This window comes from Giraffa tippelskirchi, chromosome X, assembly GCF_054371585.1.
Source record: "Giraffa tippelskirchi isolate mGirTip1 chromosome X, T2T-mGirTip1v1.2.pri, whole genome shotgun sequence".
Taxonomy (NCBI): Eukaryota; Metazoa; Chordata; class Mammalia; order Artiodactyla; family Giraffidae; genus Giraffa; species Giraffa tippelskirchi.
This window is the reverse complement of record NC_137289.1, coordinates 27,428,273-28,574,935: the sequence shown is the minus strand read 5'-3', so window position 1 is coordinate 28,574,935 and position 1,146,663 is coordinate 27,428,273. Positions and strand designations below refer to the sequence as shown.

General features: G+C 38.6%; 3 protein-coding genes, 3 non-coding genes and 2 pseudogenes across 8 annotated transcripts; 4 read left to right on the top strand and 4 right to left on the bottom strand.

Annotated features, from left to right (window-relative positions):
• Positions 1–195,792: 195,792 nt before the first annotated feature.
• SH2D1A (SH2 domain containing 1A) lies at positions 195,793–218,480 on the top strand. 2 transcript variants are annotated; one of them, XM_081563745.1, is made up of 4 exons: positions 195,793–196,094; positions 209,795–209,858; positions 214,533–214,668; positions 216,003–218,480. In XM_081563745.1, the coding sequence occupies exons 1-4, from the start codon at positions 195,958–195,960 to the stop codon at positions 216,041–216,043; spliced, it is 378 nt and encodes a 125-aa protein (XP_081419871.1). In that variant the 5' UTR covers positions 195,793–195,957; the 3' UTR covers positions 216,044–218,480. The 2 variants fall into 2 exon arrangements, with proteins under 2 accessions (XP_081419871.1, XP_081419870.1); XM_081563744.1 differs by having other exon boundaries at positions 214,533–214,677.
• A 6,245-nt stretch (positions 218,481–224,725) lies between these two features.
• TENM1 (teneurin transmembrane protein 1) lies at positions 224,726–1,020,611 on the bottom strand. Of its 2 annotated transcripts, XM_081563742.1 has the most exons (33): positions 1,020,554–1,020,611; positions 858,589–858,898; positions 788,156–788,416; positions 786,239–786,295; positions 640,565–640,805; positions 611,879–612,117; positions 553,729–553,881; positions 515,548–515,747; positions 514,198–514,408; positions 509,217–509,318; positions 507,402–507,596; positions 503,569–503,769; positions 427,372–427,557; positions 425,753–425,776; positions 423,736–423,882; positions 407,844–408,060; positions 385,043–385,162; positions 373,413–373,674; positions 370,197–370,464; positions 354,609–354,752; positions 345,496–345,745; positions 336,387–336,407; positions 330,392–330,624; positions 296,425–296,579; positions 267,904–268,270; positions 265,862–266,372; positions 253,377–253,549; positions 252,039–252,274; positions 237,487–237,783; positions 230,862–231,249; positions 228,774–229,994; positions 228,042–228,184; positions 224,726–226,069 (listed from the first exon to the last, which is right to left on the bottom strand). In XM_081563742.1, exons 2-33 carry the CDS (start codon positions 858,803–858,805, stop codon positions 225,311–225,313), a joined length of 8,199 nt encoding a protein of 2,732 aa, XP_081419868.1. In that variant the 5' UTR covers positions 858,806–858,898; positions 1,020,554–1,020,611; the 3' UTR covers positions 224,726–225,310. The 2 variants fall into 2 exon arrangements, with proteins under 2 accessions (XP_081419868.1, XP_081419869.1); XM_081563743.1 differs by lacking the exons at positions 425,753–425,776; positions 786,239–786,295; positions 1,020,554–1,020,611 and having other exon boundaries at positions 858,589–858,868.
• Positions 391,431–391,503, bottom strand: TRNAR-CCU (transfer RNA arginine (anticodon CCU)). The gene has a single exon. It is a non-coding gene; the product is annotated as a tRNA-Arg (tRNA).
• Positions 414,086–414,158, bottom strand: TRNAG-CCC (transfer RNA glycine (anticodon CCC)). Its single transcript has one exon. It is a non-coding gene; the product is annotated as a tRNA-Gly (tRNA).
• On the top strand, positions 700,426–700,832 carry LOC145535331 (large ribosomal subunit protein eL32 pseudogene; annotated as a pseudogene).
• Positions 858,589–1,121,727, bottom strand: LOC145535589 (uncharacterized). The gene is made up of 7 exons (XM_081564020.1): positions 1,121,378–1,121,727; positions 1,120,748–1,120,981; positions 1,119,129–1,119,245; positions 1,103,178–1,103,244; positions 1,020,558–1,020,611; positions 975,906–975,935; positions 858,589–858,868 (listed from the first exon to the last, which is right to left on the bottom strand). The coding sequence occupies exons 1-7, from the start codon at positions 1,121,725–1,121,727 to the stop codon at positions 858,854–858,856; spliced, it is 867 nt and encodes a 288-aa protein (XP_081420146.1). The 3' UTR covers positions 858,589–858,853.
• Positions 1,010,000–1,010,071, top strand: TRNAF-GAA (transfer RNA phenylalanine (anticodon GAA)). Its single transcript has one exon. It is a non-coding gene; the product is annotated as a tRNA-Phe (tRNA).
• Positions 1,031,398–1,033,859, top strand: LOC145536462 (DNA repair nuclease/redox regulator APEX1 pseudogene; annotated as a pseudogene).
• Positions 1,121,728–1,146,663: the final 24,936 nt, after the last annotated feature.

Below are 1,146,663 nucleotides of genomic sequence, written 5' to 3'. Positions count from 1 at the left end.
CTCTGTCCATGGGATTCTCCAGGCAAGAATATTGGAGTGGGTTGCCATGCCCTCCTCCAGGGAATCTTCCCAACCCAGGGATCGATCACAGGTCTCCCGCATTGCAGGCGGATTCTTGACTGAGCCACCAGGGAAGCCCATCCATATTGTGTGTATCAACAGAGCTTATTTGTTCAATATTAATGGACATCTGGGTTGTTTCCACTTTTTGACTGTTACGAATAAAGCTGCTACTTGAGTTCAATTTTAAAAGCTGAAAGGTGAAATGGGGGCAGAGTGACCAAGGCCAAGAATTCCAGGCAAAGGGGACAGCATAAATGACCGTTATGGACAACTTTGTACGTCACCTATACTTCAGATTTTTAAAAATGACCATCATGGATATAAGAACTATTTAGTAACCACTTAGGGGTGGGTAGGGCAAACTGGAAGGTAGTTGGCTACCCGCTACCTCACATCAGCTTTAAAAAAAAAGAAAGGGTATTCACAGCTGTACCTTTAGTCACTTTAGTGTGTTAAATGCAATGCTCTCAGAATTGGCAAATATCCAAGATAATAGTAGGGTGCCTTTAAATGAGTTGTAATAAATTGATTTGTATACTAATATGCATGTTAGACACATTAAGCCTTACTCTACCATTGAGAAAAATAGTATATTTCCTACAGCTTCAGTTGTGTAGTTGTATTAAATTCCCAAGAAGTAGTTTCTGTAGTAGAAGTCAGTTTGGGCTGATAGTGCAAACGTAAAATGAAGTCAGCTATGTTTACTCACTTTATTTTACCTCTTCCGTCTCAAGTTCAGGATAGGTGGGAGGAGTTTAGTGAATCTTTGGCAAGTTAGCTTTTGAATAATTTTGTAGTACTTATAGCAAAATTATAACCAATTTTGAAGAAGTAGCAGCCAATATTTGTTGGATGTTTACTGTGTGCCAAACTATTCAAAGCGTTTCACTGGTAGTTGATTCTTGTGGAAAATTTCTAGTTTATATCCACATTTTACAGATAAGGAAATGATGCACAGGTTAGATCAACTTGCCTAGGGGCATATAACTCAAAAGTGATGGAGTTTAGATTGTGACTCATCATTTGACTCCACAGTGCATGTTAATTACCTCTCTTCATTGTTGTGCTACTAAATGTACCACCTACTTGCCTCTGTATTTGTATCCACTGCATTTCCTCTTGTTACAGTGGATAAGCTGAACTTGTATCTAAGACATTGGATTTTCCTCTCTCCCCTGCATTATCAGTTTTCTGCTCAACTCGATCATTCCTAACAACATGTAAACATCTCCCATCTTCAAAACTAGGTAAAACACATTCCCTTGATTAAACATCTACCTTTAGCTACTGTCCTATTTGTCTCCTTTGGCTGCCTAGTCTTCTCCCATTCTCTCTCTCCCTTGCTTCTCCTGCCCTCACCCCTCAATACGTTTTTCTACTATTTATTTAATTTATTTGGCTGTGCAGGGTCTTAGTTGCGGCACACAGGATGTTTAGTTGCAACATGTGGAATCTGGTTCCCTGACCAGGAATGGAACCTGGGCCCCCTGCATGGGGAGTGTGGAGTCTTAGCTATTGGACCACCAGGGAAGTCCCCTCCTATTTGCTTGAAAGCTCTCCAATCAGGCCTTCATCCCTTCCACTCCAATAAAACTCTTCCCTGTCCTAGTGACCTTCATTTGCCAAGTTTCTTTACCAATATCCTATCTAACCTATCTACAGAGCTTAATTTCCTCCAAATCAGTTTCTCGCTCTGTGCCCCAGCCTAACTCATTGATGGCAGGTTGAGAATTGTGCCCTTTTGGTGGAGTTCTGGGGAGACTTCAGCAGTCCATCTCTCAGGAAACCAACAGAAGGGTGTTCTCACGTGGCTTTCCCAAAGCCTATGCAATAGTAATTGACTTGTAACTGTTATATGAAGTTCCCAACCTCCAGAGCCATCACGGTCTGGCTTATGCCACATGGAAACTTCCTGTGGTTTCCTGGCTTTCCTTGTTAGTAAAGCAGTCAACTTCATCATCTTGTCCTTTGCAAACAGCTTTGGTAGTGAGTTGGGAGAAGTTTGGATGGGTTATTAAGATTAAGCTTGGAGCAGAATGTGGCACTCAATTTCACGCCTGCCAAAACCTGTTTGGGTCAGATTCATCTTCTGATTGTAAATCTCTTAGGACCAGTGTCCTTTGTACCAAGTTTTAGTATAAGTGTAGACATATTTAACAGGCCCTTCCATAGCAGTTAATGGTTTATCTGGCATTTCTTAGTTTAGCGCCTTTAAAAGCCTTTACTTAAGAATTGTCTGCTTTGAGAGCTGCAGTGGCCTCTATGTTAACTTCAGAAGGCTAAGCTGTTGTAAGAGACTCAACAGAAATTCAGTGATTTGATACATAAATTTTCTCCTGCTGGTAGCAATTCAGGACAGCTTTTCCAAATTGGCAGGTACTTTTTCTCTATAAGGTTGTTGAAAGACATAGGCTAATGGCAGGCTACTCTACCATCTTTAATACATGGCTTCCAAGGTTGTTTGGTCATCGCCATTGTAGCCCACAGGAGGCGGGGAAAGACCATGGTTGAGTGCATGTGAGAGATTTTCAAGGGCCAGGCCTGAAAATCACACACATCGCTTCTGTTCACATTTCATTGGAGAGAACTTAGTTATATGGCCACACCTAACTTGCAAGGGGGCTGGAAAATGTAGCTTGGCCATGTGTCCGGGAAGAAGGGAGGAATGGATTTTGCATCCATGTTTATCCCTGTTGCCATTTTTAGGACACACTTGCCCTGTCCCCCGAAGAAACAATCCAAAGTCCTATCCAGTTACTAACTCAAAATGATGCATTATGCTCAGTCTTCTCCATCAGATGGACACCTTTAATACCCAGTATACAATAGTGCAGTATGGACAGAATAACCATAATGACCCACATTCAGAAAAGGATGGCAGTGGAGAAAGTCCTTTGGTCAGATTCTCCCTCTGCTCTCTGGGTGGAATTTCCTTATCCTTTGTCTTTCTTATCCTCCTTCTGGAAGTTTTGCCTTGTTCTTTATCTTCCATGGCCACCTCTGAATTGGGCAGTGCTAAATAGTTGATTTTGTTTGGCAGCATCCCACTTTAATGTACCTGGTCTGTATTAGTTGGTGTAGAATATGCCGCTGTTAAGATCCAACGACGGCTCACATACAGTGGCTTATGTAAGAGGCTTTTTTTCTGCTCTTCTATAGTCCAGGGTAGCTGTTCTAGGTCAGGATGTCACTCCTATGTGTTTATCCAGGCTGACAGAAGTTCTGTCATTAATCTATAGATCTTGTTCAAATTTTTCTTACTGTCCAACTAATACTCATTATATCAAGAGAACAAAAATATCTGGTCCAAAACTAATTCATGATGATGTAGTGAAGTTAATTGTCATGTCTCTTTAGTCTCTTGTAATCCAGAAACATCCCTAGTCTTTGTCTTTTATGACATGGACATCTTTGAAGAGTACAGGTCAGCTATTTTATGGAATGTTCTCCATTTGCCCTTGTCTAATATTTTCTCATGATTAGGTTCAGGCAATGCATTTGGGGCAGGAATGTGTGTGTGCGTGTGTGTGTGTGTGTGTGCGCACGTGTGCGCGCACGCGTGCGTGCACCGACATGCTTAGTCACTCAGTAGTGTCCGACTCTTTGCAATCCCACGTGGGCTGTAGCCTGCCAGACTCCTTTGTTCATGGGATTCTCCAGGCAAGAATACTGGAGTGGGCAACCATTTCCTTCTCCGGGGATCTTCCCTACCCAGAGATCGAACCCAGGTCTCTTACACTGCAGGCAGATTCTTTCCCATCTGAGCCACTAGGGAAGCCCTTGGCCAGGAATACTACAGAAGTAGTGTTGTGTCCCTAGTGCATTGTATCATGCTGTTGATTTCTCCCACTATTGGTAATTTTAACTTTATTTGGTTGAAGTGATGCTGGGTTTCTCCACTATGAAGTTACTATTTTTGCTTTGTAATTAATAAGTATTTTGTGGGGAGGTACTTCCAGCCTATGTGAGTATCCTGAAACTCATCAGTTTTTTCTTGCCTGAATCAATATTAGTATTTATATCAGTATGAACTCAGGAATATTTGTTGTAACCTATGGTCATAAGTCATTAATATGGTTATTTTGTTGACCAAATTGTCACAGATTTGTCCACTGACCGTCCTTTCAAACTGGCTCCTGTGCCTTTTGATATGTTCCCTTCATTCTTTGATCATTTCATTACTTTTTGGTACCATATGATATTCCAGGCTCATTTTGTACAGATCATGTCCAGCCTTGGGGTTAGCCATTTCTCCAAGAAGGCCCAGTTCCTTTTATTGAAGAATGGTATTCATTTTAAAATTTATTTTTGGCCACACTGAGTCTTCATTGCTGCACACGGGCTTTCTCTAGTTGTGGTGAGAGGGGGCTACTCTTCATTATGGGTGGACTTGTTGCAGTGGCTTCCCTTGTTGCAGCTCACAGTCTTAGTTGCCCCACAGCATGTGGAATCTTCCCTGACCAGGGATTGAACCCGTGTCCCTTGCATCAGCAGACAGATTCTTAAACACTGGACCACCAGGGAAGTCCAAAGAATGATATTTGGAAACCAGGATATGGGATCTACTTGTATTAATACTGGATGGTGATTGCTTCTAGAGGTCTTCTTGGAGAGCAGGGCTGCGAAATATATGTGTGTATACACATACATTTGCATAACTTCTGTATCTGTATGTACATTCTATGCCATTCTCCTCCCTTGCCATTGCCACCATAATGTGATTATGTTAGACATTTGACATAACAGTTACATTCATTTGCTTCTGTTTATATTGTATTTGTGGGCTTCCTGGTGGCGCAGTGGTAAAGAATCCACCTGCTAATGCAGGAGCTGCAGAAGCTGCGGGTTCTATCCCTGGGTCAGGAAGATTCCCCTGGAGGAGGAAATGGCAACCCACTCCAGTGTTCTTGCCTGGAAAATCCCATGGAGAGAGGAGCCTGGCAGGCTACAGCCCATAGGGTTACAAAGAGTCGGACACAACTGAGCAGCTGAGCTTGCATATTGCACTTGGGGGGCATTCTCAATCCTTACCAATTTTATTTATTTTTGAACATGTGAAGCATTATTAATATGATTCCAAAAGCCAAAAATGTATAGAAATGTATACTTAGAGAAGTTTCACTCCCACCCCTGATTCCTTCTGTTCTATTCACATTCACCATTTTTTCCATCCTGTTTCCACTCACCTCATGTAGGTAAGCAGTCTTTTTAAGTTTCTGGCTTATATTTCCTATGTTACCTTTTGTAACATAAGCAGATATTTTATGGGTATTTTCCTTTCTTCCTTATACTTTTGTACTCTTTTTCATTTAATTTTTCCTAGAAATCACTCCATACCATTCTTTCTTGCAGTTACATAATACTCCATTGTGTGGATATATTATTGTTTAACTACTCTGCTATGTATGGGCATTCAGGTTGTTTTCATTGTTTTGCATTCATAAAGAAAAATGGAACAATGAATAACTGCATGTATATGTATTTTTGTATTGTTGAAAGTGTATCTTCAAAGTAAATTCCTAGGACTGGAAACACTGGTTCAAGGGGTAAATGCCTGTGTATTTTTTGATAGTTGTTGCCAAATTCCCTCTCCATGAGGGTTGTACCAATTTGCATTCCCACCAGCACATAGTACTGAATGTGTGAAAGTGAGTGCCTATTTCTCCACAACCTCACCAACAGACTGTGTTCCCTTACTTTTAAATTTTTGCCAATCTGATAGCTGAGAAATAGTATCTCAGTGTAGTTTCAATTTGGATTTCTATTATTAAGTGAGGAAGTGACTTAGCAGCACAGCAGAACATTTTATTCTTTGAGGGCCATTTTTAATTTATTTTTGGTTGCACTGAGTCTTCATTGCTACAAGTAGGCTTTCTCTATTTGTGGCAAGTGGAGACTACTCTCTAGTTGCGGTGCGCAGGCTTCTCATTGTGGTGGCTTTTCTTGTTGCAGAGCACGGGCTCTAGGTACTTGAGCTTCAGTAGTTGTGGCTCACGGGCTCAGTAGTTGCTGTGTGCAGCACTAGGGAACATGGGCTTCAGTAGTTGTGGCCCTTAGGCTTAGTAGTTGCCGCTCGCAGGCCCTAGAGCATGGGTTTTGTTACTTCACAGCAGTGGAATCTTCCCAGACCAATGATTGAACCCATGTCCCCTGCACTGGGGACCCCAGGGAAGTCCTGCTTATTTTTTAAATCAAGTTTTTGGTGTTTTCTTCCCTATTTAAAAGAGTTCTTTAGATAGTAGAGATACTTGCCCTTTATAAGTGATGTTGTTGCAAATAGTTTCCTCTAGTTTGTCATCATCTTTGACTTTGCTTATGTGATATTTTATGTGGTCAAATGTATCAATCTTTTATTGCACCTGGATTTGGAGTCATTGTTAGAAAACTCTTCCCTACACTCAGGACATACAGGCATTCACCAAAATTTTCTTCTAGTACTTAACATAGTTTAATGTATTTCTTCAGATCGCCAATCCATGTGAAATTTATTCTTGTGTGTTATGTGACGTATGAATCTGATTTTACCTTTTTTCCAAATAGCTTTTCTGCATTGTTTATTAAAAGTTCAGTTTTGCCCCCTACTGATTTTTGATGTCACCTTTATCATACATTAAATTTCTCTATGTACTTGATTTATATTTCTGAACTTCTAATTCACTGGTCTATTGTCTATTCAGGTGAGCAGTACCACACTATTTTTTGTATAAAGGCTTTGTGGTGTGCTTTAATACCCTGTATGTAATTTCCTTTTCAGTATTTTTCTAGCTGTTAGTGCATGTTTGTTTTTCCATATAGATAGTATCAACTTGTCTACCTCCATTTAAAAATTTTTTTAGGATTTTATTGGGTTAGATTTAAAAATTAATATGAGGAGAACTGACTTCTTCATGATGCTAAGATGTTCCATTCAAGAACAGGGGGATCTTTTCATTTGTTCAAGTCTACTTTGTGTCTTTTAGGAGTGTTTTAAAGTTTTCCTCACATAGATTTTGTACATTTCTTGTTAAGTTTATTTCTATGTATTTTATCTTCATTATTGTGACTTGAATGGGGTTTTCCTCTACAGTTATCTCCCCTATTATTGCTTGTGTATATGAAGGCTATTGATTTCTGTATCTTAATTTTATATTCCGCTATATTACTGCATAAAATGGTGTTGGAACAACTGGTTAACCATATGAAAAAAAATTAACCTCAACCCTTATCTCACACTATGCACAAAATCAATCTGAGATGGATTATAGATCTAAAACTTCTAAAACAAAACAGAGGGGAATATCTTTGTTATTTGGTCATAGGCAAAGGTTTCTTAGGACATAGGTAACAATATTTACCCCCAAATATCGATAAAATACACTGCATCAAAATTTAAAACTTGTGCTAATGAAATAACACCATTAAGAAAATATATAGATAAGCCATAGAGTGGGAGAAAATACAAAACATATCTGAAAAAGGACTTGTATCTAGGATATATATTTAAAAATCTCGTGACCATTCAAACAAAATAAATACCCAATAAAAATGGGCAAACATTTGAACACACACTTTACAATGAAAGATAGATGAATGAGAAATAAACCCATGCAAAACATGTTCTATATAGTGTTAGTCATGAAGAAAATGTAAATTAGACTGAGATACCGCTACACACCCACCAGAATGGTCAAAATCAAAATGACTGATTACATAAAACATTGGCAAAGATGTGGAGAAAGTGAAACTGCTATTTTGTTTTGGAAAAAGTCTGGCAGTTTCTTAGGAAACTGAACATACACATACGTACCCTATGATCCAGCAATTTTGCTCTTAGGTGTTCACTCAAGAGAAGTGAAAGCATATATCTATAAAAAGACTTGTACAAGAATGTTCACAGTGGCTTAGTTATTATAACCCCAAAGTGGAAATAGCCCCAGTTCCATCAACAGGAAACTGGATAAGTAAACTGAGATATATTTATATGATAAATGTGACTCAGCAATAAAAAAGAAATGGTGGTGTGCAGAGGCCAGGATTGACTGGACAGTGATACAGGCTCACTGTATGTGGTGAGAGATAAGCTTTGTCCTATGTGACTCAAACCCTTAGACTTAAGATTTGTGCACTATACATAAAATGTAAATGTGTTATTTACATTTTGCCTAATCACAAAACCATAAACATTTAACTCTAGTTAATATTTTTACTGAAGTGTTTAGGTGTGAAATGAACTGTCTTATTTCAAAATGTATCAAAAATAAGATTAATTAATGGAGGAGGTGGATTAGATGGGTAGATATGTGTAGTTAAAATGTCAGTTGTAGTCTTCAGGTGGTGGGTATATGAGTGTTCACTGCATAAGTCTTTCAACTTCTGTGTTTGAACATCTCCATGGAAAAATGTTGAACAGGAAGGAATGAGGAGAGAGGGGTGGGGGAAAGGAAAGGGAGAGGAAAGAAAGAAACACTTATCCTTAGCTTTCAGCTAGAACTGTGTGGTCCGTGGAAAGAAGGCTAACAATCTCTTCCTAGTACTCAGTAAGAGACTAGGTTGTTCACCAATTGTACATGGTTTTGGAAGATCACATAATTTACCATTGTTTTAAAAAATATGTACAATTTTACAGAAACAGACTCATAGGCTTAGAGAACGAATGTACAGTTGCCAGGTGGGAAGGGTGGGGAGAAGGGATAGTTAGGGAGTTTGAGATTGACAGGTACACACTGCTATATTTAAAATGGATAACCAACAAGGACCTACTGTGTAGCACATGGAACTCTGCAGAATGTTATGTGGCAGCCTGGATGGAAGGGGAGCTTGGGGGAGAATGGATACATGTATATGTATGGCTGAGTCCCTTTGCCATCCACCTGAAACAATCACAACATTGTTAATCACTATATTCCAATATAAAATAAAATTTTAAAAATATGTACAGTTTTAATTTAAAAGTTTAAGTAACAAAGGGAACAAGAACACCACTGATGGCTTATTCACTTCCTATATGGCAGAACTCCTTGAACCTAAATCAATGCAATCTGTTTAAATAAAACTTTGCCTTGTTAAATAATTGGTAGTGGGGCTGCATTCAGATAGCTATTTAATTTTTGTGACTTATAGAGTGGCAGAGCTGGAAAGAACCTCAGAAATTTCTAATCCAACTCACCTCTTCTACAAAGAAGAAAGCATGCCCAGGGAATAACAAAGCAGGTTAAGGGCAAACCCACGTTTTCCAGATGAATGCATGTGCATGCTCAGTCGTGTCCAACTCTTAGCGACCTTATGGACTGTAGCCCACCAGGCTCCTCTGTCCATGGGATTTCCCAGGCAAGAATACTGGAGCGTGTTGCCATTTCCTTCTCCAGGGGATCTTCCCCACCTAGGGATCAAACCCGCCTCTCCTGCATCAGCAGGAGGATTTTTTACCCCTGCATCACTTGGGAATCCCTTTCCCCCCCCAACTACTTGTCTTGTTTTTCTCACTCCCAGGAATTTTCAAGCATTTTAGAACTATCCTGTAAAATGAAATTTTACATGGAACCCCTATATACAAATGGGTTAGAATAACAAATGAGTTCCATAGGTAGTTTAAATCTGTTTGATAGAAAATATAACTGAAGAACCTCTAGTGTTTCTAGGATCCCATTTTAGAAAACGTAGATAACATGATTTTTTATTTATGTCTTCAGTTCGGTTCAGTTCAGTCACTCAGTCATGTCTGACTATTTGCGACCCCATGAATTGCAGCACGCCAGGCCTCCCTGTCCATCACCAGCTCCCAGAGTTTACCCAAACCCATGTCCATCGAGTCAGTGATGCCATCCAACCATCTCATCCTCTGTTGTCCCCTTCTCCTCCTGCCCCCAATCCTTCCCAGCGTTAGGGTCTTTTCCAATGAGTCAACTCTTTGCATGAGGTGGCCAAAGTATTGGAGTTTCAGCTTCAACATTAGTCCTTCCAATGAACACCCAGGACTGATCTCCTTTAGGATGGACTGGTTGTATCTTCTTGCAGTCCAAGGGACTCTCAAGAGTCTTCTCCAACACCACAGTTCAAAAGCATCAGTTCTTCGGTGCTCAGCTTTCTTCACCGTCCAACTCTCACATCCGTACATGACCGCTGGAAAAACCATAGCCTTGACTAGACGGACCTTTGTTGGCAAAGTAATGTCTCTGCTTTTAAATATGCTATCTAGGTTGGTCATAACCTTCCTTCCAAGGAGTAAGTGTCTTTTAATTTCATGGCTGCAGTCACCATCAGCAGTGATTTTGGAGCCCAAAAAAGTAAAGTCTGCCACTGTTTGCACTGTTTCCCCATCTATTTCCCATGAAGAGATGGGACCAGATACCATGATCTTAGTTTTCTGAATATTGAGCTTTAAGCCAACTTTTTCATTCTCCTCTTTCACTTTCATCAAGAGGCTCTTTAGTTCTTCTTCTCTTTCTGCCATAAGGGTGGTGTCATCTGCATATCTGAGGTTATTGATATTTCTCCCAGCAATCTTGATTCCAGCTTGTGTTTCTTCCAGCCCAGTGTTTCTCATGATGTACTCTGCATATAAGTTAAATCAGCAGGGTGACAATATACAGCCTTGACATACTCCTTTTCCTATTTGGAACCAGTCTGTTGTTTCATGACCAGTTCTAACTGCTGCTTCCTGACTTAGTAACTTACAATTTTACATCTCTGCCTTGAAGGCAGTTATTAAAATTTAAAAGACTATGTGTATGGTCCTCTTGTCCAACTGACTTCTAGTTTGCTTTCTCTCAATAATCAAGGCCCTGTTTCTGTTCAGTCATGACTTGTAGAGGAGGCTAAATGGCCATTAATGTTTATACCCTATGTTGTTCAAACAAGTATAATATAACAATATAAAAATAAGCAAGTAACCAGGACAAAAGATAATTAAAAGTAAAAATCAAGATCCTGTATACCTGCTAGAAGTGGGCCATAAATTTGTTTCTGAGCTTTCTAAAAGTGAACACCAAAAGTGAAAAGATTGCTACAGGATTCACAGTGTCTCTAAGAATCTAAGTTTTTCAGATTAAGCCTAACTCATGCATTCTTACTGATAAAATCCTGGGCAATAAATTTACTTACTGTCAAAAATCTCACATTTCTAGTATATTTCTTATGACATCCCTCAGTGTATGCTATTAGTGTAACACTAAAAGTTGTTTCAGGAAAATCCCTGATGTCCAGTGGTTCTGACTCTGGTGCTTACACTTCTGGGGGTCTGGGTTCAATCCCTGGTCAGGGAAATAAGATCCCATAAGCCACGTGGCAGAGCTAAAAAAAAAAATGTAGTTCCACAGCAGCATTATTCACAATAGCCAGAAAGTGGAAACAAGCCAAATAGCAACCAACTGATGAATGAATGAATAAAATGAGGTATGGCCACAAACGGAATATTATTCATCCATAAAAAAGGAATGAAGTAATGATACATGTTACAACATGGATGAATCTTGAAAATATTATGCTTAGTGAAAGACTCTAGTCAAAAAAAGGCCATATATTGGATGATTCCATTTATGAACTGTTTAGAAAAGACAAATCTATAAGAGAAAAGGGCTTCCCTGAGGCTCAGATGGTAAGAACCCACCTGCCAATGCAGGAGACGTAAGAGACACGGGTTTGATCCCTGGGTCGGGAAGATCCCCTGGAGAAGGAAATTGGAACCCACTCCAGTATTCTTGTCTGGGAAATCTCATGCACAGAAGAGCCTGGTGGGCTATAGTCCATAGGGGTTGCAAATAGCTGGACACAACTGAACAGCTAACACTTTCACATAAGAGAAAAGAGATAAATGGTTTGCAGTGGATAATGATGGTAGTTGGTGAGGGAAAAGAGGGTATGACAGCTAATGAGTATGGGGATTTTGGCGGGGAGGGATGATGAAAATGTTCCAAAGAATAACTGGTGATGGTTACACAACTCTCTGAATATACTAAAAAAAACATTGAATTGTACACTTTAAATGGAATTTTATGATATGTAAATTATATCTCAAGTTTTTAAAAAGCAGTTATGTTGGGGACAATTTTGTCCAGGGATACAGTTTTATTGTACTCAGGGATACACTTTTATCCAGCGATAAATTTTAGAACAGAGAAGTGGATGGACTTCACAGCCTTCAGGTAATCCTCCATAAAATTTGATTTCTCTCAGTAGAGTTTTTGATAAGTTCAGCAACTGTGGGTTTGAGGGTATGCTGTCTGACAAACCCTTAGAGGACAACTATTCTGTGTTTGCTAAAGTACAGAGCCATGTGTTTTAAAAGTCAATCTGAGTAGAAGATGAGCCAAACAAGAACCCATCCTGGAGTAGAAAGCCAAGGCCCTTCAATGTGAAGGCAGGCCAAGGGAATATACATGTCAGAGCCAATATAACCCTCGAGAAGTAAGTTGGAATTTGCTTTAGCACACAGATGAATCAAACTCCCAAATTCTAAACTAGAGAGCAACACTATAGCAATTTTAGACTGGAAAAAATTTAAAACAGTAACCAAATCTGTCATGAAAAAGAACAGCAAGAAAGATTTGGATTTGGACAATGCTACTTCCTGATGGGCCAGCCACCCAAGAGGAACTAGTTGTAAAAGGTATGCCCAGGTAACCAAATGAATTGACTTACTGAATAAGATTGTTAGTCCTATATAGCTGACTCACATTGTTGTACAGCAGAAACTAACAACACTGTAAAGCAACTATGCATGTGTACGTGCTAAGTGACTTCAGTCGTGTCCAATTCTTTGTGACCCTATGGAATGTAGCCCACAAGTCTCCTCTGTACATGGGATTCTTCAGGCAAGAATACTGGAGTGGGTAGCCATGCCCTCCTGCAGGAGATCTTCCTGACCCAGGGATGGAACCTACGTCTCTTATGTCTCCTGCATTGGCAGGCCAGTTCTTGACCACTACAGCCACCTGGAAAGCAACTATACGCCAATTAGAAACAAATTATTAGTGCTGAGCTTGATAAATGTTGGGGAATGTCTACCCAAAATGGTGACTGATTTTCTAAGGGTTGGTTTGAAGCCTTCTGTTATTGTCACTCCTAGTTTTTGACAATAAAACTTCTGCATGTGGGAAAGGATAAAACATCTATCTTCTTTTTTCAAAGTGATATTAAGTATGAAGTTACACCTAAACTGAGGAGGAACTAGAACACACGCCCATTGGATGAATCAGAAAATTGATAGCGGATTAAGTGAAATACTCCTGGTGACTCTGAGGTTCTTGTTTACTTGGTGACTAGAGGTGCACCAAATATACATTTAGGCAAAATGCTAAATGGCCACATCTTAAAGTCAATATTTTCCTGAAGCTAGGGCCAAAGATAAATAACACTATCATGTTAATGGCAAAAACATCTGGAATAGAAGAGTAAATTCAAAACATTATTGAAAAATGATTTTAAATATTTGTTTACAAATGAGGTTTTCACATTATAAAATTTTGACTTTATGATGCAGGAACACTAATTTCTCAGCACTGTCAGTTCTGTGCACTGCTTGAAGAAAATATTTTCAGAATAGTTTTTGATAGACTTTATTTTTTAGAGCAGTTTCAGGTTCACAGCAAAACTAAGTGGAAGATACAGAGATTTTTTAATATCCCTCCTGCCTTCTTGCATGGATAGCCTCCCCCATTATCCACACTCTGCACCCACAGTGGTACATTTGTTAAAAATCAGTCAACCTATATGGATACACGATTATCGTCCAAAGTCCATAGTTTACATTAGAGTTCGCTCTTGGTCTTATACATTCCATGGGTTTGGACAAATGTATAATGACACATATCCATCATTAGACTATCAAAGAATATTTTCACTGTCCTAAAAATTCTCTGAGCTCCTCATTCATTCCTCCTTATTCATTCTATTCATCCCTCACTCCCACTCCCAACCCCAGGCAACCAGTGATCTTTTTACTGTCTCCATAGTTTTGCCTTTTCCAGAATGTCATATAGTTGGAATCCTACAACACATAGCCTTTTCAGATTGACTTCTTTCACTTACTAATATGCATTTTAAGATTCTCCCATGTCTTCTTATGACTTGATAGCTTATTTCTTTTTATCACTAAGTAATATTCCATTGTCTAAATGTACCAGTTTATCTATTCACCTGCTACAAGACATTGTGGTTGCTTCCAAGTTTTGGAAATTATGAATAAAACTTCTATAAACATCTGTGTGCAGGTCTTTATGTGGACCTAGGTTTTCAGCTTCTTTTGGTAAATACCAAGGAGCATGACTGCTGAATTATATGTATTTTTAGTTTTTAAAGGAACCGCTAAACTGTCTCCCAAAGTGGCTATACCATTTTGCATTCCCACCAGCAATGATTGAGAATGCCTGTTGCTCAACATTCTTGCCAGCGACTGGTGTTGTCTGTGTTGTGGATTTTGGCCATTCTAGTTGATGTGTACTGGTATCTCATTATTATTTTAATCTACATTTCTCTGATGACATATGATGTGTAACATCTTTTCATATGCTTATTTTCCATCTGTATATCTTCTTTGGTGAGGTGACTATTAAGGTCTTTGGCCCATTTTTTTTAAATCAGGCTTTTTGTTTTCTTACAGTTTCATTTTAAGACTTCTTTATGTTGGATAACAATCCTTTATCAAATATGTGTTTTGCAAATATTTTTCCCAGTCTGTGAATCAACTATTCATTCTCTTGACAGTGTCCTTTGCAGAGCAGCAAAGTATTCATTTCAATGAAGTCCAACTTACTAATCCTTCCTTTTATGAATTGGGTCTTTGGTGTTTTATCTGAAGAGTCACTATCAAATCCAAGATCATCTAGATTTTCTCCTATGTTATATTCTAGGAGTTTTATAGTTTTACATTCTACATTTAGATCTGTGATTCATTTTGAGCTAGTTTCTTGAAGAGTGTAAGGTCTCTGTCTAGATTCTTTCTTTGCATGTGGATGTCCAGTTGTTTCAGCACTATTTATTGAAGAGACTATTTTTGCTCCACTGATTTCCCTTTACTCCTTTATCAAAGATCAGCTGACTATTTTATGTGGATCTATTCCTGGGGTCTCTATTCTGTTCCACTGATCCATTTGTCTATTCTTTCACCAATACCACACTGTCCTGATTATAGTAAGTCTTGAAGTTGGGTGCTGTTAGTTCTCCAACATTTTTTTCTCCTTCAATAGTGTTGACTATTCTGGGTTTGTTTCCTTTCCATAAACTTTAGAATCAATTTGTTGATATCCACAAAATAACTTGCTGGGGTTTTAATTGGTTACATTGAATCTGTAGATCAAGTTGTGAAGAACTGACGACAATATTGAGTCTTCCTATACATTAACATGGAATATCTTTCCATTTATTTAGTTATTTGATTTCTATCATCAGAGTTTTGTAGATTTCCTCATATAGATCTTGTGCATATTTTGTTAGACTTTTAAGTAAGTTTTACGTTTCTGGTGTGGTAATGTAAATGACATTGCATTTACCATTTCAAATTCCACTTATTCATTTCTGGTATATAGGAAAGCAATTGACTTCTTTTCTATACTAACCTTGTATCCAGCAACCTTGCTATAATTGCTTATTAATTCTAGAAGGTTTTTTTTTTTTTTTTTGGTCTATACATTCAGATTTTCTACACAGACAATCATGTCATCTGGAACAAAGACAATTTTATTTCTTCCTTTCTACTCTATATACCTATTATTTCCTTTCCTTGTCTTACTGCATTTGCTAGGACTTATGATGTTAAAAAACAGAGGCAAGGGAGACATCTTGCCTTGTTCCAGTTCTTAGTGGGAAAGCTCTAAGCTGCTCACTATTAAGTGTGTTATTAGCTATAGGTTTTTTGTAGATGTTCTTTCTACAAAAGTTGAAGAAAGTTTCCCTCTGTTGTTGTTAGTTTACTGAGATTTTTTATCATGCATGGATGTTGTTGTTCAGTCACTCAGTCATGTCCGACTCTTTGTGACCCCATGGACTGCAGCTTCTCTGTGCCAAGCTTCTCTGTCCTTCACCATCTTCCAGAGCTTGCTCAAAGTAATGTCCATTGAGTCGGTGATGCCATCCAACCATCTCATCCTCTGTCGTCCCCTTCTCCTGCCTTCAATCTTTCCCAGCATCAGAGTCTTTTCCAATGAGTCAGCTCTTCACGTCAGGTGGCCAAAGTACTGGAGCTTCAGCTTCAGCATCAGTCCTTCCAATGAATATTCAGGATTGATTTCTTTTAGAATTGACTGGTTTGATCTCCTTGCAGTCCAAGGGATTCTCAAGAGTCTTCTCTAACACCACAGTTCAAAAGCATCAATTCTTCAACACTCATCCTTCTTTATGGTCCATCTGGATTTTGTCAAATACTTTTTCTTCATCTATTGATATGATCACGTGATTTTTCTTCTTTAGCCTGTTGATATGATGCGTTAAATAACTGATTTTTGAATGTTGAACCAGTTTTGCATACCTGGGATAAATCCCTCTTGGCTGTGGTGTATAATTTATTTTATACATTGTTGGATTTGATTTGCTAAATTTTTGTTGAGGATTTTTGCATCTATGCTCATGAGAGCTACTGGTCTATACTTTTCTTTTAATATCTTTGTCTGGTTTCGGTATTAGGGTAATGCTCCTAATGCTGGTAATGCTGGGACTTCCCTGGTGGCTCAGATGGTAAAAGCATCTGCCTATAATGCGGGAGACCTGGGTTCGATCCCTGGATCGGGAAGATCCCCTGGAGTGTAGGAAATGGCAACGAACTCCAGTACTCTTTCCTTGAAAATCCCCTGGGCGGAGGAGCCTGGTAGGCTACAGTCCATGGGGTCCTAAAGAGTTGGACACAGTTGAGCAACTTCACTTTCACTTTCTTTTCTTTGGTCTTACAGAATGAATTAGGAAGTATTTCCTCTGTTTCTATCTTCTGAAAGAGATTGCAGAGAATTGGTATTAAATATTTGGTAGAATTCATCTGGGCCTAGTAAATAACAGAAAGGTTATTAATTATTGGTTCAATTTCATTAACAGATATAGGCCTATTCAGATTGTCTATTTCTTCTTAATGTAAGTTTTTGTAGATTGTATCTTTCACGAAATTGGTCCACTTCATCTAGGTTATCACATTTGTCAGCATACAGTTGTTGGTAGTATGCCTTTCTTTATTACCCTTTTAATGGCTATCAGATCTATGGTCCCTTCTTTTATTCCAGATATTAATAATTTGTATCCTCTCTCTTTTTTTCTTAATTACCCTGGCTAGAGGCTTATCACTTTCATTGATCTTTTCAAGGAACCAGCTTTTGGTTTCAGTAATTTTCTTTATTGATTTCCTGTTTTCAATCTCATTGATTGCTGCTCTAATTCTTATTTTTTTCTCTTCTGTTAACTTTGGGTTTAATTTGCTTTTATTTTTCTAGTATGCTAAAGTGGAAGCTTAGATTATTGATTTTACCTCTTTCTTTTCTAATATATGCATTCAATACTGTAATTTAATACTGTAGTCCAAGCACTGCTTTTACTGCATCTTACAAACTTTGATAAGTTAAATTTTCTTTTTAATTAAGTTCAAAATATCTTCAAATTTCTATTGAAATTTCTTCTTTGACCCATGTGTTATTTGGAAATGGGTTGTATTTTGGAATTTTCTATTTACCTTTTTTTGTTGTTGTTATTGATTTTTACCTTAATTCCATTGTAGTCTGAAAGCATACATTGTATGATTTCTATTCTTTTAATATTAAGGTGTGGTTTTTGGCCCAGAATGTGGTCTATCTTGGTGAATGTTCCATGTGAGAGCTTGAGAATAATGTGTGTTCTGCTATTGTTTGATGAAGTAGTCTGTAGATGTCCATTACATCTAGCTGATTGATGATGTTCTTGAATCTAGCTTTGTTCTTACTGATTTTTTGCCTGCTGGATCTATGTCTGATATAAGGGTGTTGACGGCTCCAATTATGATAATGGGTTCATCTCTTTCTCTGTGCAATTTTATCTGTTTTTGCCTCACTGGTTTGATGCTCCATTGTTGAGAACATACACATTAAAGATTGTTATATCTTTTTGGAAAACTGAACCCTTTATCATTATGTAATGCCCCTCTTTATCCCTGATAACCTTCCTTGGTCTAATATCTGCTCTGTCTGAAATTAATATAGCTACTTCTACTTTCTTTTGATTAGTGTTAGCAAGGTATATCTTTCTCTTTCCATTTACTTTTTAAAAAATTTATTTATTTATTTTAATTGGAGCCTAATTACTTTACAATATTCCATTTACTTTTAATTAATATGTGTCTTCATATTTAAGGTGGGCTTCTTGTAGACAATGTATAGTGCTGGGTCTTGTTTTTTAATCTACTCTGACAATCTCTGTCTTTTAATTGTTGCATTTAGACTCAATATTCAAAGTGATTATTGATATAGTCAGATTGCGTGTGTGCTAAGTCGCTTCAGTTGTGTCTGACTCTGTGCGATCCTATGGACTGTAGCCTGCTAGGCTCTTCTGTCCAGGCAAGAAAACTGGACTGGGTTGTCATGCCCTTCTCCAGGGGATCTTCCCAACCCAGGGATCAAACTCAGGTCTCCTGCATTGCAGGCAGATTCTTTACCATCCGAGCCACTATAGTTAGATTACTAGCCACCATATTTGTCATTGCTTTTTATTTGTTGTCATTGTTCTTTATTTCTATTTTTGTCTTCTAATTTTTTTGGCCTTTTGTGGTTTTCTTTGAACATTTTATATAATTCCATTTTCTCTCCTTTCTTAGCTTATCAGTTATGCTTTTTTTAACTTTTAAAATTTATGTATTTATTTATTTTTGGCTGTGCTGGATCTTTGTTGCTTCATGGGCTTTCTCTAGTGGCGGTGTGCAGGCTTCTCACTGCAGTGGCTTCTTTTGTTGTGGAGCACAGGCTCTAGGGCACACAGGCTTCAATAGTTGGGATGCATGGGCTCAGTAGTTGTGGCACACAGGCTTAGTTGCTCCATGGCATGTGGGATCTTCCCAGACCAGGGAGAGATTGACCCCAAGTCTGCTGCATTAGCAGGTGGATTCTTTACCACTAAGCCACCAGGGAAGCCCCAGTTATACTTTTTTTTTTAAACTTTTTTCAGTAGTTTCCCTAGAGTTTGCAATATACGTTTATGATGAATCCAAGTCCACTTCACTTTAAAATAAGATTATACTGCTTCATAGGTAGTACAAATATCTTATAATAACAAAGCAATACTAATACACTCCTCCTGTCTTCCATATTATTGGTGTCATTTATCTCACTTATACATAAACATATATGTATCTCATTTTATTGCTCCTTGCTTCATTACACTTCATAGATATTGTATGTTTTACAAATTGAAGATTTGTGGCAACTCTTCACTGAGCAAGTCTATGGCACCATTTTCCCAATATCGTTTGTTTGTTTTATGTCTCTGTGTCACATTTTGGTAATTTTCACAATATTTCAAGTGTTTTCCATTATTATTATACTTGTTAAAATGATCTGTGATCAGCGATCTTTGATGTAACTACTATGAGCTCCTAATGACTCAGATGATGATTAGCATTTTTTAGTAATGAAATATTTTTAAAGTATGTATACTGTTTTTCTAAGACATGATGCTGTTATACACTTAACAGTGCAGTATAGTGTAAACATAACTTTTTATTTTTTTAATATTTATTTGGCTTCACCAGGTCTTCTTACTTGTGGCATGCAGGATCTTTAGCTGTGGCATGTGAACTCTTAGTTGTGGCAAGTGGGATGTAGTTCCCTAACCAGAGATTGAACCCAGGCCCCCTGCATTGAGAGTGTAGAGTCTTAGCTACTGGACCACTAGGGAAGTCCCAAGCTTTTATTTTTTAACCTAAATTTTATATGCACTGGGAAAACACAAAATTTGTATGACTAGCTTTATTGCAATATCTGCTTTATTGTGGTAGTCCAGAATTGAACCCATAGTATGTCTGAGTTGTGCCTGTATACACACACACACACACATACACACATGCAGGCATAATAGTTGAATATAGTGTTGCTATTATTAAGAATAATAAAAATTAAAGTTTTAATTTTCCCTTCAATTATTCCTTTTCTGGTGTTCTTTCTTTATATTGATCTGAGTTTTTAACCTATATAATTTTCCTTTTCTTTAAAGAACTTCTTTTAACATTTCTTGCAAGGCAGGTATACTGGCAATAAATTCCCTCAATTTTTGTTTGTTTGATAAAGCTCAATTTCTCTCTCTCTTTTTTTTTTTTTTTTTGGTTGCACCATGTGGCATGTGAAATCTTAGTTCTCTGACCAGGGACTGAACCCATGGCCCTTGCAGCAGAAGCATGGAGTCTTTAACACTGGACAACCAGGGAAGCCCCTCTTTCACCTTTGAAAGATTACTTTTGTAGAGTACAGAATTCTAGATTGGTGGTTTATTTTTTTTTTCCACTCAACACTTTATTCACTCTCTTCTTGCTTGCAAGGTTTCTGAGAAGTTGGGTGTAAATCTTATCTTTACTTCTCTATAGGTATTTTTTCCCATTAATTTCTTTCAAGAGTTTTTTTCCTTTAATTTTGTGTGATTTGCAAATAATATGCTTAGGTATAGTTTTTTGAACATTTATCCTGTCTGATATTTTCAAGATTCCTGGGTCTGTGATCTTGTGTCTAATACAGATTCACGTCAAGTATAATCACTCACCTAGAGCCAGCTAGTATAATTATTGTTTCAGATATTTCTTTTGTTCCTTTCTTTCTTCTCCTTCTGGTATTCCCATTATGCAAATATTACATCTTTTGTAGTTGTTCCACAGTTCTTGGATATTGAAGAGGTTTGATCTTTTTTCTGTTTGCTTTTCAGTTTTGGAGATTTCTATTGAGATATCCTCAAGCTCAGAGATTCTTTTCTCAGCCAAGTCTAGTCTACTAAGAAGCCTATCAAAAGCATTCTTCATTTTTGTTAGTGTTTTTGATCTCTAGCATTTTTTTTTGGTTCTTTCTTTGTTTACATTCCCCATCTGTTCTTGCATACTGTCTACTTTATCCATTAGAGCCCTTAGTATATTAATCATAGTTGTTTTAAATTACTGGTCTGATAATTCCTACTTCCCTGCCATATCTGAGTTTAATTATGATTCTTGCTCTATCTTTTCAAGCTGTGTTTGCTCTTTAGTGTCTTGTAATTTTTTTCTTGATAGGCAGGTGTGAGGTACTGAGTAAGAGGAACTGCTGTAAATAGGCCTTTAGTGGTGTGGTGATAGGGTGTGGGGGAAGAGGAAGCATTCTATAGTCCTGTATTAGATCTGTGAAAGAAGAATGCTGCCTGCCATATCAGTAAACAGAAGATGCTACCAAGCCATCAGCCACTGCAGCCACCCCCAACTGTGTACCCTGAGAGGATTCAGGATGGAGAAAAGCAAGACACTAGCCCTTAAGGTACACATCAAAGGAATGATATCAGTGAGCCCAGACTCTTGCATTTCCCCATACTTAGAAAAGCACTAAATTCATTAACTTGAGATGTTTGGTTTTCTTTATTTTAAAAAAAAAAATATTTATTTATTTTATTTTTGGTTGCACTGGGTCTTCATTGCTGCACACAGGCTTTCTCTAGTTGCAGCGAGCGAGGGTTACTCTTCATTGTGGTGCATGGGCTTCTCACTATAGTGGCTTCTCTTATTGCAGAGCACAGGCTCTAGGGCATTCAGACTTTAGTAGTTGTAGCATGGGCATCAGTAGTTGTGACTCATGGGCTCAGTAGCTGTGGTGCACCAGCTTAGCTGCTCCACGGCATGTGGAACCTTCCCAGACCAGGGATCTAACCCGTGCCCCCTTCATTGGCAGGTGGACTCTATTTTTTTTTTAATCTAATAAAGTTTAATATTTGATATATTTCTTCTTACATACAGTCAATCTTCCATTTGATAATTCAAAAAGATGTTTTATGTTGACATTTAAGCAGTGAATTTGCTTCCCAGTTCCTCAGGAACCAGGCTTGTACTCAGGCTTAATACATTCAACATAGTACAGAGTACGTTGTGTATTTTTGGTGTGTCTCCATAAGATTCACCAAGTCGAACATATGTCTTTATTCTCAGTACATTTTCCATTCTTATGCAGTTGATCATCTGCTAATACAATAAGAAATCTAGTTTTGGTACATTTTCCATTCTTATGCTGTTGATCATCTGCTAATACAATAAGAAATCTAGTTTTGATTCTAATTGTAAATCACAAATGCTGTTTTTTGACTTTTTTTCTTTAATTTATACTTCTGCTCAGCCATTTCTGATGCAAAGCTTGGAATAGTTTATCTTAAGGGTCTTTTTTGTCTTTTTCCCCCCCTATATTTAATCTTGCACCTGATCAGTTTAATGCATTATCAGTAATGGTTATAATGCATAAGACAAAAGGTATTCCATGCTAGAAATAGCATGCTTGTATATTGAGACAATAAGGTCTCTCACTGTTTCCATTGTTTCCCCATCTATTTGCCATGGGGTGATGGGACTCAGTTCAGTTCAGTTCAGTCGCTCAGTTGTGTCCGACTCTTTGCGAACCCATGAATTGCAGCATGCCAGGCCTCCCTGTCCATCACCAACTCCCGGAGTCCACCCAAACCCATGTCCATCGAGTCAGTGATGCCATCCAACCATCTCATCCTCTGTCGTCCCCTTCTCCTCCCGCCCCCAATCCTACCCAGCATTAGGGTCTTTTCCAATGAGTCAACTCTTTGCATGAGGTGGCCAAAGTATTGGAGTTTCAGCTTCAACATTAGTCCTTCCAATGAACACCCAGGATTGATCTCCTTTAGGATGGATTGATTGGATCTCCTTGCAGTCCAAGGGACTCTCAAGAGTCTTCTCCAACACCACAGTTCAAAAGCATCAATTCTGCGGTGCTCAGCTTTCTTCATCATCCAACTCTCACAACCATACATGACCACTGGATAAACCATAGCCTTGACTAGACGGACCTTTGTTGGCAAAGTAATGTCTCTGCTTTTAAATATGCTATCTACGTTGGCCATAACCTTCCTTCCAAGGAGTAAGCGTCTTTTAATTTCATGGCTGCAATCACCATCAGCGGTGATTTTGGAGCCCCCCAAAATAAAGTCTGACACTGTTTCCACTGTTTTCCCATGAAGTGATGGGACCAGATGCCATGATCTTAGTTTTCTGAATATTGAGCTTTAAGCCAACTTTTTCACTCTCCTCTTTCACATTCATCAAGAGGCTCTTTAGTTCTTCTTCTCTTTCTGCCATAAGGGTGGTGTCATCTGCATATCTGAGGTTATTGATATTGCTCCCAGCAATCTTGATTCCAGCTTGTGTTTCTTCCAGCCCAGCATTTCTCATGATGTACTCTGCATAGAAGTTAAATAAGCAGGGTGACAATATACAGCCTTGACATACTCCTTTCCCGATTTGGAACCAGTCTGTTGTTCCATGTCCAGTTCTAACTGTTGCTTCCTGACCTGCATACAGGTTTCTCAAGAGACAGGTCAGATGGTCTGGTATTCCCATCTCTTTCAGAATTTTCCACAGTTTATTGTGATCCACACAGTCAAAGGCTTTGGCATAGTCAATAAAGCAGAAATAGATGTTTTTCTGGAACTCTCTTGCTTTTTCGATGATCCAGCAGATGTTGGCAATTCGATCTCTGGTTCCTCTGCCTTTTCTAAAACCAGCTTGAACATCTGGAAGTTCACGGTTCACATATTGCTGCAGCCTGGCTTGGAGACTTTTGAGCATTACTTTACTAGCATGTGAGATGAGTGCAATTGTGCGGTAGTTTGAGCATTCTATGGCATTGCCTTTCTTTGGGATTGGAATGAAAACTGACCTTTTCCAGTCCTGTGGCCACTGCTGAGTTTTCCAAATTTGCTGGCATATCGAGTGCAGCACTTTCACAGCATCATCTTTCAGGATTTGAAATAGCTCAACTGGGATTCCATCACCTCCACTAGCTTTGTTCATAGTGATGCTTTCTAAGGCCCACTTGACTTCACATTCCAGGATGTCTGGCTCTAGGTGAGTGATCACACCATCGTGATTATCTGGGTCATGAAAATCTTTTTTGTACAGTTCTTCTGTGTATTCTTGCCACCTCTTCTTAATATCTTCTGCTTCTGTTAGGTCCATACCATGATGGGACTGGATGCCATTATCTTCATTTTTTGAATGCTGAGTTTTAGGCCAGCTTTTTCACTCTCTTCTTTCACTTTCATCAAGAGGCTCTTTAGTTCTTCTTCTCTTTCTGCCATAAGGTGGTGTCATCTGCATATCTGAGATTATTGATATTTCTCCCGGCAATCTTGATTCCAGCTTGTGCTTCAATCAGCCCAGCATTTAGCATGATGTACTCTGTGTATAAGTTAAATAAGCAGGGTGACAATATACAGCTTTGACATACTCCTTTCCTAATTTGGAACCAGTCTGTTGTTCTATGTCCAGTTCTAGCCGTTGCTTCTTGACTAGCATGTGGACTCTTATCCAATGTATCATCAAGGAAGTCCTGTCTAGTTTTCTTTAATTAACAGTAATCTTTTGATGTTCCAACTACCAGGTTTTTGTTGCAAAACTCCTATTTATCCTGGCTCCTCCCTTACCTCTTCAGAGCAGTCCCTCAGAGCTATCTGAGAGGCTGTCTTCCAGGTTTTAAGTCCTCAGAAATTTCTTCAAATAACACATGATTCTCAACTTCTACGTTGTACTTTTTTTTTTTTAGTTGACAGATCTCAGACTCTAAGCAAGCCTGTCCCTGTGGACTGTGAACTTCACAATTCCTTCTCAGTTTTTTCCTACCCCCTCGGTGGGACAAGATGGCTTGAGTGGACTGGAGTTGGGTATTTCCTTTTTCTCAGGTGGAAGGCTAGAGTTGGCTGTATTTGAATATTTTCTTTCCCCAAGTCAGTTAGGCTCTGATAAAACCCCAGCAATTTAGGCTTTGGTTAAATAGTTTTTCCTGAGGGCAGAGCTTGTTAAGAACAGAATACTCCAGTGTATTTCCTTTTCCCCTCCCCTTGCTGGAAGCAGGAGGGGATTGTTCTCTGACATTCACTGTAAGAATGTGATAGAGATTCAGTCTCACAAAAAGTCTGGGGGACTCCTGATGGCTGGGTCTCCCTGCAGTTTTAAACTCTCAAATGTCCACACTGAACCTTCAGTCATTGGTTAGTTACAGTTCAGGTTTCCCTGCCCAGCACTAGTTCTCTGCCCCGCTGGGCCCAGACTAAATTGCCAACCCAAAGAATTGTGAACCAAATAAATGATGTTTATATTATTAAGCCAGTAAGTTTGGGGGCAGTTTTTTTTCCTAACACAGAAATAGAAAACTGATTCTGTAAATAAGTAAAACAAAAGCATAAATCCATTGTACTATCTAATTTTTAAAAATTCCAAGTGTTTTCTGCATGTCCAAGTGTATGATGCAATTTTTAAAATAGCACATCTAATAGTATCACTAATCATTTTGTGCACAGTAGAATATAATTCAGAAAAAAAATGTTTTCCACTAATTTAATTTAGATCATGAACTCCTTGTCGCAAAATTCAGACTTAAATTGAAGAAAGTAGGGAAAACCACTAGACCATTCAGGTATGACCTAAATCAATTCCCTTACAATTATACAGTGGAAGTGAGAAATAGATTTAAGGGACTAGATCTGATAGACAGAGTGCCTGATGAACTATGGACGAAGGTTCATGACATTGTACAGAAGTCAGGGATCAAGACCATCCACAAGAAAAAGAAATGCGAAAAAGCAAAATGGCTGTCTGAGGAGGCCTTACAAATAGCTGTGAAAAGAAGAGAAGCAAAAAGCAAAGGAGCGAAGGAAACATATACCCATTTGAATGCAAAGTTCCAAAGAATAGCAAGGAGAGATAAGAAAGCCTTCCTCAGTTATCAGTGCAAAGAAATAGAGGAAAATAATAGAATGAGAAAGACTAGAGATCTCTTCAAGATGATTAGAGATACGAAAGGAATATTTCATGCAAAGATGGGCACAATAAAGGACAGAAATGGTATGGACCTAACAGAAGCAGAAGATACTAAGAAGAGGTGGCAAGAATACACAGAAGAATTGTACAAAAAAGATCTTCACAACCCAGATAATCACGATGGGGTAATCACTCACCTAGAGCCAGACATCCTGGAATGTGAAGTCATGTGGGCCTTAGGAAGCATCACTACGAACAAAGTTAGTGGAAGTGTTGAAATTCCAGTTGAGCTATTTCAAATCCTAATAGATGATGCTGTGAAAGTGCTGCACTCAATATGTCAGCATATTTGGAAAACTCAGCAGTGGCCACAGGACTGGAAAAGGTTAGTTTTCATTCCAATCCCAAAGAAGGGCAATGCCATAGAATGCTCAAACTACCGCACAACTGCACTCATCTCACACGCTAGTAAAGTAATGCTCAAAAGTCTCCAAGCCAGGCTTCAGCAATATATGAACCGTGAACTTCCAGATGTTCAAACTCGTTTTAGAAAAGGCAGAGGAACCAGAGATCAAATTGCCAACATCTGCTGGATCATCAAAAAAGCAAAAGAGTTCCAGAAAAACATCTATTTCTGCTTTATTGACTATGCCAAAGCCTTTGACTGTGTGGATCACAATAAACTGTGGAAAATTCTGAAAGAGATGGGAATACCAGACCGTCTGACCTGTCTCTTGAGAAACCTGTATGCAGGTCAGGAAGCAACAGTTAGAACTGGACATGGAACAACAGACTGGTTCCAAATCGGGAAAGGAGTATGTCAAGGCTGTATATTGTCACCCTGCTTATTTAACTTCTATGCAGAGTACATCATGAGAGATGCTGGGCTGGATGAAGCACAAGCTGGAATCAAGATTGCTGGGAGCAATATCAATAACCTCAGATATGCAGATGACACCACCCTTATGGCAGAAAGAGAAGAAGAACTAAAGAGCCTCTTGATGAAAGTGAAAGAGGAGAGTGAAAAAGTTGGCTTAAAGCTCAACATTCAGAAAACTAAGATCATGGCATCCGGTCCCTTCACTTCATGGCATATGGATGGGGAAACAGTGGAAACAGTGGCTGACTTTATTTTTTTGGGCTCCAATATCACTGCAAATGGTGATTGCAGCCATGAAATTAAAAGACGCATACTCCTTGGAAGGAAAGTTATGACCAACCTAGACAGCATATTAAAAAGCAGAGACATTACTTTGGCAACAACGGTCCATCTAGTCAAGGCTATGTTTTTTTCAGTAGTCATGTATGGATGTGAGAATTGGACTATAAAGAAAGCTGAACTGCTGAAGAATTGATGCTTTTGAACTGTGGTGTTGGAGAAGACTCTTGAGAGTCCCTTAGACTGCAAGGAGATCCAACAAGTCCATCCTAAGGGAGATCAGTCCTGAGTGTTCATTGGAAGGACTGATGTTGAAGCTGAAACTCCAATACTTTGGCCACCTGATGCGAAGAACTGACTCATTGGGAAAGACCCTGATGCTGGGAAAGATTGAGGGCAGGAGGAGAAGGGGATGACAGAGGATGAGATGGTTGGATGGCATCACTGACTCAATGGACATGAGTTTTGGCTTGCTCCGGGAGTTGGTGATGGACAGGGAGGCCTGGCATGTTGTGTTCCATGGGGTCGCAAAGAGTGGGACATGACTGAGTGACTGAGCTGAACTGAATTTAATTTCTAGCAAGAACTTTCTACCTGGGATTTATAGCTTAGACAATCTTCAAAATCCTTCCATTTCAACTACTGCAAATGGTTGCCTGTCAAATGCATCATTTCAACAAGTTTTGTTTAGATTTTTGAACTCCATAGACCTAAAACTGTGAGGAAGTAGTTTAAAACATTCCTGTAAAGTCTACTGTTTTGACATTTGCCTAGTGAAAATCAAACAGTCTTTGGCTATCTCACTTATCTCTATTCCCAGCTTCTCTTTATAGTCATTACATTCTCTGTTACTGCATTTGGATAAAACATAATTTATCATGGATGTTGTGCATGATTTTGAAAATTTTCTTCCTTATAAAATTTTGAAATAGAAAAGTTTACATTTAGCTTTTTAAAAAATATTTTATTTATTTTTGGCTGCCGCTGGGTCTTCATAGCCATGTGTGGGCTTTCTGTAGTTGTGGTGAGTGGGGGCTACTCTCTAGTGGCAGAGCATGGGCTTCTCATTGGGGTAGCTTCTCTTGGGCTTCCCAGGCGGCACTAGTGGTAAAGAACCTGCCTGCCAATGCAGGAGACTTAAGAGAAGCAGGTTCGATCCCTCAGTTGGGAAGATCCCTGGAGCAGGGTATGGCAACCCACTCCAGTATTCTTTCCTGGAGAATCCCATGGACAGAGGAGCCTGGTGGGCTACAGTCCATGGGGTTGCAAAGAGTTGTATATGACTGAAGCAACTTAGCACAGCACACTCTTGTTTGCAGAGCATGGGCTCTAGAGTGCGGGCTCAGTAGTTATGGTGCACAGGCTTAGTTGGTCCGTGTCTTATCAAATCTTCCTGGATCATGGATCAAGCCCATGTCCCCCACATTAGCAGGTGGATTCTTAACCACTGGAGCCCCAGGGAAGTTTGACATTTAGCTTAAAACACTCATTATAATTAAAAAATTACAAGTCAAATATAGTCCTTTGAGGTTTTTTGCTTACTGTTATGAATGCTGATACAAAAAACAACTCAACAAAGTTTGGAATATGGTATCTAAGTTTTTGTCTTATATTTAATTTAAAAATTATTGGCTCAAAGAATTTAACTATGCTCTTAAATGGATTTGGTCACTTCATGTTTTCTTAATAATTGTGTTGACTTCTTATATTTCCCTATTTAACTGTAAGTTCCTAATAATTATCTTTACACATAAAATAAAAGTTTTCATAGTCATCAATAAGTATCATGGCATTTTACTCCTGCCATGATAAATATGCATTTATACTTCAAATGGGGCTTCCCTTGTGGCTCAGCTGGTAAAGAATCCGCCTGCAATGCGGGAAACTTGGGTTCGATCCCTGGCTTGGGAAGATCCCCTGGAGAAGGGAAAGGCTACCCACTCCAGTATTCTGGCCTGAAGAATTCCGTGGACTGTATAGTCCATGGGGTCGCAAAGAGTCGGACACGACTGAGCAACTTTCACTTTCATTTTTCATTTCAAATGACCAAGAGATTTCAACATATAAAACACATAGGGAAATTTTTCACTCCCAACTGATATCTAGAATGCTTACCTATATTTGAAAATAAATGTTCAGATATTAAAAATAAATTCAGGTGACATTCTTTGTTCATTTTTCTGACATTTGGAGACTGATTATAAATGGTTCCATTCTGCATGTGCTCCAGTATAGCACCAGTGACATTGAGGTAAACACTTGGCCTTTAACAGAGTGAGGCCATAGCTGAGAGATTTTGGCCAAATACTTCAGTACATCCCTACAAGTGGCATTCAGTTATTTCCGTGTTTCAGAACTTTCCTGGATTATGTGATTTGGAAAAGTTCTGGGATGCTTTTTATGCATAGCTATACACAGAGGAACATCATAAAATCCTGCTTCATTCAGCTCCACTTCCACATAGCATCATGTGTTTTCACTAACACCTCATACCTACTCCCAAGAAACACAAATCTCTTCCATTTGTGAGCTGAGTCCTTTTAAGATTAACAGGGGGACAGTAAGCAGGGAGTGCACCTGTAGTGGGGAAAGAGTTATATTAGAAAAGATGAATGAACTTGACTAGGAGAGAATATGAGAAGAACCAGAGAGGACTCTGGTTTTCTTTAGAAGGCTGCAGAGGTAGGGCATCCTTTGAGTTATGAAATGATTGTTGGAGGCTACTCATTGTTTCTAAATTCCCCATTGGTATGGGTGTGAAAATTATTAGGTTTTAAGGAAAACACTGTTTGATGGAAGAAGCCACATTAAATGTTAGAGAAAGTTCCTGAAGCAGGATCTCAGGAGCAGGAAGAAGGAAAAAAAAAACAACAATGAAATGATGATATTCTCTGAAATCAGCAAACATTCTTACTATGTAGACTTGCCAGTTTGATGTCTTTCTGGTTTTGTAAAAAGCAAGAATCATTGTTAGTTACTCAGTTGTATCTGACTCTTTGTGACCCATGAACTGTAGCCCACCAGGCTCCTCTGCCCATGGAATTCTCCAGGCCAAGAATATGGAGTGGGTTGCCATTTCCTTCTCCCAGCCCAGGGATTGAACTGGGGTCTCCCACATTGCAGGCAGGCTCTTTAACGTCAGAGTTACCAGGGAAGCCCATAATAAAGGGTGTCCTGAATAAAAGATGGGTTTCCCTCAAGTTCCTGGATGTCTATGGTGGATTAAAAGGAAGGCCTGCTGAATGCAGTGCTGTATCTTGGATTGGATCCTGGAACAGAAAAAGGATATTAGTGGAAAAAACTGGTGAAATCTAAGTCTGGAGTTTAGTTAATAGTAATGTACCAATGTCGTTTTCTTGGTTTTGATGAATACACCATGGTCATACAAAATGTTAATCTTGGCAGAATGAGTGGCACTAAGTTGCTTCAGTTGTATCTGACTCTTTGCGACCCCATGGACTGCAGCCCACCAGGCTCCTCTGTCCATGGGAATCTCCAGGCAAGAATGCTGGAGTGAGTTGCCATTTCCACCTCCAGGGGATCTTCCCCACTCAGGGATCGAACCCACGGCTCCTGCGGCTCCAGTACTGCAGGCAGATTCTTTACTGCTGGGCCACCGGGGAAGCCCCTAAACTTACTAAAAACATGTAAAAATAACTAAAGCTGGGGGTAAAAAAAAAAAAAAAAAGAAGGATTCAATTTGGAAGAAGGATGCTGGGTTTTGGTGGAGAACTGTTGCCTTAGGGGCAAGACAAACATAACAGAGAAGGTCAAATTAGAAAGATGAAAGGACTGCTCCAGATATGAACTAGAAACCACAATTAAGGGAAAGAAGTAGGCAGACTCGCATCAGGGTACTTAGTATAAATTTTACAGAAAATACAGAAAATATCTCAATAGGAATATGTTTATTACAATGAAATAGTAATGGTTGGCCTAATACAAACCCATTCTCTAACACAGGTTATCCTTTAGTCATTAGCCAATGTCCAATTCACACGAACTGATATTTGCCACCTTTGGTGAGAGTTATAGATAGAGGTCTTCCCTTCTTCCCTGTAAATGCTAGCTGCAGTTAATCCCTAGATTTGAGTGAGATGTTCAATTTTTTCTTAGCATGTTGTTTCCTAGTGTCAAATTCTTTTTAAAAAAAATATTTATTCATTTATTTATCTGGCTGTACCATGCCTTAGTTGTGCCACACAGGATCTTTAGTTGCAGCATGTGGGACCTAATACTCTGACCAGGGATCGAACCCAGGCCCCCTGCATTGGGAGCACAGAATCTTAGCCACTGGACCACCAGAGAAGTCCCTGTACTGTCAAATTATGCATTTAAAAAATTAAACAGATTCAAACATGATTATAAATTACATCCACTTAAAAAAAAAAACACCACATAATACAAGAAGCATGCTTTTTCATGTCCCCCGAGTCTGTAAATGATGACTAGATCTTAGATCACAGCTTCTTGGATTTCTGAATGGTTACTATGCATGTAACAAGTCACAAGCCATCCCACTGCCTCTCCAGCTCTCTAATGCTGGGTGTGTACATTGTGCCAGCCAACCAGTTTAGTTGCCTCACTCCCTTTTGGTAGACTTGGATACTGGGAGGTGAATTGGGTAAGATTTTGGTTTTACATAGTAAATAGTGTCTTAAGCCAGCTTAAGCCAAAAACCTATAAATTTTCATTTACAAAAAGGAACTGGTGGAGGCCTCATGGTATCTACAGGCAAGAATGTAGCTGGATTTCAGGCAGAAACTAGAACCAGGAACCAGAAAGCCAGCAAAGAACCCAAGAAGCATATTCTCTTTTGGCCTCTCACCTTTGCTTCTGTCTCTTTGCAGAATGACTTTCTTGGCTCCTCTGTCTACACAGTGACTGGCTGGCTGATTCTAGGCCCCATGAAGAATTCCCCAAAGAGAAAATCTGATTGGCTAACTCTGGCAGACACAACCCCTAGTCTAATAAAAAACCATGGAGACAGAGTCACATAGTGTAAACATGGCTTCCTATCCATATAAAGTAGAAGAACAGTACTGAGAGAAGCAAGCACTGTAAGCTGTGCAGACACCTCAGGGGTTATCTACCATAGGAAATGGCGAGAACCATAATACAGAGCAGAAAGAGGAGATTTAATTGCTGTGTGAAACACACAAACCGGGTGATATTGAACATTCTTTCAGAGTTAAGCATCAAGTGTTGCTTTAGTTCCTAAAAGAACATTGAACATTTCCTCTGCATAGGTTTGACTAAGTACCATGGGCAGAAAAGAAGTACTAGATATGGGCTTACCCCTCACTTAAGTTACAGAGATGTGTCTATGAGAAAAAAACCCAATACTACAAGGGAGTTTGACATTAAGTATCACGTAGTACAGATATTAAGTTCTAATGGAGTTTATGTCTAGAATTAAAACTTTTTGCTTATCTTTCTATTCAAGGTGCATTTTGTTAGTGGGGCAAATGCATACTGGCACTAGTTTTATCTCATGTAGTATGAAGACTGTAGGGGCTATGGAAAGGCATATAGTTACAAGTCCAACTGCTGTGTCTCAACAAGGAAGTTGTGAAGAAACGTGTGCAACAGAGATTTAATTAAGCCCAGTGCCTCCAAGTCCTGCCCCACCATAGATGGACCAAAAGAATCTCATCTCCCCTGGTCTTTTTATGAACATTGCCCCACAAATTCCTTTTGTAAAAGCATATGCTATCTGGAGTACCCTATTTGAGTACAACTGCTCTTTGAAATACTGTATGATCAATCATTAATACCTTAGCATAGATTGGTTTATCTTATCCTAAGACTGGATGAGAAACTTGGTAAACTTGGATGAGAAATCAGAAAAGATCTTGAGTACAGAGTATGGGCAATAGCCCCCTTTGGAGATCTATGGAGGTGAATGATGAGGTATAGCATAAGATGGTGAGAAGCTCCTGGAAGTTACCTCACTTAGTTCAGGTCGTTGCCACGAGTTCTGAAGGCTCAGTTCCCAGAAAACTTCAGCAAAAATCTTAATGGCAAAAATTAAATCCTCTGTTTTCTTTTTCCTAATTTTTATTTTATATGATCCTCTGTTTTCTTTTCAAAGTCCAATAAAAGCTTATACTCATACCAACTTTCCTCATTCTTGTGGCATCCTGTAAATAAATCTTCAGTTGACTGAAGGATCAAGATTAGGGAATATACTGAGGAAAAGACATTGTAACTGCATCAGAAGAGCCAGTCATCTGTGTGGCCTTTTCCTCCTACCCCAAAGTAGCTCTCTGGCTGGTCTGATGCCAGGAAATTTCTTATTAGACTCATTCCTTTGGAGTATTATTTACCAAGCCTGGCCAAGATGGTGTTCAATAGTATTTGTTGTAAGATATGGTGGCTAAGATGGTGAAGAATCTGCCTGCCAGTGGGGGAGACCCACGTTTGATCCCTGGGTCACAAAGATCCCCTGGAGAAGGGAATGGCAACCCACTCCAGTATTCTTGCCTGGAGAATTCCATGGGCAGAGGAGCCTAGTGAGCTACAGTCCATAGGGTCACGAAGAATTGGACACAATTGAGCAACTAACACTTTCACTTTTTTTTTCATGGTGATGACATCAAGGATTAGCACGAATGCCTCTCAGTTTAGTGAAATCAGATTACCCATATAAAAGATGTTGTGTGGGAGAAGGCTGGTAAAATATAAATTATGATTCTATTTATTCTGTGACATGTAAACATAGGACATTTTATTTTATTTTATTTTTTTTTTTATAAATTTATTTATTTTAGTTGGGGGCCAATCACTTCACAACATTGCAATAGTTTTTGCCATACATTGACATGAATCAGCCATGGGTTTACATGTGTTCCCCCTAGGACATTTTAAAAGACCAAGATAGACAGTAAAAACAGACTATGAGCACCATGTCAGAGAGAGGCTTACCATTACCACATCACGTTTCTTCCCTTCTCACCAGTGACATCCTAGCCACCTGCCGATTGATGTGTGCTGATAACACCAGTGGTGGAGGCTGAACAGCTCTGCCAAAGTGAAATATACAAAGCTACTGCTCGTCCCTCCTCAGTTGTTCCAAACAAATCATCAGAGCGTGGAAATAACTCAGTGGCTAGATTTCCTGCATTGACTTGGTTCAAAGCAATTTATCCAGATAAACTTTCCTATTTCCTCCATCATTCTTGGAAAAATACCACCAGAAAAGGTCATGAAAAGCAAATATACTAGGTTTTCAGGAAGTCTCTATATATTCCACTTCTAAGAAATATGTTTAAGAGAAACAAAATGAATTGTGGAGTTTTTCACTGCTGGTTTTGACACAAATCAACCCTGTCTTCGTCACCTAGTAATAACCCTCTTTTGTTTTTATAAAATTAGATAATGGTTGGATATGGTAGAATGTATACTGATAAGTCAAGAGGAAATTTTGTGTGTGTGTGTGTGTGTTATTTATTTATTTTATTTTATTTTTTTTGTTTTGTTTTGCCATACATTGACATGAATCCCCCATGGGTGTACATGATTTCCCCTTCCAGAACCCCCCTTCCACCTTCCTCCCCATCCCATCCCTCCAGGTCATCCCGGTGCACCAGCCCTGAGCACCCTGTATCATGCATTGAACCTGGACTGGCGATTTGTTTCACATATGATAATTTACATGCTTAAAGTGAAATATTGAGATGAAAAATTTACGTGGAGAACAACTTGATAGAATTCAAGTCATTTTATAATACATTTGACTCCAAGAACTGTGTGTCTAAAGCAGATTAAAATGACTGGTCCCTGGAGAGAGGGGATTTGAATGCATAAGCACATTTCTATGTCAGCCATATTTTTGGTAAAATTTTGAGAAGACTTTAAAGCTCACATTTGCTATTAAAATTTTTACTTTTTTAGAAATGTATTGATAATTCATGCAAATAAATGTCTCTTGGGGCCCTAATGAGCATTATTTTATGAGAGAAACTGTCTCTAGTTTCAAAATTATACCATAAAGTGCCTATCAGTATAAGAAATCAGCTCAAAATATTTTTTTGGCTGCACCACATGGCGAGGGGGGTCTTAGGTGCCCAACCAGAGATTGAACCCGTGTCCCCTGCATTGAAAGCACAGAGTCTTAACCGCTGAACTGCCAGGGAAGTACCCTAATTATTTTTTAATATCTGCCCAATCAAAGCAGCACCATATCTAACTAAATTCCATTATGACAATTTCAATACCCTACTATTACAGTATTGATACCCTGCTGCTTTTAGCAATGAATTCAGAAAAATATATACGGAAATAGAATCCTATTACCCTCCACTGGGGGCTTCTGCAGTGGCTCAGCGGTAAAGAATCCGACTGCAATGCAGGAGACAGAGGAGACACAGGTTCAATCCCTGGGTCAGGATAATCTCCTGGAGGAGGGCATAGCACCCCACTCCAATATTCTTGCCTGGAGAATCCCATGAATGGAGGAGCCTGGTGGGCTACAGTCCATAGGGTCGCAAAGAGTCAGACATGACTGAGGCAACTGAGCACGCTCGCACGCACCTCCACTGACATTGTCTGATATGGTTCTGCTGCTTTAAGGAGACTACTCATTTTCTCCTTCCCCCTTTCCCTCTTTTGTCCCATCCTCACCCCTGTCCAGTTCAGTAAAGTGTACTAGATCAATGGGATGGGGTGGGAAGGAGTGATATATTGGTTGGAATAAACTTTTTTCTGAAAAATTGCTGAATGCAAACCACCTCAGGGCAGTGTAAAAACACCGATAACAATGGAAACACGCATGATTTGAATTAACTCTTTCATTCAACAAACATTAGTTGAACATCTGTGTGCTCATTGTTTTAGGCACTGAAAATACAAAAATGAATAAGATAGTCCTGAGTCAAAGAGTTCACTCTTTAAGAGACAAGCATCATGAAATGGAAGGACTGACAGACAATTTATATGTATGACTGGGTGGAAAACGATTGACTAGGACTTTTCCAGGTGGACAAAGAAGAGAAGAGCTTCCAGGCAGAATGAATAGCAAGTACAAGACAAGAAGATGTGAAATGACAAGATGTTTGGGGAACTTATAGGCAAATGGTGATGGGAGGAGAGGATGAAAAGTGGCCAGAGATGATGTTGGAAAGGAATAAGAGTTAGATCACAAAAGGGCTTTGTATACCACTGATCACTAGAGAGGTGTTTTCTCTTGTTGGTCAAGGATGGTACACATAGCTTGGATGAAATATCCCTGAACCGTGTATTTCTTTGCTTGGTCTTAGAGATACCATTATATCAGAAAGGAATATTCAGAGTGGTGAGCAGAAATAACTGGAAAAATAGAACTTCATTTAAAATTCATAAATTAGAATAAAATGTTCAAAACGAGATCCAAATGTCTTTGGAAATTAATTATATGGTACAAGTAGCATTTCAAATCAATATAGAAAGAATGGACTCTTCAGGAAATGATGTTGGAACAATTAGTTAACCTTTGGTGTGAGGAAGCTGAACCCTACTTCGTTCCTTATACTGAATAAATTCCAGATAGAGCAAATATTTAAAATTAAAATGAAAATATTAGAAGAAAATATAAGTAAACATGTTGATAATCTTGAGATGGGGAAGATATTGTAAAGTAGTATCCTAAACTCAGAAACAACAAAAAGATTGAGAAATGTGGCTACATAAAAATGTATAGCTTCCTAATAGCCCATGAAAACTAAAATAAAAACAATGATCTGTGGAAGATATTTGTAACATTTACGATAAAGGGAAATTTCACTTAATATATAAAGAGCTCTTTTAAATCCAATAAGAAAAAGCCCAACACAAGAATTAGAAAATGGCCAATGGATGTTGATAATCTAATTAGATTCTCTATAATCACATAACTTTGTCATGTATTATAAATGTTAAAAACTCAGCTAAAAATCCTCTAATACTTTACTTGTTTAATCTTTGTTTTTCTGGACAAAGATCAACTCTTCTCAATATGTATACCTGAGTCTCTGTTCAGACAAATATTTTACCTTCTTTATTTTGACTGCCCTTGTTTTCAGAATGTATACTTGAACCACTTTTCAACTGTACATTAACCTTTTGAAATATGTCTACATATGAGCACAATGGCCTCCCTTTCCTATGAATCTCAAAAGAACACCTGAAAAGATATGAGGATAGATCTTTGTACTCACTTGAAAAGAAATGTAGAACTGATGTGCTAAGATCTGAGAGTGTGTCAGTTGCTGAATTCTGGCTGGTTTCACTCAATCCCTCTCATTTCTTTTTGCCTGCTAATCCATGACAAAAGGCATACTGCAAAATTTCCAAGATGGTGGTTTTATTTCCACAACTTATATGAAAGAATAATTTGTTAAAACAACCCCAAATGACCAATAGACATATAAAAATGCTCAACCTCACTAGTAATCAGATAAAAATTAGTACAACACTGAGATCACTTAGATGGACATCATCTTAGATTGATAAAAATTGAGAAGATTGATAATCATATTGACTTGCCAGTAGAAAAACAGGGCCTTTGTGGTTGGATCTTTCTAACTTGACAGTTTCCTGAACTTAGAATCTGAAAGTGAGCAGTTCCCTTCCCATGCCTTCCATCCCAGAAGGCTCTGTGCCCTTTTCTCAGCTCTGCATGCCTGAGGGGCAGGTGTTGTAAGGACATAAAAGATCCTGTCATCCCTTTACCCAGAGTAGTAACCATCTCCACATCTCTCCTCTGAGAGAGAGGTACTCTTCAAGAGATTCTGCCTGAATGAATGTGATCCAACAGAATTTTCTCTATCTCCCCTACGGGGAAGAAGATGGCAGTTTTTTATTTAAGAAAATAGTGATTTTTTCAAGTTACTCTTTTCACCAGGCACCCTACTACAAAAAAAGAGCTTCCTGCCAGTTTTAGTGTGCAATAGTTCTGCAGAGACTGAGCAGCTCTTGGTACCCTGACTGAACCAAGTTTCTAGACCTCCAGAAGTGAGGATCAGATACTAGACTATTGTGAACCCACCTAGGCAACTGCCTCTATGAGAAAACAGCAAAACTCTTTTTATCCGTTCCTTTAGGAAATATTTATTACATGCTGACCACATGCTAGGCTCTGTTGCAAGCATTGGGAAATACTGCAGTGAGCAGTAGCAGTTGTGGTGCATGGCTTAGTTGCTCTGTGGCATATGGAATCTTCCCGGACCTGGAATCGAACCCATGTTTTTGGTGTACACCAAAAACCTAACACAACATTGTAAATTAACTATACTTCAATAAAAAAAAAAAAAAAAAAGAGTAAAGGTGTCTTCCTCCAAAAGAGGATATGGATTTGTTTCTGTTAGGCACTGGGGATACCAGCAATACAGCACTGTTTTAAGTCTAGTTAAAAGACTGAAGTTCTCTGAATGACCCAGAGAGTCAGACTTGGGCTTTAGCCCCATGTAAGGACTGTCCCAATTCAGGTTCAACATTTTCCTGAGGGTGTAGCACTTTGGGGTCCAAGCTTGCTGTGGGGAGAGTCTCCTGTCTGTGAGAACTCTGGGCTTTAACTTCTGACCTGCTGCCACTTGTTCTGTGAGTTTCCAAAGTGAAAATTTGAAACTTTTGAAACTGTCAAAAAACCCCAGAAAAAAAGTTCCTTTTGTTCTATTCAACTCTCTGGTGAATATTTTCCCTTCACTGTTGGCCTGGTAATTCACCATGATCTTATTGTGTCTTTTATGCTTTTAAGGTGGTCATTTTTATATTTTATGCAGGGTTTTCAGTAGGAAGATTCTTCAAATAATCTAGCTCTCAATGACCAGAATTAGGAAGCTAGCATTTAATTTCATCCCATTTTATTTTTAATCTCTTCTGCAAGATGAAAGCCATTCCTGTCTGTTCTTTCAGGCTCAATTTATCATCTGTTGTACATGATCACTCAAACACGTATTTTGACAAGAATAAGCAGTAGTTATAAGGCAAAGGACAGTCCCCCAGGCAAAAGCAAACAATCTACAGAAACATAAGGTAACTCTAGTCCAACTACACCCAACAAGTTTTGGAACAATTCATATTACCAAATGGGCTTCCCAGGTGGCGCAATGGTAAAGAATCCACCTGCCAGTGCAGGAGACTGAGGAGACTGAGTTTGATCCCTGGGTTGGGAAGGGCCCCTGGAGGAGGGCATGGCAACCACTCCAGTATTCTTTCCTGGATAATCCCATGGATAGGGGAGGCTGGAAAGCTATAGTCCATGAGGTCATGAAGAGTTGGACATGACTGAGCAACTGAGCACACATATTACCAAACAGAAATCAGTTCATCAGTCTAAAAACATCTTCATTCAAGTTGCTTCATTGTTTCCTTCAAGAATAAAGCATCATTATTTACTTTGCATGTATGGGACTGAACGGGTCCAAACATACAAAGTAAGGGTTCCCCCCAACCTCTCCCCAAAAAGGAGCAATGTGAACTAAAGATGAATTCATATTTCCGCTTCCTGAGCTCTGTGCTTGTGCTTGTATTTTGTAAATAGCAACCTTCTCAACTTTTAGCCACCAATATTTCCCAAAATTCCTAGGCCTCACAATTCATTCTAGGTACCTTGTTAACTTTCCATCATAAGAGGCAGATTCCAACTGACTCTCTCCTTCATCTTCCATGTTCCCTTGGATAGTTTAAGTAGAACAAAAGTTGATAACCTACAATGATGCCTCTCATAAAAGCTGCCTATTGCTGCATAGGTCTTGCCAACACATTTGCTTATAAAAAACAGGCACCTCTGTGGCAATATTCCAATGATGCTTTTTCCATTCTACCAGTACATGCCAGAAATGCAATCGTTTTGGTCCATTGCCCTTAGTACAATAGAGTTGATTGTTTAGCTTTACATTTTTTGGTCTTGTGTTTTGGCTGACTAAGAAGCCCAAGCTGAGGTATTTTAACATATCGAAGAGATGCTGAATAGGAAGAATAATGAATAAGGAAGAATATGAGTAAAGAAGAGCATGGTACTTGAAGGGGCTCTCTATTGGTTTTTAAATTAGAAAATTAGTGATCACTGTCCAGCAAGTTTTCACTTATTATTTGATATAAATACAGGATGTTTCAAAAAAGCATCTTAAAATATCAAGTTTTAGAACAATTTGTTTTAACATGAGGAAGTTTGTTTAGTGGGTATAGATGGGAAATGGAGGGAGAGTGTCTGTGTGTGATAGATAATCTATCAGGAAAAAAAGATGCAGGGAGGAGAGAAGGGTGTTAGCTGTTTCTTAGGCAGAGGAGAAGAATGGACAATTTAGTTAAAGCTAGCCACCTGCCTCCTCCTGTCCCTCCAAGTTTGTAGGGACAATTAGTTGAGGATATTCTAGGTTATGATATGGTAAATAACTCCCAATGTTACTGCCTTAATTCAACAGAGATGTATTTGTCCCTCATGTCCAAGGTAGGTCTGAGGGACTTCCTAGCACAATTGTACCTCTGTGTAACTATTCCATCCAGACTGATGGTGACTTTGCCATCCGATAATTGTACCCTCTTAAACATCTGGTTGTTTTAAACTTAGCTGATGTAACATGAGAAGAGAGAGAGTTTAAGGATCTTGCGTAAGCAATTAAATACTCTCTTCCAGAAGTGATACATATCACTTCAGCCTGCAAACCACTGGCCAAACTTGTCACGTGGCCCTGACCAAGTTCATGATGGATGAATAAGTGTAATTTGCTATGTGCCTGGAAGGCGAGGAGAGTCAGACATCATTGAGTGTGGAAAGTCTGTACTACAGAGGTGCATGGCAGAGACTCTTTCTCTGTCTTGTAAGTTATTGTGTCATAAAACTTAGGTGGAAATATATGATTCTTAGCCACAGAACACAAGCCTGTCAGATGCATGGCTGTGGCACATGGTGGAGAAGAAGGAGCCATTTGTCTTTAGAAAAATTCACTCCATAATTCAAAAAGATATATCTACCCCAATGTTCACTGCAGTACTATTTACAATAGCCAGGACATGGAAGCAACCTAAATGTCCATCAACAGAGGAATGGATAAAGAGGTGGTACCTATATACAATGGAATATTACCCAGCCATAAAAAGGAATGAAATTGGGTCATTTGTAAAGACATAGATGGATCTGAAGACTGTCATACAGAGTGAAGTAAGTCCGAAAGAGAAAAATAAATATCATATATTAACGCGTATATGTGGCATCTAGAAACATGGTACAGATGAACCTATTTGCAAATCAGAAATAGAGACACAGACATAGAGAACAAATGTATGGAAACCAAGGGAGGAAGATGGGGTGGAATGAATTGGGAAATTTGGATTAACGTATATATCCTACTGTGTATAAAATAAATAACTAATGAGAACCTACTGTATAGCACAGGGAACTTTATTCAATGCTCCGTGGTGACCTAAATGGGAAGGAAATCCCAAAAAAGAGGGGATATATGTACACACGGGCTTCCGTGATGGCTCAGTGGGTAAAGAATCTGCCTGCAATGAAGGAGACATGGGAGACGCAGGTTCGATCCCTGGGTTGGGAAGATCCCCTGGAGAAGTAAATGGCAACCCACTCCAGTATTCTTGCCTGGGAAATCCCATGGACAGAGGAGCCTGGCAGGCTATAGTCCATGGGATCTCAAAGAGTCGGACACGACTAAGTTCATAATTTGCTGTATAGCAGAAACTAACACAACATTGTAAAGAAACTATACTATGAAAAATTAAAACAAACAAACAAAAACCTCATTCCCATTCCTACTGCCATTAGGATAAAGTCCAAGCTCTAATTCCAGGGCCTGCAAGGCTCTCCACTACCTTATTAAAACAAAGGAAAGCTCCAAGCCCAAAATGGTGTCACTGTACTGAAGGCCCATGATACCAAACCTAGATTTAATACCTAACATATTGCAGTTTTGACCTTCAGCAGAAATGTAATCTTCATCACCCAGTCTGGAATTTTCTGGTCAGCACTGATAAGGTCATCTGCCATGTGGGTTGTCTCCATCCCCCAGAGAAAAGACAGTGTACTTGTCTTCCTCACCAAGATGTGAGCTCTATAAGGGCAGAGACCACGTCTGTCTTGTCCAATGTCCAGCACATGACTTAGCAATTAATGGGTGTTCATAAATGTTTGTGAATGAATTACTAAGTAAAGGGATGAATGAACCTCAGACATTTTGTATCTTCTGATATCAGGATTCTCCTTGTACCTCGGCACCCCCTAAAATTGCTATTGTTTCCCAGGAAGGAACTTCCACTGGTTTTCTTGTTTAATTTGACCCATACATGCAGCACCATCTTCCAGATACATGCAGGACAAAGCAGTCAAGTTCACTGGGTGGAGGATGAGGCAACAGAGTGGTGGCGGTGCTTGTGTTCCCAGTGGGTTAGTAGTGTTGCCCATGTAGTTGAAGGCTATGTTTTTTCATACTTGTAATGAAAGTCTTTCAGACAGTTTCAACACCATGTAGTATATATTATCATAAGGTTATGTGCAGGAATCACTTTCTAGTATAGTTATTCACTTATACTACCTCCAGCATTTCCTCTTCATTTTTGGGTCCTCAGTATCATGGCCATTGCCTCTCACCTCATAGAGATTTTTAAAAAGAGAACTGTAATTGACCTATGACACCATGTTAGTTCCAGGTGCACAACATAACGACTTGTGGAATTTTTCTTAATACCACATCTGTCTCAAGTGGAATGCCAATTCCATGAGGACTGGTGCCAAGTTTTCTGCTATTTTTGGAGGCCTCCAACTTTGCTGGCCCAGTGCTTAACACTAGATGAGCAGCATCCCCAAGGGCTGATTGAAAGTTTGTGCACAGGGAGATCGAATGCTTCATTCAGCTCGCCTTGCCAGAAGTAGCAAAACTTGGCCGTGCCTTGGCTGCTGATGATTTTGAGGCTCGTTGGCAAAAATCGTCGGACCTGAAGCATGCTCTTTGCCCTTGTTTTATAGCAGTGTGGGTGGACACACACACACATCCTTGAGTACAGGCATGGCTGTATGCAAATATTCAGTTACAGTTATAACAACTTTGCTGTGGGAATAAAGTTTCTTCCCAGGTCTTTGTTATTCATTTTAATGTGTAAACGTGTCAACCTAGTGAATCTCCTTGGAAAATCCCACCAGCCACTTCTGAAAAGAAAAGGGGGCACTTTACATCTGGAGGAAGAGATTCCTCTTGTCGCGGTTTTGTGGGGTTCTTACTCTGTATAATTAATGTCACAATTTTGATTTTACTGTGCCTTTAAGTCTTCTCGAGTGTAACTAACCACAAACTCTTTAAAACTCACCCCAGAGAACCTATGGTTTCATTTATGTTATGTGCTAGAAACACTGAGATAGGCGATGTACAGTAAGAATTCAAAGGCTTGTGATAAGAGTTAACCTAAATTTCAACAAAAGGGTGGCAGAATTCTTTAGTAAATGATCTCTAAATAAACATTTAACTGTGTTAAAAGAGATCAAAGTTTTAAGGAGATTCTAAGCTGAATCCTTTTGTAAATTAGAGAATTTATGCACTGTGAATAACTAACCCAGACTTGATCTGGTTTAATAATTAACATTTTTCATACTGGATTTTTCTAAGGTCAGATACAATAATCCTGAGAAATTACTTACTCACATCATTCTTTGTAAGCTCTAACTACCCATTCTTTAACATGTACCTTGTAAACCAATGCTGTAGACATTAGTGCTATTAACCAAATTTTTCTGGTTCTCTGTGGCACATGGTAGGATTTTACTTCTTGGCCTCTTTGGGGTTAGGTAGGGCCATGTGAGTTGTGAGTAGTTACTATCTACTGAATGTTTGTGTCACCTCAAAATTCATATATTGAGGCTTTAATCCCCAGTGTGATGGTATTAGATGGCAGGGCCTTTGGGAGGTCATTAGGTCATGAGAGCAGAGCTCTTATGAATGGGATTAGTGCCCTTATAAGAGGAGACATGAAAAAATAAAATTAAGGGCAAAGTAAGGAATGACAAAAAAGAAGAAGAAAAGAAGAGGCACAAGAGAGATGCTCTCGGGACTTCCCTGGTGGTCCAGGTTAAGACTCCATGCTTCCACTGCAGGGGGCTTCCATCCCTGGTCTGGGAACTAACATCCCACATGCCACACATGGGGCTTTCCAGGTGGTGCTAGTGGTAAAGAATCCACCTGCCAATGCAGGAGACACAGGAGACCCAGGTTCCATCCCTGAGTCAGGAAGATCCCCTGGAGGAGAAAATGGCAACCCACTCCAGTGTTCCTGCCTGGAGAATCCCATAAACAGAGGAGCCTGGCAGGCTACAGTCCATGGGGTCACAAAGAGTCAGATGACTGAGCAACTAAACAACAACAACACCAATGTTGCACATGCGAGTGTGGCCTGAAAAAAAAAAGAGAATGAGAGATACTTTCTCTCCGTCCCATGTAAGGACACAGAGAGAAGGAGGCCATCTGCAAGCCAAGAAGAGAATTCTCATCAGGAACTAAATTAGGTGGCACCTTGATCTTGGACTTCCCAGCCTCTAGAACTGTGAAAAATACATTTCTGTTAAGCTACCCAGTCAATGGTATTGTGTTAGAGCTGCCCAAGCTGACTAAGACAGTGATAATGATATGTCACTTCTAGACCAGAGCACTTAGTTACTTATGGTAGGACTCTGGAGCTTTCTCTTTCCATCACACTGGGTCCATGAGCGATAATCATGAGCAGAGAGCCCTGCCAACTCATGACAGACATGAAACAAGAGTGAGAAATGAGTATTTGTTATTTTAAGCCACTGAGATTTGAGGGTTATTACCCCAGTAGATCTAGGTTATCTAGCTGACAGCAGGAGGTAGAAAAGTAAACATTCCAAGAGAAGCAGCAATGAGAAATAGAGGTAGTGAGCAATAGACAGCTAAAGGTATCTGTGTCCCTTCGGCTAGTCATCACTAAGGCCAACTCCATCCCTGTCATTTATGCATTTTTGGTTCTTGAGTCAATGAAGGTACTCCCCCATCCCCATTGCTTATTTGGCTCAGGCTAGTTTAAGTTGAACTTCTACCACTTACAACTAAATCAGTCCTGATTAACAAAGCGGTTTAAGCAACTCTCTTTATTCTCTTCTATTAAAAAAAAAATATTTATTTGGCTGTACCAGGTCTCAGATGCAGCATGTGGGATCAAGTTCCCTGACCAGAGATCAAACCCAGGTCCCCTGCATTGGGAGCACAGAATCTTAGCTGCTGGACCACCAAGGAAGTCCTTATTTATTTATTTGGCTGTGCCAGGTCTTAGTTGTGGCACGTGAGATCTTTTTTTTTTTTTTTTTTTTTTTTTTTAGTTGCAGCATGTTAACTGTTAGTTGCAACATGAAGGATCTAGTTCCCTGACCAGGGATCAAACCGTGGCCTTGGGAGTGCAGAGTCTTAGCCACTGGACCACCATAGAAGTCCCTCTTTTTCTTATCTTAACATGACTTAATCTCAGTGTTTCCCAACTCTTGTACATCATGACACAGATGGAAAGTGATAGCATTTGTATGGCACCTGGGAGTAAACTGGAAGGAATTTGTGGGTGTCTATATGGGACTCATTGACAACATTCATTAGTTTTTTATATCATATAATTATGATAAGAAAAATAAATAGAAAATATTCAAGAAGACATTAAATATTCATATCAAACTTACCAGTTGAATGTTTTCAAAAATGTTTCATAAAATCTTGAGGTTGCTTCCTTCAATGTAACATTTTACATCTGCTATTGTGCTTGAAAGGATTACACATGATTCCTTATCAAGATTTTAGTGATGACTCTTGGAATTCTTCCAGGTCACCATTGACAAGCAACTTTGTTCCCATGAGTAGGTGATAAAGACAGGTTGTGTTGTACAGTCATCCCCAAATTTACAACAGTTGAAAATATATTTAGAGTCTAACAGCTTTTCATTTTGTCTCATTGATAAATACTATGATGAAATATCTTGCAATGACACAAATGAATTTCAATACCAATCGAACCTTTTCATGTCAAGCACAGTATTTTGAAATCATGATGAGGTGACAATTTGCAGGACACACATGTGGTCATATGTGGCTAACTTCTGTGCAACTGAAAAGGGTGTATCAGATGTTAAGTATGTGACATGTGAAGATACAGAGTTGAGTCTGGTACCTGGCACTGTGCCCCCAGCAGTTCTCCCCCTCACTCTCTCCCATAACCTCCTTCAAATCCCCGTCCTGGTGGTGGACCACCTCCTTGGGTGCACTCAGCAGGAAGCAGGGGAGCAGTAGGACCGGAAGTACCCTGACTGCTGGCTGCCCATGAAGACTGTAGGGCAAAATTCCAGATTCTGTTCTACAGGCTCTGTCTTCTGAAGAAAAAAACAAAACAAAACAAAACAAAAAAACCCTATCTAGTCTGCTAGCCACTGGTGGTGATTGGCCTGGGGGCTCTGGCTCCCCCAAGTCCTGTTTGATTGCCCCAAATCCTAAGATCAAAAATTCTTGCCCACTTCTCATCCACTGGCAGCGCCCAGTATATCAAGGCCCATTGGTTGGGAAGCTCTCCTTTATCTTTCACTAGGACTAGCAAGAGGGTGTGAGGAAGTCTCACCATTTTAGGCCTTCTGAAGAGGGGGATCCCCTTGCATTGTCACTCTCTCTCAACCTCTCTCTCTCTCAAGCCCCCCCAGTATTTGTTCTGAAGTCCCTCCAGTATTCTAAACCTCTTTCTTGGGAAACTAAACTCATCTCCTCAAGAGAAAGAGTTGCAGAGAGTTGAGGTTTCTTCATCTGCGTGCAGATGGAGGCTTGCTCCTACTTCGACCTGACAGGCTCTGAGACTGAGGCCTACGGGTGGCGTGACCTGCCCACAGCTGAACATAACACTTCTTCTGTTACGCCCTCTGATACCCAGAGAAGCTTCTGTGCCAGCTCAGGAATAGGCGTGGACCACTGGACTCCTAGCAATGCCATGTTGTGGCAACAGTGACAACAGCTGAAGAAAACATTTCCTACGTGGACTGAGCAGGCTTCCAGCTTTCTTTCCTCAAAGCAACAGAAGCCAGAGCTGCCCTTTTGAAATGAGTATGTACCCTGGAGATTTGTCGAACTCTTATGAGAGGGCGCACCCTAGAGAAGGCAGAGGTGTGCTCTAAGGATAGGTAAAATGAGGGACTAGGGAGAATTTCATGAGAGAAGTCATAGGAATTGAATTGTTTAACTTCAAGCTAGATAAGCGGTCTATGCTTTTTCACACTTTTTAAATTTGTTCTTTTCCAAAACGTAATTGCCTTAAGTTATTATTGGCTTCTAGCACAACTGGCCTTAAGAGAGATGTGATGACATATTAAAGGAGTGGAACAAAATGAGCTGCCCTCTCCGTTCATCTTGCCTGTTGTGGACGTCAAATCTCATTGCAGACCTCATTTTATTCAAGATGCTAATCCCTGCTCTGTCAGCTTCTTTAATCCTGGGTGCCCTTGGACAAGTAGAACAAAACGTTTGAGTTCTTTTCCTATTTGCTCGTCTGCTCAGAGGGACAGGATTTAGTCTGCCAGTTGACCACTTGATGTACTGAGGAGTTCCCTGTCCTGTGCTGTGGTCTGCCTGGGGAAATGAGAAGAAAAGAGCCAAGTACAAAGGAATGTTGGGACCAGAGTCAAGGTCCTGGGAGTTGACTTTTCTTCTCCTTGGAATTATAAATAGGAGACTGGATATTTATATCCAATAAATATAAATTTATATTTATAAATTTATAAACTTACCCAGGTTAACAGCCAGGTTACCAGGTTAACAGCCAAGACAGCGTCCACTCTCAGCTGGGCTGGTATCCAGTTCGCCAACTGCACTCTTCATTTTTGGTTGACCCTCATGCTCCCCTAAGCAAGCTAAGCTTTTCCCACCATAGTGTTTCACACCCCACTGACTTCTTTGTCTTCCCCACTATCCTAGAAGCTCAGTGAGGCTGGGCTTCTGTCTGCCTTGTTCTCCACCGTACTTCCCACACCTGGCGTGGGCTCTGCCTGGCAGAGAGTCAGCATCCAATATATATTTATTGCATGAATAGAACCAAACTCTATTTGGCTTGGTGACCTAAGCAGATTTATTCCTTTGTCTAAGCCCTATCTGTAATATGAGGGTTGTGGGGTAGATACCCTCCAAGGTCCTTTCAAGTTCTGACATTTTAGAGTCTGCTTTCCTCAAACCTCCATCTGATCCCAGTCACATTTCTCACTGATGACTTCACCTTCCACGTTGATAATTCCCAAATTGTCCAAAGTGAGATCCTGCAATATATCATGTTTCAAAATTAGTTTGCATAGGCTGTCTCCTCCCCCTTTTTACCTCTTATTTCAAAGAAGAAAGCTTTCTCCTTCCAGCCAAAGTTCACTCCTTCATCCGTACTCTCTACCGGTCCCTGCTGTTCTCCTCTGGGTTCTTCCTTTCATCTGTTCATTCAGTGAACATTTGTTGAGTTATCTTCTACGGGCCAGATGCCATGCTAGACACTGAGGATAGAACTGTAAGTGTCTAAGTCCTACCTTCAAAGTCTTTATACTCTTCCTCTATCACATCTCTGCAGATGCTCTCAATCTTGATCTTCAGGTTAGATGCTTTTCCAAAGCTTCTAGTTACCACCCCCCACCCCCAGGCATGTCCATATGGATGTCCCATCAGTCCCTCATATCGTCAGTGACATATCCTAAGTTAAACTCTTCTCCCCCAGGCTGTTTTCACTTATTATTGACATTCCTGTGTTAATGATTCTATCATTATTTGCATCATGCAGATTTGAGGCCCCAGAGTTATAGTTGCCTTTCTTCTTTTTACTACGTGTGATAGGTGAATAATTGCTTCTTGTATGATGCATGCTAAGTTGCTTCAATAGTATCCGACTCTTTGCAATCCCATGAACTATAGCCCAACAGGCTCCTCTATCCATGGAATTCTCCAGACAAGAATACTGGAGTGGGTTGCCATTCACTTCTCCAGGGGATCTTCCCGAGCCAGGGCTTGAACCCACATCTCTTATATCTCCTGCATTGGCAGGTGGATTCTTTACCACTGCACTACCTGGGAAGCCTTAGCCACCTCCCAATACCTGTGAATGTTACCTTGTAAAGCAAAGGGATTTTCGGATGTGATTAACAATCTTGATGGGACTTCCCTGGTTATCCAGTGGCTAAGACTCTGAGCTCCCAATGCAGGGAGCCCAGGTTCCATCCCTGGTCAGGGAACTAGATCCCACATGCCACAGCTAAAACCTGCTGCAGCCAACTAATTAATTAATTAATTTTAAAAAATCGTGGAATGGGAAAATAATCCGGAGTGAGGGGGAGCAGCCTGATATAATCATAAGTATCCTTAAAAGAGAGAGGCTGAGGGAAATTGGAGACAAAAGAGAAGGCCATGTGACTGTGGAGGCAGAGAGTGGAGTGACACAGTCACCAGGCAAGGAATGCTAACAGCCACCAGAAGCTGAAAGAGGCAGGACACAGATTCTCTCTGGGAAAATTCAGAAAGAACCAGCCCTGTCTAAGCCTTGATTTTAGACCCATAAGACTCCTTTTGGACTTCTGGCCTCCAGAACTGTAAGAGAATAAATTTCGGTTGTTTGCAGCCACTGCATTAGTGGTGGTTTGTGACAGCAGTAATACTATCAACATCAGAGGTGAACAGAACTGACGAGGGTTTTGGTCTGTCCTCGCAGGCTCCAGCATGTGCTGATGGATTTCAGCATGTCCTCACTCTTCCGCATTTTACATCCATCTTCCCTTGCCAACTGGCTGCCCTGTGAACTTCAAGCTGGGATATCCGATGCAAAGACAACAGCCTTATAGACATCCAGAGGTTGCTTAACCAGCTGTCGCAATTACATACTGTCACATCTCTGTAGCAAGCCCGTATAAAAAGGGAAGTGAAAGTCGCTCAGTCGTGTCCGACTCTTTGCGACCCCATGGACTATACTGTCCATGGAATGCTCTAGGTCAGAATACTGGAGTGGGTAGCCTTTCCCTTCTCTAGGGGATCTTCCTGACCCAGGGATAGAACCGGGATCTCCTGCATTGCAGGCAGGTTTTTTACCAACTGAGCTATCAGAGAAGCCCAGCAAACCCATGTAGCCTACATATATATAGAATAGAATATATGTGTATGTATAGTGGCTCCTAGTGGCTAAGGCCGCTCCTGGTGGCTCTGTTTCTTTAACCATGACTGATGCGCTCCCCCTGCTGGGACCGTTTACTAGGGGACCATCCACTCACTGAGCTACAGGCTCAGCTCTGTCCCAGGCTCTTGGACCCTCCCTGACCATGGGCCAGCACTATGACACTCTTCCTCAGGTTATTTCGCATTGCCGGGCCAGCCCTGACCTCAAGTCCCACTTCTGATAACTGGGCAGCTCCTTCTTCTTGTGACCCAGTCTCCTTCAAGCTCCAGTTCTGATCACTGGGGCCTGAGTGAGGTACCCTTTTGCTCTCACCACGTTCCCAGTGCAGCCCACATATGAGGGACTAGGAGGAGAGAAACCAGAGGAGCTTCTGATTGGGGACTCATGAACCACATTTGCAGAGTGGGTCATTGACTTGCACAACTCCCATTTCCTTTGGCACTTACGTGTCTCCACTTGAGTAAGATTCCTAGAAGAGGGTGTTGAATTGGTCTACCTTGGGTCACATGCCCATCGCTGTGTTTAAGGAGGTGGGGGCCAGTGATGGAAAGTAAAACATCATCCTAAAAAGTGCCTGGGACGCAGATGCTGGGTGGACAGAAGTCAGCTATTCATCACATGTCTGCCAGCTTAGTTTATCCCCGGACCTTCTGCTCCACCCAGAAGTTCAACTATACTCCAATAAAAAATTAATTAAAAAATATCAATTTTTACACTGTCAGTTTAAGAAACAAAATAAGAAAGGTATAGTAAAGGATATTCTGAATAGTATTTAGTTGTAAACAAACCTTTGTGGGATAGGGGAGTGGCTGGAACAATAAGGATGTGCTTACTGTATACTTAACTTAATGATGGAAGAAATAGATCAATAGCAAAAGTTTTGAGGAAAGTCCTTAATCTGAGGTAGAATGCCTTTCTGTGAATCTTGATGACTGAGGGTAGTTGTACACAAAGACTCTTAAAAAGAGAGAGGAGAATCCCTTGATAAATAGAGGTAAAGCAGGTTTGATGGTTTCTAACATTTGAATGAATAAACATATTATTTTTATGAGTGGTACATTGTTGAAGGCCAAAATGGTGATAGAGACTTATGAGATAAAATCTGAAAGCTTATTTCCCTGAGAATTTATTTTAATCCTCAAACCTTTCATAGTGTTCTTCTCAGGTTTTAGGGAAATAACATAGAGTGTGTGCATGCTCAGTCATTTCAGTCATGTCCGACTCTTTGTGACCCCATGGACTGTAGCCCATCAGGCTCCTCTGTCCACGGAATTCTGCAGGCAAGAATACTGGAGTGGTTTGCCTGCTCTCCTCCAGGGTATCTTCCTGACCCAGGGATAAAAACCAGGGTCTCCTGTATTGGCAGACAGGTTCGTTACCACTAGCACCACCTGGGAAGCACAGAATAACACTTTGGGGCAAAGGTGCAGCCTAGGATCCCAGCACTGGAGGCCAAGATGGAGAAGATCTCCACAGCCACCATGACCTTGCCCTTGGTGCTGTGGTAGACGGGGAGAAAAGTGACCCAGACACTGCAGAACACCAACGTGCTGAAGGTCGGGAACTTGGCTTCATTGAAGGTGTCAGGCAGGTTCATGGCCAGGAAAGCCAAGGAGAAGGTCCCCAGAGCTATGGAGCCCAGGTATCCCAGGACACAGTAGAAGGCAATGATTGAGCCCTTGTTGCACAAAATGAGGAGCTCCTTGTGCTTAGAATGAGTGTCCATCTCAAGGAAAGGGAGAGAGGTTTCCAGCAGACTCCACAGATAATCACCTGGATCAGGGAGCACAAGGGAATGACATAGTTAGCAGCTCCTGTTATCAGCAATCATCTCATGGTTGTTCCTGGTTTCCTGGTCTTGAATGTCAGGATCACAGTCAGGGTTTTGGCCAAAACAGTGGCAACAGTCACAGTGAGTGAAGGGAAGTGAAAGTTGCTCAGTCGCGTCTGACTCTTTGTGACCCCATGGACTATACAGTCCATGGAATTCTCTAGGCCAGAATACTGGAGTGGGTAGCCTTTCCCTTCTCCAGGGGATCTTCCCAAGCCAGGGATCGAACCCAGGTCTCCCACATTGCAAGTGGATTCTGTACTAGCTGAGCCACAAGGGAAGCCCAAGAATACTGGAGTGGGTAGCCTATCCCTTCTCCAGTGGATCTTCCCAACCCAGGAATTGAACCAGGGTCTCCTCATTGCAGGCGGATTCTTTACCAACTGAGCTATCAGGGAAGCTCCAAATGTGATCTGTTGGAGGATGCAGATGGCTGTGTTGGGATGACCAATGAAGAGTAAGGAGCAGAGGAAGCACAGGAGGAGGAAGATAAACAGGACATAGCTGAAAGCCTGGATATTGGCCTTGACGATGGGGGTGTCTCAGTGCTTCACAAAGCCCCACAAAACCATACCTGTGATGACACAGAAGCACAGAGTCATGCCGGCCAGTGACATCCCCAGAAAATCATTGAAGGCCAGGAAAGTCATAACTTTGGGGAGGCAGTGACTTTTCTCCCTGTTTGGATGCTCTTGAGCTGGGCACTGGACACACTGTTTTGTATCTGGGGAGAAAGCACACTCAGCATTTCATTTTCACAATGTCTTCATTTTTACCACATTTTAATATGTGGAAAACATAAATATTTTCATCACTGTGCACGTGTGCATTGTGCATATCGATCCCCTCTGACATAATATTCAGATGCACCAAACTACAAAGTGTTCATGAGGATGTTAAAATTGGGACCTTTCTATGTCTTGCTAGGCATGTAGAATGGTGCAATAAAGTAAAATAAAATGGTGCAGCTGTGGTGAGAAACAGTCTAGGAGTCTTCAAATAATTAAAAATAGAATTACTTTATGAGTGAGCAATCCCCACCTAGGTGTATACCCCCCCCATAATTGAAGGCAGTGACTTGAATAATATCTTACTAGCATTACTTACAATAATCAAGAAATGGAAACAATCCAAATATCCATTGACAAATAAGTGGATAAACAAAATGTTGTACATGATTATGCAACATTATTATGCCTTTAAAAGAAATGAAATTATCTGACACATGTTGTAATGTGTGTTAATCTTGAAAGTGTTACGCTATGTGAAACAAGCCGGACTCCAAAAACACATTCTGTATGATTTTACTTATATGATATCCTTAGAATGATGGATTTTACTTATATGATGTCCTTAGACAAAGAAAGTTGAATGATGTTTCCAAAGGACTTGGGGGAGGAGTAACTGGGAGTAACTGTTTAATGGTAACAGAGATGAAATTAGTTATGAGGAATCCAGCAGATGGAGAGTGGAGAAGTTTGCACAACAATGGAAATGTAGTTGATGTCTCTGAATTATAGTGTTAAGAATTGTTAAAATGGTAAATTGTTTTATTATGTATATTTTTACCCTAATAAAAATGGAAAGATCAAAAGAATGAAGAAAAGCATGAATTAAGAAACTGGTGCCTAGTGGAGGGAAGAAATCCATCCCTCCACGAAAACAATGAAGAAACCCATGTCTATGGGATTTCCCAGGCAAGAATACTGGAGTGGGTTGCCATTCCCTTCTCCAGAGGATCTTCCCAATCCAGGGATTGAAGCCGGGTCTCCCGCATGGCAGGCAGATTCTTTATCATCTGAACCACCAAAGAACCCCACATAACAGAGATATGTGGGATTTACATTTACCCTTGTACCACTCCCTACCCCCAAACTTGGCAGTGACCTTGAAGACAAGAATGCATATACCTGCTACAAGCACCTAGTATTGGAAGAAGTAGAACAGACGTTATTCTCAAAGAATTGTGATTAATATTTTGACCTATCTGGTATCTCCCTGGAGGTTATCTCAAAAGGCTTGCCTTAATTTTACCCAATTTGCAACTTTCCTAGGGCTTAGATGGCTACACAGGGGAAGTTTGTTGAAAATATTTAAAGGCAAGTGTTTTTAGCAGCTACTCCCTGGACTAAGGGATAACCGTAGTGACGAACAACAGAAAACTGAAGCGCTTATGAGGAGAGGCTGGGAAATGAGATGCCGTGGGGGAAAAGAGCTTTGAAAAGCTTCTACGTATTCCTGGGAATCTAGAAGGCCACATGTACGCCCAAGGCTGTGCAGATGCTCAGGAAAGATCTGAGAAGGCTGTAAGCTCTCGCCTATGGCTCACCCTGAGGCTCTGGAAACAGGGCAGGAAGGTCAGACAGAGCTGTAAATTGCCTGATTGCGAATTGATGGCCCAGCACGACACACACAGAGCCCCTCGGCAAAGACTAGGAGATTGTTGTAGTTCCTGGCATTTAAGGAATTCTGTTAAATCACTAGCTGATTGCTAAGAGTATGGAAGAAGGAATTCCTTGGCCACACTAGGCAACGAATACAGATCTTACAAAATTATTTCAGAAAAGTCACTAAAGAAAGAAACAACAACTCTTATCAAACTCTTCCAAAGTATAGAGCAGTAGAGAACACTTCCTAACTCCTTCTATGAAGCCAGTATTACTTTGATATCAAAGCCAAAGAGCCCACTGAAAAGAATACAGACTAACATCCCTCATGAATATAGATGTAAAAATCATCAATAAATTACTAGCAAACTGAATCCTGCAGCATGTTAAAAGGATTATACTCCATGACCAAGAAGAATTTATCCAAGGTATGCAAGAATGGTTTCAACATGTGAAAACTAAACACAGTAATATGCCATATTAGAGAGTGTTAATATTCTCTAATTAATATTCTCATATTAAAAGAATGAAGGATAAAATCCCACCAACTCATCTAAATTGATACAGTAAAAGCATTTGACAAAAATCTAATACTTTTTCAAGAGAAAAACAGAAAACTAGGACTAAAAAGGACCCTTCTCAATATGCTAAAGGACATCAATGAACAACCTTACAGCAACATCATACTCAATGGTGAAAGACTGAGAACTTGCCCCCTGAGATCAGGAAGAAGACAAGGATGTCTCTGTCTCTGCTGCTATTCAACATTGTACTGGAAGTTCTAGCCAGGGAAATTAGGCAAGAAGAAATTTCATCCAAGTTGGAAAGAAAGAAGTAAAAGTATCTTTAGTTGTAGATGACATGATCTTATATATGGTAACCCTGAAGAATCTACAAAACAACCATTAGCACTAATAAATTTCAGAAGATCTGCAGTGTACAAAATCAAAATATAAAAATCAGTTTTATTTCTGTATACTATCAATGAATAATCTGAAAATTAAATTAAGAAAATAATTCCACCTATAATAACATCAAAAAGAATAAAATACTTAGGAATACATTTAACCAAGGAGGTTCAAGGTATACTGAAAACTAAAAACGTTGCTGAAAGAAATTAAAGATGACCTAATGGAAAGACTCTTTTGTTGACTATGATGGCTACTCCATTTCTTCTAAGGGATTCTTGCCCATAGTAGTAGATATAAAGGTCATCTGAGTTAAATTCACCCATTCCAGTCCATTTTAGTTCGCTGATTTCCTAAAATGTTGATGTTCACTCTTGCCATCTCCTGTTTGACCACTTCCAATTTGCCTTGATTCATGGACCTAACATTCCAGGTTCCTATGCAATATTGCTCTTTACAGCATCGGACCTTGCTTCTATCACCAGTCACATCCACAACTGGGTGTTGTCTTTGCTTTGGCTCCGTCTCTTCATTCTTTCTGGAGTTATTTCTCCACTGATTTCCAGTAGCATACTGGGCACCTACCAACCTGGAGAGTTCATCTTTCAGTATCCTATCTTTTTGCCTTTTCATACTGTTCATGGTGTTCTCAAGGCAAGAATACTGAAGTGGTTTGCCGTTCCCTTCTCCAGTGGACCACATTTTGTCAGAACTCTCCACCATGACCCGTCCATCTTGGGTGGCCCTACATGGCATGGCTTAGTTTCACTGAGTTAGACAAGGCTGTGGTCCATGTGATTAGTTTGGTTAGTTTTCTTTGTTTGTGGTTTCAGTCTGTCTGCCCTCTGATGCCCTCTCTCAGCACCAACCATCTTACTGGGGTTTCTCTTACCTTGTATGTGGGGTTTCTCTTCATGGCTGCTCCAGCAAAGCGCAGCCACTGCTCCTTACCTTGGACGTGGAGTATCTCCTCTTGGCCGTTCACTGCTCCAGGTATGGACCTAACAAAAGCAGAAGACATTAAGATGAGCTGTCAAGAATACACAGAAGAACTGTACAAAAAAGATCTTCATGAGCCAGATAATCACGATGGTGTGATCACTCACCAAGAGCCAGACATCCTGGAATGTGAAGTCAAGTGGGCCTTAGAAAGCATCACTACGAACAAAGCTAGTGGAGGTGATGGAATTCCAGTTGAGCTATTTCAAATCCTGAAAGATGATGCTGTGAAAGTGCTGCACTCAATATGCCAGCAAATTTGGAAAACTCAGCAGTGGTCATAGGACAGGAAAAGGTCAGTTTTCATTCCAATCCCAAAGAAGGGCAATGCCATAGAATGCTCAAACTACTGCACAATTGCACTCATCTCACACGCTAGTAAAGTAATGCTCAAAAGTCTCCAAGCCAGGCTTCAGCAATATGTGAACCATGAACTTCCAGATGTTCAAGCTGGTTTTAGAAGAGGCAGAGCAACCAGAGATCAAATTTCCAACATCCGCTGCATCATTGAAAAAGCAAGAGAGTTTCAGAAAAACATCTAGTTCTGCTTTATTGACTATGCTAAAGCCTTTCACTGTGTGGATCACAATAAACTGTGAAAAATTCTGAAAGAGATGGGAATATCACACCACCTGACCTACCTTTTGAGAAATCTATATGCAGGTCAGGAAGCAACAGTTAGAACTGGACATGGAACAACAGACTGGTTCCAAATCGGGAAAGGGGTATGTCAAGGCTGTATATTGTCACCCTGCTTATTTAACTTAGATGCAGAATACATCATGAGAAATGCTGGGCTGGAAGAAACACAAGCTTGAATCAAGATTGCTGGGAGAAATATCAATAACCTCAGATACACAGATGACAGCACCCTTATGGCAGAAAGTGAAGAAGAACTAAAGAACTTCTTGATGAAAATGAGAGAGGAGAGTTAAAAAGTTGGCTTAAAACTCAGCATTCAGAAAACTAAGATCATGGCATCTCGTCCCATCACTTCATGGCAGATAGATGGGGAAACAGTGGAAACAGTGGCTGACTTTATTTTTGGGGGCTCCAAAATCATTGTAGATGGTGACTGCAGCCATGAAATTAAAAGATGCTTACTCCTTGAAAGGAAAGTTATGACTAACCTAGACAGCATATTAAAAAGCAGAGACATTGCTTTGCCAACAAAGGTCTGTCTAGTTAAAGCTATGGTTTTTCCAGTAGTCATGTATGGATATGAGATTTGAAGTATAAAGAAAGCTGAGTGTCGAAGAATTGATGCTTTTGAACTGTGGTGTTGAAGAAGTCTCTTGAGAGTCCCTTGGACTGCAAGGAGATCCAACCAGTCCATCCTAAGAGAGATCAGTCCTGAGTGTTCATTGGAAGGACTGATGTTGAAACTGAAACTCCAATACTTTGGCCACCTGATGCAAAGAGTGGACTCATTTGAAAAGACCCTAATGCTGGGGAAGATTGAAGGCAGGAGGAGAAGGGGATGACAGAGGATGAAATGGTTGGATGGCATCACTGACTCAATGGACACGAATTTGGGTGGGCTCCGAGAGTTGGTGATGGACAGGGAGGCCTGGCGTGCTGCGGTCCATGGGGTCGCAAAGAGTCGGACATGACTGAGCAACTGAACTGAGTGGAAAGATATCCTGCGTTTGTGCATTTGAAGATTTAGTATTGTTAGGATGGCAATACTACCTGAAGTGATCTACAGATTGAGTGCATTCTCTATCAAAATCCCAATGACTTTTTTTGCAATAGTAAAAAATTTAAAACAAAAATTTATATGGAATTAAAAAGGACCCCTAATAGCCAAAAAAATCTTGATAAAGAGGAACAATTTTGGAGGTCTTATACTTTCCCATTTCAAAACTTACTACAAAGCTACAGTAATTTTAACAAAGTGGTACTGGCATAAGTATATACATAGAGACCAAAGGAATAGATGTGAGAATCCAGAAACAAACCCATACATTATGGTCAACTGTTTTTGACAAGTGTGCCAAAGCTGTTCAGTGAGGAATGGTCTTCAATAAATGGTGCTGGGACAAATTGGATACCCCTGCACAAAAGAATGAAGCTGGACCCCTACCTTAAAAACAAATGTAAAAACTAACTCAAAATGGATCAAAAGACCTAACTGTAAGAGCTGTAAAACTTAGGTAGAAAGAAACACAAGTGTAAATCTTTGTAACTTTGGATTAGGCAATGGTTATTTGAATATGATACTAAGAGCACAAGCAACAAAAGAAAAAACAGATAAGTTAGATTTCATAAATATTAAAAGCTTTTATGCTTCAATGGATACTACCAAGAAAGTAGAAAGACAACCCATAGAATGAGAAAATATTTGTATTTTCATACATGTAGCTGATGAGCATGCAGGATATATAAAAACTCTTACAACTCAACAACAAAAAGGAAAACGATCTAATTAATATGTGCAAAAAAATAGACATTTTCCAAAGAATATATGCAAACAGCCAATAAGCACATGAACAGATGCTTGATATCATTAGTTTTTAGAAAAATGAAAATCAAAGCCACAATGGGATACTACTTTATACCCACTAGGATAGCTATATAAAAACAAACAACTCGAGAAAGTAACAAGCTGTAGCAAGGATGTGGATAAATGGGGACGTTCATACCTTATTGTTGGGAATAGAAAATGGTCCAGCTGCTGTTGAAAACAGTTTTGCAGTTCCTCAGTAAATTAAACATAGAATTACCAAATGAGCCAGCAATTCCACAGCAAGGTATATATTTGAGAGACTTAGAAATACATATTCATACAAAAACTTGTGTTTTGGGACAACCCAAATGTCCATCAACTTATGAATGGTTAAAAAATGTGGCATATCCATATGATGGAACATTATTCAGCCATAAAAATAATGTATGTACTGATACATGATACAATGCAGATGAACCTTAAAAACATTATGCTAAGTTAAAGTAGCCAGACACAAGAGGCCATACATTATATGATTTAATTTTCATGAAATGTCCATAATAAGTAAATCCATACATTTGTGTAGATTGTAGATTTATGTAGAATGTAGATTAATGATTGCCAGGGTCTTGGGGTAGAGAGGAAAGAGTTCCTTATTGGGATGGTGAAATATTCTGGAATTTAGATAGTGGTGATGGTTAGACAACATTGTGACTGTATTAAAGACTCTCTAATGAAAAGAATTGCCTATTTACCTCTTTTGGTGATATTTCTATTGTATAGTCAGTATTTTATTAATTTGTGGAAATTCTTTATATCTGGTGGATATTAATCCCTTTTTTATATGCTTCAAATATTCTCTCTCAAAAGAGTCTGTTGATTGTCCATTTGTTTGTGTTATTTTTTGCTGCACAAAATTTGAAAATTTTTACATGGTATGATCTGTTAATATTTTTCATTGTGGCTTCTGAATTTTAACATATTTTCTATCTCAAGAATATTAAAATGCTTTCAAAATTTCTCTCAAATCTTGTTGAGCTGTTTTTTTAAAGTGTATATTTTAAAAAGCATATAAACTTTTTATATGTGTAGCATAAAATGGGAGTTTAGCTTTATTTTTTTCCAAATTGTCACGCGAGTGTATGCTCCTTGGTTCTTGTCACGTCACAACAAAGATTTGGAGTGACGGACATTAGAGCCCTCAGCGGGTCACGGCTCTCAGGTCTTGGACAGACCATGTTATAGCTCTTAGACAAACCAGTGTTACAGCTCTATTTTATTTAGATAATACCAGGAAAATCCATCCTTGAAGCATGAGGGCCTGCCGACCGTCGACCCAAAAACACGAAGAGAAGAATGCCCCAGCGTGCGGGAGAGAAAATGGGAGAGAAAAAGGGAGAGAAAAAGCGAGAGAGCGCTTTGGCTCCGCTTTTTATATGTTTTTTCCTCCCCCTGAGCTTGCCCTATGCAAATTGGGCTTAGCCAGGAGTGCTGTTCTACCTGAAGTTCTCACTTGGCCCTCGGACCTTCCTTTGACCTTCCTTTGTTCCATTTTTGTGGGCTTTTCCCTTCCTCTCTTTTAGCCACCGCCATTTTGGACTCCTGTTTCCTATTCTAACTACCTAACAAAATGGTCCTACAGAATTCATTGAATAATTCATGCTTTCGTCACTGATTTGAAACGTTGCCTGTACATATTGAAAGGTTGTTGCTGGACCACGAAAAGACGGCCTGGATTCTTGACCTCTGGAGGAGAAGAATTCAATCCGGGGCCAGAGATGAGGCTGGATCACTCAGAGCTTTTGTGTGATAAAGTTTTGTTCAAGTATAAAGGAGATAGAGAAAGCTTCTGACATAGGCACCAGAAGGGGACAGAAAGAGTGCCCCCCTGCTAGTCTTCAGCGGGATGTTATATAGTCACCAGCAGTCTGTTAATGAAAGAAAGGAATGTCTTAAACTCAGAATGGCACCAGGCCCCTCATCCATAAGATGTATTTGGGGATAATCTGGGCACCAGACATCCAGGGTCATAGAACAATTGACTTGAATTTTGCAGAAAGGCAGATCATGCAAATAGTTTCGTTTACATAGATTAGGGGAACAATGTCGGAGTATAACATACTGGTTTGTCAAGCAGGTTCTGAGCCATTAGGTGGAACCAACTTGAAGACAGAGTTTGGGGTAAATGCATAGTACATTAACATAACTTAAGACAAACATTTCCATAAGAAAAATGCATTGGTTAACTCAAGGTTTGAGAATAGTTAACTTCAGGTGAAACCAGGTGTCATGGCAACACAGTATTTTAAGAGAAACCTCTTTTAAATTTGTATAGAGAAAGGAAAAAATATCGCTTGTTTGTTTCCTCCTGCCTCTTAAGAGAGAGATTAAATGTCTGACACTTGCAGCCTATTTCCTCCGTTTGGAGACCCCTGGCCTTCCTGCCTGTTGCCCTCTCAATATTTTGATAAGAACATTGAAAATGTAGTAGTCTTTCACACTTAGCTCTTTCAGAGATTCCTGTCTACCAACCGATGGTCAGTGTGGCCTATTCTATTTGAATATAGACATGTAAAATAATTATATTTATACCTATGCAGTTATTTTAACTATTTTTCCCACAAGGCACTTTTGTATTTCTTAAATTATTTCATTGTCTCAACAATTTTTATGGTGGGTGTATTTGTCTGTTAGGGCTGCCAAACCAGAATGCCATAGACTTGGTGGCTTAGACAACAAAGGTTTGTTTTATCATAGCTATGGAGACTGGAAATCTAAGATCAAGGTGGCAACAGGGCTGGTGTGTGACGTGGGCTCTCCCTTTGGGTTGCAGATGGCTGCCTTCTTCCCCTGTGCTCACACAGCATTTACTTGGTATGTGCCTGGGGGAGAGAGAAAGAGAGAACTCTGGTGTCTCTTCTTATAAGGACACTAATCCTATCAGATCAAGGTCCTATCTTTATGACTTTATTTAACTTCAATTACTTCCTTAGAGGCCATTATTTCCAATTACAGCCACCCTGAAGGTTAGGGTTTCAATACAAGAATTTGAGGGACACAAGCATTCAATCCATGATATTCCCTTCCTGGTCCCCCTCAAATTCACGTCCTTCTAACACTTAAAATCTATTCATTCCACCTCAACTGCCCCCAAAATCTTAACTCATTCCAGCATCAACTCTAAATTCCAAAGTATCATCTAAATAACATTTAAATCAGATATGGGCGAGGCTCAGGTATAAGTCATCCTGAGGCAAAATTCCTTTCCAGCTATGAACCTGTGAAACCGGACAGGTTATGTGCTTCCAAAATACAGTGGAACAGGCACAGGACAGACATTTCCTTTCCAAGAGGAAGAAATAGGAAAGAAGCAAGGGCTGACTGGTCCCAAGTGAGTCTGAAAGCTAGCAAGGCAAACTCCATTAGACCTTGAGGTTTGAAAATAAGTCTTTTTGACTTGATGTCCTGCCATCCTGACCAACTGGAGTCTGCCATGTTGTCCCCATGGCCCTAGCCAGCTCTCTCAGCCCTCAAGCTCCGCTGGGTGGTGTTCCGGTCCAGGATGTGGCAACCTGGTCTGTTGAAACTTTAGAGTTGGGCCCACTCTCAAAAACTGAGGAGGAATTAACTTTGTCCTCTGGATCTGTAATGGGAATGGTGGCGCTGATGGTCTCTGAATCACCTTCAGAATCATTTTTGTGTTTTGTGGAAGGATAGCATATATTCACAGCCAGATAGCTGTATGGTCCCATTCTATAGAACCCAAGAATTTCCATAACCTTCCTTCTTTGGTAGCCTCAATCCCACTTCAGTGGGACCTGGTAGCATTTCTTTTCTTTCCTTTTTTTTTTTTTTTTTGGCCACACCATATGCCATGTGGGATCTTATAGGACCTTTGTTCCCCAACTGGGGATCAAACTCATGCCCTCTGCATTGGAAGGTGGAGTCTTAACCACTGGACCACCAGGGAGGTCCCCAGAACTGGCAGTATTTCTGCTTGTTTGATCCCAACACGTCCTTATTGAGTGATAGTCGAGCCACACTCTACATGTTCTCCTCAGAACACACTTTTTCATTTTTTGCAATACGTTCAGGGTGAGAGTTTTTCAAATCTTTAAGTTCTGATTCCATTTTTCTTAACAGCTTCTTCAATTTCTCTCTCCTCTCACCTTTTACTATAAGCAGTTAGGAGGACCTAGGCTACATCTCCAACATTTTGCTTAGAAATGTCATCAGTTAAACAGCCGAGTTCATTGTTCCTAAGGTCTATCTTACATAAAACACTAGAATGCAGTTCAGCCAATTTCTTTGTCACTCTATAACAGGCATCACCTTTCCTCTAGTTTCCAATAATCTGTTTTTCATTTTCCTTCTGAGACCTCAACACAATGAACTTTAATAATATTTCTACTAACATTCTGTTCATGAATATTTATATAGTCTCTAAGTAGATAGAGGCTTTCTTTCCAGCTCTCCTCTTTGTTTTCTGAGCTGTCCCCAGAATTGCCTTTTACATTGACATTTTTACAATCTGTCCCTTTAAAGCAAGTTAGGCCTTTTCTAGCCTGTGCCTCAAAATGCCTCCAGTCACTATCTAGTTCCAGAGCCACTTCCATATTGTAGGTAGTTGTTATAGAGGCACTATACTTCTCGGTACCAAACTCCGTATTAGTCTGCATTCTCCAGAGAGACAGAGACAAATTTCCCTCCCTCATGTGGGTGGGCCTCACCCAATCAGTTGTAGGCCCAAATAGAACAAAAAGGCTGACCTTTCTGTGAGCAAGGTGGAACTCCTCTGGCCTGCACCTTCAAGCTGGGGCATCTGTTTTTTTTTACTGCCTTTGGAGTCAAACTGAAACACTGGTTCTTCCTGTGTTTTAAGCCTGCTGACTTTCAGGTTGTAACTACACCTTCAGGTGTCCTAGGTCTCCAGCTGACCAACTGCAGGTCGTAGGACTTCCCAGCCTCCATTAATTGTGTGAGCCAGTTCCTTATAATCAACCTCTCTCTCATTTGATCTCTCTCTCTCTCTTCCTCCCCTTTCTGAGTGCATGCACACTCAGACAGACAAATACACACACATACATACCACATGTCTTATTGGTTTCTCTCTCAAACCCTGCCTAATGTAGTGGATGAAGCAAGTATTGGGTTGGCCAAAATGTTTGTTCAGGTTTTTCAGTGAGCTGTTACAGAAAAACCTGAATGAACATTTCGGCCAACCTAATATTATTAACCCCATTTTGCTTTTGAGAAAGTTGAAGCCCAAGAGTGGTTAAGTCTTACTAAATAAAGATCATTGGATGAGATACAAATTATGACTAGGTCTTTCAGATCACAGCCTCTTGTGTACCCTGTACCTCTACTGAGAATGCACATGATGAAGGCCATTGTTACCTGCCTACATTTTATACTCTATCAACTTTTCTGAAGCAATGAAAACTCCTCTCAGTTCCTGGCACTATATTGATACTGGATAGCAAAAGCCCCCCTCATTTTAACATCCCTTTGAAAGTAATTTCCCTGTTTCTGGGGTCTATGACATCCTCTATGGAGAGTCAGACCCCTCCATGGGAGAGTATTGCCCTCTAGGGCAATACTTAAAAATATTATTATGGGACTTCTCTGGTGGTACAGTGGATAAGACTCTACCTGCCAATGCAGGGGACACGGGTTCAATCCCTGTCTGGGAAGATCCCATATGCCGCACGGCAGCTAAGCCCATATGCCACAACGGCTGAGTCTATGCTCACTGAGTCTGTGAGCCATAACTACTGAGCCCATGAGCTGCAACTGCTGAAGCACAAGCACCTACAGCCTGTGCTCTGCACCGAGAGAAGCCACTGCAATGAGAAGCCCATGCATGGCAACAAAGAGTAGCGCCTGCTCACCACAGCTAGATGGAGTCTGTATGCAGCAACAAAGACCCAGCACAACAAAAAAAATAATAAATTTGAAAAAATATTACTTGGTAATTTTTCTTACTAAGAACTTACTATTAAAGTATTTTCTTCCTAAGTATTTTCTTGTGTGTGTGTGTGTGTGTGTGTGTGTGTGTGTGTGTGTGTGCGCATGTGTGCACTCAGTTGCTCAGTCGAGTCTGACTCTTGGTGACTCTATGGTAGCCTGCAAGGCTCCTTTTCCATGGAATTTCCCAGGCAAAAATACTGGAGTGGGTTGCCATTTCCTTCTCCAGGGGATCTTCCCCACCCAGGGATTGAACCCGTGTCTTTTGCATCTCTTGCATTGGCCGATGGATTCTTCACCACTGGGCCACCTGAGAAGCCTAGGTACCTTCTTACTTGGCCCTTAGGAAAATACTTTATTCCTTTCTCCTTCCTTTCCTGCATCCATTCTACCTATTTTGGGCCAGAGAACCTCAACTACTTTTTGGGAAATTCTATTTATATGTACTGGATAAAGTCTGGCAGGAATATTAAAGATATCTTGTCTTCTCCTAACTCAGGAGCAGTGAGGTGGACCCAAGCTGGGTCTTCCATTCGGATTTGATTAGTGAGTAGTGATAGAGACTAAACAAAATGGTAAGCAGATCTTGCTTGATGCCTTCTGAAGTTGTCTGGTTTCTGCCTTGGTTTGTGGAGACCTGGGTTCACCAGCCTTTTCTTAAACCTGCTTGTGCCCCTATATCCTTCAATTAAATCTCCTCTTTCCCCCCTGAGTTTACCAGAGTTGGATTTTTTTATTCACAACCAAAAAACCCCAACTTATATAGTCAAGGTGATTCATTCACTCATTCAGCAGATACTCATTAAGTATTTACTATTTGTCAAGCACTGTGCCAGTCACGGGAGTGGGGGGGCAGGCAGGGCTTTCCAAGCGCTTAATAGGCTGATGATCTCTTTTTGTCAGTAAGAGAGAAAACTGGGGGTTAACTCTATAAGCCTTCACTATAAGTGTCATGAAAGAAAGAGACACTAGGAAACTCCCAGTGAAGCACTGGGAATTAATAACTATCATTAAATAAAGTTTAATAGAAACAACAAAAACATGAATGTTGGGATTGTAATACTTTTCTGTAATTGAAATATTTAATTCAGAGTCTATGCTTTTTAACTATTACATATATGCTTTTTAACTATTACTATGTAACAATTTTGAACTTTGTAATGCATTTTTTTAAAGGTCATATGTATGGTTGTATTCTGGTGCAGTTTGAATGGATCTCTGTTGCTAACCACTTACATAGTGTTGCCTATATGAGAAGCAGCTCCATTGCAAAACAACGTCGATTATTTGAAGCATCTGTGCTTGTGATTTATTAATAGCCATGAGGGGAAAGATACTCACTTGGTATTTCAGGCATCTAAAAGATGAAGGGGTAGTTTAAGAGAACAAGTGGTTTGGGGGACTTTAATACTGATTCCTCTCTACTGCACCCCATGGAAATAGAGAGTTTAAGCTCTGATATTATTTTAAAAATCTTGGAATTCTAGATGCTGCTTCATTAATAAAGATTTTAGCAACTTTGGGGGCTTAGCAATTGGCTCCAACATGACCTTTTCATTGGAACATTCAGGCTCTCCTTTCAGATTCCAGACATAGAACTGATGTAGATTCCTTGGTATAATTGATTTGGAGCTCAAATTTAAGAGCGCTATTTTCTCTAGCAGAAGCATCTGAATTCACATCTCACATATCTCCTGATCTGCAGCCAAGTGTCTCTTTGAACTGGACTTTGATTTCAACTGCCTGTGAAAGAACGTGATTCTCCTGATCGTCCACCAAGCATTCTTCTCATTGCACTTTCATGTGCCCTTGAAAGAACCTTTCTTTCCAAGTGGCTCTCACATGGGTATGCCTTTCAAATTGGGTTTCCATCTCTCTTAAAATTCTCATTTAAAAATGCTCTTGGTGATGTGAAACTAATAGTATTCCAAATCTTTGGTGTGAATTTTTGGCATTTAATTTCTTTGTGTTCAGAGAAAAAAAAAAACAAAATTAAGTTTGAAAAATTAGTGCAATTTTGGAATGTCCTCTGCATCCATGACATTTTAGAATAATTCAAAAGTTGTCCATCTCTTAACTCATACAAATCTTTCAAATGATGGGCCACACAACACCCTAAGAAAGGAAAAAATAACTCCAGGTCTCCAAAGTTAGTTTTGTCAATACAATGTGTTCTAAATTATATCAACTCAAACATAACTTCCAAATTTGGTGAAAATCTGTGTACCTGTTTCCACACCACAAAAAACCAGACAAAAGTGGATGTTAATTACATATAGATAAGACATAGGTAATCTGTCCAATCAGTGATGACCCTGGCCCTTTCTTCCTCGACTCCTGCTACTCATTAGTACCTCCACCAGGGGGCAAGCAGTAAACAAGAAAGGAAAGGAGAGGCCCGGCTGTGAGACCCTGGAGAATCAAAGAAGAACTCAAAATACCTAAACTTTTCCATTTGTGCACTCTTTCCCCATGGTCCTGGTGGGTCTAGCTTATTTGAATGAAGTCTTATTTCAGATAGGGGCACTGGGTCCAAATCATTGGTCAGTCACTTCAGGCAGTCAAGAACTATTGAGTGTCTGCTGTATGCACTGTTCTAGGCACTGGTGATACAAGACAGACAAAAACATTAACTTCTGGAACTAACATTCTAGTATTATATTTTCATAATCTCTATGAGCCTCAGTTTCCTAATCTATACCATGGGGGCAATAATACTACAGTTTCTGTGGGTATGTAAATGAGGTACTTACACATCTGATGAAGTTTCTGGATTTATTATAATTTACAGTTTGTACACAGTTTTACAGTGTTTATAAAACTCTGTGTTCTACTTTACATTTTCATGAATGTTTTCCTATGAGTATTTCTTTTCTACTCAGTATTTTAAGAGTTATGTAACATTTCATTGTGTCAATTTATCATAATACTTTAACATGACTGTTCTAGTGTACATTTGGTTCATAGTAGGTTCTCAGAAAATATTTATGAAAGAATACATGAATATCACAGGTTTATATTATTTGCATCTTTTCATTATTACAAATAATACTCTTTATTTTTTGTATAATCTTTCTGGGAAAAGTTCTAAAAGTCAGGTTATCGTATCAAAATGTATGACATACGGCATGAATATTTTCATGATTCTCAATATACATTACCATCATGCTGCCATGAAGACTACTAATTTACAATTCATGACAACCACATTGTGGTTTAATTTGTATTCTTTAATTATTCATATTATCTAATTTCTTTCATATAGTTATGTACTGTTGCCAAAAAGTTTATTCGGGTTTTCTGTGCCCGCTTATGGAAAAACTTGAAAGACATTTTTGGCCAACCCAACTCTATCCTTGGTGTAGAACTTTTGTGTTTGAGGGGCAGGACACTTCGGAGGGACACTCTGCATATAGGATGCTGATTGAGGAGGTTGTTGTTGTTTAGTTGCTAAGTTGTGTCCCCATGGACTGTTGAGCCTCAAAACTACCCCCTAAGCCCTCAAGGCAGCAGGAGCAGAGAATGAGGTGACAGAGGAAGAGCCATGTAAAAAAAAATCGGAGGGACATTGAAGAGATACATGTTTGCCAAAGACTACCAGATGACAGATAAAGACTGTTACCACAAAGGAGTACCTCTTTGTTGCATCACAGCAGGGGTGGGGCTGTTTTGAGCAATGAGCACCTGCAACATTGGAAGTGAAGTCTGCAAACCTTGGTGTCTCAGTTGGACCTGAGAGAGCTGATGCAGCACTGGGCATGGAAATGTTGATGAATTAGTATGAATTGGGGCCTGGTTAGCAACATGATTTGCATACCTGTGGTTTGGGGTTAGGCATACCATATCTTTACCTCTTTGCCCTGAAGAACAGAATTGGTTGAAATTAAGCAATGAGCCTTTGATCTAAAATGGTTTGGTAAAATAAGCAATTGCGTGGTTTTAAAAAATAATGTATTTTGAAATGTTTTCAAACCTACAGAAAAGTTACAAGTGCGGTACAAAGGACTTCCAGATCCCTTTCATCTAGTTTCCTAATGTTAACATTTCACTGTATTTGTGCTCCCTTGCTCTCTTTCTCCCTCTCCCATCCCCAAACTGACCCAATAATGTTTCTTTTTCCCTTCTGGTCCAGGATTCCCTCCAGGAACATGTGTTGTGTTGAGCAGTCATATTGTTCAGGCTTCTCCATTTCGAAATAGCTCCATAGTCTTTTCCTATCTTTCATGTCCTTAGAAGTTTTAGAAACTTCTGGTTTTACATGTTGAACGATGACCCACATGTTTCCTTAGGACTAGACGCAGGCCATGTTTTCTTGGCACAGAACTGATGCTGTGCCCTTCTCAGTGCATCATGTCATAGGGCACACAATGCCAACCTGTTGTGTCACTGGTACCTTTAACCTTCATCACCTGGTCATGTTGGTGCCTGCAGGTTTCTCCACCGTAAAGACACTATTTTTTCTCTTGGTCACTAGTATTTTGTGTGAAGATATTCCTAGATTATGCCAACATCCTATTCCCCATCGATTTTCCACCAGACACCCTTAGCCTCCTGAATCAACCCCTACTTGTCATGGTGGCCAAATAATTTTCTTTTTCTTTTTAAAAATTTATTTATTTTTAATTGAAGGATAATTTCTTACAGTATTGTATTGGTTTCTGTCACACATCAAAATGAATTAGTCACAGGCATACATATGTCCCCTCCCTCTTGAACCTCCCTCCCACCTCCCACCCCAGTGATTTTTCTGTTTCCATCAATCTTTCTACATTTATTAGTTGGCATTCTACAATAAAGAAGAAAAGGGATTCTCCCCTGTTCCAGCTATCTATTGCTGTGTATCAAAAATATCCTCAAGCTTAGTAGCTTAAAACAATAATCATTGATCTAGTTCATGAATCTGCATCTGGGCAAGGTGATGTATCAGTGCAGTCAACTGGGTCTGGAGGATCCACTTTCAAGATGCCTCACTCACGTGGCTGACAAGTTGGTACTGACTTTTGGCCACGACCTCAGCTGGTCAGCCTGAACCACTACACAAAGCCTTTCTCTGTGGCTGCTTGTAGCATTGTGACTGAGATTCAACGGCAAGCATCCCAAGAGAGTAAGGTGAAAGTGCATGGCTTTTTTTCTGCTATAACCTCAGAAGTCACAGGGCTTCACTTTCATTGTACTCTCTCAGTTAAAGAAGTTACAAGTATCCACCCAGGTTCGAGGGAAGGGGACATAACATTTACCTCTCAGTGGGAAAATTGTTAATATCACATTGTAAGAACAGCAGGTAGGATACAATATATTGTGGTGGCATCTTTGTAAAATACAGTCTGTCCCATTCCCATTTATCCATTCATTTGTTTATATCAATATGGAAACATGGATTCCAATGTTATATAATCACTTATATTATTGATTATAATCCATTCAGTCAGTTCATCTCAGTCATGTCTGACTCTTTGTGACCCTATGGACTGCAACATGCCTGGCTATCCTGTCCAATTCCTGGAGCTTGTTCAAACTCATGTCCGTCGAGTCAGTGATGCCACCTAACCATCTCATCCTCTGTCATCCCCTTCTCCTCCTTCTTTCAATCTTTTCCAGCATCAGGATCTTTTCCAATGAGTCAGTTCTTCACATCAGGTGGCCAAAGGATTGGAGTTTCAGCTTATAATCCATTACTATCATATTTATTTTGATGCTCAAATTGTCCCAGATTTGACTACTGGGAGCCCCTTCCAAGGTGGTAGCTGTATTCTTCTGACATGTTTCCATTATTTTTTGAGCATTTTCTTTGGTGGAGGATGGTATATCATAAACCATGGTCTGGTACATGGTGTGCTCATTGCTAATGGGCTGCCATTGCCTTTAGGCCATTTTATAGACAGAGCTAGTCTGTAAGAGGGCCTAGAATACATACACACACACACGTACACATAAATACATCTATAACTATTTCTCCATCTGAGTATAGACGTTAAAAAAATGGGCTCATATCAAAACCTCTTGCTCCTTTCCATGATTTTGCTCTCTTCTCCAACAGTAAGAAACCTGGTGTTTATTATCTTCAATATATAGTTGTGTAGTGTTAGTTGCTCAGCTGTGTCTGACTTTTTGTGACCCCATGGACTGTAGCCCGCCAGGCTCCTCTGTCCATGGGATTCTGCAGGTCAGAATATTGGAGTGGATTGCCATTCCCTACTCCTGGGGATCTTCCCAGCCCAGGGATTGAACCCAGGTCTCCTGCATTGCAGGCAAATTCTTTACCTTCTGAGCTACAAGGAAGTCCTTCAATAAAATCCTCACTTATTTGCTCAGTTAATATAACCAGTCTCCCAGCCACACTAGCTTTCTCCTCCACCTGTCACCCCTGCACCCTGTCACCAGCATTCTGCATGCTCAGATATCAGCAGGCATATTGCCAATGAGTTTCCATGTGGCATCCTACACTGCTTCAGTAAGCCATATCTCTGAGCACCAACAGGCTCACCTCTAGTGTATTTCCGTGCAGCTCTGTCTTCTCACCCTTACCATCTGAGGTCCTTGGGTGCCACTGGGCACAATACTGACATTCCTTCATAGCACCTCTTGTCTCCCACTTGAGTTCTATGTCCTCAGGTACCAGCAGGCATACCAATGATATATCTCCACATAGCAGCTCTCTTCACTGCCACTGATCCCTCCAACCTTGGAAGGGAAGATGGAAAGGGAAAGTAAGCAACTGTATTTTAACCTGATTGAAACTGGCCAATATGAGGTCCAGAGTCCTCTGTCTTTGAATAGCCACGCTAGCTCCTTTTTAATCATTTAAAAATGCAAGCTTGATCTTGTTGTTCCCTTAAAACCTTTGGATGATTTTCTGGCCCTAAGGCTAAAATCCAAAAATGCTAATATGACCTACAAGACCCAATGTAATTGACAACCTGCCTACTTTTCCAGTATAATCTCTGTTTTGTTTCTCTGTGTTCAGTCAGTTTCCCAGAGCGGAATTTTCCAATCTCCAGCTTGGAGTGTGTAAACCTTGGCTGTCAGTATTTTGGGAACTGAGCCAAGGAAAGGGACTGGAGGTATCAATGATCAGAAGGCAGACTTCAACTTAATCCCCATTTTCGGAATGGCATCTCAGTGGGCCCCCAACTATGCTTGGTTTAAGTGTCTCATCCTTTCCACAGATGGAGGAAGAGATCTGGGAACTATCTGGTCGTTATAAACATGTTTAATCAATCATCCTGATACCAACTCCATACTTCCACTTTCAGAGATACCTGATACATTTAATTCCTGAGCCTTTTGGGGTTTGCCATATAAACAGCTGCCTTAGGTTTCAGCTTTCTCTAGTCTGCTTAATCAGTTACTACTCATTTATCCATTTTCTAGTTTCCACATTTTGTTTGAGGTAGGTAGGAGGTGTGTTGTCTTGTCTGTTGTAGCTTCTCTTCCTATTTCCTTTGTCCTCATGGTGTTTGGGCTTTTAATTCCTTTACTGTCTTTTTTTTGGGGGGGGGGTCTCAGGAAGGAGGTTAATTGCGTGTATTCAATTTGCCAAATTTAACTGGAAGTGGAGTTGTCTTAAATAGTAAACACCCTGGTTCCTTTTAAAGCACATTCCATGAACAAAAATCGGATTTCACAGAATCATGAAATATAATTAGAAACACTTATTAAGTCCAGTGGTTCTTCTTTTTTTTTTTTCAATAGATTTGATTTTTGAGAGTAGTTTTAGGTTTACAACAAAATTGAGAGGAAGATACAAAATTTTCCCATATACTCCCTAGCCCCAGATAAGCATAGCCTCCCCTGTTATCAACATCCCCCACCAGAGGGGTATATTTGTTACAGTTGATGAATGTATGTTGACACATCATCACCCAGAGTCCAGAGTTGACCTTAGGGTTCACTGTTGGTGTTGTACATTCTGTGAGTTTGGTCAAATGTATGATGACATATAGGGTTCCCAGGTAGCACTAGTGGTAAAGAACCCACCTCCCAATGCAGGAGACATAAGAGATGCAGGTTCTATCCCTGGGTCAGTAAGATCCCCTGGAGGAGGGCACAGCAACCCACGCCAGTATTCTTGCCTGGAGAATCCCATGGACAGAGGAGCCTGGCGGGCTACAGTCCACAGCGTTGCAAACAGTTGGACATGACTGAAGCTACTTATCACGTATGCATGCATGGTGACATATATCCATTATTATAATGTCAGAGTATTTTCACTACCTTAAAAGTCCTCTGTGCTCTGCTTGTTCATCTGTCTCCACCCCTACCTCTGAAGATTTTACCATCTCCATAGTTTTACCTTTTCCAGAATGTCACATAGTTGGAATCATAAGTATGTAGCATTTTCAATTGACTTCTTTCACTCAGTAATATGTATTTAAGTTTCCTCCATGTCTCTTCATGGCTAGACAGCTCATTTATTTTTAGTGTTGAGCAATATTCCATTGTCTGGATGTACCACTCCATGTCTTTTTACCACCAGGTATCTCTTTTATTATCTATTCACCTTCCCTCACCAAATCCTCATATTCGAAAAGAGTTAAGACTTCCAAAACTCAGTTTGAGAAACTTTGGTCTAGTCATGTTATAGATGAGGAGACTGAGGCCCAGAGAGGAGAGATGATTCATCAAAATCTCAAAACGACTGATGGGGTTTAGGGCAGGTCACCCCAAGATGTGTCACTTTGGCATGCAGACTATTTTGAGCTGAAAACAGTCAAGAACTTTTGACCTCCCCTCTAACCCCCTAAAATAATTTTTATCGAGGACCTGTTCTAGGAAGGGAGATATCATCATAGATAACTAGAGAATACATGGCAACCAGCTCCAGTATTCTTGCCTGGAAAATTCCATGGACAGAGGAGCCTGGTGGGCTACAGTCCATGGGATTGCAAAGAGTTGGACACGACTGAGTGACTGAGCACAGCACAACACTGTATGAACTAGGTGTGGTGGACAGGGAGGAGCCTAGCAAAATCTGTTAAAATTCTGTGTCCCATTGTTTCTGTACGGCCCAGCAGATATTCGTGTACAAACACGTGCTCTTTTTCATCTTCCTGTGAATTGCCTTCCTTCCCTTTGAAGTCCCAGACCCTTACCCTGTCTCCTTAGTCCAAGATGACATACACTCTTTTACCTGATTGTCATATGAACCTCATAGTCCTATGAAGCCCCCATATGCACAAAACTAAATTTTATTTTCTCCTGTTAATCTGTCTTATGTCATTTAAATTATTCAACTGGCCAAAAGAACCAAGAGGGGCAAGGGGAAACGTTCCCCTCTCCAACAGTTTTGGTGTAGTCGGCAGGGTCAACTTTGCTGGCTGGACACTACTTTCTCGAGGCTGCTGCAGCTGAGAGATCCTGGGACATCTGACAAAAGGTAAGACCTCAGATCATGTCAGTCTCCTGGATCTCTGTCTGTGGGCTCCGGTGGAAGCAAAAGTGGTGAGTCTTTTCTCTCTCTAAATTTAGATTAGCAGAAAATATTTGTTGAACTAGGGTCTTGGGCATAACAACTCTGGTAAATTTGGTAGTGAGAACTCTTGATTTTTATTCATCTATTTCCTGCCAAAGATGATTACTCTTTTTGTTTCTGTCTGCTGTGTTGTTTGTCATAAAGAGGAAATACCATAGGGGAAGAATGCAGGCATAGGCCGTATGGTCCTGCTGCGTGAACCGGCCTCACAGACTGCTGGGTTTATGATTCTCACCAGACCGGTAACTATTTAGACAAACTTGGCTGTGAGTCCCCTATGTAAAGACCAGACGAGGTTTTTTTCCTTGCATCTTGTTTTATGTCTTAAGAGCTTGGCTTTGTGACCAGTGAGACTAGACTCTTTGGCCTCCCCCATCTGGAGGGTACACCTACTGTGGTGCACCTTGGTGGCCAGTTGAATAGACTGGGGTTCTGAGACATGAAGTCACAAGCAGCTCTCTCTCTTCTAGCCATGCCCGTTCTCAGAGGTGTTTGTCAAAGAGGATCCTAGTTCCTAAGGGGCCTTCATTGCTTTGTTAGCTCTAGAAAAATCCCGTTCCAGCAGTGCCTGCTCAGTGTCACAGATCAGTGGGTTTGTACCTGGAGGCATCTCATGTTCCTATGAGACTTGAGACACTGTGTGTGCTACATCATCCTTACAGCCTGTGCAACAAAGGTCTTTACTTTCTTAGACTATCTTTGGGAGTACACTTTCTGGATATTATGAAGGTTGCATCTTTCTCTCTTGTGAAATGACTTTTGCATCCTTGTTTAAGCCATAAAAAGGCTTATTGATTTGAGTGGCTAACAAAATTGGCTACATTTTAAAAAGTTAAAGAATTTTGGTAGAGCTCTCATCCTAAACAATTGTCTTATTGGTATAATGGCTAGCCTTAGAGACTCTTGTAACAAGATGAAAGAACAAGAAATTAGAACAAAAAACAAAACTCCACAGTCATTGTAAATTCCCTCTTCTTAAAATCCAAAGAGTTAAGCACACCACCTTCCAGCCCACTTGTTTATTTTATGTCTAAGAACTATGATCCCAGAAGTTGTAGATGTCTAACAACAGTAACAACAACAACAAGAAGAAGCCAAACTCTCACTAAATTTGTTTTATATCCTGGGAACTTGACTTGGCAACTATCAGGTTAGGTGATCCACAATATGGCTGGACAAAAATGTGGGTTATATCCCATGTGCAGCTAAGAAAATGTGGGCTAAACTCCATTTGTGGCTAGTGTTTTACCAAACTACTGTCAGCCCTCAGGGAAATTACAACTTAAAATACTAATGGCCCTTAAGAGGAAGGCTCAAATTAGCTAAGATAATCTTTAAAGTGCATTTAAGGGAATTCCCTGGTGGTCCAGTTGTTAGGACTCCACACTTTCCCTGTCAAGGGCCTGGGTTTGATCCCTGGTCAGGGAACTAGGATCCCACAAGCCATGCAGCATGGCCAAAAAAATAAATAAAAATAAGAAAAAACAATATGAAAAAGGATGTACATATATGTATAACTGAATCACTTTGCTGTACAGCAGAAATTAACACAACATTGCAAGTCAACTGTACTTCAATTTTAAAAAATGCTTCATCTTCAAGGAGATTCATGAAAAGGACTTTTGACATATGCAGGTTTCTCATAAGTTTAAGATCATAAAACTTAAATGGGTAAACATTTCCAAAATTAACGAAAATAAATTGGATTCAAGCAGAACAAGTATTAATCACAAGAGACTGAATGAGCTGAGATGGATAATTATAATTTTTTATGACTTTTTGTTAGAAACATTATCGTTTTTTAAAAAATGTTTTGTTTTTCCAGATTTAAGGAAAATTTTTATCATTCTTAAGCTGTCAACAATTTGGTAAGCTATACCTTTGTCAATAAAGATGAGACATTTACTTTTTCTCCATACCTGATCCCTCCAGAATTTTGAAACTTGTAGTAAGTATTCATATTTTCATAGCAATATAGTTACTTGGATAATTTTAATAAGAATCTATTCTCCTTGTCACAGGACACAATTAGAAATGTGTTAATTAGAAATGTTATATCACCAAGGCTTTGACTGGAAAGTCATAATTGAGAGAGACATGCATAGACTCAGATACGAGCAGACAGCTTTAAGGAACAAAAATTGACTTTATGGTGCCAATAAAGCCCCCTGGAAAAATAGTATGGTACCTTGATTATAGGGTTTTCAGCAGCCTTACCAGGTGAGAAAGGAAGGTCACTTCCTTGCAGGTACAGGAACCTCAGAATATTTGGGGAATCTTGAGAAGAGAGGATTTCAGCCAAATCTATAGGTATTTCAGGCAAGTCTGATAGCAAGTTTCTGGCTGGGCTTCCTGGCCTCAAGGGGCATTTAAAGGTCAACCTGAGACTCCTTATAAAAAGTCCCAGCAAAGAAGATTTAAAACAGCCTATATGGTCAATCACTATTCTTGCCATACTTATGTGAATAATCAGGGCAAGGTGATTGAAACTAGACTTATTTTGCAAAGAAATTAGTCTTAATTTGGCTAACTTTGGTAAAAAATGGGAGTAATTTTAGAGAGAAAAATTGTTTCAGCAATAAATCTTTTTGGATATTAGATTCTAGTGCTGTTCACTTTTTTTTTTTGGTATGGCAAATTTATCTCTTTTTTAAGGTTTTGTTTTCTACCTGTAAACTGAACTGGATCCTTAAACTCTTCTAGTTTCCTCCAGTACTTCATTACAATTCTCCAATGTTTCCAACTTTTTTCCCTCCAATTTTCCTGACCAAGAATCATTAAGAACTTAAATTGCTCTTTGTCTAAAGCTATTTAAACTAAACTTGGACATCTTGATATAAACATCAGAGAAATCACCACAACAGTTCATGTATAGGCAGTCTTCATGCTTGTAGCTCTGTGGGCCACTCAGAAAGATCACCAGAGACATTCAAACAACTGCAAACCAGAGACATCCAGCCGATTGTCACTGAAACTGAGCAGGACCTTGTGGGGCTCCTGGACAGGAAGCCTTTCTGTCCCCCTCCAGCCTCCATGACCTTCCCTGAGTTCCAAAGAGCAGATTCAAACAGTTGCTAATCAGGGAAGAGGGGGGATGCAAAGACAAGGTGGAGACAGCAAGGAAACAATACTGCAGCTTCGGAGTAGGTTCCACCTCAAGGGATACACAAAATGTCTTTACGCCCTTTATAGAATTAAATCTTCCCTCATAGCTCACTCAGTAAAGAATCTGCCTGCAATGCAGGAGACTGGGGTTCGATCCCTGGGTCAGGAAGATCGCCCTGGAGAAGGAAATGGCAACCCTCTCCAGTATTCTTGCCTGGAGAATCCCATGGACAGAGGAGCCTGCCAGGTTACAGTCCGTGGGATTGCAAGAGTCAGACATGACTTAGCGACTAAACCACCACCACCACAGAATTAAAACCCAGCAAACGAAAAATGTCAGAAAAGACCACCTGAGGCCAAACTAAAGGAACCAGAGAAGCTCATCAAGAAGATTACCTGAGACAAGATTAAACAATGCAGGCCCTGCACACACCCTAATTTTATCAGCAGCCCCAGCCTTTAGCCGTTGCCATAAAACTCCTCACCACTGTGTCCCTCTTTGTCTGGAAAAGCAATAGCGCTATTCTTTTCTACTTCACCCAAAACTCGGTGTCTGAGATTTGATTCAGCACTGGTGCAGAGAGGCTGAGCTTACAGCATCATCACTGCCTGCCCTCACTCCATTTGAAAATGCTTTGATAATAAAAATCTTCTCAACTGGCTGCCTTCAGAACTCAGAAGGAGATTATGGTCTGCTCCAATCATTAACCATTGTTTTTCTTTTGTTTCCATAGAAATGCCTCTTAAACACCTGATTGCTTGCACTAGAGGCCTAACTTTGAGGGCCCATCTGCATCACTGCTTCCTGAGATGAATTGAACTGAACTGACCTATTGTTAGGATTAGGAGACTGGTTCAATGAGATGGAACAGTTTATCAACTCAACTTCTGGACTGTAAAACTTCAAGGGAAGTCTCTGAGGAGGAAATTGATGGGTTGAGGGCAGGCTGCCCCAAGATGTGTCACCTTGGTATGCAGATTATTTTGAGATGAAAACTATCAAGCCCCAAGAGACTCACGAAGAACTTTTAAAATTAATTAAATTGAATTAATTTTATTTTTGGCTGTACCGGGTTTTTGTTGCTGTACTTGGGTTTTCTCTAGTTGTGGCAAGCAGGGGCTACTCTCTAGTTGTGGTGCACAGGCTTCTCATTGCAGTGGCTTCTCTTGTTGCAAAGCACGAGCTCTAGGATGTGTGGGCTCCAGAGCATGGGCTCAGTAGTTGTGGTGCATGGGTTTGTGGGATCTTCCCAGACTAGGAATTGAACTTGTGTCCCCTGCATTGGCAGGTGGACTCTTAAGCACTGGACCACCAGGGAAGCCCAGAAAGAACTTTCGACCTCCCCTAACTGCCTAAAAGAATTTACACAGAGGACCTGTTCTAGGAAGGGTGCATGCATGCTAAGTCACTTCAGTCGTTTCCTATTCTTTGAGACCCTATGGACTGTAGCCTGCCAGGCTCCTCTGTCCATGGGATTTTCCAGGCAAGAATACTGGAGTGGAGTGCCATGCCCTCCTCCAGGGGATCTTCCTGACCTAGGGACTGAACCCCCATCTCTTATGTCTCCTGCATTGGCAGGCAGGTTTTTTACCACGAGCCCCACATGGGAAGTCCTAGGAAGGGAGATATCACCATAGATAACTACAACATAATATGAACTCGGTGTGGTGGACAGGGAGGAACCTAGCAAAGTTTGTTTGTTAAAATTGTCCTCTGTGTCCTATTGTTTCTGTATGGCCCAGGAGATATTTGTGTACAAACATTTGCTCTTTTTCATCTTCCTGTGAATTGCTTTCCTTCCCTTTGATGTCCCAGACCCTATCCTCTTCTCCTTAGTCCAGGATGACATATACCTATTTTACCTGACTGTCCTATGAGTCTCATAGTCCTATGGAGCCCCCATATGCACAAAATTAAATTGGATTTTCTCCTCCTGTTAATTTTTGTGTCATTTTAATTATTTGACCAACTAAAAGAACCAAGAGCGGAAGAGGGAAATTTCCCCCTCCCTGACACTAGGGAGGGGCCAATTTAGGATGTGAACCCAGGTCTCCTGTGTTTGGCTCTAGTGCTCCTTTTTGATCTGCAAAATAAGATTCATTTATGGTCCCCCAAACTGATAAGAAACACAAGCTGGAATCAAGATTGCCGGGAGAAATATCAATAACCTCAGATATGCACATGACACCACCCTTATGGCAGAAAGTGAAGAAGAACTAAAGAGCCTCTTGATGAAAGTGAAAGAGGAGAGTGAAAAAGTTGGCTTAAAGCTCAACATTCAGAAAACTAAGATCATGGCATCTGGTCCCATCACTTCATGGGAAATAGATGGGGAAACAGTGCAAACAGTGGCAGACTTTATTTTTTTGGGCTCCAAAATCACTGCTGATGGTGATTGCAGCCATGAAATTAAAAGACGCTTACTCCTTGGAAGGAAGGTTATGACCAACCTAGATAGCATATTTAAAAGCAGAGACATTACTTTGCCAACAAAGGCCCATCTAGTCAAGGCTATAGTTTTTCCAGTAGTCATGTATGGATGTGAGAATTGGACAGTGAAGAAAGCTGAGCGCCGAAGAATTGATGCTTTTGAACTGTGGTGTTGGAGAAGACTCTTGAGAGTCCCTTGGACTGCAAGGAGATCCAACCAGTCCGTCCTAAAGGAGATCAGTCCTAGGTGTTCATTGGAAGGACTGATGTTGAAGCTGAAACTCCAACACTTTGGCCACCTCATGCGAAGAGTTGACTCATTGGAAAAGACCCTGATGCTGGGAAGGATTGAGGGAAGGAGGAGAAGGGGACGACAGAGGATGAGATGGCTGGATGGCATCACCGACTCGATGGACATGGGTTTGTGTAAACTCCGGGAGTTGGTGATGGACAGGGACGCCTGGCATGCTGCGATTCATGGGGTCGCAAAGAGTCGTACACGACTGAACGACTGAACTGAACTGAACTGAAACTGATTAGTAGGTTTCCCTGGTGGGTGGCTCAGCTGTAAAGAATCCGCCTGCCAATGCAGAAGCGGGCATGATCCCTGGCTTGAGAAGATCCCCTGGAGAAGGAAATGGCAACCCACTCCAGTATTCTTGCCTGGAGAACCCATTGGACAGAGGAGCCTGGCGGGCTATAGTCCATGGGGTTGCAAAAAGAGCTGGACACAGCTGAGCGACTAAACAACAACAAACTGATAGGCAGGTGAAGGAAATCTTTCCTTCTGACTGCACACAGTGGTTTTTCTCAGCAATATCATTCGGGGACGTTGAAACATTACTTTTTCTGGTGCCAAGTAGGAAAACGCCCCCCCCGCCCCCGAAATCTGAGCGCCGCACCCACCACTCGCCACCCCCCCCGCCGCCCCCCGCCACCGCAATCTGAGGGCCACAGAGGGGTAAACACACTGGGAGTCACTGGAGCTTTCACAGAGTCCCGGGGGAGGGGGGTGGAACTGTTCGTTTGAAATGTAATAAAGGTTCCTCTCCACCAAACGTGGAGAAAAGCAAGGCTGCGACCACTTTAGAGTCAGCGCGGGAGGTCTTGTCGATCCTAGCCTACCAACCAATCAGCAGGGATAGATTCGACTCCTACTGCGAGCTCTTGGATGCTAGAAGTTACCAAGGATACGTAGGCTCTGCCCCGAAGGGATGTAAGTTCACACTGCGGAGACAAAACGTCTATCCTCTCACGCTCTCTGAAGGCGCGGCCTTTGTCTTCCCCCCTTCTTAAGGGCCTCAGTGCACCTGGCCTCCTTCTGGATACATGTTCGTTATCTATGGTTCGATTAAAGCTTCTTTGTTGCACGATTTCCTCTCCCTGAAGGGGAAACAGTGACTGCTGAGTTGACGGCAACCCTGTAGCCCCATTCTGCTGAGTACAGTGACTACATACATTTTGCCTGGAAACTCAACTGGCTTCTGCAGAATTCTTTCTCACTGCGAAAGCTTAAACTTTCGCTGTTCTCCTGACTCTTTTGAAAACCTCTGCTACAAATGAGGCTAACAGTAAAACCCCTACTGTTTGTACAGGCTTTATCCTCTACCGGGATCTCAGTTAATCTTCTATCTTATCTTTTTCCTCGGCGCTTCGTACACAAGTATTATTGATTCCCTCCAGAGGCAGCCATGTGTGGTGCAAGAAATCGCGTTCAAACTGGAGTTTTAGCACCTACCTCTTCAGCTAATTATCTGCCAATGTTACTAGGCAAGTTGCCTCCCCTCCCTGGGCCTCAATTTACCTACAGACCGAAGGAGGAAAGGGTTTCGATTCCATAGACTCTTGAGGCCCCTTCCAGTTTCTAATTTGAGTGCAGTGCATTGTGCGGTTTTTGCTGTGGGCGTGGTTGTTCCAAACCAAAGGGCAGGGACAGGATGCAGTCTGATGATCAGGGACAGAGGAGGAGTGGCTGAGCAGCTTTGCACACTTGTGGGTGCCTCACTCCCTAACCTTCGATTTCCCAGACTGTTCATGATCCCCGGGCACTGCCTGTCCGCCCCCTGCCATACACACCACCGCCATTCACGGCTTCTTTCCCAGTCTCTGCTTTGAAGCCAGAGGAAGATTTGCAGAGGTTTCGAATCTTCTCATTTCTTGCCCTCTTGACATCTGAGGTCTGAAAAGATCTTGCGTTGCCTGCCTAAGCAGGCTTCCGGAGGCTACAGCCTTCTGTCTTCAGGGGCCGGGGGCTGGGGGCCTGAGGGTGCCCGGAGCCGGCGCAGGCAGTCTTTGTTTGGGTACTGACTCAAAGGAGCTGGAGCCACAATGCACAGGAAAAAAGATGAGCTCATGACGGCTAAATGAAAAGATTCTTATCTTGGAAACAGCGGTTTCTTATGCAAAACAGGGGGCGGCAAAGTGATTGTGCCCCACGTACACATTCAACAACAAGGATTTCAAATGGAGAAGCTGTTTTGCATACATACGGGGAGCGGCGGTGGACGAGGTTGTTCATTAATTAAAAAGGGGGGGCGGGTGCTGAAAAACCCACGCTCGCACTTGCTGCTGAACCGAAATAATTCATTTGCCTTCCTCTCAGTCCCAGTTGATCAGCTGGGAGACAAATGTTGTTTTTTCAACAGTAGCCACCTCTGGGGAAGGGAGGGGCGACAGAGGAGCAGGGAGGGCGGGAGAAGGTATGCGGTGGGGGGAGAGGAGGGGTGTCACAGATAACTACAGGAGCAGTGATCTCTCAAACACTTCCAGTTGGCCTTCAAATGTATTGTACTGAGGTGGGTGGTTTTTTGGTTGCTTCCCCAACCCCACCTCAGGAGATTTACCTTCCTAGTTCTGTTTGATTTCATACCAAAGAAGTCTGAGCACTTCGGCAATGTTGGGGTGGAGAGGAAAGAAGAGATGCGAAGAAGGTGCGGGAGGGAGAGGCTAGGAACCCTAACCCTAACTACAGTCCCTCTATTTCCCCCCAACTCTGACATGTGGCCCCCTGCGAGGACGGATTTGTGTTGTGGCTGTCCTGGAAATTCCAGAATGTAGGTCGCCCACTGAATGGGTATTGTCACAAGTGGGGAGCAGGGTTAAGTGTGGTTGCAGGCAGGAGGCACCAACCCCTCCCACATAACTTTCCTACCAGCCAGACTGCCCTCCTTCTACCCCACAGCATCTTTTGATTTAGGAATGAGATTGGTTACCATTTACCAAACTCTTTCATATACATTACTTTCTATGTTATCTCCCATCACTGTGTTACACCTGGGTGCGAGGCACTTTCACTTCTGTTGCTTATTTGAGCTTCTCACCTACCCCGGGGAGATAATTGGATATTATTGCTTTTCTTCGGAGAAGGCAATGGCAACCCACTCCAGTACTCTTGCCTGGAAAATCCCATGCACGGAGGAGCCTGGTAGGCTGCAGTCCATGGGGTCTCAAAGTGTCGGACACCACTGAGCGATTCACTTTCACTTTTCACTTTCATGCATTGGAGAAGGAACTGGCAACCTACTCCAGTGTTCTTGCCTGGAGAACCCCAGGGACGGCAGAGCCTGGTGAGCTGCCATCTATGGGATCGCACAGAGTCGGACATGACTGACATGACTTAGCAGCAGCAGCAGCATTGCTTGTCTTAGAAATGAGCAAACTGTGGCTCAGAGACATTAAATAGGTTACCCAGATCACAGAAGTTGGAAATAGAAAAGCTAGAATTTGAACCCATATCAGTCTGATGTCAAAACCTGTGCCCTAAACTACTGTGCATTGGTGACTGTTTTCCCTTTCCGCCATTCTTCCCTAAATAGTTAATCAACTATTAATCAACTGTTAATCAAAAGGCAAACCTCCCAAGGCTGGCATTCTGACAAACAGGGCAAGTATGAAAGTCCTTCCTGAATGTGAGACATTCCTTCCCAAACACACATGCCTTCAGGATGGAAGACAAGCTTGGTAGGCCCTTTCTCTATCATAGGCTCATAATACGATTCCTGTTTTTTAAGTTAGGTTTATCAAGGTATCATTTGTTTTCTTTTTTTTTAGCCACATCACGTGGCATGCAGAATCTTAGTTCCTTGACCAGGCATCCAACATGTATCCCCTGCAGTGGAAGTGTGGAGTCCTAATCACTGGAATGCCAGAGAAGTCCCTATTGAGCTATAATTTTCATACCATAAAGTTCTCTTTTTTAAAGTACTGTTCAATGAGTTTTGACAAATGTCTTTACCAACACCAACACTATGAAGATATAGATTTTCATCATCCACCAAGAGTTGTCTGAGCTCGTTTGCAGTCAATCCCTTGCCCCATACCCAACCTTTGGCAACAATTGATCTATTTCTGTAGTTTTCCCTTTTCCAGAATGTTGTATAAATAGAATCATATAGTATATATGCTTTTGAGTTAGACTTCTTTCATTTGGCATAATGCTTTTGAGATTCATCCGTGCTTTAGTTCATTCCTTTTAATTGTCAAGTAATATTCCACAGTATGCCTCTCCATTTATTTAAGTCTTCTTTAATGTATTTCATCATTATTTTATAGTTTTCAGCATACAGAGCTTACACATATTTTGTTAGATTTATCCTTGAGTATTTTTGTTATGCTATTATAAATTGTGCTGCTTGTTAAATTTCAATTTCCAGTTGATATACACCTGAGTTTTGTATACTGATCTTGTGTCCTATGACTTTGCTAAACTCACATGTTTGTTCTAGTAGTTTGGGTGCACCCTTTGGGATTCTGTACGTACATGATCATGATGTCTGTAAATAAAAACAGCTTTATTTCTTCCTTTTCGATCATTGTGTCTTTTATTTCTTTTCCCTTGCTTAATTGCCCTGGCTAGAACCTCTAGTACAACGTTGAATGGAAGTGGCAAGAGTAGACATTCTTGTCTTGTTTCTAATCTTGGAGGGAATGCTTTCGGTCTTTTACCATTTAGTGTAATACTACATGGGCTTCTCTGATGACTCAGATGGTAAAGAATCTGCTTGCAAAGCAGAAGACCCACATGTGGGGTTTTTGTAGATTCCTTTTATCAGGTTGGGATATTCCCGTCTATTCCTGGTTTCCTTAAAGTTTCTATCATGAATGGATCTGCATTTTGTCAAATGCCTTTTCTGCATGAATTCAGATGTCCATGCAGTTTTTATTTTTATTTTTGTTCTCTTGATATGGTAAATTACTCTGATTTTCAAATATTCAACCAGTCTTGTATTTCTGGAACAAACCTTGCTTGGTCATGGGATATTATCCTTTTTATGTATTGCTGAATTCAATTTGCTGATAATTTGTTGAGCAGTTCTTGGTCCGTGTTCACAAAAGATACTGGTCTCTAGTTTTCTTATAATGCCTTTGTTTGGTTTGGTATTTGTCTGGATTGGGTTTTGAATTGGAGTTATTTTTCGAGTGGAGGGGCTGAATTTAGAGCTGATCTGAGGCAACAGTGTTGTAAGAAGGCCAAGTTTCTCAGAGGCACTCAGTTTGCCTTCCTTTACTCTGCGGAGCCACACTACTGACCTTTCTTCCCACAACTGCTTCTCAGAGCACTGGAATTTTCTGTCTCCCTTCTCTGCTCCATTTCCAAACCAACAACAGGGTGCAGAGATTGATAGAGACCTGCTCCCTGTATGTAATAGTTACCTACTCAGATACATCAAACTTCAGGGGGCCCAAGATACCCGTAGTCATCCCTCTGTTTATGCTTCGGGTCAGTCTGTATGAGCTCCGGGGGTGCCTACACACATGGTCACCAGGGTACAAGGAATGTTGAGGGGAGCTTGCCTCCAGCTTGTGAATGGGAGCGCTTTTCAAATCATCACTTGTCCTTAGCAAAGGTTTGAGAGTTCTCTGTAGTATCCTGAGTATTTAACAAGTGTTCTGATGCTGAGGAATGATTACAGCTGTACATAAAATAGAAAGATTAGAGTCTCAGTTGCCTGCTTAATATGTAAATGTATCCAGTTATGTGTGAGTGCTTTTAATGAAGTAACTTGCACTTGTGTTCCTTACATGGAGAGTGATTGATGAAAAAAACACCCTATAACCCCATCAGAAATTAGCAGCCAGCAGGCCCTTTGTTGCACTTGCCTGGGGCTGGGAGGCAGCAGGGCTGGCTTTTAGCCATGGCTTTACAGTTAATTTCCACTTTTCTGGGCAATAGGAAGTAGACTTCCTTATCCCCAACTGAGCTCAGAGAATTAATGATGGATTGTGAAAGAACCTCACTTACTTACTGACTTTGGATTGGTTCTCATTCCAACACACAGAAGTGGATAAGGAAATAGCAGCTACCAGGTGCTGCGCTAAGCACTTTGCTTACATTATTCCCTTCAGTCATCACACAGATCTTGGAAGAGAGAACTTAATATACCCCTACTTTACAGATGGAGAAACTGAGGTTCAGGGAGGGTAAGTCCTTCACCTAACCTCACCCTGGTAAGTTAACAGGTTGGGACTCGAATGCAGATTTCCATGGCTACAACTCACTGTCTCCCATTACTGAGGATGGTGACACCTGTCTGAATTCTCTCACATACCTGTAAGGGGATGAGCTTGGAAGGACAAGGAGCATTCTGTGATCTGTGATGAGGAGCTAGTTGCAGACGGTGACTATGGTTGAGTACTTCCTTCTACACCCTACCACACACACACACTGCTCCCAGCCCTTCAGGAGAAGGACCATGATTTGAATTGCATCTCTTCTGAAGTCTGGCATAAGAAGCATGAATGAATTCTACCTGCTATTTCTGTAGCGGAGAAGGGCCTTTTTCTCTCTCTACAGAGGCCTCTCAGAGGCTATGGGAATGTCACTCTGTGTCTCTAATTGGCAAAACAAATTATATACAGCACTTATGATGCGCTAGCCACTTCTTTAATCACTTTATACATATTAATTCCTCTAATCCTCACAACAGTCCTGTGAGAATCCTTATTATTCCCATTTCGCAGATGAATAAACTGAGGCACAGAGATGTTAAAAACTTGCTAAAGTTTCGTAGCTAATAAGAGGCAGATCTGGATTTGAACCCAGAGTTTGGTAACTCTAGACCAATGCTGGTCCATGGTAGCCACTAGCCACATGTAGCTATTTAAGTTGAAATTTAAATGAATTAAAAATTTTTAATTCATTTAATTATTAAAAAAATAAAACTAAAAATTCAGTTTTTCAGTCATACCAACCACATTTCAAGTGCTTAACAGCCACATGTGGCCAGTGGCTACCACTATAGGATAGTGTATTTATAACACATTTCCATCATTACAGTGGGTTACATTGTGTAGCACTCAGCTAGATGCTGTGGTTTTAAATGGCTAAAAGGCATTTAAATGGTAGGGGCCTCTCAAAGAACTATATGAGTACAGCTCCCTGTGTTCCTAGCATGGTCTCCACTTAATTTTCCAATTTTCTGTCCCATTCTCTCTCTCTCTCTTTTTTTTTTTTAGCTTGATTGGTGAAAGGAGAGCATTTTCAGCCCTTTTAAAAGCTCTGACCTAAGCCTCATCTGCTAATTCACCCTGCTGCCCCCTCCACCACCCCAACCAATCTCATTTGACCTCAGACCCCTACTGATGCCTTGATGTTTGAAAAGTCACAAACTTCAGGACTTTGTGTGAAAGCCTGCAGACCCCTCTGGAAGCCTCAAGTCGTGGCAGGGAAAGGAAAGATGCCGAGAGGGTGTTGGTTGTTAAGCCCCTTGCTACTTCTGTCTCTAGACCTTGGCCCTTATCAAATAAGTCCCATGTGCTGCCTATAGGAAGAGAAGAAACAAAAGAGCTTCCAAACAAGAGTCACAGAATACAAGGCTGCAGCAGCTCTCCTCTGCTACACTGATTTATAGGCAATACCACAAAATTCCTCATGACTGGGGCCAGCCGCCGAGTGATGGACAGTGATAACCAAGGGAGATTTTTGTGAGTTTTCAGAGGCCTAACAAAGTAGGATCCTCCTTATTAGCAGTTGGCTATCTATAGGGCAATGGACAAAACTCTATGTCCTTCCACCCATAAAATAAATCTCCCTCTGGACCTTGCAGGAAGTCTGTGATGCTTCCTCCCCTTCAAAGTGAGAGTGTGGGGACTTCCCTGGTGGTCCGGTGGTTAAGACTCTATACTCCCGATGCAGGGTACCCGGGTTCGATCCCTGGTCAGGGAACTGGATCCTGCATGCTGCGACTAAGACCCAGTGCAGCCAAACAAACAAACAAGAAAAGTGAAAGTGTGATGTTTTCTTGTTGGCCAACATGCCAAGTCGATGTCAATGGGGCAGGGTGTTGTCCATTCTCTCCCCCCACCCCAGGGCCCTGAGTCAAGGGTGGAGATGTTTCAATGAGTCAGGAGTAGTTTGCTGAAAAGTTGCAAATATGCCAGACACACTCCAGTTACTTCTCTCTTTAGCCTGGGGTCCTGTCTGCCGGTTCAAATTCAGTTGGAAAGAAGGCTTGCAAAGGCTTTCTGTGGCACAATGCCTTTCATAAATGGATATTTCTCAGGGCATGCCAGCACCAGGACTTCAAGAATGATAATGACCAGTTTTCAAAAAGAATAGGGGTGTACGGAATGGTTATTTGTGAGTAAGTCTTGGCTTCTATGATTCATACAGCAGGTGCTTTGCTGTCATGTCAACAGGAGGTGAGGGAGGGTGGTGGCCAAAGCAATTTATCCCACCAAGTACCCAGCGCCTAGGGAGGAGGGGACTAGGAGAGCCTGTGTCTGAGTCAGTGCTGTCCCCTCTCTTTGTCCCCGTTGCCCTCATGTGTGTTGTTACAAACCTTGCAAGGCAAAAATCAACAAGTGTTGTCGAGGATGTGGAGAAAAGGGAACCATCCTGCATTGTTGCTTGGAATGTAAATTGGTACAGCTGCTATGGAGAGTAGCATGGAGGTTCCTCAGAAAACTAAAAATAGAATTACCACACAATCCAGCAATTCCACTCCTGGGCATTTATCTGAAGAACACAAAAACACTAATTAAAAAAGATATATGCACCCCTATGTTCATCTCAGCATAATTTATAATAGCCAAGATATGGAAACAACCTAAGTGCTCATTGGCAGATGAATGAATAAAGAAAATGTGAGATACACACACACACACACACACACACACACACACACACACACACACACACAGTGGAATATTACTCAACCATAAAAAGAATGAAATCTTGCCATTTCCAACAACATGAATGGACCTACAGGGTATTATGTTAAGTGAAATAAGTCAGACAGAGAAAGACAAATACTGTATGATTTCACGTGTATGTGGAACATAAAAAAATCAAACAAGAAAAACAAAGGCATAGCTACAGAGAACAGAATAGTGGTTACAAGACAGGGGAAGGGTGAGGGGGAGGGCAAAATGGGTAAAGGGGATCAACTGCAGGGTGACAGAAACTAAATTTTTGGTGGTGAGCATCCTGTAGGGCATACAGAAGTAGAAAGATAATGTTGTATACATGAAACTTATATAATGTTACTTCAATAAAAAATAAATCTAAAAAAAAAACCTTTTCAAAATGCCTGGAAGGCCCATCTGAATAGTCATAACAAGCTCTCATGCTCAACTGACCTGCTGAAGTTGATAGAGCATTTTTGAGCCCTTGGTCTGTCTTTATTTTTAGGTGGCACTAGTGGTAAAGAAACTGCCTGCCAATGCAGGAGATGTAAGAGACCCTAGTTTGATCCCTGGGTTGGGAAAACTCCCTGGACAAGGGCATGGCATGGCTGTCTAGGAAGTAGGGAGAAGAAGAGTATCATCTCCATTTTTTTTGTTCTTTGTTCTTTTTCCACGATTCATGGCTTGTGAGATCTTAGTTCCCCGATCAGGGCTCAAACCTGGGCTCTCTGCAGTGGAAGCATAGAGTCTTAACCACTGGACTGCCAGGGAAGTCCCCATCCCCATTTTAATGGTGAGGAGATGGAGACTGAGAAAGGCCTCAAGGTTTCTTTGCAAGGTGGTGTTTGAGTGGTGCCTGATTGCAATCCCAGATATCAGGCTATCTTTCCACTTCTTAAAGTTTCTAGTAGCCCATTCTGCTGTCTTCCTTGCTTTTGGGAGAAGGGAGAGAAGTTTGGTTGCTAGGAAGGGAGGCACCACAGCTGGCATGATATGTTGTCATGGAGTTGCAGTGGTTATAGGTGTTGACAGCATTAGTAGCTTCTGTGGGTTATCTTATGCCTCACTTAATTTTTTTTTCTTTAGCTTCTCCTTTCTAGCCCAGTCCCTCTCTTTCCCCTGGAGTTAGAAAGTCCCTACAGTAACACCCCCCCAACCCCCCCGCCAAACTGGCCAAGGTCCAGCGAGGACAGCATAGACACAGAAATCAGGGAATATTCTGCAGTGCCTTGTCTTCTAATATAGTTTAAAAAATTACTTACTATTTTCTTTCTTCTTTGTTTTTAAATTATTCCTTCCTTCATTCTTTCATCTATTTTTTTTTTTTAAAAAACCCTGGTGTTTTTTACAAACCCTTTTTACAAACCCTTATTGAAAGGGCTGACTTTCAATAGATCACAGTGAGGGAGCTGCCCTGCTACATATGAAATCCTGACCCAGAAATAGGTAGTCTACGAATGGTTTAGCACCAGGTTTTTCATGCAGTGCAGTGCATGATGGGCCAGGGGGTGGCCATCTATCCCGCTGCACCCCGTGTCCCAGGACAAAGTGCACTGCTTTGTCTTCTAACTTCCTGAGCGAGGTGTCCGGCATGCCTTGCTGATTGCTGATGCTTATGGGGATTAAACCATCCTTTCTGGACCATGGGGTGCCAGAAGTGGAGGGTTAACGAATTTGAGCTTTATCTTGTAGGCAGAAGTTAGCCATGAAATGGTGAGTGTGCTGGGAGTTAGAAGGAAACCCTGGGGTAAAGTTGTGCCCTGGGATGATGTTGTAGAAAGAAAGGTAGGAAGTAGGAGCAGCTTTGCAGCGTGAAAAACATGAAGGCATTACCTCAGAGGTGTGATCCAAGGGAGACTGTGCCAATTCATCACAATAGCTGGCTCCCCACCTTCCAGCAAATGGTTATGAAGAGCTGGTCAGAGTTCTCAAGTGTGCTATACTTATCTGTTTACTTGTCTGCCTTCCCTACTTTTCTATGAATTTTGAGAGCAAAGGGGCCTAGTTTTATTCCCCAGTTTCATAGTGTATGGCAAGAGCTGGAGTAAATGCTTGTTTGAATGACGGGAATTTCATAACTTGGCTCACAGATACAGCAAACAAATGCCCACCAAGGACTGCCAATCCTTAGCAGAGTCTTTCCTGATTATATATTAGGCACCTGGGTGGAGCCACTGGGGTCCCATTTAATGGACTGAAGCAGGCCTTGACTAGCTAGAGAATATTTGGGTATGTGGAGTCCTGGTGCCTGGCAGAGGTAGTTTTTTCCCTTAAGGACCTATTAGCAGTTATTCTGAGGCTTGTTAAAATGGTAAAGAAGACTTTCTTCAAGACTATTGCAACAGGGGAGAGAGACTGAACTCAATTCTTAATATAACAAGGATAAGTGGGTACTTAGAGCCAATGAGCAGGGTGAGGGGGTAAGTAGATGCAAAATTACTAGGAGAAATTTGATTAGATGTTGCTGTGGTCTGAATGTTTGTGTCTCCTACATTCATATGTTGAAACCCTAATCCACATTGTAATGGTATCTGGAGGTGGGGCCTTTGGGAGGTGATTAGGTTTAGATGAGGTCATGAGGATGAGGCCCTCATGATGGGATTAGTGTTCTTATAAGAAGAGGAAGAGAGGCCAGAGCACCTTCCACCACTCTCCCACATACAGTGAGAAGAATGTCTGTAAGCCAGGAAGAGGGTTTTCATCAGAATCTGAATCTGTCAACCTCTTGATCTTGGACTTTCCAGCCTCCAAAACTGTAAGAAATAAATGTTTAATCTACCCAGTTGGTAGTAGCTTGTTACAGCAGCCCTGGCTGACAAAGACAAAATATTTAAAGTGAAAGTCGCTCAGTCGTGTTGACTCTTTGGGACCCCATGGACCAATATCCGCCAGGCTCCTCTGTCTACGGGATTTCCCAGGCAAGAATACTGGAGTTGGGTAGCCATTTCCTTCTCCAGGGATCTTCCTGACCCAGAGATTGAATCTGAGTCTCCTGCATTGCAGGCAGATTCTTTACAGTCTGAGCCACCAGGGAAGCTAAGACAGACTAAAGGTGAGGGAATTCTTGCTAAACTGGATTAATAACAGGATTATTATTAAGGGAAGCCAAAGTCACAGAAATCAAAGATGAGGGATAAAGAACTTGATTAGATATCAGGGTGATCATATATTTCAGGTGAGGGGGATATTCCCCTTACCTGACTTAGTAGGATTCTCTGCAGGCCAAGGACAGGGCTGAAAAGGAGGCCTAGTTGAAAATAGGGCTTAGAGGAGCCTGACTAAATTTTGGTCAAGGAGGGAGTCTCTTTCAGGCCTAGTCTGCTGGGGCATAGTTTTGTTCATTATGTCTGGCATCTGCCACACCACTGTGACCTTCATTTGCCCAGGCAAATTTTGCACAGACAGGCATACTTGGTGAAACCTAAGCTGAAGCCAATGGTAGTTGGGTGGAGCTGTCCATTAGAATCACCCAGGGAGCAGCTTTAACCATACCTGTGCTGGGCCGCCTACCTACTAAATCTGAATTGATGTGGAGATGAGGCGGCTATTTAAGAAGGTTTTGTGGTGACTCTCATTATTAGTCAGGTTGGGGACCCAGGGGTTTACACTATGGATTGACCAAGAGAGTGATAGAAAGGGAATGGGAACTGACGGGTGGAAAAGGGGAGGAGGCATGGAGAAGATGGGTGTTGGAGGAGACCCGACGTCTACTTTGTTCTCTTTCCGCATAGACATGGGTTCTCTCCACATTTGCAGGGTACCAGAACTTGTGTATTCAGCTAAATAGCAAAGTAAGTGAATAAATAGTGTTTGTAAGGTCTGCCGCTTTTGCTTCTCAGGTCTTGTTTTTTTTTTTTAACCTCTTCAGAGCCTCTGTTCCCTCTCTGACATCTGTGACCCTCACCTTCTCTCTACTCTCTTCTTTCATTTTTTTGGAGGATAATTGCTTTACAATGTTGTGTTAGTTTCTGCTGTACAACAGCGTGAATCAGCCCTGTGTATAGATATATCCCCACCCTCTTGAGTCTCCCTGCTTCCCACTCCGCTTCTTTCTGAAAGAGGCTGCTGTTTAAGGTGTGTGCTTTTGATGAGGCAAATCGGCAATTTTTTAGAAGGGAACTGATCCAAAAGTTAAAGAACTGCATGTACTGAAGTAGGAAAGTCACACCAGTGGCAAGGTTTTCTGTGTGTGTGTGTGTGTGTGTGTGTGTGTGTGTGTGTGTGTGTGTGTGTGTGTGTGTGTGTGTGTGTGTGTGTGTTCGTTCGTGTGTGCAGAGTTAGAGGGGAAAGATTCTCTAGGACCCCAACCACTGACACAGAGGTAGCTGCTTTCTTTGCCTGTCCCTCACATCGGGACAGACACTTTGTGCCCTAGATTCCTAGGACATTTTGGGAGCTATCAGGCACACGTCTACCTTTTACCTAAAAGAACAGAAAAATGAAAGGTTTAAAGCTAAATCCTGATTCTCAGGTAAGATGCAACCCTTACTGAAATAGCACTATTAAGCGAGGTCAGGACATTATTTCTGGCAGCTTCTGAAAGCCACAGCCTGTTAGAAAAAATTCTTCTTCCTGACGGTTGAATACCGCTTGCTCTAGCTCGGCTCTTCTCTAGAGCGCACGCGCTCTCTTTCTCTGTTTCCTTGGGCCTTCTTTTAAAATGCTAATTAAATTTGTTTGATCTCTGCTGTCCCACCCCCCACCCCCAGCTAATTTTGGAGATCAGGAAAGGAAGCTTGATATCTATAAAAGATGTGCCTGTCTTTCCACCTGAGCTACCTTTGTATTTCATTCCGTTTTACTACAGGAAATTGTGCTGGGGCCCTAAACACTAACATACATAACACTGATTGTATTCTGCATAACAAATTGGATTAGGATAATTACCACACAGATGTTAAAAAACGCTGAATGCAAATCAATGCAATTAGTCATGACTTAATATACTATAATTCACACATTGGAATGTCTTATTGTGATTATACTATTTTAGAACAAAATGCTTTAACAAAAAAAAAAGAGGAAGAATTCTTTTACTCTGGTGCTGCACGTGCTCTGAACGAGAAATTGTTTTATGCTAATTTGGAATTTCACTACTCAGAATTCTTATTAACTAATCAGATCCTTCAATTTCTCTTGCCCCCTTTTATACAGAGAAAGCTGCTTCTTTAGCAAGACAATTTCATGCGCAATTCAACTTGAATGCCACCATTATGAACAAAGGAATTTGCACACGGATGCTTTTGAAGAACATGGCTTTACAAAAGCAAGAATTAGGTGGTGGGGGGCAGGGCCCCCCTACTGATAGCTGGGACCCTGAAACAGAACAGACAAAAAGTAAGCAGTTGGAATGAATCAAGTTAGCCAGCAAAAAGGCGGACCTGTCACAAGGGCAGTAGGCTCACAGCTGCCACAGAGGGTTCTGCAGCTTGTGCCTAGCTAAGGGGACCATGGGGGCTGGAGTCCAGTCCAGGATCCATGCACCAAGCTGCACAGCCAGGTGACCCAAGGAAAGTATTCCTTTTTCTAATTCACACAAAGCTGCCTTATGGATACAAGGCAGGAGTCTGGTCAAAGAGGCGGGGGTGGGGGGAGTACAATTCTCATTGCCAGAAACTACAGAAGCTGAGATCTCTGGAGTCTGAACTGAACTTGAATATAATATCTAATTTTTCTGGTTTATCCTACAGTGCCCCCCCCCCCCGCCGCCCATTTAAAATTCCCCAGGATCTAAGTTTTACACTCTGGAGTGCTTGCTCTTTGTAATTGCTACCTGATTCATGTCAAATTTTTGCACATCCCCCTAAACTGGGGGACCCTTGAGGGTGTGTGTAGAGGGAATCATTTTCCCTCTCTTCTTCTGGGTTCTTGGCTGAGAACCACCCCCTCCCCATAATAAAAACAGATTAACAGGAGAAAAACAAGTTTAATAACATGTGTGCCTCTTGTATACATGGGAGAGACCAGGAAAACTGAATTACTCCTTGAAATGGCCCAAGTCACCACCTTAAATACCATCTCCAGCCAAAGACAAAAGATGGTGCGGGCAGGTGGCCAGTTATGGGAGTATATCAGAAAAAGCACAGAAACAAGGGCAGGCATGGTTGTTATTCAGATTTAGGTCTTTGTCTTCTCCCTTGTGGCTCAGCAGGTAACAAATCCGCCTGGAATGAGGGAGACCTGGGTTAGATCCCTGGGTTGGGAAGATCCCCTGGAGAAGGGAAAGGCAACCCACTCTAGTATTCTGGCCTAGAGAATTCCATGGACTATACAGTCCGTGGGGTTGAAGAGTCGGACACGACTGAGCGACTTTCACTTCACTTCTCCATTGATAAGAGTTTCTAGAGATTTTGTCATCCTTTCCTTCCCCTCCTTTCCTTCCAGGTACAGAGAGGGAGCTGCTGCTGCTGCTACTAAGTCGCTTCAGTCGTGTCTGACTCTTAGCGACCCCATGGACTGCAGCCTACCAGGCCCCTCCGTCCATGGGATTTTCCAGGCAAGAGTACCAGATTGGGTTGCCATTGCTATCTCCAACAGAGAGGGAGACGTCTTTACAAATGGAGATTTCCCATATAAATGTAAACAGCTCTTACAATTGGTACCTTCTGCTCAGTTGGGGCTTCACTAGTGCTTCAGACAGTAAAGAATCTGCCTGCAATGCCAGAGATCTGGGTTTGATCCCTGGATGGGGAAGATCCCCAGGAGAAGGAAATGGCAATCCACTCCAGTATTCTTTCCTAGAAAATTCCATGGACAGAGGAGCCTGGTGGGCTACAGTCCATGGAGTTGCAAAGAGTTGGACACAGCTGAACTACTAATACTTTTCTGCTCAGTTCCCAGAGCTTTCTCAGTGTCTGCTGTTTAATAATCAGCCTAAAATAATCCTTGTGCCAAAAGGGCATATTTTAGGGTGGCAAATTTTGCTCTTCTTCAAGGGCTAGGCTTGTGCCATCATCCTGTCTGAAGTCTCCCCACCTAGAGTTACCAAATTTAGCAAATAAAAACATACAATGCTCAGTTAATTTGAATTCCAGATATACAACAAATGCTTTTATAAACACATAATAAACATATCCCATGCAATATTTTGGACATATTTACACTAAAATTAGTGTTCTTTACCTGATATTCAGCTTTAACTTGGTGTTCTGGGTTTTATCTGGCAATGCCACCCTAGTACAGAGCTTGTGGATGAAAATAGATCTAGGCTAGTCACTATCACATTTGAGTGTGCCCAGAATCACCTGGAGGTGATTAAGACACAGACTTCTGGTTCCCGCCCCTGGAGTTTCTGATTCAGCAAGTCTGGAGAGGTGCCCCCCAATTAGAATTTCTAACAAATTCCCAAGTGACTGGGTACTGCTGATCTGGGACCTTCATTTCAGGAACCACTGCTCTAACACAACCACAGTAAGTACATCCAATGGGGATAAAGTTCTTGTTGCCAAATTTATAATAAGGAAGCAGAAAGCTTTGCAGATTGCTTGCAGCAAGGGTTGGAGGCTTCCTGGCAGTGCTCCTTCAAGGAGAATGTAGTCCCCATGCTTCTCTCAGCTACCTCCATGCATAATCCCTCTGGACTATGTTAGGTTGATGATAATTTTGTGATTTGGATTTGTTGCTTCCAGTCTTGTTTGTACCTATGTTGACTTTAAAAATCTGTCCCTCCATCCCTTCCTCTTGGTGCCAGTGTTTCTCCATTCTCGAAACCAGGGATGCAAAGACGTTGATTCACTTTTAGGCTTTCTTCCTTTCTTTGGAGCAAGTCACCAGAATGGCCCTTTAGTTACAAAAATAGAGATGACTACATGCCCATCATCATAGGATACTGATACATGTTAGAATGGAATGGGGGAGATTTGTATAAGGAGTAGCAGGACTTCTAGTTGATACTGAGATCCTGACCCTTTCTATTTGAGACCCAGAGTTGTTGTAACATAGTCAGGATGCACGAGGGTGGCCTTGGCCCATTCTAGGGGTTGGTAAAGGGCAACAAAGCCCCAGAGACAAAAAGCACCATGAGGATAGAAGGAGACAGACAGATCCAGGTGGCTGGCCTCTGCACTGGGGGGGCCCATGGGACTAGGGGGGTTGGGAGACATTTCTGACAAGTCCTTGAAGACAGTGATACCAAAATGTGCCTCAGTGAAGCCCCTCCTGGGGACAAGGTTAAGCCACAAGCAAAGATCCATGTGTATGAAAGAGCTGGAGAGCCACAGCCTACTTTATCCAGAAACATAGGTCTGGGTCAACCACATCCCATCATCCTTATGGGACATAACTGGCCTAGCAGTCAAGATCGTATACAGTCATCCCTCCATATCTGAGGGGGATTGATTCCGGGACTCCCATGGATACAAAAATCTCAGATGCTCAAATCCCTTATATAAAATGATGTAGTATTTGCATATATCCTATGCACATCCTCCCCTATATTTTAAATCATCTCTTGATTACTTACGATACCTAATACAATGTAAATGCTATGTAAATGGTAGTAAATACAATGTAAATGCTATGTAAATAATTGTTGAAGCATAGCAAATATAAGTTTTAGTGTTTGGTACTTTCTGGAGTTTTTTTTTCAAATATTTTCAATACATGGTTGGTTGAATGTGCATATGTGAAACTCGCTGATACAGAGGGCCAACTGTTGTGGTTTCTGGGAGGGTGTCTGATACCTTGTGTTCTAAGGGACCCCAAGATAAAACCTGACTTTCCCGTCAGCATGGGCATAGAAAAACTCAGTCATAAAAATTTGGACATTGAAGGAAATGTTAAAATTTGTATTTTGAGTTGGTGAAGCAGCAGGTACTTCTTAGGCATATAATATATATGTTGTCTCCTCTTTCCTTTGCTCTCATGGAAGACACTGTTACTTGATCACCGCCCTCTTTCCCATTGAGCCTGGGCATGCCTTTTGTATCCTTCTGTCATTAGTCAGGGCATTCTTGGTTGCAAGTGACAGACAAATTTAAATCCTTATCTAGCACTTAGTATGTGTCAAGCAGGGTTCTAAAGGCTTTATAAATTTTCAAATGCACAGACTCTTATATGAACCATAGAAGGTAGAGTTATTATTCCAATTTTATAGATTAAGCAAAAAGGGGATTTCCTTTTTTTTTTTTTTTTTTTTAGTATGGATTCAGGAGTGTCTCACAAAACCCAAGTGAATGTAAGTGAACTTCAGAGATGTACTAGGACTATGGGATAAATACCATCTGGAGTCTTTCTACCACTTGTTTCTGTACTTCTTTGTGCTGTGCTCATTTTTCCCTCTTACATTAGATCAGCTTTCTCTTTCTAGTCCATATGGAGGAAAATATGGTGGCTAATACCACCCAAGTTTTACATGTTTTGGATCTGACCATCCAGAGAGAGAAACTATCTCTCAGTTCACAAACGTCCTTGAAGGGAATTGATTAGCTCAATCTGATTAGGTGTCCAGCCAAGGATCCAGTCTCCTGGGGGTAAATTTTGCTAAGCAAATGTAACTCATACAAGAGGGATTTACAAAACCATAGAGAAAGAGTTGCAAGTCCTATTGTAGGAAGAGGTAGTTCCTACTGATACCATGTAAACAGAGGAAGGGAATGGAAAAGTCATTGAAATGAATATTGGGAAGACAACAGCTGTCCACAAAACCTTAACTCACCATTCCGTCTGTCTTCTACCAAGTGATCAGAAGTGATACATGGTATTCTTTGTCATCTCTGCTCTGACCTCCTCCCTCTGGTACAGGTAATGCATATGGTAGCCTCATTTATACTCATTGCATTGATCTAAAGGGAGGATCCTCATGTCTGTCCCAAGTTGCCCCTGCTCTCTGCCCCTGTGGCCCTTTTCTGTCCATGTCCAATATTGCTTGATATCACCCTGCAAGTTAACTCAGTTGAGTGAATGCACTTCCAGTGAGCTTTTCTTAGACATGGTGACAGAACTGTTATGGAAAAAGAAATTACCCCAGATAGCGATATGGCAATTAGAGGAGTGTGGCAGGGTGGATGTGTCAAGAATGTTGGCCTGTCTGGAAATTTAGGCAGGACCTCATAGGGTATTTGTTAGGCCCAGAAGCTGAATTTTGTCAAAGATACTTAGAGGTTAGTAATCTCCTGGGGATGGCTTCATGTTAACCAAATCTAAATCACAAGCAATAGAGATCCAAAGCCAGAATTCCAACTTATTCATTTTCAGGGGTACAGATAACTGTTAATTAGATTGGAGTTGGCATGTCAGCCTGTCAGGCCAGATTTGAAAGGGAAGCTTAATGATAGGCGAAGGTTCTTTGGGGTGCACAGAATGAGAAGTAGGGGAATTCCTTGAATTATCTCGATAGCATCTGCCATCCACCTGTGCTAGCCCCACCCTAGGAATAGATCAGAGAACAAAAACTAAATACTCATATTCGTTTATGAGAATGAGTTTTCCTGGACCGTTGAGCAACAATTGAGAGTTTCTGGTTCTTTGACTCACCACCTTCTAGATCTCCACGCTAACTTCTTCTTTGGTTAACACATTTATCTTCAGCTTCAGTCAAATTATGCAGTAGTCACCTCAAACATGCGTTCTGAGAAAGGAACCTAGTTCTGCAGGATGATAACTGATGGTTGCAGCTCAAAATTTTTACCAAGTCAACATGCATTAAACTTAAATAGGTTTCTTTTCCATAGAATTTCTCAGAGTCTTTAGTTAAATGATGTGCACTGTGGATTTCCGAAAGAAGGCTGGAGGCCACAAATTTATTTGACCACTTAGTTGTATTTTTCCAAAGAAATCAGGACGGCAAGTATATCGGTTTCCTACTGTTGCTGGAGCAAGTCAGCATAAACTTAGGGGCTTGAAATGACATCAACCTATTATCTGACAGTTCTATAGTTCAGAAGTCCTGAAATCAAGGTGTCATCAGGGCTGTCTTCCTTCGGGAGACTCAAGGGGGAGAATCTGCTTGCTTTTCCAGCTTCTAGAGGCCATCCACATTCCTTCTCCATCTTCAAAGCCATAGCACACCATCTTCAAATCCCTTCCTTTCCCCCTCTCTACTCTGTCATCACATCTTCTGATTCTGATACTCCTGCATCACTCTTATAAGGACTCTTATGATTCAGGGTAATCTTCTCAAGCTATTTAACTGAATCGCACTTGCAAAATACTTTTTGCCATGTGACTTAGCATGTTCATAAGTTTTGGGGATTAGATATCTTTGCTGGGTGGTAGGGTCATTGTTTTACCTACCACAGGAACAAAGGAAACTGGACTATGGTATTAAACATGGTAATATTAGTATAATCATCATCTTTGAAGACTGTGCCAAGGTCACACTGCATTAGATTTGGGGAGTTCCTGGCATTTCTCAGATGACTGTTTAGAGGTTAGAATAGGCTCCTATAGATCCCACAGAATTCTCAAAGGATACTTCCTACCTTGCGCTTCCCTAGTGGCTCAGCGGTAAATAATCTGCCTGCAGTGCAGGAGATGCGGATTTGATCCCTGGGTCGGGAAGATCCCCTGGAGAAGGAAATGGCAACCCACTCCAGTGTTCTTGCCTGGAGAATCCCATGGACAGAGGAGCTTGGTGGGCTACAGTCCATGGGGTTGCAAAGGGTCAGACATGACTTAGCAACTAAACAACAACTTCCTACCTATAAGATCTAATGCTCTCTTGTTGTGGGGCAGTGGCAAAAGCTCCTGGATGGAAAAAGAGAAAGGGCTTGTGCACTGCAGAAAGGGACTTTCCCCAAGACTCCTTCCCAGAAACATGCTGTTCTCAGAGACCAAAGTTATGCAGAGGAATTCCATGGCAATGGGTTAAGGTTACTTGTTTAATCGAAAGTACAGATAACCTATTATTTGAAATGGAAATAAGGGCTCCAGAGTGTCTTATATGAGAGTGTTACCATGCTGGGAAACCCCCTGTTGACTTGTGAGCAAGAAAGTAAGGCTGTGAGCAGGTGACCTTTTCATGCCACCCGGACAGGTGCTGTTCTGTGTTTGCAGAAATTGACACCCAAAGTTCTTCACTTTCCTGAAGAGAAAAGTTGATCTTTTTTTTCTTCCTCTAAAGATATTTTAACACTTAATGATGGTGATAATTCTTGACTTTGGTCTAGTTTCTGTTGGGTGTGGGGTCCCCAGTGCTGATGATGTCACCAGAAACCAAACTGAAGATGAAGTTATTGAGATTCTGTTAAACACTACTTTGACTCCTTAAGCACTTGATTATGCCAAAGATTCCATTGCAGAGGACGAGTAACAGATTGTTGAGAAATAATTCCATGTGAGCCTTTGGGTCTGCTTGGGAAAATACATACCAGAAGTCTCTAGGCATTTCTTTCTCCCCAAATCTCAATAACCCTTTCTTCACTCCCATGTTTTTCTTCTTGTGCACACAGACTACCACTAACTTATTAGATTTTGAAAATATTTTGGCTCCACTGACCAAGCCCTGTGCTAGTTTTCCTTTTATCCCTTTCACCACATGTCTAGTACTTCTAGTTCTCTCCTTTCTTCATTCAAACTGTGAATTCTCCTGAAGACAGAGTCATTGGCACTCTCCTATTTATGAGCTCTTTCATCTACCCATCAAACATTTTAAAAGTATTTATTTATTTATGTTTGGAGTTTTAAATTGTACTCTGGGGCTACAGAAATGTATTAGATACAATTCTTGTTTTCTGAGAATTCAAACTCAGGAAAGAGACAGACAGGAAGTCAGTGAACACAATATAGTGTTACATTTACTACGAAATATATATGAAATCTTTTAATGGAAATCCGTGGCAGAGGCATCTATATATGTGTTTCCAAGTGGGATGCTTTCAGCTGCAAGTAACAGAAAACTCAAGATGACGTAAACCGTAAGGACAAATGTTATTTCTTATAAAAAGATATCTAAAGGTAGAGAGGTCCCAGAATTGTTCTATTCACTAGTTCAAGGACCTCATTAAGAACCTAGGAATTTTCCATCTTTTCTTCTGCTATCTTTAGTATATCCCTTTCAGAACTGTAAGATGGTTGTAGCAGTTCCACATATTACATGTAGAAATGATGATGTTCATCTAAAAAAAGGTGTTTCCTGTAGTGTGTTTAATTTAATGAATAAGAAAACCCTGTCTTTCATGCTGCCACCTAACTTCTCCTTGGGACCCATCAGCTACAATTACCTAAGTCAGTTACTGACAAAGGGAATGAAACTACCATGATTGGTTTAGATGAGTGGGTCTCCACTTTGGCAGCACATAAGAATCACCTTGTAGGGCTTTTTAGAAGCCCATGCCCCAGCACAACTTAGAGCAATTAAATCAGAATCCCTGACTGTAGGACCTGGGCATCAATGGTTTTAAAGTTCCCCAGATGACTCCCCTCTGCAACCAAGGTTGAGAACCATTCACCTAGACAACTCCCTCTGATTTTTTTTCCTCTGCAGCAGAGGCGTGCCTAGCTTCCCTTAAAAATGCAAGTGTCTGCTCTAGGACAAAACTGGGATTCTGTAAGGAAGGAAAAAATGAAGAATAGCTTTGTCATAGGCAAATCACAATATCTTCCACATTAACTAATCAACATTCGTGATTTCAACTAGCACTTCTATGTGGAGACTGACACTTCTGGCTCTGACCTCATCTGAGCTCTTGACCTACCTCTTCAACTGTCTCCTGGCATTTCTACTTGGACTTTTGTCTGCACCTCACTCTCAATTTGTTCCAAACCAAGTGTTCCAGCCTGCTTTCCATCCTGATGACATTATTTCTATAATACCATGTGGTACCAGCTTTCTCAGAGTACAACAGGCTTAAATTCTTGGAATCTTTCCTTATCCATCCCTTTACCCCTATTTTTAAAGCCATCCTGTTTTTTTTTCCCCCCTGAAACATTTTAATTCTACTCCATCATGTCATCTTATATCCTGGTTCAGGCTGTCCTACAGTGCTGCATGCTTCCATTCTGTAACAGCTACCTAGCTGGTTTCCTGATTCCAGTCTTTCATTCTTTCTGGTCATTCTGTATATTTCTATAGCTTCATATGCCTAAGACACTGTCTTCATCATGTGATTCTGCACAAAGACTTTGGATGGTTAAATTCTGATCTGTTTTAAAGGTCCTTCAAATTCCAAGCCCTCCACATCTTTCAAGGCCCCTGATTCAAGCCCTAGCTCCTCCAGGAAGCATCTTCTTTTTATTCCAATCTTCCTGCATTCAGACAGCTCTTGTTGAACTCCTGACTCTGCTACTTACTACCTATGTTTCCTGGGCAATTTGCACAAACTTGGTTACAGTTTCCTCATCTGTACAGTGGGACTAACACTAGTTTCTACCTCATAGGGTTATTAGAAAGATTAAATGAGTTCTTTTTCTCCCTCTCTCTTTTCTGACCTCTCATGTTGCCTACTGTTTACTACATAACTTTGACTTTTATTTATCTAATGCCCTCTGCTGCTGCTGCTAAGTCACGTCAGTCGTGTCGGACTCTGTGTGACCCCATAGACGGCAGCTCACCAGGCTCCGCCGTCCCTAGGATTTTCCAGGCAAGAATACTGGAGTGGGTTGCCATTGCCTTCTCCAATGCATGAAAGTGAAAAGTGAAAGTGAAGTCGCTCACTCGTGTCGGACTCTTCGTGACCCCATGTACTGCAGCCTACCAGGCTCCTCCGTCCATGGGATTTTCCAGTCAAGAGTACTGGAGTGAGTTGCCATTGCCTTCTCCATAATGCCCTCTACCCTGGCCTCATTGTTTCATGAATATAAGTATCTTTTCTCCCCAACTTGATACTAACTCTTTTAAGGGGAGGCACTGTACTTGCCACTTCTCTCTGATGCCCTCTGAATTCTCTTATTGTACACTGAGCCAATACAGAAGGTATTCCACATGTGCTTGCCAATTTTCTAAGTATTGTTAGTCGCTCAGTCGTGTCTGACTCTTTGCAGCTCCATGGACTGTAGCCTGCCAGGCTCCTCTTTCCATGGAATTCTCCAGGCAAGAATACTGGAGTGGGTAGCCATCTCCTTCTCCAGGGGATCTTCCTGACCCAGGGATCAAACCTGGGTCTCCTGCATTGCAGGCAGAGTCTTTACCACTGAGCCACCAGGGAAGCCCAGAAGTATTAAGTAGCACAAACTAAAAGTACTATAGAAGCTGGGAAGAAAGAACTGTCTGCAGCTTAAGGGGATGGAACTTTCATGCAGAGTTACTTCCTTTTTGCTACCTTCCTTCTGGTCAGTAGCTTTTATGCTTGCTTCCCACCACTGTTTCAATGCCAGGATCTTATTTGGATGGAAGAATCTCCTTCCCAGTTTGTATTGTTTCCACCCTTGGGTCAAGATGGAGGCCTGAATTACTGTGGCACTGAGCCTGCATTCAGCGGCCAGTTCATCACATCAGTAAAGACCAATGGCTTTGGCTTCCGGTAGGGTGCGGTATTTGTATAGTGGTGGTGGTATGGTTTTTTCCTTTGAATCTCTATTTGGTGGCTGCCTCTGAGTGTTACCAAAGTTGTTGCAAGATGATATTGCAAATGGAGATTAAGAAAATGTGACTCGGAATTTCCTGGTGGTCCAGTGATTAGGACTCCATGTTCTCACTGTGGAGGGCCTGGGTTCAAGTTCTGGTTGGTGAGATCCCACAAGCTTTATGGTGTGGCCCCCCCAAAAAAGTGTGACTCTTTGGAGAAAAATGTGTCATGTGTTTTGTTCTGTGGCTTTACACTGTTTGGTTTCTTTTGTTTAGTTGTTTGCTTGTTTATCTCGATTGTGATATTCTCTTATTTTTAGATGGAACCCATTTGACTCTCAATCTATGAAATTGGAAGTTGAGTTGCAAAAAGCTTGGGAAGAGAATTAGAAGATCTGAGTCTGTGTCTACCTTTAGCCAAGAACTTCCTCTTTCATTGTGCCTCAGTTTCCTCATCAGTAAAACAAGAATAATGCCTGCTTTACCTATCTCACACTGATGTGGAGAGAATAAGATGGTTAGCATGTGTGAGCATGCTTAGGAATATGAAAAGCCTTAACAAATTTAGGATGTACTATTTTAAATGGAGTTTAAACACATTCTGGCTTCAGGGGCACATTCTTGAACCACTGGGAGTTGGTAAATTTGCTTGTGTGATTAAGCATAAGATTTATATTATTGTCTAAAGGTATTTGATGGCTTTTAAAACCTTCTCCTTACAGTGTTTATGGTTCTGCATGTGTGGTGGTGGTGGTGGGCTTCTGAAACCTGTACTCCATATGATTTTACTTGGTCAGACACGTGCAATTTATTTAGAAATTCTCTTTTTTGCATTATAATAAATCATACTCCTCCCTTGCCACTACTTTTGCAGGTTTAAATGTCACAACTGAATTCATTTTGAAGTATAATAACAACATTTAGCATTATTTGGACACTTACCATGTATTATAAACTGGCCTTAGTCAATTTAATTGTATCTGTGTTTATTTGTTTGGAGATAATGATAGCTGGCAAACAAGTCTGAGTCTGAGATGGGTGAGGGTCTTACTTTTCACAATCTCCCTATGAGGTTATAATAGAAGCAAATCTTGGATGAAATTTTGTCATACACATTAACATTCATTAAATGAATATTCATTCATAGCAGTGACAAAATATTTCATGCAACTTGTTCTGTAAGCTTGATAATGTCCCAGCAATTAATGTCCCTGTCATTTAAAAGACTTTGACCACAACATGACTAAGAAAGGTCACAGGAAGAAGATACAACCACATTTCAGAAGCTAGATTTAAAAAAATTATTCCTTTTGTTAAGGTAAAATTCACACAACAAAAAATTAACCATTAATCATTGTAAAGTGTACAATTTGATGACATGGTGCATCCATAATATTGTGTAAGCATCACCACTAGTTCCAGAACATTTCATCATCCTCAAAGAAAATCTCATATACATTAAGAAGTCATTCCCCACTCACCTTCTCCCTCTTCCCTTCCTAGCCCCGGGAAGTCACCAATCTATGTACTGTCTATATGAATATACCTATTTTGGGGATTTCATATAAATGGAATCATGCAATATGTGGCCTCTTGTGTCTGGCTTCTTTCTTTAGCATAATATTTGCAAGGTTCATCCATATTGTAGCATAAGTCAGTACTTCATTCCATTTTATAGCTGAGTAATATTCTTCTATTATGTATATAATCCACATTTTAAAAATTAGTTAATTAATTTTTATTGAAGTATAGTTGATTTACCATGTTGTGGTACTTTCAGTTGTATAGCAAAGGAATTCAGTTGTACATATACATACATTCTCTTTTTATATTCTTTTCTATTTATGGTTTGTCATAGGATGCTGAATATAGTTCCCTGTGTATATTCCACAGTTTTTAATCTATTGATTTGGCCATTTGAGTTGTTTCTACATTTTAGCTATTGTGATTGGTGCTACTAACATTCATGTGCAAGCATTTGATTGAGTATCTGTTTTTAATTCTTTGAGCTGTATTCATAGGAGTGGAACTGCTGGATCATATGGTAATTTTACGTTTAACTTCTTGAGAAATTGCCAAACTGCTCTCTACTGCACTGCAACATTTTGCATTCCCACCAGCAATGTATATGGGTTCCTGTTTCTCCACATCCTCACCAACTCTTGTTATTTTCTGTTTTTGTTTGTTTGTTTTGTTTTAATTATAACTATCCTAGTGGGCATGAAGTGGCATCTCATTGTGGTTTTAATTTGCATTCCTCTATGATTAATGATGTTGAACATCTCCTCATGTATTTGTTAGTCATTTGTATATCTTCCTTGGAGAAAAGTCTGTTCAGATCCTTTGCCCATTTTTTTCATTGGGTTTTTCTCATTTGGTTGTTGGGTTAGATATTTCCTGTTCTTTAATTCTTCCATTACTACCATCTTTTATGGTTAGCTGATTTGTTTCTAGAGTACAATTTTGATTCCCTTCTCGTCTTTTTTCCCCTATATATTTTATTTTTTTTTTTAATTATTTATTTATTATTTAACTGCACTGAGTCTTAGATGAGGTAACGATCTCTGAGTTGCAGCATGCAAACCCTTAGTTGCAGCATGTGGGATCCAGTTCCCTGACCAGGGAATGAATACCCTGTATATTTTAAAGTTTTTTCCTTAGAGGTTACCCTAGAGATTACAATTAATATGTTATTTTTATGCTAATAAAATTTGAATTAATACTAATTTAGTATTAATAAAATCAATAGTATACAGAAACTGTTCCTTTACATCTGTGCCCCTGTATTGTGTTGTTATTTTCACAAATTACATTTTTAAATATTGTGTGCCCATTAATGTGGCTTTGTAATTATTATTTTATACATTTATCTTTTAAATCAATGGGAACAAAAAAGAATGATAAAAGGAGTTAGAAATCATATCTGCAATATCACCAGCTTTTCTACTTACCTATGTATCTTCCTTTACTAGTGATCTTTATTTCATTATGTATTTTTGGATTATTATCTAATGCTCTTTTGTTTTATTCTGTAGGATTTACCTTAATATTTCTTATATGGCAGGTTTACTGGTGATGAACTTCCTCAGCTTTTGTTTATCCAGGACTGCCTTAATTTTTCCTTCATTTCTGAAGGATAGTTTTGCTAGATGTAGGAATATTGGTGTACATTATTTTTCTTTCAGAACTTGAAGTATGTCATCCTACTTCCTCCATGGGTTCTGAAGAGACATTGACTGCTAATCTTTTGAGGCTCTCTCATATGTGATGGGCTGCTTCTCTCTTGCTTCTCTCAAGATTCTCTCTTTGTCTTCTGACAATTTGACTATTTTGGTTCTTGCTGTGAAGCTCCTTGAATTTATCATGGCTGGATTTAGTTAAGCTTGCATGTGCACATTCACGGTTTTCATCCAATTTGGGAAGTTTTTGGCTATATCTCCAACATTCTTTGCACTTCTTTCTGTCTTTACTTTCCTTCTGGGAATCTGTTTATGCATATGTTGATATATACTAGATGGTATCCCACAGGTCTCTTAGGCTCTATTGATTTTTCTTTATTCTTTTCTCTTTCTGCTTCTCTGACAATAATCTCAACTGACCTGGCTTTAAGTTTGCTATTTCTTTCTTCCACTTCCTCAATCAACTGCTAAATCCTCTAGTGAATTTTTCATTTGTTTCTATTTGGTTTTTTATGATTTCTATCTCTTCATTGATATTCTCTATTTGTTGAACATTCTTCGACTGGTTTGCTTTAGTTCTTTGTCCATGGTTTCCTTAAGTCTTTGGACATATTTGACAATTCACTGAAAGTCTTTGTCTATTAAGTCCAATACCTAGGCTTCCTAAGGAATGGTTTCATTTTTTCCCCTGTTGATGGGATATAGTTTCCTGTATCTTTGCATCCCTTAAAATTTTTTTGTTGTTGTTGAAAACTGGGCATTTTGAATATTATAATGTGGCAATTCTGGAAACCAGATTTTCTACCCTGCCGAGAATTTGTTGCTGTTGCCTTTTGTGGGTTTTTCTAAACTACTTTTGTAAAATCTGTATTCTTTGTTATTTGTGGCCCTGAAGCCTCTGTTGTTAGTCTAGTGGTCAGCTGATCTTTTGACAGAGTTACCTTAACTGCTCACAGCGAACAAAAGATAAAAGGAAGGAAAGATAATGAAGAAAGAAAAAGAACTACTGTCCTAGTATTTGGAGATTGGTTTTGTGTTGGGGTACTCCTTTAATGCTTAGCCAAGCTGTTTACAACTCTAAGTTGTTACTTCTTACTTGTATAGAGCTTGAAGGCTAGCCAGATGTTAAAATTCAGGGTCTTCTCTGGCCTTTTGTGAATATGCATCCCACATAGGGCATGTCTGTGCATTCGATTTCTTGGTATTTATGGGAGCTTGTTAAAGCCTTTATTCTCACATGCAGCTCCTTTCCCAGCTTCTTCCTTTCAAGACTTCTTGGTCTATTTCTTGTTTCAGGTGTTGTTCCTTTCCCCAAACTGCTTCAGCTAATACCCGTGCCTTTTTGAATGCTTTTGCCCAGTAAAAACTGCCCCAGCACTGGCAACTCAGAGTTGGGCAAAACAAAGTGTATGGGTTCTGATTTTTCGAGAAATGCCGTAGAGGTCAAGACCCAAGTTTTTGAGAAAAAGCTCCATATTGCTCCCTCTGGCACTAGCAGTCTGCCTCAGAGATGCAGCCTGTGGTTTGCACAGCTGCCAGTCTGATATGTGTGTGTGTGTGTGTGTGTGTGGAGGGGGGGTGGGGGGTGGGTGGGTGATTTAAAATAACTCTGTACTCTATCACCACAAAGCAGCCTCTTCTTTCTTCAAATCTCTCTTTGGTTATTGTCAGTTTTCGATTTTGTATTCAAGAATTCTTCAAAGGTTGACTTTGGCAGTTTTTGCTAGGTCATTAGTTGCTTTTAGGGACGATTCCTGTAGTCTTTACCCTGCTATATTCAGTGACATTCCTCCCAGAAGCAGGATTTTTGTGCCTTATGGTAGCCATTAGACAATCAAGAAAAAAAAAAAAAAATCAGTGGCTGCAATAAGATTCTTTAGATATTAATGTTCAACTATTTCACTAATGGGACAGAGAGGTTATAAGATTTACTAGATTCTTTTCTTTTTGGTAGATATTTTATTTGTTTTGGGTGCTATCTATGGAGAAGGCAATAGCAACTCACTCCAGTACTCTTGCCTGGAAAATCCCATGGACAGAGGAGCCTGGTAGGGTGCAGTCCATGGGGTCGCGAAGAGTCAGACAAGACTTAACGGCTTCACTTTCACTTTTCTGCATTGGAGAGGGACATGGCAACCCACTCCAGTGTTCTTGCTTGGAGAATCCCAGGGACAGGGGAGCCTGGTGGACTGCGGGGTTGCACAGAGTTGGACACGACTGAACCGACTTAGCAGCAGCAGCAGCAGGGTGCTATCTAAATTGATTTGTTTTCTTAATTTCTTTTCCAAATTGTTCACTGCTAGCATGCATGCTAAGTCGCTCAGTCGTGTCTGAATCTGAATCTGTGCCACCCCATGGACTGTAACCTGCCTGTCAGGCTCCTCTGTCCATGGGATCTCCAAGCAAGAATACTGGAATGGGTTGCTATGTCCTCCTCCAGGGGATCTTCCCAACCTAGGGATCAAACCAGTGTCTCTCACATCTCCTGCATTGGCAGGCAAGTTTTTTACCACTAGCCCCACCAGGGAAGGCCATGCAGAATTCACTTGTTGACTTGGAGTTTTCTTGTGTGCAGTTACTGGGGATTTTTCTATATATGGGAGCACGCCATCCACAAAGACAATAGACAGGAGAGGTTCCCTGTTTGGGTCGCCACCATCCCTGAGTCTTGGTTTAGCTTGCACAGCCTAGGGCAGGGAAATCGAAATCCGCAGAAGCCCTTCTTTGCAAGCCAAGCTCCAATCTGCAGGAACTTGGCGACCCCTCGAGGACCCTGCAGGGCCGGCGCACTGCCTAGGAGTTGCCTGAACGTGACGCCAGAAAGGGGTGGATTCTGATCAACCCAGCCAGATGCCCCAGCTACACAGAAGAGAAGGCTGTTCTTGGAGCAGCAGGCACAATTCTTACGATGGCGGGACCCTGAGCCTCAGCGAAGGTGCAGCTGGAGGGTATGCTGACTCCAAGTCTTGGGGTTTTCCAGCGGAGGCTGGACCGCCTCGAGTCCCTGGTGAGGTGTGCTCTGTGCCACCTCGCCTGTCTGCGCTGTGGGCAGTCAGGGGGCAAGCCACCAGGTCCAAAAGGTAGAATCACACGGTGTTGCCAGCGGTGATCAGGTGTGGGAAGCCCATTCTCTGTTAGGATTCGAATTCAGACCTAAGCAGCCAGACTCCCACTGCTCTACCAGTCTCACCACGACCACTGTGGTCCCCTTGGGACCTGTGGAGCTGTGGGCCAGTTGACGTTAGCATTTGAGGAAAGCAGATGGCTGGAGATAGACCAATTTCTCTCTTTCTTGCTGGCTCTTCCTCATACTCCACCCTGCCATCCTCCTCCTCTTCAGCTTTCCTCCTTCACCCCTCTTAGACCTGACATCTGTGTCCGGCAGGCTGAGGCCACTGTACCATCTTGAGTGGGGAGCTCAGAGCCGATCCAGGTGGTGTCCTCTTGGCCTTTCTAAAACTTTCATCTGGTTCTAAATCAGCTGCTAGAAGAAAGGTTTTGAAGAACAGCTGGTCTGTAAAAATTTAGGTTCCTCTAGGACTAAAAACTTACAGGGGACATAAGAATTCTTGGTCTACCCACCACCCTGGCCCCTGTGGTGGAATGCATCCTCCATCGAGCATTTACTGGGTGCAAAATGGGTACTAGGCCCTGCTCCAGGTGAGGGGGTGGCTGCATGGTGTCAGTTGAACTTATACCCTGTTCATGAAAAGGTGGTAGTGTCTCTAAGATATATATATGTGTGTGTGTGTGTGTAATATATATATATATATATATATATTGCTAGTTAGAACCTATTTTTATATTTATCATTCAAGTTAATAGGCATCAATGAAACCAACTTTTGCCATTTCTTATGCTAATTAGCAAAGTGTAGGTTCTGTGTCTGAGATACAGCTAACAGAAACACTTATGGTCAACACCTCTGGATAGTGGCCCTTTCTGGTATTACTCTGGTTCCCTTCCCCTGTCTATATCCGGATGAGGGCAGATGGCTGACCCTAGATGTAAAGCCAAAACCCACTGTCACAATATATAAAAACACACTGTGTAGGCTGAAGTGTTAAAAAGTTCATGGCAGACACTGTACCACATATTCTGTTTAATACTCACAACAGTCCCGTGACTGTAGAAGTAGAATTGCCATCTCTGTGTTATAGATGAGGAAACTGAAATTTAGGGAGATTCAGTTATTTGTTTAGGGATCCCCAGATAATAAGTGGTAGAACTCGGATTTTAACCTAGCTCTTTGGGGCACCACATATCTTAAGTATTATTTTATGGCCAAAAGCATCTATTTTATGTTTTTTTTTGGGGGGGCTCATGTGAAGAATGCTTTTAAAAACTTGTGAATACCAAATGTTCTTAATGGTTGGACACTAGCCCCTGGGTAGAATGTGGTTGCCTGGCTTCATTACCTGCCTTTGATCCTCTTAGATGCTTGCCACTTAGCAAATCTCAAGTATAAAAAAATGATTATGGGAAATGGCAGCAGTGGTGTCTGTCTGGGAGGACCTAGTGATGGCTTTAGTGCTTGTATGGTCCTGGGATGGACGAGGAATTGAACTTGAGCCTAATATTCTTCCCCTCCCCCCCACCCCCCCACCCCCCCACCCCCCTGCCACTAGAGTACTGCAGTGCCTGCTGAGAATCTTAGTTCCTCTAGCCTGTCACAGGTTCCTAGGAGCATATACAAGATAAGATGCACTTATGTTTGATAGACATGGAGAAGGACAGTCTTTTAGGACAGACTGTTAGTGGTTGTTGACTGGAAATCTTTAGGAACATGAATTCAGTTTTGCCCTTGAAGTATCAGACAGGTATGTGTTATCACCATGGTTTTCAGGACAGAAAACCACTGACTGTGGAGAGCATATACAGCTTTCTAGTAACATCTTCAAGTTAGCCCCAGCAGAGTTAACTTTAAGAAATGGTGGAAGACGCGGTCCTCTACAGGATGAAATGTGACGAAACAGTTGGCAATGCATTACTGCCCCCAATGTTGTTGCCAGTCATCCCACCATGTCTTAATTTGCACTTAGCAAAATGCCAAGAAGAGGACCCCCCAAAAAAAAGTTACTTCTTTCCCTTTTCATCAATTTTTGGAGGGCAGACAACAGGATGGGGACTGTCGAACTTACACTGGGGGAAATGAAGATGTCAGGAGTTTTCCAGATGGCTTGAAATGAATGCAGGTGTGCCTGGAACTCTGCCATTGCGCCTCATCCTGAAATGGTAGTCAGTAAATGCACTTTTGGTGAACAATTCCAATTTTAAATGTGCCAGTGGAATATGCTAGCTAAAGAAACCCAGCTCTGAATCTGTTTGTTCAGCAAATAAGTGTCCTTGTTTCTGAAATTTGAATTTTTATTTGGGTTCTTTAGATTCTTAAAGTGGTTCCAGAATTATTACCACAAAAGACAGTTAAAATAAGTAGAAAAGCTTACTTAGATGGTGTAAGTTGTAGGGGACCCAGGAGAGAAGAGGAAAGATTTATACTGATAGGCCATGGGGTGTGTGTGTCTGTCTGGCAAGGAGAAGTAACTAACATGTTTATTATGTGTGAGGCACCATGCTGAGTGTTTTTCATGTATTATTTCACTTAATTCTCATGTCATCTCTAAGGTAGATACTATTAGTCTCCTTTTGCTACTTAGTCACAGCCCAGTAGAGGTTTGATTCTAGGTAGCAAGAGACCCAAACTCAGATCCAATTGTATGAGCTTAGGTGAGTCACTTCTCTCTGGGCTTCAGTTCCCTCATCTGTAAAATGAAAGATTATCTTTTAAGTACTTTATGCTGTGACAGTATATGATTTTGTGCCTGCACTTCACCTAGGTGTTGTTTCCTAAGGAGATAAAGGGCAGAAGTGGAAAAAATGACTGAATTGCAACTAGGAATGTTTCAAAATGTAGTCTTACTGTACAACTGAGCTAGTGTCAGACACGGTAGGTTACCATGGACAATATATTTGTTTAGGTTTTTGTGTTGTTATTAGTGGCGGTTTTTCATTATGTTGAAATGAGTTCTCAGCTCTATTAAAATGCTTTGTTATCACCATCAGCTTTTGTTTTAAGAGAGATCAACAGATCAACACTCAGAACATTTATAACGTTTTTCTTGACTAAAGTCTGATTCTTTTAGTGTTTCTTGTTACCCCAAAGTGCTGTCCTCATTGATTGTTATGACATATATTTACTCATTTGGCCACACATATTAATTATTATTATTATTATTTCTGGTTGCCCTGGGTCTTCGTTGCTGTGCACAGGCTTTCTCTAGTTGCAGCAAGCGGGGGCTACTTTTTGTTGTGGTGTGTGGACTTCTCATTGCAGTGGCTTCTCTTGTTGCAGAGCACAGGCTTCAGTAGTTGTAGCAGGCGGGCTCAGTCATTGTGGTGTACGGGCTTAGTTGCTTCATGGCATATGGGATCTTCCTGTAACAGGGATCAAACCTGTGTCCCCTGCATTGACAAGTGGAATCCTATTCATTGTACCGCCATGGAAGTCCCCAGCCACATATATTAACTGAACAACTGCTCTGTGCAAAATATTTTTCTAGGTATTGAAGATATATCAATGAACAAAAAAAATACACCTGTCTGCCCTCATGGAGCTTACTAGCAGTAAGCTCTATTGCAGAAAATAAAGCAGAATAGGGGGTTTAGATCCCCTGGAAAAGGAAATGGCAATTCACTCCAGTATTCTTGCCTGGAGAATCCCTTGGACAGAGAAGCCTGGTGGCTACAGTCCATAGGGTTGCAGAGAGATGGACCTGGCTGAAGTGACTTAGTGCACATGTGCAGGGGTTTGAAGTTTTGACTACAGTTTCTTACTACCTCTCTGGGAAAATCAGTGCTGGTTCTCATCAGGGTTTAGGTAACAGGAAATTCTGTACCTAGGCAATTAAGTGTGGACTTTGGAGTCAGATAAACCTTGAATTTACAACTCTGCTGCCAGCTTTATGATCCTGGGCAAATAGTTTTACTTCATTGAGCCTTGGATCACTCAGTGTTGAATTAGAGAAGCAGAACCGTTAAGAGTGATATAAAGCAAAGGATTTATGATGAGGATTTGAACTTATACAACAGTGGGAGCAGAATAATCAGTTCACATGAGGCTGTTACTTCTACATCTGTGTTGGAACTGAAGTCAGCAAGACGAATAGGAAAGATGAATGTGAAGTGTGTGTTAGTTGCTTAGTCGTGTCCGACTCTTTGCAACCCCATAGACTGTAGCCCACCAGGCCCCTCTGTCCATGGGATTCTCCAGGCAAGAACACTGGAGTGGGTTGCCACTTCCTTCTCCAAAAGGAGCTATAGAAAGGAAGAAAGGGAAGTCGCTCAGTCATGCCCGACTCTTTGCGACCCCATGGACTGTAGCCTACCAGGCTCCTCCATCCATGGATTTTTCCAGGCAGGAGTACTGGAGTGGATTGCCATTTCCTTCTCCAGAATGTGAAGTAGAGGACAGCAACGTCATACTAGACCTTATGAGGAACAGCTGGAACCCATGAAACAAACTGGAATCCACATCAATTTCTCATAGCCTTTAAGTGTCCAGATTGAAAGATGGGGTTGTCCTGCAGGAGAAGATGGTTGCTGCATTATGGAACTGAATTCACACCTGGCCCCTGAGTCAGAGGAGCTGAAAGAGGAAGCTTAGCTATTGCTGGGGGCTCAGACACTGTCCCATTCCAAACACAAGAGCCAGGAGAGAAGGGACAGTATGCTTAGGTAGCCATAGCACCTGGCGCCCTGCCCCCACCATCTGGGCATAATAAAATGATGACTGCCACTTCACTTCCACCTTTCAAATTTCACGCAAAATATCTCTCATGGCCCTGGCTAAATCCAAATTATTTGAAATAGGGAAGGAAATTCTAGAGACTCTAGTTCCAGCTTAGCTAGATGGACAGCATACAAATCCATAAACTTATGTCTTAATAGGGGTAATAATACCTAACTCAGGATTCTTGTAAAGAATACATGAGATAAAAGCCGTGTAAAAGTATTTTGTGCCTAGAAGGTCATCAATTTACTTCCTTTTTCCTACCCTTTGGATAAGGGATAGCATGATTTCAGGCACCAGGGCCTGTGGAGAGGGTTTTATTGTTTTGGGGGTTTTCAGATTACAAGCTGGCTGTTATGTCTGTATTTGAGGTTGGCCCTGCTTGAGGACGTGAAACAGAAACTGAATGACCTAGAGCACTGAAGATATATCCAGCCTACATACATATACACGTGCATGAAGATAGATTGGAAAGGATCACATAAGTTGGTGGAAAGACAAAATTGAATTCATTAAGTCACAGTCTAGAAATGTTAGAGCTGGTAGAAAATTAAGAGGTCGACTAGTCCAACCCTGAATTTTCAAAGATAGGGAAACTGAGGCTTAGAGAGGCGTAGCTGATTTGCTAAAGACATAGCTTGTTTGGGACTTCCCTGGTGGGTCAGATGGTAAAGAATCCACCTGCAGTGCAGGAGGTGCAAGAGACGCGGGTTTGATCCCTAGGTCAGGAAGATCCCCTGGAGAAGAGAATGGTAACCCACTCCAGTATTCTTGCCTGGAGAATTCCACGGGCAGAGGAGCCTGGTGGGCTACAGTCCATGGGGTTGCAAAGAGTCAGACATGACTGAGCGACTATCACTTTCACTTTCACGCTGTAACTTGTTTGACCCAGGAACGTTTTTTGCAGGACTTTTTTTTTTTTTTTTAGAATCCTGCAGAGACAGTTAAATACATTATAAGGGTGTAGTTGAAGACTCCATCCACTCTTATTCAGTGTCCTCTATATGACCACCACGTGAGAAATTCTAGAACTAAGTGCCAGGAAAATCTTTGTTTATCCTGAGGAACTGGTATGCTTTTATTCCTTGTGGACAATACAAATCTGGTAAATGATCATGTGAAAAGATGATCATTTTGCTTTGGCTGCCAGGATGTTCTGAGCCAAACTGGAAGTTCCAACTTTATTAACCATGTAGGATTCTATGGCTCAATATCCATGTCCTACTCTGCCTTCTGACTTTGTTGCTTTTTTTCTCTCCTGATCTTGATTTTTAGTTAATATAATTTTTACATGTAAAAGTGTTATATGTATAAGTATGTATCAATTGCCTCAGATCCTCTGTGGTATGAGGAAGGACATTAACATATAAACAGAAGAATCCTATATTATTTTACCTCTGTGGAACAGTGAAAAAGCATTGGATTTAAAATGGCATCTAGTCTAAGCTTTGTCATTTTATCTACTTATTTATTTGGCTGTGTTGGGTCTTAGTTGCAGCACGTGAGATCTTCATTGCATCCTGTGGGATCTTTTGTTGCAGTGCACAACTCTCTAGTTGTGGTACAAGGGTTCAGTTGTTCTGTGGCATGTAGGTTCTCAGTTCCCTGACCAGGGATCGAACCCAAGTCCCCGGCATTGAAAGGTGGATTCTTAATCACTGGACCACTAAGGAAGTCCCTAAGCTCTATCACTTTAATAGACTTCTTAGAACCTCACTTTCCTTTGATTAGTTTGAATAGTGTAAACTCTGGCATGATTCAGATGATTATGAATGAGGAGAGTAGCTGAAGCCTATGTGATGATTTTCCCTGCTTTATAAAAGGTGCACATGCTTTGAAAGAAACATTGTACTCAATTCTGGATAGGAACAAGGATTAGAGTAAGTTTTAAAATTAGTGGGAGAACAGTACTTAAAGTAAAATGTATTCACTTATTTGATTTAAAATCCTTTTAATTTTTAAAATGAGCACACAGTAAAATTGACTTTGAGGGGAAGCACACAGTTCCATGAATTTTAGTACATGTATAGATTCATGTAAACCATCTCCCCTGAAACCTTCCTTGTGCTGTAGTTTGATACTCACACTCTCCTCCCGCTCATATGCCTTGATTTTATTTTCAAATGTTCTACCCAGTATTTTTTTTAATTTTTTTTTTCTACCCAGTATTTTAAGAGAATACATTAAGAAGATGAATTTGATTCAACCATTCATTTACTCGAGAGTTCTTTCCGGATGCCCTCCACCATGGCGAGTTCTGCAGGCTCTGTAAGAAGTATCACATGCAGACCAGGGCTTCAATGATGTTACATTGTGGTTGGCAAGATCTGCTTAACACACTGGAAGTAATTAGAGGGCCATATAAGACACTGTTACAAGCAAGTGCAAAACTGGCATCGATCAGCACATGGGGAAACATCTGTTTAGGCTGGATGAAAGGCTTCTGCAACTGAATGACATACTACTTGTATGTATCTTTCTGTATGAGGACAAGTTGGAATGTATTTAGAAATGTAAAGAGTTAAGTTTTGCCTCTGAAAGTGATATAATAGTCTAAACAGATGAGAGGGAATCACATGCTTATGAGAATATTTACAAAAGTCTTCAGACTCTACAGTCAAGGAAGTCTACCTCAGTACAAAAAATTATTGTTTTACATTTATAAGACGTGGAGAGACATATGACTGCCAAATGGCTTTTCTCTGTGTCCAGAAAAATTTAACAAAGCTGACATCCAGATATCTATTGCAGAAGTCTGACTAGAATTTTCCGTTATGAATACAGTGCATGCAAATTCTGAACATATGGCTTCCATCAGTGATCTATGAGGAGGTGATGGAATGTAGGTTGGGAAGACAAGAGGAAGGCCAAGTCTCTGACTCTGAAGTGAGAGGCAGCTGGACACCATATGTGCATGTTTGGACTTGGGGCTTTATGTCGAGGGAGTAGGCAGCCACCCAAGTCTTGTGATTTGTAGGGTGTGGGGAATGGGTCTTCCTTTGCCAAATTCTTCCCTTACAGGCAAACCCTAAGGCCCAAACTTTCCATTATAGAAAAAAACAAAATATTGTTTCTTCTGGAGCCCCCTCTTAAAAATATAGGGAACTGGATGGGGAGGGGCACCAATACATTAAGGTGGAAACAGTTACCAGAAACTTGCTGGAGAGGTTGATTCAATTAGCCTCGCAGAACCAGAGGGAAGAATAGGACCCATGGGATAGGGTAGGAGTGTGTGTATATATCTGTATCTGTGTGCACGTGTGTGCATGCTGGGTGTCAGTGTGTTTGCAAAAGCTGACCCCATACAGATTAGAATGGTAGTATTTAATGCACTTGAACTTGGTTCATTGACCATATGTTTGGTGTCTGCAGTGATTTACTCTCTATCAGGTTGATTGCAGAGACTTGCTAAGAATTGATCAAGAAGATGGCCCACTGAAGCATCCCCAGGCTGAACATCTCAAAGGGCTTTCTTAAAAACTTCTCTGCTGGCCCCCACAGAAATTGGGGGCCAGGTTAGGAGTGTGAAGCCCATGACGTGAATGGAGAGATTAGCCGTTACAGAAGTTGTCACTTCTCTACAAATAACCTGATACTTTAGATTAGAAGCAGAACTCTCTGGTGTGTGTGATTAGAGCCAGAAGCCCCACCCTTTCTAAGCAAATGAAGTGATATGGAAAGCAAAGCTTTCTGATTGTGTCTTCTATACCCTGCAGCCTGGCATCCTGAAAACTGATCTTACTTCTTAAAAACAAAATTGCCTCTTGAGTCTTCACTCCTAGCTATTTTTAGTAACCAGTCCAACCTCACTAACCTGGGAAAACAAAAACCCGCTTTGCTTTTGAAAGCAAAGGAAAATGTACTCTAAGAAGCTAGGAAGATGGGCAAGATCTCAATAAAGGTTGGACTTGACTGTTTCAAATGTACAAGTAAAATCAGTCTGGAGTCTTGTCTAATCCTCAGAATATAGAAGGTGCATTGGACCTACAAAGAGGGAGCTTTATGGAACTTAAACTCTAAGGTCAAAAGGAGCGCCATGTTCAGTGACATCTCTTTGACTTAAAATGGTTAATTTGACATTCATAATCCCATCTCACTTTAATTCTACAACTGAGCCTTTTTGTAATCAGAAAGAAATGTACTTCAGATTGGTTTGGGGTACAGAGAAATCAACAAAACCCCGTGTGGGTGTGGTGTTGGCTTTTCTGAGTTCAATGTTGGATGGAAAATTCAGATTACATCTCAGTTTGAGTCATCTGAAAAAATTGGATTTGCTCATTTGCAGGTGGAAAATGTAATGTGCCCATTAATTTCTTCAGATGATGACCTTTAAAGGTGAAAGTGATAATGGTGCTGGGAAGCTGCCTGGGGATCATGATCTCTATGGTGCTGGAGCAGAGAGCTACTGTTGCAGTCATGTGAACTGGTTTGTCAAAGGCAGAAGCCAGGGTTCCGGTATGGTTTCCCAGTAGATTGATAATGGAAATTTCCAATTACAGCTGGTGGGCATGTGATATATAAAAGATTCATAAATACAATTCTTGGGACCTGAGACCTACTTTCTGCCAGACGAATGGGTATTTGTAACTTTGGGGTGGTATCTAGGGTTGGGGCCCCACTGATTTTCTCAGCAGCCTGCTCCATTTTGAGGGAAGTCAAGAAACTTTCTTTTCAACCATGTCCCTCTTACTTGAATTTCTCCCATTTCTCTTTGATCAATGTTTCATTTATACTGAGAATAGCTTCTCAGCATTGTCCTCGTCCAACCCCTTCATGGACTATTGGAGCATACTCCTAAAGTCTTCTCTAGGCTAAATAACTTTCTGTAGTGACAATATAGGCTTTTCTCAATTCACTCCGGAAGTAATGAATCTTTAGGTATCTTGCTTTTATAATAGCAATGATAATAATAATAGCTAATAATTATCATTTATTAAAAAGCTAACATTTATTGAGTGCTAATTGCCAGGTAGTGTGCTAAGGATTTTACATATATTAGTTCATTTTATCTTCCTGATAATCTGGTAGGGGTAGAAATTATTATTTTGCTGTTTTAAAGATCAGGAAACTGAGGCCGAGGGTTAATTTGCCCAGGTTCACACTCTCAGTTTAGCCCATATCTCTCTGTGAGGCTCTATAGCTTCTCTAATTATTAAGAGTACTCTGGTTTTCTTGTATGTTTATTTTTAAAATATATATATTTGTGTGTATATGTATTATATATATATATGTATGTATGCAAATTTGCTAAATGAGTGCCATGCTACTTTGTGCCATGCTGAGGTATTAATACTTTTTAAAGGAAAGACTCGCTGACCTTCATTTGTACTGAAATTATTCCCTTAGGAATATTCCATTTCTTTTTTCCATTAATAAGCTGCCTTGAAGAACAAATTAGTTCTATGAAGGATGCTACATTAAGCTTCAAAGTGCTAAATCCAAAGGAATTTTAATATTTTCACCTTTATTCTATCCACATATGTCATAGTTGATAAAATTTTACAGTAGCTCCTACTCCATGCCTTGCCTCCCAGTCCCAGGGAAAGTCATGTATTAACTAAGAGGAACCATTGCATATCCCCAGTGAATGGACCACAGGCCACTTTGCAATGCTTTTTAGTCTGGTAGGAAGAATAAACTTAAGCATACATTGTAGGTGAAAATGTCCCATGCTACATGTGGCTTTTGTGCACTAAGTATATTTCCAGGTTTCTCCTGGGCCTTGGAGGACTGAGGAATACAAATAGCAAAGTGGAGATTTTCAGGGGGGTTAATAGTGTCTGGAAAGTCAGGGATCCAGGATAAGGCATTTGGGTTAGGACTGAAGGCAAGGGCCCAGGGAGGATTAGAGGAGTTCCTAATGTGGAATTCATCAGCTTTGTATTGGAATTGAGCTGCTGGTCTCAGATTGGCCCTGCTGTGTGCCATGTTAGGCTGGGGGCAGAGGGAAGAGCAGCAACATTTGAATCCTAAGCTTGTCTCTGCCATTTTGTAGGTGTACAACCTTGAGCAAGTAAAGTCTTCCCTCGGGGCCTCAGTTTCCTCACTTATAAAGTGGGTATAAGACTATATATACCTCATTGTTGAGATGATTAAGCAAGTTAATAAATAGACTGCTTTGCATCTATAGACAGCATTAGAAATGTTAGTAATTATGAATAATTATGTTTTGGGTGTGTTGTAGTCTATATGAGGGCTTCCCAGGTGGTGCTAGAGGTAAATAACCCGTTTGCAAATGCAGGAGATGTAACAGACGTGGGCTCAATCCCTGGGTTGGGAAGATCCCCTGGAGGAGGGCATGGCAACCCACTCCAGTATTCTTGCCTGGAGAATCTCATGGACGGAGGAGCCTGGCGGGCTATAGCCCATGGGGTCGCAAAAAGTTGGACACGACTGAAGCGACTTAGCATGCATTCTTTATGAAATTTTTTCTTTTTAAAAAAAAAAAATATTTATTTTTGGCTGTGCGGGCTTTCTCTAGTTGCAGTGAAAGTAAAAGTGAAACTCATTCAGTCGTGTCCGACTCTTTGCGACCCCATGGACTATACAGTCCATGGAATTCTCCAGGCCAGAAAACTGGAGTGGGTAGCCTTTCCCTTCTCCAGAGGATCTTCCCAAACCAGGGATCAAACCCAGGTCTCCCACATTGCAGGTGGATGCTTTACCAACTGAGCTACAAGGGAAGCCCCCTAGTTGCAGTGAGCGGGGGCTATTCTCTAGTTGCGGTGCTCAGGCTTCTTGTTGTGGTGGCTTCTCTTGTTGCACAGCACAGGCTCTAGGGCATGTGGGCTTCAGTAGTTGTGGCATGTGGGCTCTAGAGAGCAGGCTCAATAGTTGTGGCACACGGGCTTAGTTGCTCTACGACATGTGGGATCTTCCCAGACCAAGGATTGAACATGTGTCCTGCATTGGCAGGCGGATTCTTTACCACTGAGCCATCAGGGAAGCCTTGGGAATTTATTAGCTTTTCTTTCTCAGAAATGTTTATTACTTTCCCAAGAATGTTTCACAGTATGGAATTGAAAATATGTTTTAACAGCTGATAGCAGCATGTTTAGCCACTGATGCTATTTTGTCTTGGCTACTCCTTCAGCCCACTTGTGAGCAGACCTAGGATGGCCTTCCCCTGGTTAAGGACATTGTGTGAGTTTCTCAGCTCTCTTAACTACTCTCCCTACCACCCACTTACTCACTTGGTTTCCAAGTTTATGGCTTGCACTTAATCAGTAACCTAGGCCTGTGGTCTCCAAAGTGGAAGATGTATGGAGCCCCCAGGGGGTATGCATGATGATCTATCTGAAGATGGGGAAAACATTAAAATTTATATTGCCTTTTTAACCTCAAAAAGAAAGAGGTTGAGCCAGACTAAAGTTTCATCTTTGGGTTGACATTGCCCTCCTCACTTGGATCTCTGGGTTAGACATGTCACATGCTTCCATCAGCACCATGAATTGTGCTTCATGAAGGAGTGTTTCACAGTTCAAAGTGGTTCTCAGCAGTGGCCTCACTTGTTTTTGCTTTCAGTCTATTGTAACACACTGTGGTCCACCTGTTCAGGGAGAAGGTTATGGTTCATATAATCCTAAATAATAGAATCTTTTGAATACTTTGTAGGGAGAACGACCATGGAAATCTTTTGTACCACCCAGAGGGTTCATGAGTTATCATGAGAAACAGATTTTAAAAGTTGTTGAACTTTGAGATTTTATATTCTTTTCTTTTAAGCAAAAACGAGTATTCCAAATTTGCTGACTTTTACTTGCTAAGTAGTTGGCAACAGTTTGATACCCAGAAGATATTATTTAAAAAGAAGACTTAATCTATCCCCTCAAGGTGAATTTTAATGAGTGAAAAGTAACTGCTTTTTTTAAAAAAAGTGTATTTTAAAAATGGATACTAGAAAATGTTTCTTTTATGTGGTTCTGTTCCTTTTGTCACCTAAGAAAAATCTCTGGTATCTGCATAATTTTTAAAACTCAAAAAAATATTTCTATCTTCTTTAAAACTTCTCCAAATGAAGAATTTTAGTAAAATTTGACCCTATTTATTCAAAACACTAAGGTATCCCATTTGATAATTAGTATGTAGGCACAACTGATGAACATGAGGAAATATAGAAATTTGCTAGGCAACTCACAAAAACCGTTGAATAATTGGAGTATGAAATTTTAAAAAATGCTATTGTGATGATACATTAAGCACAGACAATGATGTACTTTTTCTGTTTGGATCTACGTATCTTTGTGTTCTCTCTTTTTAACCAAGATATCCAGTAAAACCTAGTATTGAGATAATCTAAATTTAGAAGTAGTCCTTCAAATGGATATATTATAAGATTTTAAAGATTAAGAAATTGTGTTGTCATACTGCTCTCATTTAATAAATTTAGCTGAATAATACTTTTAAGGGAGATCAAAATTATTTTTGTGCCATTAATAAAAAGTCTGTTTTTATTGTGGTGTATTTGATTTGCAATGTTATATTGGTTTTAGGTATACAACATAGTGATTCAAAATTTTTATAGATTATATTCTAGTTAAGGTTTTTATAAAATATTGGCTACATTCCCTGTGCTATACAGTATATCCATGTAGGTTATTTATTTTATACACAGTAGTTTGTACCTCTTAATCCCCTGCCCCTATCTTGCCCCTCCCTCCTAAAGTTTTATTTTATTTTATTTTTAAAATATTTATTTATTTATTTGGCTGTACCGGGTCTCCCTGTGGCATGCGAACTCCTAGCTGCAGCATGTGAGATTCAGTCCCTAACCAGGGATTGAACCTGGGCCTCTGGCGCTGGGAGCACAGAGTCTTAGCCACTGGACTACCAAGGAAGTTCCTAAAGTTTCATTTTAAATATGACTGATTTTATCTTTTCTCATCTTTTTAAAATTCATATTTTTGTGTACGTTTATATCATGACGTATGCAATACTTGAGTAGAGTTGTATGTATATATAATAGTTGTAGTATGTATATGTAATTTGGAGATAAATTTATATTTACTTTTTTGGGGACTATGTACCTTTTTAAACTTGATTGTGTTAAAAATTGGGAGGCTGCTGAACTAGACTACCCACTTGCCCCAGATATTTGATAGTGAATATAACTGAATTGTCTAGGTCTATCAAGAGCCTGGTTGAAATAACTGATGTTAGGTAAGAGGTATGTTACCCACTCTCACCTCCTCTACTCCTATAGATATTATGTGTTGTCTGTTGGCTCAAGGTAGACCACTGAAAGGCTACATATCTAGGAGGTCTGCTGCTGCTGCTAAGTCACTTCAGTCATGTCCAACTCTGTGCGACCCCATAGACGGCAGCCCACTAGGCTCCTCTCTCCCTGGGATTCTCCAGGCAAGAATACTGGAATGGGTTGCCATTTCCTTCTCCAATGTGTGCATGCATGCTAAGTCACTTCAGTCGTGTCCGACTCTGTGCGACTCTATGGAAAGCAGCCCACCAGGCTCCTCCATCCACAGGATTCTCTAGGCAAGAATACTAGAGTGGGTTGCCATTCCCTTCTCCAATCTAGGAGATCTAAAGATGGGTTAAGATGAAAGAGTAGAAGCTGAAAGGTATTAGAAAATGAATGTGGCTCAGAAACCAGAGAGGGTTTTCTCGGTAGCTCAGCAGTAAAGAATCTGCCTGCAATGCTGGAGATGTGGATTCGATCCCTGGGTCAGGGAGATCCCCTGAAGGAGGGCATGGCAACCCACTCCAGTATTCTTGCTGGGAGAATCCCATGGACAGAGGAGCCTGGCCAGCTACAGTCCATAGGCTTGCAAAGAGTCAGACACAACTCAGCAACTGAATACACACACACACACAACCAAAGAGGGAGAAATGTACCAAGGTAATGGCACCCCACTCCAGTATTCTTGCCTGGGAAACCCCATGGACGGAGGAGCCTGGTAGGCTACAGCCCATGGGGTCGTGAAGAGTCAGACACGACTGAGCGACTTCACTTTCACTTTTCACTTTCATGCGTTGGAGAAGGAAATGGCAACCTACTCCAGTATTCTTGCCTGGAGAATCCCAGGGACGGGGAAGCCTGGTGGGCTGCTGTCTATGGGGTCGCACAGAGTCGGACATGACTGAGGCGACTTAGCAGCAGCAGCAGCAGCATGGTGAAATTGAAATCTTCTGACACTCTCCATCTCCGGCTTGACCCGCCTTTAATTCTTAGAAAGGTCATCCCAAGATAATATTCTATAGCACTTATCATTCTCTGTATGAACCTGCCTCCAGTTCACACAAAACATGCAAGATCATAAAGAGGAGTGAGAAGTGCTGAGTGCTATTATCTGGTATTGTTCCTTAATTGTTTTATGCATGTAAGCCCTGGATAATGGAGTAGTAGTTAAAAGCAAGAACATCAGACAGGCCTTAATTTGAATCTTGATTCCATGGTTTGCTTGCCGACTCTGTGACTTAGGGCAAATAATTTAACCAATCTTTTGGCTAATTTTTTTTTTTTTAATCTTAGTTCCTTCATCCACCAAATGAAGATACAGTTGTCTCTTGTTATCCGTGGGGGATTGGTGCCAGGACCCCTGTGGATACGAAAATGTGCAGATGTTCAAATCCTTTGTATAAAATGGCATAGGCACATTCTCCCCTGTACTTTATTTATTTATTTTTTAATAAATTTATTTATTTTAGTTGGGGGCTAATTACTTTACAATATTGTAGTGGTTTTTTTTTTAATAAATTTATTTATTTTAGTTGGGGGCTAATTACTTTACAATATTGTAATAGTTTCTGCCATACATTGACATGAATCAGCCATGGGTTTACATGTGTTCCCCTTCCTGGACCCCCCACCCACCTCCCTCCCCATCCCATCCCTCTGGGTCATCCCATTGCCCCGGCCCTGAGCCTTTGTCTCATGCATCGAACATGGAATGGTGTTCTGTTTCACATATGATAATATACATGTTTCAATGCTATTCTCCCAGAACGTCCCATTCTCACCTTCTCCCTCAGAGTCCATAAGTCTGTTCTATGCGTCTGTGTCTCTTATTCTGTCTCGCATATAGGGTTATCATTACCATCCTTCAAATTCCATATATATGCATTAGTATACTGTATTGTTGTTTTTCTTTCTGGCTTACTTCACTCTGTATAATGGGCTCCAGTTTCATCCATCTCAGTAGAACCGATTCAAATGTATTTTTTTAATGGCTGAGTAATATTCCATTGTGTATATGTACCAAAGCTTCCTTATCCATTCGTCTGCTGATGGACATCTAGGTTGCTTCCATGTCCTGGCTATTGTAAACAGTGCTGCGATGAACATTGGGGTACATGCGTCTCTTTCAATTCTGGTTTCTTCGGTGTGTATGCCCAGCAGTGGGATTGCTGGATCATATGGCAGTTCTATTCCCAGTTTTTTAAGGAATCTCCACACTGTTCTCCATAGTGGCTGTACTAGTTTGCATTCCCACCAACAGTGTAAGAGGGTTCCCTTTTCTTCTCCCCTGTACTTTAAATCAGCTCTAGATTGCTTCTAATACCTAATACAATGTAAATGCTATGTAAATAGTTGTAAATGTAAATAGTTGTAAATACAATTTAAATGCTATGTAAATAGTTGCTGATGCATAGCAAATTCAAGTTTGGCTTTTTGGAGCTTTCTGGAACTTTTTTCCTGTGAATATTTTTGATCCGTAGTTGGTTGAATCTGTAGATATGAAAGCCGCAGATTCAGAGGGCTGACTGTACTAAACCTGCCTTACATGGTGGTTGAGAGGATTAAATTCATGTAAATTCATGGAAAGCATTTAGTAACGAACCTTGCACAGAGCAGGTACTCAAGAGCAACAGCATTATTCTCCAGGTTGTTACCTCCTGATGGTTGTTGGGACCATGTAGATGCTCAATGCTTCTTTCCTATGCCCACAGTGCCTAACACAGAGATCAGTGTATACTAGGTGCTCAGTTAGTACTTGTGGAACTGAACAGAATTAGTGGGAAAGCTGTATCAGCAACAAGGTTGATTAGAAATCTAGTGCAAGCTGAGGTTAGACACTTTCGATCAATTTGCCTCCTTCCACCTGCTAAAATAACTTCTTTTGGAACAGCATTCTGAAGCTTTCTAATCTCGGATCTTGATGCAGCATCCCTTTTCATAGATTTATACAAGTTTCATTCCTCTATGGAAAAAACCAAAATCTTCCCATTTTCATCAGTGGTATTACTTTCTATTTGTAAAGTTTGAAATACTTGGGTCTTTCCTCTCCTTCAACCTAATAGGCCAGTGCTAGCAATATCATGATGCTTCTCTCTGCATAAACACCATTCAAAAATGACTCTTCCCTGTTTGCCAGTGAAGCCCAAACTCCTGAATCTGGCACTGAAGGCCTGACATTTAACTTGGCCCCATCTGACTTACTCAAATCTATTTCCTACCATGCCTTGTGCTCCAGCCAGATGGGTCTTACCATTAGGCTCTAATTGAGCAGAGCCCCAATTCTTATCTTTTCCTTTTGCCACATTAAGATATCCCATTCCCAAATGTGACACTCTCTGGCTGCTAAATACCCACTGAGTTCTTCTACAATGCTCATTAGTATACCGTTCAGAGTTTTAGCTATCTAAGTGTTGTATGTTGTATATTTGTTTCCCACAAATGAGATTTGACCCCCCGCCCCCGAAGGCAGGAGAGTTATCTATCACCTACAGGGCCATGTATTCTGCAGAGCACGCAGTAAGTGATTAAGATGAAAGAACCACAAAAGTGCTTTGTAAACCTAAATACATGGTATTATAAAAATTCATTTACACATATAATAATGGTTTACTGAACACCTGCTCTGCTGGATAACTAGCCTAGATCTAAGGACCATGTAAGTATTGCTTAGGGACTCTTAAAGATTCCTGGGGACGGAAATTTGGTTAAAGAATAGATTTTCTATAGTGAGGTGGGATAATGCTCAGATTTGGTCATTAAAAGGTTACGTGATGTCACAGGTCAGTGAAATCAGACATAATTAGGTTGTAAATGTACTAACCCAGTTAAAAAAGAATGCCTCCATCAGAAGGGATTTGTTAGTATCTGTTACTCACTATTAAATCTTAGTGCCTAGAACATGGAGTCTGACACACAGAAGGCTCTTAATGAACATTGTTGAATGACTAAAGGTGATACTTCCGAGAGATTAAATTTACCCTGCGTTTACTGACAAAATAAAACCTCTTGGGATCATAAGCCTGAAGGTTAGACAATGGTAAGTTCATTAAGTTGCTATTGCCCCGAAAGATACCCGGACACGTTGCTGAAAAGCCCCCAAATGGTCCTTTCCTATTAAAATTTTTTTTAAAAATTATTTTTTAATTTTTTGGCTGCCCTGCATCTTTGTTGCTGAGTGCCAAGATCTTTGTTGTGGTTCATGGACTTAGTTGTAGCACGCAGGCTTAGTTGACCCTGTGGCATGTGACATCTAGTCCCCCAACCAGGGATCGAACTCATGTGCCCTGCATTGGAAGGCAGATTTTTAACCACTGGGCCACCGCGGAAGTCCCATCCTTTTCTATTTGAAACTTCCTTAAAAGTACCTTTTGGCAACCATAACACCTTTTCCTCTCACCTGCAAGCTAAAGTAACTTGATGTATTTTTCATACTTAATTAAAACACTGGATCTTAGTTCATCTTCTTTTCCATATCTGGCCTACATTCACTGTGTTACATTTTGTAAGTACCACCCTGAAACAACCTACATTAGTCAGTCTGTATCTCTTACTTGTGGTATTTGACACTCAAATTTTCAGTTGGCCACCTTCTTCACTTTTAGCAACCTCATAGTAAACCACACCAAAATATGAGAAAACAGTTGATCATTCTGTCACCTCAGAAGGCAGGTAATTTGGGAGTAATTTTAAAATACATGTAAAAACTTGAGCCCAAGATGAGCTTGAGGACAAATTACTTTTGCTGTTCTTGCTACTCAGTCACGGGAGGGAAAGTTCCCCAAAGGGTTTGAGAATCATTTTCATTCCACTGCTCAGAGCCAAATCTGAATTCAAAAAAACACTGCTGCATAGTTTCCCCAAGGAACAAGACAGGGAGAGAGAATCTGAAAGATCACAGTGGGTTTTAGGTGAGAACTTCCAGAACTTCTTTGAAAATAAAGGCTACATGTGATAAAAATACTATTTTCCAGCCATTGCCTCTGTGTTTTCTCTCTCATATTAAACAGCAACAGAGGCCAAATACCATTTGCTTCTCTGTTCTTTCTTGACCTATTTTTGGTATTATTTCCTTCACTTCAGCCTTTAGTTGCTGTCCTTTAGTGGAAAGAGTGTGAAAGCCAGCATGGGGTGAGGATTGACATCTTGCGGGTGAGAGGTTACATCAGTCTTGTTCCTGTGACTAACTCTGGGACCAAGCATTGAGGCCTTCATTCTGCTTGGATTGCTCTTCCCTTGGCTCTTGGCATCTTGAACTCCTAGTTCTTCACTCCTCAGGTTATATGTATGTTACTTCTTCAAAGAGACCAGACCATGACCAGCCCATCTAATGGAGCTGGCCTCTCCCTAGCCTATTCACTCTCTGTATCATATTCCTCTAACTTCTTTCAAAGCAATTTGTCACAATCTAAAATAATCTAGTTTATAACTTGTTTTTCCCCTCTTTCCTGCCCACTAGACTATAAGCTCTATGCAGACAGGGACCATGTCTGTCGTGTTGAGCTGTTGTATATAACCAATGCTTAGCATGGTGCCTGGTGCATTCTAGGTGATCAGGAGCTATTTTTTGTTCAGTGACCTCTATCCACATTTGCTGATTCATGTGGGAACAAATGATATAATCAAGAAACTGAACTGACTTGTTACTGATTTTGAAGTCAGATGTGAAACTTGAACAGCTTGGGAGTTACAGGTAGCATTTGTCTTTCCTAGGGTGAAAGGTGTGACCTTGGCAGAGAACAGAAGATATAGAAAATGAACAGTTGACCACATTCATAATGTTGAGCAGGATCTAATTTTCTGGACTGTGCCTCATGGCAGAACAATGTGTTTCTGGTTAAGGAGGAAATGTGTCTTTTGAAGACAGAAAAAAAAAATCTTTGTTTCAGAGACTCACAAATCTTAACAGTGTAGCGTTGTCAGATTTAACAAAATCAAACAAACAAGAAACCTAGGATGGCTAGTTAAATTTGAATTTCAGATAAACAATGATTACATTTTAAATATAAGTATGTGCCATGCAATATTTGGTGTCCTATATTTTATGTGGAAACCCTTAAGAGTGATTTCATCCAGTTCTCATTACTCTATTGTATTCACAAGAAGATTATAAGAACTTTATTAGATGCCTTGCTGACCTTTGGATATAATGTTCCTGTGGCAACATTTCCCCAAACACGTTCCACAAAATCATAGGGTCTCACAAGATGTGAATATACCTTAATAAATGGTCAAATAAGTTTGCAGAATAAACTACCTTCTTTCTTAGAGAGTCACAGTGCATATTAGGATATTAAAGGTGCTGAGAAGTCCTACAGGAAAAACATGCATGGCACACACACCCCATTCAGTAAATCTGCTTCCGTTTTAAGGTTCCAGGCTCTCTCCATGAGAGTCTCACCCTTATGTCATGTGACCAGCTTTACTGAGAGTTCTGGCTCTGCCACTGGGCCAGGTTTTATACTTGCTGACTTGATCTTTCCTTATGGGTACAAAGAACACCGAAACCTGAGACCTGGGCCCTGAAGAAAAAATTTTAGTCTGGCTTAGGTTCTCACTGCTATCCTCAGTTGTGTGAGCAAGCCAAGACTGTTCTGGAGCCTTCTGAGGTTGTGTGGTCCTGCCTGTGTATGTGCCCAGCTTAGATGAAGCCCTGGAATGGGAATCATTCACTGCTGTAGACATATTTTGTTGTCATGGTTTTTAAAATAGAGTATAACAGTCTTTGTGTGGAAAAAACTGGTTTATCATTGGAATTAATTTATGCATAATTTTCTAGGTAAAGTCAAGAATGCATCTTCTTCAAAGGTAAACTTAATGACATTTGTTTTATAAATACCATCATTCCTCACTGTCAGTCCTCTGTAAATGCTCTAGCCTCTGACATTCAATAGAGCAATAAAGAAATCAAACATGCCTACCTAACCTTTATGAAAATATTTAAAATTATGATTTAATTTTTAATCTCCCATGGCAGCAGTAAAACAAATGATATAAATCTCAACAAGACCAACTGCCTGCCTTGCAATAACACTTCGGGTATGGCCTAGACAGTCAAGATTTTCTCTTAATCATAAACCGATGCGGCATGGGCTAGGAAAAGGGGGTTGGTAGATGTTAACATTGTGCATTTCCTGAGGGCCTTATATATAATTGTCTTTCACAGTGGGTGGAGAGCAGAGAGGCGGTTTTGACATGTCCTGTGTAAACAGTTTGGGTTTTCAAATAATGTCTTGTTCTTTCTTGCCACTGAACTTCTCTTTCTTGCCATTAAATAAACAAATACCAAAAAAACTCAAAACATGCAAAACAACCACCACAACAAGAAGAAGGCAAGAAAAAGCATGGCTTTTCTGTCTAAAAGAAATGAAAGAATCACTCAGTCTAAAACGATGGGATTTAAAGTTTATAGAGTCCATTATGAAATCTCTTACACAAGTGACTAAGGCCTGGGAATGGGTAAACTGAGGGATGCCAAATGAAAGAAGTTGGTTTATTGTGTTGAAATAATACTAATACAACATATTGTAGATGTAGTAACTAGTTTCTCAATGTTTCCACAATTTAAAAAGCTAGAATCAAAAACCTCAGACCCTTAAGAAGCTTCTTTATTAGCTTTACAACATCTTATGTATAGTATCAATAGATATTACATAAATGAATGGTTATATGAAGTTCAGGTTGTGAATACTTTGAGGCAGGCCAGAGTCGGGCTCATACACAAGTGCTCAGTACAAGTATGTTGCCTACGAATGTCTTATATATAACTGCAGTTTCAAGACAGTCAAAGTGATCAGATCTATGAACAGTTGTCTATCCTACTAAATCTCTCTGGAACCTCTGGCAATGCTGCTGATCTCTTAGATTAAGTTGACAGGATTTCTCATCCTTGGCATTGTTGATATTCTGGGTCAGATAATTCTCTATTTTGGGTCCTGTCCTTTGAATTGTAGAATGTTTAACATTTCTGGCCACTACCCACTGGATGCTACTAGCGCACCCCTAGTTGTGGCAACCAGGATTAACTGCAGATGCTATCAGATGTCCTCATGGGGCTAAGGGGGTGGTTTGAAATTGCCCCCACCTGAAAACTACTGGGTTAGAAGATGGTAAAGTTTCAGGTTTCCATAAGTTGACTCTAGTTCCCTACAGATCACATGCTTCTGCTGTACTCACTTTGACAGACAGGATCCAAAGACTTTCATGATTGCAAGAGGAGGAGGCTCAAGATGAGAGGCCAGCCCAAAAGTCTACGAAATGGATAAATGGATAAACAAAATGTGATACATCTGTACGATGAAATAGTATTCATCCTTATGAAGAATGAAGTACTGATACCTGCTACACTATGGATGAATCTTTTTTTTGTAATTTATTTTTTTATTGAAGGATAATTGCTTTACAACACTGTGGATGAATCTTGAAAACATGATGCTAAGTGAAAGAAGCCAGACACAAAGTCACATACTGTGTGATTCCATTTATATAAAATATCCAGAATAGACAGGTCCCTAGAGACAGAAAGCAGCTTGGTGGTTGCCAGAGGCTGGGGGAGGGGAGATGGGGAAAACTGCCTAATGGGTACAGGGTTTCTTTCTGGACTCAGGGAAATGTTTTAGAACTACATAAAGAAGGTAGCTGACAACACTGTGAATATACTATATGTCACTGAATTGTTCACTTCGAAATGGCAAATTTTATATTATATGAATTTCAATTCGGTAAGTTAAAAGGAAAAGAAAAAAGTCAAACAGACCCAACAGAGGCCCCACCAAGGGAGAAGGGAGCAGGCTGGGGGAAGTAGAACTGCCCAGGTTTCAAAACTGTTTCATAGAGAATGAGAAAGTGGTTGCCAGGGGCTGTGAGGTGGGGAAATTGGCAGAGATTGGTAAAAGAGTATAAACTTTCAGTCATAAGATGAATAAGGTCTGAGGATCTAATGTAAAACGTGGTGCCTATAGTTGACAACATTGTATAGTATAATTGAAATTTGCTAAAAGAGTAGAACTTTATATATGTGTGTGTATATATATCACACATAGATAGTGATGGATGTTTAACTAGATGGGAGGAATCCTTTCACAATATACATGTATATCAAGCCATCAAGATGTGCACTTTAAATATCTTACAATTGTATTTGTCAATTACACTTCAATAAAGCTGAAAAAATAAAATACAATCTTGATAACTTTTCTCTTTCATGATACATTTCTTAAAGGGAACTATGAGAATGTGTGGGTGTAGAGGGACAGGAAGAAATATGCCTATGAAGAGAAAAACACTGGTTGGAGGGACTTTGAAATGAAATGTATTTTGAGTGATCTCTAATTCCATGCTGGGAGTCTAGGTGGCTCTTTCAGCTCTTTCTGGAGAAAAAAAAGCTTTGGAGAACATCCTCTCCATTAGTATTAGACCAAGTTATTTTATATAAATAAGAAAAGGAAAGGCAAATTGGGGCTTTATGCTTTGGGCATGCTATTATATTTTTCTCTTTCAGATGCCATCTGTCTTCCCAGCAGATTCAGGAATTAGAGGGAGAGGTGAGGTAGAACTTTACTTACACAGAATCACAAACATGTATATTTGATACACTGCTGCTTCTCAGACTCCCTTTTTCTTTGTTTTTCCCAGTAGTATTAAAAGGTATTGACTTCATATCAGATCTAGAAAAAGTTGGAGGGAGGGGTGCACTGACTAGAAAAAAAAAATCACCTGATGAAAATATAATTCCTTCTATGTAAGGAGATCCAGAGTTGAATACAGATAAATATCATTTACTGTTTGATTTAAACATTCAATTTCACTGATAAATTGTGTGAGCTTTGTTATTCTAGTGATGGACGTCTATTAGGAATAAAGACCTAGTGACTGGTTTTGCCTTTCTTAAATTCTTAGAAGGAGGTCTCAAATATTTCTGGCACATTTCCTAGAACAAAGCACTGGCTCCTTTTGAGAGGAAGGTTGGTTCTTTGGGCTGATCATCTGGGACACTCCACCTTGCTGCAGACTGCCTGCCCTGCTCTAGAGACTTCACCTGGCTGTAAAATGTAGCCACCAGAGATGGACCCTCTTGCATCTCTCACTAGACCAGAGATCAAGAAATTAGGCCCTAGGCAAGGAACCTCGCACCCAAGCAAACAGTAAGCATTGTGAGGGCATAGTAGAAGCCTAAGCAAAGTTCTGACAGGGTTTCTTGTCCCTGAGAGAAGATAAGCCCCCTCTGTTTCCAGCACCTTTGTGGTGTCAGAGGCTTTAACAGTTGACAGAGAGGCAGGGCCTAGAAGGGAGAGGGCCAGACCTTCCAACTCTTCTCCAGTTCCAGGAAAATAAATAAGAATGATTGATTTTTCAGGAAGGGAGCCATGTGCAAAAGAGGGCTCCTGGACCCCAGAAGAAGGCACGGGGAGGTGAGAGGAAGCAGATGTTTGAATAATAGCAAAGGGACCCAGGAGGCCGTTATGCTGTGTCAATGATGTAATGCTCGGTTGAAATGACTTCTAACTAGAGATGTGTGAGCTGTCCCTTGCCCTGGGAGTAAAGACTGTTCCCATGCAGGTGCACGTTCCTAAGTCCCAGACATTAAGTCACAAATAAACTTGTGCGTGCTCCAACCTGTGCATATCATTTTGGCCCAGTTTGGGTCTTAATGCCTGAATGATGATTACTCTGGGGATAGAGATGAAAAAAGCATTGCAATGTGATTCAGGAAGAGCCAGCGAACCCGGGCCAGAGAGTTTTCTAGCTTTTCCAGTCTTAGGCTTTCTTACCCTGCTTTTCTTGAACTGAAGCTCCTTTTAGATAAAAAGACTCAGAACTTTTCTTATCTGTGGATTTCTCCTAGAAATCCCGCGACGGTACACAAATTAACCCCAAGGGCTGGACTACACTCTGTTCTGCCCCAACTAGTATATGACCAGAACTGGCATATGCCATGAAAGAAAAAGAGAAACGACCAAGTACAAAACCTATCATTTCCGTTCTCTTGCCCATCTCTGTAGACTCATACTACTCTGCCCCCACTTATTATGCTCTTATCTCCCTGGCTTTTTATCCATTTCTAGAAAACTCTAGGCCTTCTCTCATTAGCAGGATTTGCTACTAGCTTTTTTCTCTGCTTAGAAAGCTCTTCCCTTAGATCCTTGATGGCTGGCTCCTACTCATTCTTCAGTTTGCAGGGCCTAGCCAGTGCCTAGTACATACTTGGCACCAAGGAAACAATGATTGGAAGCAGATTGTAGTGGGGTGACTGTGTTTCTTTTGGCCTAATGATAGGAAGGGGCTGCAGAGAGTGGGTGGAGGGGCCAGGATTGGGGGTGTGAATGAAGACAAAAATGGGGATGTGAGGCAGTTTGTAGCTAGAAGGAAAAAATGGAAAGTAGAGTGAGCAGGGGAAGGGCAGTGGGTGATCCTTGGGTTTAACCTGTTATCCGAGGGCACAGCTCTAGTACTGGGAGTTCACTGATAGGTGCCACTGTAACCTGAACCAAGGAGGAAAACTCGTGATCAGATTCACTCACTGACATAATCTAAGTACAGAATCCAACTGCAATGCAGGAGACCTGGGTTTGATCCCTGGGTTGGGAAGATCCCCTGGAGAAGGGAAAGGCTACCCACTCCAGTATTCTGACCTGGAGAATTCCATGGACTATACAGTCCATGGGGTTGCAAAGAGTCGGACATGACTGAGCAACTTTCACTTCACTTCACTTCACTTCAAGAAAGCCAAACAGCAGCCCCTGGGATTGCTAGGGAGAATTTCATTTACATTTTTAATTAAGGGCCTGATTATTGAATTATCAGCTCTTCTTGGCTGATCTCCATCTTTGAGAGATCTTTTTCCAAAATCCTTCCCAGTCATGGCTTGGAATAAGTGTCCTTCCTCTGTATACTCACAGTACTCTGTGCTTCTTTCCATCAAGACGTTGATGTCAGTGTATGGTGCTTGGCAGGTATGAGTCTATCTTCCCCATCTGGCTATGAGCTTGGTGAGGGGAGGGTCCACATCACTAGTAGGTGTCTGGCAAGTGTTATGGATTTGTTGTTGGAGAAATGAATGAAACATTTTCTGACCTTCAATATAGTTGCCCCTATAGTGTGTGTGTGTGTGTGTGTGTGTGTGTGTGTGTGAATATGTGCACTCACTCAACTATACTCACCCACTTGCTCAATTATTCATACAACAAACTTGTTTTTCTTTTTTAAGCAATGACTCTATCAAGACTTCTGCTAGGCACTGGGGCTACAGAGGCAGATATGGAGGAGACAGATAAGCTAACAACTTATCACAGTGCAGTGTGGTGAGCGCTAAGAGATGGAACATAAAAGGTACTCTGGGGGCACAGACAGGGGACTAAAAAGCATTCCAGGCGGATGAAATGGCATGTGCAAAGGCCTAGAGGAAAGATAGTGTGAAACAATTGAAAAAAAAACTGTTTGGCTGGAGTAGACAGTAAGTCTATTGTTTCTAGATCTGCCACCAGCCAGAACTTGTGGCCTTGGAAACTATATCTTTTGGGTGTGTGAAACAAGTCCTCTGACCACTAGGCCCACAGACCACGTCCTCAAAGGTCTCACAGAGATGAAATGCACTTGCCTTTCACCCCATCCAAAACACCAAAACAAAACAACTTACCATAAAGAAAGTAAAAAGATAAGTATTAGTTTCCAGAGTATATCAAGAACTATAAATCAAGAACAAAAAGGCAAGCAACCCAATAGAAAAATAGGCAAACGAAAGGGAATTCAGGAGTAGAAAACACAAATGGCCCATAAATACGAGAAAAAAATGCTCAACCTCACTAGTGATCAAGGAAATGAAAATTAAACACAATGAGATGTCATTGTATACCCATCAGACTGACAAAAATTGAAAGTACTTATTATGGCTGAAATGTGGAGCAAAGAGAATTTGCATTTACTCCTGTTGAGTAAGAGCATAAATTGGTTGAGAGAAGAATTTGACAATATATAGTAAACTTGACGTGTGCCTCAGTGATAAAGATTCCACCTGCCAATACAGGAGATGCAAGAGACACGGGTTTGATCCCTGGGTTGGGAAAATCCCCTGGAGTAGGAAATGGCAACCCACTCCAGTATTCTTGCCTAGGAAATCCCATGGACAGAAGAGCCTGGGAAATACCATGGACAGAGGAGCAGGCTACAGTCCATAGGGTCACAAAGAGTTGGACACACATGTAAACTTGACACTGTGCACATAACCCAGCAATCAATTATACTTTTGGGCAAATATCTAGATAATTCATGTACACGTGGACAAAGACCATTCATTTTAGCATTGTTTCTAATGATAAAAAATTGGAAACAACCTAGATGTCCAGATGTCCATTAATAGAAATATGGATAGATAAAATAAGGCATATTCATATATAGACTAAATAGAAGAAGAAAGGAATGATCTAGATCCATTTGCAACAAAACGTTGTATGAGAAAAGCAAGTTGTGGTATATATACCTTTAAAAACATACCAAAAGTATACTCTGTTGTTTATGGATGTATGTAGATGTATTTAAAATAGAGAAGATGTTCTGGAATAACATACATCAAATTTATGATGGCCATTGCCTCTGAGGAGGGGGATAGATAAGAGGATTGGGAGTGGGAATCCAAGACAAGCTGAATTTACCTGTAAAAGCTTTCTTTCTTTTATATATAAGCAGTAGTATGCTGATAAATGTTTAACAACTGGCTCTCCAGGAATAAAAAAAACATGATTTATAGTGTTTGTAGATTTCTGTGGTATAATACTCCCACCAAAGATTTAGCAATCAGCTCTCAAAATTCCCCCAAATTTAACAAATAGCTCTTGAGAATACGTTATGAACTGGCTGCGGTGCAACATTCTGTGTGTGTGTGTGAAAACTTGAACCATTGATGACAATATTAACAATCCTCAGTTTCGTACAATGGAAATATATGTATTTTTATGTTCTCCTCTGAAGTTTTAAGTACATTTTAAATTTCTTAAAAAAAAGACAATCCTTTAAGAATCTGAGTAGAAATACATGACAGTTTAAATTATAACTGGAAGTAGAATGAAGCAGGGCTTTGTCCTAGATGCCCTTCTCAACATCTTCCATTTAAATAACTTGATAATTGAATATACTGAATAAACACATAGTAAGTCAAGCATCTTCTTCTCTCTGGTGACATAGTTTTATGAACCAGAAGGAGCATTCAGATATAGCAAACTTTAGAATCAAATTTATAAAAGAACCTTGTAAGAACCCCTCTCCTCCCAGCAAACTGAGTAGAATGGTATAAATAATTCCCAAGTATCTCTTACAGGGCCTTTCACTTTGTTGACATGCTGTCAGAATATGTCTCATTCCATAGATGCACCATAAAAACAGTTGATAGATTATTTGGACAATATATTTTTTAATGAGCTTCAAAATCTTAGAGAAGTGATGATATACTATCCTACTATATATATATGCTATGATGGTTTTCTGTTACCACAACTGAAAGAGGCTCAACTATTAGTGTGGAAGGAACAGAGCAGTTAAACGTAATAAATAACAGTGCCTTGGTTCCCCATTTGCCTGCTATTTAGTGAGTGCCTGGAATGAATCTAGTTCCTATGGCTTTAAAGCAGTTGTGAGTTAATCAGGCGTGCACTCCACTGAAGCATATACAATGAGGAAGCTATTCTTTCCTCATTAATTGAATCTTGCCTTTGATTTCTGGAGATCAAAATGGGAAACCAGGGATCCAGAAAGAAATGCCTCAGAATGCCTGCTTTCTCCCTCTTTTATCAACCATTTATAAAATAATCCATTTTAGAAATTATATTCAGGAATTAATTCTATAAGTTATATGATATCTACATTACCAAATAGATTTATACTTATAAAATTAATATTTCACAAATTCTGCTCATAATATTACAAATCAAATTTATTAAAAAATCAAATTAATTTAGAAAATAATTTAGGAATAAATGTGGATTTATAAAATATATTTTATCAATAATTTATTTGTAGATTTATAATATATATATGAATTTTCTATATTTTCTAAATAAATTTGTAATTTACAAATAACATTGGAATAAAATAAATATTAATAAAGGACATTTGTGCTTTAGAATTATATATAAAGAGAATTATTACTTGCTATAACTGCATGTAATAAAAAGTCCTGTAACATTAAATATTGTGTAAAATCAAACACTGGAAGTAAAATACACTCATGGAGGCACCACACATAGGTTGTATGTTCTTGACCATTTTTAGCTTATACATGTGTTTTAGACAGATGATCCTTCAATAGATCCAGGTTCATTACAAGCAAAGATTTATTCACATTCCTGATCGACTGGGAGTTCAGTCCTTGCTTAGCACATGTCATTGAAGAAGTTGAATTTTCTCATCTGTAATGCAGCTTCCTAATCTTCAAATCAGATAAGGCAGTGGGAATTGTTTCTAATACATTATTTTGGACTGTACCGCTTATTTTCCATGTGATTTTTTAAATTAAAAATACTTTATTTCTTGGAAAGACATACCATGCTCTTGGGTTGAAAGAATTTATATTGTTAAAATGGCCATACTACCCAAAGAAATCTACAGAGTTAATGAGATCCCTGTCAAATTACCCATGACATTTTTCACAGAGCTAGAATAAATAATCATAAAATTAATAAACATTAAAGACCCAGAATTGTAAAGCAATCCTGAGGAAAAAAAACAAAGCAGGAGGCATAACTTTCCCAGATGTCAGACAATACTACAAAGCTACAGAAATCACCACAGCATGGTATTGACAAAAAAACCCAAAACCAAAAACCAGACATATGGATCAATGGAACAGAATAGAGAGTCCAGAAATAAACCCATACATCTACAATCTTTGACAAAGGAGGCAAGAATATACAATGGAGAAAGAAGTCTTTTCAGCAAATGGTTTTGGGAAAACTATTAATACATCTAAAATCAATGAAGCTAGAATACCCCCTCACACTGTACACAAAAATAAACGTGAAATTGTTTAAAGACTAAACATAAGACAGGATACTATAAAACTCCTAGAAAAGAACACAGGCTAAACATTTTCTGATATAAATTATAACAATGCTTTTTTAGGTCAGTTTCCCAAGGCAATAGAAATAAAAGCAAAAATAAACACATGGGACCTAATCAAATGTACAAGCTTTTGCACAGCAAGGAAACCATAAACAAAGTGAAAAGACAACCTATGGATTGGGAGAAAATATTTGCAAATGATGTGACTGACAAGGGCTTACTTCTAAAAATATATAAGCAGCTCACACAACTCAATAACAACAACAACAAAAAACCCACACCAAATAACCTGGGAATCCCTGGTGGTCCAGTGGTTAGGGGCCCAGGTTTGAGTCCTGGTTGGGGAGCTAAGATCCTACAAGGTGCAAAGCATAGCAACAAAACAAAACACAAAACAGTCGAAAATGGACAGAAGACCTAAATAGACATTTCTCCAGAGAAGACATACAGATGGTCAAAAGGCATATGAAAAGATGCTCATTAACACTAATTATTAGAAAATGCAAATCAAAACTCCAATGTGGTATCACCTCACATTAGTCAGAATGGCCATCATTTAAGTCTACAAGTAATAAATGCTGGTGAGGGTGTGGAGTAAAGAGAACCCTCCTATAGTATTGGTGGGAATGTAAATTGGTGCAGCCCACCATGGAAAACAGTATGGAGGTTCCCTAAAAAACTAAAAATAGAACTACCATATGATCCAGCAGTTCCACTCCTGGGTATTTCTCCCTGAGAAGACTCTAATTCAAAAACATTCATGTATCCCGATGTACATAGCAGCAGTATTTAAAATAGCCAAGACATGGAAGCAAAGTAAATATCCATTGAGAGATCAATAGATAGAAAAGGTGTGGTATATACATATAATGGAATATTACTCAGCCACAAAAAAGAATGAAATTATGCTATTTGCAGCAATATGTATGGACCTAGGTGGCTGCCGTGCCGTCTATGGGGTCGCACAGAGTCGGACGCGACTGAAGCGACTTAGCAGCAGCAGCAGCAGAGAATATAGTAGTAAGTTAAGTCAGATAGATTAAAAATATCTTATGATATCACTTGTATGTGGAATCTAAAATATGATACAAATGAACTTATTTACAAAACAGAAACAGCCTCATAGACATAGAAAACAAGCTTATGGTTACCAAAGGGGAGAGAGGGGATGGAGGGATAAATTAGAAGTCTGGGATTAACAGATACAAACTACTATATATAAAATAGATAAACAATAAGGTCCTACTGTATAGCAGAGGGAAGTGCATTTAATATCTTATAATAACCTATAATGGAAAAGACCTGCTTATTTAACTTATATGCACAGTACATCATGAGAAATGCTGGGCTGGATGAAACACAAGTTGGAATCAAGATTGCCGGGAGAAATACCAATAACCTCAGATATGCAGATGACACCACCCTTATGGCAGAAAGCGAAGAAGAACTAAAGAGCCTCTTGATGAAAGTGAAAGAGGAGAGTGAAAAAGTTGGCTTAAAGCTCAACATTCAGAAAACTAACATCATGGCATCTGGTCCCATCACTTCAAGGGAAATAGATGGGGAAACAGTGAAAACAGTGGCTGACTTTATTTTTTGGGGCTCCAAAATCACTGCTGATGGTGATTGCGGCCATGAAATTAAAAGATGCTTACTCCTTGGAAGGAAAGTTATGATCAACCTAGACAGCATATTAAAAAGCAGAGACATTACTTTGCCACCAAAGGTCTGTCTAGTCAAGGCTATGGTTTTTCCAGTGGTCATGTATGGATGTGAGAGTTGGACTATAAAGAAAGCTGAGTGTCGAAGAATTGATGCTTTTGAGCTGTGGTGTTGGAGAAGACTCTTGAAAGCCCCTTGGACTGTAAGGAGATCCAACAAGTCCATCCTAAAGCAGATCAGTCTTGGGTGTTCATTGGAAGGACTGATGTTGAAGCTGAAACTCCAATACTTTGGCCACCTGATGCGAAGAGTTGACTCACTGGAAAAGACCCTGATGCTGGGAAAGATTGAGGCAGGAGGAGAAGGGGATGACAGAGGATGAGATGGTTGGATGGCATCACCGACTCAATGGACATGGGTTTGGGTAGACTTCGGGAGTTGGTGATGGACAAGGAGGCCTGGTGTGCTGCAGTCCATGGGGTCGCAAAGAGTCAGACACAACTAAGCAACTGAACTAAACTGAACTGAATGGAAAAGAATATATGTATATATATATATATATATATATACACACAACTGAATCATTTTGCTGTATACCTGAAACTAACATAATGTTGTACATCAACTACACTTAAATAAATATTAAAAAAATTATTCTTAAAGCTTTATTTATTTTTACCTTGTGGAATCTTAGTTCTCCAACCAGGAATTGAACCCAGGCCCTGGCAGTGAAAGCACCAGGTCCTAACCACTGGACCACCAGGGAATTCCCTAAAGTTTTTTTTTTTTTTTAAATGAACTCTTAAATACATTTGGAATTCATTTTGCTATAAAGGTTGAAGAAATGTTCTCACTTTGTTTTTCTAATAGTTAAATAATTTTTCCTTTATCAACTTGATTGAAATTGCCTTACAGCCATAACTTAGTTAGGAATTGACATCATTATGATTATCAGCCTTATGTTTATTATCTAGGCCTTTTGTATGTCTCTCCATTTATTCAGCTCTTTTTCTTTTTATCTTTCAATTTATTCATGTAGTTTTCTTCAAAGAGATCTTGCTTGCATACTTCTAAGTGAGATTATTTCTAGTTATTTCATATAGTATAAGGTGAATGGAATTTCTTCCTCCCCTTATATTTTCTCATTGGTTTTTGCTGTTAAATGAGAAGGGTACCGATATTGTGTATTTATTTGGTATACTGCCACTTATTCTGTTAGATTTTCAGTTGATTGATTCTCTTGGCATTTCTAGGAAGACAACATATAATTTGGAAAAATTATAATTGTGTATCTTATTTAATAACTATGTTTCTAAATCATTTTCATGCTTTACTAATTGCAATTTTAGAAAATGTACATAATGCTGATTGTAGGGGGAATTCTTGTTTTGTCCCTGATTTTAAAGAAAATGCTTCTAGTGTTCTATCCTTAAGATTTTTGACATTTGGATTAAGAAACATTTTTATCTTAACAAAGAACATCCTTTACTTATAAGTTTATCAAGAGACTTTTTTCCATCTGTTTTTTAAAACTGAATTTAATCAAATGTACTATTGCCATTTGTGTTTATAAACACAATATTTTCTTCCTTTGTTCCACTGACTTGATGAATAGTATGGTTAGGTTTCATTGTATTCATTGTATCCTTGAAATAAACCATATTTAGCAACATATTATTCTTTTTACATGCTATTGGATTCATTCTGCTGGCACTTTATATGGAATTTTTGCATGTATACTCATAGCTAATATTGATCTTATGTTTGTGTGTGCGCGCGCACACTATCAGTGTGGAATAAGAATTATGATTACTTTGAAAAGTAAATTGGAAGATTTCCATCTTTATCCTTGTTTTTCTATTCTGTAGAGTAATGACAATGCTTAGCTTAGTATTTGGAGAAGGCAATGGCAACCCACTCCAGTACTCTTGCCTGGAAAATTCCATGGATGGAGGAGCCTGGTGGGCTGCAGTCCATGGGGTCGCTAAGAGTCAGACACGACTGAGCGACTTCACTTTCACTTTTCATTTTTCATGCACTGGAGAAGGAAATGGCAACCTGCTCCAGTGTTCTTGCCTGGAGAATCCCAGGGATGGCGGAGCCTGGTGGGCTGCCGTCTATGGGGTCTCACAGAGTCGGACACGACTGAAGCAACTTAGCAGCAGCAGTAGCAGCAGCAGCAGCAGCAGCAGCTGTCCTTTTGATTTCTTCTTTTTCTTTTCTTGTTAACCTTTTATTTTGCATTTCTGTTTTATCCCACCTTCAAAGTGACTGTTACCTGGTATCATTTCATTCAACTATTCAACTGTGAGCTCTAAGAGGGTGGGGACAGGGTCTATATTTGCTCTGCATTTTATCCCCAGCTTCTTAAAGCAGAGATATAAGAAGATGGATGTGGAAATGATGTATTCTATAACCCAAGAAACTTCGGTGATGGGACATTAGGATTGGTTATTTATGTTCTATCATCCTTCTATCACTTGCTTCTCCTATTTATTAACCATCTCTTTACCCCTTAACCACTTGTAATCTTGCCTCCATTCCCAGTATCTACTGAAACCGCTAATGACCTTTATAATTGGCCAGATGACCTTTTCTCAGTTCTCATTTCCAGTTGCTCTCTCTGTAAAACTTCACAATTGATACCTTTAAGTTCTCTCTTCTCTAGGCTTCTGGCAATGTACACTTTCTTTTCTTGCTCTTTCATCTCTAGCCTCTCTAGTCTAATGACAGATAATAGAGATTGAATGCAATTGGTCTGCTATAACATAATGTTCAGTGGCGGGAGCTGTGGAGAATGGATAGTACATGCTTTGTATAACAGGGCACACGTATCAGCAAAATATGGTCATGTAAAAATGTGGGCACAATATTGTAAGATCTCAAGATTTTTCAGGAAAAACTGGACTTTTTGTTTTTTAAAAAAACAAAACCAAAAATCTTTAAAGTCAATTTCCAAATGTTAGCTACTAATTCAATTTAAAAAATGGAATCCAAACAAAATACATCTGTGGGCTGCCAGTTTGTGATCTCTGGGCTAGAGAGCTTTCAAACTCATAATTAAGATGCTATTTTTCTATAGGGATTCTAAACAATGAGCTTTTTTGAGGTACAATTTGCATAAAATACAATGCATACAGTTTAAATATATAGGTCAATGAAGTGGTTTTGTTGTTATTTTTAACAAATGTATACAGTTGTTTAACCACTATCCCAAATCAAGATGAATAACATCTCCCTGAAACTTTATAGTAAATCCTTCTTGATCCACAGCTGCTGTTCCAATTGATATTACCGTAATTTAGTTTTGCCTGTTGTAGAACTTGATTTAAATGGAATCAAAGAGTATATACTCTTCTGACTGGCTTCTTTCACTCAGAATAATATTTCTGAAATTCATTCATGTTCTTGAGCTTATCAGTAGTCTATTTTTTTAAGCTGACATGTAGTATTTCATTTATAAATACGCTGCAATTTATCTAGTTTACTGTTAATGGATATTTTGGGGTTGTTTCCTATAGGAATCTTAAGTAAAAGCAGGGTTAAAAAATATGGCTATAAATGTTTAGTTATAACCTAGGCATCACAGAACAAATCCAGCTTTTGACTACAGTTAGCTTTTGTTCAAAAGTTAAGTTGCCTTTCTATTCCACTCACTTCTGTATTCTTTAGCTTGGATTTCTCCCATATCGTCATCACCTTTATCATTCATCATACACTGTTACCATAAACAATCCACCAGAGTACATGGCAAACAGAAAAATACCTTTGCATTTGATGTACTTGCTCTTGATGGCTGTGCTCACTATCTAGTTTTAACCTTTGAAGGTCTATATAATGCAAATCATATAGCCTAATTGTTTTTAGAAATCTTAGTAGAAGAAATGCCTTTTTGGCATTCCTGGATATCTGGGCTAGAAACCTTGTTTGATGCATAAACAAAAGGACCCTGAGTGAATTTATTACTGCTCTTATGTTAGCTTGGAGAAGGAAATGACAACCCACTCCAGTATTCTTGCCTGGAGGATCCCATGGACAGAGGAGCCTAGTGGGCTACAGTCCATGGGGTCACAAAGAGTTGGACATGACTGAGTGACTAACACTTTTATGTTAGCTAGCCTTGAATAATTAGCCATGAAATCTTTGTAAATCTAAAGCTCAAGATGAAATCGCAAATATACAAAATATCAGGGTATTTGATGTATACATTCATGAATTCACCATTCATTCAATGAACATTTAATTTTGTTTTGATTTAAAAAAATTAACAAAGTAAATTAAATGACTCAAAAGATTAAAAATAGAACTACCATATAATACAGCAGTTCCACTCCTGGGTATTTATTTAAATAAAATGAAAACACTAGTTTTAAAAGAGATACATGTACTCTGGTGTTCATAGTAGCATTATTTATAACAGCCAAGGTATAGAAGCAACCTAAGTGTCCATCAATAGACAAATGGAGAACAAAGTTATTAAAAAAGATATATGTATACTCCAGTATTCTTGTCTGGAAAATCCCATGGACAGAAGAGCCTGGCGGGCTACAGTTCACGGGGTCGCAAGGGTCAGACATGACTTAGCGACTAAACCACTACCACCACCACACACATAACACAAAACAGAATATTACTCAGCCATAAAAAATGAAATCTTGCAATTTGGAGCAACATGATGGACCTAGAGAAGTAAAATAAGTCAGACAAAGAAAGACAAATACTGCATGATATCACTTATATGTGGAACCTAAAAAACAAAATGAAGAGAACAGACATAACTAAACAGAAAGAGGGTCATAGATATAGAGAACAAGCAGGTGGTTTCCAGAGGGGAGGAGACCGGGCATGAGAGAAATAGGTGAGGGAGATTAAGAAGTACAAACTTCCAGTTACAAAATAGATGTCACAGGTATGAAATGTGTGGAGAATATAGTAAAAAATTATATAATATCTCTGTACGGTGACAGATGGCAACTAAATTTTTCACAGTGATCATTTTGAAAGATGTGATTGAAGCATTTCTTGTACCCTTCCTGGGTCCCATTTTCCTCTATCCTTCCCTCCCCAGTGATGAGTACTATCCTGAACTTCATAGTTAACATTTCCATGCACAGTATATATGTACTGTTGCTGTTCAATACAACAATGCTGTGTTGTTGTTGTTTAGTTGCTAAGTTGTGTCCGACTACTTGCGACCCCATGGACTGCAGCACGCCAGGCTTCCCTGTCCTTCACTCTCTCCCAGAGTTTGCTCAAACTCATGCCCACTGAGTTGATGACGCCATCCAACCATCTCATCCTCTCTTGCCCACTTCTCCTCCTGCCTTCAACCTTTCCCAGCATCAGTGTCTTTTCCAATGAGTCACTTCTTCGCATCAGGTGGCCAAAGTATTGGAGCTTCAGCTTCAGCATCAGTCTTTCCAATGAATATTAAGGGTTGATTTCCTTTAGGATTGACTGATTTGATGTCCTTGCTGTCCAAGGAGCTCTCAAGAGTCTTCTCCAGCACCACAATTAGAAAGCATCAATTCTTCAGCACTCAGCCTTCTTTATGGTTCAACTCTCACAGGCATACATGACTATTCGAAAATCATAGCTTTGATAATATGGACCATTGTTGGCAAAGTGATGTCTCTGCTTTTTAACACATGGTCTAGGTTTGTCATAGCTTTTCTTCCAAGGAGCAAATGTCTTTTAATTTTGTGGCTGCAGTTACTGTCTGCAGTGATTTTGGAGACCAAGAAAATAAAATCTGTCATTGTTTCCACTTTTTCCCCATCTATTTGCCATGAAGTGATGCGACCAGATGCCATGACCTTAGTTTTCTGAATGTTGAGTTTTAAGCCAGGTTTTTCAATGTATACATATCCATAAATGATATTTAGTGTTATTTTTCTTTTTTAAAACTACATAAGTGGCATCATTGTGTATTTATTATCTTGCAACTTGCTTTTTGCTCAGTCATGTTTGTAAAATTTTCCATGTTGATATATGTAGCTCTAGTTCACTCATGTTGACTTCTCTATAGTATTCAATTCAATGAATACATCACAATTTATTCATCCATTCTCCTGCTGGTAATCATTTAGGTGGCTCCTAAGTTTGTTGTTGTAAGAAATACAGCAATGAACATTCTTATACTAGTTTCCTTATGTTCATATATAAGAGATTCTCTAAAGTTTTTACCTAGAAGTGGAATTGCTAGGTTGTAGGCTGTACTCCTTTCCCCTCTTCTTCATCAAATGCTTTAGTAGCTTATTAACAATTATTTAACTTCAGCGTCTCTGAGACTTTTAAAGAGTGCCTTGGATTAGAGTTTTTTTAAGAATATGTCAATATAACAGAGATACAAAATACCCTGGCCAAACAACAAAAAGAAGTATATTTCTCTCATGTAGTAGTCTAGAGGTCAGTTCAGATAGGTGGCTCTGTTCCATGAGCTGTTCCAGAACCTCAGGCTCCTCTGTCATAATGCTCTGACATTCCTAGGCCAGGGAGTCCAAACTATAGTCCTAGGCCAAATCCTGTCCACCACTTGTTTTTTGTTTGTTTTTAGGGCCACAAACTATGAGTGGCTTTTATATTTTTTAATGATTGGGAAAAAAAGACTTGTGACACGTGAAAATTAGATGAAGTTAAAATTTCGGTGTCCATAAATAAGTTTTTATTGGAACACAGCCACATCCATTTGTTTCCATATTGTCCAAGGCTGCTTTTGAGCTACAGTGACAGAGCTGAGTAATTGGGACAGAAGCTACATTGCCCACAAAGACTAAAATATTTATTTTCTGCTCTTTCATAAGAAAGAGTTTGCTGTTCCTTACCCTATGGTGCTGTCCATGTCTACATGTTTCAAACTGGATAATGACCATGACTTCTTCACTTTAGCCAAGGAATGCGGGGTGGAGGATAAGCCAGTTTCCTTTTCAAAGTATATAGTCCACTGATATCTCATTGGCCAGAACTTAGTTATCTTTTTGCTCTAATTTCTTCAACTTTATTTCTGACCTTTATTTTCATTCTAATTATTTTTTTTTAATTTCTGTTATGCAGTTTTAAATTTCTATCAGCCTTTCTTTCTGGTGTCCAAATTTCCCCTTTTTATAGAGCCTTGTTTTGTATTGTGAATACAATCTCCTTTCTTTTTTTAAAATATTTTTTAATATTTATTTTTGTTTATTTATTTATTTGGCTGCCCCCAGTCTTAGTTGCAGCCTGTGGATCTTTTATTGCAGCATCCAGGATCTAGTTCCCAGACCAGGGATCGAATCCGGGCCCCCCGCATTGGGAGCCCACAGTCTTAGTCACTGGACCACCAGGGAAATCCTACAATCTCCTTTTTTTTTTGCTGTGCTAAGTTTTTTTTTTTTATTATTAATTAATTAATTTTTTGTTGAAGGGTAATCGCTTATGAAATTTTGCTATTTTCTGTCAATGCTATCTCCTTTCTTATCTATATTAAAATATTACTAATATTTTTAAAAGCTTCCTTCAAATAATCTCTTTCCTCCAAATTGCGTTTTGAAAATTGTTTTATCACAAATCAAAAGATGCAGAAAATAAAGGAAACAAACCTATAGCTCAATAAACTACTGTACAGCGAACATTCTTGTAACTATCACCCAGATCAGGTAATAGAACTTTGCCGGCTACTCCAGGAGCCCTTCCATAGCCCAATCCTAGTCACAAACACCTCATTTCTGTCCTGAGAAACCACTCTGCTGACTTTGAGAGTAATTGCTTTTTTTGTGCTTAAAAATTATTTTATCATTAAAATATGCACATTTTGATACATCTTTTCAGTGTGTTTAATCTCTAGGTTCACCATTTATCCCTCTCTTTTCTTTACAATTTAACTCTTAATGAACTCAGAGAATAAAATCTGTAGTTTTCCATAGTTGGATTTTTGCTGATTTTACACTCATGGTGGAATCCAACATGTTTCTCTGTTCTCTGTGTTTTCTGGCACATTGGCAGCTGAATGCAGAGACTGGATCAAACATAGTGTCTGGCCATCTCTCTTTTTGTGATGTTAGCAGCTATTGATGCCTAATGCTTATATCTACTAAGACATGGAGGTTGCAAAATAGTGACATTTTGTTATAGTTTCTTTTTCATTCATTAGCTAGAATAGCTTTATGAAGAGCAATTGCCCTCATCGCCTATGGGGTTAACCAGTGGTATACTTCCTACACATTTATTAGACGGGTTTCAATCCTCTGTAATTTTTATCAGCTTGGCTAAGCTGGAACTACATTTTTCAGAATGTCCCTCCTTTTATGGTACCAGGTTAGAGTTGGCCTAAAGAGAAATTTGAGATTTGGAAGGGAGACATGAAGCAGCTATTTCACTCTCTGAAGGCTGTTGTTATATGCAGGGAGAGCCAGATGCAGAGGTGCCTGCCAGTTCCAGCTTGTCCTTGCTTTCCCCTGACATAGAGTCCTGTTCTGCTTCCCAACTGCTGGCGTGCTGACTAAGGGCTATCCCAGGCTAGGGCTGTGAGTTGCCAGGTAAATCAGGACACCAGTTAAATTGAATTCAGAAAAACAATGGATAATTTTTTAGAATAGGTATTGTGTTTTTTTTTTTTTAGAATATGTGTTGTTTACAAACACACTGTACTGTGCTTAGTTGCTTAGTCATGTCTGATTCTTTGCAAGCCCATGGACTGGGGCTCACCAGGCTCCTCTGTCCATGGGGATTCTCCAGGCAAGGATACTGGAGCGGGTTGCCATGCCCTCCTCCAGGGGGTCTTCCCAACCCAGGGATCGAACCCAGTCTCCTGCATTGCAGGTGGATTTTTTACTGTCTGAGCTACCAGGGAAGCCCGTGAATACTGGAGTGGGTAGCCTATCTCTTCTCCAGAGGATCTTCCCGACCCAGGAATCAAACCAGAGTTTCCTACATTGCAGACAGATGCTTTACTAGCTGAGCTACCAGGAAAGCACACATACACTACATATATATATACTTTTAAAATACAAAATGTATTTCTATGTAAAATATGTTTAAAAGATGTATATAATATAACCATATATGCATATGTTTTATACAAAACATGTATATGTTTTATACACATATTTAAAATATACATATGTATATACGTAGGTGTCTTTGTACCATAGACTTCTCCATCATCAATCCTGTGAGTTCCACTCTGACAGCAGGACGTGTCTGGATGTTTTGTTTCTTTCTCCTGATCTTCCGACTCTCTTTCTGATCCTTCCTCTCCCAGCCTCTTTCACAATTATGTAAAGTTATAGTCTTATAACAAATCTCTTATTCCATAATACACATAATGACTCTGCTTTCTTGACTAAATCCTTTCTGCAAATACAGCTAAGTTCTCATGCCTTGTCCATAGGCCAACTCTAAAATTAGAAAACCAAGTAAAAAATTAGATATGTTCATATAATTGTTATTCAATACTAAGTCATGTAATGTTGGGCTAAGAAATGCCAAGCTAATCAGTGTGCTAAAAGCATATCACGTTCTCTATGGATCCTAGAATCAAGGTGAAATGAATTTTCTGTATGTGTGTATTTTATAGTATTTTCTTCCAATTCACTAGTTGAATAAAACCTATACTAATTTAGTTTGCTTGATGTTTAGAATATGGCTTCTTGTACATTTAAATATTTTTTCTGGTGTTTTATATTTATTTTATTTTCTTCCTTCCCTCCTTCCCTCCTTTCTTCCCTCCGTCTTTCTTTCCTTCCTTCCTCCTCCCCTTCCTTCCTCCCAATTATTGGCAATATTAATTTAAAAACAATTTTAAAAAACATTTTATGGGAATTCCCTAGTAGTCCAGTGGATAGGACACTATGCTCACTGACAAGGGCCTGAGTTCAATCCTTGGTCAGGGAACTAAGAGCCCACAAGCTGTAGTGGAAAAAAATAAATAAATAACTTTTAGTTAAAATATAGCACATATAGCAAAAAGTAAAATGATCATAAATTTATCACAAATTTATCATAAATCTATCACAAAGTTAACATGCCCACCAGCTCAAAAAATAGAACATTACTGACATCCCAAATATTTCTATAATATATTGTCTCCATTACCACTCCTCATCTTCCTGAAAAATAATCTCTGTCCTGACTTTTAGAATTAATATTATTTTGCTTGTAGCTACAGTAACCAAAATCTCATGGACAGAGGAGCCTGGTGGGCTGCAGTCCATGGGGTCACAAAGAGTCGGGTATGACTGAGCAACTAACACTCACTTACTTACAGTAACCAAAACAGTACAGTAATGGTACTGGGAACACTGGACAGCTACATGTAAAAGAACGAAATTAGAACATTTTCTAACACCATAAACAGAAATAAGCTCAAAATGAATTAAAGACTTAAATGTAAGAGTGGAAACCATAAAACTCCTGGAAGAAAAAGCAGGCAAAACACTCTTTGACATAAACTGTAGCAACATGGTTTTGGATCTGTCTCCTAAAGCAAAGGAAACAAAAGCAAAAATAAACATATGGGACCTAATTAAACTTAAGAGCTTTTGCACAGTAAAGGAAACCATCTACAAAATGAAAATGCAACCTACTGAATGGGAGAAAATATTTACAAATTATATTACTGATTAAATTTAATACCTAAAATATATAATCAGCTCCTACAACTCAACATCAAAAAAAAAAAACTTGATTAAAAAAATGGGCAAAAGACCTGAACAGACATTTTCCAAAGAAGACATACAAATGGTCAAGAGACATGTGAAAAGATACTCAACATTGCTAATCATCAGAGAAATGAAAATCAAAACCACAAAGAGATATCACCTCACATGTGTCAGAATGACTATCACCAAAAAGACTACAGATGACCAATGTTGGTTAGGATGTGGAGAAAAGTGAACCCTTGTATGCTGCTGGTGGGAATGTAAATTGATACAGGCCCTGTGGAAAACAATAGGGAGGCTCCTCAAAAAAACTAGAAATAGGACTAACATACATATGATCCACCAATTCCACTTCTGGGCATATATCTAAAGAAAACTAAAACAATAATTCAAAAGGATACATGCACCCCAATGTTCATAACAACTTTATTTATAACAGCCAAGATATGGAAGCAGCCTGTGTCCCATCAGTAGATGAATGGATGAAAGAGATGTGGTGTGCATATATATATGTGTGTATATATATGCACATACACACATGTATATATATGCATGTACACATATATATGTATATATATACACACATACATATATGTATGTATATATATACACACACATACACACCCATAGCACACATACACACACAATGAAAATACTAAGTCATAAAAAAGAATGAAATTTTGCCATTTGCAACAATACAGATGAACTTGGAGGGTATGAGGCTTAATGAAGTAAGTCAGAGAAAGAGAAGCACTGTATGATATCATTTATATGTGGAATCTAAAAAATAATACAAATGAATGTATACACAAGACAGGGAGTGGATGTATACACAAAACATATTGATAGATATAGGAACAAACTAGTGTTTACCAGTGGGAAGGAGCAATATAGGGATAGAGGATTAAGAGATACAAGCTATTATGTACAAAATAAATAAGATTTAAGGACATACTGTATAGCACAGGGAATATAGCCAATAATTCACAATAACTATAAGGGGAGTATAACCTTTAAAAATTGTAATCACTATGTTGTACACCTGAATCTTATACAACAATATAAATCAACTATGCCTCAATTAAAAAAAAATAAATAAATAAAATGATTAGTTCAGTTAAAACAAACCCCAGGTAAAGAACTTAGATGTAAAGGAAACCAGAATATTGTCTTGATCTACAGACACTTTGGGGCTTCCCAGGTAACTCAGATGGTAAAGAATCTGCCTGCAATGCAGGAGACCTGGGTTTGATCCCTGGGTTGGGAAGATCCCCTGGAGAAGGAGATTGCAACCCACTCCAGTATTCTTACCTGGAGAATTTCATGGACAGAGAAGCCTGGCAGGCTACAGTGCATGGGGTCGCAAACAGTTGGACGTGACTGAGCAACTAACACATCAGTTAAAACAGAAAAAAAACAAAACAAAACAAAACTGCTCACAAAACCCTCAACCACCAGCATTTTTTTAAAAAAATTAATGCTCGTATATTTGAAAAATTCTAAATGACTATATTCAAACTGAAAAAAAAACTATTTTGCTTGTTTTGGGACTTTATATAAGTGAAATCATACGGAATGTATTCTTTTATGTTTGGCTTATATTTGTGAGATTCATCAAACGATTATGAATAGCTGTCATTTGTTCATTTTCATTTCTATGTGGTATCCATGGTAATGTTAGTTTTGTTCAGTTGGTTGAATTGCCCATTCTTTTTTTTTTTAAATTGTGGTAGGAATACACGTGACATAAAATTTACCATTTGAAAAAGATACTTAGTACTTTTCAATGCTGTGCAACTATCACCCCATCTAGTCCTAGGACATTTTTTCACCACACAAAAAAAACCTCATACCACTGAGCAGTCATCACCCATTCCCTCCTTTCCCAAGCCTCAGGGGAACACTAATCTCTTTTCTGTCTCTATGGGTTTGCCTATTCTAGATATTTCATATAAATGGAATTATATAATATGTAGTCTTATGTATCTGGCTTCTTTCTCTTAGGATTTGATTCCAAAGTTCATCCATGTTGTAGAATGTATCAGGACTTTATTATTATTTATGGTTGAATAAAATCCCATTGTATGGTTATTCCACATCTTGTTTATCCATTCATCAGTTGATGGACATTTGGGTTGTTTCTGATTTTTGGCTTCTATGAATAGTGCTGCTATGAAGGTTTGTTTTAAGTTTCTGTGTGAACATATGTTTTCAGTTACCTAGGGTATATTTCTAGGAGGGAATTCCTGGGTCATATAGTAATTCTATGTTTAACACTATTGAGGAATCACCATAACTATTTCTCACAGTTCAGTTCAGTTCATTTCAGTCGCTCAGTCGTGTCCGACTTTTCGCTACCCCATGAACCGCAGCAAGCCAGGCCTCCCTGTCCATCACCAAATCCCGGAGTCCACCCAAACCTAAGTCCATCGAGTCGATGATGCCATCCAACCATCTCATCCTCTGTCGTCCCCTTCTCCTCCTGCCCTCAGTCTTTCCCAGCATCAGGGTCTTTTCCAATGAGTGAGCTCTTCGCATCAGATGGCCAAAGTATTGGAGTTTCAGCTTCAACATCAGTCCTTCCAATGAACACCCAGGACTGATCTCCTTTAGGATGGACTGGTTGGATCTCCTTGCAGTCCAAGGGACTTTCAAGAGTCTTGTACAACACCACAGTTCAAAAGCATCAATTCTTCGGCACTCAGCTTGCTTTATAGTCCAACTTGCACATCCATACATGACCACTCGAAAAACCATAGCCTTGACTAGATGGACCTTTGTTGGCAAAGTAATGTCTCTGCTTTTTAATATGCTGTCTAGGTTGGTCATAACTTTCCTTCCAAGGAGTAAGCATCTTTTAATTTCATGGATGCAATCACCATCTGCAGTGATTTTGGAGCCCATAAAAATAAAGTCAGCCACTGCTTCCACTGTTTCCCCATCTATTTGCCATGAAGTGATGGGACCGGATGCCATGATGTTAGTTTTCTGAACTTTGAGCTTTAAGCCAACTTTTTCACTCTCCTCTTTCACTTTCATCAAGAGGCTCTTTAGTTCTTCTTCACTTTCTGCCTAAGGGTGGTGTCATCTGCATATCTGAGGTTATTGATATTTCTCCCGGCAATCTTGACTTCAGCTTGTGCTTCCTCCAGCCCAGCGTTTCTCGTGATGTACTCTGCATAGAAGTCAAATAAGCAGGGTGACAATATACAGCCTTGACGGACTCCTTTTCCTATTTGGAACCAGTCTGTTGTTCCACGTCCAGTTCTAACTGTTGCTTCCTGACCTGCATACAGGTTTCTCAAGAGGCAGGTCAGGTGGTCTCGTATGCCCATCTCTTTCAGAATTTTCCACAGTTTATTGTGATCCACACAGTCAAAGGCTTTGGCATAGTCAATAAAGCAGAAATAGATGTTTTTCTGGAACTCTCTTGCTTTTTCGATGATCCAGTGGATGTTGGCAATTTGATCTCTGGTTCCTCTGCCTTTTCTAAAACCAGCTTGAACATCTGGAAGTTCATGGTTCATGTATTGCTGAAGCCTGGCTTGGAGAATTTTGAGCATTACTTTACTAGCATGTGAGATGAGTGCAATTATGCGGTAGTTTGAGCATTCTTTGGCATTGCCTTTCTTTGGGATTGGAATGAAAACCGACCTTTTCCAGTCCTGTGGCCACTGCTGAGTTTTCCAAATTTGCTGGCATATTGAGTGCAGCACTTTCACAGTGTCATCTTTCAGGATTTGAAATAGCTCAACTGGAATTCCATCACCTCCACCAGCTTTGTTCATAGTGATGCTTCCTAAGGCCCACTTGACTTCACATTCCACGATGTCTGGCTCTAGGTGAGTGATCACACCGTCATGATTATCTGGGTCGTGAAGATCTTTTTTGTACAGTTCTTCTGGGTATTCTTGCCACCTCTTCTTAATATCTTCTGCTTCTGTTAGGTCCATACCATTTCTGTCCATTATTGAGCCCATCTTTGCATGAAATGTTCCCTTGGTATCTCTAATTTTCTTGAAGAGATCTCTAGTCCTTCCCATTCTATTGTTTTCCTCTATTTCTTTCCATTGATCGCTGAGGAAGGCTTTCTTATCTCTCCTTGCTATTCGTTGGAACTCTGCATTGAAATGGGTATATCTTTCCTTTTCTCCTTTGCTTTTCACTTCCCTTCTTTTCTCAGCTATTTGTAAGGCCTTCTCAGACAGCCATTTTGCTTTTTTGCATTTCTTTTTCTTGGGGATGGTCTTGATTCCTTTCTCCTGTACAATGTCACAAACCTCCATCCATAGTTCATCAGGCATTCTGTCTATCAGATCTAGTCCTTTAAATCTATTTCTCACTTCCACTTTATAGTCATAAGGGATTTGATTTAGGTCATACCTGAATGATCTCGTGGTTTTCCCTACTTTCTTCAATTTCAGTCTGAATTTGGCAATAAGTAGTTCATGATCTGAGCCACAGTCTGCTCCCGGTCTTGTTTTTGCTGACTGTATAGGGCTTCTCCATCTTTGGCTGCAAAGAATATAATCAATCTGATTTCAGTGTTGACCATCTGGTGATGTCCATGTGTAGAGTCTTCTCTTGTGTTGTTGGAAGTGGGTCTTTGCTATGACCAGTGCTATGACACTGTGGCTGTACCATTTTCATTCTTACCAGGAATGTATGAGGGTGCTAATTTCTCTACATCCTCATTGTGTGCTTAGTTTCTCAGTCATGTCCTACTCTTTTCAACCCCATGAAGTGTAGTCCACCAGGCTTCTCTGTCTATGGGGATTCTCCAGACAAGAATACTGGAATGGGTTGTATCCTCATTAGCATTTGTCATTTTCTCTTTTTTGATTGCAGCCATCCTAGTGGGTGTGAGGTGGTATCTCATGGTTTGATGTGCATTTCCTTAATGACTACTGATGTTGAGCATCTTTTTCTATATGGTTGGTAGTAATTTCCCTACTTGCACTTCTGATTTTAGTAATTTCCATCTTCTATTTTCTTAGTCTATTTAAGGGTTTAACAGTTTTGTTGATCTTTTTTTCAAAGTTCACAAAACTAACTTTTAATTTCATTGATTTACTGCACTGTTTTTATATTATCCATTTCATTTATATCTGCTATAAACTTAATTTCCTTCCTTCTGCTAGCTTTTAGTTTTCTCTCTTTTTTTTTCTTATTAGGTTATTAATTTGCGATTTTCCTTCTTTTTTTATTGTAGGTGTTTACATATATAAATTTCCCTCTGAGCACTGCTGTCACTATATCTTATAAGTTGTTATGTTGTTTAATTATTTTCATTCATCATATTTTCTAATTTTTCTTCTGATTTCTTTTCTGATCCATTGGGTATTTGAGAGTATTCACATATGTGTACATTCTCTCAATTTCCTTCTGTTATAGATTTCCAGATACACTTCATTATGGTCAGAGAAGATACCTTGTATGATTTAAAATTTTTTAAATATATTGAGACTTATTTTGTGGCCTGGAAGTGAAAGTATTTGTCGCTCAGTCATGTCCGACTCTTTGCAACCCCATGGACTGTAGCCTGCCAGGCTCTTCTGTCTATGGAATTCTCCAGGCAAGAATACTGGAGTGGGTTACCAAGCCCTTCTCCAGGGGATCTTCTCAACCCAGGTATCGAACCCAGATCTCCTGCATTTCAGGCAGATTCTTAACCATTTGAGCTACCTGGGAAGCCCATTTTGTGGCCTACCATATGGCTTATCTGGGAGAACATTCCATGTGCACTAGAGAAGAATATACATTCTGTTCTTTTTGCATGAAATATTCTGTATACATTTGTTAGGTCTAGTTATTTTATCCTCATTTCCTTATTGATCTCTTGTCTATTCATGGTTAAAAGTACTAAAGATTTCAACTATTATTGAAGTACTATTTCTCACTTCATTCCTGCCAATTTTTGCTTTATATATTTTGGAGCTCTGATGTTTGATATGATATATTTACAATTGCTATATCTTTTACATGGGTTGACTCTTTTACCAACATATAAAGTCTTTTGTTATCTTTTATAAAAATTTTTGACTTAGAGACTATTTTGTCTGATATTTGTAGCCAACCCAGTTCTCTTTTGATTCCTGTTTGCATGGAATATTTTTTTTTCCATCCTTTCACTTACAAATTGCATCTCTGGATCTTAAGTAGGTAAGTCTCTTATACACTGTATGTAGTTTGGTCATGTGTTTCTATCCATTCTGCCAATCTCTGTTTTTTAATTACAGACTTAACTTTTTTTTTGCATTTAATGTAATTATTGATAAGGAAGGACTTCTGCCATTTTGCTCTTTGTTTTCTATATGTCATATATTTTTTTTCCTCCTCAATTCCTCTATTACTGCTTTCTTTTATGTTTCATTAATTTTTTTCAGTGTATCATTTTAATTCCTTTCTCATTTATTTTTCCTATGTTTTTAGTTATTTTCTTAGTGGTTATCCTGAGGATTATAATTGACAAGCTAAATGCATAACAAAAGAAGTTGAATTAATACTAACTTATCTTCAACAGTATGCAAAAATTGCATATAAAACTCTGATCATTTATATAGCTCTGTCCTTTCCCTTTATGTTGATATTGTCACAAATTACATCTACATTGCAAGCACATTAACATAGATTTATAATTATTGTTTTATGCATTTGCCTTTTAAATCATATAGGAAAAAAAGAGTTACAAGTGCAAAATACTGGATTTTATATTTACCTCTGTATGTAAAAAACATTTACTGATGTTTTTTATTTCTTTGTAGGGCTTTTACTGTCTATCTAGTGTGCTTTAATTTCTACCCACAAGACTCCTTTTAGTATTTCCTGTAGAGCAGATATAATAGCAAGGAACTCCTTTAGGTTTTCTTTCTTTCTTTCTTCTTCATTGTTGAAGGATAGTTTCATCAAATATATAGAGTTCCTGGTTGACAAGTTTTTCTCTTTCAGCACTTTAAATATTTTATAGTACTGTCTTCTGGCCTCCTTGGTTTCTAAAGAGAAATTGGCTGTTGATCTAATAAAAATCCTTTATATATAATGAGTCACTTCTCTCTTTCTTATTTTAAGATTCTCTATCTTTCAACAATTTGATTATAGTATGTTTTGGTGTGAGTCTCTGAATTTATCCTATTTAGTGTTTGTTGACCTTCATGGATATTTAGATCCATATATTTCATCCAGTTTTGGAATTTGACAGTCATTATTTCTTCAAATATTCTTTCTGCTCATTTCTCCCTCTTTCTTTCTGGGACTTCCATTATGCCTATGTTGGCATGCTTGGTGGTAGTCTATGTATTCCTTAAGATCTGTTCATTTATTTTGATTCTTCTTTTTCTGCTCCTTAGATGAAATCATTTCAACTGATCAATCTTCGAGTTCTCACAATTGTTTTTTTCCCTGCTGCAATCTGTTGATCTGTTTTAGTGAATTTTTTTAGTTATTATATTCCAGAATTTCTATGTTCTTTTTAAAATAATTTATTTTGCTTTATTGGATATTCTGTATTTAACACTGTATTCTTTTAGTTTCCTTTAGTTCTTGGTCCATGATTTTCCTTTGCTCTTTGAGCATATTTAAGACACTTGATTTATTTTATTTTATTAAAAAATTTTTTTATTGACGTATAGTTGCTTTACAATGTTGTGTTAGTTTCTACTGTACAGCAAAGTGAATCAGCTATATGTATACATATATCCCTTCTTTTTTGAATTTCTTTCCCATTTAGGTCACCACAGGGCACTGAATCGAGTCCCCTGTGCTATACAGTAGGTTATCATTAGTTATCTATTTTATACATAGTAGTGTATATAAGTCAGTCCCAATCTCCCAGTTTATCCCACACCCTCCTCCCTTGACATCCATATATCTGCTCTCTACATCTGTGTCTCTATTTCTGCTTTGCAAATAAGTTCATCTGTAATTTTTCTAGATTCTACATGTAAGTGATATATGTGAATGGACATGGATGAACCTAGATACCGTCATACAGAGCGAAGTAAGTCAGAAAGGGGGAAAAAACACAAATATGTAAGACACTTGGTTTAAAGTCATTGTTTAGTAAGCCCAATGTCTGGGCTTTCTCAGGGACAATTTCTATTGATTTCATCTTTTACTGGGAATGGGTCAGACTCTCATTTCTTTGCATGTCTTGAAACTTTTTGTTGAAAACTGAACATTTTGACTATTGATTTGGTACATCCGGAGGTTAGATTCTCTCCCTTCTCATGGCCTTTTCTTGCTGCTTGCTTTGAATTATAGTTGTTTGTTTAGTGACTTTTCAGAACTATTTTTGTATGAGCTCTATTCTTTGTTTGGTTTGGGCAATAACGTCTACGATCTACGAGCTTGCTGGTAAGCTAGTGTGTTGACAGTTTTCTTAAGTCCTTGTGGCCAGGGAAGGAAAAAAAAAATCTGCTGCTGTTCTTGATACATTAGTTTTGTCTTGCACTCCTTGAAACATAAGCCACATTGTTTACAACTCTGCCTCAGCTTTCACTTCATGCTTATGTAGAGCCTGAAGGTCAGCCATAAATGAAACTTACAGTCCTCTCTGGCCTTCTCTGTGAAGGCATTCAGCCCTGTGAGCTTTCAAAATCCATTATATCCACACATAGCTCTTTTCGTAACCTCTTCCTTCCCATGTGTTTTGGTCTGTCTATTACTTGTCCCCATTGCAGACCCTTGCCATAATCTTCAGTAGCCAATATCTGTGCTTTAAATTGTTTTTGGTAAATGCTACCTAAGAATCTGTCCCAGTCCTGAGAATACTCTGAATTGTGTGAAACAAAGGAAAATCTTTGTGCCTATTCTTCAAAGGGCTGCCAGATAGGTAGAAATGGACAACCACAAGTGTTTGAGAATAAGTTGTGTTGCCTCCTCTGGTACTCCAGGGGTATTGGCTACCATCTTTGGAGCCACTACCAATCTGGAGATTGGGGGATGATGGAGAAGCAATTTAAAATGATACATCTCTTTCTTTTACCATGTAGCAACCACTTCTTTTTTCACCAAGCCTTCCATGAATGTTTTAAGTTTTTGAGTAGAATCCAGAGTTCTGCAAAAGTTGTTTCTGACAGTTTTTTTTTTTAACAAGCTAATTAGTTGCTTTTGTGAAGGGATGGAGTAGTGAAGTTCCCCACTTGGCAATTTTAGGTTATGCCACTACCCTGTCCATTTGTTTTTAAAGAAAAATTACTAGGTAGTCAATGTGGGTTTCTGTCCTTGCTGTTTTGGAAATCAAGTCTGTTTCCCAGGTAAAGCAGGTCTATCTTCCAGGTAGCTCTCTTCTCTAATGGATGACTGGGAATTTTGACAGGGAAGACTTTATGAGGTAAGGCAGGCTTGGCGAGCTTTATCTCAGGGTCAGTAAGCTGGGAATTGATTATCTGGCTATTAGCTCTCTAAATGCCCAGTGAAGAGGTCATTTATCTGGGAAGCTGATATTCAAACTAGAAGTCTTAACTTTCTCCATGGCATTCAATATTTTTTAGCTAAAAGCCCTCTAGTTTTTGTTTGCTTTGTTTTTAATTTTGTTTTTTGCTTGTTGGCAAATGCCAGTAACTGGTACTCTGGGCAAAGAATTTGGGGAGGATTTTGGTGGTGGAGACTGATGCAGCTGTTCTGTTTTACAAATCTTCAATTAATTCCCCAGTTCAAATCCTCACTTCTCATTCCTGCTTCCTCTGTACTTGCTGACTCAGAGCCCAGAGTATCTCCAGGGTTCTGACAGGCAGGCTGGCTCCCATCTCCTCTGTAGCTTCCTCATAATATATTCCAGACTGTGGTTTCATCCATCTGTTTCACCTGCCAACTTGCTCATATCCACTTTCCTACTCTCAGAAATTTGTTGGAATCTTTTGTTGGCAGTCCTCTAACCTTCATCTCATTTTTTCCTGTTAGAGGTTTATTCCTTTATGTACTGCTGTACTTTTATTTTAGTGGACTATAAGAGGGACTGTGAACAATGCATGTACCTAGTCCAATATCTTGAACTGGATGCAACAAACAATTTTGAGCACCTTCCCTGTTCCATGTACTATGCTAGATTCTGGGGGTATAAAAATGAGTTAAACTTATTTCCTGGTGTCAAGGAGCTCACAGTATAGTAATGAATGCAATCTTATGCAAAAAATATTGTGATGAAACTTTCTTGGTTTGGTTTTATATGAGAATCCAAAGCCTAAAACAAAGAGATCACATATTTAAAAAAATGTGACACACTATCTTTATGGAATTTGCTAATGGATGACTTCCAAAACATGATCTGTGGCCCCTTAGCCAGAGGATTGATTGAAAGAAAAGTAATAGAGAGGATGATTTTTTTGAACAGTTTTAAGAATGCCTTGGAGTCTTTCCTGTTCCTGGGGGAGTGGAGGAGGTACTCGAGGCTCACTTAAGAGGAATGAGGCTACAAGAGAAACAATCCAATGGCTTGACATGGGTTCTCTGGAGACTGACATTTTGCAGGGACCAGCAACTGATTTACATCTGAAAACAAAATCTTAAGGTTAGAGAGGCTATGACTAAATCAGCCTGTGACAACAGACGAAAGGGCAACACTTGCAGAGAGCTGTATTTCCACCAACATATGGGCAAAGCTGTCTGTTTCCCAGGGGCCAGAAATAGTCCCCATAGTAGGAATTTACAGTTGGGTCATATTATAAGAGATGTCCCCTAAGAAGAACACTCAGAGGTATGAAGTAACCCCAATAGAGGAATGGACTGATAAAAACCATGGACAAAGGAGTTGAAAGAGGCTATTGCCAAATGCAAGTCTGTGTGCCCAACACACAGTGAGGCCAAACAAACCAAGACATTGGAGTTTAGAGCACAGAAAAGTTTATTGCAGGGCCGAGCAAGGAGAATAGGTGGGTCCTGCTCAAAAGATCTCCTCCCTGATGGTTTGGGGGTAATAGTTTTTATAGGCAAAATTTAGGGTGAAGGCTACAGGATGATTGACTTTTTCTGGTTGGTTGGTGGTAACTTTTTCTAGTTGGTTAGTTAGTTGGTGGAGTTTCAGGAATCCTGTGCTCAGCCTGAAGGTACCATCCTCCACCTGGATAGGTACTTTAGTTCCTGAAGAAGAACTCATATATATATATATATATATATATAGTTCTTAGTTCCCAGACCAGGGCCAGGGCCATGAAAGCATGAGTCCTAACCACTGGACTGCCAGGGAACTCCCTCAAAGATATTGTTGAATATAGTCCTTGAGGAGGAACTAGGACTCTGCTTTATCGCTGTACTATTGTTTCTTGAGTGCTCCTCCTTCCTTCCTTCACTAACAACTGAATTTTCCCTTTAGTACTCTGAGAGGGAGCCTGAAATCTTTTTCCTGCAAACAAGAAGCAAGACATGGAGAGGCTTTTGTACCCAGGAGGGTCCCACAGGGTCCTGCTCTGTTTCAAGGCCAGCCAGAGGAGGTATTGCCCAGGTCAAGGAAACTGCAGGTGAGAGATTTCCAGTGACAAGGGAGTTCCAAGGAAACCTCTGGAGAAAGTATCAGCTTTGGACATCTGTGACACTCTCCAATGCCAGGTTAAAATTGAACCAGTGAAGAAAAGCTTGTTTTGGCCACTCTTTCTAGTCCTTCCCTGTGCTTCAACCTTGGAGGCACTGGTCTGAGGCAGTACAGTAATTGGGGGAGAAGGGATGAAAGAGGAGATGGATGAGGGAGGAAACCAACCACACTCCCTCCCCTCCCCCCACTGCAAATTTCCTGGCTGAGTTAGACCCGAGCTGGGGGAGGGAAGAAGGTTGGAAATAGGTGACAGATTGAAGCTGTGATATATTAGACTGGACTAGAATTTTTAATGCCTAAAAAACAAAACTATTTTTTAATATCTGAGAGTGACTGAAAAAGGTATGAGCTCTGTCTGAAATTTCATGCAGGGGTGGGGAAAAATGATTCCACAGAGCTTGTGGTGTGAAGCAGTGGTGTGAAAGAATTATATTGCTTTCTGCTTACACCCTACTGTGTCTAGCTCATTCAATAAACTAGTTTATATAAGTGCCACACTATATGTATAGTCAAGGTTCAGTGAGTGGTAGCACATAGGAGGAAGCAATAAACTCTTCCCAGGGAGGCCAGGGAAGCCTGACACCTTCTCTCAGAGGAGTTGGTGCTTGAGCTGGATTTTAAAGAATAAGAAGAAATTTCTGGGTGAGGATGGGGTGGGAGCACATTCCAGGAAAAGGGAATGGTATATACAAAAGTAGGAGGTATCTAGAGGCAACTGCATGTGTTATAGTGATTTTGAATTATGACAGTCTAAAGTGCAGTTGGGTAGGGGAAGGAGATGGGCTAACATGTGTAAACCTGCTTATGAAATGCCTTTTTTTTCTGAAAGTGATAGAGGGCCAGAAGGGCCAAGTATTTTAAGTAGGGTGGTGAAACGATCATATTTGCATTTTAAATGATCACTTGTGTCACAGTGTGGTAGGTAGATTGGTGGGGATTGTGGATACCCGGAAGCAATGCCAGGTTAAAACCGACCCAGTCAAGGAGATCTCTTGATTATCTAGAAATATGCTAATAATAGACCCATTTATTTTTAAAAACGTTTCATCTAAAAATAGTAGGGTTCCCTGCTTGAGTCCTGGCTGGGATTTGGATTTGTCTGGGCTTGTGCAATGAACTGCAGGGTTGGGCAGCTATGTCTTTTAGCATGAGGCCCTAGGGGTGCTCTTTAAAGAGAACTCATTCTAAGGCAGTGATTCTTAACCTGGGCTTCAAGAATAGAACTCATGGGGTCTGTGAACATGGAAGGGAAAGCAATTAACATCTTTGAAATTTAGCATTTCCTTTCAATTATGAACATAGGCAACAGACCACAATGGTAGTAACAGTATCTGTGACTCTGTCATGGAAACAAATCATAGATATTTTTACACCACACTGCAGTTTTTTTCAGATGTCTCAAAATATTATTTACTCATGCACTACTTCGAATTATTGTGGTAATAGCCTTGCTGCTAGATCATTTCTTTAACATGCTAATAAAAAGCATACATATTACCATATAAACTTTGTGGTGAAAGTTGTTTGATAACTATCTTTCAACATAATTGGTTTCCTTTGTCATCTGATGTATTTTATTTTATGCATTTAAGAACATTATTCTAAGAAAGAGTCCACAGAGTTCACCAGCCTGCCAAAGGGTTTCATGGCACACAAAGAAAGGGTCAAGAACTCCTATTTAAGGAAAAAAGAATCACTTACATTTGTCTCCCTGTCCATTGAAATGTGAGAGTGAGTACTGTCGGGGAGGAAAAATTATTTCCCCTCTACCCTCTACAGTCTCAGCTGAGACTCCTTCCTGAAATGAAACACAGATTAAAGGAGAAAAATAAACAGAAATTTAGCAGCATATATTTCTCTTGCATACATGGGAGAGACCCAGGAAAACTAAGTAATTTTGAAATGGCCCAAAGGTCAATACCTTAAATACTATCTCCAGCTAAAGACAAAAGAAGATGGTGGGAGAGGGGCAGTTTTGGGAGGTAACCGGGAAAAGCACAATAAACAAGGGTAAAGCTGTTATGCAATTTTAAGTCATTGCCTTCTCCATTGATAAGTTTCTAGAGATTTAGTCAGCCTCCCCTCCTTTTCTTGGGGGAGAGACAGAGAAAAAGAGAGAGGCGAGTGCCTTACAAATGGATAGTTCCCTGTTGTTCAGTTGCTAAGTCGTGTCTGACTCTGCCATCTCATAAACAGCAGCATGCCAGTCTTCCCTGTCCATCACTATCTCCCAGAGTTTGCTCAAACTCATGTCCGTTGAGTTGGTGATGCCATCCAACCATCTCATCCTCTGGCGCCCCCTTCTCCTCTCGCCTTCCATCTTTCCCAGCATCAGGGTCTTTTCCAATGAGTCAGCTCTTCTCAGCAGGTGGCCAAAGTATTGGAGTTTCAGCTTCAACATCAGTCCTACCAATGAACTAGAGGGGGACAGTCATGCTTGCCTGATGTCATAATGCCCAGTGAAGAGAGTGGGCAGGGAAGGTGGAAGCAGAAGAAATGGCAGAAACCACGTGGCAGTTGATGAGACAGTAGTTAGAGTTGTTTGTGCTCACAGGTGATATCCACTCCCCAGGAAAACTAAGAAACACTCTAGAACAGGGGTCCCAGGGTCTAGTCTCCAGGGTCTAGTGCCTGATGATCTGGGGTGTAGCTGATGTAATAATAATAGAAATAAAGTGCACAGTAAATGTGCTTGAATCATCTCGAAACCATCATCCCCCATCCCCACCCCAGGTCCGTGGACAAATTGTCTTCCACAAAATCAGTTCCTGGTGCCAAAAAGGTTGGGAACCACTGCTCCAGAGGACCCTTAATTGAAGAAGTTGGGGTTTGGGGAACATTGAATGGAAGACACAGTAAAATTTGATGATTACACTTAGTTCTGTAGTATCCACAGGCTAGAGAGGCCTGAAGAAATTTGTATTCTAAAGCCATTTGTTGTGAGAGTGACAGCCATCATGTTGGCTTTTATTGTTACTTTTTTATATAAAAGATAAAAACCAAGTGAGTTCTCCTTTTTGTGTTCAATATTCCATTAGCTGAACATCCTCCACATGTGTTTACAGAAATGTTTTATGACCTGACTGTAACCTCAGAGGCTGAGAGCACATTTCCCCCAGCAGTTGCTTTAGAGCTCACTCGGGTAATCAGCTCCCAGCTTCCAGAACAAATCTTAGTTTTCTTGAACAGCAGTACCATCAGTCATTCATTGATGTATATTTGAATGGAAAAAATGCCAGGTGTTTCAGCTTCATCCCCTTAAGGTTTACAATTAAGCTGTCAGTAGTCTGCTGTTGGTCTTAAAAGGTTTGTTTGGTTGGTTTGGTTGGTTTGCTTTACGTACAGAAAAGGAATTCTCTAATCCTTTGGGTGATGTGTTACTGGAAATGCTGCTACCCTGTGACAAAAATAATGCTGGGTTTACCATTAGTGGTGTTCGTTGAGATTTATCAATTGTATTAAATAAATTGAGGTTCCTGCATTACAAGGGCAGGGTATTCTCTTTTTCTGCAGGGTATTAATTAAAACTAAGCCATGGTAGTAAATAAAACCATGTCTGACAAGTGCTTAGAACACAGCTTATTGTACAGAATGAGTCTTTGAAAAATGTTAGCTATCACCGTCATGATCACCATCACTATCACCATCATCACTCCACTCAAGAAGCATGAATTTGAATTCTACTCTCTAGACTGCTGTCCTTCTGTGTAGAGTAGTGGTTCCCAACCTTTTTGGCACCAGGGCCTGATTCCGTGGAAGACAATTTTTCTATAGATTGGGGTGGGGGATGGTTTTGGGATGATTCAAGCACATTACATTTATTGTGTACTTTGTTTCTATTATTATTACATCAACTTCACTTCAGATCATCAGGTGTTAGGTCCTGGAGATTGGGAACCCCTAGTATAGCATATGTGTACGTGAGCAGCAAGGAAGTGGAAGGAAGGAATTAGCGACAAAGAGAGTCTTCTCACTTAGATATATGTTTATTTGCATGCTTATATTCAATGGAAAAGGAGATAAATGAAGGTTCACTGGTAACAGTTTACTTTGTTTAGGAGACAATTTCCCTAAACTTTTTCTGTGGAAAATTATTCCTGCATGATTTCCGAGGAGAAAAGAGGTGCCTTGTCAAATAAGTTTGTGAAGCACTACATGTTAATACTTCAGTTTTCCCTCAGTCCCCACGTTGGCTAATCGTAATATCCTTTAGCACATTAAGAGAGATAAATCCTTCAGGAAAACAACCTATTTAATTTTTTAAACTTAGTTTGACAAAGTTCCTTGGCCACATAACTCCTTTTTTGGGTAACACTTATTAATATCTCCAGGCACTACTATTCTGTATGTAGTGGGTATCCTATCCAAGATACAATCAGTCTTCTGTATCCACAAGTTCTGAATTCGTGGATCCAACCAACTGCTGATCAAAAATATTAGAAAAAAATTCTAGAAAATTCCAAAAAGCAAAACTTGAATTTGCCATGCCAGCAACTATTTACATTGTATGTACAACTATTTACATTACATTGAGAATGTATTAGGTACTACAGGTAATCCAGAGATGATTTGAAGTATATGAGAGGAAGTATGTAGGTTATGTGCAAATACTATGCCATTTATATAAGGGACTTTTGCATTCACAGATTCTGGTATCGGGAACCAATCCCCTGAGGATATCAAGGACTGACTGTATATTTTCTCCTCTTTAGAGAAAGAAGATGCTAGTTACTCTCCATATAGGCAGCTAGAAGGGCAGGTCTTTGAGAGGCCATCTCATATATGCAGATGTTCACCAGGCAGATGTACAGCAGTCTGGGGCAAGGGTGGGTCAGCCACCATGAGAAGTCCAGGGAGGGAAGAGAATTATACGTCCAGCCCCTCTGTCCTGAGATTTGGCGTTAGGAGGATCTATCAAGGTAGAGAGAATGGTTGTTTTCAAGGCCTAATGCCAGGGAAGGATAATAGGACCCATGAAATAAAATTACCAGCAATTTAAAAAGAGGCTGGTCTGGTTGGCTGGCTCTGACACCAAGTAAAGAGGAGTGCAGGCAGTGGCGGCAGAACTGACAATATAATTTGTGGCACCTAGTGCAAAATGAAAAGGCAGGCCCCTAGTTCCAAAAGTAGTATGAATTTCAAGACAGCAAGAGCAAAGCATTAAACCAAGGGCAAGGCCCTTCTGCAAAAGGCGCTGTGTGACTGCATGGATTGTACACCCATGAAGCCAGCCCTGGATGATGGGCTTGGTTTTCTGAGGCTGTGCATGAGAGAACTGTTCTTGCCCTGGCTCTCTCAGAGCTGCCTTACTACCTGAGGAAGGAAAGTGAAAGTGTTAGTCACTTAGTTGTGTCCGACTCTTTGTGACCCCATGGATTGTAGCTCACCAGGCTCTTCTGTCTATGGAATTCTCCAGGCAAGAATACTGGAGTGGGTAGCCATTCCCTTCTCCAGGGGATCTTCCTGACCCAGGGATTGAACCCAGGTCTCCTGTATTGCAGGCAGATTCTTTAGCTGGATTGTCCGAGAAGTTATCATACGTATATCTGCTGGTTGGTGCTGGCTGTCAGGTGGGCCCCACTCTCCACATGGATATTTAATCCTCAAAGATGTTAGACTGGGCTGCTTTACATGGAGATGTCAGGGCATCAAAAAGGCAACAACAAATTGCCGAGAAGTTTTACTGTGTCACCTTCTTTTAGTCAAAGCAAGACACATGGCCATCTCAGATTCCAGGAGTAGAGAAATAAACTCTACTTCCTGAGGACAGGAGCAGCAAAAAAGCTTGTGGCCATTTTTTCATCACATTACAATTTGTTAATTTTGCCTGTTCTTAAACTTTATATAAATGGAGTCATAGTGACAGTATTCTTGTTTCTGGCTTCTTTTGTTTAACATTATGTATGTGAAATCCAGCCATATTTTTCTGTGTGGCAGTAGACTGTTCTTTTCTATTGCTGCTGCCCATATTCCACTATACGGATATACCACAATTTATTTATTCATTCTACTATTGATGAACATTTGACTTGTTTCTAGTTTGTGGCCATTACAGAAAAAGTTATTATTGATATTCTTTTGCATGTCTTTCAAAGGGTGTATGTACTCAACTATCTTGGGTATATATCCAGGAATAGAATTACTGGGTCAGAGAGTAGGCCAGGATTGAGCTTTAGAAAATATTGCCAAATAGTTTTCTGAAGTGACTGCATTAATTTACACACCCATAAACAATGTATGAGAGTTTTGGTTACTCCATATCCTTGTAAATACTTGGTACTGTCAGCTGTTTAAATTTCAGCCATTCTAACAGGTATTTAGTGGTATCTCATTGTTTTGATTTGTATCTTCTTGATGACTAATGATGCTGAGCATATTTTCATGTGTTTAATGGTCATTTGGCTATCCTTTTCATGAAGTGCTTGTTTAGTATTTTTGTGATGTGCCATTTAAAAAATTGGGTTGTTTGTCTTTTTCTTGTTTTGTAGAAGTTCTTTAGTATGCCATGAGTTTGTTATTGTATACATGTATTACAAATGGCTTGTCCTTTCCTTTTCTTAATGGTCTCTTTTGATAGGCAGAAGTTCTCAATTTTAACAAAGTCCAAATAATCAGTATTTTCTTTTATGATGAAAATTTTTTCTGTTCTATTGTGAAATATTTACCCACCCCATTGAATCTTGAATGAGTTTTATAGCTTTAACTATTACATTTAGGTCTTTGATCCATTTTAAGTTTAGTTTTGTAGACACTATGAGATAGGGGTCCAAATTTATTCGTTGACATGTGTTTAGCTTTTCCAGCACCATTTGCTGAAAAGAACATTCTTTCCCCCATTGAATTGTCTTGGCATTATTAATGACAGCTTCTCAAAAGCACTGAAAACTGAAAACACAGTAAGGAATACCATGTCAAAAATGAAGGAAAAATGGTAAAGAACATGGAAACTCAACAATATAACAGACAATACAAAATTTAAGGTAAAAACCATTATTAGAGATGAAAAGAGAATCTTCATACAAATAAATGGTTCAATTCATCAAAAGATAAAAATGTAAAATGTTTATGTTCCTAATAACATAGCCTCAAAATATAAAGGCAAAGCATTGAGAATACCATAAGGAGAATTAAACAAATCACAATTATGGTGGTAGATTTCAACATACTTCTTTCAATGGATGATAGTACAGTTCAGTTCAGTTCAGTCGCTCAGTCGTGTCCAACTCTTTGCAACCCCATGAGCCACAGCACGCCAGGCCTCCCTGTCCATCACCAACTCCTAGAGTTTACCCAAACTCATGTCCATTGAGTCGGTGATGCCATCTAACCATCTCATCCTCTGTCGTCCCCTTCTCCTCCTGCCTTCAATCTTTCCCAACATCAGGGTCTTTTCAAATGAGTCAGCTCTTCGCATCAGGTGGCCAAAATATTGGAGTTTCAGCTTCAACATCAGTCTTTCCAATGAACACCCAGGACTGATCTTTAGGATGGACTGGTTGGATCTCTTTGCAGTCCAAGGGACTCTCAAGAGTCTTCTCCAACACCACAGTTCAAAAGCATCAATTCTTCTGCGCTCAGCTTTCTTTATAGTCCAACTCTCACATCCATATATGACTACCGGAAAAAGATGATAGTGCAAACAGAAAAAAAATCCTCTCTCTCCTTCTCTCTCTGTGTATATATACATACATACATATATATAATTTGAATACAATGAATAAATGTGTTTTTAATAAAATTATAATTTTAGAATCACTTTATAGAAAAGTTACAAAGATAGTACAGAGTTCCCATACCCTCTTCACCAAACTTCTCCTAATGTGAACATCTTTATTTTTTGCTTGTGCTATGCTGCTTGTGGGATCTTAGTTCCCTGACCAGGGATGGAACGCACACCCCCTGCAGTGGGAGCATGGAGTCTTAACCGCTGGACCTTCAGCAAATTCCCTCATGTGAACATCTTAAGTGACCACAGTACATTTATAAAAATTGAGAAATTAACATTGGTAGATTTATTGTTAATTAAAGTGCACACTTTATTCAGATTTCACCAATTTTTCCACTAATGTTCTTTTTCTTTTCTAGTATCCAATCCAAGATACCACATTGCATTAGTTATCACGTCTCTTTAGTCTCCACCAGTATGTCACAATTTGTCAGTCTTTGTCTTTTAAGACCTTGGCTAAATTTGCATGATCAAGTATTTTGTAGAATGTCTATCAATCTGGGATCGTTTGATGTGATATTTTCTCATGATTGAAATTTTTGTCATGATTTCTCTTGGGTTATGGGTTTTTGGAAAGGACAGCATAGAAGTAAAGTACCCATTTCTTTGCATCAAATGGAGGTATGTGACTTCAATATCACTTATTACTGATGATATTAACTCTGATCACTTGGTTAAGGTGGTGTCTTCCAGATTTTTCCACTGTGAAGTTACTGTTTTCCCTTTCTCATAGTCTATTCTTTGGAATTGAGCCATTAAATCCAGCCTACCCTCAAGGAATGGGGTGTTAAGCTCCCCCTCCTTTTGGGTAGGATATCTACATAATTTATTTCAAACACTTTTGTGTGGGAGTTTTGTCCCTTCTCCCCCATTTATATATTTATTCAATCTATTTATACCTGTAGAGACTCATGGATATTTACTTTTTACTCTGTATAATCCAATATTATTGTTATCTGTTTTATTTCTCAAATTGTACAATGGACAAATTTGAGCTAAGGAAAAGACATTGAACGCTTTATCAATACCTGCAGAATATAATTTTTTCACATACATGTGGAACACTTATCAAATATGATTATGAACTGGGCTGTAATAATATGCCTAGCATTTCAAATAATTAAAATCAGAGACTATGCCAACTTTGATGCAATTAAACTAGATATGAATTTCAAAAATATATCTAGAAAATCCTCATATTTGAGGATTTCAAAAATAGATTTTGAAATAACACTTGGATCAAGTAAGATATTGAAAATTAAGAGATATTTTAAATTTCACAATGAATATATTACATATAAAAATTTGTAGGAGGCAATTAAAGTAGTACCTGGAGGGAAAATTACAGCCTTAAATGTATATATTAAAAAGAAGAAAGGTTGAAATTTAAAGAGCTAAGCTCATAGTTAAAAAAATTAGTTCAAAGATTTCAGAAGGATGAAAACAATAAAGACGATGTGAAAGACAAAATCACTGGACATTTAAGGAGATAATTTTACACAAGCTGTTGCAATCAGGTGACTATTCCTTAAGAATGTCTCATAGAGGTATATGTATGGAGAAAATTCCATTTCTAGGCATATACTCACATGTATATCCCAGTAGACATGTACAATGTTGTTGTTTGCAGCTGTTGCTAATGGTGAAAAAAATGGAAAGTGCGCATTCATAGAGTGAACTATTAAACAGCAGGTAAAAAATTTTATTTTTGGCCATGACACACAGCTTGCAGGATCTTAGTTCCCCAACCAGGAATGGAACTCATGCCCCCTGCAATGAAAGTACAAAGTCCTAACCTCTGGACTGCCAAGGAATTCCCAAACAGCAGTTAGAATGAATGAACTAATCTTCCTTCATAGCTCAGTCAGTAAAGAATCTGCTTGCAGTGCAGGAGACCTGGGTTCGTTTCCTGGGTCGAGAAGATCCCCTGGAGAAGGAAATGGCAACCCACTCCAGTATTCTTGCTTGGAAAATCCCAAGGACAGAGGAGCCGGGCAGGCTACAGTCCATGGGACCACAAGAGTCAGACACGACTTAGTGACTAAACCATCACCAATTTACAGTTATCAACATGTGAAGATTTAGAAAACATCATATAAAGTGAAAAATGTGAGTCTGAAAAAAGCTGATGCCATTTACCACAGAGGTAATACTATATATTGTTTATAGATAAACATACATTTATAAAAGCATACACAGGAAGATATACACCAACCTTGGGTTACTTTTGGAGAAAGAAGGAGAGAGGCAGACAGGGAGAAAATATGATGGAGGAGAACTTTAGCTGTATCACTAACATTAAATTTCTTTAAAGAAAAAGATTGAAAGTAAGTATGCTGTCTTCACCAAAGTGTTATGATCCACCACTTCCTAGCTCTGTGATCTTGGGCAGATTAATCTTTATGAACCCCAGTTTCCTGTCTATAAAAGGGCATAATAATTGTACCTGTAATTCATAAAGTTGTTTTGAGGATTAAATGAGATAATATATACAGTGTTTTGTTTTTTTTTTTGTATGGTCACCACGTGAAAGTGAAGTAAAGTGAAAGTGAAAGTTGCTCAGTCATGTCCGACTCTTTGCGACCCCATGGACTATATAGTCCATGGAATTCTCCAGGCCAGAATACTGGAGTGGGTAGCCTTTCCCTTGTCCAGGGGATCTTTCCAACCCAGGGATCGAACCCAGGTCGTCTGCACTGCAGGTGATTCTTTACCAGCTGAGCCACAAGGGAAGCCCAAGAATACTGGAGTGGGTAGCCTATCCCTTCTCCAGTGGAGCTTCCTGACCCAGGAATCGAACTGGGTCTCCAGCATTGTAGGTGAATTCTTTACCAATTGAGCTATGAGGGAAGCCCTAGTCACCATGTGAGCACTCCCTAAATCATAGCTGTTATTATTACCAGCAAGAAAGGGTCCAAAGCATTTACTCAGCTGTGGGTCAGTAAGGGCATATGGGAAAAAGTGCATTCCAGAGGGAGATGAGTGGTACTTCAGAGCCGAAACTCCTCTGGTGAGGGTACAGTGCTGAGCGTGCCCTTGGGCAGAGGGAGCAGGGCTGGAATGTTGCCTTCTCATTGCGCTGCTCCATTGGGTACAGCATCTGTTTCCTCTGAAGTGGCTATGTGGGTGGTGGGGAATGAGTGCCCTTATCTGGTACAAGGTTTTAATCCCAAATTTCCATAGAAAGAGGTGGCGCCTCTAGAGATGTCTGCTGTCCTCCTATCCATTGACTTGTGAAGAGCAGGACAGAGTGGAGTGTGGAACTCAGACACTGGCAGAGTTGGTGAAGAAGTCATCATCTTCTCTTCTCAGCCCTGAGGCAAGTCTGGAAGAATAATTGATTTCTTCTGCCAATGGCTTAATGTCCTTTTCAGGTTAGGGAAATCTGGATAGAGTCCTGTCAGTGCTGCCTGTTGCCCATTCCTTTCTAATAGCAAAATGGAGTCCACTGAGCAAGGCTCCAACAGGTTATGGAAAAAAAATCACATGGTACCTTCAGTTCAGCTCAGTTCAGTTGCTCAGTCGTGTCCGACTCTTTGTGACCCCATGGACTGCAGCACTCCAGGCTTTCCTGTCCTTCATTATCTCTCGAAGTTTGCTCAAACTCATGTCCTTTGAGTCGGTGATGCCATCCAACCATGTCATCCTCTGTTACCCTCTTCTCTTGCTACCCTCAATCTTTTCCAGCATCAGGGTCTTTTCCAATGAGTCAACTCTTCGCAACAGATGGACAAAGTACTGGAGTTTCAGCTTCAGCATCAGTCCTTTCAATGAATATTCAGGACTGATTTCCTTTAGGATGGACTGATTGGATCTCCTCGCTGTCCAAGGGACCCTCAAGAGTCTTCTCCAACACCACAGTTCAAAAGCATCAATTCTTTGGTGCTCAGCCTTCTTTATAGTCCAACTCTCACATCCATACATGACTACTGGAAAAACCATAGCTTTAACTGGATGAACCTTTGTTGGCAAAGTGATATCTCTGCTCTTTAATATGCTGTCTAGGTTGGTCATAACTTTTCTCCCAAGGAGCAAGCATCTTTTAATTTCGTGGTTGCAGTCATCATCTGCAGTGATTTTGGAGCCCCTCAAAATAGTCTGTCACTGTTTCCACTGTTTCCCCATCTATTTGCCATGAAGTGAAGGGACGAGATGCCATGATCTTAGTTTTCTGAAAGTTGAGTTTTAAGCCAACTTTTTCACTCTCCTCTTTCACTTTCATCAAGTCTCTTTAGTTCTTCTTTGCTTTCTGCCATAAGGGTGGTGTCATCTGTGTATCTGAGGTTATTGATATTTCTCCTGGCAATCTTGATTCCAGCTTGTGATTCATCCAGTCCAGCATTTGGATCTGTTCTTGGTGTTAAAACTAAGTTTTAAGCCTGGAACTCATGGCTAGAGCCAACCCACCACCCATTTGCCCTGTGGAAAGTACTGGAAAATTGCATTCTGTGGCGTTAAAAAAAAAGGCTGTGAGGTAGTGTGGGGTTAGGCTTGTTGGTACTACCCTTACCAGATAAAAATATTATAGAAGTTGACTTCACCTCTTTCTGTTTATTTATTCATCAGCTTTAGTCTATCAACCTTTAGGTATCTAGTACCCTCAAAAGTCTCCTCCTTGCCATTAGATCAAAACCAGAGCAATAGTCATTTTACACTCTAGTATAATGAGTTTATATTAATAACATAAGTGTATTTTACAGATGGCACAACTGGTAAGCTATTTCTAAGAACTGTTAGGGCAAAAAAGGCCTGTCAGTTTCCTTCAGTTCTAGTCCAGTGATTTTTCTCAAAGGCTGTGCCCCCAGTTTTTCTGTCCCAGTCAGTCTATGCATGTCCTGAGATAATTACTGATCACAGATCTGCCATTAGTTGGTTCCTCCCCTTCTGCTTCAGTCCCCTACCTTCTGTCCCAACCTTAAAACTCTCAGATCCTTGGGGACTGAGAATTCATTCCTCTTTGTTTCATGCTGTGGCTCTGGGTTGATGGCTCATCTGTACGCACCCTTCCCTCTCAGTGTGATGATCCAAGCATGACTTGCCAGTCAGTTAGTCAGCTGGAGCTTAATGTCCAAGAGTTCCTGCTTCCTTAAGTTCTCCAGACCACCTTGGAATGTGAGCAGATGTAAGAAGTTGTGTATATGAGTTGTTTGTGGTGAGAATGGGGGTAGGAAGACATAAAATTGTGAGTGGCTTCAGCGAACATGTTCAACAGTGATGTAACTTACAGATGCTGCTACTGCTGCTAAGTCGCAATAGTCGTGTCTGACTTTGTGCGACCCCATAGATGGCAGCCTACCAGGCTCCGCTGTCCCTGGGATTCTCCAGGCAACAACACTGGAGTGGGTTGCCATTTCCTTCTCCAATGCATGAAAGTGAAAAGTGAAAGTGAAGTTGCTCAGTCGTGTCCGACTCTTTGTGACCCATGGACTGCAGCCCATCAGGCTCCTCTGTCCATTGGATTCTCCAGGCAAGAGTACTGGGGTGGGTTGCCATTGCCTTCTCCGATACTTGAGAATTAAACATGGAGAAAGGAAATACAAAAGTCCAGTTTGTCTATATAAAATGAATTTACAGAATCTGCTTACTCTTTGTAGCTAGTTTTACCTTATGAACAGTAATAACTATGCAAGTTGTCAATATGAGTCAGATGAAATTGATTGTAAGCTATATTTACTTATGATGTGACACTGTATTCAGCTATGCTCACACTCGTGTTGATTATCTACAATGATTTTCCACCCATATATTCTGCTCCCATGGGGAAAAGAATTCATGGAACGGGGCTCTAGTATTTCTGAGATTAACTGCCCAAGTGCCGCCTCTCTTTTCTTTCGGCATCTTCTGGACAGCCATATCACAGAGGTCACTGTGGGTTGCAAAGTAGAAGAAAATAAGGCATATGTAATAAAAGGTGTAAATTTTCCTAAAGCAGTATAAAATTGTTCCTCAGTACTCAGCATATATAGCTTATATTTACTGTATATGCTTTTCTCTATTCTATTTACCACCTTTGATTCCTAGGAGATTAAATCTGCACAAGCGTAGATACATACTAATATGATGAACTTTAAAATGTTATTTTCCTTCCTTTATCATCAATGATTATCATTTAAAGTTGTTATGAAGGCTTTGTGACAGAGGTTACACTAAAATTGAAAGTGTATGAACTTACTGAAAATCATGTAAAAATTAGCTATGTTTTTAATGTGGTTTCTCAGATTGATTAATTTATGCAATTGAATTGTTCTACTCTCTTGTAAACATATATTCACACTTTGCAAACTTGCACACCTGCAAAGTAAAGTGTGGTGGTATTTGTGATGTTATCATTGTTTCATCAAGAATGATAACTCGGTCAGGTTACTTTTAAAATCTCACTTTATAGGCCATTATCTATCACTTTCCTGTTCCAATACAGTGGTAATTGATTCCATAAAGGTCTTAAAGGTCAAATGTATCTTATATTTAATAATAATTTTAAAGTAACTTGGCATTTATAAAGTGTTATTGCATTCATTTAGAAATAGTTTGAAACTGTTATAAAGTTTGACATTGTATGAAAGCACTTCCCCACAAGATAGATGCATCAGTTTGGCGCTGGTGAATTTTTTTCTTTAGGGATGTGTATGTCTTTTTTTGCGGGGGTGAGGATGGGAGGGGGGATCACACTGTGGAGTCCTAACCACTGGACTGCCAGAGAATTCCCCAAATTACTTTTTTAAAAAATTGAAACCATGACAGGGACATCCTCTTATAGGTTTCAGTTTGAATTTTAAACAGGATTATAGAAATCATGGAATAGTTTGCTTTTCCCTCTTTCTTCCCCACATCTTCCATTATTCTGTTGTTCCTTCTCCTTGGCATTTACAAGCACTGTTAAGTAACTAGAACTATATTAGGCGCTAGGGATCCAGAAATGAAGGGATACAGTCTCTGCTCCAGAGAGACTCATTGGTGAAAAAGAAGACTAAAAAACTCATTACAGTATGGGTTGTAGAGTGGTCTTCCTGGAGGAGGTGATAGCTGAGCTGGAAGGATGAGTGAGGGATGACAAGGAGATGAAATTAATCTTACTTGGATTATTAATGGTTTGGGGCTATGATAGCTTTCTTTATACCAAAAATGACAGAGTAGAGAACCCTGGGGCTCCGTCCCTCCATTAAAGCAACTAATGAGTTGGCAAAAAACTGTCAGAATCAACTTTTACAGAACTCTGGAATCTAGTTGAAAACTTACAATAACCAGGGGGAAACTTAATGAAGAAAGACGCTGCTGCATTGCAACGAGAGAGTTCTCTGGTGTTTTAAATTGTCTACCAGCCCTTCCCCACATACCAGATGGGAGGCAGTCATGAGGAGAGCAGCCTGTACTCTTGGTGCAGGTTGTTGGGCACCTCAGGGAGCAATTATAGACCTTATTCTAAAAGAAGTATGGTTGTTTATTTTATTTTTTTCAATCTCTCTAGTGGCTCCTGGAAGGATTGGTACACAAGCGCTTGCCTTTGTTTTGCCCACTTCAGAGCATTCCCAGATCTGGGGTGGCTTCCCAAGTGGCATTTGCCAAAAGCACTTAAAAGCAAAAGTATTGGCCAGAGCAGCTTGGGTCAAGGGATAATCGTCAAGACAAACAAGAGACAGAGCAAAAAGCCTTCATAAGAAAGAATTTGGGAAAGGGGATCAATGGGGAATGAGAGTTTTTAAAATCTCTTGCTTAGGTCAGGGAGTTGAGAAGGCCATGCATATGCCCAAGACTGGAAACATGTTTAGAGAAGGCCTAATCCTCACAAAAGATCCTAATTTTCACCTCTGGCTGACCTTCAGGCTCTGCACAAGCAAGAAGTAAAGATGAGGGCAGGGTTGTAAATGGCTTAGCTAAGCATTGAAGCCATGTCCCCAAATAATCTTCCAAGAGTGGGGAAGAGTTTTAAAAATTCTTTAAAAAATATTATTGGGCTTTAGGTGTTTAGAGATACTCTTTCAATATACTAGCTGACCACTAAACTAATGGAACAGAGGTTTCAGTGGCCACATATGATAAAGAATAGAAATTTTATAAAAATCATTTAGAAAAGCAGCTAAAATGACAATAACTCAAAACAACTAGCAACAACAGACAAAACAAACAAAAAATTGAGTTAATTTTTGTACATTACCAGATATGCAGTCTCAGATATTCAGATAACACCACCCTTATGGGAGAAAGTGAAGAAGAACTAAAGAGCCTCTTGATGAAAGGGAAAGAGGAGAGTGAAAAAGTTGGCTTAAAACTCAACATTCAGAAAACTAAGATCATGGCATCTGGTCCCTTCACTTCATGGCAAATAGATGGGGAAACAGTGGAAACAGTGACAGACTATTTTGGTGGGCTCCAAAATCACTGCAGATGATGACTGAAACCATGAAATTAAAAGATGCTTGCTCCTTGGAAGAAAAGTTATGACTAACCTAGACAGTGTGTTAAAAAGCAAAGACATCACTTTACCAACAAAGGTCCATCTAGTCAAAGCTATAGTTTTTCCAGTAGTCATGTATGGATGTGAGCGTTGGACTATAAAGAAGGCTGAGTGCCAAAGAATTGATGCTTTTGAACTGTGGTGTTGGAGAAGACTCTTGAGGGTCCCTTGGACAGCAAGGAGATCCAACCAGTCCATCCTAAAGGAAATCAGTCCTGAATATTCATTGGAAGGACTGATGCTGAAACTCCAATACTTTAGCCACCCGATGAGAAGAACTGACTTATTTGAAAAGACTCTGATGCTTAGAAAGATTGAGGTCAGGAGGAGAAGGGGGCAACAGAGGATGAGACGGTTGGACGGCATCATCGACTCAGTAGACATGAGTCTGAGTAAACTCCGGGAGTTGGTGATGGACGGGGGGGCATGGTGTGCTGCAGTCCATGGGGTCGCAAAGAGTCAGACACGACTAAGCAGCTGAACTGAACTGAATAGTCTGCCTTCATTTTTCTACATGTGGATATCTAGTTACCTCCAAACCATTTGTTGAAAACATGATTCCTTTCCCACTGATTGGTCTTGGTGCCCTTAAAAATCAATTGACCACAGATGATAAATTTATTTCTGGGCTCTCTATCCCATTGAACTGCAGGTCTATCTTTATGCCAGTATCACTCTGTGTTGATACCATAATCTTGTAAGTTTTGAAATCAGGGAGCATGACTCCTACAACTTTATTCTCCTTTTTAAAGATTGTTTTGGTTATTAGAGTCCCTTGAACTTCAATGATTATTTTAGGATCAGCTTTTACATTTTTGCAAAAATAAAGGCTATAGGCACTGAATTGAATTTGCAGATCACTTTGGAGAGTATTGCCATCTTAACAATACAACACCTTCCACTTCATGAACATGAGATGTCTTTCCATTTATTTAGGTGTTCTTCACATTCAGCAATGCTTCATGATTTTCAGTGTATAAGTCTCGTACTTTTTTGATTAAATTTATTTCTAAGTATTTTATTCTTTTGACACTACTGAAAGTGAAATTATTTTCGTAATTTTCTGGAAATGGAATTGTTCTTTGCTAGTGTATAGAGATACCACTGATTTTTGCATGTTGATCCTGTACCTTGTCACTGTGCTGAATTTATTAGTTTTAGTAACTTTCTTGTGGATTCTTTGGGGATTTATGTATATAGGATTATGTCCTCTATAAAGAGAAACAATTTTAGTTATTCCTTTCTAATCTGGATAACTTTTCTTTTTCTTGTCTAATGGCTCGAGTTGAAAGTTCTAGGACAATGTTGAATAGCAATGATACATGTGGTGTTCTTATCCATTCCTGATCTTAGCAGGGAAGCTTTGAGTCTTTCACCATTTAGTATAATGTTAGCTGTGGGTTTTTCATAAATGCCCTTTATCAGGTTGAGAACATTCCTTTCTAATTTGTTTTTTCAGTGTTTTTTGTTCCCTCATGAAAGTGTGTTGCTGTTTTTTAAAAAAATTTTTTTGGTATTTATTAGATGATCATGTGGATTTTTTTCTCCTTCATTCTAGTAATATGATGTATTACAGCCATTGATTTTCATTTTTGAGCCATCCTTGTTTTCCTGAGGTAAATACCATTTAGTCATGTTTTATAATTCTTTTAATGTGCTGCTAGATTCCATTTGCTAATATTTGGTTGAGAAGTTTTACATCTATATTTATAAAAGGTATTGGTCTATAGTTTTCTATTCTTGTGATGTCTTTGTCTGGCTTTGATAACAACATTACCAGTCTCATTAATGAGTTAGAAAGTGTTCCCTCCTCTTGTTTAGAAGAGCCTGAGAAAGATTTCTGTTAATTCCTCTTTAAATATTTGGTAGAATTCACCAGGGAAGCTGTTTGGTCCTGGACTTTGCTGTGTTGGAAGGTTTTTGGTTATTTTTTCAATCTATATTTTTTACAGGTCTGTTCAGATTTTCTATTTCTTTTTGAATGTGTTTTGGTAGCTTGTATATTTCTAGGAATATGTCCATTTCATCTAACTCATTGGCATATGATTCTTCATAGTAGTCTTTTATAATCCTTTTTATTTCTGTAAGGTTGGTGGTAAATGTCCCACATTTATTCCAGATTTTAGTAATTGGAATCTTTCTTTTTTTTTTACCCTGGAACAATCTATTTAAGTTTGTCGATTTTGTTGATCCTTCCAAAGAACCATTTATTGTTTCATTTATTTTTTCTATTTTTTCTCTTCTCTGTTTTGTTTATCATCACTCTAATTTTTATTTCTGTTCTTCTGCTTGCTTTGAGTTTAGCTTCTCAATTTTATAATTCCTTAAGGTGGGCTAGTTAGGTTATGAATTTGATGTTTCTTTTTTCAAATGTAGGACTTAGTAGGTATAAAACACCCATGGTGGATTCATGTCAATGTATGGCAAAACAAATACAATATTGCAAAGTTAAAAAATAGAAAGTAAAGTAATTTAAAAAAAAGAAAAAACATTTCCCTCTGAGCACTGCTTTCACTGAATTTCATTAATATTTATATCATAATTTTGATTTCACATTTTCTGTAAAGTAAATGAGTACTTTCTTATCAAAAAAGTACGGGTTCTTAGGAAATTGGTTTTTCTTTGGAGTGTTTCCATTCTTAATTACCTTCCTGAAATCAGTGAGTCTGTCCTGAGTCTGGGCCTCCACTTCCAACTGCCCTGCACTTTCCTGCATTTATAGCAGGACTTGCACCATGGAAAATTCATCACTTTACACCATGGGCACTTCCAATTCACTGAACTGCAACCTGAGGCAGACTTCTTCTTGTGGTATGATTCTGAGGCTTTTTTCCCTTTTGGTTTCTCGGTCTTCTGCCACTGAGGCTGTTGTTTCTTTGGGTTTTCTCTCCCATCATGGCTCTAGCTATCCCCAAGGGGGACCATCTCCTGTGACCTCTCCTGACCTTCTTCCTGGTTAAGACTTCTGATATCCCCTAAGGGGACTGTACCCTGCAGGCTCTGAGGGCCTTCTCCCTGGCTGTAGCTCTTCTCGTTGTCCGGGGGTGCCATCTTCTCTTGAAAGTCCACTGCAACCAATGGGCCAGGTAGATAAATTCCCGGAGAAGGTATCTGAAATGGGACTACTGCAGCTTCTGCTTCTGCTGGTTGTACAGGTGGCAAGAATGGTGATCCCATGGGGAATGGTGCATGGTATGGAAATGGATACAGCATCGGCATTGACATAGGGGGTTGCATGGCCTGGGACCAGGGACTCGGTGGTCCCAGCACATAAACAGCAGCTGCCGGGGCAGGCATCTGTGTCGGCATATTGGCAGCTGCCTCAAAATAAGGCCTGCCATGCACCCCCATGGCTACCTGCTGCTCCGCACTCATGGGCCATGCTATTGCCCCAAATTGCTCGGCTTGAGGCCCAGGCCCCATCTCTTGGGCCAATGGGGGTACCTGGAGCAACTGCCCATGAAGCACATCACACTCCTTCAGCACCTGCTGCAGTGAGGCCCAGGTGAAGCACAACCGTGCAACCATCTCCTCCCGCTCCTCACGCAGGCGCTGCAGCTCGGAGGCCAGGGCCCAGGAAGCCTCCTCTCGCTCCTCTACCTGCCCCTGCAGCCACCAGATCTGACACTCCTGCCGCTCCTGCTCCCTCATGCCCACATGCACGCTCAAGGCCAGGGTGGAGCCCAGGGGCTGGGAAGTCAGATCAGCCTTCAGTCTGAACAAGAGGTGTCCTCGAGTTCTCCCAGGAGATTCCAGCTCACCAGGCTCAGCATTTGTCAGAGGTTTTCTGCTTCTAACTAGTAATAAAGAGTGTTCACTTACCTGCTGTGTCTTCTGTGTTGTGTGTACCGAGGGGCAGGTTTGGTCAGAAGCGGCGGTTTAAATCTACCTCTTCCCTCCATCCCACTGAGGTGACTGGAGAATTCAATCCCATTCACTATTGAAGGGCCCCTTCTCTTCCTGCAAGTTACTCAAGAATTGGGAGGAGGGACTTCTGTGGGGTCTTCAGTCCATTGTGATTGTCCCTGCTCCCCTCACCTTCCAAGTCCTTGAAGGTGGGTTTCTCTGCTACTCCTGGGCCCATGGGGCATGAGAGAGGAGAGGTGAGGTGAGGTGAGGAGGGGTCTTCTGCCTAGGCTGGGAGCCCTAGTGCCTCGTGTCCAGCCTCCCCACCTCCACCAAGAAGCCATTTCCCTGAGGCCCTGTCTCCCAGAAGTGCCTTGAGTAGAAATTCCTGCCCCGCAGGGCACTGTCCCCTCCCTCCTATGCACAATCCCATCAAGGTGCTCAGGTTTCTGGAGAAGAGCCAGGCTTAGCCAGTCGGCTAACGTGGCAAAGGCCCCCAGAGGCAAAAGGGATCGAGTCTGGCTCCCTGCTTGGTGTAGAGACACATGGGGCAGAGAACAGACATGAAGCTGCCCCACCAGCGCCCTTGCTCCCAGGGTCCTGATTACTGGGAGGCCTTGGTTATTCGGGAGGGCGCTGGGGAGGAAGGGGACCATCGGGGACATCAACACAAAGCTAAGCTTTCTGGGTTGGAGCCCTGGTTTTGTGATAAACTTGTGTATGCTGGTAACTCCCTGGAATTCTGGGAAGAGGAGATTTTGGAATTTTCTAGCATAATCCATTTTGATGTACCAGCAGATCATTTTAGATCTCACTACATTTGTTGCATTTATGGTTTCAAATGGACTCTTGCTATTCACTGGTATACCTTTAGGTCTGCATGAAAGCACTCACCCTGTGCATAGCTTTTATGTAGTTAATATAACTGTCTTTCAGGGCTGAATTTTCCCAAAACAACCAGAATAATTGAGGCTGTCAAATCATCTACTTTCTTCTTGGTTGGGTACACACAGGAAAAGGCAGGAGGTTTTTGAGGCAAGAACCTGGGCTTTGGAATTAGAGAGACCTGAGTTCAGATACTTGCTCTGCTATTCACTAGCTTTGTGAACTTAAACAAGTTACTGAACTTCTCTGAGTCCCAGTGAGTGGCTGTTCCTTTTCCCTGCCCTTACGATACTGCCCTGGGTGCTGTAGTAATGAATATATGGGATTATTAATGATCTTAACAGTTACCATTGAGTGCTTACTATGTGCTAGGCACTCTAAGCACATTACCCTTTTGGTGACTGTACTATTAGTTCTTCCAAGTGAATATTATTATCCCCATTTTACAGATACTGAATTTTGGGAATTGGTGAAGCCTGGCTTCAAAATGATATTTTACTGATTCTAACATCTGCGCTCTCGCCATTGTAACACATTGCCTTAACTTTTTACCCTTATTAAGTAATATATTTGTAAGTTAACATGGATTATCAATGCCAAGCCCAATGAAATGACTAATGGAGACATTTTGAGGCATAGTGGCAATCTGGTGGTCAGGAGCTGCTCTTTTAGAATCTCTCAGGCTTTGGGATATATGACCATCTAGGCTGCCAGTAAGTAGGACCACTAATTATTTCAGGACTGCAAGAAAAAAAAAAGAGGGGCAGTAATTTAGGCTGTGGGAATGACTTGTATTTGATTCAACAGACTGGCCTTATGAAAAGGTCATTACGCCTAGTTCAATATTAAGATACGGACTTCCCTGGTGGTCCAAGGTTAAGACTCCGAGCTTTCACTGTATGGGGTATGGGTTTGATCCCTGGTTGGGGAACTAAGACCCCACATGCCATGTGGTGTGGCCAACAAAAAAAATACTATTAAGATAGAGCCTATCTTGCTTATCTAAAGTGAAAGTGAAAGTCGCTCAGTCATGTCTGACTCTTTGCGACCCCATGAACTGTATAGTCCATGAAATTCTTCAGGCCAGAATACTGGAGTGGGTAGCCTTTCCCTTCTCCAGGGGATCTTCCCCACCCAAGGATCGAACCCAGGTCTCCCACATTGCAGGTGGATTCTTTACCAGCTGAGCCACCAGGGAAGCCCAAGAATACTGGAGTGGGTAGCCTGTCTCTTCTCTAGGGGATCTTCCCGACACAGGAATCGAACCAGGGTCTCCTGCGTTGCAGGCGGATTCTTTACCAACTGAGCTATCAGGGAAGCCAACAGCTTATCTAAAGTTGGTCTGAATTACTCAGTTTTTGTTTTAAGTGGGTGAGGTGCCAGCTTTAACTGTCCAATAAGTTATGTCTATGTACTTTTTAGTGAGTAAGTAGGGGGAAAGGAGACTTCAAATCTCCAGACAATGTTGCAAACCGGGTAATGGAATCAATGTTTTTAAAATTGTGGTACCAAATCTATGATGGAATGGGAGAGAAAGACATAATTTCCTTATCGCAAGCTTTGTAAAGTCTCAACACCAAAGGGTAGCAGACTTTTATTATGTGGTGCAGGCATTGTGTGCAGCACTTCTGAGTGGTTACATCACTTCTAGCATGTGACAGAGTGAGGGCGCTGAGCTTCACATAAACTTTAGCATACTGAACCACCCTGGCCTGTGACCTTCTGAGGTTGCTGTAGAACAGATTTTCTCATTGACTATGTTTGTCCTTCAGTACTTCAGACAAGTGTTCAAGACCATGATGAAACAGGTATAGGAAGTGCTGCTGCACTGGTAGCAATATCCCCAGGGGATCTATTTGGTAAACCCTGTTTGGTTTGCTGCTGGAAGCACTCTAGCCAATGGACCTCAGAATCCCCCCAGTAGGTCAGATCCTGGCCCATCTAGCCCAGCTTCTCTGGGGCTTAAAACAATTATAGAAAAGCATCATAGCCTCCCTAGGGTCAAGTTTATTACTATTTTTAAAAATTTAGCTGCATTTGGTCTTGTTGCAGTTCACGGGCTTTCTGTTAGTTACACCATGTGGGGACTTCTCTAGTGGCTCATGGGCTTAGTTGCCCCACAGCATGTGGGATCTTAGTTCCCTGACCAGAGATTGAACCTGAGACCCTCCATTGGAAGGTGGATTCTTAACCACTGGACCATCAGGGAAGTCCCTTACATCAATTTTTAGATAATAAGAAATGCCAACAGGAGTCTCTAGCTCTTTACCACTTTATAGATAAAGCAAACAGCATTCATGGAAAGAAGGCTACCTACGCACCGAGCACGGTGTTAGATTCTGTAGAGGCAATCGTTATCACCCTCAGCGGTCTGTTCTGTTCAAAGAAATAAAACAAATATACACCAAACACCAGTTATCAGCCTTTTTTTTTCAGTTGTTGGAACATATTTTCTGGCCTGTAGATGTTGGTTTTCAAAGGATTCTGTGTACCACCAAACAGCGTTATTTAACAAATAATTATTTTCTCAGTTAAAATTAAGCAAATCTGTATAAAGTTTCCTCACACAAGGTTGATATAATTCCAACTAACAGCAGTTACTTGCCATTTAAATTTAAGATTTCTGAGAGGATTCAATGAGTATTATTATTATTATGACATGCAGCCTAATCACAGGCAAATGGACCATTTACTAGGCTCTTTGTAATACCGACAATACCCCAAAATCCATCATTACTTAAACTTCATCTATGAACTTTGGGAGCACAAGTTAGGAGAAAGTTGTATAGGAAGCTGGCAGTTTTAATACATGTTAAATATAAGTGAGTGCTAAAAGATTTTAGAGCAGTCTAAGTTCAGTATGGACCATTTTAGTTTGCAAAGCTTCCACGATAGTCAGATAGTTTCACATTATGCCCTCATTTGACTAAACAGATGCTAGAAAAGTTGACTTTGTTTTACTTCAAAATAATATGCAATATTACAGTTTCACTTGTGACATTCTGCAGCTTTCTGTTTTTATGTTTATACCTACTATTTCATGTTTTATTCTTCATTCTGCACTACATTACAAAAATAATTGCACACAAGGCAGAAACTTGTGATTACTTTTTTGGTAGGCAGCATTAAACCATACTCCAGTGTTTAGAAAATGATGACAAACAGCTCTCCGAGGGTTTTGTCTGTAAGTAAAAGTTTTAGGATATTTAATCTCATTAAAAAATTTTTCTGTTTGATGTATACTTACTTTGATCACTTCAATAAGCCATATTGGTTCCAGGAAAGAAAAGAATGAGCAAATATTGAAAATTTCATGCCTTTACCACTACAATCCCTGATATTGTCTAGACAGTTTTGAAACTTCAGAACACATATGACCTGCTTTGTAAAAGACTCATACTATTGGACTCCCTGCTGATCGATGTTTCTAACATTTTTTCATGAAATATTTATTACTGAGAAGGAAAAGAAAAATAATGCCAATATTGCATCTGTAACTACAAAATGCATTTAGAAATCCACCATTAGCTATTTTGCTTGCTGGGATATATTTCACTTGTATTTACTGAGCTGCTTAGGGAAACATTTATATAGTCCATTTTATTGCCAAATTTTGGTGTTTGTAGTGTATAGATCAAAGTGGTCATCTATGTTTTTCAAAGCATCAGAGATTTTGTAAAAAATGCTCAGGCCAAAAAAAAATGTATGGACAAAATAGTCTCTGTGGGGACTTGCCTGTCCCCACTTGTAGTCCAGTGGTTGAGAATCCACTTTCCAATGCAGCAGACGTGGGTTCCATTCCTGAGCAGGGAACTAAGATCCCACATGTTGTGGGGCAACTAAGCCTGTGCACTGCAACTAGAGAGGCCCACACACTACAACTACTGAGTCCGTGCACTCTACAGCGCTTGCTCCACAATTAGAGAAAGCCCTAGGGCCACAACAAAGAGCCAGCACAGCCAAAAAAAAAATTAATTAATTAAAGACAAACGTTTTTTTCAATAGTAGTCTTTTGGACTTTAATCTTTTAGTTTAAGTTTAATCTTTTAGTTTAAGTTGTGGAACTTCATTTTTGAGCTTCCAAGAAAGAGAATAGATTTTTATAAGGAAAGCTGGAGCCTCCCCTACAAAGAAGTACTATTTTTTTTTTTTGTATTTATATCATATTCTGAGTGCCCCCACGGAGGATGAAGGGAAGTAGAAAGAAGATTCAGTCACGGTCCAGAGACAATGGATTTGATGAGAACATCAGAGAACTCCATGATGATTTATATGTCTGTCAGGTGCTGAGTTGTGGGATGTGAAGAATTGTTTCCAAAAACCCAAATGAGGCAGACCACAGGACTGTCGTTGGTAAACAATGAATGTGAAAGAAACCAATGTCAGAAATGATATACTCCTTGAGACAAATAAGAAGCTGCACTTTGCAGAGGGTTCTTTCGACAAAAGGAAAGAGGAAGGGGAAAGCAAGGGAGCTAACTACGTGCAAATGCCGTGTTAGGATCTGGGTGTGTAAAGAGGAATACGACATGATTCTTGTTTTCTAGGAGTGCAAAGACAAGTGGGAAAAAGAAACTTTGAATGTCTCTTAGTTTCCAGACAGATCATGTATGTCATTTCACTTTATCGTCACAGGGAAAGATAAGTAAAAACTGGCTAGGCATGGCCTTCATTTGATCTAGAAAAAGACTTGGGCAATAAGACTTTACCAGTATATCCAGGTCTGTTCAGTGTACAAGATGCCTGGACTACTTAAAAAACAAACGACTCAGGGATCTATTACTTTGCATGGATCAGCTGGTTATCCAGATTCCAGACCTTGAAGCCTGGGCGAATAGACCTTGACTCTGTAGGAACCTTCCATGGCCTACTGACCAACGAGGCTCAGGATAGAACAGTGTATCTGACCTCATAAGACATATATAGATAGACATAGACATGCTACAAGTCAGGGCATGGGACCATTTGACAGTTGAGAAGTGTGAGAAGAATATTCTAGAAATCAAAATTACAGTTGCTAAATAGGAAACTGAAGCCTGACCAATCTGGTGCAGTGAGCTCAGAATTAATTTTGGGAGGCAGAGGAGGATATGGGGAGATGTACAGGTTCTGAAGTCAGCAACCTGTGTTCAAATCCAGGGCCTGACACTGACCAGTTGTGAAACCTTGAGCAGGCTACCCAGGTCTCTGAGTTTTGGCTTCCTCATTGGTAAAATAGGGATAATAATGGTATTTGCTTCAGAGGGTTGTTGGTATAAATAAATGAGATAATTTATGCAAAGTGCTTAGCAGGAGTGCCTGGAATGTAGTATTTGGTTAACAAATATTTAAAACCTCAGAAGCAGGCAGAGTTTCAGCTGGAATTAGGGAGTATCTTCTGAGTCATGAAGGAGGTAAGCTTTGGACAAATAAAAGGAACTACATGTAGCAGACAGCAAGATAAAGACTTGGCTGTCTCAAGCAGGTTGGGCAGATTTAGAATATAAACCGAGTTAGATGTCCCACTAGTGTGCCCCTAGAGCCCTAGCCCTCCCTCTATGACAGCTCTTATTGAGTGAAAATTTTAATTGTTTACTTGTCTGTCTTCACTGGACTACGAGCTACGTGAGTTCAGGTTTATGTTTTTCCTCTCTCTGACCTAAGTACCTACCGCAGTGACTGTCACACAGTGCTCATGCTCAGTTTCCCAGTCGTGTCCGACTCTTTGTGAACCCATGGACTGTAGCCCGCCAGGTTCCTCTGTCCATGGAATTCTCAAGGCAAGAATACTGGAGCGGGTTGCCGTTTCCTCCTCCAGGGGATCTTCCTGACCCAGGGATCGAACTCGAATCACCTGTGTCTCCTGCCTTGGTAGGTGGATTCTTTACCACTGGGAAGCCCCCATCATACAGCATGACCTGGGAAGCCCCCATCATACAGTAGATGCTCATAAATGTTGGTTGAAAGAATAAACATTTTTTAGAGGCTTAAATGAGCACACACAACACTGTTTCTGAATCTTGACTTACAAAAGGGTATTAGGAAAATTAACCTCATAGATAAACCAACATATTATCATAAGAAGGTGCTCTTTTTTTAAAAAACACTTTTATCTTTTTCTTGCCTCACTTTTGTAAAGGAAGTGAATTTCAGTAAGAGAGAATGTGTAAACTCACCACAGGTGACAATATTATAACACTGTCACAGGAGAATTCACACCTATAGATGAGCTAGTTGAAGAGCAAAGTTAGTTTTGAAAGGTTAGAGAAAAAGATTTTGAAATGTCAGATCCACTCTATAAAACTAACCACCCTTGCCATCATCCTTTTAATCTAACTAGGTTTGAGAATAGCCTAGGGCATTTGAAATGAAGACAATTAACACCTCAGACAGGGAATCCACACACAAAATACTATTACCTCTCAGAGACCTCAGGAGGTGGCACGTTTAGATAAGAAGATACTTTTGACCTTGGCTGACAGTTTGTCAATGCTGTTATATTTGATTTAAAGGGCATTTATATTCTAAAAGGCTGTAGTTTGCTTAAACTGTGAAGTTCTTTTCCTTTTCCTCATGATTTTTATTTTTTAGTTTATTTAAAAACAACAAGAATGAAAATGTTTTCTCTGTTGAGTGAGACCTGAGGAAACAACTCTTGCTTCTTGCACTTAAATGAGTTCAGCCCATCCCTCCTCTGGCTCTCTCTAAAGAATGCTTGGCTTTTGTTTAAAGCCCAGAATGTTAAAGTTGGAAGTAGCCTTAGGGGTCATCTGGTTCAACACCATGTAACAGATGGAGAAAATGAGGCTCAGAGAGAGGAAGTGATTTAGTAGCAAAATATGGAGTGTAATCAGACTCTCATAATTGCTGGACTAGTCCTTCCAATTCATCTTCCTATTTTAAAAGTGCCCCCCCAAAAAAAAGGTGGACCAGAGGCATGTAGGATCAAATTTGTGTGTGTGTGTGTGTGTGTGTGTATTTTTTCCTCTTATTTTCTTGAGAGCACTAATTTCACTCTCTCAACAAATATACTTAGCATCTAATATGTTCCAGACACTGAAGATACAGTGGTGACCAAGGCACACAGAATCCTGCCATCATAGACCCTATGTTCTAGTGCAGGAGACAGACAATGAACAATCAGATAATTCTGCTTCTAAGGGGATTATATTTGTATCAGAGGGCCCGGTCTTCCTTCATCTTTCTCTACTGGTGCCCTGAAAGTTCTCTTGCTTCCCCCTTGTATTTTTCACCCTTTCTTCTCTTGTGGGTCTGGTGAGAGAGAAGGGAGCCATTACAATTCCTCTTTCTTTACACTTCAAGCTCAGTGTGAAATTTTGAATTTGCTAAAATCAGGTTTAGTACCGATGTAGCACTAGAGTAAAGATGTCAGTATTTTTCATCAACACTGCAGTAGTGGGCTGGCTCGGCTGTCAGCTTGCTTGTGAGATGACAATGAGGGACTGGATGTGAGAGCTGTACTATTACCTTATAATTTATATGTTCCTTTTTAATACAGTTTTAGTTACGCTGAACCCCATCGTACCTGGCTGCTTTGACAGGTGTGCTATTTTAGCAACACAGGACAAAACAGAGAACGAAAAGAAGAATGCACGCTACACTTTTGCTGTCACCTCGAGGTTGCTAGGTTCCTAAATTTGCAGATGATCTGTTCAGGGTTGTTCAGAGACAAAAAAGCTTAGGTTTTGTTTTTGCCTATGTGACATTGCATGTTCTCACAGTTCACCTCGTAGGTAGGCTGCTGTCCATAGGGAGTGAATGAGGGGATCCCTTCCCTATCTTCTGCTTTCATCTTTGAAATTCCACCATTGTGATGGATTTGTCCACTCAAAATGTAAAGAGTTCAGGGCGGACTAACTTCTCAAATCCTTAACACTGGTGTATGCATTCACTTATCAGATCAATTTCTTCCCTGACCCAAAGCATGAAAAGGGTGACAGATGGAGTCGCCCATAGCAAGTGAAGTAGGAAGATAATGAGACAATCTTGGTTTGGTTCCCCAGAGCCATCCCCCAGTCTGCTGTTTTATTTTATTCTTTCTATTCTTGGTGTGGCAAGTGAGTGTAGGAGGCTTATGTTTACAGTTTATCTACCAAAGTTGATAGATTCTAAGGCTGAGCATGCATCAATCAAGGAGAGTTACTATGAGCTGCCATTTAAATGGTAGAGGGTTGTTTTCAACCCTAGTGGATGGCAAATATCTGGCTTTTGGCTTATGGCAGCTCTGCGACATCTGATCCATCGGTAGGACTAGTGAGGATTTAAAAATTGTTCTCCCCAGTGTGGAGATTCCTTAAAAAACTGGGAATAGAACTGCCATATGACCCAGCAATCCCACTGCTGGGCATATACACCGAGGAAACCAGAATTGAAAGAGACGCGTGTACCCCAATGTTCATAGCAGCACTGTTTACAATAGCCAGGACATGGAAGCAACCTAGATGTCCATCAGCAGACGAATGGATAAGGAAGCTGTGGTACATATACACAATGGAATATTACTCAGCCATTAAAAAAAATACATTTGAATCGGTTCTACTGAGATGGATGAAACTGGAGCCCATTATACAGAGTGAAGTAAGCCAGAAAGAAAAACACCAATACAGTATACTAATGCATATATATGGAATTTGAAAGATGGTAACGATAACCCTATATGCGAGATAGAATAAGAGACACAGATGCATGGAACAATTTTATGGACTCTGAGGGAGAAGGTGAGGGTGGGACGTTCTGGGAGAGTAGCATTGAAACATGTATATTATCATATGTGAAACAGAACACCATTCCATGTTCGATGCATGTGACAAGGGCTCAGGGCCGGGGCAATGGGATGATCCAGAAGGATGGGATGGGGAGGGAGGTGGGTGGGGGGTCCAGGAAGGGGAACACATGTAAACCCATGGCTGATTCATGTCAATGTATGGCAAAAACTATTACAATAGTGTAAAGTAATTAGCCCCCAACTAAAATAAATAAATTTATAAAAAAAATAAATAAATAAAAATAAATAAATAAAAATTGTTCTCCCTATTGGGGTCCCAGATGGGCCAGGCTCTCAAGGAACTAGGTGTGACATTGCTGAAGAGACACAACAGACAACATAATTTCAGCTACTTAAATTTCAATTTTAAAAAGTATTTTACAGGGACTTCCCTGGTGGTCCAGTGGTTTAAGATTTCACCTTCCGATGTAGGGGGTGTGGGTTTGATGAAGATCCCCTGGAGGAGGGCATGGCAACCCCCTCCAGTGTTCTTGCCTGGAGAATCCCATGGACAGAGGAGCCTGGTGGGCTACAGTCCACAGGGTTGCAAAGAATTGGACACAACTGAGGCGACTTAGCACACATGCACGGGGAGCTAAGATCCCAGATGCCTTGCAGCCAAAAAACCAAAGCATAAAACAGAAGCAATATTATAAAAAAATTCCATAAAGACTAAAAATGGTCTACATCAAAAACAATCTAAAAAGAAACAGAAGAGTATTTTACACACTCAAAAGAAAAAATGTAGAAGAGTGTTCAGCTTCAAACATTAAACAAGGTCTTGTTCTAGTGAAAAATGAGGAAGTTTGGGGGAAATGTTACTTAACAGCACATCTTGAAATACAAGAGAGAAGGAAATAAAGGCTGAAAGGTTTTAAAAAATTTGATAGCTTAGCATCAATTGAACAAAAACCATATTCTCTATTAACTACAGACGATAAAAGATACAACACAATTATCAACCCTCACAATGTGACTTAAAACAAGTTTGATGTCCCAAATGCTAAAAGGTAGGCCCTGCGTGTCAAAAGGCACAGACAAGTCCACATAAAGACAAAGCACCAATGAAATGATTTATTCTCTCATCTAAGGCCCATCAAATAGATAACATCTGAAACATCTTTGGACACAGACTAATTTCTGTACCTCAACCAGCACTTAGGGATCTTGGACAAGAAGGCTGGAAATGTTTGATTTGTTCAGGATCAAGATTGCTGGAGATGACTAGGAGGAGTCAAAGAGGAAGGGGAGGGCTTGGGGTGGGGAGGCAGTGGATCCCAAGTCCGCTGTTCACTTCCTGCCTCTGATTCCCTAGGAGCCTCCTGCCTGTGCTCAGTGGGGATCACCCACTGACAGTACTGATGACTTCTGTGTTTTGGTCTCAGAGCTTTTGGGCCTTTCATTCTCTGTCAGTATGTTTGTGCCCTACATGAAGATCAACACAGCTTGCCTGTCTCATTAACCCCTTTGGGGACTATTTAAGCTAAGTCAGGGTGGCCTTCCTGGGAAAACTGCAAGGACAGAAACATTACCAGGCATTCATGTCTGCGTGCATTGGGAGCACAGGCTGCATCCTGCAAGGACCTTCTTCCAATGATCCTCCCCACTCTGTCCATCCATCCACCCCAACCCTGTGTGGCAGAGGGCGGAGCAGAGAGGGGAGGGGGGAATCGAACCCTAGGGTAGTAGCCAAGCTGCTATACTGCTGAGCTGGTTTTCACTGAAGTGCGAGGAGGCTGTGAGGCAGGTAGACAACATCCTGTTGTTGGGGCGCTCCTTTCTCTTTTTTGAACATCTGGCTGAACAGGGAGGCAGGTGGCTGAGTTGTGTTTGGTTGCGGTGGCAGCAGCAACAGCAGCCTTTCCCTGCTACTGTCCCCCGGCCATGGACGCGGTGGCTGTGTATCACGGCAAGATCAGCCGGGAGACGGGGGAGAAGCTCCTGCTCGCCACGGGCCTGGACGGCAGCTATCTGCTGAGGGACAGCGAGAGTGTCCCGGGCGTGTACTGTCTGTGTGTGCTGTGAGTACATGATGGGGACCTGGAGCCCCCACCGCCCGCCTCGCGGCTCATATCCCTCACTGGGAATGTCTCGCCTGGGCTTCCTGCTCTTCAGAGGGTCCTCTCCAGCGCTTTTGGGGGCAGCTGTAGGAATGCTCTTTGCAGTGGAGGAAACGGAGCCTAGAATTTACCTTTGCTGCCAAAAGGACTCAGGCTCCTGGCTTCAGGTTGGACCTCTGGTAGAGGCCAGCAAGGTGGAGGCCTGGGATGAGGGAATGGCCAGATTTAGGGCCACCAGCTCCTCAGAGGAGAGGCCTCTCTCTCCAACCCTCTGGCAATGGCTTTGGAGGTATCTTCCCAAAGGAAGATTTCAAATTCAAGGAGAGGAAGAAGACTAAGAAACAGAATCCTTTAAGACAGCAATACCAGTTAGGTTAGGATGCTGGAGAGAGGGACATTTCTGAATAAAACCACCTCTCTGGATTTGCTTAATTAGCTTTCTTTACAGGAGTTGGAGGGGGATGGGGTGGGGTTTCAGAAATAGGGCCTTTCCGTGATAAACGCTAGGAGAGACAATAGTCGTAAAGGGCATGGAGGGAAAACACCCTGATATGATTCAGCTTTGCCCTTTACTTAAGCATTTCTTGGTCTAAAGCCCCATTTTGAATCGGATGCGCCTTCATCTTTGCTCCAGGGCTCCAGGGTCAGGCAGAGCTGAGACCCAATCTTGTGCTAGTCTGATGCTGGCTTTGGGAAGTTAACCTCGCAGTCCCTCAGTTTTCTTGTCCAAAAAATGTATACAATATTACTACCTACCTCATAGGACTGAGCATTAAATGCTGTAATGCACGTAGAAAATTTAGCACTGGACCTGATGCATACTAAGTATTCAGTAAAAGTAAGCTGTTGTTGTTGTTGTTATTATTTTTTTCACTCTCTTTCAGTACTTTTTATTATAATATATTATATATAATATATATATATAATGTGTATATATATATATATAATGTGTATATATATATATATTTCAGTCAATATCTTTAAGTACTCACGGGGCATTTCTGAGGAAGTCCCTAGCTCAATCACTCTTTGTTAGCAGGTAAAAGCACTCATGAAAACAGCAGCCCTGTACAGTAGCTTCTACACAGAAACAAAATGAGGGAAAATGCTTGGTTGTAATTTTGATGTCTGATGATACATGGCAAGATTTTGAAGTTCCTTCTGGGTCATTGATGAGAGAGTGTATTGAGCCTGGTGTTAGAGGATTTTCCTTGTTTATTGTGTTTTTTTAAATGGGCAAGGCATATTTGTGGCAACTCTCAGGCCATGCTAAATACGTTTGTTATAAAAGCTTCAAGGGAAATATGTGCAAGCTATTGAATCTCTTGGGCTCAAATTTTAGGTTTTCCTTATATTATTGTTTTTCCAAAGTGAAAACTGGGGTAGGTCAGTGAAAGCCAATTCGTATTCCTAGGCTCTTTTCTTATCAATAGAAGGTGGAGGAGTGAGTGGACTGGTGAAAGGAGCTTCTTTAGGAAAGCTCACCAAAGCAGGTAATGGGACACTCAACCTAGAGGTAAAAATTAAGGTACAAAGAGCCTGGGAAGGGAAGGAAGAGCCGGGGACAGTGTGTGGCAGGATGTTCCTAAGACTTCAGACACACTGGCCTCTTTGTTGTTTCTCGAGCTCGCCAAGCTACTCCCTGCTTAAGATCTTCACATTTAACTGTTCCTTCTCCCTCTTACCTCAGAGAGGACTTCCTTGACTAGCCTCTAAAATAAGTACCTTCTCCCTGTCCCAGTTATAATCCGTCACTTTATTTTTCTTCTGGGAGCTTTCAGCTGTCTGACATTTGCTTGTCTACTTTTGTCTTGCTGGGCTCTCCTGCTAGAATATAATCTTTCTGAGGACAGAGACACTATCTCCCACACCAGGAACAGCCTGGCGTGCAACAGGTATCATGAGGCATGCAATAGGCGCTCAATAAATGTTTTTGAATTAATGAATGAACTGTCAAGGCAAATTCTTTATTGCAGTAGGCTTTTGGGCTGATATCAGGAGGCCAGGCTGTGGCCTCTGGGACGTCACTCAACTTCTCTAGGTCTTGGTTTCCATATTTGTAAAACAAAAATAGTAATGTGTGCCCTGTCTTCTGCAGAAGATTATAGTTGGTAAAAGATGCAAGAGAGAAGTATAATCTTAGCCTATTACTCATATAGGCCAGGACCACGTAAGGAATTAACTTAGGCAGATAGGAAATTCTTAGATTAAGTTTTTTGCCCAAAGTGAATCTTGCCTAAATGCAGTTTTCATGACTCTAAGTTCTCCGTGCAGACCTTTTTATGAAGTAGCAGAAAATAGTCGGCAAATTGGGAGTCCCCGTAACATATCTTTCAGTGGGCACACTGGGGCCTCCAAGTCCCAGAGGGTGATGGCCAGACTGCTGCAGAGGGAAGATATAACGATACTTTGCCTTTTATCTCAATTTCTCAGCTTTTTTTTTGAGCCAAGGATCTCTTCTGATAAACATAAACATTTCATTTCCTCTTTTTTAGTACTACGTTGTAGTAACAAAATCAAATTTTATTTTGAAATAAACCATGTACTCATTTTAACCCAAAACATGTATAGTTATGATATACAGTAGAATAATCTACAGTCAATGGTGTCATATATAAATGAACAACAAAGTATAGCTAACAAGCATGCATTGACTGTAGTGTTCACTCAAAATAGTTTCTCATTCTGTCTTTTGTTTATTTTCACTGTCCAAGAAGGTTTGGTTGAGCTTTGGTTTCTGTATTTTTATTGCAGAAGTAACACATTGCATATGCCTTTCGAGCTGTGGTCAGGTGGCTTAGTTGCTGAGTTGTGTCCAACTCTTTGTGGCCACCCTCTGTAGCCCGCCAGGCTCCTCTGTCCATAGAATTTTCCAGGCAAGAATACTGGAGTGGGTAGCCATTCCCTTCTCCAGGGGATCTTCCCGACCTAGGGATCGAACCCTGGTCTTCTGCACTACAGGTGGATTCTTTACTGTCAGAGCCACCAGGGAAGCTGAGCTGTACTTTATACTATACTTTCTCACTAGGTTTGCTCCTTTCCCAAGTTCTGAACCCCTGATCATGGCCTTTTCCTCTGTTCATTTTGGAAAGCTGAATGTCAAAAAGTATTAAAGAGATCTTCCATTGATAGGATTGCTCATCTTCATTTAAAGCAAGAAGTTTTTCTTCCAATTATTTTCAATAAATAAATCCAGATAAGGGTATAATAAGTCTATTAAAAATAATTCCTAAACACCTATTCACATTATAGAAAATTTTTAAGATGTAAATAATAGAAACGAAAGAAAATCATCTATAGTTTTATAACTTAAAGACAATTATTGTTGAAAATTAAGTGGTTTTTCTTCTATATTTTAATAAAACAAATTGCCTTATAAACGCATGTGCTCTTCTACTACTGTATTCTGCTGCATTTTCCACTTACCTTGAAAAAGGCATGTTTGTGTATATGTTCTTAGAAGTGATTTTAAAACATTATTTTTAATAGCTTCATGGTAGTCCAACTAACCCAACTACATTTTCCTTAACCAGTCATCTATTTTTAGACATATGAATCATTCCATTCTGTTTTTGCTGTTATGAAGTTTGTCATGATGCATATTTCAATCCCTAAAGGTTTCCTTTATTTATGCCTACTTCCTTATAACAAATTTATAAATGTGTTATAAATTTATAAACAAATTTATAAATTTATAACAAATTTCAAAATGTGTTATTTTTAAATCAGAAAACATGAATAGTTTAAGATTCTTGATGTATACATGACCACCAAATATTTTTTCCCAAGTGTTTATTCCAGTTTATATATATGCTTACTAGTACTGCATGAAAGTGTCTGTCTCACTGCATGCTCCCTAGAAATGAGTATTCTTGTTTAAAAAATTCTTGAAATATGATGTCTCATTCTTTGTTTAGCATTTTTTTAACTAGTGATCAAGTATGTATATGGTTGGTAAACTGTTGTATTTCCTTGCTCATGAATTGACTCTTTGGTGTGTACTTTGCCTATTTAACCATTTGGATCTTACTATTTTTCTGAATACAATATGAATTTTTATATACTAATCCTTGATCTGATGTATCTTTTCTCAGTTTGGTATTTGCCATCACTTTTCTTTGACATACAAAAAATTAACATTTTTAATAAAGTCCATCATTCATGTTCCTTGTGTTTGATTTCTCCCTTTGCTTCCCAATGTAGAAAGTTCTTTGACTTGCAGAGATATCCTATAACTTCACTTCAATTTTTGCTTTATATGATTTGGTTAGTTTATGTTTAACTCTTTAATTCCATTTGGAGTTTTATTCTGATGTGGAGAAGGGATCTAATTGATTTTGTTTCAAAATAGTTAATGATTTATAAATAGAACTTCCATTCCTGATTGACTTATTAACCTAGTTTATCATATGTAAAATTCTTACATATAACAGTTACTGTTTTGCAGTTATCTATTTGGATCAATTGGTTTATTCTTGTAATACTAGCTCTGTAGTATGATAATATTTGAATATATTAAAACAGTATTTGCTATTCTTACCTATTGGTTCTTCAAGATGAAATCTAGAATAATGTTGTTAAATTAAAAAAAAATCCCGTTGGGGTTATGTTAAACTCATTCATAAGTTAAAGAGGGATTGTCATCTTTAAAGAATTTAGTTTTTCCACCCAAAAACCTGATCTGTCTCTCCACTTATTTTTTCATTTGCATTCATCAATAGAGTTTTATAGTTTTCTTCACATTGGTCTTGCATATTTTTGTTAGGTTTATTTCTAGTTACTGTGAGTATGCATGTATGTGTCTATTTTTTTATTTCTATCATAAATGGAAAATTTTCCCACCATATTTTCTTTTGCAAGAGAAAATCTACTGACTTTATGTATTTTTTTGTATTTATCTAGTATACTAAATGTTCTTATCCATGCAAATAGTTTAAATTCAATTTAATTTTATTCTTTTTGGTTTTCAAGGTATATCAAGTTTCTTTTCACTAAGGTACATGTGAGCCCTCGCATTTCTTTCTTTTTCACCCTCAATGTAGACAACCATTGGGAAAGTCCTAAATGCCCAGTGGGATAGTTTGGTGATGGTGATAAGAGAAAAACCAATTTAAAATATTTAAAATAATTAGTTTGAATAAATAGTTTATTTCCGTACATCTGTCTGTACATATCTGAATTTGCTACTTTTATCTGATGAAAAATTGGGAAGAAGAAAGGCTATTATTTTCTTTAGCCTCAGGATCACATAATGAAGTCATTTGACATATGTGTCTTTAGATAAAAGGATAATTATCTTTTTGTCCTTTAAGATTTAAAGGATGACTAGCAATAAAGTGCCTATCAAACAACTGAACTGGAGAAATGGGGGAAGTAACAGTGACAAAAGAAAACTCCAGCTTATCAGTTGTATTTAAGGGGAACAGAAGAATGACAAATTATAAAACTTAATGAGTTAGTTTTTGAATACAATTGGCTATGTGTGTTGGTGTCACATTTATCTTCAAGATAATTTAGGCCCCTAGAATTATTTTGGATTATCTGAGTATAATCCATCAACGGCAGAGCAAGCCTGAAGTTCAGTCTAGGATTAAATTTGCAATACACAAACCACCCAAAGGACAGTTCACAAGCCAATAAATCAAGTGCTGACTCTGGTTGATAATGTAAAATTAAGGTGTAAGATTAGTCTAAAGATGTCATTAGCTTAAAGCAAAAGGGAAGCCTATGTTGACTCTTTGGGGCTCTCCTCATCTGGTCTCTAGCTTTAGCCCCTTCCTTTGCTCTTTCTTTCCAGTCATAAGGCCAAGCAGACTCCTTCCCTTTTTGAGAAACGTGCTTTTTTAAAGATTTTTTTTTTTTGATGTGGACCATTTTAAAAGTCTTTATTGAATCTGTTACAATATGGCTTCTGTTTTATGTTTTGTTTTTTTGGCCATGAGGCATGTGGAATCTTAGCTCCTCTACCAGGCATTGAACTCTCACCCCCTGCATTGGAAGGAGAAGTCTTAACCACTGGACCGCCAGGCAAGTTCTGGCTTTAGGATTCACCTAAAGATGTTTGTTCAGTCCCTCTGATGTAAGAGAGAGACAGCATAGAAAAATGGTTAAGAACCCATATCTTACAGCCAAACCCTCTGGGTGTACGTCCCAACTGTGGCCCTTACCTGGCTATTTTACCTCGAGCAAGTTACTTCAATTATCCATGGCTCAGGCTTCTTATCTGGGGAAAGGGGAATGGTGATAATAATACTAGTCACCTCATGGAGTTGTTATGAGAATTCTTGCATGAGTTAACATTTACAGAGTTAATATGTAGTAGGTGTTCATTAATATAAATAAAAAAATCTATAAATAAATTGCGAGACAAAGTTAGACCATTGTATGAGTACATAAATAAAACGTTCTGTGGCACTTCAAGGGGAGAAGAGATTATATTCATTGTCATGACTCATCGAAGTTGGTTTTACAGAGTTTTACCATCAAACTTGAAGCTGAATGACTTTTGATGGTTCTGAAAATTCAAATTCACTCTGAAAGAAAGAAGATTGGGGCATAGGAAACTGGAAAACCTCTTGAATCAGAGAACACTCTCAGTAATGATGGCTTTGTATAGGATACCATTCCTCTGGGTATAAAAGCTCTGAAATAGTTGTTTAAAAATCAGTCACATTATAATTGTGTCTTGAATTGTGCGCATAACATTTGTTTGTGTAGACATAGACAGCCTGGGCACTAGCTTGCTTTATTTGTGGTGTCATGAAGTCAGGTGTAGCTAAACCTTTTCTTTTGTGTAGCCCTTGAAGTGGTATAAAGAAGGAATTGATGTGGTTTCGTCAATTTTAAAGCAAGATCTGTCCCCAATGCTGACCCTTTGAGAGAATAAGAAATAAGTCAGGTTGCTTTCTTCTTGTCTGTTTCTAACCAGAACACTTTTTTAAGAATTGGGGACAGCTTTTGAAAAGATAAAGGCACATTTTAATATTAGAATCAACACACGCTTTGTAGTCATTGAAATGCAAAATATTTGTTTTTTTTTAAGAAATTAATTTTTCAAGAAAATTAGTTAATGGCAACAACAACAACAAAATTGCTTTCTACTAATTATTAATTTTCTAAATTTTTTTTCTCATGATAAATTTAAAATTCCAGGCTTATCAACAAGTGTGACTAACAGTTTGATGGAGGAAGGAAGTTAAAATTACAGCATATTCGGGACTTCCCTGGCTGTCCAGTGGTTAAGACTCTATGCTCCCAATGCAGGGGGCACAGGTTTGATCCCTGGTTGGGTAACTAAGATCCCACATGTATAACAGCTTGCCCCCCCAAAAAAAGATTACACTACTACATTGTTGGTTTGTCTATACTAATGGGAAGTCAGAGGAAAAATAATCCTAAAGGGATGTCAGTCAGTTCAGTTCAGTCACTCAGTCATGTCCGACTCTTCGCAACACCAGGCCTCCCTGTCCATCACCAACTCCCGGAGCCTGCTCAAACTCATGTCCAAAGAGTCGGTGATGCCATCCAGCCATCTCATTCTCTGTCGTCCCCTTCTCCTCCTGCCTTCAGTCTTTCCCAGCATCAGGGTCTTTTCCAATGAGTTAGTTCTTTGCATCAGGTGGCCAAAGTATTGGAGTTTCAGTTTTTTAAAATGAACAATATTTTTCTAATTTGTGATTTGTTTAGGTTAGATTTTTAAAGCTTCAAATTGTAATTTCACTTCTGTTTATTTAGAAAAATGTTATTAGTCAGTTGTATAACATTAGAAGGAAAATTAAGAGAATTCCCTGGTGGTCCACTAGCTAAGACTCCCATTGCAGGGAGTACAGGTTTGATCCCTGGTCAGGGAACTAAGATCCTGAATGCCATGGCATGGCCAAAAAAGAAAAAAAGGAAAATTAATATGTAAAGATGTTTTTATGTTAATTTAAATTTATGTTTATATACATACAGGGATAGTTTTGAACAGTAATCAGAGTGGCACCTCTGTCTCCTTTGTCCACTTTTTTCACATACCATCATTTTATATTGATGTGGTCCATGTGCTTAAAATTTTTTGAAAAATATAGCTCTCTAATATCTTTGAACTTTGGTGTAGTTTTGAACCATTCTTTCTGTTGCCATTTCTTTATTTTGAGTTACATTCCTTAGGTTAATTCCATTTTTTCACTATTAAAATAGAACTCCTATGAAAATCTTGGTCAAATTGCTTTTTCCATTTTATTCCTTAGAGTGGATGAAGATAAAGAAAGTCATTAGGTCAAAAATACACAGTTTTATAGCTCTTGTTATAACTTGCCAATTTATTCCCTAAAACAGTGATTTTTCCGTGGATGGGGAGAGAGCCTGTGTGGTTTGAAAAAAAGATAATCCATATTTTAGTTTACTTTTATATTAGAAGATTACTATTTCTTAATACAAGCTACAGAAAACAAAACTGTGAAATTTTATTGGGGAAGAAAGAGTAAAAAGTTCAAAACCACTGTTCTATGAAGACTGAAACCCTTGAACAAACTTCAGCTTATTTTGAAATAAAATTTCATTCTGAAAACATAGACTGAGTGACTATGGGGGTGGCAGCACAGATGTGCCCAGAGTGAGTGAAAGAAGCCAATGAGGTGTGAGCGTTCTCCCTGCATTTTTAATCAATCTTTCTGTAACTTTAATGTGCCTACAAATCATCTGGAAATCTTGTTAAACTGCAGATTCTGACTCAGCAATTCCGGAGTGGGCCCGGGATTCTGCATTTCTAGCAAGGTACCCAGGTGATGCTCTGCTGTTACCCTGGCAATATAATTGGAACCGCACTGTTTTAAATCTCTTCCATCAGTGATATATGAGAGTATATCCACGAGAGTTGGCTACAGGAGATCTTTGGTCCATTACTCCAGCAACTTGGAAGTGGAAGAGATGAAATGCTGGCTTGTTTGACGGGGGAGACAATTTTGCTCATTCAGAAATCGAAGGAGCTGGGGCGTAGGAGACTGTTAAAGTTGGGAGGGTTGATCACAGGAGTTTTATGTGCCACTAACATCAGGTTGTTCAAGACTGAAGAGGTAAGGACTTTTGAAGTGGTAGTCAGGTTCCTGCTTCTTAACTGAAAGTGCGATAAGATCAGATTCGTTAGGAAACCATTTTCAAAACAGACTCATTTATTTTGACTAAATGAGGCTGAATGATAGTAGAGAGATAGATTCATTGTATCTTTTAGAAAACCATTGTTTGAGAAAGTAGAAAACCAGTTGCCTATGATTTTGCTTGCATCGTTGCTGAGATTTTAAATAATTTCCAGAACACCTTTAATGATACTGAATTATTGCCATTAATCGCTTTCCATAGGGAAAATGGAACTAAATAAAGGCCTATGCTATTTCCCTGCTCCTACCTCCATTTTCCTTTTTTCTTTCTTTTTTTGGTGGCATACAAGGTCTTAGTTCCCCCACCAGGGATTGAATCCAGGCCCCTGCAGTGAAAACATTAAGTCCTAGTCATTGGACTGCCAGGGAATTCCCTGCTGTGTAACTTTAAGAAAACCACTTAAAGCTTTATGTTTGGAGTTCTCATAGTGAAAAAATGGAAATCGAAGTGCTTGCCTTGTTCCCTGTAGAGTACTTACTGAAATCAGTGGATTTTGAGGTACATTTCAATTGATTAAAAAAGCAAAAGGCTTTACAATGTAATATTTTATATTTATTTAGCATATTATATGTGCTAAATAGTATATTATATGCATATATCAAGCTATTTTATATATGACATAAATATTCTGGCAAATCTTTATAACAAAAATGAAACATTTCCTATAATCACAGCAGCAAATTAAATTGACCCTTTTTTGGATTTCACAAATTGAATGAACCTGACTAAAGTGTTTTAGACCTAATTTTTTTTTATCCCTTAGGTAATAGTACTCTTGGATATTGATTAAAAATACAGTTATTTAATCCACGTATTTAAAGACTTTTAATTCTATAAGGGATTAATGGTAAGTGAGGTCAATTACTCAAGGGTGACCCTGTTTGAGATACTTTAGATTCTTTTAGATTTAAACACATTTATTTTTACCAGAGTTTAACATGTATTCTAATCAAAGATATATTTTGACCCAAACTTGTGCCAAAGAATAGCAATCAGAAAATGTCTGAAATAAAACTGTGAATATTCAGATTTATAATTTGAAATGATTCAGCATAAAGTTTACTGTACTTTTCTAGGAAGCAAAGGTTTGTGAGGCAAACTAAATAGCAGTACCATATATACTGGGGCTTCCTTGATAGCTCAGATGATAAAGAATCCACCTGCAATGTGGAAGGCCCAGGTTTGATCCCTGAGTTGGGAGGATCCCTTGGAGCAGGGAATGGCTACCCACTGCAGTATTCTTGCCTGGAGAATCCTATGGACAGAGGGGCCTGGCGGGCTACAGTTCATGGGTCGCAAAGAGTCAGACATGACTGAGTGACTAAGCATGCATGCACACACCATATATGCTAAAATATAATAAATAATCTATATCCATTACAGGGTGGGAATCAAAAGCCAGGACTCTAGAGTCAAAGAGGTCTGATTTAAAGCCCACCTTTGGTGCTTGATTTGTAGTGTGGCTTTGGTTACTTAACTTTTCAAAGTTTCAGTTTCCTCATCTATAAAATCAATTTCACAATATAAAGCTCATAGGATTACTGTGGGGCCTAAAAAGAGATAATGCATGTGCTGTGGGCTGAATTGTGTCCTTGTCAAACTCCTATGTTGAAGTTCTAAGTCCCAGTGTGGATGTACTTGGAGATAGGGCCTTTAGGAGGCAATTTAGGTTAAATGAGATCATAAGGGAGGGGCTCTAATCCAATAGCATCTTGGCCTTATAAGAAGAGAGACAGCACCCTCTCTCAATGAATGCACACAAAAAACAGGTCATGTGAAAGCACAGCAAGAAGGTGGTTGTCCAACAGGCCAGAAAAAAGGCCCTGGAATGAAACCTATGTTGCTGGCACCTTGATCTTGTACTTCCAGCCTCCAAAACTATGAGAAAGTAAATTTCTTTTGTTTAAGCCACCCAGTCTATGGCATTTTGTTATGACAGCCCAAGCAGACTAGTACAGATCTTGGTACTGAGAAGTCTAGTGGTGTTGTAACGAATACCTAAAAATGTGGAAGTGGCTTTGGAGCTGGATAATGGGTAGAGACTAGAGAAGTTTGGAGATGCATGCTAGAAAAAACCTACATTGCTGTGAACACAGTGGTAGAATGATGGATGTTAAAGGTCATTCTGATGAGGTCTCAGGTGAAAATGAGAAATGTGTTGTTAGAAGCTAAAGGAAAAGCCAGCCTGATTATAAATGGCAAAGATCTTGGCTGAACTGTGTTCTAATATTTTGTGGAAGGTAGAACCTGAAAATTGGATATTTAGCTGGAGAGATCTCTAAGCAAGGGGTTGAAAGAATACCATGGTTCCTCATGACTACTTATGATAAAATGCAAAAGGAGAAAGACGAAGCAAAGAAGGAGTTATTAAGCAAAAAGAAATTGAAAGATTTGGAAAATTCTCAGCCCACTCATATGACAAAAAATGAGGAAGCGTGGTCTGGAGAGAACACCAATTGCTTTTTAAGTAGATTACCCACGGTGTTAACTAGTGTTAACTAGTCATCTCAGCAGAAGCTGGGAATAGAATTTGGACCAAAGCATCAGCGACACTGTCAGTTTGGACCAAAGGGAACATGATAGGGTGGCAGAGCAATTTGGCTGCAAAAATGCTTTATCTTTCAAGAAAATGGAAAGATGATCCTGAAAGCATTTCAGAGATCACCAGGGCTGCCACTCCCACCACAGCACCAGAGTGCATAAGCCTAGGAGGGCAAGATCACTTTCACCTAAATTTCAAAGGCAGGATCAGTACCCAACAGAGCCAGGTGGGCAGGGCTGCCGCTGCAGAGCCACGGGGGTGACAGTGCCACCCAGTGGGGCTGGAGGGTAGAGCATCAATTCAAAAAGGATTAGTCTCAGGCATTAAGATCTAATGGAATTTACTTTATGAAATTTTGCACATTTGGGGGACCTATCACCCCTTTTCTCCTGATATCTCCTTTTTAGAATGAGAATAGCTGTCCTATGCTTGCCTTGCTGTATTTTGGAAGCATGTGACTTGTCTGGTTTCACAGGTTCACAGCTGGAGAAGAATTTTGACTTAGGAGCAGTCATACCTCATTAGATGATACTTAGATGAGACTTTGGGCTTTATTTAGACTATAGAGTTTACACTGGAATGTATTGAAGACTTTTGAGGCTGTTGGGATGGAATGAATGAATTTTACATGAGAGAAGGTGTGAATCTGGGGGTGCCAGTGTTGGAATACTATGAACTGACTTATGTCCCCCTCCCCTCAAATTCATATGTTGAAGCTTAACCCCCAAAATGGCTATGTTTGAAGATAGGCCTTTAGGATGTAATTAAGGTTAAATGAGGATTTTAGGGTGAGGCCCCAACCCAATAGGATTGGTGGCCTTTTAAGAAGAGAGATCTCTCTCTACACACACACACACACACACACACACACACACACACACACACAAGGAAAACGTCATGTGAGCACATAGCAAGAAGATGGCTGCCTACAAGGCAAGATAAGAAGCCTCAGAATAAAACCTATGTAGCTGGCACCTTGATCTTGGATTTCCAGCCTCCAGGACTGTGCAAAAATAAATTTCTTTTGTTTAAGCTACACAGACTATGGTATTTTGCTATATCTGTCTGAGCAAACTAATACAGCATATAAAACTCTTGGCATGTAGTAGAAATCAACTATACAGTTATACAATATGCATACATACTGAATAATTGGGGAAAATATTTACCCCATTTAAAAGGACAAGCTGATTTCAAGTACTTTGGCAGGACTCTTTTTTAATTCAAATTATTATTAGTACTATAGTATAAAGTTACATAATAATAGCAACATCATAGGGATATAGCACATTTATTATATCTATAATTAATATTATTACTATTAACTTAGGTAGGCCTCATGGTACCTTAGCCCAGTGAAATGTTTTCACCTTAAGGCTCTATATGTACTTAAAAAGTAGTATAACTAGACTGTGTTGAATCTATGTAATAATTTGTCATCGTGTGCGTGCTCCATCATGTCTGACTCTTTGCGACCCCAGGGACTGCAGCCCACCAGGCTCCTCTGTCCATGGAATTTTCCAGGCAAGAATATTGGAGTGGGTTGCCATTTCCTACTTCAAGGGATCTTCCTGACCCAGGGATCGAACCCACATCTCTTGCGTCTCCTGCATTGCGAGGTGGATTCTTTACCGACTGTGACACCTAGGATGGCTTAATAATTTGTAATTTTTACCAATTACAATAGGTCTCTAGTTTCTTTCTGTCCCAGCAGTGTCTCAACTTGACAAATCCTTAGGAGTATGAGTGCCCTCATTTAAAAAAAAAAGTAAAGATAAAGAAGGCTTACTGGAAACTGTGACTAGCTAGATATAATGTGTGAGCAAGTTAGATTTCCCAGGCTTTTATTTCTATGAATGACGTGGTGCCATATACATGTGTCCCAGTATGTGTATATTTATATGTAATAGTTAAAGCTCAAATTTAGAACACCCATTGTTCTTTTGGAATTTTTCAGTAATGAAAGTTTATTCTTTCACAGGTATCAAGGTTACATTTATACATACCGAGTGTCCCAGACAGAAACAGGTTCTTGGAGTGCTGAGGTATAGCTCTTTTATTTATTTTTGCTTCTGGGGATATCGGGGAGCTGTTTGACTTTTACATTGCTTTCATATGCTTTCATAGCATATCATTGCTTTCAGAGCTTTTTCATTGCTTTCAGAGCTGTCAAATCCTACATTCCCCAAATATTCCTCCAATTCAAATCACTAATGCTCTAATCCAAAATTGTTTATGGATCTTTGAGAAAAAATTTGGTCCCAGTTCTGTTCAGCCACCACTGTATGGAGTGTCTGACTTTGGAGGAAAGATAACAAATCTAAAGGATTGTGTTAAAGTTTTAGTACCTAAGTGAAATTTTAGAAAGTATATCAAAAATATATAAAAGAATCAAATCTACAATTATTTATTAAATAATACTAACACAAGTGGTTCTGTGGGGGATCAAACAACATGACTCCTGTTTTTTAAGAGCTTATAAGACCCTTGAGGTGATACCAAATGAATTCAACAGCAATGTGAGAGCTTGGCATTTGCTGTCAGGTGGATCTGGGTTGCACGTCTTGTCCACCCTCACCCCCTTTCTGAGAGGTCTCTGACCTTGGGTAGGTTACTTAAGTTTTCTTTGAATGAGTTTCTTCATCTGTAAAATAAGGCTAAAAATAGTCGCTTACTCATAGTATTCATTTTGAAGATTAAATTAGATAATGTGTGTAAGGAAAGCTCTTAGCCACAGGGCTAACTAGCAAAGCCCTCAATAATGGGAATTCACCCAAGTTGCTGAACAGTGTGATTATATACAGTTAAGTGTTACACGTTATCTATCATAAAAGTATGAAGAATAGAGGATTTTCCAAGTATTAGGATAATCAAGGCTGCTCTACTTTGGTGACAGGACTCCCCGCTGAGCCATATGGAAGGACAAGGACAGGTTGGAAGGAGAGAGAGGGAATATTATAGTAGCTTTCGAGCTATGCTCTGCAAAATCCTAAGGTCCTTCCATCTGGGTACCTTGGAGTTGCCCAAGGGGTTATAGGAGGAGAGGAGGATGTGCGAGTATGCTTTGGGTCCCCAATTTGTCTTTAATCTGAGCAGCTCTTTATTTTGCTTAGCAAGTGGGGCTCTGAGAAAGATTTCATTAGAAAAATGGATTCTGATGGCTTTGAAAGCTTTGAAAGTCACTGTGCCATTGCAAGAAATGCCTATAGAGTTGGATCTCTTTCTACCTATCAGGGTAATATACTACCCTGATAGAGGTCTCTGCAATGGAAACTTCTGACTTCAAATGATTTCTGACTCTTATATAAAAACAGTCTGTCTTTATAATGAAAGCACTTTATCATGAGTTGTTTGAAAACGTAAATGCTAATATCAACCTCTATTAACAGCACATTCTATTCATTTAAGAAACTCTAAAGACTAGACTTACAAAAATTAAAACAGCTCTAACCTTTAAAGATGCATCAGTAAACTAGAAAGCACAAATTGCACACTACAAATGTTTTGAACTGCTGAGATAAATTAGGGCAAGTTTTCAAACACGTTGTTGCTTTATATCAGAATAATTAATGCCATGATACTAATTAGAGGAAAAGCAGTACTATCTCTAATCAAAACTGTTTATACCTGTTTATTTTAAAAAATTCTCTGCATCACTGCAGAGATGATTGAATAGGAAATGAAATTTCATTTATTATGAGGAATAGTAGCATTTGATACATACATACATATGTGTATATAATTTGACCAGAAATGGCCCTTCTCCCTAGAGAAGTAGCCTTCCACTTCTGAAGAATATTCTGTATGAAAAGGATCTTAAATTGGTAGGGTTTAGCTAACCTTTTGTTTTAATTCGTTTTCTTCCATTTCAAGTATAACATCACACGTGGAGTGTTACATGTTTGTGATCACGTTAGGGAAGAAAAGGCTTATTGAACACAAATGCTCTCTCATTCTCTTGTCTGGTCTGACCCATTTATCTAATAACATTGTAATTATCTGCACCAAGAGAGCAGAAGACTGGCATGTTTTCTCCAAAGGGAAAACAGTTTAAAAAAAACCTCTAGATTTATTTCTGAAATGCATTGCATTTTTTCCTATCTACTAAATTTGCCTTCTTAGTTACGTTTTTCTTAAGGTAAATATTAAACTAGTGTGTATTCTCAGAGCTCATATCACCTGACTGGAAGAAATTTCTCTGGAGCATATTGAAGAAAAGCTGTGATCCAAAACATGTTTCCATGGATAACTAAGAGATGACAGTATGGGAAATGTGCAAATTTGAACAATAGCTGAGTTCAGTGACAGGATGGGAGATGTCAGTGATACAATTCTTGTGGTAAATGTATTTTCAAAATTGGGTAAATAACAGATATTCATATTGCTTTTTGGAACAATGCTTTAGTTTGCTACCCTGCAGGGAAAATCTTGACAGTAGCACTTCATCTTCTGTGCAAAGATTGTGCTAGAAATTGAGGTATGTCTGCGATATGTTTCAAAGAGTGGAGTAAAATAGAACCCTGGATCCACTCAATTATGAAAGACAAATATGATGTGAATTTCTCATTTTAGATAGAATTTTAGGTTTTATCGTTGCCCAGTGTATTGATTTATCTCATGTGACTCAGGCTAAAATTTAGCAAGATTGTTAATTCAGAGAATTCTACAGACAGTCACCCATCGTTTATTAATATGTACATTGTGGTACATTATAAGAAATGTACTAACACCCCTCCGCTGACTTTAGTGCTTTTGGGCTTTTCTGGATGTTTGATCATCAGTAGATCAGTAGACATTAAATAATTTCACTTCTTGACCTAAGCAAAGCATTATAAATTCGGTCACTTATTTGCCGATGCAACATCACATGCCAAATTTCAATTGCTTTTTTACATCCCGTGCTATTATTCCTCTCTGTTAGCGTGGATAATCAAGTGTTAACTACATATAATCCCCATAAAAAAGATGCTTCTGTTGATAAATGGTTTTACAAGCCACAAGAACAGGTGAAAAAATGTGTGGTTTGAAATCTTTCCATACTGGGGGAGTTATAGTTTCTCTTCTGGTCTGTGACTCTAACCTCACTAGAACCTGCTTGGTCTAGTCCTAATCTGAGAGGAAAGGCACTGGGTCCTGGGATCTAGGGCCAGTTCTGCCTCTGGTTATCTGTGTGACTTGGGCAAGCTTAATTATCTCTTTGTATTTTCATTTTCTTATCTGTCAAATGGGAGTAACCAAATCATTCGAGAACAGCCAGTCTGTCAAATAGTGGGGGCAAGAGATGGGAAAGGGCTTTGAAAATGAAAAAGTACTCTAAGGAACATACAAGAAGGTTATTTTGTGCCTACAGCCTGCCTTTGCCATTTGGAGATTCTATCCTGGAGCCAAGGAACTCTAGGACTTCTGTGTGAGTCCAAGGAACTTTGGACTCCTGTAAGAATGGCCATGTTCTTTTGGATGAGGGTTCAGTAGAATTCTGGAAAGGTGTTTTGACTATAAGGGTGGAGTTGAGGGAGAGAGTATTCTATGTCTACTCAGTAGCTGTGTGGGCCTCTGAGTGGACACTTATTTAAAACTATTAATAAAAAGAACTTGTCCAGTGTTTTCAATGAAAAACTATTTACCTCGATGTAGGAAATGACCAAGAGTTACAGTGGATAGTGTGTTATCTTCAGCATTTAGTCTAGTTGACAGAAGTCTGCCAGCCTTCCTGTTTTCTCATTAAACGCTAACAAATGAACAGCTCCCACCTCAAAAATTTTCCAGATGGAAGAGCTGAAAAACAGCTTTCTAAAAAAAGCTGGTCATTGTTCAATCACTTATAGCAATACTATTTTATTTTATGTAAAATGACAGTTTTGAGCTGATGCCTAAAGCTTGACTCATAAGCTTTTGCAAGAAATTGTTGTTGATTTCAAGTAGTGTCTTTACAAGAGAATTGATGTCAGGAAAGGAGTACATTTTAATAGTCACCTGCAAATAATGATCCCTTCAAATCCAACCAGATAAATAAATAAAGGTGACCTCAGAGAGTCTTTCATTTTCATGTCATAGAGAAAATCTTGTCAAGTGAAGTGTTGATGGAGAGAACAATTTCGGGGAGGATAGGGAAGTTTCCCAAGCAGGAAAAAATTGAATGTGAAGGATGAGGCAGGGCAGATTGTGGAGTCAGAGTATGAGGACTAACTAGCCCTGCATTTAAAATGCAATTTTAAATTTCCTGTGTAGCATTTTACATTGTGGAATGATGACAGGGAAAATGGGTGTTTGTTTTGTTTGCTTTTTAAATTTTTAAATTTTTCTTGGTTCTTTAGGCTTTTTATTAATGACCTGTAGGATCTGTGTTTTTTTCCCCCTTAACTTCATCCTCTCCGTTGGTGAATTCATTGTGGGTAATGGCCTGTATACCCTTGGAGGTTTGGGATGTATGAAGGGTAGCAGGTGGGAAGGGCAGGGTGATGAGCAGGAGCTTGTACAAACTAATACCACCCTCGGGAGAACTGAAATGACAGCTCATTAGCTCCTCTTGCAGGGCAATTCAGCCAACCAAAGTGAGCTCTTCTAGACTAGAATGTTGTTTTTCCTGCTTCCTTCTGTTTTCAAATATTTGAATAAGTTACACAAATGTTACCTCTCTCAGCATCCCTTACACATTTTGTAGGCCCTTTTCATATAATTATGAGGTGGATGAATAATCTGCTTGGCCTTTTATTTTCCAGACAGCACCTGGGGTACATAAAAGATTTTTCCGGAAAATAAAAAATCTCATTTCAGCATTTCAGAAGCCAGATCAAGGTATTGTAATACCTTTGCAGTATCCAGTTGAGAAGAAGCCCTCAGCTAGAAGTACACAAGGTGCTACAGGTATGGTTTATGTCCTTCTTTGATAGGCTTTGGAAGCTCAGGGCTATGAGTAGACCCTAATCATAAACATATAGTTTTGTAAGAAAAATACAAACAAGGGGCTCAAACCAGTCCATCCTAAAGGAAATCAACCCTGAATATTCATTGGAAGGACTGATGCTGAAGCTCCAGTATTTTGTCCACCTGTTGCGAAGAGTTGACTCATTGGAAAAGACCCTGATGCTGGGAAAGGTTGAGGGCAGCAAGAGAAGAGGGTAACAGAGGATGACGTGGTTGGATGGCATCACTGACTCAAAGGACATGAGTTTGAGCAAACTTCGAGAGATAATGAAGGACAGGAAAGCCTGGAGTGCTGCAGTCCATGGGGTCACAAAGAGTCGGACACGACTGAGCAACAACAAAGAAAAATGCAACAAGAAAGTAGATGGAGCCGACAGCCCAACTGAGGGGAGGCTGTTCCTATGCTATTGGATTTTCACATGCGATACTATAAACTTTTAATAAAACTCTGCAGAAATATAAAAAATACTATAAGCCCACAACATTTTCATCTCTCTTTTCCCGTCTTGTTTTCCCAAGCCTGTTTTGTGGCTCCATAAGTACCATTTCACTTCACAAATTCAGACACAAATCATTTGAAATACAGGACAATTCCGAGAACATCTGGGCTTGTTCTTTACCTTTGCTTAGCAGACAGTGTTCTCCCTTCAGGGATGGAAAGGCTAATGTTAGGTTGGCCCACGTGATCCTGATTTCTGGATTTGTGACGCTTGAATTAATAAAATTTTATTATAGCAAAGAAAAGGAAGTTAGTCGACTTTATTATTCCTCTAGTGCAAATTGTTAAATCTCTTGAGCAAAGCCGTTTTCATGGATATGTCAAGATAATGACCGAATACTAGCCAATGTCCTCAGCTGTCAGATATGTGATAGCTGACATCTAGTGAAAGGGGTTAATCATTTGTCTGAAGTAAGAGGATACGTGTTGATTGAAACAATAAATATTTATGATAAAATGAAATGAGTTGTTATTTCTGTTTTTGACAGGACCCAAGCTCAGGCATAAACTGACAATTAGACTCAAGTGGTGAATTAAATTGAGTAGTTAGCTTTTTGAAAAGAAATGTAAATAGAACTCCAATTTACAAATTGGCTCAGTATTCTATTCTCTGTAACAGTTTTAATACTAGTTGCTTGAGCTAGATCATGGGATTTTATCTTTGTGAACTTTATGCAGTGGGAAATTTTATAAGTTTGAGTTAACTTGTAATTTTAATAGCTTGTAAATTTATCTTTCCTTGATTTTTGTTATTGTTTTCCTTTAGGAAGAAGAGACGATCCTGATGTCTTCCTGAAAGCACCATGAAGAAAAGGAAAACACACCTTTGTACTTTATTTTCAATAATTTAAATATATGCTGTCTTATATATAATGATAATACAGTTCAGTGAGCTACAAATGTATTTCTAAAACCATCATAGCCCTGTAATGGAAGCATCTAGCATGATGTTAAAGCTGAAATGGACTTTTCAGATAATGAGGAGCTTTGAAATGAGGACTGGGGAAAAATAATTCCACAGATTATTTTCAGTTATTATATTTACAAATGGGGAACGATTTAAAAAAAATGATACTTTATAAAAGATTAATGTCATTTCTTGCCAAATATAAATAAAAATAATCCTCGGTTTTTCTCAAAAGCACCATTTTTAGTGAAATATTATTTGATAGCCACTGATTTGAAAATGTCTTGCTTGATTATATGGCAGGAAGCTGGTTCGTGTCCTTCATGTTTGTCACGTGTGGTTCTATATTAGGTATTATGCTCTCCACTAGCTATGATGTTGTAGGCTCTTCGGGGATTTTTGAAGCTGTGCCCCGTGTGTTGAAAACAAGTGCTAGATAAACAGTGAAGAATTTCTCTTTAATTCTGAAAGCAACCTTCTTGCCTAGTCTTACCTAGTGTTCTGATGTTGGACAGTAAAAACCACAGACCAGTCTGGAGTTTAAAAATCTTGTAATTTAAAATATGCTGTAAACGTTTATTATATTTGATGCTATAGGATTAGAAATTATATTACAAATCCGATGAAGTGGGCTTTACTTTTTAAAATTTATTTCTACTGCAGTAGTTGCCACTCCATGTAAAACCTCATTTTGAAAGGGAGCTTTAGCAGTTGCAGCTCATTGGCCGTGGCTCCTGAGCAGCTGAGTTACAAGCCGTCTCCTATGAGGTGGCCAGACAAGACCATCAGAAGCTTACAGGTTACATTAATTTTTAACAATTCCAAGTGATTGCAACCTAAGTGAGAGCCAACATTTTACACAGTGATGGATACTGGTATTTTCTTCTCACATTTATATTTTCACGACTCTTGCAATTCGATTATATGTCAAGTTGCTTCAGGGCTCAGAGAATTCATTCACTCAGCAAACACACTAGGTACCAGCATAGAGAAGTGAGAACACCTGTCCTCCATGGTCAGCCAGCCCCTTGCCTAGTTGGACAAGAAAATAGTCAATAAAAGACAATAAAGAAAGTAACAATAAAACACAATAAAGTAACAATAAAAGTTGATAAGTGTGTGGTAAGTGAGGGTCCCAATGTGTAGGTGGATCTGTCTTTTTTCTAAATGTTCTACTCCATTTATAGTTATTATAAAATATTGGATATTCCCTGTGTTTTACGATATATCCTTGTAGCGTATTTTATACAGAATAGTTTGCACCTCGGTTCCCTACGCCTATGTTTCCCCTCCCCCCTCCCTCTTGTCATTGGTAATGACTAGTTTGTTCTCTATATCTGTGTTTGCTTTATTTTTAAATTCACTAATTTGTTGTATTTTTTAGATTCTACGTTTGTGATCCCATATAGTATTTGTCTTTCTCTGACTTGTCGCACTTAGCAGAATACCCTTTAAGTCTACCCATGTTGTTGCAAATAGCAACATTTCCTTCTCTTATATGCCTGAGTAGTATTCCATTGTATATATACTACATCTTCTTTATCCATTAGTCTGTTGATGGACAGGTTGCTTCCATAGCTTGGCAATTATAAATAATGCTGCTCTGAACATTGGGGTGCACACATCCCTCGAATTAGTGTTTTTGTTTTTATTTGGATATATACCCCAAAGTGGAATTGCTGGATCATATGGTAGCTCTATTTTTAGTTTTTTTTGAGACACCTCCATATTGTTTTTTTACAGGGACTCCACCAATTTGCATTCTCACCAACAGTGTATGAGGGTTCCCTAGGTAGAGATGTCTTTAAAGGCAGAATGCATTAATCCAAATATTTCAGCCTATAGTCCACAGGAAAAAGCTAAGTTTCTGTGTAAATTAGTGACTTGGAATTCTGGGTTCTTCATGTGAGGTGGTGAGCTTGGTTAATAATTAGTGACCTGCCGAGACACAAAGCTACTCTCTCTGTTGGCAAGATCTGATTTCTGAGCATTTAACCTGGATTCTATGGGATTGCAAAGGTGGAATATGGCCACAATGATGTATTTGTATGCCAGTTACCATTTCTAGAAGTAAAAGCATCACTTTAACTTGTAAAGGAATTCAGAAAGCTGACTTTCAATATAAAATGCGTATGTTTAAGTACTTTTTAAATATTTGTAGCTTGGGTTTAAATTTTAACAGGTGTAATTAATTTTTACCCTAACTTGTTCATTCTGGAATAATCCTAAAAGTATGAATTGTTTGCATGTTCCTTTACCAGAGTCTTTTTTGAAAAAAACTTTTTTTGACTCACTCATCTATGGTTTATCATATTTTAATAAAGTATTTGAAAGCTTTATTTTCCTAATTTGTCTTAAAATATTCCTTTCAAAAATATTCAAAGATAGGTGCTATTGATATACTAAATAAAGCATTGATGAAGGTCATCTTACTTCTCTTATTGGACTAATTCACTGAAGAAGGTAAGTGCTTTTCTGATTTTGCTACTGTCAAATTTTCCAGTTGATGCGCCTACCCACTGTCTTCTTTTGCTGACCTTTTATTCATCGTTTTTTTTTTTTCACTTTTTCTTTCCTGGCATGAGCATCCTTGCTATTTCCCAGTATATAATAGCTTGCACCTTTACAGAAAGGTCATATCCTTGCCATATCTAAAATATTGCCATGCTAACATATACCTATAAGATGCTGAGTAAAGGCAGAAAAATGCACATATATTTCTACATGTACACCTTTCTTCAGGGAACAAAAAGTGTGTCAGCAAGCCCATGAGGAACATGACAGCTTATCAAATTCTTGTTCATTTCCTCTGAAATTTGTTCTTAAGGTCAGTAGAAAGACAAGCTTAGATAATTGTCCATTTGGCTGTTGCAGGCAGGGAACCTTTGTGGTAGTACATAGGCAGAATATGCCTACAGGGGATATTAACTCTGATTAACTCTTCTGGTATAAATTGAGGGCTGGATTTAAGATATTATTTGTGGTAGAATGGATAGAGGATTTAAAATGTGAGAACCAGCTTTAAAATCTGTTAAGAATGTTTAGATGTCAGCTTATGTTTTATTTGATTCACTTTATTGAGTTCAGAATCCAAAGTCTATTAATAATAAAACTCAGATTTTCCCTTGAGCATTTCAAGGTTACAAGATGCCTAGCCTTCCTGTTAGTGGGCTATAAATTCAACTTTGTTGCCTATGTTTGCCCTTGCAGTAAATGGGGCACCATAATTTTGCAGTTTGTAGCTCAGGGTGAAGTTAAACTGCCCAATTTGGAGACTTTCATAATTTGGGCTCATTGGCCCAACTTATAGTAAAAGGCTGGAATTTCATCATTAGGTCATTTGCATTTTAAATGAATATTTTTATGTGGAAAGAATATAACAAAGCTGATCGACTGGAGAGAGCCCATCAAAGTAACAAACGAGACTTGAATTTGCTTTTCGGCTTTGTCACTGATTATGCCAGTGATGTACAGTAAATCAGTCTGTTGCTAGTATTGCATTTGCCAAATAGGAACAATTAAGTCTTGCTCACCTTATAGGACTATTGAGATACTAGACTTATATAAATTCACAATAGTAATATTACTAAATGTTTAAATAGCATTGATATTCAAAGATCTCTGAAAGTGAGGGTGACTAGAGAAGAAACATGGAGAAATCCCTTATTTCCTTTATAATTCTCTCAATGTATGAGCTCTTCTTTGTTTTTGAACTGAGGGTGAGATGCGTAGGTTGAAAAAACAATCTCCATGTGATACTAATATATCCCAGCTACACTCCCCACCCCCATTGCTTTTTTGTTGATTGGTTGGATTGAAATAATCAGGATTGTCTTCTGCTCTGTGAATCTTTTCAAGGTATCTCTATATGTTGGTGAATAAAAAAGCACAGGGCATTTGAGAGTGGTGTAAATTCCAGAATTTCAAGCAAAGTGCAATAACAGCCTGTTTGGATTATAGGTACTCCATTAATACCAAGATGAATTTTGGAAAATCTGTTGGCCAGCTTTCCCAGTGTCACTCATAAATGTCTTTTTGTGAAAAATAAGTGCCAAAGGGCCATTGTAACTGCCCAGGACTTTGGGCCTCAGAAGAGTTGTTATTTTTTAGTCTCTCCTGATTGCCTCCCCTGGCCCATCCAATTCTTTGCCAGTGCATTGGGTTGCCTTGCTCTCTTAGCTCCCTCCCACCCCTGTTTTTCAATCCTTAATTTTCTTTCTATTGCCAAGAAAGGCATCAACAGGAGGGAGAATCTTTGTAAGTCCTAGCCTAGAGGCTTTTAAGCTTGAAACAGCTACTCTTTTTTTTATTAAATGGTCATTGGTGTCAGCGATCCTATATGTATGAAAAATACAAGTGAAAAGATGTCCTCTTACGATTAGTGCCTTTTTGATTTCTACACCTATATTTTTGTGGTTTTATTGTTCTGTGTTAGGGAGCCACTTTTCAAATCTCAGGTGACCAGACTGACTTGAGAATGCAGTTTGGCGCATGAATAAAATGAGACACAGTGTTCATTTGTCATTTTATTTTTTAAAAATGAAATATTCAAAGTACTTTTTTGTTTCAAATATCAACACATAATGTTTAACTTTAAATATTTACAGCATGTTGTTGTGATGCTCTGTAGAAAAATGCATGCTTCTGACCTGAAAGCCAGAGCAAAATGCAAAAGACCATTTAACTGCAGCCAGAGAACATGAACCTGTACAGTATCCAGTCACTTTTCAGCACAGGAGTGAGAGCAGGAATACAAAACTGGAACCTATTTTTTCCTAGCAACATGGCTCAGGCCATTATAACACAATTTCCAGTATGATTAGAACCTCTAACTGTTGTTGTATAGAAACTGAAAATCTTGGCATACACTGTAAACATCGTTACTTCTCATGAGAAGGTAAGCAGCTAAAAAGAATATTTTTCTGACATAAAGGCTATACTTCTCTTTTTCACCTTCTCTCTTACTGATGCTTTTGCCAGAAGAATAGTAAAGATTTAGACATTGTCATGAATCATACAAGTGAAATATTTTTTAAGAACACAATCTGATATACTAACATTTATTTAAGAGGTTAAAGTCCACCACTAAATCTAAGGAAAGATTTTTTTAACTGCCAAACACATTTCCTTTGACAAATAATGTAGGATGACAACTGCCAAGACAAAATCCACAGCAAGTTTAACTCTAACTATTTTCAGTTACTGTTTAGGAAGTAATTTCTTCTTACACACAATAGTATATTTGGTCCTTAATAGCTTTCACATGAAGGACATACTGAAACAGTCACTATTTTGTGGTTGAATTATTTTTTGTTGTTTGTTGTTTTCTGTTTTTTTTTTTTGTTTTGTTTTGCTTTTTTGTTTTTTTTGTTTTGTGATTTTTTTTTGCAGAATAAAGAACCTTACAGAAGGCTGTGGAAGAGCAGTCTGAGATCTGAAGTACTACTCAGGTCAGCTATGTGTATGTGAGTTCCTCTAAGAACACAAGAATGTTGCATCTAATCTGTAGCCTTCTGTTTTTCCACAAGCTATAATACATTTCAGTCTCTCCAAAAGTCCCTTTCCACACTTGATTACTGTACTTTTGCTTCCATTACCACCGAACTCCATTACAATTGCCCTTACAGGAACATATCTTTATAAATGCAAAAACTGTCCTGACTCTCTTAGGTGATATTACAGTGGGGCCTGGTCTGGTTAAAATTTTTTTTTTTTCAAAAAAATGAAAGAGAAGAAAAAAGTAGTAGAAACGACATGATAGGATGCTTGAAACTGTGTCAATAGTAATGAAACAAAATCTTATGAAAATCAGAATTTAACTGTATACCTCTCTACGTAGCATGTGAATTCCAAATTATACATTGTTAAGTTGTCATATATTTGGCTATGTTGTATATATTATATTATATATATATAGTCTATATATTATAGATCTTCTAGATAAATTGACAGTAAAGGACACACTTATTTTATACATTATTTTGTTGGGTTAAAAATTAAACCCAATAAAGCCTATTTATATGGTGAGTGTTTTACTAAAAATTAATATGAATTGGGCTTTATTTCCCTTTCCTTCAGGAGTCATGCTTCTAATCAGTAATGATTAGAATGACAACTAAAAATAAATATATTTAAATGTCTGTTAAACTATGAACTTTTCAGCTCTTTTGGATCTCTAGACTGTAGTGCAAGAGTCAAAACAAAACAAAACAAACCAAACAAGTAAAATGGGCCTAACTAGGAAGAGAAACAATCCCGGAGTTTTCCCTGCCTCCAGCCCAGAATAGTCTTCACAGGAGAGCCCAACTGCTGCGCTCTCACTCAAGCTGACTTGAATGCTGTGTGGCTGTGTAGTAGTGTCAGCTGCATGTCTTCTGGGTATGAGAAATTCATGTATTTCTCTTTAAAATGCTTTTACTTTCATCAGGAAATGCAAACGAATTGTTCTTTCATCAAACTTCAGAGCTACAAGTCAATAAAGGCATTCTTTGTATTCAGATGAACAGGAAGTGATATATTCAACATCTCCACGTTCTTATTAAGAAATGCCAAATGTTTCTCTTAGATTTACTACTCATCAGTGTGCTAACCTTTTGAGTTTTTTCCTCTTTCCTCTAAAAAAACTTTGGAAGTGGTAAAGAGAACAGTAATAGTTCAAGGCAGTATTAGAACCCCAGCTGTAAGTGATAAAAAGTGCATTTCCTGAATATAATACAAATATAACTTTAAGAAACCAAAGGCACAAACTAAATAAATGTGTATTACAAACTAGAAATGCACAGTTCAAGGTAATTACTATTAAGTAAAAGCTTTAAATACTTGTTTCTAATGGATATTTAAAGCAGTTTGAAAATGATATATCATCAGTGAATTGCAAAAAAGTATAATCGCTTAAAATATAAGCAAAATAGACTCTAATATTGACATCTTGGATTAGTGATAAAATACATCATCACATTTATGAATGCACTCTCTATATACAGTTCATAAATCATTTTTCCATTGATTTAAAAGAACATCAGAGGTTCTAGGAACTTAAGGTCTATTTTTAGGCTGGTGTGGAGGTATTCAAATTTTCAACAAGTTTGTGAGTAATTTTAGAATCCTGTCCTGATAAATACTATACCATTAACACAGGCCTGATTCAGGGGAAAAAAACCCTGATAATATGGTTGTAGTCTGGATTAGTAATCTCTTGAGCTGGTGTACTTCCAATTAAAAAGAGAGAAGAGTTCATCATGAATTCTCTCTCTCTCTCTCTCTCTCAGAATACGTGTGTAAGAATGTAGTAATCCCAACCTGAAGGTTTTGAAGATGAAATGTTTGGATACACCCTCCCCTGCTGTCTGTGGGTCCTTGCCTTTCTCTCACTCTACTTTGTGTAGTTAGGAGTCAGACTCTTTAAAAACCTTAATGTGAGCCTGGATTCTGACTTTACATATTCTCCAATAAGACTGTCATCACAAAGCAAAGCACTGACCCCACACTGCATTTAGGTAGTGGCTGGCAAGAATCCAAACTGCGACATTCCATCATAAATTCTCCTTCAGACACAGCAAATGTCCAGACTTGGTGATGAAAAGTGCTGAAACTGGCTCAGGGGAATTCTCCACAGGCCACATCGTGCTGTCCTGTATTTTCATTTGTGGTAACTTACAATTGCACAGCGGCTTACAAACTCTTTGTCACTGGGCACAAATCTCCCAGTTCACCAAGGGGCTTCTTGGATGACAGGATTCATACAGATTGAGAAACTGCAGCTGATATTAACACTAATCCTGATCTTTTTTTCTAAATTTTAAATGATCGCAGAACAAAATAACCCTTCCTGGAAAATAGCTATTTTCCTAGGTAGGAGAGATGATTAAATAAAAAATAAATGGGCAAAGACAGAGAACTAAAATAACTATCCATATAAATTATCTTAGTAAAAAATAGTCTGCCTCTCTATAATTAGTTGAAATATGTTAGGTTGGAAAGGGCTCAATTAAATTTCCTGACTATGGCTGGGAGATGTTCAATACAGAATTGTACATTTGAAAGATAAATCTAAGTGGGGTGAAACAATGTGGCAGAAACTTCCATGATGTTTAGTTTGGTCTTCCCATTGGTACTTTCCTTTCACCTTAGTATTATGTCTATTTTTTTTTAAGGTTTTGGCTCTTATGAATTTCTGCAGTAGTAGTAATGAGTGTAATGTATCGACATCACAGGCATGTATGCCTGTGAAACCTTTTTTTTTTTTGTATCAGAATCACACTTTGTAGTAAATTACCTTTCATGTGCACAAAACCATTGGATTAGTGTATAAATACTGAATCACAAATGTGAAACTATGACCAAAACACACCCTATATATAAATGAGAAATTCCTACCCAGGTTAATAAAAGCTATGTTTACATGACACCAATACAGCTGGACAATTGAGTACAAAATGTAGTCAAAACAGGTTGGGTGGGAGGAGTTTCATTGGCCAGCTGCCTTGGTATCATGTATACACGAGCAGATAGTGGCAATTGGGTTTGGTGACCACACCCACAGGGAAGCGTGGTAGACGGAACCCAGCCACCACATGCCAAAACACAGCACAACAACATGGCATTTATTTCAACAAGCAAGGAGGAATCATCAGGGAGGAAGGGTAAATGAGTCCTGATTCTAGGAGATGGTGGCCGAGGACATTTTACACTTCTTTCGAAGTCTCTTGTAACAGATCTGGAACACTTGAAAGAGCTGGTAGTCTTTCGAAACACACAGCTCAGATCCTATTACACCACCTTTCAAATAGCCTGCAAGTTCTGCCAACAGCTGAGTATGTAACCTTGTGTCACAACAGAGAACCTCGGGTTCTTGCTTTATATTTGAACATCTGCATGGCTCAACAAATTGAAAGTGGTGCTTGCTGAAAACTTTTTTTTTAGTTGTTTGAGTTCTATTTGTGTTATTTTGAATACTGCCACACAAGAACTAAAAATCTGTCATTTCTTAAAGAGTTTAAACAAACAATATTAAAATACCATCTTCTGTCACATTGAAAGGCAGTTGGATATGTTTTTCCTCCATATTTACATATACAGAGTTCTGATCTAGAAAACTGATACAATAAACCATTGTATGTTTTAAAAACAGGCAGTCTTTGGTGACGCAAAGGCAGAGATTTTTTTTGTTACCTCCTGCCTATTTCGCTCTGTCTCATAAAGTGAATATTATTGGCACTGTCAGAAAGTTCTAAATACTGCTCGACAGACAAAACAAAATACCCATCATAACCTTGCACTCTCCCGGTACTCAGCAGCTGCTGTTTCTCCCCCTCTGTCCACGCCCGGATCCCCTCTTCTCCTTCTTGCAGCCTTCTTTGTTCCTTAGTCCAGGCCTGGGCCACGGCGCGCTGTCTGGCGATCTCCAACACGTGGTTCTTCTCCTCTTCGACAGTCGTCCCATACCGGATGTTGAAGCACAGAGCCCCATGCTGGAGCTGGATATCTGCAAACCGTCTAGTCCTCCCATTCAACACGGAAGTCATCTGGGACACGGTGACATTGACACCGTTCTCCAGAATGCGTCTCCCCCCAGTGTTACCAATGAGCACCAGGTCTTCCTCCAGAGACCCGAGCTTAATGAAGTAGTGTGTGTCCCTCCCCTCTATGGTAAAATGTAGGTTTTCCAGGTAATGAGCATTGTTGAGAATGGCAGCCAGCCGCCTGCTATCTTCATTGGCTACTCCTATAATATCGGCTGTTACAATGCCATCCTTGATGGCGAATTTTATACCTTTGCCGAAAACAGAAGGGACAGCGGCAAACCTTGGTTGCTTCCCTCCTTCAAGGCACCGTCCATCACCATATCGGGGAGTCATAGGAAGTTGATCCAAGGAAATGAAATTCCTGAGCTGTTTCTGGAGCTCACATTGAATACCCAGGATGGTCTAGGAAAGAAGAAAGGCACAGAGCAAGTGTAGCACAGGATTAGACACCTGTCATATGCTTGGTGATCGTAGAAAGCAAAGGTTTGCCAGGTTGCTTCCTCCTGTCCTTAATTTGCTGGTTTGTGATTTAAAAACAAGCCAAATTTGAAATCTCTTCACCCGAGTTTTGGAAAGGAAAAGACTAACAGGTGATTTGATTACCTGGCATATATTTCTTGATATCTTGGTGAGTTAAGGGTTAAACATAAGCAAATATGTTCAAATTTGATATCATAGAATCTGAGAGCTAGAAGGCACTTAAGTGGTTCTGTGTGCGTGCTGAGTCGTTTCAGTCATGTCTGACCCTTTGTGACCCTATGGACCGTAGCCTGTAGCTCCCCTGTCCATGGGATTCTTCAGGCAAGGATACTGGAGTGGGTTGCCATGCCCTCCTCCAGGGGATTTTCCCAACCTAGGGATCAAACCCATGTCTCTACATCTCCTGCATTGGCAGGTGGGTTCTTTACCACAGGTGCCACCTGGGAAGCTCCCCCCCCAAAAAGACACTTTATTTTTTCCAATTCAACAGACACTGACTAGCTGTTTATTATTGAATGTAGAGTAATACATTAGCCACAGTGAGGTATAAAGAGAGGGTATAAGGCATCATTCTTACTTTTAAGTAGCTCATGATCTTATAAATAACAAGGGCAAATCAGCAAGTTCATAGGTCTTTTTATGTGGATTAAAAAAAAACACTTTTGGGACTTTCCCGATGGTCCAGTCCTTAACAATCCACCTGCCAATGCAGGGGACACAGGTTTGATCCCTGGTCTCATGCGCTCTAGTGTCTGTGCTCCACAGCAAGAGAAGACACTGCAATGAGAAGCCTGTGTAACTCAAATGAAGAGTAGCCTCTGCTCGCTTCAACTAGAGAAAGACTTTGAGCAACAACAAAGACCCAGAGTGGCCAAAAATAAACATAAATGACTTAAAAAACTCTTTTTACTATGGCAGATTTCAAACATATTAAGAAATAAACAAGAGAATAATGAACCTCCAGGTATCCATTTAAAAGCATCAGAAATTTCCAAAATTTTGCTAAACTTTTTGCAGGACTTTTATTTACAAAAAGCATTTACATGTTATATGTATTTACAAAAAGGGATAAGCCTCTAGTACCTACTTAGAATTGCATTTCACTTATAATTTTTTATACTTGAATTTCAAGCCCTCCCACCCAAATTTCAGTTTTATTTTGTTAAAGCCATATGTATATTTGCAGACACAGATATTCCTCTTTCTTTCATCTGAAAGGAAAAGTTCCTTCTTGCTTTCACTTTGTATCTCATTAAGTGATGGAATTTCCTGCTGAACTTTGAATGTCTTGGTATTCCTATTTTTCCAGAGAGTTTCTAATATTTATGATTTTGCTTCACTGCTCTTACATACTTTTTCTTTATTAGAATAATTTTTTTTGACTGCACTGTGCAGCCTGCGGGATCCTAGTTCTCTGACCAGGAAATGAACCTGTGCCTCCTGAAATGCAAGCTCTGAGTCTTAACCACTGGATCACCAGGTAAGTCCCATTTATCAGAATAATTTGTTATTCCCATGCTTCTAATGCACTATGCTCTGATTTATTTTTCAGTTGGAGATCTGATGTTTTATGTCTCTTAGAGAACAATTTTCTCTATATAGAATCCATAACTACCCATTTTAGAATCGTGAAAGTTCAGTTCCACTTTCCTCTTGTCAGTCTACTGCAGCAGTCATCAAGTCACACGTTAGTCTTGTCTTTTCCCAAAGCTCCAATTCACTGATCCTTTCCTCAGGGAAGCTTCTTTCCTACCTCCTCATTAATCACGGACATTTAAGTGGATAGTCAAGAAGACTCAGACAGAAGTAAGCACATATATGTTAATACTATTTCATGGTGTTGGATGTCCTTCTGTTTTTTCAGCTAAGTAGGGATGGTAAAACATTTACTAACCTTTCCAGGATCCCACTCTTGAGTTTTTGTCTGAAGCTGTAGAAGCTCATAAGTTAATTCCAAATTTTCTAATTCTGGTTTGGGAAATCCAGGTAGTACATTGTGTAATTGGAAACCAAATAGCTCCAACCAACTTCCAATATCTGTGAGATGCAAAATTTAAAAGAAAAAAAAAAACATTTTAAAGCCCATACTTTACAACTTTTGTGGAAAGCTTGAAAGATACCTCTCCTGCCTTTGGTATGTTTAGCCAATGGTAAGTTAGGGATAAGCTCCCCTTTATGTAACTCACTCGAAAACATCTGATCCTTTTTCTGGGGAAACCTTTTGATTCATGGATAATCATAGAGATTGGCTCAGTTTACTGTGTGGAAATTCTTAGTGTGGTAGGGGTATTAATGCCACACAGACTCTGGTATTAGATTTATTTGATGCAACAGAATCCTGATTTTTCTTCTGTGAAATTATTTGTAGAAGCTTTTAAGAGTGAAAACTTTGAACAGAAAGCTTAAAAGGAAAGAAGAAAATGTACTAGGATGCAAAAGTATCATGTTTTACGCCAACGTGTACAGTTCTGCTCACTCTAGAAGACCAAGGAAGAGATTGCACAATAACTTGTGGGCTAGCTGGCAGGAAGAGGAAGCATCCTTACAAAGGCATTGAGATTATGTGATAAACACCATGGAGCGTTTTCTCTTTACTCTAGCGTACAGCATTATGCCATTTAAATACCTGTGGTATACTTGGCAACATCTTGAATTTTGCCAACAGGGTAGTTATTTTCAAAGGAGTAGAGGTTGAATGGTTTAGGAAGGAGGTTCAACTGTTTCCATATGTGATGATTAGGCGTCGTCCATCGACCAGCGACAACATCATAATCCCTTTGCCCCAGGTGCACTAGTTTAGTAAGGAAATCATAGAGTCCTCCATGAAAACCAATGATGACCTGAAAGTCAGGATAAGTGTCATGATAGATATCTCCATAAGGCGTGTACAGTATCTCTTTGATCACCTGACCCCGACTGCTGAACACGGCTAGTGGGGTGCCTGTATTATCACAGGCTACGTAATATTCTTCACCACTGCTTAGCTCCATGGCAATAAGGTGACCTTGGAGATCATAATACAGGGATGTAATCTCTGAGCTGGTGTGGTTGTACAAATGAGTAACTCTTATGGGGTTGGCAAGGTCTGCATAAAAGAACTGGAGGTGCTGTCCAGGGCTGGACTTACTGGCCACACGTCGCCCAAGCCCATCATAGTAATACTGCACAGTCCAGCCAGAAGCCTTATTGTAGGCTTTCTGCAGCAGACCATTAGAATTATATTCAAATACGTCATTTCCCCTCTGTCTCAGAAAGCCATCTTCATCCATCTTGTACTGAATTTCTCCAAGTCTGGTGATGCGATCTCGGAGGTCATATCGGAGAGGAGTAAGACGAGCACTATTCCCATGGCTTAAGAGGTTGATGTTCCCATTAAGATCATAACTATAACGCCACTGGGTTTTATCGTTTACAGAAACAGTTTGAAGTTGCCCATCAGCATCATATTCATAGAAGTATCTTGTTATATTGGCATCTACTCCTACTCTGATATCACATATTACCATTCGGCCCATATTATCGTATTGAATAGTCATCCAGTAGGCAATTGCCTTTAGGATTTCATACTGGACTTCAATGACTTGTCCATTGGCGCTGAAGATCTTGGTGTGCTTCATCACGGTAGTAGTTATGACTTGATTTAAATCGTAATTAATTACACTGAATTTTCCAAACTGCTCTGTTCGACCAGAGACATCAACGTATCGGTACAGATCTATGGGCAAAGGGGTTTCATTGATCACAGCTTGCATGCTGGTGACACGGAAGTTGTTGTAGCTGTAGTCAAAGCGAGCATTCACAAGGCCTTCTTCACTGAATCTGAAAATCTGGCGCCCAATAAGAGGTCCTGAAGGGGTCAAAATAAAAATCATGAGAACAATGTGAGAGGCTCAATATTGAACAATCAGAAAGTTCTAGTGTTCTTTTCTTTAGTGCTGATGTTTTCACATTCAAAATGAAATATTAGAGATTGATGTTTGATATCTAATGCCCGGACATCTCATCTCCTAGATACATATTCTCATCATTGTGGTTACCAAATATGAAAAACATTTAAAATACTGCATATTATAGTTACAGAATAATTTAATTATAAGAACTTCAGAAGTAATAACCCATTCTCAACTACCCAACCAGCAGTTGAAGTGATGAAACTGATATTATAAACGTGCTCTTTTTATAATTACTGACAAAAATACTTTCAGTTCATTTAACCTGTGCTACAAGGTCAGAAGTTCAGGTTTTGACCAAATCCAGTATTCAAGTAACGGATTTTGGTATTTTATAAACCCACAGGATGAAACACAATAAAAAATGGTGACTTTTGAAGACATATTGCCATCAACTGAGGCTTATAGAGGTTGCACAAGGCTTGAACTAGTTTCAGTGAGACTCATATCTTTGGGACTTTTGAGTGAGACTTTGCATCTTTGGGACGATTTAGTGTTGAGTAGGGATGGGTACCCAGTTAGACTAGGTACTTAGAGTTCAACTTTCTTGAGGGCTGAGAGAAAGAGAAATGCACTGTATTTTTAAGGAATTGGCTTTCACACCATCTATCATATATTTTTCATTTTCAATGGAAGATAATTTGATGACTCAAATTTGGTTGAATTGCATGTCTGTAAGTTAATGCTTCTATCTCAGACTGTGGCCAGCAAAAATTTCCTAAGACCGATGTGCTTGTATACATCACCACCCTTTCACCACAAACCTGTTTGCCTGTATCTGATTGTGCAAATGAAGCCATCGTGCATCAGATGTATTGTCTTAATCACTCCAGAAGACTCTTCATATGTTAATGTGACCTGGGTGGTATCATAGAGAATCTCGGACAGCCTTGCTTGCTTGGTGTACTTGTACAAAACTCTGCGCCCTGTCCCCAGATGCAGGGTTTGCAGTAGTCGGCCATCTCGACTGTAGTCTTGGATAAAAGAAGTGCTACTGTCTGGTGGGGTGTAGATGTTCCGGTAGTAGCCCACCGAAAGCATGGTTTGTAAGCTGTGGCGCACCATACTAGGCATGGTGACTGAGAGCAGACAATCCGATTGGTCGTATTCAAAGATATAACGCCGCTGGCTATGTAAGAGAAGCATCACAGACTGAAACGAGACAAAGGCACGACAGCATAATAGTACCACTAAAGTTGACGAGATTAAAGAAAATACCCATTCATCCTTTCAGTACAAAGTTATCGAGCACTTACTGTGTGCCGGGCACTGTGGTGGACCCTAGTGTATACAGTAGTGGCAATAATGTGTCTGTCCTCATGGAATTTACAGATTAATGGAGGAGAAATACAAATAATCAAACAACTACAATATAGTGTGAAATGTGTTATGACAGAGGAAATTCAAGGGTGCTTATGGGAGGTGGAGGAAGAGCAGCAACCTAGACTTCAGAGGTCAAGAAAGGCATCCTGGAGACTGTGACATTTGCATTTGGGACCTAAAGGGTGACTAGGGCGTGGCCAGATGAAGACAGGGAGGTGGGTGGGCTGGATGGGAAGAGTACTCCTGACACAGAGCAGAACATTATGAGTGGCTAGATAAGAAAGAGAACGTGGTCTTTTCAAAGAACGTGGGGGCTTTTGGTGTGGCCAGATCATGGGTATGTTGGAAGGGATGAGTAAATGGCAAGCGATGAGGCTAGTCAGGTAGGCTGGGTTTAGATCACACTGAGCTTTCTAAGCCATGCTAAGGAGTTTGGACTTTTACCTGTTGACAACAAGGGAACCACTGAAAGCAGATGGAAGGAGAGGACACTTGTGCCACTGGAAAAAACAATCCAGTTGGTATTTCAGAAAGGTTACTATTGCTTCAATGTGGAGATGAATTGGAGGGAGGGACACGGAGGGCAGGGCATGCTGTATATTAAGTATTAGCCACCAAAAATTACTTATTGAGTTCATGTAGCAGATGTCTTTCTGAAAAGTTGTATATAAAATATTATCATTACAGTAATCCCCCCTTATCGGCAGTTTTGCTTTCTGAGTTACCCACAGTCAACTGCTGTCTGAAAATATTCAATGGAAAATTCCAGAAATAAACAGTTCCTAAGCTTTAAAATGCATGCTGTTCTGAGTAGTATGATGAAATCTCATGCTGTCCTTCCCAGGACGTGAATCATCTCTTTGTTCAGTGTATCCATGCTATATATGCTACCCGCCCGATAGTACAGGAAATAACATAGTATATATAGGCTTCTGTACTAGTCCCACTTTCAGGCATCCATGGAGGGGTCTTGGAATGTATCCCCTGTGGGAGAGGAGGGACTACTGCATAGCTTTACAATTCATGTTTTAAATGATGTTAGGGAAACATGACATTAAAAGTGGAGAATTCTCTGGTTATGCACGCCCTCTCCTCCAAACTGATCTGTATTTCAGAAGGTTATTTGTTGAGGTATAATGCCGTGCATGTAACAGGTGTTTCATTGACATTGTTTTATCTTACTTTAATTTTAAATATAGTCATAAAAGGAACACTGAAGGAGAACTCAAACCCTATTTTTAATTGAAAAGCATTTAAATCTCATCTTTTAATAAAAATTGCTCACCCCTGGAAATTGTGATGTATCTCCCCAAGGGAGCTTTTACCCTTCCTTTCTAGAGAATTGGCTTATCAAGCAAAAAGATTTAGTTGAGCTTTATTTTCTGAAGTTTCTGTTATGAAAACAATAAGTACCATTTTATCTTCTAAATATAAATTATGTAAATATTTATGAATTACAGAAGCATATATAATGCACATTTAAATCTTCTAAATATGAAATTACATTCTAATATTGAACGTGCTTCTTGAAACTGCATGTCCTCCCTGCGCTTCTGAGAATTGATTTCAAATCACATGTCAATACTGTGAAGTCAAAGTCAGCACTTGTTTGCTCATTGGCTTATCCTTTCTTGCTCTTCCACCAGGTACTCTGCCTTGGGGTACAGAGCCGTGTGTGGAAACCCTGTCACCTCATCACCTGTGGATAGCCTGCAACTCCGGAAACCCTGCTGAACAGAAGGCAGGAGACTTGGAACTCCTGCCTGGGCACGAGGACATGAAGGGACCACCCCGTCCTTGACCAAGGCAGAACTCAACAGATCCTGGGGTGAAACTGGTGGGCAATGCTTCTGCATTACCTCTCTGCTGAAATCCAGATTTCTCAGCTCCTTTCCACTCTCTTCTGTCAATTTGCCATGAACAAATGACATCTGTCACCTGTGAGGCGGGCCAGAGACAGTCACCATATGGCTAGCACACATTATCCAGTACCAGCCTGCCTTTTCCAGTTGCTGCACCAGCCTTGCCAAACATTTATAGCACATCACCACTGCATTCTCTCCCTGCTCTCATCTTCTGTGCTGTAGTAAACCATGGCCTGACCTGGTTCCTAGGTGGTGCTGATGCTGTGCTGACCAAGAATGTGGGTGACATGATTAGAAATCTCGTGAATGTAACCGTTGTGTTGCCAGAATAGCATTAAGCTCTCGCTAGGCTACTTTGTCATTTTGGATGGACATTATTATCAGTTTGTTTGAAAACAATACTTCTAAGTCCATCCAACGCCCCCAGTGCAGCTATAGAATAAAAGGTCATTTCTTATTAGGCCAAACACTAGAGTGGGAGACTTGGTATTTTCCAAAAAGTTGATTGTGAGAACCTAAATGATTGTGAGATCATTGTAAAGAAGAAAACTAAAACCATGGCTGCATATTCATTTGAACAGGAGTAGAAATGAGAGATGGGCTTCCCAGGTGGCTCAAACAGTAAAGAATCTGCCTGCAATGTGGGAGACCTGGGTTTGATTCCCTGGGTCGGGAAGATCCCCTGGAGAAGGGCATGGCAACCCACTCCAGTATTCTTGCCTGGAGAATTCCATGGACAAAGGAGCCTGGCGGGCTACAGTCCATGGGGTCGCAAAGGGTCGGACACGACTGAGTGACCAACACTTTCAGAAACGAGAGATGGCCGAAATTTGAAAAAGTAAGGCATCTGAATGACCACCAGATGGCAGTGTGGGGCCACCTGGAAGCACAAGCCAAAGGCTTCATTCTCTCCCTCTAGGCAGCCTTTGAAAATTTCAGGCCCAAAGAGGCAATTTTGTGTAAATGTATCAGACTAAAGCCTCTTATTAAATGATTATAAAATATATTTAAATGCATTTAAAAATGAAGTTGTTAAGAATGTTTTTAGGAAACGGAAAGATTTACATTTCCTGTAATACAAAATTTTAGCCCCACAAGTCTTCAAAATATAATTAACTCAGGGAAGGCTCATGAATCAAGACAGAGAATTAATGACCACAGAGAGAAAATTTAAGAAACAATAATTGATTTTTTTAATAGAGAAGAGATAATTTAAGCAACCACAGCTATTACCCAAATAATTATTTTTCTCCTAATGGCTACAAACCATTGTGCATGAAAATGATAACCATAATTTTTACTTACTCTAGAGGAAGTCAAATAATTTTTACAAAATTTCTGCACACTGAGGTAAAATATCTGCTGTTTGCTTTTTTCAATATATCATGGTATAGGGATGCCAAGCAAATGTATAAAGGTCCAACAAGAAGTATTTAGAGGTATAAAAAGAGGTTTATATTTTTAAAGTTGGAGAACTGTTACTTCAAAATATAGTTCTAGAGCCAATCTCTTAGTCTTGCTCTGCCCCAGACATAGTGAAAGAATGTTCTAGCAAAGGCCACAATAAAGAGAGGACTTGAAAAGAGCACAGGAGGCACAGAAATTCATCACCTCCCTGGAAGATTACATGTAAATTGGATTTTGGTAAATTGAATATTCTTTCCCTTTTCTTTCTAGAATCACAATTTCAAAGATACTTTAATTTCCTTCCTTCCTCCTGTTCTTTCCTGTTTTAATTCACCTTCAAGTAGCAGTAGGTGCTAGCACTAAGTTCTCCAACTTAATAAATACTAGAATAATATTAGAATGCACAATTTAAATGGAAAGAAACTAGCTTTTATTGAATGACTAGATGTGCCAGGTGCTTTATATTAAGTTATTTCATTTAATTGCTGCTTCTATTCAGTGAATTAATTATTATCACTGGTAATAATGTTAATAAAATCAATCTCGTGATAAATGATTTTTGGAAAGTAAAGAACCATTCCATAATTATGGATTTTGTAGGCTCTGAGTTTTGCATAATAGCATCGCTTAAGTCAGGGGCTACCTGGTAATTAGAGAACAAATTAAATGTAAGATTAAGAAAGGGAGAAAAGCCAACTAAAAGGCACAAGTGATTTGGCTTGTCTCACTGGTCAATAAATGAGTTTTGGGGAGTCGCTGGGGCTATTCTCCATACATTACTCTGTGTCAGTAAGGTCTTATTTTTGTCCACTTCAGACACTGACAGTCTCAGGGAGTTTCTTTGTTTTGTTTTTAAAGAATTATTGTCAGGTAAGTTACTGCAGCCAAAAGAATTTATGTGAAAAAAAGAAGAATGAATTCATGTGAAATTTGCTTCACATGATTCTTTGCTGAAATAACTGTGATGAAGCAATCGGTTAATTCAGAAAAGGGGAACAATAAAATTCTTCATTAATGTCAGAGGAGAGGCTAAATAACTATATGCAGGACTGAAGTTTAAGTTTCAACAAGCTTTTCTGTCACTGTATAGACAGTTTAAAGGGAAAGTTTTATGAGACCTAGAAGCAATTGTCTATAGGCAGTTAGCTCAGCAGCCAGACTATGGCACTAATGAGGTTAAGGCTCTGAGTTCAAACCTATAAATATTCCTGTGGGATCTTAGTTCCCCAACCAGGGATTGAACCCAGGTCCTTGGCAGTGAAAGTGTGGTATCCTAACCACCAGACTGCAAGGGAAGTCCCTCAAAGCTGTACATACTCCTAAGGCATGTCAGCTCCTTCACTAGTCACATGTAGACCTATGGGAGGATCAGAGCAAACAAATCCTCATTCTTGAAAAAACTAATCAGCCTATATTCTGCTAGTCATCAGTGGCACTTTTTTCTTTTTTTTCATATAAGGTCATCATTACACGCCTTGCCTCTGTGAACATACAACAAATATTTGGATTCAGTTAATTTTGCAACAAGTTTAGCACTTTGTGGACATTAGTTGTATGATTTTGCCAATCATTCTTGTTACCAAAATTCAAAAGAGAAAACATCCACTCTAAAAGATTCAGATGTGCCCAGTGTAGAGTGCGGATTAGAGATTTCATCGATTTCTTCAGCAGAAAAGGACAGCGGGTACAGACAGCAAAGGACTCAGTCCTTTACCCTGGCTCCCAAGTGGAGTTCTGCTTTATCTCCTAGACATTTCTAATTTGGCAAATTTCCCAGTGACTGACTCTGGGAAATAGTACAATAGTTTTATAATAACATACAACCCCTGGAACACTTAAAAAAAAACTTTCAGGGGTATATCAAAAAGGCTTAGCATTATTTGGTGCAAATAGTGAAATTTCACCACGTGAGTTATGAGCACCCATGACTTTTCTAAGAGCTTCTAGGGGTTAATCCATACTGACTCTCCTTGAAACCTCAGGGGAAAAAGTTTTTCAGTTTTCCCAGAAATTAATTCAGGACTAATGAACTGAGTTGAAAGGATAGATTTAGGGGAAAAGAGATAGCATCTTAGGATGTCAGAAATTGAGATGGCAGACAGAGATCAATTTCTCTTATTGTCTTCTGCTACTGGTCTGGCTAGAAACCATTTTGCTGTGGGAGGCTGATGTTTGACAAATGGATCCAGGGGGCAGGATTAAAATCCTTGCCCATTCCCAGCAGACAGAGGCCACGCGCTCCTATTAAAGATGCTACTGGAGACTCATTGTGTACAAAGGACTATTAACAACAAGGGAGCCCCACTCCCTCAGACCGATTTCTTGGGAAAATATGCCCTCCAGTGTATACCATTAAACCATCACTGACTATCCTAACAAAATTAGAATTCCTTATCCTCTGTGTAAGAGCCTCTTTTCCAGAGCTGAGATACATTAACACGCAATTTTATAATTTTCTACCTATTTTACTTCGTTGTGAGCTTTCATAGTAGTAAAGATACATTTTCAGGAGCATGAACAAATATGCTCAAATGAGGAGAAAGCTAAGCCATTATCCTGATTTCAGTTTGAAAGAGTACCTGGCAGAGCGTGAGGCTGGGGAAAGTTTTTGGCTGAAAAACAGCTTATCCTTGTAAGTATAATTTGTGGTGGTTGCTGTTGCTACTTTTATGGAGCAGAACAGCCAGAATACAGACTTCACTCCCACAGGTCCTCAGCAAGGCGGGTAATCAGTGCCGCTTTCAATGTTCTCATTCAGAAACTCAGAACTAGTTTATTTTCCCTACACACTTACCTTTTCTAAGTAGGTATAGCTCCAAATTTTCCCATCAGCCCAAGTTCTCGAAATTATTTTTCCACTCTGGTCATATTCCATTTTTTCATTCCATGTCCCTCTTTGAATAAATGTCACCAATCCCGAAGGTGAATATGTGATGTTCACTTCATTATATCTGCTTACAGGAGACCACAGAACAGGTCGTCCAGTCTGGTCATAAAGAATTCGAAGGGTGAATTTCCGATGGTCATCATAGATCTTGCCTGTGCGAGTCATATGATCAAAATCGATGGAGAGCAGGTTTCTGTTATGGGCCTACAAAAAAGAGATAGGAAGTACATTTGAAGCACTGCCTTAGTTACCCTCATCAAGGGCATTCACAATCCCAAAGCTTTTTCTGTTTCTCCAGCAATGGGGTCTCTCTTGCCTTTGAATCTGCATGGCTTCTCCTTGGATGACAACTTGTCTATTCTCCCGGGAGACTCTACAACCTTGGAAGGCTGGGGCCATGTCTTAACTACTGGGATGTGCTAGATTCTCAGCATATGGTTGTTGACTGTTTTTTCCCAACTCAAGTCTCAACTGTGCTGATACAGTTTTCAGTGATTATGTAATCTTACTTTATGTAAGTCAGACGCCTACAGACGAATGGGACTTCCTTCCCTGCTTTTACCAAAGAAGTGGCTAGAACATAGAATGGTGAATTATTTACATAAAGAGCAATCAGAAAAAAGGAATGTAGAGAGCCCCCTCTAATTTATACAGAGATTCCCTTCTCTGGCTTCCTCGTTCCTCTGGGCATGCAGTTCTATTATAACACTTTGCATCTATCACAGGGGAACACAGAGCAACTCAGACTGTCTCCTAGACATGGAAGCCCACTCAGTAGTGTTTGCATGGAGGCCAGCAGGTAACTGGGAGGTGTTGGTAGGCCCCTCAGTACTTGCAAGGGTGGTATCATTCAATGAGGTTGTGCAGCTTTAAGTCATTGCCTCCTCCATTGGCCTAAAATAATCTTTATGCCAAAGAGGCATGTTTTGGGATGGCAAATTCATCTCTCCTACAAATAAACAAGGAGAAACTTTGAGAAATGTAAACAACAGTGACCCGGGAGTCAGGAGACTGAATTAGCTGCATGTCTATGCACCAGTCATTTTTTCTACTTCGGCCTTAGTTTTCTTATCTGTGAAACGGGAGTAATGTTTATCACTCAACATCACACACCTGTGCTAAGAATTAAATGAGATTACATATACAGGTACCTGGTGATGTATAAAAATAATATTAGTAATTGTTAATTTTATTACTTTAAAAAATATTTATTTTCTGCCGCACCACAGGGTATGTGGGATCTTGGTTCCTCACCCAGGGATCAAATGTGCACTCCCTGCAGTGGAAGCGTGAAGTCTTAACTTTCCTAACCACCAGGGAAGTCTCAGTAATTGTTATTTTTAGATATGATTACTCTTCTCATCTCAGTTAGGCTTCTAAATGGGCCCATGTGTCAGATTCCAAGGTGACTGTAGGAACTGTCAACATGATCCAGGACAGAGTGTTAAATATCTGGTTAATGAGGTAGGGGAAAAAAATCAACATTAGGGTTTGACTACATTCATCATAGTCGAACTAAACCAATTCACTAGCTATTCAACTAAACTTTATGATAATTCATTTAAAATTTTTGTGGTCAAGGATTCCTTTAATTATCTGAAAGCTATACACTGTTTCCCCAGAAAAATACATATGAACACATCAATGAACATTTTAAACAAAATCTCAAGTGGGCTCTGAAATCCAAGTATGAAACTTTTAGGGGTCTTGAGTCCAATTTCAAAATCCTGGCTCAGAAAGAGGTTTTTAAAGAATGTTTGCTAATTTTTTTTTTCTATTTAAAAAACTGAGATAAAACTGACATAAAACATTATATTAGTTTTAGGTGTATGGTATGATTTAGTATTTGTATATATTTCAAAATAATCACCATGATAAATCTAGTTGACATCCATCACCACATGTAGTTACAATTTTTTTTCCAGAGATGAGGACTTTTAAGATCTATTCTTCTAGCAACTGTCAAATATACAACACAGTATTATTAACTATAGTCACCATGCTGTACATTACACGCTCAAATCTTTTAACTGGAACTTTGTACCCTTTGACCTCCTTCACCCATTTCACCTACCCTTCACTTCCTGTCCCTGGCCACCACCAATCTGTTCTCTCTCTATATCTATTAGCTCTTTTTTTGCGGGGGGCGGGGGGCGGGGATTCAACATCTAAATGAAATGTAGAATTTTTATCTTAGTGGCCTGGATGAGTGCAAAGTCAACATTCTCATTTCAGACTCTGGTCTTCCTTTGCTCCTTTTATGCACTTTGCTTTTTAAAATAACCTCTTTAAGTACCTCCCTCCAATTATAAAAGTGGTATTTTTTCATTGAAGAAAAACTGGAAAGTATAGAAATATACAAAGAAAGTAATTATCTGTAATCCTACCCTCCAGTGTGAATCACTGCTAATAATTTCCAGCATTTCATACCCACTTTTTAAAAATATAATCTTACACTTAAAAAATACAACAAGAATTGTTTTATATCCTACTTTTCAGCTAATGTTTTATCTCCATCATTCCTCATATTATTAGATATTCTGAATATGTGGATTTTAATGGTTTACATCAACATGATAAACATTTATTTATCCTTTCTCCTATTGCTGGAAATTAGCTTTTGTTGTCCATTTTTCTTTCAATGTTCACGATTTGTTGAGCATTTTTGTAAATAATTATTTTCTTAATACAAAACCCTATAAGCAAAATTACTAGGTCAAATGATAACATACTATTCCCACCTGAATGCAGAGTTTCAAAGAATAGCAAGGAGAGATAAAAAAAGCCTTCCTCAATGATCAATGCAAAGAAATAGAGGAAAACAACAGGATGGGAAAGACTAGAAATCTCTTCAAGAAAATTAGAGATACCAAGGGAACATTTCATGCAAAGATGGGCTCGATAAAGGACAGAAATGGTATGGACCTAACAGAAGCAGAAGATATTAAGAAGAGGTGGCAAGAATACACAGAAGAACTGTACAAAAAAGACTTCACGACCCAGATAATCACGATGGTGTGATCACTCATCTAGAGCCAGACATCCTGGAATGTGAAGTCAAGTGGGCCTTAGAAAGCATCACCGTGAACAAAGCTAGTGGAGGTGATGGAATTCCAGTTGAGCTATTTCAAATCCTCAAAGATGATGCTGTGAAAGTGCTGCACTCAATATGCCAGCAAATTTGGAAAACTCAGCAGTGGCCACAGGACTGGAAAAGGTCAGTTTTCATTCCAATCCCAAAGAAAGGCAATGCCAAAGAATGCTCAAACTACCGCACAACTGCACTCATCTCACATGCTAGTAAAGTAATGCTCAAAATTCTCCAAGCCAGGCTTCAGCAATACGTGAACTGTGAACTTCCAGATGTTCAAGCTGGATTTAGAAAAGGCAGAGGAACCAGAGATCAAATTGCCAACATCTGCTGGATCATCGAAAAAGCAAGAGAGTTTCAGAAAAAAACATCTATTTCTGCTTTATTGACTATGCCAAAGCCTTTGACTGTGTGGATCACAATAAACTGGGGAAAATTCTGAAAGAGATGGGAATACCAGACCATCTGACCTGTCTCTTGAGAAACCTGTATGCAGGTCAGGAAGCAACAGTTAGAACTGGACATGGAACAACAGACTGGTTCCAAATAGGAAAAGGAGTGTGTCAAGGCTGTATATTGTCACCCTGCTTATTTGACTTCTATGCAGAGTACATCATGAGAAACGCTGGGCTGGAAGAAACACAAGCTGGAATCAAGATTGCTGGGAGAAATATCAATAACCTCAGACATGCAGATGACACCACCTTTATGGCAGAAAGCGAAGAAGAACTAAAGAGCCTCTTGATGAAAGTGAAAGAGAGAGTGAAAAAGTTGGCTTAAAGCTCAACATTCAGAAAACTAACATCATGGCATCCGGTCCCATCACTTCATGGCAAATAGATGGGGAAACAGTGGAAACAGTGTCAGACTTTATTTTGGGGGGCTCCAAAATCACTGCAGATGGTGATTGCAGCCATGAAATTAAAAGATGCTCGCTCCTTGGAAGGAAGGTTATGACCAACCTAGATAGAATATTTAAAAGCAGAGACATTACTTTGCCAACAAAGGTCCGTCTAGTCAAGGCTATGGTTTTTCCAGTAGTCATGTATGGGTGTGAGAGTTGGATGGTGAAGAAAGCTGAGCGCCGAAGAATTGATGCTTTTGAACTGTGGTGTTGGAGAAGACTCTTGAGAGTCCCTCGGACTGCAAGGAGATCCAACCAGTCCATCTTAAAGGAGATCAGTCTTGGGTATTCATTGGTAGGGCTGATGTTGAAGCTGAAACTCCAATACTTTGGTCACCTCATGCGAAGAGTTGACTCATTGGGAAAGACCCTAATGCTGGGAAGGATTGGGGGCAGGAGGAGAAGGGGATGACAGAGGATGAGATGGTTGGATGGCATCACCGACTCGATGGACATGGGTTTGGGTAGACTCTGGGAGTTGGTGATGGACAGGGAGGCCTGGAGTGCTGCGATTCATGGGGTCACAAAGAGTCGGACACGACTGAGCGATTGAACTGAACTGATGCAACTTGAGATATTACTTTATAGTGCACAAATGTTTACAAATGTATGCTATTATTAACTAGCAGCGGAGGAGTTCATATCTGCATCGTAACCAGCACTGAGTATTGTCATTGTTAGTAAGCTTTTCCCAATATGAAAGTGGGGAAAATGGTATGTTCAGTTCAGTTCAGTTGCTCAGTTGTGTCTGACTGTTTGCGACTCCATGAACAGCAGCATGCCAGGCCTCCCTGTCCATCACCAACTCCCGGAGTTTACTCAAACTCACGTCCATTGAGTTGGTGGTGCCATCCAGCCATCTCATCCTCTGTCATCCCCTTCTCCTCCTGCCCCCAATCCTTCCCAGCATTAGGGTCTTTTCCAGTGAGTCAACTCTTCGCATGAGGTGGCCAAAGTATTGGAGTTTCAGCTTCAACATCAGCCCTACCAATGAACACCCAGGACTGATCTCCTTTAGGATGGACTGGTTGGATCTCCTTGCAGTCCGAGGGACTCTCAAGAGTCTTCTCCAACACCACAGTTCAAAAGCATCAATTCTTCGGCGCTCAGCTTTCTTCACCATCCAACTCTCACATCCATACATGACTACTGGAAAAACCATAGCCTTGACTAGACGGACCTTTGTCGACAAAGTAATGTCTCTGCTTTTTAATATGCTGTCTAGGTTGGTCATAACTTTCCTTCCAAGGAGTAAGTGTCTTTTAATTTCATGGCTGCAATCACCATCTGCAGTGATTTTGGAGCCCAGAAAAATAAAGTCAGCCACTGTTTCCACTGTTTCCCCATCTATTTGCCATGAAGTGATGGGACCGGATGCCATGATGTTAGTTTTCTGAATGTTGAGCTTTAAGCCAACTTTTTCACTCTCCTCTTTCACTTTGTTACTGTGGTTTAAATTTGCATGTATTTGGTTAGTAATGAGATTGAACCTTTTAAAATGGCTATTGGCCACACCTATGTATTCTATGAATTGTCTGCTATTTTCAATGTTTTTTGGTTTCAGTTTCTTCATCAGCCAGCTGGGGCTAATGATATTTGCCCTCCATTTTGAGCTTCTGCAGAAAAAAAAAAAAAGGACAGCAAGTGTTCCATGCCATGAATTCCAGAAGACTAGCGATTAGATGCTCCAATTATTTGGGAGGAAGTCTTGTTAGCTGCAGTGGTAGGTTTCATTCATGGAATAGAGCCACAGATTGGGAAGCATGACTCTTTAACCACCTGTAGCCAATGTGTCCAGTGTTGTAGCATAAATACACACTAACCTGCTGTTATAACCTAAAAGGTGATAGAGAAGTGCATATTTCCTGTCTTTTGATACACAGGGCTTGGAAACCTACACAAAACCAGGTGTTCTTTCTTCAACTACCTTTCCTGTGGTTTTATAGCCACATATCTCTAACTGTAACACTATTCATTTACAACAGCTGTAAAATATCCATGTACTCCCAGAGATGGTTGTAACTGTTACAATTTATGTTATAATGGTAGTTAAAGAGGCAAAGTAACAAGTGATTTCCAGTTCAACTAAATTTGTGGTTTTATTTGTCTGATAGATTAAGTTTACTACTCAAGAACACATTTCTTAATAAAGTCATTACAGAAACACAAGCAAGGCACCACTGTTAAAAATCCACTACAAAGTGAGCAGAGGAAAAGTCTGCCTAATGTTCTTTCTCTGCTTGTCAAGACTTGTGCTACCATGCTTCTGTTTCTGGATAATGGACTCTGATATTCAGATGTTGCTGAAACACTAGTTTCAAAGTCAGGTTTGGAAGGTAATGTAAAATTTGGCTCAGAGCTGCAAGGGGATGAAAGAATTGAAGATGCCGCAGCCCTCCATCTGGCTAGTCTCCTGTGGAACTTGTGAGAAGACTGCGGGAAAGAATGGTTTTTTTAGGTAAGCTCCTTGACCCTCCTTCTTGACTGCTTATGTGACTCCAGCCTCTATGGCAGGAAGCAGAACTAGGCTGACTGCCTCTGACTGCTGGGGTCATGAGCAAGGTTGGAAAAGCAACGTGTTCATACAAGCTACTGTTTGCCTGAAAGACAGTAATAGCCCTTGACCCAAGTGTGGGCCATCAATCCTTATTGCAGCTCTTCCTCCAAACAATCTATAGCAATCCCTGACCTGGAAAAGAGAGGGGCAAAGCAAAGGTTGACGTTTGAGAATAGCCCCAAGTTAAAAAGGGTGCCTTTGGACAAGCTACACATTGAACGAGAGAGTTGAGTTTGGCAACTGATGAGTTGTCCATTGGGGTAAGGAAGCTGGACTTGGTAAAATTTTTCATAAGAAAGGATGTATTTGTAGTTTAATTTATTCTTTGGTTTTCCTTAGGCTTTTTTTTCAGCTTTGCTGAAGAGAAGTAAGGAGAAAGGCTTGCTTTTTGTTCACACTTGGACCAGAGAGGAAAGAGTATGCCCTGGGGAGCCATGGGTTGTGTTGCCAGCAGGAATCAGTGTACCTGTAAAGCGTGGGCGCAGGCTGAAGAGCCAAAGAAAGGTGTCCTCTGCCTCCCCCCAGAGTCTTTCCTTGCTCTTTCTGAGGAGTTTGTGTTTTAATTGCTTAAGAGACAGTCCTTTCAACCCCCTTCAAATTGAGACTCATTCAATTAGTAGTCTAAAGATTATATTAGGTTGATCTATAAGGCAACTGCTGATATTTGAGTGTTTTTTGGTCTACAAAAAGGGCAGCTTGCTATGGTTTAACCCAACACACACACACACCAACAGGAAAGTATTTAATCAAGAGCAAATTAATTTAGTGCAAAACTGTTCAAGTTAAATGGTATGGCAGAAATCAGGTGAGAGGAATGAATAAGGTTTTGAAGAAGAACTGGTATGCCCATAATTTTGCACATACACACACAGTGCTAAACTCTAAGTTACAATCAGAGCGGTTGATTTTCTTTCACAAGAAAGGAGGAGAAGGCTGAATTTTCAAGGATGCTGTCTAGCATTTCAACTCACAATGCAACTGAGGTACCTGTTAGATTTTTGCTGAAGAAGTTTGAAGGTGAATAAGTGAGATGGGCCAAATATACACCTTGTGGTTTGGAAGACATACTGCATTTAAGTTCCATGAAGCTGTGAGAATGGATGCAGGAGTCAGAGCTGCTTTTAAGTTGGGACATGCTTCTCTATTCTCACTGGTTTAAAGGTAATTAGTACTTGATTTTTAGATATTGATCAATACAATTCTACAGATTTTATTTTTGACTGATATTCCTATGCTGACAATCAAAAATCACTTAGGCTTACTTTTATTTCAGAGTGGCCTACAAAGGAACAGGGCATGTAGGCAGCATTAACATCAGCCTCCACTACTCCACTGGGAATTTTTTTTAACCTGTATTTTTCTTTTTTCCTCCCAAGATACTCTCTTTACCTGGGCAGCCAACAGAATCTTAGTGCCAGAAGAAATCTTACAACATGGCCTATTGAGCTGGACTGCCTAGCTTCAAATCCTGTGTCACCCTTTACTAGCTGTGTGACCTCTATGTGCCTCAGTTTCTTTATCTGTAAAGTGAGAATGCTAATAAGAGAACACACCTGATAAGATATTATGAGTAGTAAATAAGTTACTATATGGCAATATACATATAAGATTTCAATGAATGTTAGCTGTTATAATTATGATTAGTGGTAACAATACTACTAATAATAGAGATTGTATAGACCATATCTCTCATTCTATAGATGGGAAAAGTGGTGCAAAATTATGGGCATACCGGTTCTTTAAAACCTTATTCATTCCTCTCACCTGATTTCTGCCATACCATTTAGCCTGGACACTTTTTGCACTAAATTAATTTGCTCTTGTTTAAATACTTTCCTGTTGGTGAATTCATCTGGGTGACCATACAATACGCATTTAAAAATTTTAGTATCAATTAACTAATACTTATATACAAACGAAATAGTGTGAAATAAGACTTTCTGTCTAGTTATCTTAGCAGAGTTGTCCCAGGATTAACAAACATAGCTGTTTCTATGATTTTAAGGCCCCAAGGATCCCCCTGACCCCCAAAACCAACACTGCTCAGTAGCCTTGATGCCTGAAATCTCCAGGTGACTCCTATGGGTAAATACACTGTTACTTGGGACGGAGAACCACAGATATATTTTGAAAACAGACAAATCTATCTGTAAGCAGGGTTCTTACCTAAATTTTCACAAAATGAATCCCTCCAGCAAACCTGGGGAGAAGGAAGTCAAAACAGCATGAAGCAAACATGTTTTCTGAGAAAGGAGGGAGATGCTGGAGGGAACGGGCCTCCCACGTTCCCCATCATTTGTCAGCCTAGGACCTTGTGTTTCACCCAGGCTTGTTCTGCCTTTCAGAGCTCAGCTCACGTATGGCTAGTCACATGTTGCATTTTAAAACCACTCTACCCTGTTCTTAGTTATCTTTGAATGGAGAGAAAAACAATCAATTGTGAGGGTTTTTAGATGAGTCTTCGCTTCATTTTGCTTGTAAACACATCATCATCTTACTTGATTTGATGACTTCAGTTTGAAGTGCTAAGCTTCTTGGATTTTTTTTGTTTCTTTTTAATACAGGATGCTGCAGTTTTGGAGTTTTGCTGTCACCTCACATCTCAGTCTCAGAAATCTTATAAAGAGCTCTGAGGTCCAGTGCTGGGATAAGTCTCATCTAAACCGCATTACGATTCATGGACACAGCAAGGTGCAATCTGGATGTATTTTCTAAACTAGTTTGCTTTCGGTGAATGTAGAATTTCTTGATGGTCCAGGGAAAGGTATTTATGGGGACAGATGAATGCAGCAGATGAGAATATACATAGACTGGAGGGGAAAGTACATTGCAAGCAAGATGATTCAAACGCAACTCAGGTTCGGTGAGGGGCAAGAGGAAATAGATTTTTTAAATAAGTGAAATTTTAGGATGTTAATGTGATTTATTTCACTTAATGGAGCTGGTGCCAAATCAGGATCTCATGTTCCCCAGCAGTTTGTCTCCTCACCTTGAAGAGGACCCTGAGTGTGTGTGAAAAAAAAAAATCACCGATCACTGGAGAAAAGTGACTCTTGTTGCTTTATCTTCAAGGGAAGTCTATCATTTTCTGATTTTTTTCCTTTCAACTAGAAGGTCTGGGCTGGATCCACACTGGCCTTTGGGGAACATATTCATCCCATTAAATTGGCTATACCTAATCTGGGGAAACTGAGACAGTGATATAGGCAAGAGTGCCTAATGATGGGGAGAGTAGGTAAGGACTGTTGAGTTAAACAGCCTCCTTCCTCTCGCCTCCTTCACACTTTTCCTGCCCACCCACAATTGCCAGTACATTAGAGTCGATTATTTGTCTCTTTTTGTCAGCATTGAAATGAGGAGTCAGGCCCTGCCAAGATGGCTCCACTGAGTGGGGCAATGATTTATAGATTAATTATTTTAAGGAACAAGGCAGTATAACATGATGGAGTGGAAAGAGTGCTGAACTAGGCGAAGACTTGCATTTTAGTGCTGGCTCTGATCCGTAATAGCTGTTTGACTTTGGGCAAATCACTTAACCTCTCTGGGCCTTAGTCTCCTTATCTGTAAATTGGGAATAACCAATCATTGATGGTTGTGGTGATCAAACAAAACCCTGACTATGAAAGCATTTTGTTAATTGTAGGAAATGGCAACACACTCCAGTACTCTTGCCTGGAAAATTCCATGGGCTACAATCCATGGGGTTGAAAAGAGTTGGACGTGACTGAGTGACTTCACTTCACTTTAAACATATGTAAAGGATCGTTACTAGTGTTAGAATTTTCTAAGGATGTGTACAGTAACACCACCTAGCCACTCTCCAGCCTCAGAACCTCAGGAAGAACCCTTGAAGTCACAGATGAAAGGGCCCTGAATTTGTTGCCGTTATAAGCCATTCCACAAATCTGCTCAACTCTACCATTGGATGGGAAACTGGTCAATTATAAATAGTGTTAACTAAATAACACTTCAGAAATGGCAAGGATCTAACAGAAGCAGAAGAGATTAGGAAGAGGTGGCAATAATACACAGAAGAACTTACAAAAAAGGTCTTAATGACCCAGTTAACCACGATGGTATGATCATTCACCTAGAGCCAGACATCCTAGAGTGTGAAGTCAAGTGGGCCTTAGGAAGCGTTACTACAAACAAAGCTAGTGGAGGTGGTGGAATTCGAGCTGAGCTATTTAAAATCTTAAAAGATGATGCTGTTAAAGTACTGCACTCAACATGCCAGCAAATTTGGAAAACTCAGCAGTGGCCACAAGACTGGAAAAGGTCAGATTTCATTCTAATCCCAAAGAAGGGCAATGCCAAAGAATGTTCAAACTACCTCACAATTGCACTCATTTCACATGCTAGCAGGGCTTCCCAGGTGGTGCTAGTGGTAATGCCAATGCAGGAGACGTAAGGGATGCGTGTTTGATCCCTGGATTGGGAAGATCCCCTGGAGTAGTGCATGGTTACCCACTCCAGTTTTCTTGCCTGGAGAATCCCATGGACAGAAGAGCTTGGCGGGCTACAGTCCATAAGGTTGCAAAGAGTCAGACATGACTGAAACATTCATGCATGCACTCACATGCCAGCAAGGTAATGATCAAAATCCTTCAAGGTAGGCTTCAACAGCACGTGAACTGGAGTTTCCAGATGTACAAGCTGGGTTTAGAAAAGGCAGAGGAACCAAAGATCAAATTGCCAACATTCACTGGATCATAGAGAAAGCAAGGGAATTCCAGAAAAGCATCTACTTCTGCTTCATCGACTATGAGAAAGCCTTTGACTGTGTGGATTACAACAAACTGTGGAAAACTTTTAAAGAGATGGGAGTACCAGACCACCTTACCTGTCTACTGAGAAACCTGTATACGGTCAAGGAACAACAGTTAGAACCGGACATGAACAGCGGACTGGTTCAAACTTGGGAAAGGCTGTATATTGTCGCCCTGTTTACTTAACTTACATGCAGAGTACATAATATGAAACGTCAGATGAATCACAAGCTGAAATCAAGATTTTCAGGAGAAATATCAACAAGCTCAGATATGTAGATGATACCACAACAATGGCAGAAAGCAAAGAGGAATTAAAAAGCTTCTTGATGAGGATGAAAGAGGAGAGTGAAAAAGCTAGTTTAAAACTCAGCATTCAAAAAATAGGATCATGGCATCCAATCCCCTCACTTCACGACAAATAGATGGGGAAAAAAAGGAAACAGTGGCAGATTTTATTTTCTTGGGCTCCAAAATCACTGTGAATGGTGATTGCAGCCATGAAAGTAAAAGACACTTGCTCGGTGGAAGAAATGCTATGATAAACTTAGACAGCATATGAAAAAGCAGAGACATCACCTTACCAACAAAGGTCCATATAGTCAAAGCTATGGTTTTTCTAGTAGTCATGTACAGATTTGAGTTGTACCATAAAGAAGGCTGAGCACAAAAGAATTGATGCTTTTAAATTGTGGTGCTGGAGAAGACTCGTGAGAGCCCCCTGGACAGCAAGGAAGGAGATCAAACCAGTCAGTCCTAAAGGAGATCAACCCTGAATATTCATTGGAAGGACTGACGCTGAAACTGAAGCTCCAATACTTTGGCTACCTGATGTGAAGAGCTGACTCACTGGAAAAGACCCTGATGATGGGAAGATTGAGGGCAGGAGGAGAAGAGGGTGACAGAGGATGAGATGGTTGGATAGCAGCATCAACTCAATGGACATGAGTTTGAGCAAGCTCTGGGAGATAGTGAAGGACAGGGAAACCTGGCATGCTTCAATCCATGGAGTGGCAGAGAGATGGACACGACTTAGTGACTGAACAACAACAACAAATAACACTTCGCTCTACTCACATGGAAGAGTGCCCATATATTTTATGCCCACCAACCTCAGTATTAAGAACAATTTGGAATATGAGGTGAAAATTACACTTTACACTCTCTCTCCATTATCTGTGCATATGGAGGGGAGAAAATAGGATGGGTCATCATAGAAAGTGGAAACTAATAAAATCACGTGGTATAGAATGTGTTCTCCTAAAAAGTGGAAAATCCCAAAGTCACATAGTATATGATATGACTCATAAAGTTTTATTCAGACTCTAAGCTGTGGAGGCACCAAAATACCATTTTTTGGATGTAATTTTCCTAGGGTGAGTCCATGAGGTTTATAAACCATGTGTACATAATTCTGACTTTTCTCTAGTATGACATCTTCATTTCACAGGTGAAGAAAATAAAGGCATTTCTTAAGCCAGTTGTAAGACTCCCCCATTTAGGGTTCTACACAGGAGATCCCATTTCTAGAAGAACTCTGATAGGAAACCCTTACTGCCCACACATAGAGAGGTTTGGACTATTTGGGCTGGTTTCACCTCTCATTTCAGTGGCATTTCTGGTAAATATTCTGGCCAATAGAATCAAAGCATACAAACTGACTTGTGCATGTAGACAACTTCAGTGGCTGTTACAAAAACAACCACAAAAGTATCTCTGGGTCACCAACAGAAATGAATGGATAGTCAGCACTGATGTAGATCATCAAGCCATGGGACTGGTCTGACTGCTTGTCGCTGGAATTGGGTGGTTGTTTGGTGTTGCCCTGTCACAGCCTAGAGGTTACTGCATTTTTACTGTGAGTGAAGAAATGCAAGTGTTCCAAGTATCCCAGGCGAGACACAGGTGCTCAAAGCAGGCCTGACCTCAATAATGAGTAACTGCCTCAGGTTGGCAGTTGCCCTTGGGCTCATATTGAATGTTACTATATTTAGAAAGCTATCATGTCATCCTAACATTGCTTCATGTTCAAGAAGGGACAGGTAGAAAGAGTGCGGTGGTGCTTGTGGGTTTCACGTGCAGCAGAAAGGCAATCCTGAACGAGAGATCCCTGGTTAACTGCGGTGAACTGTGCTTGGTAAAAACTTGAAAACTCCCAAATCTTGCATTTCTCCTAGGCATCTCTCTTTTGGGCTTCCCAGGTGATGCTAGTGGTGAAGAACCTGTCTGCCAATGCAGGAGATGGAAGAGACCCGGGTTCAGTCCCGGGTTGGGAAGATCCCCTGGAGGAGGGCATGGCAAGCCACTCCAGTATTCTTGCCTGGAGAATCCCATGGACAGAGGAGCCCGGCAAGCTACAGTCCATGAGGTCACAAAGGGTTGGACACAACTGAAGCACACATGCACGCTCTCTCTGAGTGCCATTAGGCCAACAGGAGCACTAGTCCTTGACCCCTCTGGCCCTTAATATGTATATTCAAGGCAATGATATCATTCACTGATTTCTCCCTTAATTTCCTTTGTCCAAATGTTGCCTGATGTAGCATATCCTTCTGTGTGTACCTGCCTGGCCTTTTCAAACAAAGTATCTACCACCACATGGGGCTTCCCTTGTGGCTCAGCTGGTAAAGAATCCGCATGCAATGCAGGAGACCTGGGTTCGATCCCTGGGTTGGGAAGATCCCCTGGAGAAGGGAAAGGCTACCCACTCCAGTATTCTAGCCTGGAGAATTCGATGGACTATATAGTCCACTGGGCCGTAAAGAGTCGGACATGACTGAGTGACTTTCACTTTCACTTTTTATCATGAAGCAGGGGTCTTGAGGCATCTCCAGGCCATGTGAGGGATTCCAGAGGGCCTCCTGACTACATGTATTTCTAGATCTAGACATTCTCGGTGCCTGAAATTGCTACTGTCAGAGCACTTTAGCTGGCTAATGACAAAGAAAGCTCTTATTAGAATGTTCATTTAAGGATACTGAACCATTATCAGCCATTAGCACCCTCTCTTGAATTACTATATTATATAAGTTAGTCACCTAGAACAGCTTTGGAGAAATGGGACTTCTGATTAGGGAGGTGCTGCGGTTTTCAAAAATACAACACCAGTTGTCTAGGTGCTGTCAGGTCGAGACTTACCCTCAGTCTCCTTTCAAAAGCTGAAATGTTGCCTTTGTTTTGCTCCTTGCGCTGCCGCCACTCGATGAGGTTAGCGTTGTGCTCCCCGGGCAGAGAGATGTTGCATTTGCCCAGGGTGGGGTTGACTGCCCCGGCCAGGATGTGGGGCTCTGAACTGAGGCTGATCTCCATCCCGCTGGCAAAAGTGACACGCAGGGAGCCGTCTGGACTCACCCGATAGGTGCTCTGGGTATTTTCTGCAGAGAGAGGAGCGAAGGAGGAAATGGGGGAAGAAGAGGGAAGCACAGAAGCAGAGGAGAGACAAGCTGAGCTTCAGGAGGCAAGTTGGGGAAAGGATGAGCAGGTGGGGCGCCGTGGACCTCACTGCCCTCTGGGCTAGACAACCATTCTGACAGGCCCAAGTGCTCTCTGTCCGTTTGGGTCTTGTTAGTTTCACAGCTGTGCTGTCTTGTCTGTTGGATAAAAGACTCCTGTGTAATACTGCAGGCTGTTTCTGTTTTTCAAAACGTTCTCATTTTTAAAGGATTTCCTCGCAAACTCCCTCTCTGACTTGGTGGATTGGCCTTCTCCGTTTGATATGCTGGGAGCTAGAATGAGTGGAGTATGCAGTGTAACTCGGTACCCTCAGTGCCAGGGGACACCAGCACAGTGGCTGGTCTCCAGGAAAGGATACACTGACAAAGGTTGCCGCCAATCCTTTTAGAGTGGATCTGATGTTGGACAGTTCTGTGTTCGGCCTCACAGTCTAACAACAGAATGGGTCCTTAATGACTGGGCAGAGAGAAAATGATTTCTCTGTGTCCATTTCTCTCAGGTTCTAAGACATTCTTTCCAAATCCACCTTCCTTTTTTCCTTCCTTCCTGTTTACTTCCCTCTTGCTCTCTCCCTCTCTCTCCTTCCTTCCCTCTCTTCTTTCCTTCTTTTTTTTCCTCCATTCTCTCTTACATTTCTCTTATATTCCAGATTGGTGTGCATCCTCACTCCTCCTTTTTATTCACCCATGTCATCACTGCTCTAGAATGCTAATCTCAGATGGGACACAGACTTTGTGCCTTTAGTATACCCCAATCAGAGCTTAAAGAGCTTTACAAACAGCTGGGTGTTGGGAAATGGCTTGATGGAAGAGTATATTTGGCAGGAATTAAACCTCCTAACTCCCACAGGGATGTGACCCAATGTTGCTATAGGAACTTTATGAAAGATGTGACTTGGGATTCAGCCTTCACAGCTGGAATATGGGGACAAGAAGACTTCTATTCATTAACAGTGTGTGGAGGTTTGATGGCAGAAGTAAGAGAGATGCTATTAGAGGTGAGCAAAGTTGGAAATATTCTTACCTTGTTTTAAAATATATATGGTACTTGTGGCTGTCAGATTAGTTGACATGAGGACGTTTTCGCGGTTGGAAGTATCTAGCTCCACTTTTGTCAGCTTCTCCAGGTCACTGTGGAAGCTGCTGACATCTCCAGTGGGAAACGTTGCATTGGTCAGATGCCCCTCGGGGTCATACCTGCGGAATGTAACCAAACCCAACTTTGAAGCCTCTTGGCAGTGATAACGGGCCTTTGCAAAATAAAACTCACTTGGCAGCTAATACAGTTTAACTTTGAGTGATAACAAGTATTATTAACCTTGTTCAATAAGAAGAAAAAGGTCAGAGAGATGATTAATCAAACGAAGGTATTTTTTGCAGCTTCTGAATTCTTGATGACTTCCTTGAGCTGTGCTGTTTTACAGAAAAAATATATCTGATAATGAATCACCAGGGTGGAAAACTGATTTATGAATCATGTCCTGCTGTGTGCAATGTTGCAGGGAGCCCTCCATTTGCAATTTCAGTCGATCCCATTAGATGTGATGGATGACAAAAACCAGCAGAGGGTGCTGTTGGCAAAGAAAAAGGCGGCACAAATGTTCTCCGCTTCCCCCCACCCCCCTAAAACAGGCAGAGAAGGCCAATAAACTGATTTTGCATTGTGATAGGAAAATTATATTTGCTGCTGTTTAAGTTGCCAAATTTGAAATGAATGAATCATTATTCCAACAAAATGAACAAGCACAGAAGATAATGGAAACATGCTCATTAAAACATTCTGGAACCCCCTGATCTCAGTGTCACTTAATTTTTTTCTCTTTTTATAGTATAGTACATAATGTGTTGCAATTTGCCTATATGAGTAAGAGCTCCCCCCCAAATAATTACCTGGGATAATAGGCAATAACCTATATCTAGAAATAGAGTCTGGTGAGTTGATTTTTTTTTTTTTTAAAAAATCAGAACTATTGGCAATCTGACTGGCCTCCAAATGGAGAGAGCTTCCCTGAAGGCTTTTGATGTGGAACTGTTCTTTTATTGCCAATAGAACGAAGAAAAATAAACCCTTCATTAAAAGTAAAGACATGCACTTGGAAGCCCATTACTGTTTTCTTTTCAAGTTGCAAATTAAAAAATATTTAAGTACTTTTATTTGCTTTTAAAATGTTAAACAATTATATTCTTTTTACCTAAAGTGAGCAGGATAGAGCCTGGACACAGTGGTGGAGCCTGGCCCTACTGCCTGTTGTTGTTCAATCACTTCAGTTGTGTCCGATTCTTTGTGACCCCATGGACCGTAGCCCACCAGGCTCCCTCTGTCCATGGGGATTATCCAGGCAGGAATACTGGAGTGGGTTGCCATTTCCTTCTCCAGGGGATCTTCCCAACCCAAAGACTGAACACATGTCTCCTGTACTGCAGATGGATTCTTTACCACTGAGCCATCAGAGAAGCCCCCTGACCCCCCAAACGATGCTACATTTTAAAGAATTCAGTCTGGAGAGTTGCTGAAATTTTAAAACTTAGACCAGTCTTTGGTAGACTTGGAAAAGGGGCTAGACATTATTTTACAGGACGAAACTGGACTTGAAGCTATACACAATGGCATGTCAAGTTTGTTTCTGTGTGTACACGAGCATGCTCACAGGCACACTCCATCAGTTAAAAAACAATCAGGCACGCAAATAAAAATAATCAAATAGGTCATTTGACATCACAGATATGGCAAGCCTCAGTTATTTAATTGGATGCACCCTTTGTTTAAATGGATTTCAGTCAAAATGGCTATTGGCATGTTGCTGCTATGCTGCTAAGGCCTTATTACCAAAGAAAGGCCGAAGGGTGCTGTTTGTGCCTGGGGTTAATGGCAAGCTCCTCCCTGCTGCTCAGCCTGTTTGCCCATGGCCTGCTCTGGGGCTCCGGGGCTGTGAGAAGACCCTTGATGAGAACAGGGCATGGAAGGGCCCGAGTGCCTAACACAGCCTGACTTTGTCTGCCTGGTCTTTCTTCCAGGGGAGGAAAGCAGTATCGAGCTTTGATTCTCACAAGTTACCAATCTGCTTTGGCCTGTAGGGAGGAGTCTCCGGGCAGCAGACAGAAGGAAGCTGCTGCAGGCCCCCTCCCGAGGGAGACTGTGGCCCCACAGCCTGGATTACGCAGGCAGTTGCTCTCTGTTTCACATCCTTCACCAGCCACCCTGCCACATCAGTTTACCTTTCCTGATTTCTAAAGGGTTTCCTTAGCACTTGGCAAGGTCACTCCTCATTATACCCCCAGGAGATCTGACCTAAGATGCAGTTTCCTCCTCTCTCAGTTACACAGCCTCTTGTTTTAAAGTAAGATTTCCTCTAAAGGTGACAGCAGTGGTGGTGCCCACTTCTCAGGGCTAGATGACAAGATCAGATGCCAACTGAGCCGTCCACAAGCAGAGTACAAGGGCCAAAAATCTGAACGAATGTTAGCACTGGCCTGTGGTGTAATTCCCTGGATAGACGTAGCTGGAAGGCTGCCCTCTGGTCCTTTTCTGGTGAGGGAGGTAATGGGGTGGGGATAAGGTAGGCTTTCTCACAGTCCTGCCCAGGCGCTAGAGAGCTAAAAAGTTATATTGTCTGATTTCCTTTTTGTGGCTGGATAAGTCTCTTTATTTGAAAATGTACAGTTGACTTTATCATAAACAAAGTACCTTGAGGGTGTTTTGCTGAGTGAAGTAAGTCAGACAGTAAATACTGTATGATCTCAGTTATATGTGGACTCTAAAAAAAAAAAAAAAAAAAACAAAACAAACTCAAAAAACCTGAACACACCAAGCTCGTAGGAAAAGAGATCAGATTTGTGGTTTTCAGAGTTGGGGGTGGGTGAAGGAATAGTATAGAGGTGGTCAAAAGGTAGAAACTTCCAGTTATAAATAAGTACTGGGGGGACTTCCCTGGTGATCCAATGGTTACAAATCCACCTTGCAGTACAGGGGATGTGGGTTCTATCCCAGGTTAGGGAACTAAGATCCCACATGCTACAGGGCAGCTAAGTCTGTGCACTACAACTACTGAGCCCGTGCGCTCTAGAGCCATTGAGCTGCAACTAGAGAGAAGTCCACACACTACAGCTAAGACCTAACCCAGTCAAATTAATTAAATAAATATTTTTTAAAAAAGTACTGGAGATGCCATGTACAACAAAATGATAGTGAACACTGCTGTGTGGTATGTATTAAGCTTGCTAAGAAACTAAATCCTAAAAGTTCTCATCATAAAGAAAACAATATTTTTCTTGTTTTTTTTTTTTGGTGTTTATGTGGGATGATGGATGTTCACTAAACATACTGTTGTCATCACTTTGTGATATATAGAAGTCAAGTCACTAGGCTGTATGCCTTAAACTTACATAGTGCTGTATGTCGATTATATCTCAATAAAACTGAAGGGGAAAAAGCCAAAAAAAACCCCAAAGCACTCTACCCCCAACACACTCACCCACCCCTATTCTTCTAGTCACGTCAAAGCAATGGGATTGGTGGTATCTGCAGAGTGGCACCTCTCCTGGGCTCAGCCATGCACATGGCCTTCCATCAAAAACAACAGGCCCATGTCTCTTCTGTGGGGTCATTTCCAAAGGAAGAGCAACAGGTAGATTCCACAACTTTGGAAAGATTGCTCTGAAGTGGATAAGCAATAAAGGAAATCTTTGATTTCCTATGGCTTGCTTGAGGTTCCCCCCCCCATCACAGGGGACTGCTTTTTTCCCAACTGAATGTCAAAGAAACAAGTTTAATCAAAATCTCTTATGCTGTGGGTTTCCCTTTGGTACCTGCATCCTTTGGTGCAGAGAGCACAAGCCCAATATGCTGCAACTGATCCCCTCAGGCCATAACAGGGTACTAACTTTCTCCTTTGCGCCTCCACTCATCCTCTGCACCCTGGGCTGTGAGTAGCATCCACTTAACCAGGCCCACAAATTCTGGTTTGGTGAATTGTGTGATTGGGCATTGACTGTTGCCTTCACGGTTATCAGGAGTGAGTTTGCCATCACCCTATCCCCTTCTGTCTTGATTTTACAGAGTTCCACTGTGTGTGTGCACACATACGTGTTCCCGCAGAGCAAAGGAAACATGCAGAAAGGAAATTCAGGATTCATTCTTGTCCTTGAGGACCATATCATTTACAGTAGGGGAGATGATATTTACACATTATTAAAATATATTTTGTCTGATATTTTCTCATAAGGGCTAGCCTGCCCTTTCCCTTGAGGACAGTCTAAGTCACAGATAAACCATGCTGAGTAAAAACCAGAAGCTCCCCCATCTTTGCTTTTAAGAAAACACTGAATATTATAGAGGAAAAATTCATTAATCATTTTATAAAAGGAAATAGATCCTCTTTACCCTCTCAGAAACCTGAGCAACCTGATAAGCATTCTTTAGGAAATACTAGATTCCCCTTTCCTTGCCAACAACTTCATTTGGCTTCCTATGATTCAGCCCAGGTCCATCATGCCCTTCTATCTTCACTTGTCCTTCATTCAATAAATATCATCAGTCTTGGGCTGGGTCCTGGGGATACTGTGCTGAATGAACTTCGAAGTCTAGTAGAGTAGATAAGATAGGCACACAAATTGCTCTGATGCCAGAATACTGCCATATACTTCTGTAAACAAGGAGCTGCCAGAGTCATTTCCCTCCGGGCTGAGCACAAGGAAAGGAGGAGAAGGAAGTGGTATTCGAATCCTGGAAGGTAGCGGGAGATCAATCCCTTGATAGGTAGAGACAGAGGAGGGGAGGAAGGCATTGCGAAGGCACGCACTCTGGTGGTTGGGAAGACCACTGAGGGAAGCAGGATGCGGGAGCGCGAGGGTCCTCTCGGAGGGGCATGGGAGATGAGGCTGGAGAGGCTTGCTGGAAGCAGAGCTTGGGGAAACTGGGGTGCCAGCCTCTGGAGGAAAGCATGCAGTCGATGGGCAATGGAGAGGCATAGGAAGCTCTCAGGGGGAGAACAGGATGACTCCTTACGTGCTGTGGTGGCAGTGAATCTTGGAACGGGAGCTATGGAGCAGGGAAACCTGTTGGGAGGCTTACCACCCCAGTTTGTGTAAGAGAAGATGGTGGCCCCTTGCCTTTATGAAATGCATGGTGATAGCCCTCCTAGGTGGTAAACTCTCGCCTCTTTAGAGAGAGGGCACAGGGCCTCATTCACCTCTGTATTTTCAGTGTGTGGCCCAGAGCAGGCTCTCACTGCTTACATTTGTTGAATGTGGGAAGCAGGATCTGCCTGTGCAGATGGGAACAACGGGGTGGAGATGAGAGTGAGTGTGGTGAGAGGACAGACAGCCATCCCTGGGGATGTGGAGGCTCAGTTTACACAGACATCCCGTGTGGTGCAACTCATCCTCCCAGCCAGGCTCGGAAAGTTTGTTCTGCAACTCTCTTCCTTTGCTTCAGCCCCTGTCCCTTTGCTAGTTCTTTCTCCCCAGCATGACCCTCCACAGCTCTCACTGCCCATTCCCAAGACTTCTTAAGGGCATAAAGCCCAAGGGGAGGGGAATGAGCAAAAGTGTTCAGTCTGTCTGTGGAATCCTGAAGGAACTGTTGGCAATGCTACATTCTTTCTGTTTAAAATGAAACCCTCCACCTGCCCAGAGGCAGGGGGCCGGGCCACGTGGCACCTTTGTTCTCTCCCTACTCGGAGATTCTGGAAAACAGTTCGATGTGCTCAGACTGACTGTTCACTTACATAACCATGGGAATCACATCCTCTCCCTAGGCAAATATCTCACCCACAGACGCGGTGGGTTTACCTTGCTCCCTTCCTCCTCCTGCCCCCGTTCCATGAATCTTATCAGGTAGGAGGAAGAACCTTCCCTTTGCCATCTTCCATAAGACTGAGCAGTTGTAAACAGCCTAGAAGGCACCTAGAGCCATCATGAGGGCATTTCCAAGCTGTCAGCAAATAGCGGGTTTGGTGGGTGGGGGTGGGGAATGTGCGAACCAAGTCCTGAGATGGAGAGAATACAGAAAACCAGGGATCAAGAGATCACGGAAATGCATAGTCCCCTTGGAGCGGAGGGCTCCCACAAAGGTCAGGGGCCCGAGGAGCTGTCAGCTCAGTCTGCACCGGCAGCAGTGACAAAACTGACACTTTGGCCTCAGTCTGGGACCTCTGCAGATGAGTGTAGTAGAAGCCTTTGCCAGGGAAAGTCTTGTGAAACAAGGAGGCTGCCCTACTGTGGAGATGCTGGGTCCCTCCCTCGGACCTCCGCTGGGGCAGGGTCATCGCAATCATGAGTCCATGAGCCCCTGGGACCACAAGCCCTGCCTCGTTTCTATTCCTGCCTTGACAATCACTTCCCTGCTAGCTATTTCTCTGTGGTCAGCTTTCCCCTGACACTCAGGACCCTTAGGGGCGGTGGAGCATCAAGTACTAATACATGGGGTGTGCAATTTTTGATCCTGGTCCAAGTCAAATGGAATTAGGAAAAGCAATGAACTATTTAAACAACATAACACTACACAGGACAAGCCTACCCACTACCACGGCACAAGATCCATTTTCAAATCCCATTTGGACTGTCCGTGCTGTTCAGGGTCACTCATGCCATTCTTCCTCAGTGTCACTGCAGATCATCGAAAGTTGAATGGTTGGCTGGCTTCGCTGCTTCTCTGTGGCAGTCATTCATCCTGCCAACTTTTGCTTCTGTTTCTCTTTTTCTGTTTGTCATCTCAGAAAAGAAATTTGCTGTTCACCTTGGCAAAGGATTTGTCCCCTTTCGGCCACAGAAGGCAGCCTGTCTTTCATCTCAGAGCATCGTTCCCCCAGACCACCTTCTCCCAACCCCAGGATGGCTCTAATCCTGACCAGAGGAGGTGGTCCGATTCTGTGTCCCCCGGCTTCAGAAGAACAAGGGAAAACTCAAGTCAGTGCTCAGGACTGGCTAAAGTGCTGGAGGAAAAAAGTGAAAGAAGTCGGGGCTTGTACAGGGTAGACTGTGAGAAGAATGAGTTCCATTTGAAGGCTGGAAAATTGCTCATTCTGATACATGCAGGCAAGAAGGGATGGGAGCAGTGTTCCATTGGGAACAGAATACACTGATTCAGGATGAAGAGGAACCTTCCACAGATGCTACCTGGTCAAGAGGGTTTCGGCACAATGCTGGCTGGAATTTAGAAGGTGGGAGAAGGAAGAAATGGATATTCAGCCTCCCTTTCTCTTTCCTGGAGCTCTCCTATTCCTCTTGTCCTGCTCCTGCAGCACAATCTTCTAGCTCCCCAGACTTCCAATGGTCACTCTTGTTATTCCAAGTCCTCTTTGTTTTTCTGGAAGGCAGTGGCATGGTAGTGGAAAGAGCATTGGGCTAGAAGCTCAAAGACTGACTCTAGACCTGGCCAACTAGCAAAGGGAATGGCCAAGTTATTCCTCTACTCTGGGCTTCCATTTCTTTATTTGTCAAATGACCTCTAATGTCTCTTTGTGGCCATAAAAATCCCATGATAACCCCATGTGAATGCCCATGTTTCTCATTTCTTAATGCCTCAAGCTTACCCAACAACAGTGACATTAGATGTTACTTTTTTACTCACTGCCGGCCGAGTCCTGGTGATAGGCCTGAGCTCCACTCACTGTTAAGCATCCTGCTTGCCTGCATCACCATGCCACCATGGACCCACATACTAGCAGACTACAATTGTCTTCTCTGTCCCACATCATCAATTTCCCCCTCTGCACTGGAACATTTTTATCAGCATACAAATAAGCCGATATTTCTCTCCTTCTCTTTACTCCATTCCCCTCTGCTCCAATTTCTCTGCTCCTCATTATAGCAATATCCTCAGAAGAGTTCTTTACTCATGGTCTCCAAACTTTCTCCTCCAAGTTGCTCACATTACTATTATTATTGAAATATAATCAACATATTATAAAAGTCATCATTTAAAAGTATGCAATAGGGCTTCCCTGGTGGCTTAGTGGTCAAGAATCCGCCTGCCGCTGCAGGAGACACGGGTGCAATCCCTGGTCCGGAAAGATTCCACATGCCACAGAGCAACTAGGACAGTGTGCCACAACTATTGAGCCTGTGCTCTAGAGCCTGGGAGCTGCAACTCCTGAGCCTGAGAGTCTAGAGTCCATGCTCTGCAACAAGAGAAGCCACCACAAGGAGAAGCCCGTGCACTACAACTGCAGAGTAAGTAGCCTCCACTCATTGCAACTAGAGAAAAGCCCACACACAGCAAAGAAAACCTGGCACAGGCAAAAAGAAATGAATACTTTTTAAAGTACACAGTATGCAATTCAGTGGCTTTCAGCACATTGACAATGTGTGTAACCATCCTCACCATTTCTAGAACATTTTCATCACCCTCAAAATAAACCCGGTACTCAAAAGCAGTCACTCCCCATTCACTCCTCTCCCTAGTTCTTGGCAACTGCTCACCTACTTTGTATGACTTTGCCTTTTGTGGACATCTCATATAAACAGAATTATATAATATTTGTCCTTTTGTGTCTGGCTTCTTTCAGTTAGCATAATGTCTTTGAGGTTCATCCACATTGTAGCATGTACCAAAACTTCATTCCTTTTCATGGATGAATAAAACCCCATGGTATGGATGTACCACATTTTGTTTGGCTATTCGTGACTTGATGGACATGGTACTTTACACTTCTTGACTATTCTGAATAACACTGCTATGAAGACATGTGTGTCCATTTCCTCTTAAACCTGCTCTGCTAAACCTTTCGTCCCCCACTGCCCATAGCACCTGCTCTTGTCAAGGTAAACAATGATCTTCACGGTGCTGGGTGGAGTGGTCAACTCTTAGCACTTATCTTACTTGACTTATCAGGAGTATTTGACACAGCTGATCACTTCTTCCTTGAGTCACTTGTTTGTCCTTTCCAGGACATCCCACTCTCCTGGTCTTCTTCCTACTTCACTAGACTTTCTCAGTCTCTTTTTTTGCTGGTTCCTCTTCATATACTCAACTCTAAATGTTGGCGGGCTCCAGGTTCCATTATCAGATCTCTTTCCTTCCTTGACTACACTCACTTTGCCATGAAGATGTCGTGGCTCTAAATACAATCTAAACACCAGTGGATACCAAATTTGGATCTCCAAATTTCAAATCTCCAGCCTCTCTCCTCCATTTCAGACTCGTATATCCACTTGCCAACTTGCTATATTCCCTTGGATGACTAAACTGATTGTAGCCGACCCTGAACTCCCACCCACTATCATGTACTCCTTTCCTGGTCTTCCCCATCCTGGTAAATGGAAAGTTCAACACCCATTTTCTGTGGCCAAACACTTTGGAGTTATTTCTGATCCTTTTTTTCTCCCACACCCCACATGTCATCTGTCTATCTTGATAGCTCTACTGTCAAAATATATTTCAATTATTACCACTTACTGCCCTTACTCCCTGGTCTAAGTCACCATATTGCCTGGATTATCGAAGTATCATCCTCCCTCCACTACATTCCTTTGCTTCCACCACACCGTCTGTTTTCTGTGCAGAGCAACTCTTTAAACATGTAAGGCTGATTATGTCACTCATTTCCTCGAAGCTCTCCAATGGTTCCACTTTTTACTCAAAGTCTTTACAAAGGCCTTCAAAGCCCTATGCAAAGTGGCCCCGACCACTTTGTTGATCTCCTCTCCCAACTATGCTTGCTCACTCCACTCACAGTGGCTGCCTTACTTGAACACGTCGGGTTTGCTCCTGCTGCAGGGTATTTGCCCATGCTGTTCACCCTGCTGGGAAGGTTTTCCCCCTTCTTCCACCCATACACCCATATACTCACCCATTCACCTCCTACAGGCATTTACTCAGATGTCACCTTCTTAATGAGTCCTTCCCTGATCACCCAGGAGCTTCCCTGGTAGCTCAGAAGGTAAAGAACCTGCATGCAACGCAGGAGACCCAGGTTTGGTCCCTGGATCAGGAAGATCCCCTGGAGGAGGGCGTGGCAACCCACTCCAGTATTCTTGCCTGGAGAATTCCATGGACAGAGGAGCCTGGCTGGCTACAGTCCATAGGATTACAAAGAGTCGGACACGACTGAGTGACTAACACTTTCACTTTTTCCTCCACTTTTAAACATCTGGTGCTATAAATAGTTCGGAGAAGGCAATGGCAACCCACTCCAGTACTCTTGCCTGGAAAATCTCATGGACAGAGGAGCATGGTAGGCTGCAGTTCATGGGGTCCTGAAGAGTCGGACATGACTAAAGTGACTTAGCAGTAGCAGCAGCAGCAGCAGCTATAAATAGTTAAAAGTTGATATGTAAAATATTTTACTGTTTTGTATTAAGAACATCTGACTGTAGCCCACCAGGCTCCTCTGTCCATGGGATCGCAAAGAATCAGACACGACTGAACTACTAACAGTTTCACTTTTTCTGACCACCCAACCCAAAATAAAACCCCCTTCTGCCCCCACATCTTGATTCCCCCTTACCCTGCTTTATTTCCTTCACAGAACTTACCATCATCTGAAGTTCTGTATAATGTAAGCACTATGACGGTAGGGATTGGTATCTGTCTTGCTCATGGCTCTATCCCCAGCACCAGGTATATACCAGGTGCTCAGCAAATATTTGTTGCATGAAGAAGTGAACAGTTAAACTGATTACTTTGTGTTTTTTTTTCTAGTTTTACTGAGGTATAATTGACAAATAAAACCGCATACAGTTCAAACATACAAAGTGATGATTTGATAAATAAGTGAAGGGTTGAACTGGTTATTTTGAAAACTAGTTAATAATTCTGCCATTTCTGGTTGCTTAACTGAATTTAACCAGTAGCTTTCAAGATACTTGTTTGTTTAATTTCAGCTGCAATGTGATCTTGTGTGACTTTTTAAAAAAGATTCCTCATTAGAACTTTTACCTTTCTTAAGGGTAGTATATTTTAGAATGTGGCCTCTTGAGTTAGACAGCTGGAGTTTGAATCCTGAACATCTGTGTGAATAAGAACAAGTTCACCATTCTGGGTCTCAGTTTATTCATCCATAAAATAGGCATCACAGGAGCATGGATCCCACATTGTTATTATGGGGATCAAAGAAAATACTTTATGTAATCACCTAGCTTAGGAGCTGGCACATAGTAATGCCTCAGTGAACAGTAGCTTTAATTACTCTTATTAAGATGTAAGAGAAATTTTTCAAGAAATAGAGGAACACCTGCAACAGAAACAAGTGAATATATTTTTCTAAATGAAACTAAAATAGCTGTCCAGCTCTTTTGTACAAGTGGCATTTCTTTGGGATATGATCCAAAATTTGAAGACCAATTGTTTTGTCCCTTTCCTCTGGAGGCTTTCATGGGACTGGACCAATTCTTTCCACATTTCTATATCCTTCCCAGGTGGCGCTAGTGGTGAAGAACCCACCTGCCAATGCAGGAGACATAAGAGACCCAGGTTCAATCCCTGGGTTGGGAAGATCCCCTGGAGGAGGGCGTGGCAACCCACTCCAGTATTCTTGCTTGGAGAATCCCCATGGACAGAGGAGCCACTTAGCATGCACACACACATGTCCTCATGGAAGAGTACACATGAATTCCTCATACTGAATATCTTCGCTTCTCACATTCCTCAACTTGAATGCCATTTCAGGCTCTGGGTTCAGCTCTACTGATTCTTTTCACTCGGTAAATTGGTTAAAACTTCAGCAATTCCCTTCGTGGGGACGACGCTTGCTGACTGTTCACAAACTAGCTTTCTAAACAGGTTGACATGCAAACAAGGTTGCCCCGCCTTAACAGTCAAGGACAATGGTCTCTATTTCCCTCAGGACACCTCTTAGTAGCCTGCCCTCAGACACACCTTGTGTAAATTCCCCATTAAACAAAGTTATCACAGACCTGGTCCATGAATACCCAAATGTGCTGGAGTCTGCCTTATGTGGGGAAACTGGGGGAGTGCAAGTCTGTACTGGAGTTTTGACTCCACTTTTCCCAGAAGCAGTCTCTCCAGTTTGAGCATTTGTCCCACATCACTTCATACAAGCTTTCATGGCCCACTGTTCCTAGCTCCCACAGCAATTTTACACTGAGTTGGGCTGGACTGGGCTGGGCACGCATTCATTCATTCATTCATTCATTAAACCCCACAGGGATCAATAAATACCAGTTAAACCACACTGTTTCTTTGCTACTTTAGAACTACTTTCTAGTTTTGTTATTTAAATGAAAATTTCTCTTGTTTTCCTAGCAATGCTGTAAATTTTTCTGAGTACATGGACTTCCACCTCATTCCTGTCTCCTGCAGTGCCACACTTGATTCTTCATTCAGCCTATGTTTTTATTATTATGCTCTGCAAAAGTGCTCTGGAGAAATGGGTTTGAACCCTAGGAGTTGGGTTAAAATTTTCTCCTTGACTTTTTATTTTTTTTCTTTATTGTGGTTGTTAGGAGAAAATAGCATGCAACACTCAGCAATTACTAAGTCATTTTCCCACTGTAATACAATTTCAAATACAAACTTAAAAGAGCCCACGTTGAGAATTAGAAACTTACTCATAAACGGTTGTCCATCCATTTTCGTTACTTTTGGTAGCCAGGAGCCCTGTGTTCCCTGGATAGGTCATCAAGGCCAGATTGTAGCCTTGAGCTGACACTCTTTTCAGGACTCCGTTGCTGCTTATGGTCAGCCAGTACACCTGCCCACCGGGCACCACAAGCCAAAGGGGCATTCCGCTTGCGTCTCGGCGAATATGCACGGAGTTGCCATTGCTGCTGGTAATCGCACCCAAGTCGCCTTCAGCGTTGTAGGTGAAATTATACACATAGTCTCTCGTTATCAAGTTCAAGGTGTGCAGGTGGGTTCCGTTGACGGTGAACTGATAGAGTTCCTGATCAGCAGGTGAGGCAATCTCATACAGACTCATGTCATTTAAGTGGGCTTGGTTCCTGCTAATGGTACGAATTCGAACATTCCCAAGGTCTGCCACGTAGAGAGTACCATCAGGTGCCACTGCTAAGGAGGAAGGGGCTTTCATCTTGGCATCTTTGGCATAGCCACCATCGCCTGTGGAAGAAAGACCCTGATTTTAATAGCTGTTGTCACAGCATTTTAGCAACATACCAAATACAAAAAAATGGCTATATATCAAGAATCATTTTATACAACATTGTAAAGCAATTTTCCTCCAATTAAAAATTAAACTTAAAAAAAGAAAAAAAAAGAGAATCTACCCCCCCACCCAAGAATCATTTTAAAGGGAACAATCAGTGAACCAACATTCTCCATGTACCCCAATTGGATATTTGAAGTCCATTATTCACAATTTTTGAGTCAGCACCACTGAAGATGAACAGAAGATGCAATGATCTCAGTGAACACCAATTTTGTGAAATCTTCAATCCTGCTGTTCCGTATCTATTGTATTGTTGGATACAAAAACAGCAAATAATAACAGCCACCCCAAATCTGACTAGAAATCCATGAGACTTATGCCTGTCCATGTTTGCAGGATCTATGTCAGGGCTTTCCATTTCTTCTCTGCCCAGAGAACCTATCTTCTGTTAATTCTCATTGTCACGTTGTCAAAGTACACTAAGTCTGTAAGTGCAACAATGACTCAGAACATCAAATTTGATAACCAGAATAAATATTCCAGTTTTGCCTTGAAAGAAAGATACCAATTAGCAAGATAACTATAAAACTAATTGTCCAGGAAAACACTGGAAATATCGATTAAAAGTCCTATCGACCAAGTTGCTCACTCCTGGTTCCTCTGTCCCAAGGAAAGATAAAGGTTAAAAGAACCATTTGGGCCTGGATGACCGGTTTAATAGGGCTGCATGTAGCACGGAGGGATTTTCACATTCCAGCAATAAATGCATCTATCGACATTTACAGGACTGTTTACTATCTGAAATATCCACTCTGTGTTTTGGTGCAAAGGCTCTTTCTGCTCCTCACCTCCTTATCAATTGGAAGTAAAAGGCACTATTGGTTATGAAAAAATTTTGGATTAAAAAAAAAAACAATGTAAGTAGAAGACTGATGTCTTGAGAACCCTCCATTGTGAGATTTAATTTTGTCCATGGACACTCAAAGCAGTCTGCTCATAGTCCCTTTGGGTTTCAAGTAGCTCACATTATTAAAATGGAAACCAGTCACTTAGTAGAAGTAATTTTTCCTTACCCAAATCAGTAAGTATAGGTTTTACCTAGCTATCCTTTCTCTAAAGTACAAAAAATATGGAGATCTCACATTTGGATAGTGGTCCTAACTTCCTGAGCACCAAAACTTTTATTATACTAGTTTATCTTCAAAAGAGTGAGACACGCGATCACTGAGACATGCGGTCACTCTACTTAGCAGGTGGAATGAGTCATGACGAGGTTTTATGGCTTTCCTAGGGTCACTCAGTGACTCAATTGCAGAGCCAGGACCAGATACTAAGCTGTCTGACCACTAATCCATTGCTTTCTCCACTGCCTCATACCAATGTTTACAAGGACCACTTTTGTTCTTTTTCTGACTTTTCTGATGCCCGTTTTTCTTTTGAAAACAGACAAGGGGAGCTGGTGAATTGCTAAAAAGGTCATACCTGAAAAACAGTCACAGTTGGGATCAATTTTGCAGTCACAGTCAGTGGGGGCCCCAGCTATGATGGAGATCTCCCCATTGGTGGTAACTTGCTGAATGCGGTTTACTTTCCTCTCATCTGTTTCAGCTATGAAGAGCAGCCCGCTGTGGGAGACGCTGATGGCCCTTGCCGACTCTAGAGTGGAGTGAATTGCTACCTTGCTGACCAAGAAATGATCGATGCCTGGCACCTGGCAGTGAATGGGACGCCCTGCAATGATCCGCACTCGCCGGTTCTCAGAAATTTGCAGCACAATGTTGTTATCCAAGACATACAATGAATTGTCCATAGGATTGACTGCAAGGTCTGTTGGCCACTCTAATCGCACCTGCAAAAAGAACAGAACACACACCATTATCTTTCTGGGACAGTTTTATCTTGAAAGAAAAATTAGCTTATTAGTCTCCCACCCCCCGCAACAGCACCATCTCTCGAATTCCAGCAATGTTGGTGTTATCTGGCAAAGTTGGGAAGGACAGTTGATTAAATGTTCTGGTAAACACATTTGCCATTTATGGATTTCCAACATACTGTGAATTATTTTGCCCCTATAATTCCAGAAAGACCCTTTTCAGAGCATAGTCTCCTTACTACATCTCAAATTCATCTACTTCTCCCCATCCCCACTGTTGCCAAGCTAATTCAGGCCACTGTCATCCCTCACCTGGGCCACTGCAGGAGCCTGAGACACATCAAGGAGTTAGAAGCAAAAGGACTGGGGTGTGTGTGTGTGTGTGTGTGTGTGTGTGTGTGTGTGTGTGTATGAGTGTGTGGGGTGGTCTGGTGTGCTGGGCACTGGAGTTAGAAGCAAAAGGACTGGTGTGAGTGTGTGTGTGTGTGTGTGAGTGTGTGTGTGAGTGTGTGTGTGTGTGTGTGAGTGTGTGTGTGTGTGAGTGTGTGTGTGAGTGTGTGTGTGTGAGTGTGTGTGTGTGAGTGTGTGTGTGTGTGGGGGTCTGGTGTGCTGGGCACTGGGGACACACAGGCAAGCAAACACAGATCTACCCTAGTTCCTTTTTCGACACAGGAGGCAGCCCAGTGCCTACCCTGACATTTCCCCACCAGCTGTTGTTCACCACTGGGCACTTCTCAGAGAACGGCGTCATGTTATGTGCACTCTCAACTCCACCACTCACTTATTCCGTACTTTATTTCTCTTGTCTTATGGCTAGACCAAGGCAGAAGAGTGGGCCCCATTCCTGGCCAAGATAGTAACAGTGATGTAGCTGCTCTTCTTTCTGCCTTGAGTGAAAGCCCAAGGAAAGCTTTGTTTTTCTCATTGAATCTGAAAATCTGAAAACAAGATACGGGCTGCCATCGCATTCTGAGGCCCACTGTTTCCCAGTTGGAAGAGGCCTTCCACTCAGTAATGAAGTGGACAAAGGCCAGTCTGAGATAAATCTCCCTCTAATTCTGTCTCTTAATGGAGGGCAACTGGTGACATTGTAAAGAAGACAACCTCCCCTCTTGCACCACCTGGGGCTCTCTGCCCCCTGTGTCTGAGTGTCTCCCCTAGACACCCAGAAGCCTCAACCTGTCCTCCTGTCTCTATGTGCCCTCAGTCTCGACATGGGCTGGCCTTCTCTGGTCAGTGCCATATGCCTCTGGGCAGCTAGGAATTTGAATGCTAATGGAGTATAAAGCTGAGCTTGTGCTATGCATGTTCTACAGAGCCTTTCAGACTGAGGCCATTGGATAAACATTAAACACCAGCCTTAACAGCTCCCAGAGCAGTTTGCTGTGATGTGTTCCTCTGCACGTCCGTCTGAGGCCCTTGCATGTCAATGTCCTGTCAACTAAGGGGGAGAACAGGAAGATGGTGCATTTCCGCCACAGGCCCCCACTCTGGACCTTCATATACACCATTCGGCTGGTACAGAAGCTGTTTGTGTGCGCTGGGCCTATGGAGCACAGTCCCCCAGGAAATAAGCTGGGGCTGGCTGAGGAAGAGGAAATGAATTTATTTCAGTCCAACACTCCTATTTGGATCAAGTCTGAAGTCAATGACCCAGAAAAAACAAAGCTGGCAGAAATGACGTTCTAATTATCCCCACTCTGAGAGCTGAGGCCAGGGCAGAGGCCGGGGACAGCACACACCTGGCAGGAGTCAGAGAAGGACACGTTTTGGGCTCTGTTCTCTGCTGTCAAGGCCGCCTCTGAGATAAAGGCTTGTAGTTGGAAGATGAGCTGTTAAATTCTCCAACTCGCCCCATCTGATTTAAGTCAACACTATTGGTGTCATGTTTATTAGGTTTAATATTGCCTCAAAAATACACCAGCTACTCTGTCTGTTTGTTTTCTGTTCCGTCAAATAAGTCTCCCTCTGGCAGTTTCCTGTGACTAAAGTGGCGTTTGTGCTTCTGAGACACTTTCTGTACCAGCTACACAGAATCCCTTTAATTCCTATTTGATTTGGCTGGGCAGCTCATCTCTGAAATCTCCTCAGATGAAAGATGTGTGGCTATTTAGTAGTCTGGGGCCTGTGTTTTCAGAAACTGAAACTTTTCACCTCTCTTAGGTTGTTAGTCCCTTTTATATCTTTCTCATGTTAAATACTCCCATTTCCAGGCAATTTTTCAAGCAACTGGTGGTTTGTACCAAGGCATTTCCACAACATACAACCTAACGTAGAGGATGGAGTCTTTGCACTGACTCCAGCAGTCAGAATTAGCATCTGTTAGTTGCAGAGAGACCCCAGAATTACACACTACTGAGGTGGGGCTAAGGTTCACCCCTGAGGGCTGTTGGCATTTGTCCAAGTGGACAGAAAGAAACATTTCTTTGGGGGTGTTAGCAGCAGAAAGAGCTGAAAGGACAGTTGTGAGGTTCTGGGATCTTTGCATTGTGACCCGGCCTGCAGGCAAACCATTTGGCCTAATTTGTGGTCATTGCCTCACCTTGTAAAAATACATTAATTTGTTTGAAATGTCAAAATGTATTTAAGCTAAACTAGCAGTAAAGGTCACTGGTGTAGCCGCCAGCTGGTGGAATATGCCCATCTCCCAACAACCTTCCCTGAGAAATAACCCTGAGCAGAAAGGAGCCCTTGGTCTGGATGTCAAGCCTTGACAGCACCATGTCTTCCTCTGCTAACTGAAAATTTGCCTTGAAGGCACTTGGCTCTCAGGTCAGTCAGTCCCATGGTTGGCTTAAAAAGCAAGCTAAGTTTGACCCAAGTGGTAGTTTATAAAGCAGCAGGCTCTTATAGGAGAAAATCCATGTGTAACAGCAATATCTGAATATGAGCCTGCGATTAGACCAAACTAGAAAATTCCTCAGTTATGAACTTCATCCCACACTGTAGACACAGACCATAATTAGTTAACTGGGGCTCTCCTTAACAGTTTCAAGGCCGGTTCTTTCCCATATTAGTGTGTGTGCTCAGTTGCTCAGTCGTGTCTGACTTTTTGTGACCCTATGGTCTGTAGCCCACCAGGCTCCTCTATCCATGGGATTTCCCAGGCAAGAATACTGGAGTGGGTTGTCATGCCCTCCTCTAGGAGGTCTTCCCGACCCAGGAATCAAACCCACTTCTCCTGCACTGCAGGCAGATTCTTTACTGCTGAGCCACTGTGGTAATACGCTGAAGCATATTAGTGTGTAATACTGGGCAAATGAGGTATCTCCTATGAGTCTCTGGTTTCTTCATCTGCCACAAGGAAAAGAAGCTAATGATAGTCTACCTTCCTTTTAGAGACATTGTGTGGATTGATTGAGATGGGGATGTAAGGTACTCAGCCCAGGGTCTGGACAAAGTAAGGGATAGGAAATGGTGTTAACATGAAAAGTGGTTTCAAAGTCACAAACCTTTAGGGATCTAGTCCAGTTACCATACAATATAGTTCCCTTTCAGCTCTGCTTCCCAGACTTCACTTGTGCACATCACAACTTCATGAATTCTGCCTTAGCCGTCCACTACTTGCACTACTATTGACTTAATATTTTTCTTTAAATTGACCTACTTTTTAAATATAAATAGGTGCTGTCCCTTCCTTTGAATTGGTCCTAATCAATAACATCTATAAAATTACAGGCCCACTCATCTGAGCCTTTAATAAAAGTAACTACTGTTTATTGAGTGCTTCCTACGTGTCAGGCTCTTTACATGGATTATTACTTTATATGCTTAGAGTAATCACTTGAGAAAGAAACTATCAATATCCCCATTTTCAGATGTCGGCTCTTAGCCTTTCTGCTGTCTGATTTCTCACCTAGAAGAGTGGACATGCTTCTTCATGTTCTTCTCACCAAGTCTGGCCTTCCCTTTACTCTAAAGGTTGATTTCAACCTTTTTTTTTTTTTGCTGAGAAGGTCAAGGCTCACTAGCAATTGAGTGATTTGTCTTCTTTCTCATTTGCTTTCTTTCAGTTCAAGGCTTTGTGGGTGCCTGCTCTGTGTCAAGCACTATTATAAAGGTAAATAAAAAAGGTCCCTGCCCTTGATTAGTTCACAGGTCAGGTGACGGAAGGTAGATACAGAAACAGGTCATGCCAATATAACGTGGTTAACTGCCACAAAAACACATGCCTAGGGTGACATGCGAACACATAGGAGGAAGTTTGGGGCAATACTGCTATTAATAGAAGAGAATGTAAACTTAGTCTTAAAGGATGGGACCTCCCTGATGGTCCAGTGGCTAAGACTCTGAGCTCCCAAGGCAGGGGGCCTGGGTTTGATCCCTGGTTAGGGAACTAGATCCCTCGTGCTAAAGATACCACATGCTGCAATAAAGATTGAAGATCCCGTGTGCCACAACTAAGATCTGGTTCAGCCAAATAAACATTTTATAAACATCTTGAAGGAAGCAAAGGTACTGAGAAAAAGCATGAAACCATATGGGAGTGGGGTGTTCGCCACAGCCTGGGATTGCTGGAACATAAAATAGGGTATGTAGTGGTGGCAAATGAAGTTCACATGTTTCCAAGGACTAATTTTAAGTCTTTCCACTCGGGCACTATTGTCTTTTGTGGCCAGATAATTCTTTGTTGTGGGGGCTGCCCTGTACTGTATAAGACATTTAGCAGCGTCTCTGGTCTTTATTCACTAAATGCAACTAGCACCTTCCCCTGACTTGTGATAACCAAAATGTCTCCAGATATTAACCAATGTCCCCCGAGGGGAAAACTGTACCTTGTTGAGAACCACTGCAGTAAGCATGAAGGACTGTGTATGCTAAGGACTTTAGACTTGAACTGTAGGTGTTGAGGTATCAGTGACTGTCTTTTAAATCGAGGGTTCACATGGTCAGACTAGGGCTTTAGAGAGATCACTTAGGCTGCAGTTCAGGGGGCAGGCTGGAGGGAGACCAGACTGATGAACGAGAACCAATTTGGAGGCCAGATTGTCATCAGTACACTCACACGTTAACGTAGTCATCCATCTACCTAACCCCCTCACAAATATCTGAGTGCTGGTTCAGGCACAGTCCGTGTCCTCATGGTGCTTAGAGTTGGCTTTACTGTATCTCATATTTTTTTGGATTTACAAAGCCTTTTGAGAATCTAATTGAAGCTATATACTCTCTCCCTAGAAAAAGGCTCAGACGTGGTAGAAGGAAGCGGTTAGGAGCTCAGGTTTTGGAGTTAAGATTTCTTGGGTTCAAAATTCTCTCTGTTATTTGCTACCTCTGTGACTCTGGAACAAATCAGGTAACCTGTCTGAGCCTCAGTTTTGTCATCTAGAAATTGGGGATAGTAATAGCTTCTCAAAAACTTATTATAGAAATTATACCAAAAAATCTACATAAAGCACTAAGCACACTGCCTGATACACAGAAAGAGCTCTGTAAAGGCTACTTTTTATTATGGAACATGCCTGTATTTCTTCACATTCCTGTTAAGACTATCACAATGTTGTCTTCCTTGGCTATCTCATGAAGTTTCTCTCTTTGTCTTTTTTTTGGCTTCACCATGGGGCATGTGGGATATCTTAGTTCCCTGACCAGGGATCAAATCTGCACCCCCTGCACTGAAAGCATGGAGTTTTAACTACTGGACGGTCAGGGAAGTCTCTCTCATAAACTCTTAGGTGCAGTCACTTCGTCATGCTCTTTCAAGGTTTCCCTTGCTTTTCTGTCACCAGCCATTTCCTCCTTGTTCATTTATTCCATTGCTTGGGAATCCTTTTAAGCCCTGCATCCTCCAAGAAACATTTGGCTTATATTGGGATATATTATTTCACATATATTTGTCAGCCAGTTTCATGGCTAATATTTTAGCTTATTACTTGAATCCCCACTGTTATTTGTAACAGTACTCTTGGCACAGTTCCAAGTGTAGAACATGCTACTTATATATTTTCCTTTCTTTTGCCCCAAATAGCTCTCTATCCCATTTTAGGCATTATGCTAGGCACTATGGAGAAGGTGATGGCACCCCACTCCAGTACTCTTGCCTGGAAAATCCCATGGATGGAGGAGCCTGGTAGGCTGCAGTCCATGGGGTCACACACAGTCGGAGACAACTGAGCGACTTCACTTTCACTTTTCCCTTTCATGCATTGGAGAAGGAAACGGCAACCCACTCCAGTGTTCTTGCCTGGAGAATACCAGGAACAGGGGAGTCTGGTGGGCTGCCATCTATGGGGTCGCACAGAGTCGGACACGACTGAAGTGACTTAGCAGCAGCAGCAGCACCAGCTAGGCACTAGGGAGCCAGTTCTAACCAAAACAGACTAGGCCCTGCCGTCATGAAGTTGACAATCTTTGGCTGACTTCATTTCCTTCATTCTCCAATAGGTATAGGATGTTAGTGACATAGAGCAGTAGACTACTTCTGTTCCATTCCATTATTTTATGAAATTAACTTTCATGGAAGAGCCTAAGAAACATATCATGACTGTTATTATATTTTGCCATTGCTACCGAGTGCTAATAACTTCTTTTCCCCAAGTTCAACTGTGCTGAAGAAACCAGCTGTTTCCCAAATGGCCCTGTCCCGCTATCCTAAACAGAACACTTCTCATCTCCCTCCTTTCGTACATTTCCAGCCTTACGGCTCATTTAAAAAATGACTGTTTGCTTCTGATCTCTGAGGCCTCTTCAGCAGGAATTTCCAGGAAGTGTATGATTATCGTTTCTGTAGTACGCCTGGAGAAGATGCAGTGATGGGACGTGATGCTCTCTGCCGGGTGTGTTGCCAGCTCCATGTTAGATTTCCCCATGCTTCTAAAAGCTGACAACTCCAGATTGTTAGCATCACTTTTTGTCAGTTTTCAAGTGGCCTTCTCATTTCTTGACACTGATACTGTCTGAGCTTCTTCAAATTTATAAAAGAGGGAAAAAACTGTCTGGAGAAAGTTTGGCTTTCTGCAATTAGAAGGCACGATGACACCTTTGAGAGTGATGGCCCTTATTGATCTTGCTTTTAAAAAGTGGAAATTATTAGAAGATGAAATACACCAAGTCTACATGGACCTGTCAACTGGCAAATTATTTTCCATTATCTCAGATTCACATTCTTGTGTTTCTCTGAATAACGGCTGGAGAGTTTGAGGAACCACTCAACCTTTGGTCAGATGTCTCAGCATGGTCTGTGTCCATGGCTGCCCAATCAGAAAAACTGACACTTAAGTCATGTTACTCATGGCAGGTGCATAGCCAGGATTAATCTAATCAAGAGTTACAGCTGGACTGATCTTTAGAATCACTTTGCTGCAGAACCTATAGATTAAATCACATCTACCCCAATGTTTCAAGAACATTTTGGAAGTTGAGGAAACAAAGCAAAGCAAAACAAACAAAAAAAATCCCAAAGCAGACCTGGTATATTTCATATTGTAATGATTTCCACTTTTTATTTATTAATTATTTTTAAATTTACTTATTTGACTGTGCCAGGTCTTAGCTGAAGCACATGAGATCTTTGATCTTAGTTGTGGCATGTGGGATCTAGTTCCCTGATCAGGGATGGAACCTGGACCCCCTGCATTGGGAGAGCTGTGTCTTAAACACTGAACCACCAGGGAAGTCCCAATTTCCACTTTTTAACAGGAAGATCAACAGGAGCCATCATTCTGAAACATAGCATGTGCTTTCCAACTCTCCAAACCAAACTTTCTCTAGATGGCTTTTATAAATTTGAAGAAGCTTAGACAGTATCAGGGTCAAAACAAAGTGTTGAATTTGTGGTTACTAAGATGCTATGGCAGAGACTACCAGTTCTAGGGCTACCCTATCATTATTTCACTCTTTCCTCCTTAGTGCGCATGTGCATGCTAAGTCTCTTTAGTCATGTCCGACTCTTTGCGACCCTATGGACTGTAGCCCACCAGGCTCCTCTGTCCATGGGATTCTCCAGGCAAGAATACTGGAGTGGGTTGCCATTCTCCTCCTCCAGGGGATCTTCCCCACCCAGGGATCGAATCTGAGTCTCCTGCGGCTCCTGCATTGATGGTGGATTCTTTACTGCTGAGCCACCAGGAAGCCCTTCCTCCTTAGTAGTATATCTCTAATCTTAAAATTTGGGCACACTGCTGTCTAGAATAGAAGACATCCTAGCCTTATTTGCAATTACCTGTAGCCATGTGATTAAGTTCAAGGCAATAAAATGTAAGACAAGGTGTGAAAGTAGCCACACTTTTAAGTTGATGCTGCTTAAAGAGAGCTGACCCAACCCAAATGAGCCCCTTTTGCCTTTTCTTCCAGCATGCAATATGGATATAAGTGGTGGTAATTTTAGCAGATGTCTTAGACCATGAGGTGGCCATGAAAATGAAAGGCATGCACCAGGATGGCAGGGCAGAATTATAGGAGCCTGGGTCCCAGATGACCTCATGGAACTACCACTCAGTCCTGGACTGTACATCAAGTCTGGCTGCTATATTGCTTATGTCACTGTTGTGTGTGTGTGTGTGTGGCGAGGCGGGGTGGTGCAATATTCTGTTCTTCTCAGCTGAATCCAATCACAACCAAGAAAATGTTCTGTTAGGCTTTGTTTGTGACTGGCGCTACTGACTATACCAATATGGTCAAACCGGTCTAGCAAATTTCTAGGTTTACATCTCTGTGATAGATCACCAGTGTTTGCAAAATTAAATTAAATTGACATAAATTAATGCCCGAAAGTGGCTGACACCGGTGCCAAAGTCCACTAGCGCAGACCTTTGTTATGAGGGTGACGAACTTAGTGATTAACCTCAAGCCTTCCTGAGTACCTAGAGCTCCATCTTTGGGTACTTCAAGCTGTTCCTCCAGTTTTGTGACTCATTCAGATCCAATGCTTCTCCATTATACCATAAATACTTGTTTGCCTTCCTTTGTCTTCTATTAAGGCTGTGAGTCGTCAAGTGCAGGAATGAGGGCTCATTTATATTTGCATTTCCAGTATCTGGTATTTCAGTTGGCAAATGCTTATTGAAGGAAAACATTAGTGCCTCATTGACTGTAACATTTTCAGTCCATGAAAGCATTTTAGAAATTGTAAAACACAAATAAGCTCAAGAAAAACCAATTTTCATCAACATGTTTGAGTCAGTGAATCTGGGTTTCCAGAGACCCACTGAGGTTAATGGGAATGGCAGTATTCCCTCAATCTTAAATTTTAAGTTTTCTGAAATGAGGTTGTGTCTTATAATTAACATGCACTAACAAGCATGTAAATTATCATATGTGAAACGAATCACCAGTCCAGGTTCGATGCATGATACAGGGTGCTCGGGGCTGGTGCACCGGGATGACCCAGAGGGGTGGGATGGGGAGGGAGGTGGGAGGGTGGTTCTGGAAGGGGAAATCATGTACACCCATGGTGGAAACATGTCAATGTATGGCAAAACAAATACAATATTGTAAAGTTAAAAAATAGATAAATAAACTAATTAAAAAAAACAAAACAAAACAAAAATTAACACATACATTTAATGGAGTATCTCTCCTCACTACCTAAAGTTATCAAATTGATGCCATGTCTTAGAATACATGGTGTCTTAGAATTGAGGAAATACAGTATTTCTATTTTAGTCCACAGACTTTGAGGATCCCTGAGAGTCTTCCAAGGAGGTCTGTGAGGTCAAAACTATTCTTAATACTATTTGCCTTTTGTACTTTCTTATGAATATACAGTGGAGTTTTCTGGAAGATGCCTGAGGCTACTATAGCTTTATGTTTAAAAAATTCACACTTTTAATTTCTAATAAGGTAAATATTAATAGATAAAACCCACACAGAGAAAATCTCCTTGAAGTCTTCAACAATTTTTAGAAGGGTCAAGGGGTCCTGACACCAAAGAGCTTGAGAATAGGAAACAGTGAATGAAACCACTTTGTTATATAAGAGTTTCATTCACACTTATTAAGAAAAAAGTACATATCCCTTCCAAGATGGTTCCTGTGGCCATGAGCTCAGTCCAAAAGCACACTGACAGAGTGGCTGAAAAATCTGTCCTTCCTCTAGAGACCCAAGGCCTGATGGGTGCTATAAAAGTTTGTTCTTAGAGGCTCCCTCAGAGCAATCAGCACGTACACACTCTGTATGAGTCTGCTGTGTAATTGCCACTACCTCATCTTAATAACAGGCATAATTGCTCTGAGTTCCCGTCACCCTTTCTTGCATCTTCTCTCTGAAGCCTCAATTTTAGAAATGGCACTTGTGAATACACAAAATGTTTAACCACTTCCAGTTTTCAATTTACAGTCAAAGTCATCTATCAGCAGGAGATGAAGGCCCAGTGTGAAAACTACAGAATGTCCTTCAGACTCCACAGCTAATTTGTTTGTAAATTTGATTGTTATTGTAACAAGAACATATTGTGCATGATGCTACTTGCCAATTTACTATTTGTATCTCTCTGTTTCTTGGGTTTTATCATTAGAGTCAAAGAACTTAACCCGTTTGGCACTTCTGTGAGTGGGGAGAGGAACTTGAAAGCTTTACTGTTTTTTGTGTGTGAGTTTCTATTTCAATTCAATTTTATGTGTATTTCTTTTGTTGTTGTTGTTATCAAAAATAACTTTTTGGGATACGGACTACTTTTAAAGGCTTTATTGAATCTATCACAATATGGCTTCTGTTTTATGCTTTGGTTTTTTGATTGTGAGGCATGTGGGATCTTAGCTCCTCCACCAGGGATCGAACTGACACTGGAAGTCAGTTCACATTGGAAGGCAAAGTCTTAACCACTGGATTGTCAGGGAATTCCCTACATGTATCTTAAATTCCCTGGTGGCTCAGATGGTAAAGAATCTGCCTGCAGTGCAGGAGACCTGGGTTCAATCTCTGGGTTGGGAAGATTCCCTGGAGAAGGGAATGGCTATCCACTCCAGTATTCTTGCCTGGGAAATCCCATGGATAGAGGAGCCTGGCGGGCTACAGTCCATGGGGTTACAAAGAGTTGGACATGACTGAGCGACTAATGCTTTCACTTTTTCATCTTAAATTCCCACTATATATTCAGCACTGTGGGAGACACACATATTGAAGGGGAGACAACCAGAGAACAGTCCAAGGTAACATGAAATCCCCAGTGAGACCAGGTGATGAGACCATGCATTCTGAGAGAATTTAGAGTAAGGAGAAGACCACTGTGGGTCTTCATACAGTGGCGGTAGGGCTTGCATCCTCCTGAGAGCCAAGGCTTTGCCTGCCTGCAGGAGCCAGGGACTTTGAAGAAGCCCCTGGAATCATTCTGTAGCATTTCTTCCTGTTGAGCACTTGCAGAAACGTGTCTGTTGCAGGTTGTTAATATTATAGTATTGGCTCGACAGGATAGACCAAGCTTCCAATTCCCTTTGGCACCTAAAGCAATTTACAGGCCAGAAGTATGACTGCATGGCTTTTATGAAATGGCCTGATTTCATTGATCAGCCACTCGGAGATTATGTTTTCATTTCTGTAGCTACTGCTAACCCTGCTTTCTGGTATAATATTTCAGGAAGGAACTATTAAAAACTTTCACCATGGTGATGTTTAGAAGTGGGCAGGGTTCTAAAGGGGAAGAGAAATATCACAAGTCATGATTGCTCTACTCAAAAGTTCATTTCAAGTTAGACTAGAATTCCACAGATTGTGTCTCATCTTAACTCGGTAATGTTTCCAAATGATAAGGACACTAATAAGAACAGATGGCCTAATGAACATTTAGAGGGAAGATTTAACTGGTCTCATTTTCATTAGGCCTCTAGTGCACTTCCGGGTTTTGCCCACCACTTCCCTGTGTGTAATACAAAACAGCACGTCCTCAACAGATGGCCCAGCTCAGGCTCATGCTTCCAGAACTCTGGAGACTGGCCACCTGACCGCTTACCATGTGTACAGAATCATTTAAGGAAGCAGACAGGCTACAGACTTGAGCTTGAACAAAAGCAAAAAATAGTGATGACCCGAGCTTCAACAAGAGGGGAGTCAGTCACTCTCGCAAACACATTCAGCAGCTCTGATTGAGGTCTCCCCATAACGGCTTCTTATGGATTCACAGCAATGATGAAATCCTCTGTGGCAAACAGTCCACTCTAATTAATGTTTCCTCCAAACCGTAAGCACATCTGAGTGACTACGGCAGGAACAACGACATGGAAATCTAACACCTCATTGCACAGTGTGCTAGTTAGTGAGCTATCAGCTTGCAGCTCCAGACTCACCCCTTTAAAGGCACTGCTCTGTGATACTGGGGTTGGGACTCTGCAACCTACATTTCTTTTTTTTTTTTCCCCAGCTGGCTTTTTGATAGATCCTGCCAATGTGGGAGCTAAAGGGATTCTGGGAGGCTAGAGGAGGGAGAAGGGACTCCTTCCTTCCTGCTTGTTTTCTGTTCCTGTCAGTGTTGCTGTAGCTGTAGCCCTTCCTCCTGAGTGGCAGTAACTGGCTGCACTTTCCAGCTCCTCTCCATACTCACATCAGCCTCGTCACACTCCCTCAGAGGGATCCGAAGCAGTGGCATCCTCTTCTCAGAGGAGTAGGTACCACTTCAATGGATCAAATCCTCCCCCTCTCTCAGTATTCTTGCCTGGAGAATCCCATGGAGAGAGGATCCTGGTGGGCCACAATCCGTGGGGTCGCAAAGAGTCAGACATGACTGAAACGACTTAGCACGCACACAAGTAGCACTCTTGGTTCTGACAATTTCAACTCCTTCCTCTGTTTCCCCAGCCCTAGAGGTGGTGGCTGCTTCCTGCAGGTATTCTCTCTCTTGTTTTGCAACCCCCTAATGCCTGTGCAGCCCATTCCCTCTATTCAATTTCTTTCTGTTAAAATGACTAATGTGCTGTCTGTTTTTCTGACTGGATCTTTAGTGATACTCACAGCATCGACCCATATACAAGGACAGAGGAAGAGCAATACCCACTGCAGGACACTGGTCATAGAAAACTAGTAAAAGTGAACCAGAATCAGCAAAGACTCTGGTACTGAGAGAATTTATTAGTCACTAGCATCCTTGTTTTATCGATTGGCCTGTGAAACTGCCATGTTCAGAAAATATCTGCATAAAATAAACCCACTGTGTGTGGACTTTAATGAAGTTGGTTGTGACTGACTCTAACCAGGGCTTCTCTGACTCTCTGGAACTGCCATGTTGATGCCCTTGTTGTTGAAAAGCTTCTCACTCTTGTGATTTTTGAGGGTGATTTCATAGTGGATCATTCTATTCTCCCATACGTCTTTTGAAGACACAGTTCTGTACTGAATGGTTCATAAAGTGGGCCCATGACAATATTTCCTGTGTGTTTAGAATTTACTTATAAATAATAATAATACACTGGGCATTTACTACTAAATATCTTGTATATTCTCTCTTGCTGTATCCTTGTCAGAAATTGGGATTGTTCCTTCAGAATCCTTTCCCCCTTGATTTGGAATGGGAATGTATTCTGAGGTGGACCAAATGAACACCTAGTTGGCTTATGCATCTCAAGAAAAACATCTCTCAGCAGGTGCGGCCTCTTTGTAAGTGTATTATACCAGTCATCCCCAGTCATTTTGGCGTCAGGGACTGGTTTCATGGAAAACAATTTTTCCATGGACTGCAGGGAGGGGGATGGTTTCTGGATGATTCAAGCACATTACATTTATTGTGCATTTATTTCTATTATTATTGCATCAGCTCCACCTCAGATCATCAGGCATTAGATCTCGGATGTTGGGGACCCTTGTTTTATAACTTCACGTGTTCACTTTTGCAAATATACTAACTTTTGCATGAAAGGATAATACTCCTGATGAAAGCCAATAGAACTTTCTCTTTGAATTGAGCTTCCATTTAATAAAGATGGGTTGGCACCGATTCAGGCACTTTCCCCTCCCACAGTTAATAGAGAATAAGTCTACTTTTAAAGATAAAGTCTGAAAGATAGGCCAATAAGCTCACATTGGGATTCACCCCAAGGTTTTGGCCATATAAGCCCTAGATGCTCACCACTGAATTTGCCAACCAAATATTTCCGCATCTTAGAGAGTTTCAGGTTTATTTCAGGTCATGGCGCCTGCCAGGCAAAATGTGTGTAAGACTGAGTGGTTCAAAAGTAGTTTGCAAGCTTTGCATCTTGTGACTCTCCCTGAATTTTGAAGATGCTTTCCCTCTGGTGCTTAATAGTTTTAATAAGAGCTAACATGCCATTGTCCTTTGTGTGGAAAGAGGACACTGCTGAGGGAGTTTTATTTATGGGATAAATTATGTTTTCGATATAGCATTGAGCATGGTACTTGACTTTTATTTTAAGGGCTCTGACAACTCTGGCTATTTGCTCGTGTGCAGACATTTCAGCAGAATTTGGATGTGCTGGAGTTGAAGATGTTGGCCTGCTATTCTCCACTTCTTATGTAAACAACCACGTGTTCACTTTGGAGGGAGCAATAATACAAATATCTTGGTAATAGCTTATTCTACCCTGATTGTGATTTTACCTAAGAGATGTAAAGTGCAGTTAAAAAATAGAGTTTGAATGAATTTGGAGAAGGGAAATGATTGATATTTAAAGGAACTCTGTGGAGAATTTTACTGTAAATCTTCTCTCAGTTTATAATTTTGTTAAATTTGGGTTTTTACACATTCAAATTTTTCAAACTGATTGACATGCTTTGGAACCTGAATATCTTGATAAAAAAGAAAAAGACAAAGCAACTCACAGACTAAGCTTGCTTCAAAAATCCTAGGATACTGCTGTCTTTCTTATTATGAATATATTAGCCTTATAACTTCTTTCCTTTTGATTTTCCACTTACCTGGGGACCTTTCTTTTGTCTTGGGAGAGTCATATCCTTCGTGTTGACCTAGATAAACTATGTCTTCCTACTTATGTACTTTCACATTACATTTTTTGTGTGAAATTGACCCACGTAGAATGACCATCCACTGAATGAGCTGCTCTTTACCTCCTGATTTCAAAGTTGGAAGATGATCTAAAATCTCTACATCTCAAATTCACAGATGTATGAAACTCATACCACATCCCAACCTTAGCTCCACAGTCAGTGAGACCCTCCTTGAAAGTAGAAAGAAAATGAAGGATTTGGAGCAGCATTCAATGACTAGCGTAAACATGCTTTAAGTGATCTGGATAGTAATTTTCATATCAGCATTAGGCAGATAAAACATTCTGTGAAGGTAACAGCAGATTAAGAGCCATCTCTGGAGCATATGCTTGCTACAGGCCATCAAACTCATCTAGAGGTATTTGCATGGCTCTCTGAGAAGGTACACCTATGTACAAAGGACAGAAGGGAAGATTACACAATTTCTATAGCAGTTCCAAACTTCTTGGCCCTTTGAAAAAAATCTTGGTTCCGTAGATTATCTGTTCAATTTTCTATTCTGTGAATGGAAGGTCAAATACTACAACTAGTGCTGCTGCTGTTTCTCCTCCTGCTAATTCATTGAGCACTTATGAGTCACGTACTTTGCTAAGTGATTTATTTTTTTTGGCTGTGTTCTGAGGCATGTGGGATAGATAGATAGTTTCCTGACCAGGGATCAAACCCACATCCCCTGCATTGGAAGGCAGAGTTGTAATCACTGGACTGCTTGGGAAGTCCTGCTAAGTAAGTGATCTTTTTACAATATATTATCTCATTTAGTCCTCACAATTTTCTTATAGAGAAAAACATTATTATTTCCCCCAGAGGGACACATCCCGCAAGTGATGGAGCTGGGACTCAAATCCACGTGGTCTGTGTTCCCACACAGTCTACTTTACTGACTTTTAATATGAACTTTTATTATGAAGGAGAGTCTACCCTTGAGGCCTGATTTTGTCTCTTGCACCCTCTATTAAAGGATTAGAGAAAAGTTTGGCTATCTTTCTGCAGTTTCAGAAGGGGTTTTCCTGCATTGGACAGAGCAAGGAGAGTAGCTTTGGACTGAGTGAGCAATAAATAACATTATCCAGGAATGCATTTAAATTAGCGACTGAAAACCACAGATACTACAAAATCAGAAGAATGACCTTGCAGACTTATTTTGTTCTTGTGTCCTTCCATTTTAACAAATGCATGATGAATCAACAGAAAATATTTCCTGAAGATGCCAATTAACACCTTACATCTTCCCTTATATTTGTAAAGCAGTTCATACTTTCCAAGTGCTTTTATATTAAAAAAAAAAAAGTGATGACACTTAATCAACAATTGGGTCATTTATTGAATTAGCCTTCATAAGGAGGAATAATTAGCTGGCTTTAAATTCTACTGTCTGTTTTCCAAGTGTAGTGCTGAATCTGAAATGACAGAATCTGAAATGACAGCAACCTCTCTGGGGTCAAGAAGTAGACAAAGACAATTTAATTTTTTTAAATATATTGCCATATTTCAGAGGACAACAGAATAAATGATTCAAAAATAGATGTTCTCTTCCTCAAATATAGAGATGGCAACTAAAAGCATTCTTTATTTTGCACTATTATGTAATTTTCAGCCATAAACGCTAATGGATCATTCCTTTACAGGTGAGTAATATGAAGAGCCTCTAGGGACTCCTACAGTCAACTTTTTTTTTTTTTTAAATGGTTCTTGGTGCTGTTTGATTCTGTCAAATCAGAATCTGAACAACATTAACATTAACTGCCATCTCATGCTCTGTGATAGCATAATTTGATTGCTGTGTAGATGGAGGGTTGTGAAACCTTTCCACTCACCTAACTGATGGTGTAAAGGAAAACATAAAACCCAAGGTTACATGTAATGCCAGATGACCTCTCTGTTCACTTCTGATCAAAACCAACATTTTACAGTTGCAAGTGCCTTTCCAAAAACAAAGTTCTTTCATATTTGTTTTCTTGTTTAACTATCCCAATAGCCTTAGGAGACAAGACAGGGTTTTATCTCACTTCCTAATGTTGAGGAAGCTCAGACACAGAGACCTCAAGTAACTTGCTTGAGGTTGCACTGCTAATAAATGGCAGAATCCGGACTCACACCTGGGACTGTCTATGTTCTTTCTACTAGACGCACTCCCGTAGTCAAAGGGAAGTCGGTGATTAGGAAATTGTCCAGAGAACTTTGGTAAAATATCCCCTAGTACTCTTGAAGAAGTGAATAACTGTTCCAAGGTTATAAATGTGTTTTTTAAAAATAATTTCCCATATTTATTTTTGGCTGTGCCGGTCTCTGTCATTGCCTGCGGGCCACTCTCTTGTTGTGGTGTGAAGGTTTCTTATCGGGGTGGCTTCTCCTGTTGTGGAGCACAGGCTCTATGGCGCGAGGGCTTCAGTAGTCGAGGCACATGGGCACAGTAGTTGTGGCTCCTGGGCTCTAGAGCACACGCTCAGGAGTTGTGGCTCACAGGCTTAGCTGTTCCTCAGCCTGTGGGATCTTCCCAGATCAGGGATCAAACCTGTGTCTCCTGCACTGGTAGGTGGTCTCTTTACCACTGAGCCACCAAGGAATCCTTTATAAATGTGTCTGACAAGAAGCTTGCTCATTTTTATTCAATAGTCATCACTTTCTAAATACTTTCACATTTAAGGTTATTGAGATATTGAGCTCTTTGAGAACAGTGTGGCTAAGTTAGCAGTGCCTTCCTGCCATGATTGGTCTAGACTGGGCTCCCTATTTACCTTAGAGGATAGCACTACCCCCTTCCCCCCATTTCTACATTCATAGTATGAGCCTTTGGATCCATGGGAGGGACTGGCTATGACTGATATGGATTGACAGGCTGCATGTGGCTCAAGTGAATAGAGCAGAACATTGCTGATTTAGGATGTTTACATCTGGACTGCTGCAACAGCCAATGGCTGATCAGTAAGAGTGCTGCACTTCTTATGCTGTCCAGGCAGGAGAATAGGGAAAGAAAGTGAGAAAATCCATAGGAGGTTTGGTTGGTATGAGTTTATCATTATTATTATAACATCCCCTGCACATAACATTAAATTTACTATCTTAATCATGCTTAAACACAGTTCAGTTGTGTTAGAAATATTTATATTGTTGTGCAACAGATCTCTAGAGCTTTTGCAATAAGGACACTCTAAACATTAATTTCCTCTCCTCATTCCCCTTGGTATCCACATTGCTACTTTCTGTTCCTATGATTTTTTTTTTTACTACTTTAGATATTTCATATGAGTGGACTTACACAGTATTTGTCTTTTTGTGATTGGCTTATTTCATTTTGCATGTCCTCAAGGTTCATCCATATTGTAGGATGTGACAAGGTTTCCTCCTTTTTAAAGGCTATATAATATTCCCCTGGATGTATGCACCAGATTTTCATTATCCTGATATGAGTTTTAATGCCACCCAATCCATTAGTTGGTGGCCACTATAGAAGTGGTTGATTCAGGAACTTCCCTGGCGGCCCAGTGGTTAACACTCCCTGCTGCCACTGCAGGGGACACATGTTTGATCCCTGGTCAGGGAACTAAGATTCCACATGTCACATGGTGTGGCCACAAAGAAAAAGTGGCTGATTTAGTTTTTAAACTAACCCTAACCAAATATGATGAAGTAAATCGTTGGCACAAGGGCTAGCAAATAGTGGTTTCATTTTATTGGTTTGGCCAAAAAGTTCATTTGGGTAAGGTGTGCTGGAAGAACCTGACTGAACTTTTTGGCCAACTACACCCTGGGCCTTGTTAATCTGCCCTTTAAGCCATTCTCTATTCCCTAAACTTCTCTTATCTATTTGGTCACCTCTCTTTTATTCCCACCCAGCTGTCCCTGCTGCCCACTGGTCTTGCTGGCTCTGGATAGAGGTGCTTATATATGTTTCAGATAACTTGCTTACATCTTCCCTGTGTTGCCATTTATCTGATGCGCTACTCCTTCCTTTTACTACATATCCCCAGTCTGAATTCTCTGCAGCATCGCCACAGACTTTTTCTTGGCTCTGAGTATAAGATAGGCTCCATAGTCATTGAAGCATTGGGAGGGTGTGTTGGGGGTGGAGGTGGTGAGATTTTCATCTCTGGTGGCAAGAACTTTTAAAATAAACTTTCTTTTTTCCCCTCCCCTGGGAAATCCCTTTATTCAAGGAAACTTATTATAATTCAGATTTTTCTTGATTCCCTATGGAGCTTCACAAAATTCAGAAGTCTGTCCCTGCAGGGAATTTCACTTATAATGGCCTTCATTCCAAAGATCTAATTCTGTTCTCTTTCAGTGTGCATATGGAGAGTGATGGAAGTGCACAAAGAAAGCCAAGTAACCCCTGAAGAACTTGAGTTTCAATATCATCTGTATCATTCAGGGTGATGGAGGATATTCTGTAGACATGAAAGGGTTGGCAGGGGACTGAAGAACAGACAATGAGAGATATTAGGCAAGAGTTTAAAAAGGGGAAAAGAAGGTGCCTTTTCTGTACTAAAACTACTGTTTCTTTTCTTTGTTCTCCCTGGATTGCTGTAACTTTTCATGCCTCTATGTTATTATATGTAGTTTTTCAAAACAACAGAAAATGCTGAATCCACTTGTATAAAATTGAATTGATATGTAGATTTTGAAGAGGAGGCTTTATGGTTCCCCTTCTATCCAGCTGTGGTTAGTTTATCTGAAACTTGCAAAAAAAAATTGAAAGAAAAATAGAAAATAGCTTTTTTCAGGTATATAGAGAGCTGAAGACTACCAGGGAGGCAAAGTTCTGAGGCTTGGAGCAAGTGGTATAATGCCGATGGATGAGAGAGAGGTAAGTTTTGCTTTCTTTGTTAAAGAGAACGGCCACAAAGAACACTGATTCTAAGTTCCTAAAGTCCAAGATGGGTGCAGGGATTGTAGAAAGGCATCAAATTCTTTCAATTCTTTAAATTGAGTTCAAGTTTTTCTGGACAGAGTTACCTCTTAGAACTTGCAAATGAGTTTTTAGAACAAGTTTTTATGATTACTGAGTAATACTGGGCAGTAGAAGGTGTGCTGGAAGACTACAGACACATAGGTCTGACTTCAAGAAGAATCCAAAGATGGGCTCCACAAACTGCAAGGAGGGGACCTGATGTTGCTTTAGGAAAGTGTTATTAAACAGTTTTTTCTTAGTTCTTAGATGAGGAAGTGGTGTTTTTGGATACTATGACTCAAAACAAATTATGTCAAGGAATTCTAATTTTTTTTCTTTCTCTCTCTTTTCTTTATAAAGTTGCTTTTTTTAAAAAAAAAATTCATTTTTGGCTGTGCTGGGTCTTTGTTGCTGCATGCAGGCTTTCCCTAGTTATACTCCAGTTGTGGTGCTCGGGCTTCTCATTGTGGTGGCTTCTCCTATTGTGGAGCTTGGGCTCTAGAGCACATGAGCTCAGTAGTTGTGGCTCATGGGCTTAGTTGCCCTGCAGCACGTGGAATCTTTCTGGGCCAGGAATTGAACCTGTGTCCGCTGCACTGGCAGGTGGATTCTCAACCACTGGATGACCAGGGAAGTCCTCTTATTTCCTTTTAAACAGAGTTACCAACTTGGTAAGCTTTCTCATGACACCTTTGTGGACAAGTTAGGGGAAATATGGGTGAGGGTAGTGGCTTTCAAGCTTGTTTTGACTATGATCTCAGTAAGAATTGTATTTTACACTATTGTTCAGGATATACAATTGAAATAAGTTTTATGAAACAATACTTACTTACACTTACCACACATGATGCACTCTGAATTTTTTTGTTATATTTCATTTTTCTTGAGAATTAGTCATAGGCCATCATATTGATTTCCTGATCCACTATGAATCATACCCTATAGGTATGATAGTTCAAACAGATGGATTCACAATCTAAGAGATAACTAGCCAAGTGGTGCCACAATTTCCTTGGTCTATCTATCCATAAATTTTATCATGGATGAAGACATAGAAAGCATTCAAATCTATAGATGACACAAGGCTAGGAAGGGTAGTGAAGATATTGGATGGTAGCAGAAAACAAAGATGGGGACTGAATCTAATGAGCTGGAATTGAGTACAGACTAACATAAGATCCTGTAAAAGTAAGAAAGTATTATTTCATGAAATTTTTATTTCAATTTATATCCTGAACAATAGTGTAAAATATAATTATTATGAGGGTTACAGTCAAAACAAGCAAATAACCAAGTTTGTAAGTACAGAGTGAGGAGATGGGGATGAGAGACATGTGAATTTTTCGTCCTCTATAATCATGTGTCTGCATGCATGCTCAGTCATGCCCAACTCTTTGCAACCCCAAGGACTGTAGCCCACCCACAAGGCTCCTCTGTCCATGGAATTTCCAGGCAAGAATACTGAAGTGGGTTGCCATTTCCTTCTCCAGGGTACTTTTCCAACTCAGGGATCAAACCCACGTCTCCTAAGTCTTCTGCACTGGCAGGTAGATTCTTTACCATTGTGCCATCTGGGAAGTCCCTCTATAATCACAATGTATGTCAAAAGTGACCAAAAATCCAACACAGCTTTGACTGTGGTTTCTTAACCTGTGCTCTTTATTTCCCTAACATTTTTCAAAAGTGCCTTGGGGGTCGCCATACAAAGTCCCACTGTGTGGGAGTGAGTTTGAATAGAGAAGGTTCTAGGATACTACTTCTTGTTTGAATCTGCTGTTAGCATCAGCTTTATAAATGGGGACTTCTTTAGTTTGAAGTAAATGTTCTTTGGCAAAAGTCCTTTTGAAAACCCCCAGGCAAAATGAACAGAAACAGAGAATAGAGAAAATGGGTTGTGATAGTCACCATTTTACCTCGGAGTGAGTCAGAGCACATCTGGATTATTTTATTCATTTCTGTAAGCCTCACTTTCAAAGAGATATAGATAAATGAGAACACATTCAGAGAAGACTGAGGAGAATGGTGAAGGAAACTCAATACCGTGGCAAGTGAGGTGTCGTTCATGAACCAGGGATGTGACTTAGGAAGTCTGAGAGAGTTGTTCACATGCATTGAGAAGGTTGTCAGGTGGAAAAAGTGGTTTGATATAGTAGTTTGGTGAAAAGAATGTGAACTTTGGAATCAGGTCAACCAGGTTAAAATTTTAACTCTGCCACTGATTGGTTGTGTGACCTTGACTAAGTTTCTCAACTCCTCTGAACCTTGCTTTTCATGTTGATTAAAAATAGAGGAACATAATATTTCTCGTGAAAAATTGCCATGAGGATTAAAGAAGATAATATATATGAAAGCACTCAGCATAGCGCTTGGTTCAAAAATATATTTATTTCCTAGAAGACAGATTAAATTCATACCACAAGGCCTAAAGAGTTGCAGTAAAGGCCAGATGGTGAAAATTAAAGGAAGTTAATGTTAAAGGGATCCCAGAAGAGGTTTCCATCAGTCAGAGACATTCAAAGATGGAATGCTCTGCTGGAGAAAGGGAGTGAGTTTCCTATCTCAAGAGGCATTTGAGGAGAGGCTGGCTTAATACTCTATTAATAATCTCACAATAATCTCACTATTACTGAATGGTGAGAATATTCTGGAGGGAATGACTGGGGAGAGGAGGAAAATTCCCGGTAGATTAGCTCCATAGATTGAATGTGTGGGGTCAAGTTTGGTTCCCCCAAAGAACCAGATACTGTTCTTCTTTCATAACCATGAATGATGCCTCCTTCCACTTGTTAGGCCCATTGGACAAGTAAGTGCTTTGGGGAACCACTTTGTAGTATGAAGATGACCCAACAAGCATATACAGAGGACTGGTTACATACTGGATACTCAGACAAACACCTCAAAGTGTGCACATTAGGACAGTAGGTCAACAGGATTATCTGCCTACAAGAGGCCTACATTGCCTGTGTATCTCCTCTTGGGCTGGTTTGGGGGAGAGCATTAGGCTGGATCCAAGGAGCAAATCAACTCTCAAATTTGCTGTCGCACCAAGAGACTTGGTCTAACTCCCAATTCTGTTCTAGTCAGACACGAGATGGAAGTGAGTTACCAGAGCTAGATGATTCAGCAGCAGCAATGGAAATAAAGAGCCCAATCTCTTCATAATCAACTCATCTCCCTGAAGTGAAAGGCCTGGTTGTTTATAGCAGTGCTTACAATGGGCAGTTATGCCTCAGAGTTTATATCGAGAGTTCAGTTTCACATTTCAGTAAATCAAAAAAAGGATATTGATTTTGAACAAATGGCTGATTTTATTGTCAAAGCAAATTTCATTTCTTGAGATGATTAGATTTTATTAAACTATTGCCTAAAGTGCCACTAAATAAATAGCATCTTCCTCAACCAAGTGACATTTGTCACCCACTAAATACAATGATATCTGGTCATCTCCAGTTGTCACTAAAAATGTAGAAGTGGGGAAACTGCACATGGGAGTCAGAAAGCTTGTGTTCAGATCTTGGCTGTATCACTTAATAACCCTGTGCTCATACACAATATGTCATCCTTCTGACTACCAGTTTTCTTCTCTGTAGATAGGGGATAATTACGCCTACCTCCTAAGGCTGGTGTGGAGGCAAAATGGAACAGTGTGAATAAGATGCTTAGCATAGTTCCTGGCACATAGTAAGTTCTCAATAAGTGGTAGCAGGTATTATTAGAATTACTAGAGAGAGGACATTCATCATCTTCTGAGGATTGATTCTTTCCAGGGGCTCAGGTTTGTCTCAGAAAAGTACAGAAGACCAATGCATCACCTCTTAGATTCCAGAGGTACTCTGCTAGCATGAATGGGACTTCCCTCGTTGGGGAACTTTTTCTTTTTTGCAGGATCTTAGTTCACCAACCAGGGATTGAAACTGGGCTCCGGGCAGTGAAAGCATGGATCTTAACCACTGGACCACCAGGGTTAAGTCCCAGGACCTTTTGGTTTTGAAATATAGGGAAAGTAACAAGGAACTTTGGCATTTGGGTTATATTTCTGTAGAGAAACATTCAAGATGTTGTAAAGGATCTTAAGAAAACAGCTGATTCATCTTCCTGAATCCAGAGAGGTCTGTATTCCAAGTGTTCATAGATGATTGCTATCCAACATTTGCCTTAAAAGTTTCAAAAGGTGGTGATTCTATAAACTCTTTCGATAATGTATGATGCTGCCACATAGTCTTAGAATCAGTAAGCTCTTCATGAGGTCTGATTCAAATCTTCATGCTGCAGTCAGGCCTCTCTTTTCTCTTCTGGCTGTGCCTGTCAGCAGAATCTGTGTACTCTCATTTAGACATCTGTCTCCACCCTCACCCATCAATATATTTTGATTTACTGAAATATAAAACTGAGCACCGTGTAAGCTCAGCTGGATCACTGTAAGTACTACTATAAACAACTGGGGCTTTCCTCTTGGAAGGTGTTATGAAGCTCCCTACTCAGCTTTCTTCCCTCTAGCTCAACACAGCCCATGCACTTAAGTAAAGTCACACTAAACCTAAGCCTCCGATCTGCCACCACTGTCAAAACAGACAGGGGAGACTCTGGCCACAAAGGATAAGCTGTGCCACATGCTGGCTTCCTCCTGGTCGACACTCTGACCCAGGGGATTTTCTTCAGTGTCTTCCAGCTTTTGTCTACTTGTACCGCACCTGGGTTCTTACTCGCACACACCTGGGAGCTGATTTGTTTCGATGCCAAATCCTCTTCCCAGCTCAACATCTCAAAAGAGTGATCTATTTTCACTTTCTTCATTTCCTCACCTCCCACTCTAACACTGCCATCCAACTCCAATTAATTAGCACTCTACCAAAGGCACTCTTATCAGAGTCACGAATGCTGTCAAACCAAATGGCTTCTTAAAAAAACAAAAACAAAAACAAAACCTACCTCATTTTAGTGACCTATAAGCAGAATTCGATATTAATCGTTCCCCTCTTTTTGAAAAGCTCACTGCCCTGGGTTTTTTTTTTTTTTTTTTTTTGACCACACACATTCCTTGTTTTCCTCCTACTTGTCAGGTCTCTTTATCTGTTTCCTTTTTGTGGGTTCCTATTCCTTAACCTTTTCTTGAATATTGATACGGCTGGAATTTGGTCTGAAGCCTTCTCTCTCTCTCTCTCTCTTTTTTTATCCTTACATCCCTTCCCTGGAAGATCTCACTCAGTCCTCTATTTGCTATTACTATGTGATTAAGCTGATAATCCTGCCAGGTGGCACTAGTGGTAAAGAACCCACCTGCCAATGCAGGAGACATAAGAGACACGGGTTCGATCCCTGGTCTTGGACGATCCCCTGGAAGAGGAAATGGCAACCCACTCCAGTATTCTTGCCTGGAGAATCCCATGAACAGAGTAGCCTGGCGGGCTGTGGTCCATGGGGTCGCAAAGAGTCGGACACGAGTCAAGTGACTTAGCGTGCACACACACACACACGAGTGTGTGTGTATACATATATATATATATATATATATAAAGTAAGGCTTTACTGTATAGCAAAGGGAACTCTACTCAATACCCAGTAATGACTTATAATGGGAAAAGAATTTTAAAGAGTGGACATATGTATATGTATAACTGATTCATTCTGCTGTACACCTGAAATTAGCACAACATTGTAAATCAACTATATTCCAATAAAAGTTAAAAAAAGAATTTTCATGTTTAAGACTATCTTAAAAATACATTTTCTTGCTTAATGCTCTCATTGGCTCCCCATTGTCCACTGGATAAAACTGGAACATGATCATGCTTATACGGTCATTTACCACATTATCCCCACTTACCCTCCAGCTTCATCTCTCATTACTCCTTCAAACTTTTTGCGTCATAGTGTCTCTTTGGTATTGGTATGTATGTTAACTGTGCCTGCTGAGCACTTACCATGCTTGTCTAAAGAACATACAGTCTATTGTGGGAAACTAGTTGGATACATAGCTTGGCAACAGAGAGCAGATTATACAGTAAATGTAGTGATGTTAAATTTCAGGAAGGGAATGAGATCCTTGACCTGACAAAGGAGTGAGGATTAGGACTGTTAGGGAAGGGTCTCATGAAGAGGTAAGGTGTAAGGTAAGGAAAGGGGATTTGGACCAGCAGTGGAAATTCCAGATGGAAGGACTGGGACCCTGAAAAGCAGGCCCCTAATAAAAATGGAAGGTTATACTGTGGACACTTAAGGAAAATCAGTCTGGCCTCACTGTCTTGTGCCAGCTTAAGATGAAAGATGCTAGTTACTCTTGAGTGTGTTTGAAGGACACAACAGAAAGTGATGGACAGCAGTGGAGACAGCAGCTAAATAATTTGGACATGAAGCCTGATTTCTTTTTTTTTGACCACCATGCAGCATGCAGGATCTTAGTTTCCTGAGCAGGGATCAAACCCGTGTCCCCTGCATTGGAAACACGAAGTCATAACCACTAGACCACCAGGGAAGTCCCATGAAGCCTGATTTCTCTCCTAGGCTGTCCTGTTGGTTTCTAGCACCTATCGCCTCCTATCTCACTCAACTCTCTATTTCCCACCCCCCCCCAAATAAAAAACCCGACTGTTTTTCTCATGCTGAGGTTGTGTAAGAAAAAGGAAGTGGGGGGTGGGGGGCTCCTGTCAGGGAAATCGAGACTTGGGATGAAATGCCATAGAGAAACTGTAAGTCTGTCTCCTGGTTACCAGGTTTCTGTTCAGTGGGCTACACTCTTCACCCCAATCTGAAAAGGGTGAAGTAGCTTTTACGGTGGCAATTATGGCTGTGAACTGTTATGTGAAAAAGAACCCTTCTTGTGGTGATGACGATACTGTGCTTGTTTTATGTAGACAAAGAACTCTCTTTTCAGCATAACTTTTCCACACAGAAACAGATAAACTGTTTACAGCTGACTGATTACAATACTAAGTGTTCTAAGTTGAAAATATCCCACAAGTGAATCATATACGTGCACCTTCTCTCTTTCATTCCCTTCCTCCATATAAACACATCCACACCCTTCCTCAGGCCATAAATACTGCTCCTTTTGCTTGCCTCCTGCAGGATTTTGCATCATGGAAAGTTAGGCTGCTCCAGGATAGCCTGATCCACTTGTATCTCTCTTAAAGATAGATCATTCCTTTTGTCACGTTTCCAGGCCTTTCAATTCTTATTTTATTTTTTGTAGTTGACTCTGACTATTTTCTGAGTTACTGGGGTGAGGCAGGGGTACCCTAACTACGGAGACTATGGCTGGTTGCCTACCAAACAGTAGTCCTTCATTCCTTGCTAAGAGAACCCTGATTTGGGTTCTAGAATTAGGTAGCAATATGTTCAGGGAGGTTGCCCCAGTTCCAGAGGGTCTGAATTCATTTTGGAGATCCTGTTTCCCCTCTGCCAGTGATTTAATTCTGGTCAATGTGACACAATGTGATCTGCTGGCATCTTTGCCTACTTCTGCTCATCTCATGCTGTGACTTAATGAAACCTTCTTGTTGAATTCATTTTGCCTGATCACATATAGTCAAAACCATCCTCTCTGATACACCAATTCTAAAACTCTCAACTTCTATTTTAACATTTGAGAAGATAAGTAATCTACTTCATCAGAGTCATAGATTCATAGAAGTTAGTTTGAAAATTCCTTTGATGACTGTCTAGTCTATTTCCCTTATTTAATACACCAACCTCTTGCATCTACAAACTAAGACAGTCATTCACAAGGTGCAGGGGCTGTGCTATATGCTCTGTAATCTCCACCTGTCTAACCCTGATTTTCTAGAATTCTTGTAAAATCAGAATTCTGGACTCAGATGGGAACTACACTGAATTTCCCTTTTATTCTCATTGACAAAATAGCTTTCCTAAATAAATGTAAAATAGATCTCAGAGGGAATGTTGCTTTTCCTTAAAAAATGCCCTAGAAATAGCTATTTACGTACACATGAGTAACAAGTCATGCTCATATATTCATTAAAAAAGATTTCTAAAGACTTTAGTAGTCAGTGCTTTTCCAAATGGGAATTACTGTATTATTCAAAAAGAATAAAATTAGATATCTTGGAAAATAATTCAATAAGTGAAATTGGTCTTACCCTCTTATTGATGCAAACTTGGACTTTAATTTTCACGCCAACATTCCACCTAGCATTATTTCTATCCTCGTTTGCCCTTTTCTCTCAAATGGAGTTTTTCAGAGGAGGAAAAAAGTCACTTACATCAAGAGAAACTTCTGTTATCTGGTGTTATAACGTATACGCCAGGCTTCCTTTCTACCTAATTTCTATATGAGAAAATTGTTATCCATTTCCATGATGCCAAATGGTGATAGCGCTTGAAAACCAGTGGTGCCTACCTGAGTGATGTCCATTCCTGAGTCACAGCTCAGTGGCTGCGTGGAAGTCAGACCGTTTGAGCCGATGACAGTCGTGATCACAGCATTCTCATCAATTCTCCGAATCATGGTCCCATCCACAAAGTAAATGAATCCGTGCCTATCAACTGTGATGCCTGTTGGGGAAGAGCAAATGTGCATTAGTAGTCCAGAGGGCCACATTTGCACCAAGATCAGTATTTTCAAAGAAGCCATCGAAATGAAAAGGCATTTTAAAGACATATGGATTCAATTTTGCTAAGCACAGACAGGACAGTAATGGGAGAGGTTTGTGTGGACACACATTCACTTCTTTGTGTATTGAGAAGAAAGGACAAAGTGTAACACGTGGAGATCAAGCCAGGTCTCATCATTTCATTGTCCAGTTTTACATTACCACTCACTCTCCTGATACTTGTTCGGCCCCACAAACAGAAAAAAGAAATTCCTCTTTAAGACAGATGGGAAAAGACAGGGGAAGCAGTGTAGGTTACATTGCTTTCAGAGTGCAGATGCATAGGCCACTGCTTATTTTCATAGTTGCATTAGAAATAACTGACTTGGAAAGCACTAAAATTATTTTCATCAATTCACACTCAGTTAACGGAGTCTGTAATAATTCTGATAAACTGGGCTCAGTTTTTTTTTTTTTTCTGTATTATCTGTTAAGAGGGGGCTGGAGAGCAAAATTATGGTGTCACAAAAGGAATGGTTAAGCTTCTAGAAAACATAAAAGTCAATAAAATTCTCACAGTAGTTTTACACACTGTGTTAATTAAAGTGTGGTTTCTTGGAAACTACATAAAGGCAGTTAGAAGGCTTGGGTTCTAATACTGAATGCTTCACTTACAACTGTTGTGTGACTGAGTCATTCATCTTGAAAAATTTCAGCTTCCTCTTTGGTAAAATATGGAGAAGGTTATCTGCCTGTGAGATTGTGATTTATATAATAAGGAAATTTTGGTCTCTGTTCCCTTTTCTAGCACAGAGCTCCTAAAACTCTTGGACTTTCCCATAGTGAGAGAGAGAAATGTGACTAGTCTCTGAGGACTCAGGTCTCTTTGCTTCCATAGACGACAGTTCTCCAGAAAGTGTTCACAGTACTGATGGTTGCCACTGGGTTACTCTTATCTGAGCATGTTACTGGAGACCTATCGGAGGGGCTATACTATGAGTCAAGGAAGAAAGCTCAGTGGAAGACTTTGAAGGTCACCTCCTGACCTAGGGGCTGGAGATTGAATTCACATGCCAAAGGTCAATGATTTAATCAACTATGATTATGAAGCCTCCATAAAAAGCCAAACAGCATAGCTTAAAAATAGCTGTGCAAAGAAGAGAAGCCAAAAGCAAAGGAGAAAAGGAAAGATATACCCATTTGAATGCAGAGTTCCAAAGAATAGCAAGGAGAGATAAGAAAGCCTTCCTCAGTGATCAGTGCAAAGAAATAGAGGAAACAATAGAATGGGAAAGACTAGAGATCTCTTCAAGAAAATTAGAGATACCAAGGGAACATTTCATGCAAAGATGGGCTCAATAAAGGACTGAAATGGTATGGACCTAACAGAAGCAGAAGATATTAAGAAGAGGTGGCAAGAATACCCAGAAGAACTGTACAAAAAAGATCTTCACGACCCAGAAAATCACGATGGTGCGATCACTCACCTAGAGTCAGACATCCTGGAATGTGAAGTCAAGTGGGCCTTAGGAAGCATCACTATGAACAAAGCTAGTAGAGGTGATGGAATTCCAGTTGAGCTATTTCAAATCCTAAAAGATGATGCTGTGAAAGTGCTGCACTCAATATGCCAGCAAATTTGGAAAACTCAGCAGTGGCCACAGGACCAGAAAAGGTCAGTTTTCATTCCAATCCCAAAGAAAGGCAATGCCAAAGAATGCTCAAACTACTGCACAATTGCACTCATCTCACACGCTAGTAAAGTAGTCCTCAAAATTCTCCAAGCCAGGCTTCAGCAATAGGTGAACCGTGAACTTCCAGATGTTCAAGCTGGTTTTAGAAAAGGCAGAGGATCCAGAGATCAAATTGCCAACATCCTCTGAATCATCAAAAAAGCAAGAGAGTTCCAGAAAAAAAAAAACATCTATTTCTGCTTTATTGATGATTCCAAAGCCTTTGACTGTGTGGATCACAATAAACTGTGGAAAATTCTGAAAGAGATGGGTATACCAGACCACCTGACCTGCCTCTTGAGAAATCTGTATGCAGGTCAGGAACAACAGTTAGAACTGGACATGGAACAACAGACGGGTTCCAAATTGGGAAAGGAGTATGTCAAGGCTGTATATTGTCACCCTGCTTATTTAACTTCTATGCAGAGTACATCATGAGAAACGCTGGGATGGATGAAGCACAAGCTGGAATCAAGATTGCCGGGAGAAATATCAATAACCTCCGATATGCAGATGACACCACCCTTATGGCAGAAAGTGAAGAAGAACTAAAGAGCCTCTTGATGAAAGTGAAAGAGGAGAGTGAAAAAGTTGGCTTAAAGCTCAACATTGAGAAAACTAAAATCATGGCATCTGGTCCCATCACTTCAGGGCAAATAGATGGTGAAACAGTGGAAACAGTGGCAGACTTTATTTTTTTGGGCTCCAAAATCACTGCAGATGGTGGCTGCAGCAATGAAATAAAAAGATGCTTACTCCTTCGAAAGTTCTGACCAACCTAGACATCATATTAAAAAGCAGAGACATTACTTTGCCAACAAAGGTCCATCTAGTCAAGGCTATGGTTTTCCCAGTAGTCATGTATGGATGTGAGAGTTGGACGGTGAAGAAAGCTGAGCGCCGAAGAATTGATGCTTTTGAACTGTGGTGTTGGAGAAGACTCTTGAGAGTCCCTTGGACTGCAAGGAGATCCAACCAGTCCATCCTAAAGGAGATCAATCCTGGGTGTTCATTGGAAGGACTGATGTTGAAGCTGAAGCTCCAATACTTTGGCCACCTGATGTGAAGAGCTGACTCATTTGAAAAGCCCCTGATGCTGGGAAAGACTGAGGGGAGGAGGAGAAGGGGACCACAGAGGATAAGATGGTTGGATGGCATCACCGACTCAATGGACATGAGTTTGAGTAAACTCCGGGAGTTGGTGATGGACAGGGAAGCCTGGCATGCTGCAGTCCATGGGGTCACAAAGAGTCGGACAAGACTGAGTGACTGAACTGAACTGAACTGATTACGAAGCCTCCATAAAAAGCCAAAAGTACATGGTTTGGAGAGTTTCCAGGTGGGTGAACATGGAGATTTGGGGAGAACGGCACACCTAGAGAGGGCATGGAAACCTCCTCACTCTTTCCCCATACCTTGCCTTATGCATCTCTGGTTGTTCCTGAGTTATATCTTTTTATAATGAACCAGTGATCTAACAAATAAAATGTTTCTCTGAGTTTTGTGACCTGCTCTAGCAAATTAATGGAACCCAGGAAGGGAGGTGTTGGACCCTCCTATCCATAGCAATTCTTTCAGAAACACAGGTGACAACCTGGACTTGTGACTGGCCTCTGAAGTGGTGGTGGTGGGGATGCAGCCTTGCAGGACCGACACCTTAACCTGTGCGATCTGATGCTATTTACCGGTAGACTTTGTCAGAATTGAGTGAAACTGTTGTACACCCAACTGGTGTAGAATTGCTTGGTGGTGGTGGCGGTTCTCGCCATGCTGGAAATTGGTCTCAAAACACCTTTTACTGCCTTCCTTGGCTAAAATGATCAGCTGTCCTGGATTGCCTGGGACTGAGGCAGGGTTCGGGCTTCCCAGGTGGTGTTAGTGGTAAAGAACTCACCTGCCAATGCAGGAGAAATAAGAGATGCCAGCTCGATCCCTGGGTTGGGAAGATGCCCTGGAGGAAGGCATGGCAACGCACTTCAGTATTCTTTCCTGGAGAATACCCATGGACAAAAAAGACTGGCAGGCTACAGTCCACGGTATGGCAAAGAGTTGCACATGACTGAAGCGACTGAGCAGGCATGCACGCACGAGGCAGGGTTCAGTTTTAAAAGTGGGACAATCCTGGACAAACTGGCATGAGTTGGTTATTCTACACCTAGGCTGTTATAAGTATCTAATAAAGTAATGCATTTAAAGAGAGTCAGACACTGATAAAGAACATATTGTTCAACTCCTGTTTCCCTTGCTACTTTGAAAATAACCACATGATACTACTTTAAAACTAGTCTACAATTTAGTCTTTTTCTCTTTTCCTATCTCTCCTTTATTCAGACCCTGTGAAATTCAGACTGTATGTTAAAGTTAGGAAGATCTGGGATAACAAGCATATCCCCTCAGTGCTCATGCATGCGGATGCACACACACACACACACACACACACACACACACACACACACTCACACTCACAATAACTTTCCTGGCAAAGAGTGAACTCATCTAAAGACAGTTTATAAACCCAGCTTAATAAACTGCTTTTAGATGAGCTAATTCTTTGGCAGGAGGTTAATATTAAGGCTTGACTTTATGATGTACTTTGATTAATCCTGATGTTCCTCATGAAGTATTAATCCTTAAGATCTATAAAAGTTACAGATTCATTTTAACTTTCCCTGAATACCTCTAAAGTCATCTATGTTTTGGTGAGTCCACCAAGGAAACCAGCACATCCAGACAAGGGGAATTCCATGTCAATAAGTCCTTTTATTATTTTTAGAGGCATAAAGACCTTGACAGACCATAGTTCCCTTTATGGGCTTCCCTGAGGGCTCAGATGGTAAAGAATCTGCCTGCAATGCAGGAGACCCGGGTTCCATCCCTGGGTCGGGAAGATCCCCTGGAGAAGGGAATGGCTACCCACTCCAGTATTCTTGCCCGGAGAATTCCATGGACAGAGGAGCCTGGTGGGCTACAGTCTATGGGGTCACAAAGAGTTGGACACAACTGGGTGACTAACATTTTCACTTTCAACAAAGACCTTTAAGGAGGTTTTTTTTGTTTTTTTTTTTTAAACAAAACACTTTTAAGACTGGGGCAGGTCAAAGGATGATGGTACATGAACATTTCTTTCATCTTCAGAATATTTGGACTGAAGATGAACCAAGGAGTATCTTTGCTTTTTATTTTTGTGTTTTGTCAAAATCAATTTCTTGAATGCTTGCTCTGGTGTGTGGCAGGACTATGATTTGGGATCACCTTCTATGGCTTCTGTATTCAATATCACTGAATGTGAACTTGGAAATTTGGCTGTCATAAAAGGATGGACTGAAAGATCAAGAATCAAGTCTGGAGAGAGAAAGGCTAAGAGTAGATACGCTTGAAGTATACGAAATCACATCAAACACTGCAAGTTCTATGAGAATCAAAGGACAAAGAACCCATGTACATGTACAGTAAGACTAGTGTTGCTCTAACTGGGAGGTGAGAAACTTGGAGAATCAAATCCCTGAAAATTGAAACAGATTCCCAAAAGGTATAGAGAAATAAATGTATTCCTTCAGAAACTAGCAATACAGGAACATATGGCTTTATGCTGACATCAGGGAGGACTGTTCTGTTTCTTGACTACTATACTCTTCATCCCCATCAGAGGGTGGAGTTTGTCCTGCTCCAGGGAGGATAATCTTGGAGTTACATTGTTTTCCCACTTTTAATTTTTGTGAACTTCTAAACACTGAACTGCGCTCTCTCTGTGCATCTCAGCTGAACTCCACAGATGAGGCTTATTAAATACTCACTGTTGGCCACCGGGGCTTATTTGGCTGACAGTTTGTAGGATATTCTCCTTTCATATATTTGTGTAGCAATTTCTTTTATCACTGTCCAAATTCCAAAATACTCCTTTTTTGGAGATTCTTTAATTAAATTTAATTGGGTTATACTGACATTTGGAGTTGAAAAAGAAATAGTAGAAAGGGTTTTGAGGGACTGTGTGATAGTTTTTTTTAATGCATCTAGGCATATTTTATATGTGCATATTTTCATTTCCTCTCATTTTCCTATACCAACCAACCCCCACACACAAATTCCCCAAACAATTAGTTTTACAAACTCCTCACTGGCGAAGTTTAAGGGGTTTTTAATTTTCACTGAGGTTAAAAACCAAATGAAATCACAGGGAAGAAAAAAGAGAATTATTTCTGCCATTACTTGGCGGGAGGGCGGGGGGAGGGGTCATCTCACATAATGAGTATTCTTATAGCCCAGGGATGCTGATGATGCACTATGATCTACTACTGTTTGTTAGACTGAGTGGGAGGAGGTGGCTCATGCCCAGTATATTTTAAGTTTTATTCTTTGGAGATGGGGATATGAGTGATTTCAGATCACATAAAGCCATCTGGGGCCAGCAAGATCTTGCAGATTCAATATGACTTTCAGATTTTGATATAGTTATACCCAGCTTTCCAAAATTTGTTACCCAGTGTTGCGGGCATAATTTGTTCCAAGGGTCATGTCCCTTGTTGTGCTTACTTGACAGGGTTTTCATTAGCACTTAAAACACAATGGAAGGCACAGTCTTTGAATGAGAAAGGATTTAAACAGGCACTGAGAAAATCGCTTCCCGGGTTTAAAATGTTAACCAGCGTTCATTTTTAGAGCAAGCAAAAAACGTAGAGATCTGTGCTATTACCACAAGGGTAGGCAGTGATGTGGGGTGGGTGGGGGTGGAGGTGGGAAGAACAACGCAAGACAGCTGAGTCCCCACCCCACCCCATCCCCACCAAGGAAAGCACTGCACTCAGGCGCCCAGACAGCATGTTTAGCTTGGAGCACATTTTTACATTTGTAAGAAAATAAATAAATCCTTGTAAATTAGTGCATATAATGAAAGCACTGACAGACCATAACCTGGAAGTGTGAATGGTGCTGTCTCCATTCATCAGCATTAAGCCCTAACCAGCTCTTTCTATGGAGGAAACTGCTCATAAATAAAGTGCATCTTGTAAAAAAAAAATTATTCGCAGTGTCTTATGAAAAGTAGGGGACATTATATCTGAACTGCAGGCTCTTTTCTCTGTGAAGCATAGCTCTATATGAAACAGCTGCAAATTAACGGGCGAAAGTATTTGACTTCTTCTCTTGTCTTATTATCCTCCAATGAATAAATACTATAATTCTTAAGAAGGCAATTGCCTAAAGCTGGGGCAGCCTGGATAGTTACTAATAAATTTATCACCTGTTGGGGAACAGGCTGCTGCTGATCGATACTGAAGCAGTAGGGGCAGCCTGATGTGGTATCACTAGGAGTCCAGATGTGGAGGTTAATAGCCTGGAAATAGTAGCTAAAATCCCAAATTAGATAACCGCGAATATCAGAGTTTTTGGCTGTGCAGGATGCCAATTTCAAATGTTGGCAGAAGGCATCTCTGTATTTAATTTATAAAATTACAGCTGTTGAGGCCACCTACATTTTTATTATTTCTGTATTAAAAATGAACCTTCTTGTGGGATATAAGCTTTGGAAAGTAGTCATAAAACTCTCCATCTACAGCCCTAGCAACCAGAAAACTGAAATACTGCTTTTTTTTTCCTGCCACAATCTGCTCTTTAATTTTATGAGACAGAGGTAAATGATCAAAATAAACTTTCAGCGAATGTCTTAAGTGCAAATATGGCATCAGCTAAATCTCCAATACTGAGAGGACCGAATTGTGTAGCTGACATTAACCAGTAGGTCGTAAAGTGCCCTTTAAATCAAAGAGAGATTAAAATATTTTGCTTTGTTTATGTGCATTTCAATTCTCTGAAAATTGGCATCATATGTGCGGTCTATAAGGCAATTCTCCACTAAGCAGAAAAGTCCATTTCCCAATTGATCTAACAACTGTCCACTTATAATTACCTACTGGGATCAGAAAGGGCCAAGTTACTTCTGCACAATAAGCCTATTAAGTTATCTTGCTAGGTAGACGCTAAATGGAGCTTCTAGAACTTGGAGAGATTACACATATCTGGATGTTACTAGGGTTGGAAGGAAGCAGAGCTTAATGACCAGCTGAGATGATTTCACTGTGTGGTTAACAATGAGAATGGGAGTTCCTCAAGAAGAGATTCTAATAAACTTACTGTAACATTACATGACTAGAGAACAGTGTGAGGTATTTAATCACATGACTGTTTAATAAAAAAAAGTTACAGTGTATTCTAAACAGTAAAGGTCAATTTCCAAGGAATTTAAATGCAAATTAAAAATGATAAGCATTCAGACTGATATGTCCTTTCTTTCAAGACTCAGAAGGCACTCAGAGACATCATAAGATAAGTGGGCTAGTTGACCAAGAATTGTGATTGAGGGAAAGACAGGTAAGGTCATTTGTCTTCTCTTTTGTGCCTTCTGATCCTCTCAAAGCTTGCGCCTTCAGAGCAAGGCAGAGTGAATGAAGAGCTCTCCCACCTCCACCACCACTATTTTCCTAAAAGTTTACTGAGAAAGCTGTTTTTCTCCTCATTTATTAATTTATTCAGGATTTATTTTGCACCTATTACATGTCAGGGCTTCCCTGATAGCTCAGTTGGTAAAGAAACTGCCTGCAATGCAGGAGACCCCGATTCGATTCCTGGGTCAGGAAGATCCACTGGAGAAGGGATAGTCTACCCACTCCAGTATTCTTGGGCTTCCCTTGTGGCTCAGCTGGTAAAGAATTTGCCAGCAATGTGGGAGACCTCCGCTCTGTCCCTGGGTTGGGAAGATCCCCTGGAGAAGGGAAAGGCTACCCACTCCAGTATTCTGGCCTGGAGAATTCCATGGACTGTATAGTCCATGGGGTTGCAAAGAGTCAGACACGACTACTGAGCAACTTTCACTTACTTATTATGTGTCGGGAAATAGACGTTCAGAGGTCAAATGACTAAGTCCAGGTTGCCTCCCTAGAAAATGCTAGATTTAGTCCTTGTTTGTCTGACTTCAATGTCCATTCTTTTCATCACTATCCCAAGAAGCCTAAATGGGGCTATCAATCACTTTACCCCAGGAGCAGTGTACAGACTTGTTTCAGAGGATCAAAGAACTCCATGAAATTATCTGCAAAATGTTTTGTGTATGAGTATCATCATGAGAAGATGGTCCATTGCTTTTGTTAGATTGTCAGAGTGAACCATGACCCTTCTTTCAAATGGTAAGAATTCTGTTATTCCTGTAGATGTCTTGGACCTCTTTAGGATTATTCTTCAAAGATATTCTGTGGCTTCATTCCTGTAGAGCTGGTGAGTTTCATGAAATTAGAGTTTCCGTGTGATGGGGACTTTGGTAACTTGACTACTATTTATGATCTACTAAATAAAAAGGAGACCTCAAAAACAAGGGTCACAAACTCATATATCATCAGGGAACAGGTGGGTGACATAAGTTGGTAAGTTAGGTTAGGTGTTAGATTATACAGGTTCTAGAGAAACAAAGGTTAACTAAAGACAGCATGTCCTACCTAAACGCACTCAGTATTTATTTATTTTTAAATAAAGACACAGTGTGGGCCAAATGAATCATATCTTTGAACTGGATTTATTCCCTGAGTTGCCAATTTATGCTGCTTGCTAGAGGACAATCAGGAGGAATATATCGTCAGTGAAGAGGCTGTGAGCAGACAAGATCCATGAGCTTAGAATAAATCTAGTAACCAGTACAGCACAGCCATGAAAAGTTATGTACTGAAACAGAGATTTCCCATTTACCCCCAGCCTCCTCTCTCCAACCCCCAAACCTCTCCCACTATCAAGGTCCTGCACCAGACTGGTAAGTCTGTTACAATTAATGAACCCACGTCCACAAATCATTATCACCTAAAAACCACAGCTTACATTAGGGCTCACTCTCGCTGTTGGACATAGTCTGAGTTTGGACAAAAGTATAATAGCATGTTTCCACTATTAGAGTATCAGACAGATTAGTTTCAGGGTATAAGGATTCTGCTTAATTTTTCTGTGAACCTGAAACTGCTCTAAAAAAGTGAATTCTATTTTTAAAAAGTTATGTCTTAGTTTATAAGTGCTGAGAAGCAAAGATAATCAAATCTAGTTACGACTGTCATCATGGGAAAATGATGAGTGGATGGCTAGTGATATAATACTTTCTAAGAATGAATCTTCTTTCGTTCCCACCAAGATCAAAGCTCAGAATTTGTGCCAAGTTCATCAAATTTAGTCAAATCAAACCAGATAATTGTCCAATCTGAATTTGACTTTCTCTTGCTCTGCCACCCTTGTTGTCTTCATCCTTCCTTCAGAAAACTCCCTCTTTAGTATGGCAGAGACAGTGCTATGTATTTGGGTCATGCTATTTATTTTACTGAGAATAGAACTAGATTAACATTTCCCAGCCTCCTCTGCAGTTAGGTGTAAGAAGAAAGAATATATGTTACTTCTAGACCTGGCCCCCTGTGGTTTTTAGGTGATAAAAGCTTCAGTTGAGCTCCTCTATAGAGCACCCCTCCTCCTAGGCTGGTTGGCTGGATACAGAGTGCCCAGTGGAGGACTCCGAGCCTAAGGGATTGATGAGCTTCTGGATGGGAGGAGCCTGGTTCCAGAGTCACTGCTAGGAGCAGGGATTTCTCCAGTCCCAGAGGAAACCTTTATTGGACTGCGATGTGAGCAAGAAATAAACTACTATGTTGTTAAGCTATTGAGATTTTTTTTGTGTGTGGAATCTATAGTTGTTTGCTTGGCCTCACTATTACATTCACCAACCACCAACTCAAACCCTGTTCATCTTGCAAGGTTTTTATGAGATGTTTCTCTTCCAGGAAGCCTTCTCTGCAAACTCCACTTCTTTCTGGTCTCTGTTTTCTAACCTATGGAAGCTTTTTTTTTTTTTTTTTTTTAATGTGAATTCTCCAATCACACTCTGTGTAGGCAATAAGCTCCTTGAGGGCGAGAACTATATTTTATGCTTTAGTTTTATATCTCAACAAATCCAGTAGACCTGGGCACAAATGTTCAATAAATATTGCTGAATTATAGACTTAATTGTCACACATTGATAATGAAGCACATCTATTTTGAACCAAATAAAACATGCCATGACATCAATAAGGACCATGGATCAAATCAATGGCAGATGTGGGACTTCTCTGGTGGTCTAGTGGCTAAGACTCCACATTCCCAATGCAGTGGGTCCAGGTTCAATCCCTGGTCAGGGAACTAGATCCCATGTGCTGCAACTCAGAGTTTGCATGCCACAACTAAGACCTGGCACAGCCAAATACATAAATATATATTTTTTAATTAATTAATTAATTTTAATTGGAAGCTAATTACTTTACAATATCGTGGTGGGTTTTGCCATACATTGACATGAGTCAGCCACGGGTGCGCATGTGTTCCCCATCCTGAACCCCCTCCCACCTCCCTCCCCATCCCATCCCTCTGGGTTGTCCCAGTGCACCGGCTTTGAGTGCCCTGCTTCATGCATCGAACTTGGAATGGTGATCTATTTCACATATGGTAATATACATGTTTCAATGCTATTCTCTCAAGTCATCCCACCCTCGCCATCTCCCACAGAGTCCAAAAGTCTGTTCTTTACATCTGTGTCTTTTTGCTGTCTTGCATATAGGATTGTCATCACCACCTTTCTAAATTCCATATATATGCGTTAATATACTGTATTGGTATTTTTCTTTCTGACTTACTTCACTCTGTATAATAGGCTCCAGTTTCATTCACCTCATTAGAACTGACTCAAATGCACTCTTTTTTAATAGCTGAATAATATTCCACTGTGTATATGTACTACAACTTATCCATTCATCTGCCAATGGACATCTAGACTGCTTCCATGTCGTGGCTATTATAAACAGTGCTGCAATGAACATTGGGATACACGTGTCTCTTTCAATTCTGGTTTCCTCGGTGTGTATGCCCAGCAGGGGGATTGCTGGGTTGTATGGCAGTTCTACTTCCAGTTTTTTAAGGACTCTCCACCCTGTTCTCCATAGTGGCTGTACTAGTTTGCATTCCTACCAACAGTGTAAGAGGGTTCCCTTTTCTTCACACCATCTCCAGCATCAAATAAATAAATATTAAAAAAAATAACTGAAAATGAATTTGATCCATGTAGACAGCTACACTGAATAGCTCAGGTTCCCTGCAAAGCCACTCTACTATATCAACGCAACTTTGGGTTATGATCTTATGATCTCTGCCAACTTTAATCTTAGGAGTTCTAAGGAAACAGCAGTATCTCAAGATTTCACCTTAATTTGCTTCACTCTGGACCACATAAGGGAAAGCAGAGAGAACACTGGCTGCAGGGTCACATCAGGGGATCTGGGCTTCAGGCTGACCTGTGACAGATTAGTTGTAGGACTTGTCTTGACTTCCCAACCCACAGCCTACCCACTACCCATTCACACGGTTAAATGGTGTGAAGCTCACAAGAGCCAATGAAATGAGAGCCCTTTGAAGAGGCTTCCCTGGTGGCTCAGCTGGTAAAGAATCTGCCTGCAAGGCAGGAGACCTGGGTTCGATCCCTGGGTTGGGAAGATCCCCTGGAGAAGGGAATGGCTACCCATTTCAGTACTCTTGTCTGGATAATCCCCTGGACAGAGGAGCCTAGCGGGCTATAGTCCATAGGGTGGCAAAGAGTTGAATATGACTCAGCGACTAAAACTGAAGAGGATGAAGTATTATGGTGGTGCTAAGTGGTGTCCTAATTGCTCAGTTGTTGCTCTAATTCTTTCTGAAAGTGACTTTTCTCAGCCTTAGAACCATAAACAAAGATTTCCACATGGCTCTGCTTCAACATTTTAGGCTCTTCAAGGTCAGACAGACATAGAAGCTTTAAGTCCACAAAGCATTCTATAAACTTTGCCGGGGCAGAAGGCCCTATGTTAGATTCACCACAGAGAGAAGGCAGTGGCTGAAAATAATTTTGTTAGCTGAGGGGAAATACGGCATTACTGAACTATCGGTGTTAAAGCCTTCAAACTTTTACAAGATGGCTAAAGCTTTCATCCAGAGGATCAAATAAATGAAGCCCCAAGCTGTGCAACTGGCTCAGGGAGACCCTGTGCTGGGGGCGGTGCTGGTGTCTCAACATTGCACAGTGACGTCAGACACTAAGGATGGTGTGAGTTATTTTTTCCTTGCTTTATAGAGGTGTGTGTGTGTGTGTGTGTGTGTGAGCGACTGGTTAAGTAGATGGTTCTAGTTCAAGTTGAAATGCGTACTTCATGTTTTATTTTTGTGCTAGACTTCTTGCTCAAAAATACCTGCAAGTTGAGATTTCGGGGGAATCAGTTCATATGGGATAAATGAGGCTGATGGGACACGAGCTGAATATTTTATATCTCCTGCTTAAAAAATTCTTCAAATATCAAGCAAGTATATCTGGGACACTTCTCAGATACAATTTGAGGAAATGCCTCGGTCATCCTAAGGAAACAAACCACCCCACAAGAACTTTATGTGAACAATTAGCCAGAGGAGGAAAGTTCACTTATTGTCCATGGACCAGCAAAAAACTAATTGCAGTTGTTGCACTCTGGGGGAAAATGAGTCTCTTTCAAGATACGTAAACGACCAAGAGGTTCTGATAAAAAAAGCAAAGTAAGTAGAATATCTTGGCCTGAATACTCAATTAAAGGAGGATATGAGGAATTAAGCCTGCCAGTGCTTACTATTCACAAAAGTGGGCTAACTCAAGAAGAATGAAAATTTCTGTAGGATAATTATTTGCATGGAGTACCTATTCAAAGACAACATGGAAGGCCCATTTAAAATTCTTCCAACACCCGTATATCTTGACTAATGAAGCTAACACTAGAAGAGGAGTTCACGAAGTCAGAAGTGGTAGACAATCATTCGTCAAAGGTAAGGCAGGATGATGAACACTCTGTAAATACAATTTTCAAACCTTTGAAATGAAGTTTAAAGAGATACTCAGGAGGACCATTTAGTTAGACTCCACAAAAAATACACGATTAGAACATCAACAAACACAAATATGATAGGTGAGTAAAAGAAGAAAATGAAGCAAAGCAGTAGTCTGATGAGACAACTTTTGGACTTGTTTCTTTTCCACGCTCTGACCTACAAGTTTGACAATCTGTGGGCAGAAGAAGGTTACATTGAAATGGATTGAAAAAATCGGGATTCGTTGTTCAAAGGGGGCTGGTGACATCTCTGGCCTTGTTTTGATTGAGATTTGGGTTTCCAAGGCCATTTCCGCACCTTTTTCCCTCCAAGTTCAATCACCCAGCCATGTTCAGGAGAGCTGTGAGAGGAGGAAGAATGAGTCTGGGGGTAGAAGCTAGGAGCTCCTGTTGTGAGACTGCCTCTGACTTTCAGACATTTACATAATCTCCCAGTTTCTGGGGTTTTGTTTTTGTTTAATGGTGAGGAGAAAAGCCAACCTGCACATGTCAGTGGATTACTGTAAAGACCAAATAAAATAACATCAGAACAGAATAGTCTGTGAAATCTTTTTGAAAGGTTACCACAAGTGCTGTTAATACTTCTGTTTTGATTAACTGTGAGTTTTCTGGCATCTTGCTGTGGTTTATCTGTTACATGATGACCTCCTTCAGCACTTAGAAGGCAGGAACCCTCTGTGTAGTTCTCTCAGCGTCTCCTCCATGCTGGTGGTGACCATAAGTCTTACAGGGTCCTGTGCTACTTTTCCAGTCAGACTGGTCTATTCTGAAATACATTTTTCACTTTCCCATCACCACATATTTGCCTGCACTATTCCTGTGCCTGGAAATACCCTTTCCTTCTCCTTAGTATCCAGATCCTGTGTATGTGTGTGTGTGTGTGTGTGTGTGTGTGTGTGTGTGTGTCCTGTCTGACTTTTTGCGACCCTATGGACTGTAGCCCACCAGGCTGTTCTGTCCATGGGATTTCCCAGGCAAGAATACTGGAGTGGATTGCCATTTCCTACTCCAGGGGATCTTCCCAACCCAGGGTTTGAACCTGCATCTCTTTGCATCTCTTGCATTGGCAGGCAGGTTCTTTACCACTTGAGCCACTGGGGAAGCCAGTGGCTTCCCTACTCATCTTTTAAGAAACTGCCAAGTCTAGCCTCAATAATCACAATATGTAAGACTTGCAAATACCTTGACAGAGATACTTCCTTGTCAATGATGTCAATTTCATTGGTCTTGTCTGATGGTGGAAATCTGAGTCTCTCAGAAGAGGTGTTATTCCACCGATACGAGTGAGTATGAATGAGGATCACAACAGGTATATGCCATCAGGTTGCAAATCTCAAGTTTAGCCTGTAACTAAGAATGTGAAGCTTTTTCACTACACTTAAGAATGCGTTTTACATACTGAGATAGGGCCATTTTAACAAATCCATTTCAAGATCACCCCAACCTTTGTAGGAAGAGCTGAGTCATTCATTTCCCATTTATGGTGCCTCTTTGTTCTCCACAGCCCTACCCTTACTTCTTTGCCTTGTGTATTGATGTCATTCATTTTTAAATTTACCTAACCTATCAGGAAGACAGGTTAGAATCCATTTCCAGTTTTTCTTTACCCATGTGTCCTGTCCTTTTTCAGATTCCTTTCCTTTCTTACAGATCTTCCCCCTTCTGCTCATTTTCCTCTCCCCTTTTCTCCAAATCCCACCCAGCTCTCTGTTCTCTGAGCCACTCCAGTGCTTACAGTTTGCATCACACAACCTAAAGTTGATTACTGTCTCCTTGAGTGATTCCTCTCTTGTCTCCCCAACCAGATCATATTTCACTCACAGGCAGGGATCAAGCCTTTTTACTCCACTTATAATTTTCAAATTTCCCAATGCAGACCAGATTGTCTGCTGTTGAAAAGCTTAACAAAACAGTCAAGGTCAGTGAACATGGTTCTTTTCCTGATAAGATATACCAGGAGCATGACATGGGTCTGACAGAGTCGCTAAAACCAGTGGGAGTCTTATAAATAGTATAGTGGGTCACTGACACTAGTGTCTCATTGATACTCGTTAGGTGAAAGAATATGCCTGCCAATGCAGGAGATGCAAGAGAGGCCAGTTCAATCCCTGGGTTGGGAATTATTCCCTGGAGTATGAAATGGCAACCCACTGCCTGGAGAATTCCATGGGCAGAGGAGCCTGGCAGGCTACAGTCCATGGAGTTGCACAGAGTCAGACATGACTAAGTAACTGAGCACCCACACACACACAAATGTGTTGAAAATATTAAGATGATGGTACCTCTGGACACCTGCTTGATGGCCAGATCTTTGTTGTAACAAGAGATGGTTGCCATATTTGATGAAAGCGTTTAGCATAGTTCCTGTGTGTTTATAGAATAATAAATGACTAAGGTCTGTATTAAAAGAGAACGATTTGAGCAATTAGGAAAAAAAAATTCATAACAGTCAGTGAGTCTAATAAAGAAGGTAAAATAAAAGGAAACAAAGGCATTTACAAATACTTCCAGACAACATTTCACAACTGCAAACGTTTCTTAATTCCACTGTTCAAAATATAGCTAGCATTTCCTAGAACTAAGAAGATATCAATTTTGGGCCAATTCAGAAGGCAGTGGTTTTGGTAATGTGTTAATTGACTAATTTAAAAAAAATTCAAATAAATTATTTGAATAAAGTCATACTGTTAAAACTAGACCAGATATATTTGGGAAATAAAATAGTGCCCAGTATTACTAAACAACAACAACAACCTAACAAACAAAAAACAAAAGTGAACAACCCCACCCCCTGACAACATAAAAATTTTGAGGGTGCTAGATGTTGATCTCTGGTTTCTCAAAAATTTAAGCCTAACAGGCTAAAATAAGAAGATTTAAAAGTAGCCCTTATTCAGACCTCTCTCCCTAGAAACGCTGCCAGTTTTCCCACTCTGGGAAAGGTGGGAGGCACTTTTGAGGTCCTAAGGTAGGAAACAAGACCAGGAGCAGACTGTGGCTCAGATCATGAAATGCTTATTGCCAAATTCAGACTTAAATTGAAGAAAGTAGGGAAAACCACTAGACCATTCAGGTATGACCTAGATCAAATCCCTTATGAGTATACAGTGGAAGTGACAAATAGATTTAAGGGACTAGACCTGATAGACAGAGTGCCTGATGAACTATGGACAGAGGTTCGTGACATTGTACAGGAGACAGGGGTCAAGAAAATCCCCATGGAAAAGAAATGCAAAAAAGCAAAATGGCTGTCTGAGGAGGCCTTACAGATAGCTGGGAAGAGAAGAGAAGCGAAAAGCAAAGGAGAAAAGGAAAGATATTCTCATCTGAATGCAGAGTTCCAAAGAATAGCAAGGAGAGATAAGAAAGCCTTCCTCAGCGATCAGTGCAAAGAAATAGAGGAAAACAACAGATTGGGAAAGACTAGAGACCTCTTCAAGAAAATTAGAGATACCAAAGGAACATTTCATGCAAAGATAGGCTCGATAAAGGACAGAAATGGTATGGACCTAACAGAAGCAGAAGATATTAAGAAGAGGTGGCAAGAATACACAGAAGAACTGTACAAAAAAGATCTTCACGACCCAGATAATCACGATGGTGTGATCACTCACCTAGAGCCAGACATCCTGGAATGTGAAGTCAAGTGGGCCTTAGAAAGTATCACTATGAACAAAGCTAGTGGAGGTGATGGAATTCCAGTTGAGCTATTTCAAATCCTCAAAGGTGATGCTGTGAAAGTGCTGCACTCGATATGCCAGCAAATTTGGAAAACTCAGCAGTGGCCACAGGACTGGAAAAGGTCAGTTTTTGTTCCAATCCCAAAGAAAGGCAATGCCAAAGAGTGCTCAAACTACCGCACAATTGCACTCATCTCACATGCTAGCAAAGTAATGCTCAAAATTCTCCAAGCCAGGCTTCAGCAATACGTGAACTGTGAACTTCCAGATGTTCAAGCTGGTTTTAGAAAAGGCAGAGGAACCAGAGATCAAATTGCCAATATCTGCTGGATCATCGAAAAAGCAAGAGAGTTCCAGAAAAACATCTATTTCTGCTTTATTGACTATGCCAAAGCCTTTGACTGTGTGGATCACAATAAACTGGGGAAAACTCTGAAAGAGATGGGAATACCAGACCATCTGACCTGTCTCTTGAGAAACCTGTATGCAGGTCAGGAAGCAACAGTTAGAACTGGACATGGAACAACAGACTGGTTCCAAATAGGAAAAGGAGTACGTCAAGGCTGTATATTGTCACCCTGCTTATTTAACTTATATGCAGAGTACATCATGAGAAACGCTGGGCTGGAAGAAACACAAGCTGGAATCAAGATTGCCGGGAGAAATATCAATAACCTCAGATATGCGGATGACACCACCCTTATGGCAGAAAGTGAAGAAGAACTAAAGAGCCTCTTGATGAAGGTGAAGGAGGAGAGTGAAAAAGTTGGCTTAAAGCTCAACATTCAGAAAACTAAGATCATGGCATCTGGTCCCATCACTCCATGGGAAATAGATGGGGAAACAGTGGAAACAGTGTCAGACTTTACTTTTTTGGGCTCCAGAATCACTGCTGATGGTGACTGCAGCCATGAAATTAAAAGATGCTTACTCCTTGGAAGGAAGGTTATGGCCAACCTAGATAGCATGTTTAAAAGCAGAGACATTACTTTGCCAACAAAAGTATGTCTAGTCAAGGCTATGGTTTTTCCAGTGGTCATGTATGGATGTGAGAGTTGGACGGTGAAGAAAGCTGAGCGCCGCAGAATTGATGCTTTTGAACTGTGGTGTTGGAGAAGACTCTTGAGAGTCCCTTGGACTGCAAGGAGATCCAATCAATCCATCCTAAAAGAGATCAATCCTGGGTGTTCATTGGAAGGTCTGATGTTGAAGCTGAAGCTCCAATACTTTGGCCACCTCATGCGAAGGGTTAACTCATTGGAAAAGACCGTAATGCTGGGAAGGATTGGGGGCGGGAGGAGAAGGGGACGACAGAGGATGAGATGGTTGGATGGCATCACCGACTCGATGAACATGGGTTTGGGTAGACTCCAGGAGTTGGTGATGGACAGAGAGGCCTGGCGTGCTGCAATTCATGGGGTCGCAGAGAGTCGGACACGACTGAGCGACTTAACTGAACTGAACTGAAGGTAGGGCTGGGACAGTTGCCTGCCTACAGTTCTGGTTTTACTTAGTTCAAGAGTACACAGAAAAGATTATAGAAACCAAAGTAGGCAGTCTTGGTAGAAGACATTCTGATGGCTCTTTGACTTGGAGGGTTGGGGGGGAAGAAGTGGGGGGAGCAGATCTGTCAATCCATTACCATGGCTTTAATTCCCTTGGGTTAGAGATGCCTTCCAGAATGAGGAATGATTTCTGCCCACTAAGGGAAATTACTGCTGTGATCAGCTTTCTTTCCTGAGTAAACACTGGTAAAATGGGGCACCCACTCACCTTCCTTTCCCTAAAAACCTATTACACAGTCTAACAAGCCTTTTGAAAAACCAAATGGAATAGCTAGCAAATGAAACTGGAAGAAACACAGAGCAAATAACACTGGGGTTTTCTAGCTAGGCTTTGATATTTGGGGCTTGTGGAAAACCTCACATTTGAGTTATTAAGCCTTTGATTCCTCAGAGGGAAACTTTAAATGGGCCAGGACTCACTCCCAAGGAAACAGTGACTTTCTTTGGTCAACAATAAAGCTGACTCATTACATCAAAGGGTCTTTAATATTGAGGAAGTTCAGTGTCAGCTATTTAGGGAACTCCACCTATGGACACACACTAGATGTGCTGATGAGCTCTGTAGCTAATGGAAGAGCCTCAAATGCAATCAGTTCAGAAAATAAGGAGTTAATAGTGGCCACTACAGGGGTCCCGAAAGACTCTACTTCAGGGCCAAAGCTGGTGCATATTCTGATATGTTGGTTCCTGTGCCTTAGAGGTTGTTAAATATTTTGAACACTGTCTCTATGAGTGAAAGCCTTATTTAAATCAAACAAACAAACACTTTTTAAAATGGAATTTTCAGGTATAAATTTGAAAGTTGTTTTCTAAGCCCGACCTCTGTCTTAACATTGTTTTAATTTATGGAAGATTTCAAATGGAAGACAACTCAGAAAATCATTACAAACTGCCATGAACCTACCACCTCAATTTAAGAGGTGTTAACATTTGCTTCCTGTATCTCTTAAAAAAAGAGAAAATGTTGTGAAAACGGCCAAAACCCATGTCTTTATCTCTGTTCCCTTTTCCCTTCCCTCCCTGGAGGTAAGTACTAGTCTGCAGTTAGTGTGGGTCATTCCCTTGCATGTTTTCATACATTCTCTACATATGTATATGTCAAAAATAATATATAGTGTTGTTTGTTTCTATGCTTCAAAAATTTATGTAGGAGATGGATGGTGGTGATGGTTGCACAACAAGCTGAATCTACTTAATGCCTCAAAATTGTAAATTAAAAATGGTCAAAATGGGAGAATTCCCTGCTCCAGTGGTTAGGACTCCACATTTTTACTCACTGGGCTGGTGTTCAGTCCCTTGTTGGAGAACTGTGATCCTGAAAACCACACAGTGCTCCCCACAAAAAAAACTTAAAATGGTAAATTTTTGTTTTGTATATTAACCACAAAAATATGCTAATGATATCATATCATATATATTCTTTTGCAATTTTTTTCTTTCATTCATGAAACCTTATGTTTTGTGACTATTAATGCTTTTACATGGGCATCTAGTTAATTTATTTTTACTGTTGTATATATTCCATCATTTGACTAAACCTGATCGATGGATTATTAGGTTGTTCCTCCTTTTAGTACTGTGAAAGTGAAGTGTCACACAGTGGTGTCTGATTCTTGCAACCCATGGACTGTAGCCCACCAGGCTCCTCCGTCCATGGGATTTCCCAGGCAAGAATACTAGAGTAGGTAGCCATTTCCCTTTTCCAGGGGATCTTCCTGACCCAGGGATTGAACCTGTGTCTCTTGCATTGCAGGCAGATTCTTTACTGTCTGAGCCACCAGGGAAGGTTGTTCCCATTTTTTATACTGTACTGTCAGCTTAGCATGTCTCCTTATGCACATGTGTACTTGTGATTTCCTATACACTTTTCCTCACCAAGCTCCCTTCAGCACCTCTCTCTAAATATTTTAAAAACATAGCTGCAAGTTTTCCCTTTAGTTGGACAGTGTATTTTGCAGGCAAAGAGAATTAAAGTAGGACTGTGTATATCCAATCAATGAAGTTTGACAGAAAAGTTGAATACAGCAAAGCAATTTTGAGAACAAAATGTTTACTACTAGTCTTGAAGACAATCCAGTTATATTAGCTTAAAAAATTATTCTTTTCTTCCTTCTCATCCTCATACTTTATTTAGTACTTAATCTGTGCCAGGTACTGGTTTAACCTATATTGTGTCATTTTATCTGCTATAATCATATAAGGAAGGTAGGAGCACTGTCTCTACTCCAATGGATGAGAAAGTAGTGGCTCAGAGAGGTTAGTAATAAATTTGAGCTCAGTCTTACCTGCCTGATCCCAAAGTCTCTGGTTTTAACTACTCCAAACATGTCTTAAGTTTTCCAGATTTCACAGGGCCCAAATGGGATATACAAAGAATATGATTTAAGGGTCATTTAAAGGCTTTCCCACTTGTCTTAAAAATACCTTTTCTACAGGAAGATTTCTAGAAGGACACAGAATTTAGAGAACTTAAGGACATATATTGCTAAATCTGACCAAATAAAATTAGAAAACTTCTACAAGACAAGAAATGACAAACTTGGAAAATATTTACAACACGTAGGAGAGACAAAGGGAAGTTTTTCTTAATTTACAAAAGAAAAAGATCAAAAGCTCAGTAGAAAAACTGGCAGAGGATATGAAAGTGAGTTTACTGAAAAAGAAATACAAATGGTCACAACAGATACGAAATGACATTCAGCCTCATTTATAATTAAAGAAATTAAAATTTAAGCTACAAGCTACCATTTTCTACCAATCAGGTGGGCATATATTAAAAGGTTTAATAATACTTAGTGTGGCTGAGGGTATAGCAAAATGGGCATCTTTGTACACTACTGGTGTTCAATCTTTTGAGAGGGCAATTTGGTAATATCTACTACTGTTGAAAATTAATCTGGTGTAGATACTCACAAAAGTGCCCCAAAACACGTGAATGAGGTTGTTCAATGCAGTGCTATAGTGATAAAGGATTTAAAAAAACAACATGTCCATCAAGAAGCAAATTACTTAATAAATGGTATGTCCATATATTGTAATATAATATGTAATATCTCTTAAAAACAGAGGTAGGTGTGTATGCTTCAAAAATGCTTCAAAGAGCTTAAAAAATATAATCAAACAAAAGAAGCAGGGTGAAAATTAATGCATATATGATTCCTTTTATGTAAGGGAAAAATACATATGAAGATCTCAAAGGAATCTCAAGAAACTATGGACACTTTAAAGAGAGGAACTGGGGTGTGTATGTTTGTAGTGAAGAAACCTAGAATTTGCAGAACTTTTCTATTGAGTTCGGACTTTCAAACCCCAGACATATATTACTTTTATATTTTTATATTTCAATATCAATGGGGCTTATCTGGATGGTGAGATTATAGGCTGTTTTAATTTGTATTCTTTATATTTCTGTTTCTTAAAAAATAATAAATATTATATATATATATATATATATATATATATATATATATATATATATATATATATATATATTTTTTTTTTTTTTTTACTATGGGCCTGCCAGGATGGCCTTCAAAGTCTTCCACTGAGCCTTTTTCCTTGACTCATAGTATAGCCCCTCTGGTTAAGAGCAACCCAGTGACTACCATCAGTACTATGAAACGCTTTCTGGAGAGCTGTCACTTAACGGAAGCAAAGAGACCTGAATCTTCAGAGACTAGTCATAGGATAGGACAATGTGTGCGTGTTTTAAAATAATATGTTTTGTCTTTTGTTGAATTACAAAAATAATAAATGCTCAGAAAGTTCAAGAGAACAAAAATCAAATCACTCAAAATTCCTTATGCAGCAATTCTTATTGCTAACATTTAGATTAACTTCCTCTCAATCTTTTTTGTCTGTATATATAAACCAACCCTGAACCCTTATAGATGCAGCAGTATACAGTGCATAGTTTTGTAGCCTGACCTTTCCACTGAGTATTATTTTGTGAGTATTTTCCTTATACCTGAAGGTTTGGGGGCTGTGGGAATGGCCTGTCCTGGTGCTGACAGTAAGGAAAGTGCAGTTCTGGTAGGAATATTGAAAATAATAATAAAATTGATGACTAACAGATCTGTGTTTACTATCACCAGTCACTGGAAATTGTAAACAATGTCAGGATAAAATATTCCTCCCACGGAGTCGTATGCCTTTAACATACACCACTGTATGCCTAACCCTGCTCTGACTAAGGGTGAGAGAGGGGAAAGCCTGGATTTCTACCTTGGGAGGGGGCTCAGAGTTAGCCGAGGGAGTCCCTGAAAAAGGAAACGAAGAGGAGACATTTCAAACAGCCTCTCTTTTACAAATTTCCTGCTTAGATTCAGTTTGCTTGAGAAACTGCTTGACTTAAAAAAAAAAAAAAAACACTTAGCAGTTGTCTTTCTTATGTGTGTATAACTGAAGTCATTAGTACCTCCAAAATGCTGGTCGAAATGCCCTCTGTGATGCCGTATGTAATGTCTGGTCTGAAGTGGCCAAAATGCAATTAATTGATCAATTATAAAATAAAAGTGGGTTTCCTGGCTCCATTTCCAGCTGTGTTTTAGCCCCTGATGTTGTTAAAATAATGGATTTCCAAAGATATCTGGGCTTTTGCATGTTGTTTGAGTTTTACACTCTACACCTGCTAATTCATCCAGTATGGCTGGAGGATCAATGAAGCTAAAGACATCTTCTGATGACTCCTCTGCTGTGGAGTGAATATTCTCGGTTCCCTGGGAAGTCAATGCACGGTAGATTTCAGATTCCTTCAAGAATCAGCAAAGCATGCTAGGCTCACCAGGAAATGACTTCCTCATTTCTTTGATTTTATAGTCAGCACCGTGCATTTGGTAAACTTGAAATTACTGGGCTATCTTGTATTGATGATGGAGCAATATGGGGCCATGATCAAAGCTTTAGCTCTAATATAGTTTCATGTTTTAGAAACTTAAAAACAAACATTTTGCATTGAAAGAAATTTCCTAATTAACTTCTGAAGAATTTGTACATTTAAACATCTTACCCTGCTGGAGAAGACTGATAAAGCAAACGTACTACCTTCTGTTGAAGAGAAACTGTATTTAGAAGGAACTTGCTATTCTCATAAAACTTTTAATAGGAAGAAGTGAATCAAATTCCTTAATTACCATTTTACGGTTGGTAAAAGGGCAAATTACATGCCATCCATTTCTAAACTTCTAAATGTCTCTGGTGCTTTTAATTAAAGCTGCCATCTAGAAACTACTAAAGCAATTTTATGCAATTAGTTATTTATAGGTTACCATAATACACCACTCAAAATATGATTTAACTGATTTGCAGTCTGTTAGTGTGTGATCTGTGTCATTTTTGTTTGATGGGGGGGTCTTTATATCAGCTAAGGTGATCCTTAAGTGGACAGATAAGAAAGATGTGACACTGAGGAGCTGTGATAAGGAAAGTTTGGGGGCTAGTGATCTCAAGTAAAAAGAGGAAGAATCATAATTCTATACAGTCTGTCTTGCTATGTAGGGGTGGCAGCGTCACTGGAGACAATACTGCAGAGAAGTATATAATCGTTATCGTCCCATCTCTCCCCACTTTGCTGCTGTTCTGCTAGATACCTAGCACTGCCCTTCCTTGTGCCACCTGGAGCGGCTGCCACCTCGGCTGGTCCCCCTCTGATGATCTCATCTATTCCAACCCACCCATCCTGTGCTCCACGTCCTCAATGCCCCCATAACGTGTTTTAATGAGGGATTAATCTGTTGCTCTCCTAGGGAGTACCTGCACTCAACACTGAAGTTCACCTCTGAAGAAAACCATTATGGAATGAATTTAATGGTGAAAGGGTAGGCTGCTAAAGGGCATGATTTTGGTTACGTGGGTCTTGAGGGGGGGCTCCTTAAAATATAACATGTAGAAAGAACCAGCAATAGAAGTACTGCATCTCAAGGTTGGGAGGGATCAGCCAGTCATATCCCCGAATCCCACTCTACCTTGAGTCCTGCTTTTGTTATGGCACCTTTCTACCCTAGAAATGATCAAGTCTCAGACTGACTTACAAGGACAATTTGGAACTTGCCTCCTTTTGAAGTAACTTATTCCATATTTGGGTCATTATTATAAGCAGCCTTATTATTAGCAACAAAACAGCAAACCTGATCAGAATGGCAGGTAATATTTAACATGTACACACTACATGCTGGGCACTGTGCTTTACAACACACTTCACGCAATGTAGGAGGCCCTGGTTCGATTCCTGGGTCGGTAAGATCCCCTGGAGAAGGGATAGGCTACCCACTCCAGTATTCTTGGGCTTCTCTGGAGGCTCAGATGGTAAAGAATCTGCCTGCAATGTGGGAGACCTGGGTTCAGTCCCTGGGTTGGAAAGATCCCCTGGAGAAGGGAAAGGTTACCCACTCCAGTATTCTGGCCTGGAGGGTTCCATGGACTGTATAGTCCATAGGGTCGAAAAGAGTCAGACATGACTGAGTGACTTTCACTTTCTTTCACATGCATTACCGAACACTCCCATGTCGGCATGATTACTCATATTCTAACTTCATAGATGAGGAAGTTGAAACTCAGGGAAGTCTGGTGACTTACCCAAGACCACACATTTAATGAGTGGTGGATCTGGGATCTGTGTGCAGTGATTTGACTCCAGAACCTGGGAACTTATCTCTCATGGTATTTGTCCTCTAAAATATTATCTGTTTGCTAGAATGTTATACATGAAAATGAAAATAAATGCAGAAGGAAAGTCATTTAATAATGCGCTTGTAAAACTATTACAATATTGTAAAGTAATTAGCCCCCAACTAAAATAAATAAATTTATTAAAAAAAAAACACAATAAAAAAAAATAAAGTGGAGGTGAGCATTTAAAAAAAAAAAAAATGAAGCTCGCAAATGGCTCATGAACTCACAACGCAGGACGACATTTCATCAGTCATCAGGGAAACGGAAATTAACACCTCACAGTGGTGCCTCTACATCCCCTCAGGATGGCTAAAAGGGAAGGCTGACAATAATGTGTGTTAAAGACATATATATGTGTAATATTACATGTATCATAATTCTATATTATAGATCACATGACACAGTAAAAATATTACTTATAAAAAAAATAATGCGCTTGTAGCTTTATAAAACTTGAATGAACTTAACACAAGTTCCATGTATTAATCATGAATGTGACCTGGACCAATTAGCCAAGGCTAGATATAAGTGCCTTTCTTTTGTCTGACTTCTCTACCAACAGGTTATGATTTTAGGATTGTGATAGAAAAGGCAGAAAGGTTCTCAAGTTCCAGCTGCTGATGTAATATAAGCTCTAAATCTTTTGACCATTCATAAGCAGATGCATTAGACCCACTGTGCAAATAATCAGTTAAACTCTGGGACTTCCCTGGTGATGTAGTGGTGAAAACTCTGTGCTCTCAATTCAGGGGCCCTGGGTTTGATCTCTGGTCAGGGAACTAGATCCCACATGCTTCAGTGAAGACCTGGCATGCCACAGCTAAGACCCATCAGCGCCAAAACATAAATAAACATTAAAAAATGTTAACCTCTCATTCTGGTTGCATCATAGGTACTAAGTCATCAGGTGTAGCTACCATAAACTGAAGTAACAACAACACAGTTTAGGAAAGAAATATCCAGGAGTGGAAACAACACAGGATCACTAAGCAATAAAGAACAAATATTTTACCTGAATTTTAAGGCTTTGTCAAACATTTTTTCAAGATGCCTCTGTTTCTAGGACAAGGATGTGGGAGGAAAGTTCTTACAGGAAATGCCTTGAAGCTGAGGCAGGAATTTGGTCATGTGTGGTAGAAAGTTGATCTTACCCAGAAAGCTGACTTTACTAGGTAGTGTTTCCAAACCATTCCTACATACCTCCAGGTCTGATTGTACTTGGTCATTTTTAGCAGAATAGACCCACTTCTCTAGAACACTGAGGCCATCAGAATGGAGTACTGGTCAATTTTCTAGCCCTTCTATCTACAAACTTCCACATCCCTACACCAACATACTATCTTAGGGGGGTCTCTTCAACCTCCCCTCTGATTCCAGGCCTACTCCAGTTTCCTCCCAATCTGGTTTCATCATTTACTCTCTGCCTCCTATATCTTACCACTGACCTGTAATCATTGCATGTCTTCCATAGAAAATGCTTCCCCTGAGTGCCTTGTCCTCTCACTAGTTATCCCTCTATCTTTTGCACCCAAGCTTCTCTTCAAAAGAGTGATCTTCATTAGTCACATTTACTTCCTCACCTCTCACTGGCTCATCAAATGCCTGAAATATGGCTTCCACCTCTACCACCATTCAAATCACCAATGAGCTCCTCACTGCCTAATCCAATGGCTACAAATGTGTGACACCCGATATTGTTTTTCACCCCTTTTTCAAACAAACTATTTCTTTGGCTTCCTGGATACCAAGCTCTCTCTGTTCACTTCCTCTTCTTGTGAAGATTTCTTCTCTATTTCATAAGCTCCTCTTCCATTGCCTACTGTATACATATTGGTATTCCCAATGGTTTCTTTACCTCAGCTGTGCTCCAGCACATCTACCCTGTCACCAAAATAATCTGTCCAAAATGAATCCATCAAGAAAAATGGTACCGATGAACCTATTTGCAGGGCAGGAATAGAGACACGGACGTAGTGAATGGACCTGTGGATGTAGTGGGGGAAGGAAAGGGTGGGATGAATTGAGAGAGTAGCATTGACATATATACATTACCATGTGCAAAATACATAGCTAGCAGGAAGTTGCTATATAACACAGGGAGCTCAGCCTGGTGTTCTGTGATGACCTAGAGGGGTGGGATGGAGGGGGAAGTGGGGGGGGAGTTCAAGAGTGAGGGGACATATGTATACTTATGCCTGATTCACGTTGATGTATGGCAGAAACCAACACAACATTGTAAAGCAATTATCCTCCAATTAAAAATAAAAAAAAGTAAACAAATGCATCCATCAGATGATCAAGTCATTTCCCTGCTTCAAACCTTTTGCCTACAGGACAAAATGCAAACTTCTTTTTCTTGCCTTGCTCCTATCACCCTCAAATATGTTTACTTTAACAATTCTGAATTATTTATAGTTGTCCAAATATACCATTCATTTTACTCATGCTGCAGCTTGCCTGTAATTTTGATGAGGGTTGGCCTTAGTGTCAACACACACAGTTATGTCACCATAATGGATCATGTACTAAAGGAATTTAGGAAAAGTCTTACTGCACCCCATTGCATAGTAGAACCAAGAGAACATTCTCACATGTGTTTGTGCACTATGCTCTCTCCCACATAGATACCAGTTATATCAGCAAGATACTAGAGACATCACTGATGAGAGTTTTATCATCTTTCCACTAACCCTAAAATTAGCCCTTCAAAACAGCATGTAAATAACAGGGGGCATCAGTAGAACTTTAGGATGCACCTTGGATAGATCTGGGTAGGGACAAAAACAGATTATTTTTGTCTAGACTTTATCATACCCAGCTTTCTTAATTGCCAATAAAGTTAAAGGAACTCCTGTATGATCAGTGTCATGAATAACCTAAAAACACTTTCTGAAGCCATCAAGATTTAAGGGCCATTTCCCTTCTTGGGAACAGCTCCGGGGCTGTTAGCATGTGTGTGGATATTGCCTAATCCTTGTTGAGTTCTGAGGTCAATATGTTTAAAGATGCACAAGAAAATACAGATATACTCCTTGGTGAGGTCCAAGAAAACCATATTAAGTCATTGATTAATTTCATCCTGTCCAGTCACTCCTTCACCCTCTGTCTCTACTTTTAAAAAAAATAAATGTATTCAGCTTGTCACAAATTTTATTTTATATCTCCACGTAGTACCATTTCACATTTTGTTTAAGTACTTAGTCATCTATTACATGACTCATTAGTTTGAGTTCTCTGTAGAATTAAAGAAAGTTGCAGTAAAAATAATAAATGGAACCTAAGTTTCAACTACATCATCCATGCATGTTTTAAAAGCATCTTTCAAAGTCAATCCAAACTCATATACAATGCCAGGGATTAGCACACCATCAACCTATTTGCTAAACTTTTTTCCTTGCCCCATTACATTGAAGTATTGATGAGTAAAATGGCAAGTGTTTCTCTTTATTGGGATTCAAATCAAAGTGCAGAAAACTGGATTAGATAAAGACTTCTTCCTAGGAAAAGCACCCAGGGGCTATCTGACATAAAACTCCATCTATTAAGAAAAAGTTGGTGAAGTTTCTAACTGCAGAATCTTCCAAAGAGATGTGACAAAGTTTCTTGGAGATTTATTTGAACAATTCTATTGACAGATGATGCAAATGCTAAGGAGTGCACTATCGGTATACTACTGGGTCAGTAAAATCTGAGAAATAGTTTTAATAGGAAAAGGAAAGTAGACTAAAAGTCATTCATCTTCCAAATAAAAATATTTTGTTTTCATTGAATATATGTCATTACATTGAAAAGCATTTCCCACTATTTCCTACCCTCCCAGAGAAACCAACAGAGATCATGGATTTTAGCAGTGTGGTATAGTGGAGGCATCAGCTCCCCCACCCCACCACCCCATCCCTGCGCCTCATGGGTTTTGAGTCAGGCAGACCTGGTTTGAATTCCAGTGTTATCTGTAAACCACCTGACCCTAGGTAAATTCCCAAAGAGTCGGATACAACTGAAGCAACTTAACACACACAAATTTCTTAAGGTATCTGTGCCTCTATCCTCTCATCTATACAATGGGAATAATACTATTCATTTTATGAATTGTGAACATTAGAGATATCATGTGTAAAATATCTAACACAGTGTACAGCACACAGCAGACACTCAGTAAGTTATAGTTGTGGTTATTTTAATACATTAGAGCTGGGAAGGCGAGCATCCCAAGCCCTTCGGTTTACACAACTGAACAATCTCAGGACTCAGTGTGTATATGCCTAGCCCAGTGTAACAAAACTAGTCAGTGGCATCATTAAGTCAATTTCAGGGTTCAGGGAAGTACAGTGACTTACACAGGGTCATTCCAAGAATCATTACAATGAGGGGACGTGAAAACCTAGGCTCCCTAACCCTGTGTTCATCACAGTTTGCTTCCATTTCTCATAACAACAACAACAACAAAAAGCCCCCAACTCTAAAAAAAAAAACAACAAAAACAACACAAAACCCGAAAACCATGGCTTCTGACCTTTCGCCTTTTGCTGACTGGTTTTAATCCCATTGGATGATCTATTCCAATGTTAGGACAAATGATCTCAAAAGAAAATTTTATTTCATCCTATATTTAGAATAGATTCAGCAAATAAATTAGCTGTCTTGCAGATTAACATTTATTTGACTTACCTTACATAATTAAGGATATGTTGGAGAGCCTGCCTGTAATTGCAATATGTTGCTTGTTAAAGTCTTAAAGGGAGCTCTCTTTCCTAACCTAGAAATGATACTCCCTAGATGTACATTTCCATTTTCTACTGATCTACAGCTTTTCTTTATTAGCTTCTAGGTGGAGAGAAAAATCAAACCTCTCCTTAAAGAAATCCATTAAACATTTGCTGTCTTCTAAGGGGGAAGGACAAAGGAGCTGATGTGCTTAGTAGCTGTAAAGCCAAAAAACAAACAAATTGGGCTTTTTTGAGAGAGAAAGAACCTGCAGGAGAACCTCAAAGACATAATTAGCAATTAGCAATACTCTCCTCTCAATTTGCACACAGTGCCTTAATGACTTCTTGCATGATTTTTCCTTCTATGGAAGTCGATGAAATTGCCCTGCAGCATTCCATATAATGAGACTCTCACTTCTGACTCACTGCCAAGGGTAAGTGCTATCTAGATTCAGCGTGGAGATAGGTGCCCTAACTAGGCACTGAAGTGTTCTGACCAGCATTTTCAGAGCAACTGACGCCTGGACATAGGTTTTGCCATCAGAGTGATTTTGAAGATCACTAACAGGGTCCTCAACTACTGTGAACATGATGGAAGGAGATGTGATGGACATTTAGTGTGAGCCACTTGTACCCCTCCTTTAAACATCCTCCTTCACTCACTGGATTAGAGCAGATGTTGCCAACAGCAGCTTCAGTACATTATGTGAAAGCTGTGTTGGATGGATTAGACATTCAGCTGTCTGAAACCGGGGCCAGCTGTTCTTAGGGTCCGTTACTGCTTTGGGATAAATAAAGTGTACCAGATTATTGTAAAGGCCACACTTGAATAGAAGGTTGAGTAAATCGAGGCAAAGGAAAACGTGCTACTAGTTATGACTAGGAGAAAAACTTAAATATTAACTTTAATAGACACATAAATTTTGGCACTCTCATTACTGATGCTTTCAGAGTTCATGTAAATCCTGCTCATCAGGACTCTATTATTGCTGCTTTTTGAGCAAAAAGAAAAAAAAAAGCTGCAGGAACCAATTATTTGCTTTATTTGGAAAAGCCGATATTCATTCTCTATGTGGCAGGTTGAATGTGGTAGGTGAGATGAGTGGTTTTCATACTAGCAGCAACTCAGGAGGATGTCAATTTCAGGCACAATACAAGCTTGATTCCTCCCTATTTCTTATGCAGAAATCCTTAAAATACCTGCAAGAGTTTTAAACCTGTACATAAAGTGGGACTCCAACCTGATGTCTTTCCCTGAAAGATGAGCTAATTATAGTCGCACCTGAGTTAAGCATAAATTCATCAAACGTTTATTGCAGACCTACTATATGTAAGAAACAAGCACAGGCACAAGAGAAAAGAAACATTCCCAAACACTTTATCATAATTCTTATGGGTGGGGGCGCTTATGTTCCCTTAGGGAGAAAACATCATTTCTTTTCAGTGCTACTGAAATTCCTTTTAGGAATACTTGGGTATGGATAAGAGTTACCTAATTCATCAATCACACAAGAAACCTGTGTAGTAGATTTCACACTGTGAAAGATTTTGCTGGGGAGGTGGGGAAGAGTCAAAAGAAATATAGTTTCTCATCTCAAGCCTCCCATTCATGAAAGAATTGGAAAGCAAAAGAAGGCAAAATAAAATCAGGTGCTAATTGGGTAGTGTAGACATTGTTAAAGAAATTCAGATTTAATGGGCTAGGTTAGCCAGAGGGGCTTTATGAAAGACACGGGCCTTGAATATGGCCTTGAAGAAAGGGAAGCCTTTAAACTCTGATTGTAGTTGAAATTTAATCCCCATATGGCAAATGTCAAATAGCTAAAGAGTAACCTCTTAATATTTGAAACAGTAACTGACCATCTAATGAATTAAACACATTGACTTCACTATATTTTTTGGCATGGAAAGGTGTTCATAATACATTAAGTATGAAAAGCAGATTACAGAACAGCATTCTATGATTCTATTATTAGAGAATAAGATACACAATATGCACAGAAAAAAAGTCTAGAAGGATAGACACTAAAATGTTGACAGTGGTTTTGTAGATGTGGTAGGATTATGGGTGACCTTAGTTAAAAACATTTTTTTTTGTTCTCTATTTTCTGATTTTTCTGCAACAATTGTATATCATTTGTGTAATAGTTAAAAAAAAAACCCACATTGGGTTCTTAAAACTCACTGCAATGAATACTTCATAAAAGCATCTTGGAAAAGGAAGAGAGAATGATTATATAATTAAGGATATAGGGTGGATTATATATGGTGACAGAGTTAAAAGCTGACTATCCTTCAGCTTAGTGGCCTAAGATGAGAATATGATCCAAGTCTATAAAATCATGAAGCTGACTGGGAGAACATAGATTTATTTAAAAATCTCAGGCAACAGAATTGAGGGTTGGCCCTTGAATATTAGGAAGTTAAATTTAGGACAAATAAAAGTAAGTCTGAGCTCTCATAGAAGGCAAAAGAAAAAAAAAAGGAATTTGTTATACTAGGATACTAGGGGTGGGGCTTCCCAGGTGAGGCTAGTAGTAAAGAATCTGCCTACCAATGCAGGAGACGTAAGAGACGTGGGTTCGATCCCTGGATTGGGAAGATCCCCTGGAGGAGGGCGTGGCAACCCACTCCAGTATTCTTGCCTGGAGAATCTCATGGACAGAGGGGCCTGGCAAGCTGCAGTCCATAGTGTTGCAAAGAGTTGGACACGACTGAAGCAACTTAGCATGCACACATGTGTACTACGGGTGATATAAATTTAAAATGTAAGTATATAGCTTCAAGGATGATTTCCCCAATGGCTCAGGTGGTAAAGAATCTGTCTGCTATGCAGCAGACCTGAGTTCAGCTCCTGGATTGGGAAGATTCCCTGGAGAAGGGAATGGCAATCCACTCCACTATTCTTGCCTGGAGAATTCCATGAACAGAGGAATTAAGACACGACTGAGTGACTAACCCTTTCACTTTCACTTCAAGATTGATTTAGATAAATTAATGGAAGAAAGGTTCATTAAAGTTGGTGATTGTTAAGCAAAAGGCAGGAGTATTTCAAGTCTATGAGATACTCAATATATTTGAAAGTGGCAGAAGGTGGCACAGACTTGACCCCTAACCAGTGCAGGCTACAGTGCTAAAGCCATCCTCCTGGAGGCCCTTTGCTGGGCCAGGAGTTAACCCTTTAGTTGTTGGAGTGTTGGAAGATTCCAAGAAGGAGATCATGGGCTGGGGTGTCCAGGAGGCAGAGGGTTCTGGGCAATAACTATTTATCAACCAGAAAAGAGGCATTCCAATATGTTTCTAATAGTTATGACTACTCCAATGCATATTGGCTAAAAATTAGTCCTGGGTGTGCCTATCTTCCCATACAGACTTCAGAGATGATGTCTGTCAGAGGTACAGTATATTGGGATGGATGGACCACACTGGGACAACAGTCTTAGGGATCTGTGAAGTCAAATGAAACCTTTAGATGACCAAGGAATTTTTCTTACCTCGAGGGCTGTTCAGTGAAGCTTCTGAGGCTCTTCCGCCATCTCCACAGTGGCTCTGGTCAAAGGGCAGGCACTGATCACCGGTTCCTGCCACCACTTCAAAATTCTTGGACAAATCTTTTGTTTCCACAAGAGATTTCAGCTTGTAGACTTTTCGGGTATTGGTGTCTGATAGATAAAGTGATTCAGACATTGGGTCCATAGCCAGATAGTATTTGTGAGCAGGGCTTGTGCTAAGAGAAGAGAAAAAGAAAGTTATTCAAAGTAACTTGTTCAGCCTACATTCCCTGGGCTCTGCCTTTTGTCACAAGTGGAAAATTCTCTTCAGAGGTGAAAGTATTAATGTATCTTCCTTCTTATGTACTGAGGAGATGGACACCTCTGTTTTTCTAGTAATGGGTCTGGGATTAAAAAATTCAATGTATACTGCTAACCTGTAATGATCTTGATATTCCAGTATCATCCGTTTGGGGGTAGAGAAAGACTCAGAGGAGAGAAAATCCCAGGAGATCTCTTTTCTCATACATACCTTTTCTACCCCCCACCCAGTTCTCCAATTACCTACTAGATTACTGCCTGGATATCTCAGTCACCCAAAACAGAAACTCCTCAGACAGTCACCTCAAAATCCAAAACAGAAGTTAGTTATTCTCTTCCTGAATTCCCCATCTTTCACAAACCTATTTCTTGTCTTCTGGGCTTCCTACCTCACTTGGGGTCACTACTGTCCTCCTGTGGTCCTGTTGGAAATTGAAAGGCATCCATAAAATGTGATGAGTGTGGCTTAGGTAGGGCTGTGCTGCAGATATATTGTGCCTAACTTCTCCTTTCCAAGCTTCCTTGTTTTTTACTTTTTTTGTTTGTTTTTTAGCTGACTACCATATTTCTCAAATTCATATTTTCTTTCAGGACATAATACAAGTGATTGCATTTGACCTTTCTTTTGATTGTAATCACAATCATCCATACCTCCTAAAGGTGACAAGTTACCTTGACTGGATTTTGGTAATCCTGAAATTCTTCAATTATATATTTACATGGGATCTTGCGTTATTTTTATCTGCATACATGGCTGAGCTCATTCATGAGTTTTGATCCTCCTAATTTCATTTTTCCCATCGCTGCAGGAGTTTTGGTTTGGGGGACATTTTGCTTGAACTTAAGGGTCACGTACTACTGACATCATCTAAGCTCCAAACCTTGAGGTCTAACCCTTACTCTCCCCCTTTCTCTTCACATGTAATTGTGCCTGCAAACGAATTTGCAGAACTTTTCTTCTATCCTTCCTGCCATCACATTAGTTTTAACCTTCATCATCTCTGGCCTGCAATATTTTCATAGCCCTGCCCATAGGAGGTGTTTTTGAAATCTTAAATCCATTTTTCCTCATCTTGCCTCCAGAGTTAATCTGATCATTTGCTTCCCATCTTTCAAAACTCTACAGACTTTTAAATATTCCTTGGTATGGGGCATATTCCTTTCTTTACTAAGTAATTAATTCTTGTATGCCTTTTAAGGTTTTATACAGGCATTATCTTCTGAAGAAAGCGTTCCCTAAATCTCTAGGCTCCGTTATTTGCCAGTGCTTACCTCTATTCTGGGTGATCACATGTCATATTAACTTTTAAAAAAAATGTATTTTTATCCCCTAATAAACCATGAGAGGTTGGACAAGAGCTGCTGCTGCTGCTGCTGCTAAGTCGCTTCAGTCGTGTCCGACTCTGTGCGACCCCATAGATGGCAGCCCACCAGGCTCCGCCATCCCTGGGATTCTCCAGGCAAGAACACTGGAGTGGGTTGCCATTTCCTTCTCCAATGCATGAAAGGGAAAAGTGAAAGTGAAGTCGCTCAGTCGTGTCCGACTCTTAGCGACCCCATGGACTGTAGCCTACCAGGCTCCGCCGTCCACGGGATTTTCCAGGCAAGAGTACTGGAGTGGGGTGCCATTGCCTTCTCCTTGGACAAGAGCTACCCTGTCTTATTTCTAGTGTGCTCACTGCACAGCACTCTGCCTCACACCTGGTAGCCTAAACCGGAAACCGGAAGCCATTCTTTACTACTCCTTCTTTCCGCCATCCCCCATATCCAGTAAAACAACATTAAAAAAAAATTCTACCTCCTAAACTCTTCTCCAATCTGCCCACTTGTCTTTATCTCCACCGTCCGCAGTCCAAGGTTCTGCCATCTCTCACCTGCATTCCTTCCTTGGTACTATTTCTATGTTTGTATTTGTTTGTGGAGTCATTAAAAAGTATTTACTAAGTGTAAACTATGTGCCAAGGAACTGTGCTATGGTCGGGAGACCTACTTGTGTGCACAGCAAAGTCCTTTTCTTCATGAAACTTGAGTCTAGTGGGGGAGTCAGATCAGTAAATAGGCTATGACTTGTAAATAGGAGTGTTACAACAGAAGTAGAAAGGAGAGAAATGAGCAGATAGGAGGAACACATGACCTAGCAGCATCGATCACATTGTATTAGCATTATTTTTTAAAATTATTAACTGAAGTTCATATTTTATTCAGATTTCCTTAGTTTTTACTTAATATCCTTTTTCTGTTTCAGGATTCCATCTATACCAAATTATATTTAGCCTTCCAGTCTCCTTAGGCTCCGAAGGGCTGTGACATTGTCCCAGAGTTTCCTGGTTTTTGATGACCTTAACAGTTTTAAGGAGTACTGGTCAGGTATTTTGTAGGATGATCCTACTGGAATGTGTCTGATTTTTTTCTCATAGTTAGACAGGGAAGGAAGACCACAGGGGTAAAGTGCCATCCTCATCAAATCAAATCAAGGGTACATAATATCAACATGGCTTATCACTGTTGATGTTGACCTTAATCACCTGACTGAGGTAGTGTTTGTCAAGTTTGTCCTCTGTAAGTTAACTCTTTCTGTCTTATTTTTCCACACTGTATTCTTTGGAGGGAAGTCACTCTGCCAAGACAACACTTAAAGAGTAGGGGCTTAAACTGCACCTCCTTGAGGGTCCAGTATCTATATAAATTATTTGGAGTTCTTCTGCATGACAACTTTATGTTTTCTTCTCCATTTATTTATGAACTCAACCATTTTTTCATATCACTATGGACTCATGGATATTTGCTTTATATTTTGCATTAAATCCAATACTACTTTATTTTGTTGCTCAAATTGTTGCAGCTTTAGCCACTGGGGAGCTCTTTTTGTTGGCTTGTGTGCCCCTCATCAACCCCCTTCAATGTGGGTGTGCTTTGTTTTTTGAGCATGTCCTTACTTTCTGGAACTACATGATGCTCCAGGCTCATCTTGTATGATACCTGCCCTGGCACTAGAATGAATCATTTCTCCAAGTATCCCTAGTCCTTTTATTGAAAAAATGGTATTAGAAACTGAGATCTGAATACTGGGTGTAAGCTCTATATTTTTCCCTCCACATATCTCTCTCTCCAACTACTCTGTGAACTCTTTGCAGGCAGGAACCTTACCTTTCTACCTCAGTGCCAACAGAGGGTCTGGTAGGGCTGATATTCAGTAAGTGCTGAACTAAACTGTAGGACATGAATCTAACTAAGACATAGAAGAGTTCAGGCCTTAGCTACTTAGCCAAGCAAAATGGAGGGGAGAGGGTCATTAGACTAATTAAGATGTTCTTAAAGACTGGCATGTTCCTGATTGTATTTGTAATTGCCATTTGCCCTCTAAGCATATTTATGTTAATGATAGTAAGGCTAGCAAATACTGACTTGAGATCCAGTTTATAGTTTCAATTGGAAAAAAATCAAATCCAAACGGAATACTTGATTTTTTTCTACTTACCTTCATCAAATAAGAGAATCCGGTAGATTCCAGGGACATCTTCAACCCTGGAATTACCATGCCAGCTGCTGTAAATAAACTGTGAAGGGCCCGACAGATTCCAGTATTGCTTTGGCAGTCATATGAGACAAAGCATCTCTGTAGCAAAGACTGCTTAAATATGGGTTTGAGTAAAAGTTTTCACATATTTAGTTGTACTTTTTGCCTTCATAAAATTTTTCCAGCGCCCTTAGATCTTTCTAGAATAAAGAAGGGGTCACACCCCTCCCCAAAACAATCTTCAATACTTTGGTAGCCAGCTTGTGGAAGTTTCAACTGAACCAGATTAATCATGTTTTGTTTAGGAAAAGTCCATAGGCTATTTTTCCAAGAGAAATGTTATTCGCACAAAAACACTTTGCAATGCATTACATTCATTTATTATTGAATATCCTCAAAGTGCCTGTGAGGGAACTTGGAATTATCATTCTTCTCAAATCTCAACTGAGGAAACCCAGGCACATAGAAAGCTCACCCAGGGTCACTAACAAGTCTGTGCTTGGACCAATATTAGATTAGATTGCATGTGACTGAGTGTGCAAAATAAATACCTTCAGAATACTCTTGTTCTGAAAGTGCCAAAAAAAAATTCAGTGCTACAGTCTTCTTCTATGTCACTTTGCGAGGCTGTTCTCAAACTGTGCACTGGCCTTTAGAAAATGGAACAGCCCAACGCACCAAATTCAAATCTGATTGCTATTTTCTTGACAGCCAACAGTCAGGAAGGTCTCCTATATTGAGATGTAATTTCTTGCCATTTCATGCCATTTCTCAAGTGCACTTCAGCTCTTTTGAGATTGGTTTCTTTCTACTTTGTGAAAACATGCCAAACCTGAGAAAGAAAAACCACTGGAATACATTCCAATTTGTTCTAATCCCTTGTGTCTAAATACATATTGCAATTTGAGATAAGTGAAGATTTTTCTTATAACTTTAGTGTTAGACTTATTGTTATCTTCTGGTTAGTTTTCCATGCAAGCAATGCCTGCATGGAAACTTAGCAAAGATCACTTAGCAAATATCACTTCATTCATGCCAGTTAAAACCACATAGACCGTTAAATGTGCAGTTGATGCTCATAATTAATACTGTGCAACATTTTACCAGCAAGCAATTTGATAACCAACTTAATTTGCTTAAGGAATCAGTTATGCCAAAGTAGCAAGGCTGATTTTGTGCACTGGCATTTGGGAAGTGCCTCTTCCAAATGGAATCCAAATGATAAACCCCATTACTGCCATTTTGATGACAATTGGCATTCGAAAGTGAACAAATTCAATTTTCTCCTTTGCAATTTCAGGTAATTTAGGACAGTTTTGAAAAGTGTAATGTGTTAAAAAGTTGAATAGAAATACTTATTATGACTAATTTCAGAGTTATATGCCCTTGTCAGTAAATGGTCAGTTTAAAGTTTATTATTATCATCTTTTTGTTTTTTTGATGGGGTAAAATAGAAACCATGAGGTTGCATAAGAGGAACATGGAGAAATCTTATTCAAGAAGGTCATCATGGGCATTCTCTTAATACACTTGTCAACTAAGTTCCTGGAAGTAGGAAGACTGCTGCGCCATCTCTTTCTCTACTTGCAACTTGAAAGTGAAAGTGAAGTGCAAGTGTTAGTCGCTCAGTTGTGTCTGACTCTTTGCGACTCCATGGACTGTAGCCTGCAGGACTCCTCTATCCATGGGACACTCCAGGCAATAATACTGGAGTCGGTTGCCATGCCCTCCTCCAGGGCGTCTTCCTGATCCGGGGATCAAACCCCCATCTCTTGTCTCCTGCATTGGCAAGAGGATTCTTTACGATCTGAGCCACCAGGGGAGTCTACAACATCAAACCTATTTGAACTTACAGACTCATCTATGATATCACCTAAGAAAACACCATGAGACTGGAGGCTTTGCTTTCCCGGGAAGTACTGAACTGCCAACTTTCTCTTATCGTGTTTTCTTTTTGGTACATTCTGATCCTCCAGCAAATTCCACTTAGTGGAGCTCTCCTTTTGGAAAACACTTACCTGAGTTATAACTCCCAAGTTCACATTCACATTATTCTTTTAACCTTATTTAAGAAGTAAAGTTTCCCTATTAGCATATTATTAGGAGGTGATGTCTTAGGCAGGAAGGGTCATTAGGCACCCATCCATGTGATTTGCTTACCTATGTCTGGTATCTCTGTTTCTAGGGTGCACAAGGTATCCACGAATAGCAAGTAAAAGCAAACAGAGAGTCATCAGTATCATCCAGCAAGCCAAGCTGAACCAGACACACCTATTCCTAACCCAGCTTGTGGTCAGTAGAGGGACTCCATAGGGATCACTCAGTCAGATGGGTAAGCCCAAGGGGACCCAATCCCTCCCGGCTGCTTATCCTAAGATGGCGCCAAGATGACTGAACGTCCAGCTTGGTGCCTGGGCAAAAGCTCTAAGGTAGTTTTTTTTCAAAAAGTTCTCTCTGGACTGTTTTCATTGGAAGCAGCTGAGCTCTTGCCACATGTGCAGTTTCCTGGGGGCTCTCCCCAGTCATGCCAAATCAGAATCTGGAAGTGGGAGTGGGGCCCAAGAATTCCATTTTCAACAAACTCAGTTGGTGATTCTGAGGCAGAATAAGGTTTAAGAACCCCTGGGCTAGGTTTTGAAGACGTACCCACTGCAAAGGGTCTGACCATGCAAGTCTCTAACTCGAAAGCCACTTTATCAAAATGTACAACAGACATCCCCAACCCAAGCTTAAGCCACTTATATGACTGTAGAGGTGAGATAGGGACATCTTTTGTGCACATTAGCACAAGTATTTAGCAATATTAAACAATTTAACAAATTGAAAGTATAAAACTTTTTTCTTCAACCATAATAGAATGTACCTGGCGTCAAGACTGCTGCATCAAGATAATTTCAATAAAACATCTTTTATATCAAACTACGAGGGCCTTGTATTGGCCAGCTACTCATGCTCTGAGGGAGCAACCGGGGTGGGCAAAACAGAACTGTTATGTCAGAAGCAGCAGAACCCTTCGGGGGTCCCTGATCTGTAAGCAGCTTGGCACAGGGCACTGCCTAGGGTATCTTCCTCTGGGATGGGGTATGGGTCTTCTTGTCCAGGGAGCACAGTCTGTGTATAGGCCTGACCTTGGGTCAAATCTGCCCAGAATTAAAAGGCTATAATCATCTGTGAAATATAGTCATTGCAATTTGAAAATCCTTTTAAACCTGGCCCTTAGGTCATTTTGAAAAACATGAAGATAACAAATCTTTTTATCTAAACTAGAAAATGTTCTTATTCATTGGAACATCAGGAAAGAAGAAAAGATACAAAATGATTTCCTTTGAAGCCATCTGCAACTACTGATTTAACTCTTGTTGAAGAGAATCCTTTTGGGATTTGACTAGGTAGACTATGGTGACAATCCACTGACTTTTCTGTTTTATGTGTTAGTCACTCCAGTCATGTCCAACTCTTTGTGATCCCGTGGACTGTAGCCTATGAGGCTCCTCTATCCATGGAATTCTCCAGGCAAGAATACTGGAGTGAGTTGCCATGCCCTCCTCCAGAGGATCTTCCCTACCCAGGGAGCGAACCTGGCTCTCCTGGATTGTAGGCAGACTCTTTACCAACTGAGCCACCAGGGAATCCCTTTCTATTTCATGAGGCCACCTCTAAAGCGTGGGTATCCCCAGGGTTGACACAAAAGATCAAAAGGTAAGGGTGGGGTGATGTGATTAGAAATCTGGCCTCAGGTGTTTGAACCTCTTTCAGTTTGTCTCTAGACACTTGCTTATTTTTGTGGTCTCTGAATTATAGGGTGAAAGTGCTTAAGGCTGGCTCTAATCACTGTTACATGGTTGATCTTCTTGAAGGAAGTTGAGTTGTGAACATACTAAAAGGATCTCATTAAAGCATCACAGACTCTCATGGCACAGAACCATGTGTGTGGCTCCAAAAGATTTCGAAATTCTTAGGTGACGGCAAGGAGTAGGGAGAGGGGGTGGTTTGACTTTCTTGTGGCCGCTTCTGATCATGCCAATAATGTCACCGTGAGTTTGGGAAGATGTCCCATATTATGCAGAGCAGCTTCTCTCATTAACATCTCAGAGGCAGGAAGCGAAAATGAGGGAATTTATTTCCAGTGTGTGACCTTGTTCTGTCTCAGAATTACTTTTAGTTAAAGATTTAGGATTGAGCCACCACCAAAGTTGGTTTGCTGTCTAGCTGGCAATGGACTGCACGCTGAGGTGTCAGTGTGTGAGCACCTCACAGGCACCTGGGCCCATCAGCGGGCATCACCACCTTGGCAACTGACTGTCTTGAAGCTTGCCGTGAGTCTGGAGGAGAAAGGCATGGAAGGGCAAATCTTTTCAGAGCAAGAAATGCTCCTGATGGTAGGATCTTTAAGTCGATCTTTGATTTTGTTCAGGACCTGCAAGATTAAAAGGGCTGTCTATTCTTTTTTAATTAAAAACTTTTTACTGAGATATAATTCACATACCACAAAATTTCACCCTTTGAAAAAGTGCAATTCAGCAGTTTCCAGTAGACTCACAGAGTTGTACAACCACGGCCATCGTCCGATTCTAGAACATTTGCATCATCTTATGAAGAAACCCCGTACCCATTAGCAGTCAGTTCCCATTTTCCCCATTTCTCCAGCCCCAGGCAACCATTCATCTGCTTTCTGTCTCTATGAATTTGTTTACTCTTGAGATTTCATGTAAATGGAATTAGATAATGCGTGGCATTTTGTGCCTGGCTTCTTTCATTTAGCATCATGTATGACCCATTCTTTGTACATTTTGGTAAGGATGAATGACCCATTCTTCAGTACATTTCATGGATGGAGAAAAAGGGGAAAGCCAACTTTGGAGTTGCTGGCTCGTGACCAGACATCACGAGAGTTTGCCTGGTCTTCTCTGTGCTGGTTGCAGCACTTTGCTTGTTCTTCATGCTGTTCTTAGCTTCTTCCCTTATCCTGAGTCAGAAAATATCTGATATCAAAGAATGGACTTCCCTGTGTGTTCACCTTCTTATGGGAGTATTCCTTTGAAGACTGAGTTCCCACTCCTGCCACTTCTTAGAGCTTCCAACTTCAGGAAACCCTCAGTTAAGACTATCCTTCTCATTCTCTGTCCCTTGGCCTTATCACAACTTTTCTGTGTTGTGTTTAGGGCCCTGCTTTCAGCTAGCCATTCGCTTGAAAATCAATCTGACAAACGAATCCATGCTCGGTGATTAATGATGATTTTAGCTTGATGGATTTTTCTAACACAGATTCTCATGTTGGGAACTCTTGGAGAGCCAATCTCTCAACTCAGAGGAACACATTTCTTAGGGTGGAAATTTGGGCCCCTTGGAAGGTCAGCAAAGATGTTTTGGGGGTGAGGTAAATGGAGCTTTTGGGTGACAATGCTAATACATGAGACTAAACTGGAAAGGTAACCACCTATTTCATCGATATGTAGTCTGTTTCTCTGTTTGAAACTCCAGTGCTGCTGATGAGAGGAAGGTTCTTGGTCATTTTTTCAGATATTTTCAGAGCCCTTAAAGTCTATGTTCCATTTGTTCCTTCAGCAGAGCTCTCTACAACTTCTACTGTCCCTCATCATGCTAACTGCTCCTAAATGGGTGCTATTCCAGTTCTACCCAATCTCCAGTCAAAGACAGGAGTTGAGTCCTAAGAACAATGTAGGAAATATTAACCAGTCACTGTGAAAGAAACAGTAAAATCTCAAGAGAAAATTTTCATATCACATTGACATATGTCAAGTCCAAATTACACAAGGCACCAAGAAGCATTTGGTAGGCTCTTTTTTTTTCCTTTTTTTCATTTTTAAGGGAAGGATAAAATAAATATTTGAAGAATCAAGGCATCTTGAACAATAACAGCATGAGGTTTTTACAAAGAATAAATCATTTTCAGTTATGCTTAATAGACTTGTGAAATTAGAAGATGAGAGGGGAGCAAGAGGATGCTCATATTTAAATTCTTACAAAGCACTTCATATGGTGTCTCCTGTTTTTATTTATATAATTACCCATGTGAGTTTTAGAAAACTGAAAAATGACTCAGAGGTCGTAATCAAAGGAAGATGAAACAGTCATAATTGATGAGAAACAGTTGATGGACTTGGGGATGCTGAGAATGAAGAAGAGAAAGCTCGGGTACCTGTGATAATCTATCTTAACACTTGTGTAAGCTTCTCAGGTACATGAGGGAAGTGGCTTCTGTGCTTTAGAGGTAAACATTTGCCACACTGAGTGGATGTTTCATGAAGGCAGATTTTTGCTCAATATAAGGAAGAATTTTCAACAGAGAATTCCAAAGATGCAGTGGGTTGTTGGGTGAGTAAGTTTTCTGTTATTGAGAGGGATAAACAAAGTAAAGATGATCAACCGTCAGGGATGCAGTGCACACTATGTTTTACCAGACCCCTCTATGGACTCTTCTATCGCTAAGCTCATAAATCTGTGATATCACTTTTTGGTTACTGAAATATGTGTGTGTGTATGTGTGTTTAAAATTTTAACACAAGAAGTAAAGCACTGCTGCTGCTGCTGCTGCTGCTAAGTCGCTTCAGTCGTGTCCAACTCTGTGCGACCCCATAGACGGCAGCCCACCAGGCTCCCCCGTCCCTGGGATTTTCCAGGCAAGAGCACTGGAGTGGGTTACCATTTCCTTCTCCAATGCACGAAAGTGAAAAGTGAAAGTGAAGTTGCTCAGTCGTGTCCGACTCTTCGCGACCCCATGGACTGCAGCCTACCAGGCACCTCCGTCCATGGGATTTTCCAGGCAAGAGTACTGGAGTGGGGGAAGTAAAGCACTAGGGATATCTAATCCTAAGCTATCTCATAAATCTATCTTAAAAAAAAAAAAACAAAACTTCACAGAATGTATTTTTGAGACTCCCTCAGGTTTAATTGCATGATCTTCTAAGCTTCCCTTCTTTATTATTGTATCTTAATTTCCCGCTGGAAGGAAGCACTAAGATGTATATGTGCAGATGAAATCTGCAGTAAACAGGCAAAGGGATACTATATGCTTAAATAACAAGAAATAATCTTGTTGATCTTGGCATGTTGCTAATAATAATGACACAACTGACTTTTTTGGTACCCTCCCCATTCAGCCAATGGGAGACCAGCTAGAGGAAATAAATGATCATCCACCAATGAAAATGAAATTATTTTTGAGGTCAGATGAAAGAAACTCAATTGGGGACAGTTTGGATCAGTGGAGCTGAGAAGAAAAATCTATAGTCTTCCAGTCTTTGAAATGTCAAGGGCCATCTAGAATTGTTCAATGTGGCCCAAAATGGAACAAGAAGATGAAAGAGAAGGAAATACAGAAGGGCACCCAGTAGGAGCAAGCTTTATGTCCTCTCAAGATGTCATCAAACACGGGGCAGATAACTACACATTTGTGGATCTTAAAACAGGTTAAACTGTATAAGACATGTAAGAGGATACTCAAATACTAAATTGACAATTTTATAGATATAAAAGTAGAAAACAGAGTAGTTAAGTTATATAATGAATAACCTGACAGACAGTGAAGATCTAGAATGGTCTCTATCTTTTTCTGTAATAACTTATTGACAGTATTGCTCTTCCACTCAGTTTTAAATGCAACCAATTAACATAATGACTATATATAGTCTGTGTTTCCAAGGAAACAGATGACTCAACCAAATAAAATGACTAATATGCGCTGGGGGGGGCAATTAAATTAACTGATTCTAACATCAACCAAAAACTGGTACATAATGAACTCTCTCTATATATAAAATAGAATTCAATGAGCATTATGGTTATTAAGTTAGCAAAGCCACCTTGTGTCAACTTATTTCTCCCAAGAAAGTTTAAACTTGGAAAAGTTATAAAGCAAATATATAAATTCACCAATCATATGTGAAAGATGCAAAGTGTACAGAATAGACTACTGATCAGGATACTTTCTTTTTAAGTGAATCTATTAAGAACTATACTAGTTTCTGATTAAACATGACAGATAATGTTTGCTGTAATAGACTGGGTTGATGGTTTTGCTGCTGCTGCTGCTGCTGCTAAGTCGCTTCAGTCGTGTCCGACTCTGTGCGACCCCATAGACAGCAGCCCACCAGGCTCCGCCGTCCCTGGGATTCTCCAGGCAAGAACACTGGAGTGGGTTGCCATTTCCTTCTTCAATGCATGAAAGTGAAAGGTGAAAGTGAAGTTGCTCAGTTGTTTCCAACTCTTTGCAACCCCATGGACTGCAGCCTACCAGGCTCCTCCATCCATGGGATTTTCCAAGCAAGAGTACTGGAGTGGGGTGCCATTGCCTTCTCCAGGGTTGATGGTTTTGACTATCATCAAATAGGGAGTTACCTGTTAATTACATCTAAATGATCATATCTATATATTTATATTCCATCAGGTTATTTCTCCGATGGCCAATCACAAGAGTGTTGGGAGTAGAGAAGGAAGAATATTTTTTTATCCTTGAAAGAAATGCAGGGAATCTTAACCATGAGTCTATGAAAGGGCTTCATCCACAAGGATAGGTTGCTAGGGTGGGAGGTGGGGGGTGGAGATATGGGAAGAGAACGAAAAATATGTAATGGCTGAGTTTTGTGTGAATGTGTTTAGTTCTTGGGGAGAAGGCCCATAACATTCAATAGATTCTCAAAAAGGTCTGAGAACTTAAAGAAAAATATTAAGAAGAACTGCTGTATAGGATGTCAGCTCAGAAGAGCCAGCTAGGCAGACTCACGCTTAGTGAAAGCCTGGGTGTGTGAGCTCATGGTGTGTGCTCGCCTGTGCCTTTGAAGAGCTGTGGCAGTGAGAGAAAACAGTGTTGTGTCTGACCCACCAGGGAAGTCAAGAAGGAGTAGGGATTGGAAACTACTTCACCCTGTCCAAAACAAATTTTTCCTTTTACTGAGAAAATCACTTTGCAATTAAGGTCTAAGTTATTCTATTTTATTCTTTAAATGACTTTGCGTTGAAGGTCATAAGGTACTTTGGAATAAAATGCAAATTTGTGAACTGTTAAGGACCCTTGAGCAAGAGAGAATCTTCTCAATGAATGACAATTGCTCCACCTTAGGTAAATTTGTATTTAAATGACAAGGGAAAGGAGTCCATTTAGTTGGGTTTTCTTTATAGTAATATTTTTTGTTTTTATAGATAATCCTACGGGTTTTTTCCTCTGAGAAGGCAGCTATTTATAGGAGCTAGCTACATAGGTTTTATAGGGTTGGCTATATGGGGTCAGCCAGACAAGGTCTCTATGCAAGAGCCAATATCTGCACGCCTGGAAACATTCAGATGGTGAATGAATTGTTCAGTGCTCCACCTATGTTTGGCATCATGTAGACAGAGCATCCCTAGGATTTTGAAGACAATGTAGAATGTTGTATAAAACATTTCCAAATCCAGGCTACAACCATCATGGCCTTCTTCATTGATTTTCCAGCAAGTAGGTGCCCAAAGGGATACACTGCTTGTAATGACAAATCCCAGTGAGGTATGACATCCCAAGGTACATGAACATTTGATAAGGGCAGGGTGCTATGAGTTAGTACCTCTTTAGACTCTGTAGATGTGCTTTATCTTTATAAAATCTTAATTTTACAACCTATTTTTTTTTTATCAGTCAAGGGATTTAACAGCTTCCTTCTCTATGACAGTGTTTGCAATTATAATTAAGAAACGTATTAAAACTGGAGTGAATTAATGTGAAAAATGGATGGGGGTTTGGGACTAGAAGAGTTCTCTAACTAGGTATGAAAGACTCAGTCTGAGAAAAGGGAGGTAGATTCCAAAGGAAAGCATGAGAATTTGAAAACTTTCGAGGAATGTCCTTATGTATTCAAATTTCCATGTTTATGTTATTGTAAGTGTTAAACGAAAATGACCCAAGACTTTTCACGTGATTTGACTGGTCCTGACTGTGCTCCATGCATACACGTTGCTCCATCATTGTCTCTATTCTCCCAGTCACTGTTCTTGGTCACTACTTTTCAGGTCAATGAGGTGATGCCTGAGGCAAAAACTGTTTTATGGAAGAGTTTATAGGGTGGCATCAAAGTTTTCTGGAACATAGGGAAATTTTTAGCCTCATGTCCTGAAGGCATGTGTCAGGGATAAAACTGTCACAACCAATTAGGAGAAGGCTCTATTAGTTTACCCAGGGGAGGGGAAACAGATCTGTCTATCCCTCTTGAGATGGGAGACGATGTCTTCCTTTTCTAGGACTCCAGGGGACATATATTTGTGCCTTATATCCTTAGAAACCTGAATATTCATTGGAAGGACTGATGCTGAAGCTGAAGTTCCAATACGTTGGCCACCTGATGTGAAGAGCCGACTCATTTGAAAAGACCCTGGTGCTGGGAAAGATTGAAGGCAGGAGGAGAAGGGGATGACAGAGGATGAGATGGTTGGATGGTATCACTGACTCAATGGACATGAGTTTAAGCAAACTCCGGGAGATGGTGAAGGACAGGAAAGGCTGCCATGCTGCAGTCTATGGGGTCGCAAAGAGTCAGACACAACTGAGCAACTGAACAACAACAATAATCCTTAGAAAGGGAGAAATAAAGATGATTAAGCCAAAATCTCTAGCTGTTATTTCTGTGTAACTCCAAAATATGAACGACAGTGCCAAAAGGTATGGATTCCTTTCAAATGGTGTCAAAATACTTTGTCTTTTCAAGAAAATTCCTAAAACAGAGTGAGAAAGTCTAAAGATGGATGCTTTAATCATTTATTCCAACAGATCAGAGCTTTTAAGGATGAAAAAAACTAATCCTTCTTCAACTGTTGCATAAACACAGACAGCCATTTTCCTTTTGATGAATGGACCACTTCAAAAGACTGGCCCTGGAGAACTTAGAAAATGTAGTTTTTGGCTCTGACAACACCTCTACCTGCTAGAATCAATACTATGTATTTTTGATCAGTCTTTGTCGTGGTCAGAGCAGGGGTTGAGTGACTTACCTGAGGACTCGACAGTATGGAGCTCCACATCAGTGTCAGGAATGCACTCAGGGAAGGCCACACATATGGGCATGTCAACACTTCCTGGTTCTCCAAAGCAGTGCTCAAAGGTTTCTTCAAGTGGGAGTAGGCATAGTGACCTATGTCTTTGACCCTATTCCTGCATCTCAGCTCAGTACTACAATATGGCAACTGCATTTTCTGTTCCTTCGTGCAATGCCTCATCTGGTCCTGTTATCTCATTCTTGCTTTTACCCTATCCGCTAAGCAAACACAGAGATTAGAGGAGACTTACCTTAATTCCAAAATACTAACGGAGTTTCCCGAGGGAAATATTCGCCTTACAAAATTGAAGTCACCAACATACACACTACCATCAGGGCCAGAAGCTAAGGCAACGGGAGCAAAGAGTTTGTTGTTGTGGGCAGGGCCATTGCAGTTGGTGCAGGCTACGCTCCGTTGGTGTCCATTACCCATTATGGTTGCTATGACTGGAGGCTGCTGGGAAATGAACATATTTTCTCCATTCCCTTTATGTATGATTCCTAGATCCAAGGGGGAAAAAAACAAGAATTAAAAAATGACCACACCATATTCTCAGCAATAATTTAAGTTCTCTCTCATTGTTCAAAGCAGGAAGGAGTGATGGCTTCCTATAAAAGAACCTGAGAGTGAAGCACATCACCCCAGGTTTTATTTAACTGCACAGCTACAACAAATGGCAGCATAACACTTTGCCTCAGTTTGTCCGTCTATGAAATGGGGTAATATACCCAGTCCCTTTAATGTTGATTCTAAATGCCTCAATAAAGTGTTTAATGACTAACTTTTAATGATTTCCTGTTCCCTTTGGGCTCTGTGAATCATCCGTGGCTACTTTCTCATCTCTGACTGACTTTCTTCTGATGCCTGGTGCACATCTGTTTGACTTCAAACCACCTGCTCTATGCAACTATGAAAAGGGAGGATCAGTCAATTTTAATATTAACCCTAGCAAAACACAGTCAGAAAGGTATTCTACTTTGGTAAAAAGAAATCATACTACCAGAATGCACTTCAAAGATATGTGAGAAAAGAACTTGAATGTTCCACTCTTTTGGACCATATCTCACTATCATCAGAGCAGGAAATAAGAGATACTGACTTATGAAAATGCTAGAAACTACTCTGCAGTCATTTTCTCTGGGAAATCTCATCCATTCTCATGACTTAACTCCCATCTCTCTATGTTGAAACTTTTCTCCTGTCCAGAGTTCTCACCCGACATGCAATTTCCTACTACATCTCTTTACTTGGATGTCCCACTGGTATCCCAGCTCAACAAGTTGAAGACTGAACTCAATAGGCAAAACACTCTCTGACATAAATCACAGCAAGATCCTCTAGGACCCACCTCCTGGAGTAATGGAAATAAAAGCAAAAATAAACAAATGGGACCTAATTAAACTTAAAAGCTTTTGCACAATGAAGGAAACTATAAGCAAGGCGAAAAGACAGCCTTCAGAGTGGGAGAAAATAATAGCAAATGAAGCAACTGACAAAGAATTAATCTCAGAAATATACAAACAGCTCAAGCAGCTCAATACCAGAAAAATAAACGACCCTATCAAAAAACTGAGCCAAAGAACTAAACAGACATTTCTCCAAAGAAGACATACAGATGGCTAACAAACACATGAAAAAATGCTCAACATCACTCATTATCAGAGAAATGCATATCAAAACTACAATGAGGTACCATTTCACACCAGTCAGAATGGCTGCTATCAAAAAGTCTACAAACAATAAATGCTGGAGAGGGTGTGGAGAAAAAGGCACCCTCTTACACTGTTGGTAGGAATGCAGGCTAGTACAGCCACTATGGAGAACAGTGTGGAGATTCCTTAAAACACTGGAAATAGAACTGCCATACGACCCAGCAATCCCACTGCTGGGCATACACACTGAGGAAACCAGAATTGAAAGAGACATGTGTACCCCAATGTTCATCACAGCACTGTTTACGATAGCTAGGACATACAAGCAACCTAGATGCTCATCAGCAGAGGAATGTATAAGAAAGCTGTGGTACATATACACAATGGAATATTACTCAGCTATTAAGAAGAACGCATTTGAATCAGTTCCAATGAGGTGGATGAAACTGGAGCTTATTATACAGAATGAAGTAAGTCAGAAGGAAGAACACCAATACAGTATATTAATGCACATATATATGGAATTTAGAAAGATGGTAATGATGATCCTATATGCAAGATAGCAAAAGAGACACAGATATAAAGAACAGACTTTTGGACTCTGTGGGAGAAGGCGAGGGTGCGATGATTTGAGAGAACAGCATTGAAACATGTATATTACCATATGTGAAATAGATCACCAGTCCAAGTTCAATGCATGAAACAGCCTGTGCACTGGGACAACCCAGAGGGATGGGATGGGGAGGGAGGTGGGAGGGGGGTTTGGAATGGGGGACACATGTACACCTGTGGCTGATTCATGTCAATGTATTGGCAAAAAACCACCAAAATATTGTAAAGTAACTAGCCTCCAATTAAATAAATTAATTAAAAAAAAAAGAAGAGAAAGAAAAAAAGACTGAACTCATTGTTTTTCTGTACCATCCCCTGCCCCAAACCATGCTCTTTCTCCTATATTCTCTACTGATCTTCTAAGTGGTATCACCAGGCATGTATTTACTCAAGTTGGGAATGTGGGCACCATTGTGGCTCTTCTTTTCCTCATTCTTTAACCCTAATTAATTACTAAACCCCCACTATCTCCTCAAATATATTGAACCAGTTCCATGGTCTCTGTTCTTACTACTACTGCTTCAGTTCAGTTTTTCTTAACTTCTTAGTTTCTTGGTTTCTGTGTATACCTATCTCCAAACTATTGTCCATATTTCTGCCTTAAAGATTATTTCATGTTGATATATGGCAAAAACCAACACAATATTGTAAAGCAATTATCCTCCAATTAAAAATAAATAAATACTATTTCAATATGTGGATTAAAACCTTTCAATAGTTCCATATCCTCTATGGCAGCAGTGTCCAACCTTTTTGGAACCAGGGACCGGTTTTGCGGAAGACAATTTTTCCATGGATGGGGGTGAGAGTTGGGGGTGGTTTGGGGATGATTCAAGCACATTACATTTATTGAGTTTGGTGAGCAGGAGGCAGAGCTCAGACGTAATGCGAGAGATGCGAAGCTTCACTCCATACAGGTGAAGTTTTATTCGCTTGCCTGCTGCTCACCTCCTGCCGTGTGGCTCAGTTCCTAACAGGCCATACACTGGTACTGATCTGTGGCCCAGGGGTTGGGGATCCCTGCTTTATGGGATAAGGGGCTCATTTCTTATCTTTAAGGCATACAAAGTCCTTCATGATTTGGCTCTTGTCTCATTCTTCAGTCTCCCCTCTCATTACCCTCCATTTTTATCCTGAGTTTCAGCTACAGCAAACTATGTACAAGTATTTTCACATGCTTCTGTTCTTCTCTGCTTTTGTGCTTTGCTGGTCTCTCCATCCTGAATGCACTCCTCATTTTGTTTGCTTGGGAAACTCTTATCTATCCTCCAAAGCTCAGCCCAGTTCTTCTTGGATGCTCTGTCCAGGCAGAATTCATTGTTGAGTGTGCACAGTTTCTTTTCCATAGCTCTGCTATGACACTTGCCACATGTAAGATACAGTTTTCATGACTTCTCTATCTTCCCCATCACAACATGAACTCCTTCCTCTGTCTTACTCTTTTCTGCATTTCAGTGCCAATCCCTGTGGCCAAGTCATTAGAAGTGCTCAGTAAATGTTGGAAACAGGCTTTGAGTCTCTTGTAGTTTCCTTGTCCAAAACCCAATGATTTTGAGAACCTGCTGAGCCTGGGCAGAAAACCCAAGGAACAAGTACTGCTGTGCTAAATAGCTCGTCTGCCCAGAATGAGCCAGGGCAGGTAAAAAAAAAATCCATGTGGGGAGAAGACATGCCAGTGTGTCAGGCTGTAGCAACTGACAGCAAATGAATGAATGCAGCTATCCCGTCCAGTCTTAATATTTCTCCTATGACTCCTGCTATCTATCTCCTTGGACTGCCTGTTATTCTCCCTAAACATTTCCTGAAACGTCTCCCTTGGTTTTCTTCCAACTTTGGGTCCCACAGTCCTACGATAGAAACCATTGATCACTCTGAAATAGGAATGTCACTGGCAAAAATTAAGAGGGTAAAACATGCACAAAGCCATGGCGCCAAATATGAACCTGGAAATAGAAATGCCATACTTATATAGGCTTCGGATTTCATATCTCAAGTAATTTGGCTTTCTCTCCCAAGGTGATTTCTGGCTATTTTTTTCTCAACATATCTGCAGCAGCAGCTATGAGCTTATGCCCCAACAAATTGCTCTTTTATTGGAGAACCATGAGATAGATATCTTGAGGCTCACTACTTTCTTATTAATTTTATTAATAACTTTATTAGGCAGTGAATAAATTTCTCAAGATTTAGAATAGTTAATTAAGTTAGATTAATAGGATGGAATTTCATTTCTCCCAAAACACTTAATTGCAGTGTGATCAATATCACAATTTAAATGAATTGGGAGAAAGTGAATGAGAACTGGCATGATAGTTGCACAACATCATTGAAAAGAACTCTCCTGATGATTGCTCACTGAATATCCTACCAATGAGACTATGATATGTTCTTCAATAAATGAGGAAACCAACTGTTTAGCATGTCAGTATTTCAGCAATGCACCACAGGGTATATCATTCAAAAATATTTCCAATTATTGGCTTGGAAATACCAGATTTGCTATTAACATCTATTTTCACAGATAGATCTCCATTTTTTTTATATCAATATAATGATATAGTTAACAATTACCTTCAAAATGACATGTTATTACCAGGCTCCTGGCAATTTAAAAACTAAAGATGGCTATTCTCAACCATTCTTCTAAGCCTGCAATTCTAAAACTCCTCTTTTCTATTAGAAAGCCCAGTACTCCATCAAAGAAGAAGAATGATTAAAGGAAATAAAGCATAAGGCAATGTACTTTCTGATTACATCTCAACAATTGATGTCTTGCTTTCATGCAAGGTACTAAAGTGCCTGTGTACTGAAATTACCATTCCTGTTTAAAGCTGAAGCAATCAAAACAAAAATGGGTAAACCCCTTTTGTATTGCCCTGGAAAAAATAGATCATTTTGAAGGGTGTTTTTGTTGTTTCAAGAATCTGTTTAACCTTCCATTACATAGAACCGGGGCATACCATCTAGCAACAATGATTTAACACCAATTCTTCTGCAAAAGGTTGCTTTGAAAATATTTTGTTTATGTTCCTGGAAATCTTGATCAATTACTGCTGCCTCCTTTCCAGTTTATTCTGCCACACAGGCTCATTTTGAAAACAGAATCAAATGATCCAGAGACTACACACATTATTTATAGGAAGGCCAACTTCCTGCTAAGGATTGGGTGTCTTGTTTACAATTAACAAAGAAACCCCACTGGCTGGGGGCCTATGGCATATTTTCTCCCCCAAGTTTTCCTTTTCTCTGCCAAAAAGTCAAGTCTGTTGTATAATAATTTAAGCATACTTCTAAACACACGACTCCTATCCTCCTGTTACCTTGCTCAGAACTTCTTTTGAAGCTTATAAATTAGTTTGAAATAAAATTCCCCTTGGAAGCCAGTGGGTGGTGCTTTATACTGATTTCAAAGAAGAAACCATTTTTCAGGCTTATGAACAACAAGGGACACAATAAATATTTCTCTTAGGACTTGAGAGGATATAAACACAAACTGGGAGACATGCCAATGTGATCAATGGAAATTTACTTCCCCTCCCAGTAAAACCATTTGCCAAAAAACTACTGGCCTATCTTAGAGGTTAAGTTAAAGGAAATTCTTGATCTATTTCAGACAGATGACAACACCCAGTTAGAACCCTGGATAGTTTTTTCTACTAATTTTAAATATTCAGCTGGCATAATTTTAAAGAACTGATTTATCTTAAAAGAAATAAATAAGTACTCTCTGCAATCACTAAGAAGATGTATTTTGAAGGAATAATATTGAAAAACATAAGTTCCCAGTTGGTTTCCTTTGTTAATCTCAGTGAAAGTAAGAACCATCTCGATATATCAGACATAATATTTGGAAACAATGCTCCACAACCAGTGGCTAATTGTCAGGTAAACACAATTGCTGCAACTGAAATGACAAATGGTCTGAAAACACTGCCTGCTAGAAACTACCTGCTGCATAATGATTTTGGAGGCAAAGAAAAACTGCAGAATTGAATGGCAACAGACATCCAATTTAATTACAGGTGTCTTTTTAACCAGTGAGAAGAAATTGGGGGAAGATAGATTCTTGTTTCCAATCTGCTATCTGTCTCAGATCAAAAAAGCAGGGTGCCTAAAGAGTTAGGCTCTGGCCTTAATCAGTCAGAAAAGACTGTCTGACTTGACCGGGGAGAGTGCGTTGCTTTCTAATTGGTCCTCTCAAAGCTGCTCCTTCATACTCATCATTCCTGCTTCTAAAACTGCCTTTGTGGGTAGGATTTAGACTCCCAAAATGTCCCAAGAGAGGTGCTGGTGTCCAAGGGCAGGCTGAAAGGCAGTGGCAGTGCCGGCAGTGGTTTCCTGGCAGGCATGACCTGTCCTATGTGTGTGTAGGCACACAATACAGTGTGCCTACAAATGAGTTGATAAAGATAATATCAGCTCACCCTTTTCAGCATCAGGGACTGGTTTCATGGAAGACAATTTTTCCAAGGACTAGGGGAGAGGGAGAGGGAATGGTTTCTGGATAATTCAAGCACATTACATTTATTGTGCAACTTTATTTCTATTATTATGACATCAGCTCCACCTCAGATCATCAGGCATTAGATCCTGGAGGTTGGGGAGCCCTGGATAAAATGAACAAATCTTCCTTTAAATAAGTCTGTCTTAAGTAAGGTTTCTTTCTCAGGATAAAATTCTCAGAAACAGACAGAAAGTAGATTTAATGGGGCTGGGGTGAGTATCAGGGATCTTTTTGAGTGATAAAAATATTTTAAAACTCTGTGGTGGTGATGGTTGCAGAACTCCACACTTTACTAAAAATTATTGAAGTGTACACTTAAAATGGGTGAATTTTATGGTGTATAAATTATACTTCAATAAAGCTGTGAAAAAGATTCTCAGAAGTAACTTGATACCTATTACCTAAACATGAATTCCTGGAGGATTAGAGGTGGAAAGAACACATTTGTGGAAATCTGGGGGTGGGCCCCAAAGCCAACTTTCTGAATGGCTTCCATCTGTTCTGAATTTTTCAGCCTGGGTGAAGCAAATGGTAAGAGAATATAGGACTGGGAGCACACAGCTGGGGACTGGCTCGATTGAGGTCATTCCCACTTTGTGTTTAATGTCAATGACAGGGATTTGAAAGAGACAATCCATACCAGCCAATAAAAGTGAGTGGAAAAGAAATGGCTGCTTAAAATGTCAAACTCTTTCAAATCAAAACAAAAAACCTAATAATTTAATAACTGGCATCTGCCCTTTCATTTTTATACTTTTGAAACTGTGATTCTCCTTTTGACAACAGAAGAAGGGTTGACATTTTATATCTGTGCCTGAATCTTTGCTCTTAAAGAAACAGTTGGAAGGGGAATTCTGAGTCTTCCTTGAAAGTGGGGAAGGAAATGTAATGGGAGGCATATGGCAGTGGACTCCTTCACCTTCTGGGGTCCTACACTGGAACTCTGGTAAGTGGTCTCAGGCTATGGCTGAAGTTTAGGTGATCAAAATATCCCAGCCTGTGGGGCTGGTCGGCTTGGCTGATTCAACTGCAGTGCACACAAATAAGACCAGAGGTGTGGTTATAAAATGGATCACTTAGCTTTGGTCAGTTCATGGCCTTACAAGAGAACTCTGCCTTAGCCAGCTGTTTCACAAAGGTCAGATGGATACAAGGGTATAGTTGTCTCAGTACGTCCACATCCCTAGTCCTGGAGCAATAACCCCAAGACAACATCCTACTAAAGGCTGCTCAGAATCTGCCTCTTTAGATGAAAAGGAATATGATTTCACAATGAAAACTTACCAGCAGATGTTCAAATGATGCTGGGTGGAAACACCAATGATAGGTTTCCCAGCAAAAGGAGGTAAAGGAACTTGGATGAAGCCTTTATAACCAGGGGAGCAAAATCAGTTTGTCTGAGAGAAGCATGGGCTAAGGGCCACCTGTGGTCTCTTCTGATTTAACATCGAAATTACAAACTAGGTGACAGTGACAGCAGGACAAGTGGTCCAAAGAAGGCAGAGACTGAAGATGAGCATATATGGATTTTCACTGCTTGACCTGCTTTTCCTAAGCCCAGGACTCAGGAGGCTTAAAACTAAGTGAAGTCCAGAGCTGTACTCTTTCCCCAGATTCTCTCTTCTTCCCCGTGTTCCTCCTACCTCTTTTTCACTACTATCCATTGCTATCCCTTTACTCTATACCTTGCTTCTTACTGCATATACTGACATTTATATGGATTAAAAAAACTGGTGTAGAGAGAGTACATGGCTCTGGCCACTTACTGTGAGCCCTGGGGGAAAGTCATGTGACTCAGCCTTGGATTCTTGACCTTTTAAATGAGGTTAAGGCCACACTGCAGGGTTGTGTTTAAAATGGGACAGAGTTCACTAAAGCCCGTTGAAAACTGTATGACACATATGATTCATTAATTCTAACATGCTTCCCATTTTAACATCTCTGGAGTAAGCATGTATCTTGCAAACAATGTGTGTCATTGTTTAACTGGCAGTATTTTCCATAAAATAATGGTATACTTATAATCGTGGGCTTTCCTTGTAGCTCAGTCAGTAAAGAGTCTGTCTGCAATGCAGGAGACCCAGGTTTGATTCCTGGGTTGGGAAGATCCCCTGGAAAAGGAAATGGCAACCCACTCCAGTATTCTTGCCTGGAGAATCCCATGGATAGAGGAGCCTGGCGGGCTACAGTCTATGGGGTTGCAAGAGTCAGACATGACTGAGCGACTAAGCACACACATATTTATAATCAATGATGTCTTAGATCACATGAAATACGGCAATTATTATTCCAATTGTTAAAAGTTGGCTACAAGGTTGGATAAACTGGTTAATCATCTGGGCTAGAGTAGTAATGATAGATGATCCTGAAAACCCAGTTTCATTTAACTTTGTGAAGAGGTCTCACTTGACTAGCACTAATTTGAAATCAGATGATTGCATTTGAAAAGAAATATAATGTGGTCATCTCTAGGTGGTAGAGTTATAAATAATTTTTTCCTTGTACTTTTCCAAATTTTCTGCAGTAAATATTACATATATCTATGTATATAGTGTTAGGAAAACAGTATTAATAAATATTTTAAAATGTGCTTACCACTTTGAGGATTCAAAATATGATGCTTATTCAATGACCAGCCTCCTAGGTTAGAAGCATCCATCTCGAAACCTTGTAAGATAACTGTCCTTTTCTCCCAGAGAATAAAGTCTGGGCACATTTCGTATTCATATCCCACAGACACTGCAAACAAAGAGTTAATAATGCTTTAGAACGTTTAAAAAGACTTGCTTCTTTTTTGGCACTAGTTGGTAATTCTCTGGATACCACATTCGCTATTGAATTCTGATTTGGGTTGAAATTTGACCACAAATAAAAGAAAATGGCCAGCTATTCCAGTATTCTTGCCTGGGGAAATCCCATGGACAGAGGAGCCTGGCGGGCTACAGTCCATGGGGTCACAAAGAGTCAAACAAACACCACTTAGTGACTAAACAACAACAACAACTACCTTTTACCTTTTGGAAGCACCAGGCATCCAAAAATGACCAGTCAGTTCATATTGGATACATACATGAATGAGTGACTCACAGAGGCTGTCATTAGGTATGTTTTGGACATCGAGCTTCAGTATGGGCTTTTGGGTAAAAGGCTGTGTTGTAAAACTGAAGAAATAAGCCCTCTGAAGTCTTAAGCTGTGATGATACCATTTCTTTCTTTACCTTTGTAGGAGAAGTGCAGGGAAAGTTGTTTTCTGATCTCTCTGGAGTGCAAAATACACTTAGGAAGTGGGCATTGGAGTACTGGGTCACTTATACAACACCTGACTACACATGAGACTAATAAAAATCAATTTGCCCATTTATATTTTCTCCTATGTTAACTGGCCTTTAGTTTGCTGAGAAGTCTGAGTTTGCTTAGAGTGTTATAAGCCATGCAAGTGTAAATTCCACTTTGTGCACTTTGCGATGTTAGATTTTGGTTTCTAACCAACAGGACATCACCCAACATTTGGCTTCAACCCTTCTGAAGCACAGATATTGTACATTAAGCTGGGAACCCCAGTATGCCGCTAAAATGAGAAGTGCAGAATGGCCCAGCTTGGGTGTCTTTGCTCTACTGAAACACGTAGAACTCAAGTAGACCAAGACCCAACCATCTTCTCAGTTGGCAAACCTGCTTACCTGTTGGAACCCCAGAGTTCTGATTTTTGAGTTTAAAATACTTTGTGTCCTCACAATGTTCTAAGCCTGAGACTTATCAGCTCATTACACTGCATACTTCGAAGCTCCTTTCCCCCTTTCTGGCAGCTTAAAATATCCCTAGCTGGTTGTCTGCCATTGCTTTTGAGTACCTGACTCTACCTGACTCTTCAGATGCCCCTGGAGAACTCACTTGTTGTTTGGTCATCTGGTTATAAAAACTGGTAATGAAAATATGTACTAAAACAATGCCAGCACAATAGGTCCTAGGTGGAAAAATTCAAGCAGAAGAGTTTTGGATTTTGACTTTTAGGTGAAAAGAGGCAATTTTAGTCCAACTGATCTACGTGTGCATGTGTATGTGCGCAAGGGCTTCCTAGGTGGCTCAGTGGTAAAGAATCTGCCTGACAATGCAGGAGACGTGGCTTCGATATATGGGCCAGGAAGATACCCTGGAGAAGGAAATGGCAATCCACTCCAGTATTCTTGCTTGGAAAATCCCATGGACAGAGGAGTTGGTGGTCACAAAAGAGTTGGATATGACTGAGCAACAGCAGGCAAGCATATGTGTGTGTGTGAGCACAAGCACAGATAAGCCAACTCCTTATGATCGTGAATACACACTCGCTAACTTTGGGGGTCATGTGTGGCCATTGTAAACCACAGACTGACTTCTCTTTGTCTCTGCTCCATCGAAGCTTTAACAGGGATCAGGACCATCTTCATGGGTGTGTGAGCTGTGCAGTCACACAGGGGCCACTGCTTAGAAGGGCCCCACCCTTGGCTTAATGCTCTGCTGTCACTGTCTTGAAATCCTTAATCTATATTAAACAAGAGGCTGTGTATTTTTCTTTAACACTGGGCCCTGCAAATTATGTAGCTTGTCCTGATGGGGATGCCCCTCTACTCTGCCATCAGCTGGTGAGGACTCTTGGAATGCAAACTCATTTCAGTATTAGCCCTAACCAAGCTCTATTAGCAAGAGAGATCAATGGGGAGCAGGAAAGACTAATGACAAAAGGGAAATGATTTCTAAGAGGAAATTAGTTTGGGATCATCTGTGTCAATGGTGTTCTCTATGAAGATGGATAGAAACAGAATTTCAGAGATGCAAAGGATCTCACAGGTAATCTAGTTCAGGTTACACATGTGGCACAAATCATTGCTGTCTACAGTCTCCTTAATATCTTATCATGGCCCCAGTACTTTGCTAAAACAACTCTAGTGGAAAGAGTTGATTTTAGGCATAAGAGTCAGAAAACACTTCAGTTCTTGGGTCTGTGATTAACAAGCTGTATGTCGCAGGCATATGATTCTCCATCTCTGTTCTTCATCAGTAACAAAGGACAGGGGGAGAGGATGGACTAGAATTGGTGGTTCTTAGACCCTTTTGAATCAGGGAACCTATTGTTATGAATGTGATAAAAGTTATGGATCTTTCTCCTAGAAAAATGCATATGCACACAAAATTTTGTATACAATTCTAGGGGGTTCACTGACCTCCTGAAATCTAAATAAAGATATCAGATCAAAGACTGCTGTACTAGACAATTCTTTTTCTTTTTTTTGGCCGCGCCACGTGTCATGTGGGATCTTAATTCCTCGACCAGGGATTGAACTCGCAGCTGCTGCAGTGGGAGTGTGGAGTCTCAACTATTGGACCACCAAGGAAGTCCCTATTCTAGACAGTTCTTAAAGTCCCCCTTTAGCATTTCATTCTATGATTCTAAAGTGCATTCTTTCAAGATTGTATTTCATCAGTTCAAGTTGGGGAATAAAACCCCTAAGTCAAACAGAGTCCTGTATCTCACATTGGAAAAATCAGGCCATGTTGGTATGAAGAATAACATGGTTTCTGCTTCTCTTGAAAACACTGAAAAGTCTTGATTAATAAATAATCATAATAATAATTATAAGCTCCGGGTCATCATCTCCTTCCCTACCATTGTCAGGATCTGCCTTTTGTATATTTTAACCCCTGTGTGGGCCCCTAAAATCTTTTCTCCGGAAGGTGATTGTGCAAGTTTTGCAAATAAGTAGTGTACCCTGGTGACCTCTGATGGTGGAGCCTGATTTTCCCATCTCCGTAACAGTTAAAGATCCTCCCAACTCTGTGGCAGGAAATGCTTCTATTAAGTATCCTCAGCACAATGGTAATGAGACATCCTCTTCACCTCCTCCTATCTGAATTGCTCTCTAGCCCACAACAAAAAAGTGCACTGGCTGCACACCCCACAATTATATTACTTTTCTCCCTCGCCATAGCAAATAGCAACAAGGCAGACACTTAATAAGATCCTTCTAATTTTTATTAGATTTACTTTCTCCCGAGAAAGCTCTATGAGCTAATAAAAGCTATAATTTATACTGAAGACTTGTCCAAAATTCCAACTGACTGTAATGAGAATGGCTGTGTGTCGGGATATTTTTGTATGTGGCTCCTTGCTCAGAGTAACAAGGCAAGGTTTCTTTCTGACAGCAGCCCACTTGAACAGAATCCTGGAACTTGCAATCCGTGTATGAGAAGGCAGACGAATCACCCCATGGAGTTGAGGTGCTTGCTAAATGCACAAGGAACTGGCAAATGCAGTAGCAACCAATCATAGACTTCCTCTCATGAAAGCAGACTGTAATGCACTGAACTCCTTTTCTTTTTCATATAATGAAATATAGGGGAAAAAAGGGCTACTCTGGGCTGGCACCAAAAATGCTGAGCCCTGACACTACACTCTGCCTGGTACTCTGACAGCTGAGTCTTAGTTAAATAAGCAGACTGGACCCACTACCATCTCCCCGGCGGCCTGGTGCTTATCACATCTGATCATCAACACAGCTGGGTGGAGGCCACGAATTCAGCCTCTGGCATTCTGGACTGGGGGTCAGGAGGAATAGTGTATAATAGGAAGGAAAGAATAATTATCCATCAACATTTCAGAGGACCTCTAGAGGATAGACTAGTCTGGCTGTGAGTGGAGATACGTGGGGATGGAGGGTGGACTATACTTCCCTGGGGCTGGTATAGTGGTCCCATGCTGGAGTGGACTTATTGGGAAGGCAGTTGAGAAAGAGCTATTCATATGGCTGAATATTTTCTCTGAACCAAGTGACCACCTCTTTTGTGATACCTTTAATTCCGTCTGGATTTCTGTCTTCCTGTATTCTCTCCCTCACCTTGACACAGAGAGATAAATTTGGGGGATTTATATAAATGGGATATAAAATGGGATATAAAATGGGATTTTCCTCCACCAAGAGTCACTGACTGTCAAGACAGGACTTGCTACTTTCGTAGAGGACTCTGTCCTCTGGTCATAGGATTTGCAGCTCTGACTTCACTGTTAGTCATCTTTCAAATATTACAGTGGCTTCTAAAGAAGACTTTATTCTACTGGTTTATAAAGAAAGACTGCAGCTTGCTCCCCCAAAGCCATTTGACATTAGAAAAATAGTCACTGAATCTCATTCTACTTATCAGAGTAGCAGCATTAGTATAATGTGGGGACTACAAGAAGGTGGAGGGCCACAGTGCCCCTGACACCCAGTTTAGTGACGGTGACCTTCACCTATAAGGGCTGGGATGGGAGATTGACATTAAATAGCCAAGGTAAAGATGCCATGCAATGAAGCTGATGTGCAAAATATGACAAGATTAAGCAGATGATTTTCAACAGCTTCGGCTAAGGCTTCAGAATTCATAATGGTTGCATTTATGAGGGCAATATATAATTAAAAGTAGTCTGATGGTGTGAGAAATTTATGTTTCCTTCATGAACTCAAGGAATATATAAAAATAATGTCATCACATTTAAAAGGTAACTAACAATGAGATCAAAACCTTCTTATCTGAAAGAAATCATTGAATAGAAACAGAAATATATCCCATTTTTTTTAAAACAGTAGATTCATGTAAAACCACAACAATAACAGATAAGAGACCTAACAAACCAAGTGAAGGCCACAGCCACAAGAGACAAAGACTATACAGATAAAATGCTATCTATTGAGATTGGGTACCTGCTCCCAGCATGACTTCTACTTTTTCCTATCCTCTAGTGATTTCTCATAGGATAGGATGACCCCAGAGGCTCCCTGATTTGACACACTGCCCAGTGGCCTGAAATGCTTTGTTTATCTATTATTCCTGGCTTACTAAGAGTGTCAGAATCAGGTGATGAATTTTTACCAAGTGCCTTTTCAGTACTTATGGAGATATTCACATAGTTTTCTCTCTTAATCTATTGAAGTGATAAATTAGAGCAATATATTTCCTAACGTTGAACCATCTTTGAGGTCCTAAAACACACTCTACAGTACTTGGTTATGATGTACTATCTTTTTAATGAGTCATTGGATTTGATTTGGTAATATTTTACTTAGGCTATATCTTACCAGTTTAAACATGCTAGTGCTAAAAGTGACATAGTAGTTGAACGAAGAGAAAGAACAGGTAGAAAAGGTAAAAAGAATCCAGGAGTGAGGCAGCCACACAACACTTAGGCCAAGAGGTCATGTACACTGACACCTTATCTTATGAATTTTTTTTCTGACTGCCTTTTCCAAGCCTAGCTGCATAAAAGTGAACCTGGAACCTGGATGACCTGTGTGCCACAGGAGGCAATGCGATGTAGTAGCTCACAGGCACATTTTCGAGTGCCTTTGTAGACCTGGGCACTGCCCTCCTCTCCCTTGGTGGGCCCACCATTCCATTATATAGGTCAGGGTAAGGGCCTCACCTTAGCCTCTGTGCTTATGCATTTGTTTGTTCAGTCATTCAACAAATATGCAATATTTGATGGGTACCTCCTGACGTCAGGGCTTCCCTAGTGGCTCAGAGGGTAAAGAATCTGCCTATAATGTGGGACACCCGGGCTCAAACCCTGGGTGGGGAAGATCCACTGAAGAAGAGAATGGCAACCCACTCCAGTATTCTTGCATGGGGAAATCCCGTGGACAGAGGAGTCTGGTGCACTACAGTCCAGGGGGTCGCAAAAGAGTCGGATACAACTGAGCGACTAACACTTTCGCTTTCCTGTCGTCAGGCTCTGGGGATGTGAGAATGAACAAGACAAAACAAGATAACACACCCCCCAGCAGGGCTCACATTGCTTACAATCCAGTGAGAGGAACAAATATGAAATAAGATAACACACACACACACACACACACACACACACAATTTGTGATAACTTATATGGAAGTGCAGGGTACTATGAGCCAGTGCAACAAAAGTTTAAGTTGGAATGGGAAGGCAAGGGAAAGCCTCTTCATATAGAAGGGCTTTATCTCATGAAGTACAAGGAAGAACATTCTAGGCAGAGAGTGGCATATGGGCAAGACAGTGAGGCTTTGTATCTCTGCAAGACTGAAAGAAGGTCGGGGTAGCTGTGGTCTGGCTAGTGCATCAAAACCAAATGAAGAGCAACCCTTCCCCTTCCCCACTACCCACCCCTTGCCCAGGACAAGAGAAAAAAAAAGATTCCTATCTTCTAGCAGTATTTAGGCATTTTTCTTTGGGAGGGGGTTTAGCAAATAAATTCTCCTTGAAAATGGACTGGGTATTCTAAAGGGGCTGGTTATTTAATGAGTCAGCAGACCTACACAGAGCAGCTCCATGTGCCAGGCAGGTGATTTGCTAAGTGCTGCAGATACAGTGATCATTCATCATGTCAGAGAGCCCATACCCTGAAGGGTTACCTACCTTTTGGAACTTTCATTCGTGGCCTCCTTAAAATAATATCATCTCACATTTGCGTAACACTGAACAGTTAAACACATTTTTGTGTATATGACCTAATTTGAAGACTCACAAAAACTCACGAGGAAGATATATTTACTCCAATTTGTTAGATGAGACAATAGACCCAGAGAGGTGAAGTGACTAGTCCAAGGTCATCTGACTAAGTAGCAGATGGCAGAGCCAGAGCTCAAACCCAGTTACTCACTTAGCATGTGCTTTTACCTCTACACCGGATCATGCTATGCGATTAAGGGAAAGACCCATGATTCAGAAGTCCTTTAAATAGATAAGCTTTTATTTGCCCTGAATTTAAGATATAAGGATTAGAAACTAGGGATAACCTTGAAGTAGAAGTACCATATATCCTGGTTGGCCAAAAACAGTGTCCAGTTATGCTATTCTTAACAGCATCCCTTTTTACTCTCAAGAATATCTTGGATTGAATGATAAATTATATATATATGGTCACCTAATCTTAAAGAGATAGGGTTGTAATGCCCTGAGATGGGCTGGAAGACAGGACTGGGAGGCCAGAATAGTCATGAATGCTGACTTAAAAAAATAAATCATATGGTTTGGCAAGTCATTTTCACTTCTCTATCTCTTGACTATATTACTTTACCAATGGCTTTCAAATTCTTATACTTGAAAGTCATTTAATTGTGACTCAGCACACACATGGAAAGATACATCCACATATGGACAGGTATAAGTGAAACAAAGTTTTCTGAAACAGTACTTTCTTAATAGTTTTACACTGATGTTTTCTACTCTATTCTATTCACTTATGTTCTATTCCATTCCATTCCATTTTATTCCACTAAAAATTACTGGCTGACTCATCAAACGGATTTTATAATCTTCTACTGAGTGTGACTAGCAGTTTGAAATGGACACAGACCACGTGCTTACTGGAGTATCAATTAATACTTACTAGGGTCACTTAAAGACCCTAGTAGGCCTATCTCACATTTTATCAGAAATATTAAAATGTATACAACCCACAACTCATATCCAACATTAAACACATTTCACATTTAAATGTGAAAATTGACTTGGAGTTGACAAGCTGACATAATGCTCCATTTAGCAGACATTTATTTAAACAATTTATTAATGTTGATTTTCTGGTTTTCTTTGCACATTTTGGTACCAATAAATTTATTTTTCAGGTTGCAAAGATTTTTGTAGGTCCTTGAAAAACTCATATCATTGGTGCTGCGACTGAAAAGCTGAATGGATAAAACAGCCCTGCTCTCAATTAATGATTACAAATTCATAAGTGGAGAGAAATGATGAAAGATTATTATCTCTGCTAGCTTCCTTGACAGAAAGCCACTGGGGCGTTGAACTGCGTAAGGTGGGTTGATCCCTTTAGTGAAGACAGGCAGCAGTGAAAGGCATATAGAACTCAGGACTGTGAGACCCAAGTTTGAATCCCTGCTTGGGAAAGGTCTTTTGGCAAGTCACTTGCTCTTTCTGAACCTCGCTTTTCTGCTCTGTAAAATGAAGATCACATTCATCGTGCCATGCCTACCAGGCAGGAATGTTCTAAGGATTAAAATGAGAAAATGTATGTGAAAGTACTTTGCAAATTGTAAAGCACTACCCATTTATTATTAAAATATTCAGTGGATGCTATTTTTGTGGCTGCCCAGCCTGCTTAGGCTTTACTGAAGGGAAATTTATGAACACTAAAGCATCGTTCTCAGGGATGTTTTGTGTGCACAAAGCAACCGTAGCTTAGCACCTATTACCATTAATGCTCCCTTGTTTCTTCTAACACAATTTAGACAGACTCCTTTGTGTCATGAACTTTTAGGAAGTCTAGTTCTTCCTGAAACACCACTCTTTCTTGCCAAACTACTGTACTAAATAATTACGCAATTGTTGTTGCCAATAACCTTGAAGAAAAGTAGAATTGTTTATAGCAGTGCTACTAAAGGTGGATGGCTGATTTCCTGAACTTCCAGGGCTCCTAACCACTGCAATTTAATTTAATTAAAATGAAGACCAGGCAGAATGCATTATTATATATTGATAATGTATGCAGACACAGGCAGACAGAGGGAATTATTTTGACAAAATTTATATAATGGATGCAGATCAGAGCCCCTGAACAAGCCAGTTTGTCACATTAAATAAGCCATCTCTAGAATTTTAATAGCACTGTGAACTTAAAAATAATGATTTTTTTTTAACACTGTTTTGCAAGGAGCAGAGTTGGGAAAGAAATTAAATAATATACAATGATTTTCAGACATCATACCTTTTTAGAGCCAGAGAATAAAGTACTAATGGAGAAGGCAATGGCAACCCACTCCAGTACTCTTGCCTGGAAAATCGCATGGATGGAGGAGCCTGGTAGGCTGCAGTCCATGGGGTCGCTAAGCGTCGGACACGACTGAGTGACTTCATTTTCCTTTTCACTTTTATGCATTGGAGAAGGAAATGGCGACTCACTCCAGTGTTCTTGCCTGGAGAATCCCAGGGATGGGGGAACCTGGTGGGCTGCCGTCTATGGGGTCGCACAGAGTCGGACACGACTGAAGCGACTTACCAGCAGCAGCAGCAGCAGCAGCAGCATAAAGTACTAAGGCAAAATTATTTCAAATGCTCACATGGAGTTTGTAGAAGGGGAGTCTTGTCTGTGTATCAGACAACAAAATCTTTAAGCTGGATGAACTAGTGACTGTGGTTTTTGTACTGCAACCCTGGGGGTGATTTTCCTCTTCTTCCACTTGATCAATATTGTGCTTGGATTAATCAATCTTATCAGCTGCCATTGATACTTCTCCAAGGAATTAGTTCACACAGCCTCCGTTGGTAATTTATTCATTCTGGTATTATCCCTCTCGTTGTAAAATCTGTTTCATTATAAAAACTGGCGGGATACCTTAGGATCTCAGGTTCTCCTTTTCTCCTTTTGCCTGTCTCTGAACAATCTATTCTTCTTTTGTGACACTCAAGCCCTTAGAAATCACATCAATTTCCCACAGCTGAACCGTATGGGAAAGAGTCCTACATTTCACACTTAGTGGGCATTTCAACTTAGGTATTCACCATCATTTCAGACTCAGCTTGTTTACATCTGACCTCTTTCTCCATCACCCAGAAACGGGGGTGGAGGGGGACAGGTTCACATTTAACAGGCACGGGAAAGAAGAGCAGGAGACCTTTCAAGCCATAGTTTAAATCAAAATCCTAGCTGAAACTGGGACTGTAAGAATAGTGGTCAAGGTTTGTTTCCTAGTGCTGTTGTAAGATATCCTGACAAACTGAAAGGCTTCAAACAGGACAGATTTATCATCTTACAGATAAGGAGGTCAGAAGTCTGAAAAGGGTCTCATTGAGCTAAATTCAAGGGCTCAGTGGGATGAATTCCTTCTGAAGTCTCTAGGGGAGAATCTATTTCCTTGCCTTTTCCAGCTTCTAGAGGCCATCTACATTCCTTGGTCCTTGGCTCCCTTCTTTCATCCTCCAAGCCAGCAAGACTGCATCTTGCTGTGCGTTCCTTCTATAGTTATATTTCCCTCTAACTCTGACCTCCCCTTCTGCCTCCTTCTTCCACTTTTAAGGACCTCTGTGATAACAATGGATCCACCTGGACAATCCAGGATAGTTATTCCATCTCAAGGTCAGCTGCTTGGCAACTCTAATGCCATCTGTAACCTTAGTTATCTTTTGCCATGTAACATAATTTATTTACATCTTTGGGAGGTGATGGCTATTATTCCACCTACCAAAAGGCTCTGCTAAGACTTCTGAAATTGAAGCAAATCTGAGAAGTGTCATATATAGCACCATTATTAATATCTAGTGCAAAATTTACTGTTTCTTCTCACATCAATTAAGTGATGATACGATATGGCCAGGAATACAGCTAAGTGTTTTATTCTTTGCTTAGATTCAATTGTATCTATTAAGGTATGGACACAATGGTAACATACCTGATCCCTTTGCTCTATCCATTTATCACCTGAACTATTTATTGTCTGTTATATTCTTAAGGTGTTCACAATCCATATTCAGAGAAGTTGATTCTCCAGCTTCATTCTACCACTTGTCTTAATGCTTTGCTACTGGCAAGAAAATTCCCTTAGTCTCCGTGGAGATGGAAATGGAGACGAGGTAGTAAATGAAATCCTTTTAACCATGATTAAGTTATCAGGAACATTTCCTACAAGGTAAACGATCCATATTCCATCTTAGGTACCACACTTAAAATTATTTTGGCTGTTTCCCTTGGGATCCTTGCCAATTTTCTTTCTCTACTCTAAAAAAAATATGTCCCTTAAGTGCACATAAAACACCAAGAGGAACATTTTTCCCTCTCCCTCGGATATTTCTGAGTGGGTCAATTGTCTCTTGCTTTTATTACTGTTATTAGCTTTTAAAAGCAACCAACAATATATATTTCAGCATTTTAATTAAGGCCATTTTTGTAGTCAGAATGCTGGAGCAAGTTTTGACCAGGAACATAATTGTAGAAATAGGAAGTAAATCAACATCCATAGGCAAACAATAGGCATGACTCCTTCAGCATTGGTGTGTATACTAGAACACTGTTGCTTCTCTTTGTGCTTTAGTTGTTTATTCAATGCTCAGTTGTGTCCAACTCTGCGACCCCATGAACTGTAGCCTGCCAGGCCCCTCTGTCCATGGGATTTCCCAGACAAGAATACTGGAGTGGGTAGTCATTCCCTTCTCCAAGGTATCTTCCTGACCCAGGGATTGAACCTGGGTCTTCTGCATTGCAGGCGGATTCTTTATAGTCTGACCCACCAGGGAAGCCCCATCCATGGATATATGAGAAACTAAGTCATTAAGAGTGCTTAACTATAACAAGGAGGATAATTTTAGAATCTTCAACACTGGGAGTATTTAAAAGGAAGGGATATAACACATTTTTATGCATAAAGTGAGGTTGATAAAACAGTGCAGTCACTGTGGAAAACAATCTGATGGTTCTTCAACAAGTCAAACAGAATTACCATATGACCTAACAATTCTACTCCTAGGTATATTCCCCAAAGAATTGAAAACAGGTATTCACACCAATATTTGTATAAAAATGTTAATAGCAGCATTATTCACAATAGTCAAAAGGTGGAAGCAACTCACATGTCAACCAGTTGATGAATGGAAAAACAAAATGTGGTATATCCATGCAATGGAATATTATTCAGTCATAAAAAGGAACGAAGGACTGACACCTGTTATGACATGGATGAACTTGGAAACATGTCAACTGAAAGAAGCCAGATATAAAAGACCACATATCGTATTACTATGTTTGCTTGAAATATACAGAATAGGTAAATCCATAGAGACAGAAAGGAGACTGGTGGTTGCCAGGGTCTGGAGGGGAGGGAGGAGTGAAGAGTGACTGCTAATGTGTTAGGGCTACTTTGTGGTGTGATGTTGAAAATGTTCTGGAATTAGATGTTAGTGATGGTTGTGTAACCTTGTGATAATACTAAAACCCACTGAATTGCACACTTTAAATGAGTAAACTTTATGGTATGTGAATTATATTTTGATAAAGCTGTTACTTTTTTAAAAAGTCAGGCTGAGCTGCATTTATGTGAACCCTAGCAAGGAATTTCTGTTAGATACTGTCTTGTTCAGCTCTTCATCAGAGTACTGGATAAACTGCTGTGTTACAATTTAAGAAAAAAGTAAAACAAAACAAAAACCCTCAGATCTAACAACCTGGCAAGGGTTTTGTGAAAAGTCATAAAGAATTGGAAAACAAAGCCCTATGGAGAAAAATTAGAGGAATTTAAGATTATTCTAGTGAAGCAAAGGGGCTTCCCAGGTGGCACTAGTGGTAAAGAATCTGTCTGCCAATGTGCGAGCCCTGGGTTCAGTCCCGGGGTCGGAAAGATCCCCTGGAGGAGGGCATGGCAGCCCACTCCAGTATTCTCACCTGGAGAATCTCATGGACAAGGAGCCTGGTGGGCTACAGTCCATAGGGTCACAAAGAGTCAGACAGGACTGAAGTGACTTAGCATGCATGCAGGAGGTGAATAAAAGGCTTTAGGATCATATGCTGGAGAGGGAAATATGAGGCTTTGAGTATGAGGCATCAGCCAGGGTCCCAGCTGCAGTCAGATATCACACTCAGAAGTGTTCAAAGAGTTGAATGAAGGGACTATTTACAGAGGCGTGAGCAGGATGAAGGGAATTAACAAGGATCATGACCTACCCAGGGACCGGCAACATTGGTAAGCTTTCTGGGCTTGCAGAGAGGGGTTAAGGGAGGGAGTGATCCGGAGAGAGCTTGGGGATTTGGAGGAGGGGCTACTCAACAGGAGCTGCCATCTTCCAGTGCAGTCACTGCCAGCAGTGCAGTGAAGCAAGGAGAAGGATAAATACCCTGACCACCTTCCTCCTTCCACTTTGCTGGCTCCTGATGGTGCCATCCACTGACCAAATCAAAAGGGAAGCCAGAGAGTAAAGGAATCCAGGCAACATGATCCATATAGAAGGCAGTCTTTCAAAGCACAGAGAAAGACAGAGAAGAGACTGTGCGTGTGTGTGTGTGTGTGTCAGGGAAGGCAAAAGGAGAATAATTAACACAGTGTGTGCATGTAAAGTTGTTTCAGTTGTCTGACTCTTTGTGACTCCATGGACTGTAGCCCACCAGGCTCCTCTGGCCACGGTCCCAGGAAAGAATACTGGAGTGGGTTGCCATGCCCACCTCCAGGGGATCTTCCTGACCCAGGGATCAAACTCGTGTTTCTTACATCTCCTGCAACGGCAGGCAGGTTCTTTACTACAAGTGCCACCTGGGAAGCCCAATTAACACAGCACCTATCTATTAAACCCATAACAACCCCCTTATTAGAGAAGCTTAGGCAACAGACACCTGCATAGGTGCCATGCTTTATACCTTGTGATTCCAATATGCTGACCATAGCAAAACTGACAAAACCATACCAGCAACCAGCACTCACTCACCTCATTTAATCCTCACATCTTAATAACTTGGGAGTAACATTCTCTTTATAATATCCATTTAATATACAGAGAAACTGCATTTGGAGATTAATTTACCCAATGTTGCATAGCTAGTAAGTAGAGGAGGATGATTTGAATCCAGGGAGGGAGTCTGGCTCCAGAATTTCCTTCACCACTACATTCACTGGCTTAGAGACTGAGCGGGACTCCATAGGCAGGCCAATGACCTCGCTGGTAGTTAGCCTAATAGTAGAGACTGGCTGATGAAATCTGAAATTCTAAGAGGGATCTGAATGGAAAATACAGAGCAAGAAAGCAGATCATGGAGTTGGCAAGAGCGCAGAGCAAAAGAGGGTAGTTAGTACCATAGGAAAAGTGATGAACTCTGTCATCAGCATGGCTGGGTCACCATGGTGGGAAGCAGTGGACTCTTGCTGCAGGGAGACAAGAGCTGTTGCTCACTTGATAGAGCAGATGCTGACCTTCTAGGACTGCAGTGTATCCAGAGCAAGCCTGCAGTTTGATGAAGTTTGCCTTTGAGGCTTCTGATGCCTTTTCTGGTTCTTTCTTTACTTTCCCCTATGTCTTTACAATAATTCTCCACTAACTGAGGAAATCGGAAGAATTCCATGGTCCCTGCTTTCTAAAAAAGCCCAACAGAGATGAGTTAATTATTTAAATATGTGAGGATCTCTTGGGCAAAGAAGATTCACCAGTCTTCCCCCCCCCCCCCGTTCCCTCTGGAAAGAAAGAGGAAATTGACACACGGTAGTCTAAGAAATATAGGTCACTTATATGGGACTCTTACCATGACAGACACTTCCAAGGGAGAATATGAAAACATCTCCTCTGGACTTTAAAAATAGTCTTCTCATCTGTCAAAAGGGGGTTACCATGAGGCACAAGAATCAATGGATCCCAACTGCGGTTCCCAAGACCTGCCAGGTCTCTTAGGAAGTTTTCACTGTCTTTTACAGACTGAGAGAAACAGACATTGGTGTCTGTCTGCCTATCTGTCTGTCTCTCTGAGTATCATTTCTTAAGACAGACTATTCCTTTTTTTATGTTAAGGAAATTATCCCTTCTTTATGAAATTATGGTAGTGGTAGGCAATAGTAGATGGCAGGGTTTTTGTTTTTCCCTTTTAAAAATATTCCTACTTGGCAAAATAAAAGGTTGACAAATCCGAATCTCATTTTTAAAAAATGCCGTGTGTCTGAAGGCATTAAATATCTGAAAACCACAGATCCAAAGGACTGCTTAAGGTCTCTGCAATCTGTAAGATGCTAGGTTTTAAAGTCAAAAGGACTAGGAAGGCAGGATGATTTTTTATTTAACCAACCACAGTAACAAGTTAATAGAGTCTAACCATCCTAGACATAAAACACAGTAAACGGAGAATCCTCTAAGTTAAAATTTTGTATTTTCTAAGTGGAAATGGTAGTCTAAATGTCAAATACAGAAACATGACCCAAAGAACGCCCCCTCAAAGGTCATAGTTAGAAGGCAATATTCAGCTTTGGAGACAGTTACAAGTCAGATATTGTATGATTCCATTGGTATGCAGCCATCATGAAAGGAGAACTAAAATCATTTTGAAGCAAAAATGTGTCAAAAGGAAACTCTCAACAGGCCCAAAGGGAGTGTTTAAATGAAAAAGTGCCTTAGATCCTTCAAACAGAAGAAAACCCATAATTATTCTAAATACAAATTAACAGGCAGATAGTACTTTCTGTTTTGTGAACACAACACTGCTATTTACATAGAATGATTTCAACATACCCAAAGCCTCTGCCAGGCCCCAAACCTTCTGTCCATAGATGTCGGTCTTGTTCCAAGCAAATGTGTAGACAAGATTAACTGCAGCAGGAAACCACTTCTGTGTGAGTCGCCCTTCCACAGCTACTGTGAGGTGTACTTTTATCATCCCCACAGGAATGGTTGAATGTGTTAGAAGGATCCGTAATAGGGTTTTGTATCCAGGGGTGCGGCTGCTTAGGTAACTCAGCCTCACAAAACTGGAAGGAATGAGGATCTCCTCCTGTACAACCTGAAAGAAAGAAAGGCAAATTGGCCCTTATCAGTGGTCACAGGGAGACAAGGACACTGTACGCTTTTGTCCTAGAAGCATGCCAAAGGATTAAACGGATTATGGATATCAAGGCATTTATTCTAGAATCTTTGTGAGGCTACATGAACACAGGTTTTACATTTTGCACCAAATCTGCATGAGGACAAGACATCCAGCCTATCCTGAGGACTGTTCTCCTTTTTTTCCCCTGCCAGGAAAGACTAGGAAAATAACCATTTGGTTTTCCAACAGTGTTTCAAAAATTTCTTGGTAGGAGCTGGGACATCACCCTGTGAATGTCAAGGATTTCAGTGGCATGGGTTCCATCTATTCAGACACAAAAGCTTGTTTGGTGTGTGAAGTCATCTATCACAAACCATTATTGGAGCCCATATTCAGGTTAGGCTCTCTACAAGGAAGGACTCTGGAAGTAGGCCCAGCAAGTGATATTTATGACAGAGACTATGGTGTCCCTAGAACTAATCTTTCCTGATGCTATCAAACTTGTCTTCTTTGGAGCTCTGCAATGACCCTGAGGGCCAACTTTTTAATCTAATTTTGCTTACACATTTCTCTGTGTCTTGGGCATACCAAGAACTGGGAACAAGCTTTTCCAAGCTGGCACCTGTGACTGAGAAGCAAATAACTCTCATTAACTCCTCTGCAAATCTTTCACAAACATGGGTCCCAGAGTGAAAATAACACTTGGCTTCTTTCATTAATTACTATTATTTATTGTTTATTAGCACAGATGGCGTTAAACAACCAAAAGTGTTCACTGAAACTGCATCTCGCATTCTGTGACTTTCAACTTTCCAAATACAGCTGAACAAAGGGCCCATCCTATTTAACACGTTGAAGGGGACATGGGCTTCCAGGTGGCACTAGTGGTGGAGAACCCAGCTGCAGGTGTAGGAGATGTAGGAGACACAGGTTCGATCCCTGGGTTGGGAAGATCCCCTGGAGAAAGAAATGGCAACCTGCTCTAGTATTCTTGCCTGGAGAACTCGATGGACAGTGGAGCCTGGCAGGCTACAGTCCATGGGGTTCCACAGTTGGACACGACTGAAGCTACTTAGCACACATGCATGGATAGTGTGGATATTTTTGTGCCCTTATTCATTTTTAGCTCGGACCTTGTACCTGCTTCCTTTCTCAGACTGGTGCAGAGTAGAAATGATTGTTAAACATATTCTATCTCATATTGTTGGGGATTTCTGATCATTCCTTTCTTTCTCAGGGCACAAATCCCTTTTGTCTACTCTTTGTCCAATTTTTCTTCTTATACATTAGGTATTTGATACCAAAGCTGTCCACTGGCTCTGTCTTCTTAGATGGTGGCAGAAGCACAACAGGATAGCATGCCACTCACCACCTTGGTATTTCATTTCCATAAGGAATCATGCAATCCTAGAGCAGCTGGAAAACTTTTCTTTTGAGGAAGACCCATGCTTCCTAATGACATCGTGAAAGGACTGGTGTACAAGTCTAATGTACTCATTAAATACTATATAGTTTTTTTCTTCCTTTCCACAGGAAAACAATGGAAAAGACAGGAGTGCCAACCCTTTAGACTCTTCCGTGTAGAACATTATTTTTTTGTCAGCCTTTCCCGAGGGCTTTGCTAACAGCTATTGGGGATGTTGTAAGGGAATAAAAACCAATTCAATCTTTGACTGTCCATTTACCTCTTCTTGAGTATACTTGAATTCTGGATCTGATTTATGAGTTCATTTTGGTGGACATTAAACTATCATTATAATATTAACATTAAACTATCATTAAAATGTTTCTGTAATATAGTGAGAAAATTGTACTGTGTTTGTTTGAATGACTTAGAATTGAAATGAAAATACTGAATGCTCAATAAAGAAAAACTCTTAGGAGTCCTAAAATATGAGGCTTCAAAAATATGTCCTCTCTGACTATAAAGCTTGAACACGTAAAAAGCAAAGTTTCAGACAAAATGTATAGACTTGACAACTACCTTTACTAAAACATAGCAAAACAAGAGGAGCTGTCATGACTTCTAAGAACAATGACAACACACATAAACTAGACAGTGGAAGAAAACTAGATTTCTTAAGGAGTTTAATTTCAGAACCATAAATGGTCCCACCTCACTGATTATACTGTTATCACTATGGAGCCAGTGAGCTTTGTTCTTTCGAGCACAGAGTTCATCAGGTCAAGGTTTGGGTTCTAATCCTCATGATAGCTAGTTCATTTTGCTTTGTTCCATGGCCAGAGATGGAGCATTATAGCCCTGGCCAATCACCTTGCAAATGTGTGCCAGAGAGATTACATTTGAAAGCTTCTCTTGAAAAATGAAGGGCAGCACATTACAGGGCTGGCAGGAGTACCAGGAAAAGGAAGCTAGTCATTATCGACTGTTGACCACCCCATGGATACAGCAAGTCCCTTACATACAAATGAGTTCTATTCCGAGAGTGTATTCATAAGTCCAATTTGTTCCTAAGTCCAGCAAAGTTAGTGTAGGTACTCAACTAATGCAATCAACTACATAGTACTGTAATGTAATAGGTTTATATTTTTCACACAAATAATACATAAAAACACAAAAAATAAAACATTTTATGGGAGGTTCAAGAGGGAGGGGACATATGTATACCTATGGCTGATTCATGTTGATGTATGGCAGAAACCAACACAACATTGTAAAGCAATGATCCTCCAATTAAAAATAAATTTAAAAAATAAAGTTTAAAAGTTAAAAAAGTTTTAAATCTTATAGCATACTGCACAAAAGCACAACAACTTGTAAAGGATGTGACAATATATGCCAGACATGTGAACTAACTTACGTGAACATATGTTCGTCTCTTTGAAAGGTTGCAAGTTGAAGATTCGTATGTTGGAGACTTACTGTACTATGACTTTTGTAATTTCAAGGTCCATATACCCACCTGCAGCTCAGGAACAATAGTTCCCCTCTCTGGACAGGATCCTCCAAATGATGTGAGCGGTGAGGGAAGCACAATAGGGTTTGGGCTGATAAAGTTGGAGATATCGCAGGATGGTGGGTCTGACATAACTCTCTGCATGGTCACTTTCTCCACCACAATGAACTGGTTCCAAGGCAACCAGAGTGTCCTCTTCTCAGGTAGAAAAGGTGACCGATCAAAGATTAAGACAACAGAGATACCGCCGATGGCTACGAGGTCAAAGCTGAGAAGGAAAAGCAGAAAGTTTCAACTAAAATAAAATTAAAGTTTAAAAAAATAGGCAGTTTGAGTGCCCTTTCTTTCTTTGGGGCTGCAAGTATATCCAATCTGTCTTCTCTATTTTATTCTTTCTATTCCATCTAACTACATATTCATTCTATGGAGACTTCGTTTCACTATCCAGTAGATTTCCGAGAAAAAATTCCATATCACCTGTTGCTATTCACCCAGGATTTGTAAACCAATTTTAATGCTGTCTTAAACAAAATCACTGCATGTATTTCCACAGAGTCAAATCAAACATCCTTGTTCCTCCCTGTGCTGGAGAGAATGGAAAGATGACCACTGAACATTCATCAACATCTTAATATGCTGCATTATTCTTTCTCAAAATTCCTGTTATGTAACTCAATAAAAGCAAGGAGCCAAAAAGTTAAATACCTTGTTTGCGGTCACAAACATAGTGTCAGAAACCTGATGGTGTCTTTCAGATGGCATTTGAAGAAAGACACCAGCTGAGGAAATTTGTTCAGTGAAATTGGCTTGAACAAGACCATCTGGCTGAACCTTCCACATCTGGCTACCTCCTGGCTTGATTCTACTTGAACTCTAGATATAGGATTTCTGGTTTTCTCTAGAATGCCTCTTCATTTCCTGTTGTAAGAAAGTCTGTAATGGACCCTGTCCATCTCCACTGACAACTCCTTCCATATTACTTGACAAAACGAGACTACCTCTTCTGTAAGTCCACCTCTTAATGTGGTCTCTGAAATGACTCTTGAGTTGGAGAATAAAAGACTCAGATTTCAGTTCGTTATGTACTAGATGGCTCTACCTTCCTGTTCTCTTATGTATAATGATGTCTTTGAGATAATGTATTTATCATTATATCATTATATCTTTAAAAGGTACCCTCATCTTCTCCTGCAAGAACACCTAAATTGCAAGTAGCTGCTGAACAAACTGTTGACCGGAGGATGTTGGAACCCACCAAAAAAAGATACTCCATGTCCAAGGACAAAGGAGAAGCTGCAATGAGACAGAAGGAAGGTGCGATCACATTAAAATCAAATCCCATGCCTGCCAGGTGGGCGACCCATAAACTGGAGAACGATAATACCAAAGAAGTTCTCCCACTGTTGTGAAGGTTCTGGGCCCCACATCAGACTTCCCAACCTGTGGATTTGGCAAAGGGACTGGGAATCCCCTGGGAATCTGACTTTGAAGGACAGTGGGATTTGCTTATAAGACTTCCACAGGACTGGGGAAACAGAGACTCTTGGAGGGCACAAACAAACCCTGTGCACAGCAAGACCCAGGAAAAAGAGCAGTGATCCCACAGGAGACTGAACCAGACCTGCCTGTGAGTGTTTGGGGGTCTCCTGCAGAGGCATGGGCCAGCAGTAGCCTGATGCAGGGACAGGGGCACTGGCAGCAGCAGTCCTGGGAGGCACGTGTTGGCACAAGTCCTTTTGGAGGTCACCTCAGGCCAAACAACTAATAAGGAGGGTGCACAGCTCTACCCAGTAGCAGAAAATTGGATTAAAGGTTTACTGACCATGGCCCTGCCCACCAGAGCAAGACCCAGTTTTCCCCACAGCCACAGCCAGTCCTTCCCATCACAAAGCTTGTGCAAGCCTCTTATCCTCATCCATCAGAGGGCAGACAGAAGAAGCAAGAACTACAGTCCCATGGCCTCCAGAACGAAAACCACAATCACAGAAAGCTAATCAAAATGATCACATGAGTCAGAGCCTTGTGTAGCTCAATGAAGCTATAAGCCATGCCATGCAGGGCCACTCAAGGCAGACAGGTCATGGTGGAGAGTTCTGACAAAATGTGGTCCACTGGAAAAGGGAATGGTGAATCACTCTAGCATTCTTGCCTCAAGACACCCATAAACAGTATGAAAAGGCAAGAAGATATGACACCAGGAGATGAGTCCACCAGATCAGTAGATGTCTAATATGCTAGTGGGGAAGAGCAGAGAAATAGCTCCAGAAAGAACAAAGAGGCAGGGCCAAAATGGAAACGATGCTCGGTTGTGGATGTGTCTGGTGGTGAAAGTAAAGTATGATGTTGTAAAGAACAATACTGCATAGGAATCAAGGTAAATTGGATGTGGTCAAGCAGGCGATGTGAACATCGACATTTTAGGAATCAGTGAACTAAAATGGGCAGGAATGGGTGAATTTATTTCAGATGATCATTATATATACTACTGTGGGCAAGAAGCTATTAGAAGAAATGGAGTAGCCATCATAGTCAACAAAAGAGTCTGAAATGCAGTACTTGGATGCAGTCTCAAAAATGACAGAATGAACTTGGTTCATTTCCAAGGCAAACCATTCAATACACAGTAATCCAAGTCTATGTAGCAACCACTAATGTTGAAGAAGCTAAAGTTGAATGGTTCTGTGAAGACCTACAAGACATCCTAGAGCTAACACCAAAAAAATATGTCTTTTTCATCACAGAGGATTAGAATGCAAAACCCGAAAGTCAAGACATACTGAGAGTAATAGGCAGATTTGCCCTTGCAGTACAAAATGAAGCAGGGCAAAGGCTAACAGAGTTTTGCCAAGAGAATGCACTGGTCATAGCAAACACCCCCTTCCAGCAACACAAGAGAAAACTCTACACATGGGCATCACCAGATGGTCAATACTGAAATCAGATTAATCATATTTTTTGCAGCTGAAGATGGAGGTCTACACAGTCAGAAAAAACAAGTCCTGGAGCTGATTGTGGCTGAGATCATCAGCTCCTTATTGCAAAATTCTGGCTTAAATTGAACAAAGTAGGGAAAACCACTAGACCATTCGGGTATGACCTAAATCAAATCCCTTATGATAATTCAGTGGAGGTGATAAATAGATTCAAGGGATTAGATCTGGTAGACAGAGTGCCTGAAGAACCATGGACAGAGGTTCATAACACTGTATAGGAGGCAGTAACCAAAACCACTTCAAAGAAAAAGAAATGCAAAAAGGTAAAATGGTTGTCTGAGGAGGTCTTACAAATAGCTGAGAAAAGAAGTGAAAGGCAAAGGAGAAAGGGAAAGATATACCCAACTGAATGCAGAGTTCCAAAGTATAGCAAGGAGAGAATAAGAAAACCTTCTTAAGTGAACAATGAAAGAAATAGAGGAAAACAATAGAAATGGGAAAAACTAGAAATTGCTTCAAGAAAATTGGAGATATCAAGGGAATATTTCATCCAAGGATGGGCACAATAAAGGACAGAAATGGTATGGACCTAATAGAAGCAGAAGAGACTAAGAAGAAGTGGCAAGAATACACAGAAGAACTATATAAAAAAGAACTTAATGACCCGCATAACCACCATGGTGTGATCACTCACCTAGAGCCAGACATCCTGGAGTGTGAAGTCAAGTGGGCCTTAGGAAGCATTACTATGAACAAGGCTAGTGGAGGTGATGGAATTCCAGTTGAACTATTTCAAATCCTAAAAGATGATGCTGTGAAAGTGCTGCACTCAATATGCCAGCAAATTTGGAAACCACAGCAGTGGCCACGGGACTGGAAAAGGTCAGTTTTCGTTCCAATCCCAAAGAAGGGCAGTGCCAAAAAACATACAAACTATCACACAATTTTGCTCATTTCACATGCTAGCAAGGTAATGCTCAAAATCCTTCAAGCTATGCTTTAGCAGTATACGAACTGAGAACTTTCAGATGTACAGGCTGGATTTAGAAAAGGCAGAGGAAGAAGAGATCAAATTGCCAACATTCACTGGATCATAGAGAAAGCAAAGAAATTCCAGAAAAACATCTACTTCTGCTTCATTGACTACATTAAGCCTTTGACTGTGTGGATCATAACAAACTGTGGAAAATTCTTAGGTGGGAATACCAGACCACCTGACCAATCTCCTGAGAAACCTGTATATAGGTCAAGAAGCAACAGTTAGAACTGGAAATGGAACAATGGACTGGTTCAAAATTGGGAAAGGAGTACATCAAGGCTGTATATTGTTACTTTGCTTATTAATCTTCTATGTAGAGTACATCATATGAAATGCTGAGTTGGATGAATCACAAGCTGGAATCAAAACTGCCAAGAGAAATACCAACAACCTCAGATATGCAGATGATACCACTCTAATGGTAGAAAGTGAAGAGAAACTAAAGAGCCTCTTGAAGAGGGTTAAAGAGGAGAGTGAAAAAGCTGGCTTAAAACTCAACATTTCAAAAACTATGATCATAGCATCTGGTCCCATCACTTCATGGCAAATGGGGAAGAAATGGAAACAGTGGAAGATTTTCTTTTCTTGGAGCTCCAAAATCACTGCAGATGGTGACTGCAGCCATGAAATTAAAAGATGCTTGCTCCTTGGAAGAAAAGCTATGACAAACCTAGACTGTGTTAAAAAGCAGCAACATAACTTTGCTGACAAAGGTCCTTATAGTCAAAGCTGTGGTCTTTCCAGTAGTCAGGTACAGATGTGAGAGTTGAACCATAAAGAAGGCTGAGCACCAAAGAACTGATGCTTTCAAAACTGTAGTGCCGGAGCAGACTCTTGAGAGTCCCTTGGACAGCAAGATCAAACCAGTCAATTCTAAAGGAAATCAACCCTGAACATTCATTGGAAGGAATGATGCTGAAACTGAAGTTCCAATACTATGGCCACCTGATGCAAACAGCAAACTCATTGGAAAAGATCCTGATGCTTGGAAAGGTGGAGGGCAGGAGAAGGGGGCAACAGAGGATGAGATGGTTGGATGCCATCACTGACTCCATGGACATGAGTTTAAGCAAACTCCGGGAGATAGTGAAAGACAGGTAAGCCTGGCATGCTGCAGTCCATTGGGTTGCAAAGAGTAGGACATAATTTATGGAGTGAACAACAACAACATATTTTAAGAGTGAATAAAGGGCAATGGGATTCTCCTTAATATTCAAAGCAACTTACATCCACAGGAGAGAGATGTAAGCAATTCTTTGTGTTTAAAAAAAAAAAACTTTCTTAAAATACTTTTCAATGGTAAAATGCCCTGATAGGGAATCAGACTTAATTATGCATATCTCACCACTCCCTTCATATGACATTTATTGTATTTATTATAGTATTACCAATTGTGTCCTGTTGCAGAAGTCTTTCAGATAAAGATAAGTGGACAGTAAAAAAGGATAGCTAATACTGTATTTTTTATTGTTGCTTTTTCAGTCAAGTTGCTGTAATATTAAGGCAGTTTCCAAAAAGAGGATTTGAAGAACTGCATTAGCTATAGAAAATAATCTAGGTTTGAACTAAAAAAAGAAAACCCCAAACGGCTTATGGTTTAAGACAGAGAGGCTGAATTCATGATAATACAGGAGCAGTTTAAGGCAAGCATAGTGGGGGAAAATCCTACATTACTTGGCAAGAGACCTTTTCTCTGGTTCACATTCTACATTGATTTAAGTGTGTCCTTGGGCAAGTTTATTTGCTTCACCTAAACCTGAGCTCTTGACTCCTTAAAATTGAACTGCTGATTTATTTGAAAACAAAAACAAATGCAAACACAAAAACAAAATAAGCTATCAAAACAAGAACATATATACCTGAGAATTATTCTCTACTTCTAGAAAGACGAAGTAGAGAGGGCAGGCTTCTTATTTTGTAGAAAGAATGTGGTTTTGGCTTCATATACACCTGGCGTTGTATCCTGGCTCTGCCATGTTAACTTCTTGTCTTTGGGCTAATTATTTAACCTTCATGAGCTTCAGTTTCCTCCTGAGTAAAATGGGGTTAATATGGTCTATCACTCAGCTACTACTGCAAGTGAGCAAATGAGATAAAGACTTAAGGGCCAAGCATATAGTAGGGACTTAACAAATATTAATTTTCTTCTCAAATCAGATCCATTGCCCTATTAAATTTACAGATGTCTTCTCTTGTAGTTCAAATGAACTCGAGGCCAGTTTTTTTTTTTTTTATTGTCTTTATAAGCAGATACTGATTTTTAAGCTTTCCTGGTAACTGCTCCTAGGTGCCCTGTGTTGGGTTAGTTTGATGTGTTGATTTGGTTGGGCTCTAGTACCCAGTTATTTAATCAGACACTAATCTAGGTGTTGCTGTGAAGGTATATTGTAGATGTGGTTAATATCTATAATAAGCTGACTTTAAGCAGAGAGGATTACCCTTGATAATGTGGAAGGGCCTCATCCAATTAGTTGAAAGAGCAAAACTGAAGTTTCTCTGAGGAAGAAGGAATTCTGCCTCAAGACTATAGAGGTAGCATCTACTCCTTGCCAAGAGATTCTAGTTTGCTAGTGTATCCTATGAAGAAGAAAATGGCAACCCACTCCAGTATTCTTGCCTGGAGAATCCCAGGGATGGTGGAGCCTGGTGGGCTGCCGTCTATGGGGTGGCACAGAGTCGGACACGACTGAAGCGACTTAGCAGCAGCAGCAGCAGCAGCATGCATGTTTATGTACATGTGTATATGCACACACACAGAGGTTCTGTTTCTCCTCTTCCCACCTAGATATCACATATAATAATCACTGTCTATAGCTAACAATCCATCTACACTATTGCAAGACCCAATAGAATGCTCTGTGAATAATTAATTCCTTTGGGGTTCCCCCATCACAAATGGTCTCCATTGGCATGGGTCATTAAGAACAAGTTATAAAGTCACGTGAGAGTGAGCATAAAACACTAAAGGGAAAGGACATATTTGTTTGGATACTGTTGTCAATCTACAATAAGATTAGTCCTATCCACAGGTAGAAGACTATTGTAGCCTATGCAAAATGCTTATGTCTGCCTTACGGTATCCAAAAATGAACAAATTCTTATCTTGAGGGGAATCAGAGGAAACCCTTTCTTTATCTTCCAAAGTCTTCCAAATAAAGTTCTCAAGACCTTTAATGCTCCCAAGAATCTTACAAGAATGTCACCTCTTCACCTATTTTGTTTATCACTGGCTGAACTATTTATATGAGCACCTGTTATGTATCTAAGTTGAGTGTGGCAAATCACAGAAGATAAGAGCCAGATTCCTTGGGTTCAACTTTTGGCTCTGTCCTTATTAGCTGTGTTAATTTGGATAAGTTTCCTACTCTGACAAATGGGGAGGATGATAATAATGATTCCTGTCTCATAAAGCTGTTGTGAAGATGAAATAGAATAACATGTATGACAAAGAATACAGTAGATACTGGTACATATTCATCTTTCCTTTAGAATTGCTGCTTTTTTCTTTTCTGCTACTCTGGCCTTTCCTAATCAGCATAGGAGATCTCTTCTTACTTTTAGAGACACCCAACTTCCACTCCTATCCTTCCTTCTGCTTCACTTTGTTCCTGTGACCTGGACTTTTCCTGATTTCCTAGGGAAAGTTGTCAATTAACTTGTGCAAATGGATGATCAGTTCAGTTCAGTTCAGTCGCTCAGTCGTGTCCGACTCTTTGCGACCCCATGAATTGCAGCACACCAGGCCTCTCTGTCCATCACCAACTCCCAGAGTCTACCCAAACCCATGTCCATCGAGTCGGTGATGCCATCCAACCATCTCATCCTCTGTCGTCCCCTTCTCCTCCCGCCCCCAATCCTACCCAGCATCAGGGTCTTTTCCAATGAGTCAACCCTTTGCATGAGGTGGCCAAAGTATTGGAGTTTCAGCTTCAACATCAGACCTTCCAATGAACACCCAGGATTGATCTCTTTTAGGATGGATTGATTGGATCTCCTTGCAGTCCAAGGGACGCTCAAGAGTCTTCTCCAACACCACAGTTCAAAAGCATCAATTCTTCGGCGCTCAGCTTTCTTTACCGTCCAACTCTCACATCCATACATGACCACTGGAAAAACCATAGCCTTGACTAGACATACTTTTGTTGGCAAACTAATGTCTCTGCTTTTAAATATGCTATCTAGGTTGGCCATAACCTTCCTTCCAAGGAGTAAGCATCTTTTAATTTCATGGCTGCAATCACCATCTGCAGTGATTTTGGAGCCCCCCAAAATAAAGTCTGACACTGTTTCCACTGTTTCCCCATCTATTTCCCATGAAGTGATGGGACCAGATGCCATGATCTTAGTTTTCTGAATGTTGAGCTTTAAGCCAACTTTTTCACTCTCCTCTTTCACTTTCATCAAGAGGCTCTTTAGTTCTTCTTCACTTTCTGTCATAAGGGTGGTGTCATCCGCATATCTGACGTTATTGATATTTCTCCCGGCAATCTTGATTCCAGCTTGTGTTTCTTCCAGCCCAGCGTTTCTCATGATGTACTCTGCATATAAGTTAAATAAGCAGGGTGACAATATACAGCCTTGACGTACTCCTTTTCCTATTTGGAACCAGTCTGTTGTTCCATGTCCAGTTCTAACTGTTGCTTCCTGACCTGCATACAGGTTTCTCAAGAGACAGGTCAGATGGTCTGGTATTCCCATCTCTTTCAGGATTTTCCACAGTTTGTTGTGATCCACACAGTCAAAGGCTTTGGCATAGTCAATAAAGCAGAAATAGATGTTTTTCTGGAACTCTCTTGCTTTTTCGATGATCCAGTGGATATTGGCAATTTGATCTCTGGTTCCTCTGCCTTTTCTAAAACCAGCTTGAACATCTGGAAGTTCACGGTTCACGTATTGCTGAAGCCTGGCTTGGAGAATTTTGAGCATTACTTTACTAGCATGTGAAATGAGTGCAATTGTGCGGTAGTTTGAGTGTTCTTTGGCATTGCCTTTCTTTGGATGCAACGCGGATGATAATGGATGATATCATCCATCCATAATGGATGATAATGCGGGTAATTAGTTCTACAGTCCCCATAACACATCTGCATGTAACAGGGACTTTGAAAGAGTCAGTATGTTAACCCAAAGCAGTTATACCATTGGTGGGAACAACAGGCACAGTGGCAGACAGGTGAGATTGACATTTGGAGGCAGAAAGCCGGAACTTTACAGCACCCTGCATATCACACTCTGTCTACTACCTAACTAAATGCTAACCTAAACTTTTATATAATCCTTTTGCCCTCAGGTATACAGATGGTTCCTGAGTTACAAGGGTTTGACTTTTTCAACTTGACAATGGTGCAAAAGCAATACGCATTCAGCACAAACCATACTTTGATCTTTTCCTGGGCTGGTGATATGGGATAGAAACTCTCTCGTGATGCTGGGCAGTGCTGTGAGCTGCAGCTCTATTGGTCACATGATTATGAGGGTAAATAACAATTTGCTTACAACTCTTCTGTACCCACACAACCAGTCTGTTTTTCACTTTCAGTGCTGTATTCAATCAATTACATGAAATATTCAACACTTTATTCTAACAGGCTTCGTGTTACATAAATATTGCCCAACTGTAAGCTAATCAAAATGTTCTGAGCATATTTAAGGAAGGCTGGGCTAAGCTGTGATGTTCAGTAAGTTAGGTGTATTAAATGCATTTTCAACTTAAAATACTTTCAACTTATGATGGGTTTATTGGGATGTAAGCCCATCACAAATTGAGGAAGAGCTATAGTTTCCCTATGATATTCTACTTTTGAAATGCATATAACTCAATCTGAGGTAGCAACCAGCAGAGACACCTAAGTGGAAACTCTCATCACTCTGTCACTTTATGTCCAAGAGATGACAGTGGGAGAGTCTGGTTGGCATTTGGGGCACATATTTTGAGTGTTTACACCCTTAGTGGAGCCTGAGGGAAGAGTTACTGCCAGAGGGGACTCTGACTAGAATCTGCCATCTATATAAACCTAGTTCTCACAGTGAGCTTGGAGGAGGAGGGTCTTGGCATTTTACTTAAGACTAAAACCATAAAAATAACAACACAAATGGTCCCTCCCTTTCTGTAAACTGGAAACAAATTTATAGTCTTTTTAGACATCACATTTCTTTTAGGTTCTTTTCTGAATATCAAATAATTCACTGAAACCTTTATATACTAGCTAAAAAACTGAGGGCCCATCATTTCTCCATGGGAAGCCAAATGTCCCTGAAGGCATATTCTATTTAAAGAAATAATCTCCATTTCTAAATTTCTGGCACATAGTTGAAATGCTGGCAAGGGGGAAACCAGCTTTGTGTACCAGCTACTGGTGCATGAACTACCAAAATTCCATCATTCAATCTAACTGAGAGAAAAGTCCATTTGAAGTAGAGCGCTCTGATTATAGAATATTTGAAAGGAAATATAGTTTTATATTACATATATATGTGTGTGTGTGTGTATATATATATATATATATTCAGATTAGCTGCTCCCAGAGTAGTTCTGCGGAGCTTGTTATAATGAATAGGCTCATTAATAATTAGCAATATAATTTACATCCAAATAATTCATATAATTTACTAAAGTCTTAAAAACAATTTTTCTTAAGTAGGTTAAAACTCTTCCTTACTATTTCTCTAACTATTTCTATAAGCCTTTTCTCGAGAGGCAGTTGAAAAAATAAATTCAGCATAGCCGACGTTGAACCATTAACAATTCTGAAGTGGTTAGGACTAAAAATAAGGTTTGATTTTAGGTTCTTGAAATGAGATAGTCTCTCACACTGTGACAAAGCTTCAAGGCAACAGGTCTCTTTATGTGAGTACTGAAGCAACTTGTTATGAGTAGGGCATTTTAAGGGTAGCCACCTGGAGACTTGGGTACCTCAAAACCATCATTACAGTGTTTCTGAGAATCATAAATAGGTACCTTTAAGCTGGGCACATGGGCCTATTGACAAATATTCTGAATAAACGTCTACCTAAATGATGGCAACAAAAATGTTTTTGTGAGCAAATCCTTTTCCAGGAGGAGAAGATTTAACTAGTGGTCTTGCTTCCCAGGTCTCAGAGAATCTGGGGAAGCCCTTAGAGAGCAGCTTGCTGATTGGTGCTTAAGGTTAATCACTATGGTTACATGGACACCAAGGGGAATTGATTAAGCTGCCTGTGCTCCATTGATCCAGTACAGCCACTAGTAAATTAGACAGGACACATTTTTTTTTTAAATGTCTTAATGTGGTTGAATTGTATACCTTTGGCAGAAACCTTTTGGACAGCTTTATCTCAGAACTATATTGAGACTATTGTGGAAGGACAGCCTACGTGTACAATACTTTATTATCTGCATCATCTCACTGGATTTTGAAGCTGGATTTATAAATGGAATTAGATTAAGGCTAGAAAACTTTCCAAATGGCTAGGGTTTCAAGAAGACTTGAGAGTAATGGTGCAGGTTTAGAAGAGAAATTTGGTTTGATTTAGATGGGGAATAGAGGAAATAACACCAATGACTTTTTAGATACAGCTTGAAGGAAGATAGGCTTATGAAGCCTGCATCATTTGAGCGCTGGCTTGACTCATGGCTAGAAGTCAGTATTGGGCCCTCACAATGATCAGAAACAACATTGACCTACCTTCCATCTTGCCGGCTGATGGTAAACCCATAATCACCGTGGTGCAAGAAACTAACATTCACCCCTACTAGAGGGGTTCCATCTACAGCCACCACTTGGCCTCGAATCACGCAAGCACGCCTGCAACACAAGATGAAAGACAAATATAAAAGCATGCTGAAACTAGATTCTAGAAGCCAAGTTGGAGAAACTACAGAAAACACAGTTAAGCATAACAAAGAAAACAATAATTTCACCAATGGCTAGTCACTTTTAATAACATTTTGGTGAGGGTGTGCATATCTTTTTTACCAATATAAATTTGGATTATACTTGGCATAGTTCTGAATCCTGATATTTTAATATTGCTAGTGTATTATTAGGGCTTCTCGGGTAGCTCAGCTGGTAAAGAATCTGCCTTTACCAGGAGATCCGCCTTTACAATGCAGGAGACCCCAGTTCAATTCCTGGGTCAGGAAGATCCTCTGGAGAAACGATAGGCAACCCACTCCAATATTCTTGGGCTTCCCTGGTGGTTCAAATGGTAAAGAATCACCTGCAATGCGGGAGACCTGGGCTTGATCTCTGGGTTGGGAAAATCTCCTGGAGGAGGGCATGGCAATCCATTCCATTATTCTTGCCTGGAGAATCCCCATGGATAGAGGAGCCTGGTGGGCTACAGTCCATAGAGTCGCAATGAGTTGGACACAACTCAGCGACTAAACACAGCACACAGTATATTATTAACGTTGTCCAAAATAATTAGAAATTGCTTAATATATCATTTTGTTATTATATAATATAGCCCTAAAACAGTATTTCTTGTTTAATACAGTCCCTGTTTTAGGATATTTAATTGTTTCTTATTTTTTCTATATTGGATTTCTTATTATTTCCTTGGCAGGTAGTCCTAGTTGTGGAAAGATACTTTTCTCTTATTAAAATTAATAAAAACTAAAATTAGTTAATATCTAAATACACTGTAGATATGATTAAACTCCCTGATGACCACCCCCCTCCTGTTTTTCCTAGTCTTTTCCCCAGAGGCAATCATCAGTAACATTGTGTTGAGTGCATTTTCTGTGTATTTATATACATAGGTGTGAACATTTTTTTAGGCCCTAAATACATATTGCCAAATTGTTTTTATTGGAAAAATAATTTTAACAAAGCAGACTTAGTTGGATGAATTTTAACAGTTAAAGTTGGCAAAAGAGACATGGTTCCTGGTGATATATGGACCCTGTTTCTCTGACCTGAGTGAAATGAAATATTTCAGATTTTCCCTTTAAACAAATGAGTTTCATCCTTGCCAAAGAGGGGGACTCCATTAGACTAGCCCTTAATAGTGCTGGCCCCCAGGGACCCAGTCCACTAAAACAAGCAGACTTTCAGGTCTAGCCTGGCCAATAAGTTGTAACAAAGTTTAGGAGCTTGGCGGTTAAGAGGAGGGCTCATGGACAACCCACAAGTATGGAGTATTCACTTCTCTGTCATTACCAGGGCAGTGGGGAGGAAGGGGTCTCTAGAATGTGTGTTTTATAGCTGGAGCTAGCAGGGTTGAAGAAGGTTGGGCAAGAGCAACGATTTTTCCTAGGGCATCAATGTAATTTTTTTTTCCACAAAGTGAAATTCAGGGTATCCAGGCAAGCTCAATCTTGGATTAAAAGGGGTCATGTTATTTGGGCAAACATGACTTTTCCAAAGTAATCATAGTAATTCTACTCTGGCATTATACATTCTTTGCATCAGCAAGTCAAGGCAATGCATCTAAAAGCTCTCGGCCACAAAAGCTCATTCAAGAGAGAGAGAGAAAAAAATACTCTGAGAAAGCAAAAACCAGTTACCAGCCAAAGCTTGTGTTATATGTTAGAGCCAATATACATCACTACTAAAATATTGCAATCAGAGGAACTAGGATAGAAGTTATACTAATAGGATGTTTCCTGCATCATCTAAAGCCTTCCCCCAACGCAAACTGTAAGCCACTAAATATTGCACAAAGCTAAGCTGGGCTTCCCAGGTGGCTCAGTGGTAAAAAATCTGCCTGCTAATGCAGGAGATGAAGGTTTGATGCCTGGGTCATGAAGACCCCCTGGAGGAGAGCATGGCAACCCACTCCAGTATTCTTGCCTGGGAAATCCCATGGACAGAGGAGCCTGGTGGGCTACAATCTATGGGGTTGCACCGGAGTCGGACACGACTGAGCAACTAAACAACAACAACAAAGTTAAGCTAGTATAACTGATGCTATTAGTGCTTTTATTGAGCTCTTCAGGCCAACATTCCTAGTTCCAACGTGAAACAGTGGCTTTCCTCTTTCCAGTGAGCTGCCCATCTTATGAACTCTATAAATAATGATTCTGAATGGCATGCAAATGGCACATTGGCACTTGCTTTGCCTTATCTGATTCCTCTAGTTCCTTTTTGGGGAGATTTTGAAATTTTGGGATCTTGAAATCCCATTTTTTTTTCCTGATAGAGAAGACATTTGAAAGTCACTGAATTCTGGATTTTGAATTAATTCTGACAGATCTGGTCCCTGGTTTTAAATCCAATGCAACAAGAAATGAAAAGAGAGGGATGTCTTTAGTTTTATACAGTAACCCTTTGAAAATCTTTACAAACCAAAATTTGACAAACTAGGTATAGATTAAGTAGAAACCAGCTGAGAAAATCTCCTGCAAACTACATACGGATTGGAGCCAGAGGGGCTGAGAATACAGGTATGTTTGTGAGGCCACCTCCATTTGAAAATCAGTACAGCATTGCCTCCTGAGCCTACGTGCTGATGGCTTTTTGGAGAGTGTGATGGGGGTATTTATGAACTTGCCAAGGATTTACCAGTTAGCAAGGTGGGCTTTTCAGCAATGATGCCTTCCTAGGTGGTTGCTGATTCCCTATAGGCAAGACAATTCTACACTCGCTTATTTTATTTGTTCACATTAATTTACATAGTGTGTCTTCCCACAGCTGTACTAGGCTCAATTATTTTTGTTTTTATTTTGTCAAGTCTAGTTGACATTATTTGCCCGTATTTTATGACAGACACAGGCCTGTCTCTTCTCTTTGCTGTTCTTTTATTTTCTATACAGCTTATATTTATGAAGCATCCAGGCTGGTGAGTGAAAGTCTCATAAAAGTTATCATTATCCTGTGCATTTCTCTTGTATTCCTCTCTTCCTTCATTCTATATCTCATTCTGAGTAGACTTGTCTTTTTACTCCTCTGCTCTTTAATATTCCTCATATTTTATGAAGCACACAGATTTGTGTGATAATGACTCATCAAAGTCATCATATTCCAGACATTTGTCTACCTGTTCTTCTTCTCATTCATTTCACTCTTCATCATTCATAAATAATGTGCAGACTTGCTTTCAACTCCCCTAATTTTTTTATTCCTCATATTTTATGACCCACACGAACTTACAGCATATGATAAAGCCCCATAAAACTTATTATTCCACATTTATCAGCACTGAACTCTCTTTGTAATGTATTAGACTTTAAACGTTCTAAGATTCCCTGTATCTTGCTGCATTTGCTCCCATTATTTACACACTCCATGTCATCCGTTTTTCACAAGAATAACTCTTAGCTCTTTTTATTCCTGGATTACTAGTATTTACTATAATCTTTGACCAAATCAGTCATCCTGCGTCAGTATAAATTGTCTAAATTTCAGGACAGTATTAAAGCGTTCTTTTTTAATTGGCAGTAATTTGGACTGGCACTGCAGGCAGAAACCTAGGAAAAAACCTTCTCAGGCAAACTCTCCATTTCAAAATGAATGCTTTCGAGTCTGCTCACTTTCCCAGGTTACTGCAGCTCCAGATGGCCCTTAGGGAACCTCCAGATATATTCTTGGCAAATATGGTGTGTTGTGCCACTTCGCACAGCTCAACTGCCATTTTGTGCGCTCCCAGCTTATAAACTCAATTTTCTTCATAATTGTGGATGGTAGCCTTGTATCTGCTTTATTTTTCCTGATTTACACAGCCACCAAAACGTAGTTTCTCTCTCATGTGTGTAATCTGTTTGTGTATGCTTCTCATATCCAAGGCGGCCTGAATAATTCATCTTTTTCCTAGATTAGATCCTCGCTGAAGCAGCGAGGTGGCTGTGCCTGGGGTCTGACTTTGGTAACCCCAGAATCCTACTTTCCATGTTTTCTGTCCTGTGCATTGTGCTGCTTCCAGGTTTCCTCTCCAGTTTCTTCAAAAAGTGAAAGTGCAACTGTTAGTCGCTCAGTTAAGTCTGACTCTTTGTGACCCCATGGACTGTAGCCTGCCACGCTCCTTTGTTCACGGGATCCTGCAAGCAAGAATACTAGAGTGGTTGCCATTTCCTCCTTGAGGGGATCTTCCCCACCCAGGGATCGAATCTCTGTCTCCTGCATTGGAGGCAGATTCTTTACTGTCTGAGCCACCAGGGAAACCCCCAGCTTCTTCAAATCACCCTTTAAATGAGGCAGTCATCCTTGGCCTGTCCTTGGTCTGTTCTAAGGAAACATTTTGAACTCTTAAATTTTTGCCACATGAAAACAACCCTCAATGTGAGTCCTAATCCTTCAAGGACCTTTTTCTGAAACTTTTTCAATTAAATAATACTCAGAACTCTTCTGAACCTTTGAAATGAGACACCAGAAATTACTGTCTGAACTGTCATGAAGCTGTCACTGCACATGTGTATAGCATGTATGTGCCCAGTGTGACTGTCTTTTGTGTTTTGTGTGTGTGTGTGTGTGTGTGTGTGTGTGTGTGTGTGTGTGTGTAGAGGTGGGTGTTGCATGCTTTCCATCTTTCCCTGGGGCTCTTGTTCTTTGATTCAGACTTGAAGGAAGACTCTGCTTCCTTCAACCTTTAAAAACAAGGACCTCTCCCTGCTGTCATGGGTTACAGCAAGATAACTTGAACTTGGATGAACATGTCCAAAGTGACTTTAAAAACATGTATGGGGAAGATCACCCCCCAACAAGTGTCTCTTTTCTTGCTCTCTGGAGGATACAGACTGCTGCCAAGCTGTCTACCTCCTGTCACTACGCTAAAGCAGCAACCTCAAAGGAAGTGCTTCTTCCTTCAACTAAATGCTGAATCCTCTAGATGTTGGGAGTTTGGTCTGAAGAACAGGGCATCTTGGGAAATGTAAGTAAGTATATCGAGAGCCTTATTGAACTAACAAGCTGCTTGTTAGACAGTTCTGATGCAAAAGGTCTAATTCATTCTGTATTTGCTATTTTTGTGGCATAGTCAAATTATCCCTAGCCTTCAGTAAACTCTGGGTTCCATTTTCCTTTTCCCTTATTTGTTGCCTTTTGTCTTCGATGTCAAATTTCCAATATTCATTTAACACCTCAGGCGAAAACATTAACCTCAAGCACAGAAGTTGGTTTGAAAAACAACGCTGAAAACTAAATTGCTGAAAGAAGATGTAATTTACAGCATTGTATTTCTGATTAAAATCTTTCATAAGGAAAATGAGGCTGAAGGGCTCGGGAAGTTAGAGCTATTTGCTTTTGTTGCCAACAGGAGCATAAGCAACCTTTGAAGGGTAACGGTCCAAGTCAAGGACCTGGCCAGTGGGGAGTCTGGCAGCAGGTGGGCAGGTGAGGTTGTTTTTTCCACAGGAACAGATGAAATCCTTTCCACAGCTGACAGCTCTGGTCAAGAGACAGCATTGAGAAGGGCTGGGCTGGGAGAGGCCACGTGGATCCTCTGCTCACTGGCATTGGAATCCTGCCTTGTAAATTCCTCTATGAGTTGTCAGTTGGCTCAAGTCTCCAAGGGACAGAAACCTGCTGCCTGTGAGGTGTGGTTTAATGGTTCTCCTGACATCTTCTCCACGGGCTTATTATATCGTAAGGTTCCACAGCTGTAGATTGTGTCATTTGGGCTAAATGCTGCTTCTAGGGGGCCCTCCAAGAACACAAATACCTCTGAGCGGTCGGGACAAATGGCTAATGATGCCCTCATATCCATGGCGGCACACAATGAATAAAGGATTTTATATTTGGGCTTCTCTGAAAGCTCAGTTGGTAAAGAATCTGCCTGCAATGCAGGAGACCCCTGTTTGATTCCTGGGTCAGGAAGATCCACTGGAGAAGGGATAGGCTACCCACTCCAGTATTCTTGGGCTTCCCTTGTGGCTCAGCTGGTAAAGAATCCGCCTGCAATGTGGGAGACCTGGGTTTGATCCCTGGGTTGGGGAGATCCCATGGAGAAGGGAAAGGCTACCCACTCCAGTATTCTTGCCTGGAGAATTCCATGGACTGTATAGTCCATGAGGTTGCAAAGAGTCGGACACAACTGTGTGACCTTCATATATATATATATAATTTTTATTTATTTGGCTGTGCCAGGTCTTAGTTGTGGCATAAGAGATCTTTAGTTGTGATATGTGGGATCTAGTTCTCTGCCCAGGGATTGAACCCGGGACCCCTGCATTAGGAGTGCAGAGTCTTAGCCACTGGACCACCAGGGAAGTCCCAAGGATCTTCTTGTAAAAGTATAATCTTGGGACCATGGTATCAGTCCTCAGTCCTTTTGGTAATCTTTCTCTGGTACACATCAGTGACTCTCAAACCTAATTGTGCTCCAGAATCCTCTGGAAAGCTTGTTAAAACACAGACTGCTGGGCCTCACCTCCAGAATTTCTGATTCACAGATCTGGAGTCGGGCCTGAGAATTGGCATTTCTTACAAGTTCCCAAAGAAATACAAGTTCCTAAAGAAAGCTGAGTGCCGAAGAATTAATGCTTTTGAACTGTGGTGTTGGAGAAGACTCTTGAGAGTCCCTTGGACAGCAAGGAGATCAAACCAGTCAATCCTAAAGGAAATCAACCCTGAACAATCATTGGAAGGAATGATGTTGAAGCTGAAGCTCCAATACTTTGGCCATGTGATGTGAAGAATGGACTCATTGGAAAAGACCTAGATGTTGGGAAAGATTGAAGGCAGGAGGAAAAGGGGACGACAGAGGATGAGATGGTTGGATGGCATCACCGACTCAGTGGACATGAGTTTGAGCAAGCTTTGGGAGTTGGTGATGGACAGGGAAGCCTTGCGTGCTGCTGTCCTTGGGGCTGCAAAGAGTCAGACATGACTGAGCAATTGAACTGGACTGAACAAGTTCCTAAGTGATGTTGATGCTGCTAGTCTAAAGCCAGAACTTAGGGAAAGCAAAAACAGTATATACTCAGCCAATTAAGGTGTATGAACTCCTGAGGAAGGAGTCAGGAAGTGTAAATCATAACTGCTGCTGCTAAGTCACTTCAGTCGTGTCTGACTCTGTGTGACCCCACAGATGGCAGCCCACCAGGCTCCTCCATCCCTGGGATTCTCCAGGCAAGAATACTGGAGTGAGTTGCCATTTCCTTCTCCAGTAAACCATAGAAAGGCAGACAAATCACCAACTGTTTCACAATCTCACCATTATGAAATCTGTGTGGCATGAATTTTAATACTTCCATACAAACCTCTGAAATTGGGTTTGCAAATCTGGAGTTTGGGGAGTCATATTGAAACTGTCATGATGAAGGGGTGGTTGGACTATAAACTGAACTGTAGGGTCCCTTCAAGCTCAGAGATTATGAAATGGAAAAATATTTCTTAACTGGATTTATCTGTTCCACATAAATGTCAGTTTCTTCCCCAGGCCTATTATTCTCATTGGGCTTCCCTGGTAGCTCAGTTGGTAAAAGAATCTGCCTGCAATGTGGGAGACCTGGGTTCGATCCCTGGGTTGGGAAGATCCCCTGGAGAAGGGAAAGGCTACCCACTCCAGCATTCTGGCTTAGGAATCCCATGGACTACATGGACTATAGTCCATGGGGTCGCAAAGAGTTGGACACGACTGAGCGACTTTCAATTTCATTTTTCTCATTAGTGCCAAATCCGTGCTATTGCACGTGTCATAGCCTATCTTGGATAGGAGTTATAGGTCTGTCTTTCTTATTAGATAGTCACTGCAAGGCAAGGACAGTGTGATTTTCTTCTGTGTCCCTCCTAGTGCCTTGTGTACATAGCATGTACTGAAGAAAGCTCCACTGAATTTCAGCTCAAATATCTTTATGTGAAGTTGCAAAATATTTCCAACCTATCCCACAGCACTACTTCAAGTGTTTCAGAGACTACTTTGAGGTTCCTTTGTGACAGATAGATGTCTCACAGTTCATTTATTAGAAGCCAGCATTCTCAATTGTGAATTATGACTTCATCGTGAGAGTTTTGTTTGATAATTGACTACTTCAGGGAATTAAATAGCACCTCTGTGATTGGGAAGGATGAATGAATAGTCCTCCTCAAATACTTAATTTATGAACACTAACTCCATTTTTCCTTTATCTACAACCATGTAATTACAATTTGGTATTTCATAACTCACATACATTTGAAGGTTCTAATATTCGGGTATCTGGGGGTTTCCACATATCACATACTGGTTTTTTGATATAAGTTATCTAAGCTGGTACAGCACCATGCAAACATTTAATGTTACAGCATAAACCTGTTTTCATGTTCTGAAAATGTGAATGCAGTGAATGTTCATAGGCAAACCCAGTAAAATCTCATTAGTTTTTACTTAAATAGAGCTGGCTGATTTAATCCTACTCACTTGGTCACTAGCCCAAATAAATAATACCTACCGACTGGGTAACATTAAAAGCAGCTAGGTAGGAGCATTACCCATCAACATTCTAGGACTTTGGGAAAGGTGGTGCTATTGAAAATGCAGATAGTTTTCTAAGCAGAATTATTTTCCTCATGGCCAGTGATGTTTCAAGTAAAACAAAATGGGGGCACTCCCCCTGAGGTAGGGTGGATATTTTCCCATCTGCCCTGGTAATTGCTTGTCAAAAGTAGGCTTGCTTTGGATGCCTGAGATCCCGAAAGTAATGGGAAAAAGATCAAGTGGTTTGAAGCAATAAGGAAACTGACGACACAGTCACATTTTTCAGGACTGTGAAAGTACCGGTTTGCCTCATTTAGACACATGATTATTTTTGTCCAGAATTTGAATCCTGAAATATGTGTCCTGGAAGCCCTTGCAACCCTTGAATAATCTCAAGTTTTATTTTATTTTTTTGGTTGGTTTGTTTTTGGCCTGTTTTATACATTACTCAAATGGTTTTATCTTTGTAATCAGCCTGATGGGGTTTTATTAACCTCATTAACCTTTCCTGTCACTTCTCTGTGAATCTGCCCTTCAAATAATGGATAGTCATTAAATACAGGGCAAGTCTGTTTTGTTGGCTATAGCTTGGCCATGGATTACTCTTCCCTCCAGGAGGAAAAAGTGTGGCCTAACTTTGTCCACCCCAGTGCTAGCTCTGGCTTATTAATAATCATCGATGTGACTTTTCCTAAGAAATGAATTACTCTTGGCCTCGTTTGTTCCTTATGGAAAGTGAGACTAATAGTTCTTCCCTGCCTTATTCCTAATCAGCTCATGAAGATACTGGAACTATAAAATAACCCAGTAAAGTGATTGCCTTTTGAACTGGGCCTTTCAAATTATATTATGTACCCTGATATATATATATATACATATACATATATATATGTATACATATATATATGTATATGTATATATATAAATGCATATTATATATACAAATACAATATGAATATATGTATTTATATAAATAAGACATTCATTAAGCACTTACTATGAGTCCGGTACTATGCCAGGCACTTTCCTTATTTTATTTCACTTACCATCAATATAACCCTGGGTAGGCACAACTAATAGCCTGTTTTAAAAAATGAAGAAATGGATTCAGAGAGGTCAAAAAATGTTGTTTAAGATAATACAGCTATTAAGTGGCAGAACTGGTAGAGGTCTTTTGACCTGGACTCTCAAGGGCCTAAGCTGTAGCATTTTTAAGAGAAGATGTAAATGATGTGGCTACAAAGGAAAAGAAAGTGCTCACCCACAAAGATGGTGCTATCCATAGGATATCACTACTTTGTAGGCCTTTACCAACTGCTGAGCACTTTCCACGTGCAGGGTGTATAATGGATGTGCCACACAGTGTCATTTGCTCTTTCTCCATAAACTATCATTTACTCTGCCCTCTCTAGGCACAAGTTTAGATGACAGAACCAGCTAAAGTCACTTCACGCAGATCATATGGCCGAGAAGTAGGTATTAAGGACTTGAGCCTTTCAATCTTAATTTCGCAGTCAGATAAAATATTAGAAAACATCTATTCACACTGAGATAAGCTGTAGACAGCTACTGTGCATTACTAATGACTGTTATGAAGTACCTCAGAACATCTGAGTTTCAAAATATCACAAGTAACCAATTGAACAGCTTTTTGAAGATTTGTGCTTGGATTTCTTTGCTCAACAACTTGCAAAGAAGTGAAAGTCGCACATTCTTTCTTTTTTGGTACCTTTAGGTGTTGACTGCTGATTTCAAGAGCTAGTCAGCACTATAAATCTTGGAGCCTTCAGCACTTTGTAATTTTTTAAATGTGTGTTGAACATGTGTTTCCTGAACTTTAGCATTAGATAAAATAGTTCACTGAACAATCAGGAGTTCCCATCTTCACAGGTGTAACACCTTTCACATAAACGAGATCAAAGTGCTTTATTAGCAAGTAGCAACAATCTAACTTCTCACTTGGGACAACAACTGCACAAGTGATAAGCAAAGGAGGTTGCTCAGGAAAAGTAATGTGGGAAGACAGAATCACAAGGGATCATGGCAGAGCCAAACGACTCTTGGGTTCCTTTTCCAAACGTGGGCAGGTTATGTGCAGTGCCTCCCTTTAGAAAGAAAGGTGAACACAGACGTTGGCAGGTGCTAATGCTTTAGAAAGAGATTTCCTCAGTCCTTAGTTTATTCAATTTATTCAGCAACTGTTGCATTGTGTGTACCTGGTATAATGTCTTTCATATTCTTAAGATTAAGAATATACAAAGATTTGCCATAGGTAAATAGACTTGGAGGTCCTTAACTACTAGATTCATGAAAAAGTTAAACACAAAACATATGGATTCAAATTTGTTCCTCAGCAAAATTATGAAAGATTATGTCACAGACCTTCTGGGGAAATGCCTGTACATAGACTGTGAATGCTAATTCAATGAATGCTTTTTAAATTTTAATTAATTATTTTTTTTGGCTGTTCTGGGTCTCTGTTACTGCACCCAGGCTTTCTCTAGTTGCAGTGAGTGGAGTGGGAGCTACTAGTTGAGGTGCACGGGCTTCTCACTGCAGTGGCTTCTCTCGTTGCAGAGCACGGGCTTTAGGGTACACAGGTTTCAGTAGTTGTAGTGCATGGGATTAGTTGCTTCTAAGCATGTGGGATCTTCCCAGAGCAGGGATCAAACTCACGTCCCCTGCACTGGCAAGGCAGATTCTTTACCATTGGACCACCAAGTGAAACTGAAAGTGTTAGTCACTCAGTCGTGTCAAACTCTTTGTGACCCCATGGAATGTAGCCCGCCAGGCTCCTCTGTCCATGGGATTCTCTAGGCCAGAATACTGGAGTGGGTTGTCAGTTGCCTTCTCTGGGGGATCTTCCCAGGGATCAAACCTGGGTGTCCTGTATTACAGGCAAATTCTTTACCATCTGAGTCACCAGGGAAGCCCACCAAGGAAGTCCTCAATGAATGCTTTAATATTGCAATAACATTGCATTTCTTATAAATATTCTAAAATATAAGGTTTTCTTATCTCTTCTTTTTCATAATTCCAAATCAGGACGCAGTTTCTATATATTTGATTTCTTTTAGGGTCAAACACTAATGGATGAAGGTCTGCTATTTTTTTTTTTCTTTTCATAACTAAATGGTCGATGGCTGTTGCTGCTTTCTCTTTCTGGAGGCTATTCAGTTTGTCTGAAGTAGTCAGCTTTTCTCAATGTACTCCTAGAGGACAGGCACCCCATCTACTTATCAGGAAAACCTGGTACAGTAACCAGTGTGTAGTAATTCCTTGAGAAAGGTTTGTTCTACCTTTCTGTTTCACACAAGGCCACAGGATCCTGATTCAGTGGGCCCCTACAAGTGACAGCCAGGCTCTGGATTGTGCGATAGGCTACTGCATAAGGGTCCAGGTGGCAGGAAATGTTCACGTTACAATCAACTAACATATAGATGAATGCTATGAGGTCTCAGCGCTAGTGTCATCTCCCCAGAGAGGATTTCCCAGACCACTCTGTCTAAAATGGTCACTCTTTGTTCCTAACCTTTCTTTACCTCACTTGAGAGTACCTATTCCTACCCGACATTTACCTTTTTCATTATTGTCAGTTTTCCTCACTGGACTGTATGTGCTGTGCTTAGTCGTTCAGTAGTGACTCTTTGCAACCCCATGGACTGCAGCCTGCCAGGCTCCTGTCCATGGAATTTTCCAGATAAGAATACTGGAGTGGGTTGCCATGCCCTCCTCCAGGGGATCTTCCCGACCCAGGGATTGAACCAGGGTCTTCCGCATTATAGGCGGATTCTTTACCGTATGAGCCACCAGGGAAGCCAATTTGTCTGCTGTAGTCCAGAGCCTAGGACAGTGCCAATACACGAACCAAGTAAACACTGTCATTTTCATCAATCTCAAGATGAAATGATTAATCTTCCCCAAATGTGGATTATCTTGAAAGAAACTGTAGGATCTATCATTACAAATGATGCTGAAGTGTGGTTAATGGGGACATTTTTTTCACTGTGGTGAATGGGAGTTTTTTGGAGTGATCGTTTTTTCCCCTTGAATTCATCTAACACAAACATTTCAAATTGTATTAAAAATTATTTATAGCTGTGGATGTCAAAGGATGAAATGTCTTGCAAATAGTTAAGCTGCTCACTGTACAAATAAGCTTTGAATTTTTTCTTGCAAGTCACCAATAGAGTCCTGTGAGTGTCCATTTTAGCAGCTCCTCATGCTCACCTGAGTCAATTAGTTACATCTCTGAATGACTGCTGAAAACTTCCAGGTCAGTCTCCCTTCTGTAATTGTTTAATGACTTTGTCTCATTTGGTAGAATATGTCTTCTCTTATATTCATTTAGGTTACCTGTCTACTCCAGCAAAGCAGCAGAATTTGGGACTCTGAGTTGATGAACCCCAAGCTACTTGATGTTCCATAATCCACAGAATTTATTGAAATTTATAATTAATTTAATTTTTTATGTATCTACATGAAATTTTGACTGCTTCCCCCACTGGAATGTAAAGGGAATTCTGTGAATAAGGGGACCCTGTCTCTTTTGTTTACCCCCATCTCCACAGTTCCTGGCACAGAGTGGGTGACTCAAGAAATATCTGTTGTGAGCTGAAAAAGAAATAAAAGGAATACAGATAGGAAAAGAAGAAGTAAAACTCTCACTGTTTGCACATGACATGATCCTCTACATAGAAAACCCTAAAGATTCTACCAGAAAATTACTAGAGCTAATCAATGAATATAGTAAAGTTGCAGGATATAAAATTAACACACAGAAATCCTTTGCATTCCTATACACCAATAATGAGAAAACAGAAAGAGAAATTAAGGAAACAATACCATTCACCATTGCAACAAAAAGAATAAAATACTTAGGAATATATCTACCTAAAGAAACAAAAGACTTATATATAGAAAACTATAAAACACTGATGAAAGAAATCAAAGAGGACACAAACAAATGGAGAAATATACCGTGTTCATGGATTGGAAGAATTAATATAGTGAAAATGAGTATACTACCCAAAGCAGTCTATAGATTCAATGCAATCCCTATCAAGCTACCAACGGTATTTTTCACAGAACTAGAACAAATCATTTCACAATTTGCATGGAAATATAAGAAACCTCGAATAGCCAAAGCAATCTTGAGAAAGAAGAATGGAACTGGAGGAATCAACCTGCCTGACTTCAGGCTCTACTCCAAAGCCACAGTCATCAAGACAGTATGGTACTGGCACAAAGAATGAAATATAGATCAATGGAACAAAATAGAAAGCCCAGAGATAAATCCATGCACCTATGGACACCTTATCTTCGACAAAGGAGGCAAGAATATACAATGGAGAAAAGACAATCTCTTTAACAAGTGGTGCTGGGAAAACTGGTCAACCACTTGTAAAAGAATGAAATTAGAACACTTTCTAACACCATACACAAAAATAAACTCAAAATGGATTAAAGATCTAAACGTAAGACCAGAAACTATAAAAGAGGAAAACATAGGCAAAACACTCTCTGACATAAACCACAGCAGGTTCCTCCATGACTCACCTCCCAGAATACTGGAAATAAAAGCAAAAATAAACAAATGGGACCTAATTAAAATTAAAAGCTTTTGCACAACAAAGGAAACTATAAGCAAGGTGAAAAGACAGCCTTCGGAATGGGAGAAAATAATAGCAAACGAAGCAACAGACAAAGAATTAATCTCAAAAATATACAAGCAACTCCTGCAGTTGAATTCCAGAAAAATAAACGACCCAATCAAAAAATGGGCCAAAGAACTAAACAGACATTTCTCCAAAGAAGACATACAGATGGCTAACAAACACTTGAAAAGATGCTCAACATCACTCATTATTAGAGAAATGCAAATCAAAACCACAATGAGGTACCATTTCACACCAGTCAGAATGCCTGCTATCCAAAAGTCTACAAGTAATAAATGCTGGAGAGGATGTGGAGAAAAGGGAACCCTCTTACACTGTTGGTAGGAATGCAAACTAGTACAGCCACTATGGAGAACAGTGTGGAGATTCCTTAAAAAACTGGGAACAGAACTGCCATATGACCCAGCAATCCCACTGCTGGGCATACACATCGAGGAAACCAGAATTGAAAGAGACGCGTGTACCCCAACGTTCATCGCAGTACTGTTTACAATAGCCAGGACATGGAAGCAACCTAGATGTCCATCAGCAGACGAATGGATAAGGAAGCCATGGTACATATACACAATGGAATATTACTCAGCCATTAAAAAGAATACATTTGAATCAGTTCTATTGAGATGGATGAAACTGGAGCCTATTATACAGAGTGAAGTAAGCCAGAAAGAAAAACACCAATACAGAATACTAATGCATATATACGGAATTTGAAAGATGGTAACGATAACCCTATATGCAAGACAGAATAAGAGACACAGATGCATAGAACAGTCTTATGGACTCTGAGGGAGAAGGTGAGGGTGGGACGTTCTGGGAGAATAGCATTGAAACATGTATATTATCATATGTGAAACAGAACACCATTCCAGGTTCAATGCATGAGACAAATGCTCAGGGCTGGGGCAATGGGATGACCCAGAGGGATGGGATGGGGAGGGAGGTGGGAGGGGGGTTCAGGATGGGGAACACATGTAAACCCACGGCTGATTCATGTCAATGTATGGCAAAAACCACTAAAATATTGTAAAGTAATTAGCCCCCAACTAAAATAAATAAATTTATTAAAAAAAAAAAAGAAATATCTGTTGAATAAAGGAGTGAATACATATCCTCATCATTTTGTAAAAATGAGTTGATAGCATGATATTAGACTACATTAGGGAGAGCAGAGGACTTTGGTAAATCTTATAGAGAAATTTAAAATCCTTAGTAATTCTGGAAATATTAATGTATCAGTAAAATGTACATTTCAAAAACAGTAATTTGTATCTGTCAGGTATGGTTATTCTTAAGTCTTAGTCTAATCTAAGATCAGCAACTTCTGCAGCAGTGATCATCTTCCTACAGCCTTTCCCTTAACCTCAGTCTTGATTTAATAACTCATTTTGCCATTCACAGGATTTCACATGGTATATGTTCCCAAATCAACTAAGTGCAGAAAAGCATATTTTATTAAATAAGTTATGATAAGTAATTATGGCTGTTACCTGGTATCATGAATAATCAGGTGTGTGCATCAAGATTTCATTATTGAGAGGAGTATCATAAACGAAGGGAAGGACTTGGGTAAATAAAGAGTTTGCCAAGAAGGCCATGCTCAAGGCATTTGCAGTACCTCAGTTTGTTTTGGGAGCTTGTCTTGGGTTTTCTCATGAGCTGGAACACCAAAGTGAGCCAGCTCACAGCCGTCTTCCTACTGACTCCCTGATACTGCTCATTATTTTCTAATTTTTTCTTGGTTCTAAGTTTTGATTATCAAGTCCACTGAAGGCAGAGAGCATTATTGATGCTTACACAAAGTTATAAACGATGTCAATTATGGACAGGCTCTGCCAGTGGTGGAATATCTCGTAAGTTAAAAAAAAAAAAAAACAAGAGTAATTACTTTGTTACTGTTATATAATCACTTCATCTTTTATGAATTTGTTCCTGTGCTATTTGGAGATCAGTAACCTTAACTTTAGGCTGCTCCGACATTTGGGAATTAACTTATTTGAGGTCCTAATATCATCTGTGTGTTCTAGGCAACCAAAATGAGTTTTTCATGAGTAGATATGAGAAGAGCACTTCAATATCACTGCATCTATGTTAGTCACTCATCCACTCATTTTTTTAAACCTCTTTTCTGCCAAATCCTGTGTTAGAATCTGGGGATATGGTGGTATGGTAGATTAAAGATAGCCATACATTATTTGATACTTCTCTTAGCAAGAGGTAGGATTTATGACCCTCCCTTTGAATCTGAACAATCTCTGGGACTACTTTAATACATAGTATATAACACAAGTGACACTGGTATGATTTTGGACTCAGGTCTTAAGAGACTGGCACCTTCTAGTTCCTGTCTCTTGGAATACTCCAACTTGGAGTTCTGAGCTCAGACAAACTCAAACCTGGCTTCCATGCCCATAGGAAGCCTGAATGGAGAGTATTTAAGCAGGAAGAGGGATTCCTGGAGGCTATCCAGCTCTTCTAGCTCCCAGCTGAGTTAGATTAACTGAAAGCCTAAATAAATATCATGGGGAAAAGACAAGTCATCCTGGCCACACCCTGTCAGAATTTCTTATCCTTCCATCCTTTCCTTTTTTCCCCTGCCTTATTTTCTAACCCACAGAATCAAGAAATCTAACCATAATCAATTATTTTAATCCACTATATTTTGGAGGAATTTGCTATACAGTGATAGATATCAAAACAAGAGAACAAATCAGACTTGATCCTTGTCCTCACAGAAATCAGATTTAGCAGTGAGGATGGTTCAGAGCTTCTATACTGCACATCCCAGGGTGGCATGAGAATTTGAAATATAGCAACTTCACAGAAAGTTAGAACTAGAAGAAACCTATCACCCTGTTCAACCTCTTCATTTTGTAGCCTGTTAACACCACTGTCATGGGCTTTGTTTTTGTTTAGTCGCTCAGTCGTGTCTGACCCTTTGTGACCCCATGGACTGTAGGCCACTAGGTTCTTCTGTCCATGGGATTCTCCAGGCAAGAACAGTGGAGTGGGTTGCCACTTCCTTCTCCGGGGGAGTTTCCTGACCCAGGGATTGAACCCATGTCTCCTGCATTGCAGACAGATTCTTTACCCCCGAGCCACCAGAGAAGCCCTCGTGTGCTTAGTGCTTTTCAACTAGGCTAAGGATTCCAGTAGAAGCAGGTGCATGAGACACACCCAGCAGCAGCGCTGCAAATTTTAAGATCTTTAAATTATTCTTAAAACTTACTCTAGGTGACAAACATAATAGTAAAATGGCTCTTAACATCCACATCTTTCTCACAGAAAGTGGACATTTTGTTTCCACTATGGTGGGACCTGGGAGTCTATTAGCCTAAGGTGTGAGGCAGAGTGTCTATCAACTTACTCAAGAGGTGCACACAGGCCCCTTAGTGAACTATTGGTGGTAATATCCTTCCATTAATCTGATTTCTAGTTCATGCTCAGTCACTTTTTTTCCTCTTAGTTAAGATAGGATTTTTACAGACTCTCAGGGAAACAGATCAGAAAGAAAAACAAAACAAAACACTTGAGGTCTTTCCACGGAAAGCTAGAGAAGCTGTGTAGTCCAGATGTTACAAACTCAAATGCCAGCAGGGTCAGGCAGGACATTAAAAGTGCGGGAGTTGAGCCAGGAGCAAGGGAGCCAGTGACTGGTGAGATAGAGAGGCATGTCATCGTCATTCCAGAGGGGTGGCTGGCCCTCAACTCCGGAACACCTATACCAGAGATGTCAAATTTTGTCAATTTTCTAGAGAATGAAGACATTCCAATTTTTATGTTAGATCTCTTAGTTTCTAAATGTTGGGCCAAACAAAATACAGCTGTGGGCTGATAATAAGTAAGGCCTGATGTAGACACTAGACGTGGATTGATGTGCGGATCAGCCTCTTGTGGCTACAAAACAGACAAATGAGTTTGGCCAGACCTTGCTGTCAGCGGTTGCACTAACCCCGGTAGGATTTTGTTTTTTAAATGCACTTCTCCATTAGTGATGGTGAGTGAAATGTCTGGCTTTGCAAATTACTGCTGTCGTTTAGTTTAATGTACTCTTGTTTTTACATATTTATAAAAACCTTTTACATTATTAATAGTGATTAAATGCTTAGACACTGAAGATCAATAATGCTTCTGTTCACCTATTTACATTATTAAAAAGTAATAAGTCATACAGGGTGCACAGAATATGTGGTTTACTTTGTAGTCATGCTTGGAGTCGGTTGAAAAAAAAAAGAAAGAAACTCAGGCTACAGGGTAAAATGTATTTAAGGAAAAAACGGTAACTGACAGGCTTGCTGGGAGACTCTACTGTGGGCAAATGGCATGTTGCCAGTGACATCACATCATCAGGGGCACACGAGGTCCACATTCCACGTGCTCTCACATATCAGTGCAGAGAACTCACAACAAGAAAGCTAGTCTCACTTGGATGCACAAGGATGAACAGCTATTTAACCTTTATGCGTCCTTGCAACAGTTAGTCACCTATATGCCACCATCTTTAACTCACAGGCCTCCGATAGTGGCAACACTCAGCAGCAAGTCCTCCGTGTGGCTCACAGTTTGCCAGTAGGCAAATGAGCGCCTTGCAATGATTTTTTTCATCTGCCTCCCCAGCTATCACTCAATTATGTGGCAAAAACCTAAGAGCATATTGGATTCCCTGATTACAGTACCTGTGTTCTAGATCTGTCTGAGGAGAGCAACCCCACAGTCAGATATATATAAAGATCAAAAGTCTTTAGCCCAGCTCTCTAAGGAGCCAAAGTGGCTCAACATAGTGGTTTAGAAGTCTGGCTCTCAGTATGAACCTGTTTGTGTTCAGATCCTGGCTCTGACACTCACTGATTGTGACCTTGGGCAAGCAACTTGACATCTCAGTTATTGTTTTCTTACCCGAAAAGTGGGGATCACAATGGTACCTACCATATCAGGTTTTTGTAAGGATCAAATAACACATGTAAAAGCTTAGTATGAGATTTGACACAAAGAAGTGCTTAATAACAATTTACATGTAGCAAAAGGCCCATTTTACCAGTTGTTCTACCAAGAAGTTCATTACCACTGGCTTGAACTTTGTAAATAATATCATCAAAACATCATTGAAATGTGTTCAAATGAGGTGGATTTTACAATATTGCCTTGTTTCCAGATGTCATTCAACCAGATGTCATTCATCCTGTATAAATTAGATCTCAGTCACTTGGCTTATTTAAAACCAAGTTGAAAGGGGGCAGCAGTGGTGTAACAGAAAGATTACAAGAGTTACTACATAGGAATAAAACTACCATGTGACCCACTACTGGGCATATATCATGAGAAAATCATAACTGAAAAAGACACATGTATCCTAATGTTCACTGCAGCACTATTTACAATAGTCAGGACATGGAAGCAACCTAGATGTCCACTGACAGATGAATGGATAAAGAAGATGTGGTACATTTATACAATGGAATACTACTCAGCCATCAAAGGAGTGAATTTGAGTCACTTCTAGTGAGGTGGATGAACCTAGAGCCTGTTATACAGAGTGAAGTAAGTCAGAAAGAGAAAAACAAATACTATATATTAGTGCATATATTTGGGATCTAGAAAACTGATACTGATGAACATATTTGCAGAGCAGGAATGGACACACAGATGTAGAGAATGGACTTGTGGACACAAGGGGAAGGAGAATGTGGGATGAACTGAGGGAGTAGCATTGACATATATACACTACCGTGTGTAAAATGGATAGCTAGTGGGAAGCCTCTATAAAATACAGGGAGCTCAGCCCGGTGCTCCGTGATAACCTAAAGGGGTGGGATAGGGGGTGGGTAGGAGAGAAGCTCAAGAGGGAGGTGATATACATATATATACTTACAGCTGATTTGTGTTGTTGTATGGCAGAAACCAACACAACATTGTAAAGGAATTATCCTCTAATTTAAAAAAAAAGAGTTGCTACAAAACAAGGCTACTGGCTGTGTGATGTTGGACAATTATTTAATCTCTCTGAACCTCAGTTTCCTCATATATAAAATGCACCAAGACAATACCTACTTCACAGGGATACTGTGAGGATACGATAAAATAATATTTGTTTGAAAGCTGCACAAACTAAAAAGTACAATAGAGATGTAAGAGCTTATAACTATTATTACTTATACTCTACATGATCAGAGTTGGATTTATTTTATCCAGAGATACTCTGAATAACACTGTATTATGTATTGATTTTTTAGAGGAAATATAGTTAGATTGCTTGTCCTCAACTATTTCCTTTTTCTGACAGATTAGAGATGTGTGTCAGAGCTGAGACCACTGGGTGAAGGAGACTGTAGTTCTGAATTCAAATGGGACTTTCAGAGCTACTTGATAACTTGGAGCCTTTTACAAAAGAATAAGGAAAACTCAATCAAGCCAGGAGGAGGAGAAGGGCATTAAGCATCACAAGTAATAGGTTTGTTCACTCTGGCAAACACTGCTGAAGCATGAAGCTGAACCACAGGGGCTGGAATTTCTCTTCACTTTTCTAAGTTTATTGCTCAAACACCCTCCTCTGGGTCACAATAACTTGGCTCCTGTCTCTCTCAGGTCCTGACTTTCTCCCTTTACTTGAGTTCAGTGAGTCATTTAAATATGTATCTCCATGTCATGGAAGTTGTTATTTCATTTATCTTGTTTTCTTCATTTCAACTGTATTTCCTTAAGCATGAAGAAGGTTTTTTGTTTCCTTTGTTCCTCTGGAGTGCAATAAATAAGTCTCTACTATCTAAATAAATACTTTGACTGCAGTCATTTGAAATTATCCCAGACTTGTTATTGAACTGGGGGAGATACTTCAAAATGGGGATGACTGAGTCTCTTGGAAGAAGGCAAACTTTGACTAGATCCTCTGGTAGAGAAGGTCTTTCTTGTAGTGCATCAGCATTTGAGTTTGGGGTTCTGTCTAAAGATTTAAAGGGTTAGAACTGCACATAATAAACATAATGAGAAGCAACTAAGCCTGTGCACCACAACTCTCCAAGTCCAAATGCTCCAGGGCCTGTGAGCCACAACTACTGAGCCCACGCTCCACAACTACCGAAACCTATGCACCCAGAGCCTGTGTCCCACAACAAAAGAAACCACTGCAACGAGAAGTCTGTGGACTACAACAGAGAGCAGCCCCTGCTCGCCGCAGCTAGAGAAAGCTGGTGCACAGCAACAAAGACCCAGTGCAGCCAAATAAATAAATAAATAAATAAAAATAAAAAAATAACAGAACAAAAAATAACAGATCAAGAAGAAAGAAAAATAAACATAATGAGAAATTTTTAAGTTTCAATAACAGTCCTGGTATACACTTTGGGAGAAGGATGTTGACTGTTTTAAATTTCCATGCACGTGTTTTTTACCCCTTTTCTACTGTGTACAGGGGTCAAGACTGAATTGCAATTTTCTTAGATTGTCTCTCAGATCAATATAAACTCTTGAGTGAGCTTTTCTCAGGGACTGATAATACCCACCAGAATGCGACTGTGTGGGTGGGATGTAGACAAGTCCTCCCGGACAAATACTTTCCATGTTTTTTTTTTTTTTTTTTAACTTTCTGTTTGTAATAGTCTAGAAGCTACTGAAATATCAGAAACAGAATGAAGGGAAGACTCTATATTCCATGCTTGGGGGGATATTTCTTTTTTATCCTTTGGTCTTTATTGCATCTGAATTGAACTTGCAGCTGCCACAGCCATCTTTCTATCAACCTGAGAATGAAGTTTCTGCTGAAGGTGGTAGACTAGAGAAATGGAAAGGACCTGGGGCCTTGATGATGTTACTGAAGTCTTAGCTCAGCCAACCCCCAAACCCCACAACTGCTGGACTTTCTATTTTGAGAGATAAATATCCTTACTGTCTAACAACAATATTTAAACATGTTTAATTGTGGCATGAGAAAAAGAGGACATTTTTAAGCAATCAGAAATATTGACTTCAGTGACTTACTTATATCTAGTGCTAATGACTAAAATGTATCATTGCTGAAGATGAAGCAGAGAAGGACAATGAGCAAATTCATGTTATTACATTTCAAATAAGTAAGTTAATTTTTAAAAAATTTTTCATCTAATGGGTTGAATTTTGTTCTTAGATCTTTAGTGACAATTCACACATTTGAGCTTCCCTAGAAGACAGATTTTCGCAAGTCTTGCATTTCACTTTAGAACATCAAATGCACCCAATTCTCTCATATGGAAACATTTTACACCCATAGAATGAAACTTAAAATTTAGTTTCTGAAATTCAAAAATTTTTCAAGGGATGAATCCCAAAGCTAAACAATAAATTTGTAAATTATACTTCTGTTTTTGTCATTAAAAGCCTTGTTTATACTTCACCACGAATAATATACATCATGTGAGTTTTGTGTGTGTGTGTGTGTGTGTTTCTTTCACAGTTAAAGAAAAACATGACCACTGTTCATTAAGGAATAAAATAAATACATATATACCTGCTGTCAAATGAGATCTCTGAAGGAATGACATGAGTACTGTCCTTGCCAATAAGGAATTTGATTCGATCATAGAAGAGTCTTGAAGTGTGCTGAGAGAAGAGAGATTGGCTTTGCTGAATGAGGTCAAGAGGATCTGGTGAGCCCTGGCAGAGAGGACTGACATAACAGTTGCTTTGTTGACAACAATCCGGGTCCACACAATCAGTCAAACCATCTGAAAAAGAAATTTTTGAAATTTAGCTTCAGAAGAAACAACATAATTTAAAATACGCACAAATGGAGAAAAAGCTAGAATATAGCCAAAGGTAACTGTCCATGTTTTGAGTTTAGAATCTATGAAATTCACATATTTCTCATGATTTATCTATCACTCTCTCTGAGTTTACATGACACATCAGTGAAATTCAAACTATTTTGTTCATAAATCTTTCCTTCCTGAATCTTCCTGCAGTACTACATTGGTTAGCATTTGAAGAGAGTATTCTATTAGTTACCACTTTTTAAAAAATCAATTTTTATTGGAGTATGCTTGCTTTACAATGTTGTCTTAGTTTCTACTGTCCATCAACAGGAATAGACAAAGGAGATGTGGTGTATATATACACAATGGAATATTACCAATAAAAAAGAATGAAATTGGGTCATTTGTAGAGACATGGATGGACTTAAAGAGTGTCACACAGAGTGAAGAAAGTCAGAAAGAGAAAAATAAATGTCCTATACTAATGCATATATGTAGAATCTAGAAAAATGGTATAGATGATCCTATTTGCAGGGCAGGAACAGAGATACAGATGAAGGGAAAAACATACATGGATATCAAAGTGGAAGAGGGGTGGAAGGTTTTGGGAGATTGATACATATACACTACTGATATGATGTATAAAATAGATAGGGCTTCCCTGGTGGCTCAGATGGTAAAGAATACGCCTGCAATGCGGGAGACCTTGGTTCAATCCCTGGGTTGGGAAGATCCCCTGCAGAAGGGAACTGGCTACCCACTCCAGTATTCATTGACAGACTGTATTTTCGTGGGCTCCAAAATCTCTGCAGATGATGACTGCAGCCATGAAATTAAAAGATGCTTGCTCCTAGGAAGAAAAGCTATGACCAACCTAGACAGCATATTAAAAAGCAGAGACATTAGTTTGCTGACAAATGTCTGTCTAGTCCAAGCTACGTTTTTTCCAGTAGTCATGTATGGATGCGGAGAAGGCAATGGCACCCCACTCCAGTACTCTTGCCTGGAAAATCCCATGGACGGAGGAGCCTGGTAGGCTGCAGTCCATGGGGTCGCAAAGAGTTGGACATGACTAAGCGACTTCACTTTCACTTTTCACTTTCATGCATTGGAGAAGGAAATGGCAACCCACTCCAGTGTTCTTGCCTGGAGAATCCCAAGAATGTGGGAGCCTGGTGGGCTGCCGTCTATGGGGTCTCACAGAGTCAGACACAACTGAATTGACTTGGCAGCAGCAGCAGCAGCAGCAGCAGCATGTATGGATGTGCCAGTTGGACCATAAAGAAAGCTGAGCACCGAAGAATTGATGCTTTTGAACTGTGGTGCTGGAGAAGACTCTTGAGACTCCCTTGGACTGCAAGGAGATCCAACCAGTCAATCCTAAAAGAAATCAGTCCTGAATATTCATTGGAAGGATTGATGTTGAAGCTGAAGCTCTAATACTTTGGCCACCTGATGCGAAGAATGGACTCATTGGAAAAGACCCTGATGCTGGGAAAGATTGAAGGCAGGAGGAAAAGGGGATGACAGAGGATGAGATGGTTGGATGGCATCACCGACTCAATGGACATGAGTTTGAGCAAGCTCCAGGAGTTGGTGATGGACAGGGAAGCCTGGCATGCTGCAGTCCATGGGGTAGCAAAGAGTCAGACATGACTGAGTGACTGAACTGAACTGATAAATTGATATCACTCTTTTGAAGTTTCCTTCTTCCTCAGCAAGACCATTCCTCCAGGAAAATAACTATTTCTTATATTTTTTTGAATTTATCACATCATGTACATTTCTGAACACACAATTAACAAAGGCTTACCGACATGAATTTGTTTGTACTTTAAAAAATTCTCCTAACATACTTGTCTAGTCCTAACTCTCACAATAGAAGCTGGTATTCTTATGGTGACAAAATGTCTAAAGCAGGGCAGTGATTTTCACTTCTGAAAATTACCTGTAGAGTTTGAATCAATTACTGGAGAGTTATTAAACTTGTATATTCTTCAGTCCCACCTGTTAAAGCAGAATTTCCTCAGAGTCTAGGATTATGCCATACTTAATCTGGGTGATTCTGAAGCATACTAAATTTTCAGAACCACTTTTTTTGAGAATCTGTAGAAGTGACTAGAACTTAATTGTCCCGAATGGCATTATTTGAGGCATATACTAAGTAACTTCCTGTATATAGTGATAAGTAGCTCTCTTTCATTCCTAGGCCTTCACCATTTATTCCAGACTCCAGAATCTAGCCAGGGTTGTTCCAATAAATAAATCACATAAAAGCTTCATTCTCTGGTAGAGGAATGATGTGGTACACAGGGGTTCCAGGAGGAAGGGAGACTTGAGAATGCAGTCATCCCTTGGTATCTGAGGGTGATTGGCCCCAGGACACCCATGGATACCCAAATCCACTCAAAAGTGAAAGTGTGAGTCCGCTCAGTTGTGTCCGACTCTGTGACCCCATGGACTCTAGCCTGCTAGGCTCCTCTGTCTGCAGGATTCTCTAGGCAAGGATACTGGAGTAGCTTGCCACTCTCTTCTCCAGGGGATCTTCCTGACCCAGGGATCGGACCTAGTCTCTTGCATTGCAGGCAGACTCTTCACCATCTGAGCCACGAGGGGACTCACTCCTTTATATAAAATGGTATAGTATTTGCACATAACCTATGCATATCCTCCTGTATACTTTATCATCTCTAGATTACTTATAATGCCTTTGTTGTTTAGTCTAACAGCCTGTCTAACTCTTTGTGACCTTGTGGACTGTAGCCTGCCAGGCTTCTCTGTCCATGGGATTTCCCAGGCAAGAATACTGGAGTGGGTTGCCATGCCCTCCTCTAGGGGATCTTCCCACCCAGGGATCGAACTGCATTGGCAGAAGGATTCTTTACTACTGACCAGGGAACTAATACAATGTAAATACCATGTACACAGTTATAAGTATAATATAAATGCTATGTAAATAGTTATGAGGGGTGTGCCAAATTAAAGTTTTGCCCTTAGGAACTTTCTGGAATTCTTTGTTTTTTTCCAAATATTTTTGATCTGTGGTTGGTTGGATCCACAGATGTGGAATGTGAGGATACAAAGGGCTGACTGTAGGTACACAGCACTGTGTTAGGTGCCTGGGAAGTAAAAAGCTAAAACCAACTCTTCCTGTTTTTAGGAGCTCAGAGCTTAGTAGGAGGAATAGGCACACAAAACAACTGACTGTTACACTTGTTAAACCTGCAATAGGTGTTACAAGAGAGTTAACTGCAAAGAGAAGGGGCTGGAGTGATTAACTGAGCATATAGACACTTCATTCCACACCCAATATGGAAAAAAAAATTAAAGCCCTTCCAAGGTCCTTAAAGCTGACAAGAAGCTCTAGTGTCGATGCTTAACAAGGGTAAATATAAAGATGCTCAACTTCTTGCTTGCCGTGGAATAGGGATGTGCAGATGAATCACGGCTCCTTAGGCTGATGATGAAAGTCACTGGCACGGGTTTCATGTGGCTCTTTTGCTAGCTCTCAGGTGCTTACAAGACTGCTCCTGTTGAGCTGGAGGGGGATGCACCACAGCTGGAGGCAATGGAAGCCAGGAACACCAAGGGAGTAGGCGTTTGGAACAGTAGCCCCAGGGCACCCAGGAAATATTTTTCCCCACATGAGGTCCTTTTAAATTCCCTGTACCATAGACACTACTTTGATTTAAAATGCACTTTGCTGCTTTCTGGTCTCTGCTGTTAGTTCAGTGTATTTTTGCCCCCGATTTTTGCTTTTCTGTATACATGTTTCTTTTTCACTGATGAATAATTTTTAAGTGTGGATTAGTTTCACTAAGAGGTTCCCTTCTCGTCCCCTTTCTCCCCTCATTCAGCAAATTTTATGAACAGATTTTCTCTAGATTGAAGATGCTGCAACCACCTCTCCCTCCAGGACACTGCTCATACATAGCCTCCTCTTAGCACCTTCCCTCTTTACTCTGCTAATGAAACATCCGGATGTGCTGAAAAGCTGGCAAAAATATCAGTCTGATGAAAACAGTTTTCTGATGTCTGGAATTGGTGCATAAAATACTAAACAATGAAAAACTGCTTTTTCAGATGGGCAGTCACCTTTATCTTTCAATTGGCAGCAAATGCAGTAGTCATAAGATTGGGCTTTCACAGGTTTCAATCTGTCAACCACACGATTCTAACTTATTTTTGAAAAGAAATGGATTTTAAATAAATAGTAATGCCCAAATGATCTTCAAAACTGGAGTCTAAAACCAAACACAGAGCCAATTGAAAATTGGGACTCACATTCTCATAGAATTATGTGCTATATAAATTCCAAGCTAATGTTTCATATGCCATAATTGTCTATTATATGGGGTTACCCTCTAAGATCTCTGTTTTCTGAGAGAATAGTACAACTTCTCTTGAATCTAGAAAGGCTACAGGCAAGCCAACCAATAATGGTATGCAACCCCTGAATTATAATTCATAGGTAAGCCCAGTACATGGGCAAAGATCTACTTACCAATTATCACATTGGATAATACTCCATACAGTATGTCTAGACTGTTACAAAGAAGTGTAAATGACAGTCACACTGCTTGTGTGTGGGTTGCTTTTTTTCTTCCTTTGGCTATTAATGGATCTTTTATCTTTCTGAACTGGAAGCTGTGGCACCCTCCTGACAGCCAGGCTCAAGGTGTCAGATATGGACACATGAAATGTTAACTTATTTTACTTTTGGGGCCTATTCCCTTTAAAGGAATAAAAATAAAAGCTAGCAAAAAAAAAAAAATGAAGTTAAATTGTCTTAAAGGACTAAACACAGCATTCACTGATCCTAGCTTTGCCAGCCAGGTAAGGGCCATTCTAGCTGGCTCAGTTGGTGATTGTGAAGATCAAGGACATTGATTTCTTTGGAACATTTCTTCACTATTTAACTTTTACCTATTAGATGCATGCCCTTGGTTGAAAGCCGGATTGAAAAAGGGAATATGAATGATATAGGGAAAACCCATATTTTCCTAGTCCTTAAAATGAATTTACAAATATATATCCTCTTAGGGACAGCATCTATATTATTGCTTTGATGAAAAGGGACAGCTAGTTCAGGGTAGGCTATCCAAAAGGATTTGGCAACATATATAGATTAGTTAGGGGCTTCCCAGGTGGCACTAGTGGTAAAGAACCTGCCTGCCAGTGCAGGAGACACTAGAGATGGGGATTCAATCCCTGGGTGGGGAAGGGCCCCTGGAGGAGGGCATGGCAACCCACTCTAGTATTCTTGCCTGGAGAATCCCATGGACAGAGGAGCCTAGTGGGCTACAGTCCATAGGGTTGCAAAGAGTTGGACATGGCTGAAGTGACTTAGTATGCACTCATACATGCACGCATGCATAGATTAGTTAATGGCCTTCCAGGTGGCTCAGTGGTAAAGAATCTGCCTACAATGCAGGAAATGTGGGTTAGACCCCTGGCTCAGGAAGATCCCTTGGAGAAGGAAATGGCAACCCATTCCAGTATTCTTCCCTGGGAAATCCCATGGACAGAGGAACCTGGAGGGTTGCAGTCCACAGGGTCACAAAGAATCAGACACAACTTAGTGACTAAACAGCAGCAGCAACAGCATAGTTTAGTTAATACGTGTCAGGTATGGCCCTAGGTACTCCCATGTATATTATTTTAACTAAATCCCTGTGACAACCCTGTTTGGTAGACATTCTCATCTCCATTTCACAAATAAATGAGGGGAAGTCGAAATGTGGTTGGAAGAAATTTGGGAGTCATATTAATACCCAGTGTTCTGACTACAAATAACATGCCTGACATCATCATCCAAGCAGTATTACTAGTACTACTGACCTAGGTGCAAGACCTCCAAGTGCCTGATTAATGTAATATTTAGCTATTTTAAAAATATTTATTTACCTGACAGTGCCAGGCCCTGGTTGTGGTACGTGGGATCTCCAGTCTTCATTGAGACATGCAGGATCTTTTAGTTATGGCCTGTGGGATCTAGTTCCCTGACCAGGGATCGAACCCAGGCCCCCTGCATTGGGAGCACAGAGTCATAGCCACTAGACCACCAGGGAAGTCCCTTAATGTAGTATTTAGAACACATGAAGTGGTTAAGGTGAAAGAATCAGACAACTTTGGTCTAACCTTGACTTTGCCATTTACAAATCAGTGCAACTCCTGGATCCTGTTTCCTCATGTGTTAGATGGGATGAGTAGAGAGTTGTTGTGAGGATCATCACATGCTATCACGATCATATCGGCACAGTGCTTAGGGTTTAGTAGCTAGCACTCTCAATAAATGTTACTTAGCTATTGTCATCAACCAAATTCTAGACTGTACAGACAACAAAGAGTCCAGGGACAGAGTCCTAAGGGTAGATGTCAATGGTCTGCAGTGGCAGCTTAAAATGTTCAGACTCACTTCTTTTCAAGTTGCCTTATCACTGACCAGAGGGCAATTAACTTCTCTGTAACATATTCAGTTCATTAGAACTTGTTCATTTTGTGAACTCTGCTTCGTTAGGTTGTCAGATAGGTAGGAATCTATGTGGCTCTAAATGGACACTAATGCTACAGTAAATCTTTATTCATTGAATTTCACAAGTTCAGAATTTGTTATCATTTGGACAGGGGCTGGACTGAAGCTTAACCTTTTCAGTGTGTATAGAATAGAGGATCTGCCAAGCAAATTAACAATGAAAAGGAAATTGAAGGGCTGATCATTCCAATGATTCAGTTGAACAGAATCTTTGCAGACATTTAGGAACCTACAAACAATGGACTCATTTCGAATCATTCATAAATATTTACTAAAGCAAGCCCTCTACTAGGCAATCCTGGTAGCTTCATTGTTGCTTTTATAAGCATCAAAGGTAATATGATTGTATTTCCTTTGGAAATAGTCTATAATTCATCTTTTTTCATTTACTCAGGCTGACTTTTACCCTAGTATTTTGCTGCATTAGTAAAAAGAAAGTGGGAGAGGTTCAAGGGCATTTGCATTGTAACTGCCTAAATCATTGTTATTGCTATAACCTATACATTTACTTTTTCTGCATCAGGGAAGTAAACTGTTTATATTCCACTAATGTTCATGTCCTCCCCACCTGCCATCAATGGCTTTCACATTGCTCAGAATAAAAGCCAAAGTTAAAAAATAGAAAATAAACTAATTAAAAAAAAAAAGCCAGTGTCCTGACAAAGACCTACTTTCTCACAGTCTGGTTCTCTACCATCTCTCTCTTACCTCTCTTACCTTACCTCCCTCCCATTACCATATCCCACAACTCCATTCATCACTATTTCTATGCCTGGAAACTTCTCTCCAATGTCAATATGGCCCACTCCTTACTTCATTTAATTCTTTACTCAAATGCCACCTTCTCAGTGAGGCTTCCCCTGACCACAATATTTAAAAGTCCACTTCTGTTGCACATTCCTATCTTGTTTTAACCTGCTTAAAAATTTCTCCATAACACTTACCAGCTTCTATCATACTGTTTAAAAAAATTGGGGGTTTATTGTCTGCCTCTCATAACTATAATATAAGATCTATGAAACAAGGATTTAGTCTTCTTTATTCATTGCTATTTCCTCAATGACTAGAACAGTGCCTGAGTTCAAGTAAGCATTCAATAAATATTTGTGGGATGAATAAATGGATGTCCTAAAAGTCCTATTTATAGGACACTTATAAATGTACCTAGACATTAATAATGTTCAATTAATGCATCAAAATATGTAAGTTACAGATGGATTCTTCATTGACACCACACCTTTATTACCCACTTTATATTGAAAGTGAAAAAAGGTGGAAGTGTTAGTTGCCCATCATGTCCGACTCTTTGCAACCCCATGGACTATAGCCCTCCAGGCTTCTCTGTCCATGGAATTCTCCAGGCAAGAATTTTGGAGTGAGTAGCCATTCTCTTCTCCAGGTGATCTTCCCAACTCAGGGATTGAACCCAAGTCTCCTGCACTGCAGGCAGATTCTTTGCCATCTGAGCCACCAGGAAAGCCCTACTTCAAACATTCTCATTCATTCTCACCACAAGCAGGAAGATGTCAATTATTATTAGCCTTAGTTGATAGATGATGTGACAAACCCAGTTATAGAATGGTTAACTGAGTTATAGAGTTTAGATGTTCCAACTTCCACTTATATCTGGATTCACTTGGCAGTTTAGGTTCTCATAACTAAGATGATCTTCTGATAAATGAATTCCTTGGAAATGAGGGGGGGTATGGTCAGAAGAAAAAATAAGGAATATGCTTCCAATGCCAAGCCTCTTTTCTCAGCCAAAGCTTAAAAGTAAATGGAGGGGCCCTTAAACAGAGCAAATGTTATCAATTCACTGCTCCTTCTAGTTCATTTACCTATTTGTTAAACACTGCAGCATGCTGGTGACATTCAAAACATGAGGCTTATTGATCCATGAACTTATATGTGTTCATAATTCACCCATGGTGCTGATTTCTAGATCTAGAAACACTACATCATTAAACTGGCTTGCAAATAGCTATTGTCCTTAATGAATGGTGACTTGTTATGAAGAATGAATCCTGGAAGATCATTCTCTTTTAGGCAATTAACTTATTGATTTTACCAATGAATATGAATATAGCCCACTGGAAGAGTTTATATAAGAAAAACTTGGACAAACAGGTGACAAATACTTAAAAGATAAGAGGGAAAAAGGCTGTTTTGATTAAACACTCTTATTATGCATCTTTTTAACCTCTGTGACAATATTTCCACAGTATAAAAAATCACCTTCCTTCCTTTATAACTTGAGTGAATAAAATGTAATCTTTGATAGCTGATAATCTTTAAAAATTTACAATGTTCAGTATAATCTGGCCAGTGCCTACCTTTATATTCTCACCTCCTACCAATCTCTCCCTGACTCACTGTATTCCAGCCACAATAACTTATCTTTCATTTTCTAGAAGCATCTAGTACAGTTTCACCTCAGGGCATTTGTATGTGCTGTTTCCTTGGCCTGGAACATTCTTCCCCTGACTCATGTCAGGCCTCCCTTGCCACATAGACCTGGTTAGGTTCTGCTATACACGTTTATAGCACTCTAAAAATTTTATGGCACTCTTCACAATTGTAAATATATACTTATTTGTGTGGTTTCTTGTTTAATACATAAACCATAAACTCATGAAGGCAGAAAGTCGTTTGTGTTTTTCTCCTTAGTGTCAAGCACAATATTTGGCACAAGGCAGTGATGAATGAATGGAAAATTGGGTACCCAATTTGAAATGTTGGGCTGAAAAGTAAATATTTGAATTAAACATTTGGATCAGCACTATCCAATAGAACTTTCGCCATTGATAGGAATGCTCTAGAAATGCCCTAACACAGTAGTCACTAGCATCATGTGACTACTGAGCAATTGAGATGTGGCTAGTGCAGCTGAGAAATGAGATTTTTAAGGTTATTTCAATTATATTTAAACAGTCACATGTGGCTAGTGGCTACCATATCAGACAATGCAGGTTGTGAGATCTCCAAATAGATGTTGAATAATCTATAAACTCAGCCAAAGAATACAAAGAAGTTTGAAATTTTTACGAAGTCCAATTTATCATTCTTTTCCTGTTGTGGTTTCTTTCCTAGCTTTTATGTTTAAGAAGTCATTTCCAATCTTGAGATCTATCACCTATACTTTCTTCTAATTGTGTTTGAGTTTTCTTTTACTTTCAACTCATTAATCAGCTGGAGTATTTGTCTATATTTCATTCTTTTGGAATATTGCATAAATTGAAAATCTAAGTTTTTTTTCTTAATAGTTGTTTCAGCACCACTTATTTCATAATGCTTCTTTTCCCCACTGACTTCTGATGCTGGTTTTATCATATAGTAAATGCTTGTACTGGGGTGTGTTCCTGAGGTTTTATTTGGTTGTACTGGTCTGTCTACTCTTACATTAGTACCACTTTATTTTAATTATCATAGTTTAAAATTATTCTTTAACATACGATAGTTCTAGCTTGTTCTCACTATTCTTTGTTTTAGCTATTTTGATTCAGTTAATACAATGGATAAACTTCTTTTCTCATGTCAATTCATATGAGCCTGTGATATATGGTGATTACATTTTCCAAATCCTAAATCAGGACACTAGCTTTATTAACAGCAGTGCTTCCTAAGGCCCACCCGACTTCACACTCCAGAATGTCTGGCTCTACATGACTGACCACACGATTGTAGTGATCCAGTTCATTAAGATCTTTTTTGTACAGTTCTTCAGTGTATTCTTTCCATCTCTTCTTGATTTCTTCAGCATTTACTAGGTCTCTACCGTTTCCGTCCTTTATTGTGCCCACCTTTGGGCAAAATATTCCCTTGATATCTTCAATTTCCCTGAGGAGATCTCTAGTCTTTCCACTTCTGTTGTTTTCCTCTAGTTTTATGCACTCTTCATTGAAGAAGGCATCTTGCCTCTCCTTGCTATTCTTTGGAACTCTGTCTTCAGTTGGATGTACCTTTCCCCTTCTCCCTTGTTTTTTGCTTCTCTTCTTTCCTCATCTATTTGTAAAGCCTCCTCGGGTAACCACTTTGCCTTTTTACTTTTCTTTTTCTTTGGGATAGTGTTGTTCACTGCCTCCTGTACAATATTATGGCCCTCCATCCATAGTTCTTCAGGCACACATAGTTCTTCAGATGGAATTCTGGTAGAGGTATTCAAAACCCTAAAGGATGATGCCATCAAGGTGTTAACACTCAATAGGTCAGCAAATCTGGAAGACCCAGCAGTGGCCATAGGACTGGAAAAGGTCATTCCTCATCCCAATTCCCAAGAAGGGTAAGTACTAAAGGATGGTCAAACCATCGAACAATTGCACTCATCTCCCATGCTAGTAGAGGAGGGCCTGGCAACCCACTCCAGTACTCTTGCCTGGAGAACTCCCATGGACGGAGGAGCCTGGCTGGCTACAGTCCATGGGGTCGCAAAGAGTTGGACATGACTGAGCGACTAAGCACCCATGCTAGTAAGGTCATGCTTAAAATCTTGCATGCTAGGCTTCAGCACTATGCAAACCGACAACTTCCAGATGCCCAAGCTGAGTTTAGAAAAGACAGAAGAGCCAGAGATCAAATTGGCAACATTCGCAGGATCATAGAGAAAGCTAGGGAATTCTAGAAAAACATCTACCTCTGTTTCATCAACTATGCTAAAGCCTTTGACTGTATGGATCATAACAAATTGTGGAAAGCTCTTAAAGAGATGAGAATACCAGACCATCTTACCTGTCTCCTGAGAAACCTATATGCTGGTCAGGAAGCAGCAATTAGAACCCCATATGGGACAACTGATTGGTTCAAGATTGAGAAAGGAGTACGACAGTGCTGTCTGCGGTCACCCTGTTTGTTTAACCTGTATGCTGAATACATCATGAGAATTTCCGGGCTGGGTAAATTAAAAGTTGGAATTAAGATATGTGGGAGAAACATCAACAACCTCAGATATTCAGATGATACCAGTCTAATGGCAGAAAGTGAAGAAGAACTAAAGAGCCCCTTGATGAGGGTGAAAGAGGGGAGTGAAAGAGCCAGCTTAAAACTAAATATTAAAAAAACTAAGATCATAGCATCTGGCCCCATTACTTCACAGCAAATAGAAGGGGAAAAGGTGAAAGCAGTGACAGATTTCCTCTTCTTGGGCTCCAAAATCACTGCGGATGGTTACTACAGCCATGAAATAAGGAGATGATTGCTTTTTGGCAGGAAAGTTATGACAAACCTAGACAGTGTGTTGAAAAGCAGGACATTACTCTGTCGACAAAGGTCTGTACAGTCAAGCGGTCATATACAGTTGTGAGGGCTTGACCATAAAGAAGGCAGAACACCAAAGAATTGATGCCTTTGAACTGTGGTGCTGGAGAAGACTCCTGAAAGTCCCTTGGACTGCAAGGAGGTCAAACCAGTCAATCTTAAGGGAAATCAATTCTGAATATTCATTGGAAGGACTGATGCTGAAGGTGAAGTATTTTGGTCCCCTGATGTGAACAGCTGACTCATTTTAAAAGTCCCTGATGCTGGGAAAGATTGAGGGTAGGAGGAGAAGAGGGCATCAGAGAATGAGATGGCTGGATGGCATCACTGATGCAATGGACATGAACTTGGGCAAATTTTGGGAGATGGGGAAGGACAAGAAGGCCTGGCATGCATGGGGTTGCAAAGAGTTGGACATGACTGGGTGACTGAACAACAACAAAGCAAGACACATGATTAACACATGAAAATGTGGTTACCATAAAGTTAAGTCTTCTCTTCCAAGCACAAGATTGTGCACATGCTGTGTGCTTGTTGACTAAAGGGATACATGGGGTTAAGACATTTGATACAGTTGTGATTTCTGTGGTAAGTAGTTCATATATATACAATGCAAAAGAGAGTTTTCTTTTTTTTGGCATATTAAAAAAATCCAAGTGTTTTTGGTTCTGTTTTTACTGTTCAAGGAGTTCTAAGGTAGCTCCGAGACCTGTGACACCCACATATTCAATGCAGCCCAGTTAGTTACTAAGAGTCACAATGCACTGAATCAGAGTGTAACTAAAGTCAAAGCTGCAGGAAGTAGCAGTAATACTAATGAGTATTCAAAGCTGATTGCAATGCAAAAAAAAGAATCCTGCCATTCTTTAAGTATCAGCAATGATATGGAGTAATGAGATAGCAGCTACTTGAAACAACTGCTTGAAAGTTACTGTAAATTTTTTTTTGGATAGGGAAGATTTCTTACGAATTAACATTAAACAAAATAAGGACCATATTTTTCTCCCCAAAAGGTTCAACTGGTACTTTCTGATTTAATTAAAACTCACACACCTACATGTACAAACAAGTATGCAAATATTAATCATAAGGCATATCCAACCATTCTGGATGGCTGGAAATGAACCCTGCCATTTCATTCTGGATAGTTGGAAAACTGAGACCAACAAATGAAGGGCATTTAATGTATTCTTAGGGGTGCTACTTAAACAGCATAAAAACACATTTATTGTCCAAAATTTTAGTCATGGGACTTTCAGAGGCTATTTAATTCAGCTATTTAATCTATCTTTCCATCTCAAGGAAGAACTGAATATTTATTTGTCATCAGTATCATCTTAATCCTACCAAGGAGCCTCCCCCTCCAACTCCCTAAAGAAACAATCATAAAAATATACTAAAGTCACATTGGGTCTTTCATTTTTGATTCTCACATAGATGCACATTTTTAAAGGAATGTTCATAGGTCAAAACATATTCAGCAACATCTTCTATACCTTTTGTATCTCTGTATATCACAGATATTGAAATTTGATAATCCATTATTTCATCACTATTTAATTGATCCACTCATTAAACATTTTTGACTCTCCTGAGGTAAACTTGAGGCCACAAAAAATGCTTGATAATTAAACATTCAATTATTTTTTAAAAATAAAGCTGTATATTATTAAGGGAGGAAACTTACTGTGGCTCAACACCAAGTCAGAAATTTTACTTGCATAGATTGTTAAAGTATTTTCTGAGTATATCATTTGAATCAATATATCAATTGAGAAATTTCTATTACTACACCTTCAATCCTTTTTGTAAATAAGCAGACCACCTAGGTTTACACCCTGGCTCTATCATTTACCTTCTATATGATCTTGAGCATTTTATTTAACTTCTTGGTGCCTCAGTTTCCTAATTTGTACAGTAGAGTTAATAGTAGTTTCTACCTCATGGAGATTAGGTGAAATGATTCACATAAAGGACTTAGCACAGTGCCTTGTACATTGTAAACACAATACAAGTGAGCTGATATTATTAGTAATTATATTTGGCACCAAACTATGGATTCTGGGACTTCCCTGGTGGTCCAGTGGTTAAGACTGCATTTCCAATGCAGCAGGTGTGGGTTTGATCCATGGTTGGGGAACTAGGATCCCATATGCTGTGTGGCGTGGCCAAAAACAAACATAAAAAAATAGAGACTCTGGGTTATACTGAATATGTAACAAGAAAACAATATAGACAGGATATAATTAAGTGCTGGATTGTATAGTGCATATGATAAACACCATGGTAGACTAGGGTGGTGGATGTCAGGCATCATGGGAGATACAGCTTGAGTTGGAACTTAAATGATGGACTGAGAATGATGTGTGTAGAGGTTGAGTCTTGAAAAAGAAGATTAGTCTTGGTGAACCATAAAAGGCAAGTTAATAGTTGATCAGTGTACCATTTAATTGAAAATCTCACTCTCACCTCCCAAACAAAAATTTTAATTTAGATAGGAAGGAACAGTCTCTTCAGAAAATGGTCTGTTATCCTTGGTGTGTGTGTGTGTGTAAATGTGTGTTGACAGAGTGGTGATTGGTGTAGTTTATCATCTCTCAAGTAGTTCACATGAATTATCTTGTTTAATACTTATAACAACTCTATTAGACAGTTATTATTATCAGCTCCATTTTGAAGATAAGGAAATTGAAGCACAGAGATGGCAAGAAACTATTCCCAAACCCAACAGCTAGAAGTACATAGCAGAGCTCATATTTGAATCCAGAAATTCTGACTTCAAAGCCCTGTGCTCTTAATGAGAAAGTTGCTTCTACTTAAAATTCATAAGGTCTTATAACTTTTCAAGGCAAACTGTTGGCTAGAACAATAAAAGAGGACCCTTTTATGCTCAATTTTGTGTTTAAATGATGATCGCAACCTTATTGTTTGAAGCCCTACGTGCTCAAATGACAAGGTGTGTAATTGTCTAGGCACAAGGAGAAACCTTGAGGAGTCCAACTTAATAACCTACTTCATTTTAAGTTAATATACAGAAATTAGAAATAATTTTTTTCTGTCAATTTCATGTTTTCTTGATTCGAAAGTAAGAGGAAAGTGAGGATTTATTGTTTTAGGCTCATTCAGAAGTGATCTGGGTTGTTTTGTACAATGTATTAGATGACTTTGTTTGCTAGACTAAAATAGAAGCAGTTACCCTGAGGCCTCAGAGCCACATATGGCTTTTTAAAACATGTGCAGCTCTTGAATTAAATATAAAATTTCTACTGTGATTATCTTGCTTCTTGATGCCGTGTCCTTTGAAAGATATGAAGTGCTACTAAAAGGTAAAGACACAAGAGGGAGCCCTAAATAACTAAGAACAAAGAAAACTACCTCATAGTGTATATAGTGCGAGCTACACCAGCATCTGACAGTTTAGACATTGGCACATGTACTTTATATAGCATAATAAATGCCATAGATATGGGAGGTAGCATGGTTGTAACAATTAAGAAAAGAGAAAGTGAAGTCATATAGCCCTGAATTGGAACCTTGGTTCTGTCACTTTTGAGCTGTGTGATCTTGGAAAAGTCACTTACCATTTTCACTCCAAGCATTAGTCTTTCCATTTAATAATAGGCAAAATATTACGTATACCTTATAATGTTATTGTGAACATGAAATGACATATAATACATACAAAGAGTTTGGAGTATTGCCTGGTTACAGTAAATATTCAATGAATTGAGATTCAAAACATAGTATGATCTTATATTGTTTAAACCAAGGATTCCTAACTTCCCCTTTTGGCCAGATTGGTCATCACTGTGCTAGAGGCTGGGATAGTCCTTTCTTATATGAACATTTAATAAATGACTCACCTCCATCATTGTCCAAGTTATCTCCACAAAGCATTTCCATGACAACATTGCAGCCTGTCCCACTCCAACCCACCTGACACACACAGTGCCAACCATTTTGATCCAGGGTACATCGCCCATTTCCAAAGCAGAGCCCCGGGCAGCCATCTGAAAAGACAGCAGTGAGTAACAAATTCAGAGACACCAGAATGAGATTGGCCAACGATGATGTATCTGCCCATAGGGAAAAATCGAATCATCTGGTGAGATGTTGAGATGAGGTGTTAAATAAATGGAAGAGGGGCTTGCTTGCTTATACCACCTTCCCAGGGAACTTGTTATCCCTTACTCTGCTGTGCTTTTCCTTAGAGAGCCAATTAAACATTATTAATGCTAACCCCAATTCCCAACCTCTGATTCAGATAGGATAAAAACTATGATGGGGACAAGAAATGAGTTTTGTTTCTTTTCAAAAAAGGTATCTCCTCATTTCAGTCAAAACTGGATGGATGATATTGTATCCAGTTATGCAAAAAAGGTGGGAAAAGACAGCCATCTCTAGGAAGAAACACTTCTCCTAACTACTGCCACTTTGTGCTGATTTTTCCCTAGTGATATGTTGCTTCAGGACTTAGGTATGTTGGCATACAATTCAGATCATACCATTATTGCCCATATGGTGCCTTAGAAATATGCTGCACTTGCTTTACATCATTCCAGCTTTTCTCATCAAGATTATTATTGATCTGAGAGCTAAGGATTGATGTTTTTTTTTTTTTTTTTTTACTTATCTGGTATTTCTCTCATAAGCTAGCATAATAGTATACCTGTTGTCAGTGCTCAACAAATGTTTCTGGAATTAATGTTTGCGAAATTTAGACTTTCAGAATTCTAGGGATAACTGAATGAATATAGTTAAGAGGAAATCATTATGCTTAAATGACTTCTATCCATTGGTAACCCTAACCACAAACACCGATGACGCTCTCTATTTAGACATTTAGTTTCTCAGGGATGACCTACTCTCTGTACCAATGGTTCAGAGGTAAGCTATCCCCAAGGGCAACTCTGCATGTCCCAAGTGCTCACTGGGCAGATGAACAGAGAGAGAAATAAAAGCATATTGCTTCTGGAAATTTCCCCAGTAGCAATACAGGATAAGATCTAGATTTTACAAGATCTAGATAGTCCAATGAATGCTCTTTTCATTTTCTGTGTTTGAAAGAAAATTCCAGAAGTATAAAAAGCAAAAGGATGCTGTTTTTAATCTGTAGAGGCAACCCAGTGTTTCTTGCAAATGGTTTTTCTAGCAACTATCAACAACAGAGGAAGAAAAAAACATGACAGATGGCTGTTAAAAAATATGAAAAGATTATATATATATATATGTTCATCACAAAATAGTATAGGGTGAACATGTATAAGATCAAGAAAGAACTTTATCTAGTTCCAGTCTTAGGCACATACAAAGGATAAAGAGAAACTAGGAATAATTTGAATGGGACATTTTCAACCTTCTGAGGCTGAGGTAATGAAAGGCACCAGCATATCTGACAGAAAAACTCTTGTAGTCTCTATCTAATGCAGATCCCTGGGGGGATGGATGATGAGGTACTAACAGAGGAATAATTCTGCCCTTGTAAGGATACTGTACATGGACATAAAGCTATATTGTTTTGTTAAATAAAAAGTTCAGCTGTCTACCTAAACCTAGTTTATTTAATAATTACTTCTCTGTCAATATAAACAGACACACACACATACAACTCAACATAAAGACAAAGAAAAATAATTCTTAAAACTGCTTAGTGGTCTATTAAACTCTATGGCAAAAAAAAAACACGCTGATATTGGGAAAGCAAATTATTTTTAAGTCTATTATAGCATGAACCTGGCAATATTACACTTAAGATTGCCAAAATTAAAAACAATAACACCACCACCACCACCACCAAAACCCACCGACAATTCCTTTCCCACATGCATATTCTCTGTTTAAAATAATTTTCTCTTATAAAACTAGAGAGAACAAGCTTACCTCGGACAGCATCTAAGTAGTGAGCTAAAAGGGGGGAAAAGAGTGATGGAATGAATTTCTGGGAGACCAAAGCTATACAACAAGTACTAATGGTTTACCATCTGTTGCCTGGGAGGAGAAGAGAAAACTGTGAACACTGAAATGCCTGCAGCTCAAAAGTTGGTACACTGGCCTGTGTAGTTTGTGAATAATATTTTCTTTGGGAAATATATTAATGGCTTTTCTGCAAGGAGCTCTATTAGGCTTCCTAAAAATGTGTCACATTTCATTAAAAGTATAAGAACTGCTTTTTTATATTTCAGTAGTAACTTTCATGAAAGAGCACTAGCTTGAACTTCTTATCACTAATATCTTTAGAAGGGGGGTTCTGGAGTAATCACTTTGGTAATCATCACAAAATTTGAATCCTCCTATGTGAAGGCAATAAACTTACTCTAGTGCAGGAATGTAATTACTTAAGCTGCATCTGAATCTCACCCCTCACCACCTTTTTAATGAATTTTAAATATTTTCCACAGTCATAGAACAAGACTTACTGTACTTTTAGTAGAGTCATAATGCAGTTTATTAAAATTATATGTTATATATATTATACATTACTTTGGAAGGTTCCAACCATTATAACAAAATACTTTCACCTAGAAATGAAAGCTGTAGTATAGTCTAGCGGGGAAAAAGAGCTCACCCATGCTTGCCTTTGCACTGTATGAATTTTCTGTGTGTTCATAGAATGACCCTGGAACATCGTGTGACCCGCTTTCCTTAGCTGAACAATGGGAATCGTACTTGTCCCTCTCTATACACGGGAAACCTTTGTGGCAGATACATGTATGCATCAAGGGCTATATATTTTTTTTTTGAAAAATTAAGTATTTTATAATTGAAACATTAATTAGTGTTTTTTTATGGTGTGAAGACCACATGATACATTAACTATGACATAGACTTTTTTATACCCACAGACTGTTCTCCCAGGCAGTATCCTAAAAATTTGTGAAATTGGTGATGAGGGATGAGACAGCATGGATGCTTTGTTACAAAGTATCTATACTACCCAATAAACAATTCAACACAGATGATCTTTTGATGGTAGGTCAGGAGTAGGCCTTACGCATTAAAGACAGCCCTTAATGATTTTGATGGTAGGTCAGGAGTAGGCCTTACGCATTAAAGACAGCCCTTAATGATATTGAATGGCCACTGATAAAGAAGTCTCATTTAATGAAATGGGACTTAGAGGCAATCTAAGTACTTTCAACCAAAACAATTCATACTTTTCAAAAGGAAAAATGGCCAGTGAATACTACCTTTACAACAAAAGCACTTCTCATTAACTAATGACACTATTCTAATGTATCATCTTTCATATGAGTAACTCAAAACTTTTGAAAGCGGAAAATACAAAGAATACCAAAGTAATGAAAAAGAAAATGGCACAGAAGTAAATAAAATATTATCCTCAAAATAGGAAACCTCCTAGTTAAGGAAACTTTCAAACTTATGGCCAACCCTCCTACTTCTCTCCTCCCATCTCGAAGTCTACAAAAACCCTGGCGACTGATTTGTTAGACTGCTTTACTTTTTCAGTTAATCCAATTTACTTTGTTTAAAGTACTTACCAATTGTGCAGTGGTCGCCTTCCCATCCAGGGCTGCACTCACATTTTCCATCTTTGCATTGGCCATGCTCAGCACAGTGAGAATGACAGGAGCGTTCTTCACACGTTGGTCCAACCCAACCTTCTTCACACTGGCAAATTCCCCTTGAACAGACTCCATGGCTACCACACTCCATGGTACACAGCTCTGTGGGGAATTTAAAGAAGATATATTTACACATTTTATTACAACCAAAGTCTACTCTTTCAAAAACACATTACAATGACCAAAATTTCAGTCTATACCTATATTCATGATGTCACAAAGACTTCTAGCATGTGAGTGAATGTACAAAGAATTCTATTAAAAGAGGTAATTATGTCTTTATGTATAAAATAAACTCTAAATCATTTGAGTAAATCATATTGCTTTTGAGGAGTCCAAAAAATGAAAATAGCATTCAAGGCTCAGAAATTAAGTCAGTGGCAAACAAATGTCAAGTGGTTTTCACTCAAAATTCATTAGGGCCACAGAAATCTTGTTGCAGAGATTTTTGTGATGCTATAAGAAATCACTGGGGAAAACAGACATAACTTCATTCGGGAAGACAGGTTTTACAATCAGAAACTTTCTAATGCAATTCATAATACACAAGAGGTAAAGCTGCCAATGATGGTAATCAACTGGTTTACCTGATCATACTAACAATATTTGCATTTATTTTAAGTATTTAGAATGACCCTTGATTGATTATTATACGTCTTCTTATCTCAAAATGTTATCAAATATTTAGCCAGTGTAATCAATATATATTACCAGCTCTGTCCAGTTTCTCTCTTCTGTCTCCTTGACTTATTTTTTGAGGCACACTGAATATTAATAAAATCATGACAGTAGAAAGCCTAAATAAAAGTTTGGTTAGGCTGTTTGTTGATGAAACTCCCTTGCTGGAGGGGCAGAAGGGAGATAAAAGCCTATCAAAGGAATGCAATAGGTTTGGGGTGATTGAAACAGAGAATATTCTGGAATCCAAGTGAGTTTTATTACTATCTGGATTCATATATTCACTAATTCACTCACAAGTATTCTTTGAGGGCCAAGGTATCATAGAAAGAGTAATGGGCTTGGAAAAAGAATTCTTCTGCATAAAATCTGTGTACAGTTAGACAAACAGTAACATGTTTTCTTAATCTCTGCTCATGTAACTACACAATGGAAGTAACAATATTTATACATGACAGGGCCATTGGGCAGTTTGAGATATATCTTGGAGGTAGAACAAATATGAATTCCTTAAGAGTGGATACAGGAAATGAAGGAAAAGGAAAACATACAAGTCTTGGCATAAACAAAGGGGTGGATAATGCTGCCACTAACAAAATGGGAAATGATGAAAGATCAAACAAGTTAACTTTGAGTTGACATAGAGATAGCCAAATAAAGATATCAATTAAGCAGTAAGATATATGAATTTGATAGGACCAAGCAAGAGATGTGAAACTGGCAGCCATTAGCAAACAGGTGGTATTTAGCATCTAGACTTGAGACATCGTGATATCCTCTAAGGAATGAGTCCTGAGGAGTTCCATTATTTAAAGATAAAATAGAAAAAGAGGAACCATCAAAGCAGACTGGGAAGGAGAGGATAGTGAGTGATAGGAGGAAATTCAGCAGATTGTGGTGTGGTAGTGGTGATTTAGTCACTAAGCCATATCCAGTTCTTGCAACTCCATGGACTGTAGCCCACCAGGTTTCTCTGTCCATGGGATTTCCCAGGCAAGAATACTGGAGTGGGTTGCCAGTTCCTTCTTCCGTAGATCTTCCCAACCCAGAGATTGAACTTACATCCCCTGCACTGCAGGTGGGTTCTTTACTGCTGAGCCACCAGGGAAGCAGCTAAAGGCAAAAGAGGATACTTTTTAAAGAAAAAGGGGGTAGTTATGATGGGGATAGAGTAAGGGGATAAAGTAGGTAATTAAGTAGTTAACCTCACTAGGGGATTGTAAGTAAAGAAAAAAGTATGGGAGACCCTATTAATTTAACTCCATAAAGTTAGTGATCACTCAAGAAAGTAGGTTTGCTAAACCACAAAACCAACCAGGCTTGTTTAACAATAAAACTATACAACAGAAGCAAGAGACATTCCCCCAAACAAAAAAACAATGGTGGCATGAGACCCACATCCTGCCTAGTGAGTTCAGTAAGTTAATGATTTCTAGGACATGCTCCTCTGCACTCACTAAAAACAAAAATATAAGGAAAAGGTGACATTTACTAAAATCTGAGATGATTTACCATTTTTAGCATATGTTACCACCTTTGTGCTCATTTCCATAGCACCATGATAGTCCTGGCTTGACTAGGTTGGGGCAAGAATACTCCCTCACCAAACGTGGAGGAGAAACTGATGATGGAAGTGTGATGTCTATTCAAGAATGAGGAAGAAGGTGGTCTTCCCCCTCCATTTTCCTTTTGACTATAAAACTGTGGCCTACTAAGTTTTCAGGGCAAGGCATCCTCTTGCTCACCTACTTGTAAGCCTCACAAAGGTCCTAGACTAATAAATTACTCCTTAGATATCACTTTGTCTCTCACTGAATTCTTTCTGAGCTGAGACATAAAGAACTGGAGCTCCTTGGAGTGCCCAAAGTGCCACCTAGAGGTTTCAGTTACATGTAAAATATTGCTGAGAGGTCAGTGGGCAGAGAAGTACCCATTAGATTTACCAATATGGAAATTGTTGGCAACTTTAGGAAGAGCTGTATTGATAAAGTAGCAGTTGTAAAGCCAGATTGGAAGAGTGAATAGAAAACTGTGTGTGGGATCACCAGATTGTGAGAAAATTCCAGGACCGAGAAAATACCAAAAAAGGGGGACTTATCCTAAAAAATGGTAGCTCAAGTAGGTTAATCTTGGATTAGCGCCAACATTGTATATCTTGATTCTGAATCTCTGATTGATAATCTGAATTTTAAAATTTAGTTCTTGTAGTGAACTTGATTTTGTAATTATATTCCCCTTAATGGCTTCCCTCAAGACACTAAAAGCTGAAATGAAAGGGCCTTTCTAAGATTAGGGAGCTAAATAGGTCAAAGGCAATCAAGCCAGAGCTGACTGAAGCAATTAGAGGCAAACATTTTGCAAACACTGCTTTATACAACTATAAATTTTAGACACAGAGGAATATCATTTTCTGATAATTTCCTGAAAAGTAGTAGGACTGGATGAATAGCATCGGCAAAATGGCAGACTAGGCTATCCTTAAACCACCTCAACATAAACCTTTAGAAATGTTGAATATAACATAATAATTTTAAAAAATGCCTGTCTTATCTCATGAAAAAGAAAAATTTTCAAATGCCAGATGCAAAGAAGATGCTAACATACAAACATGTAAGCATGTAAGTCAACCCTCTGGCAGCGTAGAGGTGTTATTATATCCAGTAATGACTAGGGCCTTGGTTATCTGTATCCACAAAGGGAAAAGAAATGAGGTCTTTGGCCCATTTAAGATAGGGAGTTGGAGCAGAAACTTCTGCAGAAAGCAAGGACACCCCTTGAAAAACTGCAACCTCAATGAGGTGGGGATTAATAAACTATCCACTAGCCTAGAGAGAGGGCAAGGAAGCATTGACTATATAATAATAATAATTATAAAACTGGGGGATTAGAAAACAATAGTGAAATAAAATATTACCTTATCATATTAGGTGCAACGGAATCCCCTGTGTGCAATATTTCTAAAGCTTTGTATTCTCCAGGAGTTAGGTAAGAGATACTTTGTCAAGTATACATATAAAAATGGAAAAGTGAAGCTCTGTTTCTAGTGATTGTGACCTAAGTAATTTTTACTATTCTCTTCTGATAAGAACTAGAAAATCTAGACAAAACATATTTTAAATTTTGTTGAATATTACTAGAATTCACAAAAGAGTAAAGAGTTACTGGGCCAACTTCTAGGATAAAATGATGACCCAGAGAGGTGTCTGACATTTATAGATGTTTCTCTTCTAGAAATGTCTGTCAGTTCTGGTGGATGCAGCTGGAAGGCTCAAAGGTTGAGCAGAGCTTTTGTCAATCTTATGGGTACAGAAAAAATACTTGTCTAGATAATGGCTAAAAAATTTCCATTACTGAAGCCAAATACATCAAGCCAAATATTGAAGCAAAAGTGAAGGAACAAAAGAGAGAAAAAGACAGATTCACAATTATAGTCAGAGACTTTTATGATTCCCTTTCTCATTAACTGACAGAACAAGCAGATAACTCAGAAATAATATGTAATATTTGAGAATATGACTAACAAATTTGATATAGTTGATAACACAGAATACTGCATTAAATAACTACAACATACACAGAAATTTCAAGTACACAGAGAGCATTTAAAATGTTGACCATAGGCTGGGTTGTAAAGCAAGTCAATGTATTTCTAAGTACTGAAATTATGTATAACATGTTTTCTCCCTACTATGGAATTAAACTTGAAATCAGTAACAAAAGATAATTATAAAATCCACATAATTTAGAAATTAAGAAATAGTCTTCTGAATGAACTATAGAACAGATAAGAAATCATCATGGAAATAAGGAAATATTGTGAAATGAATGAAAATGTCCTCAGTGAAGGACAGAGGAATCTGGCGTGCTGCAGTCCATGGGGTCACAAAGAATCGGAAATGATTTAGCAACTGAACAACAATAACAAATATGTAAAAATTTGTGTAATATAACTCAGTCCATATGTATAGGAAAATTTATAAGATAGAAAGGAGAGCCAGCTGGAAAACAATGACCCAAGCATCCAATTCAAAGAAATTAGATAAAGAAGAGCAAAGGAAAGTCCAAGAGGGTATAAGGAAGAAGATAATAATTTTAAGAGCTAATATTAATTAAATAGGAATAAATAAGTGATAGAATCAACAAAGCCAATATGTGATGATTTGCATAAACTAATAAAATTGATAAACTCCTGGTGGGGCTCACGAAGAAAATACAGAAGGCTGAAATAACTAATATTGGGAATGAAAAAGATGACATTGTTGCAGATTCTTCACACAGAAAACATCATAAGAAGATAGCACAAACAACTTTTTGTCAATACATTTAAAACTGTCAGTGGAATGGACAAATTACCAGAAAAATCAAGCTTACAAAAATGCACACAAGGAAAAAAAAGGAAACTTAGTATTTTCTATAAAAACCTTAATAAACAATGAAAAATATCCCCCCCCACAAAAATTACAGTCTCAGGTAACTTCATTTGTAAATATACCAAAATTTTAAGGAAGAAAAATTACCAATCTTGAATAAACTTTTCCAAAGAAGAGGAAAAAAGAAAACACTTCATAGTGTGTTTATGAGGTCAACATAACCTTGATGTAAAATTCTTACAATGATATTATAAGAAAAAATACAGGCTAATCTCAGTCATAAATATGGATGTAAAAACTCTAAACAAAACATTAACACAGCAAAACTAGTATTACATAACAGGAAATCATATAATTACCCATTTGTATTTATTCTAGAAAAGCAATATTGTTTTAAACTTTGAAAATCAATAATTGTAATTCATCATATATAGAGAGTAAAAGATGAAACTCATATGATCATCTTCACAGATACATAATGAGTATTTGATAAAACACTAAACATTAGTTCATGATAAAAACAGCAAACTAAGACTAAAAGCAACTTTAACTAATAAGGATAAGCTACAAAAACCCCACAGCAAAAACATTATTTAATTATGAGATGTTGAAATCTTTTCTTCTATTATTGACACTGAGCAAAGATGCCTGTGATCATCACTTCTATATAGCATAATTCTTGAGGTGCAATAATGTAAGAAAAGGAAAAAAGAGTATAAAAATAGAAAAGGAACAAACAAAATAATTATTATTCAAGGATAGTATGATTGTGCATATACAAACTACAGAAAGAATCCATATAGATAAATTATTCGAATTAATATGCTTAATAATAATTTTAACACAATATTTGTAAGACCTATATTGGAAAATTATTAAAATTTGTAAGAGAAACTAGAGGAAAAAATGGATAAATGGAAAGCTATAACATGTTTATGAACTTAAAAACTCAAAACTAAAGATGCCAATTTCCCCCAAATTCACCTGCAGATTCAATACACTCCCAATCAACATCTCACAAGTTGTATGTATGTGTTTGTACGTTTATGTGTATAGTGATCAGTCAAAGAAAGGAGCAGAATAAGGTGAAAAGATGTACTCTAGCTGATAGGAAAACATTATAAAGTTACGTTAATTTAGACAGTGAGCATTGGTACAATGGCAAATAGACCAATCAGAGTAAATAGAGTCCTAAAACAGATCCATACATATAAGGATACTTGATTTATGGTAAAGGTAGTATTGTAGGCAAATGAGAAATGACTACTGTTTTAAATGGTTCTGGGAAACTGAATATCCTTTAAGAAAAAATTCATCTCTACCGAATTCTATATACAAAATCAATTCCAGATAAAATGTACTAAAAATAAATTGACAAAGCTTCTAGAACACAACATTAAAAAACAATTTCATGATCTTTAGGGTAGAAATATTTTTTAAAAACTGTACACAAAATGCTAACAATAAAGATAAAAGATAAAATTGGACTATATCAAAATTAAGAACTTCTTTTAATCAAAAGATAGAGTAAAAACATGCTGTCAGTGGTAGAATATATTCACAGTAGTTACCAGGTGTTTCCTATCTGGATAATTCACTGAGTTGTACACCTAGGACTCTTGTTCTCTTCTGTATGTGTCAGTTCAGTTCAGTTCAGTCACTCAGTCATGTCTGACTCTTTGCGACCCCATGAATCGCAGCACACCAGGCCTCCCTGTCCATCACCAACTCCCTGAGTCCACCCAAACCCATGTCCATTGAGTCGGTGATGCCATCCAGCCATCTCATCCTCTGTTGCCCCCTTCTCCTCCTGCCCTCAATCTTTCCCAGCATCAGAGTCTTTCTGTATGTGTATTATGTTTTAATGAAATGTTAAGAAGTTAAAGATAATATGCAAAAGAACATAAACAGAATATATAATTTCCTAACGAGAAATAAGAGGAATAAGAATGAAGATAACATAGGTAATCAGAGAAAAGGCAGAAAAAGGGTAAAAGTCAATGAAAAAATAAATGATGTAAATTGAAGACACAGAAGAAGATTATAGGATATAAATCCAAACATGTCAGTAATCTTAGGATATAAAAACAAATAGAACTTGCAGTTTAAAAGAGTTAGACTCTGGAACTGAGTGAAACAGAAAATCTAGTCTTGTTCTTTCTGTTAATAAGAGGTATGCTGAAACATACTAATACAGAAAAGTTATCAGTAAGAGAAAAAAGCATTGAACTTCCAGATGTTCAAGCTGGTTTTAGAAAAGGCAGAGGAACCAGAGATCAAATTGCCAACATCTGCTGGATCATCGAAAAAGCAAGAGAGTTCCAGAAAAACATCTATTTCTGCTTTATTGACTATGCCAAAGCCTTTGACTGTGTGGATCACAATAAACTGGGGAAAATTCTGAAAGAGATGGGAATACCAGACCATCTGACCTGTCTCTTGAGAAACCTGTATGCAGGTCAGGAAGCAACAGTTAGAACTGGACATGGAACAACAGACTGGTTCCAAATAGGAAAAGGAGTACGTCAAGGCTGTATATTGTCACCCTGCTTATTTAACTTATATGCAGAGTACATCATGAGAAACGCTGGGCTGGAAGAAACACAAGCTGGAATCAAGATTGCCGGGAGAAATATCAATAACCTCAGATATGCAGATGACACCACCCTTATGGCAGAAAGTGAAGAAGAACTAAAGAGCCTCTTGATGAAGGTGAAGGAGGAGAGTGAAAAAGTTGGCTTAAAGCTCAACGTTTAGAAAACTAAGATCATGGCATCTGGTCCCATCACTCCATGGGAAATAGATGGGGAAACAGTGGAAACAGTGTCAGACTTGACTTTTTTGGGCTCCAGAATCACTGCTGATGGTGACTGCAGCCATGAAATTAAAAGACGCTTACTCCTTGGAAGGAAGGTTATGGCCAACCTAGATAGCATGTTTAAAAGCAGAGACATTACTTTGCCAACAAAAGTCCGTCTAGTCAAGGCTATGGTTTTTCCAGTGGTCATGTATGGATGTGAGAGTTGGACGGTGAAGAAAGCTGAGCGCCGCAGAATTGATGCTTTTGAACTGTGGTGTTGGAGAAGACTCTTGAGAGTCCCTTGGACTGCAAGGAGATCCAATCAATCCATCCTAAAAGAGATCAATCCTGGGTGTTCATTGGAAGGTCTGATGTTGAAGCTGAAGCTCCAATACTTTGGCCACCTCATGCGAAGGGTTGACTCATTGGAAAAGACCCTAATGCTGGGTAGGATTGGGGGCGGGAGGAGAAGGGGACGACAGAGGATGAGATGGTTGGATGGCATCACCGACTCGATGAACATGGGCTTGGGTAGACTCCGGGAGTTGGTGATGGACAGAGAGGCCTGGCGTGCTGCAATTCATGGGGTCGCAGAGAGTCGGACACGACTGAGCGACTGAACTGAACTGAACTGAACTGAGAAAAGTACCAAGAAAATTGCGGTAGCTACAATATTATCAGATGAAATAGATTTCAAAGTGTAAGATCATTATGGATAGAGTTATTATATAATGATAAAAGGATGAATTCACCAGGAATAGGTAACAATTGTGATCCTGTAAGAAAATATAGCTTCAAGATATATAAAGCAAACCTTGACATACTTGTAACAAGACAAATTGAAAATTTCACCATCAGGAATAAAAAGATAAAACATTAATGAGGATGTAGAAAAGTTGAATAGTACAATTAACAACTTTAATATAATGAACATGTGTAGAACCCCAAAGCTATGACTACAAATACACATTCTTTTCAAGAACATACAGAATACCCAGAAAACAGACAATTATTAGTTTACAAAGGAAAGCTCAACAAATGGCAAATATTCTACACCATACAGATCATGCTGCTTCAGCAAAATGCACTAAAATTAGAAATCAATGAACAAAAAGCAAAAGCAAAAATGCAGAAAAGTGTTCCTTAAAAATATACTTTAAAATAATTCATGAATCACATAAAAATTATATTGGAAATTAGGAACTGGGTAACAATGAAAATACTATTTATAAAAATTTGTGGGATGCAGCTTAGACAGTAACTTAGAGGAAATTTATATCTTTTCATACATTTAGTAGAAAAGAACAATTGAAAATTAATGAACAAAGCATCCAACTCAAGTAGTAAGAAAAAAAATTACATATAAGTAGAAAGGAGGAAACAATAATAGTAAGAGCTAAAAGTTAATGAGGGGAGAAACAAAGAAACAATAGAGAAGATGAACAAAACCAAAATTTGTGTCTTGGACATGAATAATAAAGTAGAGAAAGCTTTGACAAAATAGAATAAGAAAAAAAGAAAGGAAATGATACAAATAATTATTAAAGTTTAAAATATAAAAGTAAATGAGAAAGTACTATAAACAATTTTATGACAGTAAGTTTGAAATCTTAGATGAAGTAGATGATTTTTCAAGAAAAAAATGGATTTGAGAAGAAAGAGAAAGCCTGGATAGATCTTAAAGACACTGAAAATGGCCCAGATGATTTTACAGGTGTATTTAGCCAAAGAGATGGGCATACCAGACCACCTGACCTGCCTTTTGAGAAGCCTGTATGTAGGTCAGGAAGCAACAGTTAGAACAGGACATGGAACAACAGACTGGTTCCAAATAGGAAAAGGAGTATGTCAAGGCTGTATATTGTCACCCTGCTTATTTAACTTCTATGCAGAGCACATGATGAGAAGCGCTTGGCTGGAGGAAGCACAAGCTGGAATCCAGATTGCCAGGAGAAATATCAATAACCTCAGATATGCAGATGACACCACCCTTATGGCAGAAAGTGAAGAACTAAAGAGCCTCTTGATGAAAGTGAAAGAGGAGAGTGAAAAAGTTGGCTTAAAGCTCAACATTCAGAAAACTAAGATCATGGCATCCGGTCCCATCACTTCATGGCAAATAGATGGGGAAACAGTGGAAACAGTGGCTGACTTTATTTTCTGGGCTCCAAAATCACTGCAGATGGTGATTGCTGCTATGAAATTAAAAGACGCTTACTCCTTGGAAGGAAAGTTATGACCAACCTAGACAGCATATTAAAAAGCAGAGACATTACTTTGTCAACAAAGGTCCGTCTAGTCAAGGCTATGGTTTTTCCAGTGGTCATGTATGGATGTGAGAGTTGGACTATAAAGAAAGCTGAGTGCCGAAGAATTGATGTTTTTGAACTGTGGTGTTGGAGAAGACTCTTGAGAGTCCCTTGGACTGCAAGGAGATCCAACCAGTCCATCCTAAAGGAGATCAGCCCTGGGTGTTCATTGGAAGGACTGATGCTGAAGCTAAAACTCCAATACTTTGGCCACCTGATGCAAAGAACTGACTCATTTGAAAAGACCCTGATGCTGGGAAAGATTGAGGGTATGAGGAGAGGGGGACGACAGAGGATGAGATGGTTCGATGGCCTCACTGACTCAATGGATATGGGTTTGGGTGGACTCCGGGAGTTGGTGATGGACAGGGAGGCCTGGCATGCTGCAGTTCATGGAGTCGCAAAGAGTTGGACACGACTGAGCGACTGAACTGAACTGAACTGAACTTAGCCAAATTTCTAAGAGACAGGTAATCTCTATTTTAAGTCACACCAGAGAACATGAAAAGAGAGAAGACTTCCTGAACTATTGTATGAGACTACTATAATCTAGTTCCAAAATAAGTTGAGAAAAGAAGGAAGGACTTTTTTGTAGCCTAATCTTACTTATAAACATGGATGCAAATATCTTTAATAAAATATCTGGAAAGCAAACCAGATACACACAAATATAAGAAATTACAACAAAGTAAGCATGAATGCTAGGATGGTTTAACTTTTGAAAACCTATTAATATAATTCATTATTGAATTAATCCATTTCACTTTAATCTCATTTCATAATGGATTAAAGAAAAACTATCATTTTATATACAGAAATAGTATTATATAATATTATATATTTATAATATAGTTCCTATTTATGATGTAATCTCTTAGTACAATAGGACTAGATGGGAATTTACCGAATATGATAAAGGTGATTTATCAAAACCCTAAAATAAGCACCAAACTTAGTAATAAAATAACATAGTTCCCTTAAAGTCAGAAGTACCACAATTAACTACTGCTTCTAATTCAGTATGGTACTGGATAACTTAGCTAGAACAATAAAGCAACCAAAATATAAAATGTTTAATGCCTGTAGTAAAGTGTTGGTCACTCAGTTGTGCCCAGCTCTTTGTGATCCCTTGGACTGCAGCCCACCAGGCTTCTCTGTTCATGGGATTTTCCAGGCAAGGATATTGGAGTGGGTTGCCATTTCCTTCTCCAATGCCTGTAGAGGAAGATACAAAACTGAATATACAGGTAAACTATGAAAACAGGAAGAGAGGATAGCAAAGTTACTGTAAACAAGATCAACAGAAAAAATCAGCAGCATGGCTATATATCCAGGCTCCTCCGTTCGTGGGATTTTCCAGGCAAGAATACTGGAGTGGGTTGCCATTTCCTTCTCCCTGGCTATATATCAGGCACAGCCAACTATAAATAGAATGTACAATTTTTTAAAAAAGATCCCATTTATAATAATAACATATCTTTCAAAAAAAGGTTCAATGTCCTTTCATGCAAGAATTTAAAACCTTTTGAATTGAAGAACACATACAAAGACTCAATCAATGGAGAGATATACTATGCTCATGGCTCACAAACCTCAATATCATTAAGATGTTAATTTTCCTCTACTAGCTCTGTAAATTCAATGTAATTACAGTCAATATCCCAATAACCTTTTTCATAGAGCTTGAAAACCTGACCTTAAAATCCATATGAAACAGAAAAGACTAAGAACATTTCAAAGTATATTCATTGATATGTGCATGTGTGTGTGTGTGTCCAACCTAAAAGTACATCAATAGGAAAATGGATATATAAATTTTGGTGTGTTCACACGATGCAAAAAAAAAATACAGAAGTTGAACACAGTAGAGGTACAAAATTGATAAACCTTAAAAACGTACTGATAATGGAAGGAAGCAAGTTATACATATGAAATTTAAATATATGCAGACCAAGATATTTTTATGGATATATATTTATTTGCAAAGCACTTCCAGATGTTCAAGCTGGATTTAGAAAAGGCAGAGGAACCAGAAATCAAATTGCCAACATCTGTTGTATCCTAGCAAAAGAAGAGAATTCCAGAAAAACATCTACTTCTGCTTTATTGACTACGCCAAAGTCTTTGACTGTGTGGATCACAACAAACTGTGGAAAATTCTGAAAGAGATGGGAATACCAGACCACCTGACCTGCCTCTTGAGAAATGTGTGTGCAGGTCAGGAAGCAACAGTTAGAACTGGATATGGAACAATGAACTGGTTCCAAATTGGGAAAGGAGTACGTCAAGGCTATATATTGTCACCCTGCTTATTTAACTTATATGCAGAGTACATTATGCAAAATGCCAGGCTGGATGAAGCACAAGCTGGAAACAAGACTGCCGGGAGAAATATCAGTAACCTCAGATATGCAGATAACACCACCCTTATGGCAGAAAGCAAACAGGAACTAAAGAGCCTCTTGATGAAAGTGAAAGAGGAGAGTAAAAAAGCTGGCTTAAAACACAACATTCAGAAAACTAAGATCATGGCATCTGGTCCCATCACTTCATGGCAAATAGATGGGGAAACAATGGAAACAGTGACAGACTTTATTTTCTTGGGCTCCAAAATCACTGCAGATGGTGACTTCAGCCATGAAATTAAAAGATGCCTGTTCCTTGGAAGAAAAGCTATGACCAACCTAGACAGCATATTAAAAAGCAGAGACATCACTATGCCAAGAAAGGTCCATCTAGTCAAAGCTATGGTTTTTCCAGTAGTCATGTATAGATGTGAGATTTGGACCATAAAGAAAGCTGAGCACTGAAGAATTGATGTGTTTGAACTCTGGTGTTGGAGAAGACTCTTGAGAGTCCCTTGGACTGCAAGGAGATCCAACCAATCATCCTAAAGCAGATCGGTCCTGAATATTCACTGGAAGGACTGATGCTGAAGCTGAAACTCCATTACTTTGGCCACCTTATGTGAAGAACTGACTCATTTGGAAAGACCCTGATGCTGGGAAAGATTGAAGGCGGGAGGAGAAGAGGATGACAGAGGATGAGATGGTTGGATGGCATTATCGACTCAATGGACATGAGTTTGAGTAAACTCTGGGAGTTGGCGATGGGCAGGGAGGCCTGGCATACTGCAGTCCATGGGGTCACAAAGAGTTGGACACAACTGTGTGACTGAACTGAACAGAACTGAAAATGTTATCAAGAATAAAAAAAAAAAAAAAAAGAAATGACTGTCTTTTGGTAGCACTCTGTTGAATAAATAAGTGGTTTTTCTTGTTGTCGTTTAGGCACTCTGTCATGTCTGACTCTTTTGCAACCCCATGGATTGCAGCCCACCAGACTCCTCTGTCTGTGGGATTTCCCAGGCAAGAATACTGGCATGGGCTGCCATTTCCTTCTCCAGGAAATCTTTCCAATGCAGGGATCGAATCTGTGTTTCCTGCATTGGCAGGTAGGTTCTTTACCACTGAGCCACCAGGGAAGTCCACATAAATAAGTGGAAATGTGAGTTAACCTCAGCACTTTATCCCTCTCTCCAGAGACATAAGCACAACTCTTAATCTGATTGACAGTTTCAGCCCCACAAGGATCCAGGTGAGAAGCAATATTTGCCTGATGAAGGAAATCCTCTAAGAAATAAATCACTACACATGGAGAAGCAGGGTTTCAACATGAAGCATTCCTCACTTTGAACTGCATCCACACTCTTGCAATTGCATCCATTTCCAAATGGAGTTTCTGGACTGATTCTAAGATGTTGTCAATCCCAATCTTTTATGATCAGCAGTGCTGTAGGTGTGGGGGAAGGACTAACAGAAAACAGATGCTGGTGATTGTATAATTTATAAACATGATAGAAATGATATTTGTTCTAATATATTTGTCTTATGAATAGTTCTGCGTGCAATATTTTCTATCTGGTTGAAAATACATTGACATTACAGACTACAAAATACGACAAAAGAATGCTAAAACATAAACAGTCTTCTGTGCCAATGTATTGGAAAAGAACATGAAAAATATAGGCAGACACTTTAAAGTTCTATTGAGACATTTCATTTTTAATAAGTTTCTTTATGCATGTCAACAATGAACAACACTTGTATAAATTGAACTAGGATACAGCTGGAACACCTCTTTGTTGCATGCTGACAAAGAACTATTTGATTAAACAGTAAATCCTTCACAGCCTACCTCAGAACCATTTCTCTCAGATTTACTTTGTAGACAAAAATTCTCAGTAAATTCTGTTATTCTTGGCACTTTGGCTGTGCCCAATGTTAAACAATAATAATATTGGATACCCTGAAATATTAAGTCTGGGTATCAGTTGCATGTGTGCCATGTAGCTTCAGTCATGTCCAACTCTTTGCAACTCCATGGACTGAAGCCTGCCAGGCTTCTCTGTCCATGGGCTTCTCCAGGCAAGAATACTAGAGTGGGTTGCCATTTCTTCCTCCAGGGGGTCTTCCCCACCAGGGATTGAACCCACCTCTCTTTTGTCTCCTGCACTGGCCAGCAGATTCTTTACCACTAGCACCACCTCGGAAGCCCTGGGTATCAGGTTCTAAAATATACATGTAAGTAATATTTTCAATAATATCATATGGCATTCTAAACAAGCAACAGACACCTTTTATGTAAAAATTCATGAAAAATAAGAAAGTATTACATGTCCACTTGTTCAGCATCCAGTAGAGTCAGTTAAAGATCAAAGGAAAGCAGACTGGGAGCATAAGGAAAATGAAGAATTCAGGATGAAAGAACCTGAATAGATAGAGACCTTCTCTTTGATAGACTATAATACAAATTTTATTGGGGAAACTATGAAGATTTTCTCATTGTTTTTTTGTGATTAAATATTGGAAATAAGAGTAAGGGAAAGAGTAAGTCGATTTGATAAGTGTGAGCATTGCCCAAGTCAAGCAGGTTAAGAACTAGAAAAGTTATTAGAGTGTATACCTGGCTCTTCACTAAAATCAAGCAATGAATCAACCAAAAATAGTAGCATCACTGACTCAACGGACATGACTTTGAGCAAACTCCAGAAGATAATGGAGGACAGGGAAGTCTGGCGCACTGTAGTCCATGTAGCTGCAAAGAGTCGGGCACGACTTAGAGACTAAACAACAAGAATAAAGGGTGTACTTGGTATTGTTTTTCAGCTCCTTGAATTTTTCAGTAGATATTCTACTTGAGAGTGGAATAACTGTTAACTTTGTAGCACACATGCTTAGGACACATGCAGGTATACACATACACATACATATACACATACACTTTGAGTCCTTGTTTCTCTGAAAAGCAGTTGGGAAAATATTAGTTGATAACATATCTATTAGTTGATAACATATTTACTGCACAGAGCTAAATTCGATACCACCTCCATGCGATCTTTATAGTACTTTGCTATGACAAAGATTTGGTTTTAATAAAAGTTGGAGAGGGTGTGGAAAAAAGGGAACCCTCATGCACTGTTGGTGGGAAAGCAAACTGATACAGCCACTATGGAGAACAGTATAGAGATTCCTTTGAAAACTAGGAATAAAACTGCCATATGACCCAGCATATACCCCTGGGAAACCATAATTGAAAAAGACACATGTACCCAATGTTCACTGCAGCACTATGTACAAGGGCTAGGCGTGGAAGCAACCTAGATATCCATTGATAGATGAATGGATAAAGAAGTTGTGCCATACATACACATGGAATACTGCACAGCTATAAAAAGGAACACATTTGTGTCAGTTCTAATAAACTGGATGAAGCTAGAGCCTATTATACAGAGTGAAATAAGTCAGAAAGAGAAAGACAAATATTGTATACTGATGCATATATATGGAATCTAGAAAGATGGTCCTGATGATTCTATTTGCAGGACAGCAAAGGAGATGCAGACATAAAGAACAGACTTTTGGTCAGAGCTCAGGAGGGAGAGGGTGGGATGACTTGAGAGAGATTGAAACATATACAGTACCATATGTAAAATAGATAGCCAATGGGAATTTGCTGTATGATGCAGGGAACCCAAAGCCGGCGCTCTGTGATTACCTAGAGGGGTGGGAGGGAGGTTTAAGAGGAAGGGGACATGTGTATGATGTGGCTGCTTCATGTTGATGTATGGTAGAAACCATCACAATATTGTAAGTAATTATCCTACAATTAAAAATAAAATTAAATTCAAAGAAGATTTGGTTTTACTGTGGGCTATATATCACATTTCTGTGTTTGAGGTGTAGCAGTATATCTCTCATTTTTACACAGAAAACCTATGACATAAGCATAACACTTGTCTTTTAGCCCCAGCATCACAATGGGCTTCAATATATTTTAGTAACTTAACACTATCTTACATTTGAACAACAATTTGATTGAAGAGACCACAAAATGATACAACATGTCAGCTAGCTCTTTCTGTACACAGAAGCAGCAGTAACAACAGCAGCAACGACAACAGACTCCAACCTATAAAACTTTTGAGATGAGTCTCAAATTCTTGGATAAGAACTAAATGTGAAAGAATCTAATGTTGAAGATCAAGAGTGGAATTGACTTTCAGCTTAATGCTTCCTGGATTAAGCATGTGGCTTATCATGTGGCTTTGGATTTCCTTTATAAACTGGTGAAAAGTTCTTTGGCAAATCTGAAAAACCCGACAAGACAGAAAAGTCATGCCTGGCTTACAATTTTTGAATTCAATAAAATACTCAACTGGCTTTTTTTTCAATATCTATAATATTTCCTTTGGGATAAATCCTGTTTGCTTTTCAGCCAAATGAAATATTCTCCCATAACTCGAGATTGTATATTGCTTAGCTCAGTGATCAGCAGCTGGAAACACTGAGGTTGAGGTGAATCTCTCCTCATTCTTGGCTACAGATGCAAAACTGTCTCAGTCCTTTGATTACAAACCCAACACACTTGTCTATCCAATAATATCCTCAGTTAGCAAAGAATGCTGAAATCTAGACACTTGTCACACAAATGCTTTTCACTTAACCCAACAAGGTAAAACCATCACCCTTAAGAAGAAAATATTAATGCTGGAAACTCCCAACATATGATTCATGATTTGTAGCAGGCTCTGTGCTCTGAACTGATTGTTCAGCTATGGAAAAGTTTGTATTGGTCTATCCACAGCTCTGTGCTTAGATTCTCTTATCATCATTTCCACCTATTTTCAGTCTGTGATCTCCTAAAAGGGCAAGCCAAAGACATCACAATATCAAAAGTATCAAGGTATCAAACTTATGTTCTTGGCCTCAATAAAACAGTGCTCTCATTTATTAAACTATAAACAGCTACTACTGGAGCAATTATTATTACATCCTGGCTCAGAGTGGCTACTTGAGACATTTATTTGTAAGTTAGAAAGCTGCTCTTTATGTATGCGTGCTAAGTTGCTTCAGTTGTGTCTGACTCTTTGCAACCTGATGGACCATAGCCCGCCAGGCTCTTCTGTCCATAGGATTTCCCAGGCAAGAATACTGGAGTGGGTTGCCATGTCCTCCTCCAGGGGATTGTCCTAACCCAGGGATCAAACCCTCATCTCTTATGTCTCCTGCAGTGGGAGGCAGGTTCTTTACCACTAGTGCCACGTGGGAAGCCCTGTTCCCTATATATAAAGCTTAGCATTCTTTTTGGCATGATTGGACATACTGTTAAAATTGTGCTAAGGAGAACTTTCTCTTCCTTCTGACATTACACCTCTTCTTCCTTCTTGAAAAAATGTTGACATTACCTCTCTTCTCCCCCAAATGAATTTCATTAATCCCCTTGATGGACACCTAAAACTCTTGCTTGGGGTTTTTCTGAGGCAATAAGCCTCCCAAGTGAGCACGGAAAGATCTATGTCCCCTGAAGCTCTATTGACGATGCACTGAGAGATCTTCAGACACATCCAAGCCTTCAAACATATCTGATAGCATACTTCAGTGGTAAAGCCAAAGCTGTTGGCTGAAAGGATATTTCATGCAGATGGGAAAATTTACTCAGAATGAACGAGAGCTTAAACAGTCTTTTTTACCCCATTCAACACTGTTGCCAAGGGCTCTTGGGATTTAGAAAATGAAGTCTAATTGGAGTTCACAAAAGAGACACTGCTAGCGGTCGTCAGGCAATCTCTGGATACACTCTCCCTGCATCCTTAATGCGGAAGGTGTGTTCAAGGTATTACAGAGGCACTGCTTTCTGTCAAAAACCTGGGGAAGCGCTGCATACATATTTACAAAGGTGCCATCATTGCCCAGCAGACCATGCACCTATGGTTTATTTTTACCCCTGTAAATAAATATGACAAGGAGAGACAAAATGTAAAGAATCCAGAGTCAACAAAATCTTCTGCACGACGAAGACAAAGGCATATAAATGTCCTTATATATCATTTGAATGCATAACTTAGTGCCATTTAATACATTTAGTCTTTATAATTTTACTCTATGGAAATCACTAAAGTGGTTAAAAGGCTGTCTGGTTATTAGTGTCATCTGAATTCTAAGAGACGTATTTTATGTTTCCTTAAAGCTGCCATATTCACTGTTCTAAGAATTAATAATGGAATTATCATATAAAGAATTTGAGTTCGTATCTATCCTTGTCCCATAATATCAGCATTCCAGAGAGGTTGTACTGTACTGTGGGAAAGCTACGGGTAGGGAGTATATTAACCTGGCTATATTTACACAAAGTTAAAGTCCTTGACTTACTTTCAATTCCACAGATATCATGCTACATATTTCTACCTGACTAGTCCATCATCACCTTAAACTCAAAATATTTCTAACCTACCTTTTAATTTCTACTCATAACAGTTTTTTCACCCTGATTTCATTATTTTTGTTAATATCATGATAATGTTCCTGGTTTCTAAAACTAGGAACCTTGGCATCATGTTTTCATATTCTTCTCCCCTTCTGCTCATACCTAGTCATGTCTTTCAATTCTTTTGTTTTCTTTTCCACTTGTAGTTCACTCTCTGAGAGCCAGCATAGCATAGTAGTTAACAGTCGGGACTCTGAAGCCTGAATTCGTGGGCTGAAATACTAGCTCAGCTATAGATTAACTATGTGACCGTGGGCAAGTCACTTAATCTTTCTGTGCTTTCGTTTCCCACCTATAATAAGGGTTGTTGTAAGGATCAGATGAGTAAATATTATGTAAAGTGCTTATAGTAGGGCTGGGTGGACAATAAATGCTGTGTGTTAGCTATTATGATGATCTCTGCAAATCAGGGCCTCCATCATCTTTTTCATTTTGAGTCTTACAAAAACCTCTTTATTGGTTTCTCAAATGCTCTGTTCTCTCTTTAAACATGCCACAACCAACTATAAGCTAGAATAATAGGGTGTTAGGACCTGGGAGAGCTAGAAAATTCATCAAGTTCAACCTCTTACTTTGATATCCAAACCTCCTACCTTTCCGATATTTTCCCTGAAGTTCAGCTACTGCTTTGTAAAACCAGTCAATTCCAATTCTACTTTTTTGAAGATGATCTTTTTATTTTTTTAAAAGACATTTTAAAAAATGTGGACCGTTTAAAAAGGCTTTATTGAATTTGTTACAGTATTGCTTCTGTTATATGTTTTGATTTTTTTGGCCCGGAGGCAAGTGGGATCTTAGCTCCCTGACCAGGGATCAAACTCACAGTCCCTGCATTGGAAGGTGAAGTTTTAACCACTGGACCACCAAGGAAGTTCCCTAAATTCTACTTTTATGCAGCCAAATTAGAAGGTAATTTGTTGATTGAGCTGATATTGGTTATTCTCTTCCTTTCACCAATTGGTTTTATTTCTGTCCCTTTGATCTACTAAAAATTGACATAGTCTCTCTTCCACTGGTCAGCCTCTTGGATAATTGAAAATAGCTATTTGATCTCAAAGCTTTTCTTCTAACCATTCTTGAGTTTAGGTGTTCCTCATTATTGCATGGTTTGTCTACACTTAACATTTGGGTTTCTCTTCGGATGAGGCACAACTCTCGTCATACATTATGTGTAAAAAATATTTCACAGTTTCCCAAAGCACAAAGGATTGTCCAACATCCTTAGCCTAGAAATTGAAACTCTTCCCAACCAAACCATAATCATTACCTTTCTGACTTTAGCATTTGTCATTCTCCTTTTTGCATCCTTGGCTACAGATGAATTTGACTACCAGCCTTGATCTCGAATCATCTTCCTTTTCATGCATCTAGAGCTACATCATGTTTTCTCTTCCTTCAGTGCTCTTCCCACAACCTATCTCCATCTGGTCAAATGATCTTTGAGCTTGAGTGATACTGTCTGAAGGTAATAGTCCATGGTTCATGATGCTTCAAGGCAAGGATGATATCACCCTCTCTGTACTCACACAGTGCTTTGTTTACACATCTATTATGGCTGCTCCTAGAGGCTTCCCTGATAGCTCAGTTGGTAAAGAATCTGCTTGCAATGCAGGAGACCCTGGTTTGATTCCTGGGTCGGGAAGATCTGCTGGAGAAGGGATAGGCTACCCACTCCAGTATTCTTGGGCTTACCTTGTGGCTCAGCTGGTAAAGAATCCGCTTGCAATGTGGGAGACCTGGGTTCGATCCCTTGGTTAGGAAGATGCCCTGGAGAAGGGAAAAGCTACCCACTCCAGTATTCTGGCCTGGAGAATTCCATGGGGTTGCAGAGTTGGACACGACTGAGTGACTGAGTGACTTTTCACTTCACTATGGCTGTTACTGCATAGAATCTGTTACTGTCGTTTTGTATACATATTCTCCTTACTATATTATAAGGTGATGAAAGCAGTAGCTGAGTCTCAATCTTTCTTCTCTCTCTTACATTTCCTAACATATGATACTCACTCAATAAATACATGTGGAATTATTTCATTAATTTATTTAGTAAACATATATTGAGCACCCTATGTAGCTCAGGGTATAACAAGACCTTAAGATATGTTTTTTTATTATTATTATTATTTATTAATTTTTTATTATTTATAAATTTTAAAAGGCACAAATTGGTATATGCCAAGGGCCAAGGAAATGAGACAGAAAAAAAAAATGATACAATAGCTCAGACCAAGAAGCAATTATGAGAAATGAAACAAATTCAGTAAGATATGTTTTATACATCAATTATTGATAAATATAAAAGTGTCTGACTGCAGTTCTCAGTCTGGGTGACTAGAAAAAGGTTGGCACCATTGAGAGAAACCAGGGCGTCTAGAAAGGGCAGTGACTGACTGGGATGAGCATTGTGTTTGGTTTTAGACGTTTTGAATTTAAAACTCTGGCACAAGATGCAGAATGGTAGACACTTACAGAGCTGGCATTTTGAAAGTTCTGTGCTAAGTGTTGTTGTGGATACAAAAAGAAGGCAGGCAGTCCTGGGCGTATATCTGGAAAAGACGAAAACTCTAATTCTAAAACATACGTGCACCCCAATGTTCATGTTGTTGTTCAGTCACTCAGTCATGTCCAACTCTTTGTAATCCCATGGACTGCAGCATGCCAGGCTTCCCTGTCCTTCACTATCTCCCAGAGTTTGCTCAGACTCATGTCCATTGAATTGGTGATGCCATCCAGCCATCTCATCCTCTGTCCACCCCTTCTCCTCCTGCCTTCAATTTTTCCAAGCATCAGGGTCTTTTCCAATGAGTCATCTCTTCACATCAGGTGGCCAAAGTACATTCATAGCAGCACTATTTACAACAGCCAAGACATGGAAAACAACCTAAATGTCCATTGACACATGAATGGTTCATAGCAGCACTATTTACAACAGCCAAGACATGGAAAACAACCTAAATGTCCATTGACACATGAATGGACAAATAAGGTGTGGTGTACACACACACACACACACACACACACACACACACACACACACACACACACACACACACACACACCCCTAGTTGTAAAGAACCTGCCTGCCAATGCAGAAGCTGCAAGAGACATAGGTTCAATCCCTGGGTCAGGAAGATTCCCTGGAGAAGAGAATGGCAACCCATTCCAGTATTTTGCCTAGAGAATGACACGGACAGAGGAGTCTGACAGGCTACAGTCCATACGAGTGCAAAGAGTTGGACATGACTGAAGCGACTTAGCATGCACACAGCACACACATACACAATGGAATACTACTCAGCCATTAAAAGAATGAAATAATGCCATTTGCAGCAGCAACATGAATGGGCTCAGAAATTATCATGCTAAGTCAGGCAAAGATAAATATCATGTGACATCACCTATATGTGGACTCTAAAAAAATGATATGAATGAACTTATTTACAAAACAGAAATAGACTCACTGACACAGAAAACAAACTTAAGGTTACGAAAGGGGAATGGGGAGGGGAGGGATAAGTTAAGAGTTTGGGATCAAGAGATACACATTCCTATATATAAAACAGATAAACAACAAGGATGTACTGTATGGTACAGGGTACTATATTCAATATGTTTAAATAACCTATACTGGTAATGAATCCGAAAATGAATATATGTATATGTATAACTGAATCACTTTGCTGTACACCTGAAACTAACACAACAATGTAAATCAACTCTACTTCAATTAAAAGAAATTTTTTTTAAGCGGCAGGAAAGGGAACTGTTAATTCTTACACACTTGGCTAAGATTAACAATAAGTCAAAGTAATGAGAGAAAACCAGTGGCTATGAGCCACTAAATTTCTCTGCTAGATACTCAACAGTAAACACCGGAATCTCTATTTTCATTATTATCTTCATTTAGTGGGGACTTCATTCTACAGAATCATTGGTTTGAAAGGACTAGAATGTGAGGATAGTTAAGTTTTGCCTATACTTCAAAAGTGTTCTCACAAGTTACAACCTCCTTTGCAAGTCACTTGCAAACCAGCAATAAACACACTAGATAACCGCCCCTGCTCTTTTGGAGGAGGAAAATTTTGAATTAATTTGAGGTTTGGTTTCCAGTTTTTAAGAACACCAAAAGCAAGCCAAAATCAAAGGAGAGTGGTAGCTTCAAGTCACTCTTGTCATCTACCTCCTGGGGAAAACCATGTTTTGATCTACCTCTGAGTGAACCACCCCCAGAAACCAAAGTGTCTTTAAATTGAAACAATATGAAATATAAATGACCAGCAAATAAGTTACAATTATGTGAGATATTCTTTTATCAAGGTAGAAAGTATCAGCTAACTTCAAAATTATAGAATGTATTTGCAAATAAAAAACAAATATTTTGATCACTTGCAAGATAAGTCAAAATAACCCTTTAATCTTTTTCATTTCAGCATGTAAGGCCAGGCTGAGATTTACTTGGTTGGCTCTTATAAAAGGAAGTGGAAGTCAAAACTCTTATTTAGGTTCTAATATATTCAACTACATTTCATATTTTCTTTAACAAGTCTAAATATTAAAACAGCTTTTAAATATGAGCACATAAAATAAACAAATCATCTTTATTATGAAAGCACTCTGATTTTACTTTCCTGCATATTTAAATGATGACCCTTTTAAAGTTATCCAAACCCTGTAACTGTCAAATTCTTAACTTTCCACTTTTTAATAAAAATGATTTCCATAAAGATTAGAAATTAATCTAACCTGACTCTCAAATCTAATATATTTTAGTGCTGGAAGCTGTAAAAATTCACCTATCTAGTTTTAATAAAGAAAGTTTTTTCAATTTAAATATACATTGCATTTAATAAGCTTGCATGATAATTTCAACAATGTTCATGGGTTCTTTAAATTACCTTCCTGCTGTGTCCAGGATAAAATCCAATTTCATTTTTGAGCAACAGAGTTAAGAAAAGGTTTCTAAATCACAAAGTGATTTCTGAATGACAAAAGTGAAATGATTAGAAGCCAGCCAATCAGACTGGATCTTATCCCTGATTTAAAAGAGAAAAATAGTTTGCCTATATTTATGTGAACCTAAAATATGTGACTATTGGATCTATCTAAATGTTTGACTAAAATCTTTTACCCAAATATTTGTCATTGTGAAGATGAGCACTCCTTCCTTTTTACTTCCTTTTAACTTTCCACCCATTTATCCATCTCATAAATATTTGTTAAATGTGCATCATGGGTTAAGCATTGTGTTAAATGGTGGAAATACAACAAAGATAGATATGTACTCTGCCTTCATGAGCATAAAATTTACTGCATAAATATCCAAAGAACTGTGTAGCCACACGTGATAAGTACTATGGAGGGACAAGACAAAGTGCAATGTCTATAACAGGGTGTCCTAATTTAATTTGAGGATGCCAGAATTTTGACCTCATTCAGGTATCGGTATTTAAGTTGAAATCTATAAGCTGCATGGGTATAAGCATGTGGTGATGGGGTAGATAAAACAGATAATGTGTGTTCGAAGCAAAATAAGAGAGAGGAGTAGAACAGCATGAGATAAGACTGGAGAAAAGATAGTGGTTAGAGAATTCAGGGCCTTGTAAGCTTTGCTAAAATTTTTGGACTTTATTGTAGCAGCAGTGGAAAAGTATTGAAAGGTAGTAAGAGAGTGACAAAAATCAGATTTGTATTAAGAAAGGTTTCTTTGAATACAATATAGAGAATGGGGTGGCAGGAAGAAGAGTAGATTCAAGGAGATCATGTGGGTGACTATTATATGAGTCCAGGTGACAGACAATTGTCACTAGGGTGAGGGTAGATTCGATGGAGACAGAGAGAAAAAGATGTATTCAAAATATTTTTAGGAGGTAGAGGCAACAAGGCTTGGAGTGATTAGATAAAACAGTGGTAAAGGATATGGAGGTAGCATGAATGATATCTAGATTTGGCATGGGCAATGGTGTGGGTTGTTATGTTATTTTTTTAAAATTAATTTATTTTAATTGGAGGCTAATTACTTTACAATATTGTAGTGGTTTTTGCCATACATTGACATGAATGAGCCATGGGTGTACATGTGTTCCCCATCCTGAGCCACCCTCCCACCTCCCTCCCCATCCATCCCTCAGGGTCATCCCAGTGCACCAGCCCTGAGCACCCTGTCTCGTGCGTCGAACCTGGACTGGCGATCTGATTCACATATGATAATATACATGTATCAATGCTATTTTCTCAAATCATCCCACCCTTGCCTTCTCCCACAGAGTCCAAAAGACTGTTCTATACATGTGTGTCTCTTTTGCTGTCTCACATATAGGGTCATTGTTACGATCTTTCTAAACTCCATATATGTGCGTTAGTATACTCTATTGGTGTTTTTCTTTCTGACTTACTTCACTCTGTATAATAGGCTCCAGTTTCATCCACTTCATTAGAACTGATTCAAATGTATTCTTTTTAATGGCTGAGTAAAATTCCATTGTGTATATGTATGACAGCTTTCTTATCCATTCGTCTGCCGATGGACATCTAGGTTGCTTCCATGTCCTGGCTATTATAAACAGTGCCGTGATGAACACTGGTGTACACGTGTCTCTTTCAATTCTGGTTTCCTCGGTGTGTATGCCCAGCAGTGGGATTGCTGGGTCATATGGCAGTTCTATTCCCAGTTTTTTAAGGAATCTCCACACTGTTCTCCATAGTGGCTGTACTAGTTTGCATTCCCACCAACAGTGTAAGAGGATTCCCTTTTCTCCGCACCCTCTCCAGCATTTATTGTTTGTAGACTTTTTGATAGCAGCCATTCTGACTGGCATGAGATGATACCTCATTGTGGTTTTGATTTGCATTTCTCTGATAACGAGTGACACTGAGCATCTTTTCATGTGTTTGTTAGCCATCTGTATGTCTTCTTTGGAGAAGTGTCTGTTTAGTTTTTTGGCCCATTTTTTAATTGGGTCTTTATTTTTCCGGAATTGAGCTGCAGGAGCTGCTTGTATATTTTTGAGATTCATTCTTTGTCAGTTGCTTCGTTTGCTATTATTTTCTACCATTCTGAAGGCTGCCTTTTCACCTTGCTTATAGTTTCCTTCGTTGTGCAAAAGCTTTTAATTTTAATTAGGTCCCATTTGTTTATTTTTGCTTTTATTTCCAATATTCTGGGAGGTGGGTCATGGAGGATCCTGCTGTGATTTATGTCGGAGAGTGTTTTGCCTATGTTTTCCTCTGGAGTTTTATAGTTTCTGGTCTTACGTTTAGATCTTTAATCCACTTAGAGTCTATTTTTGTGTATGGTGTTAGAAAGTGTTCTAGTTTCATTCTTTTACAAGTGGTTGACCAGTTTTCCCAGCACCACTTGTTAAAGAGATTGTCTTTTCTCCATTGTATATTCTCGCCACCTTTGTCGAAGATAAGGTGTCCATATGTGTGTGGGTTTATCTCTGGGCTTTCTATTTTGTTCCATTGATCGATATTTCTGTCTTTGTCCCAGTACAGTACCAAACTGTCTTGATAACTGTAGCTTTGTAGTATAACCTGAAGTCAGCAGGTTGATTCCTCCAGTTCCATTCTTCTTTCTCAAGATTGCTTTGGCTATTCAAGGTTTTTTGTATTTCCATACAAATTGTGAAATTATTTGTTCTAATTCTCTGAAAAATACCGTTGGTAGCTTGATAGGGATTGCATTGAATCTATAGATTGCTTTGGGAAGTATACTCATTTTCACTATGTTGAGTCTTCTGGTCCAAGAACATGGTATATTTCTCCATCTATTTGTGTCATCTTTGATTTCTTTCATCAGTGTTTTATACTTTTCTATATATAGGTCTTTTGTTTCTTTAGGTAGATTTATTCCTAAGTATTTTATTCTTTTCGTTGCAATGGTGAATGGAATTCTTTCCTTAATTTCTCTTTCTGTTTTCTCATTGTTAGTGTATAGAAATGCAAGGGATTTCTGTGTGTTAATTTTATCCTGCAACTTTACTATATTCATTGATTAGCTCTACTAATTTTTTGGTAGAGTCTTTAGGGTTTTCTATGTAGAGGATCATGTCATCTGCAAACAGTGAAAGTTTTACTTCTTTTCCAATCTGGATTCCTTTTATTTCTTTTTCTTCTCTGATTGCTGTGGCTAAAACTTCCAAAACTATGTTGAATAGTAGTGGTGAGAGAGGGCACCCTTGTCTTGTTCTTGACTTTAGAGGAAATGCTTTCAATTTTTCACCATTGAGGATAATGTTTGCTGTGGGTTTGTCATATATAGCTTTTATTATGGTGAGGTGTGTTCCTTCTATTCCTGTTTTCTGGAGGGTTTTTTTTTTTATCATAAATGGATGTTGAATTTTGTCAAAGGCTTTCTCTTCATCTATTGAGATAATCATATGGTTTTTATCTTTTAATTTGTTAATGTGGTGTGTTACATTGAATGATTTGCGGATATTGAAGGGTCCTTGCATCCCTGGGATAAAGCCCACTTGGTCATGATGTATGATTTTTTTTAACATGTTGTTGGACTATGTTTGCTAGGATTTTGTTAAGGATTTTTGCATCTATGTTCATCAGTGATATTGGCCTGTAGTTTTCTTTTTTTGTGGCATCTTTTTCTGGTTTTGGGATTAGGGTGATGGTGGCCTCAGAATGAGTTTGGAAGTTTACTTTCCTCTGTAATTTTCTGGAAGAGTTTGAGTAGGATAGGTGTTAGCTCTTCTCTAAATTTTTGGTAGAATTCATCTTGAAGCCATCTGGTCCTGGGCTTTTGTTTGTCAGAAGATTTCTGATTACAGTTTCGATTTCTGTGCTTGTGATGGGCCTGTTAAGATCTTCTATTTCTTCCTGGTTCAGTTTTGGAAAGTTATACTTTTCTAAGAATTTGTCCATTTCTTCCAAGTTGTCCATTTTATTGGCATATAGTTGCTGATAGTAGTCTCTTATGATCCTTTGTATTTCTGTGTTGTCTGTTGTGATTTCTCCATTTTTACATCTAATTTTGTTGATTTGATTTTTCTCCCTTTGTTTCTTGATGAGTCTGGCTAATGGTTTGTCTATTTATCTTCTCAAAGAACCAGCTTTTGGCTTTGTTGAATTTTGCTATGATCTCTTTTGCATTTATTTCTGCCCTAATTATTATGATTTCTTTCCTTCTACTATCTCTGGGGTTCTTCATTTCTTCCTTTTCTAGTTGCTTTAGGTGTTGAGTTAGGTTATTTATTTGACTTTTTTCTTGTTTCTTGAGGTAAGCTTGTTTTGCTATGAACCTTCCTCTTAGCACTGCTTTTACTGAGTCCCATAGGTTTTGGGTTGTTGTGTTTTCATTGTCATTCATTTCTATGCATATTTTGATTTCTTTTTTGATTTCTTCTGTGATTGGTTGGTTATTCAGAAGCGTGTTGCTTAGCCTCCATATGTTGGAATTTTTAATAGTTTTTTTTCCTGTAGTTGACATCTAATCTTACTGCATTGTGGTCAGAAAAGATGCTTGGAATGATTTCAATTTTTTTGAATTGACCAAGGCTAGATTTATGGCCCAGTATGTGATCTATCCTGTAGAATGTTCCCTGTGCACTTGAGAAAAAGGTGAAATTCATTGTTTTGGGGTGAAATGTCTTATAGATATCAATTAGTTCTAACTGGTTCATTGTATCATTTAAGGTTTGTGTTTCCTTGCTAATTTTCTGTTTAGTTGATCTATCCATAGCTCTGTGAGTGGGGTATTGAAGTCTCCCACTATTATTGTGTTACTGTTAATTTCCCCTTTCATACTTGTTAGCATTTGCCTTATATATTGTGTTGCTCCTATGTTGGGTGCATATATATTTATAATTGTTATATCTTCTTCTTGGATTGATCCTTTGATCATTACGTAGTATCCTTCTTTGTCTCTTTTCACAGCCTTGTTTTCAAAGTCTATTTTACCTGATATGAGTATTGCTACTCCTGCTTTCTTTTGGTCTCCATTTGTGTGAAATATCTTTTTCCAGCCCTTCACTTTCAGTCTGTATGTGTCCCTTGTTTTGAGGTGGGTCTCTTGTAGACGGCATATATAGGGGTCTTGTTTCTGTACCCATTCAGCCAGTCTTTGTCTTTTGGTTGGGGCTTTCAATCCATTTACATTTAAGGTAATTATTGATAAGTATGATCCTGTTGCCATTTACTTTGTTGTTTTGAGTTCGAGTTTATACACCTTTTCTGTGTTTCCTGTCTAGAGAAGATCCTTTAGCATTTGTTGAAGAGCTGGTTTGGTGGTGCTGAATTCTCTGAGCTTTTGCTTGTCTGTAAAGCTTTTGATTTCTCCTTCATATTTGAATGATATCCTTGCTGGATACAGTAATCTGGGTTGTAGGTTTTTCTGTTTCATCACTTTAAGTATGTCTTGCCATTCCCTTCTGGCCTGAAGAGTTTCTATGGAAAGATCAGCTGTTATCCTTATGGGAATCCCCTTCTGTGTTATTTGTTGTTTTTCCCTTGCTGCTTTTAATATTTGTTCTTTGTGTTTGATCTTTGTTAATTTGATTAATATGTGATTTGGGGTGTTTCGCCTTGGGTTTATCCTGTTTGGGACTCTCTGGGTTTCTTGGACTTGGGTGGCTATTTCCTTCCCCATTTTAGGGAAGTTTTCAACTATTATCTCCTCAAGTATTTTCTCATGGCCTTTCTTTTTGTCTTCTTCTTCTGGGACTCCTATGATTTGAATGTTGGGGCATTTGACATTGTCCTGGAGGTCTCTGAGGTTGTCCTCATTTCTTTTCTTTTTTTTTTCCTCTCTGCTTCATTTATTTCAACCATTCTGTCTTCCACCTCACTTATCCTATTTTCTGCCTCAGTTATTCTACTGTTGGTTCCCTCCAGAGTGTTTTTGATCTCATTTATTGCATTATTCATTATTGATTGACTCTTTTTTATATCTTCTAGGTCCTTGTTAAACATTTCTTGCATATTCTCAATCCTTGTCTCCAGACTATTTATCTGTAACTCCATTTTATTTTCAAGATTTTGGATCATTTTTACTATCATTATTCTGAATTCTTTTTCAGGTAGACTCCCTATCTCCTCCTCTTTTGTTTGGTTTGGTGGGCATTTATCTTGCTCCTTTACCTGCTGAGTATTTCTCTGCTTTATCATCTTGTTTAAGTTGCTGTGTTTGGGGTGATCTTTCTGTATTCTGGCAGTTTGTGGTTCCTCCTTATTGTGGAGGTTCCTCCCTGTGGGTGGGATTGGACGAGTGGCTTGTCAAGATTTCCTGGTTAGGGAAGCTTGCATCAGTGTTCTGGTGGGTGGAGCTGGATTTCTTCTCTCTGGAGTGCAATGAAGTGTCCAGTAGTGAGTTTTGAGATGTTTATGGGTTTGGTGTGGCTTTGGGCAGCCTGTATATTGAAGCTCAGGGCTACGTTCCTGTGTTGCTGAGAGAATTTGCATGCTATGTCTTGCTCTGGAACTTGTTGGATCTTGGTTGGAGCTTGGTTTCAGTGTAGGTATGGAGGCTTTTGGATAAGCTCTTATCAATTAATATTCCCTGGAGTCAGGACTTCTCTTGTGTTCTCAGGTTTTGGATTTAAGCCTCCTGCCTCTGGTTTTCAGTCTTATTCTTAGAGTAGCCTCAGGACTTCTCCATCCGTACAGCACCGATGATGAAACATCTAGGTTAATGGAGAAAAGATCCTCCACAGGGAGGGATATCTGGAAAGGTTCGCTTAGTTACATGGAGAAGAGAAGAGGGAGGAGGGAGATAAAGGTGACCAGGAGGAGAAGAGGGGGGGTCAAAAGGAGAGACAGATCTAGCCAGTAATCATTCCCTAAGTGTTCTCCACAGCCTGGAATACCCAAAGAGATTCACAGAGTTGGGTAGAGAAAAGAAGGGGGAGAGAGGAGATAGAGGTGGCCTAGGGGAGAAAAAGGAGAGCCAAAAGAGGGAGAGGGCATTCAAGCCAGTAATCACACTCCTAAGTAAAAATGGGTACTGAAGATTGGATTCTTAAAGGTACAGAATTGATAACAAATACTGAAAAGCAAATATTAAAAATCTAGAGTAGAGGTTAAACTCTCAAAAATACAATATTAAAAAATCAAAACAAAATCACAAAAATTATAAAAAAATATATGAAATTTGCTTTAAAAATAGGGTTTTCTTTTTTTTCAAGGTAATAGTAGGTTATAAAAATGAAAATTAAATGAGTAATAAAGGACTTAAAAATGAAAAAAATTAAAAGATTTAAAAAAATTAAAAAAATGATAATAGTAAAAATATATCTAGGAATTTCTCTGGAGCTGTTGCGGGCAGTGTGGGGTGAGTTCAGTTTCAGATAGTTCCTTGTTCCAGCTTATACTTCTCAAGGTCTATAGGCCCCTTCCAGTGTAGTCGGTGCTAACTACAGGGTTTTAATCTGTTGTCCTGTCACTTCCTCTGTTTATTTTGGCTTCTTCTGTTTGCTGATCTCTTCAGTGTCTAATTTCTGCCCTGACACAATGGGGCAAAAGTGATCACTTATTTAGGCTCACTTGTTCTGTTGTGCTTTGGGGAGGGAGGAACACTGCAAACAAATATCACTGGCATGTGTGGGGAGTGCTCGCAGTGTCTTGGCCACACTGGGTTTGCCCCTGCTCACGACATGTGTGCTTTCCCAGTCTACACTGCTCAGGCTCCAGGTTGCTCTGCAGGGGAACTGTCTAAAGCGGGCCCTGGGTTGCTGTGCCCTTCCCAGGTCCAAGCAGCTCAGGCAACCAGGTGCTTGGCGAGCGCTCTCTCCCCAGGTGCAGAGTGTCTTGTCACCTCCCCGGACCCAGCCGCTCGGTTTCCTGGGTGTACAGCAGGGGCGCCGTCTCAGGTATGCTCTGTGTCTCCTCTGGGGAGTTGATGTCTGGCTGCAACCCTCCTGGGGGTGTCAAACATCCAGGATCCCTGGAAGACTTGGTTAGCAACTGGAGCCTGCTCGCAGTTTGGTAGAGGATGCTGTTTCTGGGGCCAAGTTTGCCCCTTGCCTGCCGGCTCTGGCTGCTGCCCCCCTACCTCCCTGCCTCTGGCGGGGGATGGGCTGGTCTGCAGCCAGCTTGCTCTCCTCTGGTATTCGCTCAGGCCTTTGTTCTGTGAGTGGGCCTGGCAGTGCCTTAGGTTAGAGCTTTTCATGAGAAAGTTCTCTCCCTCTCTCTCTTTTTTTTTCTCTCTCTCCGGCTATCCCACAGTTTGGGTTGCTATCTCACGTTAGCTCCCTCAAATTGTCCTCAGGGCATTCAGGCCCAGTCCCTACCCTAAGCAATGCACCCCATGCCTCCCTGTTCAGCCCCCACTTTCTGGTGCTGGATGCGAGTGTCTGGGCTACTTCTCCACTGGGAGTTGCCGTTAAGCATGTAATCTGTGGGTTTTACTTATTTATTTATTTTTCCTCCTGGTTATGTTGCCCTCTGAGATTCCAAAACTCCCCACAGACTCACCGGTGAGAGGGTTGAGAGGGTTTCCTGGTATTTGGAAACTTCTCCTCTTTTACGGCTCCCTCCCCAGGACAGGACTCCATCCCTAACTCTTTTGTCTCTCTTTTTATCTTTCATATTTTGCCCTACCTCCTTTCGAAGACAACAGGCTGCCTTTCTGGGTGCCTAGTGTCCTCTGCCAGCGTTCAGAAGTTGTTTTGTGGAATTTGCTCAGAGTTCAAACGATCTTTTGATGAATTTGTGGGGGAGAAAGTGGTCTCCCTGTCCTATTTCTTCGCCATCTTAGGACAGTCCCCCTAGTTATGTTATTTTTTTATCAATATAGGGAATAGTGGAGGAAGAGCAAGTATTTTGGGGAAGATCACGAGTTCAGTGTTAGACACGTTGACCTGAGGTGCCAGTGAGGAATCCAAGTAAAAAAGTCAAGTAAACAGATGGATCTATGTGTTTGGAATTAATAGAGGTTAGGACTAGAGGTTAAATTTGTGAGTCACAAGTAGAAACAGTAATTGAAGCCAAGGGAGTGAATGTAGACCAAGATGAGAAATGAATAGAGCCTAAGACTGAGAAACTTTAACATTTAAAAGTCAAGTAGAAGAGGAAGACTCAACAAAGAAGAGTGAGAGGAATCAGCCACAGATGTAAGAAGAAAATCAGAAAAACCTATTGAGCTGGCCAAAAGTTCATTTGGGTTTTTCCATATGATGTTATGGAAAATTTTGAACGGACTTTTTGGCCAACCCAATAGTATTACAGAAACCAATGGAAGAGTTTTCCATAAATACGGAGCTGTGCCAAATGCTACTAAAAGTCAAACATGATGAAGATTTAAAAGTGTCCATTGTATTTAGTAAAATGATGGTCACTTGTAACTTAAGTGACAGCTGTTTTGGTAGAGTGATGGGGTGGGGTAGAAGCCCGAGTCAAATTGTTGATGAATGACAAATATTAAGTACCTATATTATATATTAAGATATGTTAAGAGTACATATATTAGGGATAAAAGAATTAAAGCTAAGCTCTGTCAGAGAAGAGAGGTACAAAGATGAAAAAGGAGAAAACTAGAATAAATCCTGTGTTGCTGGATTGGAATTGAGCTATTAATGGAAATTTGTAGTTTTCTTTTGATAAAGAACTATAGATAAAAATAAGTATATTATTATTGTAAACATATGTGTATATTCCCTAGTCCTATACACTGCAAGAATCTAGGAATAGTAACATCCTAATAGCAATGAACAATCCTTGTGCCTAGAACTTGACTTCTAAATGCCATTACACCAAAAAGAACCAAGCTCCCTGGAGAAATTCTGATTCCAGGGTTAGAACAGGGAAAGGACAAAATGAGACTGGGACATCGCGCTGTGCCAGAAAGTAATGAAAGGCTCAAAGAATGATGAGGATATGTCCAAAGGACACAAAAGCTAGCCAGCTTGAAGCGGTTATCATTGGCTGAAACAAAACAATTTGAGTATCAAAATAAACACAAATACCAACAAATATACTCCATTGACTTAAAGGTGAAGCCATGAGTTCAAACAGATATACATAAATGACTGTATAAATAGAAAGTTTGATGAATAATGGAAGATTTACATAGCTTTAAAGCACCTCCCAACAAAATGCTTATTAATTACAAGTGGAAAGAGGGAGACTACAGTGGAGAAGTCTTGCAGATATCATCTTAATTAAGTATTCAAAGTTAACTTCACGGGTAGTGGGACAAATCAATGACAGACACCACCTGATGGTATACCATGAGAAGAACAATGCTCATTTTGTGATATTCTTGCCAAAGATGCATAACCCAAATCTCATTATGAGGAAATATCAGAAAAACCTAACATTGAGAATCATTCTATAAAATAACTGGTACAATCTTCACAAATGTTAGTTATGAAAGTCAAGGAAAGAATGAAGCACTTTCCAAGAAGAAGGAAAATAAAGAGATATGACAACTAAAATGCAACGCTTGATTTTGAACCAGATCCTTTTGCTATAAGAAACATTACTGGGACAAATGTCAAGACATGAATGGGGTCTAAGAATTAGATGACAGTGATGTCTGAATGCTAATTTCATTATTTTGATAACTTTATTGTGGTTATGTAGAAAAGTATCCTGATTTTAGGAAATACACAATAAAGGAATTGAGGGAAATGGGTTGACAACCTAATCATTCATGTTCTAGGGGGAAATTCTTTACTTAAAATTTTCTGTAGTCTTGTGCCTTTCAAAATGAAAACAAAAGTATGAATGAAAGGAAGTGGGGAAGTGAAGTTGAATCACGAAAAGGAGGAAATAGATGTTTGGCTAGCCAGCAGAGAATGTGGGATGCCGACTAAAATTTTTTTTTCAAATGAAAGAGACAAGATCATGTTTAAAAGCTTTTGAAAAAGATTTAGTAGAAACTTTGGGGTTAAACTCGCATATGTGAGAAAATGGAAAAGGGGCAGGGTTTTGAGTACAGGTGGAAGGACTGACCTTCGACAGGAGGAAGAAAGAGGGCATGGGAATAGACACAATCTTATTTAAGATTTGACGGCAGGAAATTGAGAGAGTTCTCATATGATGGTTATTTTCTCTATGAAGCAGGAGGCAAGGTCATCCACTGAGAAAGAATGGACAATGGGGAAGTTGAAAATTTGATAAAAGTATTGCTGAGCTATGTTATTGTTGAGGAGGCAGGTGAGATTGGCAATCATGAATTTTTCCTGGTACCAACTTACCCAAATGGTACCAATCTAGACAACGTATTAAAAAGCAGAGACATCACTTTGCTGACAAAGGTCCATATAACCAAAGCTATGGCTTTTCCAGTAGATATGTACGGATGTGAGAGTTGGATCATAAAAAATGTTGAGTGCTGAAGAAGTGATGTTTTCAAATTGTGTGCTGGAGAAGACTCTTGAGAGCCCCTTGGACAGCAAGGAGATCAAACCAGTCAATCTTAAAGGAAATCAACCCCGAATATTCATTGGAAAGACTGATGCTGGAGCTGAAGCTACAATATTTCGGCTACCTGATGTGAAGAATTGACTCATTGGAAAAGACCCTGTTGCTGGGAAAGATTGAGGCCAGGAAGAGAAGGGAATGACAGAGGATGAGATGGTTGGATGGCATCACTGACTCAACAGATATGAGTTTGAGCAAACAAACTCTGGAAAATAGTGAAGAATGGGGAAACCTGGCATGCTGCAGTCCATGGGGTTGCAAAGAGTCGGACATGACTAACTGACTGAACAACAACAACCCAAATCGTGATTTTTCTCCAACAGAGTTTGGCTGTGGGGTACAGACAGAGACAAGGCTAACAGATGACATAATTGTTCAGGTTTTGCCAGGAAGTCACAATGGAACAGGGGACATTAGGGTATTTGCAGGAGGGGTTGAAAAGATAAACCATTTGCATTGGAATCAGGGGGAAATAAGTTTTTGTGCTTTCTCCTTTAAATGAACCATTTACATAGAAATTCTGTAACCTTTTACTGATGGGAAAAAAACCCACTGAAAGTATAATTTAGTAAACTTCTGAGGTGCCAGAATAAATGCAAAGTTGAATATGCTCCAAGCTGAAAATTTTACTCTTCTCAATAAATTATAATAACGTTCTCTAGTTTGCTTATCATTTGAAATCACTAATCAGAACTTTAAAGCAGTAGCACATAATTATAGACTTTAGGTTGAGAAGATCCTATCTGTTCAGGGTCATTAGAAATGGGTTAAATATATTGATTCTAGAGTCAAAGGACAGCTAGCCCTTTGCAGCTAGTGCCTGAGATCTCAAAAATCAAGATATGATCCTGTTACAATTCAGACACCTCCATGTTCATATGAGCAGCTCCACTGTTATCAGTTTTATTCACTGGGGCAGTAAAGAAGATTCAATTGGAAGTTTCTGTTGCAAAAATGGAGTTCAAAAGCCACTGACTATTCTAGTGAAAAGAATCCTTAACAACAGTGTGTCAATTTTCTCACAAATTTTAATTATAAGGCCAACATTATTTCCCTTACTAGATTTTTAGGTGAATGTACTAACAAAGCATTGTTAAAAATAAATAATAATAAGATTATTGAGAATTTGCAAGGAGAAAAATGTCTTGAATCTGAGGTGCTACTCAGGGTAAGGAAGATTTGGGGGAGGATGGCAGGTGGGTGTCCTATGCAGAATGAGGGTGCTATGTGTAGAGGAGAGGAACAAGGACAGAAGAGCCATACAGGGGAAGGCAAGAGCCTAGGAAGAGGTTATAGGCCACTGAAGAAAAACCTTGCTATTTTCACAATTTTGATGAGATTATGTCTTTGAAAAAATGGTATAACTCTTCTATAGATTGTGTCCCCATACCCCACCTTCAGTTCATACATTGAAGTCCTAATTCTTAGTGTGATGGTATTTGGAGGTGAGACCTTTGGGAGATAATTAGGTCACGAGAATGGAGCCATCATGAAAGGGACTAGTGTCCTTAGGAAAGAGGCCATAGAGAGCTAGGTCATCCCTGCTGCCATGTGAAGAAGAGGCAAGAAGGAATCAGGTATGAACCAGAAAGCAGACCCCCATCAGAAACTGAATCTGCCAGTGCCTTGATTTTGGACTTCTCAGCCTCCAGAAATTTAAGAAATAAGTTTCTGTTGTTTGTACGTTACCCAGTCTGTTGCATTTCATTATAGCAGCCTCAATGGACAAGTCCTCTCCCTGCAGGTATCACTCCAAGAGCTGATGAAGGCAAAGGCAATGAGACTTCAGATGTTTTACCTCATGTGGTGAGTAGAATATGATGTCCTTATTGTAAACCCTAGAACCTGGGAATTAGACCTTATTTTGAAAAAGGGTTTTTGCAGATGTAATTAAGTTAAAGATTTGGAGATAATATCATTCTGGATTAACCTGGTGGCCCTAAATCCAATGATAAGTGTCCATATAAGAGACAGAAAGGGAGAAGAGAAGAGAAGGCCATGTGAAGACAGCAGCATAGCCTCAAGTTAGGTGAAAGCCAAAGAATGCTGACAGATACCAGAAGCTGGAAGAAGCAAGGTTTTTCCTCTAGAGCCTCCAGAGGAAGTGCTTACTTGTTGATACTTGAATTTCAGACTTTTAACCTTCAGAACTGTGAGAGAATACATTTCTATCATTAAACAACCAGTGGTTCTATTGCAGCTATCAAGACCACATATTCTCAACCTGTAGATCTCTAGGCACTAAGTAAGAATAATGATAGCAGTACCCATTGCTAGTATTGGGAATTTTAGATACTAGACACTGTACTAAATGATTTAAATGAATTCTTTTCCTTAGTTTTCACTCTATGATAGAGGCACTGTTATTAACCTTACTCTACAGATGAAGGGATCAAGACATAGCAATTTGTTTAAGGTCATATAACTATCAGGCATTAGAGCAGGGATTTGAACCCATACAGTCTGACTCTAGAGCCCATACTTTTAACCCCTACACTGGACTGCTTTCAAGAGTAGTTTAGATGCCCTGTGGCAGCTGGTAGATGCTTATATTCTGATTGGCTGGACAAGAAAGGGAATTTTATTTTTAAGTACAATCTAAATTCAGACAGTCATTGCTATATAATTAGTACAAGTGTACATCACAATGAAATGGAAGCTTTACAAGACTTCTTGTCACTGGAGCCCATAATACAGAGTGAAGTAAGCCAGAAAGAAAAACACCAATACAGTATACTAATGCATATATATGGAATTTGAAAAATGGTAACGATAACCCTATGTGTGAGACAGAATAAGAGACACAGATGCATTGAACAGTCTTATGGACTCTGAGGGAGAAGGTGAGGGTGGGACGTTCTGGGAAAATAGCACTGAAACATGTATATTATCATATGTGAAACATAACACCATTCCATGTTCGATGCATGAGACAAATGCTCGGGGCTGGGGCAATGGGATGACCCGGAGGGATGGGATGGGGAGGGAGGTGGGAGGGGGGTCCAGGATGGGGAGCACGTGTGGACCCATGGCTGATTCATGTCAATGTATGGCAAAAACTACTACAATATTGTAAAGTAAAAAAAAAAAAAAAAGACTTCTTGTCACTTTGTTCAAGTGACCAGAGTTGACAAAAGCAAAAAAGTGGTGACTCTTGCAGTGCCATACTTACTACAGCCAATAATAAGTTGGGATGTTATTCTACTAATAGTGTCCAATTTTTCTTTTTCATTTAAGCTATTTGCTCTATAATATATGCAAATGACACTTAATAGAATCATTACATTACCACAGTAACATTTTCACCCTTTAATTTGACTATATTCCTCTTTCATTCTCACACCTTTGCACCAACTTCTGTTGTAAATTTACTTAATCTACATAAATTATTCAGCATAATGGAAAAAAGACATAGTAATATGGTGCCATCTCAAAATCAACAGTTTCTCCTCAAAAATGAAGGGGCCTCTGCTCTGCCTTGACATTTGGATTGCTCAGCTGTCATAGGAAATTCTTCTACTTAGACACCTTCTATTCCCTTGGCATATTCTCTTGATTATATTTTTATTTCGGAAGCTAACAATGACATAAGAGAGTACTAATGTGGAGTAGGCCCAGTCCTATATTTTTAATATCTCTCTATGTACGAGATGTCTTCAAATGTTGGCTTCCTCAAACAGAATCACATTGCTTCCCCCCCTAAATTTTATTCTGTCAAGGGATTGAATTCTTTACTTTTCTGAATTAAAATGCCCCAAATGATTCTTAAGGTGCTGGGATAGAAAATCATCTTTAGGTACAAAGTCTCTGATGTGCGAGGTAGAATCAAGAGACCCAGCTGGGCGTCCCAGGTCTAATTATCAACCCCGTGAACTTAGACATGGAATTTAGTCTTTCTGAGTTTCTGTCTTCATTTGCAAAAGGAGTATGCTTATGCTAGCACCTACTAATTTATAGGAATATAAAAAATAAGGTGTAAATATGTAAAGACACTTTGAAAGCTTAAACAATAAACCAAAATAATCTTACTATACAGGAAGAGTATGAGCTTTAATGATGGACAGACAGATTTGAATCCTGGATCTGCCATCTTCTAGGTGTGTGGACTTGCAGAAATTGATCTTAGTTTCCTAATCTGGCAAATGAGATAAAAATAGCTGCTTAAAAGTGATGTTTTCCACAGGTGATGTGTATGAAAGTATTTAGCACACTGACTGTCACATATCATTTCCTTCCTATCTCTCCCCTTTATGCCCTTTCTATTTCTGAAGAACACCTCTAGACCCAGGACAAATATGATAACCCATTTAGGATCAATGTTACATTCCCCTACATGAAGCTCATTAAAAAAGCCCTGAGCGTGTGAAGAGAGATACCGGTCCTCTGTATAACTTGAGAGATAGCAGAACTCTCAAGGCCTTCTGGAGACTTTATTAACAACTTAAATTGCTTTCTTTGATACCCTAGTTGGCCATCTCAAATAAAAAATAAAAACTCTAGCCTGTGAGAAAAAAAAAAAAAGCCCTGAGGACAGAGCTCCAGGAAGTACTGTGAAGTCAAAGTGTCAGGCTCCGAATTTTCTTGGAAAAATCAATTGGAGTCTAACCAAAAAAAAAAAAAAAGGCTGCATTTTGGAAAATTGGCCTTTAATATCTAGAGTATAAGTTTTCAAAGTGTTCTCTAAATTCGATACCATTTTCACCACAGTAGATGGGGTTTTCTTTCAGTACAGATAATAAAAGGAGTGAATTTTACTACTTTTGACTAGGTGACTTCATGTGCATAAGAAGAGTTTTGTCCTTTCTTAGGTCCAACAGAAAGTTTTACTTTAAAAATCACACATAGAAACTTCTTTTCTCCTCTCTCCCTCCAGGTGTGACCTATGGGACCATCTGCTATATATGGAGTCAAGGGGTAAGAGAATTGTTGGTAAGCTTTGGGAGAAAATTCCATTTTCTAATCTTTGGTATCTTTTTCCAATATCGAAAGCACAGCTACCTAACATTTATGAATACAGTACTGGTTTTGCTTTGCTAATTTTGTCTTCGGTAATGTTTGCTTTTCTCAGTGTTGTCTGTATTTTTCAGCCTCTGAGGACTGATGTCACTTGTCCAGTAACCTAACAGTGATTTTAAACTCCATTTTCTGATAATGAAACATTATTAATCCTTGGGGTGTTTACTGTAATACAATGCATTGGATAATATGGAACATGATCTACTATTCCACTGGAATGCCAATGTCATGCATCATTAATAAATGCACAGTTCCTATTAAGTGAGAGGCTCTTAATTAGCATACATACTTGTGTCATCTTATATCAAACCAAGCAGACTTTTTCTCATCTTGTGTTACTTTTGCTGACTTGAAAAGCTGAATTCTTATTGTGGCAGTGTGTATTAACATCCAGAATTTATAAACCACTCCAAACTATTTTCAGTATGGAAATGACAACTTGATTTTCTTCAAGCTTTCTTAAATGGAGCAATGTGATGTTTTTCTTTTTAAAAATAATTTCTATGGCACCTTTGCAACAAGACCATATGCTGTCACCCTAAACTTAGTTTGGATTATTGAGTTTAACTAAGTATGGTCTCCAGACCACCTGCTGAAGATCCAGCTAAATATGTAAATTCTTGGTCCCTATTCCAGATCTACTGAGTCAAATGTGGGGGCAGGGCAGGGGAACTTGCCTTTTAATGATATCCTAGATAATTTTCATGCATTCTAATATTTTAGAACCACTGGTTCAGTGTGAAGAGAGCAAGCACTCTTCAATCTGTCTTTTCTTTCCTTAAGAACCTTTACCCTCTTCATCTGAATCCCTTCTCAGTAAACTCACGCTGCCTTACTGGCTATTAAGAGATGTGTAAGTGTTCCACTGAGAATACAAGATTGGACATAAGAAGGTTCTAGCCCTCACTTTGCCTCTGATTATTCATGAGACAATTGGACAGGTTTTAATATTAAAAAAAATTAATATTAATTTTTGGCTGTGCTGGGTTTTTGGTGCTGTGTGGGCTTTTCTCTAGCTGCAGAGACTGGGGGCTACCCTCCTGTTGCAGAGCATGGGCTTCTCATTGCGGTGGCTTGGGCACAGGCTCTAGGGCATGCGGGCTTCAATAGTTGTGGTGCGTGAGCTCAGTAGTTGTGGTTCCCAGGCTCTAGAGCACAGGCTTAGTAGTTGTGCACATGGTCTTAGTTGCTCTGTGGCATGTGGGATCTTCCTGGACCAGCGATGGAACCCATGTATTCTGCATTGTCAGGCAGAGTCTTTACCACTGAGCCACCAGGGAAGCCCCAAGTGTCAATATTTCTGAGCTTTGGTTTCACCAACTGCAAAATGGTGGAAGGTAGGGAAGGAAGGAGAGGAAGCAAGATTATTAGATGAGTTAATGACAAAGATTTTGTGTGGATCAAACATTCCTGGATTTTATAAATGTTCCAGCTGCTAGAGGGAGAATAGCAGAGGGAAAAGGTAGCCAGGAGGATAAGCTGACAAAGTCAGTAGGCTTGCAGGAGTGGAAGGAGCGTGAGTCTTGGAATCAGGCTATGGTTTAGGCCATAGCTCTAATATACTATTTGAGTCATCTTGAGCAAATTACATTATTTTCTGGGCTTCAACTTGCTTGTTCATTAACACGAGGACACTATACCTTACAGAGCTCATCATGATGAAAAGAGTTAGAGCAGTATTTGTAACAGTACCTGGCAACAGGTTCTCAATATGTAACAGATGTGATAAAGAAGAGAAGGAAGGGAAAGAGGAGGTGAAGGACAAAGGAAACAAGGAGAAAGGAGAGGAAGGGAGTGAGATAAGATCACGGTCATTTTCATGATCTGGTAGATTCATTTGATAACAAACATTGGTTGGGAACTTATGATGTGCCAAGTACTTCTCCAGGCATTGGAGATACAGCAAAGACCAAAACAAATAGTTTCTACTTTGTGGAGCTTATGACCTGAAATGTATATACATACATTTCAGTGGAGGGGGCATGGGTATGGAAGAAAATAAATAAACGAATATAGAATATTTCAGGGGGCAATAACTGCTGTGATAAAACTTAAAGCAGGGTAAGGAGATAGAGTGGCAGGGGGTGAGGAGCTGCCATTTTACAGAGGAAGCTTTCTCTAATAATGTATCAATTATTAATAATGTTTTCACTGAACAGATACTTGAAGTGAGAAAGCCTTGAAGCCATTTTGGGGGAAAGGCAGAAAGAATAGCAAACAGAAAGGCCCAGAGTGTTGAGGAATAACAAGAACAGAGTCCAAACTGTGTAGGTAGAGAAGAGTGAATGAGGGGGTGAGGGGGCAGCAGGAGATGGTGGCAGAGAGGTCATGGGAGCAGGAGAGAACAGATTGTGTAGAACCTTGTAAATCGTGGTAAGGAAGTCAGCTTTTACTCTGAAATGGGAAGACAATGGAAGGTTCTGAGCAGAAAAGTGACACGATGTGATTTACAAAGGATTGTTGTGTTAAGAACAGACTCTAGAGGAAGCAGATAGAGGCTACTGCAATAATCCAGGTAAGAGATGAGGGTGGCCTGGGACCAGGACAGTAGCTGCGTAGGTGGTGAGAAGTAGTCAGATTCTGGATATATTTTGAGGATGGAGCCAGTAGGATGTGCTGATAAGGTGGATGTGGATATGAGAGAGAATGATGACTTCACAAGTTTTGGTGTGAGCAACTGAAAGACTTGAAATTGCATTTTCTGAGATGGGGAAGACTATGGGAGTAGCAGGTATGAGAAAGAGTATATATGTGAATCAGTTGATATCTAAGAGGAGTCAGTCATCTAACACTGAGTGAGCACTTCCTATGTGAGGAACCCAGGCACAAGAGCTCTGGGATTTTATAGTAAAGTGCTTCTTGTTAGTTTTATAAGGGAACTAGGGAATGCTGTCTTTAGCTTTAGCCCAATGCTTATAAAATTATTTTGGGAATAAGCTGCAGTCTTCCTCATGCAAGGGAAGTCCACATTCAGAGTTAATATACCTCACTTTTCAGCTTTCCAAAGCCATATTCATTATCTCTGAACTTCAGCTTTAACCAAATCAAATGAAAACTAGTACAAGTTGAGGGGCTGCAACTTTGCTATTTGCTTACTCACAGTGATGCCTTACCATCGCTCCAGTAACTGCCTTAATTGCTTTCTGGAAATAATCCTACCCCATCTGGTGGGATGTTTCTGAAGCATTAAGTGCTCCAAGAAAAAGAGCTTCTATGCTTTACAGTAAGCGCGCTGCTGTCAGGAGCCTTGCTGACTGTTTTGTACTTCGGTTTGTGCAGCTTCCCAAAGAACTGAATGGAACGCTATTGTGTCATTTAAATCTAAAGAAGGCATTTGCACGCCGATGATGTTATCTCAAGTCCTAATTTGTGCAAACATTGATCTGCTTTGAGCAGAAAAGAGATCTCCACTCAGACAGCAAAGACTGAGCTCAGATTAATAGTCAGGGGAAAGGACTGAAGCACCAGGAAGGATAAACTTATTTTTTTTTTTTCATCTTAGGATGCTTTATCAGATTTTCTTTGCAGGTTTATTTCTGCTCCAATGAAGAATATTCTTTTTGAGCTAAATCCAATTTGTATATAAAAAATACACACTCATATTGATTTCACTCTGGTTTAAAATGGTATTTTTGCAGTGCAAAAAAAATCTAATCAATACCATCTTATGAGTTGGACTGGTAATGGTAAACATACTAACAGATATTTCATTTCATGGGGCCAAAGCTCTGGAAATTGATACTACTGAAAAGGATTACTCATTCACCATCGGGTATAACTTTGTTTACCCAACCATGATATAGGTGTAAAGCAGAAATACAATTATGCTGTGGCCAACACACAAGAGGTTTCTGTATAGTAGAACTTGCCTTCCCCAGTCCCCCCTAGGACCCATAGATCGTACAAGTTGGCAGATCAAATAAGGATATGGTGGGAAATCGTTTACAATAAAAGGGGAAAAAAAGCTTAATCTGATAGGGTGGAAAATTAGACTGACATAGTTGTTGAAGAAATAAGAGTCTCCCAAGCCAAGATCAACTTTTTAAAAATTAAGCTTTCAAAGGAGATAGCTTTGCAGATCCTTGAACCAGTGCTGTTCTTTCTTCTCTCACATGTATCTCAAACCTTCGGTTTTGAGCAAGACAGGTAACAAGTGAAATTGTAAGACAACTGTTGCCAGGGGTTTCAATTGCAGCCAGTAATTCTTTTAACATGCTTAATCAAAAGTGTGGCAATACCAAAGGAACTGTGTTTCATCATTTCTAGTGGACCTGGAGTGGGGAAATGAAATTCATCAAAAGTTGTAACTCAGACTTGCCTCCGTCTCATGCTCATGTAACCCTTGGTTGCCCTCACTGGGAGTTAAGTGTAGTGGAAACCTAGAGTGCAGAAGCACACAAAGAGTTGAGACTGGGAGAAATAATTCAGCCGGGGTACAGGAAAAAGCAACAATGTGCCTAAGGACTATGACCCTTGAATACATAAGATTGATGCTCAAAGCCAAGTAAGCATGAAAGTAAGGAAAATGTATGGCTATGGTTATAAATATACAGTCACCATAGGAAGTGGATATTAAAAATTCAGGTATAAATTTTATCCTAGAATCACCCAAGGGCAGTCTAGGCAATAAAGATAATACTGGTAAGTACTAGGTTGTGCTTACTGTGGGTGACCAGAAGATAATAATCAATATTTCCTATAATCAATTTGTGAGTGGGAACTTGCTCACAATAGCTCACGATGCTTTCAATTCTCTATCCCAAGTTAACACAGGCACATAATCTCCCCATTAGAGAAGAGATGGATATCTCTTTTTGTCTTGATAATTGAAATAAAGATGCCCAGAATAATTTTTTTTGAAAATCCTACAGCAGTTTCATTGTATTGCTTTAGACCCCTTCAGAAAGCTGACAATGTATAAGCTCAAAATATCACCTGATGCTGCCTATAGCGGGCAAAAATAGGAGCTAGTAATTCAGAAATGAATAGGGGGAGAGATTGTCTTTCCCCTATGTATACCTTCCACGACATACAAATTTACACAGTTCAGGAAGTAGGTATTTGCTCTTTACCTTTGAACATATGAAGTCACTGCAAGAGAAATGTGAAACTGAAATATCCAAATTTCAGTGTCCTTGGAATCCATTTTGTAGTAATTTTGTCATAATACAGAAAAGCCATGAATTCTATCTTTGTCTTTTGGTCTTTTACAAGCTTTGTAAAGTTTTGTTGTTCAGTCACCCAGTCATGTCCAACTGTTTGCGACCCCATGGACTGCAGCATGCCAGGCTTCTCTATCCCTCATCATCTCCCAAAGTTCGCCCAAGTTCATGTCCATTGCATTGGTGATGTCATCCAGCCATTTCATCCTCTGAAACCCTCTTCTCCTTCTGCCCTCAATCTTTCCCAACATCAGGGACTTTTCCAGTGAGTTGTCTGTTTGCATCAGATGACTAAAATACTGGAGCTTCAGCTTCAGTATCAGCCCTTCCGGTGAATATTCGGGTTGATTTCCCTTAAGATTGTCTGGCTTGATCTTGCTGCCCAAGGGACTTTCAGGAGTTTTCTCAGCACCACAGTTTAAAGGCATCAATTTTTTGGCACTCTGCCTTCTTTATGGTCCAGCTCTCCCAACTGTATGTGATCACTGGGAAAACCATAGCGTTGACAATACAAACTTTTGTCGACAAGAGTGATGTCTCTGCTTTTCAACACTGTCTAGGTTTTTCATAGCTTTTCTGCCACCAAGAAGCAAGCATCTTCTGATTTCATGGCTACAGTCACCATCCACAGTGATTTTAGAGCCCAAGAAGAGGCATCTGTCAATACTTCCACCTTTTTCCCTTCTATTTGCCATGAAGTAATGGGGCCAGATGCCATGATCTTGGTTTTATTAATATTTAGTTTTATTCTTTTTTTTTATAAATTTATTTTAGTTGGGAGCTAATTACTTTACAATATTGTAGTGGTTTTTGCCATACATTGAAATGAATCAGCCATGGGTTTACACGTGTTCCCCATCCTGAACCCCCCTCCCACCTCCCTCCCCATCCCATCCCTCTGAGTCATCCCATTGCCCCAGCCCTGAGCATTTGTCTCATGCATCGAACCTGGAATGGTGTTCTGTTTCACATATGATAATATTTAGTTTTAAACCAGCTCTTTCACTCTCCTGCTTCACCCTGACTGATTAAGAGGCTCTTTAGTACCTCTTCTCTTACTGCCATTAGAGTAGTATCATCTGCATATCTGAGGTTGTTGATGTTTCTCCCATATATCTTGATCCCAGCTTGTAACTCATCCAGCCCGGCATTTCTCATGATGTGCTCAGCATATAGGTTAAACAAACAGGGTGACCACAGATAGCTCTGTTGTACTCCTTTCTCAATCTTGAACCAATCAGTTGTTCCATACAGGGTTCTAACTGTTGCTTCTTGACCCGCATACAGGTTTCTCAGGAGACAGGTAAGATGGTCTGGTATTCCCATCTCTTTAAGAGCTTTCCACAGTTTATTATGATCCACAAAGTCAAAGGCTTTAGCACCGTTGATGAAACAGAAGTAGATATTTTTCTGGAATTCCCTAGCTTTCTCTATGATCCAGCAAATGTTGGCAATTTGATCTCTGGTTCCTCTTACTTTTCTAAACCCAGCTTGGACATCTGGAAGTTCTTGGTTTGCATAATGCTGAAGCCTAGCATGAAAGATTTTAAGCATGACCTTACTAGCATGGGAGATGAGTGCAACTGTCTGATGGTTAGCACATTCTTTAGTACTACCCTTCTTGAGAATTGGGATGAGGATTGACCTTTTCCAGTCCTGGGCCGCTGCTGGGTCTTCCAGATTTGCTGACATATTGAATGCAACACCTTGAAGGCATCATCCTTTAGTTTGAATAGTTCTACTGGAATTCCATTGTATCCACTAGCTTTATTAACAGCAGTGCTTCCTAAGGCCCAGTTGACTTCACACTTCAGAATGTCTGGCTCTGAGTGGCTGACCACACCATCAGAGTAATTTGGTTCATTAAGATATTTTTTATTCAGTTCTTTCGTGTATTCCTTCCATCCTTTCTTGAGCTCTTCAGCATCTACTAGGTCTCTACAATTTCTGTCCTTAATTGTGCCTATCTTTGGGTGAAATGTTCCCTTGATATTTCTAATTTTCCCGAAGAGATCTCTAGTCTTTCCCCTTCTGTTGTTTTCTTCAAATTTTATGTGCTGTTAATTGAAGAAGCCCTTCTTGTCTCTCCTTGCTCTTCTTGGAACTCTGCATTTAGTTGGATATACCTTTCCCTTCCTCCCTTGCTTTTCACTTCTCTTCATTCTTTGTAAAGTTTATTGCCTTCTAAATTCTTTGATCATGACATGCCTTACATTTCTTTCTAGTAAGTGTGTGTAGTCAAATCTCAATAGGAAGTATTATTTCTTGGTGGATCCTCAGTAAAATAAGTGAGCCAGATTTAGGTATACTAGTGGCTTGGAAAAGGGATGATGCCTCTTTTTGTTGTTGCTTTTTAGTTACTAAGTCATATCCAACTCTTTCACAATCCTTTGGACTGTAGCACCTCAGGTTCCTCTGTCCATGGGATTTCCCAGGGAAGAGTACTGGAGTCGATTGTCATTCCTCCTCCAAGGGACCTTCCTGACCCAGGGAAAAAACCCACATCTCCTGCATTGGTAGGCAGATTCTTTACCACTGAGCCACCAGGGAAGCCTGATACCTCCTTTACATAAGATAGTTCCACCAGGGGAAGTACGGTGGAACTCCCACTAGGCACTTGGAACTTGGGAGAAAACATTTGGAATTTGGTCTTTTGTCCTTCCCCTTTGAGACATTTCCATTTGCAAACATTTATATTGGCTTAGAGTTTATAAAATAAGTAAATAATTACTATTTTATATCTAATATAAACATTTTATCTCCTAAATATTATATGAAGCATGCAGCTTACTTATTTCTGCTTCTTTAAATAAGAGGAAATTGAAGCTCAAAGAAATGAGTGACTTGACTGAAGTCACAGCATTGGTCAGGAGCAGAGCTGAAACTAGACCTAGTTCTCCTGATATCAGCTCTTTCCATTATAACAGTAGCTCTGAAGGGACACTTGTACTAGTCAGTATAGGTTAGATTGGGTAACAAATGAGCCCTCAGCTCTCAGTGGCTTGAAACAACAGAAGCTTATTTCTCATTCAAGTAACAAGTCCAGTGTAATTCAGGAGGCAATGCTCTGTTCACCAAATAGAACACTGCCATCATGATATGAGGCTTTTCTTTCAGGGTCTTCCAAGACAGGATAAAAGAACTTGGAGAATTATGTAGTGGTTCTTAAATGCTTCCCCTTAGAAATGTTACACCTAACATATGCTCACATGTCATAGGCCAAATCAAGTCATGTGGTCACACCTAATTACAAAGGGGCCCTCTGCCTCATAGGAGAAAACTGGAATCTTGGTGAACACTAATATATCTACCACAACAACTTTTGTTCAAATGAAATCTTACTTAGACCCCCTGTTTATATAAAACAGATACAAAATGGTGAAGACACTCAAGCCTATTTAATATCCCCTTGCTTCTTTGGAAGACATTAAGATATCTTTAAGGAACCTCAGGATTTAGTGAACACAATTCAGAATCTCTGCTCCAATACACATACAAAGCAAACATATAGAATAAGTATCTTCATATTACAGATAGTGTTAGCTGCTCATTCATGACTGACTCTTTGCAACCCAATCGACTGTAGCTCGTCAGGCTCCTCTCTCCATGGAATTCACCAGGCAAGAATCCTGGAGTGGGTAGCCATTCCCTTCTCCAGGGGATCTTCCTGACCCAGGGACTGAACTTGGGTCTCTCACATTGCAGACAGATTCTTTCCCGTCTGAGGCAGCAGGGAAACCCAGATTACAGACAAGAAGAGCAATAATCTCTTTCAGGGTCATGAGATAAAATAGAAGCTAGAATGGGAGTAAATCACAGAATGATCCATTCTTTGTCTCTTGTTTTAGTCACTAGGCTTTGGTTCTCCCATGGTGATGCAGAAAATCCTCAAGAGTATTGTGACTTTTCATGTCACAATGTATTAGGTGCACATAATGTTGCCCATAATGAATGCTGAGTCTCAAGTACACAGCATGGTTTAGAAACTAATTTCTAAAGGGGGTGTACATTTGTAGATTCATCTGAACTGCACAGCTGCCTCTTACCACTAAGCAACTTGCCTTGTATGCAAGAGTAAATGTTTTAATAAAATATTCCTGAAAGTTTTTATCCTTGCTGAATTTTAAAATATGATTTGTTCAGAAAACACAAATTCTTTTATTGGATTATGGCTGGAAGAAAAGTGATCGTTTTAAATATGAGAAAGGTCATTCAGTGTCACCTGCTTTTACGAGGAACAGTTTCAATCAAGACAAAAAAATATTCAGAGTATGTATATTTCAGGAGCACTTGTTTAGGCATAGAATAAAAATGGTTACAACAGTAATGTCAAGACATGTGTATGTGTGTGTATATGTGTGTGTTGGGAGGCATATCAAAACCACCTGGAGGGGAGCTTTTCCAAACTGTACCCACTCTACCACATCCATTCTGATAACTATTCCTAATTAAGAATCTATACTGCAAGAAGTTATCTTTACTGAGAGAAGGAGCCTGTCATAGCCTTCAGATAGATCACATAGAATAAAAAGGTTGAAATCTAGTAGGTTGAAACAATATTATATACTGCAAACATATGTGACAATGTTTTTCCTAGGATTTAAACTCAGAATTCTCCTCCCAGCAGTGTCATCCATCCATCCCAACTGTGGTGATAAAAAGGATGCCAATAGCAAATCCCTAAGGGAGAAGAGATTTCTTATTGTGCTATGCATTTGAAATGACAACTGATTACATAACTATATACAGAATAAAGATATTTTTGTTCAAGGCCTATATTTTCCAAGCTGGGGAGGTATAGGGAAGAGGAGGAGTTATTAATTTGAATTTCTCCCTTTCTGCTTCTAACTCTCATCTGTCTATCTATCTATTTATCTAAAGCAATTCTCATATCAATTTTGTGTTCACATATGAATGCAAAGAGTTTTCACAGATAATACATATGCAGTTGATCATACAAGAGATTAGCAAATCAATTTACTAGTTCCTCAATCCATTTTTTTTTCCCCAGAGCAGGAAAGAAAAGAAAATCTACATTCTATTCTATTGACTAGATGTTACCTTTCTTTCCTTTCTACATTCTGTAAAGCTGAGTCAAGGCCCTAGCTCAAAATTCCCTTTTGGTGTTGAGTGAGATGTACTATTTGGAGCAAGTCTGCTACAGAAAGATGCTGCCTGCTAAGATAGTCAACAACTGACATTTGTATAGAACTTTACCCATTACCAAGCACTTTCTGATCTATTATCATAATGTCTCAAGTCATGTACATCACCTTAAACTTTCCCAGGCCTGAGGCATTATGAGGAAGAAATAGAAATGACCAGGGCAAGGAATGAAGTTGAAAAAATCAAGGAAAGGGCCACCTTCTGATACCAGTGTATGTGACTTTAATGTACATGTACACTAAACTCATTATGAAAATAAAACAAAGGAAGAACACAGTAGTATCCTAGTTTTAACAAACCATTGAAAAAAACTAAGTGTCCTTGAAAATTCAGACAGAACCCAGGCACAGAATAATATAGGTCAGGCCGTCATAAAGTATTTTCATTCTTCATATTATTTTTGTAACCTTTAAATCTGCCCATCTCATCCTCTATTTCATTTCACTGCCTGATAACATCTCACCTGAATCACAAGACCCTTATCTCCTATCTATTTTCTATAGCACTAGATGGTTAGGCCTTAACAATACTAAAAACTCCAAGACACTATTATCACCTTTACATCTGGGCAATGAAAGTCTCCTTTGAGCCCATTTTGAATGGCCCCACGTGGTCTTCTTACAGTCACACTCTTTCCTTGGGGCAAGATGTCCACTGGGCCAGTGGTATAGGCCTACCTGGAGTTTGCATCTCCAACCCCCACGAGACCAGCTTTCAGGGAGCCTGGAATTCCCTGTCCATAGGGCTTGAGCCTACTTCCAGGCTATGTAGGACTCTGCCTCATAGAAAATATGTTGCTAACATATGCACCACAAGGCTTGAGCAAGCAATGGCCAAAGGACAGGTGTTCTCTAGGGGTGAGAGGGCATGGTATATGGATAGGGCTTGGCTGGTGTATCTAGGAACATCCATATGAAGCCCTTCATGGACAGTCAGCACAGGGAGGAGAAGGGGGTCTGGAAACAGGCAGGTCTCCATTTGAATCCTTGCTCAAGGCTCCACAAATGTTGGCACAAATTTTAGGGGTGGCCTTGTTTGTCCCTACTATACTTGCAAAGAATGCAGCCCTCACATAAGATTCTCTTTTTTTTCCTCATTATTTTTTTTATTTTTTATTTAATAAATTTATTTATTTTAGTTGGGGGCTAATTACTTTACAATATTGTAAGATTCTCTTTTGACAGACCAATGTGTAGACTCTCAAGGCAATCTAGAAAATTAGCCACAGTATAGATCTTGCACCTAAGAAGTTAATAAATCTGCCTCCCAAGAAGCTCCATGCTATGCTTACTGGTCCATGAAAATAATCTCCAATTCTTCTTCTTCTAGGTCATGCATATAAAAGACTACTCTGAAATGAGGTGGCTGACCATGGGATGACATACAGGAGGGAAGGAGCCAGGGTTTATTCAAGCCAGAAGGGAGGTTACCCAGATAGAATTTTAGATGTACTGAACAGTAACTAGAAGGCAGAACCAAGACAGAAACTAGGAGGAACTGAACATGCCTCCAACTGGAGGGAATTTGGTTGAATGTGTAAATATAGAAGGAATTTAAATGAATGAAGTTTGAAGAGAAAGAAAAAAAAAGAATTAAGTTATGAGATGGTCAAAGCCAAATGGTTTTTGATCTAAGTCTATAAAATCTGGGCACAGAGTGAGTAATTTCTTTTGTGTGTGTTCTGGTTTGCTTAGTGCACTGGGGCAAGTGCCCCTATCTGGGAAGTTATGATAAAGGTATTTCCAAGAGCAAAATAGGGTCTCTTTGCTAAGAACAGTTCTGAGATTTAATATAAGGCCAGTAACTTTAAACTATGTGATTTTATGACTAGAAGACTTCTTCTCTATAGCATTCTTAATTCCTGTTTCTTCCACAAAAGGAACAAAGCAATGTGTATTGAAGATAATACAAAGATTTACATTTATTTTTAAAAAACTGTGTGGGTGGCACTGGGTATAACAGAACAATCAAAACAGTTGAATAAATGTTGGTTGAAATAGCATTTCACGCGAAGATCAGAGGTGTTTCTGCATGAAAGTGTCTTGGCTTCAAGGCCTGAATGGAAAGGCTGTTGAAATTCAAACACATTTATTGATACTCAAGCATGACCTCAGTTATTAAACAACCTGTACACAGGGTGAACTGGACTTGCTCGAGAAACTTAGTATCTACTTGAGGCACTTACTTCATGAACTGGGTGAATTTGAGTGAATCACATATCTATATTCTCAAGGCCTTTGTTTCCTCATCTGTCTAATAGTAATAATATTTCCTTATAGTGTTGGTATATCAAATGTAATAATGATTGGGAAAGAGCTTTGAAAAGTGCAATGCCACGCAAAGGTAAGGGAGCACATTTTTAAAAAGCCAAAACCTCTTACAAAAACGAACAACTTCTAGGAAATAAGGTGTAAAAAATGATAGTTCATAAAACCTGTTTTCTCTTAGTTTCTCTTTTTGTTTTGGTTTTTGGTAGTGTCATATATAGTACTATCACAGCTACTTAATGATTTTTAATACAGATTAACTTCTATGAATTCTAGATAATTCTGTAGAGAAAAGATTTATTGAGCACTTACTGGAGCGATGTCATCAGCATTTTTACATATTATGTCATTCAGTCTTCAAATAAGTTGACGTCATTATGGTCTTTTAGGGATGAGGACATAAATATTCCTTGTCATCGTTAGTTGCCAACACTCAGATCTGAATCAGCCATTGGTGGATCAAAAAATTAAACCATTTCAATGGAAATTACTTAGAGCAGGGGTCTCCAACCTTGTTGGCACCAGGGACCAGTTTCATGGAAGACAGTTTTTCCACAGATAGGGCAGCAGGGGAGGGAATGGTTTTGGAATGATTCAAGGATTATTCAAGCACATTACATTTATTATACACTGCTGATCTGACAGGAGGTACAACTCAGGAGATCATGTGAGCAATGGGGAGTGGCTATAACTACAGATAGCCCAGGGGTTGGAGACCCCTGACTAGTGTGTTCTTCTTTAAGCTTGTCACCATGATTAGGAAAGAACAAAAAACTGTCCTTGTTGCGACTTGCCAGATTTTGGACATGTCTCAGTGTCAGCATGGCACCATCAGCTCAGTTATTTTGTTGGGCATCTTACTGGTTGAATTGACCACATATCTGTTCTGTTCGATTGCACAGCAATTGGCTATTAATATGGCCGAAAGACCCAAATTAACCACAGAACAGTCAACTTTGGTTTGTGTTTAGACTTATATGAAGAAAATGCTGAGCATCTGCTTTTTTGGATCCAGAAAAGACTGAACAAATGTTAATTGCCTTAAATTAAAATATATGATATACTAATTATCCTTGTTGTTTAGTAGCTAAGTCGTGTCTGAGTCTTTGTGACTCCAAGGACTGTAGCCCGCCAGGCTCCTCTGTCCATGGGATTTCCCAGGCAAAAATACTGGAGTGGATTGCCATTTCCTCCTCCAGGGGGTCTTCCCAACCCAGGGATTGAACCTGTGACTCCTGTGTTGGCAGGCAGCTCTTTACCACTGACTACCGGGAAAGTACAAAATACTAATCAGCTGTGAGCAAAAATGGAGGCAGTGTTCTCAATGTGTTGTCCTTCTGTCATCCACATGGCGATCATCTGGGAAGCTTGTTAAACATGCTGATACCTGATCCCCATCCCAGGCTTACTGTAATAGAATGTGTTTGTGTGTGTGTGTGTATGTGTGTGTGGCAGCGGGGGTAGGGGGGCGCTGTTACAAATATCTCTAAGTTCAATAAGCAAGCACCATGGTTACGTCTGAGGTACATTCAATTGAGCTTTAAGACACATATTCAACAAGCGAATGAGTCCTTATTCTTGGTGATGGTGCTATGGTAGAAATAGAATGCATGATCACCTGGCTGCTAAGTTGTTTCAGTCATGTCCGACTCTGTGCGACCCCATAGACGGCAGCCCACCAGGCTCCCCCGTCCCTGGGATTCTCCAGGCAAGAGTACTGGAGTGGGTTGCCATTTCCTTCTCCAGTGCACAAAAGTGAAAAGTGAAAGTGAAGTCGCTCAGTCGTGTCTGACTCTTAGTGACTCCACGGATTGCAGCCTACCAGGCTCCTCCATCCATGGGATTTTCCAGGCAAGAGTACTGGAGTGGGTTGCCATTGTGATCACCTGGAGGTGGTACCAAATGGTACCAGACCACCTGGAGCGTGAGTTCTATGAAGGGAGGGGATGAGTTTGGATTTTTTTCATCATGTAAGCACAGTGCCTGGCACAGAGGGAGTATTTGCTAAATATCTATAGATGAGCCAGTAAAAGAACTTACATAGGCATTTAGAGAAAACAAACAAAAACCTATCTTCCTGAGATATTTCTGTCTGAAGAAGGGAGACTCTATCTTATTGAGCTTCTTCCCCACTTTTGGCCATGGTGCTAAGAAAAAAAAAGCATCTAACAGGGAAAGTGGTCTTTAGAAGAATCCTGAGACTCCTCAGTATATGAAGTTCGGTCATTAGGATGTTTGTATAATTTTTAGACTTCTTTTGGATCATGCCAAAGTTTTGAGCATCATTACTACATATGCTGTTAATTAGATTTCCTTCTTTTATGCAAAAATGAAGGTGCTTAGTATCTTGCTATATGTCCTAAGAGGTGTCACTGAACAGGTGTCATTAAATAGGAATGACAAGGGTAACTTGAGACAAAAGGATACTAAGGGATTTCTAATCATTCCTCCCTAATTTTCACAGCTGACTAGATTGAACAGTGCCAAGTATGAGGAAAATGATAAATGTGTAATAAAGGTAGGCTTTCCGGAGAAGGTTTATTTTTGAGGTAACTGGAGCTGAAGCAGAGGGGAATTGAGAATTGACTAGATATAACGTAAAGAGGAAAGGGGGCAGGGAAGAGGCAATATTTCTGACCCTCCTGCCAGTAATATCAAGCAGCAAATGATCAAGTAAAGGTTGGCAGGCTAGCTTCTGTGTTGTAGGTTGCCTCATTGTAACTCTAATACCTTTGACATATCCTATCTCTCAAATCAATGAATGACTGCATTAGGCCTTCTGGTTAAACTTGGATTGGTTCCAAAAACCTAGGGGTTTCCATCTTGCTGCCCTATGATTTTTACTTTAAATTCCTTGGGGACTTGAATTAAGCTTTTCTTCCTGTTATGATGATGATTTTTTTTCCCAGAAACTAGTTCACCAGTTAGTTTCCCCCTGAGATCATTTAGAGTCTCTGAGAAATACTGAGATTCCTGGACAATGAGACCTTACTTATAAATTCACCAGAAGAGGCAAGAGGCTGTTGATAAAATGAAAGTGAGGGTTATACATTAAGGGAAAATGATACCTGGCTTCCATTCACAAACATCCTTAAGAACTTCCCCTATCATTTCCTGTGTCATCACAGAAAAGTAAAATCTTTAAGTAAACATATAGAAACTAAAGCCAGGGATGGGTGGGGGATGAAGAGAGGAAGGGACAGTTAGGGAGTTTGGGATGGACAGGTACACACTGCTATATTTAAATGGATAACCATCACAGAGCTACTGTACAGCACAGGGGACTCTGCTCAATATTATGTGGCAGCCTGGATGGGAAGGGAGTTTGGGGGAGAATGGATACATGTATATGTATGGCTGAGTCCCTTTGCTGTTCGACTGAAACTATCACAGCATTGTTAATCAGCTATATTCCAATACAAAGTAAAAAGTTTAAAAAATATAGAACCCAAGAACCATGAAATATCGTATATTTAAAGCAGAAGCATTCAAACTCCTTTATGCTGTAGTATCTAAAAACTCCTTTGTACTCCTACTCTGGGGAATTTTATGCCACCTATCATTTTCCCACTTGTTCAGAGAGATGCGGTGAGATTTTCATTCTGCTTGGGTTGGGATGAAACTTTTTAGAATATGTTGGTTTACCCATCCTCTCCTTGCTGATTTATCATATTCCAAACTCTTCTGTATACTCGGCTGCTTTCTAGACTTTCTACCCCGTCCCATCCTATGATGTGTCTCTTCAGCATCAGTATCAACTTCTTTTGTTTATTTATAATTTATAACACATTTTGACACCTGGTAGGGCATTACTCAGTAGTTTTATACTTTTATTCACAGTGCTGCACCTTTTGTATTATTTAATCTTAAGAATTTTTATTTTTGCTTTTGTAAGCATGATTCTTTCCATTATATTTCATCCTTCCCTGAAAACCCTGCTGCCACCATCCTTGTTAGCTTTAGCTTAGTTTTCCTAGTCTTTTACCTTGTCAAATGCCACAACCATTTATTTTAGACATTTGCCTCCATTTCTATATTGTATACCTGTTTCCTACTTTTTGTTTGTCTTTAATTACATGCTATTACAAGTAATTAAAAATGCATTTTCACTGTAAGACTTTTGACTACAGATAAAACAATAATACATCTTGAGCCACCAGTCATAGTTACTTCTCAAGAGGGTAATCACCAATGACTCTGATAAAAATTCTCTCTGGACATCTTTCTATATATGAAATTAAGATTTGTGCATAGAGATATATGACTAAGTAGTATTTCATCCTAAACGGTATAATGTTGTAATTCTAATACCTCTGACATACCCTACCTCTCAAATCAATGAATATTTTTTTTAGGACTGGGAAATATTTCTAAGACTATTGTCCATTTAGAACAACTCATTCTTTTGGTCTGTAGCATTCCCAGGTGGCGCTAGTGGTAAAGAACCTGCCTGCCATCGCAGGAGACTTAAGAGATGTGGGTTCGATCCCTGGGTCAGGAAGATCCCCTGGAGGAGGAAATGGCAACCCACTGCAGTATTCTCACCAGGAAAATCCCATGGACAGAGGAGCCTGGTGGGCTATAGTCCATGGGGTTGCAAAGAGTTGGACATGGCTGAAGTGACTTAGCACATACCCTAGTCTGGATGTTCTATAGTTTAATCTCTACAAATGGACATTTAGATAGTTTCTACACTTTCTTCTATTATAAACAATGCCCCTTTGTGCATACATGCCAGCATTTCACTAGGATATTTCTTAGAAATGGAATTACTGGGATAATGGCTATGTATATTTTAAATTTTAATAGATACTGACAAAAGACTGTACCATTTAATAACCTACAAGGAGAGTGAAAGAACACTTGTTTCTAGATACCCTTGAACAATATGTCAATGCGAGGAATGAAAAAAGAAGTCTCTTTTTGATTTGTATTTCCCTGATTACTAGTGAACTGAGCACCTTCTCCAGATGCTTTCCTAAAGACAACCATGATGGATTTGAACAGATTTCAGAATGGTTCATAGTAAAGGGTATAATGTTCAGAGGCCAGAGTTACACCATGTGCTCTGAGGGCACAAAACAAACGCTGTAATCCAAGGACTTTAAGTAATTTCAAGAGTATAATCAGTTAAGCCTTCTGCCTTCAGGAGGTTGCCCAGATTGTTCCTGAATCTTCATAGGCAGGTGAACAAATTGCTGTTCAAATCACCTAAAAAGGAAATGCCATGATTTGCCATCATAAGCAATTCTGATTTTTAAATGATTTCCTCCCCTCAGGACATTTTCCCATATGGCCAAACTTGATTTCTTTTGCTGTATTTTACTTATATCTTTTTACTCTTTATTTTTATGGGATTGGGAACACCTGGTCACTATACCCTATCTGAAAGCTTTTCAAGTACTTGAAGACTATACTAAGTCTCTTATGAAATCTCTTTTCTCTGAATGAATAAGGGCCTTACTGTGTCCTCAAGGATCTTTTTGTTCAGGGTTCTAAATTATGTTGTTCTCTATATTCCTAAATCCTGTGAGTCCCTAATACAGAAAAGAGTAAAGAAGAAAAAGAGAGCCACAATCTAGCGAAAAATGCTGTTAATATTTTGGCTTCTTTCCTTCTATTCTGTACATAATGTACTTTATTGACATGTGGGATACAATTTTTAGTTTACTTCTGGACTTCCTGTATCTTCAGAACATTCTAATATAAGTTAAAAACTCTTAGTAGGCACTGTAATTACAAGGTGATATTCCAAAATGCACCCTAGTTTATCTAACCATTCTGATGCTGTGGCACATTTCAGTTGTGGCTGATTTCTATTTTGAATAACAGGTATACTGTTTGGATTACCATTCTGTTTGTATGTCCCATTCCTACAGCACATAGGATCCAGCACACAGTAGGTGCATAATATAAGCCTGCTGCCTTACACAGAGCCTGAGTAAGTTCTCACCAAGGCTGAAATCATTCTTCTTATCTTATGGAGATAATTACTATAGATGATCAAAGTCACAAGCAAAGCACAAAATATCACCAGTGTGTCCCTGAAGAATAAATAACAAGAGGAATTACCTAGAAGGAGGGTGAAGATTGTATCTCATCACTCCACTTGACAGGAGTTGCTAGAGACCCAAAAAGATAGGAAAATAAGAATAGAATAGAACAAAACTATAGGCACCTGTATTGACAGAGACTGGGTTTAATCCATATAATACGGAAATCCAGATAAAGTTGAATATTTCTTAAATCCTTCTTAGGCAGGGGTGTGCTGTGTGTGCTAAGTTGCTCCAGTTGTGTCCAACTCTTTGTGATCCCATGGACTGTAGCCCGCCAGGCTCCTCTGTCCATGGGATTCTCCAGACAAGAATACTAGAGTGGGTTACCATGCCCTCCTCCAGGAGATCTTCCCAACCCAGGGATTGAACCTGTGTCTCTTACGTCTCCTGCACTGGCAGGTGGGTTCTTTATCACTAGTGCCACCTGAGAAGCCCCTTAGGCAGGGGTAGCTGAAGATACATGTTTTCAGCATGGAGATATTTCAAATTATTAAGCATTTGGCCCCGAGAGTAAAAATGGAGAAACTCTTTGGGCAAGCTAGCTTACAGCTGAGAATGGCCTGAATAAGCAAAAAATCCAGACAGGTGAGTATGCCTTAAGTTTATGTGTATTGTGACTCAGACTATTTAAAAACATACCTGCTATTTAATTTTAGCTTGTTACCTTTTGAGTTATGTGTGGTAGGTTGGTTTTATTCCCATTTTTAAAGGCATAAGCCAATAGCAATTAAGTAGCTACATGTCTCAGAAATGATTTTTAGATCACTTTTATTTTCAGTATACTGCTGGGATCAAAAGTCTGCTTCCCGGATAATTAGCACTCTCTTTTCTTCCAAATCTAGTTCTATTGAAAATACTAGGTTGAACCATATGAACATGTCACATTTATAGGTCAAATATCAGCAATTTCATACAGTTCAATCTAATATTAGGAGTGGGAAAAGAGGAGATGAGTAACTTGACCATTTTCTCCAGGCTAGTGTCACCAGCTACCTTTGCAAAAGGATCACAGGGTCAAGAAATCAGAAGGAAGCTCTTACACTGATATGTAATATAAGCAAAAGGATGTCCCAGCAGAAATGGAAACAAAGCAGCAAACCCTGGGCACAGTTAAGTTTTCAAGAATATTTTAAGTAGGCATATGTTTTCTTTTCATTGACTATCTGTGCACTTGCCAAATCAGGATGATTGACACCCTTAATTTGCAATTTCCTAAATTTCAAGAGGTTTTTTTTTTTTATTTTTGATTGCAATATAATGGTTTACCTAATTATTTTTTTCAAGTTGCAGTTTTTGATGTTTAATTTCAAAATCAATTTAAGATGTCTCGAGCTCCATTAATACACTGTGATATTGCTTCACTCATTTTCTTGTGAGGCACTTACTTAAAAAAATGCATTATTCTAGTGATTTTAAATTACTCTACAGTGCACATACCAATTTATGACTATTACAAAATTTTACATTTTTTCCCCAAAGCACTTCAGTTTTAAAGATGCTCTGTATTTGCAGGTAGAATGAGAGAGAGTTAACTTTTAAAAGGACATAATACAATTTACAGCCTTTAAAATTCTTTACCCTTTCTCATGTAGAACGCAACCTAAGTAAATAAATTCTGAAGCGTTCAATGGGCACATAAAAGAAGCATTAGGCTGAGGATATTATAAAATAGTTTTCTTTTCATTCAAACTAATGACAATATTCTTTATAAATGGACAATACATTGTGTGCATGTGAACAGAGTGAGTGAATGTGTGCAAGTGGGCATAGGTGTGTATAACTGGGCCAGCATGTGTGTTTGAGTGCATGCAGGAGTGTTCTATGGTGTAGTTCAGTATATCTGTGACTGTGCAGTGTGTTAAAGAGTATGTGCATGGATACAAGTGTGTTTAAGAATGTGTGCATGAGTGTTAAAGTGTATGCATGTTTGTACATTTGTGTAGCTGGAGCATGTTTGAGTGCATGTGATGTTCTTGTTTAAATATGTGCTGAGAGATAAAATGCTATGTGCACTTTTATTGAGGTGGTCATTAGAGTGTGCTCCAGCCTCAGCATAGAATGGGGGAGATGTCCCCCAACTGTATCTATACCACATCTATAAGATATTTGAATAAACATGCACACAACTTATACCTTGCTTGAAATCTGCAGGGGAAAAAATAGCGATATTTAAATTTTGCCCCAAGATTTTGCACCTGGTTATATCAGTGTAATAGATGTAAATCAGCTGCCAAAGTTGGGAAATCTTCCTTCCCTGTTGCTTAAAAAAATTTTTTTGATTACTTTATTCTCTCAGGATTCCTTATTCACAGTGACACATGTCACTTTCACAGCGATTGAGAATACTTTGAGATTGATATTTAAAAGATTGTAATTAACATCCGTTTCCACTTCAGATCACCCTGAAAGATGCAGAGGGCGTCAGACACATTTCTGGGATCAGATAGATGCCCATTCATGGATAATTTCCCTTTTGTTGGTTACAGCATGCTGCTCTAGAAGGTAGAAGCCAAGGTCCTAGGGGCCAAAGCTACCATGTCATGAGTGCCAGGTGCAGTGCTAGAATCTCTGCAGACATTACCACATTTCATCTTCATGGCAACCTTGCAAGGTAGTGTTAATTCCATGTTTGAGATGAAGTGTTGTTGCTCAGAGAGGTTAAATGAGTTGTTTAAGGTCATGTGGCTAATTAGGGGTGAGGCTGGCATCACACTCAGTCTGTCTGACTCTAAATTGTGTTCTTTGTACTACACTATGCTGAACCTTTATGATTGAATCTGAAAGTATGACCTTTACAGAATTTATATCTTCTCTCCCTGGGCCTGGGGTTTATTTGATTGCCTGCTACTCTTTGGCCCTCAGCTGCCTTCTCTAATGATGCCTAAAAATTTGATTGATATCAAGTTCATATGTACCTTAGAGGCAATGAATAAATTCATGGACCATACTTCCAATGATGTTAAACCTCAGTATGTGGTTATTTCAAAGTATACTGGCTCGATTAAACTTGTTTTAGAAACTTTACTGACTAACCATTATGTGCCAGGGATATTATACCCATTTTATAGATACAGACATTGAGGATTCAAGAGGTTAGGTAATTTGCTGAAGGCTAGATAAGTAGAACCTGCTGACTCTACAGTCCTGTTGACAGTCCTAGTAAGCCACTGGCTCTAATCAAGCCTCATTTTCTTCATTTATAAAATGGGAATAACAGTATTCTCACTGCAGGACTGTTACAAGGATGAAAGGATATATATATATATACACACACATATATGCATGTATATACATATACTGTATATAATGTATATATGTACATATATATAATACATATATATATACTGTTACAAGGATGAAAGGATATATATATATACACACACACACATATATATATATATGCATGTATATACATATACTGTATATACTGTATATATCTACATATATATAATACATATATATACTGTTAAAAGGATGAAAGGATATATATATATATATGTATATATATATATATATGTATATATATACACACATACATACTATACTGAACATAATAGTTAATACAGGATAACAATTATCTGAGTCATTACAGTTAATGATGAGTATGGACTTTGGCAATAAATAGACCTAGCTTCAAAGGTTCTGCCTTCAGCTAGCTACGTGATCTAAGGCAACTGCTGAATTTCTCTAGGCTTTCATTTCTTTCTCTATAAAATGATGATAATGTTCTACAGCATCGTTTCCCAAAGTGGTTCTAAAGAACACTTCTATCTCTGTAGGATATAAAGAAGCATTAAGCATTTACTGATCAAAGTTTTGTGGGAAGCTCTGGTAGACAGCTTTCCTTATTGCGGGGAATTTTTAGAATCTATAACATGAGAATATGTTTGGTGAATTTTCAAGCGGAAGCTAACCCATAGATTTCTCCTTTTAGTTTTTCACCATAGAATGTTTTTTGTTTGTCTGTAACATCTTGCAGGAAAGAGTTGTATAGAAAATACTTTAGAAATACTGACTTGTCATGATGATTAAGTGGATAATATTTGTAAAGCATGTATATAGTGAGAGTTTAATAAATATATTATTATTATTATTACTACCATAATCATCATTATAGTCATTAGTGAGCCCCACCATGGTACAGATAACCCAGGCCAGAAAAGTTATGTCTAATACACTTCTAGAAGTAAGGGTCTGGCAACTTTGCAGACAGAAGTTTTTTGTCTACCAGATTAGGGTGAACTGATCCAGTGTTGGTAGACACTTCAGCAGACAATATACTACATAATAATTACACTGGGCATATCTATCCATATAAAATAGAATTCTCCGAGTCACCAAAGTGTTCTTTGAGAACCAGAATTTTTCTGGTACACCCCAGGTCGGCATTCCAAAACTCTGCTGTTGCACTGTCTTTTTTGATTGGTTTTAACATGTTCATGAGACCTTGTATTTAACACAAGTATCTTCCCATACATGAGAGTTTTGCCTCTTTCCCTGTAAAAAACGATAACAACTATAAAACTTGGCAGAAATACAGTGAGCTGATATTGAATGTCTGACATATATACTGGACTGTCTTCCTTTCCATCCAGATTCAGTTCCCTGACAATCTGGAAATGATTTGCCTTTACCCTTGCATATCTCCTGTTTTCAATGTGCACATAGTTTCCTGAGATAGCTGGCCCTTTTCAAATCATCTTTAAACTTTTATCCATTCTATACTCCTTATGGTAGAATTAATCATATTTTCGGAGTTGAATTCTAGGATGGTGGTAGATACTATTGCTTTCTACCAGAAGTCTTCAGGGACTGTGTGGGTTGCTTCCCCATGAACCAATCTTTTAGAGAGAGAGATATTTTTAGAGGGGGATGTATTAACCCAAAAGGAAATTTCTTCACGCATAAAAAATGTATTTATGTACCTAACCCACTGGTACTGAAGAGGAGGTTGTGGGATAAATCCACAAGAAACTTTATCTGTATCTAGCCTAGAGGCCAACATTATAGATTTTGTTTGCTACGTAGGATTATTGACTAAGATTAGCTCCTCCTTTTTCACTATTTTGCTTAAATGGATATTATGACAAAGGCAGAAATGAATAATTTTGTCACTATTTTAACCCCTGATATAGTGTTCTGAAGCTTTTTTGCATTTATGTTTGGACTAACAATGTCTGGAGGCTGAGAGGTTTGAGATGGACTGAGAGCTTTCATGTTCTATTGGTAATCCATTGATTCCCAAGGACCATTTCAATCCTTCCCTCACGGTCCTCAAGTGAAGGACATCTTCCATTATGAATGAGCTGATGATAATTAAAATGGACACATTCTCTGTCTCTAAGTGTCCTAATATCTGGCTTGCCAAGAATCGTGGATAGAGAAAAACAAACAATTCTGGCCAGGTTAATGTGGTGACCTTCATAAATAAAAAGAGGCCGTTGGATTTTTATCAAAGTCAAGTTGTGTTTATGAAAAGCTTGTTGCTAAGTTAAAAAGTCAGATTTAATATGACCTTGTGGAAAGATCTGAATCTGATTGTTTCACCTTGTAAAGAGGCCAGGCTCTGTGGTATACACAGAGGTTTACACAAGGTATAAACTTGGAGAGCGAGGTCATGGCAGCTCAGATGACAACTGACAACTTGGTGATCCAAGCCACCTCTGTCTATGTTTTAGTAATTCCTCCTTAGAGAGCACACATGATTTTTTAAACAATCAAGCTAAATAAAGCATCTGCGGAAGATTTCATGGCTGAAGAACCACCCTAGAGACACTCTGAATGACAAGCTCTAATCTGTGCCAGTTTGCTTATTATCTGTAGGTTTTCCGGCTGGACTCGAGTGTTCTAATTCATTTTATGACATAAAAACTTATCCAACAAAGTTATAAACCTATTGCTTTATTAGACATTTTATTTAAAGCATATGTTGGTTTCCTTCTTGAGAGGTGGAAAGTCTGGGCCTTTGAGGCCTGTGTACTATACACAAATAGTTTATGACTAGGCATTTAATTATGCTACTACTATCCCACATTTGTATACTTTATCATATTTTGCAGAAATCTGAGTATAATGATTTGATGCTTCTCCTGTCTTAGGAAATATATGCATTCATTTATACTTCTTTCTTATGCTTTTATTGTCATAAACCAGAACTGAATTGATGGTTACCCTTGGTGTCTTAATATTGCCAAAAATGACTTTTGGTCAATTATACTAAAGCCCAAATAATCATTTTTGGTAAACCTTTTCCACATATATCTGACTTTGTCAACAATCCTATACTACAAGGTTCTTATTCAAGTTACCTTGGTATCTGAATATATTCAGTTTAATTTGGAAAATACATTTAGTTATATTTTCCAGGCTAAACTTAATACTGCCATATGCCGCAGCAGTGCTGTCCAATAAAATAGAAAGTGAGCCTCAAATGCAAGCCACAGATGCAACCTTAAATTTTCTAGTAGCCACATTAAAACTGCAGGTGAAATTAATGTTAATAAATATGTAGTATCTAACCCAGTATGTCCAAAGTATTATCATTTCAATATGTAATCAAAATGATAACTAATAAGAAGATACTTTAATTAATTTTCCATACAAAATCTTGAAGATGATCTGTAGGGAAAGTGTCTCACTGGTCTCAGTACAAAGAAAGCTTTATTTTCATTGAGCTATGGGCTTGGCTTTATGTTGAAGACATGGTGAGTCACACAACTGATCATGCTGCCCTGTTGTGCTAGTTGGAAGGTTGAATGCTACAGTGAAATTTGATGTTATTTAGCTGTTCACATGGCTTCCTTAAACCAAGACTATATTTCTTGGCTTCGCTTGCATCTAGGTGTGGTCACATGACTTAGTTACTGGTCAGTGAGACATAAATGAATGTTTCCAGCAGTACCATAAATGAAGTCTCCTTAAAAGAGAGCCAACAGACCCTTTCCCCCTCCACTCTTTCATCTTGTCGGGAATGAAGATGTGGTGACTACAGCATTGGCTGCCATTGTGTACAATGAGGATAAAAATCCCATCTTAGGGATACTACAGGTGTGAGCCAGAAGAATCTTTTTTGAGTCATCATCTAAGCCTTGGTCTGCCTACCTCCAGATTTCTTTTGTGCGAAAGTAAGGTCACAGTTATATCTTGTTTAAGCTACTCCTTTATTTGCCTCCCCTGAGGGAGGTATTTCCTGTAACTAAACCTGATCTTAGCAGACAGACCAGGAATATAAATTTTCCTTGAATGTGATTTTATGATGAAGAGCAGGGCTTAAAGGGAGTGAAAAGATAGAATAAATACTTTTCACCTAACTTTTCAGTGAAACATCTGTTCTACAAACAAAAAAATAACACCACTCAGGTGGGGATAAAAAAAAATGTAATGACTTTGGAATAGAAAGAATTTTCATACTCCTTTAAATTAATTCAGCTTTACCATGTCTGAAAATGAATTCTGTGAGACAGCTACTAATTTATCTTCTACTTACAAAAGATTTGTCTTTTAAACGTGTCTTTACAATGAGAATTGAAATATAATGACAATAATGGCTACCATTTATTATTATAATCTAATGTCTAGTATGGGAGAAGCACTATGTTAGGTGTTTCACATATATTATCTCATTTAACTCTTACAACTACCTTAACAAAGTAGGAATTATTTCCCCATTTTATAGGAGAGGCTCTGAGAAACCAAGTAACTTATTCAAGGTCACATAGTAACTTAGAGGAAGAGCTGGGATTTTAGTTCATTTCTGTCTGACTTTTCTATGCTGAAACTCTGACAATTTTCATAACACTGTTTTCCCTCTCCCCATCACTGGCTCAGATCACTTTCATCAACCTACTTCTCCCCTTAATCATAACATTGTGATAGTCAAGGAAGAGATAGACTCTGGGATCCTGCCCTGTGTATATGTTCACTGCTAATTTTTCCTAGAGATTCAGTGGAAGTGATGACAATGGAAAGGTAACATCTCTTGAATTTGAACAAGGCTCTCTTAATGGTATATTAGACAAAAGGTCTAAATCAGAAATTGAGACTTGTCTCTCATATTAACTATGTACCTAATCAGCTGCATGACCCTACGCAAATCATTCAACCTTTCTGGGCCTCAGTTTTCTTCTATACAAGGAAGGACAAAACTAGGTGATCTCTAAGATCTAATCTAGTGTGAATATTCTATGATTATGTCAAAAGTCAGTCAAAGAAGAAATAAACAAAGACAGCTGGAAATGAAAGGAGGCAGTATTATTTAGAATGCTTTAACTTTCATTGTTTGACATGCACACTTCAATTTTAAAAATGAATGGACCTACCAGAAAAGTGTGGCAAGCTGTCTCTGATTGTTTAAATTGTTTACTCTTGATTCCACTGTTAATTTTCGCTCCTATGGCTTCAGAAATATCTAATTTATTTATATAAATTTAAAGAAAAATTTATTCATTTTATTTTTGGCTGCATTGGGTCTTTGTTGCTGCACACGGGCTTTCTCTAGTTGTGGCGAGTGAGGGGGCTACTCTCTCTAATTTTGGTGCTTGGGCTTACTCTTGTTGCAGAGCACTGGGCTCTAGAGCATGCAGGCTTCAGTAGTTGTGACTCACAGCACGAGCTCAGTAGTTGTGGTAATCAGGCTTAGTTGCTGTGTGACATGTGGAATCTTCCCTGACCAGGGATTGAATCCAGGTCCCCTGAAATGGCGGGTGGATTCTAATCCACTGTATCACCAGGAAAGTCCCAGAAACATCTTTTGAACAATACTTCTCAGAACACTCTTTTAAAGCTCACTAGCTGAACCATTTTTCTAGCTGGAATAAACTCTTCTAGGTTTGTTGAACTCTAATGTGTTTACACATAACCCAGTAGAAAACAAGTTCTTGATTTAATTGCAACTTAAATATTTTTCTCCACTTAAAGTGAAAATGTTAATCATTAAAAATAAATTGAAATGTGAATTTAGCTGAAAAACACATTTTAAAAATGTATAAACTGAGATCCATAGTGGCTGATTAGTCCAAGATTACATGGAGAGTTAGGGCTGTGCCGGGACACCAGAGGCATCAGCTAATCTGGGTAACCTAGAGTTTTGGTGAGGGTCCAGAGTGGGAAACAGATTGTTAGCTGAACCTTGGGCCTGTACAGGATCAGGGGTCCATATTCAAACCAATCTAGAAGCAAATGTGCCTTGCAAAAATAGATTAGAAGAAAATGATCTGTCTCAGGCTTGGGTCTGACGATGTTAAATAACAAGCCTCCTATGAGACTTCATGGCAACTAGCTGAGTTTCATGTGGGTTTGGAGCCTGAATTTGTACTAAATGTATGGTCCCAAAACTTTAACTTGAGATTTTTAATATAAACTTTAAATTGGTACAAATGGTCATCATGTTGTATACTTGAAACTAATAAATATTGTAAATCAACTACACTACAGTAAAAAATAAAGTTTATCCTGGTCTGTAGTGCAGACAACTTCCTATGAGAAACAAACATAAATCTTCCCCAGACTTAGAATTTCAACATATTTTAACTAACTACAAAAAATTAACAGAAGCAAGAAAGCAAGCCAATCATATGCAAGAGTTGACAGAAACAAGAAACCATAGATCCAGACCCACAAAGCCTTAACATGATCTATTTATCAGATATAGCATATAAAATAACTATCTTTAATATGCATAAAGAAAATAGTAGATAAAGACAGGATTAAGGAGCAAGAAACTGCCAAGAATTAATGAGAGATATTTGAAAAACAAACTAATTTTAGAAATGAAATCACTGAAATGTAAAATTTAATGGAAGGGTTAAACATCATAATAAACACAGCTGAAGAGAGAGTTCATGAACCAGAAGACAAATTTGAAGAAATTGCCAATAAAATAACAGAGAAACAAAGAAATGGAAAATTGGAAAAAGCATAAAAGACATAGAGGCCAGAGAGGGAGAGCCTAATGGAAATTCCAAAAGGAGGTAGCAGAGAAAGTGTGAAAATCAAAATTCAGTGAGATAGTGACTAAATATTTTCTATGATTTATGGAAGACATGGGTTCTTACATTCAAGAGGCTCAGCAAGTCACAAGCAGGATAAAAACAAGATTAATCCACACTGATTTTTAGGATAAGACATTGGGTTGCGAATTCTATTGCCAACCTCAACGCTGAAGCACACACAATAAAGTAACTTTCCCCGTGTCTCACAGCAGATTAGTTCCTTCAGCTATAAAATGAGGAAACATTATTAACCCTGCTTACACCTTAACGATGTTATGAGAATAAGAGAAATCTATTTGCTAGGTTACTGGGAATGTGGAAGTATAAGTCAAGTTCTTACCAGGTGAAAATGTATGGTCCTTCTTTAATGAAGGACAAATCTCTGTCCTTCCTATGCCTCTTCTTCTTTCCAGTGACTCAGAAGAATGAAAGTGAGAGTCGCTCAGTCGTGTCCGACTCTTTACAATCCCATGGACTATACAATCCATGGAATTCTCCAGGCCAGAATACTGGAGTGGGTAGCCTTTCCCTTCTCCAGGGGATCTTCTCAACCCAGAGATCGAACCCAGGTCTCCCACATTGCAGGTGGATTCTTTACCAGTTGAGCCACAAGGGAAGCCCAAGAATACTGGAGTGGGTAGCCTATCCCTTTCCAATGACTCAGAAGAATACATGTAAAGCAAATCTCTGGAAAGGTTCTAGAGGTAGTTTGTATTATCAAAGCTCAATATGCAATCCACACTCTAATAATGACCCCAGATTATGGACATAATAATGAATGGGGGGACTTCGCTCATGGTTCAGTGGTTAAGAATCCCCTTATCCAACACTGGGGATGTGGGTTTGATCCCTGGTGGGGGAACTGAGATTCCACATGCTGTGGGGGTAGCTGGGTCCACACTCCACAACTACTGAGCCCAGCACACCTTAACTAGAGAGTCTGTGCACTGCACCAAAAGATCCCAAGTACCAACCCATGCAGCCAAAAATAAAAGTAAGTACATGACTGAAAAACAAGCCTTTATTAAAAAAAGAATAATGAAGAAAATGGCTATGTCAGTATTTGGAGAAAAAATTAAAACCAATGCATAAATGCAGGATGTTTTTATTACAAGAATGAAAGTATCTTTCAGTTTATGGGGGGGGGATGTATGGAGTGCTCTTTAATATCTTTAATCATTTGATTTTGCACAGGAATGGAACAACATATTCTGATCCTTCTCCATCTCTTGGCCACTGATTTTGCACAACTGAATTCTGGCTTCCTTCGAAGTCTCTCTCAACTATCTCTACTAGAGACCCTTTCTACTTTCCTGCCCTCCGCTCAGGCCCACCCCCACCCCCCATGTCAGAGAAGCAGGCAGCTGGTCAGACTGTGGAGGGGAGCACCCAGGTGGCCACCTTTGCTGCAGGACTCACCTATAGGGCCAAACACATCTTTTAGATCACACCCTTTTCTGGGCCTATTTCATTTCATGCAGATGAACATGAATTGAGAAAAATGCCAAACAGAAAATGAACTTGGAATTCAGAAAAAGTTTGGGTGAATGAGAGGAATGCATTTAATGGTGCAGTACAAAATTTTCCTGGTTTCTTTTGATGCTCCTATTGGTCTGTCCAAATGCACTCCTTATTATTAACTGTACTTGAGCCATGTAAATAAGTGTGCCTCCTCACACTCAGGCTTACTTAATTACATTTTCTTACCTCACAGTTGCCACCCTAAATATATGTCCCTGGTTTGAAAAACAATTTTAAAGCTTTAATGTCCTGAAATAGTCAGTGGAGTTAGCTCAGATTTACAGAGAGGGAGCTGCAAATTTACCTCATTGTTCAAACTTGTCAAATTGTCAAAAGTTTCACTGGATTTTTGCATTGCAGTCTGCTAATGATGGCAGAAAAGGTATGGTTTTTATCGCCTCAGAACAAAATGTAAAAGATGTATTTTGAAAACATTTGATATTTGATGTGCTTTAAATCACTTCACTATATATAATCTTATGGTTATTAAATGGACTCTCTTTGATAAAGATAAGGTATTTTTGAATCTGAGAATTTGGGGGGGGGTTGATTTCTATTTTCACTCAAGATGAAAAAACTTAGGGGATGTCAAACCATCTCTGAGTAGGATGTGTTGCTAGGAAATCATGATAATAGTATAATTTTTTTTCCATTTCATATCTGCCTCCCAAAAATGTTTTTGTGGATTCTTACACTCTTAATCTGACTTGAATTCTATTAAGGATGCTTTTGGGGTTGTACTTCTAGTGCCACCAATGAACTGCACTGACAGATTCTGCAAATCTACAGTTAATGTTTTTACCTCACTGTGGTGTTAACGGTGTAGCCACTATGTTTCAAGCAGGGGTTTATTTTATTAAATCAATCAAATCAGAGTCACCTTAAGGTTTATCCTTTATTTCTTCCAGAATAGAAAAAAATGACTTTAAAATAAACTTGATCAGAGGTTGTCATACTTTGAATGCAAGTTAAAAATAATTAAGCCTACATAGGAATTAGTCATAAGCCTTTGTGTCCCTGTATGCTCAAAAGCAGTATAAAACTTCCCATCATGTTTTAGTGACTGATTGTCTATATTTGAGCTTTTCAGTCCACGAAATTTGTTCATTATAATATATTAACAGTGTTTGATAACTAGCAGAGATTTTTCTTTTGCGAACTTAACTACACTCCTAAGAAATTCAGGTGTGTGTCCCAAGCTGAACAGACAAGATTACCTGCAATGCTAGGTTCCTAATCTGGGTACACTGATTATCTCTTTTCTATCGAAGATACTTAATTTCAGTTACTTTATATATGAGTGGATTTTTCTCTTCAGTGGCATGATGAATGACTATATAGTTGTGCCCGTAGCATGTATATTCTGTTTTGAACAAAGCTTCTTTATCAAATGGCATGTACAACCCTGCTGTTACTGTAATATCTATAGGAAAAATACAGTGTACACTAATCATTTCAAATGGCCTACTCAATACCTGGAAATTGCAGGAAAGTGATGCATTATATGTGATAGATATATAGAATCAGATGAAAACCTTTTGATTACTGGCACTTTCAATAAAGGGGAAAACAAATAATGTTCTAAAAGCATATGCTACTTGTATAATCAAGGAAAGTTTTTCTAGCAATTATAATTATATGAGCCTTTTACAACTTCCTTCTCTAATTATCTGTTTTATTAGTAGATGCATATCACCATCCATTAGGGAACACTTAAAAACATAACAAGACATTGTTATATTCACACATGTTTATGTGTGTGTGTACATGTGTATCTCTACAAATAGAGGTAGATTCTCAAACAAAATGGTCTATATGTCAAAGTGTGGATTTCATTATAGCGTAAACAAAGCTATTTGCAATTAATATTTTCTCACCATAAACAATATGGAGAGTTTATGAACTGTATCCACAGACCATTGATAATCAGTGTCAACAGCTCAATATACAGGCTAAAGAACCATAGATCTCAGTGTTGAAAAGGGCTTCAAGAGCCACTTGGCTAATCTTCTACCATTTCAAAAACGAGGCAGCTGAGACTCAAAACAGTTAAATGAGTTACTCAAAATCACTGTGCTGTGAATACACACACAAGCATATACGAGCACAAGCACACACACAGCGTCATCTCTCCAATGGACAAAATGGCCACATGTCATAGGATAGCCTGAAAACAAATATCCTTATAACAAAGCTTTATGGAATCTTCACCCAGAACTACAGATGATTCCTGTTATATAGCAACTGTGTACACACACACACACACACACACACACACACACAGCTTCCCAGGTGGCTTAGTGGTAAAGAATCTGCCTGCCAATGCAGAAAATGCAGGAGACTCAGGGGTTCAATCCCTGAGTTGGGAAGATTCCCCTGGAGGAGGGCATGGCAACCCACTCCAGTATTCTTGCCTGAAAAATTCCATGGACAAAGAAGGCTGGCAGGCTGTGGTCCATAGTTCAGAAATACTTCAGGACCTAATGTTCCATCTCTCTAGCTGATTAATCCAGTTCTAAGATCCAGGATAATGAGAGGGGATCATGGTAGAAAGGACAGAAACTGTCTTCTCTTTGTGAATGCTTATCTTCTATAAATTTCAGTCTGTTATCTGACAGTAACAATAGATAGAGTGGCTCACAGGAAGTTTCATCAAGAAGAAAGGAGTACAAAGCTCTAAACTCTGCTTTTATGCTCCCCCTCAGAGACTATGAGACCAGGAGAAGCCAGATTTTATGAAAGAAATGTAGTAGATGTGTTTTACAATGCCGATCTTTGAAGCTGGGGCCAGTATCTTCAGTATAGGGCTAAATGTATTACTGAGATTTCATGGCAAGGAGTTCTATTTTAAGGGAGCATGATTTGACCTGCAGTATATCCAAATCTAAACTATGTTATAACAAGCTTCTGTTGTATTTCTCTTGAGGTGTTTTTTAAAGACTAATGAGTTAACCTTTGTGAAGTACCATGAGACCTCCAGGTGAAAGAATCCTATATCAAGTACCCATTCAGTGCTGCTAACAATACTCAGTGTACCTAGAAAACAGACTGAAAATAATCAGTAAACCATTCACTGAAGTCCCCTTGGTATCAGAGCAACACAGTTAACATGCTAACAACTAAGCTTCATGCACTTAGAGGAAGAGAATGATCAATTGCAAAGAGCATATCCACCTTTGAAATGACATGATCCATTATAAGAATCAGATGTTAAATTGCTTCCTGTACTGAGCATACTCAATTAAAAGTCTGCACAGTGAGATCATCTCGATGGTTAAATATGCTCTCTGGGAACAACCTTTATGGAGCTTAAAAATCACAGAAGGACTATTCCTAGCATGACACTGGAGATTTGGAAGGCATTTCCTTTTCCTATTTTTCAAGTTGGTAGTTTTATTAGGAAGTCTTTTGCCTGAGAGACTGCAGAGTTTGGGGGTCATTCCTATTCACCCTTTTGCTTCTCTGACCAAGAGGTGCTTCTAGTGTTCTTTTTCTATAGCATCCAGAATGGATGGATGTGGCTTTAGTCCACATTCTAATTTGAAAGTGAAAGTGGAAATTGCTCAGTCGTGTCCGACTCTGCAACTCCATGGACTATACAGTCTATGGAATTTTCCAGTCCAGGATACTGGAGTGGGTAGCCTTTCCTTTCTCCAGGGGATCTTCCCAACCCAGGGATCGAACCCAGATCTCCCACATTGCAGGTGAATTCTTTACCAGCTGAGCCACAAGGGAAGCCCAAGAATACTGGAGTGGGGATAGCCTATCCCTTCTCCAGTGCATCTTCCCAGCCCAGGAATCGAACTGGGGTCTCCTGCGTTGCAGGCGGATTCTTTACCAACTGAGCTATCAGGGAAGCCCCCATTCTAATTTAGTCTACATTGAATCCACCTTATATCTAGACAAGAATGCACTTGATATTTGATGCCCTTCATCTCCTCGAATGTTTCCTTTTCCATAAACTAATCTATTCACCTGAGTCCCTGCTCCTTGTCTAACTCTTCCTTTGGTGGGGGTGAGGGTGGAGGCTGAAAAGAAATGCTAGATGTGGAATGAAATCAACAGCCCTGCAAACAACTTTCAGGTTTGCAATTAGCCAGCTCTATGACCTTGGAAAAATAATTTAACCTCGCTAGCTCTCACTTTTCTCATGTTTTAAAGACTTGTATAGCTCTTATTCATTGTTGACTCTCTGTCTCCTCTAGCCAGACTGCAAATTCCGGTAGTGCAGGAATCATGTATTCCTCACTGATGTATCCCGAGAGTTAGCACATGGCCCACAGTAAGTGTTCAAGGAAAATCTGTTTATAGAATATTTTAGGGGGACATAGAATATTTTAGGGGGACTTCTCTGGTGGTCCAGTGGATAAGACTCCATGTTCCCAATGCAGGGGGCTCGAGTGCGATTCCTGGTCAGGGAACTAGATTTCACGGGCTGCAACTAAGACTTGTTATCAGTTACCCAGTCTCCCAATGTAGAAATCATAGTGATAATTCCTGCCTCTAGCAGTACTTACATAGTAACCATGTCCTGTTTCCTAACCTAGACCTAAAACACAATCTGTTATAAACCACGCAGTAGCTTCTTACTGTGTCAAGAAGAAATGCAAGTTCCTTAGCATGGCGTGTAAACAAAACTCCCTGTGTTCTCATCCCTGCCCATCTTTCCAATTATATCTCCTGGATTCCTAGGTGCAGCCACACCCAATGACTAGCAAGTCGCCAAATGGAATATTTGGATTCACATTTCTTAGTTTAAATTATTCCTTCTGCCTGGAATGTTCTTGGCTTTCAAATCCACCTGATAAACATAATCATCTTTTTAGTGTTCATTCAAGTGTTAAGATGTTTCCAAAGTCAGAAAAGGGAACCCTCCTACACTGTTTGGGGGAATGTAAATTGGCACAGCCATTATGGAAAACATTATGAAGATTCCTTAAAAAACTAAAAATACAGTTGCCATATGATCCAGCAATCCTACTCCTAGGCATATATCCAGAGAAAACTCTAACTTGCCATATGATCCAGCAATCCTACTCCTAGGCATATATCCAGAGAAAACTCTAACTTGAAAAGATAAATGAACCCCAATGTTCATTGCAGCACTGTTTACAACAGTCAAGACATGGAGGCAACCTAGATGTTCATCGACAGAAGAATGGATAAAGAAGATGTAGTACATATATACAATGGAATGCTATTCAGCCATAAAAGAGAATAAAATGATGCCATTTGCAGCAACATGGATGGACCTAGGGATTGTCATCCTAAGTGAAGTTGACATAGATTTGAAATAATCTATAGAGAACTGATCATAACAGACTTCAGAATGGATGGAATAACTACAGGAGAGTGCAAAATGAAGACAGAGGTTCAACTACAGAACTATGACAATGAAAAATGCGATGAAAAGCCCGGTGGTGTGTTGTATATGAAAACTCAGTAAAATACAAGCCTAGGAAACATGTGGAAGCCCTCTATGAAGGCATACAGATCTGACGTTAAGAAATACTACCTTAAGGTAAAGACTAGTAAGAACTCAGGAGTGAGGGAAGGGGGTGAAGAATTAGACTCTGACGTACCTGTTGAGCAGTCAGCCCCTGTCCACTTGGGATCGCAGCTGCATGTGCCAGCATCCAGAAGAAAAGTCCCGTGTCCTGAGCACTGCTCCTGACATATTGGAAGTGGAGTTTCACAGTTGACTCCTCCCCAACCAGTAGAACAGTGACATTCTCCTTTTACACAGATGCCATGGCCGGAACACATGGGGTCTAAGCAGTCCTCTGAAGGCCAGAAAAAAAAGGCAGGGGTGGGGGGGGGGAGGTTGAAAGTGAACAGGTGTGGCCAGGACACTGAGATACATTGATTTTCCAATATTACATCATTTATGCTATTTTCATTAGGCAATAAAATGACTCACGTAAATGCTGTGCTTGAACCAGAATATTATCAACACTTAAAAACACAGTAGTCTACCATAAATGTTGCAATCTAAATGTAGAAGAAGGAAACCACAGATACGTTCTATGAAATTATGAGCAGTGTGTGGCACTCCCACACAAGTGGGTGGGTGGACCAGAATGAGCCTTCAGTAGGGATTCCTCAGCTTTGCAAAAAAAAAAAAAAATCAAGAATTTTTGGTAAGTCATTCCCTGTCTTCTGAAATTAGAATCATAGCTCCCAGAAATGGCTTTTATTTGATGTGTCTAGAGGAGTTTTTATATATATTTAAGTTTGGATTATTTAAGGTATTGGCTGAGGTGACTGCTGTTTCATGGAATCATATAACTAATTTCTTATAATCTCTCATTTATTCCTAAGAAGCACTGAAAATGCAACATTTTAAACACAATTTAAAAATTCTCTGCCTTGTGGATTCTCCTTCTACCAGGACACTGTGACATAGCTTTCAATGCTTTAGAATATCACAGACTCAATTATATTTGACTCTGATTCTGTGAAGTCTGGAAATTTTTGGACGCATTCTAACAAATACTCTAAACTATTTCACAAGTAGATTTCTATGCTTGCCTTGGGGAAAATTATTTTGTGCTTTCAACTGAGTGACCACCCCACAGGTAATGGGAAAGTTGATGTCCAAATTTCTGATCTTTCCGTACAAATAAGATGAGACCAAAATAACCTAACCATTATGAGGATGTACGCTTTGAATTACTTTTCTAGCAATGGAAACAGACTGATACGATCTGCCATCATTTGCAAGACTGGCCGAGTTTTAGTGTGCAGCATGTGCCATGGAATGGGCTTCCCAGGTGGCTCAGTGATAAAGTATCTGCCTGCAATGCAGGAGATGTGGGTTCCATCCCTGGGTCAGAGAAGATCCCCTGGAGGAGAAAATGGCAACCCTCTCCAGTATTCTTGCCTGGAAAATCCCACGGACAGAGGAGCCTCAAGGGCTACAGTCCATAAGGTTGCAAAGAGTTGGACACAACTTAGTGACTAAACAGCAACAACAAATGTGCCATGGAATAGAGTTAAGTCTAACTAAGCATTTTATAATTAGTGTTATTGCCATTATAATTAGCCCATGATCTCAGGGTCATTAGCACAATGCTTTAATACCTGAGCTAATCAACAAATAAACACCAGAAGGTACATCTAATTTGATCTATTCATTATTTGGAGGGAGAGGAAAAGTCTGTGTGTGTGCGCGTGCATGCTCAGTCACTTCAGTCATGTCTGACTGTTAGTGACCCTATGGACTGTAGGCCACCAGGCTCTTCTGTCCATAGGGATTCTCCAGACAAGAATATTGGAGTGGGTTGCCACGCCCTCCTCCAGGGGATCTTCCCAACCCAGGGAGATCAAACCCAAGTCTCTTATGTCTCCTGCATTGGCAGGTGGGTTCTTTAGTGTACAATATTATTTCAGAAGGAGGTAATTTTGTTGCATCAAAATATAACAATTTTAATAAATAAAATAGTATTTAACTTAATATAGGTTTATTATTTTTTTTTAGAAGACCACCTTCAATGACTAGGTAAGTTATACTTAAGTCAGAGGCATAAAGTCATTTGGCTGCAGGGACCAGGTGGGTTGCATACATGAATGAGATGGGCTGGATATAAGAAAGCAGAGTGTGCTGGGAATAAGTGTCCAGTTTAAAGGAAGCTGCTGCTGCTCTGTGTGTGTCTGTGTGTTGGTTGCTGAGTCGTATCTGACTCTTTGCTACCCCATGGACTGTATAGCCTGCCTGGCTCATCTGTCCATGGGATTCTCTAGGCAAGAATACTGGAGTGGGTTGCCATTTCCTCCTCCACAGGGGATCTTCCTGATCAAGCGATTGAACCCAGGTCTCCTGCATTGCAGGTGGATTCTTTATTGCCTGAGCTACTAGGGAAGCCCAAGTGGCTGTTAATTGGCTCCAATCATTGTTACCATGTAGGAATGTTGGCTCAGGGTCACCAGATATTTTTGTTGCTCAAGAGAGGCCAGAAATAGAGATTTTTATGCGATACTTCTCTCTCTTAAATTTTGCAAAATACATCACATTAAACAACAATGAAAACACCACCACCACCACTTAGTGAAACAAACAAAACCCACCCCTATGCCCATTCAGCCTGTGAGTTCCTGTTTGTGAAATCTGACTTAAAACATTTTTATTAAAAAAATTGTATTTGGAAAGTTTCTACCTTTAAATGTGGTACTCCTTGCTATCTTGGTCATTCTATAAATTTTCTTTGTGGCCTAGAAGGCAAATTGTAGCTAAGTCCTTTTTCAACTATTTACAAAATTTAAATTAGAACAGTCTAACTTAAGTTTAATGTTTTTCAGGGCAGATTATAGATGATGTAATAGACACCATTTTTTTGGGGTGAAAATATGTGTGCATCTGTATAGCATCTGAATGTATAGCTTAAATATCGTCATTGCTGATGGATCCCAATAAAAATAGCTTCTAAAAGTAAGTCAGGAACTTTACTGCCTTGTCAAGGCCCAATGACATTCATATTGGAACAGATACAATCTTCACACCAAAATTTTACTATGGCTAATGGAAGGTGGAAAGCTAAACTCTTGTTTGCTCATGGAGCAGAATGAGATTAAACCCTTTAAAATGCTGTGTAATAGTCTTAATGAGCCATCTTTAAAAAGCAATTATAGTGCATTTTCAGCAATCTATTTCCTGAACAACAGTTGTGATGAGACCATCTCCCATGGTAATGGTTTAATATTATTTCTGAAATCAGTCTTATTTGAGGAATGTGGCATGAAAAAGGTCTGATTACCAGCAAACTTATTTTCCAATGTGTCTTCTTTAAATGATAAAACTACTGCTGTTTTGAAGTATGTTTTGTAAATGATAAAATTATTGCACATGTATGTGTAAATGCTCCTTTGGGGTGAATTTTAATATAAAGGCACTGTCTTGAAACTCATTAGTGGTAAGTCTACTTCCTTAGGCAGGGAGGTCAAGTTTAAGCATGAGGTATATAAAAATAAATAATATAAAGCAATAATAATAATGGTAATTACAAATCACTCCCAAAGAAAACATTTATGAAATGGTTTCAAATGTGCACAATAATATTATTTTTATTATGTGCTTTAGAGAAAGATGTAGCCTAGTGCACTCTGTAATAATGAAAGCATATAAATTAACACCTAAAATCATCATGATGGAAATTTTCATCATAAAACAGTGTTAAAATGAGGGGGGCATATGACATTTTCCACTACTGCTCTGTAAGGGTCAGAGGTATGGCCTCATGTTATTATTAGAGGCTGTCAGAAGAGACATGAACTCCCATTGCTCCATGTACTAAGTAGACATGTGGCGCATTTATGGTTTGCAAAGAACACTTATTCCTCTACTGGAAACACAGAATGACACCTTGGACCATTCAGTAAGAGAAAAGCCTGAAGCAATAGATTAACACAGGGCTCTGACCTTCCTCGCATATTTCTCCTTTGTATCCTGGCACACAGATGCAAACTCCCATGATGCAGGTGCCATGGCCAAAGCATGTTGGATCAATGCATTGCTCTTCTGGAACGTCGCACTCTGGCCCCTTCCAGCCATTTCGGCAGACACAGTGTCCTTTTTCATATTCTCCATTCCCACCACACAGCACAGGGCACGAATCTGAAGGTTGGCAAATGAACTTGTAATGTTCTCATAATGCTTGTAAAATCTCCAAAGAGCAATTCCCTATCGATTCTTATATAATATTTCTGGCAAAAAAATTGTACTATTTCTGACTTAGCCTTTATTAAATCGGCACGTGTTCATGATTACAAACAGAATTTTCCTCTTATGGGATTGGGGGAAAGATAAATTATAAAAACACCCTGAGTGAAGAAATTATTTCAAGCACTTGCTTTTGATACTCTTAAACAGCTATCATCATCACCATCATCATTATTATAAGTTAGGATTTTTCTCTCTTTTGGTGTTTCTTCCTCAAGCAGATAAAATTCATAAAACTAGGAGGGAGGTATTCCTATTATAGAGTGCTATCTTTCAAAAGTTGGGCATTTAGAGATTGGTACTGGACAGATGTCTGTGCCTATTCCAGCTGTGCAGACCTTCATTGGAACATTCACTCTGATCTGTCATTCTTTGTCTTATTAAAAAAATATGGAACTCCCTGAGGGCAGGGCCTATATCTCGTCTTATTCATTTTTTTCCATACCAGCCATAACCTCTGCTTCTACCCCCCACCTCCTGAAGATCTATCAGAGAACTGGGAATCTAGTAAGTGCTATTGAATTCTCTGCTGAATAGAATTTAATCTAAAGAAACTGAGTGGCTGAGAAACCTGAGATGAAAGCATTAGCAGACTGAGAACTTTAAGAACACATTGTGAACAAGCAGAAAGCATCTCTAAAGTATTGATAATAACTGTAAGCCTATGGGGAAAACCCAGCATGATTTACCCTCAGCTTTTCAAGAATTAAACTATGGGCAAGGCTGGTTTAGTAAAGTTTGAAACTTTAACTTCTGCCTTCCCAGTCTTTCCTTTATAAGCTACTTAGCCAGCTGGTGACTGTCCACCTCTTCCAGTTTACCCTGGTTTGTATAAATGGTTACCCAAAGTTCCTCCATTATAAATGAGTTTATGAAGGGAATAGAAGTACTGAGTTGGCCAAAAGGTTTTCTTGGGCTTTTCCATAAGATGCTATGGAAAAACCTGAATGAACTTTCTGACCAATCCAATATCATGGAGTGGTTGGTTTCAGAGGATCCAGGTATCTCAGTGGTTAGATAACCTTAGTTAAATGATTTGACTTCTCTGATGTTATTTCTTTGCCCATTAAACTGGGATAATAGATCTATATCATAGGATTATTATACGATATATGAATTAAAAGTACCACCATGTGTTTAGAATGGTGCCTGGCAGAGCAAGTGCTCAACTTTCAGTGAAGTGAAGTGAAGTGAAGTGAAGTGAAGTCGCTCAGTTGTGTCCGACTCTTTGCGACCCCATGGACTGTAGCCTACCAGGCTCCTCCGTCCGTGGGATTCTCCAGGCAAGAATACTGGAGTGGGTTGCCATTTCCTTCTCCAGGGGATCTTCCCGACCCAGGGATTGAACCCAGGTCTCCCGCATTGGAGGCAGACACTTTAACTAGTAGAGACCATCAAGGGTGTTGCTACTGCTACTATCACTCCTATCCCTCCTCCTCTTCCTATTGTTACTGATTTTAAGTTCTCAAGTGACATCAAGTTCCCTAATCAATCAGTATAACAGGGCAACCTTACCCCTAGCACAGTCAGGTCCAAGGAATCCTGGGAAGCAGTGACAATGGCCAGAGATACATTCTCCATTTCCATTGCAATTTGTCGAACAGTCATCCATTATTTCTATTAATAGAGAGAAAAAGAAGAAAAAAAAAGAGCAAACCTATAGGCTGTAGAGTCTTTATTTTTTTCTAAATTGCAAAAACGCTGGGTCTATAACAGTCTTTGCCCTCTGCTGTCTACAAAACACTTACTATCTAAAGTCAGATGCCAAAGATTTCTGTAAGAGGTCACAGTACCAAATTATTTAAAGCACCCTGGATTTGCTGAATTGGCTATTCAAGAGTGGGACTAAAAACCAACCTCACCTCTAAAGTGCATCAAGGGTCTAGATGAGCTGTATTCTTAAAAGACATTCATGATAAAGCTAAAAATGTACTAGGATTATAGGTCATTTCTCAAAAGCAAAAAAGGCTTTAAAATATAACCCAGAAGATGAAGTCTATTGCTTATGTTTCAAATTTAGGTGGTAGCAAAGAAAAATGTCTTCTCTAGCACCTTAACATGTTTAATCTACTATCTTGACAGATTAAATATGATAATCAGTATTTCATTTTCACTAATAAGTGACAATGGAAAGCTTTTAAAGTAAGTGTTCATATTAAACTCACCACCATGAAAAGCATTAGAACCTAAGTATTTTGTTGAGAAATGCTTTCTTGACTGTAAACGTTTATCAGTTCTTTGCCACTAATTTCCCTTCAATCCATTCTTAGAGAAGAATAGGTTTCAGGGGGAATTGAGATGGCTTTGAAGGTGCCCGTACCTAGTTCTGGTGACATCGTATCTTCAATACAACAGAACTTTGACCAATCTTGTGCTAAGTAAGTTGATTGGAGAGGTATACAGTTTTATAAAAGTTAGTCTCTGACAATGATACTGAAAACTGTTTTTAGTTTAAAATTTTATTTGAGTGTAACAGCATCAAATTCCAAGTCCACGACCTATTATGATATGTATGCTTTACTCCTGCAGTTTAAAAAAACCCCACCTTTTCATGACTTTTTTCCATACGTTTTCTATAACTTAGCACTCCTGGATTCTGACTTTTATGTTCTGGCCCATCACACTCATACTTCTCATAGATACCAATTTTTTCTTTTCAATCCAAATCATCTACTTCATCTAGTTTCACTTGGATAAGCTATTTCCAATCAGAAGGAAATATTCTAGTAAGCAGTCTTGGTGTGTTTCACTGAACTCTGAGAATTTATAATGAGAGTTGAGAAATAGCATTTCTTCAGTCGTGGCCTTTTGACCACCTACATCAGGAGGATCACCTGAAGTAGTTAAAATGCAGATACCTGAGCTTCACACCAGATTCAGTGAATCTATCTCTGAGGATATTAGTCATGCTCAGTTGTTCAGTGGTGTCCAATTCTGCAGCCCCAATAACTGTAGCCTGCCAGGCTCCTTTGCTCACGAAATTTTCCAGGCAAGAACATTGGAGTGGGTTGCCATTTTCTACTCCAGGGGATCTTCCTGACCCAGGGCTCGAACCTGCATCTCTTGTGTCTCCTGCATTGGCAGGAGGATTCTTTACCTCTAGCACCACTTGGGAAGCCCCCATCTCTGAGGATGCAGCCCAGTAATCTACATTCTACCAAATACCTCAAGTGACCCTGCAGGTGAAGACTGAATTAAAGCATTGAGAACCAGTGCTTCAAAGAGCAAAGTTCCATGGTTAGAGGAATTCTAATCTAGACTTGGAATTCTGCCTTGGGCAGAAGAAAAGCAAGAGGAAAAACGTGTCATCTAGTCTATTTAGGGGATCCTTAGGTAGCTGAGAATGAATCCAGTGGCCGTGTGGATGGCTATCCTATCCTCGGAGGAGAGCATTCTTCTGGCATCCATATGAACACATCAGATTCTTTTTTGCGAGTTTACGATGATCTGTTCTCTGATCCCTGTGCTAGAAAACTGAACTGGATAAGAACTGACACATGGCATTTACTGAAAACTGGGCTGGCAGGAATGTAACATTTGACAATGAGCTAACCACTTTTTAACTCATTAAAACATTAGTTATTTTCAGAAAATCATTCCTTTATTTAAAAGATCATTACAAAAAGGCACAAAGAGTCTTATTTCTTTTCATTCGGAGATGGAACAATTATTATCTCTTTTCTTGTTTTGCTTTCTTGTACCAAAAAAACTGGCCATTCTTAAATCTACATTTGGATTTTCCTTGTCCTGCATGGTTAATAGGAGGCTATAGAGGAAAATTTCAAAGGTAAATATACTTGAATTTAATTTCATACCAGGTCCTATTGACAACTTCATGGGAGCAGCCTTGTGGGAATGTAGCTGCTGGAGAGAAAAAATGTTTAATAAAATTTGCTATCAAAATAAATAAAAATTCCTCTGTCTTATTGATTTATCTAAGAATTGTCCTGAGGCCCGTAATGCTGCACAGAGCTTAACACCTGTAATGCAAATGAGAAGAGAAGGCAATGGAGGAGGTTTTGGAAGCTGCCACCTCCACTGGGTATCAAAGAGACATTGGGATAGCCTAGGGACTCCAGAAGAGGATGGCTACAGCAGAAACACATAAATAACTAGTGATGAAAAAGAGTGTGCTTTTCTATTTATAATGGCCTCCAGGAAGTTTGTCTTCTATCTTTTAAATCTTACTCCGGAATCACTTCCTAGACACCAGTTCATTAGAGTTGAGAATTATTTTAAAGTTCTATGCTTAAAACCCTGTTCTTATGTTAGAGCCTTTGGATCTGTATCTGTGCTGATGATGGGTTTTGCTTCTGGCAGGTTTTCTCATGGGAGAAACTAAACCTAATGAATAATCCTATGGAATGAGCATGTTCTAAAGAGCAGGAGTTTGGAATCAGAGATATTGAGTGTCTCCAATATCAGTTTTGCCACTTGCTGGCTGTGAGACTTCTTTACTCATCCCAAGTCTTTGATTTCTTATTTGTAATATAAGTACCACTATACCTATGCTAGGTTTGTGATGAGAATCAAACAAGATAACTGAATGTAGAGTGCTTGGGGCAGAATGGCACTCCATTAACGGTATATATTATCATGTTATTGAGCTGGTTGGTGAAGACTTTGGCTTATTCATAACTTTGTCTATAAAACTAGAAAATAACATATAATAATACAGGCTAGTTGCTCGCCTATATTAGTCACTCAGTAAATGGTTATTATGCTTTTTTGATCCCTATGAGCAGACCAAATACAGTTAAGATCAATCCAACTGATTATAATATTACCACATAATAGACACAGGAACAAATATATTATCCTCTTTTAACAATTACAAAAACATAAAAATAATGGGGAGAACTTAGAGTAAATAACTTATACACCTTTGACATTTTGGCAAATTTACTTGAATTCTCTTTAAGTGAAATTGTAGGAGAAATAAGAAACAGACTTGCATAAGGAAGAAGCAAATATGTTGTTGCATATGAAACTAAGAGCTTAATCTCTGGATAATAGGAAATTATATCTCAAAGGTTAGGTTCTTTGGGAAAGGAATTAAGGGACATAAAAAAAACTCCAAGCGTGTTTCTGGATCTATTGATTTTTGAAAAGTTAATAGCTTGGTTAGTGTTTTAACTTGCACTTAGGGGTAAGGATAACAGGAAGAGAGAAAATCCTCTTCACAAATGTTTTAAGTCTTCTAATTGCTCTGATTTCTTAGGAGAAACTCAACCTCTCATATCTGATTAGTTTGCATTATCAAAACTGAGTCTTGGTGGACAAATATCATGAAAGATGCAACTATTGAATTTGCCCCCACTGAATCTTTGAGAGGCAAAACAGTGTCATGACTTAAAAATATATATATTTCTAATTTAACAAACACTTTGTCTTTTGAAGACGTAAGATCAGTGGAGCTTTTCTCTAAGGGGAAAAATCATTGGTGCATTTTTATTGCCTTTCTGATTACTTTAGAGGCAAGTTTTTGATAATCTGTGGCTGGAATACCATTTTCTACTGACAAAAGGTCTTCAGCATCAAGTAAAAATAGAATATAATTGTTATAAAGAGCAGATGGTATATCTATTAACAATCAACATGATTTCCTAAACATATGGTAGAACAGGTTAACTAAAGGATAAAGTGGTGAGAGTTGTAGAGAAAACTGACAGCTGTAAAATACTTTCCCTTCTTTTAAAAGACGTGTTTCAGGAAAATTCACACAGTAAAATACTGTGTCTATGAGTTGTATACTCTTCGGGATCTAAATTTGCTAAAGAGCTCAGCTGTATTCATACAATGAGTTATGGCGAATGAATTCACCTCCCAAAATGACAAGAGTGAGCTGTCTCTGATTAACTAGGGTGAAAATGAGTAAGAGTGTGTATAGACATTGTACTGAAAAGAACATTCTTTAATAGGCTCTGAGCGCAGTGAACGAGTAATTGTGATGATTTTTAAACTAAACAGTTCTAAAGAAAGAACTCTGAATGATCCACGTTATTATCTTTAAGATTCTTCTCTATGCTTAGGTTGTATTTTACAATCTTAATGTTTCCAGAATCAGTTGTTCTAAAGAAGAACTGGATTGATGCTAGTTTTTCCATTTCAAAAAGGTATATATTTGCTTTTGCTTTTTTAATAGAACTTGAATTAACAGGGCTTCTCTTGCTTATTTCCCTTCTTCATGAAGTTTTTCATCTATGTAGTCTTGGTAATACTGTTATCCAGGGTATTATTCCTGCTGAAAACATAAAAAGGAGCATGGCAGGTATCCTAAAATAGTTGCAAATAATGGAGCATTTTAAAAATCTTAATCTGCATTTAAACAACATTACTGACAACAGCAATATAAACCTGTCTCATTGTGACGTATCCTGAGTAATGACTTTAAGACAGAATGAGCAAAAAGCTTCAATAACATCTGTATCGCTTTCATCACTGTGTCTTTCTGGAGATACACTGTCGATTCAAAATCATAGCCCAGGCAGCTTACCAATCGCTGTAGTTAACACAAATACTTGTTCCATCTTTTTTCCATCATTGTAAAATGCCAGATACCAAGGCCCTTGATCCATATATTCTATGAAACCTGTTTCCTGCAGTGAGGTTAAGATTAGGTTCCGAGGAGAATGCTGGGTATCATCAGAGCTCTTGGAGTCCTGTTTGACCAGTTGTTTTCCATCCATTAGCTTTACAAAATCAAACTGGAACAAATGCAAACATAGATATGAGCCACAACTTTTACCTCTAGACTGATAAACATCTCTCACATTAATTATGATACTTCACACTTCTTTGCTCTGGAGGTGGGCAGAGTGGGAAAACAGGTAATTCATTCTTAATTACATCTAAACCCCAAAGCATATTATTAATTCTGAAAACAAAATAACCCCCCACAATATTTATAAATGTTACCAACCTTTCAGTTTTAGAGTATTAAAAATAAGTGTTTAAAAATAATAAAGCAAGATATAGAAGAATTATTTGGTATTATGCAAGAGAATCTTGATATTTTACAAAAAGTATCTGATAGAAGATACTTGAAAATAGACATTCCCCTTGAAATGTTACCATGATCGTCATTACAAATTAAAAAGAGTTTTCTAGTTTTTAAAACTAATAAATGAATAGTCAAAATATTCAACATAATGTACTACTTTTGTGGTAACACAATGAAATATTCAAAGACCTTGTCCTCTTTTATCCCTAATCAGCAGACAAGAACATAACACATGTATCCCAAGCCCCAGATGGTTACAATTCCTTATGCTACTTCTTAGATGGAGCAGGGCCTCAAATGGGTTCGTGTAGGAAGAGATAAGGGAAAGAAATTAAGGGAAATGAAGTGGCAAAAGTTTCTAGAAGGGTCTTGTAAGCCATAGAGCTTTTACCTATTTAAGTTTTTCTTAATAATAAGGAACATGTTTTACCTACAAGACAAAACATGCCTTTTTGACTCATTTCCCTCTTGATTTGCATTCCTTTATTGGGACAACAGGTCAGGAATGTATGGGACCAGTGGAGGTGTGGGCACCAAGACTAAAAAAGAGGAGGGGGCTGGGAAGGCTCATGACCATTTTGTTCCAGGAAGCAGAACTTCAGTTGCAAGAATATTTTCTTAAACTTCCTTTTTTTGAGTCTGTTTTGCTAAATTCTAGTTGTTATTGCTCAATAGCATCTTTTTTTTTTTCATTCACTTGACTGTGATTATTCTGGATATTTGCTCATTACAAAATTGTCTGCCATCACCTTTGACTCCCACATATTTTGCAAGTCACAAGCCCTGAACTATTCATCCCACCACTCTCTGAAAGGGTCAAGAAATATCTACAATATCAAATACCTGAGTGTGTGTAGGTGGAATGTTTCTTCTGCCATAAATTCCCAGCAGTGAGTCCTTGGCTAAAGAAATATTGAATTTCAGATATATAGGATGGTGGATAGTAATCTGGAAACGCCAGAATAAGCCAGGTGGAATGGTCTGCATGACCTGTGCACCAATGTCAACTTCTCCAGTGTCTATTGCCCGTCCCTTCTGAAACACTGATTTTAAAAATAAAGAAAATTATTCATAATATTAGTCAGTTGATAAAACAATGGTTTTTAGATTTTCAAGAACATATATATCAAATCAGACTTACTTATCTCTTCCTTCCTCTTCACTCCACACATTTTGTAAAACCTTACCCAAATTAACTATCTCCAAGTAGTCTTTCCCAACCAACCAATGTATCAGTCTCTCCTTCCTCTTAAGTACTATTGCACTTATTTCCATCATTTGAGTCATTTTAACCATTATTTACTGAACTTTGTCTTGGTAGCTGTAGGAAATACCTACAGCTGTATAGGAGATACAGCTATAAGTGAAAGTTACTCAGTCATGTCTAACTCTTTGCGACCCCATTGACTATACAGTCCATGGAACTCTGCAGGCCAGAATACTGGAGTGGGTAGCTGTTCCCTTCTCCAGGGGATCTTCTCAATCCTGGAATTGAATCGGGGTCTCCTGCATTGCAGGCAGATTCTTTACCAGCTGAGCTACCAGGGAAACCCAGGAGATATCTCCTTTATCATGGGCTTCCCTGGTGGCTCAGATGATAAAGGAGATACAAAGATGAGTAAAATAAAGTTCTTGCTCTCAAGGAACTTTTAATATAAGAGAGAAAAACAGGGCAAATATGCAAATAGTCACATTGTAAAGGAAAATACTTGCATTGGGTATACAAAGTAAGGAAAGGTATTTGATCAGAGGATACTCATCATTCCTGGCTGTCTGAACCCCCTTTATATTCTTTCATTTTCTTCTTAGCACTTATCACCACTTAATATAACATGTGTTTTACTTATTTCTTGTTTATCACCTGTTTTCACCTGATAGAATATAAGGTCCATGAGGCTGTGGCTGTTTTGTTTATTGCTTTATCCCCAGTAATCACAAGAATGTAGTTCTGTGATCAGTACATATTTATTCAATGAATAAACAAATGAGTGAATCAGAAAAGCATATTTATGGGAAGTGGTACTCAAAATGAGCCTTAAAGGATGGAAAGGATTTCAACAGAGCTGTGGGGAAGAATTTTCCATGTGAAAGGAACAGCTTGAACCAAAACAAAGACAGAATCTATAAAGCTAAGGTGCAGGGTATGTGTATGTAGATAGAAGCAGTTGGAAGTAGGGTTAGAGGGAAAGGATGGAAGGCGAAGTGTATCTGATAAGGCATTAATATCCAAAACATATAAAGACCTTGTACAACTCAATAACAAAAATGCAAATAATCCAATTTTTAAAAATGGACAAAGGACTTGAATATATATATATATTTTCCAAAGAAGACATATTAATGACCAATAGTTATATGAAAGATGTTTAACATCACTAATCACTGGGGAAATGCAAATCAAAATCACAATGAGATATTACCTCATTCCTGTTAGGCTGGATATTATCAAAAAGACAAGAGATAAATGTTGGTGAGGATGTAGAGAAAAGAAAACCCTTGTGCACTGTTGGTGGGAATGAAAGTGAAAGTCGCTTAGTCATGTCCGACTATTTGTGACCCCATGGACTATACAGTCCATGGAATTCTCCAGGCCAGAATACTGGAGTAGGTAGCCTTTCCCTTATCCAGGGGATCTTCCCAACCCAGATTTCGAACCCAGGTCTCCCTCATTGCAGGCGGATTCTTTGCCAGCTGAGCCACAAGGGAAGCCAAAAATAGAACTAACATATGATACAGCATTGCTATTCATGGGTATATATCCAAAGGAATTGAAATCAGGAGCCCACATTCTTTGCAGCATTATTCAAAATAGCCAAGATATGGAAACAACTTGAATGTCCTTCAGTGGATAAATGGATAAAGAAGATGAATCTGAACGGCTTAGTGAAATAAGGCAGACAGACAAAAGTTGATTTCATACAAACAAGAATAGAATGGTGGTTGCCAGGGTGGGAGGGAGGAGAAAATGGGGTGATATAGTTCAAAGGATACAAATTTTCACTTATAAAATGTTTTGAGGCTCTAATGTACAACCTAGTGAATATAGTTAATGATATGGTAATATATACTTGAAAACTGCTATGAGTAAATATTAAGCATTTTCAACCACACACACACACACACACACACACACACACACACACACACACACAAGAGCTGACTGTGTTAATGATGTGAGGTGATAAATGTTTTCATTATCTTGATCTTGGTAACCATTCTACAATATATATGTATATCAAGTCATCATATATATAGAAAATTATAAAACACTGATGAAAGAAATCAAAGAGGACACAAATAGATGGAGAAATATACTGTGTTCATGGATTGGAAGAATCGATATAGTAAAATGAGTAAAATCAATACAGTAAAATATAGTAAAAATGAGTATACTACCCAAAGCAATCTATAGAGTCAATGCAATCACTATCAAGCTACCAACGGTATTTTTCACAGAACTAGAACAAATCATCTCACAATTTGTATGTAAATACAAAAAACCTCGAATAGCCAAAGCAATCTTGAGTAAGAAGAATGGAACTGGAGGAATCAACCTGCCTGACTTCAGGCTCTACTACAAAGCTACAGTCATCAAGACAGTATGGTACTGGCACAAGGACAGAAATATAGATCAATGGAACAAAATAGAAAGCTCAGAGATAAATCCACGCACCTATGGACACCTTATCTTCGACAAAGGAGGCAAGAATATACAATGGAGAAAAGACAATCTCTTTAACAAGTGTTGCTGGGAAAACTGGTCAACCACTTGTAAAAGAATGAAACTAGAACACTTCCTAACACCATACACAAAAATAAACTCTAAATGGATTAAAGATCTAAATGTAAGACCAGAAACTATAAAACTCCAAGAGGAAAACATAGGCAAAACACTCTCCGACATAAATCACAGTAGGATCCTCTATGACCCACATCCCAGAATATTGGAAATAAAAGCAAAAATAAACAAATGGGACCTAATTAAAATTAAAAGCTTTTGCACAACGAAGGAAACTATAAGCAAGGTGAAAAGACAGCCTTCAGAATGGGAGAAAATAATAGCAAATGAAGCAACAGACAAACAATTAATCTCAAAAATATACAAGCAACTCCTGCAGCTCAATGCCAGAAAAATAAACGACCCAATCAAAAAATGGGTCAAAGAACTAAACAGACATTTCTCCAAAGAAGACATACAGATGGCTAACAAACACATGAAAAGATGCTCAACATCACTCATTATTAGTGAAATGCAAATTAAAACCACAATGAGGTACCATTTCACGCCAGTCAGAATGGCTGCTATCCAAAAGTCTACAAGCAATAAATGCTGGAGAGGGTGTGGAGAAAAGGGAACCCTCTTACACTGTTGGTGGGAATGCAAACTAGTACAGCCACTATGGAGAACAGTGTGGAGATACCGTAAAACACTGGAAATAGAATGGCCATATGACCCAGCAATCCCACTGCTGGGCATACACACCGAAGAAACCAGAATTGAAAGAGACACATGTACCCCAATGTTCATCGCAGCACTGTTTATAATAGCCAGACATGGAAGCAACCTAGATGCCCATTATCAGATGAATGGATAAGGAAGCTGTGGTACATATACACAATGGAATATTACTCAGCCATTAAAAAGAATACATTTGAATCAGTTCTATTGAGATGGATGAAACTGGAGCCCATTATACAGAGTGAAGTAAGCCAGAAAGAAAAACACCAATACAGTATACTAATGCATATATATTGAATTTGAAAGATGGTAACTACAACCCTATATGCAAGACAGAATAAGAGACACAGATGCATAGAACAGTCTTATTGGCTCTGTGGGATAAGGTGAGAGTGGGACGATCTGAGAGAATAGCAATGAAAAATGTATATTATCATATGTGAAACAGAACGCCATTCCAGGTTCGATGCATGAGACAAATGCTCAGGGCTGGGGCAATGGGATGACCTAGAGGGATGGGATGGGGAGGGAGGTAGGAGGGGAGTTCAGGATGGGGAACAAATGTAAACCCATGGCTGAGTCATGTCAATGTATGGCAAAAACCACTACAATATTGTAAAGTAATTAGCCCCCAACTAAAATAAACAAATTAATTTAAAAAAATCAATAAAATACCTATCACTTAAAAAAAAGTCATCATGATGTATACTTTAAATATATATGATCATATTTATCAATTATGCCACAATTAGGTTAAAAAATCACATATTATCTGGGCAGTGTAAAGCTGGATTATCCTAAGGAATGGTACAAATATCAATTAAATTCAGATTACTATAAATTCAAAAATCTTATTGTAATTTTAAGCATAAATACTAAAATATAAATTTATTTTTTGAACTAGCATAGAGAAAATAGTACTGAGATAAATATAATTTATTCTAAATGAAGACAAGAAAGGGAAGACAGACTAGATGGGTCAATTAGAAAGCATGAGGAAGATGGAAGATAAATTTCATATATCTATATCTTTACCATCTGAGCCACCAGGGAAGCCTCATATATCTATGTGTGTGTGTGTGTGTGTGTGTGCGTGTGTGTGTGTTTGTTAGTTGCTCAATCGTGTCTGACTCTTTGCGACCCCATGGACTGTAGCTCACCAGGCTCCTCTGTCCATGGGATTCTCCAGGCAAGAAAACTGGAATGGGCTGTCATTTCCTTCTCCCATATATCTATATCTATCATTACAAATAAGGAGTCATGAACTAGACATTTGTGTTAAACAGTAAGAACCACCAATCTGAATGAAGAAGAAAAATCTAATTATATTTCTTATAAAAAATATATCTAAACTATAAATATTATTATTTATAATAATTATATATAACAATAAAACAAATTACATATTATTGTATATACAAATTATAATATATATTATATAAACAAATTATTATATAATAATTACTATAATAATTATTTATTATTTATAACAATGCCAAAGAATGCTCAAACTATCGCACAACTGCACCCATCTCATATGCCAGCAAAGTAATTTTCAAAATTCTCCAAGCCAAGCTTCAACAATACATGAACTGTGAACCTCCAGATGTTCAAGCTGGATTTAGAAGAGGCAGAAGATCCAGGGATCAAATTACCAACATCCGTTGGAACATAGAAAAAGCAAGAGCGTTCCAGAAAAACACCTACTTCTGCTTTATTGACTATGCCAAAGCCTTTGACTGTGTGGATCACAACAAACTGGAAAATTCTTAAAGAGATGGGAATACCAGACCACCTGACCTGCCTCTTGAGAAACCTGTACGCAGGTTGAGAAGCAGCAGTTAGAAGTGGACATGGAACAACAGACTGGTTCCAAATAGGAAAAGGAGTACGTCAAGGCTGTATATTGTCACCCTGCTTATTTAACTTATATGCAGGGTACATCATGAGAAATGCTGGGCTGGAGGAATCACAAGCTGGAATCAAGATTGCCGGGAGAAATATCAATAACCTCAGATATGCAGATGACACCATCCTTATGGCAGAAAGTGAAGAAGAACTAAAGAGCCTCTTAATGAAAGTGAAAGAGGAGAGTGAAAAAGTTGGCTTAAAACTCAACATTCAGAAAACTAAGATCATGGCATCTGGTCCCATCACTTCATGGCAAAGAGATGGGGGAAACAGTGGAAACAATGACAGACTTTATTTTGGGGGGCTCCAAAATCACTACAGATGGTGACTGCAGCCATGAAATTAAAAGATGCTTGCTGCTTGGAAGGAAAGTTATGACCAACCTAGACAGCATATTAAAAAGCAGGGACATAACTTTGCCAAGAAAGGTCCATCTAGTCAAAGCTATGGTTTTTCCAGTAGTCATGTATGGATGTGAGAGTTGGACTATAAAGAAAACTGAGTGCCAAAGAATTGATGCTTTTCAACTGTGGTCCAAGAGTCCCTTGGACAGCAAGGAGATCAAACCAGTCCATCTTAGAGGAAATCAGTCCTGAATATTCATTGGAAGGACTTATGTTGAAACTGAAACTCCAATACTTTGGCCACCTGATGCGAAGAACTGACTCATTTGAAAAGACCCTTATGCTGGGAAAGATTGAAGACAGGAGAAGGGGACAACAGAGGATGAGATGGTTGGATGGCATCACAGACTCAATGGACATGCTGCTGCTTCTCCTGCTAAGTTGCTTCAGTCGTGAGTTTGAGTAAACTCCGGGAGTTGGTGATGGACAGGGAGGCCTGGCGTGCTGCAGTCCGTGGGGTTGCAAAGAGTCGGACACGACTGACTGACTGAACTGAACTTGAACTGTACTGATAACAATAAAACAAACTATTTCCCCAGGAAGAAAAGACGCTTTTACTGTGGTGGCCCAGGTTCAATCCCTGGTTGGAGAACTTAGATCTTATGAGTTCCCAAGTAATGCTCATGTTTCTTGGTCCTCAGCCCACACACTGAGAAGCAAGGTTCTAAGAACCCTGTGAACCTAGATGTGAGGGATGTAGGAGGAGGGAGTCAAAACTCTAAGTTTGAGTGACTTAATAGCAAAAACATGAAACCTATAAACAGCTGGTTAGTGTGAGAGAATGTTAGTGTATCAGGTCTTTATTATTTGTTGTCATATTTTCTAATTATTTCTGATGTGCTGGCTTAATATAAGTTTCTCTGGGATTCTTTGTTATGTGGTGGTGGGAACAGAAGCAGAGTGGTAAGAATTGAGTTGGCCTTGGTTTTGAGCAAGGAGGATTACATCTCAGGAGCGCAAGCTCAATTTGGCCTCATTTCACACTGCTTTTATATTTTTCAGCCATCAACTCCTTTTCCACACCAAACACAGTTTAAAAACACACATGGTCTCTGTCCTTTGTGTTCACCAGCTATAAAATTAACAGCCCATTAAGAAACACACCTGCAGTGGCTTTATTCAGAGGCCAATGCCTTGCAGCTTTTAACTCCCTAAAATACCTCCATTATTGCTTTTTGTGTTAAGGCCAAGAGTAATAACTATTTTAAGAATGTTCACCGGTTAACTGTTAATAATAGATTTCAAATGCAATTTTGAACATAATTATGTATTACAGGACACATAATTTTGTGAAATTAACATTTATAATAAAATACGCCCTTTGAAATCATAAATGACCAACTGAGGACCTTATTTTTCAGTGGAAGTTATTTTTTCCACGTGAGACAGAAGTTTGGTCCATAAAGGGTTGATTATACACTTAACTCTCGAGGTCCTGGAGCAGACAGATCTCTTCAATGAGCAGTACTTAATAGACTGTGTTTATGTGGACACTTCTATTCTCAACTTAATGTTCAGTTTATCCAACTGCTAGCCTCATTAGGGGCCTTTATCACTTGTTAAAATGCATCATTTGGTCATGCAAACAATATTATAAATGTAAGACAATTTAAAACATTTTAGGTTCAGCAAATAGTATTTTAAAGGTGCTGAAAATGGTCTCCAATGAATGCAGATGTTGTCATTTTTAAAAACTCAGGACAAAACTGGCTGATGGACATTAATCTTTTTTTTTTTGACATTAACCTTCATATATGAGCCTTACCGAATGCTACACTATCTCTCTCTTCTGCATTTTATAGCATCATATATTGCATAAGGCCACTTTAATGTTATTCATTAAATCAAAAGAAACTTGTGAAGTTGTGTTGTTGGAGTTTCCTGGTTTTTAGAATTACTAAATGTACAAAGCATATATACACGTCATCTATAAAATGATTTTAAAAGAAGATGGTCTTACCCTTTGAGAACTGGTATCACAGTTAAGAGAAGGTAGTTAAAGAGATAGGGTAACATGAATGAACATGTGGACTATAATTTAAATAAAAATAGCAAAGCAAGTTTTTTTTTTTTTTTTTGCAGTGATTTGGTATTAGAAAAATTCTCACAGCTTGCAGATACAAAATTTCTCAGCCCCTAACCTTTTAGAGCTTAGCACATCAGAAAGGAAGGTATCTCCTTGTTAGCAATTTACTTCACTAAATAGACTGTTCCATTTTCACTTCTCTCAAAACTAGTTATGGATTACAATATAGTGATTATTGGTTGATTTATTATTTCATTAGTTTTCTTAATGTAGTTCAAAGGGGGAAACCAAAGAGAAGGAAATTACATGCAGAAAAACAATATGTAATGTGATTTCATGATGAAATTCTGTATCAATATAGGTAAGTGGAATACTTTTGGACAAACTTAACATTGACTCTGATTCTTCATTTGCAAATCGTCAGTGCAGAGTTAAAATATAGCACTAGGATACAGATTTTGTAATATTCATGTTTTAATTGTCCCTTAATCACTTATTTTACTGAAGTATATCAGAAGGCCCAAGAAGATCATATTCTCCAACAACAAATGCTTCCTGCACAAATCGAAGAAGAAAGGCAGAGAGCCACGGATTATATCAAACTGTGAAGTACTGTAGTTATCACAGTCTCACCAATATCCACCAATTTAGTTTGAGTTAAACACTCTCTTTATAGGTTGCAACACAGGCATCAACTGCTGAGTAGGAATAAAACAATGGCAGACAGGCCAGGTTGAAGGATGGCAAACTGGTGGTGCAAAGGAAAAGGTCAATCTACCTGTACGATAAAAACAGATGGTGGAGCTGGTGACAGACATCATGTGTAGTGGTTCTATTGACTAAACCAAAGTTTCACTGAGACACATACCTGAATACTAAAAATGTGATTATAATAGTGTTCTTCTTATAAGATAGGTTGTTCCTTGGAAGAAAAACTATGACAAACCTAGACAGCATATTAAAAAGCAGAGATACTACTTTGTCAGCAAAGGTCCATCTAGTCAAAGCTATAGTTTCTCCAGTTCAGTTCAGTTCAGTTCAGTTGCTCAGTCATGTCTGACTCTTTGCAGCCCCATGAACCACAGCATGCCAGGCCTCCCTGTCCATCACCAACTCCCGGAGTCTACCCAAACCCATGTCCATTGAGTCGGTGATGCCATCCAACCATCTCATTCTCTGTTGTCCCCTTCTCCTCCTGCCCTCAATCTTTCCCAGATCAGGGTCTTTTCAAATGAGCCACCTCTTCACATCAGGTGGCCAAAGTATTGGCGTTTTAGCTTCAACATCAGTCCTTCAAAAGAACATTCAGGACTAATTCCTTTAAGATGGACTGGTTGGATCTCCTTGCAGTCCAAGGGACTCTCAAGAGTCTTCTCCAACACCACAGTTCAAAAGCATCAACTCTTTGGTACTCAGCTTTCTTTATAGTCCAACTCTCACATGCATACATGACCATTGGAAAAACCATAGCCTTGACGAGATGGACCTTTGTTGACAAAGTAATGTCTCTGCTTTTCAATATGCTGTCTAGGTTGGTCATAACTTTCCTTCCAAGGAGTAAGCACCTTTTAATTTCATAGCAGCAATCACCATCTGCAGTGATTTTGGAGCCCAGAAAAATAAACTCAGTCACTGTTTCCCCATCTATTTGCCATGAAGTGATGGGACCAGATGCCATGATCTTAGTTTTCTGAATGTTGAGCTTTAAGCCACCTTTTTCACTCTCCTCTTTCACTTTCATCAAGAGGCTCTTTAGTTTTTCTTCACTTTCTGCCATAAGGCTGGTGTCATCCGCATATCTGAGGTTATCGGTATTTCTCTCAGCAATCTTGATTCCAGCTTGTGCTTCCTCCAGTCCAGCATTTCTCATGATGCACTCTGCATATAAGTTAAATAAGCAGGGTGACAATATACAGCCTTGATGTACTCCTTTTCCTATTTGGAACTAGCCTGTTCTTCCATGTCCAGTTCTAACTGTTGCTTCCGGACCTGCATACAGGTTTCTCAAGAGGCAGGTCAGGTGGTCTGGTATTCCCATCTCTTTCAGAATTTTCCACAGTTTATTGTGATCCACATAATAGGACTAGGCTTTGGCATTGGTAATAAAGCAGAAGTAGGTGTTTTTCTGGGACTCTCTTGCTTTTTTGATTATTCAGTGGATGTTGGCAATTTCATCTCTGGATCCTCTGCCTTTTCTAAAACCAGCTTGAATATCTGGAAGTTCATGGTTCACATATTGCTGAAGCCTGGCATGGAGAATTTTGAGCATTACTTTACTAGCGTGTGAGATGAGTGCAATTGTGCACTAGTTTGAGCATTCTTTGGCATTGTGGGATTGGAATGAAAACTGATCTTTTCCAGTCCTGTGGCCACTGCTGAGTTTTCCAAATTTGCTGATATATTGAGTGCAGCACTTTCACAGCATCATCTTTTAGGATTTGAAATAGCTCAGCTGGAATTCCATCTCCTCCACTAGCTTTGTTCGTAGTGATGTTTCCTAAGGCCCACTTGACTTCACATTCCAGGATGTCTGGCTCTAGGTGAGTAATCACACCATTGTGATTATCTGGGTCATGAAGATCTTTTCTGTACAGTTCTTCTGTGTATTCTTGCCACCTTTTCTTAACATCTTCTGCTTCTGTTAGGTCCATACTATTTCTGTCCTTTATTTGCCCATCTTTGCATAAAATGTTCTCTTGGTATCTCTAATTTTCTTGAAGAGATCTCTATTCTTTCCCATTCTGTTGTTTTCCTCTATTTCTTTGCATTAATTGCTGAGGAAGGCTTTCTTATCTTTCCTTCCTATTCTTTGGAACTCTGCATTCAAATGGGTATATCTTTCCTTTTATCCTTTGCTTTTTGCTTCTCTTCTTTTCACAGCTATTTGTAAAGCCTCCTCAGACAGCCTTTTTGCTTTTATGCATTTCTTTTTCTTGGGGATGGTCTTGCTTCCTGTCTCCTGCACAGTGTCACGAACCTCCACTCATAGTTCATCAGGCACTTTGTCTATAAGATGTAGTCACTTAAATCTATTTCTCACTTCCACTGTATAGTCATAAGGGATTTGATTTAGATCATACCTGAATGGTCTAATGGTTTTCCCCACTTTCTTCAATTTCAGTCTGAATTTGGCAATAAGGTGTTCATGATCTGAGCCACAGTCAGCTCCCAGTCTTGTTTTTGCTGACTGTATAGAGCTTCTCCATCTTTGGCTGCAAAGAATATAATCAGTCTGATTTTGGTGTTGACCATCTGACGATGTCCATGTGTAGAGTCTTCTCTAATGTTGTTGGAAGAGGGTATTTGCTATGACCAGTGCATTTTCTTGGGAGAACTCTAGTTTTTCCAGTAGTCATATATAGATGTGAGAGTTGGACGATAAAGAAAGCTGAGTGCTGAAGAATTGATGCTTTTGAACTGTGGTGTTGGAGAAGACTCTTGAGAGTCCCTGGACAGGAATGTGTTCAAACCAGTCAATCCTAAAGGAAATGTGTCCTGAATATTCATTGGGAGGAGTGATGCTGAACCTCCAAAACTTTGGCCACCTGATGTGAAGATCTGACTCTTTGGAAAAGACCCTGATGCTGAGAAAGATGGAAACAGGAGGAGAAGAGGACGACAGAGCTCTAGATGGTTGGATGGTATCACTGACTTGATGGACATGAGTTTGAGCAAGCTCCAGGAGTTGGTGATGGACAGGGAAGCCTGGCGTGCTGCAGTCCATGGGGTCACAAAGAGTCAGACACGACTGAGACTGAACTGAACTGAACTGAAAAAACTATATTCTGGACATATAAATGTGTTTATTTTTTCTACTTAATATACCTAGACTGCATTCAATGATTCTGTGCAAAACTCAGTGGGACATTCCTAGAAGACATTGATATATGGTTATTTATAAGATTTCACTACCGGGTCCTTGTGTAAAAATGACTAGGTTAAAGGATGTGGCTGGGCCCAAAACAGCAATCTTACAGTCTTTTAAAGACATTTGCAATTCCATAAAAAGTACCTAAGCTAAACAATACCACTTTAATGGAAGGGAATATTGTCCAATGATATAAAAAAGAAATAAGCCTCAAGGTCCTGGTTCCCCTTCATTTCATCCTATAGCATGCTCCAAACCATTAAGAGACACAATCAAATGACTTTGGTACAATCTTTCACCTGAATTAGTCCTAGTGTGTGTCTCATGATTTAAGTACCATCTTCTCTGTGTTCTTTCAAATATAATAATTGTTTCACAGTGTTGTGAAATTTAGAATATCTGTGCTTCGAGCAAAATGGGCTTATTCCCAGTGATCAAAAGGTGTTCAGAGATGAAAAGGAAACAGTGAAAAACCTATCCTGTCCATCTATGTGGCTTTGTATAATTTTCCTTATACGAACCATTCAAGAAAAACACATATTCAACTCTCACTTTCCAGATAGTGTATTACACATGCATTTCATATTGTTACACCCAGCAGTAGGCAAGAGAAAGAAAAAGAAGAATGAACTTTGAATGTAGTAGGCGCTTGGTAATTGCTATTTCAATAAATTAATAAAATAAAATAGTAATCTTGATAATTTATTTAGTACTGTTGATCATTTACTTTGACATTTCAGTACAAGGTTTGGTGGGAGGAAGAACTGAAATCATCTACACACATAGATATTTGGGAATTAACTGTGACTAAAATATGCTCAGAAATGAAATATCTCTGTTTTACTGACACTGATAATACATAGCTGATTGTGTAGAAAAGTCCATTAACTAATCTTGAATGCAGGTTCAGTTGCTCAGTCATGTCCAACTCTTTGCGACCCCATGGACTGTAGCCCACCTGGCTCCTCTGTCCATGGGATTTTCCAGGAAAGAATATTGGAGTGTGTTGCCATTTCCTCCTCCAGGGGATCTTCCTGACACAGGAATTGAATCCTTCTCTCTGTGTCTCTTGCCTTGGCAGGTGGATTCTTTACCACTGAGCCACAGGGGAAGCCTATTCTTACACTTGAGAAATACACTACTGTTTAAGTGTTAACAGTTATGCCCATACACTGACAGACTTCAGATTCCAGGATAGTAGCTTATTGACTATTGCATACATCTTCTCAGACAGCAATAAAATGGCATTATTAAAATTGTACCATTAAATAAAGGATGAATTTTGAATTGGATTTAGACTCTATGATCTATTTTTGAACATATATCAGTATTATTCATAACATCCAAAAAAGGTGAAAATCCATAAAGATTCATCAACTAATGAATCGATAAACAAATATGTTATATTCATACAATGAAATATTATTCAGCCATAAAAAGGAGCTAAGTATTGGTATATGCTACAACATGGACAACTTTGAAAACCTTATGTTAAGTGAAAGAAGCCAGAAAGAAAAGTCTACACATTTTGACTGCATTTATATGAAATTTACAAACAGGCAAATCTATAGAGACAGAAAGTACATTAGTGGTAGCCAGGGGCTGGGGGGAGCTGGGAATAGGAAGTGACTGCCAGTGCCTATGAAGTATATTTTTGGCATGATGAAAATATTTTAGAATTAAATTGTAGTGAAGGCTACCCAACTCTAAATATACTAAGAATCGCTGAGCTGTAGACAATAAATCAGTGAATTACATAGTATGTAAATAACAGTTGGCCCTCCATATCCATTGTTTCCATATCTGTGGAGTCAACTAATGGTAGATTAAAAATATTCAGAAAAAAAAGTCCCAGGAAGTTCGACAAAGCAAAACTTGAATTTGCTGCACACAATTTTACAACTATTTACACAGCATTTACATTGTATTAAGTATTATAAGTTATCTAGAGATGATTTAAGGTATATGGGAGGACTGCATATACAAATTCTAAACCTTTATAAGAGACTTGAGCATCCACAGATTTTGGTATCTGTGAGGGTCCTAGAACCAATCCTCATGGATACCAAGAGACAACTGTATATGGATGTACATATTCCTGTCACTTTTTAAAAGTTCTAATCATGCAACTGTATATCTCAACAAAGCTGTTACAAAAAAAAAATATGTTTGGAAGGTTTAAATTGCCACGCATAACCTACATATACATTCACACAAACTACCATACAGTGTCATAAGAATTTTGATGTGTTTCCAGGTGGTATTAGAAGGTCACTTGCTATCTAGAGGCTGAACTGTCTCCTGGCCAGTACTTTTAGGACATGTAATTGGTAGTTCACAGCAGGGAAGCCTATTTTGTATATTTTGTACAGTGTTATATGTTTGTTACATGTAGGTTACTCTGATCACATCCTTCTGGACTTTGGAAAGCTGGCAGCAGGGTAGGTCATAGGTCATTTTCTCTAGCTTCCCCTTTTGTGGGCTTCCCTTGTGGCTCAGCTGGTAAAGAATCAACCTGCAATATGGGAAACCTGGGTTTGATCCCTGGGTTGGGAAGATCCCCTGGCAGCGAGCATGGCAACCCACTCCAGTATTCTTGCCTGGAGAATCCCATGGACAGAGGAGCCTGGCGGGCTACAGTCCATGGGGTTGCAAAGAGTCTGAGCACATATACCTGAACACATATATCTTGTGCCAGGTTTTGGGAAAGAGAAGTGGCCAGCATAGGCACTAGTTCTCATGGGTTGTCATATTGCTACATATTTTGAAACATTTTAGGAAACCAGAAAAAACATACCAAATTAAAACTTTTCTTCACAAATAAAATACATTACAGAGCATAGTAATAGTAATAACAATAATCATAACAGATGATAACATTTATTGAACATACTGTGCTCCCTTTTTGAACCGCTATCTCTTATTTCCATAGTATCAAAATGTCTTTCTCATACTCAGTGTGCAATACAATTGGTGTCAGTTTATCTCTGAGGCTTCTCCCTCCCCTTCTCTTGTCCCAAGAGACTTTGGTCCCTTTACCATCTCCTTTCTTCCTAGCGTCCTCAATGTCTCCCTCTATATTGGTGTCTTATTCAAACAACCACACGTCTCTCTTTAATAAAAAGAAAGGAATAAAATGACCCAACTGCCCCTTCATCTAGTTATCAAACTATTTATCTCCTTCATTTCCTTGCCAAACTGTCTCCATCTGCTGCCTCTATTGCTTCATTATCCATTTAGCACATAGGCTATTACCATCTGCATTTCCCCCTTACCACTCTATTATTCCAGTCTCCTAAACAGGCACTCTTTAAAGTCATCTAGGATTGATTTTTCTCGTTTCTCAAGGCTCAGCTCAAGTTACTTCTATAATAACAATCATCTTTTCATCTTCTTTCTTTTAGGCCTCTTAGTCACCTAACCATTTTATTTCTATTTCTGTACAACAGTTGGTTGGATGTTATTTTGCACTGTGTATATATGCGTGTTTCTTACAGCTCTCCTATTTAATAGGAATTTTTTCAAGGGCAAAAGCTATGTCTTCTGCTTCATTTGTTAACTTTTCACAGTACTTAAACCACAGTTAAAATAGTATCTTGACTCAAAACAGCATTAAAAATCAGGAGCTTCTATTCTATGTTCCCAAATACTAAGATTTCATTTTTTTCCCCTTGATATTATTTGAATGGAGGGTTTGAGGTGGTCAAGAATCTTGTACAATTCAAATTTTCACATGTATTCTTCCCTCTCACTGAACCCCTGGCAATGGCAAGATGGTATCTGTGTACAGTTCTGGTGAAGACACCTTTGGTAGAATATAAAATGGAAATATGAAAAGGCAACTAAAATGACTAAGGGAGCATAGGAGCTATAAGTAGAGTAAAAAGTAAAACCAAAGGCTCTTAGCATTAAAAAGGCAAAGACTAAGAAAAGATTGGTGATTATTATCTATAGGACTGCCAAAGTTATGCAAAGCAAAACATGCAAACCTGTGTATTAGATCCTGGAACTCTAGCACTTTATTTTCAAAGGGAAATTTTACACACTAAAGTTGCCTTTGACTTCATAAAAAAGCTAGTAAATGTTTGAACTTTCTCCAAAAATAATACAAGCTGAAAGATATAACTGGGCACTCCGTAGGATTAAATATACATGTGGCTGATAAATTTCTACAATGGATTATTTCTTCCAAAAAATATAAGATATTATTAACACATTATGGGAAGATTCTCTAGCCTTTCAAGGACTAGTTCAGGAGGATAAATATGTCATTCTATAGCATACCACTTAGTGCCTCTGTACTGGGCCAGAGGGACCAAAAGGCAGACACATTTTACATGGCATCCCAGGTAAGTTTTTTATAAAAAGTCTTTAAAAAAGGAAGATGATTAAAAATAAAGGAAGAGGATTAAAATGAAACAAGAATAAATCATAAAACATATATGGCCAAGAACATTTAGCATGAATTTTTTATACTGTAAATAAGTTTACCTGTGAGTATACTGAACTCTTTCCATAAATTTATTTGAGAAGTCAGGTCTCCAGTATGCTCTAGAAAAGCTTTTGTTAAAACTGAAGTATATTGATAAAGTGATTTAATATAGTTGAAAACAAGCTGCAGCATTCTAGCTGAGCCTCCTGAAACCCTGTGTTAGAGAAACATCTATATGGCATTATAGGAAACATTTACTGTAATTGCCATCAATCTTTAAAAATAATAATGTTATGCTCCCAACATTGTTGTCTTTGTTAGTGCATGACTACTATTTTATTCATGTGGTTTGTTGTGCTTATATGAATTATTCCCAATTCCACAACAATGTCCTAGGCTTTCATATCCTTTAAGTAAAAGATACTGAAACTATGGGTTGACTCAAAGGGCAGCTGAGTGCATTTTAATATCTACATGTCCTATGAAAGAATATTGAAGAACCACAGAATTATAATGCAGGATTATGTTCCATATGAATGCACAATGATTACCTGGGTGGAGTTGGAGCAGTTTTTTACTTTGGTACAAAATGAATCTTTACTGACTGTGTCTATGAAATAAATATAGTGAAACTGTAAGTAAATTTAGAATTCAACCTGTTGTTCAGGGTCCAGAATTGTTATTGCATAAATGGCCACCAAATGTAACTATGCTATAGGTCAAAAGAGGACAAAACAAAGCCAAAACAAAAACAACACACACACACACACACACACACACACACACACACACACACACACACACCCCTCTTCAGCTAAGTCTACAAGGAAAGGAGGTCAGAAAGGTGCATGTTGTGTTGCTGTTTAACTTTCAATTCCCAAGGGTACTTGTTTGAGTGCAAGTGCATGTGTACTGCTTTGAGGAGGAGGGACTGTTTGGAGAACCTAGAACTTTGTTTTGAAATAAAAGATTTGCAAAATACTCTTAGGGACAGGAGGGAGATCCAGACGGCAGAGTAAGAGGATGTGGATGTCACATCCCTCTAGGAACATATCAAAAATACATGTACAAGACTTTCCTGGTGTTCCCATGGCTAAGATTCCGCACTCCCAATGCACAGCATCTGGGTTTGATCCCTGGTCAGGGAACTAGGTCCCAAGTGCTGCAACTAAGATCCCACACGTTGTAACGAAGACTGAAGATTCCCTGTGGCACAACTAAGAACTGGCACAGCCAAAATAAATAAATAATTATTTTAAAAAGTACATCTACGTGTGGAACAACCCTCATTGAAAACTAAATGCAGAGGCGGGGCTAAGATGGCGGAGGAATAGGACGGGGAGACCACTCTCTCCTCCACAATTTATCGAAAGAACATCTGAACGCTGACCAAACTTCACAAAACTACTTCTGAAGGCTGGCTGAGGACGTCAGGCTTTCACAAAAACTGCGCATTATCTTCAAAAGAGGTAGGAGAAATTATAAAAGATAAAAAGAGAGACAAAAGAGTTAGGGACGGAGACCCGTCCCGGGGAGGGAGTCGTAAAAGAGGAGGAATTTCCAAGCACCAGGAAACCCTCTCACCAGTGGGTGTGGGGGAGGATTTTTTTTTCTCGGAGGGCAACGTAACTGGGAGGGAAAAAATAAATAAAATCCACAGATTACGTACCTAAAGCAACTCCCAGCAAAGAACCCCAGACGCTCGCATCATCCGCCACCAGCAAGTGGGGGCTGAACGGAGAGGAGCGGGCGGCATTGCCTAGGGTAAGGACCGGGCCCGAGTGCCCCGAGGGCAATCTGAGGGAACTAACGTGAGATAGTAACCTAAACTGTGGGACAGCGAGAGAGAGAGAACTATCCCGCGAAAAGCCCAACTCTAAGGCACTGCCGGCCCGCTCACAGAACAAAGGACTGAGCGATACCAGAGGAGAGCTAGCCGGCTGCGGACCGCCCCATCCCCCGCCGGACACAGCGGGCAGGCGGGGCCCGCCAGAGCCGGAAAGGGGCAAACTCGGCTCCAGAGAGGGCACCCCCTACCAAACTGCAAACAGGCTCCCAGTTTCTAAGCAAAGACTGCCTGAGATCCCGGAGGGTCGACAGCCGCCGGGAGGGTCGCAGCCAGAGACCAGCTCCCCAGAACCGACACAAAGCACACCGGAGCCGGGCGCGCGCGTAAACCGAGGCGGGGACCAGGGAGGTGATAAGCCGCACCGCCCCAACAGGGGACAGCGCCCTCGCCAAACTCCTGGCCGCCTGGGCAGCTCTGACCGGGAACGGCACAAGCCGCGGGCGAAACCGAGTCTGCGCCTTTGTGGAGTAACCGGGAGCCTGAACCTGAGCGGCTTAGACCTGGGAAGTGCACGCAGCTCAGGGCCCGCTCCCCGGCCGAGTAACCTGAAGCCTGAGCAGGGTAGACGGGGAAAGCACACACGCCGTGAGCGGGGGCGAACCCAGTGCGGCCGAGACACTGCGAGCTTACCACACACACGCCAGAATTGCAGTGTTCCTTCCTCCCCACAGCACGACTGAACAAGCGAACCTAAAGAGATCACCTCCACCGCTTTGTTGCAGGGCGGAAATTAGATACTGAAGAGATCTCCAAACAGAAGCCAAATAAACAGAGGGAAGCGCTTTGGAAGGGACAGGCCAACAGATTAAGATCCCTGTAGTTAATACCGACTGCATTAAAAAGGACCTATAGATCTTGAAAAGTATAAGCAGGAATAAGGATCTATCTAAAACTGAGCAGCTCCCACACTGCTCACAACAGCTCCAGAGAAAGTCCGGGATATATATATTTTTTACTATTATTATTATTTTTTTTTTTAATTTTTTTTTTTAATTAAAAAAATTTTTTTTTTCTCTTCTTTCCTTTTTCTTCAAGTCCTCTATTACACCTTTAACTTTCATTTTCATAACCCACTATTAACTTGCAAAAAAAAAAAAACCCTATTTTTGAAGCAAACTACATACATATATCTTATACCTTTTGTGTTTTCTTTTTTTTTAATGTTTTTTTCCTGTTCTACATTTTTTTACTGTTTCTTTTTTTACTGTTTTACTGTTTTTTTTCTTTTTACACTGTTTCCTTTTTTCTTTTTTTTTTTTTTTTAGATTGTAAGTTTTATAAGAGTCTAACCTCTACTCTAGATTTTTAATCTTTGTTTTACATATTTGATATCAACTTTGTACATTTAAGAACCCAATCTTTAGGACCCATTTTTACTCAGGAGTGTGATCACTGGCCTGATCACTCTCTCCCCCTATTGATGCTCTTTCTTCTCCCCCAGGGAACCTCTATCTCCCACCCTCCTCCTTCTCTTCTCAACCCAATTCTGTGAATCTCTGAGGGTGTTCTGGGTACCGGAGAACACTTCAGGAACAGGATACTGCCCAGATCTCTCTCTCCCCTCTTAATTCCTCGCTTTCTACTCATGCTCACCTCTGTTACCTTCCTCCCCCCTCTCTATGTATCTCTGTGAATCACTCTGAGGGTTCCAAACTGTGGAAAGCACAGAGGGAAGTGCTTACTGGCTAGATTGCTCTCTCCACATTTGAATTCCCCTCTTCCCCTCCTGGTCACCTCAACCCACCCCCCCCACCTCATCTCTCCATGTAACTCAGTGAACCTTTCTGGGTATCCCTCACTGTGGAGAATCTTTTCACCATTAACCTAAAAGTTTTATTATTGAGGCTGTATGGAAGGAGAAGTCTTGAGGCTACTGCAAGAATAAGACTGAAAACCAGGGGAAACATTAATTAATAAGAGACCATCCAATAGCCTCCATAAATTCACTGAAACCAAGCTCCACCCAAGAGACAATAAGTTCCAGAGCAAGACATACCACGCAAATTCTCCAGCAACGCAGGAACATAGACCTGAGCATCAATATACAGGCTGCCCAGAGGCACACCAAATCCATAGACATCTCAAAAATTAATACTGGTCACTCCAGTACACTCTAGAGAGCAGAAATCCAGCTCCACCCACCAGAACACCGACACAAGCTCCCCCAACCAGGAAACCTTGACAAGCCACCTGTCCAACCCCAACCGCAGTGAGAAACCTCCACAACAAAGAGGAACTTCATACTACCAGAATACAGAAGGGCCACGCCTAACACAGCAATCTAAACAAGATGAAAAGGCAGAGAAATACTCAGCAAGTAAAGGAAAATGAGAAATGCCCACAAAGCCAAACAAAAGAGGAGGAGATAGGGAATCTATCTGAAAAAGAATTTAGAATAAGGATAATAAAAATGATCCAAAATCTTGAAAGCAAAATGGAGTTACAGATAAATAGCCTGGAGACAAAGATTGAGAAGATGCAAGAAATGTTTATCAAGGACTTAGAAGAAATAAAAAGGAATCAATATAGAATGAATAATGAAATAAAGGAGATAAAAGACACTCTGGAGGGAACCAACAGTAGAATAACGGAGGCAGAAGATAGGATAAGTGAGGTAGAAGATAGAATGATGGAAATAAACGAAGCAGAGAGGAAAAAAGAAAAAAGAATCAAAAGAAATGAGGAAAACCTCCGGGACCTCTGGGACAATATGAAACGCCCCAACATTCGAATCATAGGAGTCCCAGAAGAAGAAGATAAAAGGAAAGGCCATGAAAAAATACTCGAGGAGATAATAGTTGAGAATTTCCCTAAATTGAGGAAAGAAATAGTCACAGAAGTCCAAGAAACCCAGAGAGTTCCAAACAGGATAAACCCAAGGCGAAACACCCCAAGACACATATTAATCAAATTAACAAAGATCAAACACAAAGAACAAATATTAAAAGCAGCAAGGGAAAAACAACAAATAACACACAAGGGGATCCCCATAAGGATAACAGCTGATCTTTCAATAGAAACCCTTCAGGCTAGAAGGGAATGGCAGGACATACTTAAAGTAATGAAAGAGAATAATCTACAACCCAGATTACTGTACCCAGCAAGGATCTCATTCAGATATGAAGGAGAATTCAAAAGCTTTACAGACAAGCAAGAGCTGAGGGAATTCAGCACCACCAAACCAGCTCTCCAGCAAATGCTAAAGGATCTTCTCTAAACAGGAAACACAGAAAGGATGTTTCAACATGAACTCAAAACAACAAAGTAAATGGCAACGGGATCATACTTATCAATAATTACCTTAAATGTAAATGGGTTGAATGCCCCAACCAAAAGACAAAGGGTTGCTGAATGGATACAAAAACAAGACCCCTATATATGCTGTCTACAAGAGACCCACCTCAAAACTAGGGACACACACAGGCTGAAAGTGAAAGGATGGAAAAACATATTCCATGCAAACGGAGACCAAAAGAAAGCAGGAGTCGCAATACTCATTTCAGATAAAATAGACTTTAAAATAAAGGATGTGAAAAGGGACAAAGAAGGACACTACATAAAGATCAAAGGATCAATTCAAGAAGAAGACGTAACAATCATAAATATATATGCACCCAACATAGGAGCACCACAATATATAAGGCAAATACTAACAAGTATGAAAGGGGAAATTAACAATAACACAATAATAGTGGGAGACTTTAATACTCCACTCACGCATATGGATAGATCAACTAAACAGAAAATTAACAAGGAAACACAAACTTTAAATGATACAATAGACAAATTAGATTTAATTGATATTTACAGGAGTTTCCACCCCAAAACAATCAATTTTACCTTTTTCTCAAGTGCACATGGAACTTTCTCCAGGATAGATCACATCCTGGGCCATAAATCTAGCCTTGGTAAATTCAAAAAAATTGAAATCATCCCAGCCATCTTCTCTGACCACAATGCAGTAAGATTAGACCTCAATTACAGGAAAAAAACTATTAAAAGTTCCAACATATGGAGGCTAAACAACACGCTTCTGAATAACCAACAAATCACAGAAGAAATCAAAAAAGAAATAAAATTATGCATAGAAACGAATGAAAATGAAAACACAACAACCCCAAACCTATGGGACACTGTAAAAGCAATACTAAGGGGAAGGTTCATAGCAATACAGGCGTCCCTCAAGAAACAAGAAAAAAAATCAAATAAATCAACTAACTCTACACCTAAAGCAACTAGAGAAGGAAGAAATGAAAAACCCCAGGGTCAGTAGAAGGAAAGAAATCTTAAAAATTAGGGCAGAAATAAATGCAAAAGAAACAAAAGAGACCATAGCAAAAATAAACAAAACTAAAAGCTGGTTTTTCGAGAAGATAAACAAAATTGATAAGCCATTAGCCAGACTCATCAAGAAACAAAGGGAGAAGAATCAGATCAACAAAATTAGAAATGAAAATGGAGAGATCACAACAGACTCCACAGAAATACAAAGGATCATAAGAGACTACTACCAACAGCTATATGCCAATAAAATGGACAACTTGGAAGAAATGGACAAATTCTTAGAAAAGTATAACTTTCCAAAACTGAACCAGGAAGAAATAGAAGATCTTAACAGACCCATCACAAGCACGGAAATCGAAACTGTAATCAGAAATCTTCCAGCAAACAAAAGCCCAGGACCAGACGGCTTCACAGCGGAATTCTACCAAAAATTTAGAGAAGAGCTAACACCTATCCTACTCAAACTCTTCCAGAAAATTGCAGAAGATGGTAAACTTCCAAACTCATTCTATGAGGCCACCATCACCCTAATTCCAAAACCAGACAAAGATGTCACAAAAAAGGAAAACTACAGGCCAATATCACTGATGAACATAGATGCAAAAATCCTTAATAAAATTCTAGCAAACAGAATCCAACATCATATTAAAAAGATCATACATCATGACCAAGTGGGCTTTATCCCAGGAATGCAAGGTTTTTTTAACATCCGCAAATCAATCAATGTAATACACCACATTAACAAATTGAAAGAAAAAAACCATATGGTTATCTCAATAGATGCAGAAAAAGCCTTTGACAAAATTCAGCATCTATTTATGATTAAAACCCTCCAGAAAGCAGGAATAGAAGGAACATATCTCAACATAATAAAAGCTATATATGACAAACCCACAGCAAACATTATCCTCAATGGTGAAAAATTGAAAGCATTTCCCCTAAAGTCAGGAACAAGGCAAGGATGCCCATTTTCACCACTACTATTCAACATAGTTTTGGAAGTTTTGGCCACAGCAATCAGAGCTGAAAAAGAAATAAAAGGAATACAGATAGGAAAAGAAGAAGTAAAACTCTCACTGTTTGCAGATGACATGATCCTCTACATAGAAAACCCTAAAGACTCTACTAGAAAATTACTAGAGTTGATCAATGAATATAGTAAAGTTGCAGGATATAAAATTAACACACAGAAATCCCTTGCATTCCTATACTCCAATAATGAGAAAACAGAAAGAGAAATTAAGGAAACAATACCATTCACCATTGCATCAAAAAGAATAAAATACTTAGGAATATATCTACCTAAAGAAACAAAAGACTTATATATAGAAAACTATAAAACACTGATGAAAGAAATCAAAGAGGACACAAGCAGATGGAGAAATATACCGTGTTCATGGATTGGAAGAATTAATATAGTGAAAATGAGTATTCTACCCAAAGCAATCTACAGATTCAATGCAATCCCTATCAAGCTACCAATGGTATTTTTCACAGAACTAGAACAAATCATCTCACAATTTGTATGGAAATATAAGAAACCTCGAATAGCCAAAGCAATCTTGAGGAAGAAGAATGGAACTGGAGGAATCAACCTGCCTGACTTCAGGCTCTACTACAAAGCCACAGTCATCAAGACAGTATGGTATTGGCACAAAGATAGAAATATAGATCAATGGAACAAAATAGAAAGCCCAGAGATAAACCCACGCACATATGGACACCTTATCTTCGACAAAGGAGGCAAGAATATACAATGGAGAAAAGACAATCTCTTTAACAAGTGGTGCTGGGAAAACTGGTCAACCACTTGTAAAAGAATGAAACTAGAACACTTCCTAACACCGTACACAAAAATAAACTCAAAATGGATTAAAGATCTAAACGTAAGACCAGAAACAATAAAACTCCTAGAGGAAAACATAGGCAAAACACTCTCCGACATAAATCACAGCAGGATCCTCCATGACCCACCTCCCAGAATATTGGAAATAAAAGCAAAAATAAACAAATGGGACCTAATTAAAATTAAAAGCTTTTGCACAACAAAGGAAACTATAAACAAGGTGAAAAGACAGCCTTCAGAATGGGAGAAAATAATAGCAAATGAAGCAACAGACAAACAATTAATCTCAAAAATATACAAGCAACTTCTGCAGCTGAATTCCCGAAAAATAAACGACCCAATCAAAAAATGGGCCAAAGAACTAAGCAGACATTTCTCCAAAGAAGACATACAGATGGCTAACAAACACATGAAAAGATGCTCAACATCACTCATTATTAGAGAAATGCAAATCAAAACCTCAATGAGGTATCATTTCACACCAGTCAGAATGGCTGCTATCCAAAAGTCTACAAGCAATAAATGCTGGAGAGGGTGTGGAGAAAAGGGAACCCTCTTACACTGTTGGTGGGAATGCAAACTAGTACAGCCACTATGGAGAACAGTGTGGAGATTCCTTAAAAAACTGGGAATAGAACTGCCATATGACCCAGCAATCCCACTGCTGGGCATATACACCGAGGAAACCAGAATTGAAAGAGACGCGTGTACCCCAATGTTCATCGCAGCACTGTTTACAATAGCCAGGACATGGAAGCAACCTAGATGTCCATCAGCAGACGAATGGATAAGGAAGCTGTGGTACATATACACAATGGAATATTACTCAGCCATTAAAAAAAATACATTTGAATCGGTTCTACTGAGATGGATGAAACTGGAGCCCATTATACAGAGTGAAGTAAGCCAGAAAGAAAAACACCAATACAGTATACTAATGCATATATATGGAATTTGAAAGATGGTAACGATAACCCTATATGCGAGACAGAATAAGAGACACAGACGCATGGAACAATTTTATGGACTCTGAGGGAGAAGGTGAGGGTGGGACGTTCTGGGAGAATGGCATTGAGACATGTGTATTGTCATATGTGAAACAGAGCACCATTCCATGTTCGATGCATGTGACAAGGGCTCAGGGCCGGGGCAATGGGATGATCCAGAAGGATGGGATGGGGAGGGAGGTGGGTGGGGGGTCCGGGAAGGGGAACACATGTAAACCCATGGCTGATTCATGTCAATGTATGGCAAAAACTATTACAATATTGTAAAGTAATTAGCCCCCAACTAAAATAAATAAATTTATTAAAAAAAAAAAAAAAAAAGAAAACTAAATGCAAACTGGCAGAAGGACTCCTATACAACCAAGGCTGTAGAAAGATACCCACATAATGGGTAGGACAGAGAGAAAAGTCTCTGGTTGGGACCTGTGTTCCTGCGAGTAGACTTGGAGGAAAAGGGAAACCACATGGGCAGATACCGGCCCTGGGGACGGAGCAGCATGAGCCACAGACTGGACAGCCCAGTCTGTGAGTACTGTGCGAAGAAGACAAGCCCCCTTTAGCTGTCTGGAGGACCGCTGAATCATATAGAAAGTCTGGTGAAGCCTGGACTCTGCTTGTAAGAAGGCTGGCCTCACTGACTTGCCCTCAGGCAGGGCAGAAAGACATCTGCCCTAGCAGATGCTGGGTTTCCTGAGACCACCTTGCCATGCACCACAGCCTGAGCTGAGTGAACACTCTGGCCCCACGCACTCCAGTCCACAGCATGGCACTGGATCTGGGGCACAGAGGATTGAGAGAAAAGATTAGATCATGGGGTACGGAACTGACCCAATGTAGTGGGGCAGAGCCCCAATGGAATGGTGGTAGCTGTGGTTGACACTTCCTCAAGCAGCACCTCAGAAGCAGCCCAGATCTCTGAGGGCAGCTGCTCTACCACAATTGACTGCTTGATACATGCAGAGAGTCCAAGCGGGTCCTACCAGACCTGCAGAGCAGTTCCACAAGGGGGCAGGGGTGGTGGAGGTAGTGGGCACTGATCAACTATGAGTGATGAAGGGGGCTCACACCTGAGGCTGCATCTGAGTAGAGCTGCAGACCCCTATAGGCAGCGCATGAGACCTGTTTGCATTTGGGCCCCACTTATTACACCACTCCCCTCCTCTGAGGCAAATGTCCCAGTGTGGGGTGAGGAAAAATCACACACTTAAAAGGAAACACAGCCAGTTTGAGCCCCACCCTTGGGGTTTCTGCTCCAGCAACTTGGTATCAGACCCTGCTCCTGACAGAGCACTGATAACCACTGAGCAGAGAGGAAGCCCCACCTCACACCCTGACCAGCTCTAGCTCCTCCATTTCCAGCCCCACACCCTACCAAGGCGATCACTGCCAGCACACCCTGAGGAAAAATTCTGATCTGCATCCACATCAAATCCAGTTGTCCCATCCAAGGCACTGGGCACAATCAGTCTGTATAGAGACACTCCCATCTCTTTCAAGACCATAATAGGTAACTGCTACATAGGGTTGCACAGAGTCCAACACGACTGAAGCGACTGAGCATGCACACACAGATGGAGAAAGTTGAGCAAAATTAAAACGCAGAGGAGCTACTTACAATGGAAAGAACAAGAGGAAAACCCCGAAAAAATGAATACTGAAACACAAATAAACAAATAATCAGATAATAATTTATCAGATAAAGAATTCAAAACATTGGTATAAAAATGTTAACTAAATTATGGAAAAGAATTGATCTAAACAATGAACACTTTAACAAGGAAGTAGCCCAATCAGAAATGAATAATTCAAAAGCTGAAACAAAAAGACCCACTAGAGGGAATGAAGAGCAGACTGAGTGATACAGAGAACACATAGTGATCTGGAAGATAGAATAATACCAACCACCAAATCAGAACAGCAGAAAGAAGAATAAATTTTAAAAAAGGAAAACAACTTAAGAGATCTCTAAGATAACATTAAGCTTTCCAACATTTGCACTATTCAGACTCAAAAAACAGAAAATAGACAGAAGGGTATCAAAAATGTATTTGAGGAAATTATGACTAAAAAAGTCCCAAACTTGAAGAAGGAAAGAGATATCCAGGTACAGGAAGCACAGATGATCCCAAGCAAGATAATCCCAAACAGACTCATATCAAGAAATTTCATAATTAAAATGGCAGAAGTTAAAGATAAAAAGAGAATTCTAAAGCAGAAGAGAAAAAACAGAGTCATATACAAGAGAATCACCATAATGCTATCAGTGGATCTCTCCATAGAAACTGTGCAGGCCAGATGGAGTAGCATAATATATTCAAAATCCTAAAAGGGAAGAACCTGCAACCTAGGATACTTTACCCAGCAAGACTGTTATTTAGAATCAATGGAAAACAAGTAATAAAATAGCAATAAGTACATACCTATCAAAATTACTTTAAACATCAATGGACTAAATGCTCCAATCAAAAGACAGGATGGCTGATTAGATCAAAAAAAAAAAATAAACAAGACCCTTCTGTATGCCAACAAATTGGGCAACCTATAAGAAATAGACACATTTCTTAAAAGATACAATCTGCCAAGACCGAATCAAGAAGAAACAGACAATGTGACCAGAGTGACCACTGTAGTAAAAATGAAGGTGTAATTACAAAACTCCCAGCAAACAAAAGTCCAGGACCAGACGGCTTCATGGGGGAATTCTATAAAACATATAAAGAAGAACTAATACCTATTCTTCAACTATCCTAAAAACTTGAAGAGGATGGAACATCCCCAAATTCATTCGAGGCCACTATTACCCTGATACCAAAATCAGACAAAGGCACAACAAAAAAAGAAAACTATAGGCCAATGTATTCGATGAAATATACATGCAAAATTCCTCAACAAAATATTAGCAAACCGAATCCAACAATACACAGAAAGAATGAGATACCATGACAAAGCTGGAATTATTCCAAGGATACAAGGATGCTTCAGAATTCACAAATCAATCAATGTGATACACAACATAAACAAAAGGAGGAATGGAAATCACATGATCATCTCAATAGACATAGAAAAAGCATCTGACAAAAATTTAACATCCATTAGTGATGCAAACTCTCATTAAAGTGGGTAGAGGGAACATAGCTCAACATAATAAAGACAATTTATGACAAACACACGGCTAACATCATACTCAGTGGTGAAAAAGAAAGCTTTTCCTCTAAATTCAGGAACAAGACAAGGATGGCCACTTCTATTTAACATAGTATTGGAATTTCAAGTCACAGCAATCAGACAATGAAAAGAAATAAAAGACATCCAAATTGGAAAGGAAGAATTAAAACTGTCACTCTTTAAAGATGACATGATATTTCATACAGAAAACCCTAAAGTCTTCATCCCCAAACTATTAGAACTAACAAATGAACTCCACAAAGTTGCAGGATACAAGACTAACGTACAGAAATCGGTTGCTTTTCAATACATTAATAACTAACTATCAGGCAGAGAAAGAATAAAATATCTAAGAAAAACTTAATCAAGGAGGTGAAAGACCTCTACTCTGAAAACTATAAAACGTTGATGAAGGAAACTGAAGATGATACAAAGAAATGGAAAGATATCCCATGCTCTTCCATTGGAAGAATTAGTATTGTTAAAATGGCCATACTATCCAAGCAGTATACAGATTTAATGCAATTCCTATTAAAATACCCATGACGATCTTAAAGATCAGATCCGAAATAAATGCAAAAGAAACAAAAGAGACCATAGCAAAAATCAACAAAGCTAAAAGCTAGTTTTTTGAGAAGATAAATAAAATTGACAAACCATTAGCCAGACTCATCAAGAAACAAAGGGAGAAGAACCAAATCAACAAAATTAGAAATGAAAATGGAGAGATCACAACAGACAATACAGAAATACAAAGGATCATAAGAGACTACTATCAGCAGCTATATGCCAATAAAATGGACAACTTGGAAGAAATGGACAAATTCTTAGAAAAGTATAACTTTCCAAAACTGAACCAGGAAGAAATAGAAGATCTTAACAGACCCATCACAAGCACGGAAATCGAAACTGTAATCAGAAATCTTCGAGCAAACAAAAGCCCAGGACCAGATGCCTTCACAGCTGAATTCTACCAAAAATTTAGAGAAGAGCTAACACCTATCCTACTCAAACTCTTCCAGAAAATTGCAGAAGAAGGTAAACTTCCAAACTCAATCTATGAGGCCTGCTGCTGCTGCTGCTAAGTTGCGTCAGTTGTGGCCGACTCTGTGAGACCCCATAGATGGAAGCCCACCAGGCTCCTCCGTCCCTGGGATTCTCCAGGCAAGAACACTGGAGTGGGTTGCCGTTTCCTTCTCCAATGCGTGAAAGTGAAAAGTGAAAGTGAAGTTGCTCAGCCGTGTCTGACTCTCAGCGACCCCATGGACTGTAGCCTACCAGGCTCCACCATCCATGGGATTTTCCAGGCAAGAGTACTGGAGTGGGGTGCCATTGCCTTCTCCCTCTATGAGGCCACCATCACCCTAATCCAAAAACCAGACAAAGATGCCACAAAAAAAAAGAAAACTACAGGCCAATATCACTGATGAACATACATGCAAAAATCCTTAACAAAATTCTAGCAAACAGAATCCAACAACATATTAAAAAGATAATACATCATGACCAAGTGGGCTTTATCCCAGAAATGCAAGGATTCTTTAATATTCGCAAATCAATCAATGCAATACACCACATTAACAAATTAAAAGATAAAAACCATATGATTATCTCAATAGATGCAGAGAAAGCCTTTGACAAAATTTAACATCCATTTATGATAAAAACTCTCCAGAAAGCGTGAATAGAAGGAACATACCTCAACATAATAAAAGCTATATATGACAAACCCACGGCAAACATTATCCTCAATGGTGAAAAATTGAAAGCATTTCCCCTAATGTCAGGAACAAGGCAAGGGTGCTCACTCTCACCACTACTATTCAACATAGTTTTGGAAGTTTTGGCCACAGCAATCAGAACAGAAAAAGAAATAAAAGAAATCCAGATAGGAAAAGAAGAAGTAAAACTCTCACTGTTTGCAGATGACATGATCCTCTACATAGAAAACCCTAAAGACTCCACCAGAAAATTAGTAGACCTAATCAATGAATATAGTAAAGTTGCAGGATAAAATTAACACACAGAAACCCCCTGCATTCCTATACACTAACAATGAGAAAACAAAAAGAGAAATTAAGGAAACAATACCATTTACCATTGCAATGAAAAGAATAAAATATTTAGGAATATATCTACCTAAAGAAACAAAAGACTTATATATAGAAAACTATAAAACACTGATGAAAGAAATCAAAGAGGACACAAATAGATGGAGAAATATACCGTTTTCATGTATTGGAAGAATCAATATAGTGAAAATGAGTATACTACCCAAAGCAATCTATAGAGTCAATGCAATCCCTATCAAGCTACCAATGATATTCTTCACAGAACTAGAACAAATAATTTCAGAATTTGCATGGAAATATAAAAAACCTTGAATAGCCAAAGCAATCTTGAGAAAGAAGAATGGAACTGGAGGAATCAACCTGCCTGACTTCAGGCTCTACTACAAAGCCACAGTCATCAAGACAGTATGGTCCTGGCACAAGGACAGAAATATAGATCAATGGAACAAAATAGAAAGCCCAGAGATAAATCCACGCACCTGTGGACACCTTATCTTCGACAAAGGAGGCAAGAATATACAATGGAGAAAAGACAATCTCTTTAACAAGTGGTGCTGGGAAAATTGGTCAACCACTTGTAAAAGAATGAAACTAGAACACTTTCTAACACCATACACAGAAGTAAGCTCAAAATGGATTAAAGATCTAAATGTAAGACCAGAAACTATAAAATTCCTAGAGGAAAACATAGGCAAAACACTCTCTGACATAAACCACAGCAGGATCCTCTATGACCCACCTCCCAGAATATTGGAAATAAAAGCAAAAATAAACAAATGGGACCTAATTAAACTTAAAAGCTTCTGCACAACAAAGGAAATAAGCAAGGTGAAAAGACAACCTTCAGGATGGGAGAAAATAATAGCAAACAAAGCAACGGACAAAGAATTAATCTCAAAAATATACAAGCAACTCCTGCAGCTGAATTCCAGAAAAACAAACAACCCAATCAAAAAATGGGTCAAAGAACTAAACAGATATTTCTCCAAAGAAGACATGCAGATGGCTAACAAACACATGAAAAGATGCTCAGCGTCACTCATTATTAGAGAAATGCAAATCAAAACTACAATGAGGTACCATTTCATGCCTGTCAGAATGGCTGCTATCCAAAAGTCTACAAGCAATAAATGCTGGAGAGGGTGTGGAGAAAAGGGAACCCTCTTACACTGTTGGTGGGAATGCAAACTAGTACAGCCACTATGGAGAACAGTGTGGAGATTCCTTAAAAAACTGGGAATAGAACTGCCATACGACCCAGCAATCCCACTGCTGGGCATACACACCGAGGAAACCAGAATTGAAAGAGACTCGTGTACCCCAATGTTTGTCGCAGCACTGTTTACAATAGCCAGACACGGAAGCAACCTAGATGTCCATCAGCAGACAAATGGATAAGGAAGCTGTGGTACATATACACAATGGAATATTACTCAGCCATTAAAAAGAATACATTTGAATCAGTTCTAATGAGGTGGATGAAACTGGAGCCTCTGTATAATTACAGAGTGAAGTAAGCCAGAAAGAAAAACACCAATACAGTATACTAACACATATATACGGTATTTAGTTAATTGGTAAAGATAACCCTGTATGTGAGACATCAAAAGAGACACAGATAAATAGAACAGTATTATGGACTCTATGGGAGAGGGTGAGGGCGGGATGATATGGGAGAATGGCATTGAAGCATGTAAATTATCATATGTGAAACAAATCGCAAGTTCAGGTTCGATGCATGATACAGGGTGCTCGGGGCTGGTGCACTGGGATGACTCAGAGGGATGGGATGGGAAGGGAGGTGGGAGGGGGGTTCTGGGAGGGGAAAACATGTAAACCCATGGTGGATTCATGTCACATGGCACCCCACTCCAGTACTCTTGCCTGGAAAATCCCATGGATGGAGGAGCCTGATAGGCTGCAGTCCATGGGGTCGCTAAGAGTCGGACACGACTGAGCGACTTCACTTTCACTTTTCACTTTCATGCATTGAAGAAGGAAATGGCAACCCACTCCAGTGTTCTTGCCTGGAGAATCCCATGGACAGAGGAGCCTGGCGGGCTACAGTCCATGGGGTTGCAAAGAGCTCGACACGACTGAGCGACTGAGCACACAAGCACTCATTCTCTCTACCAGGAAGAGAAGGGAAATTCTAAATCTTTAGAAGCTCTGATCAGAGAAGGAAATGACTTAAATTTGCATAAACCATACTATTTACTGTGCTTTTCCTAATACCCTCCCTTGACTGACTCCCCTCACATCTTTTGTCTTCACATGACTTAGGTCATTTCAGAGAGTTGCTCAGTTTTCCTGGGTATCTCTCATGAATACAGGAGGAATACATGTTATTGAACTTGTTTGTTTTTCTCCTGTTTATCTTTCTTTTATTACAAAGGGGTCTCATCCAAGAACCTAGAAGGGTAGAGGGAAAATTATTTTTCCTCCCCTGCAAAGCCAACTCCCTTTTTTTTTTCCAGAGGAGAAATTGGAGCCTAGGGAGTTGAAGCTACAGTCACAGTTTAGTCTTGGCTAAAGCATCTTCAAGACAGGCTATAAATTGTGTCATATTAATCAGCTATACATTGTTTACATGGGTGTACAGTCAGCAGATGTTGACTAGAAAATATCTTAGTTCTTTTTCTTCAACTTTGCAGAGGTAGGTTTTGTAGGATGAACATAAAGGAAATGTCATTTCTCCCCAAGGCCAGCCTTTTGCAAAAATTGTAAAGGAGATAAAGGCTGTCTTTACTGTCCTTTGGACTTCCTGGTGGCTCAGCTGGTAAAGAATCCACTTGCAATGCAGGAGACCTGGGTTCAATCCCTGGGTTGGGAAGATCCCTGGAGAAGGGAACAGCTACCCACTCTAGTATTCTGGCTTGGAGAATTCCATGGACTGTACAGTCCATGGGGTTGCAAAGAATCGGACATGACTGAGCGACTTTCACTTACTGTCCTTTAGGTTTTGGTCTCTCCATCCACCCTTCTCATTCCTGGTGCTCTATTTGGGCATCCATCCCACAGGAATTCAGTCCTCTCATCTACTCAATAAACTTTCTCCACATTCAAATTGCTACTGACAATGCTAGCTTTTACCTCAGCCTTATACTCCTGAAGTACAGAGCTGGTTAAGAGATTCCCCCAAGCTTTTGCTTTCAGACATCCTTCCACCCTTTTATGCTTTAGGAAGTGGCTTACCACAAAACAAATAAACAGAAATAACCAAGTTGAAAACCTCTTTGCCTATGACTTATTAGATTAAAGCTCTCTGTCCTTTCTTTCTTAGGACTCCCACAGAATTGTATATGACTCCCTTGTTTACACAGATCTTTCCCTTCTGGCTGGAACCTGCTGAAAGACCAGACATAGATTCTCCAATTTCTCATTCTCTCTCATAAATAATTAGCTTAGATTAGAACTATTTGTTTCCCTTCAACTAGATAAACACAGAAAATATTTCCTGTTCATCTGAGTGATGGAGATTTCCCCTGAGTACAAAACAATTCCGACTGTAAATCATGTATTCATCCTATAAGTCTTGGGCAAAACCACCTGGCCCACACACTTTGATCTTTGAATCTGGGGTGCTCTCTCTATTGCCATGGCCTGAATAAAATAGCTTTTGTTGCTGGCTCAGTTTTTATCTTTGATACCCCCTTATAAAACCTCTTTAGCAATTTATATGTTTAGTTTGTGTTACATTATTACAATAACAGATGAAAAAACAAGAGGTAGAACCAGGTGTCCTTGGTTCTAGTCTCAGTTCTCTCTATGTGTTCTTGACCCTTCTGGACCTCAGTTTCTTCATCTTTAAATAAAGATGCTGGATTTGATAATCTTTAAGATTTTAAAATTCTGTATCTGTTGATAAATTACACTGCAGTTATTTTTAGTTCAGTTTATGGACATTACATGACTCAGGTCTGGGAACAAGTCTTTAATTTGTTTATATCCCCTTCTTTGTTTAAACCCGTTGTTACATAATATTTATGAACTAAAGAGAGTGAGTTATGACTAGTTTTTTAGCTTCTAAGGTAATAGGGCCTGTTTTAGTACAATACTTTCAATACTACATTACTGAACAATGGATAACTGATTTTTCTGGTAGATTCTAACATGTGGTTGTAACTTATGTCTTCTTTTTGAAATTAAATTTAAATCATTCAAATAAATTTCAAAAAGAAAATTCTAGCACACTAAATGTCTATAATCAAATATTCTTTTTTTCTTCTGTTTTGAAACTAAGCAGTAAGAAAATTCTTTCATCTCCTAATGAGAAGCAGATACACATAGCTACTGTTAATGGGGGACCAATTCCAGTAGAATTTGATTATTTTTAAAATGCCATTCTACTTATCCATGCCTTTGATGATGAAGATGATGATAATTTAAAAATAATAGATGCTAAATTGGTAAGTAAAGAGAGATCAAACTTTAAAGAGAGAAAACATCTAAACTCTAGGGAGGACATCATCTGAAATGAAAAAGTTGATGTCAGTTTGGAAGCAGGATCTATGGTAGCTAGTAGGATGCCAATAAACTTAAGGTAATTTTCCAATCATTTGACTCTATAATAATTATTTTTCTAAATTAAACAATATGCTTAACATTGTGCTATATGCTTTTCATCCATTGTCTCACTTACTCCTTAAAACCACTATATGAAACAGTTACTATTATTATCACCCTTATGTTGCAGATGAGGACACTGGTTCAGCAAGGCATGCGTGCGTCCTAAGTGCTTCAGTCATGTCTGACTCTTTGCAACCCTATGGACTGTAGCCCGCCAGGCTCCTCTGTCCATGAGCTTCTCCAGGCAACAATGCTGGAGTGGGTTGCCATGCTCTTCTCCAGGGGATCTTCCCGACCCAGGTACTGAACCTGAGTCTCTTATGTCTCCTGCGTTGGCAGGCAGGTTCTTTATCACTAGTGACACATGGGAAACCCTGGTTCAGCAAGACGGTGTTGCTTAATTGTCTGAGGTTAGAGAGCCAGTAAATGACAAAATCAGTTAGTATTCAAAGCCAAATCTGATTCCAGAGTCCAGGCTCTTAACTACAATGCTATATTGTCCAATCCTCTAGGAGAGTAAAGAAAACAATATAAAAAGAATGATCTGGTTTTCAAGTTTATATTAAGACATGTTTTTAGAACTGTATTTATGGGCTTGTGTGATGTCTAGAAAATTGTAAAAGGATACACTGACCATTTGAAAATATCCTTACAGTATATTACATCTTCTGCAAGGACTGGTTTAGTACACATATGACATTATAAAAGAGGCACTATGTTTTTACTTGGTAAGTAATATGCAGTAAAGACCTAATAGAGCAGGACTATGATGTGCAGTTCTTGTTAAGGTTTTGTTTAGACTTCCATAAAAAGTCGGTTTAAGATAATAACTTGGGATATATGGTATCAACCTTTAATGATTTTTCTTAATAAAGTATTAAATTGAAATTGCTTTGGCCTGTTTCTTGTTGTAACTGAGAATAAACTTAAAAACATTTTTCATTTATGAAACTTGTCACAATACATTAAAATAGAGGTATACAGAGTTTGTCCATAGGGTTGCAAAGAGTTGGACACGCATACAGAATTTATCTACAATCTAGCATGAATAGACACTGAGGTTCTGCTTTCAGTGTGTGAAATGTTTTTTTGTGATTTTTATTTACATTTCATGTGTGAATTTCAGTAGAATGCAAAAGTTAAGAAAACTGGTGGTCTTTGCAATAAGACCACCAGTTTCTAGCTCTGTTATCTTGGGAAAATTGCTTAAACTCTCTGTGCTTAAAATTTCTCATTTGGAAAATGGGGACCACAGTGTTACTTTCATGATGTAATACATGTTAAGTGAAAGTGAAAGTCACTCAGTCATGTCTGACTCTTTGTGACCCCATGGACTATACAGTCCATGGAATTCTCCAGGCCAGAATATTGGAGTGGGTAGCTATTCCTTTCTCTAGGAGATCTTCCCAACCCCGGGATCGAACCCAGCTCTCCTGCATTGCAGGCGGATTCTTTACCAGTGGAGCCACAAGGGAAGCCCAAGAATACTGGAGTGGGTAGCCTATCCCTTCTCCAGCGGATCTTCCCGACCCACGGAATCGAACCAGGGTCTTCTGCATTGTAGATAGATTCTTTACCAACTGAGCTATCAGGGAAGACCTACATATTAAGTGTCTGGAGTAAATTTTGGCACATGGTAATTTTAATACAATTTAGTCATCATCATCATGATGAAACTATTGTTTTTGGAAAGGACTATAGAAACCTGAATTAGAATAAAAAAAATGAATATGCTTTGATGACAGCTATGCGATAACCTGTTATTTTTCACCAAACAGATAATTCATGATTTTCATTGTGCCTGGCAAAACCTAGGTATATGATGCCAAATGGTGGCTCTTGTATTTTCAGATATAAAGGAATGAAATAAATAGTAGGAGAGAAGGTAAGGGAGAAAATCTCCAAGCCCAAGTGTATTCAGACCCTTTCCTCTGCCATCTGTGACCCCTGTACTACCCTCAACCTCTCTCAGCAGCAACAATGAAATTGCTGGGAAAGGTCAGCTCAGGCTAGAAACAGTAATTCTAAGGAAGGACATAAAGCAAACTGCATTGTGAATTGAAAACTAGAATAAACCATAATGTTTTCCTGAACCCTAACCATTAGCATTTTACTGAAGCATAGACCAAAGCAAAGTTCCTTTTTCAAAAGCAAAGAAAAATAAAACAAAACAAGACCCCAAAATAACTCCATGAAAGGAACAAAAAACATAAGCGTATTAATCAGAATAACTATAAAAATCTGTTTTCAACTAGTGAACCAAAACTGATTTTCCACCCCTGTAAAATTATAAGCTTCTTAAGGATAGGGTTTGAGTCATTCATTTATTCATTTGTTTATATTTGGCCTAAAAATATTTTTAGGATAGTAGTGGTTAATACATTTTGTTTGCAACTTTTACTTTTGGAACTGATGTACTGATATTTTACATGGCTCTTCTATACTGTATCCTATATCAAGAGAAATCAAGAGAAATCACAATACAAATTTTCAATACTTGAATTTTAAGACTAAGATAATTTAGTGTGAAATAAGATGTTCAGACTGCTGGTACTGTGATATTTATTGTAAATAAGTCAGGTAGTTCAAGCTTAGGTTGGTTAAATTTAACAATTCAATGCTCAAAGTGCTTTTTTCTTTTCCCTAACTAGGAAGAATTTATGTTTCCCAATGAGGAAACAATTCATATTCCCCCACGTTGACATAAACATTCACCCTTGTATCACACATAGAAGGCATTTTCTTATTATAAACAGAAGAAATTTCCATATATCCTTTGTAAAATGTTATATACAAATGCTCAGCTTGGACAGAGAACTTAATCAAAATCCCACATTGCTTCAGGGTAGCTATATGTAAAATGCAATTTCCATTGTATTGAAACTTCCATTCTGTAAATATTTATCTATTTTGAAAATTGCCAACATATTTGAAAAGTTTAATTGGTTTATACTCAAAGCAATAGAGAATCTCTTTTCACAAGACATTTACATGTATTTATTCTGTCCACGTACAGTATTTCTTTTGAGTGATCATGAAATTTAATGTGAAATGAAACCATCCCAGATTTGGCGCTAATGACCACAATAGAAGAAAAGTAATCAGTAATCAATCAATCATTTTGATCTGTACCTTTTTTCTCTGATTTATCGGAAACTTTTCCTCCAATTGGAGAGTAAGTAGTATCCATGGATTCGGTCCCTCTGTTCCCCTTGCTAACTCCATTTTCATAGAGCTGTCCTTCAGCGGGTTGCAACTGCCAAGTCAGGCCGAACAAATGTACTGCTGCAAGAAAACAAGCCATAGAAGATTAATTAAATAACTGATGATATTATAAATAATACAAGATTAAGTGGTTATTAAATCATGTTGCAGAAGACTATGTAATGGCATGGGAAATATTTATGATGCATCAAATGAAAAACATCAGGCTACTGAACAGTATGAATAGCATGATCTATATATCGTGTGTGTGTGTGTGTGTGTACATATGTTGCTGTCTGGAGAAAGGGTTGAGAGGATATACTGCAACATATTAACAGCATGGGGGGATTATGGAGGAGTTTAATTTTCATCTTTATGATTTCTGTATTGTCTATATTTTTTTACATTGAACATGTATGATGTTTGCCATCTTGGGGGAAAAAAGAAATTTTTGTTTTAAAGGAACAATAGAGTAAAATTGACTTGGTTGATCAGGGATGGTTTTATGAAGGAAGTAGGATTTGAGATAGACTTTGAAGGCTATGTGGGGCAGGTGTGAGGAATGGGTGGGGTGAGGGGGCAGGCTGAACAAAATATGACTTTGTAAAGCACAGGATGTATTTGAGGCAAAGGAAGTTTCTGGGGTTGATTGAAGTTTAACTATGTATAGAAGTTAGTAGAAATTAAGGCCAGAACAGTAGATAAGGGTCATATTGTAGAGGACATTGAATGCCACCCTTAGCTATTTGGATTCAATTTACTGGGCAACTGGGAGGCACTGCCATTTTCTGAATAGATGAGTAATAGGATCAGTTTTCTTTAGGAAGATTAATTTGATAGCAATGAGGAGGACTGATGATTTCTAGGCAAATAAATGATATCATCAGAGCACCCTTTGTAGAAAGATAAATCCAGTAGTAATGTGGAGAAGGATGGATAGGAGGCCTAAAGTTCTGGCAAGAACACAAATTGGCATGGCATTGTAATAATGCAGGTGAAAAATGATGAGTGCCTTATTTAGGGTGGTGGTTGTGCGAATGAAAAGAAGGTGATTCTTTCAGGAGAAATTGCATAAACATCATCTCAGGATTCGGCAACAAGCTCTGTGTATGAGTAGGTGGCTGTGTGCTTGCACTAATGTGCACGTGTGTAGGTGTGCTGGGGATGGGCATAGGAAAGAGTGACGGAAACCAAAATGATTAAGGTTTTGAGCCTGATAACTGAAAGCATGGTGGAATCATTAACAGAGTTAGGGATTTCACACTTAGCTCAGTACTAGCTACAAATAGTTGGTACCAGATATGTGTTTATTAAAAGCTTACTAGGTGGTCTGGAGAAGGGAGAAGTGATGGGAGGAATATGTGTGCATGCATGCTAAGTCGTTTCAGTCATGTCCGACTCCTTGCAACCCTATGGACCGCAGTCCGCCAGGTTCCTCTGTCCATGGGATTCTCAAGGCAAGAATACTGGAGTGGGTTGTCATGCCCTCCTCCAGGGGGTCTTACTGACCCAGGGATCAAACCCACATCTCTTATGTCTCCTGCATAGGCAGGCAGGTTCCTTACTACTAGTTCAACCTGGGAAACCCCAGGAGGAATATAATGAATTCACATTTGGAGATGCCAGGTTCCAGGGATTGAAGGGTTATCTAGAAAGTCATGTCAGACACAAGGGTTTGAAATTCTGGAGAAACATAAAGGCTAGGAAAAGACTGAAGAATCAAATATGCACATAAGCAATAGTTGAAGTAAGAGTGATTGAGATTACTGAGTGAAGAGAATGTTAAGAGAAAATAGTGCCTAGGACAGAAGGTGGGGTAATCCTTTGTTTTCTCACTGCAATTTTCAACATCAACCAAGGGGAAAAAAAGTTTATCTGTTCATAAGCCATCTCATATTTTCCTTTTTGTTCCTAGGCAGACTGATAGGGGCCAATTTATATATCTAACACAAATATATAGCATATGAATTAGCAACCAAGGATAGGAAAGCTAGCCAGATAGCCTATTTAAAAATCATCCACTTTGAGTTGAGCCAAAGAGATTTCTAACACCTACCTTCTAATTTATCCTTAAAACTTTTAAGCATTTAATTGGTTTCTACCCTTTTATTTGGATTAAGGCCAGTACTGTCTGATGAATTTCTCTTGCAATTATTGGAAACAACTGAAACTCAGATGATACTGGTTCTGAGTAAGGTATAGTATGGCATGCTAATAGAGCTCTATTAGGACATCCCTGAGATTTCCTTGCTCAAAGTACAGTTGGTTTAACATACTCCCTCCAGTTAAAGGTATTTATCAGCTTTATAGAAAATTCAGTCTACTCAGTCCCCAAATAATTTGAATATGATGGATATTAGAAGTTACATTGAAAATGTGTTTGACTTTCTTGGTTCAGATATTTTTTTGAAATTAGATGGGCCATAAAGAACAAAAGGCATAATAGTTCTCAGTTTGAAGATCAAGGGCTATTTTATATACTTTATTTAAGGTAAGCTGGTTTCTTGAGGGGGGCTTCCCTGGTGGCTCAGCTGGTAAAGGATCCGCCTGCAATGCAGGAGAGCTGGGTTTGATCCCTGGGTTGGGAAGATCCCCTGGAGAAGGGAAAGGCTACCCACCCCAGTATTCTGGCCTGGAGAATCCCATGGACTGTATAGTCTATGGGGTCGCCAAGAGTCAGACACGAGGGCACTTAATGAGAGAGAAAATACGTGTGCTGAGAATCATTTCAAAATAATAAAATAAGGTTTAATTTTTCATCATAAATGAAATGGACTGCTTCTAGTCAATCAAGACAGATAAAGAGGTATGCACAATTAGTCAAATACCCTTTGAGGGTGGTAAAACTTTATAATTTTTTTTTAATATAGTTGTATCTTTTCTAGGTAACAAGTTGTTTGTAATGTACACTTGCATGAATACCTAATGAAAGTTACTTGCTACAGACTATGGGTACCATGGCAAGGCTACGGGTCTTTTCTCTCCTCCAAACTGAACTTCCACATACTGAGATGTGAAAAGAAATCAAAGAGAGCATTTATGTGCAGGGTAGATTGGGGTAACTAAGCAACTCTAGTGTTTGAGTTCTGTTAGAAATAGTATTTTTTTTAACACTAAGACCAATGTATAAAACTATACTGAACTTCAGGATATACCAACACACCATGGGAAAGATATGGCGGTGCTTCTATTATGGGGATGTTTTTATTGATTCATTCAACAAGTATTTTCAAAGCATATGCTAGGTACACAGGTAATGTTAGGAATACAGGAAAAGGTAATAAACAGCCATGACTGCAAAGGTATTGGCTGACAAATATGGATGTTGGATATAAACAACCAACATAGCCTGTTGAACATATTGGTTGCATATCAGCCTTGGATACCCAATGAAGAAGATACATAGTCCTTAGCTTCTAGTGGATCACCATCCAGATCTATGTTACATATTTATAGCCACACTTTAAGCAAGTCCCCAAAACCCAATTAGAAACATTATGAGCCCACTGGTTAGAAGTAAGGGTACAACTGGTAATGAACAAACAGGGCAGTGTTAAGTTATATTCACATACTGATTCAACAAGTACTTCTTGAATGCCTAGTTTGTGCCAGGCACTGTTTTTCTATTTATAGCAGTGAATAAAAAAAACCAAAAGCTCTACCCTCCCATAACTCATGTGAGTAAAATAATACCCATCAGTAACAAGTGCTATAAAGGGAAAAAAAATTAGGGAAAACTTCTTGGAGTATGTAATATTTGAACCAAGATTTGAATGAAGTGAACCCATATGAATATCTAGTTAAAAAAACCTCCAAAGAAGAAGGAAAAGGAATTACAGAAAGCCCTGAAGTCTTATATGAACTATGTGAAGAACACTAAGGAGTTCAGTGTGACCAGAGCTCAGTCAGGAAAGAGAAGAATGGTAGGAAAACTGAAAAACAGGATTGGAACCATAATCCTGTTATCTCTGTGCTCTAATCAACTTCGCAGACTGATCACCAATAAACTACAAGTGAATGTTATTGTTTAGTTGCCAAGTCATGTCCAACTCTTCGTGACCCTATGGACTGCAGCACGGCAGGCTTCCCTGTCCATCACTATCTCCCGGGGTTTGCTCAAACTCACATCCATTGAACTGGTGATTTCATCCAACCATCTCATCCTCTGTCACCCTCCTCTCTTTCCCTCAATCTTTCCCAGCATCAGGGTCTTTTCCAATGAGTCGGCTGCTCTCATTACGTGGCCAGAGTATTGGAGTATTCAGTATTCAGCGTTGCTTTCTTTTAAGATTGACTTGTTTGATCTCCTTGCTGTCCAAGGGACTCTCAAGAGTCTTCTCCAGCACCACAGTTCAAAAGCATCAATTCTTCAGCGCTCGCCTTCTTTATGGTCCAGATCTCACAACTGCATGTGACTACTGGAAAGAACATAGCCTTGACTATACAGACCTTTGTCAGCAAAGTGATGTCTTTGCTTTTTAAACACATTATCTAGTTTGTCATAACATTCCTTCCAAGAAGCAATTGTCTTCTAATTTCACGGCTGCAGTCACCATCTGCTGTTCTGCTGTGAGTTTAGAGCCCAAGAAGAGGAAATCTGTCACTGCTTCCACCTTTTCCCCTTCTATTTACCATGAAGTGATGGGGCCATATGCCATGACCTTAGTTTTTTTTCTGTTTAATATTTAGTTTTAAGCCGGCTTTTTCACTCTCCTCCTTCACCCTCATCAAAAGGCTCTTTAGTCTCTCTTCACTTTCTGTCATTAGAGTGGTATAGAAAGTAACAAAACTAAATCGCACAATGCTAGAACATTTACCTACAAATGAGCACTACTGGTTACAGTAGATCTAATACAATGACTCCTGACCTCAAAGTCAAAATTCTTTTTTCCTAAAGACATATATAAAATATATAAAAATATATAAACTCAATGAGTAGAGTTGGACACTACTGAGATCTCTCAAGAAGTACCATTCCAATATTTGCACTACCCTGAAATTCAACGTCCGGACAGAATGTGTCTGCCTATTCAGATATTCTAGGAGTAATGTCTTCAGTTGATTAAGAATGGCAGTCCCTAATGCTCTACTCACAAATGTTCCTTAGTGCTGAGTCCTGTAGATTTTATAATTCTTATCCTTCTTGTTTTATCCAATTGCAAAAAGCTATGCTCTGAAATTATAAATTTATTACAAAGTTAAGGTAACAAATGGAGTAGCTCGCTGTCCCCAACTGTCAAACTCAATCAAGCATCTTGGCTCTCAAGGCAGGCTGACTTCATAAGAAGCACTTTTTGCATATTTCTATAGGCTGAAACCTCCAAGTCTCTCTGCAGTTATGTCTCTGCACTCTGTGTTAGGATGTTGGCCTTTGTTTCTCTTAATTAAGACTGATGGTGTCTAGTAATGTTTATAATAGATAATACTTCCCCATTCCAATCCCCTTCAATAGGCAAATATACACTTACAAGGGAGAGACTGCAGAAATGCTTCAGAAGTAGATATAGGAAATGCATGCTGAATGACCTAGGTCTGTACTATCTAATATGGCAGCCACAACGTGGCAACACGTGTCTACCAAGCATTTGAAATGTGATTAGTCAAAGACTTAATATAAAGGAGATAATGTAAATTATCCAATTAATAATTTTTATATTGATTACATGTTGAAATGTTAATATTTCAGATATATATTTGATTACATCAAAATTTATTTAAATTAAGTCCACCAGTTCCTTATCACATTTTTTAATGTGGCAATTATAAAATTTAAAACTCTATATGTGGTTTGGGTTGTATTTCTGTTGGACAGTGTTGATCTTGACCATCTAGAGCATTTCACAAAGTCGTATGGTCTTTCTCTTTCCGAACCGTGTGGCAGAACTTACCATGCTATATTGAAGATACCTACTTATATGAATGCCTCATAATTTTAAGCACTGAAAGGACAGGTACCTTTCAGTACCTGAAGGACAGGTGTCTTCTTCATCTTTTTGTCCCTGGTACCTAACTTGGCACCTGGGAGTCAAGAAGTACTCTTGTTTATACACTGCTGATAGGTCCATAAAGTGGTAAATTGCTTTTGGAAAGCAATTTTGTGATTGCTATTGATTGTCTATCAAAATTTATACTGGGAATGTTCCTTGACCAAGGAATTCTACTTCTAGGAATCTTCCCTGAAGAAGTAATCACATACAGGCCTACATTTCTTAACTGCATTTTGCTTTATTGTGCTTCACAGATATTATGATTTTTAAGAATTGAAAGTTTGTGGCTACCCTGTGTCCAGCAAGTATATTAACACCATTTTTCCAACAGCATTTGCTCACTTTGTGTCTCTGTGTCACATTTTTGTAATTCTCACAATATTTCAAACTTTTTCATTATTATTATCAATATATTTGTTGTGGTGATCTGTGATCAGTGATCTTTGATGTTACTACCTTAACTGCTTTGGAATGCCACGAACCATGCCCATATAAGATAGCAAACTTAATTGACAAATGTTGCATGTGTTCTGACTGCTCTACTGGCCATTCCCCCATCTCTCTTGCTCTCCTCCAGCCTTCCTATTCTGAGATACAGCAATGTTGAAACTGGACCAGTTAACCCTACAATGGCCTCTGGGTGTTCAAGTGAAAGGAAGAGTCACACTTTAAATCAAAAGCTAGAAATGATGAAGGTTAGCAAGGAAGGCCAGAGAAGGCAATGGCACCCCACTCCAGTACTCTTGCCTGGAAAATCCCATGGACGGAGGAGCCTGGTAGGCTGCAGTCCATGGGGTCGCGAAGAGTCAGACACGACTGAGCGACTTCACTTTCACTTTTCCCTGTCATGCATTGGAGAAGGAAATGGCAACCCATTCCAGTGTTCTTGCCTGGAGAATCCCAGTGACGGCGGAGCCTGGTGGGCTGCTGTCTATGGGGTCGCACAGAGTCAGACACGACTGAAGCGACTTAGCAGCAGCAGCAGCAGCAAGGAAGGCATGTGGAAAGCTGAGACAGGCCTCTTATGCCAGTTAAAAAAGTTGTGAATGCAAAGGAAAAGTTCTTGAAGGAAATCAAAAGTGCTACTCCAGTGTATACATGAATGATAAGAAAGAAGAACTGCCTTATTGTTGATTTGGAGAAAGTTTTTAGTGGTCTGGAGGATCAAGCCAGCCACAATGTTCCCTTAAACCAAAGTCGCATTCAGAAAAAGGACTCCCCTTTTATTCTGTGATGGCTGAGAGAGGTGAGGAAGCTGCAGAAAAAAAGTTTGAAGCCAGCAGACGTTGGTTCACGAAGTTTAAGGAAAGAAGTCATCTCTACCACATGAAAGTGCAAGGTGAAGCAGCAAGTGCTGATGTACAAGCTGCAGCAAGTTATCCAGAAGAACTTAGTTAAGATAATTATTGAGCTGCCTACATATTAAACAACAGACTTTCGAAGTAGATGAAGTGGTTTTCTATCAGAAGAAGGTCAATGCCTGGTTTCAAAGCTTCAAAGGACAGGCTGACTCTCTTGTTAGGGATTAATGCAGCTGATGACTTTCAGTTGAAGCCAGTGCTTATTTACCACTCTGCAAATCCTATGGCACTTAAGAATTATGCTAAATTCACCCAGGCTATGCTCTGTAAATGGAACAACAAAACCTGGATGACAGCACGTCTGTTTATGACATGTTTTCTTGAATACCTTAAGCCCACTGTTGAGACCTACTGCTCAAAAAAAAAAAGATTCAAATTATTACTGCTCACTGACAATGCATGTGGTCACCCAAGAGCTCTGATGGAGATGTGCAATGAGATTAATGTTGTTTGCGTGCCTCCTAATACAACATCCATTCTGCAACCCATGGATCAAGGAGTCATTTCAGCTTTCAAGTCTCATTACTTAAGAAATACACTTCATAAAGCTACAGCTGCGATAGAGGTTCCTCTGATGAATCTGGGCAAATTAAATTAAAAACCTTCTGAAAAGGATTCTAGATACCGTTAAGAACATTTGTGGTTCATGGGAGGAGGTCAAAATATCAACATAAACAGGAGTTTGAAAAAAGTTGATTCCAACCCTCCTGGGTGACTTTGAAGGGTTCAGGACTTCAGTGGAGGAAGCAACTGCAGAAATATAAAGGTAGAAATATAAAGATAACTAAAATCAGAAGTGGAGCCTGAAGATGTGAGTGAATTGCTGCAATTTTAAGATAATACTTTAAAAGAAGAGGAATTGCTTCTTATGGATGAGCAATGAAAGTGGTTTCTTGAGATGGAGTCTACTCCTGGGGAAGATGCTGTAAAGACTGTTGAAATGACAACAAAGAACTTAGAATATTACATAAACTTAGTTGATAAGGCAGGGAAAGGTTTTGAGAGGACTGACTCCAATTTTGAAAGGAGTTCTACTGTGGGTAAAATCCTATCAAACAGCATTGCATGGTGCAGAGAAATCATTTGTGAAAGGAAGAGTCACTCTCTGAAGCAAACTTCATTGTTGACTTATTTTCAGAAATTTCCATAGCCATCCCTACCCCTAGTTGCCACCACCCTGATCAATCAGTAGCTGTCAACATGGAGGCAAGACCATCCCTCAGTCAAAAAGTTCATGACTTGCTGAATGCTCAGATGATGGTTCTAGCAATGAAGTAGTTCTCAATTAAGGTATGTACATTGTTTCTTTTAGACATAATGCTATTGTATAATTAATATAAAACATTATGTTATCGACATAACTTTTATATGCACTGAGAAGCCAAAAAAATCACGTGAATTTTTACTTAAAATATTCACTCTTTTGAAGTGGTCTGGAACCAAACACACAATGTCTTTGAATGTGCCTATTCCCAACTCCAATCCAATCTAGCCATCCTGTTCACCTGATGGGGGAGGAAAAAAAACAACAACTCAGAAATCAGTGTGAAGTTCACAGTCCAGAGGAAAAGCTCACTAAAGGTTGAGACCTAATTATAGGATCACAGAATGCTTCCCCTCCCCAATGCTCACCACAACATCAGTTCAGTTCAGTTGCTCAGTCATGTCCAACTCTTTGCAACCCCATGGACTGCAGCACGCCAGGCCTCCTTTTCCATCACCAAGTCCCAGAGTTTACTCAAACTCATGTCCATTTAGTCAGTGATGCCATCCAACCATCTCATCCTCTGTCGTTCCCTTCTCCTGCCTTCAATCTTTCCCAGCATCAGGGTCTTTTAAAATGAATCAGCTCTTCACATCAGGTGGCCAAAGTACTGGAGTTTCAGCTTCAACATCAGTCCTTCCAATGAACACCCAGGACTGATCTCCTTTAGGATGGACTGGTTGGATCTCCTTGCAGCCCAAGGGACTCTCAAGAGTCTTCTCCAACACCACAGTTCAAAAGCATCAGTTCTTCGGCACTCAGCTTTCTTTATAGTCCAACTCTCACATCCATACATGACTACTGGAAAAACTATAGCCTTGACTAGATGGGCCTTGTTCGGCAAAGTAATGTCTCTGCTTTTTAATATGCTATTTAGGTTGGTCATAACTTTCCTTCCAAGGAGTAAGTGTCTTTTAATTTCATGGCTGCAATCACCATCTGCAGTGATTTTGGAGCCCCGCAAAATAAAGTGTGTCACTGTTTCCACTGTTTCCCTCCTCATCTATTTGCCATGAAGTGATGGGACCGGATGTCATCATCTTAGTTTTCTGAATGTTGAGTTTTAAGCCAACTTTTTCACTTTCCTCTTTCACTTTCATCAAGAGGCTCTTTAGTTCTTCTTCACTTTCTGCCATAAGGGTGGTGTCATCTGCATATCTGAGGTTATTGGTATTTCTCCTGGCAATCTTGAGTCCAGCTTGTGCTTCATCCAGCCCAGCATTTCTCATGATGTACTCTGCATCTAAGTTAAATAAGGAGGGTGACAATATACAGCATTGACGTACTCCTTTTCCTATTTGGAACCAGTCTGTTCTTCCATGTCCAGTTCTAACTGTTGCTTCCTGACTTGCATACAGATTTTTCAAGAGGCAGGTCAGGTGGTCTGGTATTCCCATCTGTTTCAGAATTTTCCACAGTTTATTGTGATCCACACAATATGACTAGGCTTTGGCATAGTCAATAAAGCAGAAGTAGGTGTTTTTCTGGAACTCTCTTGCTTTTTCGATGATCCAGCAGATGTTGGCAATTTGATCTCTGGTCCCTCTGCCGTTTCTAAAACCAGCTTCAGCATCTGGAGGTTCACAGTTCATGTATTATTGAAGCCTGGCTTGGAGAATTTTGAGCATCACCTTACTAGCATGTGAGATGAGTGCAATTGTGCGGTAGTTTGAGCATTCTTTGGCATTGCCTTTCTTTGGGATTCGAATGAAAACCGACCTTTTCCAGTCCTGTGGCCACTGCTGAGTTTTCCAAAGTTGCTGGCATATTGAGTGCAGCACTTTCACAGCATCATCTTTTAGAATTTGAAATAGCTCAACTTCAATTCCATCACCTCCACTAGCTTTGTTCATAGTGTTGCTTCCTAAGGCCCACTTGACTTCACATTCCAGGATGTCTGGCTCTAGGTGAGTGATCACACCACCGTGATTATCTGGGTCGTGACGATCTTTTTTGTATGGTTCTTCTGTGTATTCTTGCCACCTCTTCTTAATATCTTCTGCTTCTGTAGGTCCATACCATTTCTGTCCTTTATTGAGCCCATCTTTGCATGAAATGTTCCCTTGGTATCTCTAATTTTCTTGAAGAGATCTCTAGTCTTTCCTATTCTATTGTTTTCCTCTATTTCTTTGCACTGATCACTGAGGAAGGCTTTCTTATCTCTCCTTGCTATTCTTTGGAACTCTGTATTCAAATGGGTATATCTTTCCTTTTCTCCTTTGCTTTTCGCTTCTCTTCTTTTCACAGCTATTTGTTAGGCCTCCTCAGACAGACATTTTGCTTTTTTTGCATTTCTTTTTCTTGGGGATGGTCTTGATCTCTGTCTCCTGTACAATGTCATGAACCTCTATCTGTATTTCTTCAGGCACTCTGTCTATCAGATGTAGTCCCTTAAATCTATTTCTCACTTCCACTGCATAATCATAAGGGATTTGATTTAGGTCATACCTAAATGGTCTAGTGGTTTTCCCTACTTTCTTCTATTAAAGTCTGAATCTGGCCATAAGGAGTTCATGATCTGAGCCACAGTTCGCTCCTGGTCTTGTTTTTGCTGACTTTACAGAGCTTCTCCACCTTTGACTGCAAAGAATATAATCAATCTGATTTCAGTGTTGACCATCTGGTGATGTCCATGTGTAGAGTATTCTCTTGTGTTGTTGGAAGGGGGTGTTTGCTATGATCAGTGCGTTCTCTTGGCAAAACTCTATTAGCCTTTACCCTGCTTCATTCTGTACTCCAAGGCCAAATTTGCCTGTTACTCCAGGTGTTTCTTGACTTCCTGCTTTTGCATTCCAGTCCCCTATAATGAAAGGGACATCTTTTTTGGGTGTTAGTTCTAAAAGGTGTTATAGGTCTTCATAGAACCGTTCAGCTTCAGCTTCTTCAGCATTACTGGTGGGGGTATAGACCAGCACATCACTAAAGGCCTATTTATAACAGTTCTTTTTATCCAGTCAAATCAAACCAATTAAATCTCATCAAAAATGTAATCTCATCAAATCCATGCTTAATAGTCTATGTCTGACTTCAGTCATGTCTAACTCTTTATGACCCCATGGACTATAGCCTGCCAGGCTCCTCTGTCCATGGGATTCTCCAGGCAAGAATACTGGAGTGGGTTGCCATGCCCTTCTCTAGGGGATGTTTCTGACCCAGGAATTAAACCCGTGTCTTTTATGTCTCCTGCATTGGCAGGCTGATTCTTTACTACTAGCACCACCTGGGAAGCATGCCTGTATGTGCCTATAGGGGCATGTACAAGGAAATTCACAGTAGTATTGTTAATATAATGACTTTGTTAGTATGGTTAAAAAATCTACCAACATATCCATCTATGAAAGACTGATATGCCCATAATATGAAATCCTATGTAAGAAAGAAAAAGACTGATACTAAGAAACTATGTGGTATACTAGATAGGATCCTAGAACAAAAACAACAAATAGTGGAAAACTGAAGAAATCCAAAATAAGGGGAAAACACGTACACCTATGGTGGATTCATGTCAATGTATGGCAAAACAAATACAATATTGTAAAGTTAAAAAATAGAAAATAAACTAATTTAAAAAAATAGCATCATACTAATGCTAATTTCTTAAATTTAACAACGGCACTATGGTATTGCAAGATGCTAATATTGGCAGAAAAAGTGATAGGTTTACAGAATTCTGTGCTGTATTTGTAACTTTTCTGTAAGTCTCAATTTGTTTCAAAATAAGATGCCCCCCCCCACGCCCACAAAAAAGAGAGACAGAAAAAGGACTGATTCAGTGGTGTGTTTTCTAATGGTTTACAAGAGCCAACAGTGTACATCCCTTCCCAATTCCTCCTTCAATGACTTCAGACCGGTATTACGTGTATTAACACTGCCGGAATCAGCAAATGTTGCAAATCAAGTATATTTTTTTTAACCCAGAGAGCTGGTTGTTAAACATTTACCAGCACACCACTAGATGACCTATATGAACTGACATGGAAAGAGCTCTAGGATTTATATAAAAAATAATGTAGAACAAGGCACATCCAACAAATTATGTAAATAATGATGTAAATAAAATAATTACGTAAATAAAAGAAAAGGTATCTCTCTATATGTATATGTAACTACGTAGAAAGAGAACTGGAAGGATTAATACCAAATTATTGATCTTTAGAGTGCGGAGCTGGGGGAAGTCAACATTTTCATAGTATTGTTAGAATCTTTTACAATGATACTGTATTCACATACTGTTACACAATAAAAAATAGGTGTTCAACAAACCTTTTTTAAGCTGAATGGATAGATGCATTGTTTTATTCCATCTCTTTTATTTTTGCTTTCTGTCTAAAGTAGAGCTTTTCACAACATTTAAAAGCATCAGAACAATTCGGCAATTAAATATGAATAACCCCAAATGCATCAAAAGATAAAATAGAACTCTTTTGATTGAAAGGAACTGGGAGTACAAAAGCCTTGTCCAAAAGCATAGTTTGAAATGTACTGGCCTAAAAAATTAGCCTCAAAATAAGTGAATCAGGAAAATTTGGATGCTGGTAAGAATTCTTTTTAGGCAATTAAATTTACTGGCATATCTTCACAATGCCAGGGTCAGAAGATATGAAAACTTCCATGTTTTTCTGTATCTCTTGGTGTTTTGTGTCCACTCTCTTACTCTTACAGGGCTTCCCCAGTGGCTCAGTGGTAAAGAATCCACCTGCAATGCAAAAGACCCAGGTTCGATCCCTGGGTCTGGATGATCCCCTGGAGAAGGGCATGGCAACCACTCCAGTATTCTTGCCTGGAGGATACTGGACAGAGGAGCCTGGCGGGCTACAGTCCATGGGGTTGCAAAGAGACATGACTGAGCAACGAGCACAACACACACTCTTAGAGATAATATTCCAATCCACTTAATAACAAGGGAAATAGAGCTTTGGTAATGAATACACAGGTAAACCTTTAAATTGCAAGATTTGCAAGGCAAATAAAAGTCTGCTTTCAAGAAATTCATCTTGTATCTCAAACTGCACACATATTCAGCTAAGCAAGCTATAATTTTTTATTGCAAGAATTTTTTGGTGTTACCTTCAAATTTGGCCAAATAAATTTATTTAGAAAATTTGAAATATATCTTATAGATAAAAATCCTGCCCATTATAAATGCTGTCATGTTTCAAATCATGCCAAGACAAAAGCATGTGATATTTTTCAATATAATTTGTTTTTCCTTTTTTGTCAAAAAAAAATTTCCCCACTAGTTCCCTTATATATCTTGCTTCATGTTCTTTCAGGCTAAGGACTGCTACTGCTTTTGTACTTTACTTCCAAAGCTTGTCAAAGCTACAGATCTACTTGTATGTTAAACAGTTTCCTTCCTGAAAAATATACCTGGTACATTACCCAGATGGTGACCCCTGATGACTTCAGGCTTTCAAGTTAACTCCTGTGAGAAGCAATCTCACCAGACTGATACTTCAGTGGACATCATGTGAAGCGAGAAGCTTCTACAAGAGGGAACATCACTGCAAAAATAAATGCTACTTGAATTAAATGCAGTGACTGCTAACATTACAGAAACCAGGTTATCTTTCCATCATAAAATAAATCCCATTTTCATTACATTAAACATCAAATTGGTATATGAGTGAACTACAGCCCTTTGATAAATTACCTTCAGATTTTGGTTTTTATCCTGGTAATAACCAAGATTACATGCAGGATTGAAAACCATTAGTTTTCAGAGAAGCATTTTTCAAGAACTAAATAAAGGAAGTAATACATGTTTATTTATGGTGCCTTACTTTTGCTTCAGCAGTTTCATTCAAATTTTCTCTTTTTTTTCCTGGGGTTATACATATACATTTTCTACTAAAAATATTATCTGTGCTTGCACGACATCATAAACATAAATAAAACATACTTAAATGTTCCTTTTCAAAGCAGTTTGAATGGAGTCAGTCTGGCTGTGAGATTCCTTTCAAGCATTTTTAAAAGCCTGAAAAGCTGTCATGTTGGGTATGGGTAGAATTTCCTTTGAAAGAAGGACCTCACTAATTTAAAAAAAAAAAAAGCAAGAACAGCATTTTATAATCTGAACAGTTTTACATAACACATTTTGCTGGCATGCCATGGTGAAACAGTAAAATTAAATGCCAATTAAAGGAAAGATTGAGACAGTACAACAGAGGTAATAAGGACACCTTTCTTGTTGTGCCACATGTTTGAATCCCTACATTTCCTCTCCTAAGTGAAATGAAATATTTTCTATTGCCGCATACTTTTTTTTTTTGCCTTAGTACGGTCCTAGTTTTACCCAATATTGAGGCTAGAAAAGATTCTATCAAGGTAATAAATCATTTTAATATCCCAGTTCTATATTATATTACCTTAAAACTTTCATTTATTATGTATTTTATATTTTCCATTCCAAGGCTGCAGCAATATTTATAAGTAACATGTCTATTTGGGTACCTTATCACAGGTTTAATATATGATCTCCATTTGCAGTTGCATAACGGGCCCATCTGTGTATTCCTTATCAGACAGACACAATTATATAGTGTTTTCATCTCAAGTCACAGCAACAATAAGTGCTCTCAATAACTCAAAACTTATTTACTTTTGTATTATTATTTGCTTTGTGGAGTCAGGAGAAATAGGCAGCATAATGATGGGACTCCCCCCCCCAAAAAAAAACCCCTATCTTAATGAATAATGCAGCAAAAATATCAATTTAGCCATGAGTCAGCACTTTTGATTCTTCCTTAAAATTTTCTTTTTCTTTCTCATTTTACTTTGTTTTCTGCTCAATGAATTTTCCCTTTTGCTATGGTCCAAATCACTATCTATTACTTCATCATTATTGATGGTGGAAGTCACTTAGATTCCTAAACAGTCTGTCATTCTCTTTCCTGGTTGAATGCTTATTGGTAATAATAGGCATGTACTTCTAAAAAAATCCAAATAAAACTTGTGACTATGGACAGTGAGACACAGACCTACACAGAAGCTCTCTCCTCCTCTTACCCATTTGCTGTGTATGTATTTAAATTTAAAAAATGGGAATGTATTCATTGATTTATGACCTCAACCCCTGAAGCCGGTGCTTTGAAACTTACTTTTCTGATCTGGCATCATATTGTCACAGCCATAGATATATGGCATATGTTCTTCTGCAAACTTGAGATTTGCTGAATCTTGAGATTTCTGCCTTGTAAGATTTGATCAGAGGGGACGGCAGAATGACTTGGTAGGGATTATAGTGTGAAATGAAAGTCGCTCCTCTCTGCGATCCCATGGACTGTAGCCCACCCACCAGTCTCCTCTGTCCATAGAATTCTCCAGGCCAGAATACTGGAGTGGGTATCTGTTCCCTTCTCCAGGGGATCTTCCCAACCCAGGGGTTGAACCCAGGTCTCCTGCATGGCAGGCAGATTCTTTACTGTCTGAGCCACCAGGGAAGCCCTGGTGGAGATTATAATGACCCAGTTTGTTCTGAGTTTTCTGAGGTGGCATCATGACAGTGTTCTTCTGGAACAGTCATCAGTGTTTGGGCTTAACTCATGATCAGAGTCTTCAAGCCTTTCCTCCTTTCATGCAATAACTATTTGTCGTCCAACTACTATGTATTAGACTCTGTCCTAGGTGTTGAAGATACAACAGTAACTGCTTGGTTGCAAAAATTCTTGCCCTCCTGGAACTTATACTCCATCTAAACAGAGGAAGTTGTCATGTGTCTGGAGTGGAGGTGTCTTGTTTCAAATCACAACTCTGCTACAGTTAGTATCAGAGTGACCTTGGGCAAGTTACTCAACTGTTGTGTCTCAGTATCCTCACTATAAAATGTGCATAATAATAGCACCTGCCCCATAGGGTTCTTGTGAGGAACTTGTGAGTCAGTACATGTAAAGTATCTAGAAAAATGCTAGGTAAATTCTCCATAAATGCTAACCATTATTACTAGGTCTGGTTAATTGGTCCCTTAAGTTAGCCTTTCCAAAACTACCTTGGAAGAGGAGAAAAGCAGAAGGTCATTTACCCATTGCATTCTTTGCTTGCCTGTCCTAAAAAAGGTTTATGTATTTGCATTTGTGGGGGGAGAGCAGTGTAGAGGTTTTGAGTAGCACTACTTAAGTAGAGCTTAAGTCTCCCAGAGAACTGTAGCTGCCATCTTTACCTGCTGTATGCCCGAATTAAACACAAACCTTACCTGACTTCCTAATTCCAAATCCTTGACTTCAGAACAGACGTTCATTTCTCTCCTCACCCCCATAAACATCCTGCAAACCCGCTCATTTCCTCTTCTTCATCATATTTTTTTTTTCAAGATGCCAAAGGGAGTTTTAAAAAAATTAATTAATTATTTATTTTTTGCTGCACTGGGTCTTTATTGCTGTGCATGGGCTTTCTCTAGTTGTGGTGTGCGGGCTTCTCATCGTGGTGGCTTCTCTTGTTGTTGAGCACAGACTCTAGGTGCACGAGCTTCAGTAGTTGTGGTATGCAGGCTTAGGTGCTCCACAGCATGCAGAATCTACCCAGATCAGGGATGTAATCCAAATCCCCTGCATTGGCAAGTGGACTTATATCACTGCACCACCAGGGAAGTCCTCTCCATCATATTGGTCATTGCAATTTGGAAGCTGCAGATTTTGGGTTCAAAAGGTTTCTGGAAATCAGAGCATCCTTAAAATTTGTCATCATTTCTTTACTAAGAAATGTAGAGTATACTTTCTACAAAGGTTAGCAGAAAGTGGTTAGAGTCTCATTTTATGAAACATAACTGATAATTCTCACATAGCCGTATAGTATGCAATGGGTTCCAAGAAAATTTTCAGCTGAGTTACTTTCAGCACAAGTATGCATTTCTGGGTGATGGATTCAAGTCTAGCAAATTGATCTGTGCAGGTAAGGGAATCTTATGTATGTAACATAATAAAATCATGATATGTCAGAGCTCAAAAGACCACAGATTAATAGTTTATAAAAGAGGGAGGGAGTAACTTTACAGTAAAGAAACCCAGAAATACTATGTCAGCCAAGGTTAACATCATCAGTGATAACATGTACATTAATAGCATATATCCTTGATATGATGTGATGATGGTAACTCTTTAGCCTTCCCCCCTCCAAACCCTTAGAAAGTGAAGTGAAAGTGTTAGATGCTCAGTCATGACCGACTCTTTGCGACCCCATGGACTGTAGCCCCCCAGGATCCTCTGTCCATGGGATTCTCCAGGCAAGAATACTGGAGTGGGTTGCCATTTCCTTCTCCAGGGGATTTTTTCCGACCCAGGGATCGAACCTGAATCTCCCACATTGCAGGCAGATTCTTTACCATCTGAGCCACCAGAGAAACCCATTACCCCAAGTCTAAACATGAGAACAACACTGGAGAAATTCAAATTGAGGGACATTCTGTAAAAAAATCTGATCACTGCTACTCAAAACGGTCAAGGTCATCTAAGAAACTGTCACAGAGTATAGGAGACTAGGGAGACATGTCACATAATGTAATATCCTATCCTGGATGGGATCCTGGAACAGAAAAATGACATTGGGGAAAAACTGGTAAAATCTGAATCAAGTGTCAAGTTCAGTTAACAGTAATATTCAATGTTGGTTTTTTAGCTGTGACAAGTGTACCATGGTGACATAAGATGTCAATAATAAGAGAAACCAAAGGAGAAGTGTATGGGAATTCTCTGTACTATCTTTGCAACTGTTCTGTAAATCTCTACTTGTTCTAAAATGAAAAGCTTATTTTGGAAAAAAACAAAAACAAGCAAAAACATATATGAAAGACCAGAGACCAACCATTTGGTTCAATCTCATTTTACAGAAGAGGAAACTGAAAGCTAGAGAGGATGTGCTTTGCCCTAGGACACACAGAAAACCAGCTTCTCTCTTATTCGGGACCAAGGGAGGATATGATCCATTTCTGCTAGTCATTGACATTTTGTACTGAAGTCATTTGGCTGGAATATTGGGCTAATGAGGCCAATGTTATAGGTTAAAGTTTTATGCCAACCAGTTGCTTCTGCATAGAGGAAAACTCTGCTCTTTGCCCACAGAATGATTACTCCCAACTAATTTCGTCCATCAATCTCAGGTAAGTGCCTAGGGGAGAACTGAAAGCTCACTAACCTACTATCCTTTCAAAATACACGGACATGCATAGAATATTTTTATATGGACACTTTGATTATTTTATTGGATTACTGGGTTACATACAGGTGAAGTATACACCATATATTTTCTATTGGTTTTACAATCTCTCTTCTTTTTTATCTCAACATTCTTAGTATTTTTGTTAAAACTAATCACTTTGCTGTCCAAGGCCTTGTTTTCTATTTTTGAAAGAGTCAAGTTTTGTTTTAAAGAAAACGTAGGCTGTGGGAAGTTTACTCAAATTCACATAATTACTGAAAATGAGTCTAAATTTCTTTCTTTTTTCTTTTTTTTTTTTTTTTACTATTACCTGAAATGTCTTGCCAGAATATCAGGAGATGTGGGAAAAGAATATGGCAGCCTCTCAGTTTTCATTTTTTCCCTATGACTTAAAATTATAATTTTGATTCTTTTTAAGTCAATGTTAAAATATGCAGTTTATGTCAAAATATTTATGATATAAAACTTCTTATAAAACAATAAATATAAGTTGGCCCTCTAGTAGAAACATGGGCAAAAGATATCAACAGGCAATTCGTAAAAGAAGAAATGCAAGTTAGCAGTGACATTTTAAAATGCTCAACAACAGTGGTAATTATAAAATGCAAGCTAAAACTCTGAAATATCATTTTGCCTATAAAAATGGCTTTTAAAACAGTAAATGATGATATCGAAAGTTTTCAAGGGTTCAGAGAAATGAGCACTCTCCTGTACTGCTGGTAGGAGTATAAATTGTTGCAAAACATTTGGGCAAATTGGCAAAATGTACCCAAAGTGTTGGAGATGGTTTTGAACATTTTGATCCAGTAATTCCATTTTTAGAAATTTATACTAAGAAAATGATCTGAATAAATTTTAAAACAACTATATTCAACATGATGCTGTATGTAACAGCAAGATAAAGAAAAGTATTTGAATATCCAGCAAATAGGGATTGATTATATTAGTGACTGTATACAATAGAGGATGATGCTGCAGTTAAAAATAATGTTGTAGGGTTTCCCTGGTGGCCCAGTGGTTAAGAGCCTGGCTTCCAATGCAAGGAACACTGGTTCAGTTCCTGGTCTGGAAAGATCTCATATGTCAAGGAGCAACTAAGCCTGTGCGTCACAACTACTGAAGCCTGTGAGCCCTAGAGCCTGTGCTGTGCAACAAGAGATGCCACTGTAATGAGAAGCCTACATACTGCAATTGGAGAGCAACCCCTGCTTGCCTCAATTAGAGAAAGCCTGCCTACAACAACAAAGACCCAGTACAGAACCCCTCTCCCCAAAATTAAAAAGAAAAAAATAGTGTTGTAGGAAAATGTTACAAAATAAAAACATGATGTTCACAAAGCAGGTTATAAAACAGTATTCATTATATGAGTTCATTTTTAGAGGCCACTTACTGTTAATAAATGAGGGCATCACAGGCTATTTTTGAAATGTCAGACAGATCTGAAGAGTGATGGCCCTTCCTCTAACTAGCTGTGTGGTTCAGAGCAAGCTGCTTAACCTCCCTGGGTGTCAGTTTTCACATATAAACTAGAAATAATAATATCTAATTTGAAAGATACTACGAGTATGCATAAAGGAAACTACACAAGTTACAATTCAGATCTGTTTCTAGAAATTAAGTGCCTTTTAAAAAAAGTATTACAATAGACTCACAGATTCTTTTTTGTTGATGTTGTTCAATGCATAACCCATTACCATCATTAGATGCTCAAATTTAGGCAGTGGGAGCTCCTCCAAATTGGTTTCTGTGTCATTTTGACATGTCTCAACTCTTCCTTGCTTTCTATTTTCTAGCAAAAGATATTCCAGGCTTACTTTGCACAGACTTTTTCTGACAGACTTAGAATCAGCCATTTCTCCAAGGAGCTCTCAGTAGGAAATGTATTTAGAAACCAAAGTCTATGTATAAGATATACTCATGACTACTGAGGTGTCATTAAGTCCTTTCAGGGGACACATGGAACAAAACTTGTATATTTTCAAGGGCTTCTCAGTGGTGCATATTTTTAAAAGCAAGAGTTTGTATTACTATCCCTAATTCTAACCCAGTACCACAGAGTTCTTCCTCTCCCTCATCCCATATTTTTATCTCCTTTTTCTGAGTAAACCATGTTCTCAATAATATCAATATATTTACTCATTTGCTTATTGTACAAGAGTCACAAAATAAGTATTAGAATTACGACACCAATACCACTGCCAGAACTAATGCTACCAAGTTCAAAGTTTGTGTTTTTTGGCCCATAGAATATAACCTCCTGGGGTGTCAAGAGTTATGTATTAAAAATAGTGAATCTTCCTCCCATCTCCTCCCCATCCCACCCCTCTAGGTTGATACAGAGTCACTGCTTGAGTTTCCTGAGCCATACAGCAAATTCCCATTGGCTATCTATTTAACATATAGCAATGTAAGTTTTCATGTTACTCTTTCCATATATCTCACCCTCTCCTTTTCTCCCAATGTCCATAAGTCTATTCTCTGTCTGATTCTCCAGGTTTGACAGAAAACAGCAAAATCCTGTAAAGCTATTATCCTCCAATAAAAAATAAATTAATTAAAAAAACTGTGAATCTTCCCAATACATAAAGAACTCTAAAAAATTGAGACAAAGCTGACAAAGAAAAAGTAGAAAAATGGATAGAAGATATGAACCTACAGTTCACAAACAAGAGATCACTAAACATACGCAGAGATATTCAACTTCACTTATAATAGGAGAAATACAGTATAATAAGAGAAATACCCTTTCTCACCTATCTGATTGACAAAGATTCAAAAACTTGTGACACACTGATGGGAAGTCCATCAGGACATGGCACTGTCACACACTGCTGGTGGGGGTAGAGAATGCTACAACCCCTGTGAAAGAGGTTTATGCAAAGTAACCACTTATCATGGTTTTAAACTTTCCTGTTTCAGCAGATATTTCCTGTTCTTTCTTTTTTTTTGCTTTAATTTTTTTTCTTTTTATTTTTATTGGAGGCTAATTACTTTACAATATTGTGGTGGTTTTGTCATACATTCACATGAATCAGCCATGGGTGTACATGTGTTCCCCACACAGACCCTCCCTACCACCTCCCTCCCCATCCCATCTATCAGAGTCATCCCGTGCACCAGCCCTGAGCACCCTGCCTCATGCATCGAACCTGGACTGGTGATCTATTTCACATATGTTAATATACATGTTTCAATGCTGTTCTCTCAAATCATCCCACCCTCGCCTTCTTGCACAGAGTCCAGCAGTCTGTTCTTTACATCTGTGGCTCTTTTGCTGTCTCTCATATAGGGTCATCATTACCATCTTTCTAAATTCCATATGTATGCTTTAATATACTGTATGGGTGTTTTTCTTTTTGACTTACTTTGTGCTTTATAATAGGCTCCAGTTTCATCCACCTCATTAGAACTGATTCAAATGCATTCTTTTTAATAGCTGAGTAATATTCCATTGTGTATATGTGCCACTGCTTCCTTATCCATTCGTCTGCTGATGGACATCTAGGTTGCTTCCATGTCCTGGCTATTGTAAACACTGCTGCGATGAACATTGGGGTACATGTGTCTCTTTCAATTCTGGTTTCCTCGGTGTGTATGCCCAGCAGTGGGATTGCTGGGTCATATGGCAGTTCTATTTCCAGTTTTTTAAGCAATCTCCACACTGTTCTCCATAGTGGCTGTACTAGCTTGCATTCCTACCAACAGTGTAAGAGGGTTCCTTTTTCTCCGCACCCTCTCTATTTTTTGTAGATTTTTTGATAGCAGCCATTCTGACCAGTGTGAGATGGTACCTCATTGTGGTTTTGATTTGCATTTCTCTTATAATGAGTGATGTTGAGCATCTTTTCATGTGTTTGTTAGCCATTTGTATGTCTTCTTTGGAGAAATGTCTGTTTAGTTCTTTGGTCCATTTTTTGATAGGGTCGTTTATTTTTCTGGAATTCAGCTGCAGGAGCTGCTTGTATATTTTTGAGATTAATTCTTTGTCCGTTGCTTCATTTGCTATTATTTTCTCCCATTCTGAAGGTTGTCTTTTCACCTTGCTTATAGTTTCCTTTGTTGTGCAAAAGCTTTTAAGTTTAATTAGGTCCCATTTTTTTAATTTTTGCTTTTATTTCCATTACTCTGGGAGGTGGTCATAGAGGATCCTGTTGTGATTTATTTCAGAGTGTTTTGCCTATGTTTTCCTCTTGGAGTTTTATGGTTTCTGGTCTTACGTTTAGATCTTTAATCCATTTTGAGTTTATTTTTGTGTATGGTGTTAGAAAGTGTTCTAGTTTCATTCTTTTACAAGTGGTTGACCAGTTTTCCCAGCACCATTTGTTAAAGAGATTGTCTTTTCTCCATTGTATATTCTTGCCTCCTTTGTCAAAGATAAGGTGTCCACAGGTGTGTGGATTTATCTCTGGGCTTTCTATTTTGTTCCACTGATCTATGTTTCTGTTTTTGTGCCAGTACCATACTGTCTTGATGACTGCAGCTTTGTAGTATAGCCTGAAGTCAGGCAGGTTGATTCCTCCAGTTCCATTCTTCTTTCTCAAGATTCTTTGGCTACTCAAGGTTTTTTGTAATTCCATAAAAATTGTGAAATTATCTGTTCTAATTCTCTGAATGAACATAGATGCAAAAATCCTTAACAAAATTCTAGCAAACAGAATCCAACAACATATTAAAAAGATCACACATCATGACCAAGTGGGCTTTATCCCAGGGATGCAAGGATTCTTCAATATTCGCAAATCAATCAATGTGATATACCACATTAACAAACTGAAAAATAAAAACCATATGATTATCTTAATAAATGCAGAGAAAGCCTTTGACAAAATTCAACATCCATATGATAGAAACCCTCCAGAAAGCAGGCATAGAAGGAACATACCTCAACATAATAAAAGCCATATATGATAAACCCACAGCAAACATTATCCTCAATGGTGAAAAATTGAAAGCATTTCCCCTAAAGTCAGGAACAAGGCAAGGGTGCCCACTCTCACCACTACTATTCAACATAGTTTTGGAGGTTTTGGCCACAGCAATCAGAGCAGAAAAAGAAATAAAAGGAATCCAGATTGGAAAATAAGAAGTAAAACTCTCACTGTTTGCAGATGACATGATCCTCTACATAGAAAACCCTAAAGACTCTACCAAAAAATTACTAGAGCTAATTAATTAATATAGTAAAGTTGCAGGATATAAAATTAACACACAGAAATTCCTTGCATTCCTATACACTAACAATGAGAAAACAGAAAGAGTAATTGAGGAAACAATTCCATTCACCATTGCAATGAAAAGATGAAAATACTTAGGGATATATCTACCTAAAGAAACAGAAGACCTATATATAGAAAACTATGAAACACTGATGAAGGAAATCAAAGAGGACACAAATAGATGGAGAAATATACCATGTTCATGAATCGGAAGAATCAATATTGTGAAAATGAGTATATTACCCAAAGCAATCTATAGATTCAATACAATCCCTATCAAGCTACCAATGGTATTTTTCAGAGAATTAGAACAAATAATTTCACAGTTTGTATGCAATTACAAAAAGCCTGTCATTTCTTGTGTTGCATACATTTCCTCCTTTCCTCTTGATTTAACACAGATTGTGGTCTCCTTGTTTGTTGATTTTTAACATCACTTTACTTTTCTTTTTCTGTTTTCTACCCCATTAATTGGGGCTTCCCTAATAGCTCAGTTGGTAAAGAATCTGCCTGCAATGCAGGGAACCTTGGTTCGATTCCTGGGTCGGGAATATCCACTGGAGAAGGGATAGGCTACCCACTCCTGTATCCTTGGGCTTCCCTTCTGGCTCAGCTGGTAAAGAATCCACCTGTAATGTGGGAGATCTGGGTTTGATCCCTGGGTTGGGAAGATCCCTGGAGAAAGGAAAGGCTACCCACTCCAGTATTCTGGCCTGGAGAATTCCATGGAGTGTAAAGTCCATGGGTTCGCAAAGAGTTGGGTGTGACTTTCACTTTCACTCCATTAATTTCTGCTTTATTTTTATTATTTCCTTTCTTATGCTTTTTTCTAACTTATTTGATGGCTTTTTAAGCTTTATTTTTTATTCTTTTATTTTTACAAATACATTTTTTTCCATTTATAAATGGTTTAATTGGATCCCATACATTTTGACATGTGGGTGTTCATTATCATTATTTCTTCAAATTTTTATAATTTTAAAGTTTTATTTCCCCTGTCACCTGAGACTTAAGATGTTTACAATTCACAGGCGGAAGGACTTTTCTGTTTTTAATTTTTTTTTTCTTCCTAAATTTTAGTTTCATTTCACCATGATCTAGGAATGATGTTTGTGTAATTTCTACTTTATCAAAATCCTGTTTGAAATCAGTGTTTTCATCTACATCAAACTCCTCTTTGAGGTTCCTGTTATGACCTAATATATGTTCAAATTCTGTGAAGGTTCTGTGAGTTCTTGAGAAGGTATATTTTCTATTATCAAAGTATTAAATTCAATATATAGCCATAGATCTGTCTTACAGATTTGATTTTTTAGGTCTTACATGTACTTAATAAATGTCTATCCATGTGACCTGTCTTGAATTGAATGGTGGGTTAAGATATTCTATTACTAGTTTATTTCTTATATCTCATACAGTTTCTGCTTTGTAAAGGTAGTTCATAGATGGTCATAGTTCTTTTTTTTTTAGAATATCCTCTTTATTGGGTTTAATGGTTTTTGACCTGAATTCTACTTTGTCTGATATGATGATTATAAGATTTGTTTTCTTACTGCTTCTTCCATTTGCCTGATAAACCTTTTGTTTATTCTTTAACTGTTAGCCATTTCTGACTCCTTTTATTTCAGATGTGTCTTCTGAATAGCATAGAATTAGGTTTTGCTTTGTGAACTCTTTTGAAAATCTTTTCCTTTTACTAATAGATGATTAAGCCCATTTACATTTATTGATGTGACAGATATGTTTAGTCAACATATTATTTTGTTACATTTACAGTATTATGTTAACTTTATTTCTTTATGTAGCTTGTCTCTTTGGTTTTTTAAAAATTTCTTTTGATAAACTGGAAGATTGGGATTGACATATACACACTACTATATATAAAATTGATAACTAATAAGGACCTATTGTATAGCACAGGGAACTCTATTCAATACTCTGTAATGGTCTATATGGGAAAAGAATCTAAAAAAGAGTGGATATATGCATAACAGATTCAGTTTGCTGTGTAACTGAAACTAACACAACACTGTAAATCAACTATACTCCAATAAATTTTTAAAAAATTTCTTTGGATATTTAAGAAGGTTTGTATTGTTGTTCTGTTAAATACCTTTATTCTACTACTTTTTATAAAGATCTTGGTCCCCTTTCTGCTTGCTTAGCTTTCTATTATTTGGTTTGTCAGCTTTAAATTATACTCTTTGACTCTCTATGTGACAATCAATGAGCTTTTTTTACTTTTTTCTTTTCATCTCCCAAGTTTTAGCTGCATAGTAACTACTTTATCAACTTTATAAAAATATATAACACTTTACTACAGTTTTTCCATCCATGTCCCCACCTTTGTTTTAACCTTAAATCTACAATTAAGCATACTGTCATTCACCAACAGCCCTTTGGCCAAAATTTCCTTCATTAACTCTTAGTTGGATTAAGTTTGTTCTCTAAATCATAAGTCAAAAAACTACAATGCTTGACCAAATCGGGCCTGTTGTCTGTTTTTGTATGGTCTAAGAGTTAAGAATAGTTTACTTTTTTTTTTAAGTTTTCTTTTTCATTAAAAAAAGGTTTTCTTTAAATTTATTTTGGCCCCACAGCACTGCTTGTGGGATCTTAGTTCTGCAACCAGGGATTGAAGCTGGGCCCTTAGATGTGAGAGTGCAGAGAGCTCTAAAACCAGACCACCAAGTAATTCCAGCTTTTACATTTTTTAATGGTTGGGGAAAGATCAAAAGAATAACAATATTTTAGGACACTTGAAAATTTTATGAAATTCAAATTCTAGTGTCCATAAATAAAATTTTATTGGAACATAGCCACACTGAGGCATTCACATATTGTCTATGGCTACTTTTGGAGTAGGAAATGGCAACCAACTCCAGTATTCTCACCTGGAGAATCCCATGCACAGAAGAACCTGGCGGGCTACAGTCCATGGGGTCACAAAGAGTCGGACAGGACTGAGGGACTTAGCATGCACACATGCATGGCTACTTTTGGTTATAAGTTTGGTTAATAGTTGTGATAGAGACTGTATGGCCTGCAAGGTTTGAAATATTTACTACTATCTATTCCTTTACAGAAAAAGTTTGCTGACACCAAGTCTAGAAGGACTTGTGAGTATGGTATTCCCTGAGTTCTTGCATGTTTAAAACTGTTTTTCTATTCCTTTAATAATTGAAAGGTGACTTTTTAAAAAATAAAAGCCTTGACTCACACTTCTTTTCTTGTGTTATCTAAAAATGTTGCTTTATTCTTACCTTGTTTTTTCTGTTGTCAAGATGTCTGATGTCAACCTGATTTTCATTCCTTTGTAACTGACTTCTTCCATTCCAAAGCTCAGGGGATTATTTTTCTTTTATCATTAAAGTCTACTGTTTTTTGCTATAATATGGCCTGAAGTTGGCTGTTTTGAATCCGTTTTCTAACGTACTTTTGCTTTTTTCCCTTCAATATTTGCAGTCAGGTCTTTTATTCCTGGAAAGTTTTCTTTGATTATAGTTTTAAATATTAGTTAAATTTCACAGTTTAGTTTTTCTTTTTCAGGAACAACAAATATGTGTGGTCTGGATTTCTTTGGCTATCGTCTATAGCAATTATTTTCTCTGATACCTTCTATTTATTTCAACTTCACCAACATCACTATTCTAGTGTCTTTCATCATTGGAACTCATAGTTTCAACTTTTCTCTCTCAGTAATTATTCAGTGTAGAATTCATTTTCAATATGGTTAAATTTCAATTTTTCTTAAACTTATTTCCTGAGTTCCATAAACTCTCATTTTGCAAGTTCTTTTTGTGCATTTCTGTTCTTGAGTTTTAAAATTTATCCTTTGTGGGTTTTTTTCATATCTTCAAATGGTTAAGGATGTTTCATTGAGATGTTTTATTGCCGCTTTCTTGTGCTCTAGGGGTGGTTGTTCAGAGTTTTTTCATCAGCTGAAATGATTGAGTCTTATTTTCTGTTTTCTTATTATACTCAAAACTTTGTGTGGATGTTGTCTGCCTTTTTATGTTCATTCTGAAATATTTTATTTTCTTGGATCAGCAAGAAGATTTGTATGCAGATAGGAGTCAAGCATTTGGGTGACTTACCAGGTTACTAGGTTTCTTGGTTCTCATTAATAAGCAGTTTTAAAACTCAATGATGCCTTTTGGATAGGGGGTTTGGTATATCTCCTAATTTCTTTTCTTTTCAATTTATTTATTTTTTAATTGAAGGATAATTGCTTTACAGAATTTTGTTGTTTTCTGTCAAACCTCAACGTGAATCAAGTATATCTCCTAATTTCTTGATTCACATTTATTTCTGCAGGATCTTGAAATTCTAACCTCTTGCTTCCTTCTTCCTTTTCACCATCAAGCCCCCGAGAGACATTCTTTACAAGTCAATGCCCATATACCTTCAGAAGCTGTGCCTTTCCAAGGCAGCCAATGCTAGCTCTGTGTGCTTTAAGGTGTGTTCTTTTAAATATTCAGTAGCCAGTGTTCTCAAATGCTATGGATGAGATCTATTCTCAGTAGCTTTCTACCAAGGGAGTTTTATTTGATGACTTTTGCCATCGCTAGGCCACAGCTCTCATATCTTCTTTTCTACTTAGTCTTCATTTGAGTCTTGGCTCTAGCATGGGCTACAGAGCTAGTTCTGCTTCGTTTGAGTGCTTTTTCTCTCCTTATGTGTAATTTGAAGTGTGTAGAATTCTGTCTCTTGGTTATGCTACTGAAGTGGGTTATGTGTGATTTTATTTGCTCTCCTTGTTGATCTGAATTTCTTTCTGGAGGATGGTGTGGAGAGGTTTGAATTTAACGGGCCAGTGTTATTCTATGGGAACTGAGAACTCACTATTAATATCTATTTTTACAGTTATATAATACATATGCAGAAACATTTACTTGAATGTTGTGTACCCAGATCTACAGGACATTCCTTTGAAATGAGTCTCTAATAATGAAGATGTGTTATAAATTTACCTGTCACTGTTTTTATGTTCAGTTATATGCATCTATGAGATAGTTGGACGTGGTTAGGGTTACCATTAGTAACCCTGAACAGGGCCAGATTTACTAATAGGGTGATTATGTTACATTTTTCTTCCCCTTATATAGTTCCTCATCCTAAACTTCTAATGATAGGAAATTCATAATGAGTTTTTCATTTCTTTGGCTGAAAGTAGTGATGGCAAATATATTTCAGGTTCTAAGTAAATTCAAACTGCATAATTTAGACTCAGCAGGAAAGAATGCTTGTTGCTTTGATTCCTTATATTTTGCATGAATCTGGGACAGGGAAGCGATGACATTAATGTCAGAGATTTGCCACTCTTGGTGTATGTCTCTGTCTTCTGTTAAAATGCAAATAATCTGAAGGAGACATACAGAAATACGTTTTCTTTGTCACAGTAATTTTTACTCCAGTGTGAACTATTTTATTACATGAATTGCAAGTGTAAATGCTAACCCAGAAGGAAGGCAGGTAGTATCAAAGAGTGAAGAGGGAAGTGTGGCTACTCTGATGGACTGGAGAGTTCATGATCCTTTTCGGAGCTGCCTCTACTTAGCTTCAGTCAATGGTGTTTATATTATTTTTGCAAAACCAAAGACCAGAATAGTGCCTAGCATATAGGTACTCAACAAATGTGTGTACAAATACATGAATGCATGTATGGGAATGTCAGATTTTTCTATTTTTAAGAGAGGCTAAAAATTTTGTGTAAACTAGAGATTTTATGTAACATCTCTAGATTTAAGTTTTTAAATTAGTTGACAGCATTTAACAAATTCTATGTGTGCCAAGCAAAACCTGTCTAATTTATTAGACTCACTTATGAGTTCAGGTTTTGCTAGGGCATAGAAGGCAGGGCTAGGTTTCTGATTTGGGGGATGGGACAAAAAGGAGGATTGAGACTGTGGACTTTAGTAATGAAACAGAAAACAGCTAAAAGGTTGAAACAGTAACTGAGAGCATGACTTTGGCCTCATTAGCAGGAATGCTGATTTGATAGTCAGTAAGTAATCTAAATATTTTTCTTTCCTACCTACTCAAATCACAAAAGACACGCACCATAATTTCTGATAAAAATAGAACTATATTCATCAGTTTGCTGTATATGCTAATAACTCATTCTGTTTATTTTGGGCTGAAAGACATATTCATCACTGGACTCCATAAACTCATTTTATTAAATGTGTATTTATATATTTGATCCTGATTGCCCATTGAATCTCTTATTTTTAAAATTTAACTTTCCTTCTTGCTCTTTTGATGGATTCTTATCTCTACATTTGATATTTCACTGATTCAAAAGACTAGATTAGTGCCTGTCAGCAAGGAGACTTATGCCAGCTAGTCCAAGGGCAAGATTTGGTTAGGGAAACCAAACTAAGAACATACAGCAGACAGGAACAGAAACCAAAGATACTAATCGTTTGTTTGGGTTTTGTTCAATATTGGAACAGGCTGTGTTTTAGGTATGACAAAGAAAGATCTATTTGTACCATCTGGCTTTCAAATGCTCCCACAGCCTTCCATGTTGGTAAATCTTAACTAGCGCTGTATCTGCAAAGTCCGATATGATAATCCTTGAACATGTGCTATTATAGCCTGGAGTAGCACGGAGCATGTGCAATGATTTACCACATTTTCCCGCTGGCAGAAAAATTTTCGTCTTCTCATAACCAAGTAGTTCAACTAGTTTCAAAAGCCATCTGACCTTTCAAATACTACTCATGGACCGACTGAGGCAAGCTTTACCACCAAGCTCAATGATACACACACACACACACACACACACACACACACACACACACACACACACACACACACACACACACATATATAAAACATTGGCCCTCAGTGGGGTGGCAGGGAAACCACTGAAGTATTTGATAACTTCAGAGGGTTTGGATTCATCAGGATTCTGTTTGGAGGTAGCACAAGGTCTTTTAAACAAAAACTGTTCCATTTCAAAAACTTCCACTTTCTTTCATAGCACAGTATATGCTTTCCTAATTTCCTTTTTTAAAAAATTAATTAAAAAAAATTCTTGGTCGCACCTTGTAGCACGTGGGATCTTAGTTCCCCAGTCAGGGATTGAGTTCACGCCTCCTGCACTGGAAGTGCAGAGTCTTAACCACTGGACAACCAGGGAAGTCCTACTGTTCTTAATTTCTTGACAGTGGGCATCTCTCTCTCTCTCTCTTAAGCACTGTGTGCCTAGTAATAGCTTGTTTGCTTGTGATGAGTAAAATCCAAAAGCTAATAAGTACTCTCTCTATTTGATACTATTTTCATCTAACTCCATAATTTTGCTAATTAATTCTGCAAAGTATTTGGACATATTAAATACAGAAAAGACACTATGTACTGTTGTTATTTGTCATATTTAACATCTATGTTTAATTAAAATAAAGTTTAAGATCAAAGGGAATCTAAGTTCTTCCTTCAGGGAACAAAAGACAAAACTGAATTAAGGCTGAAACAAGGTTATCTACAACATAAAAAAATGGGGCTAGTTGACTTGGTGAAACCTATGAATATCAAAAAGCAAAATCTGCCTCTTCTATACCAGGTGGTAGAACAGCACAGATTGCTTGCTATCAAAATCACATTTGTATTCATTTTCAGCCACAGCCACAACTAGTTTTTCTGAGAACTCACAACCACCTCTGATGTTCTATGTACATATGCTAGCCTTCAGTTACATGATCATTTGATCTGGACATGAAGCTCATTTCATATAAAAGAAATGAAGTGGAGTCGAGTTTGTTTGTTTGTTTTTTACAGAGCACTATATCATAAGTCTTTTCTTCTAGTTAAAAATTTCCTGTTGCCAATTCAACCTGATAATGAGACATTTGTGAGACCCTTCCTTAGAAACTCTCAGGGTAAGCAATTACTCTAGATGTTAACTACAATTTGTTATATCAGATCTACATTAATTAGATTGGCAAAGCTATAATGAGGTTTTAATCAGAAGAAAATTGCAGTGGGTCATTTTAGACCCTCTTAATTTGTTCATTATCATCTCATAGAGATCAACAGCGTCCCCAAGAAGGGAGCTCTTGAGGAGCCATATTGTGATCTGAAATTCTACATGGGTCTTGTCTCTACTGGAGGATCCAATGTAATGTGGTGCTCTTGTTTAAATAGTATCCACACTTTGGTGAGCTTGTGAGTCTACCCAGGGAGGACAACATGGTGAGATTAGACCTAACCAAAAATTTAGCCTTCCCTGAGCAAATGATTCATCTGGAAGGAGATCCTCATATATGTTCCTTAACTAGGTCTAAAATATACAGGAGAGCAACATTTTTATGTGCCAAGTCTTAAATTTAAAATTCTGATATACTAGCCTCTGACCATCTCATTTTTCTAAATTTTTTATTAAAAAAAATTTTTTTGAAGGATAATTGCTTTAAAGAATTTTGTTGTTTTCTGTCAAACCTCAACATGAATCAGCCATAGGTATATATATATATATATATATATATATATATATATATATATATATATATATATCCCTTCCCTTTTGAACTTCCCTCCCATTCCCTCACCATCCCAACCCTCTAGGTTGATACAGAGCCCCTGCTTGAGTTTCCTGAGCCATACAGCAAATTCCCATTGGCTATCTATTTTCCATATGGTAATGTAAGTTTCCATGTTACTCTTTCCATACATCTCACCCTCTCCTCCCCTCTCCCCATGTCTATAAGTCTATTCTCTATGTCTGTTTCTCCACTGCTGCCCTGTAAATAAATTCTTCAGAACCATTTTTCTAGATTCTGTATATGTGTATTAGAATATGATATTTATCTTTCTCTGTCTGACTCACTTCACTCTGTATAATAGGTTTTAGGTTCATCCACCTCATCAGAACTGACTCAAATGCATTCCTTTTTATGACTGAGTAATATTCTATTGTGTTTATGTACCACAACTTTATCCATTCATCTGTCGATGGACATCTAGATTGCTTCCATGTTCTAGCTATTGTAAATAGTGCTGCAATGAACAGTGGGACACATGACTGTCTCATTTTAACTATTCACTTTTCTCATAGTCATAAATACCCTACAATATCATTGATAGCTCTAGACACTCGGACCCATCTTTTGCTTAGAATGCCATTACTTTCTTCTTCCTATTTTCCGTTCCTATTAAGTTTGATCCTTTGGTTGATCACTTAAAAAACTGCATCAGTTGCAACTATAATTTCCTTATCCCTTTTGTCTTCTTGCTGTACTTGCCCTGCAAGCCTCCATTTTGGTGTAACTTAGTCCTGTCTGCCAATTCTAAAAGTTCCATATTGCCATTAGGGTGATTTTTCTCAATGTAAATCTGAGCAAATAATTTTCTTCTCATAATGAAAAACCATAAAAAAAAAAACTTCCCAGTTGCTCTTGGGATAAATTAGAAGCTCCTTACCATGACTTAAAATGCTCTTCATGGTCTACTCCTGCTTACTATCATTTCATTATTTTCAGTTCCTGCCACCCTCCTACATCCTCCATTTGTGCTGCCTCGGGTTTTCCAATGTATTTGTATTTAATAAAATATATTATGCTATTCCACCTCTCTGTAAAGGGAATATTGCTAAGCTTTAAATGAATGTGTCTCCACCACGTAAGATGCCATCTCTCAGTTTTAACTGATAAATCAGATATTCTGTTGGTGACCCTGGCCCTCCCCATTATGGTTGATCTATATGAAAATTCAGTCACATCTCTGAAGTTTAAAATGGGTTAACCTGCCATCTGTTTCAGAATCATTGCTCTAATTTAGTTTATTCTTATTCGCTTCAGAGTACATATAGCTTAACAACTTATGCAATATGGGTCTAAAAATATTCATATAACATATCTATACATATTATATATATAATTTAGATGAACAGAAACTAAGTTAAACAGGAGCGAAATTTCCTTTATGCAAAATAATTCAAATTATTTACTTTGAAAGAGATTTTTTTCCCCTGAATTTGCAAGATTGATTCCCATGGTTCTAAAATTTCTTAAGCATGTAAAGCTCCAAAATTACTAACATGTTGTCCAATCTTCTTTTACTATGCCTTCCAGTGGATCTTTATCTATTCTACAAAGTCCCATTTTAATTTCCCCACCTAGGTTTAGACAGTGGTGGATGGGAAGTACTTAGTAGGGTGACTAGTTCTCCTTGAGACAAAAAAATAATCACTTGATGCAAGACATATGTTTAGTATCCATTACTCATTCACACAAGAAATTATCTCTTTACTCTGTCATAAATCCACACCATGCTACAGTTACCAAAAAAAAAAAAAAAGTGTAGCATTTGCCTTCCATTAAAGTGCCTTTATCTTCAGTGAGAGGTGCTAATTATGATTCTGAAATTACGTGGCACTGGTTCTTCCTGTCATTTTAGTATGTTTAACTCAAATTTATACTTTTATTTATGACAGGTAAAAGTGCCACTTAACATAGTGGAGATAAAACTTATGGGACATATTACACCAAAAAGGCGATGTCAGATGAAATTATAAATCTTTTTTTAAAGAGGAGTTCTGATAAATGAATGGATGGCAGATTTATAATTAGACTGAAGTTATACCACCACTTTCTAGATCCCTGCTTAGCGAGATTGCTAGAAAGTTGGTAGATTCACGGTTGGGAGGCAAAGTCAATGATAACGCCGAAACTGCCATCATTATCATCAATAGGTTCACAAGAGTGAGCTGAAAGTAGTAATAAGTATTAAACATGACACCAAAAGGGTTGATAATGGTCTATAAGATAAGGTAAAATGCTTTTTAGCATTTTATGCTAAGTCATTTCTTGAATGCTACAATGCATTTAAAAGAAAATGTGTTTCAACCTAGGTATGGCCTCCAGATAGAAATGCAAAACCATTTGAAGGGTCAAAATACCAAGGAAAAGGGAAATTAGTAAAATAAAGGCAAAGTTACAGATATTTTAGACCAAGCAGAAGGAAACAATGAATCTATTAGAGGATTCTTGTGAAACAGACATTTCAGCTCTGAAAAAAACTCTTTTAGATGACTTTGGGATGAACGGAAACAAAAGTAGGTTATGTTAGGATAAACTGTATGCTCATTATGCTTTCCTCAGCTCAAATTCCGCCTGCAATGCAGGAAATGTTGGTTCGATTCTGGGTTGGTAAGTTCCCCTGGAGAAGGGATACGCTACCCACTTCAGTATTCTTGGGCTTCCCTGGTGGCTCAGACAGTAAAGAATCCGCCTGCAATGTGGGAGACCTAGGTTTGATCCTTCGGTAGGGAAGATATCCACTCCAGTATTCTTGTCTGGGGAATCCCTGTGGACAGAGAAGCCTGCAGGCTACAGTCCATGGGGTTGCAAAGAGTCGGACAGGACTGACTATGCACAGATCAAATTAATAATCCTAATAATGATCCTGTTCCACCAACAAGAGTTTTTATTTTTCCACTAACTTTTTTCAATAGAAAGAACTGAAAAAGAGTTGTTTTTCCCTAACAATCTAGATAGACAATGCCCTTTCCCACAGAGTTTACTAAGTATAGATAAATATGCTCACCAAAAAGCAGCTCTTTCACTTACTAGTACCTTTATTATTGACTCTGTGCCTCAGTTTCCTCACCTATAAAATGGTATGTTGCTAACACCTTCCTGGTAGTTTTTTTTTTTTTTTAATTAAATGAAGCAGAGCATGTTAAACACCCAGGACATTGCTTAGTAAGTCTAAGAATGTTAATTCAATCTTATGTTACTTAAGTATGCTACTTAGATCTTCTGTTATTTAAGAATGTTACTTAGATTTACTACTCAATGTCCTGTGTGTTTTACACACTCTGTTTCATTTAATTAAAAAGAAAATCTACGGGGAAGGTGTTATCAACATTGCCATTTTATAGATGAGGAAACTGAAGCTAGAGGAATTAATGAAGTTACTAGTTAGTGAAAGAGATGCTTTCTGGAGAGCATATTGATCTACATTTAGTAAACATTTTGGGAAAGGGTATTATCTATCTAGATTACTGGGGAAAAAATATTCATTTTCAATTCTCTGTATTAAAAAAAATCATGTTACTTAGATCTAAGAAATGTCCTGGGTGTTTTATATACTCTCCTTCATTTAATTAAAAAAAATCAATGAGAAGTTGTCAATATTCCCATTTTATAGATAGGAAACTGATGCTAGAGATATTAATGAAGTTAGTAGTAAGTGAAGGAGATTCATTTTTGTGAGCCTATTCATATATACTTAGTAAACTTTGTGGAAAGGGGAATATCTATCTAGATTGATGGAGAAAAATCCTCAATTTAAATTCTATCTATCAAAAAAACCCCAAATTTAAATATGTTACTTAGTTCTACTAAGCAATGTACTAGGTATATTACATACTCCGCTTCATTTAATTGAAAAAAATAATCTATGAGTAAGGTGTTATCAACTTTCCCATTTTATAGATGAGGAAACAAAGGCTAGAGTCACTAACGAAGTTATTAATAAGAGAAAGAGATGCTTTATGGTGAGTGTATTTTTCGAAAGTTTGAAAACTTTGAGGGACAGGGCAATGACTAGATTGTGGGCAAAATTAAACTTGATTTCAATTCTATTAAAAAATGGAAATACAGTACTTAGATCTACTAAGCAATGTCCTGGGTGTTTTACATGAGCTGCTTAATTTAATTAAAAAAATCTTCAAGAAATGTGTTATCAACTTACCCATTTTATAGATGAGCAAACTGAGGCATAAGGCATTAATTAAGTTACTAATAAGTGAAAGAGATGCTTTTTGGTGAGCATATTCATGTATACTTACTGAACTAGGTGGGGAGGGCATTTTCTACCTAGATTGATGGGGAATAAAACTCGATTTCAATACTATCTATTAAAAATAAAACAAAAGAAAGTATGTTACTTAGATATAGTAAGCAATGTCCTGGGTGTTTTACATGCTCTGCTTCATGTAACTGAAAATATATATATATGTGTGTGTGTATATCTATATACACAATATATATCTATATATTAATGCCTCTATGATTCAGTTTCCTCATTAGAACAAATTATTGAAAATGAATTTTTTCCTCAATAATCTAAATAGGTAATACCCTTCCCCCAGAGTTTACTAAATATAGATAAATACACTCACTAGAAAGCATCTCTTTACTAACAAGTAACTTCATTAATGACTGTGTGCCTGTTTCCTTATCTATAAAATGGGATTCTTGATAACACTTTCCTTGTACATTTTCTTTTTAATTAAATGAAGCAGATCCTGTAAAACACCCAGGACGTTGCTTAGTAGAACTAAGTTACATACTTCATTTTTTTTTTAGAGAAAATTGAAATAGAGATTTATTATGCTGACCATCTAGATAGTCAGTACCCATTCCCACAAGTAAGGTGTTATCAACATTTCCATTTTATAGCTGAGGAAACTGAGGCTAGAGGTATTAATGAAGTTACTAGTAAGTGAAAGAGATGCATTTTGGTGAGCGTATTTATCTATAAAGGTAAACGTTGTGAAAAGTGCCTTGTAACAAATTGTTGGGGAAATAACTTGACTTCAATTCTCACTGTTAAAAAAACCCACAAAATTAAGTATGTTACTTATATCTAAGCAATAGCCTGGTTGTTTTTCATTCGCTCCTTCATTTAATTAGAAAAAAATCAATGAGGAAGGTGTTATCAACATTCCCATTTTATAGATGAGTAAACTGAGGCACAGAGTCATTAATGAAGTTATTAGTTAGTGGGAGAGATGCTTTTTGTGAGCATATTTGTCTATAACTAGTAAACTTTGTGGGAAAGGGCATTATGGATCTAGATTGTTGAGGAAATATACTCGATTTCAATTCTATATTTAAAAAAACCCCAAATTTAATATGTACTTAGATCTACTAAGCAATGTTCTGTGTTTTTTACAAGCTCTGCTTCATTTAATTAAACAAAACATGATGAGGAAGGTGTTACCAACATTCCCATTTTATAGATGAAGAAACTGAGGCAGAGGCATTAATGAATTTGCCAAAGTGAATGAGATGTTTTTTGATGAGCGTATTTATCTGTACTTGGTAAACTTTGTGGGAAAGAGAATTCTCTATCCAGATTTTTGGGGGAAACAACTCGTTTCCAATTTTGTGTATTAAAAAATAATTAAGTATGTTACTTGGATCTAAGCAATGTCCTGGGTATTTTACATACTATCCTTCATTTGTTTAAAGAAAAATTAACGAGGAATGTGTTATTAACATTCCCATTTTATAGATGAGGAAACTGAGGCACTGAGGCATTAATGAAGTTACTTCACTTCACTTCACTTTCACTTTCTATTATCTGTACTTAGCAGAATTTCTGGGTAAGGGTATGGTCTATCTAGATTGTGGAGGAAAAAACTTGATTTCAACCCTCTCTTCTAAAAAAAAAAAATAGAATGTTACTTAGACCTAAGCAATGTCCTGGGTGTATTACATACTCTGCTTCATTCAATTGAAAAAAAAATCTACAAATAAGGTGTTATCAATATTCTCATTTTATAGATGAGGAATCTGAGGCTAGAGGCATTAGTAAAGTTACTATTAAGTGAAAGAGATTCTTTTTAGTGAGTGTATTTATCGACGCTTAGGAGAAGGCAATGGCAACCCACTCCAGTACTCTTGCCTGGAAAATCCCATGGACGGAGGGGCCTGGTAGGCTACAGTCCATGGGGTCGCTGAGAGTTGGACACGACTGAGCGACTTCACTTTCACTTTTCCCTTTCATGCACTGGAGAAGGAAATGGCAACCCACTCCAGTGTCTGCCTGGAGAATCCCAGGGATGGGGGAGCCTAGTGGGCTGCCGTCTACGGGGTCACACAGAGTCGGACACGACTGAAGCGACTTAGCAGCAGCAGCAGCAGTAAAATTTGTGGGAGTGGGCATTGACTATCTAGATGATGAACAAAAGAAATTTCAATTACAATTCTCTTTATTACAAAACAATTAAGTATGTTACTTATTTCTACTAAGCAATGTCCTGGGTGTTTTACATGCTCTGCTTCACTTAATTAAAAAGAAATAGTACGAGGAAGGTGTTATCAAGAATCCCATTTTATAGATGAGGAAATTGAGGCACAGAATCTTTAATGAAGTTACTAGTTAGTGAAAGAGATGCTTTCTGGTGAGCATATTCATCTATGTTTGGTAAACTTTGTGGGTAAGGGTGTTATCTATCTAGATTACTGGGGAAAAAAGTTTTCAATTCTGTGTATTGTAAAAAAAAAAAAAAATAAGTATGTTACTTAGGTTGTGGCTCAGCTGGTAAAGAATCCGCCTGCAATGTGGTAGACCTGGGTTCTACCCTTGGGTTGGGGAGACCCGCTGGAGAAGGAAAGGCTACCCACTCCAGTATTCTGGCCTGGAGAATTCCATGGACTATATAGTCCATGGGGTTGCAAAGAGCGACTTTCACTTTCATTTTCAAGAAATGTCCTGGGTGTTTTATATACTCTCCTTCATTTAATTAAAAAAAAATCAACTAAAACTGTTATCAACATTCCCATTTTATAGATGAGGAAAGTGAGGCTAGAGGCATTAATGAAGTTACTAGTAAGTGGAAGAGATGCTTTTTGGTGAGTGTATTTATCAACATTTTGTAAAATTTGTGGGGATGGGCATTGACAATCTAGATGTTGAGAAAATAAATCTTGATTTCACTTCTCTCTATTTAAAAAAATAAAATTAACCATGTTACTTAGTTCTACTAAGCAATGTCTTGGGTGTTTAACAAGCTCTGCTTCATTCAATAAAAGGTGCTCTGCTTCATTTAATAAAAGGATTACCTACGAGGAAGGCGTTATAAAGAATCCATTTTATAGATGAGAAAACTGAAGCACAGAGTCATTAATGAAGTTGCTGTTTAGTGAAAGAGATGCTTTCTGGTGAGTGTATTTATCTATACTTAGCAAATCTTGTGGGAAAGGGCATTATGTATCTAGATTATTAGGGGAAAAACTCATTTTCAATTCGATGTATTAAAAAAATATTAACTATGTCACTTAGATCTAAGCAATGTCTTGGGTATTTTATATGCTCTGCTTCATTTAATTAAAAATAAATCAATGAGGAAGGTGCCATAAACATTCTCATTTTATAGGTGAGGAAACTGAGGCACAGAGGTATTAATGAAGTTACTAGAATGTGAAGAGATGCTTTTTGGTGAGCCTATTTATCTATACTAATGAAACTTTGTGAGAAAGGGAATTGTCTATCCAGATTGTTGGGGGGAAAAACTTGCTTTCAATTCTATCTATTAAAAAAAAAAGCAAAATTAAGTATGTTACTTAGATCTACTAAGCAATGTGCTGGGTGTTTTACATGCTCAGCTTCATTAAATTAGAAAGAAAATCTGCAAGGAGGTGTTATCAACATTCCCATTTTATAGATGGGGAAACTGAGGCATGGAGATGTTAATGTTATTTACAAGCAACTGAAAGAAATGTTTTTTGGTGAGCATATTTATCTACACTTAGTAAAATTTGTGAGAAAACTTGTCTATCTAGATTTTTGAGGAAAAAAACTCAATTTCAATTCTATTAAAAAAAACAATACTAAGTATTTCACTCAGATCAAGTAAGCACTGTGTTGTGTGTTTTACATGTTCTGTTTTATTTAATTAAAAATAAATCTACGAGAAATGTGTTATCAACATTACCATTTTGTAGATGAGGTAATTGAGGCATAGAGGCATTAAGTTACAAATATGTCAAAGAGATGCTTTTTGGTGAGCGTATTCATGTATACTTAGTAAACTTTGTGGGAAAGAGTGTTATGTATCTAGATTGATTAGGAATGAAACTCAATTTCATCTATTAACAAAAATAAAATAAAGTATGTTACTTAGATCTACTAAGCAATGTCCTGGGTGTTTTACATGCTCTGCTTCAATTAATTGAAAAAAAAATCTTTGAGAAAGGTGTTATCAACATTCCCATTTTATAGCTGAGGAAACTGAGGTTAGAGACATTAAAATAGTTACTAGTAAGGGAAAGACATGCTTTCAGGTGAGCATTTTTATCTACAGTAAATTTCGTGAGAAAGGGCATTGAATATCTAGATTGTGAGCAAAATAAACCTCGCTTTCGATTCTCTCTATTAAAAAAAATAAGTATGTTAGTTCAATCTACTAAGTAATGTCCTCTGTGTTTTACATGGTTTGCTTAACTTAATTAAAATGAAAATCTGCCAGGAAGATGTTATCAAGATTCCCATTTAGAGATGAGGAAACTACAAGACCTTCTAGAACTAATACCCAAAAAAGATGTCCTTTTCATTATAGGGGACTGGAATGCAAAAGTAGGAAGTCAAGAAACACCTGGAGTAACAAGCAAATTTGGCCTTGGAGTACAGAATGAAGCAGGGCAAAGGCTAATAGAATTTTGCCAAGAGAACACACTGGTCATAGCAAACACCTTCTTCCAACAACACAAGAGAAGACTCTATACATGGACATCACCAGATGGTCAATACTGTAATCAGATTGATTATATTCTTTGCAGCCAAAGATGAAGACGCTCTATACAGTCAGCAAAAACAAGACCGGGAACTGACTGTGGCACAGACCATGAATTCCTTATTGCCAAATTCAGACTTAAATTGAAGAAAGCAGGGAAAACCACTAGACCATTCAGGTATGACCTAAATCAAATCCCTTATGATTATACAGTGGAAGTGACAAATAGATTCAAGGGATTAGATCTGAGAGACAGAGTGCTTGAAGAACTATGGTTGGAGGTTCCTGACATTGTACAGGAGGCAGGGATAAAGACCATCCCCAAGAAAAAGAACTGCAAAAAGGCAAAATGGTTGTCTGAGGAGGCCTGAATCGAAGAGAAGTGAAAGGCAAAGGAGAAAAGGAAAGATAAACCCATTTGAATGCAGAGTTCCAAAGAAGAGCAAAGAGAGATAAGAAAGCCTTCCTCAGCGATCAATGCAAAGAAAGAGAGGAAAACAATAGAATGGGAAAGACTAGAGATCTCTTCAAGAAAATTACAGATACCAAGAGAACATTTCATGCAAAGATGGGCACAATAAAGGACAGAAATGGTATGGACCTAACAGAAGCAGAAGATATTAAGAAGAGGTGGCAAGAATACACAGAAGAACTATACAAAAAAAGATCTTCATGACCCTGATAATCATGATGGTGTGATCATCAACCTAGAGCCAGACATCCGGGAATGTGAAGTCAAGAGGGTCTTAGGAAGCATCACTATGAACAAAGCTAGTGCGGGTGATGGAATTCCAGCTGAGCTATTTTAAATCCTAAAAGATGATGCTGTGAAAGTGCTGCAAACAATATGCCAGCAAATTTGGAAAACTCAGCAGTGGCCACAGGACCAGAAAAGGTCAGTTTTCATTCTAATCCCAAAGAAAGGCAATGCCAATGAATGCTCAAACTACCACACAATTGCACTCATCTCACACGCTATTAAAGTAATTCTCCAAGCCAGGCTTCAATAATACATGAACCGTGAACTTCCAGATGCTGAAGCTGGTTTTAGAAAAGGCAGAGGATCCAGAGATCAAATTGCCAACATCAGCTGGATCATCGAAAAAGCAAGCGAGTTCCAGAAAAACAGCTACTTCTGCTTTATTGACAATGCCAAAGCCTTTGACTGTGTGACCACAACAAACTCTGGAAAATTCTGAATGAGATGGGAATACCAGACCACCTGACCTAACTCTTGAGAAACCTGTATGCAGGTCAGGGAGCAACAGTTAGAACTGGACATGGAACAACAGACTGGTTCCAAATTGGGAAAGGAGTATGTCAAGGCTGTATATTGTCACCCTGCTTATTTAACTTATATGCAGAGTACATCATGAGAAATGCTGGGCTGGAGGAAGCACGAGCTGGAATCAAGATTGCCGTGAGAAATACCAATAACCTCAGATATGCAGATGACACCACCCTTATGGCAGAAAGTGCAGAAATAATGAGCCTCTTGATGAAAGTGAAAGAGAGTGAAAAAGTTGGCTTAAAGCTCAACATTCAGAAAACTAAGATCATGGCATCTGGTCCCATCACTTCATGGCAAATAGATGGGGAAACAATGGAAACAATAACACACTTTATTTTTGGGGCTCCAAAATCACTGTAGATGGTGACTGCAGCCATGAAATTAAAAGACACTTGCTCTTGGAAGAAAAGTTATGACCAACCTAGACAGCATATTAAAAAGCAGAGACATTACTTTGCCAACAAATGCCCATCTAGTCAAAGCTATGGTTTTTCCAGTACTCATGCATGGACATGAGAGTTGGAATATAAAGAAAGCTGAGTGTCAAAGAATTGATGCTTTTGAACTGTGGAGTTGGATAAGACTCTTGAGAGTCCCTCGGACTGCAAGGAGATCCAACCAGTCCAACCTAAAGGAAATGAGTCCTGAATATTCATTGGAAGGACTGATGTTGAAGCTGAAACTCCAATACTTCAGCCACCTGATGCGAAGAACTGACTCATTGGAAAAGACCCTGATGCTGGGAAAGACTGAAGGCAGGAGGAGAAGGGGGCGACAGAGGTTGAGATGGTTGGATGGCATCACCGACTCAATGGACATGGGTTTGGGTGGACTCTGGGCGTTGGTCATGGGCAGGGAGGCCTGGCGTGCTGCAATTCATGTGGTCGCAAAGAGTTGGACATGACTGAGTGACTGAACTGAAGTGAATCTGAGGCACAGAGTCATTAATTAAGTTCATAGTAAGTGAAAGAGATGTGTTTTGGTGAACACATTTATCTATACAGGTAAATGTTGTGGGAAAGGGCATTGTATATCTAGATTGTTGGGAAAAAAATACTTCAATTCTATTAAAAAAAACAAAATAATTATGTTACTTAGTTCTTCTAAGCAATGTCCTGTCTGTTTTACATGCTCTGCTTCTTTTAATTTAAAAGAAAAATTAATTTAGTTAAAAAGATTTGCATTTTATAGGTGAGAAAACTGAGGGTGGAATCATTAACGAAGTTACTAGTTAGTGAAAGAGATGCTTTTTGGTTGAGCATAGTTATCTATAATTAGTAAACTTTGAGGGAAAGGGCATTGTGGATGTAGATTGTTGTGGCAAAATAATTAATTTCAATTCTATTCAAAAAAACCCCAAAATTATGTATGTTATTTCGTTCTACTAAACAATGTCCTGGGTGTTTTACATGCACTGCTATTTTAATTCATTAACAGTAGCAAAAGTACCATGCCAATGTAAGATATATGCAATGGAATAAACAAGGTAGAGGATAAATGGGAAGTCTGTGCACTACCTAAAATAATTCTGTAAATCTAAAATTATTTCAAAATTAACTATTTTAAAAAATACAAAAATAAATAACTTAGTTCTAATAGGCAATGTCCTGGGTATTTTAAATGTTCTGCTTCATTAAATTAAAAAGAAAATCTACTTGGAAGGTGTTATCAAGGATCCCATTTTATAGATGGGAAAACTGAGGCACAGTGTCATTAATGAAGTTACTAGCAAGTGAAAGAGATGGTTTCTGGTGAGTGTATTTATCTATACTAGGAAACTGTGGGAAAGGACATTATCTATCTAGATTATTAGGGAAACAAACTCATTTTCAATTCTGTGCATTGGAAAAAAAAAACAAAATTAAGTATGTTATTTAGATCTAAGAAATGTCCTGGGTGTTTTATATGCTCTCCTTCGTTTATATATATATATATATATATATATATAAATCAATGAGGGATGGGATGGGGAGGGAAGTGGGAGGGGAGTCCAGGAAGGGGAACACATGTAAACCCATGGCTGATTCATGTCAATGTATGGCAAAAACTACTACAATATTGTAAAGTAATTAGCCCCCAACTAAAATAAATAAATTTATTTAAAAAAAAATCAATGAGAAGGTGTTATCAACATTCCCATTTTATAGATGAGGATACTGAGGCACAGAGGGATTACTGAAGTTACTAATAAGTGAAAGAGATGTGTTACGGTGAGGGTATTTATTGACACTTAGTAATATTTGTGGGAATGGACCTTGACAATCTAGATGGTAAGCAAAATTCAATTTCAATTCTCTCTATTTGAAAAAAAGGAAAATTATGTTACTTAATTCTACTAAGCAATGTCCTTGGTGTTTTACATTCTTTGCTTAATTGAATTAAAATGAAAATCTACCAGGAAGGTATTATCAATATTCCCATTTTATAGATGAGGAAACTGAGGCACAGAGGCGTTACTGAAGTTACTAATAAGTGAAAGAGATGTGTTTTGGTGAGGGTATTTATCTATACAAGTAACCATTGTGGGAAAGGGCATCGACTAGTATGTTACTTAGTTCTACTAAGCAATGTCCTGGGTGTTTTACATGCTCTGCTATATTGATTCATTAAGAGTGGCAAAAAGTACCATGCTAGTGTAAGATGTAAGTAACCGAAAGAGCAGGGTACAGTGTAAATGGGACGTCTCTGCACTACCTAAAATAATTCTGTAATTCTAAAATTATTACAAAATTAACTATTTTAAAATATTAAAATGAATAATTTTATCTCAATAAAAAGAAAAAGAAAATCTATGAAGAAGGTGTCATCAATATTCCCATTTTATAGATGAGGAAACTGAGTCACAGGGACATTAATGAAGTTACTAGTTAGTGAAAGAGATGCTTTTGGTGAGCGTATTCATATATACTTAGTAAACATTGTGGGAAAGGGCATTGTCTATCTATGTTGTTGGGGAAGAAAACTCGATTTTAATTCTATCTATTAAAAAAAACATCAAAATTAAGTATGTTACTTAGATCTAGTGAGCATTGTCCTGGGTGTTTTACATGCTCTACTTCATTTAATTAAACAAAAAATGACGATGAAGGTCTTATCAATATTCCCATTTTATAGATGAGGAAACTGAGACATAGAGGCATTAAGTTACCAATAAATGAAAGAGATGCTTTTTGGTGAGCATATTAATTATACTTAGTAAACTTTGTGGGCATTCTCTATCTAGATTGATGGGGAATAAAACTCGATTTCAATTGTGTAAATTAAAAAAAAAAAACAAAATAAAATATCTTACTTAGACCTACTAAGCAATGTCCTGGGTGTTTTACATTCTCTGCTTCAATTAATTGAAAAAAAATCTACGAGTAAGGTGTTATCGATATTCCCATTTTATAGCTGAGAAAACTGAGGCTAAAGGCATTAATGAAGTTACTAGTATGGGAAAGATGATTTCTGCTGAGTGTATTTATCGACACAATAAAATTTGTGGGAAAGGGCATGACAATGTAGCTGGTGAGCAAAATAAAGTGGATGAATAAAAATAAAATAAGTGAAAGAGATTTTTTTTGTGAGCCTATTTATCTGTAATTAGTAAACTTTGTGGGAAGGGCATTGTCTATCTAGATTGATGGGGAATAAAACTCGATTTCAATTCTACCTATTAAAAAAAAAAGAATGTTACTTAGATCTATTAAGCAATGTCCTGGGGGTTTTACATGCTGTGCTTCATTTAACTGAAAAAAAAAAAAAATCTACGGGTAAGGTGTTATCAACATTCCCATTTTATAGATGAGGAAACTGAGGCTAGAGGCATTAATGAAGTTACTAGTATGTGAAAGAGATGTGTCTTGGTGAGATAATTTATCTATACAGGTAAAAGTTCTCAGAAAGGGAATTGTCTATCTAGATTGTTGGGGGAAAAAAATCTACTTCAAATCTCCCTATTAAAGAAAACCAAAATTAAGTATGTTACTTAGTTTCTACAACGCAGTGTCCTAGGTGTTTTTCATGCTCTGCTTCATTTAATTAAAAAGAAAATGTATGAGGAAGGTGTTATCAAGATTCCCATTTTATACATGAGGAAACTGAGGTGCAGAGTCATTAATAAAGTTACTTTTTAGTGAAAGAAATGCTTTTTGATGAGCCTATTTCTCTATAATTAGTAAACTTTCTGGGAAAGGGCATTGTGGATCTACAGTGTTGGGGAAAAATACTTGATTTGAATTTTATATTAAAAATAAATCAATATTAAGTATGTTATGAGACCTACTAAGCAATGTCCTATGTGTTTTACATGGTCTACTTCATTGAATTAAACAAACAATGATGGAGAAAGTGTTACCAACATTCCATTTTATAGATGAGGAAACTGAGGCATAGAGGCATTAATTAAGTTAGTATAAGTTAAAGAGATGCTTTTTGGTGAGCGTATTTATCGACACAATAAAATTATCAGGAGAGGTCACTGACTATCTAGATTGTGAATAAAATCTCGATTTCAATTCTATTAAAAAAACAAAATTAAGTATGTTAGTTAGATCTAGGAAGCAATGGTCTTGGAGTTTTACATGCTTTGCATAATTTAATTAAAGAGAAAATCAACGAGGAAGGCTTCAGTAGCATTCCCATTTTATAGATGTGGAAACTGAGGCACTGAGGCATTAATGAAGTTACTGGTAAGAGAAAGAGATATTTTTTGGTGAGCCTATTTATCTGTACTTAGTAAACATTGTGGGTAAGGGCATTGTTTATCTAGATTTTTGTGGAAAACACTGGATTTCAACTCTCTCTTCTCAAAAAAAAAAAAAAAAAAAACACCAAATTTTATTATGTTACTTTGATCTACTAAGCAACATCCTGGGTGTTTTACATGCTCTGCTTCATTCAATTAAAAAAAAATCTAGGAGGAAGGTGTTATCAACATTCCCATTTTATACATGAGGAAAGTGAGGCACAGAGGTATTAATCAATGTATTAGTAAGTGAAAGAGGTGCTTTTTGCTGAGCGTATTCACTATACTTAGTAAACTTTGTGGGAAAGGACATTGTCTATCTAGATTGTTGGGGGAAAAAACTCGATTTCAAGTCTATTAAAAAAAGCAGATTAAGCATTTCACTTAGATCTAGTAAACAATGTCCTGGGTGTTTACAGGCTCTACTTCATTTAATTAAACAAAAATCTACGAGGAATATGTTATCAATATTCCCATTTTATAGATGAAAAAACTGAGGCTAGAGGCATTAATGAAGTTACTAGTAAGTGAAAGAGATGTTTTTGGTGAGCATATTCATGTATACTTAGTAAACTATATAGGAAAGGGCATTGTCTACCTAGATTGATGGGGAAAAAACCTTGATTTCAATTCTACCTATAAAATAAAAAACAAAATTAAGTATATTACTTATATCTACTTAGCAATGTTCTGGGTGTTTACATGCTCTGCTTCATTTAATTGAAAATAAACTCTACAAGCAAGATGTTTTCAGCATTCCCATTTTACAGATGAGGAAACTGAGGCTAGAGGCATTAATGAATTACTAGTAAGTGAAACAGATGCTTTTTGGTGAGCGTTTATCTATACATAGCAAACTTTGTGGGAAAGGACATTCTCTATCTAGATTGTTGGGGAAAAATACTCGATTTCAATTCTATATTTAAAAAGGTTAAAAATAACTATGTTACTAGATCTACTAAGAAATGTCCTGTGGGTTTTACATGCACTACTTCATTTAATTAAAAATATTTACCAGGAAGGTGTTATCAACATTCTCATTTTATAGATGAGGAATCTGAGACACAGAGGCATTAATTAAGTTGCTCTTTAGTGAAAAAGATGCTTTCTGGTGAGTGTATTTATCTATACTTAGTAAACTTTGTTGGAAAGGGCATTGTCTATCTAGATTGGGGAAAAAAACTCAATTTCAATTCTATTTAAAAAAGGACAAACTTAAGTACATTACTTAGATCTGCTAAGCAATGAATTGGGTGTTTTACAATCTCTGCTTCATTTAATTAAAAAGAAAATCTATGAGGAAGGTCTTATCAACATTCCCATTTTACAGATGAGGAAACTGAGTCAACCAAGAGCCATTAATGAAGTTACTATTAACTGAAAGAGATGCTTTTTGGTGAGCATATTTATTAATAGTAAAATTTGTGGGAATGAGCACTATCTAAATTGTGAGCAAAAGAAATCTCGATTTGAATTCTCTCCTTAAAAAAAAAAACACACAAAATTAAGTATGTTATTTAGCTCTACAAAGCAATATCCTGGGTGTTTTACATGGTTTGCTTAATTAAATTAAAAAGAAAATCTACACGGAAGTTATCAAGATTCCCATTTTATAGATGAGGAAGCTGAGTGATGGAGGCAGTAATGAAGCTACCAAAGTGAATGAGATGCTTTTTTGGGGAGCATACTTATCCACAGTAAACTTTGTGAGAAAGGGCACTGTCTATGAAGATTCTTGGGGAAAAAAAACTTGACTTAAATTCTATTAAAAAAATTAAGTACGTGACATAAATGGAGCAAGCAATGTCCTGGGTGTTTTGCATGCTCTATTTCATTTAATTAAAAAAATCTATGATGAAGGTGTTATCAACATTCCCAATTTTATAGATGAGGCATAGAGGCATTAATGAAGATACTAGTAAGTGAAAGAGATGCTTTTAGGTGAGCATATACATGTGTACTTAGAAAACTCTGTGGGAAAGGGCACTGGCTATCTAGATTGATGGGGAAAAAGTTGATTTCAATTCAACTTATTAAAAAATTTAAATATGATCTACTAAGAAATGTCCCAGGTGTTTTACATGCTCTGCTTCATTTAATTAAAAAAAAAAAAAAAACTACAAGTAAGGTGTTATCAACATTCCCGTTTGATAGATGAGGAAACTGAGGCTAGAGGCATTAATATGTTATTAATGAGTAAAAGGCTTCCCTGATAGATCAGTTGGCAAAGAATCCACCTGCAGTGCGGGCAGACCTGGGTTTGATCCCTGGGTTGATTCTTAAGCATTTGCTGCATTCCAGCTAACATTCTTAAATTGATTATAAAAAGCAAGAGAACACTCCCAGTAATCAAAAAGGGACTTACACAAGAGTGACCGAAAAAATACAGTTTCTTATCTTCTTCTTTCTCCCCCTAATCCAAGCTTTTTGCTATTGATATAAAATATTTATCAGATTTAACAACTGAACAACAGCAACAACAATAATACTTATCACATTTAGTAATAAGGCTCCTAATGTTGATTTTCCTATTTCTGATAATATGATATTTTTTTAAATTAGTTTATTTATCTATTTTTAAACTTTACAATATTGTATTTGTTTTGCCATACATTGACATGAATCCACCATGGGTGTACATGTTTTCCCCTTCCAGAACCCCCCTTCCACCTCCCTCCCCATCCCATCCCTCCGGGTCATCCCGGTGCACCAGCCCTGAGCACCCTGTATCATGCATTGAAATTGGACTGGCGATTCGTTTCACATATGATAATTTACATGCTTCAATGCCATTCTCCTACATCATCCCGCCCTCGCCCTCTCCCATGGAGTCCATAATACTGTTCTATTTATCTGTGTCTCTTTTGCTGTCTCGCATACAGGGTTATCTTTACCGATTAACTAAATACCATATATATGTGTTAGTATACTGTATTGGTGTTTTTCTTTCTGGCTTACTTCACTCTGTATAATGGGCTCCAGTTTCACCCACCTCATTAGAACTGATTCAAATGTATTCTTTTTAATGGCTGAGTAATATTCCATTGTGTATATGTACCACAGCTTCCTTATCCATTCATCTGCTGATGGGCATCTAGGCTGCTTCCATGTCCTGGCTATTACAAACAGTGCTGCGATGAACATTGGGGTACACATGAATGCAAACTAGTACAGCCACTATGGAGAACAGTGTGGAGATTCCTCAAAAAACTGGAAATAGAACTGCCATATGACTCAGCAATCCCCCTGCTGGGCATACACACTGAGGAAACCAGAATTGAAAGAGATCCTTTTTGGTGAGTGTTTTTATCAACACTTAGTAAAATCCGTGGGAAAGTTCATTTACTACCCAGATTGTTAGCAAAATAAATCCCGATTTCAACTCTCTCTATTAAAGAAAAACAAAATTAAGTACTTTAACTTAGATCTACGAAGCAATGTCCTAGGAGTTTTAAATGCTTTGCCTAATTTCATTAAGAAGAAAATCAACAAGGAAGGTGTTATCAACATTCACATTTTATAGATGAGGAAACTGAGGCACTGAGGCATAAATGTAGTTAATAGTAAGTGAAAGAGATGCATTTTGGTGAACATATTTACCAATAAAGGTAAACATTGTGGGAAAGGGCATCTATCTAGATTGTTGGGCAAACAAAAAAATTGGCTTCAATTCTATTAAAGAAAAAACAAAATTAAGTATGTTACTTAGTTCTACTAAGCAAAGTCCTTAGTGTTTTACATTCTGTGCTTCATTTAATTTAAAAGAAAATCTATGAGAAAGCTGTTTTCAAGATTCCCATATTATATATGAGGAAACTGAGGTACAGAGTCATTAATGATGTCACTAGATACTGAGATGCTTTTTGGTGAGCATTTATCTATACTTAGTAAACTTTGTGGGAAAGGGCATAGTCTATCTAGATTTTGGGGGAAAAATAAGCTCGATTTCAATTATCTCTATTTGAAAAAATAACATAATTAAGTATGTTACTTCGATCTACTAAGCAACGTCCTGGGTGTTTTACATACTCTGCTTCATTTAATTAAAAGGAAAATCTGTGAGGAAAGTGTTATCAACATTCCCATTTTATAGATGAGGAAACTGAGGCACAGTGGCATTAATGAATTACTAGTAAATGAAAGAGATGCTTTTTGGTGAGCATGTTTATCTACACTCGGTAAACTATTAGGATAAGGGCGTTGTCTATTTAGATTTTTGAGGAAAAAATACTCAATTTCAATTCTATTAAAAAAAAACAAAATTAAGTATGTAACTTAGATCTATTAAGCAATGTCCTGGGTATTTTACTTGTTCTGCTTCATTTAATTAAAAAGAAAACCTACGAGGAAGGTGTTATCAACATTCCCATTTTATAGATGAGGAAACTGAGGCACAGAGGCATTAATAAAGTTACTAGTAAGTAAAAGAGATGCATTTTGGTGAGAATATTTATGTATACTTGCAAACATTGTGGGAAAGGCATTGTCTACCTAGATTGTTGGGGGGAAAAACTGTAATTCCTTTCTCTTTATTTAAAAAAATATAAAATTAAGTATCTTACTTAGATCTACCAAGAATTGTCCTGGATTTTTTCATGTTCTGCTTCATTTAATTAAAAAGAAATTCTACAAGGAAGTTGTTATCAACATTCCCATTTATTAGATGAGGAAACTGAGGCAAAGAGGCATTAATGACATTACTAACAAGTTTATGAGATTCTCTTTGGTGAGCATATTTATCTATACTTAGTAAACTTTGTGGGAAAGGGCATTGTCCATCTAGCTTGTTGGGGCAACAAAACTCAATTTCAATTATATTTTAAGAAAAAAACAATATCATGTATGTTACTTAGATCTATTAAGCAATGTCTTGGGTGTGTTACATGCTCTGTCTCATTTAATTAAAAAGCAAATCTATGAGGAAGTTGTTATCAACATTCCATTTTACAGATGAGGAAATTGAGGCACAGAGGCATTAATGAAGTTACTAGTAATTGAAAGAGATCATTTATGGTGAGCATATTTATCTATACCTAGTAAAACTTGTGGCCAAGGGCATTGTCTAGCTAGATAATTGGGGAAAAAACTCCATTTCAGTTCTCTCTATTAAGAAAAAACAACTAAGTTTCTGAATTTTCCAAAATCAAAATTTGTCTTACTCCATTTTTTCCCTATATTTTAAAGTATTTGCACTTTTTGTTTTTGTCATACAGGCAAAATAAGCACACTCACTCTATAGCTTTCAGCATGTTATTCCTCCACCATAATTGTAGCCCTAGAAAGGTGGGTAATTTGGACTAGCATAAAGGAGGCAGAAGAAAGCCCTGAACTCACTGTTACTCAATTTTTGTGCAGAGAGTAAGTGAAGTAGGCACTCTGCCCTCTTGAATAGTTCCATTCTTAAACTTTTGATCACAGAATTGGGTTCAGTGTTCTCTCTCTCCTAATTCTGTATTAATAACCATTTTGGTCAACTTTCTACATGTGGGCAATGTAGTATGTCATGGCAAAGAGATTTATGGACTTAACTTATTTCATCTATAGAGTTTGGATATTACCTGCATCCCGTGAAGGTGGGAAGAATTACTACTAATTTCATGGCAAAAGAAAGCAACAATAGTATCACTAACTAATCATATTTAGTTTGAGAGCCAGAAATCTCTATTCCCCAACTCATTCAATGCAACAGCTTGTTTGACCCCAAGCACAATGTATTCTTGTGAGTTTCTATTGCCTCTTACATACAAACTGCTGACTGTGGAGAAACTTGATCAAAACATCAAATATTACCAGAGAAGCCGAGTTTGTGCCCTTCACAACCATTGATGAAGTACCGTAACCTCGCCTCCTCTTGATGCCTTGCATATGGTCATCTGTCTTCCTGACTACTACTTCATAAAGCTTATTTGTAAATTCAAGCAAATGTGCTTCTGACTGGCACTGATACATCACTGATGCCAAAATATCAGAGAGGATGAAGCATAAGGACCTTTTTTTGGATTCAGATGGAAAATATTACAGATTTATGGGTAAGTGATGACAATAGCCATTCCATAATATCTTCATATAATCAGTATGTTCCCATGCCTCCCTTCACTGAATTTTATGACCTCAAAACTTATTCAAAGAAATTATTTTTGCTGACCCAAAAGGTATAGTGGGGAGAAGTAGGGATGGGGCTGGTTGCCTGAACCCAGCTCTGACTTTTCACTTGCTGGATTTCCACTGCTTTCCAATGACTACTTACAGAGCCATAATGCACAGAATGACTATTGATGTCCCATTGGTATTGATGTGATTTCCCCTAGTGGATTGGGGGCAGCACAGCCTACAGCCATTAGTATCTAAAGGTTATGCATAATGGATAATAGAGGAAAATGAAATGGCAGAAAGGAATCTGCACGGGAAACAGAAGCAGTAAATAGTTTCAGTGAAAGATCTTAGTTGGGTTACACAGCAACTACAAGGGGGACTGAAAAAAAAAAAGCCCGTAACTTACAGACTCAGCGAGAGCTGAGAGTGAAATGGTTTACTATTTTGAAATATAATACTTTTTTATTTCAACCACAGAAAGCCATTTAAAAATCATCTTGTGTGTTACAGTTGTTATCTGACATCTTTCACTTGAATGCCTATTTATGAATTCCTACTCTACCCTCCCGAGGTGGTCTATGATACAGCACAGATGGAGTGGAGGAAGAGATTTTAACCTATTTATCCAAAGTCCCATAATGTCCAGTTCATGACAGAAGTCAGAACAAAGTCACAGTGTTTGCCATTAATATCTCCTCATCTTGAACTCACTCAACCTACTGTGCCGTGCTATGCTGTGCTCAGTCGCTCAGTCATGTCCCACTCTGCAACCCCATGGACTGTAGCCCGCCAGGCTCCTCTATCTATGGGGATTCTCCAGGCAAGAATACTGGAGTGGGTTGCCATGCCCTCCTCCAGAGGATCTTTCCAACCCAGGGAATCAAACCCAGGTCTCCTGCATTGCGGGTGGATTCTTTACCATCTGAGCCACCAGAGAAGCCCTCAACCTACTGTACTAGCATTTAACCTGGTATTTCCGTCTTTTCAAAGTCTCATGGTAAATCATTTCAATAGATACTCTCACCAATCCACACATCTTAGTGGAAGTAACCATTGCAATGGATGGCCTGGTAAATCTAATTTAATTTGTGATTTAATAAGAAAAAAAACGGCGGATTTACTTAGTAGTGAAAGTGAAAGTTGCTCACTTGTGTCCAACTCTTTGTGACTCCATGGACTATAGCCTGCCAGGCTCCTCTGTCCATGGAATTCTTCAGGCAAGAATACTGGAACTGGTTGCCATTCCCTTCTCTAGGGGGTCTTCCTGATCCAGGGACTGAACCTGGGTCTCCTGCATTGCAGGCTGATTCTTCACTGTCTGAGCCACCAGGGAAGCCCAAGAAGTAAATGAGCTGCAAAGTTTATTGCAGTGCTAGGAGAGCAGCAAGGCCTGGCACTCAAAAGCTTGTCCTCTGGAGTCAGTCTGCTATGGCTTAAAGCTCAGGATACCCCCTTCTTAGTGACGTGACCTCTTAATTTCAGTGTGACCTATATGTGATCTCTTACATTGGCTATGCCTCAGTTGTCTCATTTATAAAATAGGTTTAATCTGATAACTATCCTTAATGACTGTTGTGAGGATGCAATGAGCTAATACAAGTAGAGTGCTTAGTGTAATTCTTTTTTTTTCAGTAAACTTTTATGGACAGGGTTGCTATGTGCCAGGCAGTGTTTGTGGAGATGGGATACAGCCATGAATAAAACAGCTAACTCTGAGAAACAGTGAATGTTAACAGTGAGTAGTAAGTATAAAGATAATAATGGTAACAACAGCAATAATAATATTTAACATTTATGATATACTTATATGGCTCAGCTGGTAAAGAGTCTGCCTGCAATGCAGGAGACCTGGTTTTGATCCCTGGGTTGAGAAGATCCCCTGGAGAAGGGAAAGGCTACCCCCTCCAGTATTCTGGTCTGGAGAATTCCATGGACTGTACGGTCCGTGGGGTTGCAGAGTCAGACACGACTGAGCAATTTTCACTTCACTATATGTTTTATGTACTCTTCCAAGTTCTTTAGATATATTAACTCATTTAATTCAATGACAACCTTATGTTACAGGTAGTGTTTTAGGACAATTTTACAGACGAGAAAATTGAGGCCTTAAAAGGGTAAATAATTTGCCAAAGATAATGTGCGTTAATAGTGGCAGAGGTCTGAAAATCCTTGTTCATGACCGTTGTACTATATTGCTTTGTTGTCATATTAACTATATTAATATATGCTACTGTTTACCCTATTAAAAAGGCAGTCTTTGAAATAACTGAAACATTTTATTTTCACATCTGAAATGAATATATAATCTAATTAAACAAGGCTCAGAATGTATAATACAATTTTTATATAAGTGGCCATGTAAAAAATTTAAATAGAAACATAGGTTTGGACAGAGTATAAATCTATTAATAAAGAACTTGGATTTGTTTATTCTGGATGTAAAGTCTTATGTCTAAAATATCATCTCTTTGTACAGTAAAAGCTAATAGAAGATAACCTATAAGATAAAAATTGGTCTCATAATTGAACAAGGACATTTTAAAGGGCCTCTAATGTATTTAAACTTTTCAAATTACTCCTTGATTTGAATGATACCATATTAAAATCCTGTTTATATTACAGTACTTTCTCATCTCAGACCTTCATTCCTTCAGCATCATTCCTTATTAAACGTTATTACAATCTAAATAAATGTTCATGCTGAGTTGTCCTAAATTGTCTGAGATAAAGGACGTATTTGTGATCTTATATGTTAATATTATCCACATTTAATAGAAGCATTGTTCAATATACTCAGATTGTACAATGAAAATAGAAAAGAGATAATCATGAACATCAATATAGCCTGTGATCTTATATTGGTGACATTATCAGTGATTCCCCTACAAAACATATCTGCTTACTTACTTACTATCCTTTGTTCTATGACTCATAAAAACTCGTCATGAGAACTTTCTTATTGCTCACATTTTTAATAAATCAGACTCAACAAAACTTACTTTTTTATAATTTCTAAATTCTTTTTAATCTATCTCTCAGAACCATATTCAGTGTATCTTTGTGGATAATTCCCCTTCAATTAGGAAATCAGGCTAAACTTGAAAAGAAGATATGAGTGACATACTTAGAAAGAATTATTTTTCTACCATGATATGTTAGTCTTCTAGGAATACTGCTTCCACAAAATACATATTTCTTAAGTTAATTTACATTTTAGACCACAAAACCACTCAAACAAGGAAATTAATGTTTAGTTCAGTTCAGTCGCTCAGTCGTGTTCGACTCTTTGTGACCCCATGAACCACAGCATGCCAGGCCTCCCTGTCCATCACCGACTCCCGGAATTTACCCAAACCCATGTCCATCGAGTCTGTGATGCCATCCAGCCATCTCATCCTCTGTCGTCCCCTTCTCCTCCTGCCCCCAATCCTACCCAGCATCAGGGTCTTTTCCAATGAGTCAACTCTTTGCATGAGGTGGCCAAAGTATTGGAGTTTCAGCTTCAACATCAGTCCTTCCAATGAACACTCAGGACTGATCTCCTTTAGGATGGACTGGTTGGATCTTCTTGCAGTCAGTCAAATTAAAATGCCATCCAGAAAAATCAATATGACTTGCTATTGAGAAAGGGTGACTTAGAGGCTTCCCAGGTGGCTCAGTGATAAAGAATATGCCTGCAATGCAGGAGACACGGGTTCGATCCCTAATTTGGGAAGACCCCCTGGAGAAGAAAATGGCAACCCACTCTAGTATTCTTGCCTGGGGAAATCCCAGGGACAGAGAAGCCTGGCAGGCTACAGTCTATGGAGTTGCAAAGAGTCAGACATGACTTAGTCACTGAGCACACGTGCGTGCACACACACACACACACACACAAAGGGTGACTTTAATCAAGATGCCTCAAGAACAATCATATTTTTCTTAAAAGTAGAAAGTGTGCCTCACTACTATTTTCTCCTTTATCGTTGCAAACATAGTAACCACACAATTTTACCGCCATTTACCGAGTGAATAAGAAGATATTTTTTTAGTCCCAGTGTAAAATTCCACATTCTTGGAAAGAAATTATGCCCTAGATTTTCCAATAGCTTCCAAATAACTACTACTTTAATGAAATTGCTACCTGAAAATTCAGTAGCAGTATTATTTTTTAACTATAATTTAAGAAGCTACTATAGATTGGTACTTATAACTTCTAATGAGAAAACCATAACAGTCTTCTAATTGAAGGGAAAATGGTTAACTACAGTAATTGCAATCAATAAGACTGTGTTAGTAGTATAAATATTTCTTCTCAAAGAGTAGTTCTTACTCTCCTCAGCAGTATTTAAGTTTAGGAATTACCAAAAAAAAAAAAAACCTAATTAGAAATCTATTTGTTATTTTTAATACAAAGCCTTAGTTCAAATTTGTAGGTCACAGGGTAGAAAAAGAAACCCCTCACTCCCAACTCCAGCACAAGCAAAACCAGATTTTGATGAAGAAGAAAAGTGAAGCATGGAAAAAAGGGCTTACCGATCACATAGGCTAGTAACAAGGCCAGAGTCACTGTGATTGCAGTGGCACTCAAGGCTGTGCACTTCCAATTGCAGCACCTGTAGGGTTTGTTGAAGGTAAAGGCAGGTCTGGAAAAGGTGCTTCGAGGAAGTGGCCTGGGAGGAGGCGAGTACACAGTATTGGATGTCAGTGGGTAGTTCTGACTGGCTGCACTAAAGATGGCCGAGGAACCAGATCCGTGCTTGAATAGGAAATGCCTGCAAAAAAGAAACAAAAATTTGGGCTATCAAAACCAAAGCCACAAGCTACAGAAACATAAACTCCATTAAACAATCATGCTACAATAAAGCAAAAGGGAACTAGGAAGAACTCAACAAAATTTTCATATACCTAACACTTAACTCCAAAGTGCCCATGATGGTCTTCTTTTTTGTCTTCCTATTTTAGATTTTTAAGAGGAAGAAAGAGGTCTTCTGTTCCTGAATTTTTGTCTAATGAGGTTCTCAATCTCTGAGCATTACCCTTCCACATTTGGTGGCATTCACTATACTGCTCCCTTTCATTGAATATAATACCCAAGAACAGGAGGAGAAGTATCATCAGGCATTTTGATAATATGAATGGCCCAGAGGCCAGTATTTTATTTAGAGACTAGCTTTCACAGACACATTTTCACCTAATATTTTATTATAAAAATTGCCAAACATACAGCCAAAGCAAAGAATTTTTATAACAAACATATATCTACTCCAGAGAATATCAAATGAAGAAATTCAGTAAATCTGGACTAGGTCCTAAGCAAGTATATTTTAATAAAACATCCTAGGTAAGGTTAACGTGTATCTCCAGTTGAGCAGCACTGGTCTTAAAAATACTAGGTTTAAATTTTAAAAGACAATTATCAAATAAACATTTTTAAAAATAAAAAAACAAAACCATATATATACTTGTGAACTAGATTCTATACTTAACATATGATTATATTCACTTTATCACATTTTTATCCATCTCACCATTCCTGTCTTAATCCATCTTTTTTTTAAAACATCTCATTTTTTATTTCATTTTTAAGCATTTCAAAGTAAGCTGCATACATCAGTACACTTCTCTTCACATATTTTAACTTTTACATTATCTAGAGTTCAAAAAGTTCTTACAGATTTTTAATGTAAAATTTATACACAATGAGTTCGAGTTTTTTAGATTCCACATATGAGTGATATCCTACGGTATTTCTTTCTCTGATTTATCTCACAGCATAAGATCCTTGAGGTCCATACATGAACTGGTAAAAACAAAGAGCAGAGTATTGGTTACCAGGGGCTGATAAGTGGGGATAGGGGGATGATTAAGGCTACAAACTTGCAACTAGCAGAGAAATAAGTCTTGGAGATCTAATGCACAGTACTGTTATAGACAATAATAATGTAAAAAAAAAAATCAAAGATGCTAAGGCAGTAGATCTTAATTATTCCCAATACAAAAAGTAAGAATAATTATGTGATAGAGATGTTAGCTAATACTACAAATGACAATGGTATTGAAATATAAAAATGTATCAATTCAATATGGTGTACACAAACTTATACACCATTATAAATAAATATATTTCAATTTGAAAACTATATACAATGAAATGCACAAATTTGCAGTGTACCTTTGCTGCAACCTAACAAATGCAATCACCTGTGCAACCAAAAGCCCTGTGAAGATACAGAACATTCCTGTCACCCCAGGGAGTGCCCTCCTGTCTTTCTAAGTAAATATCTCTAATCCCCAGAGGCAACTGCTATTTTGCATTTTTTCCCTACCCTGCATTAGTTTTACCTGTCCCAGAACTTCATACTGCTGTCATGTTTGATTTACTAGAGGATGTTTATTGACAGCTCATGACTATTTTAATATGGATATTTCATAAACAGTAGTGATACATTCAAGTGGAAGGAGTTGGCATGAAAATGATTTCATGTAATACTTTACCCTTATCAAGTGCTAAGTACCATGCATTGTGTTAAACACTCATTATCTCAGTTAATATTCACTCATATGGAATAGGCCATATTATTATCTTCATGGTGTATTTAAAGAAATGGAGGCCTAATGAGGTTAAGTAACTTGCTTAAATCTACCTAGTAAAAGAATAACAAAGCCACTATAGGATCCCTGGCCATTCCAGTTCCAAAGTCCTCAATCTACTCTACTGTTCAGCCTAGGGCAGTAAAACACAGTGCTAAATAGAAAACATTCTGTTGCCACATGTTAACGTAATACATCACGAGACCCTTCCACTGAACAAAGAGACAACATCACCTTGTACATGTCACATATGCTCATCATTAGGAATATTTTAAGGCTGATTTCTAGCTGCCATTTTTAAAGAATGAAAGCATGTACATTTAAATGAAAAAATAACTGTCCACATGTCAGTTAATGAAACTGTCCACATTAGAGTTTTGCTTTAGTTTGTGAGGATAAATGGTATTTAAAGGGCAAGATTGCTGAGGGGAGTGGAGATTCACAAGACTTTCTGGAAGATAATTGGCTTTCTGTAACAAAAGTCTTAAAAGATGCATATACTTTGTCCAAAAATTATGCCTATAGGAATCTATCCTTAGGATATGATGTGTATGACAGTGTATATTGCAGTGTTATTTATAACAGCACAAGATAAACACTCAGATGTTCATTAATATTATTTTATAAATACAGAGTAGAATACTATACAACCATTATGAATTGCACTGTAAAAGAATATTCACTAGAAAAAGTGTTTACAGATCATCAAGTAAAATCATGTAGGTTTCAAAACAATGTGGGCAATACAATTTTTAAAATAAAAGATATGCTCATGGAAAAATAATTATTTGTGTTACCTTTGGATAGTAGGGTTATTTCTTTAAAGTTTTCTGCCTTGAGCTTATATTTTTTCTTGTAACTAGTATGAAAAGATTGGGAGTGGGATGGGTGGAAAAAATGCAGTGACTAACATCAACCACATACATAGTTGGTTCTATTTATGTGCATGATTTATTGAGTGCCTAGAAAAGTCAGGCACCAAATTAGGTACTTTATATGCAATATTTTGATCCTAATATGTCTGTGGGGTTGATATTATTATTGTAATCTTACAGACAATGAAAGAGAGACCAAAAGAGGTTTAATAGGAGAAAAATGGTATGATAATAGCAAAATGGTATGATAATAAGGGTCTTATCATAATAATAAGAGGTAACATTCATTAAGCGCTTATTTGTGACAGACATTATTCTAATTAATTCATAAAGTATTACATAATTTAAGCTTCACAACAACCCCATTACAGTAAGCATTTACATTTACAGATGAGAAAACCAACACAGAGAAAGGTTAAGTAATTTGTCCACAGTCCAACACCTAGTAACTGGTAAAGCTGACTTTCAAGCCCAAGCAGTCTGGCTCTAGAGCCATTGATCTTAACTACAACTTTATAGCACACCACACCAGGGTTCCGCAGTTAGTGGACATGAGAAAATTTGAACCCAGGCCTTGTACAGCACAGAAGAAGCATGCTTTGTGTTCATTTGGGCATGTGGATGATATTGAATTGAGCCACAGTTTTACCCTGTTGCTTTTGGTACCTGAGGGAAAAACATGAGAATGATGGCTATAGAATCAGTTAGAAAGGATCTCAGAAATCATCTAGCAGCTCAACATGCTCATTCTGCAGATATAAAGGGAGGCCCAGAGAATTAAAGTGGATTACTTAAAAGAAACATCAGAAGCTAATGGCATGAATGTACTTAGAATTGGGGACTTGTAAAATAGTATATTTCCATTGCCCTGTGCTACCTGCCAACCAGTTTTCACGGAATTACTACAGAGTTCTAATCTGGGTTAACTGACCCAAGCGAACCAAACACAGTCTGTTCAAACAGTACTACATAATACATATCTATTTTCTTCTATATGTCACATGTTCTCACAGTAAGTTTTTTTTTTTTTGATGCTTTTTTTTTTTCTTTTCTTTTTTTTTTTTTCTCTTTTTTTTTTTTTTTTTAATAAATTTATTTATTTTAGTTGGGGGCTAATTACTTTACAATATTGTAATAGTTTTTGCCATACATTGACAAGAATCAGCCATGGGTTTACATGTGTTCCCCTTCCCGGACCCCCCACCCACCTCCCTCCCCCTCTCATCCTTCTGGATCATCCCATTGCCCCGGCCCTGAGCCCTTGTCACATGCATCGAACATGGAATGGTGCTCTGTTTCACATATGACAATACACATGTCTCAATGCCATTCTCCCAGAACGTCCCACCCTCACCTTCTCCCTCAGAGTCCATAAAATTGTTCCATGCATCTGTGTCTCTTATTCTGTCTCGCATATAGGGTTATCGTTACCATCTTTCAGATTCCATATATATGCATTAGTATACTGTATTGTTGTTTTTCTTTCTGGCTTACTTCACTCTGTATAATGGGCTCCAGTTTCATCCATCTCAGTAGAACCGGTTCAAATGTATTTTTTTTAATGGCTGAGTAATATTCCATTGTGTATATGTACCACAGCTTCCTTATCCATTCATCTGCTGATGGACATCTAGGTTGCTTCCATGTCCTGGCTATTGTAAACAGTGCTGCGATGAACATTGGGGTACACGCGTCTCTTTCAATTCTGGTTTCCTCGGTGTATATGCCCAGCAGTGGGATTGCTGGGTCATATGGCAGTTCTATTCCCAGTTTTTTAAGGAATCTCCACACTCTTCTCCATAGTGGCTGTACTAGTTTGCATTCCCACCAACAGTGTAAGAGGGTTCCCTTTTACACCCTCTCCAGCATTTATTGCTTGTAGACTTTTGGATAGCAGCCATTCTGACTGGTGTGAAATGATACCTCATTGTGGTTTTGATTTGCATTTCTCTAATAATGAGTGATGTTGAGCATCTTTTCATGTGTTTGTTAGCCATCTGTATGTCTTCTTTGGAGAAATGTCTGTTTAGTTCTTTGGCCCATTTTTTGATTGGGTCGTTTATTTTTCGGGAATTCAGCTGCAGAAGTTGCTTGTATATTTTTGAGATTAATTGTTTGTCTGTTGCTTCATTTGCTATTATTTTCTCCCATTCTGAAGGCTGTCTTTTCACCTTGTTTATAGTTTCCTTTGTTGTGCAAAAGCTTTTAATTTTAATTAGGTCCACAGTAAGTTTTAAAGACCATCTTAACTATTTTGAATGAATGGGGGACCATTAGAGAGAAGTTAGTGTTCAGTCATCAGGACTGTAAAGGAATTATTGCTGCTTTTAAAAGCACTGAATGTATCCCTAGAATGGAAAAACAGTAAGTAGCAGAAATAAGATTAAATACATTTTATTGAAAAAGTGACTCATAGCATTAGGTTTCTTTCATTTGATTGTACGTCCTCATTAGTCCCTGAAATAATCACCTTCATGTCATAAGGAGGGAGATTTCTTCTTTAATGTCTTATCTTTCCCAGCCTTTGTTTTCTGTGACTGTCTAATATACTAGTGAGGAGAAGTATAGCACTTTATAAACAGCAGAGTGGAGAAGCCTCCCCGTCTCCCTATCACAACTTAGTGGTTACTCTGGAGGTGATAAAACGTCACTTGCATATAACTGATCATATACAGCAACACTGTAATAGGCTCCTATGGAATAGAAGAGAAATCTTGCAGTATGGGACTTTTTTATTCAATGTTTGGAGATAAAATCTTCGATCCTCTGCATATATATGAAGAACAATTGAATTTTTGAGACAACGTAAGTGGCCTCATATGTTGGATATTGATTTGGTTTGGTATATCATTAAGAGGTAGAAGAAAGACAAAGAAAGACAGAGAATTGTTGGCTATTATGATGGCAATTACAAGCAATAATCAATATTCCCGAGCACTGTAATTTCATCTTGATATATACCAAAGGATTTCCAAATGCAGTTTCATAAGTAAAATATTACAGCATAATGAATAAATTCAACAGTTGCAGCAGAGCAACATTTAAACTAATTCATATTTGAGTGGAATCCAAATCACAGTCCTTGGTGAGGGTAGATAATAAAATGAGTTCTGGTACTAAGGTTCCTGTTTTCTTATTAACAAGCTGAGATTAAGAGTCTCTGCTGAAAGTGAGCTATACTTTGATGTGCATCATGAAAAACAGCAATGCAAATGCTATGTGTTGTCAAAGGCTTTGCAGTCCATTGTTGGAAAGCAAAACTACTGCCTAAATGTGTTTTCATAGTCCCTGAAAAAAGTAGGAGCATAAAGACAAATGCACAGTGTTAGACTTCAGCTATGTGCTCATAAAATCAGATCATCTGTCTAAGCACATTGCTTTTCCCAGGGGACCTGAGGATATACTAAAATGTTGCTATCAATTTCATACAGTTGGGTTTTTTCCACATAGGAAATGATAAAAATGCAGTTCAAGAGTTTATGTGTAAGTAGTACTCTCCTTTGCATCTGTTTTAATATTCAACTTCAAATTTAAAAAGGAAAAGCAAGATATTGCCAAAAGGAAATGGGCATATAAGGAAATTGAAAAAAAAAAATCTTTAAGACTGATGAGACTCAGTGGTGGTAAATGGGAATATAATAAATGTTCCTGTAAAGATTTTAAAGGGGGAAAATGTACTATCTCTTTTTAAACCCTACATACAACATAATTCTGAGGGTATCTGTTAGCACTAAATGATGTGATTTAATACGGCACTTGAAATTCTATAGGAAATAGACAGAAATCTACAGCTTTTTAACAACAGATGCATAAATAACCAGTGAATTTCTTCTTTTACATCTTGTAAACATACTTATGAGATGAGTTTCCAAACCTGCATTCACTTAGCTACAAGCATTAGACTCATTTTTTTACCCAGAAGAAGGAATTTAACTTACTTACTTCCAGTTAAAAGCTGAGGTTTATTTTTAAAAAAATTATAAAGAGGAAGACTGCAATGAAAAGGTCTTGAGTCAAGTTATTAGGGCCAAATCACATTCATATATGGTAGTGGAATTTAGATATTTACTCTTTTTAAAAATTATAAAATGCATTTTTTATTGTGATACAAAAATGCAAAATACAAAATTTACTACCCTATACCATTTTAGAGTGTATAGTTCAGTAGTATTAAGTATATTCCGATTATAGTGAAACAGATCTCCAAAACTACTTCATCTTGCGCATGTGAAACTCTAAACCCATTAAACAACTCCTCTTTCCCCAATCTCCTCAGCCTCTGGTAACCAACATTTTAATTTTTTCCTCAAATTTGACTATTTTATATACCTCATGTAAGTAGAATCATAAAATATTTGTCTTTTTGTGACTAGTGTATTTCACTTAACATGATGTTCTTAAGCTTCAACCATGTGGCTGGATCTCCTTCCTTTACAAGGCTGATTGCTGCTGCTGCTGCTGCTAAGTCCCTTCAGTCGTGTCCGACTCTGTGTGACCCCAGAGACAGCCTACTGAGCTCCTCCGTCCCTGGAATTCTCCAGGCAAGAACACTGGAGTGGGCTGCCATTTCCTTCTCCAATACATTTAAGTGAAAAGTGAAAGTGAAGTCGCTCAGTCGAGTCTGACTCTTCGCGACCCCATGGACTGAAGCCTAAGGCTCCTCCGTCCATGGGATTTTCCAGGCAAGAGTACTGGAGTGGGATGCCATTGCCTTCTCCTCAAGGCTGATTAATTGCATGTATATACCACTATTTGTTTGGCCATTCATCCGCTGATGAACACTTGGGTTGTTTCCACCTCTTGGTTACTGTGAATAATGCTGCTATGAACATGGGTATGCAAATATCTCTGAGATCCTGCTTTCTGTTCTTTTGAATATATATCCCAAGTTGAGATTGTTGGATCATATGCCAGCTCTATTTTTGTTTTTACAAGAAATCTCCATACTGTTCTCCATAGTAGTTGTATCATTTTATATTCCCACCAACAGTGCAGAGTTCCATTTCTCCACATCCTTGCTAACACTTGTTATTTCTTATCTTTTTGATGACAGCCATCCTAATGGGTATGAGGTGACACTTCATCATGGTATTGATTTGTATTTCTTTGATGATTGGTGATGTTGAGCATCTTTTCATGTGCTTGTTGGCTGTTTTTCATATCCTACTTGGAGAAATGTCTGTTCACAGGTATTTATTCTTATGCCTCCAAAAACATGAGAAAATAAAAGAAAATGTCATGCTGGGCCAGCCCCATTTTCTTCTCTGACAAGAATGTTTCATGTTGTTTTGTGGCAAAGTGTGATTACTGGCAAGATATCGACCTCAACATCTCTAGTTTTTACATAATAGCTTATTCTTGATACTTCTTTTTAGGATAAATAGATCCAAACTCTGTTTGAGCCTAAACGGTATTATTAGCTTGGACAACCTCTTAGGGTAACAATTTTTTTTATTAACAGCTATATAAAAGTGGATTTCAATTTATTTGTTCTAGGGTCCTTTCTTTCAAATTTTAGGCCACCCTGTCCATATGCCCCATTCAAACCCTATATGCAAGTGTTCATAAAGAAGTCTATAGTCTCTCCACGTTGTTCACAGTTTTTAAGAGTTTTTTTTTTCTTAAATAGTGTCAGGGTATCTATGGATTGGGGTTTCCTGGTGGTTCAGCGGTAAAGAATCCACCTACAATGCAGGAATCACAGGAAAGGCAGGTTCAATCTCTAGGTCAGGAAGATCCCCTGGAGGTGGGCATGGCAACCCACTCCAGTATTCTTGCCTGGAGAACCCCATGGACAGAGGAGCCTGGCAGGCTACAGTCCATAGGGTCACAAAGAGTAGGACACGACTGAAGTGACTTAGCACGCATCCACGCATCTATTGGGTTGGCCACAAAGTTTGTTTGCATTTTAACAAACATTTTGGCCAACCCAATATCTAAACATTAATTTTTCTAAATTTAAGCCTCAGTTGTATAATCTACGTTTTTTTAAATTTGAGATGACTGGTTTATTATTTTACTTATTTATTTATTTATTGGTCTTCATTGTGGTGCACAGAGAAGGCAATGGCACCCCACTCCAGTACGCTTGCCTGGAAAATCCCATGGAAGGAGGAGCCTGGTGGGCTACAGTCCATGGGGTCGGTAAGAGTCAGTCGGACACGACTGAGCTACTTCACTTTCACTTATCACTTTCATGCATTGGAGAAGGAAATGGCAACCCACTTCAGTGTTCTTGTGTGGAGAATCCCAGGGATGGGGGATCCTGGTGGGCTGCCGTCTATGGGGTCGCAGAGAGTCAGACACGACTGAAGCGACTTAGCAGCAGCAGCAGCATTGTGGTGCAAGAGCTTCTGATTGCAATGGCTTCTCTTACTGTAGAGCATGGACTCCAGGCCCATGGGCTTCAGTAGTTGCAGAACACAAGCTCAACAGTTGTGGCACATGGGCTTAGTTGCCCCATGGCATGTGGAATCCTCCTGGACCAGGAATTGAACTGTGTCCCCTGTATTGGCAAGGTGGATTCTTATCTACTGTACCACCAGGGAAGTCCTATAATCTATTCTTAAATGGTAATACGCTATGATCTAGATCAGTATTCTTGTGATTTTCCAAGTGAGGTAGCTAGTAGCTAATGGGAAGAGACCTTTAGAAATCTTTTTTTTGTGTGTGGCTATTATTTCCTTTTGCCTCTTAATCAGAAGTAACATCTGCTCTACCTCTTCAATTGCCTATGGACTGTATATTCGCTAAGGGCAGAGACTAAGTCTTAATTTTTACATTCCTGTCTCATACTTCAAAGGTACTCAATGAATAAATATTGATTTGAAAGATATTTTTGCTTCTTCTAAAAGGCTCCTGATTCCCTGTACAGAATGAATGAGGCTTGGGGACTCTAAAATAACTTTCACTTGTGAGAAAATAATCTCTTGCATTTCTGAATGTAAAAGGACAATTATCATTCACAACAATTATTTCTAAATATTTGTATTTTTATTAACAAGTCTTTCCTTACTCAAATGTCTCAAGCTGAGATGAGATGTGACTCAACTATTTCTTTGACTTGTTTGTTTCTTTTAGATTGTGAAAATAAAATGAAAGCTTATCACTGGAAAAACTATGACTTTGATTATACGGACCTTTGTCAGCAAAGTGATGTCTCTGATTTTTAATACACTATCTAGGTTTGTCATATCTTTCCTTCCAAAGAGCAAGTGTCTTTTAATTTCATGGCTGCAGTCACTGTCCACAGTGATTTTTGACTCCAAGAAAATAAAGTCTGTCGCTGTTTCCACTTTTCCCCATCTATATTATCCACATGTCATAGTTGAGGAAGCTGAGTTTCAGCTGCTAAGTTTAAGTAAATTTCCAAAGTCATGCAACTGGTAAATGATAGAATTGGGAATCTACTTCAGTTTTTTTTTTTATTATTACTGGAATGCAATCTACATGAGAATAGAAACGTCTGTTTGTCTTTTTTACTGCTGTGTCCTCAGCATATAGAATCATGCCTAGCAAACAAGTGGTGCTCAACAAATACATTTCTTTTTTGGCCACATGCGGGATCTTAGTTCTCTGACCAGGGATCCAACCCGGGCACCTGGGGCAGTGGAGGCATGGAGGCCTAACCACTGGACTACCAGGGAATTACCTCAATAATTACTTTTAAATCTATGCATGAACAATGAAGCCCATCTACTTAACCACTGTGCGCATCCTAACTCATGACATCCCTGATGCCATTCCTAATGCTAATCATTAAGGTAACAAAATCTTCCTAATCACATGATCATGTGGCATTTCTCTTTTCAAAATGAATATATATGAGCTTATTATTCCACTGAATGTGTTTTTATAGAAATATTTATTTTGACTCTTTTAATTACAGAATTGACATAATAATATTAGGATGATACATACTTATGAAAGTGAACTAATAGTCATGTCTCCCTGTTTAGAATACATCAGAATATTTTTAATTCAACAGTGTATCAGACTTCTGTATATAAATGAAACATGTCTATAAAAGGACATCTAGAGATATGCTAGAGTTAGTAGGGCTGACATACATGTATATATATGTGTACATATATATACACACACACACACACATATATATACACACACACACACATATATATATATGTACACACACACACACACACATATATATATATATAATGGTAGAGAAAGAAAATACTACATATTCTCTGATGTTTGACCAAGATGTTTTAGTAGTCTCCAAAATAAATGAAAATAAACAATTATGCTCCACTTTATAATAACGCCCTTTCAAGTCATCCTCTCATTCTCTTCCTCTAAGTTAAATTCATGCTCTGTAGATGTAATTTTAATTTAAAAATTGATATTAAGAAACCCTACATCCCTTGAAGGGTAAATATGAAATTAGAATTTTCTATTAATGTAAATGTTCCTGTATTAAAAGGCTATAGCCAACATAAAAAAATTATTTACTTAGATTAGTAAGCTTACCATTTTTTATTCTCTTTATCTTTAAAGGTAATTTAGGTTCCAAGATGTGGCGGCTGTAATCCTTTCAAATCAGAAGTAATTTGGAAAGCTATTGATAGGCAAGACTTTCAATCCTCTTATGATTTTATACACCTTCTCTATGAAGGCATAACAAAATATCATCCCATAGTTTTCAAGACTTTGTTTCCCACCAGGGACCATTTAAAATGGGAACAAAAACATGGGAACTAGGTAAAATTTATGAGCACACATTTAAAATTAAACCAGACATCAAATTTACTAGGAGTTAAGAGAAATTCATTCATTTTGTAAAGAAATTCAATTACATTTCCCTTTGCAAATGCTGAAAGTCCATTCCCAATTTTACTCACCAGAGCAACTTGCTGATTTTATAGAATTGGTCTTCACTGGTTAGTTGGCTTACTTATTTATTTTTATTTTTAGGGGAGTAGGTAGTAGGCAGAGTATTATATACCTTAATTACTTTTTTATTCATCTTCATTTTCCTCAGATATGTATTATACTCTTTTATTTTATGAGCCAGTTGACATGGTATACTTTTCTGTATCATTTCTTTTTATTGAATTGTAATCTGTATTAGCAAGAACATTTTATTTTAAAGAAAAAGTGTTTCAAACTAAATACAAAGGAGTATAATAAGGACAAAGCTTAAGAGTTTACCACTAAGCTCTTCAGGTTAAAAATCTAGATGATCATTCTAATGGAGAAGGCAATGGCACCCCACTCCAGTACTCTTGCCTGGAAAATCCCATGGATGGAGGAGCCTGGTAGGCTGCAGTCCATGGGGTCGCTAGGAGTCAGACACAACTGAGTGACTTCCCTTTCACTTTTCACTTTCATGCATTGGAGAAGGAAATGGCAACCCACTCCAGTGTTCTTGCCTGGAGAATCCCAGGGACGGGGGAGCCTGGTGGGCTGTCGTCTATGGGGTCGCACAGAGTTGGACATGACTGAAGCGACTTAGCAGCAGCAGCAGCAGCAGCAGCAGCAGCAGCAGCAGCAGATCATTCTAATGCAACTTTTAAAGGATGTTGATCAACAGTTGCTTTCGTTAGCTTTCATTTCTCTGAAAGTCTTACTCATACATATATAATAAAGGAAGAATGTTTTTTATAATGCCATAAGATAACAAAAGGAATGCTACTCAAATCAGTACTCTAGCCTCTCCAGCATAATGTTTCTCTAAGGGACAAACTGGCAAAGGGCACAGCTGTCCTCTGAAATATTAGCCTCAAAAGCCTGAGGCAGAAACTCTCTTCTCCTGATCAACGTCCATGTTCCCCTGTTCTCTTGGGCGCACAGACTACATTTCCCAGTCACAGTTTCCATTAGATGTGGTCATGTGACTGAGTTCTAGATAATGAAATGTGAAGGGTGCCAAAAAGTGGTGTTTGACACTTCCAGTCTTCAGCTGGAAAACTTCTAACCCATGATTCTCAATCTCCTTCATCCACTGACTAAAAGAGAGAAGATTCAAATATGTAAGGATTCAAGTCCATTCATTCCATGGAATGTTATGAAGTCATAAAAAATATTAAGAATTTTTAACCACATAAGCATATTAGATATGCTGACCTTTGTCTTTCTGCACAGCCCTGGCCAGAGCATCTCTGTCCATGACCTTCCCAAACCCACTCCCCTCTGCTCGCAGTCACAGTTCATTGGACCAGAATTGGACATCCAATCTCAGAGACAATCATATGCTCTCTTCCTCATGCATCTTTCTCTGTGTGTGTGTGTGTGTGTGTGTTGACTTCTCTCTCAGAAATTTAGACCTAGAAACCTGTCAGCTAGGAAAGCCAAGATGCAAGTTCATTTTGAGTCAGAGCTGGAATTGCAGCATAATAATAGGGAAACAGATACAAAAACATCGCATCAAGAATGAAATCTGAGAATAGAGCATGCATACAGGGAGAAACTGAGACCCCAGAAAAAAAAAAACAGAACAAGGAGAAGAGCTCCATCTCTCATTAGGCCTTGTTGCACTCACTGTCCTTTCCCTATCCTGTATAATTTTTTTAAAAACTCCTTTTTTTTTTTTTACTAGATTTGGTTTTTTAAAGCAGTTCTGTTCACGTTAACCAGATAATTTCTAAGGCAATAAGTGATTTTCCATGTTGGGAAACAAAACCCAGAATTCATGTATACATACATACATATATATACATATATATATATATATATATATATATATATATATATATATATATATATATATACAGCACAATCAGAACTATGTGCTTTCCCCCACCACACACACAAAGCAACAATTCCAACTTCAAATCCCTATTGTGCAGAGATCTAGCGCCAAAGAAAATGCAAGGAAATCTTAATAGTTACTATCTTTGGGTTTAGAGAATTTGTAGATATACTTTTGTTTCTGATTTCCTGTGTTTTTTCCTGTTTTTGAAATGAAGGTCTATTACTTCTATTACTTGTATAAGATCCTTCATGATTTGGCCTCTGCAGGCCCCTTTGCCTCACCACTGCTACTGTCTCCCATGATCCCTAAGGTCTGGCCCTCCTATGTCATATACAGTTTCCCAAATGTGCCTTTTTTTTTTCAGGCTCCTGTGCCCTTATGTAAGTCTTTTAGAAAGAACAATATCAGAAGAGCTAAGAAATGCCCAAGAATAGTGTAGATACAAAGAAAGGAAAGACAGAATAGAGAGTGAATATAGGAAGAATGAAGAGTGCAGGGGAATAGAAAGGAATAGAATAAGGAAGGAAATTTTATAGAAAAGTAGATGATGGGTGGCTATCTATGCAAAAGTATGAGATCATTTGTTAGTTGTTTCGGGGGTCACTCTGGCCTCCATTGCTATAGGCTGTCTAGCTATTAGTCAGCATTGATAACACTAAGTAGATTTAGTTTAGCGGTTGTTTTAGTCCATTTGGGCTACTATAACAAATACCACAGACTGGGTGGCTTATAGACAACAGAAATATGTTTCTCACAGTTGTAGAAGCTGGACATCCACGATCAGGGTACCAGCATGGTAGGATTCCAGTGAATGCTCTCTTCTGGGTTGCAGACTGCCAACTTCTTACTATGTCCTCACATGGCAGAAAGGGGTAGGGAGCAATTTGAGTTCTCTTTTATAAGAGCACTAATCCCATTAATAAATACCTTCACCCCTTGGGCATTATATTTTACATGTGAATTTGGGGGCGATATAAACATTCAATCTATAACAGTGGTTTCCAACCCCAATTATGTTATTGACTGGAGAATTATGTAAATTAAACCCTCTAATGAAGGCTTAAGAAGAAAGGAATAGGAAAGGGGAAGGTGGGAGGGGAAAAAAGAAATCGCAAGAGTTTGAAGAGGGGTGGGTAAAGGGAGCAGGTAAGGAAACAATGGATTTTGTCTCACCGTTAATCAAAAAGAGTGCTTCTCAGCTGGGGACAAAAGGGCCCACAGTGGACATTTGGTAATGTCTGGGGACATTTTTGGTTGTCACGACTGAGGAGAGGGCACTCCTGGCATCTGGAGAGGGGGATAGGGGTCAGGGTTGCTCCTATACAGCCTCTAATGCACAGGACAGCCCCCACAGTAATGAATCATCCAGGCTGAAATATCAACAGGGCCAAGGTTGAGAAATCTTGGTCAAAAACTATTTGTCCAATTGGAACATGCAGTTTTGAAGTATTCAGTGTCCCTATGGGAGGGAATCTGTCATTCTTTAAAGACTTGCAGAGAAAGATTTTCCTGCCAGGCACTCATGATCTTATCTTCCTCCCCAAGCTCACAACTGTTCCTCCCTTGAGACTGTTTGCACCTAGGATTGTTCTAGTATCCAAACAAATATCTTGAACTGTAGGGCCAGAGAACATACAGGACTCACTCAAAATTACCTCCAACATTTACCCTGTTGACCAAACAAGAAAATCTTTATAAAAGCTGGAGAATAGAAAGCATTTTCCACTTTCCATTTGTAAAATTGCTTTTCAAATTGTACTCTTCATGAACCTGTCATGAGGCATAAATCCAAAACCTGAACTACTGATTAAAACATGCACAATATATAATAATCACAGCAACTGAAACATTATCTCCCCTCAGGTTATACCGCCTAAGAAACAGTCAAACTCAGCTTTGTGCCATGCTCTAAACTCAGTGATTATATTCCCATTTGAGCATAAGAGACTTTCTGGAAACAAGGTCTTCCTTCCACAGAAATACTCTCTCCTTTGTTCCCTGCTGAGTGGATTAAAGAATGCAAACGAGAAACTCATTGGTTCACTTTAATTATTCAGGGACAACACAGAAAGATAAACAAGGTGAAACCAACTTCAAGAGTATAATGATTTCATGTACTTCTTCGACCTCTAAATATACATCTCCATTTGGCAAATATATTATTAAACCTGAGCCTATTTTCTCTGCATCGTTGTCAATACTCAGAAAAAAAATCATCATGAATTTATAGGATGTGATACAGAAGTGCTGGTTGGAACTTAAACCCAAAACAGATTTGTGTTTTTACCTTTGAACAAAAAACTCAAAATGAAGTTATATTTATTTCACAATTAGAAAATGACAATATGAAAGAAAATACTGCAATTACTGCAGCTTTACAACATGACCCAAGGCAAGATAAATTTCTGCATAGGTGTTGCATGTTGAATCTGTCTCTAGCAAGGAATATGTTCGTAAATTCATTTATTCAATCAACTTTTACTGAACACCTATTGTGTATCAGACAAAACAGAAACATATACCAGTCTTGCACTGGCCTAAGAACGCCTTCTTGACTATACTTGCCTGCCATTACTGCTACCCTCTGCCACACAGAGATATATAGTGTTTTCCTCATTTCCTCTTGGCTAATGGAAATTCTGGAAGGAATCATGATTTTTCAACTTAAATTTATCTGACTTTTGGGGGGACTTCATCTACAATGCAATTAATAAGAATCTAACTAACTGGAAATCTTAATAGAATAGCATTCTTTCAGTAAAGGAGCAAATGACAAGAAGGCAAACCATAGAACAACAGAGTTAATAAAGGCAGAAACAACTTCAAATATCATTTAACTTTCTTCTCTCAACTGATTGTTGAGTAAAATGAGGTTGGGAGAAGAAAGAGACATTAACAAGGTCATACATCCATTTCGTTGCAGAACTGGACTTGGACTCATGATTTCTAACTCTAAATTCAGTGCTTTTTCAACTACTCACAAGAGGCCATCCAAAATTTTCAAAGTATATCCAGAGACATTTGGCTCTGTCTACAATATCTTTTACATCTAGAGTACTACACAATAAAAAAATTATGTTCACAATGACAACCCTCACTTACTGTAAGATTTTCAATTATAAGAGATTAAATTATGATCATTTGGATTAAAATGGAATGTAGATTCACATTTAAGAATAATTTTGAATAAGACTGGTAATTTTTCAAAAGTTCTATTTAACCTTAAGCTAACTACCAAATCCAATTAACCAGAACCCTCAGTTTTCTGGGTTTTTAGACTCCTTAAGATTTTAATATAATAGAATAAAACCAAGATTATGTCTCCAGGCAGGGAAATTTAACTGAACTATAAATATTCACCAAAAGACAAAAAGAGACGAGTTGGGGTTCTTTATATTCCAGAGACAAATTGCTATTGTACGAAGAGTATTGGATTGGTTGCATGGAGACTTGCATTCTCACTCTAAATCTTATAATAAACTGCCATAAGGAAATATTAGTAAAATTTCCCAAGATCCAGTTTCATTATCTTTAAACTAGACACTATTTCTATTGTACAGTTCCCAGGGTTGTTTAGAGTTTAAAATGAGATAATGAGTGAAAGGACTTTGGACAATAGAAAATAAAACATAATTATATATACACATATGCCTATATGTGCACACACATATGCACATATATACAATATGTTATCTAAAATCTGAGTCTTTTGAATATTACAAATAAGGAAAAGTATTTAGTTATAAGCATATCTAATAAAAAGCAACCAGCCATGCTGTTATAAAAGTATCTAAGTTAATGACACTATTCAGTATGGTAAGTGACAAATTTGAAAGATCTGACTTCATAGACCAAAACCAACCCAATTATTTAGTTGAAAGGTTGAATGGTGGGGAAATAGCAGATTGCAAAGATTTTATTTGTAAAAAAACAACAATACAGTATACTAATGCATATATATGGAATCTGAAAGATGGTAACGATAACCCTATATGCGGGACAGAATGAGAGACACAGATGCATGGAACAATTTTATGGACTCTGAGGGAGAAGGTGAGGGTGGGACGTTCTGGGAGAATGGCATTGAGACATGTGTATTGTCATATGTGAAACAGAGCACCATTCCATGTTCGATGCATGTGACAAGGGCTCGGGGCCGGGGCAGTGGGATGATCCAGAGGGATGGGAGGGGGAGGGAGGTGGGTGGGGGGTTCGGGAAGGGGAACACATGTAAACCCATGGCTGATTCTTGTCAATGTATGGCAAAAACTATTACAATATTGTAAAGTAATTAGCCCCCAAGTAAAATAAATAAATTTATAAAAAAAAAAAATAAAAAAATAAAGTTACTGAAAAAAATTAAAAAAAAAAAAAAAAAAAGAAAAGCAATTTACTTAGGAGGCGTATATAATTCCACAAAAGGAATGAATCAATCATATCTGTGTTTTTATATTGTACTTGATATTTTGCTAGTTCAGTAGGAAATAGTCATAAGTTAGCATTTATGTTATCAGCAAAGCCCTGTGCATACATGTCACTACTGAATATCTTCATCAACAACAGGGGACTGCTTAGTGTTTTGTGTGTGCCAGATGGAGACTAGAAGTTTGAATTATAATCTTGGAATGGCCAATAATATCTGCTTGCCCTTGGAAATATGACTTATATTCAAGAGTCAACTTTAAATAAGTGTGGTATTGATATAATACCTGCTTCCAGTATGAGATTAGCAAAGACAAACTTCTCAGACCTAAAGGATGAATTGTTCCACAAAGGCAGTGTCATTCTCAGTTGTATGAGACTTGGTAACCCAGGAAGTCTGTACCATTGTAGGAACATGGAATTTTCTTCAGCATTACGTGAGCATCTCTGCAAGTTTCCATATTCTTTACCATTAAGGAAACTTAATCTCTAGCTTGATCTGTAGGTTTCTTTCTGTCAGTCACATCACCATCCTGGTGACTATTGTGTACCTCCTTATTAAATGTAGTTCCTTCCATTTTCTTTTTCCTCCTTCCAATTTATATGAATGCTTTGCCCAGATTCAGCTTCTTCTCAATCTACTATTCCATTTCAAAACAGTACTCTACCTTCTATTTCTCTTTTCTTACCTCTTCCCAGTTCTTAAAACCTATTGCAGTCTTGCTTCAATCTTATCACTGTACTGAAATTAGCTGCTTAAAAATCAAGAAGCCTGTAATGGAGAGAATCAATGGTGTTTTCTCATCCACATCCTATTTAATTCCTCTGAGACACTTGGAAATCATGATCACTATCTCCTTGAAATTTTCTTCTCTCCGTTCTGTTCCATTCTATGATTACTCCTCAAACACCAGTGCTGGCTTTCTCTCCTTCATGGACTCTTAAAATGTGTTTCCATGGGTTTGGTTTACTGTCTTCTTATCCTAAACTCTCCTATAGGTTTTATAGTATTTCCTCCATCATTCATGGAAATTCACTTATTATTAATACACTGACTGATGAAATTCTTAATTATCCATGTCTATCATGAACTGGCTTCATTACATACTAGCTGGTGACCTTGTGATACATTGTTCAACTTCTATAAGAAGTGAAGTCGCTCAGTCGTGTCCGACTCTTTGCGACCCCATGGACTGTAGCCTATCAGCCTCCTCTCTCCATGGGATTCTCCAGGCAAGAATACTGGAGTGGGTTGCCATTTCTTTCTCCACAACTTCTATAAACCTCAGTTTTAAAAACCTTAAGTTGGAATAAATGTGATGATGGCTTGGCACAATAATTGGCATGTAGTATAAGCATTCAGTAAATGGTAGGAGAAAAACACTTTCCATTTTTCTTCCTTTTCTGGAACACAGATCCATATTTGCAACTACTTATTAGATACTGGACATCTCAAACTGGATGTCCTACATACACGTTTCCAAAATAAAACTCACTGTTGGCTTCTACAAACTACTGTTTCTGATTTCAGAAACCTACTCCATCTGGAGTTTCTTGCTCAGTGTCTCTATCAGTCTGTCCAAATACCCTACAAAAATTTTGCTGAACTATATAAACCAAGAACGAAGGAGTCAAAGTGAAAAAAAGGCACAGTCCTTTACTCGAGATGCAACAGGGAATAAAGACAAGTAAATAAAGTATCTCCAGTGCAAATGTACAATGGAGTAAGATCTCCATAGACAAACAAACAGGGTGCTATGAGACCATAGATAAGGGGAAATTCTATGAAAGTTGTTGTGGGGAAGTGAAGGCAGGTAAAAGAAGACTTTTAAGAGGTATTTTGGTCCCCTGTCCCCCGTCCTCCATATTACATCTAGTCAGGCCACAATTTCTACAATAGTATTAGTTTCAATATAATTAACATTTTAGGGTAAAGGCTGTCTCCCCCACTAGAATGTCAGCTCCATGAATACAGAGATTTTGTCTGAATTTTTCTTTGATGTAGCCCCAGCAACTAGAATAGTGGATGGTACATGGTGGACACTCAATAAATATTTGTCAAAATTTCTTAAAACTTATCTATGCTAGAATTAATTCATAATGTTTACAATGAACTGTTTTTCATTTAAAATATTCACATTGTACACAGTCTTATACCCTCAGATATCACACACAAAAATTAACTGAATGGCAAAGCAGGTGTTATTGTTTATTTGCTTATTTGTTTGCCAAAGGGGACAATTCTTTTTGAGCTTTCCTCTTCTTTAAATGGAATACTCAGTACTACATTTTCACCCTTCTTGCTGAGACATTTCAAAGACCTCAGGACTTAACCTGATCTTATCTTTTGCTTTTAAAGCTACAAACTTTTTGTCTTGTGGACTTAATAAAGAAGCAGCTGGATTTTCCCAAAGGGAGATGTTTAGTAGAATGTTTTGATACACACACACACACACACACACACACACACACACACACACACACACACACACACACACACACACACACACACACACCCCTCTCTGTAGAAAATAAGGAGAACAATTGACAGGAAAAGAATTTTTTGCTACTTCAAATATATTTCATAATTTTAGTAAAATATAAGGGACAAGTGTCTATTAACTCGACACAGCAATGAAAATAATTACTATGATTAACTGGATAAGTAACTTTGTAATCAATGAGTTGTTAAGAACTAGCTCCTTTCTGGGTCAAAACCAGATATTTCTGTTTTAAATATATAACCCAGGATAGGGAAGTATATATGAATGATGAGGGAGGGCAGAAGGGTTAGTATAGAGATGCCTCTAAAATGTATTTTTTGCTTGCTATAGTTATATATTTCCCCAACCAATTCATTATGCCAAAATTCCCTAAAAAATTCTGTTTATATTCACATTTGGATTACTAAACAAATCTTCTCCATTTTAAAACCAGGTTTCATCTCACCTATGGTGAAATTTACTTTATAAAATGAAAGACATTATGTTTTCCTGTGGTTTTAATTTTGAATTCAAACCATAAATAGTCAATTTAAAAGCATTTTTAAAAATAATACCACCACCAAAGAGACTAGAGACTGTATCACAATAATCTCCAAAATACTGCTCTTCACTGCCCAAGCACAATAGACTACTATAGATATATTTTTATTCTCAATATGTAAAATATTTTTTAACGGCTACAGAATTCTCCTTCATGTAAATTTAGCATCTTCCACATCCTTCATTTGGTGTAGGCTGAAAAGCTTGGTTGACTCCTGTTCATCTGTAATAAACAGGATTTATAGGTCACAGATTAGTTCCACGAAGTCTTTTCCTGCCTTAAAAAGAATCTTTAAATCTGTGGCTGAAGATAGATTTTGCTAACCCCAGTGCTGTTAAAGGATTAAAGCACGCAATATTGTTGGATCTAAGCACTGAATATGTACATTCTGAGCTATTTTTTTTTCTCTAGTCATTATTAAAGGAAAAAAAAAGGTCTCTGAATCTATTTTTCCAGAGCAAATGTCCTAAGGGGGGAAAAAACCTACTTCTAAATTTTAGGTAGATTTTAGTAGTATTATAAAATAAAGAAAGTTAACTACCACTAGAAACCTTATATTTATGGGTTAATATTTAAAGAGTGCTATCCCATAGATATTTAAATCACGGCCATCACCACTAATGAATATTTCTTCCAAATGATTCTTATTTGCCCAAGATAGACACTAGCTCTGTAAGTCTGCTAACAAGCATTGGTCATGTAGATCTCTTTTCTCTTTCTGTTCCTTGTCAACATTTCCTCCACCAATGGCACTGGCTCTTCTTTTGTAAAAATAACCCGTTGGCTCCCCTGAGTTGTCACACTGGCCTAAAGCCAGCAAGGGCAGTTAGCCACATAACAAGCTACAGCCATCTGTCAGAATACACTAAAAGTCAATGAGGCTAGTTGGTATCCATTCTTCTGGCTAAGCCTGACTCCTCCACACAATTCTGATTTGTCATTGTGAGTTGGAGTGGTTATGTTAATATCAAATCCAAGTTCTCCCTAGTATTGAATATCATGGCAAAATCTTTCATCAAGATTCATTTTGGTGACTAGTTTAGGGAGTCTACAATAAGCCACTTGGCCAGATGGGGGAAATAGATGTTCCAACACGACTCCAAAATTGTTCTAAGAGCAAATGTAGTAAACACAAGTGATTTCAGCTCCACAGCAATCAGCTAGACATATCATTTAACTAAAGGCCAATATCTGACAAGTTTTCAACCTCCACTGTTGACAACTCCACCTCCCAGAAGGTAGAGAAAATGATAAGGAGACTTGCTTCTCTCACTGACTTAAAAAGAGAAATTGGTGAACTGAAGGTGACAGAAACTTTTAGAGAAAGCAACCATTTTAGCTGAAAGTCCCTAAGTACTCTATAAAGCAAGATCCTAGACTTTAGGAAAGTGGTTTTCTACACCGAAGTAGGGATGATTACGTGCCCGGAGACAGTGAAAAAAAGGAGGTGAATAAAGAGTCAGCTGGGAGATGTGCTGGCTATTGAAACCAGGGTGCCTCTACTGGGTGCTCTCCACCCTGTATTTCTAAAGAACATGTACGGAAAAGAAGGCACGAAAATCAAGGATCAATGAATATAAGAGGGTGTGGTAAAAAAAAAATGCCAAAAAGAACCATCCCTGAAATGACCCTAAAGGTTGAAAAAACCTGCTAAAGATAACAGAACAGTTTATAATAAATATGTTTAGAACAAGAAGAGCAAGGATAGGATAGATATGCAACTCATGGAATGGTACTGAATGAATGATCTTATCTTTTTTTGTGAAAAAGAATGATTCTAACCTAAAATGGGGGCTTCCCTCATAGCTCAGCTTGTAAAGAATCCTCCTGCAATGCAAGAGATCCCAGTTTGATTCCTGAGTTGGGAAGATCTGCTGGAGAAGGGATAGGCTACCCCCACTTCAGTGTTCTTGAGCCTCTCTGGTGGCTCAGCTGGTAAAGAATCCACCTACAATGCGGAAGACCTGGGTTCGATCCCTGGGTTGGGAAGATCCCCTGGAGAAGGGAAAGGCTACCCACTCCAGTATTCTGGCCTGGAGAATTCCATGAAGTGTATAGTTCATGGGGTCGCAAAGAGTTGGACATGACTGAATAACTTTCACTTTCACTTAACCTAAAAGGGTAATCAATATCATAGCCATAAATTGAAGCCTAATATAGGCAAGGTGCCCATAAGAAGGCACTCAACTGTTCTAAATGAATTGAAATTACATTCCAGAGTGGTGAGAGGTCTTATGGATTAGATGGCCTAGTCATAGTTGTTAAAATTTGGGGATTGTGATATGGGGACATGTGTCAGAAGACTGAAGACCCTAATATGAGCTTTGGTTTTGAAAAGGGACACAAAGCACATGGGCTCCTTGGGTTAGACAAGGGGCATGATGCTGATTGAGTGCAAAATCCTAAAACAGGCTATTAAACGGAGGATTTGTAAGCACTTAGAAAAAAGTAGTAACCATCAGAAGGCAGCATAAATTCTTTAGGAACAAGTCATGTTAGACAAACCTCATTTCATTTCTATTTTTGATTATGATTATTGGCTTGGCAGATCAGTAAAAATGTAAGCACTCTGTATCTGGATATCAGCAAGGCGTTTGACCAGGTCTTTCGTGGTATGTCTGTGAACAAGACAGAGAAATGTAGAATGCTGCCTGATGGATAAATGTCAACCTGAAGGGAGGTTTCCAGTGGCGTGCCACTGAGCTCTGACCTTCATCTTCTCCTATGTAACATTTTTATGAATGACTTACATAGTCATATTGAGTGAAGTAAGTCAGACAGAGAAGGCAAAATATCGTATGACATCCTTTATCTGTGAAATTTTAGAAGAAATGAAACAAATGAACTTACAAAACAGAGAGAGACTCACAGACTTAGAGAACAAAGTTATGGTTGCCAGAGGGGAAGGATGGAGGGAAGGGATAATAAGGGAGTTTGGGATGGACATGTACACACTGCTATATTTGAAATGGATAACCAACAAAGACCTACTGTCTAGCACATGGAACTCCGCTCAATGTTATGTGGCAGCCTGGATGGGATGGGAGTTTGGGGGAGAATGGATACAGGTATATGTATGGCTGGGTCCCTTCACTGTTCACCTGAAACTATCACAACATTGTTAATTGGCTATGGGTACATGCTAAGTCACTTCAGTTGTGTCTGACTCTATGTGACCCCATGGACTGTAGCCCGCCAGGCTCCTCTGTCCATGGGATTTTCCAGGCAAGAGTACTGGAGTGGGTTGCCATGCCCTCCTCCAGGGCATCTTTGCAACAGAGGGATGGAATCAACCCACGTCTCCGGCACTGGCAGTCTGATTCTTTACAACTAGCGCCACCTGGGAAGCCCTTATACAAAATAAAAAGTTTTTTAAAAAAGAGCAAGGCATATCTAACAAACCTACAAATGACACCGTAATGAGTGCTGCTGCTGCTGCTGCTAAGTCGCTTCAGTCGTGTCCGACTCTGTGCGACCCCATAGACGGCAGCCCACCAGGCTCCCCCGTCCCTGGGATTCTCCAGGCAAGAACACTGGAGTGGGTTGCCATTTCCTTCTCCAATGCATGAAAGTGAAAAGTAAAAGTGAAGTTGCTCAGTCGTGTCCTACTCTTCGTGACTCCATGGACTGCAGCCTACCAGGCTCCTCTGTCCATGGGATTTTCCAGGCAAGAGTACCAGAATGGGTTGACCGCTGTACAGTGCAAATACTTTCTATGGCAGAATTAGAATTCAGCTACATCTCCACGGGTTAACAAGATGAAATCCAATTAGGCTAAACCGAAGCTCTAAACCTATTTTCCACCTACATCCTTTCCATCCCAAACACACAATTTAAAAAACCTACCAACCATGTAATAATTATAAAATAAATGAAATGTGGCTTAGCCTTAGAACTCGTTTAAAGGTTTTGAGTTGAGTTAAATAGTGTTTTTGGTGTGTATCAGTAGTGTTATGTGTTCACCAAAAATGCTGATATTGGAGTAAACAACATTAAGAGAAATATTGGGTTGGCCAAAAAGTTCATTTGGGTTTTTACATAAGATGTTATGGAACCCAATATTTACTTAGAACAGGGGAGACAACTGATTATTGGTCATAATGCAAATTCCTGAATGAGTCAATCAAGTTGATTGTCCACTGAGAGTTCCATTTACCATACATCGGATCTGCTCCCAGCCTGTGCTCAGTGACATCCATAGGTGTCCAGGCTATTGCTTTTTTAATCACATGATCTTCCTCTCCCCTTAGCCTCAGCTGACTGAAAGAATAACTGACAGGGCTTGCCAAGAAACATAAACACCACCTGGTACAAAAGGGATGAATTGGGCCAATCAAATGCACTCTTTTTGGTTTTTCTAAATATATTTTTAAAAGTATTTATGTATTTGGCTGTGCCAGGTCTTAGCTGGGACACACGGTCTTAGCTGAGATCTTTGATCTCAGTGGCAGCATATTGGAATCTAGCTCCTCGACAAGGGATGGAACCCCAGGCCCCTTGCATTGAGAGCCTGGAGTCTTAGCCACTGGATCACCAGGAAAGCCCCTCTCTTAGGTTTTTAAACCTAGGGCTACCAGGAGAATTAGGCAGGTAGCAATGGCACAGGCACTGAAGGGAGAAAGTGCAAGGTGCTGGGAAGTACACTTGGAGTCACATGGTGCAATGAAAACCTGACTTTGCTATGAGAAAGTAGAAACTATGTGGTAGACCAAAGAAATACTGAGCTGACAATAAGCTATTGGACAAAGAAAAAGACAAAGACTGGCAACATTGCAGAGAATTGCTGAGTCATATTAGTGCCAGAGATCTATAGGCCTTACCCTTCCTTGTGTGTTGACCAGTATTTCCTGGCAATAGTCTTAAAAAGATATTCTCAATTATTTGAGGCAGTTTGAATAACTACTGCTCCTTTCAATCAAAGAGCCTAATAATCCACACGTGCATTCAGCCTTGGCTGTGACACTTCAAGAGCAGACTGGACAGACTGAAGTGTGCTCTAAGGGAAGAGACCAGGATGGAGGATTTGAAATCAGTTAATGTGAGGAGCAGGTGGAAGAACAGGGGAAACATTTACCTCTAAGTAGAGAAGATTCTGGAGAAGACAATGGCAACCCACTCCAGTACTCTTGCCTGGAAAATCCCATGGACAGAGGAGCCTGGTAGGCTGCAGTCCATGGGGTCGCAAAGAGTCGGACATGACTGAGCGACTTCACTTTTACTTTTCACTTTCATGCATTGGAGAAGGAAATGGCAACCCACTTCAGTGTTCTTGCCTGGAAAATCCCAGGGATGGTGGAGCCTGGTGGGCTGCTGTCTGTGGGGTCGCACAGAGTCGGACACGACTAAAGTGACTTAGCAGCAGCAGAGAAGATTCAGGATCAGTGAAGGGCTGTTGGATGTGAGAGGGTTTTTATTTACTTTGTGAGATCTCAGAACTAGGTCTGGAAGCAATGGGTAGAGTTAAGAGGTGGGAGATTTGGGTTCATTAAGAATCTTCCAGTAGTTGTCTGACGTGAAATGGAATGCCTGAGGAATGAGCTGATGTCTTATTCTGGAGATACTTAGGGAGAGGCAGGTAACCACATAATAGGGATGGCAATATTACCTTTGAATTCTATAATGCTTAACAATGCACATTCTGTTACACTGGCTTGATCTTCCTAACAATCTGTTGAGATGGGCATTTTTATATTCATGTTTACAGATGTGGAAGCTGAGGCTCAGAGAGCTGTCATACAGCTCTTAATTAAGTACCAGGGCACTCGCAGAGTTACCTTCCATTGACTGCATGTGAAATGAACATTATAAAGGACATATTTGGAAAATCCTAGCTGATCAAGCTGATAGGGTTTCTAGGTTTTTAAAAATTCATCTTTGTGATGCTTGAATATATTTTCAAATGCACAAAAAGGTACTCTCTCTGCTCAGTCTCACATGAAAACTTATGTTCTTCTCTGCGTCTTATGAAACTGAGACCAATTAATACATTCCTTGCATAGATACAGAAGGTCCGTGGGTGCAGTTTGTACAAACATGCCTAGATGTACATTTCAAACAAGAATAGTTTTCTCTCTCCATTTGCCTGAGCCCATTCCCCAGCATCCTTCCAGATTTCCTGTTATTTGGCTTCTTAGATGAAAGAAGTGTGTTTGCTTATCAAGACTGCTAGTTAACCAAATGGGCCCACTGCTTTCTTAGCTATCACTAAGCCCTGCAAAGGAATTAAAAGAGTGAGTAAATCACCACCATCGTTAGTGAAAACTCCTTGAAGATAAACATTGTTCTCTGCCTTTCTCACTTAATCCACTTCCTCCCTTTGAATTAAAAAAAGAAAAAGAAATGCTACATTACACAAACTCTCTCACTAGTACCCATAGGCGCTGACTGCTATATTATCTCTTGGAAGAGATCAGTAATATTACTTTTTGAAGCTATTTAATCTAGTTAGTGATGGATGACATAGAGTTTCCTGGATGTGGGCCATAGTGTTTTCAGGTTGTTGTTGGTGACATATTTCTGATGCTCTGGCTGGCATTTAAGTTAATATGCTGCTAAGGAGAAATAATAGTTTTAAAATGTGAGTTTATTAGTCCTCCCCTTTCCATTCCAATTCTCAGATTATTGGGATAGAAGTTGATCAGAGTTGACACCAGACATTGCTTATCAAGTAACACCTTATATCCAGTGTTTACATGCAAGTGTGTTTAGAAAAAGCTTTGGTGGTAGACCTAAAGAAGACGTAAAGAAAAAGGGAAGTCCTTGAATTTAACAGACAACAGAATACTATGCCTTATTAGGCAATATTTTTCTACAACAATAGAAAGTTGTAATTTTTGGCTTAAGATAGAGTATCTAGGAATAATGAATAATTTCTCAGTTAATCATATCGAGTGCTGAAATCTATTATGATCAAGGCATCTAGAACTCTGGAGAAGTAGAACTTTAATCACCTGACAAGGATTTGAGGAGGAATCTGGAAACCTAAATATATCAAGCAACAGAAGCATAGAGGCAAATTTTTGATCAAAAGATCAAACTCCACCCTAATGGCAGAATCAAGTTTTGAAAATTACACATGGACTTCTGATGGAGCAAATCCATTTTCAAAATGTTTGATGGCAACTTACTTTGTCAAAAAGATCTTAAATGAAATGTAAACTATTGCTGTTCCTCCAATTTTGCTTGGATTTCCCTGTAATATTGCAGGATCTTAAAACAAGGGACAACCAACCGCCTTTTACCTTGAGGATACAATGACAATTCAGGTAATTGCTTGGTTTCATGTGCTTTTGTGGGTGTCTGCCCATGGAGTGTTTATGCATCTATGGTTTCCTCTTCACAGGGCATCTGCTTTGTTTGGTCTGTGTCTATGGGTGTGCCTGGATCTAGATGGGTGTGCCCGTGTGTGTCTCCAGGCTTGTGGAGGGGGCCTGCCTTTTTGCCCAAGCATCTGGGTGTGTATCTATGAATTTGTGCATCTCTGCAGCTGTCTACGATGTGTTTCTGCCCTCAGTAGAATCATCCTGTGCCAATGTTTAAGTTTAGTGGGATCAATCATAGCTCAAGTACCTGGTCTCCAATGGTATGTTGCTATTCAAGACCCAGCTGTTATGCAGATGAACCGAATCCTGGGTGCTGGTTGGGGGAGCTGGAGCGGCTGGGCTGGGCTGGCTGCGGGTAGTCATTGATCTCCTCTGAAGAGAGTCAGCCGCTGGGGGTGGCTTCCTGGCACAGGTGCAGGCATGCGGAGGTGGTGGCGGTGGCGGCAGGGGTCTGAAGGTGAACTGGTTGTGTGGGCTGCTCTGCATGTCTAAAGAGGAGAGAAGAAAAACACAAAATAGAGACTGACTCTCTCACTGGGCAGTCAGGAGAACACAGCAGGTCAGACTTCTGAGGATTTCCGAAAAACATAACCCGTGGGATGGGGTGGGGGTAGGGGGGTAGAGTTGGAAGTTCAGTCTAATAAAAATGTCACTTAACTTACAAAAACACATGCAGTGAGCTTCTGAAATGTAAGACATTCACAGTCGCATTTACATGTAAATTCTTCAGGGCTATAGCAGCTCTAAAGCAAACGAGGCAGCCTCACAATTTGTCAGAGTTTCTGCTACTGAACAAATAAATCATCAACGAGACACTGAGTTACAGAACAGAAGTGAGCTGATTTCCATCACTTGCAGAAGTCTCACTTTGGAAAATACCAGTGAAAGGCACAAATTTGTTGCAAGGAAAATCACTCGACACTTAAATGTATAAGGCCACCTTCTGGCTTACCTCAGGAAAGGATGCTAGCCTGCCTGCATGGGAGCAAAACCAAACTTCAGAAAAACAGCTCACAAGTGTGTAACTCAACTGCGGGAGAGTAATCTCTTGGCCAGCTCCCCTTCTCCCCAACTCAGTACTTCTTATAAAAGGGAGGCTAGAAGGAGCTTGTTCAGGTTGTTAGACATATTTCCACGGCCGTGCAGAACACAGTCCATACCTCTCCCCTCTTTGCCACACCTTTCTAGAAGCTCTGCGATATTAGCTGCAGCTGAGACAGCAAGGAAACTGTTTTTTTGTTTTTTGTTTTTTTTTTATGCCTGTTTGCAGAGGGGGCATCCTGGGACAGAGGTCCTCAGACTTTCCTTATTGTTATTGTTTGGAATTTTTCTGCCATTTTCTTGGCAGGCAGACATATAGACAGTAAGTTAGAATTTGGCCCATGTGAAATACCCCAATTAAACCCCTTTGAAAAGAAATCACTATTGTAGTTGATAGCCACATCTCTTTCACGGGAGAAACATAATAGATGTCAAGCGATTTCTTGTTAACACCAGCATGTTGCCGATAAACTTTGTAGACAGCATGGCTTTGTCCCACCTCCCAAATGACTGAGACTTGAAAAGCAGAAAAATGCCAGAGGCTTTCCATGTCTAGCAAAGGGCCCAGCTGGTTTGTGCTGAGACTCACTTTGCAGTGGTTGATCAGAGGGGGAAAAAAATCACTTTCTTCAATCCTTCCACCTCAGACTTGAACTGTGAAGACATTGGCATCATTTTCATACTTTAAAATGATACTAGTGCCTCAAGAGCATGACAGATTTTCTGCAGTGTTTTCTACTACAGGTGGCTCTCCCTTTAAATAAACTTGGTATATGAAAAACGGAATTGTATAAAAGATAGGGAGTGGTGATCATTTTATATGAAGAATTCTTTTAGAAAGTCAGCTACCCTTGTGTATTTAAAACGAACTAAAACGCTTCATGAATCTTCTAAATCACCCCCATTACTCTAGACCCAGTCCAAATCCCATATCCACTAAAAAAAATCATCAAAAGTACTTAACATCTCATTAATTTTTTTAAACCTCTGGACTCAACCTCATGACCATAACAAGAAGCCTGCTTTCCATCTTTGGGGCTCAATGAAGGATCGAATGCTGGGACCCAAAACACCTGGGGATCCTCTAATTTTGTAGATGAGAAAACTGATGCCCAGAGAATTGTTTGTCCAGGGACACTTGGCAAGTTAGTGGCATGGCTAAGATTAGAACCCACATCACCTCACTCTGGCCAAAGCTCCATTCACTCTCCTGCAGCTCTCTAATACAAGTTCTCTTCACTTTCTTAAGATGTAGAGACATCAATTCCTCCACATTTTCTGGATTCTTCACTTATGATATACCACCTGCACTGCAGTTATTTGTATCTATGTCAGCTCCCTTCTTTTGGGTTTCCCAGGTGGCACTAGTGGTAAAGAATGCAGGATACATAAGAGATGCAAGTTCCATCTCTGGGTTGGTAAGATCCCGTGAAGGAGGGCATGGCGTCCCACTCCAGCATTCCATGCCTGCAGAACCCCATGGACAGAGGAAGCCTGGCAGGCCACAGTCCATAGGGTCGCTAAGAGTTGAACACTACTGAAACGACTTAGCACTCACTGCTCCTGAGGATATCTCCTTTGTGTACACAGGAAGGCAGCATGGTGTAATGAAGTGCAGCACAGTATAGTGGAAAGGGCACTGAATTTAGGGGTTTGAGTTCTTCTACCACTTGAAGAACTAATGTATGCCAGCAAATTTGGAAATCTCAGCAGTGGCCACAGGACTGGAAACGGTCAGTTTTCATTCCAATCCTAAAGAAAGGCAATGCCAAAGAATGCTCAAACTACCATACAATTGCACTCATCTCACATGCTAGTAAAGTAATGCTCAAAATTCTCCAAGCCAGGCTTCAGTAATACATGAACCGTGAAAATACAGATGTTCAAGCTGGTTTTAGAAAAGGCAGAGGAACCAGAGATCAAATTGCCAACATCCGCTGGATCATCGAAAAAGCAAGAGAGTTCCAGAAAAACATCTATTTCTGCTTTATTGACTATGCCAAAGCCTTTGACTGTGTGGATCACAATAAACTGGGGAAAATTCTGAAAGAGATGGGAATACCAGACCATCTGACCTGTCTCTTGAGAAACCTGTATGCAGGTCAGGAGGCAACAGTTAGAACTGGACATGGAACAACAGACTGGTTCTAAATAGGAAAAGGAGTACGTCAAGGCTGTATATTGTCACCCTGCTTATTTAACTTATATGCAGTGTACATCATGAGAAACACTGGGCTGGAAGAAACACAAGCTGGAATCAAGATTGCTGGGAGAAATATCAATAACCTCAGATATGCGGATGACACCACCCTTATGGCAGAAAGTGAAGAAGAACTAAAGAGCCTCTTGATGAAAGTGAAAGAGGACAGTGAAAAAGTTGGCTTAAAGCTCAACGTTCAGAAAACTAAGATCATGGCATCTGGTCCCATCACTTCATGGGAAATAGATGGGGAAACAGTGTCAGACGTGATTTTTTTGGGCTCCAAAATCACTGCTGATGGTGATTGCAGCCATGAAATTAAAAGACGCTTACTCCTTGGAAGGAAGGTTATGGCCAACATAGATAGCATATTGAAAAGCAGAGACATTACTTTGCCAACAAAAGTCCATCTAGTCAAAGCTATGGTTTTTCCAGTGGTCATGTTTGGATGTGAGAGTTGGACGGTGAAGAAAGCTGTGCGCCGAAGAATTGATGCTTTTGAACTGTGGTGTTGGAGAAGACTCTTGAGAGTCCCTCGGACTGCAAGGAGATCCAACCAGTCCATCCTAAAGGAGATCAGTCCTGGGTGTTCATTGGAAGGACTGATGTTGAAGCTGAAACTCCAATACTTTGGGCACCTCATGCAAAGAGTTGACTCATTGGAAAAGACCCTAATGCTGGGTAGGATTGGTGGCAGGAGGAGAAGGGGACAACAGAGGATGAGATGGTTGGATGGCATCACCAACTCGATGGACATGGGTTTGGGTAGACTCCGGGAGTTGGTGATGGACAGAGAGGCCTGGCGTGCTGCAATTCATGGGGTCGCAAAAAATCAGACACGACTGAGCGACTGAACTGAACTGAACCACTTGGGAACTTTACCCCCTCATTTGTCAAATGCAGATAATTACAGTTAATTCGTGTAACATGTGCTTGGACATAGTATGTCAGTGATTGTTTATTGAATGTAACAGGAGTATAAAACTTTAAGATTGGAGAATTCCTTTGTGTTCCACTCATTAGGACTCTGCCCTTTCACTGTTAAACACCTGGGTTCAATCCCTGGTTGAGGAACTAAGATTTTGCAAACCATGTACCATGTGCATCCTCCCTCCCCCCCAAAACAAACAAACAAACAAACAAACAAAAAAACCCAAGATGAGCTGGAATTGACCATAGGAATCATCTAGCTCAGCCCTCCTTCATTGCCTCTTCATTCTACAGCCAAGGAACCCAAGTCTCAGAGGTGAAGTGATTTGTTCAGTCATTCAACTTGTATGAATTTGCTTGCCTATGTCTGTTGATTCCTAGCCTAGAAATCTTTCCATTATACTATTCTAGAAAATAAATGAGTCTCTTCTCTAACTTCAGCACTTAATATTTTTATCATAAATTTGGCCTCTGAGTTTGCAATGTTATAGTAGTCTCTTAATACTCCATGTTTTTGTCCTATCTCCCCAAATAGGCCACATGTTTCTTAGAGCAAATCACCTTCTACCTTTCTTGAAAGCCATGGTAACTTTGAGCACAGTGAATATAGAGTAAGATCCCTGAAAACCTTTTTTGATAGAAGAGTGTTTCATTGGTCTGTGGGACCTACAGAACCACCCCGAATGTGCCCTTGGCTCTTTCATTCTGATGTAGCCACTGGATATCTACTTAGCTCACAGAACAGGAGGCTTCCTCCTTGGAAGTCTCAGTGAAATCTCTCCCCAAACCATGGGGAAGGACAATGATACCCGAAAGAGGGAGCTTAAAATCACGCCCTCCAGGATGTGAAAAGAGCAGTAGTGACACACTCTACAGATTTGTCATCTAAATACATGAACTTAATGATGCAATGAAGAGAAGCCAAAGGTGGGAGTCCACAGTTAGAAGAAGAAAAGGAATCAATTTTGGGTCATGTGTTCAGAACACCTTCCAAGCAACACGTGTGACATCTGCTAGTCTAATGAGTCGATGTTTCTGTCAATACAGTTGGTCAAAAGAAAGAAAGTTTCTATTCAGTACAATTGTTTGAAAGAAAGGATCGCTCATTATCATCTGGATTTACTGTGTGCTGGATTTCCCCCAAATCTTTCTGATCCGTTTTTAATCATGAAAAATGATAAAAAAAAATATTCTACTTCACTGAAAAGTACAATCCTGCTATTATTATAACATATTCTATCTTTTCTTCCTCAGGTAGAACTCCTTTGTATAGTCGTTTTGATTATATATGCTTATATGTATTGAAAACATATATTTTGACTATATATACATATGTTCTTATTTATATATATTTTATTGTGTACTGTTGTTCCTACATTTTGAATATGCTGACGTTTCCCTAGTTGTTCATACCATCTTTAAAGTATTTCAAGATATTGGACCGAGTAGAATATATCTGGACCTTAAGCCCTTATGAAATACTAATCATCTCAGCTTCATTCTTTTTTTCACCTCAGGAAAAAGATGGGGAATACACTCATTCCCTCCCAAATGAAGTAATTTAATCCTTGGGCTCCATGAAATGGGATTTCTCAACATTAAACACTAATAAAAAATACATTAGGGTTCAGTGTCAGGAGCTCTAGAACACCAATTCCAAGGGGCTAAGAGTCACATGCACTCATTTCGAAATGTATCTGGCAACCATACGTTTCTGGGCCTGAAAGAGAGATGCAAGGGAGAGGGGGGAGTAGTGATTATGCAAATGTGGTTATCCAGACATACAAAGCTTTCTGAGAGTAAATTAAGTTTTCAGATAGAAAGGTCTAATTCACATAATATTCTTGGATAGGAGCCAGTTTCAAGTTTCAGGTCCTAAAATAACTTGGAAAGAAAATATCTCGGGGGCGGGTGGGGGTAGGGGTGGGATTCCTCCAAACTCTATATCCAAGGCATTTTAGGCACAGCAGAGCTATTAACGGAAGTATAAGCCCTCAGAAACAACGCTGTCTGTTGCCAAAAGGTAAGTGGGAGAAGAAAGTTGTCATGCATAGACTTTTCCCCCCTTCTTTTACTGCAAATAAACCTTCTTCTGGATCATGTGTTAGAGAAACTTTGCACCAGAAATTAGAAGATATCTGCCCAGAAACACCATGCAAGGATTGCTCAAGATATCCATCAGGGTGTTTTACCCCTTTCATTTCATTAACACATACAGTCCATTCAGCTATAAGGTGATGACTGCATTTTGAAAATTCACTGCACTATGACAGAATCATGCATGGGTAAGGGTCTTATGGGAAAAATGGCGTTTGGGCACAATACCTGAAGTGTGCTTGTGAACGTGGGTGTCAGAAGGATTGCAACTTATGAGTTATTGTGAAGTGGTGGAAGGAGGGCTATCTGAATCAGACAGGAAGTTGTAACACCAGATGTGGGTGGGCAAGGCTTCTAACACACATGGTGAACTAAGATAGCTGGTAGATGTTTCAGATGTAAGCACGTGCATGTTTTGTATATTCTTCCATGGCTCTATCTGCTGTATGCTGTCTCCTGCATGCACCTAGTATTTTTAACAGATGGAATTGCACATGTGCAAATGTGAAATTTCTCTTACGTTCAAATTGTTCTCAAATGTACTAATAACATGGGGACAAATCAATGTTTTCAAAACAAGCATTGTAGCAGAACTGACTATACAGATAAAATAGCTTTCAGTAGATGTTAAAAATATTGTTATTAATATGGTACAGTCAAATAGATTTTTTTCTCTTGAACAATTTCACCAAAGTAGACACAAGGCTTGTTTTGCAAAGTCCATGTATTTAATTAATTGATCAGTTTTCTATAATGACACTATGACAATACAGCCCCAAATATGTTTTGTCCCAAACTTACTATACAGTATATGTTGCAAAGCAGGGCACATATATTCCTAGAACTCAAGGGAAAGGTCACAGGAGGTCAGAGAACATGTCTATACTTCCTCATTTTAGTCTGTTTCATTACCCCTTTGGCTAAAGCGGGGATAGCATCATGATGCTTTGGCTCCAATTCTGGAATCCAAAAAAATGTCTGAAAATGGGAGTGTTTTTTTCTAACTCATTTGGTGGGAAAACCTAACAAGAACTGATATGATGATATTTACAGTCTCTCTGCATTTCATTTAGTGAATTCTCCTACTTTTATCTGCAGAAATACTGATGTGTTTTATTAAGTGGTGCTGGCCCAAATCCCAATTCAGGGGTTGCACAATAGACAGTATATCTTTATGCTATTGCTTTTATAAAATCTTAAAAATTCTAAATTGTGAAATAAGTGGACCCCAAAGATTTTAGATAAAGGATTGAGTCTGTATTATTATTTAACCACCTCTCTGAACTCTTATGAGGCAAAATTAATTAATGCTTCTGAAGGCCTTAGTAATCTACATGAGCTAAGAACATAAGGGCACCAAGGGTTATTGCCATAACTACTTATGTCAAGTCTCTTGAGGCCAATTATAAGGCTTTGGTTTCTGGGATTGGTTTTCTGAGCTGTTCTCTGTCCTAGGAAGGAGGGGGAATAAAAATAAACAGATTTAAAAGAAAGAAGAGAGGTTTATTAGTAATATTAACTATTCCTACTAATTCTGCCTGCCAGTGCAGAGATGTAAGAGACACAGGTTCAATCCCTGGGTTTGGAAGATCCCCTGAAGAAGGGCATGGCAATCCATTCCAGTACTCTTGCCTGGAGAATCCCATGGACATAGGAGCCTTGCAGGCTATAGTACATAGGATTGCACAGAGTTGGTCATGACTGAAGCAACTTAGCACACTAATTCTAAATGGATATGACTACTTTATAGTACTTGTCACAAGGAGCCTTCACAACCATTGAGGAGGTAGTTATACATTTGCATGTTATGGCTAATATCCATTAACTTGATAGTGTTCAGTGATCATCAAATTAGTCTTAAGTGTATCTGGCTGTAGACATTTCTGTTCTTAACCTTATAATTATTATTATAGGCTCAAAGAATATGGAGGGAATAAAATTGGTTTTTTGAAGAAAATGGAATAAAAAGGTGTATCTTATCAATCTTCTAACTCAAACAATACTGCTTTAACATTGATATACTAACAGTATTTAATAAAAGCAGATTCATTAGTTAAATAAACCATTAGATTGAGAACAGAAATAAAGTCTATTACATAGCTAATGTTTAATAGATGTGTGTGTGTGTCTATATGGGCATGTGAGGGCTTCCCAGGTGGTGCTAGTGGTAAAGAACTTGCCCGCCAATGCAGGAGACATAAGAGATGTGAGTTCAATCCTTGGGTCAGGAAGATCCCCTGGAGGAGGGCATGGCAACCCACTCCAATATTCTTGCCCAGAAAATCCCATGGGCAGAGGACCTGGCAGGCTATGGTCCATGGGTCACAAAGAGTTGGACATGACTGAGCAACTGAGCACACACATGGGCATGTGAATGAATGAGACATAGAGAACAACAGAAAGAGGCAGAAGGAGAGAGAAACAGAGAGGAGAATTCACAATGACAGCAGATAACTGTGGGAGAAGAGTCACAGAGGCCTGAGGAAGGCTAACAGTAATAAATTATAATATCATCAAGTTGACATGGTTTCAATCTGGTGCTGGATTACCACCCACTGCATGGCTCCTGAGCCCTGCAATGCTATGTATAAGATTGTAAAGTCCATCCCTTTGAGGACTTTAAATGGTCCTCTCAGTAAACCAGCAAGTAAGAGAGTATGCTCCATTAATTTTTGTCAGTTAGATTGATCTTTGTTACAATCACTAGAAATAAAGGTGAACACTGAAGCACCTACAATCCTTTGACATGTCTGTGCTGAAACTCATATTTACACTTCAGTCTCTCCATAAACTGATGCTTATTTTTAAAGGGTGTGCTGGTCTACCTCCAGAAAATCTAGGTCTCATTAACTTCCTTTCCTGCTCTCCAATGAGTTGTACAAGTGTCAAATATACACAAGGCAGCCCTCCAATTCATTTCTCTCTGTCTCTATTATTGGGGGAATCCAACTGTGCCATGCACTGTATTGGCTTTACATAGTGCAAATAGCCAATCTCGGGCATAAAGGTCAATATTCCTACCAACAGTACCTGGTTTGTTAAGTCAATCAACTCTCTGACAAAGATTAAAGCAAACTAGGACTTTACAACCAAGAAGAAAATAGAAAGAAAGAGAATACTGTGGCTAATGTTATTTTGGTTAAATTACTCATGTAAATGTATAAACTAATTTTCTTGGTTGTGAAAATACAAGGAGGATACATCTTTGCTTATATTTTCAAAGTAGCTTGGCGATGTTAAAAATAATGAAAGAAAAATGAAGCCAATACATTTATTACCTATTTATTTTTCTATGCAGAATGGTAAAGAGCTCTAATTTGTGGCAAAATTTGGAATTTTAAATGTCGAATTCTAAATATTAATATATGGTATAACAATTCAAATTAAAATTAGTGGTTGGCCAAAGCCTTTTTCACTATGGTCTTGAAGGAAACTTTGTTATCCATTATGTACCATGAAACATGAAATAGATAATTGCCCTGTTTTATCTTATGCTGACAGTGATGCTGTGGCTTCCATTATTAGGCAGTGAAGTATATCAAAAAGAAAATATAAAAAGTAATGATCCTTAAAAGTTCACATTTACTTTATACTCAAACTAAAGTCCTATGTAGGTATTTCAATTATTTTCAGTCCCCAAGTTCATTATTTATTTGCAAGTAGGTAATGAAGGGTTATGAATTAATTGACAGTGAATCCTTTAATAAATTAGCTAATAACAGATATTCTGGAATTTTACAAAGTTTTCATTTTCAGAGCTTCATTTTTTTATTAGACTATTAGAAATGGTCACCCTATATTTGTTCAAAAAGCCATGGATAAAAATCTTTCTAATGTTATTTATGAAAATGGAATTCTGAATGTTTAAAGCACAAATCAAGAAAACATTATGACTGTGTCTAAAGCTCTAAGAAAAATATTTTTCAAACCACCATATGTTAAATAATGAGGGCAAACTATATTGAGTAGTAAAAAACAAAGAGAAAAATTCCTAGAGGATAAAAAGAAAACATGGAGAACTAGGGAAGACTGGGGAAGGTTTTAGTACCTCCACCTCAAACTTTTCGACAAAAAGAATGAAGAAATTTTTACATATTATTAAAAATTAATACCTCTAGGAGACAGTGAAGGACAGGGAAGCCTGGTGTGCTGCAGTCCATGGGGTTGCAAAGAGTTGGACATGACTCAGCAACTGAACAACAACAATATTACATTAACCATTATATAACCATCATTGTCTGGCTATTTGGTGAGAAACCTCCTCCATACCCTGTAGGTACTCTCCTAAGAATAAGAGAAACCCAAGGATACCAAGTGAAGTGGTGGAAAGGGATTCCAACATCTATACTTGGAGATTGAAAACATACGTAGCGTCCACCAGGGACAGTGGGAAGAGACAGCACTGTTATGGCAGTATTCACAAGACCCAGATGATTCTCCCTTGTTTTCATCTTTGCTCTAACTCAGCAGTTCTCAGCTAGAGGATTCAAACAAACCAATGTTTTGCTATCACTTGTTACTACAACAGAGGATTAAAGTTCACAGACAATTTATTTTAAAAATGGTAGATGAAAAGGTGATACCTCTAACAGTGCCACTCTCAGTTACCTTTGGATGTGCTTTCCTGGATAGGAGTAAAAGGGATGGGGCCATAGCTAGTGTTAGGAATTGGGTGCAACTCTGATCCCATAAACAATTTTCATATTCACATGCTTGTTAAATGATTCTATGCATACCATGGAGATGAAGAAAATTTGGTTATTCACACCCACAAAAAAGAAAATAAGGGGAGAAATTGGGGGAAAATCTTCACATCCTCACAGGAGTGTCTGACACATGTACATGTTATTCAGATATGCTGCAGTCAAAAAAAAAAAAAAAAAGAATTGTGATCTTGATGGAGGATGGCAGAACAGCAGTGTCTTCCATCAACCTTTCTGCCTGATATCTTTTGGGTTACTGAAGGAATCTCCCAAAAGGTATGAGCTAGGAAGAGATAGTTCTGTGAGGAAGGAGAGACTAACTTTTATTTCTCTCTTGTATTCAAGTGATGCATCTACTTGTCATATATCAAGAGCTGGGTCTGAATCATCTTTATAGCTCCCACACACTTAGCTCATAATTTTATTCAATACAACTTTATAATTTTGTTTGCAAATTTAATTAATTTGAACAAATTTAAATTTTTTAATTCAATTAAATTTATTTTTTAAAAACCAATTATAGCCACTCTGGTGGGAGAGTGTTTGATGATGACGAATACCTTATTTGATTGAATTCTTCACATTCCTACCAGCTGTTTTGGCATTGTATGCCAAAGTTTCTGCCTGAAGTGTTCTGAAATATTCATTGATTAACTCACTCATTATGACAAATTTTCATTTTCTTGTTTTTCAACATGTTATTTTACTGAGATGTTAAATAGAGTTATTTTTTGGAGAGGTGCCGACATGAAGACCTATTACTAAGCCTGCCTTATAAACTTTGCTTATGCTAAGTTATGCATACTTAACTCATTTTATTTTTTCCTTCAAACTCTGATTCATTCCCTCAATTACATTACTGCTTATCTCTCTGGACTCTCTCCAATTTAACTAGGGCTTTATGGTTCCCCAAATAAAATGCAACATTCTAGATGAACATCACCCAGAATACAAAAAAGTTATCTGAAAAATTCTTTTGTAATGATGTCTTTTCACATGCATCCTCAAATTACATATAGAGTGCACTTGAGACTTCATTAACTAGAAGATGGCTAATGAAGTCATGAGAAGGCAGCTCAATTAGGAAATATAGTGATATATTGACACAGATGTGTCTACTAGTGGATCAAGCAAAACGTCCATCAAAATAAGCAAATCAGTGGAATCTACTAATATAATGTTAGAGTCGAATGAATACCCAGTGAATTCAGACAGCTTTCTCCCAACTCTCACCCACTGAGATTTAATGTATAGGTGCCTTAGGAAAACTAAAAAATTAACTTGTCTCAAGAGGAAGAGTGTCAGTGTGCATAAACAGAAGGAAAAATGAGAACATGTGTTGAGGAAACTATGAATATTTGAAACTGCAGTAACAAAGAAATATAAATGGTAATCTGAGAAATTAAGAAAATATTTCCTAGGTAGTGATTGATCAGTGTTTCCATAAAGAAATATCTTAATTAACTTAATTCTTAGTTAAGGTCATTTAAATAAATTTCTTCAAATGATACACAGGGAAAACATTTATGTATGATAGATGAGATGCTGAGAGGGACAAAGGATTAAAGACACATTGCTTATGTGAAGCAGTTCTCAAAGAAACCTCTTGTTAGTGTTTGCAATCAGTGAATGGGTACACAAAAGCTCCTTCCTGTGTATTAATACAGAGGGTACGGGGGTCTGTACCAGACCAAACTGCAGAGTGTGATCTGGGTTCATGGCAGGGTGTGATGACAACCTGGATTTGATTCAAGTTTGCTTTGCATTTGGTTTACTCCCCAACTGCAAATAACCACTACAAAAGATATTAAATAAAATTCGATCACAAGGCATGTGTACATGGTTCCATTTGCCTCCCTTGTACTTCATGAAAGCAAGTCTTGATTTGGTGGTTGTGGCCTGCCGTCTATGGGGTCGCACAGAGTTGGACACGACTAAAGCGACTTAGCAGCAGCAGCAGCAGCCTGCCCAGAGTGAGATGTCTAACGGAGGAAAGAACGCAGTATTACAGGATTGTTGTCTTTTGTACTCCCCTATGCATTAGCATTTGGAAACAGCTTATGTAAAGCATAATCCTCCTACTCAGGAAGTCATATCACGCAGGGTGAATGTCCAGCCAGCTCCCTGATCTTCAAATTCTTGCCATGGCAGCACTAGGGAAATCTCCCCTTGTCTCTCTGCATGGTACAAGTCCTAGGTGATTCCCATTTATTCCCCCTTAGGGGGTTTCCATGGGCAAATCTGGCCACAGGATACCACGGGGACTTCTAGTAGTAATCATAAAACGTAAGTTGTAGGTCAGGGTACAGAAATGAAAGGTCAAGTGTGAACCACTATTGAAATGTATTTTTTTAAAGTAGGGTTTATATCTTACTAATATGTTATTACTGCTTATGATGTTCAAAATAAATGATAGAGACGCCAAATCAGAGAAGGAATTAACCCTAATTAGCTATGGAATACCTTTCATTCAGAAGCAGAAGACAAAGGGGAGGGTGTGTCTTGGTTTCATTTGTTTATTTTCAGAAACAAGGATAGAGTACTTGCTCTATTACTTGTCTAGTTATTTAGAGAACTGAATCTGCACATAACTTGTTTAAATTTATAAGTACATCCTGACATTTCCAACGACACAGTGGCTAAGTTACAACATTAGGATCAGATCAATCTGAGTTTAAATCATAGCTCTGCTGTTTACTCACAGTTTGATGCTGAACAATCAAACCATTTCAGCCTCTATTTCTTTATCTGTAAAATAGGGATCTTAATGAAAATCTCTTACTGTTTTTGTGAAAACTAAATGAGGTCACAGGTATAAAACACTTAGAGTACCTGGTACATAATAACCACTAAATAATATTATTAAACAAATGATCAATTATCGAATCCAACAAAGTCTATAAAATTCAAGCACCAGCTAGTAAGTAACCTAAGAAAAAATCTGATTCTAAACTTTTTGATTATTTAAAACTTCTCCATTATAGTGAAAAAACATTTTAGAATCTTCACAGGTTTCTTATTTTCTTCCCAACAGTTCTGAGAAGCTATTATTGAAATCACGAGTCAATACGAGAATAGTTGACTCCTATCCTTTCCTCTTCCTCCAAGCCACACCAAACGCTCTCTATTGATTAGCTTTCTTATTATGCTCTCAGTCCTTTCTTACTTCAGATAACAAACTCTATTTCTAAATGATTTGGGAAACACACGCTTTCTAAAGTACCTATGGCAATAGTACCTCGGGACTTTAACATTAGAGCAAAGGATGTGAAGAAAAACCATTTTCATGAATACCACATTAGTGCTTTGTATTTAGGAAGCACCTTTCATCTGCATCTCTCAAAGTCCTTCACAAATATTATCTGATGCTTTATTCACTGGGCCACGCTGCAAAGAAAATTGCCTTTCAGCAAAGTCCCTCAAAGTACATAAAACCTCATGAGGGAAGGAACTGTAGATAGTTGGTTAAAGTATCAGGAATATTCAGAGACATTTAAAAATAGTATATATGAAAATATCAACAAAGTGCGACTGCTTCTTAGAAATATGAGGTCCCCATAGGTATAGCTTTCAGAGTAAATACATACACAGGAACTTTGTTGTATGGGCACTAAGACCAACATTCACGTTATAAGTTAATGATATTTGATCAATTTTGTAACCTAATTTGGCATAGATGACTTACTTTATATACACATATACATTTATTAAAGCATTGCATCTTAATGATTTGTATGTGCTAAGTCGCTTTGGTCATGTCTGACTCTTTGTGACCCCATGGACCGTAGCCTGCCAGGCCCCTCTGTCCGTGGGGATTCTCCAGGCAAGAATACTGGAGCGGGTTGCCATGCCCTCCTCCAGGGGATCTTCCTGACCCAGGGATCAAACCCGTGCATCCTGTGGCTCCTGCATTGCAGGCAGATTCTTTACCACTGAGCCACTGGAGAAGCCCCAATATTAATGATATTAATGATAGTCCCTAGTATATATAAAAAGCATGGATGTCAGACCAGGATTGTATACCAAGTACTTAGCACAGTGACTGGTTCTCAGTTAATGTTAGTTACCAAAATAATTATTGTAAATATTACCACTATGAATTTAGATTAGGAAAATTATTTTCTTTGACAGAATTCAGTGAAAGCCTACCTGTATTCACATTAGTTGCTGTTGTTCCTAAGGTATATACCTATGAACTAAGAGGGAAAGAAAAACTCACCCCTTTTCTCAAGATGGGGAGAAGCATGACTGCTTGCACATTGAGACCTTCTACAGGCTCCTGACTGTAATCATTTATCAGTGTCTGGTTGTCACAGACTATGGCTGTGGTGTGTGTGCGTGCTCAGTTGCTCAGTAGTGTTTGATTCTTTGTCACCCTATGGACTGTAGCCCGCCAGGCTCCTCTGTCCATGGTGATTCTCCAGGCAAGAATACTGAGTGTCTTGCCATGCTCTCATCCAGGGGATCTTCCCAACCCAGGGATGGAACTCAGATCTCCTGCACTGGAGGCAGGTTCTTTACCATCTGAGCCACCAGGGAAGACCCTATGGTTGTGGATATGCCATGAAAACATGTGGATAATTTGGGGATGGGTTTGAGGGACGGGAGACTGTATCACGTGAGGGACTTTATATAATCCAAAGGAAATAACTTAGAGAATTTTAATCAATTGTATTGATGCCACGAAAACACATTAATGCATACACATTCACTGTGGAGTTGTCCTCAGCTTCATATACTGCTTCTTAGGGTTATTATTTTTAGTCCTAGATACTCAATTATTGTTCCTTATTATTCACACCTAATGCATTGTAAAATTCAATTATTTGAAAAAAATTGTTGTTAAGAATGTGGGATTATGAAAGTCTTCAGAGGAGATGAAAAATTTCAACTTATTTGAAGAAAATACATCGCTTTAAAGTCATATATTGTTCCCACTTTAGAGATGGCTAATATGAGGCTTATTGAAGTAAAGAACCTGGTCCAAGGCCTTGATTCTATAGCATTGAACTAACTTTATTAGCTGCCACTCAGCCATCTCTCCTGGGATTCCAAGCAAGTCACTCCAATGGTACTTCTATCACACTTGCCATTCATACACATTGCAACCAATGAAGATAAAATGCTGTGACTGAATTAGGTATGTTAACAACTCATTCTATGTAATAGGTTACTTTATTTGTAAACTCAGTTCAGTATGCTTGTGCACAAATCATTATGTGCTTCCTTTTACTCGTCAGGAGCAAATAGCCTCAATTCACAAGTATCTATATAATTTATGTGATCCCTATCAGCAGTCTTTAGCTTATATCATTTTATCCCATGTGGATCCTGAAAATATCAGAAGAGATTGTTTAATGGGCTTGTTTTAAAAAGACAACTGACCAATTTATTTATGGTGTTTTTCTTTCTGTACATTACAACTTAATCATATTTATTAATGAAATATTATGGCACTAAAATAAATTCTTCTTACACCTGGTACTCATGATGACCATCTTTCTACTTGTGGAGAGTACAAAATTAGTTTTCAAATACATGCTATTACAATAAAATGGATTCCCTTCAATTACAAATCACAGGTAGAGGTTTTCCTTTATTAAGTATGAGTTAAAGTTATGATGGATAATCATGAGGGTGTCTTCAGTTAGGGTAGTTCAAGTAGCAGTTCTAGAAATAGTATGACTACGTGCCACTCAGTAAAATAGCTCTAACGCTTGGCTATATTATACAAATCTATAGTGTAATGCTTAATGGATATGACAAAATCTAAAGTCTAAAAATGTTAGGGATATTAGAGCTGCCTTTTGCTTTTTAAAAAGTAATTAAATATTATTTTATATTTTAAGGATTTTAGTAACTTGTTATGCATCAGTTACTGTATTGTTTATAATACAACCATTCTAATGTAATTTGTGTTGCAGTTTCATTTGAAAGAGCTGGAAATGTCAAAAAAAAAAAAAAAAGAAACCAAAACACAACATTCTCTAATACTATATACAAAAACAAACTCAAAATGGATTACAGACCTAAATGTAAGACCGGAAACCATAAAACTCCTAGAGGAAAACTTAGGCAGAACACTCTTTCACATAAATCGCAGCAATATTGTTTCAGATCTGTCTTCTAAAGCAAAGGAAATAAAAGCAAAAATAAACAAATGGGACCTAATTAAACTTAAAAGCTTTTGCACAGCAAAGGAAGTCATCAACAAAACAGCCTACTGATTCAGACAATATACTGAATGGGGAAAAAAAAATGAGCACATGATATGATCAATAAGGTGTTAATATCCAACATATACAAACATCTCATACAACTCAACATCAAAAAAACAAACAACCTGATTTAAAAATGGACAGAAGAAATGAACAGACATTTTTCCAAAGAGGAAATGTAGGTGTCCAACAGGCATATGAAAACAACCTAAACTTTGCTAATCATCAGGCAAATGCAAATCAAAACCACAAAGACGTATCACCTTATGCCTGCCATAATGTCTATCATCAAAAAGAAAACAAATAGCCAACAGTGGTGAGGATGTAGAGAAAAAGGGAGCCCTTGTACACTGTTAGTGAGAATGTAAATTCATGCAGCCACTGTGGGAAAGTTTGGAGGTTTCTCAAAAAACTAAAAATAGAACTAGCACTGACTCAGCAACTTCACTACTGGGTATATATTCAGTTCAGTTCAGTAGCTCAGTCGTGTCCGACTCTTTGCGACCCCATGAATTGCAGCACGCCAGGCCTCCCTGTCCATTACCAACTCTCGGATTCTAGCCAAACCCGTGTCCATCGAGTCGGTGATGCCATCCAGCCATCTCATCCTCTGTCGTCCCCTTCCTCCTCCTGCCCTCAATCCTTCCTAGCATCAGTCTTTTCCAATGAGTCAACTCTTCGCATGAGGTGGCCAAAGTATTGGAGTTTCAGCCTCAACATCAGTCCTTCCAATGAACACCCAGGACTGATCTCCTTTAGGATGGACTGGTTGGATCTTCTTGCAGTCCAAGGGACTCTCAAGAGTCTTCTCCAACACCACAGTTCAAAAGCATCAATTCTTCGGCGCTCAGCTTTCTTCACTGTCCAACTCTCACATCCATACATGACCACTGGAAAAACCATAGCCTTGACTAGACGGACCTTTGTTGGCAAAGTAATATCTCTACTTTTAAATATGCTATCTATGTTGGTCATAACCTTCCTTCCAAGGAGTAGCATCTTTTAATTTCATGGTTGCAATCACCATTTGCAGTGATTTTGGAGCCCAAAAAAATAAAGTCTGACACTGTTTCCACTGTTTCCCCATCTATTTGCCATGAAGTGATGGGACTGGATGCCATGATCTTAGTTTTCTGAATGTTGAGCTTTAAGCCAACTTTTTCACCCTTCTCTTTCACTTTCATCAAGAGGCTCTTTAGTTCTTCTTCACTTTCTGCCATAAGGGTGGTGTCATCTGCATATCTGAGGTTATTGATATTTCTCCCGGCAATCTGGATTCCAGCTTGTGTTTCTTCCAGCCCAGCGTTTCTCATGATATACTCTGCATGTAAGTTAAATCAGCAGGGTGACAATATACAGCCTTGACGTACTCCTTTTCCTATTTGGAACCAGTCTGTTGTTCCATGTCCAGTTCTAACTGTTGCTTCCTGATCTGCATACAGGTTTCTCAAGAGACAGGTCAGATATAGAAAAGAATAAAAACCACTAATCCAAAATGATGCATGCACCCCAATGTTCATAATAGCATTATTTACAATTACCAAAATATGGAAGTAACCTAAGTGTTCATCAACAGATGAATGGATAAAGAAGATGTGTATACACACACACACACACACACACACACACACACACACACACACACAATGGAATACTACTTAGCCATTAAAAAGGAGATTTTTGTTATTTGCAGCAACATGGATGGACTTGGAGAGTATTATGCTAAGTGCAGTAAGTCACACAGAGAAAGACAGATACTGTATGATATCACTTATTCGTGAAATCTCAAAAATACAACAAGCTAGTGGATAAAACAAAAAAGAAACAGACTCACACATACAAAGAAGAAACTAGTGGTTACCAGTTAAGAGATGTAAGAGGGGAGGGGCGATATAGGGATAGGGGATTAAGAGGTACACACTATTAGTTATAAAATAAGCTAGAAGGATATATTGTACAATATGGGGAATATAGCCAATTTTTTATTATAATCATAAATGAAGTATGACCTTTACAAATTGCGAATCCCTATATTATATACCTATAACTTATGTGATATTGTACAGCAACCATACTTCAATTTTTAAAAAAGTAAAGAACAAGCAAAACAAAAACCAAACCCATAATGCCCTAAACATATGTTTGTTTATCCATGAATCCATTGAGTAGACGTATCAGAACAACATACTTATTCTAAAAATGAAATGATTTTTCATTCTGTGAAACAAAGAAAACAACCCTCAGAAAGAAAAAGCAACCTTGGAAATGGGAGAAAATATTTTCAAGTCATATATCTGATTAGGAGTTAATATACAGAATATGCAAAGAACTCCTAAGATTCAACAACAACAAAAAATAATCTTATTTTAAAATAGGCAAAGGAGTTGAAAAGACACTTATCCAAAGGATATATACAAATGTCCAAAAAGCATACAAAAAGATGTTCATGCTCACTAATCATCATGAAAATGTAAATCAAAACCACAATGAGATATTGCCTCATACTCATTAGGATGGTGGTGGTTCAGTCGCTAAGCCATGTCCAACTCTTGCAACACCATGGACTGTATGTATCCCAGCAGGCTCTTCTGTTCATGGGATTTCCCAGGTAAGAATACTGGAGTGGGTTGCCATTTCCTTCTCCAGGGGATCCTCCTGACCCAGAGATTGAACTTGGCTCTCCTGCACTGCAGGCAGATTCTTTACTGATTGAGCTTGTTAGGATGGCTACTATCAAAAAACAGAAAATCATTAGTGTTGGTGAATATATGGAGAAATTAGAAATTTGTGAACTTATTTTGGAATGTAAAATGTTGATGTACGGAGGTTCTTCAAAAAATTAAAAATAGAATTACCATATGATCTGGCAACCCCATTTCTGGGTGAGCCACATCCAAAATAATTAAAAATAGGATCTTGAAGAGTATTTGCACACCCATGTTTACTGAAGCATTAGTCACAATAGCCAAAATATGGTAGCAATGTCAATGTCCACTGATGGATGAATTGAAAAGGAAAATGTGGTATATACATAGGATAGAATACTATTAAGCCTCCATTAAGAAGAAAATCATGTTGTATGCTACCACAGGAAGGAACCTTGAGGATATTATACATGAAATAAGCCTGTACGATTCTATTTATATGCGATATCTAAAGTAGTCAAACTATTAGAAAATGAATGGTGACTTCCAAGAGTGGAGGGCAGCTGGGGAGATGTTCAAAGGGTACAGAGTTTCAATTTTGCAAGATGAAAAAGAGACCCATTGCAAAACCATGTGCATATAGTTAACACAGTCCCACTGTACACTTAAAATGATTAGGATGATGAATTTATATGTTCTTTTACCCCAATAAGAAAAGTCACGCCATTCCTTCATTAACTGAATCGTTATGTTAGTCATATAGTGACAGTGTGATAATGTGAGTTGGTGATATCACAGTGGCCAAATCCAAGCATTCAGGACAAGGTAGACAAATTGTAATAGATAATGACACAGTCAGCATATAGATCTTGCTGGTGATACAAGAACTGTGGGGTTCTTGGTCATTTATGCTTTAATGGGCAAGAATAGTTTTAATGCACTGAATTGTGTAAATATGCACAGCCTATTCCTTAATTTATACTATGGAAAGAGAAAACAAGTGATCCTATTGGAAAATCTGGGCAAAATATTTACATAAATAAAATGATAAATAGCCAACTCTCTTCATCAGATCAGACTGACATAACAGAATGCCATAGACTGGATGGCTTAAACAACAAAACTTTATTTTCTCACAGTCCTGGAGGATAGAAGTCCCAATCATGGTCAGTTTAGGGCCTTACTTATAGATGGCCATCTTCTCACTGTATCTTCACATGGCAAGAGAGGGAGAGAGAAGCCTCTCTGATATCTTTACTTATAAGGGCAATGACTGCATCATGAGGGCCCCACACCCTCATGACCTCATCTAAAACTAATTATCTCCCAAAGGCTCCATCTCCGACTATATCACACTGGGGGTTAGGGCTACACACATGAATTTTGAAGGGATGCAATTCATTCCATAGCAACGAATTGCTATGCTCCTTGTCCCCGCAAATTCATGTTCTCACATGCAAAATATTTCATTCCATTCAAACAGCCCCAAAGTCTTAACACATTTCAGCATCAAGTCTAAAATCTAAATTTTTAGTTAAATATCATCTAAATCAGATTTGGGTGAGACTAGAAGTATCATTCATCCAGAGGCAAGAAGTAAAGAAAGAAAAGAGAAAGGAGTGCTAGCTCTCTGGTGGCTCTTGAGTAAGAGCACTAATCCTATAATCGGGCTTCTCTGGTGGCTCAGATGGTAAAGAATCCTCCTGGAATGCAGGAGACCCAAGTTCAATCCCTGAGTGAGGAAGATCCCCTGGAGGAGGAAATGGCAACCCATCCAGTATCCTTGCCTGGAGAATCCCACAGAGGAGCCTGAAGGGCTAAAGTGCATGGGGTCACAAAGAGTCAGACACGACTGAGCAACTAACACAAACACAGACACACAAAATGCCATCATTAGGGCCCTGCCCTCATGACCTCCTCTAAACCTAATTGTCTCCCAAAGGTCCCATCACCAAATACCATCACATTAGGGGTTAAGGCATCAATATAGGAATATGGGAGGGAGGTTGAGACACAATTCAACTCCTGGTGCCAACATATTCTTTAATTGATCTAGATAATACTACATACATACTAAATAAACACTTTCTTATTTATTTTCCACCATATCTTACATTCCGTATTATGTTTCATAGTTTGTAAAAAAGTTGATTTAAAAGTTATTTCTCATTATACTTTACCATCCCACAATGCATGGCATAATTTATGAGCTAACATCCATTTAAAAATTGTTATGCTTATTTGGAATTAGGATATATAAGCACTGATATAATTAATGTAGAACAGATCAGGTCTCAGACATTCTGAATAAATGGTTTTCTACTGTATTTAATTACTCTCAGTTCTCTGACACTTGGAGAGGTGCAAATATCATTCCATTTATATATCATTCCCATTCAAAAACATGGTAAATTATTATGATTAACAGTTGCTGGTGCAATACATAAATATATTTAAATATAAGATGAGGAAAATGAGGCACAGAAAATGTATGTTATTTGCCCAAGATCACACGGTCAACCAAGGCTGGCATTTCTGATGAAGATCGCTTGAATCCATATCATAACCAGTTTCCACCTTTATACCAAATGATCAGCATCCTATGTCTTTCCAAAAACACACTATAGGCTGAACTAAGGAAGAGCAAAACATGTGCACTCTTTACTGACAAACCTCACTCCAGAGTTTAGGGACATGGATCTTTCATTCAACCCTTTCACCCTTCCCCTAACACAGACCTGAAAATCACCACAGGAAACAATGGATGGTCATCAGAAAAGGTAATACAGCTGACACAGAGGGAGGGGAAGCACGTACATATGAACATAACTGACTTAACGAGCAGGGAAGAGCAAAGAAGGATACAGTTAAAAAGAGATAGGGAAGGGAAATGTCCTGAGAGAAAGGGATCACTTTGTTGGTGGGTTAGTGAATGACATGTGGGACTGGCAAGATGGCAGAAGCAAATAATGAGATAAGAGATGAGACAAAAAATTATACACATGCTAATGCTGATTTAATATTTTCCTACCCCAAACCAGTTATTTAATTCTCTAAAGAAGCATTTATAGACTTCTTTATATACTTCTTTTTTTATTAAATTAGTTTATTTTCTATTTTTTTAATTTTACAATATTGTATTTGTTTTGCCATACATTGACATGAATCCACCATGGGTGTACATGTTTTATATACTTATTAAGGTTTGTGCATGCGTGCTTGGTCACTTTAGTCGTGTTCAACTCTTTATGACGCCATGGAGCCCACCAGGCTCCTCTGTCCATGGGATTTTCCAGGCAGGAATACTGGAATGGGTTGCCATGCCCTTCTCCAGGGGATCTTCCCAATCCAGGGACTGAACCTTCATCTCCTGCATCTCAGGCAGATTCTTTACCTTCTGAGCCATTGGGCAATCCCCTATTAAGGGTTAGGCATGATTTATACATAAGATACAAAGGCGAAGGTGAATGTCACAGCTCAAAAGCTCAAAGTGTGATAGGTTGGGGACTGGAGGATGGGGGACAGATGTATATACAATTACGAGACCCTAGTTTCTCAAGTGCCATGCCCATTCATTTTAGAAATATTTTCTTATTGTAAATAATTTTCCATGAATCTATTATAAGGTTTTACACTAAACTCACAGTATCTTGTTTTAATACCTTATAAATATTATTAATCCCAGGTACTAGAAAAAGTTCGAGAAAACCAAATTACATGTCAAACGTTCAGATTGTATAAGAAAGCTTATTTCTATTACTATCATGCAAACAGACACGCACATAAACACCCATCTTCAAAAGTTTAGAGTCAATTTGAAAAAAAATGGTGAGACACGAGGTTCTTTGTCTCTTTAGGAGCCTGTCTGCTAGTCTCAGTAGAGCTGCCACTACTAAAGGCCACATCATTAATATATATATATTCATTCCACAGATATTCTAAGTTTCATGTGAGGACATGTCTCTCTTTCTTTCCAGAGCCATTTATATGTGTGCTTTACAAGATGATCCATGGTATGGTAGTCGCTGAATTAGGTAACAGGCATAGAGATATCTCTTGGGATTGAAATTAACTTGGAATAGGTGTGGATGTGGATGTGGTCTTCTCTTTCTGGGGAGCGTTTGCAAGAAGTAAGAATATATCTGTCTATCCTGGAACAGACTGGGGCTTTGTTGAAGCCTATTGTAATCAGGTCACCTTGGATCAGTTAGCCTCTATTTCCTGGAGAATTAGTAAGAAAAATAAAAGACTTGCTAAATATCTCAACTATTTAACATATAACTGTTATTTTCAGGGTTTGGTTAAGCTTTGAACCAACACTTATTAAGGAAATTATATTTTAAGTCCTTATTCATCTTACTTTATCAAAGGCCATCAAATTTTATTTTATCAGTGATTCACTGTTTGCTCTTCTGTCTTCTATTAAGAAAGACTGAGATCTTCAAAGACCATCTTTTCCAATGATGAATAAGTTGGAGACTCTGGAGAGGAGAGCATGGCTAAGTACAAATGGGACCTGATTACAATCAGATGAGTATGAGGGTAGGCAGCAATTGATTGCTGGCCTTGACAGCTCAGTTGATAAAGAATCCACCTGCAGTGTAGGAGACCTGGGTTTGATTCCTGGGTTGGGAAGATCCTCTGGAGAAGGGACAGCTACCCACTCCACTATTCTTGGGCTTCCCTGGTGGCTCAGCTGGTAAAGAATCCGCTTGCAATGCGGGAGACCAGGGTTCGATCCCTGAGTTGGGAAGATCCCCTGGAGAAGGGAAAGGCTACCCACTCCAGTATTCTGGCCTGGAGAATGTCATGGACTATAGTTCAGTCAGTCAGTCAGTTCAGGTGCCCAGTAGTGTCTGACTCTTTGCGAGTCATGAACCACAGCACGCCAGGCCTCCCTGTCTATCACCAACTCCTGGAGTCCACCCAAACCCACGTCCATTGAGTCGGTGATGCCATCCAACCATCTCATCCTCTGTCGTCCCCTTCTCCTCCTGCCCTCAATCTTTCCCAGCATCAGGGTCTTTTCAAATGAGTCAGCTCTTCGCATCAGGTGGCCAAAGCACTGGAGTTTCAGCTTCAACATCAGTCCTTCCAAAGAATATTCAGGACTGATTTCCTTTAGGATGGACTGGTTGGATCTCCTTGCAGTCCAAGGGACTCGCAAGAGTCTTCTTCAACACCACAGTTCAAAAGCATCAATTCTTCGGCGCTCAGCTTTCTTTATAGTCCAATTCTCACATTCATACATGACCACTAGAAAAACCATAGCCTTGGCTAGACGGACCTTTGTTGGCAAAGTAATGCCTCTGCTTTTCAATATGCTGTCTAGGTTGGTCATAAGTTTTCTTCCAAGGAGTAAGCGTCTTTTAATTTCATGGCTGCAATCATCATCTGCAGTGATTTTGGAGCCCAGAAAAATAAAGTCAGCCACTGTTTCCACTGTTTCTCAATCTATTTGCCATGAAGTGATGGGACCGGATGCTATGACCTTAGTTTTCTGAATGTTGAGCTTTAAGCCAACTTCTTCACTCTCCTCTTTCACTTTCATCAAGAGGCTCTTTAGTTCTTCTTCACTTTCTGCCATAAGGGTGGTGTCATCTGCATATCTGAGGTTATTGATATTTCTCCTGGCAATCTTGATTCCAGCTTGTGTTTCTTCCAGGCCAGCATTTCTCATGATGTGCTCTGCATATAAGTTAAATCAGCAGGGTGACAATATACAGCATTGTCGTACTGCTTTTCCTATTTGGAACCAGTCTGTTGTTCCATGTCCAGTTCTAACTGTTGCTTCCTGACCTGCACACGGGTTTCTCAAGAGGTAGGTCAGGTGGTATGGTATTTCCATCTCTTTCAGAATTTTCCACAGTTTATTGTGATCCACACAAAGTCTTTGGCATAGTCAATAAAGCAGAAGTAGATGTTTTTCTTGAACTTTCTTGCTTTTTCGATGATCCCGCAGATATTGGCAATTTGATCTCTGGTTCCTCTGCCTTTTCTAAAACCAGCTTTAACATCTGGAAGCTCATGGTTCACGTATTGCTGAAGTCTGGCTTGGAGAATGTTAAGCATTACTTTACTAGTGTGTGAGATGAGTGCAATTGTGTGGTAGTTTGAGCATTCTTTGGCATTGCCTTTCTTTGGGATTGGAATGAAAACTGACCTTTTCCAGTCCTGTGGCCACTGCTGAGTTTTCCAAATTTTCTGGCATATTGAGTGCAGCACTTTCACAGCATCATCTTCCAGGATTTGAAATAGCTCAACTGGAATTCCATCACCTCCACTAGCTTTGTTCGTAGTGATGCTTCCAAAGGCCCACTTGACTTCACATTCCAGGATGTCTGGCTCTAGGTGAGTGATCATATAATCGTGATTATCTGGTTCCTGAAGACCTTTTTTGTACAGTTCTGCTGTGTATTCTTGCCACCTTTTCTTAATATCTTCTGCTTCTGTTAGGTCCATACCATTTCTGTCTTTTTGGAGCCCATCTTTGCATGAAATATTCCCTTGGTATCTCTAATTTTCTTGAAGAGATCTCTAGTCTTTCCCATTCTACTGTTTTCCTCTATTTCTTTGAGTTGATTGCTGAGGAAGGCTTTCTTATCTCTCCTTGCTATTCTTCAGTATTCTTGCCTTGAGAACCCCATGAACAGTATGAAAAGTCAAAAGGATAGGACACTAAAAGATGAACTCCCCAGGTTGGTAGGTGCCCAATATGCTACTGGAGATCAGTGGAGAAATAACTCCAGAAAGAATGAAGGGATGGAGCCAAAGCTAAAACACACCCAGTTGTGGATGTGACTGGTGATAGAAGCAAGGTCCGATGCTGTAAAGAGCAATATTGCGTGGGAACCTGGAATGTTAGGTCCATGAATCCAGGCAAATTGGAAGTGGTCAAACAGGAGATCATAAGAGTGAACATTGACATTCTAGGAATCAGCGAACTAAGATGGACTGGAATGGGTGAATTTAACTCAGATGACCATTATATCTACTACTGTGGGCAGGAATCCCTTAGAAGAAATGGAGTAGCCATCATGGTCAACAAAAGAGTCCGAAATGCAGTACTTGGATGCAATCTCAAAAACGACAGAATGATCTCTGTTTGTTTCCAAGGCAAACCATTCAATATCACAGTAATCCAAGCCTATGCCCCGACCAGTAATGCTGAAGAAGTTGAATTTGAACAGTTCTATGAAACCTACAAGACCTTCTAGAACTAACACCCAAAAAAGATGTCCTTTTTATTATAGGGGACTAGAATGCAAAAGTAGGAAGTGAAGAAACACCTGGAGTAACAGGCAAATTTGGCCTTGGAGTACAGAATGAAGCAGGCAAAGGCTAATAGAGTTCTGCCAAGAGAACGCACTGGTCATAGCAAACAGCCTCTTCCAACAACAAAGAGAAGACTCTACACATGGACATCACCAGATGGTCAACACTGAAATCAGATTGGTTATATTCTTTGCAGCTGAAAATGGAGAAGCTCTATACAGTCTGCAAAAACAAGACTGGGGGCTGTCTGTGGCTCAGATCATGAACTCCTTATTGACAAATTCAGACTGAAACTGAAGAAAGTGGAGAAAACCACTAGACCATTCAGGTATGACCTAAATCAAATTCCTTATGACTATACAGTGGAAGTGAGAAATAGATTTAAGGGACTAGATCTGATAGACAGAATGCCTGATGAACTATGGATGGAGGTTCGTGACATTGTACAGGAGACAGGAATCAAGACCATCCTCAAGAAGAAAGAACTATAGTCCATGGGGTCACAAAGAATTGGACAGGACTGAGCGACTTTCACTTTCACTTTTTCAAACCCAGGACTAGATATTTCCACCTGAGAACCAATTAGGTGTCTCTGTGCTGCTGAAGGATAGAAAGTGGGTAAGGGATCTGAAAAAAAGTAAGGCGACAAGAAAGCTAATAAGGTATTTGGGTGGTAGTATCTGTATACAGTGGTTAGGGATTATGCAAACACTTGGTGAAAACTGTTTACAATAACTGCCACTGGTACTATTATGTCTGTCTCTGTGCTTGTCTTGTCCCTTAACTAAATGGTATATTTTAAAGACAGAGAATTTCTTATTTTATCAATCCACACACCGCCTAGTACAAGGTCTCACTAGATAAGCTTGTCAGCGGAGTGACAAATGTGTCCTTTTCTGCAAAATAAACAGAAGAGGCCAGTAGAAGACATTTTTTGAAGTATGCTTTGTGCAGACTGGTTTTTAAATTGTAAAACTAATTATATATAAATAATCATTTTATACAATGTAAAATTTGGGGGGCTTTCCAGGTGGCACAGTGATGAACAATATGCCTGACAACGTAGGAGACTCAAGAGATGTGGGTTCAATCCCTGGGTTGGGAAGATTCCCTGCAGAAGGGAATGTCAGCTCCTCACTCCAATATTCTCTCCTAGAAAATTCCATGGACAGAGGAGCCTGGTGGGCTACAGTCCATGGGGTTACAAAGAGTCAGACATGACTGAGCACACATGAGCTATAATTATAACTTAATGTGTATATAGAGAATGATCACATTACAATTCAATTCAAAATTAAAAATATTTGGAGGGGATATATGTATACTTATGGCCAATTCACATTGCTGTAGGCCAGAAACAAACACAACATTGTAAAGCAATTATCCTCCAATTAAAAATAAATTAAAAAAAACATATTTGGAAGGTTAAAAGTGCATCATTTTGCTGCAGTCGACCTTTCCGTACTTTCCGTTCTCCAACCAAATTGCAATGTTTGTCATTTAACAGTTAGTGCTTTCCACTTCTGAACCTTTATTTTCATATTTGACTTTCCATGTTGTGTCCTTTCCTCCAATATTCCATCTACATCCTACTCCTCCGAGGCCCATTACCAATGTTATTTCTTTCATTAAGCATGCCTTGAAATCTAAATAAAGAAGCACTGTTTTTCTCTTCTGACCTCCAGCTCTGTATCCCTCTTATGCTCTCAGCACCTCCTAAGACATGTGAAGCTAGGTGGCGGCGGGAAGAGAAGCAGATGGTCACAGAAGAAAGCAGACCCGAGGCCAATCACTGCGTCATACAACTAGCAGAAGCCTAGGTGAAGAGTCACAAATATGTCCTGCTGAGGTTGCTAGAATTCGATTCATTTTCAATCTTTGGATATGTACACTGACAATAAATGTTTATCACCTGAGCTGCTCTGAGCAAGTCTATGTTTCAAGCAACCAAAACAGCCTAATATTGTGCCTTGTGTTTACAAACTGCTTTTACCTGCCCTCATAGGCCATAAATTCTTCAAAAGACAGTGACCACACGTTTTTTTCTCATGACTCCATTAGCAGCACCTATAGTGTGGCACACAGTCAGTGCTCAATAAATGCTTGTTGGAGGGATGTAGAAAACTGCACAACTGCTCATCAAATAATACTGAATTTCAGGTCACTGTTAGCAAGGCAAGAACTGAACACAGGTAGTTCATAATATTTTACTAAACACCGCTTTTTCAAATGAATGGCTTGCCTGTCTCTCTCTTCAATGTTATAGATTTCTTCCTATTAGAGTTCTGTGAATGTGTTTATGACATATCTTTGCCAAAGGCTAACTTTAGCAGCAGCACCATGTATCATAAAAGATGTGTCATATAAGCAAATTATATAATATGAAGCCATGCATTCCTCCCATTATTTTAACAAGTATCTTTGTTTAAAGGGTGGTGATCTGTATCAGGTTCTCTTCTGAAATGCCAGAAAATGTAAACTGTATTGAACTAATATCACTGTTGTCTCTTATTCAGAATGGGAAACACTTTGTCAATCTTATTTTCATATATATCTGGTTTGACTAGATAACATCAAGGAAATTATTTTTCAACAATGAATTTGAAGGGTTAAAAGGTTCACCAAAGTCACATGAAATATATAACAATGAAGTATAGTCTCATTTCATAGATATCACCTCCTTATACCTACATAGTGTTTTATGGTTGGCAAAGCACTTTGAAATATATTATCTTATTTGTTCCTTAAAACAGGAGTCTGTGAGATAGACATGGAAGGTATCATCCTCACTTTGTACATTAAAACGGAGAGGCTAACTAACTTTGCCAAGGTCACAGAGGTAGGAAATAGTGAAGAGAACTAGGAAAAGAACTAAAGTCTTTCAACTTTTAACCCAGTATTCTTTTGACTTCAGATCCAGTTTTCTTGCAACTAGTCTGTCTATGACAGTGTTTTTCAAACTTCAGTTGTGAGACTGACTTTGACCAGCATTTAAAGAATGAAATAGAACAGAATACATCATAGAGCATTAGCTTCATGATTTCATTTTTTACTGAAAGTAAGAATTTGTTTAGTGAAGGAAGGAAGATTTTCCTGAAACGTTTGTCTATTATAATAGAAAAGATATTATCATGAGAAATTTTGAGAAAAATAAATTGAAAATCATCAATCTACATACTGCATTGCCCATTAAATCATTAAGTTGCTCAAAAGTAATTTATGATGCCAAAAGTCTCCATGTTATTGGTTTTAACATTAAAATAATTATGGATAATAAAAATGTATTTTCTGGCAATTCTTCAGTTAGGTATTAATTATATGGGGTAATTTCATTGACCTCTTTTAGGAGTTCTACTTGAATATTATATTTAAAATGTGAGGGTTTTATATAGACATGATTGTGGTTTTATTGAAGCTTTTATGGGAAAAATGTTAATCATACTTTATTAAGAAATCATCTTAGCAAATCTTTACCTGACTAAACATATTCAGGGTAATGCAGGATACATTGAGTATAGATAACACTGGGGAATTCAGATATTTGATTCTTATCAAAATAAAAATATCTGGTATCTCTGGAATTACATATGCCTGAAAGCACACTCAGTCGCTCAATCATGTTCCATGCTTTGTGGCCCCATGGACTGTAGCCTGCCAGGCTCCCCTGCCCATGGGGATTCTCCAGGCAAGGATACTGGAGTGGGTAGCCATGCTCTCCTCCAGGGGATCTTCCTGATCCAGGGATTGAACCTGCATCTCCTGCACTGCAGGTGGGTTCTTTTACTGCTGAGCCACTGTGGAACACGAACATGAACATTGCTCAGTTGTGTCTGACTCTTTGCAACCTCATGGGCTATACTGTCCTTGGAATTCTCCAGGCCAAAATACTAGAGTGACCGGGGAAGCCTTGTTAATTATAACAATGAATAATCAAAATGAATGAGTCACAGTTGTTTTCTTAGTTACGAATTAATACAATGACTCTTCATTGCCTATAAGCCATAGCGCGAAATCCTTAGTAGAGCGTGTAAGTGCTGGGAGCTCTATCTCCTACTCCACCACTTCACACAGTGAAGTGTCCATGTCTCCACAATTTCGTTCATGCTTCCTTTGCTTTGAAGTCATTGTCTCTCACCTTTCTTAATGAAGCTGGGTCTTAAAGGATGAATGCAAGTATTTTTGGCAACGTTACCTCTTCCATGGTGCCTTCACCCATTCCCTTTTGTGTTGTTCTCACATAATCTATTAAAGTCATTTATCAGAGATCTCACATTATTATAATTATTTCCTTCTGTGAGTTTCTTTAGCTAGGCAATGAGTTACTTGAAGGTGAAGTCTATGTCCTACACCTTGACACTTTGTTGAATTCTTGGTGCCCGTAACAATGCCTAGGACATAACAGACACTTGATTCTTTGCTAAATATGTGAGAGATATTATTTAGTTTTAATGGACATTGGCAAATACAAAACACAAAGCATCTGACATGAGATAGTAAGAATTTTAATCTATCATCTATTATCTATCTATTCTTTTTTACACTGAAAACTTCATTGTTCTCTTTTAAATGTCTGAATGTTAAAATATTTATTTAGGGGCAGAAAATTATATTCATATATATTATTCTGTGGTCCATACAGTGGCAAAAGAGCTGGCTGATTTGGTCTATTCAAGCCAACATTTAATCAAATTGCTGACATCATTTAATCTGATTATGTATAAGATACAGGCCAAGGCATTTTCATCTTCCCACAGACTGAGATGGTGGTTGAGATATAGCCTACATATTAGAATTCTCCCTCCATCTTTTAGTCACCATTACATTGAGAAAAAAGTTAAAAGATAAACAATTTTTTATGGATAGTTGGGTCATTTAGTATTTTGTGAGATGGTACCATTAAAGTTTCATTTATATTCCCATAGGATTTTCTCCTCACTGTTTCAGCTAATAGAGTTTGAAGTCCCAATGTGTCTATCACTCCTTTGAGGGATTTTTTACAAAAAAAAATTGTTGCTCTGAAAACACAGCACTAACTTCCTCAAAGAATAAAACAGAGAAACCACAGCTGGAGAAGTGTGAATGCCAATTTACCCTTCATAGCACGTAAAATTACACTTCATGATTGTAGAGGAAGGCAATATTTAATTGACAGATATTCTAATACATAAATGTATTAGGGCACCATCTGTTTGATGCCTCTACTGTGTAGATATATGCTACAAAATGTTTTCAAAAAATATATGGTAAGTTAAGAATCTCTAACTCACATATGAATCTGAGAGATGATGTTTTTTATTTTCCTGATTTGAATTCTTCACACATTTCTCCCTTGTATTACAGCTGATTGTTTACATATTTAACCTTCAACTCAATAGAAATCTTAGGACGGTATCCACATCTTACTCAGCTCCAGATTCCCAGCATGGTCAACACTGTGTTGACACATAATAAGTGTTCAGCAAATGCTTATTGAAAAAATAAATGAATATATTATTAAAGCCCTGATGTTTTAAACATTTCCCCTAGGAGCCATTTGATGTTTTCTCCTGTGTTATAATGCCACAAAGATAAAATCCTCACAATGTCTTTCTTGGCTTTATTGAAAAACATGGCAGTAATAACAGAGGGAGAAACTGAATGACTCATAACACACAAAACAATCTTTCATAACAATCTAAGACTTTGGCCTCCATGTGTGAAACAACTGAATGAGAGGTGAAAAATCCAGTAAAATATTTGGATTTGTATCTTCAGCTAAAAATCAAACTGCTGTATAGGAGGAAACATCTAGGTGACTAAACCATTCACATATGCAGTATTGACCCAGAGCCTGAAAAGTCTAAATGTTGGCTACTGCTTTCGGGGTACTTGTGGAAATTAAACTGGCTTCCCTGCCTTTTCATCAGAACTTCAGTGTAACTGAGGATTCATTATTTTTTTGTATTTTGAGATGTAAATATGTTAGCAGGTCATATTGTGTATTTTTTCAGAGCTTTGTTTTCCAGGTTAATAACATGCTTTTTAAATAATAGAAATCATACCTATCTAATATTAAATAAAAGGATTACTATAACAAATATAAGGAAGTATTCAGCGAAATATACTTTATCATGTGATTCTAACCAACAAAATATTTGTAATGAGTGCACATCTATGAAAAGAATCCTCAAGATGCTGTAATTATTATTCATTTTCTAGAATTGTTTCACCATGAAGCTTTATGCTTCTATGGGGACTTTAATGTTTATGTTTTGTGACGGCTGCATTGACTATTAAAAAGCAATTTGGCTGACATTTTAGGTCTTTTGTTGCCAGTTTTAATTGGATTGTTCATCAAGCATCAACTCCCCCGTTAACTGCAAAAATTTCAGGCCATCGTCAGTTTACAGTAATGACTGCTTAATGATTTTATCCCGTCGGTATGCAAGCTTCGTATGGATATATGCATGATTAGTTTCATATCAAGACCTGTAATTAAATAATTGAAGCTTAAACAGAATGGATATCAAACACGAACACATATTTAATAAAGACTCAGAAGCTTATCAAAATACTGATTAGCAATTAAAGTCAATGTTTTGAGTTCATCTGTGTTAGCACACTTAGAGTATCTTAAAAAATATTTGTATCTTACCCAAAGTTAAAAGCAATTCTCTTTAATAGAGCAGTAAATTTGGGTTTTCAAAAAGTAATTTATATACAGGCATCTATCTGCCAGAGAAAGAAAACTCACCTTAACTGTTCCTTTTTCTGGAGAAAAATTAGCCAAAACAGAATGCCCTAGAGCAGCAATAAATATTCTTATCAATCACACACAATTCCAATCCTTAAGAAGTTGACTTATATATACTCATATTATGCCATCACCTATTTGCATTTCATAGAGTGTTGGAGCTGAAGTGAATCTTGGAAACCACCTCTTCTAAGTTCCTGATTTTATAATATTTAAGTCCAGATGAGTGAAGTGAGTTGCTCAAGGTCATATAGCTAATTAGTGGCAGAGTCAGGGAAAAAAAATCTAGGTCCAACATGTAAACTTGTGTATTCCTGGAGAATCAACAGGTACAAAGAATTTCATGTATTGATACTGGCAAATTCCTTTTCTCCTTATTCCATTAAAGTAACATATTTCAAGACTAAAAACAAACCAACAAACCCAAACCTGTATACAGAGATATACACTGAGAAGTTTCACTTTCTCTTGTTTCCCAATCAACCCCATTCTTCCTCCAACCCCTGCAAGTAACCATTTTTACTAGTTTCTCATTCATCTCCCCAGTATTTTTTCATGCCACTGTACAATGTACAAATATACATTACTATTTTCTCCCTTTCTGTATGTAAATATAGTACACCCAATATACATATTTACATCTTGCTTTATTCACTGAAGTATCCATCTTGAGATCATTCCATATCAGTACACAGAAATTGTCCTCGTTATTTTTTTCTTCTTTTAAGCTGCATAGTATTCCCTTACATAGTTTATTCAATGTGTTGGCAAATTACTAATAACTAATTGAAAATGTTTTAGATGCTAAAAGTTATTTCACTGTATCTATAAAAAATACTTATCTGCATAATGGAAAATGTATTTATAGAAAAAATATATATCAAGATAAAAGCTAAACTCAGGGCAGAGTGCACAGCACTGAAGAAAAACTAGAAAAGCCATTACTTCCCCTTTGATTTAAAGTCCTAGTCTTGAAGCTCACTGCATAATTGAGGGGTTTTCCTAAGGTTTACTGATATGGATAAGTGAAAACATATGTTACAACGAAAATGTTTGCAATGTAGCACATAGAAATTTTTACTTTTATGTTATGTCCAGTAAGCATAGCATTTCAAAATCCTTCTGTCATTAGTGCAATAGATAGTACTTGCCTTCTGCACTTCTGCACATGGTAACTCACAAATACCTTGCATTTTAAAATAGTTTCACTTCACATTGGAATGGAAGGTCTGCCTACACTGCTATAGTATAGTGAAAGACATTAGGGAGACAGACCAATTAAGGTAGAAGCAGAATTCTTATTAAATGACAGCACCCAGATTTCCATTTCATGAAACATGTACTCCTGCCACATGCCAAATTCCCATTAACTTCAAGAAGGAATTATGCACAGAAGAAATATGTCAGCTGAAGAGTGCAGGACAAATTAGTCCAGAGCAATCCTTAAATGTCAGTTTAAAATGCAGTGAATGCTTTAAATTATGTGTAGTCATGTTGTTTGGATTGAACATTATCCACTCCCCACCCCCGTCTCTGACCACATCTTCAAAATGAATGGGACAAAAGATGGCTTGAAAGAGAGAAGAGACTGAACAGCTCGATGTATAAATGTAAGTAAAAACAGAATCCAAAGATGTGAGTCATGAAAATGTAACGATTCCTTAAGAAAACAGCTTAAGAAAAAGAAACTGTAGTTTCCCTCAGTTTATAAAATATTTCTATCTAAGAAAATAGGCAGAAATATTTTCCACCTCTATTAATTCAGCCTAATTCAGAGAGTCAAGTTTCATTGTTAAATTCAAATCATATTTAAAATGTTTAAGTATGTGGTATTTACTTTCACATGTACTGCAAGAATGTTGCTACTGTGTGTGCATATGTGCTAAGTCGCTTCAGTTGTTTCTGACTCTGTGTGACCCCACGGACTGCAGCCCGCCAGGCTCCTCTGTCCATGGAATTCTCCAGGCAAGGATACTGGAGTGGGTTGCTGTTTCCTTCTCCAGGGGATCTTCCCGACCCAGGGATTGAACTGGAGTCTCATGCATTGCAGACAGACTCTTTACTGACTGAGCCACCAGGGAAGATTACTATGATGAACAGGATGTCAAAAAAGCTGTTTCTTTCCAAGAAGTAATATATTTTTTTCCCTATGAATACTGACTGAAAAGCATTCTAAACTGTATCTCTGTTTATGGACAAATTTAGTAGGCTTAAAGTTTAACAAAATTTTATTAGCAAACATTAAACACAACCTTTCCCAATATGTCTCAAGTATTTCATAACAGGAAAACAAAGGACAAAATAAGTGGGAGATAGCAACTGAGCATAAGACACCTATCAGGACATGCTGGAAATTAGATGGGCTGGACACATATATTCCATTTCTTTGAGTAAGCTTTCTTATTTGCTTTCAGTAAGATACTGCTAATTAAAAATACTTAGTTCCTCTCCATGGAAGAGACAGACAGAAGAGAAGGATCCAAGCAAGCAAAACTGTAACATTCATCCTCCCCAGCTTCACCATCACCTTTACTTCTTTGTTTTTCATACCTTGGTTTTCTACTGGAAATTTTGTTCGAAGAAAGGGTTCTGCAAATAAAGCCTGAGCACCACTTCTCCTAAGCGTGTCCCTGTCTTCCTGATGCTGAGCTCCTGTATTCCAGAACTGACTTTTTGCTTCTCCCTCAGATTGTGACTGTCACAATAGCTCCCTCTGTAGGATGGCTCCATATCAGTACTGGCGTTTGTTTGATGTCATTTAGTGGTAGCCCCTTATAATCCACCTACAATGTAGGAGATGCAAGAGGTGAAGGTCCCCTCCCTGGGTTGGGAAGATCCCCTGGAGAAGGAAATGGTGACCTACTCCAGTAGTCTTGTCTGGGAAATGCCATGGACAGAGGAGCCTGGAGGGCTACAGTCCATGGGGTTGCAAAGAGTCAGACACGACTGAGCGCCTAAACCACCACCACAATGTTTATATCTGGGTAGATTAAGGTTTACAACAGGGAGGTTAAAATGTTCTATTTACTTTCTAATACATTTTTTGAAATGTGGTGTAGAATATTCTTCACTATATTTATGAATTTGCTTACACAATCATATAATTTAACAGTAAAATATTGAAATATTAAATTAGAGCTTAATATTTACCTGAAATAACTTAATATTGTATATGTCAGCAGAACTTTTCTGTGAAGGACCAGATCATAAATATTTTGGGCTTTGCAGGTCTTACGGTCTCTGTGCAAAGCAACTCATACATAATGAATGGACATGGCTGAGATCCATTTAAACTTCATTTACAAAATCAGGCAGTACGCCAGATTTGGCCCACTGGCTATAGTTTGCTGACCCCTGTTAAACTGGTTCGGTTTTCAATACTCAGTGAATCCATGTCACAAAGGAGTTTGCTCCCAGGATTATTCAATTGTTCTCTTAAACTGCAAACTACTTTTGTTCCAACAAGTGGAACTTTCATGAAAATTTGCTTTTAAGGACTGAAAGAAAGGTTGCCTTGGTTTTTCAATATTCTAAAGGTACTTCAGCTTACAAGTCAAGGGGATGCATTTATATTTCCAATATATTTTAAGTCATAAACAAAGTAAAAGAAGGAGTTTCATTTGTCAATGTGAGTAAATTATATTCAGCTCAATCACCTCCAGAAAGATTATTACAAATATTACATTTAAATTCATAGATAGTACCTAATCTGCTTATAATTTTGTTGACAGCTGCATTTCTGCTCTTCTATCTACCTACAGAGAAGCCCTTGAAATTCAAGAATCTATGTAGCTGTAAGACAATCTATGTAGCTGTAGCTTTATTTGAATGCAATTCCTAAAGATTTTGTAAAAATTTTAAAGTGAAAATTCTACTTTTAATTAGCTGCCATTGAAACTTACCCAAACAGTTCATCTTCATTAAAAAATGTGGATATTGGCAGGGTCACTGTATAACGGTCTGGAAACCGTATGTTACACACGAGTGCATCACCCCAGGGAGTAACAATCCACACTGGGGACACTACAGATCATTGAGTATACTGAAAATCTACAGATTTATTAAAAGTTTTCCGGAAAATGACTGTAGAGAGTGTTATTCTAACAACCCATATTTTACTAGTCATTTTCTAATGGATTGTAATGAAGTATCTTGAGGAAGGGCTATTGCTTATATTCACATTAAAAATAAAAACAAAAGAACATTTGGTTCAGCAGTAGCCTTATATTACTGAGGAAATTAGTCCCTTCCTCTAATAATTGTGGCACAGGTTGTAGCGAATCTCCTTGGTGAGACTACAAGAAAGAAAACTATGAAAAGTTTATATTTCTCTCTTCAAAGGATATCCATTTCCATTTGTTTCTTTTTGAAAAGCAAAGTGCACAATTTTGTTGTAGGTCCCCACTGCAGTGATTTTATCACACCAATCATAGAATAAATATTTTACACAGGGATCTACCAGAAACTATACAGTGTTTTCCTGATCATCTTGCTATTGTTCCTGCATGCGTGCATGCTCAGTCGCTCAGCTGTGTCTGACTCTTAGCAACTACGTGGACTGTAGACCATCGGGCTCTTGTGTCCCTGGGATTTCCCAGGCAAGAATATTGGAGTGGGTTGCCCATTTCCTCCTCCAGAGAATCTTCCCAACCCAGGGATTGAACCTGCATCTCTCGAGTCTCCTGCATTGGCAGGCAGATTCTTTAACACTGTGCCACCTGGGAAAGCTATTGTTCTTAATGCTATGTTTTAAGTTTCCCCAGCCCTTTTAATGTGTGCCACTGAAGGAATGGTTTTCTAATTGTGTTTCAGGAACATGTCTGAGGGACTCGGATGGGAGTTAGAGCTTTGAAGGCTTCACTTTCACTCTTATGGTATATACTGGGGTTGTATATGCTGGCATTGCACATAGTATCCTGCTGCGAAGGAGGGAAAGTTTTAAAAATGTTATATGCAGAGGACAGTTCCAAACACACTTTCCTCCTCCCCCGGAAAGAATGTACTTAATTGAAAGATGCAGACAACAACATTGGTGGCAATAGAAGTTTGCAATCTTGAAACATGTCAAACTTGGTCATTTCCACAACATAATCTCTAAGTCTCAAAAAACCCTGCAAGAGGGTAGCTGTTACTTACAAACTGCTATATAGAAAGGATGTTCTGTCCCCTCAAAATTCATATGTTGAGACCTAACCCCCAATGTGATGGTATTAGCAGGTAGGGTCTTTGAAGGGTGCTTAGGTCATAAGTGGAGCCATCATGAGTGGGATTAATGCCCTTAAAAAGAGAACCCACACAGCCCCTGGTCTCCTCCACTATGAGAGGACACAATACAAAGACGGCCATCTATGAATTAGGAAATGGGTTCTCACCAGACACTGGTCCTGCTGCTTTCTTGATCTTGGACTTCCCAGCCTCTGAAACTGTGAGAAATAAATTTCTGTTGTTTATAAGCCACCCAGTCCATGGAATTCTGATATAGCAGCCCAAATGAACATGGATGAAGAAACCAAGGCTCAGAAAGGCTACCTCGTTTGTTAAATGGCAATTCTGGGAACTGAACTTGAGTCTGTCTGACATCAAATATTCACCTTATTCTATTTTTATTAATGTAAGTTATTTAATAGTAGGAAAACACCAGTGAAGCTTTAGGCATGCTTCATTTTAAAACAGTATCAATTCTGCCCATGTAGAGTAGGAAATGAGCTCATGGAAAATTAAACTATAAGGTCTAAGTTACGATAGATATTTATTTTATGCATAAACACACAGATGAGGATAGATACCAAAATTCCAATGAAATAAAATTACATTTCCAAACTCTTTGCCCAAGTGCTCATTTCTTAACTTATTATCCTATTCTGAAGTATTTCAGGTTAAAATTATTGTCCTTCAAGGAGCAAAGTATACTTACATACTTCAAACAGTAAATTTCATTCAGAAAATATGGTTGTTAGCTTTTAAGAAATATAGTTCTGCTACTGTAAGAGAAACTCAAACCATTGGTGATTCACATCATACAAAAATGTATTTGTTGCCTCAATCTGATTTTGAATTCAAGATGGTATTTGGTGATACTATTATTTCAGTTAGGCATCTCCCTTTGAACAGAAATTGGGACCCAGTTGGCTTATATCAGTGATGGTTTGCAACTGTGATTTAAAGCAACCACATATACCTGCAAATGACTTTGTAGCCTTAGGGGAATGCAAAGTGAGGTCACCAGTAGGGACAAGCAGCGCCTTCAACTACTGATGGAAAATCATTATTTTACCACCTCTGTTAATTACTTTCTTTCATGTCTGAAGTTGGAGAAGAGTAAACTAAACATTCTAGCAAGGACTATGGAAATGCATACAGGGATAGAATGCAGCATTTCTGAGCATCTGTGAAGGGCTAAGGACTATGGTAGGCAAGGGGGTACAGATATTAACACAACCCAGTCCTCACCCTCCAGTAACACTACACCTTGTGTCTACTTATTTTTCCTTCTTTGCCTCTGAACTGAAAAGACATTTCTTCTCTCATCTTTTATCTTTGGTTTTGTGTGTTCACCCGAACTCTTATTTCAAGACAAACTCAAGGATTTCCTCCTTTACAAACACTTTCCTGAACACTCCTTCCTTTGTGCCCTGACAGGACCATTCTATCCTAGCACGTGTTACACTTTATTGTACAAGTTGATTTACCTATATGTTAAACCTATTGAACATATTACTTATTTCAGATAGTCCTGCAAGAGCAAGAATTGTGTTTTATTTGTCTCATTAATCAGCTAATATTTAATTCAATAAAAATATTAATTGAACACTTTATGAGCCAGACACTATGGTTACCAAGCACACCATACATTTAATACATGCTTGTTAAATGAAGGAATAAAATCTAAACCCCAAACTTGGTTCAGATGATCCCAAGCACCCCAGATCATAACTCTCCCTTGCATATCTCTAGCACTTTGGATTCAGTTTGCTATGAATTCATTTATGTTACAGATACACATAAAAGTCTCAAATTCTTTTGTTGGTATATTCTCCCTCCCCAGATAAATGAAAAACTCCTTGAGGGAAAGGGCTCTATCAAATATTTCTAGTCTATTTGCCTACTTCTGTGTGTGTGTGTGTGTATGTGTATGTGCACACTCAGTTGCTTCAGTTGTGTCTGACTCTTGTAACCCCATGGGCTATAATCTGCCAGGCTACTCTGTCCATGGGAATTTCTAGGCAAGAATACTGGAATGAGTTGCCAGGCTTTCCTCCAGGGGATCTTCCTGACCCAGGGATGGAACTCGCGTCTCCTGCATTGTGGGCAGATTCTTTACCATTGAGCCACTGGGGAAATCCCCTATGTGTCTATACTTCTTAGTAAAGGGCACTGATCAATTAAGCACTCAATAGTTATGAGTCAAAGAAAGCAACCTTTTACTTTTGGATGGGCATTATTGACATGAAATAGGGAATTCACCGTTCATCTAGTTGATCATGTCACCAACCTTCCCACCCCCCAAATCTCAGTCACCTAATCCTGCCTCTGCAATCTATCCCTGTTTTACCCCTGCAGCAAATGCCTTAGGCATTGCCTGAGGGGCCTCGTTATGTCTCCTCTGAACTATTACAACAGCCTGCCTTTAGTATCTGCCCCCTCCCCAATCCAGCAGTAACAATGCCAGGAGAATACACTTCCTAAAAACTGAATCTGACTGTGCAAGACATAGACTACCTGGCTATTCACCATCTTTTCCGGCTTCTAAAGAACACAGTCAGATCACATTTTTCAGCCTTTCTTAAAGATAGGTCTAGATATATGACCCTGGAGGAGGAAATAGCAACCCACTCCAGTATTCTTGCCTGGACAATTCCATGGCCAGAGGAGCCTGGCGGGCTACAGTCCATGAGATCGCAGAGTCGGACACGACCGAACGACTAACATACACCGATATATGACCGAGTCTAGAAAACAAGTGTTGAGTACCGTTTCCAGGTCTGATCCGTAAGAAACTCCTATTCATGATCTTATTTGCTCCTCTCCCTTCCTCTAGTTTAATGTAGACAAACATGGTAACTTTTCAAGCCACATGGAGAAGAATGTGGAGCCACAGAGTGGAAAGAGCCTGGGACCTGAGTCAAACCTGGGAAAACTGCCTACAAATGAGGAATTATCAGGTTGCATTTAGATGAACAAGAAATAAATTACTAATTTTGAGCCATTGTGCAGTTTTAGATTAGCTTCTAACAGAAGCTGGTATTATCCTAACTAACACACCATACTGTTCTTCTGGTCAAAATCTTTCACCCATTGGCAATCATACTCTCTGCAAAATCCTTAGAATGACATGTACTAGGTCCTTCATGGGGGCTTCCCTGCTGGCTCAGTGGTAAAGAGTCTTCCTGCAATGCAGGAGACCCAGCTTCGATCCCTGTGTTGGGAAGACCCCCTGGTAAAGGGAATGGCAGCCCACTTCAGTATTCTTGCCTGGAAAATCCCATGGACAGAGGAGCCTGGTGGGCTGCAGTCCATGGGGTCACAAAGAGTCAGACACCACTGAGCAACAAACATTTTCACTTTTTTCAGGCCCTTCATAATCTAAATGTGAATCACTCTATCAGTCACATTCTATTTTAATTCCTTAACTCTTACCCTCCCATGGTCATATACCATCCTTTCTGTTAAACCACAATGAATTACAATTCTTCTGTGTATTCTTGCCACCTCTTCTTAGTATCTTCTGCTTCTGTTAGGTCCATACCATTTCTGTCCTTTATTGAGCCCATCTTTGCATAAAATGTTCCCTTGGTATCTCTAATTTTCTTGAAGAGATCTCTAGTCTTTCCTATTCTATTGTTTTCCTCTATTTCTTTGCACTGATCACTGAGGAAGGCTTTCTTATCTCTCCTTGCTATTCTTTGGAACTCTGCATTCAAATAGGTATATCTTTCCTTTTTTCCTTTGCTTTTCACTTCCCTTCTTTTCACAGCTATTTGTAAGGCCTCCTCAGACAGCCATTTTGCTTTTTTGCATTTCTTTTTCTTGGGGATTGTCTTGATTCCTGTCTCCTGTACAATGTCATGAAGCTCTGTCCATAGTTTATCAGGCACTCTGTCTATCAGATCTAGTCCCTTAAATCTATTTCTCACTTCCACTGTATAGTCAAAAGGGATTTGATCTAGGTCATACCTGAATGGTCTAGTGGTTTTCTCCACTTTCTTCAATTTCAGACTGAATTTGGCAATATGGAGTTCATGATCTGAGCCATAGTCAGCTCCCGGTCTTGTCTTTGCTGACTCTATAGAGCTTCTCCATCTTTGGTGGCAAAGAAATAAAATCAATCTGATTTCGGTGTCGACCATCTGGTGATGTCCATGTGTAGAGTCTTCTCTTGTGTTGTTGGAAGAGGGTGTTTGCTATGACCAGTGTGTTCTGTTGGCAGAACTCTATTAGCCTTTGCCCTGCTTCATTCTGTACTCCAAGGCCAAATTTGCCTGTTACTCCAGGTGTTTCTTCACTTCCTACTTTTGCATTTCAGTCCCCTATAATGAAAAGGACATCTTTTTTGGGTGTTGGTTCTAGAAGGTCTTGTAGGTCTTCATAGAACTGTCCAACTTCAGCTTCTTCAGCGTTACTGGTCAGAGCATAGACTTGGATTGCCGTGATATTGAATGGTTTGCCTTGGAAACAAACAGAGATCATTCTGATGTTTTTGAGACTGCATCCAACTACTGCATTTCGGACTCTTTTGTTGACTATCATGGCTACTCCATTTCTTCTAAGGAATCCCTGCCCACATTAGTAGATATAATGGTCATCTAAGTTAAATTCACCCATTGCAGTCCATCTTAGTTCGCTGATTCCTATAATGTCAATGTTCACTCTTGTCATCTTCTGTTTGACCACTTCCAATTTGCCTTGATTCATGCACCTAACATTCCAGGTTCCTATGCAATATTGCTCTTTACAGCATCAAACCTTGCTTCTATCACCAGTCCCATCCACAACTGTGAAGTCAAGCAGGCCTTATGAAGCATCACTATGAACAAAGCTAGTGGAGGTGATGGAATTCCAGTTGAACTATTTCAAATCCTGAAAGATGATGCTGTGAAAGTGCTGCACTGAATATGCCAGCAAATTTGGAAAACTCAGCAGTGGCCACAGGACTGGAAAAGGTCAGTTTTCATTCCAATCCCAAAGAAAGGCAATGCCAAAGAATGCTCAAACTACTGCACAATTGCACTCATCTCACACGCTAGTAAAGTAATGCTGAAAATTCTTCAAGCCAGGCTTCAGCAATACGTGAACCGTGAACTTCCAGATGTTCAAGTTGGTTTTAGAAAAGGCAGAGGAACCAGAGATCAAATTGCCAACATCAGATGAATTATAGAAAAAGAGAGTTCCAGAAAAACATGTATTTCTGCTTTATTGACTATGCCAAAGCCTCTGACTGTGTGGATCACAATAAACTGTGGAAAATTCATAAAGAGATGGGAATACCAGAACACCTGACCTGCCTCTTGAGACATCTGTATGCAGGTCAGGAAGCAACAGTTAGAAGTGGACACAGAACAACAGACTGGTTCCAAATAGGAAAAGGAGTATGTCAAGGCTGTATATTGTCACCCTGCTTATTTAACTTATATGCAGAGTACATCATGAGAAACGCTGGGCTGGAAGAAACACAAGCTGGAATCAAGATTGCCGGGAGAAATATCAATAACCTCAGATATGCAGATGACACCACCCTTATGGCAGAAAGTGAAGAAGAACTAAAGAGCCTCTTGATGAAAGTGAAAGAGGAGAGTCAAAAAGGTGACTTAAAGCTCAACATTCAGAAAACTAAGATCATAGTATCCGGTCCCATCACTTCATGGCAAATAGATAGGGAAACTGGGAACAGTGCCTGACTTTATTTTTGGGGGCTCCAAAATCACTGCTGATGGTGATTGCAGCCATGAAATTAAAAGACACTTACTCCTTGAAAGGAAAGTTATGACCAACCTAGACAGCATATTACAAAGCAGAGGCATTACTTTGCCAACAAAGGTCCGTCTAGTCAAAGTCACGTATGGATGTGAGAGTAGGAGTATAAAGAAAGCTGAGCACCGAAGAATTGATGCTTTTGAATTGTGGTGTTGGAGAAGACTCTTGAGAGTCCCTCGGACTGCAAGGAGATCCAACCAGTCCATCCTAAAGGAGACCAGTCCTGGGTGTTCATTGGAAGGATTGATGTTGAAGCTGAAACTCCAATACTTGGGCCACCTGATGTGAAGAGCTGACTCATTTGAAAAGACCCTGATGCTGGGAAAGATTGAGGGCAGGGGAAGGGGACGACAGAGGATGAGATGGTTGGATGGCATCACTGACTCAATGGACACGGGTTTGGGTGGACTCCGGGAGTTGGTGGTGGACAGTGAGGCCTGGCGTGCTGCAGTTCATGGTGTCGCAAAGAGTTGGACATGACGGAGTGACTGAACTGAACTGAACTGAACAATGAATTACTTGGCACTCTCCGAAGGTAAAAGTACATTCATGCCAACATCCATGCTGTTCCTTCACTTTAGAATCCATTCTCTTTCTTCTATCTAATAGTTGAAATTCTTTTTATTATTCATGATCCAGTTTATATGTCATCACGTCTAAGACATCTTTCTCTGTTCCTCTTTTTCCTAATCAATTGCCTTCCCATTTGCACTCCCATAACACATTAAACAATTCTGTAGCATTAGCATTAACTTTATCTCTAAATTGAAATACATTTTGGCTGTTCATATGTCTGTTTTCAAAACTAGATTGCTATCACCTTGAAGACACAATTGAAACTCATTGATTTGTATAAACCCCAGCAATCAGCACATGCTCTTATATACAATAGTCACTGAAGAAACAGAGGTAGAATTGGTTTTACTAGATTTATTTAGCAAATTAAACTTTTCAAAGTATCTTATAAGAGTCCTGCATTGCAGGCAGATTCTTTACCATCTGAGCCACCAGGGAAGCCCAAAGAGAACCTTATAGCTGAGTAAACTTCTACTTTACCTTGCCCTCCTGCAGATAATATTCACTGGACAAAGTTCAATAAAAAAACAAACAAACAAACAAACCAATGACCTTAGGCACTTAAGAGTAAACAAAAGCAAGCAGATTCTGGTGGGGAATGAAAACTTGGAAGAAGAGAAGGTGTAAGTAAGTTTCCATTTAAAAATTTTTTTCTTAATTGAGTGTAGGGAATGGTCAGAGCTGTATGAAGTGGTAAAAACCTTGACACATAACTCTCAGTATGAGTTAAAGGACCAGGAGACAGAGTTCAGGCAATGGCAGTCACTGAAAAGTAAAGAAAGAACTTCCAAAAGGAGACAAATATATAGAGAGGCTGTAATCCACATTCTTCATATAAACTTTGCCCCAATCTCTGGCTGATGCTGGAACCACGCATGTGTAGGGCAGACTCTAGCTGAGAATAAAGGAACTGAACTGAGATTTGAGTTGCAACCCAAGAAGCAGAGTTTGTTGATTGAGTTAAAAAAAATGAATTGCTTATTAGAGATAAAATGGATGAGAAAATCAAAATTCTTTAAGGGAACATAACAGAAACCAAAGTCCCCACAATATAACAATCACAATGTCCAAGATACAGTCCAATATTAATAATATGATAAAATAGGAAAAAGTGACCCGTTCTCAAAAGAAAAGATGACTTTATAGAAACTCACTCCAAGATAATCCAGATGTTGGAATTAGTAGACAGGGATTTCAAAGTAGCTATTGTAACTATGGTCATGAATATGAAGGAAGATATGCTTATTATAAATGGAAAGAAAGGAAATCTCAGCAGAGAAACAGAAAATATTTTAAAAGACTAATGGAAATTCTAATGTGAAAATTACAATCATTGAAATAAAAAGTGAGGATGTGCAAGTAAAGAACATGACTCACTCTCATTAGTCCCTTCATAGGTTAACAGTTAGTTTGGGGTTATTTGCTTAGTTCATCTTACCTTTTGTTTGAAAACTGCCCAGCACCCACAGAGAAAGGGTTCCTGTGACACTTAGTGATTCTTCTAATATTCTGAGGACATTATCAGAGAAAAAATTCATCATTGTCCCCCTTACCCATGTTGTCTAGTTAAAGAGGTTCCCTGATTCAAGAACCTAAGCATCTGGCATTAAACTAGGTCTATCCCATATCAATCTCAGAGAGGCAATAGTAAGTCCTGCCTCAATATTGGCATATTGAGAGTTTGATCTTCTAAACTAATTCCTTTTTTCTCTCATATCCATCATTGTCAAGTGAGGCAGAGCAGAACACAGCACCCCAAAATGTAATACTTTCACCTGTGTATTGTTTTGAGATAAAGGCAATTAAAATCAGCAGACTTGGGAAAAGCCTTTTACCTCCCCCTTAACTGTCTAGAGGCTGCCCTGGTGCCTGTGGTAAAGAATCCGTCTGACAATGTAGGAGATGCAGGTTCTATCCCTTGGTCACGAAGATCCCCTGGAGAAGGAAACGGCAACCCACTCCAGTATCCTTGCCTGGAGAATTCCATGGACAGAGGAGCCTGGCAGGCTTGGGGTCGCAAAGAGTCGGACACGACTTAGGGGCCAAACAACTACAAAACAACTAATTGCCTAAGAGAATTGATATAGGAGACCTGGTCTGGAAAAAGAACTATCACCAGAGAGAACATTTTACATCACAAGACTTATTTGTATGTCAAAGCAAAGATTTGTCTGCCAAACATTTGCTCTTCTCATCTTCCTGTGAACTGTTTTCCTTCCCTCTGATGTCCTAGATCTTTACCCCTTCTCCATAGCTCAAGATGGTATCTGAGTATTTTAATGGGCTCCTCTATATATGAAATTTGTTTTTCTCCTGGTAATCTATCTTGGGTCAATATAATTATTAGACCAGCCAAAAACCTAGAAGGGAAGAAGGAAAATTTTTTCTACCCCTACATAAGAAGCCTTCAGGTTATCATTTTATTTCCCATGTAGCTTCCCAAAGGAAATTAATGCTTGCATGACTGACAAGAATATTTTAACCTACTTAATAGCTATATTTCATGTTTTAAAAAGATCAATGAACCTACCGGTTTTATACACCAGTATCTTATGAATTTGGTTAAGGAAAGGCAGACTCCTGCCGGTCAAATATCTCTAGATGGTGTAAAAAAACTAAACTAGACTTCAGGTACCAGATTGTGGTAAACTATATCTCATAGTGGTACCAGATAGTGAGCAAACTCTGGGAGACAGTGAAGGACAGGGAAGCCTGGCGTACTGCAGTCCAGTAGGGTTGCAAAGAGTCAGACACAACTGAGTAACTGATCAACAACAACAAGCGGTACAGGATAGCACCTCCCCACGAGGCCCAGATCTGCAATCCAGTCTTTCTATATAATGACTCAATCTTGTCATTATCTGGAAAAAAAAATCCAAGTATGTTAAAGTTCATATTATTCACAGATATTGTATCTTGCTCAACTATGTCTACTCTAGTCCAGGAATATTTGGAACATCTTATAGGGGCTTCATACTAAATATACATTTATCTCAAGTAGAAACTATATATAGCTGATGTATTATATTATTAGTGTAATAGACCAATGTTACTCTTGAATATAAACAAAAATATACATATATTTAAATGTGATAGGGCATTTCCAGGTAAAGCTGGAAAATGTACATTGCAAGAATGTTTACTATAAAGCATAACCTATATTCATTATGTTATTATCTTATTTAGAGGCAGGGAAAGAAAACTGCTCTATATTCTCTAACTTAACACTGAATTTTTGAAGTCAGAAACAGCTGATGTTTATACAGGAAGACAAATTAATAAAAAGGTATTTACTTTTGCCAATGAGTTTTCAGACATATCTCTTCTGCATGCAACATATATGCTCTGGTGAGTGTATATACATAATCAGTGTTCTGTTAAATTATATTTTAACCGCATGATTGAAAATGAACTTGTAATAAATCGTACTGCAAAATAAAGTATTTTTTTGTACAGATGACTCCCCCTAAAACCTACACACATAAATTTAGGTTTATGGTATGCAGGAGGACTATGTGGTCAACTTCAAAGTATTTAGCGGACCATCAGTCAACATTCAAATTATTTACTCAAACACTCAGGAAATTCTTAAGTGAACACTACCCACAAATTGAACATTCTGGAAATCAACTGTATCCAAATGAAAGAGCTTAAAGTAAATATATAAATAAATGTTACAAAACAGAAATGAAAAACTGGTGGAAGCCTGGTGCGGAAGCCTGGTACTCTGATAGCTGACTTTTAATATGAAATGCAATATTACCATGGTTAAACAACTTGCTAGTTTTTCATCTGAGCCACTATTTGTATGGAAAAAGCAAGTTATTATACAATGCTTGCCCTCCTCTTCTTATCCATAATAATGCAAAAATCAAGTCAGAAAGACAAAGCAAAGGAATGAACATGGTGTAACAACAACTCAAAGCAAATATGGATGGAGAAACGATTTTCTATTCTTAAAAACTAATGTAACTCACTATGAAAATGTGACACAAAATTCTCAGGTTGAAAGAGGTTAATAGTTCTATAGAGGCTTCCCTCGTGGCTCAACAGTAAAGAACCCACCTGCCAATGCAGGAGACATGAGTGCAATCCCTGGGTCTGGAAAATCCCCTGTAGGAGGACATGGCAACCCACTCCAGTATTCTTGCCTGGAGAATCGCATGGACAGAGGAGCCTGGCGGGTTACAGTCCATGGGGTCGCAAAAGAGTCAGACCACGACTTAGCAACTAAACAACAATAGTTCTGTAATTATGGAAATTATATACTTTCTTCTTAGTGTTCATTGAAAACATTAGTAATTTCATTTAATACCCTACTCTATCATTTAAACAAACATGTTATTTCTCACCCAACACAACTTTCATTTTAAAATGTTACACAGTATTTTGTTACAGTGCTAATTGTTAACACTTCTATACAAAAGCAGATGCATATTAGTTGCAACCTCAGAAATATCTGAGGTCATCAGCTAATGGTATTGATCAGGCATCAAAGTTAATACTCTGTAAAACTGTCTGGGAAGTATAATCTTAGTAACAATTAATGTCTCTCTACAAACATTTTGTGTATACTTTCACAATATGGAATTAATTCACTTAAAGGATTTTACAAACTCTGGGAAAATGTATCCTCTTGTAAATCCTGATGTTATTGACTATAAGCAGATTTGAGATCAGATTGTTTGTTTGGGGCTTCTTTCCAATTTCTTTTAATCCTTTGACTTCAGGCCCTGCCTTTAGTAATCCTCTTGATATAGCCGGATATTCATAGTTCAGTACCAGGATCGGCCTCTATCAAAATGGTATTGGAGGCTCAGTAGTTCCCAATAGGCTCCCTCTTTTCCCTGGAGATCATATTCAAATAACAGCATCCAACTACACTAGAGAAGTTTAAACCAGGTATAAGTTATCCTTTTGTAAGAGATATTTACATTTATGTGGAAAATCTCTGCTTGTAAGGGTATCTCCCACTCTGGATCAGGGAGGAAGGATGACTGTAAATTTCTAGAAATTCTTTTATCAGTGGTGAAGGTCATGATTTAAATCTGTATAACAGCCTTACCCTGGATTACTGTGCTTTTCCTGGTGACCTGTCATAACTGCCACCCTCCTCGTCCCCATCAACATCTTCTAGTCTTTAGTTGGAGAAGGTATTTATTTAAGCTGATAGTTTGGGACATTTGGGGGGGAGTTACTCAGTTTTCTTGGATATCTCCCAAGGTATTCATATTATTTCCCTGATGCTGGGAAAGATTGAAGGCAGGAGAAGAAGGGGACGACAGAGGATGAGATGGTTGGATGGCATCACCGACTCAGTGGACATGAGTTTGAGCAGGCTCTGGGAGTTGGTGATAGACAGGGAAGCCTGGTGTGCTGCAGTCCATGGGATTGCAAAGAGTTGGACACAGCTGAGTGACTGATGCATATTATTGAACTTCTGTTCATTTTTCTCCTGTTAATCTGTCTTGTTTTATGGGTGGTCTCAGCCAAGAAACTAGAAGGGTAGTAGGAAAATTATTTTTCCTTCCCCACAAGTTTTTTAATATGATTTTACAAATTTCCAATCAAAACAACTTTAAACCTCCTCCCAGTCCCCTAAAGATGTATTAAATGATTTACACAAATCCAGAAAACAATGAAATAAGAACCCGGAATCTAAACATACATGCACTTGAATAGGAACATGTAGTGCAAATTTGGCTAAGGCTTTCATTTGGAAAGTCTGTGGTTGTACTTTGTCATACCTTCTCATATTCTACTTTTCCTAACACTTGATGACAACTGCAGGATGTTTTACACTTTATAAAATGCTTTCATCAGATCATTGGATAGTCACTCAGAGAAAGTCAGGGACTACAAAATGCCACTTCATAAACCATTTCCAAATACAATGTCATTTTCTCCAAAAGCTGTGAGGAATACTACTTTTCCAGGAACTTTAATTGAGAACATACCTGAAAAAAGAATAGTTAATGGAAAAGAGGAACATTAAAGACTATCACTGTTAGTGGCCCCCAATTAAATATAATTTAACTTGATTAAAGACAAGTTTATTTTCTCTTCTATGCAGCAACTGCTGCTGCTGCTAAGTCGCTTTAGTCATGTCCGACTCTGTGCAACCCCATAGACGGCAGCCCACCAGGCTCCCCCGTCCCTGGGATTCTCCAGGCAAGAACACTGGAGTGGGTTGCCATTTCCTTCTCCAGTGCATGAACGGGAAAAGTGAAAGTGAAGTCGCTCAGTCATGTCCTACTCTTAGCGACCCCATGGACTGTAGCCTACCAGGCTCCTCCGTCCATGGGATTTTCCAGGAAAGAGTACTGGAGTGGGGTGCCAAAAGAACAACTCAAAAGCAAAACTATAGGAATAGCATTTGGTTTTGGCTGAAAGAGTTTTATAATTTTATTCTTCAACTATGTATTACTATTATTGTTGTTGTTGTTCAGTTGCTAAGTTGTGTTCAACTCTTTGTGACCCCATAGACTGCAGCATGCTAGGCTTCCCTGTCCTTCACTATCTCCCAGAGTTTGTTCAAACTCATGTTCATTGAGTCAATGATGCCATATGTATTAATATTATTTATCTCATTTTTATTTATACATATAATAATTACAACCAAAGATCAAACAGTAGGTGATGCTAGTAACAGAGACAAACAAGAAATAAATGAATGAACCAGCATCTTACCTAGGCTTCTACTGTGATGAATACTAATATGTTAATATTCAAGTTTCCAAATTAAAATGCTAAATTAGCCTTGGCCCTTGTTGTGAAATATAGGCAAGCAGAAAAGTTCAAATACATTATCACGTATTAATTACCAGTAATGACTTGTATGAAGGTAATTTGTGTTATTTAAAGTAAGTTAACAGATACAGAAAGAATCTTAATTAATGAATTTGCCAATTATCTGTCCAGCTATAAGTATGAGTTTGTGCTTTGTTTTTAGTCCTATCCACATCTGCTTTTGAATTCTACTTAGAATAATTTCTGAAGCTACAAAGGTTGGCTACATGACCAGTCCTATACTTCGTGGCCATCATTTCTTTATCTATTCACTCGATGCTTTGTCAGAGAATGAAAATATCAAAGCAAATCACAGTCTATGTATACAAAATATTTCATTAGGAAACAAATTCCTAAGAAACTAACTTCATAAGGTACCTAAACAATACCACACATAAAAGAGAAATAATTGAAGTGAGCCATTGTATGATGAGACTTAATTTTCTCCCATTCTCTTAATATGCATGGAACAACAACAACAAAAAAGGCTTTTTTTCCATTACCTCATCTTAAGTAGTTTTTCAAATGAAACCCATACTCACACTCATGTTGTCATTGATAATGGATCTTGTGTCAAAGAAAAAGAGCATAAAGGACCCGATAATAAGGGTAATTATCAAACATCAAAAATGTAGATCAAAGTGGATTTCCTGACTCTTCTATATGCAGTCACTTCACAGCATTTTACTATTCATGTCATGTGGCCCTGACAGGATATATTAATTTTCTCTATTATGAGAGCAATGGGATTGGCACACTTCAGTTAGAAGCTAGCAATAAGTAGAGTCATTATTTCTCTATCTTATTTTAGTGTTGTGTGTGTGTGTGTGTGTGTGTGTGTGTGTGTGTACTGTGTTTTTAAAATATATCCCCCAGGCCCCTAGACACACCACATTGTGTCTCCAGAGGTGATAGTGAGCCTTCAGGGGAATGTTAACCTCCCTATGAAGGATAGATCCAGGCAAGGATTTTATTTCTTTCAGATAGTACAGTATTTCCTCTCTCTGGTAAATACTTGACATATCTTTGGGAGGACTCAATTGTCTCAAGAGGGAAACTGAGAGTATTTCTAGAAACTTGCCAGGCTGAATCATTTCAATAACTCAAGTAATCTGATTTTCCACCTCCCTAAATCCCATATTCCCTTCTTTCCTCAACACTTTTCCTTATACATTTTTTTCTTTGAGAAAATTTGCATTTTATTTTCCTATTCAATGCTGAATAAAAAATTGTGTGTTAAGTATTCTGTAAGTAGATTTCCAGAGTCTTGATAACCTGCAACCTTCCAGTAACTGTAGTTCACTTTGTTTTATAGATTTTGTCTATTACTTGGTCAGGGCATTAAAAAAAAAACACGTTGGCGACAGAGGAATTACCTCTAAACTGACCTTCCACTGAAGTATTAATGAAGATGACCAAGAGAGGAAAAATTTCCCACAATTTTTACAAAGATTCATCTATAGGTTCAAAGAGACAGACCTTCTCAGTAATAAAACTTTTTAGAGTCATACGTCTGTGCCATTTCTCAGCCACAGGATATGAACAAATATTGTTTCATATTTTCTATAAAAATTGGGAACATATTTGTTAAAAGAGAAATTATTTGCAAAAGAAAAAGGGCAAGACCATATGCACAGGGACAGATGGGAAGAAGGAATAAGGGGGAAAAATATTTCTTTGAGTTTTAAAAACCATTTAAAAAACACAAAGCACTTTCAACTTAGTAAATTGAAAATAAGTTCAGTTCAGTCGCTCAGTCGTGTCCGTCTCTTTGCGACCCCATGAATCTCAGCACGCCAGGCTTCCCTGTCCATCACCAACTCCCAGAGTTTACCCAAACTCATGTGCATTGAGTCGATGATGCCATCCAACCATCTCAACCTCTGTCGTCCCCTTCTCCTCCTGCCCCCAATCCTTCCCAGCATTAGGGTCTTTCCCAATGAGTCAACTCTTGGCATGAGGTGGCCAAAGTATTGGAGTTTCAGCTTCAACATCAGTCCTTCCAATGAACACCCAGGACTGATCTCCTTAAGGATGGACTGGTTGGATCTCCTTGCAGTCCGAGGGACTCTCAAGAGTCTTCTCCAACACCACAGTTCAAAAGCATCAGTTCTTCGGCGCTCAGCTTTCTTCACCATCCAACTCTCACATCCATACATGACCGTTGGAAAAACCATGGCCTTGACTAGACGGAGCTTAGTTGGCAAAGTAATATCTCTGCTTTTAAATATGCTGTCTAGGTTGGTCCGGAGAAGGCAATGGCACCCCACTCCAGTACTCTTGCCTGGAAAATCCCATGGACGGAGGAGCCTGGTAGGCTAGAGTCCATGGGGTCGCTAAGAGTCAGACACGACTGAGCGACTTCACTTTCACTTTTCCCTTTCATGCACGGGAGAAAGAAATGGCAACCCACTCCAGTATTCTTGCCTGGAGAATCTTAGGGTCGGCAGAGCCTGGTGAGCTGCCGTCTATGGGGTCGCACAGAGTCGGACACGACTGAAGCGACTTAGCATAGCATTAGCATAGGTTGGTCATAATCTTCCTTCCAAGGAGTAACTGTCTTTTAATTTCATGGCTGCACTCACCATCAGCAGTGATTTTGGAGCCCAAAAAAATAAAGTCTGACACTGTTTCCCCATCTATTTCCCATGAAGTGATGGGACCAGATGCCATGATCTTAGTTTTCTGAACGTTGAGCTTTAAGCCAACTTTTTCACTCTCCTCTTTCACTTTCATCAAGAGGCTCTTTAGTTCTTCTTCACTTTCTGCCATAAGGGTGGTGTCATCTGCATATCTGAGGTTATTGATATTTCTCCCGGCAATCTTGATTCCAGCTTGTGTTTTTTCCAGCCCAGCGTTTCTCATGATGTACTCTGCATAGAAGTTAAATAAGCAGAGTGACAATATACAGCCTTGACATACTCCTTTTCCTATTTGGAGCCAGTCTGTTGTTCCATGTCCAGTTCTAACTGTTGCTTTCTGACCTGCATACAGGTTTCTCAAGAAACAGGTCGGATGGTCTGGTATTCCCATCTCTTTCAGAATTTTCCAGTTTATCGTGATCCACACAGTCAAAGGCTTTGGCATCATCAATAAAGCAGAAATAGATGTTTTTCTGGAACTCTCTTGCTTTTTCGATGAACCAGCGGATGTTGGCAATTTGATCTCTGGTTCCTCTGCCTTTTCTAAAACCAGCTTGAACATGTGGAAGTTCACGGTTCATGTATTGCTGAAGCCTGGCTTGGAGAATTTTGAGCATTACTTTACTAGCGTGTGAGATGAGTGCAATTGTGCAGTAGTTTGAACATTCTTTGGCATTGTCTTTCTTTGGGATTGGAATGAAAACTGACCTTTTCTGGTCCTGTGGCCACTGCTGAGTTTTCCAGATTCGCTGGCATATTGAGTGCAGCACTTTCACAGCATCATCTTTCAGGATTTGAAATAGTTCAACTGGAATTCCATCACCTCCACTAGCTTTGTTCGTAGTGATGCTTTCTAAGGCCCATTTGACTTCACATTCCAGGATGTCTGGCTCTAGGTGAGTGATCACACCTTCGTGATTATATGGGTCATGAAGATCTTTTTTGTACAGTTCTTCTGTGTATTCTTGCCACCTCTTCTTAATATCTTCTGCTTCTGTTAGGTCCATACCATTTCTGTCCTTTATTGAGCCCATCTTCGCATGAAATATTCCCTTGGTATCTCTAATTTTCTTGAAGAGATCTCTAGTCTTTCCCATTCTGTTGTTTTCCTCTATTTCTTTGCACTGATTGCTGAGGAAGGCTTTCTTATCTCTCCTTGCTATTCTTTGGAACTCTGCATTCAGATGGAAATATCTTTCCTTTTCTCCTTTGCTTTTTGCTTCTCTTATTTTCCCAGCTATTTAAGGCCTCCTCAGACAGCCATTTTGGTTTTTTGCATTTCTTTTCCATGGGGATGGTCTTAATCCCTGTCTCCTGCACAATGTCACGAACCTCTGTCCATAGGTCATCAGGCACTCTGTCTATCAGATCTAGTCCCTTAAATCTATTTGTCACTTCCACTGTATAATCATAAAGGATTTGATTTAGGTCATACCTGAATGGTCTAGTGGTTTTCCCTACTTTCTTCAATTTATGTCTGAATTTGGCAATAACGAGTTCATGATCTGAGCCACAGTCTGCTCCCAGTCTTCTTTTTGCTGATTGTATAGAGCTTCTCCATCTTTGGCTGCAAAGAATATAATCAGTCTGATTTTGGTATTGACCATCTGGTGATGTCCATGTGTAGAGTCTTCTCTTGTGTTGTTGGAAGAGGGTGTTTGCTATGACCAGTGTGTTCTCTTGGAAAAACCCTATTAGCCTTTGCCCTGCTTCATTCTGTACTCCAAGGCCAAATTTGCCTGTTATACCAGGTGTTTCCTGACTTCCTACTTTTGCATTCCAGTCCATTATAATGAAAAGGACATCTTTTTTGGGTGTTGGTTCTAGAAGGTCTTGTAGGTCTTCATAGAACCGTTCAACTTCAGCTTCTTAAGCGTAGACTACAATACAGTTTCAATGAGTTTTAAGTATTCTGAGGTTAAAACAGGCAGTTTTTAACACATAACTTCAAACTCAACAAAACATCATTTTTGTTGCATTTTAAAGATCTCAGGGGACTTCCCTAGTGGTCCAGTGATTAAGATTCCACTCACACTTCCAATGTAGAGGGCATGGGTTGTGTCCCTGGTGTGGAAACTAGGATCCCAGGTGCCATGCAGTATGGACAAACAATCAAAAAACAAAACAAACAAACAAACAAACAAAAAAACAAACCTGCATCAAGCTTTTCATTACACTTGGGCATTTCTTAAATGTTGGTTTGAAAATAGACTAGGTTCTAAACATGGGTTTAACTATATATGGCTAATCTAACTTAAAACTATCCCATTAAGTCAACAAATATTATAATATATAGATTAGCCAATTAGAAAACTTCATTTTTCTCTACAGGGTAAAATGGCTTGGAATCTGGCACAGTTGTTGAAGTTGTTCACCACAATACTAGTTAGATACAAGTTTCTGGAATTAAATGTGCCAGGCAAGAAAGTAATTTTATCATCTTCTTCCCAGTGGGAGGAAATATGGGTAAAGAGTTTGAGATGGCAGACTTCATCAATAAATTATGGTCAGTACAACAGTATTGGAGAATTGGGTGGTGGTTTCTATCACGACCAGTGAATACTGCTCTTGTCACTGTTTTTAAAGGGCAAAGAGCTAAGAGCTATCAGAAGAAAACAAAAATAAAATAAAGTAAAATAAAAGTCACAATATATGTAGACCAGGAAGCAGACACCATCATGCTGCAGAACCATCATCACAATTATTTTCCATGCCATAAAATCTGTGATGCTTATGGAATAAAAAACAATGAATATTAAGATGTCAGTGGCACTCATGTTGAAAGACTGACTTATTAGAGAGATAAAAGGTCATTTATAATCACATTTTATATTACATGTAAACTTATATGGATAGTGTAGTGTTAAGATCAGAGGTTCTGGAAACTGACTATGAAGGTTTAAATCCTAGCTCACCACTTAATACCTCTGTTAATTTAGGCATTACTAAACCTCTCTGGACCAGTTTCTTCATCTGTAAAAGTGGCCAAATAATAACCCATAGATTTCTGGAAAGAATTAAATGAGTTAGTTCATGTACTTAGAACTGCCTGGCATAGGGTAAGTGCTCACTAAATTTTGCAATCTTATTAATAAAGAGAAATTTGGAATAATTTACATATAAACATTTAGAAGCTAGGTATTATTGCTGTTGTTCAGTCACTAAGACTGCAGAATGCCAGGCTTCCCTGTCCTTTACTATCTCCCAGAGTTTGCTCAAACTCATGTCTATTGAGTCAGTGATGCCATCCAACCATCTCATCCTCTGTCACCCCCTTCTCCTCCTACCCTCAATCTTTCCCAACATCAGGGTCTTTTCCAGTGAGTTGGCTCTTCTTATCAGGTGGCCAAAATATTGGAGCTTTAGCTTCATCAGTCCTTCCAATGAACATTCAGGGTTGATTTCCTTTAGGATTGACTGGTTTGATCTCCTTGCTGTCCAAGGGACTCTCAAGAGTCTTCTTTAGCACCACAGTTCAGTTCGAAAGCATCCATTCTTTGGCACTCACCCTTCTTTATGGTCCAACTCTCACATCCATACATGGCTATTGGAAAAACTATAGTTTTGACTAGATTGACCTTTGTTGGCAAAGTAATGGCTCTGCTTTTTAATATGCTATCTAGGTTGGTTCTATGCAAAGTTGTGAAACGACTCAAAGTTTCATTTAGAGCACTTTCTTTCCTCTTTCTTTAAAACCCCCTTTTCTTTACAGCTTCATCTTTTCCTCCCAAGTGGCCCTTCACCCTCTGGCTATGAAATCTCACCCAAATATACATCCTTAAATAAAACTATAATTGAGTCCCTTTTAAAAAACTCCTATGTATCCCAACAAAACTCATTCATCCTGTGGCACATTGTCTCAAGTCAGTGCCATGAGACTGCAGTTGGAATGATGAACTACCATGGAGGTGGTGCTTATATTTTGATAAGAGCCTTCAATGCCTGAATCCAAAGGGATGGGTATTCAGAGATTATCATCAAGACATAATGACTCTAAATGAGGCTGTTTGCTGACTCCTCTCAGTTAGTTGAAGGATAACTCAAGAGCTCCTGGAGCCTAAGTTTGGGTATCCAGCTAAAATTCAAGACATAATTTTGGTATCTCATAAATATGCATTTAACGTCTCTAAAATATAACTCTGGTTGGTTTTATTTTATTTTTTGACCACACTGTGCAGCATGCAGAATCTTAGTTCCCTAACCACAGATTGAACCCATGCCCCCTGCAGTGGTAGCTTGGAGTCTTAACCACTAGATTGCCAGGGAAGTCCCCCTAAAATATAACTATTGAGTCTCTTAATCTCACCACACTCTTTTTCTCTTCTTACCTAGGTGACACCACAAGGTACCCAGTTGCTCAAACAAGAAAATGGAGTTATCGGAGATTTCATTTTTTTCCCATACCTCCGACACCCACTTCATCACCGAATTCTATTGACTTCCTTCAGAAATACATCTTGAACCTATCTACTTTCTGTTTCCTATTCCAAGCTACTATCATCTCTTACCTGAATAACTGCAATAATCTCCTTCCTAGTCCCCCACTTTCGATCTTACCCCTTTCAATCTATTTTTTTTTTTACAATAAACAGCCCTAGATACTCCCTTCCCTTGCTTAAATCCCTTCAAAGGCTTTCTACTGCAGTTAGGAAGACGTTTAAACTCATCATCCTAGTCTCCAAAGCCTTGTGACTTGACCTGTATTTAGCTTTCAGTTTCCTGTTGAGCTGTTCTCCACCTAATCCACTACATTTTTGGCACACTGGTCTTCTAGGAGCCCCTAGATGGAGTCAGCTCTTCCCACCACAAGTCCTATGCCTATGCTTGAAAGATTCTCCTTACCCTACCATTTCCTCGTCACATCTTGTCTATTTCCTTCATAATACTTATATCTTTAATTTTTTTTTTCCGTGTTTTTTGGATGTATCCCTCTTTTTCCCACTAGAATACAAGCTCCATAAGCAGCATTATTCAATGTTGCACATCTAGGGTCTGGCTATAGTTGGTGCTCAGCAAATACATGAATAAAATAGTACATTTCAAAAATCATTTAATGAATGGTTGGGAAGGAACATCTTTTTTTTAATCCCCTCTAACACAGAAAGATGTACATAGCTTCTCATTGACACCATGTATAAGACCAACCCATCATCTAAAAATAGTTACCTCAATACAACACCCACTTGTCATTTTGATCATATAAAAGCTAACTATCCTTCAGAAGGAGCTAATACTTTAAACCTGATAGTGCTGCCTATGGAGGTGGCGGCCATCTCCTACTTGGCATCATGGCTGCCCTCAGACCCCCTGTGAAGCCCATGATTGTCAAAAAGAGGACCAAGAAGTTCATCCAGCACCAGTCAGAATGATATGTCAAAATTAAGTGGAAATGGCAGAAACCAGAGGCACTGAGAACAGGGTGCACAGCAGATTCAAAGGCCAAATCTGGATGTCCAACATCAGTTACAGAAGTAACAATGAAACAAAGCACATGCTGCCCAGTGGCTTCTGGAATTTTCTGGTTCACAATGTCAAGGAGCTTGAAGTCCTGCTGATGTACAACAAATCTTACTGTGCTGAGATTGCTCACAAAGTCCCCTCCAAGAACTGCAAAACTCTTGTGGACAGAGCAGCCCACTTGGGCATCAGAATTATCAATACCAATGCCAGGTTGTGCAGGGAAGAAAAGGAATAGACAGCTTGTGTGCACATTTTGTTTGTGTTAATAAAACCATAAAGCTTGGCAAAAAATAAAAGTAAACATGACAGTCAGTAAAGTGTAATATTGCCTGCTTTTCAGTGTCATACAATGTATTCCAGTTAATAGCTATACTATTTGCAAAATGTCTTTTGTTTTAAACCTCCTATTTGAAATAGTAGGTTCAGTAGTTCCTTTCACAATCAAAACAATGAAATGTCACTTTAACATAACATGGTAGTTTCTGAGTACTTAATATGTAATGAGATGCTAAAATCTTGGAAGAAAATTGAGTTTAAAATAAAAGGCATGAGATGGCTCTGGACTCAAAGTTATTTGGGGGATTTATTTTCTAAAGTTGGCCTCAAAAAGCAACAAAAATAAATTAGAATTGTAACCTGATTATGGCACTTTCTTTTTAAAGATTAATAAGGGTTACTTGGTTCAATTTTATTCTAATAATATTCTAATGATGTCATTGAAAAGTCACTCTCATCTACTCTCAAGGACTGAGATAGTCTCTTAATCAAAGTCACTTTATTAGCTTTAGTTTTGATCCACGCCATGACATTAAAAAATAATTCTTTTTCTTCTTTAAAGAAATTTGTAGAAAATTCAAACTAGAGACAACAATAGACTATCACCTCCAGATTTACTATTTAAGCCTAAGGAGAATCTTATTTGTGTTATCTTCTGGTACCGTAATTGCTCTCTGTGAGAAAGAAGTCATTTCTTACGAGGAACTCATATCCCTAACTCCTTTAAGTGCTTCTGGTATCAGATTAAATATTAATTTGAAGTACATCTGTGCTTATTCAGTTCAGCAGGTCCTGCTTATGAACGGTGATATAACACATTTTCATTTTGCAGCACATAGCAATATGCACTACACTGCCTTTCCACAAGGGATCACTATTTTGGAACAGACAACAGATCTCAATGACCTTCGCATTATACTTTATGTACTTTTCCATCCAAGTCAATTTATAAAATCAGGTCTTCCCAACCTTAAAGCATAAGATAATCTTTCTGTTTTCTTCTTTCTAAGACAAGTACCTTGAATACCACTGTCTTGGGACCAGCATCAAACATTAGTCAAGAATGTTGTGCTCTGTTGGGAAGAGCTCACTGTTATACTAAATACAGAAGATACACTTTGTCAAACAGAATAAAATTTCTGCTTGAAACTTTATGAAATGTAATGCATAAAGCTCTATATTCTGGAGTACTAAATACAATCTCAGTTATTTAAACCACAACTGTAAGATTTATATTAATGCTTACGGGACCTTGACATTCATTGTTATAAATGGACTTTTTATGAAGAAAAATACAGTTTCCCTGGGATGTGAAAGACAATCCTACATCATTAATTTTACTTTGGTATTTAAAACAGCCATTTAAACTACAATGAATATTTCTAGATTTCTACTAGCTTGTCTTCCATGAAAATGTGATAAGAATAAGGGGCATCAGTCTAACTGGAACCATTTTATCTAGGAATTGAAAGAAAGAGTCACTTCCCATTCCCTGGCCACCTTAGCATGTCCCCCACTTCCATTCTTACTCCTATTCCTAAATAAAGTAGAATTTGTATTTCACCTCCACAAGTAGACCATAAACTCCTTGTGTATTCAAGTTGTATCTTACTCAGTTTTCTTACTCAGTTTCAGCCTATAAAGTTCCTTGTATATGGTAATGACTCAAATATTTGTTGAACTGAAATTTAGTCCTAATGTGACTAAACTGGATGTGTCTGGCTATCTGTCCTCAGTCACATGAATAGATTAATAAGAGCAATCTCCAGATGATTATTTTCTGACTGGTTTTCCATCTCATATAGTTTTTTTTTTTGGGGGGGGCTTCCCAAAACAATTTATAAGAACGTTTTTCTCTCCAACTTTTTTTCATTCACTAGGTATTCCTAGAGATTTATCAATCCAGGTATAAAATTACCTTGATAAGGCATAGGGCTTAAAATACCACAATTTAAGAACTTACTTTCAAGGGCACCTTATTTACTTGATTGCAGTTTTCAGAAAGGGTTGTATGACTTATTTTTCCCTGGGAATATAATTAAAGTCTTAACACTATAACAGCTAGCTAGATGATAATAGCATTTGATGTAGGATGGGCTTATTTATTAATAGTTGTTCTCATTAAAGGGATACAGTTACCTGCAAAAAGTCCCACTGTTTAAGTCCTACTGTGTTAGCCCCAAGTGGTCTTATATCTATAAAAACAAATTATTGAGGACTCCCCTGGTGGTCCAGTGGTTAAGAATCCACCTGTCAGTGCAGGGGACATGGATTCTATCCTGGGTCTGGGTAGATTCCACATGTGGCCAGGCAACTAAGCCCCCATTTGCCACAATACTGAAGCCCGTCAGACTAGAGCCCATAACAAGAGAAGCCACAGTAACGAGAAGCCCAAGCACCACAATGAAGAGTAGCCACCACTCGCTGCAATTAGAAAAAGTCACCACACAAAAACAAAGGCCCAGTGCAGACAAAAAATAAAACAAAAACAAAAAACAAATTATTGGACCTAAGGGTGGGGTGCAGCAGAAAGATGTGCTTATTGCCATGTTATATCTATTGACATCACAAGTCATCTACAAGTAATAGAGTTTGCTCAAGTATCAGTAGCAGCTAAGGATGTTGAATACCTCAAGCACATAAAGAGTATTTTTCTAAAGACCAGATTGAGGCAAAAATAGATGAAAAGTTTTGACTCTACCTTATACCAAATTAAACCCAGTGTATGCTAGTGAAAGAAATCTTCAACTTCATCTCTTCTCATTAGCTTTTTCTCTTTGGTGATCAGGTATTTCAATAACACAGAAAAGTACTGACAGTAATATAACAAACATCCATAAATCCACCATGGGAAATTAACAAATGTTACCTTTTCATCATATTTGCTTCACATCTCCTATTAAAGAATTAAAACATTACAGTTACTCTTGAAGTCCCATTCTTACCTCAGCTAAATTCTATCCTGATCCCTTGTTCCCCAGAGGCAACCACTATCTTGAAGTGGATATTCATTCTTTTTGTCAGTTCTTTGACAACATCAAATTCTTTCCTGCTTTAAGGCCTTCCTAAGCACTGTTCTCTCTTGCTAATATACTCTTCTTCACTCTTTTCACTACAATATCACCAGCTCACATTTTGGATTTCAGCTAAAATATCACTTATTCACATGTGGTTTCCTAATTCTATCCAAACTGTGTCTAAAATGTTGCTTATTCACATATAGTTTCCTAACTCTACCCAAATTGTGTCTATCCCACTCCATCATGTTTTCAAATGGCACTCTCTTGTTTCACATGAGTGCCAATAGTGATATTGATGTGTTTGTGTGTTTATTTGTATGTTTACTCTGTATTTATTTGTGGAGACCAACTAGACTATAAAGTCTATGGAGCACAGACCATTTCTGTCTTGTTTATCACTGAATGCCTAGCATTTAATGCAATTCCTCATACACGGTAGGAACTGAATAAATATTTTTGAAGGAAAACCCACTGTAACCTGACAATCAATTGTAAACTAGAATAAAATCACACTATTTGGCTATGGTCAGTAACCAGCCAATGTAATTTTTACTTTCCATTCTAATCACATACATGACATTCTGCAAAGGAATAGCAACTTGATGCTCTGTGTAAATAAAAGTACAAATTATATATTTTATGCTTTCTATGAACCTATGCACTAAGATGCATGTATTTTTAAAAATTTGATAGGTGCTACAACTGTTCTGATCAACTTTAATGTTTTAAAAAATATTAATTGGCAGTAATTGCACTATTTACATGTTAATGAACAACACCTGGCCCCAGCTGGGTATAAAGACGCTGACAATGTTTTTCTCTCACCTCCCTGGCAAGGAACTGAGCATATGCAATTTTAAACAGACCTACTTGCCAGAAATAACACATTCATAATTGGTAGGACAATACAAAATTAGTTCACACATTTCACTGTTCTCAAACAAACACATAATATTTTTCATGTTTAGAAGCTTTATGATTCAAAGAGGACCTTATTTCCTACACTTGGTGATTATTCACAGTCATTAAATTATTCCTGTCAATGAATGTGCCAGAAACTGGCTAAATGGAGGCCCAAGTGGCCTCCTGTAATAAGGGCCCAGTTCCTGGCTTAATCCCTTGAAAAAAACTGAGTTTCCTTTGAAGTCATTCAAAATCTATAATTAAATATGTTAATTCACTGGTCCCTCTATCCTATGATATTTTAAATCATTACGGTTTTTGTTCCATCTCCCTCTATAATCCTAAAACCAATTAAGAGGTATTGAAAAAATATTTTGAATAACAAAGATTTTTGTGAGTCATGAAATGGTTCTTGATAAATTTGTGTATCCAGTCATCTGTAAACCAATAGACATTAGCAGGGACAACAGGATGAAAAAAGAAGTACAAGGTCTTCAAATTATATATGTTCCTAGAGTTGTATCTTACCAATAGAAGAAAGTTTGATACTTCTAGCCTATTTTCACATATAGACAAACTAACCACCAAAATACTGAATGCCTCATAACCTCACGTGCTTTGGGGAAGGGGGTAGTGGATGCACAAGGAGAAAAGTTTCACTTCAAGATGTTTATAATTTAGGAACACCTCTGGCAATCTAATGGTTAGGACTTGGCCTTTCAATGCAGGGGGTACATGTTTGATCCCTGGTTGGGGAGCTAAGATCCCACATGCCTTGCAGCCAGAAAGTCAAAACACAAAACAGAAGCAATATTGTAACAAATTCAATAAAGACTTTAAAAATGGTCCACATCAAAAAATACTTAAAAAAAGGACATTTATAATCTAGTTAGGGAGAAAAAATTACAAATAACATCATCATAAAATAGCCTTGGTTTATGTGACATAGGGAATATTTGCAGTTAAGAGGAAAGAGAGCTTAGTTCAGACAAGTGTGTATTCAGTAAAGTCTTCGAGGAAAACTAAGTGGAGTGAGACGGGAGAGAAAAAAAAATAGTGTCTTCTGTGTGCCAGGAAATATTCTAACTGCTTTATCTCATTAACTTGCTCAAGGTCACACAGTTATTCAGAGCTACTAAGATCTGGGACAAGAATCCAGATACATCATTATATGCATTTCTCACTCAGCTACATGCTAGCCTTTAAGGATGGAGAAAACAGATAAGGTGAGAAGAACAACATGAGTAATAGGAAGAATGATTTTGAAGTGTGCTGTGCTGAGGATAATACTGCAAGAGCAAATATGTTCAGGAGTCATAGGAAAATAATCTCAGATACAAAGGGAAGTAACTGATGATATTTGATATTTCTAATCTTGAAAGTCTCAAAGAAGAATTTGGATGTAATAAGGTAGAGATTCAAATCAAATGAGTTACATGGTAAAATGGAGCATATTTGTTTTTCAGAAGCTGATAGGATAATAAGAGGTAAGAGAGGAACACAGTCAGTATTATATAGAGAGTGGAACTGTAGTGTAATGACAATAAAAAAAAAAAGGCAATTTCATTAAATAAGCCAGAATATATACTCCTCAATGGAGCTGCATCTCCAGCCCTTAGAACAGTGCCTGTATAATAAGTGCTCAATAAAATCATGTAGCTTATCATACAGAGTGAATAAAGGAATGAATGGTTGCAGGAGATATTTGTGACATCATGGACATAAACTAGACAGATTTAACTTGACACTAAGAAAATGCTTTGGAACACAAATGAAATTATTTGTGCTAATAATTAACAAACATTTAAATCATTTGTTATCAGTTATCAAATAGATTTGGTATATTAATAATAAGAAAGCACTTAATGTGACATTATCAATGACTTTTTAAAATATTAATGTTTGGCCAGAATGAAAAGACACAGATGATCTCAATCAGTGCTAAATATTAAGGTCTATTTTACATTCCTATAGACACATATAGCTTCCCAGGTAGCTCAGTGGTAAAGAATCTGCCTGCAGTGCAAGAGACCTAGGTTCGATCCCTGGGTTGGGATGATCCCCTGGAAAAGGGAATGACAATCCACTTCTGTATTCTTGCCTGCAGAATCTCATGGACAGAGGAGCCTGGCAGGCTACAGTCCATAGGGTTGAAAAGAGTTGGATGCAAATGAACACGCATGCTTAGATACATACAGCTACCTAACAAATGTCATGACTTGATCATTAAGATTAATGATAGCATCAGAATCAAAAAATCTGATAATTTTTTATAAACTATCTTAGATAAAGGCTTCCAATTTGTTTCCACAAATCAGAAACAAGGATCAGAACAAGAAAATTACACTGAAAGATTTTCTTGTTTCTTTTTATTCTGCTTTTACTTCTATGTGAATATACTACATTAACAAGAAAAAATATTTTTACACACTTTATATGACACACTTTTCCAAGCATACAATGAATGCTTACACAGAATCATTTTTAGAATTAAAAATCCAGAATAGAAATTTTGAAATAAAGGATAAAAGTAGTTTTGATTAAAATAAAACATAACACTAGAACCTTCCCAACTGCATCAAAAATGAGCCAGCCAATTTTGAAACTTTCTTGATTAGTAAGATTAGTAAGATTTCTTGATTAGTAAGCATAGCCTGTTTTTCCCAGTATAGGTATTTAAACCACATAGAACATTTTTTAAAAAACTATTATGCACAGACACACATACACACATGCACCCTATTAAAAACACAAAAGAAAACAAAATAGAGTATTTGTAAATCAAACCCCGAATAAATGACAGGTCTCCTGACTTCCCTGGTGGCACAGATGGTAAAAGCATCTGCCTACAATGTAGAAGACCTGGGTTTGATCCCTGGGTTGGGAAGATAGCCTGGAGAAGGAAATGGCAACCCACTCCAGAACTCTTGCCTGGAAAATCCCATGGACAGAGGAGCCTGGTAGGCTACAGTCCATGGGTTGCAGAGTCGGACACAACTGAGCAACTTCACTTTCACTTTTTCCTTAATATACAAAGAGTACCCTCAAAATCTATAATAAAAGATGTACAATCCAAGGTGATAAATAATATGGTTTATAGACAATAAAATATCAGTGACCTTGGAACATATGAAAAATTCCCCCCTCATAAATCATAAGTAAAATGCAAAATGAAAATACAGTATTATTGCATTTTGAGTCTATCAGATTGGCAGAATTCAATAAGTTTGATAACATCCTATGTTTGCAAGTGCTTGGGGCACTCTCATGCATTGGTGATACAACTGAACTCATCTAACTTCTACTGATGACAATTTGACAATATTTGACAAATATTGTCAATATTTATCAAAATTAAAAATGCACAGATATTTCAGAACAGAAATTTTACTTCTATTACTTTTTATGTATAAAATGACATGCATAAAAATACAGTATGCTTTTATAATAGTAAATGAGTGAAATTAACTGAAATTAACTGAAAGCAGTGTTGGTAAACACATTATAGTACCTTTGTGCAACTGGAAACTTGTCACCTGTTTAAAATAAGGATCTTTAAGACACTGTTAAATGGCCAAACACAAGGTGCAGACAGCAAGTGTCCTATCTGGTCAAAATAGAGAATGTATCTGCATATGTGATTATGTGTTTACATATTATCTCTGGAGAAATACCTAGTATCTAGGAGTGGTTGATTTCAGAGAAACTGGGTTGGGGGGGGAATGGGAGATAGCTATCTTTACTGGATAACCTCTGCATATAGGCTGAACTATAAGAAATTGCTAATAGTGAACTGTTTTTGATATACAAAATCAGAAATTTGATATTGTTCAAAAATAACATTATAATATCTACTACATCCATGTGCTACCTCTTATTAAAAAGGAATTTTTTTCTTTTTTATTGAAGTATAGTTGATTTAGAATATTATATTATTTTCAGGTGTACAACCTAGTGATTCAAAATTTTTATAGATTACAGTCCATTTAAAACTATTATAAAATGTTTACTATATTCCCTGTGCTATACAATATGTCCTGGTAGCTTATTTATTTTATACATGGTAGTTTCTACATCCTATCATGTCCCTCCCCTCTTCCTTCTCCCCACTGCTAACCACTAGTTTGTTCTCTATATCTGTGAGTCTGTTTCTGTTTTGTTATATTCATTCATTAGTTTTATCTTTTAGATTCTACATGTAAGTGTTAACATAGAGTATTTGTCTTTCTCTGACTTATTTTACTAAGGATAATAACCTCTAGTTCCACCCATTTCACTGTAAATGGTATTGTTCTTCTTTTATTGCTGAGAAAAACTCCATTTATATATATTTATATATATATATATGCATATATATATATATATACACATACATATCACATCTTCTTTATCCATTCATCTATTGATGAACACTTTAGGTTGCTTCCATATCTTGGACTCTTATAAAAAAAATACTAGCGTGAACATTGATGTATATGTATGTTTTCAAATTAGTGTTTTTATTTTCTTTGGCTATAGACCCAGAAGTAGAATTGCTGGATCATATGGTAGTTCTATTAGTTTTTTTGAGAAACCTCCATACTGTTTTCCACAGTGGCTGCACCAATCTACATTCCCACCAATGGTGTTCAAGAGTTCCCTTCTTCATAGCCTCGCCAAAATTTTTTATTTGTGGTTTTTTTAATGATAGTCATTCTGATATGTGTGAGGTGATATTTCTTTGTGGTTTTGATTTGCATTTCCCTGATGATTAGTGCTGTTTGACCATCTTTTCATGTGCCTGTTGGTCATCTGTATGTCTTCTTTGGAAAAAATGTCTATTCAGATCTTCTGTTGATTTTTTAATCTGGGTGTTTGTTTTTTAATATTCAGTTGTATGGGCTGTTATTTTGGGTATTAATCTCTTATCAGTGATATTATTGCATATATTCTATCCCATTCAGTAGACTGTCTTTTCATTTTGTTAAAGGTTTCATTTGTTGTGCAAAAGCCTTTAAGTTTAATTATGTCCCCTTTGTTTATTTTTGCTTTCATTTCCTTTGCCTGAGGAGACAGATTCAAAAAATATCCCTGATTTATGTTAAAGACTATCTATATATGTTTTCCTCAAGAGGGTTTTACGTTTTTCAGTCTTACATTTAGGTCTTTAATTCATTTTTAATTTGTTTTTTATATGGCATGAGAAAATGTTCTAATCTCTTTCTTTTACATGGGGCTGTCCAGTTTTCCCAGCACCACTTATTGAAGAGACTGTTTTTTCCCCATTGTGTATTCTTGCCTCCTCTATTATGGATCAACTGATCCTAAGTGCTTGGATTTATTTTGGGGCTCTCTATTCTGTTCTACTGTTCTGTGTCTCTTTTTGTGACACACCACAGTGTTTTGATTACTATAGTTTTGTAGTATAGTCTCTCATCAGTGAGTTTGGTACGTAACTTTGTTCTTTTTTCTCAAGATTCCTTTGGCCAAAAAGAAAATGTCTTAATAAAAGCTGCGATACTTGCCAAAGCTCTTTTTTTTTAAATTTCTTAATCCACTCCAGTATTCTTTTCTAGAAAATCCCAGGGGCAAAGGAGTTTATTTCTTACCAGAATTATAATAGTGCCATCAAATTAGCTTAGGACATGGTCATTTGTGCAGATGGCTAGGAAATGGAATGGCCAAGGGGGAAATGGCACAGTTTTCCTTTGGGAAGTAGTGTACGGCAGAGGTTAAATATTCCATATGTGTAATCAAACTACCTAGGTTTGAATCTTGGCTGTATGATTTTGGGAAAGTTAAGTAGTCTTTCTGTACCCCAGCTTCATCTGTAAAATGGAAATAGTAATAATGCCTAACTCAGCAGGGTGTTGTTGGATAAAAAAAGACCTAATATCTAAAGTGCTTGGAACAATGCCTGAAACAGTGCTCCAAAATATTAGCTACTATTATCATCACCATCGCCACGATTATCATTGTTATTATTATTATTAACATGGCTTATTCACTTCTCTGCAGCTTCAAGCTCACTTTCATCCATTTGTTCTCTCCCCCTTTTCCTTCCGAAAGCCCACAACAATTGTGCTTGTTTTGAGTCTCTTTGCCCTCAGACTCTGTATTCATGGTTCCCTTCCTCTGCTCCTTATCCCTGCTCCACATTCCTAAGTTTCCATGTCAGCTGACTCTTCCCTTATCCCTTCACCCAAGAGGCAGTGGTGGTTTCCACCACCACTTATTGTAGTGTCCTAAATGTCCCACATTCCACATTTTTCTTCAATTCCTCCATGGTTTGTGTAACCAAGCTCCAATGTTATCTCTCTGTTTTCATTTCTATTTCTGTCTTCTTAATTAGACCTTGACTAATATAGTAGGGTGAACACAAAGAGCTGTGATAAAGGATGGAGGGTAGGCAGGATATGACTGGTATTGGTGGCCAGGAATGATTCCAGCTCATGAACAATTTTATTTAACTGAATCCTATGGATATGAATGAGCTGACACTGAAAGTAATGTCCAATGTTAGTATTGTGGTATGTGCATGAGTGCTCAGTCACTTCAGTTGTGTCTGACTCTGCAACCAGTATTATGGCAGAAGAAAGAAGAAGGTATTAGTCGCTCAGTTGTATCTGATGCTATGTGAGCCTACGGACTATATAGCCTGCCAGGCTCCTTTGTCCATGGGATTTCCCAGGCAATAATACTGGAGTAGGTTGCCATTTCCTTCTCCAGGGGATCTTCCTGACCCAGGGATTGAACCTGGGTCTCCCTCATTGCAGGCAGACTCTTTACCATCTGAGCCACCAGAGAAGCCTGGTAGTATTGTGGAAACCAAGTTTTAACAGGATTTAACATTTTCACTAAATCAAACAAAGAAGTTATTTCTGTCTTGATGGCACATATCTAATGTTTCCATCAGCAAGTGCAAGAAACTATTAAAACTCTAGGCCTGGCCAGTACTGAAAGGCAATACAAGCATCAGTAGTAATGCATAATCAATTGAATGTATTTATGACTGTTTCCTCGTTATTTCCTATTGAGTTCAAGAGGCTATGCATGACTGTAAACGGCTGGCAGGCTACTACATCAATACCCAAGGTCTGTCAGAGTCAACTCAGGGTTTTAGAAATGATTATTTATACAATTGAAAGAGCCCATGTGCATAAAAAAAAAAAGTTTACTTTCTACTTATGCTCCACCAAATCATACACTGTAGTGCAACTGCAAATAAATGTGTAAAACAAAAAAAATTCACTTACAGTGGTTTACACTGTTTATAAAGACAATTTTCAATTGTCATGGCATGAAACAACACATTAAGGAAACTTTCCTAAAACCAAGATACAATTGATTTACTCTGTTAAATCCAGGGATTTTTATTCCAACAACAATTTCATTATACAATAAATTATAATGTTCTAATTGGGACTTTGCAAAATACCAGACGATATTAAATTTTAAATCACCATTGTCCTCTGAAATAGCTGCCAGGAAAATTATGGGCAGAAGCTAAATAGATTCTATTATTTTCTTTAAAATGCCATCAGTATGTACATAGCATTTTATACTTGAGAGATAATTTTCAATAATAAAAATTTCTGTTAATTAAAAAATAAGTTTAGATGAATAAAGCAAATTTTATCTAAACACTATATTCAAGGAAATAAAATTGATTTAAGACATTGTGAATTGTTTGATGAAACAGAATCATTCAATGAAACAATCTGAAAAGATCTGGCAAATAGTTATTTGAACATTAGATAGAAAAGAAGCACTTGTTTGAAAAAAAAGCATGTAAAATAGATAAGAGAAGGATCCCTCTATGCAAAAAAAGATAGTATTTGTTTCAAATTTGAAGCAATTTGAAAGGAAATTAGTTTTACTTAGGGGTTTAATGCATTTGAAAAAAAGTAAAAAGTATTTTAAAATCTTGTAAAACTGTGTTAATGAAAATGCATTGGGTATGAAGTTTGAAAATAAACAGAAAATGTTTGCTTCTTTCTAAATATCTTGGAAATTACTCTATCTGTGAATATATCAAGAGATGATTACAAAGATTAAAAATCACACAACTGTCATAAAGACAAAATCAATCACTTGGCATAAAATGGTAGTTACATCAGCATCCTGGAAAGAAAGGAGATGATAAAATAGCTGTTGATGAGATACAACAAAATAACCTTTTTTTGGTTTAATTTGCAAAAAGATCCATAAGAATTATAGCTCATTAAAACACAAACACTTAATATACACAGGTATGTATATATGTGTGCATGTGTGTGTACATTTGTGTATGTGTACATGCAACATGTTTAAAATATATACAAGAGTCCAACATAAGCTAAAGAAATATTTCTAAGCACTTGTTTTTGAAAATATAGAAGAATGAGTCACAATTTGCATATCAGTTATTTCTATGTAAATGAGTGCTTATAAAGTGTTTGAAAACACTTCGGTTTCCCTCAAGTATTTTATGCTCTGCCACCTTAAGTCTGAATTTGCTTATCACCTTACACAGAGCAATGGAATGTACCCTAGCCACTGAATTCATAATCATGAATAATTAACAGCTTCAGAATTAATACATTTTACTATACAGAATTTATCAAATAGACCACTTGCTGTAAAACTTTAAAAATTACCTTAGTTATTTTGGATTAGTATTTTCTCATTGTCATTTGTTAAAAAAGGAACAAAGTATTTTTCTAATTAATTTTTTATACATCCTATCAAAGATTTGCCAACATTCAAGGAATAATCTCTTGCCTATGAGTCATACTTCATGTGTTTCTAAAGCGAGTTATATATTTTAAGTTGCCTTTCAGAGTGTATGAGATCCTCACAGTAACAGCAATGATGTGAAAGATTTCCATATACTACTCACTCAATCTTCACAACAAACCTGAGACTAAGTGGGATTCTACCCGTTTCATATAAGGGTAAACTGAGATTCTGAGATGTTAAGAAAATTGCCTAAACTACACAATCATTAAATGATAGAACTTAGATTCTAGTGTAATGTTTCATACTCCAAAACCTGTGCTTTCTTCACTGTGCACTACTGGCTCTCCATGAAATATGTATGGGTAAATGAGAGAACTGGCAGAAGAAAACACGATTATATTAAAACTTTAACAACATAACCTTGTCCACACCCATAAGAAGGAAAAAAATAGAAAAAACAACTTCTAGAGAGTGTTATGAGATTATTTATGCATTTAATCTAATGTATTACACCTTCTCCATTTTTGATTCTGTGTGAAACAACTGATGCTTAAAGTTTCTCCTGGGACCCTGAGAAAAGCTTCAATCAGCTAATCAAAATTCAAGAGTGTCCTCTGGATTCTCTTTACTGAGGCAGGAAAGTTGCTGATATTTTTTAAAATTTGCAATTAAAAGGGTTAAAATAAAGAAAGAATTGAAGTGTGATGCTCTGTTAACCATAAAATTCATTCAATTAATAGACTTCATTTCCTGAACATTTAAATAGAGTAAAAACTTTATTTAACTTGTCTTTCACATAGGTTTATATGGTGAGTAAATGGGATAATGCCTAGAACACTGGCAGGCCCACCAGTTACTAAAGTTTTTAGTTGTTGCTGTTGTTCATTTGTTCACACAACAAAAATTTTCCAAGTGTTTTCTATGTTGTTTTGCCAAAGCAAAAACAACACCCAGTTGTGGATGTGACTGGTGATGGAAGCAAGGTCCAATGCTGCAAAGAGCAATATTGCATACGAACCTGGAATGTTAGGTCCATGAATCAAGGCAAATTGGAAGTGGTCAAACAGAAGATGGCAAGAGTGAACATCCACATTTTAGGAATCAGCAAATTAAAATGGACTGAAACGGGTGAATTTAACTCAGATGACCATTATATCTACTACTGTGGGCAGGAATACCTCAGAAGAAATGGAGTAGCCATCATAGTCAACAAAAGAGTCCGAAATGCAGTACTTGGATGCAATCTCAAAATTGACAGAATGATCTCTGTTCGTTTCCAAAGCAAACCATTCAATATCATGGTAATCCAATTCTATGCCCTGACCAGTAATGCTGAAGAAGCTGAAGTTGAATGGTTCTATGAAGACCTACAAGACCTTTTAGAGCTAACACCCACAAAATATGTCCTTTTCATTATAGGGGACTGGAATGCAAAAGTAGGAAGTGAAGAAACACCTGGAGTAACAGGCAAATTTGGCCTTGGAGTACAGAATGAAGCAGGCCAAAGGCTAATAGAGTTCTGTCGGGAGGATGCACCGGCCATAGCAAACACCCTCTTCCAACAACACAAGAGAAGACTCTACACATGGACATCACCAGATGGTCAATACCGAAATCAGACTGATTATATTCTTTGCCGCCAAAGATGGAGAAGCTCTATACAGTCAGCAAAAACAAGACTGAGAGCTGTCTGTGGCTCAGATCATGAACTTCTTATTGCCAAATTCAGACTTAAATTGAAGAAAGTGGAGAAAACCTCTAGACCATTCAGGGATGACCTAAATCAAATTCCTTACAATTGTACAGTGGAAGTGACAATAGATTCAAGGGATTAGATCTGATAGACAGAGTGCCTGAAGAACTAAGGAATGATGTTCCTGACATTGTACAGGAGGCAGAGATCAAGACAACCCCCAAGAAAAATAAATGCAAAAAAGTAAAATGTCTGTCTGAGGAGGCCTTGTAAATAGCTGTGAAAAGAAGAGAAGGGAAAAGCAAAGGAGAAAAGAAAAGATATTCCCATCTGAATGCAGAGTTTCAAAGAATAGCAAGGAAAGATAAGAAAGCCTTCCTCAGTGATCAGTGCAAAGAAATAGAGGAAAACAATAGAATGGGAAAGACTAGAGATCTCTTCAAGAAAATTAGAGATACTAAGGGAAATTTTCATGCAAAGATGGGCTCAATAAAGGACAGAAATGGTATGGACCTAACAGAAGCAGAAGATATTAAGAAGAGGTGGCAAGAATACACAGAAGAACTGTACAAAAAAGATCTTCACGACCCAGATAATCACGAAGGTGTGATCACTCACCTAGAGCCAGACATCCTGGAATGTGAAGTCAAGTGGGTCTTAGGAAACATCACTATGAACAAAGCGGGTGGAGGTGATGGAATTCCAGTTGAGCTATTTCAAATCCTAGAAGATGATGCTGTGAAAGTGCTTCACTCAATATGCCAGCAAATTTGGAAAACTCAGCAGTGGCCACAGGACTAGTAAAGGTAAGCTTTTACTCCAATCCCTGAGAAAAGCAATGCCAAAGAATGCTCAAACTACTGCACAACTGCACTCATCTCACAACCTACTTAAGTAATGCTCTAAATTCTCCAAGCCAGGCTTCAACTATACATGTACCCTGAAATTCCAGATGTTCAAGCTGGTTTTAGAAAAGGCAGCGGAACCAGAGATCAAATTGCCAACATCAGCTGGATCATTGAAAAAGCAAGAAAGTTCAAGAAAAACATCTATTTCTGCTTTATTGACTATGCCAAAGCCTTAACTGTGGTGATCACAATAAACTGGAAAATTCTGAAAGTGATGAGAATATTAGACCACCTGACCTGCCTCTTGAGAAATCTGTATGCGGGTCAGGAAGCAATAGTTAGAACTGCACATGGAACAACAGACTGGTTCCAAACAGGAAAAGGAGTACGTCAAGGCTGTATATTGTCACCCTGCTTATTTAACTTATTTGCAGAGCACATCATGAGAAATGCTGGACTGGATGAAGCACAAGCTGGAATCAAGATTGCAAGGAGAAATATCAATAACCTCAGATATGCAGATGAGTCCACCGTTATGGCAGAAAGTGAAGAAGAACTAAAGAGCCTCTTGATGAAAGTGAAAGAGGAGAGTGAAAAAGTTGGCTTAAAGCTCAACATTCAGAAAACTAAGATCATGGCATCTGGTCCCGTCACTTCATGGGAAATAGATGGGGAAACAGTGGAAACAGTGGCTGACTTATTTTGGGGGGCTCCAAAATCAATGCAGATGGTGACTGCAGCCATGAAATTAAAAGATGCTTTCTCTGTGAAAGGAAAGTTATGACCAACCTAGACAGCATATTAAAAAGAAGAGACATTACTTTGTCAACAAAGGTTCATCTAGTCAAGGCTATGGTTTTTTCAGTGGTCATGTATGGATGTGAGAGTTGGACAGTGAAGAAAGCTGAGCGCCGAAGAATTGATGCTTTTGAACTGTGGTGTTGGAGAAGACTCTTGAGAGTCCCTTGGACTGAAAGGAGATCCAACCAGTCCATCCTAAAGGAGATCAGTCCTGAATATTCATCAGGAAGACTGATGCTGAAATTGAAACTCCAATACTTTGGCCACGTGATGCAAAGAGCTGACTCATTAGAAAAGACCCTGATGCTGGGAAAGATTGTTGGTGGGAGGAGAAGGGGACTCCAGAGGATGAGATGGTTGGATGGCATCACCGACTCAATGGACATGAGCTTGAGTAAACTCTGGGAGTTGGTGATGGACAGGGAGGCCTGGCGTGCTGCAGTCCATGGGGTCACAAAGAGTCAGACACAATTGAGTGACTGAACTGAACTGAATGTTCCAAGAAAAATTCTAGGTAGTGGAGACAGAGTGGCAAATAAAGTTCCTACCCTTGTAAAATTTACCTTTTGGTAATGTAATTGTGATATTATAATGTGGTTGATGCTATTTCTTATTTTCTTTTTTACTGTGTTCATCATTATCATTTCTCAATCAACCAACAGCCAAAGATACACTATCTCTGAATTTCATACCATCATTACATAGTCTTCTCACAAGGGGCACCTTTTATAAGACAGGATTAAGCTCATAATGGACTTCCCTGGTGGCTCAGATGGTAAATAATCAGCCTGCAATGCAGGAGACCCAGGTTCAGTCCCTGGGTCAGGAAGATCTCCTGGAGAATGGAATGGCAACCCACTCCAGTATTCTTGCCTGGAGAATTCCATGGACAGAGGAACCTGGTGGGCTATGGCTCATGGGCTTGCAAAGAGTCAGACATGACTGAGTGACTAACACTTATTACTTATTATTAAGCCCATAATATCTTCTAGATTTCTTGTAGGGAAGCTGTCTCTCTGAATCTCTTAAGCACCTGAAAGGACATTGAACTGAGATTTCCTTGAGTTTAGGGCACATGTTGAACAAACTGTTTTACATGCTGAATTGCTAATAAATGTCTAAATAATATATGTGCATATGGCAGGATCTGGTTTGAGATTTGCTTTTACTTTAACCTGATAATGAGGTTTTGGAGAAAGTAACCCTGAATCATCTCAGGACTCCTCCAGAGGCTACCATTATTTAGTTAAAAAAAAAACACAACTCAGTGTTCCACATGCTTAGGTCCATCAACAGCAGAAAGTTGTCAGGTTGTGTAAGAATACTTGAGACATTAAAGAAGAACTAAACAATTTTCCAAAGAGCAAATACTAATCTCACAGCAAGGTTATTGCAAGATTATACACCTCAGGCCAATTTTGGAGAAAATAAGATAATGATGACATGATTTGGGGAAGATAAAAATTTAATATAATCCAAAAAGTTTAAAATAATCCAACCACAAATTTCAGTGTCACCTGGTCTTAATCAGGGCTATGGGTTATTCTTAACGGCAATATCAAGAAGGACTTGAATGAAATAATTTGAGAAATGTATCTGAATTTGAAAACTTCCAGGTGGTCCAAACAATCTGAAATTTAAAAATATTTTCTTATGAATCAAGTCACTTAAAATTAAAAAAAATAGGACAGCAAATAATAAGGTACAAGAAACTGGTAAATTTTTATAGCTCCTTAAAAATTTCAAAGTGATATACCGTTTACTTGATTCTTATGATATTCAACTCCATGACATGGCCATCCCTATTGACTATATGAGAAAACTTGTATAGATAGGTTTAGTGACTTGGCTAAAGGCTTGACATGTCATTGATGTCACTGGCAGAGTGTAGACCTGAATTCAGAATTGATACTAGATCGTAGGCTCTCAGTGGTTTGACACCTAGAGTCTTAAGCTCTAATTCTTTCTTTATTACAGAGTGTTATACCTAAAACTTTTCCAATACTAAGTCTTTTTCAGGAAACAGGCAAGAGAACATAATGCCTGAGAGGAGAAGAAAATGTTTCTGGCCTACATAATTGTAAGAAACTTCTTCCCCCTCTTTAATTACTACTAACCTCAACTCTCTCTCATGCACAAGCACCATGAAATTCTCAAGCTTCAAGGCTTTAAATTAATGTGAATGATTCTGGGCCATATGAATTTAAAATATGCCCGTCCGATTCCTTTTTCATATGCCCGTCCGATTCCTTTCTCATATGTCGGTCAATGTATTTTTGTCCTAGTGTTTCTGTCCTGATTTCACTTTCTGACATGCAGCCCATCATTTTCATTTCAATTCTTCCCTGTATCCGATAACTCATTTCTCTTTCTGCTTGGCTTTTACTTATTCTTTTCAGTAAGTTGTACATTATTTTTATGTCTTATCTTATTCTGATTACATACATTACAGTTTATTATCTTACCTAAAGTCAGAGAACCTGCCCTCCATGTTCAGTGTTGAACAGACACAGATCTTCAATTTTTATTCTTTCCATTTGGGTTCTCTTTAATTTGTCTGATGAGTAGAGATTCAGATGTGAAAATGGCATCCAATTTATATCTTCCAGGGGTTTCAGAGAGAACAAGAGTGATCTCACTTTTTGCCCAATAACAATCACGAAGTCCTTGCATTAGAAGGGTTCTTGAAGGTCACTGAAAGCGATCACTCGAAATATCTTAGATAATACTTCTCCAATAACTCTTATTACTGGGAATATGAACTTCTCACACTTGCTTTCCTTCAGTGTTCTGTATTCTCTCATGATCAGTAGGTAGTTTCCATTAAGTACATAGCTACATAAGTCAAATAACCACATAATTTCTATGGGATCATAGTCAACTTAATGTGACTCCCTCACATTGCACGTGGGGAAACAAAGGTCTAGAGAGAAGCAGAAACTTTCTCAGGGCCACATACTCAGGTGGTGAATATCCTGAAAGCCACATCGCCTGCCTTATAGCCCAGTTCTTTTCTTCCGATATGACCTGTACTTATATTGCCTTGTCTTTTTGAGTAAGTGTATGTTGTCTTCTGTTTAATGAAAGCAAAGATTAACCAAAGGCTGAGTTTACTCTTCCTCCTTTGTATAACCCTCTACAACATCTAGAATAATATCTGGGGCACAGCAGTTAATTTATCAAATTTCATAAATATGCTCTTATTTCCTTCTAATTTTCAAATTTCTCAACACATTAAGATAAAACAGACTTACTGGAGACCTACTAAAGACTTCCCTTATTTGTCATTTATCAATATCTTGTACTTATGATTTAGTTGCCTGTCTAATGCCAAGACTGAATTAGCACAGCAATTAAAATTCCATAAGAGAAGTGATCACTACAGACAGGTGGCTTCTTGTCCTTCCATTTCTGAGTTACAAATAAATCATTATGTCAACAGGATACAGAATGAAAAGTTGCTTAAAAATAGACATTTTTGCGTGGCACTCAATTGGTATGATTCCCAGGCTTGGATAAGATGATGTGCTATTGCTTATCTAAGATGACCATGAAAAATTAGAACAACTAGAAAAGTACATATTGTGAGAGCTATAAACATCCCATGACATTTATTATTATCCATTTAATTTACTATAAAATATTTCAAAAAATAGAACTATTATTTGAAACTTCAAAATGAACTGCTAAAGCTTTCTTTTTACTGTAAGAATTTAGTATAAAATAAAACATTTCAACCCATCTTCCCTTGCCACTCTATTGTGAAATAAATTAAACAAAAGAGCAGAGCATTCAGTGCAGGTGGATGCACTGGTTTTGTAATTCACTCTTTTATAACCCACTGCACTTCACAGCCTGATCATTAGGAGCAAAGATATGAGATTTAAGCAGTTAAGGAAGTTTACTCAGTGATAGCTTGAGGTAGGCATGGGAATGTTGTAGACCTTATTCCATAGAAATAGTGACAAGAATATCTTGGACTTGAGCCACTTACATAATAGAAAATTCACTGCATAGTGAGATGGACTAGCCATCTCAGACTCCTATGGTCCATTTATGGCCTGGTAGTAATAGTGTAATGTGCAATAAGAATCATAGCTGTGGCGGGGACTACTAGCTCTACCCACCAAAATCCATTTTCTCTTTCTTCCTTCAAGATCATGGCATCTGGTCCCATCACTTCATGGCAAATAGAAGGGGGAAAGGTGGAAGCAGTGACAGATTTCCTCTTCTTGGGCTCTAAAATCACTGTGGATGATGAGTGCAGCCAAAAAATTAGAAGATGATTGCTTCTTGGCAGGAAAGCTATGACAAACCTAGACAGTGTATTAAAAAGCAAAGACATCACTTTGCCAACAAAGGTCTGTATAGCCAAAGCTATGGTCTTTCCAGTAGTCATATACGGATATGAGAGTTGGACCATAAAGAAGGTTGAGTGCCAAAGAAATGATACTTTCAAACTATGGTGTTAGAGAAGACTCTTGAGAGTACCTTGGACAGCAAGGAGATCAAACCAGTCAATCCTAAAGGAAATCAACCCTGAATACTCATTGGAAGGACTGATGCTGAAGCTGAAGCCCAATACTTTGGCCACCTGATGCAAAGAGCTGATTCACTGGAAAAGACCCTGATACTGGGAAAAATTGAAGGCAGGAGAAAAGGATGACAGAGGATGAGATGGTTGGATAGCATCCCCAATTCAATGAAGATGAACTTGGGAAAACTCCAGGACATGGTGAGGGGCAGGGAGGCCTGGCGTGCTTCAGCCTATGGGGTCGCAAAGAGTCAGACATGACTTAGTGACTGAACAACAGTTATAGAAATGACATGACTATGCAGCCAGAGACCACATTTCCCAGCTTCATTTCAGCCAGGTGACCATGTGCTTACCAATGGAAGCATTAACACATTTCAAGTGTACGCCTCCATTCTTACCTGATGGCCTTAAGATGTGGTAGGAGCAGTTTCAACTATCTGGATGACAACAGTGGTCCTAGGGATGATAGAATAACATGAAGAGTTGAATCTGGGTCTTGGCATGACGGTGTGCAGCAGAGGTGTCTGCTCACCCACCTTGGACTGTCACGTGAGAATGCAATAATTTTCTCTGTTGGGTCATTTTGTTACAGCAACTAAGCTTTTACAAATATACCAGAAGAAAATATACATATCGCAAACTAAAGTGCTTATTATTACATGTGTTCATTGCATTCATCTACTTGTGCCAAAATGCTCCCCATACTTTGGGTCATAAGTGAAATGCAACTTCACAAATCTTTTCCCTATTTACCTCCAAGTTTCCACTGGCTTTCCTCATAGCTCAGCTGGTAAAGAATCTGCCCACAATGCAGGAGACCCCGGATCGATTCCTGGGTCAGGAAGATCTCCTGGAGAAAGGATAGGCTACCCACACCAGTATTCTTGGGCTTCTCTTGTGGCTCAGCTGGTAAAGAATCCACCTGTAATGCAGGAGACCTGGGTTTGATCCCTGGGTTGGGAAGATCCCCTGGAGAAGGGAAAGGCTACCAACTCCAGTATTCTGGCCTGGAGAATTCCATGGACTATACAGTCCATGGGGTTGCAAAGAGTTGGACATGACTGAGAGACTTTCACTCACTTCCACCAGCTGAACATAACCTTGTTTGTTCCTTTCTAGTGGGATATCTCATTTTCTATCCTCATAAAGTAAGTTCTGTTTATGTATGTCTTATCTCATCTACCAGAACAAACTCCATGAGAGCGAGTTCATGTCTTATTCTCCTGTATAACTTCTGCAGTGCTAGTACTGTGCTTTTCTCGAGAATTGCTTATTGTCTGAATGAAGGACTGAAACATTTGTGCTTCATGCTGTCTGTCTATAATCCACTGTTGTAGCTGAATAAGCCTGAAGCAAGAACACATTTGTCAAGGGCAACAGAAGCAGAAAAGAATCTAGGTCCCAAAATCGATAATGAGTTGATCTCAAAACAAATTTTACCTATGACCTTGCTATCTTATATCTTATGCCGCTTTCTGTTTCCAGCATTTCATAGCACCAAAGAAGATAAAGGATGGGTGGTAATTACCTCAAAGAGTTTACCTTCACTTATGACCAAGCCCTAACTGGATTGGGGCAAAGCACTCCTTCATGACAACTTTTGTTCATTTACAAAAACTCAGTAGAGTTAGGAACTGAATAGGCCAAGACCCATTTGAGTTGAAAACCTACACTGTTATATCAAGCTGTTTTTTTTCACTTGTCTTCATGTGCCACCATCATTTTTATGACAGAGACTCATGTGTTATATTTGGTACTAAGGAGCAATAGGTAGTAGTAAAATTAGATATTGACCTGAAATTTTCAAAGAAATTATTCAGAAACAAATAAATATGCTTACCAATTTGCACATGAGATCTTGGGCTGAGATTTTTTTTTCCCTACTATTCTAAATCAATAGAAAATAAAAAATTTTGAGCAGTCTTACAAACTTATTTTCTTCTTTGTACTTTGAAATATCATTATTCAGTAACATTTCTTAATTCTTTGTGCCAGGCAAAGGGGAAAATTAAAAGACAAATTGTAAACCACTAAATATTAATAATAGTTTTTTATCTGTGAATCCAAAAGTTTAGTATGGGAATAAATTAATATTATCCTTTTCTTCCTTTCTCTGAAAATTATATTCTAAATTTACAAAAGTAATGTAGGTTTCATGTACTCACTACCCAGCAGAGATGACCACCGTAAACAACTTTGTGGACATTTTTTCTGGTTGATTTAAAGCATATATAATTATGTTTTCCAAGAAATCATGATCATTACATAGACAATGTTTTCTAATTAGCTTTTTTCCCACTTAACACATCATGAAAAATGTCTCATGTCATTAGTCTTCTAAAACATTATGGTTAATGCTGCATAATGGTCTGCTGTACAGATATACCATAATTTATTTAACTAGACCTCCAGTCTAGGACTTCCCTCCTGTTTCTATGTCTTCTTATTTCTTCACATTTATTTCATTTATACCTAATTGCACAAAATATGGGGTAAAAAATTTAGCAATTATTTAGTGAGATGTTTTATGAGGAGTTTGCTTCTGTCAAAATTTTGCCCACATGCCAAGGAGTAACTTAAGCCCACAAGCCACAGCTACTGAGGCCTGTGCACCTAGAGCCTGTGCTCTGCAACAAGAGAAGCTGCCACAGTGAGAAGCCTGACAATGAAGAGCAGCCCCTGTGGGCCACAACTAGAGAAAGCCCACAGGCAGGAATGAAGAACCACCACAACAAAAACAAAATGTATAAATAAATCTTTTTGAAAAAAAATGTAAATGAGGCAATAGGACTTCCCTGGAACTGCAGTGGTTAAGACTCTGGGCTTCCAAGGCAGGGGCTCTGGGTTCGATCCCTGGTTGGGGAACCTAAGATCCTGCATGCCGTGTGCCCAAAAAATAAAATTTTTTTTAAAAAGGTAAACGAGGCAAATGTCCTGGACTATGGCCCTCTGTGCCTGCCAGTAACTCTTTTTCTTAACTAGTATATCCACTTTAGACATTTTTTTTTTCATGAACTTCATGGAGGACCCCAAGAGAAACACATTAAGCAGGATTAGTAGCCACCTGATGGTAGGAAGAACTAAACAGATAAGTATAAGAGGGAGTAGCACATACATGCCCTTGACATAGGCAGTCTGCAATGAAATGTGTGTGTACTTAATTCCCAATCATCTTATAATTTTCACCTCCAGTCTTAGAATTACTATTATTTCCATTTTACAGATTAGAAAATCAGTTTCCAAGTATTTAAACCAAGATCACATAGCTGGTAAAGGGTGGCATCAGAATTTGAAACTTTGAATCTGTCTGGCTCTATACCACTGCCAAGTTCTTCTTATCATGTCCAAATAAAACAATAGCAGGATGTAACTTTGAAAATTACAAACACAATCCATTTACTGTGCAGTATTGCTAATATGCATTATTGCTTCTTACCTTCCATACTTTAAAGCCAGAATAATGTTATTGTTAAAGGATAGCATTTTTTTCCAATTAGAGAATTTCTAGAAACGAACTAATTTCACATTCCAAACTTTTCCTTACCAAAAATAAAATTGCAGAAAGCACAAAGGACAGAGATTTTTCTCCCATTACACACATATTACTTCCACTAAAATAAAAAAAATGAAATGGGAAGGGGAGGAATACAGGAAAGTGAGGAAATTATTATTATTATTACTGCATGCAGCTAATTTCTTAACTTTCTACTCATACTTCCAGGTCTTGCTGAATGAAAACATCACATATTCAGGCTTTGCCACAAAATCACATCAAATCAAAGCAAAACACTTCATGATGGGAAAGACTATGCTTAACATTTCTTTTTTTTTCTTTCAAGGTCTTCCCAGAAAAGTGATAATAGAAGATTTCTAAAATACAGCTCTACTATAGGCTTATTTTGAATTGAATGATATTCTAACAAGTAGAAAACATCAAGTTTCTCTTTCACACGAGTCAACTTTCTTTATCCCCTTTTAGGTGGACAACTGGGCAGAAAATATCAATCCCCCAAAATCCAAACAATTCAAGATGACTACTTCTGCACGTTTTTACTCTTAAGTCTATGGGTTGTGATATTAATAATTGAAAAGAAAAAAACAATCAAGCATTCATTATGCAAGCATTTTTCCTTTTGAACTTTCCTAATCCCCATTTAACCAGTTTTTGTTTTGCATTTAACTGATACAAAATATGTGTGCATGATATAATTTTTATATCATTTCAAATATGCAGCAATACTTAATAGGCAATTTTTACTATAAACAAACTGCCACCTCTTGCAGAAGAGCCTGTGGTACAGGATCTGGCTTTCAGGTCTGTCAACAAGCTTGTATTAGTTTAAAAACCAATCAAAGGCAAAAATGGTTATTAAAACACAAACCACCCTGTACCAACAAAATTAACAAAGGTTAAAAAGATATTAAAGCCCAGTGCTAGGGAAAGTCAGTAACGAGACAAGTCTTCTCACACACTATTGTTTGTAATATAAATTTGTTCTGTATTTCTGAAAATTAATTTGAAGCCAGAATAACAGAAATCTTAAAAATGTTCATTCTGTTTGACGTATTATTTTATTGCTGGAAGCTCTCCTATGGAGATAATCTGAAATGTAGGCAATGATTCATGCAAAAACAAAGCAGTCAGTGTAGAATTATTCAGAACATTGAAAAATTGGAGGCACCCTAAATATCCAGCATCAGGGGAATATGGAAGTGAATTATAGAATATGATGGAGCCATTAAAATGATTTCTAAAAAGTTGTTTACTGGTATTATAACTTGCATGTGACTAGTGTTAAACAAAAGACAAGATATTATATAAGTAATAGGATACACGTTAAATAAAAAATGAAAAACCTGTAAGACAATAGCCAGAATGTTGACAGTTGTTCCTTCAGGGTTGTGGGAAAACAGTTTGCCCCCTTCCACTTTTAATATTTTCTGTATTTTTGAAATTCACTGCTCTGTGCTTTCTAAATTTTCTAGTGATCATCTATTTCCTCAAAAATCAGAAGAGAAGAAAGATTTTTTAAGTAATCTGACATCAAAACGTTGAACTGTGTTTTATTGACAAGACCAGTATTTGGGAAGGTCACACTTCCGTACACTGAAACATCCCTTGGTTGTTTCTTACATTAATGATGTTTCAAATAGTGAAATTGTGTCACTTCTCTCCAAATTGCAGATTCTTTACAAGAGCAAAGCAAGGCAAGAAGAGCGAATTTGCTAAAAAAAAAAAAAAAAAAAAAATTTAGGTGGGTTTTCTGATTTTTACCAAGCCCACCTGAATGACTTTCACTTTTCTAGTTGAGTGGTTTGCAGGGAGTCATTATGGTAGTATAAATACTGCCCATACTGCCCAAGCTGCCCCGTGCAACAAAGGGGCCTCTCACACTAAGCCTGGGAGGGAATGAAAATGCGATTATGTTGCAGTGAAGTGGATCTGAGGAATTCTTGTGTAAAAATTTTGCATGGGAGCCCCCGATAAAACTTAGATCTTTGGCTCAGATCCAAAGTCTGTGACCTTCCCAACAGCCAAGGTTTACATTATTATATTTTTATATGAAGGAAACTCTGACTATGGGATTTACACCAAAGTCAATAAAACTATCTCCTGCTTCTGAAAAAAAGTGTCAATCAGATAAGCAGCATGTGTGTGCCCTTATTATCCCCAGAAGACCCTGGTTATAATGCCAAGTCAGAGGCTATTATACAGCTTCATTGCATTTTTTTTTTAAAAAAGTGCAATTTAAAATATTTTTGGCCTGATTTAGCTAGTCACAGATTTTCCCCTTTAGGAAAAGTTAATATAGTGAACATAGACTTAAAGGAATAGGCAAAAATAGGTAAATTATTATTCACCCACTCAATCCTTCTCTGTATATGTATATATTTCAGAAGAAGGTGATCCTTAAAACAGAAGGGGTCCAGTGCTAGTCAGATGATATAAAGAAAGCAGGAAACTAAAAACTTAAGATAAAACATTAGGAGTCATGGTCAGTTTCAGAGCAATCAGAATGGAAGGTGACAGATCTCAGAAATTTGAAAGTAAATCAAATCAGTTTAAAAACAGGCTTTGATTAACAACCATTGACACACATTTTCCAATGATATTTTCATTTCAAACAGTGAGTTATCTTACTCTTGGGTTATTTTTCTGGAATACTATGGTCCTTCTGCTCTGATATTAAAATCTAAGTATCTAATAGTGGCTAAAGGATACATTAGAATATCATTCTTTTGAAATACATTGCTCATAATTCTCAGATTTGTTACAGTCAAGCATGGAATATGAGCGGTGCCTGCTATGTGCTGTACTCTTAGTATACTCACTATTGAATTGTTTTAGCCACGACTAAATAAGACATAAATTTAATTTCTGGCAAGCATTTGCAATTTATGAGTCAAGGACTGTCTCAGAAGAGAATTTGATGTACTTTCCACCTGCCCTTTTATCAACATTAAACAAACAGTATGTTTTACTACAACTCACTTCTGACATTTATCAGTTGCTTTTATTTGTTTTTCTGCCAACCTCAGCCTTGTCAGTGGGACTTCAGCGTGACAGCAACAGCAGCCATGCCAATTAGACCCTTTTCCAATAAACTGTTCTTTTTAGCACGGTACATATTTGATTAGACAAAAGAAATGTAAAGAATGATTATCATACATGGTGAAGAATAAATCCATTCTACATGTACACATTTGATTAGACAAATGTACACAGTTGATTGGGCTTCTGAGGTGATGCTAGTGGTAAAGAATCGACTTGCCAATGCAGGAGACACAAGAGACACAGGTTCGATCTCTGGGTTGGGAAGATCCCTTGGAGAAGGGAATGGCAATCCACTCCAATAAAATTTTGCCAACAAAGTATTCTCACCAATAAAATTCCATGAGCAGAGGAGCCTGGCAGGCTACAGTCCATGGAGTTGCAAAAAGTTGGACACAACTGAGCGACTGAGCACACATACACACACAGCACACACATTTAATTAGAGAAAAGAAATGTAAAGAATGGTTATCATAGAGGGCAAGGAACTAACCCATTCTACATGTACCCATCCCTCTTCTTATTGAACCAAAAGAGACTCCCAACTAACAGGAATAAAGAAAGGAAAAAGAAACTGGAATGTAAGTTCTTTGATGACATGAAACACATGATATTTATATGTTGTTTGGAAACACTATTGATGATTAGAGTATATTCCCAGGGCTTGAATTAATAACCAGTAATAGAACTCCATTTTTCCATGAATTATTAGGAAAGTAGTAGATGGGAAATTTTTGTCCTGAAGATTCTACCCACACTCTTCCCACACACATATGTACAAATCCTCTGAAAAAATGACTTCAAGAAAGTCTCCCCTCTTTTATTTAGCAAGGCACTATGCAGCTTGTCATCCTGGGCTAACAGCCAGAAGAAGATTATGGCAAAAATAATCACCTTTGCAACATTAAGGAAAACATGAAACTGGCACTTTGATTCAGGGGCTTATTTCTTTCCTTCTAAATATGATGCCACGTTTTTGTATTTTATTTGGGAAGTGGTTTTCTGCAAGATGTATCTGAAAAACAAGAGCTGTTTTCTTTTCAACAAATAGCTAGAAGTGCTGAGAGATTTCCTGTTAAAACTGTGTTAGGCATTCCACTACTTAAAAGGGAATTTAGGGTTGATGAAAGATGCCAGTTTGACAGCCATGGAAAATGAAGGAAGCATTCTTTATTCCCAGGGCACAGTATCTCAAAACAAAGAATCATCTCTTATGGTTAAGAGGGTCATACCTTATTGTTTAATATTCATTGAGAGTACACACGTGCTAGATGATGGAAAGATACACAGGAGACACCCTCTGTGTCCTCTAAGACATTATAGTCTTCAAACCAGCATCTTTCGAGTCTCACGGGCATTGTATATAAGACCTGTGGCCTCTGCTTTTAAAAGGTCCAAGGCAACAGAAGCTAGTGGGTGAGAGATTCAAAAGGGAGGGTGGACGTTGCTCAGTTTGGACATCTTTACTATTTCCGGTAGGTGTTCACACTGGGTAATGAAAAGATGGGACTTTCTGGGCTCATAGTTGGGTGGCAGCTGGCACATAGTTTATTAGTTTTGATGTGTGAGTAATATTCACCACAAACTACCTCTACCTAACTTCCCCATAAAACAAAAACAAAACTAAAGCATTTCTTCTTAAATACTTATTCCTCATGTTTCTTCAAATGACACATAAAACTTGGAAAAAATCATTTGGCCCCAGTACCTCAAACACAGTTAAGTATCCATGGCACCAGGTATCTCAAGCTAGGTGGTAAGTGGTCCAGACTTAGCATCAACTGAGAATGAGCATGCGAAATATAACAACTCCCGGAGGAGTCTATTTGCATTAATGAATTAGCTAGGTTAAGTAGGGAGGGAGTCTTTGAGTATACTTGTTGAATGGAAATTTGTAGTGAGAGATATCTGGGGTTTTGAGATGGACAACTGAGGTTGGCCTGACATAACACACTTTCTCTGCCTGGCTCCAGGAGACTATATGTTAGTAAGGGCTGCTGACAAAAACTGAAGGATCAGCTGCCATGAAGGATTGAGAATAAGTAAGTATAGCTGCTTCAGGGACCAGGTGACCAAAATGGACATAAAATAGGGGAGAGACAGTCTGCTCATTTCTGTATGGAATATAGTACAATTCTGGCAACAGAGCAAGGACTAAGAAGTAGTGGTAGAGTTTGGTCCATTGAATGGGTGGGTAGTATTGGGAGTCCTGAAGGGGACACAGTCTATGTAAAGAGTGCAGCATTAGTTGTGTCAAAGGCAATAGAAAGGCCAGAGCAGAAAACCATGAAATGATTGGCCTTGAGCATGAGGGGTACTGGGTGATTCCAGAAATAATTAGAGAGACAAAGGTAGCGAGAAGCTGTGGACCTGCAAATTGCAGGGAAAACCTGTGAGTGTTAATTGTGAAATCTGAGTACTGATGTTCATGTGACCTCATTTGTTCCCAAAGAGATGAGAACCTATGGTCTTTGGATAATGAAAAAAATTGAAGGCATTTTCTAAACAGGCTCTTGAGCTTATCCACAACCAATCCCACCTCTTATACACACAAGACTGGCTACTAAGTTATGATACTGAACTTCACAACCCTCTCAAGAGGCCTAAAGAACATCACATCCAGTCAAAATACGCTAGAATTCTATACTGGTTTTGTTTGTGTTTCAGCTTTCCAGGTCGCGCTAGTGGTAAAGAATCCACCTGCCAATGCAGGAGATGCGGGTTTGATCTCTGGGTCAGGAAGGTCCCCTGGACAAGGATATGGTTACCAACTCCAATGTTCTTGCCTGGGAAATCCTATGGACAGAGGAGCCTGGCAGGCTACAGTCCGTGGGGTTGCAGAGTCGGACACAACTGAGCAACTGAACAAACATGTTCCCAGTTTTCAGCTGTTCTCGTCTAGAGCTCCGGGAGTAAAATAGCCTGTGAGCATTTAGCAAGGGGCAAATTCATAGTTGTCTTCCTCTTAGTGAAGGATAATTTTTGAAAATCTGTATGTCCCTCTTCCCAGTATAACATTTTCATAACTTCATTCTCTGTCCCCCGAGTGCTCTGTCTCTGGAGATGGTTTCTTTAGTTTTCATAATCCCTTGCAGTCACCTCTCTTCCCTTACATTTCTTCTTAGGGCCTGAACTGAGTTTCCTAATCTCTCACTCAAAAGTTCTGAACAAAAACCTAGAGCATCTGGAAGTTCCAACTGGTTTAAGGCAGCTCATTGTACTAGTATCCCACAGGCTGTGCTGAATATTGAAGTGTATATGTGGGTGATGAGAAGTGGTACTCAGTGACTCTTGCAAATTTGGAAGCTGCTTCTTTCTCATTATCATATTTTATTCATCAGCGACCAGAAGGCTGAGACTTTAACGAACTTTCTACCAACAAAAATGTGTTCTATAAGGAACTTCACTTCTGTTTATTCAACAGTCCAGAGAAAAAGCAAGTTTGTGGTCTATTGAGGCATGACGAAGAAGAACTCTGGAATGTCCTTTAAAACAGAGTAGCATTTCAAGGATTCTAAACCTTGAAATACTTTAATATAGGATCTGTTTTAAAATGATGTTTTAAAACAATGACACCCCAAATTCCCATTCTGAGAACTAATAATGCAACATGTTAGCATCAAGCTTCAAATGGAGTGGTATTTATTGCCTAATGAAAATTGTACCCTCTGTGAAGTCACTTAAGCATTGCATAGGGGAAGAAAAGGAAAACAGTAAAATAGGTCAAGCTACGGCAGCAGTCAATAACTTTCCAACCTCCCCAAATATATGTTTGTCTCAGAGAAATATTTCACTGACTAGCACTTTGTCACACAGCTCACTTCTCATTACCATTTCAAATGCACTTTCTGTGCTCTGAGGTACCTCTCTGCTGCCCTAGGGTTTTGCCAAGACACTAAAAAGTTTAGTTGCCATGCATAATATACAACACAAGTTACTAGAATGAATTTTTAACAGTGTTTTGCTTTATCACATTCCAGAGCCCCTGGAGATCCTTGGGGAGAGGAGGACTTCTTTACTTACTTATCTCTCCCCCTTCCTTTTTTATTTTTTTAATGCAACCCTTGCTATTGCCCTGGGCATATAGCCATAATAAAAAAAAAAAACTTAAACAAAATTAGAACAAATGAAAACATATGCATCTTAAGGCAATTGTCAAAACACTAATAAATGCCTAGATGAAGAATCTAGCACAGGCAAATTGAGAGGAATAAATATTATTAATGGAGTTAAAATTATACCTGAATAGAACAGTGCTGTATAATGTTCAGAACAGTGTCTGGTCCTTAGCCAGCAAAACATTCTAGTTAGTGTGATGAGAGAGTAAGAGCCTGGCTTGGGAGTCAGATTGCCACTGCCTGTGTTTGAACACAGGCTCTGCCGTTTACTAGCTGTATGTCCTTGGACAAACTACTAAAGTTCTCTGGCTTTGGTACCCTCTTTGGTAAAATGGGAATCATAAGAGGATCTATCTCATGTAAGGATTAGAGGAGTTCATACACACAAAACACTTAAAATGGTGTTTGGCAGGTAGTAAGCATGCAATAAACACGTTAGGTGTTATTATTGGCACCATTAAATGTAACAGGAAAAAAGGTTTTGGTGACATGCCTTTTGGCCATCAAAGCACATCTTTTATGGAAATAGCAAGAAATAAAAGTAGCTGAAAGAAAATTCAATAGAAATAGTACATCTTGTACTGATAGGTGGAATTTACCAATAACTGAAAGCTAAAATTTAGGTACGTATTATAGGTGAAATTGGTATAGAGGAAGATGAACTTCTAAACATAAGCTGAATTGGCTCAAGAGATTTTTACCAACCCTTTCAATGCTAGATCTATGAGTGGTTAGAAAATGATCCCTCTAAGTCTGGAGAAGTATTTCATGGAAACTCACCACCTTAGTTTCCTAAAAGGCTCTGCCCAGGAGATAATGAGTTGGGTGAACCACAGGTAGCCTTTGTGCACAGATGCTTATGTGCTTAGTGGGTTCTTGGAGTTATAAGTTTGGCAAATGAACTAGATGGATTCCACAGTTCATTCTCACTTTAGAATTCTATGATTCTATGACACACACTATTTCTCCTATTTTTATTAAATTACTTGTACACTTAAAACTGTCCATTAGCTTTCTGTTAAACCTACAAAGAATAAGTCATGACCTTGATGTCCCATCTGTCTCACTTACCTTTTCTTTTTATCCCCAATTCTCTACCACATAGTCCCTAGCCACTGTTCCCATTTTTAAGTCATATCCCCAAATATAAGTGTTCAAATAGGATTGTGTACTTTTTCTCTCCTTATTGACAAATGACCATTTATACCACTCTTCAACTTCTCAGGGACTTTGCTTGCCATTGACAATTTCACCTGAAGAGAAAATTTGGGAGTCATTGTAGATTATGCTCTTGGTTTTATTCTCTATATACAACTGGTTACCAAGTTCTATAGATCATGCCATCCAAACAGTAAAATAATATTAACTATTAATTGAAAACTCACACCAGGCACCATGCCACATCACTGCAGGCTCAAAGAAGTCAATAACTTTCCCAAAGCCACAGAGATAGTAAATGATAATTGCTGGAATTAAGAGTTGTTTCTGATGGGCTCCAAAGCCTAAACTCACACCATGCTGCCTGTTCCATCACCTTATTTCATCTTCCACAGTGTTAATCCAAACCTTTATTTCTCATTTGGATCAATGGAAAAATCTCTTAATTGACTTCCTTGTATCCAGATTTAACCATCCCTCACTCAGTCTTTATTTCATTCTGCTGCTGGACTTAGCTTTCTGAAATGCAAATGCAATCACGTCACTTGCATGCTCCCCACTGACTTTAGAATAAAGTCCAAATTCCACAGATGACAGAGAAGGAAGGACCTTGGTAAGGTAGTACTTGACCATCTCTCATCTCAACTCCCCCACAGGTACCTTTTGTTTTGGGTAAATGAAGCTGGCCTTAGTTTCTCCAATAATCTCATGCTCCCATGCCTCTGGGTTTTTGCACTTGTGATTCCCAAGGCCTGAAAAGGTCAACTCCATTTCATGACCTAGTCCCTTGTCTATTCCTGAAGTCTCCTCAGCACGTAACAGGTGTTCAGTAAATATCTTGGGGCTAAAACAATAATAAAGGCTATTTTGTTTTCAAAATTAAGGGATAGAGATGAACATGAGTAAATACAGTAATCTGATTTGCTAAAATGCTATGAAAAGTACATTTGGGGCTTATGCTTCGAGAAATTGTTTTCCCAGCCATGACCTCTCATCTGTAAAATGTTGCCCAGTGAGCAGATCATAATTATGAAATATAATGTTTGGATATTAGGCAGTAGAATCCTTGCTATGTTCATTAAATATACATTAGTTGATATTTATAAATGTTTTATATATATTACAAAATGTTAAAATACATTTCTGCTCTATGAATGAATTCATTACAACATTCGACTCTAGTTTTTATTAACATCTTACTCTAAGTGTTAATATTTCCCATCCTATTGGGAGCAATAGGACACATTCCCCATATTAGCTTCTAAGAGGTCACTGATTTGTTTTCAGTTTGCTGGTCACTAGGACTTGGCACAGAGAGTTACCTTCATAAATGATTCAAGGTAATGAGAAATATTAAAATTAAAGAAATAACAGCAAAAATGGGGCTCTAGAAGTGAAAAACGATCATTGGACTATCACTCCTCAGGGGAAGCATCCCACTTAGCCATTCATTAAAAGTTGCTTCAAGGACATAGGGAAAAGGCACAGCTGTTGCATGCACAATAGGGAAGCTTTTGGAGGGGGTGAAATTGAGTTTAAAATATATAGCGTGGGCTCTGGAAATGCTCATGATGATTTTACCAATAAAACGATTTTCCATGGACACAGGTGGCTTAGTGATATTGGTTTAAGGGATAAGCAGGTGAACATTTTAAATTACAATTTTGTGTCACACCAGTAAAGCATGTTCAATATAACTTGATTTTAAGAACTGTTGTCTAAAATATATCACTTCCTAGGCCCATATCAGTCCTTTGTACAGAATAAGTATGTATATATACAAATGCTAAATACGTTTGTGATTATGCAGGAAAATATGCCCTTCCCCCTGATCAAAGTACCGCTTATCTTTTGTCTCCAAACCCTTTACAACCCTCTTTCATTATTAGTGTCTGAGTCTCTCCCTCAGCTCCCTGACAACCCTTACTTCAAAAACTTTGTATCTTCCTCTTTCTCTTCCTAAAATTTCCCCTCTTTCTTCTAGCCTTCACTAGAGTATACATCATCAGTCTGATCATTACCCTTTATCTCTACATAAGCATATAAAACTTTTATCCTTTTAAGGAGGGAGATATTTTCCTTGAAATTTTTTACTTCTTGTATATCCAAGCTCTAGAAAATATATAAAGATGAAAAATGTAGTACAACCACTTAAATATGCCACACCACCATCTTATTTACCTGTTGAACTGCTTCTCTCATAAAAGTAGACAGTTTCCTGATATTTGGGCTTAGTGTATACCTCCGTGGTGTCTCACATCCTACAATCAGACTTAAAACGCTTAAGAAACCAGTCTCCATGTAATCTCTTGATTTGCTATTACTTAATTTTTGCTTTCTCCCCTACTGCTCTGGCTTTCTAAGTTTGGATCTTTGTCACTCTCAAAGTCTTTGTTTGGATCCTTGCTCTCTATCTGGATTTGGACTCTTACTCTACTCTCCCAGTTTGTTCATCCCATGGCTTGTGATGTTAACCAGGTTATGTTCCTGGGCTACTCATCTACCTCAACCTGGTATAATCTAGATTGTAGTTTGACCCTTAGGTTTTTTTTATTCTATCATGTCCTGATCACTTGGTTCACCAACACATACTTTCAGTAAAACAGAGTTGAAAAAAAAACTTACTTCTTTCCCTTGAAGGCAATTATGACTAAAGAGGTGAATATGGCTCCATAGGCATAGGAAAAAAAGGCAGAAATGTTCCATGCTTGGTGAAAACCAGCGAAGTATAAAATGGGTTATGTTCAAACCATATAAATGCTGCCTCTAAACATATTATATTACCATCCATCAATAACCTTAAACAATCAAATCTGAGTGAATGTGACATGGCCTCTTTCATATCTAAAATGTCTACTGGGCTTAATAGATAAAAAAAGAGATTTACTGAAACTCACAAGGATGATGACAATGGAAAAATATTTTAAAAATAGCATTATTTTAATTATAGGTTAGATAGGGGAAAAGGATATAGAAAGAGTTTTACAACACTGCAGAGAAGGATGTTAACTGCTGCATAGTTAGCTGTAAAAAACCAAAATGCATTGCCAAACATTCTGTATTTCACAAATGTGTATTGGAAAAGTATGCTCCTTAATGTTATGCACAAACAGAAAATACATTGCTCACACTTAAAGAAAATGAAATCAAACAGGATAAAATATGAGCAGAGAGATTTCAGATATGTCCCCCAGGCATACCAGCTCGTCAAACTTGTGAAGAAGAGCAGTTCTCTAGCTAGACAGACAGATTCTTCCTTCAACTGGGCAGATGGGCCTGGTAAATGCATAAGCAATTAGTTTTTGTGCTGAAGCAGAAAGAACAAGAGAAAAAGAAATAAATATGCCTCACACCAGTACAATCCAAAATTAATCTTATTTTTCTCTGTAATCACAGAATTGCAGTAATCATTTTAGAATTTGAGCTGGATTTTTTTAAAAAAGAAGTTTAGAAGTTATATGGAAGACAGGGAGATGAAAACAACTGTATTTACACAAAGCATCTGACTGTCTCTTAGTAAGGTATGAACCTAAGGTTTCTGTAGCTTGTTTTATATCTGAAAATCAAAATAAAAGAAAAAGATTGGAAAAGGTTAGAAAACCATAAACAAACTGAAAAGACAAGCCATAGAGAGGAAATATTTTCAATGTATATGGCTGACAAAGGATCAGTATTCAGAATACATAAAGAATTTCTACAAATCAATTAGAAAATCATTAACTACTCAAAAGAATAAATAGGAAAAGACAGAATGAGACAATTTACAGAGGAGGAAACTTCAATGGTAACCGGTTAACTCTGGGAAGAAAAGGAGGGGGCAGAGCTTTACACAGGTCTTTAACATTTTGTTTCTTTGCAAAGAAAGGACACTGCGGAACAAATGTGTCAAGATGTTAATATAGGCTTAATATTTGTTGTAGGCACACAAATTTTATATTTTATGCACTTTTTTGATATGTTTAAAAGGTTTCATACGGAATAATAAAGTCAGTGTTTGTGTTTAGAAAAGACTAGAGACAGAAAAAGGAGTGCCTCTGCACAAAAGAGCAACAGAGAGTTGCTGATTGAACAGAAGTGACATCATCATCTCTGTTCATCCAATGAAAATGTTTATGAGCTAATCATCAAAGCGTACCATATTCAGAACAGGGAAATTAATGAAACATCTTCACAACATTTTTTTCTAAATGAAGTGTATCAGTGGTGGTTTAAGGCATGCACCAAAAAAAAAAAAGTCCTTTTAAATCATCTGGTCCCTGTCCTTCAGATGTAGTCAGCCTCAATCTATTCTGTCAAGTGATTGGACCTTATCTCTGTGGCACATCATAAGTGAAGGAGGTCCTGCTGTTTTTAGTTCTGCTTATAGTAAATCCTTGATGGCTTCCCAGCTTAGTGACAGGAGTGGATAGAGTACAGGACTAGAGCCTTGAGAATTCAGTCTCTGGCAATGACTTTTTAAAAGTTGGACATGTGGCTTGACCTCTCCAGACCTCTGTTCTTCCATCTTTCAAATGAAGATAATAATATCGACCACCAGACAGCACTTTTAAAATAGACTTCTTTTCTTGGATATTCATCTTTAGATAAACACACTATTCTACACAACAACCTCATGATAACGATGCCATTGGAACACAAGGTCTAGGATTCCCTTAAAACCACCTTGATGAGTTCTTCTGGTACCCCTCCCTCAACTAAACTGTCTTGGGAAGGCCTAGAGATTGATCTACTGCACATTGATTATTATATGATTATAAAGTATTTATTAAATTTCCAGATTAACCATCACTGAGCTATGAGTATGAGCCATTCATTTTGCAATGAGACTTAGTAATAAACATAGCAGAAACATGGGAAAAAATTCAGGCATTTATTTTTCTTGCAGAATGACCACTAAGGTATCTTTATGTGTACAAATTATGTTAGATGGTAAATTTTAGAAACAGCTTAGGACTAACCTCTTGAATGCACATTTGTAGTTAAAGATGAAAAAGATAAAGGAGAGGGGTTTTGATATAGCTTAAAATCATACAAATCTCCCAAAGCATATAGCACATCTCTGAAATGCCTTATATTCCAAAAAATTGATCTATTCTCCTTAGGTTAATCAGATCATGTACCCGACTGCCTATTTGATCACCTCAAGTGAAAAGAGCTAAAAATACCTGGAGGTGGGTGTACTTAGCTCCAGATAAACACACACACAAATGCACATATCATTTTATTTAAGCATTAATATGCTATAGCAAAGTTAACATGTCATTTTACTTTTACATTTCAGTTCAATTTCTCTAACAAAAAAGGAATGAAGTTAGAATTTGATTTGCTCTGCTTATTTCATAGTGATTTACACATTTTTGTTGATCAAAATAGGGACATAGTCACCATGGATAAGATGTTTCTATGCTTAAAATTCTAGAGTTTATACTCAAGGGCTCAGAAAAGTAAAACCTTTCCATGTAATTAGATGGTTTACTTTTGGTAAAACAACATGTAACAAAAAATAGTCAAAAAATAGTTAGCTGTTTCTGAACATTACCCTCACTTGGGTGGGGAAAACATTTTTCTTCCTGCCTTTCTACATCAATGGAAAGCACACACTTAGATAAACACTTTTTTTGTTTTTTGTTTTTCCCTTTTGGCTAAAGAAAGAAAGGGGAAAACAGGAGAGAAACCAGATAAGCAATAGAATTTAAGCTAACACTAAACTCAGCTACAATATTTAGGGAGCTTGTATTCTGTAAATGAAAGCAAGTACTCCTGGACCCCTGCAAAGGCAAAAAGACTTCCTTGGTACACAACATGTGTTCCCCACTATTAGGAAAGAGTGGACAAAACTCAGCCCAGAGGCTTTTGCATCATTCCCAATAACTAGGGCTTCTCAAAAGCTCTGCATGCAGAGAATAGGTTGTGACCCATCCTGGCTAGCAGGTGAGTTGTCTGGCTGCTTCTTTCTGTGAATGATTAAGAAAAAAGGGAATGAATTTGGAGAGAGTTTGATAGACACAGAATCAACATGCCACCTGTTGGTCCTTTTACCTGTGGTAAAGGCCTACCATGTCTTTATCACCTCAGATGCTCTCAAACCACACTACCCGCTTACTGAATGGGAAGATATGTGATGCCAGCATCGCCTTGATGGAAACAAGAGTCCCTGCCAGGGCTTATATAAACTCCTGAATATCTATAAACAAAACCTCCAGGAGATGTTGAATAACTTTGTCTCTCATGCATAGTCACTCTAGGTTGCCTTCTCTGTGGTCTGTTAATTTAAATTTTTTATTGGAGTATAGTTGCTTTCCAATGTTGTGTTAGTTGCAGGTGTACAGCCAAGTGAATCTGTTTTATATATATATATATATATATATATATATATATGTACACACACACATATATATATACATATATACATACATATACACATATATATACATATACACAGATACATACATATATACATACATACACACATATATATACATATATATATATATATATCCCTGGAGAAGGGAATGGCAACCATCCAAGTATTTTTGCCTGGAAAACTCCATGGACAGAGGAGCCTGGCGAGCTACAGTCCATGGGATCGCAAAGAGTGGAACATGACTGAGCGACTAACACTTACTTACTTACTCATATACATATATATGTATAACTCTTTTTTAGATTCTTTTCCTATATAGACCACTGCAGAGTACTGAGTCGAGTTCCCTGTGCTATACAATAGGTCCTTATTAGTTATCTATTTTATATACAGCAGTGCGTTTATCTCTGTGATCTGTTTTTCAATAGCTAGCTCTATTTGCCATTGAGCAGTTGGCCTCTAGAAAGTCAATGTGGTTTCCTAGAAATATTTCAAAGTTTGCAGCATTGAATCTCTTACTTGAAGCGTGATCAGAACTGGGTGTAGATAAAATCATGACACAGGTGTTTACTTTCCCTTCAAGTTTCCTATGTCTCTTCTGTTATTTCTTCATCACACCTTGGGATTTCCTTGTTCTAAGTCTACTGCCTAGAAATCCATACTACCATGACCAAATGCCTTGTGTACTCTCTGATGCAAAGTATGCACTTAACAATTATTTGTTACATAAATAAATGAATCAGTGAAAAACCCAAGCCTGACAGAAGTTCTCAGAGATGTGGGAAATGACTAGAAAAATGAGATGAACTCATGGGTTTGAAATAATGAAGGTTGATATGCAAACACATCTATTCTTTACTCACAAGCAGCAGATTCCTTTGCTGATACGCTGTTTATGAAAAGGAAACTAAGTTGGAAGTGGAATGACAACTACACTCTGTCTTAGTCAGCTTGGGTGCCATAACAAAATACCATAGATGTGGTGACTTAAACATCAGGAATTTATTTTCTCACAGTTCTGGAGGTTGGAATTCTGAGATATGGCTGTCAGCATGGTTGGATTCTGGTGAGGGCTTGCACATGGCCACTTTCTTGCTGTGTCCTCACATGACAGAGAGAGGGACAGCAAACTTTCTATGTCTTGTTTTAGAAGAGCAATAATGCCATCATGAGGGTCCCACCCTTGTGACCTCATCTAAACCTAATTACCTAGCCTACCAAAGGCTCCATCTCTATATATTATCACATTGAAAGTTAGGGCTTAAACCTTTCAGTTTTCAGAGACACATTTCAGACCATAGCATACTGGTTTTGTTTTTAGGCTACCTGTCAAGGATTTCTAGTCTGAAGGTCAGAATACAGTTGGAATGCATTCTTGGAAAAAAAAAAAACTGCATAGAATTCCTTGACACCATTACTGTCAGCCATTCTACATAAGTTCCTTTGTGTCAACTGATGCCACTGCCTACATAGTCCCACCTCTTCTTTCAAACTCCAGATCCTCTCATTAAGCATGAACATATCTGTATTAATGGAAGCCTCAAATGCTGTAATTCATTTTGCTTTATCAGAGCTCAAATGTAAGCAGTAACAAGAAGTAATCATGTACTAAGGATTCCAACTGGCACACTAGCCACATTAAATTAGATAGTTAATAGTGTTTCTATTACCTGTAATAAACAAATAAAACCTGTTCTCACTAAGCATTGTTTCACTCCCAAAATGAGATACTATTTTTGTTTTTGTGTTTTAAATTCAAGCTGCACTCTCTTCCACTTTTATAGACCTATGCCATTAACTCCTAGAGCTGCTTTATCCAGTATTCTCTTCATCTGGAGCCCCTAGTTCTTCATGGCTATTTGCCACTTCATTCAGAGGCTAGGAGTGCATCAGCCATGGCTCATTCTTGCTGCCTCTCCCCTCTTTCTATCCCCATCACAACCTCCCCCATTTTGGAGATCTGATCCTCACCTCACCACTGCTCCTCAGTCATTTGCCAGCTAATTTGAACAATGTTCGAAGCTGAGTGGAAGCTAATCAACTTAATTTTCATATAATTTATAAAACATCACGGCAGCTCATTGGGAGGAAATTCAGATATCATTGGCAGTTATCTTTCAACAGTTTTCTTAAAACTTTAATTAAATATATATTTTAGTAAAATTTTATGTAATTATTTGGCTATGCCAGGTCTTAGTTGCAGCGTGCAAGATCTTTAATTGTGGCATGTGGGATCGAGGTCCCTGACTAGGTATCAAACCCAGGCCCCCTGCCTTGGGAGCACGGGGTCTTAGCCACTGGACCACCAGGGAAGTCCCCCAAACGGCTTTTTTAAGGGGGGGGGTCCAACCTTGATTCCATTTCTTCTTTATAAATCCATCGAAGTCATGATGCAGATCTCCGCTGGGCTCTCCTACCTCCCAAGCAGCACCGCCTGGTACCTGTAGATCCGTTCACTGAGATGCCTGCTTTTCTTACTGTTCCAGTTTGTGTTTTTGTTTCACTTCCTAGAAGGTTTTATGTTTTACATTCCTTTCCTCTGGGGATGGCAGAGGAATGCAATGAACAGATGCATTCAATGATTCATTTCCATGAGCACCCAGAGCGGAATCAAGAACTTCATCAATTGCCCCGCCTCCTTGTTCAGTTCACAATGGAACCACATTAGGCCTCCCCTTCCTCTCTAGGTGCACAGTTGATGTAACAGACTGACCTCTGTCTAGTGTAGTGCTCTGTGGAATCTTAGCATAGGCAAATCTTTATTGCTGCATCTAGGGTTTACGGCAATGGATCTTCTAGCCAAGTACAAAGGAATTTTCAAAGGCATACAACTATAGAAATGTTATTATTTTTAGCACACAAACCGTTGTAAAGGTGTATTCCAGATTATTGTTTCCAATGTATCTAACTACTCAGTTCAAGAATCTTATGCCAGGCAGACAGACACATCCTGACCTAAGTTATCCTCGCGTTCTTATAAATGCATGGGCTACAGTCTATAGATCAACGTTGGATTTTCAAGAGAAAGTTCCTCTTCTACACCATTCCCTTTGGTGCTCCCAACAGTGATTTCTCAGCCTTGATGGCTGTGTGGTTGAATGGGGTGGTAGTGGTGGAGGGGGAGGGGTGATCATTTGGTACTATGTTTTGAGTGCTTCCTGTAAAAGACTATCTACGCTCTGATAGCTATTAATAATGATAGCTAAGGCTTTTAACTACAGGCCCTTCTACAGAACTAATATTTCATGTTGAAAAATTATGGTCACTAACTGGAACTTTGGCAAACATGAATAAAAGTTGTGCTGGAGGTAAAACATGTTGTTCACCTGGTCCCTTGAAAATAAACTCTCTGCCACTTGCTGTTTTACTTTTAGGGAAGGATCCTAACCTTAACCTCCTCAATGATCTCCACATACAATTAGCAGCAGCTAATCGGGATGCTTCCCTGGTGGCTCAGTGGTAAAGAATCCACCTGCCAATGCAGGAGACGCAGGTTTGATCCCTGGGTTGGAAAGATCCCCTGGAGGAAGAAATGGCAACCCACTCCAGTATTCTTGCTTGGAGAAACCCATGGACAGAAGAGCCTGGCAGGCTACAGTCCATAGGGTCGCCAAGAGTGGAGCATGACAGAGCACATGCATGCGTACCATCTACATTTGGCTTGATGCATGTGGTGTTTATTTTAATATATTTATTATTATTATTAATATATTTATATTGCATTCTCTATCACTCCCAAGGCTCCAAAATCACTGCAGATGGTGACTGCAGCCATGAAATTAAAAGACGCTTGCTCCTTGGAAGAAAAGCTATGACCAACCTAGACAGCATATTAAAAAGCAGCGACTTTACTTTGTCAAAAAAGGTCCGTCTAGTCAAGGCTATGGTTTTTCCAGTGATTGTGTATGGATGTGAGAGTTGGACTATAAAGAAAGCTGAGCACCGAAAATTGATGCTTTTGAACTGTGGTGTTGGGGAAGACTCTTGAGAGTCCCTTGGACTGCAAGGAGATCCAACCATTCCATCCTAAAGGAGATCAGTCCTGAATATTCATCAGAAGGACTGATGCTGAAATTGAAACCCCAATACTTTGGCCACGTGATGTGAAGAGCTGATTCATTAGAAAAGACCCTGATGCTGGGAAAGATTGAAGGTGGGAGGAGAAGGGGACAACAGAAGATGAGATGGTTGGATGGCATCACCGACTTGATGGACATGAGTTTGAGCAAGCTCCAGGAGTTGTTATGGACAGGGAGGCCTGGCGTGCTGCAGTCCACGGGGTCACAAAGAGTCGGACACAACTGAACTGACCTGATCACTCCCAACCTCCCAAGTTTTTCAAAATGAGGTCCATGGACCACCTGCTTCACACTCACCTCTGAAGCTTGTTAAAACAGCAGATTCATGAACCCATCAGAGGCCACATAATGCAGAATCTCTGGGACTGTGGTCTAGAAATCTGCATGTATAATAAGCACTCCACTATGTATATGTACCACAGCTTTCTTATTCATTCATCTGCCACTGGACATCTAGGTTGCTTCCATGTCCTGGCTATTGTAAACAGTGCTGTGATGAACATTGGGGTACACGTATCTCTTTCAATTCTGGTTTCCTCGGTGTGTATGCACAGCAGTGGGATTGCTGGGCCATATGGCAGTTCTATTTCCAGCTTTTTAAGGAATCTCCACACTGTTCTCCATAGTGGCTGTAGTATGGCAAAAACCACTACAATATTGTAAAGTAATTAGCCTCCAATTAAAATAAATTAATTTTTAAAAAAAATAAGCACTCCAGGTGACCAGAGGGTTAAAAAGAAAAGAAACACAGTTATTGTAAAAATTAAAAATTGTATTTTGTCTCATTTTATAAAAGACTGGAACTTACATTTTTAAAAAAATTGACACGGTGGGGAACTTACAAGGTGTGACTGGATGTATACGGTAGAGGGTAGGGGAAGAGTCCTGGAGAAAATGGCGTTGACGGTTAGATCTGAAGGCTGGATAGGAGTCTGGTGGGCTGGGAAGGAGATGGCTGAGTGATCGAGGGAGGAGAGAGAGGTGGACCATGTTTTAGGCACAGGGAAGAGATTATATGAAGGCTTAGAAGTGATCAAAATTTTGCATGAACAAGCACTTGGCCAAAATTTACCTTTCAGAGAAAATATATTCAGACCCAAAGGAGAAGGTAACATGGAATTTCAGGCCTTATGACTAGTGTATAAATACTTTTTTCTTGGGGGGAGTGGGGTAGTTCGAGGGAGGTTAGGAAGAGATACGCCCCACATCACACTAGGTGCAAGGGGAACACGCAACCTTTAGTATTTCTGTCCTGCTAGAAAATTGCTGACCTGCTTCTTCTGATTGGGAAGAAAAACGACTTTAGTAGGTGTCAAGCAGCAGGTGGTGACCACTGTTTCTTTAAAGACAACATACGAAACACGGAAAATTTATTTCCCAATAAGCCAGACTTTCTGAGCTGAACCAAAAAAAGGAAAAAAAAAAAAAAGCGCCATACAAGAAAGAGCATAAGGAACAAGAATACTTCCAATTGCTATTAAGTATAATCCAAGTAAAGTGATTCACTGTGGCTCAGGTCAATACAATTTATAATGGTTCAGCTTCCAAAGCTACACTTCCATTTGACAGTTATTTCCTTTTTTTATTTTGTTTTAAGTTGGCTACAATTTTCCATCACAGTTATCAGTTCACCACTTGGATGAAGGTGACCCAAGCAGCCCTTCTTTATCTAATTCCTGAGGTGTCCTTAGATTATCTTTCACAAGCAAAGTCTACAATGATAACAGGAAAAATAAATTAAATCAAAGATGAGGGCTTATCAGATGCCATCTTCTGTGGGCTGTGCTTTTTTATTAAACATTAATCAAATAATCTTTTGAAATGAGGGGTGTGGTTATCCACAATATTCTTTCCCCTTGCATGGCTAATTCAACAATCTTAATTAAGAAACCTTTTATGATGAGTTTTATAAACAAAAGCTGCCATCAGTTTGCCAGCCAAATATATTATCTTACTATTTTGAAACACATTTGTATTTTTAAAAGGAATGAAAACTTTCACCAAATAAATCAAAAGGAATGATAGGAAACTAGCATGGTAAAGGTTGAAATAAACATTTTACAGCTAAATAATTCTAATACTAGTAATGATTTATTTTAAATCAGCATTTCATAATATGTAAGAATGATGCATGCATGCGTGCTAAGTCGCTTCAGTCATGTCCAACTCTTTGGGACCCTATGGACCAGAGCCTGCCAGGCTTCTCTGTCCATGGGGATTCTCCAGGCAGAATACTAGAGTGAGTTGCCATGCCCTCCTCCAGGGGATCTTCCTGACCCAGGTATTGAACCCATGACTCTTGCATCTCCTGCATTGGCAGATGGGTTCTTGACCACTAATGACACCTGGGAAGCACAATACATGGGAACGTTAGTGAATGTTTTAAGAGAAAAAATTATTAATACAAATAAATTTGGAAAACTTTGTGATAACCACATATGTACAGGTTTCTCAATTATAGGACTTCTCAGAGTCTTTAATATGCTAACACATATCAATTACCAAGAGAAGGATATGGTAAGCAGGAGTTCCTAAGCACATTGACTGTTTACCTTTTTTCAGTAAATAGTTCAAAACTCTGCCTTTAAAACCACAATATTGTAAAGTAATTATCCTCCAATTAAAATAAATGAATTAAAAAACTCTGCCTTTATATTTTGGGAAATTAGAATAGTTTGGGAAAAAATCATTATCTCTAAACTTAAGAAATGGAATAAATCTTGTTTAATCACTTCTTTTAAAATTACCTGTATTCAAGATATCTTCAAATCTCTCAAAACATTTCACCAATGCAGTCCTCTAGTCAGCAACTTTCAGCATTGGCAGTGTAGTGTGTCTATAACTTCCATATTGGACATGTGTAATCCAGGGTGACTAAACAAATTGGACTGAGTCAAGATTACGACTTTACGTGACTGAGTCACAAATTGTAGACATAATTAATTAAAAATGTGTGTGTATAAAACAGAAAGTATGAAGAAAGAAGGTTTATTTGCTTGTTGTATTCCTCCTGTACATTCTCACTCAAAACAGAAGAACAAAATTGGAGTAGTTATCAGAATGGAGTTGTCAGAATGTGGATAAAATTGAGTATTTCAGCAGCATTCATAATTACTTTAAGACTGAACAAGGAATGTGGGTCTTAACAAGCCACTATAGTTCAGAATGAGCCTTGATATTCTGAGTAGACTTTGCAATCAGCAAATTGAAAAATCACCATGCGTCCCAGAAATACCATCCTACGGTATGTCTTTTAGCATTTTTATATATTATCAAGGCAATTGTAGCTGTTTTTGGGGGGGTTATGCATTGTGACATTTTTACATGATAGCTCTCATGTTAGGCCTCTTACATGATAGGCCTTTTAGTACTGATAGATAAATAACCTAGTTTATAGAACTATTTTACTTGTTTTAAGAGGTCTCTAATCATGTAATCATAGGTGATTTGGAAATGGCTTTGAAGAAGGACTCTTAGAGCTGTTGAGTTAATAACATGCATTACCAACATTCCATGATTATTTTTTATACTCCCCAAATGTTCACTCTTAAAATGAGCCATTCTTATTCTCTTTCCCTTTTCCTCCTCTCTCCTCATCCATGTGGGTATGTGTACATAATGTGGGCTGAATTAGAATGAGTACTCTAATTTTACATATCATGAGAGATAGCATCTCTGGATATAGTACAGGCTGGAAGTCATTTTCAAACACTCTTAGTATACTTAAATTTCCTGTAGTTAGTCAAAAGGATACTGACCTTGCTCTTTGTCTCCAGTGCTTTCCCACTCCTACTCATGCCTATGCTCATCAATCTCTACTGCTCTCCCTATGGAGTTGCTAAATGTAACACATTACTGATTTTGGAAGACTGTCCTGTGAAAAAGAATGGGCACTCTCTTATACACTGTTGCTAGGATTGTAAACATATATAATCTTTGAGGAGGACATTTTAGCAGTATATACATATCAGATATCTTTCCTTTATTTTCCTGTCAAAATATTAAATGTGTATATCCTTTGACTCATCAATTCCACTTCCTAAATGATAATTACACAGGTGCACAAATATGGATGTACATGGAATTCATTGTAGTGTTGCTCATATAAATAAAAAATTGGAAATGGCCTAATCGCCCACCCATACAAGTGAATATAAAGCAGCCGACGTAGATCTATATATACTGACAAAATGATTTCCAGTGTACATTGTTAAGAAAGGGAAGAAGCCAGACATACTAACACATATAGCACCATCTTATTTACATTTTAAAAATAGCATAGAAGAACACCTAATAAATTATTATTATTGAGTACTTCTGCATAGGGGAATGGATTGAGACAGGGTGGGGTGAAAAATATAGGACTTTTCAGTTTTATATTTTTGTATGGTTTGTTTCATTTCTGCAGTAAGCATATAATGCTGTATTAATTGTGTAACTAATATTTTTACAGTAAAATGAGATTGTAATAATCTCTAAAACATTACTTTCAAAAGTCATACACTCAGAGGAAAGAAATGAAAGGCATTTGATGATGGTTCTCATCAGGCAGATTAAAGTATTATTAAGGGACATAGTCATTACTTCTCTTAGGTTTTAGGCCAGTGAAATATCTATTACTTCTTGGAATACTGGTGGTGTACAGACCCTAGAGTGTCCCCCACGTTCATGCCCTTATATAATCCCCTCCTTTGAGTGTAGGCACAGCCTATGACTCGCTTCTAGCCAACAGAACATGGCAAAGGTGATGGAATATCACTCCCCTAATTATACTGCCACTTATACATATAAGACTCATTTTACCAGCATACAGTAGAGTCTTTCTCTCTTCTTTTCTTCCTCATGCTGTCTTTGAAGAAGCTGCCATGCTGTGAGTGGGCTTATGAAGAGGGTATTCGAGGGGGTCATCAAAAAGACATGATCACCAGTTGACCCTTAAGCTGAAACCTAGGCAGAGGTTCCTCATCCCTTCCCCTGCCCTTGGATTGTACATTCTGTCCCCAGGGTAGGAGTTGTTTCAAAGAAGCAGCTTTGAGAAAGAAAAATGTTGTGGAGACCATTTGGATGATATAAGTGAACAAACCCAGCTAAGACCTCTACGTAAACTTTTAAGATTCTGGTGAGTAGGTGCAGAAATTTACTTATCTTGCAACCACCCAAGAGAAGCCTTGTATGTAAATTCCCTTGTTTATTAAAACTGCTACCTACACGTCTGGAGTGGTCTAAGTCTTTCTTTGGTCTCTCCTTATCCTCTGTGTATGGGGGCACTTCAGATTTTACCTGGAGAACTCTTGAGTTTGCTAACCCACAAAGGGGCCATGTGGCAAGGACCAGAGAGTAGCTTCTAGTGGCTTGAGAGCAATCCCTGGCTTACAATCAGCAAGAAAATAGGAAAGTCAGTCCTACAACCACAGGAATTTAATTCTGCCAACAACCACATGCATTCAGAAGAGGATCCTCAGATGAGACATCACTCCCAACTAACATCATGATTTCAGCCTGGTAAACCATGAGCAGATAATTCATTTGGGTGTGCCTAGACTCCTGACTCATAACAGTTGTGAGATAATAAATATTTGTTGTTTTAAGTCCTTAAGTTGTGTGCTCATTTGTTACACAATTACCTCATTCTACAATCCGTCTGTTGCCATAGAAACCAGTGGAATACAAGAGAATGCACTATCAGCTAATTTGTCTACCAACTCCCTCTCACTGAATCACTAATGAGTCCATACATATGAACTTTACAAATCACTTTCTGTATGTTAGACACTAGCCTATGTATTTACATCATTTATCTTACAATATCCTCACATTACTCCTATGAAGTGGCCACAGATATGGATGCTGTGGCTTGAAAAGTTTACAGAATTTGCCCAAGGTGGCACAGCTAGTATGTAGCTAAGCTAGGATTCATACCCCAAATCTCTGTTTAACAGGACATTAAAAAAATCAACAAATTATCCAATGTTTAAAAAACTCATTTCACTTTCAGATAATATATTCAAAATCAGTGATTAAAAAACAAGATGGTAGTCTGGCTATTCACCCAAAGTTAGTAAATCAAATACTACTTCTTTTCCCTAAAATATGTTACATCTTCCGGTGATTTAAAATAAAACGTTAGTAAGAGTTATTAACAGTAGAACTTGGCTACAATATCCCACAGCTTTATGTATTCTGTCATTCATATAATTTCCTCTCTGAGTTACACCAAACACAGTAGTGGCTGATAACCCATGTCAAGGGTAGCTCTGTTCCTTAATATCAGGAAATCAGTGACTTTTTAAGTTCACATGGGCTTCCTTTTAAATGAAATAAACCCTACAAAAATAAAAAGCCTGAAGCATAGAGCTGCATACCAGAATATGACACAATCAATGTAATCATCAATAGGCAAGTTGAGATAAACATCATACTGACAGGATATGTAGCTGAAGAAGGCCAGAGGAAGAATGACTCAATTTTATTTTTCCCATGGGCAAAGGCAGAAAGAGTGTCATCATGAACAAATTAAAGTCCTACCACAAAGCATTTGTACACTGTGCCATGCCAGAAAGCAAAGGGCAAACCACTCATCTCCACAGATAATAATTAGAAAAAAAACAGCACCAAAAAAAAATCAGGAATACTAAGAGCAAAAGGATATTAGGAAATATCACTATCAATTGTGATGACTCTTCTAGAATGTGCATTTTGACTGATTTTATAGGTTGTGATTTTCTCTCCACAGGCATTGAGAATTGGCATTCAAACACTAGGAGAGCAAAGTTTAATTAACTTAGATTTCTGAATAAAGAGACAACCAGAGAGCAAAAGGGATATCCAATGCTATGGCTAAATCTGCTGTTCAAACTGCAGAACCATATGCACTGCTGCTTTTATTGCCTCTTCACCTTATCAGTTGAAAATTGTTGCCACATCAAGAAAATGATGTCCGTGATCCACATTTTCTCCCATTTATGACCTCTCCTCTCTCTGCCTTCTCTTCAGAGTCAATGCAATGTATAACTTGGGATCAGAGATGGAGGTCAAAATGAATGGAGGAGACACCAGAAGGACAGCTCTGAATATTATAGGGTAATGCAAGAGAACAATCAGGTAGATTTTCTGAGGACTCCAGAAAACTTCTGGTTTACATCTGATTATTTGGGGATGAGAATGGATAGAAAAGGATATATAATAGATCAAAATATATCTTATATCGAAGTGGTATGCATGTGCCCAGGCACACACATACACAATACAAACATAAATTCATGATATTCAAGCAACCCATAATCAAGTTCAGATCTGCCTGTCCCAATATATGTCTCACTACTCTTCCACTTGACCTTGGGCAGGATGATTAAACAACATCAATGGCAACTAAAAATTCTGGAGCACCTAGAGAAATCATTTTCCTTAAAGGAACAATTGGACAACAGTACTAACTTCTACTGAAAGTTTAAGTAGGATAAGAAGTAAAATGAGGACTGGGTCAAAATATTAGTGATGATCTTTATGACTGTAATAGAATAGTGGAAATAGAAGTCAAATTACAGTTTATTTTATTCATTTGATTCAATAAATACTTATTTTTCTCTAACTACATGCCAAATATTGTTATAGCTCGTAAGAATTCAGATAAAAATCCTTTGCCTATGGACTTAAGTTCTAGTTGGGGAAAGCAGATAAATAATAAGACAAATAAGTTGAAGTATATTAGATGGTGACAAGAGCTAAAGACAAAATTAAAACACAGAAGGGAGATAGGGTACACATGTATGGGTAAGGAATCTGAAGTTGTCATTTTAGATGATACGATCAGGTAAGGACTCATGAAGTAGGTTATAATTAGGTCAAGACCCCAAAATATTAAGGAATAAGTCATGAAGACTGAGGACTTAATGGTAAAGGAAGAAGTACTTGCAAGGTAATAGAGAAATTGATACAAGTGAGAGAGAAGTAAAGGTTTAAGTTCTAAAGGAAGTGAGGAAAGTATGGGGTTAAAAACACAGACTGAGAATTGAAATTGAAAAGGGGGAGGGCTACTTATGACTGAAAATTCTGGTGAGACTCAGTATAAACACAGGAATGTTGAAAGTGAGGTGATAGAACTCTGAGACAGGAAGCAAGCTTTTCTGCTGGCTGTGAGAGTGTGAGTAAAGCAAGTAGTTCAAAGAAGATAGCAATATAGTAATAAGAATGGGGTGCTTAGAAAAGGAGCTGAGTTAGGGATAAAAATGAGGACAGAGGGGTAGTCTTAAGGACTTGGCTAAGGTTTGATATTATGAATATGAAGTGGCACCAATCAGGCGTGTGATTTTCTCTGACAATTGTCAGCACAGTGGAAAAAGAAAGAAAATATCAACTGAAAACGATCAATGCAGAAGATGGGTGAGATGGCACAACACAAGGATCTCAAAGAGTCCATGGTAAAAATGTGTTGGAATTAGTAAGAAAGAAATCATAAAAAGATCTGAAGGGTAGGTAAATAGGTAGCTAAGGAGTTGTGAGGCCCTAGAGTTCTTGATACCAGATGTGATTTAGTGAGAGGAAAGGAGTAGAAGTGACTTTCTGAAGAAGAGTGGAGGCAATGATCATTGGCCTGAAGAAAGTCAAGGAACAATCATGTAAGTTAGGGTTTCAGGTGAGTTATCTGTCAAAACATACAGCCAGATTATCTCAGGTGAATATTTTTTCTGTCAAAAAAGTATATTTGTCAGTCTACAGCAAAAATTAGGCAGAATATAAATCTAGACATGTATTATATTCAAGGTAAAAAAAAAATGCCAATTATACAAGCTCAGCTAGAATTTCCCTTCAAGTGAAGGCTTCTTGCATCCCTCTTTCTTCTCTTTCCAGGTCAAATGACTTACTTCCTCCTCTGTATTCCATTACTCCTTTCCTCATATCTCAAGGGTGGCATTTGTGTGTGTGCGTGAGTGCTAAGTTGCTTCAGCTGTGTCTGACTCTTTGCGATCCTATGGACTATAGCCTGCAAGGCTTCTCTGTCCATGGGATTCCCCAGACAAGAATACTATAGTGGGTTGCCATGTCCTTCTCCAGGTGATCTTCCTGACCCAGGATCTAACCTGTGTCTCTTCCATCTGTTGCATTGGCAGGCAAGTTCTTTACCACTAACACCACCTGGGAAGCCCAGTATGGCATATATTACATTGTTATTATAGGATACTTAACTTTTCTGCTAGTATCTTAATCTTATGGAGAGCAGGTACAATATATTGTTTATCTTGTCATCACTAGAGCCTGGTGTGGTGAAAGAGGTAAATACATTAACTGAATCATAAATCTATGTAACACTGTCAACTGCTGCTGCTGCTAAGTCGCTTCTGCTGCTGCTGCTGCTAAGACGCTTCAGCCGTGTCCGATTCTGTGCGATCCCATAGACGGCAGCCCACCAGGCTCCACCATCCCTGGGATTCTCCAGGGAAGAACACTGGAGTGGGTTGCCATTTCCTTCTCCAGTGCATGAAAGTGAAAAGTGAAAGTGAAGTCACTCAGTCGTGTCCGACTCTTCGCAACCCCATGGACTGCAGCCTACCAGGCTCCTCCGTCCTCGGGATTTTCCAGGCAAGAGTACTGGAGTGGGTTGCCATTGCCTTCTCTGTAAGTCGCTTCAGTCGTGTCCAACTCTGTGTGACCCCATAGACGGCAGCCCACCAGGCTCCTCCATCCCTGGGATTCTCCAGGCAAGAACACTGGAGCAGGTTGCCATTTCCTTCTCCAATGCATGCATGCATGCTAAGTCGCTTCAGTTGTGTCCGACTCTGTGCGACCCTATGGACAGCAGCCCTCCAGGCTTCTCTGTCCACAGGATGCTCCAGTCAAGAATACTGGAGTGGGTTCCCATTGTCAACAGCCATTCAGTAAATGAGAAAATATCCCCCCAAATGCCTATTGTAAAAAACTCATTGCAATACAACAACAGAAAATGTTTCGTAAATACTATTTGGAGAAAGAATCTCAAAATCTAAAGACATATTTTAAATAGATACTCTCAACTGTTGTTAGGCGAAATAGTGGACAATGCATTTAAGTTAAAATAATGACTTTTAAAGTAATAAAACACATTAACTCTGGAAAAGTAGGATAAACTTATTTAATAAAAGATAATACAAGTCCAGCTATACTGCACTAAACTCTGCCTGATAGGGTGATAGAAAAACGTAAAATTGAATTGGATTAAAAATGATGGGATTTGCAAATGGATATACAAAGAATACTTAAAGACTGAATATTAGCCAACATCACTAAAGAAAAAAAACTCATTAATTCAAGTCCACTTCATAGTCATCTAACCTACATAATCTTCATTAGTGTTATTTTGAGATGTTCTGGTTTAATTAAAATCATTAGTGTCCAGGAATATTTCACAGGTAGGTGAGACTTCCATATATTTTATATTTGATGGCTTTCATATATTTTACATTCTTATATTTACCTTTATAAGTCATAGTTCTTAACTGAAATCAGCATAAAACTTGAATATAGAAGCATATACTAAACTTTTCATCTATGTCTTTTCTTATCTTATTTGGGCATTATCTGCCACTTAGAAAATATATATACAAAACCATCTTTCCCAGCCATTATTGAGCATTATTACTTAAGTGCATTACTTTGTGTGAAATTCTCCACTTAAAGAAACAATAACTCAATACAAAAAAAAGCTAAAGTTGGAAGTTCAATAGAGTTGTTATGATGACTCATGCTAGAAATACAGATTTTAAAAAGGATAGAGTTTGAATAACTAACATGAAAAACATGTAACAGGCTGGAGGGTTCTAATATCATTACTTTATTCTTTTGTAGTCTTTCTTAAGCCCTTCACTGTGTAGTTTTTCTCAGTTTTGATTCTGAAGTAATTTTACAATCAAAACTTAAATTGTCTGAAAGATCAGGGTGACAGGTGAAGAAGGAAAAGCGAAGTTGAAGCTTCTGTCCTTCCCCCTAATCCAGACTGTGTTTCCTTTCAGTTTTACATCTTGGATTCTTTTGGAAATGATGGTCATAAGAGAGAAAAGTAGACTCTAGGTGGGTGGGTGTGTGGGTGGGGGATGGGAAATAAAGTCAAGGGGAAAGGAAGATTTGTTTATACGGGGTCAGAAGGTACTTTGGAGGAGTCTCCCCAGCTTATGTATGTTTGGGGAGAAGTGTGGGAAGGGGAAAGGAGTAAATTCAGCAATAATGTCAACATAGAAAGAAAATAAGAGTGCTCCTCTGTTTAGGATCTATGAAGGGGTATTAAGTAAGGTTGTAGGACTTCTGGTTTTCTTAAAGAATATGTTGCTACTATATATTATAATATTGTGTCTTAGATACACACTTTACTCACTGCTATTTCAATTCTAACTGGCAATTATCCTCCCTTCTAGAGCGTAAGCTGTTAAAACCAAATTTAGTATAAGAAAGAGTCTCAACGGTCTTTCAGCTTATTCTAGTTTCCATAGAGAACATTTTATTAATGTTTCCTTTGGACTTGTCACTTCAGAGAAATCTTGACACCTTAAGACATCCTTTAAAATGCACATGGCACATGGAAAGATGTTCAATATGGCTAATCAAAACCATAATGAGATAAAACCTATCACCTCACATCTGTCAGAATGGCTATCATAAAAAAGATCACAAATAACAAATGTAGGCGAGGATATGGAGAAAAGGGAACCTTTGTATACATTGAAGGGTATATATATTGGTACAGACACTATGGAAAACAATATGGAAGTTTCTCAACAAACTAAAAATAGAACTATCACATGATCCGTCAATTCCATTCCTGGGTATATATCCAAAAACATTAATTTGAAAAGATCACATGCACCCCAAAGTTCATAGCAGCATTGTGCACAATAGGGAATATTTGGCAGCAACCTAAGCGACCATCAATAGAGGAGTAGATAAAGAAGATGTATTATTCATATATATATACACATGGAATACTACTCAGCCATAAAAAATATTTTGCATTTGTGGCAATATGGGTGGACTCGGAAGATATGCTAACTGAAATAAATCAGAGAAAGACAAACACTGTATGGTATCACTTCTATGTGGAATCTAAAAAATTACAACAAACTAGTGAATATAACAAAATAGAAACAGACTCACAAATACAGAGAACAGATTACTGGGGAGAGAGAATGGGGGAAAAGAAACATGGGGGTAGGGGATTATGAAGGCAAACTATTATGTATAAAATAAACTATAAGGATATATTGTACAACATGAGGATATAGCCAATATTTTATAATGACAATAAATGGAGTATAACTTTTAAAGATTGTGAAACACTATATTATACACTGGTAACATATAACATTGTACAGTAACTATACTGCAATCAAGAGAAAGAAAAAACTACTATACATAAAAATATTAAAATAAAATGAAATAAAATAAAGCACAGATGGGAAGTCCTATAAAGAGTTTGTCATGGTAACAACATTTAAATTATAAATCCTAGATTCTTGGAACAAAATAAATATTATGGGCTATAATAGGGAAGTTAATTCCTAAGAGAAGGGGTAATATACATAGCACAGTTACTCTAAGTATTCCTAACATAAAAAATTATGTCAATAATTACTCTTTTTGTTAAGGTCAGTAGGTTGAGAACAGAGTTGTCAACATAGGAGTTTTCTACTATCCACAAACATTTGATGGGTATCAAACAATGAAAAATCTTTCTTTAGCCATTAGCTTAGAAATATGAGAAAGGCTCTTTCTGGATAGGATTTTTTAATCTTCAGGTCATGATCCATTAATGGATTGTGAAATCAATGTATGGGGTCGTAAAATGCACTTTAAACCAAAAGATTATTGTGGGATAGGGTAGAACAGAGTAGACTACAATAGGATAGGTTATCACAGTGCATTGCTACATAGTGTTTGGTGAAACTGCTTTGTGAAACGTTAATATATTCACACATATTATGTGTTTACTGGGCTTCCCTGGTAGCTCAGAGGTAAATAATCCACCTGCAATGCAGGAGACACAAGAGATGCAGGTTTGATCCCTGGGCCAGGAAGGTCCCCTGGAGAAGGAAAAGGCAACCCACTCCAGTATTCTTGCCTGGGAAATCACATGGACAGAGGAGCCTGATAGTCCATGGAGTAGCAGAAGAGTCAGACATGACTTAGTGACTAAACAACAATGTGTTTAGTGGGTTTCAATGGAAAATGTATTTTCTATTGTGGATCACTGCCAAAAAAGTTTGAAAGTTACTGTTTTAGGAGCTGCCTCTACATCTCACAGAGAGTAGAGAAAACTTCTCATGACCACAGATATGACCACAAGATTATTTTCCTCTCAGGGAAAACCACATTTATCACATTCTCAGGAGAACAAATACTTCTCAACTGGGAAAGATGATATATAGATGCATATGAATCTCCAAGATGATAAAAAAGATCAGCAAGATGAAACAATAGAAATATAAAAGAAAAAAGAGAAAATTGCCTGTGAAAATAGAAGGGTAAAAGTAGAAACCCAAATTTCCATTAACTGGTGAATAGATAAATGTGCTGTACCCATACAATGGACAATAATTTGGTAATTAAAAGGAATGAAATGCTGATGCATAGTATGCCACGGACAAACCTTGAATACATATAAAGTGAAAGAAGCCAGATGCAAAATGCCACATAGTATATGATTCCATTTCTGTGAAATATTCAGAATAAGTAAACGTATAGAGACAGCAAGTAGATTAGTGGTTTCATAGGGTTGAAAGATACAGGGTTAGGGGTCTGATAGCTAAAGGGTAGGAGGTTCTTTTTGTGGTGATGAAAATGTTCTAAAATTCTGTTTATGGTTGCATATATCAGTAACTGTGGATATACTGAAAACCAATGAATTGTATGGCATGTGAACTATACCTCAAAAACCTGTTGAAAAATACCTAAAATATTCTTCAAAAATAAGAAACTCAGTAGCAATCTGAATATCAATATTACACACAGGTCAGGGGAAAGAAAAACTAGGTCAAAATGTATTGGTGAGCTGTTGTTTTCGCTAGTCAGTACTTTTCAACCTTCTTTTTATACACAACCTTTTTTTTGTACACACTACCCCTCTCTTTTGGGTGAGACTGACCTCATTCCCAGATCCCTAGGTAAACCTTTAATAGGCTTAAACAATCAGCAAAACTCACTCCTCTGGCCATGGGGATTAACTGAGTTGGGCAAATGACTAACCAAAGGGAATGAGATGTCTTAGACTTTTCCTCGAGTTTCTGGGAAAGAAGAAGGCTTTCCTCCCCCACGAGAAGACATTCTGCCACCACTACATACCCTGAAAATGTAGCTGAGAACCAGAGAGTAGACTTGAACCAAGAAATAGAGATAAATTAGACCTGGATGATATTAATTTCATCCTAATCAAACAAGCTGGAATCAAGATTGCCGGGAGAAATATCAATAACCTCAGATATGCAGATGACACCACCCTTATGGAAGAAAGTGAAGAAGAACTAAAGAGCGTCTTGATAAAAGTGAAAGAGGAGAGGGAAAAAGGTGGCTTAAAGCTCAACATTCAGAAAACTAAGATCATGGCATCCAGTCCCATCACTTCATGGCAAATAGATGGGAAAACAGTGGAAACAGTGGCTGACTTAATTTTTCTGGGCTCCAAAATCACTGCAGATGGTGATTGCAGCCATGAAATTAAAAGACGCTTACTCCTTGGAGGGAAAGCTATGACCAACCTAGACAGCATATTAAAAAGCAGAGGCATTACTTTGTCAACAAAGGTCCATCTAGTCAAGGCTATGGTTTTTCCAGTGGTCATGTATGGATGTGAGAGTTGGACTATAAAGGAAGCTAAGTTTAAAGAATTGATGCTTTTGAACTGTGGTGTTGGAGACGACTCTTGAGAGTCCCTTGGACTGCAAGAAGATCCAACCAGTCCATCCTAAAGGAGATCAGTCCTGGGTGTTCATTGGAAGGACTGATGTTGAAGCTGAAACTCCAATACTTTGGCCACCTGATGCGAAGAGCTGACACATTGGAAAAGACCCTGATGCTGGGAAAGATTGAGGGCAGGAGGAGAAGGGGACAACAGAGGATGAGATGGTTGGATGGCATCACCGACTCAATGGACACGTGTTTGGGTGGACTCCGGGTGTTGGTGATGGACAGGGAGGCCTGGTGTGCTGTGGTTCATGGGGTCACAAAGAGTGGGACAAGACTGAGTGACTGAATTGATTGATTGAATCAAGCCATGGGCTTCCCTTGTGGCTCAGCAGGTAAAGAATCCACCTGCAATGCAGGAGACCTGGGTTTGATCCCTAGGTTGGGAAGATCCCCTGGAGAAGGGAAAGGCTACCCACTCCAGTATTCTGGCCTGGAGAATTCTATGGATCATGCAGTCCATGGGGTTGCAAAGAGTTGGACACTACTGAGAAACTTTCACTTTCACTTTCACTAATCAAGCCATACCTGAAGACAGATATAAACCTGGAGTCCAACATTCACCTTGTCCTTCAGCCAGATTGTATCAGGTAATCTGTCACTCTCATACTGAAGAGCAATAACTGATACCGATACTAATGCATGTGTGTGCACAGACACTCACACTTATTCAAGAAAACAAGGAAAAATAGAGATGCTTGTTGTGAGGAGAATAAGACTTGCTAGAAACCAAAAAAAAAAAAAATACAATTTACTTGAAAAGTATATCCATCCTGCTACAGTAGCCTTAACTAACTGCCTGTCACTTTATCAGTTCAGTTCAAATACAAAACCACCACCATCTATTAACAGTATTTTCAAAACACAGGATTATAGCAAAAAATGTATTAAAAATTAACTCTGCAAAATCAGAGGTGTCACTCAGTCTCTAATCAAATCTTTATGGAAACAAGTCTGGTATAGGGGAAAAAAACAAAACAGGGACCTAAAAGCCTTAACTTACACAATGTATTTATGTTAGTAACAGGTCATTAAAGACATGTATTTACAAAATAGGCAGGTAAGGCAGTTATTATCTGATTTGAAGAGGCATCAGTAAGGGTCCTTTTGACTAACGAATACATTAACAGCTAGCCTCACTGCCTGAAATCAATGAATAACTACTTACACTGCATGTCTACATTAAACAAAGCATTGTGCTAAGTACTGTGAGATTGTACAAAGCATTCTTCTTATTGTTTAGGAGCCTATAGACTACATGGGGAGAGAGGAAAATTTATGCAGAAACACACACATGAAAAGAATAATGAAAAATACTATATAGAGTTACGAAAACAGAGATAGAACAAAATATGAGCACTGTAGAAGTTAGGAAAAGAAGGTCAGTGTGGGCTAGAATACATAACAAGCAGACTCCTGATAACCCCATATATGAGATACACTTCGAACAAGGGATAGGATATGCTGAAGTAGAGAAAAGGCTCAAGCCTACTCTCAGTAAAATAACTGAGGTAAAATCAAAGAGACAGAGCTGACTATAATAGAATTTTCACACTGCTCATATTAAGTTGGAGTTGAAAAGGAGTCAGATTATAGGTTATTTTAAATGCCAGGAAGGGAACTTTAGATTTAAGAGAAATTAGGAAGTAGAAGGCATTCAATGTGAAGAAGGTTCTCTGTTGCTGAGATGGAAGAGGCTATGGGACAAAGACCTGAGAGTGGTCTCCAGGAGCTAAGAGTGGTACCTTTTCTCTTAATTGACATGGTATATATTTTCTCTGTTGTGTGCATTATGTTTGCATGTCTCTTTTGATAATATGGAAGTTTCATACAGTGTTTTCAGTTCTACTATTACGTACTAATGGTTACCTCTGCAGTTATAAATTATTTATTTATATTTATAAAATATTCTATAATTTTGTAGCCAGTATCTGGAACTGGTATCAGGGAGAGCCAAGTGAGGCTCCTAGGCCACAGAATTCAAGAAGACACTATCACTTTTGTGAAGGGTAGTGTTGGCACCTGAGACTGAGTGCTACCTTAAATTCGGTGGTCTAGACACTTTGCTTGCCTCACATTTCATGAGCTCTATTTTTCACCCCAATGACTTAATAGGGGAGCCAGGTGGCACTAATGGTAAAGAACCCGTCTGCCAATGCAGGAGATGTAAGAGACGTGGGTTGGATCCCTGGGTCGGGAAGATCCCCTGGAGGAAGGCATAGAAGCCCACTCCAGTATTCTTGCCTGGAGATTCCTATGGACACAGGAGCCTGGTGGGCTACAGTCCATAGGGTTGCAAAGAGCCAGACACAACTGAGCGGTGACTTAACACACACACACACACACACACACACACACACACACAATGACTTTATAGGCTGATTCACTGTCTACTAGTTTTGAATTTTATTGTGAAGTAGTCTCAGGGCACCTTGTTTTACCTAGATGTGGTAAAGACTCTTAAAGTCTTGTCACTTTAACAGTGCGTGTCTCAATGATCATCTTGGCATATGTTGTGCTTTTTCAACCTACAAATTCAAGTTAACTTCTAGAATGTTTTCTTGAATTTGATCTTTGCATATTTTTTGTTACTTTTGTTTAGTTCTCTGGGAATAACATGCTCACCTAGGTGGGATCTACTTTGTCTGCATTACATAGATTTTTATTTAAAACTGTTTATCCTATTAATTTATTTTGCTTTTTTCTGTTTTATTCTTCATGTGTCTTAACTGTATGTTTGGCAGTGTCTGTTCTCCTTAGTACTGCCAATGTTTGTTTCATTTTCATGATTATTTTTTTCTCTTCTGTTATTTTCATGAGCTTCACTGTCTCACATTATTTCCTTTTATGTTGTTTCATTATAACTTCATTATCACTCTCTTTTGAGTTCTCTGATTTATATACTGTGTCCTTTCATGGCAATATGTTCTGTTCCAACTTTTTTCTGCTTGTGGGTCATATGTCCCTAGTGAGTGCTTACCTGACATTTGTTTTTCCTATTTTTTTAATTTTTCTTCTGGTTCCTTTGTAGATTATGTTATGGTTCCATTTAGATTATTACTCATCTTTGAATAAGGTTAGTTCTTCCTGGACCAGCTATTAGTAATAGGTTCATGCAAGGGACAGGCTAATGCACTGTTCCTAACAGAAATTTTACATGGTTCAGAGTAAAGATCCTTTCAACATAATGTGAGTGTGTGTGTGTATGCATGCACACAAGTGTGTGTGTGTGACAGAGAATTGTTTTAGCTTTTATTTATCTCCAGTGAATGAATATTGGAAGCTGTATGGCTACTCAAAATTCAGTCCCTCTCCTCTGCTGCTGCTAAGTCGCTTCAGTCGTGTCTGACTCTGTGAGACCCCATAGATGGCAGCCCACCAGTCTCTGCCGTCCCTGGGATTCTCCAGGCAAGAACACTGGAGTGGGTTGCCATTTCCTTCTCCAATGCATGAAAGTGAAAAGTGAAAGTGAAGTCGCTCAGTCATGTCTGACTCTTCGTGACCCCATGGGCTGCAGCCTACCAGGGCTCCTCCATCCATGGGATTTTCCAGGCAAGAGTACTGGAGTGGGTTGCCATTGCCTTCTCTGCCCTCTCCTCTATCATTCCTCAAAACAATTACTGCAAAGATGATGTTTGTATATGCTTCCTTATTCAGACTTGAACTCCCTTTAGCCCACGGAACCCTCCATCAACAGTCTATAGCCTTATTCTCATTTTTCCAAATGAAGGATTATTGGTTTATTTCACTGTATGAGATGAATATTTTGAGAAGATATGCTCTGCTTTGTCTGAAAATTAGTCATCTCTAGGCATCTTCCCACACTCCTGGATCATTATGGCACTTGGCAGGCTTTACCCATTCATTGTGATTCAGGCATAAAGTTATTCTGCTTTTCATTCTCCTTTTGTATTTGGGTAATTTTAGAGAAAAGAAAGGGCAGGGTCCTCTTTACTGTCATTCTAAAAATGTAAGTCACCTCTAGATTCTCCTTATGCCACAATGTCTTTCTTCTCTGCCAGTGTGACAAATTTCTACTTTTCCATTAAGTCTTAGCTCAAGTGTCAACATAATTTCTGAAAATTTATCTTACTACCTCTAGAAAACGTAGGCACCCTTTGCTCTCTCTTCTCATTGTATTGGGGACATAGTTATAATAAAGGACATATTGTGTTGAATTGTAATTGTTTGTGTATTTGCGTTTCCAACAAGGCTGAGTTTTCTAGGGAAGGGGCTGTGATTTATTGGTCTTTTTATCTCTTCCTCTTGCTTGACAAATGGTAAGTATTCGATAAATATTGTTGAATTAGTGAATGAATTCCAATCAATATTCTGCATGCCATAAAAGTCGTCTTTCTAAAGTACAAATCTGATCACTTTAACAAATAAATTGGTGGGGCTCCGCATTTTCAGAAGAAAAATACCAAGCATATGAGGCCCTTATAAGCTGTCCCCAAATTATCTTGATGTGTCATCTTTTATTGCTTCTGTTAGTATGCTATCACTTAGCCAGATTCAAATTCTTGCAGTTTCTAGAATATGCCATGCCCTTTCATGCCTCTGTGCTTATGTACATTCTGTTCACTCTGCCGGAAATGTCCTTCCTTTCCTTTCCTGCCTGATAAATTTGTATTCATACTTCAAATCTCACCTTCTATGTGATGGCTTCCTAGATTTCCTGTTTGTTATTTAATTCTCTATGCTTTCATTGCATGCATGTTGCTTATATCTTTATTATAAAACTTACTACATCACACCATAATTATTTGTCTACTCCTTCACTCTACCAGCTGGTTGTGAACTTCTCAAGGTCAGGAAAATTGTCTAACTTTTCATTTCTGGGACCCTAGTTCTTTGCACATGGAAGGTGCTTGTTGAATCAATAAATCCTAGTGTTGAAACAGACTTTAATAAATGGTAACAAATGTTTTTCACTTTAAATTGTAAAAAAAAAAAAACCCAAAACACATCTTTTTCTACTTAAATCTTCTAGATCCTTCAAATGACTTTACTCACTGAATAAATTCTGGATATAAATAATGACTTGCAGAAATCATTTGATAAGTTTGCTCTTATGGAACTCTTCCACCACTTGGCACTAGGCTGCTAACTTGCATTTGAGTTCTTTCAAGTGTGATTTATTTTGGTAATCTTAACTAATGAATTGGATCATCTGTGCAGTGATCCAATCAAATTCGTGGTGATTGGCTGTCTTGACAGTTGGGAAAAAGTATTGATCTTATTCTGGTCAATAGGCCTAGTTGTATTCATGGCCACCAGAATTACTTTTATCAAAATTGTAAGTAAGCAAATCGCTAAGTAGAAGACCTGTGATCACATTTGTTTTTAATACTTACTCCCCTTAACATACGCCTCCCCATATCTCTCCTATAACAACCCCTTTCCCCCAAAGGGAATTTTTGAGTGTTTAATAACTTTAGGAGTCTCACAAGCTGGTAATAATATTTCACACAATATCTGAAGTAAAGCAAATTCATATATTGTAGTGAATTGTGTTTATGGAATCAAACTGATTCTTTTCTCTTCTTAACTTACTGGCTTAAGCTGCATGTTGCTACTTATATAAGGAAATCTTGTCACAGTGGCATGGTCTACAGAAGATTAAGATTGCAACATTTATATTTATTTATTTATTTTTAATGAGTTTATTTATCTATTTTTTAACTTTACAATATTGTATTTGTTTTGTCATACATTGACATGAATCCACCATGGGTGTACATGTGCTCCCCTTCCAGAAACCCCCTCCCACTCACTCCCCATCCCATCCCTCCAGATGATCCCAGTGCACCAGCCCCAAGCACCCTGTATCATGCATCGAACCTGGGCTGGCGATTCTTTTCACATATGATAATTTACATGCTTCAATGCCATTCTCCCATATCATCCCACCCTCGTCCTCTCCCGTAGAGTCCATATTACTGTTCTATATATCTGTGTCTCTTTTGCTGTCTTGCATACAGGGTTATCTTTATAAATTCCATATATATGTGTTAGTATACTGTATTGGTGTTTTTCTTTCTGGCTTACTTCACTCTGTATAATAGGCTCCAGTTTCATCCACCTCATTAGAACTGATTCGAATGTATTCTTTTTAATAGATGAGTAATATTCCATTGTGTATATGTACCACAGCTTCCTTATCCATTCGTCTGCTGATGGGCATCTAGGCTGCTTCCATGTCCTGGCTATTATAAACAGTGCTGCGATGAACATTGGGGTACACGTGTCTCTTTCAATTCTGGTTTCCTCAGTGTGTATGCCCAGCAGTGGGATTGCTGGGTCATATGGCAGTTCTATTTCCAGTTTTTTGAGGAATCTCCACGCTGTTCTCCATAGTGGCTGTACTAGTTTGCATTCCCACCAACAGTGTAAGAGGGTTCCCTTTTCTCCACACTCTCTCCAGCATTTATTGCTTGTAGATTTTTGGAGAGCAGCCATTCTGACTGGTGTGAAATGGTGCCTCATTGTGGTTTTGATTTGCATTTCTCTGATAATGAGTGATGTTGAGCATCTTTTCATGTGTTTGTTAGCCATCTGTATGTCTTCTTTGGAGAAATGTCTGTTTAGTTCTTTGGCCCACTTTTTCATTGGGTCATTTATTTTTCTGGAATTGAGCTGCAGGAGTTGCTTGTATATTTTTGAGATTAATTCTTTGTCCGTTGCTTCGTTTGCTATTATTTTCTCCCATTCTGAAAGCTGTCTTTTCACCTTGCTTATAGTTTTCTTTGTTGTGCAAAAGCTTTTAATTTTAATTAGGTCCCATTTGTTTATTTTTGCTTTTATTTCCAATATTCTGGGAGGTGGGTCATAGAGGATCCTGCTGTGGTTTATGTCGGAGGGTGTTTTGCCTATATTTTCCTCTTGGAGTTTTATAGATTCTGGTCTTACGTTTAGATCTTTAATTCATTTAGAGTTTATTTTTGTGTATGGTGTTAGAAAGTGTTCTAGTTTCATTCTTTTACAAGTGGTTGACCAGTTTTCCCAGCACCACTTGTTAAAGACATTGTCTTTTCTCCATTGTATATTCTTGTCTCCTTTGTCAAAGATAAGGTGTCCATAGGTGCGTGGATTTATCTCTGGGCTTTCTATTTTGTTCCATTGATCTATATTTCTGTCCTTGTGCCAGTACCATACTGTCTTGATGACTGTGGCTTTGTAGTAGAGCCTGAAGTCAGGCAGGTTGATTCCTCCAGTTCCATTCTTCTTTCTCAAGATTACTTTGGCTATTCGAGGTTTTTTGTATTTCCATACAAATTGTGAAATTATTTGTTCTAGTTCTGTGAAAAATACCGTTGGTAGCTTGATACGGATTGCACTGAATCTATAGATTGCTTTGGGTAGTATATTCATTTTCACTATATTGATTCTTCTGATCCATGAACACAGTATATTTCTCCATCTATTTGTGTCCTCTTTGATTTCTTTCACCAGTGCTTTATACTTTTCTATATATAGGTCTTTTGTTTCTTTAGGTAGATATATTCCTAAGTATTTTATTCTTTTCATTGCGATGGTGAATGGAATTGTTTCCTTAATTTCTCTTTCTGTTTTCTTGTTGTTAGTGTATAGGAATGCAAGGGATTTATGTGTGTTAATTTTATATCCTGCAACTTTACTATATTCACCGATTAGCTCTAGTAATTTTCTGGTGGAGTCTTTAGGGTTTTCTATGTAGAGGATCATGTCATCTGCAAACAGTGAGAGTTTTACTTCTTCTTTTCCAATCTGGATTCCTTTTATTTCTTTTTCTGCTCTGATTGCTGTGGCCAAAACTTCCAAACTATGTTGAATAGTAGTGGTGAGAGTGGACACCCTTGTCTTGTTCCTGACTTTAGGGGAAATGCTTTCAGTTTTTCACCATTTAGAATAATGTTTGTTGTGGGTTTGTCATATATAGCTTTTATTATGTTGAGGTATGTTCCTTCTATTCCTGCTTTTTGGATGGTTTTTATCATAAATGGATGTTGAATTTTGTCAAAGGCTTTCTCTGCATCTATTGAGATAATCATATTGTTTTTATTTTTCTATTTGTTAATGTGGTGTATTACATTGACTGATTTGTGGATATTGAAGAATCCTTGCATCCCTGGGATAAAGCCCACTTTGTCATGATCTGTGATCTTTTTAATATGTAGATTGCAACATTTATATTTAATAGTCCAATCATATATCCATAATATATTTTTCTCTTTTAGAAAATGCTTTCCAAAAGATATTTATTTACCTTTATTTACCTTTTAAAGCAAAATTTAACTGAGTTTCTTACTAAAATTCCTCCTTTTGTAAAAATGTTCACCATTTCCATCTTAAATTTTTACTCTTTTGGTTAGATTTACCTGGGAATTTATATATTTCTAGAGTCTAAATGAGCAATTAAATACATTAAGGCTTCAATTTTATATGTAAGAAAACATTGTTACTACTTAGTATATATATAATATCCCCCAAATGTGTAAAAAAGTTTGAGGTTCATTTCCTTATTACCTTAATAATAACTGTTGAGGTACACAGTTAATGTAAGACTTTTAAGTTTTGTAAAATACATGGGATAAATATAACCAGTAATTTAAATATTGTTAATAATGCAGTATTTTGAGAAATGATCCTGCCTGGAGTAAGTGTTTGGTTTTCTTACATCCATATCCCTCTTGGGTTAATTAAAAATGTTATTTTATCATATTCATGTTAGATAATGTGACATTTAACACAGTTAATTTATTTAACAGAAAAAGATGAACAAATTGCTGACCTAATTTTTTCGACCACACATTTTGCATATTTGAACTTCACACTTTTCACATAGAATAAAACTTACATGATTAAACCATTAACATTGTAAGAAACTTGGAAGAAACAACACTAAATATTTTTTCATCAAAAGACACAAAGTTCTCCTTTGCTGTAAATAGTTAATAAGTTTTAACTGCCCTAAAAGGTGGCTCAGACAGTAAAGAATCCGCCTGCAAAGCAAGAGACTCAGGTTTGATTCCTGGGTCAGGAAGATCTCCTGGAGAAGGGAATGGCTACCTATTCCAATATTCTTGGGGCTTTCCTGGTGGCTCAGACGGTTAAGAATCTGCCTGCCAAGCAGGGGATGTGGGTTCTATCCCTGGGTTGGGAAGATTCCCTGGAAGAGGAAATGACAACCAACTCCAGAATCCTTGCCTGGAGAATTCCATGGACAGAGGAGCCTGGTGGGCTACTATCCATGGGGCCATGAAGAGTTGGACATGACTGAGCCACTAACACTTTCACTTTTCACTGTAAATACATGCATCAAGCAAAAAGCTCAAGTCATGAAAATCATCAATTTAGGAACAGGTATTTATTTGCATTATAATATGACCAGATTTTCTAGAAGATTAGTTTATGTACTGATCCCACACAGCAGGTAAACGATGCAAAGATTTGCATATGACCCTTTAAGAACATACTTCATGAGGGAGCTAAGAGACACCTGAGATTCAAGAGAACACTTAAAAATCTACATCGGGGCTGGTGCACCGGGATGACCCGGAGGGATGGGATGGGGAGGGAGGTGGAAGGGGGGTTCCGGAAGTGGAAAACATGTACACCCATGGTGGATTCATGTCAATGTATGGCAAAACAAATACAATACTGTAAAGTTAAAAAATAGAAAATAAACTAATTAAAAAAAATCTACATCTTAAACAATCTAGCAAGTACTTAAACGTACCATGATAAGGCAGCAGTTGCTATGCACTAAAGTTACAGGACCTATAAACATATTATTGGAGAAAGATTTTCTGGAGCAAAACAAAAATTGAACTGGTATGAGCCACAACAGTGAAGAACAAGCAGCAGTCTTTTCTCATCCATATCAGGACTCTGTAATAAATTACCCTCTTCTCTCTCATACTGTCAGGAGAAAACGATGTTTAGATTAAACCTCGCTAAGGCCTAAAAGGATAATTTGTCAGTATTTTCCAGTTTACTACCAATGCAGTATTGATTTGCTAGGGCTCTTCTTTCCATTTTATTTACACTAATTCAATCTGGAACAACTGAAACTTAACTTGTTGGAAAGCAAGATATTTCTTTATTTTAAGTCTCATAGGCCCAAGGTGTAAGGTACAAGAAAATATGTCCAAATTATTCTTTCTAGTTCTTATAGGTAAAGACTAACCTCTTCATTGGAGGCAAACCATTATCAGAGAAAACCACATATCTGCTGAGATTCACCTTGGGCTAATTTCTTTTTATACAATTATGGTTCTTAGAAGAATGTGATTAAAAAAAAAAAAAAACAAGTTCCAAATGACTGCTCAATTTAGCAGACTCGTGACTCTAGTTGTAGGCAGCTGCTTAGAAATGAGAAGTAAAACAGAAACATCTTGATAAACCTTCTTGTGGCTGAAGCTGATAAAAATGGCAGTGTTAGTTTGATGTCCAAATGACAGATCTTAGGGAGAGAACTATACTTGAGGGAAAAGATAAAATTACTTTCCAAATCCTTACCGCTCCCTGTGCAAGTTACTCAAGTTAACAGAAGGTATCCTACAGATCCAGGACTAAAATGAAAGCACCCAAAGGTTAAAGTAATTTTATGCATATATATTGCAGGCAAGTAAAAAAATATATATCAAGTACTTAATACCCATAGAGCTCCTGTTTGTTTCCTTTCTTTCACTTTTAGTGATTGCTTTGTTTTGTTCTGTTTTGTCTTGTTTTTCTTCCGGAAGTACTTCAATATCAGTTGTGGCACTGTTTTGACACCAGTAAGTATGGGAGGACTGGTGAAAATGTCATGAGTTGATTGGTTCATGACTCTTTCAAGGCTGAAATGTTTAAATTTCATTTCCCAGGCTTTTTTCCAGTTTTACAGACACTTCCTCAAACTCTGACATGACTCAGGATTAGTAAAATCTCACTTTAACATCTTATACTTTCTTATCATAGTTTTAATTTAGACTTGACTGTCCTATAGACTCACACTTCAATTTTGACTGAACTGACTGATCAATTCTAATCAGAATGCTTAAAAAAAAACAATTGATGCATTATTTGATAAAATATGGTTGTGTCTTCATAAACAAAATGTTCAACAACTTCCACTGGAATGACCAGGCAATTCAGACAACATATCAATTTAGGCAATGTCTTAAATCAATTAACCTATTTGACAATTTTGATTGACTTCCTTATTTTCATAAATCACTCAAAAAGATAGATGTGTCTGCTTATTTATTTATTTATGGATATGCAAGTAATTGGTATTTGCTATTTCTTAGTCTTAAAACAAACTATGCTGACTATAAAGTTCTCCTACAATACTCATTTGACTTGTAGTCTAATTGTGATTGAATATGGTTATGTCTACATGCATTGATTTGGCATATCAACTGCAGTGGTTTTTCCATGCAGAAATTAGCTTGAACATTTTACTTATAAAAATCAGTACAGTCTTCACAAACTAAAATTAAACAAATCCAACAAACAAGGAAACAGGTCTGACTGATTCAACTACTAACATAGGGGTTTAAAAACTGAGTTTATTGAGCTAACTAGCCAAATCATAGAAATCAAACTGGTTTACACACATAGACAAGGCACTAAAAAATCAATTGTGAAAGAAACAACAGCTCAAATCAATCAAATACAGTTATTCAGTTCTGTGCAAAGACACAGTCAAAACATATAGAACAAGAATTACATCTCTATATTTATTTACCAGTTCAAAAATATTTGTTGAATACTTAGTAAGTGTCCAAAACAATATAGAAGCTTGAAATACTTCAGTAAGCAAAACAAACAAGGATCCCAGACCTTGTGGAGCTTATAATCCTGACAATATACAACAATCACGGAACATAAGTTAATTATATAGAAGATAATACATGCTATGGGGGAAAAAAAGGGCAGGGTAAAGAGTACTGGAAGTTTGGGGCTGGGTGATAGTTACAGTATTATATATCACGACTCAGAGTCAGCTTCATTGAGCAGGAAACATCTGAACAAAGATGTGAGGAGCTGTCAGAATTAAACATGTAAGACCTGGAGGAAGAGAGTCCCACGCACAGGACTCAGCTAAGGCAAAGTCCCTAAGGCAGAAGTGTGCTGCGGCTTTTCTGGAGATTGACAAAGATGCCATTGAGATAGGAGGGGAACTAATAAGGGAAAGTGTAGAAGGAGGTGAGCACAGAAAGGTATCAGGGAGCAAATTTTAGACCACTGTAAATATTTTACTCTCAGTGAAAGGATAAAACATTGGCATATTTTTAAGCAGAGCAGACTGACATTTTAAAAGAATCATTCAAGGTACTTCCTTGGTGGTCCAGTGGCTAAGACTCTGTGTTCAATTCCTGGTCAGGGAACTAGAGCTCCCACGCCACAGCAAAGATCGAAGATCCTGCATGCCACAACTAAGACCTGGAACAGCCAAATAAAAAATATTTTTTAAAAAAAATGGATCATTCTAGGAAGGAGGAAGACCTGTTATGGCGCTGCTGTATTAACCAGGTGAGAGATGATGCTGGTTTGGACAAGGGTGATAGCAATGGAGTTGGTAGTGAAGAAACAGTGCTTACTGATCGAGTGGATGTAAGGTGTGGGAGTGAGAGAGTTCTCAGGACGACGCCAAGGATTTTGGCTTGAGCAAGTGGTAGGCTAGAGTTTTCATCAACTGAAATGGGCAAGTCTGCAAGTGGAGCAAGTTTGAAGTAGAGGGAGGATTAGGAATTCTGTTTTGGACAAGTGAAATTTAAGATACCCACTAGACACTCAGGTGAAATCTTCAAATAAGTTGAAAATGGATGTTGGAAGAGAGGTCTTGGAGGAATATGAATTTGGGGCTCATCTGTATAGTAGATGGTATTTTAAGCAGCAAGACCATATGAGATCACACAGTGAGTGAGTGCAAATGGAGAAGATTCTAGGACAAAGAGCACTGGGACACTCCAATATTAAAATATCACAGAGAAGAGGAACAATCAGCAAGTAAGAGAAGTTAACTGAGATAAGGGGAAAATTAAGAGCATGGTAACCTGGAAACCAGGCAAAGAAAGCCCAGAGAACTCATAAATTCATCAGAAAATGACATATTCCATTAGTCTTAATCTTCTCCTCCTCTTGGCCCTTGTTTAGCAGAGATAACCCAAGGTTTATATTAATTAAAAAATGTGGTAGAAGGGAAATTCTTGGATTATTTCACAAGGCTGCCAATTTTCTCATAGAAAAAGCTATTAAATCTTTGCACAGAATATTTCTACAGGCTACACAATCATTCTAGCTGAAGGATTATTTCGGCAAATCTAAACTTGCCAAGGAACAATGAAAATAAAAGATAAGTTATCTCAAAAAACCTAGCTTTATACTTATAAATATGAAAATAAATGAAAATTATTTAAGCACAAATTTTCAGATTATAGAATAAAACTGAAAACAAAAAGTTAAAAATATAGACTTTGGAGAATAAAGAAATGCTATTTAAAGTCAACCACTTAGTATAATAGTTATTTTCTCATGGAGACACAATTATGTGTACACTGCTGAAATTGTTAAATGACAAATACATGGTTTTGGCTGCAAAGGAAAATAGTATAGTATATATGTCATCAAAGATTTGAAACGTGCAGCTTTGTTTTAAAACTGCTAATATGGGCAGACACCTTTGAAACATAAAACTGCTGATCGGCTGGTTAACAACACTTCCATGTCTTCCTTGCTTTCTCTGTAAGACATAAACTTGATCTCCAAACATAGTTTTTTCCTAAGTAAATAGAAGAGCATGTCTCATCCACATATGGGGCTATAGTTTCATAATGACAATTTAAAATGAGCCGGTGACTTAATAATGATGTTAAGAGCAAAAATTACATTACCCTTGGTCTAATATATTTTTTTCTCATCTTATTTTTAGAAGGAGCACACATCACAAAAGCTGTGTTAAAGAAATAAATTAAGAGCTAAACCTGGAGATTGCCATAAAGGAAATATTTAATAATCCTGTGCTTTTATTTTTTTTAAGGAAGCTTTTTTCCTATTTATTTTAAAACACTGGAAAGAACCCTGTAAGCAACAATTAATTGTTGATTATTTTTAAAATATAGTCTAGAAAGTAAGTGACTTGGATTCATTCCTCTGTGATATCACTGTCATTTTATTTACTTTTTAGACATGTTAAATAAAAATTTTAATAACATATGGTACAAAGTTCTAAAAGAACAAAAATGCACAGAGGAAAACAAATCTCCCTCCAATCCCTATCCAGTCACCTAGCTGCCTTCCACAAATGCAATCAGAATAATCCATTTATTCGAATATTTCCAGAGAAATTCTATGCATCTTCAAGCATATATAGGCTTCCCTTGTAGCTCAGTTGGTAAAGAATTTGCCTGCAGTGCAGGAGACCTGGGTTCGATTCCTGGGTCGGGAAGATCCCCTGGAGAAGGAAATGGCAACCCACTCCAGTATTTGTGCCTGGGGAATCCCATGGACAGAGGAGCCTGGCAGGCTACAGTCCATGGGATCACAAGAGTTGGATACAACTTAGCAACAACGGACTAGACTAGACAAGCATATATACATGTAATTCCATGTAAAATCACACACCAAGTGTAGTGTACCAGACATCACTGCTTTCAAATTGCAGGTTGTGACCAATTAGTTGGTTATGAAATAAATTTGCTGGATTACAATTAATGTTAGAAAGACATGAAATAAGATAGAAAACGTCAGAGTGCACTGTTCATAGTAAGGGTAGATACTGTCTTGTGAAATTTTTTTTTAGTTTTTTTGTTTGTTTGTTTAGAGATTCATTGAGAACTGGGTCACAATGTAAACTGTATTTCTTACTCTGGGTCACAGACAAAAAGGTCACTTCTATACACAATGATTCACACTCAGTGGATTTTGTTTAAAAATGTATATTGAAGATTGTTCTACTTCAATATATAGTTGTGTCATTGTTTGGTTAGATTTATTTAAAAAGTTTCAGACATCCATAAAAGTGTATAAAGAGCAATGCTGTAAACACTCATGTACCGCCTACAACATAGTTTAAGAAATAAAATATTATACATAAACAAATATGCAAATTTATTACATATATTTATATAAATATAGGGTCAATAAATATATGACCCCATATAAATATAGGGTCAGTAGAGTTGAAATCCCCCTGTACAGTTCCCCTTAAGGCATTCCACTTCGCCTTCTACTGTGTATATTCATTCTTTGTAAGGCTGCAGAATATTACATGCTGCATGACTCTACCATAAATTATAGTTGCTTCCCTGGTGGCTCAGTGGGTGAAGAGCCTGTCTGCAAGGCAGGAGAGCCATATTTGATCCCTGGGTTGGGAAGATCACCAGGAGAAGGAAATGGCAACCCATTCCAGTTCTCTTGCCTGGAGAATTCCATGGACACAGAAACCTGGTGGGCTACAGTCCATGGGGTCACAAAGAGTTGGGCACCATAAATTACACAAGTAGCCTCCTATTGATGGACATTTTGATTGACAGCCCTTATTTTTTGATAGTTCAAACAATGCTATTATGAACATCCTCACACATATCACTGCATACTCATTGAATATCTACAGGATAAATTCAAAAAAGTGCAAGTGCTAAGAAAAAAGGAGGTAGAGTTTTTGCTAGATGTTGCCAACTTTTCTTTCATAGAGGCTGTATCTATTTATAATCCTATCAGTTCAGTTCGACCCTTTGTGACCCCATGGACTGCAGCACGTCAGGCTTCCCTGTCCATCACCAACTCCCAGAGCTTGCTTAAACTCATGTCTATTGAGTCGGTGATGCCACCTGACCATCTCATCCTCTGCCGTCCCCTTCTCCTCCTGCTTTCAATCTTTCTCAGCATCAGGGTCTTTTCAAATGAGTCAGTTCCTTGCAGTCCAAGGGACTCTCAAGAGTCTTCTCCAACACCACAGTTCAAAAGCATCAATCCTTCGGCACTCACCCTTCTTTATGGTCCAACTCTCACATCCATACATGACCACTGGAAAAACCATAGCTTTGATGATACAGACCTTTGTCAGCAAAATGATGTCTCTGCTTTTTAATATGTTGTCTAGGTTGGTCATAGCTTTTCTTCCAAGGAGCCAGTGTCTTTTAATTTCATAGCTGCAGTCACCATCTGCAGTGATTTTGGAGCCCAAGAAAATAAAGTCTGTCACTGTTTCCATTGTTTTCCCATCTATTAGCCATGAAGTGACGGACCAGATGCCATGATCTTCATTTTTGGAATGTTGAGTTTTAAGCCAGCTTTTTCACTCTCCTCTTTCACCTTCATCAAGAGGCTCTTTAATTCTTCTTTGCTTTCTGCCATAAGGGTAGAATCATCTGCATATCTGAGGTTATTGATATTTCTCCAGCAATCTTGATTCCAGCTTGTGCTTCATCCAGCCCAGTGTTTCTCATGATGCACTCTGCATATAAGTTAAATAAGCAGGGTGACAATATAGAGCCTTGATGTACTTCTTTCCAAATTTGGAGGCAGTCCCTCGTTCCATGTCCAATTCTAACCGTTGCTTCTTGACCTGCATACAGATTTCTCAGGAGGCAGGTAAGGTGGTCTGGTATTCCTATCTCTAGAAGAATTTTCCACAGTTTGTTGTGATCCACACTGTCAAAGGCTTTAGCATAATCAATGATGCAGAAGTAGATGTTTTTCTGGAATTCTCTGTTTTTTCAGAAGCATTTCCAGTCTTCCTTTCCCATTCTAAAACTTTGTTCACATACTAGAACATTATTTTCATAAAAAGTTTCAAGTAATTGGTGAAAGTAGACATCTTGTTGTGTTCTTGATTCTAACAAATCTTTCTAGTGCTTCCTCACTTGGAGTAAAAGTGGATTTTGTGATTTTACATAAGAAATTATATATATTATATATATATTTTAAGTTAAGAGTCTCTATCCAAAATTACAGAGCAATAATATAGTATAGTGGATAAATGGAAGGGTTTAAAATCAGCCTGGGTTTAAGTCCTGGCTTTGCCACATGCTAGCTAAATGACCTGGCCTATCCTCATTGTGCCTCAGTTTTTGCATTTGTAGATAAGGATATTATTAGTACCTAAGTCAGAGAGTAGTTGTGAGAATTAAACTCATTAATATCTGCAAAATAGTTAGAACAGTATCTAGCAGAGAGTAAGAGTTATGTGTTTGTTTAATACAACATTGGGTTTTATAAAATGATTTTTTGGCATCTATGCAACTTTTCATGTGATTTGCCTATATTTATCTATTCATATGATGAATTAGAGTAACAAAATTCCTAATACTGAACTCTCCTTGCATTCCCCAGTAAGAAGTGCACTTAGTTGTAGTGTATTATTCTTTTACTATATTTCTGAACCTCGTTTGCCAGTATTTTACCTCAGAATTTTGTATCAGAATTCATAACTACAATTGGTTTATAGATTTACTTTGTGATTTCTTTTTCTGCTTTAGATCTCATTGTTTTTCTTGCTTTCAAAAAATTAAAAGAAGATTTGGAAGAGTTCCCTTTTGTTATGCTCTGAAGACATTTAAGTAGCATTGAAATGATGTATGTGTTTCTTAAAGTTTTGGCAGATTTTGTCTATTTCTGATACTTTCTTTGGTTTGGGTGGTTCTTTGAAAATTTTATTTCTACAATATAAATTAGAAAAGTTAGGTTTTCTCTTTTCTCAGGCAATTTTTGCTACTTATATTTGTTCTGTAAAATCATTTATTCCACTCAGGTTTTCAAGTATATCTTAAAAGAGGTACACAAAGTAGTCTCTTATGAATCATTCAATTTCCTCTTTATCTATAGTTATTTTGACATGCTTATTTCTTATCTTCTTTTATTTTCTCCATTGTCTTATCTATTTTATTGCCCCCTACCCCAGAATTGGCTCTTAGATTTATTCGTTAGTTCTAGATTTTTTTATGATACATATTTTCATTTTTTGATGATACATATTTTAAAGTCAGCTCAATTAACAAATGAGGAAATGCCATTAAAAAAGATGAAAAAAGGTTCAATTTCAGAATCAATAAATGACATGTAACTTTAAACATATAGTTATTACTGTTTTAAAATTTCACTGAAAAATTAGCAAAAATATTTTAAAGTAAATCATCTAGTGCTAGTGAGGGAAATGGTAACTCAAGCTTTGCTAATGGGATAATATAAAATCAGAAATACTTTGTTAATATCTCTCTTGAGGCTTAATGTAAACATTATTGAGTTCTGTAATTTTATTTGTAAAAATCTACTATAAGGAAGAAATCAGAAAAAGACCAACATTTTGATCACAAAGATGCCAATTGTATTAACAGCATTTTTACACTAGTGAAACATTGGAAATGCTAATATTCAAAAATAAGGTATAGTTAAGATATGTTATATCTTAACTAATATATTTAAAATACTATTTAATTAAGACTTGATAACATGGAACATGCCTGTTTTAATTCAACTGAAATATCAAGTTGCATGGATCGTTATAAAGCAGGAATTCCCAACCTGTGGGATCTAATGCCTGATGACCTGAGGTGGAGCTGATATAATAATAATAGAAATAAAGTGAAAGTGAAAGTCATTCAATCGTGTCCAACTCTTTGCAACCCCATGGACTATATAGTCCATGGAATTCTCCAGACCAGAATACTGGAGTGAGTAGCCTTTCCCTTCTCCAGGGGATTTTCCCAACCCAGGGATCGAACTCAGGTCTCCCACATTGCAGGCGGATCCTTTACCAGCTGAGTCACAATAGAAATAAAGTGCACAATAAATGTAATGCATTTGAATCATCCCTGAATCAACTCCCTTCCCCTAACCCTGTCCATGGAAGAATTATCTTCCAAGAAACTAGTTCCTGGTGCCAAAAATGTTAAGGATCGCTGTTACAAAGGAACATGAGGTACTGTAAGCACATTAACACGTTTTGGAATTTCTGTTTGTATCTGTCATCTCCATATACTTCCATAAGCTATAAAATATAGATGTTTGAATTTGATCACTTAAAAATATAAAGCTCTATATCTACAAATACAAATGTACCATATGAACCTATTTCAAAAGGCAAATAACTAGGAAAAATGTATAATATGTGTTCAAGGTTTTTTTTTTACCCTTTATATTTAAAAAGTTCTTGAAAATTAATTAGTATTAAAATCTGTGTTACATATAGAATGGATAAACAACAAGGTTCTCCTGTATAACACAGAGAACTCTATTCAATATCTTGGGACAAACCATAATGGAAAAGAATGCAAAAAAGAATGTATGTATGTGGTGGCTCAGATGGTACAGAATCCGCCTGCAATGCGGGAGACCTGGGTCCGATCCCTGGCTTGGGAAGATCCACTGGAGAAGGGCATGGCAACCCACTCCAGTATTCTTGCCTGGAGAATCCCCATGGACAAAGGAGCCTGGCGGGCTACAGTCCATGGGGTCACAAAAAGTTGGACATGACTGAGCAACTAAGCACACCTGTGTATAACTGAGTCATTTTAGTGTAGCATTGTAAATCAACTGTACTTCAATTAAGAATTAATTAAAAATGAAATATAAAAATATGAATAGAAAAAATGGGTAAAGGATATCAACAGTTTAGAAAAAAAATGTATATGGTCTATTAACATACAAAAAGATGCCCAAGCTCACTCATAGTTAAATCACAAAATAATAGCACAAAATACCACATTTCATGTAGCAGATTGGGATATTTCACTCATTGCCAGTGCTGATAAAGATTCAGGAGAACACATGCATTGGTAGTATATGGCACTAGTAGGAAGAAAAAGTGTTTTTTTAAAGGGGAATTTGGTATTATCTATAGAAATTGCTAAATGTACATATCCTTGGCCCAGCACTTCTACTTCTAAGAAATTATCCAACAGGTGTGCAAAAACATGTGTGCAAGGATGTTAAGTACAGCATTGTTTTTAATATTAAAGCACTGGAAACTCAGATTTCCACAAACATAAGTCTAACTAAATAAAAAATGATACATAGAGAGGCAGAATACTATACAGCTATTAAAAAGAATAAGGCAGATCCATACTACAAACATGGGAAAATATTCACAATATAATCTTTAGTAGAAAAAAGTTTTTGATTTTTTTATATTATGTTATCCCATTTGTATATGTACAGAACATTTGGGGGGAATTATACATAATATACTGTTAACACTGGTTACCTCTCAAGAATGTCTTGATAATTTCTTGTCTTGCTGATACAATTGGAAGTCCTATCTGTGTATTTCCCAAAGTTATAATATTACCTAAAAGACTTATATGCCAGTTGATAATTTTTATTTTCTTGCATGTGGAGGATGGAATGTTTGTAATCCTGTGACTTCTATATTTTATATAGAAGCATAAAGAAGAAGGATTTTTCACTTTAAACATGTTTTTACTGTTTTAATTTTTAAAATATCAGCTGATATTACTTTAATACTAAAAAAAGAGGTTAAAATTACCTACTGAAAAGGAAAATATGAGCTTGTTATATCTAACTTTATAATGACTTGAAATTTCAATATCATCAAATCTGTTTACAATTTTAAGAGTATCACAGTCATCCCAGAAGTGACTCACTCACACATCGAGTAATCCCAATGACTTACACTCTTCCTCTGATAGTGTAACATTTTCAAAGGAGCCATTACAAAGTCAACTGCACTGTCTTATACGTGTCTAATGGGTCCAACAGAGCCATTAGGATGTCAGTTATATGGCAGGGCTTCTGCCAAAGCTATTACCAACTCATTGCATTGTTCCACACACTTCCTTCGACATTCAGATGGTTCCTGAGGAACTGTTTACATTGCTGTGGTAGTGTCCTGTATAACTTACACTAGCAGGGGAAAACAAAAAAGCAAAAGAAAGAAATGTAAAATAAACAAATTCCTTCCATTAATTGCACATGAACGGCCCCACATGGTCAAACATCAGAAGGAATAACTCCTTATTTTGGCATAAACTATTACATGTCATTCAAGAAACTCAGGTATTAGGCTAGCTAGCTTTTCACCCCTCCTGCTGTTCTGATGGAGCAACTCAGGTTCTGAGAATGACAAATGCATGGCTATAATGGTATGGTGTTTATTGGTAGCACATGGTATATTACCAGGTTTCTGCTGTATGCAGTAAGAAGCAATGGGAGTAGTATTAATGGATTTTTTGGCTATCGTGGGATTGTATCAGATAATCTGCTACCTGTAAAGTTCCGAGCAGTGCATAGGGAGCTCAGCTGCCCAACAATCATGGAAATCAACAAGGCCTTTGAGTAGTTGAAATCCCAGCAATATCTTAAGGGGCTACTCCAATGACAATAGGAAATACAATGGTACGGAGTTAACCTTCAGCCAGGTCTGAAGTGCTTCACTGAATTTCCTCTCAGTCGCCTCTACTTAGCAGAACAAGATTGTTGGCTGTTAAAATGATGTATGGGCTTCCCTGGTGGCTCAGATGGTAAAGAATCTGCCTGCAATGCGAGAGACCTGGGTTTGATCCCTGGGTCAGGAAGATCCCCTGGAGAAGGAAATGGCAACCCATTCCAGTATTCTTGCCCGGAGAATTCCATGGACAGAGGAACCTGGTGGGCTACAGTCTATGGGGTCACAAAGAGTCGGACAGGATTGAGTGACTAACACTTCCAACTTCATTTTCAAAATGATATATTATTTAAGGTAAGAAAAGTGCAAGGAAATGAGAAGGTAGGCTAAACTCTGTTAGACTAGAGTTTCCTGGGATACCAGATGTTTCAGAAGCCACATTACATGCCTGGTAAATCCTTGATAAAAGAGACTTCACCCTGGAGCATCTACTCCACAATACATGCATAATAAATTCTTGTTGTGTAGCAGATAACCACAACTAAGATGTACTGAGCATTTAATATATAACAGGCAAACTGTAAGGTGCTATATATTCATTTTCTCATTTAATCCTCACACACAAAAACAGAATTAGGTAATGTTTCCATTTGACAGACAAGCAAACTGAGACCTGGAAAGCTTTAGTTACTTGTCCAAGGACACACAAGAGTTAAGATGCAGAACCATGGCACAAACGTAGGAGTATTTTACACCACAATCCATGTTCTTAATAACTCACCATCAGAACAATGTTTGTTTAGATTGCACTAATATAATAATTTTTACTTTGATAAATGATTTCACATCCCTTGTGTTCACATAGCAAGCTGCACATATTTTTTATTATGGTACTAAACTGTATTACGGTTAGCCTTTATTGTCTCCAGTAGACTTCTCTGGGGATATATGCCCACTTGACTCTGACCACCTGCATTGCAAACTGCTCCAAGAATCCAGTGGGTGGGTTCCCCAAAAGCAACATGTGTATTGCTAACTTTACTCCCTGGTTGTAGCTGATAGGTCCAGTGGTAGACATCTGACTCAAGCTGGGAAAAGTATTCTGTCTCACTGGAATTTAGAAATGGCATTGAAAAATATCCAGCTAATCTCAACTTCTTTCCTGAGCATAAGAAATATAAACTGGGGAACTGTATGAGGTTTTATGCCTGCCTTGTGGATGGAGATTTAGAGAAAGTAAATCTACAGAGACAGGACTGAAGGAAATGGATTCAGAAGCAAGAGGAAAAGGAACAGGCAATTCTTCTAATCTAGTTCCTTCTTTTGTCCTGGTCCCATGAAGTATTCACATGCCCCTTTTTATAAATTTGTTTTTTTAGGTTTAAGTTAGCTCAAGTTGGTTTCTGTTACCTGCAGTAACAACAATAAGGAATAATAAACAATTCTAATTCATAGGGCATCATTCTTGTCCTCTAGACTGTAAATTCTGAGAGAGTGAAAATTGTGTAGTGGTCATCTTTTATATATCTCCAGTCTCCAATATGGGCTTCCCTTGTGGCTCAGTCGGTAAAGAACACACCTGCAACGCGGGAGGCCTGGGTTTGACCCCTGGGTTGGGAAGATCCCCTGGAGGAGAGCATGGCACCCTCTCCAGTATTCTTGCCTGGAGAATCCCCATGGACAGAGGAGCCTGGAGGGCTGCTGTCCATGGGGTCACAAAGAGTCAGACACGACTGAGTGACTAGGCCCAGTACAGCACAGTCTCCAGTACAGAGCCTGGCAAAGAGTAGTTGCTCAATAAATACTGCTTATACAGAAATATCATTAACAACAAGAGTATAGCCATAGTAATTTCTTTGTGACATACTTTATTAAAGGTTAAAAATGCTTTTCTTTAACTATTTCCTTCTATTTAGCACCTTGATAAGCACTTTCACGTTTTCTAATCCAAAGGTTTCATTTAGGCCACATGTGAAAAACACATTCCTGGAAATTGATTACTCAAATTTAGCTGCTAATATAGTTTTTTTCTCCAACCTAATGTAGAGTCAAATATCATTATTGAGGAACACTCTAACCACTGATGTTAATGCTCAAGTAGGCCTGCCAAGTTCTTCTAAGAAAAGCCCACTGGATCACCTGTCAAAGGTACAGTCGTGTGTTAGATGACCAGAGGTTTGACCCACTGTAGCATTTCTATTAAGGGCTTCCCAGGTGGCACAGTTAGTAAAGAATCTGCCTGCCAATGTAGGAGATGCAAGAAATGTGAGTTTGATCCCTGGATTGGGAAGATCTCCTGGGGAAGGGAATGGCTACCCACTCCAGTATTCTTGCCTGGAGAATCCCATGGACAGAGGAGCCTGGTGGGCTACAGTTCATGGGGTCACAAAGAGTTGGACACAACTGAGCAACTGAACATTCATGCAACATTTCTATTTAGAGAAGACCTATAAAATATATTATCTCTCCATTTTAACTTGGTGGTGATGGTTTAGTTGTTGTCATGTACAACTCTTGCAACCCCATGGACTGTAGCCTGCCAGGCTCCTCTGTCCATGGGATTTCCCAGGCAAGAATACTGGAGTGGATTGCCATGTCCTTCTCCCTGGGGAAATTTCCGATTTAGGGATCAAACCCATATCTCCCACATATTATAGCCAGTCTCCTGCATTGCCGGTGGATTCTTTACTGACTGATCTACCAGGGAAGCCCAAAGAGTAAAGCATATTCTTCATTTTTTAGTACCTATTGTTCTCCAGATTTAGTGGCTAAGTACTGAAGAAAAAACAGTGAATAAATCAGGCTCTGTCTTCAAGTAGTTTCTCGTTTGCTGCTGCTGCTGCTGCTGCTGCTAAGTCGCGTCAGTCGTGTCTGATTCTGTGCAACCCCATAGACGGCAGCCCACCAGGCTCCGCCATCCCTGGGATTCTCCAGGCAAGAACACTGGAGTGGGTTGCCATTTCCTTCTCCAATACGTGAAAGTGAAAAGTGAAAGTGAAGTCGCTCAGTCGAGTCCGACTCTTTGCGACACCATGGACTGAGGCCTACCAGGCTCCTCCGTCCATGGGATTCTCCAGGCAAGAGTACTGGAGTGGGTCGCCAGTGCCTTCTCCGAGCTTCCCGTCTAGTACTTATTAAAAACCATTGTGAAGACAGAAGATAAACAACTCAAGTATTAGCCTACAATGAATAGTTACACTGATAGTAATGTGAAATGGGAGTAGAAAAGGGGTAAAATGAATAAAGCATTATGACTGATATCAAAGTTTCCTGCTTATGGGCCTCAGGATGAAGCTAATTTGAGTAAATCTGCAGTTTTCCTAGCAGACGATTAAGCATCAATACACAACAAAGGGTTTACTTAGGACATTTTTGAGGGAATGGAAATAAAGTGTGTTAGTGTTCTGACTGTCCTCTGAAAGCCAAGAAACCCATATTCTCTTCTGTTACCTGCTGCTCTCCCTTCCCTGTACTTCAGACCTCTCAGCTGGTTTCATTCGGAAAGTGAAGGTTATTTATTTTAATTTTTCATGGCTTAAAGCATATTGGAAACTTCAATTCAATTCAGGGTAACCAAACAGAGTTTACAAAAGTGAGAAAAAAATATAAATATTTTGAAAGGCTTGACCAATTAATTAAATGAAAGAAATAAGTCCTTACAGACATAATTTCAGAAATATAAGTAGAAAATGCAAGTCATAATAGCCTAGGATGAATAGAATTCAAAGTGTCTTTGAAATCACATCTCAAATCTTTCCCAGTTGAAAAACCTACTCAAATTAACAAATTCCCCTATTTTCACTTCTCTCCCAAATTTATAGAAGTGAAGCTTAAATCATCCTAAATCAATCCCATGATAGTATCTCATTGCATCATCAATAATCTAAAAATCAGAATATATAGGAATACAGAAACAAAATAAAATGTCATTGACACTAACTGAAGCACATAGATGGAGTGGCATGGAGTTTTAGGTTGTGAAGTATATAAACCCTAAAAATTTTAAGCTATTTTACTCTTTTCAAACATAGTATATATATAAACTCAAATTACTGAAATAGATTCCCTGCTAGGCCTGCTTTCATGAATGCATGAGATCAATGAGAAATAAATAGCAATATTTGCATACAAACATTAAGTTTAATTCATTGAATATAACTTGTTTTTTTCAAATTAACATGCTTTTAGAAAAACCATTTACACTCTCATCTCAATTCAAACCTCCTCTGTAAGAATTTATGGAAATACTGAAGGCAGGCCAGGCCTGGTTATCACTAATTGAAAATTTATGGAATCTAAATTGGTAAAATCTTACACAAGGTCATAAATAAGATTCCAAATTGTATAATCCTTACTGAAAATTGCTAGCAGGAGCAGAGTAAAACTTACAGAACTCTATCTAACTGAGTAAAGTTGTTCATGTCTTATGTTCATACATGATTCAAAGGAGCTAAAAAGTCTGGCTATTTGGAAAACAATCAATTGTATTTAGCTAACTTGTTTCTCAATTGCTGTTTTAACTCTTCCTCCTATGTAAAATGCTGAAACAATAGAATCATTTTATAGATGGGTCATGAGGATGAAATGAGATAAAGATACTAAAAGTGTATTCGGAAATTGTGAAGTACTGATCAATAAGAATAATGAACAAAGGAGATCCAACCAGTCCATCCTAAAGGAGATCAGTCCTGGGCATTCATTGGAAGGACTGATGTTGAAGCTGAAACTCCAATACTTTGGCCACCTGATGAGAAGAGCTGACTCATTGGAAAAGACCCTGATGCTGGGAGAGATTGAGGACAGAAGGAGAAGGGGACGACAGAGGATGAGATGGCTGGATGGCATCACTGACTCGATGGACACGGGTTTGGGTGGACTCCGGGAGTTGGTGATGGACAGGGAGGCCTGGCGTGCTGTGGTTCATGGGGTCGCAAAGAGTTGGACACGACTGAGCGACTGAACTGAACTGAACTGTATGATACAAGTGCTATCCTTAATACACATTCATTTATTCAATTATCATAAAATCTTACAGGTAGATAGTAATATCCTCCTGGTTTTACAGATGATGAAATTCAGGCACAGAAACATTATACAACTTTCCCAACATCACACAGCTGGGATTTAAATCTAAGCTGGGATTTAAATCTAAGTCTGGCTTCACAGTACAAACTGTTTATCACTATGCTCTATTGAAATCCTCTTTGGAGGTGTACATTGGGCCAAAAGAGGCTGGCATTTAAACTAGTTTTTAGCAGACTGGATCACTTTTTACCTTGGCAGTCCTGCCCAATTTTGTGGTACTCTATCCAACTCCTAAAATAAACCATAAGGGAGATAAACCTATAAAGAAAAGACAGGACACATATCCTTTACTCCTGAGTCTTCCAACTCGGTCTCAGTAAATAGTGTTACATGACCAAGGTAGATGGCTGATTAGATGGAAGGCGAAATGAAGCTGCACAGCCCCAAACATTCCCGAAAGTTCCTAAAACCTCCAAGGGATATGGCACATGAACACAATACATATAATGGTTCATCACAGTAAGCCATTATCATGGTGGGGGAGGATAATGTGCATTTTGATAAAACTGATTCTAATACATCTTCCCCCGATCCATTTCCCCCAGTTGCTAACAAATTTTGAGCCATTGCCCTGTGGTCAGATGTGAGGGTTCCCCATCTCGCAAAGTACTTGATTTTCATCAAAATCATTTATAAATATTATTTTAAGTATCCCTCTGCAAAGGGGCAAAGCCAGTGAGCACAATGAAGGCAAAAGTAAAAGGACCCCAGTGTTCCTCACTGAAGAATGACAACACGTCTACAGAAAAGAATGAACGGCATTTCCTTCATTTGAAGGTGTTATTTATAATTGATGACAGGGACAGGGGTGTACTGTGATTCTTAAGCCAAGCCAGAGTATTGGAAGGAAAAGCCCAAGGCCATTTGCTAGGTGGCACTGTAAAGTTATGACAGTATCTGAACTATACTAAATCAATGGCTAGAGTCATGCAAAAAACCATAGATGATGTAGAAAGTCACGAGGCCAAAACCAACCACACATGATTTAAATCTCTACTCTCATGCTAAATCAGTGTTTCTCTATTCGACCTTAAATCTTGTCTTTGTCCTCAGCTTCTTCCTCACCTCCTCACTGTTACCATCAACACACACCCATGAAATCATCCAGAGGAAAACAAACCAACAAGCTACCAATAAACTAATCTTTGACAGGTTAATGAACCAGGCCTGTGTGTTGTTTATCAGATGGGCAGGGTTGAACTGTGCAGGCTGGTTGTCAGAGATGGGGTGAGGTAAAAACAATCTGTCATCAAATATTTGGAAACACTTGCCTTGAGTAGACCCAGCTTGAGCCTCCATGTCACAGCAAACAGGAGAGAATTTAAAACCTGTAATAGCAAATATTTTTACTAATTAATCCTTGTCCAACTCATCCGGGATTCTTCGATCTTTACTCTTCGTCCAGTAGTATTTTTTAAATAACAGATTAAATCAAAATACGATTCACATACCATAATGTTCACACTCTTAAAGTGGCTCTTAGTATTTTCAGAGTTGTGGAATTATTACCACTATCTAATTTCAGAGTAGTTTCATCACCCCAGAAGAAACCCCAGACCTAGGGTCTTGCAGGAGTAGAAGAAAGGTTGAGCCTAGGGGGAACTCTTTTCTTTTAATGTTTCAGCCCAGTGAACTTGGCGTATATTCCTTTTGTGAGGCGTGAGGGCTTCCTACGTGGCTCAGTGGTAAAGAATCTGCCTGCCAATGCAGGAGATGTGGGTTCTATCCCTGGGTTGGGAAGATCCCCTAGAGTAGGGAATGGCAACCCACTTCAGTATTCTTGTCTGGAAAATTCCATGGACAGAGGAGCCTGGTGGGCTACAGTCCATGGGGTTGTACAGAGTCAGACATGACTTGGACTTATGCATGTGCATGGGGAGTGAGATAAGGGAGAACAAGAAGTCTTGGAAATAGAGGAGCTCCTCTATTACCTGATTTCACATAAATTTGGTTGTTATTTTTCTGGTTTGACAGTTAAAGCCCAGAAAACTGTAGGGACCAGTGCAGGGTCTCCCAACATCCATGCTACTGCTCCTTCACTTACATGAATATGCATGACAGAGATCAAGTATGTTCCCTTCTCACTTCCACACTTCACCTCCTCCATACTCTTGGTCAAACTCAGTATTGCATATATACATACATGAAAGTAAATGTAAAAAATCCAGACCCTCACGGATATTTGGTGATATTACAAAGTGTAATGGCCTCTCATTTAGGAAATGATATTCTAACTAGTGGACAAATGTCTATTCCTGATTATATCTTTGTGGCCAATGTCCCCTCTGGGCTGAGGGAGGCAGAGGAGGACAGAACAGAAAGAACTGCAGGTACAGGGCTGTTGGCTACCTCTCTGGTACCTGAGAAAATACTAATTAGCCACTGCTGACAGACCAGGTCCCCAGTGATGGGACCTATGAAATGGAGACAAACAGAATGATGAGAAGAGTAGATTAATGTGTTTAATAAGTATTAATGTGATTTTTATGAAAGGACTTTGTTCTTTCATAGGGATAGAAAAGCAGGAAACAAAACAAATTAACCTCTTCCCAACAAATCAAAGTGACAAAAACTTTTCCATTTCTAAAAGTTGTAAGAAAATAACACATAATTACAATTTAATGATACTGCCCTTATTACTTATTGTCTGGCAAATGGCTGATGTTAATTCACTTTGTTTTTTTTTTTTTTTTTGTAAATCATTTCAGCCTAATCTGGTTACTTTGCCTTTGTCTGTAAACTAGACAGGTTAATCTGAATCAAAATAGAAAACACATACAGAATAGGTTTGGCTATACAGCTGTTTGCCTCATTGTTCATATATTGATACAAAGTCAAAATACATGAAATGAGTACTTTTAAAATAAACATCACAAGTATTGTACTGAAAATAAAGATGAAAATAAAAGGTGAGTAATGAATAAGACATGTACAATATTGCTGACAATATAAGATTGATTTCCCTTGGGGGAACCATCAGAAATAACAAAGTACTTTATTTGTTATTGTAAATGAAAGTGTCTATTTGCCTCATACTTAGGTACATGCCTTGTCCACGGGACCCAGCATTTTCATCTTGTTAGGAAATGAAAGGTAGGCAGATATAAGGAAGGAAAAACAAATCAAAGGCTAAAACCCACATTCTCTCTGGGTTTGCCATAAACTATTAATATAGGTGGTTATATTACCATTCTCTCCATCAGACTTCCTTTCATGGTCAGTGTCAGTCAAGGACAATGCGGAGTTGGCCCGGCTGGACAAACAGGAACTATGCTCTGATTTCATCCCCCGGATCCACATTCTCAGCGCATGGTCAGGGGAGGCAGCGCCTTCTGTCTCCGTGTCCACATCAGACCCCATCTCTAGTTGGTAGCCGTGCCGGGAAACACTGTGCATGTCTGTCTGGTAGCCAGAGCACAGAGTGTGAGGAGTCTCACAGAATTCCATCTCTGAGAAGAAACAAAGTTCAGAGGAAAAATTTAGAAGGAAACAGAAATACCTGGTCAAATGCTACTTATTTTGTCCTTATGTTCCCCTCCTCCATTGTTAGTATTTATGTCTTTGCAAAGCTAGAATTCTGGCCTTTTTATTTATGGTAGCTAGGATTCTGTGCTTATTTTGCACTTCTGTAGCTTAAAATAATGCTCCTGTTGATTCTTACAAGGTTCTGGAAAAAGTATGGCCAAAATAGCTTTATAGCTACAATTTTAGATTACACAAATGTAATGAAATAAGTAAGGACAGGGGAGTATAGAGTGCTGTCCTTTAAAAGATATTTCTCTTCTAGGAAGAATATATATGATCATCAGAGCACACCTATGCTTGAAATACTAAAATTATTGCCTTTTCTAAGTATTTAATATAACTTAGAGGTAAGAATACATAATTCAATGTGAAAACTGCATTAAGGAAAAAGCATTAAGATTAAATATACTTTTCAAAAGTATTTTTCCCAAACACATTAGTCTAAACTCTAAAATTATGAGTACCTAATATCACTATTTCCCATTGTCTCCAAAGAATATTGAGGCTGACTTTATGCTAGTTATTCTGTTTCATTCATTCTTTCAAGAAATACATAAAATCTTTCAATCGTACATTATACCTCAGCAGTGCTTTGAGGCTTGAATTTCCCCCCACCCCTGCCCCACCAAACTTCCCCTAAGCCTTGGAATCATAAAATATTTAGGATCTTAGCGATGATACAATGAATCCCCTCTGTCTACAGTTGAGGAAAATAAAGTCCAGAGGACAGACAGCACTGTCCATAGCCAATGTCGGATAGCAACAGAGCCCTTTTTCCTAGAACATCTGCAGTTGATGTCTGCTAGACACCAAGGAAGCGCCATCAACTTACTGCATGGATATCAGGCATTCGTTCAGTTTTACAGTCAATTTTGCATTCAATTATGGCAAACTGTCAAAAAGGGGGAAAGATGCTTTAACAGACCTTAATAAGTTAATGAAAAATGACCACATGCCAAGACATATCATCTGAAATGTCCATGTAATACTTAAGATAAGGTAATCCGGGGATGTTGTACACTATATAGGATTTTCTCAGACTGACATCAGAGACAGGGTATGTCTTTTGGCAAGGAAGAAGCTTAACTGAGTGCATCTAATCCTTAGCACATATCAATAAAATGCAAACTCTAAAATGAATTTAATTCTTTGAATACAGAAAGTGCTAGAATTTAGACTGACCATATTTAGACCAATTTAAACTGGCTCTTCTAGAAAGAAGAGTACAGAATACAAACAGGGTTTTTAAATGGCTATTTTTTTGTGACATGTAATTGCCAAACAAGAGTTTAACAAATCAAATCTTAATGCTTATTCAATAGCCATTAGGTGCCCAGCACAGTGTTCTGTGAAACATGTTACAGGCAAATAAAGCTATTATATGGTATTAGGGAAAGTCAATTATAAATTTTTTAAGGGTTATTCATCACTGTTGAGGATGTTGCTTGTGATTTTTGTGATGAATGTCTTTAAGAGTAATTCTGTTTTTCTACCAAAATTTTCTAAATTCCAAAGGAGTGATGTTTAAAAAAATAGGCATGGTTTCCATGCCACACAGAAAACCCTATGAAACTGGGCTTTTCCTTAACATAAGGCTAAAAGTAAAAATCCATCTTTCCCAATATAAATCTTAATGATCTAGAACATTGTGATCAGTTAGTATTCACGCCTCTTAATTTCACAAAGCTATCCAATCCTGTGTAGCTGTTGCTGCAGCAACCTTGTCATGAACCTGTCAGCTTAGAGCTGTAGGAAAGGAAGTTTATCTAGGCCTGCATTCACAACTTCCTTTCTTCCCCTAGACTAGTGGTTCCCAAACTTCTGCATGCTTCAGAATCACCTGGAAGGTTTGTCAAGACACAGGTTGCTGTGCCTGCCCTCCCCCACCCTGTTTCAATGTCTCATTCAGCTGGTCTGTGGTAGAGCTAAAGAATCTGCATTTGTCACAAGTTCACAGGTAAGGCTTATGCTATTTGTCCAGGGACCACACTTTGAAAACTTCTTCCCTACAGTTTTCTCAGAAATCATTGGGAGGTAGAAAAATGGGAGAAGTCAGAGAGCAATCTTACTGTGGCATTACCAAAGATTTTGCAACAACTCAAATTCTATTTGGACACCAGCAAGAAAGTTATTGAACTGAATTACTCTGAAGTGCCCCCCTCCCATCTATTTGCATGGATCCAGGGCACTAATTAGGGAATTTACTTTTCAAAGCACAAACCTGAATTTATTTTCACTCATACAGTGATGTATGAGATGTGACTTTCCAACCATCTTAATATACACATCTGAGTCATATTAAAGACATTCATTGGAAAAGGATGAGCAAATAAAAATAGGCAGCTAATTTGTCACTTCAGATAATAAAATAATAGAAAAGCTCCTTTAAAATAACCACTGATGGATGTAAGCAGAATCCCTCTTTGTTAAAGTGATTTTCCCTCCATTCAAAAGGAAACCTGAACATGGATTTGTTGCAGTCTAGGGAAATGTGGTCATAATATGATAAATAATTATGTATGATTTCTATTGGAACAATGATTTGAATGCAAAGACTAAACACCACATTCCCTTCAACACAGTCAGATAAAAGTATACTTCCTTACCAATATGCAACTTTCAAAAATAACAATCCAAGTAAGCTATCACTTGCTTGCTTTCTGATGATAAAGAAAAAAGTTAAATAAATAAGTAAAGAAAGAAAAGGAAAAGTTTTACTTATTTACAGTAAGTGATATTCATTGAACAGCCTCACTTCCCTTTCTTGAAATCAATGCTACCATTGTAAATTATCTCCTTAAAAACACAAATGTCTTGGTGGTATTCAAAATTCCCATAGGATGTACTTTCTATAAAAGCACTTACAAGGCACCATAAGTGGATGTTTTTAGCCTTGCACATATAACCTTGTTACCTAAAATACTACTTTTTCCCAAGAGAAGATAAAGTTCAATTGGATTTAGTATAGATTTATTCTTACCAAAAAGCTAGCCACAAGAGAAATGTAAGTACAGTCTTAGAATATCTAAGATGTAAATGGATAGACTGGTAACATGAGAAACTACATTTCAGGAGTAAACAGACAAAGATGATCCCAAGTGAATGATGTATGTAGGCCTCATGAACATGTATTTAATTCTGATTGAAAGGAAAAACTATTTTGCAGCCTTGTAAGAAACAAATCTGAGCAGATTAATAAAGAGTTGAAATCCAGTTTTTAAAATGGGCAAGAGATTCAGAGAGATACTTCACAGTAAAAGATACAGGAGGGAACAAACAAATGAAAAGATGCTCAACATCATTATTTATTAGGAAAGTGCAAACTAAAACTATAGTGAGATACCACTATAGACCTACAAGAATGGTTAAAAAATTCTGACCACATCAGCTGTGGAGCAACTACATACAATGCTGGTAAGAAAGTCAAATGGTACAATCACTTTGGAAAATAATCTGGCAGCTTCCTAAAGAGGTAAAGCTAAATTTAACAGGAGAACAAGGTACTTTGGGACATTTATCACAAAGAAATAAAAATTGCTGTCCACACAAATATCTGTATGAGGTTGTTCAGAAACTTTACTCAGTAACAGTTAAAAATTAGAAACAACTCAAGTGTCCATGAATAGCTAATAGGATGAATCATCTGTGGTATGTGCATACTGTGGAATACTACTCAGTCAAAAAAAGGAACATTTGATATATAATAAGATGCATGGACCTCAAAATAATTACAGTGAGTGAAAAAAAAAGACCAGTAGAAGGTGTATATACTGCATGTTTCCATTTAAATAAAATTCTATAAATGCAAACCTACCTGCAGTGATAGAAAGCAGATCAGTGGTTATGTCTAGTGGAAGAAAGTAAGGGAGAAATAGAGAACATAGGGGCACAAGGATACCTTTGGGATGATCTAAACATCTGCCATCTTGACTGTGACAACAGTTACACATGTGTATGCATACCAAAGCTTATCATATTGTACACTTTAAGTATGTGTAGTTTATTGTACTTCAGTTATACCTCTATACTTATTGTTTTTTTTTCAGTGCATTGTACTCCATAAGATGGGCTTCCGAGGTGGCTCAGTGGTTAAGAATCTGCCTGCCAAGCAGGAGACGGGTTCAATCCCTGGGTCGGAAAGATTCCCTGGAGGAGGAAATGGTAACCCACTTCAGTACTCTTGCCTGGAAAATTCAATGGACAGAGGAGGCTAGTAGGCTGTAGTCCATGGGGTTGCAAAAGAGCTGGACATGACTTAGGGACTAAACAACAACACCGATGAGCCCATTAGATAGAAAGAGAGTTAGGAGACTGAAGAACCTCTTAGTTTTCACAAGTGGAGCTAAGGGTCTCTGAGCCAGAAGGAGGCTCAGCTTTTTTCCTTCTAGTGGAAGAAAGTACATGTAATAATGAACAAAAAGGTATTCAAAATGCTGTTTTGCTTATTTATAAGCTAAGAGGCACTCAAGGCTAAGTGACTCATGATTTGTCATTGATCCTCTTGGGAGCATTTTTTTCCTAAGGAACATAAGAGTTGAAAGTCACTTTTAGAGGGGAAACTAAAGATGAAACTGATCACTGATGCTTTCAGCAGCTAAGGGAACATTCTGTAGTTGGGAATCATGAGACTAAGTTGAGTAGATCTGGCATGAAGAATCACTATAGGCCTCTATTAATGCTAATGAGTTAATAATTTTTAAAAAATTCTATAATGTACTGATAAAATGAACTACTATATATTCTTTGTGAATCTAGGGATTGATCTTCAGGTGTTCAGCCTGAAGAAGTCATTTATCAAAACTTGAAAGAGAAAGTAATAGTTATTTATATCAGCATTTTTCTAGAAATGCTATTTCTGAGTTTCTGATAAGCTCAAGACTTTATTTTTCTTTCAATTCTGCCTATCCACACTTCCTCTAAAAATGGAGCTTTAGGACATCACACTCCAAATAAATCATTGGAAGTCAAAAAGCGTGATAAATCTTAGCCATGACCTGAGTGATTTGGAATGTAACTTCCAAAGAATTTACTCTACTTCCAAAATAAGAAAGAGAGAGAGAGGTCATAAAATTATTATCCTTAATTACTGTAATTCATAACAAGCCTTATGGACTATATGCAAAAACAGGTGTTATTAATTAGCCATGTAATTTTTAGATAAGTCACTTAATATCTTGGGGCCTCAGTTTTCTCATTTGCAAAATGTTCAGGTGCAACTAGAAATAAATCTCTAGGTAAACTCTCTTGTAATAAAATTCTGTTAACTATAACTTAAGGCTGTTAGTGCAAAATGTGAAATGGTTAATATTTTCCAATGGGAAAAGTATTAGTGGTTTTATGGGTCAAGGTGCTATACATGTTTCTACTGTGAAGGATAATCAGTCACATTAGCTAAATAAGATCTTGTCATGATTACAAGTCTTACTATGTTAAAGTATTGATACGGCCTAGGTATCCATTGTGAATTATAAGATTATTGATAAACAGAGTACATAAACTATATCATGTAAAAAATCAATTTAGTAAATAGCTCCTCTTCAAACATGAAATCATCACTTTATGAACGTGGCTATTACAAAAATTATTCTATGGCAATGCATTGGAAATCCCATGGACAAAGGAGCCTGGCGGGCTACAGTCCGTGGGGGTCGTAAGAGTTGGACACGATTTAGTAACTAAACCATCACCACTCTATGGCACAGTGAATAAAAATTCACACAATTAAAAAATACTACACAGCCACTAATAATTCATTACTGGCTCTAGGGAAAAATTCAATGACTTATTACAGTCTTCAGCCAGAAATATGAAGAAGGGAAGGAAGGATAGAAAAAAAAAGATGGAGAGAAGGAAGAAGGAAGGAAGGCAGAAGGAAGAGAGGGAGAGAAAGGGGGAGGGAGAGAAGAAGGTAGAAAGGAGCAACACCAGACAGGAGGCAAATAATTTTCACAACTGGGTACCATTTTATATTTCTCAGTTTGGGGACTTTGAAAGGAAAATGATATCAAATTGTCAAACAAATCAGTTCATGTAAGTTTACTTAAACACAGTTCTGCTGAACACCCACTCAATTTCAAGTCAAGAAAACAAAACAAAATAGACTTCTCTGATTTCTCCTAGTCTTTGAAAATTAGCCCAATTTAACATCTTCTTCTCTTACTTTGTTAAAAAAAAAAGCTTTATCAAATCCACAGTACTACACTAGGACCTGAACAGAGTGAGTTAACAGGACCATTTCATGTCCTTTGGCAAGTTTCACAGAGAACCTTTTTAAAGGTCCAAATGACAACAGAGTAATAAAGGTACACCACCCAGACCTGACCTTTATTTTTCTGCTCAGGCCTCATCAGCCTTTTCTAGGGCACAGGAGTAATAGATGGAATGCTCCCGCATGCAAGCCTGGAGCCTGTGGATATCAGATGACTTAAATAACTAAGCTTCCTGAAGCCTAGTCTCCCCACCTCACAGCTCCAAATGCACCCATTATCTCGGTACTCTGGACCTACCAATTTTGCCTTATTTAATTTTCAAGATTTCTCCATCTTGTCAGTATGGTGAAAAATAAGGCAAAAATCCTGGGAAGAATTAAAAGCCTAAAGTATAAACATTCATGCTTTGTGACTGATATTGGCTCACTGGAGCCATCCCAGAACACATTTAAAAGACCATGTTAATGTTAGAAAGGATGCACTCCAAAGTATAGCAAGTTGTGAATCTATAAACATGGCTCAAATCAGAAAAGGACACAGAATTATAGCATAATTCTTGGAGATGAGGTAGGAAGATGAGGATGTAAGGTAGGAACTTGGAAGAAATCAAAAGGGACTTCAATCTTATTTAGATAGACATGAAAATAACCTTCAGCAACCTAAGAAGGAAGGAAATATGATGTGGGAATAAACAATTTCTGTTTACTTCCTGGAACAAATATTCATCTTAGTGCAGGGTCCAGCTTAGACTGTACTCACATAAAATGGGGAGAATTTGCTCTGAAGCTGATTCAGTTACCACAACAAAAAAGATGAGGCCTGTTTTACAGCCTTCGTGACAAGAGTCTAGAAAAAGATTCAGGGACTAGAAAAGATGGTGGGAGGTCCTGGACTTCAACAGAAGTTTAGATCAATGAGAACCTGTGCAGGTTCCCTTTATTTCAACATTTCAAATGAGACAGAGACTTCCTGGCCTAAATGAGAAATTTTCAGGGCTACTGAACACTGAAAATGCATGGTGCTCAACGGCCCTAAAAATTTCTCATTTCTTACCTGTGCTGGTCCAATTTTCTGGCTATTCATATCACTTTGGAGCCTGAATCCTTATTGACCGTCGTGGTCTTCCATGTATACTTTTGTATTTTCATTATGTTCACCAAGGATGTGAAGCTGTTTGTTTATTGTGTGTATTTTGTATGTGTGTGTGTGTGTATTAAACTGCATTAATCTGCAGCACAATACCATCTACAGAAGTGAGAACAGTGAGCTAAAGAGGTAAATGACTGCTGAAAACACTTGCAAATGCTTCAAACACATACTCTTAAAGGCAAACAATGTGACCTCTGTAACATTCTACTCTAATCTGTAAGCATTTATTTTGTGATGACTGAGTAAAGATATCAAGAGAGAACTGTGTACTAGAGTTACTGTCCACAAAGAACTACTAAGTAAATGGCATTCTGCTCCATTAAGGGATTATTTTTTTTAATTAGTTTACTTTCTATTTTTTAACTTTACAATATTGTATTTGTTTTGCCATACATTGACATGAATCCACCATGGGTGTACATGTGTTCCCCTTCCAGAACCCCCCTCCCACCTCCCTCCCCACCCCATCCCTCTGGGTTCTTATCACCATCTTTCAAAGACGACCTATTTATTTTTGCCTCAGTTCTTTGGACATCTTGTATCAACCACCTAGAATATGTCCCTCTGATTTTTCACCAGTTTAATTCCTAATATCTGGCTTAGGTCAGTACCTTCACAAATTATTCTCCAACTTTCTCCCTCCTGCCAATAATCTTATGCCCTTCCTTAGAGCATTTCTAATCTTTACTACATGACTTTTATATTCTTTCTCTGTATGCATATTGTCTGTATTATCTGCTGAATTAGACTTCCAGACCCTAGTGTTTCCTAAATTTTTAGAGTCTCCCAAAATCAAATGAGATAACTTCTGCAAAGTGTTGTATGGTCTATGAGTGAAAGTTGCTCAGTCATGTCCATGTCCAACTCTTTGCGACCCCATGGACTATAGAGTTCATGGAATTCTCCACCAGAATACTGGAGTGGGTAGCCTTTTCCTTCTCCTGGGGATTTTCCCAACCCAGGGATCGAACCCAGATCTCCCACATTGCAGGCGGATGCTTTACCAGCTAAGCCACAAGGGAAGCCGGTGGTCTATGAAGGACCATATAAATAAAAGGTAGTATTGCCATCCCTTCAGGCCTTAGAACAACTCTAGACAAGGACTGATCAAAAAAATAAAGTCAGTAGTTAATATAAAAGCAGTCTTGAAAAGGTTAAATTGTTTAATAAAATTCTAACACATATGAATTGGTTTTGTTTAACATAAAACAAGGTTGACCACTGCAAATTTAAAAATTGCTATTTCGGTATACATGCTATGAATTTCAAATAATCAATGCTCCAGAAATTCGGCAAAAAGAGAAGGACAGCAACCAACTGGCCATAGATTTAGGAAAAGAAAAAAAAAACAATTTATAGCGATGTTAAACTAATGGGGAACAAGTTTTCTGTATTGTCTTCTCATTGAAACAGTCTCACAAAGAAAGTTGTCCTCACTATTATTTTTGGCTTAAAGAATTGGAAAATGAATTCCTATTAAAATTCTTCAAAATACACCCTAGGGGGTAGAACTGGGAAGTCTTTGATCAAACCAGCCACAAAGCCCTGGTAGAAGATGATCTTTCAGTTGACTTGAGTCAAAACTTCTTTTGCTCCTACCCATCAGTTCCATCCTATATACCAGATACAAATGACCACATTGGCAAGTTTATAGAGCATCCTGGAGTGTGCAGGTGGCTCCTCTGAGAGACTGTTTTCATGAACTCAGAGAATGTTTTTTTTTTTTTTTTCCTTCTTTTCAGAGATAGAAGTAGCTTTCCAAATGGGCAAAAGTTGTGGAAATAACTTTTAGAATGCTCATTAGGAACTTCCAAATTTGAATTCTGTTTGGAGAAAAACAAATTCTGGAGAAGAATTCCACTTCTAGGCAAGATAGGGTGACAGGGACCAAATGTATTCTCATGCCTGAAACAGCAGCAACACAAAGCAGACAAAATATATGAAACACTGGTTTTCAGACATTGGGCAACAAAGGAAAGTGATCCCTGATATGGGAAACAAATGGCATGAGCCATATGAGTGCTCCAGCTTACTGCCTGCAGAGTTTCCAGACCTTAGCACAGGGAGGGAGAGTGTAGGGGGAGCCTGGAAGTTTCTATGAGTTGAGGAGACAAACCTGCTAGTCTGGAAAAGCCAACAACTAGAGTTGGCTATACTGAGTACCAAACAGGAGAGAGCTGCAGAGGAAAGAGAATTCTAGAGATGTGCAGATGTCCCCAGAGTCCAGAACAACACACGGATGTAAGGAAACCACCTGAGACTGGAAAAAGAACCATCTGAAATGATTAAAGGAAACAACTTTGGAACAGGGCTGTCCCTGTTCTCAACAGCCAGGGTAAAAACCTCATAATTCATGAGCACTGAGTAGGGTACTCAAAAACAGTTCTATAGTCCTATATCTATTATTGAAATTTGTTCAGGGGTGTGGTCAATGCCTGGCAACAGATTTCTCCTTTTGCATCTTGCTATTAAGTATTGTTAGGTGTGAAGTGAAGTGAAAGTCACTCAATTGTATCTGACTCTTTGCGACCCCATGGACTGTCCATGGAATTCTCCAGGCCAGAGTACTGGAGTGGGTAGCAGTTCCCTTCTCCAGGGGATCTTCCCAACCCAGGGATCAAATCCAGGTCTTTCGCATTGCAGGCAGATTCTTTACCAGTTGAGTTACCAGGGAAGCCCCCATGTCTTATAAAGTTAAACATACTCTTAGATAACTATTTACCCAATAGAAATGAAATCATGTATTCATTCATACAAAGACATGTACACAAATGCTCACAGCATTTTTATTTGTAATAGCCAAAAGTTAGAAATAGCTCAAATAGCCATCAACAGATGCATAACTGCATACTCTCCTACATTCATACAGTGGACTACTGTTGTTCTTCAGTTGCTAAGTCATGTCTTAATCTTTTCAACCCCATGGACTGTAGCATGCCAGGTTCCTCTGCCCTCCATTATTTCCCGGAGTTTGCTCAAATTCATGTCCATTGAGTTGGTGATGCTATTTAACCATCTCATCCTCTGCCACCCCTTTCTCCTTTTGCCTTCAATCTCTCCCAGCATCAGGGTCTTTTCAATGAGTCAGCTCTTCACATCAATGACCAAAGTATTGGAACTTCTACTGAGCCATAAAAAGGAATAAACTATTGATACATACAAAAACATGGATAAATATCAAACTATGCTGAATTTTAAGGGTCAAAAAGTCTACATACTATATGCTTTCATGTATGCAAAACTCTACAAAATGCAAACTAATCTATAGTGACAGAAAGCAAATCCAAGGTTGCCTGGAGTGGAGATGGTTGGGAGTGGTAGAGGGAAAAGCATTATAGAGTGGCAAGAAAAAACTTTGAGAGGTTATTGATATATTCATTATGATGATTATGGTGTTTTCATAGGTCAAAATTTGCCAAATTTTACACTATAAATATGTACAATTTATTATATATTAATTATACCTTAGTAAGCAAGGTTCTAGAAAATGGAGAAGAAAAGAACGTTCTGTTTGCCTAATTTAAATTTCCCAGTTGAATACTGGAAGCAATGAAACAAAGTAACAACTGATAAGACTGAAAAACCCACCTGTGTTCACAAACTGCCATGAGTGAAGGAAATAGCAGGTGAATTTCTCTTGACTTGCCTTCCATTTTTCCTTCACCCTGGCAAAATCAGATGGGTTTCAATTCTGGACACTAGAATTCCTGAATGCTTTGATTGTTACAGACATGTAAAAATGATCAACAAATTAGGTTCAATCCTAATGTGGCAGGAAAGATTCATGGGCCAATCTGGGCTCAACAACAAAGTACTATGACCAATCAGGTGGCCTCAATGCTACTGACACACATTTGCCATTCCCACCTTAACAAGTTAGTTGCCTTTGTTTTATTCTATAGCTATAGATTTCTCACATAATCCTGACTAACTATTCTGTCCAAATGCATGTTCTTTGTTGCAAAGAAGACTAGAAGAGAAGATATGATTAATTCAGTGCAGATGCAGCCCTACTCTTTAAACAACACTCAAAAGCTACCTCTCACTAATGGGAGGTTATAATGTCCCCTTTGTTTACCCCTAATTTCTGCAAGGGCTCTTTAGTAGCATCGTGTATATATATTCAATGGTAGAATGGGTTATTACACAGAAACAGTTGCACAGTAGTCAAATACTCTAGTAATCAGAGCCAGTCTTGACCTCATTCTGAAGTATAGTTCAACTGAACTAATAGAATTATTTTTGAGAGTTGTGTTTACATTACAATCCTACCTGTACAAACTCTTATTTAGAAAGAAAAGCCATTCTCTATTTGCTGTGGAAATTGGCAAACTACCTGATTTATGAGGAAATTCATTTGTGGCTGATAAAGTACAAGGTTTCAGACTTAACCACTTGGACTAGTAATTCTGATTTCAAAGCACACATTCTCCAGTCCTAGGGCACAAGCAGATGGAACTCAAGCTATGTAGGGACATGAAATAATTTTGTTTGTTTGTTTTCATTTTTTGTTTTACATATTGGGCAAGAAAGTACATCTGAGGCAGGAGATAGATGGGCCTCAGGCTGAGTAGCTGGAATCTGTCTCCTGTGGACAGAAACTCCAAGACAAAGATAATGACAGGAGCAAGGAGATAAAAGATAAAGAGATCACATATTTCTCATTCCTGAAGTCAAGGAGACCTCCCAAACCACACATGTGCAGAAAGGATCCTCAGGGGTCAGAGAAGGGATGGGGTGCCAGACCATACTATGTTAGGTCAACTTCCTAAAGACCCTTGCAGGAGAATTCATCTTGGCTAAAAGATGCTGGCACACACAGGGGAGGGCCCCGAGTGAGACTAAATAATGGACTCAACGCAGGCAAAGCAAGATGACTGGCCATAGGGAACCCAGAGGAACCGCCTCCATATAAGTGATTCAATCTACCACAAAGGCAAGACTCTCTCTGAGCCCACCTACGTGTGCTTTTTTTTCCCTCAGAGTCAACACTTTACTTGTTTCACCAATTTCCATCTCTTTGTTGAAATTCCTTTTTCCAAAGTAGATGTGCCAGGGCCTTGTCACCAGCCTCTGGCAGTCGTGGTCTAGTGGCTAGGATCCAGCCCTCTCACTGCCAGGGCCTGGCTTCAATCACTGGTCGGGGAATTGAGATCCTGCTTCGAGGGGTCACAGACAGAGGCCACCCGAGATCACATCCAGATATGAATTTAGCATCTTCAATACACCAGGCCCTAAGACACATTATTTTATTTCTCACAGTATGTTCTGGGAGAAAAGTTATTATTATCCCTATCTTTCAAACAAAGCAACTGAAGCTCTAAGAGAGTATATGTAAATTGTCCAAGACCACATAGATATCAAGTGGCAAGGCCAACTTCGAACAGTTTTAAGACTGAGTCCTAATCACCTTACATAGCATACGAAGTTCTAAGTAGCACATTCGAATGCACAGCCTACCTTTCCTCATTGGTACAATGTGCGTGCGGCTCATGCTAGAACTTTCTGCTTCTTGCCTTCCTAGGTTTCATTCAGCTCGCTGCTGTTTCCATCTGGATTTTCACAGCCAGCCGCCAAAACACTTTGAGGGAAATGGCAGCTGGGAGAAAATGGGCATTTCCTTTGTCGCTGACAGTATGAAAAAGAGATCCTTAAACTATGCATGTATTAACTCATTGTTCTTATAAGAGGTTAATGTATTTTTACAACTTCTTTTGCAGTATTATTTCACTTTGTACTGATTCTTATGGATTCACTTCATCACCACTTCAACTCACTGAAAATAACAGTGATATTTTAGAGCACATTCTATGCTTCCAGACAACACAAACAATATCTGGGTCTATAGGCAGACAAATAGGCCTCTCCTGTGTTCAGATCCCTAGCTCATAGCAGCTGTCTTGAGGAGAGTTTTGAAATTATTTAACATTTACAAAAATGAGAAGAATATTATTCATTAGGAAATGTGTGTTGGGGTATTACGTCAGCACATTATCACCCAGCCAGAGGAGACAATCAGATCAAAACTGGGGCATTTCCTGTTTACAAGGTAATATTACCATTTCAGTAAATAGATTGAGCCTAAATCTGTGATACACATTCAGAACTTAACATGTATCACAGCATTCAGAGAACGGCTTTGAGTTCAAAATACTCTAAAAATTTTGATTAAATGTTGAGGAAGTTTCTCTTCATTTTAAATTTATCAAGGAGGTATGAAATTAGATAAAGGCACACTTCTCTTTAGTGATCATTTAGTGCAAACACTGCAGGCAATTTCTACAAAATGCGTTTTCCAAAACCTCTTAAAGCTAGAAAGCAAATACAAACAGCAACAATAACATTAGTGCTTTTGAATTGGAAACTTCTATGGCCCAATTCCTTATTAACGCTGCCCTAAACATTTAACCCAAACAAGCAAATGAACATTTCAGGCACTTAAAAAACAATGCTCAATCTATATAAACAATTGCAATTGTGTTCATTTTACAGATTTTGGAAAGATGTGTGGGTGAATCAGTCTATGAGAATTGCCCAAGGACATTAATGATTTAAGGACAGATGTAACACGAGTGGGCACAATGCCTGAACAGTTGACTCCATCCAATCCCCAAATCATCATTTTTGGGGAAAAAAAGACCCCACACAAACTGCTTGGTGAATATTCATTTTTGACATAGTTACTGACTCTTTCACTGGTTCCAAGGTTTGTCCTAGACACGATTTTAAGGTAGGTCTCTTCCTTCTGTCTACCCACTTGCCCCTGAGCCTCCCCTACTTCATACCCAGCATAGATTATTTTTATGGTGTCACCTCCTTGACTAGAACTTTAACTCCATCTGTTTATTCTTTCTTTCTTTTTCAACTGTTCCTTTTTGTGGACAGATTCCTCAGAGCAGAGCACTATACTAGCAAATCTGACAAAATGAAGCCAGGTTTATTTAGTATACTTACTTTCTCCAAACTCATGCCAAACTATATACTATCATTTTTAATAGAACACTCCCACTTTTAGTTTTCATACACTCAATTCATAAGTTATAAAATAAGCATTTATTAAGCACCCACTATATGATATGCGCTATGATAGGATTCATTCAGATAAGAAAGAATGGGAAAGACATGACCTCTCCCCTTGAAGGGCTGACAATCTAGTGCCAGTCTGGAAATGATGACAGGACAAGGAGGAAGTCCCATGACAAATTTAAACATAAAGGACTGTGGAGTCACAGGGATGTGAGGGACTCTTCCTGCCTGGAAGATTGAGAATGGCTTCAAAGAAGAGTTGCACCTTAAAAAATGATGAATGTGACTCTGGAAAGTTAAAAACATGGTAAGATCATTTCTAGCAGATAGAATCACATGTTTAAAGGCAATGGTCTGTGCAAGGAAATGGTAAATTCAAAGAATAGCAAATTATTTGCTGTGTCTATGCCATAAGTGAAATTCTTCAAGCTAGGTTTCAGCATTATGAAAACTTTCAGATGTACAAGCTGGATTTAGAAAAGGCAGAGGAACCACAGATCAAATTGCCAACATCCACTGGATCATACAAAAAGCAAGAGAATTCCAGAAAAATATTTATTTCTGCTCATTGACTACAGTAAAGCCTTTGACTATGTGAATCACAACAAACTGTGGAAAATTATTAAAGAGATGGGAATACCAGACCACTTTACCTGTCTCTTAAGAAACTGATATGCAGGTCAAGAAGCAACAGTTAGAACTGGACATGGAACAATGGACTAGTTCAAAATTGGGAAAGGAGTATGTCAAGGCTGTATATTGTTACCCTGCTTATTTAACTTACATGCAGAGTATATCATGTGAAATGTTGGACTGGATGAATCACATCATGTGAATTGTTGGACGGGATGAATCACAAGCTGGAATCAAGATTGCCAGGGGAAATATCAATAACCTCAGATATGCAGATGCCACCACCCTAAAGGCAGAAAGCAAAGAGGAACTAAAGAGCCTCTTGATGAGGGTGAAAAAGGAGAGTGAAAAACCTGGCTTAAAACTCAACATTCAAAAAACGAAGATCATGGCATATGGTCCCATCAGTTCAGTTCAGTTCAGTTCAGTTCAGTCGCTCAGTCATGTCCGACTCTCTGCGACCCCATGAATTGCAGCACGCCAGGCCTCCCTGTCCACACCAACTCCCGGAGTCTACCCAAACCCATTTTCATTGAGTCGGTGATGCCATCCAACCATCTCATCCTCTGTCGTCCCCTTCTCCTCCCGCCCCCAATCCTACCCAGCATCAGGGTCCTTTCCAATGAGAGACCTTTCCAATGGTCCCATCACTTCATGGCAAATAGATGGGGGAAAATGGGACAATGGCAGATTTTATTTTCTTGGGCTCCAAAATCACTGTGGACAGTGACTACAGCCATGACATTGAAAGATGCTCCTTGGAAGAAAAGCAATGACAAACCTAGACAGCATATTAAAAAGCAGAGACATCATTTTGCCTACAAAGGTCTGTATACTCAAAGCGATGGCTTTAAAGTAGTCATACATGGATGTGAGAGTTGGACCATAAAGAAGGCTGACAGACGAAGAATTGATGCTTTTGTACTATGGTGGTAGAGAAGACTCTTGAGAGTCCCTTGGACAGCAAGGAGATCAAACCAGTCAACCCTAAAAGAAATCAACCCTGGATATTCATTGGAAGGACTGATACTGAAGCTAAAACTCCAATACTTTGGCCACCTGATGCAAAGAGCTGACTTGTTAGAAAAGACCTTGATATTGAGAAAGATTGAAGGCAGTAGGAGAAGGGGGCAACAGAGGATGAAATGGTTGGATGGCATCATTGACTCAGTGGACATGAGTCTGAGCAAACTCCAGGAAATAGTGAAGGATAGGGAAGCCTGGTGTGGTGCAGTCCATGGAGTCACAAAGAGTTGGACAGGACTTAGTAACTGAACAACAACATGCTATGGGTGTATGGGTTGAGGGGCTAGTTTGCAAAGGGCCTTTCTTACTTCAAATTATATCCCACTCTGCCTACTGTTCCATATATGTAAGGGTACCAGAATCATTTTACACAATCAAATTTTAAGAATTTTTCAGAAGTCTATGAAACATCCTGGAAATTCTGGAGTTCTGAATCTTCCTCCAGAATGTAAGAAAATTCATTTTTTTGGCAATTATGTATTAACCATACCATGCAGCAAGTATTTTTACAGGTACTAGTGAAAAATCAAAGAACAATACAGAGAAAAATCCCTGCCATTATGGAGCTCACATTCTACTTGGAATAAATTTGAAATAATGGTGTTCAGACCAAACTCAGTATCAGAATTACATAGATTTTCATCTGTATATTAATCTGTGTATTACTCTCTGGTTATTTCATCTGGGTATTCATTCAAGGTCCTTCCAGAGGTTTCATTAAACCTTGTCTATATGAAAGCAGTGACGTGCTGGAGTTTAGCTTCTTGTAACACCTGAATCTACTCTGTGAAAACAATGTCTTCTGTGTATCCTCTGTCAGGGAGGTTGAGGACCTTGGGAAGCTAGGCTGAAGATGTGCTACATTTGACCCTGCTATATGTGTTCAGTTTGCTTCCAGAGAGATTTTGGCTAAATACTTGAGAAGCTAAAATAATCTTGAGAGCAGGGGATGAAGGGGGAGGCCAGCCTTCAGTGACTGGGACTTGGTAGGGAGGAGGAAGAGAAAAATTGAATTATTCCACAGTTTATCTACAGAATGATAAGCCTATCACTGTTCTATTTCATGCTATATAATCAATAAAAAAACCACACACACATTCTGGATAGGGTGTCCTACATAAATACCAAACAATATTTGCTCTAAGAGTTTCAAGTCTGGACAGGGTTATTTAAAACAGTCGAATTGTGAACAGCTTAATTTTAGCATTAGGTTAAAATTATAGAAATATAACTTTCACTCATCTAGGAAATCATTTTATTTCTTAGCCTACATAAAATTCAAATGGGCCTTAGGAGAGGTGTGAAAAGAAAACTGGAAAGGCCATTTGGAATTCTAATTATTCATATATGAAATATATATATATATATATATATATATATAATCTACTGGTATATTAAAAATGCCACTGGATTTCAAATTCACATTTCAATAAAGAAGCCCTTTACAATAAGAATTAGTAGAATAATTTAAGTATAAACTTGGACTCATCGGTAGGTAAAAAATTAGAAAAACATTTATCATAATTTTTTTTACTACTACTATTCATGTAAAAGAGATATCGGATTTTTATAAGCAGAGATAGCAACTTATGTCTACTATACAGTTATATACATTCCCAATATGATTTCATACATAAATATTTCATTAATATAAATAAGGGAAAAAAGCCCACATTCCCACCTATGACTCTTCATGTTAAAAAAGAAATATCCTAGTTCTCTTGGTAAGGTGACAGAAAACTATTTAGTCTTCGCAGATACATTAATGGGGGGGAGGGGTGACTAGGGCACCATTAAAGCAACTGGAACAAGTAATTTATAAAAAGCACCTCCTACTAATTTGAAGAGTTAATATGTTTTTCTCCTCTGAAATTAATGATTCTTTTTCGTTGTTAGCAACATAAAAACCGGTACATAGCAGGCATCATGAGCAATGGGTCCTCTTAATAAAATTATTAATAGGTGCATATTTATATACATATATCCACATGTGCACACAACTCACACATTGTGATTTCCAGCCATACCTTAACTTATGCTTTCTGAAACACAAGAGACTGCCTCCACTAGAATGTTCTCTAAAATCAGGAGCCAAGCTCCATCCAGGGATAATGATGACAAGTTGATGACTGATCTTCACTGGATGTCATATTACAGAACCTTTTGATCCCTACCAAAATAACAACAACAATAATAACAAAAACAATAAACCATCATTCTAATGCTTGAAAATGAAAGTGGTAATCACTCAGTTGTGTCCAACCCTTTGCGACCCCATGGACTGTAGCCTGCCAGGCTCCTCTTTCCATGGAATTCTCCAGGCAAATATACTGGAGAGGGTAGTCATTCCCTAACCCAGGGATCGAACCCAGGTCTCCTGCATCTCCTGCATTGGCAGGCAGATTCCTTACCACTGAGCCACCTGGGAAGCCCTATTCTAAGCTTACCATGTGACAAACACTATGCTATATACTTTGCATACATTATGCATTTAACCCTAACAATAACTCTCTGAGACAGGTATTAGTATTATCATGAATTAACAAATGAGGAAACTGAGAAGAGGTTAAAATACTTGACTATAGCCACCACTTCTAGTAAGAGGTGAAGTTAAATTTCAAATCCCAGTCATCTCTATTTAACACCTGTTCCTTCTAACACCTGTCCCCCAGTGGCTCAGCAGTAAAGAATTTGCCTGCAATGCAGGAGATGCGGGAGACATGGGTTCAACTACTGGGTTGGAAAGATCACCTGGAGAAGAGAACAACTACTTACTCCACTATTCTTGCCTGGAGAATTCCATGGGCAGAGGAATCTGGCAGGCTGTGGTCCATGGGTTCGCAAAGAGCTGGACACTACTGAAGCGACTGAGCATGCACACACACACGCACACACGCACTTCTAACTGTATACTACCTAGTAGCAAAAAGGTTATGAATTCACTTTGTTACAGGTAAAATGAACTCTTACTATATGTAAAGCTAGTGGTGGTAGCAAAGGATAGTTGAAGCTAACATAGTCTCTAATATCAAGAAACTTAATTTCTAATTAGAGAAACAAGATATAACTACACATACGTGGTAGAATATACAACTGGAGCCTAATGAAGGTCCAGATAATAAGTACTAGGAGAGCATGGAGGAGAGGATGGTCAGAAAAATGGGTTAGTGACATCTCATGGTGGTGGTAGATTAAGCTAGGATTTAATGAATGGGTAGGTTTGAAAGAGTAGAGGGAAGAGTTTAGACTCAATACTGTGCTCCATATTTGTATATTCAACTATTCATCAGTCATCTAACTTAGCTATGTAAAGTGAAAGTGAAAGTGAAGTCACTCAGTTGTGTCCGATTCTTTGCGACCCCATGGACTGTAGCCTACCATGCTTCTCCATCCATGGGATTTTCCAGGCAAGAGTACCAGAGTGGGTTGCCATTTCCTTCTCCAGAGGATCTTCCCGACCTAGGGATCGAACCTGGGTCTCCGGCATTGTAGGCGGATGCTTTACCATCTGAGCTACAAGGTAAGTCCTATGTAAAAGCTACCTCAAATAAAAAGAAAATGTGCAAAGCTAATATGACTATCATTGCCTCCAAATCCAACCCTCCTCTTGCCATTGCATTTTAGTTTCTTGTGCAGAAACTTGAAACCTAGGAGTCATCCTGCTAACCCCAGATTCAACACATCAAACCTGGTCATTTTTATCTCTTAATTATACCTTGATGGAGAAGGCGATGGCACCCCACTTCAGTTCTCTTGCCTGGAAAATCCCATGGATGGAGGAGCCTGGTGGGCTGCAGTCCATGGGGTCTCGAAGAGTCAGACACGACTGAGCGACTTCACTTTCACTTTTCACTTTGAAGCATTGGAGAAGGAAGTGGCAACCCACTCCAGTGTTCTTGCCTGGAGAATCCCAGGGACGGGGGAGCCTGGTGGGCTGTCGTCTATGGGGTCTCACAGAGTCAGACACGACTGAAGCGACTTAGCAGCAGCAGCAGCAGCATACCTTGAACCTATCCAGTTCTTTCCTTTCCACTTTCAATAATCCCTGGTTTAAATGACTGCAATAAACTAACTGGCCCCCTTGCTTCTAATCTTGTTCCCCTTCTAATACATTTTCTGCTTAGCCAACAAACATATGATAAAACTAACCACATCTCCCCCTGTCAATACCTTCCTGTAATGTTCAGAGTAAACCTCAAAGTCCTTAATATACTGTTCAAAGCCCCTGTATGATCTGGCTTCCTATTTCTCTAGCCTCTTTCTCTTGTCCTCTACCAATACTGCACTTCTTCCACTTTCTCATCCTCCTCTTCACCTCATGATATTTATACATACTGTTCCCTCTTTTCCTTCCCATTGTTTTACTCTTTACCTGGGTAATTCCTTCTTCTCTATCAGATGATAGCTCACTTCCTTGGCCCTTCAGTCCGGATTAGATCCTTCTTTCTTCATAGCATTTATCACAATTATAATTTCAGGATTATTTACATAATTATGCAATGACTGTCTAACATGACCAGAATGTGAATTCCTTGAGAGTAGCGACCATGATTGTCTTAATCATCATTGTATATAGCCATGTCCAAAATAACTTTTTATACAAAGAAGCATCAATATGTATTTGGTGAATAAAGGAGTGCATTGGGAATGCATACTAAGCCAAGACAGTCGTATAAGCAGACAGTGGGAATGAGAATGTCAGACCCAGGGAACTGATGATAGCCTGAGAGTAGCGTCAACACATGGTTCTTTGCTCAGGAAATAAACCAGCTTTTCTGGATTATAGAATTCATACAGAGCGTGAAGAGAAACTAAAGAGCCTCTTGATGAGGGTGAAAGAGGAGAGTGAGAAAGCTGGCTTAAAATTCAATATTCAGAAAACTAACATCATGGCATCTGATTTCATAACTTCAAGGCAAATAGAAGGGGAAAAAGTGGAAGTGGTGACAGACTTTATTTCTTAGGCTTCAAAATCACTGCAGATAATGACTGCAGCCATGAAATTAAAAGATGCTTGCTCCTTGGCAAAAAATCTATGACTAACCTAGACAGTATATGAAAAAAGCAGAGACATTACTTTGCTAACAAACCAGTCAAGGCTATGGTTTTTCCAGTAGTCATGTACGGATGTGAGAGATGGACCATAAAGAAGGCTGAGCACCAAAGGACTGATGCTTTCAAACTGTGTTGCTGGAGAATACTTTTGAGAGTCCCTTGGACACTAAGGAGATCAAATGAATCAATCCTAAAGGAAATCAACCCTGAATATTCATTGGAAGGACTGATGCTGAAGCTCCAATACTTTGGCCACCTGATGCAAAGAGCCGACTCATTGGGAAAGGCCCTGATGCTGGGAAAGATTGAGGGCAGGAGGAGAAGGGGGCCACAGAAGATAAGATGGTTGGATGGCATCACCAACTCAATGGACATGAGTTTGAGCAAACTCTGGGAGATAGTGAAGGGCAGGGAAGCTTGGTGTGCTGCAGTCCATGTGACTGCAAAGATTTGGACATGACTTAGTGGCTGAACAACAACAACATAAACAGTGAAAGGGCTTCTCAGGTGGTGCAGTGGTAAAAAGTTCACTTGCCAATGCAGGAGACATAGGAGATGAGGGTTCGATCCTTGGGTCGAGAAGAATCCCTGGGAGAAAGAAATGTCAACCCACTCCAGTATTCCTGCCTGGAAAATCCCATGGACAGAGGAGCCTGGTGGGCTATAGTCCATGGGGTCGCAAATAATCAGACACAACTGACCATGAACAAAATGAAATAGAGGGTGAAAGAAAGATGATGCTGTGAAGGAAGATTGTGAAGGGCCTTAATTAATAAGGTAAGTATTTCAGAATTTATTCTATAGGCAATAATAGAGAACAGCTGAAGGCTTGAGGTGGTTCAGACCTGCCTGTCAGTTATCTGTTGCTCTCACAATTGCTTGTGTGTTCTCCATTTTAGCCAGGAGTTTCCAAAGATCTGGCCTTAACTTCAGTATATATGGAACAGCTGTGTTTGGAGACATTCCTGCCCAATGGAACTGCCACATGTTTGAATGACTGACTTATTGTGATTTCCTCAGAGACCATATCTATCTGTAGTCTCACTTCTTTAAGTAAACTGTTCTTTTTACCACTATTTTAGACTTCTGGTTGAAAAAAAGAAGCTCCTATCTGTTTTTCAGTCTTAGCCACAGTGACTGTTTAAGAGGTGGAAACCTGATCTAGCCTGGGACTTAGGCCAGGCCAATCCAGATATGTCCTCAGGTTTTCTTTCTTTTTTTTTTTAATGTTTATTGCAAGTAGGTAGAAGAGACCCTCTCCTCTTAGTCTGCTACATAGGTTGACAGCCCAGAGCAGTCAGCACTGGCCAGATTTCCAGTTTGTACATAATGAAGGTGATATGCAGAGAGAGAGCTAGGCATAAGGAATCTTGATAGTGCTCAAGTCAATGCTTTCGGCCTGAAAACAGAAAGGGAATATCAAGCTTATAAGATCTGGACTCAAAATCTCAAACCCACTTTCTGATGCTGGTTTCTCAATTCAAGTTAACCAAACAGAAAACTTGTCTACATTTTTCCTTCTTTCTATCCAAACTCTTTGGACTGAGTTTCATATCCTGGCTTGAGCTGTCTCTGAAGTATAGGAATTAATATTTACATGTAAGAACTTGGGGAGAGGAAGACATCTCAATGAAGATATAGAGAACTTGAGTCAGGGAGTAGCCAATTTTCTAACAGAAGCAAGGAAAAGTGTCATGTTGGGGTTCCAAGCATGAAGAGCAATTCTAAGAAAAATATACTGCCCATTAGCTATTCAGCCAAGTGAAAGAGGTCTTACTCAACTCAATGTCAAGGAAGAGATCGGAACTGACATTCAGTAAGGGTCTGTTTTGTGCTAAGAAAGAGTTTCTTATATATTTTACATTTAAAGATATAATCATCACAATGATTCAGAGAGGTAGCCATTATTAACTTTATTTTACACATGAGAGAACATGGTCAAGCTAAGTACCCTGGCATTGTCAATTTTTAAAAGTGGAGCTACAATTTGATCACATATCTGTTTGACTCTGAAGTCTGTTCCTGCCTAGCCTGAATAAGCCCAGCCTTCAAGTACATACACTTCAACAACTATTCAGTATTTGAATATTGTCCTTAAATTCAAGTAATTTTTTTGCATAGAAAGACCAACCTGTCTATATTTGTCTGTTGAAAGTTAAAATCATTTTTCAAGGTTTACTTCAAATTGGCTCATTTCAAAGTTTTGTTCTATCCAATTAGTGTTGTAATTAGAGTTTTATTTTACTCATTACTAAATAGTCTTTATTAAATGCCTTATAGTATTTCTCTGTTTTGTCTCTATCTTCTAGTACCAGATAGTCATAGAATGAAGGCTTAAGAATGTTTCTCAGATATCACACAGACAGAAAAGGAGTCATTTTAAAAAGACTTCCAATAATTAAAGGTTGAGTTTTTAAAAGAAAATATGGTTAACTCTGAATCAATCCGAAATACGGATTTTACGTGAATTCCTCACTCTCTAAGCATGATGTTAACTGATATATATGACAAGTTCTGCAACTCATCTCTCTCACCTCTCAATACTATATCATGGAATTTCTCCATGTCAGAATATATGGATCTGCTTCATTCTTTTTAATTTTGTTGTTGTTCAGTGGCCACGTCATGTCTAACTCTTTGCAACTCTATGGACTGTAGTGCGCCAGGTTCCCCTGTCCTTCACTATCTCCTGGAGTTTATTCAAATTCATATCCACTGAGTTAGTAATGCTATCTAACCATTTCATCCTCTGCCACCAATACTTGCAAGGAATTCCATTATCTGATGATATCATAATTTATTAACCAAACTTTCACGTTTAGCTTGTTTTGAAGTATTTACTATTACAATCAAGGTTCAATCACTATCCTTGTACACACATCTTTCTGCACTCTTGCTATTTTTATGTAAGTTAAACTCCTGAAAACCTGATTGCTGGTCACAGCACATATGCTTTTTAAGATTTGTTAGAATCTGCCAAGTTATGCATTGAAAGATTATTCTAACTCACATTCCTACCCAACAGTGTGCCCAAGCGCCACTTTCCTTATGTCCTTAAAAACAGATTTTATCAGCCATCTTTTTGTTCCTTTTGCCAAATAAGAAGGTAAAAATGCTATTTCATTCTTATTTGCATTTTATTTATATGTATTTACATTTGTATTCTTTTTATTTGAGTGTCTTTTATATATTTATTGGTAATATGTAATTCTTTCATTTGTATATGGAGTGTTCTAGCCTGTTTCATTTTAGATGTGCCAAGTATTATCTCTCAACCTCTTTCTTCCCCTTGTTGCTTGTGTGTGTTAGTCGCTCAATCTGTCCGACTCTTTGGGAGCCCATGGACTGTAGCCCAACAGGCTCCTCTGTCGATGGAATTCTCCAGGCAAGAATACTGGAGTGGGTTGCCATTCCTTTCTCCAGGGGATCTTCCTGACCCAAGGATTGAACCCAGGTCACCCGCATTACAGGCAGATTCTTGACTGTCTGAGCCACCAGGGAAGCCCTGGTGCTTGTTGCTTATGCGTGTTCAATTTTTATGTCACCAAATCTGCCCATTTTTGTCCTTTGTAGGTTCTGGGTCTCATACTTCACTTAGGAAGCCCTTCTACATAACAGGATTATTTTTACACATTTTTCCCTTTAACCCCACCCTCCCTTCATTAATGACTGAATTATGCTAGCAACTGAGGCTCTGACTCCATCAAGAGAGATCTACGCACCAAGAACCACTGCTGTTTATTTCTCTTCCTCAGTCCACTTATACTATATGTTTTTTTTTAATTACCAAAAAATTTCTCATTATAATGATTCAAACAATACAGATGTTCATAAAGACAAAATGAATTAATAGGTCCTTCTCTGCCTCCTCCAATCCCATTACAAGGAAACATATTCATCATAGAGTGAGTGGCTGTCTTTCCTTATATTTCTGTAGGCCCATAAACATATAAATATATAGACACATATGAAAAGACTTTCCTCTTATTTTTATGAAAATGAGATATTTTATAAATTATATTACATTTGTTTATTTTACTTAATGATATAAGATGGGAATGTATGAGAGTGATGTGTATGTGTGTGCTAAGTCACCAGTCTTTGCGACTTCCTGAACTGCAGCCTTCTAGGCTCCTCTGTCCACGGGATTCTCCAGGCAAGAATACTGGAGTGGGTTACCATGCCCTCCTCCAGGGGATTTTCTCCACCTAAGGACTGAACCTAGCTCTCCTATGTCTTTTGCATTGCAGACAGAGTCTTTACCACTAGAGCCACCTGCGGAGCCCATGACAGTAACATACTTTATGAATTCGGGCATGTCCTCAAATATCTCTCTCTCTACAAATCAAACAGGTGAATGATATCCTGATTGAGTTATAATAAGATGCTTGGATTGAAGTCTTTTTTCCTTGGAAATTTCTAGATGCTATTATATTATATTCTAGCTTCTATGATAGAGATGAGAAAACCAATACTGTCTTAATTTTTTCCTGTGTAGATAAGAAAAAAACCCCAATATCTCTAGTTAAGAGACAACCAATCCCTGTCTTAATTTTTTTCTTTGCTATTTCTGCCAGGAAACCTGCAAGATTTTCTCGTTATTTTGGAGTTCAGGAAATTTATCAATGTATGTTTAAGTGTAAAACAAAGAACTTTTTTTCTATACATCTTTTGGTGGAGGCAACTTTTAGCTTTTAAATTCTTTAAATAATTTTAGCTAGCTATGTATGACTACTTTCACGTTATATATGTATTTTTTTCTTTTTCTGTTCCCCTGAGTTGCATGTTTCTTCCAATATTTCCTTAAATTAATTTAATGCCATAATATTTCCTTTGTGATGTTTTTAACCACACCCTTAGGTTTTTTATGAAGTAATCTCAGTTTTGTGTATTTTTGAATAATTTTAAATGTTTAGACTTCATTTTTGATACAAAAATTATTTATTAAAAATATTTTATGGTTTCAAGATTCTATTTTTTTAAATATTTTTATTGTCCATTTCTAAGCTTTATAAATTTCATCAGAGAATGTTACCTGTCAGTTCACTACTTGGGAATTGATCAAGGTTTTTCCTGTGGCAAAGTACACAGTCAGTTTTTGTAAAGGGCCCAGGGCACAAGATATGAATGTGCATTCTCTTCCATTGGCATATACAATTCTATGTATTTGTCAAAATATTAGGTCAAGTTTCTTAATTATGTTATTCAAATATATTGTATTATTTTTGCTACCTATTTTTCAAATTCTGATAGCTGTATTCCACAACTGTCTTTGTAGTTTTACCAAATGCTTCATGTATCATTCAAATAGTTAATATAATAAATATTTATTCAATAAATGAATACATGTAGGTTCTATTTCAAGCTTTTGGCATTAAATACCACTTTATTTGATATTGGCATCTCTCTACTCACTATTTATTGAAAGTTTTCTTGTACCTCTTTTTCCATTCCTTTATTTTAAAACATTGCCACCATTTTGTTTAATGTTTCTCTCTTATATGTGTACCTAGTTAAAATGTTATAAATCTGTGTGTTTTATTCTGGGAATAAGAGATTATTTATTATTGTGAAAAACCCAATGTTTTAATCAGTGTAATAATTATTATTCATTATATTTGTGGTTGGCAGAATAATGGCCCCTCCAAAGATGTCTAGGTCCCAATCCCCAGAACCTGTGAATATATTAGGATTCATGGCAAAGGGGAATTAAGATTGCAGATGGAATTAAGGTTGCTAATCAACTGACCTTAAAATAGAGAGACCATCCTGGATTATCTAAGTGTACCTAATATAATCTCAAGGCCCTTAAAAATAGAAGTGAGGCAGAAAAGGAGACAAAAGGAGATAGAACATTGGAAAAAAGATCAAAGAGACATAATTTTGCTTTGAAGGTGGAGGAAGAGGCCACGAGCCAAGGAATGTGGACAGCCTCCAGAAGCTGGAAAAGGCAAGGAATCAGATTATCTTCTAGAAGATTTAAAGAGAAATATGGCATGGCTGATACCCTGATGCTAGCCCAGTGAGACTTATTTAAAACTTCTGACTTCCAGAACTGTAAGATAACAGATTTTTGTTGTTTAAACCCAGTAAGTTTGTGGTGATTTATTACAGCAAGAGAAAACTAATACAATATTGTAAAACGTAGATAACAGTATGTTTCCAAACAACTGGGGGCAGAGGGGAGGGGCTGATGGGATAATGAGAAAACGTCAATTCAAGAATTAAATAAGGATATTAATATTCATCTTTGTTATTTATTCTTTCCATTTCCTTATTTAATTTTTTTAAATTAAAAAATGTATTGGAAGATAATTGCTTTACAATATTGTGCTGGTTTCTGCCATACATCAAAATGAATCAGCCACAGGTATATATATGTCTTCACCATCTTGAACCTCCCTCCTATCTCCCACCCTGTCTCACCCCTCTAGGTTGTCACAGAGCACTGGGTTGAGCTTCCTGTGTCACACAGCAAATTTAGTATGGCTTTTCCTCCCTTATCTGCTGCTTCACAGCAATTTGTAACTTTACTGGTATCTTTATTTTACAGTATATCTCAATCCAAATAAACAAAAGCTTTCAGTTATAGTGGCCCATTCCTCAAACACTAATACTAACGGTAGGTTTGCTACCTTTTTAATGTATAACCAACACATAACATGAGGGTTAGCCCCAGGGACAGAGTAACAGGAAATTGGTGAAATTTAACCTTACTTCACTTTCACATCCCCATTTTACTGTCCCTTTCCTTTATCCCCAACCAAGGATAGACTGTCCAAGGCTCTCCAGCAAAGCCATCCCAGATATGACCTTCCTGGTGACTTTCTTATATTTGGACCCAATTATTCTCTCTCCCCTTAAGAGTTACCTGATCTGTGTCCTGCGACTCCAGGGACTTGCTCTATGCTCCATAACACTTTGGCATGCAAACCAATGAAAGATTTCATCCTGCTAATGAAGCCTGGATTTAGAAAAGACAGAGGAACCAGAGATCCAATTGCCAACATCCGTTGGATCATCAAAAAAGCAAGAGAGTTCCAGAAAAACATCTATTTCTGCTTTATTGACTATGTCAAAGCCTTTGGCTGTGTGGATCACAACAAACTGTGGAAAATTCTTAAAGAGATGGGACTACCAGACCATCTGACCTGCCTCCTCAGATTTCTACAGAGAAATCTGTATGCAGGTCAAGAAGCAACAGTTAAAACTGGACATGGAACAACAGACTGGTTCCAAATCGGGAATGGAGTAGGTGAAGGCTGTATATTGTCATCCTGCTTATTTAACTTTATATGCAAAGTACATTATGAGAAACGCTGGACTGGGCCTCTCCTTTGGGGGCGGCCCACCTTCATGCCTCGAGGGTGTACTTTCCTTTGCTTGCTGAATAAAATTCTGAACTGTAACAGAGCTGTAACACTGGTCTGTCGTTTCAAATCTTTGCTGCAGCGAGACAGAACCAAGAAAATTTCACACTCTCCCAACATATCTGGTGCCGTTTCTTGCATTTAACCTGGCTGAAACAACCTTGGCTCAGACCCGCAAGGCGGAGGCCAAGCCCACAGAAGCCCAACAAGGTGAAAGCTCTCTCTGTGGAAGCTGAACGTGAAGAAAACCCAGCACAGCAGAAGGAACAAGAAGCTCAGCATGCTGGAAACCAGGACAGCAAAAACAAACTTGGCAGAAAGCTCACACGGCTCAGCGTCAGATTCCAGACCTCCAGTTAAGGTCAACAAGCTATAATATGTAATGCCAGTTCAACAAGGATATATAAAACTAACACCCGGCCATGGAAAATATCACTCACCCTTAGATGGACACTGCTATAAGGACTCTGAGGCTTGAGACTAGCAAGAGTTGGGGGGGGGTGTGCCCAATGCTCCTAGCCGTCCCAGCTCAGCAGGAAGTAGCCAGAGAGACCTCGATGCCCCTACTCCCAAAGAATTGTGTTTCCCATCTCTTGAGGGGGGAATGTTAGGTAGTTAGAATAGGAAAAAGGAGTCCAAGATGGCAGTGGCTAAAAGACAAAAGGGAAAAGCCTGCAAAAATGAGAACAAAAGAATATCTGCAGACCGGAGTGAGAACTTCAGGTGAAACAAATATGCCCTGTTCTTGGCTAGCCCAATTTGCGTAGGGCTGGCTCAGGGTGGGAAGGAGACAAACTTATAAAAGGAGGAAGCCAAGATGGATTGAGGCCTCTCCTTTGGGGTCGGCCTGCCTTCATGCCTCGAGGGTGTACTTTGCTTTGCTTGCCAAATAAAACTCTGAGCTGTAACAAAAGCTGTAAAAAAAGAAAAAAGAAAAAGAAATGCTGGACTGGATGAAGCACAAGTTGGAATCAAGATTTCTGGGAGAAATATCAATAACCTCAGATATGCAGATGACACCACCCTTATGGCAGAAAGTGAAGAAGAACTAAAGAGCCTCTTGATGAAAGTGAAAGAGGAGAGTGAAAAAGTTGGCTTAAATCTCAACATTCAGAAAACTAAGATCATGGCTTCTGGTCCCATCACTTCATGGCAATAGATGGGGAAACAGTGGAAACAGTGACAGACTTTATTTTCTTGGGCTCCAAAATCATTGCAGATGGTGACTACAGCCATGAAATTAAAAGATACTTGCTCCTTGGAAGAAAAGTTATGACCAACTTAGACACATATTAAAAAGCAGAGACAGTACTTTGCCAACAAAGGTCCATCTAGTCAAAGCTATGGTTTTTCCAGTAGTCATGTACGGATGTGAGATTTGGATTATATAGAAAGCTGAGCGCTGAAGAATTGATGCTTTTAAACTGTGGTGTTGTAAAAGACTCTTGAGAGTTCCTTGGACTGCAAGGAGATCCAACCAGTCCATTATAAAGGAAATCAGTCCTGAATATTCACTGGAAGGACTGATACTGAAGCTGAAACTCCAATACTTTGGCCACCTGATGTGAAGAACTGCTGCTGCTGCTGCTGCTAAGTCACTTTAGTCGTGTCCGACTCTGTGCGACCCCATAGACGGCAGCCCACCAGGCTCCCCCATTCCTGGGATTCTCCAGGCAAGAACAGTGTAGTGGGTTTCCATTTCCTTCTCCAATGCATGAAAATGAAAAGTGAAAGTGAAGTCGCTCAGTCGAGTCCGACTCTTCGCGACCCCATGGACTGCAGCCTACCAGGCTCCTCCTTCCATGGGATTTTCCAGGCAAGAGTACTGGAGTGGGTTGCCATCGCCTTCTCCGGATGTGAAGAACTGACACATTTGAAAAGATCCTGATGCTGGGAAAGATTGAAGGCAGGTGGAGAAGGGGATGACAGAGGATGAGATGGTTGAATGGCATCACTGACTCAATGGACATGAGTTTGAGTAAGCTCTGCGAGTTGGTGATGGACAGGGAAGCCTGGCATGCTGTAGTCCATGGGGTCGCAAAGAGTCAGTCATGACTGAGCAACTGAACTGAACTGAACTGAATGAAGCCTATATTATTTATATATGTGACAATGGCTTCACCTTTTTTCTTAAGTAGTTTGCTTTCCAAAAGGGAACAATAACTATACTCAAAGAATGACTCTCTAAGGCTGGGAATCCCAGGCATTGTGGCAGGCTACATAGGGAAACATTCAGGGCTGGAGTGAGGGAAGGGGACTCAATGTCATACTTCACCATGCACTATGTAAGTGAGCTCCTACTACACTTGTGTGAAATCAAACAAGTAACAAGAGTATGAACCACTAAACAGGACTTAGAGGCTATTGTGCCTCAGGGCAGCTCTAGGACAACTATAAGGACAGATAACTGGGGCTGTGAGCTGACAAAACAACTTGTACCTACAACATTAAACACAACTGTAATTCACTCTGCATCTAGCAGAGATTCCATTATTTACCACTATAAAATAAAAGCTATAAAAACATAAATATTAAGAGAAGTAATTGAACATAATAATGCAATAGGGTACCTCATATCACAGAATACTAATAAAACCTTTTATATTATAGAAATACATTTTAATAATGCTATGCTTAAGAATAATTACACTTTGAATGATTTTCATGAAAGAGTTCTTTTACTACACCCCTTTCTGTATTATCATTGGATTTCTCTACTCACTAATATTAGCTTAATAAATTATTTGGATTTTAAAGGCTAGGGTGAATAATAGGCTTAACTAAAACATGGACTTCTAAACTGGCTTTCATGCTTCCATATTGGCAGAATTTAACTACCATTATGAACGACTTGCTAAGTATGCTGCTTTTATTTTGTATGCATGCTTGAGACTTAACATGTTTAGCATGTTTCATGTTTTCTTTTCCTTCATAAAGACTCACTGGATCATATTTTTAAGTGGAAAAATAAAGGAGTTAGTGTTCAGCCTTGATTATCATTTACATGGTTGCTAAACCATAAAAAAATATACATAGTGAGAAAAATATGAAGGAAGAAAACTTACTGAAACATAACTAAGGCTGTCAAATAGTTAAAAGCTAAAAAGAAAAATAACATTTAAAACTGAATTTTCAACACTGGATCCTATTTTGGAATTGGAAGGGGCTTTTCAGACCATGTGTTCCATCAAGTGACACATTTAAATACCGGCATGGATCAGGTACATAAGTTAATGTAAGTAAGGGAAGTGGGTAGGTTACAGCTGTAAGAATTGGTGGATAGTCAGAAAATATACTCTGTCTGGAAGAGGTGCTACTGCTCAGCTGCAGCTGGTGTTGAAAAGTGGTAATACAGGCCCGGGTGGGGGGTGTCAGACTTTCTAATACTTAAAGACAAATTGGAAATCAATAATTTTATATGAAATCGTTTACTTTTCAATACTGATAATTACTTCAGTTTTTAAAATGTTACTATCTGCAAGACATATAGGGTGCATAATATACCAGATTCAAATTTCTGATCAAGTCCAACCTTTTTCTTTTGCAGAAAGGAATATGGAAGCATCAATGAAGTCATATAAGTGCTTAGCCACATGTAGTAGAAAGAAAATGGGTTTCAAACTCAGGTAGATCTGAGTTTCAATTCTAATTTTGTTATACAGCCACTATGTAACCTTAGGCAAGTTTCTTAAACTCTGAGCCTAGTTTTCTTCTCTTTCAAATAAGGATAATAATATATATTACATAAGATACTTATAAAGATTATATAAACATAACATGTGGGAGGTGCCTATAGTGAATCTTGACACATAGAAATCATGTACTATTCTAGCCTCATTCATCACTCTATGTCCCTACCCTGTTTTGTTTTTTATCCAATAGTAATTCTTTGCACTTGTAAATATATTATATCCCACCTCCTACTAGAAATTTTCATTAGGGTAGGAAATTTGTCTATTTTTTCACTGTTTTATTCCAGGCTCTAAAAAGTATTGGCAGACATATAATAGGTGTTGAATAAATATAGACTGAATAGATTAATGTTTTCAACAAACAATAATGTCTTTGATGCCTTTTCTTTAATGAATAAACAAATGCAAGTACATGCATGTGTATGTTGTTCAAGCTTATAATGCAAGTTAATAACTGCACCTTGAACTTAAATTCATATCAACTTCCTTCTTTATTATTATTTTCATAGTATTAATGAAATCTGCAAAAATTATGCGATGTCCAACATGGACATAATTCTCTTTTGAGTTTATAAAGAACACAACCTTTGAGGGAAGAAGCCTTTCAGAACAGTCTATTTCTTTCACTTCTACTGAATTTGATGGTTAAAGGCACTTATAGTACTCTATTGATTCTCACAGGCTTTTCATCCTGACAAAAAGTCTATTCACTGGCTTTATGAATCATAATAACAACTCTACATATATCTAGCTTATTGTACTTAAAAATACTGTTAAATGAACACTAATAACTATAAATTTCAACTGAATTGCACATCAACCCTGTGAAGTAAATAGGGCTGAAACTATTTTCCTCATTTTACAAAGATCAGAGACATCCAGTGACAAGTGTCTTACCTAAAGTCACAGCATGAATAACTAAAAGATCTAGCAATAGACTACAGTTCTAACATGGCATTTTATATCCTCAGGATCTAGCCAGGACTTTCTTGCTATAGCCATCACTAGTGTATCCTACAATCTAGATTTTTCCTGCCCCTCACCCCTTATGTAAAAACTCACATATCCGAGGTCCTAGTTGCAATCCCAGTTACCACTTATACCTCTGCTTAATATTAATATAACAGACTTTACTGACCACAGCCAGGTGAGGGACATAAAAAGGAACAAAACAAGGATCTGCCCTCAAGAGCTTTCAGTCATCAGTGTAACATCAGTTTTTAGTCTAGGTAAAATATGTTCCTTGCAACAAGTGTTTTGCCTTAAGAAATTAAGAAATTAAGTCGTGTCTGACTCTTTGCGACTCTATGGACTGTAGCCCACTAGGCTCCCCTGTCCATGGGATTTCCCAGGCAAGAATACTGGAATGGGTTGCCATGCCCTCCTCCAGGAGATCTCCTTGACCCAAGGATCAAACCCACGTCTCTTGCATCTCCTGCATTGGCAGGTGGATTCTTTACCACTGAACCACAGAGAAGAACAGAGGAAGGTAAAAGACAAACAAGGAAAGATATACTTGACTTATTTTACCCTTACAGTGTCATTTATAATTAACCTCTTTGTGATATCAATTATCTTTAAAAGGTTTTCATTAAAGAACTAGCTTTCATGAGTCTTCATTTCCAATTTTTTTTTTAAGAAAAGTATTTCCCTCAAATTGAGCAATCAGTTTTCCTTTGATGATGATATAAATATAACCAAGTTGACACAAAGTTTGACAGGGAAATAACCATGTGCATGAATCAAAAGTGAAATAACTAATTACCTTAATGTTCAGGCATACTTCCAGTAATATTTAGTTTATGTCCTGAGTTCTCCAGAGTGCCCAACTTCTTATTCTAGTTTCTCTTTCTTTGGGATGACACATGTTTGCTTTTCTATTTTCAACTACATCCTGGGTTTTGGGTCATTCACCTAAATTATTTTGATTTGCTTATATTTTCCTCTTGAAACACCTTGTTTCTTCTAAAAAAGAAACCAAGAAAAAAAGTAAAAACAGACAGAAATCTCCATCTTTTTTACATGCTCCACTTTTCTATAGCAAGAGTTGCCATGATATTTCATCAGCCTTAGATGGAGAAATTTTGAGAGGTAGCTCTAATAAAAAGGAATGATAATTCCTAAACGAAAATCTCTAGAAACCTAGTCACACTTAAGAATTGGAGATTTTGTCAACTGAGATAAATGCATGGTCCCTCTAACAACAGAATCTAGGACTTTGTTGGGAATGGTCTGCATGACTTCTTTGAAAGGTGAGATGGAAGTCAAATATGTGCTTCTTTTACAGCTACGATATTTTTATAACTTTCTCTCCCCTCTCTAGAGGAAAACAATAGAATGGGAAAGACTAGAGGTCTCTTCAAGAAAATTAGAGATGGCAAGGGAACATTTCATGCAAAGATGGGCTCAATAAAGGACAGAAATGGTATGGACCTAAGAGAAGCAGAAGATATTAAGAAGAGGTGGCAAGAATACACAGAAGAACTATACAAAAAAGAACTTCATGACCCAGATAATCACAATGGTGTGATCACTCACCTAGAGCCAGACATCCTGGAATGTGAAGTCAAGTGGGCCTTAGGAAACGTCACTACGAACAAAGCTAGTGGAGGTGATGGAATTCCAGTTGAGGTATTTCAAATTCTGAAAGATGACGCTGTGAAAGTGCTGCACTCAATATGTCAGCAAATTTGGAAAACTCAGCAGTGGCCACAGGACTGGAAAAGGTCAGCTTTCATCCCAATCCCAAAGAAAGGCAATGCCAAAAAATGCTCAAACTACTGGTATTGGAGAAGACTCTTGAGAGTCCCTTGGACTGCAAGGAGATCCAACCAGTCCATCCTAAAGGAGATCAGTCCTGGGTGTTCATTGGAAGGGCTGATGTTGAAGCTGAAACTCCAATACTTTGGCCACCTCATGTGAAGAGTTGACTCATTGGAAAAGACCCTAATGCTGGGAGGGATTGGGGGCAGGAGGAGAAGGGGACGACAGAGGGTGAGATGGCTGGATGGCATCACCGACTCGATGGACATGGGTTTGGGTAGACTCCGGGAGTTGGTGATGGACAGGGAGGCCTAGCGTGCTGCGATTCATGGGGTCGCAAAGAGTTGGACACGACTGAGTGACTGAACTGAACTCCCCTCTCTAATCTGTCCAGTATATCAGTATCATGTTCACCTTCTTAAAATACTCCCTTAATGATCATGGTATACTCCTATCCTGCAACTACCAATGGTCCCCCATTTCTCAATATATTTAATTCAAAATATTTGACCTGCTTGTTAAGGTCCTTTGATAATCTGGCCCAACCTTATTTTCCATTGATCTCAAACTTGTCTTCCATGCCAATCAAACTGGTCTCCTTGTTGTACTATGAAAATACCAAGTTTCTTCTTTGCCTTCCTTTGACTTATTTTCCTCATAAACAGATATACTTTTTGCACCCTGTTTCTTTAACCTTTACCATCTTTTGAGTTAATAGGACAAGTTCTATTTCCTTCGTGAAGATGGCCCCAATCGATTGAACTAATTGATCTCTCCCTTTGCTAATATCATAAAATACTCACCCCTCCCCCTACATGGCATTTGCCTCAATATAGCCTTGTCACTATTTTAGTTGCTTTAAGTGTGTCAGCCTGTTGCCCAAACTAGACTATAAAGTATTTGAGGAGATCCTGTATGGCACTTCTTTTATACCTGCCTCATTGATAGCTGGGTGTTCAGTGCATGGTCAAGGCATAATAAATACTTGCTGACTGCTAACTGATTGCTGGTGTTGTCCTGTAGCCTGGGCCTATAGACACTGTCAGTTCTGTCAACAGAGGCTATGAAATTTCTGCCAGAGATTATGTCTGCATAAAAATAAGCCTCTGGTATAAATTGCGACAACTGCCACTAGAGAATTCACCTGCGAGAAAGGGACCTCAGGCATATTACTTGGTGCTCTAGGAGGCTCTTATGCCAGCTTTTCCACTGTCATAATACAGCTAAGCCATGTGCTAATGTGATGATGTGAATTTTTTAAATAATTCACTGTAAATCTCTACCTGCTTAGTTTTCTGACATGGCTTTGGCATTCTAATTTCCAATAAGCTATGCCCTAGACTTGCCATGGATTACAAATACGTGGAAAAATTGGACATACTCTGAAAGACAAGAATTTAGCATTATAAAGAAATACTTTATTTTCTGTGAAAACTTTTTAAATTTAAATGTTCTATTTCATTCTACATGAGCAAAATAAGTCCAAGGTTTCACTGACATATCTATTTAGAAGGTAAAGAATGTAACTCCAAGATCTAGAACTATGAATTCTTCTCTTTGAACACTCTCTCTTTTCTTGTATTCTTTTCCTCAGTTAGTTTACTCTTCATCTATACTGTAACCCCTAATTCCCAGACCCTGCCCTAGTCTCCAAGTTTCTCTGTCTCCCTCTTTCTGTTTCTGTCTCTCCTTGTCTTCGTTTCTCTGCCCCTCTCCATTTCCATCTGTCTCTGCCCCCCGCCCACCACACACACACACACACACACACACACACACACTTCACTCACCTCCCCAGGTACACTGCAACCCATGGTGAGACACTTGACACTTCATGAATGTATTTCTTGGGAGCTCCCTAGAGGTCTAGTGGTTAGGATTCCATTCTTCCACTGCCAGGGCCTGGGTTGAGTCCCTGGGTTGGTTGGGGAACTAAGATCCCACAAGCTGTGCGGTATGGCCAAAAAAAAATACTTTTAATGTATTCATGTTCTCTTAATTCTTTCATTCATTTTATACTGACACAGAGTAAAACCTCAATAAAAGTGGGAGTTATTGTTATTATTCTGTAACTCCGTCAGAAGACAAACCTGTTTTCTGTACTGTGCATTCATCACATTTACTGAAGTCCCTGAAAAGCCTCATGAGAAAAGCTCTTCCACTCACACCATTCACTCCTCTGAGGCACTCACTAAAGATGCCTACCTTCTTCTAACTTTGATCACACATTCATTTTATGCACCCTCCCTTAGGTACCCGAGGGGCACCCATGTCACCCTTATCCATCTAGTGTCTTCAAAATACACGTAAGTCTTTTATTTGCCTGCACTCTATCTCACTCAGTCCAGGTCCCTTGATTGCTTGAGTGTTAGAACAGTATGCTTGCTTCTTTTGCATCTTATCAGGGGGCCACTATAAGGGTCCTGCGCACTGTGAGGGCTCAGTAAATGTTGTTATACTGAGAGTCAAGTGCATGCCTGAAAGTTCCCCTTTAAAGCTGACTCTCAAATATCTACAAAATGTCCAAGGGAGCCCAACAGAGGAATAGGTAAGATTGAGCAGCAGAGCTTATTAAAAATGATCTTGGCCTGTGATACAATTTCTTTTGGACTGGATTTTTCTTTAGGCTTAGGACACGTGCTAATTCTCTCAGCTGCTTTAATCATGTAGATATTAAACAACGTGGTGGCATCAAATAGTCCTTTAGAGTTATGAGAAGTGCATGCTATGAATAGAAACAAGGGAGGATGAAAGCCAAGCATGTGGTGCCTGGCAGTCCCAGCAGCAGGTGTCTTGACTGAGGACAGACCCCAAGATCTACTGGAAAATGCAAAAATGGAGATACCCAAAGCTGTCACAGAAGAAGGCTTCAAAACTCCATCCAAATCAAAGATGGGTACAGACTTTCATAGAGGCTTTTGAAAGGAAAATGTTAAGTTTGTAAATGCAATCCATTGGAAGACATATTTTCCCTTTTAAAAACTCAACCCAAAACCCAAAGGCAAAAAAAAAAAAAAAAATCCAACAACAATAACATTTCAACAGAATATGAAGTCCAACGAGGGAGGTTGACAGCCAAACCTTTTTTTAAAGTAATGGTAGCCAGGAAAGAAGATGATGGGTTGTAAGAATTCACCACCTGGAAAAGGGAGTTACCTGGGGAGTGACAGCTGCCATAGGAAAAGTAGAACAAACACACCTGCTGTCAGGCACACCTGTTCTTTTCAGGGAGAGGAACCATGAGGCTGAAACAGTAGAAAATACCCAAGTCCAAGATAGGATGCCTCTTGTGACCCTGAAATATTGTCCCTAATTCCTTTGCAGTTATTTACTTGGCAGGGATGGCTGCAAAGTAGCCACATAAAGTTCCACGAGAGTCTCACAAATTTCATAGTATCTCAAGTTGTTTTTCTGGCAGAGGGAAATTCCTTAAAGACATGAGCAGAAGAGGGAGGCAAACATTTTCTCTGGCTTTCATTGGAGAAAGAAGATAAATTGTCACGTGTCATATTAAAATATTATGTGAAGGTGCTGGAGCTGAGATGGCATGAGGCCTACAGGGACGGGCAGGGTAGAAAGAGGTAGGGGGGAGAGCAGGTACAATCACCCTGCCCCCTTCCTGACATACTGGCCGGAAGGCCCTTCATCATCACAGAAGTGCTTGGCCTTTAAGTGTAGATGGTCACTTGTGAACATGCCATAATTTCTGGTTCCACAAAGTTACTACTTCGTCATTGATGCCTGCAAAAGTCGAAGTCTGAGCTTCCACAGTCACCCAGAGAATATTGCAGCCCCATGAAAATAAATCAGACCAAAAGGGCAAGATAGCTCTGTAACAGATTAGCTATACTAGCTTTGTAAACACTCACAATGCCCTACAGGAAAGCCTGCTGCCAGAAGATAAGCCAAACTAGAGTTCAATATCAGTGGCAATATTTTGTCCTGCCTTGTAAGAAAAAAAATGATATAGTAAGGGATGGAACTAATTGAGGCAGTGGCAATAGTGAGATAGAAGGAATTTTTAATGTAACTTATGTAACAGCCTGAAGATGGACTAAAAAAAAATCTAATATTTCTGAGCACCTACTAGGTCCTCTCTGGTAGGTATTATAATAAATTCAAAAGACCTCTATGTCAATGCAATTAAAACTATTTACAGTTCCTGCCCTTAAGGAAGCTACCATTTCTTTGGGGAGACACGCTTTATAACCAATGCTTAAGCTAGTAAATAGTCAACAGCAAGACTGAATGTCAGACAATAAAAACCATAGGAGTTGATAGAAAGCAGTGCACGATACATGTGGAAGTCAGGAAGGAAGATTTTTATCAAAGACTGGAGACTCGAGTTAGGTCTTGAGGGATGGGTAGGGTTTGTAAATGCAAGAAAGAATCCCAGAAAGAATGTTTGTAACCAAAACTCAGGGGAAATATAAGATTCCCAATATGACCTTTAGCATAAGTCAGTTATTATGTTTACCGTTGAATATACGAATCAGTGGAGATATTCTTATTAATATGAAGATTAAAGTTCCTAGAGATTAAAATGAAATTTATCACAATTCATGTGAGTTTTTTTCTAAACTTGCAGAGAACGCAAAGAGAAAACATTAATTAAAAAGTTTTTTCTTTAATTAAATTTCAGGTATCTCTGCATTCTTCAGTTCAAGATCACAATCAGTGCCAGAGTAGAAAAGTCCCAAGAGGTGTCTCTGAATGTGTTCCATAATAAAGTCACTATACTGGGTGAGTTCATGTTCAAATCAATCATAAATTCTATTTAAAAATAATCCCAGGAGTAACCATAAAACCAAATCCTCCAACTCTATTGATTCTGACTTGATTATCCATGTGGTAGCACTAGAGAAAATTAACCCCTGATTATCACAGAATCCTCCCTGATTTTTATTTGGGGGCTGGGGCAGCAATATTAACCAGATTGTACTTCACCTTTCCTTTCAATTACCAGCACTCTTAAGGTGTTAATGAGTAGCCAGAAGGCCAAAGGCTTGCAGCCACTAAAAGAAAAGCACCCCGAGTCCACCAACTGGGAAAGCCCTCTTTCAACAACCCAAAGTTGTGAGCTTCTGACTCACCAGACAGAAAATACCTATGATTTCAAAGAGGCTTAATAAATCTAAAGACGCATCAAGGGTGATTAGAGCAATCTTGAGTGACTTCTCAACTTACAAACAATATTCAATTCAGTATTTCAAAGAGTACTTTAAAAGAGGGATTAGATATTATCCACTGTTCATTTTAAAAAGATGGGTAAAATTCTCTGTAATGTTCTACAAATCCAGAATTTGTTAAAATTCCAACAGGCTTTGTTAGAAAGTTACCACTAGTGAAAAAATACATGTAAGACAAATTAATTGCAAAATTAAAACTTGGAGAGGAAAAGCTTAAGCTATTTAAAATAAGTTTTTTAAAAGTGTTTTAAAAGCACGTATTTACATTCCAACAATTGATAATCATTCTCTTTTCACTAAAGCAGACACCAAAGAATCTGTTTGGCCACACTTTATTTACCCAGTTTAAGTTCCTCTACGTTAAAAAATCATGTTGTCATATTTTCCTCCATAATATTTATATGGCTACATAATACTATGTATACTGTTTAGCACGATATATTTTCAATAGAAATAATTTCACATTTGTATGTTTAGTCCCTAGGTCGTGTCTGACTCTTTGAGACCCATGCAGTCCACCAGGCTCCTCTGCCAACGGGATTTTCCAGGCAAGAATACTGGAGTGAGTTGCCATTTCCTTCTCCAAATTGCACATTATCTCATACCTTTTCATTATTAAAAAAAGTATTTGCACATGGTTCAGTTCAGTTCAGTTTAGTAGCTGTCGTGTCTGACTCTTTGAGACCTTATGGACTAAAGCACGCCAGGCCTCTGTGTCCATCGCCAACTCCCGGACTTTACTCAAACTCATGTCCATTGAGTCGGTGATGCCATCCAACCATCTCATCCTCTGTGGTCCCCTTCTCCCCCCTCCTTCAATCTTTCCCAGCATCAGGGTCTTTTCAAATGAGTCAGTTCTTCACATCAGGTGGCCAAAGTATTGGAGTTTCAGCTTCAGTATCAGTCCTTCCAATGAATATTCAGGACTGATTTCCTTTAGGATGGACTGGTTGGATCTCCTTGCAGTCCAAGGGACTCTCAAGAGTCTTCTCCAACACCACAGTTCAAAAGCACCAATTCTTCAGTGCTCAGCCTTCTTTATAGTCCAAATCTCACATCCATACATGACTACTGGAAAAACCACAGCTTTGACTAGACGGGCCTTTGATGGCAAAGTAATGTCTCTGCTTTTTAATATGCTGTCTAGGTTGGTCATAACTTTTCCTCCAAGGAACAAGCGTCTTTTAATTTCATGGCTGAAGTCACCATCTGCAGTGATTTTGGAGCCCAAGAAAATAAAGTCTGTCACTGTTTCCACTGTTTCCCCATCTATTTCCCATGAAGTGATGGGACCAGATGCCATGATCTTAGTTTTCTGAATGTTGAGTTTAAGCCAACTTTTTCACTCTCCTCTTTCACTTTCACCAAGAGGCACTTTAGTTGCACATAGTAAATATTTCCAAAAGAATAAAAAAAGTATAGACTGAAAAGTGATACTTCCTCTCTCCCTGTTCCTAAGTACTACTCCCCATAGGTAACAATTAAGAGTATTTGTGTATCTTTTATGAATATACACACCTATATGTGTTTGTATTTGTGTGTTTGCACGTTTGTATATGTTGATCAAAGTATAGTACATGTGTATTTTTGAGTATATATATAATATACTTCAAATAAAATTGGGGAACTTTTCACATATACTATTCTATACTTTGATAATTTTGTTTAACAATATAATATCTTGGAGGTATATCCACCAATATCTTAAGGGCTGCATAGTATTCCATTATATGGAAGAATTGATTTTTTCTAAAAAAACAGTCCTATTGGTAGAGATTTAAGATTATTCTATTTTATTTTTGTCAGATATAAGCACAATCTTCCCCCAAAGAGATTGCATGGACTTGCATTACAGAAGAATACTTGATTCTCTGTATTTTAGGTTAATAAAATTGTAATTCTTACTAATATATCCAAACATTTTGATGAACTTCTCAACTGGTCTAAATTAGTGAGGAGCAATCACTATACAATATTTTCCTTTTATTTTGAAGAGACTGCTGTTACTGTAACATAATTTGTCTCTTTGCTGGTTTTCAGCTCATTTATACTGTTTTTGGCATCGCAGGGAGAAGAAGAAGATGAAAACTGTGTTGTTCTCTGTCTTTGTATTATTTTTGACTACACAGATTGTGAGTAGCTGCTCTTCCTAGTATGTACAAAAGCTAGAAACAACGATGGCAGAACAGGTAGCAAATCAATAGTGCAGCTGAACAGAGAGTCAGTCTGGCAAAGGACAGGAGCAATAGAATCAAAGGCCTATGAGATTATCAAAGTAATTAATTATGAACAGTTAATTCTTTCATATTTCCCCAAAACACTAGTATGTCCAGTAGAAAAAAAATGAAAATGTAAATGGTTTAGGAGGTAAAGAGAATATAACCACAACCATTCTTTTGAAAGACTATATGTTAATGTTGCCCTATAATGTTAAACTGGCTGTTTAATTGCACTTATTGAAGGATTGCTTCATATGATTCCCTGTGAATTAAGGGGGAGATAATAACTGAACAGAATTGGGGTACAAACACAATCTCTCTGGGAATAAAATACTCTTTTGTAATAAGTGGACAATTCAGGGGGTTAAATTAATGCTTTGAAGACACCACTTGGACTGTGCATTCACAGCATACTTACAATATTTGTAAATGAAAAGTAACAGTGGAATTGATTATTTAGACAGGTCACTTTTCTCAGTCTAATTCCCCATCTGTAAAACTAGGTGGCTATGCTAGATGATTTCTAACAGCTATTTCACTTCTATGATTCTAATACTGAGGACATATTCAATAATCATATTATATAGCCATAAAATATTGTGATCAGAAAAGTATGAAAATGCTCCTTTGCAGATTTGTCATAAGTCCATTATTGACACAATTTTCTCTAATAAAGATAGTTTAGAATGCTTTCTGCTCCCCTATGCCTGGCAAGATTTGACTTTTGAGCCTAACTCAGATATTATATCTTCCAGGAGCCCTTCCCTTACCCTCTGAACCCCCTATTTAGTTAGATGTTTCTTCTACTACTGTCACCACGCTGGATTTTAAGTTATTCATATTTTTTCAGTCTCCTCATTAGACTATAATAAACTCCTTATTAGCAGTGACTATGAGTTATTATTCCTAGTGCTTAATACAATACCTGCCACACAGCAGAGTCTAAACAAATGTCTGCTGAATTGAAGCATGACAGTTAAACCACTCTTGTCAATTATTTTATGGTAGAAACTCTGAAACTTCTACATCATTGCCTAGTAAATGAAAATACCTATTTATATTCTTAGATATTGAATGAATATCTCTAATGAAGATGTTTAAAACAAAATTCTTGATTCATAGCCTAAAACCCATTCATTTCTTAGTCTTCATATCAGTGCTCCAGCCAAAAACCTGACTCATTCTTGATTCTTTCCTCTCCCTCTCTGCTCAAATATAACCCAGAACAGAAAGTCCTGAAGGTTATATCTCCAGAATATACCTCAATTTGGCCCACTCCCTCTAGGTTCACCTATTACATGAACCTCTGCAATAACTTTATAATTGATTTCTGCTATCCATCTTTTGTATTCTCCAGTCATTATCCAAACAATAGCCAAAGTACTCTTTTAAACGTGTAACCCCCCTCCTAACCCTAATTAAAATTCATCAATATCTTCCTATTACCCTTAAGTGAAAGACTAAAATCTTTAGCATGCCCTATCGAGTCCTAGGCCTGGCCTTTTCCTATCTCCCCAGCATTAGCAAGTAACACCTTTTCCCTCTCCCTTTGCACTACAGCTACGGTGGTCTCTTTCAAGTTACTGAAACATACCAAACATTTTCATACCTTTGAGACTTTGCATATGCTTTTCCCCCTACACAGAGTGCTGTTCCTGGTTCTTCACCTGCTTGGCTCTTCTTTATCATCTTATCTCAATTTAAAGATGACTTCTTTATTTTATTTCTTTATTTATTTTTGGTTGCTCTGGGTCTTCATTGCTGTGCGTAGGCTCAGTAGTTTTGGCACATGGGCTTTAGTTGCCTGCAGCATGTGAAACCTTCATGGATCAAGGATCGATCCTGTATCCCCTGCATTGGCAGGCAGCTTTCCATCCACCATACCACCAGGGGAGTCCTAAAGAGCACTTTAGATATGCCAGCCCTGAGCACACTAAGTAGATCTCTAGAGTTATCATCCTATCTTCTAACAACACAATCTGTTGGTTACCTTCACAGTAGTGTTTGCTGTCTATATCCCCTAGTAGACCATAAGCTCAATGAAGGTAGGGTATATATTCTTTCATTTACCACAACACTCAGCACATATATTTCAGTATGTTGAAATGCAATGCTAAGCAAATGCATAATCAATACTGATTGAAAGTACAATAATGATGACTATCTTTGTTGCAAAACCAAAACATGGTTGATTATGAGAGAGGGGTGCTCTTAATAAACAGATCTTTAGTGGCTAGTCGCAAGTCTTAAAATGACTTAATTATTAAGCACTTATCCACCACACCTCACCCATAAATATTGGCAAGAACCACTGAAAACATTCACCCATTTATTTATTCACTCATTCATTAAACAAACGAATAGTAACATGCAATCAATGACGACTATGACAATTGATATATAGAAATGCTGTTATCTAAACGGATGGATCCAGTTAAAAATCAAATGGAACTATTGTTTACTTACTTTTTGGTGAATTATATTTAAGTGGATGTAAATCTCTCCACAGGTATGTGCTTATTCTTCCTATAAATGGAGAATAGACTCTATATGTGGAGAGTAGCATCTGTAGATTTTACTTTATTTTTATTGTTATAAGAGTGCCTATTGCAATGCTCTGGAGAAGGCAATGGCACCTCACTCCAGTACTCTTGCCTGGAAAATCCCATGGACGGAGGAGCCTGGTAGGCTACAGTCCACGGGGTCGCTAAGAATCGGACACGACTGAGTGACTTCACTTTCACTTTTCCCTTTCATGCACTGGAGAAGGAAATGGCAACCCACTCCAGTATTCTTGCCTGGAGAATCCCAGGGATGGCGGAGCCTGGTGGGCTGCCATCTATGGGGTCACACAGAGTCGGGCACGACTGAAACGACTTAGCATAGCATAGCATAGCATTGCAATGCTCACCAAACAAATGATGCTTAGGTCAGAGTGTCTCACTGTATTAACAGACACAGACCATGAGCTTTTCCATTATGAAATTCAGACTAAGATTCAAATGGAGAATTTCCATGAGAAAGCACAGATAAGAAAAAACCCTAATGAGAACTAGAAAGTCAGTGATGATGGGCACACTCACACTAGGGGAAGCACTATCATGTGGCACTAAATGCACATTCACATTGAATTTGGGGGTGCTACTAGGCTCAACACTGTACGTATACTAGGTTTGATTATCCCTTCTAGTAGCTTACCATCCAAGATGCTGATTATACTGTAAGGAACATAAATAAATCAAGGGCTATTATTCATGCTGCCTCATATAGCAACTCGATGGGCTATGTCATTGCAGTATATTATTTGTTATTGAATTTCCTCATTTTCATCTGCCGAGCTGATTTTTATCAATACTATTACAGCTTCTTTTTATTTATAGGTTCTATTAATCTTGACTGTGTATTGTTTGCATTATGGAGTGGTCTGAAGTGTTTCTATTAAAATGATTAACATTTTTTTCACTGAGATTTAGCCAAAATACTAAAGAAAATACATTGTGATATAACTCCCCCCCAAAATTTTTGTCCAACCCAATATGTTGGTGCAAAGAAAGACTTAATTTAATTTCAGCTGCAAACAACCCATTGCCCATAACATAATAAAACACAAAAACAATATAAACTCATAAATGCTTGGACATGGGTGCCATCTTCAAAAGAGCATAGCAATGAGGTAATATTTGACCATAGAGAGAAAGTAAGATTTGGAAAATATCCTCTTAAAGATAGTAACATCCTTACAATTTCAGTTTTAAATTATATGGACACGTGAGTAATTCAAACTGTTTTCAATAATAAAAAGGATTTTAAGAGTGCCCTCATGATTTTTCTGCCTATGAGATGTCAAGTATCTGGTTTATTTAAACTGTTTGACTTTCAATTGACTATTTCAGTATCGTATAAACATTGCCTAAAAATGACCTTTACAATGAGCAGGCCTGTGATATGTGTGGATGACTACCACAATTTCATTTTTCACAATAGCCATAGTAAATAATTTGCCTCTAGAAACTCCATCTTCTTACATGTCAGGAGAGGAACATAGTTTAATAAATTTGAATTGGTTCCAAAAGAATTGCATAAGGATGACGATAGTGAGAACCATGGTAAAATGGAAGAACTATTCTTGAAATCTCTTTTCTTCATGTAGAAGACAACTGAGAGTTTGTACAATTACTGAAAAGGTGAAAACTTCATTTGTGGATTTCTTAGTGAACACAATCTCTCCACAGATTCCTGGCTAAATTATACAACTGCAGCATTCTGGTAAGTAATTGTATATACACCAATGCTCAAATGAAGGCATTCTGTAGAAGTTGTATGCACAATAAATCACCATCTGTACTTGGCCCTTGGAGTCTATTTGAATGCCCATTCAGTCTAAGGCGGCTGGCTAGATATGTCATTGATTTTCTTCTTCAGTGCCATCCCTGGGAAAAAAGCCAATGTTTAATAATGGAAAAGATCACAATTTTAAAAGCGAGGGAGGAAAAGAGAGGGTATTTTGAACCCACATCAGCATGTTCCCGGAAACTAGGTACATTAACAAAGTATTCATGGATGTAGGTTAGATATAACTAAAAATATAAAAGTTAATATTCATCTGAACAAGAAAGGGCATTACAACACCTTAAACTAGGAAATCTCACTCTGATAATGATCTCCTACCCTTCTACCTATTAGATTTTATCATGGCCGTAAAATCTACTCTTCAACTTGGTGGTTCAAAAACCACAAGACTGAAGACATCTTTCTAGTCTCCCAGTCTGTCAGCCCCATTTGGTTTTAGTTTCTTCAGTCTATCAATAGCCAGAAACATCTTGTTTATTATCAATCTCCCTTTACTAGAATGTACGCTCTTGGAAGTAAGGACCATAGGGACTGTGTCTACGTTTTTCATCACTGTATGATCAACATCTAGAACAAGACATGGCACACTCTAAGCACCCAACAAATACTTATTGAATTGATGTAATGAATTGCCACAGTTGATCAGTTCATGTGTGAACACCTGACCCAAATTTTATCAATCAAAGTACATTTCACAGATCCCACTCCTGGTTATAACTGATGAATCCAGGAGTGGACAACTGAACCATGCAGGAGTAATCAGTCCTTGCTTATTGTTTTTGGACTTATACCCCATAGAATAGAATCCTTTTCTCTCAAGATGGCTAGAACTCTAAGTGGAGAAGCTCATGTGCCCTTACCAGTCATGTTTCTCCCTCTGTGGAGAAATTCTGTATGCATAAAAGAAAATGAAGCTTAAAGACCACTAGAAAGATTTAAAGACCATGCTGGGAATATATGGTTCACTAGCTCTAGTTGTTTGGGATGTCAGTTACAACACCACTTTTCCAAAGTTTGATATTCAAAATTTTTTTCTAAACTTGTCTGAACCAATAAATTCCCCCTTTCTACTTCAATTACTTTGAGTTGACATTGTCACTTACAACCAAGACCCTAAGTTATATGCTAACCTTTCCTGCAATCCTAATAGCATTTAGCATATTTGTTCCTAGTCTGTTCAATGTCTTAATGATTCACTCTGCTAATGTCTTACTCCATTCACAACCCTCTCTCACTGAATCTTGGTAAATGACATTGTCTCCTACTTAACATCAAAAACAGATGTTACAAGACACCACGAATTCCTTCTTTCATGTTTCAGAGACTAACTCTTCCATCAGTATTCTGGATCTTTACTCGAACTTTCTTTGTATATGATACTGTTATCCCCTCTTTCTGGATTCTTTGTTCTTTCTTGACTTCTGTAATACCATTTTGTCTTCATTCTCCATCTAGTTCTCTAACTACTCAGCATTTTTCCTGAGCACCATTTCCTACTGGTCTTCCCTGGTAGCTCAAATGGTAAAGAATCTGCCTGCAATGCAGAAGACCCGGATTCCATCCCTGACTTGGGAAGATCCCCTGGAGAAGGAAATAGCTACCCACTCCAGTGTCTTGCCTGGAGAATCCCACAGACAGAGAAGCCTGGCGAGCTGCAGTTCATAGGGTCGCAAAGAGTCGGACCCAACTGAGCCACTAACACTTTCACTTTCACCTTTTCCTACCAGCCTTTTAAATGTTTGTGTACACTATGATTTTGTCCATATGTTATTTTTTCTGCATTCTACTCATTATATATGCTCTTCCTCTGTGATCATATATAATCTTATGTATCATTTAAGCATTGACAACTCCCAAATACATTTGCCAGCACCATTATTCCAAGTTTATATCTAACTTCACGCTAGATATTTCTACCTGAAAAACCTACAAAGTTGTGTTCAAATGAGAACACTTTTTCTCCAAAACTATGCCTTTCTTGCTTCCCTACCTTGATGGTTAGCACCACTCTTCATTCACTTACCAAAGATGGAAACCTTCACTCTTCTCTCTTCTTCATCACCCACATCCAGTCAGTTATCAGGTCCTGCTAATCCTAATTTCTCTCTTATGTATGTCTCCTTTTTCTTTACTCAGAAAGTCAATGCTTATGTTAAGCTCTTCATCATCTCTTCCTCTAGATTACTGCAATGACTTCCTAACTGGGAACTTTTTAACCTGTCATTTATTTTCCAATATGCCCACTACATTCCTAACAGAAACCACAAAAGTTAAGAAATTTCCCCCATAGTAAAGGAGTGTACTTAAAGCACACCAAAGTCCACCCTGAAGTCTATACATTTTCCCACTATCAGACTCATTATAAATGATTTGAAAGTGTACCTTTGAATGTTTCAAAGTTATTTTTATAAGGGTGTAATTAAATAAGTAAAGTAGAAGTCTATTAGTAGCAATAAAAAGTCACTGAATACTGGTAGCAGCATTAGACAAAGAGGTAAAACAGTAGAGAAAAAGTTATGGAAATGTAATTTAGAGAAGAATTAAGTTCTCACCTGACTTCCTGTTACAATTTGGATATTGCTAGAGTTCAGCCACTTCTTCTGAACCATATCTCCATGTAGACCAAGCCCAATATTATATGATTAGCATATACTGGAAGTCATTGCTGTTCTCTTGTATCTTAACACAGGCGTCATCAAGAAATATTACCAGTTTTATTATTTTTATTTCAAATAGATGTGAGTCTTGTCATTTTCTAAGGTCTGCTCTTCAAATGAGGAACTATAAAGAAGAATCTCAGAAATGAGTATTTCAGTTTTAGGAGACTAAGGAGGATCAGACAGGGCAGTGCCAAAAAGAAAATCATCACACAGAGACATTGTGGATTATCCTAGCAAATCTCCCTTTCCATTTTACTTTTCTTCTTTGGTTCAAAGATTCTCTCTCTGGAGGCAGAAGGGAGGGCTGTACATTTCAAATTATTTTTAGGACTTTGATTAACTGTGCCACAAGACCCCAGGTGACTATTAATATACTAGTAAAGGCAGTTAAAAGAAGACCTAAGGTCATTCAGTGAGTGAATGAAGCAAAATTGAAAGCATGAGTCTTGACCCAGTGATGTGATCTTTCCGGTAGACAATATAGTAAAGGCAATCCAAAAGGGGGCAAATGGGAATAAGGGACACTATCTGCACAAAAGGTTAGAAGACAAGGCTGCTCAGCATGGAATTCTGCATTAAAAGAATTTACCAAGTGAACTTTCAATGCATTCATTCCATCTCAATAAAGCACAATCCTGTTACAACGCAGCCCACGATTATAAGGCTACAGATGTACTGTAGAGAAAATACTGTGCCTTGAAATACAAAGGCTCAGTAAGACAAAAGCCAGAATAAAAGTTACCAGTCATATTTCCAAACATCAGCTTTACAAAGGGATGCTGCTGTATTTAATTTGTGACTGTGACCAAAAGGAAATTCTTTGAATAGTAAGTGTTCCATAAATGCTTGTCCAATTGAATTATGTAATTGGCTAATGTCAATTTTTTAATGTTTAAGGAGCATTTAGGATTATACATTGATCAGCTAGCAAGTACTTCTCATCCAAAGAAAACCGGAAGCTCATGCCACAGTTTACCAAGGTTTTCAAAAGAGGAGACAAACATTTATAAGATTGTTGTTAATTATGTTTCCACTTCTCATGAATTGTTTACTTTTATTATTTACCTGTGTCTTGAATAGTATTGAAGCAAGCCATGTAAGTCCCTTTGTCAACTGCCAGAACTATAATTCTCCACAATTAATCAGTAAAAAGAGAATTAAGTGTTGCTTCTTTAGAATTAGGAAAAACCTGCTGCTGATAAATTGACTGCATTAAGAAATTAACATACCAGTAAATGATTGATCATTATAATTATCTGAATTTGCATTTCTAGAATTCTACTGAAAGAACTCAAAATCACTCTTCTAAGATATTTTTAGCCACATTCCCCAACTGGATAAAATGCACAAGAGATGTGTTACTTTTCATTATAATTAGAAGTTCAAGCATTGTTTTTTAAGTGATCACCTCTGGACTTTAAATAAATAAGATAATCCAATGTTTTAAAACACAAACTTCATATCAGATTATACCAGCTAAATTTTTTATCTGCCTTGACATATAAAAGAACAATTTATCAGTATGTCATGAATCACAAAGGATTATAAGTCACCCAACTATAGGGCATCTTGATTAAAAAACTGGAGAACAGACCATTTCAATAAAAATTATTTGGCAGTTGCAAGCATCTTTATACAGGTGGCCCATGAAAATTTTACTGGAGTAAATAAAATAGAGTAAATGCCACCCGAGAAACATCATTCTCAGTCAGAGCTAAAAGAAATTACTTGTCTTTGATGATAAATAATAAATATTGATAACCATAATAATTATTGAGAGCTAACTATGTACCAGACAGTCATCCAGTGGGTTTGCCTTAATTCAATAAATATTTATCAGATGCCTAATATGTTCCATGCAATATTCTGAGGATTCAAAAGAAATCAAACCAGACAAAAATTTCCTGCTCTCATAGGACTTAATTCTAGTGGAGGAGATAGAAAATAAATGAATAAAATAAAATGCAGTAAAAACATGAATAAATATGTATTTAATTATTTTATCTTATAGACACATAGTAAGAATAAATATGTAAAATATAAATATTAAAAAAACAAAATAGTATGTCAGATGGTGATAAGAAAGATGCCCATAGTAACTCACTTGGTCTCAGACAGTCTTTGTTTATACTTGTGGTTCCAGTGTGGTTTTTTTCCTAGTGCACTCTTTCACTTTCAAAAATGTCCCAGTTTGGACAATAAATTATACAGTCACATAAGTGATAAGTACTATGAAAAAAAAAAAAGCAGAAAAGGAGCATATGTCGGGAAGATTTTAATTTTCAGTAGCATGGTCAGGAAATGCCCACTGAGGTGACATTTGAGTATGGACCTGCATCAGGTGAGAGCAAACCTGGGAGTTATTAAGGGGAAGAACATTCCAGACAGAGGAAATAGCAACTGCAAAGGCCCTAGGGCAGAAAAATCCCTGTACTGAGAACCATCACAGAGGCTAATGTGTTGTTACAGGAGGAGTAAACAAGTTAGTAGCAGGCGAGGTCACAAATGTAAAGAAAGACCACATTATCTAGACGCTGGTGTTCTGAGTGAGATGGGGAACCATCGCAATTTGTGATAGGGTGGGGGGTGCACATGATCTGCCTTAGGTTTTAAAATTACCATTCTGACAATTACATTGAGAATAAATGTAGGGGTACAAGGGCAGAAGCAGGGACATAGGTTAGAAAACTACTGCAAAAATCAATATGAAAAATGAGACTGGCTTAGACTTGGATAGTCACAGAGGAAGTGAAAGAAATTAAGATTCTGAATATATTTTGAAGGTAGAGATGACAAGGTCCCCTGATAAAATAGATGAGGTTAGTGACCACACCAAGGCTTTTGATAAGAGGCCCTGGAAAGAGCTGTCATAATTTGAGATAGAGAAGTCAGCTTTTGCAGGGAGGATTAGGAGTTTGGTTTTGAATAACATCTCAGTCAGTTTCCCCCCAAAAGCAGAACCTGAGACAAGAGATTCTGTTGCCAGGAGTGAACTTTGGGAAGTGATGCCCAAACAGGAATGGAAGATCAGTAATAGTGAAATAGAGGAGTAAGGAAAGTCAATCCAAGGGTGAGTTTTTGAGCTGGTCGCAGCTATGGGTAACTGATGCTTACTCTTACTGGAGACTCTCTGAGGAAAAATGCCTGGAAGACCATCTGCTTGAACTTAGAAGAGAGAGGCATTCATGACTGACTTCCTGTGTCTTTTAGGTCAGGGGTTGTCCTATTCTATATTAACTCTCTCATACTTCCAGGTTTACACATGCTGCAGACTGACTGAGTGGCCACAGGCATTCCACACAGAGGTAGCAGAAAAGGCAGGAGATGAGGTATTGTTAGTGTACATATGCACACAGCTGGTAGCTGCAGCAACAGCTGGAATAAAAAGGTTGGATGAGAGAATGTGTGGTGGAGAACAAGAGGTGTCTGGTACAGATCTGTTAAGTTTGGGACACTTATCAGCCACCCAAGTGGAGATGAAAAATAGCCAGCTGGATATACGAATCTGAATTTGATGGGAAAGTTCCAAACCAGAACTGTGAATTTTTTCCAGCATATAAACGATATTAATATCATGAGACAAAATGACAGGACCAAGGGAATAATGTATCAAAGATAAGAGACAAAGTCATCAGGCCCCCCAAGGTTTCATGGTTGGGAAGATGGGGAAGATCCAACAGAGAAGCATAGGATGACTCAGAAGAATATAGATATCCCAAAAACCAAGTGAACAGGAAGGAGGCATGATCGATGGTGTCAAATGCTGCTGAAAGGTCAAGATGAGAACTAAGAACTGACCACTGAATTTAGCAACGTGGAGGCCTTGGTGATCTTGACAACTGCATTTGCTAAGGACATCAAAGAATTTTAAGGCTTAGACATCAGAAGTATTGGTAACCTGAATGTTGGGCTTCATGTAGATTATTAGTAGAGAATGAAATGATGCAATGTTCAGACATTGAAAAACACGTGTCGGTAGTCTGTAGATTAACAGACCACTTTAATGAGTTGGAAGGAAGGGGAAAAGAAAAGTCAGATGGTATGAATTTCAAAAGAAGAAAGGCTGTTAAACTGAAGGCTGGAATAAATTGTTTATCAATGAGTACATTACTTCTGGCTCAGTTAATTCAAGTACTTAGAGCATAATGCTAGAAAGAATCAAGTCAAGAATTTGATCTTAATTCTAGATAGCTATTCTGACAAAGAAAGGAACACTGTCGTATGGCCATAGCATACACTACAGTCTTGCAGAGGCATACTGGCCTGATGCTAATCACAGTGGATTCCTGACATTAAAGAGCAGAAGGCGCAGAGTGTTTCCCTACATCAAAGGCATACAAATACTTCTAATGGTAGGTAAGGAGCATCATCTTCTATTACAGACCTATTTGAACATCAACTACTATATCTGATGAATGAATTTTGTATATAGCATATTGATTAAGAACATGACCTTTAGTATCCAGCAAACATATGTTCAAGTCTCAACTGGGCCACTTATTAGATGTGTCATATTGGGAAAGGGAACTTTCCTAAGTCTCAGTTTCATCATCTGTAAACTGGGATTATAAGTATGTCAAAATGTCATAAGGTTGTCTTAAAATTCACGCTTAGCACAGTGTCTGACACATAATAAACATTAGCTCTCATTATTCTTGAGAATGGGAAAATAGGAGCATTTATTTGCTGAAATATAATTGTCTACTGAGTCCCACTCTGCTGTCTTTGTTAGCCTAGAAGCATTTTTCTGCAGCGGCTTTCAACTTTATTTTAAACTTGAGAACTCACCAGAGACTGATTTCTGTTTTGTTTCAGCTTTTCAGAAGTCACCTATGAAGTTAAGCCTCTTATGTGGATTAAGTCAATGGCAATATTGATTTGGGCTTTTTATGAGCTACCAATTCTAGTTATCATAACCTTTCAAGGAAGAAAGAAAAATCCCCTAGAAGATTAGAAACTTTCCCATTCTCACTCTGAGTAGACTAAATGGTAAAATAATCCAGTGGATGCTTAGTTAGGAAGGCCGTCAGGATAATAAAGAGCAATATTTCCATTTATTCAAACTACAACATCAATAGAATGTGCCTCCTATATTCTACCAGCAAAGGGAAGTGTTCAGATAAATGTATTCAATTTTTAACAGTTCCTGGGAACTCCCAACATAACAGATCCATTAATATGTACAGAGTTTTGAGTATATATATGAGTGTGCAATGACAGTAACTGAATGAGATTGGATCATACAACCTTTCAAATGGGTTTGTGGCATGAAGGCAATGAAAGGTGATGAAGAATCCAACAGGCTAAGACTCATCTTCTGTTGAAAGGTCACTAAGATCCCCATTCTGAGGTCAATGTCATCAGCAAGTATTAGAGGGAGTACGTGCTAAACTACTTTGGATAGTGTGTAGAGACCTACATACAGTGTAACAAAAGCCATGATGCTTCTGGTAGATTATAGCAGAATAAGACTCTTCTAATCTAATTGGTTAATATGCATGACTACAATACTGAAAAAGATGGATGTTAGAAATTAGATTTTCAGCAATACTTTTTCCTAGTAGTTCAGCTGGTAAAAAATCCACCTGCAGTGTGGGAGACCTGGGTTTGATCTCTGAGTTGGGAAGATCCCCTGGAGAAGGGAACGGCTACCCACTCTAGTATTCTGGCCTGGAGAATTCCACAGACTGTATAGTCCATAGTCCATAGGGTCGCCAAGAGTCAGACACGACTAAGCAACTTTCAATACTCTTATCAGTTTTTAAAATTTTTATTATCTGGTGTTAATCATGTCATTTTTAGCAGAGATATTCTCAAGAAGATCTGAAAACCATTCTCTGGTGTTCCACAGCAGCTTAATTAGAGATCTTACAATTACAGTTACTGTGACAGAACCAAGAAGTTTTTGTTAAACCTGTTTCCACTATTGCTGTTGTTCATCCGTATAGTTAAGTTACAAAGCAAATGGATGAGACTCTACAATCCTCAATGAACTCAGACTGACTGGTGTGGCCATAGCGTGCACCCTCATTCCTATGCATAACGTTCTACGTCATTCATTTTCATGTTTTTTCCAGTGACACAGTTTCCTAGATCCTAAGAATGGGCAGGAAATGACTATCTGAAAATGATTGTAATTGGCATTCTGTGAGTGGAAGGCACCTGTGAAAAGATTTGACAACTGGGAATAATATTTGTGTCCCAGCAGCTTTCAGAATGATTCATGTATACAATCTCAGTTGATCCTCTGTACCACAATAAGCAAATATTATCTTCACTTTACATAAGAGAAACAAAACCTTGTAGAAGTTATCTTATTAAAAGAAAAATTATGTCTTCAGAACTTACCTATGTAGCAAAGTCTACAAGAGTAAAAAAAAAGACAGAGTCCCTGCCCTCAAGAAGTTCACAGTTTAGCTGGTGAAATAAACAAGTTAATAGTCAATTACAATTAAGAGTAATTGGTGCTTTGGTAGGAATATGTATTGAGTGCTGTAGGTCAGAGGGGCATCAAGCTGAGACTGCACAGGACCAAGAAAAGCTTTCCAGAGCAGGCAGTATCCAGATGGAGGCCTGAATGTGGAGCAGGACCTCGCCAGGTGAGGAGAGGGGAAGAGCAGGTTTATAACAATACTTGGGCCATAGATGAAAGCTGGAGCAAGTGAACCTAGGGCTCTACCAACGTTTGGAATCAACACGAAGAATTTTATCAGCTCCAAAATCCATAAAGAAATAAGGGACCATGCCGGTAGGGTTGGTAAAGTGGTATAGCTGGATGGTATATAACACAAAGGAGCAGAACTTTTGTTTTATTGAGGTTTGTTGGTTTCTAACATAAGGGTTTTAGTGCTGCAGTGGGAACCGAGGTTTGTGGAGTGTGAGAAAGTAAAGAGTAGCCGAGTAGCTCTAAGAAAGTGGCTGAATGAGAAATAGTGGCCTCAGAGGAGAGTCATGCCTGAGGCAGGATGGAAGGTATGCAGAACTGCCTCAGAGGGCTGCAGGGGAAGGGGCGTTGAAAGCTTCATTCGTTCAATTCGATGCATTCATTCTTTAAGGAAATAGTTACTAAGCATTTACTCTGTAATGATGGAATGCTAGGCTATTAAGTAAAAGAGCAATTTGAATTTAAATCACTGTTACTTCAGTATTCTTTTTCTCTTATACCATCCTGAATAATTCATCACCAAATACATCAAAACCAAGATATGCAACTTTTTAATTCAGTTTGTAAATATCTGTTCAATGACTGGCTCACTCTGTGCCAAATATCGCACTATATAAAAATGTCCAGTTACTAGTTAATGACATCTGGTTTTACTCCATAATCTTCAAGGACAGGACAAGGGGAAAAGGGTTAAAGTTCTCTCCGTGGAATTCTGGTAAAAAACGCTTAGCAGTATACATTGTCAAACACTAGAAAATGGCAGAAATTCCTTGATGCCTTCAAAATCAATAATCAATAAGTACTTATTGAATGATTCCTCTGGAAAACAATGAGTACTGAGTTGAACTCTGGTGAGACTTAGGGTATAAAGGATGAATAATTAGAATCGCTGTGCTTACACAGGGAGGAAAAAAAAATCAACACATTGCACTACCACAGAAGCTTGATGATACAACTGAAATAGAATCAAATTTCACAAAACTCATAGAGGGGTAGGTTTAGTGTGGTCCTGCCTGAAGGCATGTTCTCTGAAGGTCCTTGGCAGTCTTGTGATTCAATTTTAAGTGCTTTGAACTTTGGTTCAGAACCTGAGTAATAAAAACTGCTTAATTGGGTTCCTTTTACAGCTTCTATTTTTTTAAGTTTTATTTTAGCAGAAGTTCAAGTGTTTTACCAAGAGAATGACTTATGAGAGTTTGTTTCGTTTGTTGAAAAGGTAACTTTCTGATGGCACTCTTGTTGAATCTGGACATCACATAAGATTACAAATCCAGGACAACAGCCCTCCACAGTATTCTTAGGAAGGCAGAATTCTAACAACGTGGGCTCCAAACTTTACATTGAAATGTACATTTCAATCTGACAATATTTAAATATGTGCAAATAAATGCAAATCAACCTTCTAGATCATCCTATTAGTACAGTAGAACCACAATTAAAATTCTAAATACTAGGGAGTCTCATTTAATTGAAGCTCTCTCCCTCTCCATTCATCACTGGCAGTTGGCATTGATAAACACCACAAAGTCACCTCTGAGATTTCTGTTTCTTTATTTCTACATTGAGGCCATTCTTCTTTGGCTTTTGTATCCATAGTCTAGTACAATAAAACTGGAAGTAACTGATCAGAGTAACACCCTCCTCATCCACAGAAAGTCACTTACACCAATTCCCCAGCTAAATTCAACTCTACAAACTAAGGCATGGAAAAAAAGAAAACTCATATATTTTAAACAGCTTTTTGTCAATGAAGTTTAGGCTAACTGTTAACTGCAAAAGGTCTTGAACTTACATTTCAATTTTATATAAACTTGTTATTTATGGTATGGCAAAGACTAGAAACCATTCAGACAAAACATCACATACTAAAACTATCAAATACTCTTCTATGAAAAGTAAAAGAGATACATAGCAATAAGGTGGCCAAAATTCAAATTTGAGCCTCTTACAAATTTACCTTACCAGAAGAGAAATGCTAAGCACAACACATTTAATAAATTCATCTGTTCAATAATATTCATCAAACACCTATAATTTGTCAAATATTATTCTACGCTCTAAAGTTAATTCCAAAAGCATGGTGGCAGAAAAGATAGCATAGCCAGCCCAATTGTGTTTTTAAGTCAAATATCGATACACCTGATAGATTCCATAGCCCATTGACCAGATATACTGACCCCACCAATCATAGTGTGGTTTGGAAAGAACACGCTGACTGACAGACCTGGCAGTGGGGTGGATACAGCAGAAATCAGCTATAATGTTCTCTATATAAGAGGTGTGTGTGAAGGAAACAATTTAGGAACGTAGCTTGCCAGCCACTAACACTTGTTGAGCATACTTGGAGCTTAGGGCATTTGGAGTGGGAAATTATGGGAAAAATAGGAGGCATAAGTGTCCATGTATGAATTTTAGATGCTACTCCATATAGCTTCTCTTCTGTTTTTGCCTCTCCATTTTTATACATAAGTATGTCTTGTTTAAGAAAATGCAATAAATAGGAAAAAAAACTAGAGAGCCATTCCATTAAAAATTAATCTACCTCATTATTTCTTTAAATTACATATACAAATTATATAAATATAAAACTATAAATTATGTTATATACATATAATGATCACAAAATATAATATAAACATGTGTATTTATACATAGAAAATGTATAATAACATTCTGTATTTCCTGTGATTCTTATTTTTCAACACTACAGATAAATTTTTTCCAATTAGTGAAGGTGATTTTGTACCCTATTTATTGATACACCTTATATCAATACAATATTTGAGACATGTTAGCATTCAGCCTACTTGCATGTCAATGTGATAATTTTTTAAAGTGTTCTCAAAACTCCGGACTTGAACCATTACCAAGGAGACATAATTGGATTTTAGTAGTGAAACCTTGTAAATGTCTTAGTTGAGGGTAGATAAATGAATCTTACCTTAAATCTTTAAATTCTAGGAAAGGTTTGGGTGTGTCCTTATTAATTTTTTATTTTTTTGCCTTTGAGCTCATTTCTAACTACTTATTCCACGATATAAAAAGACACAAACGGTCATTTGCTCAAACAGTTAAAGACTCAAGAGTAATAAAATTAAATACTTCATATGTTACAGGAATGACTGGCACCAAAATAGCACTGCATATGGTCCAGTTTATACTGACAGGACAGCAGAATTCTCAGCTTTTAGTATAAAAGGCTTCAAAGGAGAATATTTCCAAGGTTCAAGGGGATTCAAGATTTATCTTCTGTCACCTCTAGACCCTTTCAGAATTATAACGAGAAAGAAAAGTGCCAAAAATAAACAGAACTTATTTGTATATGGAGCTAGTTCTGTATCACAGATGACCAAAAAAGCAGAATAACCGTTTTCTGACAGTCTGATTTCCTGACAGGACATGTTGGCATTACCCCACAGTCACTCCTTTGCAGATATTTAAAACTGCTTTTGCTGTTCACATAAATATAAAGCTACATTTTGAAATGCCAATTCTGAAATCTTGTGCAAATCTTTGTAATAAAAGAGAATCACATGTAACATGGATACTGTCTCAATCAATTCTATGGACATTTCAAGATGCCACGGCTTCCCTTTTAGGTATTGAACCAAATCCATGCCCCTTCACTTCACTTTTTAGGTTTAGCAACTGCTTTCTTCTATATTTCAACAACCTCCCTTTTTCATCAATCTTCAGTAGTCTCTCTGCTTCAGCCAAGTTATCTATCATGTTTGTCATTCAAATGGTCTGACTTACCCATGTCTGGCCTTTGAGTTAACCATATAATAAATGGGCCCTAAAGAGTTAAAAAGGGAAAGAACAAAGCTTTTTTCCCCCCGTTTTCGCCACCCCCGGGGTATATATCCCCTTTGAGTTTGCCCTGTAGCTGAAGCAATTCAAACAGAGGAGCCAAGTTATGTACCTAAAAAGAGGACAGTTGCTTTGTTTCCCAGGGCATAGTCATCTCTGCGATGCTCAGTCAGGGAGCCAGTCTTTCACTTCTGAAATTATGTAGATCCGCCATGGAAAATACATAATTCCACAGTGTAAGGAGTTATTTATGAAGAAAACTCCAGAATTATTCTTCATACTGTGGTGTAGGTTTTCATCTAGATTGAGGAAGAAGCATTAAAGGGTTAAACATAGTATTAAGCAAAGTGAGCTCAGGGCTAGACAGTTGAAATGGATGAGCGTGCAGAGGTAAGAGATATTTTCAGACTGAGAGCAAAAGACCATGCAGCCTCAAAAGCTGCAAGGCTGAAGTGGGAAACTGACCTAGCTATTCCTGGATAAAGAGTGTCCGTCGATAAGAGGGATTGGTCAAAGGTAAAACCACACTGGGTAATATGTCTATAATTAGTGGTAACTATGTATTGTTTTATGAAGTTAGTTTAAGAATCTATATAGAGAATCAATACAGAGAATTTGCTGTATAGATTAAACTCTATATAGAGAATTATATAGGGCTATTACGATAGCACCCCACTCCAGTACTCTTGCCTGGAAAATCTCATGGATGGAGGAGCCTGGTAGGCTGAAGTCCATGGGGTTGCGAAGAGTCAGACACGACTGAGCGACTTCACTTTCACTTTTCCCTTTCATGCATTGGAGAAGGAAATGGCAACCCACTCCAGTGCTCTTGCCTGGAGAATCCCAGGGACGGGGGAGCCTGGTGGGCTGCCGTCTATGGGGTCACACAGAGTCAGACACGACTGAAGCGACTTAGCAGCAGGTGAATCCTACCATTTGATAATGTCTTGGTATCTAGGTGATGAATTGTGACTGATTGTGGCTACCTATGTGTGTGTGTGTGGTTAGTCGTTCAGTTGTGTCTGACTCTGTGATCCCATGGACTGTAGCCCAGCAGGCTCCTCTGTCCATGAGATTTTCCCGGGCAGAAATACTAGAGTGGGTTGCCATTTCCTCTTTCAGGGGATCTTCCTGACCCAGGGATAGGACTCATATCTCCTGCATTGGCAGGCTGATTCTTTACCACTGAGCCACCTGGAGAGATGTGGCTACCTATACTCATAGCTTAATGATGGAGAGTAAAGGGGAGTTTTACAGAAGTGAGGACTTCTGAAGGATGCATGAAGGTGCAATTTCTATAGTGCATCACTGTAAATAGCCTTCCTCCATTTTTGCGACTATTTGGCTCCCTTCCCTTCTCCGAAGTCACGTTACAAACTTACGTGTACAATATGTATTTTTGTACACATCACCCTAACTTGAAATCGTTTGTATGTAGAGGTGTGTTATATAAATGTCTATATAAGGAAATATCCTCTCCCTTGTCAGAAACAAAATGCAGACCATCTGTGGATTTAGCACTAGGTAGAAAACTTCCCAGTTGATGATGAACACAGTAAATCAAGGTGACTCAGTGCCAAGGGAAGGTGAAATTCAGGGGCTGAGCCTTCCATCTTCAAAAGCTTTTCCTTGTAGCTTCTACTTTTAGTACTAAATCGTGTAAGATCTACGCTGCATTAGCTAGGGGGAGATGAAATTCCCTTAGCAGAGAATCTTAACCCATGGTCCATGGACACAGAAGGACTTCAAGCTTCCTGAAACCCTTGAAATACATGGTTGATATTGCATGTATGTGCATTTTTTTTCTGAAAAAAGATTCAGAGCTTTGATCAGATTCTCAAAGCATTTAGTAGTCCTCTGCCCCTCTGTCCTCTACTGTGAAGAGCCATTACTCTGGGCATTGGGAGATGTTGATGGATTTTCAGAAGAACGGTATGATCTGATCTGTGTTTACAGAGATCACTGCTAACAATACGGAGGAGCGTCTGGAGTTCCCTTTTCATTAGAAGAAGAAATTATAACATATAAAGTAAATATCCTATCTCCCTCAAATATATTACAGAGTGGTGTTCCCCCCAAATAAAGAATTTCCAATTTCAGTTTGGCACTCAATACTACTTGGAAATCATTTCTGCAAATGAGAACAAATATTTAAAGCATGGAGTACAGTGTGGATATCATGCACTAGAGCTGCATCTAATAGTGTAGATGGAAGAACACAGGCTTTAATCAGTCATGAATTTATATTTTAGCTCTGCTATTTACTCAAGCTATGTACTTCTATAAAATAGGGGTCATGATGCTTATCTCCACATCACAGGGTTATGAGAAGAGCTAAAGAAAAGCGATATGTGAACCCACTCAGCAGATTACTTGACATGTTGTTGTTTAGTCGCTCAGTCATGTCCAACTTTTTGGCAACCCCATTTTGTGACCTCTTGAGCAGCTCTCCAAGCTCCTCTGTCCATGAGATTTCCCAGGCAAGAATACTAGAGTGGGTTGCCTTTCCCTTCTCCAGGCAATCTTCCCTACCCAGGGATTGAACCTGGGTCTCCTACATTGGCAGGTGGATTCTTTACCATCTGAGCCACCAGGGAAGCCCACTTGGCATATAATGGTCAATAATATTAATTGTCATTAATATTTCTGCATCTCATCTTCAGTCCTGCCTCACCTGAGCTGAAGATATGTATGTACACTCCATCTTGGCCAGGTTGAAAACCTCCTTTGTTACTCATATAAAGCTCTTGACTTGATGCCCACTTTCAGCAGACAGCCTTCTCTCTCCTTTATCCAAGACATGAAATTCAATGCTTGCCACTCCATTTTGGAATTCACTTCCTGTCTGAGGGGAAGCACTGAACTCTTTCAAAGCCTTTCCTTCTACCTGAGATTCTGAAATATTCTCCAATAGAGCCATATTCCAGTCACTACATTCATTTGTACTCACTCTTCAAGTCCTTGTGATCTGGTGTCATTCTCTAAGATTATTGGAACTGTTTATCATCTTGAACGTACATTGCACAATGGAATCTTCTCAGGGAAATTTTTTTTTAATGCCTGGGTCCCACCACTAAAAATTCAGATTTAATTGGTCTGAGGAGCAGTGTTGGCACTGGGATTTGTAAAACCCCAGGTAATTTAAATGTCCAACTAAGGTAGGGAATCTCTGGTCCAAAGCCAGCAATGACCTTCTAACGGCCTTTTTTTTTTTTTTTTTTTTGCTTTTTCTCAATTTTCATTCTACTTGTTGATTCTAAAGTCTTTGACTGTTTAGTCACCTCTTCCCACTGGAAAGCCTCTCCCCTCCCCTTTGATTCCTCTCTGACATCTCAAGACCAGTCTTTATCTTCTACCCATTATTTTAAATTCATAGGTCTCTTGGGGTATTATATTTGGCATTCTTTATTTCTGACTGTACATCTTCTCATTGGATGATCTTTTCTACTCTTGCTACTTCAGGAACCACCTATTTCTAGATGATTACACACACACACACACACACACACACACACACACACACACACACACACTGTGACACCATTTTCTTCAACTCGAGATCTAAATTTGGAGCTATGTCTGCATACAGTGACAGCAGCGGGACCTAATGTCAGACTCCCTGGGTTCCAATATCCCAGTCCTATTACTTACTATCTCTGTAATACTGGGCAAATTATTTAGCATCTCTGTTTCTCACATTACTCATCTGTAAAATAAGGATAATAATGATCCCAACCTCATAGCATATTAGGAAGATTAAATAACACAATCCATCGAAAGTACCTTACTCAGTGCCTGGTGCTTAATAAATGTTAGATGTTTCACTTATAATCATCGTTTACATTCCACAAGCAGAGTACATGGTTCTAGCTTCTAGACTCTCATAGTACTTTACATATACCACTTTTGTAACATTAATCATATAGCAGTACTGTAGCTGGTTTATATCTGCCTTCCTAAATATCCTCTGAATTCTTTGAGGGGAAAGATTGCTTCTCGTTCATCTGTATCTTCAGAGTTTAACTTGGCAGAAGTTGACACAGATAAGCAGGCCACAGGTAGGAAATAGGTTTCATCTCTCTTGCCAACTCTAATTGATTGACAATGTTTTCATGGAATACTGTGTAGATAAGGATGTGAGGCCACAGTTGGGCTCAGCAGGAAAGAGTTCCACGATTTGATTAGGGACGTTTGCTGTGCTACAGGTAGAGGGTACAGTGCATAAATGCCATGGATATTCCATACCAGTTTTAGATACTACATAAATAACCATTTATCGATTAACTTTTCATAAACAAATGATACCAGCTGAAAGACATGAACCAGTTGGAGCTGTTGCTAAATAACTTAGTTTTCTCTTATAGTTTAAAATTTGGGGCAGTCATTATAGATTTTTATGCTAGAAACTTATGACAACTAGAAGCATAACATGCTTACAGTAGAAAATTCATCACAGGTGATCAAATGTGGTTGAAATTTTCATTTTACAGGCCTTGCTACATTATATTACACCTGCCATCTGTGATATTTCCCATATAAATACAGATTTGGAGACTGAATTCTTTCAAGATTTTTGTGGGAACTGTTATCCAAACTGTTTAGATATAAGCCAACAATAGTTTATACTACTGATATGTGCTTGAAATTAGAGTCAAGATGTGCTTTTCAAATCTGGACTTCTGTCTACACCTTGAACCCACAAGTGGCAATACTGTTTGAGCAGCTTCTGCTGTGGAATGAAGTGGCTTATTAGTCAGGGGCAATGAGGAGGAAAATAAATAGTCATCTGTGCCCATTTATTTCAAGATGAACTTCATTCACCTAGCAAAGTACCTGGAACACTTGACACTAAATGAATGTTTAATGCATAAATGAGTAAATGAAAAAATGGATGGAAGGATGGATGGATGGAGGGAGGGAGGGATGGATGGATGGATGGATGGATGGATGGAGGGGTGGATGGAGGGATAGATGGGAGGATAGGTGGACGGATGGATGACAGATTAGCTTTGCTTCCATGTAATCTTGGTAAATTCAGATTGGCAATTTTACGTTCTTTCCACCAGATGGCGATAATGTAAGATTGAGGTTTAGGTTGCAACACAGAAAGCAGAAAACAAACAAAAATCGTATTAGGAGAAAGAGAAGCCACAAAAGAGAGGTTAAGAAGGAAGAAATGAAATGTTTGTGTCAGATGCAGTTCTCAAGAATCTATGATCCTGTGGGATTTGTAACAGATCTTCCTCATACCATTTGTTATGCACGGGTGACTTGCATTCATAATCACTTTTCAGTAAAGCAGCTATATTCAAAACCAATCTTACTTATTATAAAAACCATAGTGCAATTCTCATAACTAAAATTATTATCTTTGATTTATATATCCATACATTTTCATTCATTTTATAATCATTTCTTAGTTAATTGATGCCTCACTTGGAAGTGAGGCTGCTTGGGAACAACTGCTAGCCTGTGTGCCTCCAGGAAATGTACCCCAGCTATTAGACCTGCCAAAAATCTATAAAATAAGCTTGCCTAAGGCTCATTCATCCTATTAGCAAAGAATTGTGTGTAATATTAGATTAGTGTCCATCTCTTAATTAGAAAGCTTTTGGAAAATAAGAAAACTGGTTTTAAAATCCAGCGCTCTGTGTACATAGTGGGGGTGGGGATGGGTTCTGCTTTTTTGGCAAATAAAGATAAGAATATGAAGATTTAAAATAGGGTCAAGTATTTTCTCTTATTAATATTTCCCCAAGCAAGTCCTGAATTGAATGACATAGTAAGTTCCCTAAAAAGTGGAAAAAACAAACAAGGCTCAGAAATATTTCATTATAAATATTGAATATGATATAGCCTATGATTTGCCCCTTACTAAAGAAAATCAGAACACAAAGGCTTTTTAAACCTCCTTGTAAAGCCTTGGTCACTGAACACAAAAGAAGCTGAAAAGGCTTTTAGGGAAGCAAATGAAAGGAAACTAGCAATTACTGAGTTCCTAAATACTTTCACGCTTATGATCACAATTAATCCTTACAACAGCCTCATGATGTACATATGGGAGACAGTGTAGCACAGTGAACAATGGAAACTTTGGAGTCATAGACTTGATTTCCAATGCCAACTCTTACTACTTCTTGGCTGTAGAAACCAGCAAGTTATTTCTCTCTGAGCCTCAGTTACCTCGTTGGTAAACTGGAGATAACATCTCATCTCATAAGGCATTCGTGAGGAGTAAATTTAAGCATCTAGTAGAGCCCTGGAACACAGCAGGTACTATTCAAGTTTTCTTTTATTATTATTGCTACTTTTATTTTTTCTATTGCAATTATGGTATTGATGATGATGAAGTCAACTCTGCAGTCAACTTTATAGGCTCAGAGAGATGAAATAACTTGCTTAAGGCTGCACAGTTCATGAGCTTAAAAGGCATCTAGCACAGTGTCTGATACTATAGCAGGTGCCCAGTCAAACTTATGTTAACTTTCTTCTTTCCTATCTTAAAACTGAATGATTTTCTGATAATTTTATTCCTTAAAAATAATGAGTCAGGTCATCTCTAGCTAGTTTGATGCAAGATGCTACCATATATTTGTGAAAATCAAGAACATTTTCTTATACATAAAGGTATACATGGACCAAAATAACACAGAGGATTCCAGACTTCACAAAAAAAAAGACTATCAGGGGCCCACAATTTTGCCTGATGTAGGTTAATTCATTTCTCCCCTAAAGAGACACATTTGTTCCCTCCTAGGTGTCTCTAAAGATCATGAAGTCAGTGACAAGAAGACCCTAACTTTCCAAACTCTCACTTCCTGGATCTTTATACTTGACATAAGTCAATATAACAAATGATGGTGCTAGTTAAAATAGGTCGAAAACATGTTTATTTCAGTTCATGGATGATAGATTCGGGTTTTGGTCCTTAATTTTTTCCAGGTCTCACTCTACACATTCTCCCTGGGTAATCTCATCCATCCCCAGGCATCTCCTACTATATAAGACACCAGTGAACTCAAGTCTATTTATTTCAACAGTCCAGATCTTTCCTGAAGTCTAGACACACATTAACAACTGCTTGGCAGGAAAATCCACCTGGATGTCACCCAAGCAACTTCAACCTAACACATTCAGAAAGAAACTCATTCCCTTTCAAACCCACTCCTCCTATTTTTCTTCTCTTGGTAAATGGATCACCATCCTCCCAGTTTTCTGACTTGAAATTCAGAATCATCTTTGACTCTGTTATCTCTTTCAAACTCGACAAGTAATCAATTACTAAGGCTTATCAATTCTACCACACTAATACCTCTTGAATATGTTTCTTCACCTCTACTGATACAGCCAGAGTTTAGACATTCATCACCATCCTTAGCCTGGGCTAATTCAGTGGCTTCATAGATTGTCTCCCTACATCCAATTTCCCCCAATTGCAATCAATCTTCTACACTGCTGCTTATACATCTACAATACTCTTCTACACTTCTCATCCGAAAAACTGTAAGTCATCAGGAAATTCTCTATTACTTAAAAGCTTTTTTTAAAAAATGTGTAAAGGACAAAAAGGAGCTCCCAACTTGGGCATGGAAGACTTTTTGTGATCTGGCACCAATGCACCAATTTTCATATTGAAATTTTCATCATGCTACGCCTTTTCACGGTTTTATGCTTTTGCACCTGCTAACCTACCCTCTGGGCTTACCTGATAGCTCAGTTGGTAAAGAATCTGCCTGCACTGCAGGAGACCTGGGTTTGATTCCTGGGTGGGGAAGATCCACTGGAAAAGAACCTGCCCTCTTGGAATGTCCCTTTCCTGAGAGAGAGAGAGAGAGAGAGAGAGAGAGAGTGTGTGTGTGTGTGTGTGTGTGTGTGTGTGTGCACTCAGTCATGTCTGACTCTTTGTGACCCCATGGACTGTAACGCACCAGGTTCCTCTGTCCATTGGATTTCCCAGGCAAGAATACTGGAGTAGGTTGCCATTTCTTCCTCCAGGGGATCTTCCCCACCCAGGGATCAAACCTGCATCTCCTGTATTAGCAGGCGAATTCTTACCATCATACCACCTGGGAAGCCCTTGTCCTTTTCCTAGTAAACTCTTATTCAAATGTAAAAACATTGATCAAATATCACTTTTCTATGGACCCTGATTCACCCATGTACTTCCATAGCACTTTATTTATCTGTAAATGTACTTGCTACATTTAAGTGTAATGATTTGTCAGATGTCCATTTTCTCCACATTATGGGTTTCCTACAAGCAGAAACTATCATGGTCATCTACATCCCAAGCATCTGACTTGAAACCTGACACATAGCAAGTGCTCAATAAAAGCTTATTGAATAATAATAGGCTATTAAAGAGAAATTAGCATGACATTTTAGAAGACAAACTTTCTCTCATCTCAAAATTTATTTTAAGCACAATGCATGCAGACAAAATCTGGCTAGGGCTTTATACTGACTCAATATAAAATTGCTTATATTTTTAGAACAAACTGTCACCAGAAGTGCATTCTTATTTAAATTCACAACATTATTAGGTCAAGCACTCTATACACTGATTCTATAAGCCACGACTCACAATTATAAGTTCATATTCTGTAAAGACAATCTTATAGAGAAATATTGATGGTAATTATACATTGCTTAAAGCATAACAGAGCCAAAAAAATTCCCATATGAAAATATTTCCCAATTTCCAGTTACGCAGAAGAAAAAAGTTATAACAAAGTTGCAGTCTTCAGCAGACTAAACAGGGAAGACTAAAATGTAGTTATTGAAAAGACAGATATAAAACTTTTACCAAGTATGTTAAGAGCTAAAACATTAGTGCTTTTTTGCATTTCTTTTTCTTGGGGATGGTCTTGCTCCCTGTCTCCTGTACAACGTCATGAACCTCCGTCCATAGAGTGTCCCTTGGACTGCAAGGGACTCCGTCCACAGAAAGTCCCTTGGACTGCAAGGAGATCCAACCAGTCCATCCTAAAGGAAATCAGTCCTGAATATTCATTGGAAGGACTGATGTTGAAGCTGAAGCTCCAGTACTTTGGCCACCTGATGCGAAGAGCTGACCCATTTGAAAAGACCCTGATGCTGGGAAAGATTGAAGGCAGGAGGAGAAGGGGATGACAGAGGATGAGGTGGTTGGATGGCATCACTGACTCAATAGACATGAGCTTGAGCAAACTCTGGGAGTTGGTGATGGACAGGGAGGCCTGGCGTGCTGCAGTCCATGGGGTTGCAAAGAGTCAAACATGACTGAGCGACTGAATTGAACTGAACTGAAAACATTAGTAACATAGTTAATATAAATATTTAGTGTATATCTAAATGTTGGTACGAATATCTTAAATTTTGGCTCAATTTAAAATTTTTCTAATGTAAGATTCCAATAAAGCAATTTTCATTTGTAATAATTTTACATGGTCTGTGGTGGTCCCTGAGAATTTGCATTTCTAACAAGTCAGTAGGTGATTCTGCTGCTGGTGGGCCAGGGTCCATACTTTGAGAACCATTGATCTAGATAATCAAATCTTTTTTTTTTTTAAATCTCCACACAGACTTATTGTTTTTTAAAAAAAGTAATCAGTGCCAACATCAGTATCTCTTTTTATCCTATGAAGTGAAAATGGGGTCTAATACCACTTCTCTATCATCTGAAAAGAAATAACGAAATCATATTTCTATCTACCTGTTTTCTACTTATTAGAAACTATCTTGTCAATCCACAGTTGAGAAACTAAGGTTGTCCAAAGGATATGCCCCACATCATGGCTGTGGTAGAGAGGGTTCCAACCAATTCTTACCTTCCCTTTGGACTGTGCTGCACAAGGTTTCAGCGTTCTGTCGACAAACTTTCTGGACCTTTGCTTGGTAGTCTCCACTAACCTTTTTACAGCTCTTTTAGATGCTGAAGATTTATTTGAGACTTTCGTCCCATATATGCAATGGCTTGAAAAGCACTTAGCTGTTTACTTTTCATCTTACTATAAATTATTTATCTGTCAGTCTGTAAATGGCTATTTGTAGGATTAGGCAAATTTTGAATGCTCTGATAAGAGGATTGTTGCATGCACATTCATGCATAATCTGTAAAAAGCACATGTAACCTACAACCACAGCTAGGATTGGCATATGAAGCAGATTCACTAAGCATATGTAAGAAGTACGAATTTTTAACCAATTAACATCAGCAAATTTGTTTCCAAAACATAAGTTTATGCACACAACCATTCCCTAGTGAGAAATCATATTAGCTATAAAAATCCAATAAAAATATACCTTGGGTAGATTTCTCGACTTCTTTCCTCGTCCTACTCTGGCTATTGTAATTCATCCTCAGCTCTTGGTTATATTCATGCAGAGTTTCTCTGGAATTGTACGACTGTCTTGGTTTTCTTCCATCTTCACTCTCATCAGAAGAACTGGTATAAGCTAGGTCCATTTCATGCTTGACTTTTGACAGAGGCTGGTAGGGTTTGCAGTCTGTTTGCTCCATCTCTGATGAAGCAAGCTCAGTTTCATGAAAAAAGGAAGAGGAACTCCTTTAGTGTAAGCAGTCCTGAAAGAGGGATGGAAAAACACAAGCTTGCTTAGATTTGTCCTTTTGCAAGAAAATGCATCTGGCAGATTCACAATTGGTCCTGATAATACTATCAAAGGAGGGGAGCCAAAGACAAAATGCATGACATGAAACTAGCCTGGGGCAATAATAACACTGTGTTCCATGCATACTTCATCAAGCATTTAGGATTAAGCTGGAGGTAGCAGTATAAGAAAATACTTCAGGTTAAAAAGAGACAGCCTTCAAAAATATTTGTAACGGAATGCAAATAAAGGACCGTGTTGTTCTATGGTGTGTGCATATTTTTAATGTTAAAGTCTGTGGTCGGATTAAAAAAAAAATTATAAGATTTGAAAGTGCCCAGAAGTACAAATACTAACCCAGCACATCCTACATTTGAAATGAAAACTGGTGAGAGAACTACATTCAGAAAAAAACACGTTCTTGCCTCCGGTTTAATATTGCATTTAAGAAAGGGGCTCCGAGGAAGAGAATGAATCTGAGTTAGAGAGGCTCATGAAATAAAGTGTCCTTAAGGGGGACTGAGCTCTTTGTGTTCATATTGTGGCTTCTGCGCCTCGGGCTTGCAGAGCATTTTTAATGAGTTAGGTGGTGGTAAATTTTTGTTCTTCATAGTACTGAGAGGATATAAACAGCACTTCTAGTGAGTATACTGGTGTAGAAACAGCAGGATCTAAATCGGGTTTAGAAATAGAAATTTAAAACTTCATGATAAATCATTGAAAGAAATCCCCTTCCCCACAGAACGCTGAGCTAGGAGTCATAAGGCTCTTAAGACCAGTGGAGGCATTATCCCCCTTACTGAGCACAGAGAGGTTTGAGAAGCTCAAATGCCATCTGAGATGTCCAAGTCTTCTGAAAAGTTTTAAGTCCTGTAAACATGTGCTTATTTTCATTCTATATATTATTTTATCATCATTTTCCTGCACTGTTGCAACTTTGCAACTTGGTCCTTTCATAAAATGTTAAAGAAACTTAGCTTGAAACCAAACAAGGCCATGATTTTATTTTGCAGTGAAAATGACTCTGATTGTTCTTCAGCTCTTCACCATATGCATTTTCAAAGAAATCTACTGACATCTGGATGGTGGCTCCTTTGTCATGTACAGTATCTCACTTTGGGGAATTTTGATCACATGTATAGAAAAAGAACATTGAAATCACTCTGTAAAGCTGATAGATTGACTGATAAGCATTCAAAGGTACACAATGTTTCATAGCATGAACAGTTTCATTAGTTGAGGCCTTATTTCCCTAACCACATATTAAGGTCCTTGAAGGCAGACTCTGAGTCTTATGCATCTTTATATACCCCATACCACTTAGCACTACTCTAGGCACATACATAGTAAAAACTATTTAACTCCTGGACCTACAAATTCCATAAGTGGTCTATGGAGGCACCTTGTTTGCTTGAATTGATATCAGCATCCTTGGAGAGAAAGCAGATAAATGAATATATACTGGTGATTCAGCAACAATCTAAGTTCATGCCATCTTACATACTGAATCTAAAATCCTCAATTCACAGCTCCAGCCTAGGTCCCTCCCCTGTGCCACAGACTTGGATATCCAATAGCTTTCTCAATGTATCTACTTAGATATCAAAAAGGTATCTTAAATGTATTGTGTTTAAAACTGAGCTCTTGATTCCCACCCCTTCCCCACACTTTCCTTCATAGTCTTGTGTTTCTTGGTAAGAGGCAACTTCATTATTCTGTTTGCTCAAGCCACAGACTCTGAAGTCATGCTTGATTCCCATCTTTCACATCCCACATACAATCCATCATTTCATCCTGTTGGTACTACCTTTGAAATATATCCAGAATCCAAAGGGATCCTCTACTTCCCCACTACCACACCAGAATTATTGCCAAAGCCTCCTAATTGAACCCCCGGCTTACACCATCGCTCCCTTATAGCACATTCCCCCCATTCCAGCCAGAATGAAGCTTTTAAATCTAAGTCATATCATCTCTTTTTGGCTCAAAAGCATTATTGGCACCTTCAGTTCAGTTCAGTCACTCGGTCATGTCCTTTAAAATGAAAGCTGAAATTCTTACAATGACCTAGGTGGATCCCTGCAATGTCCACCTCTCCCCACCCTAACCTCTCCAAACTCATTCTCTGATATTTTTTCCTATGTCACCCACTCCAGATGTATCGGGTTGGCCAAAAAGCTTGTTTGGGTTTTCACAAGGTGTTATGGAAAAACCTGAATGAAGTTTTTGGCCAACCCAATATTAGCCTCCTTGCTGCTTCAGAAAATTCCAGGCACAATTCCACCTCAGGACCTTTGCAACCTCTCATTGTAAACCACTAAAAAAATGTCATTTCTCATCCTCCTTCCTGTCTTTCATAGCACTTGTCACTAAATGGTATACTGTATATTTTATTTGTTTATTGTCTGCCACCTGTCTCTCCCATCGAAAATGTAACCTCCATGAAAGTGGCTATTTTTATCTGTTCTATTCATTTCTATATTCCTAAAATGAGCACATTGCCTTGTATATAGTACACACTTGATCAATATCTGCTAAATGAATTGAATAAACCCATGTCGAGACTTACAGAAGGGGCTAGAAAAAATGTAGAAATGAATAGATCATAGTCTCTGCACCCAAGGAACTCACAGTTGTAATATAAGTGATAACAAACAACTCTACTACAAAGTAGAATGGAATAACTCACTAAAAACAAAACAAAGTACTGTCTAAGCATCAAAGATGAAGGTATTGGGAAAGGACTGCTTATTTGTTCACCACCACCACCATCATTACAACCACTGAAATTCCAATGAGCATCTAAGGCCAATTTTAATCTCTTTCTTTTCAGGTTCCCATAGCATGTTCTTCAGAAGGTAGACAGCTGTCTGGATTTTAGGCCTTGAAAGTGGAAGTGAAAATGTTAGTTGCTCAGTCATGTCTGACTCTTTGCTGCTCCATGGACTGTAGTCTGCCAGGTTCCTCTGCCCATGGAATTCTCTAGGCAAGAATACTGAAGTGGGCTGCCATTCCCTTCTCCAGGGGATCTTCCTGATCAAATCCTGGGTCTCCTGCTTTACAGGCAGATTCCTTACTGTCTGAGCCACCAGGGAAGCCCCTTGATTTAGCTACAAACAGTGCACAGTGAGAAATGTACCAATAACAGACTTCTGAGATGCATCACTGCAGCTGAAGATTGGACTTTCACCCAGAAAAGGAGACATCAATAACATTTATTTCACTTCATTTTAACCAACACATACAGTTCTTTGTTCATTAAAGACTGAAAGTTTACTGAGCAGGGGTGGAGAGCTATTTTCCACATAAGGTCATTGATAATGGAAAAAATATCAAACAAAAATCTTATAATTAAAAATAATAATAAAATGTTTAATAAAATGTCATAACATGGAGATAAATAGGTATTGTTCTACTTTCTAAACACACTTCCCAACTCTTACTTGCTCTTTCAGTGAAGTCTTTGGTTCACTCTGCCTGGGATTAACATAGCAGAGATATGGTCAAAATAATGCTCCCTGTTACGTCTCAGTTGGTTATAAATTTACACCACTCAAACCTGTCAATTTAAATTTAAAAATGAAAACCATTTCACGTTTAATGCCTAACATTGTGTTTTGGTTACTATGATTTATCACGTTAAAATCTCCTCTATTTTTATGTATGGAAATTTAGACATTCTTCTTTCCCTCAGTATATGTATTTGCAACATGAAAATGAGATGAAGAGAGAGAGTGAGAGATGCCTATATCCATTTTGAACCATTCTTAAAGCTCTCATCACAGCTATTCACAGCTATAATCATTGAGTATCTCGTGGAAACAATCTTATACCACACACACAAAAAAGAAAAAAACAAGAGAAAATAATCCCTCCCTGCTCCCTGACCCTCAACCACAATTTCTTATCTTAAAATTTACATCAGTGGACCCAGATGGCAGAAAATATATTCCAGTTCTCTTTAGACACATGATACAGAGGCATATATAACTGTGTGCCTAGAGCTGTGAAAGTATATAATAGAATTTACCCAGGTCTTGAGAGACAGAGCTTGACATTACTCACAACTAGTTTACCTTTTGAAAATAAAAAAGTGATAAAACATTAAGAAAAAGATTAATGTTTTAAATGTAACAAAGTTTGAAAACACAATACAGCTGAAAAGACACTGTTCTAAATACGCCAGGGTAAAGGCTCATATTTGCTTAATTGACTTTTTCATTCAGTGCTCAACATGGCATCCTGGAGGGCCACTGACAAGCCAATGTCATTTAGACATGATGATGATATTGTCAACTCATAGAAAAACCAAATGTACATATAATGCAATTCACACCAAAATAATTTTTAATTTCTTGATTATTTTGATGAATAATAAACTTAAAAAAAAAGCAACTGTGTAGGTAAAACACATGCTCCTATGTAACAGACTTAAAAGAGAAGTCAATTATCTTTCCTACTGCAGAAGATTCATTCTGATAGATTGCATAGTATAAATTCAAATGTCACCACCTGTGGTTTTCCCTGTGTTTTCCACTTTCTACTTGCTAACAAGATAAACTCCAAGGTGACTTCAGAGGAGACCCAAGGAGGTTCTATGTTTATTTCTTTAGTCACCATAAGGCTAGGGAGAGACAACTTGGTGTAGGGAAATTACTGGCCTTGCAATGGTAGGATTATCACAACCACAACGAAAGCAGCAGCAGCCACAGCTGTAACTACCTCACAGCAGGTATCACGCCTACCAGTCACTGTCCTAAATGCTTTTCACATATTAAATCTTTTCATTCTTACAGCACCCTATGAGGTAGGTACTATTTTTATAGCCATTCTATAAAGAAAACCAAGGAACAGAGCAGTTAGGTGACTTGCCCAAGGTCACACAGCTAGTAACTAGCAGTACAGCTGAGATCTCAATTCATACAATGTCTCCAAAGACCACACTCCATCACTGTTCCACTTTGTCTTTCAGAAGAATACCGGGAAGAGTGGCCTAAGGTACACAACCCTCCCCTCTCTTGGAGCCTCTAGTTTATCTGAAGGTCATAGGAGATTAGATTATCTCAAAGAGCTCCTCCAACTCTAAAATCCCATGACTGTATATGAAATTGAAGGGAAGTTTAAATCGATTGACCCCAAAATTGGTGGGTATATTCAAAGCCAAGTTTGCATTCCCCTCCCCTCAGCTCCCTTTTCTTCCTTTCCTGTCCCTTTCCCCAACCCTTCACACTCATTCCAGTCTACTACAGGGTAATATAAGTAAACTATCGCTTTTGAATCCATAGGTCTGTGTATACATCTATGTGTTGAGCATAACCTCCCTTCCTTTTTATCTTTATTTTCTTTCCATATTTTGTTCTTTATCATATGGCTGCCTTCTCATATTGGAAAACAGATCCATCCTACTCATAGGAACTGTTCACAAGTTTGGGCTTTCATTAAAAAGGCTCACTCCACCCTAGAGACAAAAACAAAGCACATTACCCAAGGAAAACAGGCCTTCTTAGCACACCAGACAAGAGGAAATGAGAGTACCTAGTACCTGGAGAACACCTAGCAAAGGGGGATAGTACTCTTTGGAATTATTACAATAATTTGTCTTTAATAAGGACCTTTTATTTTAATGTAGATTGACTGATTCAGAAAACACTGGACTTAGGAAATGAATGTGAACTTTTGGCTAATTCTTCTCTCACCTTTCTTTGTTTTTCTTAAGCAAATACTTAAGTACTGAACTGTCATGGGGGGTGGGAATAGCTTTAAAAGTAGCATAATTGCTTGAGGGAGAAAGCTCCCTTATAATCTTACCAGCCAGTAAGAGTTACTGCTGTCACTCTGGCCCATTTCCTTACAGTCCTAATGTACACATATATTTTTTCATATTGTTTACTTCTCTGTAGATGTTTTTTGCATGTTTCTGTAGAATTTGTGTAACGATCATTTTTAATGGCAGTATAGTATGGATGTATCATAATTTACACACCCATTCCCCTATTATTGGGTATTTATATTCTTCCCTTTCTATTTACAAGTATTATAACTGGAGCCATATAAAAATAATATGAACATATTCAATATTTTTTATTGTTTCCTTAGAGTAGATTCCAAGAAGTTGAATTAATGAGCCAAAAGGTTTGAACATTTTTGTGGCTTTGGAGGACTGTAATGATTTACACTGCTGTCAGCAATGTATGGGAACACTCTTTGGTTGTACCCTGATCAACTTTAAGTATTTCTTTTTAATGTTTATTTGAAATAAGTAATTGAAAGGATCTTCTTCCTTTAATTTGCATTTCCTTGATTATTAGTGAGGCTGGATATTTTCTCTGCATGTGTATTCTAGTTCTGTTTTCTCTCTTGGGAACTATTTATGGTTTTTGTGTCTTTATCGACTGGGGACCTTAGTGAGTTTTTTAAAAATTAAACTATATTGGTACAATAAAGCAAATAAATTAACCCTTATAATATTTGCTGAAACTATCTTTCATAGTTTGCTCTTTGCCCTTTTTATTTTTCCCCTTTTTAGATGAAGGAACATTATACTAAGAAGAAAGCAGATCAGTGGCTAGACAGAAATCAGTTGCTTTAGATGTTTTAGAAAAATATGACAAACTTGATAAAAGTAAGAGTCTTTCTGAAAACAATTTGTTAGTACCTAATTACACTCAAACTGTTTGATTGACTTCATTTACTTATATACCAAATAAATTCTAGTTTGATGGAATTATATTATTTTTTTTAAAAAAATACCTATCAATGTGTGTATGATGATATCATATGGCTTTTTTTACAGAACTGGCCAAGTATTATGGGGTTTCATGGATACTGTCATAACATTCTAGTAAATAAAAAGAGAAGTAAATCATCATTTTTCAGGAGACAGGCTGAGAATTTTACACACTGCATATGGGTCTTCTTATCCAGGAAATGATACTTGTAGAAGTAGACTGCTTTTGTGGTACACAGATATTCTGTTATATCAGAGATAGCACTCAAGAGTTGAAACGAAATTCTGTCTACTTGTATTGGTTTACATGAGCTTGTTTAACCTAACTGTTTTATTAGTGCTTTCAAAATCTTAAAATGGGAGCATGAAAGGTCCCTTTTGGAAAAATATTCCTCCAAAAACGGATTTGACTCAGTTGTGAGAACAGCCGCAGTGGATTTCCTCATAGCACCCTGGCAGGCTCTTTAGGCCATTTTGAAAGAGAAAAATGAAAGTCATTTAATTCCACAACTAAATAGTGATGATTAATTAATCTCACATCTCTTTCTGTATAGGCTCTCTTCCCACCCCACCCCCAAGCCCAGCTTCTTGTGTCTATTTGTTCTCATTATTTTTGGATAAAAACTCGAAACATTTTTATGGATACAGATGCTAGATCACATGAGACAAGCAGGGAGAGAGAATGGAAAATTTGGTGTTGCTTCCAGGCTCCACAAAAACACTCTAACCTGGAAAATGATCTTAAAAGAAAAAATCAAGAATTTTAGACCAATTATTTTGGACACTCACTCTCATTTTATACTCTCCATTGCTACTTAGGAAATTTGGACTCCAAAACTCACACACACAGACATATGGTCAAAGTTCTTGGGAATGGGAACAATATATATCATAACTTTAAAGATTCATTGAGTATTTCATAATATCCCATTAGATAAATGGCAACAACTTACTTCATGCCCAAATGAGGGCCCAGAATCTCTGGTTCATATTTCACATTCGATGAGCAGGATTTTTTTTTTAATTGTGTACAACTACTTAGCATACTTCCATACCTTGGTAATTTGAAAATAATAATACATCTCTGAGTTGTACTGACATCTGTCTCCAGCATACCATCTCTTCTGGAACTCCAACAACTACCTAAAGTAATTTCAAATTGTGTTTCTCTTATAACTTCTCAATATCCTTTGTAGTAGATTATGTAAATCAGCTAAACACTTAATACAATACGGGGAACAATCTTCAAAAAAATTGAAGGTAACAATGTATAAAAGCCTTTTTACTCTTTGGAGAAGAACAACAGCTGCTTATTTCCCCAAGTAAACAATCATATTCAATTCATTTTTCTTACAGTGAAATCCACTGGGGTTCTGTAAATTTCATAGTAATTTTAGCATTAACACACTTATCCAAAATGTAGCATCAAGTTTAATACAGTATCTTGAAAAGTAATAGGCTTGAAATATGATATTAAACAACCAGAGATATCAATTTCTTTCATAGTTTGCCAATAGCAAATATTAATCGTAGCTTTCTATTGCTATCCATTAGTTCATTGAAATTTGCACTTTATCAGTAACTCTCAAGTTTCATGTAAAACAGTTGGGAACAGAAACATTTTCACTGCTCACTACTTGAACTTCATTTTCAATTATGTTAAGTATTATGTGGAAAAGGAGCTATTCAAATTAACATAACATATGCTACAAACATGTAGATGCTTTAGTGACTTAATTGTAGAGGTGGATACAGGGGTTAATAATAATTGCTGAGGTTTGCACCAAGCATTTTGCTCCTTTGGGCAAATGCTAACCATTTCAAAGGCAGCAGGCTATATTATAATAGAAAGAGCCCTATGAGAGAATCCTAAAATGTATGTTCCAGACCCAGCTTTATAACAAAGTAGCATGGCACCATTTCTCTTCTGTAAAGTGTGGAAAATACCTAATATCATTAATCCTATGAGCCACACAGGGCTGTTATGGTTAGCACATGAAAATAATAATGATTGAAATTAAAAAAAACAAGTACCAGAGGCAAGCCCCCAGTATAAGTTCAAGTTGTCAGCTTGCTTAAATAGTCATTCTTCTCTTTCTTCTCCTCCTTCTCATTATCATTATTATCATCATCAGAAGTAAAAGGACTAAAAAGATGATCCAGGCACTATTTTAAGCAATTTACATCCATGATTGCACTTAATCCTCAAAAATTTCATAAGATATGCTTTCCTCATTTACAGATTAAAAAACAAAAGCACTGAAAGGTTAAGTAATTTCACCAAGATCACACAGCTAATGGAGCTAGAATTCAAATCCAAAATGTCCAGCTCTAGAGTCTGTACTCTTAACCTCTTTGTTATGAGGGTCACAGATTCTCTGAAATAAGATTCAGAAGAAGGTGCTAGAAACGAGTGAGAAACTTAGGCAAGATTTTAGTTTGCAGCTTAGAAGGAGACAAAGTAGCTTCTAGACCCTATAGAGTACCTGCAAGGTATTACCTATGTAACAAAGGGAATAAGCTTCATGGACCAGGATGGTATAAGATGTCCAGAAAAAGAGCAATTTAGATCTAAGTGGAAGGATCCTACAATGCCAAGAGTGAAACCAGTAAAACTATAAAAACATGGCTGTTCTGCAAACATGGGGGCTTCCCTGGTGACTCAGATGGTAAAGAGTCTGCCTGCAGTGCGGGAGACCCAGGTGATCTCTGAGTTGGGAAGATCCCCTTGAGAAGGAAATGGCAACCCACTCCAGTATTCTTGCCTGGAAAATCCCATGGGTGGAGGAGCCTGGCAAGCTACAGTCCATGGGGTCGCAAAGAGTTGGACACGACTGAGTGACTTCACTTTCTTTCTGCAAACATGTCATTGGGTATAAATCAACACAATTTCTGTTGCCTACTACATTTTGCCTTTACTAGATACCCACATGAAAGAGGGCTAGAAAAAGAGTGATGTTGCTGGGTCAATGTGTGATCAGTTTGATACAGATTTCTGCGCCATTCCAGGTCATAAGCTGCAAATTTATTAGACTTCCTCAGCCTCCCTACCAACAAATGCTCAGTAAGAACATAGCACAGATTAAGCTGTGATTTTCACCTTTGTGATCCCCTCTTTTAATATTTAAGTTTCCATATTTATCTACAGGGAGTTATACAATGCATTAATAATTACAATTGGGTAGCTACCACAGAGAGTGGGGTTGATAGAGTAGGAATAGCAGTCAGAAAGAAGTCAGAAAGTCAGTTTGTCACTTGCTATATGGCATTGGAGAAATCAGCTAACTCTTCTCCTTTTGCATAATAAAGGCTAAACACCTTCCCCCAGAGTGCTGGCAGGTGACTCCAATAAAATATAACATGTGAAAGCCCCATGTAAATTGCAAAACAATTTATAGTCATGGTTATTAATTAATAACATTCATAACTGTAAATGTATCAATCCTAGGTTATCTATTGTTTTGAAAACATAATATTTAGGGAGCCAATATTACTGATCTTTTTGTTTGGTTTTTGTTGTTTGTTTACTATTTCTTTTTAAACTGCTTTATTTAGATATAAATTATATACAATGAACCATTTCAAATGTGAAATTCAATGATTTGGGGTACATTTATAGAGTTGTGAAGCCATGACCACCATCCACTTTTACACATTTTCACCATCCTAAAAATAATCCCTAAATCCATTAAGCATTCATTTCCAATTCAACCTCCCCACAGCACTTCACAACTACTAATACAATTTCTGTCTATAGATTTGCCTATTCTGGATATTTTCTATAAATGGAATCACACAATATGTGGTCTTTCTGCATCTGACTTCTTTCACAATGCTTTCATAATGCCCCTGTGCCCTTGTTCATCCATATTGGAGCATGTATGTCTTTTATGGCCTTTTTATTTCTGAACATAGTCCTTGTGTTAAATTTGCAAATATTTTTGTTAAGCATGTTTTGCTGCCACTTTCTTTTCTGCCTTCCTCTGGTATTCATATTATGTATATGTTGGTATTCTTTTTTTTTTTTTTTTTGTATTCTTGATGTTACCCTTCATGTCCCTGAGGCTCTGTTCATTTTTCTTTGATATTTTTTCTCTCTGTTCTTCAGACTAGACAATTTCTATAGCTCAATCTTCAAGTTAACTGATTGTTTCCATTGCCATCTTAAATCTGCTGTTGAGTCCCTCTAGTGGATTTTTCATTTTAATTATTTCTATTTGGTTCTTCTTATATTTTTATTTCCTTCTTGAAAATCACTAGTTTGTTCATTTTTGTCATGCTTTCCATGAAGTCTTTATTCATGGTTTCCTTTTCTTCTTTGAACATATTCAAAAGTCTTTGAAGTCTTGTCTGTTAATTACAACATCTGGAGATATTCAGACACAATTTATGTTGACTGATTTTTTTCTTTGCATATTTCATAATTTTTTGCTAAAATCTGGACATTTGGGGAAATATAACAACTCTGGATTCTGATTTTTTTTTCCCTGAAAGTAACTATTACTGATTTTTAAATTTATTTAGTAATCTGCCCAATCTAAATCTGAGAAATACATCCCCCAATGATATATGGCTGCTGATTTCTCTGATTAGTATTTTTGCTATATTCTTTTTTAAAGCTTGGTTTCCTAAGGGTGAATTCCGTGTTCTTGTAGCTTTGTGGTCAGTCAAAAACTGCACAGAGGTTGTCCTCAACCACCTCAAACCTATAAGGGTTCTATCTTCTGTCAGTGGATCTGTGTGTGGGAAAGAGAGCACAATCAAAGCTCATGCCATTTTCAACTTTGCCAAAGCTTTCATTTTTCCACTGGGCCTTTTGCATTTCCTCTGTGCCTGCTTCAGGGTTAATGAACAGAACTGGTCTGAGCTCTCTCAAGTGTCCACTGCATGCTGCACGTGTGCATAGTCTCAGATTGAAATATGTTTATCACAACCTCAGATTAGGAGAACTGCTGGCCCTCCTCACCGGCTCAACTCCACTAAGAGTATCACTTCTACCAAAAATGTCCCTGGACATGGGCATTGTACACCTCTCCACATTAAGTGAACCAGCCAACTGTAGCAAGCCTGCCCAACATGGGCATTGACCGATCTGTGTGTGTGTGCTTGTGTGCAAATGCGTGCACATGTGCATGTGTACAGAAGTGGGGAAGAGTATGTGTGGCACATGAGCATGCCCAAGGCAAAACACCAGAGTCCCATTATTATTATTCAGAGTCCCATAGTTTACTCAAGTATAGGTGCCTTCTGGATGTTGGAGGCTTTTGGTTAATTTCCAGGGTGTTTCAAAGGTTGTTTCTGTCAACTTGTTGCGCTTCATAGTTTATAGTTGTTTCTTAAGGAGTGGTTTTATAGATCCTTACTAGGCCATAGCTAGAAATCTAGCCCAAATCACTGATATTTTAATGGCATTTAGCATTTATAAAAATGCTACACACATTACAGGTTTTTAGCTTTTTTGCTTAGTATTTCAAAGGCTTACTATAAGAAAAACCATTTTAAACACTCATTAATAATTTGACTCATTTGAAAAGACCCTGATGCTGGGAAAGATGGAAGGCAGGAGGAGAAGGGGATGACAGAGGATGAGATGGTTGGATGGCATCGCTGACTCAATGGACATGAGTTTGGGTAAACTCCAGGAGTTGGTGATGGACAGGGAGGCCTGGCATGCTGCAGTCCATGGGGTCGCAAAGAGTCGGACACGACTGAGCGACTGAACTGACCTGAATAATTTCACATTGATTGATTGTACATGGATGTGATAACAGTTGGGTATACTGGGTTAAGTAAAATATATTTTTAAAATTAATTTCACCTACTTTCCCCTTTTTCAGCATGGCTCCCAGAATTTAAAAACTACATATGTATTCTGCATTATATTTCTATTAACCAGTGGGAGTCTAAATCTAACATCCAGTTTATAGAAAGTACTAGAGGCAGAGAAACCTATCACATAAATGCAACAGGAATGTAAAGAGCAAAATCAAGAGAGTGAGAAATGATCATGTTTCTTCAACAAATAAATTGCAAGGAAAAAATTAATAGTGGGAAGGGAATCCAGGAATTGAAAAAGCTTTGAGACAAAGCTATAAATTCTCATGTATGCATCTTATTAGGATTCTCATGAGAACCAACAAATGAAAAAAATATACATATATTTATGAAATAGTCCCAGAAATCTGAAAATGTACAGCATATCTGATGATATTAAAGATTTATTCTTTGTCTATTTTTTTGCTTTAAAAACAATTTTTTTAAATTTTAAATTAGTTTATTTATCTATTTTTTAACTTTACAATATTGTATTTGTTTTGCCATACATTGACATGAATCCACCATGGGTGTACATGTGTTCCCCTTCCAGAAGTGTCTGCCTACCATGCGGGTGACCTGGGCTCGATCCCTGGGTCGGGAAGATCCTCTGGAGAAGAAAATAGCAACCCACTCCAGTACTCTTGCCTGGAAAATCCCATGGACAGAGGAGCCCAGTAAGCTACAGTCCTTGGGGTCACAAAGAGTTGGACACGACTGAGAGACTTCACTTTACTTTACTTTTGTCTATTTTTAAGGTCCAATATGGTATAATTAGGTTAAGGACGAGTCTTCATATCTTATAGCCATGTGCTAAAGTTTGATGGATGAAATGATATGATATCTTGGACTTCAAAAAATCTAATGAGGCAAGAGAGGCACATGAGTCAGGTGTAAATAAAGCAAGACTGTCCATGAGCTGAAAATTAATGAAGTTATCTGATGGCTAAATGCTGGGTTTAGTCAATCATGCTCTCTACTTACACATAAGTTGAAAATTTTAGATACTAAAAAGCTAAAATAGCTTCAGAGAATTTTTAATGATTTGGGAAAACCCTAGAATATAATGTTACATGAAAAAAATAAGATACAAGATGGAAATTAATTGTGAAAAATTATTAAATCTAGTTTCATGGGAAAAAGGCTTGATTACAGAGAACTTTCTATTAAATTTCTTATAATTAAGTTCTATTAATTTTAACCAGAAAAGCAGTACCCCTCATACATAGAGGTTTATTACCAATTATTTTTTTTTTAAATTAAAAACTGAAAGGAAATACATCAAAATACTAATGACAATTGTCTCTGTATTGTACTGTGTGATTTTTATTTTCTTTCTATTTTCGCTGTTCTCCTCATTGAGGATATATTACCTTTTCATCAGAATATTAGCAATGACAAGTTTTGTGTAGAAAACATGAAATATTTACTGTCCTTTCTGCTTTTCCAATCAATGTTCATATAAATGTATGGCTACTCAGCCATTCATTATAAGATATATATAAAGTGTATTTTGCATTTTGCAAAGTATTTTAGACATTTTCAACTTTTGAATCTCACATACAGCATTATAATTTATACACTTACACCTGTCTGACATAGTCCATTGCCAGGATGTTATTACTCCAACTTTCGCATTAGAAAACAGAGCCTCAAATATTTGCAAAACACAGCAAGGCAGCAGTAGCAAACTTTGGACGAGAACCCAGGTTTCATTATTCTTAGTCTGCTGCTCTTTTCACTGTAACATGTTACCTCCCATAAAGAGTATCAAACTCAGCATACTATTAATTTGGCAAATAACTAACTTAGGCCCAAACGAATTCAAGTTATTTACATCAATTAACTGTACTATCCATTTTCCATAACTGCAACTCAGAACCATGTGCAGGAAAGACGCTCTCAGATGAAATAACAGGAAGCAGTAGAATTTTGTGACATATGGCATGCTTGCCGATGAAATCAAAGGTATGTTTCATGCCAGTTTTTGGTCTGCAAAGTGTCTTTCATTTCACTAAGAGGTATACTCCATGCCAGGAAATACACAACCTCCTAGCCCATTCTTTTGAAAACTAAACCTGTGAGAGCATGGACTTGGCATGACTTGACGGAATACTGAATGCAATATGCTTGATCCATTTGTGGGTACAAATTATCCAGAATCTCCACTGTGGAGAAGGACTCTAGGTCGTCATCTGGATTTGCCATCAGTGTGAGGAAAGTAGGGATAAAACTGAGCCTAAGCTTTATCTCTGGCTAGAGAATGGGGATTTATCATTTCAGAAAATGAAAGTCACCTTCAGAAAAGAAAATAAAAATTTAAACCAGGAAGCAACCCAAAATACTAAAAGCATAGGGCAAAAGTAGCTAAAGGCTCCTATACAGAATAATATTTTTGCCCTTGGGGGTTGCAAAGCCTCTAAGTAGACCTTAGTTTGACACAAAGGATCTAATCATTGCAAGGGAGACTACTTCTCTAACAGAGAAGGAAGATGCTAGAGAGCAGGGCACTGTGGAATATCTGAAGAAGACATTTCGGTAGATTTGTAAGAATAAGAAAATTTTACTTCATCAGCTATAAGAACCTTTGCTATCATTTTAATAGAAGCTCTCAGGGAAAATAATTTCTGTTAAATGAAGGGGTAAAGGGGTTCACGGGTGAGGCAGAGGACTTTTCCAGAAATATCACTATCACTTTGGATGACTCGGTTCCCTAACTGTATAGTCAATCATTTTTATTTGGTAAATCTTATCTTAACGTGAAGATGACACTTACTGGCAAGCTGTTTTGTATAGGGGAAGAAATGACATATTCGGCAGTTCAGTGTAAGTGCAGACGTTGGCTAAACGGAGGAGGATGTATCCTCAAATACCTCTATTATAAAAGAATGAGAAGAAGTATATTGGAGAAAGGTCTAAGTCAGACAGACCTGGGTTCTATTACCAGCTCTTCCATTCCCTTAACTTCATGTTTGCTCATCTATAAAATTAGAATAATAATATTTACCTTGCAATTTTGATGTGAGAATTAACAAAAACAAACGCTGGATGTGTTTGGTAGCAAAAAAAAATCTGAGAGTACGCACATCATCAAAGTATCAACAATGGCTAGATGATAGAATACTTATGTTGATTATTAGATGATAGCACTAGTTTTGACTATTTTCTTTCTATTGTCTTATTTTTTTCTTATAATGAACACATTCTAATAGCATAATGAGAAAAAGAATATCACATACAATTTTAAAATAATATATGTGAAGTTCCTATTCTAGTGTGGGGAACACAGTAAAGATACATTCCTTATTGGTGGCTGCCATCATCATTGTCATTAGTATCATCATCATCTCACTCTTCCTAATACAGGTGTGAAAATGGAGTTCTAGAGAGATTTGGTAGCTTACTTAATTCCATGTATCTCAGGAGCAAGTAAAATGCCTAACATATTGCTTGAAATATACACATATATAAACACATCTCATTTCATGAATCATGAACAAGTAGATTTGGTTGAATACGTCACCAATAAACGTGAGCAAGGCACAAGCCCTCATTCAATCAGACTGCTTAAAATGGAGCAAAATTTTGGCAGGGGGACAATGTATATGCAAGAAGTTATATAAAGATTTTACAGAGAGTCATAAAATCACATTAAGCAAAGGAAGAGATTTCCAATATTAAAAATTAAAGGGTGACAATGTTTTTCAATAATAATTTACCAAATTCTTACAGATTTCAATTGGTAACATTTCTCTCTCTCAATCTTGTATACGTACCTGCACACCCACTCCTACACCCACAGCCACACCCACAATCCCTTCCTCTGGCTTCTTCAGAACTCCAGTGGGTTGTCGCTGCTTGAAGACTGAATAAAAGATCCTACTATAGCACCTTTCCTGCATTCCTACTCTAAATATATCACTCTTTCCTCTCTTTCACCAAAGGTTACTTGATCTGTCTGTATATCCCTTTCTGGCATTTGTCATCCCTTTTCCATATGTTACCTGTCAACAACTTATTCAAAGTGATTAATGACTAATCAGACCTAAATGGCTTATTCCTACTAGAAGTTCACTTTTCCAGAGGCCATTTCATAATTCAGCATCTTTGACTAAAGTTACTAATTTCTAGTTTTGAAACTTAAGTCACATGGTAGACCATTAAAGGAGCTGTCCTGTGACTAGAATGCTTCCCTTTGTGCCTCTAAAGTCAAAGTATTCCAGCAACCACTGAATTTACAGGGCTGACTTCTAGCCAGACATGATTCTTTAAGCCTTAGGGCAGAGACAGGACTGGCCTGAATCCTCACAGAATGTCTTCCATGGATAAGTGAGGAGAATTGAGCTCATCTCTAGACAGAAACTAACAATGATAAAACTTTCCCTTCTACAGCCTCAGAGGGACTCAGTGTTATATCCCTGGTTGCTTGAACATATGAATTAACACTGCTGAATAAGATTAAGAATTTGGACATTCCTACAGCTGGTAAAGAATCTGCCTGCAAGGCAGGAGACCCCAGTTTGATTCCTGGGTTAGGAAGTTCCCCTGGAGAAGGGATAGACTACCCACTCCAATATTCTTGGGCTTCCCTGGTGGCTCAGTTCATAAAGATGCCTGCAATGCAGGAGACCTGGGTTCGATCCTTGCATTAGGAAGATCCCCTGAAGAAGGGTATGGCAACCCACTCCAGTATTCTTGCCTGGAGAATCCCCACGGACAGGGGAGCCTGGCAGGCTACAGTCCATGGGGTCGCAAAGAGTTGGACACGACTGAGTGACTAAGCACAGCACAGCACATAAATTGTAGTATTCATGTACTTACATAAAATTCCTCTAACAGGATTCAGTGATACAAAGGTAGAGTTATTTTCCCACTCTGCCAAAGCTGTAAGAGTCCTGAAGAAGCTACTGGCCTCAAGTTACTGAGAAGGAATTGGTATTTCTACTATTTTTTTTTTTTTTCACTGAGTCTCAATTGGTGTCCGTTTCAAATATTTAAGGCCCACACTAACTGACTCTGACTCTACTGTCTTCAAGAAAGCACGTGAATTACAGTCAACACTCTGTGTTCTGGCATTCTGTCAAGAAATCTCTATTGACTGGGGCTTCAGCCAGTACTATAATAGACAACTCTAATGGTAACCCTTAGAAGAGTCTCAACTGGAGGTAGGCACCTTCTGAATATCCAAAGAAAGACAATACTCCTTGAAGTTTTACATTAAATATAGTTTACCAAATTCTCATTCCTTGGGAGTGGTACAAAGCATAATATTTCATTAAGCTGGGCATCTGGTTATGCAATCATACAGAATTTATACAAACACCACTATCATCAAGGCACAGACCTCTTGTGCAGGTTCAGTGGCTCATTCGTGTCAGACTCTTTTGACCCCATGGACTGAAGCCCACCAGGCTTCTCTGTCCATGGGATTTTCCAGGAGAAAACTGGAGTGGGTTTCCATTTTCTCCTCCAGGGGATCTTCCCAACCCAGGGATTGAACTTGAACCTTCTGTGGCTCCTGCATGGGCAGAAGGATTCTTTACCACTGAGCCACCTGGGAAGCCCCCTGAATTGCCCTCTGGGCCCAACTATAACTTTGATGCAGTGTCACCTTAAAGCATTTACTCATGAGCAACTGTGACTAACACATGGGTGACATCCACTATACTTAGAGACAAGTAGTCATTTATATCTCTAAGGTATCTTGACATCAGAATACACATAGGTTGACAAATGTGGCATGAGCTGTAATCATTTACAAACTCCTTGTCACAAAAAATGAACTGGTTGCGGGTTATCTTTTGGCAATGCTGTCAGTGTTTCATATACTCCATAGCCTGGACCTCCAACTGTGTTTAAGTAAGAGAATATTATAAACACTAATTGGCTGCATTTAATTTTTAAAGCAATTTGAAGTTCATAGTTTAAGGGGAAAAAAACTAAAAACAATAGACATAGTCTTTGTGCAATGTAATTAATGTTTGGGAAGTAGTCACTGAAGCACAGTATAATGAGGTTGACAAGTCAGTAGCCTCTCTACACAATATCACGACTCAAATATCACTTTAAAAAGCACGGAAAATTAAATGTGGCACATCAAATATACTGAGCTGCAGTGCCAGTAATGGGGGATATCTGGTAGTTAAAAGTTTGCAGTCTCTAACCAATATTCAGGATATAGGTTAGAAAAGAATGCTGTACAAAGCAGACACAAGGGGAAATATAAGGAGGGGTGGTCACATTATTTTGTTCAATAATAATACTAATAATAGTTCTATTCAAAAATCAGATAATCAGATATATATTAAAGAAGGAGTTATTTCATGTTTTATTTCTTATATTCCCCTTTCCTTGACCTAAGATCTTTCAATCAATGAAAACGAAACATTAAGGTGTACATTTGGTGTGTGTGGGGGGGAGGCTAGCCCAATTGTATCACATAATATACTTTTGAACTTTTCAAAACCTTTCTGAGCATGATGGACAGGGTGACATTTCTCCTTTTAATTAAGAAATGAAATGGAGTTGTCACTTTCATCTAATACTTAAACTTTATGCTGAGGAAGAATTTGAAAGCCTCCTGGACTCTTTCAAGTGTAGAAGTTGCTGTCATAGGGTTTACTTGATTGTACACCACTCTCTTTTAGGCAATCTCTTATACACACTTCCCTCTGAATACAAGATAATATAATATCTGACAATCTTAGAAGCACTTACAGTTTTGAATCCTTACAGAGAATATTTAAATGGTTTTTCCATGAAATAAGGGCCTTCCCAGTGGATATATCTCAACTGTCTCACCAGCAGGCCGTAAGCTGCTATATGTCTTCTTACACTTCAGTGGAATTAACTGTACACCTTGCCCTACAACATTCCTTTACCACATCCTTCACCTAGACCTGGGTTCCTTATAAATCCATAATGTTAAAAGGCTTAAAGTTTTCCTGTGTTTCTCTTACAATATACTTTACCTTTCACTCTCAAGAATGTTTTTTAGTAAGCCAAATTGAGATCCCATGATAATAATACTAACCATCATTGTAAACATGTAAAGAATTCCAATAAGGAGTTCATGGTCACAGTCTCTGCAATTAGCCTAATTTAAAAAAGAATCAGGTGGCTTTCTTATTAAACACTTGACTGAAATCTCACCCCTATGAACCTATGCTAATTAAAAAAATATTAAGGAAAGTTATATATATGAAGATGTTCATCTCAGCATTGTTTAGAGAACTGAAATATTTGCGGGAAAATCCAATGGGCCAAAGTAGGGAAATAGCTATATTTTGGTATACCACTTGATTTGCTATAATGCCATCATTAATAGTGAAGATAAAGAAAACTATGTAGAGACTTAAAAACATGTATATGATATAATTTTAACTGAAGGAAAAAGAAATACATCCTATTGTTTATAACTAAGTCAAAACAAATCTGTGCATAAAAAGGACCAAATGGAAATGCATGAAAATGACAGCAGATAATCTTAACTGTAGCATATTGCCCACATGCTCTCCATTTTATATATATCTTTTTATCTTAAAAGATCGCATAAGATTGTCTTCAAAGATATTTATGTAATTCCAGCTAAGATTTCATACTTCCTAACTACCTTTATGTTTCTCTCTCTAGGAATTTAGAAGACAACCTCTAGAACCATGAACTCTGGCTGATTAATTCAAGCATTTACATTAACATGAGATTATTGTTTTTCCTCAAACAATCTGAAAACTTACCGTAGCTTAAAGTTCAAAGTGGTAGCTATTTTTGGAATAAGGTTTGATTGACTCAAGATAATGGATTGTTTCTTACTGATTAAAAATTCACCGAAAGAAAATAGCAGTAGTTTATACAGGAAAAAAAAAAAGTTTTCCTGTCACAGATACAGAGAACAGTACATGAACCAAGAACTCCCAGATGTTCAAGCTGGATTTAGAAAAGGCAGAGGAACCAGAGATCAAATTGCCAACATCTATTGGATCACAGAAAAACCAAGAGCATTCCACAAAGACCACTACTTCTGCTTCATTGACTACACTAAAGCCTTTGACTGTGTGGGTCACAACAAACTGTGGAAAATTCTTCTTTTGTTTTAATTAATTACTTTATTTTAATTGGAGGATAATTACTTTACAATATTGTGATGGTTTTTGCATACATCGACATGAGTCAGCCACGGGTGCACATGTTCCCCTATCCTGAAACCCCCTCCCACATCCCTCCCCACCCCATCCCCCTGGGTTGTTACAGAGCACCAGCTTTGAGTGCCCTGTTTCATGCATCGAACTTGCACTGGTCATCTGTTTTACATATGGTAATATACATGCTTCAATGCTAGTCTCTCAAATGATCCCACCTTTGCCTTCTCCCACAGAGACCAAAGGTCTGTTTTTTACATCTATGTCTCTTTTGCTGCCTTGCATATAAGATCTTTCTAAATTCTATATATATGCATTAATATACAGTATTGCTGTTTCCCTTTCTGACTTACTTCACTCTGTATAATAGGCTCTAGTTTATTCTACCTCGTTAGAACTGACTCGCGTTCCTTTTTATAGCTGAGTAATATTCCATTATGTATATGTACCACCACTTCCTTATCCATTCATCTGCCGATGGACATCTGGGTTGCTTCCATGTCCTAGCTATTGTAAACAGTGCTGCAATGAACATTGGGGTACATGTCTCTTTCAATTCTGGTTTCCTTGGTGTGTATGCCCAGCAGTGGGATTGCTGGGTGGTATGGCAGTTCTATTCCCAGTTTTTTAAGGAATATCTGCACTGTTCTCCATAGTGGCTATACCAGTTTGCATTCCCACCAACAGTGTAAGAGGTTTCCCTTTTCTCCACACCCTCTCCAGCATTTATTCTTTGCAGACTTTTTGATGGTGGCCATTCTGAACTGTGTGAGATGACACCACATTGTGGTTTTGATTTGCATTTCTCTAATAATGAGTGAGATTGAGCATCTTTTCATGTGTTTATTAGCAATCTGTATGTCTTCTTTGGAGAAATGTCTGTTTAGTTCTTTGGGCCACTTTTTGATTGGGTTGTTCATTTTTCTGGTATTGAGCTGCATGAGCTGCTTGTATATTTTGGAGATTAATTCTTTGTCAGTTGTTTTGTTTGCTACTATTTTCTCCCATTCTGAAGGCTACATTTTCACCTTGCTTATGGTAATGGGATCATACATATCAACAACTACCTTAAACGTAATAGGTTAAATGCTCCAACCAGAAGACAAAGACTGGCCGAACGGATACAAAAACAAAACCCCTAAACATCTGTCTACAAGAGACACCTCAAATCTAGGGATACATGCAGACTGAAAGTGAGGTACTGGCAAACTGTGGAAAATTCTTAAAGAGATGGGAATGCCAGACCACCTTATCTGCCTATATGCAGGTCAACAAGCAACAGTGAGAACCGGACATGGAACAACAGACTGGATCAAAATTGGGAAAGGAGTACACCAAGGCTGTTTGTTGTCACCCTGCTTGTTTAACTTATATGCAGAGTACATCATGAGAAATGCTGACTGGATGAAGCACAAGCTGGAATCAAGATTGCTGGGAGAAATATCAATAACCTCAGATATGCAGATGACACCACCCTTATGGCTGAAAGTGAAGAGGAATTAAAGAGCCTTTTGATGAAGGTGAAAGAGAAGAGTAAAAAAGCTGGCTTAAAACTCAGCATTAAAAAAAACTAAGATCATGGCATTTGGTCCCATCACTTCATGGCCGATAGATGGGGAAACAATGGAAACAATCACAGACTTTATTTTCTTGGGCTCCAAAATCACTGCAGATAGTGACTGCAGCCGTCAAATTAAAAGACACTTGCTCCTTGGAAGAAAAGCTATGACAAACCTAGACAGCATATTAAAAAGCAGAGACATTACTTTGCTAACAAAGGTCTGTATAGGCAAAGCTATGGTTTTTCCAGTAGTCATGTATGGATGTGAGAGTTGGACCATAAAGAAGGCTGAATGCCAAAGAATTGATGTTTTTTAACTGTGGTGTTGGATAAGACTCTTGAGAGTCCCTTGGACTGCAAGGAGATCAAACCAGTCAGTCCTAAGGGAAATCAGCCCTGAATATTCATTGGAAGGACTGATGCTGAAGCTGAAGTTCCAATACTTTGGCCATCTGATGCAAAGAACTGACTCATTGGAAAAGACCCTGATGCTGGGAAAGATTGGAGGCAGGAGGAGAAGGGGACTACAGTGGATGAGATGGTTGGATCACCAACTCCATGGACATGAGTTTGAGCAAGCTCCAGGAGATGGTGAAGGACGTGCAAGCCTGGTGTGCTGTAGTCCATGGGGTCGCAAAGAGTTGAACATGACTAAGCGACTGAACAACAATAGAGAACAGATTTGTGGTTGCCAAAGGGGGAGGGGGAGGGAAGGATTGGAGTTTTATGATTATCAGATGCAAACTAGCATATATAGGATGGACAAACAATGAGGTCCTAATGTATAGCACAAGGACCTACAGTATATTCAATATCCTGTGATAACCCGTAATGGAAAAAATATGAAAAGGAATATATATATATATATATATATATATATACATATATATATACACACACACACACATATATATACATATATATACACACACACATATATATATATATACGACTGAATCATTTTGATGTACAGCAGAAATCAACACAATACTTTAAATCAACTATACCTCAATAAAATATTTTTTAAAAATGATTACTCTGGGTAATTTTAGAATTTTGGGAAGGATGGAGTGGAGGATTATTGAAGAGAGGGAGAAACAAGTGCCTAGACTTTAGGAAGCACTGGCTATGGAATTTGAAATTTACCTATTTCTTGACCACCACCAAAGTGGAAGACATATCAAGAATGAAGGTAAACGTATAAATACAGATCCCACAGACATTAAATAGGATAATGACAGCTTTACAGAAATACAAATATAGATAAAATGGGAAATTTTTTTAATTTGCAAATTTATACTAGAAGCAATAGAATTGGCAAATTTATACAAGATACAATAGAAAATCTAATTACCCTCATATCTATTAAAGACATTGAACGTGTAGTTTTCAAACTAATTTCAAAAGGTAAGTTTTGACCCAGATGGTTTTGTTTGTGGATTCTATCAAACATTTAAAAACTAAATAATAACCATCTTAGACTATTTGAGAAAATAGAGGAGGAAATATTCCCAACTCATTTTTCAAGGCAAGTATAATACCAATACCCAAACTTGAGAAAGACATTACAAGAAAAAAATTATGCATCATTATCTGTCATAAGCATAGATATTATCAAAGGTAATCAAGCAATATATAAAGAGTAAATCATAAGAACATAGGGTTTATCACAGGGATGCAAGATTAGTATAACATTCAAAAACTAATCAATGTTATTCACACTATTGAGAGGATAAAAGATGTACTTTTTGAGGTGATTTGATCACCTCAAAAAGTACAGAAAACATTTGACAAACCTTAACACTCATTTAAGTTTTAAAAAAAAACTTTTGCAAAGCATATATAAAAAAGGGAACTTTCTCAACCTGAAAAGGGTATCTATAAAACATTTATGGTTAATATCATACTTAATCGTTACAGACTAAAAATTTTTCTCCTAAGATGAGGAACAAAAAAAGGATGTATAGACTCACAACTTCTAGTCATCATGTACTACACAGGTCCTAGACTATGCAAGAAGGTAAGCAAAAATATAAAATAAAAGAGATACAGGTTTTTGAAGAAGGAAGTAAAACTGCTTTTATTTGCAAATTACAGGACTATATAGAGAATCCTGTGGGCTTCCCTGGAGGCTCAGATGGTAAAGAGTCTGCCTGCAATGCAGGAGACCCTGGTATGATTCCTGGGTAGCCAAGATCCTCTGGTGGAGCGCATGGCAACCCACTCCAGTATTCTTGTCTGGAGAATTCCATGCACAGAGGAGCCTGGTGGGCTACAGTCCATGGGGTCTCAAAGAATAAGATGTGACTGAGCAACTAACACACACATATAGAGAATCCTAAGGTGCTAACAAATTAGCTACTAGAGACTAATAAGTGAATTTAGAAGGGTCACATGATTTATGATCAATATATGAAAATCAGTGACATTTCTGCATACTAGCAACAAAAAACTGGAAAATTAAATCTAAAATGCCAATAAGTATAGCATAAACTAAAATAAAAAATATTGAAGATAAACTTTAAAAGAAATGTGCAAGACCTCTATGCTTAAAACTATGAGATGTTACTGAGAGAAATTAAGCAATATTTAGATAAGTATATAAATATACTATGTTCATGGATATATATCATTAAGATGTTAATTCTCCCAAATTGCCTCCTCAATTGAAATAACAGCCTTTTTTTCTAGCAATTGACAAGCTAATTTTAAAATTTAGGTGGAAAAACATGTAGCTCAGAATAGTTAGAGCAATCTTGAAAAAGAACAATGTTGAAGAAGTTATGCTACTTGATTTTAAAGTGCATTACTCTACTAGAAAATTACTAGAGTTGATCAATGAATATAGTAAAGTTGCAGGATATAAAATTAACACACAGAAATCCCTTGCATTCCTATACTCCAATAATGAGAAAACAGAAAGAGAAATTAAGGAAACAATACCATTCACCATTGCATCAAAAAGAATAAAATACTTAGGAATATATCTACCTAAAGAAACAAAAGACTTATATATAGAAAACTATAAAACACTGATGAAAGAAATCAAAGAGGACACAAACAGATGGAGAAATATACCGTGTTCATGGATTGGAAGAATTAATATAGTGAAAATAAGTATTCTACCCAAAGCAATCTACAGATTCAATGCAATCCCTATCAAGCTACCAATGGTATTTTTCACAGAACTAGAACAAATCATCTCACAATTTGTATGGAAATATAAGAAACCTCGAATAGCCAAAGCAATCTTGAGGAAGAAGAATGGAACTGGAGGAATCAACCTGCCTGACTTCAGGCTCTACTACAAAGCCACAGTCATCAAGACAGTATGGTACTGGCACAAAGATAGAAATATAGATCAATGGAACAAAATAGAAAGCCCAGAGATAAACCCACCCACCTATGGACACCTTATCTTCGACAAAGGAGGCAAGAATATTCAATGGAGAAAAGACAATCTCTTTAACAAGTGGTGCTGGGAAAACTGGTCAACCACTTGTAAAAGAATGAAACTAGAACATTTCCTAACACCGTACACAAAAATAAACTCAAAATGGATTAAAGATCTAAATGTAAGACCAGAAACAATAAAACTCCTAGAGGAAAACATAGGCAAAACACTCTCCGACATAAATCACAGCAGGATCCTCCATGACCCACCTCCTAGAATATTGGAAATAAAAGCAAAAATAAACAAATGGGACCTAATTAAAATTAAAAGCTTTTGCACAACAAAGGAAACTATAAACAAGGTGAAAAGACAGCCTTCAGAATGGGAGAAAATAATAGCAAATGAAGCAACAGACAAACAATTAATCTCAAAAATATACAAGCAACTTCTGCAGCTGAATTCCCGAAAAATAAACAACCCAATCAAAAAATGGGCCAAAGAACTAAACAGACATTTCTCCAAAGAAGACATACAGATGGCTAACAAACACATGAAAAGATGCTCAACATCACTCATTATTAGAGAAATGCAAATCAAAACCACAATGAGGTATCATTTCACACCAGTCAGAATGGCTGCTATCCAAAAGTCTACAAGCAATAAATGCTGGAGAGGGTGTGGAGAAAAGGGAACCCTCTTACACTGTTGGTGGGAATGCAAACTAGTACAGCCACTATGGAGAACAGTGTGGAGATTCCTTAAAAAACTGGGAATAGAACTGCCATATGACCCAGCAATCCCACTGCTGGGCATATACACCGAGGAAACCAGAATTGAAAGAGACGCGTGTACCCCAATGTTCATCGCAGCACTGTTTACAATAGCCAGGACATGGAAGCAACCTAGATGTCCATCAGCAGACGAATGGATAAGGAAGCTGTGGTACATATACACAATGGAATATTACTCAGCCATTAAAAAAAATACATTTGAATCGGTTCTACTGAGATGGATGAAACTGGAGCCCATTATACAGAGTGAAGTAAGCCAGAAAGAAAAACAACAATACAGTATACTAATGCATATATATGGAATTTGAAAGATGGTAACGATAACCCTATATGCGAGACAGAATAAGAGACACAGATGCATGGAACAATTTTATGGACTCTGAGGGAGAAGGTGAGGGTGGGACGTTCTGGGAGAATAGCATTGAAACATGTATATTATCATATGTGAAACAGAACACCATTCCATGTTCGATGCATGAGACAAGGGCTCAGGGCCGGGGCAATGGGATGATCCAGAAGGATGGGATGGGGAGGGAGGTGGGTGGGGGGTCCAGGAGGGGGAACACATGTAAACCCATGGCTGATTCATGTCAATGTATGGCAAAAACTATTGCAATGTTGTGAAGTGATTGGCCCCCAACTAAAATAAATAAATTTATAAATCAGAGCTGGTTCGAGCCCCTGGTAGAAGATATGCAGCGCCAGTGGGCCGGGCTGGTGGAGAAGGTGCAGTTGGCTCTGCACCCCAGCCCCACCTCTCGGCCCAGCGAGAATCATTGAGTGCTCGGGCATCGCCCTGGGGGCCCCCCCACTCCCACCCCGAGCCTTGCGTGCCCCCAGCCTACAGGCAGTCCTGCTCCTGCCCCAGCTGTCCTCCTGGTGGGCCCTAGCTTAATAAAGATTCATCAAGCTTCAAAAAAAAAAAAAAAAAATAATAAAGTGCATTACAAAATGACAATAACCAAGAATGTATAGCATTGATATAAACAAAAGACAAATATGCCAATGGAACAAAATGGAAGCAGTTTCTTAAAAAAGCCTATGTGGGAAAAAAAAAATCTGAGACCCCAGATGTGGCTTGAGGATATATAAAAATGTATTCATTTATTCATAATATTTATATTCCCCATAGCACCTTTCATTGTTCTGGAACATAGCTGGTGTTCATCAAACATTTGTTGAATAAATCTATCTTAAGCATTTAATTTAATTAATTCTCTGTGGTAACTGACACCACCATATTATTTGGAAATAATCTAACTCCATCAACCTAAAAATTTATCATCTACGTATAAAAGCAGATTATGTGCATATATCTTGGCAAGGTAAAATTAGCAAACCTTTTAAAATCTGTGGTAATATACTTCTTATGACCTCTTTTTTTAAAAATATAATTTTTAAAGGCTACTTTTATGACCTTTTAAAGATATAATTGACCCAAAGTGGAATACACAATGGTGAGTTAATCTGAGGCCTCGTGGAGAACAGAAGGGTATACAGTGAAATATTTTTCTCCTCTTCTAAGATGTTCCACTACATGCTCTCTTTCCCAATACAAAAAGAAATATTACATTCAATGTGGCATACTGTAGGCACTGCAAACAAACATTTCATAGGAATACATTCTGGACAAATTCAACTTCAATTCAAATCCTAGTTAATTAATCTAATTTCACAGCACCATGCATCTTATTAGGCTTAGCCATTCATCTTTGCCCAATGGGCTTGAGGTTTTGCTCTAGAGGATCCACAAATCTAATAATAACTAAAAAAACAAAACAAAACAAAAACTAAGGAATGACAGCCATGGATAATAACTCTTGGCTTTTAAAAATTACTCATCAAAGCTGGCACAACACATAGAGTAGGTAGGCAGCTGTCTATATGGTGTCACTCTTGAGATATACACATCACACCCTTCCTCCCCACCCCTACAACTGCAGCTTGGCACTGATTCTGCCTTTCTCACCCTCAAGTTTCATTCCTTTGCCTTAAGGGATTATCTCCAGAATTGCTCCATTAAAATGCAAATAAAGTATGTAGGAGGAGTGACACATTAACATACAGTAATTATCTTCTGCTATCATCCTATCAGGATTAATTTATCAGCTGTCCAGCAGAAATAAAAGGCCTGAGGGTATCTAACTTAGGAAAGACACATCTGAATGTGGCTGGAGCTAAGGATGAGCCCAGGTGTAGAAACCTAGGTAGAGCACCATGGTAGGGAGAGAGGGCTGTTGAGCAGCAAAAGAACATCATTCATCCCCTCAACCAGTAACCTTCCATTGAGTGCCTATAACAAGACAGCCACCACGTTAGTCATTGAGCCTAGAAACAATAATAAATTTATTTTTCACCTTCATCACAGGCATAGAGAAGAACTGGTGCCTGAAAAAACAGAGAATGTTCCTCCCTCATAAAATCGCGGAAAGGACTGAATGTGATAATGCATGTTGAGGGCTTAATATAGTGCCTGGCATGATATAAGATATGCTAGCAAATTTGGAAAACTCAGCAGTGGTCACAGGACTAGAAAAAGTCAGTTTTTATTCCAATCCCAAAGAAAGGCAATGCCAAAGAATGTTCAAATTATCATACAATTGCACTCATTTCACATGCTAGCAAGATTATATTCAAAATCCTTCAAGCTAGGGCTTCAGCAATATGTGAACAGAAAATGTCCAGATGTACAAGCTGGATTTAGAAAAAGCAGAGGAATCAGAGATCAAATTGCCAACATCTATTGGATCATAGAAAAAGCAAGGGAATTCCAGAATAACACCACTGACTACACTAAAGCCTTTGTGTGGATCACAGCAAACTGTGGAAAATTCTTAAAGAGATGGGAATACCAGACCACCTTACCTGTCTCCTGAGAAACCTGTATGCAGGACAAGAAGCAAAAGTTAGAACATTACATGAACAACTGACTGGTTCAAAATTGGGAAAGGAGTACATACAAGCTATATATTGTCATCCTGCATATTTAACTTATATGCAGAGTCAAAGTGTGAAAGTGTTAGTTGCTCAGTTGTATTCGACTCTTTGTGACCCCATGGTCTGTCCATGGAATTCTCCAGGCAAGAATACTGGAGTGGGTTGCCATTCCCTTTTCCAGGGTATCTTCCCGACCCAGGGATTGAACCTGTGTCTGCTGCATTGCAGGCAGTTTCTTACCATCTGAGCTACCCAGGAAGCCCTATATGCAGAGTACATCCTGTGAAATGCTGGGCTGGATGACTCCCAAACTGGAATCTAGATTGCTGGGAGAAATATCAACAACCTCAGATATAAAGACGATACCACTCTAATGGCAGAAAGTGAAGAGAAACTAAAGAGCCTCTTGATGGGGGTGAAAGAGGAGAGTGAAAAATCTGGCTTAAAACTCAACATTCAAAAAACTGTTTACCTATGCTTCTGACAGATCTACTATAGAGAGGAGGTTCCCATGACCTACTTCTTAGACTTCAGAGGGCAGCTGCAAGTCCAGGTTGCTACCTGTACCTGTGGCCAACTGGCTATAAATCAAAGGATCCTGAGACTCCCTCCTTGGGTTCACTTCATTGCTAGAGTGGCTTACAGAATTCTGAGAAACATTTTACTTAGTAATTACTGCTTTATTATAAAAGGACATAACTCAGAAGCAACTAGATGGAAGAGATGCACAGGACAAAGTAGGGGGAAAGTGCAGAGCTTCCATGCCCTTTCCTAGTTCCTCCACGTGTTCACCAACCTGGTAACTCTCTGAACCCCATGGTTTTGGCTTTTATTGGAAGTTTTATTATATAGGCATGATGCATGATTAATTAGATCTTTGGCCTTTGGTGATTGAACTCAATCTCCATCCCCTTTTCCCAGCCCTAGAAGTCAGGGGAGTGCACTGAAGTTACAACCCTGTAGTCACAGGATTGGTTTTCCTGGCAACTAGTCTCCATATTTAGGTGAGGTCCAAAAGTCACCTCATAAACAAAACAAGAGAAACCTTTATTGCTCTCATCATAGCTTAGGAAATGGCAAGGGTTTAAGTGGATGAAGACTAAATATCTATATCTTACTATAAATTATTACAATATCACAATTATCTATTATCATTGAGTGGCAGTTAATTAAGAATTTTTGGAAGTGAAAGGAAATGTTGAAATAGGTCCAAAGCACATAAAATAATATCAAGAAGGGATTTCATGAAAGAGATAGGGTATTTAAGATATGCTCATAAAATTAATTAGTTATTATATATTGAACATATCCTATGTGTCAGGCACTACGGTTTGCAGTTTTTATTCATTACTCATTTAAGTCTCACAACCCCTCTACAAGAAAGAGACTATTATTCCCATTTTATACACAAGGGAATTGAGGTTTACAGAAGGTGAAATAACTTTCTCACAGTCAAACCATAAGTGGAAGAACCATGATAGAAATATCAGTATAGGGAACAGTATGAGTTAACGCAGTGTGGTGGAAATATGCTGATGCTTTTCACAGAATGCTGAGGAGGTCTGTTTGTCAAGTAGAGGGACAGTATAGGAGAGCATGGAGTGATGAGGCTAGGAAGGGACATGAAATCTGTATGATTGGGAGTTTTGTTGTTGTGCAGAAGAGTGTGAACATAATTTGATAGACTTGCCCTATTGGGAAGAAGGATACGAGAGGGGAGGTGGGAGAGAGGTAAAGATAGATTTCACCCCTACTTAAGAATCTACAGGACTAGCCCTGTACAAAGGGATACTTGCTGCTGCTTCTGTGTCTTCCCTGAAATATCTGGAATATTTTCCCCTCAAGGCAACCATTCAGCAACCATCTCTATTTCTTTCCATAGGATTGTCCAGTGCAGGAATTTCAAGCCAATCATAGTGAGAAAGGGATACAGCCGGGGGACAGCACAGCTCACCACAGGGAAGGCTATGTACACTTAAGGCTGGCTCTGCTCTCTTCTGGTGGATTCATATTTATTTGTGAGAGTGTTAAGTGGTGTATGTGTGTTTGTGGTAGAGAGAAAGAGCATTCAAATTCATGTAGCAAAGCTGGTCTAATGATTGTTTCTATCATTTTTAGTCAAATGATGGAAAAAGGAAAATTTGTACCTCTTAGCATCCCCCCTCAACAACAGTAAGATACTTAACTGCATATTCTTTTATATGAGCAGCCAGTGTCACTAGGACCCCACATTTGTGTCCACTGCTCCCTATCCCATCCCTGAATCTGGGATCAATTAAACAAGTGGAATCATTTTTAAAAGCCTTAAGTGACTCAAGTGTCTGGCATCAAATCAGCTTTGGTGCTGGACTTGCTCTAACTCTGTGAATTCAGTATTCCACTATGGCTCCTTTACAATTAAGCCTCATCCATGTTCCTAGCTCTAGAGCCAAGTCTTTGATTTCCCTCCTTATACTCCCTAGTCTACATTTCCCTGGGCATGGGTAGTATCTTCACTCTAGTACTTTTGGGGAAATGGGAACCTGTTGCTGAATCTCAGGCCCCATCATCTCATGGTACAGCTAAACCTAACATTTAGTGACTAACAGCATACCTAGATATCCATCATTGGCATTTTTTGCTACATGTTCAGCTTGCTTATTAAGATTTTTATTTACTGCTCGGTTTCCCTGAGGACCATTCCCTACATTTCTAGACTTTTCTTCTGTTTATTCCCCACAGTCAAGACTTTCCTGGGTTTTGTAATGCTGTCTACTTTCTCTCTTTTGTCTGGCCTCTTTAGTTTGCCCTCAGTGCTGGTCATGTTCCACTCATCATAGGGTTGGGGTGAGTGGCTTTGACTCAGTGCTAGAGGAAAACGTTTGCTCAGAACTGGGGTAAACTAAGATCTGACAAACTCCTTTCTTTCCCCCCTCCAATCATCTCAGTCTATAGTGTTCAATTAATATTAAATAACAATAATATAGCATGAAGTAAAAGTATCTCATTTAATAAATCATGGAAATATCAACCTACCTGTCTCAAATTGAAAGAATTTTATGAAAAATATTTTTGATTTTAGGTTTTGCTTTCATGCATTCATTCATGACAAGTCATAAAGAATGGAAATTAACTAGTATTTCATAAGGATAAAAATGGGTATGATTCGATTAAAATTTTTACTTTTCCCTGATATACTCAACTATTCACCCAATTGCCATAGTCCATATACTCAGAAGCCTCATTTTGCACATCTATTACATAAGTCATGTTCAAACATGGATAACCTTTGATCATCCCTGTTAATAGTGAGGAGCAGAAAAACATTTCATCAACAATAGCACATTATTCAAAATCTAAATCTACTGAATTTGGGGAGTACATTATATGATGCTTCTACTCCATTCCCACAAAACATTTATTGAGCAGTGGCTATAGACAAAATATATGCCAGTTAAGGACGTGAGGAAGCTATTTCAGAAACATTTGAGTGTCAAGTATAAAGTCAAAAGAGAAGTAAATACAGACAATTCGGGACTTCTCTGGTAGTCCAGTGGTTAGGACTCCACACTCCCAATGGAGGGGGCCTGGGGTTGGATCCCTGGTCAGGGAACTAGATCCTGCATGCCTAAACTAAGACCCAGTGCAGGCAAAAAGAAAAAAATACAGATAATTCATAAACTTAAGAATAAGAATTTTTCAACAAAAAGTTAATAAAATTAACATGTCCAAAACATTAAGTTGAAAAATCAGATTACAATCAAATATTCTTTATATAGTTTTATTTCCCCAAATGTGCATGTATACACATATCATTTTGGTAGCTGGACTGTCCCACTAGTCTGAGCCTACAAAACAGAAGCAGAGGCAACATCCATGACTGGAACAGGAAGTGACATCTGCAAAAACAGTAACTTCTATTCAGAAAGTAAATGCCTAGTACAGCCCTCATTTCACAATGATAGTTCTGATTTGCTTTGTTTATACATTGTTGGGTAATCCATACCTTCCTGATCATCACCCCTTAAGTGGCAGCAGTCTGTTATATTCATAATTCATATGGCTATGTCTATTCATGTCTACTGCATCAATTAATTTTACTGATTTGACTCATTAACTGAATACATAATCGGTTCTTCATTGAATTGACTGATTAGTTTCTGCAATTGGTCAAGTCAGTTGGTAGGTTCATGTTGACATGGTCTAAGGACGATTTATCTGATAACTGAGGTACAATGCTTTAATGCAACTACAACAGCTAAGTGGAGTAGTTGCAACAGGAGGCTGCATGTTTCACAAAGTCAAAAAACACTGTCCAGGTCTTTACAGAAAAAACTTGCCAACCCCTGCTCTAGAGGAGACCGAGACCTCAATGAACCACCACCCCTATTTTACAGATTAGGGAATTGAGGTCCAAACAGGTTAAATGACTTAAATTCAATATATCTGATTTAAAAATGCATGGTCTTTGTTACCCTCCTGGCCCCCTACCCAAATAATCACAATTCTTCTAGTGTTCTTCATGTCAAGGAATGACATACCATCTACCTAATTAGATAAGCCTGAAATTCACAAGTCATCTGACATACCCCTCTATATCATCCCTAGATCCAGTCTAATCACTTCTAATTTTGTGTTCTCCCTAATGAATCTTTCCACCTCTCTCCACTGTCAACATCCTACTGCAACCTGCCACATCACTCTGCTGTACCACTGCAACAGTCTCCTAGGTGGCTTCCCTGCTTCTCCTTTGGTCCTGCTCTGATTTGCTCTTCATGCTGTAGTCTGAATGATCTGTTCACACTGCAAATCTGATCACAACTTACCTTTGCCAAAAACTCTTCTAAGGTATCTTAGGATGAACAATAGTCTTTAATGTGACCCAAACAGCCTTATACTATCTAGCCTCTGCAGGCTATGAGACTATCTAGCCTAGTCTCATCTTGTCCAACCTGCATTCTTACTCCCTCTGCTCTAATCATTCTAATTGTTTTCAGTCCCTTAATCTTGCCAAGCTCCTTCATACTACCAGGCCTTTGCACATGCTTTTCCTATATCTGGCTTGATCTTCCCGATCCCCCTTTGCCTAATTTGCATCTTCAGGCATTAGTCATCACTTCTTTGGGAAAGCCTATTCTGACTTTCCTGACTTGTTCAAATTCCCTTGCTATATGCTCTTATTTAGCACTGTCTTTCCTTTTATGTACTTAACATGGGTACAGGATTATAGTACAGATGTGTGATTATTTTAAGAATGTCTGTCTTCACCACTGGACTGTAAGTTCCATCAGGTCAGGGATCCTGTCTATTTTATTTTACTGTAGCCCCAATACTCAGCCCAGTGCCTGCCCTTAGCTCATATATGCCTGTGCATGCTAAGTCACTTCAGTGGTGCCCGACTCTTTGTGACTCTATGGACTGTAGCTGACCAGGCTCCTCTGTCCATGGAGTGGGTTGCCATGCCCTCCTCCAGATCTTCCCAACCTAGGGATTGAACCTGCATCTCTTATGTCTCCTGCATTGGCAGGCTGCTTCTTTACCGCAAGTGCCACCTGGGAAGCCCACCTTAACTCAATAAATACTAATTTAATAAATTAATGCATGAATTTCCAGAAGTTCACAGAGTTAGCATCCAAGTTTCCTGAGTCCTAGTTCAGAACTCTTCATGGCACAATGTTGCTTCTACTTAGGCCAACAACACAGGATTGGAGCATTTTTCTATTTCTTGGCTTCAAATTAACCCTTTAACTTCTGCCAACTGGTACATATAAGTATGACATCTTTCACCACAGGGAGTATATGAATGCATCAGCAACTCAGTATCATTAGTAGAACAATGAATCACATGCTTTAAAGAATGTCAGTACGATACTGGTATATTTAAAATGGATAACCAACAAGGACCTATTGTATAGAACAGGGAACTCTGCTCAGTGTTATGTGGCAGCCTGGATGGGAGGGGAGTTTGGGGGAGAATGGATACATGTATATGTGTGGCTGAGTTCCTTCGCTGTTCACCTGAAACTACCACAACATTGTTAATCGGCTATAACCCAACACAAAACAAAAAATTTAAAGTTTGGAAAAAAAAAAAGAATGTGAGTGAATACAAAGTGTTTCTATTATCATTAAAGTAGTATGTATATATGTGAATTTTAAAGGTAAGTATTTGAGCATTAACCATAAAAGGAATGAAGGCAGTACTAGTACAAGCATATTTAAGTTCCTTTTCAAAGTTTTTTCCTCAATACTTTTAGATTTCTGACCTGGGTTTCTGAATTTGTCTCTAAAATGCCTAGTGTTTTTATAGAAACATCACAAACAACCTTTCACAGACTAAGTCGTTACTTATTTGGAAGGAAAAAATAAAACAGAACACCGTTCTTCCTTAAAAAAAAAAATAAGCGGAAATGCGTACATTTTTAGACGTTTAAAGTTCAGTTACATAAAAAAGAAAATTTATGAAATGGTTTTCTGGAAAAACTACTTATAGAAGGTTTTTATTTTAAACTAATAGGTAGACTTTTAAGAGTGAAATCTGAGAATTGTGCATATTCTTTAGAAAATCCAAGTTATAATCCTGAAGTACTATAATCATCTAATAGGTGCCTGATCTTTCAAATTCCTTAATCCTTCTCCATATTAACTTTTTGACCTAGCTTTTTGCAAACACTCAAGTTCCTGAAAATATTTTAGTGACACAAAAACCTAATTTATTCAAGCTGCTCTATGTTAGCAACTATCTTACATATGTAGTTTAGTTCTGAGTAGTCCATACGAAAACATATGTCTAATACAGCACTCCTAAAAATAGATATTCCAGTCGAAAGTCCAGTTTTATTTTCTGGATTTCAGGATTAGAAACCTAACAGCTGCTTACCAACAGATTCCATGTTAAATCAGGAGAGGATTTACTGATTCCATTACAACTAAAAGGCAAACAATCAAATAACCAAAAACAAACAAACAAACAAATAAAAACACCACCAGCACAAGAAACAACCACTTTTATCTTTCCAGAATAATATTGCATTTTCAAATGAAATTCAATACCATACTTCATTCATCATGAAATTCTCACTTTCTCAAAATCCTCCTTATGGTAGGCAATATCTACTCGTCAAATAACAATTTCAAAGGTATAGCAGGCCAATCAACTACTTGATCATAGGTCAGTAACTGTTGTTTATTACCTTATCACTGTGCCAGGTACTCTGGAGGATTTATAAGTAAATAAGGCATGGTCCTTGACATCTTAGCCATTATAATTTTATTGAAAAGATCTACCTTTGTAAAACATTTATCATCTACCCACCAGCATTTAGCATCTAGACCCAAAGAAGTTAAAGAAAAGAGAGAAAGCATAGTGGAGACTATACTACAAAGAAAACTTTGAAGAAAAGGTGGGATTTCACTTTAGTGTCTACACTTTAAAAGACAGGTGTTTGAAAACACAGAAATATGAAGACGACAGTAAAGTACAAGGAAAGCTAGTAAAAAGAGGAACACTTGGTTTACTAAGCAACTATCTTGTGCAGGAAACATGCATGGGAATTTATGAAAGGAAAAGGCAAATTGGGACCAGATTTTGGAAGGCCTCAAATGCTAGTAGATTAAGGAGTTTGAATTTCAGCCAATAGCAATTACAACTCTATTCCAAAACCTCTCCAAAACACAACTTTAGCTGAGAGTACCATTTGTCTATGGCCCTGAGATACAGTTAATTCCAACTCTTCAAGGTGAATGAGCTAAACAATAGTACAGAATATCGTAAGTATAACTAATTAAAAGGAGAAAGCTTTTTAATTTTATGTTGGGGCAACTGGATGCTCAACTATAGAAATGAAATCCAAATGGCAGCAAATAAATTGGATCACAGGAGAGTCCAGCCTAGATTAAATACGGGTCGTCTTAAATCTCACTTTAAAACCAAATGTCAAGTATCAACAAACACAGATGTACATAGTGATTTGCCTGTTTCATTACTGTGTGTAATGAGAAATCTCAAAACAGAACATTATTCTGCAGAGACAAAAGGTCTCAGTTTAATGTGTTTTAACCTTACTGGTGTGCTCTTGTCATGAATGCTTCCACTAATTTAGGTCAAGTGAATGATAAGAATGTTGACAACGTGCTCTGTCAAATGTCAGAGTCTCAAATTTCCTGGTACATGTAGTAACAGGTGTGAGGCAGTGGTTCTGGATACCATAAGAAGATACAGAGGAGACCTGAGCACAAATTGGGCTGTAATTTTCTACTTTAGATCTGATTGCTCCCTTGTCCCATTTTCAACATGGCTAGTATGGTTGTTCAAGTAGAACGACCTCTGACCATTTATTCAACCACCCTGGAAAGCCTCCATCTCCTAAACCACTCTGTTTTCATCTATATATAATACAAGGTCAAGGCAGTGATCCCTGGCTTGTTTATTAACAGCATCAGTTGTCCATGTTCATTTTAGAAGGGATGAGTTTTTCAATTACTTCACCTGTGATTCTATATTATGGCCAATCATCATGTGACTTCAAATTGGAGAGTTTCATTTCAGAAAAAAAAAAAAAATTGTTTCCCACAAGGGCTTTTCTGGTTGCTGCCAGTTCTTCAATGTAGCTCATTATGGTTTATTGTTATTTATTAATGTAATTTACATGATGGTAGATACCATAAAGACATACAGTCTCTGACTTCAATGAGCGTAATAGGACATAAGCATCGAAACTGGTATCAAGGGGTTTGAAGCTGTAACAGAATTAAGTAAGCTACTGAAGCTACTGAGAGGTTTCAAGAGAAAGCTTAGAAACAAATAGAGATGATTTTAGTAGGAATGTTGAGCGTGGTCCACTTAACGTAAGATGACTGGGATCCAAAATATGAAATGTGACCACAGGATTTGAGAAAAGAGGGTAGACATGAACAAGGATTTATAAAGAACCAATATTGATAATAACAAGAGCAGCTAATATTTATTGAATATTTGCTGCATGGCAGGTTCGATATATAACTGCTTTCTATGTTTTCTCATTTAGTATTCACAGCATCCTATAAGACAGACCTTATTATAACCATTTGACTTATAGGAAAAGGGAGGCACAGAGAACTCAAGTAAGTTTCCTGAGTTAAATGTTGGGTTGAGTCATGAGGTTACATTCTGGCTGAGGCAATAAGATATACAATTTGGATATACAATTTCACACGCGCCTTCTGAGAGCACAGCAACCATGGATTATTTTTAACCATACAGTAGAAGTTATACAAACAAAGGAGGATTGTCTTGTTCAATCTCAGGGAGCTATACATGTATTACACTCCTGCAAACATTTCCAAAACTCTTTTTAGTGACTGTGTTCAAACCTGAAATGTCCTATTCACTAGTGGAGATCTTTTATCCTTGGGGTGAAGTTTAAATATTGTAAACACTTAAAAAATAAGTTGGAACAAAGTCTGTCAGATGAAGTATGCTTTTAAGCTACATAATTTCATTTGGGATCAAGAACATAATGTGACATGAAGAAATAAGATGGAATTTTTCTCTGAAAGTATTCCCCCAAAATTCTGGAGCAGTGGCAGCACCTCTAAAATCAGCAATAACTTCCTAGAAGAAAACCTATCTCTATAAATGCTGGTTCTAGTATGTGCATTCATATTAAAGTGCTAATATTTATATTAAGATTAAAAGGTTATACACTTTACATCACATGTTTTATAAAAGACCATTAGAGAATAATAATTCCTATGTATGAGCTATCCAAGCACAGATACATTATAAATACTATGTGAATTCAAATGATGTAGAGATCAGTATGGACTAGACTCGTTGACAAGGGCTTTATGGAAGGATGACCTGGGCTTAAAGAATGAGTAAAATTTCACTAAGCAAGGGAAAAGATCTTCCATGTAGGGTAGAGGAATCTGATTTGATGAATTAATACAAGTAGACTTGAAAACGATTCTAATCCATGAAACAAACAGAAGCCCTCCTGAAACTCATTTTTTAATCAAACATCAACAAAAGCAGATGTTAATATTAGAGAAGAGTGAGAGACAGACACAGACAGTATGGTAGAGCCAGATCAGAGCGGGAGGATGACTGCTGAATGAATGCTTGCTAGGGAGTTGCAGCATGATCTAAAGTTAGCCTATTATCCCTCCACCTGTGATTTTGTAAGTCTCAAGGATCTGTCAAGGCCCACTAATAAATGTCTTGCTCTACAAAGGCAATTTAAGAAAAAAAAAGAAAAGTAACATGGATACTTCAAATTCTTTCTCCTTTGAGTAAAGGCCCTCCCACTGACCTTGCTTTAAAGACAGGGTGAGCTGGCAAGATCGAAAAGGGGCCATCAGCACCTCCTAGATAAGCTTTTAGAAATGCCTTATTGGCTTTCAAAAGGATGAATGGGTTTTCAGGTAGAATTCAGTAAATGCAGAGAATTCTTTTTACCAAGGATGAGTTTGCTGGTTATTGGATAATTATTTTCTATATAAAATACAGCCCTAAAAAAACCTTGCTATTTCCTTAATTAAAGTAAATACTTGGTTTATACTAGTCTACAGCAAATCTTTAAAATGCAAGATAATAATGAATCCCATTTTGCAGTGCATTGTAAATCATATTAGTAACTTCTGGTGCTCTCCAGGTTTAATAGGTGATAGTTTATTATTCATGTTCAGCATAAACTAAGTCATTAAAATTACAAATTTACAAGTAAGCTACAAAAATTATGCTTATCTTCAAGATGATGGTTTTTAATAATTGAAAATACTATCTGACCTACAGCAAGGGAAACGTTGAAACTCGAAAGTTCATCTGAAATTCATGGTTGAGAATAACAGAAGTCTTTGAACACTGGGGCCATTATTTATGTCAGAATAGAAAAATATAGAATAAATGAACAAAGAAAATTACATTGTTTTGTGGAATTTATAGTTCCAGAATTCCTTTAAAACCATCATACTTTCAAAATACATGTTACAAATATGAGAGGAGCCACATTAATGTACATCAAGTTAAAGAGTGTGGTATGAACAGAAGATATTTGCCTTAATACCAAAATAGTAAGTCTTTTTTTTTTTTTGCACCAAGTGATAAACTGTATGGAAAATTCTAATACCTTTTTGACTCTGCTTTTTCACATAAAATTAGAAATGACCTGTACATGTGGTATTAGTTGCAGTCACATGGTTTCTTGCTGGCCAGCATGCCCAACCACCCGAGAAGTATATTCTGAAATAAAGCCTTTCTCAAACTCACCTTGAGCTGCTAACACTATGAGTTTTTTGAGACTTTCTAGGTTTTGAGACTTTCAAAGGCTTCTAATCACAACCAGAGACTGACTCCACTAGAATTCAATTTACTGCAGTTGGAATGAGCTTGCTTTTTTTTTCCCTACCCATTTCAATTCAAATTAGTGCCTTGATTAAATTCCAGATTGGACTTTTTTACAAGCCTGCCAACGGCTTGCCCACTGTTCTAAGAGTGTATTCCAGTCATCCACTACCTACATGTGTGACCTTGTTTTTATTTTTGTCTAATTTCAATTCTTTTCTAAGTCTGTTGTATATCTATATATAAATTTATGAGATGAAGAGGGGAGCCAAGCATCAGAGACAGTGAAGAATATGGATTAACTAAAACACCCCTCCAGCCTCCCTTGCAAGGTAACAGGAAGCAAGGCACACCATAGTTAGGTACCCTTTATCATCTCCTCTAGTCCCATAATATCCTTTCCATATGAGACAGGACACAGTTGGCTAACTGTGTAAGGTGAGATTTACTGACAAAAATGATGTCTTAGAATTATTTTCTAGATCTCAGTTTCCTTGTCTGTAAAATGAGGTAGGTGGGACCAAGTGATGTCCAAATTCTTGCCCCTGCTTTAACCATCTATGATTCAATCCACTTTAAATCTGCTCTATTATTTGATTTAATCTTCTACATACATGTAGAAAACTATCAACAAACATATGATAGGCACTGCGCAGACAGAGATACGATTCCAAGGTGGCTAGACACCTAGTTAGAGAAACAAGTAAGATATGTCCATACATGGATACAAAACAATGCAGGGTAGGAAAAGGCTATGTACCAAAACAAGAGGCATGGGAGCATAGAGTGGAATCCCTTAACTCCACTCCCATCAGTCCACACGGGACTAAGAAGTAAGCAAACAAACTTTGATTGTGTTTAACTACTGGGATCTGGGGGTGGTTTGTTACAGCAGTAAGTATTAGTTACCCTAACTTTGTATATACTTCTACATATACCTTTACCTCTACCTCTATTTGTCCAAAGAGATTAAATACACACACAACACAATTCAAGTCAAAACCTGAGGCTCTACAGCTTCCCTGGTGGCTCAGACGGTAAGGCGTCTGCCTACAATGCGGGAGACCTGGGTTCAATCCCTGAGTCGGGAAGATCTCCTGGAGAAGGAAATGGCAACCCACTCCAGTATTCTTGCCTGGAAAACCCCATGGACGGTGGAACCTGGTAGGCTACAGTCCATGGGGTCGCAAAGAGTCGGACACGACTGAGCAACTTCACTTTCACTAACTTCACAGCTGATTGGGAAGGTACCTATGACCCTACCATCCCCACCTCCTTCTACATTTATCACACTGGGGAGTACAGTTGCTGCTGCTGCTGCTGCTAAGTCACTTCAGTCGTGTCCGACTCTTTGCAACCCCACGGACTGTAGCCTACCAGGCTCCTCCATCCATGGGATTTTCTAGGCAAGAGTACTGGAGTGGGGTGCCATTGCCTTCTCCGGGGGAGTACAGTTAGCACTGTTTAATTTTCATTCCTCCTAAACTATAAGCCCTAGGAAGGCAGGGGTGTTATCTTTTATATTCATCACTGCTCTCTCAGCACCTGATGCCTGGATCATAGTAGGTATCCAGTTAGTATTTGTTTAGTCAATGAAGGAGGCAGGCTTCCCAGGTGGCTCAGTGGTAAAGAATCCACCTACCAATGCAGAAGACATGGGTTCAATCCCTGGGTCAAAAAGATCCCCTGGAGGAGGAAATGGCAACCTACTCCAGTATTCTTGCCTGGAAAATGCCATGAGCAGAAGAGTCCGGCCAGGTACATTCCATGGAGTCACAAAGAGTCGGACACAACTGAGCAACTGAGCAAGCATTCAATGAAGGAAGGCTTAGATTTATTTACATAGTGTTTCTCACCTGGGCTTCTGGCAGCTCCCTGTCCTTGCCCCATTGTTGCACCTATCACTTTATATTGTAATTGCTATAGACCTGTCCTCTAAGTTGCTTTCTCTTCCCCTGAGTAACTGAGGGTCCTTTCCCACTTAAGACAAAACTCAAAAGCATCTTGGCACCCCCAAATCTCCTGAACCTTGTGCATCAAAAACTGGCCTTTAACCTGTCCTAGACTGAAAGACTGATTTTCTGCCAGAGTCTCCAACATCATTAAGAATGGTGGTGCCCAGGGGCTGAGGGATGGGGGAAATGAGGCAGATGTTGGTCAAAGGGTACAAACTTCCAGTTATAAGATGAAAAAATTCTGGGGACTCTAATGTGCAGCATGGTGATGATAGTCAACAGTACCCCATTGTGCACCTGAAATTTGCTAAGAGTAAATCTTAAGTGATCTCACCACACAAAAAGGGCACCTATGTGAGGTGATTAATGCAGTAATTAGCTTGATTGTGATAAGCATTTCTCATTGTATACACATATCCAATTATACACTGTATACCTTAAATAGTATACAATTTTTGTCTGTCAATTATACCTCAATAGAGCTAAAAAATAGCCTCAATATTTATTGCTGTACATTTGACTCACAAAAGTAAGCCCTTTCCAAGTGGGTTTCAGTTAAAATGTTTCATATAGATTTAGATGAAAATCAAGTAAAAGAAGAAAACAAACCATATCTGTAAGATTTGCTTCTTCCTTTTTTCTTCTTTATTAGACTATGTTATAGCAACTGCCTGAGAAATCCCAGAAAATGGATCCTTCCTTTACATACCCAAGTGATTCTACTAATTAATGGGCCCTCTGGTTTCTACAATTCACCTCTTCAAAAAAATGACTTGACTGTCCCAAGAGGCTTTTTAAATGGGACCGGGAATCTTTCACAGTCCTAATTGCTCTAGAATGGAATAAATTAAAATTAGCAGGAAAGGAAACATTGTAAATGATAAAACCTATTGCAATACAGATTCAATATACAAAGTGAGAACATGCCCTTGCTTTGCCAACAAGACAGCACCAGTAAATCTCATACCACAGCTGAAGCTTCTACCATTTTTGAATGGGGCAACAGAAAGAGGGAGAAGGTTTGAGGAAATTACCTGTGATGCTATGTCTCATCCTGTGTTTCCATGAACATTTGGGAAGAACTTCTGCCAAGTGTTAGCATAAAAAGTGAAATACGAGCAACAAAATGGCCTTCCTCATGAAGAAATATTAAGAACAGAGGGTTATATTGCTTTGCATTTAGAATACATCTATAATGCCAAGTATGCAATTAGAGGAAAGTTCCCAAATTTCCATTTCCTCATCAATTCCCCCCATATGGAAATATTAATAATTCGCCACTAATTCAAAATAGCAGATTGTAGAGATTTGTGAATTCCTCTGAAGCTTGATTTAGAATTTTATTTTCAAGTTATAAGATATTAGACACCTCTACCATAAAGCCTTAAGGGAGAGAGTTTGGGCTGCTTTATAATTTTTGCAAGACTCAGCCTGATGACTACGGGTTTCTTTTGCTTTTTGCCAAAACTAAGAAGGACGTTTTTACTTCAGTAGCCAGTTCCGCTTAAATAGTAACTGAACCTAAACTCTGTGATTCAGTAATTTGAGTGCTTTTATATATCCTGCGGGCATGGAGATGGGATATTACCCACCATCCATAGATAAGCAGACCTTGCTAGAGAATATCCTTGTCACAAAAACCAAGATAATAACCTGTTCACAGCAATTCAGAAGATGTGTCTAAAAATACATATACAATGAAAGGTTCTTACTGCATGGCGGAAGTCTGCCTTGTGTGGATGGGACCACTGTGGCATGCAGCACGGCTCTCAGGTCATGAAGAGAGCAGACACTTTCACAGCTCCTACCCTAGTCTACTCAACCTGTGTAAACAGTGCTCCAAAGATGGAGAAGCAGCAATCATACAGGGGACCTGTAACAACACAGATTTTTAGACTCTGCCCCCAGAGCTCCTAATTCATTGAGTCTGGGGTAGTATCTGTGGATTTGCATTTCAAGCAAGTTCCTGGGTGATGCCAGTGCTGCTGGTTCAAAGAACACGCTTTGAGAATTACTGTGCTAGAGCATGGTCATAATGAGCCTGAGGTTTTAAGTTGAAATCTCATTTCAATCAGTTGGTTTTACACAGAGAAAAATTCTGATGTGATCACCCTAACTAGATATGACAGTTCAACATATGTCTGCTCTAGGTTACAGGGAGGACAAGATGGCAAAATAGGCATGCTTCTTTGTAATCTTATGCCCTGTTCTGCACAAACATGCAAACATGTCTGAATTCTGATTGCAGCTTTACATACAAAAAGGATACCCTTTTTAATTTTTAAAACTTTTAATTCTGAAAAATTTCAAACATACATTAAAATAGGATAGTCTAATAGACACCCACATACCTATTACCTAGGTTGAATATTTACTAAATTTGCTTTATTTATCTTTTTGCTGGAGTATTTAAAATATCTCTTCCCTAAATATTTCTGTATATAAAAAGAACGTAACATTTTATAGTGTACTTTTACTTTCAAAATGTTTACATTTCTACTATTTTTTCCAACATCCAGGGCAAGAGATCTTATGTTTTTTGGTCTGAAGTAGACAAAAAAGAGACAGAAAACAAAGAAATTTAAGAAATATTCAAAAGACTGATCCAGGGCAAGTTTGTAACTGAATAGAAACGATGGATCCCTTTTTTGTGTCAGACATTGGGCTAGGCACTAGGATAGTAATGGCAACTTGCCTTCCTCTTAGCTGTGTGCCCTTTCCAGGAAACGAAGCTGCTGGTCAAAATTCATTCCAAAAGAATACTGAAAGGAATTAGACTGGGTCAGCATTAGCCAAAATGTGTTCCACATAATACGCATTGTCTAGGATGTTAATAGATGTAACACACAGACACAAAAATACTTCTGTAGTCAAATAAACAGGCTTCTTTATCGCAGAACTTTATAAAGCCTCTAATTAACTAATATACATTGGGAATCTCCAAGATAATATTATGGTTACTAAGCAATATTTGTTCATTTTATTAAATGATAAACTTTGGATTATTGTTGTTGCTTTGTGTGTGTGTGTGTGTTGCTTTTGTTGTTTAGGGAGCATCTCTAGAAAATATTTTGATAAATGTTCCACTAGGAGAATCTAGGATTTGCTTTACTTTATATGCTCAAGAAAACTTTCAAGGAAAACTGATGTAATATTCCAATGATAGAAACTAAGATTCCTGTCCACTTTCAAATATTAAAATTAATATTTGACTACCCATGTAGAACTGAATTGGCTCCTTACAACTTTAAAGTAATAGATTATCTAATTAAATATATTTATAACTGTACTTTAAAACAAGAGCATCATACAATTATAATAATTTAATCACACCATCATACCCAGAACCAGTTTTTTAGATTTTAATAATCTACTTAAACTGTTCTTTTTGATATATATCTTGATAATCTCATTATAGTAAATTGGAAGTGACTTAGATATGCACAGAATAGTATAATAGTTATATTTGCAAAAAAACACTGTAAATAAAGTGAGAAATATATTTAACCTGAATTATACTTTGTTATCCCTAAAATCAATTTATATGAAAGCTAAAAGAAGGAAACATGAAAACACTGATATAGTACAAGACCAAAGATGGGTGTGCATGAGATCAAGGCAATTCATAGATATTAGCTGAGGTCATTTGACATCTATTTCATTGATTAACATGGTATTTTAGCTTTATCTAAATATATTCAAGATGGCTTGGGCAATAAGCTGGTCAAGTATCCAAGTATCTGAAATCTGGGCATTGTGTAGATTGATTACCTAGTTAACAGGCAATATTTCACTTTTTCTATGAATGCTTTTTTTTTTTTAATCAGAAAGAGCACCGAAATATTCAAAATCTACAATTCTGTCTAGTGATGGCTGAGGAAAAACCTTCAGAAAAGTCCTTTATGATGTTACTTAATCTTACACCTCAATGTCCCTCATCTCCAAAGCAGCTGGTAATCTTTTAGGTTTCTATGATGATAAACAGAAAAGACAAAACTGATTGTCTCAAAAGTCAAGCTGTCAAGGCAAATGGGGATGGGCAGTTATAAGTGAAAAGTAACTATAAAATGATTGCTTTAGGTTAGAATTTTAGACATTTTATCTAAATTTCATTGATGTATAAATTTTAAGACAGACGATGAATTTTAAAGTGAGTTTGATAAATATATTAGTATTTAATTTTAATAATAAGTGGTACTTAATACTTTAATCTGCAATAACCTTAAAATACATAATTCATATCACAGTAACCACTAAAGATCCTGATTCTTCATTTCTGCCTTTGGTTAACATGAAGAACTAATATTGGATGTCTAATTAATTCGTAAAAATGGTGTTTTCATACCTTTCTACCAAAAGATTTCACTAGGTAATTTGCATTTTCCTTTATTTAAGAGGCCAGGATATGCCACAATGATAAATGATTGTGTGCACTTGAGTGATATTAAGTGATAAACTCGGAAATCAGTTTATGTTTGGTATTTATTTCAGATTGGTTAAATCAAAGGGTAAAGATTTCTGAGTCACAGTGCTCTGGAACTTGAGAAAAATCAATAAGTCCTAGTTAACTGGCAGGCAACAGCCTAACCAGATTAAGTGTATGAACCCTGGGCTACTACAGCATTTCAGCAAGCTTAATCTGCAAGTGGATGATACAATACAAAACATAGCTATTAAATATTTCTTTGCATGATGCTAAACCTATCATTTGAGTGAAAATAAAACAAATATCTATAAGGAGAATTAATACATATCTCTAAGCTTCTTACCTAGAGCTCTAATTGCCTTGATATCAATCTTCTCATAAAAATTTCCTCCTTTAAATCTAATAGTTCAAATATCAATCTACACTTGAAACACAGAAATGTACAATGATGTAATTTTTAAATTAATTCAATAGAGATAAAAAACAAGCTACAGTTTACACTAAAGAATATGATCTGATCCTCAATAGTTTAACCAGATATCACTCCACTCTGAATTTTAGCTTTTTCATCTGCAAAATGGGAATAATATAATTGTAACCCTGTGTTAAAAAGATAAATTGAGAAAAAAATGCAAGGTATTAGAATATTACATTTGGTAAAAAAAAAAAAAAAGGTTTTTCAGATGTGTATGTGGCCATCTTTAAAAGCAGCAGTCTTCTGCTTACCTATAAAGGGCTCAAAGAGCTGGTCAAATTAGAGGAGGAAGGTAAAAGGTAATGGAATTCTTTTAAAAGGCGAACTCTTTCTTTGTTTTCATGTGCACCAGTGGTTTCCAAACTGAAGCTTTCTATATGTCCAGCAGAATGGAAAAATATAATTTTGCAATACACATTAAAATAACTATATAACTATTATTTAACCTTTGTTGAAGTTACATTGAAGAAACATTGATTTAGCCAAAAAAGAAAAAAGAAAAATTTAAATAGGCAGCTTGATTGAATACTTGCCTTTTCACTGATTGGTTTTGGCATCTCGTAGATCACTGATTCTCAATCAGTTCAGTTCAGTTCAGTTCAGTTGCTCAGTCGTGTATGACTCTTTGCGACCCCATGAATCGCAGCATGCCAGGCCTCCCTGTCCATCACCAACACCCGGAGTTTACCCAAACTCATGTCCATCGAGTCGGTGATGCCATCCAACCATCTCATCCTCTGTCGTCCCCTTTTCCTCCTGCCCCCAATCCTTCCCAGCATTAGGGTCTTTTCCAATGAGTAAACTCTTTGTATGAGGTGGCCAAAGTATTGGAATTTCAGCTTCAACATCAGTCCTTCCAATGAACACCCAGGGCTGATTGCCTTTAGGATGGACTGGTTGGATCTCCTTGCAGTCCAAGGGACTCTCAAGAGTCTTCTCCAACACCACAGTTCAAAAGCATCAATTCTTCGGCACTCAGCTATCTTCACAGTCCAACTCTCACATCCATACAAGACCACTGGAAAAACCATAGCCTTGACTACACGGACCTTTGCTGGCAAAGTAATGTCTCTGCTTTTAAATATGCTATCTAGGTTGGTCATAACCTTCCTTCCAAGGAGTAAGCATCTTTTAATTTCAAGGCTGCACTCACCATCAGCAGTGATTTTGGAGCCCCAAAAAATAAAGTCTGACACTGTTTCCACTGTTTCCCCATCTATTTCCCATGAAGTGATGGGACCAGATGCCATGATCTTAGTTTTCTGAACATTGAGCTTTAAGCCAAATTTTTCACTCTCTTCTTTCACTTGCATCAAGAGGCTCTTCAGTTCTTCTTCGCTTTCTGCCATAAGGGTGGTGTCATCCGCATATCTGAGGTTATTTGTATTTCTCCTGGCAATCTTGATTCCAGCTTGTGCTTCTTCCAGCCCAGTGTTTCTCATGATGTACTCTGCATATAAGTTAAATAAGCAGGGTGACAATATACAGCCTTGACGTACTCCTTTTCCTATTTGGAACCAGTCTGTTGTTCCATGTTCAGTTCTAACTGTTGCTTCCTGACCTGCATACAGGTTTCTCAAGAGACAGGTCAGATGGTCTGGTATTCCCATCTCTTTCAGAATTTTCCACAGTTTATTGTGATCCACACAATCAAAGGCTTTGGCATAGTCAATGAAGCAGAAATAGATGTTTTTCTGGAACTCTCTTGCTTTTTCGATGATCCAGTGGATATTGGCAATTTGATCTCTGGTTCCTCTGCCTTTTCTAAAACCAGCTTGAACATCTGGAAGTTCATGGTTCACGTATTGCTGAATCCTGGCTTGGAGAATTTTGAGACTTACTTTACTAGCGTGTGAGATGAGTGCAACTGTGCAGTAGTTTGAGCATTCTTTCGCATTGCCTTTCTTTGGGACTGGAATGAAAACTGACCTTTTCCAGTCCTGTGGCCACTGCTGAGTTTTCCAGATTTGCTGGCATATTGCATGCAGCACTTTCACAGCATCATCTTTGAGGATTTGAAATAGCTCAACTGGAATTCCATCATCTCCACTAGCTTTGTTCGTAGTGATGCTTTCTAAGGCCCACTTGACTTCACATTCCAGCATGTCTGGCTCTCCAGAAAGAATGATGGGATGGAGCCAAAGCAAAAACAATATCCAGCTGTGGATTTGACTGGTGATAGAAGCAAAGTTTGATGCTGTAAAGAGCAATATTGCATAGGAACCTGAAATGTTGTGTCCATGAATCAAGGCAAATTGGAAGCGGTCAAACAGGAGATGGCAAGAGTGAACGTCGACATTCTAGGAATCAGCAAACTAAGATGGACTGGAATGGGTGAATTTAACTCAGATGACCATTATATCTACTATTGTGGGCAGGAATCCCTTAGAAGAAATGGAGTAGCCATCATCATCAACAAAAGAGTCCAAAATGCAGTACTTGGATGCAATCTCAAAAACGACAGAATGATCTCTGTTCATTTCCAAGGGAAACCATGCAATATTATGGTAATCCAAGTCTATGCCCTGACCAGTAACGCTGAAGAAGCTGAACTTGAATGGTTCTATGAAGACCTACAAGACCTTTTAGAACTAACACCCAGAAAAGATGTCCTTTTCATTATAGGGACTGGAATGCAAAAGTAGGAAGTCAGGAAACACCTGGCATAACAGGCAAATTTGGCCTTGGAGTACAGAATGAAGTAGGGCAAAGGCTAATAGAGTTTTGCCAAGAGAACACACTGGTCATAGCAAACACCGACTTCCGACAACATAAGAGAAGACTCTACACATAGACATCACCAGATGGTCAACGCCAAAATCAGGTTGATTATATTCTTTGCAGCCAAAGATGGAGAAGCTCTATACAGTCAGCAAAAACAAGACTGACCGGGAGCAGACTGTGGCTCAGATCATGAACTCCTTATTGCCAAATTCAGACTTAAATTGAAGAAAGTAGGGAAAACCATTAGACCATTCAGGTATGACCTAAATCAAATCCCTTATGATTATACAGTGGAAGTGACAAATAGATTTAAGAGACTAGATCTGATAGACAGAGTGCCTGATGAACTATGGACAGAGGTTCGTGACATTGTACAGGAGACAGAAATCAAGACCATCCCATGGAAAAGAAATGGAAAAAAGCAAAATGGCTGGCAGAGGAGGCCTTACAAATAGCTGGGAAAAGAAGAGAAGTGAAAAGCAAAGGAGAAAAGGAAAGATATTCCCATCTGAATGCAGAGTTCCAAAGAATAGCAAGGAGAGATAAGAAAGCCTTCCTCAGTGATCAATGCAAAGAAATAGAGGAAAACAACAGAATGGGAAAGACTAGAGATCTCTTCAAGAAAATTAGAGATACCAAGGGAAGATTTCATGCAAAGATGGGCTCGATAAAGGACAGAAATGGTATGGACCTAACAGAAGCAGAAGATATTAAGAAGAGGTGGCAAGAATACACAGAAGAACTGCACAAAAAAGATCTTCACGACCCAGATAATAACGATGGTGTGATCACTCACCTAGAGCCAGATTCTAAATCAGGGGCCTAATTAATTCTCCAGGGGTGGAATTCAAAATCTCAAGAACAACGTTATATGGAGTGTAACTTGAAAAAGCATACTTACTATCATAATATAATTTTATAGTTGTAAAATGAAAAAGATAAAATATTTTCATAAAAGAATCTACAGAACATAACACTCAGTGGAGTTCAAGGATGTAAGTTTTATGTTTCTTAAGAGGAGATATGTGTTTGAATAGGTTAAAAAAATAGTTCAAAGGGTTAGCCCAAGCTCCCAAAATCCTCTGGGAAAAAGTTTCTGTTTTGCCTGGATCACTAATCTGTTAACAGGTCCTGTAAATTGCTAGCATTAGCAACTGGCCCACAGTGATGATCTGAAGATTCGTTAACACACAGTAAAGAGGACAGTGAGCAAAGCGATCACCACCACTATTAAAATCGAGCAATGAAGAGCAGGCTGTCAAAAAGCAAATCAAGACAGGCTTGGGCGTTTTACGTGATAGATAATCTCAGATTGCCAGGTTTAGCAAATAAGCCCCAGTTGGGACATACTTACACTAAAAAGAAATATTAATTGTTTCTCTGATGTTACAATTTACTGGGCACCTGGCATTTTATCTGGCAACACTTAGTAAAACCATCTTTCCAGTGCATCAATAAAATAACACTTCCCAAGGGATTATCCAATATATCATAAGAGCATATATGTAATATATCAGAGCAAGCAATTCAACTTGATCATTTATTCAGAAAATGTTCTTGCTTCCAATGTTGCCCAACTGCTCTTTAATGAGAAAAAGCTCTGCTGTACATTAGTTTCAGCTGTCACTGCTGAGCTCCAAACTATGCTAGGCATAGCAAATAAAAACTGACCCCTTTATGGAGAAATCATTAACCTTAAAAGATGAATATATATGCTTTGATATATTATTTATACTTTCTTTGTTTTGAGAGTGCAGCCTTATACTGGGATAGAGTCTAAATAGCCAATCGCCTACTCAACATAAGTCATTGGAAATTAGGATTGAGGAAGCAAGGTAAATTAATTAAAAGAAACATGGTACAGCAGAGGAAGGGCTTCCCAGGTGGCACTAGTGGTAAAGAACCCGCCTGCCGATGCAGGAGACATAAGAGACATGGGTTCAATCCCTGGGTCGGGAAGATGCCCTGGAGGAGGGCATGGCAACCCACTCCAGTATTCTCGCCTGGAGAATGCCATGGAAAGAGGAGCCTGGAGGGCTACAGTCCATGGGGTCACAAAGAGTGGGACAGAACTGAAGCGATTTACATGCACACACACAGTAGAGGAAAGGGCAGTGAGTAGAAGGGGATTCAAGAAACCAGAGTTCTTTCCTCTTCTAACATTCCCTGTTGTGTGACCATGTAAAAGTCATTTTATCTTTTTGGCCCCAGGTTCAAAAATAGCAAATAATAATGAGTTATACTAGTGACTCACTCATCAATTGTTTACTGAGCATCTTTTATATACTAGACCCAGAGCTAGGCAGTTGACATACTCCTCTCAAGGCGCCCAGAATCAACTATGCTTCTAGTTCAAATATTCTACAATTTGAATTTTGAAATGAATTTTCAGGTCTTATCTATAGCAGGGAAAAAATCTCTAAAACTCACAATGTTACTTATCCAAGCTTTTCTAAATTCCTTGTGAAAGTTTGAGTAACTTAAAAATTAAAACCAGACTATCTCTATGGTCAGTTTCCTAACTCCTTCCTCAAAGGTAATATTAAGCCATCTAAAATTAACTAAGTTACAAATCTTAGAGATAATTAAACTGCAGTCTTTGAAGTTTGCATCCTTTTTTAGAGTGTGCCACAACTGTAATGTTAAAGTATAGAAAATTTTTAAATATTGTTTTATTAAGAATTACTTGAATTATAGGTCACATGTAAAGAAGTTTAAAGGCCTTATTGACAAGCACATCCTTGCAGACTAATATGAGTGGCCAGATCTTAGCTTGTCAGTTCAGCTTGGATGAAAACATACAATTAACAGATTGAACAAGCAATATAGATGTTTTCCATCAACCTTTGACAAACGAAAGGTAAGCAGAGCTGTATAACTCTCATAAATTGCTGACTTTGTTATGCTGAGGCTTGTGTTATATTGAAAACGCTTTACATCTGTGAATGGAAAATGAAAATCCTGTCAACCATAGCCAAATGTGTTTTGCACATAAGACGATGTGTACTACTTCACTATGGACATAAAGTCAATGAACACCCCACAAACCCAGGCCACTGCAGGTGGGGATTTTAAGCATTAGTGCCAAGGAGGCTCAAAAATAAAAGCAGAAAGCAAGACAAAAAATAAACCAAACAAACCCCACTGAATTGCAGATTTACACTGACTAATTCTATGCTCAAAGAACCATTCACCTTTTAAAAATAAACCAGTAACAATACTGATATTTACACATGTTGCATTACTTTGAAAAGAGGAAGCCAAAAAAATTAAGTATGGGTACTCATGTGTGATACTACATAAAATCAATCATATCCTCTATTTTGATCATGAATCATCATGACGTTTCAGATGGAAAATTTTGTTCTGATTATTTTTCCTAAGTAGCACATATTAAACCATCTTACTTTATCAGACAGAAATACATTGTCTACTATGGATATTAATTAGTAGTGAGATATTTATAATTACAGGTATGGCTTAAGATGAAATGGTATAATAAAGTTAGCAATTTGAACATTTGAAACAAAAGGTCTGAATGCAAGGGCCTATCTTCACAATTACTAAACTGTTCCCTGAGTGGATTTGGGTAAGCTACTTGAACTCCCTGAATCCCAAGTCTTCTTTTCTACAAAATGGGGATACTATTAGGACCCACACCACATGAAGTTCAAATGGTAAGATATATGTGAAAACATTCCACAACTTTTAAGAGTTATAAAATGTTCATCATAATCTAACAAAAATAATGATAGCAATAAAATCCATGCCCTAATTGTCCCTCAAAGGTGTTTTGAATATTGATTGGAAAACAAAGGTTGGATTTCAATATGAAGCAAAACCATATATTCTCTGGAAAGAAATCTGCCTCCATACTGGGATTAATTTCACATATTTCCACGTGTCTTCTTTATTAACTCCTCATTACTAGCTCCTTCTCATCTCTCAGGTCTCAGCTCAAAAGCCACTCCTCAGGGAGACCTTTGCTCACCCTCTAGTAGTATCTCTTACTGTATGGAATTACCTGTTTAATTTGTTTATTACATGAAACACATTGCTTCCTGAAATAAGATTTTTTTAAATACAGTTATTATCTATCTTTCCCCACAGGAATGTGAACTCCAGAGAGGCAGATAACCTATGTGTCTTGTCCACATGTTTACCTCTGTATTTCCAGTAGCTACATAAATACTTGGCATATAGAAGGATTTCATAAATATTTGCTAAATAAACAAATGAAAAGATCTGCTGACTCCATGAAGCAATATAACTACTATTACTACTACTTCTTCTTTTTTTTTTTTTTTAAGAAAGGTCTTGGGCCTGTTGTTTCTGGGCTCAAATGTTTGCAAACTTGTTCCCTAGAGAGTTTTTCCAAATGGAAGGTCGAGGTTTTTTTTCCTAGTCAAAAGCTTCAAAATTCAAGCTAATTCTCCAGGTGAGTAATTAGGATAAAACTTAATTCTTCAGATGAATTCTAAAGAATTGATTATTTCTCCAGAGGCCATTGGGCTGCATTTAAATCACCATCTCACTTTGGACTCAGAATGATCCAATTTACAAATCCCCATGAATCAAATTAACTAGATAACTGCCAAAATGTAATCCCATTCAGGGAGTGAAGTATCTGGTTTTAGTGTCTACATTAGTTAAATGAACTCCATTAGTTAAACTTCACTTCCATTTGTACATTTTTAAGATAGCCTATGTTGCAAGGTTTTAGTTCTAAAAATGGCTGTGGTCCTAAAATCTGCCTAATTTTCCTTGTATTATTCAAAATTTAATATTGCATTCTTTGTTCCCCACCACCACGGAATTAATTCACTACACATTTACCCCATAGGGATATAAATATCTCACCAAGGCTTTATGTTGTGATTGTAAATAAATTACCAAAATTTTCTCTATGACTCATTGTTAATAAAATAAAATGTAACTTTTATTTGAACTGGTTGATGTTATGTAAATTTTAAGGAAATTAAGATTTTTGCCTTAGAAAACTGTTTTATGATCTTGGAAAATTTATTGAGCTTTTGTTGGGCTATTAAAAATCCACCCCAGGGATTATACACATGAATTAAAGACAAACAATTATTTTGCCTGTGCTTCTTACCAGGTCTTAGGTGCAATTCCTATATCATTTATCCTTTTTCTTCCAGTAAAGACTTTTACATTTACATTTGCATTTCAGTTCCTATTCTTTAAACATCTGGCTGTAGCTATACCTGTAGTTTTCTATGAATGTGGACAATTATGGTAGGAATTATTGTTCAATTCTTGTGCATTAGCGCCTGTTACCATTATAAGGCCTGCAAGCAAATAGCTCAGAAATAATAGCAACAGATTCAGAAATGAAAGTTTTAATGTTTCTGTGCTTATATTGCACTGTTTTTCCCCTAGCAGGTTTCTTTATGAGGACCATTTCATCAATCCACTAAGTTAGGTGTTGGTATATTATTTTTTTCTGTAAAGAACTAAATGGTAAATTTTTTTAGGTTTTTCAGTTTATATAGATCTGTCATACACAACTCTTCCTTTGCAGTGTGAAAGCAGAAAGTGTGTACATAAATGAACATAAAGCTTTGTTTAGGGGTACAGAAATTGGAATTTTCATATAATTTTACATATCACAAAATATTATCCTCCTTTTGATTTTTTTTTGTTTCAACCATTCAAAAATCATTCTTAGCTCACAAACCACACACACACACACACACACACACACACACAAACAGGAGGCAGGCTGCATATGGCTGAGGACTGTAGTTTGCCCAACACTGCTCTAAATTGTGACACTTGTACATGTCAGAAATTATTATTCTCTTTTCCTCTGATGATGATACAGCACTGAAAAATTAAGGAAGTTATAGCAAGTTCTAGCACAATTTATGGTCACTCATTCATTCAGCAAATTATTTGCTGAGTGTCTATTTAGAAATGAGTGTGGCTAACTCCTCGTGTGTAACATCGAGCCTCTCCACCCCAGTATTCAAATATTGATATGTGCCTCACCCTTGTGGGGCAAATCATAAGTTAATAAGCCTTTCCACAAGGAAAAAGGCCTCACTTTACAGCTTAGTGACTCTGTACTTAGTGGCTGAAAGACCCAAAGAAAGTAAAATTGTAGAAAAAATAAAACCAGAACCTCACATGTTTCAATCTTCTTAATATTGACTTTATCTAGTGTCCTATACAAAGAGGAAGCCAAAGAACCAGCAGAAGTGGTGTTCAGGGTTCAGTAAAATTGGGTTTAATACAAGATGAAAGCTTTCAGATCAAAATGTATAAAACACATGATCTTGCTTTAAGTTAACTCCTCGGAGATTCAGGTGGCATTATGATATGGGGGCCAAGTAGCAAAACTCTTATAGTAAATCGAGTTTGATGCTTAGTCTTAGCAACTTCAGTAACAGCCCAATGCTCTAAAACCTCCAGTCTCAAATATTATATATAATGAACCCTTTAAAGAACATTTCTATGCCAACTACAAAATTACTTTTAGAAATTTCTGTTTAGCATCCCAAGCATCAAGGGGCCTAATTAATTTAGAGTAAGGCACTTTCTACTAAAATAGACCATTTATCCCTCCAAGGTATGAGTTAAAGTACAATTGATTTTATAATATTCAAGAAACTTAGGTCTGCAATAAATGTGCATATATTCTCTGTGGATCCCCAAGAAATAAAACTTAATTCTATAAGACTTTTTCATTTATCTTTTGTGTGTTCAGTGATCTTTTAAAATGTAGATTTATTACAAATCACATATTCTACATATTGAGTGTATAGAAATAATATGCAGGATTAAAGGAATAAATGGTCCTCTAAGCTTTGGCCCACATGATTTCTGAAAGTCACAAGTATCAGATTGTGGAATCCACCATTTGGCTAAATTTTTAGCAGGAACATGTGACATTATATTTTGAAGACTGAACAAAGTCTTACAGTTCTTTATCAACTAGGCAGGTTAAGATTCTGGAAAGGAATAATGCTCCAGAAGAGTAACATCAGATGACGATAGGTGATAACAGGCATACAATTTTACTGAGCAGCTTGGGCATCATGAATAAGGACAAAAGAACCTAAAAAAAATTCACTAGATGGGTCACTGGTATAAGTAACACTCCCAGATAATTCAGTATAAAGCATGTAGCCACTGTTTTCAGTCATGGACGCTGGTAGAGGAGATGCACTCTTCAATGCCTCCTTTAGTCCAAAGCCTATACCCTTACTATCTCCTAAGATGTGCTTAGAATGATGCACTTAGTTAGCTTTATTATTCTCATCTAATTACTATCAATATGGTTTATCTAATGCAAAAGAGATCTTTACATTTTTAGCTCTTTTTGCAGTGAGGTGATTAGCTGTAGCCCAAAATCTCCTGATAAGCCCTGAGAATACAGAGAGTCCTGCCAATTCCCAATCAATTTTGTTTGGCCTTATGATTCACTGTTACTTGAATCAGCTAGTTATCAACAGGCAGAATGCCCTTCAGTTTTATACTGAAAAGCTGAATTTTTTTTTAAAGTTTTGTTGAGAATATTTGACACAATAGTATTATTTTACTTGGGAAATAGATGGGAAACAGTGGAAACAGTGTCAGACTTTATTTTGGGGGCTCCAAAATCACTGCTGATGGTGATTGCAGCCATGAAATTAAAAGATGCTTACTCCTTGGAAGGAAAGTTATGACCAACCTAGATAGCATATTAAAAAGCAGAGCCATTACTTTGCCAACAAAGGTCCGTCTAGTCAAGGCTATGGTTTTTCCAGTAGTCATGTATGGATGTGAGATTTGGACTGTGAAGAAAGCTGAGCGCAGAAGAATTGATGCTTTTGAACTGTGGTGTTGGAGAAGACTCTTGCGAGTCCCTTGGACTGCAAGGAGATCCAACCAGTCCATCCTAAAGGAGATCAGTCCTGGCTGTTCATTGGAAGGACTGATGTTGAAGCTGAAACTCCAATACTTTGGCCACCTCATGCGAAGAGTTGACTCATTGAAAAAGACCCTGATGCTGGGAAGGATTGGGGGCAGGAGGAGAAGGGGACGACAGAGGATGAGATGGTTGGATGGCATCACCGACTCGATGGACATGAGTTTGGGTAAACTCCGGGAGTTGGTGATGGACAGGGAGGCCTGGCGTGCTGCGATTCATGGGGTCGCAAAGAGTCATACACGACTGAGCGACTGAACTGAACTGAACTGAGTCTCTTCTGGAGGCTCCAAAAATCAGAGGGCAATGTTCCTGTAAGTATTGTGCTGCAGGACCACAAAGCAAAAAGGAATTTTCAACATTTCATGAAGAGGAGTATTTAGTCAAAATAAAAGATTAATTGAGGCCATAAGTATGCACACTGTTGTTTGCACAGTGGGGAAGTGGAAAGTGAGGATCTTACACCAATTCTTCATCTTTACAGAGAAATAAAATGCTTTAACAATATGAAAGCTACTGAAAATCAAAATGACTCACCCCTCTATTCTAAATACATAGAAATGATAGATAATTCATAAAAAGGGAAAAGCAAAAAAAATAAAAACCCAGCTGCATTCAAATACAAGGTTAACACCTCATTGGATTAGGAACAGAAAAGAAACTGCAAAGTGGTGTGAAGCAAATGATGTGCTGGGTTCTGAGTCCGAAAACATGTGGTGCTACCCAAGACTTCAGTTCCAGAGGATTGTCAGCAGTAAAAGTGCTCTGAGGCAGGCAAGCTAGGTGAATAGTAAAAAGTCCTGACAGCAGGCCTCCTGCACAGAGTTACAGATTTATAAGAAACTGCTGACCTAGAGAGAAAAGAGAACAAGGCACAGACTCCAGCACTGAACTTAGTACCCATTGGCTAGGGACAGGATGAATGAAAGCCCTTGAACACAATGATGAGCACTAAGAAATCAACGCTATCACGATAGTCCTCAACCCCCAGATGTACAGAAAATTTAAAGACACTTCCAAATATCTAATGCCTAATGAGTTAAGTATGAAATAATAATGGAAATTAAAAACTACATTTGGAATTTAGAGACAGCAAAAGTCCACATATCAACATCTGTGGGACACACCTAAAGTTACACAATGAAGGAAAGAGCATTAAATAGATGTATTAACTAACAAGGAAGGTAGGAAAATTGAGTTAAATATTTATTTCAAAAAGTTAGAAAAATAGCCTCAAATTAAACTTACAGAAAGTAAACAGGAGGGAAAATAAAAATATGCACAGAAATTATTCTAATAGAAAAAAAGAAAGCAGAGAAAGAAAGAAAACTAAAAGCTGGTTCACTTAAAAAATAATAAATAAAATGAACTATCTTTTGGTAAAACTGATAAATAAAAAAGGATAAAAGGCAAAGTAAGACCAAAAAGAAGTAATACAGATATAATAAAAACTACAAAAAGCATAAAATATAACTGTAAACTTCTTTATGCAAATACATTTGAAAAATTAGATAAAAGATAAAAATATAAATTAACAAAACACTTTAAATAAAAAATTAAAAATAAGCAATAACCATTACATAAATGGAATGTGTAACCAAAAGTCTCCTATTCTAAAATACCACAGGCTCACACAATTTTAAATGCAAAATTTATAAGACTTTCAAGGAACAGATAGCTTCTGTCTACATAAATAGTTCCAGAGACTAAAAAAAGAGGGAAAGCTATCCAATTCATTCATTGAGGCTTGTATAACCATGATAGAAAAACCTGACATGGGCAATTTAAGAAAGAAGAATTACAGGCTAATCTTACTTATGCAAAAATCCTTTTTTAAAAAAGAACGAATCAATCCATGAATGTATGAGAAAAGATAAAATATCATGGCTAAGCTGAGTTTATCCAAGAAATTAAAGGCATTCATTAGAAAAATGAATCAATGTAATTAACCAAATTAACAAAACAAGGAAACAAAAATATATATTATTGGAATAGATACAGAAAGAACATTCAACAAAATCAGCATCTATTTATGTTTAAAAATCTATTTTATATAACAAATTAGGAATATAGCAGTAGTCCTCTGATTTTATGAAGCATACCTATTAAAATCTTGCAGTAAACATAATAAGCAATGATATAGTTTTGGAAGTGTTCCCATTAAAGTCAAGACAAAGATACCCACTCTCACTACTTCTAGTCAACGTTTTAATGGATGTACTAGACTATGCAATAAAACAAGGAAAATAAATCAGGTATAAAAATGGAAAGGATGAGACAAAATTGTTATCATTTGCAAATAGTATTGCTATCCACATTAAAAAAAATCCAAGAGTCAGTGCAAACTATTAGAACTAACAAGAAAGTTTAGCAAGGTTGCTGGAAACAAAATCAATATACTAAAATCAATAGAAACTCCTATACAAGTAATAACCAATTAGATAATTCAATAGAAAAAAAGTAAAATCCTATTTATAGTATTAACAAAAGCTAAGAATAACCTAAGGATAAATCTGGCAAACACTTTGCAAAACCTTTATGGAATAAGCTGCAAAAGTTACTGAAGGATATAAAAGATTATAATGAATGGATGAGATGAAACATATTCATGAATTGGAAGACTCAATATCATAAATATATGAATTATACTCAAATTAATCTATAAATCTGATGCAATGCCAATCAACCAAAGACACAAGAAACAAACTGAAAACATAAGTCACAAACTTGGAGACAGCAATTGCAAAGATCCTAACTACAAAGGTTGGTATCCAGAATTTCTCTCTTTAAAAACTACAAGTAAATAAAACATAGAAAAATAAACAAAGGATACCAAGAGGCAATCCTCAAAGAAATCTGAATAGACAAGAGACATATGAAAAAGTCCTTTACTTCACAGCAATCAATGGCATATAGATTAAATCAGTGAGGTAAAATAACATGAATGCAGACTGGCAAAAATTTAACAAAAACAAATGTTGAGAAGAATGTAGAGAATTAGGGGCTTTTTTGGTGGTCCAGTAGTTAAGAATCCACCTGCCAGTGCAGGGGACGTGGGTTTGATCCCTAGCCCGGGAAGATCCCAAATGCCACGGAGCAACTAAGCCACTGCACCACGACTGTTGAGCCTGTGCTCTAGAGGCCTGGAGCCACAACTACTGAAGCCCATGTGACCTAGAGCCCATGCTCCAGAACAGGAGAACCCATTGCAATGAGAAGCCCTGGCACTGCAACTAGAGAGTAGCCCCTGCTCCCCACAAAAGCTTGTGTGCAGTAACTAAGACCCAGCAAGGCTAAAAATAAATAAAGAATTAAAGAAAAAAAAGAACACAGAGAATTAGGAATTTCAGGTACTGATGGTAGAAGTCTTACCTCGTGCATTTAGAAGAGCGATCTGGCAAATCTAGCAAAATTGAAGATACTCATGCTCTTTGACTCAGAAATTCAACTTTTAGGTACACACTCTACAAGACTCTCTCACACAAAAACACAAAAATACATTCAGGACCCTGTCTAATGCAGCTGTTTGTAAAATTAAATTTGAAAAACAGTCTAAATATCTATTAGTAGGGGAGGATTAGTATATGAATCTAATAGACCATTTATATAAATTAACAGATTGAAACAGAACCTCACATACCAGCATAGAAACAATGTTAAGAGATAAAATACCACTGATGAAGGATGCGTATTTAAATGGACGCTGAAAAAAAAAGTATACATGAGAGTGACAAATATCAAATTCAGGATACTGGTTATATATTTGAGAGGGAGGGAAATGAGATGGGATGATACATAAAAAAGTTTCAATTTTGTCCTTAATGTTTTGTTGCCTGAAAATAAATCCAAAGAAAATATGGTGTATGTTAGATTTGAGCTGAGGAAAGCATGATGGGTATGTGAGTATATGCTATGTGAAATTCCTATGTATTTGACATATTTCATCATTAATAAAAAATATTTAGAGGAAAATAAAAACCATTTAATCTAATGTTCCTAAAACTTTCTCCCAAGTTTAGGAACCAGTCTGGCATTAAAAACCCAGGATAAACTCATCCAGAATTAAAAATTTTATACTGAGGTACTAGTTAAGTTGGCATTTAGAAGCTGTATGCTGACTTCACATGCCATGAAAGATTTTCAAATATTGACTCCAAAGATATCAAATTCTATAAAACATCGAATGATTTAAATGAACAGAGAAGCTGATTTAAAAATATTAATGCATCTGAATGCCATCCCCCAATAAAGTGCAGCACTTAAAAGAGAAACCAAAGAAGCCTAAAAATTGTGAGCTGAGCAGCAATTTTTAAAGTTCTTATTAATTGCTGCTAGGTTAAAGATGCCTTTAATGACAAATATCTTACACAGTAATTACTCAAAGGTTCACATAAAGAAAATGAGACAGGGTGAGGAAGACAGGGAAGGGGAGAAAGGAAGGGAGGGAGACATGATGCTCTCAGTGTTCAAAACCCTGGAATTCCCCAAATAGCTAGTAGCCACTTCCAAGATTTTTAAGAGTTTCTTCCCCAAGTCCTTACCCCTAATGGCAGAATGACTTCTGGGTCCATACCCCTAGGTTCATCGGGGTCAAGAAGAAGCTGTTGGCAGGAGATGTGGATAGAGTTTATACATTGGCTGGAATATCAACTGTGTATACATGAGGACATTTAGAAGTGTTCTAAATTGGAACGTGATCCTCTAGGTCACTATGAAGATAAATTTCATAAGCAGGAAGGTATTATACATTTTATTTAAAAAGGATATCAGTTTAACATATAACTTTAAAATTTTTAGTCATATGATAATATATAGATTCTTACACTGAGGCCTGGCAAATGTTAGGGATGGGCCTGTCTTGATCTTTTATCATTTTCTTGCTTCCCTCAAACCTGTCTCCAGTCTATTTTTAAAAAGACTTAAAAAAAAAAAGATAAAAATAGCCATCATGCCTATTCCACAGATCTGTGGTGAAAATTAATTGGCTTTATGGATGTGAATCCTATTGTCATTAGGTAAAAATTTCACTCTTGTTTCCTGGTATAGTCCTCCATTTTATAGATGGTGGCCATAAAATATTCTGATTTTCTGCTCTGCAAATACCTTGGGCACGGCTGATCCTGCCCCGATGCACTCAGACTAATGATGACACTGGCCTTCAGGCAGGTCTTCAGGCTGCCTGATCCTGAACTTAAAGGCAGTTCTTTCACTCTTCTTCTGGAGAGCTCTCTGGCTCCAGTCAATGGAAGCCTTGCTTTTATCCTGGTCTATGTTCTACTTGATTTTCCTTAAATTTATTCATAGGCCCGATGTTAAGGATTGTTCTTATTTCTTTTTATCCTTAGGCTAAATCTCAACAGTTATTAATCACTCTTGGAACCAGTCTATATTATATCAACTCTTTCCAACACTGAGAAGAAGATACCCCATCTCTTCTCATGTCTTGCCACGCTTTAAAAAGCATCCTAGCAGGTAGTAAGCATAAAAGCATCCTAGCATGTAGTAAACACACTTTGGGGCATTTTACAGATGGGGTCCCTAGACTCAGGGAGGTAGAACGACTTGCCTGAAGTTACAGGGCGAAGTTCATATTTGTCAAACCTGGGATTGGAATTCAGGTTGGTCCAATTACAAAGTCCATGTTCTTCCCCTATGTTTAAGATAACTTAGTTAACCTCAAATGTAAATATTACACTGCTCTGCTGTTTTATTTTTTGGTACTCATGCAACCAGTACAATACGAAAGTTGAGGAGTTCTGTAGGGAACACAGGCTAAAGTTCACCACAGGCCTCTTAGAAAGCCAAAAGGAAACAAGAGGTGCTGCATATCACTATAGTCTGCCCACAGCCTAGGCAAAAAGGGACCTGCGCTTCACACATGGACCAACCCAGTTCCCACGGTTCCCACTGATGAGAACGGAGAACTAAGGCTACCAAGCAAGGGCATAATTACAGTAACTGTAGACCATGATCCTGACCCACTGACTGGCACAACTAAACAACAGAAATTTGCCTCAGAGTTTGATTTGCGTCATTTGTATTTTCTAAGTGATTGAAGTTGATAAGTGACTTTAGTGTATCTACTACTTTTTAACTAATATGTATTTCAAGACATTTAAACATATTTATGTGGCATATCTTTTGGTTAATCTAATAAATGTTTGAGAAGAGTTCACAGGCAATAGGAGATCGTTTCCCACCCCCTTCAAATTGCAGAATCACAATTGGCTAAATATTTCCAAAATTAAATCCTGAAAGATTCAAAGGTTGACATTTAGGAACCCATGAAGCTCAAATGGACTCTTACGGGAAAAATGCACTTCTCACTCTTAATTACAATGTTGTCTTTGCTTCATAAGTGCATCTACTCTAACCATTCTTTTATTGGCTTCCCAAAAGACTTTAGTTCAAAAAAATGTCAGAGGAAATTTAATTATAAAGGTAAAAAGCCACTATTCTAGTTTTGAGCCACCCAAATGGCTTCTTGTATCATTAAAAAGCCACTATTCTAGTTTTGAGCCACCCAAATGGCTTCTTGTATCATTTATAATTTTGTATTCTACACTTTAACTATTTGTTCACAAAAAATGTTCAATCTCATGTTTTTTCCCCCAGAATTCTCTTTCAAACTATATATGACAGATACCAGATGTTCACTAATCTCCACCCAAACAGTCTAACAGTTGTTCTACTTAATGTTATATGTTAACATATATAGTGCACAGAGAGTAAAATCTTACTGGTGTAAGAAAACTGTGAATTTTTTCAAAGGTCTAAATTTTCAAATATTTAAATTAATGCATTAGTTTCATTAATTTGCAAACAATGATTCTTGCTAACTGCTAAGTGATGGTCCCTTATGGGCATATAATGAGTAGATAAAAACAATTTGAAATTAGTATGTTGATTGTATATAAATAGGCATTCCCTGGTAGCTCAGATGGTAAAGAATCTGCCTGCAATGCAAGAGACCAAGGTTCAATCCCTGAATGGAAAGATCCCCTGGAGAAAGGAATGGCTACCCACTCCAGTATTCTTGCCTGGAGAATCCCATGGACAGAGGAACCTACAGTTCATGGGGTCAAAAAGAGTCAGACACGACTGAGCAACTAACATTTTGGATTTCCCTGGTGGCTCAGATGGTAAAGCATCTGCCTGCAATGTGGGAGACCCAGGTTGGATCCCTGGGTCGGGAAGATCCCCTGGAGAAGGAAATGGCAAACCACTCCAGTACTCTTGCCTGGAAAATTCCATGGATGGAGAAGCCTGGTAGGCTACAGTCCATGGGGTTGCAAACAGTCGGACATGACTGAGCGACTTCACTTTGAGTAAAAATATGTTCGGGAAATGTATTCCTTCCAACATCTAAATCACAAGCCTACAAATCTTGCATTGGTTATTAATTTGAATTGTTTTATAAATTAATAGAAATTAATGAGTTGTTACAATATTATATTGCTATAGTGCTCAGTCACTTCGGTTGTGTTTGACTCTTTGCAACCCAATGGACTGTAGCCCGCCAGGCTCCACTGTCAATGGGATTCTCCAGGCAGGAATATTGAAGTGGGTTGCCATTTCCTTCTCCAGGGGATCTTCCCGACTCAGGGATCAAACCTGCATCTTTTATGTCTCCTGAATTGGCAGGCGGGTTCTTTACCACTAGCACCACCTGGGAAGCCCTAGATTGTTATATTAATAACTATATTGCCCCTTTTTTGGTTATCTTAAGTAAGTAACAACTGATCTGAGAAGTAAGGACATATACTATTTCCTCTTCTAATCCCCTTCCATCTGAAATTTTAAAATATTGACAACTGAATAAAAGAATCTTCTAAGAAAAACATAAGTTAATATAATCCAATTCATCATCAAGATTTTTGTTTTTCAGAAACTAGAAGGCATTGCACCTCTGTGAGCTTCATCCATTCATATTTAAGAACCTTCAGATTTAGAGTTAAATGTTTCCTCTTATTCTCCCATTTCTCCTAGGAGCAGAGAAGATTGATCACTAAATTGATTCTCATTTCTATCTTGCAGTACTTAAATTTTAAGGCTTTTAAACTGTGAAATAAAGGCTAGAAGATAAAATTAGCCAGATTTTTAAAATTTTTTTAGGAAAGATATAGAATATGTTTGACTGATACTAGAAGGGTAAGGAGAAGTAAAAGAAAACATTAATGAGTTCTGGTATCAAAATACCCAAGACAGATGAAGAAACAGCAAAAGAAAAATACGGATGGGAAAACAAACAAAAAAATGGGGAATGACATGTTTTACAACTAGATTATGTCAACAGTTTCCTCACTAGTCATCAACACGTGTCTTCTTAAATTCAACTTATACCAAATAACCAAATTCATCTTCGTAAAATGAGACTTCCACCTTGCTATAACCTTGTACATGAGCCTTTGGGAGCACACTATTGATTACAGGCTCAAGCCCAGACCCCTCAGCTGTCTACAGCCTGGTCCACTCCTACATAAACAAACATTTCTTACACCAAGTCCCCAAACAGTCTTCTAACCCAGTCAGGGCGGCATCTTCCAAAAACTATTTTTATTTAATTTTGCTACTCTTACAGGCGATGCTACTTTCCCATTCAATTTTGAAAGTCTATCTAGCTTTTAACGTCCAGCCCAAGATAACAATTCATACAACCCAACATAACCCAATATTGTTCCCCAGAGTTCTAATGTACTCGTATTCTGTTCCAAAGATTCTTACATGTGATTTTATACTCTTTTCAATTACTCTCCAATTGTTATGTTTGATGAATTCATTCCTTCAGAAAATATTAACAGTGCTCCTGTCATGTGAAAGGTAACATCTATGGGGCTATAGAATAGTGACTCTCAGTTGAGGGGACAGTTACTCCAAATCTGAAAATGTGTGGGGGTGGTTTTGGTTGTTATAGTGACTGAGAGATGTTACTGGCATTTGATACACAGAGCCCATAGATAATCCTCACGCAATTGTGTGGGGCAGTCCTGTACATGGAGAACTATCCTTCCCAAAAGGTGAGTATGGAAGACCCCAAGATGAATAAGACATGGCTCATGAGCTTATTGGTTCAAAGGGAAGTCAGCATGAGTTTTATCCATAAAAATGTTACATCTCAACAAGTAAATTATTTGGTATCAAGACTGTGTTGGTTATTTTCCATCAATCTCTTGTGGTGTCTAACACTAGTCTGGACACATGGTGGATACTAGGTAAAGACTTAACTGACTTGAAATCTATTTTTTTAAACCCCCCAAATTCAATGTTTATTATATCATCCAGGGGAAGGATAGTTCTACAAATAATCATATCATCCTTACTGCGTTTTCAAATCAATGAAGAAGAAAAAGCAGGGACGGGAGAGCCTGCTAAACCCCATGAGGGTCAGCGATGTGATTTGAGGAGTGGAAAAAGCAGGTTCTGGCAATAAGTAGTAGGAGACAGGAAACAACAAAGGGTCGGTAAAACACTGGAAGCCACAATTCCTTCTCTTGAACCATGAGTTTGCTATAGAACATTTTACCCTTATAGAAATTGGTGCTGAATTACTGTAAATTTGCTTTCTTTTTTCATATCCTCTTCCTGACTATAACAATCAGAAACTGCACACATTGCAGAAGAAAATTTATTCAGCTCATCTACACAATATTCTTCCTTTGTATATGACCAAATTTTATTCATCTGAACCTTTTGTTGGGCTGCAACCATTAAATAAAATGACAAATAGTTTTCATTATATATGTCAACAATGAAAAAATACATACATGCATATCTAGGAACACTATTTTAGATGTATATTGTACATTTCTTCTGAAGGGAACACATTTTTGTGTGTGTGTGTGTGTTTGTTCTTATACAAGTCTTCATTATGAGATAGACATCATCATCCCATTTTATAGCTGTAGGAACCATGGTCTCCAGAGATAAAGTAACCTGCTAGAAGTCACATAGTCTGTGTCAAGGTCTGGACTAAAAGCCAGAGTTCTTGACTCCCTAGACAATATATAATTCAGGAGACTTTATTTATCTGCCTTTATTGCTTTACAGATAAGAGTCCTCCAGGAAAAGCAACAAATCTACATACCATCCGAGATGCTAGACTTCTGCAATCTGTTTGGTTTTGCAGGATTTTCTATGTTATACTGCTCTCAGTTACTATACACCAGAGGAGGCGGGAGACCAAAAATTGTCATTTGCAGGAGTTGGCATCAATGTGCACTGATCAACGAATTCTAACTCAGTAAGTTGAGCTTGCTCGAAAGAAGCAAGCTTGGGACTGCCTCATGCCTGCAGCTCCCATGGAAAAAAATCACTGGTCACTGGTAAGATCACTGGTAAGATTAGACTCACAAACACAAATCCAACTGGGCTGTAGACTGCTTTAACAGAAGATAAAGATCCTGTTATATGTAATGAAACACTTTGGAATGGAAAGCACAAAAGCAGATTGGTCCAATGAAGACTATTTACTCTAATGTTATTATATTCTTGATAAATCATTATATGTGTGCTTGTGTTAGTCATTCAGTCATGTTGGACTGTAGCTCACCAGCCTTCTCTGTCCATGGACTTCTCCAAGCAAGAGTACTGGAGTGGGTTGCTATTCCCTTTTCCAGGGGATCTTCCCAACCCAGGGATCAAACCCAGGTCTCCTGCATTGCAGACGGACTCTCTGAGCTACCAGGGAAGCCTGATAAATCATTATAATAGTCTATAAATCATTTAAAATTATATATACAAGAGTCCGATAAGATTCAGATGCTTCTGATACTCTTCTCTAACAACCAGTGAAGAGCAACTTCTAAGTTCACTGAGCTAGTAAATATAGTGGATCCTTGGAATTTATGGATTTAACATTTGCAACTTCGATTACTCATGAAGTGACTCCATGGGTCCATGACCTTTAGTAACCGGTAGTGTTGCTGACACATGAATTTAGATCTTTGGTGTTGAGAGCATAGTCTACTCAGGTTGGTATAGCTAGTGAGTGAGCTGGCCAACTGCCCAGCATCCAAAACTCTGTGCCCTTCTCTATGTGTTGGGGTATATGTAGCAAGTCTACCGAAGTGATAAAAGTTAGCTTTATTTCTGTGTGAAAAATAGCCCTGAAAAGAAAAACAACTGCTAGTGCTAACACTGGCAGTGAAAAGAAAGTGCTAGTTCTTAGCCAGAAAATGGCTTTGTAAATGACTTTAGTGTTGTATTTATAGAATCATTAATGGTCTGAAAAGGGTCTGTTAAATTTTTCAGTTATACTTTACTGCATTTTATGAGGGAAATTATATGCTAGAGTGATATTTCAGGATGTGGGGAGTCAAAAAGGTCTCAGGGCCTTTCCCTCATGAATGAGAAGGTGTGCTGTCTTCCTATTATGATGCTCCCTTAGAAACAATAGCATGTCACTCTCAGTGGACAAGTTTATAAAAAAAAAAAAGAGAGCGAGAGAGACACCAGGAACTGTTTTGTGTATTCTTTCTCAGGCTACTCTGGAGACAGAGGGCTAGTAATCGGGTTAAAAGGACAATCTAATCATTATTAAAATTCCACAGAAACAATTAAAATGCATGCTCACTCTAACAAAAACTCTTGGTCCTTATTAATTGACATTTCACAAACAGAGATGCCTTTAATCTTTACTAAATAAATGTAAATGTATTCTTTAAGTCTTAGCAACATTATGAAGCAGTTGGCACTTAGTCAAAATTTTCTATTTCTATCTGATTTATCTTTGAATGTAATTTATGCTTAGTATTTCTTTTGTTATACTCATTTTGAGGATGCAATTGTTGAAAGCTCAACCAGTGTATCTTTAAAAAGAATGATTTTTCACCCTAAATAAAGCATCACAGTTTTGCAACATATTTGTTGATTTTCAACATCTGAGAATTAAAAACACATTTAAGTTTGAAATGCTTGTGAGTTAAGGTGTCAAAATGTGCAAAGAATTGTAAAGGGGAAACAAAGACAAAAACTCCATGGAGTTCAATATAATACAGGGTGTTGAGGAGAGGTTGGGATATAATACATTTGTATAGCAATGTCCATCACAACTTGCAGTGTCTATGAGAATATTCCAATGGCCAACTGGGACTTGCCGCCTAATAAACACAGTTACTTTCTGGTGACAGAGAATCAAAAGGATAAGCAAATGCTTTGGCAAACTACTGTATAAAATAATCTTAATTTCTTCTACCAGAACAATGCTGTGAAACATGGTGATTTATTTTTTTTTCTTTTCAATGGCACCATCAGGCTTCTACACTCTGCAGAATGACTTTATTTGAACCCAAAAGTGAGTGTTTCAATAGTGGTTCATTCTTAAGCCCTAACTTCTCCTAAGGAGTTTAATTACTATGACCCCTGTCAACACCCTCCTGATAAGGCAGGCATAAAGAGGGGTGCAAGAGCAGGAAAGAGTCAATGGAAGAGCTAAACATTATTCTGTACCAGACTACTGAGCACCAGATAATAATACCTACCATTTATTGAATATATACCGTTTGTCAGGCTCCATATACATTGATTTAGCTAATGGGTATGCATTTTTTGCTAACTTTACTTTACAGATTAGGATATTTTGATTCAATGAGATTTGTTCATTCATTCATGTATTCATTCTATAAATTAGTGAATACTTACTATGATAAGTAAAATGCCCAATTTGCAATGTCTAATCTCCTGAGTTCTAGCCTCTCATTTCTACTTGAAACAGCACTTCCTCCCTCAGGAGATAGATTTTGATTCTCACTGGCACTCCCTCTTGCTGTGTGTGTGTGTTAGTCACTCAGTCAACACCTATCCAGGGAACCAGGCACAAAAACTACTGGACATGCCACTGGGCAATAAAAAGAAAAACATTACAACCTTAACTTCCACTGCAACACTGTTATGAGCGAGATGGGCAATGACTTTCCCAAATCTAAGGATATCATATTCTAGAATCAGAGTACTTAACTTAGACTATACCTCTTGATATACATCACTGAACCTTCCAGTAAACCCTACTGATATTCTTAAAGGCCATATTGGGCCCTTTTATGTTTTGTTTTATTTTCTGAATCTATTTTACAATATAGTAGATATCACCTGTCAAGAAGTTTTATACACTGTTGGGCCAAAATGATCCATTCTGTAATTTCAACCAATATTTCCAGTTTCATCTATAAGAAAATCCCTTCTCTCCTTGTAATATTTGCTCTTCAAATATTTACAGACAGTTCTCATGTTTCTCATAGTCATTACTTGACAAAGCTGTATATAATAATCGTTTTAATCTTTCCCCATAAATTAGTCTCTCTAGGCTCTTGGAATGTTCTCAGTACTGTGCACTACTTGCTCCCAGATTTTGTTACAAGCTTCCCTGTCTTTCTCATGCCATTTTGACTGACTCAAATGGCAAAGAACTTTATCTGTTTCACATTGGTATATGAAACATCACATTCACAGGTGTACCTCTGTAGGAACTGTAATCATTATTCCAAGGCAGAAAGACAGACTCAGTAAAACAACAGAGCCTCACTGCTCTGTTTTCCCCTCTTCTCCAGCCATGCTTTTCTCACATTTCCTCTCTATGTCATACTAAACACTCTTGTAGATTATTGCTATTGAAAGTGAAAGTTGCTCAGTCGTGTCCAACTCTTTGCAACCCCATGGAATTCTCCAGGCCAGAAACAGATAAAGTTCTTTCCCGTTTGAGTCAGTCAGAATGGCATGAGAAAGACAGGGAAGCTTGTAACAAAATCTGGGAATACTCAAGATCCCTTTTCCAGGGGATCTTCCCAACCCAGGGATTGAACCCAGGCCTCCTGTACTGCAGGCAGATTCTTTACCAGCTGAGCCACCAGGGAAGCCCAAGCTCTTAATAACTATATATTCTTTAGAATATAGTTTTGTAGCTGTGAAATTGCTTTGCTTGGCTACTTACAGAGATGTTTCTATGCCCTTTGATAGCTTAGCCTTCGTTTTCCTTTAATCAGTATGATCTTGGAGTCAGAAAGTTCAATCCTTCCATCATCTGCCACTTTGAGTTTTGTGAGCTTCAGCAGGTTACTTAGCCTCTCTGTGTCTCAATTCTATCATATGTAAAGTGGAGATAATAATAGCACCAAGCCTCACTGATATATTATAGAGAGTAAATCAGTAAACATATTAAAGCACTCAGAACAATGCCTGACTCATAGTAAGTGCTACAAACTTACATTTACTGTATAAAAGGACCTTATTGTTTACAACAGCTATTGTAGGCACATGGCATACTCTGCTATTTAAACTGAGAACTCTACTATAATTTTCTCTGAGGGCTACATCTAACTATATGCAATAGATATCATGGTCAAAAGGACATTCCCACCTGTTTTGAATTATGCCATGGATGTCTACAGTAGACAATTTTCAAGTTAAAATTTTAAGTCATCCTATACAGTCATCATTTTTCAATTTAGTTTTCATCTCACAAAACCAGCGTAATTGACCTAGACCTCTATACCAAAAGTGAATAGTAAAAAAGGGAAAGTGAATCTGAGTTTAGTAGTACATCAACAGATGGTGACTGCAAGGATCATCAGTGGCAAATGGCTTACAGACTCAAGTTTGAAGAACCCCAGATTAATATTCCAGAAGACTAAGCCACAAAAAAAACTGATGCTCAACATGTACTTAAATAAACAGACTTTGGCACTGAAAGAGACTAATTCCTATATATTATAGAGAGGGACAACGTACAGAATTCAAGTGACTTTTCTGAAGCCATACAGTTACCTAATAATCAAGTTAAAGAGTAGAACTAAGGTCTCTTTGCCAGTGAGACAATTGAACACACCTATATCCCTAAATTCAAGTTACATGTTTATGAATACATTCCAATGACACTCAGTATCTTCTTCTCGAAGATACACCTTTAACTGGATTTATAGCTAAGCTCTTATCAGTTTTATTTTTGGTGTGGATTTATATCAGATAAGGTTTTTTTCTCCTTCAGCAGGTTTAATTTTTCAGATGATTTGTGTTTTCAGACCAGTATTTTAACCCCAAATCAAAGCCAAAATGGTGAGAAGAATTTCAGGCACCAGTGTAGGACAGAGGGGAGACATTTTGCAGTAGAATTGGTCGTGCCCCACAAGTGGTACTTCTCGGGGTGCCAAATGCTTCCCTAACCTATATCATTGGTTCTCAAAGCATGAATCAACTGTGCTCATCCACCATTAGTAACCATCAACATATATTCTAACTTTTCTGCTAGTAATGGTATACGTAGACTTTTAAAAAAGGCTTCTAATGAATTACAGGAAAAAAAAAAAAACCAGCCATAATTAAACCTGAAACTGATAAATAAAAGTGTGTACAAAGGTTCGTAATGAAGCTGAAGTCAACTAGATGCTGTTATTTTGTGAACAGCCCAGACAATAGGCTCCGATGTCTAAAACTATAGTGATTCTAGATTTAACTTCAGACTGTATATCACAAATTTAAAAATGAATCATTACTTTAATCCTAGATTTCATTTTACATGTTATACAACACTATCTGTTTAAGAGGGCATTTATGAAAATGTTGAGCCTTTTCTTATTAACCTTGATCAGATTGAATGTATTTCTTGGTAACTCCCATTTCATTGGTATAAATTGCACAACCAGTGATTTAAAATAATTGTAACTAAATTCCTCAAGATGCACTGCATAAAGATATACCAGATTGTCACAGCACTATCAAAGTTTAATTGATCTAATTTAGATCTCATCTTACTATGAATTATAATTCCTTCTTTCTTTGACCAAATGATTGCAATCTTGTCACTTGTATTTATACATGTCATTAACATATCAAAAACTCTGCCAATATCAAAGGGTTGTGGCTTTTGAAAAATTTCCCTTTCCTTCACTGATCAACTACTGAATTATTTAGTGGTGTGTTCTGCATGCCAGAGTGGATTTACCTTGAAGCTTAAGCCTCACGGCACCTCACTTGCACAGGCCTCTTCTAAATATTCACTTTCATATCTAATTTTGCATTTGTGATCTTGTATTCTTTTTTAAAGAGAGGGCCCCCAAATTGTATAAAGCTCAGGCCCCAACAAAACCTGGATCTTTACCTGCCTGCATGTCTTCCAGAAATGTTTCTGAAGGAAAAGCTGTAGAAACCCAGGACAACAAAAATCGAATAATTAGAATTGTATGGAAATTAGGGCCATAAATCCTCATAATATGATATTTATTTCTCTCCCTCATGGAGAGCACCTCTCTAACACTCCAATTGTAGTTCTCAAATACTGGGAAATTGAAAAAGCCCATCCATTGCAAAAACCCATTCAGAGGCTTAATACAGGGAACTCATCAATATTTTAAAACATCTGGATATATGTTACAACATCAACTGTCCTTCTAATTAATATAACATATTTTGACTAATAAGATTCCATTTGGATCCACTGATTCACTGCACAATAACTGTTCTAATTGGATTCACTGATTACATCTGTTTTGCCATACATAAAATACTTTTTTTCTGATTTTAAAAATCGGAGCATCAGGAAAAAAAATTGATACTATTCACCATTTGGAGCTTTGCAATAAAATTTAGGCTCATGACCTCAGTGAACTGGTTTTCACCAGATACTGTTATTTGTTTTCAGAAAGTAATCTTCTGGAGTTGAGAGAATATGACCTACAATCCACTCTCCTTTCTAGTAAAGGTAACTTTAGTTGAATATAATTTAATGTTAATTGAGGAATTGTTAAAACAATAAAAATTGCTAATAATACAACTCCTTCCCCAATCTTTGTAGTCATATTTCAAAGATTCTCTTAAAAACTGTAGACTCTGCAAGGAAGGGTTCTATATCAGAATCACCCTTCTTCCTACCCCTTTGGATTACTGTCCCTATGGTTGTCATTTCACTGTTTAGTATTTCTGCATCATTATCATATAGCGTGTTAATATCAATATTTCCATAGAGTAGAAGAAATTTGGGTGAGTTAAACAAAAAGTATTAATAATCACTAGACTAGTTCAATGGATAGAAAAAGGACAGATTAGGAATTGGAATGAGGGCTTCTAGTAACATCTTTCTCCACAAAATGGACTATGAGTTCATTTTAAAATAAATGGAAGAACTAAGCTTCCATAGAACTGATAATGACCAGAGGAGTGAGTCTTAATGTTCTCTCGTTCATCTACTTTACTCATTGAACTTTCATATCAAATCTCATTTAATAAAAGGATTCTGAAACAAAACAAAAAGAAACCCAAAAAAAAACCCAGCTTTAATTAGAAACTGGAGATGACCTCAAAGATCCTTTTCAATTCTAACATGCCTGGTTAGTTAAGTCTTAAGGAAATGGAATATTTTATCTTTGCCTTCTAAGAAATAAATGTAAAAATACTTACTTTGGACATATGCACTATCCTTATGGGTTTTTTGGTCTTTTATTTTTTAGGCTAACATCTTAGCCACAAACAATAACCAAAATGGTGGGAATTTCAAGCACCAGTGCAGGACAGAATGAAAGACACTAGCAAGTAGACCTCATGACATCCCTCAAGTGGTACCACTCAATGGTACCACTCAAGGGACTAGATATTACTTTAGCATAGCAGTGTTGAAAACAGCTGAAGGAAGCATGAATGAAGAGACAGGAGGATAAAAGGGAGAAAGAGTAGAAAAAAAATTGAAGAGGATATAATCATAGAGGTACATACCTGGCAAAGCGTATGTAAATATAGCAGGTCAAAAGATTGTATGCGCTTTAATGACTTTTAAAGACTGTTCATTGTACCTTCCAAAGGATAATAAAACCTCTCGTATCGGGACACATCCCATACTTCAATTAATGGACACTTTCTATTCAACAGCTTTAAGTATGACTCTAGTACACTTTAAAAAAAAAATAGGAAAAGTTGAGGTTGTTCATTAATTTTTCTTCATCACTGAATTAGACATAGTTTAATTTTAAAAGCAGCAATACTCCTTGAAGTGAATGCCAGTAATGAACTGAATTACATTTTTTAATCAGGCTTGGCCAGAGCAGTAAAGTAGGCGATGCTGGTCTTTACATATCTGTTTTTCCTTCTAAGTCCTCTTTCCCTGTTTCTCTAGCCCTTCCCTTGTTTATAGGTAACACTAGTGAATTTAAACAGTCTTCTCACTTAATAACAGAATGGACATTGATATGATCTTCAGACTTGTTCCTCTCATTGCAAGGCCACGCCAAAATTTAACCTTTCCCTTAGGACTCTGCTCTTAAATGAGAAATCTGAAGATGACTTGGATAAACCAATAAAACAAAATGTATCAATACAGTTAACTGCAGTTCAGCATGGGACTCCTAGAGCAATAATGCCTTAACTCCAAAGAAGGAATTTCAGACACCACAGAGGGACTGGTCACAGCTGTTTGGGGACAAAATAAAAATATGTAGGGCTTCCCAGGTGGTGCAGTGGTAAAGAATCCACCTGCCAATGCAGGAGACTCAAGAGATGCAAGCTTGATTCCTGGGTCAAGAAGATCCCCTGGAAAAGGAAATAGCAACCCACTCCAGTATTCTTGCCTGGAAAATTCCACAGACAGAGAAGCCTGGCAGGCTACATCCGTGGCGTTGCAAAGAGTTGGACATGACTGAGCGCGCGGGCGTGCGCACACACACACACACACACACACACACACACACACAAGGAGAGGGCAATGATAAGAAATTCCTCCTCCTTTATAATATATACCAAGTGGGGCTCTTAAAAGAAATGTAACTGACCCATTAGAAGAGGATATCATTAGGTAACAAAGTTCAAGACTCTGACTAAACACTGACATTTAAAAAATATCTGGAGGGATGGTAGGTGACAAAAGTCAGATTCAGGCCTAGAGTTAAACAGGTTGGTCAGAACATGGTACAAATTAGGATATTATAAGGGAAGAAAATCACATCTGGGCATAAAGTTTAGGAACAGGTTCATTTGACTTTCATCTTTTAGAGATGAGTAGTTACCTATTAAATTACAGAGATTAAAAATTATAAAATCATCAAATCATAGATAATCTTCCTTAACAAGCCCTGAAATAGAAATATATCTCTTTAGCAGAAAGATTCATCACTAACTACAACAGGGCCTATATAAATTCTAGGTTGTGATGTCTTATCAGCCTAGAAAGCATTCACATCTTTCTGTTAAATCCAAGTCACTATATTGGGTTGGCCAAAAAGCTTGTTCAGGTTTTTCCATAGCATCTTACTGAAAAACCTGAACAAACTTTTTGGTTAAACCAATACAAGAATATTTTTCTATATTAAATGGCAACTGAATCATTTAGAGGAATGGAGAGCTAACAAGATTTTATAACTTGATGAGTAATTCCAAACTTGTTACAAGATACGACAATGATTTTATTATCTTAATGTTGATGTTAGTATTACATTAGTGATTCAATTCTTAATAGTTGGTTCTTTGATTTCTTTCTGAAATATACCTAAAATTAATGATATACGACATAATCTCAAAGCTACAGAAAGTTTTCTACTTTTCTTGTTGGTTGAAATTAAGCTAGATTGTAGACTGACATACTCTTTCTATGCATATATCCAAAGGGAAAGGTGGAACTATGTTTGTTTATTTTTCATTTTTCCTTAACTCCTGAATGTTTTACTACTTGTGGCGAGAGTTCAGCATTAAACGCCAGAGAAACTATCAAGTCTACATTCAGGATTCAGAAAATCCACATTTCTTAATCATTATGAGAATTGGCAAACTAAAATGGACTGGAATGGGTGAATTTAACTCAGATGACCATTATATCTACTACTGTGGGCAGGGATCCCTTAGAAGAAATGGAGTAGCCATCATAGTCAACAAAAGAGTCTGAAATGCAGTACTTGGATGCAATCTCCGAAACGACAGAATGATTTCTGTTCGTTTCCAAGGAAAACCATTCACTATCATGGTAATCCAAGTCTATGCCCTAACCAGTAACGCTGAAGAAGCTGAAGTTGAACGGTTCTATGAAGATCTACACGACCTTTTAGAACTAACGCCCCAAAAAGATGTCCTTTTCATTATAGGGGACTGGGATGCAAAAATAGGAGGTCAAGAAACACCTGGAGCAACAGGCAAATTTGGCCTTGGAGTACAGAATGAAGCAGGGCAAAAAGGCTAATAGTGTTTTGCCAAGAGAACGCACTGATCATAGCAAACACCCTCTTCCAACAACATAAGAGAAAACCCTACACATGGACATCATCAGACGGCCAACACTGAAATCAAATTGATTATATTCTTTGCAGCCAAAGATGGAGAAGATCTATACAGTCAGCAAAAACAAGACCAGGAGCTGACTGTGGCTCAGATCATGAACTCCTTATTGCCAAATTCAGACTTAAATTGAAGAAAGTAGGGAAAACCACTAGACCATTCAGGTATGACCTAAATCAAATCCCTTATGATTATACAGTGGAAGTTACAAATAGATTTAAGAGACTAGATCTGATAGACAGAGTGCCTGATGAACTATGGACAGAGGATCGTGACATTGTACAGGAGACAAGGATCAAGACCATCCCCCAGAAAAAGAAATGCAAAAAAGTAATATAATGGCTGTCTGAGGAGGCCTTACAATTAGCTGTGAAAAGAAGAGAAGCAAAAGGCAAAGGAGAGAAGGAAAGATATACCCATTTGAATGGAGAGTTCCAAAGAATAGCAAGGAGAGATAAGAAAGTCTCCCTCAGCAATCAATGCAAAGAAATAGAGGAAAACAGAGGAATGGGAAAGACTAGAGATATCTTCAAGAAAATTAGAGATACCAAGGAATATTACACGCAAAGATGGGCTCAATAAAGGACAGAAATGGTATGGACCTAACAGAAGCAGAAGATATTAAGAAGAGGTGGCAAGAATACGCAGAAGAACCATACAAAAGAGATATTCATGACCCAGATAATCACGATGGTGTGATCACTCACCTAGAGCCAGACATCCTGGAATGTGAAGTCAAGTGAGCCTTAGGAAGCATCACCACGAACAAAGCTAGTGGAGGTAATGGAATTCCAGTTGAGCTATTTCAAATCCTGAAAGATGATGCTGTGAAAGTGCTGCACTCAATATGCCAGCAAATCTGGAAAACTCAGCAGTGGCCACAGGAATGGAAAAGGTCAGTTTTCGTTCCAATCCCAAAGAAAGGCAATGTCAAAGAATGCTCAAACTACCGCACAATTGCCCTCATCTCACAATTCTCCAAGCCAGGCTTCAGCAATACATGAATCATGAACTTCCAGATGTTCAAGCTAGTTTTAGAAAAGAAGGCATAGGAACCAGAGATAAAATTGTCAACATCTGCTGGATCATCGAAAAAGCAAGAGTTCCAGAAAAACATCTATTTCTGCTTCATTAACTATGTCAAAGCCTCTGACTATGTGAATCACAATAAACTGTGGAAAATTCTGAATGATATAAGAATACCAGACTACCTGACCTGCCTCTTGAGAAACCTGTATGCAGGTCAGGAAGCAACAGTTAGAACTGGACATGGAACAATAGACTGGTTCCAAATAGGAAAAGGAGTACGTCAAGGCTGTATATTGTCACCCTGCTTATTTAACTTATATGCAGAGTACATCATGAGAAACGCTGGGCTGGAAGAAGCACAAGCTGGAATCAAGATTGCTGGGAGAAATACCAATAACCTCAGATATGCAGATTACACCACCCTTATGGCAGAAAGTGAAGAAGAACTAAAAAGCCTCTTGATGAAAGTGAAAGAGGAGAGTGAAAATGTTGGCTTAAAGCTCAACTTTCAGAAAACTAACATCATGGTATCTGGTTCCGTCACTTCACGGCAAATAGATAGGAAACAGTGGAAACAGTGTCAGACTTTATTTTTTGGGGCTCCAAAACCCAGGTGGGTCATTACAGCCATGAAATTAAAAGATGCTTACTCCTTGGAGGGGAACTTATGACCAATCTATTCAGCATATTAAAAAGCAGAGACATCACTTTGTCAAAAAAGGTGCATCTAGTCAAGGCTATGGTTTTTCCAGTGGTCATGTATGGATATGAGAATTGGACTATAAAGAAAGCTGAGCACAAAAGAATTGATTTTTTTGAATTGTCGTGTTGGAGAAGACTCTTGAGAGTCCCTTGGACTGCAAGGAGATCCAACCAGTCCATCCTAAAGGAGATCAGTCCTGGGTGTTCATTGGAAGGACTGATGTTGAAGCTGAAACTCCAATACTTTGGCCACCTGATGTGAAGAGCTGACTCACTGGAAAAGACCCTGACGATGGGAAAGATTGAGGGCAGGAGGTGAAGGGGACAACAGAGGATGAGATGGTTGGTTGGCATCCCCGACTCAATGGACATATGTTTGGGTAAACTCCGGGAGTTGGTGATGGACAGGGAGGCCTGGCGTGCTGTGGTTCATGGGGTCACAAAGACTCGGACATGAAAGATTGACTGAAGTGAACTGATGGCAGTTAAGAATAACCACTGTCAATGGCAATTCTGACTGTCATTGTGACTTCAGTGAGAGTAGAAAATAGTCCCAACACTCAAGTTAGAGAATTATTGTCACCAGTTTCCTCCAGATACTTTTCTCTATCAGATCTCTTCATTTTTGTGTGTGAGTTTAAAGCACATCAATGAATCATTCAGCTTAAGCCCAAAGACGGTTTTACCAATTAATTTCAATTAAAAAAAAACCTCTCTATTGAGAAAATATTTGCAAATGATGTAAACAACAAGGGCCTAATTTCCAATATATATTGATACAAACAGTTCAAACAACTCAATAACAAAAACCCAAATAACCCAATTAACAAATGGGCAGAACACCTAAATAGACATTTATCCAAAGAAGATATACAGATGGACATTACACACATGAAAAGATACTTAACACTGATATTTATTAGAGAAATGCAAATCAAAGCTACAATGAGTTGGGATTTCCCTGGTGGTCCAGTGGCTGAGACTCCACACACCCAGTGCAGGGGACCCAGGTTTGATCCATGGTCAGGGAACTAGATCCCACATGCCACAGCTAAAAAAAAGACCCCACGTGCTGCAACTAAGACCTGGTGCAGCCAAATAAATAAATAAAGCTTAAAAAAACTACAATGAGGTAACACCTCACACAGATCAGAATAAATGTTGGAGCGGGTGTAGAGAAAAGGAAACCTTCCTATACTGTGGGTGGGAGTGAAAACTGATGCAGTCACTATGGAAAACAGCTTGAAGGTTTCTTTAAGAATTAAAAATAGAGTCAACATATGATCCTGCAATCCCACCCCTGAGCATGTATCTGGAGAAAACTGTAATCTGAAAACATATATGCACCCCAAGGTTCAAAGTAGCACTATTGACAGAGCCAAGACATGGAAGCAAAATAAGTGCCCATCAACAGATGAATGGGTAAATAAGATATGGTATATAGGTATATATATATATAAAATAAACTATTACTCAGCCATAAAAAAGAATGAGGCAATGCCATTTCAACAACATGTATGGACCTAGAGATTATCATATTAAGTGAAGAATTCAGACAGAGAAAGATATATATCATACAATATCAGTTATATGTGGAATCTTTAATAATGATGCAAATGAACTTACTTACAAAACAGAAATAGACTCACAGACATAGAAAACAAACTTATGGCTACCAAAAGGGAAAGGGGGTGGGAGGGAGATAAATTGGGGTTAGCAGATACAAACTACTATATATATATATATATATATATATATATATATACACATTATTATATATGTGTGTATATATATACATATATATATATATTATTATATATGTATATATGTGTGTGTGTATATATATATATATAACTATTATATATATATATATATATATATATACACACACATACACAAAAAGTCCTACTGTATAGCACAAGGAAATATACTCAATACCTTATAATAAAATGTAAGGGAAAAGAATATATATATATATATGCTGTGCTTAGTTGCTCATTCGTGTTCAACTCTTTATGGCCCCTATGAACTGCAGCCCACCAGGCTCCTCTGTCTATGGGAATTCTCCAGGCAAGAATACTGGAGTGGATCACCATGCCCTCTGCCAGGGGATCTTCCCAACCCAGGGATTGAACCCAGGTCTCCCGCACTGCAGGCAGATTCTTTACCGTCTGAGTCACCAGGGAAGCCTATATATATCTGAATTGCTTTGCTCTACACTAGAAACTAATATAACATTATAAATCGACTATACTTCAATTTAAAAACACTCTTCACTTGCATTAGTATAAAATTTTTCATTTACAAATACTAGAAAATTTTTTTCTCTTGAAGAAGCAGAGCAACCATTTCCTATATTTGCACTCCTGATTTGGAGGTAGTTTGGAAAAAAAAATACTGGAAGAGTAATACTAAAAACAAACAAAAATGCAAATTCCAAATATTGCCAATCCATTTCTGGTGATAGAAACTAAATTGAGAGAAGGTCCACTAAGTAACCAAATCTGTTCACTTTTTATAGATATTAAAAGATGAAGGAAATAAGTACAAACACATCATTTTAGAAAGTGTTATTTTTATCTGTATGCCTACATCTTTAATAGTCATATTTGCTCACACACTCACACCAACTAAAAATCTTTGACCTCAGTCAAAAAACCTACAGTCTAAATTCAGTTTGAATCTATTTGAAACCTTACACATAAGATGTCTTAAATGGCTCTCCAAAGAACTCAAGTGTGTGAGCCTTGCAAAGGCATTCCTAATGAAGAAAATGTCCTAGATATCTGCACTATATTTTTGTCATATAGCCATGAACTTGGTAGCTGTCCTTTGCTACTTGTTCTCTTCTATATAATCCCATATCCATTGGTTAAAGCCTGGCACTAATGAGGACTAGGTGGGGATTTGATCTTCAAATGGGCCAGTTATCTTTTCTCTCCTCCATGGATACAGAAGAAAGTCTAACTCCAACTTCAGCTGCTACAGAAATATTTGCCACAGAGTACAAAGACATTGGTAAGGCCATCTGAATTTCTAAACTCAAGGAATGTGTCGTGCTGACTGTGGGTCAGTGGGGTCACCTTCATTTCACCTCTAAATCTTTCTATGCCCCTCTTCCATGCCCCTAAAAACCTGGCAGCTGAGAAGGTTAAGACAATGGAACCCACAGCTTATTTGCTCATTCAGACATGTGTTGGGAGATGGGGGTGAGAATACATTTAAATAAGTAAATGAGGTTTATTACTGCCCAAGCACCATTTAATAGAAATACCAGAAGAGAGGGTGTGCATATCTGTGGGAACAATTCAGTTTTGAATATTTCAAAAGAGCAGTAGTATTTCTCAATCCTTCCACCAATGTTTCCTGTTCAGTAAATGATGATGATATTTCTACATTTCTGCTTCTAGAGGTCACAAACTGACTTCTATAAAATGGGATTCTAAGCGCTCTTTTAGAGTAAGAACCTTGTTGCATCTAGAATGAATTTTTACAATTATTAAAAGAAACACTAGCATCTGAATTATGAAATATTTTAATCATCACCATGGTTTGAGTTATATTAAGCACAAAACATGTGCTTAAGGTTTACATAATAAGAATAACAATATTGTTACCTGCTTTTAGCTCAGAATTGACAAGCTATAGGCCTCCATTATGAGTAACACATATTAGTTAGAATTTACTACTAAGCTGTAAGACTTCACCATAAATCATTTTTAGAGACATCAGTTATATTTATTATACTACCTTTAAAAATAAATCATCAAAGGAAATTTCTCAGGGCAATATGACATTGCCAGTTATCTGGCCAGGTTAAATGAGAAAACACTAATTCTTAATTCCAATAATGTAATACTCATAAGCATATTTCAGAAATTAGTGGTAATTAAAATTGAAGGGTATTAGTATGTGCATTGTGAGTGAGTGGGATCACAGGAAAAGGCTCTCAGAAAGAATTATTTTCTACTCATTTTGCCTAAACCATTAATCGCTACTAAACTATACTGCAGATCCTCTCTCAAACATATATCCTCTCTCAAATACCGAGCCTGGTACTTAGTCAGTACGGTCAGTTTCATTAATTCAAAGGTGACTTTCTAAATCCAACTCCAATTCAGAAACTCCCTTTTATGGTTTTGTTATACTTAATGAGGATTTTAAACTCCACCTTTTAATTTTTAGGTTAATTGTGACCCAGGGGACACTAGTTACCTTTTGACACTCCCCCAAATTACTTGTTAACTGGAAGACATGCACTCAAACTGAAGTCAAGAGGGTCAGGAGGAAAAGCAGTAGCTTCCAGACAAGGAAGGGAGGAAAGATTTTCTTGCAAAGCCACTTAGCAAAACCATTTAGCTAGAGGGCATTGTGCCAATTTCAAAGGCAACGAAAGTTCCTAACAATTTCTGTATCCTTGCTCAGAAGCAAAATATACTTTTTGCAATCAAGATTTTCTTTCCTTTTTTTTTTGGAGGGAGCAGGTAGACCCAGCTTCTCAGTAAAATAATGTAAGTCCAGAAACAGGGTGAACTGACACATGCAGTGTCTCTCTCTTGCCTTCAGTATATTTAAATCATATTCAGTTATTGTCTTTTCTAGCAATGGAGGCTTCAAAGCCATTTTTAAAAGGAAATCTACCGTCTTAATTCCCTGGTTGTATCGATATTGACTAACATAATTATTGTAACAGTTAATACAGTGATGCAACTGGCTACAGGTAGCAGTATCAATCAACCAGCACAATGACAGACTGGTGGTTGCTTCGGCCTTGGGGTGGGGATGGGGTTTGTATGTGTTATAAGATGAAAATGTCCTAAAAATGACTAGTGTCACACGCATATATCCATGAATGTACTCAAAGAAACACACTGATGGGTGATTTGTTTAAATGGGTAAACTATACAGTATGCTAATTATATCTTAAAGTTATTACAAAAAATACTGGCAGGAAAAATGTAGTAATCAAGAGTGCCAGATGGCTATCTAGAGGCTAAATTCCAGTTCTCAGACTTTTTAGCCTATGGGGCCTTGGGTAAATTATGAAGTAGCTTGAGTAACATTATGAAGCTGCAATTTTCAAATCTGTAAAAATGGAGAAAATGAATAGTGCTTATGTACATACAGTTGTTGTGAACATTAAATACTATCACGTGTGGCAGAATGCTTAGCCTAATGCCTAGTACCCAATAAGTGCTCAATGTTGGCTATTACTCTTTCCCTTAAAGAAATAGTAACAGTTTTATCGAGATCTAATTCACATATTATAAAATTCACCCTTAAAAAGTATACAATTCAGTGATTTTTAATATAACCAAATAATTGTGCAACCATTGCCAGTATCTAAACCCAGCATCGGAGAAGGCAATGGCACCCCACTCCAGTACTCTTGCCTGGAAAATCCCATGGACGGAGGAGCCTGGTAGGCTACAGTCCATGGGGTCGCTAAGAGTCGGACACGACTAAGCGACTTCACTTTCACTTTTCCCTTTCATGCACTGGAGAAGCAAATGGCAACCCACTCCAGTATTCTTGCCTGGAGAATCCTAGGGACGGCGGAGCCTGGTGGGCTGCCGTCTATGGGGTCGCACAGAGTCGGACACGACTGAAGCGACTTAGCAGCAGTAGCAAACCCAGCATATTCCCATCAACTAAGAAGGGGTTAGGGTTAGTTCTTTAGTTCTTCTTCGCTTTCTGCCCTAATGGTGGTGTCATCTGCATATCTGAGGTTATTGATATTTCTCCCGGCAATCTTGATTCCAGCTTGTGCTTCTTCCAGCCCAGCATTTCTCATGATGTACTCTGCATATAAGTTAAATAAGCAGGGTGACAATATACAGCCTTGAGGTACTCCTTCTCCTATTTGGAACCAGTCTGTTGTTACATGTCCAGTTCTAACTGTTGCTTCCTGACCTGCATGCAGATTTCTCAGGAGGCAGATGAGGTGGTCTGGGATTCCCATCTCTTGAAAAATTCTCCACAGTTTCTGGTGATCCACACAGTCAAAGGCTTTGGCGTAGTCAATAAAGTAGATGCTTTTCTGTAACTCTCTTGCTTTTTTGATGATCCAACGGATGTTGGCAATTTGATCTCTGGTTCCTCTGCCTTTTCTAAATCCAGCTTGAACATCTGGAAGTTCATGGTTCATGTACTGTTGAAGCCTGGCTTGGAGAATTTTGAGCATTACTTTACTAGTGTGTGAGATGAGTGCCATTGTGTGGTAGTTTGAGCATTCTTTGGCATTGCCTTTCTTTGGGATTGGAATGAAAACTGACCTTTTCCAGTCCTGTGGCCAATGTTGAGTTTTCCAAATTTGCTGTCATATTGAGTGCAGCACTTTCACAGCATCATCTTGTAGGATTTGAAATAGCTGAACTGGAATTCCATCACCTCCACTAGCTTTGTTTCTAGTGATGCTTCCTAAGGCCCACTTGACTTCACCAATTATCTACTTACTGTTTCTTTGGATTTGACTGTTGAGGACATTTCATATAAATGGAATCATATAATGTGTGGCTTTTTGTGTGTGGCTATTTCACTTACCATAATATTTTTGAGGCTTATCCATGTTGTAGCATGCATCAGAACTTTATTCCCTTTTATGGCTGAAAAATATTCCTTGGCAAGGATATTTCACATTTTATTTATCCATTCATCACATGATGGACATTTTGTAAATTTCTATTTTTTGGCTATTATGAATAATGCTGCTATGAACACTCAAGTAAGTTGACATTTTTGTTGTTGCTGTTGTTGTTGTTTTTCATCAAGAAGGGGGATCAAAAGTCCTGTGTACCTTCCTACCCAACTTCCCATATCAATACAGAAAGTCCTGATGGCCAAAATATGTGCAGGATAAAACGGTAACATTTTAAATATTCACAACTGACAGATTATTAAAGTAAATAAAATCATCTTTTTAAATAATGAAAAAGGAAAACATCTACTTACATTTTATATATTTATATTTTATATTGAGGTATAAGTAACATATACAAATAGCTGTGAAAAGAAGAGAAGCGAAAGGCAAAGGAGAGAAGGAAAGATATACCCATTTGAGCGCAGGGTTCCAAAGAATAGCAAGGAGCGATAAGAAAGCCTTCCTCGTGATCAGTGCAAAGAAATAGAGGAAAACAACAGAATGGGAAAGACTAGACATCTCTTCAAGAAAATTAGAGATACCAAGGGAACATTTCATGCAAAGATGGGCTGCATAAAGGACAGAAATGGTATGGACCTAACAGAAGCAGAAGATATTAAGAAGAGGTGGCAAGAATACACAGAACTATACAAAAAAGATCTTAATGACCCAGATAACCATGATAGTGTTATCACTCACCTAGAACCAGACATCCTGGAATGTGAAGTCAAGGAGGATTTAGAAAGCATCACTATGAACAAAGCTAGTGGGGGTAATGGAATTCCAGTTGAGCTATTTCAAATCCTAAAAGATGATGCTGTGAAAGTGCTGCCCTCAATATGACAGCAAATTTGGAAAACTCAACAGTGGCCACAGGACTGGAAAAGGTCAGTTTTCATTCCAATCCCAAAGAAAGGCAATGCCAAAGAATGCTCAAACTACCACACAATGGTACTCATCTCACACACTAGTAAAGTAATGCTCAAAATTCTCCAAGCCAGGCTTCAGCAATACATGAACCATGAACTTCCAGATGTTCAAGCTGGATTTAGAAAAGGCAGAGGAACCAGAGATCAAATTGCCAACATCCGTTGGATCATCAAAAAAGCAAGAGAGTTCCAGAAAAACATCTGCTTTATTGACTACGCCAAAGCCTTTGACTGTGTGGATCACCAGAAACTGTGGAGAATTCTTCAAGAGATGGGAATATCAGACCACCTCACCTTCCTCCTGAGAAATCTGTATGCAGTTTAAGAAGCAATAGTTAGAACTGGACATGGAACAAGACTGATTCCAAATAGGAGAAGGAGTACCTCAAGGCTGTATATTGTCACCCTGCTTATTTAACTTATATGCAGAGTACATCATGAGAAATGCTGGACTGGATAAGCACAAGCTGGAATCAAGATTGCCAGGAGAAATATCAATAACTTCAGATATGCAGATGACACCACTCTTATGGCAGAAAGTGAAGAAGAACTAAAGAGGCTCTTGATGAAATTGAAAGAGGAGCCTGAAAAATTTGGCTTAAAATTCAACATTCAGAAAACTAAGATCATGGCATCTGGTCCCTTCACTTCACGGCAAATAGATAGGGAAACAGTGGAAAGAGTGTCAGACTATTTTGGGGGGCTCCAAAATCACTGCAGATGGTAACTGCAGCCATGAAATTAAAAGACGCTTGCTCCGTTGAAAAAAGTTATGACCAACCTATTCAGCATATTAAAAAGTGGACACATTACTTTGCCAACAAATGTCTGTCTAGTCAAAGCTATGGTTTTTCCAGTAGTCATGTATGGATGTTTGAGTTGAACTATAAAGAAAGCTGAGTGCCGAAGAATTGGTGCTTTTGCACTGTTTACAATTGCTAGGACATGGAAGCAACCTAGATGTCCATTGGCAGATGAATGGATAAGAAACCTGTGGTATATATACACAATGGAATACTACTCAGCTATTAAAAAGAACATATTTGAATCAGTTCTAATGAGGTGGATGAAACTGGAGCCTATTATACAGAGTCAAGTAAGTCAGAAAGGAAAACACCAATACAGTATATTAACACATATATATGGAATTTAGAAAGATGGTAATGATGACTCTATATGTGAGACAGCAAAAGAGACATAGATATAAAGAATAGACTTTTGGACTCTGTGGGAGAAGGCAAGGGTGGGATGATTTGAGAGAATAGCACTGAAACTTGTATATCACCATATGTGAAATAGATGACCAGTCCAAGTTCGATGCATGAAACAGGGCACTCAAAGCTGGTGCACTGGGACAATCCTAAGGGATGGGATGGGGAGGGAGGTGGGAGGGGGGTTCAGGATGGGGGACACATTTATACCCATGGCTGATTCATGTCAGTGTATGGCAAAAACCACAATATTGTGAAGTAATTAGCCTCCAATTAAAATAATGAATTAATATGAAAAAAAAAAGAATTGATGCTTTTGACCTGTGATGTTGGAGAAGATTTTTGAGAGTCCCTTGGACAGCAAGGCGATCCAACCAGTCCATCCTAAAGGAGATCAGTCCTGGGTGTTCATTGGAAGGACTGATGTTGAAGCTGAAACTCCAATACTTTGGCCATCTAATGCAAAGAACTGACTCATTGGAAAAGACCCTGATGCCGTGAAAGATTGAAGGTGGGAGGAGAAGGGGACGACAGAGGATGAAATGGTTGGATGGCATCATGACTCAATGGACATGAGTTTGAGCAAGCTCCAGGAGTTGGTGATGGACAGGGAAGCCTGGCATGCTGCAGTCCATGGGGTTGCAAAGAGCTAGACACGACTGTGTGACTGAACTGAAACTGACATATAACATTATATTAATTTCAGGTGCTAATGATTTGATACTTTTATTCATTGTGAAATGATCATAATATGTCTAATTAACAATCTGTCACAGTTTCAAATTCTTTCTTGCAATGAGAACTTTTAACGATTTACTTTCTTAGCAACTTCCCAAGATACAATAGAGCATTATTAATCATATTCACAAAGGTCTATATTATATCCCCATGATTTATTTTATAACTGGATTTTTGAACCTTTAGACCCTCTCCTCCCATTTTGCCAACCCCCACCCTCCACCTCTGGCGATGAAAAATCTGTTCTTTCTATCTAGGAGCGTGGCTTCTTTTTTTTTTTTTAAGTTCCACATATAAGTGAGATCATACAGTATTTTTCTTTCACTGCTTGACTTATTTCATTTAGTACAATACCTCAAGGACTATCCATCTCGTACATGGCAAGATTTAATTCTTTTTTATGGTTGAATGATGTCCCATTTTGTGTATGTGTATTTATATAAAAAATAACATTTTCTCTATCCATTCATCCATTAGCGGACACTGAGATTGTTTCCCAATCTTGGTTATTGTAAATAATGCTACAGTGAACATGGGGTACATAAATCTTTTCTAATTAGTGCTTACATTTCCTTCGGATACATACCCAGATGAGAGATACCTGGATCATATCATAGTTTCATTTTTAACTTTTTAAGAAACCTCCAAAGTGTTTTCAAAATGGCTGTACCAGTTTGTATTTCCACCAACAATGTACACGGGTTCACTTTTCTCCACATCTTCACCAATAACTTCTATCTCTTGCATTTTTAATAATAACCATCCTAGTAGGTATCAGGTGATATCTCATTGTGGTTTTGATTTGCATTTCCCTGATGATTACTGATATTGAGTACCTTTTCATAAATCTATTGACCATGTGTGTGTCTTATTTGGAAACAAGTCTATTCAAGTCCTTTGTCTATTTTTAAAATCAGGTTATTTGTTTTTTACCTATTGAGTTGTAGGCGATCCTTTTATATTTGGATATTAGTACCTTATTAGAAACATGATTTGCAGATATTTTTTCCCTTTCCCTAGTTTGCCTTTTAATTTTTTTTAGTTGTTACCATTGCTATACAGAGGTCCTCAATTCAATATAATTCCCACACTTTCATTTTTGTTTTAGTTGTTTGTGCTTGTTGTCATATTCCAAACCATTATACACTGCCAAGACCAATATCAAGAAAATTTTACCTTATGCTTCTTCAAGAAGTTTTATGGTTGTAGGTCTCACACTTAAGTCATTCATTTATTTCAAGTTAATTTCTGTGTATGGTGCAAGGTAAGGGTCCAGTTTCATTCTTCTGCGTGCAGACACCAGTTTTCCCATCACCATTTACTGAAGAAACTATTCTTTTCCTATCTTGTATTCCTTGGCTCCTTTGTCAAAGATTAGTTGACACTTGTGTGAGTTTTCATTCTTCTTTCTTTCTGTTCCTCCAACTGGCTAATTTCAAATGACCTCTGTGAGTTTGATGATTCTTCCTTATGCATGATCAAGTCTTCTATTGAAGCTCTCTATTGAATTTTTCTGTCCTATCACTGTATCCTTCAGCTCTAGGACTTTTGTTCCACTCTTTTTACAGTTTCTATTTCTTTATCAAGCTTCTCATTTTGCTAATGCATTGTTTTCTGATTTATTTTAGTTGTCTATTGCTGTTTTCTTGCATCTCATTGAGCTTCTTTAGGAGGATTATATGAATTCTTTGTTTGGCATTTCATAGATCCCCATTTCTTTGAGGTCAGTTACTGAAATGTTATTAGTTTCTTTGGGTGGTGTCTTGTTTGCCTGGTTCTTCACAATCTGTATAACCTTGAATTGGTATTTATGCACTGGAAGAAGCAAGCTTCTCTCCCAGTCTTTAAAGAGTAATTTTAGCTGGTAAAGTCTTCATGTAAGGTCCCTCATCTGATGGTACTGCTTCCAGAGTCACAGTCAAGTCATTTGGAGCTAGGTGATGTGGCTCATTGGTGGGGCTGTTCCCAGGGTGTCAGTAAGTGTGGATTCTGTCTGGTCCCTGAGTAGATGAGACTGCTTCTAGGACGTTGGTCAGTAGCACTGGCACTGTGACAAGGGTTCTCCAGTGTCGGCAGACAGCAAACCTGTCATCAGCTGTGCAAACAGCTGTGGCTCCTTCTGAGTCTCTGGGAAGGCTCCCAACAGGTCACTGGGCAGGTAGGATTGGCCCCAGATAACAGCTGAGTGGGGCTTTAACCAAGTAACAGGGCTGCTTCAGGGTCCGCAATTGGGACCAAAGATTAAAGGACCACCTCAGAGGCACAGACAGGCGTATCTCCCTATGGGTCCCTGGGCAGAAGGATTATTCCCAGGCTATGGCTGCAAGGAGCTGGATCCAGTTTACGGGACTGCTTCAAGGTCCACAGTTGGACCAAGGCCAGAAGGTTTACCTCCAAAGGCAGAGACAGCCATGCCTCCCAGCTGGCTCCTAGGTACACAAGAGTATTCTTGGCCCAAGGCTTAGAGGGGCTTAAGCTGAGTTACAGGGCCATTTCAGTATCTTCAGTTGGACCAATGTCAAAGGGCCTGCTTCAGCGGCATGTCTCTGAGCAGGCCATGGCTAATGTTGCCACGTGTTGTCAACTCATGGCTCAGAGGGGCTGGAACTGAGTCACAGGGCCATTTCAGGATATGAAGTTCTGTCTCAGGGCACAATCAGGCATGTCTCTTGCCCAGTCCCCAGGCAGATAGGACTGGCGCTGTGAGGGACTGGAGCTGGGTCATAGTCAGACAAGATTGAGTTCAGTAGGCCTGTTATCTGGGGCACGGGCAGATATGACTTCTGCCAAGTTCTTCAGCAAATGGTGATGGTGTAGCAGGACCAAAGCCAAATGGGTCTATAGCTGAGTCCACAGGGACAGAACTGTTTCTGAGGACAATGTTTGGGGAATCAGCCACCTGGTAGGGGCCTGACTTCTCAAAATGCCCTCTGCAGTGTTAGACTATACTGGGGCTTTACAATCTCCTACGTGAAGCTCAAAGCTCTCACAAAGGTGCTTTTGTATGTGAATGGCTGTCAAACTATTGTTGCTGATGGGGCATATGAGTGTGATACCTTCTATACTACCATCTTGCTGGTGTCTGCCCATTTTTTAATTGGATTATTACCTTTTATATTACTGACTTGTAAGAGTTCCTTATATATTCTGGACATAAGTTCTTTATCAGATAAATAGTTTGCAAACATTTTCCCTATTCTTTCTTGATGATATCTTCCACATCCCCCTCCTTCACCTGCATACTCCATCTTTCACTTTTATTATTGCTGCTGCTGTTGTTATGATTATTATTACTTCATCTATAGTTATTAAAAAAGTGCTCATTAGAAATACTGATGCAGCGACATTCCCATTCATGTTTCCTTGTAATTTCTACATGATTCTGATGTAAGCAACACAGGCAGATTACTCCAGAACCCGACAGCTGGAGAAGTACAGAATCTTCAAAGTGACAGCAGAAACAGTGTCAAATGTCAGCCAGAAAGCAGTGTCTTAGGGGGCATTTAATGCGCTGTTGAAAATAACCAGTGAAGCTAACCAATCATACTTAGGGAGACAGACCAAAATCACAGAAAATCTGGAAATCTCAAATGGATGGGGTCAAATAGGAACAGCACCAAATGGCTCTTCAAATGGTTGTTTTTTGCATTGCTTTACTTTTTATCATCCCATAAATTAAAAGAAATGCGGAAATGAGAACACATAATTAAAGTGGAATGCTATCTTTTTCAATTACTGAAGTAATTGGATGCAGTGGAGATATTTAAAGCTTTCAGTTTTAACCAAAGGCACTTCATACTGGAAAGGGCCCAGCCAGTCCCAAAAACTTTGCTTGCCCTTCTGCAGGAGCAACTCAATTCCTACCATAGTGCCACACAGGAAACAGCCAGATTTCTCTGCTCCTTGAGAGACATCATCATCATCATCATCATCATAACAATAATATGAAAAGGACATTTTGCACATGAAGATTAATATTGTTAAAAAAAAAAACCTGCAACCCAAAGGACAGATCCCTCAAATAAAACAGATAATACAATCCCCACTCTGCTGCTCACCAGTACCAAGTACTTTTATGAATAAAACTTGGGTTTTTCAGGCTTTGCCAACAGAAAACACAAGCATAGACATGGTTGTTTGCCCAAGCCCATTTTCCAAAAGTGGCACAAATTTAATTAAATAAACTCTAAGGTAGTAAAAAAGCTCCAATACTTTGGTCACCTAATACAAAGTACTGACTCATGAGAAAAGACCCTGATGGTGGGAAAAATTGAAGGCAGGAGAAGGGGATGTCAGAGGATGAGATGGTTGGATGGCATCACTGACTCGATGGACATGAGTTTGAACAAGCTCTGGTAGTTGGTGATGGACTGGGAAGCCTGGTGTGCTGCAGTCCATGGGGTCGCAAAGAGTCAGACATGACTGAACGACTGAACTAAACTGAACTGAAGGTAGTAGGTTGACATGATAGTTGCTATTATTAAAAAAAAAAATTAGAAATTGACTGAAAATGGAGGGAAGAAAAATAATAGTGATTGAAAATTTACTATGCTCTAAAAAATAATCTGATTGAGATTAAACAAAGTTGTGTTCATGCTCACTTAGTCATGTTCGACTCTGAGACTCCATGGACTATAGCCACCAGGCTCCCCATCCATGGAATTTTCAAGGCAAGAATCCTGGACTGGGTTTGCCATTTCCTCCTCCAGTGAATCTTCCTCACCCAGGAATTGAACCTGTGTCTCCTGTGGCCCCTGCAGTGGCAGGCAGATTCTTTACCACTGAGCCAGCTGGGAAGCCTGAGATGACTCCAAAATCAAATATCTAATCTATGACTGACAAAGTCCTCTTCGAGAAAGATGGTAGGTGTGGGAGCCAACTTGTAAAAATATCTGTATCATATGACTAGCCTTTCTTCACAGGTTCAAATTCCATTCTGCTGTTTATTAGCAGCATGACCTTGAGCAAGTTATTGAACTTTTCCAAATGGGAACTTCTGTGAGGATTAACTGAGTTAATATACTAAAGCAATTTTCTCATTTGCAAAATCAGGTGACTGGCTTTGACTGGTGGTTTTCAAATTATTTCCAGGTTTTCAGAGTCTCTCTAGGCTGCCTCTACTGGAAGAAAAAAAGAATGGGTCCACATTGGTAGCTGCTGTAGGATGAAGTGTGGCCAAGCAGCAGCACTGTTACCCTCTCCCATTTAACCAGAATGGTTTTGCTTTGTCCACTGTGTAGGTTTAGGTTCTATAAAAGATTATTTTATAGAACTTTCTTGGTACCAAGAAGTGTTCTAAGTGCCTTTTAATGCACTATCTGATTTAATTTTCACATGATCTCTATTTTTTTAAGATGAGAGAATTGAGACACAGAGAAATTAAGGATCTTGCCCACTTTCTTGGAGTCAGTAAATAAAAGATGCAAATTTGAACCTAGGCAGTCTGGCTCCACCATCCACACTCTTCACCACTATGCTTGTTGTTGTTCTTTACTTGCTAAGTTGTGTCTGACTCTTTGTGACTCCATAGACTGTAGCCTGTCAGGCTCCTCTGTCCATGGGATTCTCCAGGCAAGAATACTGGAGTGGGTTGCCATTTCCTCCTCCAAGAGATCTTCCCGACCCAGGGATCAAACCCGTGTCTCCTGCGGCTCCTGCACTGGCAGGCAGATTCTTTACTGCTGAACCACCTGGGAAGCCCCTGAACACTAGGCCATGCTATCTCAAAAACAGGAGTTTCTGTTGCTTAAAAATAAAAGGTAAAAATTTGAACCCCATCAGACTATAGGAGCTCTAAAGACCTCTTTAGATGTAAAAAAAAAAAAATTCCATAGTTCAACAATGAGGTAACTAAATTAAATTAGTATCAGAATTTACAACATGGGCACAAGGGTCAAGATACAATCAACTAAACAGTCTATACCATGTCTAGGTGCAACTCTGAACAGAAAAAAAAGAACTTCAGAAGAATGAACATTATATACTCCAAATTTTGAATTATTTTGAAGAAATACCCACTTATCTGCAATACTTTTGTGTTGGCTCCTTCACTAGCAGGAGATACACAAAAAGCTTCTAGTTGAGACAGTTCTTTAAGAGGTTGGGGCCTCAGGATGAAGATGTCCTTGTTAACAGTGTCTCATGTTTACTATCCTGAAGCTATCCTACATCCAGAGTATATCTATTACCTAATGTAATCTGTGTTTTCTGTGCCCTGACTTGTAACTAATTAACTGACTCCAAGCCTCTAGTTGTACTTTCTGGGTTTTCCAGCTGCTGACATCCCTGCCCTGAACCTCAGAGGACCCTCGATGCTGTTCTGCTCACAGAATGAGGATGTTGCAGAGCCAGGCAGCCATGCCCACACCAAGCCTTATCTTCCCCTCCATCCAGACCTCGCAGGCTCCACCATTCCTTGCCCAAACTGTCTACACAGAGCTGGGGATGGCAAAGAAGGCAGTCAGGTCACAGGCCTGAGGCTCCATTTGTATTTCTGTTCCAAGACCCACTGGGAGGAACCTGCTTGCTAGGTTTAGGGAATGCCCTATGCCTGTCTTGTGCTCCTAAGACTGAATTTTGGCTGCCTAGTCCATGTTTAACTTTTTGTAGTCTATTTTCTAATTCTCTCACATCAGTGATTCCAGAGGTTTTTCGAAGATTAATTCCTATTCACAATTTAAAATCTATTGGAGTGTCTTATTTGTCAGGAAGCTTTTCCTGACTTCTTCAAAATGTGTTAGGCATCCCTTCTCACTGAGTCCTATGCACTGTATAACTATTTATATGACCAGTACTATAAAAAACTATCACTGTGTTTTCCCTAGTAGATGAAGCTCATTAAAGAGAGGAATGATGTCTTTCACCCTCATACCTAGTACACAATAAATACAAAATAAAGTTTGTTGAACTGAACTCAGGTTTCTTTTGTACTATTTCTGTACTTTTCCACAGTACACTGACCTTCCCTTCTTTTAATCTAAGACAGGGTTTCTCAACCTCATCACTATTTTTATGAATAATTTTATTTATTTATTTTTTTCCGTTCAGTGTCTTCATTGCTGCATGGGCTTTTCTCTAGTTGGTGCGAGTGGGAGCTCCTCTCTAGTTGTGGGTGTGCGGGCTTCTCACTGTGGTGGCTTCTCTTGTTGCTGAGCATGGGTTCTAGGGCACATAGGCTCAATAGTTGTGGCCTATGAGCCTAGGTGCTCCGCGGTGTATGGGATCTTCCCAGATCAGGGATTGAACCCAAGTTTCCTGCATTGGCATGCAGATTCTTTATCACTGAGCCACCAGGGAAGCCCAATCTCATCACTATTGACTGAATAAGTCTTTGTTGGGGGAGGGAGTTGCCCTGTAACTTGTATGTTTAGCAGCATCCTTGGCTTCTTTGCACCAGATACTAAGTAGCATCCAACCTCCAAGTTGTGATGATCAAATACATCTCCATGAATATCCAAATGTTCTCTGGAGGGCAAAGTCATTCCCAGTTGAGAACCACTGTCCTAATGCGACAAATTATTGTCCTTTCTTTGCATTGATCATTCCTGCTTTTTCCTCCACCTTTCAGCTGAAATGTCACTTGCTTAGGGAAGCTTTCCTTGCCCACCAAATGAGTTTAAGGCCCCTGATATACAGTGTACATCTATATACTTGACTACCAGTGAAGTCCCCCTTGATATATTTTTACAGCATTCGGTAATCATCCTTCAGCATATTGGTTACAATTTTAATTTTATAGCGATTTTTGTCTGTCTCAATAATTAATTCCATAAAACAAAGACCGTAAATATGTATTTCATTGCTAAATACCTAATGCTTTGCATAGTAACTAGCATATAGTAGGTGCTCAAGAAATAATTCTTGAATTAATGATAGTTATTGAAAAGATAACTGCCCTGTCTTATCTGTTCATATTTCTATCATAGCAATCACCAAGTTTCTACAGTAGGTCTCTATTTACACTGTGACCCTTCTTCAAGATAAGGGAAGGACATCTAGGTTGCTTCCATGTCCTGGCTATTGTAAACAGTGCTGCGATGAACATTGGGGTACACGCGTCTCTTTCAATTCTGGTTTCCTCGGTGTATATGCCCAGCAGTGGGATTGCTGGGTCATATGGCAGTTCTATTCCCAGTTTTTTAAGGAATCTCCACACTGTTCTCCATAGTGGCTGTACTAGTTTGCATTCCCACCAACAGTGTAAGAGGGTTCCCTTTTCTCCACACCCTCTCCAGCATTTATTGCTTGTAGACTTTTGGATAGCAGCCATTCTGACTGGTGTGAAATGATACCTCATTGTGGTTTTGATTTGCATTTCTCTAATAATGAGTGATGTTGAGCATCTTTTCATGTGTTTGTTAGCCATCTGTATGTCTTCTTTGGAGAAATGTCTGTTTAGTTCTTTGGCCCATTTTTTGATTGGGTCATTTATTTTTCGGGAATTCAGCTGCAGAAGTTGCTTGTATATTTTTGATATTAATTGTTTGTCTGTTGCTTCATTTGCTATTATTTTCTCCCATTCTGAAGGCTGTCTTTTCACCTTGCTTATAGTTTCCTTTGTTGTGCAAAAGCTTTTAATTTTAATTAGGTCCCATTTGTTTATTTTTGCTTTTATTTCCAATATTCTGGGAGGTGGGTCATGGAGGATCCTGCTGTGATTTATGTCGGAGAGTGTTTTGCCTATGTTTTCCTCTAGGAGTTTTATTGTTTCTGGTCTTACGTTTAGATCTTTAATCCATTTTGAGTTTATTTTTGTGTACAGTGTTAGGAAGTGTTCTAGTTTCATTCTTTTACAAGTGGTTGACCAGTTTTCCCAGCACCACTTGTTAAAGAGATTGTCTTTTCTCCATTGTATATTCTTGCCTCCTTTGTTGAAGATAAGGTGTCCATATGTGCGTGGGTTTATCTCTGGGCTTTCTATTTTGTTCCATTGATCTATATTTCTATCTTTGTGCCAGTACCATACTGTCTTGATGACTGTGGCTTTGTAGTAGAGCCTGAAGTCAGGCAGGTTGATTGCTGTGGTACATATACACAATGGAATATTACTCAGCCATTAAAAAAAAAAATACATTTGAATCGGTTCTACTGAGATGGATGAAACTGGAGCCCATTATACAGAGTGAAGTAAGCCAGAAAGAAAAACAACAATACAGTATACTAATGCATATATATGGAATTTGAAAGATGGTAACGATAACCCTATATGCGAGACAGAATAAGAGACACAGATGCATGGAACAATTTTATGGACTCTGAGGGAGAAGGTGAGGGTGGGACGTTCTGGGAGAATAGCATTGAAACATGTATATTATCATATGTGAAACAGAACACCATTCCATGTTCGATGCATGTGACAAGGGCTCAGGGCCGGGGCAATGGGATGATCCAGAAGGATGGGATGGGGAGGGAGGTGGGTGGGGGGTCCAGGAAGGGGAACACATGTAAACCCATGGCTGATTCATGTCAATGTATGGCAAAAACTATTACAATATTGTAAAGTAATTAGCCCCCAACTAAAATAAATAAATTTATAAAAAAAAAAAAAAAAGATAAGGGAAGGAGATACCATCTTATCTGCTTCCTCAGCATGTATCACAACAGCTGGCGCAAGACACATATTCCTTAATACACACATATGTGCTATCCACCCCTTTATTGAATTTACTAAGGAAGTAAAATTACTTATTGGACTTTTAATCAGCAATAAACTAAAACTGAATTTAGGCTTAATCGTCAGTTAACAAAACAAATGTGATTTAAGTTGACACTCCTACTCCAATGCAAATATTATCTCTCATTTGAAAGATACATTTAAGTCTGTACCAACATATCATAAAGTGGAAAAGCTCAAGAAGTGCAGTCAGTTAAAAAAAATCTATCTATAAATTGCCAACTAATTTGGTGATTTTTTTCCCAATGAATGAATGTTTCAACATTAAGCAGAGAAAGCTTGAAACTAGCAACATAAAGGACAGAGAGGGGAAAACAGCCTATATAAGTTTCTGCCATTAAGTCAGGTTGAAGTATTTTTGTTTCTTTATTCCATGTTGGTTTTTCATGTCCTAAACTGAGTCAAATTTTAAGTCTTCAATTTGACAGGGAAGATATCAGAGAATAGAAAGGAGACATGTGGATGAAGGGAGGGTAACATTTTTCTGTACAGTTCTTAGCATGACTCTTACAAGGTAAGTTTGAAGGCAAAATGTGTGAGATAGGAATTAAGTGGAAAATGAAATTATTGTGTTTAAGGCAAGTTTAATATGCATGCCATGCTGAACAGATACAAAATGCATCAACATAGAAGCATGTTTGCTGTGATCTACAAGCACTTGTAAGACTTTGGGAAAATGTGCTATGTGAGTGTGCTTTGTGAGTGGCTGTAGCCAGCCAGGCTCTTCTGTCCACAGGATTTTTCAGGCAAGAATACTGGAGTGGGTTGCCATTTCCTCCTCCAGGGGATCTTTCCAATCCAAGGATTGAACCCACATCTCTTGCAACTTTTATCATTTGTATTCATAAAAATCTTTTCAAATTGTAAATATCAATCATGTTTGCAAAAATGAAAAAAAAAAACTAAGCCACACCATTGCAATCTACATAAAGTATATATAAATAATCATGATCCTACCTGCCATTTATTGACTGTTTACAAAAGACTAGTCACACTATATGCATAAATTATGAAGCTCACCCAAATTCCGTGAGGTTATTATTATTATCTCAGTTTCACAAAGAGAAAACAGAGGGTCAAGGAATTTGGAGCATTTGCACCAGGTCTTGCAGATACTAAGTGGCAGGGCTGGGGCTTGAAATCAGATTTGCCTTTTATTAATTTAATGGAGGAAGAGATTGAGAAAGCCTTTGGTATAAAGGCATAAAGATACCTCTTTCTGGGCACCTTTTATACTTCATTGCCCTGATTATCAAATTTCCCCCTTACTCCAATGTCTGTCCTCAGACTAGGAGTTCCTCAAGGGCATATGCCATCTTCATTTCCGCCTTTCCAGCACCCACCACAGTGACAAGTGCATAGCGGGTGTTCAGCATATGCTTTTTAAATGAAGGGATGATATCTTGGCAACATAAATTCTATAAAGCCTGTGGAAGACAATTCTACCCAGATTTTGTCCATACAGTTGCAGTGAAGGGCTGTGTTCCAAAAAGGAACAAACTAGTGAGGAGGAACATGAAGTTTGTATTTAACAAGAACTGGGATTGCCTGACAAGGACTTCATTATATGTAAGTAAACTTGAACAGTTACATAGTTAAAATAGTTAATCAACATAGGATTGTCTCATCACATTTCATCTGAAAAAAAAATATGTTGAAGGAAATGTGCAGTAAATGTAGAGGACTATTCTTCGTTTTGAAAATCAGGGCTCTTATTAAGAATCCAAATCACTGGCCTCCTCCTATCTACCATATCATGTTTAGAAACCAGGATTTACTTCTTATGAATGGTTTTTGTAATTACTTTCTTTCATGCCCCACATATAGCAGCAAAAATTCTCTTTATAATTGCAGTTCAATGTTTTTCCTAGTTCTATTGCACCTAGCATTTGCACATGTTGCAGAATGAAAAAAAAGGCAGTTATTGTGCCCCAATACTTACCTAAACTAGGAAAGATTGACCATAAATTATTATTGTGCCCTTTATCAATTTAAATCTTAAGCTTCTACAATGGCCATCAAAGTCAATGAAAATAGAAGTTGTCTTTAAGCAAAAAAACTCTTGAACATTAGGACATAATAATGATTTCATTAAGTGACAGCTTTTGAAAAGTTTTTTTGAAGTATCTCAACGTGAATGATGATCGAGAATGTCAGAAGATGTATATCTTACTTCTCTGAAGAGATAAGAGATGAATTTAAGCCAAACTAAAACAACATATCTGTGTCAGAAACAGGCTATAATTGGGCATTCTTTTAAAAATAGATTTCTTTTTTAAAAAAAGAGTCATTATACAATGGGTTATTAAAGACTGCCAAAAAATTCAGGGGGCTCTTCCTCACCTCTGCAATTGGCATTATCCCCTTAGGGCTACTGTCAGCACTGCTGACCTAGAATGAGGCTTCTTGGGCTCCTCAGCAGGGGAACTAAGGCAAATTTTAAAAGTAGAACACTGACATCCAAAAACCAGCACGGTTCAAATGAGCCTTGACTCCGTCATTGATTCTGTCACCTTGTGATGCTGTAAACATACAATGTTGTCATTACTCAAAACACTTTTAGAATTCCTCAATGATTATTATCTTTAGTGTATGTTTATGAACAACTGAAAAAATCAGCTTTACTATTCTGGAGTTTTTGATCACAGGTCATACTACATATTATGAACACCTATATTCAACAAACTTGACTCCGAATAGCATTCGCTTGTTCCCCCAAATCAACTCCATCTTCAAAGAAAACAAATGCCACCAATGAATACATTTCATGATAATTCCCAAGGTCTAAAAGAAGTAGTCAGAAAGAAACCCTAAGAAATTTTTTAGCAGTTAAGGCACTAGAATTAGTGTATATCCTGAGATGATTATTCTAAGAGAATCACATTCATTTGCATGCAGATATTCTTGCAAGATGATATACTGCACACACATATCCACCCATTTGTATTCCCAGAGCAAATCTCAAGAAAAGTGTTACATATAAGGAAAACTTGTGCCTTCAGTGGTATGTGCCTGAAGGTTTGGGGAGGTTCCAAAGTAGGGGAAAAGTGAAAGTCGCTCAGTTGTGTCTGACTCTTTTCAACCCTTAGCTTATACTCTATTGTCAGGTCTTCTGGGTTTTTAATTGTATTTTTCTACTTTAAACCATTTTATGTGTCTCTTTGTCTCCATTACAAAATTGTGTGTTGTAAAGACTCTTGTGTGGTATATGAGAAAAGAGTAATAGAGTTAAATTAGCAAATAATGTAAGCACTGTGGCAGCTGTTATATTGAGTGAAGTGAGAATGCCCTGGCAAAGGAAAAAAGATCTGAAATCTGTTCAATGTTATCATGCTTTTATTGATCAATCTGTGCCCAATTAAAAAATAAACAACCAAAAAATACCCTTATCTAAAAGCAAATTTCAGGATGAGAATTAAGGAATATCTGATGTCTCTGAGGACAAGGGTCTGTGAAGTGGAGTATTGACAGCACTTACAATTTGAAGGTTTCCTCCAGAGGGGACTTCATGGTCTCATTGAAAAAAATAAGTCACATAAAGGTGCGATTTTAGTTTGGACTATATTTTCTATTGTTCATTCCAATCTATTTGAGGGCAGCAAAGCAAATACTTTAAAGAAGTACATACCCAAAAAAGTATCATAAACAGACAATAAGGACAAATGAAAAAGTGGGGAATCTTGACAGTATTTAAGACAGAGAAGGGGATAATTTCCTTAATATTTGAGAGCACTTACAAATCAATTATAAAAAGACCAATTATCCCAATAGAAATGTGAACAAAGCATACAGAAAATTCACAAGAAAAAATATGTATGACAAAATATAAGATGTTCAACTTTCTTCATAATTACAAACTAAAATGAGAAAAAAGTTTTTTTTTACTTGTCATATTGGCAAAGATTAACAAGTTTGATAATATCTAGTGTTAACTTAGGAGAAATAAGTGCTCTCAAGTCCTGTCATTGGGAGTCTAAATTGGCTCAGCTATTGTATAAGACAAGGAAGTAATCAATACTTATCAAAATCTCAAATGCACATTCCCTTTATCTAGACAATTTCATGTCTAAGAATTTATCCTACAGATATATTTTTGTACTGCTTTGTGAATAAATATGATAGAATGTCTATGTGGCATTTTTTCAAAACTGGAAAGAACTAAGAATTCCACAGAAGGGCTATGTTTAAAAAGATTCTGATATAGCCACATAACGGAGTACTAGACAGCTATTCAAAAGAATGTGAAAGCTGTACATGAGCTGATACAGAAAGTTTTAAAACATGTTTGAGTGAAAAATCAAGGGACAAAACAAGACATTAACAGTGGTTATGATAGGGAATGAGTCTGGAAGTGAGTCCCTTGATTTTTCATGAATCAGAATTGAACTCTCCTTTATGGCTGAATAATATTCCATGTTGAAGCTGAAACTCCAATACTTTGGCCACTTGATGTGAAGAGCTGACTCATTGGAAAAGACCCTGATGCTGGGAAAGATTGAGGGAAGGAGGAGAAGGGGACGACAGAGGATGAGACGGCCAGATGGCGTCATCGACTCGATGGACATGGGTTTGGGTGGACTCAGGGAGTTGGTGATGGACAGGGAGGCCTGGCATGCTGCGGTTCATGGGGTCGCAAAGAGTCAGACACGACTGAGTGACTGAACTGAACTGAATATCCCATGGTCTTCTTCAGCACCAAAATTCAAAAGCATCAGTTCTTTGGCACTCAGTCTTCCTTATGGTCCAACTTTCACGTCCATACTTGACTACTGGAAAAACCATAGCTTTGACTATATGGACCTTTGTCGGCAAAGTGATGTCTCTGCTTTTTAACACACTGTCTAGGTTTGTCATAGCTTTTCTTCCAAGGAGCAAGGGTCTTTTTATTTCATGGCTGCAGTCACCATCCACAGTGATTCTGGAGCCAAAGAAAATAAAATCTGTCTCTATTTCCACTTTTTCCCCATCTATTTGTCATGAAATGATGATGCGACTGGATGCAATGATCTAGTTTTTTGAATGGTGAGTTTTATTTATTTATTTTTCTTTTCTTTTTTTAAATTAGTTTGTTTATCTATTTTTTAACTTTACAATATTGTATTTGTTTTCCCATACATTGACATGAATCCACCATGGGTGTACATGATTTCCCCTTCCAGAGCCCCCCTCCCACCTCCCCCCCATCCCATCCCTCCGGGTCATCCCGGTGCACCGGCCCCGAGCATCCTTTATCATGCATCGAACCTGGACTGGAGATTCATTTCACATATGATAATTTACATGCTTCAATGCCATTCTCCCAGATCATCCCGCTCTCGCCCTCTCCCACAGAGTCCATAATACTGTTCTATTTATCTGTGTCTCTTTTGATGTCTCGCATACAGGGTTATCTTTACCGATTGACTAAATACCATATAACACACTGAGGAAACCAGAATTGAAAGAGACACGTGTACCCCAATGTTCATCGCAGCACTGTTTATAATAGCCAGGACATGGAAGCAGCCTAGATGCCCATCAGCAGACAAATGGATAATGAATGTTGAGATTTAAACCAGCTTTTTCACTCTCCTCTTTCACCTTCATCAAGAGGCTTTTTAGTTCCTCTTCACTTTTCTGTCATTAGAGTGGTATCATCTGCATACCTGAGGTTGCTGATATTTCTTCTGGCAATCTTAATTCCAACTTGTGCTTCATCCAGCCTGGCATTTCACATGATGTTCTCTGCTTATAAGTTAAATAATCAGGGTGACAATACACAGCCTTGTCATACTCCTTTCCCAATTTTGAACCAGTCCATTGTTCCATATCTGGTTCTAAGTGTTGTTTCTTGGTCTGCATACAGGTTTTTCAGGAGACAGTTAAAGTGGTCTAGTATTCCCATCTCCTTAAGAATTTTCCATAATTTGTTGTGTACCGTGGTATGTATATACCACATTTTGTTTATCTATTGAGCAGTTGATGGACATCCGTGTTGTTTCTACTTTTTAACTATAAAGAATAGTGCTGCGATTAGCACTAATGTACATGTGTATGCATTACTTTTAAATAAAAACTAGTTCAAATACTAAAAAGTAATATAGCCAGCAGAACTATAGTCACTCAGAGGAAACCTCCATAAGATAGTGGAAAAGTAGATAGGGTGGGTTTTCTACAGAGAGTTATTGTACCATCAGTTACTTATAGAATAGAAAATTTGAGGAAGTCTTCAATAGGAAACAGATTTAAACACATGGTTTTCCTTTGCTGAAGACATATTGGTCAGTTTGTTAGAAATAAAATATCTACTTTCATATATTATATTCATGACAATGTTGAATTATACCAAAGCTTCAGAACTAAAGTTTCACCTTCCCAATTTACATTCAAGTTCCTAAAAGATAATCTACAATTTGAAGAAGCAGAGCTTGAACAGTGCAAAACTATCTTGCTATACAGACTTAGGATGGTTAATTTTGTGTGTAAACTTGTCTAGGCCATAGTGCTCACTTATTGGTCAGACACCAGTCTAGATGTTGCTGTGGAAGTATATTTTGTGGATGTGGTTAACATCTAAATCAGTAGGCTTTGAGTAAAGCAGATTATCTTCCATAATATAAATGTCTCATCCAACCAGTTGAAGACCTAAGAGAAAAGACTGTCATACTGTGAGGAATAAGGAATTTTGCTCCTAGACTTGCTGCAACACCCTGGGTCTCTAGCCGGCTGGTCTACTCTGCAGACTTTGCCAGCTCCCACAATATGTGAGCCAATTCTTAAACTCCTTCTCCCTCACTCATGCACTTGCTTTCTCTCTCTCCCTCTCTCTCTCTCTCCCTCTCTCTCTCTCTCACTGTATGTTGGGTTGGCCAAATAGTTCATTCAGGTTTCTCATAATATCTTACAGAAAAATTGTAATGAACATTTTGCCAATGCACTATATATATATCTATATATATATATAGATATATACACACATATATACATATATAAAACATATATTTATATCATAGATCAATCAATCCATCCTATTGGTCTTCTACTTTGAAGAACCATGACTAATGTTAGACCCAGTGAATGTTTATGTTGGAAAGTATTTTAAATAACATCTAAATTGAATTCTATTTTTTATAGTTGGGAAAATTGAGGACCAAAGAGTTTACGTGGCATGTCCTAAAATCAAAGAACAGTAAGCTAAGGCTTTCCTAGGATGATAATTTATTTCCAAAAATTTTTTGAAGTACATGAGAATAAGGTCACAGAAGGTGTCCCCATACCTGTGTGCTTAGGAAAGGTGAGAGAGAAAGTAGAATTATCAAATTATCGTTTAAACACATACAACGTTTGGAAAAACATGCCGTTTCCCAAAACTACTTTATAATATGATTATATGGTTCCTGAAGGCTAGTTATAATTGAATTATAGGGTGTCTTGTTCACATTCTAGCTGGTGAAAAAAAAAATTGCTCAGCTCTGCTTCGCGGTTCTCTAAACACCGGCTAGAATACTCATGAGGCAGCTTATAATTCAATTATAACTCCCCTCTGGGAACCATATAATTATATATAAAAGACCTAAGCCATCATATGTTCTCCATTTATTTTTTGCTATGAAAGGATTTGTCTAAAGTCTGGTATTAAATTTGAATAGGTTTGAGCCAATTTGCACCTCAAGATTTACCCAGATACTAAGATAATAGACTGTATTCACCTAGCTGAAAGAGACTACAAGTTGATCTGTTTACTCAAACAAAAAACACATAATATTATCTGTCTTTGGAGATTATATATACAAACACACACCCCATACAGATACACACTCATGTTTTTAATTGAACTTGTAATGAAATAGTATAGTAAACTGCTAGCATAGTTACTATGACTCAGACCTGAATAAAAGACTTTAGGACACTGCATCATTAGTTAATGGTTCAAAAGAGTATATAATTTGCAGAAATAAGGCCAGGGGGGGTGCTGATATTGATCTTAATTCAAGGAAACTCTATGCCTCTCTGACTCATTCATTAATTCATTTAGCAGACAGACAGTCATTGAGCACTGCTCTATGCCAAATATTGTTTCCCTTCACTACTGAGAGCTCACTGGAGAATGCGTTTGAGCTCCTGAATGTGCACATGCACACGTACCTCTTCTAGAACACAAACCATTAGATTCTTTTAAACAATAAGTTCCCAAGTTTGTCACTTACTTAATTCCACAAGGATTTCACATACAACCCATATTTAACATTGTGCTTGGCTACAGTATGAGGGAAAGATAAACCATACTCTCTAGAATTTTACAATTTAGCTGAAGATCTAAGGATAGCTTACAAGTGGAGAAAACCTAGAGGTTGGCAACGAGAAGCTGTAGGGTAGTTAAATGTGTAGAAGAGGAGATGAGGCATGCCAAAACTAATTCTGTATACCCCACAAGTTCGCCTGTAAGATGTTCTGAGACTGCATCATAATTCCTTTGACAATTCAGCCTTTCAGTGTCTGTCTGACCTGTGTTCTCACGCAGTAAAGGTTTAGATCTCAGGCTATGGAATCCGAATGTCGGGCTTTCAGCTCTGAGACTTACTAACTATAGGATCTGGGGAAAGGTACTTAACCTCTCTATGCCATCATATCGCTCATATGTGAAATGCAGATGATAGAATTTATCTCAAAGGGTTGTAAAAATTAAGAATTAACCCAGGAAAAGCACTTGGAATATGTTATGAGGGGCTTCCCAGGTGGCACTAGTGGTTAAGAACTCTCCTGCCAATGCAGGAGATGTAAGCGATGTGGGTTCAATTCTTGGGTCAGGTAGATCCCTTGGAGTAGCAAATAGCAACCCACTCCAGTATTCTTGCCTGGGAAATCCCATGAACAGAGGAGCCTGGCAAGCTACAGTCCATGGGGTTGCAACAAGTCAGACATGACTGAGCAACTGAGCACACACACACACACACACACACACACACACACACACACACACACGTTATGAACTGAAATTTCGCACCCTCACAAAACTCATGTTGCAATCTTGACCCCAATGGGACCATGTTAGGAGGTGAAGTCTTTGGGAGGAGATTAGGACATTTGGGCGGAATCTTCATAAATGGGATTAGTACCCTTATAAAAGAAACCCCAGAGACCTTTCTTGCCCTTTTCACCATGTGAGGGAACAGCAAGAAGTGGGCCCTCACCGGGACCTGAGTCAGCTGGCACCTTGATATTGGACTTCCCAGCCTCCAGACTTATGAGAAATACATTCCCGCTGCTTACAAGCCATCTGTCTATGGTACTTTGTTATAGCAGTCTGAATGAACTAAGAATAGTTCTTGAAACCTGGTAAGTGCTTAATAGCTGTCAGCTCCTATAATACTTTTGTTGTTGTCATTGGCATTTTCATAACCTTCATCATCATCATCTTAGTACTATTGACAGGAAGTAAAAGGGGAATTTCCTTCAGATTAAGATATGGCTACCACTGGGGACTTTTTCACAAAGTCAGAATTTTTTAAAGGTGATGCTAAAAGATGAAAATAATAGCATACAGTAAAGAACAGGGTGTGACTAGCTAAAGCTGATATAACTTAGGAAAGACATGGAGGCCAAAAAATTCAGGGGAGGAGGGTTTTTAAGGTCTCTCCAGGGCATGATTAAAAAAAATGAGTGAATATGAATATGATGATAGTTGTCAAACCAATCCTGGAATCAATAAGTAGAGAACCCCTACTTTGTATCTGTCTTTTCTGTCAAAGAGATTTATTTTTGAACTAAAAAGAATAACAGAATCATTAATAAGAATAAACTGAAGCCCAAGATTCATGATAAAGAAGTATTATTAATAAAAGCACTTAATGTTTCTTGGCTCTCACAAAAGACTTCTGAGATTACTGACTTAGTTCTGAGGCTAGGATGCATCCAGTACCAGTAGTCAACGCAGATAAACTCTGAATATGTCTTAACAGACTAACTTCACTTTCCTTTTGAGCAGGCTGACTGACAGCACAGACAGATGTAAGTGTTTCATATTCAGCAAAGCATTTTGCAAAGTCTTTCATGATGTACTATTGGCTGAGTTTAAACAACACATGAGACAAACGATGGTGCCAATTAAGTTACTGCTTAAATGAATGAACAACCATACCAAGGTTTAATTTGGTTAATTTGTGTCTAGCAATCCCCTCACCTGCATCCTATTTAACATTTTTTTAATCCATGCCATGGGTGAGGAAGTAGTTTTTTGATGACACAGAGCTATTCAGAATAGCTAACATGTTGAATAACACAATTGTGATGCCCCCAAATTCATGACAGGATGGAACTATGAGCCAAATATAACATGTTATAATTTCATAGACAGATATATAAAATCTTGCATTTGCATTAAAAATTGTCTATACTACATAAGTACATCGTGGGAGAAATTGGCTTTAAAACAGTGCTGTGTATAGAGACTAGGAGATTCTAATTGACTACAAGCACAGTGAGTTGGCAGGATGATGTGGTTGACATGAGCACAGGCTATGTGAATGGAAACGTAGACTCTTAGGACAAGAAATATGATACTCTTGATCTAATTTGGGCTGCCCAAGCTATTCCTTAGAGTGTTGTATTCGACTCTGGGTTCCCTGTCTTTAAAAACCCATGGACCAAATAGGGCATGTTCAGAAGAGAGTGATGAGGATGGCTGAACAGCGTGAAATATGTCATCCCTGCATGTACTTAATGGCCCCTTGTCAAGAAAGCTGTGGACTCAAATAACAGGAGCAGATGACTTACATACCTATAAGGATTTTTCCAAGCCTAAGTCTATGCCTTAAAGAGGGCAAACTGGTGGGAAACTGGGAACTAAAGAACACAAGATCGGTACTAAATGAAGGGTATTCCATGGGTAAATTTCTGATTGGGTCAGCTTTTCTCTGAAACTCAGAGGGTCTGGGACAACCTTTCCCAGTTCCAACTACTACTGGCTTCTAGTCCAGAGCCCCTCCCTCCAATTTGCCCGATTCTGAACCTAGCTATTTACGCTAATGAAGAGGAAGAGAAAATCACTGATGATTTTTTTTATATCCTTCATTATTGTTCTCTTCAAGTTATAATCCCCAAAGAGTTGACTACGTAGGGAACATCTTACAGTGTTGGAAAGATCACTGAACTGAGAGAACACCAAGGTTACATAAGACTTGCTTTAGTCCATTTTCTCTGGGTCTAAATTTTGTCATCTGAGAAAGAAGGCAGTCAGATTAGCCTCTAAGGTCATTTCAGACTGAAAATATACTACAATTCTACTACTATTGTGTTAATTTTTAAAGAATACCTTATGATTTTTTTTCTAAGGAAGTAACAAAGTATGAAAATAAGCCATTGTTTGAGTCAGTGAATTGCACTGAATGAAATATTGCCATGTTTAGTATTCAAATTCAGAGAATGCCAAGAACTTTAAGTTCAGTGATTAAACCCGCCTGCCAATGCAGGAGACATAAGAGACTCATGTTTGATCCCTGGGTCAGGAAGATCCCTTGGAGAAGGAAATGGCAACCCACTCCAGTATTCTTGCCTGGAGAATCCCATGGACAGAGGAGCCTGGCGGGCTATGTTACATAGGGTCACAAAGAGTCAGACATGACTGAAGCAACTTAACAGTTTCTTTTCTGGTTCTAATCACTTTAAGTGGTCTCTTGTTTGGTGTTTAGTTGGTTGGTTGAAACTCAGGTCCATTTTTTACAACATTAGTTCAATTTGGTAGAAATTCACACTATCCTTTAAAGAGCTGCCTCTTAGCATAGGAAACACCAGGACAAGCAAAAAAGGAACTTGAAGCCAAAATTCTATGCTTGAGAGAGAAGGTCAGAAGCCCTAAAAGACCATAGAAGAGGAGTAAACCTGCTATTGCTCTGAATTTCCTTCCCCATGTAGGATTTCTTCAAATTAGAATAGCTCCTTCTAGTTTTGATTCAACTTACATATTTGAACCTACATGTGTCATTTAAAGGCAGAAATATCTCACATAAGGAAAACTAAAAGGCCCAAACATAACAGTATTTATAGATGTAGGATTTAAGGGATAAATGCTTCCTTTTCAGTGACTTTTGAATGTGATTTTCTCAGAAATAGAAATGGCAGCTCAGAGAGGGTGGGATGGATTGGGTGATTGGATTGGCATGTATATGCCACTATGCAGAAAACAGATAACTCATGAGAACCTACTGTACAGCACAGGGCACTGTACCCCGTGCTCCATGATGATCTAAATGGGCAGGAAATCCAAAAAAGAGAGGATATATATGTATATATGTGGCTGATTCATTTTACTGTACCGTAGAAACTAACACAACATTGTGAGGCAATTAAAAAAAAAAAGAAAAGAAATGACAACTCAGAGACCAATGTTCACTTCTCACCATAACAGTACATTGGTTTACAGAGATACACACCAAATGTTAACAGCTCATTCTTGCCTCAACACCCTCCAAAGAAAGGGTTCATTTTCCTTAGAATACAAGTCAACAAGTCTGGGGGAAAATCCAATCTCATAAAAACATCCAATGACATGAACAATTCCCCAAGCATCTTAGAGCATTTTTTCCCCAAATAACATTGCTGTTCAAACAGATTTCAGTTTATCATGTTGGAGTCTTCTGGGTAAGGGACACTCTGCCAGGGACTCTAGGGTAAAGAATTTGAAATGCTATTTGTTGACAGGGAAGGGGAAATATATATATATAGTCTATTTAATGAAAGATTTTCCTATTGCTTCCCTGTATTTTAGAAATCATTCATCTCTGCGCATCACTTCTTGGGTTCCAGTTGATCTATTGCTATCACTTATCTGGGCTTTCAGTAACTCAAGTTCAGTCATCAAAAGGAATTGTTATTCAAAGACTGGTGAGGCAGGCAAACTTCTATCATGTCTAATCTAGGTAGCAGGCCACAGCTTTCTTAATGCTGCCAAAGTTTGAAATGGCTTCTCCAGGTGGTTGTTTCTTGTTTTTGTTTTGTTTTTCACTTCAGAAAGAGATGGTTTTTGTTTTCAAACTTTTACCAAAGAAACTGACCTCAGGCTCCCATTCAACCTTTATAATTTTCCTTCTCATCCTGTCTTCCCTTTTTTGAGAGAATAAAACTTGCCTTTGAAATATCCTTTAATTTTCCATAAATTTCAGTGAAAAGTTGATTCAGATTTGATATGCAGTGCTAAGGAAGACATATGTCCAAAGGAAGAGTAAGAATTAATGTTCTAGTACCACACACTAAAATATGCACTCTGGATTTACATTATTGAGCAAAGAAAGACAAACTAATAATAAGCCACTGACCTGGAAATAATCACAATTGCTATGTGATACAGTGAGAATTAGAAATTGAGGGAAAGCAAGCAAGAATGAAAAGAAGTATCGATAACAATGTTTAGAATTTTCACCTAGGATGAATGGTGCTATCAGTTGCCACAGTGCCTCTCTCTTCACACTTCAACCCCAATTATTCCTGCTCACTGTTCTGCTCCATGACAGATATGGAAAAGATCCAGAAAAAACTTAATTAATAGAATAAGGAACAACAACAAAAAAAGATTCTTCAGCCAAGAATGAGAAAGTATGAAAAGAAAAGGATATGATGGAATCTAACAAAAGAAGTTACGGATTGAATGAATCACTTTTCTGGAATGTAAAATTAGGTAATACCCTATGAAACTGATGAATGAAGTTTATGACCAATGAAATAAAATACTACTATATATATCATTTATACATTATTTGTTTCAAATATGTTAAATCTGTGGGAAAGGTATATGAACAAAACATTATTTAACCTTGAGTTCACGTTTCATCTGGGCAAATACATAAACCTAAACATGATAAAAATATTATAAATTATTTAAAAGAGTTATGGGCTATGCGTATAAGAACATATTAGGGGACTTCTCTGGCTGTCCACTGGTTAAAACTCTGTGTTTCCAATGCAGGAGGTGTAGGTTCAATATGCGTTCAGAAAACTAAGATCACACATGCAGCATAGCTGAAAAATAAAATTCAAAAAAAGATGTGGGGACTTCTCTGGTGGTACAGTGGATAAGGATCCACCTGCCAGTACAGGGGACACAGGCTCTATCCTTGGTCTGGAAAGATCCCATAAGATGCAGAGCAACTATGCCCATGCACCACAACTATTGAGCCCACACTCTAGAGCCGCTACTCCACAAGAGAAGCTACCACAATGAGAAGCCCATGTGCCACAAAGAAGAATAGCCCTCACTTGCCCCAACTAGAGAAAGCACTAACAAGGGTGGAATGGGCTGTGTCAGAAGTTCTCCAGATGATCTCAGTTAGTGGAATGCTGTAGAAGGGATTCAAGTATTATATGGATATATATATGGGGGTATTATATGGATATATATAAGGGGATAGCATAGAATATATATATATATATAATATGGATATATATATATATGGATATTATATATTTATATATGGATATTACATATATCCTCAGTCCTGAATATCCATTGGAAAGACTGATGCTGAGGCTGAAACTCCAATACTTTGGCCACCTGATGCAAAGAACTGACTCACTAGAAAAGACCCTGATGCTGAGAAAGATTGAAGGCAGGAGGAGAAGGGGAAGACAGAGGATGAGATGGTTGGTTGGTATCGCCAACTTGATGGACATGAGTTTGAGCAAGCTCCGGGAGGTGGCAATTGACAGGGAAGCCTGACGTGCTGCAGTCCATGGGGTCACACAGAGTCGGACAGGACTGAGTGACTGAACTGACTGACTGACTGATTTTATATATATGTGTGCATATATATACATATATATATACATATATATATGTATATATATGCTGCTAAGTCGCTTCAGTTGTGTCTGACTCTGTGCGATCACATAGACGGCAGCCCACCAGGCTCCCTCGTCCCTGGGATTCTCCAGGCAAGAACACTGGAGTGGGTTGCTGTCTCCTTCTCCAGTGCATGAAAGTGAAAAGTGAAAGTGAAGTCGCTCAGTCATGTCCCACTCTTCGCGACCCCATGGACTACAGCCTACCAGGCTCCTCCGTCCATGGGATTTTCCAGGCAAGAGTACTGGAGTGGGGTGCCATTGCCTTCTCTGATACACACACACACACACACACACACACACACACACACACACACACACACACACACATACATATATATATATATAATGGATATATAGAAGGGGAGGTATTGGAATAGATAACTTTTCAGATCCCTTCCAAGTGGAATTCTACTCACTCTTCCACAAGTAGATGGAAGATAGATCTATCTCCTGCACAGTTTGTGGGATCTTATTTTCTCAACCTAGGGATTGAATCCAGGCCATAGCTGTGACAGCAGTAAGTCCTAACCACTGGACCAGGAGAGAATTCCCTCAACCTCAATATTTTAAATCCCTTTATCCATTTTGCAGAATATGTCTTAAACTTACACAATCTTATATGTCAATTATATCTCAATAAAGCTGGGTAAAAAAACAGTAACTCCAGCATGCTTTACATTTACCTTTCTAGTTGATCTCTTCTGGATGCCATCATGTAGTCAGCCCGTGTTCCTAACCAAATCTGGCACTAAAAGCTGAGTGTACTAATTCCCCCCAGAACCAACCAGATTCCCATGTTACTAATCAGGATTTTATGCACAGTAAAACCTTAATTAACTGAAGCCCAACTAATGAAACATTTTATTTCATGTTCTATACTCAACTTTTATGAGAAAAAGGAAGATGGTGATTAAGTGAGTGGGCATCTTGAATGTATGAATACTTCAAGAAAAACAAACTAATATCCTAAGAAATGGTCTGGTCCTATTCATCACAAGTTCTTACTTTTTCTGTACAATAAGGACTGATATCATAATTATGAACTTGAGACCCTGAGATAATACTTCAAATACTAAAGTAAAACTCAATTATGTTCACTAAGGTAGCAAAATGGACTACAGTTTTATAAAATGTTTTAACCACAAAGACTGAAATAAAAGATAGCTGTACTACTTAATTTTTTAAAAGCCTCAATTAACATCCCTTTCCCTAAGTATCTAGTTAATCAGGACCTTTCTATATTATAGAACCATATCCTTCACTATCACATGTGAAGGGAAAGGGAATATTTCATTTTTACTTCTACACCTACTACTGATGTGACACCCAGGTGTTCAATAAATATTTGTTAAGTGAATTAATAATATACAAGTACTACTACTACTATTATTATTAGCCTGCCTCAGCAGCCACATTGTCTTTTTCATCTTCAAAAAATCGCTAGCTCTGTAGTCATATATTGCTGTCACGTTGTACAACTAAGGTACATACAATTATAAATAAGGTACATATGGTATTATGTGCATTAATCATATTAGACTATAAGGTATTAAAGCCAAAAGGGAACCTGAAGGTCATCTAATTTAACCATAAAACTTTACAGAGGTGGAAACTGTGGTTCAGAGAACTTAAGTGACTTGTTAAAGGTCATACAGCTTGTTAGTGATAGCAGTAGGACTGAAACATTGGCTTTTCTTTCTCTTTTCTTTCTTCTATTACATACTGGCCCTGCATTCTTTAAAGTAAAGGATGAAACAGGTCTACATTTTTTGTGTGCTGAAACAAGAAGTTGCTCAGACTTGTCATTCCATTTTGACACTAGAGCACTCGGGCACAAAGAAGGCTGGCTTTTCTCTACTTTATGAAAAGGGTGTCCTATGTATTTATTTTATATCCTTGCTATTCTAAATTCAATCTGATGATGTTTTAAGAGACAATAAAAGCCAGAACAATGCATCATAGGTTTATCTTTTAGTGGCAGTAATGCAAGAATTGCCATCTCCTATTATATGGCAGTAATTTATAAGAGTACCTGTTGGGCACCAAGACATGAAGAGTTGTTTTGTGTTATCACACTAGTATCTTCTCACTTTCTTTTTAAAAAAATTGTAATTCTTGGTAAATGAGTTGCCCACACAGTTGGCCTTGTCATGAAGCAAGGTTTGGGGCTGCAGTATTCAAAGTCTGAGGGGCTGTAATGAACAAAAAATGTTCAAAGTCTAGGGAAGAAAACTGCAAGGCAACACTGGTAAGCATGCCATCTCTAGCAGAAGCGTCCATGCCACCTTGATTTTATATCTCATTTGGTATTGACAGTTACGAATGTTACATTATGTTCATAATGTTAGGTAAACCCTTTTTATGATAAAGGGGGAGAGTTTTGGTCATTTGCCTTATGATCACATTGAGAGATTAGCTCTAGAAAGAAGCTTCAAAAACTATATGTAGTCTGGAATGGCATGCTAAAATCTAACCTGGACAATAAAAAAAAAGTTTCTAATGGCAAACAAGCCTCAATAAGAATTATTGAGATGACAGTCTACAAGAGTATGAAATATTTCAGATTGTACCCTGTGTATCACTTTGAGGCACAAAACAAGAGGCAGAAAAACCAGTATGCTGTATGCTGTCAATCCTCTACACACTCAATAATCTTTGTGGATACAGAGGGAAATTTTAACAGAAAGAAATCTGATAACTTATGAAAATATTAAGAAAAGTAATAATGACCAAAATAATCACATTTCTTCAGTTTCTGAACTGTAGTATCTATTGTCTTTGCGAAAATGGAACACATTGATGAAGAAGAGATTAAAAGCATTCTAAAAGTTAATGGATGATCAACTCAAAAATATCATATACTTACTTTGCTGTTATGGCCAACCATAAAGTGTACCTGAAAAAATAAAAATGAAATTTCAATTTCCTTGATCTTTTATGTTTATATTATTAAAAATGATAGCATAGCTTTTAAATGTATACATCAGAATGGGCATTTGAGGAAAAATAGGCTTTCACAACTCTAATCCTTTATAGGCCCCCTTTTTTCACTTTTATAATGGTGATTAAAACTCAAGATAGGAGTTACCCACAATGTTTTTCATCTCTGTATCTGTTGATTTTCAACACTGGTTTTTCTGAGTCATTGTAGCTATAAACAGTCATCATTTTCAAAATAAATCACAGTATGGATAGTGGGCAGGAGGGACTAATGCCTGCAAGGTTTCTATTCAGTCTACTTTACTTCAAGGTCTACTTAGTGCATTTTTACTTCATTAATCAATGGTCAAATACTTAATAAGTTCCTTCCAAGTCAAAGAACATCACTCACCAGTCCCCGTCATTGCAGAGCTGAGTTGTAGCAGATTATTGCCACAAGAGATTACTGAGATGCTTGACAAACTAGCTTATAATGTTTCATTCTTACTCTGTCAGGTAAAATTTAGCTGAATTAGGATTGACATCAAAGGCATTTCTGAAAAGGTCATGATCTTATCACATTGCTTAGATTAAGCACTGTAAGGATTTGCTTCAGGTTGAGTAGGAAATCTTTAAAATTCTACACAACTTCCGGAAGACATGTGGACATTTCTCCCTCAGCAATCTCAGTGAATTTGCTGGAAAGCCATAATGTTGACAGGGATGCTTATGTAATTAACTCATAAGACTGGAAGGTAGTATAGTCAGTGCTTCTTCCATGATTCCAGAGCAGCCAGAGAAAAGACAGCCAGTTGGACCACCATTTTTTTTTTTTTTTTTTTTTTTTACCAGCATGTCTTCACAACTCTATCTTTACTTTACCTGTTCGGAAGCTAGTCACTCTGGGCCCGACTCCTCAGGGCTGGCCCTTCTAGCCTACTTGCTCAGACATAAAACTGATCTTACTATGTAAGTTACTGCTTAGACAGCTGTCACATCACATCACACCCCAACCCACCTGTATCACATCCTATCACCAAAGCTCTTCCAAACTCAGTCTCTAAATGGTTTGGATCAGTACCAGCCAGCCGACAAACTATCTCTATCACCCAGGGACTCTATCACTCAAATCTCTTCATTTTTAAATACTCATCACCAGCATGTGTCAGCCATGCACAACCAGTCTTCAGTCTGATTGCGACAGTTTCTTATCTGACAACAGCCCCTAGTACAAACACCACAAGGGGCTTCCCTGGTGGCTCAGTGGTAAAGAATCTGCCTGCAAAGCAGACATGGGTTCAATCCCTGGGTCAGGAAGATCCCCTGGAGGAGGGCATGGAAACCCACTCCAGTTTTCTTGCCTGGAGAATCCCATGGACAGAGGGCCCTGGTGGGCTACAGTCCATGGGGTCACAAAGAGTCAGACATGACTTAGTGATTAAACAACAACAACAGATTCCCTACTCTTATGAGCAACACTCAATATATCAGGCCTATTTCTCACCACACGCCACTACTCACCCTACTTCCTCATCCTTCCTTCTTCCCTTCCCCATTATTTAGCCAAAGCCTATCCATCACCCACCATCAAATGTCCCCTTCTTCAGAAGGCCTTCCCTGATTGCTTCAACAATGATAAAAGCTATTATATTATGTTTATCATATATTACTTGACACTTCGAATCTGTTAGTTTAATTGAGGTACAATTTACATACTATAGAATGCACCCATTTAAAATGTACAATTTAATGATTTTTAGTTAACTTACGGAATTGTGCAACCATCACCACAAACCAATTTTACAATACTTAACATTATGCCCCAAATATCTATTAGCAGTCACACACTGTTCTCACCCCCAGTCCTTGACAACAGCTAGTCCATTATTTATCTCTAAAGATTTGCCTTTTCAGAATATTACTTATGAATGGAATCATATGATATGTGGTCCTTTGTATATGGCTTCTTTCAGTTAGCATAACATTTTTGAGATTTATCCATGTTGTAGCATGTATCAGAATTTCATTCCTTTCTATGGCTGAGTAAGATTCCATTGTATGGGTATTTTACATTTTACTCATCCATTCACCAGTTAGATATTTGGGTTGTGCCTGCTTTGGGGCTATTAGTAATAACACTGTTACAAATATTCAGGTGTGTTTTGTGGGCATATGTTTTTATTATTCTTATGTTTATACCTAGGAGTAGGTCATATGGTAAATTTTTCCAATTTGGTAAATTTATGTTTAATTTTTTTTTAGATAACACCTTATAATCTGCCCATTTAAAGTATTACACAAGTCAATACATTTTAATATATTCACAGAGTTGTGCAGCCGTCACCACAATCAACTTCTGGATGTTTTCACTACCACAAAAAGAAATCCCACACCATTGCATCCATTATTTACAATCTTCACAAGATCCACGCAAGTATTGATATCGAAAGTGAAAGTTGCTCAGTTGTGTCTGACTCGTTGTGACCCCATGGACTGTAGCCCCCCAGGCTCCTCTGTCCATGGAATCCTCCAGGCAAGAATACTGGAGTGGGTTGCCATGCCCTTCTTCAGGGAATCTTCCCAACCCAGGGATTGGACCCGGGTCTCCTGTATTGCGGGCAAATTCTTCACCATCTGAGCCACCAGGGAAGCCCCATGTATTGATATTACACCCCTAGTTTTACAGATAAAGAAACAGAAGATCAGCAAGGCCACACACCCACTAAGTATCATAGCCTGCATGTGAATCCAATCTGTATGACTCAATAGCTCACAATATTTCCATATTACCATATAGTCACTAATCCTCTTCTTTGAGATCACTCTAGGATATTCATTTGATTTCCTGTTTGTGTCTCTCATTTAGTAACTTATTATCAACTTCCTTATCTATGTCTTACACTTCAAAAATAATGCCTTGTATCTACAATCAAACCTTAAGTTTATGAAGAGCAAGAAGCACATACAGTAGCCCCCAACCATCCTTGTTCCAAAAGCCCAAGTGGATGCCTGAAATCTCAAATAATACCAAGCCCTATATATAGACAGATAGATAGATAGTATTGAATATATACTGATTACATATATATTCAATACTTTTACCCTATACATATATATATTCAATACTTTTTTTCCTATACATACATACCTATGATAAAGTTTAAATTATAGATACAGTAAGTTATTAAAAACAGTAATTAATAATCAAATACCAAAATTATGACAATATACTTTAATAAAATGTATGGTAATGTGATCTCTCTCAAAATAGGTTACTGTACAGATTTAATGTCTTTTTCATCTTAACTAAGCACTAAACATGCACTGTGGCTGTAACATTAGCAGTATGAGGTGCAACAGCAAAACTAGCACTAATTTCTTTCCCCTTCTTCAGTTTCCTAAAGAGGATTGTTCTTACTATAGATCTTAGCAACCTCAGTAAGTGATTTTTTTTTTCCTTCCTTATGAAGTCAAAAACTTTCGCCTTTTCACTTAAAGGAAGCACTTTATGTATTCTCTTTTGTATAACAGAATTGCCAGCATCACTCCTCTTGTGCTTTGAAGCCATTATTAAGTAAAATAAGGGTTATCTCTTGATCAATACCCAAGGTGGCTACTAAAAGGCTGCTCAGTGCTCTGGACAAACTCTTGACTCACCTCCAGGCAGGATGGAGTGGACAACACGAGATTTCATAACACTACTCAGAACAGCATGTAATTTAAATCATGAGTTGTTTATTTCTGGAATTTTCCATTTATTATTTTCAGACCACAGTTGCCTGCAGGTAACTGAAAGCATAGGTAAGGTGAAACAACTTACTATACTTCCTTTGCCTTCTCCTCAGTCCCAAAAAGTACTTAGTGAAAGTTATTCTTTAATATTAACCTAAATTTGTACTCATATTAAGGTCAATTTTCAGTCCTTTCCTTTAGTGTCAATATAGCACCAGCAGCTGAAGTCCCATATTTTAGTCACTTTACCCCATAACTGCCTTTACTCAGAATTGCTCCAGCAACGTGTACTTAGTCTGCACTGTGCAGTCTCTTAGATCTTCATGTTGTACCTGAATTTGGACTTCTCCTCTAGGTGCTGCTGTAAATATGTTAGACCCTTGTCTTCCCAATTTGATAAAAAGCTTCTCATGGACAAATACTATGTCTTTTTTTGGGGATCCCCTCTGATAAGCAGCATAGTGATGAATCAACAACATGTTTCCAATAAATACTTCTTCCAGTGTCTGAATACTATCATCTCTCATGATGATGTCCCCCCCTGCTCTGGAAGAATGGAACCTGGCATTCTTCCACATGCTTAGGCTCCTATAATTACTGTGTGCCTTTGGAAAAATTACTGCCCAGCCCTGGGCCTTTGTCTTGCCATCTGTAGCATGGGAATTGTTTGGAATGAGAAAAATCTCAGTGGTGTTTCCCACTTCTGAATCATCTGTTTAATGTGCTTACTAGAAGTTCTCAGTCATACATTCAATAGTTTCAGTATTCAATAATTTTTGCTTTGATATGAATAAAGTGCTTACTAAAATCTCTTAGTACCTTTCCACATTCATTTTTATTAACCTGGGCCAGTTTTCACTTCTTTGTGGCAAAGCATGTAATATCTTTCATTCAACTTCAGATACTTTTGTATACTTATCATACTTTAAAATTGCAAAAATATTTTCTCATGTCTAATGTTTTGTTCCTTCAAAGGATGACCTGCTCTCCTGGATTCCCTTCTTAGACACATCCTATAGCAACTTTCCTACTTAATTACATTTGTATTTGCATTTTTCTTTTCTGCTAGTTTTTTTCTTTAGAAAAAACCGAGACAGAAATAAGACTTGGATATCAAATGCTGCTGTATTTCAAAAGAAATGGAGCATTTTCTCATTAACTGTTAGAAAAATGAGCATAAAATTTGATAAGGATTAAAATAATTGGAAGAAACTGGAAGTTTTCCAAAATTTTCATCCAGAGAAACCATTTAAACAGACTATTTTATTTTTAAACAGCACCTTACCTTTATATATAGTCTTGAAAGTACCTAAACTAGCACGTTAATTTCAAAATGTTATTAGATAACACTTATACAGTTAATAATAGATCTTGTTGCCATGGAACCTTAACTGAATTTTCTAGCTCTGAGAGTTGATTTTTCAGCAATTAAGCCCTTAGCTCTAATGTTTCATTAACAGATTTTTTTATATGAATGTAATTATTTGGATGAGGATATTGAAAACATTTCCTAGTTTGCAAATGATACTCAAATTGGGAGAAAAGCAAATGATGAAGGAACTGTAATCGAAACCTTAAAGATGCATATTATTCAGGTGACTGAATCAACTTAAGGCAAAATATATTCCTATACTAAGGATATTTGGGAATAAATTACAATCGAGATCTTCCTACTCTCTGATCTATCACCACCTCTACATCTACCTTGACCAAGTCCTCCACTCAACACATACTCCATAAGAATAGTAATTGAAGTGATCAGGAGAGAAAGGAAAAACTCTTGAAATTATTGGCCCCAGGTAAAGTAGAACTAGGAGATTTTTACTGGTTTAATAATCTGCCAATGCCAAAACTATAAGTCAACCAAAGGAATACAGTTTATAGCCAAGATGTTCATTATAGTACAACTGGACTTGAACCAACAGTATTGATCATTCTCTTTCTGTTCAGGACCACTGCTTTACTAATTAAAATGTGATCACTAGCCCAAATGTTGAAACAGATGGAGAAATACAATGTTTTCACATCCAGATTATTCTCATTGAGTAGAAAATCAGAAATGCATTATTATAACTTATACCTATGAGGAAAAAGAGGACAAATCCTGGGGCATGATAACAGAGGATGTGTCATCTTGGGTTGGCAGTAATTAAAGATTTGTAGGAAATGATCAACTTATGTAGCTCTAGAGGCAAGAGGTCCCAGGAAATGACAGAGGATGAAGTCTTTTACAAAGAAGTTTCAGGTTTACACTTAGAGAGTCTTTCTGTACAAACATGGGTTCTGAATTCCAACTTGTCACATGTTTAGTGAGAAGCAGAACTGTTATGTGAACTCAATTCAGCTGTTTTAACCAAGAATCATATCTCAGATGTTTTTTAAAAGGAATAAGCCAAAGGAGTATGTGTAATTAGTGAGTAATAAGTGTGACTCCTATTTGAGTGGCCTGAAACTTGTTACTAAATTTCTACGAGTTTCAGTTTTCTAATTCATATAATTAATGTGAAGAATAAAAGATAGTGTCTAACACAGTAAAGTAGGTACTTGATAAATAGGATTATTATAATTAGTATTAATTATTAGTGAGAAAATATGTTTTCCATTTACCCCACCTCATTACTTGCTTATTGATGGCAGTGTTTCCTAATTGCAGTCTCTATTTTTTTTTATAATTTACTTCATAGTAGTTGCATCTGCAAACCAAATCCATTGTGACGATGGCAAACATACAGAAATAGCAATGCATTGAAGGTAATAAACAGAACATAAAAGATATTGCTCCCATAATGAAAATGTATTTGTAGTCTAGCTGGAGAGATACAACATAGGCACTGATATGAAATGGTTTACCATCTAACATTATTAATAAGATTATCCAAAATATTTTAAAAGCTTAGTAAGTGTTCACAAGCACACTGGCCATAGTTTAGGCTGGTTTAAAGTATTAACTATTACTTGCAACTCTATAAATTAAGGACTATTATTATTCCCATTTCACAGATGAAGAAACTGACACCAGAACCTTAAATTGGTTCTCCAATGTCACACAGGAAATAAGTGGCAATGGGAGGATTCAAATCGGTCTCTAAGGGCCATGAGCTTAAACACTTCACTATACTGTTCTCATATCTATCAATCATGCACAGAAAAAACTCCTAAAGGGCTGTGGTTGGAAAACTAAATGATTTCAAACAACAAAGAAAGACTGGACAATATACAAAGATAATAAATGCCTCTAAAGTAATGGAATAAAATTCCATGTTTCATTCATTAAAAGGGTGGGTCATGTTGAAAAGGCCAAGATAGCTGATGATAATCAGTGGCATCTAAGTATACTGTCTATTTCAATCTCCATTTATCAGAGGCCTTTCTTGAGGAAGGACTATTTTTGCAATAAAATATGCTGGTCATATTGGAACAATATATTTGAAAGCCACAATTTTTATCTCAATAATCATAATGAAAATCTTTCTGTATGCTACAAGTATTTCTGATAAACAATATGCAATTTATTTTGAATGATTTTTCATCTTGCCCAAATTTTATTTGTAATAGTGGCTTATGTTCTGCCACAAACATTTCTCAGATAAACTTCCTTTAGTTGTGGGAACACTTTCTTGGCTGCAATATTTCTCCATTGTCCTATCCATTCAAACAGGTTACAACAAAAATCCCATTATGTGATTTTTCATGGGATTGAGAAAAGAAAACATCATGAAGAGGAAAATGATAAAAGGAAGATATATTGCTCCATGGAGACTTTCCTCAGGAGCTTTCTCTGTAGCTGACAGCTGTGCATTCACATCGGTTTCAGGACAACATGGAGGCAGTAAGGGATCACGTGCAGGCCTTCTGTTTTGGTAACCCCAGTTTCCCACCATGAAATGCTCTCCTTACACTGCTGTAATGTAAAAGAACCACCTGAGGCTGAGATGAGAAGCAGGAATAATCATGTGAAGCATGTCTCACTTATTTGAGACTCAGATCACTGATTGCCCCAGTTCTGTGTTTTCTAGTGTTTTCCAGATAGGTTTCCTAGCTCAACGCTACTCAAAGTTTGGTTCATGGAAAGCAGCACCAGTATTAGTTTCACCCGGAAGCTTGTTAGAACTACAGAATCTCAAGCCTCACCCCAGACCTACTGAATGGAGATCTGCATTTTAACAAAATCCCATGGTGATTCCTGAGCACCTTCAAGTCAGAGAAGCACTGCTCTAGAGATGGTAAGATGCCCAGTTAAAGAAAATATTTTCTTTCTCTCTGAGGTAACTGAGAGGGGACATATGAAAAGATCCTGACCAACAAACAATGAAAAATGAAAGGATCAAGTTAAGAAAAAAAATTTAAAGTACAAACCCAGATATATTCACCAAGCATTGACCTGCTTACCTATGAGCCTCAATTAACTCAGCTTCTTCCCTCAGTTTGTTGGGAAGAAATATCACGCTGATGAAGAGCAATACTAGCTCAGCTGTAGAAGATTCTCAAATTTATTATCATCAGAGTAAGTATTATTATATGATAACATTTATTCACTGTGTGCTATATGCCATGCAACTTCCTAGATACTTTTCCACACTTCTCACTTTAATCCACATATGACTTTGGAACCTGAGCTCATAACCGCTTACTGCCTTTCTGATCTTTTCTGACCTGTTTACCTATGAGCCTCAATTAACTCAGTTTCTTCCCTCAGTTTGTTGGGAAGAAATATCACACTGATGAAGAGCAATACTAGCTCAGCTGTAGAAGATTCTCAAACTTTATTATCATCAGAGTAAGTATTATTATATGAAAACATTTATTCACTCTGCACTATATACCATGCAACTTCTTAGATACTTTCCATACTTTTCCATACTTTCCACTTTAATCCACACATGACTTTGGAACCTAAGCTCATAACCACTTACTTCCTTTCCAATCTTTTCTGTAATGTGACTCTAGGATATCTTTTCTGGCACAATGTGAATGTACTACTATTCCATACCTTCACTGAGTGAGGAAGATATTTTCCCATAGGCTCAAAATTTTCTATCCAAGGCTTCTTTGCCTATGTGTTCTCCAGAGATATCTAGCCTCACTCCTGGAAGTGTCCCTGACTCTGATCTCCTCCTGCTTCCCCATCTCCCACCCCCACACATATCCTGAATACTCATTTTCTCTGTCTTCTGGTTTAACCTGGAGCATATTGACTTAGCAATTGTTATGTTTGTTTTATTCTTTGTAAAGCTCAGTGTTTTAGTCTATCTTTCTGGGTGACATTTTTGTCCTGATCCTTTTATCAGCCACGTAGCTTTTCATTCTAAGGTCTGTAAAGACAGAAGCTGTATTTGGTTCTCCACTCTATTTCCAGAGTTTAGCACAGTGCCTAACACAAAATAAGCACTCAAAAACATGTGTTGACTGAACAAATAAATCTCAGTGACAGCAGTTTCCATGGAATGCATATCTGTGGGAGCTCTTCTCTATCTATACCCATCCCCTAGATTATCTTGTCCAGTCCCACAGTTTAATACTATGTATCCATTCCTCAAATTGTAACTTCAATCCTGACCACACCTTGAACTTCACACTCATGTATCCAACTGCTTACTCCTATTGGCCACTAGGTAAGAGAGATCTCAAATTGTTCAAAATCTGTCCCTTGATTCTCCACCTTTATAACCCCACCTCTGTAAATAGCAGCACTACTTACCCAGTTACTCAGACTAAAAACCTCGTGCCCTGCCTGGTTCCTCTTTCCCTTCCATCTCATAGCCAAGCGATCAGCAAATTGTATCAAGTTCACCTTCAAAACATCTTCTGAATCTAACCAGTCCTCACCACTCTCATCCACACCACTATCAGCCTGCACCTAGGCTATGGCAATAACCTTTTACACTGGCCTCACTGTTTCAATTCTTGCCTTCCTCAAGTCTCTTTCTAGCCAGCAACCAGGGTAATCTGTTCAAGTGTCACCTGCTCAAGAATAAGGATGACCCTGAGGACCATCATAGCCAAAACCCATCCCTACTGCACTATACCATTCTTTATCCTTTTGTCTTGGGTTACTTTCTTTATAACATTTATACCTTACACATTATGCCTACATTTGTTTATTCATTTACTGTTTGTTTTCCCATTAGAATACAACTTCCATGAGCTTGGAAGATCTTCTTTATTATTGCACAGAATCCCTGGTGCCTATAACACTATCTGGCACATGGAAGGCATGCCAAGAATATTCACTAACTGAATGAAGACTGGTGGACATCACCTTTGTCTTTAAAACCTTCCTCATCCTAGTAGGTCTTCCCTGGTGGCTAAGTTGTTAAAGAGTCTGCCTGTAATGTGGGAGACCCAGGTTCAATCCCTGGGTCAGGAAGATACCCTGGAGAAGGGCATGGCAACCCACTCCAGTGTTCTTGCCTGGAAAACCCCATGGACAGAAGAGCCTGGCGGGCTACAGTCCATGGGGTCACAGAGTTGGACACAACTGAGTGACTAACACTTTCACTTTTCATCCTAGTATTCTCTTTTCGAGCCAAATGAGTAGGTGCCCTTTTTCGTCTTTCATAAAGCCTGACATCTCTTGTGGTCTTCCCACAAAGATTAACTTTCTCATTGAACAAATGTATCTACTTCTTGGTTTATTTACAAAGTATACATAATTATCATACTCCAATCCCAATAAATGCTTAACCCTCCCTTCTTGTCCCATTTTTTATTCCTGAATTCCTGCTGTCTAGATTCTGTTACCCTCATCAGTCAAGCCTGCTTAACATCACATCTATTGGCCCTGACTCCCCTCTACCACTTCTGAAACTGAACATGTCCTGCCTGGGCCTTTGTACCCAAGTCATGACTTTGGAAAAATTTACCAGTCTGAAACCCTGATAGGACTTTCTACAATAAAGAAATGTCTGTGTGTGTATGTGTGTGCGTGCATAATCTGTGAGAATACTGAATCTTTTGAAAGTCCTTCAGAATCCTCATATTTTAAAAGATTCCAAAAACCATGGCAACCATATGCTTCCAAGTTTTTAGGACAGTTCTGATTTGAGAGAATTTTATTATTTCCAATAATGGTAATTTATTAAAGGACATATGACGTATGTATCTCTTTAGATTGTCACCACGAATACATTCATGTATTAAAAATATATATATTTGGTCAGACCATGTGTTCCAATTTAAAGTTCAGAAGATAGGTCACTCTGGCCATGGTCCTTTTGCTCTGTTAGCCTAGATTCTGGATCCCCACAGACTTCAGCAATAGTTCCCGGGAGTAGTCTCTGCCTTGTCATCTTGTCAGTATTTTTCACTAGGAGGGTGGAAGTGAAGGAGGGGATTTTCAAGTCCATTAGTAAGACCATAAGAGTTTGTGTTTCTTCCAGTATGTTCCCAGATATTTTACTTGAGTGTGAAAACAACATAAAGGTCATCAGGACTGGAACTAAACGCCATTCCAGGTTCGATGCATGAGACAGGGTGCTCAGGGCTGGGGCAATGGGATGACCCAGAGGGATGGGATGGGGAGGGAGGTGGGAGAGGGGTTCAGGATGGGGAACACATGTAAACCCATGGCTGATTCATGTCAATGTATGGCAAAACCCACTACAATATTGTAAAGTAATTAGCCCCCAACTAAAATAAATTAATTAATTAAAAAAATTGAAGATATCTTTTCACATCCTGCAACTCCCTTTGGCTTACCTTTTCCTTCTCTTCCCAGTTATGTATGCCCCTCTTCTCCAGACACACATGTATTATACTCCTTCACACTACTCCCTGGCTACCAGGGGTTTGATTTGTCACACCTCAGCCAGCCAGTCATCAGTCAGCCATCTATCCAACTAATCAACAAGTCTTTGCATATTACTACCTGCTGGGAACTGTGCTTGGTGCTGGGAATAGAGAAATGGAAGAAATGGATGAAGTCTCTAAGAGTCACTTGCTTAGAACATTTCCTGAGAGCTACTTCTTTCCTTTATATCTTAAGTACTTAGACTGGCAGCTCAGTTCATATTCTGTCCTTCTGGTAGCACTAGATATTAATAATAACAATAAAGTACCTTTTCCTAAAAACATCACTAATTTCTTTAGAAATTCATTGGTCTCCTGCAGTCCCTGATACACAATAGTAGTAACAATAGTGACCATTTTAATTGCCTGCTATATTCCAGGCAATGAACTGTTTTACACATATTTTATCTTTTCATCCATAACAAACTAAGGTTCAGAGAGGTTAGGCCATTTGACTAAAGTCACTACCTACCTGGTAGCAAAGCTAGGGTATGCCTGACCCCAATCTAACACTCATCATTCTGTTTCATGCTAGATTAAGTGTCTTAACCCAAAGCTGAGTCATTTGCAACAACCGAGGGTTGTTTGAGGGACCTACATGGTATCTCCACGCTCAAACTAGAATGACAGTAGAGGACAAATTTGAAATATGGGTGAACAACCAGAAAGAGGAGCGACCCAGCAGTAAGGAAAAGAGAGTTTTAGGCAAGTGAATGGTCAACCTTTTGATGCACCTACTTGGAGCAGAAATTGACTTATTATTTTTTACATATTGCCATTTGCTTTCCAGAAAAATTATATTTACTCTCTTCTATAAGTACAGGAGATTGCCTGTCTTCAGAACTTCATAAGAACTAACCTTTGTGAATATGATTGGCAAAAAAAAAAAATCTGCTTTTAATTTGTATTTTCCGTATGTTTATTGTCGACGAGCGTTTCTTTGCATTTGCTACTCAGCTCTTTCCCTTTTTCCTATACGAGTGTTCACATTTTTCTTAAGACTTATAAGAGATATTTCTCTATTATACATATTAGACCTTTGTCATATGCATTGCACATATTTTGCATGTTTATGAGTTGCCTTTTCATGTTGTTAATTGTATTTTTTATGAACAAATGTTGTTTGTTATAGATTTAACCCCAATACCATTTTCTTCTGGGATTTCTCTTCATCACAAAATTAAATAGCCAACTCTATTTGTTTTCATTTTTAAACTTTTACAACATTTAACTCAAATGTTTCAAAAAGTGATTTAGGCATCTAATGTGAAGTGGGGCTCTAGTCTGATGTTTTATGCTAAACTCCTTCACCTCTCGAATGGCTAATTTTCAAAGAACTATTTATTGAATTATTCTTTTTCCCATTGTTCAGGACTTTTATAATCATAAGCATGAAACTTTTTCAAAGCCATCTGTTTCATTTTATTCACCCTTTCATTCTTACAACCTTACCACACTAACAATTATTATAACTTGGTGATACATCTTAATATCTTTTATTGATACTTTAAACATATTTTTAACTATTAAAATCTTTATTCTTCCAAAGTGAACTTTAGAATCACTGTCAATAAGTAAACAGAAATTTGTGTTGAATTTATATGAAACATAAATTAAATTTTAATTTCCTAAATCAAGAATACACAGAAGAACTGTACAAAAAAGATCTTCACAGCCCAGATAATCACGATGGTGTGATCACTCACACTCACCTAGAGCCAGACATCCTGGAATGTGAAATCAAGTGGGCCTTAGGAAGCATCACTACGAATAAAACTAGTGGAGGTGATGGAATTCCAGTTGAGCTATTTCAAATCCTAAAAGATGATGCTATGAAAGTGCTGCACTCAATATGACAGCAAATTTGGAAAACTCAGCCATGGCTACAGGACTGGAAAAGGTCAGTTTTCGTTCCAATCCCAAAGAAAGGCAATGCCAAAGAATGCTCAAACTACTGCACAATTGCACTCATCTCACACGCTAGTAAAGTAATGCTCAAAATTCTTCAAGCCAGGCTTCAGCAATACGTGAACCGTGAACTTCCAGATGTTCAAGCTGGTTTTAGAAAAGGCAGAGGATCCAGAGATCAAATTGCCAATATCCACTGGATCATCGAAAAAGCAAGAGAGTTCCAGGAAAACATCTATTTCTGCTTTATTGACTATGCCAAAGCCTTTGACTGTGTGGATCACAATAAACTGTGGAAAATCCTGAAAGAGATGGGAATACCAGACCATCTGAACTGCCTCTTGAGAAACCTGTATGCAGGTCAGGAAGCAACCAGGACTGGACATGGAACAACAGACTGGTTCCAAATAGGAATAGGAAAAGGAGGACGTCAAGGCTGCATATTGTCATCCTGCTTATTTAACTTATATGCAGAGTACATCATGAGAAACGCTGGGCTGGAAGAAACACAAGCTGGAATCAAGATTGCCAGGAGAAATATCAATAACCTCAGATATGCAGATGACACGACCCTTATGGCAGAAAGTGAAGAAGAACTAAAGAGCCTCTTAATGAAAGTGAAAGAGGAGAGTGAAAAAGTTGGCTTAAAGCTCAACATTCAGAAAACTAAGATCATGGCATCTGGTCCCATCACTTCATGGCAAATAGATGGGGAAACAGTGGAAACAGTGTCAGACTTTATTTTTTGGGCTCCAATATCACTGCAGATGGTCATTGCAGCCATGAAATTAAAAGACGCTCACTCCTTGGAACGAAAGTTATGACCAACCTAGACAGCATATTAAAAAGCAGAGACAAACCTAGATGTCCATCAGCAGACGAATGGATAAGGAAGCTGTGGTACATATACACAATGGAATATTTCTCAGCCATTAAAAAAAATACATTTGAATCGGTTCTACTGAGATGGATGAAACTGGAGCCCATTATACAGAGTGAAGTAAGCCAGAAAGAAAAACAACAATACAGTATACTAATGCATATATATGGAATTTGAAAGATGGTAACGATAACCCTATATGCGAGACAGAATAAGAGACACAGATGCATGGAACAATTTTATGGACTCTGAGGGAGAAGGTGAGGGTGGGACGTTCTGGGAGAATAGCATTGAAACATGTATATTATCATATGTGAAACAGAACACCATTCCATGTTCGATGCATGAGACAAGGGCTCAGGGCCAGGGCAATGGGATGATCCAGAAGGATGGGATGGGGAGGGAGGTGGGTGGGGGGTCCAGGAAGGGGAACACATGTAAACCCATGGCTGATTCATGTCAATGTATGGCAAAAACTATTACAATATTGTAAAGTAATTAGCCCCCAACTAAAATAAATAAATTTATAAAAAAAAAAAAAGATTAACTGACTAAAAAAAAAAATAAAAAATAAAATAAATAAAAAGCAGAGACATTACTTTGCCAACAAAGATCCATCTAGTTAGGGCTATGGTTTTTCCAGTGGTCATGTATGGATGTGAGAGATGGACCATAAAGAAAGCTGAGTGCTGAAGGATTGATGCTTTTGAAGTGTGGTGTTGGATAAGACTCTTGAGAGTCCCTTGGACTGCAAGGAGATCCAACCAGTCCATCCTATAAGAGATCAGTCCTGAGTGTTCATTGGAAGGACTGATGTTGAAGCTGAAACTCCAATAATTTGGCCACCTGATGCGAAGAGATGACTCATTTGAAGAGACCCTGATGCTGGGAAAGATTGAGGGCAGGAGGAGAAAGGGATGACAGAGGATGAGATGGTTGGATGGCATCACCAACTCAATGGACATAGGTTTGGGTGGACCCCGGGAGTTGGTGATGGACAGGGAGGCCTGGCATGCTGTGATTCATGGGGTTGCAAAGAGTCAAACATGACTGAGCGACTGAACTGAACTGAAATCAATTAAATTGGAAAACTTGGCATATTTTAGATATTCAGATATCCTAGCAAAGAACATGATGCATCTCTCCCTTTAATCAAATTTTACTTTATGTTTCTCTAGAAATTTTAGTAATTTTGAAGAAAATATAGGCTTTATATTTTTCTTGTTAAAGTCTTCTTTAGAATTTGAAAACATTTTAAGTATTTCCAATAAACTCTTTTTTTCATATTTATAATTTCTAGCTGGTTATTGCAGAGAAATCAACAGAGGAGTATAGCACATCCCAAAGGGACTAAATTAATAGGCCATTAAAAAAAAAGAACATTGTCATTTAGGAAACATGTTCTCTGCTTGAAGTTGCCTTTTGTAAAATCAAAGAGTTATGATATTATACACCACCCATCAAACTCAGAGAATTTAAGGCCACGTTCTCATTCAACAGTCATCATTCTCAGATGAGAGAGCAACCATTTATAAGACACAGGAAGAAAGTAGCTCTCCACAAATCAAAGCACTGAGACAAAAACAATGATTCTGATTAAATTATCAAAAGAAATTTTCACAGTCTGCAATTGTGTTTGGCAAGTTTAAATCCCAAATGAAATTTTAGAGGAGATGTTATATGCCCTTGAAAAGCAAGTTTACAATGAAAATGCTGACAGGCCTTATGAGAGAAGACTGTAGTATCATGAGCACCTCTAATGTCACTTATGTGTAAATTACAATATCTGTATACATAGGCAGTATATGTAAACTACGGTTTTTCCCCCTGAGAATCACTGTCTTATTTATCATATTCAATGTCCATTATCTCCCTTAAAATTACTATCAGGGCATAATCTACATAGCCATTTCAATTATTTAGACAATATATCATATTTCAATATTTCATACAGGAAAATGTTTTCTTCTAACTCATTAATTGTAACTAATGCCTATGATGTCTAAGCACAAACATATTAGCTACTTTTTTGTAAAGACTAAGGCTGATTCAGTGAATTTAAAATTCACAGAAGGCTTTGTAAATTTATGAAAGATTTTACGCACAAATTCCAGGTTACTAGTATAGAAAACAGTTTAAATTTGGGGGAAATCAATATAAAGCATGAAAAGAATCCTTATTAACTGCAATCTGAAGTCACAGATGAGAGACTAGTAAAGGCGTAAGGTCATTCCACTTGTCTAAACCATTAATCAGTTTGTTCTGGTCATCTGTGATCTTCTAGCAACTTCTACAAAAATCACTAAGATTAAAAGCAAAGAGATGAATGTACAAAATGAAATGGAAGTAAAAACAAGAGCATCCTTTTGTTCCAAAAAATAAGTACATAAAAAAAACCCTACATTGATGGGGGTATGTTAGAGTGTCACAGAAACTAAGTGAACGATCTCCAAAGTTGGAGCAATTTGAACAACAATAACAACAACAAAAAATAGTATTGGATCTAAAGTATAAAATAAATATTCCTGAGTCCACACTGATATAAATGAATGACTGAATACATACATGAGTGAGTGGACTTCCCTGGTGGTCCGGTGGTTGAGAATCTGCCTGCCGATGCAGGAGAAACAGGTTCATTCCCTGCTCCAGGAAGATCCCACACACTGCAGGCCAACTCCCCAGGCCACAACTACTGAGCCTGCATGCTAGAGTCCAAGAGCTCTAACAAAATAAGCCACCGCAATGAGAAGCCCACGCACCACAACTAGAGAGTAGCCCCTACTCACCACAACTAGCCAAAGCCTGTGTGCAGTAATAAAGCCTCAGCACAGTCAAAAGTTAAAAAAATCAAAACTAAAACTTAAAACAATAAATTACATAAATGAATGAGAGAGAAGAGACAGATATCCTGTGCAGTACTCCAAATAACTTGTGGTGATATTCTGCCTTCAAGGAAGTGGACTCTAACTCTACTCACTAAGTATGGACTGCACATAATGATTTCCTTCCCGAGAGTATACTATAGAAAGGGGGAAAGCGTGAGTTTACAGTGTAAACCCTAACAAACACTATCAGACTCAGGTGATGCAAGGCAAATATCAACAAAACGTCCTGCTGATAATATATACCTGTGATAATTTGTGAAGAAAATTGTATTTGTCTCTGTGGTCTTCCTCCCAAACACCCATGACCCCAGGCTAATCATGAGGAAAACATACTACATATTCCAATAAAAAGCCATCCTACAAAATACATGACCTATATGCCTTAAAGCTGTCCAAATCATCAAAAAAATCTGAGGAATTGCCAGAGTCAAAAGGAGTCTAGGGAGATATGACAAGTAACTGTAGTGTGGTAACATGGATGGGATCCTGGAACAGAAAAATGACATCAGGTAAAAACTAAGGAAATCTGAATAAACTATTGCTTTTAGTTAATGAATCAATATAAGTTCACTAATTGTAACAAATGTACCGTAATAATGCAAGATGTTAATAAGAGGGGAAATTCTGTGTGGGGGTGTGAATGGGGGCATAATGGCAAATCTCTAAACTATCTGCTTAAGTTTTCTGTAAACCTAAAACTGTTGTAAATAAACTTTATTTTATGAAACAGCAGACGTCAGAAAAATTAGGAGATTATCCCAGATGGCTCAGCGGTAAAGAATCCACCTACAATGCAAGAGGCACAGGAGACCTGGGTTTGATCCCTGGGTTGGGAAGATACCCTGGAGGAGGAAATAACAACCCACTCTGGTATTCTTGCCTGGAAGACCCCATGGACAGAGGAACCTGGCAGGCTATAGTCCATGGGGTCACAAAGAGTCAGACATGACTGAGCACGCATGCAGACAAGAGTAAAGAAAGAGGAAAAAACAACTCCTAGACTTTTTGCAGGAAAAAGGGTATAAAGACAAGACCAGGGAGGCTTTTCCTAACATCAAATCCACTTCGTATAAATGTCAATGTCATAACAGAGCTCATTACAATAGGATAAATTACAAAATGAATAAAATCATAGCTTCAAAAATACATATACACAGTAAAATCTTGATGTAAAACAGTCCTTCCCTATCACCAGTGATGACAAGAGGGTTCACTGTACTTTAAATTAGTCCAAAGACTGTTCGGTTTCCTAAATGGAATGCCAAAAAGGGATCAGAGAGCTGAGTAGAGGTTTGTCCTAGAATCTATAATATCAAACATGGATTCTAACCATAGGATCTTAGGGCTCAAAGGACCTCAAAAAGATCAACCGATCCAAGTTTATTATTGTCTGTAACATTTTACAGGGGTGTTGATCTTTTATAAAGATCTTCAGAGAAGGTTCATAAATTATCAGGGTCATCTGCACAGTCAAAGATCCTCCTATTATGATTTTATCAATTACTTTGTAAGACTTTTGTCAAACTTTACCTGAGGTTACCTGCACTCAGATACTTTTTAAGATTGTTGGGTCTAACAATTAGTACCACCTAGGTAAAGAATCCACCTTCCAAGGAGGAGATGTGGGTTTGATCCCAGGGTCAGGAAGATCGCTGGGAGAGGGAAATAGCAACCCACTCCAGTATTCTTCCTTGGGAAATTCCATAGACAGAGAAGTCTGGAGGCTACAGTCCATGGGATCTCAAAGAGTCGGACACAACTTAGTGACTAAACAGCAGCAGCAGCAACTGTAATTACCCTTATACATTACTGGTAAATAAACTCTAAAAAACTACTTGAAAATGAAAAAGCAAGAGGAAAGCATCATCTCAAAGGATGTGAGGATCCACATAGCGCATGATGAATGTTTTTCTGAATAGTCTGTGATATGGCACACAGTAGGTACTCTTAATCTGACTGTTGAATTAATGAATAAATAGGGCAGTCTTTCAACACATTTGTTTAGAAGCTCATAGTTTAATGTCATGTTATGTCTCTTAGTGGGCTATCGGATCTATTTAGAGTCTTTTGAAACAGAACTCAATAAAAATATTGGGCATGCTCTATGGGATTAAAGCCATAGCAGGTGAGGAAGGGAGTAAGTTGAACCATCCTCCTTTTGGTGTTTCTACCATAGAGAAGCACAAAGAACATTCAAGGACACCACAGTCAAGTGATAAACATGACCCGTTGGGAAAGTATTCCTAAAGAGAAGTGAAAGATAGTGACTTCCAATATTCATTGAAGAGGAATACAGGACACGCCAAAGAGAAAACCCAGAAGGGTGTGTGGAAGTCATGGGATGAAGACGAGATCCACCATCGTTGGCCACTCATTCTGCCTCCCTACTTCTCTTTCTATCCCTGCACCCCTACTCCCCCAGCAACAACATGAAAGCCTCAGCTTTTATACATTTTTAGCAATTCCATAATTATCTCTGCCACAATACGTGGCATCTCGAACTTTGACAATTTTGTTGTAATGTTATCTTTTCAAGTGTCTAGAGTTTGAGGCATCAAGTTATTCTAGACTATCCAAAATGAAACCTGTTCTGCTCACTTTAATTCTTCTACTTGCTCATTCAGCAATACAGAGTGTCCAATGCATGTCAGGCACTGTGCTAGAAGCTTGAGAAACAAACATGATTAGGACACGATGCTCACCAGTCTATAAAAGATATAAAGGCACATAAACACATAATTGAAGGCAGTGTGGAGACACTGTATAGAAATATGCAAAGAGGGCCATGTTAATATATAGAAATTGAATGCTGCTTAGAGTTAGACTTGAAAAGACTTCACACAGAGGCAATATTTCAACTTGGTCTTGTAGAATGAGTAGGAACTTACTATGTCCAGAAGATGGGTAAGACATTGTAGATAAAGGGAATAACAGATAGCTTCATGAGCAAAACACAAAGATATAAAATTATGTTTTACAGTTAGGAAACAGAGACTATGACTGTAATAAATAGAATGGTGGAAATGAGACTACAGCATGCCAGATTAGATAAGATCTTGTTCACCGTGTCAAGTATTTTAGATATTAATCTTAAGGTAACAAAGAATTGGAAACAAAAGTGTGACATGGCTCAGTTGGTAAATTGCTCTGGCTATAATGAAGAGAATGCATCAGTGGGTTATGGGACAAGACTGGAGACAATGATAGTTAGAAGATAACAGATGACAATAGTCTGGGAGATTCTTTACCATCTGAGTCACCAAAAAAACCCAGCAAGAAAGTAGAAAGCAAAAGAACAGAAGAGAAAATACTGGCACAGGTTTGTTACTCACAAACAAAAGGGAAAGAGGTTTAACCATACTTTTAAGCCTATTTTAAAGCATATTTTGAAGATAGAGGTGAGGAAAGTTGAGGGAGTTCATGGTTGATAACCTGCATTTTAGTGAAATTAGAAGACCTAATCATCTACTAAGAGGAAGACATGGCTGGAGACAGCTATTCAGAGGAATGGAAAAAGAAGGTTACTTTGGAGAGATAAAAAGATTGTCTTATAAAAGAAATGCTAAGAGATCAGCTAAGTTTGCAAATGTTTAATTGCAGTATAGTCTACTGTAGTATAGGAGACCATGTAAGTGGAGTGTGCAAATGACACCAGGATGTCAGGAGAATTGATCCATGGGGGAGCATAAAGACAGGTGGCCAGAAACCTGCCCCTAGGTAAACAGAATACCAAGGAGATCGTCTAGGGGTCAGGAGAGCTAGATGAAAAAGTGTTTCCTTTGCATCTAATGTAGACCTATAATTTTAACCTGATATGATGAACAGACTCATTGGAAAATACCCTGATGCTGGGAAAGACTGAAGGCAGGAGGGGAAGGGGATGACAGAGGATGAGATGGTTGGATGGCATCACCGACTTGATGGACATGAGTTTGAGCAAACTCTGAGAGTTGGTGAAGGACAGAGAAACCTGCTGTGCTGTAGTCCATGAGGTTGCAAAGAGTCGGACACGACTGAGTGACTGAACTGACTGACTGATAATTTAAACCATGAGTAGTATTTTTAACAGGACAAATGGATGATGATTTTGTGGTAATTGGGACAAAGGATAGCTACAACTTTTTTTTTTTTCTTTACCTTGGGATACTTACACCATTATCTGCCAAAGTGATGTTCTGAAAAGAAAGATATCCACATGAAAGTAAGGGAAAACATGTTTGAATAATCCCTACCAACTGCTAAAAGCATGTCCCACCCTTGTATATAAATTCTTTTAATCAAAGCACACATCAAAATGAAACGAGAATAAGACAACTCAATCTACCAAACAAACACATGCCTTGCTTAACTAGCTTGTCAATCTAAGGATCCCAACAGAAGGAAGCTATTCAATCAAGAAAAGGAAGGAGAAAGGTCAAATTAAAGTGTTTTATGCATTATAAGATTGTTATTTTTGCCAATATTACTTTGCAATTAAAGCTTTGTAGACTTTACCGCAGCCAAAAAAGTTGCAGAACTAATTTAACATTTCTCCCAAAAATGTTGTCAATAAAGGCAACAGTAAAAAACTAAAGGCACATTAAAACTGAAGAGGAAAAGTTAAAATTTTTCATAACCTCCTGCTCATTCTGCCTCTATAATTCAGCTTGCACCTTGCAAAGTTGGATCACATAGGTCGTGTAGTCTCAGAAAGTGGTGACTTACAATACTAGGAACTGGAGCTTATCTCACTAACCCTTGTCCTGCTCTTTGCAATTGGCTGACCCCTGCAAACCTGCTTAATCATGCCCATCTGTAAAGGTCAGGCATCCCCCTCCCCATCTTGACTGCTGTTCCCACACACATGAAAGCCCTTAGTTTAAACCAGCCTACTAACAGCTAGTGTTGCTCACTATAGTTTGTCTATTAAAACTCTGTAATCCCTTTGTTCGGGGCTCGGAGCTTAGAGTGTTAACTCCTCTGGGCCCACTGGCGTAATAAACCTGAGTTCTCCAACTCTCCGAGTGTGGTGCTTGGTTTCTTGATTACTGGTTTCTGCAATATTTCTGGAGGCCCCAGCAAGATTCCAACCACACCAGCTCCTTGAGTCACTGGACTGGTGGCTCAGCCGGGCTGGAGTGAAGGAACCCCAAGACGAACGAGGAGGCACGCCACCTGACAGTATCCCAGGTTCTCTTTCAGATCAGTGTTCCAACTCTATGGACAGCCGAATCCCAACTGGACTCATTGGAGGGACAGACCAACTCACCAGGAATGGCCACAGGATCAGGTAAGGCCCCGGGTCCAGTCCCCAGTCAGGTCCTACCCCAATGGGTAGAAGAGAAGACTGATCAATCACCTACTTGGAGCTCCCAGGAAGGGAGCATCAGAAAAGGAGAACCAGGGACTCGGGAGAAGGGAGGCAATGTGACTGATAACCTCCTTGGAGCTCCCAGGAAAGGAGCAACAGTTAAGGAAACCTGGGTTCTCGGGAGAAGGGAGGCATTGTGATAGCCTCTGAATGATTGTGAGTGTGTGACTGCTGAATGAACAGAGAGAAATTTTTCTTTTTGGAAACTGCAAAACCAATTCTTTTTGCATATGCAATTAAAAACAACTGGCTTGTTAAAAGGCCTGCCTAGGAAAAAGCTTGAAGTTAACCCTTTCCATGTCCTTGAAATACACAGCCCACTTTGCCTGAGACCTCAGCTTTGGGCAAATTAAACCTCCAAGCAAAGAAAAAAAAAAAAAGGGGGTCAAAGAGATATTTTAAATCTCAAACAGAAAACTATAAGATCTCCGTCTGTCTGTCGGTCTGGATTTATGTATGTCTTTTGTTTTTTTCTGATAATATTGTTGAAGTTGTAAACGAGTTCTAATTTAATTGGCCTAAAGAAAGTTCAGTTTAGTTCAGTTCATTCGCTCAGTCATGTCCGACTCTTTGTGACCCCATGAACTGCAGCACACCAGGACTCCCTGTCCATCACCAACTCCCAGAGTCCACCCAAACCCATGTCCATTGAGTCAATGATGCCATCCAGCCATCTCATCCTCTGTCGTCCCCTTCTTCTCCTGCCCTCAATCTTTCCCAGCATCAGGGTCTTTTCAAATGAGTCAGCTCTTCACATCAGGTGGCCAAAGTATTGGAGTTTCAGCTTCAACATCAGTCCTTCCAGTGAACACCCAGGACTGATCTCCTTTAGGATGGACTGGTTGGATCTCCTTGCAGTCCAAGGGACTCTCAAGAGTCTTCTCCAACACCACAGTTCAAAAGCATCAATTCTTCGGCACTCAGCTTTCTTTATAGTCTAACACTCACATCCATACATGACGACTGGAAAAACCATAGCCTTGACTAGACGGACCTTTGTTGACAAAGTGATGTCTCTGCTTTTTAATATGCTGTCTAGGTTGGTCATAACTTTCCTTCCAAGGAGTGAGCGTCTTTTAATTTCATGGCTGCAATGACCATCTGCAGTGATTTTGGAGCCCCCCAAAATAAAGTCAGCCAGTGTTTCCGCTGTTTCCCCATCTATTTGCCATGAAGTGATTGGACCAGAGAAAGTAACTGCTTACAAATCAAACATTTCTAAATACAAGAAAAATTAACCTAAATAAATTTCAGATTCACATAAACTGGGAAATATTCAATATTAAATATCTAGTATTAATGTTTGTTTGCTAATCTAATAAGGAAGTAGTATGTATGTTTTTAATAAATAAAGTATAAAAAATAAAACTACATTTTATAAAGGGAAAAGAAAGTAGGTCTGACTTACAGGTGACTGTTACAAAAAGTGATTAGAAGGTTTGTGGAAAGTGACCCTGAAAAAAGTTTTGTGGATGGTTAGGACTGACTAAGTTTAAAATAAATTTAATTAAGTTTACCTAAATGAGCTTAAAGTAAGCTAGTGCAAAACTTTAATTCAGCCTTTCTCTCTGTTAAGATGACATACTTTCTTCAGATGTTGAACTGCTTTTAATAATAAAGTTTCTTTACCTCTTAATTGATCTGTTCTATATTTACCTTTGAAATTTTTTGTTAACTTTGGCTAAGGAAATAACTATTATTTCACAGTAACTTATATGATCCTACCTGACTGTTATACACCCTTTTGATATTTATTGACAAAACTTCCTAAATAACTTGACTTCTAGCTAACTTTTGGATGCTTCAGAGGGTCCCTGAGACATCCCAAAGAGCTACTAAACTACCTAGGTTCATTGGATATGTTAAATTACATGGGAAGTACTGTTGAAGGGGTGATAAACCTTTTCAGGTTATACTGTATGGTTGATGTTACTAATATAGATATCCTTAAACTATGTGAAATTCATATAGATCTCATATGCCGTGATAAAATATGGTCAATTACAATTCTAGCTATCATATTAAAGTGTTACATATCACAACAATGACCAGGTTTCTTTGTCAATTGTAATAGAATCAGATTTTTAAACATGTTTTCTAAGGTTTTACTCTCATGCCTTTAGAAGAATACTGCTAGTTCTTCAAGATTTATGGAAAAGACTTCCTAAGGTTAAGCAGATAAACAAATTTTGTTATTAACAGTAAGCTGGTACCAGACTGGAATTTGGTCTTCTCTCTGTTTAGAGAACAAAGTTTTCTTAGAATGCAGCTTTCAATAACAGATTATGAGTTTCTTTGCCTTTAAGTGATTTGTATTTGTTTTTAAAGTCTTTTTGTTACTTTGGTAAAGTAAATAAACATTATTTAAGATTATGGTACATGTAGACAAAGCTCATTCTGCTTCTACACAAAATAACCCCTGACGGTAAGACTTTTGCTATCCTGATGTCCTAAAAACATGGCAATAGTCTGCTCCTAAATCAGGAAATTAAAAATGGATAAACAACAGCTAAAAATCAAAGAGCCAAGGCTATGGGAAATCCAAGACGGCTGCTTGGCTTTTCCTGGCTCCCTGACAGACCTCATTTTTATTTGATGGGTTAAAGGCTTCCCTGGCTACAGTGTCAATGCCCTCACAATGAGTTCTCCAAAAAAATTATGCTTCACTGAATATTAAATTCTAGTTTTGTTAATTAAGGTCTGTGCTTACTAAGACTCACTTCTGAGATAGTTCCTTGTTATATTGCTAAAAGCTTTAATTAAGTTATAAAAAGGACACTCTAAGATTGTTTCTAAAGCTTATTTCAGTAACCAATCTTCAGATAAAGCTCAGATGCTACATGATGTACAACCAGGAGATGAACACTTGGCTATAATCATTTAACTGAGTCAGATGACCTGGGGTATACCAGGCTATACCCAATGAAAGTTCTTGACTTAAATTCTTGCTTGTGACCTTACTAATAACTGCAAGCTATATTATTTTCTATGTAACTTGTTTCAGAAGATTATTTCTTACGTTACCAAATGTGTGACTGAGCCTGTGATAAAATGCTGATATACAGTCCCATATGAGATCAATAATTGTAATAATGTAACTCTAGATATGGGAAGAAGCAACAAGAGGAAATATTTTCCTGGATCAAGAGGCTGGTAAGACAGGTATGGTCCAGACACTTTTGCTACTTACAAGGCCTGGTCTAGTGAAAACACACTGAGTGGCCTGTCAATGGAATCTTCGTTAGACCTGGGAATGAGCTTTCCCAGCACCATGGGACACAATTACCATGAAATGCCCCTAAAACATGGTCAAATATGTGGCTATGAAGGGGCACTGCTGACTGAAAGTTGGCCCTTGCCAGCTGCCTCTACAAAGATTAACTCCTGAGCACTACAAGATGTTTACCTTCAACACCCCCTTGAAAAGAGTTCAGGGTAGAGACAAAAAATAAGGCACTCTGTGCTCTGGGAAAAACAAAACAAACAAACAAACAAAAAAAACCAACAACTACAGGCCTTCAGATAGTCAGATGTTTTCAGGTAAATATTTTTATGAGTCCAAATTCTTACATCTTCTCATACCTAGGGAAGCACTAATGTCATGTATCAATGTCTGGATCTCGTTCTCCTGGCTAGCCCCTCAGCAGCTTTCCTCTATCCATCTTTGGCCCATATATCTTTAACTTTCTTGTTAAGTTTGTTTCTCCAAGTAGTAGTACAACAAGAATATCTGCCAGCCAACACCCAGACAATGCTAGTACAAGCTGCCTTATCATTCTGTGGACTCTCACCTCTCTCTGTAAATACACCCTGAGGTCCTCAGGCTATTCTCCCTTTGAGATCTTACACAGGAGGCCACCCCCAGTGATTTAAAAAAAGCTCAAGGGAGACCACCAACAACTAGTTGACCTGGAGATGTCCCAACACCTCCAAGCCCTGGTAAAAGTCTTCATCCATATCACCCAATAAGCCTTAGAAAGGACACCAATTCCTTTGGGCAATTGGGTTCATTCCTATCAGCCAGGAGATGAGGTATGGGTTAAAGATTAGGAAAAAAAAAAAAACAAAAAACACCAGCCAGTTTGGACAGGCCCTCACACGGTCGTCCTGGCAACCCCTTCTGCTGTTAGAGTTATAGGTGTCATCTCTTGGATCCACCACACCAGAGTTAAGAAGGCAGCGACTTCCTGTGATGAGGACACCTGGAAAGCAGTTTGGGACCCCAAAAACATCCTCAAGGTCTGGTTCTAAAGACAAGGCCCTCATCCACGAAGGATGCTGGGTCCTGCTTTGGTCACTCTGGAAGCTGACTAGTTAACGCACAGCATAAACCTGAGGATTCTTCAGCCTTGCTCCAGCCACACTCTGGCAGCTGGCTGGTCAATGCACAGCAGGAGCTTGAGGATCTGGTTATCAAAATATTGATAGATTTTTATTGTCAACCCTGGCCTCTATTCCTAATCGATATTATTGCTGTGCTCATCATTATAGGACCAACTAGACTCCCTGGCTGAGATGGTTTTACAGAATAGGGGAGGGCTAGACCCACTGACAGCTGAAGAGCTATGCCTCTTCTTGAATGAAGAAGGCTGCTTTTATGTAAACCAATCAGAAATAGTCAGGAACATGCTGCTGCTGCTGCTAAGTCGCTTCAGTCATGTCCAACTCTGTGTGACCCCATAGACGCCAGCCCACCAGGCTCCGCCGTCCCTGGGATTCTCCAGGCAAGAACACTGGAGTGGGTTGCCATGTCCTTCTCCAATGCATGAAAGTGAAAAGGGAAAGTGAAGTCACTCAGTCGTGTCCGACTCCTAGCGACCCCATGGACTGCAGCCTACTAGGCTCCTCCATCCATGGGATTTTCCAGGCAAGAGTACTGGAGTGGCTTGCCATTGCCTTCTCCATCAGGGACATGGCTCAGCAGCTAAGGGAACAAATCATTAGAAGGAGAGAGAAACTAGCTAATTCCTGGGGTAATTGGAACATTATCCAGAGCTGAATATCATGGCTTTTCCCTTTAACAGGTCCTCTCTTCATGCTCTTTGCAGTGCTCTTGTTTGGCCCTTATATACTCAATGCAATTACCCAGTTCATAACCTCTTGGATTGAATCCATAAAGTTACAAATGGTAATACCTCAATATAGCCCCCTACACAATGGGGAGCTCTGAATATCCTACCAAAACATGAGATGATGCTTTCTACAATGAGTGACAGAAGCGTCAAGAGGGGGAAATGAAGAGGAAAAGTTAAAATTTTACCTAACCTCCTGCTCGTTCTGCCTCTATAACTCAGCTTGCACCTTGCAAAGTCTGGATCACACAGGTCATGTGGTCTCAGAAAGGGGGGACTTACAATAGTAAGAACTGGAGCTTATCTCACTCACCCTTGTCCTGCTCTTTGCAATTGCCCAGCCCCTGCAAACCCACTTAACCATGCCTGTCCATGTAAAGGTCAGGTACCCTTCTCCCCATCTTGACTGCTATTCCTGCAGACACAAAACCCCTTAGTTTAAACCAGCCTTTTAACAGCTAGTGTTGCCCACTATAATCTGTCTATAAAAACACTGTAACCCCTTTGTTTGGCACTCAGAACTCCAAGTGTTAACTCCTCTGGGCCTGTCAGCATAATAAACCTGAGTTCTCCAACTCTCTGTGTGTGGCGCCTGGTTTCTTGATTACTGGTTTCTGCAACAAAACTAGTCAAAAGAAAGAAAATATTCTTCAGGAAAGTAAAACCCAATAGCAGATGTGATTTCAAGGAATGTAGGTGCTACAAAAACCAATCTTTGGGTAAAGCATAACTCTATGGTGTAATATGGGGGTAAAGTGCCACAGAGAAGTAGTCATTTGTGAACCAAGGAAACCACAAGTTAATATGGGTTCTGACCCAAGTACCACCAGAAAATAATAAGGAACTACATGTATGGAACAGAATTAAATATATGAATCACAGATCAAATTATAAAACAACTAGCAAACAAAAGGCAGAACATTCTTTATGATTCAGTGTTGTTTACTAAAAGAATTTACATGAAAGGAAATCATTTTCTGGAGGGCTTCTTCCCATTTTCCTAGAGCCAGTAAGAATTATAGGGATATTACTGGAGTTTGATTTTTGTACTCTTGTATTTCTTAGGTTACACCTCAGGATTCTTGCAGAACATCTTGTGTCTGACTAACAAATGCAGAATCTATATATACTGCATATTCTAATGATGAAAGCTACCTAGAACCTTCTATTGGTTTTTCCCATTCCTGTGTTAATAAGAACCTTGGAATATTCTTGTTGCTTGTTGTTTTCTGCGACTTCTCTGGTGGCTCAGATGGTAAAGAATCTGCCTGCAATGCAGGAGACCCAGGTTCAATCCCTGGATGGAAAGATCCCCTGGGGAAAGGAATGGCTACTCACTCCAGTATTCTTGCCTGGAGAATCCCATGGACAGAGGAGACTGGTGGGCTATAGTCCAGGAGATCACTAACATCACTCAGTTGTGTCCGACTCTTTTGTGACCACTTGGACTATAGCCCACCAGGCTCTCTGTCCATGGGATTCTCCAGGCAAGAATACTAGAGTGGGTAGCCATTCCCTTCTCCAGGGGATCTTCCTGACTCAGAGATCAAATGCACAGTCTTCTGTTTTGGCAGGAGGATTCTTTACCACTGAGCCACTAGGAAAGCCCTTGTTGCTGCTAAGTGTATTCTCTATGCAATGGGCTCTTCCCAAAGAACTATTTCTAGTTGGGAAATTGAAGAAAAAATAATTTAAACTTTCTTAAGAGAATAGGATTTTTGTAGGCCACCTATAAATTTCTGAAATATACTTGTAAGAAAGGCACATTGGATGTTGTGGTGACTATTCTGTGACCTGGTTTGCTGCTCTTAAATCTCAAGCTATTCAAAATGTAGTGGTATGGGGCATCACCCCTCTGTAGTTCAAACCTCAGTGGGCCAGATAACAGCATGGGGAGTCACTCCCTCTAAATCCTAGAGGCAGACACTATATAAGGGATGGTTCTCTGAATTCTAGAATTCACACAATTGTAAATATCATACATATATTCTATCAGTCAACATGAACCAGAAGTGATTTTTACCTCTGGTAAATACTGTAGGCAGGATGACTAGTTGGCTTTAAAATAGCAACTTAGTCATTTCTTGGGTTTCCCTGGTGGCTCAGCTGGTAAAGAATCTGCCTGCAATGCGGGAGACCTGAATTCCATCCCTGGGTTGGGAAGATCCCCTGGAGAAGGAAAGGCTACCCACTCCAGTATTTTGGTCTGGAGAATTCCATGGGCTGTATAGTCCATGGGGTCGAAAAGAGTCAGACACAACTGAGTGACTTTCACTTTCACACTTTCACAGTCATTTCTTTATCTCAAAAGTCCTTTCTACTTCTGTACCAAATTTCACCAAAATGTAATAAAACTCACAGCATATATGATCACTTAAAATGTTATAGAGATGATGAACAGCCCAAATTTTTCATTAACTTGACCAAGGTCACAAAGCAGTAACTGTTGAAATTAGGATTAAAATCCTGGGCTTTCTGATTACAAACCCACAGTTCTTTCTATTGTATCACTAACGTGATCCTTGAATGATTTCTAGAAATATTATTGAACTCTTTTGATATTCTAAAACTCAATTTCCAGTGGGGAAGGGAGAACACCAGCTGGGTGTCCTATAATTTAACTCAATTCTGATACTATCCACCTGGAGATAGAATCAGATTCCCCACATATAAATAAAAGCCTCAGTCCCACACGATTGTCTGCCCTGCTACCCCCTCCCCCAACTCAAAGTGCAGTTGCTAGTTCAGGTTATCATTGTACTTCTCTGCCTGATTGGTTGGTTATCCATCAGAGGTTCCTATGACCACCTCCTCAGGTTTGATTAATTTGCTAGAACAGTTCAAAGAATTCAGAGAAATATTTTACTTACTAGATCACTGCTTCATTATAAAAGGATATAACTCAGGAATAGCCAAATGCAAGAGAAGGTATGAGGAAAGGGCAAGAACGCTTCCATGCCCTCCAGGAGTGCCATTCTCCCCGAATCTCCACAAGTTCACCAAACCAGAAGGTCGCCCATTCTTTGGGGGTTTTACGGAGGCTTCATTACAAAGTAATGTTCAATTAAATCATTGGCTATTGTCCATTATTTAAACCTCAAGGTCCCCTCACCAGTTTGGGGGTGGGGTGGAAATGAAAGTTCCAACCCAAAGTTCCAAAGGTCTAGTGGTAGCTAGATTGGTTCTACTAGCAACCAGCCCCCACCCTTAGGCTCTCTCCTAAGGGCATTCATTAACAAAACAAAAAACACCTTAATCTCTCTATATATTTGAAATTCCAAGGGCTTGGGGAGCTGAGATTCAGTCTCTCTTCAGTTGATTTCAGTTGCTCAGTCACGTCTGAATCTTTGTGACCCCATGGGCTGCAGCATGCCAGGCTTCCCTGTCCATCACCAACTCCTGGAGCTTGCTCAAACTCATGTCCATTGAGTCGGTGATGCCATCCAACTATCTTATCCTCTGTTGTCCCCTTCTCCTCATGCCTTCAATCTTTCCCAGCATCAGGGTCTTTTTCAATGAGTCAGTTCTTTGCATCAGGAAGCCAAAGTATTGGAGTTTCAGCTTCAGCATCAGTCCTTCCAATGAATATTCAGGACTGATTTCCTTTAGGATTGACTGCTTGGATCACCTTGCTGTCCAAGGGACTCTCAAGAGTCTTCTCCAACACCACAGTTCAAAAGCATCAATTCTTCAGTGTTCAGTTTTCTTTATAGTCCACCTCTCGGCTGAATAGTAACTATGACCAAATATATATTTTTCTTATAAATCACAATACCACAGAAACCAAGAGCATGGTTCTAGAGGGTCCAGGTTATGCCTTCTCAGCCCATGCCTGTGTGTGCTCAGTGGCATCAGATTCTGCAACCCTATGGACTGTAGACTGCCAGGCTCCTCTGTCCATGAGATTCTCCAAGCAAGAATACTTGAGTGGGTTGCCAGTTACTTCTTGAGGGCATCTTCCCCACCCAGGGATTGAACCTGCATCTCCTGCATTCTTTACTACTGAGCCACCAGAGAAGCCCACAGTGAGTAGAATGCAGACTAAATTTCAACCCAAATTCATGTCCCCTCTGTAAGGCATCGTTGTATAGAAAACAAATTGCACAAGAATCTGTGTGCTCTGGCTGACTGCCTAAAATCATCTATTGGATTTATTCTCTGGAGCTGTCACTCCAGAGGACTTGGGCTGCTGGCTGATGTCTTCACCTAGGTCCTCACAGGACTAGTCATGAATAAACCTGTAGACAAAGAATACTGCTAGCCATTTCAGTAAACAAAGGATGTAGCCATCAAGCCATCAGCCACTGTACTCTTCTCCATGCCCCCTGAGGGGAATTCAGGATGAAAAAAAAACACAACAGGATACTGGCCCTAGATAGTTATATCAAAGGAATAATTTCAATGAACCCAGACTCCTGACTCTTCTCACCTTGTAGAAAAGCACTAAAATTATTAACTTGAGATGTCTATTTTTTGTGATTAGGAGTAATCTCTTGATGTCTGACTACACGTTTTGTTTTGTTTTCCCTCAGCAAAAACTACAAATCCTAGTTCCTCCTTTACCTCTTTGAACAGTTTCTCAGAATTATCTACATGGCTATATCCCAGGCTTACAGTCCTCAGTAATACCCCAAATAAAACATAATTCTCAATTTTTAGGTTGTGTATTTTTTTTTCAGTCGAGAAACCTCATTGTCCTTTTAATATTAAATAGGTGTATACCCTACGCAAAGACATTTTACCCTTAGCCATGATACAACCTGCTGTCTTTTTGTAACTTAGGCTGTTTCAAAAAAATGAAAAATACCCAGAATAAAAATTAATCAAACTATCTGACTTTGATAGGGAAACAAAATATTATGTATTTAGAATAGGAAACAGGAGTCCAAAATGGCAGTGGCTAAAAGACAAGGAAGGGAAAAGCCAGCAAAAATAGAACAAAGGAAGGTCAAAGGAAGGTCCGAGGACCGGAGTGAGGACCTCAGGGAGAACAAACAGCATCCCTGGCTAGCCCAATTTACATAGGGCAGGCCCAATGGGAAGGAAAAAAATATATAAAAAGAGGAGCCAAAGGGCCGGGGCTCTCTTCTCTTCGCATCTTTGGGTTGGCATACCCTCACGCCTTGAGGATGCATTTTCCTGCAATTGTCTAAATAAAATTGAGCTGTAACACAGAGCTGTAACACCGATCTGTCTAAGAGCTATAACATGGTCTGTCCAAGACCTGAGAGCTATAATAGGGTCTGTCTGAGAGCTGTGACACACCTAGGGCTCTAACATCCCTCGCTTCAAATTTTTGTTGAGACAAGACAGAATCAAGTAGATTACATTCGCCTGACACAAAATATCCAGAATTATGTCCTAAACTCAACTTAAAAAGCCCAAACTTGGAAAATTCAGAATAGTCAGATGCCCTGTAGAAAGGGCCTATTGTTTTGCTTTGTTTTGTTTTTCCTACAGACTGAATCAGGCACTGTGGTAAGTGCTATGATTGAGAAACGTTTTGGATACTACTGGATGGTAGCTATGTGAAATAGACTGTCTGGAACAGTCTGAATTTTAACTATGCTGCCATGTTTTATGACTGTGAGTCAGATAATATAAATCCACAGTCATGAAAACTGAAGACTTTGGAAAAATGTAACCATTTTGATTAGGAGAACACTGTAGAAATAAAAGTTTGATATAACATGCCAAATTTTTCTGCACATTTTAAGGGTTTTGCTTATAGATGAATCTTAAAAGACTGATTATCACTTATCCAATTCTCAATGTGTATAAAGCAATGTAGAACATGCTTTATTTAAATACTCCTCATGTAATCTTTAAAGAAATCCTATGAGATAAATATCCATTATCATCCTCATCTCACATATTGTAAATGAAAAACTGAGGTTCAGACATATTGAATAACCTTATTCCAGGTGGGAGTGGGGAACAGTGGCCAAGTCGTGTCCAACTTTTGCAACCCCATGGACTGTAGCCTGTCAGGCTCCTCTGTCCATGGGATTCTCCAAGCAAGAACTACAGTGGATTGCCATGCCCTCCTCCAGGGGATCTTCCCAACCCAGGGATCAAACCCAGGTCTCCTGCATTGCAGGCGGATTCTTTACTGGCTGAGCTAAGAGGGAAGCCCTTATCCCAGGTACCTCAGTGAAAAAAAAGGCATGGTGCCAATTATGAACTCATGTTTTCAGTCTCAGAACTTGAGCTTTCTACAACTTCTGAAATACTTCTAAGTCAACTTTAACAATAAAAATGTGAAGATGCTCTGATACTGAAAAGTAGATTCAAAATTTCAAAAAAAAAATTACTCTAGTGATTTGCAAACAAAGCAAAAATTCTTCTCTAGGATTCATTTTTGTGTAAATAAATAACTGGGGCTAAACTTTGGCAAATATACTGGCACAATTATAAATAAACTATTCCCTGGTGGCTCAGATGGTAAAGCATCTGCCCGAAATGCAAGAGACCCAGGTTCGATCCCTGGGTAGGGAAGATACCCTGGAGAAGGAAATGGCAACCCACTCCAGTACTCTTGCCTGGAAAATTCCACAGACAGAGGAGCCTGGTAGGCTACAGTCCATGGTGTTGCAAAGTTGGACAGGACTGAGCGACTTCACTTTCAGATAAATAGGATATTTGGAACACATTTGGAAAATCATTGGATTTTTTTTTTTTGCTTGGTGTGGAGATTAATTAATAGGCCACCCCAAACCTGCAGTTATAAGAAAAATTAATACATGTCTTTTGAGTGAAATGATGTTTAAAGAGCAATTATGTTTAAATGCTGCATTTGAAAGCATTACCTCCCACACATACAAAAATATCTATTATTTTACAAACTACACTAATTAGTGTATACAATTTCAAAAGACTATTCTTCCAGATAGAAAATTACAATACAAATATACCGAAACCACGCCAACTAAATTATCTAGGCACAGAAAGACACCCTGGTGTTTTAAGACATCTCCCCAAAATATTTTCTGCAAAAATATAGCAGGATTTTGACCAGCATTACTTCCTGAAAAGATGTGGCATTAGCTTTATGAAGAGTTGATGAGCCACTATATTTAGAAACAAAATTATTACGTTTTGCTTTGGAAAAAATTGGAAGAGCTAATAATAGGAAAAGATGATTTGCCTCTTAAAAAAAAAAAAAACAGGTTTGCAAACTACAAAGACTAAAGGCTAGAGGCCAGGGCAATTGGAAACTCTCTTCTGAAGGATTTGTTACTAACTAGAGAGATTTGCAATTGGAACCAAAGGGTGATGGCTTATGGAATGATACTGTTGCAGAAACCAGTAATGGAGAAAACAAGCGCCACACTCGGAGAGTTGGAGAACTCAGGTTTATTACCCCAGCAGGTCCAGAGGAGTAAACACTCCAAGCTCTGAGCCCAGAACAAATGGGTTACAGAGTTTTTATAGACAGACTATAGTGGGCAACACTAGCTGCTAATAGGCTGGTTAAAACTAAGGGGTTTCGTGCGTGGGGGAATAGTGGTAAAGACAGGGAGAGGTATACCTGACCTCTACATGGACAGGCATGATTAAGCAGGATTGCAGGGCTGGGCAATTGCAAAGAGCAGGACAAGGGTGAGTGAGATAAGCTCCAGTTCCTAGTATTGTAGTCCACACTTTCTGAGACTATATGACCTACATGATCCAGATTTTGCAAGGAGCAAGCTGAGTTACAGAGGCAGAATGAGTAGGAAGTTAGGCAAAATTTTAACTTTTCCTCTTCAATACCAACCTTGCCCATTCCTATTCATCACTTCTAATCAACAAATTGAATAAGGATATTAGATGGCATGCTCATGACATCGGTGAGTAGCACAGATCTCAGACTGCTAATGCATGTTCAGGATGACACAGTCAGGATCCAAAAAGGCAAGCTGAAGAGGTGGGCTGGATCCAATAAGATGAAATATGAAAAAGAAGACCAATACTTGAATCCAAAAAGCTAGCCACAGCAAAACAGGAAGATGTGACTAAACAGCTGCTGCTGCTGCTAAGTCGCTTCAGTCGTGTCCGACTCTGTGTGACCCCATAAACGGCAGCCCTCCAGGCTCCCCCCATCCCTGGGATTCTCCAGGCAAGAACACTGGAATGGGTTGCCATTTCCTTCTCCAATGTATGAAAGTGAAAAGTGAAAGCAAGGACACTCAGTCGTGTCTGACTCTTAGCGACCCCATGGACTGCAGCCTACCAGGCTCCTCCCTCCATGGGATTTTCCAGGCAAGAGTACTGGAGTGGGGTGCCATCGCCTTCTCCAAACAGCAAGTAGTACTAGAGAATGAGACTCAAGGAGTCAAAAGGTCAGCTTGAGATGTGTCCAAAAAGTCAATGCAATTTTAAGTTGCTTTAACAAACATGTATTCTCTGGAAAAAACATATACTGAAACATTTTCTGTAGAATGAATATTAAAATGTGTTATATGGGAGAAAGAGTTTTCATGATCAAATTAGTTGAGGGAAGCTGCAGGTTAATTTAAACAAGTCTACTTTCTGTAGGAATACTCAGAGCTTAAATGTTGACTATTACTTCTCAAACTTACTTGACCATGGAACACTTCTTTTTGTAAAGTACCTTGTGGGACTGCCATTAAAGAGGATACCCTTGAGGAAATACCAAATAAGGGCTGTCTCAGGAGGCAATGAGTTCCTTGTGAGATTCCTTTTAAAAGCAGAAGAGACCCAAATATCAGCTGAATGTCAGCCTAAATGAACAGGTTTCCCCCTATCCTGGAAGTCTGTGATACGTGATTAACCAGACATAAGGTGTGCGTGTGTGAGTGCTCAGTTGCTCAGTCATGTCCAACTCTTTGAGACCCCATGCACTACAGTCTCCTCTGTCCATGAGATTTCCTAGGCAAGAATACTGGAGTGGGCTGCCATTTTCTCCTCCAGGGGATCTTCCCAACCCAGGGATCAAACTCAACTCTCCTATATCTCCTGCATTGGCAGGCAGATTCTTTTCCACTGAGCTACCTGGAAGCCCAACTAGACTTGACAAATACCTCTAATTCCCTATGATACCTGAATCAGATATCTAGTGAAGAAACTTCTCTGGAAAACTACCACAGCAGCAGAGTGATGGGGAAAAGTTTCTTCAACAAGCACTTGCTTCAGAAAGGCTATCTTTTCAACTATCTTAATTGTAAAACATTAAAAGAAAGATTGGTGAAAAGATGAGATAGCAGTGTGAAAACAAGAGCCTGGTAGGACATAGAAAAGCTAGTCAGAGAGGCACCTTGTTTGGTTTGCTCAGCCTCCATCAAAGAGTGTTGCTCTGTGCTCCAGGGTGTCCAATCTCCACATTCACCAAGCATCACTACTCAACCTTCATGTTAAAAAGCTGGCTTCCTGTCTGGACCTACCTACTGAAGACTGGGTTTCTGGTACTGAGTGGTAGTTGTGACCTGATGCCTGAGGACAAACTGAGATGAGAAGGTATTTCCTGTTCTTTCTTTACCCCTTTAAGGATAATGTAAACTAGCTCAAACACCAGAATATTTTGCTGGCCTATACTATAATCAATCAGGAAGATATACCTTGAATTAAACAAGTGAATTCATTAACTATGTTGTGTCTACTAGTTTTGACTAGATCCAACTTTCTTTCCTCAACTGGGGTCTCAGCTAGGGTGTGTGTGTGTAGAAACAATCACAAAGCCCCATTTCTACAAATTCAAGCAACGTTGTAAAGCAAAATTAAGTATTTTTAAAAATCTCACCTAAGGTGCAATGAGCTGTTACCCAAAATTCCAAATAACCTTCTCACAACCCAAAAGCCTCACTGATTTTTAATTTGTTCAATTTAATTTACTAAATGTGTTAAAAACTGAGGTATGTGACACAAACATAGTACAGTATTTTTTTTTATTTTAATCCTTCAGTAATGTGCCTTCCCAGGAAAAAAGCTTAGCAATGTAAACCACATGATTACACAGACCATTACAGAAAAATCTGTCAGTGTTTTCTTAGAAAACTACCAGTCAAACAATTTAAATTTCCAAAAAAGTCACTAGTTCAGCAAATACGTTGTTCTTCACACAGTTACTAAGTATTAAAGATGTGAAAATACACCATGCTTACTGATAGATAATGTCATCAATTTGGCCTGCTTCTACTAAAAATCTGATATGCAAAATTTTTAATTTTTTCAACTTCAAATTTTAAACTTAAGAAATTGTCCTGCTATGTTCACAAAAAGCATCATAAGGTATATTTAGCACAATGCCTTGAACAACATAGTCAGATATAAATATTTGTTGAGTGACAGAATAAATGAATGAATGTATAAGTTTCAGTGTTGAAATTTACTTTTAAATAGCACTGGCAGACAAACTGATGGATTGATTGTAACTGTACTTGACATTTATGTAGGAAGAACAAAATAAGCAAATTTTGGCTTAAATTGTAGCCAAAAATAGCCTCATTTCAAGTTCATAAGTTGGGATTATCAAGCCGAAAGACACCCTCAAGGAAATGAAAAACATATTATCAAAGCAAAAAGGAGCATCTTCATCTCTATATCTTTACAGGGCATGAAAAACTTTTGCTTAGCAAGCTGAAGCCAAGGGGGTTTGTTATGTAGCTCTGTGGATCAGAGACTGCAATTAGACACTATCTTTTGCCCAGGAAAACAAGTTAATGAAATTTACCATCCAATTCATGTAAAGAGTAACAGCAATTGCTGATTAGGGACTAAAAACTAGTTGCAACAACATTTTAATTACATTTCAATGCAAGACTATAAATTAATTTATCCAGATGAAATACTGTACTATGTTGGTTTACAAAATGGCTAATTAGCCCATCCAGAACTTGAAGGAGACCAAAGGACTTATTTAATATATAAAGAAAATAATAAATAAACAGCTACCAGCAAATTATTTCAAGGACATAAGCATTTATTTCAGGCCAGAATCAATATTAGAATATATCTTACTTCGGCCTCAATCCTTCCTAAGTCACTTCTTAGCAGCAGAAGGCTCAGTATTTAATGAGTGTTAAGAAGTACTTCTGATGCTTGCTTCATCTTTTGAGCTACATAAAGACCAAAGGGTTTAGAAAAGAGTGAAAGAAGTTTTGGGTTTTATGTCTGTCTGTTTGTTTTTACTGTCCATCCTATTTAGTCCCATAAGCTCTATTGAGCAGAACCCAGACAGCACCATTAATCTACCCAGGCAGTTGCCTTTAGAGAAATGCTTTTATCAGAGTATAAGCTCGTTTAGGCTATGCACAGATTTCACAGCAATTACCCTTTTTTATATATTGAAACTATCCTTTAAATAGTGCCATTATTTCTCTTCTATTCTTTACAGCAAAGATATAGATGCATGTCTTTCAAGAAATCAGTTATCAGACAGTGAAGCTTGTAATTTGAGGCTCTATCAAAGGAACTGGAATGTCATCACATTAAGGGCAGTTCTGCTCTCTCCAGAACAGCTGGCACTACACCTCAGAGACCAAATAGCCAAAGAAAGCAACTTCCAGTGAATCTGAATGCTATCAGTTCTATCTCCTCTTTTTAGGATGCATTCTGTGTGTCTAGAAATCAGAGGTGACAATAGTGAGTAACCATATCAGAAACATTTTAAAGGTTAATGAATTCTGGCATAAAATAATGTCAGAGCCATGAACAACTCATAAATACCAAATCTAGGAAAACCACAGAAACAGTCATCACACTTTAGAGAATGGTAGAACCCCAGATGATAAAACCACCATGGGCTTCTAAATTATTCTTTTAATAAACTTGGTGGAGTATTATACTATCTATCAATATATATGATATCAGCTAATGATAGTTCAGGGATTCAGAATGCAAAATGCAGTCTGTCTCAGTTCAGTTGTGTTCTGCCTTCGTAATGACTTCGAGACTGGAAACGGAATTCAGTTCAACTTAGGTAACGAGGAAATCAGTTTCCAGTTTGGCAAAGTAGATGTCTGATTAGCAGTCTTCTTCCCCTTTGTCATACACCCATCACCACATTCAGGTCAGTATGTGGAATAAGTTCCGGAGTGTTATATTGTCCACTGTGTTATTTATCTGTTAAATTTACAGGTAGAACAAATTTATAAAGACTCAAAATTTAGAGGAAAAATGTATTTACATCCAACTCACTCAAACTTAATCTTGCAAGGGGCCAAGTAAAAATGGGTTAGCTCATATGGTAAACTCGACAAATTGAGAGAGACAATAGAGTCCTAAGAATCAAGTACTATATCTTAGAATTGGTCGAGTGAGGCAGAGCCACTCTCTAAGACCATTAGGTCTTTGCAATGCCTACTTAATGAATGATACAAAAAAAAATGGAAAGAAGCTTAGCTTCTGGCTTAAAGCCATAGAAGCAAAGAAAGTTGCCGTTAAGGGTCAAAGTTCCAATATCTAGTCATAATGTATTTCTAGTCTTAACATTTCAAAACAGTACCACTGAGTGCCTTAATGCTGTACTGCCCAATTTGATCAATCCATGAATCTGAGAATCTAACTATACCAAAAATACAAAGCAGTTATGAAATGAAAATATATGTGTTCTGGTGAACATTCAGGGAAGCTGTAACTTTTTTGTTTCACATTTGCTCTTACATGTGCTACCCTGGTGGCTCAGGCAGTGAAGAATCTGCCTGCAATGCAGGAGACACAGGGTCCATCCCTAGGTTGGGAAGATCCCCTGGAAGAGGAAATGGCAACCCACTCCAATATTCTTGCCTGGGAAATCCCATGGACAGAGGAGCCTGGTGGGTTCCAGTCCATGGGGTTGCAAAGAGTTGGACACTGAGCGACTAACACTTTCACTTTCTTACAAGTCTAGCACATAGCCTTGTGTGTTTTGAGTGAACGTGTTTCCTGGAACTAGTTGTTGCCCTCTTCCTCCCCCTCCTCCTCCTATTTTTGAAAAGTACAAATGCTATCTGTGTGGCACTTTTCTGTCAAAACATGGTAATATAAATTCAACTCCTTTCATCTTTAAACCAACATTATTATTTTGATGTGACTTAAAGATAAGAAAATTAAGATTGACTTATTTGTCCAAAACAGTGGTACATAGCTACTTGGTAGCAGAGTCAACCTGAAAATTCACTATATAAGACTCTGCCACTGTTTGACCTGGAACAAATCATTTAATATAGCAGAAGCTCAGTTCCCTGTCTTTAAATATGGGTGAAAGTGAAAAGTGTTAGTCGCTCAGTCATGTCCAACTCTTTTTGACCCCATGGACTAATAGCCTGTCAGCCTCCTCTGTCCATGGAATTCTCTGGCAAGAATACTGGAGTGGGTTGCCATTCACTTCTCCAGGGGATCTTCCTGACCCAGGGATTGAACCTGGGTCTCCTGCATTGCAGGCAGCTTCTTTACCATCTGAGTCACCAGGGAATTTTAGAGTTTTATTGTGAAAATTCGATAAGCTAATATACACCTGGCACAGAATACTCACTAAATATTATTCTCTTCCTGAGATCAAATATGTTTGCTAAATGCCAAGATAAACAAATTAAACAGAACTTTTTGCTGCAAGACTCTTTGGAGCCTTTAATATGCTATGTGATGCTCCAAGAAGCAAACAGGGTATGTAACATTTCTCCCAACAATCAAGCAACCAATTATTTTTCCAAGAAGCATCTATTTATATGTCATGAAATACTAATATTCTATAGGACATACTTTGAGAACTCTGTTGCAGACCATAAGATATTTTGGGAAATATGTGAAATAAATTCTTTAGAAATTAGTTCTTTATAATTAATAAATTACTGGTTTAAATAGTCTGATCTGAATTCCTAAGTGCCCTTTTGAGGCCACCCCAAAACATCTAATACATAGGGACTATTAAAGCAAAGACTTGGAAATAGAGCCCCAAGGTCAGAAAAATACTTGAGTGGCTCAATTTTATTACAGGTCTATGTGAATGCTGGATGCACCGTATGGTTATCTGTGCTTCCAGAGTAAAAATACAGGCAGCTTTCAAAAGAAGAAAGGTTCTTAGTGATTCCACCTATTTTCCTCCAATGGGCTACATCACCTTTTCTGTGGTTTGCTACTATATGGGTCATCTTCAGGACAGTAAAATGAAAGCGGAAAAGCAGGAGAAGTTTTTCATTCTTTCTCCATCACTCTTAAGAAACGAGAATCCTTTGTGTCACAATAGATGAACTCTGCTCATTGAATGGGGTACTGACCATTAAATCTGTGTTCCAGTGTGTGGGAGCTGTGACCCACATATGTGTCATCAATTCAACAACAGTTATTGAATGCCCAATTCTGTGCTAAGTCATTCAGGTTGTAAGAAAATAGATTTGAGCAACTTAGAATCCCATGGGTGAGATAAGACTTACATCCAAACAGAGAGGTGTGGGGAATGTATAATACCAAAGAGAACCTAATGAAGAGCTAGATCTTAAGGAACAAACTGTAACTGTCATCTGAACCTGGAGAAAGAGGAAAGATCACTGAGCATCATGGGCTGGAGTTGGCACTTGAGCTGGACCTTGAAAGCCTGTAAGGGGTTGTCACGGGGCTTCTGTGGGCAAAGCCAGTTCCCTCACCCCCTAATGTGCACCAACTGTCAAGGGAGTGTTGGGGCCACTCTTCCTTTTCAGGAACAAGAGAGGAAATGCAGAAATTTTTGCTTCTTTGCCTCTTCTCCTCTCTGCAATGGGTGGATGTATCACCTAAAGAGCCTCAAATCAGTCGCCCTTCCCCCTGGATCACAATGAGGAGTTGGCTGCTGGCTTGCCCAATAAAGGATAGAAAAAAAAAAAAAAAACACACACCAACCATAAAAAGAATTTGAGAGTTTGAGCTGCATAAGAACAAATCTGCAATAAGAGAATCTACATAGGCTTGTGCAGAAAGACAAGTGCTATTTTCTGCTTGAGTCTGTGACTGGTAGAGAATCACTCAACCCTGTGATTGTATTATTTATACAGAACTCACTAGGGCACCATCTGGTGCTAAGCTAACCACAAAAACAGGAAAATCAAACCCAAAGCCAATTGTCTTCATTGGAGTTTTTGCTAATGACCTGTTCCTCGCCAATATGCCAACTGATCACATTTTAGTTTGAAACAGGAAAAGACATTTAATGCTTTAAAGGGAAGTCTTAAAGGGAATTTGGTTAGACATACCCTTGAAAAGATTCTGTACCTATCTAGATCTTCTCAGTTGAGAGGGCACTGCCCCTATTTCAGGTCTTGTTACATCTTATTAAGTTGTCAGATCAAGTTCATAATGTCCCATCTCAGTGCCCAGTCACCAAGAGATAAGGGTGAGAGGTGATCTTGCAAGATTATTCCTGGAGATAGAAAATGAAGCCAAAATAGTGAGGAAATTTCTGCTGGAGTATAGGAAACCAACTAACAACCATCATGATGAAAATAATTCTAATCTGAAGTGATTTTTAAATCCCACATTTGACCTCTCAATAAATTATTCTCGTTGAGGCAGCAGACTTGACATTGCACACGTATTTTCCTATATAATCAAACCTTTTTACAACTCTAATGCAAAAGTTGTGTGTGTGTTGAACTTGAAAAAAAGTGAAAGTCTTTCAGTCATGTCCAACTCTTTGTGACCCCACGGACTATACAGTCCATGGAATTCTCCAGGCCAGAATACTGGAGTGAGTAGCCATTCCGTTCCCCAGGGGATCTTCCCAACCCAGGGATCGAACCCAGATCTCCTGCATTGCAGGCAGATTCTTTACCAGCTGAACCACCAGGGAAGCCCATTTAAAAAAATCCAATTATAAGGATTTTCCTTTTTAGTTCTTATGGACTTTTCTTAGATTCTCCCAGCTCTGGTAATTTTCTTTTTGACGGAAATATTATAAAATGGTACCCCAAGTTAATTTGGTTTCAATATTATAAATTCATCATGAAAGCTGTGAACATTATGAGTCCCATTTTGTTCTCATTTGGAGCTAACACCTCAGGTCTTAATGATACCTCAGTGCATAATCAAGTGTCTCGGTTCCCATGCTGGCTAGTATTTGGCATTCTCTTTGGCCCACAACCTGATTGTTCACATTTTTAGGACTCTGTTTTTATTACAACCCTCTAGATATTTTTGACAATCCCAAGAAAAAGGTAATCAAATAGCCAAAAAATCTGTGATTTTAAGAGAAATAGCTCTTCTAAACTTGAGAGCAAAATGAAATATCATATAGAGTGGTTCCATAAAGTATCTTTCCATAATTCAACCATCGAATTTCCAGAGTTAGGGAGGTCAATCTTGCTTGCTTACTGTAAAATTAAGACTTACTTACAGCCAGAAGCTTAATTATGATGTACATTTAAAAATACAAATAAACCAGCAATTTTAATTAAGCCAATTCATTCATGTTCATTTACAAGGGCTGAAGTATAAAGAGAAGGTAAGCAGTGGAGTCACCTAGGTTTGAATCATGAATCTGCCACTTAGCAGATTTGTCCCTTGACTAAGTTACTTAAACTCTTCAAGGGTCAGTGGCATCCTTTCATCTGTAAAGAGGGCTTTCTATTTCCTCCTCCTAGTGTTTTTGTGGAAAGGAAATTGGATAATATTTAGAAAAATCTTGCAGCAATTCCTGGCACATTATAGGAGGTCTATAAATCTGAGTTCAATTGCTCTTTCCCAGTTACTTCCTAAACTTTTCCTTACGACCAACAACTCTGAAAGGGAAGTGATTTACATGTAGCACATCACTGATTACAAAAGTCTAGGGAATAGGGAAACTAAGATCTATCTCTAACTCTGTCCTTCATTTAAAATATTGTCAAATGTCCTTCACAAAATCCCGGACCTCCTTTTGCCCCATCTGTCACTGTATACCTGAAGTCGGCACTTCATCAATAAGCATTTCTTTACCCACTTCAAAGGTCCAATATCCTCCATCTCAACCACATCAACCCACTAAAGGAGATAGCCAATTTCCTCATGTTAAAAAAGGTTTTGCATTGGTAAACAGGTAAGCAAACAGTATACTCACAATTGGATGACTTAATTGGATGACTAATGTAGAACTATCCCAAGGATGATACAACTAGAAAAAATAAAAGAGAAAAGTCTTCCTGAAGTTTTTATTTTAGTTGTTGGAAACCTAAAAACCTAATTGGAAGAATTAATAGCTGTTTTCTAGCAAGAACTACAGACTAACCTTAACAAATTCAATTTACCTGTCTGTAACAATGACAAAGAAACTATATTATTCATCTTCAATATTGAATCCTTAAAAAAAATCCTCTTGGCTTTATTTCCAAGATATTTACCACAGTCGATGTTCATTTCCCTACAGTTTATGTAAACAGTTATATTTTCCTGGGGGCACTTTCTATGAGCTTTAATTTGATAATCTTTGACATAGAATAAGCCCTACTTTGTAGGGTTGGTTTGATGACTAAACTAGATTGCATAGATGGCAACATTTGTGAGCACAGTACAAATAGAAGGAGTTACTTTTAACAAGAAGGCGGTTTGGTGCCCATAGTGTCTAGGAAAGGGAAATTGGAGAGTTCTGTAGGCAATATGATCCCCACTCTGGTGGAAAGGAAGACAAATACTTACTGCACTACAGAGACAGCTTGTCTAAGGACTCAGAGCCCCACACCTAGTCTCTGTGCCTTGGACACATGGAGAAATCTCAGTCTCTAGCACCTTTTTCAAAACTCCTTCTTAGACACCCAAAGCTTCCGTCATCCTGCTCTCTCCTCGTGAAGCACAGGCTGAAAAGATGGATGCTGGTTGCAGGGTCTGTGCCATGAATTCCCTCCAAGGTGGACACCTTCCTGGGGACACTGCCCTGCCTGGCATTGGACACGCCTGCACCCGTGGCTACACCTTCACTCCTCTGTCTTGAGATGCTGCTACAAGAAATGGCACTGATCCACTCCAGGAAGACTCCTGTTGTTTTCCATCTCAGAGGGGGTGCCTTTTTCTGATCTGATCCCCCAGTTCCAGCTGGGCCCCTCTGTTAAGAATGATGAGGGGTTCTCACTCAGAGCCAGGGCAGAGGGAGGTGAAACTGGGCAGGGGCAGTGACAGCACAGAATGGATGGTTCTAGACCACCCGAGATCCAAGCGTTCCCCTGGGACAGGGAAAACTTGGCGTCATTCACTCTAGGAAGAAGCAGGATGAGGGACACAGGGGGCCCAAAGGCAAACTGCAGCAGCCAACTGGTAAAGCCAGCAGGGACTTCCCACTGTTCTTGGAACATAATCCAAGCTGCGTATCATGGCCCATGAGGCTCCGAGTGACCCAGACTCCACCTGCTTCTCCAACGTCACTTCATACACTCACCGCCCCCACCCCATCACTAACTCGCACACAGCCACCTTCTTTAGGTTCTTTAGATTTGCTAACTCATTCCCAGCCTGGAGTCTGTGCACCTTCTCTTCCACCCATATGGGACCCTCTTCTGCTATATCTTTGCCTGGCCACAGCTCAGGTTTCAGCCCAAATGTCAACTCAGGGAGGTGACAATCTTAGTTGATGTTTCACAACTCTCCAATACTACCACCACCAAATCACTCTATCCTGTCATCTTGTTCTATTGTTTTCAGTTCAGTTCAGTCACTCAGTCATGTTGGACTGTTTGCAATTGCATGGACTGCAGCATGCCAGGCCTCCCTGTCTATCACAAACTCCTGGAGTTTACTCAAACTCATGACCATTGAGTCAGTGATGCCATCCAACTATCTCATCCTCTGTCGTCCCCTTCTCCTCCTGCCCTCAATCTTTCCCAGCATCAGGGTCTTTTCAAATGAGTCAGCTCTTCGCATCAGGTGGCCAAAGGATTGGAGCTTCAACTTCAGCATCAGTCCTTCCAATGAATATTCAGGAGTGATTTCCCTTAGGATGGACTGGTTGGATCTCCTTGCAGTCCAACGGACTCTCAAGAGTCTTCTTCAACACCACAGTTCAAAAGCATCAATTCTTTGGTGCTCAGCTTTCTTTATAGTCCAACTCTCACATCCATACATGACCACTGGAAAAACCATAGCTTTGACTAGATGGGCCTTTGATGGCAAAGTAATGTCTCTGCTTTTTAATATGCTGTTTAGGTTGGTTATAACTTTTCTTCCAAGGAGTAAGCATCTTTTAATTTCATGGCTGCAGTCACCATCTGCAGTGACTTTGGAGCCCCCAAAAATAAAGTCTGTCACTGTTTCCCCATCTATTTCCCATGAAGTGATGGGACCAGATGTCATGATCTTAGTTTTCTGAATGTTGAGTTTTAAGCCAACTTTTTCACTCTCCTCTTTCAACTTTCACCAAGAGGCTCTTTAGTTCTTCTTCACTTTCTGCCATAAGGGTCGTGTCATCTGCATATCTGAGGCTATTGCTGTTTCTCCCAGCAATCTTGATTCCAGCTTGTGCTTCATGCAGCTTGGCATTTCTCATTATGTACTCTGCATAAAAGTTAAATAAGCAGGGTGACAATATACAGCCTTGATGTATTCCTTTTCCTATTTAGAACCAGGCTGTTGTTTCATGTCCAGTTCTAACTGTTGCTTCCTGACCTGCATACAGATTTCTCAAGAGGCAGCTCAGGTGGTCTGGTATTCCCATCTGTTTCAGAATTTTCCACAGTTTGTAGTGATCCACACAGTCAAAGGCTTTGGCGTAGTCAATAAAGCAGAAATAGATATTTTTCTGGAACTCTCTTGCTTTTTCGATGATCCAACGGATGTTGGCAATTTGATCTCTGGTTCCTCTGCCTTTTCTAAATCCAGTTTGAAGATCTGGAAGTTCATGGTTCACATACTGTTGAAGCCTGGCTTGGAGAATTTTGAGCATCGGTTTGCTAGTGTGTGAGATGAGTGCAATTGTGCAGTAGTTTGAGCATTCTTTGGCATTGCCTTTTTTTGGGATTGGAATGAAAACTGACCTTTTCCAGTCCTGTTGCCATGGCTGAGTTTTCCAAATTTGCTGGCATATTGAGTGCAGCACTCTCACAGTATCATCTTTGAGGATTTGAAATAGTGCAACTGGAATTCCATCACCTCCACTAGCTTTGTTCATAGTGATGCTTCCTAAGGCTCACTTGACTTCACATTCCAGGATGTCTGGCTCTAGGTGAGTGATCATACCATCGTGATTATCTGGGTCATGAAGATCTTTTTTGTACAGTTCTTCTGTGTATTCTTGCCACCTCTTCTTAATATCTTCTTCTTCTGTTAGGTCCATACCATTTCTGTCCTTTATTGAGCCCATCTTTTAATGAAATGCTCCCTTGGTATCTCTAATTTTCTTGAGGAGACCTCTAGTCTTTCCCATTCTATTGTTTTCCTCTATTTCTTTGCACTGATCACTGAGGAAGTCTTTCTTATCTCTCCTTGCTATTCTTTGGAACTCTGCATTCAAATGGATATATCTTTCCTTTTCTCCTTTGACTTTTGCTTCTATTGTCTACATGACACTAATCTAAAATTATCTCATTTACCTACGCTTTGTTTGTCTATTATGTATTTGTCTCATTTCAGAATGTATAGTCAGGTTCCTTGTCAGTTTTGCTCCCCACAACATCTCCAGTGCCAAGTGTAGTAGTATAGAACCTGACACATAGCAGGTACCCAATACACAAGTGTAACTTTTTGAATGATTTAATGAATATTTCAGGACATGAGAAATGGCAATTTGTAAAAATATTTTGGATATTAAGAGAGAAAACAATCTTCACTAAGATGCAAAATACCACTGGGTGTAGAAATGTCTCATTTACAAACTGTGGTAAAAATGGGTAGTAGGAATAGGGAGAAGGGGAAGGAGCTCAGAAATGCCAGTGTTAACACTCTGCTTGCCATAACTCTACTGATACTTCAGACAGAATTATAGGCAGCAAACTAGCTTGGGCATCACTGCAACTACACACTTTACAAATGGACTTTGCATCAGTTAATTCTCTATTACTAAAGATTATTGTTGTAGGTTGGGTCATGGTCTTACATTTAATTAATCTGAGGTTAAAGATTTGCATGGCTGGATGTACTAATTCAGAGTAATCAAGTATTGATTGTTTCTTTTACCAACAATGAAATAACAATAGTCAGCTTTTATTCAGTGCCCCGAGTCTTCTCAAATCCCAGAATAACAGTGAATAGTTCATTTAAGCAGTTGCAGTGTGAGGCACAGTTGAAATATTATTCCTAAATTTTAAAACAAATAAAAACTCAGTTTGTTCAATATCTTGTAATAACCTATAATGAAAAAGAATTTAAAAAGAATATATATATATATATGTATGTATATAGCTGAATCAATTTGCTGTACATCAGAAACTAACACAATATTGTAAATCAACTCTCATTCAATTAAAAAAAGAACTCAGTTTGTCACTTATTACAATCAGAAGTTTTCTTCAGAATGTGAAAGCTCAAATTGAAGATTTCTCTCTGCCTTCATTAGTTCTATCATACACCAAGCCTGAGAATCTTTGCTTAACAAAGCACAAAATTTATACTTTGGGAAATGACTATATTTCCAACTTTAAATGAGAGAAATAGCCCAACCCTTGGTATGGATGGAGAAATTGACTCCTTCTCCTAAGTTCCACTGCTCCCAATACACAGCTCTCACCCAAAGCCCCTTATTTATAGTTTCTCAGAGTCCTGTCTCTAAAACCATCCAATGTTCCACGACAATCCAATATAATGAATTCACACTCTGCACAAGGCTTTCTGCAAAATGCATGTAGAAATTACTCAGAATAGTCTCTGTCTTCAAGTAGTTGATAATCCAACAGCCATCAGAGAGATTAAAAAAAAAAGTCTCTATATAACACTAGGAAGTTTATGCTAGTTAGCAAGGAAAATGTTAACAATTTTCCAGGGAAGGTATATTCTATTCTTGATGCTCTGCTCTTTTACTTTTATACATTCTCCCTGAGTAATTATATTCATGACTCAACTTCTATTATTGTCAACATGGTGATGGATTCCAGATCTGTCTATCCAGTCCAGATCTCACCATCTGTATTTGTAAATCTTTAGTGACCAGCTTCAGTCCCCTGGAAGATCCTGAAGTTTATGAAACATCCAAACTCAAATTCATTAATGCCTCTCACTCTTCTCCTTCCTAAACTTTCCTTCTCTGCAAATGGGTTAACCATGTTCCCAAAACCACATCTCCCCAGCCAGAAACCTTAGAATCACCCTCTATGCCTCACTCTGGTTTATCCCTCAACATCAGGCCTCAACAACACTATCTTTCTACCTCACAGGATGCCTCAGAGGACGCAACTCCCTCTGCTCTACATCCATGTTGCTACCATCACTGCCTCATCCATTCATGTTCATGAACTCGGTGGTTATTCACACCTGGATTTCAGTCTTAGCTCTGCCTTTTCCAGTTGGTGGCCTTGGGCAACTACTTATTTTCTGCCTCAGTTTCCTCAATGAAAAAATGGGGATAATAATATTCCTTATACGTCACATGGCTGATAGAAATCTTTGGAAAAAGCAATGTATATATAGCACTTTACAGAGCACCTAATACATAGTAGGTGTTCAATAAACTATAATTGCAATTATTATTGTAATATAAGACCTACAGACTGGTTCTGATCTACCTTCAGAGCCTCATTTCTCATTTTCCACTCCATCTTTGCCCCAATTCTATACTGAAGCCTCATCAGATTTTGTATGATTCCCTGAACCCATGGAACCCTTTCGCATCCTGTATCCCACTGCATTTTCTGTTCCCTCTGTCTCAAATGTTCTCAGTGTCTTACCATTATTCAGTGCTCTTATTCATCTTGAAATTTTACATACCTTAAGTTCACACTCAGATGTTATCTTCTTAGTGATTGATTCCCTATATCTATTTGCCATACTTCCCTCTGTATTTCTACAGGACACACACACACACGCACACACACACGGAGAAGGACAGTTCAGTTCAGTCACTCAGTCGTGTCCAACTCTTTGCAACCCCATGAACCGCAGCACGCCAGGCATCCCTGTCTATCACCAACTCCTGGAGTTTACACAAACTCATGTCCATTGAGTCGGTGATGCCATCCAACCATCTCATCCTCCGTCGTCCCCTTCTCCTCCTGCCCTCAATCTTTCCCAGCATCAGGGTCTTTTCAAATGAGTCAGCTCTTCGCATCAGGTGGCCAAAGTATTGGAGTCTCAGCTTCAACATCAGTCCTTCCAATGAACACCCAGGACTGATCTCCTTTAGGATGGACTAGTTGGATCTCCTTGCAGTCCAAGGGACTCTCAAGAGTCTTCTCCAACACCACAGTTCAAAAGCATCAATTCTCCTGCGCTCAGCTTTATTTATAGTTCAACTCTCACATCCATACATGACTATTGGAAAAACCATAGCCTTGACTAGATGGACCTTGGTTGACAAAGTAATGTCTCTGCTTTTTAATATGCTGTCTAGGTTGGTCATAACTTTCCTTCCAAGGAGTAAGTGTCTTTTAATTTCATGGCTGCAATGACCATCTGCAGTGATTTCAGAGCCCCTCAGAATAAATTCAGCCACTGTTTCCCCATCGATTTGCCATGAAGTGATGGGACTGGATGCCATGATCAGTACTATATCATATTACAATTTTTTTTAAATTATCTGTTTTCAAGTCGGTTTCCTATTTGTGATGAACTCTCAGGTCACTTTGGTCCTCGTTTCTAAGGTAATATCTTACACAGAGTTGATGTGCAGTAACTGGTCTTTTAAAGAAACACTTCCTAGCTGAGATAACCTGGACACGCTTCATTGAAGGGTATTTTAATGGGAAAAGGGAGCAGAATGAAAAAGACAATTTTTTTTTTTCTCAATCCTGTCGTCATCTCTCTGAAATGCTATCAGCACTTCCATCATCACACTATCATCCACCCCGACAAAACCAAACCTCCCTACCCTTAAACAACAAGCCCTCTGACCGATTGAAGAAACCCTGGTGTCTGCTAATTGAGCTTGAATGATGTGTTCATGTAGTGGCAGGAAGGAAACAGCTGGGTTCAGATTGTAGAGGACCTTGAATTTTGAATTTGAAGTTTGGACTTCACCCAGTAGATAATAAGGTGCCATTGGACACTGTGTGGGAGGGTATACCATGATTCAAAAGGTATTTTTAGGAGATTTCCATGGATGGTATCTTCCCTGGACTTCCTTGGTGGCTTAGATGGTAAAGCATCTGCCTACAATGCGGGAGACCCAGGTTTAATCCCTGGGTCGGGAAGATCTCCTGGAGAAGGAAATGGAAACCCACTCCAGTATTCTTGCCTGGAAAATCCCATGGACGGAGGAGCCTGTTAGGCTACAGTCCATGGAGTTGCAAAGAGTTGGACACGTCTGAGCAACTTCACTTTCACTTTCATGGATGGGATGTACAGAAGTTTATTAAAGAATAAAGTCAATTCTTAGAGGGACAGAAGAGAAGAAAGGGACCAACATTTGTGGGAAATATCTAGGTGGCAGTCATTATTGCAAAAGCACTTTATATATATACATATAAAATCTCATTCAATCGTATCAATAATAAATCCACCATAAAATACTATCACTAATTCTAAATTGAGGAAGTAGTGGTTTAGGGTGGTTAAAGAACTTGCAAAAGTAAAAAGGTGGTAAATAGAAGAGCTGGGACTCCAATTCTAGTCTGCTTGATATTAAAGTCTAGATTGGATATTCTTGACTTATTTATGTACCCTGGAAGCACTTGAGGACAGAAATTCAACAAAATGAAAAAATAACCTATGGAATGGGAGAAGGTATTTGCAAACCATCTATCTGATAAGGGGTTAGTATCCTACATATATTTATATGTAAATATATATATGAAAAGTGAAAGCATTAGTCACTAAATCTTGTCCAACTCTTTGTGACCTCATGGACTATAGCCCACCAGGCTCCTCTGTGTCCACAGAATTCTCCAGGCAAGAATATTGGAGTTGGTTGCCATTCCCTTCTCCAGGGGGTCTTCCTGACCCAGGGATTGAACCCAGGTCGCCCACATTGCAGGCAGACTCTTTACCGACTGAGCCACCAGGGACGACCTATATATGTAAATATATAAAATTTATATCTAACATAAAAAACTATATATATATATATATATATATATATATATATGTAAAACTCATACAACTGAATAGCAAAAAAAGTGACTGAAAAAAAAATCTTAGTATAAACACTTCTTCAAAGAAGACATACAGATTGTTGACAGTTACATGAAAAACTGCTCAGTGTCACTAATCATCAGGGAAATCTGAAGCTAAATCACAATAAGATACCACCTCACACTTCTCAGAAAGACTATTAGCAAAAAAGGCAAGGGATAAGTACTGGCAAGGATACAGAGAGAACTAACAGAACCCTGGTACTCTGCTGATAGGAATGTAAATTGGCACAATCATTTTTGAAGATAGTATGAAGGTTCCTCAAAATATTAAAAATAGAACTACTTTATGATCCAGCAATCCTACTTCTGGGTAAAAATCCAAAGAAAAGAAATCCGTATCTCAAAAAGAGTCTACACTCCTGTTCTGTGCTGTGCTTAAGTCACTCAGATGTGTCTGACTTTTTGCGAACCCATGGACTGTAGGCACCTCTGTCCATGGGGATACTCCAGGCAAGAATAGTGGAGTGGGCAGCCATTCCCTTCTCCAGGGGATCTTCCCAACCCAGGGATCGAACCTGGGTCTCCCACATTACAGGCAGATTCTTTACCATCTGAGCCACCTGGGAAGCGCATAGCTACAGTATTGAATACTTGAAATTTGCTTAAAAGGAAGATCTTAAGTATTCTTACAGAAAGAATGGAGGAAAAGGAGGGAGGGAAAGAAAGTGAGAGGGAGGGAAGAAGGAATGACAGGGAAAATGGCAACTTTGTGAGGTGGTAAGTATGTTAAATAACTTGACTGTGCTATTTCACAATGCAGGCATATATCAAAACATCAAAGTGTACACCTTAAATATATACAATTTTTAATTTGTCAATTATCCCTCAATAAAGATGGAAAAGCAAACTCTCCAAAAACCTCATTCTAGGTGAAAGAAGTCATATACAGAAGAGTAAATGATGCTTTTGAACTGTGGTGTTGGAGAAGACTCTTGAGAGTCCCTTGGACTGCAAGATGATCCAACCAGTCCATCCTAAAGGAAATCAGTCCTGAATATGCATTGGAAGGACTGATGCTGAAGCTGAAACTCCAATCCTTTGGCCATCTGATGCAAAGAACTGACTCATTGGAAAAGACCCTGATGCTCGGAAAGATTGACAGGAAGAGAAAGGGACGACAGAGGATGAGATGGTTGGATGGCATCACCGACTCGATGGACATGAGTTTGAGCAAGCTCTGGGAGTTGGTGATGGACAGGGAAGCCTGGTGTGCTACAGTTCATGGGGTTGCAAAGAGTCAGACACGACTGGGCTACTGAACTGAACTGAAATACTATACAATTCCACTAATATGAAATTCTAGAAAAGGCAAATTTAATCTATGGTGACAAAAAGCAGATCAATGATTCCCAGATCAATGAGATTGGGGATAGGGCAGAATTGACCAGGAATGGGCAAAAAAATCTATCTTAAGGGGTTATGGAAACATCCTAAGTCTTGAATAGTGGTGGTGATTTTTATGGCTTATGTATTTGTCAAAACTCATTAATGTATGTACTTAAAATGGGTGCATTTTATTGTATGGAATTATACCTAAATAAAGTTGATTTAAGAAGAAACAAAAAATGTCTTTCAGTTCCCTCAAAATTTGTCGCACAAATTTTCCAATTTAAATTTAGTAGTTCATTAGAAGAAATGCCAGGAGAGTTACTTTTAAGTGAAAAAGGATTATGTGAAAATATCATGATACTTATTTAGAAATATCCCAGTTTTATAAATGCACACTTATTTGGTATCTCAGAATCAACAGTTTTGTCACTTAGTACCTTTTTCTTTTTATGGTAATGGATCTAATACATTCTATTCACATTTTATTCTGTATATCCAAAGCAAAACATAAAGAGCATCTGATTAAAGACAAGTTTAATCATCTAAGTGTCCAATGTACTTGTTAGGGGTGCTTTGACTTTAAGGTAAGAAATGCAGAATGCTTTCCAAGTTTGTTAATTAATAGCATCCCTAGACAAATATCTTCTTACTGCTGTGCCTGATTGCTAAATCTCTCTGCTTCAAGGCAACAGATGGCTTAACTTCTCCCAGAATTAAAAAGGAAATAATCTAGAATTCCTTGTGATTCAAGGCACTAAATTTAATCAGGTTATCCTATTTTATAAGTTACAAATATCCTAGAAAAAATGAAGATGATCAAAATGGAAATGAATGGTTGCTATCTTCTAATCGTGTGAGTAGTGTGTAATAGTCTTTATAGTACCAGTTGATGAAATACTGCTACCATAAAATCAGCATGTACTAAACCCAACCAAAGCCTCCAACAGTTTCTCCTCATGAACTTTTTCTTGTGAAAGCAATCTTCCTCTCTGGGCTTAGAAGATAATACAGATTGCAGAGTTCCTTGAGCAGTCTTTAATAAGTCTGATTCAAAAGTAAGCGTAACAAAATTCTTTTCTAGACATTTCATCTTAAGGTTCATTTGGTTCAGACAACTGTTTTGGATTGCTCCAGATTATATGAGTTCTGTGCACTAACACTATTTAAATATCAGTCTAGGCAATATTAAAAAATTTTTTCTTCTTTACAATGAGTTGTATGTCAGCATGTCATATGGTCCCCTCTAGATTGAAAGCCATCAAAGACAGGAATCAAAATGCCTGCATCCATTGTATTATAAAAACACACTGCTCATAGATCCTCATCAAATGCTTAATTATTAACACTATCTGAAAATCTGCCTGTTGTATGGGATATGCCAGACCAACGTGGCCTTATAAAGTAGAGCCTGTTCCATATTGGTATTTTCTTTACTTTTTATTAAAGTATTTAAGTATTGATTTACAATGTTGTGTTAGTTTCAGGTGCACAGCAGAGTGATTCAGTTATACATATATACATATTAATATTTCCTATTGTCATTCTACTCACTCAAATCTTTGTCTATTACTATATAACTAAAGTCAGGCAGGCTGCTTGCAAAAAAAGGCCTGTTTTTTTTTTTTTTAACACAAATATCTCTCCAAATCTCTGTCATCTGTATCTCTTTCCGATGTTCTGGCCTTTCCACTGCATTTTCCAAGAAATTCTCTTTGAATAGAGATTAATTTTTAGTTTGGAAGCACATTTTAATATTCTCTATTATTTCACAGTATCTTACAGTTCTTTAGTTACACGATTTTAGAATTACTTGTTTTGTGACACAGAAACAGGGAATCAAAATTTCTAAAAAATCAAGGAAAATAAGTCGCAGCATCTTATACCAACTGCATACGTCATTCTCTACTCTATCCCCACCCACCAACATACACACAGACACAAAATCCCAACCTGTAGCACAACTATCTAACAGTTGATATTTTGGTAGAGAGAGGAGACAAGTATACTAAAAAGAAAGGAAGAGGGTACATTATATTTTAATAATGTGACAAGGTCTAAGCAACAAAATTATTAAATATTTGGGTTATGTAAAGCAGTCATCCTCAGCCTATCTGTGAGCCTCACCCCATCCCTGATCTATATCCCAGAGGGTATGAGATGACAAGAAGCTTGGAAATGGAGTAAAAGATGAGGTTGGCCTTAGGCACCATCTGGCATCCACATGACATAAAACTAGGAGCCACATGCTTATCACACATGCTTTTCTCACAAAGGAGTATCAGTCATAATTCATTTTGTTTGCGGGTCACCATTTCAAATTATATGATCTCTTACAGTTACAATCGTCATACTTAATCTCTAGTGATATACCGACTAAGCCTTATTATCATAGAATTTGTCCTGTTTTCCAGTAGAAAATGGTTTTTAAATGGCTATTTGTTTTTGGTAGATTTCTTGATTTTGCTAACCCCATAAGACACTGGGGATGATGGATGAGAATAATTCTTCTAACAGTTTCCACAGTGATATACATACATTATGCACTCTTATAATGATGGTTTTGGAAGATAAAAATCACCCCTCCCCTTGGAGGCTAACTCGATTGTATGCATTTTAAAAATGGTTCTCTTTCTTATGACTATAAAAGCAATACATTTCAATGAAAAAAAATCAAACAATTTAAATATGAGTAAAACTGGGAGAGAAAGAATCATGCAGTCTGGGTGGTAGAGAGACAGCTAGGTTCAAGAATATCTGATATGGATTCTTTGTGCTGGATTAAGGAAGAGCCAGACAGGGACTGAAGCAGGCAAGGCGATCAAAATACTGCTTCAGTGGGCGACGTGGAACTGGTGCAGAAGGGCATTCGTTACAGTGATGCCTGAAACATAGGAAAAAGGGAGTAGTGGTCGAAGAAGGGGAAGAGCCCAAGACCGAGCCAGAGGCCAAGAAGGGTAAGGCAGGAGCAAAAAAGAGGCAGCAAGAGAGGGTGCAGTTCTGTATGAAGACCCCCCCGCCCAGATCAGAAAACCTCACCCAGTGGCAAATCAGCCACACTCAAGTTCTGCTCATGGAATGTGGATGGGCTTCAAACCTGGATTAAGAAGAAAGGTTTAGATTGGGTAAAGGAAGAAGCCCCAGATACCCTGTGCCTCCAAGAGACCAAATGTTCAGAGAACAAACTACCAGTTGAACTTCAAGAGCTGTCTGGGTTATCCCATCAGTACTGGTCAGCTCCTTCAGACAATGAAGGGTACAGTGGTGTGGGCCTCCTCTCCCGTCAGTGCCCACTCAAAGTCTCCTATGGCATTGGTGAGGAAGAACATGATCAGGAAGGCTGAATGACTGTGGCTGAATATGATGCATTTGTGCTGGTGACAGCCTATGTGCCAAATGCAGGAGGAGGTCTGGTACACCTGAAGTACCGCCAGCACTGGGATGAAGCCTTTTGCAGATTCCTGAATGGTTTGGCATCCCACCAGCCCCTTGTGCTATGTGGGGACCTCAATGTGGCTCATGAAGAAATTGCCCTTTGCAACCCAAAGGGAAATAAAAAGAATGCTAGCTTCACTCCACAAGAGCTGCAGGGCTTCGAGAAACTGCTGCAGGCTGTGCCACGCAATGACGGTTTCCGGCACCTCTACCCCAACATGGCCTATGCCTACACCTTTTGTATCTATATGACGAATGTGCAATCCTAAAACATTGGTTGGCGCCTTGATTATTTTTAGTTATCTCAGTCTCTGTTGCCTGCATTGTGTGACAGCAAAATTTGTTCCAAGGCTCTGCACAGTGACCACTATCCCAATACCCTATACCTAGCCCTATGACACCTCTCCCAAATCGCACTGAGCCTGGGAAATAAGCCCACCAAGCTAGCTTTAAATTTCTTACCCCCTAACTTCTTTAATAACTGCTCTCTAGAGAAATCTGCACTGTATTTCCCTTCTAAACTACGGAATCCTTTAACCAGGCTTCTAATAACAGATGTTAAGTTCTCAAGGAAGGTGTTTGTGTAGGGGTGGTGCTTTTTTTCTTTCTTTTTTTTACATTAAACAGAAGCTATTGATATTTCCTTTGAAATGTCCATATGAAAGAGTCATAGTTTTAAAAAAATCTGATATGATATACAAACCATGGAAGGAAAAAACAGTGATTTTATATTTGAAAGAATTATTTGGATGTGGTTATGTCAATATGCTTCCATCAAAATAGTCATGTCAGGCAGTCATATCAAAACATTCTGCTTTGAGAGGGAAACTAGTGAAACACAAGAGGGAAAGTACAGGGTAAGACATGATAAAGGAGGCATGTTCTTGAGAGGTCTATGTCATTTTGATCAATGTTGGGGAAGCTAGAAAAAGGATCTGATAAGCAGCTAAAGTATAATTGAGATTTCATTCATTTTAAAAATCAAATTCTGCATAAGATTTTAAGACATTTATAAACCATGTGTAGAGAAGACTCTACACATGGACATCACCAGATGGTCAACAATGAAATCAGACTGATTATATTCTTTGCAGCCAAAGATGGAGAAGCACTATATAGTCAGCAAAAACAAGACTGGGAGCTGACTGTGGCTCAGATCATGAACTCCTTATTGCCAAATTCAGACCGAAATTGAAGAAAGTGGAGAAAACCACCAGACCATTCAGGTATGACCTAAATCAAATCCCTTATGACTATGCAGTGGAAGTGAGAAATAGATTTAAGGGACTAGATCTGATAGACAGAGTGCCTGATGAACTATGGACAGAGGTTCGTGACACTGTACAGGAGACAGGAATCAAGACCATTTCCAAGAAAAAGAAACGCAAAAAAGCAAAATGGCTGTCTGTTGAGGACTTACAAATAGCTGGGAAAAGAAGGGAAGTGAAAAGCAAAGGAGAAAAGGGAAGGTATACCCATTTGAATGCAGAGTTCCAAAGAATAGCAAGGAGAGATAAGAAAGCCTTTCTCAGCAATCAATGCAAAGACATAGAGGAAAACAATAGAATGGGAAAGACTAGAGGTCTCTTTAAGAAAATTAGAGATACCAAGGGAACATTTTATGCAAAGATGGGCTCAATAAGGGACAGAAATGGTATGGACCTAACAGAAGCAGAAGATATTAAGAAGAGGTGGCAGGAATACACAGAAGAACTGTACAAAAAAGATCTTCATGACCCAGATAATCACAATGTTGTGATTATTCACCTAGAGGCAGACATCCTGGAATGTGAAGTCAAGTGGGCCTTAGGAAGCATCACTACGAACAAAGCTAGTGGAGGTGATACAATTCCAGTTGAGCTATTTCAAATCCTCAAAGATTATGCTGTGAAAGTGCTGCACTTAATATGCCAGCAAATTTGGAAAACTCAGCCATGGCCACAGGACTGGAAAAAGTCAGTTTTCACTCCAATCCCAAAAAAGGCAATGACAAAGAATGGTCAAACTACTGCACAATTGCACTCATCTCACACGCTAGTAAAGTAATGCTTAAAATTCTCCAAGCCAAGCTTCAGCAATACGTGAACCGTGAACTTCCAGATGTTCAAGCTGGTTTTAGAAAAGGCAGAGGAACCAGAGATCAAATTGCCAACATCCGCTGGATCATCGAAAAAGCAAGAGAGTTCCAGGAAAACATCTTTCTGCTTTATTGACTATGCCAAAGCCTCTGACTGTGTGGATCACAATAAACTGTGGAAAATTCATAAAGAGATGGAAATACCAGACCACCTGAGCTGCCTCTTGAGAAATCTGTATGCAGATCAGGAAGCAACAGTTAGAACTGGACATGGAACAACAGACTGGTTCCAAATAGGAAAAGGAGTATGCCAAGGTTGTATATTGTCACCCTGCTTATTTAACTTATATGCAGAGTACATCATGAGAAACGCTGGGCTGGAGGAAGCACAAGCTGGAATCAAGATTGCTGGGAGAAATATCAATAACCTCAGATATGCAGATGGCACCACCCTTATGGCAGAAAGTGAAAAAGAACTAAAGATCCTCTTGATGAAAGTGAAAGAGGAGAGTGAAAAAGTTGGCTTAAAACTCAACATTCAGAAAACTAAGATCATGGCATCCAGTCCCATCACTTTATGGGAAATAGATGGGTAAACAGTGGAAACAGTGGCTGACTTTATTTTGGGGGGCTCCAAAATCATTGCAGATGGTGATTGCAGCCATGAAAATAAGAGACGCTTACCCCTTAGAAGGAATGTTATGACCAACCTAGATAGCATATTGAAAAGCAGAGACATTACTTTGCCAACAAAGGTCCATCTAGTCAAGCCTATGGTTTTTCCAGTGGTCATGTATGGATGTGAGATTTGGATTATATAGAAAGCTGAGCGCAGAAGAATTGATGCTTTTGAACTGTGGTGTCGGAGAAGACTCTTGAGAGTCCCTTGGACTGCAAGGAGATCCAACTAGTCCATCCTAAAGGAAATCAGTCCTGAATATTCATTGGAAGGACTGATGTTGAAGCTGAAACTCCAATACTTTGGCCACCTCATGCAAAGAGTTGACTCATTGGAAAAGACCCTAATGCTGGGAAGGATTGGGGGCAGGAGGAGAAGGGGACGACAGAGGATGAGATGGTTTGATGGCATCACCAAATCAATGGACATGGGTTTGCGTGGACTCCGGGAGTTAGTGATGGACAGGGAGGCCTGGCGTGCTGCAGTTCATGGGGTCGCAAAGAGTCGGACACGACAGAGCAACTGAACTGAACTGAAATCATATTTCAAAATGCTGAATTATATTCAAAAATATTAATTGATTTTATAACAAATTAATAACTACTCATTGCTAGACACTGTTCATTACTCTTTATGTATATTACATCATGTAATTATCATAGGAGCCCAGAGTATTAGTTACTATCCTAGTTACAGTTAATAAAGGAAAACCATGGGCTCAGAGAGGTTACAGAATTACAAGGTCATGCATGTGTGCTAAGTCACTTCAGTCGTGTCTGACTCTTTTGTGACACTATGGACTGTAGCCTGCCAGGCTCCTCTGTCCATGGGATTCTCCAGGCAAGAATACTTGAATGGATTGCCATGCCCTCCTCAAGGGGATCTTCCTGACCCAGGGATAGAACCCCATCTCTTATGTCTCCTGCACTGGCAAGCAGGTTCTTTACCACTAATGCCCCTGGGCGGGGGGCTTCCCTGGTGGCTCAGACAGTAAAGAATCTGCCTGCAATGTGGAAGACTTGGTTTGATCCATGGGTTGGAAAGATCCCCTGGAGGAGGGCATGGCAACCCACTCCAGTGTCCTTGCCTGAAGAATCCCCATGGACAGAGCAGCCTGGTGGGCTACAGTCTATGGGGTCAGAAAGTGTCAGACACAACTGACTAAACACAGCACAGCGCCACCTGGGAAGCCCTGAACTACAAGGTTATATGTAATTAAAAGGTTATCATAGGTACATAGCACTGATTCATCTCATAAAAAAATAGGAACTTATTTTGATGTACTTTCTCATATAGTTACTATATCTTATAAATACATTTCTAGGTTTAGCCTATTCTTTCTGTAATACGGCAAAAAAAAAAGTATCATTTAAATTGAAAGTGAAAAAAAAAAAGCCTTAAACATTCATAAATGATTAGTAGGAACATAACAGGAATATAATTATATTGCAAGATTTCTACACATGTAGAATGATACAATTGCTTTCCATAGTCATTGGCCTCTTTTTTCAGCAGAAATATGTCAATATTAAATCACAGTGAAGTAACTGATTGTATTATAACCTAAAGCTAAAAGTATATTATACAATTAAATATATTTAAGTCCTCTTTTTAAAGCGTAATTTCCACCTGAATATCTTTAACAGTCCCTACACCTAGCAACAGATAGTTCAAATGTGAAGCAATATCATTTTTCAATTTTGGTAGTTGAATTATTTTATATATGAGGTTGTGTAAAACAGAAATTGTAGCTTTAAAACCCATAATTTTGTGAATGTGTGGGTGCAAATAACTTTATTTTTTCCATTAAATACTTGTATAGATTGTTCCTATATGAAAATCATTACTATAATTTATAAATAACATTAATATAATCAACACAATTCTGTACATTCTGATATTTTTCATGCATTGAATTTATTCCAGCATGCTAAATCAAGCAATTTAACAAACTAAACACATACTTTATCTTGATGAATAGTATTACACAGATCTACTCCAATGTATTACAATATAACCATTATTATCAAATATATTCTCCACATTTATTTAAAAGCTATGCAATGTAATAGTTAGAACAAGGCAGATGTACATTTGAATATTGGCTCTGCCACTGAGTAGCTGTTATGTCACTGGAAAAGCTCTTTAACATCTTTAAGGTTGAGTTTCTTCCTCCATAAAAATAGGGATAAAAATAACTACTACACAATGTTGTTGTGAAATTGCTGTTAAATAAGTTTACATACACGACAGTGTTTGGCCCAGAGCAGGCACTCAGTGAATGTAAGTATACTTCCTTTCTCAAAATATTACATGACTATTTGGGAATGGGGTGGTTCCAAGTATTCAGTTAAAAAGGCTTATCTCTGTGTTTTAATATAACTACCCTATATAAGCAACCAGTTCTCAACATTGTTTAAAAGCAGTTAGTACAAAAAATACATGTTAACTATTCTTTGTCAATTGTCACAAGAATTTAGTGACATGCTTTTGGGATTGGACTAAAAAACCACAGGTTTTCTTCAAAATGACTATGAATGTGCATGCAGTTGAAGGATGGTAACAATAAAAAAAGGAATGCTGGGTCATTAGGTCCATCTTCTGGATTTTCCATGGTTTAAAAAGATAGATAAAATAATTATTACACAAATCACTTGGGTGCTGTGATGAGAGAATGAGATTAGGAAGGAGCTTTACTACCAGCCTATAAATGTGTCATAAAAGTACAGTCATTTTATTGTTTTTTTCTATTTCAAGCAGCTGTCATTTTAGTCATATGTGTTTTCTGCTATCCATGATACGTAACTATGTATTTTCAGTATTTCCAACCAATTAACAGGCCAGGAAAGTAAAAGGCAGAATTTCCTAAGTCCAAACTCAAAGTTTTTAAGAGGCTAATGCAATTTTTTAAAATTCATTTAAGTAATAAAAAGTCACTTGATTCATGTTTATGTCTCTTAGTCTAACCTAGTGAATTGTAGACATCTTAAAGTGGAAATAATTTCTCAGCCTCTTTTGACAGTTGGTGAATATTTCTGTGTTCTTCATATTAACCAGTGTCTTGACATAAAGTATTACTTATTTTAAAGAACTAGGTCAAAATAATCTTTAATTTTTCTTTCAAAAGGACACTTCAAACTCCCTCTCAGGGTAAATAACACTGTTAATGATGACCTGTACAATTATAAAACATTCAGAATCATTCAATCATGTTATTGAAAAGGGTGGTCGAGATATTGAGAAAAAAAATCAAACTGATTATTGAAGTGCAATGAATGGTTTTTGACTTGCATTGACTTATATCTCAATAATTCTGAGTAAGAAAGACACATAATCTACCTTAAATAAATGCGTTCCTTTGATTATGCCAAGAAATCAACAAAATGACCTCATCAGGTTTGGCTAATAATAGACTAGTGAAGAAATAACTTTGAACAAGTATCCAATACAACCCCAGATAATTTTACACCAAACTCAAAAACATGAATTTTTTAAATTACTATTTAGAAGTTATTTAAAAAGTCTCTTTGGAAGTACAGTCCTATGATTAACTAACTTTTTAGTGGAGAATTTCTATAAAAATAACCTCTCTTGCTACATCTGAGCCAGTGCTCATCTTATTTGTCCTATGCCCAAATTTCAAGAAAACAACGGCACTTACAGGGCCAAAAAGGCAGTTTGAGGTTTACCTTCTCCAAGACTTCAGATGCCAGAGTGCTTTAACATTGCCCAGCTGTTCCAATTACTTCCACATGTCTTAAATTTCCCCTTCATGGCGACCTTGATGTGCCTGTCTAAGGCACAGGTACACTCTCTTGAGTAGGCAGGTCCCTCCCACAGCATAGTTAGTAACTTAGTGGTATAGAATCAATACATCATAAGGATCGTTTGACTCACTTTGGAGGAAGGCAGTTAAACCTGACATCTGTAGTCACAATTACTTTCCAACCAACAGGAATCTTTAAAGCATATCAAAAGATGTCATTCAAATAGTATGGCTACAAATAAATGAATCCCTTTATGAGACTATAAGTTTATATTCCAGTACCAACGCATTGCTTTTTTCCCATTTTAAACCCCAAAATACATTTTTTAAATAGTTCAAACTGGCTGTTTCTAAACTTTTATTTTATTGCACACTAAGCCTTCAGAAATAATTATTCATTGAAAACTAATTTATGTGTAATGTGAGTCTAGGAGATTATCACACTTATCTTACCATTTATTTGAAAATACTTTATTCCAGGAAGACTCCTTCTGTGTCATATTTAATTGCCTTTGAAGCTCCTGCCATTTGAATCTGTCTTCTGGAACATGCATTTCATCATTATTTTTTAGCCTTGTTACATCAATCACCACAACTGCTATAGAAGATTTCTGGGCTGTGAAGTGATAATTTGTTCCAGTGGTATTAATGAGGCAAGCAGTGGTCTTGAGGGAGGTGACAGCCCATTGCTTTACAGACAGCACCAGATTAAGGTGCTGGACAATATACGAGGCTTTAAGCATACACTCTAGAGCCTTTGGAGCGTTTTATAACTTTCCTTATCAAACTTAACATAGAAGAGATACTTCTGACACATTATCTACAATGAGCTAGGCATATCTAATCACCAAGGGGGGGGGAGCATTAATAAGTGTTGCTCAACTTACCTTGAGTTACAGACACATAAGAGAAACTTTGTACTGCTCCCAACTTGAAGGCTCCCTAATGCCTTATAAGCTCTGAATTGGTCTATTTCCATTACCATGGTTGTAATAGCATGTCCCTAGCCACAGAGGAGTCTAATTCCCTGAAGTGCAGCCAATGAAAACTTGTATTTCTGGGAATTAGTTCTCAGAAGTAGGAATGCTGATTTGTTGTTGTTATAATATCATGCTCATGAATACCGCCTCTAGGAAGCAGTACATCTGGAAACAACAGATGGTACATGTGGAAATGGGTTGGATGGAGTATTTTAATACCCACACATCTCTAATTCAGTTCTACAAGTCTGATTTCAATGTTTTCTCAGATTATAGAGTGCTTCAGAATTGGTAAGACAGGCCTAATCCATATTATTGTTACTATCAACAGCACCAGATGAAAGCCTAATGTTGTAATGTCATTGTCTATGAACTCTCATTTGACCACATATATATGCACAGGCAACAATCTGGACTTAGCTTTTAATAACAGAACAGGTCAGCCCAGTGTACTTCCTTATCTCTTTACCAACAACCACAGAACATAAATTTATTTTAAGATGAAACTATCCCAGTGTGCTACTCTCCTTAATATAGGAATGAAATATTTAAGCTCTTTCACACACTGTCTAAACAGTTTATCTCCCTCCACCTTCAAAAGCTACCAGAACTATTATAGTATTGGAGAAATTTCACTTAATATGGTAGGAGAACAGCTTTGCTAGAGAAATACTTCCTTCTTGTGCTTCAAGAAGGCTGAAATAAGATGTTTGAGATATGTTGGCATTTTAAGAAACATACCATATGAATGGTAGGAAAATAACTTTTAGAAGCTTAGAATTTCATATTCTGTACTTTGTGAGTGCAACTTAGCTAGAATTAGGATAATATTGTACCATCTATCAAAAGAAAATGAACTCTCATCATAGATTGGAAGAATTAATATTGTGAAAATGACCATACTACCCAAGGCAATCTACATAACCAATTCAATCCCTATCAAAACACCAATGGCATTTTTTCACAGAACTAGAACTAATAATTCTAAAATTTGTATGAAAACAGCCACAGCAATCTTGAGAAAGAAGAAAAGAGCTGTAGGTATCATGCTTCCTGACTTCAGACTATATTGCAAAACTACAGTAATCAAATCACTATAGTACTGGCATGAAAACAGACACATATATCAATGGAATAGAATAGAGAGTCCAGAATAAACTCACACACTTACGGTGAATTAATCTACAATAAGGGAGATAAGAATATACAATGGAGGAAAAGATACTTTCTTTAGTAACTGGTGTTGGGAAAACTGGACAGCTACATGCAAAGTAATAAAATTAGAGAATTTTCTCACACCATGTACAAAAATAAACTCAAAATGGATTACAGACCTAAATGAAACCATAAAACTTCCAGAAGAGAACATAGTCAGAACACTCTTTGACATGAATTACAACAATATATTTTTGAATCTGTTTCCTAAGGCAAAAGAAATAAAAGCAAGAATAAATGAGATCTAATTAAACTTAGAAGCTATTCCGCAGAAAAGGAAACCATCAATAAAATGAAAAGACAGTCTATTGAATGGGAGAAAACAGATGCAAATAATATGACTGATAGGGATTGATATCCAAAATTTATTAACACTGTATGCAACTCAATATAAAAAAATAAACAATGCAATTAAAAAATGGGCAGAAGATCTGAATAGACATTTTTCAAAAGAAGACATACAGATGACCAACAGGCACATGAAAAGATGCTCAAAATCAATACTAATCAGGGAAATGTAAATCAAAACCACAATAGGATATCACCTCATACTTGTCAGAATGCTTATCATTAAGAAGACCACAAATAACAAATGCTGGCAAACATGTGGAGAAAAGGGAACCCTCATACACTGTAGACGGAAATGTAAATTTGTCTAGCCACTATGGAAAACAGTATGGAAGTTCCTCAAAAAACTAAAAATAGAACTACTATACAATCCGGCAATTCCACTCCTGGGTATAGATCTGGAAAAAAGGAAAACACTTATTCAAAAAGATAGATGCACCCAAATGTTCACAGCTGTATTATTTACAATAGCCAACATATGGAAGAAACCCAAGTGTCCATCAACAGATGAATTGATAAAGGACATGTAGCATATAAATATAAAATGGAATACTATTCATTATTTAAAAAGAATGAAATTGTGCCATTTGTAACAACATGGATGGACCTGGAGGGTATTATGCTTAGTGAAATATGATAGAGAAAGACAAATACTGTATGTTTTCACTTATGTTTGAAATCTAAAAAAGGAAACGAATGAATTTAAAAAACAGAAATAGACTCACGGATATAGAGAACAAATTAATTATTACCAGTGAGAAGAGGGAAGTGGGGAGAGGCAAGATAGAGTAGGGGATTAACAGGTATAAACTACTATGTATGAAGTAAATAAGCCATGGGAATATATTGTACAGCACAGGGAATATAGACAATATTTTATAATAACTTTAAATGGAGAATACTTTATAAAAGTTTTGAATCACTATGTTATACAACTGAAATTAAAATAGACAACTGAAACTAATACTGCAAATCAACTATATTTCAATAAAACATTTTAAAACTCTCAACTATAAGAATAGAAAAAAAATGGATGTTTGTTGAATATTACAAATTGTGGCACAGTGGTAAAGAATCTGCCTGCCAGTGAAAGAGACACAGGAGACGTGGGTTTGAACCTGGGTTGGGAAGATCCCCTGGAGTAGGAAATGGCAACCCACTCAGTATTCTTGCATGGAAAATTCCATGGACAGAGGAGCCTGGTGGGGTCACAAAGAATCGGATATGACTGAGCACAGCACACAGCACAGCACAAATCAACCAATGCACTATTTAATGTGGTACAAAGGAAAGGAAGTCCAATCCAAGTGGCTGAAAGTCACTCCAGATACAAAAAATAAGTGGCAGCCTATTGTCATTTCTATTCAGTACTGTATTCACTTAGATAAAAGGGAAGGGGGAATCTCTATCCTCCCCATCTTGGATCACTTCAGGAACCCCTTAGTTCAATGGGAAGCAGGATCCTAGTCCTTGACCTTTCAACTTGTGGTCAATGGATTCAAATTCTGAGATGAGTTTGCATTGTCTTTCTGGACAGTACAACCTCCTTTGTTGAAGAGGTAGTTATGAGGGGAGAGCAGACAAAAGACTCCATACACTTTTGTATCACAATCACACCCTAAACACATTCAAAGTAACTCTATAATTTATGCCAATGAAGAAAAGACCCTGATGGTGAATAATAAATACACATTAATAAATACACATTGAATACAACAAACAGCATCCAAGACCTTCACCAAAAGCTTGTTATTCTTGTTTGTTCTCCCTCTCTCCTTCCTTTATTTCCTTACTTCTTTCCTTTTTTTCATCTTTCCTTCCTTAGCAAAACAAATTAACACTAAATAAACTGATCTATTATGCAAACATAGTAATTTGCTAAAACATCTTTGACGGATGGTTTAAACATTTTAAACATTCACTATAGTAATGAAATAATACTTTTATTTCTAGTTCAGAAAGAACAGCATAGTGTTTAAAAGCAAACCACTGAAATTGGACTGAGTTCAACTCCAAATTACTAGTTGTGTTACTCTGAGCAAATTACTTCTCCTTTCTTTCTTTATTGGTAAAATAAGGACAATGATGAGACTGACCTCAGTGGGTTACCATGAAAATCAAATGAGTGTGCTCGAGATTGCTGAAGCTCACGAAGATCTATATTTCTTTGTTGTCCTCTTCCTCAAAACACAGGTAGACTCTATTTCTCAACTGTTAGGTATAGCCATGTGACTAGGTTCATGATACTGAAAAGTGGTTAAGTACCACTTTCACGCATAGGCCTTAAAAACCTCCCTCTTGCAACCTTCACTCTTTTTAATCATCCACTGGTTAGACTCCTAGGACTCAGAGGAAATGAGAGCCACAAGATGGAAAGAGTCTCTGTTTTGAATAATTAGAGTTCCTTTCACTGACCCTCACGGAATTGTGATGTGAATGCCAAATAAATATTTATTGTGAGAAGACACCAAAATATTTGATGACTACAATGAGATAATTCATTTAAAGTGTCTATTACAGTGTCTGGTACATCCAAAAAAGTGCTTAATAAAACTTAGTTGCTACTGATAAACCTATTTGCAGAATACCAATGGAAACACAGACATAGAGAACAGACTTATGGACACAGCTAGTGGGGAGGAAGGAGAGGGTGGGATGTATGAAGAGAGTAACATGGAAACATACATTCAGTTCAGTTCAGTCGCTCAGTCGTGTCCGACTCTTTGCGACCCCATGAATCACAGCACGCCAGGCCTCCCTGTCCATCACCAACTCCTGGAGTCTACCCAAACCCATGTCCATTGAGTCAGTGATGCCATCCAGCCGTCTCATCCTCTGTCGTCCCCTTCTCCTCCTGCCCCCAATCCTTCCCAGCAACAGGGTCTTTTCCAATGAGTCAACCCTTTGCATGAGGTGGCCAAAGTATTGGAATTTCAGCTTCAACATCAGTCCTTCCAATGAACACCCAGGACTGATCTCCTTTAGGATGGACTGGTTGGATCTTCTTGCAGTCCAAGGGACTTTCAAGAGTCTTCTCCAACACCACAGTTCAAAAGCATCAATTCTTCGGCACTCAGCTTTATTCACCGTCCAACTCTCACATCCATACATGACGACTGGAAAAACCATAGCCTTGACTAGACGGACCTTTGTTGGCAAAGTAATGGCTCTGCTTTTAAATATGCTATCTAGGTTGATCATAACTCTCCTTCCAAGGAGTAAGCGTCTTTTAATTTCATGGCTGCAATCACCATCTGCAGTGATTTTGGAGCCCAAAAAAATAAAATCTGCCACTGTTTTCCCCATCTATTTCCCATGAAGTGATGGGGCCAGATGCCATGATCTTAGTTTTCTGAGTGTCTAGCTTTAAGCCAACTTTTTCACTCTCCTCTTTCACTTTCATCAAGAGGCTCTTTAGTTCTTCTTCGCTTTCTGCCATAAGGGTGGTGTCATCTGCATATCTGAGGTTATTGATATTTCTCCTGGCAATCTTGATTCCAGCTTGTGTTTCTTCCAGCCCAGCGTTTCTCATGATGTACTCTGCATATAAGTTAAATAAGCGGGTGACAATATACAGCCTTGATGTACTTCTTTTCCTATTTGGAAACATACATTACCATATGTAAAATAGATAGCCAATGGGAATTTGCTGCATGACTCCATGACTCAGGGAACTCAAACCAGGGCTCGGTAACAATCTAGAGGGGTGGGATGGGGAGGGAGTGGGAGAGATGTACAAGTGGAAGGGGACATGGGTAAACCTATGGCTGACTCATGTTGATATTTGGTAGAAACCAACACAATACTGTAAAGCAATTATCCTTCAATTAAAATAAATTTTTAAAAATGTTAGTTACTCTAAGCATTATTGTGGTGATGCTCTTGGAGTGTGTTATGGACTCAATGTTTGTGTCCCCCCAGATTCTTATGTTGAAGCCCTAATCCTAGTTATATTTAGCTATATTTAGAGATAAGGAAATAATTAAGGTTAAATAAGATCATAAGGATGGGTCCTGATCCAATACAACTGATGTCATTATAAGCAGAGACACCAGAAAATATTATACAACTGCTCAAAACAGAAATAAAAACTGAAATCAAATAACAAAATGCTCGTAAACTGTAGTGTCATCAATGAAAAGGTTCATTATCTTCATTAATGATACAAGAATAAGCTAACAAATTTGGCATAACTACTTTAAAATTGATTACTTTAGATACCATCAAGTGTCAACATGAAGATCAGTCTCCTTAGGTGAGATAGTATTATGTATTTTTATTATTCTGGAAAATTAAAATAGAACATGTATAGTATAAAATATTTACCTTGATTATACTTAATTGAAATAATTTTTCTAAAATGGTCATTCAAATTCAAGTTTTAAGAGTGACTATATTCATTTGTTTATGGTCATTGATCCATTCATTCAGTGAACATATGTTGAGCATCCATTGTGTACTAGTCACTATTCTGGGTAGTGGGAATGCAATAGTGGAAAAAACAAAGTCCTTGCCCCCATGGAGCTTTCATTATAGAGGGGACTAGGCAGACACACCATAAAGAAAGAAGCAAGAATTATGAGAACTTCTTTTTGTCCAACTTAAACGGAGCCCTCCTCTTTCCTGGCCTTATTGCTCCAGAATTCTTTAGGACAGTTTTCTCAATCCCTTACTCCTGCCCTCAGGGTTCTAAGTGATACTCTCTGGTTCATTGCTTCCACATCAAGATAATCCTTAATGCATGTACAATGGCATTTGTTTTTCAGTCACTCAGTACAATGGCATAATGCCAACAAAAGTAATTAGCAGCTTGTCAAGAATCCCTTAAAGACCTTGACTCCTTCCTCTCTCACTTGCCCAAGGGCTTATTTTTGCCTTTATTACAGAAAGGGCACTAGTATCTGTTTACTAAATCACAGTTGACACTATAAAGAAAGAATACCACTGCCTGAGTTGAAACCAGTGTCGTAGCCAGTGTGCATTAAACTAAATGACGACTAGAGGTACAAGGTAAATATTTTAAAATAAATAAAAATTTAAAAACAAAGTTGCAAACAGGGACTAATTTGGTCTTAACATTGTATTTACCAGATCCACTGGAGTTTACCATAATCTAAGATCCCTTTCTGGGAAGTCTACTGTCCTTAGGGACTAAGAAATGGTGTCTATTCAGACACCAATTGCTTTCCTCTGTTTTAAATGTTAAAAGCTGCTTTGATGGAAGTCAGCCTATATTCTGTATTTCATTACCAAGAAAGAAGGAATTCTAAGAAAGGTCCAGATACACTGAAGCTCAGAGACACTAGATATCATCTGATCTTCAAATGAATGATTATTCATATTTATATGGCCTCAAAGGGAAAATAATAAGAGCGCACTCCAGGATCCCAGTCTGTGTTGCAATTCTAGCATCAGTAGTTAACTGCTTCACCTGAGGAAGTAGCCCAAACCAGTATTCTTAAACCAAATATATCAGAAAAGTTGTTTAAAATTAAGGCAAAGGAAGGAAAATAGATTCCCACTATGGCTGTGTTATTAAGTAGACAGGCCTATCTGTTTTGAATCTGGGCTGAAGCTCTATCATCTGTTTCTTCTTGTCTGACATGAATATGCTTGGAATCCACTCCTGCCTATACCCTTTGGCTGTGCTTGATCCTCTGGATGCAGTTCTTTCTCCCATCTACACAGACTAACCATGCTTCCATTTGTGTCCTTATCATGGCTGGACTTCTTATATTGCCTCCCAGCTCCCCTGAAATTCCCAACTGTGAGACAGGTCCTCTGGTCTGGACCACTCTGACCTCAAGTTTGCTCAGCAAGATCAGGCATCATCTTGTCCTTCTGTACAGTGATCCACAAAACCTGGCACTTACTCTTAAACTTGAACACTCAGAGGGCAGAATATGTGTCTCTGTAATTCTCTTGGCATAGCACACATTCAGTTAAGTGCTTTTTGATTATGATAACTGAATGTGCTCGAAAGTTCTCATAATGGAAACAAATTAAGTCCCTTCACAATGAAATTTATGAAGGCCTAGCAGATTAATACTACCTCAGAGTGGTGGAAGAAAATGCCTTTTCACCACTAGTAGAAATGAATCACCCTCAACTAATAGTGCAATCTCTTTAAGAACAAGGTAGAAGAGGAAAGAAGATGGGGGAGGAGAAGCACAGAAGACCCTGAATAGCAAAAGCCACATACAGACCTACAGAAAACAAACAAGACTCTTACTAACCCCCACTGCCTTCAACATCCTTGATCTGGATTCACTTGTTAGTACAATTTCCTTGGAAAACTCAGGAGAAAAAACGGCATTGGGTGAGTATTCTATGAACAGGATTGCAAATTGTTTTTACAATAATTGTTTTTTTTCCAATCACTGAAAGTTGCTACATTTTTTTCAAAGCCTAAATTATATACTGCTAAGAGTAAAAAGATCATTCTATGTGTGTGATTTATTTTAGGTTCCTGGGGATCTGACCGTTTCTAACACAGGGCTATAAAGCAACTTCTGTGTTGTTGGCTGTCAAATGTTTTGCAGCAATGATTGAAAGACACTGGATAGGAAGTTTGAAAATTAAAGTTCTCATTATACTGATAATTGATTACATGCAGGATTTTAGATGACCTGGGTAACTACTAAATAATGTCTATCAAACCCTGGGGCTAATTATCTTTTTCCCTTCCATGAATATGCATTACTTTCACGAACACTCAAAATTAGGGAACACATTTGTTTCTGTAAACTGAGCATTGTATTAATAAGAGTTCTACAAGTGAAGGTATATAAGAGAAACCCAAGGAAACTCTAGAATGAACTTATTAACATTGTAATAGATGTTAGTCACCTTGTACTTTTCAAGGAGATTCAAAAGATCATTGACGAGCTTTCACCCCAAAGAAGGAGGTGGAGCAGCACCTGATTTTGGGGAGAGTTCAACTCTGTGGAATTCCTATATTTTTTCCCATAAAAGTGACGCATAAATGCAGTTTAATTTGTATGTCTCCATAAATCTTAGCCTATAAATAAGATTACAAATCAGAAAAAAATATTCTTGCTTAGGCCATGTGTCCCAACCTTTATTTTGCAATATATGAGACTCATGTTGTTGTTGTTTAGTCGCTCAGTCATGTCCAACTCTTTTTTTGCGACCCTATGGACTATAGCCCACCAGGCTCCTATGTCCATGGGATTTTCCTTGTAAGAATACTGGAGTCGGTTACCATTTCCTTCTCCAGGGCATCTTCCTGACCCAGGGATCAAACCTGCGTCTCCTGCATTGGCAGGCAGATTCTTTACCACTGAGCCACCAGGGAAAGGGCCAGGTAAATAGGCATGAATTCTACTCATAAAACATTTTAAAGGTTTACGATGCTAGAACAGTATGATTTAATTTGATTGAGGTTAGTTTATATTTTCATAGTTATTCTTCAGACCTTAAGAATGGGAAGATAGGCTGCTACGAAGTTTAAGTTTGAGAAACAAGATTCTTTTGTTATGACAGCCTCCATTCAATTGATAAACCTAAATTCTCAATGGTAGGCAACATTTTCTTGCCCTGTTGGAACTGGAAAGCCTTCTGAGGGAGATAATTGAGTTAAATCTTGAGCAGGGGAAGAGAGACCGTCAAGGTCCCATAAGTTCAAAATCCATTCCTAGTATCATTGTTTTTAATATTTCTAGAAAGTTCACTACCTGCTCTTTATTATTTTGATATATACTTTCACTTATTTCATTTAATCCTTCAAATAGCTCTGTGAGGTTGGTTCTTTTATTTGATTTACTTCACAGAAGAGGAACCTGAAGTTCAGAGAGGTTAATTAATTTGCTACAGGTCACATAGGCGATGGGTAGAAGAGGAAGACTTCAAACTTCAAACCTAGGACTCTCCAATTCTGAAATCCATTCTTACCAGTATGTCAAAAACGACTAGGAAACAAATCGGTTTAACATAGAAATATATCCAAATCAGAAGTTGTATTTGTTTCAGAGCCTTAGTTTAAATACGCCAGGGTTCTCAAAGTATTAAGAAAGTATAACACAGAAAAGAACTGTGGGCTTTGGAGTCAGAGAGACCTGAGTTCATAATTCAGTGTTTAGAAAAACTAGCTATGTAACTGAGGGCTAGTTATTTGACTTGGCCAAGACATATTTCCCTCATTGTAAGTGAAGTAATAATGACACCTGCCTTGCCAGATCATTGAGAGGATTAAATGAGATAATATATGTAAAGTGCCTACCAGTTCCTGGCACCTAGTCTCCACCCAATAAGTAGTCTAAGTGGTATTGATTATTATTGTGTATGGAGCCATCGTGGCCTGCAAAGCCCTTTCAAGTGGTGTCTGGGCTGGTTCAATATGCAGGTCACACAAAAGTGTGGGTTTTAAAACTGTCATTTTGACCACTTTAAAAAGCAATAAAAACATTTTAAAATGAGGCCCAGTAAATAATAGCTCTTTACCCAAGCAACAGCACAATCACTTTTTTTAATGTGTGGTACTAAGAGTAGAAAAAGGGAAATAAATGGTGTCTTTTGCCTCCAAGTGGTCTCTGGCATGAAGTCTCAAAACGCTCAAGAGGGAGACACGTACACCACGCGAGCCCGAGGCGCATCTTCTTTCATTCCTCCAGTTTGAAGGTATTTTTAAGGCTTGAAAAGTCTCCGAGAATCATCAGATGTAAAGCAAAAGGCCTTTCCCTTCTAAGATCATGTCAACCAGCCCCCTGGCTCCAGGCACATTTGCCTGAGAATCACACTGAACAGATGGCCACTGATTCCCCAGCTTTCTTTAGTAATTTGTGCAAGTGTTTGGCAACCTTCTCTGTCAGGGAGTGCTTCCTCATTATATTGGACTCTAGAAGAGTTACTCCGCACCTTCCATAGATTATTTGATGCCACATTTATTTTTTAAAAGACATTTTCTAAGAGAAGGTTATTAAGGTGTGTTTAATTAAAGCTTCTACCTTTCACTGTCACAAAAACATATAACTCATGATTAATAGCTCAAAGAGATTTCTTCATGCTGCAAGCCTGTCCTTGCCAATTTCAAATCACACATAGTATCCTATTTTTATCTGTCTCTGTGTTAAAGTCCAGAAACTCAATCAGTTTTTTTCATTGCCCCTCCTCTGATAGATCTTCTCATAATCTCATGCATTGAGATGGAAAGAACAATGTTCCTAAACTTGGTTTAATAAATACCTTCAAGACATACGCATTAAGAATCAATAATTAAATGCTGCCCCTGGTATAAAGAAATGGCACTACGGACACATCTCAGGGAGAAAGCATGGGCTCAAAAGATTTTTTATTTCTTTATTTTGCAGTAGCAGAGATGGATTTCAGTGGATCAGTAAGTATTTTTCCCAAGGGAACATATCTGTAAGCTACATGTTTAAGATTTGGGAAGCAAGACTAGAGGAATCAAAGAAGGCAAAATTAATTTAATGGAACATAGCTCACTTTAGCACATAAATCTCCAATCTTCACTCTATATGAGTAACCTCCTTCTCCCATTACCTTGGCTTCTCATTGTGTCTTGGGATTCATCTCTACTCATTTAAAAAGGTTAAGTGTGGACATGCAAGAATATGGCTGATGGATGAATCTCACAAACACAATATTGAAAGAGTACAAACTATGATAAAACTAATGTATGATGTTAGAAGACAAGATGGTGGTTAACCTTGAAGGGATAGTAACTGGAAGAAGGCATGAAGGGAGCTTCCAGGGTATTAGGGATATTCAGTTTCTTGATCTGTGCATTGACTACATGGGTACGTTCAATGTACAAAAAATCATTGGCCTGGACAGTCATAATAAGGGAGCTTTTCTATATTTATATTAAACCTTGATAAATACACCATTTTAAAAAGGCAGATGTGAGGACATTCCATATAGATGATTTGCTCAAATCCCTCTTCCCTTTCTGCATGGATGACACTAATGCTAACCAAGTGAATATTAGAGACACAGCCAGTGTGGCAATACATTTCTTATATGTTTTCTAAAGTGAAACAATGGCTTATGTGTCTCCTTTGTAATCATGGGTGATAATGCTCTGCTGCTTTCTTCATTTATCCACTCATCAAATACTTATTGAACACCTTTTATGTGCAAAACACTGTGTAAAGCACTGGGAATACCAATGGTGACTGACATAGATACAGTCTGATGGGAAAACATTCAGTAAAGCATAAAATGATTAAACAAAATAAGTGTAGGTTGTGATAAGTAAAATGCAGAAAATAAAACAGAGTGTTAAGTGAGATAATAGGAGGGATGTTTTAGACAGGATAGCTGGGGAGGGCCTCCCTGAAGTGACAAGTCATCATTATCCATGAAGTTTAGGAGACTCATCATATACAAAGGCCTTGAGGAAGAAAAGCTTGAGCAACCACAGAGTGGTGAGCCCTCCCTAAGCTGCTGCTAAACCTGCTGACACAGGGGAAAGGCAAGAGGTAGTATCTAGAAGCAAAGCACTTCCAGGAAAAAACTCTCAAACCTGAAAGTGATATGCAGCCAAGTTTGAGGACTTGTTGATTATGATCTTCTTTTCACCTCCTCAGTTAAATGTTCATAATGAAAGACGCCTGAGGAGTACCAAGGAAACCTTTTTTAGTCTTTTTAGAAAATCGAAGAGTTGCAACCTCACAATATGATACATCAAGACTAGACTCATGTGCCCTAGAATTCTCTTAACCACGTCCTTATTATCACAACCCTTATCATCTACTCAAATCATAACTCCTAAGACCAAACTTTGCTATAACCTTATTAGCCTATATTGCAAGCATTACTCCCACCTCACACTGTAATTCTCCATTCTCAACACAGACACACACACACACACACACACACACGCACATGAGTATAAAAGGGCTGCAGTGTAGTTTGACAATGCTGTTTGAAGTCCTGGGCCTTAAATGGCAGCATCATCATATATACTTCTCTTTCAAGTATGGATGGACCTATGAGAAACAAAGCATCCAGTACAATTTATACATAGAAATATGTTTCCTACTATTTGCACAGGTAGGAAAACCTCAGGCAAAGTAGATTGCATTCATGTTTCTTACCCATGTTTATAGCAAGTCTTCCACATGGTAAAGGCTTTTTATGTTGTTCATTCTGATTCAAAAAGTAGTTTTGTAAGGATTGAATCCATGCAACAACAAATATCCAAGAACATTTTTCCATTTATTTTCCTACAAAGGTTTCTGAGCCCTCTGCTACACTCTGGTATGCCCAAGTCCAGCTGAACTAAACACATCTCCCACTACAAGTCCTGGGTGGAACAATCTGACCTCCTTTGTAGGACAAAGTCCGGCTAGCTACCAGGGTCCCTCCTTCCTAGGCCAGAGGCTACAAGGGAGGAGAGTATATTTGGGAGCAAAGTAAAATATAGAGGAAAGTATACTTGACAAGTCTTGGGGTTCAGGCCCTACATAGAACCTCTGCTGAAGGGACTATATCTGAACCAGTGGGCTCCTACACCAATGTAGCTGACTGGACCACTGATGAATGCCTAATGCTAGAAAGAGAGACTCTTCCTGAGCTGGGCCAAGCTAATCATAAGCCATCAGGAGGTTAAACCTAGAATGTGGAGGAAAGGTCCAAGTTAGGGTCTGGACATCCAGAGTGACCAACGCTTCAGATGACTAAGAAGAGGAAGCCAATTAAGGGGAGTATAGGTATGAAGGGAGAAAGAGCAGATAGTTAGAATCCAAGAGAAAGAAGCAGGCATAAGAACAACTATGCACCCACAGAGAGGTAGAAATAGACACCTAAGTTTCTGATAATAGTAGTCATGTCTTGCTGTTGCATTCTGTGAGCTATCTGTATGTTTTCTCAATAACCTCCCAATTTTCCTATCTTAAGTGAATTTCCATTTTTTTGTAACCAAAAAGAACCTTAATTAGAGGAAAGGAGGACCCAGCCCCCTTAAGACTGTGCAACTCTCTCTCTACAGACAGAAGGGAAAAGAGAAAGGAGGAGAGAGGCATGGGAGAACAAGAGGGGTGTAGGCGGAAGAAGATACTAAATATATTGTGAATGAAAGGAAGAGGTATTAACATAGTAAAATATAAGTAGTAAATGAAAAAGACTGCATTTGTGGTCAGAGGCATCTTTATGCAGATTTTCCTAACTCTCTTGAATTTATCTCTCATGATACCACTGCCTCCCCTCATTATATTAATTGGGAAGGTAACATAACACTGGGGAAAGGGTACAGGCGTGGTGTAAGCCAGCCAGTTTAGGGTTCAGAATCCAGATTCTTCTCTTCCTAGCTGTGCAACCTTAGATAAGTTTCTTTATCTCTACAAGCCAAATTTTCATTATTTGTAAAATAGGAATAGTTGCTATCTCCCAGGGTTGTTGTGAGAATTAAATTAGAGAATACCATACACATGGCAGGGTACCTGCCAGACAGGAGATGCTCAACAAATTAGTTTCCCTCCTGCCAGTGGGTGGATATGGAGGTAGGTATGGAATTCAGCTTTCAAATTACATGAAACTTCATCACATATCATATATTTACTTAGCCTTATGTTAAGATGGTAAAGATGGACAGATTTGCAATTCTTCCTGATTTCAATTTGTGTAGTAGGACTATAATTCTTATGTGACTTAATATGACATCCTAAACGGTCAACACTCCAATTTTAAAATGTAAAAAAAATAATAATACATAAATATTCAAAAGTCAATGATCAATCCTTTTCAAAAAAATTTTATTGGGACTTCCCTGGTGGTCCAGTGGTTAAGACTCCAGGCTCCCAATGCAGGGGGCCCAGGTTTGGTCCCTGGTCAGGAAACTAGATCTCATATGCCACAACTAAGGGTCTGCATGCCACAACTAAGGCCTGGTACAACCAAATAAATAAAAACAAATATTAAAAAAATGTTATTATTGTTCCAGTGGTTTTCAGTCTCATTCCTCAGAGCACTTAGGACTCCAGAGAGGTATGGGATGATAAGGAAGCCAGGCAGAAGACAGAGTAGATGAAAGACTACTCTAATCTGGGCAAGTGCATTTTCTTAATTATTTTAGATACTGGAGTTCCACATAGATTTTAGTTAAAAAGATGGCTGCACTTCTTCAAGAAAAAAAAAAAAAAAACGCTGTAAAACCCCACTGCTATACAACGTGGCCTCTTTCCCTTGGCATGGACAGTCAAGCCAGGTCTGCAGTTCTACTTCAGTGTGACTCTTCCACATTTCTAGCCACCTCATCTAGTATAGCTATAACCATAAGGCTTCAGGTCACTCTAACATGGATCAGAATTGCTATCTGAAAATCTAACCTATCTTAAGTATACTGGTATAAGTGTATGGTGCCCAAACACAGTCATGAACAAACTTAAAGGAAATAGCAGTAGCAGTTTGGATTCTCCAGACCAATGGTATGCTAGAGCCCTTTGGAAATAATATGTAGGTCCCCGAACTGGCTCACCAAGGAAATGTCTGTTAAGGATCAATAATACTTGACAAGGTTTACCAAAGGAGAAAAAAAATGAGATAAAAGAATATGAATACTGAAGGGTTCAAGTATGAAGCATCATCCTGGGATACATACACATGCAAAAAATGTAGAAAATAATCTCAGAAAGAGAGTCAAACAGGATTTTTCAGGCAAGAGAAGCTATCTCAGAGGGTCCTTCTGGAACCGAACAAACTGATTGTTTTTCAAGTTTCCCAGAGTGTGTATGACTATTAATAATATGATTAGTTTCAGAGTCAGAGATAAATGGGTTCCCAACAGAGCCAGAGTACGTATCTCCACTGTATACTGTATTCCAATATATTTTTTTTATTCCGTCTCAAACAGATTCTCTCTAATTTTATTTAAAGGAAAGGCTGTTATTTCTGAATGTATAATGATATCAGAGCATGAAAGGTTTCCTGATATAGACTCAGCTGGGATTTTACTCTAATATTATTAACCTAAATGAAAACTTTCTTGAGCAAAGCTGATCTTATTTCTATATTGTCAGGACTGACAACAGCTTATATATCGTCTGCCATGGAAACTAATGTTAGCTACTAGGTAAATGTAGTGCAACCATGTGTAACTTTCTTTAAAGTACCTAGGACCAAAATACCTACATGCTAACATAGGCATATTAGAAATTTGAAATTCTGTCAAAGAGAAATTAACTATTCTCTACACAAAACAAAGGCACGTAACATTGTGAAATAAGAATTCTTCTAATACTGTGATGATTAATTCCATGAAGGAAAAAAAACCCAGAAACAAAGGCATAAATCTTCTTGGAAAAGAGACTAACATACCATTTACTTCTTCTCCCTTTACATTATCTAAAATATCAATTGCAGATTTGGGAAAAATAGTCAATCTAGTGGTTAATTTTCCTAGACCATGAAATTAAACACCTAGATGTCTCAAAAAAAAATATGGATAACTTATACATTTTTATTTTTCAGAGATCTTTAATTTTTCTTCATTTTATATTGAAGCATAGTTGATTAACAATGTTGTGTTAGTTCCTGGTGTCCAGCAAAGTGATTTTGTTATACATATATATGTATCTATTCTTTTTCAGATTCTTTTCACATTTAGGTTATTACAGAATAATGAGTAGAGTTCCCTGTGCTATCCAGTAGGTCCTTTTTGGTTATCTATTTTATATATAGTAGTGTGTATGTGTCAAGCCCTATCTCCCAACCTATCCTTCCCCCTCAACCCTCCCTCCTGGTAACCATAAGTTCCCCAGAGACATTTCTGATGCCTTATTGACACCGAGTAATTCTGAGTCATAATGCAAACCCTTTTATTTAAGAGAGCAAGAAGTAACTAAATTTCTCAAAACAGAATGATTTTGAAATATTTTTGATCCCTATTGAAGTACAGAAAGGTATGCTATTAAATTCAAATGTACATGATGTCTGAGGATCATTCTGATGATAACTTTTGGTCAAAGTCATTAGCATTGTTAGTGATCCTGAATCATAAGTTAGGAAAACTAACCTTCCAATAAACCTAAAGATGTAGCTCACATTTTACATTTCCCCCTCTGATATTCAATACCTTAACACTTGTTTTGGTATGTAAAATGTAAACACTGAATAATACAGTTATATTCATAATCACAGCTTACACCATAAAGCTAAAATGAGAAAAAAGAATAGTCTGGAATAAATGTCACCTCTACCTCTGGTGTAGCCAAACTGGGCTTCTAATTTCTATCACTTTCCAAAATAATCATGAAAAAACTTGAAATGGAGTCCTGTGCTGCCTACACTACACATTTCATTTGCTAATCCATTGTGAAAGCTTAGACAGGCAGTCAAAAGGGAAAGAGGTTAAGGAGAGAATACCTAAGCTCTTCACATCAATTTTGTTCAGCAATAACTTGCCTCCCTTCTCTCTACCTCAACATCTTAATCATCTTTACTAAGTTAGGACTTTGACCAGAAGGATTCAGCCAAATTCCCAGACAAGCAAAATACCACTGAAGCACATGAGCACTACATCTGAGAAGTAAAGGGATGAACAGCCATGAGGGCAAGAACTGTCTTATTCACAGGACCCATCATAGACCTGGCACATAATTGTTGTTGTTGCTGCTCAGTCATTAAGTCGTGTCCAACTCTTTGCGACACCATGGACTGCAGCACGCCAGGCTTCCTTGTCCTTCACTGTGTTCCAGAGTTTGCTCAAATTCATGTTCATTGAGTTGTTAATGGACCAACCATCTCATAATAGGCACTCACAAATATTTAACAAAGAAATGAGTGAAATGAAGACATGCCCAAGACTTTCTCCTTTCCCATTTTCCCCTGACTATTAATTCAACCCGCATCTTTCACAGAAAATCTGGGCTTGACTTTTTCTTTGAGGCTATAAGCATTTCACTGTAGCCAGAACATGTGACTCCCCTATGGAGTTCATAATGATGGGGCTGACTTATATTAGAGCATGGAGGATTCTGCCTTTCATTTACCAGACATCTATATGTTTTACATTAGTCCTCATTGTTTAAGTATGATGATCGAGACATCACTACAAATACTGGAAATCATTAAATCTGTAACCAGATTTTCTTATGAACATTTAAAATAAATTCAAGTGATTCTCCAATTTTTTAAATTTACCCACAAATAAAATGCACCTGAAGATTAAAACTTGGCCTTAAGCTCTACAATTGCTATAGATTTTTTAGTTTGCAAAATTTGCAAAATGTAACCCTATATTTATTTAGCAAAGCTACATTATGTGCAACATTAATATTAATAAAACAAGCCATCTCATTTATCTTTATTAACAAGACTGTCACTTCATAAATTTTCAACTAACACTCAATGACTTTTTATATTTGAATGCAAAAAAGACAAATTAAAGTTCTTCATCCATTTCATTTCAACTGAGGGAAATCAAGCAGAAAACACTGAGAACAAATGCCTTCTTAGAGCTGAGGACTTGAGTTTAGTTTGATCAAAGTTGGGTTCACTGGCATAGGACAAAGTTAACTCTTTACAACTTGCTTTCTAACTTTCTGAATTATGGAAACTATGATAGCAATCTTAATTATAACACTACAGCTTTTCAGAGAGAGCTTTTATACCTTTTAATATGCAGAAAAGATCAGCAAAATTCACAAGGCAACATATGCGAATTTTATGTGAACACGAAGTCAACATGTCAACAGAGAGGTGTAAAGATCAATTCAAGAAGATATTTCTGATGCAGAACCAGCCAAAATTAGGGACTGGATAGAGGATGAGAGATAGGGAGTTAATAGTATATAGATTGAAGGGTAGAGTTAATGGCAGGTTTTTCATATTAATAAGGAAAATTCATTCACATTTTAAGTTAATGCAGCATTTAGTGAGGTATAAAAAAAGTTAAAGGGTTGATGATTAGCAAGCCAGACCTTCCTCATTCAGTCTTTCCCTTTGCAGTTAAACATGGATTCATCCATTTTGTCAAGCTTTTCTTGTTTCAAATAGGCTGAAAGAAAAATACATAATATATACCACATATAATAAATATTAATATATGCGTGCATGCTAAATCATTTCAGTCATGTCCGACTCTTCGTAACCCTATGGACTGTAGCTCACCAGGTTCCTCTGCCCATGGGACTGTCCAGGCAAGAATACTGCAATGGGTGGCCATGCCCTCCTCCAGGGGATCTTCTTGACTCAGGGATCAAACCCACGTCTCTTATGTCTGCTGCATTGGCAGGTGGGTTCCTTACCACTAGAACCACCTGGGAAGCCCATTAATATATATAACAATATGTATATAAATTTGTACGTATATAAACACTATACACACACACATACACATACATACATACATACATACTGGAGAAGGGCATGGCAACCCACTCCAGTATTCTTGCCTGGAGAATTCCATGGACAGAGGAGCTTGGCAGGCTACAGTTCAATGCGTCACAAAAAGTTGGACATGACTGAGCGACTAACACACACACACATGCATATACATACACACACAAGAGCGAAAGAACATTTCATTTCAGCTTCAGTTTTTCTAATTTTACTCCTTAAATGATTTTGCAACTCTAGCCACAGGCACACACACTTCATGGGCATTTAAGGATTCTTTTCATATTTCACTCAACATTACTTTTTAGTTATAAAAATTAGTTAAGCCATAATAGACTCTCTCTTTAAATCTGCAAGACTCTAACCTTATAATTAGGCTTTAAAATACACATTTTCATTCCCACTAAATCTGCTTTTCAACCTCAATGAAACCTCCAATCACATCCTAGTTTATCAGCCACTTCCTGACTACCCTGACATGCCTACCTGACCCTCATCAGTAATCACAGGCCTAAAAGGCCTCCAACCTGTTACCACATTGGATCTGCCAATTCATAACCCTACAACCATCCCTCCTTTATTTTTTTATTTAACTCTTCAAACTCACAGGCAGCTGAAAGCAAGAGAAAACCCACATGTTCTTGCTAATTTGTTCCACTGTAGAGCTACAAATTATTTTTAACAACTCTTGGTCTTTAAAAATCTAACACTGATGCTTTTACTCAGCCCTACTTCACTCAGGCCAGCATACTCTCTTGGTCATGGGGGACTTTTCCCCTTATTCTTACAGAAATCAAGATCATCAGATCTGAACTCTCAACTTCCCTTACCTATATATCCTTCAAAAAGTATTTTCTCTATTCTTACTCTCTTCTGCACCAGAGGAAGAAATGTCCTCCTAATTTTCTAAGAATCTTCCCTTGTCTATGCTTTTAATTCCATCTCCCCTGTATGGTCTCTTCTGAAAATTTGCTCTATCAGTTTTATTTCCTCTCAAAGTTCTGTCTCTAACTCTGTATTTACGCATACATATATTTCTCTCTCTTGCTCATTCTCTTGATCTCCCTAGCGGTCTATATCTCAGTCACTCTTAAGCCTCTCAATTTCTCTTAATTTCTCTCTCCTCATTCCTTTTGTTTCTTCACATTCTCTTCTTTCAGTTCCTCAGCAGCACTATATCCTGGTTTTCCTCTAGTCTGATCAGGACATCCATAGCCCAACTACATGGTCCCTTTATCTGCTTCTTTTCTTTACTAGCTTCTTAGAACCCATCTTTCCCCTGCATTATGTCCTCTTCCCTATTCTATTCTCAATTCTATATGCTCTCCCTGAGCATTGTTGCTTAGGTCATAGTTTAAACCATTCCATATATGCTGATGACTCTCAAATCTATATCTCTTGCTCTGAATTCTCTCTTGAACTCCAGTTTCATTGTTCTGAATGTTCTGAATGCCTAGTGTTCTACAGTAATCTCATAACAAACACATCCAATGTCACCTTTCCAAATCAAACCTGCTCCTCCTTGTCCTCCTCCTGCATTCCCCTAGGTCATAGCTGAAGTTTTTGGGTCATTCTTCTCTATTGCTCCTGATGCCCTATAGTAATTAGTCACTAATTTCTGTCTATCATATTTACAAAATATTTGTTCCTTTCCATTTACACTGCCCGTGAACTAATTTCATACACTTGTTATCTCTCATCTGAATAACTGTAGTGAACTCTTAACTGAACTGTTTACATCCCATATCCTTTCCCTTTAATTCATCTTTAATACTACTACCAAAATTCTCTCTGCAAAATGGAAACCAGATTATGCCAGAATCCTTTAAAACACTTCCAGTGACTATGCCTACAGAATAAAGTCCAAATTCATTAATTGGCATTTAAGGTTCTATCTTTCTAGTATCATATCCTTTAAACTGTCCCAATGCAATTTATGCTCCAGCCACACTGGAATATATGACACATAAGTCAAACAAGTCATGAACTTCCATGCAACAAAAGATAAATTCCAATATACCTCAAGTGCCATGGAATTGAGCATATTTAACATATTGTATTATAAGCTACATAAAATTTTTCTCTAGCCCCATCTGGGAAGAGGAGTTAACTGAGATCACTGAGGAAAGTAAATGGAAAAGAAACTAGGATCATTTTTCACTTCTAATGTAAGGATACCCTGATCAAAAGGGGAAAAAGTACCTTTCATATGCAATGCATTAAACTGGATGGAAGTCCACAATGAGGGAATATAGAATACAACCTAATCATGACTTAGGGGCTTTGCTGGTGGCTCAGAGGTAAGGCCTCTGCCTGTAATGCAGGAGGCCTGGCTTTGATCCCTGGGTCAGGAAGATCCCCTGGAGAAGGAAAAGGCAACCCACTCAGTACTCTTGCCTGGAAAATTCCACGGGCTACAATCCATGGGGTCGCAAAGAGTCGAACACAACTGAGCAACTTCACTTTCGATCATGACTTACATCTTTTAGATGTCTGAAGACCCACCTCCTCTAGGGTCCAACATTCTTATTTTCTAGCCTAATCAAACCACTATTTCAGCAATGAACACATGTTTGTAAAATGTTTAATAAGGATCATCACTGCTAAACACTTCTATAAGAAATGGAAGAAAGCAAGAGAAGGAGAAAGATAAGGAAAAGTCCAAAATGGTGGTTAGCTGGAAAAGGGACTTTTCACATAGCATACATGCAGACTCTGTTTACATGAAGCCAGAATGAATAATCTGAGTTATTATTTGGTTTTCATTTCTATTTTCCCCTCTCAACTGTTCTCAATAGATCTACATGAGTTGTAAAAATTAGGATCTAGTCAAAACCCACAGAAAGCGTACTGTAGCTGAAAAATACTAAAATAAATAAACCTAGTAGTTTATAGTATTCTAGCAAATTTTCTATATGACAAGTGAACTCTGCCAAGTCTACATTCCTTTCACATGGTCTATGTTGTGAGACAGCTGGCCTGGGTTAGAGGGCACAGACTGGCAAGAAGACAGAATGAAAATAAGTGGCTCATTTTGGGGAATTCTAGCTTATTTGGTTCAAAGTAACGAGTCATATACTATTAAACATACGTGTGGCTATTCTGCCACATCTCCTAGTGAATATTTAACCTAAAATAAAGTCATGATCTCACTTTGTCTGTAACTGTATCTATAGATAAAAATCAAATAAAAGTGAGAAGCATATTAAAATTATGCTTTTTATTCATAAAAATATGGGTAGACAAGTGGCACAAAGCATCACAACAGATTTGAACCAGACAAAATTTCTAGCAAAATTTGAGCACAGAGAAAAGTTCTGTGTGATGAAAGTCTTTCTAAGAAAAATTGCTTCAGTGAGATCGTGATTCAATGTTTGACATTCTCGATTGTTTTCTATTAAAAGGCTTTTAGCAGTTCTCAGCAGAAAGTTAAACCAGTTCATGAACCAATATTTATTACTTAAATGGCACAGTAAGGTTTATACATAATCAAAGTTATCTTTAAATAGGAAATCTGTCTGTATAAAGTTCCTGCAAATGTGATGGGGAAAAAATCGAAATTCTAGTGGGATGACTGGTCTTGAAAATGCATGATGCATCTCAAGCTTATAGCAGCAGTTATGTTGAAAGGGTAAACTTAACAAATAAATCATCAGAGCATGCTATCTTTAAAAGCAATGCTGGCTAAAAATCCTTGGTAGAAAAGAAATCCCACAAAATATTAAAAGAAAGTGTCTTTAATCTTTCCAGCAAAGTTACAAAGCAATGAAAGTATTTATCCAAAATAGTTTAGCATCACTGCTTTAAAAATAATGGCAAGTCAGCATAATACACTGATCAGAGACCAATGCAGAAAATGACACAGATGAACTGTTTGTGGTATATTATAGGTTATTGCTTTGTAAGAGAAAATGCTTAAAAATGGGGTTTGGGTAAGGATATTATAAATTACTTGCATAATCATGTCACAGTCATAGAAAAGAGATGAAGCTATTTTTAACTCTTCAAATACAGGAAGCATACTGAAAGTCATGAGAGTGGTACAAACAAATAGTATGATGGGCATTAATTGATAATTGTATATATGGTTTCTATTGACAAGTAACTATCTTTTTAATGAAAGGCCAGGCCCAAGATACTCTAATCCAGGATGTATCAACCAGGGGCAATTTTGTCCTCACCCCACCCCCACTCTGGGGACATGTGACAATGTCTGGAGACATTTCTGATTGTCACAGTTGGTGGGGAATATGCTACTGGCATGTAGCAAGTAGAGGCCAGGGATACAGCAAAACATCCTAAAACTCTAACCTCCTCACAACAAACAATTGCTAACCCCAAATATCAATAGTACTTCTGTGGAGAAACCCTGGCCTTAGTGACTATATTGAGACTTCACAAAACTTGCGTGCTGATTGGCTTCAGTTGTGTCCGACTCTTTGTGACCCCATGGACTGTAGCCCTCCAGGCTTTTCTGTCCATGGGATTATCCAGGCAAGAATACTTGAGTGGATTGCTGTGCCTTCCTCCAGGGGATCTTCCCAACCCAGGGATCGAACTCACATCTCTTAAGTCGCCTGCATTGGCAGACAGGTTCTTTACCACTAGTTCCACCTGGGAAGCCTTAGCTCACAAACCTTAGCTAACGTCAACTGAGATTTGTCATACAGGATATCATTTTTAAAAAATTATTTATTTTTATTTGTATTTATTATTTTGGCCACACAACGCAGCATGTGGGACCTTAGTTCCCCAACCAGGGATTGAACCCATGCCCCCTGCATTAGAAGCACAGAGCCCTAACCACTGGACCACCACAGGGGTCCCAAGAATACCATCGTGTATCTCAGGTCCAAGCACTGTACAAAACATAATAAAAGATATTTTTACCTAGGAGTTGACTTTACTTTCAATTTATCTGTTTACCTAGAAAGCATTATAATAAAACTGCTCTGTGTATTCATCTAGTAGGGCAGTATACTCCATGGAAGACAGTGAAGAGTTAGAAATAGTGTGAATGTCAGTGGGTTTAAGAAAATAAGAGATGACTTGATCAATTGAACGGGAGTGGAATATACCACCCCAAAATATACCTCTTTGGTATAAGAATTAATCTAGGCTGATTATTTTTAAGAAACAGCAGGTAAAGGCACTTCAGGCATGGGAAACAGAAACAAGCAAATGAGGCTACATCAAACTAAAAAGCTTTTGCACAGTAAAGGAAATTATTAACAGAACAAGGCAGCTGACTAAATGGGAGAAGATATTTGAAAGCAATGCATCTGATAAGGGGGTGATATTGAAAATACACAAAAAACACATACAAATGAACATCAGAAAAACAAACAACCCAATTAAAAAATGGGAGAGGACCTGAATAGATACTTTTCCAAAGAAGACATACAGATGGCCAACAGGCACATGAAAAGATGCTCAACAGCACTCATCATCAGGGAAATGCAAATCAAAATGAGATATCGTCTCACACCTGTCATAATGGCTGTCATCAAAAAGACAACAAATAACAAGTGCTGGGGAGGATATGGAGAAAAGAGAACACTTGTGCATTGTTAGTAGGATTGCAACTGGTGCAGCCACTACGGAAAACAATATGGAGTTTCCTCAAAAATGAAAAACGGAACACTTTTGGGTATTTTCCCTAAAAAAACAAAAACACCAATTTGAAAAGATATATGTACCCCTCTGTCCATTGAAGCATATTATATATATATATCTGTGCACACACACAGGAATATTACTCAGCCATAAAAAAAAAATCTTGCCTTGTGTGATAACATGTATGGACCTACAGAGTATTGTGCTAAGTGAAATAAGTCAAACAGAAAAACAAATAGTGTATGATTTCACTTACATGTGGAATATAAAAAAAACAGAAATAGACTCATAGAGAACAAACAGGTAGTTGCCAGAGGGGAGGGGATAAGTGAAATAGGCAAGGGAAATTAAGAGGTACAAACTTTCAGATATAGAATAAATAAGTCTTAAGGATGTGATGTTAGCACAGTGAATATAATCAATAATATTGTAATAATTTTTTATGATAACAGATGGTAAGTATTGTGGTAATCATTCTGTAATGTATAAAACTATCAAATCACTATGTTGTACATCTGAAACTAAAATAATATTGTAAGATAATTATACTTTAATAGAACTTTTTAGTAAATAATTAAATGAATGAAATAGCATATGAAGGGAAAGCTTTTGTAAGAGATATTTAAAAGTCAAATCCCCATTTGTAAGGATGTCTCCCTCTCTGTGGGTTTCCCTGGTGGCTCAGAAGTAAAAAAAAAAGTCCACCTGTAATACAGGAGATGCAAGAGACTCAGGTTTGATCCATCCCTGGGTGGGGATGATCCCCTGGAGGAGGGTATACAACCCACTCCAGTATTCTTGCTTGGAGAATCCCATGGACAGAGGAGACTGGTGGGCTACAGTCCACAGGGTCACAAAGAGGACATGACTGAAGCGACTTAGCAGACTTGCACTCCCTCTTTGTATAAGAAAGAGAAAGATGACTCTAAATCTCCAGAAACTCTTTTCAATGGAGAAAGCAAGGACTTAAATCTGCATAACAACAACTTTACTCTTGTTTATTGTGTTTTTCCTGGTAACCTTGCATAACTGCCTCCCAACCAAATCTTCTTTTGTCTATTTAAGGTGCTGGCTTGGGCCATTTCAATGTTATCCAGTTTTCCAGGGTATCTTCCATGTGTACATAGGTATACATGGTATTACACTTCTGTTTGTTCTCCGGTTAACATGTCTTTGATTAAGATCACAGCCAAGAACTCAGAAAGGCAGAGGGAAAATTCTTTTTCCTCCCCACACAATGCAGATATGGTTGAAGAGGAAACAAAAGTCACAAGTATGGAATAGTATTTAATTGTAATTAAAGAGAGGACATGAATTACCAAAAAATGATTATTTTTGTTCATTTGGTCAAAAACAACATATGTACTTTGATTTTCTGTTCATGATATTCAAAGAAAGCTTTCCAGTATGACTTAGGAGCCATCATTCCATAAGAAAATTTCTAAGGAGAGAGCTACAGACACATAGTTCTAGGAATACACAGAAGCAGATTTGCCTGACTAGTTTGTGCAAACTATGATATTGTGAAGAAGAAAGCTTGTGAAGTCCAAGATTATTTGCCACCCAAAAATACCTTCCGGACTCAAGATGTGTTACATGATCAAGAAGCTGGTAGATGCTATTAAAGAAGACTATGACAAGGCTAATGCAAAATATACTCACTGGAAAAGTTGCTTCAGAAAAGAGAGAAAAGAGATGGAAGAGAGAACCATTAAGGCAGTGATAACGCAAAAAATGGAGGTGTGTCTTAAAACCTCAAAGAAACAATTCCTTCCTGACCAGGCTGAATCTCAAATGAAAAAGCAAATCACAAGGCTAGAGTCCACCAACTGCTCTTTCCTCAGTAGAGGAAATGTCTTAGTAATTCAGTTACCACTTAAAGGAGAAAGGAATCTGTCAGGAGCCCTAGAAAAGCTTGAGGGAGACTCTTTTGTTTCCCCGAAGAAAGAACTAAATTAAGGAAATATGGTGCTTAAGGACTGCCACCATGTGTTCTTTTTTTAACACAGGAAAAGTAAAACAAGCTGAGTTCTCTGAGTTTCAACTGTTAGAATGCCCTTTGGGTATCTGATTGGGGGGACAGGGATTCTATTCAAACACAATTTCCAGAATCACTTACTACATTAATTATAGGCCTTTCAACACTAGTTCAACCCTTTGGAGAAAAAAGTATTTTCCTCTTTTAGATGTAAAGTGAATCCCCTGAGTAAAAAAATAATAATAAAAAGCCTCACATGAGGCCTAAATTCCTCAGGTGAGTCTACTAAAATAGAAGTGAAAGGTATTTCTTTCTTCCCCCCTGTTTCTTGATGGGTTATTAGAGAAGGTTTGCTAATCAGCAAAAAAGAGGATGTTTTAATGTCAAGCATACTTGAGTACAATAATCCCATCTAACATCCTGAAGCTTTCATTTTCACAAAACACTTCTGCATTGGAGTCCTCTTATACCAACTGTATCTACATAAAGCTGGGATTTTCAGATTAAGCTATTCTTTGACCCTTAGTTTTTTACCCTACTTTGCTACTGTGATTCTGCTAAAAGTCAAATTGGGTGTTAAATACAAGGCACAAATTCACAGACAGCAATTCAGCATGAAAGTGCTTTAAAAGGGAACACTTGGAAAGGATTTGAATGTAGTGCCTGAGCAGAGATGAATAATGCACACTCACGTCTTCCAGCAATGACACAGAAATCTTTTACACAAGACATCTGTATCCACACTTAATAAATCAGTTGATTGTCATTTTCACTGCATGTAAGTTGTATTGACTATTGTTGAATGGTTATTTCTTCCATAAACTAAAGCTGCATTTTAATCCTCACATCATCTCCTTAAACATTAGTATGTTTAAGACACTGTGTGATAAAATATAACACCATTTTCAAAGAACAGCAGGATATTTTTACTGCTTCATATATAACTCAACTCAATTGCAAACATGGAATTAATAAAAAGAAAATACAATCAATTAGTTAAAGGTTACCTGATTCACTACCCAACTAGATTTGCTATAGGCCAAAGTAATTATTAAATCCCAGCTATGCCAGCATTTGGAGCCAATCTACACTGAAAAGAAAGGGCACTGGCGTTACATTTCTTAAATTTACATATTTAAATTGGAGTCATAACCCTGGGGTATGGGATAAGACTCTGAAGTCACCGAAGTGATGACAAAGAGTTAGAGATGGAAACTAGCTTGAAAATTTTCTGTTTGGATAAGTTTCTGAGATGCAATTAAGAATAACCTAGATCTCAAAGTAGGAAGTTACAGAAAGAGTATAAACCAAAGACATTACTGTGCTAGCAGACCTGGAAACTAACTTGAAAATTCTACAGAAGTCTCTTCGTCTGTTTATTCAACCTATTTTTGCCTTCCTCCTCTTTATATTATTATGAAAAAAAAAAGCACATCCACCTGAAGTAGTATTTGTTTCCATTTCTTAGGGGATTAAAGACCAAGTAGGAGATCGCACAAAACGGAGAACATGGAAAATTAGTAAAACTATGTTGATTACCAATACTTTGAGGTCAAAGCCTGTATATTTTTTGTTTTTCACACTTCTGAATTTTAGGCAAGACACAAACATAATGGACCATTAGTTAGGAAACCCTCTTAATGGGGGCTTTTGTGAGATTATATTTTTTTGTAACCATTCGCAGCTCTCTGATTCCTCTAAACATTTAGCAAATGTTCCTATTTGAATTGCCTAAAAAATTGAATCTAAATGTTCAGCTTTCTACTAAATCAACTGCTGGTAACTTTGCATGAAATGAATATTTATTATATCAGGCACTGGCCTATTCTCACAAGGAAAAGGCATATAGTTAAGTCCAGCAATTCTCAGCTTTGGTTGTACATGAGAATCATCTTGGGGACTTAAAAAAATACTGATGCCTGGGCCCCACTCCAGACCAATTAAATCAGAATTGGTGAGAGTGGAGATTGGGTGTCATTATTATTTTTTTTTAATTTCCCTAGCTGATCTCAACATGCAGGCAGAGTTGAGGTAGTCATACATGTAGGTATAGGCTGTTTGCCTTATATTAGAAGCTCTGGGAGAATGTTGTGCTTCCATTTAACTAGATTGTTATAGCAATCACCCCAATATGCAATGCAGTTTGAAAATATAAATGTCAGCACCAGGTCACAATCCAAGTACTCAGCATATACTCTGTATCCATCAACTGATATCATGTTTTTGTTGCTAATATGGATTTTGGAGCACTTTACAGTATACACATGTAATAAAAATTGATGATGATTGGTTTCTCTGGGAGTAATTTCCAAGAATGGCTGACCTCCCAACAAGTCTATTTGGTATGAACAAACAAACATGTCGCAATTTCCAAATAACTTTGCATTATGGATTCAACACTGATAGCCATGTTTGGAATGCATTTCTAAAGTGAAAGGAGTCCAAAACCAAGGTATAAAAATAAAATCATATGTTATTCAGAACTTAATGAGATTACAGTTCATAAAAGAAAACATAGAAATGCCAAAATGTTTCCTAGTATGCTTCACTAGAACATATATCTGGGTAATAATCTCACTAAATCAGGAGAAAAAGGTCATCATTTGAACAAATTCACTAGCTGATAAAAATTAAAAGAGCAGAATACTCAATATGCTTCAGTATTCATAAAACTCATCTTTTAAATTGAATATATATAGCATATATCCCACAAATGGGAAGAAACTGAACTTTCTGTGATATACATCCCTAAACCAAAAATAAAGATTTCAAATTTATGGAAGGGGAGAGATATTTTTTGAATGTGTTCTTACCTACATCCTGACATAGATAATATTTGTTTTTTTTAAAATCACAGAAAATACCAAACTGAATCGATCATGGTCCTTCCCAGTTAAGATGGTATCAAGGAGCATTTTGGAGTAGGGATGAAGGGTCGTGAATGTCTACATGATATCAACCAGAAAAATTTAGGACTATATCCAAGCATAGCCCTTTATGGCATTAGTATCCATACTTCTCAAAGCAGTTTTTTTAGAAAGTTAGACTAACCGGCAGATCTCAACACTAGATGCACATTTTTATCACTCTTGGGAGCTCATAAAGTACCAATTTTGGGTTCCACTCCAAGAGATTCTGATTTAATAGGTTCCCAAGAGAAAGCAAGGGCCCATGTGGTATTAGTAACCAAAATGTGATGCTCAGACTGGTGTCAAGGAACCACTGTATAATTATGAACATGAGTACTAATAGAGGTTAGTGTTTGAAATGACAGGACCAACTGGAGGGTATAGGTTTGAATGTAGCTCCTACAATTACAAAATGAGGACTAAATGACTTTTAAGTTCCCTTATATGTATAAAATATCAAGTATGATTATGACTCTAGGTTTCCAGTATTCCTGAAAAATATCTGATATTATGTTAACAAAGAAGGAAGAGCAAATGGTTGTTGGATAGGCAAGTAGCAGTATCTGATCACAAATGAATGTGCTTATTTAAACAAGGAGGGTTAGAGTCAGCTCTAGAGATCCAAACTGTGTAGGAGAACAAAGGAAGAAATAGTTCATAAACACATGAAGAGGTGTGATTTTTGAGATCCAAAAAGGACACAAGTAATCAGTAGGAAACCGAGTTCAGTCAAAAAAGAAATTTGGTACAATGACCCATAAATGATCAGGAAGGTATACAGGTATACATAAAGCACTATGGGCATATGATTGCTAATCAAAGGAAAAAAAAAAAAAGAAGCTAAGATTCTCTTTTGGTTTTAAGCTCCTTAACTTCTCATATTAGCCCCTTTGAAATTCTCAAACTGAATTTAGCTTTGGCTTATGGATTTACCACACATCCATCTCCTAAATAAGTCTTCCTATGTGCATGATCATGTTTCTAAAAAAAATTTTTTACTTGGCCATTCTTCACCAAACCCAACTCCAAGTCTAGGGATATATGAACCTGACAAGTATTGTAGTCTTCTAGGAATTGATGTTACAACATTAATCATCTCTTGTATTGTGCATACTATCTGTTGGGGGTAATTAACACATCAGCCCAAATGAATTTGAAGAGTTATATTATTCATGCCATATTTTAATTAAAAATTAATTATTTATGGTCTTACATTTAGGTCTGTAATCCATTTTGACTTTATTGCTATAAATGTTGTAAGAAACAGTTCTAATCACATTCTTCTACATATAGCCATTCAGTTTTATCAACACTATTTTTTGAAGAGATTGTCTTTTCCCCATTGTATATCTTTGCTTCCTTTGTCATAGATTAGTTGACCATATGTGTGTGGGTATATTTTTAGGCTCTCTATTCTGTTCCATTGACCTATGTATCTGTTTTTGTGACAGAAACATGCTGTTTTGATTTCTATAGCTTTGTAATATAGTCTGAAGTCAAGGAGCTTGATACCTCTAGTTCTATTCTTTCTTCTTAAGATTGCTTCAGCTATTTGGGATCTTTTGTGATTATACATAAATTTTAGGATTATTTGTTCTGGTTCTGTGAAAAATGTCTTGGGTATTTTGATAGGGATTGCACTAAATCTGTAGATTGCCTTGGATAGTACGGACATTTTAACAATATCAATTCTTTCAACCTGTAAGCATGGTATATCTTTCCATTTATTTTTATCATCTTCAATTTCCTTCATCAATGTCTTACAGTTTGCAGAGTGTAGGTCTTTCACCTCCTTGGTTAAGTTTATCCCTAGGTATATTATGCTTTTGATGCAATTATATTGTTTTCTTCCTTTCACTTCCTGGTAGTTCATTATTATTATATAGAAAAGCATGAAATTTTGCCATTTGTAACAAGATGAATGGGCCTAGAAGGCATTATGCTTAGTGAAGTCAGAGAAAAACAAATACTGTATGTTATCACTTATATGTGGAATCTAAAAAATAAAACAAATGAATGAATATAACAAAACAGAAGTAGACTCATAGATACAGAGAACAATCTAGTGGTTACCCGTGGGGAGGGAGTGAGGAGAGAGGCAAGACTGGGGAAGGGGATTAAGAGGTACAAACTATTAGGTAGAAAATAAATAAGATACAAAGATATAATGTATAAAACAGGCAATATAACCAACGTTTTATAGTAACTTTAAATGGAATATAATCTACAAAAACATTGAATCACTATGTTATATACCTGAAATTAATATAACATTGTAAATCAACTATACTTCAGTTTTAAAAAAGAATGAGTATGTTTGCTTAATATACTGAATCTTTCTTGAGTCAGTAATTGAGAAATTCTAAGAATTCAAAAAATGCATAGACTATAAAGTTGAAGGAGGACTAGAGAGTGACTACTTAAAGGGTATAGGATTTCCTTTAGGGGTGATATAAATATTCTACAGTTGATATGGTGTTGGTTGCACTACTCTGTGAATAGACGAAAAAACGCTGAACTGTACACATTAAATGTGTGAATTGTATTTTGTTATATCTTAATAAAGCTGTTGAAAAAAAGCTCCATCCACAGCTGCATCCCCAGTCCCAGCTAAAGCTGTAAGCCCAGACTCAGTCACAGAGTGTCACTCTAGATTAGTATATGTGGATTATGGTAATTCCACTTTCTTTGGTCAACAATTGGTTAAGGAAAACTCATGTGACCCAATTTTAGCCAATAGTATGTGAGGGAATGGTTTCTTGGTGGTAGAAGGAAGAGAAAGATTTCTTAGCACTTAGAGACTTACAAGAAGAAAGTAATTCTTTTTCTGCTGCTTTCTGCATTGTTGTGTGAGGATGTGATACCTGGAGCTATTGTAGCCATATTGATAATACGAGGGACAAATTACACATTGTGGATGGAAGAACAGTAAAATAAACTGTATTTATGCTACAGAAAAACATCTATTTCCACTTTATTGACTATGCCAAAGCCTTTGACTGTGTGGATCACAATAAACTGTGGAAAATTCTGAAAGAGATGGGAATACCAGACCATCTGACCTGTCTCTTGAGAAACCTGTATGCAGGTCAGGAAGCAACAGTTAGAACTGAACATGGAACAACAGACTGGTTCCAAATAGGAAAAGGAGTACGTCAAGGCTGTATATTGTCACCCTGCTTATTTAACTTATATGCAGAGTACATCATGAGAAACGCTGGGCTGGAAGAAACACAAGCTGGAATCAAGATTGCCGGGAGAAATATCAATAACCTCAGATATGCGGATGACACCACCCTTATGGCAGAAAGTGAAGAAGAACTAAGAGCCTCTTGATGAAGGTGACGGAGGAGAGTGAAAAAGTTGGCTTAAAGCTCAATGTTCAGAAAACTAAGATCATGGCATCTGGTCCCATCACTCCATGGGAAATAGATGGGGAAACAGTGGAAACAGTGTCAGACTTTACTTTTTTGGGCTCCAGAATCACTGCTGATGGTGACGGCAGCCATGAAATTAAAAGACGCTTACTCCTTGGAAGGAAGGTTATGGCCAACCTAGATAGCATGTTTAAAAGCAGAGACATTACTTTGCCAACAAAAGTCCGTCTAGTCAAGGCTATGGTTTTTCCAGTGGTCATGTATGGATGTGAGAGTTGGATGGTGAAGAAAGCTGAGCGCCGCAGAATTGATGCTTTTGAACTGTGGTGTTGGAGAAGACTCTTGAGAGTCCCTTGGACTGCAAGGAGATCCAATCAATCCATCCTAAAAGAGATCAATCCTGGGTGTTCATTGGAAGGTCTGATGTTGAAGCTGAAGCTCCAATACTTTGGCCACCTCATGCGAAGGGTTGACTCATTGGAAAAGACCCTAATGCTGGGAAGGATTGGGGGCGGGAGGAGAAGGGGACGACAGAGGATGAGATGGTTGGATGGCATCACCGACTCGATGAACATGAGTTTGGGTAGACTCCGGGAGTTGGTGATGGACAGGGAGGCCTGGCGTGCTGTACTTCATGGGGTCGCAGAGAGTCAGACACGACTGAGTGACTGAACTGAACTGAACTGATGCTACAGAGGTGGAAAACACTACCTTTGGAGTGCTTGCTCTGTGAGATAATAAATCTCTTCATTGTTAAAGCCACTCTGAGTTTTATTTTTTTGCAATTTATAGTTAAGAACATAATAAATAATAAAATGTATTTACTTACATTCCATCTTATACCAAAAATGACTTGAGGTGGCTAAATAATTATTTAAAATTAAGAAAAAGTCCTTGGAGGTCATATTACCATGGCTATCAGTCCTCTCTGACAATGAACCTCTGAACCCCATTATCAAAGAGACAATTATTTAAATCATTAATAGACTTTTAGAGAATGAACACGTTCTTCTCCCTTCATTACTTTCCAGTGTTTAACATATCTTCTAGAAAGTTCTTCCTTGTATGTAACCTGATGTGAAAAATCTTAACATGATATAGAAACATGCAAAACCACCGGTGGCACAAATTTTAGGCACTATAAATGTTTAGAATTTGTAAGTTAACAGGTAGTTCTAATCATAATACCAGATTAAGTAGATTTGATGCAGATACTTAAGTCTGGATGACAAACCAATTAGATGAAAGGATGTCAGCAGTTTTGTCTGAGAAATCATGACAAATATCTAATGAAACAAAACTCTAAATCATTCTCAGTTCCAGATAGAAAATTCTCCATTTCACAATAGATTTTAAGGCAGTGTTTGTGCCTGTGTATTTAGGTGAGGGAATTTCTGGAGTTTCTGTTAAGATCATTTGCTAATATACATGAAGTCACTACTAATTAAAATTGCTTTGAAAAACAAAGAAACTGAGAGCATTTCACCACAGGCCCAGCACCAAATATTGGCACTGAAGAATAAAACTATCAGCCCCTCCTTATTCAGAAGATATGGGAGCATCTGTGGGCCCTTGCCAGCAGAAAAGCTTTTATCTGGTTGTTTTTGCCTCAGGCAATCAGTGTGTTAAGATAGACATTCTCAAGGGATTCAATTTCAATTCAGCTAACAATTGTTGAGTGCCTACTATGTGCCCGGTGCTGGGAGACTCAGAGGAACTCAGAAAAGGATTCAGTAAGGGAATGAATTCCTTGACTTCATCTCTGTTGCTCTCTGTTTTGGCTGTAAAAATTAGAATGGCTATTGATGGAATTTCACCACACTATACTGGATTCATTAGGGATAAGCATATGGACTTGGGGATACACCTAATGAAGCATCTGTGCACTGTTAGAATTAAAATCCATAACCTTAAGGTAATTTTCATATTTCTTTTTACTTTATCACCACAGTTCCTATCACTGATGATATGTGTCCCAGCATATATTTCTTACTTCTACTTCTTCAATAACTCATTGCAATCTGATATCTGCTCTTTCTACTCCACTGAAATTGCTCCTTAAATAAAGGTCACCAAAGTGTCAAAGTGCCAAGTGCCTCTTTCAATCTTCAGTCTCTTCAACTTTTCTGCAACATTTCATAGTGCTGACCACCCTCACACCTCTTGATTCCCTCTTTTCCCTTAGACTTCAAAACACTACATTATCATGGTTCTCATTCTATCTCTTTGACTGCCCCTTCACTAAGTCCTTGATTGGCTACTCTACTTCCACCAGCATCTCAGGTCTCTTCCTCAGTCCATTTTATATGCTGTGTTTTGTTTGCTCTTTATATTCTCTCCATGGGCAATTGTACCCATTGCCACAGATCCAGTTGACACTCAAACGCTGAATATACTGGTGACTTCCATGTCTACTACTCCAACCTTAATCTCTTACCTAAATCCCAATCTCACAATCACAATAGTCAGTTGACTTTTACCACATTAAGCACCTCAAAGACACCATGTCTAGAACGTAACATTTTTCCCCATCACAAACCTACCCCACCTCCTAAATATGCAATTTCATTTAATAGTACCCAAATTTCCAGTTGCCAAAGGATGAAACTTTGAAGTCATTTTACCTTCCCTCTCAGTCTTAACACTGCATCTTGCATAAGTTTTCAATGTCTTAAAATTCAGTTGTCATAATATCTCAACCATATACCCATCTCTTACTGCACCCACTGCCAATACTTTAATTCAGACAACCATTAACTCTTTCCCGGGCTGTGTTAATGGCCTCTTAAATGGTATGCCTGCCTCTAGTCCATAGAGGATGCTGGAAATAAATTAGTAGTGGCAGTATGTGGTCAAGAACTCCAACAAAGAAGTGGTTCTTTACTCAAAGGGACTCTCTTGCTTCATATTGCCCCATGTACCCTAGGGTATGTGCCATTAGCCAGTCACTAACCCTTGCCATATGTTGTCACAACCAGAAAACTTACTCGGCATTGACAATATCATCATAATAGCTACCTAGAAAGCATCAATAGCTAATCTTCAAGAGAGACTGTTTTAACTATTCTATGCCTCAAGAACCCCATGAACAGTATGAAAAGTCAAAATGACATGAAAGCAGAAGATGAGCCCTTGTCCCTGGGTCGGTAGGTGTCCAATATGCTACTGCAGAAGAGTAGAGAAATAGCTCCAGAAAGAATGAAGTGGCTGTGGCAAAGCGGAAATGATGCTCAGCTGTGGATGTGTCTGGCAGTGAAAGTCAAGTCTGATGCTGTAAAGAACAATATTGCATAGGAACAATCTTGCATAGGAACCTGGAATGTTAGATTCATGAATCAAGGTAAATTGGACATGATCAAGCAGGAGATGGAAAGAGTGAACATCGATATTTTAGGACAATCAGTGAACTAAAATGGACTGGAACGGGCAAATTTAATTCAAATGACCATTATTTCTACTACAGTGGGCAAGAATCCCTTAGAAGAAATGCAGTAGCCCTCATAGTCAACAAAACAGTCCAAAATGCAGTACTTTGGGTGCAATCTCAAAAATGACAGAATGATCTCTGTTCATTTCCAAGGCAACCCATTCAACATCACTGTAATCCAAGTCTATGTCCCAATCACTAACACTGAAGAAGCTGAAGTCAAACATTTCTATGAAGACCTACAAGACATTCTAGAACTAATACCAAAAACACATGTCCTCTTCATTATAGGAGACTGGAATGCAAGAGTAGGAAGTCAAGAGATACATCTGGAGTAACAGGCAAATTTGGCCTTGGAGTACAAAATGAAGCAGGACAAAGGCTAACAGAGTTTTGCCAAGAGAACACTCTGGTCACAGCAAACACTCTCTTCCAACAACACAAGAGATGACTCTACACATGGACATCACCAGATGGTCAATACTGAAATCAGAGTGATTACATTCTTTGAAGCCAAAGATGGAGAAGCTCTGTACAGTCAGCAAAAAAAGACCTGGAGCTGACTTTGGTTCAGATCATGAGCTCCTTATTGCAAAATTCAGACTAAAATTTAAAAACATAGGGAAAACCACTAGACCATTCAGGTATGACTTAAATCAAATCCCTTATGATTATACAGTGGAGGTGATGAATAGATTCATGGGCTTAGATCTGGTAGACAGAGTGCCTAAAGAACTGTGGACAGAGGTTCATAACATTGTACCAGAGGTAGTGACCACAACCATCCCAAAGAAAAAGAAATGCAAGAAGGCAAAATGGTTGTCTGAGTGGGCCTTACAAATAGCTGAGAAAAGAAGAGAAGTGAAAGGCAAAGGAGAAAGGGAAAGATATACTGATCTGAATGCAGAGTTCTGCAGAATAGCAAGGAGAGAGAAGAAAGCCTTCCTAAGTGGACAATGCAAAGAAATAGACAAAAACAATAGAAGAGGAAAGACTAGAGATGACTTCAAGAAAATTAAAGATACCAAGGGAACACTTCATGGAAAGATGAGCGTGAAGAAGGACACAAATGGTAAGGACCTAACAGAAGCCGAAGAGATTAAGAAGAGGTGATAAAAATACACAGAAGAACTGTACTAAAAGGTCTTAATGACCTGCATAACCACGATGATATGATCACTCACCTAAAGCCAGACATTCTGGAATGTGAAGAAAAATGGGCCTTAGAAAGCATTACTATGAACAAAGCTAGTGGATGTGATGGAATTTCAGTTGAGCTATTTCAAATCCTAAAAGATGATGGCATAAAAGTGCTGCACTCAATATACCAGCAAATTTGGAAAACTCAGCAGTGGCCACAGGACTGGAAAAGGTCAGGTTTCATTCCAATACCAAAGAAGGGCAATGCCAAAGAATGTTCAAACTACTGCACAACTGTACTCATTTCACATGCTACCAAGGTAATGCTCAAAATTCTTCAAGCTAGGCTTCAACAGTACATGAACCAAAAATTTCCAGATGTACAAGCTGGATTTAGAAAAGGAAGAGGAACCAGAGACCAAATTGCCAACATCCACTGGATCACAGAAAAAGCAAGGGAATTCCAGCAAAACATCTACTTCTGCTTCATTGACTATGCTAAAGCCTTTGACTGTGTGGATCACAACAAACTGTGGAAAATTCTTAGAGAGATGGAGTATCAGACCACCTTACCTGCCTCCTGCAAAATCAATATGCAGGTCAAGGAGCAACAGTTAGAACCAGATATGAAACAATGAACTGGTTCAAAATAGGGAAAGGGGTACGTTAAGGCTGTATATTGTCACCCTGCTTATTTAACTTATATGCAGAGTACATCATGCAAAATGTCCAGCTGGATGAATCACAAGCTGGAATCAAGACTGCTGGGAGAAATATCAACAACCTCAGATATGCAGAGGACACCAGTCTAATGGCAGAAAGTGAAGAGGAACTAAAGAGCCTTTTGAGGGTGAAAGATGAGAGTGAAAAAGCTGGCTTAAACCTCAACATTCAAAAAACTAAGATCATGGCATCTGATCTTATCACTTCATGGCAAATAGAATTGGAAAAAGTGGAAACAATGACCGATTTTATTTTCTTGGGCTCCAATATCACTGTGGATGGTGACTGCAGCCATGAAATTAAAAGACAGTTGCTCCTCGGAAGAAAAGCTATGACAAACCTAGACAGCATATTAAAAAGCAGAGACATTACTTTATCGACAAAGGTCCATCTAGTCAAAGCTATTGTTTTTCCAGTAGTCACATATAGATGTGAGAGTCAGACCATAAAGAAGGCTGAGTGCTGAAGAATTGATGCTTTCGAACTATGGTGCTGGAGAAGACTCTTGAGAGTCCCTTGCACTACAAGTAGATCTAACCAGTCAATCCTAAAGGAAATCAGTCCTGAATATTCATTGGAAAGACTGATGCTGAAGCTGAAGCTCCAATACTTTGGCCACCTGATGTGAAGAGCTGACTCATTAGAAAAGACCCTGATGCTGGAAAAGATTGGGGGCAAGAAGAGAAGGGGGTAACAGAGGATGAGATGGTTGAATGGCATCATCGACTCAACAGATATGAGTTTGAGAAAACTCCGGGAGATAGTGAAGGACAGGGAAGCCTAGCTTGCTGCAGTCCATGGGATTGCAAAGAATCGGAGATGACTTAGCAACTGAACAACAGCAATTCTACATAGGTTGGCTATGAGAAGCAAAAATAAAGATGTCCCAGGATATTATTAAGGATAGAGCAGTTGGTTGGTATTCCTTCAGGAAGAGTAGTTTGAAACATCATTCATATATGAGAAAATAAGTGCTTAAAAATATTCATGATGTCTGCTTAATGTTTAGCATGGTGATGGTTTTGACAAATGAACTACTTCTCTTCAGAAAAGACTATTTCTTAGCAATATCATATTCTTCAATATGGATTATTTTCAACGTGATATATAAAATAAAGGACCTTTTAGTCACCTTTTTATTCTCAACAAGTCTCCATTCTGTAAATTTTAATTATAAGTTATCAAATTCTAAAACACTGAAAATAATTTTAAAAGTATACTATATGGGTTTTTGTCATTTCTTTGCTCAAGGATTTATTCTGCTATGGGTGATAACTTAAGTCTGTTTCCTAACACCTAGTAATTCTAACATATCTTAGTACTGCCTGCCAATATCTTATGCAACTCTTAAAAGGCTGTATTGACACAACACTGAAACTTCTAGCTGAAAAGCCAAATTTTTAGGTAATCTACAAGCTGGTTTGCCTGTAAGCCATTAAACAACAAGCTTAAGTAATTTTTTTTTCTGAGTGTAATTAACACATAGTGCTTCTATAATAATGAGCTGATTTGGAGAGAAACAAGTGAATTCAGTCAAACTGGTTATTTTCACAACAGTCCCAAGTCAGTTAATTTCAAAACAACTAGGTCTTTGACTTACTGCACTCATGTGTGTACACAAAACCTGAAATGGCCATTTATTTAAGTAATGTACAGACATAGCTTGGGGCTTCCCTGGTGGCTCAGTGGTAAAGAATCTGCCTGCAATTCAAAAGATGTGGGTTCAATCTCTGGGTTGGGAAGATCCCCTGGAGGAGGACATGGCAACACACCAATATTCTTGCCTGAAAAATCCCATGGACACAGGAGCCTGGTGGGCTATAGTACTTGGGGTGCAAAGAGTCAGACATGATTGAAGCAACTGAGTAGCACAGACATAGCTTACTGTGGTAACCTTTTAAATGATAAACCCCCATCCTCCCAAGGCACTTTCAATCCCTCCAGTACTATCATTTATAATGCCACATACCTGTTTAACATCCTCAAATAATTTGTTCTTGCCTAGAAAATAAAGTCTGAGCTTTTGATTATGTCATTCTGTCCAAATGAAATATTTTCACTCTTCATCTCTCCAGATGGTAGATTTTCCTCAAGTTCCAGTGTCTCAACTCCTCTACAAAAGCATCAGTAAGTACTACAGTCTGCACTAAGTTTCTCCTCTTTTAATATGTATTGCACTTAAAATTTAAAGAATATAAAGTTAACACTTGAAATGTCAAAATTATTGCTTTGTACCTGGCAGAGTACCTAACAGAGTACCTAGCACATAGTAGACACTTCATGGACATTTGTAAACTTGCCTCATCGACTTCTTCCAATGGAATAAAAATGCACCTAAGGTATGATAAAAACCTTCCAAATTATACTTCATTTAGTAAATAACAAGATAAAAGCTCTTTTCCTGTGTGTCTTTAATTCTCCACTGAATCAATGTTAATTTGTATATGTATACCACAGTTGTAGGCACTGTTCTATCACTAAAGACATAACAGAGTGGGTCAACCTGCAATGGGCAGTAAGTTTCTGGAGAGGGAGTTAGGGCTTACTTCCAATACCAACCACCTCCTCCATTCAACTTCTACCAAAGAAGTATTCATGACTGAATACTGTGTTGATGCCTAGAAAACAAACTCGATTCAGTAGGACAAGGATTGCTAAAGCTGGCATAAAAAGCTGTCAGTGACACAAATGACATTGAGTGTCTGTCATTACAGATTAGTTTACAGTGAGAAAGTGATTCTCATTCACATTATCTGGACCATCAAAAGAAACCTTCTATGTTAATTTGCATAACCTCTAGTTAATAAAATTATACCAATTCTTAACACCATTATGAGGATGGAAGAGACACAGGAGGAGAAGGCGGGAAAGAACAGGATAGAGAAGGATTGGTTTTGCATATTAAACAGAAATGCGGAGGAATTTGGATTTTTGCCATATTCTCTTGCTCTATTAATAGCCAATACACCCATGGTTCAAAACAAAATCATTAGGCACTAACATAGAGAAATGTGCATGCAGGTCTGAGACATTATTTTATTTATAAGACATCTTCTTCATAGGAAGCCTAAATTTACTTTACTATGCTGTATAAAATAAAAAGTGGAAAAAGGAGAATTTAGACACCTGCATCATAAAGGCATCACAGTGACATGTAATGTTCCTGATGTGTTGAGACTCCCATGGATACAGGTAAAGGGAAGAGAGGCCTATTTCATTAACACTTGGTAACTTCAAAAAATCAAAAACACATCAGAAAATAACTCTGAAGTTCAAATGAAGCAACATTAAGGATGCCCATAAACACCATTTACAAATGTGTTACCGTATAAATTTACCATATGAATTTAAATAGTAACCCGAGAGTTCCAGAAAAACATCTATTTCTGCTTTATTGACTATGCCAAAGCCTTTGACTCTGTGGATCACAATAAACTGTGGAAAATTCTGAAAGAGACGGGAATACCAGACCACCTGACCTGCCTCTTGAGAAACCTGTATGCAGGTCAGGAAGCAACAGTTAGAACTGGACATGGAACAACAGACTGGTTCCAAATAGGAAAAGGAGTACGTCAAGGCTGTATACTGTCACCCTGCTTATTTAACTTCTATGCAGAGTACATCATGAAAAACGCTGGGCTGGAAGAAACACAAGCTGCAATCAAGATTGCTGGGAGAAATATCAGTAACCTCAGATATGCAGATGACACCACTGTTATGGTAGAAAGCGAAGAACTAAAGAGCCTCCTGATGAAAGTGAAAGAGGAGAGTGAAAAAGTTGGCTTAAAACTCAAGGTTCAGAAAACTAAGATCATGGCATCTGATCCCATCACTTCATGGCAAATAGATGGGGAAACGGTGGCTGACTTTATTTTTTGGGGCTCCAAAATCACTGCTGATGGTGATTGCAGCCATGAAATTAAAAGATGCTTACTCCTTGGAAGGAAAGTTATAACCAACCTAGACAGCATATTAAAAAGCAGAGACATTACTTTGCCAACAAAGGTCCGTCTAGTCAAGGCTATGGTTTTTCCAATCGTCATGTATGGATGTGAGAGTTGGACTGTGAAGAAAGCTGAGTGCCGAAGAATTGATGCTTTTGAACTGTAGTGTTGGAGAAGACTCTTGAGAGTCCCTTGGACTTCAAGGAGATCCAACCAGTCCATCCTGAAGGAGATCAGCCCTGGGTGTTCATTGGAAGGACTGATGTTGAAGCTGAAACTCCAATACTTTGGCCACCTCATGCGAATAGTTGACTCATTGGAAAAGACCCTGATGCTGGGAAGGATTGGGGGCAGGAGGAGAAGGGGACAACAGAGGATGAGATGGTTGGATGGCATCACTCACTCGATGGACATGAGTTTGGGTAAACTCCGGGAGTTGGTGATGGACTTGGAGGCCTGGCATGCTGTGATTCATGGGGTCGCAAAGAGTCGGACACGACCGAGCAACTGAACTGAACTGAACTGAACTGAACCAAGTTGCCAACATTTGCTATTATTATTAATAGCTACTCTGTCCACTGTACTTCATTTTCTGTAGAGTGTTTTTGCATACAGTATCTTGATTTTTTACAGTAGCCTTTGGATACAAACTAGAAAACCAAGGCCTAGAGAGGTTATGTGACTTATTCAATGACACACAGCTAGTTAGTAATAAAGTCAACAATTAAAATGAAAGGACCCAGATTACTAATCTTATACTTACAGTGCAAAAATGAAAGGCTTATTATGTTATACTACAACATATTAAATATTGATACTAGAAACATTTACATTTATTCTTATTAAAGAGATTTTTAGAGAAACAGAGTACCAAAAATGGTTGGATGTAAGGGTTGGTATAACTTTAATGTGTCTGTGAAATGAGATATAAATAATTGAAGACAGATAAAATTGTATATTAGGTGGTATCTAAATGACTATGGAGTCATAAATTCCATTTCCCCATAATCAAATCCCCATAAGTAGTTTGGTCTGTGGCTGTTAGCTTCAGCCAGATATGACACTGTTCCTTAATCTTTGAGTTTCACCTGCAGAAAACAAACACTGCAATAGAACCCTGAGAGGGCCTTTGCAATTAACCTTCAAGATACCTATATGAAACAAGAGCCCATTCCTCTCAGGATTTAGTGCCCAACACACTCTCCCACTGACAAGATATGGCAATTCTAGGTGACTAAGTAGTATCTCCAGTATACCATGTAGAGTCTGAATGCAGATAGTAAGGATACAAAATTAAAAACTGACTAAGCACTTGGCCTAAATTAGTCTGAATAATATTTAGAACATAAAATCTGAGGCAAAATTGGATGAACTGCAAACATCCCAAAGTGGATTTGAAAAAGCAGACAGCAGTGTCCTGAAATTTATTATCATCACTGTCAATTGTGCAATAGCCTATACAAAATGATTTGGTGATTTCAGTCTCATTCCCAACAGGACAGATACTCACATCACTACAATGACTGTGAAAACAGTACGCTTGTTTATACTCTCAGTAGAAAGATCAAGAAACTTGTGGAGCATGGAGAATCTAATGGCAGGAAGTGGTCCCTCTAGGAGTGTCCGAGGGCACTTTTTAGGGACAATGACTTTTACTTTCATAAACTCTTGAATGTGAATATTCTGATTCCATTAAAAAAAAAAAAAACCTCCTAGTTTCGGGGCTTTAAAATGAGCAAGGTTTTAGAAAAAAGGGCCTACCAAACACAGAATAAAAGAGGAAACCTTGTATTAAAAGAACTAGAGAATCTGAATACTTGTGTTTGCCAGACTATTTTTTTACTCCACCCTACTTCCTTCCTGTTAAGTTTTAAGCATCATATAGAAAACTCTGGATTTGAAATAAAAAAGACAGATTTTTGCCCTTGTTTTCCACCATATTGCTTACGTAATTCTGGACAAGGAATTCCTCTGTAAAGTGGGAGTGAAACTTTGTTCTTTGTATGTGACAGGATTCAGATGCAAAGGAGTGAAACAAATTGTAAGTGATAGGTTAAATGTACTGACTGATCTGAGAAGCTTCCCTGCTCACCACGTACCTTACCTGAATAGTCTCAATAGTGAGATCTCCAAATCCTGGCCTTGATCATTGCAATTCCCCACCTTCCTCACAAGGTAAATAAAGAGGCCAGAATAAAGCAATCACAATTTTCTGGCTCGGGATATATTTGCAGATTGTTATATTCAGGCAAACACATTGATGTTGCTTTGTTAATATGCTTGTGTGTCTGTGTGTGTCTGTATTGTACCTCCACAGCAAGATAAAAAGAATTTATAACTACATTGGTGGTGTTTAGTCACTAAGTCATGTCCAACTTTTTTGTGACCCCGTGGACTGAAGCCTGCCAGGCTCCTCTGTGCATGGGATTTTCTAGGCAAGAATACTGGAGTGGGTTGCCATTTCCTTTTCCAGAGCATCTTCCTGACCCAGGAGTAAAACTCATGTCTCCTGCATTACAGGAGAATTCTATACTACTGAGCCACTAGGAAAGCCCATTCATGGCTATAAGTAAACATATTTCTATCATCTATTTATTCAGCATCTCTTTTTCAGACAAATACATTTAATAGGGTTCTAGAGTATTCTGGAATTGAGCATTGTTTGTCTTCAAGAGTAACCTAAGGCACTTGCCTTTCAGCATTTACTTCAGCCTCCAATCTTAACACAGGGCCTGGTATATGGTAGTTCAATTCAGTCACTCAGTCGTGTCTGACTCTTTGCAACCCCATGGACTGCAGCACACCAGGCTTCCCTGTCCATCACCAACTCCTGAAGCTTGCTCAAACTCATGTCCATTGAGTCGGTGATGTCATCCAACCATCTAGAGCTCTGTCGTCCTCTTCTCCTCCTGCCTTCGATCTTCCCCGGCATCAGGGTCTTTTCCAGTGAGTCAGGTAGCCAAAGAATTGAAGTTTCAGCTTCAGCATCTGTCCTTCCAGTGAATATTCAGGACTGATTTCCTTCAGGATTGACGGGTTGGATCTCCTTGCAGTCCAAGGGACTGTCAAGAGTCTTCTCCAACACCACAGCTCAAAAGCATCAATTCTTCGGCACTCAGCTTTCTTTATAGTCCAGCTCTCACATCATACACGACTACTGGAAAAACTATAGCTTTGACTAGATGGACCTTGATGGTGAAGTAATGTCTCTGCTTTTTAATATGCTGTCTAGGTTGGTCATAGCTTTTCTTCCAAGGAGCAAGCATCTTTATGGTAAGTATACAATAAACTTTTGCTGAATAAATGAGCTACTCTCATGTAGGGTGTACCCAGTTTTTCTGTGTTCCCTCAGTTCCCATGCACACTTTATACTTAAATTTGTTATCTGGATCAAGGTACATGTATTGTCTTTGCTTGTATTTGGTGTTTGCTGTACATGGCAAACACATCCTAGGATAACACCCAATAAGTCATGCCCTTATGTAGTCCTCTCCCCTTGTTTGTGGACAGAATCTGTCGCTTGCTTCTAATCAACAGAACATGAAAAAGACAAAGGGAATTTTCAGGTATAATTAGGATCCCCTAATGAGTTGACTTTAATCAAGAGAGAGATTAACCTGGGTAGACCTAACGTGGATAGAAGAGCCCTTTAAAAGACTGTTAAGGCTGTCTCTGAAGTTAGAGATTATAAGTAGCAGAGATTCTTTCTCTCTCTCTCTCTGGCTAGCTTTGAAGAACCAACACACCATGAATTTTATAGCTGGAAAGAGATGAATTCTGACAACAATATAAGGAAGCTGGGAGTGGATTTTTCTCTCCAGTCTAGCCTCCAGATGAGAACAAGCCCAGTAAACACCCTGATTGCAGCCTTGCGAGACTCAAAGCAGAGAAATCATGGAAGTCATGCCCAGATGTCTGACTTACAGAAATTGTGAGCTAATAAATTGGTGTCATTTTCAGCCACTCAGGTTGTGATCATTTGCTCAAGGGCCAAAGAAAACCAATATACCCTGTGTGTGTACAGATCATATTTCTCATCCTAGAGGCTAAGCACTTTGAGGGAAGAAAGCATATCTGCTTTCCCTCTGTCTCAGTGTCAAGGCCTCAGCTAAGTACACAGCACAGGCATACTTGCAGGCTGGAATAAATTGTTTCTACTTGTGAACAGTAGGTATTATACTGTACTTCCTGCTGAAACTGCTTTCTACTGAGGAAGTAAAATGCAATATACTGACTTCTGTTTTGTCACATATTTTTCAGCAGAGTGGCAAAAGTTAGACACACATGAGAAAGAGTGAGAGTTGTGTACCTACTTATCAATGCATGAAGCTGAAAAATGGCCACATTCCTTTTAAAGATGGCAATAATGTAAGATGAAAAAAAAATAATTCAGAAATCCAATTACAATGAACTGACTAACAAACTGGCTATGGTGGCCACACATGGCTGGTATAAATCAGAATTATTTTCCTCTTTCTTAATTTGCTTCTCAGTCAGGCTACAGCTTTGCTTTTAAAGTAATGGAGGTATCTGTTTCCTATCTGACCCTCAGATAGTTTTTAATAGATTTAGTTTTATCTTAAAACTAAACACCCCAAGCCCATGCTAATTTCCTTACATAAAATACAGTTCTCTTAATAGCTAAGTTTCTAATCAAAACCTTAACACTCTCCTTGCCAATCAAAGATCAATTTCTTAAACTCAGCAACATGTAGGAGAAGCCAAAGTACAGGTCTCAGAGAAAAGAACTCAAGGACCAGACAATCATTTCTTCATTCTGTCTTTTTCTTCTTTTGTTCTTACTCTCTCTTTCTCTCTAGCTAAAATATTGTTTATTCATTACTATAAAGGGAAAGAGTAAGTGTGAGAGATAGTATGAAAAAATCAAATCCTTCAGCAGTTTTTATTATAAAAATCTAGATATATATTCTCATTTCAGTTGCAAGAAATATCAGACTTCAAGTAGCTTAATATTATTGGACAAGATGAAAGAACATAAAGTGTCATCAGTGACTTCTTGTTAATGCTGAGGTAGCAGCTACCAGGGAATTCTAAAGTCTGTTATTTAATTTAAGCAAGGCCTTTATCCCCTTGTTAAAATGCAAACAGCACTGAGAGGCCATCTCTTAGAGCCTTAAGTCACTTTAGGGTTCCAAACGACTAAGTTTATCAGCTTCTTTTCTGAAAGTAGGCTTTATGTTTTCCAGGGAGTAGACACAAAGGAAGAGGGTAAACTTAAATTCTCTGGTTGCCTGAGGGACTAGGAGACATCCACCACTGAGACTTGAAAAAGTACACAAGAAAGTGAGGTCCTCATTCAAAACTGGCAGAAGAATTTTCTTGTATTCAAGCCTGAATGTGATGTAGTGCCAGCTGTCTGTGTGGTTGCCTACTGCTATGAGTTGTAAGATTTCAGTTTCAGGTGCAAATTTGGTTTTCTTTTCCCATTTTAATTAGTCATGAAAATGAATTAAGACAGTCTCATCATTCCTAATACACATGCAAGGGAAAAGGACAAAAATATTACTGCACTGAATATATAGACAGTTGAAGAAATTGAAAAATTCATAGCAGAAAGGAATATATTTCCACACCAAGTTCTTCTTGTGTACTATCTCCCCCACCCTATGGCCTTCATCACTTTTAGAAAATGCTCAATGATATATATCCTCTAGGGAATGAAATGTACTTGGAAGATCAGTGATAAACTAGGAAGCGGGCCTACTACTCCAGTCCACTCTTCTGAAACATTTTCCCTAAACAGCCTATAATTTAGCCATACCAGATGGTCGCTCAGACATACCATAGATTGCATGCCTTTATGCTTTTATTTATTATAATATATCCAACTTAGATTCACTTTCCTACCTTTTCTAACAGCCAAGTTCCTATTCATTTTCTAAACTCCAAATAAATGTCACTTTTCTATAGTATATTCGAGATATAAAACGAGGTACTGTCAGAAGCTTCCTTCTCTGTGATTCCAAATCACTTCATATATACGTCCATTACTGTTCATATTACATGATATTGTAGAAGGGGTTTGTTTGTTTGCTTGTTTTTATGTCCGATTATAACTCAACATCCACACTAGGAACCCCGTGAGGGCAAAAAGGATCATCAGTCTTTACACACACCAATCTTCCAAATTCATCACAGAACATGATTGTAGTGTGTGCTCAATTTATGTTGGTTGGACAGGATTAGAAAATTTATATTAGAGGTCCAGAGAAGAAAAATAACCAAAATAGCTCTTTCCTGACAAATAAAGGTTTGTTTCTTACAAATGGAATCCCCCAGATCTAAAGAACCAGAAACACTGTTTTTGGTTGAAATATGACTTCAATTTAAGGTCTCAAGAGTAGTCGTTTCGGGGCTTTCCTGATAGCTCAAGTCGTAAAGAATATACCTACAATGCAGGAGACACAGGAGATGGGGGTTTGATCTTTGGGTCAGGAAGATCCCTTGGAGGAGGAAATGACACCCCACTCCAGTATTCATGCCTGGGAAATCCCATGGACAGAGGAATCTGGCAGGCTACAGTCCATGGGGTTGCAAAGAGTCAGACACGACTGAACATGCAAGCATGCATAGAGTAGTCATTTCAGAGGCAACCTCTATAGTCTTTTTTAGCTACCAAAGAATCAACCACCCATGAAAAGAGGCTATCTTTGTTTACACTCTAAATTCTTTCAATACAGATGATAAGTGATTCACATCTCATCCAAATCAATTAATAATTCTATGTCCTTCATAATGTAACATATTTAATGAAGGAAACAGGAGAAAGATAAGACATATTCTTACATTAAACACTTTTGCACTATAGTGGAGGAGATCATTTTAATGCACAAAAGAGAATTAGATAAAATAGAGGACTATACAAACATGTAAAATTCTGCATGTTGACTATATAAACGTTGTAGGAATTCAAAAAATGGGAAAGTCAAGTTAGAGTCATGCACCTTAGAATATTTCATGGACCTGAAAGGATGGGAAGAATTCAATAATACAGAGAGAATTGAAATAAAGGCTGCTTAAGATTTTAAAACATCTTAAAGAATTCTAGATCATACAAGGAAACTAAAAGATGATTCAACCTAAACTCATTTTACATAAGAAATAAACCCAGATAGAGAAACTGACTTACCCAAGGTCCCACAGTGCATGCATGTATGCAGTGCTAGGAGAGAATCTTCATTGCTCCTATCACTTCAAGTTGTCTCCTACAGCCTCACTTAAATTATATAGAGGCTACTAGCTTTCTATTTGCATGGGGGAAGATATGCTCAGATGCATACATCTTTCCTAGGAAAGAACACCCTGTTAAAACACTGTACAGACCAATTTCTAAAAGAAAACCTGGAAATGTTGACAATATAACCATAAAAAGTTGGGTAAATCTATTGTGTTATACGACAACAGAAAATGACTTCTGGAGAGGGAGAGGCATAAAACCGGAATACCATTTCTATTATATACGTTGTGTTATAGAGATGAGTTACGTCATCCTATACCCAGGGAGTAAGATTTCCCCAGAAGTATAATTGAACTTGTTTTATAGGTGAATTATATTTTTTTTCTTTTTTCAAAATTAGCCAACGGTTAACAAAAATGGCACTGCCCGCCAGAGACTATACTGAGACTGGTCCTCTGAAAGCTAGTTTCTTCTGTTTTTACATGCTAATCCTTGACACATAGAAACAATTTTAATTTATGTTCTGGCAGCATCTGAGCCACAAGAAACTGAGGCTACCGACATCTGGCTTGATAAACCACATAGCTGTAAGCAAGTTTATAAATTAAATTATTTAAGCATCCCCATTTAATTTCCAGCATCTCTAAGGACAGGATGACAGACTGAAATGTGTCAAACTCAAAGAAACCAGCCTAAACTCATCTCAAACATGACACTTAAAGCAATTCAATACCATTCCACATTTCACAAACAGACATGAAAACACATTTCACTCCATCAATATAATTTGCAGTGCCCAAGTAGAATCATGCCATGATATCCCATAAGAAGCATAATTTAGAATGGACATAAATTTACATTACTTAAAGGTTCAATTATTACATTAAATATATGACTATGTGGAAAAATCTCAGTGTGTTTGGTACAATCCCCTCAGTCTAATATATTAGAATGAATGAGGCAAGGCATCAGGAGATTTTTGTTCTCCCATTTGGGGACAGCATAGTTATCAATATCATTGTCATTTATCGATTAACTCATCCAACATACATTTGTAAATACTTACTAGATGCTAGGTATATAGCTAGATGCTAGGGTCTGGCAGTGAATAAAGTTTATATAGTCTCCACCATCATGAAGATTATTATCTCACCCTCACTAGATAAAATGTACTGATTGTCCTTTTAAAGCATTGGAACTCATTAATTCAGGATCAATTTAAATCCCTTTCCCCCTAGTAGCTCACGAAAGATATATAATACTCACCCTGATAAAATATATACACTTGGCTACAAATGGAATAGTGCACACATGCAGGAAAAGATGGACTCCAAAAAATCTGGTTCCAAAAGTGATTTGCTCACTGTTGCTAGAGGTAGGAGGGAACTCATGCCTCAGTAAATCACAAAACCAAAATACACTGAGTTCCTGTTATGGACAGAGCTACATACTAAGCTTTAGTAGGGGACTAATGAGCAAGATGCTAAACTGTCTAAACTAGGGGTAAACCTCATGTCAGTGATACAAAAAAGAAAGGAGGGAAGTGAAAGACATTATGAAGCACCAATGGGACACACTGATTGATTATATACAGAAAGCAAAGTATCAATACAAGAAAGGGGCAAAGAAAACTTCAAGATTTTAAGCCTGGGTAGCTGGAAGAATAAAGAAATGACTGACAGAAAGTGAGAAGGTGGATAGGGGATTCAACCTCAGAAAGATTATGACTTCACCATTAGAAACACAATGTGTTTCTGATATCTGTAGACTATTCAAGTATACAGGTGTGACAGGAAGGTGGAGATATGGGACCATGTACAGGAAATAGATTTTTAAAAATCATTTACATAAGAAATGGTAGTTAGATTCATAAAGGTAGACGAAATCTCCAAGGAAGAAAAGGCAGAGGGAAAAAAATAATAATGGATCTTGGGTATATCCACAGTTTGAGTATAAGAAACAGAAAATAATCCAGGAAGAAATATCCATTTTCTTTCTTTCTTTTTTCTTTTTGGCCATGCCATGCAGCTTGTGGGATCTTAGTTCTCCAACCAGGCAGCAAATTCCCTCACCCCCTGCAGTGAAAGCATGGAGTCCCAACAACTGGGCCACCACAGAAGTACTAAAATCTCCATTTTCTTTACTCAAGGAAACTTCACAGGAAATGAACAATACTGACATCAGGCAAAGAGAAGACAAGTTCTAGAACGGTGATACGAGTAGGCAAGGGATTACAGGACACAAGAAAACCAAGTTACTCTGATTCATTTTTTCTTTCTTTCTATTCAGGCTACCGCAAACATTTTTAAGACTTATTTCAGAATATACCTACTAGAATCATCCTTTAGAGGGGAAACATTGGGCTCCTTTAGTAGGTAGCACCAGTGGTAAAGAATCCACCTGCCAATGCAGGAGACTTAAGAGACATGGGTTTGATCCCTGGGTCGGGAAGGTCCCCTGGGAGAAGGGCTTGGCAACCCACTCCAGTATTCTTGCCTGGAGAATCCCACGGACAGAGGAGACTGGCAGGCTACAGTCCATAGGTTTGCAAAAGTCAGACACAACTGAAGAGACTTACCACGCACACAATAAAAGCACTCTACGCAGGTGTCTGAAAGTCATCTGCCATATGCAAAGGTCCAGCCCACTATTCAGATGCCTTAACTCAAGAGTTTCAAAATGTGAGCACCCAAACAAGAAAAACAAGTCAGATTTTTTAAAACTTGATTTCTTTTCTTAGTTGATTTAGTAACAAATAGAGATATAAGTGGTGCTTCCCTGGTGACTAGAATCGTAAAGAATCTGCCTGCAATGTGGGAGACCCAGGTTTGATCCCTGAGCCAGGAAGATCCCTTGGAGGAGGGCATGGCAACCCACTCAAGTATTCTTGCCTGGAGAATTCCATGGACAGAGGAGCCTGGAGGGCTACAGTCCATGGAGTCACAAAGAGTCAGACACGACTGAGTGACTAACACTTTCACTTTCAGAAATAAAACAGTAGCTGAAACCATATTTATATACTGGCCATACCACTTACTTACAAAGTAAAAAACACAAACTTGAGAATGAGAAGACAAAATATAAAATGAAGAAAGTACATTCACCCTCTTTTGCCAAATGCCAAGAATGAGAAAAAAAGATTCTATGTGTTTTGGCAAGCTGGAAATTTAAGATGGGAAATCACTATTTAAGGAATAGTCTACATGCAGCCCCCTTTCCAATTCAAGTCTTATCCAAAAGTATTATTATTAAAGAAATGATCTTAAGACATTGGAAGTAACTATCAATGCTACATGGATATCAAATTATTCTAGCACAATTTTATTTATTTCAATGATAAAATGAAAAGTCACAGAAGGCAAAATGATACAATAATCTATTTTTATTTCTATAAGAAATTTGACCTAAATTACATGGCATCCTTAAAAGCAATGAAAAAAAAAAGAGGGTTACACTAGCATTCAGTAACCTCATTACCTTGGATGGCCCCAACAAACCTGGAAGAGTGCTAAGGAGGACCTATGGTGAAAGTAAGAAACGAGTAGTGGGAAAGGGAAACAGAAAAAGATGTATTGAGAAAAAAGAAAGACTAGAAGGAAGGGAAAGCAATGCCATGACAAAGGTACCCAGTTAATATTTGTAAAGTGCTCAGAACAGTGCCTGATCCACAAATGCTATGTGTGTGTGTGTGTGTGTGTGTGTGTGTGTGTGTGTGTGTGTATCAGTTCAGCCGCTCAGTTGTGTCTGACTCTTTACGACCCCATGGACTGCAGCACACCAGGCTTCCCTGTCCAGCACCAACTCTCACAGTTTACTCAAACACATGTCCATTGAGTCAGTGATGTCATCCAACCATCTCATCCTCTGTTGTGCCCTTCTCCTCCTGCCTTCAATCTTATCCAGCATCAGGGTCTTTTACAATGACTCAGTTCTTCACATCAGGTGGCCAAAGTATTGGAGTTTCAGCTTCAACATCAGTCCTTCCAATGAATATTCAGGACTGATTTCCTTTAGGATGGACTGGTTGGATCTCCTTGCTGTCCAAGTTAAATAAGCAGGGTGACAATATACAGCCTTGACGTACTCCTTTTCCTATTTGGAACCAGTCTGTTGTTCCATGTCCAGTTCTAACTGTTGCTTCCTGACCTGCAAACAGATTTCTCAAGAGGCAGGTCAGGTGGTGTATATATATTTGCTAAATAAAGAATTCTATACTCGTAACACTGACAACAGGACTCCCTTACCCTTTGTACAGTCATTCACATGTTTGAAAGAAGAAGCCTAGAGCAAATCATTTTTCAAGATCTCCTGCAGCTCAATTATTTCACAGCTCTATGTTTCCCATAGTTGTAAGAGGTTTCGCTAGAGAAATTAAGTGAGGGTATTTGTTGATGCATCAGAATCCTATTTTCTACGTCATCAGTTTCCATTTTACCTAAGGGTATGCTAGAACTATTTCTTTTTGTTTGTTTATAGACAGCACTCATTTGGTAGATTTCCTAGAATTTGTGGGCCTTAGGTACTTCATCTAATACTAAACACATTAACAATTAGTATTCTTTAAACAGCCCATTCATTTATAAGGTTGCCCTGTCAGTAAGTTCTACTGTAAATCATTTGGTACGCTGAACTCTGTGTTCCCATCAGTAATGAAGTAGGCATTTTTATTCAAATGTAGCAGGATGTTCAGCTCCCAGGATAATGATTAAGCGAAGATCTCCTTTTTTATTCTGCAGACAAAGCAGATACCGTACTTACAGTTTAGGCTCTCAGGGACAAAAATCTTAATGGAGGCCAAGATTTCCTCAGACTTTATGGAAATAACCTTTTAAAAAGTTTGCATTCTGTAGTCCCTCTCTATGGCAATTCTGATATCTTTTTCCTGGGGTCAGAATATTCTTGACAAGCCTCCCACTCCCTTGCTATTCTTTAATAGTACTGTCATTTCCTCACTTCTCCTTCTAATGAATATTTCATCTGTCTGAAGGAATAATCATTGTGTGTTTACCAAATGACAAAATGACTTACAAAAATGTACTTAACTGAAAATCAGCCTTTCTTAGAATTACCAAACAGTCTTCTTTCCGCTCCTTTCTCTGCCTCCTCAAACTATTGTCAGCAATAAAATGAGTAGTAACTTCGTGTGCTCTCTTATGATTAAAACTATAAGCTTGATGCAAATTAGTACTCTTAGGTGGTATTCACATCATACCATCATACAGTATGTAGATGCGAGCTTACACCAGGGCATGCAAATAAATGCATCTTTTATTTTGTGTTCATACACAGTATACAAAAGAGTTGAACATCAGAGCACTTTTGAACAAAGCAGTGTATAAAAATAAATAAAATTAAGAAGGGCATTGAAAACTTGTATACTTTACATGAATTTATCATTGAAGGTTTACATCATACACTGTGAATTATATCCATCTCATTTAACCAGGTGTGAATTTTGCAAACAGGAAGAGAACAAATAAGTCATCTATTACACACAGTTATAGTCAGCCATGTCACTGAAAGTGTATCTTTTAAAATTAAAGTTCGCATGCAGTCATCATACAGATGAGTCTGGGAGAAAATAGGTAGCTGATGTGTTCTCAGAAAACAGCCATTTCAAATAATATAAGTCGAATAGCTTCATCTGACATGTGTCAGGCATCTAGCAAAAGTAGGACAATACTTGAAGGTCACAAATTCAGTGTCTATCCTATAGAAAAGACCCTGACTACTTCAGATAGTGCACCACACAGCAAGGGATTACATGGTCCCTTTGTACTTATTTTAGAATTTTTGTCACTGATTTTTTTTTTTTACCTTAAAAAATAATATACAGTGTTTCTCCATATACTTTGGAAGTATGTTAGGCTGAAGAAATAGTGATTTCAAATTTATTAAGGTGAGACGGAGGGCTGGAGTTTGTCTTACCCAAAAGGTACTTTGCTACATTCAGCTGTCAGGCAGGTTAACAATATTATGGGACTGAAATAACACTCCTAAAGAAGATCTGCTCAGAGAGATTTTCCAGAAACCCTAAGAGCAATTTCTATTAACTCTGATTCCATTTCCTAAACATCCAGTTCAGACTTTTTGTTGGGAAATAATGGATGCATTTCAGATTATGGCTTATCTATAAACACTCAGGGAAAGCCCAAGGCTTTCTTTTCAGCTTTGTAATTGTGTGTGTGTGTTTCCTGGAGTAGAGGAATAAGTACCAACCACACAATGCTTCCATTTTCCTTAAAAGACTGGCACTAAATGCTACAAGAAAATGAACTGAATCTACAAACCAAGTATTTCTGCCCCCATATTAAGGTGATTCTACAGTTTTCATGGAACTCTAAGCTAACAAGTGAATTGAGAATCTATACATATCTATATATCTCTATCTACTTTATCTGTCTGACTATCTTTGTAAGGATATATTCTATGCCAGAAAAGATCAACTTACTTGTACAACTGCCCCCTTGCAACAAAATCAAGTCAGTTTAATTCTTCTTGCTTAGTATCTGCTGCTTCTGCTTCTCTAAGGTCTCATAGGCTCTGTTTTATTCCTCATCTCACCATTGCATGTAGGTACTTCATTCTATTGCAAGACTTTTTCTTTGCTTACTCTCAAACTTACAGAGATAGCTTGTAGCTTTGGTGAAAAATCTGACCATTACTGAAATAGGCCACACAAAACAAAAGAAAAGAAGAAAAAGAGCAACCTACATGATGCTCTCTTACTCTCCCCTACCTAACAGCATGGATATTCTGCCATACTTTGATTTTTCTTTTTGGTGAAGTGGCAATATAGAGAAAGCTAGGTCATAGGAGTGTTCAAGGGGAATTTAAAAATGAACATGTTTTGGATTCACTGATATATACTATAAAAAGGATGACTGTCAGCTATGAGCAAATTTAAAACTAAGAAATCCTTATAGGATTGACTGCAAATATACAGGAAGTCACTAGATGAAAGTTCATTGTAACTACATCTGGACCTGTATCTTGACTATTTTGATTTTATACAAAGAAAGATGATGACTAAACTGATATAAGGAGATAGACTTATTTTAAATTTAAAAAATAAACACTAAAACCCAAAAAACTTTCAATTTTTTGAGATTTTCTCATTTGGATGTTCCATAGCCTTCATAAACAACTAGGTATAAAACGGAACTCCTTAACCTACCTCACCTAGACCTCTACTTTCACTTCTATCACCAAGGCAGATAGGTGGGATTAGGGTGGGTGGGGTATGGTTAGAAAAAAACAGTGCAAAAGTACAGGGTCAAGATATCTAAAAGCGGGCCCAGGACCTGACTACACATCCTACTTAAAGACCTTCCCTTGGGTCATGAAAAAAAATTTTCAACTCAGCCTAAACTTGATCTCAGTAACAGTGAATGGTATTACCTTCCATTCAGTCTCCCAAGTCAGAAATCTTCCCCTTACTCTCCATATCTAGTGAGTGATTCATGCCTACCAGTTCTACAAAGTTAGCACATCTCACATCTCAAGATCCTCAAACTGTAGTCTCTGGACCCATGGCATCAGCATCCTCTGAGAACTTGCTAGAAATACAAATTATTGGGCCCTACCTCATACTAACTGAAGCAGAAACTCAAGAGTAGGGTCTAGCAATTTGCAATTTAACAAGCCCTATAACAAACCCTCAAGTTTGAGAACCACTGTTCTCAACCTATCCCTTTATCATTGTTCCCACTGGTAATGGCCATCTGGCCCCTGTCATCTCTCATCTGACCTATATTAGTAGTTTCCTAAATGGTTTCCTGGCCATCAGAAGTTCTGCCCCCTCCAATCCATTCTTCATGCTATCACCCGGGTGAACCCTCTATATCACAAATATGGTTATTCAAGTCCTTCCCTCGTTCCTCTATGACTATAGAAGTGGCTTTTAAGCCATGTTCCTAGGTAAACTGGTTTCAAAGGTTGCCTATCAGACAAGATAAAAGCTCAGTGGGTAGTACAACAACCTTCAAAATTCATAAGTAGCATTAGAAAACCACTGGCTTCCTGGAAAAAGGAGATGTTCTTAGGCCAGATAAGTCCCTCTTCATCTGTCCCTAGCCTACCTCTGCAGCCTCATCTTCTCTCATGTCTGCCTTCTATATCACCCTTTAGCTGAAGAGGATGATTGCTGTTCCTCTAAGAGACCAGGCTATTTCATGTTTTTGTGTCACTGCTTCTTTTGCATAGAATATCTGCCCATCCCCACCAGTTGTTCATCAGATGAAGCCAAATTGCTAATCCCTACCCACCCTACCAGTGTATATTTATAGAATATCTCTAGTACTAGCATTACTTTCTTCATTAAAACTTTTCAGATATCTGCTTCTTATCCTTGTACTAGATGGACTTGATTAACCCCCCTGCTTTGTGCCCTAAGAGTGGTAGCTGGAGTGATAATTAATATTTATAGAGGATGTATAATTTTGTATACCAGCCACCATGTAGAGTGCTTTGTGTGTCATGTGCAGGCTATTTTAAACTTCACAAGTCTATGAGGTATTAAGTCTAATTATTATTTCATTTTAGAGGAGAGAAGACTGAAGTTAGAAAGATTATGCTTATTCTACTTACCCAAGGTGTACAGCCAATATATGGCAGAATTGGATCATCTCACCATTTAAACTCCAAAGTATTTGCTCTTAACTACTATAGCACAGGGACCAGGATCATAGCACACAAGTCAAGTAAGCAAGGAATAAGACAACAGTGGGTGGCAGACACTATGGAACTGAACAGAGTACTCAAGCTATAAACATTTTAAAAAGGAAGGGGAGAGGAGAGGAGAAGAAGAGTCCCAACTTGCAAACAAAATATGTCTGAGGACAGATCCTGAGCAGTAGGCCACTAGCTTGAGACTCTTATTCCATACTACATTCAATTTCCAACTTTATGCTTGTCATAAAGCCCCTACAAGGATAATTTATTAGGATAGTAGTGCCTATATCTTTCTCACTGCTGTAGGTACCCCATGAAAGAAAGAATTTTCTACTCATCACCTATCCATAAAGTCTTGCATCCTAGACTTCAAGGCAAAAGGATGACAGACAAGGGGATAGGAGGAAGAGGCATCAGTGTTCTATAGGAGAGGGAAAGAGGGCTACATTCTCCCTGAGACTTATGGTGGGAGCAACAGAGAATTGTCAGGTGTCTCAGGGATTGCATAAGTGATTGTACTTCAACAAAACAGGGGCCTGATATGGATATCTAGAAAAAATGATCACTAGACAAATATCTTTGTGTACCAAGATCAGCATGAACCACACCTTTCAGCCACAGCAATTGCTAACAACTAGAGAATTCTCCCCAAATTTTCTGTACTGGGAAAATCTCAATACACTAGTTTTCTATTGCCATTGTAATAAACAACCACAGACTTGGTGGCATAAAACAACACAGGTTCATCTTACAGTTCTCTAAGTCAGAAGTCTGAAATGGGTCTTGATAGGCTAAAATTAAGGTGTCAGCATGGCTACATTCCTTTCTAGAGTCTCTTGGAGATAACCCTTTTCCTTACCCTTTTCAGTTTCTAGAGGCTTTGCCCCATTCTTTGGCTCATGGCCACTGTCTTCTCATGCTGCCGTCTCTCTGGTTCTCTCTCTTCTGCCTCCTCCCTCTTCCACTTTTAAGGATCCTTGCTATTACATTGAGTTTACCAGTTAACCAGGAAACTCTCCTTTACTATAAGCTCAGCTGAATAAAAACCTTAATTCCAGCTGCAATCTTCATTCCTTTTGCCATGTGATGCAACATATTCACAGGTTCCAGGGATTAGAACATGGACATCTTTGGGGGCATTCTGCCTACCAGGACCACTGATTCTTACAGATTTTCTGAGTGGGGGCTATTTGAGATTATATATCTCATTGCCCTATTTGATTAGGTTTCTGATATGTGAAGCTCTTTAAATTTAGAAAAAGAATATGAATGCCATGAGCAAATAAATATTCATATGCAATCCACATATACAATACTTGATTATTTTACTTCTTTCTATATAGGTCAGTCCTCACGTCTCTACCAATAGTTTGTGATTGGGGACCATGTCCCTCATTGGTTTTTGTTTCCCCAGTACCTAGCACTGTGCCTGGCACATTGTAAAAACTTATAGCTTATCACAGTAATAAATAAATGAAAAATGCTTCCTCTGGGAAAGAAATCATAGAGTTGCATTTGTTACATATTTCAGAGCTGTACGTATTTCAGAGCTGTACATATCTTGAAAACTGAATCTAGTGCTAAAAAGGGAGAGGGAAGCTGAACATATACAATTTTTAAAAATCTATTTAAAATAGATATCAGAGGTATTTTTAAATTATTTCTAAAATGGATCATTCATCAGTGGAATAAGGAGCAAAAGAAAGGGAACTGTTCCCCTAAACCATATGAATTCTTACTTATATTTCATTTCAAATCAATAAGAGGAAAGTCACTTCTAAAATACTGTGATTCATGAACTTCATCTACCACTCCTCCACTTGGTTTGATCAGAATAGACATCTTTATATAGTATTAGAATTGTTGACATTTTATTGCATTACCATATCTCATTATTATGTATTAAATGCTATTATTTATGGCTACTCCTTAATCTGATGTGAGACAGAAGAATTATTGAAGGATTGGCATCTCAGGAATAGGCATTTTATAGGGAAGAAGGACTGACTAGGAAGAGTCAATGGTCCTTCAGCTGCCCCTCAGATCATTAACTCCAAGCGGTTATTTACTCCCAGGCACTGTCCTGTGCCCAGGGTGTTATTGCTTTGATATGTAGATGAAGGAGTATATATTTTAAGTGCTTTAATATGAACTCAATGCTCATGAAGGGTGCCAGATCAAAAGCACTGGAGTCTGAAGTCATCGGGTTATACACTTGACTGGTTCCAAGTTTCAGAGAGATATTTGACTTTGAATGACCACCTTGCAAGAGGGAGAAAACATACAGTTCTGCTGAACTTCAAGAGATAGAGGAGAAGCACAACATCCCAAAGTTAAGCATTTTATCAAAAAGGAAAGAGACTACTAACTAACTGAACTTCTACTTGAATCAATTTAGTATAATGCCAATACTGGTGTGCATGGTGGGGGGTAGGGAGAAGTGGCTAGTGCTGTTAGCATACGCAGTTGCTTTCAGATAAAAAGTAAATAAATGCCCTATTACCAATGCACTAAAGCACTTAAACAAGCAGCAATCTTTTTAACAACTGGTATGTGTATTTCAAGTTAATGGCTATTCTTGACTCCATTTTGCATACTTGAGAAGAGCCCTTAATTTTATAAAAGTCATCGACTGCTTTAGCATGAAAAAGGTTTTGTATAGATGTGATAAAACCAAGGCTCAGAGCAGATAGGTGACCTAGGAGGACCATATCACTCTTATAAGACTGGGAATAGATCTTATGTTTTCTGATTGACAGGCAAGGGCTTTTCTACTATACCAGGTTGTCTCTCTAAGGGAGGAAAAGCAGCTGCTCTCTGAACCTTTTAAATATTTAGTGTCAATTATTTTCATAAGTGTGCCTTCTTTTGGCCTGCTAGGCATTTTTCCTCCATTTGGAGCTATTCATTCACATTAGCTTTGCAAGACTATCATTTTTCACACATTTAAACTTTTTTAGTATGAAAAAAAAATACCTTTCAGTTAATATTACACAACTAGCAGACTCAAAATTCCCAAATTAAGAAAATTATTTTCTTGACTGAATGACACATCTTCCTTCCCAGTAAGTTTTTCTTTTAATGTCATTTTATTTCCTGACCTTACTTTTTTTTTTTCCTATAGTGAAATGAGTTTTTTGGCAATGGTATTCCCTTAAAGACAGTACCTCTAGAAGAATGGCAAATAGAACTACATGCGTAGTTAAAACTGACAAATCTATTTTACATTCCCATAACAGACTAATCTCAATTAACTGAAACCCAATTAAAAAAACTCTTAATGCACTTGTACTGTGTTTTTTGAAGGACAAGGCAAATTCCAAGATTTTAAAGATTTCATTTTTATGTAACTTCATTATTTAATGTTCTTTAAAGAAAGTATGAAGTGATTCCAAAAATATCACAAATACAGATCATTCTTTGATTTTTTTTAATAAGTGGGGTGAGAATTAATGTTTGAATCACGATGCATAGTACTGCCAGATACAGGTATTGAAGGAAAAAAGTCACTGCTTCCTATTCCGTACTTACTAAAAACTTAACATTGATTAATATTTTTAATAAGAATGAAGCCCAATGAGGGAAGTCTTTTAAGTAACCGAAGATTTTGATTAATCTGAAAATCTCCCTCATCTTGCCACATTTTCTCACATATTCCATGTAACACAGGACTGCATATAGAAGCAATCGCTTTCTCAATATTCCAGGTGAATTCTATCTGTGTTGGTATATTTACCAAGTGAAAAGACACAATGACTTCTAACCAGTATGGTTCCATAGATGGATAGATGAAAGGAAGGAAAGATGGAAGAGTAAATAAATAACTGCAACACCATGACAATACAGACATTTTACTTTGAACTCTCCTAAAAAATTAAAACATTCATTTCAGGAGGCAACTATTTATTTTGTCATCAAAGCAGTATTATCTGAATGGAAATATTTTTGCCATTGTTATGGAGAAACGCCATGTTTATTTGCAGTCAGTGGTAACTACTAAATGGTTTAGTATACATCATCAATGGCCAGTGTTATTCCCTTGTACTCTGCAGATGCTCCCATTAGTTAAGGAGTGTCTTGGTTTTAGCAGTTGTGTGTGGAAAAGGTCACAGAATCATTCAAACACAGAGGGCAGCCCATACATTTGGATTTGCAAAGACAATTATGGAGTACAGACACAAGATTATCTATACAATAGCCAAATTTTTTTTAAGTTTAAAACAATGCATTTCATTTACATGGCACTCAATAAATATAACATTATTAAGGTGGAACATTCTGTTCTTTTCACATCATATATGTGTGTGTTCAATTTCCAAAGTAAGTTTCAGTGTAGAATGTACATACCTTGATAGATCCAGAAGTTATGAGAATCGAAGAGGAGACAGCTGAATAAAGGTCACCCTTGTAATTCCTGTAAACAAATTAGGCCAAATTATCCTTCAAACATATGTACAAGCAGGTCCAAAGTAGTCCTTACATAAGGGAAAGGAGAGAGACGTGTAGGGTGGGGGTGGGAGTGGGCATGGGAGTTGTGAATATAAGGCTTCATTTTGTAATTCACAAAGGATAAAGGGGTCAGTTTCTTAAAAGATCTGCTTGAAACACCAATTATATTAACTATGCTGCCAATAATTTCTTAATTATGAATGAGTATACATGAAGGGCTATGGAATTCTCACCCACAAAGACTCTCCCAAATTAATACTATTTAATTTTCACTCAATATACCATTCATTTTGAGATGAAATACCCGCAATTTCAAGACCTTTTCACCAATGTAGACAATTTATAACAATTGCAATTTCTTATATCAAGGTAGTCCTTTACAATTTATAGAAAACTTTCATATACACATTTCATTTAATTCTCAGAACAACTTTGTTATAAGATTAGGAAAGTGAGGCCCGGGGAGGTGAAATGGCCTGCATAAAGTCACATAATGTGGTCAGTGGCAGAGCCAGGACTAGAACCCGTGTCCCCTCACTTTGGTTTCCCAAGTTCCACACAACTTTCCTTATTCAAGTTATAAGTCAGAGTATATGTCTCCACGTGCACACTTGTGAGCATGTGTGCTAAGTCATGTCTGACTCTGCAACCCCATGGACTGTGTCGCCTGCCAGACTCCTCTGTCCATAGGATTTCCCAGGCAAGAATACTGGAGTGGGTTGCCATTTCCTTCTCCAGGGGATCTTCCTGACTCAGGGATTGAATCTGCATCTCTTGTGTCTCCTGCATTGCAGGCAGATTCTTTACAACTAGCGCCATCTGAAAAGCCCACAAATGTGCACACTTGGTACTGGCGAATAGGGCAGGAAGTGTACCCTGTAATGAACCCCATTAATTTACTCCACTTGACAGACTTCTCCCTCTAATTGATATAGGGCCCTATATGAAGTCACATAGATGTTTAACCTAAGAACTTTATCTTTTTCTTTTTAGCATTTTATTTTGTGTTGGGTTATAGCCGATTAACAATGTTGTGATAGTTTCAGGTGGACCATGAAGGGACTCAGACATACGTATACATGTATCCATTCTCCCCCAAACTCCCCTCCCATCCAGGCTGCCACATAACATTGAGCAGAGTTCCCTGTGTTATATAGTAGGTCCTTGTTGGTTATCCATTTTAAATATAGCACATGTCCATCTCAAACTCCTTAACTATCCAGATCTTCCCCAATCCTTAACCCCCCTCAGCAACCATAAGTTCATTCTCTAAGTCTGTGAGTTTCTTTCTGTTCTGGAAGTTCATTTGTATAATTTCTTTTTAAATTTCACATATAAGGATGTCATATGATATTTCTCCTTCAGCAGTAATGTAAACTGGTACAGTATTTTTGGAGGGCAACTTGGCAATAGGTACCAAAAGCCTAAAAAACACGCACTTTCTTCAATCCATTTACTCCATGTTTATATATTTATAAGGCAATTATCAGAGATGTATATACACAGAAGTATATATAAGAATTTTTGATGATTTTTTTTAATATAAATATTGGAAATTACCTAAAGCCCAATGATTGGAGTTTGGTGAAATATATCAAGGAACAACTATATGTTTTACTAAGAAGCCATTAAATATGATATGAGAACTGTTAGGATATTAATTGTCATTCCATATCATCTCTACCTATGGCTTTAATTTGCTGCTTTTAAATCATACTCTGGAAGAATTGAGGAAGAGGAGAATTACAATTTTTTTTTTACATTTTTGATTACTTTTTCAGCTGTGTCTCTGACTCTCTCTGTATCTTCATCTCTGTGTGTATACATATATAATATACTTTACTGACATAGACATATATTAACAATATATTGATAAATGAAAAAAACATATTATTTTCTAATTTTTCTAAAATGAACTTATATCACCCATATAATAAAAAGCTATATGTTTTAAATCCTTCAAAAATCCATTTTAGAAAATGTATTGTGGTAAATTAAAGCAAAAGAAAAAGAAAAGGAAAATATTAACATTCTAGTACTTTATGATTGGCACTTCATTAACCTGATGGCCCCAATTTATCAATTAAGTAATTCCCAAACCCATCTTTTTTAATATTTGAGGCAAAAGTCTCAATAATAAGGGCAAACAATTTAAATTTTCTACACAGTAAATCAATACAGAAGACAAGATCTAAAAGCAATTTTTAAAAAATGTAGGTCAGTAACATCATTGTCACCTTTGACAAAGATCACCAAGGTGACCTTGCAATGATAATAGAGTATAATATTATTAGTAATGATCTCCATATCCAATACACTATATATATATATATATATATATATATATCATTCATAATAAACTAAAATGGTGCTCTTGATTGGCTGCAATCTAATTGCCCAATGTGCATTTTTCATCACTGTTCATGTTGCTCAAAAAAGATATGCTTCTGCTCAAGTGTTCATGTAGTTCCATAATAGTGCTAAGTTAGAATCTTTTAAGGGAAGACATTTCAGAAAGTACTTAGATCTAGACTACAAAAAGTATTTCTGGCTCTTCTTTCACATATACCAGAGCCAGCCTGTAGAAATTGGCTTCACACTCATCAGGCTGATTCTGCAAGGCAGCTAGCAAAATTGCTTTAAAAATCGGACTGTCCTATATGCAGCATTTTGCCTGGGTGAGATACACAGAGGACTGGGAAGCAAGAGGGCTTTAAAATCAGATAGCTCTTCTCTGCTCACTTATCAATTGCCTTCTGACTGAGCCTTTAGGAGTCTGTCTCTCCCCTTATGATTAGAGAAGGCCAGTTCACACAATCTGTGTAAGATACCGCGAGTCACTTGCCATCACTTACCAATTCCCAACATGTACCACTTCCCTTACCTTTTACCCCTTTATTCGACTCAATAATTCATCACCACAAAAAAACTGCTGACTGTCTTAATACTGCATGAGGGCTAGCTACCCTTAGAGGAAAAAAAAAAAAAAAGAATGTTTGACAGGGCCATCATTGAGCACAACCAGATGATGCATAACAGAGGCAAAAACAGCAGGAGCCACAAATGTTAGAAATGCATCTTACAGAACTATTGGTTTTGGAGGTAGGCTAGAGCCTATAAGAGGAGTCCTAAATCCAAATCTGAAAAGCTCATTAAGAGATCTAACCCAAACTTTCATTAGTGACACTGCCTCTTGTTTGGGCCCACCTAGAGAATAATATTCTACATCCTTCAGTTCTCAGCTTCTTAAAGTGAAACTACCATCTGAGATTGGCTAAGGCTATAAAATGCATACATTGGAGGTGAGCAGAAGAAAGGTCTAAAAATCTGATTCAAGAAAAAGGACTTCCCTGGTGGCTCAGCTGGTAAAGAATCCGCCTGCAATGCGGGAGAAGACCTGGGTTCAACTCCTGGGTTGGGAAGATCCCTTGTACTCATATGTATTAATTTGAACATGTTTATATGTGTGTATGGCTAGATCTCTTTCTCAGATGCATTTAAAAAGTATAACTCCTACTCATTTAGAAAATGGGGCTTTTTAAACTTGTTTTTCAATAATTACTCAATTACAAACTAATTGTAACTAAAACACCAAAACACCTACATTAACACTATACTTTCAAAGGACTTTGGGATGCATATAAGTCACACTTTATTTTATGAGAGGCTTTTTACATATTGCTACACATGCTTTGAAAACCCTAATGCTTTTTTTCTAATGGGACGTTTACTCAAAGACCTTGTAGAAAATAATTGTGTTAATGACAGAGACAGTTTCCTCATTACAATGATCAGTGTTCTCAGACAACTAATGCTGCAGCACTCTGTATTGTCACTTTCTTCCTCAGGGCCAGGAGAACTTCTAGGTTTACATTATTGGCTTCAGCTTCTGTTTTTCTGGCAATATGGGCATCTCTAATGATGAGACCTGCCAAAACTTGTCAATGCTATTTTTCTTCTTTTCCATTAGAGGTGACTGTGGCTGAATAGCCAAGTAATCTATAGTCTAACTACACTTAATTGTTTTTACTACATGACATGAAGAAATATAGTGAGTAATCACTTCTGTTTTACATGAAGTAAATTGCTAATGCTTTCCACAGCAATATGAAGAAGCCTTAACTTGCCTAATCGCCCTCAAACCCTGTTTAAATCCTAACATGATAAACTCAACCCTCCTTGATTCTCCAGTGAATGAAGACTAGATTGGATCAGTGGACCGCAATTATTTTCCCTGGCTGTAGAACTCTTCAAAATAAAGCAGCCACACAACAGTTGGCCCCAATTACAATTGGTATAGTCCTCAAGGACAATAGGTTTATTCTCCTTGTTATTTATTACCTAAACTTCACGTCTAAGGTGGAAATATTTATATTTGTGTTTTTGCTTCCTCTTTGTTTCATAAACGTATTTTTTCTGTAATGAAAATTATATAAACATATTTTAGAAAATCTCAAAAATACAGAAAGGAAAAACATCACCTACCACCCACCTCCTCTAAACAAAGATAATTATTTTTGGTATTTAATCTTTTTCCAGTCTTTTTTTCTTTCTTACATATTGGGTATATATAATTGTGTATTCTGCTTCATTATTTGATAGTATAACATTAAACATTCTCCTTTTATCATAAAATATTTGTAAACATCATTTTTAACTACCATAAAATATTACATTGTCTAAACATATCATAAATCACTTAGCAATTCCCTTGCTGAACATTTAAGTTTCTTCATTTTTTTCACTCTTACAAATAATGCTTGGTGAAAATTTTTGCCAAATAAAGCTTTTTCTGCTTTTTGTACTATTTCTTTAGGACAAATTCCCAGAGGTAGAATTACTGGGTCAAATGGTATGAGCATTTTTAAGGCTTTTGGCTGCAAGCTTCCAAATCTATACCAACTAACATTTCATCATGTCCTGATTATTCATTCATTTATTCAACCAATTCCTATTAAACATCTACTATGTACCAGGCTCTGTGCTAGGTGACATGGATGCAAAACAGATACCCAGTCCATGCAGTGAGCAAAACAGACACCAAGTCCATGCCCTCAGGGATCTTATATATTAATAGATTTGATAAATATAAATAAACATACAGAGTGATACCAAATAGTGATGAGCAATATGAGGAAAAATAAAAGCAGATAAAGGCATAAAGAGGACTCATTACATAGGATGGCCATGGAATATCTCTATGATGAAGGAAAACTTGTTCAAAGTGAGAAAACTCATTTTGGGCAGAGGGAATAGCAAGTGCAAAGGCCCTGGGAGACAAAAGTACATGGCATGTTTAAGGAACAGAATGGAAGGTAGGGTGGCTAGAATGTTATGAGCAAAATTCGGTGGGAAGAGTAGAATGATATGAAATCAGATATATAAGGACCAAATCCTGCAGGACTGTGTAGGACATGGTAAAGATTTTTTAAATTTTATTTTATGCGTGATAACAAGCCAGCCATCAGAGAGTAGAGAGTGGGGAAATCACAAGATTTTCTTTATTTTTTTAAAGGATGAACCTAGTTGCTGTGTGGACAACTATGCAGGGTCAAAAATGTATATAAGGGTCTAAATTAGAAGGCCATTTCAGTAGTCTAGGTGAGAGACAGTGGCTTAGACTACAACACTAACAGTGAATGAGAGGAAAATGGTTCAAAGGATATGGCTTGAAGGTACAGTAATGCTAGGTGTGAAAAAACAAGAATCAAGAAAACTCTGAAGTTTGGGACTTGAGCGATTACACCAAGTGTCATCTTACAAAACAAAACAAAACCTCTTGTATTTATCTTTTCTAATCTGCACTTATTTTGATTATTGGAGATTGAGCTTTTTTCATGCTTACTAGCCATTTGAATTTCCTTTTATGAATTAGTTTCCCAAGTCTTTCCTCAGATGGCACTTATAAAACCCTTTCCTCCCTAAGCTTTTATTTCATTATTTCCTGGTTTCCCTTCTACCTCTCTGACTTTATTCTTTCTTGACTTGTTCTCTCTTGAACGTTCCTTTTGTTTCACAAACATTTTAAGTTCAGTGGTCTTGAGATTTCATCCTTACTTCTCTTCTTACTCTATATACACCCTCTAGGTGAACTCACCTTCCTATGATTTCAACTACTACATTGACTGATGACACACAAATCTTTTCCAGACCTGATCTTCAGATCTGCAATTTCCATATGTGACAAATCATCTCTATCAGGATGTCTAGATAGTGTCTCATATTAGGTAAATCCAAACGTGACCTGATTATCCCCATCACAACTGCCTTTTTCTTCTATGTTTCCTGTATTGCTTAACAGCATTACACAATTTTCCAAGCCAAAAGCCTCAGTGTCATTCCTTCCTTTTCCTTAGCCTTTAAAGGTAATAGATTTCCACGTCCCAAATGTTGTTACCTTATAAGTAGCTTTCAAATTTTTCCCTCTCCTCTCCATCTTTGCTGTCCCTGCCATGGTTCACACCCTCATAATTGCAACACAGTCCCTTAATGTACTCTTCATGGACTTCAATCCATCCTTCATACCAGTTGCCATCTTTCTAAAACTCAAAGTTGGTGACCTGCCCCCCTCACTTTAAAGCCCCTCATCTAATTCAGTAGATTCTGCTACAATGCAGTACACTGTGTGATTCTGGATAAAAATCATAAAAACCACAATTCTCTAGGATTTTCTTTCCATGCAGGAAAATGCTAACACAGTCATTCATTCAACAAATATGTACTAAGCCTCCTCTGTGTGTCAGGCACACAGAAGGAAATAAGACATTATCCCTGACCTCTGTTCCCCAAACCCAGACAGGAACTAAAACAATATTCTATTTTCCTGGGTTGATATTCCTCATTGCTAATTTAGACTTGTACCCTTTCACAATCCTCTAGCCATGTGGACTGTGGATCTCCGTATTCTCTGGCTAAAAAAAATTCTTCGCTATTATTTAAAAGTCAATTCAAATGTCTGTCTCCCCCATTATATGGTAAGTTTTTTTTTAATATCTCTGTATTACTGGATAAACAGGCATTTACAAAGTTTTGATGAATGAATGACTGACTGAACAGATGAAGTTTTTTCTTCATGAAGATGGATTTATGAAGTATAGCCAAAACCATGTAATACTGAAGTCTTCAGTAAAAAGCCAGTCCATGAGACTTGGAGGTCTGTGGAAAACACTTGAGATTTCAAGACCTATTGTCCCAGAGCTCTGTGTAAACATTGATTCTTCTCCTTTCTCAACAACAAAGCAGTCCCAAGTATTTTGTTAAATGTCTAGGACCAGTGTTCCCTTCTTACTTAGTCTAGTGCTATTTTATACATTTTCTTAAACATGTTTTATTCCATGTTCAACAGAAATATATTGTTAAATTTTTCTCTATTCCGTGTTAAATTACCCTTAAAATATTTCCCTTGCACTGAATTCTGTTTATATTAAGATTACCTCACTTTCACAAGTTGTCCAATGTTTCATTAAGGCAATATCTCAAACAGAGGATAAGAACAAAACGAATGAAAAATGTAGCACTCTCGTGTTAACACTTTATTGAAACCAAAAATAAATGGTATCACACCTAAAGGTTGACATTTTATTAGAATAAACATGAAAAATCAATCACAAGTGCACTAACATACAGAAACATACACAGAGTAAATCTGTAATAAAAGGTACCAACCCAGAACATCAGTGTGCTATTTTAGCTCCTATCCAAGATAATTGAAAGAATGTATGAGCCAAAAACAATATACAAATAATATTTCACATTATATTTATAATTTTCTAGTATATACTTAAAGAATAGGTCAGATTTAGAAGTAGAATAAAAAATTAATCACTCCCAAAACTTTAGTGAATGTCCCAGAGCTTCTTTTCTCATAAATCTGTATCTACTACCTCAACTCTTGGAAACAGCTGAAAGAAAGAAAGAAAAAGAAAGGAAGGAAAGGAGGGAAGAAGAAATGAGAGTGATGTTATTGGTATTTAAAGGTACAAGAGTCTTCTCAAGTTAAAGTAATGGTATCAACTAGCCAATCAACAGCACAACCTTCTCCCTTAGAAGTCACTAGATCTCGTTAGTGAAATTAATAAAAGGAGTTTCTTACTTGACTTGCATGGCAATTCTGTCAATGCTTCCCTACATTGCTTAAAGCTCTAAAGATATGAGTTACAATCACAAAAATATATGCATTTCAAGCATGCAGCAAGCAAATAGGTGATGTACTTATACGTTTCTATAAATGATGCTTAAATCCACATCAAAATGTACACTTAATTTTTAATAAATATAACTTTAGAAAAAATTCCATCCACATACATAAATACAAGTATATTTGGGGGCTAGTTAATAGAGCTGGAGAACACACATCAATATCACTCAAATGCTTGCAATTAAGCAGAGCAGCTTTAAAAAAAAGAAAATCATTAATGCTAAAGGGGGGTAATGCACAGAGTATAAATTCAAAATGTTGATCAGAAACATTTTGTTGATAGCAATTGAGTTAGCTAGGAACATTTCAGGTTAAGAAAGCTTCCAGCCACTGTGTGGTTGTAGTGTATTTATACAACTCTATATTTAAACACAGGTGGTAATTAGCAAGATTGAGACACCTTTAATAAGGCATCATCATAGGTGCAAAGGATGTGTAGCATAAGATGAGTTCATTATCAATAACTTTCCTGAATTAATCATCTCTTAGGACATTTAATTTTAAATGTACCTGAAAAAAACCTGGATTATTGGGATAGGCCATCTGCAGCATCTTTTTTCTAATTTCTCTGAACAACTGAAGAGTTTTCTTAAAATGTCTATCCACTGCTGGGACACAGGGATTGCAATATCTAATATACCAATTGTCCAGCTAATCTGGCACTTTCTCCTTGACAGGTGTCTCAACCAGATAGAGGCATTAGAATTAATATAAACACTTAGAAGCCACCAATTATACAAGACCTTGAAAACTGGGAAATTTTCTCCTTGACCTCAGCTTGTGATCAGATTTTTCCTGAAGTATGCAAAATGATAGCAATGTACTTTTTATTTTGGCTGCTTTAAAAACTCTCATTCACACACGCAGTTAAAAACACTAAACTGTGATTCCAAACATTAAAATGAAACTGGATTTCCTTTGATAAAACCATAAAGGGGTTCTACTTAAAGTCACACACATATACATGCACACACATATTAATACATATATTCAATCAGCATTCTGAATATTTACAGTATCTTTCATCTAAATAGGAAAACATTAATTTCTGGGCTTCCCAGGTGGCGCTAGTGGTAAATAACCCTCCTGCCAATGCAAGAGACCCAAGAGATATGGGTTTGAGCCCTAGGTCAGGAAGATTCCTCTGGAGAAGGAGATGGCAACCCACTCCAGTATTCTTGCCTGGAGAATTCCATGGACAGAGGAGCCCACCAGACTACAGTCCATGGTGTCGCAAAGAGTCAGACATAGCTGAAGCAACTTAGCATGCATGTATTAATTTCTAAAGGGAAACTGAGGCTGTATCTTCATAACATCATTTAGCTGAAGAGTTAAAATTAACTGATTATGTATTTGGAACTATTCATATGATTATTTTTTTCACTATACATCCAAAAGTCAAGCATCTACTGAAAAGTTAGAGGAAATCAACATGATAAAGATATGACACAGATAGACACTAGGAAATCTACATGATCAATAAGGATGATTGAAATTTTCAAGTTTTACTCAAGTATTCTGGTAATTTTACTCAGACATGGCTCAAGTAACAAAAATAAACCAGTTAACAAAATATATGCAATTCAATACCCGACAACTGGATAATGATATCAAAAATACTCCTTAAAATGTAAAAATGAAAATATTATTTTTCCTAAACTTTTAAATCACTACTTCATTCTATCTTTAATAATTCTGAGACATTTGTATTTTGAAGTTCTAGTCACTTTGAAACACAAAATTACCTGGTGACATATAAATATAGACATAGATTTAGATCTCCATTCTTTTTTTTCTCACCAAAATCCTTTTTGAGAATCACTCTTTCTTAGCCATAATATAGAAATTTGTTTACAGCTATAAATTCAGGGAAAAAAATTTTAGTTTATCAGAACTCATAGCTGATAATATTGCAAAAGGCTTAACATGGATTGCAATTCAGCTCATGTTAGAGTTTGTGATCCCCAAATTCAATTTTGTTAGTCATAATCAGCCACAAAAATGTTACAAAAGAATATGAGAAACATTAAAAGGCAATTTCCTCATTGTTGACTACTTATCAACTGACAACTTAGTCAATTAAAATTAAAACAATCAGTATGCTTTATGGTGATGGGTAAAATGAGTGTTTTACAGATTTCAAATAAATGTATTCAAATCCATTTGGTCTCTGTAATAAAAGAAAGTGGGGCATAGATATTTTAATAAAATTGTTTTTATACTTGAAAAGGAAAAATAACCAATCTTACCAGAAAATTCAAGCATCATTTATATTTAACTTTATTGTGATCTCTAACTAGGCTCCTTAAAAGTCTACAAAATCATAATTTGACTGAACATATTTTTTCAATGCAATAGCTAATATGAAACTAGTTTACAGCTGTGAAGTCCTCATAGGACAAAAAACTCTCTGTAGCATACACATAAATATCAATAGGAATGCACAAATCAAAGTTCTTTTTTTTGTGACTAGTTTTAAAGAACTGCTTGAGTAGGGACAAGGGGGATTGCAGTAAGATCTTCAGGAAAATGACAGGGATGGCACTGATTTTTGTTCTGCTTAATCATTTATTGCTCACAAATCCAATCCCCTAGCCTTTTATAGTTACTCTCAGGGACCAACAGGCTGGCATGAAATTAAATTAACAAGCAGGTTCCCATCCTGAATTAGTGACTCCCAGCTGTCTGTCCCGTCTAGTTTCCATGGCAGTGGAAGAATCGGTGAAAAGGGAGGTGCAGGAAATTGTAAGAAGCCAACATATCAAACTCTTTAAGTTGATTTCTTTAAACTGATGAATCAGTACCGGGGGTGGAGGTGAGGGAGACCGAATTGAAGTTAAAGTGTTTTATTTCCTGGCTTTTTGAAAAGGCCAGTGTGTTTCTGTTTTTGTCACTGCTTTGTCACTGCATCTCCTTAAACATTTCATAGAAGGCTGTAGATTCAGGGTAGCATTTGGCTCATTACATGTTTTATAGTAACCCAAGAGTGTTTAAGGTGCTCTACATGTATTTTAAAGGGTTTCACTTTATGTCTCTCTTTTTTGACATAGGTATTAAGATTTATCAGCTTGTTAAATGACTCCAAAATATCCAGAGACCAAGTAAAAAATTCTCTCAACCAACCAGATGTTTGTTTGCATCACCTTAAACAGTTGGATGGTTGATGGAACTTTTCACTCACCTATTTAGGTATCACCTAGATACAGCCATAGAGACCTGTCATAAGTACCCAGGAAAAAAAATATTAATCTTGGCACATATCTACCATAAACACAGATATGAAAGCTCTGAGTAAGAGCTTCTCAGGGCGTGATTCACTGATATAAAAAGAGATGATTTAACACATTTTCCTGTGTCCATTTTCCAATTCCCTTCTCCACTCCATTTTAAGTAGGTGGGAATGGAGAACCCAATATTTCAGAATCATTACATCACATTGAAAACATCATCCAAGAGATAGTGGTTAGTTGGCATATATGCATGTTTCACCATATGCTATTGTTTACCTAAAGTGGAGGCCTGGACAGGAAGTAAAAGTCAGAATTTTTTTAAGCTGTAAATTATCCAAGATTATACTTCCAGGTCTAGAAACGAGTCCCAAAGTTACATAAGAATTTAACAGGCTTTATTTATTAGACTCTAAATGATTATTTTTAAAGCATTAGTGATTCAGAATCAACTGTAAAAATATTTACTATCTCCAATTAAAACTAGTTTGCTTTGATTATATATAGAAATGTTCACAGTACAATTCAGTACAAATATTGTTACAAAACAATTTTCAGTTTATGCCATCATACTCCAATTCACTCAGCCCTATTTTTCATGAGTTCCAAATGTAAGCAATTTCATTGGTCTTGCTAAATTGTACCACAGTACATCTAGCAAACTATAAAATCTCTATACATTATATAAATTGTCATTACAGGGTACCACATACAGTAGACACACATATGGTTGGACCATCAAGGTTGTTTGGAATAATTAAAAGCTGTGTGAAACCTTTTATAGCATTCACCTGCTCAAATTAAGCACAGTTCTAGCTGGTTCTATATGATATTTACTTTCCTCAGTTCTTAAAAAAAAAATCAATGGAAAACATAAAGGAAAAGAAATTATATATTAAGCCAGGAATCAGAATGTTTTACAGTCTAGGGGAAGGAAATGGAGTAATTTCAATTCAAAACAGTGATTTAATCTAATACTCAGAATCTGCAGATGATTTAAAGCAGTTTTTGTATATGGAAACAGCTTTGAAAGCTGATTCCTTTTAATTTTTTATAATCAGCAGCTTTATTTCCAGTCATTGATATATTCTATTGATTACAATTGCTATTAATAAATACTATCCTTCACAATATTCTTTATCATTTAATCTGCCTGTAGTTGTGCTAGTAATCCAATTCAAACCATTCTTCCAAGTGATAAAGGAAGGGAAGCTTCTTATATAAAAAAAAATGCATAGATTACTACTTTCAAGGGTAAATCTACATACAGGAGCTTAAAGAAACATATATAATATTAATAAAATTATCATACATGTTTCATATCTGATGCATAACATTCTCATGAGATTGTTTCTAAAAGTGTGTGTGCATGATGTGTGTGTGTACATGAGAATGCTAGAACAAATATGTGAATATTATAAGAAAATTTGCTTTCATTAATTAATCTTTGCATCAAGTATTCAAAGTACTGCTCTTCTTTTGACCTCAGGTCAGTAAGTAAACAGATAAATAAATCACTTGTTTGGGAAGTCTTAGGAAATTTATTAGCCATAATCTATACCAAGTACTTGACAACTATATTGAAAACTGAAACTGATGGACTTTCAGGAAAAGCAAGCTTCAAGTAAAAATTACATGGATTCTAATTGCTATTTCTAACATAAAATGAAAAAAAACCTTTATGTTAATACTGAACCTTCTAACCATTTCCAAGTTTTAAGACTGTCATGGAAAATAAATTTCCACTAAGTTTTCTATTTTCAGAGGCAACATATCAAAAGAATACTTTGCAGTTTGACAATTTAAAGTCATATTGTACAGAATAAACTTGAATGTTGGACTGTTCTGTTTCAGCAAGAATCTTAGCATTAAAGGCATCAGAAAGGTACAGTGACTACAAGGGAAACTATGATCATGTCAGCATTATTTACACAGATGATAGTGAAGTGAAACACCAAGACCTTTAGAGTATTTAGATTTCGAATTAGGCCTTTGAACGAGATGGTAGTTAATATACAATCTGATTTTACTTTTTAACACAGCTATTTGTTTCAATATTTGGAATCTCACTTAATCTTATAGCACAATGACTCCACAAAGCATTCTTTCCTTCAGGTCCATTGTATATTTTGTCAAATGACATGACTATTCTTAATTCATAACAGGGACCTAGAACTAATGGTAAATACAAATTCATGGTATTCAAAAAATACTCGGTTTGTACTATGTGTCTGGCATGGTTCTAGGGACTAGACTCTATTGGTTTTATTATACAAATGTTCACATTTGTTCATTGAGCTGTTTTCCAGAAACACCTGTTTTTCAAAAACATTCTGGGGGACAATCTGAAAACTTTTAAATAACATTTAGAGCATAGATTCATTTTAGAAATTACCTGAATCCCTTTCTGAATGCATCTTGGGACTTTCTTTTATTATCATTAAATGATTCCAACATTACTTTGACATACTTACACACTATCCTTTAAAAAAAAAACTTTCCAACATTAAATTATTTAACACATCACACACACATAAAATGTCATATGAACTTGGACAAAAATGGCAAAATTAAGATTCTGCTTTTCCAGTTATCTACTTCATTCCCCCCCCCCACTTTGCAGGTATTAAGAGCAGGGGGGTGGTAAGCAAGCAAGTAAATGCTGGGTAATCAGGGAGCAGAATGTAAGGCTGTGGATCTTTTAATAATAACAAAGTCTTTCCTCCTTAGACTGTGCTCTTTCTTAGCACAGGGGTGCCCTATGCTCCAAATCAGAAGTCTTCAGACTAAGAAGACAGACAAGGATATTTCAACCAAAAGATAAAGCAGACATTTGCAATGTCTTCCCCAAACAGGTTGAGAGTAGCGATTGATTTTCACAGTAGAGTGTACCTGGTTTGTTAATTATAATTACAGAACAACAATCTAAAATGCAAGGAAGCTGTCTGTGACCCTTAGCACAAACGCAATCAATTAAGTGCTAATCTAACAGCACCTAATAGGATCCACAGGGATGTTTCGTTTCCTTTTGGTTTCTAAAACCAAGTGGCTACTAATTTCCCTACTATGGCACTAGGAACTTCTCTTTGTATTTTTTCGGGCCACCTCAAATACTCCTCCGAATTAACATTCCAGGTAAATTGAAAAAAAAAAAAAAAAGGAAAGTTCAGGACGTCTCCCGACCAATTGCTTCATTTTGGAGACCTACCCATATTATCATATCGCCAGTAGCAGTGATGCAGATCCGCTAAGCCCCAAAGCTGCCGACGGCTAGCACTAGCTGCAAACCAGCCCCCGCTCCCGCGCCTACTCTCCCGGTGGCGAAATAGATGTCGAGACAACATCTACCAGTGGAGTGAGATCGTCCGTCTCCGCAATTGTAAACAACCGACCGCACTGGGTTTGCTGAAATGTTTAAATATACTCCTGACTGCAAACACATCCACTCACCAAGTCGCGCTGTCTTCCCCTTCTCCACCTCCTAAAATTGAACTGGCGACCTGCCCGTTGTAGAGTAGAAAGTGAGGTTACGTTTCCCCAGGTACGCCTAGAGGGTACCTGGCACTCCGCAAATGTGCTGGCCGCTGCTAGATTGCCCGTACCACATCTCAGGATAAAACGCGAAAACACACAAACCCGCGCAGCTGAGCGCGTGGTGAAAGCCAACACAGACGGCTCCCAGAGCACCGACTGCTGCGTAATGACTGTCTCTTCAGAAAGATTGGAGTGTAGGAAGGACGCATTGGGTAGGGCCCCAGACGGCGTGGGTTAGAAGGAGGTCCTGGAGTTTCCCCCGGAACCTGGACTCCCCGAGTGCGGTTCAAAGAGAAATTCGAAAGCAAACAGGTACTCAAGTGCGTCCTAGACCCTCGGCATCTTCTCTCAGAGAGACAGGAGCGGGACCCGAGTGGCCGAGCCCCTGGCGGACGCTCCAGGTGGGAAAAATGCTGGAGGAGAGGCGCCCCCTTGACTCTTCGGACAGAGCCCGCCCCCCTCCCCAACGTCCAGGTCCACTTGTTAGAGCGCCGGGGCTCTGCGCGCGAGCTGAGGCGAGCCCCCCACCCCTTTCAGAACCGGAGGAGTTGGTTGGCTAAAGTGTCGCCTAAGAAGCCTAGTGAGCCCTCGCAGGGCAGCGCCCCCAGGACCAGCTGAAAGCTTGAACTGCGGACAAGGCCGACCTCCCATATGCCCCGGGTGGTCCAGAGCCCCGGGCCGGGCGAAAACCTAGAGAAGAAGGAGCCGACGTTCTGCCACCTCGGGCAGGGCTCTCTGAGCCGACGCTGCCCGCCACTCGGGGCCGGGAGCCGCCATCCGCCGCCTGCAGCCTCGGGGCGAAGTTAGCCGGGAGTCCTTGGGGTGGGAGGTGGGGCGGTGGGGGCCGCGAACCAAAGGGAAGGAGGTGGGAACCGGGAGCAACGCACCTACCTAGTCCAGGCGCAAGTTTCGGTGGCGTCCCCAGGTGCGGTCCCCCGCCCCCTCGCCAGGTGCTCAGCCCCGCCGGGCGCTGCCGGAACCCGGGACCTCAGGCGTCTCAGCCGGTTCCTGCGGGAAACGACTGTAAATCCACATTACTGTTCGAGCTGCCGCTCGGGCCCCAGCATCGCTCTCCTCCGGTCGGTCGCGACGGTGCTCTGAGCCGGCAGCCGCCGGGGGCAGGTACCGAACCTGGCTACTACCGCGCCAGCGGACTATCGCTGCCCGGAGGGTGCTAGCGCCCGGGGTCGTATGTGGGTGCGAGAGTGTGTATACGCGTGTGTGTCCGTGAAAGAGAATGTGCGTGTGTGTGCGAGCAGAAGGGATGAGCTCAGCCCCCAGGGCACTCGGAGGTGAACTCCGGGCTAAGCCGGAGCCCGCCGCGCTCCCGGGTACTGGGCGTCTGCACGGCTGATGGCTGTGCTGATGTTGCTGTGGCCGCCGCCGCCGCGCTCTAAGGCTGGTCGCGGTGGTGCAAAAAATGTTTCTCTGCTACTCGAGACCAAAAAACCTTCCCTGTCTACTGAGCATGCCCGGTTTGACAGTTCCACAGCCAAGGGTTTTTTTTTTTTTTTTTCCTCCCTTTTCCACCAAGACTCCAGGTTTTAGCCGCAGCTGAGATGGGGTGGGGAGGAAGGGGGAGCTCCGGAGGAGGAGCAGAAGAGGAGGGCTGAGGGAGCAGGTAGCGGGCAAAGGAAAGGGAAATCAAAATGAGAAAGATCACGGTGTTAGAGGGTGGAGGGAGGGAAGGAGAAAGCTGGAGGTAGGGGAGCAGAGGAAGGAAATATGGATCAACAAAATCTAGATTTCGTACCACGATGAGTTCCCGGCCAGAGTACTCTCATGACCAGCTTCTATTTTCTCCAGAGGGTTAGGTGGGGTGGGAGGTGGGGTTCGGAGGAGTGTTTGTCATCCCCAAATCAACCTGGGAGAGTGTTTTATAGTCAAGACATACACAAACGCACGCGCTGTTGCACACACCACACACACACACATACACAGAAGCGTGATCACTACCGCGATGTGTAAAGCCTGAGGACTGACTGAGAAAGAATGCAAAGTCTCTTGCCAGCATAACTTTAGCAAAAAAAAGAAAAAAAGAAAAAAGAAAAAAGCGAGGTGGCGGAGAGAGAGAGAAATTGTTTGGGTTCCTCCTTTCTGCCTCTACCCCGCCTTCTAGAAAAGCCCAGCGCGTGAGTGCGGTGCGAAAGAGACCAGCAAGCTTTCTTAGCGTCGGTCCCAGTGAGAAACCGCCGACTGCCTCCCGCTGACAGCGTGACCTCAGCGCGCCAAGGCTGGCCACACGCAGCCTCCTGGCGGCGCGTCGGGTCAGCTCTGACACTCTCCGCACCCCTCCCCCCGCCCCCGAGCCGGGCCCTGCGCTCCAGCAGCTGCCCGGCCTGGTCGCCCAGCTCCCTGGGCTCCCCAACCGGCTCCGCCCCTCACCCAGGTTCGGTCCGTGCCCCAAGTTCTGGATCCCTCCTTTCCCACCCTCTTGAGCTTCCGCGAAAAAGCGGAAAAGCGGAATCTGCATGCTCAGAAACTCGCTTTGGGAGCCTAAGGAGTCCTACTGGGCATGCTCAGGACTTGGGGCGCCTCGCGTGGAGTAACTCTCCAGCCGCCAGTATCTGCACGGCTGGGCCAGATGTGAGTCTGAAGTAGGAGACGTCGACCCTGGATCGAGGTTTGGCTCCGGTTCCGGGAAGGGCGGCGGCGACGCCCACAGCCGCCTTCTCCTTCCCGGCTTCCCGGCGAGAGCAAGACAGTGGGAGATACCAAGTGCCGAGCCAGGGGAGCGGCACCAACTGGAGAAATGAGTCTAGCGTACTCCCAGACCCCCTTCCCCCCAGCGCCACCCCCGCCCTAGGCAGGTAGGGGGCGCGCAAAGCAGCCGAGAGAGCCTCGTGCGTGTTTGCGAGGACTGCTAGCCTCTAGGTAAAGAAAGAGAGCGCGAAGAGTTGAATTTTCTTTAGGAGACAGACGTTACTGATGGTTTTCTTGAGTGAAGAAAGAAGGGCGTGTGTGAATGTGTATGTGTGCACGCACGTTTGTAATTTTTCTCCGCATGAGCAGGGACAGGAAAGCGAGAAACTACTGGTGAGTTGAGAGTCCGCTAGGGGTTGCAATAAGGCACATTCGGAGCCTTGGCTGGCGCTAATTAACAGGAAGAGTTAGTTGCTCGCGGCGCGGCGGGCGCGCACCGAAGCTTCCAGCTGTTCTTCTCCCTGGGTGGTAGCGGCTGCACAAGCGTGGCTTCCGGGCTGGACGGGCCCTGCACTCCCGAGCAGGGGGACCGGATTCGGTTTCCTAAAGAGAGATAGTACAGGGTGACGCCAGGGGAGATCTCGGAACCGTATGTTCCCGTCTTCCCAGGTTTTGATACAGGTATTTGCAAAGAGGAAACATTGTAAGCCCAGCACGCCAACGAGGGGAGGAGCCACAGCGAGCTGAGCACTCTCAGGGTAAGAATCAGAGAATCAAGAGAACGTTCCTTTTTAAACACTGCCTTCGGCTTTGGGCAGGAATCGTTTGGATCACTGCCGCTCACCATCACCCCTGGCTCTGCCAACAAAGAAACAAAAGATGACAACCCGACTCTGTAGGGGGATAGCAACTGCTTCCAGAACCATCTCTCTGTTGGCAGTTGAAAAAGCAATGAGGAAGGGATGGCTATAAAACCTGTGTCTAGCCACCAATATGTAAACGAACATTCCTAAAACCCACTACCCTCCTCCAAAACAAAACAAATACCTGTATATGTGAAAACATACATATTTCGGATATATATATGTATATCCTAAATAAAGAAAAGATTTCTCATTAAGAACTACCTGACCAACGAACTGTGGAGGGAAAAGACTTTCAGGATACCTCCTCAATTCCCATCTAAGAGTTCTGGAAGGAGGAAATAGAAACATCTGGTCAGTTACTTCTCCAGTGATTCAAATCACTCTCTGAGTCTAAGGAATTCTGTAAATAATAATTACAGAAAGAGTTCCTCATTAATGAAAAGGGAATTTTGGCAGAATGAGACTTGGACAAATCATAACGGCCATGGAAATGAAATGTACGATTTAAAACCATGATCATCCTCACTATCCCACTTGCTACCTCTTTGTTAGTCCTTTCGAAAACACAAGGAGGAAGGGACGGTTGATACCCAGGGATTTCATGAAAGGAAACTCAGCTTGTTTCTCTCCTGGCAATTTGGCAGTCTGTTTAATCATTAAAAAACAAAACAAAACAAAACTCTCCTCTACCGGCTCCTCCTTATGTTTTCTCTCATATTCTTGCCTCTCATTTTCCTTACCCATCTTGCACAGCTCCCTGGAGTCTTTAGTTCATTTGGTCTGCACCTGTCTCCCTTTAGTTCCTTCAAAAACATTGTTTCAAAAAAAAAAAACAAAAAAAAACATTGTTTCCCTTTCTAATTCCAAAGTACAGAGGGCTCTGTCACTTTTCTCCATTTCTGCAGAACTGATTTACTGCTTCTGGAGGTCCATAGCCTGAAACTGTAGGTGGATTTCCTAAAGCATTTATTCAACTTCAGAGATTCCCTAGACACATTTACCTAACAGGAAATTGAAGAATTTTCAAGTGTTTTGCTCACGGGACCAGGAATTTCTATTTTGAATGTGGATATCAGAAAGAAGCTATGCTAAATTGCCAGTTTTAGAATGGTCAATGTGAAGGAAAATATAACCAGTTGTAATGGAGCATGCAATCTGTATAAGACAGTTACCCAGTTGCCTGGGTTATCTTATTAATATTCAGATAACTTGCTAGGAATTTTTAAAGAGATACCTTTTTGTTAACAAAGACCACACACATGCATGCATACACACGTTTATACCCAGAACTAATGTAATCACATAAGTTCAATTCAGCTGTTGCATATGGAGCATCTACCTTGTTTCAGGAACTGTGCCAGCACTTAGAATAGTAAAGAAATTGCAGAGGCTAAAATATGTTCAAAGATTTGTGAACGACTTACTAATCAACAAGCATAAAATGAATGGCTATTACCATGTTCCTAGAACAATTCAGTCCTAGAGAACAGTAGCTAGATTTGATTTTTGTTAATTTGTTTAATCCATAGGTTGCATTCTCTGCAAAGAATGCATAATGGAAAATATCACTTATTTCAATCTTGTTTCTAAGTACCCTCATAAGTAAAAGTGTAAGTACAGTAATATTAGAAGACTGAAGTCAATAACAATTACATAAAGAAAATCAATGTGAAGCATCTGAAATGAAGGTTTTTTTGGGTGCTTATCTAATGGTAAGATGATTTCAAAGGCACAGCTTCATATGTACTGGTTGTGGTGAACCATTATTTCCTATTGCAACTGATAACAATGTTGTCTGGAGATCAACTACCAGAGATTATGAATGATGCCAGGACCGCAGCTTTTGGCTACTATGATTGGAAGCAGGAAAGGTAGCTTAATGGTTTTGTACCCAAACAGTTTTCATAAACAGCTATAAAATTGCAATCACCAGTTTACTGCTAGGGAGTGCTCATTTCCAGTTAGTCATGGGCCCCTCGGAGAAAAGCAGCCACATTAGAGGAAGTTCACTTGAGTCTTGATGTGAACAGGTTGTGGCCATGATTCTGCATCCATATGTTCAGAACAGATAGCCAGACACATTTTTCACACACCCAAGTAAGGCTCGGGAGAACAACAGAAAAGCCAGTTCAAGTCTTCTCTCTACCTATTCCTATCCCCAATTAGAGTCTTCTGTCCATCTAACCCCACCAGGTCTTCCCTGGTGGCTCAGTCAGTAGAGAGTCTGCCTGTAATGCGAGAGACTCGGGTTTGACCCCTGGGTCAGGAAGATCCCCTAGAGAAGGGAATGGCAACCCACTCCAGTATTCTTGCCTGGAGATTTCCATGGAGAGAGGAGCCTAGCGGGTTACAGTCCGTGGGGTCACAAAGAGTCAGACACGACTGAGTGACTAACAGTTTCACTATCTATACCTATTTAGTATCCAAATGGATCCTGTGGATCCACTTCTCTGGCTAGAGTTCCAAGGAGAAGAAAAAAATATATATATATTTTTTTAACTTTGGGCTTTAGTAAGTCACTTTGCATTCCATATAGCAAGCTCTGCTCATGGACGTGTACATTTATGGAGAATATCCCTCACTGGAAGGGTTCCATCAATGTTGCTGCACCTTACTCTCAAAATAAAATGTATCCCTAATACAGATTAATCATAACCTTCAGCAACCAAGACTTCTCAGTAGGGTGTAGTGGCAATTCATTTGTATTATTGCTATAATGAATTCAAATAATTGCTTAAATTTAAAATTATAGACCATTTAAAGAATGACACCTTGGTCTTCAATTTATATGAAATTCACTTATGTTTGATATGCATACACATAAAAATATGGCAATAACAATAATTTGTTCCCTCATAAAGATGACATAGTGCCTTCCCTTGCAGATCTGAAAGCTGACTTTATGCTAGTGTTTGTCTTTTTATTAGAAATACTTTTAAGAATATTACTTTCTGGCACTTTTTAGCTATCACAGTTGTTGAAAAGGGGAGATATTGATTTCAAAATGTACCATGATTTCTGTTTGAGAGATGAAACTACATTCCTGAAAAAAAAATCTGAAAAGAGTCTAGAACAATTAGGATTGTTCTGTTGGCATTTAAATGTATTTGAACTTCTAACTTTTGACCTTGTTGTCACAACCCTTTAAGTGAATTATCACGATTGACTTACAGTTAACTATTAATTTGTATTGAAATAACTACAGCATTTTGTGCTTCAAAAACGCATTCTTAATAATGGCATTCTTAATAATCTTCTAAATAAGAAGATTTTTATAGCCACATACGTTAATAATTGCTACTAGATGCTAACAATTATTAGGATAGTCTATCATAAAGAGAATTTAAATGCATTTTGTATGAAAATCAGAAATTAAGATGCTATCATTTTCCATGCAACACAATAAGCACGAAAAATTTCATCTCAGATTAAGGAAACAGGCTCCCCATACATATTTCCATTCTCTTATTCATGCTTTCATTAGGCAAAGATTTATAGAATACCCACTATGTGCCTATTCAGTGCTAAGTACTGGAAAGAGAATGGTAAAGAAAACATATCTGTTCTAGCCTTTGTGTAAATTAGAGTCCACTGGCAAGAGATGGATATAACCAATCCCATGAGGAGCACTCTGAAAGAAAAGAACACAGTATTGGCAAGAGAACAGAGGAGACTCAATTTAGATTGAGGTTGAAGCAGTGAGGTAGGCGTCCCTGAGACAGCAGCTACTAATCTGAGGCATGAATGAGGAGTAGTTAGTACTCCAGGCACAGAGTAAAGAATGTATGGTATTTGATGTGAGAAATGTGCAATGTCAAGGTGCAGAAAGACAGCCTGTGCATCTGGTGTGTGGTGAACATGAGTAGTGTATTGTGGGGGTGGGGGTGGCAGAGAGTGACATAAGATGAGGAAGGAGAGGCAGGATGGAGTCAAATCATACAAGGGTTTAGGGGCCTGGATAAGGATTTTAGATTTTGTCCTCAGGACAATGAGAAGATGTGCTATGATCTGATTTACAATTCAATGGCTCTTTACCTGTGTCAATCAAATTCTGATACTTGCCAACACTTAGCAACACTTAGCAACAAATAGCAACACTTTTTCTATCCTTATTCTTACTGACCTATCTGGTCCAGAGACTCCTGGGAGCTACTTAGAGACTTGTAGGGTGTCTGTGTAGTCCAGATTATTTTCACAATAATATCAAGATAATGTTTGCTTTTCACTCACATTCTCTTACAAATGTACAACAATTAATCGAATGCAAAAGCAGCTATGAGAATTTAGCTGTGTTCTATTAGTGTTAGTTGCTTAGTTGTGGCTGGCTCTTTGTGACCCCATGGACTATAGCCTGTCAGGTTCCTCTCCCCATGGGATTCTCCAGGCAAGAATAGTGGAGTGGGTTGCCATTTCCTTCTCCAGGGGATCTTCCCGACCCCTGCACTGCAGGCAGATTCTTTACCATCTGAGCCACCAGGGATTAAGCTAGGTGTTAAAGATAAGAATACAACTCTCCTCAATAATTGTTTGGGAAAAGATGGTACTTTTTCATGAAACTCTTATTTATATTAACATATATTAAGTTTATTACTGTTATTTTAAGTGCATCAGTACATAAATAGTTGATTTCTGTGTGCTTTAACTTCTGATACATAAATATCAATAGAGATAACTCACAAAGGTAACAGCAATTTGGGGTTCTTCAAAAAAAAAGAGCATAAAGAAGTCCAGAAACCAATGCCAACCACCAATCTTCTTTTCTTAAAACTGGTTGTGGTTTCCCTCCTATCAGAGTCTTTTTCTGTTCCTAAAAGCTCAGTCCTCAGATTCACAATAAGAAATTGATTTTTACATTGCAATCCAGAATGATTACTTACAACTACTGTATGATGCATTTTGAAATTATCTATTCCATTCCAACCAAATCAATTGCTTTCTTAACCCAGTAACCCACACTTAGAAAAAGCATGAATGATCTCACTCCATTTCTAGGTTTCAATAATTACTTCTAGTTTGATATCTTTGAGACCATATTCCCTGTCTCAGCATTCCTCTCGGGTGCCACCTCTAACAGCTGGCTGAACATTTCTTACTTAATATTTCACAGTTACCTCAAACTCAGTTTGTTTAAAATTGAACTCATCCCTCAAATATTCTTAAATAGAGAATACAGATTATAAAAGCATGTAATCTGTGATTTATATGAACTGACTAAAACTAAAATATATGCATGGAGAAAGGACTAGGAAAAAGAAGTCACAATAGTATAGTGATTCATGGGATTGTTAATTTTAATTGTTAGTTTTCATTTTCTTTTTTATATTTTTCTGATATTTACTTTTCTATAATAAATATGTACTAATTCATAATCAGAAAGCTACTGTTAAAAACAGCACTAGTCTTCCTTACACATCCTACACGTCTTCATGCCTTTCATTTTAAATGATTCTATTTATCTCAAGATTTGCTTTAAACACATTTTTCAGTAATAATCATGTTAACAATGCAAATCCCTCCAGGACCACTTTATTTTATCACCAAAGGAATTCTAATTGCAGGATGGGTATAGGCAGGAGTCACTACCACCAGAAACACGGTTCATCAGTTTTCTAGGATACCCAATACATTGGTTGAAGTTCTAGATGCTACACGCTTCTGCAGCTCTCTCTGTCTTGAAATTGTATGAAATCTAGTTTATCCCACAGACCATCAAATGGACACTTGGTTACAGTGGGGCAGTCTATCCTTCCGTTCAAATACAATTATGAATAAAATATAAAAATTCTATACTTTAGAACACTCCTGCATCTGTCCAGGATGCCCACTCCTTCTCTACCTCTAGTTGTCTCTTCATATTTATCAGACTTATATCCATTACTGCCTCTTCCAAGAAGCCTTCCCTGGACTTCCATCCTGAAATGCTTTCTCTCCTCTGAATTGCTAAACTGCTTTTCCTTTCTTGGCCCTTATTCCATTCTCCTTTGTATTAGAAGTAGTTATTTAGATGCTTGTTTCTCCCATTGTACTTGTATTTCTTTGAGGGCATGGACATGTCCTTCTATATATCTTAGTTATACATAGTAGGTCCTTGAGAAATAACTGGGGATAAATTTTGAATTTAACAATTTTATTTCTAAAGCAAAGGATAAAAATAATGAGAACTGAGAAGCTTCTAATATGTTCTGTTTGATCAGATTTAATTGCAATTTAAATTAAATTGTAAATTGTAATTGTAAATCAAATTTCCTACCTCATGCAAGTAATTTTCTTTAAAATCTGGTGCCTTGGTTTAACACAATCCTTAGTCCATGCCATGGGAATGTCTAAGAGTAAAATTGTGTTTGAAAGAGATTCTATGTATCTAATAGATTATGCTTTTTGGATAAGGTATCAATTATCTTCTACTGCATAACAAATTACCTCAAAATTTCTTAGCTTAAAACAACATTTTACCATTTCTCACAATTTTGTGAACTAGAGGAGAATTTTTTCTCCTGATTTTGCCTGGTCTCAGGAAGTAGCTGTACTCAGTTAGCAGGTCACATGGGACTGTCTTCATCCCACATGGCCTCACGAGTCTGGTGACTCAGCTGGGCCAGTGGGAACAGTTGAGGTGCCTTACTCTCTCTCTGTGCAGTCTGGCCATGAGATGCCATATCCTCTGTATCAGTTAACTATTGTTGCATAACAAGTGACCCTAAAACTTAGTGGCTTAAAATGACAGCAGTTTATATTTCTCATGATTCTGTAGGTTAGCTACACATTTGCTCTGCTGATTTTTCCTTGACACATTCACGTGGCTACATTCAGTTGGCTGGGCTCAAAGGTACGAGGTGGCCTCACATGTCTGGCAATAGGAACCTGGTTCTGTCTGTATGCCTTAGTTGTCAGTTCTTCTCCACATGGTCTCTTTTTCTAGAGTTGGCTACACCAGCTGCCTCAGATGCTGGTGTTAGGACAAGCATCCCACAATGGCACATGTAGAAGCTAAAAGGCCTGGAAAGGCTAGGCTCTAGAACACACACAATGTTGCTTCTGCTGGGTTCTATTATTCAAAAGAGATCACAGGATGGGAGAAACAGACTGTTCATCTCTTGATATGAAGAGCTGTAAATACTGTGGCCATGTTTTTCTTTGTATCATAGGCACAATTTCAGATATGAATTATTATAAATTCAATGTTCTACTGGATTGTGGTATAGTTAAAATTCCAGTGCAGGTGATGTCACTTTTTCCCTTTTTTATTTAGAAGCATTTCTGTCCCATTCTCTTTTTGTTTTTTTCTTTTTTGTTACATAGGAAATCCATGAATGCGAATGCATTCTTGTTGCAAAATATTTAAGGAATAAATAATAGCGAACTCCTACACAGTAAGCTTATACAATGACCAGGCTTCGTTTTAAGTGCTTTATCTAACAGCGCCTCAGTTAATCCTGGCAAGTCTTTGAGGTAAGCAATAATATCACCACCATTTTGTAGATAAAGAAACTGAGGCACAGAGAGCTTAACTTACAGGTCTAACTTGCCAAGATCACATAGCTTGTTAAGTAGCAGGCCGCTGAATTCTGTGACCCCAGAGTCTATGCACTTAACTCTGCTATAACTCGCCTTAGTCTTGCCCCTACTTTCACCTTGTCAACAATTTGATATGCATTTCTTTAGTCCTAGTTCTGGACATTTATGTATATAAATATAGTCAAATGCATTTTCCTTACCTACACTGGATCACATTATATTCTTGTTTATTTTTGATATACCTGGTAGTATCGTATACCATTAATAAACTATTGGTTAGTAGCATATTCAACTCATACTTTTAAAATGTAGATTCTCCTTAAAGTCAGGAGTAACCTATTTAAATATAGTCACCAAAATTGTCCCACAAGCAAAAACAAAGTGATCTATCAAGTGTTAGTTTACAATATGCTCTTTTCTAAGTAACGTAAAGATGTTACACATTGTTCCTTCACAGGAAGACTGCCAAAATTATTAATAAAATTTCTTTGGAGGAAAGGAGGAGAAATTGTCTCCCTGATGTCTGCGTAAAATTTAAATGAAAATGAATGTGATTTGAGTGTTAGTATTCATGGCTGCTAGTTCTTCTCTGTTAATTTACATTTATATTCTTAATGTCTAGGTTGAGCCTAGGGAAATTTAAAACTCAATTTCATTAATGCTATAACTTCCATAGGAATCTCAATATGCACAGAAGTTCCTAGATTGTGGAGTTAGTTGGATGAGAATATAGCAGCTAAGCATAATTGCTGAGTGGTTATGATAGTTAAATATGTACTGTCAATTTTGATTTTCGAAATTCCTCTGGGCCTAAACCCAGTGTCCAAAAAGTTTTAAAAACATGAAGCTAATATAGTAATGAATTTTAACGTCTTTTAAATGGAAACATTACATTTCTGAACCACTGCCCATCTCTGATTAATTATGATTTAAACTAGATCATGTTTCACATTTGCAACTATTACATTGACATACATGATGTGTGATTATTGCCTAACTTGAGGTTTGTAGGTTCAGCTAACTAGAGTTAGGGGTATTTTTTCATTTAGTTGCTTTTATTGCAAATATGATCACTACTCCCAGTTGGCAAAGGTACGATGAATAGGAATACTGGGTCCAAACAATAATGGTTTCCCCGAGTCTCAAATAGATTTGTCTTTATTTCTCTTCTTTATAAGCTATGTATAGATACACTTTAAAAATATAAAATATTTACAGATCATGCTTACAGAGTAAGCTTTTGGGGAAAAAATTCCCTGAATATTCCAGAAATTCTCAACAGAAGCAATACTTTAATCCTCTTCTTAATCCTCACTTTGATTATTTTGATGATACTACTCACTAGATCACCCTGAATTATGTTTTAGAATTATATCCACCCCAGAGAGGTTGTACAGCTCTAAGACTTCAGACTTTTAAGCCTCTTGCAACTATAGGCCATGAGAACTTTGGTTTCAAGATTCATTTATGTTATTGCCTTCTTTCATAACATGCAGCTGAGGTCCTTTTTAAAAGTTTCAATTAACTTGCAACAGCTGCTGCTGCTACTGCTAAGTCACTTCAGTCGTGTCCGACTCTGTGTGACCCCATAGACGGCAGCCTACCAGGCTCCCCCGTTCCTGGGATTTTCCAGGCAAGAACACTGGAGTGGGTTGCCATTTCCTTCTCCAATGCATGAAAGTGAAAAGTGAAAGTGAAGTTGCTCAGTCGTGTCCGACTCTTGGCGACCCCATGGACTGCAGCCTACCAGGCTCCTCCATCCATGGGATTTTCCAGGCAAGAGTACTGGAGTGGGGTGCCATTGCCTTCTCCGTAACTTGCAACAGCAGTAAGGCAAAAAGTGGGGAGAGAAAAAGGAGAAGGAAAGGGGAAGAGAAGGAAGTGAAAAGGGGGGGAAATACTGTACTATTGCACAGTATTTATCAACTGCTCTGCCTCTAATCACACTCATGGTGATCCTGAGGCTACAGCATTGATTCTGTACCAATGAAACATCCTCCCTTAGTGGATAATATCATATGGTGGAACAGAAAGGGAGGAAAAGAAGAAGGCCTATGTATCCAGGTTTGAAAAGTTTTCCAGGTGCTATACAAAGTGAAAAAAAACAAAACAAAACAAAAGTTATACAGCTAAATTTTTTTCATATAGAAGAACTGTCTGAAAGTGAAATGAAAGTGTTAGTAGTGCTCAGTAGTGTCCTACTCTTTGTGACCCAATGGACTGTAGCCCACCAGGCTCCTCTGTCCATGGGATTCCCCAGGCAAGAACACTGGAGAAGTTTGCCGTTTCTTTCTCCAAGGGATCTTCCTACCCCAAGGATTGAACCCAGGTCTTCCGCATTGCAGGCAGATTCTTTACCATCTGAGCCACAAAGGGAAGAATTGTCTAGTTTCCCCTTATTAGAAAAATGAAACAGCAGCCCTAATGACTTTCTGCTCTTTGTTTCTGAACTTGGAGCCAGTGGTAAATATATTTAGACCAATATGTCCTTTGAACAACTTCCTAGAACTAAGAAAGACACACATTTATTTGATTTAATGCACTATGGTCTTCTCAGTGTTTCTATTCTGTGAGATATTTTAAGTACATTTGAAATGAATTATTTTTAAAGAGGACTTGAGCTTTATGGTAACCGACTCAATGGACATGAGCTTGAGTAAACTCCGGGAGTTGGTGATGGACAGGGAGGCCTGGCGTGCTGCAGTCCATGGGGTCTCAAAGAGTCGGACACTACTGAGCAACTGAACTGAACTGAACTGAACATAGTTGAATATCTCTCTTGCATTAATAATCTTGAAAATTTGTTATTTTAACAGGAAATAAATCCATGACACGCACTCAGCTAGAAATCCAAGAACCTAATTTTTTTATTGCTATAAATATTACAAAAAATGGTTACATGTAAATATACATTAACGATTTACTCATCCAGCATGGTTAAGTAGGGCATCAACTCTTCCAGGTATACATATTAAGGGTATACTGAGAGTCTTGCCTGCCTTTGTTCATTAGAGATTGTGTGTGTAAGGCCTAAAATTAAGGCCCCAAATTATGTGATTCTTTGGCATTCAGTGAAACCAGGAGAGCCTCAAATAGCCTAGCCATAAGTTTTTCTTGTCATTCTGACCCGTGGATAAGGTCCCCTTGTCTAACAACCACTCTCATCCAGAAGACTAGACACAGTTCCTGCTTATCCATGACTACCAAGTTTCAGTTCTTTGTCCATCTGTGGAATTATTAAAACAAATCAATCACATCCTCCAAGGGACCATGGGTCACTCCTCCCTTCTGACACTATAAAGCCTGCTTCCTGCAGCCCCTGGTTCTTCACTTGGTTCCTGAATACAACCCCACCCCCAACTCTGTATGATATTGCATGGCATGTGGTGTCTCCTGCCCCAGACTGAGTACATGTAGTTAATAAACTGCTTTTAATCTTATCTGTCCTGTGCTGCGTGAAGAGGGTGAAATCCAAATACAGTGAGGCCCTGGAGCATACGTTTTATTACCAGAATAAACAATGATAAAATCTCCAGTAATTTTTCAGTTTGGGGTAGGAAATGGAGTATGTTGGGACACGGTGGAGTTTTCTTTTTTTTCCAGTTGAATATCATGATTTTGGAAGCATTAAGAAATACAGTGATTTATCAGGTGGTTCCATAACTAATGTCAAATAAGATAAGCTGGTTTTCTAAACCATGGAATAAACCAGCATTTCCCCAATTTTCTGGATAAGATTCACCAGAAACAGTTATTGACAAAGCAGATAACCACTCCCCTCCTCCTGAAGATCCTTATTCACTGGGTGTAGAGTCAAGCACCCAGGTGATTCTTCAAGCTGCCCATATTTCCTTGTCATGTGATCTATCGCTAATGGCAGTTCACAACATGAATTCTTATCATAAGGGAAATTTGGGAAACATGGTTAAACTGTAGTAGTGATAGGTTCAGAAAAGTGGAGAAAGTGAATTTTCTGGACCAGCAGAAGTATCTCCCTGATGACCTTCTTTTAAAGAAGGTGATTGGCTTCTTTCTTGGCTCACCTGATTATGCCAAGCCCATTTGCTTTTGATCACCTCAAAGTCAATTGATTAGTAACTTAATCAGAGTAGTATATCTCATGATAGTCATAGATTTGATCATATTTAAGAGAAGGGGATTATGTAAGTCCTGTACACCAGAGGGGCAGAGGGGAAGTCTTTGTGGCCACCTTAGAATGCTGCCTACTACAAATGTGATTCAAAATTAGAAGACAGTGATGGAAATAAAAAAATAAGAATTATGGTATGACACAATTCATTGAAATGGGCACCCATATGAAAAATCCAAGAATCTTAGTGTAGAAAGGTGGTGCGATATTTTATTAGGTTAAAGGAGAAGGAGGGACAAATTGTATGAATTTTTAAAGCATATATACACTACCCAAATAGGTAGAGACTATGGTAGATATCTGTTTTAAAATGCTCCAATGCTTACATAGGCAAGACATCATAGGGATATGAGCTTCACCTATACACATATTTTAGAGTTATTTATGCTAAAATTAGAAACACTTATATATTCTTGTCTTAATGTTGCTGACAATTTAATTCCTCGGAAAGAAGGAGAAAGCAACAATGGGAAACACTTTATATTTACTAACAGTGCAGAACTAATTGAGGAAATGATAGCAATAGAAGCATTCAAAGAGAATGACCTCTTTTAAACTGTAATAAACAAGAAAAAAAAACTGTAGACCATTAAATACCATAGGCCTTAAGAAAGTAACATTCAAAAATTTAAGACAAAATAAAGGTAAGATCTAATGAATATATATATTCTAAAAGCAAAGAAATGTAGGAGGCTCTAAGAGGTAGGAGGGAAAATGAGTCAAGAAAGAGGCTTTAGAGGAAAGAATTCCTGAGCTGAATCTCGAAGGATCAGATAGAATTAAACAGGTCCAGAGTCATGGTCCATAGTGTCACAAAGATTCAGACACGACTGAGCCACTGAGCATATCTGGCTTCCTAACATCCATGCTTTGCTGCTGTGCTCACTGCTCAGAGTCAGGGTAAAGGTGGTGAATGGAGTGAGATGAGAAGCAAGGGATTCTGTTTCCACAGGAGAGAGTATAAAGTAAAAACAGAAGAGATCCTAGGATAGAGTGGGAGGGAAATCAACATGTAAGGGATGGTCAGAGATAAGAGGAGAACCTAGAGAAAAAGACTGTGTAGTGTCATAAGAGTCAAAGTAAGAGACCAATTAAGAGTGGCCTACAGCTTTTAATTGGTATTTCAAAAAACTGTATCAACTAGATTTATCAACAAGGAGACATTGAAGACCTTGGCAAGAACACTTTACTTGCAGTGGTAGAGCAAACCCTTATTGTTGTCTAGGGTAATTTAGCAAGAGGAGACAAGGAAGCATAAATGAAGATAATGGGTGAATATGCTCTAGATATCAAGAGAGGCAGTAGCATGTGGCAACAGACTCCAGACTCAGTCCTACAAATTTTTGTTTCATCCTAATTTCCAGATATATGTGCTAAGTCACTTCAGTTTTGTCCGACTCTCTGCATCCCTATGGACTGTAGCCCGCCAGGCTCCCCTGTCCATGGGATTCTCCAGGCAAGAATACTGGAGTGGGTTGCCATTTCCTCCTCCAAGGGATCTTCCCCACCCAGGGATCAAACCTTTGTCTCTTATGTCTCCTGCACTGGCAGGCATGTTCTTTACCACTAGCACCATCTGGGAAGCCCTATAACTGTCTTCTATCCCAGAAAAAAAACATCTGTAAGCTGATTGAAGCTGAAGCTCTGATACTTTGGCTACCTGATACGAAGAACTGACTCATTGGAAAAGACCCTGATGCTGGGAAAGATTGAAGGCAGGAGGAAAAGGGGACAACAGAGGATGAGATGATTGGATGGCATCACCGACTCGATGGACATGTGTTTGAGCAAGCTGTGGGAGTTGGTGACGGACAGGGAAGCCTGGCGTGCTGCAGTCCATGGGGTCACAAAGAGTCGGACATGACTGAACAACTGAACTGAACTGACTGAAGCTGATTGAGCTTCTAAAAACTAAACCGTGGGAAACTGACCAGGAAATCTGTAAATTATAGTAATGGAGTAAGTTAGACAATGGTAAAGTCATCTTCAAGAACAAGATATTTTAGTGGGAAGGTGAGATAAAGTTTTAAAAGCAGTAAAGGAGAGTTCTAGTTCTAGAACTAGAGTTCTCTCTAGTGTTGCTTAGTCATGCTGTTGCGACCCCATGGACTATAGCCTACCAGGCTCCTCTGTCCATGGATTCTCCAGGCAACACTACTGGAGTGGGTTGCCATTTCCTTCTCCAGGGGATCTTCCTAACGCAGGGATTGAATCCAGGTCTCCTGCATTGCAGGCAGATTCTTTACTATCTGAGTCACTAGGGAATCCTAAAGGAGAGCTAGCTAATACTTATTTCCAGGAATATCCCCCCCTCTCCCCTTACTCAAAGCATGAGGATGAGTAGCTTTTCCTCCAGAAGACTTCTTAGAGGAAGCTTCCTTGTCTTGGGGAGAGAACAGAGGACAAGAACAAAGAAGAGATATGTCGTTTATCATGAAAAAGAATGGCATAGTGGAAAGCATTATAAAGGAGGAAGATGTTGGAAGGGTAGAGAAAGGAATCGTATTCCCATCAAAAGAATGGGAGAAAGCCATTCAAGGCAATAGAGCCTTGAGAGTTTGGGAAAGCATGTGTGAGGAAATGATTACAGACAAGTAAGGTTAAATGGCCTCAAGTTTCTGAATGGAATGTCTCAGGGCATAAAATATAGACTATCCTTCATTTTTGAAGGCTTGACTTTCAAGCCTTCTCCTCACCTCATCTTGACTCAGATCCACAAAATGAAACACAAATTCATGTTTATGGCATCCTAAGGACTGTAACTGATGCCAACATGAGGATAAAACTGTAAAGTAGGCACAAAGCCAATATAATCAACAGTCAAAATAAAGTGTGCTTGGCTGATCCATGACGTGAAAAACCTTTTAACTGCATGGATGCATGATCCGATACAACAAATTCAAATGCCTCTGAATCAAGAAACCATTTTGGCAAAGACATTCTCTTTTCCAATTGCTTAAGAACATGCATAGTGAAATATCAGAGGAATATGTTTTTCTCAGGAGATTTGCTTCAGGAAAAAAACAATTAGATAACTTCAGAATTGAGGAAAAGCTGCAGATACGCAGTAGGTTACTCTTTCTCACTTGAAACTTACAAGATTCATCTTGTGATCTTTGGCCCAAAATACATGAGGTAGGAAATGAAGAGTTGCATGTTCTTTCTATGAAAACATTCCATATGAAGAGTGGTTAACATAATCTTCAGTGATTAGCCAAAAGAAAAGAAAAAAAACACAACTGTTACCTTAAAATACTGTCATATGGAGAACAGATTAAGTCTAATCTTGCCCTTTACAAAAAGCCAACCAGGCCTAATAAATGGAAGTACATACAGTCTGCTGAAACAACAAAATTAAAACTTGTCACTGTACAATGATGGAATGGACTACTTTTCATGCTGCTCATCACTGACAGTGTTATGCAGATACTGGTTATCTATCTACTAGGCATAGTGTAGAGGGAAACCCTGCATGGCTTATAAACTGTTCTCAGGAACTCTTACAATCTCTTCCAGCTCTTAGATTCTATGGCATCAAAATGATTTGTGCATTTGAGCAGCATGACAGGGTGAGTCAAAGAATGCTCTAGTATTCTTCAAACATTCATACATGTATTATTATTATTATTTTACTTCTTTTGATATCATGCTGTAATAGAGATATCCCCATTTTTAAAACAGCAATGGATAGCACACAATGCTTTCAATTAGAGCCTTTGGCTCCTTTATATTTTAATGTTGTCCTCTGATTGTAATGTGGCACTACTGTTACCTCCTCGGTGAGACTCATCTTTGATTTCCTTTTTTAGTTAAAACAACATATTTCTTATGAGTTATTAATCTCCTTATTTTCTTGGGCTCCAAAATCACTGTGGACAGTGACTGCTGCCATGAAATTAAAAAACGCTTGCTCCCTGGAAGAAAAGCTATGACAAACCTAGACAGTGTATTAAAAAGCAAAGACATTACTTTGCTAACAAAGGTCCGTATACTCAAAGCTATGGTTTTTTCAGTAGTCATGTATGGATGTGAGAGTTGGACCATACAGAAGGCTGAGGGCCGAAGAACTGATGCTTTCAAACTGTGGTGTTGGAGAAGACTCTTTTTGGACTGCAAGATCAAACCAGTCAATCCTAAAGGGAATAAACTCTGAATATTCATTGGAAGGACTGATGCTGAAGCTGAAGCTCCAGTACTTTGGCCACCTGATGTGAAGAGCTGACTCATTGGAAAAGACCCTGATGCTGGGAAAGATTGAAGGCAGGAGGAGAAGAGGACGACAGAGGATGAGATGGTTGGGTGGCATCACCGACTCAATGGACATGAATTTGAGCAAACTCTGGGAGATGGTGAAGGACAGGGAAGCCTGGCGTGTGGCAGTCCACGGTGTCGCAAGGATTCGGACATGACTGAACTACTAAACAACAACAATGGTCATGGACCAACAACAACAATTCATCTTCTCTGCCCAAATCTTCTTTGTGTTTTCCATATGTTTATAAAACTGACTGTGGTTACCAGTCTAGTCTGTTACTTTGTTTAAAAGTAAAACAAACAGCTTTATCTATAAGGCTATCAAAATATTGTCATTTTTAATCCCATTCTTCAGTCCACTAAACTGCACACACACTATCCAGTGCAAACTCTGGTTAACTTTCTGAGTATATTCTGCATTTGATTCATGGGTCTTACTAGTTAAATTTGGCTATTACTTTGCAGTCATCAAAAACTTTGTATGATCGTTGGCATTTTCAACAAAGAGTACTAAAATATTATAATAACATAGGAAGATAGTCTATGTAGAAACAGTATAATATGGTGATTAAATGTATAGGGTCTGTAGGCAGACAGATCTGGCTTAGCACTGACTTTGTGATCTTTACAACTTATTTAATTTCTCTGTGCCTCAGTATCCTCAGCAATAAAATGGAATAATAAAAGAGAAACTGTTTCAGATTTTGTTATGAGCAATGACTGAAACAATACATGTGAAGCCAAGAGTTTAACTATTGTTATTATTACTGCGATTTCACAACTATATGAGACTTAGAATGTTGTAAACTATACAATAGCATAAAAAATTAATTCAATTTGAAAATAAACATAGGAATAATCATTAATAAATATGTTGTATGATGCATTCATCTATCCTTTTCATATAGAGCTCATTCTGTTCTCCCAAAGAAAGCAATGAATAAATATAGGTGTACCTAAAACTGTCCTGGAGGTAATAAAATATAATATAAAATATCATCTATTGCATTATGTAAATCAGAAGAGTTTATTAAAACTAATGAACTGAGTTTGTGAAAAAAAGTTTACATGTTAAAAAATGTATGATTTTGGAATTCCTATTTGAAAAGCTGTATACAATAATAATAGCATTTTTCTACTAAAGGAGAAAAAAAAACTTTGATTTGCTGTTAGATACCCAAGCTGTGATTTCTTTGATTAACATAATCTTTCATAACACAGTGAAAATAAAAATTTGTATGATTTCTCACTCTCCTTGTATTGCCAAAGGAAATGTAGTCCTGCACCACAAATGAAATGTGTTAACAATTATGAACTGTTTGATAGTTGAACAACATTATTGTTGAGAAACCTAATTTGGACAAGGTGTAAATTGGGTGACGTCCAAACAGGTCACATTGAAGCCGTATGATTCAGTCCAATGTTATTAGTGCTACTTCTCTCTTATATTCAATCTTTAAAATTTAAAAAGGAAACATGCAGAATCTGCAGTGAGATGATATAGAATGAAACCATTTTATCACATTAAAAAAATCATACACATGATTTTTCTATTAATTTTCATATCAATGAGATATAGAAGAAATTGACATTAAAATATTTTTTCTTTTCCTTTTAATGATTGTATGATAAAAAAAGATAGAGTTTTGAAAATGGAACACATCTAAACTGGAGCAGAAATCATGTGAATTTTGAAAACTCAAATGCAATTAAGGAACCATGATACATATTAGAATTCTTTCTTGAGCTTGTGTACTTTTAAAATATTATCAGCTTCAGAGATTCAGAGAACTTATATGCTTTCTATATGCAGGGATGATTTTTCCATTAGGCAGAGTGCCTAGAGCCCATAACACTTTTTAGGGAGCCACAAAAATGTTTTCATTTTCATTTCTTCTAACATCAGAGGAAAAAAATGAACATAATAATAATGGAAATAGATTAATGATAACAATGAATATATGAATATTTATCTTTATGTCATTGCAGTCAAAATATAAATTTAAATTTCTTTTTGATGGAAAGGCCCACAAAAACAAAAGTGTCTATAGCCCACAGAAGTCACGTCTTTCAGGAAGGAGTGGTACGTTGAGTAGTGGCCCCGAAAAAGATATCAATGTCTTAATCCCTGGAAACCGTGAATGTTGCCTTTTATGGGAAAAAAGGACTTTGCACGTGTGCTTGGATTAAGAATCTTAAGATGAGAAGACTGTCTTGGATTATCTGGGTAGACCTTAAATGTAACCACGTGTATCCTCATAAGAGGGAGGCAGAGGAAAATGTGACACACAGAAGAGGAGAAGACAATATGACCATGGAGGGAGAGACTGCAGTAATGGGGTCACAAGCCAAGGAATGTGGACAACTACCAGAAGCTGTAAGAAGCAAGGAATGGATTCTCCCCTAGAGCCTCTGGAGAGAGCTTGGAGGGATCTGCCAATACCTTCCTTTAGGCCCAGCAAAACTGTCTTCGCAAGTCTAACCTCCCAAACTGAAACAGAATAAATGTCTGTTATTTATTCTAACAAAGGACTACAAGCTGATCATTTGTTGTAGCAGCCATAAGAAACTAATACAGAGGATACTCAATTTTAAGTTGAATTTGTTTATTCCTTAAATATATTCTTCCATTTATACTGAAAAATACATGGTATGAAAGATAATGAACATAGATGAAAGAATGATCCATTCAGAATATTTAAATAAAGCAAAAAAGGTCAGTATGTTTGAAACTAAAATCAATTATGGTTAAGTGAGTTAGTAGCACTTGCATTTTATTAATGCTAATTAACCAATGATAAGATTTTATCTAAAATGAACAGAAACTAAAAACTAAAAAAAAATATGTTTTATATCAACATGAGTTATACTTACAACATAGCCAAAAACACTTTTTAAAAAGACAAGTTGATTAACCACAGAAACCACTCATAATCATGAACACTAAATCTTTACTTCATTACCCCTTTCCCTGCTTGGAAAAAAAAAAAAAAGTATCTTTTCACCACAAGAGGAATGGAAGGGTATGAATTTTCTGAGCTGCTGAACCTTGTGATTGAAATTAAGCTTTATGACACTGCTTACAGAAATAAGAAGGGCAAATGTCAATGCACTTTCAAAAGCAAAAGGCAAGGAATGGATTGTTAAATGGGCAGTTAAGTGGTCTCCTGAAAAGGGCATCTACTAAATGTGATATGTCAAAGAAGTAGTCTTAATGTGTTGCTACAGATCTGTTACTGTAAGCTCTGTATTCAACAATATCCTTACTTTAACATTTAATACCTTCGAATCTCAAAGGTTTTCAGTGAGATTGATCCATTTAAATGCTGAATGACTTGGAAAACACCTGTCTCTTTGCTCATCTTTAAATAAAGAGGTGTGTATTTCAGAGTTTATTAAAAAGTGGGGAGCTAGTGCTCTTATTTTTCTAACAAAATCTAGTCAATTTCCTTTCTAAATTCACAGAATCCAATAAGCCATATTGATTTGAAAGTTCTCCTAAGTTCCTTATTCAAAAAGTAATTCATCCAGAAGAATGCTTTCTAATTCACAATGCTTTCTTGTAGATTTAAAAAATTAATTTCTTCTTCATATGAAAACTAAGCATGTCTCCAGAGTGATTTAAATTATTTAATAACTAGCATATAAGAATATCTTTGCTATAATACATATGTGGACAGAAATAGCCATTGTTGTACATTCTATACTTAGAAACTCATCATGTCTAATTATTCTATAAACCTGAGGGCAAAGGTAATAATATCCGTCTCATTCACCATTGCATTTCCAGTGCCTTGCACAGTGTATGACTCTTAATATTTCTTAAATGGATGACTAAGTGAATGAATGAATGAAATAACAACCACCAAAAACTATGCATGCTGTGGTTAAAAGATGTGACAGGTTAAAGAACCGGATGTTAGCCTCTGTACAAGCAGAAAAAGTGCCTACCTACCCCACATTAGAGAAGTATAGTCAAAAGTCTTCGTGTGTCTAAAAACAGTGCCTACCTGTTCTTTCTTAGTGCTTACCATCGCAAGTTCCAAAGAACAGCAAGGAGAGACAAGAAAGCCTTCCTCAGTGATCAGTGCAAAGAAATAGAGGAAAACAATAGAATGGGAAAGACTAGAGATCTCTTTAAGAAAATCAGAGATACCAAGAGAACACTTCATGCAACGATGGGCTCAATAAAGGACAGAAATAGTATGGGCCTAACACAAGCAGATGATATTAACAAGAGGTGACAAGAATATACAGAAGAACTGTACAAAAAAGATCTTCATGACACAGATAACCACAATGGTGTGATCACTCACCTAGAGCCAGACATCCTGGAATGCAAAGTCAAGTGGGCCTTAGGAAGCATCACTACAAACAAAGCTAGTGGAGGTTATGGAATTCCAGTTGAGCTATTTCAACTCCTAAAAGATGATGCTGTGAAAGTGCTGCACCCAATATGCCAGCAAATTTGGGAAATGCAGCAGTGGCCACAGGACTGGAAAAGGTCAGTTTACATTCCAATCCCAAAGAAAGGCAATGCCAAAGAATGTTCAAAGCACTGCACAGTTGCACTCATCTCACACGCTAGTAAAGTAATGCTCAAAATTCTCCAAGCCAGGCTTCAACAATATGTGAACCGTGAACTTCCAGATGTTCAAGCTGGATTTAGAAAAGGCAGAGGAAACAGAGATCAAATTGCCAACATCAGCTGGATCATAGAAAAAGCAAAAGAGTTCCAGAAAAACATCTATTTCTGCTTTATTGACTATGCCAAAGCCTTTGACTGTGTGGATCACCACAAAGTGTGGAAAATTCTTCAAGATAGGAGAAGACGAGACTAACTGACATGCCTCTTGAGAAATTTGTATGCAGGTCAGGAAACAACAGTTAGAACTGAACATGGAACAACAGACTGGTTCCAAAAAGGGAAAGGAGTACGTCAAGGCTGTATATTGTCACCTGCTTATTTAACTTATATGCAGAGTACATCATGAGAAACTCTGGGCTGGAGGAAGCACAAGCTGGAATCAAGATTGCCGGGAGAAATATCAATAACCTCAGATATGCAGATGACACCACCCTTATGGAAGAAAGAGAAGAAGAACTAAAGATCCTCTTGATGAAAGTGAAAGAGGAGAGTGAAAAAGTTGGCTTAAAACTCAACATTCAGAAAACTAAGATCATGGCATCCGGTCCCATCACTTCATGGCAAATAGATGGGGAAACAGTGGAAACAGTGGCTGACTATTTTTTGGGGCTCAGAATCACTGCAGATGGTGATTGCAGCCCTGAAATTAAAAGACGCTTACTTCTTAGAAGGAAAGTTATGACCAAGCTAGACAGCATATTAAAAAGCAGAGACATTACTTTGCCAACAAAGGTCCGTCTAGTCAGGGCTATGGTTTTTCCAGTGGTCATGTATGGATGTGAGAGTTGGAGTATAAAGAAAGCTGAGCACCGAAGAATTGATGCTTTTGAACTGTGGTGTTGGAGAAGACTCTTGAGAGCCCCTTGGACTGCAAGGAGATCCAGCAAGTCCATCCTAAAGGAAATCAGTCCTGAATATTCATTGGAAGGACTGATGTTGAAGCTGAAACTCCAATACTTTGGCCACCTGATGCGAAGAGCTGACTCATTTGAAAAGACCCTGATGCTGGGAAAGATTGAAGGTGGGAGGCAAAGGGGACGACAGAGGATGAGATGGTTGAATGGCATCACGACTCGATGGACATGAGTTTGGGTAAACTCCGGAAGTTGCTGATGGACAGTTGCTGGCGTGCTGTGGTTCATGGGGTCCATGGGGTCACACAGAGTCGGAAACGACTGAGCGACTGAACTGAACTGATCCCAACATTATTCAATCATTCCTTTGGTTTGAATGGTTTGCATTCTCCAATACTGTCTTTTGAAATACAGACACCTTGCGAAGAAGATAATTTCCTTTACTCTTAATTATTAACACAATGACAAGAATTTGTTTATAGATTCAGCGTTAATTAGGTTTAAGGACAGGACTTAGTTACATAGATCTGGGTTGAAACCCTGTTCTTCCACTTATAAGCTATGGAACGGCAGCTGAATTAACTTCACTGAGCCTGTTTCCTTAACCATAAAATGAATTAAATATTTTCCCAGGATTGTGAAAATTAAATGAAATATCATATGGAAATGTTAAGCATGGAGTTTGACAGTTACTAAATGCTCAATAAACCATAGCCCTAATTGTTACTTTAATGATCTCCAATAATTTTCTGTTTTGAAAAGGAATTAAAGGCTGCCTTTAGGGTCCCAGAACCACAGGCTGGTTTTGAGGGTCCAGAATGGTGGATTCTGGAAAAAGAAAAAAAAGGGAGGGGGGAGAAGGAGCCTAAGAAAACCTCTCTAGCTTCACAATGTTGCTTAAAGTCAATCTTGATGGCCATTAACTGGGGGCCATAGAATTGCTTTAGTTTCCCCATCCAAGGCACCGGGTTGTTTTGGAGAGGTTTGTTTTGTTTACATCCTGTCCACATAGGTGATATCTTTACCTAGTAAAGATATTATTAGTGGGGAAAAAAGAGTTTTTGGTCAAAGAGGCCGAAAGGGTGATAAACTGCTAACAGTATGAGCTTCCCTCTGAGAAACTTAGTTGATACCAAGGTTGGTATTTCTGTCACTGTATTATACCTCTACCTTTCCATATGTACTATATATTTTTCTAATAATTGAAATTTATTTTTAGTGAAAAACATGCAAATCACATTTTGATATAATATTTCACTCATCATATTGATATATAAAAGACTTGAAAACTTATATGAGTTTGAGGAAGTATGTACTATTTCTATGCCTATGTGTTGTCAAGCCCTTTGAGAGACAGTTTTAGAAAGTATAGAGGCTTTAATAAATCAATTTATGCATGGTAATTTGCCCTAAATATGCATTCAGACATATATACAAAATATAAAGTGTTCAGTTGTGTTTTATGCATTATTGCTTATACTTGCTAAAAGTCAAGGGAAAGCCTAAATTTCTCCTAATAAGAGGATGATTATTAGTCCAATCTGGCAAAAATATAGAGTAGAATATTATGCACCTGTTAAAAAGAAGTACAAAGATTGTGTACCACATATTAATACCACCTGGTCTATAGTCTCCTGTACTGGATTTTAAGGTACTTTAAAATATGGACCCTGCCTTATCTCTATATCTTCTATGGCTAGTGCAGAGCCTGGCAGATACTAAGTGCTCAATAAATATTTGATAAATTAAAGCAAGCACAAAAAGTGATGGTGTTCAACAAAACTTAAAAACTATACAATGCAGCTTAAGTTAGCTCTACCTTGATGTATTTGATTTCAGGGTGTGGGGAGTGGATATCATCTCTGAGAGTCTGAAAAGAATCCTTGTCCTCATCAACATGGGCTGCTATAATAAATACCACAGACTGTCTGGGTTAAACCACATTTATTTCTCATAATTCTGGAGGCTAGGAAGTCTACCCTCAAGGTACTGGTGGTAATGGGTGACTGATGAGAGCCCTCTTCCAGCTTGCTTTATCCTCACAAGGCAGAGACAGAGAGAGGTCTAGTCTTATGATCATATCATGGGGGCTCCACTCTCATGATCTCCTCTAAATCTAATTACCTCCAAAAGCCCAATCTCCAAACACTATCATATTAGGGATTAGGCCTTTAAGATATGAACTGGGGAATGGGGGGACACAAACACTCAGTCCATAGCAACCCGATGAGACACCATTTCATAAACACTGTGGTCCTATGCCAAGAACCCTGAACAAGAAATCATAGTAGGTGTTGGTCTCTGCATGGCCTGTGTGCCTGTTTGCACTCATTGCCTGCATTTTCAAGCAGAACACAATACTCCTTAGAGAGCTTCCTTACTGTGCTTGTTTATGAATCAAGCACTTTGTTCACTTAGTAGAATTTAATATTCTTAATGTGCACTTTGATTCTTTATGCCTTTATCTTTGTTCTGAATTTCTGGGGAGTTTCCTTCTTCAGGGAACATTAGCTTTCCAGTGGATACCACTTCTGTTCTGCCTGGGGTATTCTGTTTCATCTTTTCAAGTGCTGCTTTTGTTCAAATAGTCTTTTTGACTTGGAGATTTTTTTTTAATCAAGCTTTTTGACCATTTTTTTTCTATCCCTTGCAGGGAGTATGGATTAATTTATTTTTTTCCGGTCTCCCATTTAGTAATTTTGAGTTAATCTTGGTCACACATGCTAAGCTTGTATCTCACTGGTGCTTTGCCAAATTCTCTCTTTGAGAGAAGAGAGTGTAGTGTAGTCTGTGTAGTGAAGGTCTTTGATAACAATCAGGAGGATAAACATTTATGTAGCCTTGTATTTTTAAAACAGTCACTGTTTTAGACTATAACAAATTGAATACAATGGGAACAAAGCTATTGGTATGACTAAATATTTCAAAAAATTGAGATAAGTCCAAATAATGCATGCATATTAACACCAGATTTTGGTGTTTATCTCCACTGTTTTTTCGTGTAAATCTGTACCCTTCTCCCAGTGGAGTGCTGTGAGCTGCAACTATTTGCATGGCTACTCCCAATAAGCCTTATTATCTGAAAATATGAATCCTTTGCATTCAGATATTGGAAAAATACTTTTTATTAGTTATATTAGCCCTTATATTACTCTGCTTCATGGTGAGTAGCACACATTAAACAAAAGACAGGTCAGAAGGGGAAACAAAAATCCAAATTAATTTGTTTCATGAGCCCAATGTCATTTAAAAATTTATTGAATGGAGTGAAAAATTGAGCAATATATTTTCTAGGAAACTCCAATGTGTGCCACAGAGTCATAGAATAACAGAGCTGCTCTTATAGGTGTGGAAATTAAGGCCCAGAGAAACAAAGTGAAGGGATTCAAATCAACTGGCCAAAAATGTTGCCTCAGTTCAGTTCAATTCAGTTCAGTCGCTCAATTGTGTCCGACTATTTGCGACCCCATGAACTGCAGCACACCAGGCCTCCCTG

Excerpts from the sequence above, each read along its gene's own strand:
- SH2D1A (XM_081563744.1), top strand. The coding sequence starts at position 195,958 with ATGGACGCGGTGGCTGTGTATCACGGCAAGATCAGCCGGGAGACGGGG. Across the intron at positions 196,095-209,794 it reads GTGTACTGTCTGTGTGTGCT|GTATCAAGGTTACATTTATA; the intron begins GTGAGTACATGA and ends ATTCTTTCACAG. Across the intron at positions 214,678-216,002 it reads AAGTACACAAGGTGCTACAG|GAAGAAGAGACGATCCTGAT; the intron begins GTATGGTTTATG and ends GTTTTCCTTTAG.
- TENM1 (XM_081563742.1), bottom strand. The coding sequence starts at position 858,805 with ATGGAGCAAACAGACTGCAAACCCTACCAGCCTCTGTCAAAAGTCAAG. Across the intron at positions 503,770-507,401 it reads AGGAGAAATATGCGAGGAAG|AGGACTGCTTAGACCCCATG; the intron begins GTCAGAGCCCTG and ends TCTGGCCTTCAG. Across the intron at positions 237,784-252,038 it reads CTTTTGAAAGGAGACTGAGG|GCCCATAACAGAAACCTGCT; the intron begins GTAAGTCTCGAC and ends TCTTTTTTGTAG.
- LOC145535589 (XM_081564020.1), bottom strand. The coding sequence starts at position 1,121,727 with ATGGTGAGCGGCAGTGATCCAAACGATTCCTGCCCAAAGCCGAAGGCA. Across the intron at positions 1,120,982-1,121,377 it reads AAGAACAGCTGGAAGCTTCG|TTGGTGCCGCTCCCCTGGCT; the intron begins GTGCGCGCCCGC and ends TCATTTCTCCAG. Across the intron at positions 1,020,612-1,103,177 it reads TAACTTCTGGATCTATCAAG|TTGTATCATCCTTGGGATAG; the intron begins GTATGTACATTC and ends TATTTTTTCTAG.